Source organism: Diplodia seriata, assembly GCF_021436955.1.
Source record: "Diplodia seriata strain FDS-637 chromosome Unknown scaffold_7, whole genome shotgun sequence".
Lineage (NCBI taxonomy): Eukaryota > Fungi > Ascomycota > Dothideomycetes > Botryosphaeriales > Botryosphaeriaceae > Diplodia > Diplodia seriata.
This window is the reverse complement of record NW_027117314.1, coordinates 735,788-1,811,113: the sequence shown is the minus strand read 5'-3', so window position 1 is coordinate 1,811,113 and position 1,075,326 is coordinate 735,788. Positions and strand designations below refer to the sequence as shown.

Genomic DNA, 1,075,326 nt, shown 5'->3' with positions numbered 1-1,075,326 from the left:
CGGGTTGGTCGGAAGCTGTTGCGAGCGGGGGGAGGGCTTTCGGTGGATGTTTGGAGCAGTGATGGGTTCGTGTGATGGTGTTGGCGTTTCCCGCTGCTATGCGTGTATATTCGTAGTGATGGCGATGGCGGGCAGCAGTTCGTAAATAATGACCGTGATGAAGCCTGGTAACGAAGATGTTCTGCGATGGGAATATGCCGGAGAGGAGAGGAGAGTCGGAGCGGACGGAAATGAGCAAGGGTCGCCGGTCGTTCACCGTTTGGGAAGCCACGGCATCGCTGCTGCTGTTTCCTTTGCCGTCGTCGTCGTCGTCGTTCGTGGTAATGAGGTCGGGCTCTCCGTTGCCATCGAAGTCCAAAGTCGGAAGGTGCGGACGGTTGGGGTTGTGTGCTCGCCGGGTACGCGGTGTGTTTGGTTAGGTGTTGATGAGCAGCTGAACCCACGACCAAGCCCCTCACACTCAAACTTCCTTCTTATACGGCCAGCCAAGCTCGCCATGACGGCATGCAACGGGCTGGCTGAGCTGGGCGGCAGTGGGCCGGCAGCCGTGCCGCGATGTGCGCGCAAAGTGTCGACAGAGTTTCCAGAAAAAGCCTCCCTCCCTTCCCTCACCCACTCCCGCCTCCCCCGCCAATGGGATCAAGCGTTGCGCGCATCGAAGGCCGCTCCACATGCGAGATCCACTTGCCGGCGACCGGTCAGTTCGAGAACAACAATCGTGGCTTGATTTTGTTGAATCCTGGCTGACGCGTGCATATCGCGCAACGCGCCAGCCGCCGCCTGCGCCGCAGCAGCCTGTGCCGCCGACTGGTCGTTCATGCAGGGCCCTCCATCCCCCCCACTTCCATGTCTCCAGCCACCAGCGAAGAAAACTGTCCGTCATGAGGGGTATGTAAAGCGAAGAAAACAAAAAGAAAAAAAAGGCGCGTCGTGAGAACAATTCCCCCAGCACCACGCCGTCGATCCGTTCAACAAGGATTGGTATGATTCTGCTCATGCCTTGCACTTCTTCCGCTCACCCAGGCACCAAACCATCTCTCCCGTTTCCCCTGCGGCGGCAGCGCGGCGGGGAAATGCGAGAAATCCAAAGGGGACAAAAAAAAGAGGCGCGCGTGTGTGTGTGACCTGCATGAGACAGCGGGGCAGTCGGACTACTCAGGAACGGTCTCGAACACTAGAGATTTCGAAGATCGCAATCGCTCGCATCGGCCGGCAATCCCCCTTCCCCGCTCCGCGCGCGCATGCTCAGCATGTCCCTGTACGTCGTGAAAGTGGGAACCACCGCCGCCGCCCAAAAAAAAAAAGGAATAATCGTTTCATCACGTTACATGCACACACATGGCGGGTGACATCGGCAAAGATTAAGCTGACAACAACCCCACCACCACCACCGAAACCACCAAAACCACCACTAAAAGCCCAGCAGCCCTAGCCCATGTCTGTTCTCCTCCCCAAAATGACAAATTGTCATCCGGGACTTCACGGGAAGGGCGATAGCTCCAGAAAGATCCCCCCCGGTCAGACCCTACTACATACAGACAACCGACGAACGAAACAGGAAAGAGGGGCAGCCAGCCCGTCCGTCCGTCCGTCGTCACGGCCGAGCCGGGCGAGTGAGTGAGTGAGTGGTGGGTCCGTCAGACATGAAGAAAGAAGAAAGATCCCCGCATATATCATCACCACATCACGCTATTCCCTGCTACCTATGGTCGAGACCCTTTCCCCACTACTTCCACATCGCCGTCGCACCTCCTGAGATTTGGGGGTGGGAAGAAAGTTGTCTCTCTGACCGGTCGTCGTGAATTGATGAAACTAGCTAAAGTATGGACGGGAGCTCCGAATGCATGTTCGAAGCCGCGGAAAGAGAGAGATACGTGATGAGGAATTTGCATGACTAAAAGTCGCGCCGGTGCAGAAAGGAACACATCTGGAATTATACCCCCCATCTTTCTCACCACTGAACGATACTGGAAGAAGGTTCGAACGATAATCACACGACAAAGTCGACAAACATTTCTCGTTCTTGTTGTTCAGAGACGTAATATCATATTTGCCCATCATTAGTTACATCTATGTGTACGCGCGTTTTGTTTTTGTGTTGCAATCCCATAGTCGAGAAGAAGAAAAAATCTCGGAATAATCTCTCTCAATAAGAGATCACCAAACCGTAAAATGTGTGTGAACATGGGAAAAGGGAAAAGCAAACCAGCAGCGAAACATAACCCAGAAAAAAACCGTGTACCCATCATGAACACATGAAAGAAACAAAAAAAGGGCTGAACCAGCAATTGCCACCGCCAGCGCCAAACGAAAACACCTGATGAGACCAATATAGTAGGTATACAGCACACTCTTTTACGCAGCCGCCAACCTCTTCAACAACTCTTCCTTCTCGCCCGTCGGCAGCGTCTCCAACGCCGCCAAGACGCCCTTCAAGCCCGCCTCGCGGTCCTTCCTGACCAGCTCGGCGACCTGGTACGCCGTGGTCTCGCGCGTGAGGGCCTCGACCTTCGCCGCGACTTCCTTGCGGTTGCCCTCGATCCACTCGGCGACGGCCTGGTCGGCATTGTCGAAGTCGTCGACGGCCGACCACGCGGCGAGCTGCGCCAGGGCCTCGCGGCGGCTGATGGCGCCCGAGTCCGACACCGCCAGGCGTTTGAGGATGTACTCCTCGTTGATGCGGCGGCGCAGGCGCCAGTAGAAGAAGCGGCGCGCGTTCTGCCAGCGCAGCGGCATGCGGATCGCGCCCTTGGCTGCCATGCGGCCCGCGCGGTCGTGCAGGTCGGCGAACTGCAGCGAGATCTGGCCGTACACGGGCAGCAGCAGCTGCTCGCGCTCCGTCATCTCCGCCTTGACCTTCTGCTGCTCCTCCTTGGACAGGCTGCTGTCGGCGAACTTGCGCTTGAGCTCGCCGTACGTCGGGTCCAGGCGCGCCATCGTCTCGAGCTGGCGGTCCCGGCGGAACTTGATGCCGACGATTCCCTCGGGCTCGAGGACACCGCCGCGCGAGTCCTCGTCGGCGTACATTTCCATGAACTTGGGGTTGATGGTCGGGTCCACGACGACCCACGAACCACCGCGGAGCTCGCCGAACGGAGGGATGTAGACGAAGACAGGCTGCTCGTACTTGACGAGAGCGTCGACGATGTAGGAGCCGTACTTGAGCACCTCGTTGAACATGTCGCGCTGACCACCCGAGAAACCACGCCAGTTGGCAAGGATGAACAGCGGAAGTTGCTCGCCGTTGTTGAAGTCCTTGATTGCCTGGGCCGTCTTGAAAGCCGAGTTGGGGTACCAGACACCACCAGCCTCCGACGTGACCTGCTCGATGGAGTCGGGGTTGGCGGGATCGGCAGGAATGACGTTCTCAACAGCACGCGTCTCGACACCGATGACACCGACAGGGAGACCGCCCAGGCGAGCACGACCGACGACAACGGTCTTAGCCCAGCCGCTGAGAGACTCCTCGAAGGAGCCACGGTCAAAGAGACCCGAGAGGTAGCCCTCCTCGTCCTCCTTACCAGCGATGAGCCACCTGACGTCGTAAGGCTGCTTCTGCGGCGGGTAGTAGGTAATGTCGCGGTCCCAGTGCTCGGCAGTGGGGGACAGCGGGATGGGCTGACCCTTGCTGGACGGGATGTAAGACAGCCAGCGGACGATCTTGGACACACCCTCGAAGTCGTCCGAGGCAGTCATGTGCGAGACACCGTTCTTGTACATGATCTGAGTGCCACCGAGCTGCAGGTTAGAGGTGTAGACCTCACGGCCGAGCAGCTTGTTGATGGCGGGAGCACCAGTAAGGATGATGGGCTGGCCCTCGATCTGAATGGCACGCTGGCCAAGACGGACAAGGTAGGCACCAATACCAACGGAACGGCAAGTGACCAGGGTGATGGTGAAGATATCCTCGTAGGCCCTGGAAGTCTCACCAGCGATGAGACCGGAGCCACGCAGACACTCAACACCAAGGCCATCCTCAGCACCAATGATGGTCGTGATCTTGTGCCTGGTCTCACCCTCGTCTTGGATCTCCTCGGTGATGACCTCGCGCCTGTCGCCCTCATCGAAGGCCTTCTTCTTCTCCTCGGTGATGTAGAGATACTTGAAGCCCTTCTCAGGGTTGGAAGCGTCATTCCAGGCGACGGAAAAGTGCGGGATCAGCTCCTCAGCCATACCGATGCGGGCACCGGAGTTGGCAGACAGGTAGATGCGAGGAATCCCAAGCTTGCGGGCAAGTTCAGAGCACTTGTGGAAGAACTTGTCTTCGGCCGGACCGAATGAACCGATCTTGAAGGTGATGTCGTTGGAGATGATGATGAACTTGCGGCCCTTGGGGTACTCGGGGGTCTTGGCCGTGACGATCCAACCCACCATGCCGATGGTGTTGGCACCCGGCTCGCGGTTGACCTCGGCCAGGTTGTCGTTGTCGTCGAGAACAAGCTCGTTGTACTCGATGCACTCTCCCTTGACGGGCTGCTTCTCCTTGAGCGCCTGGACCTTGGCGGTGGAGTGATGCCAGCAGTTCTCAATAGCCTGCCTGAACAGCTCAGGGAAATCGTAGACGTATTGAGTGCCCATGATGTGGGCCTTGTAGCGCTTGGGCTGGAGAGCACCCTTGGTGGGGTAGGGCGTGGAGACGGGACGCAGGTGCATCGCGCCGATCTTGGTAGTGCCGCCAATGCTGTGGAAGAGCCACTGGCCACCCTTCTCAGACTTCTTCTCGGCGTACAGCTCAACGTCGACAACGTAGCCAGCAGTGTTGGTGATGACCACGCGCAGAGGATAGGGCTCGCCATGCTCGTCGGTGCAGATGATGCGGATCTCAGCACCGGTGACACGGAGCCTCCAAGCACGGCGACCGAACCTGTCGAGGAAGTTGCCAAGAGCTTCCTGAACATCCTGAGGCTGCAAGGGGAAGACAGTGGAGAAGTTGATGAAGATATGGTTCATGTCAGAACCGTTGTTGCCAATGATCTCAAGAGCGTCCAGGATGTCGTTCATGAGCCTATCAGCCTCGGAGATCATGAACTCGGCGGTGGGGATACCCTCCCGGAGACGGCCCGGACGAACGACAGCACGCGTGAAGTACCTCTTGTCGTTCTCCGCGCCCTTGCCAACAGCCTCGTAAATGTGGATGTTGCGGTTCTCAGTGAAGACGGGCTTGATGTTGAACTTGTTCAGGCGTCCAAGCTCCAGCTGGAAAGCAAGAGCAGGCTCGATGTGACGGATGCTGGCGTCCTCATCGTAGAGGGGACCTCTGAAGGTGTAGTAGCCGGGGTAAGTGCCATCCTTGTGACCGCAGATGAACGTGACACGACGCACACGCCTGGCCAGAAGCTCCTCCTTGTAGTCGTTGACGATAGGAGTAATACGGCTCAGAATCTCGTTGTCATCAAAGCTCTCAGCGTCCCTGACGGCAACGTTGCAGACGGCAGTAAGCTCGTCCTCGCTCTCAAGCCTGGGAGCCGGCTTGCGCTTGCCAGCAAGATCGGCAATCAGGCCGTTGTTGCCGCTGGAAGCCCGCTTCTTGGTCGAACCAACCGTGGGGAAGGCCTCAAGAGCACGCATCAGGTACTCCTCAGCGTCCTCAAGGAAGGGAATGGGTACAACCGCGCCCTTGCGGGTGGGTTCACCCTCCGTGCCACGGCGCAAGTAGCTCATGTCGCTGATCGAGTGAATACGCTTGCCGAAGAAAGAGCTCTGCTCACCGCTGGGAGTCGAAGGCGTAGACGGGTGAGAAGACTCGACCGGGAGGCCAAACTCGGATTCGCCAACCTTGCGGAGGGCAAAGTCCCAAGAGAGGACGTAGGGAGCCTCGGTCTCGATGTGGTAGTCGATCTGCTTGAGCTGGTACGCACGGTAGGCGCGGCGCGTGTAAACCTCAAGAGCAGCCAGAGCGACATAAGGGTCAGAGTGAGCAAAGAAAGTGGGAAGGACATCGAAGACAGTGTACTTCGAGTCAACAACTTCCTTGATGATATCGAAATCAGGCTCCCTGTGGTCCCAGCCACTCTCGCCGTACTTGGACTCGACAACGGACGTGCGGAGGATGTGTTCCATCTGAGAGGTACGCTCCTCAAGGGAAGGCATAGCGCACTGGATCAAGACCTCACGAGCTTTGATGGCCACCTTCGCGGTGGCCCTGGACTCGAGCTCGGTCAGCTTGCGGAGAGGGTCCTTCAGGTACTTGGCAACGTTTCCGACACCAGGCTTGTTGGGCTTGTAGGAATCCAGAATAGCGAGGAGAAGGTTGTTCTTGGACTGAACCCTGGTATGGGAGAGAACGGTGTAGACAATAGGAATCAGATCATCCTTCTGCGAATCCCTAAGCTTGAGGACAACCTCTTCGTCCCTGTTCTGACGGAAAGAGAACTGGTACTCGACGGCGGAGTACTCCTCAATGAGAGTGGACATAACAGCAAACTCGTGTGCCTTCAGACCCTCAATGTACTGGTTGGCAATCTCGAGGAGAGGGGCCAGCGTAGTGCGAAGAAGAGAAGCATCAGCAGGGTCAACACTCTCCTCAAGGAAGCGGTTGAAGTTCTTGATGAGCTGCTTGGCAGGGAACTCGACATTACGGCTGTGGGCGCGATCCACGATTTGCTCCAGAGCAGCGTCGAGCTTCTGAGGCATGCGTGCGTGCAGGGCAGAAGCCTGAGCATTCCACTGACCGTAAGGGAGTTCAGGGTCACGAAGGACAGCGATGAGCTCGTTCAAAGTGTCGCCCATGATGACCTGGTTGTCGAAACCCTTGAGAATGTCCAGGAGAATGTTGTACAGGTAGGTAAAGCGCTGCGGAGGCTTGGAACCCATGATTTGAGGCGGGCCAAATTCGGGCAGCTGGCCAAGGAAGAGCTGGGCGGTCTTGACCTTCGAGGGGTCATCGAGAGCCAGGATACCGAGGATGTCACCAGCTTCGAGGGTCGCGCCGGGCTGCTTGATGAGGTTGACGACACCGTCCTCTTGAGCGATCAGGGGCATGTACATCTTCATGACCTCAACTTCGGCGAAGGCCTGGCCCTTGCTGATGTGCTCGCCGTTGGCGACGCTGAACTTCACGAGCTTACCAGGACTGGGGGTACGGAGCTGGGTGGGATCGTTCTCCTGCTCAAGCAAGCATGTCTTGCTGTCGACGGAAAGACGAGTCGCGCCGACTTCCTCCTTCCAGTAGACATTGTGAGACTTGCCGCCGAGCAAAACAAGGAGACCGCCGTCCGCCAGAGCGCGGACACCGACCTGGCACCTCGAGCCGTTGATGAACAAAGTGTAAGCATCAGTGCTGGACCTGGTGGCAGTGAACTTGTAGCGGAAGCCCTCGTAGATGAAGTCGATGGGGAAGACGGTCTTCAGGACATCCTTGGACGGAACCTGACCCTTCTCCAAACCCCTCTTGTACTCCGTGATGCAAGTTTCGCTAGCCACGTGGGCTTTCTGGACAGCACCACAGATGACGGCGATCATCGGGTCAGGTCTCTCGGCGGTAAGCTTCTTCGAGATCAGCTCATCGAGCCAGCCGGTGGTGATGGTGTTGTCCTCGAAAGCCGGGGTCTCCAAAAGCTTGATCAGGTACTCAACAGTCGTCCTGAAGTCACCACGAATGCTCAGTTCCTTCAGCGCAACGACCATGTGCTTCCGAGACGCCGTGCGGTTCTCGCCGTAGGCGAAAATGTGACCGAACTGGCTGTCGGAGAAGCTGTGAATACCACCGGCAGTACCGACGGAGAAGTAACCCCAAACGTTGGAGGAACTCCTGAAGTTCAGCTCGTGCATGGTACCGCTGGAAGGCTTGAAACCCTCGCCGGGATCCTCGGAGGTGATACGGCAAGCAGTCGTGTGACCCTTGGGCTTGGGCTTACGCTGGTTGACGAGAGACTCCTCGGTGGAGAAATCGAAGTCGATCTCGGTGGCGGAGTGGGGGTCAACACCGTACAGAAGACGGATGTCGCGGATCTGGTGCAGAGGGATACCCATAGCAATCTGGAGTTGAGCTGCGGGCAGGTTGACACCAGAGACCATCTCGGTGGTAGGGTGCTCGACTTGCAGACGGGGGTTCAGTTCCAGGAAGTAGAAGGCATCGTCCTCGTGCGAGTACAGGTATTCCACCGTACCCGCCGACACGTAGCCGACCAATCTACCCAGCGCCACTGCTGATTTCTCCATCCGTTGGAACGATTCCGCGTTTGCGACCGTCACCGGCGCCTCCTCAATGATCTTCTGATGTCTCCGCTGGACGGAGCAGTCACGGCCGAACAGCGAGATGTTGTTTCCGTACTGGTCAGCAAGAAGCTGAACCTCCAGATGCCGGGCGTTGCCGGCCAGCTTCATGATGAAGATGGGCGAGCCGGGAATCTCGCTCGCGGCAGCACGGTACATCTGAATGAAGTTCTCCTCCGACTCGACCTTGCGGATACCCTTGCCGCCACCACCCTCCGAGGCCTTGACCATGACAGGGAAGCCAATCGACCTGGCCTTCTCCAGGCCTTCCTCGGGCGAGTGTGTGCAGCCCTGGTCGTAGATGTCTTCGGGCACCGTGACGATTCCGACGTCGTCGACGATGACCTGGTCCACGCCGGTACCCGACCACGGGATACAGGGGACCTTTGCGTGCTGGGCAACGATTGTAGACGAGATCTTGTCTCCGAGCGAGCGCATGGCCGAACCGGGAGGGCCAATGAAGACGATCTTGTTCGGCGACGCGGCGAGCGACTCGGGGAGCTTGGGGTTCTCGGAGGCGTGGCCCCAGCCGGCCCAGACGGCGTGGACGCCCATGCGTTCTGCGACGTCGACGATGAGCTCGACGTTGGCGTAGTTGTTGTTGTTGGTGCCTCCGGGGACCTGTTGGACGGCTGTCAGCTCTGCGCCAGCCTCACGCGACACTCGGGCTGGCTACGCACCTCAACGTATTGGTCGGCCATGCGGATGTAATCTGCGTTCGCCTGCAGATCTTCCGGCGTGGCCATGACCGTGAATTGGATTGCCCTCTCGTCGCCGAATGTCTCGTACGCCCATTTCCGCACCGATCTGATCTCCTTGACCGCCGCGATACCGTTGTTGGCAATGAGGACCTGCAAAGAGCTGCGTTAGACTACCGCGCGCGACCGCTGCTCGCACGGCGATGCTTACATTCGTGATGACGGTGTGGCCTGTCGCGCGGATTAGCTGGGTTGTAAATCACCGCTGAGAGGAAGATTCTTACCGTCATGGCTGGCCACGAAGTCCTTCACCTTCGAAGGTGGTGCGTTTCCGAGGTGGTTAAGCCCAATGAAGTGCTCACCTGCGGGCGGTTAGCAATCTGCGCCGCTGGACAGACACTGGAAGCTCGCCGATGCGCGGGTCGCCTCCAGCGCGCCCCGCGCGGTGTCGTGGAGCTTACCAATGTTCTTCTTGGCTGCCCAGCTCGACGGTGTCCCGTTCGGCTGGGCGCTTGAGTCTGCCGATATTCCCATGATGGATTCGTTTCGTATGTGCGCGAGGTTGGGATGTATGTAGTGCGTGGGTTTGGGAGGGGCGGCGACGGCGAATTCGGCGTCTATCTAGTCTTGGGGAAGGCGCGATCCGGGGTATCGAATGAGAATGAAATAGAAACCAACGACCACCAATGCCAGTCTATCGGAGCTCGCGCGCAGGTCGAGAGGGTGAGAGGAGAAACAGAGTACAGGTGGAGGAAAGGCGTTCAGCTCGGGGCCAGAAGAGCGGCGGCCATTGGGAATTATAAGTCAGCCGAAGCGGCTACGATGTGCCCGAAGCACTCAACGCAACACGGACCAAAGCTCCCTCCGGCGCGCAGGGTTCCGCCAGCCGCATTTCGCACGCCGCGAAAACGTCAGACTGCTCTGCTTACGCCCCATCCTCTGCGCCGCGGTCCCATCGCCCCAAGCCATTGCCCCAGCGCATCTCCCACCGCGGAGCTTATCGGGCTATGATTTGTGGCTGCGTGATGGTGCTCTGGATGCGCTGTGGGGGCGGGCGGACGGAAGTCTGCTTGCTGCCCTGTCGGTCGTTCCCCAACCAGTAGTCTGGTTGAATATTCAACAAGGCGTCGCCCGCCAAAATAATCGATCGTCGCCTCCAAGCTAAAACCCGACTCACCGACCCTTCATGCCTCTCTCTCTCTCATCGCTCTTGACACGCTCGCGCGCACACCTCCGTCCCGCTGCGAGCCGGGCGCCTCTGCTCCAGATGCACTAATCTGCGCTGGCAGCTGTCGCTTCCCCATTCAGAAGCCGACCTAAAAATACCCCGGCCCTCCAACTGCTGTCCGTCCCTGTGTCGATGGGTGTGCTCGTCAGGACCCTTCGGCCCCGGCAGCGGGCTGAGTCCGCCGCTCAAGGCGCCGACTCGATTTGCGACACCACCGACGCCGACTCGGACCCCCACCTTTCTCCGGTGCAGCCTCCGCCCCCAGTCATCCGTATTTACGACTGCACATCGCAGCCGCAGTGTGCTCTCTAGTATTGTTGATCTGACCCTACGCGATCTTGAATCGCCTCTTTTTTTTTTCGCGTCGATCACGGGTGCACTGGGCTCTCCAGCGTCCAGCCGCCCCAAATGTCGGGGTAGAGCTGCGTTCGGGCCGTAGCGTATCCAATGTTACCCTTCTTCTTCTCCGTCCGTAGCATAACTTCCTGGCTGGTACTCAGCTATTGATCCTTGTCAGCCACCCGATGCACCTGCGCCCTCCCGGCTCCGCCCTTACGGGAAGCCCCTACAGCTCCTGCGCCCGCCTTATCGCTCAAGCCGCCCAGATCGGGCAGAGCTGAAGCCCAGTATGATGACGCTATTCCCTTTTCAACAAAGGCTCTTTCCGTCAGCTTAGTCATTTTTGTCAGCGCATGTGCTCGCTATACGCAGGATAGGATAAGATCTTCTGACTCTCCCCTTCTCGCGAAGACAGAAAGAGTTGACAGATATCCAACGTATGGCTTCTCGACAAGCTTCGCTTGGTTGACGACTTTGGCTCCATATACATCCACCGCAACGCCATGTCGTTGTCGGACTTGGCATCGAACTCCGTGTTTTGAAGGTTTCCGTTCCTCTCCTGAAGCGCGAGCTCTCAGGTTGATGGTATGTGGTCGGCGCGTGGGAGGGTGCAAACGGAGAAGAGAAGCTCACCACAGCAAGTGAACGTGGAATTAGGTGGAAGACGAAGAGAAGTGTGTTCGCAGACGAAGAGCGGAAAGGAAGTATTTTGGTGGTGGGCAGGCGCGCCTTTGCGACGCTAATCCGATTGGGAGCGCAACTTCCCTTTGGGCCAACTCAGCAAGCAGCCGGACATTAAGTTTCCTTCAACCACTGACGTATATGTTCTCTCATTTGTGGAACACCCGACAGAGCTATCAAATTTCTATCAACGTGCTGTGATGGCCCACATATCCCACCCTTGACTGCGAAGTGTCTGCGCAACTCAGAACTGAAGGAGTGATCCAGCTGCTTACTGATTACACTGAGTCCAATGACAGGCAGAATGAAGGTTTGTGTCCAAACCAATTGCTCCCAAATAATGTATTACGCTGTCAAATATAAAATCTTTCACCTCCACGCTTATCCTCAACTTCACTCTGGTTTTTGACCGTACGCAACGTGGCTGTATTCCAATCAGTACCTCCACCTAAAAGAACGGAAAGGCTCACTTACAACGTGTAGTACGGATGAATCGACTTGCTCTTCAACTCCTCCCTCACCTTCGCATTGATGACCTTCACCTCTTCCAGCTTCCAACCTAGGACGTTGGTGAACATGCGGAAAGAGAATGCCTCCAACCCATCAAGGTACTGCATCAGGTTCACCAGGCCAACTTCTTTCTACTCTTGCAGTCAGCGATCCGTCCCAAAACCCACACTTCCGATACGTACCATCTTCGGATCCTTGGGCCATGGGCCGAGAGGAATCTTGTACATTCGTGTTTGCACGTTGACAAAACCCGCATCTTTCAGCCAACCCTCCGCCAGCGGGCCCGGATACAGTTCCTTCCCGAGCTTCTTGCAGCCCTCTTCCAGCGTGGCGAGGAACCGGTTGATGTGCGCGTCGGGCTTCAGCGAACCGTCATCAGATCTGTAATGCGTGTCGAAGAGATGAAGCCTGGGCAAAAGAAAAAAAAAAGTCAGTGGGGGACGACAGGTTTGAATACATCGCGCCCCTCGAGACGCAGCAGCCCCACTCACTCGGTCCAACCGCCGGGCCTGGTGCACTTGAACATGTTTGCGATCAGCGCCGGCCAGTCGGAAATGGAGCCGTCCAGCTGCCGAGCGTAGATGAGATCGAAAGGCGTAGCGTGGGTCCACGGCGCCTCGACGTCGTCGACTTCAAACTTGACATTCGGCGGCTAGTTTTTGCGATTCCCTCTCGCGCATCAGCCACAAAAACGATTGCTCCAGTACCACCTTTCCCTCGAGCACACGGGAATACAACAACATACCACCCAAGTCGGCTGCACGGGCGAGAGGTCGTTGCCGAGCACCTCGGCATCCGGATGGTCGTCGGCGACCTCGATGGCCCAGATGCCCGTCCCCGTGCCGACGTCCAAAATGCGCTTCAGCTTGTCCTTGTTGAGTGGCGCGAAGAAGTGCCGCTTGCCGGTGACCAGCATCACCATGTGGTGGAGAAGGTCGAGCCGGTCCTGCTCGTTCTCGTCGTTGGGCATGAAGTAGGCGCCATCCTTGTAGGCGTGGTACCGGCGCCCGTTCTCGACCGGGTAATTGACGACGCTGGACGAGAGCGATTGCGAGTAGGCCGAGAGCTGGTCCTCGATGCTGCCCACGGCCGAGTCGGTTTCGAACTGTGTGGGGTCAGGTCTAGCTGCAATTAGGCGCCAATGGCTGGGTATGTGGCGTGGAAGAAATGGCAAAGTGGGATAAGCAAGAAAAAAAACAATGTCGTGTAACAACGGGCGAATGCATCATGTTACGCAAGCCACAAAGGGTCCACTCAATGAGGACAACCACTCACCCCGGTATCGACCTCGATGTGCTGCTCGGGAGCGGTGGACATTGTGATCTTCGAAGGATTGGAGCAGCAGGGGTTCGTGTGATGCCGTGTCACAAAAAGCCGCAGGATGGAGGATCAGAGGAAGTAGTATGTAGTCGGGATCCGGCGGCCACATGGCCGCGTGCGCGGGGCGGGCCGCATGGTTAAGAGAGGGAGTGAAAGCACCGTGGTCGTGCGGCGCAGCAAGAGAAAATGCAGCAATGATTGACAGAACAGCCGACGAGCCCCCACAGGGGCCCCGCTTCTCAGGAGACATGGGACCGCCATTGGCATATGCATGTGTGTCTGCGGATATGGGCAAGGATAAGTAATCATGCCGGGTACCTGAAAGGTCTGATGAAGATGGGTGCCCAGCCGCTCGATTTTGATTGGCTAGCACGCTTCGCCTTGCCCTTCTTGGATACCACTGGGATCTTGCCGATGCTGGGGACGTCGATGCCGTTCTCCTTCGGGAGGCGCCTTCCACTGATCGAAGGCGAACCTGTCCGGCTTCTTTCCTGCCAGCGCCTTCAGGTCCAGGGTCTTCCTGTCGATTCTTTTGCTCAGCCGGAAGTTGACAGCAGTCTCGGCCGCGTTCATCCAGCAGTGAAAGAGATAGAGCTGCCAGCGCTCCATCAGCGCCTCCAACTCAGCGGTCGCCTTATCCGGCGGGAAGAAGATGCTGTCGGAGTCGATCGGGTGTGTGAACGGGTGCCATATGAGCCAGGCCAGAACCATGGGGTCCTCATTCCGGAGGTCTTCGAAAACGACAAACCTCTCGTTCACTGACCACTCCAGAATGTCGTCCGGAAGAGTGTCGTCCAGGTTCTTCTCCCGGATGCGCTTGGCCTTTTCGTAGACGAAAACATTCAGGACGTGGCGCTGGTAAGTGGACACGGCCGACATCTCCGTCCTCGTGGCGACGAGGGCGTCGGCAGTAAGCCCCCAGACGTCGCTGAAGATCCCTGCTTGCTATGACGTGCGAAACAAAGTAACATAGCATCCTGATGGTCACACGGGTCTTTCTGCGGGATGCTGCGACTCGAAATTAGTTGAAGTGTACACTTTTAGTGAAGCCGCCCCTTGGAAGGCCTGAGTTGATATCTCATCATCAGATGCCCCGTCGTTCTCCTTCCTGAAGGCATGGCGATGCCAGCGCTGTATTCTTTATCCTCCACGAAGACAATCTTGCGGCCTGTATCTTCGATCAGCTCGATGCTCTCCTTCTCTTGCTAAAGTTCACCATCATCGACGGCATCCCACTATTTCTTGGTGGCGATGTTGGGGGTCAATAGCTCGAGGATTTCCGCACTTGTATCGGATGACGATGGAGCCGGAGGTGGCATGGTCAGCTATCACAATGTTAACGGGGACTCTTTCGAAGCATGGTGAGGATGGATGACAAGTGGGGCATGAGGACCGCCTCAGATTGTAGGGGTGAGATGAGAGATTGGAAGTCGTTATACCTTGAGATGATGCTCACGGAGGTGAGACAACAGTGCCGAATGTGTACCAGCAATGCAAACTTTCAGTAGGGAAAGCTTGTAACGGCTGCAGGTGGTGTTGAGTGGAAGAATTGTAGCCAGCGAAGATATATCTTATCCTTCACACCAAGGACCCCCACGTGCTACTCTACTGTTTCAGCATTTGGGCAGCTTAGTTGTGCACGAGGTCGGGGTACTGGACACAAGGACAAGAGGGGTACAGCAAGGGACAAAAGATATGAGCCCACGTACACCTGCCTGGAGAACTGGAAAAAACAAACATGCGCAATTGAAACTTGCATCTACGTCCGGACATTGGATTCAACTGCCCATGCAGGTAGGAAGAGCGGATCCAACAAGCAAAAAAGACACCCTCGAAACTTCTCTGGACAAGCCTCGAACTTGGTGCAGGAACCGTAGTATGACACCAAGCCCGGATCGAACCCAGACCCTTGTTAGGGCGTTCAGCTCGAATGGGTAATCCATCAGATCACAAACCCCCGGATTTTGCTGCTTTAGGGTTCTGGTGGCGATGTATAGAGCCGGAGCCTGCCCATCGCACTAACCATCTGTAATTGAAAGGGGGGTTCGCTGTCGCGGTTTGTATGCGGCAGGGTCGGGTATTGCTTTGGGTCAGATCTTCTGTCACCTGTCGTGGCAGGTGCGGATGACAGTAGCGCAGAGCGGCGATGGTCGCGGTCGCCCGTTCGGGAGTCATCAGGGCCAGTGTCGACCACCCTTCGGATCCACTCCTGACCACTCCCAAGCACCACCGCGCGCTTTGCTTCGCTTCAACTCGCCAATGTGGCGCGCCCTGCTTCCAAACATGTCGGGCCCCGATCCCGAGCTCCAGAGCACCGAGGAAGACGAGGAAGAAGACATCACGTCACTGCCTACGCGCGAGGAGGCAGGCCGTGAGTGAGTGGAAACCAACCTCACCCTACATGATCCCGAGACGTTTCAAGCTCACCCTGCCACAGCGGGTGGCAAAGAATTCCGTCACCTGCAATATGCGCAGACACACTCTGCACCGACAGAATTGCACACGCGTCCACTTCGCCCATGTTTTAACCGTCTCTTAGGATGCTCGAGAGCGGATATCTAGCCGACACCACGGTTGTCTGTGCCGACGGCCAAGAAATCATGGCACACTCCCACCTCTTGGTTTGCTACAGTGTCTACTTCAGAAACGCCTTCAAGTCTGGAATGCAGGTAAGCAAGATGCCGTGCAACAGACTCGGGCACCCCCGCCACTGCGGTGCTGACGACTTGAAACGGCAGGAATCGAAGCACAAGAAGTTCAAGCTCGAGAACAGCTCTTCCGACCCGCATCTCAACCTCGGCCGCGACGTCGTCTATCGCGCGCTGGAATACCTGTACAGCGGCTCGTGCACCGAACACCAAGACGCTGACGCTTTCTCGAAGAACATCCACCTCTACATCGATCTTCATGTGCTGGGAGACTATCTCCACATCGGAGGACTTCGGCAATACGCCGCCAGCAGATTCGGCGAGCTCGCCGAGGACTGGGTGCAGTTGAGGCCGGTTCTGCCCGAAGCCATCACGGCAATCTACAGCAAGCCCGGCTCCGTTGTCTCCGGCATCTGGCCGAAGCTCGTCGTCGTCCTCGCGCGGCAAGGACGTCGGCTGTCACACCCGGACATGGCCGACTGCATCCACACGTTGAGGGACTATGGCGACTGTGCTGCGGATGTGATGCTGGGCATCGTCCAGAGAGAGGTGGAGAAACATTGCGACCGTTGTGGGAACTCGTTCACCGTGGTCGAGGGCGAGCGCAAGAAGTCATACTTTTATTGCTTCCACTGCGGTCGTAAGCTCTCTTTTGACTAAGTTTATATGACCGAGTAGGTGGTAGTTTTTCTTGTGTATTAACGAAGTCATGTACTACACTTTCTTCTGCAAAGGGACCATTTATCCAGCTATGAGTGAACTCGGAAGTATCATCACCCTACGAGATCTTACGGCGGACTCTCGGTCATGTACAAGCAATTAGCAATGCTAAACTGTCCACATCAATGCTTGAGATACGGCTTACAATGTTGAGGAAAGTCGCAAAGTGAGATGGCCCGTCGGCCACGATTACACTAACCACTGCTGTCTTCCCGAACGGGTAGCTCTCAGCTTGCAGATTTACTCCGCTACGTGACTGACTTCCAGTCCCCTCCATCAGACCTTATGTCACGCATATCTTGTCAACTTAAATGCCCACTAAGGGACAACCAAGGCTTGTTTGTTTGTCAAGTTTCTCTATAAGCTGCCACAGCGCCAGTAGGACGTGTCCACCAATGGATCGCGGCGAGCAACGAGACAATCGTATGTGGAGGATAGGACCCCCCCAAACGACGACGGCCTTGTCCCATCATACATCAAAACCAGCCGTCACACACACAGTCCCAGAAAAACGAGGAGACCGCCCAATGTAGATTTTCCAAATCGTTCCATTTTTTTTGGTGGTTAACTATCTGTTCATATCATTCTAATCGCCACCCACACCCACCCACCACCACCACATACCCTCCCCTTTTTTCCCTTCGGGTAAAAAACAGCAGCAGCAGTAGCATCTGCGTGTTCGCCAAAGCGAAAAGAAAGAAAGAGAAAAACTCAAAGCGCAATTTCCCCTGACGATGGCGGTGGCTGTGGTGTCCCAAAAATAAAAAATAAAAAACCTATGATGATTCCCCACGCCAACGGCCTTTATCATGTTCCTTCATCTCGCTATTTCCGTCCGTCTCCCTTTCCCTGGCTCTCTCCCCCCCTTTCCAGCCCAGCCAAAAATAGAGGAGGTTTTTGCCATCGGATCGTTCCCTTTCGCTGCCCTCCCCTCCCCTCCCTTCTCTCTTTCCCTTTCCTCATTCTCGGGGAGAAAAAAAAACATAACGTCAAACACCCCCCTCAGAAAAACAAGGCCGAAGAAGCAGGCGAAAATGAGAAGCAGAGCGAGAAAAAAAAATCTGTGTACAACCGAAACGAATCTCAAATTGAACAGAAGAAGGTAAGAAGAAGAAGAAAAGAGAGAAAGTTGGTGATAGGAAAATAGTGTCTCAGGCAATTTGTCTTGTAGTCGGTCGGTCGGTCGGTCGGTTGATAGGTAGGAAGGAGCGAGGAAGAGAGAGCAAGGAAGGAAACTCGGAAGGACGGTGTTTCTTTTGGTTTTGTTTACAAGGAAATTTTTTTTTCAAAGGATTGAACGTTCTTTTCTCCTGGCTATCGGTCGTGAAAAACAACAAAATGGAAAGCCAGTTGGTCGGTTTGGATGCAGATGTTTGGATATGCGTGTAGCAGCAGTCTTTTGAAAAGAGCAGCAAAAAAAAGGAAGAGGGGGTATCATGCGGTGAACTGATGATCTTATGTACCCGAAAAAGGGAGGAAAACAACAACGGTAGTCGTCGGCGAGAAAGCCTCGACTGAGAGTAGCAGGTGGTGCTAGGGTCAAAAGGTCGGCCTAATAGTTGTGGAGGTTTTGAGATGTAAGGAAAGAAAAAGAAAAAGGCAGTTGCGACTCGTGTTTCTTCAATGTGCGAGTCTGTGAAGGTTCTGTGCAAGAACGAAAATGGAAGGATGACGAGAAAAAAGCAGCAGTGAATGGCAACAGCAGATAGAAAGCGCCAGCCCAAGGTTCCGAGATAAACCCCAACCAGAAACGAAAAAAAATATGCTCTGCAACGCCAGCACGCCAAAGACGCCTTGAAATCCCGCTCCATGTCCTCACCGACAAAACAAACCCAGAGGACAATCTGTGAATTTCAAGCCCGTCTTCTCTTCCCTTCCTGGCTGAAAAGGCTGAACTCTGCTGTGATGGATCGGATCGAAAAAAAAAAGTCTTGATGATAGGAAAAGCATGAAAGCTTTTTAAGGTCATGTTGTCGTTGTCCGCACGCAAGCGGTGTCCGGTCTGGGGGCAGGGACAGCGCCTCGTAGCCCCACGCCTCGTGGCACTCTATGCTCCACAATCCCCCTGGAATCTCCATCTCCGATCTGGCCGAGCACTTCGATTTCCCAGATTGACCGGATCGCTGCGTCTTCATCTTTCGGCCATTCTCTACCACGTCTCTCCGACCTCGCTCAATTGCCTGGTGTGGCCGGGCCTTTGCAGAATCGGGGGGACCGGCGGAATGCCTCCTGCACCGTGATCCATGCTTGGCCTACGGCTCTTGGGGGCCGAGACACTCTTTCTCCTGGGAAGACCAGAGGGCGTGGGAATGCCGGTGCCGGGCGTCGGGATGCCGGAGCCGTTGGAGCCAGTACTACGACTGAAGTCGTTGGTCTTGCTCCGAGTGATGGGCGTGGAGATGGAACCAATCCTGTCGCGGGCCGAGTCGCGGCCTGATCCGGGCTCGTCGAGATCGTCGAACTGGGAGCGGGTGTTGGCCCTGTTGCGTGTCCTTGTGCGCGTGGGAGCGCCGTATCTGTCGTTGTTCCAGAAACTCGAGCTGGCGGCGCTGGTGCGAGGGCGGCGGGCTTCGGTCGTGTTGTTCGTGGAGAAGTGGCCTAGTGGGGTGCCGCGGCCTGGGTTGCTGCCGCGCGACGGAGGCCGGCCGCTGCCGCGAGAGACGGGGCGACCGTAGCCGTTGCCGTTGCTGACGCCACTGAGCTCACTGGCGCGACTAGTGGGCCGACTACTGGCACTCAGCGTATCGCTGGGAGCACTCATGAAACCTGAAATGCTGCCAGTAGTCTTGGTCGTGGACGCCCCAAAGTTCAGTCTCGAGATGCCCGTGGTGTTGTTGTCCTCGCCATCCTTGACAGAGCTGTTAGTGCTTCCGCTAGTCCGTTGCCGGCCGGCTGAGCGGACCGTCGTGTTCGATGGCTGGTGTGAGTGGTTGCTTTGGGCGCTGCCACCGCGAGGGCTGGCGCGCGGAGGCGTGTTGGTGGGTGCAGGTAGCTTGCTGCGCACGTTGTGGACGCGGGCCTCGAGCTTCTGCATCTTACCAATCAGCCCACGAATCTGATACAGCGAGCCCGAGCGAGGGAGTGCTCCATCACGGCTGGGCTTGTACGAATGGCCTTGAGTAGGTCTGCGTGCCCTTGTAGGTGACGAGCGTCCACTCGCTGAACTCCACGGCATCGACGGGGCCCGATTGTGCCGCGTGCGCTGTGGGCCACCATAGTCTCTGGGACGTGGCGTGTTATCGTGGAAGGCGATGGAGCCTTTACGCTGGATCCCAACGCCACGCATATCCTTGGAGCGATCCATGAACTCCGCAAAGTTGGGGGATGGTGGAGTTGTGGCGCTGGTGCGGTTGGACTTGGTCGGTGGCGGTGTGGACGTGGTCGGCGACGACACCGTCGTAGCCGACGTCGACGTCTCGGACACGGGCGACCGTGACCTGCCGTGGTCGGCGGTAACGATGGCATGAGTCTTCTCCGTCCGGTGACGGGCGATGGTGTCTTCGGCGATGCGAAGCTTCTCCTTCACGATGTCGGCTTCGATGGAGATGTCGGCGAGCTCGTCACGTAACCGCTGGTTCTCTATCCGCAGCTGCTCACGCTCCTGTTCCCCTGCCTTGATCTCCTCCTCGAACATGACTCCGCGCTCGATGGAGATGTTGTACTTCTGCTCGAGGTCCTCCAGTGACGAGTTCTGGTTCCGTGCCTGGCGCTCGAAGTCGTCGTTGGCGACCTCGATGTCGCGGAGACGCAGTTGCATCGACCGGTTGGTCTCGCGGAGGGTGGTGATCTCCTTCTGGAGAGCATTCTGCGCTCCATTGGCCTCGGTCTTGGACTGCTTGTATTTTGCCTGCCACGCGAGGTGATGCGCGTTAGCTGCCGCTCATTGTCGTCGACGACGGGCCCCCCCTGGAACGGGTCCGCCACGGGCCCCACAACCGAGTCACCGCGACGACCATCAACTTGGAATGCGCGGGGGCGCGACATTGGAGGTGAACTTACCTTCCACTCCTCGACCTCGAAGCCCATGCCCTCCAGCTTCTCCTTCAGTTGACGCTCGCGCTTCTCCGACGCCTCGATGTCCTTCTCCAACTCCGACTCCAGCTCGCGGCTGGAAGCCTGGAACTCCTGCAGCTCGCCTTCGAGCTGTTCATACTGCGTCTTGTAATAAGCGAGGTCGGCTTCGAGCGAGCCGCCGGGCGCGGGGCTCGACGGGGGTCGGTCCTGTGTCGACATTGGGGTGGTGTGCGTCTGCTCGCGCTACGCTTGCGCGAGAGGTCCGCCGGTGATGTAGGAGGGTGATCGTTACGGGGCGGCGTTATGGAGTCGTCACGTGAGGTCGTTGTGGCGGGGAAGAGGGTGTGTCGTGAGTGTCGTCGTCCGGCGCGATGCGGTGGAGGCGCGTTAGGCGTGTGTCCCTGCCGCAGGCTGTGCCGAGCGGTGTGTGAAGGCCTGGGCGGTTTCACGGGTGGGTAGGGGCGCGATGTCGTCGGGGGGCGCGCGAGGTCGGTCGTCAAGTCTTCTATTGCCGCGGGTTCGCATTCGCGCCCATGTCCTGGTGTGCGGCGGCGCGTCCGTGGGGTTGCGGTCGGAGGAGGGAGTAGGTGTGGAAGGTGTTTGGCTCGCCAGCAGCAGGCGGGCGCTCGCACGGTCGCGCAAGCAACAGCCCAGCCGCAGGGATCTTCTCCGGAAATCCTTGCACTTGCATGAGCGCCCGCGACTGCAGTCCTTAGGCCGATCTCGTTGAGCACGCCCAAGACCACGTCACGGCCGTTTCGGTGCACAGCGTAGCGGAACTGGTCGCCGGCCATTGGGCGGGCAGGGAACGGCAGGCACGCTCTGCTCTCTTGGGCTCGCATCGCAGCAAGCGCGAGGCGCCCGAAACTCCACCCACAACGACGCACATGACAGCTACAGACGAGAAAAATTCGCCGACGGACCCTCCCCGTTCACTACGGTTAGATTAATTTTCCTGCTTACCGCCGTCCCGCTTGACCATCTCCGCCGCCCGCTCAACGCTTTTGCCGTACACATCGCCCACCTGCGTCGACGTCTTCTCCATGGCGTCTGCCAGCTTCTCCGACGCCGAGCCCACCAGTTCTCGGCCCGCCTCCACCGCCTCCCGCATCTCCTCCTGCGCCTGCGCCGCCAGCTCCTGCGGGCTGGGATACCGCCGCAACGCCTTGAGGATGAGGTAATACAGCTGGATCACGACCACGTGTATGCGCTCCTTCATCAGCATCGTGAGGCCGTGACTGAAGAAGCCCTTCAACACCTCCCCACCCAGTCCTTGATACAGCCCCGCCGCACCCTCCTTTCGTGCGATGGCCAGAATCGAGCCAAAGACAGTCGCGCGGCCCGCCTTCTTCGTCTGCTCCGCGGCCGCCGTGCTCGAGCTCTTCTCCCGCAGCAGCGGCTCCTCGTCCACCGCCGCCGTCTCCGTCGGCGCCTGCGACGACGCCTGCGCGCGCGTCTTCGCCATCGCAACCGGGTACGTAATGGTCGACGCGACCACCTTGCTGAGCGCGGCGAGCAAAAAGGTGAGCTTGGACCCGGGCTTCGCGCGGCCCGCGCGCGGCAGCAGCAGCCTCAGCATCGACTCGTGCAGCAGAAACGTCAGCGCCGGGTTGAGCGTCAGGATCAGGGCGGCCGAGTAGCCGGACCAGAAGCCCTGCACACCCTTCTCGTGGCGAATCTGCAACGCAATGTCGCGGGCGCTGAGCTCCGGGCTGACGCTGCTCGTCCTGTCGCGCGCCGCCGCCATGCTGGCCGTCTGCTTGCGCGTGACGATGTTCTGCACCGGCGTCGTCCAGAACTTGGAAAAGGCCCCGGCCACCATGCCCACGGCGATCTCCTCGAACGCGGGCAGCGCCCTCTTCGGGTCCGCCTTGCGCGCCTGCCGGCTGCTCTTGACGAAGTTGTACGCCAGGAAGAAGAGGAACGAGTCCGCAACGCTCTTGGCCAAGTCCTGCGCGACGCCGCTGTAGAACGCCGGCAGCCCGCCTTCTCTGGCATAGATCTTCTTGATCGCGTCGATGATGTCCTTGTAGTCTGCATCGTCGTCGCCGTCGCCACCGTCGCCGTCTTTGAACTGCGCTTGCACCTGCAGCCGCGTGATTACGAGGTCGAGCGGGTACATGACCAGCTTCGATATCGCGGAACCCAGCGCGCCGGACGTGGCATGGCCGAGCGCGGGCACGGCGGGGCCGAGCGGCGCTCGCCGCGGCCTGGTTTCTTCTTGAACGATGTGATATAGATCGAAAGCATCCTGAGGAAAGCGCAGCGTCAGCACGAGTGGGGTTCGCTTTGTGTGGGAAATTGTTCGCTGTGGACGACGCGAAGCTTCTCGAGACACGCACCAGCTGGCTGTTGTAGAGGAAACCAGACTCGTCGTTATTGTCGGCCATGGTTGCGGGCAGTGACACACTGTCAAGTCGTCGGCAATTGCTCCGGTGGATTACGGATTCAGGCAGGTATGTAGCAGTCGCGAAGTATGCATTCGCGAGCCAAAAAGAAAAACTGGGGTTGGAGCGTTGATTAATCTCTGCCGTTCCCAAGTGTTCGATGGACGTTTGCGTTCACATGCTGGGTGTGGCTGATATGATGATGTCGGGGCGCGGCGGTCTGGGGCTGCGCTTGATCCCTCGGCCCAGTCGAAACACACGTCATCCGCGACGCTCAAAAGAGCTTGGCATGCACCCCAGTCTTATCCGGCTCAGCGGCTGCACGCGGTTAATCACCCGGTAAGGCGATACGAGTCATCCCGCAAAAAAAAGGACACCGTGATGGTCCGACGCTGTCGTTGTGGCAGGCACAAGGCACAAACAAGTCGCCAAAACCTTGGGGGCTGGCAGTGCAGTAGTGGAGCACGGGATATGGCCTGGACCACGACCTCACGATTGGTGGAGATATTGCAAGGGTCGCTGCATGGAGGGGTAGTCCAGCCAACCGTGAGCGTGACTCCAATTTTCTGTGTATCAGAGGCCTGTCGACCACCCAAAAGCATCGGATCCGACGTATCACATCATTCGCACGGGCAGCGCTCCCCTGTTCCGCATTCCTGCTGTTCTTCGCGCTAGCCTTCGGCCACAACACCCCTGGACGTGATCGCAACATGTTTGTAAACAAAGTCGGATTTACTACCTGGAAAGAATCAAAGAATGGGTATCATGTATGCGCCTCTTTTCCTCAAGCCATCTGTCCAGCTCTTCCTCGCACAACCTCGATCTTGCTGGGGTTCTGCATGAAACGACTCCTGATCCCTCCATCCACATCACCAATGCTGAGTTGTTTGATATCGGGAAGGTCGAACCCTCCTTTGACTGGAGACCTGATTGATTCCGCGTCTTCTTCCTGTTGACCAGGCAGGAGAACCCTTTCCGCTCCTAGCGTGCGTTTGATGTCCTCCAAGAGCACTTGCATGGGGCAGATGTATGCGACATGGTTTCTGTCGCACCAGGCAAGGACATGACCACAGATGCGGCCATGCTCGTTGTCAATGACCCAAGCGCCTGAGTCACCGCCGACTGTGACGAAAATGTTAGCTATTGGACCAGGTGGAAATCGACGGGCTCACTCACCACCCAGCCCTCCTGTTACATGCCAGCTTCGGGCATAAGACCTGCGGCCATGGATCTTGACTGCCGTCATTGTATGGCTAATAATGCCACCCTTAAGGCCGCTTGTCCGCCCGAGACTGTGCACTTGAAGGCTACCCAGGTCTTCTGCCTTAGCAACCTTGATTGGAAAATTAGACTACGACCCCTCACACTCCCACTAACGAAAAGACTTACTTGGCTTGGATATTCGTCTTCCTCTGGCTTGGAATGCCTCCTATCCACTGGATCCACCAGCTTTGGGCACAGCTTTGCCGGCTGCGCGCAGTACTTCTTTCCCCCTTGTACAAGGTTGTAAGGCTGCAATCGCTCATCCTTCAGCTTGAGTAGAGACCAATCGATCTCGTGAACCACACCGTCTCGATTCCAGCGCCGAATCCCAGAAGAGGCATGGACGTGTCCCAACTCGTGTGAATCGAGGTGGTCTTCGTCGCGGTCTTCTTCACAAGGAAAGAAATCGTCCTCGACGTCGTCGATGGCGGGCTGGGTGATGAGAATCTCCTCGCCGTCCCCCGCCTCGATGCCTGGGATGTCGCCGGGTTCGGACGATGTGGCTTCACTCTCGGAGTCGGAAAAGTCCTCATCAGCGGAGTCGTAGGCGTAACTGCTGGTGCTGTCATCGAAATCTTCGTCATCTGAGATTTCGAAGGCTTGTGGAATATCTGGCAAATCTTGCAACAGAGGCTGCGAGCCTATCTGCGAGGTCCAATTGTAATTCGGAGCTCTCGCACTGGACCGCAAAATATCTTCACTTCTGCACATTTATGTTAGCTGAAGCTTCGGACTGCATATGGGTGGCCTTCGAGAGAGCATGGTAGTTACCGAGGGAGATTGATCCACCTTTATCGGCGCAGATGGAGAAATTCAAGGGAGATTCGAGAATGCTGGGCGCGCAAAGCCTCAAGGGAAATACTTACTCCACATCTGAGTTTTCGTCGCCGTACTCACTCTCGTCTTCGCTTGGAGTGTCCAACATGTGATGAACACTCATTCCAAATGGCTCTCCATCGATTAACACAACTCCTCCGTAAGACACCGGTGGCAAGTGTTCGCCATTATACGCCCCAATTGATGCACCGCAGACCGGGCGTTGCTGAAAACATCCGTTCAGTGCCGGTATCTCGTCCTCGTCCTCGTCCATCATAGATCGATATGGCGCTCTTCGTCTTCGTGTGGACCTCGTCAACTTTGAGCGCTTGATCTTTCCTTTGTGGACTTTGAGGTCGAAGACAGCACGGTCATAACTGAACTTCTTCGCCAATGCGGCCTTCACCTTTGCCGTGCTGGCACAGGTGACGACGATGGTAGCTTTGGCGTCCAAAGGAGACGGACCGATCCCGAAGAGATCAATACTGGAGCTCTCGGGAGAGTCGCGGAGTACCCTCTCGCATATGCGCATCAGTCTTGGAAGGATTGTCTGATCCCATTCAGCTGCGATGCTTGGTGTGGGCCTCCAAAGTGGCTGTACGACTAGCTTTCGTTTGGCCGCGGACTTTTGCTGCTTCAACTTGATGGATGTTTGCACGTTCATATCATCGATGGTAATGTTCACATCAGGCGCGGGATAGTTGTCCGTCACGGCTCGATGCAGCATTTGCGGTTGTTCCTCGTGAGATGCAGATGTCAAACGGGCTTTCCTTTCCCGCCACTGGGTCTGGATAATGACCACTTTCTTCTTGTACTCTCTGAAAGTCATTTTACCACGAGATCTTCGCCAAGCCCGTTGGATGGTCTTCGCGGCGTCCGCCACGTTGTCCGCTGGCGCCAAAGTTCCTCTCGAGCGGGCATGGATGCCATGGCCATAGTCGTGATTCTTTGGAGCAAGACTATCCCCGCCACCCCTTATGCCTGACTCGTGAGAACGAGACAGAGCCAAGAAGGCAGTAAGTTCAGGATTTCCCTCAATGATCGTGCCGTGGGAGAGTACTGGTTTGCTGTGCTCATGAGAGAAACGCTCGGTGAACTCTGCAGCGTTCCGTTTTTGGAGCTTCGCTCGCTTCATGCCCAGGCCTTGGTCGTGCACGCGCTTCAGGAGGCTGGGGCTAGGAGAAGGGCTAGTTGTCAAGTGATGCCCCAAATCGTATGGATAGGGGTCTGCATCGTCCAGGAGAGTGCATCTGTGGAGTCGTCCTAATACGCGGTCATAGACCACGGTGGTGTCCGTGCTCGAAAGTTGTCGGTCTGCAGCCGAGAAGCATTCTCGCACCGCCTGCATGTAGGCTGTACCGCATTTGCCAGCCAATCTCCTGATCCAAATGTCTTCGAGGCGAAGCTTGAAATCCGCAAGGGTGTATTTGGCTTTAAAGATGTCGCAAAGTGGGATCCACAGGCCAATTTCAAGCAGAATAAGTGCAAGACCGTACATGTCAAAGTGTGGAGCGTAGTTGGACTGTGCTGGAGTCTGTGCTCGGGGATCGTGGGGATGGCGGTAAATATTGGAACCAGTCGACTGTACTTCCACGTTGAACTCGGAAAAGATGTCGAAGGAGCAAACATAAGGTGACTGCAGCTCGTACTGTGGATGCTTGGAACTGCCTGTGTTACCCGGTTCCTTCGGCTTACGGAAGAGGAGGATGTTGCTGCTGTTGACATCTTTGTGGACGAAGCCGCTGGCGTGTAGCTTGCTGAAGGACAGCACCAGGTTTAGAGCTATGCGGAATCGTTTCTCCAAAGCAGGAATGTTTGGTACGGCAACGTTGTTCTTTGCGCTGGACTGCAACACACTCAACAAAGTGACCGGGCGCATCGCTTGGAATTCCGAGGGTCGCAACGACCGAGTCAACCCGCTGTACACAAAGCTTGGCAGTTCGAAGACGAACCCAAATCGAGGCTGACTAAGATCCTCGAAATAGCCAACGCATTTGAGAGTCCCAAAGGCAGGGGCATCGGAACCCTCGCCAAAGCGGCCAACTCCTCGGGCAAGGACATCAAGAAGGTTTTCCACACGATCCAAAGGCGGCGAAAGCTCGTTCATTCGGTAGACAGGGTCAAAGCCTGCATACTCAATGAGGACGGGTATTGTCACGACATCGCCAGACTCAAACCGCCAGGGATTGGTTGAGGACTGGCTCCGACGGAAATGGCCAATCAGACGCGTGCAAGAAGGGACTCCTATGCTTTCGTATGGCGGCGGTTCTTCCTCAGGGAGAATGAGACAAGAGGGATCTATCTTGGGTATAGACTCGGTCTCGACGGCTGAAGAAGAAACTGTTGGTGGGCTCACGAGGGTAAGGGAGGATTCGGTGTAGTCATCGTCCAAGAAAGGCGTTTTGAATGGGGTGGACGGGAGAGACTCGGACTTGGCCAGATGTGGTTTGGGGTCCTGGGAAGGGGTTCCAACGGCCGAGATTCTCCGTGCTCTGGAAAGGTCATAAAGGGTATCGATGGAAGTAGTGAGGTCCCGAGCTAGGTCTTCATAGCGGGTCTTGTCTGCAGGTGTCCAGCTGTTCGGACTAGACGGCTTGGACTTGGTGCCGGAAGGACTTTGGCCGCCTGCATCCCTGATGCGGTCGGCTTCATCAAGGATATCCTGGATGGTGCCAAGAACGCTCGTGACAGTCTCGGTCAGCCCGGCTTGGGCAACGGACTCGTCGATGCTGCCTTGAGATGCAGCCGAGCTGTTGTCGCTCCATTCAAGGCCCCATGCGATGAGGCGATCTCTCTGGATGCGAAAGCGGCGGTGGAGGGCGTTCAGCTCAGGGACATTTTCCAGCTTGGCCTGCTCGTCGTTGATGTCCTGCTTCGTGTCTGCGTACAGCTTGGTAAGGCGCCGGGGGAGGTGGGCGAAAGCGGACATGTTCGCTTGAGGTGGGGTTGAAGCGAGCTTGAGGTGGGGTTGTCGCAAGCACGCTCTCACGCTGCTGCGCAGGATGATAACAACATGGAGGCTAGCAGTCGGCAGAGGCGCAAGGGTATCGATTCTTTAGAAGAAGTGCCGATTAGGCCGCAGAGAAAAGCTCGCGCGGGCCTGCGACGGCAGCCGCGGTGGTGCATGATCCTGCTGCCTAAACCTTCGGCGCCGCTCATTGGTCCATCCTGTCTTTCGCCGCGCTCAGCCCTGTCCGATCCAGGCGCCACGACTAGGCGTACGCGTCCCGCATTTACTGTGGCTCAACACATACATTAATTCGTTGTTGATTACTACTATGCACGTCCAAGTCTCGAGTGTCTGCCCGTCGCATTCTTTGAGCCTGAAGAGATGCGCTGCAGACCGGACAGCCGGAGCAGCTCTGATGCCTGCCGTTCTTTGTAGCCGAGCTCCCGTCGTATCTCCGACCATTGTCCAGGCATTGAAGCGCCGCTCCATTTTCGGTCAAGACAACCAAGAGCACGCACCCGCAGAACTGTCAAGTGAACGGGATGATCCTGAACCGACGCGTGATGCCCGCGAGTTATGGCAGGTAAGCAGTGCAAAGTCTTGCTTCACCTCCACTACAGCCGAATAGAGCCGTTCCCAAGCCGCGGCACGTTGCTGAAAGGCCCAGATATCTCCAAGATAGGCACCCCAACCGCTGCCGCCTGTGATCTGGCCCGACCCCTGCCGACGTTGTGTAGGGCGTGGAATTCCACGTCAAGGGTGTTCTTTTCCTTCTCTCAGAGATACTTCTTTGCGGCGGCAGCGACCCGCGCTCTGAACACCGGGCTCTTCACTGGCTGGTTGAGCGAGTAGAAGGGATTCATGATGGTCTTGACCCAGCTGTCGTATACCTCCATGAAGAAGTTCTTGATGGCTTCCTCGGCGGCGGGCGCAGTGGGATTGTATGCGCTCGACGAAGGGTAAGCGGAGCTGCGCACCGAGGACATGGAGGCGGCAGACGAGCGGGGGTTGTCCGGGTTAGGAGAGGTCAGAAGGAGGAATTTGATGTTTCCCGCGGTCAGGAAGCACGAGATGTAGTTGTTGTGGAAGCGGTCAATGTGCTTGAGATACCTGCGACGAGGCGCGTTAGCTTGCGGACATATCCACGCTCATGGCAGCTTTACATTTGCCCAGTGCCCCACTGCACCTCCTCGACAATATCCAGGCTGCTGTGCACTATGAACTGGTTCATGTGTCGCGCGTCGTCTCTGAAGCGCGCGATCCCGTCGCCGCCACCTCTCGAAGTGCCGAATTCATGCTCAAAGAGCGGGTTGTCCCTCGTACCGACAATGGCGAAGTAGTACGACATGACGAGAAGCCGGCGCCGGAGTGGAAGCTGCGAGGAGTGGTGGGGAAGCGTGGTACCTTGAGCTCCGGGGTGACGCCCCCAGCCCGCATTCTGCCCGGGCGGTGAGCAACCCAACGCCCGAGCGGCTGCGACCGCCTTCACCTCGAGCGCGCCAACGCCAACGCCGCCGACTGCGACCACATTATTGCCAGCCCACCATGTTCGGAGCGTTTAGACCGTCGCAGCCCCTCTCCGGAGGCCTTCTCTGGTTCGCAATGCCGCCTCTCTGGCCACCGATGCCATTGCTCCTCAAAGCTGATACACTACCGTAGGAAAATTCCGTGGCGGATGTCCGCGCCTCAGAAGCAACGGCAGCGCGACCGCCTGCGCTCGGTTGACAGAATCATTGCCACCGTCGACAAGGCGCTCGCGAAGCAGGGCACTTCGACCAAGAAGTTGGACCGCTGGAAGGACGAAATGCCCACCGAGGCGGAGATGCTGGCCAAGGACAAATACACCATCTTCGCCCGCTATGAGAAGAAGTACAGGAAGGGACTGCACAGTATGTGGATGCGTCTTGGAGGCGCCGCCATCCGTGACGCAGTAGTGGCTAATAAGCAACGCAGAGCTTCCGAAGTGGACCAGAGTATCGCAGCGTCTCAACCCGCCTGGTTTCTAAGCCTCCCCGAACACGAAATGAGCCTATCCTCTGTATCATATATATGGTTCACTTCTGGAGTTATGGGAGCATTTCTCGGCGTTATCAAAGATGCCATGTGGTGTGTGTTGGTGAACTCCGCCTTGAGCGCCTTCGCACCTCCCGGCCAAAAGACGCACGAAATTGTCTGGATCGCAGACGGACCAACATGTTTCGTTCCCGCTGCTAGGTAAAAGTTAATGATACCATTTATGTTCTACAACCCGACTGTGGTCAACACCAACAATTCTGCTAATAGATCAAACTCATGAAACTGCTTTGCCTTGTTGTCATGACCATTTCGACATAACTTGCCACGTATCTCACCTCGTCATTTCTAGTTGCCCCGAGTACTGTCTCAAAGGGACCTACGGAGGCTTAATTCCTCAAGAGAGCTTCATACTATCCGTTGTTCCAAGTCCCTCGACACGTCCTATCTTTGTTCCACAGTTTCTGTTCTTAGATCTTTCTATTCTCTTGTAACGAACAAACAATTACGCGTATTCAATTCTAACTCTCAATAGCACTCCATTTCAACCGTTTTCTTGTTTCTGAACTTCGCGATACTGTTCGTCTCAGTCCGATCTTTGTAAGATTGGTTAAAACGGACTTCATCCTTACACACACTTCAGTCAACAATTTTGCTCATCAGCATCATCATCATGAAGCGACGATACTATCACCGTCTTCTCCACTGATTCTGTATAGTAATCGATTTATCAAATGAATCTAGTTGATTTTTTTGTCTCCTGCTAGAGACTTCCTCTCGAATTGGCCATATTTGATTGGTGTATGCCAGGCTTCGTTGGGGACACTCCGGTTCGCAGCTTAGACTTTCCATTACATGCCGCTGATGTTGCTATTTTGGAAGCTTGGGCCGCTCCTTTACGTCAGTCAAGCGTTTCCCATACTGGCATACTCCTACCCACGATTTTCGGTCAATATCAAGAGCATCGTTGACTTTTAGTCGCTATAGGTTGGTTCCAACCTCGAAGGGTAAGCACTAATCCTAGAACAAGGCAAACATGTGCCAATCTCTGCTACAAATACCAAAATGGGAAACACTGAACGGTAAGTAGGTTGAGGGACGTGCTTATTCCACAGACAAGACCACAGACATCGTCCCGATTAGCACCCGACACAGTCCGCTGATGGCTACAGTGAGAGACGGCCGGCCAATCGTGGCCCCGCCGCTAGAGAATTCCCTTCTGACGAAGACGTAACACCAGAAACCCCTCAAATCAAGGGCAACACCCCATCCCCTCCAGCCTGCCACCTTCCCCCATCTCCTCCAATCCCGTCACGCCTTTCCCTACATTTACACAAAAAAAACCAAAAAAGCAATCCGCCACCACTGGCCCCGAGAACGTCGTCGTCATCACCAACCAATCACCGCGACCCGACCACATGGCGTCCGCAAACACGCCCCGCTTACCCTTCCTTCAGTCGCAGATCCGCGCTCCGTACGCCTACCAAACGTCATCCACGCACACCTTTTGCGACGTGAAAAAAAAAAAGATATGAAAAAGAAGGCGCAACACCTCTCTCGACACCGCTCCTCCAACGACGGGGACGGGGGGAGGGGGGAGGGGAAAGTCCAACATCCCCCATCGAATCGGCTCGCACCGCGCTGCTTTGCTGCCTGCCCTGCCCTGCGTCGTCACTACACAGATGGGGGCAACGCCGCCAATGACGAGTAGTAGCGTTTTTTCCCGTGACTCGATGGCGGCTTCCGGACCTATCACTTCGGCGCTATGCGCAAGCAGATAGCGAACACACGACACACGCGCGCGCGCACAACACGCACATCACCTGCTGCTGCTGCTGCATCGTGACGCAACGCCGCCGCCGCCTCCGCCGCCTCTCACATCACGAGAAACACAGAACGCGCAGGAAAGGAAAAGGCATTATTACGCAGCAATTCGGGAGAGGGAGAGTAGGGAGGGCCGGGGCGGGCGGAAAAGAACTCTCCACGTGTTCTCCCCTCTCTGCACAATAGTGAGGATACGGAGGGAGGGAGGGGACCAATCCCGGTCCTTCCAAGAGAAAATGCGTACAGCGCTAGGCTAGCTGCATGCCAATTTGCATAGCCCCTCCCCCCGAAAGCTCCGTACGTAGCGTTTGTGTTACCTTATACGATCTGTGATGTCACGCGGGAGTAGGGTGGCACAGGTGGGAAAAGGTAACACGTGCAGCGCAGTGCTTATTGTCATCGTAATCATCGTCATCATCACTCGCCGAAGGTACGAGAAAAGCTCGCTTGCTTACTTGATGTGGCAATAGAGAGAGGATGGCCGGTTGAAGCGTCCAACTGGTCTAGAGTTTCAATCTACCTCGACAGTGTTGCGATACTAAAGCGAACCGACCGATGTCGTAGTGACACCTCCCGAATTCAAAAGGGTTTGGAGGGAGAGGGAGAGGGGGAGGTACAGCTACAGCGTGCGTGCGTCATGCTGGTGGCCGTATGTACTGTGCATGTTGCCCCCCGGTTTTTAACTTTTCTGACGCTGTGCGAACGGCTTGCTCGTGCATGCATGTTTCGATCTCCGATCATCTCGTACCACGCTGAATTCCTTTTTGCTTGCATGGTAGTAAGAGAGGCGCGATGTGGGAACCTTGCGAGCATGGGATAGGATCGGTCGAGAGAGGACGAAGGGAAAATCTCATCGCGATGCTTTCGTTTCTCCCGTCGAGTAAAGCAGATATAGGTATACATAGAGAAAAGAAGAAGAGGAAGAAAAAGGTATAATCGTCGTGGCCCAGTTGTACTCCCACATGTCCTTCCCATAATCCTTCCCGACTCCTCTGAGCCGTCCAAACAACAAAGGGGAGGCGAACGTACAGCAGCAGCAGCGCCGGCCAGCCAGCCAGCTCACCATTGAGCGACCCCAAACACAAGGAGATGATATCAGAGGTTCTCGCGGACTCGCGAGTATGAGAGAGAAAAGACAAGAAAGGTAGAAAGGAATATCCTTCTCTTCTAATGCAAGCAATATATGCATCCATCATAAGCTTCTTCTCCCCGGTCTCCAATGCCACGCTGTCGTCAGAAGAAAAAAAACACAAGAGATCCAGTAACGCTCTCCCACACCCCACCCAAACACACATCCAAATATACCAGTAAAAGTCCCTCATGCCCCTTCCCGTCCTGCCTACGACATGAACTCCGGCTCCGACGGTAACATGCGTGCTCCCGAAGCCAGCAGGAGAGATGCGATCCAATCCCACACCCATATCCGCACACGCAGGCATCCGGCTCTAGGCACTCGCAATAACGCGTGACGGATGTATTCCCACTGCGCCTTCCCACCGCCGCCAACTCACGCAATCACTGCCTGGACGGATCGACCCAAAACTCTCTTTCTCTTTCCTTCTCGCGCTGGCGCTCGCGATCCCTCTCGCGGAAATCCTCAGGCGGCTCCCTGGCCGGTTCGATCATGCGAGGAGCCCGGCGTCTCTCCTTGTCGTCCTCCTCTTCCTCGTTGCTCTCGAGCGAGTCGTCGTCCTCCCTGTCCCTGTGCTTGCGGCGGGAGGAGCGGTGGCTGCTGCGGTGCTCGCCACGCTCGCGTTCACGTTCACGATCGCGGTCGCGGTCCCGGTCTTCACCGCTGCCGCGTTGGTATTCTTCTTCTTTGGGGCGCGTTAGCACATTGACAACAGTGTCAAGAATTCCAGTCAAAGCCTTCGACTTTGACAACTTCTCTGAGCCCTCGAACAAAGCAGAAGAAATGGGGTCCACATCTTGATGGTGGTGGTGATGATGGTGATGAGAGTGGTGCCTGTCTTCTTCCTCATCCTCATACCGACGATGACTGCGAGATCGATGTTTGCGGTGGTGCTTGTGCTCAGAGGAAGAGTGTGTGTCGTCTCGGTCCCGGCCTCGGGCATTGCTGCCCGAGGATGACCCTGACGAGGAGTGTGCGAGAGATCGATTCGAGTCCGCGAAAAATGACGAATAAAGCGCAGCAGAATCAGGTGGGTAGTTACCTCTGGCTTCACGAATCTCCCTTGTGCGATCCGCAAGCTTCTGGATATCCTCGCGCGTGAGGACGCGGAGCACAATAACGCAATCTTTTCTCTCCTCAAACCTTTCCTTGGCATCCTCCAGTGCTTCGGGATTGACGAGCCGGCGATCGATCTTGGTCCAACGAGCATCGACGGGGATGTCTTTGCCTTTCTTCGCATCTTTCATGGGCGCAACTCCCTCACGGATGGGATTCGGGTCCTCGGGGAACTTTGCGGTTGGTTTGCGCAGGATGCCCCTTGGAGGTGGTGGAGAGTCTCTATCAGACTTTGGAGGTGACACAATTCGGACACGACCGTCTCGCTCTTTCTCCTCCGATGTGGCCAGTGAGGCTGGCTCATCCACTATGGATTCACCAAAGATGCTGTTGCTCCGTTCGCTATTCCGATCTGGCTTCTGGTCCGGTATGAGCTCTCCATTACGATCCGGTCGAGGGACATCACGAGCGGTAGCCTCGGATGCGCGGTCTCTAGGAGGGGCATCCTCTCGGTCTCTGTCGCGTCTACGTCGCTCTTTCTCTCGATCAGACTCACTATCCCTATCGCGGACTGAGCCAGCTGAGCGTTCCATCTCCTGTTGGAGGCGGCGTCGGTACTCCTCATCCGGATCAATGCTCGGGGGAGCCTGCCGACGGTCCTCTCGGTCCTTCACATCATCCTTGTCGACATAGTGTCGTTCGCGAGGGACCTCGCCATCATCAGATGAAGGCTTCCGAGCGCGCCGCTTCTTTTCCTCGTCAGAATCGCTCCTGTGTTCTCGCCGCCGCTTCTTTTCTTCGTCGGAATCGCTTCTGTGTTCACGTTCACGTTCCCGCTGGTGGCGTGCCGCAGCACCTTCTGCTATATGCTGAGCTCCATAGGCGGCTCCGACGGCGGCGGCGGCAACTGGGACAACGCTTGGGATATGGCTATCCCTATCGCGGCGGTCCTCGCGACGGTCGTCACGACGGTCATCACGTCGATCATCACGGCGGTCCTCACGATCCCTTTCGCGGTCGCGCTCCCGGTCGTAGCCTTTTGGTCGATCCCAATCGCTGGCGCGATCCCGCTCATAGTCCCTGTAGTCCCTGGCGTGGCGCTCAGGCTCTATCCGCGCTGAGCGTGGGGGATCCGGGATATAATCACGGGCGCTCGGCACAGAAATCCCAGCATCTAGAGGATAGACCGGAACAGATGGGGGAGGTGGCGGTGGGGCGTATCGCCGGTCGAGAATCTCATCGCGAGTTGAGTGGTAAGGATCGTTTCCAGGACCGACACTGCTTGGTCGACCAACACTAGGCGCTTTGATGCCGAACCCCCTCGCTTCAACGTCGGGATCCTCGTAGCGCCTGGACGTCCGAAGGCGGTCTCGGTCCTCGTGCTCATCACGGTAGCCATAGCGGTCATCTCGGCGATCATCGCGACGATCATCTCGCCTATCGTTGAAGTCTTGATGAAGGGCCGGCGCTGCCCGTACAGACGACGAGCGTGCAGGTGGCGGCGCGTACAAACTTTCATCGCGATAGTAGGGATCAGCGGTGCCTGTTCTCTCGTGTGATCGATCGCGTGACGAGGCTCGCGCATGGCCGTAATCTCTGACACTTCCACTCCGGCTAATAGCAGTTGCAGCTGCAACGCCGCCGTTGATCTTGTCGAAGCCTCGAGTGGTAACAGGTGGTCCAGTAAGATCGCGGGCGGAGGAGCGCGGGCCATAGGGCTCAATCATGCTCGTCGGCCGCCTGGTGCGGCTTTCAACACTCCCTGAGCGAGGGCGCCAACTAGGCTCCGTGTCTCGGTACATCCCGGCAGCATCCGTGTACGAATAGCTTTCGTCAACCGTGTCCTGCACAGGATAACGCTGGGTGGTCGTGTGGTAAGCCTTCGAGGTCGGCCGGCTGTGGCCGTTGTTGCCGTTGTGGCGACGAAGGTCTGCCTCGCGCGGATCGACTCTCACGGCCTTGCCATCGTCGATGCTGTAGAACTTCTTGTGTCCATGGCTGTGGCCTTGTCGGGATGTCGGTCTGGGGACCGCGGCGGCGGCGGTCGAAACGGTATACGAGCTGCCGCGGGGATCGTGGCCGCGAGCCAGCGGACTCGAGGGCCGGTCATGAGCGTGCACCACGGTGCTGTGGGTAGTGGTGCGGATTGGCACGCCAGCACTCAGGGTGCTTGCTGGCCGCCGTGAGCCTTCGAGGGTGGAGCTACGCGGCCTGCCACTGTACGCATCATAGCCCGCACTGGCTCGAGTGGCTGCGCTCGGCGCGGTCGAGTAGTTGGACGTGTTGGACGAAGGCACGATGCGATCGCCGCTCGACCGTGGCGACCTACTGTAGGGGTCGTGGTAGGTGTCATAAGAGCTGAACGAGCCTGTTGTTGCGCGGCCAGGATTGTGTATACGACGGCTCCCCGGCGAAGAGGACCTGTAATAGCGCGGCTCCATGGTTTCGCGGCGTGGAGAGGCGGGGTTGAGGTTGGAGGAATGCGGCGGGGTATACTGGAGCGTAGTGCAGCGAGGCAGCGACGGCGGTTTCCCGTGGCCGGGGGCAAACGGAAAGGGCTGGTTGATGGGGAGAGAGAGGCGCCTGTTGAAGGGGGACTTGTCGGGCGCCGCTGGGCGGCAGTTGCTTGGGCTGCGAACCGCCATGTTGTCAGCTCCAGAGCCGCAAGAAGGACTCGAAAACACTCGGGCGCCCGGCGCTGTGGGAGGGTGGGAGGGATCTCACTTTTTTTATTCAGCGCGCTATGTCGCAGGTTCTAGAGTGGAGCAGGCCGGCTGGCCGCAGCTCAGGGTTCGGACTTGGGTGCGGGCCTTACGATGAAGCCAGCGATGGCCCCTCTCGACCGTGATCGCAACCCGATGGCCGTGCAGTGTAGCTAATGCGCCAGGTGGGCAAGGATGAGGCACGGGCGCGGGCCAACGAGTCGTAGCGGAGGTCGCATGTGCGGTGGAGCGCGCAGGGCAGGCCGAAGATCGCTGAGGTCTGCAGGCGCGGTGCGAGCGGGCTGCGGCAGTGCACTGGGACGGCGACGCGGGGAGATCTGAAGAGAGGGTATGCTGATGCCAGCTTGTGTGGGCTTCCTGCGAGAAGGCTGCCTCGGCCAATGACCTCACAGCTCGCGCTTGTGTTCTGCCATGACGTACAACACAGTGCGAGCCCTAACTTCACGTCTACACAGAGACTCCGGTCTCCAGCCAGCCCACCACGCCCTATTTGCGCGCTCGTCTCGGCGCAATCGCCCACCCGCCGACGCTCCCGCCGCGCCGGCGCCAGCGACTGCGTCCTTGCACCCGCCAGATGCCACCCGCCTGCGAGCTCGGCTAAAAGCGCTGCCTGCCCGGTCTAGGGAAGACCCTTGCTGCGCATGTACCGCGAGTGAGGCTTACACCTCGCCTGCCACACGCTCAGCCAAGCTGGCGATCGACGGACAGATTGTAGCTATTCGTCGCAGCCACCGCACCGCCAACTGCCGTTTCAAATTACTTAGTGACGATCCTCCACGTGTTTTGCTTCCTGGCGCTGGGCCGGATCAGCGCGTGCGTCTGGCACGGCGTTTCTGTTCTCCCGCGGCTTCGAGGGCCTTCTGGTCAGCCTTACCGTGGGTTCCGGCCTGATGAATAATACCTCACCACACCCGACGAATGGAAGTTGCCATGACTTCAGCAGAACTCCACACTGTTTCGACTCTTGGTTTCAACTGACCCTGCACGATCCTCCTCGCCGCCGTGGGGTGCATGCAATTTCCACCTCAAGCCTGGCCTCTCCGCCGGTCAGCGTCCGCGTTCAGACGAGGCGAGAGCCCGGCCCGTATCGCGGTGGCCAAGGCATCCTCCGCAGAGACCGATCAGACGCTAGCTGAAAACGGTATTCCCATCTCCCCATTCTCCAGTTTCTCCATGTGGCCATTGGCTGTTTTCCCACACTTGCCATTGCTCGGCACGACGGCGTTTCTGATCTTCAGGCCATATGTGGGGTTGGCAGCAGTTACAGACGCGGCGACGGCGGCGAAGAGAAAAACTTCCTGCGAGGACACGCATCAGAATACCCCCTACCAATCGGATAGCCTTTGCAGCTTCAACTACTGCGGGACCTGGCATTCCGACCACGTCGCCACGACCCACGAGGAGAAACTGCAGAGCACCTGATCCCTTGACCCGCTTCCTCTCACCGCAGCATCGCCAGGGCCCTCTCTGCTGCATACTCGAGGCTCGTTGGCATGCACTGGACCCTTGCTGCGGGCCGTTGGATTTGGCTTCCAATGCTCGAAGTGGTCTCGACCATCCGCGTTGCGCAATCTCATGAGCAGGGGTTTGGGATCTACAATTATCAGCGCATCTTCGAGCTGTTGACGTCAAGCTATCAGGCGGGCTTTGCTGGTCCTGCACGCCATGACTCGCGCTCCGACGGCGAACCAGAATCCTCCACCGAAATGGGGCGCCCGTCGGCACACTGCGACGTGAAGGAATGCAGCAGGCCATGCATCCGGATAGATCACCTGGGGACAATCATATCGCCTTCTGGTTGAGATTGTCGTCGTGCCACCGCTAGCTGCAGAATCACCGCGATGCTGCACATTATTGCTGCCCGAACCGCTGGCAGCCTCGTGCTCGAAGCTTACTTTGCGACACGGCTTAAACATCTTCTTTCGTTCCTCCATGCGTTTATGCTGTGTAACCTCCCCTTCGGTCCTTGTCTTCGTGTGCGCTGCTCCCAGCCGCAATTGGTCGCACAACAATGAGATTCGAGTCTAAGGGCCATTGCCACGCGAGGAAGGATCTTTTCTTCACGGAAACTCGAGTGTTGACCAATCATTACTGCAGGCGCTCATCCTCCTTCGTGGTTAACACGATTGTCCGATGCACTTTGACCGCCCCGTCGCCCCGTCGCCTCGTAAGCCTACGCCCAGTGGAGAGGATACCAGAGACAGGAAGACTTGCAGTTCCTACGTTGACCGGCCTGCTGCGTGCCTTGACCTTCGGCATTCGGAATGGCCTCTCCGCTCATCTCTTGCCAAACTCGCTGGCCAGGCTATTCACACCGGACTTGGTGGTGCCAGGAGGTCGCTAAACCCCACATGTGTCAACGGTATCTGTGGGTCTGTGGCGTGGCTCGGATCACCCACCATGGATGATATGCGGACGCTCACCACAGCAGTTGATCAGCAGCCTCCCAGCGCTTCGGTTGCGAGATATCCTGTTGTTTCTACCGCCTCGATCTACAGGCTCCACGCCGGATTTGATCTCCAGATCAGAGGATGACGCCTACATCGCCGCAAAAGTCGCTGCAATCCTTCACCACGTCAACGCTGAGCTGGAGACTTCTCACCGACTAAATGAAGCCGCGTTACGGGACCCCCCTCGACCTTCACTCGGCTCCATTTGCCTCTTGGCTTGCACTGGCGCATTTTCGCCGCCCATGGGGCAAACCATGCCAGTTTTGGTCGTGCTGACGGCCAATTCGTGACGGGCCGATTTTTCTGCTCGTCGCTGGAAAGACTAGGCTGGAGACGTCAGGTACAGGGTGGCGTATATAATTCATTCCCGCCACTCCCTTTGCTATCATCCAGCTAATAACAGTTACGTGGCTCCCTAGTTTTGGCCACGACTCCTACGCGACGCTTGCGGGTTTAAAGCGTACGGATAACCCTCAAAAAGCCGATGGTCCCTCGTGTCGCCTTTCTGTAGCGGTCCCGGCATTCCGCTTGGTTGTGAGCTTGGTGGCGCTGAACGGTCAAGTGAGGGAATCTTGCGTGGTCTTGCCCATGTAGCCCGGCCGTGTGGTGCTGGCACTTCGGGAGTTCGGCTTCTGGCTGGAGCAGCTTCAGGTTTTTTTTTTTTTCTTCTATTTCCTTCTCTTCGGAATAGCCATGGACCCGCGTCCCTCACTGTGATCTCTTGCCAAGATCTCAGAAAGCCAACGCACTGAGACTTGGCTCTCTTAACAATATGTGGCGAGCTCGGTTGAGCGTATGTCCTTCACAACTGCGACGGCCAGGCTAGGCTCACATTGCGTACTTGATGAAGGGTAGGTAAGTTCACCTAGCATTGCAACTGTGAGCATGACGTTTAGACGGTAGCGGGAGATGGAGAAGATTTTGGTAAGATCTCCTATGGATCGGAGAAAATGCTAAGACTAATTAATATTCCCACATCAACGTGGAATTGTGATAATTCCAAACAGCTTGGACGTTGTCTGGTCTGTATGTGGATCTTTACGCCAGAGCTGATGGCAAATGAACATCATTTGATAAACGGAGGGGATGTTGTATGCAGACCGCTCCTTTGCACCTGGTCCATTCTTCACCTCCCCGCTCCCATCCAGACCAAGGCGACAGTGGGACATCAGCATCTCAAGCTACAATGCCATCTGGTCTTGAGAAAAGTCAAATGGATGGCCGGGACTTTCTTGGCGCCCGAGGCTACACTAGCGCTTGCTATATCCGACTACATTGCATCCAATTCCAACTACGAGAGATGGCTAAGATATACATGAGCTATGGCCGTTAAGGATGGACACTGCCGCGCTTGTTTACCGCGAACATGGGCGATTTCGCTGTTTACTTCCCACTTGATGGTGCAGACGAGCCTCTGTACGAATTGACTAAGGGAAAATCTGGCCGTAGAGAATATTGAACGCCTTTCTTACCGTGATGTAGTGCTTTATATCCACAATCCACTTTAAGACCCAATCTTGGCCTCTGTATCAGTAGCAGAGCCCCAATTCAAATACATCTCCCTGGCAAACTGGCTGCGCTTCCGCTCGAGATACACAAAGCACGGCCTGGACGCATATGTGAGCATAGAGGAAGCCGATTTAGAGCGATTCGGAGAAACAGGGTGATTGTGTCCACGCGAGAAACAAGAGCCTCGTCAAACGAGCCATCGAAACAGCGCGCCCCGGTTGCCACATTGGTGACGGTCCAGCCACGCAACTGCACGAGGCGGCGGTCGGGTTCCCTTTTAGTGGTCTGCTCGTGTACGTGCTGGTGGCGGTGCTATGTGTCGCCGCGAGGGCCTTCGTTGCGATCGAGGTCTTTCGCACGCTGGCTTTCCTACCGTCGGGGGCGTTCGTGGCGATGTGGGCGGCGGATGTCCCGTGTGTTGGTTGAATGGTCTTGTCGATGGTTTGGGTTGCGGCTGTGGAGAATTCTTCTGTGACTGGGGTGGGTTTTTGATTCGACGGTGGGAATTGCGCGGGTCGCTGATGACGGCTTTCGGGACGGGTGACCATCAACTTGGGATCTTGCTGGTTTACTTGCCTGACTTTCGGATTCATCTCGCTCGAGCTCTCTGAAATGTGTGCTACACGCTTTCTATGTTCTTTTCTAAGCGTATCTGTCGGACAGCGGGGTCCAATCACTGTCCAACAGTGTGTATCGTGCCGAATCCGCGCAGAAATTCAGGTAAAAGTGAGCCACGAGTAGTTCCCAATACAACTCCTCCAAGCGCTTATGTCTCGTGTTTAAAGATGCAACTCTTGCGAGTCACATTCTCCGCGCTAAAGTGAACGACCAAAACGGAAGTGACACCTTCAATAAAAACCACAACCACTTCACCGGCGCTTTGGCTCACCACCACAAACCATCCGCAGCGTCCGAAACGCAACCACCTCACAGCTCGAAACCTTCACCGTCGCCTCGCCGCAATCTCACTTCTAATCCACCTCCCTCTTCCTCACCCTCACCCCCAAACCCGCACAGCGTGCCGCAGCGGAAAACTTCACCCCATCGTCGTGCACGTCAAGGCGTCCTCACACGCACAAGCCGCTCGCGCCGTAAACGCCGCTCGCCCGCCAAGGCCCATCTACAACCACAACACCCAACCTCCGCAACTTCACCGTCCTCTACCCCGCTGGCGGCCACTGACCAGCGCGACGCCGTTACTCGCGCTGCCGACCATGTCGAACCCCGAATTCGATGAGCTCGACTTCACCATCCCGCCGCAGCCGCCCCAGCACAGCTCCAGTCAAGAGGACACCACCATGCCCTGGTCCAGTAACGGCGGGAGCGTAGGCCTTCGGTAAGTGGCAACCCTTTCAGACCTATCCAACCCCAACTGTTCGCGCCTTGGGCGCGCGCGCGCGCGACATTGCCTGTCAAACCCCATCTTTCACCAACCGAATTGCGGATATTGTTGTTGTCGTTGTTGTTTAAGGTCCCAACCCTCACATCATCGCCACCTGGATTCCGCGACTACTAGCGAGGCGCGGCCTGGAGATCTGGCTTTTGCTGAGAACGAAACGTTTGTGGAGATGTAATGAGCGGTTATTTTCTCTCCTTCATTTCTTACACATGCCAATGTTGTCCAGGCACGTTCTAACGCGTTTTTTTTTTTTTTTTTTTCAGGATGTTCCAGAGCAAGTTTATGGCAGACTACACCATCGTTTGTGCAGATGGCAAGGAGATCCCAGCCCACAGCTTCATACTTTGTGGCGGCGACTTCTTCGTGAAGGCATTCAAGTCGAACATGAAGGTAAGCATGATCTTGCAAATGAGGGTCAAGCAGTTCCGTAGTGCTGATGATTCCAACTGCAGGAAGTCAAGGACAAGCGCTTCGTGTTCGAAGACAGCACCGATCTTCCGCATCTCAACTTCAACCACGGTGTGATTAACTGCATGTTGGAGTTCATGTATTGCGGTTCCTACACCGAGGACGATGCGGAGGAAGCCATAGAGAAGAGGATGTGCCGTCACATCGACATCTGTGTCTTGGCGGACTTCCTCATGGTCCGAGGTCTTAAGGATTACGTCGTCAAGCGAGTCAACATGGCTCTGGATGATTGGGACAGTGTGAGGCCAGCTCTACCCGAGATCATCACGGCTTTGTACACCGCACCCAAGCCTGTCGTTTCCAGCATGCGGACCAAGCTTACCAACATTCTTGCCAAGGAGATGCACGAACTAGAGAACGACAAGGCCTTCTGTGACTTCCTTGAAGACTTTGGAGAATGTTGCGTGGATCTCATCCGGGAAATGAACAAGCAAAAGCCGAAGGTTACCGGGGGCATCAGGACTGTCTGCCATCACTGCAAGCAACAGTTTCTGGTGGAGCTCAATGCTGATGGCCACACGCCTGCTTACTGCAGCCTCTGTGGTGAGATGAACTACAACAGCGGTCTGAGACGTCGCGCTGTGTGATCTGAACCACGTTAGCAAGGGGAGTGCAGGGCTGGAGCGATGTCAAGAAAGGATTTCTAGAAAGAGTAAATGACGTGACTTCCGTCCAAGCTTAGTAGTGTCTCCCACAATGGCTTCAATGCGCTATATTCTTGCAAGACCCTCATCCATTCTCCCCACCCCGATCCCCAACACCAACCCCTCACGCCTCCCTCTCACGCCTCCCCCTTCCCCATCCCCCCCTCAGCAAACGCCCCAAACCTCCCCAACACCCCCATCGCCTCCCCCTCCGCCTCCCCCCTCACCACCTCCTCATGCCTCCCACTCCTCGCCCTAATCACACACTCAAACCTCTTCGGCCTGATATTAAACCCGTCCGTATACGCCAACGTATCGTACGCCACGCCCTCTTTGGGCGCGACCTCGCATGCCCACAGCACGCGCGCCAGCGCCACGAACACGCCGTTCTCGGCCAGCCCGGCGCCGGGACACACGCGCCTGCCCCAGCCGAAGCTCGAGTGGCCCATCTTATTCGGATGCGTCTTGGCGCCGACCAGCTCGGGCGGACGCAACGCTACGTCGTCGTGGAAGCGCAAAGGCTCGAAGCGGTGTGGGTCCGGGTAGTACGCCGGGTGCAGGTTGATCGCCCACGAGTTGCCCAGCACCGTCGTGCCGGCGGGGATGTGGTAGCGGTGCGTCCGCCGCGTCTGCCTCTTCTCACTCCCACCACCACCGTCGTCGTCGTCGTCGCCGATGATGACGACCTCGTCGTCCGCCGTGCTCGCGTGCGGCGTCCCCCCCAGCACGGCGACGGGCCGCCACCGCAGGACTTCGGCGACGAGCGCGCGCACGTACGGCAGCCGCGGGGCGTCGGCGAAGCGCGGCAGGCGGGCGGGCCCGACGACGGCGTCGAGCTCGGCGTGGGCGGCGCGCAGGGCGTGCGGGTGCGTGACGAGGGCGAGCAGGGCGGTGCAGAGGGTCGAGGCGGTGGTGTCGGCGCCGGCGCCGAAGAGGGAGGCGGGGAGGAAGGAGAAGTCGCGGTCGGTGAGGGTGGAGGCGGTGGTGGTGTCGTTTTCGCGCGCCTCGAGCAGGGTTTTGCAGAGGGACGGGGGGCAGGGGGAGGACGGGTTGGCGGCCATCATGTCCTGTCGGACGACGTCGACGAGGGCCATGTTGGCGGCGGCCTCGCGCGCGCCGTGCGCCTTGATGTCGGCCTTCCACGGCGCGAGGAGGTCGGGCAGGTACTTGAGGAGGGGAATGGTCTCGACGAGGTAGGCGCCGGGCACGTTGAGCGAGGCGCTGTACCGCATGAACTCGAAGCGGGCGCGGAGCACGTCGGCGCGCAGGCTGTCGATGCGGTGGCCGTACGCGACGCAGAAGACGACGGACGCGGTGAAGCGCTCGATCGGCTTCTCGAAGTCAATATCGTCGGGCGCGGCGTCGAGCAGCTGCGCGCACAGGCGCGCCGCCTCGGCTTCTTGGACGGGCTGGTAGAGCTGCAGCGCCTTGGGCGTGAGGGCTTGGTGGAGGAGCTTGCGCCGCGTCGACCACGCCTTGCCGTAGGGCTGCACCAGGATGCTGGCGTTGTCCCAGAGGAGCTCGCCCATGGCGACCATGCGCGGCCGCGACGAGTACTTGTTGCTGCGCTTCTCCAGCAGCTCGGCGGCCATCTGTGGGTCGGAGATGACGACCGTGGGCCGGCGTCCGATCCAGAGGGTGAAGATGGGGCCGTAGGTCTCGGCCCAGGCGGCGAATTGGTGCCATGGCTGCGATGCGGGGAGCTGGTGTTTGTTGCCGATGAAGGGCAGAGGCGGTGGGCCGGGGGGCATGCGTCGCCATAGCCTGATGTCATGCAGCAGAGTGAGGATGGGCGGCAGTATGATTAGGAGAACGAGAGAGGGCCAGAAGTAGGACGAGCTGAAGCTCGCGGGGACGAGGGGACCGAGCGCCATGTTGACGACGATGGAGAAGCCGTCTCAGATGGACTGGTGTTGAGGGCACTCACTTGGCCTGTGAGAGGTAGCTTCGATGGTCGGCAATTACAGATAGGCTGCCCCACCATGCGCATACCTCGTGGTGCATATCCGACGTGCAATTCAGCCGACGAGGCAGCGTTTACCCAATCAGGGAAAGCGCCAGATGCGGCTGCAGGGCTTGACAAGCCATGATTCAGTTGCACTCGGAGGCTGAATTGGCCAAAGACGCTGCAGGGGGCACGAAGTGTTGTTCGGATAAGAAGCGGTTGGCGGGGCGTGCAGGGATGTGGGGTCGTTGGCTGGCTGTGGGGAAGCGTCCAAGCTTTCCATCACTTACCATTCCGGAACCATTCATCCGACCCCCAGCCATCAAGCCCTGCTAGGTAGTGACGTCTCTGAGCCGCCCCCGGTCCAGCCCAAATAGACATCAAGGCCAGCCACCATATCGTCGGCATTTCCGCGTCGGCACCGGAGCAAAGCCCCTCCCCCACGTTCAACACCCGCGCAGTTGATATGCGGGGCCCCGCATTTTGCTTCGACGCAAGCCGCGGCTTCCTTTATGACCAGACAATGGTCTGTTTTTTTTTTCCCCTCAAGTCTACTGACTCGCCAATATTCTTGACCGCAGTATCTCCCCTCAAACAGCTCTCACTATCACCGTACTACCCTTCGAACCCTTCCAAAGCCCCCTGAATCCGGGTAACCACAGGAGGAAGAAAAAAGAAAGAAAGAGAGGGAAAGAAAAAAAAGAAGACAGAGAGAGAGAGACCAAGAGATTCCCACATACACACAAGGAAAAAAAATGGCCCCCCAATCCCGCCCAGACGACCCCGTCCAACCGCCACCACCCAACGCCCAGAAGTCGACGAAGACCACCACCACCCGCGTCCTCATCATCGGCGCCGGCTTCGCCGGCCTCACCGCAGCCATCGAATGCGTCCGCCACGGGCACGCCCCCGTCACGCTGCTCGAAGCGTTCCCCCGCCCCACCACCAACCTCGTCGGCGACATCATCTCCTTCGGGCACAACGCGGGGCGCGTCTTCCGGCGGTGGCCGGGCGTCGAAGCTAAACTGGATCCCATCTGCCACCGGTCGAAGGAACTCGTGTTTAATCGGTATGACGGCGAGCACCTGATGACGCAGACGTGGGAGGAGGGCGCGCTGGAGGAAAAGGGCGGGAAGAAGTTTAATGGGCATCGCGGCGAGATTCATGCGGTGGTGTGGGAGGAGGCGGTGCGGGTGGGCGTGGATGTGAGGTGTGGGGAGAGGGTGGTGGAGTATTTCGAGGGGGAGGGGGAGGCGGGTGTGGTGGTGGAGGTCGAGGTCGAGGCCGAGGCGGGTGTGGAGGGAGGAGGGGGGAAGGAGAAGAAGGAGAAAAGGAAGGAGAGGAAGAGGTACGCGGCGGACGTGGTGCTGGCGGCCGACGGCGTGCGGTCGACGGCGCGGACGATCGTGCTGGGGCAGGAGGACAAGCCGAAGAGCTCCGGGTACGCCATCTGGCGCGCGTGGTTCCCGTCGGACGAGCTGGCAAAGGACCCGCTGACGAGACATCTCGTCGTCAACGGCGATACGCATACGGGGTGGCTTGGTGAGTTGGTTTGCTCCGCATGCTCTCTCTCTCTCCCCCACAGCATATCCCTCTAACACACCACCCCTCCCACAGGCCCCGACATCCACTTCCTCGCCGCCTCGATCAAGAACGGCACCTCCTTCAGCTGGGTCTGCACGCACAAAGACACCGCCGACGTCGCCGAGTCGTGGTCCGCGCCGGGCTCCGTCGACGACGCCCTCGCCCTGCTCTCAGACTGGAGCCCGACCGTGCGCGCCATCGTGCGCCACACGCCTTCCGACCGCCTCGTCGACTGGAAGCTGGTCTACCGCGACCCTTTGCCGACGTGGGTGTCGCCGGGCCGCCGCATCGCGCTGATCGGCGACGCCGCGCACCCGTTCCTGCCCACGAGCATCCAGGGCGCGAGCCAGGCGGTCGAGGACGGCGTGACGGTCGCCGTGTGCTTGGAGCTGGCGACGAGTGGAAGTGGTGAGGGTAAGAAGGGGGATGTGAGGGAGGCGTTGCTGGCGTACGAGCGGATGAGGTACGAGCGCGTGCGGAAGGCGCAGAAGACGGGCGAGACGACTAGGGATCGCTGGCACAAGGCGGATTTCGACAAGGTGAAGGAGCAGCCCGAGGCGGTCAAGTTGCCGAGGGAGGAGTGGTTGTTGGGGCATGATGCTGAGGCGCATGCGTATGCGGTGTATGCGGAGACGGTGGAGCGGATTCGGAAGGAGGAGGCGAAGGGGGTTCCGGATGTGACGTCTTTGTTGTAGATGCTTCTCGTGGCGGTGATGGTGTAGGAAGGGGAGGTAGTATTGCTGTTCACGCTTTAGTCGTTGAATGAAAGCGAGGATAGACAAGCCACTGTAGTGGCAGATGAGATACAGCGCGAAGTGGCACCAAAAAAAGGTATGAAGCAAGCCTTTTCCCTGTCTTCCGCATTCCAACGGTCTCCGTTGTGTGAGTGCCAGACAGCTATACTGTCCACGTCCTTTTTACGCATACCTGGCAGAGCAAACGGCCTTCGTATTGGGGGTACCCGGGTGAACAATCTCAATGGAGCGTATCACCGTCCATCATACCCGCACCCGCGCACCCCTGCATCCCCACCCGCACGGTTCCCACTTTCCTACCCCACGCCGGCGGCCCGACAAATAGCTTGTCCTCCCCCGCACGACACTAACCAAGCACACCCGTGTCCCGTGGGCTTGGCGTATATGTTGCTTAACGTCACACGGAGGGGGCCTTGCCTGGCTGGCCTCGCGGGACGGGAAAGTGATGTGCCGCACACGCACACAGCCCGGCACTTGCTGGCTTTGTGTAACTGCCGTTTCGTGCTGTTATACTTCGCGGCTAACGCAAAGAGGGAAAGGGAACGCCGTGTGTGCTTTTTATATTCCGTTCGGATGTCCTGCCGTCGTCCTCACAGGCGGGTTTGTTTTTGGTTTCTCCTTCTTCCTCCACCACCACCGCACCTTTGAAGGATATTTTTTTCGACACTTCCTCCGGATACGGCGGCAGCTTGACGCCTCACCTCGTCCACCATGCCTTTTGGAATTTTGGAGGATCATAATATGGAGGTGGTGCCTGGAACGGGTTCGTCCTTTGTCATTCGCCAAAAAAGTGTTGTAGCGAATTGAGTGTGCTGACGAAAATACACGCACAGCGTTGATGAACGACCAATCCGACCTGCCTCCCGAGCTCCAAGACATACCAGCAGACCACCTGAAGCACGGAACCGGCAAGTTCTCGCACATACTGCTTGTACCGCAGCCATCAGACTCGCCAAACGACCCATTGAACTGGCCGCTCTGGAAGAAAGACAGTCAGTGTTCCTTCCCCCGTCGTCCCTAAGAAAGAAAATTCTGTGGCCAGTACTAACATTTTTCGTGTCGTACCCAGTGATACTTCTCATCGTCGGCTTCGCAGCAGGCGTCGTCGGCGCATACGGTCCGATGCTCGGGCCCGGTTTCGTCCCCATCTCGCAGCAGCTGGGCATATCCGTCAACACGCTCTCGCAATCGACGGCCTGGCTCATCCTGACTCTCGGGCTGTGTGTGTTCCTCATCAATCCGGTGGCGAAGATGTACGGGAAGCGCCCGGTCTACATCGGCGCCATCATCATTCTCTTCGTCGTCAGCATCTGGGGCGCGGTCGCGGACAATTACAGTTCTTTCCTCGGGAGCCGTATAATCGGCGGAATTGGTAAGTAACGGATTGTGACGGCATTTGATATTCTGCTGATTAGATGAAGGAATGGCACCCTACGAGGTTTTGGTCCAAGCCACCATCTCCGACATCTACTTCGTCCATGAGCGCGCCACGCGGCTCGCGGTGTGGAACCTGTTCCTCCTCTGCGGCATCGCCGGCGCCTCGTTCATCTCGGGCTACATCATCGAAGACCTGGGTTACAAGTGGACCTTTGGCGTCTGCGCCATCCTCTTCGGCCTCAGCATGTTCGCCATCATCTTCTTCGTGCCGGAGACGGCATACATCCGCGAAGGCACCGCGCCCACCAGGAACTTTGCAAACGAGAAAGGAGGCGGGAGCGACGAAGAATCAAGCGGCCCACGCAAGGAAGGACGCGCGGTGCACATCGAACACGTGATCCACGCGGGCGCGGACGAGGCGAAGCTGTCGTACTGGCAGACGATGCGGCCGTGGACGGGGCACAAGTACTCCAAAGCGCCCATGTGGAAGATTATGGCGCGGCCGTTTGTCATGTTCTTCTACCCGGCGGTGCTATGGGGCTTCCTCATCTACGGAACCACCCTCACGTAAGTTGGCTCCAACTCACAGCTCCGCTAGACTGACGGTCGCTAGCTGGATCGTCGTCTTCTCCGTCGTCAACGGCGTCATCTTCGTCGAGCCGCCGTACAACTTCACCGTCGCGCAGACGGGCCTCACCGGGCTCTCGCCCTTCATCCTCACCATCATCGCCGAGGTCATCTCCGGCCCGCTCAACGACTGGGTGTGCATCAAGCTGACGAAGCGCAACCACGGCGTGTACGAGCCCGAATTCCGGCTCGTGCTGATGATCGTGACGGTGATTCTGGGGACGGTCGGCTTCTTCGGCTTCGGGTTGACGGTGCACAACGTGACGCACTGGATGGGGCCGGTCGTGACCTACGGGCTGGCGAACGCGGCGCTGGCGTTCGCGGCCGTGTCGGTGTTTGGATACGTCATCGGTGCGTGAAGCTGCGGCGACCTTCCTATTGTGGTAACTTGCTTGGTGCTGACTTGGGTCGCAGATTCGTACCCCAACCTCGCCGAAGAGGCCTTCGTGGCCATCAACGCTCGCAATCTCTTGACGTTCGGGCTGACGTACTTTGTCAACGACTGGCTGGCGAAGGATGGGCCGCTGGCCGTGTTCAACACGCTGGGGGCGGCCTTCTTGGGCGTGTGCGGGCTGACGATGCCGCTGTGGGTCTTTGGGAAGAAGATCAGGAGTTTCATTGCGCGGCGGGACTGGTTGGCGAGGTTTATGTCGGACCTGGAGTGAGCGGGGGAGCTGCAGATAGCAACAGAGAGGTGAGGCAACTGAGGCGATGGCGAGTTAATGCGTGCACGCGTATTGGTCGATGTGGAGGAAGTGGGGGTGCCGCTCCGCCGGGCCCGCCGATGGTCTGAGAAAGGAGCCTCCCACGGCCTCGACGACCCAACACCGATGCAAAATCTCGACGAGCTCTGCTGCCTGGGACTGTGAGTCGAAAGTGGTGCCATGGTGTTTAGAGATTGGCGGAGCTCGGCGTCATCTTGTGGCCGGGTTTCGACCGCCGCCCGACAAGTCCCGCCCCTCACTCGACTCTGCCTCCTCTCCTGGACGAGTGCCGATCCTGCCTGCGCCGCACTCCGCCCAGCGCCATTGCGACATGTAAGCGTGTCGAACGTGTTGCGACGATCATACCGTGACGGAAGCCGCCGGCAGCAGCCCTGCAGGCGCAACGCAGCAGTGGCCTGATTGACCACTCTTCAACCCCGGATTCTCCACGAACAGCGCCCGCCAAGGTGCAGGAGAAAGGCAGGGCGCTAGGCCGAAGCAGGCAATCTGGAGTCGGGCGGCCAGTCGGGGCGCGCCGAGAGGAGCTGACGGGTCGGACGACGCAGCTCGATACGGGCGACGTGTGGTGTGAGCATCACCAGCCTGCATCAAACCACCGCCAATCCTCCCCATTCCCCCTCCCCGCGCCCAATAACCGCCCCCGACTCTCTCAGCTGACATCAGGTACACCCTCCATCACAACTCCGTCTTTAAATATGCCGCCCGGGCTTGCAACCTCCCCTGTCGCCATCACAAGGATTTGAGCCTCTTTACCTCATACCTACCCCGCCCTGTACATAACCCCTCCTCTCCTCTCCTCTCTACTGTTTATAATCCAAGGCCTCGCCTTATTGAAATCTCCCCTCTCCCGCTCTCCGCGAAATCTACTCTCCACTCCACGGACCTCCATCTCCGCTCTCACACTACCATAATGTTTGCCGCCACCCGCGCACCATCCACCATGCTCCGCGCACGGCCCGCCGTCGACCTGCTGGTCAAGGCCCGGCCCGCCGCCCGCATGTTCCACCAGTCGCCCAAGATGGGCTCCATGCCCAAAGACCCTCATTCCGGTACGCCCTCGATCCTCTCCACCACCATCACACATCGAAAGAGAAAAAACTCACAGAAACCCTCCACAGCCCACACCGTCTCCCAACGCATCCGCCAAGGCGTCAAAGCCATCCCCGTCGAAATCTATCCGCTGGGTAAGCGTGCCCACAAACACTTCCACACCTCGCCCTCCTTCGCCCCGCACAGCCGACAACTCTCCATGACGACGACGAGTCGGTCGGGGTCGTGCGTCGAAGCGGTCTCGAGAGAACAGGCGTTGGCTGAGTATGTCGAATGTGCTACAGTCGCCGTCATCACCCTCGGCCTCTCGTTCGGCGTCTACTCGTTTATCCGGCCCGGCCTGGAGGACCCGACCCTGCGGCTGCATCGGAGTAGGCCGGACGATCGGCATTGATTTCGGTTTGGTTGGATATGCGGGTTGGGGAGCGAGGGAAGGAGGGATTGTTTTAGCGGATTGGTTGGTTGTTGTTGTGATACCATTGGTGTGTACTACTAAGCACTTTTTGTCAAAGTGCTGAAATGACAATTTTTTGTTTATTGGAGATGCGGTTGGATCTTTTGCCGTTCTTTGTGTTTTGCGCTGGAAGGTACATACGTATATACCTCTGGCTCTTTCTCACTGCTTACTCACTGGGGGGAACGCGCCGCCGGCCCTGTCTGGTGAGGTATGTATGGCTGATGTTGTGGGTGATTCCGAGCATGGATGCTGGCTGGCTGGCTGTCTGGAGAGAGTTCATCGCAGCTTACCCCGACTATATTGGTCTTAAGCATGTTTGCTAGTCGGAAAAGCCTCGTTGCAGACACAATGATGGCGGGGGACATTGCGTTCATACCTTTGTAGGCAGCTGGAGAAGAGATCTAGACGTACATACAGGCTCAAGCATCAGCGTGCATGGGGCTCTGGAGTAGGAGTAGACCGGATGCAGATCTGAGGGTTACCACTCTTCATTCGTGGGCGGACGAAGGAAACCCCCAAGCATAGATGTCGGCTTAAAGACTGTACAAACAGAACAATCCGTATGCCTGGCGCAATAATTCTGGGAAAGCAAAGTCGGAGGCACTCAACTCACTCACAGAACACTGAGACCAACACTCCCTTGTGTGCAATATTATCGATTGCGTTGGCTACCTAGTAGCCAACAGACGGTGCTTTCCGACCATAGAACTTTCCGTCATAGAACCCAGAGATTAAGAAGAAAGAAGAACCGCCGTCCAGGAACAGCAGCTTCAAGCAAGTGTGTGTGTGTGTCCACTTGGAGCACACACGTTGACGACCATAACCCCCGAGCCTAGTCGCTCTCACCACCATCCTCGCTACCGCCGGCACCGACGGCGGCGGCGGCAAAAGCAGCGCCCGCGTAACGCGAACACTTCGCCTTCAGCTCATCGCGCTCCCTAGCCAAGATCCTGATCAGGTCGCGAGCGAACGCGGTCAGCACATCCTGCTCACCCTCGCCCTCACCTTCACCCTCACCCTGCTCACCATCCTCCTCCTCCACACCACCACCAACGAAGCCAGCACGCAGAGCCGCCTCGATACCACCCTCGCTCTTGCCCTCACCCTCATCCTCGTCGTCGCCAACGAAAACGCCGACGTGCTTCGCCGCCACCATAGCAATATCACCACGGATCATGTCGTGCGAGCCGCCGCCGCCAGCAGCCGCGGTGGCGTCGTAGACGGCCTTGACGAGGCGCGGGAAGACGGGCTGGACGAGGGGCCACAGGGCGAGCAGGTCGTCGCGCAGGCGGGTGGCGGCCATGCCGGCGAGGGTGTTCTTGCGGGCGACGTCGGCGTAGACGGCGTGGACGGCGTTGTTGGGGTTGTTGTGGGCCGCCGGGACCAAGGCGCTGCCGACGGCGTACTTGTCGGCGAGCAGGTAGACGTGCAGGTGCAGCAGCAGCATGGCGTCGACGCTGCCGAAGAAGACGGGGTTGTCGTACGTGCCCGTGTACATGAATTGCAGCATGGCGCGCACCGCGGCCGGGTCGTCGTCCGGCAGGTGGATTAGGTTGTCCTTGCTCTCCTGGGTCAGAGCGTGTTAGATCTTTTTCTGTTTTTTTTTTTGCGTTGGAGGGGCGGGGCGGGGGTGTCACGTACCTTGAAGATGTTTTCCTTGAAGGCGTTGGCGAAGAAGTCGCTCTGCGAGCAGACGACGATCTTGTGGACGTTGTAGACGTGGCCGTCGCGGTCCTTGATCTGCATGTCGCTGTAGCGGCCCGTGGCGAAGAAGCTGGTATCACTGGTTCAGTTTTAGCTCCTTCTTAAGTTAGATCTTTTGGGTGGGTGGGCAACTTGCCGCCGGAGGGTGACGAGGAAGCCCAGAGGAGCCGTCTCGCCGTCGGGAATGTCCTTGAGCATGGCCGACATGGTGGAAAGAACACTCGGTGGGTTTTGCTTGCTGTGCGGAGCGGTGAAGTGGGATGTGTGTCTCGGTGAAGAGGGGAGTGGAAACGGTGAGGAGGAAGAGTGCGGGTGGGCTGTGAGGAGTCGTCCTTATATACGTGGGCTTCGCGGTGTTTCCGCATGTGCGCCCCTCCACACGTGATAGGAAGGCTCTGGCGCACTTTCGCAAGGTGTTATTGACAGATGTAGTCCAAGTTGTTGGCAATTGGTGACTAGTCTGCGGCTTGTCAGTCCTACTCCGCCTCATTTCTTAATATGTATGTTTAGCTGTTCAACCACAACATCCAACACTGTCGGAGAAACCAACCTTGAGGAATTGTAGTGCGGTCGGTTGGGGCAGCATAGATTACACACTGGGGAAGGAGAGAACAGTTTCTCTTCCGGGGATATGTTGCTAAGTCCCGTGTATAGGTACTCCAGCATGGCCAAGCCGTACCGTGTCCTTCTCGCTCTTCTGTGAAGATTCTCTCTATTGAGAACAGGGTGGCCAGCTGCGTGGGACTAGAGACGTACCTTGAATTCGCGCTCATCCATGGCGTCCTCGAAGAATGAGCTTTGGTAATATAGTACAATCTTATGCATGTGGTAGACCTCCTCATCACGATCAATGATGCGCATTTCGCAGCATCATCCGGTAGTAATCACATATATCGCATCCGTGTTGGCATCTTCTTGGAGTCTCCTCACGCAGTTTGCGCATTTCCTCGCTATGCATTTCAAGCATTTGCTCCGCCAGACTTAAGCCAAAGCCTAGCCACTCATTTACAGCCGCAGAAAAGTCCGACCGGTCTTTGAGGTCGGCGTAATGTCTCGCTGCAATGTTGACTACAAGGGGCCTCAGGAGATGGTCCTTGTCGCGTGTCCTGGTGTATATTTCGTCCATTAGTGCGGGGAAGTCCTCCATCATCACCATCCAGTGAGCTGAGAAGAGATCATCGATGCGCTTGCAAGCCAGTGCCGCCAGGCCGCTCTGGTTAACTTGGTACTTGTCGGCAATGACGTAGACGTCTACGTGAAGTTGGAGCCATTGGGGAATCTCCACTACACTGTTGCGGGCGCCCTCATCGTAGTCGCCGCCATACATGTACTCCAGCATGGCCCTGATAGCCGCAGGTTTGTCTTCGAAGAGGTCGATGCGTTTCTCGAAGCTTTCCTGGTGGGCGGTCAGCATCTGCTGTCGACGGGTGCATGAACCGCATTACCTTGAAGCGACCGTCCTTCATCGCATTGGCGAAGAAAGGACTCTGCCAGCACACAACGTTCTTGTGAACTTGGTAAGAACTGCCGTCGCTGTCTCTGATTGTCATGTCGCTGTACTCCCCGTTGCCCGAGTGGAAGGCTCTGCGCGTGGGTTCGTCAGCGGATTATATCCATGGCACGTCTGTCGGGCGATTCTTACTCCTTCAGGATCTGATTAAACGTCGGCGCAGCCATCATCCTATGTTGCGTGTCTTTCGAGGGTGTGAATATCAGGTCAGGGCAGTGGAGTGTAGGTCGGGTTGCAGAGAAAGGTTTTATAGTGTAGCGAAAGCAAGACCCTAAGACCCTTTCTACTCAACCGATTTCCTCACGCCACGTAGTCCAAGAATTTGCACCTTCGAGAATAGAACCAGCCCATCTACCGTTCCTCATGCCACTACTCCAACAGGAGTATCGATTATCAATCTTCATCACCACATCTATATACTACACCCTCAAGCGTATTATAGACGCAGAGGCCGAGTAAAAGGTCCGTTCCCAATGCACCGATGTCCCTCAAGCCCCAATAATCCTCTGGCGTGGACTCGTAGTGGCTTGGATGGCTGGTGCGATGACGTGGCCGTCCAGCGGCTGTTTAGTGCCCTGGCCGCTTGGAAGCGCCGCTTGGCAAGTTGTTTGAGGCCACTGATGGCGTATATCTCGCCAACAGAGTACATGGTAGCGTGGAATACGAGAGTGTCTGAGTTGACAGGGATGGAATGCCGTACCTTGAAGGTCAGCTGTGAATCGAAGAGCTTGGCCAAGACGTCGCTTTGGCTAAGCAGCAGCTTGTGACATTTGTACCTGTCGTCATTGTTGGCGCAGACGATGTCTATGTCTGAATACAGCTCAGAGTTGAAGAGGCTGCACTGACTCAGTTGAAGCCACCGAAGAGGGGTAGTTGGCGCATTCATACCCGTGCATTTTGATCACGAGAACTGCAGACACGTTATCCTCCTCCGAATCCGTCGAGATCTTGGCATGTGGATGATAGACATGGCAAAAGGGCTGTGCGGAGGAAAGGGTAAGAGAGAGTGTGCGAATGAGAAGGTTTGATGTTTCAGTCGGTTAAGCCTAATCGGGCGGCAGCGACACAGATGGAAGGAAGCCGGTGAGTCGCTGACGCGATTCAGGGTCCATGATTTTTTCTTTGGACCCTTATGAACCGTCGCCCACTCTTCCCATCCTTCCAGCTCACCAATAACCTCCCACGGAACGCCTAGCTTTCGCCGCCATGGCGCTTCACGGCGCATCCGAAGATGAGAACTTCCCCACGCTCAACATGGGCTTGGCAGGGTGATTTATTCCGCAATGCGCATTAATACATCAGCTTACTTATGAGTCTCACCCAGGTACTTGGCTAGTGGCGAAGGCAGCGACATGAAGATCAAGTGTGGCGACCACGTCCACCACGTCCACCGTATGATTGTCTGCGCACAGAGCCCCTTCTTCGCCAACGCTCTGAAGGAAGAGCATAACTTCAAGGTAATCCAGATCGAGCCCATTTAGCTACCAAATTCTGACACCTGTCACTTTGGTAGGAAGCCGAGACCCGTACCGTCGAGCTGAATGACGACGACCCGGCCATCGTTACAGCCGCGATCCAATTCATGTACATGGGGTACTACCCTACCACTCAACCCGGCGGCAGCAGGACTCAGCGTGTCGACTTACACCTGTCTGTCTACTTTTTCGCGGACAGGTGCGGAATCGGTGGCCTCCGGGAGTATTGTGCAAAGAGAATCAAGCAAGAATTGGAGGACACTGTGGAGTTTTCGCCCGACTTATTCTTTCATATCCTCCAGTCCGCTTCTGCCAACACGCCGGAGAACGACAACGTCATTGGCGGTACCTTGATCGAGATCGGTTTCAAGAACTTCCTAAAGCTTTCCCTGGACGACAAATTCTTGGATATTGCCGGCAAGGCTGGGGTGTTTGGTGCGGCAGTTCTCAAGAGGGTCATTCAGTCCGGACGTATTTCTGGTCCATGCAAAGGGGTTCCGCATTTCATCTGCCCGGCTTGCGATCGAGAAGTGACCATGGTTCTGAGTCTGGATACCGACATCTCCTACAACGATCAGTACTTCGAGAGTGGCGAGTGCACTTACTGCCCAGGCTGCGGTGAGCCCGAAAGGAACAACGTCTGGGAGGCCAACCGCAAGCATCCCGAACTGAGAGTTCCAGGAGTCACCTTTGAGGAGCGAGTTTGAAAGTTGTGGCGACTGCCACGTCGCTACTGAATAGTCTGGACAGGCGCTGATCACCAAACTCGGACGTCACGGGAAGGGTATCTCCATAGATGCAAGAATCCAGTTAGTCCAGACACAACCAAAGCTATCGGACTTTCACAGTGGATGCAGTCCGTAGCAACCACTAATTCATTTCTAATGTGCCTCCGCTGCTGCAATTTCCTTGACTGCTTACACAGGTACCTGAAGTCCATCAAATAGATCCCAATATTGACTTCAGCGGCCTCGTGAAAAGTGTTAAAGGGCTGGTCAATTTACACAGAGCGAAGAAGCAAGGAGACAACAACCATCCCATCCCCCAACATTATCTCCATTACCATCGCCAACACTGACAGAGGTTAGAAAAAAAAAAAGAGTAATAATTCTATAACCCATAACTACCATCATCCTCTGCAATCTGTGTACGGTGACAATGTCGTCCTATACGCGGGAGGGGGTGGGTGCAGAGCAAGAAACGCCAATACGGAAGCGTAACGGAAAACCGTCGAAAAAGAAACAGCTACTCCGATTCACGAAAAGGCCCCTCAAGGCGCTCACCAAACCCCCCACCCACTCATCCCTCATCCATGCCCTACCTACAAACCTCCAATCTACTCTCTCTCTCTCTTCCCCTCATGCCTCAACACCAACATCCTCCGCGGCCGCCGGCGCAGGAGCTTGCGCGGGCGCAGTCACGATTCCAGACCCAGCGCGCCTCTCACCCAGATTATGCAAGCGCTCGCCAATCAGATATACCTCATCTTTAATCCTTTGCCTCCACCTCTCCGTCGCGCGGACGGTGCCCCAGGCGACCCAAGCGCTGAGGGCGAGCGACAGGGCGAGGGGGTAGACGAGGGTATAAACCAGCGCCTTGGCGTCGTCGGTCACGTTCGCAAAGTACGTGGCTGTGGCCACGCGGGCGGCGAGTAGCGGGAGGGCGAGGGTGGCGGCGAAGAAGGCGGCGACGGGGACGACGAAGGCGCGCGTGGCCAGGCGGGCGTTGGGGCGGAGGTAGCCGTCGCGGACGACGGCGTGCAGCGCGCGCGACATGAGCGAGCGCGGGTTCCACAGCAGCACGCGCGCCGCAATGCGCGCGTACAGGAACCCGAGCGTCCAGTCCTGGATGACGTGGATGACATGCGTCTCGCCCGGCCCGAGGTACGCGTGCAGCGGGATGAGGATGTAGAACTCGAGGAAGACGGCGAAGAGCACGGGCAGCAGCAGGATGAGCGCGCTGTACACGTACACAACCGACGCCGCCTGCGCCGCGTACCGCCCCAGTGTCGACGCCGTCGAGTACGTCGTGCTGAACGGGTGCCGCACCGAGTCGGCCGCGACGCTGAAGATGTTGTGCAGGTGGAACACGCCGTACGCGGCCGCGCCGAGCACGTAGACGCCGACCGAGAAGGCGTAGATGTCGTTGATGTGCGAGCCCTCGGGCATGAAGCTAGAAAAGAGACTACGGCCGAAGAGCAGGGGTATCACGGTAACGCCGACGCCCGTGGCTGCGGCGAAGAGCCAGATGGCCACAACGAAGAGGCAAATGCGGAAGCGGAATAGTGGTGGGATGTACACGGTCTGGGTCAAGCCCGCGTCTTTTCCGTGGAAGTCATCTTCAGGCCTTTCGTCCTCACGGTTGTCCAAGACATCGACGTCAACGAACACAGACTGGCCTCTGCGGATGCGGACCTGGTCTGACGCCGGTGCACGAACATACTTGCCGTCGAAAAGAAAGTACACCTCGGTATTCCGGTCCTCTGCGAGAGTTTGACGATCGCGGCCGATGACAGGCTTATCAACATTGCCCCTCTTCCGCTGAAGCCAAGCTGACCAAGTACGTCTTACATGTCGGCCACGTTCATCTAGGTTCTTCTCGCCAAAGAGGAAGTCGGAAAGCCTAAGGGCACGTGCGCACTTGCGGAACCACCACCGATACATCTCGTGGAGGCCATCGCTGGGCCTGAAAAGCTTGATGACCAGAGGCGTAAGGAAATTGAAGAAGAGCAGGTCCAGCGGGAATTCCATTGACGGATCATTCGTCGCCCAGTGGATCGGAAGTACGCCGTCGAATCCGTAGTACAGGCTCCAGACCACACCGCCCAGGCAGCAGATGACCAGCGCGCCATACACGAATGCACTAAAGGCAATCTTGCGTAGTTGGCCGGTGACGCTCCGCTCGAGCACGTCACGGACGGGGTGGAAAGTCGGATCATCTGGGTCTCGGATGAAGTAAAGAACACCGGTTCGCATGATCTTCCTGCACATGGAGACGAACAGGGCAAAGTGGAACATGTAGCAGGTGCCAACGAACCAATGGACGAATCCCGCGGTCCAAGGAGATGTCCGAGCAAACTCGATCCGGGAGAAGACGGTTGCTTGTTCGAACAGGGGAAGTAAGGCGCCGTCAAGGAGAATGCCACAGTAAAGAGGGAAAGCGATCATCTCGATGCTGATTATCAGAATCACCTTGAGGACACCACCAGCTTGCTGCAGGACCTCTGAGATGATACCCTCCACTCTCCGCCCATTTTGGGATGTGGTGAATGGGGTGCCCCTCTTCAGATATAGCGCACCGGCTATCGCGAAGAAAATGTAACCTGCCAGGATCGCGATAATACGATCACTAGGCGTCCAGTACTCGAAATTTGGATCCATATGCGAGACGGTGCTGTTGCCGGTGTCAAGTCTCAGTGAAAGGCCATTAGTCAATGAGATTGCGGGTAAGGATGCGCGGACACTGTTGACCACGGCAGCACCTAGTGATATACTTGACTCGATGAAACGACCAAGTGCAGAAAAAACAGAGAAAGATTCCATGGTAGTAATCTTGCTGTGGACTTCAGCGAATCCGGTCCAGAGAGCGTATGACCATTCGCTCAAGCTCCGTTGCAGTGATCGAAGGGCAGCATGCGAGCTAATGGATAGGTGGAGGTAGTCCGAGTTCATGCTCGTGCCAGCAATCGTGAACACTTTCGATACGCGCTCAATAGCGGACTCGGCCATTGTACGCGTAGACGAAGCTGCTGAGTCGAAAGACTTGTGGGAACCAATGAAGGGCACCAGCAGCCGGAGGACGAAAATTGACCAGTACACAGCCGCCGCGCCAGCAAAGAGCACCGAGTCCACGATGAGGTCCGCTGTTGCCGATAGTACGCGAAGAGGTAGCTTCAGGAACAACCAGACTGGCCTGCCGAGCGAAAGAAGAACGACCTTCCCCCAGAGATAAGGAATCCAAACGGCGACGGCAACGGTTGCGGAAATAAGAACTGCACTGAAGAGCGCGTTCTGGAACAGTCCGACCAGGGGTCCCTGCATGCCGATGAGTTCCATGATACCCTCAAGGTCTTCAGCATCCTCCACTGCGTCTTGATCCATAACGTCGATACCTGCTTGAGCAGCAGCTGCAGCAACTTCAGGGTCACGAGCCGCATCGTCGTCATCGAAAGCGTCGCCCAGAATTGCATCACGTTGGACAAAGGGAGCCTCATCCGCCAAGTTCTGGACCACGTGTTCCTCATTTGCGCCGGGTGCTCCTTCTTCGTCGGTAAGAGCAATGTCGCCCCACAACCAATGATATACATGTTCCCAGAGACTTGCATCTGCGGTTGGTTGGTTGGGACGAGGCTGTGTCTCCGCAGAGGTGGTATTGTCTGGACTAGGGGTACGATCAGGTACGATTGTTTGCTCGGTCGGTGCTGGAGCCAGGGATGCGAACGACTCTGTCGAATGATCCGATGCTCGAGCTCCTGCCGAGCTGGAACCTTCGCCATTGTCTGTTTGAGACTCGGGTTGGCTGGCTGCCTCTGCCTCCGTATTTTCCGGGGTAATGTGATCTTTGCCTTCAACGTCTGACTCGTTGATTTGCTGCCAACTTCCCTCGCTCCTGTTGCTCTGGCGTTCTCCTTCCACATCTGCTGCCTGCTCTTCAGGTGCTTCTGGTAGCGAAGCGAAACTCCGTGTCGCTTCTTCCAGATCACGTTGTATCTCCGCGGCCAGAAACGACTGCCCTCGTTCAGGCATTGTTGGTCTCTGCTGACTTGAGCCCTCCATGGGATCCTCCTCTTCACTCTCAGTCGTGTTTAGGACGACGTCGGGGTTTCCAGCGCGCTTCCTTGCGCCGATGGCTAGGTCGAACCCGTCCGGCTCGAAGAGTGTTGGTCTGCTAGCACCATTTTGGGCTGCCGGGACAATAACGCCTTCGAACTCCGTTGCCCAGTCGCGCAACTCAACCCAGTTCTCAAACGCCGTTTCCCGTGGGCCTTCTTTAACCCTGTCGCTGACCGCCTCAAGCCATTCGAATAAATCTTTTCTGAGTACCCTCCTTCCCAGTGGCTCATGCTGGGCAATCAGTGCCGCAACTTTGTCGAATTGCTGCCGTCTAACTGCCTCACGAATGTCTGCATCGGGGATGCGACCGAGGTTCTTTCGTACGATTTCTGGTGGTTGAGTGCCGCGTTCGGCCAGGGCGGCGGCTTCAAGTTCGGCAAATCGCTCCAGTGATTCATCTGAGACGTCGCTAAACCGATCGTCTTCCCCAGTGCTATCATCTGCGTCCTGCTCGATTTGCACTTCGGGTTCTTCCTCAAGATCTTCTCCAGCATTTTGGTGTGGTTGCTGAGGGTGAGGGGCGGGATTGTTGAGTGCCTGCATAGCTGCCACGTTGATGACGGGCTGCTGCTGTACCACCCACTCACGGATGAGGAAGATCAGAATGAAAGCGATGACAACGAGGACGGTAATTATCTGACCCTCGATGATGTCGAGAATCAGCCGATTGACTGACGGGTGGGACGTCATGGACCTGAGGAAGGAGACGTCTGACAGGAGCGTAGCCTGCCTGATCGAGATGGTATGGGAAATGGTGGCATTATCAGTCGAGTTCGTAAAGGATGCATTGAAGAAATCAGGGAACGGGCCGAGGCCTAGGAGAAACTTTTTGATTAGGACGTAAGCAGTCGGCTCGCCGGCGCTCATGTTCAGCGTCTGGGAGAAAGGTGCCAGCGCGACCGAGAGTGCGGTGAGATTCGCAGAAGTTGCGTTTGCGCCAGCGGCACTCGTGGAGGTGGATGCAGCGAAGCGACGGTGATAATTGGATACACGGTGCAAGTCGCCAGCAAAGCCTCCGTCACCGCACCAGAACAGCGCGCGCCATATCACCCGCATGCACCACGGCAGCCACAGCAGCCACACCGAGCCAACGAGTAGGCCGCGACACCACGTCATCAGATGTTTTAGCACGTGGACGACGGCCCTGCGGACAAAGACGGTGGTCGGCAGGCTGCTGGGCATTTGCGGGTGGTAGAGCTTGGTGAAGCGGAAGGGCGTCTTGCACAGCTCGCAGTGTTTCTTCTGCGAGTGCGACAGCCATTCCATCAAACAGTCCTGATGGACGAATTTGATGCTTCCGCTGCACTTGCACGGGTAGAACAGTGGCTCCTCCTTGGTTCCTTCGCCGCGGCATATCCTGCAAGTATCCGGGTCGTCTGCCGTCTTTTCGGAGGCAGCGGAATCGGGGTCGAACTGAGGATCGTTCATGACATCGGGAGTGGTGGACGGTGGTGGGGGCGGGGCCGCTGCGGGCGCGCCTTCTTCGGAGGCCATGATGCGGGACGCGGTCGACAGCGAAGCCAAAGGGTCGCAGTCAATGTGCGGAGGTCAGGCGGCGGTTGAGCGGGGCAAGGCGAAGTCGAAGGAAATCGTTGGGCGTGGCGCCGCAGGAAGACGATGCTTCTACGGAATCATCTCAGTGTCGCTAGAGGATGCGGGCGAACCGGAGGAAATGAGCGAGTTCTTCTGGAGGTGTCGTGGGCGAGGGTGCGGAAGAGGAAGTTGCGACAGGTGGCCAGGTGTGCGGCAGAGGTGGCAGATGTGCGTTGGAGCTTGGGTGGACAAGGAACAACCGGAGGGACGACCAGAGGGACCAACGAAGTGGCTCCTGCGCCACCCCGGGTTATCTCACGCAGAGGCTTACCTAAGCTCGGTAAGCCCCCTGGCTTGGACTATCCGACCGTGCCAACATCTCACGCAGTGCAGACGGACAAAGAGCAGTTTCGGGGGACATCGTCAGCAAGCGACCTCGAGGCTGGTCTGCGATATTAATACGCAACTTCCGTGTTCTGCAGGGACTGGACTGCGCTGGACTGGACCCCGCATCCGAAGCGGCGCCGGTGCTTCTTTCTAGGTCGTCGCAGTTCGCGTTTGGGCGCCGAGGCAGGAGCCCGCGCACATGGCTGCATGGCTGCGGACGGGGATGGCAGGCTGCGATAAGACGCCTCTTGCCGTGCAGTGCACCCTGCAGGCCGCGATCTGGCTTGATCGTGAGCGGATCTGCGAGCTGCTCGTTGCAAGCCTATGACGTTGGCGGTCGTCGCCGTTCTTGGCCAACAATCGCAATCGCACATAGCTTGATTCCCTGCCAAAGCTGCGCGCCAGTGCCGGCCTGCGTCAAGCAGCCACACTCTGAGACACCACTCCCTCAACACTACACCTCCTCTCCAGCTCCATCTCCACCGCCGCATTGAGTGTTTTTCTCAGCGGCATTGCGTGTCCTGTCCAAAGCCATCTCGTCCCCGGCACGACCAGCAAGCAACCCGCAAGCAAGCACGGACTCCAGCGGCGTCGATCGGCACGCCTCCACCCGCGTCGATGGCCGCCTCCACCAACGGCCACGTCAAAAGGCCGGCAAAGAGCGCCAGCGACCTGACCGACCCAAAGGACATGAACGGATCTGTCGCTCGTCAGTCGAAGCCCAAGCAGCAGCCGGCCACGCGCCGCGGCTTCGCGCCATGGCTCTTCAGCAACGCCGTCCGGTGAGTAGCCACCGCCCGTCGCGAGATTTTTGTGCTGACCCCGCCGTGTAGCGTGTCGGTGTGGTATGTTATTGTCACCATGCTGTTCCGCTGTCCCAAGTCTCTCGACGACCTCTCCGACGACTCTCCTAGGCTGTGCAAGCCCTACCTGACCGTGCAATCACATGCCGCCCCATACGTCGAGCCATACTACAACACCTACCTTGCTCCCCACGTCGAGAAGGCCCAGCCGTACGTCGACCGCTTCAACCATCAGATTTACACGCCCTCGGCCGAGTTTGCCAAGCACACCTACCAGGTCTATGGCGCTCCTCGCGTCGCACAGGTCCAAGAATTCGCTTCGGCAGAGTGGGAAAAAACGCTGAGGCCGCGGCTCCAGCTGGCCCAGGGCCAAGCAAAGGCGCAGTACGATGCCGCTCTGGCTCCGCATGTTGACAAGCTCTCTGCCGCCGCCTCCCCTTACTACGACCAAGCGTCCTCCGTCGTTGGTGATACGTATAACAGCAAGGTCCTACCAGCGTACGAAGTTGTGCTCCCCCACGCCCAGAACGCGTACGAACAGGGACGCCACTATGCCGTTGACGTCGGCTACCCGTACGCTCGCTGGGGCGCTTCTTCGCTTGGAAACTTTGTGTTCCGTCAGGTCTGGCCGCAGCTCCGAATTCTTTACGGCGACAATGTCGAGCCGCAGCTCATGCGGATCAAGGAGAGGCTGGGCCGCTACAAGGACGGCAAGAAGCTGGAGGCTGCGATCGAATCAGTGGATAGCTCTGCTTCATCATCTTCGACGGCATCTAGCTTCTCATCCGTATCTTCCTCGGTTGCGGCTTCCGCTGCTGCTCACATGTCTTCCAGTACCACTGCGAGCAGCTCCGTCGGATCTGATTCTAAGAAAGAGGATGTGCAAGAAAAGGTTACCAAGGACCTCAGGATGTGGCAAGAGAAGTTCGCCAAAGCCGCGGATAAGGGCGCTGAGGACCTGGAGGAGCGTGTCAAGGAAATCACCGCTCACCAGATTGACAGCCAAGCTCACGGCGTTGGCCAGGCTTTCCTGATCCAGCTCGAGGAGACTGCCGAATCCAAGCTCAAGGATCTCAAGTCGCAAATCAAGAGTGCCGTTGAAGGACTTCCTGAGGACGCAAACGAGGATGACATTGAAGCTGCTTACGGTGGCCTCATGGGTGCAGTACGCGCCGCTGGTCAGGCCATCAAGGAGAAGGCCCAGGCCATTCGCTCGTGGAAGCAGAGTTATGACCAGGAAACTGTGCACCTCATTCGCTCAGCCACCGAGTCCACGCTTGAAGTCATCGACCACATCAGAGACCTCGGCCTCCAGGAGATTGGCATGCGCTGGGCATGGATGGAAGGTGTCACCTACAAAGACTGGTCAAAGTACCATTCGTTGAAGAAGACGTTCGACGAGTGGCGCAGGGAGGTCCAAGCTGTTGCTTTCGAACACGCTGATCTCAAGGCTGCAAAGGGAGAAGGCGTCAAGATTGAGGAAACAGGCATGGCTGTTGCTGAGGAAGCCGCAAAGGAATTGGTCCGCTTGAAGGATGTCGCCCGGTTCAAACTCTACACCCATGACACCTCTGACGACTTTGAGTCGACTGTCATTCCCCCCTCAGCCATCAACGCAGCTCGCAAGGTCAAGGAGGCAGTCCAAAATGCCGCCAGTGATGCTAGCGAAGCTGTTGCGGGCACTTCCCAAGGCACGGTCGAGTCGCTGGTTTCTGAGGCATCAAGCAGCGTGGAAAGCGCTGCATCTGCTGCCAGTGAAACCGTGATCGGCACCGAGCCTGGTGTCGCGGAACAGGCGGCTACCAAGGCCTCTGAGGCAGTCCTTGGAACCCAAGATGCCACGGACAGTATTTCCTCCGTTGCCAGCTCGAAGGCCTCCCAGGCTAGCTCAAACGCCGGAGAAGCAGCGCAGAGCGTTGTCTCGGCCGCCAAATTCAAGAAGGACCAGGCCAGCCAGGCTGTTCTTGGGTCCCCGGCCCCTCCGCATGAGTCTATCGCGTCTAAAGCCAGTGAGGCCGTCATTGGATCCGAGACGCCTGTGTACGAATCGCTTGCCTCCCAGGCAAGTGAAGCGGTCGTCGGCTCTGAGACCCCAGCTTACCAGTCTATCGCCTCCCAGGCCAGTGAGGCAGTAGTTGGATCCGAAACTCCTGCCTACGAGTCCATCGCTTCCCAGGCTAGCGAAGCTGTCATCGGGAGCTCCACTCCCATTGCTGAGTCTGTGGCCTCCGAAGCGTCATCAAGCACCGAGTCTCTGGCCTCTGAGGCATCTGCGAGTATTGAGTCTGCTTCTTCCGTCATGTCTGAGGCTGGCGCTGATGCCACCGAGTCCGTCAAGAAGGTGTGGGGTGGCGCTATGGCCCAGGCGATTGTTGAAGCAAGGGAACCTGTTTTCGAGGATGAGATTGACGACTCTGATGATGATACCTACTCGGAGAAGGTTCAGAGCATGGTCAGTGAGGCCGGTGACCGCGCTGCTGAGCTCACTCGGGCGATCAGCGAGGCCATTTTGAAGCCCACGTCGACGCAGGGCTCAGTTGAGTCTGCTACTTCCCTGGCCAGCGAACAGTACGCCAAGGCCCTGGCGGCTGCTTCCAGCGCACTCTACGGTCCTGAGCAAGGTTCTGCGGAAAGTTTTGCCAGCGTTGCTTCCGACAAGTACGCTCAGGCAGTGACTGCGGCATCATACGCCATCTATGGCACTCCTACCCCAGTCGTCGAGTCGCTTCGCGCTCAAGCCAGCGCTCAGTACGATTCTGCGCTTTTGCTTGCCAAGGAACAGTACGAAGAAGCCAAGTCTGCCATTTCGGCGAAGATCTCTGGGACTCCGAAGCCCGCTCATGAAGAGGCTCTCTCTTCGATCAATGATGTTTACTCTTCTTCGGCTGCAGCTGCTAGTGCCAAACTGCAGAACGCTCTCAAGTACACCGATTCGGTTAAGAGTTACGCCGCAGGTCCGACACAGGGTGCATGGGAGTCTGTCTCTTCCATTGCCTCTTCTAGACTTAACGAGGGCCTGAGCGCCGCATCTGCACAGTAAGTTCTTACGCTCCAGTTCAAGTCTGGGACATTTCTGATCATGATATAGGCTCTCGAGTGCAAAGATTGCCGTTGGAGCTCAGCCAACCCCGGTTCACCAGCAATACGCTGCCGAGGCTCAAAGGCGCTACTACGAAGGCATTGGTCTTGCCCATGCCCGCTACTCTGAATTCCTCAATGCCGCATCCACGGCAGTGTACGGAACTCCCACGCCTGCATACCAGAGCTACCTGAACGCCGCTCAGAGCCAGTACACGGCAGCTGTTGGCGCCGCTTCGAGCAACCTCCAAGATTTGCTCGCTTCTGCCAGCTCTGTAGCCGGCCAGACGAGCAAGCCGCCAGCGCAGAGTGTTTTGGATTCGGCGTCTTCCCAGTACGATGCCGCTGTGTCTGCTGCTGCTGCTTCTTTCTCTGCTGCTTCGGCGCAGGCGAGCAGTGCCATTTACGGAACTTCAACGGGTGCTTTTGAATCTGCCGCTTCGGCGCTTTCAGAAAAGGCCGACTCCGTGGCCTCTGCAGCGAGTTCAGGCGTCGTGGGATCGGAGACTCCTTGGACCGAGTCCGTTGCCTCGCAAGCCGCTGATAATTGGGAATCGTTGGTGGCTAGAGCCAGCGAACAGATCTACGGCGCTCCGACCCCTTGGGCCGAGTCTGTCTACTCACAGGCCGGTGATTATGGCGCACAGGCCACTGAGGCAGCAGCAGCTCAGTATGCGGCTGTTCAATCTCTTGTGTCCGAGCTCGTCTCTGGCAAGGAACCCGACTTCACTGAAAGCGTGATGAGCCGCTTCCAATCTGCGTATTACACTGGCTACCCTGCAGTAGCGTCGTCGGCCTCATCCTACGCAAGCGAGGCGTACGAGTCTGCTTCCTCGGTGGTATCATCCGTCTTCACTCCTCCCGCCGCCCTCGAAGACATCATCGGATCCGCGAACGACCAGATCAACGCAGCCGTCGATGCCGTCAGCGTCCAGATCTACGGCACCGAGAAGAACGCGTACGAAAAGGCCACCGAGGCCGCCGGCAGCGCGTACAGCTCCGCTTCGGCCCAGGCCAGCGAAGCCGTCTACGGCACCCAGCCCGGCTACGCCGAGGCCGCGCAGAGCTCCCTGGCCGATGTCGCGTCCTCCGCACAGGACGCCATTTCCATCGCCATCTACGGCACGCCCACGGGCACTGTGGAAGCCGCTTCGGCCACCGCCGCGAACGTCTATTCTTCGGTCTCGGCCGCCGTGTCCAGCGCCGCGCAAGAGAACCTCGCCGCCGCCGGTGGCCGCGCCGCGGCCGTCAGCGAGGCGGTCGGCGACGGCTACGCGGCCGCCGCGAGCAGAGTCAGCGAGGCGGTTTACGGCCCTCAGCAGGGCGCGATGGAAAGCGCCACCAGCCGGCTGCAGGAGGTGGTGGAGAGCGCGAGGGCGCGGTTGAGGGAGTACGCGGTGGTTGCGGGTGATGGCGCCAGCGAGAAGTACGAGGAGGCCAAGAGCGTCGTCGACGAGATGGCGAGCAGCCTCTCGAAGAAGGAGGCGCAGGCTACGTCGAAGGGGAGGGATGAGTTGTAAGCGGCGGGTGCGGCTTCGTGCTGCGTGCTGCGTGCTGCACCGCATATCTCTCTCTCCTCTTGAGACACTCACCGTCTTTTTGCGACGGAAACATGATCTCACGCTTCCCACGATACGGGCATGGTCTCGGCCAGAGGTCAGCGCTTCCAGGATATCGGGAGTATGGGTGGTCCAGGTGAAGCTGGTGGATGATGAACAACAAAAAAAATTGGGACGGAGGTCGACGGGTTGATATGTTGTGACGAAGACATTGATTCGGGCTGGATGGGGCGGAGCGGGCGGGAGTTCTTTCTTTTTCTTTTCTCTTTCATACCGTTTTTCTACGCTTTGTGGTTCAATTGGGATGGGGGGAGATGAAGTCATGATGAACGCGAAATTCATTTTCTTCACCTAACTCTTTTTTGCGCTTATACACTACACAGGCAAGACACACACACGCACACACAAACACATACCAGCAACTTACGCAGCTAGCTTACTACACAACAATTCCTTTTTATTGAGTTCTTTTCTTCTCCTTTCGAGTACCAACCGATCCTTGTTTGCTTGTTGACACTCCCACACCCTCTCCTCCTCTGTTTGGTGTTTCTGTTTCTTCATTATTCATTCTTTGCTCGATCGTTTGGTTGTCCCTCGCAGTCAGAAAAGGCGTCTTTGCTGTCATTGCTACTGCTGCTGCTTTCAGCTGCAAGAGGAGATGATTATCTTTTTCAACGACGATGCGGGAGCTGTCATGGTGCCATCAGCAAGTTCTGCTTTGCGGGGAAAGGGAGTCAGTCAGTCTTCCTCGGCATAATGGAGGAAATTAAACGTGGAGAGAAGCTGTAATGGTTGACGGGATTGGTGGGTCTTAGGCAGGTAGTTCACGACGGAATTTAATGTTGCTTTCTTTTCCTTTTAGAAGGTGTGTTTTGTTGTTGCCTCTCTGTGTGTGTGTGCGTGTGTGCTGTGAGCACCAAGGAAGTGTCACGATATTGGTTTCGCTTGGTGTTGCAAGGCGGTCGAGGGTAGCATTCGTGTTGCGATGGACCATTTCCCAGTGTTGCAACGAGGAGCGACACCGACGTGGTACCCGTTGGGATCGAAGTTGATGAGACAAGGCATTGTTGGATGAATAGGCTGTATGCTTCCGATGGTCTGTCTTTTTTGACTGGGCCTCCACGTGAGCCGTGCGTAAGTTACGGCGGAATGCAAGACCTCGTCACTAACGGGCGGCTAAAATTAACAAAGACCCTTTTTCGCTCATCAACTCCGCTGCCCTCTCGTGTTCCGGAGAGCAGCTCATTTGTCCAGTGGCGCCCCGGATCGTTACTTGTTGCCGAGTGGGAGGGGGACGTTCTTTACTCCAAACAAACTCTATAGGCTATAGCACGCAGATACGATACGAAACCGGGCCGGAGGGGGTGGACGAAATAGAGTAATAGTCTACGGCGGCTATTGACTCGGCCATCGGTTAGCGTTGATCCCGTTGCAAGGAACAAGTGGGACGACTTGCAGAATGCACTTGCGAAAAAACGTGAAACGCGCGCGCCTGGGGCCTGGGCCCTGGGTTCGTTTGGTAGTTAGTAGTTGCGGAACCGACGAACCCATTACTAGCGGAGACGACCATCGCCTCACGATTTGTATTGTTCGAATGGCGCTGCAGGCCTCCTTCGGCCACCCCTCCTCCTCCTCCCCTACCGAAAGATGTTGGTGGCCTTTTGAGCACCCCAATCTCCGAACGAGAAGAAGAAGAAGGCTACGGGAAGAACAAGCAAGGAAATATCATCCATCAGTCGGCTTGCTTCCTTCCAGACTACATACGTTAGGCCGGCGGGGCGCTTCGTTTGCTTTTTTCGGAATGGTCCACTTCGGCAGTGCGGTTCCGAACATTCTCCTCCCTCTCTCCGTCCTCCCCGTTTGCCCTTCCGCCGGCTGCCGCGGCGCCAGCGGCTAAGAACGAGAAATCGGCGGAGGAGGAGGAGGGTTGGGCAACGCACCGAACGAGGTGGCTAGGTAGTCCAGCCGGGCGGGAGAAGAAGACGGGGGACAAAAAAAAGCAATTCCTCTTTTCGCTATAGCAAGTTCCTAAAAGCCTTGCCATGGGTTTTCACATGGCATACATATCGCGCGCGTGACTGCAGGGGCCTTATTTCACTGGCGTCTGCTTCGTGCCTCCCCCCCACCAGCTAGCTAGCTGCTGCTGCTGCTGCTGCTGCTGCTGCTGCTCTGATCGCCGACCTTTTTGTGTCGAACGAAATACGGCGATACGGCGGGAAGGCGAATAAGAACTTTTGCTGGACAAGCTTCATTGCTGTATGCCGCCCACCACCACCACCACCACCACCACGGCTCGTTTTCCATTTGCTGCGAGAGGAAGGGCTTGCAAACAAAACAAGCGGGCAAAAAAACTCCCGTTCGTTCTCGATGCCGTGCAGAGAATCAGACCCTCTTCTTCCGCCTTCCATGCAGGGGAATCGGAGCTCGAGGGCCAGACGCCCCCGTCGTCGTCCATAGGGTATTGTATGTACGTATGTAGGACCAGCAGCATCTAGACCGGCCAGGGGGGGAGAGCGAGTCGAGAGAGAGAGAAAGACCCTTCCTTCCATTATTCGTTCCATCCATTCATCCGGCGGCGCCGCCGCTGCCCCCATCCGTCCATCCGCGCGCGCGGCGGCGGCTCGCGCCTTTCTTTGCCACAATGATCCTAGGTACCATCAGGCAGGGCCGCATCAAAACGCTACTGCAGCAACGATTGAGATCCTGCAGCTTAGGCAAGCTGTTCTTCTGTTGGCTTGCTTGCTTGCTCGCGCCTCCTCGTCAAAGTGGGGGGGATGGTGGGCATCGGTCGCCGGCCGGCCTGAAAAAGCGGGAATGCGCGGGAATGCGCGGATGTAAAGTGATCCTCCTATCTATTTTGTGTGGCAGATTAGGTAGAAGGGCATCTTGGAGAGCCCCCAGATGGTGACATGCAGGGAAGGGCAATTGGTAAACAATGATAGCACGTGCAGGGTTTCGCTGTTTTTGTTTACTATTTACTTGCGATGAAGGAAGAATTAACTTTTTATTTATTTTCGTACGGGATTTGGTGGTGGAATGAATTGTGGGTGTCTGTACGGAGCGATTGGGTTACGGGTGTTTCTCCGAACCCTGCCATTGTTCGCGTGTTGTGGGGTGTGTGTGGTCTGGGTTGGGCTGGGCTGGGCTGGGTTGGGCTGGGCTGGGAATAAGGTATGTATGTGGTGATGGGCTGGCTGGGGAAACGGTCGGTCGCGGGCCGCGGCCCTATGTTCGGTAGGTGGCCGTAGTTTACTTCGGGGAGAGGTTGTCGTTGATTCGAAATGCCGCGTGGTTGGTCCAAGGGAACAGTGAGTGAGACAGCCGCAGGAGGGAACAACGGTACGGACGGCCGGCCCGCCGTCAAACCAGGGGAGGAAGGGAGATAGGCCGATGGTTCAGATGCTACGGTCCAGGCATGGGGCAGCGGGGAGACTGCAGGCCATCGTGCAAAGTAAGTACGGCCTGATTAACCCTCTACTTTGTTTTGTCTTACTATCATGAACATCCTTTCCAACCTGATCAAAAGACGGTAGTTTGGCGCGGCTTTCTCGTTGGGCTGGAACGGACGTTAGTCAGTCGTCGTCCAGGCGCACGCATAGCGCACGGAATCCGATGGTCAAAACGGTGCGGACCATCAGCCCGTTCCAAAGCTTCGCACTTCCCCGGGGGGCCGGAGCGTGCTGCTAGAGCGTTGGATCATGCAGGAGAGTACGGGGGCAGGGCATCATCTCGGATCTCGATAATGACTTACAGTTCTCGCAACGGTTGCCGCCGCCGCCGCCGCCACCTCCTATCCATAAGAGGCCTCGGTCGAATGACGTGATTAGGCACGAACCCATGGTCTGATCCTGCCCGTTCTTCTCTTTCGGGAGATGCAAGCGCTTTCCAATGCCCTCCCCCCTCCTCCGTCTGTCGCATGGTGACGGGGCAGCACGACAGAGCGCGTGGGGGAAGATCGTCTCACAAAAAGGCCCTTGCCGTCCCGGCTCTAGCCAAGGCAGCTGATGGCTATGACGATTGCGGCGGCGATGTATGACGGCACGGTACAGCAAAGTGTCACACTTTAGTCTTGCCCCTTGATTGCCTGTTTACCACCTGCAGCGCGCCGGTGCCGTGGCCGGCATCATCCCAGTCGCAGCCCGCATTTCGAGGCGGACCGCAAGTCGGTTTCTGAGCCGTGAGTGAGGAAGCTGCGCGAGAAAGGAGGTGGTGAGGGAGGAAAAGTAGTCACGCTTCAACAGTAGCGACCACAGATAGGCTAAAGTCAACCCCGAGCCATTTTCGCGAAAACGTACCTTCTTTCCTCCCGTTGTTCTCGGTTGACGAGTCCTATCAGTTGTTCCCCATTGTATGCATACTTTGCTGGATGGCCTCTATGTAGCTCAATGCATGGTTCTCTATGGCGATCAGTGACAGCACTCTCATCCATCAACAACGGCATTCGAAAGGAGCTCGCCGCATACGCAAACGTGCTTGGCCTCATCCTCTGCCCTTTCGCCTGCTCAATGCCGGCTGCAGAATGTGCAGCTGTCCGCGACCGTTGGCGCGCCCTGTTACCAGCCAAGAGCTCGGTTTTGAGTATTGTCGGACATGGACGCCCTCGATCCTTCATGCAACCGTGGTTTTGACGCCCCCTCCTGCGGCCTTTCCCTAAAGGCGAGGAACAGATCAATGGAGAGGGGTGGAAGAGCCTTACTGTCTCTCATGCGGGCTGCAACTTGTGGCACCTGCATGGAAGTATTGCTGACCGGACGGGCACGTACAGTGGCAACGCCTATGTGCATGGTCGAAGCGGCTGGCTGCGGGAAAGAGAACGGCCACTTCGGCTTATTCTCAACAAAGTGCTGATTCTGGTAATGCTGAAGAGGAAAGTGAGATTGAAGGGGGGTAGGCCCGCCCCGGCCCGCTACTGACCGTTCCCTAGCACACCCCTCTCTTTATGTCAATGCGGTACAAGCATCTAGGCCGATGTGTTTATCGGATTTTGCTACACCATGCCCTTTCACACGTTACCTTCCTTGGGTTTGGCGCAGATTGAAAACGCTTAGTGAAGCTATTCTGTTTGCTGCATTTCTTTTTTTTTTCTCTGTAAAGCCACAACGATGTGCTAGGCACATTTTATGCACCTAGCTCGTGGACGGGAGATAAGAGGCGTGACAGTCACAAGGAGAGCACACGTACGGTTTGCATGCACATGTGTACTTACTGGTATCATGTACGAGGTCAACGGCTGGCGGTCGGCTGAAGGTCTTGGCCGGACATTCTTTTGTTGACATCTATCGTACGGCTTTTTCGGGGCTTAGCGCTTCAGCTTTCCCGTCCGTGACCCCGCCCTACTGTCGCAACATGAGACGAAACCTTCCTAAGACATTGGAACGAAGATGGGCGCGGCGGACGAACTCATCATCCCCCACCCGTGCCTTTCCGCATCCGTGCCGTTACTCTCTCCTATAGTCTGCGTATGCGCTCCATGTACGATACTAGTAGGTGGCGGCTGGGTGTACGGTGCGTGCGTGTTGGACGTGTGTGCCGCGCATGCGTGTGTGCGTGTGTGCGTGCGTACATGCGTGTGTGTATGTGTGCAGTGCAGCCGCACAGAAAAGAGAGAACGAAAGTGACTGTGCCGGTGTGCGGACGGGGCCCCCGCGCAAGCAGGGTGGTGGGCTTGCATGAAATAGGCTGCAGTGTAGCTGTTACACAACGAACTAGATGTACGAGGGCTGGTCGCATTCAGGTCGCCGCGGAGGACGCCGTCGACGCCCGCGCGCGAATATCGAAAAACAGTCGCGGGAGGCTGAGCTGTTTGGGGTAGGGGCGGGAGAGGAGGAAAACCAGGGGTTACTGGGTGGCGACTTGCGATAGAGTGAACAGGCGGGCTGTGAGGGCGCCATCTCAAGATCACTAACTCATGTCTCAGCTCACGGTGCCTCATAGAACAATTCTACACGGGATGGGTAGTTGCGTACAAGATCTAGACTGAATGCGCGAATTAAAAACTTACATTTACATCCGGATCTTGTATTCAGCTACCTACCTAGATATTTAAATGTGGCATCTGAGTAAGGCAGACGCGGGTGGGCGATTTCTTTTGCCACCCGCCGTGGGCTGAGGTTAGCAAGGCAGATTGGGGGCCATTGACGATTAGTATGTGAGAACTAGAAGAATAGATGAACTTTGGGGTTGGGGGCGAAGTGTCCGTCGGTGCCCCTTACCGTGAGATCGGTCGTTGATGGTAGGTACTGCCGTCAACACATGTTCGCCAATCCTTGGGAGAAAAGAAAAAAATAAACAGACCAGCATACCATGGAACAATGCCAGTCAGACTCTGGGTCCCTGGCCCCCACGTTCGCGGGTCGCTTCGCTGCATGAGAGGTGATAAGGGAGGGGTATGTGGAGCCAACTGGCGAGAGAGTAAGAGAACAGCTACGGCATTGGTGGTCGGTAGGCTGTGCGTAAGCGCACGCGGATATGTAAGGCCCAGAGACTCGGTTCGGCCGCGTTGGCAAGGAGTTGGGCGGCGAAAGTAGCTAGGCTAGCTGGTGAAGCATGTTGATACCTAGCAGATCTTGCGGTTAACTGCTGATCTGAAGAAGGAAGGCCCAGCCACCGGCCTACATTCAATTAGCAATCCAGAGGGCCGCTGCTATCCGTACGGGCTCCGGAGCGGCAGTTCAACTTTCAGCGTCAACCTCGGCTTGGCCGTACTTATGCCGCCTGGCAGGCTAAGATGTGCTGCTTGTGATGATGACGGCCAAATTATTGTCTCTGATGACTGACTCTTTTCGATTTGCGATGCTTCCACTTGGGCCTGCACGCATCCCTTCTCACATCAGACCAGTCCGGTTCGGTCCAGATCCAGATCAGATGAGCCCCAGGGCCGAGTAAGGGAGGCAGCCCGCAGAGTAGGGAGGCAAGACAGAGGGTGGTGTATCGGGGAGCGCAATAGTCACAAGGCCACAGCGGCCGGATCTTCGGCCAGATGCGCCATTGCAACGTTAACGTCCGCCAAGTGAATGACCAAGCTCGTCTTCCCCCACACGGCGAGATACAACACTCGTTTCCTTGTGACATACGCGTCCATGGCTGCGAGCAGCCGCTTCGGTCTGCCTCAGGTCGGAGGCTGTACCACGGCACGAAGCGGCTCCTGGCACCCAGGGCAGGCACGCATGATTCTAGAAGACGGATCGAAGAGCTGCGGCGGGCTGGGAGGTGCAAAATGACGCTAGAATCGGGCAGTTTTCGTGCGACCGGATTCCAGGCAGGCGTACAATTGGGCAGGCTGGCAGCAGCTGGAGGCCGCGGGCTCAGGGTACAGGCGTGAATGCACAGCTGTCTTAGCGAGCTGCACAAGGCTGGGAGGGGATGTAGCGGACAGCGGCGGACGGGAGGAACACGGTAAGGATGCAGGGCAAGAGGAGGCCTGGCTGCTGGCGGTCGCTTTCGGACAGCAGCCGCTGCAGCAGTTGCCTGATGACTCGACGAAGGATTGGCCGTGGAGGCAGCGTACAAGCGCGGCAGCGGGAAGTGGGTATCTGGAGGGTGCTGCCGTGCTACGTGAACAAGCAACTGCGGACCGGTTCGCGAGGGCCAGCCGCCGCATCCTGACGAGTGAGATGGTGGGGGCACGGGATGCGGCGTCGCGGAGGTGCGCTGTGGTGTTGTGCAACGTCAACAGCCCAAGATCCGCGCTGCCCCATGCGGAGAAAAGCGTGTGGGCGAATGGGCTGGGGCGCGCGGCTGCAGACGCCCTTCTCGCGGCTGGTGCCAAAACCCGGATGCAGCGCGAGGGCGATGCCGATGTGACGCTGGTTTTCTTCAATAATCCGGACGAGATGCAGCCCGCCTGAGACACGCGCATGAGGGCTCCTGGACGGTCAGCAGCCCGGGCGGAACGGGGCGGCCAAGGCGCGGAGCGCATCAGGGACGGCGGCAGTCGCGTGGGCGGGTTGAGACGCGCGGGCAGGCGTTTGGAGCATGCAGCAGCAGCAGCGGTCAGGGCCATCGGGCGATGCTCGTGGCATTATTGCGATGTCCTCGAGCGGCCAGATGAGGCAGCAAGGCCGGCAGCCAGCGCGCCGGACAGAGCGCTCCCGAGGGCAGTGCGGTCGGGGAGAAGTGGATAAGCTCGTCGAGAGCTTCGCACACAGTGTTCAGCAGGCCATGTATAGCGCTGGCGACGCGCTGTGAGTGGTGGAGGCGGGGCGCAGCGGCCACAGCGAGAAACGGCATGGCGCGCCGATCAGGCCCCCCGCGTTTTGCTGGGATGCAGTCGGAAATGCGAGCCACGTCAGCTTGCGCGTTTGAAGGGGCGGCGCAAGAAGCACGCTGCCACAGCCGACTGAGCAGACGGCGCCGCTCGCCCTGCCCGCCGCCGATGAGATGAAGATGTGCTCCGGCGCAGAGCGTTGCCTGGCCGCGCTGGTCGCCTGCCGCGGTCGCTAGCGCGCTGGGGATCGGAAGCTTGCTTGTTCTTGGTTTCCCGGCCAGGCTGGTGACGATCGTGGTGGTGAGTGCGGAGCCAGGTCTGGCCCGGCCACACCGCGGCTCTCGAACGAACGCACTTCTCGCTGCGCTCGCTGCGCTCTCCAGCCCGCTGCTGCGCCATGTTTCACGGCCGTGTCGCATAAGGCAGAAACGCCCCGCCGCCTGTCAATCTGCGTCACAATGCCACGGCGACGCTGGCTTTGCATTGACGGCTCCGCGAGAGCCGCCTGCGAGCTCGAGTCCGCCGCCGCGAGCAGCACGGCTCAGAGCCCAGCAGCTCGGGCGCGCTGCCCTGTGCTTTCCCCGCCAAGCTCCAGCGCGTAATCAACCGTCCAGAGCGCGACCTCCTCTCCACTTGCTCCTTCATCAACTCTCGCCTGACATCGATGACGGAATAACGATCCCACATGCACGCATCAGCCCATGCGCGCGACCAGGCCAGAGCCAAGCCCCGCCATCGACCTGTCAGAAACGGTCCTTCGAGGCATCATCCCGGCCGCGCCCGGGAATGAGCGGCACGGCCTGGGGGGCCCTGCCCAGCGCCCGCGCCCCATGCACACGAGCAGGGGGCGCTCCCTCCGACCCGGTCGAGATTGGAGGCAGCGTCGCCGCGCAGCCCGGCAAATCAGCGCGCGCGGACGGGCAGCTGGCGCTTATGCACGAACGTTGGCAGCGCAAGACAGAGCTCGCGACCTCGGCTGCAAAGGGCGAGTCGGACGGCGCGCGGCGTTGGGCGAGATGCGAGAGGGAGCTGGAGCAGGCGCGTCGGATCGGCGGCACAATCTTCACCGGCACGCGCTCGCGGGCGTGGGGACCGGGAGCGCAGGCATCAGCGGCGCCGCCCACGCTGCGAGCGGCCGATGCAGGTGCGGCTGTGGGAAGCGCACCCTCAAGGAATCTCGGGAAGCATGGTGAAGGCCTGAGAAAATCACGGGCTGGGGGCCCTGAGGCCTGGCCACTGCCCGTGGTTCGTGACACGCGTTGACAGCAACCTTAATTTTGGCTCTGGCCCAGCGCGCTGCTGCTAGCAGGCCTGCCTGGTCCATCTGCCCGCGCCAGCGACAATGGCTGCTCTCCGCGCCCTGGACACGCGCGCCGAAACAGCATAACTGGGCATAACTTGGCCGCCGACGATCGCAGCGCAGCCGACCGGAGAAAACCGCCATGACGTCCAAACAAGAAATGTGCGGGTGCATGACAGCATGAATGCCTGCGGCAACCACGGTTGCAGCTCCAGAGGCATGGCCTATCGTTATCGCTGCCGGCCCATGCAAAATACGCGAGCGGCGCCGGCATGGTTCAGCCCACCATCACACGGCTAGCCCGGCCGTTGGACGAGGGTGTCGCGCGGGAGGCATGGGTGTCGCCGGAGCGCATCCCAAGCTCCAATCTGCACAGCGGCCCTCGTGGCTGCTGCCCGGGGTAGCTCACACAGCTCTACGCAGCTCTCAACCTCACCCCAACCACCACCACCACCTGCCCGCACTCGCACCCGCCGCAACAGCAGCGGACGCGGTGAGCTGCGGCCCCGAATGCGGACCCGGCGCTGCTCTAGCAGCCCACGCGTGATGCTGAAGAAAAAGAGCACGACGGATCCACCGCGCCCGCTCTAGTGCGCGCGTCACGGGGCCGAGCTTCGTACTTCGTAGCCCGAGTGCAGCCCTCCCTCGCTGCAGCTCGCCGCCCGCGAAAATCTTGGAGGTACGCGGCGATGCAGAGGCCCGCAGATCGCCTCCGCGCGCTGCCGGGCGCCTGCCTGCAAATGCGACTGCCTGTGTCGCAGGTCTGGCAATGCAGCGGGCGCCTCCAGAACACGCGACGTCTCTGGCTGCCCACCGCCAAATAGGCTCGTCGCGTCCGTGCCAGAGACACGCAGGCCGGATGAAGATTGGAGCGCGCGCCCGAACGCCGATCCGCCGTGTGCGCGCGAGGTACGGGTGGCAGTGACCGCTTGTGCGTGCCTGGTGATGCATCCTGACGTCTTGCCGCTTCCCACGACATAGGTAGCCGAATCCAACATCCGGACGAAGATGCTACTGTGAAAAACGCTGCAACCACGCCCAGATCCTGGATTCAGCTGCCCATGAATATGATGTAGTATCTGTGGGAGAGCAATTCCGTCGCCCGCTGTGTTGCGGCGCGCGAGGCTCGAGGCTCGAAGGAAGAGGGTCCAGTCCAGACGAGCCGGACTTCTGGCCGAAGCAAGAAGAATTGACCCGGTCGGCACCGGCCCTAATTTTTTTGTGGAATTAGGAAAAAAAGCATCTGGACAGCATTGGCTCAAAGCAGCAGGCGGCCGTGTCTATCATGGCCTGATCCAACACCAAGCCCGGGCGTACCACCCGCAACGGTCGAGTACGCAACGCCGGCCCCGCGTGCGAGGCAGGAGATCTGATTGCCGTCTGGCGAGTGCCGAGAAGCGTGAATTGTCTCGGACGGCTGTGTATAGGAAAGCGTGTTAATCGGGTGGATAGCGGAGGTAGCGCCAACTTAGCAATGTTTATGCCTCGTAAATGGTGAGACCAGGACCTCGCGCCGGGCTGCGCGAAGTATATCGCCAGTTTACCTTCGCGTGCCTGTATATCCAATTTCCCCCCGGCCGCGCGCGCGGCAGCAACTGGCTGGCCCTCTCTCTAACTCAACTCGGGATTTGCACGTCTGCCGGCGCATCCGCTTGGCGGCTTTGGGATTCCAGCCCAAGGCACCAGCGCGAGCTTGACGCATGAATTGCGCGCAGGCCTCACCCTTGGGCGCGCCCGTTCTTTTGGGCGTCGAGTCGGCAGCGCAGTGCGCGCTTGACGAACCTGAATCAGCGCCCGGCACCGGCTCTTGATGCGCTGTCGTAAGGCGCAAAAGCAAGCGCGAGTGAGCTGTCAAGAGACGGCGGCGGCAGGCCCTATGTCCTCGATCGGCGGCGCGGGCAGCGAGACGCGACCTCTCCTCGCGAGAAACAGGGCGACCGGGGGCGCGCCGTAGATCGCGCCCTCACTGGCAGGGTCTTGGACTCGACGCGGTGCGGAAAAACGGCGAGCGTCGTCGTCGGCCTCAACGGCGGGCCCTGGAGCCCTGGAGCCCTGCTGCCAGCCAGGCGGCGGTCCTGCCCCGCTCGTGGCAGCGGCGCCGTCGATGTTTCCTGGTGCCGGTGCCAGTGCCAGTGCAGCGCAGGTGTGGCTGGGCAACCCCCCACAGCGCGCAGCGGCGGTGGCGGCGGCGGCGGGATGATGATGATGCTGGCGATCGCCCGCCTCCCATGTCGCTGCTCGCTCGCCTGCGTGCCTGCCGTGCTCTGTGCGCGTCGATGGCCGGGCGGATCTGGCGAGGGATCTCATCTCAAGCGCTGGGCGGCAGGGCCTGGCAGGCACGGGGCGGGCGCGCAGGCCGGCAGCGGCGACCGACGAGGCCGGGAGAGGGTGGAGACCAGCAGCAGCAGGGCAGCGGCCGCTGTGGAGAGGCAGCTCCCTCCAGCGCCTCCGCTGCGGCTGTCGAGTCGCGCTCTCGGTTTCATGCGCCGGGCTAGCGGGCAGCGCTAGGGTGGCGCTGGTTCGGCATTAGTAAGGCGGGTCCGCTCACGCTGCCCGCGCGATCCTCTCGCGCCGCTGCAGGCATCGGACCAGGAGCAGCCCTCACCCACACACCAGTCCGGCAAGTGACCCGGCGCACGCGACGCCCACGCTCTGCGGCCGTTGCACACAGCCGCGGCGACGGGCAGCCCGATCGGGCAGGCCCTCCGCGGACGCAGGGCTGCGGCCAGTGAGGACACGCGTGGCGTGCGGCGGCGGCCTTAGGGCGTTTTGAGTTTATTTCAGTGCTGGCTCCACCGCGCGGCCAGCCAGTCGCGGCGCGCTGAAATTACGCAGCTGGCCCGGGCCCGGTCGCTGCTGCACGGACGGCCGTTGCTAGCCCGCACCCGTCGCCCAACGCAGTCACCACTGACTCCAGCGGCCGAGCAGCGCTGGTAATAATAACAATGTCGCATGCGCTGCAGCGAGATACGGCGCCGTGTGCTCCGGGGTATAAGGAAGAGCCGGCGCCTGTGGCGGACGATCTGGTGAGTGCCTCCCTGCCCGCCGCCCGTCACCGTCCCCAGCCCGCCCAGCTGTCCCTCGCTCGCGCCCGTTTGGCTTCGGCGTCTCTGCTCTGCGCTCTTGCTTGCATGCATCCGCCCTCTCCTGCGCCTGCGCTGCACACCTAGCGGGCGAGTCATCTCCTGCCCTTACCCCAGCTCCCGCGTGTCCTAGGCTACATGGTACGCCCCTTCTCGCCAAGCTCCCCCCATAGCTCCCCTCCCATGCGTCTTTTCGCGCAGCCTCATCCATGCTTGCTGCCGCCGGCGTCTCGTCTGCGCCCGGTCCACAAGCGTTTCATCCTATCTGATCCTCGTCCTCCACCGCGCCTCTCTTAAGCTGCCCTGCCTGTCGCCGTGATCCGCGGACCCTGTCCTCGCAGCAGAGCAGATCACCACCACACTGCCGTCGGCTCGCTCATAATCCTCGTCGAGCCCCGGCACCGTCTGCCCGCGATCGCCTTGCGCCGCGGTCCACGACAGAGCAGCAGCAGCTATTCCTTTGCCTTTACCCTCCGGGGCTGCCTTGTTCTACACCACACAAACGAGTCCGCCTCCGGTACTGCCCATCTCCCGTTCGCGCCTGTATTATTGTTTTTTCCGTCGCCGCCGGCAGCAGCCACACCCCCAATTCGCGTCGTGCACACCCGTTGCGCCGATGCACCACCAGCGCTAACCACCGTCCGCGCCTTCCAGCATCATCCCCACCCCGCTACGCAGGGCCTTCCACCGCCGCAACCTCACCTCCAACATCCACGCCCCGGCGTGCTCCACCAGCAACAGCAACACCACCCCAATTCGCCTCAGCAACCGCAGCACCCGCCGCAACAGCCCACCACCCAGGGACCCTACGCCTCGCCGCACCCGCCACCGCCGCAGCACCAGTCGCCGTACGTGAGCAACGTACAGATCCCTCCCGGCCAGAACCCGCAGGAGGTCCCCTACTACGCGACTCACCCGAGTCCGTACAGCACGAACAGTACGTCCGGCAGCTACACGTCTTCAGGTAAGCAGCAGCCCGCGCGCGACTCGCCACAGCACCCCCGCTTTCGGGATCGTGATTGCCCCGAGTCTTGCCGAACGACGCGTCGGGGCGCGCGCAACCACAAGTCAACAGCAGACGCAAGCACCGCGTCTGGCAGATGTGACGGCTACTGACGCGATCCAGAAAATTCAGAACTCTCAATGGCCACCGCAACCATGAATAGGCAGTTTCCGCCAATGTACCACGGGCCGCAGTCCAATTCCCCGGCATCGATCCAATCCCCGCAGCATGATCAGCATGGACGGCCGCTGTACGGCCAGTCCGCGCCGCAGGTGCCGCAGAACATGTACTATCCGCCCTACCAGATGCCGCAGCAGTCGCCATACGCGCCGCAACAGCACCAGGCCCCTCTCCAGACCAGCATGCCCCTGATGTCCCACCAACAGCCGCAGCCAATGCAGCACCCTCCGGCGCACCCGCACACTCCCGGACTGCCGGGCAGCCCGAGAACGAAGCTCACGCAGACTCCGCTGCAAAGACCACCCTCGAATTTGGGTGCTCCGCAATCGACCCCCACTGGACCTCCCGGCAGCGCCGGCAGCATTCACTCCACCCCGGGCGGCAGCGCGAGCGTGAACCCGAACGCGGCACCTGGTCCGATCCCCGCCACGACTCCCCTGGTCGTCAGGCAAGATCAAAACGGCGTGCAGTGGATCGCGTTCGAGTACTCGAGAGATCGCGTGAAGATGGAGTACACGATCCGCTGCGACGTCGAGTCGGTCAATGTCGACGAACTCCCGCAAGAATTCAAGACGGAGAACTGCGTTTACCCGCGTGCGTGCTGCCACAAGGATCAGTACAAGGGAAACCGCCTACACTACGAGACGGAGTGCAACACAGTTGGTTGGGCGCTCGCCCAGCTTAACCCGTGCTTGCGCGGCAAGCGCGGGCTGATCCAGCGCGCGGTCGACAGCTGGAGGAACAGCAATCAAGACCCGCGTCTGCGGAGTAGGAGAGTGAGGCGGATGGCCAAGATCAACAACAGGAAATCTGTACAGGCGCAGCATGGAGGCCACATGGCAGGGCCCGGCGCCCCGGCCCCTGGGGTCCCTAACACTGCAGGCATTGCTGGGGCTCCAGGTGCCAGGCCGCCGAATATGGGAATGGGCGGTCCGCAGTTGCACCACCACCATGAACACCCGGCAGGTGGTGCTCAGGGCGGACCTGATGACGTTAGCGGTATGTTTCCACAGATGTGACGAGCGCGATTTGAGATTGCGCCTTTTTGAAACGGACTTTGCAATGATAATCATATCCTGTCGTTTTGTATTGCATTTGTATCGCATGTACATTACTCTTTGATGTAACTTTCCCCCGCATTTGCACCGTCGTTTGTACTCGTTTGTACCCATTGTCATGCACAACACCCATACCCTGGCGCAGATCATCCACCATGGAGCAAGGTTACGGCAGCTAATCTCTTATCGCGGTGTAGCCGGAAATGAGTACAATGAGACCACCCACACGCACCACCACCAGGCTCCCACCGGTCAGGCAGGTGCGGCGAATGGCGACGTCAGGCCCGCCAATAGTTTCTACCCTAACTACCCTACGAACCAACCTCCCAACGCCTCCGCTGTACCACCCCTCGAGCACCACATGGATCACGTTTCATCCCGCCCTCCGCCGCCGCATGCAGCAGCCGCTGCGACCAAGCAGCAGGAAGACGAAGAGCGCAACCTCGAGCTGTTCGGCGACCTCCCCGAGGCCAAGCGACGCAAGTTCATTCTCGTCGATGACGCCCAGAGAGGCACCCGCGTGCGCGTCCGCGTCATGCTCGACCAGGTCAACATGGAGGAAATGCCCGATTCTTACCGCAAGAACAACTCGGTTTATCCCCGCTCGTATTTCCCCACCCAGATGCAGTCTCCCCCGGCGTCTCCTCGCGGAACTCGGTTTTTCGACGACCCGGACGAGAAGGAGGAGGGCAGCAGCGGTGCTATGCCTGTGACCGGCAGGACTCTGGTCCCCGTGCCGATGATGGACGGTTCGGAAGCCAAGGTCCCACGCCCGCGGATGACCAGATCGAAGAGGAACAAGGAAATCACCCTCAACGATCTTGGCTACCGCATGACGTGGAGCCAGAGCAGAGTTTTCGCGGGAAGGACGCTTTTCCTGCAAAGATCTCGTAAGTTTGCGCTCAACGACAGAAGAACGACCGGTTACTTACAAGTATCACAGTGGACGCCTACCGCAACAAGATGCGGAGCACCATGGTTGCGGCAGGGCAGGAAGTTGCGCCACATTTCGAGACACGCGTGGGCAAGAGGCGGTGGTTGGAGCGCAGCAAGCGTGCGAAGCGCGAGGCGTCGCCTTAAGTACCTGGTCGCCCCGGTCCAATTTCACGATGATCCGCGCAACCTCGAACAGCAGCGGTATCTGCACGACTCGATAAACCCGGCGTCGGGCGGACGACCTTCCAAATGCGGCCCACACCCTCCGCTGTCAAAGATTAAGCGAACGGGCCGGGAAAATTGGGATCCCCTTCCCTACGGCTAATCCACTCCCACGCGCCAGGGACAGGGGGCGTCGTCCACCTGCATGGCCTGACCGCTGCAGCCTTTGAAGCATCGGGTGTGATCCGATTTGTGCGACTTTCCGTTTCCTTCCTTCTCAATACTGTGTCTCCCTATCCAAAAGCTCTTGGTATCCTACCCTTGCCGGCTTATCCTGGTCATCGATGCGGCCCGGTATGCATGGTCGGCAAACATGCTGCTGCTGTCACGGGTCTTTCCTATTTCGAGGCAGCCGCCGTAACTTTTCAAACACACCTTGCCGGACCAGGCTTGTCTCGCCTGCCGTCTGTAAATCTATCTGCTTATTGTTTGTTACCTCTCCGTCACAGTCGGCGTAAAAGTGGTGGCTGTGCGACAGAGGTTCACCGTTTCTCATATCTCTCTGTTGATGTCTCCTTCCTACATGATCGATCAAAGACTTCCTGCAATGCCTAATGTGGATGAGTAAAGCCTGGGATATGGGTGGTTTGCGATTGTTTTTTGTCCTTTTCTGTTTTCCTGTTTTCTTGGAGCGTTTGGGGAGGGATGGTGTACAGGGTTGCTTCGCAAAGTATTGCAACGGAGGGCGGGCAGTTGGAGCACCCTTCTGGACATGAATGCACAACCTCTGGAACAAGAGCGTCCGGATAAAAGGTGCGACTACTTTTCCTTGTTACAATACCAAAAGCGAACCGACCTCATATACTTTACGATACGACCGAAGGGTCTACCCAAGACCCCACGCGAGGCTTTTCCCAGTTTCTCGACAGAAGGCACTACGGACCTCGTCTTGTGCGTGCAGCACACACGGGAAGAAGGGCCGAAGAGGATTCCAGGCGTTTGCTTGCATTAGCGTTAGCTGCATGCATCCGAACCGATAGTCTTCATCTCGCCGCCCCATTGCTTCCTTGGTTTTCTTTTTTCTTCCTGGAGCGTTTCCTCTGGCTTTATCTAGGCGCCACGGGACGGGACGGCAAAAGAAACGATACAAAAATAACCAGCAGCGATTGAAAATTTCCATTTGAATTACCATCGCTTCCTCGCAATGTCTATTCTCTCTTCCCATTTCCATGGCGCCGAATTGGGCACCTTGCTGTGTGTGTTTTTTCCTTGACTTTGTATGATGGAGATCATGGAGAGGGGCAGGAACCCTTTTCGTTTCTCACCATCATATGCCAGCGGCGAGCATGCAGCCAAGTAGCTAGTGTTTTTTCTTCGTTCTAGAACAAGCGGCATCTTTTTCCTGTATGGTAGATCATTCAACCGCATAAACTTATTAACTCCTCCTATTCTCGTGCGCGCGCGCGATGCATCTTGGCTCGCGGAGTGAAAATCGAGGCGAGTGGGCGGGAAGACGGGGGTGATGAGCGTGCCGGCTTTGATGGTTTTCCCATCTCTCTCTCTCTCTTTCTGCCTTACGCTTCTGCCTACCCTTTGTTACGCTTTTTGCCTTCAAACCGCGAAGGAAGTGAGAAAGAAAGAAAGCTAACATCCTTTACGGCGCGGCGGTGGCCGCGGCGTGTTGTCATGAACGGGATGATTATAAATACAACTGCAAAAGGTCCGTCCGTCTCTCGGGGCGGCGCGGAACGGCGGCGATCGTGGGGAAGAACCTCGTTGCTGTTTACCCAATTGGGTAAACGGTCGACGTAGGGCTTTCTCTTCCTCTCCCTTCCTCTCTCTCTAGCTTGCGCAAAAGCAAGCCAAATTGTAAAGATTCGGGCCATCATCCCCATCGTGCATCATCCTCCTCATCTCTCGATTGCTCGATTGCTCGATTGGCCCCCTCCCCCCGCCATGATCGTCATCGAATTAGACTGTAGGACTAGACTAGACTAGACCTTTTTTTTCCTTTTTTTCCTTGGTCACGTAGACTAGGCATCCTGGGCTTCTTTTCTGCTCCTTCGCGGTCTTTTCTTTCTCTCTCCCGCATGAGATCAGCGTTTTGTTTTTAGAAAGACTGATGTCCGACCCTTGTTCTTCTTTAGCTGACGTATGAGGAAGTCGCTTGAATGGGCGAGGGAGGGTCCATTGGTGATGGGGCCGTGGCCTTTTTGCGTTGTTGGATCGGTCCTGCTGGACTACTGGACGTGTTTGCCTTTCTTTCTGGGTGGTGGCACGGTGGTGGCGGACGGAACGGCGGCGGGGTGGGTGGTGGGTGGCGGCACGGGGGAAGGAGGCGGCGGAAAGGGCCGAGCCCCCATACGCCGCCGCCAGCCCACAGCCTTTTGGGATCTAGATGACGGGATCATCCCCGATGATTGCTGTGACGTCGAAGGGTGGTTTTTGGACAGTATGGTTCTTCACACGCTGTGGTATGTGGAGGGAGGTATGTGATGACGGTGTTGGAATGGGACGAACTCTTTTCTGATGGGAGGTTTTTTCTCGCGCCTTGTGTTGGTGGTTTACCTTACTGCTTTCTCTCGTGCCTGCTCTTGCTTAGGCCCTGCTGGACACATGCGGTGTTGTAAGTGGGTTCGGCAAACGGCCTGGCTCTCGTTTGCCATGGATAAGACCAGTGAAACCGTGCACCTAAAAGGGCGGACGTCCGGTATCTAAAAGCTCTCTCCACACGTTGGAGGTCTCTACTCCATCTTTTGAAATTCTACGTGTTGGACACCGTCAAGGCCAATTGTGTTCCGTAGATGGCCCATGACTTGTGATAATTTGCGCCAGTCACTTGGACTAGGAGAAAGAAATTGCATGCTAAGCACCGCCGGTTCAATTCGGCATTCAATAAGAGGATTAAATCGTGTGAAGATAAATTATGTAACGCTCCCGACTGACTTGTGTTGGCCGAGCAGGAGGAAGAATAGGTGGAAGACGATGTCTTAACTGTGTATCTATATGTATATAACTAATACGTGGGCTGTAGCTATACCTACGTCTTATGAAAAAGGATACTATACATCCTCGATACTTATGTTATAGCATAACGGTTCTAAGTACTCTAAGTGTCTACTACGTGCTCTTAGTAGCTTGCACCATATTTTCGACCAGAGGTAGCCTCACGTCATCTAAACTCAGCACCATTAGAGAGATGCCTGTACTCAATCTTTTGAAGCAAGAACGCCAACTTTTCCTTAATCGACAGTACAAACAGTGACTAAGAATACAGTGACCCCAAACATTACCTACGAACACTTCGACAGCCATCGTTCCGTAACACATCAGTCACCGTCTTTTCTATTCATCCGAGATGAACCGAAGCGAGGCGGTCGGTTAAACAGTGCTTTTTCTTACTCTTAGACCATCTGTCTTTCTATGGCGTCAACTGCGGGATCGAGATTTTAATCTCTCGTTCGCATTGGAGCCATACCAACGCACGGATTCAACGGTGGCCGTAAGTCCGATGGGCATGTACGTAAAACGGGCTTCGAAGGACTGACAGGAGACGTGCATAAGGGAGGGCATCAGAAGAGCCGTTGACGTTGTGCTGACGAAGGCAACACAGTATCAGGCAGCGTTTCGATTATCTCCAACACCGCATATCCCGTCAGTCAGGGTCTCCGATTTTTTCCCCCCCTCTCCATCTTTGCCAAGGCTGGATAAGCGTACATCATTTGCTTGTCGTTTTCGCTCCGTTCCCAACACATGTCCAGCCAGGATCCACCCGTACCCTTTTCCCTCTCATTGTCTTTCCTATCCGGTGCGTCCCACATTTCCCGCGCGAGGGCACGATCCATGACTGGCTGGAGCCCGAGGGTCCAGACAGGAGGCTGTGGGGAACTACCGGGGGCAGCCCGCGCGATGAATCGTGACGGGGGCAGGGAGGAGTCGTCGTCCGCTGCCGGGAAGCTGGGAGACCACCGGGACGAGCAAGTTTGCGGGAAAGTCAGGGCCAAAAAAAACAAGTCACGCGTTGGTTGCCTTCCGGCCGATGATGAGCGAAAAGGAGGGGACCGGGCCCCGAGCAGTGCGTCGACTCGGTTTTTTTTTGTTGGCTGCCCCTGATGGGGTGTGCTTTGCTGTGCTGATGGGAAGGAACAGAAACCCCATCCTAGCTCAACGCGGTGCCTTTGCCGATTGCGAACCCGCATATCATGCAGCCAGAGACATGCAGCGCCAAAAAAGCACGACGGATCCTTTGCCCGTTTGTTCCCAAGAGGCAGGTTCGCGTGCTGATTATTGTTTTCTTTTTCTTTTCTTTTCGGCCGGACCTCTCCGTGCGTGGATGTGCGATTGTGTCTGAGATCTGCCTGGGCTGTGCGGTCTCCATTACGCAATGCACGCTGGGCGCAGGTGCCAATGGCGAGAGTGCTTGGGGTAACGACATAAGCAGGGACGGGAAAGGGTCCAGCCAGATAGGCGGCCGGCCAACCGGGGGGCTCTGTTGCCGTGGTGCAGCAGCTGATGCATGGCGCGTTCTCGCGTCTCGCGTCGCGCAGCGCAAGCGGGCGTGGCTGATCAAGTGTGCTTTGGTGGACGATGCTATGCACTCGCTGCGCGGCACAACAGCGGCTGAACCGCGTGCATCCAGCGTGCAGCGCTCGTCGCCGTCGTTCCCTCTCTTGTAAACAGCGGGCCTCATCGGTGGCAGATGACAGCGCTGGATGGGAACGTCTGGCCGTCATCATCGCAGCGAGTTCCTGGATTCAGGCTCACCGGTCAGTGTGGAGAGGCTGCAGTGGAAAGAGCCGTAGCTTGGCGGGTTGAGCTGCGCAGGTGAGCGACGCGAGCGAGCGGTCCGAGACGCAACCGGCCGAGTCGCGCCGGGGATGACGAGTCGCTTGCTGTGGAGATGGCGAGCCCACAGCCCGTGGGCAGCGAAACATGGAGATGGAGCGAGGCAGCCCCGAGCTGCTGCTGCCCGTTGTGTGCCTCAGGCTCGCTTCAGACTTCGGGCTTCCGGCTTCAGGCGCGTATCGCTGCGTCGCTCAGGACAACGCAAGACGACGACTCGACATAGTGCCGCCTCCGTGGCCTCTCAGCGCGCCTGACACATACCGTAGCGGGTAACGGAAGAATTGAGCCCACCCGCATCTACCTCATCGAAATACTCACACGGGCAGAGTACCAGACCCGGACGTAAATGTTCCAAATCCATCTGAGTCTTGTATTCAATTCCCACGTAGAAAGATCGGTGAGCTGGACGGCTCGATTTTTCTGACCGTGGTTGCGTCGTGCCGAAAGCGGCGGGGAGAATGCGTTGAGCTTTACCTTCACCACCAGCGCTGAAGTTTGAGATGTGCGATTGGCACGCCCGCTTGACGAGACGCACCCCGCGCTTCGCGATGAGGCTGGTCTGGGCGCGCACGGCCATCGTGAAGGCTCATTCTTGGGCGTGTTGGCCAGCCAGCTTACGTACCTTGGGTGGAACTGAATGCGTAGGTAACGCGTAGCTCAGAGCGCGGCAGCACATAAGTATATTGCCGGGCGCCCGCCTCGCTCCTCACTTCACCTGCTTCTTTCTCGACACGCCTCCAAACCTGCTTGCTGCCGCCATGACGAGCGTGACTCCACCTGCGCGCACGGTCGCGGGCCTTGACGATTTCCTGGCCCCAAACGGACCGCTGCTTTCAGATGGCTGACGTCGTGACAGTTCGGACTCCGAGCCAAAGCACGACGGCGTCGCTAAGAGCACCAGTAACAGCAGCTGTCATTTCGTTTTCTTCGTATTATTGCCGGTCTGGCGGTGGCGGTGCCGTGACCTTGGGTCATGCGTGCTGTGGCTTGAAGGAGGGGCGGCGGCAGGGCAGGCAGGCCCTCGCAGGCCACACAGGCGGCGCAATCCTGTGCGACCGCCCGTTCCTGTCGCTCTCTGCTGCGGCTGCGCCAACACCGCCAACAGCCTCTTCGCGAGCTTGTCGAGGACTTGGGTGGGCGCGTCCGGGGCGCTCAGACTGGCGGGATCTGCGCAATCGATAAGCCTGGTGACGGTGATTTGCGGGGGCTTTTCTATTCTTGCACCCGCCGACGTTGCTAGGCCAGGCGGCGCAAACAGAACCTTGTTTCACCCAGCCAGCAGCCAGCCTCCTCGCGACCATCAACAGTTTTCTCTCTCAGCCTGCACCTAGTTCTGCGCGTTGAGAGCGCGTCCGCCTGCTGTCGCCTCTGCGCCGTTTACGCCCGGCTCCGCTGACACGAGTTGCATCCCGCCATCAGCCCTGCCGCTGCGGCTGTGTCGATTACCCACCAAGCTTTGGAACCCGGCTGCCAGCCAAGGCATCCCGCAGCCGCGTGAAACGCGAGAATGTCCTCCCAACCTCCTTTCCGCAGAGGCTTCTCCTTCGACAACGACGACTTTGACAGCCCTCCATCCTACGCGACCTACGCTTCGCCGCCCGCCGGCCAAGCTCAGCCAAGTCCCGACCCGTCCCCTCCGCTGCCGCCCCAGCACCGCAATTTCGACAACTTCGCCCCGGCCCCGACCGGCGCCTCCGCCTACTCGCCCGATCCCGCTCGGCAGTCGATCTCGACCTTGGGCATGGACAATTCAGGTGAGTCGGTCGCACGCGACGGCGCCGTCCTGCACGTCGCTTTCAACCACGACCGCCCATGCGGCTCGCGCATGCCGAATGGGACCGTTCGGGAGCTGGTGGTAACCGTCTTCCAGGAAACCAGCATCAGCCGTACTCCCCTTATTCGCCCTTCGCCAACACCAGCCCGTCGCAAAGCCACGCCATGAATCCCGCCGCCTACACCTCCCAGGAGCCGCTGACCCATCCCGGTGCCAACGAGTCGCGCCCGTCGCTCAACAGCCATTCCAACCACTCGGCCAACGACGGCTACTCGTCCTTCTCGGACGACCCGTTCAATTATCACTCCAGATCCGCTCCCTTCGCTACTATTGATCCCAATGAGATTGAAGATGACGGTGACGACGGAATCCCGCAACCGGCGCCCTCAAAACGCAACACCATCTTCGGCAAGAAGGCTGCCGTTGCTGGCGCTGGCGCTGCCGGCGTCGGCGGAGCTGCAGCCTTGACCAGTCTTAACCATGACGGAAACGGAAATTATGGGCCGGTGCCTGGCGGAAGCACCGAGTACACGCATGACAACCGCGGCCTGGAGAAGGGCGCCGGTGCGGCGGCTGCCAACAAAAACGGCAAGAAACGTCTGTGGACAATCGTTTTGGTTGCCATCGTCGTGGTCGCAGTGATTGTCGGCGTCGTCATTGGCGGCGTCCTCGGCAGCAGAGCCGGATCGCCCGACGACAGCAAAAGCGCCGGAGCATCCGCCTCGGACGACCAGGCAAAGAACGGCGATCTCGACAAGAACTCGGACGAGATCAAGAAGCTTTTGAATAACCCCGACCTGCACCGCGTCTTCCCCGGAATGGACTACACTCCGCTGAACGCTCAGTATCCCGACTGTCTGTCCAATCCGCTGAGCCAAAACAACGTGACGCGTGACGTAGCGGTTCTCAGCCAGCTTACTCCTGCGATTCGTCTTTACGGAACCGATTGCAACCAGGTAAGCCGTGTCTGATAGTCAAGCAAGGGAGCTTTTAGCTGACGCAGGTGGCTGTTTCAGACCGAGATGGTCCTAACTGCCATTGACCGCCTCGGTCTCACCGACGTCAAAGTGTGGATGGGTGTCTGGCTAGGCAACAATGACACGACCAACGACAGGCAACTCTCGCAGTTTTGGGAAATCCTCGACAAGCACAAGGCCGACCCCTTCGCCGGCGTCATCGTCGGCAACGAGGTGCTGTACCGCAAGGACCTGACCTCGGACGAACTCGGCAAGATCCTCGGGGACGTCAAGCAGAACCTCACCGACCACTCCTGGGACCTCCCGCTCGCGACGTCGGACCTGGGCGACAACTGGACGTCGGACCTGGCGGAGGAGGTCGACGTCGTCATGGCCAACATCCACCCGTTCTTCGCCGGCGTCGAGGCCGCGCAGGCGGCGAGCTGGACCTGGACGTTCTGGCAGGGTCACGACGTGGCCGTCACCAAGAACCTGAAGGGCAAGACGCACGTCATCAGCGAGACGGGCTGGCCGTCGGGCGGCGGCAACGACTGCGGCGAGTCGACGTGCTCGAGCGACTCGCAGGGCAGCGTCGCCGGCGTCGAAGAGATGAACACGTTTTTGGACGACTGGGTCTGCTCGGCGTTGAAGAACGGCACCGAATACTTCTGGTAAGTCGAAGTAGCCGAGCCTTTTTTTTTTTTGGTTATTGTGCTAACCTTATTACCCGCTGCGCGCAGGTTCGAGCTCTTCGACGAGCCGTGGAAAATCATGTACAACACCAAGAACGAGAACTGGGAGGACAAGTGGGGCCTCATGACGGTTGACCGCGAGCTCAAAAAGGGCGTCAAGATCCCCGACTGCGGCGGCCAGCAGGCATCGCTGTCGTCGAAGAGGTAGCGCGCGCCCTTTTGCTACTAAGGAGAGGTATGAGTAAGAGTACTCTTATTCGTTGCCTTTTTTTTTCTTTTTTCCCTTTCTCTTGTAATTCTTGTTCTTCTTCCCCTCTTCTTCCACGGAGCATTGGCGTTTTTTCTTTTTCTTTTTTCTCTTGTGGGCAGGCACGGTAAACGTTGCTGGACAAGGGTTTACGCACGCGAATGGAACGGGACGGAACTGGATGGGCACGGTACAGGAATACTATTATATACATTCCTTGATGAACGGGGGGGAGGGATAGGGCAGATGAAGGGGCAGCCGACGGTGGAGGAGAAAGAAGAAGCATTTAGAGCCCTTGTTGTAGGGAATTGGATTCGGACAAAGCGGAAGAAGGAGGATTCTTCTTGTTCTGTCGTCTCCTGTTTCTATCGTACTGCATGATACTGGCGGACGCGCTGCGTTGATGAGCATTATCGCGCGGTTGGTTGGTTGGCTGGTTGGAGGAAAGAGAGAGAGAGAGAGGGAGAGACTTGGATTATCAATGTTGTTGTTGATTTTGTTCCTCCTCCCTCCCTCCCTCCCTCCCTCCCTCCCTCCCCCACGTTAAACCGACGGCATCGAAGCTATGCGTTGTTTCTACTTTTTTGCGCGAAGAATGGAGGAAGGAAGGAAGAAGACATGGTGGGTGTCATGTTTATACCGAACGGACGTAATGAGCTCGTAGATTTTTTTTTTCGCGCATGATTGGTTTACGATAGTGGTGGAGAGAGGGAGGGAGGGGGTATGCGTGGGGAGGTTTCTGTAGATAGGTGTCATGTGCCCGTGTTTGTGGCTGGGTGAATGAATGGACGTACGTGTAGATTTATTCTTGCTCTCCTCTGGCTGGGTTGATCTGTGCACTGTGGTGATTGTGTGAACAAATGTATATATGCGAAGATGTATGTAAGTGGTTGTGATGAAGAGTAGTAGTTGTCACTCTTTGAGGCTCTTTGAAAGGCGCGCGCGATTGGGCGCTGTATGTAATCGGAGAAGGAGTGTGGCTGGACTACGTGCTGCATTGGCTTTTGGTGTCTGGGGCTTCCAATCCGCCATGCCTTCTGCCTGCCAAGTAGCCGCCACGGGGGTTCGCTCGAAAGTGTGGCTGGAGGGGCAAGTGTGGGTCTCGCTCTATCATACTTGTTCTTTTTGCTTCGCTTCCGTCACTTGAGAGAGCTTCTTGCGGCACACTTCAGGGGCACAATGCGGCCAACGAATGACCGAAGACAAACACTTGGTCCGATCTTTGTTTAGTTGGTTCAATGGCGACCACAAACTTTGTTTGATTGTTTGGTTATGACAAACAAAGGTTTTGCAAGCACGGTTACTTGTTGGGCATCATTCAGGGTCCATAGTCGAGCGGCAGAGCTCAGAGGCTACGGTGGCCCAATCACTCGGTAGACGGACTCATTTGGCCGTAGGTATCATCTCATGTTGCCTGCTCGAGGATTGGTCACGGGGTAGTTTGAGTCCCGTCCTTTGGCACTACAGATAGATCGTTAGAAGTCACCAAAATATCTCTCACGTATCTTCTCCATGGCCAGCTCCGCCGGCATGGGATCCAAGAACTTGTCAATCTCGTCCCGCCAAAACTCGTTTCGTGGGTTCACTTGGCAGGCCGTTGTATACTCCCAGTAAGACGGAAGCCACCCGGCAGTCTCCCAGTCAACAATGCCAACGATCTCATCCCCGCGGGCGAGGATGTTCAGACTGCTCAGGTCGCCGTGGGTGAAAACAGGTGGCGGCCAAGGCTGATCGTGCAGCCTGATGAGTTCGTTGACCTCCGGATCAAAGCTGGCATCAGGACGGAAGCCTCCATGCAGATGCGTGTGGAAGTCGTGCACGCTGTCAAACGGCCCGAACCGCAGAGGTCCGGGCAGGCGCGGGTCGTACAGGGATCCGCCGTCGACATTGCTCACTCGCGGCCCGGGTGCAGGTATGTCTCGCAATTGCCGTACCAACGGCTTCAGCTTGGAAAAGATCTTGGCTTTTGACTCCTCGCTTCGCTTCACCCAGCCTTGCCCGACCTTGTCGCCGTCGATTCTTTCCATGACGATGTACGTCCAGCCGCGCCGTTCAAAGGCGCAGTAGACCTTTGGCACGGGAATGGACGTGTTTTGGGCAATGAAGCGCAGTGTGGAGGCTTCGGAGAGATGGACGAGCGGGCCGTGTTTGACGCAGACTTTGTCGGAGAGCATGAGGACGACGCCCTGGCGGGGGCGGAACCGCTCGAGCAGCCCGATTAGAACGAGAACGGTGCATCGACGTAGCCAAGAGTCATTGATCGGTGCCGATTCCATGCTATGGTTCCTGCGGAGGCTGGCCTCTCGCGTTGGCTGTGTAGAGAGAGTGTGGTTGAAACGAGAAAGCACGTCGGTGGGTTTCAAGGGTTCGCTTACGCAGTGGCGCGGCTGTAGATACTGAGGCGCGTTGCGGACGCGTTGGATCGCGTCACACTCTACTAAAGCAAACCCACTGACGAGCGGAAAGGGGCTTTCAAGTACGGTCCGGAGAGCAATATGGGACGTGAAATCTGGGATCAGCTTGGAACGGTCCAGTTCCAGAAAGAAAGACAGGCTGAGGACGTTCACCTTTCAGCATTGCGAACAGTTGACAAATGAGAATTGCCATACCCAGACTGAGCAGGAACGAAGAGTTTAACCTTTTGCGCACTTGCCTGGTGCGGCTCGAGCGGCGCACGTGATTGTGACAGACGGGTTCACAGCCTTTTTGCATGCGCATATAAAACTTCTTCGCTCGAGCCTCACCCACTTCAGCCCTGTCCGCTTCAAAGCCTCCGGCGTCTTCCGCCAACTTCGTCACCTGGGCTTGGTCCGTTACCTAGCCAGCGCTCACTGTCGCAACATCAGCCAAGCATTTGTCACCGGCGCCTACGCAAGATCACTCAAGTTATGGATTACGGAGAAGGAGATGAAGAGCCTCCTTGGCTCGTCCGGGCCAGAGAAGTCACTGAAGAAAGGCGCATCGGTCCCGTCCGAGCAGGCTCCTTGCAGCGTATGGCAGGGTATGTTGGCCACAGCGTAGACAGTCGAGGCGAGGGCATTCGCGCTGACGTTGTACTACTCATACAGCTCTTCCACTTCACTCAAAAACAGCGACGTGACGATCAAGCTTAGTGATGGCACGGAGCTCCAATGCCATCGCAACATTGTGTGCAGCCAGTGCAGCTTCTTCGCAAAGGCGCTCGAGCCCGGGAGGTTCAAGGTGAGGCACAGCTTTTGGATCGCAACTCCAGCCGCGAGCCGATATGCTGACGAATGGACGACATTGCAGGAAAGCTACACCGGAGTCGTCAAGCTGCCAAACGACCCTCCGGAGGCGGTCACGGCCTTGATCGAGTTTTTGTACACGTCCACGTACACCATCAGCAAGAACCTTGATCGTGCTGACCAAGTTCTTTTCCATGCCGAAGTCTACGAAGTTGCCAAGATATACGGCCTTGACGACCTCTGGGAATACGCCGAATCCGCATTGTTCGTTGCTCTGACCTGGAAACGTCCAGACCACTTCGTCGAGTGCATTCCGGTCCTGCCGGACTTGGCCAGGATCCTATCTGAGCACGATCCGGACAAGAAAACCCTTGTGCACAAGGAACTTGTGACGCTCACCATCGAACAAACGGAGGCGCACCTCCGTTGGAACCACCAAGCGTGGGATGCATTGAACGACGTACCGGAGTTTATGGAAAGGATCGCGGGCGGTTGCAAAGACAAATGGGAATATCGCGGCTGCAGTAGCGCCGGAATATGGCTCGATAGATGGGGCGGTGAGAATACCGTCGGCGTGGCCATCCGCGCCCTAAGGTGCCCAAGATGTGGCACTGTCCGGGAACAGGTAGTCGGGACACTGATACCGGGAATCAGCGAATGCAAGACTAAACACTGCCACTTCAAGGCGTCAAGCAACTTATGGGAGGCATAGACGGAAGTGGAGGGGGGACAGTCCACGCGTTGGGGTTGATGTGCGGAGTAAGAGGTACTGCATTGTTCATTGCCTGCATTCAGTGAACAACGGACGCACCACGTAGCTAATTGATGGGGAGAAATAGTCACTGAGCAGGTAAATACTGTCAATACTCATGAACTTTCAACTTAGCAATTCGATAAGTAAGCAGAATGCCGTATATGCATGCTGTGCGCGTTGAGCCTCAGTAACGTGGCTTCCAGATTGGCTCTGGGTGGCACCTCCCCTTCTCCTCGTAAGCTTAAGATGCGCTACCATTGGCTTCTATGACGTCCCGCTTTCTTCCAACGTCGTCCCGTTTTCTTCCAGCGTCCCACCAAGCTATTGCGCTCCACGCCCGCGCGCATATCCTCGACCTTGCACACCCACCCAGCTTCTGTCGCAGCAGGCACAGGCTCAATCTTACCGATTCTCCTGAGTCAAAACACCTAGATCACGGGCGTGTTCCGAAGATACTTCATTATGCCCAAACCGGAGGCCTATCAAGAGACGTTGGAGTTGTTGCAGGTGGATTTGCGGGCGTAGGTGCCACAGGCTTATCACGCGACTGAGTCTTCCATTGATCATTTGCTGACGTGAGTGATAGTATTAATGGCAACCGGAACCGCTTCAGCGACATGGAGGTCCATCTCAGAGACGGATCCATAGTTAAATGTCACCGCGTCATCATGTGTGGACGATGCGGATTCTTTGAGAACACCATGCAAGGTAGCTGGAAGGTATGTATCGCCGAACGAAAGCAGCTGCGATCCAGCGCGTGTCGCGAGGGTGAACAGTATAACTGCTAACCTTCTCTCCCACCATCCAGGAAAACTCCACGAGAGTTGTGGAGATGTTTAACGAATCTCCGGACGCTGTTAATGCGCTCATCGACTTCTTGTACACCGCGGGATACGAATTTGACAAGGAAAAAGACGTTCCAGACTTGATCCTGTTTCATCTGGATGTGCTGGTTGTCGCTGCCACCTACCTGGTCAATGACCTTGTGGAGCTTGCCGGACATCACATAGTCGAGCTCTTCCGAAGCAAACCCGAGCTGGCCTTCAAAGTCCTCCCAGAAGTCGGAAAAGTTTTCACGGAACACCCGTTCGACTACAACCTTGGCTGGTCTGGAGTTGACAATACGATTCTCTACTTGGTTATTGATCAACGTCACTTACTCATAGAGCAAGAGACGTGGGATGCCATGATGAAGGAGAGCCTGGAGTTCATGCAGAGGCTGAAAGGCGTGTTTAGCGAGGAGTGGGTGCGTTGGTTCGACTTTCCTGACGAGGCCGCAGAATTCCTGGCGCGCTTTCAAGATCTTGAACCCATTCGGTTGGAGTTGGGAGCCGGTCCACTAACTAGGCGTAAACTGCGCCCCTTGGGAGTGTTGGATATGCTGGAATCTTCTTAATATGGACTTCGTAGAGTTGGATTCTACTCTTCAGCGCCCCTCATAGTATTATAAAGCCCGTTATCGCCTACTTGGCATATGATTGACCTGCGAGAAACGTGTTGCTTTACGGGGCCAAAAGATTGCCGGAAATGTGCATAGAACTGGACGGGAGCCCATCCTGGCCAGCAAGACCTCGGGCATGTATCACATATCCGCTCAAGTCAGTCTAAATAATCCCTTCCCCAGCTTCAAATCCATAGCCATTCCCCCGAGATCTGACGCCAAAATCCATCATCTTCACTTCCACCACCATACCTCACGCCGCCACCTTGCTCTCCTCCCCCCATAAGACCATCGCCACCCTCGAGTACCCTCGCCTCTCCGTCGGCAATGACCTTCTTTACCTACTGTGCTGCCCTTTGTATCCAGATCCCGCTCGTCTACGCCACCGCGGCCTAGTGAACCGGTTATGCTCACCGCGTCGCCGTGACCCGAGTGAGGACGGCAGGATGAAAAACCTCCCGCTAAAGTGTATGCGCGATATGGATGTTCTTGTGGCGAGGTGGTCGAGCGGATCGTGGTGGGAGGGGCAATATCGAGCTGTGGGTGATCGGGTGTCGTTGGGCAAGGCGGCAGCGGAGCCAGCGGAGGCAATTTGGGGCGGAGTTTGAGGTGCAGTTTGATGCTACGGAGGAAGTAGTAGCGCCGTGGGTGAGAACGAGGTGGAGGCACAGATAGGTGTGAATAATTTGGCAGTAAGAGACGTTGCGCAAAGCTTGAGGGTGTGGCTTGGACGAGGCGGTGGACGGACCTGCCTGAACGGACGGCAAACGAAACTGCAGAAGGTTCCTTCCGTTTCTTGTGAGACCCGCCGATTGCCAGCATGACAGGCAGCAGAAGCTGTGAGCCTACGGTTTTCCTACGTGGGTCGGTGTTTACGAAATTGTTCGCGGACAAAACTCACATCTACATCCGGACATTGGATTCAGCTCCCTACATCACCGCACCCATGAACCAGAAAATTCGAGAACCCGCTGCGCCAAGAGAAATTACATTCACCGCCGACCCGGCAAGCGATGAACCTCCCCAGCACGTCTTCGAAGCGCCTCGTCCTCCTCCTCCTCAACCTCAACCAAGGTCCACCCACCTCCGCCCGCAACCTTTTGCCAGAAGCGAGGCTCCTCACCAGTCATGCCTCCAATCGAAAGAGGAAAATCGGCTGAGGCCGAAGAGGACAAAGAGAACCTCATATCGCTGAGACGCGACCTGGAAAAGTGCGCCCATTCACCGCGCGCAGATGCTTCACTCGTTGCTGACACTCCTCAAAGGGCGTTTAAATCAGGCGAGAACTGTGACATGGCAATCGCCTTGAGCAACGGCGAGACCATCAAGTGTCACCGCGCCATACTGTGCAACCGCTCGACCTTCTTCGCCAACGCCCTCAAGCCGGGAAGGTTCAAGGTAAGGCCATATCTCCGCCTGCTTCAAACAACCTATTCGTTTCCTGCAGGCGCATCTCAGCTGACGATGAACCACGCGCACAGGAAGGTACCACCGGCACCATCAAGTTCCTCGACGACCCGCCTACCGCGATCAAAGCACTGGTCGAATTCCTCTACACGGCCGACTACAAGTTGACCACGGTCAAACGCAAGCAGCGGTACACCAAGAAAGAGAAGCAGGAGGCTTCCAAGACGCTCCTGCACATTGCAGAGGTTTACGCCGTTGCAGCCGTCTACGACGTCCCTCAGCTCATGCGCCGTATGCACGGCTACTTCCACGCCTTCTACGCCTTGGTCCCGCACCTGTCGAGTTTCCCACGTGCACTCAGCCACATCTACAACTGGGTTGCGGAGAGTATGTGTCTGATCCGCCGCGACGAGAACTTCCTAAAGGCGTGCATGAGGCATTTCTACAAGAGTGAAAAGACGAGGAACGAAGTGGACCAGCTTGTCCCGGATTTCCTCCCGCACCTTGATAAGTATGCTTGGAAGTTCATGGAAGACAACTGCAACAGCTGGGCCCATGTATGGCTTTGCGGTGTTCGACATGTAATCGGCTCGACCGTCGAGAACTGCCATTGCATTTGTCCTCGTTGCTCGAGGGAGGTGTACGTGGAATTCCCGCTGGATCTCCACGGTTGCCTCCCATGTCCACTATGCGGCGATCGGGTCCGAAGCAGTGAGTGGAATGACTGTATGTGCGAGTCTGATGATGAGTACGAGCAGATGTGGGACACAATGTCGGAAGAGTGGCAGCACGCGGAGAGGAAGAGATTGGGCGTCAAGTTCATCCCCTCCGGCACGAAATGGCCAACCTATGAGTGGGACTGACCGATTCCGATATCTGGACAGACCTGTGTGCGTTAAAGGCTCGCTCGTACGTCCAGGTGTCGATTTGAGCGTGTAGCGTGCTCGTTGGATCTCGAAGGGCCCTGATCTTCCGTCTCCTGTGGTGTCATTCCAACTTTCAAGTTCTACGAACGGTGATGCGGATCGCGTCCATGATCTTGCGGAGTCTCTCCGGAAAACATATGGGGCTTCATCCAGCGTTTACCTTCTTTTCCTCTACGATACAGAAGTAGACCAGAAATGGCTTAATTGATAGATTGCTAATTCGAAATTGTGCAGATGGTGCCGGACAAAGCGGTGCCCTCCAGATATTTTTTACGACGAGGCTCGACGAAATGAATGATATGCAAGTGTCAGGATGGTACAACGCTACTGCGGGGCTGATGCCAGCCCCTGGCTCTGCCGTGCATATATAGCCGAGCGCAAGGCAGACAGTTGTACTCAGCCTCGCGACCTACAAAACAATAAGGTCGCGGTCGTTTCGCAGACCCTTCGCACGTGTTCTGGCACCACTCATCAGCCTTCCTTACTGCAACCAGTGGATGTTTCGGCCTGAAAGGAGAAGTTAGCCATGTCGTCGTTTTCCTCAGTGCCAGAGCGCATTCGCAATGGGCCCCAATCGACTACCGCTCACGATGTTGATACCAAACACAGAGAGATAGTGCAGGGTGCACGGTGCTTGGAGCTGGAGGGAGACGAAGAGCTGGTACAATCAAATGACAGCATGGCGCCCGTGTACGATTGCGCTTTCAACTTCCTTGCTTGCCGTTTCCAAACGACGGACGAGAGAGAATGGCGACTGCACAGCCTTAGTCATTTCAACGTCAACAAGCCGCCGCGGTCGGGAAGGTGTCCGGTCTGCAACTGGAAACTCTCTGGAGAAGACGGCTGCGTGGCGTGGGAGATGAGGATGAGCCATCTAGCGGCCCACATCCGCAAGGGCCAGACGATGGCTAGGTGGCGACCGGATTTCACGCTTTCTCTCTACCTCTGGCAGAGACAAATCATCGACGACGCTGAGTACCAAGAGCTCTACGAGAGAGGATCACTTCCGAGGTCGAGACCAGACACATCTGGTGGTCCAAATTACATTGCCGAGAGATCGGAGTACGTGGTTACTGTGGTCCCGGGCAAAGAATTCTTTGAGTTCTTGGAGAATGAGCTACAGGAAGTAAACGAGCTTCTGGAGCTGATAGTTGCCACTGGTACAGAAGACCGAGCGTTTGTGGCTCCCTGCGTAACCTACGTAGAAAAGATCTGGCCCGAGCGGGGAAGGCGCCTTCTTCTTTCCCTCATCCCAATCCTGGATTTGGCGGTTACAAGATTCAAGCACGACAAGACCCGGGGACTCAGGACGGGATTCGCAGTCCGCGGGGACGACAAAGAAATTTCGGAATGTCTCGAGATCCTCAGATGGCTCGGCGCGGTGTGTAGAATACCAGCGCCCGACAAGCTGCTCTGTTCGCAGGTTGATCAACTGGATCCGTCACACTACATGATGGGAATCCGCCAAAGTTTATTGACTACTCCGTCAAGCACAGGAAGGAGCGGTTGCTGTTGGCACGGCATGTTCAAAGGTTATGTGCTTGTCAAAGGATTTCCAATTCCAGAACGCGGTGCGCAACGTGGAGTTGAGCTCCCCTTTGACGTCATGACCCTTCTTGGACTTGCCCTGTATCCGGTCAATTTCGGCAACGGAATCGTCCTGAAGGAAGAAAACACCGCACTGATACCTTCAATCTACGAGGGCGATGATGATTGCGTACAGTGGCATTACCTGGAAGGCAATGGCGCCAATGGTCATCTATCGTGGAACCGGATCAAGAATCATTGCGGAAACATATATCCCACCAAAGACTTCAAAGTGCTACGAAGCAAAAGAGCATTTGTTGGGTACTTTCCCTCGGCTAGGATACATCTTGGAACGAGGGACTCGGATTTCGACAAGGTGGACTTCTCTGGCGCGGAATTCGATGACGAGACAGCATTTGTTCTGGGAAACGAGTTGGTTGGGCAAGTGGGAACCTCAGTGATGAACTTCTTTACAGCTCAAGTTTCCGGAAAGCTGATGGTGCATCGCACTGCCACCCAGCGACTACGTGGGGTTCACGACAGTATGCTTGATAAAGTCAGGAACTCAAAGATTCTCCCCATCCTGCTTTTCGACGTCACAGCGAAGCAAGGCTGGCTTGTCCCAGAGTTGAGCGCGGTCCTCCACATGGCTTTGGCCTGGGCTTCTTACCAACATGAGCCAGACCAAGTCTTAAGCAACATGCCATTCGCCGATGCCCGATCCGATGGAGGAGAGGCGGTCTACGACGCTATTCTCAGGTCCGCCAGCGCACTTTTACCAGGGTACATCCAAGTGGGAGACGCGGATGGCAGGCGGGTCTCTGTACTTCAGGCACTGGCACCATTTTTTGCGCGAATCGGCCAGATCAAGGACCAACAACTTCAAAGACACGCGTGTGGCCTGAAGGAAACCAAAGACTTGGTCGGATACGAGTTCAAGGAGATAGCGAGTTTCGAAGAGCATCTACAACTTCGACGCTCTAAGATTGACGTCGACAGAAGCGGAGGATGGCTGCGCCTGGTTTCCTGCAGGCCGGAAATGGCAGTTATCCTCTGCAGCCATCTAAAAGCACCAATACAGCCGGAATCCACTCAGCATACCTGTCCCCTGTGGAAGACGGTACCAACTGATCAGTACTACCTTACAGCATCGATATCATCCTTGAGGCAATTGGCCAAGAGATGCGGAGGAGAGCAGAACCTCCGATTATATAACGGCATCTACTGCATCCCCTCCAAGAAAGATCCGAATCCGGAACCATGCGGCACAAGAAAATGGCCATGCTGCAACCCATTGCTCGAGCTATCCAAACATCCTTCCAAGAAGGCCCTCCACTTCGATGACGAAGGAGCCTTGCTTATCGGCAGAGCCCTACCTCGGACGGAAGACCACAGCAGTCTGCGCGTCTTCTTGAGGTCTTTGTCTCCTGGAAACGACGAGAAATCCCAAAATGGAAATACCCCTGTCCTTAAGCCGAACCGTCAATCTCTTAACGGCGTGTTCAATATTCCCCCTCCTCCTCCGTCGGTCTCTTCTGGAATGCCTTGATCACAACTCTCCTTCATTTCCACCGCAAACGTTCCACAACATTTATCACCAGAGAAAATCGGAGTTCGTGTCCAATCGATCACCTTGCTTTCTTTGTTTGCATTCTGTTTCGTTTCAAAACTTCCCCATATCGAATATGAGTTTTTTTTAGTTTTTTTTTTTGGACACCTTTTGATGAGATTTCCTCGCCTGTGGTTGGTAGATGAATGGTGAACGACCGGCTAAGACAACGCCGGACGGGCGACGCACCCCACCCTTACCGTCACGGCAGCGATCGCCGGGCGTTGATAGGACAAGATAAGCACTTTGCAACCTAACCAACCACTTAGTTCCTGCGGACAACCTCGGGGAATCCCCAAGCAAGGCATGGTGCAAGCAAATAGTCTCGGCCCGGCCGCCAGTACGACCCTATCTACACTGAGCCGTCCCGTCGGGTTCGCCGCCTCTGTTTCAAAAATGCCTCTGCGTAACAGCCAGGGTTGCTGCGCTATATGACGCACTCCTCCCCCAAAACAATCCGACATCCTGCACAATCACCTGCTGATTCGTGACACTACTCGCACTGCACCATGGCTGCATCCACCGACGACAGCAATGGCGCTGAAGTCAAGGTCTTCAGTGAAGGAATCGGAGACGATGCCGTGCTCGAGACGTTTGGATATGAGCAGGGTTCGTATGCGCTGAGCTTGAGAGGACGGTAACTAACAATTGACAGAGCTGAAGAGGACTTTCAACGTCGTCGGCATGCTCGGGTTCAGCTTCAGCATTGTGACATGCTGGACCGCCCTCTCCGGAGTCCTCATCGTCGGCGTGGAGTCAGGCGGCCCCCCGGTCATGATCTGGTCGTGGGTGGGGGTCTGCGCCGTGTCTCTTGCTGTCGCCTACTCCATGGCCGAGATGTGTTCGGCGTACCCAGTCGCCGGAGGCCAGTATTCATGGGTTTTCATCCTCGCTCCGAAGAGATGGGCGCGCGGTCTATCGTACGTCTGCGGATGGTTCATGTTGATTGTAAGTCCCTCATCCGTCAAGTCAACCGAACACAACTCACTCAACCTCCAGGGCATTCTGGCAATGGGCGCCGTAAACAATTTCATCTGTAAGCACCCCCAGCTCACCAACAACGAAGTCCCCAACTAACCTCACTCCCAACCCCCCAGGCGCCAACTTCATCCTCGGCATGGCCAACCTCACGCACCCCACCTACATCATCCAGCGGTGGCACACCGTCCTCCTCACCTACCTCATCTGCGCCCTCGCCACCCTCTCCAACATCCACCTCCCACACCTACTCAACCGCATCTCCACCCTCATCCTCGCATGGAACGTGTTGTCCTTCCTCACCTGCACCGCCACCATCCTCGCCAGCACCGCCTCCCCAAAACAACCCGCCGCCTTCGTCTTCTCCACCTTCCAAAACGCCACCGGCTTCCCCCGCCCCTACGCCGCCATCCTCGGCATCCTGCAGAGCGCCTTCGGCATGTGCTGCTACGACGCGCCGGCCCACATGACGGAGGAGATCCACGACGCGCGCCGCCAGGCCCCCCGCGCCATCGTGCTGTCCGTGTGGCTCGGCGGCGTGACCGGGTTCGTGTTCCTCGTCGCGCTGTGCTTCAGCATGGGGGACGTCGCCGCGACGGCCTCGAGCCCCACCGGCGTCCCCGTCATCGCGATTTTCCGGCACGCGACGGGAAGCGTCGCCGGTGCGTGCGCGTTGACGAGCCTGATTACGGTGATAGGTCTTGTGTGCGCGAACTCGCTGGTGGCGGAGGGCGGCCGCGCCGTCTACGCGTTCGCGCGCGACGGGGGGCTGCCGTGCGCCGGCGCGCTGGGGCGGGTGCACCCGCGGCTGCGCGTGCCGGTGGCGGCGATCGTGCTGACGGGCGTGACGCAGGCCGCGTTCGACTCGATCTATTTCGGGACCGTGACGGGGTTCAATACCGTCGTGTCGATCGCGACGGAGGGTTTCTACGTGAGTTACGCGATCCCGCTGGGCGTGCGGATCTGGATGCGGTTATTCGGTGGGGAGAGGGAGGTGCCCCCGGCGCCGTGTTACGATCTCGGACGCTGGGGCGGGCTGGCGGCGAATGTGGTGGGGTTCGTGTATTTGGCGTTTGCGGTCGTGACGTTTAACTTCCCGACGGTGGAGCCGGTCGGGAGGGAGAATATGAATTATACGTCTGCGGCGGTGGGCGTGGTTATGGTCATTGCGGCGGCCACGTGGGTGACGACGGGGAGGAAGTCGTATTCCGGGCCGCTGACGGAGGCGAAGGCGGTGGTGGTGGAGGGCGTGGAGAGGGAGGCGGAGGGGGATGGGAGGGCGGACGACCGGGTGGATGTGGTGCCGGAGGGGGCGAAGGTGGGGTGATTGTGCTGGATGGATGGAGGTTCAACTGTTGCCCGTGTGAGGAAGATGGTAGGTTTGACGGGATATGGAAGGGCTTGGGTGTCCTGCAGTGAGTGTCTTGCTGGCTCATTCTTTCGAGGAGTTCGTGGCCGCAATCTACCGAGTAAGCTCATCCGATAGCGGCGGAGCCCATCACTTCAGACTGCGCGGTCCGACGATGATGGCTGCCCCGTCTACTTCACAGCCATGCCACTTCCGCTCACCTGTTCCAGAAGCTATATAGACAGACGAACAGTATCATATGTCGAATGACTAACTTTGAAATCGCATCCAATATGTCGTGATAGCGGCCGTGGTGTTGAGAATGACGGGAGCGTTTTTGTGCATGGGCCATGTCAGCGCTAACCAGGATTGGGAGGTAACAGTACTACACCACGCCAAGCATCGTGGCCAAGTCTACCAGCTAAACAGTGCTTACCATTTCGAGATGCCAAGTCGGCTGAGAAAGCTGCTCATCCACCGATGCGCAGGTGATACAACATCTTGATGTGCTTGAAGTGTTCAAATTGACCGCTGGAAGCCTCGGTCGGGGGTTTATACTCGATTTGGCGGCACAACAGGTCAAAACCGCGGCTTGCCTTGGAGAACCAGCTTCTCTCTAGCCGTCTGCTGCAAGTATCTCCGCTTGTTTCCGACGCTCCCCAGACCCTGCGCTGTACGTGGCCGTGCTTCACTGCAGCGTCGCAGACAGGTTTCGTGCGAGCACAGGTGACGAATCCGGCACTTGTCGACGGAAACAAATTAACAGCTCTTAACCACTTACTTCCGACGAACATGTGTCTCATCCTTAAAGCTCGGGGGCTGTGCATGGCGCAACTTTCCGACCATGGCCAGAAATAGTAGAGCTGGTGGGTGCATTCGAGCCAACATGCTTAGGCTGTGAAGCCCCTTCGCGGGTCGATCCATCAAGGTTTCAACACAGTGAATAGTTGGTTCGGACTGAGAGGGGCAGATGCTTCGACGTTGTTTGTGACGGAGAGTCTCGCTGACATCAGAGCGGTCGTGGAATCCGGAGTACTGGAAGGCTCCTGGCGGAGACCCTTGTCGACAGGATAAATCTGATGGATCTGCGGTAAGGCGCTGGAAATCAGTTGGCACGGGAAGACAACTGCTGCCCTTACTTGATCGGGCATTCTCACCTCGGTTCCGTGGAAACGATCTTCTTCAGCTGCTGCGAAAAGGGGCTGGATTGCATGGTAGTGGTGTGAAGAATAACAAGGTGCACTGGGGTGGATGCATGGTGTTGAAAAAGGAAGAAGGCGCGGCAACGAATGCCGGCATTGCCGCTAAAAGTCGACGGGTAGCTTAATTTCTTGCCGTTTCAAAGGCAGCGCGCTAGCAACGCCCATAGGAAGGTTGCGGGTGAGCCGTGCCGTCCGCTGGAACCAACACCAGAGCTATCCTCTTATCCGCTTAGCGGCCGTGTTCTGGTCCTCCGGTTCGCCCTCGTACCCGCAACAAGCGCCGTTTTTGCAGAGACTACAGTGCAGTACACGCGGCTTGGGATGGCCAATGGGCCCCCGCGGAGGATAAGGAAACCCAGGCGGTGTTATCTAGATGATTTTATAGGCCCATGCCGGCCGATAAACTCCTGCGCACTAAACAAAAAAAGGAACAAATTTCACGCTAGGACCTTTAGCTCGGAATCCTGCTGAATAGACTTTGGGTATTGCCATCCCGCTTTGGGCCAAAATGGTGAGAGCAGCGACGCGGCGCACGCCGTTCACACTTCAGCACCTCCCAGCCCACCGGAAATCAATACTGAGCGGCGGTCCTGAAAAATGGTTATAGTAAGGGGACCTCCCCAGCTGATGGTGGGCGGCGTCGACGCTGGGGCAGCGCCTCGGATCCCTTTTCCTTTCAAATGTAGACTCCTCGTCTCGTTTGACCTCGAACCGAGAACAGGTTTCTTCCTCGCGAAAGCACCATGCCGGGCGGCGTAGTCGCTCCACCGGAGCTGATCGCGGCTTGGCAGACGGACGCATTCCCTCACGGCATCCGCGCCGACCACTCTCTCACCATCGTTAGTCTCGTTCTGACGCCCATCGCCTTCGTCATTGTTTTCTTTAGAATATACGACCGCGCGTGCGTTAGGCATAACGCTGGTCTTGACGATGTCCTGATTGTGGCTTCCCTTGTATGTTCCGTCATCCTGCATACACCGTCGACGGGCACTAATCCAAGAAGTTTCCGTTGGCTGGACTCGGCATATGCACGATCCTCGGTAAGGAACCGCATTCTCGGCGAAAACGGCAAGTAGATCTGAGCAGACGTGCAGCAGAACAACTGTACGGCTTCGACCGCCACACGTGGGACCTGACCCTGGATATGATCGTGCCAAGCAGAAAGGTGAGCCAGCACACCTGCCCCCCGTATGGCCACAGAGATGTTGCGCGTCGCCTTCCTTCCACTAACCAAACAAGCTCGTCCTCTCCATATCCATCCTCTCCCTCTCCTCCTGCGGCCTGATCAAGATCTCGATCCTGCTCTTCTACCGGCGCCTCGGCGACGTCAAGCCGTGGTTCCGCGCCATCATCAACGTCAACATCGCCTTCATCGCCTTGTACACACTTTCCTTCAGCCTCGCTATCCCCTTCGAGTGCACCCCGGCCAGCGCCTACTGGAACAAGGCCAACCCGCTGTGGACTGCGACGCATCAATGGCACTGCATCAACGAGGGCGCCAAGCAAGTCACCGCCGGCGCGCTGAGCGCCCTGCAGGACTTCATCGCGTGCACGCTGCCCATGGCGCTGTTCTGGGACCTGCGGATCTCGAAGCGGTCGAAGTTCGCGCTGTGTTTCGTCTTCGGGCTGGGCATCTTGTGAGTCTTTTTCTTCTTGTTTTCAGCCGAAACCCCCCTCCCCCCTCTTCGCTGATGGAGCAAATTCCTTCTGACCGCGACGAACTTCGAAAAAGCACTTGCGCGGGCGGCATCATGCGCACGGTGCAGCTGCACCACGTCTTCTACGAGACGTACGACGTCACTTGGGGCGCGCGCTGGGCCTTCGCCCTCACCCACGTCGAGGCGTGTCTGGGCGCCATCTGCGCGTCCGTTCCCGCGCTGAAGAACAGCCTGCAGCGCCTGCTCCGCGCCGTCGTCGACCTGTGCTCGCTCGGCAGCGCCAACCGTGGCGGGAGCGGCGGCAGCGGCCCCGGCAGCACCCAGAGTCTGCAGATCTGGCACCGGTCGGCGGGGGGAATTAGGCGAGACGACGGAGAGGGTGGCGGCGGCGGTGGTAGCAAGGCTGTGCGCAGGTTGAGCAAGAGCCCGTTCGTCGACGTCTTTGGGGCGTCGGAACAGGAGTTGGTGGTTTCGCCGGATGCTGACGTGCTCCGTGAGTGTGCTGCTGCTGCTGCTGCTCCCCGGTGTGGAAATCGTGCGCTGATATGGTTCTTCTTGCAGGCTCGGGACGGTCGCGGGGAACGGCGAGGAAGGACTCGGCGTCGAGCTCGACGGATATTGAAATGGGCTTGCGGCCGCATACGGCGAAGGATGCGTCGAGGAGTAATGATCAAGATGGGAAGGACGTCATTGAAGAAGCGCAATAGAGCGACGGGTGGGAGAATTTTGTGTATTATTATGTCCTGTTGATGAATTGTAACGGTCGGGTCTGTCAGGATCTTTTGCTAGCAAAGCGAGCGGCGTTAGTTGGGGTCTTTCCAGAGGAGCGGTCGAGGGGCGCCGGCGATCGTCGGGTCGCGCACGTGTCGGAATCGACGACAGCTCCTCACTTTCAACCTGCACGACATTCCCTCCAGAATAGTGCGCCCCCTACAAAGAGTTTCAGTGACATACAGAGCCAATTACAATGTCGTGAAACAAAGACGCTGATTTCACTGGACATGTGCATTGTTCCAAGGCTGAAAGAGCACCCCAGCGGGTGACGAATGAAGTTGGCCCTTGGAGTTCCGTATCAAAGCATTGTCAGACTCCCGTCAATCTGACGGCGGATCGTCGAGTCACAAGGTTCGTCAGGTGTTTTGGGCTCGCGCGATTTCTGGTGCTGTGATCTGGATATGGCCGTCAAGAGAGCGCCTTCCGTCTTGCTCACGCTAGCGCCGTTCAGGGTCCGGCGGCTCCACCTGACCTCCGGACGCCTCGAAAAAACATCTACCGGCCGGATCATTACCTCTTCATCCTCTTCGTCGCATGGCCTTCGAACACTACATCTCTGGCGTCTTGCCGTAGCTACGGGCCGACGCTCTATGGGTACGTGTCGGAACTCCCGCGCAGATTCTCCCACTAGGGTACCAAAGTGGGGTTGGATTCGTCGCATTTTATGCTGTTTAATCCAGTCTCCGTTTACCACTTTAAATACGGCTAATCCAGTTATTAATGCGGTAATTACTACGTAATTTAAGGCGTTCTCACAATTTTATACGGTAAATACACGAGATCTTATGGCAATAACATCTATATTATTAGTAAAACTAATACTTATATACGTTATAATATACGCAGCTATGCGGGTAGCGATCCGCGTAGTAGCCCTTCCGATCGATTACTACTACTAGATCGAGCGACTCTTCCCCTTCTTTCTTCTTCCTCCCCCCCTCCTAAACACTACCCTAACGACTACCTACTATAATAAGCGTATAATAGAACCGACTACTATATTTATCTTATCTTCTATACTATTCGTATGCGTTATAATACTAATAGGGCACACGATATCGCTTACTAAGTAAAAACCCTTACGCCCGCCGCTATTCGCATTCGCTGCTATTAGTAGACCGGTTATATTTATACTCGTTTGTATATCTTCGAGGTTTTCTATAGCAGCGTAGTGGCTACAGCCGGGAATAACTAAATAGTACTAAACTTAGGCGTACTAAATAGCACTAGATAAGCTATTATAGCAGATTCTACTATTATCGCGGTTATTTAAGTAGTTACGTTACGATCGCTTACTTCTAAATAGTAGAATATCTTTAGAGACCTAGTAGGTCTTAAATCTAGTAACGCTCTTAGCGAATCTACGTACCTATATATCTTTATCTATACTAGCGATTATATAGTATTAAAGTGCCTAGGCTAATCGCCGAAGATCGCGAGGGATTATCGATCGGAAGGGTATTCGACCCGTTATCTTAGGCTAGATAGTTAATATATACTATTATTTCTTCTCTTTAGAGTTAAAGAGGTCTAAAAGGCCTTTATACTTCTTTCTAAATATCTTATTTACTATATTAACATCTAGTATTACTTTATTACGGGCGAGTCGCTTCGTTTTACTATAGAGGCGTTTAAACGGGTATTACTACTAGTAACGAGTAGAACTATAGTTCTATATAGCATTTGCGAGGTATAAGAGGCTATAAACCTATAAGATATAAGAGAAAAGACGCTTATTATCGTTATTATAGTAGATTTACTAGTATTTCTATACGAACTCTTCGTAGTAAGTTCTAATATCGCTAATCTAGTATTAAGATATATCTCTCTACGAGCATAGAGAGAAGATCTTACTTAATAGTAATAGATAGTTATAGGGTCGTTCTTTAAGAAGTCTAGTAAGGCACGAAGGGCCCTATAAGATTAACTAGGCCTACTATTTAGCTACTTTAAAGCTCTTCTAGTGTTTAATAACGTCTCGTGGTAGGGCATCTACTAGTAAGCGTAGAAAGGTCGATCTTAGAGTTTTATAGATAGCTAATATCGCCGATAGTTATTTAGGCCTTAGAAGGTAGTTATTAACGGCCTAAGAGTTATATCTAGCACTCTCTTAGTTCTTCGGAGTGTTCTTAGAGTTACTCTAGAGGCCCTAGAGCAATTTAGATAGGTTTAGAAGTATATTATATATAGTATTAATCGGAAAGCTCCGCGGGAAGTATAAGAATCGGAGCCTAAGAAGGTACGATCTTCGCTTAATATCTACTAGTAATTATTAACTAATATATCTACGAGGAAATAACGCGCGTACACGGGCTTTTTTACTAGTAAAAACACGAGAATAATATAAAACTAATACGCCCTTTCTTATAATATCTTCTTACCTAGTAATCTTATAAGGGCCGGCCCGGTAATCGTTAAATCTTTAATATTAGCCCTTAGATGCTTTCTCTAGGCAGGCCTAAGATTCGTGCTAAGAGAGTAATAGTAGTTATTATTAATATACCGTTCTAACCTTACTCTATAGTATCTACATGGTATAATAACATTACCCGAGGTCTTTATACTTATAATATTCGTAATAGTAGGCCCGTTATCTATTATAAGCGATAGAATAGCTCGTAAGCGGAAAAAGGTCTTAGTAGAGGCGTTCTAGGCCTTAACACCTAAGAAGAACTTTAACACTCGTAGCTTTTCGATTAGTAGCTATAGATAGCTATTTAGGTTCTTATACTTTCTTAGGCCGGGTATAACACACACTATAAGAGTGTTATTACGCTTAAAACGAAGCTTCGAAGAAAGATTAAGTATAGTAAGTACGACTAGGGTGCTACTATAGGTATATCTATCGATGGTAAGAGCTATGCCGTCGAGAAATAGCTATAAAGCGATATCTAAGACCTGCTAAAGTAAACCCTACTATTATAGTTTATATAATATTATACTACTCTAGACGCCTTATTTAAGCTTCGAATAGTTCTTTAATATATCTACTTACTCTACGGAGCGGTAGTATCCCTTTAATCGTAGTATAATAGATATATACTTATAGATACGGCGAGGCTATCGGGTTTCTAGATAATATCGTTTCTTATAGCAGTGCCTACAGCGCTTATCGTCAGTAAATAAACTAATATATACTATATAGCTATTCTTATAGCAGTCGATAAGGGTTAGATAAATGTCTATAACCTTTTAAAGCCTCTCTATATCTTTTCTTTGCGATAATAGCTTTACTTCTAGCAAGAGGCGGCGAAGTTCTATCTATCTAGCACGAGAGTTCTTTTATAAATAGTATAGAAGACCGTAGTTTCTTCGTTATATAGTATCTATTCTAATTTTATTAGTAAATTATATAAGAATTGCGAACTCGTAGCACGCTAAGCTTTACCGTCGAATAGCTTCTCTAGCCGTTTACTACTCTAACGATTAATACTTACTCTAGAATCGTTATCTAAGCTATTCTCTTTCTCGTAAATACATTTAGACCCGCTTAGTAAGTTAAGATTATTAAGCGACGGGTGTTCGTAGTTCTAGATAGTATTATTATAGTCGTCGTTTTAGGCTATGCGAAGGCGTATATATTAGAATAGTAGCGAAGGACCTAGTACTAAATCTATCTACGCCTTCTTACGCGCACGTATTATACGCTCGTAGGGCATCTTTAGAAGAGTGCGATAAACGGTTTAAAGTAGTAAGAGGTTATTCTAAATACGTATAACACTCTAATAATAATATATTAAGATTTTATCTTAATAGGGTCTCTTATAGGGTCTCGTGTACCACCTAATCGATGTTAAGAGATATAAAAGAACGCTAGTTCTTCTACATTTACTATAAAAATATACGAATATTTAGAAAGGCCGCGGTATATCGTTATTACCCATCTATCTTTATAGAGAAATTCGATTCTAACGGCCTTATCGTTAGGCCTTATAAGGGTAAGCTACTCTAGAAGAACGTTCTTATCTAGATAGATAAGGCCACCTATCTCGCCCTTACTCGTAATATAAGGGCCCTTAGGCGCTTCGCGCGTCGTACTATCGATAAGGGTTCTTAAAAGATAGCTAAGAAGACGAATACTATTTGCTCTACCCTCTAAAAGAATATACCCCCTAAGAAATAGAGTAAAATAATTAAGCAATTTACGAATTAGCCTTAATTTAACTTTCTATAGATGTTTAAAGATAACTAGGTAATTATTGCTATGCTAGAGAACGCTATTAGATTATCTCGTAGCGAGGCGAATCGCGTTCGCCTCTCGATGCCTATTACGAAACTAAAGAAGGCTAGAATCGCGGGGAAACCCTACTAAAAACAGTCTATTTTAGTAGAGTATTCTTCGAATAACGGCGCCGATACGTTTAACGAGAAGAGTAAGACATCTAAGAGCAATAACGGGTTTATAAGTATTACCGCTAAGGCCTACGAGGCACTTCTAAATATACTAATACCTTTACTACTACTCTTTAAGAATAGTAGTAGGGCTCGTAGGCCTACCGATAAGCTAAAAGACTCTTAGTAGTAGTCGTAGAAGTCGTAGGCTAGTAAGGCGAAGAAGTAGTAGGCTGCTATTAAGAGGGCTTACGATAAATAGCTTAAGCGCGATGCCGCTATACGTATCGCTACTCGCGAGGAGTAGAAGTAGCAGTAGTAGTAGTAGTAGTAGCAGGTATAAAGAAAGCGCAAGAACGTTGTTAAAGAGTAAGATAAATAGAATAAGAGCGAATAGAAGCCGCCTATAAAGAAGAAGGCGGCGAAGAAGACGAAGAAACAGTCTATTTATAAAGAATAGACTAGTAAGAGCGAATAGAAACCGCCTATAAAGAAGAAGACGGCGAAGAGGGCTACGCGCAAGAGTAGTAGGGCGAAGAGGGCGTAAGAAAATACTTCTTTATGCTCTACCATTCGTTATACTAAATTAGAACCGATCTCGTTGCTTTAGAATGCTAGGTTTTCTTATTAGGAGAACCTTTCGTATATTAGTAGTAATTGCCTATAAAAAATGGAACTATTCTCTATCGCCCACCTATATATTTAATTAATACCATGCGTCTTAAACGACTCTTATGCCTAAATCTACGGATTTATTATATGTAAAGATTAATCTGCCGGGTAAATTAGCGTTTCTCCTTCGGTGCCATTGTCCTTTAGTACCTGGCCGAGCTTTCTATAACCTTAGAATATAGATTTTACTATGTTATTAAGTCGCAATTCTGCTTTTTGTGGTAAACCCATATGATTTGGTGGTATATTAATGGTTTCGCTGTAAAAAGAGCACAAGCGCTGGAAACGCATACGAGAATTACGGTTCTAAAAACGGCTGATGCAATATACCATCATCCTTGTAGGTAAAACCGTATAATTTGTATTATCTACCAACATTACTGGCAGATACAAAATTATTTATGGGTCCTTGGTACCCTAGTGTCCTTCACTAACACCTTCATGTCGCAGAAAATTGACAATGCTTCCGCTGAAAATGGCGGTGTCACCCGCGCAGACAATCGCTAATATGGGGTGTGGCCCCGCGGCTCAATTGCAGCCGTGTGAGGCAGCCGATACACCGCAGGCACCGCAACTTTCCGCTCAGCATGTGCAGCACAATCACTGTCAAGGTTCGAGCTTCGCCGAGGCTGTGGAAGAATACCATAAGCTTGTAGCTCAGAACCGGATAGAGGAGCATGAGCTGGTCCTCCGGCATCGTGAGCAGGAGGCTCAGTTCTTTCGCCCGTCCGCTTGTTTTCCCCCGGAGCCTCATCGTGGGAGCGCAGCTCACCCTCAGCCCGAGCCTGAAGTACTTTCTACGGACACTATCGAGAAGGAAGACCACTCTGACAAGCCAATGTTCAAGAACTCAGCGCAAAAGACGATCATCATAGACCTCGGTTCGGAAAGTGAAGACGAGGTGGACGAACCTACCGGGGGAGTCAGCAATAAGACCAACAACACGCCACAGCACGTACAACCTATTGAGAGCGTCAGCAAGAGTACACCAGCCGCCAAAACCAAAAATAGTCCTGACGACGCGACCAACCCCACGAAGCGCTACGTTCGCCGTCCACGGCGCCTGGGGCAATGGTGGTCGGTCCCGCTGGAAGAATGGGAAAGATTGTCAGAACGAGAGAAGCAGAAACGGTCAGAGGTAGGATGGGCTATGGAGACGCATGCGGGCATGACGGCAATTCTAGCCTGTAGCCACTGCAAAAAGCTGGGTCACGAATGCCGCGTATCAGCTCGGCCAGTTGTTGGAAAAGACGGCGTGATCCGTCCGCGGCCCTGTGCGTACTGCTTTTTCCACCCTGCGAGGTGCTCTTTTCTGGTAAGTCTCCTCATGGTCGTACCTGCGGGCGCTTGTTTGTCTGACCTCGACCGAAGGACCTTCCCCATCTGCAAGACACTACGGGTGTTTTGCCCGCTCTACAGATCCCAGCCGCGCGCCCCAGTCTGAAGCGCGCCAGACCCTCTAGCCCGGCGCTGCAAGCGACGGACATGAAGAAAGAGCCGGACGGACCACAGCGGGAGGATTACAAGGACAACATGACCGTCCCTACGCGGAGCTCGACGGCAATCACACACTCCCGCTCCTCCAACGACAAGAAACTTCGCAGAATCAGCATTGATTTGACGGGGGACTAGGGAGCTGCGGGCTCGGGGTAGAGCATATGTGGAACCTGGGGGCTTACTTTGCTGAGGTAGCTATATGTGCAGCGGGTGACAGCAGAAATTGGCCCTCCCATGGATAGGGCGGTAAATCATGAGTAGTTGAATTCAAGATCTGAACGTGTTTTTACGTTTCAGAGGTCGTATCTGAGTCCGGATATTGGATTCGACTGAAGATGGTCCAGGATAATAAGCATTGGGCGGAGGGCACCGGAGGCGGAAGCCAAATCTTGTCTCCAGCTGAGTTTCTCTAGTAATAGATGCAAATAATACCATGATTCTCAGATTGCGCAAGCGGACGCGGGGTGAGGGTGAGGCGCTCCTTCCCCGGTGGTCAGTTGTGACGCACAGCGCTCCTGCCGCGGCCGCGAGCCCACAAGGAAAACACAACACTGCGCATTTTCTGCGCAACCCGTCCGACTCTTCATCCAACTCTTCGCTGGTGCCAACCTTCGATCAGACTTTCTGAAGCTCCGCACGTTCAATCCCGAACAGCTCTACGAGACAGCCTCGAGTAGTCGCTCATCGCGCGCGCTTCAGCGGATCATCCACCACGTCGAACGGTTTGTCTTCACCCTGCCTCTGTTCTTGCTGCCGCTTCTGACAATAGCAAGCAGGCAGCACATCTGGCGGCAGAGTTTTCCTATTCACGGAGCTTTACATTCACAACCCGCCCCGAAGCCTTCACCAGCTCCTCAGCTTCCAACCTCCATCCCTCTACCACCACTTCCGACGCGAGCTTCACGTTTCCCGTCGCCTACATTCACCGCAGCTCGCATAGCCTTTTGGAGAAGCGCGCTTCACGATACCCACGCACAGCATCCAGCTTCGCGTCACGCTCGTCTTCCCGTGTCCGATCGTCTGCTTTTGTCGCAGCTCAAGCCCGACGTCCTGACAACACGCGCTCTCTCCAACAGCAACAGCGAAACACGTCCGACGACGCGCTCCAGACTGCTCCATCCCGAGTCACTCATCCTCGAAGATCTAACACAAGCTTCCGTCGAAGCATTCACACACTCACGGACGCGCGACAGCTTTTCGCTGCTTTGAAGTCACCGACCTTGTTCACCTCACTCCAGCTTCCGCCGAAGCATCCATCCATAACACCAGGTACCGACACCAGTCGACCTTCTTCGAACCCGCGTCACCAGTTTTCTCCAGCTCGCCAGCTTCCGAAGCATCCATCCATAACACCAGGTACCGACACCAGTCGACCGTCTTTGCACCCGAGTCACCCATTTTCTCCAGCTCACCAGCTTCACCGAAGCATTTCACCGGTACCGACACGAGTCGACCACATCCATCCAGCCACCGAGCTTTTCCATCCTTGAGGCGTCAACACATCCACACCGACACACGGTAGTCGAACCGAGTCACCCATTTCCTCTAACCACCGGCTTCCACCGAAGCATTCATTACACCGGTACCGATACGAGTCGACCACATCCATCCAGCCACCGAGCTTTTCCATCCTTGAGGCGTCAACACATCCACACCGACACACGATAGTCGAACCGAGTCACCCATTTCCTCTAACCACCGGCTTCCGCTGAAGCATTCATCACACCGGTACCGACAACAGTCGACCAATCCACCGAGCTATTCTCTTGAGGCGCCAACACATCCATACCGACACGCCATAGTCGATTCGAGTCACCACCATTCTTCAGCTCACTCACAACCATGCCGAAAGGAGCCCCCGCCCTCGGTCACCGCTCGGGCAAGATGACGGAGTGTCCTCACTGTGACACCACTTGCCCATCAGAAGTCATGTTGTTCAAGCACGTCAAGGACAATCACCCCGGCCTGAAGCCCTACGCTTGCCCGCATGGCTGCGGCGCGACCTTCACAGGCAAGCAGGCCATGAACAAGCACACAGACAAGAACGTGTGCACCGGGACTGGCTCCAAGTTCCAGCCAGTCCAAGCCCCAAGGGCCTCCTCCTCCCAGCCTGTGGCTGTGGCCCCGTCCCAGGCCCAGTACCCCACCCTTCCCCCTCAGCCCCAGACACGATCACGGTCACGGTCACAGTCACAGGCCTCCTCCCTTCCTCTTCAGACCCAGTCCGAATCCCTGTCACAGACTCGGATTGAACAACTGCGTCAGCAGTTCATCCGCCGCGCCGCCCCGGGCATCCTCGGCAAGCCGTCGTTCTGCGCACACTGCGACCCGGCCGGCGACAAGCCGGAGTCGCAGTTTCTCTCTGAACTGGCGATGATGAACCACGTCAGAGAGGCGCACGGCGGGGATGCCCGTCCCTTCCCTTGCATGGGTGGCTGCGGCCAATGGTTCAAACAAAAACGTTCCATGACCCTGCATTGGGAGAGCAAGTGCAAGCAGGGCCCAAAGGGCAAGACCGGGGCTGCTGCTCCCCAGCGGCAGGGGTTGCAGCAGGCACCCCCGGTGGTCCCGGCGGTCCCGGCTGCACTTGTGGGCGGCGCGGCCCAGAAGAAGAGGAAGAGGGAGGAGGCCGAGGAGGAGGCCCAGGAGGCTCCGGCCCCGCCGCCGAAGAAGAAGAAGAAGCAGCAGCAGCAGCAGCAACAGCAACAGCAACAGCAACAGAAGCAGCAGCAGCAGCAGCAGAAGCCGGTCGGCCCTTCGGTCGGCCCTTCGGGGCAGAAGAAGAGGAAGGCGGCGGCGGGGCCGGAGGAGGACGCGCCCGAGGCGGCACCCCCCAAGAAGAAGCAGCAACAGGCTGCTCCCAGCCAGTCGCGTGCTTCGTCGGTGGTGGCGGGGGGTGTCGCCTCCGGACAGTCGGAGGCGGTGGTGTTCGGGTGCCCGAACTGCAACCAGCAGTTCACCAAGAAGGCCAACTTGGCCAGGCACCAGAAGAACACGTGCAAGGGCAGGGTGCCCGTCACTGCCGCCCCGGCTGTCCAGGGCGTCGTCAACGAGGAGGACTGGGAGAGGGCGAGGATGCTGCTGGCGGAGTGTGGTGTGGAGGAGGGAGAGGGAGACCAGGGCGAAGGAGGCAGGCGCCAGCAGCTGCCTCCTCTGGTCTCCCCTCTCGGGTCGGAGGTGGAGGGGCTGCTGGAGGCAGCGGGGGAGGGGGAGAAGGAGGGGGAGAAGAAGGAGAAGAAGGAGAAGAAGAAGAAGAAGGAGAAGAAGGAGAAGGAGAAGGAGGATCCTTCTCCTCCTTCTCAACAGCAGCTGCTGGCGCAGCAGCCGGCGGAAGACCTGCTCGCGCGGGTTGGCCGGTTGGAGGCCGAGAACGCGGTGCTGCGCCAGCAGGTGCTGGCTGAGAAGGAGGAGAAGGATGCCCGGGTGGGGTCGCTGGAGGAGAGGCTTCTCCAGCTGGAGAAGGTGGTTCTCCAGCTGGAGAAGCAGGAGAGGGCGAGGGAGTTTGTGGGGGGGCTGGAGGGCGGTGTTGCTCCTCCCTCGGAAGAGGAGGGAGAGAGCGGGGAGGAAGAGGAGGGAACGGTGGTGGTGGAGGTGGAGGTGGAGGGGAGCCCCTCCCCGGTGGACCAGGAGGAGTGGGACAGGGAGTGGGAGAGGAGGAACCGGGAGGTGAGGCCCGAGGAGTACGAGGAGTTTGTCGACGACTCCGACTCCTCGGAGTGGTCCGAGGAGGAGTAGGGAGTTGTTGACAGACTTCTTGTGCTCCTCTGGGCCTCACCCCCAACATAAACACTACAAAAAAAAAAAAAAACCCCCCCGGAACGAGTGTTGCCCGGTTTATGTAGAGAAATCCAATCCAGCGAACGATACCCTGTCTAGAAATCTTCTTGTCATGCGTGAAACTGAATGAAAGATGCGAAGGTAGATGTATGGTTATCCGCCCTTTATGCGTGGGTGGTTAAAGCAAGTAGCTGGACATGGCCCACGGGCGTGGACTTGAACAGGCTTTCTTTGTGGATGGGCGAAGAAGTGATCAGGAAGTAGATGTGTAGATTCGTCACAAGACTCTCGGCAAACTACACTTCGGAGACAGAGACCGCTACCGGTTGTACATGAGGTTGTCAAAACGAAGATGGCCGTGAAACGACTCGTTGATACCACCCGCCCCCGAGGGCGTTGAAAATGACGGCGGAAACATGGTGTTGATGTGGTGTTATAGAGCTTGTTGCAGAGTGTGTGTGATATAAGCGAACGCCGTTGAGGATAACTACTACTGCCTACGGCACGGTGTTATATACACATCGCCAGTGCTTTGCCGTCCGGGTTCGCACAGGACCACCTGTCTGTTTGTTTGTTCTTCGACCGATGGCGAAGTCAGCCGAATCCTCCCCCACAGTGTAGGTAGGTACGTTTAAGCGATGCCCGGCCAGCCGATGGCACTCCTGACTCCTCAACGCGGTTCTTCTTCAGGGCCAAACCACGGGCGCTGGGCACGGCAGCTTGGAGGAGGAGGAGGTGGTGGTAGTGAAGGACTGGCGGCTGGTAGGGGTGTGTCGATTGTCGTTTCCTTTCAGCTAACAGATTGAAACGGTACCGGAGGAGGCAATTGGTATGAAACTCAAGCTGTTGGTCTAACGAGTTGAGTGCTGGTGTGTGTGTTTGCGCGTGCGTCGGTCAGCGGCATATAAGTTTCGCTTGATCGGTGAGTGGAAAGGCTCCTCCTTTTTCGTTCTTGACTGCCGAAAGCAACTGGCAATCACCTGCTATACGGCGGCCGCGCGAACCGGGACAATGATCGTTTCAGCCGGTTTACCAGGGACCGCAGGACAGCGAAGTTGGCGGCGCAGGCGTTTTCCGAAATCGACGCTACCTTGGAACGGCAAGGAACGCGTATGGACAAAGCACTGAGCAGGCTCGAGGACACCAAAGACGAGGGGACCGGAACCGAGGTGCGTAAGCTACTCGAGAAGCTGTCGCAGGCGGGCATCAGCCGGAGCAGAGAATCGCTGCAAGAGGCGTACGATGCCCAAAAGAACAACATGGAACGAGTGAATAGATAAGTTAATGCTATGAACCCTTTCTTTTATCGTGGCGTCAAGTGGGGATGATAAAGATCGGGCCGGGCTATAAGAACTTAACGTTCAAGTTTTCATCATCTATACATCTCCGGGTTTTCTATCTCGTTGACGGTCCTCTGCCCGCCATGCCACCGAAGCCATCGGCTTTCCGGTGGTGCCCGGGGCCAATTTCTCCGGCGGACCTTGGAACCCCTCTCGTCCACGCATTTCAGAGAGGGGAAGCTGGAGATTCACAACTCCAGATCAGGATCAGGCTGAGGCATTAGCAGCAGAGTTGCTGAACAACGCTGATGTGACCCTGCATCCCATTCGTTCTGCCGCGGACACGGATTATATATATGGCATGGCTGTTCAGAGCGAAAGCTCTGCATCGTCCGTGGATAGCTTTCCCGTGACGCTCTGGACGCCCGGCTGTCCTGGCCCAAACCGTGCGTAGGTACGCAAGCTTAAATGGGCCGTCTGCCTTTCCTCGCACTGCTCCTTGCAATGATCAAGCGTCACCCACCGCACCACGCCATCATGCTGGGATGAATACAAGGTCCGCTGGCGTGTACGACATATATCCGGCGACACTCCTCGATGCTGATCTGCATCTTCCGTCAACCACACGATGCTCAAAGACGCCGTAGAGATCGTCCATTGTGGGAGGAGGGTTCCCGAAGCCCCGCTGACTGGCGTACAAGTACTGCTGGCCGGTCTACCGCGAAGGCGGCAGCGGGGGCCGAGCATGAGCGCCAGCGCGCAGACGGGGACGGGACGGACTCGGGCGCCGCTGGCGTCGTGATCAAATCGGCACTAGGGCGCGCGTCACAGTAAAAAAAAATATATACCGTCGTTTTGTCTCTTACCACTTGTTCAGCCCGCCGACGCGTGGCTGCTCTCGCCTCATGTATGACGGTGGGTGGCGGCACGTTCAACTCTCCCCGCTAGACGACGTACGTGTGCGCGCCGAACGCTTTGCCGCGCAGGCGGTGGTCGACACCGAACCACGGATTTTGGCCTGGGGCACCGCACCCCCGCGTTAACGACGGCGTTTGTGTGTGGGTGAATGGCCTCGATCATCACGAACACGGGTGGCAGGATGGCTGATGCCTTGCTGAGCGAGCGCTACGACGAATGGGAATTTACACAGCAGACAGACACCACAAAGCCTCTCGCCTGCGATGCCGCCGTGGCGATGAGGGTGGTTGGCCATAATCGACAACAAAGTCTTGTGCGGCCGGCTTCCAGCGGTACGTAGCTCGGGGTGCACATGGCTGGCCGCGCAAGGGGAGGGGGGGCTCGAGGACTATGGTGGTGACCGGCTGGCGATGACGCGCGGATGCGAGGGAGCTGGCGGTAGGACAGAGACACGGATTCCGTTGCGTTTTGCATGGTGTGGTTTTGGTGTTCGACACGGTCGGTTGGCGCGCGCCCAAGTGGCTGCGCTCATGGCTGTGGGTGCGCATGCTGTTCGACCTGGCCGTCGTCGGCGCGCGTTCATCGCCGTGGCGGTCCTCGCGCGGCCGGAAGCCGGGGGAACGAGGGACTGGCAGCATGGTTAAGGTGGCTGTGTGGCACGGGAGGATGGCGGGAGGGAGGGCGGACCTTGAAGACAAGCATTTTGGCTGATTTGGCAGGCGACTGGTTGGCTACGAGTGAAGGTGCATTGGTGCGTCGGGAGATCTCGTTGACATGGCTGTGGGTATATAAGTCGCCAAAACCTCGTCCCCTTTCATCATCGCTAGCTCAGTGGTAGAGCGGCTCCTGACGTATCAAGTAAGGCCTGGGCATAGCCTGTATCGGGTTGGTAGCGGTTGGGTGAGGACCTTGAGTTCGATTCTCGGGCGGTGACATATCATCTTTTTTGCCTTTTTACTCCTTTTTTGCACCGCACGAAACCTCTGAATCGCTCATGCGGGAATTCGTTCTCGACCTTGATCGTCGGCGACCTAGACAGACAGTCCCCCGGCCTCCTTGACCTCTTCGATTTCCTCGTCAACTGCTGCTGCGGCAGCAATACCGTGAGCCAAATGGTCGAGGTATCCGTGACGGGCCTCGCCCGGGACGTTGACTTGCTTTCTTCCGAAAAGCTCGGCGTAGTTGTATCTACGCCTTCCACAGTCCCTCCTCACTGGTGGCAACCGTAAGTCATCTCGAGGACTTCTTTCCGTCGCGGCTTCCGACATGCAAAGCAATCTGCCTTGGCGAACGAAGTACACCGACGATGGCCTGATACTGGGGGGCATTCTTCGTGCCTCTTCCCCTCCACTTCTGCCACCCATTTCCTCCCATCAGCCTCAAAAAGTCTCGAGACATTCCGAAAGCGTTCCCAAAACGGCTTTGCGGTTTACATCGCGCGTTCGCTCACGTCTACCGGCTGACTTCTACAACCAAGTCAGTTCGCTCTCCTCCCCGTGCTATCAGGTCTGGCGTTTCCGCAATTGTCGAAAAAGCGAAGTGACCTTATACCCCCTCGGTGCCAAACATCAGAACGTCCGACAGCGGGCGACGAAAGGAGATTGGTCCACCCGCATCTGAAACTTTACATAGGTGCGGTAGGTAGGCAAATACAAGATCTAAACGTAAATACGAATTCAAAACTTACAGTCATGTCTAGATCTTGAATCCAACTACTAATGTAGGAAGAGTGGTGGCGTCGTCGATGGAGTTCAGAGGACTGGGCTCGATTCTTCCGTCGCCTGCTGTGGCCCCAGTTATCACGTCGGAAACAGACGATGAGGCGGGGCGAATCCATCCTCGCCACGCCATACGAGTAAGAATGCTCTCAGTACGAAGACTTCTTTCCCCCTCCCAAATTTCCGAACTACATGCAATATGTTACATTCAAGAAACAAAGCCAAACAATCCGAAAAACAAAAAGTCTTTTTTTAGTAGTACACAGACCTCCCAAAAAAATTTCTATATCAACAAGGAACGTAATCATCAGAACGCCGGCGGCCAACCGCGGCAGCAGCGCAAAAAAAGCCCCAAAAACCACGGCGGCCCAACCGACTCCCAAGAATTCCTCACCGTCACATCCCTCATCAATTGAAAGACCCAAAGCGGGATCTTTCTTCTTTCACCAAAGTTCCCAGATCTTATCCGGCAGCACGGTGCGCATGATGCGCCAATGGCTAACGGCGCTCTCGCGATGGCCCTTCTCCAGGACCGGAATGGTCTCGGGCGTGAGCAGCTGCGCGTCGGCGTCGGGCGTGAACTTGACCTCGAGCTCCTTGGCGGGGTACAGGGTGCGGCGGCGGACGACGGAGCCGAGGAAGTCTGCGTCGGCGGGCTGGCGGAACGTGATGGGTGTGGCGACGGGGCGGCAGAAGACGATCATGTTGATGAAGTCCATGGCGTCGGGGTCTTCGGTCTCGTCAGCGGCCTGGTCGCGGAAGATGCGGCACGAGGGGAAGACGGCGTGGATGGTGTTGAGGACGAGGCGGGTCGAGGCGAGGCGCAGGTCGCCGGCGTAGTTGACGGCGACGACGCCGTCGGGGCGTAGCAGTGTCTTTAGGCCGGCGAGGAAGTCGAGGGTGAAGAGGGCGGCGGGCTCGGCGCCGCCGGTGAAGACGTCGTGGATGATGTAGTCGAAGCTGGCGGGCGCGCGCGCCGCCGTCTCGGCCACGTAGCCGACGGCGTCGCGCAGCACGGCCGTGTGCCGGGGCGGCAGCGCGAAGTGCTTGGTCGCCATGGCGTGCACGGCCGGGTCGAGCTCGACGATGGTGGTGTTGATGCCGTGCTTGATCAGCGCCGCCGGCGCGGTGCCGATGCCCAGCCCGATGTTGAGCGCGCTCTTGGCCGAGTCGCGGCGCTGCTCGTTGACGGCGCCCGTGACGACGAGGCGCACCGCCTCCAGCATGGTGAAGACGGTGTAGATGGTCTCCGGTTGCGTCTGTCCGGCGCGCTGCGGGCTCACGAGCCACTCGCCGCCCAGCAGGCTGTGGTCGCAGCGCAGGAGGCGGAACTGGTTCTCGTGGCTCTCGATGACGGAGACGTAGCCGGTCAGGGACTCCACGCGGTCCAGGAGCGTGTACTGGTTTGCGTGGAGCGTCTCGTTCAAGACGGCGGTGGTGGCCGCGCCGGGGAAGTGGGGGTTGAAGCGAACGGTATGGAGCACAGCCGGCAGGGCGAGCACCAGGAACTTGGAGGGAGCCACGGCGGCAGAGACGGCGGCCACGAAGAGCTGCAGACCAGATCTGGTAAAGAATTCATTGGAGCCCATGTAAGCAGGCAGGGCGCCGGCGACAAACTTCTCGACGGTGGAGAAAGTAGTATAACACGCCAGCGGCGGAATGCCCTCGGCGAAGCCGCGGCTGAACAAGCTGAGGTCCAGCGCCTCGTCCAATGCGGAAACAGCAGCGTACAGGGACAACAGAAGGAAGGGGAAGAAGGTGACGACCTCGGTGACTACGGGCCCGTAGACGGGGCCAAGGACAGAACTGTACTGGAAAAGAAGGCTCTGGAGCGGGAGGGCCCAGAATGCCACAACGGGAAGCCACACATGGACATTGGCCGGGAAGACGCGCTTGAAGACGTTCTTGTTGATGAGGACAACCAGAGCGGTGAACATCAAGCTCTTCTGGTGCCAGATGGCGGCCGGGATGCTTCCGTAGACGGGCGACAGGCTGAGCTGCGAGGCGGTCGAGGCGAGCCCGGCCGCGGCCATGAGCGCCGTGGCCTTGAGGATGGCGGCGACGGGCGAGCGCGCGGCATCACGGCTTCCGGATTGGGCAGGCGACGAGGGCTGCTTCGGCTGCGAAGGGGGCGCGCGGGCCGAGGACTTGTCGGACATGGCGTGCGTGGGATTGGCTCAGGGGTTGCGGCAGTCGAAGTGCAGGGGCGAACCAGCGCCGGCAGTGGGTGGTGAGTGGGTTGACGTTGCGAAGGGTGGGTGGTGATTGGCGACGGCGGGAACGACAAAATGAGAGACGCGAACGGGACAGCTGGCGCTCTGCAGCGGGTGTGGCAATGCGATGCGAGGGCGCTCACGGGCGCGTGGTGGGCATGGACGTCGCAGGGGGCCGGAGGCTGCTAGAGACGGCAGCAGAGGATGCGGTAGAAGTAGACGAAGAAGGTGCCGACGGACTTCAGCGCGGCGGCGAGGCGCTGGGTTGCGGCGGGCATGGCTGTCGTCGTGCTGCGCCGTGCAGCGCGTGGTTGCAGGGCTGCGATGGGTGAAACGCTGCCTTCGCCCCACCAGCCAGGGCTGCCGCAGGGTCTGCCGCACGCGAGCAGCGGATGGGCGTCATTTGCCCGTTTCGGTCGCCAGAGCTGCTCCACGCGCCACTTCACTTCGACACGCTTCTGCTCCTCACCGGTCCGCCGTCTCTCGTTTTTCTTGCAAAAGCCCGCCGCTCTCCCGCCGCACCCCGAATCATCCCACCCACCGCCCCGTCGCTCGTTCGCCCATTTCCTTTCCTCCCCCCCAATGCCTTTCCTCGGCCCCGCCGGCCAATCCAGCATGCACGTCGAGGAGCCCACCGCACCGCAGATCGATGCCGCAAGCGAGCCTCCGTCGTCGCGCAATTTCGCCGCGCCCGCCAGCGCCCCTACGGACCACAAGCACCAGGACGACGACGCCGCCGCCCGCGCCCACCGCATCCGCGTCAAGAACCGCCGCAAGCGCTATCTCGACACCCATCCGGAGTACTTTTCGTCGGGGCTCGAGCTTGCCGACCCCCTGCTGTACGACCGCCTGGTGCGCCGCTTCCAGACGCCGGCCGAGCGAGAGGCCGAGGGCCGCGCGAAGGGCTACTCGGGCGTGCTCGAGGCCGATCTGCTGCGCTCCGAGGCCAAGCTGCAGGCCCTGCACAACCCCGACGCCTCGTCCATTGCCGTCCGCCGCGGGCCCAACGGCGAGATCCTGGCCATCGACGACGACAGCGACGACGAGATCAAGACCAAGGAGGAGGGCCTCGCGCGGTGGCGCGACGACATGGGCCAGCGCTTCCTGCGCGGCGACGACCCGGACTTCTGCTACGAGGAGGTCGACGAGAGCGAGGAGTGGGACGACGTCCAGGAGGAGGAGCGCGACACCCAGGAGCAGTACTTCGACGAGGAGGAGCCCAGCTGGATCCACTCGGGCCCCGCCACCCCCCGCATCACCGGCGAGACGGGCGTGCAGGACTTCTGACAATTAAAGGAAGCCAGCGCTTCGTCCGTTGCCGTCGAAGAAACCTCGTCTCCTCTTACGTCATCAAGACCGCGCCGGCCGACGCTGGGCTGCCCCAACCGCCATGCCCACACCCAGACCACCGAAACCGCCAACGGCACGACCACCGTCACCGTGGCCACCCACGTCGGTTGCGAGAGGTGCCGCCGCCCGTCCTTCTTGAAGGTCAAGCTGTTCAGCTGAGCGCCATCCCGACGGCCAGTGACACGACCTGTAAGCATGCTGTGAAAGCACTTGGAAAAGGCAGAAATGAAAAACGAAGCAAGTGCTTTCACGAGTGCGAAAGCGGCATGGGAAACCATCGCACACCCAGACGCAGGACGTCATTACCCAGATTCAGCAATCCAAGCCTCCCATCCGGGCCCCGTGAAACTCGCAATGATTCCGGGTGGGAGACTTGGATTGGTCGTGTGCCTTTAGGGTGAAAAGCTGCCTTTTTGCAAGGGAAAAGAGAACCAAAACCACAGTCGCCAAACCTCCCGGTGGACTACCCCCAAATCACGCTCCGAGGAAAAAAGGCAATGTCTCCTTCAACTTCTAACCAATTCTTTTTTTCACTTCCATGACCAAACTCCCCCTTTACTTCTCCAAATACTGCCCTTCCCGAGGCGATCCGATGCCTACATTCGTCTCGAGAAGCAGCAGCCCTCTTTACCATTCCACCAAAGGATATTTTGTCCATGAGCGCAAGCAGAGAAGATTTTTCAGCAATGAGAACGACACGCACGGAATTTTATTCGAAAGGACTGAAGATGACGACGAGTATATCAAACGAGGAGAAAAGGAAGAGAGAATATGAGAGTAGAGAAAGGGAAGCGAAGAAAAAAAAAAGAGCTGCAATCGATTGGGAACGAGAGACGACCACCCAAACATACGCAAATGACATCGCGAAGAAAAGCGTCCCCGAAAGAAGAAGACCTGCGGTAATACTGCAAAAATCGACACCCCCGAGTTATTTTCCAAGCCACACCACCACCACTACCACCACACCACCACCCACCGCGCTCCCCTCTCTTCTTCTTCTTCTTCCCTCCTCCCTCCCCTCAGAAATGCTTGACACCAACCGCCGATTTCCAGCTGCTTCCCTTTCACGGACGTTGTTCTCCCTTTCGATGGCTTTTCGTCTACTCTCTCTCTCCCTCCCTCAAAATCGAAGAAGGCCTCTTTTTTAAATTTCTTTCTCCTTTTTCCTATTTCCTCCTCTCTCCTTCCTTGCCCCCCGCGTTTATTTTTCTTTGTACGCATTTTAGCCAGCGAAGATATTCACATCATATACCATACCAGTCTTTGTTTTAATACGAGTTATGACTTCTCACGACTTCTCCGACCGAGGGCAAGAAGCGAAGCGAAAAGGGGCAATCAATCATCGATTCCTCCAACTCGAAATGACGAGCTCGAAACTCGACACCTTTTTATCTTGTTGTTGTTGTTGTTGTTGTTATCATTACACTTACTTCATCACCATCAACCAACCACCATGGGACGCTTTCGCGGGCGTCGCCAGTTTATATTTTTATTTTTATTTTAAAGAAAACCTCGCATGCAAGAAATGCAAAGAAACAAAAAAGATTTGGATATCTGCTTCTCCTCACTCCTGCTGCTGCTGTCTTAATTTCGTCATGTTTTGACCCCTCAGGCTGCTCACTTTACGTCTATGTGTGATGATATATATGCCCTCTGATGCGCCGGAACCGCCAACGACACATGCATGCCCAGGGCGCGCGTCTCTTCTGCGGGAGCTCATCGAAACTACCGTCCAATTGGTAACGAGTTTGCCCTCGTTCTCTCGAATTTGAGGGTAGGGAAAAAAAGGTTTCTTGACGCTTCTTCGCAACGGCGCGGCCCATGGCATTCCTGACGACCGGATCGCTCCTAGTTTGCGTTTTCCCCCAACAACACAAACAAAAACCAGTGGCGGCACTGAGCTAGCTTAGAAGCAGAAGACCTGGTCCTCGAGCTTGCTGACGGGCCTGGCCTTGTCGTAGCCCAGGGACTCGGCGGCCTTCTTCATGGCGCTGACCATGGGAGGGGGGCCGCAGATGAGGATCTTGACGTCCTTTGCAGGGGCGGGAAGCTTGGCCTTTGGTGGTGGTGGTAGAGCGCGTTAGCGACACATTGCACGCCTTCAACAATTCCGCAAAACAAGCCAAGAAAAAAAAAATCACACGGCTTTTCAATCGGAAAGCAGCAAACGAGAAGGGGGAAAAGGGGAAAAAAAAATAAGAAAACGCACCTTGATCATATCGGCAGTCACGAAGCCGACGCCGCCGGTCCAGCCCTCGGGCGGGTTGTTCAGGACGTAGTGGACGCGGATGCCGTCGTCCTTGGCAACAAGCGCATCCAGATCCTCCCTCAGCAAGATATCATCAGGATTGACATTCGCAAAAATAAGATCCACTTCCGTCCGGTCGCCTGCGGCGCGGCCGCGGTGGATGGCCTTGACGATCTGCAGCATGGGCGTGATGCCGGTGCCGCCCGCGATCATGCCGAAATGGCGCACCATGTTGGGCGAGTAGACCATGGCGCCCTTGGGTCCCCGCACCTTGATGCTGTCGCCGATGGCGAGCCCCGCCACGTGCTTGGAGATGTTGCCCGTCGGGTACGACTTGATCAGCAGGTCGACCCGCCCCAAGTCCAGGTCGGATGAGATGGGCGTGTAGGACCGCACGACTTCTTTGGGCTGCCCTGGCAAAGTCGCTGCGATGCTGATGTGTTGGCCGATGGGCAACCCGAGGATATCGGTCGGGCGCGGGAGGGCGAAGCGGTAGCTGTGGGTTTGGCGCGCGGGTTAGTTTGGCTGGTTTGGCGGGGGAGGGCCGGGAGGGTGGTTGGTGGGAAAGTGGTTCGATTTGGTGGAGGGGCGCGGCTAGGCGCGGGGCGTTGGGGTAAGAAGAGCTTACATGGCGGTGTTGTGCGAGAGGATGGTCTTCTCCTTGAGCTCAAAGTCCTGGAAGACATCGGGCTTGAGCACCTTGCGGGATTCTGTACAGTAGCAATTGATCGTCAGCTTTGTGGTGGTTGTTTTTTTGGGACCGATTTCGGAGCGCGAGCTTGTGCGCGCGCGTGGACGATTGAGGTTTTCATGGAGAGGGAGGTTAGGAGGCGTACGGTTACTGTAGACCTTCCAGCCGCCGAGCAGAGCGGCAATGACGACGGCGAAGGGAACCCATTGCTTGTTGATAATGGCGGTGCCGACGATCAAGAGGGCGGAGGGAATGTACACGCCGTGCACGAACTGCGGCGCGAGAGCTCCCGACATGGCTGGCGGGCGATTGAGTGGTGTCGGAGGGGTCGGGGCTGGAGAGAGGGGAGAAACAGAGGGGAGGTGTGGGCTGGAGGAGGCGCGCGAGAGGTGTTGGGTCTTAAGTCTGGCTTGGGGCGTGGGCGGCGACGCAAGTTGCCGACGTTGAGCAGCTCGCTCGCGCCAAACGAAAAGCTGGTGTGGGGAAAATCCGCCCGAGGACCCCTTCGACGCTTTGGGCAAGGGAATCCGCGGGGCCTTTCCGCAGCAATCACGGCAACCGACCCGGCTGTCTTTGGTCCTTCGCACTTGTCACCGCCGGCCGGCTCACGATGTAGACACAGTACCTAGCAGTGCTCGCGTTCTCATTGCCCCAAACTCCACCGCCTCCCCAACCTTCTCTCTTCTCCTCCGTCCGCAATCATGCCGCCCGGCGACTTCTTCAACGACAGCACGCCCGCCGCAGCTCTGGTCACGCCACCACCCCGCCAACACCACCAGCACCAGCACACGGCGAAACAACCACCGGCGGCACCACCGGCCCCGACCGCCCCGGCTACTACTACAACAGCTACCTCGGGCCCGGCATCCGACGGCACCAGCACCGGCATCGGCGACGCCAACGTCAACAACAACAACGAAACCACCAGCAGCAGCAACCACAAAACCGCCGCCGACTACATATCCGCATTCCCTCACCTAACCGACCTCGACAAGCGCATCCTCGCGCTACCATCCGACACCGCCTTCACGCCGCACACCTGGACGGACCTGCAACGGCTCCTCGCCGCCAACGCCCTGGACCAACTGACCCGTACCCCGTCGCAGACGCGCGCCTACCTCGACTGGAGCGCCGCCATACGCCGGCAGCACGGCTCCATCCTAACCTACCTGCTGCGCGAGCGGCTGCGCTGGACGCCGACCCGCCTCGATCCCGACATCGCGTTCGTCTGCGCGGATCCGAACGGGATACCATTCGCGCATCCGGACGACGTGAAGGTGCTGAGGAACGACTGGCCGTACGGCGTGGAAGAGGGGATTGTGCACTTATGCGTGTGGCTGAAGACGAGGCTGCAGTTGCGGGATGATGGGCAGGGCGATCTGACGGAGGAGGCGCGCGGGATGGTTGAGGAGTTTGTGGAGAAGACGTTTCGAGGGCCGGTGGGAGAGGGGGTGAAGGGCGAGAGGGTGCTGTGGTTTAAGAATTGGGGGGCGCTGCAGAGTGTGAGGGGCGTCGATCATGTTCATGTGCTGGTGAGGGACGCGCCGCCTGAGTTGCTGGAGGGCTGGATGAATTGAAGAGGGGTGGGGTGGGGGACGGGTTCGAGAGACCTGGTGTGGTGGGTAGGTAGGTAGGTAGGTAGGTATCCTTGGAGGCGCAGGTGTTGGACGCACGGGCGAGGTAGGAGATGGAACGGCAGAGCTAGAGTGAGTGAGTATAGACTTGAACTTCTCTTTGCGCTTCCCGTTCACTGGGCTCTTCTGGGGAGTAAGCAAGCAGCAGGGGGAGTGTCGCACTGGAGATGCCGTAAGCGTGGCTGGCGACGGCATGGTATGCTCAGAGGTTGTCCCCGTTCTTGGGCGTTTCATTCGAAGTTTCACGACTGTTGGAAGACTACGTCGACCTCCCGACCAATGGCGGTTGTGGCCTCATTCTGCCTGGATTTCTCCGGGTGACAGGCGGAAGAAGCACCTCCCCCTCTCCTGCATGACGGGAATGCTCACCTTGTTGACTGCCAGCTGTAGTAGGCCGGGAAACTGAAACATCAAGCCAGCCTCGGTTTGCTCTCGGCAGAGTGGTGGTGGTTGGGGACGACGAGCAACCCGAGGAGCCGGCTCTTATCGCCGACGTGATATTAAGCATGGTCAGGACTTATTATTATTCCCGACTCCACGTACCGTCAGGCGGTGGCACCAAGCCGGCGGGTAAAGCATGAGCCGAGCCACGCGTCGAAGGGGCCCGATGTACCGCCCGGATGGATTTGGTCGACCATTCGGGAAATGCGCGATAGCCCAAAGCCGGTTTGTCAGGCGGAGAGGGGCAGGGCGTTGGATGATCAAACACGTCTCGCCTGTCCTTTTTTGTTCAATCCCGGGCGGTTAACGCAAGGCTCAATAAGATCTCCCACTCCCCCCCGTATGCATGTAAGACCGCAACGACCGCAAAGCATTGGCCCGCACCATGTGATATCTCGAGTTTTCCATGCTTGATCACGGCAGGCAGGGGGCTTGTCGGGCGGTCCCAAATCACCGGTTGCTTGCTCCGCTGGCCACTCTATTCATCCTTTACGCCCCGCCATTGGCCCGCCGCGTTGGTCAGCGACAGTGTCAGCCCGCCCTCCGTCCGTCGGGGATAAGATGCGGATGGCACGATTGCAGTCGCCCGACAGTTCCAACGGTCAGGGATGGTTTCTCATTGGGCGGCGGGTAGGGGATCACATCGAAAGAAAACTCTATGCGCGGCCATCTTCTTCACGAAGGGCGCTTACCGGAAACTATACAATAGATCAATATCAGACGTTCCCATATATCCGCGCTCGCTCAATAGCCGCCCGCGTGAACAGAGACATCTGTTGGGCGTCGCCCGGCTTCAAAATTGCAGGGAAAGTGCCCGGCCCCGCTCTCAGTTGCCGACTCGCGTCTTGATTCAAGGCGAACAAGAGTGACGAGGAGAGGGGGAGGTGGGGGGAGGGACAGCAGACAAAGAGACCCAGTGGTCTCATGCCTGTATGATCTGCGCCCAGGACCGCGGTTTGGGGAGAAGAAGGGGGGAGGGGAGGAAGATGGGAAGAGGCCGTCGCGTGAGTTGGCGTACGTGCCTCCATGTGGTTTACGCTTTTCACACTTTCCAAAACAACAACGACTGTGACAACAAAAAGAACAACGTCCCCTCCCCCCACCTTCGGGTTGCGACGGGGAGGGGGGGCAGCTGGTGGGCGTTTTTCAATGAGGGGGGGCGAATATCACAACCGCCCGAGACAGACCAATCAAGCTTCTCCCCACCTCCCCTTTCCCACCGCAAGCTTCCCATTGGGCCGCCCTGGAGGGGGGGAGTAAGCTTTTTTCTCGCCCGCCCGCCTGCACACACATGCATGCACACATACCGGTGAACGTGCAGTCATCTTCCCTCCCCGTATGCGCGCGCGCGCGCGAGAAGACCTGCTTGTGACGTGACGGCCCCCATCCGGTCTCTGTGGTCGTTGATCCCTGCTGCAGCCACCCTTCCCTCGCTGCTCTTGTCGTCGAGGCAATAATGACTTTTTTTTTTCGGATGCGCAGAAGTAAGGCAACCGGACCCCACGGCGCTTTTCCCCAAAACACTCGGCCAACGACTACTTCCAGTACTTCGTATCTTCCCCGGGGGAGGGGACAACGAACACGAAGACCGCCCCCGCCCCGCCTCGCCTCCCCCTCCCCCCCGAGCTAGGTAGCCGACGCCGCCGCTTAGTTCGAATGCGCGGCCCGCAGCCCGCGCAGCCGGCCGATGCGTGCGTGATGCGTGATGCACGAGGTGACGAGTGACATGGGAAGTTCCTGACGATCTCCCTTTTTCTCGGGTGTGTGTTTGCTAGGTATTTACGTAGCCGTCCGTAGGGTACGTACGGGGTGTGCTGAGAGGTCTTTTTCGTTCCCTTGATTTTTATTTTTATTTTTTATCTTTTTCTTACTTGCTGCTGCTGTACGTATCTACCTTTCCTCCATCTCGATCGTCCCATCTGGATTCACACCGGGCCCCCCGGTCTCAACGAAACAAGCATCTTCTTCGCACAAAAAACCCGCTGTAGACGAAAGATCCGTTCTGTTGATAATCACATGCAGCTAACACCACTGCACCTACATACTCTTGACACGCCGTCTCACATGCAAGACCTTTCCTCTCGGCGGCATGTGAAAAAAGTACGTAGAGACACAGTTGAGCTTCGCTTCGTCTCTCTCATGCAGGGGGTTCTGCGATTATCCGGATCATCATTGGCCTGGCTTGGGGGTCAATATCAGCCACGCGAACAGGCGGGAGAAACCGGAGGGCGGTCCATCGAATGAAACGGTCGGTGGCTTCGCCGCAACTGCAGGGGTGTGCCACACGCTGCCTTGTTTTATTTTTTTTCTCCCCCGCGAATGCATGGTTGAGCTGCGCAAGGAAAGGGTTGGGGAGGGGAGGAAGAGGGAGAAGGACAAATGCGGTCGTGCGTGGTGAGATCGGGGAAGAGTGATAAATATATGGACTGCTGGGATTTATTGTAAAGTGAGCATCGCAGTATCTTGTATCGTGTTCTTGCCTGCGCAGCTTACCGTGGAGTGGTAGTGCGCATGGAGATGTCGATGTAATTCCCGTTATCTTCTGTGGCCTAATGGTTTTCGGTTGGCTCTGCTGGTTGTTGGCAGGAGTGAGATGCTGCCCGGTGCTGTGCGGAATTTTTTATTAATGTTTTTCTCTATAGTACCTCTCACGGACGGCAGTGTAGTGAAAAAGTGCGAGGCCGATTGTCCTGCGTGCCAAACCGGAACGAACACCTCTGGCAGTGTGCGGAGGAGAAACACTTACCGCGGAACAGGCTTCTCCTTCTCAAAGGTCGGAGGAGAGAAGCTGGCACTACACCGTTGGACGCAGCTCGGCCGTCACTTACTTGCTGTTCAGCGTCCATCATCCATTGATGGCACCCACTCGCTATCCATTGAGCAAGAGCAGGAAGCTCTCGGCCGGGAACGACTCGCTTTTGATTTGTTGCCATCTTGGCCCGTTTCCTGATGTGTTGACGCAGTATTTCATTTCCACATAGAGCATACTCAAAAGCCGCTCCCTCATCTCCCGCCCAGCTACGATGCCCTGTTAATGTTCCCATGCGTCTCACACCAGAAGTTCTGTTTGACGTTGCCGATCAAATCACTACAAAATCAAATGTTTCTCTCATTCTTTGTTGTCAGGATCTTCACAGCCAGCACATTAGAGAGAATCCTCCCTTCCGCCCAATTTCTTGGTGGAATACTGCAACCCGGTCTGCTGAAGTAGCTAGGCAGCCAAAAAGATCGTTTGGGGAAAGTGACGAGGCACTGAACTGGCCATTCGCCGGTGGTTCAGTCAAAGAGACAGCGGAAAATCCGGACGTGCGACATACCCCCTCAAGCCCATCCATCAAAGCACGAAGCAAACACACATCTCGTCACGGCTGGGAGAGCAAGAGGAAAGGACCTCGCCCTCCGTAAAGGCGTAGCGTGTTGTCAACGTCGCGTACGAGCCTCTGCGAAGTTTCCGTCGTTCAACACGGCAGCAAGCAGGCCGTTCGCAGCGTTTTGGGGGGGGGGGGGGGGGGGGGGGGGGGGGGGGGGGGGGGGGGGGGGGAATTGCAACCCAAAAAAAAATCAGCAGGATTCGGTTGCGTGGTGGCCGATACCTAAACCATGCACGAAACGGCATCCAGCAACACACACCCCCCGAGTGCTTACTACGTGTAGTCGACAAGAGACCACAATCGACAGCACCGTGAACCGACGAGTGTCGTCAAATCCCGGAAGCCGCGCAGCTCAGCCCAGCCCAGCCCAGCCGTGGTCCCCAGCCCCAGCCCAGCCACAGCGCAGCCCCTCCCGAGCGTTCCCGGCCAAGGTAGCCTAGACCGTTCGTTACGCGCGGGGCGGGACGGAGGAAGCAATAACGACAGAAGGGGGAGAGAGAAGAGAAAGGCAAAAGAAGGTTCTCGGATGATTTTTTTTTTCCCTTCCCCTTGTCTAAGACAAAGTCTCGCGTCATGTCTCAGATTCGAAAAATATGTATGGGAGGAGGGAGCGAGCGAGGGAGAAGGGAAACGGCTTGGCATGGTGGGTGTGTGTGAGCAAGTGCCGGCTGGGCTGGTCATGACCGACAGATAGAGCCCACGTTGATGATCCTGACCATCGGGCAAGCAGGTGCGCGCTTGTAGTAGTAGTAAGTTGAGTGGGTCACCGACCGCCGCTCTCGTCCCATGAGCTTTCATTCGTGCTCGGAAGGAGGGGATTGCGCGATGGGCGAATGGGCAGTACATATTATGTTTCGAGACGGTTCAGGTTACATCCCAAATTGGGCTGGAAGAGCTGAGAAGAAGAGTTCCCGGAAGAAAGGGCGGCCGTAGCTGGCGACGCGGCCATGTCTTGAGAGGCCCAAGGGCTGTGGACGACGCAGTCCGGTCATCGAAAGGGCCCGGCGGTGGTGAAATGGAATGTACAGGAGCAGCAGCATGGACGAGGACAAGCCCCCGCGAATCGAAAGCGTGAGTGTCATGTACAGATGCACCTAAGTATGTACAGGCATTGTGCCTGTGCCACGCTTCCGTGCCTGATTTAGGGTCCCGGCAAACACACGTCAAGTGCGGGAACCGGTTGGGCCTACGTCCAGTGGCACAATCTTGTCATTATTGCTGGAACCCGCCTGCGTTGCCCAAAGCAATAAAGGAAAAGTAACTGGCCCATGACTCGGCAGGCACACGCCTCGGCCCGCCGCTAAAGGGATGGACATGCTGGTGCGGATGGCTGACCCAAAAAGCCCATTGGTCCGTGTCACGAGTCCCCGGAGCCGTTTCCAGAGGGCTGACATTCCCTGCAACAAGGCTTGTGGGGCGCCCGATGCTAAGGTGAAAGGAGGTGTGGGTGACGGCTGGACGGGTTCGAATGGCGGACGGTTGTAAGGCTTGCCGGCTGCTTGCGGCACCTACCATTGGCTTTGCTCACATGCCTACTCGCTCTGGAATCCATTTCAGGCACATCGCTGCCTGCACCCTGTGTGAATGGTGGGCGTGACCTGTATCGCTTGCTGAGCGCAAGGCTTGCCGGTGGTTCCCGAGATGCAGCAGGGCGGGCGGAAATCTTGCTTTGCCGTTAGTATGTATACAAGCCTGCCCTGCCGGCAGTCTACCCGCCGCGCTTCACGAACGTTGCCCCGGATTCAAGGGCATAGAGTTCAGCCGAGTAGGCCTAAATTAGTAAGGACAGTTTCAGGGAAGAGTATCCTTGAAGTGTAGGATATGGCATAGAGATGTGCTGCCTCATGTCGTGCCGGTACTCGGTCAGGCAGTGGTGCGGTTGCAGTTGCGGTTGCGGTTGCGGCAGCGGCAGCGGCGCCAGTTTCTGTCCGATCAGAAGTATTCCATTTTCACGCGCGCATTATGAGACACCCCTTTCGGAGGCTTGTCGAGCTTGGCTCGATGTGCAGCCAAGCGCGGCTAGACTAGTTGATGGAGCGACCGCAGAATCAAGGCCAGGCTTAACGCAGGCAGGGCCGCGAGTGCTGCAGCGTCATAAGCGCTGGCCGATAAAGTGGAGCAAGCCATAATTATCTGGACTCGGTGTTGCCATGACTGGTGACAAGAATACGGAAGCTTTGCTGAGGAATCGCTGCAGAGTCGCGGTCCCGAACTACGACCGTTCCAGCCAGTCGTCCGCCTGCGCGGATACGACGAGGATGGCCCGACCCCGCAATAATGGCCGCCGATCCGTCGAGTGAGGTCTGATTCAGGACCGTAAGCCCTTGCGCACGCGGAGGTTGGATCCCAGCAGGGGCGAACCTGGGAGCACCGAAATCTAGTTGCTGCGAAGAGGATACTTTGCTGGCGAGGCCGTTTCCGGATCACTTGTCAACTGCTGTAGGCATCCCTGTTGTGCCAAGAAGCCCATGGAATCCTTAACAGTTCAGGTAAGCCGTTGCCATGTGAGAGCTCTCGAAGCCTTCCATTCTCCACGGTTTGACAAGGCCTCAGCGTGGCTGACATATGGCGTATTGAAACAGAATCAGCTGACCGCGACCAGCTGATTCTGTCGATGTGAGGTTGGGCATTGCCAAAACGAACCTAGGTATCTTCCCTCGATCTAGACGAGGAACGGGACGCGCAAGATCGCAGAGCTTCCTTGCAGCAAGCATAGGGGATTTTGAACGATCCGCCAGGCCGGGCTGGGCGTCGGTGGGGTGGCTCGTAGGGTGTCAGCCTTCTCAAACAGCAGGAAAAGGAAAGGAATATCGGAGCACAGAGATAGCGCAGCCCGATCTCATTTGGTCCCGCCGACGCGGGCAGCGTGCTCTTATCGAAACAAACACGGCCGCATTCCACATGTACTTGCCAGACGAGGCTGAGCATCGTGGCCGAGCACAAGCAACAGAACGGCATGCAGTGCAAGGACTCCCAGACGAGGTACTCGAGTGAACGGGCGGCGGGCGTCAGCTTGTGGCACTGGAGGTGCTACGGCGCGTCGAGGGGATGAAACGTAAGCCCACGGGCCGCGGGTTGGAGTGACACAGGCGAGACTGACTGCCGGCTTCAAGGCATGGGTGTGCGGGCTGCGTCGGCTCGACTCGCTGCGGGAGCGGATGGCGGGTCGGCGCTGGGTGTGGTTGCACAGGCGCCCTCGGCCTGGGTGGCTCCACGTTGCAGGGCGATACTGCGCGACGCTCGCTGCGGAGCAGTTCGTTCTTCCTGTGATCTCCGATCAAAAGCAAAGTGGTGACGGCAGCGCCAGGGCCAGGGCCAGTGGTTCAGAGCCGGCCGGCTGGCGGACTGTGCGCAGTGCCGTGCGGCAGCGGAGCAGCTGGCGTGTGTGCGCGACGCGGCACGGCAGGTGACAAAGATTGAGCCCTCGCCCTCTCGATATTTACATCTATCTTGTTTTCTGTGAGCAGGTGGGATATCTGGATGAGGCAGGTACTCGAATTGTCTGTCGCCTGCTGTGTAAGCCACCAAAGTTGTATTCAAGATGCGGACGTATAACTGTATCATGGCGGAGCAGTTCGTTCGTCTCCCGCGGTGGCGGGCGGTGGGCAGCGCCATTGGCGAAACGTCAGCTGGCGGGCGGGCGGGACGCAGTTTGAGGATTCTCTAGGAGACGGCTGGTCAGCGCGGCGCGGCGGGCTGCAGTGCTGGCGCTTTCACGTGCGCCGGGATGCGGCTCTTGGTGGCCATGAGGCCGGAGCAGCCGTTTGGGAATCTTAAAACGTGTGTCGCCGTGTCTCAGCGGAGGCGGCGGAGCTCTTGGGCTGGGGCGCGCTCCACGCGGGCAGCTAGCTGCTTTGCGCCGCGATCACCGCTCGGGAGCGAGTCGCGAGAGTTTGCCAGAGGGCTGGATGAGTCAAGCCGTGGCGGCTGGGCTGCCGACGGGCCTGGCGCGGTGATTCGCGTGTGCAGTTCCTGGGATGGCCCAGGAAGATGCCGCCTAAGCAAGGATGGCGATGCCCACACGCCCAAGTGCGACTTCTGGAGCGACTCTCGCCCGGAGCACAGCGCGCCCCGCCGCGCCCGTGGATCCGCGGCCGCGACGTCGAGTCTGCGTGCTATCAGGCCAATCGATCGCCGCGCGCGCTGCCCAATCCAGCCCGCTGTGGCTTTGCTGCCCACCCCGGCGCGCGGCGAGTCACGCCTCTTGTGTCAGCTATCTCAAGCAGCGCTGCTCTCAGCCTCCGCCGCGCTGGCGTGCTAAGCCGCGCCTCTGCACTCGCCCGCGTGCTGCTGCCTTTCGCTGCCCGCTGCCCCTTCGCTCCCCCCACACGCTCCCGCCCTTCGTCCTTCCGGATCCAACGCTGCGCGCGCGCCCGCTCCCATTGGCCCGTTGCACGCGTCCCGCTATCGCTGAAGCTTTGGCTGGCCCCCCAAAAGCGCCCCAACGTCCAAGCTGCGCTCGACCCTCGCTCGACCACGCCCATCATCACTCTCCACACCTCCGTCCACCACACCCGTCGTCCCGACCAGCCCGCCACTCAGCTGCTGCATGCGCATCTCCCTGACGACCAAGGGCTTCTGCTAGCGCCCGACTTGCCTTCCGCTGACCGATTACCCGGCCCACACGCCCTGCCGGGCCTGCGAACTGTCCGTGTCTCGGTCGGGTCGCATCGCATCGCGAACCTCACCTCTCAAGACGCCGCCCTCGCCCTCGCCCTCGCCGCGACCGCGCCAGAGCCGGCTGCCGCGCCGACGACGCAGCCCGCGCGCCCGCACCCTGAGCCCGTCCACGCCGATCGCCATCAGCCGTTGCATTCTCCCTCGCCCAGATCGCCCGCCAGCCTTGCCTCGCCGGAATCGATTCAGCGATCGCTCGCTCCCTTCTTTGTCCCACAGCCTCAATTACGCGCGATTTACGTCTTTGTCACGCGCCCGCCCGCCGCCCGCTGCTAACGACGCACAAAGAACGACATGGCCGCGGGGCCAAGTTCAAGCAGCACGAGTCCATCCAATCTCTCGTCCAACAGCCCATTCCTGCACGGCTCCTTCAGCTCTACCTCGTCATCCCCGCCAAAACTGCCCTTCTCCGCGGGAGCAATGACGGCAGACGTTTTTTCGACCACCGGCGCCCCCTTGTCCCACAGCTACACCCTGTCGCCCATCGGTGAGAGGAAGGCGTTGGAGAGCGGGCCGTCCTCGCTGCTCTCGCTCAGCGAGCTGGAGCCGACCCTCAGCGGCTCGGACATGAAGTATGCCACCACCGTCCTGGTGCGCAAGCTGCCGCGGAACACCAGCGACGAAGCCGTCCGCAGCATGCTCCTGTTCGCAAAGGACCTGATCAACACGGAGATCATCAAGGCGGATTTTGCTGAAGACAAAGGATTCGTCTCTGCAGTTGCGCGGTTCAGGACCCTCGCCGGCGCTCAAGAGGCTAGAGATAGGCTCAACGGAAAGGCCAATGCCGCAAATGATGCGAAGATGGTCGTCGAACTGCTTCCCAGCAACACCGTTCCCGGCGCCATCGGGGCCAGGCGCAACACCGTCGATGGCACTGCAAGCCGCCAGACTTCGGGCTCAACTTCTTCAGCAGGCTCCTCGCTTGGACGCCAGTCATCCCGCTTCAACGGCACTTTCCAGTCCATGGAGAAAATGTCTCCGCCAAACGGTTCCTCAAGCCTGGGAGGAGCCGAGTTCTCGATCCCGGAAGGTGGCCTTTTTGGACCCAAATCTCCCACCGGGACCAAAACATTCGGAGAAGCCACGCAGAATCTCAGCAAGCAGCTGATCAACGACGATGCAGGTGATGATGAGACGAGCGAACTGATCAAAGACCCTGTGGCATACGCAAGAAGCGGTCAGAATGGACCAAACATGGCCCGTCGTACCACTCAACCATCGCTACCTGTGTCTCGCTTTGCCAGTCTGTCTTTGAACACGACGAGCGGATCCACCGGCCTCACTTCCCCTCCTTTGTCGACTTTCGCCTCACCGCGTTCTGTCGGGCCCGTGCAGTCTCCTGGACCGCCAATCACGACCATGTCTCCACAGAACATGTCATCAACCATGGGGCCGATGGGACCAAACTCCAACTATCAGCTGACTCCACACCATTATCAGAGGCACAACTATCCCCCGGTCAATCCGGCAGATCAGAACCCGCCCTGCAACACGCTCTACGTTGGCAATCTCCCAATCGACACGTCGGAAGATGAGCTGAAGGCCATGTTTTCCAAGCAACGCGGTTACAAGAGACTGTGCTTTCGGACCAAGGCGAACGGTCCGATGTGTTTTGTTGAATTCGAAGACGTGTCGTTCGCCACCAAGGCTTTGAACGAACTTTACGGGCATCCGCTCCACAACAGTGTCAAGGGCGGTATTAGATTGAGTTTCTCAAAGAATCCCCTGGGCGTGCGGAACGGACAAACCAACACCAATAATATTCCACCGACACCAATGACGCCTCACAACGCCATGCCGGGCGTTGGCAGTGGGTTTGGCATGAACCAGAGCTTTACCACGGCAACCGGGCCCCCGCCCGGCCTCACCCCTCCCGGCATGAGCTCGCCAGTGGGTGTGGGTTCGCCAGTGGGCATGAATGCATCTTCCAACTTCGGGGTCTTCTCCAATGGCGGCTTCGGGGTGCCGCCCAACGCCATGAGGACTCAACCTCTCACGGGCGGCATGGCTTCGGCCGCGGCCAACAGCGGGTTCAGCAGCATGGCGGGCGGCTATTCAGATTACATGATGGGCCGTTAATTGCATAGATGGATTGGGAATCTTTTTCTTCATGCTGTTATGCATGATACTGGAGGAGTTTTAGCGAACGGATGGGTCGGAGTATGGGCGCGCTGTTTTCTTTATCGTCGTTTCTTTTTCCTTTTCCCCTGTCCCAAGATCCCAACGTCTTCTGTCATTCCCGAGACATTTGCATGGTGTTCGATCATCTGTATTCATTTCTGGTTCTGTTCCCGTACGGGAAATGGGTTTCACGGTCATGGCGCGACGTCCCTCCACAAAGGCCGCCGAGGCCTGCAGGTCACTTTGGAGGTGGTTTCATTTACAGCATACAGCAATGATTCCCCCTCATGCGTTTTTCTGCATTTTTGTCCTGGCCTGCTGTCGGTAGCGTTGTTGCATTATCACGGGTGTTCTGTTCCTTGGGACCCCCTCTTTTTCTTTTTCCTTTTTCCTGCGTGCTTAGATCTCGACGGATCGAGTAGGACGTTCGTGATCGGCCTGGTCTGCTGGGCAGGAAAAGCACGGTCGCTGGAGTCGGGGCATATCTGGGAGGGTGTTATTGGGATTCGTCATCATCGCGTTTCGATTCCTTGGATGCTGGTTTCTCATGCATATCGTCTGTGTGCGGACTGGGCGCTGCTGATTCCGGCGCTGGATCGCACATTAGTAGGGCGCTCGTGCGGAAGTGCATGCTTGGTTGGTGTTTGTTCACGGCTGGCAGGACGATTTCCCTCGTATCATTGCATCATGGTCGTTCGCTCGCTTGTGTTTCCCCAGCTTAGTCGTCACTCTAGCTAGATTCCATCAGAAGGGCTGTTTCATTTGAATTAAGATCTGTCTTTACCCCCGCATGCTGAATGGAGTATCGTGCAGGATCGCCAGGCTGACCTGCATAGTGCCGGAAGTTAATGTGCCATTGGTAGTAGGGCCCTGACGATCTATGTGCGGCCTGGCTCTCGGCACGATGATCGTCAGCCCCGGCCTGAGGTGCCGTCAGGGTGGAGTCATTACAGGCAGATGGGTGATGGTGGTCACGTGACGGCGGCCTCCCTCGCTTGTCGGCAGCTTGCGCCCAAGAAAACTTCGCCGCCCGCCGGACCACCACACCTTCCTCATCAACCTGTCCACTCGCGCAACGCCCACCCTCCCCACTTTCGCCGCCCAATTCTTTTCCGTTGTAGTTAATAGTTCCATTTCTTTCCTCTGCTGAGCCACGCTCCAACCTCGCGCCACAATGCCCTCGCGGCTTCCCTCCAGCTTCACATCCTCAGTCTCGCAATGCCTTCCGGCCGCACGGTTACAGTGCACATCACACGCATCACACCAATGGCACGCCCGCAGCTTCTCTCGGTCATGTCGCAATGAGCAGACGCAGCTGCGGCGGCAGATGTACGACTGGCTGAACGGACCGGGCGCGAAGCTCAGACATCCGCTGCCGGGGTCGACCAACTACCTCGGTGCATACGACAAGTTTGGCAACCTGCTGCGGGACCCCGGCGACGAACCGCCGAAGCCGAGGGAAAGGAGTGAGGAGGAGCCGAGCGATGGAGGGCTGGAGGAACGCATCGAGGGTCTGAAGGCCAAGGAGGACGAGGAGGCCCGCGGTGACCGCACGTTGCCGCCGGAGAGCACGCGAGACTTGTCCCCGTTCCCGCTGAACAAGCATTTCCACAGCCAGCCGGTGCTGAGCGAGGAGCTGCGCGAAAAGATCTACGAGGATGTGGCACATACCACCCTGCCCAAGTCGGCGGCGCTGTCGGTGGCCAGCACAAACTACAAGGTCACCATGGAGAGGGTGGCGGCGGTCGTGCGGTTAAAGACGATGGAGAAGCAGTGGGAGGCAGAGGTAAGCAACGAACTCTTTCCAGCTTCCGTTCACGCATCAACACCCCCTCGTTTTTCGAAAGATGAGTACAAAAAAAATTCGATTAGTCTTGAAGACACCTACATGGTTAAAAACTATTTATCTCTGACCCGCCACAAAAACACCCCGAAACTCTCCAACCCCGCACAACGAACAGGGAGCAAAAAAACGCTGACAGCCACACCCCCACACCACCAGGGCAAACCAATGGCAAAACCCTACGCCAAAGCCGTCCTCCAGATGCTGCCCACGACCCGGCTCGCGCCGCAGATCACGCGGCAACCCGACCACGAGCCCATCGCCGACATCCGCGTGCACCCGGCCACGCGCCAGCAGCTCTTCGTCCCCGTGTCGGAATCGCGCCGCTTCACGCGCACCGACGCGGCGCGCGCCTTCGCGCCCGACTTGCTCCCCGCCGAGAAGCGCATCCCCCACCCCGACCTCGTCGAGGTCGAGCGCGACGGCCTCGACGGTTTGGGGTACGAGGAGCGCATCGACCGCCAGAAGGCCCGCAACGAGCGCCACGCCCTGGACAAGACCCGCGCGGAGCGCAAGGCCCTTGAGAGGGCCTCCCGCACTTCGCGGATTCAGGGTAGGCGCTGGGATTTTAGGTTCCATGACTTTAGTGTTGAGCAGGTTGGTCGTGATGGTAGGCATCCTGCTGGTGTGGGTTGGAGGTACGGTGCCCCACATGAGGATAGGAAGAGGGGACAGGTTAAGATACCCAAGAAGGTGGATGCGTGAGGTGGTGGGGAGCTTCTTGTGAGATGGCGGGCGCGGGCGCGGGCGTGCTCTGCTGCTGTATATCATCATCATATCCTCCTGTACGATTCGACGATTCGATCTGTGGAGAGTGGTGGATGGATGGATGGGGATGGATCATGCGCTGCTTGCTCCCTCCCTCCCTCCTTCCTTCCCTCACTCACACATACACACACATCTCGTTGACACACGTCGTCGACGAGGGCCGTCCGTCTGTCTGTCTATATCTGTCACAATGGCATGATGGCATGATGATGGCAGGCCAAGGCCATGACATGGATGAATATTATAACATCTCCTGACGCAACCAACTTTTGAATGAGGCCCTTGTTTTGACGCTTTGACGCTTTGCTGACTTTGACGCTTTGCCGACTGCTATGTATTATTGTTGTGTGGAAGAGGTCGAAAACAAAAGCTAATATGCATCCGTCGACCGTCAAAGTTGGTGTCTCTCATCTTAGAGAAGTGAGACAGTAAGTAGTAGCAGCACAGGGGAGGAGAAAAAGGTTGGGGCAGCAATAAGAAAAGAAGTATGTGGACGTGGACGGGGCAACTGGTGGGGTCAGTTGGAGACTGGAGAGGTCTGCGTAGCATGGAAAAGACGAAGAAGCCGAAATGGTGGGTTTGCTGATGGATTTTTTCTTTTTACGGTAATGGGATGGTGGCATGAATCTTACTTTTTCTTTCCTGGTCGAAAATTTCTGGATATGAAGCAAGAGGAGGGTTGGTGCATTTTCTTTTCGTTCCGCATATTCGTGATTGATGGGTGGAGGAACTACCATACCTATATACGAAGCGTAATTTTGTGGACGATGAATGAATGAATGATTGAACCATCGCCCCCTCCTCAGTCTGGCGCGATCATACGCGCCCGACAACGCCTAATCGGTACTACAGCCCATGTCTTCTTTCCTACGCGATGGCGGATGGGTGAAGCAAATATTCGGACATGGATGCGAGGGTTTAAACCTATGCAAACGCTGTCCGGACATGACCTACACGGTTTTTGCGAAACCCGCCATGGATGCCATGGTACTACCAACATGTCTTTTTCTTTAGTTGTCCGTCTCTGGGCTGGCTTGGAGCGTGCCGGTGGCAGCTACTGCCGGTGTGGATCGCACCGATTGAGGGAGAGCGAGAGATATGGAGGCGAGGTGTCCGTAACGGCGACGGACCGGGAGAGTAGTGGTGCTGCAGCGCACTGGGAAACTCTGTGTGATGGATGGTGGTGAACGGCTCGTACGTTACGCAGTGCAGCAACGTTTGCGGCCCGTTCCATTTCTTGTATCACTGGCAAAACGCTTCGAATGGCGGACGGCCGATTTTTTCGTTGGATGATGGCAATTGTATCATGACTGGGTGTTAGGTCGGCAGCAGTGCGACGCAAAAGGGCAGCGTAACTTCCACCTCGAAGTCAGAAAGAGGGAGGGGGTTTACCGCAGTGGACAACAAGCAATATCCCCGGAGCGAAAGATGACGACGACGGGCTTGAAGGGCAGCTGAAGAGACAATGGCAAAGGTCGAAGGGGTTATTGCCCGTCGCCACGCGCTGAAAGAGAGACAATGAAACAGAAAAGTAAGTGGCTAGCACCGACGTAACTCACCAAAGGGGGAGGGAGGGAGAGGGCCAAATGGACTCTCCCCGCGTGATCACCCCGTTGAGAGACATCACACACCTGACTGGTGAGAGTGAGACGATGAAAACAAAAAGAGGGTCCTGGCATTGACCATTAATGGCGCGAGTGGACCTGAGTACGCCGCTAAAGAGGCTTGGCAGGTCCGAATGCGGAGGCGGAAGCGGAGACGAAGTGTGTGTGGGAGGCGGAGAACCCCGAGGGGTGAAGGGAAAAAAATAAAATAAAAAACTGGTGGTCTGTCGTTCGGCCACGCGCGTTCTCAGCACGGGTGATCGAAGGTAAGTCCCGGAGGGACGGCCGGTCGTCTTGACTCGGGACAAGAAGTCCCTGCGCGTCATGCGGCTCTTTAGTTCCTGGATCCAGCAGCCAGGAAACGTGGCGTCGGGTGTGGCTCTGTGTTGTTTTTGCGGCTGAGAGCTTGGCTACGTACTGGTTGTCCCTTGGCGCGGTGAAGGCGAGAACAGGTTCGTCGGGAGCCGCATCCGCTGCTTAGTGATTGTTGGGTGATCAGCTCCCCAGAACGAGGGCCTAGACGCAAGCGGCCGAGGCTGGGTGCGAACGAACATGCTGCGCACGTCTCCTCTCGTTAGCAGGAATGCTAATTAGGTAAACTGTTACTATTATGGACGGTCGATGCTACAAGTGATGTTCTTTGCAGTCACGATTTGAAATCCGAGGTTGGAAAGCACAGCGGAGATGGGAGCCGATACGGTGTGGTGTTTGCGGCGGTAAGCGGTGGGTTGCAGCTCTGGCTCTAAATCTAGTGCCGATGAAATATCGAGCTGAGCGGATGAGGCCGCGGCATGGAGAGTGCCGTGTCAACCGCACATTTGCCGATGTTGGCGAGAAAAAAAGCTGGAGGGGTGGAGACTGGGGAGACACATCGGGCATCTAGACTCTTTACGGTGGGGTCTGGAGAAAATGGGGAGAGAGGGCGGGAGGTGGAGGGGTGGGTCGGTCTGGAGATTCGGCACTTGCAATCTGTCCGAGAACCGGGGAATGAACGGCGGCTAGTGAGAAAGTTGGGGGCCGGAGATGAGGGAGATTCCGGGGCAGTTGTGGAGACATGGGAGCAGATGCGAATACACAAACCGTATTCCATGAGCATGCTGACTGTTTCCAGAGCGGGTCAGCTGCGGCTGGCGTTACGTGTGGTCGCGTGCCGTTTCTCTGGTCCTTTGGCGTAGGGTTCGCCACGAGCTGGGCACAAAGAAGGGTCTCATACGAGCGTAAGCCGGCTCCGACACAGCGAGTCGATAAATCCGCAGGTCGGCAGGGCCCGAGCAGCGAGGTCCGAAGGAACCGACTTCAGGCGAATCGAAGAGAGGCATCCCGGCGCGCATCAGTCGGGATGCCAAGCGGCGACACGAATGCCGGTCGGTGTGGCGCTTGAAAACACCAAGAATGGGCATCGTGACCAGGCTGTGGCGCGCGGTGAATGGCCAGAGGGGCGGTATGACCTCGGCATGGCGCCAGAGACGAGGGGCTTGCGGCGGCAGAGAGCTTGAGCGGCTTGGCGCAGTCGCGGGCTTTGGCGTGGCGTTGGAGATGGTTGGAATGCTGGGCGAGGCTGTTTTCGTGCAGCGGTCGACGTTGAGTTTGCGTGCGGTCGAACCCCACTGTCAGGCGACAGGATCTCGGTGCTGGCCAGATGGATCTCGCTTTGTGGCCGTGCTCGCTTGCGCCTCGGCTGGACTGCGGGGAGAGAATTCGTTCCCCGTGGAGAGGGTCGCAACTGCCGAACCATGCCGCACCCGCCTCTGCCTGGCGAAGGAAGAAGCCGCGAATTACTACACACCCAACTATGGATGGCACCGTTGCTCCTGTGTAAGCTCTGCGTTGCTGCACGCGATCGGCGCAGGGGCTGCCAACGCCCTGGGCCCGGGCAGCCATTGGACACGCCCGGGTCTGAGGATTCCCAGCGCCGCACAGCTGGCGTGCTTCTTCATCAGATGCGCATGGCCTGACGCGGAAGGTCGCACGGCTCCTGCGCCGCCTGCGCTCGGCTTGTCCGGCCTTGGGCTGGAGTTGTGGCGGCGAGCGGCGGGGGGTGAAAGAGGCAGTCAGCACCGCAGCTTTCCCAATCCAGCTCCTGGACCGGCCCGCTGCAGTGCTGATTGCCGCCCTCATTGGCTGTCTCCGCGTTCTAGATGATGCGCAACAACGCCCCCCGAAGCCCCAGCTTCTCCATGGGGCCCCGAGGACGTGATGGAGAAGCATTCTGGTGCTGGCCGCCGCAAAACGCCGCGCGTGTAGGCGGCTTACCACGCGTTTGTTGATCAAAGAAGCACCACCGCCGCGCACTGGCCTCTCTCAGCCGTATATGAACTGCTCAAGCTGCCTCTTCTTTTTCCTTCGTCCGACACCAGCTCTCACAAACAATACTTCTGCCCACCATGAGCCGCACCCAAGGCGACATCTCCGCACGTGTGGAGGCTCCCGTCACTGTCAAGGCCTACCTGCTTTGCGCCTTTGCTGCCTTTGGAGGTGCGCTCACAGAACCAACCCGGCGCAATCCCAAACACTAACCACTGAATATAGGTATCCTCTTCGGATATGACTCCGGATACATTAGCGGTGTTCTTGGGATGAACTAGTACGTGCTTCCGCCCCATACTACGTGTCGAGCACTTCCCAACTCCAAGTAGCTTCAAGAAAGAGTTCGGCCACCCCAACTCCACCGACGAAAGTGCCTTCGATGGCTACATGTACGACACCTGGGAGAAGTCTCTCATCACCTCCATCCTGTCCTGCGGTACCTTCTTCGGTGCTCTCTTCGCTGGTTCTCTTGCCGACTGGATTGGTCGCCGCAACACTGTCGTCGCTGGCTGCGGAGTCTTCATGCTCGGTGTCATCCTCCAGGTTGCCTCGTCTGCTGTCGGTCTTCTCGTCGGTGGCCGTCTGATTGCTGGTATCGGTGTCGGTTTCGTCTCCGCCGTCATTATTTTGTACATGTCCGAGATCGCCCCCAAGTCCGTCCGCGGTGCCATCGTCTCCGGCTACCAGTTCGCCATCACCATTGGTCTTTTGCTCGCTTCTTGCGTCGACCAGGCCACCAAGAACCGCATGGACTCGGGCTCCTACCGCATCCCCATCTCCATCCAGTTCGCCTGGGCCCTCATCCTTGGTGGTGGTCTCCTGATGCTTCCCGAGTCTCCCCGTTACTACGTCAAGGACGACAAGCTCGAGGATGCCGCCAAAGCCCTTGCCAGGATCCGTGGCCAGCCCGTCGACTCCGAGTACATCCAGTCCGAGCTTGCCGAGCTTGTTGCCAACTTCCGCCACGAGCGTGAGCACATGCAGTCCGGTTGGTTGGACTGCTTCAAGGGCGGCTGGTCTCCTTCGGGGAACCTCCGCCGCGTCATGCTCGGCATCTTCCTGCAAATGTTCCAGCAGCTCACCGGCGTGAACTTCATCTTCTACTACGGCACCACCTTCTTCCAGCAGGTCGGCCTCAAGAACTCGTTCCTCATCTCCGTCATCACCAACGTCGTCAACGTGTGCTCGACGCCCATCTCCTTCTGGGCCATCGAGCGGCTCGGCCGCCGGCCGCTGCTGCTCGGCGGTGCCGTCGGCATGCTCGTGTGCCAGTTCATCGTCGCCATCGTCGGCGTCGCCGCGCCCAACAGCGACGCCCAGGGCATCTGCCTCATCGTCTTCGTCTGCATCTACATCTTCTTCTTCGCCACCACCTGGGGCCCCGCCGCCTGGGTCGTCATCGGCGAGGTCTACCCGCTGCCCATCCGCGCCAAGGGCGTCGCCCTCGCCACCGCCTCCAACTGGTAAGCCCAGCACCCGTCCTACAACCCCCCCTCCCACCCACTAACAACCCCATAGGCTTTGGAACTTCGTCCTCGGCTACGTAACCCCCTACATGGTCGACGCCAACGAGGGCAACCTCGGCGTCAAGGTCTTTTTCGTCTGGGGCAGCACGTGCACGCTCTGCGGCATCTTCGCCTACTTCATGATCCCCGAGACCAAGGGGCTGTCGCTCGAGCAGGTCGACCGCATGCTCGAGGAGACGACGCCCCACACCTCCGCCAAGTGGGTCCCTCACGACACCTTCGCCGACGACGCCGCGCGCAAGGATATCGCGAAGGCGACGGGCGCGGTGAATATGACGTATGAGAGTGTTGAGGTTAAGTCTGCTTAGGGGGTTGGGGTTTTGCTTCTTTTGTTTTGTTGGGGGAGGGGAGGGGGGAATGATGTGATGATATCCAAGGTCCGCGCGTAAGGAGGGATGTGACTGAAATGGTATGTGTGTGGGGGAATAGTGTGTAGAAAGGTTTTTGTCCGTTTAATGGTCGATGATGAGATATGTTTTTCCTTGGCTTAGCTTTTGTTTTGGGGGTTTCCTGCAGAACGAATGCGTCTACAGATATATAGACAGATCGGCAGCGGAAACCGATAACGATTCGGAAATGAACTTGGCTACGTACGTTCGATTTGTTGCTCGGGCTGGCTTGCAACCTCGGCGGCTTTTCCCCCCTATCTTCACCGGGTCTTGCTTGCAACGTGTAGACCGCGAAATCCCCCGAATCCGGATGAGGCTTAAGAAGCCTTGAAACAGATATCTGAGCATCAACGTGAAATCCATACTGTGCACATATATCCAGACCTGGGATCCGACAGTCCACGTAATTTTTCCGTGAGACAGAGGTCGATCCAGGCACATTTTGAGGTCAAACATTTACGCGTGTAGTAGATCGTGTGGCTAAACATATATGGTTACGATTATTTGATTGCTCCACTGATATTAGAGTAAGCTGCACTACTTGTGCACACCCACACTCTCGTCGCCTTTCCTCTTCTTCCACGAGTAGCTAGCAATCAACCCGAGCACAAACAGGCAAATCCCCAACAAGCATCAAGCAAACAACAGCCAGCGTCTATAAAAGAGCGCTTGGTAGCCGAACCCTACCGGCTTTTCGATCAGTCAAAAAAACACCTCTTTTCCCGCAACTGGTCCGATCCGATCAGTGCCATCCAAGACCAAAACAACCAGACACCAACACCCTCCCATCTACCACTACCGACCCATCCCCCTCCTCGGTCCCCGCCCCGTCTTCCGCTTTCTTCCCAACCCCCCTACTCGCTCTGCGGAACCCCTCCAGTCCCTTCCCCCCTCTCCATACGACATCCGACCAACCACCGCTCTATCTCTCCCCCACGCTTCCATACCCCGGTCAGAACCTCGCCGCTTCGACGCTATCGTCTCCGCCGCCTCCGCCGCATCGCTTCCGTTTGTCCAACCAACACTTACCATCTCATGATTCGTTGTTTCCGCTCTCCAATGGGATGGGTGGATGGATGGATGGATGAATGACGGCCCTGTACTCGATGACGTGATCCAGAATTTCCAGTTTCTGCTTGTCGGTGTACCGGAAATGGGGGCGAGGCCGGGGAAAAAAAAAGATCGAGGGGATTTTGAAGGAGAAGGAGAATGTCAGGAAAAAGCAGGATTACGGAAAGCGATGTATACGTGATGGTTCCGCAGGTCCATGCCGGGCGGTCTTCTTCGGCTCGAGGGTGTTGCGCGCGTCGGAGGACCTCCTTTTGAACGGAGGACGGTTGGAGATTATATATACCGTGCAGCAGGTAGCGGGTCATGCTGCCTGGACGTCTCTCGACCGGGAGCGAGAAAGAGCGTGCTCAGCTCGTCAAGCTTGTTCGCCACGTTAACGCCGACGAGTGGCGCAACCACCTGAGCGTTTCTCCGAGACGTGCTCTGTACCATACGTCGGAAAGACGTCCCGGACCGCGTACGTTTTCTTCCCCTTCCGCCCCCTGTGCCGCGGAGACCTTTTCACGCAGCCAGTCTTTGTCCGGAGGGCAGTCTAATCAGCCGACATCACAACTACGTCCATGGACGGCAACCTCAACCCCGCGAGGGCACTCCGGCTGGAACAACCGTCCGAAGGCTACTACCTGGAGGGCATAGCTACGGCGATAAACATGATATTCGGGACAGGCAACGAGCGGCACATTCGATCCCGCACGACGAACCAATGACCGCATCCGACATGATTCCACTAGCAGGTAAATTTCCTGTCTGTCTTGCCTTTTTTTCGTCACCTGCCATCCATCCTCGACACGCGGAGTCTCAAACCGGAAGCCCGCCCGGCATCTGCGGCACTATCACGTACATATCGCCTCCGTCGAGACCGAAGTCACGAACTACAGCTGGCCCGTCGACATCTAGGCAATCGGCTGGCCTTGTTGGCCAGCCCTTTTTTTTCGGGCTGTGTACGTAAAAGAAACACTGGCCTTTTGAGCTCCACCGAGACGATACACACACATACACACACTGCCTGTGTGGATGGGAAGTTGAAGGCAATGCGGACGTACAAAAAGTAAGTTCTAAACGTGCACATTCACGTCCGGATCTCGTGTTCACCTTCCTCTAGAAACATGATGACGCGGGGTTTGTCTAAGACAGATGCAAGCGGGCAACGTCTTACGCATATGCGCGTGAATGGTTGCCATACGGTTATCATCTTCGTTTTCATCGAGCATGTACGTACCGTCTCAGCGGGTTCGGCAACGAGACGAGAAGAACGGGACGCAAGTTCATATGACTGATCATTACTACGCACTAAGCGTCTAATACCCGCAGTTCTATACTCTCGCTCTCTCGCTGTTTCATGTAACGTCGTTTCATCACCGCTGCTGTCGTCGTCCGTCATAGCAAGAAAAAAAGCCCAGAAGAACCCGCAGATATGCTACTTCTACAAATCGTCAAGTCATGAGTCGACACACGCCCCCCACCACCACCACCACCACCATGCTGCCGGTACACCCCAGCAAGAAAAACACGCTCACAGCCATGCCCACGAAATGCTCGCACACCACTCACTCACTCCCTCAACCAAAGCTCCTCGCCACGGCGCCCACGCCCAACGCCCCCACCACCAGCGCCACCAGCACGACGTTGCCCTCGTACGTCCACGTCAAGTACGCCAGCACGCCGAACGCGATCTCGCGCCTGCGCGCGGCGTCGCGGCGGGCCCTCCAGTCTGGATTGAGCGGGAAAGGCGGGCGCGTGCGCACATCATCAACGTCCTTTGCCGGAGGGGCGAGGGGCGCGTCGGCGGCGAGGTCGAGGGCGAGGGCGACGGGCTGGTGGTCGGACGAGGGGAGGAGGGGGAGGGAGGTGTACTTGAGCGGGGAGAAGGAGGACGAGGACGAGGTTTGGGGAGGAGGCAGGAAGAGGATGCGGTCGCACCAGCTGGGCCAGCGGTGCTTGGCCCAGGCCCACGACTGCTCGGGAGAGGGGGTGGGGTTGGTCGTGGGGTCCGGGCGGAGGTGCGTCGAGTACTTGTACGTGGGCGGGAAGGCGATGGCGAGCTCGTCGAAGCCTTGGAGGATGCGGCCGGCGGCGCGCTCGCGGTTGAGCTGGTCTGTGGCCAGCAGCTTGGAGTAGTGCTGGGGCGAGTCGTGCGGGTGGGCGGGCTGCGGGAAGCGGGTGCGGTGGTCGTCGGCGGCCGGGCACGTGTCGTGGGTGCGGAAGTTGAGGTCGCCGGCGAAGAAGACGTGCGAGGTCGGCGTGTACAGGCCGCGCAGGGCGGAGGCCGGCCCGGAGGCGTACGAAGGGGATATCAGCGGCTCCTGCTCGCCTGCTTGGGCATCGTCGCTTTCCGATGCTGCTGTCGCCCTTGCTCCTGCTGCGACCTGGGACGCGGCGTGGTCGGCGGCGGGCTCGAAGACGAGGTTGCGGACAATGTGCTCCCAGTCTTGGAGGCGCCGCTGCACGCTGTCTTCCATCGGGGCGAGGTGGGCGGCGACGAAGGTCATTTCCACCTCGTCATCGCTGTCGGCATGCGTCGCCAGGCCCAGGCGCACGCCGACGGCGCCCTTGTGGCCCGTCTCCATGAAGCCGACGCCGACGGCTGCGGTTTGGATCCATCTGATGCGGTCGGCGACTTGGGGCTTGGCAAACACCACAATGGCAGTCATGCCCACATGGCGCAGGATGACGGTGCGGTAGGCATGCTCGTCGTCGGCATGCTTCCTGGCGGCGATGGCGACGCTCTTCGCGATGCGATCAAAGTAGGGCGTCAGATACGAGCCGCCCAGGAATGCGTAGGCGACGGGCGACACCTCCTGCAAGCTGCATACGATGACGTCGGGCAACGGCGCGCGGTTCGGGAGGCCGTCCAGCAGCGTCTGGCCCAGCAGCTGTGGATCGACGAGGGCCCGCGCGAGGTTGAAGGTGACGAGGTAGAGCAGCATTTTTTGCAGTGCTTTCCGCCACCAGGGTCGCGGCAGCGTCAGGGTGGATCGTGGGAACAGGGCAGGCCCAGGGCTTTGGTGGAGCTCGAAGTCAGGATCTGCTGAAGGGGCGGCGCTAGGCGGGCGGCAGCAAAGACGTGGCCAGCAGGAGGCGGACGGAGCGCGCAGCTCGGCGCAAAATCCGGGGCTGGGCGGGGCGCGATTTTCGGAGCCCCTGGAGGCCCAAGCTCTTTTTCTACCCCAGCATTAACGTCACCGCCCTAAGCACATGTGCCAGCTCAAAAACCTCCTTCGTCTCGACCTCCCGCCGGTCTCGGTGACACACCCGCACTCTTCACCGCTGCTAGCTTACAAAACTCGTGTTCCTGCGCGAGTCCCGCTCCCTGCCCCTTCTTTGCTCCTACACATCCTTCACCCAAGCTCTGCGTAGCCGCTCCACTCCAGCTACCAAGCTCCCTCTTCACAATGTTTCGCCCTCAGCTGCTGTCTCGCGCTGCCCGCCAGGCGTCGCCCCTCTTCACCCAGCATGCCGCTCGCCAGTCCATTCGCCCGCTGTCGCTGACGGCGCAGCGCCTCGACAAGGCGAAGAAGGACGACGTCGAGGCTGCCACGACTGCCGGTGCTCCCGGTGAGTCCGGCGAGCACGAGGGCCAGTTCGCCCGTACCGACGAGAGCGTGCAGTGGGCATACCCTGGTGAGGAGAACCTGCCGTCCTCGCGTCCCACCCAGGGCCGCGCTGGCTGGCATTTCAAGCGTACGCTTGCCAGCTTCTCGATGGAGGGCCGCACCGCCATTGTGACGGGCGGCGCTCGCGGCTTGGGCCTCGTCATGGCCCAGGCTCTTGTCAACAGCGGTGCCAACGTCGCCATCGTCGATATGCACAGTAAGTCGCACCAATGGCCCCGAATGCACCTTTTGGCGATGCTGACAGCCGCGCAGAGGAGGAGGCCGAAAAGTCCGCCAAGAGCCTCATGGACACTTTCCGCAAGGAAAACCACCAGACCGACGTGTAAGTTCTTCGCCCCAATTCTTTTCCCTTCTGCGACTACCCCATTGCGGCATTGTCGCGATGCGCAGCTTTCACATTTCCGGCCGGGTCCTTGGGGCGGCTACGCGTCGCCTAAGGTCCTCACCCGTGTCACCTCCGAGTTCGAGCCTTTCCCCCGTCTCGTGCATTTCACAAGCACGCGCAATTGCTGACGACCCCTGTCATGTAGTGTTCCCACGGTCACGGCACACTACGCCGATGTTTCCAACCCCACGTCTGTCAACGAGTCGATCGCAGAGATCCTGGTACGCATCCTTCCCGACAAGCCGTCACCCTCGCCCCACAATCGTATGTTTGCAGCTTCCCCAGAATGCGAGTGTTGCATGCAGAGTGCCGGCAATGGTTTGCATGTCGAGTGTCACCAGATCTCATTCCATGCAAATCATTGCTTTGCAATCTCTCCATGACGTAACACTACATTCTGGCCGAGCCTCCGATCGTCTCTGCGAGCTTGGCTATAGCAATGGCAATTGCAAGCTGCTCGCAAGTTTTCGGATGGCCACGGACAAGCTGCTACACCACTCTTCATTCGATCCCGCTCTTTCTCGTACAATAATAGTGACTATGGTATAGGCTGAACACGGCAAGATTGACAACCTGGTCACCAGCGCCGGCTTCACGGAGAACTTCGATGCGATCCACTACCCGCACGACCGCATGCAGAAGCTGTGGGGTGTGAACGTTGACGGCACCTATCTCTTCGCAGTCGGTGTTGCCAAGCACTTGATGGAGAGGAAGGCCCCTGGCAGCATTGTCATGATTGGCTCCATGTCTGGCGCCATCGTCAATGTCCCCCAGCCGCAGGCTCCGTACAACGCTGCCAAGGCTGCTGTCCGTCACTTGGCCGCCAGTTTGGCAGTCGAGTGGGCTCACGCCAACATTCGCGTGAACTCCATCAGCCCCGGCTACATGCTGACTGCTCTGTAAGTCTGCCCGCATCCACGGAAGTCGGAACATCAGTGATTTCTAACAGTGACGATAGCACCAAGAAGATTCTCGACGAGAACCCGGACCTGAAGAACAAGTGGACGTCGCTTATTCCGCAGGGCAAGATGGGCCAGCCCGAAGATCTCATGGGCGCCGTCACTTTCCTGTCCTCGGATGCCTCGAACTACGTCACCGGTGCCGAGCTCCGCGTCGACGGCGGTTACACCGTCACATAAATCATCGAGACGAAAACAAAAGGACTATACTAGAGGCTGCGATGGACATGGGGATTACACTTTGCTGAGAATGCAGGCTTAGATCAAGTTCCAGTAGGAATTACTGGGACTGTTACAGTCGCGTCGGGCCCCCTACACTTGTAACTATATTGCCATCACGGGTACGTGATAGATTGGCAGTAGCGGGATTTTTTATTATGGCGATACGATGGGTAGTCAATATTCCGGGAATGATCATGACTAGGGGTTTTCTATACTGAATCAAGAATTCGGAGTTGATGGTTTGAATGACTATGATTCCCCTGACACTTTGATTCACGGACAAGTTCCCGTGAAGTATTGGGTTTACATTCGCTTGTTTAACGCAAGATCCACGATGTAGGATTGATGCAGTTGCGTATGTGATCCGCAAAAGAAAGTTGACGTACAGTCACGCAGTAGTATGTAGGTAGCAAACCGCCAATGACGCCCGGCGGGGAAGCACGTCAAATCAAAAGTTTAGCCGAACACCTAAGTAACGTATTTCACTGGGTTATGCGACGCCCCGGGTTATGAGATGGCCAACCACATTCTGCGTCTGAATCGTGGATTTTCTTCGGTCTTCAATCAACTCTGCTCTCTCATTGGTGTGTCTCATAACCCAGGGCGTCGCATAACCCAGTGAACCACGTTACCTAGCGTGGCCGCGATTCTAGCGTCAAGAAATCTCTGCTACGTAAACCGAAAAAAAAAAAAAAAGAAAGCAGGGACCCAATTTTTTCTTCATCCCGTCTTTCTTGTAGGATGATGAGGTCATCCGATCAAGCGTCCCTTCTCGGTTCTTACCGACCATCGTGTGTGAAGTCATGGCTGAGCTTCCCCTACCCCGGGACGATCGGGCAGGGACCGTGCACAGATAGCTAGCATACCAGCGGTAGCTGGCAGGCTAGACAAGTGACTTACGAACCTCCTTTCCCTCTTAACTATTATAATCATTTAGACGGAGGTCAGTCGTGATCCAGATTAAAGTGCTTAATAAACTACTACGGCTAGTAAGAAAAGATTTAACGATCTACTCATCTTACATGGGTAGTTGAATCCAAGATTCGAACGTAAATGTGAGTTTTAAATTCGTACATTTACGTTCGAATCTTGGATTCAACTACGACCTGGGGGGATTTTTTTTTCCTTCTTCCGGCATCGACACCGTCGATGAGGAGGTAGGTGTGCGGGTAAGGCTTGGTTAGATGCGCATATCTTGTGCTGTGATTGTTTCGATTGGTTTGCAGCGTGGTCGATGTTTGACGGTTCGGTTCGGTCCGGCAATACACGCTGGATGGGTTGTATGTATAGGAGATGACGGGCGGCGCTGGGGTTAGTCCTTTCGTTTGTGTGTAGCGTGTGTAAGTGAGTGGTGTTTGGAGTAAATAATGTATTACCCCGGAAATGATTGATTGCACAAGGTTCTTTTCGTCGCCATGATGGATTTTTTTTTCTCTCCCCCGTTTACTGCCAAGGCTCTGAGCGTTGACATCGGAGAGCACTCCTTCCTCCCCTACCTTTCGTCATCGTCATCGTTGAATGATTCGAGATTTTTTTTTTTTTTTTTCAATTGAGCGTGGCGTGGCGTGCCATATTCGTACAGTGTGGATAACCAACCCCCCGAACCCCAACCCCCAGACAGACCCTGCCTGCAACGCCTCAAATGCAACAAAAAACAACTTCCCTTCCTCCCCTCCCTACTCACCCTCCACCCCGACCCCCTCTCCCTCCCCCACCATGCCCCCCATCCCCCTCACCGGCGACCTCGCCCTCGGGGTACCGACCGGCGTCCCCACCGGACTCACCGCCGCCGAAGCCGAGCGCGACGACGGCCGCGAAGACGGCAGCGAGACGCTGCGGCTGGTGTCGACCCACGACGGCCGCTTGGACAGGATGGAGGCGGGCGGGCGGGCGGCACCGCGGTAGGCCGTGTGCGAGGCGACGATCTTGAACTTGTTGTTGTTGTTGTTGTCGTTGTCGTCGGCTTGGGTGTGGTGGTTGTGGTTGTTGTTGTGGGCGGTGGGGTGTTGGTTTGTTGCGGGTGGGGTTTTTTTTGTGTGGGGGGAGGAGGAGGAGTAGGATGTGGTGGCGGCGGTGGCGGCGGTTGGTTGCTCGGTGTTTGGGGAGGACATGGTGGCTGGGGTTGGTTTTGGGCCTGGGCCTGGTTCTGGTTCTGGACGACGGGATGGAAAGTGTAATGGTAAATTGGTGATATGGGTGTCTCGATGTATGACGTCAACGTCAGGGCGGTCTAGGGTGACAAGGTTGACTCGTGTGTGGGGTAGAAAAGAAAGAAAGATTCTGGAAGGGCAGACGATATCTGGCAGGGATGATGTGGCGGTGGACCTGCTTTGGTGAGATGCTTGGGAATGATGCAGGGACACAAGACGAGGTACAGACGGCAAGTTTGAAGAGAGGAATGGCGCAGGGTAATATACATCTAGTCTCTTCAAAGTCTCGGCCAAACATCCCGGCACTTCTTCGCACGGCCAAGCGCTAAAAGGTCAAGGTACAAGGTAAGAGTAGAGCTTGGTGATGCGCAGCCAAGAGCGTTGTTCCCGGTCGGCGTCATCAGCCGCAGGCAAGGCGGACATCACCTCATGCACAGCTTGTGCTCTCCTGATGCGAAGAGGGGAGCTTTCTTCCCACCCATTTGTCCGTAGTTAGCCACAAAACCAAAACCAAACTTCGCCCAATGCACCTCTAAAGCAAACTCTTCTGCCGCGGGTAACCTTCCACAATCATCGGGCGCGCGATGAAAATTTGTTGGCGCCGGGCTGGTTTGCGGCTGTCGCTGTCCCGGCTCGGCCCGTATGCAGGCAGTTTCAGTCCTGCCCCATTAGGCAACTTCCCTTTCACCGATCATGCGTCTTGGTCCGCTCCAGCACCACCTCGCCTGACGTGACTTTTTCCTTTCTGGTCTTGGCAACCTCGTCATCCAACAACTCTTCGCCTTCGCTCTCTTCCTCGAGGTCTACCTCGATTTCCTCCGTCTCGGTGACGTGGTTGTCGCGCCTTTGAGCTGACATTGATTCACCGCCACTCATTTGCCACTCCATAAGCTTGGCAAAAGCTCCGTCTGGATGCGACGAAAGCTGCGCGTACGTGCCCTCTTCCGCAACACGGCCATCCGAGCTAAGGCAGATGATGCGGTCGGATCGCTTGATGGTAGACAGACGATGCGCGATGCTGATGGTGGTGTTGTTACCTCTGAGCAGAGCGCCAAGAGCTTGGTTGACGAGAGTTTCAGACTCGGCATCCAGCGCGCTGGTGGCTTCATCCAATATCAGAATGTCAGGCTGCTTGAGAAGGGCCCGTGCGATGGCGATGCGCTGCTTTTGACCTCCCGAGAGCTGCGTGCCCCGTGCGCCAACGTGCGTCTCAAGGCCGTCGGGCTGTCCAAAAGTTAGTCATCCGACCCAAAATCGGGCAATACTGTTCACTTACGAAATCGCTGATGAATTGACAGTTGGCCTTTCTAGCAGCCGCAACGATCTCCGAGCGCGTCGCGTGAGGCTGGCCATACGAAATGTTCTCCGCAATGGTTCCAGAGAAGAGCACAGGTTCTTGTCCAACGTAGCCGATCTTACGGCGAAGCTGCTTGGCATTCATGTCGACGATATCGCTGCCATGAATTGTGATCCTGCCATTGGTGGGCGTGTAGAATCGAAGCAGAAGACTGGCGACAGTAGACTTGCCGGCACCGCTTGGAGCGACGATAGCGACGTTGGTGCCCTCGGGAATCTCGAAGTTGAGGTCCTTGAATATGGTAACAGCAGGCCTCGTAGGATAACTGAAAGAGACGTTCTCAAACCTGATCGGCCCACGTGCCGACTTGACCGGCTGGCCAACAGTTGGGGGGATCGTGGGATCGCGGTCCTGCAGTTCGAAAAGTCGACTGGCAGCACCGACACCCTTCATCAGCTCCGAGTAGAAGCCAGACAGACCAAACATGCTAGACCCAGCGTATGCCGTGTACATCAGGAAAGAGGAAAGCTCTCCAATGCTGATGCCGCCCGACTTGACCATACCGCCACCAACATAAAGCACTGCCAGGATCGTGATGTTTCCCATCAACCCGGTGCTTCCAAAGAATGTGGCTGCGACCAATGCTTCTCTCTTGCCGAGTTCGAATATCCTCTTGACCTGACGGTTGTAGCGTCCCACTTCCTGGATCTCACCAGCAAACGCTTGGGAAGTACGGACGTTGCCAAGCCTTTCCTCGGCGATCTTGGTGAGGGTTCCGAGGTTCCTCTGAATCTTTCTGCTGATGTTGCGCATGTACCTCCCGAAGAGGAATGCAGCAACAGCGACAGGTGGGAACATGACACCGAGGACAGCGGTAAGCTTCAACGAAACCCATCCCATCATGCCAAGGCCGGCAGCTCCGCTTACAAGGGACCTAAGACCATCCGAGAGGTTCTGAGTGATGCTCTTGCCGACGATGATGCTGTCAGAGCCCAGCCGAGAAATAAGATCTCCCACACGGTTCGCGTCGAAGAATTCAGCGTTTTGGATGAAGATCTTGCGATAGAGTTGAGATCTCAATCGCGCGACAATTCTCTCACCAACAATACGGAGGATTATGATACGTCCGTAGTTGGCGCCGGCTCCAAGCACAAGGACACCGGCAAGAGCCGTGTAGAAGGTCGTGATATCGAGGTCGAAAGGCAGAGCTTTGCTCTTCTCATTGGTAGCGATGTCGATAATCTTGCCGATGGAGAATGGAATGGACATGGAAACCGTGGATGAGACTAAGAGGAACACGAAGGCAATGCCCAGCGACTTTGCTTCCGGCCTGGCGATTTTGACAAGCCTGACGACTTCTTTCCAGCCACCGGTCCTGCCCTTGCCGGAACCTTCTCTGCTCAACTTTGCGCTGAGATTGACCTGAGCCGCTTGCGAAGCCTTCTCGGACTTGGTGAAGTCTCCATCTTCCTCGTCCGCGTCTTCCTTGTCCACGACGCCCTTGCTCTTCATCTCATTCTGGTATGACTGGCGAGGCTCGGCGAGGACTCTGGAGGTAGCGAAGACTCGAACAGGCGTGGGAAAGCCATTTGCGGGGTTGTAGACCGGCTTGACTAGGACGGCAGCTCGTTGACAGGCCGGTGACGTCGTCGGAACGACGGATGAGTGGCGGATGAAGGGAGAGGGCGTGGTCGAGAGAGTGCGGTGGACGGCAAACCGCGGGGCGGTCCATTGTGCAATTGGCAGGTCGACGAAGGGCCTGAAGGGCCTCACGGGAGCAGCTGAAGCGCCAAAGGCTCCACAGACGGCGAGGCGCGATGCGCGCATTGTGCGGCGCATTTCGCGGCGGAGATGGGATTTGGGAGACAGCTTACCAGCGGCAAGGACGGATGGTGTGGAAATCGGAAACGGAGCCAGAGGTAGCGACGCGCGTGAACATGATGGTACGCGTACAAGAGATGGGAGAGAGCGCGTCGCAGGCCGAGAATTGCGGCAGCCGCAATGTTGGATGGGGTGCGAAGTGATGACAGCACCAGCCGCGCGAAGATGTCTGGCCGGCGTCGGGTCCGCGACAAGGCCCCTGCCCGCTGCCGACGCGCAGCAAGCGTCGTGGGGTCTACAGAATCGCGCAGAAGCTCAGAGCCGCCCCGCGCCTGCTGCACTGCACCTTCTGTCTCTCGAGTACTTCCTCTGGCCGCTTTCGCCCAGTGCACATCCGCCGATACACACGCCTTGGTCCTGCGCCAGCGCCAGACAGCACCGACCGAGACTTCTTTTTTGCCGGTATTTCGTCATACTTAGCCAAGCACCCCGCCATCAACCTTCTCTACCACGGCCCAACATGCCTATTGACTACAGCAAATGGGTAAGTGCAGCATCGCCCGGGAAGCTGCAGCCTCGCTGTATGCGACCGCACACGTGGAGTTCCCAAATGGATGCTTTCACTGTGCATGTGAAAGTGGTCTCAAAAGTACGACCATGTCTAACAAAACGCTCTAGGACGCGCTGGAACTCAGCGACGACTCGGATGTCGAAGTCCACCCCAATGTCGATAAGCGCTCCTTCATCCGCGCAAAGCAGGAGCAGATCCACATGGAGCGCGCCCAGCGCCGCCACCAGATCACCACCTTGAAGTACGAGCGCATCATCAACGATGGGCTGATGGAGCGTATCGACACCCTCCTCACTGCCCTGAAGTCCCACAGAGACACGGCGTCTCCCGAGAATGCCGACCAGCTTGTCTTCCAGTCCTTGATGGAGTCTGCCGTCGATCCGTCGCAAGATCAGCCCCCTCCCCCTCCCGAGGGTGTGCACACACAGATCCAACACAAGCCGACATGGTCACAAATGCTGGCCGCCCTGATTGATGAGGTCAAGAAGGAGGTTGATGAGAAGAAGCCCGAGAGCCGCTTCGAGGGCTTCATCACTCAAGTGCAGTCACACAGGGACAGGGTAGCTGGCCTGCAGCAGCAGCTCCTGGCCAAGCTCGCCGAGCTGGAGAAGGCGGAGAAGAAACACATCACCAGTGACGACCTCCACACGGGCTTCGACTACTCGAACGTAAAGAAGAGCGAAGACGCGCCATCCTCGTCAAAGCCTGCGCAACAGGGCGAATCGGTTGAGCTCCTCAACCCCGGCCGGCCCGACGTTTCTCGCGCCGACACTGGTCAATCCTCCGGTGCTGACGGGGATGTGGAGGACGACGACCCCGATAATGTTCAGGCCAGCCCTGATGCGAAGGCGTTCGCCAAGATCAAGATGGACGATTACCGGGCTCTCCTGCAATTCATTTCGGCGCACCCCAACATCCTTAGAGAAAGGGACACGGATGGCCTGCTGGTTGAGGCCTTTGATTCGGAGATGGCGGGCAAGCATGCGTATGCGCACCAGTGCGTACATGCAGCTCTGCTTATCCAGTACTGCCGCCAACTTGGAAAGGATGGCGTGCAGCTCTTCTTCAAGCGGTAAGTTTCGTGGATTGCTTCCACCACGCAACATGTGCTAACAAGATTGCAGCATCACCACCAAAGACCACCAAGCACGGAAGCTCTTCAGGGATGACGTCGACAACACTTACCGGCGTATCCACACGCGCGCGGCGGAGATTGTCGAGGAGCGCAAAAACAACCCCGAACCCGAAGGTGTCGAGCAGATCCAGTTGCACGCGGTTGATCCCAACACGACGATCAACATCCGCACCCCTCTGCCCTTGGATGAATCGAATCCGGAGTCGATGAGCGACGACAACAAGATAGCACGAACAATCTTTGAGACTTTCCCGCCGGGTCTGCAGAGGGCTCTCGAGAGCGGCAAGCTCGACGAGGTGAACAAGGTCTTGGCGAAGATGAGCGTGGACGAGGCGGAGCAGGTGGTGGAGCAGCTGGGCAACGGTGGCATGCTCAGCTTGGAAGAGGGTGTGATTGATGCGACGACGGAGGAGGGCCAGGCCAAGGTCAAGGAGATTGAGAAGACTGGGCGCATGCCGGGCGAGGAGGTCGACGAGTCGCAGCTGGCGGCGGACCCGGAGTAAGCGGCACGTCGGCATGCAAAGGGCGTTGGTGGTGTGCGGGTGTCGGGGTGGGATTGTTTCTGCATGGGACAGGCAGGATACGGTAGGCTTTGTATCAACAACTGGTAGGATGATAAAATGCATGTGGTATCCATGGTCACGTTTCCTCTGCACGCCTCTTGGCAGCCATGGGAGGCGCTGCAGGGCCGCGGCGGGTGACAAGCATCGAGCCCACCCACACGCGTCTGTCCCACAGGAATCCTGGATGTTACTGGTCTGTAATTGAACCAATATCCGAACGTAGGTGTGGGCCTTGACAGTGAGCAAATCCACCCGAATAGTGGATTTGACCACCCATATGCAGTGGTGGAGAGCAGCGCTGCAGGAGCGGCCGCGATAAGGGCCGGCGACGAGTGGTTTGGCAGGAGCGAGACGTGACGCAGATGGGCTCACATTTGCACGGCGGGTGGCAGGAGAAGTACGGGAATACTACACTGCTATGTTTCTGCAGGGAGTGGTTCAGATAGCTGGACTGGATGCGCAGTAAAAAAGATTCAATCCGGTACGAGGAGGTACCTAGCGTCATCCTTCCTGCTGGCTGGCGACGCCTCCGCGGTTTCGCCGATCGCAGCCCCAGTGCACGGGAATGCTCCGCAAGGTCCACGGCGACCTTCTCGGTGTCACAACCGCCTCTCAGCCCTACATACCAAGCTCGCTCCCAGTGCTCGCCGAGCATTCCGTCCTGCCTGCCACGTAGTATGAAGCGTCAGTCTGCGCGCCCTCCCTCCGCCCTGACCTCTCCGCGCGCGCTGACCCCCGGCCCAGCTAAATGAGCCCCTCCATCCACGACCATGTTCAACCTCTCGAACTTGGTGCAGAAAGCCCAGTCGTTCATTGAGCCGTCGCTCGCCCTCGCCAGCCCGGGCTCCGACCGCCGCCCCTCCAAGGCCGTCCTCTTCCGCCTCCAATTCCGCCTGCCCGAGTCGCAGAACCCCCTCCAGGAGATCGCCGCCGAGCTGACGCTGCCCGGCCACCACACCACCCGCACCAGCACCGACAGCCAGCACGCCGACCGCCACCAGGGCAACCACTATGTCGGCAAGCTCCACCTCAGCGAGCAGTTCCTCTGCTTCTCCACCCAGGGTTCCAGCTTCCTGTCAACCGCCAGCCTGAGCGCTAGCTCCGTCTTCACCGGCCAGACCCACGGCGCCGGGCCTGCGGGCAATGGCTTCACAATCCCCCTTTGCGCCGTCCGCCGCGTCGAGCGCCTCCACAGCCAGAGTTACATGTTTGCGCTCGCCATCACAACCATAAATGGCATGGTCGACGCCAACCGCGCGAAGAAGGAGGGGGCGGTGCCGCAGAAGCTCACCATACAACTGGCCGGGAGCAGACAGCAGTGCGAGCGCTTCTGCGACGCTCTCAAGCGCGGTCTGCGCGAAGGCGTGAAGGACGTTGAGAACCTGAAGACCGTGGTGCAGACCTGCTACTCCGAGTACCTGCTCTCCGACGACGCCGGCGCAAAGGATGGCGATACCCCTAAACGGCAGCCGCCCGATACCGGCTTGGGCATGCAGTTCAAATATCCCGGCAATCCGCGGAAGCTGCGCGAGCCTACTAAGATAAGACTATGGCGGGAATATCTGCGAGGTAGGCCGGTCTCGAGGTTCTAGATCGACGTTGGGCTAACTCGTACCAGAGAACGGCCGGAACGCAACTCTCATTCGCCAACCAACCTTCCACAAGCTCATTCGTGTTGGCCTACCAAACCGCCTGCGAGGCGAAATATGGGAACTCACCTCCGGCTCCTTCGTTCTCCGCCTTCAGAACCCGAAACTCTACGAAGAGACGCTCGCCAAGAACACCGGGCGGGAATCGCTTGCTATAGATGAGATTGAAAAGGACCTTAACAGGAGTTTGCCGGAATATCCCGGATTCCAAAGTGATGAGGGTATCGATCGCCTGAGGCGCGTCTTGACTGCGTACAGCTGGACCAACCTCGAGGTCGGATATTGTCAAGCTATGAACATTGTCGTGGCTGCGCTTCTGATGTACGTGGCTCGCTTGGTGCTGATTCTGTCGACGGGACTGATTTTTGCAGCTACATGTCGGAACCCCAAGCCTTCTTCCTCCTTTCCATACTGTGCGATCGCCTGCTGCCAGGATACTATTCTACCACCATGTACGGAACCCTACTCGACCAGCGGGTCTTCGAGTCCCTTGTCGAAAAGACCATGCCTATTCTCTGGGAGCACCTTCAGAAATACGATATCCAGCTATCAGTCGTATCTCTCCCTTGGTTCCTTTCGCTTTACATCAACTCGATGCCTTTGATTTTCGCCTTCCGCGTTTTGGATGTCTTCTTCTTAGAGGGCCCTAAGGTTCTGTTCCAGATCGGACTTGCAATTTTGCGCATCAACGGAGAAGAGCTACTGGATGCTACTGATGATGGGACTTTCATTTCCGTGCTGAAGACTTACTTTGCTCGCCTGGACGAGTCGGCTCATCCCAAGTCGGACAACGCCAAGCTGAGAGCAGTCACGAGGTTCCAGGAGCTCATGGTGATTGCATTCAAGGAGTTTGCTGGAATAACGCAGAACACCATTTCTGAGCAGCGAGCCAAGCACAAGGATGCCGTCTTGGACAACATTGAGAATTTTGCAAAGCGTACCTCGTTACGGAATCTTGGGTCGGAAAGCAAGAAATTGAGCATGAACGACCTCGGCTTCTTGTATGACCGCTTTTATGGTGTCTTGTATGAACGCCAGCAGAGGGCCCAGCAAGCGAAGCAGGAAGAGGAACGAAAAGAAAGAGCGAGTAAAATGAGAGCCTCCCAACTCATCACCGGCTTCTCGTTCGGAGGTGACGTCGAGAAAGGTAGAGTTGCTCTCGGTCCGAGCCCTACGCAGATGGATTATGATGCGTTTAGAGAGTTCCTTGCAGGTATGTTGAGCACCGTCTCACCGATCCCTTCCAACGCATGCTGACATAGAAAGGCATTGCCAAATGGGCTGTTACGGATTCTCCAACGCCACCAGGCGAACAGGAGAAGCAGATACACTCATATTTTGGAGGCAACCGAGCCAAATCGAATTCCCCATGGGGATCTGGTCCCGAGCCTGCGGACCATGAATTCATGCAACGGATCTTCCGGAAATGGAATACAGGGGATGAAGACACACTCAACCTGCAGGATGTCGTTTCCGGATTGGCCGCAGTAAAAGGCAACAAGGACATCATGGCGAATATCCAGTATTTCTTCGAGCTTTACGACGACGACAATGATGGTAGAGTAGATCGCGAGGGTATCTTGAGGATCTCAGAGGCTTTACTGTTCCTAACGAGGCGAGGACTGGATGGCAGTTCCCCGAAAGCGTCCTTAACCGAGCTGGCGCTGGCAGATGATGCTGAAGGAAGGACCGACGAGTCGATTCTCAACAGTATCTCGGCTTTCATCCGACGCTGTTTTGAATACGCCGATCCCGATCACGAAGTCAACAAGAATCAGGGCGTATCAGACGCCGTCAACGACTTCAGCATCGGCGACGAAGACGACGAAGAGAACCTGCTCGACGTCGACGACGACGACAACAAGCCCAAGGCCGAGCCCGCCGCATCCAAGTCGGAGGAAGAGAAGCTCCCAGCAGTAGCTGCGGACGAGCCTCCCCTCCAATCACCCAAGCCCGACGCCGCCACTAAAGCCAACCTGGCGCTGGACCCGGCGCACCCGCTGCACATCACGCTGCCGACGTTCCGCATGGTCATCCTGGCCGACGAGAACCTCGAGCACTTCTTCGACCGCGCGCTGGCCAACTCGTTCCGCCTCTCGGACGTGCCGTCGTCGGCGGGCGCCAACCACCTCACCACCTTCGCCAACGCCGGCCGCGGTACCTCGTCAGCATCCGGCCATCCGGCCTCGCCTTCCCTCCCCTCCGTCCCCAGCACCGGCGGCGTCGTGCCCCCCGGCAAAGGGCTGCGCGGCATGCTCGATAATATTGTTTCTGACGGCATGCGCGTCGCCGCGGAGGTCAAGCGCCGCATGGACGAGGCACAGCGCGAGATGGAACGCGCTAACGCTGCTGCTGCTGCTGCTAATGGCGGTGCTGGTGGAGTTGGTGGTAGCGGCGCCGGTGCCGGTGGTGTTGGTGGGGCCGACGACGACGATGACGAGTACGACCCGGGCAAGCACGGCTTCGCCGCCGAGACGCGCAGCTTGCACGAGAGGGATCGCGACCTCCTCGAGGGCGCCGAGACGGAGGATGTGGATGAGGCGACTAGGGCGAGGCACAATCATGACGAGATGATGGGATTGGGAGTGGGAGGAGTGGGAGGAGTGCCGAATTTGATGGATGCGGAGCCGTCGTCGGAGGCGGGGGAGGGGAAGAGTGGTGCGGCGGGAGGGAATAAGTTTGATGATGACGGAGGCGCGTTGACGCCGACGTCGTTGTCTAGGGAAAGGGCGGAGAGCGGGGCTAGTGGTCGGAGTCGGAATGTCATCGAGTTCGATAGGGGGTCGACGCTGTGAGGTGGTGGTGGTGGTGGGGTGAAGGGAGGGTTTTCTGTCTCTTTGTTTCATTATCCGTTTTGGAGATTATTGTTGGTGGTGGGCCAGAGGAGAGGGAATGAATGCATTGTGGCATGTCGTCGATGGTCGTCGGTCGGTGGATTGATGGATAATGGCGTTCTGAATTTTTTTCTCTCTCTTTTCTTTTTCTTTATACATTTCCTTGGTATGCCCATCCCATCACTTGGGAAGAAGAGAACAAGAGATGGTGTGGGTGGTGGGGTGGTGGGGTGGTTGGTTGGTTTTGCGAGACGAGAAGGTCTCCTCCTTCGTGCAAAGAAGTAGTAGACTCAATTCGTTTGCATTTTCTTTTTTTCTTTTTGCTTGGCATGTTTTCCCTATTTGGTTTGCTGTCGTCGTCGTTGTTACTGTAGTTTTAAATGAAAGACCAAACTTTTTTTTTCTCTTTTTCTTTCGAATCGTTGTTGAGAAGACGGTTCGTTCGTTTTTTCTTCTTTTCTGTTCTGTACGTGTTTGGTTTCGCGTTTGTGTGTGTGGGTTCGCGTTTGGTTTGGTTTGGTTTGGTTTGATTTGGGTTTCTCTTGTCTTTGGATGCGTGCGTGCTTGCTTGCTTGCTTGCAATATGTGGTTTGAGACTATGGATGAGGGAACGCGGGAACGGGACAGTCAGTAGGTGGGGTGATGTTAATGAAAGACTGGAGGGGGCTTCTTTGGGTTTGAGTGAAGGAGACGATCGGGAGTGTTGCGGTACGTTGGAAGGATCTGTAAGGGTCTGGCTCGCAGCCGGTGGGTGACAGAAGAGGCTGTCCTGCCCGCATCTATCTCACACAGATATTCATGTCGGTAGTTGGAGCCGGTGTCCGGACGTAAATGCAAGTCTTGGATGCGTGCACGTTTATCTAGATAGTGGATTCAATTACCTAAATAAGAAGGTTGGAGTCTTCTTTCACTGGCTGCGAGCATGTCACGATGATTCCGTAGATGCACTCGGTTATGGCATGTTATTTTCTACCTGAAAAGACCGCTTGGGCGAGCTTTGGAGAGAGTCGGGATGGGGTAACTTTAGAGTGCTTCTACTGCTCCCTCTTCTGCTCAAACGTAGCTCTTCTTCCGGCCTCATCACTCTCCTATCCAAGGTAGCTTGTTCGTGAAGGCGGACCAATTTCCACTGCTCAGAGCAAGGCCATTTGCCATTCCTTGAGCGTGCGTGGAACCTGGCATTGGGGACACACAAGGACTGTGCCCAAGCTAGCGCCAAGGTCGACATCCAGCTGAACGAAGTGGTTGCCGAGTTTCTTGCTCCAGCACTGGTAATTCTTGCGGATCAAGCCACCCGGGTTCAGGCGGGCGAGGTGGTAGAGGACGTCCTTGGCCAGGTCGGCGTGGGTCTCCAGCACGTCGCGGAAGTCGGGCATGTCGGCGAGGGCGTGGAAGTGCTCGCAGACGACGTGGACGGCGGCGCGGCGCATGCCGTCCTGGTCGCCGCCGGGCGGCGTGCAGCCGTAGACGACGTCCACCGCGTCGGCGAAGTCGGGGCTCTGCCAGCCCGTGGCCGCGAGCGCCGAGAACGCGTGGCAAGAGAATGCCTTCAGCTTGGGGATCTGGTAGACTTCGCCCATGGCGTAGGCCTGGGCGCTGAGCAGCAACGGGTGCGCGTGGCCCTTGGTCGTGTACGAGCCGGTGTACAGGAACACGAGCATGGCTTTGACCGCCTCGGGCTCGTCGTTCGGCAGGTCGACGGTACCGGTGGTGGCTTCCTAGAGGTTAGCATGAAGTGCGCCGCTAGAGGAAGGTGAGGTTGGCGGAGTCGGCGCGTACCTTGAAGCCGTGCTCAGGCTTGCAGGCATTGGCGAGGACTGGGCTCTGCCCGCAGACGATGGCGCGGTGGACGTTGTAGCTGAGGCCGTTGCTGTCGTTGATGCGGAGGTCGCTGTAGCGCTCGCTGTTGAAGAGGCTGCGAGTGTTTCTGTCAGCTCGCGCGATACTACTACAGAGCATTGCGCAGGAAGAAGGCTTGCGTACCCTCCCAGGTCAGGCGCCAGCGCGTATTTGTCTTCCGAGGCCATTTTGGTGGCCTGTCTGGGTTGGTCGTGCTGAGGGTTGTCGCGGCAAGTGGAGGTGAGAGTGTCGGGATCCCAAGTGCTTGGGAGAGTTTATGAAGTGTAGCATAACACGCTAAACCTATTTGGGGTGGCTGCGCGGCGGGTGACAAACGAGATTGGCCCGCCCGCATCTGCCTAATATAAATAGTCGAATACAAGAATCGGACGTACATCTGTGCATTTAAAGCTTACATTTACGTTCGGATCTTGTATTGCACTGCCCGTGTAGGAATTGTGTATCATCCTCAGTAAGCTCAATGGACCAATTTGTACTGTCACTCGCCGCGGATGCGTGGGTGAGTACGTGGGTGAAAGAAGATGGCATTTCCTACGCTCTGGCTTGTCCTGGAGCCTTCCGGAAAACGAAATGTGCGGAACACAGTTGGCATGACGACAGTGAGGACAGATCTGAGATTTGAATAGTCACAATTGCAGGTAAATGGGATAAGTAGTACCGATTCCATTGTGCCATACTGGCTGGTCTACCTTGGACGACTGTCTTGTAAGACTATCATACTAAAGTAGGAATTGCTTTGAAGGTTGGCTTTAATGTACAGCGAACGTGCTTGCCGTATACTTGACGAGATGGACCACCAAAGCTTACTTGATCTGCCAATATGCCCACACGGGGTGATCAAGGAACGTACCGCAATCTGGGCAGGCAGTTTGAGTATTAACCTGGTAGTGGTCGATGGTCAAACGGACAGTGTGAGGTGGGTTGTTGCGACCAGAGCAATAGCATTTGTACTCCCGCTCCTTGGGGGCATTGGCAATGTTGCGAGACAGTGCGCGTAGGCCATCTTTTCCCAGTGCGCTAAAGTCATCCAGGACAGCTTCAAACTCAGGTTTGGCGAGCAGAGCGCTGTAATTCTTGGCGACAACTTCAACAACGATCTCTCGGATAGAGCCTTTATCAGTGTCCGGAACCGAATCGTAGATGACTCGGACGGCATTGACGAAGTCGGCCCTCTCCCAATGGGCAGAAGAAAGCTCCTTGAACTTGGCGGCAGCAGCCTCCTTAAGTTCCGGAACGCAGTACATCTCGCCGAGCGCATAGGCACGTGCAACCTGCGTCATGGCGTTGTCGTCCTCGGTAATGGTGTAAGAGCCGCGATACATAAACTGCAGCATGGCCTTCACGGCATCGGGGTCGTCATCCTCGAGGTTGATGATGCCGGTCTGGGATTCCTACGTGGGAAGGCGAGGTGAGTGGCATCATCGTTTCCAAGTTACAAGCCGCGGGGTTTCATCGCTTACCTTGAAGCCGTGCTCTGGCTTGACTGCATTGGCAAGGACGGGACTTTGTCCGCAGACGACGACGCGGTGCACGGCGTACTCATGGCCGTTGCTGTCCTTAATACGTAGGTCGCTGTAGAGTCCATTGTCGAAGTACTCGCTCATGCTGTGCCTCAGCGCCGAGCCAGGGTCGATGGAAGGCATGGTTGATGTTTCCGTGGGTGGGCCCAGATGATAGTTGCAGAGTTTTTGGGAGACAAGGTTTGAGTTGGAGGGAAGATGCAGAAGAAGGCCCTGGGGGATGGTGACTGGCTTAGGTAAGCAGGTGCGGTCGGGTCGGGCAACCGGCGAAAGAAGTGCGGTTACGTCACTGGGTTGCAAAAGATTTCTTATGAGGTTGTAAGCCCCTCAACGTGGGCAGTTGAGGACAGGGGTCGCAAGTCGCAATAAGCGGCAAGCGCTTGATAAGCGGAAGTAATAGATATCGAATAGGCATAGATACGCCTTATCTTTAGGATTTCTATAGTATAAGCATTGTAAATAGCGCAGGAGGGAGGCCCCGAAGGAGGACGAGGAAGGGGTTTTAGAAGAGGGGAGAGAGAGGGGGGGGGGGAGGGTGCCTCAACACCACGCCAAGCATCGTAGCGTATGAACGGGGGGAGGACCGAACACGGGCCTCTTGCTACTAATTATAGTATATATACGCGCTTGCAAGCGCTTGTCAAGCGATCAATCAAGCTCAAGCGCAAGCATAGGCGCTTGTTTGATCGATTCGCGGACCCCCCTCTGCTTGCAAGCGGTTCAAGCTGCGATCCCTGGTTGAGGAAGATGTCCGAACGAAGATATGTACCAATCATTTTCCATTCTGGTATGCCTTCAAGCTCTCACTCACCCGAACAACTCAAAAAAAGCTTTAGATAATTCCAGCAACCCTAAGCTCCCCACATCTTCAGCATTTGCCGACATCGATTCCCTTCTTCCAAACTCCAACACCAACCCTCTTCCATCGCTTCAACACCCTTCCATAACGCCTTGATACATCAACACACCAAACAGCACAAACAGATCTCGAAAACCCCGCAAACAACCCGCACACATTTCCCATCTTCCCCATTCACAACCCCGCCACCTACCGCCCCGAACCCCCCCACCTCCCCCGCCCGGACCCCCCCGCCGCCGCCGCCGCCAACAACCCAGCAACCTCACACCTACACCGCACCCTCCCACCATCAGCCTCGTACCCCCCACAAACATCCAGACTTCACTCACGCTCTATCCTCCCTGACCCTCCTTCCCTCCTCCAAAGCCCCCGCCCCTCCCTCCTGCCGCCCCCGCCGCCGCCGCGCCTCGCCCCTTCCCATCCACCACGCGCGGAAGCGGGGCAGCACGCGTTTGTGCCGCAGCGCGATGATGAGTAGGATGACGGCGAGGACGAGGACGACGCCGCCGATGATGCAGCCGGCGAGGATGGCGGAGGGGGTTTCGCTGGGGCGCCACCGCCAGAATGGGTTGTTGCTTGTGGGTGTGGTGGTGATTGTGGGGGTGATGGTAGCGGTAGCGGTGGCGGTGGCGGTAGCGGTGATGGTTGTGGTGGACATGTTGGTTGTGGACATGTTGGTTGTGGACATGTTGGTTGTGGACATGTTGGTTGGTGTGGTTCGTTCTTCAGGCGGTTTGGATGTTGGATGGGGGCGTTCGTGCGTGAACTTTGCTGGTGGAAATTGAGGATATCATGGGGATATGGGCGGTTTGAAATAGGATTTGTTCTTTTGACTGGATGGCGTGTGAACCACGGATGGATGCTTGGGGGGGGGGAGGACCCTGGGCTATCCGGTAGACTGCCCCGGCCCCCCCGACTGAGAAGATGACGTGATGGTTTGTAGGTAGTGCCACGGTAATGCGTATAGGCAGGATTAGTGAGGGGAAAAAAAAAAAAAAAGAGGATACGTGGCTTTCGTAAAGGTTTTCTAAAGTCGGGCTACTAACTACGAATACAGGTATGACTTGATATAAAAAACATGCTGGAGCTTCCATTCGAAGTTTTTTCTTTTCTTTTTTTTTTTACACTTCTTTCCTTCCTTTAGCTGTAGCACCCTCTCTCTATAATTCGCCTTTTGTCGCAATAAACGCCACCAGCGGCCCTCTCAGAACTTTCTTGGGGAGTTGGTAGCGGATCCCATCTGTTGCTGGGTTTCCAGCCTCGAGGCGGCTTGGGTCTCTTGGGCTTCCTCTTATTTTCGGAGACCAAACGAAAGAAAGGACAAGAAAGAGTAGAAAAACGCCCAAGATCCAGCTTAGGAAAGTCCAGTCGCTATCGTCCATGACGATGTTTGCGGTAGAGGTGGGACGCTGCTGCTTTGTTGCTGGAAAGTTTGAGAGAGATGGGCGAGAAAACGAGAGGAAGAGGTCTTGAATAAATAGCTGTCTGTGTCTCAGAGGTTGCGCATGGTAAGGATCACGTATGAATCACGGCCCGTTGACGAGACGAGCCACGGGCCGCGAGATATTTGGAGTAGACAGAAGTGGTATGTGAAGCATTTGCCGCAGTAGTTCCTGTTTTCTTCCGAGCCTTCCGTCCCGAGCTTTAGTTTGGAAGCCTTTCATTCCTTGGCTGTAGCCTCCCATTTCTCAATTCGCGCCCCGCTTTACGGAGGAGGTGGAAGGATAGGCCGGAGGCAGGGAAGAGGGTGGAGGCGAAGTACCATGGGCGTCGAGCGCGGGGTTGCTTGGGTTGCTTCGCGTCAGTCGTGTCGGGCTCCAATTCCCTATGCGGGCACTTACCCCGTATCCCTCTGGCTGGTCGTACCCGTCCTCTTTATAGTCATCCGAATTACTTGTTGCCCTGAGTTGGCCGTGACGGTGTGTATTCGATCTTCGATGGTCGCGCGTCTTTTGTAGAGGTACACAAGGCCCCCCGTTACCAACACACCTACAAGCATACAGCATATGACGACGGCGACGTAATGTAGGACCGGGGGCTCGGTGGACGCGGTGCTCATGGTTGCGGTAGATTGAGTGGCGCAGCTTTGTTGCCACGGTCGGAGGAGAAATGAGTGCTGCCAAAAAATAGAAGAAAAGGGTTGGGGGGGCTTGGATTAAGAGGCTGTGTATGAAAGTGCGTACGCTAAAATGTTGAACACAGGGTCACCTCACCCAGGAGCTATGGCCGTTAAAGAGGCGAGTCATGGGAGGCGAGCCGCTTAGGTCAACCAGATGTGGCATTTGAACTAAGCCCTCGTGGCCTAAAGCGAAGTTCAGGAAATTTGGAAGTATCATCGACAGCGCTTTGGACTTCGCTCGGGACGGAAGCTGTGAGGATGTATATCCCAAGTTGGATCTCTTCGTCACGCATGATCCCGCCAATACGTCGACGGGCACCAGCTTGTACTATCACATAGCCTTGTCATTGGATGGACATCCAGTTGCTAAGCGTTAGAAACTGCTTGGGAAGACACTAAGCCTGATAAGGATTGAATGGACGTATTCGTGGATGTGCCAGTAGATAATGGCGGGCACCGAGTTGAGGACTGAGAGTATTCGAAATTAAAATTCCCCAGCAACTTCCAGAACCTCAGTGTACAAGGGTTAGGATTTCAGAAACAGTCCCTGGAAAGTTTTGATAGTACAACTCCACAATTGAAGGTCCACCACCCCTCTCGCGACGACTGATGCGGTTGTAACCAGAAGCCTATGTCCATTTTCCGAGTTAAAGGAGTCAATCACCGCCTGTCCCTCTGCCAAAAAAAAAAAAAAATCCCCCTGTGAGAGTCATAAGCCTCGTGTGGAGATACACGAGGTACGAGGAGAGCGGATCAAAGAGCACCACCAGTCCACCACAAACTTTTCCGGGACCTGAGAGTCAGGATACAAGCCGAGACCATTACGAACTTGGGAAGCTCTTCTGTCTTGACGCCGTGCTCGATAATGCGGCGAGTATGGGTGTTGTACAGCGAGTCGTTGATGTTGCTATTCATCGGGGTTGATATCGTTTTGGTAGGGGATAACACCATCGCTCTGCAAGCGGTTCGGAGCGGAAAAAGACCGTCTTGGATCATGCGGCGCGTGGAGGCGCCGATGGCGGATCTATCGACGTCACCCGGCCATTTGTGTGCCTTCTGTTGCTGGGCACTGAGGCTGTTCCAGTGGTTCTTCTTCTCTTGCCGTTTGCGCTGCAGCCGTGCAAATAGAGGTCAACGTCGTGAGCCAATTTGGAAACATCTGGAGCTCTTACTCTCTCTTTAACATGCTCGCCGCGCTATGTAAAGGAGTGAACTTGGACGTCTCTTTCTGTCTTTAGTAGCGTCGTTCGCCTCGTTGGGAGGATATCTTGATAAGGAACAATGGGAAGTTGCTTGACCCATCAACGTAGACTGACCTGAAGCCTCAGCTCTACACTGTATAGTTATGTCGGGCCATGATGTTGCACCGCTGCATGTTGTAAACACTTCACTAGTCCTCGGTGGAGGTTTAATGATCCTGCAAGCTGAAGCCCGATTATTATATTATCTTGACTGGTGATTGATTACTGTTAATGAGGAGACGCGGATGTCGAGAGTATCCGTTGATGACCGAGCATCGAACGATGAATAACGTGGGGGCACCATCAGTACACGCGGCTTCCACCTTTCCAAAGTAATGAGCAGAGCGCAGAGAAAGGTGCGGCATAAGATAGCCAGCGAATTATCGACAAGGAGACTCCTTCATTTCAACCAGCATGTCCACTCGCTCCACATCAACCTCGCCAAAGTAAAACAAACGACCAGCCAATCACCCTTCTCCCAATTCAACATCGTCACCATCCACCTCCGCCATCGGCGTCTCTCGCCTCCCCAAAGCCGCCGCCGAAGCCGCCAAAAAATGAAAATAACCCTGCAAACGCGATCTCGCTCACCGGAAATTGCCTTTGGAACCACATATGCCTCATCACACGACCATATCGTCCCTGTCCATCAGCCACGGATCGAAAGATCGCATGTCGGGTTGATTGAGGCCTGACCTAACCCGACCCATTTGTGTTACCCAAACGAGGGGAGGGGGGACCCGCATGGCAACGCCGGTCGACCAACCAAACGCATCCCAAAATAATCATCCCGCGCAACAACGAACGCGGCCCTGCGGCCCGCAGAGGAGGATGTGGTCATAGCGGGCCCAAGCAGCGGGTAGCCGCATAAGATCTTTCTCTCTCTCTCTCTTTCTCCCTCGTAAAATGTGACCGCACGTACGTATCGGCAAGGAGGTCGAGTGGGAGAGAGAGAGAAAAAAATCCCCGCTCTTCGTCTCTCTATGCTCTTTCCAGCTTCTTCGCCGAATGCACACTTCATAGCTCAGCCTCGGCCGGGCGTCCGTGTTGACCCAGACAGAGGCAGGACGAGTAGCTTCTGGCCTAGCTTCCCGTCCACCACCGCCACCGAGGCCATCCATCCATCCATCCATCCATCCATCCATATCTCCCCGGCCCCCAAAGAAAAACAAGCCACACACCACCTCGCAAAGCCGCCAGAAAGCAAAGAAAATGCTCCTGACTGGTCCGTCGCCAACGGATTGAATCCTTCCAGACCCTGACGATCCGGCATCATGCTCCTTCGCCTCGACAAATAGACGCTACACGCGGCTGGACCCGTTCGTTCGGGCTCGGACATAAGCCCAACAACAACCTTCGGCCTCGGTCCCTCTTTCATCTCCATCTATCAAAACTACCCCAAAACCGCGATCGGCAACCAACGCTTACAATCCTGACGGATGTGATTCGTCGACGCATGGCTCTTCTTCCATTCCCCTCATGCAACGCCACGCCACGCGTTCGGTCGGGCTCGGGGATCATACCCTTCCCTCCGGTCCGGCCGTGTCGTCGTCGTCGTCGTATCTCGGGTCGGTTTCGTAGTATGTATCTTATTATTTGTACGGCGGGGACAAGCGCGGGATGCGCGACAAAAAAAGCAAAAAAAGATATGCCTGGCAAGGTCCGGCCCGTTTCTTTCGTCTCGCCTTTTAGGTCGCCTCGCCCAGCGGCGTCTCCGTCCGTTCCCCCTCCCCCTCCCGCCTGCCTCCCCCGAGTAAGATTGTATTAAATCCTGCTGCCTGCCCGACCTACCTACTTACTTACTCTCCCTCTCTCCCTCCCCTTCACCACCACCACCTCCACTACCACTCCCCAACTCTCTCCCATACCCTCACAACCTCATCACATCATAAACAACACGGTTCCAGGGTCTATTTTTTGTTTGATCATTTGTTATACCATTCCTTTCTACAACTCAATCATCTATCATGATCCCCATCTGCAGCATACCAACGGCTCGACTACCCACGTCGAGCCTGCCTGCCGCCGCCGCGGGAACGTCATTATCAAACCACCATCACCACCACCACGCAGCGAGCGAGGTCTCCGAACCATCATCATCATCGTCATCATCATCGCCGCCGCAACAACCCTCGTACCACAACGACGACAACAAAACCCATGCGTCGGGAGACCATTTTTTCTCTTCCCTTCTCCGCCCCATCCGGATCAAACGCCATGCTAAGGAGCCCCGCCAATGATGAAAAGAAAAAAATATAACATATGCCAAGAAGAAGAAAAGTCAAAAGGAGAATGACTCGCCTGTCGGAGAGAAGCGACCATGGACAACAGCAACAACAGCAGCGCAGACGATGCGATACGAATCATGGTCATACCATCCCCACCCAAACGCCGAAAAACATCACATGTGTGTGCGGGAAGCGTGTTTGTACAATATGCACGGCGGTGCATCGAGGCACGCGTGCATAACGGAGCTAGGGAGATCACCAGGTTTCCTGGGTTCAAAAGTCAGCGTCTTGCAGTCGGCGGTTGCGGACACGGCGAGCACTTACAGCAATGTACTGGCCACCCTCCTTCTTCTTCTCCCAGAACTCCTCGGCCTCGTCGCGGTTGAGGTTGCCCTTCTCCATGGTCACGTCGATGAGGGCTTGGTGGACACCCTCGCCCATGCCCTTGCTGCTTCCACAGACAAAGATACGTCCGTCAAGCGCATTGATCACGAACCAGACAACGTCGGCTTGCGCCCGAACCTCGTCCTGGACGTACCGATTCGAACCGGCCCGACGGCTCTGCACAACCTTCTTGATCTCCCTCTCGTGGGCACCGAGCTCTCCCGAGTAGATCTCGTCGAGCATGCTGTCGCGAACACCCTGGACAAGCCAGATCTTGTTGGCGCAGTTTGCGTTCTTGAGTCGGTTGAGGATAAAGCCACGGAAGGGGGCCATGCCCACACCGGCTCCGACAAGCATCATCGGTCCGTCACCACCGAACTGGCGGGAGAGAGGGTTGGCCATGAGGCCACGGAACATGGGAACAGTGAGGTCAAGGACATGTGCAGGATCACGAATGCCTGACTGCTCGGCTTCGATGTACTGCTGGGCGAGACGCTCCAGGAATCCAGAGCCGACACCGGTACGTGTCTTGCCCTCTCGCCAGTCAGGGTCCTCGTGGATAGTGACGGCCATTTCAATGAGACGGCGACCTCCAGGAATACCAGGACGGGTAGAAGAGATATGAGGGTCGTTGGAAAGAGAATAGAACCGTGGCATGAGCTGAGGAAGAACGGACAGCAGGGCATTGAACGGCGGCCGGGACGACGGGAAGGCATGAAGGAGCTGCGGGACGGTGACGTGGGAGCCAGTGCGGAGGCTATTCAATTCATGTCAATACTCGAACCATCAGGACAATACACGGTGTTACTTACTCGCAGAACGCGGCTTGGCCCTGTGCCGACGTGAGGTAAAGAAGAATCTGTCGTTCGTTGAGGGCATCCGCATGCTCGGCCATGAGGCGCAGCAGTTGCTTGGTGGGAGGGGTGCTTTGCAGGTCTGCACACCAGGTGAGGAGCTCACGACGCGTGGTGACAAGCTCTCTCTCCTCCTCATCTCCCCAAATGGTGGGCCATCTCATCCGCTGAGTCTTAAGTGTGACAGGCTTGTCCCGCACGAACTTGGGCACGCCCAATTGGTCGAAGACGTCATCGACCATGTCCGGAGGGTTGGGAGGGCAGATGCCGATAGCGCCTCCGACCTTGAAGTCAACACCTCCCTCATCGGGATAGTCAGTGACATCAATGTCGAAGTGGAAGGTGCGCTTCTGGGCTCCAGGCTTGGTGAGCTCGCGTGCATGGTGGACGGGTGCGGAGAAGACATTGTACGGCGGGTGGGGCTGCATGAAATGAGGCGGCTTCTTGAGGACCTCGGCGGTATGCTTGTGCTCGGTCCGGGGGGCTGCGTCGAAGGCCACAGTCTCCTTGGGCAATTCGAACGTCTGCTCGAGCTTGGTGTCGAGGCTGAGCGGTCCCAGCTTGAGTTCGAGACTGCGGAAGGCCTCGTTGTCGGGAAGGACGACAGGGGTGAAGTCGGGCGCGGTGGTGTCTGGTGGCAGCGTCTTCACAAAGCAGCAGCCTCCACCACAGCAGTATTTCTCAATGAGCTTGGTGCCGGTCTCGCCTTCGCCGAGGAGCTTGCGCATGCCTTCGGCGTCTTCTGAGATAAGGGTGGTCGAGGCTCGGCGCGCTTTGTCCTGCTTGGGGGTGATCTCGACGGAGGGTGTGGGTAGGTTCTCCAGCTTGTCCACAAGCTCATCGGCCTGCTGGTCGTTCATGGGCTCGGTGTTGGGCGTCGAGGGCGCCTCTGAGTCACTCGAGTCGGACCAGGAGAGGCTCTCGTGGGAGGAGCGGAAGGAGCCGTTCGAGGGAACAGTCCGTGGCGCATTGAACTTGGTGGTCGACGCAGGCTCATGGGGTATGGGGTCGTTGGGGTGGGAGGTCTCGGTGGTGGGCACGGCGTGCTGCCGTGGTCTCGAGGTAACGTCCATGGCGACGGTGGGAGTGGCGAGCAGGAAGCGACGCTGAGAGATGGAGGGCTCAGCTAGGTGGGCATGCAATGGTCAGCGTGGACACGGGAGGCGGCGAATATATGGGAGGTGCGGGCGGGCACGGGCTCGCATGGCGACAGAGCGGGATGGCGGCATGGACGGGATGGTGGGCTTGTGGAGGGGCATGGAGGCTCACCAGCTGTTATCTGATCGAAATTCGCAGACGGAAGGCGCGCTCGGCGGGCTCTGCAGGCGCGACTGCCAAATAATAAGCGCCGCGCCGTGAGACGCGGGACGAGTGACGACACGGTGGAGAGTGGAAGCTGCTACGAGGAAGGGATAAAGAGAATTCGTCGGGGGCATCTAGCGCATTTGAGTCGACGTGGGCGTGTTGAGGACACGGCTCGTGGCTCTGGAGCAGAACACAAGCGATCTTCTTTTGCTTTGCCGGACCGAAGTCCTCGAAACAGAAGGATCTGCGGCTGGACCAGCGCTGCTTTTGCCCCCAGCCCAGGAGACTTTTGCCTCGGGCTGGACTTGCCCGCGAACACCCGCTAATAGACTGCCCTCCCGACTCCCATTCCTCCCGCGATCCACCGCCCTCGCGTTACGTCTTCCGCCAGCGGAGTGTGCCCCCGGCACTTGTTGCTCCAAGAAGCACGCCATCTTGCAGCCATCGGCGCCCGCAATTCCGTCGCCTCGCAACGCCCACACTCACTGCACTCGCTACGCTGTCGCATATCTGCCGAGCCCGTCCGCGTACTCTCCATGGCTGCGCCGCGCTGGAATGACGCAGGTACGGGTTGGCACGGCCTTTAGGCCCAAGGCGCGACGACGCGTTGCGATGTTTCGCGATGCGGCCGGGGTTGATTGCGCCGCGCGCCAGATGCTTGCAGCGCTTACGCAGGCCATACCACACTCTTCGCATTGGCCTGCCTAAACACCCCGCGCTCTGCCCTGCAGCAGTGGGCCACGCGTTCGGCGTGCGTCTCCTTATTGTAGCGCTCTGCTATAGCCGCTGCTGAGGGTTTTGCGACGGCTCAGTGCGAGGGCGATGATGCTCATGACTCTGGAACAGGGCGGCGGGGGGCCAGATCGGGCTCCCTGACGTGATCGGCTTTCCGGCATGGTCATCGAAACCGTCAGCCCTACCGCCGTTCGAGTCCTTCTGGAAAAGCCAATCTCTCCCCCTGCTGCTTTCCGTTTCCGGCCATTCATCTGATAACAATTTCCGGTCTTCGGACTCCACCACGACTCGCCCTCTCAACCATTGAGCTCGGGATGGTGGCCCGCCGAGCCTATGGCTGATGCTCCGCCACGTTGGTGGAATGCTGGCTGGCCGCACCGTTGGCACGGGCTGGTCCAGAAAATTCCTTGCTGCTCGCCTCCTGACAATCCCAACGCACAGGTTCTGGGTAAGGATGTGAGCTGTACCGGCCCTCCGACGCGGCTAGATCCTTCGATAACAGGTTGGTGAGTGCACCGGTGGCATAGTGGCATCTGATAATTCATCAAACCGTCACCGCCTTGGACTTCGTGTCCCATAATCTCCTTGTACCCCGGACGAGCGGGCTACGTGCAGCCTCTCCGGAACTCCAGCCGCCTCAGTTCGCGCTCCATTCCTCCCTGTCCAATTCCCTAGCTCAATCTGTGCCGCCCAGACTCGTGTGGTGCCGATATTTCCCATAGCGTCGTGGATCACGCAACAACTCAGTCCACACGATGCCGCTGCTGTCAGAAGCTGAGCCCACCGCCGGGCACATGAAGAAGCGGTGGGCGTCCCAACAGCAGGCCCCGAGCTTGTGAACGCTGACATGGGGCCTCCAGCTTACCCAATAAATTGATGCGTTGCACGACGTCGCCAGAAGCATGCTTGCCAGCACAGGGGTGGAGTTCGCAGCAGTCGGGCGTCCGCGTCGGGATGCCGGTTCGGGGCAGCGCTCAGCACACGAGGCCCCGATGTCGCGCTCCGCTTCCGTTTCGGGCAACGGGGTCCGCCGGTGTCGGTGGCGCCCAGCACTCTGCAACACCCTGTCATCACGACGTCGGCCAGCGTCAGGAGAGTCTGGGGTGGTCGGCAGGATCTACCGACCTTGCTGCCTCTCGCAACCGCTCTGGGGGTGATCGCAGCAGCGGATCCTCGCCGCTTTTACCACGGTCATATGTCAGCATACGTCAGACATCACCAACCGCTTCCTCGTCGACAAGCGTGCGTCACGGCGCGGCAGGCTCTCTCTCGCGACATTAGTGATCGCACCGCGAAGCCCGAGATCTCTACTCAGCATGGGTCAGCAAATGGGCTGCTTCGGAATTGTCTCGCGAGCCCGACGCTTCGCCGGCACCCAATTCCGCGTCACGGCGTGTTGCTTACCCCATACTCTGCAATGCGGGGGATGTGCCCCATCGTGAGACACTTGGTAGCGACGCTTGATCCCTTCCCGCCCGCCTCAGCCGGTCGCTCGAGCCGCGCGATAGAAGGTTGGGCGGGCATGTGCCGTTTGCCAGAGCCGCCACTCTTCCGTGGAGAAGAGTCGGAAGAACACTTACGCTGCACTGCCATGCCACTTTCCGAAGGCGCCGCCCACCTTTCCGCCGCCGCTGGACACGTGCGCCCACACCAACTAGAGCCCGCGCGTGGCCGAGACGAGACCTCAGACCTCAACTACTCTCCCCCCGCTGGAGACGATGTTAATATCTCTGACCTGACGCCAAACGCGCAGCCTTTGTGCTCCCAGGTCTCGCTTAACGTGATTAGATAGTGACATGACGCTTTTCCTGGAGTGGGAAAGCGGGGGCTCAACTGTTCCAGGTCGCGGCGCCAGCCTCGCCCCGCCGCCAGCCAACGCTTTCGCAACGTCGTCGACCCCACAGCAGCCATCTGTCTGTATTCTGTATTTCCTGCATCGCACGCTTCCGTCCCCGCTCGCCGTGTTGCCATAGTCGAACGTATCAAGAATAATCAGCTGCAGCCGGCTGTCCGCCCTCGGGTGATGGCCTCCGCCAACAAGGACGACCCCATATTGCGTCTCAAGAACAATCTCGTCAAGTGCGATAGATGAATCACCAACTCCCAATTGCCCGACGTTGCTGATGCAAGCAAAAGCTTCTGGAAAAACAGCGAGTTCTCCGACTTGCTGATTCGCTGCAACAATGGCGACGAGCACCGCGCCCACCGTGTGATCCTATGCAGCCAATCCGAGTTCTTTCGGCGCGCTTGCAACCCCAAAACCGGCTTCAAGGTACATCCTACCACCACCACCACCACCACCACCAAGCACGAGAGGGGACGGCGGCGGCGGGGGCGGCGGCCGGGCAGCAGGGGCGCCAGCAGCACCAGCACCAGCACCAGCCACCATCACCATGACCATGATCAGAACAGCTCACCAACCCATCTCCCGTCCCCGCAGGAAGCCCTCTCCGGCGTCATCGAGCTGCACCACGACGATCCGGCCACGGTGCGCGCCATGCTCGAATTCTGCTACACCTTCACGTACACGTGCCCATCGCCGCCGCCGCCGTCGCCATCCCCCGCCGCCCCGCACTCGCCCGTCGAGGAGCGCATGATCTTCCACGTCCACATGTACGCCGTCGGCGAGATCTACGACATCCCCGCGCTCAAGCGGCTCGCGACAGCCAACTTCGAGCGCGACGTCGACCACCGCTTCCCGCGCTTCCCCGCCGCCGTCCGCGCCGTCTACGAGACGACGCCCGCCTCGGACCGCGGCCTGCGCGACGTCGCCCTGCGCGTCTGCGCCATCCACGCCCGCGACCTCCTCGGCACCCCCGCCTTCGACGACATGATGGACGAGCTCGGCGTCTTCGGCCGCGAGCTCGCGCGCCAGCTCGCCGTGCGTACCACTAACAGCTCCGCCGCCGCTGCTGCCAACGGCGTCGGGAATGGGCATGGTCCGACTGCGATTAAGCCTGTTGTTGTTGATTGCCGCCGCTACCGCTGCACCGTCTGCCGCCGCGCCGTCGCGTGGAACATCCCTAAACCTTGCCCGACGGAGCTGCTGCAGTGCATGTATTGCGGCGCTGGCTTCGCGCCCGCCACGTGGAAGAAGCGCATCATCAAGCCCGACGACCCGCCCGAGCCTGAGGATCTGGCTGAGAGGCCGTCGAGTGTGGCGTTGGAGGACGGGGCCGGGTGGTGATTGGTTGGGGGGGTTCAAAGGGTTGGACGTCGGTGTTTGATGATTGGTAAATGCGGTGTTGATCGTTTCCGTTTCTTGTGTTGGTTTTCTAAGTGCGTTTGATTGGGATGACGGCAGCGCCGCTTGAATAGTGAGTGGTTCACGGCACGGTTATACGCCTCTTCTGTTTCTTCTTCTGCCTTTGGCCGTTTAAATTGTTGCAATCAAGCAGATTTTTTTTTTTTTTTTTTTTTTAAATTTCGAGCATCTACCAGATCAACGTACTGTGAGGACAAGCATCCAGTCTCTTAGATATGTCCAGACCTCATTTGACCATGAATTTTTGGTCTTTTGTGCTGTTCACGTTGCCAACTATCAATACTGCTGGCCAACCCACGCATCGCGCTCAGTCCCGCCAGCACTGCTTCCAAGTAGTTGCCAACTTAAGCTGTTGGAATATCAACCGGAAATTCTCCGAATTCGAGCTCTTTTCACGCGCTTCTCCAACCGCTTCACCTTCAACTCCGTCGGTTTCATCGCCGTGGCCAACTCGTGCATAATATTCTGCGTGAACTCGGTTGAGTTGTCCACCATCTTCTGGAACGTCGGTCCGGACGTAAGCGCCGACACATTGTCCCTCGCGAACCCGACGAGATCCTTGTGCAGAGCGCAGTTCTCGGTCGGAACGCCCGAGTGGACGATGCCAACAAGCTGCGGGAATACGTCCAGCACGCTGTCGGTGTCGGCGAGGCTCAGCGCGGCTTTGATGCAGCTCGCTGCTTTCTCCTTCAGCTCTGGGAGCAGGTAGTATTCCGACATGACGTAGACTTCGGCGTGGGCGACGACTGCGTCGGCGATCTCTTTCGGCATCATGCTGGCCATGCGTCGACGGTACTGCTTGAACTCGGGCTCCCCAAGCTCGGGTTCCTCGTCGTCGTCGTCAGGTTCCTCGTCGTTCGCCGCATGGGGCTCGTCGGTCTGTCCCGACAGTGAGTAGTCTCCGGTGTAGAGGTACTCGACCACTTTTCTCACGGCTTGCGGAGGATCGTTCTTCATGTCGATGATCCGGGTCAGGCTCTCCTATAAGTGGTTGTAAGTGAGAAAAGAGTCTCTTTCGCGCTGGAGAGAGCAGCTACTATACCTGAAAGCCACCCGGCTCAAGGGCGTTCTTGAAGAAATCGCAGCTGCGCAGCAGGATGCGGTGACATGTGAGCTCGCTTCCATCACGAAGGATGAGCGTAACATCGCTGAAGACTCCACTCTCCATGGCCCTGTGAGGGTCAAAGTCAGCTGGGCTCACTTGTCGTAGGTGTGAGGTGGAGGTGTGGGGAAGCCTTACTCAAGAGCGCTCCTTTTCCTTTTCAACGACATGGTGCCGACGTTGTTTTTCGCCTCGGTGTGCGTCACGCGAAGGTGTGGGTGGTTCTGTGTCTGTGTGGTACGACGATGAAGAGTTGAGGAAGCTGGGAGGAGAGTCGGGTCTGCCGGTGGGTTTTTATAGCGGTGCACGTGTGCCATGTGAATGGAAGCGAAGAGGCGAAGTGAGGTCAACCTTCATGTCTCACCCAAAAAAATTCGATCTGCTATGACCAACACTCTCCGCTAATGTTCAACTACGCATCTCTAGGAATGACAGTAAACTTATCGGGAAAGGATTTTGACTGGGTTTGACAATGGTACAACGATCCCCTCAATTATCAACAAAGGACCCGTCTTCCCTCAAAGGACCCACCCATGGACTCTGTCATAAGCGAGAATTCTGACGGAGCTTTATGAGCGGCGAGGGCTCCGACTACGCGAGCGGGAATGGTGGCGGCGACGCTCCGGGCCACGAGGGCTGCAACTTCTTGAACGGGGCAGATGACGGCGATGCTGCCCTGAGCGGCGAGGGCTCCGGCTACGGCTACGGGAGCGGGAATAATAACGGCGACGCTCTGAGCGACGCGGGCTCCGACTGCGTGAGCGGGAACTCCGAGGACTGTACTGCTCCCCGCGGCGAGGGCGCTCCTCGCGAAGAGGGCTCCGACTTCTTGAACGTGAACCCCGACGGCGGTACTCCGAGCGACGAGGGTCTTGTGGACGGCGAGGACTCCGACTGCGTGAGCGGGAACGCTGGGGACTGTGCTGCTCTGAGCGACGAGGGCTCCGACTTCTTGAGCATGAATGCTGACGGCGCCGGTGTTCTCGAGGAGGAGGGCTCCGACTTCTTGAGTGTGAATGCCGACGGCGGTGCTCTGAGTGACGAGCGGCTTCTCCACGGCGAGGGCTTCGACTGCGTGGCCGGGAAGGAACTTCGTATTGCTCCATGTGAAGGGGACTCCTATTTCCGGGTCTGTAGGTGTCTACGCAACCAGCATTCAGCGCTATACCTCAAGAGAAGTCAGATGCATCAGCCTTACCAAAAGTTCTGGGCTTTGTTTTGCGCGCGTTTGAACGCCTTTCGCGCCTCATTTTGCGTGTTTCTGGTACAGCGTCAGTACGTGAAGCCATACCTCGCTCGCGGTGCTTAGCGCTCACCCTGGCTCCTGTCGTCGGTCCATCCGGGAGGACGCGGGTTGTTGGGTGGCGGCGGCCCTCCCAAGAAGTCTTGGTCACCTTTGGGCGGCATAGCGTATCTGTATATGTTGTTGAGTGTTGGTGGCCAAGTTCAATGCTGGAAATATGCGGCTGGGGAAAGACGGCTGCAATGCGAGAGGGCAGCCGCGCTTTAAGGCAAGCGCACCTGGCCTATAGGTACGCCAGCTTCAGACATGAAAGGAACACCTCCACGTACAGAACCAACCACCAGTGTCTCGCAGATTCCTGACTGCGGGTAGCCGAGTCCAATATCCGGAATGAGATGCGGTCTTTGAAATACGCAAACACGTTTGGATCTTGAATTCAACTACCAGTGGATATAGTACACTATCTGTAACAGAATAAATTTCCTTTTTCACCCGCTGTGGCACTTCAAGCAGAAACATCCAGTCTGTTCTGAACATTGTACCATGTTGCGCTCTCACGCATCAAGCCGATACGTCTTCCGGTCCCAAGTGGTGGCCAGCCTTGTCCGCTTGCACCGGGGGCAGCCCACGGTGACGCCCGCGGTCGTCGGCATGGCCATCTTGAACCTCTCGCCGCACGGGCACTTGTACGCCTGGTACCGGCCCAGCGTGATATGGAGCGCCGCCACCCGGTCCTCCAGCCCGCTGATGCGGTTCGCCGCCACCGTCAACTTCAAGCGCATCCCCTCGATCGCCTCCTCCATGAAGTCCGGCGCCTCGTCGAGCACGTCCCACAGCCGGTCGGCGGTGGTGAAGGCGTGCATGTGCTGGTGGCCGAATTTCATGACGCGGCCGCGGAGCGTCTTCGGCGTCGAGAAGTAGGAGAAGCAGGAGGAGGGATCGTCATCGGCGGACGCCGGGATGCCGGCGCAGATGGTTTGGGCGAGCTTGGGGAAGACGCCGAGCATGTCGGCGAAGCGGGCCTTGAGTTCGTCATCGATGACTGAGGCGGCCATTTTAGCCAGCGCGGGCACCTGGAAGAACTCCGCGACAACGTAGACGTCGGCATGGGCAAGCATTTGACGGGCGTATTCTGAGGTGGATGCCGCCGGAGGGGTGGTGTTGTGACTGGGATAGGACGACGATGACGAGGACTTGGTGGGACAAGATTGCTTAGGCTTGTGGTGGCCGGGTTCTTCAGGGCGGCAAATCTTGTCGTCGGGCTGATCGAAAACGGAATATTTCCCAGTGTAGATGAAGTCGATCATGCACCTGATGGCTTGAGGCGGATAGTGTTTGAGTTCTATCGTTTGAGTACGGCTCTCCTATAGGTAGGGCAGGTGTGGTGAGCGATGAATCATCTTCATAGTGGGTTAAGATTTACCGTACCTTGAAGGTGCCTGGCCTGAGGGCGTTCCTGAAGTAGTCGCATTGGGAGCAGACGATGACGCGATGGCAGAAGAGTCTGCTTTCGTCGCGAAAGATGAGCGCAAGATCGCAAAAGTCGCCCCTGTTAACAGAACTGTCGCGAGCTCTTAGTTAGCTTTGAAGTCGTCTTGCCATTGGTGGTTGGGGAGGATATCAGTGAATCTTACTCGTAAAATTCTCGTTTCCTTTTCAGCGACATGGTGATTGTCTTGTGTACACACGGCGGTGACTGTACTGCCGACAATTGTGTTTTTCTTGGACAGGGTGGGCGATGGACCGGTGGTGTTAAGCTAATGAAGGTGGAGGGAGCGAAATCTAGAGCGGCGTCATTTTATGGTGACACCTGGCATGTGATTGGACCACGGTGCCAAGAACCAAGGGAGTTGTAGTGAATGTAGGGTGAAGCCCACTGCGGCAAAGCGAAGTGATTTCATGGTCACTGCAGGTTACGGCAGATTTGAGCTCTCTGGGCTCCGTAGAAGGGCCTTGCGTCCGATCTAGAGGCCAGCTGGCGCACGTGTTCACTGAAACGGAGTGTGAGTCGCTATCAATATTCCGGAAGTCCCGTTGTGAACCGTGACGGCGCGGCTGCCATTTGAGCGTAGGCATCACCGAGCTGGGTCTGATGCGGCATGCGCGCGGCGAGTGGAAAAGAAAAGACAGGGTTAATCATCGTTATGGTATGACTTTCCTCACAACTTTTACAGCGACAGGAGGGCAGAGCATTGAGGAACATGAGGCCCATGTTGGATGGAAGCGTGACGGACATGAGCGGGATGCAGCGTCTACAGTGCAGGCACAATGGAGGACGTTAGTGGGATGATGTCATCCTTATCGATACATGCTAAGCATTGCTAGTCTGTGCACAGCATGCCACGTGCCCAGGCGTTTTGGAATCGGGCGCGCCATGGTTTCAGGCTCGCGCGGCCCAAGACTCCTTATCCGCACGTCTTTCTTTTCTGCCTCTTCCGGAAGCTTCCCTGCCTGCATCCGACCATGCCGGGCCCCCTAGGCTACGACCTCAAGCCGCGAACCGGCAGCTACACGCTTGGGCTGCCCCGGGCTGACCAGGGCCTGTCTGATGCGCTGAAAGGGTGAGCCGAGTTTGCCAACACCGTGCACGCGTCCGTCATTGATCGTCCCCGACAGCCACTGGGACAACCGATTTTCCGGCACCAAGTACACCGATCTCGTCGTCAAATGCAGAGGCCGCGAGTACAATGTCCACCGCATCGTCGTGTGCTCGCAATGCGACTTCTTCGACAACGCTTGCAAGCCCGACTCTCCGTTTGTGGTGCGACTACACCTGCTTTTTGCCGCCCATGGTCGAGCTGAACACGCACACAGGAAGCACGCACCGGAGTCATCGACCTCAGTGAGGATCCCCCTGAGCTGGTAGAGGTGTTACTTGCCTACTTCTACATCCAGGACATCCCGCTGCACGAGAACGTGCGGCTGAAGGACGGCCGCAAGACGCGCTTCTTCGCCTCCGTCTACGCCATCGCCGAGAAGTACCGCGTCTCGGGGCTCAAGCTGCGCGCCTGGGCCGCTTTCAACGACTACCTGAACGCGGGCGAGTGGCAGTCGCCGCACTTCATCAAGACCATCGCGTACGTGTGGGAGTCGACGCCCGAGAAGGACATGGGGCTGCGCCACGCCGTGCTGAGCGCCGTGGTGCCGCAGCTGCACTGGTTTAACCAGAAGTATGCGCCGCATTTTGTGCCCGACATGGAGGCGCTCGAGACCTTCTGGGACGACTTGGTCGCGTACCAGAAGGCCTTCCCCGACATCGACCGCCTGTTCTGCCCGTCATGCCTCTCGCAGGTCGCGCTGGAGGTGCGCGAGGAGGGCATGAACAAGTGCCCCGCCTGCGGTCTGGAAGACTCGGCGGTGCAGTGGAGGGGAGTGTCGATTTGGGACATTCCCGGAGAGATTGGGACCATCTGGCGGAAGAGGGTGCAGGCGCAAGAGGCGGCAGCGGCGTTGTCGTCAGCAGAGGGCGCGAAGGGAGGACAGGGCGAGCAGGGCACGCAGGCCGATGGCTTCGAGGGGAGCGGATAATGGCCATGTCGCCAAGCCAGAGCCAGCAGCCCGCTCGCTCCTGGCGTGAGGTTCTCTCGGCAACGACTTCGCTCACCGGTGAAGAAGCGCTCGTGCGGCCTGTGCACACTGTCCACGTCCATGGCGCCATGCCGCATCGGGGAATTTGTGGGATGAGCTCACCGCGAGGACTACATAAGACCAGGCACGGCTGCAAACCTTTGTGCCGCTCGCTGTCATATTCCCTCCTCTCCGCACCCGTGCCACCCGCAGCAACATGGACGCCTCGTTCGCGCGCTTCAAGGCCTTTGCGTCGCAGCAGTCGTCGCGGCCGCCGTCGCCGCCCATGACGGCCCGCAGCTCAGGGGAATTCAGCATCCCCACCCGGCCCAGCAGCACCAAGATCTCGACGCCCGGCTTCTACCGCTTCCCGCCGCTCGGCTACAACGTCAAACCGCAACCCGACGGGGCCTACACCGAGCCCGAGTCGGACAGAATCAACAGCGACTTCAAACGCGGCTTGGAGAAGTGGGGCTCCTCTCTTCCCTTTACTAGCGCCGGCCCATGAGTCGCGCACCAACCTACAGTCGAAAAGTGATTGCCGTTAAAGGAATTCGTGGCTGACGGAGCGTGCCATTCTTTTCCGCCACAGGCTCTACGACGGCCGGTTCGAGAACCACAACTGGAGCGACCTGATCATCCGCTGCCGCGAATACACCTTTTACGCCCACCGCGTCGTCATTGGCCCGCAATCCGACTTCTTCGCAAACCAGCTGCATCCGGACTCGCCGATTGGGGTATGCTTGCTCCCTCCCTTTGCCATCATTCCGCTTTCCGTTGTCAAGAGAAGGGAAGAAAAATAAAAGTTGCGGATGGTTAACGACCTGCCAGGGCACCGGCGTCATCGAGCTCGACGACGACGAGCCGAGCCTCGTCGACGGGCTGCTCGGCTACTTTTACACGTCGCGGGTGCAGACGGAGCGCGTGCTGGACGGGGCCGAGATCTGCGCCGACGCGGGCCTGTCGATGGCGTACGCGGTCGGGCTGTACAGCATCGCGGAGAAGTACCAGGTGTCGGAGCTGAAGGAGCAGGCGTGGCGGGCGTTCATGGACGACGCGGTGCGCGGGCAGGGGTGGCGGCACCCGGACTTCCCGTCCGTCGTCGCCCGCGTCTTCGAGACGACGCCCGAGAGCGACAAGCGGCTGCGGTGCGTGGCGCTCGCCATCGTCAAGACGCGGCTCAAGTACTTCACCCGCAACCCGGCCTTCGTCGAGGAAATGGACGCCATCGACGGCTTCTGGGCCGCCTTCGCCCAGTACTCGGCTACGTGGCCGTGGATGGAGCTGTACCGCTGCCGCACGTGCGGCGAGGTCATGATGAACCTGCCGTGGGAGGAGGACACGAGCGCCCCCGCGTGCTGGGGCTGCCACGCCGTCGACGACCACCGCGCCTGGCGCGCCAACATGGTCAAGTACGATCCGAACGAGGAAGAAGAGAAGGAGGAGGCGGAGCGCGCGGCGAAGAGGCAGAGGATGGGTTGATGATGATGGCTCTTTTTTTCCTTTTACTCGGTTTTCCTTTGGGGTCTCGTGCGTGCTATATCATGGAAATTGAGTTATGATATCTTTTTCTTTTGTCACGTCGTCTATGGAACGGGGCTGGGAATTAATGGTTTCGGTTACTACTGCTTGACGGCTACGGAGCGTGAACCTGCTTTTCTTCTGTGTACCGGATACTTTGTCGATTGCCTGAAGTGTCAGTTTATGATGGGTTCGTCGTCGTGAGATCTATCACATCGTCCGTACCCCCACGATATAACGGACGGTCCTGCCTTGGATGGCACTGTCAAACATCAAGCGGTGAGGTACATGCGGCCAATCAGAGACCTTGCGAGCGGTCGATAAAGGCGTGTCACAGCTTGAAACTGCGCTAGGCAGGGGTAGGTACCTGGTTGCATCCGCAACAACATTTGCGATTGCTCGCCCGCAGTCCGCTCTTCTTGCGGCGCGGCGGCACGACGCTCCCTGGCCCAAAAATTGCTTTCCTCATCTTGCATCGGAGCGGATATCGTTACGAGGGAGTCGTAGTGAATCGTTCCGGGGATATAATAGGACAAATTCGGCGGCTTATGCGGATACTGGTGGTGTAAGAAAAAGCAACTTCGTGGTCCGACCTGTCATGTTACCAGAAGAAGCTCAAGGATCCTGGTGTTTACCAGGGTCCGCAATCTCTGCGCGCCGGCCGGCTGCAAGGACGGAAGGGACCGTACCACCCACCACCCATATATTTTCGGTTTGCCGGCGGGGACGCGTTCGTTCCTCAACGTCGACAACAAACGTGCGCCATGGGGGACACCGGCTCCAGCCTGGAAGCAAAGCTCTCCAAAGGGCTCACACTCCCCATGAGCGTGCAGCAGTCAGTCCTACTCGCCCCTTTTCACGTTCAAAACATCGACAGGCTGATCGTCGCAACCACAGGTTGAGAGAAGGAGGCCTTTACACCGATCTGACGCTCCGGTGCAACAATGGAGAGGAGCTGAAGGTGCACAAGGCCGTCGTGTGCGCGCAGTCGAGGTTTTTCCATACTGCGTGCAAGCCGGATTCGCCGTTCAAGGTAAACAAGAAAAAATCGATATGGTGCGAATTGGACGCTCGGCTAACTAGTTGCTCCGCTTGAAGGAGGCGCGGACGGGCCTGATTGAACTCGTTGAGGATGATCCGGCGGCCGTCAAGGGCATGGTCGATTACCTCTACACGCGCCAATACGATTGCGAACAGGCAATGGAAGACCATTTTTTCCCTAAAATCACCAACGACAGCAAGAGCGACGGCGATGGCGGCAATGCTGAAGGCGACGGAAATGCTGAAGACAATGGAAATGATGAAGATATGGGCGGTAACGGCGGTGAAGAGGAGGAGGAAGAAGAAGGGGGAGAAATCGATCGGACAAAAAACAGTCTCAGGCGGATGGGGGTTTGTTTTACCCAAGACGAAGGAGAACAAGAGGGGGAAGAAATCGACGCCGACTCCGACGCCGACTCCGACGCCGACTCCGACGACGACTCCGACGACGACTCCGCCTACGGATTGTATCAGACCGACTGGTATGAGCAAGAGCACTGGCTGATGATGTTCCAGCTCAAGTGCTTCCTGTTGGCCGACAAATACGAGATCCCCCATATGGCGCAATATGCAGTCAAGCGCATCCGCAATGCCATGATGAACAAAGAGCCAGGAAATGACCCGTATTATTTCCGTGAGGACTTCCCAGATGCCATCAAGTTCATCTACGACAACACGCTCCCAGCATCCTACTCCGCCCGGGAGCTCCGAGACTACTTGCTGAACATCTGTCGCGATCACCTCGCCGCCTTGTTGATGAACCCACGGTTCCAGACCGTCCTGGACCCCGTCGACGACTTTTGGAAGGAATTGGCTCGTGCACAGGCATCCATACCCCAGACAGCCCCTCACGGCCCGACGTGGGTAGAGTGCCCCAACTGCTTTAATTGTGCCCCGGTACTGCTTTGGCCGGCCGGCCACTACAAGGAAGATAAGGAAAATTGGGAGTGTCTCTATTGCGACACGCCCAAAACCGTCTTCACGCACCTTGTCTGGAAAGAACACGTCATCTCGCCGGGGTGTTTCCGAGAGGGCACGGATAGGGCCCGGACGTGGTTTGTTGAGAATGCGATAGAAACTCGCGTTGAGGTTCTCCGTGAAGAGGCCGCGGAAAAAGAAAAGGAGAAGGAAAAGGAAAAAGAGAAGAACGTGAAGAGAAAACGGACCGCGTGAGCTTATCGCTTCACTGCTGTACGGTGCGGCGACGGGGAGTGGTTCACCTCCGGTGTTTGGGAGACGGAGCGGGGATCGGGGGACTGTCGACACGTTGGGACTGGCTTTTGGGCATGTCATTTGAGCGGATTCGGCTGAAAGACGGAACTGATGACTCCGCGGCTTCGGAACGCAGCTGAACCGAGGGGAGCCTTTGTCGTGTAGTTGTGATGTTGAGGTACGGGATCACCGCCGCTCGAGCGCGGTCCGTACTTCTTTGGAATCGCTCTAGTATGGCAAGTACGCAGAAGGGAATTTCGGCGCTGTGGAATTACGTGCTCATAGAGGTGTGAGGCTTTCAGCATTGCCAATTGAAAAGATACAGATAGCTGATATTGTCGAAAGAGTGGCTTCCACCTTTACCATATCGAAGCATATAAGCTTCTTCCGAGACAGCCAGATGCAGAGCACTCCCGAAAGACCCTTGCGCTTGATGATGAGGAGATGCAATACTCTTCGATCATTTGCTCATCAAGGTCGGAGGCAGCCCCGGCCGGCGGGACAGAAGATAATGAACTACAGGCTTTGTCTTTCTCGTCCCTTGATCTATGGATTAAATGCTTATGATGGCAGTTTGAAGTTTGTGTACGCTGGAAGAATGACGTGACTCATGGAAACCAGGTCCGGCTGAAAGACTGGATGGTAGTTAAAAATGCAACTCCGGGTATGAATCTCCCTTCACTTAACAGAAGACACCCATCTCTAGTAAGGCTGCAAGTAATCTCAGATACATCCCATCATGGAAAACCAACCATCTTCTTACACATCCGCTATCGACCAGCACGACCAGATACTGTCCCATGCAGCTGCGGTCCTCAGAGCAGAGCAAGGCTCAACAGTACTCGGCCATGAGTCCAGATCTTCAATCGAGCGTCTCCGCAACTTCCTCCGTTACGTCCTCTATGTCGACTATGAGACCGGCACCGCGGACGCTGCCGTCTTACTCCCCGCCGCCGACGCAACCCATTTCCGCTCCGTCAACTCCACCTACTGGCGCTACATCAACACCTTGGACGCCACTACCGTGGAAGAAGGCGAGAGGATATACCTTGGTGCGTACTTTTGGGAGAATGTGTACGCGCCAGCCCAAGCGCTTTGCTTGCCGGCCGAGGTAGTGCTGTGCTGCATGACCCGCTTCAACACGTATCAAACCTGCCAAGGAACGTACAAGAGCTGCATTCCGGGCCAAATGCAAATGTACGGCTTCGAAAGGATCGCCGGGAAGCTCGTGCTCGATCGGCACACGGTGATACCAAGAGTCGCGCCGAATCCTGCCGTCGAGCAGGCCCTGATCTCGGGCCTCGAAAAGACACTGCGCAGGTGGTTCGACAGCCTGGATGGCTTTGGATACGAGGCTGGCAGGAGACTGGAAGTGGAAGGCGGGAGCTGGTACCATTCTGACTTCAACGAATTCGAGTTGACCACGGAGGCTACGCGTGTCTGGGCGCGTCTGGGAGAGGCCCGGAGGCTGAAAGAGCGAGAAGAAGAGCAAGCTCGGGTGCACCTGGAAGAGGTGACCCAGAGATTTGGAAAGCTAGAGCAAGAGCAACCCAGCTACCTGCAAGGTTGGGATCCCAAGGAAGTTTCAACAGTAGGACGACAAACACTGGCGCGCAACAGGGAGAAAGATCGGGCTTCCGTTCGTCTATCCTGAGCGGAACCAAAAAGTGTCTGGCACGGCTCGAACAAAAGGCTTACTTGAACCGCGTGTACACGTGGTGGAAGGGGCCACTTCCTTACCCTCGTCCGCAGGGAGAAGTTGAACAGGGGTTCGCAGCCATGGGCAGGCCGAATTCCTATACAACACCCGAACCTCTTCACGGATGCTGGCCCAGCGGGGATAGACCTTTGATTGCGAATGCGCATTTCTGCATACCGAAATTAGCCATGCTATTTGTTTTTATCTCCATTGGTGCAACTGAGAGTCTGATGGAACTTCGCCGTACCTGCCGCCGCAACACCCGAGCGCCATGACGTGCGATGTAGCGAGAAGAGAAGGAGCACTCGCTACGAGCCGCGAGAGTTCGAGACTCCTTAGACCCTCCGCCATCCTTCTTCTCTTTCTCTCTTCAACAAACTTTTATCCGATATAGAGGTCGGTAATTTCCCATTCCCCGACGCACACACTTGACACCTCGCCACGAACGAACAACCGACGACGTCGACGGCGACGACGATCAACACCACCACCACTATAGCTGCCACCGTGGCCCCAGCCTGCAGCCCACAGACCAACATGTCTCCCTCTTCATGGTGATGGACCCTTTGGTCCTTGTTCAAATGCTGGCCATGCTGGTCGTCATCATCGTCTTTGCCTATATGTTAGTGACGACCCTCATATCATTTTACCATAGACATATATCTATCTATCGATCAGGACTAGCGGATTTTGCTACCAGGTGGTGGTACAAAGCACCACCAGCAGCCTTCACTAATCGATCATCCTGCTTCACCATCAATACGATTCCCGATTGTTGCCTCCCGGCGCTGTCGACCCACGCTCCCGCTCCCGCGGCCTCCTCTTCCGCCCCCTTTCCGCCCGTCTTCCTCTTCTCCTCCCTTCTCCTCCCTCCCCTTCCCGAATTCCCTGAGAATCCATCTCCGTCGTTGCCACTCTCCTTTCGGGGGAAGCGGTGAACCTATTCAAGAAGTGGCTCCAACGCAGCCGACACCCTTTCAGCTACCCCCTCCACCTGCAAGCTTAGCAGACCACACTAAGCTCACCTCTTTGGATCAGGTTCGGCGGGGTTTGGGGGTTGCGTATCCTTTTTGGGCGGCTGGTCGTCGATGTTCCACGCCCTTCCCTGCCAATACTCTTCCTTGTGCATCATGCGGCGGTCAAACTCATCGGCCAACTTCTTGAGCCACTGGTGGTATCCGGCCAACGGTCCTTGACGATGGTGTTGTTGATTGTCCGCTTGACCGTCGGGTGGTTCAACGTAGTTTTCAATCTTGTCCTCTCTCATCTGCGCCCATTCTTCTTCCTTCTTGGCTGACTGGTCGACCAACTTCTCCCATGATCCATCGGCACTTTGCTCGGTACGGGCCACGTAAAGCTTCAAGTTGTTCAAGTGGTGGCGGCCAATTGCAAGTCCGGTAACGCAGTCTCTTGAACCGTCTTCCTCTTTATACCGCGTGGGTGGGTCAAAGCTCCTTGTGAGCTTGTGAGCTGGCAACTCGCTCCCAAAGGCCAGCTGTGGCCTGGCAACTTCTGGCAGACAGACCTGGTGAGTGGACATCAACTCTGATAGCCTAGCTGACCACGACACCAGAGCAAGAAGGCAACTGTTTCACTCGTCTCTCGGGGACTGGCGGAGGACGGGGGGGATGGCGGAAGCAGTGGCTCGGCCTGCTCTTGCTGGATGGTGATGAGATTCAGAATATCTATTATCTCAAGTTCCACCCTTCGGAAAGCAGCGGTGTCAGGGGAGTCATCCGCGGCATCCCTTCCGAACGATTATCGCATTCTACCACAGCTCCGGCGAACAGTTCCAGCGAATAACCTCATCCAGGGGGGAAGAACACGGGTTCATTCGGATGATCCAGGGTTCGCGATTGATCTGATTGGCAAGCGCAAGCGGGGTCTGAGGGTCCGCTTGCAATCCGATTGATTGGTCGCTTGCTGCGAACTCTGGATGCATCTGTATCAACCTTCCAGAAAACCCGAATCACTGTCATGGCTCCATGTTGACATCCCCAACGCCTACATTGAGCCCGATTACGAAGCAATGCCGCTGAAAAAATGCGGCTACAACACGGCAGCGTTACGAACTTTAAAGCCCACGCGAAGAGCGTTCGCAACACCACAAGCAGGTTGCCTTATTGCAAGCATCAGCGGAGACAACATGATAAAGTTCCACCCTACCACCGTCTTGCAAGCTTCACTCATCTCCGACTACAATCATGAACCTCTTTAGTCTCGAGGCTTGTCTTGACTTTCCCCTTCGCAACTAGTTCGGCATTGGCAGCCATTGTTGCCAAAGCAGACAAGTGGTATTTCCAGCCAGTCGTCTTTGCAAGGCACAAAACATGCACAAAATGCCCATCCCCTTCCCATCAGCTTACCGCACCCATCCATCAAGCACAACTGGCCTGTAATTCAAATCAGCCTCTTATTTGTCGCCAGTCAGCCTCGTCCTCATGACCTCATGAGCTGCGTACAATCAAGTTCACCTACCACGTGCTGCTCAGCATTAACTGCACATTATCGAAGCCATCCGCGCTTCGATCTGGTCATATTGACTCTTCTCTAGTTCCGCTTAACTAGCTTGGTCTCACATGCATTCGGTTGCATCCTATCGCCGTCTGCAACATGCTCCAACATCACTCCCAACTCTCCACACGATCGAGCCCCGTTACCTAACATCCTCTGCGGTCTGCAAATGCACCAGCACACGGTCTCCTAGAGTTGACATCTGGTCTTGCTCTCGAGCCTCAAGGGACGGCTTCAACACAGTGTGCACCCTTATTTTCCGCGGGCCGTCAAGCTCGATTGCCGCTCCGTCACGGATAGCACTTCACGCCTGTATTCTCGCCATGGTCCCGGCTACTATCGCTTCATCAACAGGTCACATTCGGAACGGCAGGTTTACGATATCATCTTGCAGTTCGATCACACACACTGGTCTCCAGGCCCACCGATGCTCTCTATTCTGCCCCGGATCACTTCGCATGCAACACCTCTACCATAGATCAGGATTATAGCCTTGGGAATTGATTTGTTTCGAACAGACGTCGGATTGTTTCGACTGGGTCTCGTATGTACCTTTCGAGTTTGTGTGATTTGTTGCGCCCCGCATGTAAGAGTTGTGCTGTATCGGCGTCGTCTTGTAACGATGAAGTCTTGTACATACCTTTCCCTTTTCAAGTCTGTATGATACGAAGTAGCTGCATCCACATGATGTGTGTACGAGTAGGTGCCCGCCGCCTGCCGCATCGCCACCCACCTCTCCAAAAAAAAAAAAAAAAAGCTATATCCGAGAGCGAGCAAGCGAGCGTACCACCACAAATACAAGTAAGTCTGCCCTGGCAATAGTTGCAACACATGACCGCACCGCCTCTGGTCGTGCTTCCACGTAATTGCTGCTACATCCGTCTGTCCGTGACCAATTCCCTCCCTCCATCCCTTCCCTCCCTGTACGACGTCTTGGCGCAGGGTCTACAAGAACAATGCCAAGAGCGGGGACGTTGCAAGGCAAGGTCTTTTTTTTTTCTTTTCTCTTGGTATGTACCTAGTACTAGCAATACGACTCCGCTACCACCACTGACCACCGCCAAGACAATGCGCTGCTGCTGCTGCTGCCGTGGCATCCCGCACGCGCATGCATCCCTTGGTAAGGGAGAGGGAGGGAAAAAGGAGAGGAATCTTGTCCCGCCTACGTACCTACCTGCTCACGCACATACCTCCGCTACGTCGGTGCTGTCCCACCCCCTTTCCCCAGTGCCAAGACGATTGCGCTGGCGGGGGTTGCAATCATCCCTTGGTAATGCAGGAATCTTGTCCCGCCGAGCCAAGACATTCCCGGTGAGCGGAGGTAGCCTGCGTAGCGTAGTAGTGCAGTGTCTATATGTATGTTTTGTAGCGTCGTTTGTGAGCATGGTTATTGGAGGGAGAGCGGGGAAAATGGGGGGTTTTTCTTTCCCTTCCGAGAGGGGAGACACCTCAAGCAGTAGAAGAGGAGCACAAGTGGCTATTATGACGGTTTAATCTCGTCGTCTTCAGTCTGGGTAATCATCGTTTGTGAGATGATCGGAGGGAACGGGTGGGGAAGGGATTTTCCTTTTTCTTCATACTCTCAGTTGCGTGACAGGAAAGTAGCTTGGGCACTGTGGAGAAGCAAATGCGAGCGTCATTTCAGTACGTATCATCTCTTCATCTATGAGAGTATTGGAACGAACGGTAGGGAATGTATTTCGTTCTTTTCGGACGGGCGAGGTTAGGTAAGGAGTACGAGTAAAAAGAGACAGGGGGTTCGTCCTGGGGGGTAGTTACAAGCATGTGAAATGGAGGCAATGGCTGGCCGAATTTTCACGATGGGCTCGTCACACGACGATGGGTGGAGGGAAAGAACAGGGATGGCGTGTCCGGGATGCCTGTTCCGGCTTTGCCTTCTGCGATAAGATATGGTCGGACGGGAGGAAAACGGTTGACGAGCAAGGTCCAGGAACAGGTGCCCAGTTCGCGTTAGATGGATGGGGTCTAGGAGAGAGCATGTACATGTCGTGTATGTGTGCTGTGGTGCGTAGATTTATTACGACGCAGTGGTGACAGTAGTGCCTTGGGTGCACGTTCCGGACACCGGGATCGGGGGAATAGAAAACACCAATTCTCGGCTTACCTGCCTTGTACCGCTGTTGGATCTGGTTCGCTGACTATGGTCGAACCCGATAACAGCCGACGTGAGAAGCAGCGGCGGGAGATATCGTACGAGCGGCACGGCGGCAGTCGAAAGGATCATTCGTCGCTCATTGTTCAGCCGCAAGCCTCTTCCACTTTCCTCCCGTCCGTCGGAAAAAGGAACGAGGGCGGGCGCGGGGAAGGTTGTGTGGGGGGTAGCGCATGCAGTCGGTTTTCTGTCATGGCTGGCTGCGCAGCTGTCGTGTGAGCCTTGGCCCCGCTCGGGAGATGCGAGTTGTCGTGCAAATCAGCGTAGGTTGTGCCAGGGTTTCAACAGGGTGAGGCGGCATGTTTGATCGAACAAAGGCGCGCGTGTCCGGGTGACCGTCATCAATGCAGCGCCTCGAGCAAGCAGCACAGGGACCGGGCGATCGCCTGTGTGTTGATATCGGATGTGCAATTACCAGCCGTCAGGCAGCGGCTTGCGCAGGCCTCGCTGCTAGCCAAGCATTCCATGCATACACCGGCTGTGGGGTAAATGCAGAAGGGTCGCGCGCAGGGTTCAGCGGGCCAGACCCGCCAGTGGGCGTCGCAACGGTGCCGTCCGAGGGTTGCGCTGATCTGCGCGTTTGAGTTTGCTTGCGCGCTGTGCGTCTCGGCGGAGGCGACGGCCGGGCTTCCAGAAGGACAGGGCTGTGGAACCGTCTCCTCTCTTGCACCCCCACGGCCTCGCGCCAAGCACGGCTTGCGGACAAGCCTTTCCGTTGGCAGCCACACGCTGTCCTGCCCGCCGGCGGTCGTGGTGCGGCAGCGGACTGGCTGCGCGAGGTCACACGGAGGCAGAGGGTGGGCCTGAGGCAGTCGGTGAGAGTTGCCAGGGCGAGGTGACGAATTCTGGGGGAGCCGGGGCTGCGGCGGACTGGCGTCATCGCGCGCCTGTCCTATTTGCAGCTCCAGCGATTACGGCGACACAATGACAGGGCTGACTCTGCTGCACCGGGCGATTGGCACCGCCCCCATGTGCGGTATTATTGCTCCCACAGGCTCGGCAGGGCAGGGTGCGTTCACGATCCGGGGCGCGTGGAACAGGAAATTCATGCGCGGGACGGGCTGCGGTTGACAGAAGGTTGCGCGCAGTGCAGCAGCCGACCCCGGCGTCGACCGACTCGAGTGGCGATCGTGGGGAAGCCAAAGCCCCAAGCCTCGAATGCGGCCAGCCCAGCATCCCGCGCCCGCTTCTGCCGCCGCAACCTGCCCTGCCTGGTCCTCGCCCGAGCCAAACCCCCGAGACAAAAGCCTGCCCGAGCCCCGTCAGAAGTCCAACAACGGCTCGCCCAGTCCCAGTGCACTTTCGACCACGACCTGTCCTGTCGCATGGCGCATATTTCACTGCCACTCCCCACTGCCTCACTCTGCTGCACAACGCGTGGCACCTTGCCGAGAGCCTCGATATAGATCTGTACGACCGCCTACTTCGCCATCCGCAACCGTCCTGAACCGCCAAGCACCCAAGACCGACCATGGCTTCAGCGCTACTCAACCCGCCGCCCACCACGGCACTGCCGCCCGCTTCACCCCCCGACTATAACACCGATGGCAGCAACACCGAGAGCGCCAGCGACCCCCAAGAACCCATCACCCCCACCAGCGACACCTCCACCACCCTCGGCCTCGCCGCCACTCGCAGCAAACCCGACGACATGGCCGTTGCAACAATGGCGGCAACGCACCCGCAAATCGCCCGCGAAAACCACGCCCAGCGCGGCGGCCTCAAAAAAATCGGCACCTTCGTGAGGAAAACCATCAAGCGCGCCGACTCGAAGCGCGAGGATGACGACGTTAGTCCGGACAAGGCTACCTTCCCCGACGTGCCACAGCCGCTTCGAGAGAAGCAACCTCCTCGCCAGCCCCTCGCCGTCCGCACCAGGCGCATCAGCTCCTGGTCCCTTTCATCAAAACGCAACTCTCCCAAGTCCTCGCAGTCCAACAGCCCGCCCTCTCCGCGCTCTCCTACCGTCACCTTCCAGGAACAAAACAAAGACGCCCCCGGCTTTGCTCGCCCGAGCCAAGGGTCCTCCTTCGACACCTTCATGTCGAAGCCCGACAAGTTCGGCCCGTCCTCCCTAGCCTACAGGCACAGGTCCGCTAGCCTCGAGTCCGTTCCCAAGTCCGCCTCCCGCCATGCCCAAGACACCACCCTCCCCGTGTCGCAGCCCGCCGGCCGAGCCGCCGAGGGCGTCGGCCTCAAGGCCCGCCGCCTGAGCACCTGCCTGCCCGACGAGTTCTTCGTCGACCACTGCGAGCTGGACAAGGAGTTCAAGAGCACTAGCGCCATCCCCTTCCGCCGCGGCAAGAAGCTCGGCGACGGCGCCACGGCCGAGGTGCGCATCATGTCGCGGCGCGGCGGCGGCGCCGACGAGCTGTACGCGGTCAAGGAGTTCCGCGGCCGCGACAAGGACGAGTCCGAGGACGACTACGTCAAGAAGATCAAGTCCGAGTACAGCATCGCCAAGAGCCTGCACCACCCCAACATCGTCGAGACGGTGCGGCTGTGCACCCACAACGGCCGCTGGAACCACATCATGGAGTTCTGCGCCCACGGCGAGCTGTACGACCTCGCCAAGAAGGGGCTCTTCGTGCCCGCCGCGGCCGGCGGCCACTACAAGGCGGCCGACCGGCTGTGCCTGTTCAAGCAGCTGTGCCGCGGCGTGTGCTACCTGCACGACCACGGCATCGCCCACCGCGACATCAAGCTGGAGAACCTGCTGCTCGACCGCGCCGGCCACCTCAAGATCACCGACTTCGGCGTCTCCGAGGTCTTCGCCGGCGAGCACCCGGGCATGCGCGCCGCCGCGGGCGAGTGCGGCGTCGGCATGGCCGCCGACACGCCCCCGCGCCTCTGCAAGCCCGGCATCTGCGGCAGCCGCCCCTACATCGCGCCCGAGGTCCTCGCAAAGTCCGGGCCCTACGACCCGCGCCCCGTCGACGTCTGGTCGTGCGCCATCGCCCTCTTCTACCTCTCCAGCCAGGCGCCGTGGGCCGCCGCCGACGCCCAAGCCGACGTCAAGTACGCCGCGTACCTGCGCAACTGGGACGACTGGCTGGCGCGGCACCCGGACGGCGAGCTGCGCGACGACGTCGGCGCCGGTAGCGACGCAGCCCCCAAGACATCGCCGGCCTTCCAGGGCCTCGACAACCCGGGCGTCAAGCGCCTGATGATCCGCATGCTGTGCCCGTACCCCGCCCGCCGCGCCACCATGCGCGAGGTGCTCGACTCGCCCACGATGCGCGCCGTCGAGTGCTGCACGCCCGAGAACTACGCCGACGAGGAGGCGCCGTGCTCCTCGTCGACGGCGGCGGTCGTGGATGCCGCCAGCAAGAAGGGGTGCAGGGCCGCGCGCCAGGCGACGGTGCTGAAGAAGCATAACCATTGCCCGCCAAAGGGGAGCCGCATCCCCAAGGCGTTGCAGCATCGGTTCGATATGGGGCATGGGTGGTATTGATCTTCTTTTTGTTCCTTCTCCTCTTTTTATGTGGATGGGGGGAAGTCGGACCTACTACCACTTGTTTTGATTCGAAGATTTCCGCTGTGCGGTTTGGCTGGTTCCTGTTCCCCATTCCTCCTCATCTTTTTGTTGCATCACATATCTTTATTATTGGGATGTGGGGAGGTAATAGAGAGTGGGATTCTTTTTTCTCCTATTCATGAGGGACGCACAACACGTACATAGGTGGTAGGAAGAGGGAAAATATTCTCTTTTCTTTTTTTCCTTCTTCTTTTTTCTCACCTGTCGTTCTCACGATCACGATTGCATTGGGTGGTGGGCTCGGACCGGGTTCTGGGGGGCTGGGCTCTTTCTTTGGGGGTCATGGGTCATTGTGTCTGGGTCTTTTTGTTTGTCGTTCCCTTTGGTTCGCGGTATGGATTGTACAGAAACAGCGGCTGGGTGAGGGGGAGGGTGTACAAAAAAGGCAGTCGATGACGATGGCATGTCGAACATGATGACGGTGGTGGTGGTGGTTGTTGTTACACGTCCACGCATATACACGGAGAGTGGCGGCGCAATGGAGAGGGAGGGAGGTACACTTAGAGAGGGGGGAGGGATGTTTGGGCTGTTACTCCTCGCCAATGTTTGGTGGGGTTGGTCCGTTGTCGATGAGCTGGAGAAATACAACGATGTCGAATGTCTGCGTGTGTGTGTTTGCCCTGCACTACTACGCAGTAATGATTGAATGGTTCTTTTCTGCTGGCCGTATTCGTTGCTTCGTCTTTGTCTGTCTTGTCTTTCTTGCTCAGTGCGGTCGACCGCATTTGTACTGTTTCTTTGTTCCCTTGCTTTCCACCACCGGGCTTGTACTGTACCGTATGTATCATCGACGTATTCAGACGTTCGTACGAATAGGGGGGGAAAGTGCGTCTCACCCTCCCCCTGACGAATAAAAGAAGCAATAACCAAGACTTTTCCTCCCGCCACTTGGCGCGGCATGGCATGCATCTACGCATGCTTGCTTGCTTGCTCACTCACTGCAGCCATCGTCCCACCCACCCACCCCTCACTACTTTCTCCCCCGCATATCCGCCCCAACCCAAACCGCACACACACACACCAGAAGATGCGACTCCTCGTTCCCCAACCCCCTCCTCGCTCGTTCGCTCGTTCTTTCGTCCACCATCCGTCGTCGGTTACGATGACAACCGCTTTCCCTTGACAAAGCGTAAGCCCTCGGGTCCGGTGTTCGGTGTTCGGTGTCGGTGTCGGGGGGGAGGTCCGCGCGTCGGCCGTCGATGCTTTGCTGCGGGAACTCCGGAGCGAACGTCTAGCTGCAGCTGAGCTGAGAGCTAGGTATGGAGGTAGGTAGGTGGGGTGGAGTTTTTTGTGTGATGGGGATGGGGTGGGGTATGACATAAGCGGATCGGATCGGATCTGCGGGGAAAGCGGGCGGGGAGGTGAGATGGGGTTTGGGTTTGTTTGGTTGGTTGTTTGGTCGTGGCGGCGGGGTTGGGATGGGATGGGATGGCTTGATTGGTTTGGGCGCGGGTCGTACGAGGTGTGATAAGGTGGGCTTTTGTTGTTGGGAGGAAGGAAGTCCGAGGAAGAGCGGAGGAGAATAAGTGGTCGTCGGAGGTCGGGAGCCGGGCCGGGGGCAGATGGGATGGGGATAAGAAGTAGGGTGGAGGATGATGGCTGGATAATGTGTGGTCGCCGGAGGGAGTGGGGGATGCAGTATAGGGAGTCAAGCTTAGAATCTGATAAAAGGTAGTTTTAATTCTATTTTGTGGTTATTAAACTTGCACCATCCGAAACGAAAATGTGGACCGATCGTCATTGAGAGTCATTCCATTAAATAGCTAGTGTATCTTACATTGTGTAGCTTAAATGAGATAAAATTCAGATCTCGTCGCATCGTCAAAGACCCCTTCGCAAACGAAAAAGTCGAACCAGCCAACGCATTTTTGACTGCCATGTCTTTCAGCCGGACCCTGGTTTCCGTGAGTCAACGTCATTCTTCCCGCGAACACAAACTTTGGATGAAATGGTTGTGATGACAATTCAAAGGTTAAGGGACGAGAAAGAAAGCCTGTGGTTCATTATCTCCTGTCCCCAGGCATCATTTTCAATGATATTCAAGCTGACTTCAGTGTTTTAGCATGACCATGTATGCGGGAGATCAGGGGCGAGAGAGTGCTGAAGTCAATGAGAGCGAGGGTCAAAGGCGTCGGACTGAGGATTGATGCGGTGCGAGTAGACGGTTTCGCGGTGGTGAAGTGGCGACGCGCCGATGACGTGGGATCAGGCAGCTCTGTATGGTTGCCGGCGACAAACGCTGTCTCAGCGGGCCACGCCGGCCACGTAATCTCTGCCCCACCTTGACCGCGCACCCCGCGCTTGCCCCAGCTGCCCCGGCCGTCACCACGACCTATTTGCAACGCCGACGAGATGGATGCATGCCCAACTGAACCCGCCAAACCGTTCCGCCTACTCGACCTCCCCGCCGAACTCCGGCTCCGCATCTACGAGCACGCGCTGACGGCCCCCGACAAAACCATCCGGATATACTACTCCTACCAGGAGCACCGCACCAACCCAACCCTCTCCCTGCCCCTGCTGCGCACCTGCCGCCAGATCCACGCCGAAGCCCGCGACATCCTGTGCCAAGAGAACGCCGTCTTCGTTCACGCAGACGTAAGTCCATCTCCTCGCAGCTCCACGTCAAAAGCCCAGCCAGACAAACAACCTCCCCTCCCCACCACAGGTCCACCGTCTCGGCCACCCCGTCATCGGCGCCAGCCAGCTGCCCCCCGCCGCCCTCGCCCGCCTCCGCCGGCTCTTCGTCGTGCTGGACATCCTCAACTCATCACAACTAACCTACGACGACACCGACTTCCGCCCCTTCCAGGCCATGGTGCGCCTGCGCCAGCTGCGCATCGCCGCCGTGGACGAGGCAGGACTTCAGCAGCACCGTGACCTTGCCGGTGTCACGCGCCTGCTGTCGCGCCTCATCGAGCGCGTCCCCGCGAATTGCGCGCTCGACTACGCCGCCAGCACTGACGCGGAGAGGGCGTTTGTTGCTCCGTGGACCAACGCCAAGCCCTTCCGCGGCTTGCCGGCTACTGCTGAGGTGCCGCGCGATGTGCTGATGCGCGCGGCGGCGTATTCGCAGGCTGTGCAGGGATGCAAGAGTGGCGACGAGGGCGACTGGCGTCTGGACCCCGCTGCGGATCCCTTGGATGAGGTGAGGACGTGGTGAGAGCAGACGGAAAGGCGGGGGTGGTCTGGAGGTGTTTCTGGGGTGTTTGTGTGGGTGTGGTGGTTGGCGTCGTGGCTCTGTCTGCTCTTTCCGTCGTCTAAAGATTGAGTGAGTGTGTTGCAGTCCCGTGATGTTTGAATGTGAGGCGCTCTGCTCGCTTCCATGCAAGAGTTTGCTGGTTTGGGACCTTCCATATAAAGGTAGGTAGGTAGTGCCCTTGCCCCCCGTCCATCTGGGAACGGCTGGGGTCCTGCCGAGAACCGTGAGAGAAATGTCCGGAATGCCGCTCTCCCTCTTCGCACTTCCCTTGGACCGTCGCCTCCCAGCGAAACTATTTCCAGTCGCCGGCAGACCCGATTGTTCATCGCGAGCAACCAGCATTCCATCGTCCACCACAGCCTCTTCGTTGGATCCGAAGACCCTGTTCCTTTCCATTTCAACCATCCCTCCTCCCGGCCACGCCCCACTGCGCCATCAACCAACCAACCAATCCGCGGTTTATTCCCTCGGTGGTGACTGACCTTTTGTGGCGGGAGGGGGGGAGTTGCGAACGGACGGCGTCAGCATACATAGATGACCCTCCGGAGGCACACGCGGGCCTCTCGCAAACTCCACTGGCGAACGAACGAACCTCCATCGACGCCCGGCCATCTGCTCTGATCGGATGCGCGCTTCCCCGCCCGCCGTACCTACCGAGCTCATTATACTCCCTTCTTCTTCGATTGAATCACCAGTATAAGGCTTGATAGTGCAGGGTCATGACAGTTGGGTGTATTACTTGACACGGTGCTTCTCTCGCAGGGGAAAGCATGAGAAATGTGTTACTACGCTCTATGAATGATACTAGCGCTGAGACGATGCAACTGAGTAGCACTGAACAATGCCATTGTTTACAGAAGTAGAATGACGTCATGTTCATTGCTTGACCATTCCCAAGCAAGCTGTCTTTAATTCTCCGCAGCCTTGGCTTGCAATCTCCAATAGTCCAGAATGCGGAACAGAGAAGAGTCTTCAACGACGTCCGCACTTTCCTAAACGAGCATGTCGTGCCGGCTACCCTCGGCTCAAGGACCCCCCGGAACCCTTGCGGGGGATCGGCCGGGGTAAGGTTGCGGCACAACGGCAGCTCCCATCTCTCCTCCGCAACACCACACACTCTCTTCTTCTCGCCTCCCCTGTCTTGCTGCGATATACAGAAACAATGGCCGCCTCCATCCTCACCCCTCGAGCCCTCCTCGCCCACAGCGCCCGCCGCGTCACCCGCCCGCGGATACCCACGCGCGTCACCCCGCCGGCGCGGCAGCTACTGCAGCAGCAGCGCGCCAGCCTGTCCACGGCCAAGCACCCGTCCGGCTTCGCTCCGCCGACCGAAGAAGACCTGGAGGAGCTGCGGGAGCGGGTGCAGGAGTTTACGCGTAAGGGGCTTCCCCTCTCCCTTCCTCTCTTCCTTCCTCCCCTTCTACCTCCTTCCCACCTCCGGTCTGTATCGGGAATAGAAGCTGATCTTGGCTGGGGAAAACTACAGGGCGAGAGATTCCCGAGGAAGTGGCGCAACGGACGGACCACGAGAATGCCTTCCCCAACGACATGTGGCAGAAGCTGGGCGAGGCCGGCTTCCTGGGCATAACAGCGGACGAGGCGTACGGCGGGCTGGCCATGGGCTACCAGGCACATTGCGTGGTCATGGAGGAGATCAGCAGGGCATCTGGTGAGCGGGGAATTCAGTCCAGGGTTGGGGGATCTTAGCTGACGGGCTACGTGCATGGCAGGCAGCATCGGGCTCTCGTACGCGGCGCACTCGCAGCTATGCGTCAACCAACTGATGCTCAACGGCTCCGAGGTGCAGAAGCAGAAATACTTGCCAGGCCTTATCTCGGGCGAGAAGATTGGCGGTCTGGCCATGAGCGAGCACTCGGCAGGCAGCGACGTCGTTAGTATGAAGAGCACGGCCAAGCGCGTCGACGGCGGCTACCTGCTCAATGGCACCAAGATGTGGATCACCAACGGGCCCGATGCCGATTATATAGTCGTCTACGCCAAGACCTCGCCCGACCTTGCCTCCAAGGGTATCACCGCCTTCATCGTCGAGACGACCGCGAAGGGCTTCTCGTGCGCCCGCAAGCTGGACAAGCTAGGCATGCGCGGCTCTAACACGGGCGAACTGGCCTTCGAAGACGTCTTCGTGCCGGACGAGAACGTGCTGGGCCAGATCGACCGCGGCGTGCGTGTGCTGATGGAGGGCCTCGACCTGGAGCGCCTGGTCCTCAGCGCGGGTCCTCTCGGGTACTATTCCCCCCTCCCTTCCTCCCCCTCTCCCTCCCCCTCCCCGAGCTAACCACGGGCATCCCAGCATAATGCAATCCGTCCTCGACCTCGTCCTCCCCTACACGCACACGCGCACCCAGTTCGGCGCACCCCTCGCCCACAACCAGCTCGTCCAGGGCAAGCTCGCCGACATGCACACGCGGCTGCAGGCCTCGCGCGCCTACACCATGTCCGTCGCCCGCGCCGTCGACGCCCGCCACGCGCAGATCGCGGCCGGCGAGTGGACGATCCCCACCCAGGACTGCGCCGGCGCTATCTTGTACGCTGCCGAGCGCGCGACTGAGACGGCCCTGGACGGCATCCAGCTCATGGGCGGCATGGGCTACGTGAACGAGGTGCCCGCCGGCAGGTATCTGAGGGATGCGAAGCTGTATGAGATCGGGGCCGGGACGAGCGAGGTGAGAAGGTGGTTGATTGGGAGGGTGTTTAATCGGTTGTATAAGCAGTGAGGCGGTGGTGGCGTGTAGATATATTGAGAGGTTACGCTTTAGAGCCATTGATGAATTTCATACGGATGGGGCTTGTTGTGGGTGAAGGGTGTATGCTTTGGTTGCCTGCATAGACATGGAAACGATTGCATGGAGCATTGCCCGTTAAACGATAAAATTCGTAAATCCTGATTCCACTCCCCTCCAGAAAAAAACGATTGACTTGGTGGGTAGGTAAACCTCCACCACCCCCATCCCCTCCATCCACGCGCTCAGAGCACACACACCCCTCCCCACCACCTCCCTCCCTCCTCTCCAATTCCAATCCTCTAGCCTAATTCTTAGACTTCCCCAACTCCTCCTCAACAACATCCCGCCCCACCATCCCCTCAAACGCCCGCGCACCCTCGACCCCGAATCCCCTCGCCCACGCGGCCTTGCTGCGGCAAAACAGCTCCGTCCGCGGCCTCCACGCATCGTTCAGCGCCAAATCGTCCAGCGTGCCCGCGCGGATCGCCATCATCCCGGCGTCGTCGCCCGTCGCGCTGTGCGCCCAGCACGTCGTGCCGCATTCGGGGCAGAAGTAATTCTTCACACTGTTGGTGGTGGTGGTGTTCGCACCGCCACCACCTGCGGCGTGATCGGCGTCGGTGACGGTGCGCACGTAGACCTTTGGCGGCGTGGACGACGGGGGAGACGTGTTGGTGAAGGAGGCTTTGGGGATCATGTGCGAGTAGGTGTGCGGGCAGCCGCTGCTGCGCTGGCACGCGGTGCAGTGGCAGAGCGAGCTGTGGACGGGGCCGCCGCCGGTGGGGGTCGTGATGGCGTAGGTCATGTTGCCGCAGGCGCAGCCGCCGGTGTGGGTGGTGGTGGGGGAGGAAGACATGGTGATGGTTTGAGGGGAAGAAGTGGTGGTGGTTCGTTTGAGGAGAGGTGGTGGATGTTTGTGTGAGAAATAGGGGATGATGGTGATTGATCGAATTGAATTGAATTGAATTGGGTCTGAGGGGACTTTCCTCGGATTGTTGTGGCTATCGGTTTAGCTGTGGTTGTGGTGGTGTGCCTTATATAGTTAGCGGCAACGAGAGCTGTGACACGCTAATAGGCAGCAGCTCCGAGTCAGCTTACAATCCTTCCGAGACCAACGAATGAGTGGGTCTTATTTTCTACCTTTCTCGTGGCTTCTAGAAGCAAGGCGAATTGGACGGAGGTGGAAGCATCGAGAATCTCCTTTCGTAGTTAATGGTGCCAATATGGGATGCGCATATGTCCTTTGAGGTATACAACAATCCCCCCCCCCCCCCCTTTTTTTTTTTTTTTTTCGTACAGAGGGTTGTTTCAGGCCGGTGCGAAGAATCACAGCGTTCCCGAACAGCATTTGCTGTTTGTAGCAGTCGACCGGCCTCTATCACACAGAATGACATTTTCCTTCGGCCGAGCACCCCTCTGTACGCGTTCCTTACGATTGATCCGAGCATGATAGTGATTACTTGCCTTCGCATTACCGCAATGGGCTGACAGTATATCCCATGCCGTGGCGATCTTTATAGCTCGTTACATCGACTTTTCATGTCCGGTGATAAATCCCCGTCAATGGCTTCACGTTCACTGCAAAGGCCTAAGCGCAAAATAATTTTCAGACTCACGATGAATAACGCTTTGCCAAACATTGGAGTATACCTCGGTATCTTGACGAATTGGTCATACGGATCCATCCGCCGAAACGCCTTGACCTTGACACGCACCAATGGCAATCTTTTGAGCACTTCCCTCACCCTTTTCATCACCTTAACCAGAACCCGTGCGTACAGGCTGCTGTGCTTTATACTTCATCGTTAGCTCTCTTCAGAGAGCTCCACAGGATGATTTGTACTATTAACGACAGGCAATCTTGCGCACGTCCGGTACGGGTATCGCTGGCTTCTGGTTTTATCCAAATCACGTTGGCATGGCGAAAAACGATCAACGAACCTCTCTGGCCGTAGAGGGCCCAATCGTCAATCGCTCTTATTAGTCTTTTTGAAGTTGGTGGCGGATGTCTTCTCATCAAAGCTATCACGCCTCAGTGCTTACGTCCGGAGAGAACTTGGCGCGGCTTTATCAAACCAGTCAGTCCATCATGCATGCATGGATGACGGGACGGCCTGGTACACACACACACACACACTACACCCTGGGAGCCACAGACAGTTCAGCCATCCCCATACGATGCACGAAGGCACTACGAGCAAAATCCAACCGGGCAGGACTGTTCGGTATGCATGCAAGTCAAGCTTCCGATGAAGGTCGATAGCTTTGGCTTCGGCAGACGCTGAGAACATGTCCGGTCCGCCGGCAGCGTCGGCCGCCCCATTTCCAGATGCCTCGTCTAGAACCAGACCGACCGAAGGCTCTTTCCTCTTCGACACCATCTGGGCAAGGCCGTGCGTGTCCCGTTGGCATTCTTGCCGGCCACGGGTGTTTGTTTTCCGAAAGGCTGTGAAACGTGTGTGTGTGTGTGTGTGTGTGTGTGTGTGTGTGTGTGGGGGGGGGGGGGGGGGGGGGGGGGGGGGGGGTGTAGTACGGACAGCATCTCCAATGCAAGACATCGATCCACATACGAGGCTCGGTGTATCGGGAGAGGGGGAAAGGACAGGTGTGGTGTGGTGTCCCAAGTGAATGACCGGGAAGGCAAGGCTAATAAGCTGTTCGGACAGCTCTTGCTCGTCAATATCTCGCATTACCTTACCTACCCGAGGCCTTGGTGGCGTATAGGTGGCGCCAGAAAACTGCCTCTTCGGGAGCGGCTGTGTGTTGATATGGATTAGCGGTCTCGTAATGCATACAATATGCATGCGCCCACAATACCATCTCCAACAACACAACGCAATCTTTCACGTTGCAAGCCGTAGTGCAGAAAAACATAGCACAGCATCCCACTAACTCGAGGCACCAACTCGTCTTTAGAATGCGCTAATAACCTCTCAGGCTTTAAACGACAAGATCAATTAGTGAGCTCCAACCCCCTTTCACTCACTCACTCACTCCAACCCCTTCCCCTCCGCCACCGCCGCGATCCCCTCCTCCCTCAACCTATACTTCATAATCTTGCCACTCGGCGTCTTCGGCAGGGGCTCTGTCCGAAGAAACACGTACTTCGGGACGAGGTGGTGGCTCAGCTTCTCCCTGACCCAGTCTCTGACATATTTCGACGACACGTCGGCCGCCCGCATGTTCCCCTCGTGCGGGGTGATGACGATGAAGGCGGCGACGGCCTCGCCGTAGCGCTCATCGGGCAGGCCGACGACCGAGACCTCGTTGAAGGCGGCCGGGTGGGCGAGCAGGCAATTTTCGACCTCGAGCGGGTGGATGTTCTCGCCGCCCTTGATGATGAGGTCCTTGATGCGGCCTGTGATGGAGACGTAGCCGTCGGCGTCGATGCTGGCTTCGTCGCCCGTCTGGCGATGCGATGAGAAAACGGTCAGCGAGAGGGAAAAAAAAATTCTCGCGGGGCAATCAGTACGCTCGGAAGCGGAAAGGGGAAAGGAAACCAAAGAAATGGGAGCGAGACAATGTGAAGCAAAAAGGCAGACCGCGGGAAAAAACGACAGGGGAGAGAGAAAACGAAACTACTCACATGCATCCACAACCTCCCCCCATCCTCGGCATCCGGCACCAGCACCTCGGCCGTCTTCTCCTCGTCCCCCCAATACCCCTTCATCGTCAGATACCCGCTGACGACCAGCTCGCCCCTCTCGCCCACGCCCAGCACCTTAGTGCGGTCCGCCGCGGCCACCACCTTGGCCGTCACGTGCGGCAGCGGCCGGCCCACCGTCTCGATGCGCTTCGCCAGCGGGTCGTCCGTCGTCGTCATGGCGCTGACCGGGCTCGTCTCCGTCATGCCGTAGCATATCGTCAGCTCGGTGAGGTTGAGCACGCGGTGCAGCTTGCGCATCAGCTCCGCCGGGATCGAGCTGCCGGCCGCGATGCCCGTGCGGAGCTGCGACAGCCCGGTGGAAGGGACGGCGCCCGACGCGAGCAGCTCAAGCTCCTGCAGGAACATGGTGGGCACGCCGTAGAGGGCGGTGGCGCGGTACTCTTGCACCGCGCGCAGGGCGGCTTCGGCGTTGAAGCATTCGCTGGGGAAGACGATGGTCGAGCCGTGGGTGGCGGTGGCCATGTAGCCGAGGACGCAGCCGAAGCAGCTGGAGCAGGCGTGTTAGATGAGGGTGGTGTTTGGGGTGGTGGCGGCGACTTACTGGAAGAGAGGTGGTGGGCAGCACACAATGTCTTCTGGAGTCAAGAGCATCCTATCTCCTATGCTTTTGCCGTTGTTCAGGATGGACCTGTGGGTCAAACACGCTGCTTTTGGCATGGACGTTGTGCCAGAGGTGAATTGGATGTTGATGATATCATTGGGATGGAGCGCCTGGTCAGGCAAAGGCCGCTCAGCATCGGTGCCTTGTGCGGCAACATCTTGATACCTTGTCAAAGAGGTGAATTCATCGGTATCGATTCGGCCGTCAGAGTTGTTCACAGTGACAACTGCTTTCAAAGAAGGGACCAGTTCTGACTCTATGCGTGAGCCTCGGAGGTTTGGCAGCAGGTGAGTTAGAAGCGGAACATTCGATCGTGGGTCCTTGCGGGGAAGGTTCGTCTCAGTGCTGATGATCAAGTGAGAGGCCTCGAGATGGGCGAGGGCGGAGACGACCTGGGCAGCGTTGAAGCCGGGATTCAGGGGGACGAGGATGCCACCGAGCTTGAAGAGTGCATATGTCAACTGGACTTCGCGTCAGTCGATAGCGGCACACTGGTGCACGGATCAAATTACGGTTGCATGTTCGATGTTGTTGCCCAGAAACACTGCAACTCGATCGCCCTTCTCCACCCCGAGGCGTTGCAATCCTCTGGCAAGGGCGTTGCTTGCCCGGTCCAATTCATCATACGTGAGCTGGGTTTGTTGGTGTCGCGAGATGACACTGGAGGGACGACGTCAGCAACGGCACTATGGATGCGAATTGGACAAAGCTCACGCTTTCCGATCACCATGCTTAGCCACGATCGAAGAGAAATAGTCGCCCACCGTCTGTTCCAGCAGTGGCGGCTACGTGGATTAGCACAGTCGAGGGAAATTATAGATCACGGCACAGTACCTCAGTAGGGCCCCTCGCAAAAGCCCGGGTCAACAGACCACGGTAACCGATGGGGAGCGGCAGCGATGACGTCGGGGGGTCCCGTCGGCGATGAGGGCGGGTACGGGCCGTGGCAAGGGGTAGTGGGAGAGAGGTTTTGGCAAAGGCAGTGCCAGAGGAGCCGCGGTGCACCAATGCGGACCGGCGCAGCATGGTGGCGGGAGAGGAACTCGAACGGGCGGCGGCATGGATGGTCGACGACGGGCACAGCTGCTGGGCCTTGAGCGGCAGCCAGCGGCGCGGGAGGGGGCGAGCTGCGGCCTCGGGTAATGCGAGCAAGAGGCATGGTGCGGATATCAGCGGAGTGGAGCGAGTGGGCAGCGTGGCAGGGCAGGGCACAAAACAGGGCGTGGTCAAGGATGCGGGGTTCCGGCAACGGGCGAGCGAAAGCGCGGGGTTGGCTCGCTTCCCACCGAACTGCCCGATCAGGCAAGTGGTGGCCGGCTTATACACCCACCCATAAGCTTGCTGACAAGACACCTCCAGTAGTTGTTGGGATCGATCTTGCATGGCAGATCCCTACACTAACTGGTGTTGCACTGCCGCCATACCGACCCGGCTTTCCGACCCTGCTACCCAGAATATCCACGTGTTCTGCGACGTCGTCGGTCTCGGCCTGAAAACCGGCAAAGACGCCTCGCCCTCGGCCTCGTAATCTTAGTATCGTAATGGTGAGAATGGATGGTAGTAGCGTCCATCAGGACAGACCTTCAACTACGTCAGCCCAAGCTAACCGACTCGTAACCATCAGATGACCACCTGACTCTGTAGCTCGTCAAGCCATGGGCAATCCAAAGTCAACCAGAACTCCACGCATTCATTCGTCGTATCTGATGCTCGTCCTTGCTCTCACATCTACTACCACTAACTTGCAATACCGCGGACCCGAGCAAAGGAGAGTACTACGGCAACTAAGACTAGTTAGGTACACTGTACAGCGTCTGCCGTGACAATAAGATAAAAAGGAAACAATAACGAAAAAACAAAGTATTTAATGCTGTACCCAATGTACGTGATGATTCCAAAAGGTATCAAGCCGCCCAAGCCCACCCGTAAAACACCGTTGAGTACAGAGATCGATCGCTCGTGGTCGTCGTAGGCATTGCGATGCTGCCTCTGCTCTTAGCGCACTCCTCAACACCGCACCGTGGAACCGGCGTCGTTTCTTTTTTTGCTTTCTTTTTGATTCATGCGTCATCGACCCCGTCCTAGAAGTCCTTGAACATCTCGTCATACTTCTTGGCCATGTCATCCGTGTACGGCGCACGGCCCTCGGGCTCCGGGTCATACTCGTCAAAATTCCGCGTATCGGCAGGCCCGCGCAGATGTGGTACAATCGGTCCCTGCACCTTGCGGTGGTACAGCGCATCCCAGTCGATATGCCGGAACCAGGGGTGCGATTTCACTGCTGCAGCACCGCCCTTGAGGTTGCCGAGCCGTTTGGACGTGTCGACGGTGCACAGCTTGCTGATTAGGTCTCGTGCGTCCGGAGACATGGCGGAGGGGAAGCGCACTCTGCCCTCGACAATCCTGCAACACGCAAAGTCAGCGGCAACATCATGCAGGGTGACGCAGCCTTCGGATCATCATACTGCTCATAAATCTTCATGGGGTTTTGGTCCCAGAAAGGTGGTTGGCCCACGAGAAATTCGTAGACCAAAATGCCAAAAGCCCACCAGTCAACGGCGCAGCCGTGGCCTGTTTTCCCGTCAGTCGGGCGTCAAGGCCGCACTAGGCTAGTGGAGAAAACGTTACCCGTATTCCTAATTACTTCCGGTGCCAGGTATTCGGGAGTGCCACATAATGTGTACGTTTCCCCTGGACCCCAGTTAGCAGGCTTCACGGAGGGCATGGCGATGGCGACTGACTGTTTTCGACTTTCTTTGCGAAACCAAAGTCCACCAGCTTGAGGTGGCCCTCGGCGTCTATGAGGATGTTTTCGGGCTTCAGGTCTCGGTAAGCAACTCCTTCCTTTTCGTGGAGGAACTCCAAAATCAGCACAATCTCGGCGGCGTAGAACTGCGAGGTCGGCTCGTTGAAGCGACGTGCGCGGCGCAGGTAGCTGAAAACCTCGCCGCCGGGGCAGTAGTCGAGCTGCGGGGCACGGTCAGCAGGAGCGGGCTGGGGGCGTAGGGTGCGCACGACTGACGAGCATGTAGAGGGAGTCGTGGTCCTGGAAACTGGCGACCATGGTGGTGATGAAGGGGTGGCCGGCAACGGCGGCCAGGACGTTGCGCTCGTTGCGCACATGCTCGACTTGCTTGAGGCGGATTACTGGCGCATGGTCAGGCGCGGTGGCTTGGGGTTGCGGGGCGTGCTGGATGGCATACCGTCGACCTTGCGGAGGATCTTCAGCGCAAAGACCTTGTCCGCGTCGCCTTGCCGAGAGCTGGACAGGCGCGCAAGCCAGACTCTCGCAAACGTCCCTAACAAGGCACAGGCTTAGCAGGCGTGTCGCCGCGCGGAGAGCAGGCATTGCGCATACCGGTGCCCAGAGTCTTTATGAGCTCAAAGTCCTCGCAGCGCAGGTGGCGCGACGAGTGGCCGACGCGCTTCTTGGCCGGGTCCTGGGCGACGACGTCGGGCTCGAGCGTCTGCCGGTCGGCCTCCCAGGCGGCCAGGTGGTGCTTCTCCTGCTCGCGCTGCGCCATCTGTTGCGAGTAGTGGTGGTGTGGGTCGTCGTTGTGCGAGCTGCGCATGCTGTGCGGGACGAGGTGGTGCATCGCGGCTGCGGCCATGGCCGATGCGCTTGGGAAGGCTCTGCGGGCGGAAGTGGGCGCTGCTGGATCTCGTGGTGCGTGGGAGGCTCAGCACATCGCGCGTGCGAGGCCGGGGGGAGCGGCGGGCGGTGGTTCGGGGCCTGGGGCTGCTGGATAGGCGATGCAAACCGGCGGTCGCGCTTTGGGTTGTGTTTTGATAGAGGGGCCTGAGCCGGCGCGAATCTCAGCAATGACGCTTCACGCTTCATCTGACAGCCGCTGACAAGGCCCCGGTCCCGCCCACCGCCCCATCCGCCGTGAACGCCGCCCTCCAGCGCCCCAATGCCCCAATGCCCCCTACGCCGTGCAGCGGCACTTCAGCGCCGCCGCGGCCTCTGGGACCGCAGACATGCACGCCCAAGCCGTCTGGTCCAGCCCAGCCGTTCGACCCTGCGGCGCCTGCAGCGTGGGGGCCCAGCGGAAGCGCCGTGCAGGAATGACGTGCGGGAACACGCCGGCCGGCGGCCGTGCTCAGGGCCATGGACGAGCACGGCAGGTGACAGAAGGTCGCTAGGTACACTCTCCCAGCCAGCGATAAGATCTGGCGTGTTCAGAGCACACGCATTTGCGTCCGGATCCTGTCTTCACCTGCCCATATACACACTGATGAGACAGATGCGGTAGGCCCAATCCTTTTGTCACCCGCCGGGAGGCCAGGGCGGCTGCAGACTGCACGTCGCCTTGGGGTGCACGAGGTCGACGTGCTGGGCAACGAGATCCACCGGCCCCTCGACATAATAGAGTTCGCCGCGCTGTCGGCTTGTTCCAGAGCTTATTCTGCCCGTCCAGGTCCCGACGTCACCTGCTGCCGAGCCGCCGAGCCAAGCCATGCGCCGCCCGGCACAACAGCTGACAGATAAGCTCCACCAAGGACGCGACACTCTTTGAATTTAATCTTGACGCGTCCGTTAGATTCAACCCCCGCGTCAATACGGTGCAATATCTGGGCTCAATTCTTGTCACACGCAGCGCCAGTGCTGTCCCGAATTTCCATCTCAAACGCGATCTCAATCTCTCTATTTGCATGATAACTTCGGCACGGGCACTGACCGCATGACGAATCTCGGTTTGCTGTGCCGTCGCATCGCTGTTTTATTTGCCATGTAAACCGTAAACTCCCTTTATTTCCCTTCGTACAATACATTCGCGTACATATACCGCCTTCTGGCTCGCGTTAGGGCGGTCACAGCAGGTGGCAGAATATCTACTGAGCTCACCGAAGACGGTACACTCTTCCTACATGGGTAATTGGATCTCACATCTGGACGGATCTGCGCGCATTCAAGACTCACGTCGACGTCCAGACATTTGATACAATTACCTACATGATGATGGTGCAGTCCCGCGTAGCACAGCTGTCGGGTGCACTGGCAGGGGTCTGCTCGACGCCTGGGGAACCCACGCATGCTTCATCAGAATAGCTGCTTAACCCCTGCTGTGAGTGTTGAGGATCAGACCGACGATAAGCCTGCCAAGACGTCAGTTGTCGCCCTTGCGGTTTCGCAAAGCTGCGTGTGTGCATACCCGTAGAGGCCCAAGACTTCGCCGAAAATGAGAATCAGAACCATGCCAACGAAGATCCTTGACTGTTGCATGTACGAGCGCACACCCTGATCAAGTCAGCACAGAGCGCCCCCCAGTGTTCCGTGACTCCAAACGCACCATGTCTCCCACTTTGCCAATCGCGTATCCGGCGGCGGTGCCCGTCAGGCCCACAGACAGGCCGCACGCAAGATGCATGAAGCCGCTGAACAAGCTGTAGTTCTGCCCCGGAGGCGGGCCCATGTCGCCGGCGATGAGGACGGCAATGACCAGTGCGTAGACGGCGATGATACCCGACATGACGACTGGGATGAGCGACTGCCCGACGTTAGCTCGCCTGCACCACTGGCGGCTCTGGCGCGGTGCTTGCCTTCATGATCAGGTCGGGCCTGAAGGTTCCCACACCGGAGATGCCGATGCCAGACTTGGCCGTGCCGTACGCAGCTCCGGCGCCTGCGCGGTTGTTAGTGGGTGCTGCTTTGCGGGATCGAGTCTGCGGGCGACGTACATCCGAAGATCATCTTGACGGCGGGTCAGCGAGAGATCAGCAGGCCGGTGCGCGATGGGAGCAAGCTTACCGCGAAGGCAATCCCGCCCTGGAGAGTGTTAGCTGGGACGGTGTGCTGCTGCTAGACGGGCGACGTACCATGCCGAAGAAGGGCGCGAACTTGGGGGTCAGGTCGGACTCCATGGCGGTGCAAGCGGCGGTGCAGTGCAGCTTAGGCTGGGCGATGGAGAGGCGCGGCGTGGATGCGGTGGTGGTGTTGACGGGGTGGGTGCGTGGGTGCGTGGGTGCAAGCTGAGACGCTGCGCTCGTCGGCGGCGGAACCTAAGGTTGGACGCTTTGGCGGCACTCACGCGGCCTTAGCCCTGGAGCGTTCTTCGCGCGAGACAACCCCAGGCCCTCGACCTCTAGTCCCTCAACCCAGCCCAAGGCCGACGGATCTAGCGACCTCCCCTCTGCCTCTCTCTCCCCGCTCATTGCTATCCGCCGCGCCCGCCTGCTCCGCGGCCCGCCCCTGCGCACCTCGAGCCCCTCGGCCGCTAGACGACAGATATCGTGCCCCAGCCGCGACCACGCCCGCTCTCCCGGCCGCCTCCCAGGAGCACCCGCACCGTCCCAGCAGACAAGTCTGAACCCTCCCACCTCACCCCGAGTGCTGCCGCCGCCCGCTCGCTGAACGCCAGCCCCCGTCACCAGAGCCCCGAGCGCGTCCTGCCGATCGCTGCAGGGTCATCCAAGCCAACGCCGCCCCGTCCACTCCTGCCTCTCGCATCCCTCACTCCCGCCCAGGGCCACGCAACCACACCCACAGCTGAGGAGCGGGCTGCCGCGCTGCTCCTCGCACATCGCCGTGCTGGCTAGCTCCACATGGCCGACTATAGCGCTCAGCAGGGCAGGGACTACGGCCGTCCTGCCGGTTACGGCCATGGGGGTCGCGATGCCGCCTTCAACGACATCTTCGGCGCCCGCCCGCAGGACGGTCGCTCGCAGACAATGACATCGCAGTCCTTCCAGCGCCCGCCCGACCGCGCCGCCACCATGTCGGGCCAGGTCTCGGACATGATGCAGCGCATGCCGCCCATGCGGCCCGGCGCCAACGGCTACGGCCCACCCCAGCCCAACGGCTACATGCCGCCGCCAAGAGGGCCTCCGAACGGCCCAGCTCCTCCCCGCGGCCAGCCTCAAGGCCACTACCTGCCGCAGCCCATCCGCCCCGACCGCCGTCCGTACGACATGCCCCAGCGCATGGGCGGCATGCCGCCCCCCCAAGGCTACGCCAACAAGCCCCTCCCCCAGAGGTTTCCTCCCGGCGCTCCCGGTCCGGCCCTGAATTCCGATGCGTATCGCTCGCAATCGCTCGCCTCCGCCCCGCGCCCGCAAATCTACCCCCCTGGCTACAACGTGAACCCCGCCCACACTTTCCGCCAGGCTCCCTACATGAACAACCAGGCCAGGATGACCGCTTCCGGACGCGTGGTCCCCGAGCGCTCCGACGAGAGAACCATGTCTTTGTCGTCCTTCAACCGTGACCACGAGTACGCCCAGACCATGAGTGGGCGCGTCATACCGAACCGTCCGAAGCAGGAGCCCAATGGTGTGCCCATGGAGCGTCCCGCGACCGGCCCCGTGCAGCCTTTCGTTCCCCAGCCGGGCACGAAGACGAGAAGTCCGAGCCAAGGAAGTTTCAGCACGCAGAGGACCATGTCCATGGCCTCGACCATCTGCCCACCATCTGAAGCTGGCGAGAATGCGCTGAAGCCGACCAAGTCTGGCTCCGGCCGCCAGGGGGCCGCCGGGGCTCCGCGAGAGCGGCCATTGGTGTATCCAGCGCTTTTGTCCAGGGTTGCCGAGGTGTTCCGGGAGAGGATCGTGTTGGGCGAGAAGGATAAGGACGGTCTGGTGTACCAAAGCGCTTTCACCGGCGCCGAAGCGGTGGAGCTCATAGGATACATCATCAGAACATCGGACAGAAATCTTGCGCTTCTTTTGGGCCGGTCTCTGGATGCGCAAAAGTTCTTCCACGAAGTCACGTATGCGCACAGGTTACGCGATTCGCAGGCCGAGGTCTACCAGTTCCGCGAGACCCTCATGGAGGACTCGACCGAGGTCAACGGCGTCTTTACCCTCCTCACCGAATGTTACTCGCCGACTTGCACGCGTGATAAGCTGTGCTACTCGATTGCTTGCCCCCGGAGGCTGGAACAGCAGGCACGGTTGAACCTGAAGCCCCAGCCAGGTCTCAAGAAGCAGGAATCGAAGACCAGTCTCCACGAAGAGGACGACGGCGAGGAGAAGAAGCTCTGGATCATGACGGTGTCCAAGGAAATCGCCGACAGCATCACCGACAAGGAGAAGAAGCGCCAGGAAGTTATTTCGGAACTGATGTACACGGAGCGAGACTTCGTGAAGGATCTGGAGTATCTTCGCGACTTCTGGATGAAGCCCCTTCGGAACCCCCAAACGTCGCCGATCCCAGAGCATCGCCGCGAAAAGTTCATCCGCACCGTCTTCTCCAACTGCCAGGAGGTGTACAAAGTCAACGCCCGTCTTGCGGAATCCCTGACGCGCAGACAACAACAAGCGCCCGTCGTGCACAACGTCGGAGATATCTTCGGGGAGTACGTGCCGCATTTCGGGCCTTTTATCAAGTACGGTGCAAACCAGCTCTTCGGCAAGTATGAATTCGAACACGAGAAGAAGACGAATCCAGCATTCGCAAAGTTCGTGGAAGAGGTCGAGAGGATGAAGGAGTCAAGAAAGCTGGAGTTGAACGGTTACCTCACCAAGCCGACAACCAGATTGGCCCGTTATCCGCTTCTGCTCGAGAACGTGCTGAAGTACACGGCAGACGACAACCCGGACAAGGAGGACATCCCCAAGGCCATTGTGATTATCAAGGACACGCTTTCAAAGGTCAACGTCGAATCAGGAAGGGCGGAGAACCATTTCAACTTGGTGCAGCTGAACAGGGATCTGAAATTCCGCCCGGGTGAATATGTGGATTTGAAGCTGACAGAGGAGAACCGCCAACTCATCTTCAAGGGCTCGTTGAAGAAGACACCCACGGATAACACCAGTGACATCCAGGCCTACCTATTCGACCACGCGGTTCTACTTGTCAGGATAAAGACGGTCAACAAGAAGGAGGAGATGAAGGTGTACAAGAAACCAATTCCACTGGAGCTTCTGGTGATTACGCAAATGGAGGAGGTTTTGCCCAAGCAAGGTATGGCAAGACGGTCCTCATCCAGCTTAAGCCTCGGCGCCAACAAAACAAATTTGAATGCAGGTGCGAAAGCGGACAATAAACAACAGGGCTACCCGATCACCTTCAAACACCTGGGCAAGGGCGGTTACGAGCAGACGCTGTACGCATCGACGCAGATTTCGCAGGAGAAGTGGATGAAGCACATCCAGACGCAGCAGAAGAACCTCAGGGACCGCAGTAATATTTTCACCAAGGAGATTGTGTGCGAAGGCTTCTTCAACCAGGCCATCAAGGTCAATTGCTGCGTGCCTCTCGGTCAGTATTTTCGTTTTCGTCTGCGAGGTTGGTTGCTGACGCCGAAGCAGATGGTGGCCGGAAGCTGGCCTATGGCACTGACTTTGGCGTGTACGTTGCTGACCGCAGGCCGAGAGACGCTTCTATCAAGCCCAGGCGGGTATTGGAATGCAAGACGGTCACTCAAATCGACGTCCTGGAGCAGCACCAGATTCTGCTGGTTCTCTCCGACAAGACCATGTACTCGTATCCCATGGAGGCGCTAGACCCCGACGACAACCAAGGCTCCATGACCAAGAGGGGTCGCAAGATCTGCCATGCCAACTTCTTCAAGGCCGGTGTGTGTGTTGGCCAGCACCTCGTGTGCTGTGTCAAGACGTCAGCCCTCTCGACGACGATCAAGGTGTACGAGCCCATGGAAGGCATCAGCAAGAAGTCGAAGAAGACGGGTTTCTCCAGGATGCTGGCCGGTGGCCAGGATGTGCTCAAGCCTTACAAGGTAGGATTGCACCGGGCCGCGCTCGATGCTGCAACTAACGCGAGCATAGGAATTCTACATTCCCACCGAATCGACGTCGATCCATTTCCTGCGCTCCAAGCTTTGCGTTGGCTGTGCCAAGGGCTTCGAAGTCGTGTCCCTCGAGACGCTCGAGACGCAGTCGCTGTTGGATCAAGCCGACACGTCGCTGGACTTTGTCGCAAGGCGCGAGAACATCAAGCCGATCCACATCGAGCGGCTCTCGTCCGAGTTCCTGCTCTGCTACACGGACTTCTCGTTCTTCGTCAACCGCAACGGTTGGCGGGCGCGTCCGGACTGGAAGATCACGTGGGAGGGCACGCCGCAGGCATTTGCGATATTCAACCCGTACATCCTTGCCTTCGAGCCCAGCTTCATCGAAATCAGGCACATGGAGACGGGTATGCTGGTCCATATCCTGACGGCGAAGAACATCAGGATGCTGCACTCGTCCACGAGAGAGGTAAGGGCCCGGCATCGATTGGCGGTAAGTGGCTGCATGCTGACTCTGAGCCTCACAAGATCCTGTATGCGTACGAAGACGAGATGGGCGAGGATACGATCGCATCGCTGGATTTCTGGTCGCGCCCGCAGAGCCCGCCGCAGCCGACGAAGCCGCCGCAGATCCCGGCGCAGAGCTTCTCGCCGTAGAATTGTACGCCTACCGTGTTCTCGTTTGGTTCCGTCGGGCTCGTGGCGCTGTTGTGCTCCCGGCGTTTTGTCGTTGGTTCCCTTTTATCTCCGGCGCTCCCGATACCACCTCTGCAGCAGCGGCATCATGCATCGTGTTGAACAGATCGTTTTGACGCTTCATCCTCATCAAAGAAGTCTGGCCTATTGTTTCATCTCCTTTTCCTTTCACTGCCTGTTGATGCAGGCGTTAATTCATCAAATACATGGGTCTCTACCTTTTTTCCGACTCTTTTGCGTCCTATTCTTTGCGTGCTTGATCCGCCTTGGGCACGAATGGTTCGTTGTGTGGCGGGGGAGCGTGGTCCTTGCACGGGAATCTCCACACCCATTTCCCCCCCTTCTCTTTCCTCTCCACGACGCGCATGCTTGTTTATCTCTCCCCGTCTGGTGCTGACTGACCCCTACGTAAATCTCTTGTTTCCTCGAGCGAGTTAACCTCCATCCCCTCCCCCCCTTTTTTTTCCCCACCCCATCTCCCTCATATCTCTCTCCACAGACCAACGCAGCATGTCGACAATCTTAAAAAAAGCGCGTAATGCGATTTGTACAAAGAATTGAACTCTGGTTGTTTGTGTTACTTAGCCCTGGATCTCTCCGATTTTGGTTGTCCCTGTTGCCCAGACAGATCTTCTCTTTTTTTTTCTCCCCCCCTCTCTCTCCTGAAAGTCGTACTCGGAGCGTTTCTCCCTTCCTCGCTCCCTCCTTCCCTCCTCCCTCCCTCCCTCCCCGTCCATTCCCCTGACCCTGAATCCTTATCCTTTTCTCTCTTTTTTTTTTTTTTTTTTTTTTTTAGGTCTTTACTTTGAGACTCTTCTTTATGATGTGTTGCCGCCTTGTTCAGCCTTGGTTACGTCTTTTTTTGTTTAATCCTTGTTTGCGTACCTCACATAGCAGTTGGCGGAAGCTCCTCTTTATCATGCTGAGTGAGTGAGTGATTGATTGATTGATTGATTGATTGAATGATGGCGCTGGTTGAAAGCTTCTTCTCTCTTGCCGCCCCTACCAACCACCTTTGGTTTGAGGGGCCGTCTCCCGTGCTGCCCGCCCGGCTCCCGTGGACTGACTCTTCCCTTAACTGACATGTGTTCCGCTGATCGTTGTGACTCGTATTTTGCTTTCTCGGAGGGCGCTGTGGAGTGAGTGAATGGTTTCATTCATGGAGCGTAGTAACACATTTCTCACGGTTTCCCCCGCGAGAGAAGCACCGTGTCAAATAATACACTCGATTGTCATGACCCTGCTATCAAGCCTCATACTAGTGATTCAATCGAAGAAGTAGGGGAGTATAATGAGCTCACTCTCCCCAAATCCATGCATCCAGGTAAGTATTAATGACCAGCACCGATGAGGAAACCATCTGCCCCGCCCCCCAACGTCGAAATTCAAGCAGACACAGCGGGAAGCCTCGAACCGTCGTAATCTCCAGCATCCGCCTCAACCTCATAGTCGGGGCAGTCCTCAGGCTTAAGTGAGTCCGGGTCGATGTACCGGCAGGTCAAGGCGAAGCGGAGCTTGCCGATAGGCTCGACCGCATGCTACAAACAAATCATCCGAATCAGCTGCCACTCCCCGTCACACAAAAAAAAAAAAAAAAAACAAGACTCACCTCGTAGTACTCCTGGATCTTCCGCCCGTGCATAACCACGATATCCCCATGCCGCAAGTGCATCGTCACCGCGTCCTTGGCGTTCTTCGCCGTGTTCAGCCCCAACTGCCGCGGCAGCGCCTTCAGCATCTTGTCATACGCATCTACCTCGCCGATGCTCTTCCGCTGCTTTGGCTTCTCCCCCTTCGGCTTCTTCTCCTTCAGCTTCTCCTGCTTCAGCTTCTTCAACCGGTCCAGCTCCGCGTGCGCAACGCGGCGCTCCTCGTACTTCTCGCAGCCCGGCATGGGCGCGGCGTTGACGTACGCGCCCCCCTTCGACATGCCGTGGTAGTGCTTGGCCTTCATGCGGATGCTCATCGCGGCGGGCGCGCCGACGGACAGGGTGGCGATGGTGGGGCCGAGGCCGCGCTCGCCGTCGTCGTGGTAGTCGATCTTCTGCCTCTCGAAGTAGCCCAGCGCGAGAAGCTCGTTGAACTCCTTGGCATGTGCGTCGTGGCCGACGCAGTGGCGGGCCGCCCAGTTGAGCCGAGAGCGGGTCGCGGTGATGGGCCGAGCGGCGCTGCTGAATGGGCGGCTGGCGGTCGAGGCGATGAATTTGTAGGGCATGCCGTAGTTGACGGCGAAGTGCTGGGTCAGCGTGGGGCCTCTGAGCGTGGAGGAGCCGAGCGGGCGCCGGCGAAGGCCTAGGTCTTCAGCCTGAAGTTCCGTCCACATGTCGTCGGGCCCGCCGGCTTCCTCGTTAATGGTTTTGTTGGCGATGAAGTGTGCGATGAAGCCGTCCACGCCCGGAATTGTGAAATAGTTGATTCGGTAGTTGTGTGCGAACTCCACGCGCAAGGGAATGTGTGGCAAGCACAAATCCTTAGAAAACGTGTAACAGGATGATAGAGGGTCGTAGGCATGGTGCAGAGCATTGGCCGGGATGTTTACGTGTGGCAGACTGTAGACGAAATCACAGGCTGGATTTTCGCAGTACCAGCCTTCCCAAGCTTCTCTTGAATTGCAGCGCCCACATTGAGGACATACCAAGCCTTTAGCTGCAGCCCACGCCACATCGTCTCCCAATATCGGCGCTGGGCCTAGTGTGAGATGGTTTGGCCGTAGAGGTTGCGGGGCATTGGCGTGAGGCCAGGGAGTATGTTGCTTTAGAAACCGAGGATCGTATAGCAGGCCGGCTTCTTGCGGTTCATTTCCCGACTCAAGAGTCCAGAACAGAGGGCAATCTGACTGTAGACACATCCAACCCTGTAGGTAGACCTGCTGGCTCATTCGCTTACAATGTGAGCAAACGTGAACATGTGGGGGTGCCTGTGGGGGTGCCTGTGCGTCAACAGTCATCAGGTCTGAGACGTCCGAAGGAGCCCACCAGCTTTGCTTGTCTAAGCACAGCTTCTCAAACCGGTAGCGGATGTTGACTTTGCCGTTGAATTTCTCGGCCCAGACGTGCGTTGGCTTGAACCAGTCCAAAACGTTGTAGACATGGGGTAATTTAGAGGGACATTGTCGGTTTTGATCGCCGCTGAGGATAACCAATGGGTTGTACTGGTCGATGTTGTTCTTCACACTCCTCACCTGCGAGGTTTCCGACTGGTCGTTTTGGCGTATCATCTCTCCTGTGCTTTTTTCTCTGGACAGGCCTCCACCAGAGCGTGCGATTACCACATCTGAGTCCATGTAATCACGGGAACATCCTTGCTTGTCGAACATGAACGAGAATGCAAAGCCGCCCGTACAGTAGCCGGCGCCTTGGTACGCTCGGAAGTAGGGCAAAGACTCGCAGAGCGCCTGACGGCCATCAGCCCAGACTTCTGGCTGACCAACGGGAGGCGGCTTCTCGTCTATTGGACATCCGCTAATTTCCATCAGCTGCCTTGAGACTTCGACGAGATGCCTCAGATGCTCGGGAATCGGATCAGGAACCACATCTGCGCTACCACTCCTTTCGCTGAGGACTGCTGTAATTGATGCGGGAGAGCTGTCTGCGTTCTTGGGCCGGGGGCGTTTTCGACTCGATCTGGGAGGGGTGACCTGGAACGTAGGGTCGGCCTCCAAGTCGCGATCTTCAGGTGCTGCGGCGACGACGACAGAGCTGGGGACCTCCTGAAGCTGCTGTTCCTCGGGCTTTGGACTCAAAGAGGATGAGAAGTTCGAAGGATCCTGCTCTTCTCGTGCCTGAGCTGGTTCCGGAACGGGGGCGATTGACGGCAGTGGGGATGCAGGCTTTCCCTGTGCTTGAACCGATTCGGGAGCAGGAGTAGTCGGCGGCAAGGAGGATGCGGGCTCACCAGAGCCGGCGCTTGAGTCAAATTGCCAACCATCAAGCTTCAGAACTGTTGCAGTGGCTGACCTCTTCCTTGGCTTTTTGTTAGCCTCAGCGACGCGGTTTGCCAAGACCTTCTGCGTAGGCTTGCGGGCCCTTTTTGGCCGAGCATCTGGTACATCGAGCTTCCTTTTCTTGGGGGATCTTTTCTCGTCGTCGCTCCAGTCACTGACATCCTGGACTGAAGACAACTCACTCTCACTCTCGCTTGGATCATGGTTGGCAGAAACGCTTGTCCGCGACGAAGGTGCGGACTGGGGCGGCGTAGGTACTGTTGGGCTTTGGGGCGGTGCTGAAGACTGCGGGGATGAGGGCGGAACATCATCATCATGCTGATGGATTGGGGCATTTCGCTTCTGGGATGAGCGGCGCCTCGGCGGACGTGACGAATAGTGCAGGGGATTGTTATCCTGGTCGAGTCCGGCGTAATTCCACTCACCAGCACCTAAGCTCATGAGCTCTCTGAGGGACGCCATGGTCAGGGTGGATGGAACTGTATTGGTGTCAGGGTTGTGAGCGGCGGCAGCGCCGGAGCGCAGTCAAAAGGTTGCTGGAGTGAGGCAACCAGCGTTCGTGGACGATGAAGCAGGGTCAAGAAAAGAGTTGCAGCTGGTCGGCTGCCGAAGTGGAGGTTGCAGTCAGAAGAGAGTGGGATTGCATGAAGAGTCAATTTTGGTGAACGGGAACAATGGCTATTGTGTGTCATTGTACCGTGGACGGCGAAACAGCGGAACATGGTCAATTGGTACGGCTATCGAGTGAAGCGAAGTGAATGCAGCATACCGGGCTATGATTGGCCTGAGCAGCAACGGCCCTTCGTCTGACACCACCAGGTGAAAGGAAGCAATGAATGTGAAGGGAAGCAACGAAGGTGGAGCAGCAGTTCGCAGCGGACAGGTGGCTTGGGGCCGCTTTCCTCGATGGGGCCACTGCGGAGGGCAGCGAGATTCGGGCCAGTCAATGATGGCCCAGCGACGGACAGTGCAGGGCTCTGGCGTCGGCGGCACGGCGGAGGGTCGCGGTGATGATGCACCTAGGTAGGTGAGGGTTGTGCGCAATGGATGTTTCCATGTGTGGAGGGATGACGTCGGGACGGGATGAAGGTCGGCGTATCGATAATCGCCGGGCCAACGCGGGAAAGCTGTGCGCAAGCTCTCGCCCTCACTACTAACCTCCAACACTCGACTCACACAGCCCACGCTCGCTCCACACCCACAATGCCTCGCGTGAAGACGACATACGGCAAGCACCCAAAGGCGAACTCCGCCTTCGCCGATTTCTGGTCAAGCCCGGAGAGAGCCGCCCCCAATCCCAAGCCCGCCTCCACAGACGCCGTCGACGATATCACAACCACCCTTGGCAGCCTGGACATAGGAGAGAAGGAAAAGCGGGACAAGAAGGAGAGAGCAAAGCGGGAGAAGCGCGACAGGGCAGCATTGCAGGCCATCGACGGCAATGCCGTCTCACCCACTGCCAGGTCCGAGAACCTGAGCAAGCTAAAGTCCGACCATGGCGCAATCAAGGAGCCCGCCGCAACAGTCGTCCCAAAGACACCGCAGAGGATGAAGAAGCTGCTACCAAAGAAGAAGGCCGCACCCATCGAGCAAACGCCCGTCGAGCAAACTCCCCAAAGCGAGCGCAAACGTCGGCGAGGAAAACGCGCCATTCCCTCCATCCGTCTGGACGACGACGCCGCCACCGCCGCCAACGGCAACAACACCGCCATAGACGAGCCCGCCAACTCTAAAGCCCTCCTCTCGTCACCTCAATCGCACAACTACCACCAAAAACCACGATCCTGCGCCCTCTCCAGCCCTTCGCCCACCCGCTCCGCCGACCTCCTCCCTGCCGGCTCCACCACCACCACCACAACCCAGCGTCGCAGCCGATCCCCTTCCATCCTCGTCACACCCCGCAACAGCAGCAAACCCTCGGCGCCTTCAGATCCGCTCGTCGGACACGCCAAACCCCTCCTCCGCCTCTGCGCCGACCGCCACGGCCGCAAGGCCCCCACGCCCTTTTCCCAATGGGCCGCGGCGCTGTCGCCGTACTTCTCCGTCGCCAAGATCGCCGAGGCATCGTACGGTGAGGTGTACCGGCTGTCGCTGCGGGACCGCGAGCAAGCGGGGCTGAGCGCATCGGACGAGTCGGTATTAAAGGTGATTGCGTTGAAGCCACCGATGAAGAAGAGCAAGACGAAGAAGCGGAAAACAAAAGCAGAGCGGTTGGCGGAGGAGAAGATCGAGGGGATGAGCAGTGTGGAGAGCGTCGCGGGCGAGATCCGGCTGCTGCGGCGCATGGCGCACGTGCCCGGCTTCACCAACTTCCGCGACGTGCGCGTGCTGAAGGGGTGCCCGGCCGAGTCGTTTGCGCGGGCGTGGCGGGAGTGGAACGACGGCCGCGAGGAGGAGAGGCGGAGTATATTTCCCGATCCCGCGGCGCAAGGCAGCTACGACGACGACCAGCTGTGGGCTGTCATCGAGATGCAGGATGCCGGGACCGATTTGGAGAACGTGAGGATGGAGGATGTCGGCGGCGTGTTTGGCGTCTGGGACATCTTTTGGAGCGTGGCGCTGGCGCTGGGCAAGGGCGAGGAGGAGGCCAGGTTCGAGGTGAGTTATCGTCGTCCGTCCGATCCTCCCTCGCATCAACAGTACCCGTTTTCTAACAACAGCGTCCGTCGACAAAAACCAGCACCGCGACCTCCACATGGGCAACATCTGCATCCGCCCCGCCAACGCCAACCGCCCCATCGCCGCCCCCTCCCCCACCACCACCACCACCGACATCACCCCCCGCAAGCTGCACTTCACCGGCCTCGAGAGCACCATCATCGACTACACGCTCTCGCGCGCGCAGCTGACGCACCCGGCCGCATCGCCGGACCCGGACGCGTCGGAAATCGCCTTCCTCGACCTGGAGACGGACCCCACCCTGTTCGACGGCGACGCCGAGGTCGAGTACCAGTACGAAATGTACCGCTGCATGCGCGCCGCCATGTTCCTGGACGACCCGCGCGCCGACGTCGAGGGCCGGTGGGACGAGGCGCTGCAGTCGGGCAGGACGTGGGTGGGCTTTCACCCGCAGACGAATCTGGTGTGGTTGCACTTCATCTTGCATGAGATGATGAAGCAGGTGGTGGAGGGGGATGATGGGAAGGCGAGGGGGGAGACGAAGAAGATGACGAAGAAGAAGACCAAGACGAGGACGACGACGATGAAGATGGAGAAGGGGAAGAAGAAGAAGAAGGCCAGCGGCGGGGATGGCAGCAAGACTAGCAGCAGGAAGAGGACGACGACCGTCATTCCAAACTCCGACGACGACGACGACGACGACGAAAACGACGTCGAAGCCTCACCGTCTTCCTCCTCCGCTATCAAAGAAGAAGACGAAGACGAAGAAGCATCCACCGAATGCGCCGCCGCCTTCACCCAACAACTCATCGCCGCCAGGCGCCGCAAGCTGGAAAAGATCTTGCGCAGGGTCCAGAAGCTGCTCGATCCGGACCGTTGGGCCAAGAGCGGTTTGTTTTCCGTCAAAGATCTGGTCGCGCTGGCGCTCGAGCAGGAGTGGTTGGATGAGGAAGACGTCATTGCTGTTGCTGGGGGTGGTGGTAGTGGTGATGAGGGAGAAGGGGCGAGTTTGCTGGAGATGGTGAGGGGCATGGGGGTTTGAGCGATATTTTTTTTCTGTTTTCTTTTCCCTTCAGCCCGTAGATATCCTTTGGCGAAAAAGCCTCTCCGCCGTACAGGAGGAACTTGGTAGTGGCACTTCACCGAGTCGCTGTGGCGTGTATTATATGGAGAACATTATTTGACATGATACGCGGCCCCCGCTTGGGCAATTAGGAGTATATCCTTCTATCTATCTATCCTCCAACCAGAAAAGGACGCTTTTGTTTCCTCTTTCAAACACTTGGGGCAATAATTGAAAGCAGAACGTTTTTCAAAAGTTAGACGTCGTCGGGTTTTTGCGAACCGTAATAGACACACATCCGGACGATGGGGTGGGGGCCTGGTACCTAGACTCGAGTTTTCGAGTGTAATTACACTCCGTCGCATCGATCTTCTACGGACGGCGGTGGGTTGTATTCGTAGCCATGGCGTTGTTGGAACTGAGATGTCGTTTGCTGTTGCTGCGGCGGCGTTGCGCAGGTGAGGGCGAATGTGTGTGTGGCATCGTCGGGTAGGTAGTGTGGAGCATCGCAGTGCAGATACTATTTACAAGCTCGGCATGGGTAGAAGGCCTTTTTCTTCGTGAGATAGGTAAGTACCTGAAAAGGTCATACTTCACTAGTACGTATGTGAGAGACATTGTAACGGACTAGTAGTAAGTGTGTCTGTCGTATACGCTTTGTCACGGACTTAAACGTAAAGAGTTGAATTGCTAACAAGAGGTTGTACGGGTTGCGGAGGATAGGCCGTATGGGAGGACTATCTACGCAACGGACGAGTCATGTTCTGCACGTGAGGCTATCCGCATGACTCAGGGGCAGATCGTGACAGCTTATTCATCAAGGGCTTTAAGAGTAGTCAAACGCTATATTTAAGGCAGCAACTGCACACGGCGCCCGAAACCAACCAGCGGCAGTATGAACTTAGAAAGCACTTTTTATTCGCCCTGGTTTAATAGGTAGCGGTCTTATAAAATGCGGTTTCTCTGAATACCCCCGTCCTCCCTTCCCATCATGGTGATAATACATACATTCCTTCCTTTCCCAAGCAAGAAGAAAACGCCGAACCCAGGTACTTGGTGGTACTAGCCTACCAAGCGAAAAGAAAGGAACCCCCGCCATAGTAATACCCTCAAAACCCAACAACGTTCAACCATCATAACCGGCGTCTTAAAGGTATAAACAAACCCCACACATGCTTCTCTTTTTCCCCCCTTCATCACACGCCAGCCTCAATCCTGCCTCCATGACTTATTTCTTCTTCTTCCCTACATCCAGATCCCCGCTCGCGATCAACTCCCTCCTCCTCGCCTCGACCTTCTCCTTGCGCTTCGTCAGCTCGTCGAGCTGCTTGTCGACGTCGACCTCTGCCTGCTTGAACAGGCGGATGAACGACTCCTCCATCTGCTTGCTGTAGGGGTTGCGCTCGGTGCCGCGGTCGGGCAGCTCGACGCTACGGTCCTCCTGGCCGGCGGCCTTGCGCTGGGCCGCGGCCTGCGCGGCGGCGGCCGCCGCGCCCTTGCCCTTCCCCCTGCCGGTTCCCTCCGGCGGCCATTGGCGCTCCTCGTCCGTCAGCGCGGCGTAGAGCACCTCGGTGGGCTCGTTGAACTCGATGAAATCCAGAATCTCGGCCTTGACGAGGTTGGCGGCGCGCTGGCGCTCGGCGATCTCGGGCGGGCCGTACGGCTCGAGGTAGAGGTAGTGCGAGCGCACCGCGTGCTTCTCGCCGACGAAGGGCTGGAAGTAGAGGCGGATCTCGACGGTGAAGCCGCCCCAGCCCGTCTCGCGGACCTCGAAGGGCGGGTTGGCGATCACTAGTCAGCCAGCGTCAGTCCAGCTTTTTCTCTCAAAAGTTTTTATATATCGTGCGGCGCATACTCCTCTTGTTGTTCGGATACGTCTCGTGCAGGCTGAATTGCACTTTGTTCAGCCAGGTGCTCATGTCCGGGCCGCCGTCCACGTTCTCGACGTACACGCGCCATCCGGTCGTGTGGTCTTCCGGGATCCCCGGCGGCCTGTTCTTCTCGTCCAGCTTCCACGCCTCGGAGCCGATGCGGAAGGCGCGCGTGATCTTCACGCCCTTGACGCGCTTCTTGTCCGACAGGCCGACCATGGCTGTGTAGGGCGTGGTAGGGGTCGAATTGAGCGTGGCGGTGCGCCGGTGGCGGGCACTCGAGGGAGCCGAGGTGTCGATGTGCGGGAGCGACTGGGCGTGCTGGTGGCGCGCGGCGGGCGGATGGTGGTGGTGGTGCGGGGCGGCGCTGGTGCTGTGGCTGTGGTGGTGCTGCTGCTGCTGGGCGGTCGTCTTCTTGCGCGCAGAGGCGGTGCTGCTGTCGTCGCCAACGCCACCGCTGCTGGCGCGGTGCGGGAGGGTGGTGGTTTCCGGGGCGCTGCGCTTGCGGCCGGCGGTGCCGCTGGTCTGGGAGAGCGGGTGCGAGCTCTTGCGGCGGTTGCGCGCCGTGTCCTCCTCGTCGGACGACTTGGGCTCGGCGAGCGAGACGTTGCGACTGTGGGTGCGGCGCTTCTGGTTGGCAGGCTCCCACACGCCGGGGGCAAAGTCGCCGCGCAGCTCGGCGGGGATGAGCTCGATGGGGATGCTGCTTTGGCCGGTCGGGGTGCGCGACGGGGTCGGGCGGGCGGAGGAGCTGCTGCGCTTGTGCCTGTGGGCGGAGGAGTCTAATTTTTCAGCGTGTTGGGCGGCGAGGGACGAGGGCGTGTGGGCGCGGGGCGCGGGCGAGGCGGCCTGCGGCGTACCGTGGGTGTCGGCGCGTCTCGCAGGGTCCTGGGCGGCCGGTGTATTGCTGGACGGGTTAAGGTTACTGCTCGAGGTTGCGATCGAAGAGTCGTGCGGCGGGCGCGGGCTGTCGGTTACGCCATTGCCTGCACTAGAGCGCGGATGCGCAGGCTCGGCGGAGGAGGCCTGCGACGCGAGGGCGGGCTTGCTCGACGCGTCGGACGCGTGCTGCTGGGCGGGCAGCGCGGGCTGGGAGGCTTGGTGGTGGTGCAACGAGGGCTGTGGTGTTTCCGACGGCATGCTTGGCGCTCCAATGAGGTCAGGATGCGGCGCTGCGATCTGGGAGCTGTCTAGAAAAGACGCGGAGCTCTCAGGCCACCGCGGACACACAACAACACAATGGCGTCGTCGACTGCGAGGAAGATAGTGGTGTGCGGAGGCAATGGCTTCCTTGGTACGTGCTTGCTTTAAACCACGCGCAGCCATGAGCTGCTCCACCGCCGAGACTCAGAGCCACGACTGACGGCCCGCTCCCACAGGTTCACGCATCTGCAAGGCCGCCGTCCACCGCGGCTGGGCCGTGACCTCCATCAGGCACGTCCAACTCCCCAGCAACCCTCCTCCCGCACCCCTCCCGCCCCTCCTCGCTCCTCCACTCCGTCTCTCCTCGCTCTCCAATGCCCCCATCGACGCGTCGCCGGCCCCGCGACTCCCTGACCCCTCGACTCCCTGCCGCCCCTCCCCCCGCTTAGGCATGACGTGCCGCCGCCGTCAAGCGCCGCCGCCCGCCTCCTGACCGCCTCAGCCCGCATCGAGCTCCCGACCGCAAACCACAAAAACTGACACGTATACCTTCTGAACAGCCGCTCCGGCGAGCCCACATGGTCGAGCGTCAGCGCCTCGGCTGAGCGCCCCTCGTGGGCCGCGAACGTCCAATGGCGTCGAGCCAACGTGCTCAATCCGGACGAGTACGCCGCCGAGCTGGACGGCGCCGACGCCGTCGTGCACAGCATGGGCATCCTGCTCGAGGCCGACTACAAGGGCGTGCTGCAGGGCAAGGAGTCGCCGTTCAGCGGCCTGTCGCGCGCCTTCTCGGCCACCAAGCAGGGCAGCCAGAACCCGCTCGACCGCAAGCCCGGCGAGGAGCTGCGCCCGCAGGAGAAGGACGGCCAGCTCACGTACGAGCTGATGAATCGCGATTCCGGTAATGCCCTCACCTTTCGCACCGTCATCGACCGGTCACGTTGTGTGGGCCATTGACTGACTCGCCCCCGCATCACAGCCATCCTCCTCGCCAAAGAGTCCTCCGCCCACAAGGTGCCCGCCTTCATCTACATCTCGGCCGCTGCGGGCGCCCCCGTGCTGCCCAAGCGCTACATCACCACCAAGCGCGAGGCCGAGTCGACCATCGCCTCGGCGTTCCCGCTCATGCGCAGCGTCTTCGTCCGCGCGCCCTTCATGTGGGACTCGTCGCGCGGCTTCACCGTCCCGCTGGCCGCGGCCACGGGCGCCGCCGCCCTGGTCAACGGCGCCGTCGGCGGCCGCCTGACCTGGCTGATGGGCGCGGGCGGCACGAAGCCGCTCAAGGCGGACCTGGTCGGCGAGGCCGTCGTCGAGGCGGCCGAGGGCGGCGAGGCGCGCGGTCCGGTCGAAGTGCCCGAGATCGAGACGCTGGCTACGAAGCATTGGCGCAGGAACATGTTGTAAAAAAACCAACCGACCGCGACCACGTGTATCATGTTGTATGACCAGTACAGCTATTTGTAGACTAGGATTGCGGGATGTGGAGGGAGTTTGGTGGGAATCTCCTCTCAGTTCTTGGTACGGCTGTGCCCGCAATCGGCGCAGCTGTTATCAGACCGCTCAATGCTTATCGGCATGCGGGCGTAGGTAGCCTCTGAACAGAAAGAATCAAATGATTTTATGGATCAGAAAAGAATCGTGCGTCCGACCCAGCCTTTCCCCATGTCAGAGGTTCCACAGGAGACGCAGCGTATATTCCACACCACGCCTGGAAAGCACCATCACTACAGCAAGGCGAGAGGCATCAATCAGGCGAGCAGGCAAGAAAAAGATGAGGAGTGAAAGATGCTCAATTGTTTGATTGTCCAAGAAAAAACTACGTAAAAGCTCGATCCGCCCTCAGATGTCTCATTTGTGTTCTCATTGGCAACACGCCCATCGGTGTTCTAATCCGGGGTTGTTGTCGGCTGCCATGTGTGGTCGAATTTAATCTCTGTCAATCATCACCGGGCGTCACCTCGAGCTGAGGCAAGAAAGTAAGATCGGTAAAAGTGAAAACGACGGAAGAGCAGACAAGGTGAAGTGAAGTGGAGCGTAAGGGTGGAGGTCAGGTGCTGAAAGTGCTTGAGGGGAGGAGACGACAAAAGCAAATGCTGGGGAAGCTGGCACTTGATCCAAGCCCGTAGGTCAAAGATTCGAGTGTTGCTTAAGAGAAGAAAAGAGGTCTTGGTGGCGAGGCGAATAAGGGTTTATATAGGCGTCGAAGCGGCGGGAGTGACTGCGGTCACTTGCGCGCCCGTTGCCATGAGGAACGGGCAAGAGAGGAAGGAGCACGGTGAGCAGGTGCGGCAAGAGGGAAGGAGCGCAGGACCATTCACTTTCGGGGCAGGAGCCTCCCGTCACATTCAAATTCACAGTCGCGGACTGGCACCAACTGGCCAGACACCAACTGGCCCACTCACTCACTCCAACTAACCGGAGACAGGAACTCTTCACTCAAACCCATTGAAAAAGCCAAGGTACCCAGACTATCTACTCCGTCACCTGGCCCGATGCCATGCCACGCCATCACAACCCAACATCCCCCACCAAGCTCTTTCCCTCCGTCGGCAGCATGCCCTTCCCCCTCGGGTTCATCGAATCGTCTTTACACGCCTTAAACACATACCCGTCTTGATCCCGATCCTCCCCGCTCCGCGTGACGCACGCGCAGTACACGGCGGACCCGAAGTCGGCCGCGACGCTGCCGATGACAACCCGTTCGGCGCCCGGCGAGCGCCCGTCGTACGTCTTGCCCTTTTGCAGGATGGGGAACTCGAGGTACGGCGGCTGGGCGTGGGGGAAGTCGAAGCGGTCGCCTGTTTTGTGGGTATTGGCGGGGTGGTACGTGGTTAGTCGGTGGTCGGTGGTCGGTGGTGGTGATTTGGGGGGGAAGGGGGATTGGGGGATTGGATGATGTTACGCACGGTTGTTGTGGACGTGGGGGTATTTGTCGTTGCCTGCAGGAGGGCGGGGGGATTGAGGCGTTAGCGTTGGGGGATTGCTAATGGTGGTTGTTGCGGTTGCCGTTGGATGTTTGTGTGTGTGGGCGGGGGCGCGGCGGTTGGCGATGTAGGTGGAAAGTTTTCGAGACCCGCCGCTGGTGTTCGACTAGGTATATTTCTGGATGTATGTAGAATCGGCTTCGCGGATAATGTGTACACAAAGGAGGCCATATGTAGACTTGGGCGAGACGCCCACCCAGGTGCCGTCCAGAATCTCTTTGTGGAAGGAGAAGATAGAGATTCGTGAAAGTGTCGACACATACCTATCGTCCTGCCCTTCTTTGCGAGCTCGAGCGCCAGCGAGGCGGCATTCTCGATGTCGGCCTTCGAGTAATCAACGCCGTCGCAGTTGCAAAGAGAGGGCTCGTAGTAGATGGTCGGCATATTCGCGTCGCTCGATTTTCACGACGAGAGAGGGGGCAAAAAAAAAAAAGCAGCGTAGGGAGAGGAAAATCACAGCAGTAGCAGGGGATGAGTGCGAGTATGGATGAAGTGATATATATGATATGTATATAAGCTCACCGAACGTCGCCCCACCGAACGGGGCGACGATCCGTGAGCGGCAGGAAGCGTCAAGCGAAAAGCGTTCCCCCCTGTGGTGAAGTGGTCGCAATCTTTCGCTCTGGTTGGCTCACGTCTTGTCGAGCGCTGACGTATGCGCCCATCGCGGTGCCTGCCAAGAGCGCGGGGACTGATTGGCGCGGAACTGAGCACCCCGCGCCGCCCGCTGCCGGTGAACTGACGTCGGCACAGCGTGGCGAGCGGTGGTGTGGAGAACTTGTAGCGGTGGTGCGTATATCATCGTGAGCGAAGTTTGAGGTCGATTCACTGGGAACAATTGCAAAAGCGATCGAGGTGTTTGTTGATCTCTCGCAGCTTTTTTTTTTTTTTTTTTTTTTTTGATAGATTATTCCCCCCCAGTTATTCATGCCTGGACGTCAAACTACCCATCCTCCACTGCTGTTGCAATACTAAGCGAACCGTCCCTCGTCTAATCTTGAAGAACCCATCAAACGCCCCTCCAGCAGAAAAAAAACACACGTCATAGAAAACCCTCAAGCAATCGGCGTGTTGAACACCAGCGACACACCGTCATCACCAGCAGTGACGACCCTGTCCCCGGCGCCCTGCACGAAACCCATGACACCGCCTCCCTCGCCGCCGCCCCTGTGACCCCTCCACTCGCCGACCAGCCCGCGGTTCGCCGCCGCGGTGCCGCCACGAGCGTCCCACCGCCTGACGACGCCGTCGTTGCCGCAACTCGTCAGCAACCACGTACCCGGCGCCGCCTGCGCCGCCGCCGCGGGGGCGCCGGGAGCCTGCTGCGCCGACGGCTTGACGAACTCGACCTTGATGACGGCCTGCTCCGTCTCCGTCTCCTCGTCAAAGTGCGCCTGCTGGATGTGACGGCGGACGGCGAAGCGATGCGCCGTGTCGATGAGGGCGATGGAGCCGTCGACGCTGCCGGCCGCCATCAGCGTGAGCGGCGGCGCCGAGAAGGAAATCGTCTCGACGCTGTCCTGCTGCGTCTGCAGGCTGGCCAGGATGGCGCCCGCCTGCCCCGTCGCCGCGCCCGCTCCGCCCTTGGGCCCGCCCGCCTGCTTGCCTCCGGCCGCCTTGCCGCGCGCGCCCGCGCCGCGGGCTCCGCTCGTCACCGATGGGTCCGAGCCGATGCGCGGGAGGCCGACGATGCGGATGTGGCCCTCGGCGCCGCCGACGGCGGCGAATGCTCCGTTGGGCGCGATGGCGACGCTGTAGAGGCCGCCCTCGACCCGGAAGCGCTCGTCCTCGCCGGTGAGGCCGACGACGGCCTGGCCTGCCGAGGGGTTGGTGATTCCCGCGCCCGCCGCCTCGCCGAAGACGTCCCAAACGTAGAACGACTCGTCCTCGGATACGGTAGCTAGGAGCTTGCCGTCCGGCGTCCACGCGCCGGCCGTGCTGGGGCCGGTGTGGAGGTAGAAGGCCTGGACGATGGTGAGCGGAGACTCCTTGTCCGCGGCGTTGATCGAGTAGACCCAGACGGAGCCGTCCGAGGCGCCGAGGGCGATGGTGTTGGGGTAGTCCGGGTGCGGGCATGGCGCTATCCACGCAATCTCCTCGACCTCCTGCGCCTCGCCCGCAAACTTCCACGCCATGCACGCGCCGCTCGACGTGTCGCGCCACGCGCGCAGCTTGCCGTCCATGCCGCCCGACACAATGTACTCGCCCGCGGGCTGGGTGAAGGCGATGGCGGCGACCGAGTCCGTGTGGCCGTCTAGCTTGAACAGCTGCTTCAGCCCGTTCCGCTCCTGCGGCATGCCGCCGTCCTGCGAGCCCGACCAGCTGGCGGGCAGCGGCGGCCGCGGCTGCTCCTTGACCGCCACCTCGAATATGTATCCCACGTCGTCGCCGGCGCCGGTTGCCACGATATACGAGTGCTTGGGGTGCTGGGCGATGGTGAATATGCTGTCCTTGTGCAGGTCGAAGTGCGCGACGCTGTCGTTCTCCATCTGGATCTCCTGCAGAGGCGCACCGCCGTCGGCTTCGTCGTCCGACTCCATGAGGGCGTCAGGGTCGTCCGCGACGATTTCCTCGGCATCTTCGGGGTCCAGCATGTCGACGCCCTCCTCCTCGGGCTGCTGCGGCGGTTGATCGTGGTGCGAAGCCATTGTTGTGAAAAGGGAATATACAGTGCACTCGGGCAACGGGGGTATCGTGAGGACGAAGAGAAAGGTTTTGTAGGGTGGTGTTGGTGCTTAGAAATTGGCGGCGGGGATTATTTTTCGTTTCCGCCGCGCGCAAAAACCCAAGCCGCGGGGGCGGGGCAATGCGAGCTTACGTCACGCATCATCATTCTGTAGCCTTCGAGAACGCTTAAGACGCACCTACGTAGGTGTGGAGGGGTGGAAGCAGGCCACCATCTCATGACCTCGGCTGCGAGTGCGGTCCTAAGCCGGGTGCAGACATGTTTTCCATACCTTGCCGGCCAAGGACGAAAGGTTGATGGTTCCTGAAGAATGATTGGTTTCGTCTCGTAATAAACAAAGAGCCAAGCGCTACTCTAATTCAACTGCGCCGGGAACAGCGAGCATCTGGAACGGCCACGCTGAGACAAATGTTTGTAGTATTAAAAGGAGATGGCCCGCTCTAGATTTGCGCCCTCTCCAGAACCCATCCATCTACAGTGGTGCGCCTCTACAACTTGGCACCCGCAGCCCTCCTCTTCTCCTTTTCCTTGTCCCGCAGCAATCTCCTCAGAATCTTCCCGCTGGGGCTCTTGGGGATAACGTCGATAAATTCGACCCCGCCCTTCAACCACTTGTGGCGGGACTTGTGCTCCTCGACGTGCTTCTCGATTGTCCTGGCCACCATGCGGTCGCTCTCTTCCAACCCGACCTTGGGCGACTTGACAATGAAGGCCTTGGGGACCTCGCCAGCCCTGTCGTCCGGAACGGGGATGACGGCGCAGTCGTTGACGTACGGATGGCTGAGCAGGTGAGCCTCCAGCTCCGCGGGCGCAACCTGGAGACCCTTGACCTTGATGAGCTCCTTGATGCGGTCGACGATGAAGATGTGCTCGAAGCCCAGCGGCGACTTTCTAACGACGGCCTCGTCGCCGGTGCGCATCCAGCCGTCGTGGAACGTCTCCTTGGTGGCGTCGGGCTTGTTGTGGTAGCCGAGCGTGACGGCGGGCGACTTGACGAGCAGCTCGCCCGGCTGGTCGTAGCCGGTGATCTCGTTGCCCTCGAGCGTGACCAGCTTGCACTCGATGCCGGGCAGGATGGAGCCCGAAGAGCCGAACCACACGTCATGGTCGATGGTGGAGCACACGACGGTGCTGGTCTCGGTGAGGCCGTAGCCTTGCCGGATAACCCACTTCGGATACGCCTGGCTGAGCTCCACAGCCGTCTCCTCGCCGAGCGGCGCTGCGCCCGTGAAGACGGCATCGATGCTGCTGAGATCGTACTGGTCGCAGATCTGCTTCTGCTTGGTCATCATGATGATGATGGGCGGGACCAGGTAGAGGCAGTTAATCTTGAAGCGCTGGATGGCCTTCAGGTACGGCTTGAACTCGAACTTGGGGAGAACGACAACACGGTCGCCGCGGTACACGCTGGCGTGGCAGATAACGACCAGGCAGTAGATGTGGCTCATAGGAAGCAGGCCGAGAGCAGTCTCGGTGTAGTCGCTCTGTGTTCCAGGCGGGATCTTCTTGTCTCGGCAGCTCTTGTCGAAGGTCTTGATCTGGAGAGTGTTGGCAATGACGTTTCTGTGCGAGATCATGACACCCTTGGGAAGACCCGAGGTCCCGCTGGAATAACACAGGAATGCGGTGCGGCGGGCACCCTCGCCCTCAGCCCAATGCAGCTTCTCCAATGCTGGTGCGTCAAGGCCGTCCTGGATTAACTGGTCGACCGTCTTGTACTCGCTGGGAGCGGACTTTCCACCGGTGAGCTCCTTGGGCACGTCCAGGATATAAATGCGGTTCTTGGGGATGCCGGCTTTGGAGCAAGCCTCGAGGGCGGTAGGGAGCAGGGGAAGGCAGGTGAAGAGACATTTTGCGCCCGAGTCCTTGAGCTGGTACTCGATCTCAGGCGCCGAGTAAGCGGCGTTTGCGGGCGTCTGGACTCCGCCAAGACGGTGCGTCGCCCATGCGAGGGTGAGGGTGTCAATCTGCAATGATTAGCCCACCTGCAGTGCTTGCTCGGGTTTTCGGCCGCGCATACCGTGTTGACGCTGAACACGCCAATGACCTTGTCCCACTCGGTGCCGTGGTTTGGCTTCCAGCCGAGTTCTTTGGAGAGGCCGCGGGCAAGAGCTTCCACGCGGTCTTTGACGTCCAATGCCGAATACTCCTTTCCGGTCATACCGCACGTGAATGGGGCATGAGAGTAGCCCAGAGGATGGCGACCGAAGTTCTCGTCAAACAGGAAATCATAGATGGAGACCGAGTCCGGCGGGTCGAAGGGGAGCTGCGGAACCCATGGCGGAGGGTGGAAGACCATTGCGCAAATAATCTAGAAGCCAGGCGCAACAAACGAGACGAAATGAACCAAGGGTATATGGCGCGTGGGGAGGGGATATGAATTAAAGCAGGCGGCGGAGCAGGCTGAAGAGGGGAGGAGAGAGAGATTGTAAGACTGTAATAAGCAGCCGGGGACTTCGTTGGTGACGGGCGCCGAGAGTGTGGGGAAGGCGCAGTGGGACCAGCCGCTAAGCTCATTAGGGTCAGACCGAGGCTCGAGGACCTCGGTTAAGGCTGGCTCCTAAACGTCGTCGGCAGGGGTGTCGCCATCCATTCCGCACAAACCTCACCTGCATCATCACCGCAACCTCCGCCGTGCCGCCGACGCCAGAGCCCTGCACTGTCCGCCGCTGGGGCCCTGTTTTGTGCTACTTTGGGCCATCGACTGGCCTGAAATTCGCTGCCCTCCGCAGTGGCCCACCCCAAAACTTCATCGACGGGACACCCGCAATGTGCACATAAGAAAGCTGTTTGTCTCGCATTCATTGAAAACCACTTTTGTGTCTGACTGCTAAATGATGTAGATGTGCATATATCATGGGCCTCAATAACCGCGGACTCCACCCATGACGAGCAGACTGTTCACTGTTTCCTGACTCGCATCGAAGAGTCGTTCCTCCATAGCCTGGGTCCCATCACGATCGCAATCGATATCCTTCACGTCGTCGGTCAGCTCGCGTCTCTCCCGGGCAGGCGGTGGGCTGCTTACTTCCTCCATCTCCATTGAAGAGCTTCCAAGAGATCCCTCCCGCACTGCCTCTCCGCCACCTTCTTCGACTATGTCGTCAAGCTTAACACCTGTGCTGACCTGCCCCGTCTTGCCATGTGAGTCTGGTTGCATATCCGTTGGCGGAAGTATCCAATCCGGACGCTTGACTGGAATACCAGGCAGCATCTCCGGAGCTCCGTACCGCTCTCGCAACGGGTCTGCGAATGTCTCCATCTCGCTCTTGAATTGAGCATAAGGGATGCCTTCTTTGGCATCGGCTTGAGCATCCGAGGCCCGCGCCAGAATACCCGAAACCTCCCTGTTCTTCTCCTCCAACTCTTCTCGCAGCGCCTGGAGCTTTTCGGGAAGTCCCACAGCCAACGGCGTGTAATCGATTGTATCCCCGCTCACCACAGATCGATCTTTCGCCCAATATGCCACCTGCTCTTCAAGGTATGCCTGGCCCAGGTCCAGCCGGTCTTGCATGGCGGATAGGCTAGTGCCATTCTCCTTACGCCTGTCCAGCTCTGCTTTCAGGTTCTTGTATGCCCCTCCGAGTTCGGCGAGCGGCATTCCTGCATCTTCGAAGACCTGCACCGTCTGCTGTACTCTGACGAGGAGAACGTAGTAGTGGTAGTATTTCTCCCGAATCTTCTCCTCCATAGTCTTTTCTGGAGGGGGATGGGGCTCTTCATCTCCATCGTTTTGTTGCTCATTTTCGTCCTCGTCATCGGACATGTCAATGGGACGCACGGCATTGCAGCCAGCCAGGCACCTTTCTATGAGCCCCGAATATGCAGAATGCCAGGCGTACATGTGCTTCGTGAGCTCGGGGTGCCACCAGCTGGATTGCTCTGGGTACTGACAGGCTTCAATGACCCAATAGAGCGCCTGTATAACCTCTTCGTTGCTGCACATTGCGCAGAGTCCGCCTGACAGAGCTGCCTCGCCCGAAGCGGGAGCGTGGTTGCCCGAGGATTCATCCGGAGCGGGTTCCTGTTCAAAGTAATGTGGTACCTTGGTGATGAAAGCGCGGCCCACTTCTCGGTTCCTTTCGATCTCGGGAAACTTCTTGGCCAGGTCTTTGATGGTACGGTGAAGGACACTCAACGAGACGTCCCGGTCATCATCTTCCCGGTCCTCGCAGGCCTGTAGGGTGAGATGCAGCGCTGCAGCCCACATCTGGTTGGTGCATAGCTCGCAGGGAGTCCTCTTGTCTTTCGCCTTCTGAAGCCTCTTATTCATAAATTCCAGATTGTTTTCGAGTTTCTCGATGGTTTTACCCTCAGCTGCAACTTCCTTCTCCCGTTGCTGAACCTTCTTCGTCAATTCGGCAATCATTTTCTTGTTAGCCGTCACTTCAGTCTTGCCTGCCTTGAAGGCTTTGTGAAATTTTTCCTTCCACTCATCCGACTCCACCTGAGTGGCGGCCAGGTTCTCCTCAATCTTCTTGACCTTCTTCTCCGACGTCTGGAGCTTCTTCTTCAGGGACTCCACCTCCCTCTTCCTCGCCGTAAGCTCCTTGCTCACGTCCTTCTTCTCCGCCGAAATGTCCCTCCCCTCCTTCTTCATCCCCTCAATCTTCACCTCCAACGCGTCCTCGCGCTCACCCCCCTGCTCCACCTTCTTACTCAGCTTCGCTACATCGCTCTTCAACTCAGTAACAACCTTCTTCAGCGCGGCCTTGTCCCCGGACAACCGACTAACCAGCTCTCCCTGCCTTTCCAGCTTCGCGTTCTTCCGCTCCAGCTGCCCCGCCACCCTCCCGTAGTTCTCGTCCGACGCCCCACCTCCTCCTTCGTCGTCGTCGTCGCGGTACGTGTCCAGGATCGTCCGCTGGTCCCGCACCGTCTTCTCCAGCTCCCGGCACCGCGCCTTCCAGCCCTGGAGCTCCGTGTCCTGCGTCGTGGCCTCCACGAGCAGCTTCTGGATGCGTGGGATGAGGCCTCGACCGGCAATGGTTTGGGCTGGCGGCGCCGGAGGTGGCTGGGCGATGGCGGTTTGACCCCGATCCCGATCCACTTTCTGCCTTTTCTCGACCGGTCGTCGTGCCCCGCCGGGCGGCCCAGGAGACGCCGACGGCGAACAAGACGCGGAAGGCGAAGCGGAAGAAGAGGCGGAGGCGGAGGCGGAGGCGGAGACGACAGCCCAATCCCTCTTCTTCCCAGTGATGCCGCCGCCACCGCCGACGCCACCTCGATGAATTGTTCCGGGATGGTTGAACGCACCACTCGTCGACGTCGCCGTCGCCGTCAACGAATCGGCAGGACCGGGACGTCTCGTATGGTAGATGGTCGTCCCCGAGACGACGCCCGCCGCCCCCGCCGCCGCCGACCCCGATCCGGATTGTTGCTGTTGTTGCTGCTGCTGCTCCCGCCTCCAACCGACGCCGCTCCTGGACTCTGTGTACCCGTTTCTCCGCCTCATCTGCACGCGCTCGGTCGCCCCCGCCGCCGGCTGCGGTGGTGGTGGTGGTGGTGGTGGTGGTGGTGGTATGCGCACCTCGACCGCCCTCGACGAGCTCGGGTTCCCGACCGCCGGGTCGTCTGCCGGGACCGGTGGTGGTGGCGCTACTACTGGGGCGGCGGCAGTAGCAGCAGCAGCAGTACCACGACTCGTCATTCTCCTCCCCATGACCATCATCGTTGGCGACGACGACGACGACGATGGCGGCGGCGGCGGAGGCATCGCCCCAACAACCCTCGCCCTCATCTCCTCCTCAACCGTTGGCGTCGAGCTTCTGCTCTCGATCCCTTGCTGCAGCTGCCGCTGCGCCGCCTCGTCCTCCTCGTCCTCTTCCTCTTCCTGCTTGGCTCGCCACGCGTTTGTCGAGGACGACGACGTCGACGATATCAAAGAGGAAGGAGGAGGAAGTGGCGGAGGGGCGGACGTGGACGGAGGCTTTGGTTTTGAGACCTGCTGTGCGGGCTGGTGTTGCTCTGGCGCTTCTTCTTGTTTTTCCTCTTCTTGCTCTTGCGTTTGGTCTTGGTCTTGATCTTGGTCTTGGTCTCGCTGTTTTGTTGCTGCTGTTGCTGCTGCTCCGCCGGTGGTGTCGGGCGTTGGTGCGGGCGCTGCCGTTGGGGTGTTTTTGGTGGTGGTGGGTGAGTGGGGCGCGCTTTGTGCGGAGCCCATGGTGGTGATTGTCGGCGGAGGTGGTGAGGTCGTGGTGGGCAGAGGTGGTGGTAATGGTGAGGTGGTGTCGTCGTGGGTAGACATTTGAGAGAGGGAGCTGCGTGTGTGAGAGAGAGAGGAAAAGAGAGGAGAGGAGGGAAGGACGGATGGAGGATGGATGTTTGTGAAGTCGTCGAGGATTTGTGGTGAAGAGAAGGGTTTGGGAAGAGAGTGAGGATGGATGGGGCTGTGAAGTGAGTGAGAGGTGCTGTGCTGGCGTGAGTCTTATGACGGCGGTGATGACCTTGGTTGGTGTTTGGAAAACACCCGTTGCGTGGTTGTGCGAGTCGGGTTGGTGGTGCTTGGGGGAGAGAGCCGGAAAGGTTCAGATCTTTACGTCTTGAATATCACGGGTACAAGTGCGCACGAGCTGCTTCCTTTTCCGTAAGTTGCTGCTCTTCCTTACGACGTGGACCGCCAAGACATCAAGATTCAAGTACGCAGCATGATAACCTCGTTCCCCGGTCAATACCGAGCTGGTCACCGACTTGTAACAGACCTTCGTACTCTTCCTCGACGGTTCGTCAGACTTTGGTAGATATTGAGGCCAAGAGAAATTGCAACGTCTCGCCTTGAAAGTGAAACGCTTCGGCTCGTTCTTTATCTATACAAACGTGTTGCAGAGGGTGACGTTCTCGAGTGTTAAATTGGCATCATAGTGAGCGAAGGATGGCAGGCGACCCTGGGGTCCCTTTATACCCAGCTTATATGACTAAAGTACCTACTGCTGTTGACCAACTGAAACGACATTTGGCTCTTCCTCCGAATGACAAACGGTACATGGCTTCCAAAAAGAATGCAAACAAGATCTCCAACCTGAGAGCGTCTCGAAAATAGTCGACTGTACTCGACGCCGTACATGGTGTAGTTCGCCGCCGCCAGCCGAGACTCAGAAGCTATCGTCTTGGGCGTCACTGATCCGGGACGCTTCCTCTTGGTTTACATTGGGGCGAGGTCGAGCGAACGTCTGACGAGCAACAAACACTGGACGAGAAAAGAGAGGCAGACGAAGGGAGTCAGGTAACTCAAGTGCTTCGTGAGATGGCGCCGACCATAGCACGAGAAGATGGTCATTGACTACAGCTGTGACACCGACTTTATACAGCGAGATTGGTCAAGCTGTCACAGCATGATCCTATTTGGGTGTACATAAAGTCTTACACCATTCCAGACCAGCGGGAAACAAATCGGGACGACCCTCGGTACGGCTTTCAACGTAGCTCAAGGGCCGGCGAGCCGGACACGACTTGCAATACACCTCATATATCACCAAGAAATAGCGTCCGATAGCCTCGACACGAAGCCACACACCATACGCAAATCATGATGGACCTTCCTCTTCAGAGGCGAGAAGACCGTCAGCAAGCTGAGCTTCCTGCAAGAGCGCGGGCAAGAGGTCCTCCCTGAACTCCTCGAGCTCAGCAAGCCAAGAGCCGGGGGCAAGGCAGTGGTAGCCCATGCCGGCGCTCTCGTCCCAGACCCACTCGACCTGGAACGCAGCCTCAATCTCAGCCAGGTCAGCAGCGAATTTCTGGAGGAGTTCGGCGCGCATGTCGTCGGTCCAGAGCGCGGGCGGGATGAACTCGGGACGGGCCAGCAGGGCGCGGCGCGTGTCCCACTTGAGCAGGTCGAAGGGGACGTCGGAGACGGCGAGGACGGACCAGGCCTCTTCGATGCAGCCGCTGGCGCTGAAGGCTTCGATGAAGTCCGTGTCGCCGCGCACGGCCGTGTTCCACTTGTCGGCCGCCATCAGGCGCCTCGCGACTTCGATATTGCGGTTGAGTGCGGTGATGGATGCGTGCTTGATGTTCATCGGAGGGTTGATCCCCTTGGGTTTCTGGCGCCGCTCGGCTTGGAGCCACCATGCCCATTCGGCGCGCAGCTGGTGGTGGGCATTGAGGTCGGCGAGGGCGCGCAGCCAGCATCTCATGCAGTACCAGTCGCGCTCCCGGGGGACGAAGACGCTGAGGTCGTAGGCCGCGTGCGGCTGGGTGTCGGTGAAGCCTAGCATGACGGCCAAAGCATGCTCGCTGGACCACGGTTTGAGCCAGGAAGACCTGGTTTTGCGGGCCATCAGCTCGACAACAGTGTTGAATAGCTCCGGCGGAATGGCGTAGTTTCGAGCCCGGTACTCGCGCAAGAAGAGCTTCAGGGAGGCGAAGCTGTAGCAATGGGCAGCGCAGAGCAAGCCCATGTCGAGAAGGCCTGCGGGGAGTGGTATGTTGGCATCTTCCAGCTTGAATCGGATCTCGTGAGCCAGGAAGAGCATCTTCATGTCGGGCGCGGTGTCCGGGTCATCGAGCAGCTGGCGGTAGAGAGCGGCGCATATCCGTTCGACGGCGTCCCGTTTCTTGAGTGAATCGAGCGTGGGCTGGGCGAGGATGGCGGAAACGAGGAGCACGCAGTCGTTGCGGCGGCCACACTGCCTGAGCTGGGCCGTGAGCGCATTGCGCTCGTCGAGCGAGAGTTTGGACCCTCGAAATTGGGGGACGGGCTTCAAGTGCCTGCGGCCCAGGGGGAGGAAGACATCGCGAAGATGGTCGAGCTTTGACTCGCGGCGAATGTGGTCCTTGAGGCCGGGCAGAGGGTCGGCCCAGGCGGGAGCGGCGGGGGCGGCGAAGACGGTCGACGGGCGGCGCTGAACGGACAATGGCCTCGGGCAGGCACGACGCGGGCGGAGCGACGAACGCAGCGGGTGCGAGCAGGCGGTGGATGAGATCATGGCGTTGGCGGCATCGGGCCTTCTCTGGTGTTGTGGAGCGGATCGGTGGCTTCCCGCGACACGGCGCTTGCCGCCAGCGTGCGGCTCTTTTCGCTCCCGCCCGCGAACGTCACCGCCCAGCACCATCACCACCAACCCGACGCACACAGCCATCGCCCATCGCGCCGCGCCCGACCCCCGCCATGCCCGCCGAGAAGCGCAAAGCCTCCCCCACCGCCGCCGCCGGCGACGACGAGCCCTCCAAGCGCCGCTTCGTCGAGAACGGCACCGAGGCCCCCGACGACCAGCCCGACCAGCCCGCCGACACCGATGCCCGCGACTCCGAGTCCGCCGCGGCCGGGGGCGACCGCATGTCGCGCTTCAAGGCCCTGCAGGCACGTCAGGCGGCGGCGCGCAAGTCGAACCTGAAGGAGTCGACGGCCGAGGCGCAGCGCGCCCAGATCGACCCCAACGCCCTCACCGCGCTGCACCGCAAGCACGCCATCGCCTCGCACAAGCTGCTCAAGGCTGAGACTCAGGAGCAGGGCGATGACTTCGAGCGCAAGCGCGCCTGGGACTGGACCGTCGAGGAGAGCGAGCGGTGGGACCGGCGCATGGAGAAGAAGGGCAAGCACCGCAAGGACGTGGCCTTCCAGGACTACCGCCAGGACGCCACCAAGTCGTACAAGCGCCAGCTGCGCGACCTCAAGCCCGATCTGGACGGCTACGAGCGCCAGAAGATGGAGGCGGTCAAGCGCGCGGCCCAGAACGGCGGGCTGGAGATCGTCGAGATGGACGACGGCGAGCTGATCGCCGTCGACCGCGACGGCTCCTTCTACACGACGGCCGACAGCACCGACTTCGTCAACCACCGCCCCGAGAAGGAGGCCGTCGACAAGCTGGTCGCCGACATCCGCAAGGCCGAGGACGCCCGCCTCAAGGCCCGCCGCGCCCGCGGCATCGACGACGACAGCGGCGACGTCACCTACATCAACCAGAAGAACAAGCAGTTCAACGAGAAGCTGGCCCGCTTCTACAACAAGTACACGGCCGACATCCGCGAGAGCTTCGAGCGTGGCACCGCCATCTGAGTCGCTGGGGAGAAAGAAAAAAGTTTTGGACATGGCACTGGAGTTTGGGGCATGCTACTGCGGGAGTCTTGGTTTGGCCTCGGCGTTTTACTTTATGTTGTTGTTCGGGCACAACGGACGCTTGTATGAATGTATACTGATTCAATCTGCCCTTCAATGCAGATCCAACTGCCCCACTTCGCCTCTTGTTGTACGATGCTCACAGGGAGACCCCATTCTTGTACCCGGCACCTGCGCAAAGGGACGCGCCGTCTTTGCCAGCCGCGTGTAACGCTGATCTGGCGAGTCGTGGCGTATCTCCTGTGATGTGGCGGCGCTTTGGCCTCTACCCTTTCTCCACAGCGGGTATCCAAACAACTAACGAGCCTCTACACATCCATCTGCCTCACCGAGACATGTTACATCATGGCCGTGTCGGCAGGCACATCCAAATCGCTGGACGGAGTCGCGCGCGTCGAAGACATGCTGCATCCACGTCCAGGTGTTGGAACCAACCACGAGTGTACTGTGTAGCGTCCTCGGAGCTCAAAGGGTTCGAACATTCCGTGACCACTGCCGATCCAGCCGTCCTCGAGTCGTGGCGCATCGTCCCAAGTGGCGTGTGGCGGGCGCTTTGATCTCCCTCAGCGGCGACCGTTTTCCACGTTCGTCCGAAAGAGAATCCGAAAGAGAATAGGAGGGCGGGAAAGCTATTGATGATGGGGCTAGCTCGTATCCCACTTTTCGGAGAACGTTGTGAGAAAGCCGCAAGACTACTCGGACGATGAGGAGGACGCGCACATCCCTTACGGTCTACCACCCTGCCTGGGCCGCCAAATCCCGAAGGAGTCGTCCCGTCCACTCTGGATTGATGATTCTCAGCTGAGATTATCATTGTTCGCCCATCTCCTATCACCCGCCCAACCGCCTTGTCAAGATCGGGAGTCACGTGAAGCGCGAAACGGTCCCTGGCTGGCAGTCCCTGTTCCTGTCCCAGGCTCCCAGCACGCACGACTCAGATCCCATGCTGAGGCTGTTCCAGCAACCGTTAGCCTAACGGGCGTGTGGGCCGCGCAATGATTCCGCCCTCCTCGCTTCTTTTCCTCAAATATCCATGCACACCCATGTCTCTTTCTTCTAAGTACCGGCACTCCCCCCTTCCGGGAGCCGCAATGCAGCAGTGCGTGTGCGCCCGGCCCGACTGGTCTCCAGTTCGCCATCGGCATTGAAAATCGGCCCAAGCTCTTTTTCTCTCTAGGTGGTCTCGTCTCTCGGGCAATTACCTGTTCCCTGACTCGTTCGCTAAACGAAAAAAAATCGAGGCCTCCAACCACGTTACGCATCGGTCGAGCTAAAACACGGACGCGGACAAGTAGTGTACCTAGCCGGACAGAAGGACTTTCAATCGTCCGGATGCGAGAAGAGGGAGGGATCAATGCGGCCTAGATTTTCGTCGTCTTCGTCGTGGTGGCCGCCACCGCCACCGCCGCCGCCCGCCGCTGCCGGCAACGGTTTCTTGCCATGCTTCTTAACTCGAAATGATAGGAGGAAGAGGTGGTGCTTGCTTGCTTGCTTTGCTTCTTCTTTCTCTTTCTCGTTCGTTCTTCACTGTTGTCTCAAACGCCGCCGCTGCTGCCGCCACCGACGACAACGCTCGTCTTCTCTCTCCCCTACACCGTGGCAGGGCAAAATCAAACAGTCTTCCTTTCTTTCCTTTCTCCACTCCCTCCTCGCCTCGCCTCTTCTCGCGGTCATGTCATGTCATTCCCGCCGGCAATAATAAGCTCGGACTCACGCGAACGCCACCAGAAAACGGCCGCCGCGGTCGCTCACCGGCCGGCCGGACGGCGGAGGAGGCCCGTGGTTCGCAGATTAGTAGTTAGCTTCTGTATTTTTTTTTTTGTGTGAGGAAGGATAAGATATCAACGGCATTTTTGATTTGTCTGGCTGGTGAACTATTGGTCAAGGTGAGGTGAGATCGTCGCGGGACGGAACCCGCGGGCAAAAAAAGGGGGGGCCAGAATTTGGATGAGTGATCGACTTCATGTCGAAGGTAGGAAAGATCCTGGCGGCTGATGCTATGCTGCTGTGGTTGTGGTGTGAGATGATGCCACCCACCTACCACTGCCGGTGGATGAGTAAAGATTTCAGGCTACTGTTGATGGGTTGGAATGAGAAAGCACTCTGTCTGTTCTTTCGACCTTTTCAATCAGTTTGCTTGAAACCTACTCACCAGGCATAATTCAAGTCAAACCGGTCGGACGCAGCGGTAGTAGTAGTAGTAATAGTAGTAGAAATAAAGATCTTTCTCTCTCTTCTTCCGCATCTCCCATCCGGATTACATTACCTGTCCTCGCCAAAAGTCGAGACGCGAAACTGAAGGGTATATCTCTGAAATACATGGTTCTCTAAACAAGATCAAAAGCGCTTTTCCCTCTCTCCCCGTTTGCTTTGTTTCCCTTTTTGCTGCGCCATTCACCACCGACCGCGAAACGCCATACATACACAACCCCGCCCGATTGTTTTTTTTTCCTTGCTGCCTTTTGCTCGTCATTATCAATGTTGGCCGGGATAATGGCCATGGTTGTAATGCCTGCTGGCGCTGCCCTCGCTGCCGGGACCCGGCCACTCGGAGGCGACCGAGTTGTTGCGCTCCGACCACATGACGTCCTTGGTCACGACGATGCTCGTCAATGGCAGTTGATCGCTCGAGCCGTCGCCGCGGAGGTGGCCGCTGCCGCCGTGGACTTCTTCGTCGCTGTACCGGTTGTGGTGATCCGAGTGCGAGCTGCGGCTGACCGTCGTGTTGTTGCCATAGCGGTGCGGGTTGTTGCCGTTGTTATACGCCCCCGCGCCGGCCTTGTCGCTGCCGCTGTCGTCGCTGCCCGGCCCGGCCACGGCCGTCACCGACGCGTCCTCCAGCCGCTTGAAGTGGCGCTCGCCCGTCTGGCTGCGCTTGGCGCCGGTGCCGCCGATGGTGATGAGTTCGGTATTGCGGGATGGGTTGTTGCCCGACGTCGTGTTGCCCTTGCCCGAGCGGCCGCGGCTGCTGCCGCCGAACTGCGACGACACCATGCGCATCAGCGGCCGCAGCGTCGGCAGGCACGCGCTGATGATGCCAGACGCGACTTCGACGACGCACCAGGTGCACGCGGTGGCGAGGGTCCCTTTGCTGCGTTAATCTCACTGCCTTTGTTTTTTCTTTCTTTCTTCAATTGGAGACAGTCTTACAGGTCGTGTCGCTCGTTTGGAACTGCATGATGGTCGTGAAGCGGTAGATGCTGGCGAAGAGCACGCTGGAGGCATGTTAGGGCGGAGGAGGAGGACACGGAGACAACGGGTGGGGTGACTGACAATCCACCAAGCAAGAACATGAAGACGAGCGAGGCGCGCTGGGCGCTGGTGACCTGCAGCTTCCAGACCTGGGCGACGGGCATGATGAGGATGGCGACGTCGGTGAGGATGTTGGGCACGGCGTTGCCGATGAAGGAGGCCTTGATGTCGATGCACGAGCCGTCCATCAGCGGGTACCAGGCCTTCTTGATCGGATGGCACTGGAAGATGCTGACGCAGTTGATGGCGATGACCCAGCCGGCCGTCATGAAGCCCAGAATGTAGGCGCCTATGCGGAAGCCCTTGAGCGGGAAGATGCGCGCGTACATGAACAGCAGCGAGAACTTGACCAGCCCGACGCCGGTGCAGTACACGCACTCGAAGGCCACGAGGAGCTGCAGAGGTCAGCTTAGGACAGGGGAGGGCGGCGGTCGAGCGGCGGCTCACCTTCAGGACCATGACGACGTTGTTCGGGTCCAGGTCGGAGGCGTGTTTACCAAGACCCCAGGAGATCATGGCATAGTTGATGCCGCCGGCGCCGAAGCAGAAGAGCAGGGCGACGACCATGAGCCAGTCATCGGGGCCGTAGGTGAGGCCGCGCTTGAAGCGGGCGGCGAAGCGCAGGAAGACGAAGAAGGTGGCCAGCACGAGCAGGGCGGTGGTGGTGGCCTCGAGCCGTGGGCCCTTGTCGGGGACCGGGTGGTCGATCCGGGGAAGGAGTATCACGACCGGCATGACAGCATGTTGGGACTTGGATGAGGCGCGGCTGGACGATGGGGGGGCAGCGCGCAATCAAGTAGTGCAGCGGCGCCGCACGGAAGGGCCGGGGAAGCATGGCGAGGCAAAATTGGAGCGGAAGGAGTGGGGTCGTCGACACAGCTAGCCTTCTCGACCTGGTTGTCGTCAGGCACCGCCGTCGATCCGCGGCAGGGGTGGCATGGGTGCGCTGTTTGGGCGGCACCTGAATCGCCGGAACAACGTCCGTGGCGCAGAGGCGCGCAGGCCTGGCGCAAGAGGTGCCGGTCCCGGGTCCCGCCCCGTCCGCGCGCTGGAGCTCGGCTCGTCGCCGCGACCGGCGCTACCGCCCGGAAGTAGCAAGGAGCGGCGCATGGCGGGCTGTCAGGGCACTGGCGCCCGTTGGCTGTCGCGCGCGGTGTTGCAACGGCCGACAGATGGCGATGGACGACGGGTGCAGGTGGCGTAGCTGCAGCAGAATAAGCGTGCGCCCGCGGTCCCTGCCCGCGGCGTCGGTATGCGCCTAGGTGCCCGCGCGGCGGTACGGTAATATGTGGCCACGTGGGAGGCGGCCCCCAAATTGCTTCGCCCTAGTCCGCGTGCCCTCCGCCAAGCTCCTCACCTCCCCAGCACCAGGAGCCGCAGGGGAAACGACGGTGCCGCCGCCCATGACTCGCCGCAGACCGGCCAAACGTGACGGCGTCGACCGACCTCACCCCCGCGTCGGATGAGGGGCAGCAGGCGTGCGGATAGCGTCCTCAAGCCGACGAGCCCTCCACCATGGACCCCATATAATAGATGGCGGCGCCCGCCCTGGCCCGGCTGCCTCAGTCACCACTTCCTCCCCTCAGCAGCCGTCGAATCGATTCACCATGTCCACCAAGCCGACCCTCGTCTTCGCCCCCGGCGCCTGGCACACGCCCGACTGCTACGACATCGTCCGCGAGCAGCTTCACCAGCGCGGCTGGGCCACCGAGGCCGTGGCCTACCCGTCGGTGGGCGCCGAGCCTCCCACCAAGGGCCTGGCTGACGACGCCGCCGCCGTGCGCGCCACGCTCGAGCGCCTGGCCGACGAGGCCAAGGAGATTGTCCTGGTCGTCCACTCGTACGGCGGGCTCGTGGGCCAGAACTCGGTCGAGGGTCTCGGCTTCCAGCAGCGCCAGAAGGCGGGCAAGAAGGGCGGCGTCATCATGTTCGTCTACCTGACCGCCTTCGTCGCGCCCAAGGGCGCCACCATCAAGGCCATGCTCGGCGGCCAGTTCCTGCCGTGGATGAAGATGGACGTGAGTTTTTACCGAGAGAAGAGGGACAGGTCGGATGCTGACAGGACCCCAGGGCGACTACTGCCGCGCCGACACGCCCGAGCAGATCTTCTACCACGACGTCGAGGCCGAGGGCCAGAAGAAGGCCGTCAGCAAGCTTCAGCACCAGTCGGCGCGCATCTTCACCGACGAGGTCACGTACGAGCCGTGGCACGAGATCCCGTGCATGTTCTTCTACTGCGAGGCCGACCAGGCGCTGCCGCTGCCCATCCAGCAGGCCATGGCCAAGGCGCTGGGCGACAAGGCCGTCTCGTACACCTCGGTCGGCTCGCACTCGCCCTTCCTCAGCCAGCCCAAGGAGGTCGTCGACGGCATCGAGTTCGCCGCCAAGGCCGGCCAGGAAAGGCGGTGAAGGAGGGAAGAGGAGGAGGAGGAGGAGGAAAAGGATCTCGTGCTTTCTCACACTACTGCCAGCCAGCGCTTGATGATACCACCAATTACCAGATAGCGGCCTTCGTCCACGAATGAATGCGGAAATGATGACCAGCTCTCCAAAACGCCGTGCAGGCCAATCGCAACACGGCTGCGCCCCTAAGTGCTGTATACGGTGTGGAATAGTGAAGTTGCTTGCGTACTAGGCATGGCAGAGCCAAGCGCACCGGCCCGTCCTTCGCGCGACCACCACGGGATGCCCCGCGCGTTCGGTTGAAACACCGCAATTCTCCGCAACCCCCTTCCCTGACGTCTTGGCCAATGCTTGCCTTCGTTCTCATCCGTCGCGAACGCCGACGGGGCCGCCGCCGCCGCTCCTGGACCCTGTCATCATTATTAGCGTTGATTACTAGTGAGCCTCGCCCGCCCATTCAAAAGCCGAGGCCGTTTAAACCTCATCGGCGCTGTTCACCGGCAACCTGCAACAACAGATCTTCGGCGGCGACGACGACGACGACGTGGGGGGGTTTCGATGGGACGGGGATCCACAGGGTCAATCTGCGGCTGCGGGCAACCTGCTGCAGGTAAAAGACCTGCCCCAATGCCATTACTTCATCCGCGACGGACACGGCCAAACCCGCAACCCCCATCGTCGATGGAGCACTTTCGGCGTTGATTCGCTGCGCTCGGCCTCAAACACGGGGGGGTGAAGCAGTTCATTTTCCGTGACTGATGGTTTGTTGGGGCACAAGGGGAACATCGGACATCGGCCGTGATCGTCTCTTGTGGTGTGATCTGCAGTTGATCCGGTCTAGAAGATGGGAGTGGCGGAACCGCAATTGCTTTTTCCAATTGGCCACAACAACGAAGGCGGGACGGGTCCCTATAGGACGGGTTGACATCTCACGATACACGATATACTCCACACCCCCCTCGCGTAGGTGACCACTACCCGCATCCCCGGGAGCGAGCGCAAGCTGTCAACTGCGGCCCGCCCACCTCGCCTCCTCTGTCGCGGTCCGATGAGTGAGACAGACCATCTGGTGGGGCGACTTGTTGCTGTCAAAAACGTCGTGGCGGCGGCGGATGCGCCACGGGCTCGTCGTCGTCATGATGGCAGGGCGGCGCTACATACCTACGAAAGTCTTTTCCCGATTTGAGGGTTGCCGTGTTTCTCTTCCGTCGTTGGTCAAACGCGTGTGTTTTATGTCGTGCCAGGTGTGTGGAGGGTGGCTTCTGCACGGAACAATCCATGCATTCTCCAGCTCCCCGACCTTGGGGCTCGGAAAGTAGCATCCTGCCGTAGTGCCGGTGTTTGACATTTTACGTATCCGTTCAACCGCCTCATGGAGCGGGTGTGGGCGAGGGCCAACACGCCGATGCCTCATAGAGTCTTCCTCGTGCAACCGAGGCATCATTTCATCAGACTCCCTGAAGATCAATTACCGTTCGCAAAGGCAGCCTCGAAATCCTTCGTAGTAGGATCCGGAGAGTGGGTCAAGCCATGGTGGTGGTAGGTAGTGCAGAGTGGGCCGTGCGCCAAGCCCTTCGTGCCTTCCTTCCTGCAAGCCACAAACGACCAGTACTCCTTCGCCGCCGCCGACGACGACGCTGGTGTTGGTGGAGCGAGCGAGCATCGTAGCCTCGGGTCAGAGCTCCCTTCAATTCGTTTTCCAGAACAAACGTGCCGCCAAACCGCAACAGTGGCGCCGCCGCCACCACCATCACCACAGCCACTACTGCTATTGCTATTTCTGCAAATACCGGCCGCTCCGAAAAACAATGTCGCGGCTTCCACGTCACCTCTCGAAGAGCCTGCCTGCCAACCGAGCTGATCGACCGCATTGCCGACAATCTGTGCATTGAGCATCTCATGGATCTGAGGTTGAGTTCCAGAAGGCCTGACGAGGTGCCACAGCTTCGGCACCCGCGCCCCTCGCACCCATTGAACACTTTTTCATGCCGGCGAGCATTCGAGAACTCGCGCTTCTGTCCAAGATCCGAAAAAAAGAAAAGGCGTCGCTGGTGGTGAGTATTGAGTCTCAATCCTCCACTTCGGGACCATGCTCAACGTGTACTCTTGGAGTTGAGCATAGAAAGATATAAAAAAGGGTTTTCTTTTAAAAAAAAATTAATAGAGCGTAGTATTGAGATGGACACGCCATGAGCAGGGTTAGGAGAAGTTTGGTGGGGGAAGGGGGTGGCCGCGTGGGCTTGCCTGCCTCCTCACCCCCGACTTCCTCTATTCCTCTGGTAGTAGTAGCAGCGGTAGTGAACACGTCTCTCTCTCTTTCCCCCCGTGTTTTTCTTCTTCTTCTCCGTATTAATCTCGGAACACTCTCTCTTATTCTATTCTCTCTTGCGATCATCGCCAAAAACTCTACTCTACTCTACTCTACCCCACCCCACCCCACACCCACCGTCTAGTAGACTCGGCTCGGCTCGGCCAACCCCCCCACCCCCTTTCTCAATCCCACAGTATATTCAACGCCCTGCTCCACCCCTTGCGTTCCGGCTCGGGCATCTCCGGGAAACGGTCCACGTCGGCCAGCGCCTCGCGCAGCGGGATCTCGGACAGCGGGACGATCTTTGTTTTCTTGATGAACTTCCAGAGTAGGTACGCGGTGAGGACCAGCGGGATGTCGCTGTTGTTTGCAGAGCGGGTAGGTCACGAGTCAACTTTTCTGATCGACAAAAGAAGGGGGGGGGATGGTGTTGTCAATGGCGGTGGGGAGAGGAAGGAAAAAAAAAAAAAAAACTTACAGGTAAGAAGACACAAAGGAGCTGGGCGACCAGTTGCCGCGGGTGAAGACGGCGAAGCCGGCGGTGAAGAGGATGACGACGCAGAAGACGAGGGCGACGGGGGTCGACAAGGCTGTGTGTGTGTGGCAAAGTAGTCAGCGGCCAGCAACTTCTCGTTTTTCCCTTTCGTTTTCTTCACTTACTCGTCCAGCTGTTGTGCCAGGGAAGCGAGGCCAAGGGCAGACCCTGCTTCCTCATGGCCAGGATCAAGCGCTGGTGGTTGACGAGGATGGTGATCCAGCTGATCAACACGCCGCACGCGGTGAGGTCGAGGAACCAATAAAACACGGTCAGCGCGCCGTTGGACAGGCTCATGAAGGCCAAAAACATAAAGGCCGTCTGCAGCAGCACGCACACGTACGGCACGCCCCAGCTGGTCGTGCGTAGGAAGACGGCGGGCGCCTGCCGCTTGAGCGCCAGCCCGTACAGCACGCGCGTGCCCGCCAGCAGCGCCTGGTTGGACGACGACCAGGCCGAGGTGATGACGACGGCGTTGACGACGGACGGGATGGCCCGGATGCCGGCGCCGCTGGCCGCGATGACGAACGGGCTCTGCGCCGCCGTGCCCGACGAGTCCGACAGCCGCCCGTCGTCGCTGGCGACCAGCATGCCGACGATGAGCACGGCGAGGATGTAGAAGAGCGAGACGCGGGCGAAGACGCGCTTGCAGGCGTTGGGGATGGCGCGGCGCGGGTTGCGCGTCTCGGCCGCGGCCATGGCCACGCTCTCGACGCCGGCGAAGGAGAAGACGGCGTTGCTCATGACGGCCCAGTAGCCCAGGAACTTGCCCCAGCTGCCGGTCCCGATGTACTCGACGAAGGGGCCGGGCGTCTTCCAGTAGTGGAAGCCCAGACGCGGCACGCCGGGCACGCCGCCGAGGTTGATGACCAGGCCGAGGATGATGAGGAAGATGATGAGCAGGATCTTGAGCACGGCGAAGAAGAACTCGACCTCGCCGTAGACGCGGATCAGCGACATGCCGACGGCGAAGGTCAGCACGATGATCGTGACGATCCACACGGCGCTGTTGAGGTCGGTCCAGAACTGGAAGAGCACGCAGATGGCCGAGATCTCGGCGGGGATGGACAGCCAGTTGCCATAGACGATGTTGTATCCAATGGCGAAGCCCAGGGCGGGATCGACGAGGAACTCGGCGTGGCGCACGAACGAGCCGGTGACGGGCAGCAGGGCGGTGACCTCGCCCAGGGCGAACTGCACGGCGCAGACGATCAGGCCGACGGTGGCATAGCCAAGCAGGGCGCCGAGGGGGCCGCCGGTCTGGATGGAGCCGCCCAGGCCGAGGAACAGGCCCGTCCCGATGGCCCCGGCCAGGGCGATAAGGCTGACGTGCCGCTGGTGCAGCCCGCGCTGCAGGTGCTGCTGCTCGTCGGAGGTGAGGAAGTCGCCGTGGTGGTCGTCCCGTGCCGGCGAGTGGCTGTTGTTGTCGGCGTGATCATGCGAGACGTCCACGGCGCCGTACGCCTTGGTGCTCGCGTCGGCGGCCTCCATGGTTGACGATGCTGCTGCTGCTGCGGAGCCCTGAGCCAGGAGGGGCGATCGGGCGTCGTCGTCGTCGTCGTCGTCGTACTCCCGGCTCATGGCTGCGACTGCGGCTCAGGCAGATTAAGAGAACGAGGAAAGCGGCGTGGTGACTGACTCTGTACAACAGCCGGCGCCAATGGCGTGCTACTGGGCGTAGATTGCCGAGTTATCGTGCGGCTGCTGCAACACCACGCGGCACAGTGCGTGCGTATTCGAGGCGAGTCAGAAATGTTGACGGAAGCGGTGTCGTGCGCCGGCGTGTAGCTCGTCATCGCGTCGAGTTTCCGCTTTGCGTCTAATCTGCGCCGCCCTGTCCGAGGCTAGTCGTGGCCGCGCCATTTCGAGAGGCAGAATGCCGAGGATGCTGCTTCTTCTCTTATCGCGTCGTGGCCACTTGTGCTTTCGTTTGGCGTAAGAAGAGGCGGGTATATTCATTCTTCAGGCTGACGTGCTGCGGCCACTGCCGTCCTCCGGGCATCTTTACGGCGGGGGGGCCCACAGGGTCACCATGCACTAGCCCGACGATCTTGTCTTAATTGCGGGGGAAGCTCTACGCCAACACTGCAACTAGCTATTCGAGAAACGTCTGAAACATGCATACATTTAAAAAGTGACGCTTGATTAGAAAGCCGCATCCCTCCCCACATCAGTCCGTCCCACCGCAAACTTCTCTCGATCCTCGGGTTGAAGGGTCCCTGCTGCGACAACGGCCTCCCCATCAACAGGCGCGAAGTACATACAACTTACCCAGCAGAATCGCGTTCGCCGCCAACGGGACCCTCCCTCCCTTCCACTCCCTCGTGTTCAGCCCGAAACTGATGGCCTGGGCGAAGCCCTCGTGGCCGCGCGCGTAGCACACCCGACAGCCGGCTGAGCTCGGAGATGTTGTCCGTCATGGTGGCCAGCAGATAGTAGAGCCAGTCCTGCAGCGCCTGGCGGGCGAAATCCCACAGCAGTAGGACGAAGAAGTCTTCCACGAACCCCCTTTTCGGTCCAGTCGAAAGACGGCGGTATGATGATTCAAAGGAGCCCGGCATGGAAGTCACTGATGTAGAGCCACGGCCGCACCCCATTCATTCCCTCAAGGCGGGACTTATGCGCAGATCGTCCTACCAACACTGCCTTCTCTTCCCAAACCCGACTCGCCTCCCGCCCACGCCCGGCACCTTCCCCTCCTCGGCCGTTCCACAAGGCGAGGGGTACGCGATGGTAGCGCCGACGACGGTCTTATGCTTGTTTGCTATTCCCCGGAGCTGTGAGAACATATGGGACCCGGTTCGGTGAGGAGGTTAGCATTAACCGCCCGCGTACGTCGTACACACATACATGGCGGTTGTCGTCATTGTCGTCGTGGTCGTCATCAGCCCAGTCACCCAGTCAACCAATCAAACAGACAGTCAGGGTCATCGTCGTCGACAGCGCCACGCGCGAAACCTCTCGCGCAGCAACAAACAGTGCCAGCCCCTCCTGAACGCGTCGGTGCCGGGGAAATCCGCCACCAGCCTCGCCGCGCGCTCCACATCGCCGTCGCCGCCGCGGAGCAGCAACTCCTCGATGCCGTCTTCGAACCAGGCCGCCAGCTCCTTCGCCATCGCCCCCGACCTCTCCGCCGCGAACCAGCCGACGACCAACGCCCACAGCAGGCCGCCGCCTTCACCTTCGTACGACAACAACGACCCCCGCTGCCGCTGCCGGCGCCGGCGCTGCTGCATCCCTCTCGACCCCACGGTCTCGCTCGTCCCCTGCCTCCACCGCGCTTCTTCTGCTTCGTCCTCCTCCTCCTCCTCCTCCTCGTCGTCGTCCGCCAGCACCACCGCCCCCGCGCGGAACCGCAGCACAGCGCCCCTTAGCCTTTCGAGGAAAACGCCGTGCATCCACGCGGCGGCGGGGAGGTCGCTCAGGGCGGCCCAGAGGTAGACGTGCGCGGCGTGCAGGAGGACGGCGGTGTAGAGCAGCCGATGCCCGTTGCTTCTCCCGCTGCCGTCGTCGTCATCGCCGCCACCGTCGTCGTCGTCGTCCTCGATTTCGTCAACGCGGTTACCTTCATTGTCATCGCCAAGCGCCGCCAGTTGGACCAGCAGGGCGTGCGCGGCGTGGTCGAGGACGGCGGCGGCGGCGTCGCGGGCCGCGGGCGAGGGGTGGAAGTGGGGTTGCCAGACGGCGGTGGTGGAGATGCTGACGAGGGTGAGGGCGTGGAGGATGGGGGCGAGGGGGGAAGATGAAGGAGGAGAGCCGCCATGGACGTTGGAGAAGAAGTCGGAAGAGTCGGAGGAGTCGTCGAGGTGGGCGAGGGTGCGGGCGTGGGCGGCGGCGACGGTGGGGAGGAAGGCGGGCGGGAATGACGACGATGATGGCCAGGTGGTCGTGTTTGCGTGAGGGGGAGGTGGGGGAGCGGAACGGGGGGCGATGGTGGGCGAGAGCTGGTACGCGGCGCAGACGTGCAGTTCGCACCACACCACGGCGCGGCGGGCGAAGCGGTCGAAGGTGGCGATGCCGCCCTTGAGCCGCACGAGCTCGCGCACGGCGGCGAGGTGGTGGAGGGCGGCGGGCTTGTCGGTGAACATGGTCTGAAAAAGCGGGATCAGCTGGTGGTTCGAGGCTCGGGAGGGATGGATGCTGCTGCGCACCGCCGAGGAGCCCAAGGCTCCGATTGCGTAGACGAAGGCGTCCGACACTTGGTGCCATTGCTTCCCCGACGAGCCGCGGGACGGCAGGTTCTCTCTGATGGACTGGAGGGCTTTTTGGCGGATCGCCCAGTGGCTTATCCGCCATCGCGGACACGGGCTGATGACCTCGCGCAGACGGGCCACTTCGGCGAGGAAGACTAGGAGGCAGGTTTCGTCCGAGGCCATGACGTTCCAGAGCGTGTTGCTGCGTCTCGTGACGATGGTCTGGTCTTTGTTCCGACTCCGGATGAATTTGTCTTTTTGCTTTGGATCAGCTTGATGTCGATTCCTTGGTGAAGCCGGCATATACGTACCATCGGTGAGTGGAGGGGCGCCAGGATAGTTGTCGAAATCTGACGGTGCGTCAGCTATCCAGGAAGCTAAGACATGTATGATGTGGCCTTACAGTACGTAAAGATGTCGTGCATGCCCGCGAAGGTCTCAACGGGGAGGGAGTTGAATGGATCTGCAGTCATCACACTCGCGCCCTGCAGCGGGCTTTGGGCATTGTGGATCCGAGCAAGCGCAGACGATTCGGCTGGATTGTCTGCGTCCTTTTTGCCTTTCCTCTTCTCGGTCTTGCGGCCTTGCAGTGTGCGGCGCCGCCTGGCTTCGTGGGTGGCGAACGAGACCTGGGCGCGCATCTCGCGTCTCTCCTGACGGCTTTTGGGGGCTGTGACATCGACGAATAGTAGCGTCGACGGCGGCGGCGCCGCACCGCTCGAACTGAAGGCTGGTCGCGCGCCTCGCGAGAACGGGGCGCCGTCGTCTGGTGCCATCGTTTCTTCGTCGGTGTGGGGCGGGGTCGCCTCTGGAGTTGTATGCTCCAAGTCACGTTCATCGTTGGGGGTGGGGGCCGAAACGGGCCTGAAGCGAACGAAGGATGATCACTAAGCTGCTTAAATCCCGGAATATACCCATCGAGTGGAGTAAATTGGCTGAATCTGGAAGGTGACTACGACGGGTCAACTTCGCAGAATCAGTCATCATCGCCGCGTTGCTGTCCATTTTTACCTTTCTGTGGTCAGCCTTTACTCGGGTCTCCCCATTCAAGAAAAATTTGTGATGTCATCCGGCCGTAGGAGCTGTTTCCGGAGGCCAGCTACATGCCATTCATAAAACACGGTGAGAATCCTCGGTACTTGAAATAGATGTTAAGTTCCGGCTCTTCGCATGTAAGACCTCAAATCCATAGTCTAGTTGAAATGAAATTTATACCCTATCTCACGCAAAGCCTATGGGCAAGCGTAAAAAGATCACTTCATCATCAAATTTCACACACATACCCACAATAAACAGTTTATCAAAGCTCACCATCGCTTCTTGCGTCTCCACCATCTCTCGCTGTCCGTCTGTTTTTTCCCGTCCACTGACTCTTTCCTATTCTCGCCCGTATCGCCGCTAACGACATTTCAAGATGATAATGGCTATTCAGATAACCGGTGTCTAGTCGTAGGTTCCTACTTTGTGATCTGCAGATACTTTCGTCATACGAGCACGTCACGTTCGGCAGAGGCAGATTGGAGTTGGCGAATCTCCACGTCATAAGGGCCAGCTAAGACGTTTGGAGAGCTTCGTACGTCAGTGAGCGCAGCGGTGCGGAACCGCCGTTTCGAGAGGTCTGGGAAGGGGTATATCGAAGTGTACTGGCAGGACATCTCAGGCGGGCTTTGGCAGTCGAGCTGGAACAAGAGAAGCCAGGAATGGAGCGCGATCTCCGGAATGACGCCGATGCCAAGTCGGGCACTCCGCTGGCGGTTGCGAATGCGGTAGGGGGAGGGGACTCGAGCTTTCCGTCGGGCTTAACGTTCTCGGTGAGTCGCCAACTTCAACAAGGTCGGTCCGTCGGACGCTAACGTGGATGATGATCTTGCTTCTGCCTTCAGAACTTCATCCCGGCGCTGAATGATCAAGGATCCATCCTCGAGAAAACACTGTTCGCCGCAACCGCAATTTTACGCCTCTTCGATGAGATGAGCGGCATGTAGGCGCTCGCACGTCAAACCCCAAGCTCCTCTTACGATTGAACAGATACAGACGATCAGCGCCAGACACGTGGCCACATATTGGGCACACACATACTGCTCCGCGCCAGAGAAGAGATCACCAACGACTCGGTCTTGCGCATCGCGTCACTGCTAGTCACACTGCGGCAAAGAGATCTTTTATCTCTTTTCTAACATACACGCCGACCCAGCCGTTTGGCGAACTACCTCAACGTCGACCGCACGACGTGCCATGCTGACGACGACGACGACGCCGCCGCTGCCGCCCGTGGGGGCGGGGGGGGGGGGGGGGGGGGGGGGGGGGGGTGCGTGTCATTGCGATCCAGGCCCAGAACGGAGAACCACGATGGTTGAATCATGGCATGGCACATATTCGGAGCACGGCTCTACCCGGACGTCTGCTGTATCCCGCTTCTGGCGTGTGATCCTCACTTGCCTGCGCTGGGCCTGGATCGCGGAGTTGCAGTGCGGCGGATCGATGAGCGGATTCGGGGCTTATGTCAAGAGGATGTGCGAGGTCGCCGGTTCTCATCCCCTGAACCAGCCGGCGACTTCGATCACGGACGGGAATGGTGATGCCGATGTGTACGCCAATCATACGCCGGGACGCCTTGCGGGATTTGCTGACACACTGTTTGCCAAGGCGGTGAAAAGCTCACAGACCGGGACGAGCAAGAGGCGCCGTTGCTTCAGATACTGGAGAGATCCGAAGCCCATCTGACGTGGCTTGTCTGAATGTTCACGAGTGGCTATACAAGCACTGGATCTCGTGAAGATCGACGCTCAGTAAATGCCGAGTATGATTACTCGCGCAGCACCAGTGTCCATTTGGCAGGCACTCTGTGGACTTCCCCGCCAGCCATTTATATATCGGGTCCAGATTAAACGAGTAGACCGCGATAATGTACACTAGGATTCTTGGCATTGTTTGTTTGATTGCTTGTGCGTAAAGAGAGGGTACCACATGCATACTCCGATAGAGTGGGACATCTTACTCTTCCCGACCTTTGTATCCCACAGATGGAGGTTGGAATAGAGTGCCTGAGATGTAATAGCTTAAGGTGTCGGTTGTATTATTAGTGTCACGCCTCGGAAAAGCCTAGTGATACGTTTGCTCTCCTTACGGAATTTGCGTCACTCACAAACAGTTACCCTGAACTGGCCAAGGCGGCGGCGTAGGACGTAACCTTACATCAATGCAAGGTGGGAAAGAATGGCCGAGAAGAGCCAAGCTTCTCCGCCTGGACGCTGATTCCGACCACCCATCGCAACTCCAAGCAGAACCTCGGAAGGTGAACAGGCCAAGTGGTCGGTACTTGAACGGGATAACATTAAACAAAGCCTTAAGCTTCCGGTTGTAATCAAAGTCAGCTGCGAGCCTTTGCGCAGGAGCAGTCATTGGGTTTTGTTGCCATGCATTCTTCAAACACGGTTCTGCGGACCTTGCATGCCCAATCAAACTTAAAACACGGCCACCGCCCCTCGGGATTCATGAGCGCTCAGCAGATTGCAACAATGGCGGCACCTCCGGAGAAAACAATCGGCGACATGTCGGGGAAGTGGGTGCTTGAGCGCAAGCTTTCGACCAACATGGACAAAGTCATGTCCTTGCAAGGGCTGAGCTGGGTGACGATCAAAGTGAGTCTTTCGTCACAAAGGAGAAGGACAACGGATACTCATGCAGACTTTGAAAACATCAGGCTCTGTCCATCATCTCCGTCACGGAAGCGTACGAGCAGCACGTCGACGAAAAGGGCGTCACGCACATCGACGTGCACCCCACGGTGACGGGCGGTTTCAAAGGGCAGGACACCAAGTGGATCGTCGACGGCGTCCAGCGCGCGGTGCAACACCCGGAATTCGGGGAGATGACGCAGTCCAGCTGGTGGAGTGACTTGACCGATGTCGACGACGGGTACCTGCGCGAAGGGTGGGTGTATGGCGAAGGCGAAAGGGCGGGGCCGAAGAACCTGGCGCTGAAGTGCTCGTCGGAGAAGGCGGGGTTTGTCCTCGATGGCGTGTGGGGCTTCGTCGACGTCGACGGGAAGCGCTACCATGCGCGGAAGACGGCGTGCAAGAAGGACGGCAAGGTTGAGAATTGCACTGCTGTTTATTCGTGGAAGGAGTGACGTGGAGGCTCGTCGGTGTTTTGTTTAACTCCACTCCTGTTCGAAAGAGAAATTGAACAATGATGCTACGGAATTTGTTAGTTCGATTGGCCAGGAATCTCAAATTGGCAGCAATTGTTGGTGGGGAAGCTACGCTGCTTAGCGCAAACCGCCAATGACGACCGTCGCCGCGTCGAACCCGCGTCCGACAAACAATTTCTCGTGCAATAATATTTGCCTTCCAAAGCGGGGCGGACTTTGAGCTCATCGCAATTCAAAAGTTGCATCACCATTACCGCGGAAACCAAGCACGGCGAGGAGTGAGGAACTTCAGCCGTGCGACCTTTGACGTCATTCCTGCCGTTTCAGGGCGGCCCAGGCCTGGCGGGCAGCCACTGCCATTGCCGTGCCACACGTAATGATGATGCTGGCCCAGACAAACCTGCGCCTCAACCCCAGCTAAAGCCACTGCCCTCCGCTGTTCCGTCCACGACCTCAACATCCTCATCTACATCCACAACCTCAATCACTTCATCACTCACCAACCATGCGCTCCTTCCAAGTTGCAAGCCGCTCCGGCCAGGTCGCGCGCCGCCAGGCCCTCGCCCGCGCTCCTCGCCACGCTCGCTACCAATCGACGTCGTCACCCACCGGCCCTAACAGCACCGGCGGCAGTAGCGGCGGCAGCAGCAGCGGCACCGGCGGTGGCTCCGGGGCCCTCACTGGCGCGGCCGCCGGCGCCGCCTCAGCGCTCGTGGTCGGCTACACCTGGTACCACTTCTCGGGCGCGAAGTCGGCGGTGCAGTCGGTGAAAAAGGCCCAAGGCTACGTGCAGTCGGGCGTCGAAAAGGTGAAGTCGAACACGCCGGAGCCGAACGAGGCCATCAAGTACCTGCGCGACGCGGCGTCGTCGTACGCCGCCTTCGTGCCGGGCGCCAAGGGCTACGTGGACGGCGCCTTCGACCAGCTGGACACGATCCGCGAGAAGCACGGCGACGAGGTGGACAAGATCGTGCGCGAGGCGTGGGGCGAGCTGCAGGGCGTCGCCCAGGCCGGCATCAGCGTCGAGGCGGCGAGCAAGGCGTGGAACGTGCTGCAGAAGTACCTGACGCGCATCGGCAAGCTGGCGGGCGAGGCGGCGTCGGACGTGATCGAGCAGAACCCGGCGCTGAAGGAGAAGCTGGGCGGCAGCGTCGACCAGCTCAACCAGCTGAGCGACAAGTACGGCCCCGCGGCTAAGAAGCAGGTCGACGAGACGTGGGACCAGATCCGCGATCTCGTCAAGGGCGGCGTCACGGGCGACACCCCGGAAAAGATCAAGAAGCTCGTGCAGGACACCAAGGCGCGGTTGAGCAAGGCCGGCGACGAGGCCTGGTCCAAGGGCCTGGAGGAGGCAAAGCCCTACCTCGACAAGAACCCCAAGGTGAAGGAGCTGCTGGAAAACAACGCCGAGGCATTGAAGCAGGGCGACCTGGGCGCGCTGTGGGAGACGGTCAAGAACAACGGCGATCTCGAAAAGGTGCAGGAGCAAGTTCAGCGCCAGGTGGACAAGGTGAAGTCCAAGGGCATGGGGGGCTTGGAGCAGTACGTCAACATGGTGCCGGGCGGCAGTCAGATCATTCCCAAGCTGCAGCTGCTGCAGGACGTCGGCCAGAAGCGCGGGAAGGAGGCCGAGCAGCTGCTGAAGGAGACGGGCGAGGAGATCATGCAGGTGCTGAACAAGAAGTCGGAGAAGGCGAAGCAGCTGCTCGACGAGGCAAAGTCGCGGTAAAGAGAGGAAGTAGATACTAGCTGGGGAAGGTGGGCCCGGCTGCTCTGTACCACATTACATGCCATTAGCGCCGTCGTGCGGCATCTGCAACTGTCTCCGAGAGCATTTTTATTTGCGGCCTTCCCGCCCGACATGCAGCCAAAAGCCGCCGAGCGCATCCTTTCAGTCCCAACGTGCCGCCGTTCCCGCGCGACATGTAGCCCAGACGTCACCTGTACATTGAGATAAGCATCCACGCTGCCCGCAGAGCATGCAGCCCGTCGGCGCGTGCGCGTACAGAGGATTGCTCGACGAGTCCGGAAGCGAGCACTCGGGCGCAAATTTCTCGTTGCACCACCATGTTAGCGAGCTATATCTCTAGGGGCCCCAAGCTGCACCAGTGCGTAGGTAGTACACGTCGGGGCGGAGGTTGCAGGAAAAAGCAGGGTTCGAGTGGCGCAGTGGCGCAGTGGCGTCCGCGTGGGTCGGCCTGTGCTGCTCCCCAGACTGCCGCCACAGGTCCACCGAAGGATGTAACTGCCCGAGATATGCTCCGAGCGATTGTGCTGACAATCCTTCTGGCGAGGAACCGGGCGGATGTGGGTCCGTTGAGATTGAGACCCTAATGCAGCATGGAGAAGAATTATTCTGGGCCTCCGCGTAGCCATGCATGCAGCGTCGGCGTCGGCGCGGGCTCCGCTGCTGCGCGACTAAGTACTGACTCCAGCGGTGTAGCTTGCGTGGAACTGCCGAGCATTTTTCAATCAACATGTAGCCGACGAGTGGAGCTGACGGGGACAGGACAATATACCGCGACACATGTGGGCGTGGAGAAGCTATACGAAGGCCGGCCAATGGGAAGCGGTGCCTGCCGCCAAGAGGCCGACTCGACGACGACGTCGCTCGTCCCGATGCCGAGTCCTGTGTGATTCACTTTAGTGCCGTCATGCAGCGAACCGTCCGCTGGCCGCCCCGACCATTCGCCGCCGTTGCTGGGATGTGGGATCCGGGCTCAGCGGAAGGCGTGCTACGTCGAAGCAAGCAAATGCAACACCACGGCAGGCGCTAGAGAATGGGGTGCGGAGATTATGCATGAATCAGAGGCAGGTCGAGAAGGAAATATCCTCTTCCAGCCTGCCTGGTGTGCTACGGTTTAGCCCGCGCCCTAGTCGGGACGGTTGGTACCAGATCCGCGGCCGGTCAGCGCCAAGGCACGCCCGCAGCAGATCCCCAGCAGATCCCTTCATCGTGGGGAGAGGCACGACATGCTCAGACAAAATGCTTATCGTCGCCGGTCGAACGGGGCGGAGCCGCTCGCTGGTGGCGGCGGCGGCAGCGTGTCCTCTGTCCTGCCATCTGTCCAGCAGCTACCGCCAGCGAGATTTGCCGACGTGCATGCAAAAGGGGGGCAGCTCCCGCAATCCTTTGGTGGCAGCGGTGCTCTAGATGCTAGCGCGGCGGTGCTACTTGCACCCACTGACATCGACGGCTTGCTTCAGGCCTCCGGCGCTTGCACGGGTCTGGCCCTTGCCGTGCCTTGCCGTCGGAAGCCCGCTGACGGCTTCCGCGCCCTAAACACCAACGACGGCGGCCACGCGCTCGCCGGTGTTTCATGCGAGGTCCTCCCTACGGGTCAACCCGTGCCCACTCGCCGACTGCCGCATGGACCGGCAACTGGTCCGCCGCACAAGTCCGATCAGGGTCCAACCTCTACGACGCTCCCGTCCCACTGGTAGATCGAGGATCCCTGATCAGTGCGTCCGCGCCGGCATGCAGCGGCTACATAAAGGAGCCCCGGCGGAGGCGCGGAGCAAGAGTTGGTACTTCCTCCCATCCACCCAGCTTATTGATACCCCTCGCTCTCCCTCTCCTTCTCCCTCTCCCTCTCCCTCTTCCTCACTTCCACATCCAACATGTCCGAAACCATTACAGAAAGCATAAACCGCATCTCCCTCGCCGGCCGGCAGCAGGTGTACTGCCTGGTCAAGCATGAGGATCCGCAGCTGCAGCCGCTGGTGGTGGCGGCCTTCCAGTCGCGGCTGCCGCAGGACACGTACAAGATCATCGGGTCCATGGACGAGTACCCGGGCGGGCCGCTGCTCCAGCTCGCGGGCAAGGACTCGCTAGACTTCGACCGGGCGTTCCACCAGCCGCGCATGCTGATCAGCACGTACGTGACGCGCGACGCCCTCACGCGGAAGCACCTGCTGGGGCAGACGTACGCGGCGTGGACGGCCAAGCACCCGGGCTGCCTGCTGCAGACCAACGTCAAGACCATCGCCAACCTGGAGATCAACCCGGCCGAATCCATCTACGACGTGCTGGACGACACGCCGCTGGGCCGCATCCTCGAGGCCAACGAGGACAAGGGCGCCGCCGAGCGCGTGTGGTGGATGCTGCGGCCCGACCTGAGCGACGGCTCGCAGGACCTGCGCCTGTTCAGCACCATCGACGAGCTGCAGGCCGCCTTTGACGACTTCGACGCCGAGTACGAGCAGGAGCAGCACGAGCAGGAGCGCAAGGCGGCGGAAGAGGCCGCCGCCCAGAACGCACTGCAGAAGCAACAACAACCAACGTCCGCCGAGGACGGCGACGACAAGGACGACGGCGACGCGGGCGCGCGGCAGTCGGGCGGCTGGAGCTCGTGGTTCCAGATCACTGTCACCACCGAGGAGCACACGGACGTGGTCGCGCCCAAGCGGCACGTCGTGGCCCAGCGCTACGTGTCGCGGCCGCTGACGTTCGACGGCTGCAAGTTCCAGGTGTCGGCGTACGTGCTGGCGGTCGGCGCGCTGCGCGTCTTCGTGTACCGGCCGATGCTGGCGCTGTTCGCCGCGAAGCCCTTTTCCGCGCCGTGGAACACATCATCCTCCTCCAACGACCTCTCGGCGCACTCGACGTACGACGGCAACGTGCGGCTGTTCTGGGACCTGCCGGACCGGCCCGCGGGCTGGAAGCAGTCGGTCTTCGCCCAGATCTGCGCCATCACCGGCGAGGTGTTTTCCGCCGCGAGCACGAAGGAGATGGGCGCGCACTTCCAGCCGCTGCCCCAGTCGTTCGAGCTGTTCGCCGTCAACTTCGCCGTCGACGCCCAAGGCAAGGCCATGCTGGCCGACGTCCGCGCCTCCCCCGACATGCTGCACCAGACCGAGTGCGGCACCAAGCTGTCCGGCCTCGTCCAGGGTCTGTTCGAGGAGGTCGCCGACGTCGCCGTCAAGCCCTTCTTCGACGGTGATGACGCGGCGTCGCCGTCGGGGAGCAGCGACAGGTTGGTCAAGGTTGTGGATTTGGATGCTAAGAAGACATGAACGCTGTGTATGCGGGATGCTGCCCCCAGGGGAAAAGGGCTAGTTGGTTGGTCGGTCGGTCGGTCGGAGTTTTTTTGGGCTTGGGGTTCTGGGAAGGGGTTCTGGGAAGGGGCATGTCGTATAGGCAATGTCCCCTTTTTTTTGGTTCATGTTTTTTTTTTCTCTATCAACTTGTACAGGTACTTAATGAAAAGGCAGGGGCCCCGAAGCTGGCCTCTTTTTCGAGACTTACACCGGTTGTGCGGAATCGTTTTCTCTCGATGTTCTCTCCGTAAGTGTGGCTTCCTTCCTCACTGACACACACACACTTCAAGGAAACCCCAGCCGCATTTGCCGCGCGACGCATGAGTACGTGTTTTCTTTTTCGCGGCAAAACTGCAAGCAGTCTGCGGTGGTCGGTAGGTCGAGTCAGGATTGGCCAGAGCGTCGGCGCCCAGCCTTGCAGGGTCAACCCCGCGTTTGATGCATGCAAATACGACGCCGGACGCGGCACGGCGTTTTCGCAATCAATGCCCGCGCTTACTCCCGCTTCTGCAGGAGTCGTCAGGCAGGTCAGATCTGTCACGCAATACCGAAGTCTTGCTTCTTGGGTCATGGATTTCGTGTCTCCTCGGCTCAACTGCACTTTTTGTCAGAATTGTCTGATTCGTGCGGTGGAAATGGTACAGCGGTAGTACTCTGAGCTTGTGAACCACACTACTGCCGTTCTAGAAAAGGCTTGGTTTGCGCGGCTTCTTCTTCTTCTTCTGGACCGCGGGTAGCCCTTGCGGTCGGCGCCGCCGCCGCCGGCTACCCTTCTGCTACTTCTGGCGGCAGCCCCCCCGCCACAATGACCGCCGGCGTGCTTGGCTGGGGCGTGGTCCGTGACAAACAGGCTAGCCGCGACTGCTTGACGTTTTGACACATGTCCAGTTGCGATGGTATTAGTTGCCTCGGCCCTGGTCTGGTCTGCTGAATCGTGCTTCGGGTTGACCTTCCGCTTACGTTGTGGTGTTATCTGAGGCACACGTGCTGCCACGGGGCTTTTCCGTGCAGCTTAATCTCTCGGAGCATAGGTTGTTTGCTTGGCAGTACGAGGAAGCATTGCGGGAGACCTGACTTGCGGACATCGGCTGCCGGGAGGTGCGAATGGAGATGTAAGCATCGCCGCCGTATCATTGGATGAACAACTGTACGAAACCGTAGTGATGCACCGATACCCGTTTGACGAAAGGAATTGTGCGCAGCAGTACATCGTAGACGGATGTCCCCCGGTGTGGGCAATAGACATCGTTTGGATCCGCCCCATGGGAAACAAAGGTCTCGATACGCCCGAGAATCTCGGAGGCGTGTTTCTCGTGGGAGAGATTATCATTGATTCCTTGGATCCATAGCGGGCGGCCAGACTCGTCTCGACGGTGGATATTTCCTCTCAAAGGGAGGAAGAGACGAATGAGCGAGATTCGACTCTTTCCAACCTCGATCGAGGCGGAGAGTATCTCGGACCATGGAGACTCGGATTCGGGATGGCTGTTGGGGCTCACGCCGTTCTTAGATATCAGACGAACTATCTCCAGGCCCTTTCACTCACAGCTAGCTAACCGTATCTCGAGACTCTGGTGGCATTTCCCAGTAACCAATCCCCTTCAAATTGGCGAACATTGATTGCATCTACAGCAGCCTTGTGATCCATATTTTAATAACTCTTTAAATCCGGTTTATTATGGAAGAAGGGGGTGCAACCTGTTCCGAAGAACAATGGCGGTATCTCTATCTGCAAACCTTTGTCGTAATAATATATAGGTCCGTGAGAAAGTTTGAAAAGGTATGTGTAGTGTTAGGCCCCTCGAGATCACTTAGCTACTTATATATGGAATAAAGCTACACGGTGCTTCGGAGGTAAAGTAACAAATAGCGATATATCCGGGAAAACTCCTAGTATGTTTTTTTGGCAAGTAGGAAGGTGCTAAGTCGTAGAACATAAATAGAATTTCTGTGGAAGCTGCCTTTCGCCACATGCTTTTAGGTTACCGTTAAAGGAATGTCCAATGCTTTTCCGAACGGAAAAGCAAAGTTTCCCCTTCTTCCCCTTCCCAATAAAGGAAAACGCCGGATTTTCATACGCTAGCGCCAGCACCATGATTAGTTTCCGATAGTAGGGTCAGTGGCGTTGACCGTCTTAGGTAGTTTCGGCCGGGTTGTCGCGCTCCACCATGGCGTAGAAGCGGCGATCCTGGTTCGTGGCGATGGCTAAGTGCCGGGCAACGCTTGTCATGGACTTGAGTTGGCGGCTCGTCCTCCACCGGCCCTCCCGCTTTTGCAACGTCCACACCCCCGCTGGCAGCCGGCTACGTAATGAACATCTAGGTATACTAGGTGGAGTTGACGTTCGTGTAGCCGTAGGTGATGGCAGCAACGTCAGTACCTCTGACCAAGTTTCCCGTGTCTGGCCACAGTCAGTACGGAGATCCCATCGCCAATGAGGTCAATTCTGCACTCACGAAAGCTGTCCTGGACCTTAAACATATAGCCGTTCGTGGTGCTCGACGGCGAGCCGTAAGATAGCTCTTAGATCGAGCCGTGGTACCAGAAGAGATAGAGATACGGCGTCGGCTTTCCGCGAACCGTGAGAGGCACCAAGGTCATGGGCTATCCCCGTGGCCCACAGCAGCCAGTTGGGGCTGATATGTGTGTTCGGGGCCACAGGGTATTGGCTACTCCAATCTCGGCTGAGGATCTAGTGGCCATCGTCTCTTGTGTAAACCATATGGAGGAGATTAGCGCGATTGATGAAGAAGAGGTCGATCTGCTAAGGCACTTCCGCAGGTACTGGTCCAAAGCATGTCTGTCGAAGTTTCCGGAGAGGTTGAGGTGTTTGGCGGACATGGGGAAGATGACGTGGAACAGGGCTTCGCACGTCGATGAGGCTCGCACGAAGGGGGTTGCGAAATGGCGGTCGCTGCTGAACTGTTGCTCTGCGTCCGAAAGTGCTCCACGTGCGGAAGGGAGTGGTACCAAAGCACCCAGTGTGAAAGATCGGTGACAAAGTAGCGTAGTAGCCTGGCTTCGTCGGTGTTCCTCAAAGGCCATAGGCCCGGCGAATCAGAATCTGGAGTCGGATTGAATGTCACTGTGCAGGACCCTCTGCTCCCGTCCATGTGGATCTAGGTCATGATCGTCCGGCGGAGTTCCCAGCCACCAAGGAATCCCGGCGAAAGACTCTGGCGAAAGACTGACAGCCTGAAGCTGGGGAGTTCGTCCAAGACGTCACACTCTAACGGGAGGAAAGAAGTATTCGCTTCATTGTACGGAATTCAGGATGGATCGGATATTGGAGTGCCGTTGAAATCGTCGGGTGGAAATTTCAGTGGCTCTGAAAGATCATCTCTCTGTAGTCGTCAGTGATTAAAGGCTTTGGAACGCTCTTGTTCTAGCACTTGCGGCCTGGAGAACTCGTTTCCGCATTTTGAGTAGCGTGATAAGGACTTTCTACATCGTCCTCGGATGTCGCAGGAGATCCATCTTCGACAAACGTCACTGTCAAGATAATCTGATACTACTCCCTCGAGCCCGGAAAGCGAGACAAAATATCGAAAGCCAACTACATACAAAGGAATTATGGGGTACGTGTATTGAGACCCATGACTGATCACTGTATCTTAACGTCTTGCGCCAAATCTCGGCGTCTGACGCATCGACGGTACTGGGGTTGTTTTCGTGACGAAATTGGTCGCCAATGATCGTCGAGGCGCATTGGCATCCACTTTCAATGCCCGAGCTGTATTCGGGCTAGTTTCCGTCATCTACAGCATTGTCCACCGCAGGAATCCGACTATGAAGGTCCAGTTGTACTCACATTCGATGTGGCAACGATTGTATTCGCCGCGTTAATCGTTAGTGCATAACCGGGTCTGTCCGTATGACGAGGCTCACCAGGCTTGTCGATGGGGCAGCCGTTTCTTCACTTGCCGCTTAGAGAAAACCAAACATGGAGATGGTACTGGGACGCAACATGCTGAAATGAATCACGAGAAATTAAGGCAAATATCCCGGTCCTCAGCCCACAAATGATGTCAAAGACCCGGACGACCAATCACACTTCCACTGCTGGCTGGACTGGCGTCGAGCGTAATGTCAACGATGGCACCCTCCAACTCCTCCGATGCCGCGAAGAGTAATTCCAGTCCCTATCACCGACCGGCGTGCTCAAGCCCGGAAGTTCTCCGGTAGATGGCATCTTCGACCAGTCCAAGGACAAGAGCATGTACCCAGGCGTCGGTGCAGCCACCAACCCTGGCAAAAAGACGGGCGATACCGCCGCAACGTCCGTCGACCTCGCTATCAAGACGTTCAGCACGGGCGGTGACGATACCATGGCGCTGCGTACGTTCTTGAGGAACAGCACTCCCGGAAATAAGGAGATTAAAGTATACTACGACCAGATCTTCTTGCGCTACGGGAGATTGACCGTTATTACTGCTTGTGTGCCCATTGACGATGTCAGCCTCGAAGGCGGAGGTCTGATATACTTGGAGGGCGGCATGTTCCCAGGCGAAAACTATGCAGAAGTGCAGCAGGGAAGACTGACTGCAGGCAGGAGATACCGTAGGTGAGGCGCTTAAGAACAGATTCGCAGCGAAGGCAAAAACAGACCGAGCTACCCGAAGAAGAGGCTAAAAATGGTTTCAACCGCAACATGATGAACGACCACGGGTTGGCTCGCGGACGGCGGCCCGCTCGCGTTCGGCCGCGATCACAGAAAATGGTGGTCCGTCTCGGCGTTCGAGGCTGGAGACGTCACAATGCACAAACCCCTATATGGTTCGTGTGAGTCTAAGTCTTGGGGTCGCCTTAGCTAATGCGCTGGCAGATCCATGCTTTGACTATCAATGAGGATCCGATGAATCGCATCCGAATTGCCACAGACCTTCGTTTCGTAAATGCTTCCCGGCCGCGATAAGGGGAGCACCTGCCTCAGTTGCTTGCTAATACAGACAACAGAGGTGGATGGATCATTACAGCCATGGAGATTGGACTGTGAGCGTCTTATACCACGCGACAAGGCAAAGCAGGATGTGATGCGGGAAGCTTGTAGCTTTCCGTGAAACATAACTTTACTCGTCATAATAATAATACGAGCATTCTATGTGAAGGATGCCTCTTCTTGATATCACAATTGGATTCATCGGCTAGGGAGTAGTCTACCCGTTGGGCATCTAAGGGTCGATGGATCGTGACATCAGCACCGACACGTTAATGTTGGCCGAGACGCCGTTGAGGAGTTTAGGTCGAGGCGGAGAAATTGACTTCATTGGTAGCACTACTGGCACCTTCAACGTGTTGGGTCAATCGGCAGCGCGCGGGGGTAAAGGGGGGTAAAAGGGTGGGCTGCGGCGGTTTCGCTTCGCGGAGCGTTTGGGCAGGCCTTACTAAAGTCGAAAGAGTACTTGAATCAACCCAACCACAAAACAAATTGGGATGTATAGCATATACATGTTAAGTAGAGACTGCGAGATAAGATGAAAGCGTAGAGTAAAAAATAAAAATTGGATATCGCAGTGAGAATTCTAAAGTGACCTGCAAGCTATCAAGCCACATCCAGATCCTCTGTCCGACCTGGTGGCGGTCTAGGCTCGTAAGGGTCCTGATAGCGCCGGAGTCAATGACAGTGCCAGGCGGAGCAAATACAATGCGTTGCCACTTACATTTTATAGGGTCTTGCTAAAGTCCGGCTCGAATATGTAGAGATTGAAAGACGGGTTGCTAAGCGAATTCTTCTTTTAAGCAACAGGCCGAGCGAGGATCACCGGAGGGACGACCGACAGAATGGCGAATATAACGGAGAGCTTAATGTTAATTATTGTGGATCGTCGGGTTGGATTGATGTATGTAGTCAGCTGAAGATCGAGAGACGATATCTGCTGTGTGCGGGCTTGCATATCACTTATATCCAGGGACGTCAGAATCTCTTAAGACGGAGGCTCACGTGGATACATCGAACGGTCGATAGGTCTAGAGCTAAAAGTTCGACGGTTATGTTTATAGCGAGCTTCGTAGCCTCATTCTATGCAAGTGTCATTTTCAAGGACCGTACTACCTCGGACCAGGTAAGCGGAGCTCGTTTTATTTTTGCGGGCATAATTGCACACAGCGGACTCAGTCGTCTCGAACCACAGGAACAGAACGATGAGAAGTGGAAGCCGCACTACTTGATCACGGTGTGCTCCAGAGGGTACGAGGAAGTGGTTAAGAACAGGGTCGGGTTTGACACTAGCCCTTTCCTGGATCTGATCCGTGTCTCGGTCCAGGACCGCGCCGTGCCTGACGATCCTCACGGATTCCTGGGTTTGCCCCACTTGCAGCGATCTTCAACTCAGTTTCGCGTCATTCCTCCCGCACCTTGGCACGCACGGAGTCGAGGAAGCACAAAGTATCAGAGGCTGAGCTGGCTCTTTTAGAGACCCAGATGCTTTTCAGCTTTGCGCTGTGACCCTGCCAACATGGAAGTTGTTGCCTCAGCCACATCTCCTGGTGACCGGCTGTTGTTGATTTTTTCCATTGAAGCTAATAAGGAAGACTGCGGTAGTGCTAGACGCAAGGAAATATAGACAGGAAGGGTATAAAGTATCGTCATTTTTTTTGTTTTTCATTACTTGCCCCGCGCATGTTGCTCCTCTTCGCTCACGGTGTAATCCACCGTTTTCGTTATGAAATGGCCGTGGCCGCCCTGGCCGGGTTCGCCGCCGTTCTTCAAAATCTGTCGTTGATCCGACTCGATGCTGATGCCATCCTCGCTGCCGGCCTTCTTCCGGATCGTCTCAAGCACAAACGTCGAGTTGCCCATGGCCTTGGAATCCTGGCTGCCGTCGAACACGTCGGGCTCGGGGATGCGCGAGGCGCGCGACCGCCGCGATCCGTAGCCGGCGCCGTACTTGGGATTCGTGCCGTAGCGCGACGAGCTGGTGCCGATTGTCACGTCGAACCAGCGGCTGAGCACGCCCTCGAAGGTCGCCTTGAGCGGGGGCAGACTGGCGGCCCAGAGCCCGCAGTTCATCTCGACACTGCGACCGGGGGTCAGTAACTGTCTGGCTTAGGCGTGCTTTCCTCCACTCACCTGACCCAAATGCTCAGCTCGACGCCGTCCAAGGTGGGGTCTTGTGTTTTCATCAAGGCCGGAAGGTTGGTGACTTTTACGATGCCGCTGATGGTGGCCCTGCTAGGTGTGAGCAAATGGAAGTGGGAGAGGAGGTTGCGGCTGGGCGTACACTAAACCGATCAGGAAGACGCCTCTGAGAGCCCATTTGTTGTACAGTGACAGCTTCAGCTTCGTGAGGCACACCAACAGCCCGCCAGTGAGGAGGATGTCGGTGAGGATATTGCCGCCTGGGGCGCGGTCAGCTTTGAATGCTCGACGGAAAGAAACCAGCGCTTACAAGACTGCAGGTATGCTAGCCCTACATTGACCTGGGGCGGCCAGCAAGTTCCAGGTATGGTCGGGTTCCAGATCTTCTCCATGGGCGTGCAGCTCTTGAAGCAGCCGACGAGCGGGTTCAGGTTGACCAGGACGGACAGGGCCATGGTGAACCAGATGACGATGGTGAAGGAGCGGGCCAGCTGGATGCGGAGCATGGAGAAGCCGATGCTCATCTTCATGGTGCCCATGGCCACGCCGTTGGTGAGGATGCCGAAGTTGGAGTATTTCATCGCTTCCGAGATGTCCGCCGGAGGGATCAGTAGGATGGACTTTCCGTATCCGTGTTTCGCGCTGACGACGCCCAAGGCGGTGGTCGATATGGTTGCAGCCTGGGAGACGCGTGAGCATACAGTCGGCGGGACGGGAGGAGTTCCAACTCACCCACGCTACGATGATGAAGCCATCGTCCCAGCCGAACGCCTGGGTCCGGAAGATGCGAGTCCACAGCCGGGCAGCGACGAAGATGGAGGCGAAAACGGTAAGGCTGATGGCGATTGCGATGTACTCGCCCGACCGGTCGCGCGTGTCGATGGCGGCGGCGGAGGAAGCGCTCATGGCTCACGGATCGCTGATCATCAAGCAATTCGGGGAAGATCCAGAGTCAAGGAGAGGCGGCATCTGCTGGAGACGGGGGGCGCATAAGTAAAGCGGGCTCCAAGCCCACCTTCCGGCGGGAGGCGCTACCCGACATAAGGGCAGCTGCACTCTGGCCCTGAGAGTTTTCAGACGAAATGGCCATGTTTGAGACTAAGGTGGAGCGTCTTCCGTCCACCGGGGGCCCGACGACTACGCGACTCAGCCCACGGGCCCCAACGGTCATAGCACGCCACGCCGCGGTACAAAGCCATTGTAATACGAACCGCGGCACCCAGGCTCATTTCTGCGCACTCAGCTCGGGGCGTCGCCGCGGCGCCTGCCGCTCGCGCCGCAGCTGCACGGCACTGCGGAGAATTTCGAGCGCGTGGCCTTGGGACGAACAACGTGGGACGCAGGCACCTGCGGTAGGTAAGCTGCGGGGGAGCAAGAGTAACGGCCGTTGTCTGGGGTCGGCAAATGGGGCGCTAAAAGGCAGCTAGGCAGTTCAGTGGAAAACGCCATGGCGGCCTGTCATGTCGGGCATATATTGGCTTCAATGTCTTTTGCGGTGCCTCTCCTCTTTTCGCGGGCCTCGCCGCCGCCACCATGGCGAGATATGGCCACACGCGATGCGAGCAGCCTGTCCGGGCTAGAAGCTGCCTTCTGGAAGCCGGGCTGCATGCCCCTCGCGTGGTCCCGCCGAATCTTAATCTGCGTAGCGAGCGGCCCCGGCGTCAGGCGCCCGCTCGCGTATCGTCACGACTGCAGACTCCAGATATCTATAGCACCGCTGCTCCCGTCGAGGATGCGATCGGCACTGCGCGGCCATCGCCGTCGCTCCCGTCGTCACGTCTGCCTATCGCCCCCGCGGGCTCGACTCTTGCCTCGGTGTTCGTATCAGACGTTGGCCTGGCCGTCTCCAGCTGCGCCCGCGCTCGGCGCTTTTGCCGGAAAGGAGCAGCCGTTGACTCGCTGCGCCGCCTAAACAACAACAAGCGAAGAGGCCAGTCCCTCTACCGCCGAGTAGCCTGCCCCTCCGTTATTTCGACCGCTCGCATGGCTCCTACCGGCCGTTGTTCTGCGAGTCGATAACGATGTGGCATTGGCTGGACCCTGCCCGCCGTATATATCTTGCAGCCCTGGCGCCGCCATCCCGTTATTCCCTGTCTCTGTCTCGCAGCTCTGTCACTCGTTTGAAACCCCGACTTGGTATTCACCATGGTTCGCTCTTTTTCGCTCCCCGCCCGCTCCTTCTGGGCCAAGATCGTCACTGTCGCTAGCATCACTTCCATTGCTGCTGCTGCTCCCGCCACCGGCTCCGTGGATGGCAAGTCCTATGACTACATTATCGTCGGCGGCGGCCTCAGTGGCCTGGTTGCTGCCAACCGCCTGAGCGAGAACTCTGATGGTACGGCTCCGCAATGCTTGCATCCCAGACACCACGCTAACCTGGCTATCCAGTCTCCGTCCTCGTCATCGAGTATGGCCCGGTCGACAGGAGCAACAAGACGCTGGTGCCCTTCTACGCCACGTCGACCAACACGGCCGGCATGTTCAACATCACCTCTGCGCCCGAGCCGTTCATGGGCAACTCGACCTTTGCCATCATGGCCGGCTCCATCGCCGGCGGAGGCTCGTCGGTCAACGGCATGATTTGCGGAAGAGCTTCTGCCGCCGACTACGACTCCTGGGAGCAGCTCGGCAACAAGGGCTGGGGTTGGGAAGGCCTCCTGCCCTACTTCAAGAAGGTATGCATTGCGCCACCTGCACGCACGGATGAACCCACGTACTAAGCCTTTTCAGGGAACAACCTTGGACGCCCCGTCTGCAGAGGAGGCCGCGAAGCTTGGCTACACGTGGGACCCGTCGTACTACGGCAAGGGTCCTCTGCAGCTGGGCTACCCGGACTTCCAGTATCCCGACATGTACACCTTCTTCAACGGCTTCGAGGAGCTGGGTGTCACGTTCCAGAAGGACCAGGGCGCGGGCAACAACACCGGCCTCGTGTGGTCGCCGTCGGCGCTGGACACCAAGACCATGACTCGGTCGTCGTCGCTGACGGCCTACTACGACACGGCGTCCAGCCGCAAGAACCTCAACCTGCTGGCGGAGCACCAGGTGACGCAGATCATCCTGTCCTCGGACCTGACCGCCCAGGGCGTCAAGGTCACCAACCGCGCCGACGGCTCCACCTTGTCCATCTACGCCAAGAAGGAAGTGATCCTCGCGGCCGGCGCCGTGCACACGCCGCAGCTGCTCCAGCTGAGCGGCATCGGCCCCAAGGCGGTCCTCAAGGCGGCCGGCGTCAAGGTCAAGCTGGACCTCGCGGCCGTCGGCAGCAACTTCCAGGACCACCCGGTGGCGTACTCGATGTGGGCGCTCAACCAGACCTTCCCCAACGCCAACTCGCTGGGCAGCAACGCAACCTACAACGCCGAGGCGCTGGCCGAGTACCAGGCTAACAAGTCCGGCCCGTACACGCGCTCGCAGGGCAACAGCGTCGCCTTCCTGCCGCTGCAGACCGTCGCCGACGACGCCGCCGCCCTCGTCGCTGACCTCAAGGCGCAGGCCCCGGCCGAGCACCTGCCCGCCATCTACTCGGACGGCTCGCTGATGAAGGGCTTCAAGGCCCAGCGCGACATCGTGGCGCAGCAGCTCGCCGACGGCAGTGTCGCCGCCATCGAGTTCCCCTTCTCGGGCGCCGGCTTCGTGCCCAACGCGGTGCAGAAGCCGCTCAGCCGCGGCACCGTCTACCTCAACGCCTCGGACCCGACCGGCGCCCCCGTCGTCTCGCACCAGGCCCTCGCCAACCCCTTCGACCGCAAGCAGATGTTCGCCGCCATGCAGTTCACCCGCCGCTTCTTCGCCAGCGACGCCGTCGCCTCCATGACGCCTGCCGAGACGGCTCCCGGCGCCGCCGCCGATACTGAAGATGCTTTCTTTGCCACCATGAACGCCGCCGGCCTCCTCAGCCCCACCTTTGCCCACGCCAGCGGTTCGTGCCCCATGATGCCGCGCAAGGCCGGCGGCTGCGTCGGCGCCGATCTGCTCGTGTATGGCGCCAAGAAGCTGAGCGTCATCGACGCCTCCATCATGCCCATCATCCCGTCCAACCATCTGCAGGCCTCCATGTATGCCGTGGCCGAGAAGGCGGCCGATCTGATCAAGGCGAGGGCGTAAGATGCGAGTAAGATTCTCGCTCTAAAGGAACCCTGGATTCCCGCTTGTCTTCACTATGTATATAAACTTGACAAAATTACTTCTTTTTAACGTCTATGTATGATTACAATTCGAGGCTTTGTATGCAAGTGTTGGTGCTCGAGACGTACTCTGCTGGAATGAAATTCTTTGTTAGTTCTGAGTATCTGCCAACGCAGCGGTCAGTCTCTCACTCTTGAAAACAGCCCGTTTGCCAAAGAAGAGAATAGTGATGCTGCTTACTTAGAAAGCTAGGTCTTCGTAGAATCTATTTCTGTCTTCCATTGCCGTTGTCCGCGCGCTGTGCTAAAGTAAGTAACCGGAGACCCATGGTCTCCTTTGGTCCACTACCGGTAGCATCTGGCTTACGAAGAGGTTTTTAAGTTGTATGCAACGTTGCTACTGTGTAGAGTGCAGCTCTGGTTTCCAACCGTAAATAGACATCCTCCAAGCTTCGCGCCCACGTTCTCAGTGTCTTCCTAGCCGCTACCGTATGCGGGGTAGCGCCTAGCTGAGGTTTATTTTCATCTTCCGTCCATGGTAATCTCCGGGACCGTTGTAAGCGTAGAATGTTAGTGCGTTCGAGAACATCAGGGCGACACAACGTAACGAACACTACAGCAACAAATAATAATATTCAAAGCAACGGAACCCGGGGGTTTTGCTCAGTATAGCAGTGCTTGCTTTCCTTGCCTCTACTACATGTCTTTTTCTAAAGTGTGCGATGGCGCATAGGTTCATGGAAGTCTTATGACATAAGTGTTAGGTTTCAGCTCCAGGTTCCGCCGGAACGACCACGGCTTGTTCCGCCCAATGCCATGGCCTGAGGATTCGGGCCTAGAAGTCTCTTACCATAATTTGGCGAAGTAACGCTGGTCTGATGGTTACAGCACTCACGACCACAAAAGAAAGCATACGAGCGATTGCAGGGTAGCCTGCATGGAGCAGTCTGCGGATGTAACACCTGGATCCGTGCTCTGGATCACAGTCAGAATCCAGAGCAGATGAAAGGCTCCGAGGGACGCTCATTGCAGCCTTCACTCCAGCACCAGCCTCCAACAGCATCGAAACATTCAAAGAATCACCAACATCATCGACACTTCTATCAACCAATCGCACAATCCATCACTGCCAACATGAAGTTCATCCTCTCCGCCGCCACTGCTCTCCTCAGCGCCACCACCCTGGCTGCTCCTACTCCCAACGACAACTCCAATTCCTTCCAGATCCACCACCTCACTCTGCACAAGTCTGCCGACCAAACCACGACCAGCGTGTCTTTCAACATCTTGCCCAGCGACTACGGCAGTGGCGACCCGCTCGACATCCCATGCGTCCCTTACGAGCCCATCACCAGGGAGCCCACCAACTCGTTCATGTCCGGCCAGACATACCTCTGCGACACGGCCTCGGGCTTCGCCTTCTACTACACCAAGGGCCAGCTCTGGCTTTGGCGCCACCTTATCAACGCGTAAGCTTCCAGGTGTTCGAAGTGTTTCCCGCCGTCCTTACTGATTGCGCCCGTTATACAGCTCTGCCGTTAGTGGCACCGCCTTCTTTGTTGAGCCTCCGTGCAGCACCCAATTCAACAGCAATGACCTGATCTGCGAGGATCCCTGGGACTCGTACATTCCCATCACCCTTGCGTAGGGTGGTGCCTGAATCGCTGCACGTCGACCTTTTCCATCTCGGTTTTGGTTTTCGTACTTTGTCACTTTGCATTGTCGCTTCAGCGCCTGGTTTCTACTTGGCGTAAAGCCGAACGCTTCTCTTTTTCCTCCATGAATTTTGTACGTAGAACGTAGTTGAATGTTAATCTGCCACGCTTTCGAACGAACGTTCTAAGAACTGCGTTTCAGATACCAATCGATGGAGCGGAACTCTTAACACCATTCGTAATGCATATAGCTATGACCCACGCTCGTCTACTGGTACTGCCTCTCTTACGACCTTGTCAAACCTCTCATTGTCCCAGAATCACGCAGTGAATCGAGCCTTCACCGTAGGCCTTGCCACCTGACCAGCCGGCGTGGTGGAGGCAAGCGTCGTCAGCGCCGCCGGGCAGTCGGTTTCGGTCGCCGTCTGCATCGTCGTGTACGTCCAAGTCGAGTAGATGGAGGTCGTGTGATCCGGAACGGCGCCCCAGCTGACCTCGAAAGTGTCTTCCTCGTTGGCGCAGCACGCATTGGAAGCTTTACCGAATGAACAGCAGTACTTGTTGGACGGGCAGGGCATGACGTTCCAGCTGCCGCGCTGGTACGGCTCGTCCGGCACACCTGTGGAGAATGTCAGCACCAGACAGATGGGGACGTTGACGGGCTACATACTCCGGTCTGTGCAGTATTACGCACCGGGACATGCCTCCCCCCTTCCTGAAAGATACATGCATCCGGCATACTACAGGATCTCCGGTGAGCTGTTGGAGGGCGTAAAGCAGAGGCCGTTGTCCAAGCAGGTGGAATCCAACGGGCAACATGAGAGGTATGGGCTGTGGTAGGAGAGGACGCGGCACTCTTTCAAGTTGTCGTCCGGCTGAGGAATGTAACCCGCCTCGTAGTTGTATAGGGGTAAGTAACAATTTGATGCTCTCACAAGAGCGGAAAAACCTAGGAGGGCTACTACCTTAAAGCTGAAGCCGAACATAATGTTCAGAGAATCTAAGGCTTAGTGCGTGGTAAGATGCGGCGTATGGTGTTTTCCGTGAAGCAGCCAGGTATTGAGGAGTGCCTGTTGATGGTTCGCGTTCTTATATAGCTGAACTGCGTCCATCCGGCCACGCCTAGACCGCATACTAATGGTACGACGTACCCGCCAGCACTACAATCTGCTGCACGATGATCATGGTACCGCCGGAAAACGCAATGAACACCTGGCACATAATTTTGTAGCCCACGGACCAGTGCAAGTGCCGGAAGTAGATCATCAAGCTCTCGCCCAGAATGTAGAGCGGCATATACCAGAGAAGCAACCTTCGATATCGACCCGTCTTCTTGGTACGGACCACGTCAAAGACGCTGCTAATGTACCCGGCGGTTTCGATGCTTACTCCGTACACCACCTGGAGATAGGAAATCCAGTAGTCATTCCAGCAGTACCACGAGACACGCGCTGAGGATCGTCTTGGTTGCTAAAATCTCCCAGGCCAGGAATCGAACCGGGGCGACCCAGTGTTCGACGGTGGCGAACGTAAGAAGGCAGACGATGCCGAACACGAGCATCACGATCATGGACGCAGTTCCCCAGTCACTCTCCCGTTGAGCCGGCGATGGTGAAGGGGAGCAGGAAAAGAACCAGGCCAGCCGTCAGAAGCACAACGCCCAACACTACAGCCACCGTAGGCGAGGACTTCTCTACGTTGTGAGGAGTATCATTAAAAGGGTTAGTGGCGCTTGGCTGTACCGCGCCAACCAGCTTAGAATAAACTTAGCTTTTACCATGTGCTTGGCGATTTCCTTTCCATACCAAGCGCAAGCGGCTGAATAAAACCTTAAAAATGACGATCGACCCGGGAACGAAGGGACTGTCAGCCGCAGCGCGCTAGGTAAGCGTGAGGACCATCAACAACAACAGCGACTGCGGACCTACGAGCCCCGCCTCCGCACACCACCACCACTCCGCCTCCACAAACCAGAATTCTGTCTCCCCCTTGCTACCCACCCCGCCATACGCGCGATATAAATCCATGCGAACGTCAAGGGCTAAGGGATGGATCCCTTGGCATGTCAAGGGGTTATGAAGGATGGCAGCTGCTGACGACGAATAATGTGGAACATGACAGGATGAAACGCTGTCTTCGGCACATTCTCCTTGGACACGGGCGTATATATAACTCATGTCCTGCCGCACTGGGTAGCACCATCAACCTCGTCTCTTTATTGCTTTCTGTGGATTCCGCAGTGTCAATCTTTCGCGGACATGCATCGTCCACTCCTCATCGCCTCTCTTGCAGGGTCCGCTCTGGGCGGCACTCTGCCATTTAATGTCCCTCCCAATAGCCCCACTGGAACCATTACCACGACTGTCGCGTGCGATGACGAGTGTGACACTATCGCCATTGCCACCACTACATACACTGCCGATACCACCGCCGCCGTCCAGACTTCCTATGTGACAACAACCCGCTCCCTTGCCGACGAGAACAGCGATGACTCTTCGGCAAGCCTTGTGACATCGCAAGATACAGAACTTTCTGGCACTTTCTCAGCCTCAGCTAGCAGTGCGCAAGTTACCATCAGCCAGGGCTCGACTTCTGTCCCAGACACGTCTTCTTGGCCGACAATGCAGCCTGCAGTGCCCGGGAACCAGCCTCTGAACGGCCTCGACAGCCTGGCTCCGTCGAACAGCTCCAAGTTGACCTTTACCTTGGACGGCAACTCAGATCCCTCGACCGAGCACCGTTTTGCTGAAATGACGGCAAACCATACAACACCCGCCGTTGTCTTGGAGCACTCTCAGCTTGTCACGGACATCAGCTGCACCGCCCAAGGTCTGCAGGTTGATCTTTCGACGGCGGCAGCTTTGGAGTACGTCCGATCTGCGTGGGACACGAACTTCATCGCCATCACCTCCAGCGTCGACTGCGGCTCTGCGCCCAGCGGCCACCATAGCTACTGGAACGTGACCGCAGCGACGTATCCGGGCGCCATGCTCACAATGCGTCTCGATGCCGTAGAGATTGCCATCGAAGATGCCCTGGACGAGGTCCATTTGATCTGGGGTACCCACGTCCCCACGAACAACACTGGCGCTCCCCCTCCCCCTTCATCGACAGATGACGACACGGGGGGCTACTTGGACTTCAACGAAGACTTCGCCAGCGCGCTTCAACATTTCGCTCCGGGGCTGTCTACTTACCAAGAGGAGGACTACGAAGGAGACGACAGCCCGGCCAATGCGACCGTTGGCGACCCGGATTTCGAAATCGAGGACAGCGGAATCTTGCCCCGCCAACAGCCACAACCAGCGCGGAAGGGCTACGCGCAACCCGAACCAGCTCGCAAAAGCTATCCTCAACCCGAACCAGCTCGGAAAAGCCAGGACAGGCCACCAGCTCCAGCTCGGAAAGGTGACGACCCGGCATACACAGAACAGAGGGTTCAGTCAACCAAGAAGCAAGCTCAGGTGCAGGAAAAGGCATATCAAGACACCGAGGTTGTTCTAGAGAAGGCTAGGAAAAGCGCGGCAGCCGCGCGGGGTGACTACTTCATTGCCCGACAGGAAGCCAAGGCCAGTCCAGGGAACAAGGTCCTGGCTCAGAAAGCAACCACAGCCAAGGCCAAGCTTGCAACGGAGAACAAGAAAGTCGTACAGGCTCGAAGCATTGCGCAGGCTCAGTCAAAAGCGGCAAAAGCAGCCAAGAATAAGGCGGCAGCGGCCCAATCTGTCAAGGATGCTGCCGGCACGAAGGGACTCCCGACTGACAAGGGCGCCAAAGCCGACCCGTTGGCCGTCGCAAAGAGGGTGGCCAAGGACACCAAAGCTAGACTCGAGGCGGACCCGAAGCTCCGTGCAGACTTCCAATCAAGGGCAGCAGGCTTCGTCAGCTTCCTTGGGGAAACCTACAGTCAGCTCACCAAGGTGGTTCAGGAGACCGTGTCCAAGTTGTCTTCTAATGTTGGGTTGGATCTTCCGTTGCCGATCCACGTTTCGCTCGCCAGCTGGCGGAAGAACAAGGTCGTCGACGACACTCCATGGGGTCCGCAGTACCACATCAGTGACGGCGAAGCGCAGAACGAAGCAGAAAGCGCTGGTGGATCCTTTAGTTTGTACTGCGTCGACTGCGCCTTCACAGCAGACATCCACATCTCGGGCGAAGTCAGCTTCAGTGTGCTCGAGCGCAAGCTTAAGAAAGGTAGCATCACCGTCGAGGGTAGCGACATCGCGGCGTCGCTCTTCCTCGGGCTGGAGGCCTATGCCTGGGCACAGTGGGAGGACCGTGAACCCGTACTAGACGCCGCGATCCCTCCAGGCTTCACCATCCCTAGAATCATCACGCTCGGGCCGGCCGTGCGCTACGAGACCCGCGTGGCCATGTTACTCGAGGCCGAGGGATTCCTAATGGCCGGCGCCGACGTCAACTTCTCCGACTTCACGGCTAGCTTTGACCTGCTCGACAGTTCAAAGGCCGACTTTAGCGGCTTCAAGCCCACCTTTACGCCCCAATTCGAAGCCTATGGTTCCATCAGGGCGGGAGTGCAAATAGGCTACCCGCTCAGTATCGCCATCACCATGCACATCCCGCTGGCCAAGTACGACACCGGCATTGCCATCACGAGCGAGCCGTATGTCAAGGGTGTGGCGAGTTACGGCGAGGTTAAGAACTGCACCAAGGGCATTGATTACAGGATCCGCGGTGGCTTGGACGTCTACGCCAACATCTTCAAGATCGTCAAAACCACTCTACGCCAGTACATTGCGGATCCGCCGATAGCTACAGGCTGTAAACCAATTCCATCCGCCATCGCCAAATACCTCCCCGCGGGCACCGTCGAAAAATTTGACGAGGACGACGAGGACGACGGAGACGACGAAGTCGACGACACGGACAGCGTAATTGACGAGGCCGAGAACGCCCTCGACGGCACCGGCGACGATGATCTTAGCTACCAGCCCGTGACGGCCGGCGGCGGTGAGTGGTTGCTCACCGCCGACGACGACGGGACGCTGTCTCTCATCCCCGCCGAATCGGCCGCCGACGCGAACCTTGCCCAGCGTCTGTTCGCCTACATTGACGGCGCCGTCACGGCCGACTCCAACCAGCGCCTGCTGGTCTTCTTTATCGACCCGAGCATGCCGCAGCTGTCGCGGCTCGAGGTCGTCGACGAGGATTACATCGTCGCGGATCACGAGGCCGCCACTCTGATCGCCGTCGAGGCCGACCAAGAGACCGACACTGCGGTGCTCGTGCCAGCAGATACCCAGGGCGACAGTTACATCCCCGTCGCGTGCGTTATTGTTGACGGTGAATACGAGTCAAACAACTTGTTCGTTGTCACGGATGCTGATGAAGGAATTGAGATGCTTAAGAGCGGGAAGTCTGCCGTTACGAAACTTGCCGGAGGCACTGTCCAGGATTGCATTCAGATTGCGTTTGATGCGCCGATGGGAGGTATATAGGGTGGTCATGATCGAGGCAGAGAAGTAGAAGCTCCGACTTATATATAGTTCGTGTTGCAATATAAGAAGTTGTAGCAGTAGATAGGAGTCAATCAGTGCCACACCGAATAGGTTATATTATAAGACTTTACAAAGACAACGCGTGTAGTTGGCCCCATTACAGCGTCACTTCCGGCACCCTTTTTCTACACGCCAGCCTGATGCTGCCATCCGGCAACATCTGATCCGCCCTCATCCTCGTCTTCGGCCGCTCCGTGCGTCCCTCGTCAAACTTCCAATCCCATCCCATCAAGCAGTGGACAAGCGCAATCTTGATCTCATTGCTCGCGAAGAAACGGCCCGGACACGCATGGGCGCCGTGGCCGAACGCAAACATGTCCCGGCTGGTTGTAACGTACTGCCACCCGTTCTCCTGGCCGGGCTGCTCCCTCAGCTTGACAAAGCGGTACGGATCGAACGACTCGGGGTCGTGGTAGCGATCGGGGTCCATCATGCCCAGGACGGGCACGGCGATGGTTGCGCCGCGCGGTACGTGCGTGCCATCGGACAGAGTGTGCGGGGCCATGGCGACGCGCTTCATGGACGTGATGCTCGGGGGGTTGAAGCGTTGGCTCTCCTTCATTACCGAGTCGAGCAGGCGGAGCTTGTACAGCGTCGTCTTCTGCCACGGCGTGCCGGCGTCTGCGCCGGCGTCGCCCATGACGCTGACAATCTCGCGGCGCAGCTCGTCCGCGAGGCCGGGCACGGCGACGATGTCGAAGATGACGTTCGTCAGGGCCGCGCTCGTCGTGTGGATGGCGGCCATGGTGAGGCCCAGCTGCCCCATGACGGCGTCCACGCTTGTTCCCTTCGCGGCCGCCGTCTCCTCGAGCCACTGCAGAGAGTCCAGTGGCTTCTCGATCTTTTTCTCGCCCCGCTCCTCCGCTGCCTTCCTCTCTTGACGCCTCCTCTTCAGCTCTGGCTCGATGATGTCGTACGCTTCCTTCTGACACTTCTTCAGTTGCACGATTTCTGGTACCAAGACGGGGTGGAGGAGGTAGACCAAGGGCCGAACGACGCGCGGCCAGCGGCGGAATGCGACGGCCGCATTCATGAAGTCGACGGTGTATTGGGCCGAGATGCGCTGCCAGGCTTCGTTACGGCAGAGGGGCGCGCCGAGGAAGGCGAAGGCGGAGAGGCGGGAGACGAGCCGGACGACGATGGCGTAGAGAGGGTCTTTCATGGTGACCCATTCTGTGGTGGACGTGTTGCGTTAGTTCTTTTTCTTCCTTCTGAGAAGAGAGATGCCTCACCATCAGTGGCTGGAAACAGCTCGTCCATGGACAACTTTGCCTCGTTGGAAAGGCCGACGGTCAGTCTCGCTGCACGAATTTGTCAGAGGCTTGCGGAGAAAAACACATGCTCGTTGAGACAACTCACGAAGCGCCTGCGTCAACTTGATCCGGACCGTCTCCTGGAAAACGCTGGTGCTGAAAAGGCCATGCAAGTTCCCGAACGCTTGGTAGTCGCTCACAAAATCCTGGGTCCATGTCAGCCAACCTCGTTCCCCTTGGCACGAAACATCGACACCTACCCGGCGTACAAACTCGGTAAAGCTCAAGTTGGACTCATTCCTGATCTCGTCCACGAACCTTGGCGGGAGTAATATCCTCGGTCCCGAATCGGAAAAGATCTGGCAGACGGCGTCCTTGCTCTACATCCTTCGTCAGCTTACCCCACCTCTCCCCCGAACCCGGCGGTTTCGCATACCTGCTCCCAAGCGGACTGCAGCACGCCCATGGCATCGCGCGCAAATCGCGTCTTGCTCGCCTCCGCGCCACCCTCGCCGCCGACGAGCGGGATGTTCGGGTAGGGACGCTGCGAGGTAAGGACGACATAGCAGGTGTATGTGGCAGATAAGAGAAGCGCCGCCGAGATGAACTCCCAAACGTTGATGTTTGGGAGGTTCAGGGACGACATCATGTCCTGGGAACCCATTGCGACTGAGGTTGGGGGTTGGGTGTGGGCGAAGTGAAATCTGACTGCAACCCCGCAGGTTAATATACCCACGGCGGGAGTCGCGCCAGGGTCTCCTATCGGGGATGGCGCCGGCCGAGGCCCAGATGCTTGCGAAAGCTTGGTGGATGCATAAGTTGGAGGATGATTCTGCCTGTCGTCCGCACGAATCATACTCCTTTGCTTGTCGATCAAAGCTTACAACCAACATTTCCCCACAGATTTTGATTCGATAAGGCAGCTTACGCGCCCATATCACGCCGTTTCGTTTGCAACCGATTGGTGGACGAGCAGACACGGCGCAACGCCATTGTCGGGGCGACTGGCCGTAGGTACAGATAAACCCCGCGCATCACTTCCATGCTCTCGCAACCCGACAAGCACAAGACGTGGCTTCCGGTGAGCGCAGAGAACGGTCTCGGTGAGGCGATCGGCCGGGACGGAAGCAAAAGGCTTGCCCGGTTGGACCGTATGTCGATCGCTTATGCCTTGTCTCCGGAACTATTCAACTCTGATTGGCCGCGGCGAATGCACAACTCTCGGCTTCGGCAGACAAGAACCCGGAAGTCAAAGACATCCATCTTCTCATCTCGGTCCGTCAGCCGAAAGCCGCGTCACTGCTGCGCAATTGTCACGCCTGACGCCATGTCCTCGCCGATCCTCCGTACATTGACATATGCAGTCGGCTTCGGCATACCAGCACGGTGGAAGAGCAAAATGTTGGATATACCCACAGTCACGTTACAGAAATACTACGCTATGCTGACGTGGACAGTTTGATCTAATATTTGGACACGATTGCCTGCATTTGAAACCGACATCTACGTCCGCATGACAGACTCAACTACCTACAGATCAAGAGTGTCTCATTTCGACAGAACCCAGAGGATTTGAACCGCCAGTGGTGTTGTGCACAGAATTTGCGGCAGCTGGCGCAGAATAAATTGGTAGTTTAAGTGACCTGCACGCTGGTCATGCCACAGACTGCAGTTGGACTCAATGGTCGTAACGCCGCCAACCAAAGAGTATGATCACGCGGAACAGATCTGCAATATCTTGTAGGGCCATGCATGATGAGGGTGGCGTACGTTCTATTCGCGGAGAGATCGACCTCCACAGGGAGGCTACTGCTTTGCTCGAGCCGCCATCGAAGGGATTGTAGCTTAGAAAGTATTTCCAAAACATAATTCGAGAGAAGACATGGGGAGCTGCTGGAAAGATGATATATTCCTTGCGTATTAGAAATGTGACAATTTCCGATGACAGATCGACTCGGCCTGCCGGAAATCCAGGACCTCTAGCGAAACCGTTGAGGATGTGGTCGGTAGGTATTGCTACTCTTTTCCTGCTAAGAAACGTCATTTGCTCTCCGCCAGCGATTTGGTAAAGGCTCGTTGGAAAAAGTATCTGTTTCTTTAGAGCAAAACCTGGGATGGAGTGGCAATGTCCAATTTCGGGCATACTTTTAATCGTCTGGAACATGGAGGTTGCGACAGAATAGGCAGTCCGGCCATCATCGAGAAAAGTCGTCCACAGTTGATGTCCAAAGAAGGCTGCCAGGTGGGGATATGGCGGAATTGCAGGTGGTGGCACCTCTATTAGCTATGACATCGAGTGGGGCTTTACTGGCCAGAATTCGCACTCTCTTCATTCACACAGTCCTTGATGTTGAGGTGACTCAACATCTATCGTGTTTCTCGGCTAGTGGCAATGTTTTGGGTAAAGAGCCTGGTGTAACGAGCCGCACTTCCAGGCAGCAATGAGGACGATGACATCCATGGCGCCACCGGTGCGCCGACGCTACAAGCTTCTCCAGAGACATGCATGTCAGCACTATGCCCTTACAGGTGACCCAGTCTAAGGTCTGTACAACTTGCTGTTAGAAACCGCGGCCGCATTGCTCATTAGTGCTTATTTATTTACGGGTAACGTATGACCATATGTACGCTCGTAGTCTCAGCTTCCATTTATTACTAGCCTCAGCGTTGAGCTTCTGTCATTCGCTTCCTATGTTGTACATATGACGCCTTCGATAGTCGTACAATAGAGCAAGGGCCGTCCAACGCTTGCGTCATCACGGCCCCGGCGCCCCGCCCTTCTCCTGCAACGCCCACCATAGCCATCATCCATCCCCAAACTTACTTGCACCCCAGGAGCACGATCGCCGGGCCGGCACTCCTGAAGACAGCATGGGCTCACTCTGGGATCAAGAAGCTGCGAAGCTAAGCGATGCCGACCAGAGAATGTTCCTATGCAACAGTACCGACCGGCCGAAAATACTGCGCGACATTCTGGCCAAAGTCGACCAGAAAATTGACGAGTGCCAGCGCGGCCGTTGGAAGTTCCAAGGCGCACACGGCAAAGAGATAATTATCCGTGATGTCTGCGAGAGGATCGCCGCATACATCAGGCGCTTTTGCGCAATCATGGACACTGCTGTCCAAGCTGACCCCATCCATGCTGGGCTTCCGTGGGCCGGTGTTCGTCTTGTCCTTGAGGTGAGTATCTCACGTCTAATATGGAAAAATACTGTATGGCTCATGCAAGCTGGCAGCTGTCCATGTCGAGTTTTACAGCCTTCAGTGCTGTGGTTGAGGGGTTGGAGAAAGCGACAACTGTCATCACGCGCTGTACCATCTTGGAAATGCATTACTTCCCGGCGCAATCCGACGCGCAGATTGAACTGAAGAAAAGCCTACAGCAGCTCTACGCAGCGGTTTTGGGCTTCTTATGCGAGGCGAGGAAGTACTCCAAGTGGAATCGCGTTGGTGCGTCCTTCTCGTCCGCTTCTGCAGCGACGTACACAGCTAATGGAATATAGAGCGAGTGCTTGGCAATCCACTACAAGCAAAGGCTCTCCAAGAGAGAATGCAGACAATGGAAGAGAGAAACCTGGTCGTGCAGATGCAAAAAGGACTTGTAGACGGCGAGAGTCAGTACTGAGCCATCGCCAGCCTTTTCGCCGGTGCTAATTTTCTTATCCTAAAGGAATCTCGACTACCACCGTCGGGATCGCTGGCATCCAGAGTAAGTGTTGTGCGGCCATGTACGATTTTGATTCTAAAATAAAGTGCAGCTTCACACTCGACTCTACAAGCTCAGTTGAACCAGTTGGAGCAGCCCATCGTCAGGGGAATGGACCAGGTCTCCCATCTCTACAAGTGGATGCAAGGTAGAACTTTCGATCCGATACAGTAGTGTTACAGCTGACCAATGTTAGACACTGAACGACATGCGCTGTTACAGTGGTTATCTAATGTTGAGACCGAAAAGCATCACCGGACAGCTCTCTCCTCCCTGCTCCCGCAGTCAGGTCAATGGTTGCTGAACGATCCGAGATACATGGCCTGGAGGGATTCGAGTAGCTCAGAGGATCTGTGGTTACACGGTATACGTAAGTGTTCTGCCATGGTGATTTCTTGTGCTGCTGTTAGCTCACCATCAGAACAGCTGGATGTGGCAAAACAAAGTTGACGTAAGTTAAGATGTGAGGTAGTCCTTTTTAAATGTTAATAACGAACGGTTAATAGGGCGGTGGTGATCGAACACCTACGACATCGAGCGAGTTCGCTGTCCCACCCAGCTCCGATTGCCCATTTCTATTGCTCTAGGAATGAAGAGCCTGAACGCAGTGATGTTTCCCAGATTCTGCGGTCTCTAGTGCGACAGCTTTCCCTCACGGCGGATGGCCACGTTCGGTCTGCGACTGCGGATGAGTACGAGAAAAGACGACGCGAGGCGAAGCTGCGTGGTGAGTCGGCGGCAGAGCTGACGGTGGAAGAAAGTATCGAGCTCATCTGCGAGCTGGGTTCCACGTCTCCGACCACAATTGTAATCGATGCCCTGGACGAGTGCATCCCAAACAAGTGTCATATCCTTTTGTCCGCTCTGGCGAACATATCTGCTAAATCCAGAGATGTTGTCAAAGTGTGGGTCTCCAGTCGAGACTTTGAGGAGATCCGCGCTCATTTCCGGACTGCAACAGACGTGCTTGTCACGTCTAATGCCACAAGTGAAGACCTTGAGAAATTCGTCCGAACCCGTGCTGCGGATTTGAAAGAAAGATGGATGCGGGTTCCACAAGGCTCTGGAGATTTAGACAAGCTGGAGATGGACCTTGTGGAGACTTTGACTGGTCGAGCACACGGAATGTGAGTACCAAGTTTCTAATAAATGTCGTAGACTAACGTTTGTAGGTTCCTTTGGGTCCGGTTGCAGCTAGAGCGGCTTAGCGACACGCATCTTTTCAAGGGAAACGACATCACAGATGCACTGTGCAAGCTGCCATCGACCTTGGCGGACACTTATGCGGATATCCTAAGCAACCACGAAAAGATGGGTGAAAGAGCTAGAGCCGTCGCTAAAGGATCTTTCCAGTGGCTGCTATGCAGCCAGCGAATGCTTTCCGTTGCAGAGCTACTTGTAGCGTTAGGAAGAAGTGTGTCTGGGCTTTCGAAAGTTTCCGCGCAAGAAGTCCTTCAGTTCTGCGGCGGGCTGGTGGTTTTGGATGTGCAGTCAGATATGTTCCGTCTGGCGCACCTGACTGTCCGAGAGTGAGTGGTCCCACCATGTAATGCTGCATGTGCTGATTATGCTTGAAGATACCTCGAATCGCTCACCGATTATTCCATGGATGAATCTCACGCAGTGCTCGCCAAACGATGCCTTGGAGCATACACGTGGGGAGAGTCGGCCCAGGACAGCTTGCTCCCCTATGCAACTCAGTATTGGCCAGCCCATTGCGAGTACCTGGACCAGCCTGATTCAAGAGCAGCGGTGCTATCTTCGGTGATCCAGCTTTTCACTGCCGAAGAACATTTCGAAGATTGGCTAGACAACCTAAAGGGCAGTCAGGCCCAGGAAAAGCCCGAGTGGGGGAGCGATCTGGCGAGGAAACTCAGTGCAGTTAATTCACTTCCTCCTTCGCCACTCTTCGCAGCATGCTGCTTTGGTCTTGCAGAGGTGTTTGAGCAGCCTGAAAAAATTCCTGATTTTGACTTGAAGCAGAAGAACACCAGCGGCGCATCAGGGATCTATCTTGCCTCTCGATGGGGCCATGTGGCGGTGGTAGAGCAGCTTCTCCGCCATGGGGCGGATGTCAATGCTCCAGGAAAACAGTTCGGCACTGCTCTTCAGGCCGCTGCTTTCGCCGGTCATCGAACCATCGTGGAACTGCTGCTTTCAAGAGGCGCTTCCATTTGTGGATCGGGAGATTTCTCCACGCCTCTCCAGGCCGCTTTGGCGGGCGGACATCAGTCAATTGTGAACCTACTACTTGCCGGCGGCTTTCAATTCGCAACCCAACAGCAATTCGACGACGCTCTCGAGACTGCGAGTTTCAACGGGCAGGCAGCTGTGGTGGAAGCGCTTCTAGACGGCAAGATGGGCCCGTATATCGCCAAGGTAGACCACGACCCGCTCCAAGTTGCATTGCATGGTAGGAAAGAGCGAGAATCCTCTCGACTAATACAAGCTTGCTCCGACATCAATACCCAGAAAGGCTACTTTGGAAATGCACTACAAGCTGCCATCTCTGGAGGAAAGCTGAGCTTGGTAAAGAGAGTTATTGATGCTGGGGCGAAGCTCGACCAACGTGGCCGTTTCGGCTACCCACTTCGGGCAGCTTCTGTTTTCGGAGACACCGGCATCGCACAGTATCTTCTTGATCAAGGTGCAGATCCAAACGCAACAGATGATGAGCTTGGCGATCCGCTACAGGCAGCCGCGTCCAAAAATTGCCTCGACATCATGGTACTACTGATGGCCTACAAAGCCGACGTCGATGGACATGGTGGCTTCTATGGAAACACACTCCAAGCAGCCTCTTTCGCGGGTCATGAGCAGGCTGCTCGTCTTCTCATTGAGAGCGGCGCTAGGATCAACAAAGATCCTCTTTTCCCAACAGGAAGGACCAGGTTCCGCGATGCACTCCAGGCGGCGATTCATGCAGGGCACGAACGGATAGTACGCCTGCTTCTGGAAAAAGGTGCACAAGTAAATTCTGGCCGACGGGCTATGAACTATCCGGCCAGTACCAGTTTTCCCAGGGGCACAACCCGACGACCGCTACCTGGAACCACCCGACGGCCGCTACCCCGAGTCCACGATGGGTCTGGAAATATCGATATCGCAAACGAACTCGGTCCGCTAGAAGCGGCCGCCCGACGCGGCAACAAGCATCTGATCCAGCTGCTGCTCGAGCAAGGAGCCCCTGTCGATGCCTCCGACGCAGATCCTCGAAATGACAAATATGACGACAAATGTGCCTACACTGCTTTGCAGATAGCGGCATTCTGGGGACATCTCTCAGCAGTTAGCTGTTTGGTCGATAATGGGGCTAACGTGAATGCCGTTCGCCAAACCTTCGGCACTCCCTTACAGGCAGCTATCGAAGCTTCACAGTTCGACATCGCTGTCCTACTGTTAGCTCGTGGTGCTAGGATTAACAAGCACTGGGGCGAATTTGGATCTTGTCTGCAAATTTGCTGCGAAAGAGGCAATCTGAAAGCTGTGCGGTTTCTCTGCAAGCAAGGAGCCAACATCGAAGACAAAGGCGGGCAAAACGGAAATGCTCTTCAAGTTGCCTCGTCTGCCGGTAACCTCACTGTTGTCCGTTTCTTGATTAAAAAGGGGGCGAATGTCAATGCGCCAGGAAAAGGCAATGGCAATGCTCTTTGGGCTGCTTTAGCAAATGGCCATGTCGATGTTGTTCGTTTCTTGATTGAGAAGGGGGCAGATGTCAACAAGCCAAGAAAAGGCAGTGGCAGTGTTCTCTGCGCTGCTTCAGCAAATTTCCATGTCGATGTCGTCCGTTTATTGATGGAAAAGGGGGCAGATGCTGATGCCACCCACGCCGAGAGGGAAAGTGCTATCCAAGCTGCTTCGGCAAACGGCCATGTCGAAACGGTACGTGTTTTGACCGCGATGGGGGCACTCGTTGACACTATGGAAGGCCGACTTGGCAGCTCTTTGCAATTGGCGGCATATTTTGGCCATGAGAGTGTGGTTCAATTTCTCATTACAAATGGCGCCGATATCCATCTGGAAGAGCGACTACCCCGCCTGGAAAGCTTCGGAATGAGGCAAAATCAAAACTACCCAGGAAAGCCTGCTGACGCTCTCTGGGCAGCATGTATGCGAGGCCACACCGAGATTGCACGGCTCATATTTAGGCATGATGCAAGGAGCTTCGTCACACGAGGCTCTTTCAGTCGTGCACTTGAAGCGAGCCTCGAGTGCGATTGGCCTGTCGTGACGCAGATGCTTCTCCGCGAAAGTATCCAGGCAGGTTTCCGACGAGAAGACTATGATCATGTGCTTCACTTTGCGTGCCGGAAGGGTCACGCAACCTTCTTCAAGCAGCTCCTGGAACCATTTCCACTACGTCTCTGGTCTACCGATCAAGTGACCAGCGCTTTGCACGCCGCTGCACTCAATGGACATCGTGTGTTGGTTACACTCCTTTTGGCTAACGGGGCAGAGGTTGATTCGCTCAATGATGAGGGTTTATCTGCTCTCACATCAATCGTCAACAAATTCAACAGATTCAAGATATTCAGCAGTCGAGCCCTACCCATGGATCTTCAGAAATCGGACGTTACCGGTGTTGTACGGGCCCTTGTTGCCGCTGGTGCGGATGCGTCCCTTTTAAGGGAGCAAGAGAACCATCAAACCCTGATGAACTTTGTTTTCGAGAGGGGGGATGTCGAGACCCTGACAACTTTCCGAGCTTACGGACTTCCCGCTTTCCCCGAGGCCGACCAGTATGCACAAACTTTAACACTGGCAGCCCAAAAAGGGCATGAGCACATGGTCCGTTACCTGACTCAGACCGTGCAGCCAGATATGCAGGATGCTATCGGGCAAGCGGCACTATCTGCTGCGCGCAATGGGCGGAAACAAGTTTTTGAAATCTTGTTGGGCCTCGGCGCGGACATGACCATCCTCGAAGAAAGTCCACTTATTGCCGCATCCGCACGTGGATACGTCGAGGCTGTTGAGTTGCTACTTGAACTTGTCAAGCCAAACATCAATACTTTACAAAAGGCTCTGTGCGCCGTCGCCTCCGCTCCGGATTCCCGGTCTATGGACCACCGGGACTGTACCTTGCCTTCAGCCAGCCCAGTCAGCACCATCAAAACTTTACTCAATTACGGGAATAACCTTTTGGACCGACGAGAAACATGCTCCAATCTACTCCTGGAAAACGTGAGCCGCATCGACACCGAGATGCTAGAGGTACTCTTGAACGAAGGCGCTGATCCAAATGCTCGGACCGCAGCCGGTGAGACAGTCCTTTACCTCATCTGCAGGAATGCATATGGCTGGCCCGAAAACAAGGTGGAGGCGCTCATACGTCGAGGTGCAAATGTCAACTTGACGGGAGGAGAGTATGGGGCTCCCCTTCGCGTCGCCGCGGAGACAGGAAACGAAAAGGTCGCAACCTTGTTGCTTGATGCAGGCGCTGATCCCAACTTTTGCAGTGCGCAGCACGCAACGCCATTGACTGCGCTGATGCTCCAAAGATGGGATCCCATGTGCAACCACAAGCGGGGTCCAGGCAAGGTGACTTTTGGAAAGTGCCATGAGTGCTTTGCGTGGAGTTTGCTGGAACATGGCGCAGATGTTGATGCACAGCATAGTCCATCTGGGACTGCACTGCAAGAAGCTGCAACAGCAGGGAACGAGAAAGCCGTCAAATTTCTCTTGCGATGGGGCGCAGATGTCAATGTGAAAAGCAGCTACCACATTGGCGCACTACAGGCTGCCCGAATATCCCTAAACAACCTCAATGCGGGAAGCGGGTAGCATAATAGTGATCTACTCAAGTACAAAATCAGAAAGATGGAGATGGAGTACGAAAGAAAGACAAAAGGGACGCGAAGTGTTCTAGAGACAATCATTAAACTGCTGCTTGATGCGGGTGCTTTGGAGGACTAGTTAGGGTTATAGATGTTCACTCGTTGAGCGGCAAACTGAGAATGAGCAGAATTTCTCTGTATTTTATTTATGTGAAAGAGCCACGGTACATCTTCCATACGATTGTTGGCGGATTGCACACCTCTTGTCCTGATATCACAAGTGCAAGGAAGGAATCTATATGAAATTAAGAAAGTGAGAGTTAATTCCCAGACTATCTACCTTACACCTGTTCCGATGCATACAGGTAGCCCAGCACCCTCTCACAAAGATCCTTCCGACACTCGGCCTGATCATCGTTACTCAGCGCGTGCGAGGCATTCGGTATGATGCCACTGAAGTCCCGATCCCAAATCTGCGCCTCACCATTGTGATCGGCAGCATTCCTCCACCTCGCCATCAACTTCTCCGTATCGACCCAGTCCGGCGTCGACTGATCCGCGCCGGAAATCATGACCATCAGCTTGTACCTCAACAGCCGCCGCTCCCTGACCATGCCAAACGTCGTCTTCAGGTGGTCGTCGCTCAGATCGGAGCTGAACATGTCGTCCTCGCGCGGCGCCGCCGGGCTCTCCGGACTGACGAGGCTCAAGAATCTCCGCGCGCTGAGCGGCGTGTTCCGGTAGCCGATCGACGACGTCATGGCCAGCGGCAGCAGGAAATCGCACGTCTGGCTGCCCTGCGTCGTGGCGTCCTTGGCCATGGCGACGAGCTCGTCGAAGACTTCCTTGGTCTGGCTCGGCGTCTTGCCCAGCCAGCCGTGGTGCAGCACCCACTGCATGGCCTCGCGGTCCGACACGGGCGCCTGCATGATGGCGCCGTCGAGAGCCGGCCGTCGGACGTGGCGCAGGTCGGCGTCGAAGGCGGGGGCGCTGGTGTGCGGGTTCGGGCTCGAGAGGTAGTGCAGCACGTGCTGGCTGCCGGTCGAGTGGCCCATCAGTGCCAGCTTGCCCGGCGCCCCGTACTTGTCCGTCTTGTAGTCCTGGACGTAGCTCAGGCACTGCGCGATCTCGTCCGTGTCCCGGTCCAGGTGGCCCAGCCCCCACGACTGGTGCGACGACGAGATGTTCAGCGAGAAGATGGACCATTCCGTCGGCTGCAGCGCCCGCACCAGGTCCGCCATGTACGACGTCGACCCCAGCCCCTCTCCCAGACCGCCGATGAAGACCAGGCTGTGGGGTTTGCGGGCGGTGTTGGTGGTGAACTCGAAGGTCACGAGACTCTCGGTCTGGACGCCACGGGAGTCAGTTCAGGCCACGGCTGGTGGATGGGGTGCATATTGCGTGCGTACGTAATGGTGGAGGATGCCGGGCAGACCGCCCTTGGGCCAGAACTTGGAATACATGTTTGGCGGAGTGCAGTTGGCGGAGGAAGGCGAGAACAAATGTTCCTGCGACGGCGGAAAGGGAGAGTTTTAATATCAAGCCAAACACGTCATCATGCACGAGCATCGCCCGCCCACATGCCGCGTGCGCGTTGATTTTCCGCAGATCCATGAACCCTCCTCCGACATCGTCTCAACACCGAAGGCTAAAACCGGCAACAGAGGGAAAAAGCCGACAGGCCTGAGTTGAGATTATGGTTTCATGATGCCGAGCCGTGGCCCGCTCCACTCACTTGTTTCGCTGAGCTTGTTCTGAAGGCTTGGGGGGCACTCAGAGTTTTCGGGTAGCCGGGCTCGGAGATGATCTGGAAGCCGGTAGCTGCCGCTATCAGATCCGCTTTTAGCCTCGTATCCCGGACATTGCCGATATCTGATCCGCTAGCCGGGGTCCCATCGATGCGACGCTGCAGCACTTCGATGCCCCCGGGGTAAAAAAAAAAAAAAAACTTGCACGCCAAGGAAGACACGGGAGAGAGACGGTGTGCCCGCCCTTTTTGCTGGTAGACGTGACAACCTTCTCCAAAGGAGTGGAACCGCGGATCGGACGAGTCAAGACGGTGGAATCTGATAAGATTTCGAGAACGTAACGCCGAGCTCGCTTAGATATCACCCTGCTGTTCTACTCTACTGCTCTCTACACTCTCATTCTCCACTCTCCAACTTCTACAACCCCCGGTCCATGCATACTTTGCAGTCATATTCGGCAAGCACAACCCACCGCCTAGAACAGGACACCCTTGGTCTCCTGTCATGACGGCGGTGCCGGCGATTAGCATCTTGCTGTGGACCTCGGTATAGGCAAGGTCGATGGCGAGGCGGACCGGCGTGCCCATCTCGTAGCTCAACTGGACATCGAGCGAGTTGTAAAATTCCTGCCAGTCCGCCTTGGCTGACTTGGGCAGCAGACGCTTCAACGCCGCCGGCAACGTGTGCGTCCACATGACCCCGGAAATGCTGCTTCCGACCGCTCCTCCCATGTTGCCGAACACGTTCAGGAACGCGAAGGTCGACGCCGCATTGTTGTCATCGGACACGGCCAGTACTGCACCCTGCTGCACGATGATCATGGTACCGCCGGCAAACGCAATGAACACCTGGCACATAATTTTGTAGCCCACGGACCAGTGCGGTTGCCGGAAGTAGGTCATCAGGCCCTCGCCCAGAGAAGCCACCATCGATAACGACCCGTGTTCTTGATACATCCAAGATTCAGACTCCGAACCACGTCCGAGTTGCTGCCAACATACCCGGCGATTTTGATGCCTAATCCGTACGCCATCTGAAGATTAGGAGGTCCAGTAATTGTTCCAGCAGTACCACGAGACAGGTGCTGAGAACCGTCCAGGTGACTGACATCTCCCAGGGCAGGAATCAAACACACAAGGCGAGATGGTAACGGAGAGTAAAATAGATATTGTCGCTCTACTGGGTATCAATAACAGCTAGACCGCTGCGGTTTCATAGCACCTCCCGGCTCCCTACACCAGTCGCGGTAACGTTGGACCCATCTGGAGCTTATGAGCATCAACGAAAACAAACCAGTTCGGTGGGAGTGACTAACCTTTCATGAGCACCTCTCCATTCTTCCCAAACAACACGACCTTCTCCCCCTTCGCGAACTTCTCCATCTCGCCCAAGCTGGTCGCGCGCTCCAGAAGATGCTTAACATGGCCACCCCGACTCATGGCGGCCAGCGTGCTAGACTTCCACACGGGCGCAGACTCGCCACACCTGCGCACCGTCAGAACCAGGAACACGGCGCCCATGACGACGACGACGCAATTCAGGGCGATCCACGGCCACTGCACGCTGTAGTACGTCACCAGCCGCCCCGACTCGCCCAACACCCGCGCGGCCTCTCCCACATCCGCGTCCGCCCGCAGCGCATTCGTCATGCTCGTCGCCAACGTCTCGAACGTCTCGTCCAGATCTTCGCTCTTCCAAAACGGCTGGATGGCGCTGGGCTGGTACTGGATCGTCGTGCTGTTCATGTACCAGCCGTTGATCTGGCCGGCGACGGTGCCGTTCGTCTCGTTGTACGTCTGCAGCGGGGCCTGGAACGCCGTCTTGAAGTACGCGCTGATGCCCGCGACGGCGTTCTGCGAGACGTTGAAGCGTTCGCCGTCGGGCGCCTGCAGCACGAGGTCGCTGCGGCGCGCGCCCGAGAAGTACGGGTCGAAGTCGATGCTCGCCTCCATTGTCTCGTTGTACGGGTCCCACGACTCCGGGAAGTCGACCGTCTGCCACGAGTCCGGCGCGCGCGTCGCACCCTCCACGACGGATGCGCGCTCGGCCAGCGACCCGTTGCGCACGCGAGTCTCGTACGCGTTGACGCAGTAGTACAGGGCGCACTCGGTCGCGGTGACGGGCATGTGCGGCCAGGCGGCGCTCGCGTTGGCGGCGTCGGGGCCGGTCTTGATGACGGCGGCGGCCCAGATGAGGGTGTCGAGGTCGGCCATGGCGTTCGTCGCGCTCTCGTTGCCGGTGCCGTACGTCGTCATGAACATGGCGCCGTAGTGGGGGCGCGCGCCCCACTGCCAGCCGTCCAGGTTGTCGAGGAAGAGCCCGTTGGGCAGCCGGTACGACGTCCCGTTGCCGGCGGCCGCCGCGTTGTTGTCTTCCATGAGCGGCCAGTACTGGCCGCCGCGGTCGGCGTGCTGCGTCAGCGACGACGTGAGGTCGGTGCATTTGCTGCACACGGAGAGAGATTGGTAGGACGGCCAGGTGCAGTTGCCCGATGGGCAGTTGTACTTGAGCTGCTGGACGGTGCTGTTGAGCGGTTGGCTCAGCCCGTAGAGGACGGCGGACTGCATCGAGAAGTCGGCGTCGGCTTTGGTGTTGGCGGTTGGGGGGTGCATGGCTGGTGGTGGTTGTTAGCGCGGCGCTGGGGACGAGGGATGGAAGGCGTGGGTGTCTGCTAGCTTGCTTACAGGGATCCAACATGATGGCCATCATGATCTGGTTTCCTTGCGAATACCGCTGCGCGCGGGCGACGGTCGTGTCGGTGTTGTTGGAGAAGACAAGCTCCTGCCGGTAGTGCACGAGCTGCTGGGCGAAGGGGTCGACGGCGAGAGCGATGATGGTGGTGATGGCCCCGATCCTCAAGACTCCGCTGCGAGGGTCAGCGATGGTTGATACGGCGGGAGTGAGTAGTACTCACGCGCCCTTGCAGTGCCACAGCACCTTCAGGCTACCCAGCGGCCCGCGACTCGCCCAGTCGATGCGCTCAAAGTCCATCAGTGGCCGCATCTTGTCGCCGAAGAGAATCCATTTCCACTGGCTGATGGACTCGCTCAGCGCGAGCAGCACCGATGCCTTGCTGGCCGTGGACAGGATGGAGACGATTGTGTTTAGCGTGACGTTGTGCCAGTTGAAGATTGCCTTGCCGTCGGTGACGGCCAGCAGGACGGCCAACGCTGCCAGAGAGGTGGCAGAAAATATTATCGCCAGCGTCTCAGGCAGCCATAGGCTTAGTGAGCGCATGACTCTTTCGGACCTTTTATGTTGGTGCCAGGAAGTCCTCAAGCCGCGCTGATGATTATAGCGACGGCAGACGCAGACTTGAGCTGGGTATGAAGGTGTTCGGTCCGGGGAATTGTTGAAGCAGTAAGACTCTCTCGACAGGGGAGTGGTACATTTTAAGGGCCATGGTGGATTGAGGCTGGGTTGGGGCTAAAATCGTGGGGGCCAAACCCAATCGATTTAGTTGGTGCAGCTGCGCCCATAGGCTGCCAGGCGGTGAAGGTTCCTGCGCCGGGTGATCAAAGCCTGCATGTTGGGCCGCCCTTTGATTGGTCAGCCCCGGCCTTGGTTACAGTTTAGACAGCTTGAGCATCAAGTCTATTTTTGTAGCCGTTGACGGAGCATCGCACGGGCCATCGTCTACTAGTTTTTCCAGCCCAAAAGCCTTAAAAACTACCCGCCTCAGCTTCAGAGCCACGTTGCACCACATTCATGAAGGTAGTTGGGTGCAGTTCCCGGCGTCAGTAGCAATCTTGACTACAGACACCGCTTCCGGAGCTTGGATTCAACTACCTGTGTAGCAATAGTGCTAGCATCGTCGGGGAAGAGCTTCGAGAGCTTAAATTTCTGCCCTCTACTGCGAATGTTAGCAATCGCTTATATCGTGCTCTCTATGTTCCTCGACTCAAACTTCCACCTTCCATACGTATCGTGCCGGAGTGATTGACGCCTTTGCCAGAATCAAGGCCAGTCTTGGCACTACGACAATGCTTCAAGATCTTAACGACGGGGAACAACCCACTTAGTGGCCGTTCGCAGGTGAGATTAAGTCCAAGCATGGCTACGACCAAGTGCATTCTAGAGATGCAGCTCTATAATATCTACAGTATCCTTCCTAACGGAATCGTGCAGCATTACACCACCATATTCTGTTATTTGGTCTATACCTGCCAAGGATATGGTCAAGGGTAGGCGAATGATCTCCACGTCAGTGACAGGGATCCCACCAAAGCGTGAAGCTCCACTAACAAAGTGAACCCGGTGCCCTGGTTGTACCCCACAACGATGGCGTCGGCCTGATTCTTAAGAAGTGGGCCTACTATGTTGTCTACAGTGCTGTTTACCGCTTACCTGTTACGTCGCTAAGGGGTGTTCCTTTCTTCCAAGCAGCAATTCAAGCCAAGCTGCGCCCCATGGTACGGTACCGTAGTCATCCCTTGCACAATATCAACATTAGTCCTACCTTGTAGAGCATTCCGACACCGCTTTTGGCCGACCGACGGCATTCAACCAAATGGCTGGTTTCAAAGCTATATCAAAGGGCAGCTACTTGTACAGCGCTTCCAGGATGCTCCGATACTGGCTTTTACAACGCCTGCAAAGCAGTAACACTACGTTTCAAGCTCGAAGGGTTGTCGTGCAGGGCATTCCGAGTACCACAGCCTACAGTTGCCGATTCTTCAGCCGATTTTTAAGCATACTGTAACATGCAGACGGTGTTCGTTGGGTATTCATTCATTTATTTGACAATAGTAGCCATATCATGTGAACGTGAATAGTGCAGCATAAGTTACGACACGATGGAAGATTTTCGCCCGCCTCTTACACCTTATCTTGGTACGAGCCCGCCATCTTCTCCAGCAGCAGCTTGAAAACGGTGTCCTCGTCCAACCTGTCGGAGCCGACGATTTCCCTGGCGGCGGGCTGCAGGACGGCGTCCTCAATCTCATACAGCTTGCTCTCGGCCGAGTAGATGGCCTGGCCGTTCCTCGACTTGTCCGACATCAGCATCGCCACCGACCGCGCAACCACTTCCGGCGGCTGCGTCTTGGCTCCCACCGACTCGACGACCGACGCCGGCACCATTCCGGTGTCGGTCCAGGCGGGGTTGATGATGTTGAGCCGGACGGGGAGGCCCGCGGATTGGATGTTGGGAAGCATGCCGCGCAGCGTTCCGAGGACGGCGTGTTTCGAGATAGCTACACAAGTCAGCTCTACTCAGGGGATGAAGGCATGTAGAAAACATGTGGGTTTTCCAACGCGGGAAACTTACCGTAGTCAGCAGCACGCATCCTTTGGAAGGCTACAATATCGTCGGGTATCAGCAAAGTTATACATTTTCAAGCCTCTCGTTGCCGAAGAAACTCACCAGTGGAAGATGAAGTCAGCACAATACTGCCACCACCCTGCTGCCTCTCGGGCTTCATGTAGTGCAGGGCCAGGGTTGCCGTGTTGATGGTGCCGCGCAGGTTGATGTCGATGACCTCGTGCGTGGGCTCCAGCAGGTCGCCGTTCGCGTCGAGGTTTTCCTCCAGGTAGTTTGTGCGCGTGGAGATGCCGGCGTTGGCGAAGACGTGGTCAATGCGACCGTGCTGCTGCTTGGCCTTCTTGAACAGCGCCAACAGGTCCGCCCAGCTGGTCGTGTCCGTCTTCTGGAACGACAGCTGCTCCGTCGCCGGTAGCGGCATCTCGTTGAGGTCGCCCGCGACGACAATGGCGCCCAGCGACAGCAGCAGCTTGACCGTCGCGAGGCCAATGCCAGACGAGCTGCCTGTGGGTTGGTTAGCGGGGACAATCCAACGCAGAGATTTCGAGTGCTCGTACCTGTGACCAACACGACCTGGCCCTTGAGGGCGGCGAAGCTCGCCTCGTCGACAGTGATTTCCGGCAGCATGTTGGGGGCAGAGGTTGAACAATTGGATCCTGGAAAAAGTCAGGATGCGCAGAGAAGGAGGACGGCAACGGAGTAAATGAACGCGCTCGCGGTGCGTCGCAGCACCCCACTTTCCCCTTGGGATTGTAGGGTTAATTGGACGCGCCATGCAGCATCCTCTTGCGGAATAGGTTGACAGGTGCCACAGCTGCCGCGGGCCCGCTGCCGACGCCGACGCCGCAAAGGAACGGGCCGACTAGGTTCGCGTGGCACCCCACATCAAAGATTCTGATGGGATCCAGCCCAAGCCACCTTTTAGTCAAGCGCTCCTGATCATATTCCAACCACTTCTCCGCGGAACCGCCCGCTCTCACTCTAACTGCTTCTTCAAGACGGGATGTTGCCACTAGCCGCTTCTCGAGCATCCAAGACAGCTGGTTGGACACTCATCCTTCCCTCTTACTGTGCTATTAGCCGTTGGAGCGCCGGATCTATTGCATGGCGCTCCCGCCACAGATCCGTCAACATCCGCGCCACACAATCCGTACTCTTTCCATCACTGCTCCTCTAATTGTGCCTCTATATCAGTGCACGCTGAACGCCGTCTAACGTCTGGAGGAGCAGTACTCTTGATCCAGCCAGCTCCCCGAGAGCTTGGTCGAATTTAATCCGAGTCCCTGCGACCACCCTCACTTCAACAACCTCCAAGTCCGCAAATCATACGTGTTTTACTAATTTTCCGATCCTTCTCCCCTGATCACCACCGCCCCATTCCTTCATATGCAAGCCCTGATTACCCTGTCCCGTCGAACGATTACAAAACCTGACCATTGGCACTATGGTGCATGTGAAACCAGAGAAAAAGAACTAAATGATCGTCAAGGCCACTTCAGCCGCATTGCCGCTCAGCCGCATTGCCGCATGAAGACCCGACTACTAGCCCAGAATCGTCTCATTTCCTGTTTGACCTTGGGCAGGCCCATCTCGACAGCCAATTTAGTTCTCCCTCAGCCTCTCATGCTCGCGCTGTAGCTCTCTTTCAAACAGACGCCCATCATGGCATTGAGTACCACGTCGCTGGCCTCCATCCCAACTGTCCCCGGCCAAGCGCTGTTGGACTTAATTATCATTCTGCTTGTTCTTACCTGGGTCACTGTCTTCGCCCGTACCCTTACTCGGTACAAGATCAACGCGTTAGGCCTCGACGACTGGCTCATGCTTGTCGGCCTTGTAAGTGGACCTACTCGCACCACAAGGTCCGCAAAAGCTGACGAGATGTCCACCGTCAGGTCTTCTTCACCATCACTTGCTCATTGGTCATCCTATCCGTATACCATGGCGCTGGCGCTCATGCCGCCCAGCTTAGTGCGTACGACAACATGACCGGCAGCATGGTAAGCGCCCCTCACAAGAAGACCGCCAACAGTAGCTTACGGACGCCGCAGTGGTTCGTCCACGCGCAGCTCATCTACTGCGTGACCACCATCCCCATCAAATGCAGCATCTGCGTCTCCCTGCTGCGCATCGCGACGAAGCCGGGCTACAAGTACGCGCTGTACGCCATCATGGGCCTCACCATCGCCTCCTGCATCATCTTCGAGACGGTCATCCTGACCTACTGCCGGCCGTTCGCGGCCAGCTGGGGCGGCGCCGAGGGCACCTGCGGCGCGCCCACGACCAACGCCAACGTCGCCTACTTCTACTCGGCCGAGTGCATCCTGACCGACTGGGCATTGGCCGTGCTGCCCGCCTTCATGCTGCACGACGTCCAGCTGAAGCGCCGCGTCAAGGTCTCGGTCTGCGTCATCTTGGCCATGGGCGCATTGTAAGTCCACGAACCCCCCGTCCCCTCGAAGTGACTTCGGCCTGCTGACCTCGGGAATAGTGCCAGCACCGCCACCATCGTGCGCCTCCGCTACCTCGTCCTCTACAACGACCCCACCGAGTTCCTTTTCGGCGTCGCCCCCATCGCCGTCTGGTCGCTCGTCGAGGAGGGCGTCGGCATCGTCGCCGGCTCGCTCGCCGCACTGCGCCCGCTGTTCAAGTACATCCCGTTCCTGCGCAGCTCGACGGGCGGCGGCAGCACGACGGGCGGTGTCGGTGCTACTACTGGAGGTGGCTTCAGGTCTCGCTTCTCCAGCCGCAGCCGCGGGGAGCACCGCAAGGGGTCGGTGAAGATGCAGACCATGACGGGGTCGTCGACGGCAGCGTACGATCCAGAGCACTCGGTCGGCAGGGACGCGTATGGGGATGGCGATAGCCAGAAGAATATTCTGAGGGAGACGGATGTGGTGGTGGTTGTGACGAGCGATCTCGAGGCCGGTCAGCAGGGGAAGGGTGCTGGGTTTGGCGGCGGCAGAGAGTTCTATTGATGGACCGAAGATGTATACCCACGGGGCTGCTCTTTATACCAGCGGAAGTGGCGTCTTTCAAATGCCGTTTCGCATCGTTTTGACCTTTTCCGAGCACGTTGTTCCCATCCACCCGGTTCTTACCCAGCGGGACCTGATAATGTATGTAATAGTAACTTGATTCAACAAGTCGAATTAGGGTTTTCGTGGAATCAAGTGTTGCGCATCGTGCAAGAAGAAGTACCCGCAGAGGGAGTTTGAGGCCGAGAATGAGGCTGAGGGGAAGTGCTTGGTCGAGGTGCCGAATGAGCACGGGGCGGGGCTCTCGCGGGATGGGTGGACGAGCCTGGAGGACAGTGTTATCAAGACAATGGAGACGGCGGAGCTTCTTCCGAAAATGAGTGCAACTTGGTGCGCCCTGCAGGCCCTTGCCAGACGTTTTGTCCGGCTCGGTGTCAAGGCAAGGCTGAAGTCTCGGCGCATTACCGAAGCTTACTTTGCCACTCTACTATGCTGTCATTCTCAGATGTTTGCGAAGTGTTTCTTACCTTATGGCCATCCGCAAGCGCCCCACCCGCTGATCGACAGTAACCGCCAAGCGTTCAGTGTCAGCGCAACACAAGTGGAGATTGTTTCACCATCATCCATCAATTGAGTATCCAGACATGTAAGCGTTGCATGGAATGTGTGTGTGACAAGCGTAGAATTCCCATGGTAGGTGGGTACTCCGAACAGTCCTGCATCTAATGCTGCACTACGTATTAGAAAGCACTGCGCATAAATTGCTTGCCCACCACATGCGTCGACTGATCGGCGGTGTTGGTCGCAAAGTTGCCTGATCGGGTTAAGTGTCCGAGGGTGCGTGACGAGCCGACGCCTTCTCCTCACGCCAAGTCGTCTAGGGCAAAAGATGCACGTCGTATGCTGAGTGATGTTCATATTGACTGATCTATTGCTGCATCCACCTCCCAGTCATCATGACAGGCGCTGGGATGCCGGGACACTGCATCCAACTACTGCCTGCCATGGTCCACCACTACCGGGTATGCAATCATTCCCTCTTGATTGGCTCTCCATCGTGTCGGGTACACAACAGGGTCTATATAGCACGAATCACTCCCAAGCTGGAGATTGCCCCCATACCCACATCATCACTCTTCGCTACGTTCAGAATGACTTCAGTCGTGCTCGAATACATTTCGTCGGCACCACGGGGCCTACTTGGCGCCGCCGTGTTCGCCATCATCGCCTTGCTCCTACGGAAGGTGCTGAAGATCGGATCTCGCCCCGCAAACATGCCCCCCGGTCCGCCGACCGTGCCCATCTTCGGGAACCAGAGGCAGGTAAGAGCCACACATGCCACCATCACCACACTCACCCCATTAACTCAGTCTCCCCCTCGTGTCCACAGGTCGCCGGCGTCCTCCACCCGGAGCACGTCTACACCGAATGGTCCAAGCAATACGGCCCCGTCTACACCTTCATGAACGGTACGCAGCCGTGGATCATCGTCACGGGCGCGGCCGAAGCCAACGAGATCTTCCACAAGCGCGGCGGGCAGACGGCGGGGCGGCCGGTCAGCCGGATGGAGCTGACGATGCGGTCGGGCTTCTTTCCCAGCTTCATGTCGGGGCCCAAGTGGCGGGTGACGCGCAAGCTGTGGCACGCGGTGCTCAACGTGGGCGCGTCGCGGCAGTACCTGCCGCTGCAGGAGCTCGAGACGAAGCAGCTTCTGGCCGACGTCGCCTCGGACGCGGGGGCGTGGCGCAAGCACATCGACCGCTACGCCGGCTCCGTCGCGACGACCATGATGAACGGCCACCGCGTCACGACCAACGCGGACAACACGACGAGGGAGTTTGTCGACGACCTGACCGAGTTCTCCGTGCACTCGATCCGCACCAAGTGGATCGAGAACTTGCCGTTCGTGTGGAGCTTGCCCGAGTGGACGGTGCCGGCGCGGAGGGAGGCGAAGAGGATCGCCGAGAGGCACATGGAGCTGATCATGCGCCACTGGAACGTGACGAAGGAGCGTGTCGCCGGCGGCCTATCGCTGCCCTGCTTCAACAAAGCCATGATGGATCTGCTAGAGGAGGGCGACCTGAAGAACCGTCTCACCGAGCCCGAGGCGGCCGAGGCTGGAGAGATATTGGTCACCGCTGCCGTCGACACCACTTCGAGCAGCCTATTGAATTGGGTGGCGGCGATGGCGTTGTTTCCGGAAGTGCAGAAGAAGGCACAGGAAGGTAGGTCGTCCACTCGCATGTTCCCTCCCCGTATTCCCACATTGACTCCCTTCCTTTCCATCTCCAGAAATTGACCGCGTCGTCGGGCCCAGCCGCCTCCCCGACGAAAACGACATCTCCGATCTCCCATACATCCGCCAAGTTCTCCAAGAGTGAGTCGAACTCCCCCCCTCCCCCCCTCACCCCCTCAGCCGCAACTAAACCATGCCTGCCCGGCCGCAGACTCCAACGCTGGCTCACCAGCGTCCCGCTCGCCCTCTTCCACGCCACCACCGAGCCCTTCCGCTGGGGGCCCTACCTGATTCCTTCCGGCACGCCGCTCGTCATCAACTCGTACGGCATCCACCGCGACCCGAGCGTGTACCCGGACCCCAAGGCGTTCGTGCCGGAGCGGTGGGAGGGCAAGCTCGAGGCGACGGCGAACCTGACCGACGACCGCATCGGGGCGCGCTCCGAGCTCTTCGCCTTCGGCGCCGGCCGCCGCATCTGCCCGGGCCAGCATCTCGCCGAGCGCGGGCTGATGCTGGCGATTTCACGCTGGCTGTGGGCATTTGAGATTGGGAAGCAGAGGGATGAGAAGACGGGCGAGGAGGTTGAGATTGATATGGATGATGTGAGGCCCGGCATTGTGGTGAGTTTGAAGGAGGTTAGGGTGGATGTGAAGCCCAGGAGTGCGGAGAAGGCGACGTTGGTCAAAGAGCTGTGGAGGAGGGATTGCGACGAGTTTTTGGATGAGCGGTTGCAGTGGAAGAAGAGCCCGCCTGGCGTCGAGGATGTGATGAAGAAGGCTGTCGGCTCGAGAGGGTAGGGTTGGGCGCGGTCTGAGCTTGGGCCTTTATCTGTTGAATGGGTTTCCTAAGTCTTGTCAGTCGGAAGTTGGTTTCTCTGCTCTAGCTGCATGTGCAGGGTGATTAGTCAAGAATAGTTCTCGGCGAATGTGTACACAGCGGGCGGGTCTGTTTCGGGATTCTTGTTAGAGATGGGCCAGAGATGGTTCCGTCTCTTGGTGGAACACGCTGAGGCCCCAACCGAACTTCCTCACATGTTGTCCTCTTTCTCAGGACTTGCGAAGAATCGTGAACCATGATAGAATCCGCACTGCGCCCCTACTACGAGTGACCTTAATACATGTGACTTCCCACTTGTAGACGAAAGCGGATGACCCACCCATCACGGACTCCTTTTTAGAGACGAGCCATCATCTGGAGCGGTCTATATCGATGGAAACGCTCAGCTTGACATGCCCATGATTGTTATTTTTGGATGTATGGGGAAAGAGATGCTGTTGATGACGCGTAATGATATCGAGCCTAGGTCCATCCCTTGCCTAACAAGAACGGTGAAACCAGCATAAGAGCCAGAAGGTCCTTTTCACTGCAGCTCTACTTAATACTATTTGAAGAGGCCAATCAAGCTCTATACAGCTTCTGTTTGCCCTTAGTGCTTTTCTTAATTTACTTTAAAGTTATGTGATGAATGGCTTTATCGACAAGGGGCGGTTGTTTGCGCAATTTTCGGAAAGCTGAAAATCAAGCATTGTCATCCACGTACGCGAACGGTATGCAAAATACTGGGATCTAGGGCTTTAGTCGATCTAACTTTCCGTCGGATCTGCTTGCGGTATATGCTATGTGTGAATTGGTGATGTCCATCCCTTCGTCAGTCACATGTAAGTGTAAGAAGCATATAAACCAACTACAAGCCAACGGAGTCTGGTGCATCGCTTCACTCAACAATTCATCACAGACATGGACAATCTCATTCACCTGAGCGAAGACGGGGTCAAAGACCTTCCGTCTCTGCCTTCTCAGACATCTTTCATCTCACCCACACAGTATGTGATCAAACATACGAGTGAAGATTACGTGGCAGCATCCGGTCCTCAGATCCAAGCCAAGATATGGTTCAAATCACCGGTACGCTCTGACTCTGCCCTTTGGAAACTTCCATATTTAACCTCCACAGGCTCTTCAAGCCAAAACAATCCGCATGATCCGCGGACTTAGGCTCTTCGCCGATTCCCACGATCAAGGCTGGTGCTCAGACAGGAAAGCAGGTAATTGGACCTGGCTCGAGCTTGCCATTCTCCCGGACGAATCAGCCACATCTCCCAAGACAGCTGCAAGCGGTCTTGAGCTCGTTTGGACTAGTCACGTGAATTCCCTGGCGACCAAAGACTACACTTGGTTGTCAGGCGAGGTTTTCGACGAGAGGCGCGACTTCTTCAGTTTGCTCGAGGTAAATTCATTCCGAGTGGCGGAACCTTCCAGCATTAACTTAAGCTTTCTTCTAGCCAGGCAATGTGATCGCCGTGCGCTTGTGTGCTCGTTTCGCGGGATGGGAAATTTATGCGAAAAACGGATACCTCGCTGTTGATATTGGTGATGAGAGCTGTATGCACAGGGAAAGTCTGCCTAGGTACGATCAGTTTCTAACTTGATCCAGTCGAGCGCAAATCAGTCCACTACGGCCCGATAGTCTCCAAACTCAACAAGATTGACGAAACTCTTCGAGAAGTCAACCAAGTCACAAACTCGGCTTTCCTGCCTTCACTACCCAATGGCATTGACACTGCCCAACTGATCGAGAAAGGCGCCAACGAGCGTTCTCTCCGGGTTCTTTCTCTCGGTATGCTGTTTTCCCGTCGAGATTGTGGTTATGCTAAGCGTATTACAGATGGTGGAGGAGTCCGCGGGCTTTCGTCTCTACTGCAACTGAAGGCGGTGATGGACAAAATTTCCCCCAACAAGAAACCATGCGAACTGTTTGACATGATTGGCGGCACAAGCACAGGCGGGTATGCTATCCTTGTCTCATATTACACATTTACTAAGCCGAGTAGATTGATTGCTATCATGTTGGGTCGGCTCCGAATGAGCGTTGACGAGTGCCTTGACGCCTACCGGAAGTTCATGTCAGACGTGTTCGATCATGGCTTGCTTGTAAAAGCGAAGAACTATACGGTTGAGAAAGGGCTTTACAGCGCCAAAACATTGGAGAAGATCATCAGGGATCTGATCCGAGAACGCCTAGGGACGGACGATGCCATCCTCAATGACGAGAACGATAGCGTACTTGGAGAGGTCCATTTCCACCGCTGCAGAGTGTACCACTTCCGTTCTACATTAGATGTCGAGACCTGACGAGTTCCAGGTTTGTCATGGCTGTTCGAAAAGACGCAGCCAATAACCGTAAGCCGGTGTTCCTTCGCTCATACAACAATCCGAACGATGTCCCACTTCTACCGAGTATCAAGATCTGGGAAGCGGCGCGCGCAACTTCAGCCGCGCCTTACTACTTTGCGCCCCTTGACATGGGAAATGTCAAGCTAGTCGATGGTGGACTTGGTGCCAATAACCCATTGGGATGGTAAGTCACCGTTTTTTCATCGCTTTGTGCTACCATTGAATATCTCTTACAAGACGCAGGCTCTGGACCGAAATCCTCGGTGTCTTTGGGGCATCTAGGAAAACCGCTTGCTTCCTCAGCATCGGCACAGGCATTGCCTCCAATACGCCCGTTCCAGATCCCGGAGTGGTCCCTACGTTTAAAAGCATCGAAGACTTCGCCAGCATCGCGACCAACTCTGAAATCACGCACAATCTATTTAGCGGACTTATTGACGCATTTGCGCCGAAGCCACTCGCAAGAAAATACTGGCGACTGAACATTGGCGTGCAAATCCCCGAGTGGGAGGAAGAGAAGGGAATGCTGTGGTGGAAGCACAAGGAGCTGCACCCGGACAACTTCCAGGATGTTGGAAATTTGGATGATCTCAGCAAGCAAAAGATGCTGGAGGAGTTGACCAAAGAGTACGTAAAGTCGAACGACACACCAATCGGCGAGTGCGCCAAGGCTTTGGTAGATGCTACCTAGCTTTCAGTACTTATGTCGTCAAGGCTCATTGCCTCAAACTTGTTGCCTTCTTTTCACATGGAACAAATGGTGTAGGCCTTCACTGAAGGAGTGATTGATTTCGCTGTCATCGAAAGATCGTAATTTACCAGAATTCAGACACCAGCTGGTAAGCTCATTCGAAGCTATCCACCTCGAAATGCTTGCCATGAAAATCCTTAAAATCGACATCCCGCGCGGGGAAATGCGCGGCATCAAGCATGGCCTCGACGGCGCCGTTCTTGCCGCCCCACGTCTCCTCGGCGAAGCCCCTCATCAGATCCATGCCGTTCAGCAGCGTGCTCGAGCTCCACACCTTGCCGTCGCGCACCCAGCGCTTGTCGACCCAGGTGACGTGCGGCGCCTGCTTCCGCATCATGCCCAGCATCATGCGCGGGGCGCAGACGGACATTCCCTCCAGCAGGCCCGCCTCCAGCATGGGCAGGATGCCGCCGCACACGGTCAGGAAGGCGGAGCAGCGCTCGAAGGACTGGCGGATGAAGGCCTTCTCGGCGTCGGTGGTTTGGTACTTGACGTCGTGCGCGCCCATCAGGACGATGTCGAGCGGCGGGCAGGTGGCAAAGGAGTGCTGAGAGGGGAGTCAGATAAAAACGAATGGGGGAGGGGAGCAGAAAGGATTACTGACGGTGGGCTGGATGCTGGCGCCGCTCTTCAGCGCGGCCGGGTTGCCGTCCGCCGTGACCCAGTGGAGGTCGAAGTCGATGGCGTCGTCGAGCATGGCCGCGGGCAGGCTCAGCATCTGCAGCGACGGCCGCGTCATCCAGGCGAAGAACTCGAAGGGTGCGATGTCCAGCATTTCGGTGACGCTGCGGTCGTTGGTCAGATTGCGGAACTGCAGGGTGGTTGGATGGATGCTACCCTTTGGTGAGGATGACGCCGGCATGGACCTTGCGGTCGGGATTCCTGAGGTCGAAAGTCATGTTGCCGGTTTCGAAGCTTTCGTAGTGAATGCAGAGGAGATTGTTGTGATGGAAAATGTCGGGCTGGCTGATGGCGCCTTAAATATGAGCGTCGTCGGGATGACAAATGCGGCGTGCAACTTCCATTTCAGGCAACCATATAGTGAGAAAAGCTACCAGCGTTCGATTCTCAGCCATCAACCATCAATCTGCTCAGGCCAGCTCCGGAACGACGTCTTGTGCCCGTTGCCCAATCGAACGTCAGCAGTAGATTCTGACGGGATTTGGAATAATGTAAGGGTCCATTCACCTGCGCAGGAATTGTGCTGCCTGGCGCCTCGAGCCGTTGCAGCTCGCACGCCAAGTCGGCCGAGACGTAAGCTCCGCCGGACGTACTCGACCCCGACATCGATGATGCCTACCCGCGTGCATCCCTTGTTTGAGCACCTGCTCTTTGCGGTATCTACGCTCTGGGTGTAGTCTGAATGCGGCCCTGTTCGAACTTGTGATAGATTCGATGAACTTTTACATGCGCCGCTCACAAGCGAAAATCCAACAGAAAAACCTAGCCGAGGGAGAGTCAGAGCAGGATGATTGAAGTCGAGCAGAATGTTTATGTCGATGCCCCGCTTGCCTGGCCCCCAGTACACCCTACCCCGCATCCCCACTATTGGCCTCCAGCTCTAAGCTTAAGTTATGCCTTCGCCTCAAGATCTTATTTCCATCTATTATTTTAAACTCATCTTATTATATTACTATGAGCAAATATATCGATGACTTCCGCATCATCAATGTTTTAAGCAATACACCCCTAGAGATCCAGAAGACTTGGCTAGCTTACTTGACTTGCAGCCGAGTCGGCATGAATAGAAGGCGAGGTGACATATTTTTTTAGTTTGCGCAGAGGTTGTTCGCTCCGTCGGGCTTGGACTTTTTACGTGCATTGACACGAAAAAGACGAGAGCCGGATATTTGATCAAAGTTTCTGTGGCAAATAAAGCAAGAGTAAGGCGAAATGGCGGGCCTGGGTCACGAGGCAGGAAGAAAACGCTCTCAATTTGAAGCAGGTCCACCCCTTCGCCTCATTAGATAGGCGCTGCCGTAGTTCAACACAGGCACGAAGGCCAGCGAGTTCGATTCATCAAATCCATTCCATATGGAAAACACGGCTACAAAATATCTTCACTGGTGCGATTATGGTACACTGTTGTGGCGTTTTAATAAGCATATATTGCTAATGATACTGACTGGTAGTGATGATTGCTCATACGCGATGATGGAGGACAAAGTGTACTTACCGGCAAATGACAACAGAGGGGTCAAAAGGCAATCCGAGCTGGCGGCTTATTCCCCGCAGCCCAGCTACACGCCTTCCATGCATGCATATTCGAATCAAAGAAAAGGGTCAAAAGGCAATCCTCGCAGCCCGCCTATCCCCGCAGCCCGGCCCAGCTCCACGCCTTCCATCCCCGCACGCAAGAAAACCGGTTCAGAGCCCTCAAACCCCCCACCCCCCCTCCGGCACGCGTCCCCCATTCTTCTCATACCTCTCCCTCCTCACCCCACTCCCCAAACACTCGTTCGCCTCGCTCACCGCCTGGAAGCGGCGCCTAGCCTCGGCCCTGTCCGCTTCGGGGTGGCGGTCGGGGTGGTGCGCGACGGCGAGCCGGCGGTACTCGCGCCTGATGTCGGCGTCGGTCGCGTCCCGCGGCACGCCCATGACATGGTAGTAGCCGTACGGCGTCTTGAGCTGGTGTTCCATGATTTCGGTTTCGGTGGCGTTGGCGGGGGGGTGGGGAGGTTGAGAGGGGGAGCGGGAACCGTAGCCGGAGTCGTGGCCGGGCGAGGAGGCGGTGCGGGGGGCGCGCGTGCACGTGTTGTATGTGGTGTACTCGGTGTAGCTGGGATCGCCGCCGCTGGAAGATCCACCCGGAGCCCTGGTGTCCGTGTAGTAGCCGGAAGATGACGGGGCCGGACGGCGCGGGTCGGTGGGGTGGTCGTGGTGGTGGAACGAGTCTGGATGGCAGCTGTGGTCCGAGGGGTAGCCGCAGGATGGACCACCGGGCATCCTATACTCCGCGTGGAAGTGGGATGGATTGGGGTGGCCGTGAATGTGGCTGTCGGTGTAGGCTCTGGAGGGACCGTGGCTGTGGGGGTAGTGACTGGAAGAACCAGAGTAGTCGTGGCCGCTCGGGTAGTAGCCAGAAGAGCTTTCAGGGCCACCGTTGGTGGTGTAGAAGGTAGAGCGACTGGAGGAAGTACCCGCAGGGCCACGAGTCTCGCTGTAGTAGTAGCTACTGCTGTTAGGGTTGCTATCGCGGCGAGAAACGGAAGGTCTGTCGGACTCGTACCTTGAATACGCAGTCGGAGGAGGTCCCCGGCCGCCGTGCTGCGGCGGAGCCTCTCCACGGGCTTCCAGTTTGCGGTCTAGGGTGCAGACGCGCGGCATCGGGACCAGTCGGCACGCCTGGAGCTCCACTCGCACGCCGGTGAGAGTGAAGGCGCGCCCGGAGCTTTCGTGGAAGAAGGCGACGGGCTGACCATGCAGTAGGGCCAGGACGCTACTGGTCCGTGAGTACACGTCCAGAGCGGCCTCGACCATGCGGCAACGGGTAGGGACATCCTCGCGCAGGAGCCTTTGGATAATGAGATGCTCGATCTCTTCGGAAAGAGGGGAGTAGGCCATGCTGCTTACCTGCTTGCTTTGAGAGGAAGGACTTGATGTGGTTCAGTTTCGAAGTCGTTTGACTTGAAGTTGGAAGCTTCGAGTTGTCGGGACTTCGAGTTGTCGGGAGGAACTACGGTGAGGAACATGCCAGAAGAGTTTCGGCCGCTCTATAACAGGTCGTGGCTTGCTTGCAATAGGACTATGCATTGTGCAGAAATCCATGGAGCTTGAAAATGCCGCATTGTTCAGCCGCTGCCAGGCTTCCACAAAGAAACTTCTAGCCGGTCTGCACCAAGGATGGTTGTATACTTCAGTACCATGCGGTGAACGGCAGAGTCGTTTACCAATCTGAGGATCGCTACTTCTGCTCATAATCTGTAAGCAGTGTTTGGTTCAGATAGCGTAATTTGCTGAATTTCAGAAAGATTATGGAAGCGACAAATTGAACAAAGAAAAGCCGTGTGATTAGTTTGTAGTCCGAATCGAATGGGCGACGGGCTGAAGTGTTTGGAGTATCACGTGAACGTACTAAACAGATGATCTTAAAAGCACGTAGCAAACTTGCAGAGCTAATGAGCTGTTCAAAAGACGTATGCCAAAACTGTAAATGTAGGCCGATGGTGAGTTTTGCATACAGAGGCCGGAAGCAGCCTTTGCAGCTGGGGAGACAGACAGAAGATAGCACTTATCGGGTCTACTCCGAATGAAGTAAGGTGCAAAGTAAGGTAGTTTTGATGACCAGGAGCGAGGTGTAGAGGCTCTGCGGGTTGCAATGCATGTGGGTCCTAGAAGGCGAGAACGTGGCCATGGTCGGCGACAGCTGCACAATCGGAGCTGAAAAGCACATTCGGGTTGACAGAGTCATTGAGCTGCATCCGGAACCGGAAAGTGGGTACGATTTGCGCGGAGCCCATCTAACAAGGGGGTTGAAGACCGAGGCCAGATCGTAGGGCAAATCGCCAGCGGGCCGAACGAGAGCCGATCATAAGATAACCGCTGGGTCGGATCGTCACTGCAAAAAAGCGGCTTGACAGGAGTGGCACCGGCTCAGACGCGTTAAATGGCTGGGAAAGAGTTATCCGACTGTTTTCGGGTAAGGCGTGGAAACGGTTCGAGTTGGAAAGGTACAGCTGATGGGATTGCAGCAGCCACTGTTGCGTGAGGTAGTATGTGTGGTAGGATTTCACCACTGCGCGGGCGGGAGAAGCTTTGTCGAGGGAGCCAATGGCGGGCGGCGGATGGCAGCTTGGAGTAGAGCTTGTGCAACTATCGAAAGGAAGCGAGTCGTTCGCGTGGTGCAGATCAAGTGGACGAGTCTATTGATAGCCACGAGAGCCGTTATCTGCAGGGTCGGAGGTGGCACGGTGGATGACGGTTGGTTGGGCGGGTCGGCAGAGCGGCAGGAACGCGGCAGAAGGCCATGGCCGGGGGGCACCGAGACGGACGGGCGGGCAGTTCAACGGCTGCCGTCGCTTGAGGATTGGCTGGTTAGGGCGGTGGTGGAGCCCTGTCCTGCTTGGCTTCCCCGGCGCCTGCCTGTTCCGGCCACGCGAGCGGCGCTAGCCCTGCCGTGTCCTGCCCGAGAGCTCTGCCTGTGCAACTCACCACCTCTTCACTTCGGCCCCCAGCGTCACTGCGCTGCTCGATCCGCCTCACGTCTCCGCCGCCGCTCTCTCGCGTCTGTCTGTTTCGCGCAGGCTGCAGCATCTCCGAAACCGTGCCCCGGCCGGAGAAGCCTCCGCCTACGATTAAGCGCGGTTGTGCGCTGTCGACGACTGCCAACCCACAGCTCGTGCCGCATGGGACGGTGCCATCAATAGTTCTGTGCTCCCGCTCCGCGGCAGGGGTCCGATACCCGTAGGGCCAAGTCCAGCCAGTGGCCTTTCCGCATCTGGCCGTGTCGCCCTTCATATCGCCCGCTCCCTTGTGCGCATCCTCGCCTTGGCTGCCCGTCGCCGCCTGGACTTCGCCTCTGACCATCTCGGCTGCAGAACCGGGCGTGATGGATCAGTCCAGCTGGTCCTCCGCGCCGCTCTGGGCCTTGGGCCATCGGACCACCCCTCCCAATCTGTGTGCTGAGAGGGAAGCTTATCTTGAACCATTCCCGCCGCCGTGGCTTTGCCTTTCCTTTAAAGCCTTCCTCTCGTTTCCCTGGGACAAGCCGTAACCGACCATCGCTTTTTTTCTTGTACGGGCACTCGAGTGCTCCCACTCTCGCTACCATGTCCGGGACTGCCACAACAACGACGACTACCACGCCCCGCCCCAGCACGCCTGACAGTGACCGCATTGCCCCGGCCGCCTCGACCCCCCGCAATGGCCCTCCCTCCAACCCGTTCGCTACCCCCTACGGATCGATGCCCGCCTCGACGACCGGCTCCTTCTACGACTTCGGCGGCCCCGGCGTCACCACCCAGAGATTCTTCCGGTCCAGACGCATCAAAAAGGGCAGCGTCGAGCAGCCGTGGAAAGAGAAGAAGGATCCCAAGGCCAAGTGGGCCACCATCATCCCGCTCATCGGCATCCTGATCGGCCTGGGCGTCACCGGCGTGCTCATCTGGGACGGCCTGCGCAACGTCATCAACCACGAGTACTGTCCCGTGCTCGACGACGACTTCGCCAACGGCTGGAACAGCAAGGTCTGGACCAAGGAGGTCGAGGTGGGCGGATTCGGGTAAGTTCCTCGGCGGCTGTCATCGTCTCTACAGTTGTGCTGACGTGCCCACCCACCACAGCAACGGTCAGTTCGAGATGACGACGGACACGGACGAGAACGCGTTCGTGCAGGACGGCGTCCTCCACCTCAAGCCGACGCTGCAGGACCAGAAGCTCGTCGACACCAACAACGTCATCAACCTGCTGGACGCGGGCACGTGCACGGGGACGGGCTGGTCCAGCTGCGTGACGGCGACCAACACGACCAACGGCACCATCGTCAACCCGGTCAAGTCGGCGCGCATCAACACCAAGGTAGGGGCCAACATCAAGTTCGGGCGGGTCGAGGTGACGGCGCAGCTGCCGGCGGGCGACTGGCTGTGGCCGGCCATCTGGATGCTGCCAACGGACGCCAAGTACGGGTCGTGGCCGCGGTCGGGCGAGATCGACATCATGGAGGGGCGGGGCAACAACCTCTCGTACCCGACGGGCGGCAACAACATCATCAGCAGCGCGCTGCACTTCGGGCCCGACGTCGAGAACGACGCGTGGTGGACGGCCAACGTCAAGCGCAAGGCGAAGCTCACAACGTACGCGGCCGGCTTCCACACGTTCGGCATGGAGTGGAGCGAGCGCTACGTCTTCACCTACGTCGACACGCGCATCATCCAGGTCATGTACAACAACTTCGACGTGCCCTTCTGGGACAAGGGCCGCTTCCCGCTGTCCGACACCAACGGCACGAGGCTCGTCAACCCGTGGGGCGGCGCCGATTCCTCCAAGGCGACTCCCTTCGATCAGGACTTCTACCTCATCATCAACGTCGCCGTCGGCGGCACCAACGGCTGGTTCAAGGACGGCAAGGCCGGCAAGCCGTGGGTCGACCAGAGCGCGACGGCCAAGCGCGACTTCTGGAACGCCCGCGACCAGTGGTATCCCACCTGGGCCGACAAGGGCGAGATGCTGGTCAAGAGCGTGAAGATGTGGCAGCAGAAGGGGTATAACGGCTGCTGATCTGATCTCTCTTCCCTTTTCGCATTCCTCTTCTCTTTGATTGATGACTAAGGGCGCTGGGAAACCGTACACACGTTAGAAGGCACGGCGCGACGGGATGGCGGGGATCTCGGAGGATCAGGAGTCTGGCCGGACTGGGGACAACGAGCGGGCCTCACTAATTCTTTTTTTTTTCCTCCTGTTTGCCGCGCTTCCGATATATCACGAAATCACGAGAACAATAGACTGTATCAACTTCGACTCGAAAAAAAAGGTGTGCGATTAAGCACTGCAGACTCAGCCAGCCATCGCGCACGCGTGGCTTCAGGTACACCCGCGAGATACTTCAGTCCGGCAACAATCGGCGGTCGGTGGCGGGGCTGGTTGGCTGGCTGGCTAAATAAAGGTGATGAGAAAGCCGCCGGGTAAGTAACGTTGCTGGCTAGCGGCCAGCCACGTTTTTCTGCCTTCGCGCGGGTAATGATGAAACGGTTGCGATGGAGAGAAAGTGGCGCTACGGTGCGCTCCCTTCGTTCTCTCTTTTCCCGTTCGTTTTGCGTCGTGGCCGTGGCAGTTGTGTCGACGATGGATGGACGTTGGCCCTACACATATTGCTGTGGGTATCTCCATCGTGCGACGGCGAGACATTTTTTTTCTCCGCGTCTCCGCAAGCGCTGGCAATGTGTGATTTTCTCCGGTCGGCGGGATTTTGGGGTGGAGGCTGGGGGAGTGCGAACACGACCAGCCAGCCAGCCAGCCAACCCTGTTGGGCATGGCGTGGCGTGGCGTGCAGCGTCAGGCGTGGGGAGAAAGGAAAGTGGGGGGGAACTGACAGCGCTCGTTCTTCTTCCTCGTCTCCTCACCCTCCTCGGTCGAAAGCAAGCAGGATTCTTCGCTGCAATTTCGCAATCGCTTGTTTATCTGCTGCGACCGATTGATTCCTCGCTCGCTCGCTCCCTGCTCTGCAGAGTCGCAATCGATCCTGCCTGCTGCAACTCTCGTATACGAGCGACCAGGGAGGGGAATCGATCCTGCTGGCTGGCGCCCCCTGCTATCTTTGTCCCACACCCTGGGCGCTCGTGTCCGCCATGCATGCAATGCGCCAATAGTAATGCTGTTGTTGCCGCATCGCGTCGCATCGCATCGCATCCTGCAGCGATAGAAAATGGACGAGGGGGATAGGGTGCGGGGAGCAAGGAGGGTATGGAGTGGGAAGCTTGGAAAAATGGAAAAAAGAAGCGCTGTGGTGAAGATCGATCTCGCGAGACAAACTGCCGATCTGCCGACGGGATGGGGGCGAGGCGAGCCGAGGAAGAAGGGGGAGGGAGTGGAACGTGCCACTTGTGTCAATGCGATTTGGCAACTGTTGATGCCATGATAGGGAAATTCGCTATCACGTATATGCCTCGAATGAATATACATGTTTATTATGCCAACACCCCCCAGAAGAAGAAAAAACATTACCTCCCTCGCATGGGCCATTCCCATCTATGATCCAACACTACGTCTCCCAGCGCCGCATTCCTTCTCCTTTTTCCTCGTCGGGCTGTGCGGAGAAATTGAGAGACAGTTTCCAACCTAGCACGCTCCACGCTTTTTGCACCTCCCTCCGTTTTCTTTGCGGCTTCTCCTTCCCTCGTGTCTTCCACCACACCATAATCGTGTTTCCGTGAATCACCCAGAGAAGCAACACGAAGGTAACCGGCAGCGTGATAGCCCAGAATACAGGAAACAGAGGCTGGCCAGCGGCAAATTTGCCACCCATGGAAAACACGGCCGCGACGATACTAAACGGGACGGCAACTGTCGCAAGTTTTGTCAGTTGGCCAGCACTGCGTGCCTGCCTGTTGGCTTCGAGGGCTTCCGCCATGGATGCACGCTGAGCAAACATGCCCATCCATTCACCGAGCTGTGCTTCGAGGAGGCTTAGTTTCTCCTCAAGAATGCTCCAAGCCCTCCTCTCTTCCTCCCTGTCCGATTGTTTGTTCCTCTCTTCCTCCCTGTCCGATTGTTTGTTCCTCTCTTCCTCCCTCTCCGATTGTTTGTTGTCCTTGGCGTCGTTGCGGAAGGCCCAGCTGATTGCCTTCACTGCTCTCTTGTGGACCCTGATTCTGTGGGATGTGTCTGCCATCCGTTGGTAATCCATGAGAATTTTACTGTCCTCTCCTGCGTGGTGCTCAAACGCTTTTGATCCACTGTGTTTGAGGAGGTCAGCAAGCTCACCGTCGTGAATATCGGCAAGCTCATGGCCCATCCATTCTTCCCATACGGAGAGTATGAAGCGACGAACGTAGATTGTTGCAGAGAACGGGTCGTCGAAGAATATTTGTGGGTCATACATTTTCCGTATGAGATCCGCGCATGACTGGGTATGCGCTGGCTCTGATATTTGCCAGCTTGGATACCTCTCACAAGGCGAGTTGACCGAGAACTCTGACAGAAGTTGGCGGTTGTATCCACGATTTTCAAGTTCATAAACCTTGCCACTTTTTTGGTGCCGTATCTGCGCTTTCCGGGAGTCGGTGACTATGACGGCTAAAAGGATATCAGTGAAAGTTTGGCCTGGTAAACGGTTGATGGGAACCTACCTGTCCAAGAGTTACCCTCATGCCGCTGGCCCCAGAAAGAGATGAAGATTATAAAATGGACGGAACGACTCTCCTTGCTCAGTTGTAGTGTTGAACGGTTGAAGTTGCCGCTGTCGCCAATCTCAAGGGTGTAATTGCCATAGGCCTTATCAGCAAAGAACTCCGGAGGCAAAAGTCGGACTTGCGGTATCGGCACTTTCCAGGATCTCGAGGTGCGCTGTTCTGGATGCGCGTGATCCATGACGCTCAGATCCGTCCATTCGTCGCAGTGTGCCAGAAAGAATGCTGGAGGTATGTGAAGGTCCGCTCCTATCACATTCACAAGGTTCGCCTCCATTCCTTCAAGCATGATCAATCGCTTGTGCGGGTGCTCAGCCTCCGTAATCGAAGAGCCTCGGGATTTCATGAATAGGTCGATGGCATTTTCGGAATTGCGGATTCGGTCCTCAGCTTCTGGAGAAGACCATACGCGAACCCACATTTGGTAACTGTGTGCATTTCCGTCCCAAGGATGTTTCCTTTCCGGCGGTAACAAGCGATTTCTGCTCTCGACAGCATCCTGACGATATTGCTCGATTGCTTCTTGAAGTCCAGAATCTACATTAATGTTCAGTCATTATACGCATATGTATGGTATGGACGTTGTCCAACGTACCCTGTGTGTGATGTGGCTCCGCCATTTGATCGCAAAACGTAGCTTTGGTGCGGAGTGCCGAGCGGTTGACAAATGGCACCGGCAGTTCGAATTAAATACGACATACGCAACGCATCAGGATACTAAGATGCTATTTTTACCAAACGAGCAGTTTTCTTCCATTAAAAGCAAATAATACAGCGCATGAATTCATACATTGCGAGGCTTGATAAATCTACAATGGCTCATATGCCTCTTTGCCTCTTTCTTGGCCAAAAAAAGAAAAAATTACGAATTCATCGAAGCCTTCTATGCTAGCTAGAACTGATGGGGTTGATGCATTGGTCGAAACGGTCCCCGGAGCCGAACTTTATGGAGTCTTCTCTTGTATTCAAGACCAGACTTAACATACACGACTACTGGAGCAAGCTAAAGGGCACCATGGAAGTGACTGTGCTCGCGTGGCCACCTTTCTTTTTTCGGTTCTGGTCAGCTCGCCAAGATACAGCATTTGGAATTCATCCTCTTCGAGTATCACGGGTAAGCCACCCATTATCTCGCACATCAGCTCTGGTTTCACTATCTAATGGCGAGTTTACATTTGTTCTTTTCGCATAGTTAATTACGACGTCTGTAGAAGACGAAAGAGAAAAAATGCAGCATGGCATCATACTTTTGAACTAGCGTCCCTCATTTGGGTGCTCTCAGCTTGGTGCATCGTAATCACGCCTTCAGCGCTGTGACTCACCGCCGTAACTACCACTGACTTGTCTGAGCGGTCATCAGCTACCATGACGCCCTAGTAAGTCGGAGCTAAGGATGCTGCGAGTGCTTTTCCCGCCGCAATTCAGATTGTTCAATACAGGTGGCTGGGATTGTCAATGAAGATTTTCTTGCCAAGTTCCGAGACCAGAACCAAGGTATCACAACAGTACCCGCTCACTGCATGATTTGCGGCGCCACAAGCCCTCGTATCTTCATGCTCGGCTCGTCGCACATCAATTTTCTGGTTTCTTTTTTGTGGCGTTTATTTCTCCACCTTTCGACCGCCTGGGTACGCCGAGCGTTCGGATTTGGCTTATTCGTGATTTATTTTTCTGCGGCTGATGACTCTCTTGTAGGCCGACCTGCATTTCGTTGACTTAGCGTTTGTGTTGATTTTACCATTTCATCGTCGGCTCTGCAATTTGGCTTCATCATTACCGTTCATGAGTTTCTTGCGGAGTCGATACTCGCGGGGATTGCGGGCGCAGAAGAGCAGTTTGTGTGGTGCATGTTTCTCCTGACGACAGTCGTTTCCAGTCTTTCCCATGCTTGTCTCTTCATGTTGGACTCTTGCGGTTTCTTATCTCTGTGATCAACAACCCATTGCGTTCCAAGAAAGCGTCTGCCGTCCTGTGCGTCAACATCAGTGTATATGTGGTGAGCATTGGTGCATCTTCGATGCGAATCTGCAGGCCCAGAACTCGACCCTTATCTTTGGAGTCCCTTCTCATGGTTACTGATGCATGTCTCTCTCTTATCTGCATCCGCGAAACTGTATGCAGCGCACGACGAACAAGGAAGCCTGCAGACGATGGGCTCAATGGCTGCGGAGCAATGGAAGACTGCAGAGTCGACCATGGTCGACTGAACGGGATCCTCGGCATATGCTCCAAAGCTTGTCGTGTCGCTTGAGTAGCAAGATTATCGAGGACGATGCGGAGCAAGCGAGCGCACGACACCGGTGCTGGCCTCACTGGGTGAGTTGCCGAGCGCTTGGACCAGTGTGGGCTGTCATGGAATGGCGATGGGCGTTCATCAATTACCGCTGTTGCCCCGCCTCGGCCTCTCCTGCAAGTATTTCCGTCGAGCCCCTTGTTCGTAAATACCTGATTGGCTCGGTCTTCGAGGCCTATCCAGCACAAGCCTCTGTTTCACCTCGTTTGATCGTTTGTTTCGTCCTCTCACCTCCGTTTCTTGCACTCTTCGGCGTCTATTCAGTGAAGTCACAAAAAGAAAAAAACACACCAATGCCGGAGCTCTCGTCAGGCGGTCCGGCCACCCGTAACTAATACTGCTCAGCGATCAGGCACCCTGCTTCGCCGTTGCAACAACATGTAATTACGCGGGAACTTCCAGCGTCGGTGCGCGCCGGCAGCATGGCGAACCCCCATTGGTCCATGCACCTCCATGTTTTACATGATTCTCACGAATTGGACGCTCTTGTTGACTAATGGCAAACAACTGACCTTGTGCACATCTCGCTCCACGGCCCGGGTGGGGACCAGACTCCCGCTTCGGGAACCCACCCTTAATCAATCTGTAACTTGAAACAGCTGAGCCCGTATCCTATTCTTCTATAACAGCCTTTAGCTCCCGCGCCCAGCGAGACACCACCACCATCTCACTCACCACCGCAGCAGTCATTCATTCCCAGGCCGGCACCTGCCCAACCAACATTCATTTTTAAACAAACAACATCGAGACAGGCTTCTCACCACCAAACCACACATCAACACCATGCGTTCCACCACCGTCTCGGCCGCCGCCGCCCTCTCCCTCGCGCTGAGGGCGTCGGCCCAGTCCTCGGACGAGTCCTGGATCGACAACTACAAGTTCGGCAACATGTTCTACACGGGGCCGACCAGCGGCGGCGCCGTCATCACCAAGGCGACGTACACCATGGCGCCGCCCGAGATCCCGTGCGGCTACGCCACCGGCGGCTCCGTCAACGAGGAGCTGGCGCTGTGGATCGGCGCCCAGCCCAACCCCACCGGCAAGGACGTCCTGCAGCTGTCCTTCGTGCAGCCGCTCATCAACTGGGCGCCGGACCAGCAAGCTACGTGAGTGACCATGTGCGAATGGGAGAGGGAGGGGGCGTGTGTGCTGATGATGGTGAATGGCAGTGGCTGCGACTCGACCAACGAGAACTGGTGCATCGCCGCCAGCGCGTACCATCCCTGTAAGTTTTTTCCCGTCTTTTTGTCGTCGTCTTTCCGTTTTTGATCAAGGAACTGACCAAGAAAACAGCCGGCCAGGTCAGCCAGACCTACCAGCCCGTCGCCCCCGGCACGTCGCTGGACTTTGAAATCGCCGTCGACGAGGCCAGCACCAACATCACCCAGAAGGTGTGGAACGGCGGCAAGCTCATCTCCGAGCAGTCGGATAGTACGTGGCCCACCCACTCCCACCCCCTCCCCCACCATCGATTCTCGTTTGCTGACAACTTCCATTGCACAGACCCCGGCATGAAGCTCGAGGTCTTCTACTCCGGAAACGAGTGCTACGGCGCCGACTGCGGCACTCTCCAGGGCTACAGTAAGTTTTGCTTATCCTTTCGTTGGAGGGGAAGTTCAGTGAGACTGATTGTATTTCCCAGGCTGGAAGAACGTCACCGTCCACCTCGACCAGGCGGACGAGGCCTTCGGCAACACCCTCAGCCTGACCGGCGCCTCTTCCGACGGCTTCTCCACCTCCGACGGCGGCAAGACCTGGCACGCCGACGAGATCAAGATCAACGAGGACTACTTCTATCAGGATGGCTCCAAGACCGAGTGCTCTTCTTCGTAAATATTGACGTCCCGTGAGGTGATGTCTTTTTCGGACTTCTTTGTATATAGCTTAATGAAGAGCTCGATGGTGATGGTGGAAATCTTGTGTATTGTTTCGTGCTGATGGTGTGATTGATGCGTTTTCCCCGTGCCCCTCCTTCGAAAATCAAACACCGTCGAAAGCCATCACCAAACCTACAAGGAGACAGAAAACATCCTGGGTGCAATGCTCTCCCTCTCCTTATCTTTCATATTCTAAGAGGGAGGCTGTTTAGTACCATCACATTCCCGCCATGGCATCGGATGCGAGGGCTGATGACGTATCGTGTGCGTCGCCTTTCGCTCAACATCGATATCCCGGGACTCCAAAGGAGCATACGGAACATTCTAAGTTCTGAGAGCGAAGACCCAAAGGTCGAGGTTTTCTCTCACGCGCGGAGTCTTGGTACCCCGAAGACGGACGGTTCAAAGGTCGCAACCGTAACCATCGACCTTCTCCAACAACGCTTCCAGGGCGTGTCATCGTGGACTTGGAGTCTTAAGTACGAGGAGTGCTCACATTACTTCTTGGATTCCATGGTCATGAATGAGGTCGAGGACAACGAGCTCGTCGTAAAGTATGTATAATTTTACACGTCTTATAAACCAATCGCAGTCTCGCAAACGGCGGCTGAGCAGTTACTCGCTATGGTCGGCAAGAGGTACTTGACAGGAAAGCTCGTTGAGAACCTTTCTTACGGCCCTCGCCATGTTCAGAGATGCAAAGCTGGAAAAGGTTCTAGGTCATCTCTCTATCTCTTTTTCCGAGATGAATACCACACGTACTGCGCAACCAAGTATCCTCAGTTAGTTATCAACGGACTTTTGTCGACCTGCTATAGGAACCAAGCCCAGGCAAGCGGACCAGAACCGGGCCCCGAAGTGATGATGGTAGGAAAGCTGTCTGCCATTCACGAATGCTCTCGATTGCACGAAGGTGTACATCACATCGACAAGAACCATTCAGAGATGGTTGATTCTCCACGGATGACACTGACTGAATTGTCATCCGACGGCTTCTGAGTGGCGTGACTGAGACCATCGGTTGTGGTGTTGAACTAGACGGAGTTCCAGACATCTCTGATGGAGACACTAAACCCCCAGCCCCTGGTGGACGAACAAGATTCATCACTCATCTAAAAGTTTTAGACGTGGAACATGGTGTCAAGAGACGGACTGCTAGCCTCACTGACAGACATTGGGACCCATTGAAGCTCAATGCCAAGCATAGGAAGGCAAGGCTAGTCAATCACGCACATGACATAGAACTAGCTAGCTATAAGAATGCCAGAGGAACGTAAGAATGAATCGATAACGATTCGGCTCTGTTCTGACTCTGATACAATTCATATTGTCTATCTTGATCCAATAACCTCACACATGGAGCGGCCCCAAAAGTTTCAACAAAGACCGACCAAAGCATTCATCCACATATTCAAGTTCGCTCCGGCTGCACATAGTTGACAACGGATTCACTACGAAGTCTTCCCAATACCACTCTAGATTCCGTTGCGCCCTCAGTGATCCTGGCTTAAAACCTTGGTTCCGATCGAAATCGGGCGTCAACGGAAGGAACTTGGTGTAGGAAAATCGACCCTCGTGAGATACATCTTGCAGCACCCAAGAACAGATGGCCTTTTAGACAGACCACGGTGCAACCCGGGCATCGCTATATTTTCTTTGCGCCATCAAGGAGCAGCAATTTAGAAGCCATCCCGCAACTATGTAATGACATTTCGACTAAACGTCTGTCTTCTAGACGAGGAGATAGTATTCGAAGGGACCTGACAACTTGATAACAAGCATTTGAGGGCATGTTGAAACTGAAACACCCAACGGTTAAAACATGTTTATTCATCGATAGATGGGACGAATATGGTAGCAATCTGCCGACCTAGACCATGGCCAAACCCATATCTCGCAAATGAAACAAAGCACCCGGGGATTAAACGCAAAATCTGCTTTTCAAGTAGACTGCAGAGTGTTCTTATTGAATAAACCTTTAGAGACAGACTGTCAAAGTCGAACGCCTCACAGGCATACGGGACAGAAGAAGATTCGGACAGCCGTCGTAAGGAGGAGATTGGCTGGCACTATCAAGCTTTCAGATATCATCGCGAGGCGTCAATCGACACAAGGCCCGGTAACTTTCGTCTATTTGCAGAGACCGTCATCCGTGGTGTCTTTCTGCGCGCTAAGCTGGTATGTCCGGACTCTGGAAATCGGCAGGAACCCACCATCCAGGACTTCGGCGAACAACCTCCTGTAGCAACAACACCATGAGTTATTTCAGCGACTTCCACATAGCCGGGCTTGGGAAGGTACCCTCAGATATTCGATTGGGAGCATGCATACATAGCGCTGGAACATTTTCTGCCCGCGGAGGAGCAAAAGGCACGCAAGGGCGACGGGGGGCGCGTGTTAAGCCTACTACGACACACAGACACACAGACACACACCCACACACCCACACACACACACACACACCCACCCCGATATCACGACAGAAAACAGGATCATCACCTCGCAAGCAAGCAAGCAAGCATCTCTCCCATTGTGAAGTTTGTTTGTTTCGACCAGCCAGCACGCTATGCATAACCAAAATTGAAACGTAGGGTAGTAGCGGGGGAGGGGGTATATTCCAGTCTTTGCGTGTGTTTGCAGCGACAAACCGCGACACATTGCAGATCTAAATCTTGTTCATGCTTTCAACGGGGCAAAAAAGCTCCTACGATGGTGTAAAAGACAGGGGAGAAGAAGCAGATAATAAAAAAAACCCAACGAAAACCAGTCTTGTGTTGTTCAACAGGAAGAGGGGTAAAAAGCTTCAATCATCGCCATCTCCATCTCGCCTCTCCGGTTCCGACGGGGTATCGTCTTTCTGCGGATTCCTGCTCCACCAGCTCAACCTGAACGGCCCCCTGTTGCCCCGCCTGTCCGGGTAGCTTCTTGTCCGGGGAAGACGTATGGTCCGGAACCATCCGGGATTCCGGTCTGGGCTGGGGCTCAGAAGCGTTGCTGCAGGATCCTCGTCTTCATAGTCACTTGCGCCTGCTCCCGATCTTGGTCTCGGGCTAGGTGCCGCCTCGGGTTTCTTGGCGCCTCCAGAGGTGAGACTGTCCCACCACGAGTTCTTTCGGCTTTCGCGAAGAATCGGCAATGTCCCCGACCTTGCCCTTGCGTGCGCTCTAGCTTTTCCACGCCCTCTGCTCTCAAGCGGAGAGTTCAGACCACCAGGGCTGGTGCGGTCATTCAACTCGTCCCAAATCTCCCCTGCCTCCTCCGAGATGGTCATGCGACGGATCTTGCCTAGACTTGCCGGCCGGGGTCTCCCTGCTCTTCCCTGACTAAAAGTGCCAGCATTCGCCGTGTTGGTGCGGGCCAACAACGGACTCTGCTCGTCGGATCCAACACCAGCCGCATGACTGCTCTTGCGTTTTCTGTTTGCGCTTGAAATGCCTAGCGGTGCTTCTTCGTCAAAGCGGGTGGGGCCAGAATAGGGGGATTGCTCATCATCAGAGTCGGAGCCTCCTGCGTCGATAAAGCCCAGACCAGGCGTGAGAGCAGTGCGAGGAGGTGGCACACCGGTGAAAGAATTCCGGGAAGCTTTCCTTTGGTGACTGGCGGCCACTGGGTCCTTGTCCTCGAGGCGCCAGCTGAGCGCAGCCACACCTCCCAGCAAGATGACAACGCCAACGGCGATCAGAATGGCGGCGCGCACGGGCAAGCGCGAGGCCTGGCGGAAGTAGATGAGGCCGTCCAGAATGGCAATGATGTTGTAGATGCAGAAAACGAAAGGGTAAAGAACGCTGGTGGAAGTAAGCTTGAGGCCGCGGTGCAGAAAGTACAGCTGCGAAAGCGCCAAGGCCACGAGTCCGAGGAGGATGACCCAGGACTGCCAGCGGTTAAACTGGTTGTGCCTGTCGACGATAGTCCGGACCAGCAATTCGACGGCAGACTTGGCAACCAGGAGGGAGTGGGCGGACAGAATGCCGCTCATAGCGCCAAAGGACATGCCCCGTAGGAGGCGCACTAGGGGCGAAGGGCGGTGAAACAGCCGCTTCAAGAACCATTGTGCAATGAAAAGGAGTATGGTAATGAAAAAGGTGGCGAAGAGCCAGACGAGGAACTCGGCACGGGCGAGGAGGGCGAGGAGTTGGTCGAGAGTATGGGAAGGTTCCGTCAGGGCGCCAAAGATGCCGATCAGGACAGCGCCAGCTGCGACAAGGATTGTGCCGAACAGGGAGAATCTGGTGAAGGGCTCACTCAGGATGAGGCTTGCGCATATCGAGTTGAAGACCAGGCCGGACTGTTGCTGTCAGCGGGGCGTGTTTGGTGTTGCTTATGCGGGGGGAGGGCGTACCGCTTGCAACGTCGACAGCACGGGCAGCGGGAGCGTGGTGATCTGAATGGTGCTGCCAACCAGGTTCGCAATAATGAACATGAGCATGCCCAGCTGGGGCGCGCGGGATCAGCGAGTGGCGGCGGTCTATCGTGAGATGTGTATCATACCTGCCACCGGCGGCGTCTGTAGGGCGGGCGGCGGACATGGTGCTCTTCCTTCTCTTCTTCGAGCAGGTGGGATTTGCGCTGCAGGGTCAGGCCGACGCTCTGGATGCTGGTCGAGAGCAGTCCGACGAATACACCTAGCTGGAGCGCGTGTCAGCGCGCTTCTCGTGGCTGGTCCTGGAGGCTGGGGCTCACAGCAACGCTCCCGCCGGCGGAAAGCTCGACCATGGCGGCGCGGAGTGCGGACTTTGGATTGGGCTACCGGATGGGCACAGGCATGCTGTATTGTATGCGATCGGTCGAGGTGCTGCGCCGGGCGGAGGCGCATGCAGTGGAGGTAGCTGGCGGGCGGCGCGAGAGAGACGAGGGCTGCGATCGGTCGACGTCAAGCGATCGGCTGGGCTGGGCGCGAGCTGGCTGCGCGGCGCGGGTGGAGAGAGCGGGCGGGCGGCGTGGGCGCCGTGGCAGCGAGACACAATAAACAGCAGTAGGTAACGAGCGAAGGCGAAGGAGAGGCTGCGACGTGCGCGGGCTTTTGGGCTAACGCCGGCGTATGAGACGTTGCAGGGGTGCAGCCGCATGCGTGGGCGAATCTGAGGACGGAGGCCAAGGCAGGTGCCAGTGCCAGAGCCCAAGCTCGGGCGCCGGCTGCATCACCGCCCGCAGCTCCAGCAACCAGCACCGGCATCAACACCACCGCACGCCCGCCATCCCACCGTCCCCGTCCCCATCCCGCCCCATCTCTGCCCGCCAGCACTACTCCGCTCCCACCGCCGCCATGTCGCAGATCCACGCCATGTCCGACGACCAGGTACGTCGCTGCCCAGAAGCACGCCCGCCCGCCGCTGGCCGCTGACCGCCCCGCGCTGCAGGTCGCCGGCGAGCTCAAGAAGATGACGGCCTTCATCCGCCAGGAGGCGTTGGAGAAGGCCAAGGAGATCCAAATCAAGGCCGACGAGGAGTTTGCCATTGAGAAGAGCAAGCTGGTGCGCGAGGAGACGCAGTCCATCGACCAGAGCTACGAGAAGAAGTTCAAGCAGGCGTCCATGTCGCAGCAGATCACCCGCTCCACCGTCTCCAACAAGTCGCGTCTGCGTGTGCTCGGCGCCCGCCAGGAGCTGCTCAACGACCTGTTCGAGCAGGCCCGCCAGCGCCTCACCGACGCCGCCAGCGACTCGTCCAAATACCAGACCACGCTCAAGGGCCTCATCCTCGAGGGCCTGTACGATCTGAACGAGCCCAAGGTCCAGGTCCGCGCCCGCCAGGCCGACTACGACGCGGTGCGTAGCGCCATCGGCGAGGCCGAGAAGGAATACAAGGAGAAGACGGGCAAGGAGACCAAGGCCGAGATTGACGAGAGCAACCCGCAGCCCGAGGATTCGTGAGTAGCGCAGCTCGAGTGTTCAGAGGCCATGGACTAACACGGATACAGCACCGGCGGCGTGGCCATCGTGGGCGGCAACGGCAAGATCGAGGTCAACAACACGTTCGAGGAGCGGTTACGGTTGCTGGAGGAGGATGCTCTGCCGGTGATCAGGTCGACGCTGTTCGGCGAGAACAAGAACCGCAAGTTCAAGGACTGAGCGGGTGCTGCCGTTGTTTTGCTAGATTTCGCGGGTGGGAGGCTATACCGTCGACAATGCACGCTGTCGGGCGGGCGTCACCGGACTGCTGTTCCCATGACATCAGGCGGGCTGGTCTCAGGTGTACCATATTGTGCAACGTCCCCGTATACTCAATGACAGGCCCCGGCCGACGTGTTTTGTTTCTTTTGCGACGTCAAGATTAGCATAGCGCATGCACATAAGACGGTGCGGGGATGCAGGGCCGGCGACTGGGCGTGGGCTGGGCTGCTATTTTTGCCAGGCCTGGCCGGAGCGCGGGCCATGGCTGGTGCTCGCGGCTCGTCACTCCCAGCGCGCCGGTGCCATCTCCAGGTATCCGCGAGTCCATCCTCCGCACACCACCACCCCATCCCGACCCGCCCACTCGCCATGCTGGTCTCATTGACCGTCGGCAAAGTCGATGCCGGCGTCGCCGTGCTGCTGACCGAGGACAAGCGCCTGGTAAGCCCCGCGTCCGCCGCAATGCGCCGCAATGCCCTTCTCCTGCAACGTTGCCGTCCGGCTGACGCGTGCTCCAGATTGAATTCCCCTCGATCCTGCTGCCGCCCGACATCTCGTCGGGCAGCATCGTCGACATCACCGTCGCCCGCAACCACCAGTCCGAGCAGGCGGCGCAGCAGGCCTTTCAGCAGCTGCAGGCCAAGATCTACCAGACGTTCGGCACCCGCACCCCCGAGCCGCCCATCCTCCGCTGCCGCAATGCCACGCAGACGTCGGTGGTGCTCGAGTGGGACCCGGTGCAGCTGGCCACGGCCGAGCTGCGCAGCCTGAGCCTGTACCGCAACGGCAGCAAGGCCGGCAGCATCCCGCGGCCCAAGGACATGCAGAGCACCAAGATCTCGGGGCTGGCCGTCGACACCGAGTACGTGTTCCACCTGGTGCTGCGCACCTCGGCCGGCACCTTCAGCAGCGAGCGCCTGGCCGTGCGCACCCACAAGATGACGGACCTGTCGGGCATCACCATCACGCCCGGCATCATGCCCGCCCAGCTGCGCGAGAGCCTGGCCGAGACGGCTGAGCGCGTCGGCGCGAAGATGATCGACCAGGTGCGCATCGACACCACCCACTTCGTGTGCACCGAGGGCCGCGGCCCGCTGTGGGAGAAGGCGGTGGAGATGAACATCCCGGTCGTGGTGCCGGACTGGGTCAAAGGCTGCGAGCGCGAGGGCCGCATCGTCGGCGTGCGCCAGTACTACATCAACGCGGACCCGCGTCTGCGGCAGATGGGCCCGGCATCGGGCGGCAGCCAGCACCACAACGTGCCCAGTCATGGACGCAGCCAGAGCATGGCCGCGCAGCAGGCCAGCGCGAAGCCGTCGCCGATGCCCAGCCCGCGCACCGAGATCACGCCTCCAACGCCCGAGCAAGTCCGCAAAGAACCCCCGAATGGCGCACACGCTCACGCTGCAGCTCCTCCTCCTCCGTCTTCGTCGTCTCCGCTGCACCAGCAGCAGCAACAAACCGAGGATCAACCCGCGGCGGCCGCCGACGACGACCAACCCCCACCCCCGCCGCCAAAGGAAGACGGCAAGAGCCCGTCACCAGAACCCGGCAACAGCGGCAACGGCAGCTCCAATGGCAACGGCAACGGCGCCCTGGAAGAGCCGACGGACCGCGAAGGAGAGCTCACGCCCCAGGCGGCGGCGGCGGACGCGAGCGGAGACGAGTCGGACGGTGGCACGGAGACGCCCGACGGCGTCGGCGACGACGAGAAACGGCTGGAGGCCGGGGCTCCCCCAAGCGAGGCTGGTGCGAGCCCGAGTGTAGCCAGTTTTCAGGATGTCGCGTTGTGAAAAGCTGACCGAAGAGCGAGACGACAACAACAACATCACCATCATACCCAACATTGACGCGGTGACCCGGAGGACAAGTTTTTCACGGCTGTGCGATAGTGTGATTGAACGGCGGGAGCAGGCGGACCGGGGTTTGTGGAACGAAAGGGGCATCATGATATCAGTTCTTATGGCGGCGGCGGCGGCGGGGTTGCGGGGGGATAGCAGTGAGGGGGAAGCTTCTTCCTCTTCTTCTTCTTCGTCTTCTTCTCGTTTGTCAAACGGAATCGTGTATCCTGGAGGCAGCGGCGGCACCTTGGTCATTTTTTCGCAGCGCCGGAGCAGGGGTTGGTGGCCTTGGACGAAGTTTACGCTATACCACATCTCACGCCTGTAGTTTCTTCCTTCTTCTTCTACTTCTTCCTCTTCTTCTTCGCCTCCTTCCTCCCCTCCTTCCGCCTCACTCCTATTCGCCTTGTTGTTGAGATAGACGCTCTTTGTGGGACTGATTAGGAAAATGATTATAATGACCACCGCCGCCACGACGTTGCTTTTTATGCTTCTGCTGTACCGTATAGAATGTGTGCAGTTGGCTTCATGCTGACTTCCGGCCGATTGTTTTTTTTTTTTTTTTTTTTGGTGCTTGCGAAGTTCGGTGCGTTGCTCACGGCACGAGCGGCGGTTCAGATAGACTTTTGACAATCGTGGACTAGCTGGAGGGGGGCAGTAGTCAAGTGAGGGTTGAAAAAAAAAAAAAAAAAACAAGACGTTCAGAAATTCATTTTGTCATCCAAAGTTGATATCTCTCTACTAAACCGCAAGATAAAAAGAAAAGAAAAGAAAACAAACAGACATCCAATCATAGCCATATCATCCCCTACGCACCCCCCTCCTTCCTCTGCCCAACAAAGAACCCCAACCCAAAGTCCTCCGTCGTAAACGTAATCTTCGATCCCTTGGGGAAGTAAAAGACGTCGCCCTTGACGGCGTGCACCTTGTTGCCCGCCTCGTCGGCGATGTCGAACGAGCCGTCGACGATGATCTTCATCTCGTGGTACGTGTACTCGTACACCAGCGGCGTGCCCTTTTCCAGGCGGTAGAAGCCTGCGGAGATGGGGGCCGTGGGGTCGTTTTTCTCGCTGCGGAAAAAAAAGGGCGTTAGATGGGCGAGGCGGGAAGGGGGGGATCAAGGGGGGATGAAGGATGGGGGGGTGGAGCGTACGAGGTTGCGATGTCGCCGAGGAAGGCGTTTTCGTTGGCGATGAGCGGCGGCTTGAAGGTGGATTGCGCGGCGGCGAAGTGGGTCATGGGGACGGCCGACATGGTTGCTGTGGTTGCGGTGGTGGTGGGATGTGGCTCTGCTATGGCGGTTCGTGTTAGATTGGATGTCTCGTGTCGTTTTCTTCGAACGCGTGTGACGACGAGGGGATGTTGGTGGGATGAGGTGTCGTCGGCGGAGGAGCACGGCGGCGGCCACGACTTACTTTTGTAGAGATGTTCGGACAGCAAGATCAACTTCAAGGCACGCGAAGATGAAACAACGGATGGGAGATGATGATGATGGTGGTGGTGTGAGGGGAAGGAAAGCGATGGTTCTTATATCACGACCAAACCAGTCCGCCGCCCACCGCAAGCTGCGTACTATATCCGCAAACCGCTAAGAAACACAGCGCAGTTTGGTAACGGCCCAGCCAGTAGATCGATAGCCCCGCCGTCGTGCTGGGTGCCCGGGACACGAAGGTGCAACAGCAAGCGCATGCCCCGCATTCGTCATCATCTAGCTGCCCAGTAAAGCGTCAAGCGCACGCCCCGTTGGCCAGAAACGTAAGCATCTCGGTAGCTTATCGAGAGCAGTGAGGCACGCGGGTTCGCTCGACCGTTGAGCCGGGAAGCCCGAGTTTGCGCGGAGGAAGCAAGACCAAGGAATATTTTTCTGAATGCAGCAAATTAAGCAGGGGAGGAGGGCGGGGGGTGGAGCTAAAAACCGCCGGGCAGATAAGGTGGGGTCTTCTGCGCCTCCGTCCAGGTACGGCAGGGGAGATCGATAAAAGCACTGATAAGCCTGCCTTTCGGTATTTTCAGGGTCCTCGGGCACGCGAGAGGGAAGATCGCGGAGCGTTGATCAACAGTGATTGTGATAGAGAGCGGATAACAGCGGCTTTGTTGCCCAAGCAAAAGGCGGTCTTGCTTCAAGCGAGACCAACGCATGCATACTCCTGCAGCATGGCATACGCAGCCTGCATCGCCCTACAGCGTGGATAGTGCTCACAAGCATCATCGCGATACGGCCGACCGCTCTCCATGATGATTCTTCGCAATGGTCGAGTTCACGCCGCAATCTCCAGCAGACTGCAAGTGAGGGGCAACACGGACATGGATTCGCAGACGAACCGAACCCAAGACGCCGGGGTGGAGTAGTCATCCCGAATAGGCAATTTGATCCCTTCCGACAAGTTCTGCCGATGCCGACCGCCCGCCATCTACCCTACGTCTGCCCTGCACCACAACCTTCACGTGCCGTATCAACCGTCGCTTTCGGCTGGCTGCGCCGTGGCAAATAGATATGCCAAGAGGGTTTGGGAGCTTTTATCTGTGGATTGGCGAATCAGAGGGCTCCAGTTAGGAAGCAGAGCAGACACAACGACGACACCGCAGCAGACGGTCCAGAGAGATGGCGCCATCCTCTCCGACCAGAACGCCGAGTGGTCTCTTGATGACAGCGTCGTGCTTTCGAGCCCATCGGTCCAGTCAATAAGATCAATCAGTTAGCGTAAAACATTCACGGACGAGTCAAACCTACCGTCCCGATTCCTTTCTAGCTTCAAACCACAAACAACCACGACTCGTTTCTCCCCGCAAAACGACGACAAAGCGCTGGGTTTTGTGTCTGGATCCGCGCTTTTAAGCCCGCCCGAACCATAATCAGCCCCCCAATCCAGCAGCCCCGTCTGTCTGTCTTATCCCTCCTTCCTCTCGTTTCCCCCGTCTTCTCCTTCCAGCTTGATTCACGTCAGGGCTTCCCCCTCAATCGAGTTAATTGCTTCTTCCCGTTCAAGCAACATTCTCGACAACGCCTGACGCCTGCCGCGCGCTTCCAGTACCTTTCCCGCATCCAAAAACGGTTGAATGATACGGAGGATGTGAGTCTTGGCTGGATGGATAGCGGGGGGAGGTGCCCATTTGGCGGTGGCGTTCTGGCAAACTACTACAAAGGCAGAAAAGACACGGATCGAGATACGGAACGCGGGGGCGGGCGTGCATTGCGCATCCGGTGGCCAGTCGGGCGGGCGGGGGAGGGAGGGAAAGAGCGTCCGCGAGAAGAAGAAGCGAGCGGGCAGACAGAGAGAATGGGGAAGTTACGCGCGGGCGCGGTCCGCAGCGCGGTTCGTGGTGTGACATATCTGTCTCCTCCTCGTTTTCTTGGCTGGGCTGGGTGGGTGGTGCGGGATAAGGTGATGATCGGGCTCGCTCTCGGGAGGGGTTGGTTCGCTATCGGGGGATGCGAGCGGAGAAGAACAAAAAGGGATCGAGTCCCTCCTCTTTCTTTTTCTCTCTCTCGCTCTCTCCCTCTTCCAGTGGAATTCATACACATACGCATACACACATACACACACCCGCATGCTTCCCAATGAGCTAGCTAGCTAGCTAGCTCCAGAATCCCCGCGACTGTTACCACTACCACCATCAAAGGCATATCGACTGCTGAAGAAGAATATGAGAAGTAAGATACCCGGAAAAGCCATATCCCAATGTTTTCGCGCTCATGTCTTCCCTCTCTCCCCTCGTATCATTCATTGTCGTTGAACCGTATCCCGAAAGGAAAAAAAAAAATAGCCAAGTTTTCCGACACGTACACTCCAATTGCCCCGTCCCGATACCGAACCCAATGACAATATGCTGAGCCTAATTACCAGATGGCCTGTTGGCCAGACATGGCAGCAAGAGCGAGCTTGCAAGCGAAATTCCGTTCAAACACCACAAAGTCCCAAGATGACGCCGTATACGATGATGCCCGTCTCTCCAAAAAAGCATGTCTCTTTCAAAGTCGAGTCCGTCAGGTCACTCGGGAGAGAAAGCGCAAAATCAAGCCTATCAAGACAAAGTCGGAAGAATGCAACAAATCATGCACGCCAATGCTGTGCTTCCAGAACGATGGTGACCCGGTGAACTATCCACGAAAAATGTTCCAAAGGAAAATCCCAAAGCGCGCCACAAGGCAGACGCCGTCTGCAATTTTTTCGACATTGCCCAGAGGCGACCATCAACAAAAGCCACGCTGTGGCCCGCTGTGAAATATTATACTGTGTAAGGAGATCAAAGGCGGCGTTGAACCGCCATCGTGGCATGAGAAATGACTGCTTCACCTCCTCAACGAGCGCCGGCTTTAGCCAAGAAGAACTGCAACACCGTTAGCCACTGTCCCAGGATGCATGTTTGATCGAGCATAGCTAACCTTCCCATCCCCAGTCCTTCATCACGCTCAGCCAATGGAGCCGTCCCCGTACTGTGAATTCGCGGTCGACGACGCCAGTACCGAAGTCAGTGGAGCCCCGTCGCTGCTCGAGAACACTGGCAGGATTTGGCATGTCGAATGGGCCGATGGTCGCGCGTCTTTTATTTGCGCCGACAAAGTTCTCGTTCCATCGCACCGGCTCGTCAGACATCTCATCGTTCGGGCTCGCCCCACGCTTGTGAGGGTTGCTGCTCTTGGTTGACACCTTGGCCTTCGGTCGGATTCTTGCAGCGTACACGTCACGCCGTACCCACACCTCTTTCGTGATGTCAAGGCAACGATCGATGATGCCGATGACCATGCGACTACTCATTGCCTCCCAGCGCTGACGTACCCATTCGCGGTCTTCACCCGTAGCAGCTTCGCAGCCAGCAGCCATCAGTGGGTAGATATGGACGATGACGGCTCGAGAGGTCAGGGGAACCGTCGCGAGATAGATGAGAACCTTCTTCGAGAGCTCGGCCGAGGAAAGAGATGGAATCTCCGGGACTGCCTGATGAAGGTAAAGCAGCGTTGCCCACCGGTAGGCCTCTGCCGTCTGCAGGCTGTGCTGGATGTGAGAGGTAGGGTCCTCGGGCACCTCGAAGAAAGCTTGAGGGACCCAATCCTCGAGTTGCGTCTTCAGTTCCATCGCCTGCGAGATGACGGCTGGTGAGTTGCTCTCACTTCGGCGAACGCGCCGAACGAGATTTGCAACGTGGCCGACTATTGGGAAAAGCGTGCCTGCGCATCCCATCAATGGATCTAGCTGAGCCTCGTATTCGAAGGGCCCTGCAAACATGGACGCAACAGCGTCGAAATCATTCGACTCATCATCGTCCACGGACGTCAATCGAGCTATGACATCCATGTACACCCAGGTGTTGCAGAGAAACTTTAGCCTGGCAAGCTCGTCTCCTTGCACAGGTGAGCGCTGATGCCTGATCAGAGCCTGATGAACAAGGATCTTGGCACCCTTGATGTGGTCTATGCCCGTCGACGTGTGCTGGTCCCACGACTCGGAAAAGGCAAGAGCAAGGGTGGTGGCAATCGCGGTGTCGACACGCATATTCTGGATGCCGGTTGCCAGCGACTCAATGCTCGTGCGCATGTGCTCGATGCCCTGGACCCTGAGCTGCGGCTCATGCTTGGACGTGTGGAAATTGGTCATGGCCGCGATGGCGTGATACAGGGCTGGCGAGTCTTTGGTAAGAGGCCATATCAGAGTCCGCCAGGGGTTCTCGGTCGGGCCGTCCTTTACCGAGAGGATACCGCAGGTTTGCTGATCGAAGCGCCACGTCATAAGCTCTGGGCTGTCCATGGCCAAGCTTGGCTCACGGAGCAGCATGCTGAACGGGTCCGACCGCGGCGTCGCGCCTCCCGACGAGCTGGAAGAGTCGGAGGGCACTGGCGACGGCAATCGCATGACCCAGGCCTCATGGTCCGGGTTGACCACGGGCTGGCGCACAATCTCCTCAATGTCGTCCTCGTCCATGGGGTCGTTGGGCGGCGGGTCGAAGCTGGCGGGCTGGTAGAGCGAGTCAGGGTACTGGGCGCGCCAGCTGAGGTACTCGGGCGAGGGCGCGGTCATATCTGTCCCTGGTAAGAGCAGGTCCACAAGGCGTGGAGACCGTCCTGATGACAGACTGGATGGTGCCGTAGTCGCCGACTGCATCGTGTCTACGGTCTCTGCATCGTTGAACATACTCGCTGTGCTTGCGGTCGACCCACTTGGCTCAAATGGGTCAGGCATGGGCATGCCGTCCGGGGGAAGCAGGAAAGGCGAGGGCGGCGGGGCGGGGAAGAAGGGGTGCCCGGCGGCCAGCTGCGCGTCCATGAACGAGGGCGGCATCGACGCCGGCGGGAATGGGGGGAAGTGAGCATCGGGGGTGCTGGTGTTGATTGCGGGCGCCGGCGGCGGGCGTTCCTGGGTTGGCGGGGTGCGGTTCGCGGGCGCTGGGCGCGCCTGGTCAGCGGGCGGGGTTGTCCCTGAGCCGGTCAGCAGCACGCTCCTCGTCGTCGCAACAGAAAGCACGACGGCACCTTTGCGTTGTTTTGCAGGCGCCGGCTTGGGGCCGGTGAAGTTGGCTTCCTCGAAGGGGCGCCATTTGAAGTCTTTCTTGTAGCCGCCGCACGTCACGCTGCGGCGGGCGCACTGCTGGCAGGTGGGTTTCGTCTCGTCGCACTTCAGGCGCTTCGCCTTGCAGGTGATGCAGCCTGGCCGTCGTTAGCTGGTGGTGTCTGAGGCGGACAATTGCTCGGCTGCATGGGCCGAGGCTTATCGGGCGGAGATAAGCGTCGCATACCATTCCTGCTCTTTGACTGCTTGCGCTTGGTGACGCCGCCGGCGGGATTCGACGACGTCTGCGCAGCGTCGCCGTCTGCGGCCTTCGCCTTGGGTGTTTTGGACGGGCGACGCTGCTTGGGCGGGCTGGCGGGGGCGGGGGTGTCGTCGCGGCGGTGGTGGTGCTGTTGCTGAGGCGCGGCCTCGACGGGCGAGCTGAGGAACACGGACGGCGAGGGGATGGTGATCGCTTCTGCCATATAGCTTGCGGCTCCGCCGACGAGGGCTGTTATCTGAAGATGGATCGGGGATGCAGCAGGAGGCTCTCGGCGTGCCTGGAAACTGCAGTCGAGGGCGGAGTCGCGCAAGGCATGGGCGATGGAGTGGTGGTGTCGCTGTTGCATAAACCGCCAGCTCGAAGTCCAGCGCGGAGCTCGCCCGCTAGGCCCGCCCGGGGGCTAGCCGCGGATCTGCCCTTTCTTATCTGGGCCCAGACTGCAGCACAGCTGATTGGTGGCCGCCCACCAAGGCGCCTGCTCCACCATGATATCAGTGCCGACTAACAAGCCTCGCGCATCCGCTGTCTGCCAGGTGCAGCTCCCGAAACGCGCCGCTATCTACCTGTTGCTACGCCTGCGCCGGTGCTTACCTGTTCCTGCTCCAATCGTCCAACCACCGCCGCTTCCGCCCTGCTCCACCCGCCCTGCTCGCCAATCGAGCTTCTGTGCCAGAGGACCGGTTCGCGGCGTGGTGTGCAGCCGCTCGCTTCAGAAAAAAAAATTGCGCCGCGTGCCCTATCAGGGACCGAGCCCAGTGGGGATGCCGGCGGACAGAGCATCGCTGCTGACTTGGAGATGCCTGGCTCGGCCAGTCGAGAACGGGCCGGGTTCCAGTCACACGCGCGGCGACCAAGGTGGTGGGATGCCATGGCGGTGAACAGAGCTTCTGGAGATATCGAGCGACTCATGGCCTTCCGTTTGCCTGGCACGCGCCCGGCTCTAGAGCGGCGCGATGCCGTGGTCGAGCGGGGGAGGATGCCGCCCACGCCTCGCAGTAGCCGTCAATCGCCTCGAGCAGCGCTGCCAATCATCTCGGGACTCTCGTGCTGCCCGATTCCGGCCGTTGCAGGTGCAACGTAAGACTGTGTGCAACCGACGTGCAGGCACAGCCTCACTTGTTGTCGCATTTCGTCAGGGAAGTCGAGCAGCCGGGCGGGACCATTGCGAGGTGCGTGGGCGAGAATGGCCGACCAATGCCCGCTGGAAGGCTCCAGGCGGGGGTGGAAGCCGTCCGTAAGCGGCACGGTCAAGGAGCGCCTCCGTATTCTGCAGCTGGTATATATCCGTGGGCCATCCCATGACCGGCAGAGGGCCCGCGACACGCTGCGGTGAGGGGCGGCGGGCGCGTGGACGCGGCACGGGTCGGTGCAGGGGAGACAATGCGGCTCTGGGGCGTCGGCGAAGGCTGCGGCTGGCCCCTGAGGCGGTTTGGGCAACGCTGGGCTGGGGAAGAGGGCGACGGCAGGTGAGGCCAGACGTGGTGACAAGCAAATCTAATCTCGGCCGAGCTATCTCCTGCCGCTTCCCCAGACTTTGGGGCCGCCAAAGTCATTGCCGGCCCGCCCTCTCACTTGTGTGCCCCGCCAACCGCGAGCTGCCGAGGCAGACGGAGCAGCGCTCTCGGGAAACCGCTCTCGGAGCTGCGGCAGACGAATCTGACATCTCTCTGACATTTGTGCAGCTGCTCGACTGCTCCTGTCCCGCGCGAGCTCGGGCCAGTCGTCTGGAGTAGCTGAGCCGAGGAAGTGACCCCGCCATTGCGGGCCCAGCGACGCCGACGCTGGCCGCCAGCTGGTTTGCAAGTCTGACTTCATTCTTGCCCCCGACGACCCTTTTGAGCCGCTGCCCTTCCTGTTCGTCGCGCTCTCCAATTGCTCTGCAGGTCAATTGGAAGCCGTGCTAATCCATCATGTCCGCCCTCACCAGCAGCTTCTGTCGCCAAGCAGCTCGCTCGCTCCGCCCCAGCCCAGCTCTCGCAAGCTCTGTCAGAGCTCTCCGTCCCGTCGCGCTCCAAGCCGCTCGCCCGCCCGTCGTCTCGCGCGTCGCGAGAGCCTCGTTCGCCACCACAATGCCCACCAAGAGCGACAATGCCACCGCCGTGCCCGCTGGCAAGAACGAGTTTGACCCCGAGGTCGTCGACATTGCGAACTACGTCCACAATGCCAAAATCGACTCGCCCCTGGCCGTAAGCAAATCCTGTCCGCCGCCCATCTCACCTCTCTAACCTCGGCTGTCCGTAGTTCGACACCGCCCGCTGGGTCTTCCTCGACACCCTGGGCTGCGGCCTGAAGGCCCTCGAGTTCCCTCAGTGCACCAAGCTGCTCGGCCCCGTCGTCGAGGGCACCTCGGTCCCCAATGGCACCCGCGTGCCCGGTACCCCCTACCAGCTCGATCCTGTGCGCGGTGCCTTCAACATCGGCGCCATGATCCGCTGGCTCGACTTCAACGATTGCTGGCTCGCCGCCGAATGGGGGCATCCCTCCGACAACCTAGGCGCCATCCTCGCCGTTGCCGATTGGATCTCGCGCACGAACCGCGCCGGTGGTAAACTGGGCAACGGCAAGGTCTTGCAGGTCAGGGACGTGCTGGAGGCCATGATCAAGGCCCACGAGATCCAGGGCGTCATGGCCCTGGAGAACTCGTTCAACAAGGTCGGCCTGGACCACGTTGTCCTGGTCAAGCTGGCCTCGGCTGCCGTTGTGTCCAAGATGCTCGGCCTTAGCGAGGCCCAAACCCGCGACGCCATCACCCAGGCTTGGGTCGACGGCCAGTCCATGCGGACCTACCGCCACTCTCCCAACACCATGTCCCGCAAGTCGTGGGCTGCCGGTGATGCCTGTGAGAGGGCTGTGAACCTTGTCCTGAAGGTTCTCAAGGGCGAGGGCGGCATGCCTACTGTGCTTTCCGCTCCGACCTGGGGTTTCTACGATGTCAACTTCAAGGGCGGCAAGTTCCAGTTCCAGAGGCCCTACGGCAGCTACATCATGGAGAACGTCCTTTTCAAGGTCTCCTACCCTGGTAAGTCGCTCACACCGAAGTGTCGCGGCCAATCCGCTAACCCAGCCAGCCGAATTCCACTCGCAGACTGCCATCGAGGCCGCTCAGCGCTTGAACAAGAAGCTGGCTGCCATGGGCAAGACCGCCGAAGATATCGAGTCCGTGACCAACCGCACCCACGAGGCTTGCATTCGCATCATCGACAAGCAGCTGAAGCCCATGGACAACTTTGCCGATCGCGACCACTGCGTGCAGGTAAGTTGCTACCCACAAATTTATTGGAGACATCGCTCACATAATCTTTAGTACATGGTTGCAACCATGTTCGTCTTCAACCGTCTCGAGGCGAGCGATTACACCGATGGCAGCGAGGCCGCTACTTCGCAGCTCGTCGAGTCTCTCCGCAAGCGCATCTCTTGCGTCGAGGACCCGCAGTTCACCAAGGATTACCATGACCCCGAGAAGCGCACCATCTCCAACGCCCTGACCGTCACCCTCAAGGACGGCACCACCCTCGATGAGGAGCGGGTCGAGGCCCCGCTGGGCCACAAGCTGAGGAGAGAGGAGGCCAAGCCCCACATCCTGAACAAGTACAGGACTCACCTCGCACCGCACTACTCGGAGCAGAAGGTCAACGAGCTGGTTGAGCTTGGCCAGAACCAGAGCAAGCTGGAGCAGATGGACGTTGACAAGTATGTCGACCTCTATGTAAAGAACTAATTTTGAAACCGAATGCCTCCCGGCGCGTATTGGAATGGCCGTATTTTAGAGTGGTCAAAAGAGCCACGAATGAAGAAATCTATTGGGCAGAATGCTTGAAATCCATGTACCGCATCACTTCCGAGTGTGCGTTGGGCTGTGCCGACCGTACAGTGACAACTTGCAGCAAGATCCGACATCTTTCCTATCGCGGCTCTTGAGGAACTCAAACTGACCATTGGTTGATTCCACTGAATTTCTCGAGAAGATGATCTATGCGAAACTCTACTGTAGAGCTTTGGTGATGCTAATAAGATGCAGGTAGCTAGTCGTAGACCCTCCCGTCGGTCGAATCTACATTTGTGTCCTCTTCAGGCTCATTCTCTATTCACCGGTGGCGATGAAAGGGGCGCCAAGATATCTCCGTTGCCTACAGCTCCAAGAGCTGTCGTGTGATGTACACTAGTTGATCAAGTAATCACATTCCGTTGCACAATGGGCAGTTGCATGGATAGCATATATGCACCATGCCATATTCTTCACAACATATACTGGACAACAAGCTGCCGCGTTCAGCCTTTCGGAAGCTTCATCATACAGCAAGCAGCTGTTACCAGCTCGGCCTGTTCTCTGAGCCAAATCGCGCTCCGCACATGGCCAAAGGGTTGCGTGTGGTTGGATAGCGCGGTGGTGCACTGGCGAGCACTGTCGGATAGCTAATCGCCGCGGCAGGTGTGCCTACGTGGGTGGCAAAAGGCTCGTACGCAGCATCTCCAATGCCCACGAAAATATACAACGCTCCGCATACTTCAACAATGGTGCTGTGCGTTCAGAAAGAGAAACCCCCCCAGCATTTCCCGCCACGGCCTCGGACCTGCATCTCCAACTCAACGACCAGGAGCAATGTCGCCAAACAGGCAAAGCGAACATCTGGGATCCATTGAGATTGCACCAGGAACAAAACCGTGGTTCGCGAGGGCGATATTCGTGGTAAAACCTCGTAGAATATCCCGTTCCCCCCCACCACCAATCCGTCCAAAGCGCTATAGCCTCCTCTCATCCAAAGTGGCCTTCGAACTTGACCATGTGGCTGTCCATCATTTGCTTTTCAGGCAGTGCGTTTCCATATACGGTCCTCACTGCACCAACTTCGTAACCAACTTCCCCCTATTCCCGCCCTCAAACAGCCTCATCCACGTCTCGGGCACGCCCTCAATCCCCGTCTCAACCACCGTCTCCATCTCCTCCCCCAACACGATCTTCCCCTCCCTCACAGCCTCAACCAGCTTCCCGATCGCCTCCGGAATCTTTTCCGCATAATCCAACAAAATAAACCCCTTCAGCTGCAACCGCATGCTAACAACCTCCATCCAATTCCGCAACGCCATAGGTTCGACATCATTATACGTCGCCACAGCCCCACACACCGCCACGGTCCCGCCGCGCGCCATGCGCGGCAGCACCGCGTCCAGCACGGCACCACCGACATTATCAAAAAACAGCTCGACGTACCCCTCCGTGGCCCGCGCCAGCTGAGCGTGGAAATCCGCGCTCTTGTAGTCGACGCACGCGTCCGCCCCGAGCGCCGACACGACCCACGCGCACTTCGCCGCGCCGCCCGCGATGCCCACGACGCGGGCGCAGCCGACGAGCTTCTTCGCGATCTGGACGGCGGCGGCGCCCGTCGCGCCAGCCGCGCCGCTGACGACGAGGGTGTGCGCGGGGGCGGCGCGGAGCACCTCGACGACGCCGTAGTAGGCGGCGAGGCCGGGGGCGCCGAGGGCGCCGAGGAAGTGGGTGGGCGCGATGCCGGATGCCGGGTCCAGCAGCTGGCAGTCTGCGGCATCGAGGACGACGGTGTCCGCCCAGCGGCCCATGTGCAGGGTCATGACGGTGCTGCCGACGGGGAGGGATGCGGCGCGCGAGGCGACGACGCGCGCGATGATGCCGGCGCGCATGGCGGCGCCGACGGCGACGGGCGGCACGTACATGCGGTCGTCGGCGACGCCGATGCCGATGAAGCCGCGCTGGCCCGCGTCGTTGGAGATGTATTGGACGCGGCAGAGGACCTGGTCGGCGGCGAGCGGGGGGAGTTCGGATGTCACGAGGCTGAAGGTGGCGGAGGGCCCGGTGAGGATGGGGGCGCCCGTCGGTTGGCGGGTGAGGATCCATTGCCGGGTTGATGTGGGTGTGGACGACATGTTTTTCTTCTTCTTTTTTTTTTTTTTTCCCCTTTGGTGGTGGTGGTGGTGGTGGAGGTGGAGGTTCAGGTGGTTTGGTGGGTGTTGGAAGGGGTTAGCAATGCGCAAGACGGGAGCATGAGACGGCCGTGTCTTTACATATATAACGGCTGGAGAAAAAACACGGCACATCTGACAGGAAGACACGGCATAGTTTTGGCCCCCATGGGATGATAGGACTGAAGGGGAAGTTGAGGCCGGACAAGGCGTTGCTTCAGGCGATTCGGCCCTTTTCCCGGGCCTTACGATAGGGCGAACGTGGTTGTCTGGACCGCGAGCTTGGGCTTGAAAGGGTCCATGTCCGAATCCTGGCATAACGAAGCGGAGAAGAAGTCTTGGAAGCTTCGGTGGTTTATGCCTCATAACAAAATCGATCCGCAGGAGATGGGAGGATACGTCGCCGAATGGGAGGTTACAAGCTCTTCCAGAAGAAGTCTTCCAGCTTCTTTTCTCCCCAAACATGGTTGATGGCATCTTGCACCAGGCGCAGCCCAGAATGCTTGGACAGGTCCGCTTTAGTTTTGGTGGCGCGAGTATCAACGTCCTGGAGAAGGAAGCCTATGAAAGCGAAACCGGCGGCGGCGTCAGCGTGCGAGTCCATAACGCCCAGATCCCAAGCCCAACGGAGCTCCTCCGGCCGCTCTTCCACTGCTCTCCGGGATATTTCCGTAAGCATGTCGACACAGGTCATGTAGACGGCGAAGAAATTGACTTTGGCGATGGGAAATTCCGAGTTGAATTCCTCCGACACCACGTCGCTCATCATGTAGAGGGCATCGCCAAACGGTCTTCGGTGGAGCTTCGTCTCGTATTGCATCGCCTCTTGCTTCGACGCAGTCTTCTTCGTTCTGCTGGTGAAGACTTGGGCCCAGAACTCCGGACGTCCCATCCAGTCAGTTCCGTAGAGGTTGTGGAACAAGGAAAGGCTAAAGGCATCAATGCGCTTCTGGAAATCCGTCGAGTTGTTGGGGTTCGTTGGGCGCTTGGGGAACGTGATGGCGAATTTCTTCCCATCCTTGCCGCGGACATTCTTCTTGTCAATCCCTCCACCCAGGAAGCGCATCCACACACTTTGGAAGTTCGATGACGGGGCACGTCCAAGGAACACAGCTTCCACCAGGAAATTCGACAGCGCATCCAGAAGCGGGTTCTTGATCGGTGCTTCGGCAAGCTGCTGCACAGCATTGTAGCCATGCAAAACGGTACCGACGATTCCACGCTGGTTGCAGAGCAAGAGACCAGCTTCAAGTGCGTATGCAATGATCTGCACCATCTGCTGTCCTCCCGCCCATGGAGATTGTGAGTAGAGATCGAGCCTCTTCTCACGCATAAAAGCCTTCAGCCTATCAGACACGCCAACAAGGCCCGACGCCACCGGCACTGTGTGGTTCTTCGCAACAGAGTCGTGGTCGTTGACAAGTTGGATGTTTTGCGTCACCTCTTGCGCAAACCTGAGAGCCATCATGCGGCAGTTCATAGGATTCGGTACACTGTCTCGGTAGACGAAACTCTTGCACGTTTCCAGCATCATCTGGAGGCCGACTACCAAGCCCGTTCCTGGAAAGACGTCTTTGGACTCCAGGAACTCCCTTGTCTCGGGGAGCAGCGGGTTAAAGTCGTCTTTCACAGAAGTGCCCTTGGTCTTTTCGTCTCTGATGAGCTGCGTGATGCTCCTCAGAACCGATTGCATGGCGTTTGAGTCTATAGCCTGCCGTTCAGCCAGAAGTTGCATGACGGCGACAGCTTCGTGCTGCGGGAGCTCCTTTTCGGAAGGATCCGAGATGGTCTTCATGACGTTCTGCATGAATGCCTCCTTGTCTTGCTTTTCTTTCTCTTCGGGAATGAAAGATTTTGCAATAGGCTGGCGCTCGACTACAGCCATGAAGTCGGAGTCGTGTTGCTTGTCTCTCTTGAAATTGATCAGAGCGGAACATGGGAAAGCAAGGGCCAGGCCGTCGGAGAAGTCCTTGTAAACGGGAGTTTCACCCGTCTTTTCGGCCATCTCCTTGGACACGTCAATCCCGCTGATTCCAAGGTCGGCTCTCTTGCTCGTATAATGGTGGATAAGCGCTTGGTGGCCACCAATGGCGGGGGTGACGATGTCGCAGAGGTGCTTCGTGGCAGCAAAACCAGCCGTGGTCAACCAAGCTGCAAGCGGCACGGGCATGTCACCGTTGGCGGCAAGCTTCCAGAAGTGCTTGGTGGCAGAAACAAGGGCGTCCATTTCCAAGACGTAGAGATGGAGGTCCAAGATCTCGGCGAGGGGGTCGTCGACGAAGACGTACTCGGGCGGCTCTGGCACGTCTTGCGGAACATCCCTCTCGGCAAGCTCGAGCACCGGGGAGCCGGGCTCCTCTTCGGGGATGTTGGCGAGCACATCGAAGAAGTTCTTGGAAGGCTGCGGTGCCAGCTCTCGGGTGGGCTTGGATGCAGCCTTCTCGGACACAGGTTGAGCAGCCGGCTCGTCTTGGTCAGGGCACATCAGCGCATAGGCTGTGGCGAGTGCATCGTTGAAAAAGGCGTGTTTCTCATTGGCAGGCTGGACGGTCGGATCGATGGCTTCCCGCTGACGGTACCACTCGGTGATCTGTCTGCGCTTGACGAGGGTGCGCTTGAAGGCACCCCGAACGTACAGCGGAGCGGTGATCTGACGCTTCGAAACGAGCTCACTGGCCTGCAGGAGGTTTTGAACAGTCAGGCGCTCTCCAATGGGAGCAATGGCAGTCTTGGACTTTTTTGTGCGGGCGGCATTGTCGACGGTGCGGCGCAACCAGTCCAGCACGTAGCCCGTGTCTCGCTTGGACGACTTGTAGAGATCCCAGAACTCGGAAGAAAAGGCAGTGTTGGTGGCGCTGCTGGACGCAGGCAATGAGGAAGTAGTAGCCATGATGGTGGGTGGAGTTGCCTTACTGTGTCCTGTCTGTTTTATGTCATGCCAGTGCGCGGACCCCCGCCCCACTCCGGCCACGACTTCCTTCCGCCCTCTGGACCACGTCCCGAATCCATTTTCTGGACACATTTGCGCGTGTTTCAAGGCTTGCGTCTACAGGGGGGTTCTGCGTCGGGCCGCTAGAGCAAAGTTGCTTTTTCACAAAAAGACATGATTCTGACCTATCATCCCATCACAACCCTCCGATTTTTGATCTATCATATCCCCAGAGCAATCTCCGACTCCCCATGTTAGGGGCTGTACGCCGGGACATTGAATTCCACCTCTCTACGATAATCGGTTCAACACCTTTGTCTCCCGCCGTGCCGCTGCTTCCAAGGCCTCGACGCCCCGAGCTCCCCACTACAACATGGTTCATACGGCATCCGACCCAATGCATAAGATCGGCCACCACTAAGAAGGCATGCCTCGCTTCCGCATTACTGCTTCGACAGGGATCTCGAGTATTCAAATATCGCGTCAAAAAGCCTACTTATGAATCAATCTTGTAGGGCTGTGGGTTGGGCTTGTTTTCTTGGCATGTGTTTTCCAATCCGGTTGAACTGCTGGATCGGATTGTAGAAGACAGACTGCTTCTGTATTGCCTCTCGATGGTTGGTCGCAAAGAAGATGCACCAGATTCACGAGTAAATCTGCACCTTTCATCTCCAACAGTAGACTTGATCAATCCATTCTCAGTGCTCAACACGATGTTACCGAATAAACAGCATTCACCAGCCTCAACATCACGGCCTCTTCCCCTCCACAACCTCCCTCACCGTGCGATCCAAATCCCCCTCCGGCAAGCCCAACACATCATTCCACAGCTCCGGAAACTTGCCCAACTCCTTCTCCCTCCCATACGTCGCCGCCAGAATCAGATCCGTCGCGGTCCCAAAATCGCCCCGCGCCAGCTTCTCATTCGTCGCCTGCACGCGCTCCCCCACATCCACCTCCTCCACAACCTCCCACTTCTCCCCGCCCGTGGCGCGCTCCAGCGCCTTCAGCACCTCCCGCTGCGTCACCACATGCCCCGCAACATACACATACCGATTCCGCGCCTTCTCATACGCCCCCGCATCCCCCACCAGCCCCACCAACGCCCTCCCCACCGTCGCCAAATCCGTCGCCGCGAACGCGGCCTCCCCGCCATCCCACACCCGCGCCTTCCGGCCCTGGACGTCGAACCCGAGGAACCCGACCTTCAGGCCCCAGTCGAAAAACGGGCCCGTGATGAGGGCGCTCCAGGAGAACGTGGCGGACTCCTTCGATACCAGGTACTCGACGACCTGGCGCTTGGCGGCGAGGAAGGGCACGAGCGAGACGACGGCGGCGTTGGAGGTGTCGCTGCCGTACTCGGACGGGATGAAGCGCTGGACGCCCGCGGCGATGGCGGCGTCGATGAGGGTTTTTTGGGCGGCGAAGCCGGGGGTGCCGACGAGGGAGATGAGGGCGTCGGCGTTGGCGTTGGTGAGGGCGGTGGTGAGGGAGGGGGCGGTGTAGTCGGTTTGGATGACTTTGACGGTGGGGCTGGGAGGGCGGGGCGTTAGTGTTTGTGGGATGGTTTGGAGGGGGTAGGGGAGGGGGAGGATGGGATGTTGGAAAGGGAGGGTGGGGAAGAGGAGGGGGAGGAGGAGGGGATGGTGATGCTTACGGGAATGTCGACTTCGACTCCGGACGGGTGAGTACGGTGATGTTGAGAGGGGGGGAGGCGGCGAGGAATTCCTTCAGGACGGAGGGGCCGAGGTTGCCACCGGCCTAGAGAGGGAGGAGAGAAAGTGTCAGTCCGAGGTCTGGTCTTTCGGGCATCTCAGTGGTTGGGTTGGCCGCTACTTACTCCGACGAGGACGACGTTCTTGATCGGGGAGGCCATTTTTGCACGAAGGGGCATGCAGTTGGTTTCTGTGTTGTGAATCGATGAAGTGATGGTTGGAGACTGGATGCAGAGGAAGAAAAGAAAGCATCCCCACGGCTGCCTATATACCCTTCCTTTCTCCCCTACTGCGAATCAACTCACCCCCGCCTTGACGCGCGCAATCCTAGCCAGACGCGGCATTGCGTGCGTGCGCTTCTGCCTACCCCTCCCATCCAGACAGCGATCGCATCACCACATGGCATCCCATCGGAGCGTACGCACGGGCACGCCATGTTCCGCACATCTTACGCTACCTATTGCGAAAAGTCCGCTACGCAACAACGCCAATCATCGCCCACTAGTCATCGGGACGCGTCAAATGCCGAAGCCGGGCGGTTTCAAAGTGGTGGTTTATTGGGGAGGTGGAAGTGGGATGTGGGTTTTCTAAGCACGCGCGGAACGGAAGCGCGGAAGAGTAGTCAGCCACCGTCGCTTACCTTACTCGGTCTCCGCCCTTGGCGTTGGCGTCCGCCAAACCCTTGGCCGTCTACTCTCACGAATCCAACCTCGTCATCAAATGCAACGCGATGCGGTGGGATTTTTCTTTGTCATATACGCGGAATATCATATCGGTCACCCAACGCCTCCGCCCTTGGCGTCGTCGCAAACCCAAGCCTGACTAACCACTCCGCATCATCAAACGCGACCCGACGCGATGGGATGGGATGGGATGGGACGAGGGGTTTGTTTTGTCATATGCGCGGAATATGGCAGCAGTGGCGGGATGTGGTCCACTCACTACACACCACCACCACTGACTCCGACGAATCGAGTAATCGCGGACGGGATTGCACCATAACCTTCTAACCACATTTAACAAAAACTTAAAGCGGGTACATACGTGCTATATATCGGCGCTCTACCGCGCTGCTCCAACCAGGGGGGCCGGACGAAGACCAATAACACACACCCACACACACAGCTTCATCAGCAAAGGCAGCGAAAAAACGCAAACACTACCGTGCAAATCACAGGTTTTGACGACGGATGATGGCATGCATATGTGATGGATGATCGGAAATGGTTCTTCATTAAGCGCTCGTTATAGAAAAAAAGATGCTTTCGTGGAATACACATCAATCACCCGGTAAATAAAAAGCCGTTACAATTCCAAGAATCCCTTACCCATCGCTATTTGCTCCCGTTCGAAAACAAGGGTTCTGTTCTTTTTTCAACTCATTCACAACTTCGAAGCCGGCGTCGCCGCGCCCGCAGACGTGATCTCGTTATACAGCAAACTGTTCGAGCACCGTTAGCGACTCATCACCCAAACAGGAATAGAATAGGGGGGAAATGAACATACCTAGTCAAAAACTCGGCGTAATCCTCGCCGGTGACCTGGCTGGCAAAATACTTCGCGGCGAGCTGGTACTTGTTGCCCTTTGGCGCGGCGGCCTCGAGCTCCTTTGCCTGCTCGTGCAGCAGGCGCAGCGAGTAGTCCTTGTCGACCTTCTTGCCCTCGGCCGTGGCCACGCCGTGGCGGACCCACTGCCACAGTTGGCTGCGCGACACCTCGGCCGTCGCCGCGTCCTCCATCAGGTAGTTGATGGGCACGCAGCCCACGCCGCGCAGCCACCCTTCCATGTAGCCGAGGCCGATGTTCAGGTTCTTGCGGATGCCCGCCTCGGTGATGGAGCCGGGCACGTTCATGTTGAGCAGGTCGTTGGGCCCGATGTTGACGTCCTCGCGCCGCACGTGCAGCTGGTTGGGCGTCGGCATGTGCTCGTTGAAGACGTCCGTCGCGATCGACGCCAGCGCCGGGTGCGCCACCCACGTGCCGTCGTGCCCCGCCCGCGCCTCGCGCAGCTTGTCCGCCCGGACGGACGCCATGGCCGCCTCGTTGGCCTTGGGGTCGTTCTTGATCGGGATCTGCGCAGCCATGCCGCCCTACATCTTGTTAGCGAGATGGCAGCAGCACGGGGAGCACGTCGGCTTACCATAGCGTGGACGCCTCTCCTGTGGCAGGTCTTGATGAGGAGCTTGACGTATGCGTCCATGAAGGGCACCGTCATCGTCACTGCGGACCGGTCTGGCAGCACGAAGTTGGAGTTCTGGCGGAAGCGCTTGATGACGCTGAAGATGTAGTCCCAGCGGCCGCAGTTGAGGCCTGAGCTGTGGTCGCGGAGTTCGTAGATGATCTGTACCCCGGGTCAGTGTTGCCGGTTCGCTGTCACATGTCAAGAGTTGCTGCACTCACCTCGTCCATCTCAAAGGCGGCCATGATGGTCTCGATTAGGACGGTGCCTCGGATGGTCCCCCTCGGCATGCCAATGTAGTCCTGGGCGAGGTTGAAGACGTCGTTCCAGAGACGGGCCTCGAGGTGGCTCTCCATCTTGGGCAGGTAGAAGTACGGGCCGTTGCCACGCTTGACAAGCTCCCAGGCATTGTTGAAGAAGTAGAGACCGAAGTCGAACAGGCCACCGGAGATGGGCTCGCCGTCGACGGTGAAGTGCTTCTCCTCCAGGTGCCAGCCACGGGCACGGGCAATCAACGTGGGAAGTGTCCGGTCGGTGCGCAGCTTGTACTCCTTCTCGCCCTGCTTGAAGTCGACTTGGCGGCGGATGGCGTCGTAAAGGTTGACTTGGCCGTTGACCATGTTGTCCCACGTGGGGGCACTCGAGTCTGCTGCCGTCAGCTGTGTCCTGAATCACCCGCTTAGGGAGGACGTACCCTCGAAGTCGGCCATGTACGTCCACACATCAGAGTTCAATGCATTCACCACCATCTTGCGGTCGGTGGGTCCGGTGATCTCGACACGCCTGTCGACCAGGCCGGGAGCGGGCGGTGCACCCTTCCACGCATCGTTCTCGCGGATGTGCCTGGTCTCGGGGAGGAAGTCGGGGAGGTTGCCCTTGTCGAGCTCGGCCTGACGGATCTGGCGGCGCTCGAGCAGCTGCTTGCGGCGGGCATTGAAGGCGCGGTGCAGGACGGCGAGGAAGACGATGGCATCCTTGTTCAGGATCTTGCGGGTCTGGTCGTTGAGCGGGCCCGAGATGTTGACGTCCTTGAGGACGGCCGCCGGGTTGGGTGCCGGGTTGGTCTTGGCCTGGGTGCCGAATTGGACTTGGGCTGCCATGATGGGTGGTGTGTCTGACTTCCGGAAAGCGCTCTAAGTGGTGGGCAAGGAGGGGCTGAGGCCTGGGGAAGGGTGACGGGAAAAGTCGCGATGGAGGCGCTGGGGGAGAGAGGAGTAATAAAGCTCCAGGTGGCGGCGCGACGTCACAGTTGACCTCGGGTGAGCAGCGGAGGCCATGACTGGTCGCGGCGACGCCCCGCGACGATGGTGTGGTTGCCCGGGACAGGCAAGCTTCCCTCGGGCGGAGGGGTGTCGAGATCGGCTTGTGATTGTGCTGCGCGGCGATTGTGGGGAAAGCGGACTGGCTGACTCAGCCCGGTTAGTCCTGGCCCGCCCCCAGCCTTCCCCAGGCCCGTCCAGCGCCCATTTACCGGCTGCTGCGCGCCGACTTGCTTGTCCTGGCTACATCTCCACCCAATAGACCCAGTAAAGCATGCCGCGCCGGGCTCGCAGCCGTCGCTCGGGCACGCAGCCGTCGCAGCATGTGGCATGGCTCGGATGCGCAGCCGTTGCTGTGGTTGCTGGGTGAGTGGACAGCGCCGGTGCGCGCCGAGCAGATTGCCTCGGACGGCCAGGTCCGACAATACCCGGTGCCCCTCGGCCGCCCATCCGTCCAGGCGATAGAGGAGCCTCTGGGCCGGGTACGTCACTGGATTATCCGCCCGAATGCAGTATCGCAAACCCCAATGGCACCAACTCCCGCTTTGAGCTTCGTTTTCCCTCCAGTCTCCACCGCGCACATCCCTATAAGTCTCTCTCCGCCGTCGCGCGCCGCCGCCCGAGCCTCGTTACTCGATGCGAAACGCACACCGTCCGCCGTATCTTCGTCCAGCGCCCTTCTTTACTCGATACCATCGAGTCACCCTCGACCTTCCTCGTCAAGTCTCGTCCTGCGCCGATATGCGCCAATATCCGTGGAGAATCCTATCTACAATGTTATCTCTGCCGCATGGTTCGAACGGCTCGTGGGTTATTCTTCTTCTGTGTTGTCGCGGTTTCATTCGTGCAATGCGGTGAGATGATGGGATCATGATACCAGTCGAGCTCCGCCTCCTCATCCAGGTTGCGCGAGCGTGTGAGCCGTGCCCAACAGTCGTGTTTTTTTCTTTCCCTCCGATTATCGGGCTTGTTGTGTGAGCTTATCTCTCCAGCATCATGCTCGACTGTTTTGGACCTGGCGAGCAAATCGTGGCCGGCCTTCAGAAGTGGCTGCCGCCCTTCTAAAGCCGCCTATATCCGGCACACTATGATGTCTTGCTAACGACAGCTACAACGCCCAGACTCGCAGCTCATGTCCTCATCAGCAAACCAGAGCGCAGATCTCTCACCCCACATTCTAGTTGTTCCCCGGCCGACTGCCGGTGCACCTTCCGTCCGAGCCGCACGGCTTTGGCAAACGTCACAATGAGCTTCGTACGAATTAAACTCGGGCACGGCGAATGGAACCCTCTCTTCCCAGGACCGAGAGCGCACTGTGGAAAGTATTGTCGTGGATTAATATTGCCACTCCCGCCCCGTTGGGTATATACAGATTACACAGAATCCAACGCCGCCCAAGCAATAGTGCTTTTGACTGTACCAAATCGAAAGAGCCGTTCCAGACCGTTGCTCCACCTCTCGCTGCCATGCCTTGCGCCTATGTTCTCGTTGCATACAATGCGACATGTCTGATCGCTCCATTAATCTTGCCATGAGAACCGCTGATCTTTCGGATCGTTGCGACCCCGCCTCGGGCCGTTGGCCTCCATCTCGTACACCATCGGCACATGCGCGGCCGCCAGCTCATACGCATTGTCCCTGCCGGGGTCCAGCTCGCTCCTGTCCTTGTGCTGGTCGTATTTCGACCCCTGCATCTCCACAATCTCGCCGTTGTCGACCTCGGCGGGGAAGAAGCCGTGCCACTTGGCCTCTTCCTGCTGCTGCTGCTGTTGCAATTGCTGTTGCTGTTGTTGTTGCAGCTGCAGCGCCTCCGTAGCCTTCTGCTCCGCCCCCTTCCGCTTGCTCCGCCGCCGCCAGCAGAAGATGACGGCGACGATCAGGAAGACGCCGACGACGGAAGCGGCGACGGCGATGCCGGCGGTCGCGCCCGTGCTGAGCCCGGTCGAGCTGCCGAAGGTGTCGTCGTCTTCCTGACCGTCGCCGGGGGAGCGGATGGCGACGGCGTCGGCGGCGGGCAGCGGGTCGGCGAAGCTGGCCTGGGCGATGGTGAAGTTGCGGCGCTCGTGGTCGACGACGAGGTAGGCCTCCTGCAGCAGGGTGCGGCCGAGGCGGTACTGCGAGTCGTTGGCGGCGCGGCGGATGGGGAAGTAGCGCGTCGCGTTGGGGTAGGACGACGTCGTCTCGAGGTCGAAGGCGGCGTACGGCAGCACGATGTTGGTGCTGTTGGTCTCGCTCGTGTAGATCTCGTTGCCCAGCTTGATGGTGAACTCGGGGTTGAGGCTGGTCAGCCGCGCGTGCATCGTGTCGTTGACCAGGTACAGCTCCGTCGCGTTGTCGTACGTCAGCCCGAAGTTGGCGGCGAAGGTGTCGCACACGTCCTGCGGCAGCCACAGCTCCGGCACCGTCGAGTCGATCAGCGAGAGGTGGCCGGTGTGCGTCATGGCGACGACGCCGACGAGGCTGTTGGACGCCGTGATGGACTGCACGCCGACTACCAGGTTGCTCGTGTCGCCGTCGGCGAAGGTGAAGTTGAACTTGGGGGGCGAGTTGAACCGGGTCTGGTCATAGCCACCCAGGATCAGACTTCCAGGGACTTTTTTGTTCCCTGGATCCAATTGTCAGCGCAGACTCGATGCTTCGCGAAGAACGGGAGCGTACGGTAACGAGCACCAGCCGTGTAGGCGTATGATCGACTGGGGATGGAATTGTTTGTCTTGAGATTGTTAAGGAGGCTCGTGACGGGCTCGCTCGTGCTATCAAAGCTGGACGAGATGGGACTCAGGCCGAGGACTCCCATGTAGAAGTCCTTGTCGGCCACGCCAGCAACGACCTGGTGATCCATCCGCAGGGCATCATCGTCTTGGCTGCCGCCCAGGCGGACGGTGTCGTAGCCATACAAACCACCGCCACTTAAGCCGAGATCGTCTTCGAGGCCCAGGTTGTAGATGCCAACCGAGTCCCAGGTTTGTGACTTGTTGCTCTGGAAGCCCGGGCTTTTGGAGCCTTGAAAGGGCTCGGCACCGCGGGCGGTGGCGCAGTTGTCAGGGTCGTCGGCGGTGCAGCCCTCAGGAACAGGCACCCAGGTCTCGTGACCGCGCGTCGATACGAGGACGCGGAACTCCTGGGGCGGCGTGCCGACGCTCAGGCGAAAAGTGGACCAGGAGCCGTCGTTGCCGTCCCACTGGCCCGTATTTGGGACCGTGTATGGTGTAGGCACTGCGTCGTCCCGACGGCGGAGAGAGGGCATGGCGATGCGCCGGGTGTGAGCGGGGCGCGAGTCAGAAGGAGTCAGGCGCATGCATGTCGCGGCGGCAAGAGCTGCGGAGAGCGTGTGGCCGGAGAGAACAGGCAGGAGGCAAGTCAAACAGTCGAGGAAACAGCCATGGGCGGAGCAGCAGATGTTTAATGAGAGGTGGTGCGGCGAGGCGCGTGGCGGGAGGGACGGCGGCTAGGAGCGAGCGCTGGCTGGGCGGAGCTGAGCCGAGAAACGTATTTATTCGCAGGCGCTTGGCCTCCACCGACTCCGACTCCCTCTTGTGCCAGAGCCACGCGCTCCGCCCCTCAACGTGCTGGCCCGATTCCTGGCCCCCATCCGCCCGTTTCATGATTGGCATGCTTTCCACCAGACCTGCGCTGGTGCGACCGCCTGCTCCACCCCTTCCTCTGCTAACGTCTGACGGGCGCTCAGCCTCGCGCGCCGCCGTAATACATGCCCAGCCGTCCATTGTCCAATTACGGCGCAACGCATGCTTGGCCCCTTAGCCTACTGTTCGCCGCGCCTGTTCGCTCAACTCTATTTCAAGCTAGATCGAGTCTCGTACCTTGTGCCGCACTGCCGTTTCTGTGGGAAAGACGTTGAGAACAAGCTGAAAAGTGGCTATCGAAATGGGCAGGGTTGAGTTTTTTTTTTTTTTTTCTTCCGGCCCCGGTTCTCCACAGGACCCTGTAAAGCCGCTGGATGCATACCCTGGAATTGCTTGCGGCGATCAGTCACAGCTTCCCCGCGCGGAGTAGTTTCCTGCCGGACATGGCTTGGGATTCTGATTAAGGCGTCAGGCAACAGGTTGGTACGACATGCGTTTGCTCAAGCAGTCTCTACTGCACTCGACTCGCATGTCTGCTTTCGCTTCCAAGCATGCATTTCTTGCCCTACCGTCCCTTTCCTGGCCTACCTGCCTTTTCCCATAGACACAGCATCGCCGATCGCGCTCTCGATCTCAACTCCAGAGCGGACTTCGATGCAGCGGCTACATGCTGCTCCCAACATCTACAATCGTACGAACCAGACATGCTCGGACTGCAGCGTCGAAGACTTGAAGCCATGGAGATGGCCAAATGTTTCTTGTAGGTGCCACCACTGCGCATCGCCTGAGGTTTCCTGGGATCTGTGAGACACAACATCTTACGCGCCACATTCGAGATTCGAAATCTCAAGATGCACCGTCAACCATGATTGCAGTGGTGCTACCCCAGCGCATACCCGCAGCTATCACCACCGCTGCCTTCAATCCGACGCTGCCAAGTACTACTCGTCCCAGACCGTCAGGGATGACCTTCAAACTGAATGTGACGGTATGTATCTTTGCTCGTTACCAGCCCGCACTATACTAGCGCATTGACCGTAGACTTCTCCAATTGGCATTGAATCGGTAGTATGCAGTACATTTTCAGTCCTGGTATAGCATTGAAACGACCAAGTACCTTCATCTATTCCGAAACAACATGCAGCGTCCCAGCATCCGACACTGTCTCCGTAGCAAACAACATCACATCGTCCATCGGATTTTCCGCCACTGCCAGTATCGTGCTTATAGATTGAGTAACATACAAGCATCTAGCCCCCACATCCCCAACGCACTGCACCGCCGGGCTAGCAGGCTCTATTCCCGGTCAATAGCTCTACTGAAATCTCCCATGGAGATATCGGCCATCGCAGAACTCCATCAGCCGCAGTCACCACCACTTGCACCGGCGACTTCATAGCTATTAGCACCTATCTCTCCTCAGACAGCAGCTTCGAGAGTAGGCGTTCGCTTCCGTGGAGGATTATGGGTAGTCACTGCCCTTTTCGAGTGCAAGGCCGTTGATGAGTTGCGGCAGATCTCCTGATCCATACAGCGAAGCACTCCGTGTAAGACACGGGCCATTTTTCATCCCATGGACGTCCATCACCCCGTCCAACCAACCATTGAAGCAATTGGCTTTCTGGTCTGATGTATCGTTCGGTCGGCAGCCGCAGTGGAGGTCTCACGCGCCACTCCACGGCTCGCGGCCACCGCCCTCATACCGTTCTGGCCAAGATGTACTCGCAAAGACAGCAAGGGAAGGCTGCAGCTTCGAAACCTCGCCCATTCCAATCTTACTCGACTTCTCTTTTCGACTCTCCGCTTTCTTTTTCCAATGTCACCCGAGCAGTCACATTTCTGGAGTAACGGACGCGCTCACACAGACATGTATCACTTGAAATATCATGTTGACAGAAGCGGTAGATGGCGGCTTTGTTTACGCCCAGGAGGCTACTGCTCAAGCAGCTAACCTCTCAGAGCTGCTGGCTCGCCACAAGTGAGTGTGATTGAGATTCTTGGATGTCTTTGTAGCATTTAAACGTAACCCCCTTCCAGTCCGAAGCTGACGTACGCCCTCCGACTATCGATCTCCAAAAGCTTTATTTTCCAGACCTGAGGATAGGCTTTAGATCACTCTTGCATTCTCCCACTCTTTTACAGATATCAATCCAGCAGTATGTGGGCACACAAAGTCTCTTTTTTGCTTCTTTGCATTCTATACGGCGTTTTTGCAATGCCGCAAGACTTCTCAAGTCTCCGAATGAACGTTGCCAAAACGACATACTCTTCTCTGCCGTCTTCTTCGTCCTGCTCCAGCTATGCCACAATCACGGACGGTCCCGCATGCACCGGGTGTGTGCTCGAGGCAATACAGCCAGAGCAACTCACTTTCCCCGGCGAGATTGTCCATCTCACACAGACAATTATCCATTACGCGACGGTCTATCTGGAAAACTGTACGAGCTACAACGGCTGTACGAGCTACAGCGTTTCGACCGTCCCCGTCAGCTGCGCTTGGTGCGATGGCGGCATCGCGACGAAGGAATCCGATATCACCTGGACGTGGAACCAAGCGACCTTGTGAGCGGCCCAGATCCCGTCGCTCCACACACCCTCTAACCTCACACATCAACAGGACATACCCGACAACCTATCTCGGCTACGACTGTCTCCAGCTCGCCACATGGAGCCAAAACCCAGCCGCCGCCGACGACACCACCTGCACCCTCGGCCCGACCCCCATCGCAGAGTACCAAGTCCCCTTCGCGTACCCAGCGACCGCGCCGTCGGAACCGTACATGCCCGTCCCGGCCCCCATCATCAACGTCCTCCGGCACGACCCGAAAGTCGCCCTCCCCTTCGACATCGCCACCTGCACCGCCAGACCCCCGCTCCCGGCCACCTGCCCCCCGGCCTATCCCCCCGCCGCCGGCGCCGCCGACGCAACCACCACACAGTTCCGTTTCCTCCCCCTCGGCGACCAAGCAGCGGCAGACTCCCGCGCCACGTCGACGTCGCCGTGGTCGGCCGGGGGCTCCCCGCACCATAAGGTAGTCGGGTTAATAGACAACAGCGAGCACGTCTCGCACACGAAGACGGTTTCGCGCGAGGAGAGCGGCGGCTCGGCTTCGACGACGACGCAGACGACGACGTCGGAAAGCCGGTCTGACGGTTCCGTCTGGTCGACGACGATGACGATGACCCGCGAAGTCACCGTCACTCGCACCGAGACTGAATCGTCGTCATCGTCGTCGTCGTCGGGGACTGGTTCTGGATCGGGGTCTGGCTCCCGAGCTTCTGCGGAGTCTTTGCTGACGGATTCTGTTTAACATTGCCTTTTTGAGTTTCCGTGGGAGTCGAGTCTTGCTGGTTCCAGCGTGGGCTTTTCTATTTGGTTGCGCGGTTGCCGCACGCTAGCACAATATTTCCGTCACGATGCGGGAAGAAAAAGAAGGAAATATCCGAGCACGGTATTTTATTCGAGCCGGCATGAAAAAATTTCTATACTCAATATGGCAACCATGACCGTTTCAGTTGATTAGTGCCAAGCTGTCATGCCCATCGTTATGAGCGTGAAAGCTGACTTCCATGAACGCTCGACGCATGGATCTGTCGAGCAATTTGCTCAAGTCGTCTCTACAATCCGTTCGTGCGCATTTGTTACGATAAACCAGAAGTTTCCTTAGGCACCATAGGCACCGAAGACAGTGTGCGAGCAAGTAGTACGCGGGCTTCACCCGCCCATTCTTTCTTTCCGATTTCCTTATTTGGAGTATGCTGCTGCATTCTGCCTTAAGAAGAAGCGGAAGCGCTACCGAGACATCTCGCACCAGCCTTGAATTTCTGTGACGGGGGGTCAATGAATGGAACCCCGTTGATCCGTGCAGCACATGCGACACAAACGACGGGACGCCGCAGCTGCGGCTGACTTGCATATGTACACCGACTATAAGTCTCCAGTGCTTCCTGCGCGAAGTGCAACAGTGGTACGGTGTAGTGCATGTAATGTCTCAGGCAACAATGAAGAGAGGCTGGTCATGGTATTTTTAGGGGTACTTGACACTAATATGGCTCTGGAGTGCGTTCGCCTGTTTCCCTATACGGCTTCTGGTGTATGCAAGACATGGCAAAACCGTGCAAGTTCTTTCATGTAGTATTATAGAGGCGTAGACCAGGCGTGCCATTGCGACCAGTCCGGTAGCATCCGCAATGATGTTCTCTGAAAGCTGAAGTTCCGCGGCTGAAATGCGCAGCTCCACGAGGCAACTTATATGGTTTTTCGCTTTACTTGAAATTTGTCAAATACCCATGGAAGAACTCGAAGTTATGAGAGAGCGCAGACTTGTTGACCTGTTGTTCACCATTCAGCCTCCCTCGTTCTAGTCGAGTCACTCGCTAACTCCTCTCATATTGAAACCATCGTCACACTGCTACAATGCAGTTTGTGGCTCTAGTTCTCATTGTGTTTATCTGCTTCTCGCCTCTTGGCCACGCTCAGTTCGCGGCATCAACCATCTCTCAACGACCCATCAGCATTCCCACTGGACTGTCACTTTCCGAACCATCCAACACTGGTTGTGTATTGGAGGCTGTTGACCCCTCGCTACTCACTTTTCCTACGGAGTCAATAATACGTACCACAATCACGAATGAGATTCTCATCATTACTTACATCGACGTTGATGGGCATCAGTCGTACTTGACCAAAGAGATATCGACCACTATCTCGACTACAGAAGCTCTTAGCGCTATTTCCGCAAAAGACTTACCGACAGTATGGCTTACCAATGGCTTGACACTGTAAGTGTTGGACGGTCTGCTTGTGGTTTCCCACCATCCGCTAACAATGACAGAACTTACGGCACAAATTACTCCTCTTTTGATCGGATACGATTCGCAACGCTCCAAAACGGGAACTACGCTTCTCAGTGCAACTTGCCATACAAAACGATTTCACTCCAAGCTTCCATCGTCTACCAAGCGACAACCACAGCGGATCGGGAGGCAGTCTCGGCCTTACCGTACGCAGTCTTGCAATCTCTCATACCGCCAATCACCTCTGCATATCCTGACGCTGATCCTGGAAAATGTACCTTCCGTAATGCTTCATCGTGTAATACTTTTGGGGCTCGCGGCTTTGTACACCCTTCACGATTGAAATCAGGCACCCCACCGTGTACAAAGCATGCCATCGATCCACACTCAACATCAGTTTCCGTCTCGTACTTCACCACGTCATTGACAAGGCCACGAACGAAGAACTGTACGACCACTACCTCAAAGCTTACCGAAAGTGCTTCGCGAAGCACAAGTGTTAGCATCGGGATATCATGGCAAGCCTCAGGGCCCTTCAGCTCACCCTGCACCTTCACACCGCCTACAACTCATCCTCATTCGAGCTGCAAGCAAAAAGGACATTGTACAACTTCAACAGCAACCACTACCACCACGACCACCACCAAAGTCATCAGCACACCGAGTTCTTTTCCAAATACCACTCCTTGCCTTTCGTCAAGCTTTCAAACGCCCCCACCATCCGGGAGCATGACGAGCAGTTCGTGGAACCCGCCAAGTTGCTATTTCTGCAATGGGACAACGCCCCTTCCACCCAACTCGAGTTACACTGCGACAACATCGTCGGCTTCGGAGGCTTCGACATTCACATTTGTGTCTCAACATGTCACACAGGCATACCTTACAGAGGCTGAAAAGAAGACGAGGCATATCACTAGTACTGTATCAAGATTGATGCCCAGTACATCCTCAAACTCGGGAGTAGCTGTCCCTTCAAGAAGCACCTCGCCACCAAATCCTTCCTCTTCGTCAGTAAGCCACCCATTGCCATCAGTAGTACCTTCTTTGCCTCCTTCCCCATCCGTGGCGTCGACGGACTCTACGTCGCCGACGAAGGGCGTGACTGGCAGCACATCTACACCGGAAGGCTCTGATTCTACAACGCAGAGTAGTGGAGATCCGAGCCCCGCGACCTTCGCACCGTCAGGATGGCCCGGACTACCTTCAACGTCCTCTCCGATGAATGGTAAACCACCACAGTCTACATCTACATTGGATAACACACAGCCTCCGACTATCACGACAGATCCCAACCAAGTATCATCCACACAGCCACCCCCAAACTCCCACAGTACCATTGTCGACACTGCAGGACCAGCAATGCCATTGCCGTCTATGACCGGACCTCTAGTCCCCAGCGACAGTTCCATTGATCAGGTCACTGCCCTCCCAGGAACGTCATCCAACAGTGTACAAATTCAGGACAGTACTACACTACCTGTGTCCACATCAAGCGATTCACCCGGTACACAAGGATCAGTCACACAATCAACCACAAACTCCGACAATACTCATACCCCTGCTTTCCCGCCAATTTCGTCGCATTCATCCACATCCATGCTTGTGGTCATTGGTAGCAGTCCGCCCGGGTCTTTCCAGAAGACCACGCACGACGGGACCTCTCCAAGCAGCGCAAGCACTCAAGAAACTACACCGCCTGCACCGACTTCCGGCGACCCATCCGGCATGCAAAGCTCAGCCACACGCTCAACCACAGGCTACGACGACACCCACAGCCATACCTTTCAAGCATCACCATCACCTTCATCCGCTCCAATACCCGCGGCCATTGGCAGCAGCTCGCCCGCATCTCCCCCACAGCCCACATCCTCCAGCAGCGCACGCACCCAAGAAACCACGCCGCCCACAACCTCCCACGGACCGCCATCCGCCACTTCACGAGCGACACCGGGCTCGTCAGCTTCTTCCGCTTCTTTTTCTTCTTCTTCTTCGCGGCACACAACCGGTGACACCCAATCACGACCAAGCGTCCAGTCCGTGCGCCGCTCGTCCGAATCCTCCCCGGCATCAGCATCAGCCTCATCGGACCCCGGCCAATCCACTACGTCCACGGCGACTAGCACTATTCCAGGGTCCGCTGCAAGCACTACTACTACTACTACTCCAGGGTCCACCACCACCACCACCAAAGCCGCCAGTCTCGCTCCCTCTGACCGGACCATCAGCAGTGGTGGTGGTGGTGGTGGCTCTGCAACGCATAGCATCAGTACCGGTAGCGCCGGGTCCGCAGGTCATACGACCGTCACCTCCTCCTCATCCTCCTCTCATCATCAACCCGTCTCGCCCTCTTCTCCTTCGGGCGCGGCAGGTGCGTCTAGCGGAGGACGGCGGATGATCGTGACTGATGAGATGCAGATGTGGGTGGCGGCGCTGGGTGGACTGGGCTTGTTCGTCGTGGGCGTGGCTTGATGGTGGAGAGATATATCCCTGCTAGTGCGGGCCGGATTGGGGTTGCTGTGCCTATCTACCTGCAGTGACGGGAGCGGTCAACGACGCGACGACGATGTCGTTTCTACCGTGTCGCCTGTGTGCGTGAGGTCTTGTGGGCGATGGTGATGGCCGTATGATGTGGGCCTGAGACATTGAATTCTTATCGCTGTTGCTACTGGGGTTCATCAGAAGGGGGGGCCAGCTGAGAGGCGTAGGTACCTAGCCGACAAAGTCAAACAGCAGTGTGAAATCGAGGGCGATCACAAGCCCACCCGCCGTTTTTTTGCGTTGCTGATCCCGCAAGGCTTGACTGATAACGTTATCATCCTCGCGACTTCGGGGATGATTATTCTGAGGAATTTGCGATGCAGATAGCGCCATGGCTCACGCACAAGGTGGCGCGTGACCGCCAACAAAGCCGAGTATTATCATGCAGTTAGCGTATTTTTTCGCAGATCAGCGGTGACTGACCGGGACTACTCTTGAGTGGTGGCTTAGGGAAAGAAGTGGTGGTGGTACATGATAATGAGGAATGTTAAAATCTCCACTTCGACAAGAAGAAGGATGCGCAGCACGAAATATTCGGCCAATCGGGGGACGGCGCGCCCCCGTCGATCGACAGCCTTAACTCCCTTTTTTCCCTGCAGCCAAAAAAACAACCAGCCAACCCGCCTCTATCTCCGCGGCCAGCGCAGCGCAGCGCCAAGCTAGCTTCGCCTCATCGCACCCAGAGACGAACGAGCGAGCGAGCACGCTTGATAAGCAACAGCACAGCAGTAGGTGGTGGCGGTTTCGTGAGTCAGTAAATGAGGAAGGCAGCTGTTGTCGAAGAAGACGGACGGCCTCTCAGCTCCCTCCCCGCTTTCCCCGCCCATCCATCCATCCATTCATTCATTCCTTCCTCCTCCCCGTGCGAGTGGTGGTTCGCCAAATCTACCCTACCCATCCCACCTATCCGCACAACCGCGGCGGGCGGGCGGGGGCCTCTTTCCCATTCTCCCCCTCCCCCTCCTCCGACACCGGAGGGGGAGGGGGGGAGAGTGTGCCACTCCACCCCATCCATCCATGCATCCATCCATCATCCCAGAACGAAAAAGCCCGCTCTCTCGCACACCGCACCGCACCGGGCCGTGTGCACATCGTTAGGGGATCGGCGGTGGCTCACAGGCGTGCAGGCGTTGCCTAGCGCGGCCGCCGATCAGACAACGATAAATAATCATCGCCCAGCGAGCCAGCCAGCCAGCCAGCCAGCCAGCGAGCGAGCAACGAAGCTGGGAAGGAGCGACGGAGGAGAAAAAGAGTCAACGAAAACGTGATGATGATGACGATTGACGCATGCCGCTGCGAACGATGATGCGACAAAGCATTCGCATCTTTTTTCCCCGCCCCCCAACAACGCGGGTCTGTAGGATTCTTTTTACATGGGGTCTCTTTTTGTCAGCACCCCGGCGGCGATTGCGACGGAGTGGGTAAGCCAAGCAGCCGCTTCTGGCGAGAAAACGCTGTGCATGTGCTATTGCAGCGTTTTGCTTTCCCCCCGTGGTTGGGTGCATATGATGGCTGGCTGCAGTTGCCCCGCGCTAAGGCGTGGCGTGGCGTGGCGTGGCATGGCATGGCGGGATGTCGGTGCTGGATGGTCGTTTTTTGCTTTTCTTCATCATGATGATGCGCGTGTTGAACCGGCGATGGAAGGCAAGAGAGAGAGAGGGAGGGGGAGAGAGGTGAGTTACGAAGCTGGAAACATGAACAGGCAGCGGAGGGGGTGGGAGTAATCGGCTGGTCTAGACGGAAAGCTTGGGGTGGTCATGCAAGGGGACGGACGGTGGTGGTGGTGGTCGCTCGCTACCTACCCCGCGTGCAACGTCATGCGAAGGACCATCAAGCTTCTCCATAAAAGTGCGGAGTTGACGTGATCAGGCCATGGGTAATGGTGGTCCGGCGATGTTGGCTGCTACTGCTAGAGACCTGGATGTGTCCTGATGGATCACAAAACAAGTTGAATTGAACTTTGGGCGTTGGATATCAAACCTTGGTTGTTATTAACCCAACGAGCGAGCAATCCACGCCCAACCACGTACGTAGCTCGCTTCCCAATATGCACATTACTCGCCGAACCACGCTTTCATTTCCCCATACCTTCCTCATTGTTTGACCATGCGCCACGTTTCCCCCCTCACCTCACCGGTCCACCAGTCCTCAAGAATTGCTAAGGACTGGGCCATTGCTCGGTATTCGGGCAGTGCAAAGCATCAGGAACATGTTGTATTGGATCTCAACCCGCCAACAGCCAGCCAGCGCACAGCCACGCTTGGTTTATTCCCCGCCCCATCATCCGTGACATTCCCCACACAAACGCACCAACGCACGTACCCAGGTACCCACGCCTCCTCCTCTTTCCCCTCTCTTCCCATGCAGCGAACATGCGATGCTATCGTGAGACTTTTTGCAGGGCACGTGGGCAGGGCTGGTCCCGCTCCACACCTACCGCAGCGCCAACCGGAACAGAAGGGAACGGGTACCATAGTCCAGACCACAAACCGCACCGCTGCAGCACTCTTCTTTCTTTTTCTTCGGCTGTCGGCCGAGAGATCTTGGCAGAAAACCGTCGTCGCTGTTGTCGGGTTGTTGTTGCTTCTTCCCGTCGTCATCACGTCAACATCACCTTATTAGCACTTCTGCCGCGGCTTGGGTCTCGCGCGCGCTGCTCACAAAGCCCCAATCAACCCCCCCAGCCGCCAATCCCGGGCGGCAGCCACCGGCAAGCGAGCGGGACACCCGGCAGCAAAGCATGGAACGGCTGGCTGGCTGCTTGCTTGCATGCTTGCATCGACGCGCATCATTCCGACTGGTTTGCCTGTTTTTTATTTCTTCCTTTCCCGCTGCTGCGACTTTCGTCGTCACCGATTGCGGCTGTAGATAAAGTCGCGGCGGAAGAAGATGGAAAAAAGTATATCAAGTAATTTCGTGCACCACCTGACGTAGTCATGAGCCGTGCATGCACCTATGCACGTCTGTTGTTGGTAGTTGGTAGTTGGCAGTGGATTTTTAGTTGGCAGGGAAGGAAGAGCGCGGCTGTGCAGTTTCGCGTGTGTGTCGCGGAGAACAGGCGGGCGGGAAAAAAACAAACCCAGCGGTGATGATCGTCAGGGCTGGTTACTCCCTTCCCTGCTCCTGCTCGCAGGATTTATTTGTATTATTGGCCGCCGGGGTCGTCGATTGTATATATGTATGCGGCTGATGATTGCCCTGCGCCTGGCAGCCTGGCAGGTGGCTGCCGCTGCTCTCATCATCATCATCAGCAATGCATCAAAGGACGCACGATCCACCCCCCACCCCGATTTAAAATCGGGTTGCGTTCTAGATCCCGTCGTCTGACAACAAACGGCTGCAGGGCTGCGAAAGTAGTGTGCCGCAGGGCTGAGTCACGGAGCGAGATGACGATGATTCGTGAGTGCTCTTTCGTCGTTGTTTTGCTGTTGGCGAATGCGAAGGGGGGAGGTGGATACGAGATTGTTGCGTTGTGCGTTGTTTGTGCCGGACGCGAGAGGACGCGAGAGGACGCGACGGACAGGCGTAATGAGAGGATGGAGGGAGGCTGAGGCCATGATAGTCATGGACAAGCCGACGTGTACGTATGCCGCTACCTTCCCTTTCGAGCAAGTGCCGGCGGGGCGTCGGTTTGTAAGCGAAGCGTGCAGCGCAGCGCAGACGACATGAAGATGCACGTTTCGGGTGCGTTGGAGTGTTTTTCACATCGTCGTCGGGTCGAGTGGTGGTAAAAAATCAACGTTGCTTTCAGGGTATCTAAAATGTGTGACAATCCTCCTCCCCCATCTTCCTCCATCCCCATGCGTGCTTGCGCATCATGTTTGTCTAGTTTAAAATCAACAAAAGAACTCCGTATCCGAATCCCGGTGCCCAGAAAAACAGCGCCAGCCCGATGCAAATCCCCACCCCGGCCGCGGCATCATGCATGACAACCATGTAATATTTACACAAAGGAAACGTTTCAGTTCGTTGGACGGGCGAGAGTTGCATGTACGCAAGTCCCCAGTCTCAGGATTGATCCGATCCCCAAATCTACCCCTCTCTTTCTGTTGCGACGTTGCGCAAAGCTCCCCTCGCGGTCCATGCTTGTTCGCTCTCTCTCTGTCGCTCACCCGTCCGTTGTCTGCCTCGTGCCAAGGGGAAAGTCGAGGACGTGGGTGGCGCAGGCAAGCGGTAAGCCTCAGCCCCCTTCGACCAAGCGGAAAGGGGCAAAAAACCGTGGCGGCATCCTTTCCGCCGTAACCCAAGGGAGAAGAGCCGGAGAGCCGGAGCCGGAGCCGGGTCCGGGAGACCGTTCTTGTGTTGCTGCAAACCCGCCCAGTCCGACGCGAAACGGCCCTAAAAATAGGGTCGTCCGCTGACGAAGGCCGGCCACTGGCGGTTGCAACACCCGTGGTTGGATGTGGAAAAAATAAAGAACTTTTCTTCTTTGGTCAACCACTTCAACCGCTTTTGGCGGGAGTGATCGTAGTGGTGGCAGTGGCGGCGGGCGCGTCCACTGTGAGGCGCACGCAAAAAACTTTGCTCAGGCCGGTGGTGATGAGGTCGCAGACAAAGCTCCCGCAACCGAGTCATAGGACGGCGCCGGAGCGGACGAGGGGCGCCGGCTTTGCGGCCTGGTGGTGGTCGTGGGCCTTGGAGCCGAAGAGGGAAGCCAGCTGCTTGCGCACCTTGGAGTTGCGCGAGCTGATCTTGGGCCTTTGCGAGTCGTCCTTGGCGCCGCCGCTGTTGCTGCGGCTGCGCGGGCGCAGAAAGTGGTGCTCGCGCGGCTTCTCGACGACGCTGACGGCGCCCTTCTTGGTCAGCGTCAGGGCGCGGGCGCGGCCCAGCTGCTGCTTCGGCGGCGCGTCGAAGTTGACCTGCACGATGGCCGTGGGCTCCGACGAGGCGCTGTTGGGGCGGTCGCCGTCGACGGCGGCCGCGTAGTCGGCGAAGAAGGCGTTGGGACCGAGCGTGTTGTTGTCGGACGGCGTGTCGGGCGAGTCGATCTCCTGGACGGTGATGGTGCAGTCCGAGGCGTTGTCCTCCTCCTCGTACGGCGGCAGCAGCTCGTCGTCGTCCTCCTCTTCGACCTCGGGCTCGTCAAAGTCGGCGGTGAGGATGGCGTTGGTCATCTGGCTGGTGGTGGTGATGGGCGCCGGGGTGATGGCATCCGGGTCTTGGGCCAGCAGGTCGGCTTCCATGATGTGCTGGATCTGTTGGCGGTAGCGCTGGGCCATGGTGAGGCGGTACGCGTCCATGGGCGAGGCGTCGTCGGCGAGCTTGGGGGCGGGCGAGGCGGCCATGTTGGCCAGCTGCTTCTGGGTGTGGGCGGGCAGGTTGAGGACCATGCCGGGCGGGGAAGACCTCATTGTGGTGGTGGTGGTGGAATGCGGCGGGCGTGGAATGCTCGACCAAGGCGGCTGCCTTATATGGAGATTGTTGTGTGGAGAAAGTGCCGGAACCAGCAGGCTTGTTGCAAACGGAATGGGCAGTGTTTGGGGGACAGGCAATTCTTAAGTGTTTATGATGCAGTTCCCTTAGGGCCTAGCACGGAAGCCGGGAGTGGCTTGTGATTGCTCGTACGGAGCCGGGGCGGCAGCGGTCAGCAGCTGACTCGGCCTCGCACAGTCATGCTGCTAGCCCGACCCACGTCATCTGCCGGCAGCCCAGCAGCCTGTTTCGCGCGAGCTTTGGGCTAGCAGGATTGTTCGAACTTGGCCGGGGCGCGGTGCCGATCCGTGCGATTCGTCGTTGGGCCCAGCGTCACCAAGGTACTTCGGTGCTCGCGGCCTCGGGCTGCCAAACGCTCCAAAGCGCGGCGCTAGCGGACCCTGGCGCCAGAGTTGAGCAAACCCACTCTCACCGCGCAGCCATGGTTGCTTAGTCTTTTTTTGGCGTCCTCGGTGAAGCTCACCTCAGGCGCGCGCGGAAGATGACAGCTGCAACGGATGCGCGCGGCACCTCAATCGCACTCGAGTTGCGCGTTCGGGGCCGGCTCAGCCAAAATGCCGCGCACCTGCCACGCTCTGCCGCGCTCGTCTGCTCCCGCCCCCGCATCAACAGCCAGCGACGCTCGCCCTGCTGCGCCTCCCAACGCCGACACCGACTCCGCCCGTTCACAGGCGCTGAAGGATCGCCCGCGAACCATGCCGGCCCACCGCCTGCGGGGCAGCTGGGCAGAACGACGACTTCTCCGCCCGAAGCAGCAGCCTCGTCAGGCGCGGACGGGCTGCCTCAGGCGCAGATGAGCCCGCCGCCACCGTGACCGGTGCTGCGGGCGGCCTGAGAGCCGCCTTTGACGTGGCTAGTGAGCGCTTCTCGCGCAACCAACTGCGCCCTGGACGCCCGCCGGTCGTGGCGGCGCTAACTCGGACCTGCGCCGCTCAATCTCCAGGGCGACTACAGCCCTGCGACCGCCCTGAAATTACCCAATCCCAGCGCCCGCTGCCGTTCGCGCTGCCTCGACGCAAAACCGTTTCTCAGGCGCTCGTACTATCATGGGCCGTTGAGATTTTGGCTTTTGGCCTTGATTGGCCGCCGTGCCGGGGCGCCTTTTGCGCCGTCCGCGGCTGCTCGAAACGTCAACACCGAGCCGCTCCCATCGTGAGTCTGCCGATACCGCGCGCGAATTCCAACGCGCGACTCCCGCGGTCCGAGTTTTCCCCTCGACCTGCTGTTCCTCATTCGCCCTGTCTTTGCACACCTCAGCTTGTCCCGTGTTCTCTCCCCGTTCCTCTCGCTGTTTCCATCCCTCTTCCTCGGCCCCTTTCATCAAACCCTTTGATTCTTCCCAAACACCCCTTTTCGGCAGCACCTCGCACCTGAACCGACATATACGCAACCATCCTCACTTCCCCCTTAGGGACTGCCGATGCCGTGCGTCGGTCCGTAGCCATATGCTGCTCCTGAGACCGGACGTTGTCTCAAGATGCCGTGAGCGGAATCTAGAACACTGTGTTACTATCTTTATCCCGCATGCCGACGCACTCTCCGACGACCTGCTGCCGCACGGCCTTAACAGGTGGCCAACGTGACGATTGAGGGGTGTTTTGTTTTGCCCGCCAGTCGGAGTTCGTGCAATGCCTCGACAAACACTGAAGAAACGCCGTCGTCGTCGAAATGAGCTCGGCGCGAAGTTTTTGCTAGTCAGCCCTACAGCCTCATTTGAATCGGCCAGACTGCAGTGAAGGGTATGACCTCCGCGGTTGCATCACAGGGACGCGGGAGATCACCACTCGGTCCGTTTCTCGGCCGGTCATCGCTGCTGTCCTACCACCACCACTACCTAAGCTCACCACCTTGTCCTACCGGCTTGGCCAAAATGATTGGCTCGCTTCCTATAAGCCACCGGCTTACACGACGTGGCTGAACGGCGCCTAGGGCAGCCCCCACACGTTTCAGCTGCCTTGGGGAACGCTGCTGAACCCTCTCAGCCTCACCCTCTGCCGCCTCGTCAACTACCAAATCGCCCGCTCCTGTCCAGTCATCGCAACCGCCATGCGTCTGTTGGACACGTCTACTCTCGCCTTGCACTACTTCGCGGCCGACCCACCGCCGTACGCTATCCTCTCCCATACCTGGGGCGACGAGGAAGTCGGCTTCCAAGAATGGCAGGCAAGAGAGGGAGACCCGTCAATCAAAGCAAAAGAAGGGTTTCAAAAGGTTAGAAGCTTCTGTCGAAAGGCCTGCATGGTAGGATACAAGTGGGGCTGGGCCGATACCTGCTGCATCGACAAGTCCAGCAGCGCCGAGCTGTCCGAGTCCATCAACTCTATGTTCCGCTGGTACAGGGCGTCATCCGTATGCTTCGTCCACCTCAGCGACGTCTCTGAGAAGAGAATCGCCTTGGGCAGCGAGTTTGCCAACACCCGATGGTTCACAAGGGGCTGGACTCTGCAGGAGCTCATTGCTCCGGAGGACGTCGTCTTCTACAACAGGGACTGGATTCACATGGGCACCAAGAGAGATCACTGCGAGATTATATCTCAGCTTACTGGCATCGATCATGAGAACCTTCATGATTTTGAACCAGACAATTCTGTCAGCATGGCCTGCAGGATATCCTGGGCTTCCAAGAGGCAAACAACGCGACCGGAAGACACTGCCTATTGCCTTATGGGGATTGTTGGCGTCAACATGCCTTTGCTCTACGGAGAAGGACACAATGCGTTCCAGAGATTGCAAGAGGAGATCATCAAAGTTTCTGACGACCACTCTCTCTTTGCTTGGTCTCCGGTACAACCACATGCACGTTTTCTTCCCGGTATTTACCGTGGTGTACTTGCCGGATATCCCTGGCAGTTCTCTTCCGACGTCATACACGAGCGACCAACTGGTGGTTTCCATTACTGGAGAACATCTTACATGATGACAAACAAAGGACTTCAGATAAAGCTTCCTCTGGTTCCAAGCGAGACGTCCAGCACCATATATTATGGGATTCTGGACTGCATAGTGCAAAAACGCTCGATCGATCACACATCTTATGGCATTGGTGTCCCACTTGTCTGTGTTTCGGATGATGGCACGCAGTTTGCCAGAGTGGAGAATAGGTCTCTAAAGACCTTCGACTTCTCACGCCGTCAAACCGAAGGTCTGATTCGACAAATTTACATTCGTCGGCGCGGCAGACCCATGATTGGAATGCCCGCGCAGGATGACGAACTCGCCAGCTCCAGCAGAACCGTTTCGGGCCAGTCTATTGGCGAGGTGGACGATCCTCACTGCGAGACTGTCCGCACCATCACCGTTGAGATCATCGTCCTCTACTGCCTTTACACTTTCCACAACGCCATCTCAAAGCTCATAAACCGCTTCGCACACAGTGAAGTTGCGCCAACGCAGCAATGCATGCCGACAACAACCATTCTCGTATCCGTGTTAATGTACGTGTACCTCAGACCTCATTTCCGAAGACTTCCGAGAGCATTCGGTGAAGGAAGAGGTTCCATTGGTCCAATACGGCGATTCGTGGACCGTCGCTGGCTCCGATCCAGTCCCTTTTCCTTCGCGGCCCCCGTTGAAAACGTGATTGTCCGCGCCCGGGCTCGGTGGCATCGTATTTTCGTCCAGTTGAACGCACAAATGTTCCCATTATACTGCACAGCCGTTCAGTCCAGTTGGCCGGCCCTTGTTCTGCTCCTCATCGATGCATCGTCGGCCCTTGTTGCCCGCTACCTCCGACTACGTCATGAAGATCGTTTTAACGCTGTTGTCATCGTTGCGCTGCCGATATTGGCGCTGGAAGACATTGGTAAAAGGGGCGTTGGATTAACAATGGCTCTTTGGAGGTTTCTATCTACTTCCACGTAGAGCAGGAACTGAAAAGCCTCAACGAGAAATTTCGTAGAATATGTTCCAGCGAGATGATTATTGCCAGATCCACCAAAGATTCGGGTAAGAAAACCCAAAGTGCCATATTCCCCAATTCTTTGACACCGTAAATCTCTATTTTTGTTGCCACACCCCCTCAATCACCGCCAGACACGGAAAAAAAAAAAAAAAAAAACCACCCAACACCAACACAACCCCAAAACGAAAGAAGAGAAACAAGAGCGAAGGCCTTTTTCGGCCGTCGGGACGAACAGTGCCATCATCGTTGTCCGGACGATGAGGCCCAGACAACTGAAGCCGGTCACTGAGAAAACCCATGGCAACGGACGTCGTACTCACCCAAAGCTTTCCTCCAGCTCCGAGCAGCCGAGTGCCAAAAAAAAAAAAAAGGTACTCGTATCCATCACCAGTTTTGGGCGGGGGGCCGGCCGACTACTCCACTTGTAGTGTGCAATACCTGCTGCTGCCCCTGGGGCAATAGCAATATTTGTCCTATCGAGACCACGTTACTCGCCAGCAGTAGACTACCCGTCCCGCCTACATGCTCTTCGGGCCTCGTGATAAATATAGGACGATAGTCGAGGCGGGTACCAAGGGATTTGAGGACGTAGACGGAGACATTCGAAAGTGCCAATTACGACGCACATACAAAACGACGGAGTCACAGAAGACGGAGAGAAGTAATAACCAAAAGCCTCCACCTCCCTTCCACCTCTGCGCAAGCAACCTCTCCCATCACAACTTCGCCTTCGTCTCCTCCACCCCCCTTTTCCGGCGGGTCAACGCCTTCCTCCTCATCTCCCTACTCGCCCACCCGCCCTCATCCACCTCGCGCACATAATAGCTCAGATCGGCCTCGTGATCCACCTCCGTCCGACTAAACCCATTCCCCAGCCACGCAAAGCGATTGCCGCGATACTCGACCTCCCAATCATCCCACCTCACCTCCCTCAGCGCCTCGACGAAATGCAGCATGCTCCCCGGCCACAACCCCGTCACGCGGCCGGACGCGGAATGCTTCTTGTACCAGCTGCGACAATCATCGCTCCACACCATGCGCCCCATGAAGGCGTCGAGCCAGTCGTTGAACTCATCAACGGCGGCCGCCTTCGGCGCGAACGATGCCACGGGCTCCGTCTGGAAGCGGTCCAGCAGCGCGCAGACGTAGTCGGCCTGCGCCTCGAGCGCGCCCAGCACGGGGCCGTTGCCCGTCGGGCTCGCGGGGCCGAAGATGGTCACGTAGTTCGGGAACCCGGCGGCGGCCGTCGCCAGGTAGCCGCGGGCGTCGTTTGGCGGCGCCCACTCGCTGCGCAGGTCGCGGCCTGTCGCGCCGTTGACGAGGGGGAAGCGCGGCCGGAAGGACGTGTTGAAGCCGGTGGCGCAGATGAGGGCGTCGAAGGGCCCGGGGTGTGTGGTGCCGGCGGCGGTGATGACGCCCGTGCCGGAGGGGGTGATGGCGGTGACGTCGCCCGTGTTGGGGGGAGGGGAAGGAAGGACGGCGGTGACGTTGGGGGCGCAGAGGGATTCGAGGTACCCGGGGCCGGGCGTGAAGCGGCGGCAGCCCACGCTCCAGTCTGGGATGAGGGCGACGGCGAGGTCGGGGCGGGTGGAGAGGGCGGTGCGCATTGAGGTGGTGAGGGCGGCGCGGGAGGCGGTTTGTTCGGCGGAGTTCTTTTGGAAGACGGCTGGTGGGGAGGGGGAATGTCAGGAGGGGGTTGTGACTCTTTCCGTGTTGATATTGAAGAGGGGAGGGGAAAAGCGTTCGGATGGCTTGGGGCTGGGGAAGAAGGGGCAAAAGAGCGCACCAAAGTATTTGTTCATGCCGTCTTCTATCTCTTTCCGGTGCCTCAGGAGGGCGCCTGGCTGCGTCTTGAAGACGTGCTTCTCTTCTTCAGTGTACTCCCGCTGCCCGGACGAGCCAATCGGCGGCGCGATCCAGGTGGGAGACCGGATGAACGTCGTCAAGCTCTTGACGTGCGGTTGGATAGCCGGCAGCACCTGAATGGCCGAGGACCTGCAAACCATCAGCCGCAATCCCACTTCCCCCCTCAACCCTTTGCTCGCTCGCTCGCAGCTCCCCCGGCCCCTCACTCACCCATTCCCAATCAATGCCACATCCTTCCCGCGATAATCCCAATTCTCGGGCCAATCCGCCGTATGTATCAGTTTGCCCCGAAACCTCTCCAACCCCTCGATCCTCGGCCACTCCCACTCATTCAAAAACCCCGTCGCATCCACCAAAACCTCGCACTCATCCTCCTCCACCTTTCCCCTCTCCAAATCCCTCACTTGGACCACCCACACGCTCCTCTCCCCATCCCACCTCGCCCCCTCCACCCTTCTCCTCAGCCTCACATACTTGCCCAACCCCCACGCCTCCGCAAACCCTTTGAAATAACCCTTGATCTCGTCGCTGCCCGCGTACACGCGCGACGGGCCGCTCCCCGTGGCGTCGTCGTAGCGGTGCGGCCAGAACGAATACGTGTACGAGTGCGAGGGCACGTCGCACGCGCACCCTGGGTACCGGTTCTCGACCCAGGTCCCCGCGACGTCGCTGTTCTTGTCGTAGATGGTGAGCGTGTAGTTGCGGAACGAGCGTTGGATCTTGTATGCGAGTAGTAGACCCGAGGCCCCGGCGCCGGTGCAGATGATGCGCATGTGGCGCGCGTGGTGGATGGGTTTGTTGGCGCGGTCGTCGGGGTCGTGGGGGGCGGGTGGGGCCATGGTGGGGGAGGGAGGGGTGGACGGGCCGGTCGAGATTGAGGGCGGGGATGTGGGGGAGGTGATTTTTTTTTGGGGGGAAATGGCACAGTTTGAGAAGCGAGGCAGAGAAAGGGTGGTAGGAAGGGTTAGTGTTCAGGAAGTCGACGTCTTTTGGCCCGGGGGTGAGGGATTTGGGGTTGGAAAGTCCAAGGAATTTGCAGAGTTTCAGGCGAGAGCGAGGGCTCTGGATATATAGACGCATTGCATGATCACTTCTGTATCGTTGTGGATGTGAGTGGGTCAACAAGGACACAACGAGCTTGATTCTGTGGCTAACTGACGACCCGATGGTGTGTATCTTCCTATTTCGACTCATGTTGCAGGAAATACAGACATGGTTGAAACTTAGTCCCCACCATCAGAGCAGTCAATGCAGCGATCATGACTTCACTTTGCGCTTGTCGGGTCTATCCGTCCTACATCCCCGTCAGAATCTATGTATCTGCGGTTCGGAAACGTTCCTCGTTTTGTGCTGTCCGGAGCAGAAGCTTCAGTCCGATTGGCCCCAAGACTCAAGGTGGCTAACAAGTAACCAAAGACAAAGATGACGTCCGATCTTTGGTTGATTGCTGAATCTTTGCAAATAGGCAAAGATCTTTGCCTGTTTGCTTGGCATATGTACAGTGTACACGGACCAATGTGAGTGTTGCCCCGATTCGGTACCCCACCCAAATTTACCTCTAACCTAACCGGATCGGAGCAAAGCACAAATATAACGACTACTTCTGACCAATTATATACTGGCATGGACTCTTCACAACTGTTGATACTTGGTTCCTTATTGGGTAGAGCAACCGCACTTAGTTGACACACGACGGACTTCGATAAATATGTGCTCCAGTACGGTGAAAGGAAAACTCCACCATGTTACCTTGAGGAGAAGGCGGGCAGAGCTCGAACAACAATGGCGTGACAATGTGGATATCCCAAGACATGTACCCGCAGACCCGGCGGGGAGGTGGTACATCCGATTCCGATCCCTGTCGTTTGCGCCTCGCTTTCGAGTAAAACCCTCCGCCGATCGCAGGTTGACGAGTGGAAACAATCAACCTGCATTGGCCATCCGCGCCGCATGCAGCCGGTGCTGTTCTCAAAGCTCTTTATTGGATGTTGTAAATTGCAACCGAGGCCCAACTGCACAGCAGGGGTCAAGACATTGGGTCTATCCATAAGGATATTGCACCATACTTGCAGGTAGTTGAATCCAAGATCCGGACGTTAATGCGAGTCTTAAATACGCGCGAGTGAGTCCGTGTCTTGGATTTGACTAACAATGCAGGAAGCTTGAAAGGCCCAATTCTTTTGTCACCTGTTGTGGCTGCGTCTCGAAAATAAGCTTCTTGTGTAGGCTGTAAATCCTGACGCCACCAAGCCACCGATCAGATCCGATCCTATGAACGGCGTCCCCGCCGTCGAAGGATCATTGGTAAAGCTGCTAAACGCATGTGCATCCTAAATTGCAGACATTCGCATTCGACGAACAATTGCAAGACCCGCAGCATACGAGTGTCCTTTGCTTTTCCGACCTGACGTCATTCGTAGCCAAGACGTCTCCGCTTTCCTTCCCCGCATGCACAGCTCGGAACGGTCGCCGATCAGTCACCTTTCGGGGAATACAAGGCCGATAGTGTGCGGAGCACCAAATTCCAGGTACCCCGCATTCCAATTGACGAAGAAAAAGATGGCGGAGCTGCTTTACAGCCGGCTGGGAGTATTAGCTCTTCTGTCATTGCTGAAGTCTTACTCTTAATTATCCGGGCACCCCGCCTCAATCTCAGCATCTACGAGGTGTTTAGCCATACGATTAGAATGCAGGGGATATATAATCAGCCTCATGGCTTCCGTGTGAGGTTCGTTGCTCAGTTGCCGAGAATTGCCTTTGCGACTGCGGTTTGTGTTTGAAATGAGGGTGCTTCTTGCAATTCCATGGCTCACTTGCTTGGGCGCATACGCCCAGACCCCAGTATGGCCGAGCAGCAGCTCGACAAGTTCCAATCCTGCCATGGTCACTTCGATGGACCTGACAATTGATGGTAAGCCATTGAGATATCCCTTTTCCACACTGTATCAATTGACTCACTCTGCAGATATGTGGGACATCTGGATTGGCTCTGTGGCCGTAGCATCTGTCAACACGACTGTCTCCCCCACTCCCGTGCCCAGCTCCGAGCTGATCCCTCCTCCACCGCTACACTATCCTTCATGGATGTCCGGCCCGCAGACACCATTGCAGTCGAAGAACGAATCTTGGAGTTTTCCAAAAGATTTTTGGTGGGGCGTCGCAAGCGCCTCTTACCAGGTTGAAGGCGCGGTTAAGGATGAGGGCCGCTCGCCCTCCGTCTGGGACGCTCTTCTTCACAATGTTGTGGGGAACAGCTTATACAACGAAACGGGTGATGTTGCCATCAACCATTATTACCTTTACAAGCAGGGTTTGTTGGCACAAAATACCGCCTCTCATCAATTCCGCTAATCAAGAGTGCCTCAGATATTGCCAGACTTGCGGCTATGGGTGTGCCTTACTACAGCTTTTCCCTTTCGTGGTCGCGTATTCTTCCTTTCGGGCGTGGACCGATTAACGAAGCCGGTTTGGCCCACTATGAGGACGTGATCAACACATGCCTGGAGTATGGTGTAAAGCCTGCGGTAACACTGTACGTATCGTTCGATGCAAACATAACGGCAACGCTGATGCCTCCAAGTTTCCATTGGGATCTGCCGCTGTACTTGTATAACCTGTATGGTACGTGTCAACCTCCCGAATTTCAGAATGGATAGTGACTTACTCTATTCAGGCGGATGGACCAACGAGCAAATCGTGGACGACTTCGTCAACTACGCCAGGATCGTCTTCGAGAGATTCGGAAACAAAGTCCCCATGTGGTTCACCGTCAACGAGCCCATCAGCTTCTGGTAAAAAAGCAACCCCCACTTCCCTTTTCCAAACTCCCAAAGTCTAACCCAACCCCCCTCCTCCAGCACTCTCCAAATGCCCGACAACTACTTCCACCGGGTCCCCATCCCGCAAAAACAACAGCCCTACTACTGCGGCCAGCACGTGCTCCTCGCGCACAGCAAAGTCTACCACCTGGCCAAGTCGATGAACATCACGGGCCCGATCACGTTCAAGAACAACGGCTACTACAAGACGCCGCGGAGCAACTCGACCGAGGACGCCGAGGCGACGCAGCGCGCGTGGGACTTCAACGAGGGCTGGTTCGCCAACCCGGTCTTCGTCGACGGCGAGTACCCGCGCTACCTGAAGGAATACGTGTCGACCTTCCTGCGCGACCTGACCGAGGACGAGAAGGCGGCGATCCGTGGCTCGGCGGATTATTTTGCGCATGATGCGTATGCTGCGAAGTGAGTTTTGTGCTTTCGCTCTCGGTGGGATTTACTAGACTTTCCCTTTCTTTTCGTCAGTAGCCACCTTCCATCGGTTGCGCAACCTTCTCCGGAATATGTGTGAGAGAGAGGGAGGGAGGGAGGAAGAGAGAGACAGAGCAGCCATCTAACCAACCCCCCTCGCAGATACTACATGGCGCCCGACACGGGCACCGCCGCCTGCGTGGCCAACTACTCGCACCCGCTCTTCCCCACCTGCGCCAACTCGACCTTCACCCTGCGCGACGTCGACGGCGGCTGGCTGATCGGCCCCGCCGCCGACCCCTACACGTCCTGGCTGCACAAGGCGACGGATTGGATCCCGCAGTAAGCAAACCAGCACTCCCCCTCGACACCAACACCCACCACACCCACATCCCAACACCCCGCCCCGCCCAAGCCAAAGCCGCTCGCACCACCACCACCACCACCACCACCACCACCAACCACCCCACTAACCCGTCCCCACCCCCTCCCCCACAGATTCCTCCACCACATCGCGCACACCTGGCCTCACCCCGGGGGGATCGCAATCTCCGAATTCGGCTTCACCGAGCCCTTCGAGCACGACAAGAAGCTCCTCGGGGACATCCGGACCGACCTGGCGCGGACGCGGTACTACCGGGAGTACGTAGAAGCCGTGTTACTCGCGATGAGCCAAGGGGTCAAGGTCGTCGGGCTGCTGGCGTGGACGGTGGCGGACAACCTGGAGTGGACGGCCGGGTTCGGGGTCAAGTTCGGGCTGCAGTACGTCAACCTGACGACGCAGGAGCGTGCGTTCAAGGCGAGTTTTTTTGAGTTGAGGGATGTAATCGAGGGGTATATGGAGGAGTAGGTGGGGGGTGGGGAGAAGCTACACCTCGTGCTGGGCTGTTGAGGGCGGATGCGGGTATGGTGTTGAGAGGTCGGTGGTGTGGGGAGCTGGATGTGCGGGACTGAGCGGGGACAAGACGGAATATACTACACGCCGGACAATGTCGCCGTTCTGTGCGCGCAACGACATGGCAGCCACGTGGAGAAGGTCCAGCTGATGGGCGTGTTGAGCCATCATCTCGATTGTGTGGTATCTCTCTGCTCTGAAAATACGATATCTAAAGCGTCTAGATCTAATTCGTCTGTTCTCCAACGGGAGGAAAACTCACCGCTAAACATGACAGCATCTGCTCCCCATACTGAGAGCCAGTGACGTCGTTTCCGAACGCCCACTGGTGCCATCCGCTACAAGCGAAACAGAGGGCTCCGCGCGCTCTTCGTGGTGGCGTTGAAAACCTCACGAACGCACAACAGCTCAATGCTGTCTACGGCCCGACTGGTCGGCGTTGCGACGCGGGCCTTTTCCAAGGACATTCCGGCCAAGACGGCCGTGATACCCGAACCCTGGCGGCGTTTCGAGATCCCTACTCTTTACTCCACGTCTCCCAACCCGCTCTCTCACGTCCTCGTCACCCACTCCGGCACGACCCTCCGGGCGAACTTCATGAACTTGAAGAAACCAACGGCGTACTCGACATTCCCATACGGATCCGTGACGCGTTCGGGGAAAGCGATGCCAGCGCCAAACAGGCCCGGCACGAACTCCTTCTCATCCCCTTCCGCACGCTGCTCCCCGGACGCCGTCGACGACATGCTCGTGGCCGCGCTCCCAGCAGGGACGCTCCGGACAAAGCGGCCGGACAGGTTGTCGTAGATGACATCCAACGGCTCGGCGGGGGCGCCGGCGCCGTCGGTGACGGCGAGCTGGGGGAGGGGGTCGCGCTTGTAGCCGACGGCCTGGACGACGTGCGAGCAGCCGGGCAGCTCGCGCCTGTACGCAGCGTCCTCGTCGCCGGATGCGGTCCACACCTGCTTGATGTATCGGCTGACGGGGGATTGCGCGAACGTGGCGTCCTCCAGGTTTTGGCGGGCCCACTGCGCGGCCTCGCCCTTCAGCCCCGTGTTGTCGCGCAGAATCCAGCCGTCCATGTACTCGGCGTAGCGCAGCTTGTTGCGCGTGAACCACTTGACGCGCAGGTGCGGGTGCGAGCTGCTGGCGAGGTTGTACAGGTTGCGCAGCACCAGGATGGCCGAGTGCGAGGCGCCGACGACGGCCACGGTCGCGGGCGACTCCGGGTCGAAGGTTTTGGCGAGGATGGACGGCGTCAGGGCCGTGTCGAGGTGCAGCGAGCGCAGGCGCAGGTCCTGGAGCTGGTCGAAGATGGGCAGCGGCTGGGTGACGGGGCTGCTGCCGGTGCAGAGCACGACGTTGGGGGTGACGACGGGGGCGCCGTCGTCGAGCGAGACGGTCCAGTGCTTGGTTTGCTGTCGTGTGTTAGCTACCTATGCGTGGCGCGGCGGGCGTGGGCGCGCACCTTGTCGAAGACGGCTTGGGTGACCTTGCCCATCTGCGGCTGCACATGGTCGTGGCGCGTCAGGCCGTCGGTGAGCATCAGGCACAGGTCGGCGGCCTTGCTGAGCTCGCAGCCCGTGTCCTGGGGCAGCTCGCGGAGGGCGGTGGCGGCATTGGGCTGGGGCGTCTTCTCGACAATCTGGCGCAGCGGAGTGGTGGCTTCGGCCCACGCGAGGAACAGCTTGACGGCGGTGTTGCTGGAGAGTGTCAGCGGGAGGGACAGGATTGGGACGGGACGGGGACTGACCTGGGGACCTCTCTGTAGCGGGCGTTGACGCGGCCGGCGCGGAAGTGCGGGTCGACCCAGAGCAGGCGCTGGGCAGGCAGTTTGTCCTGCTGCTCGAGCAGATTGCCGAGCACGGTAATGCCGGCAGGTCCTCCGCCAACCACAACGGCGGCGCAATTTCTCTGGCTGGATGAGGATGAGTAGTACATGGTGTTATATCGGCAGGCAATGGCGAAATAGGCTCTGCCGGGCGCGCGCCTCGGCGCCTTATGAAGGAGCAGGTCGGCGACGGCCATGGCTGCAGCTTCGGTGCCAGGGGGCGTTATCTTGGACGTGAGACAGTGCAGAAGAAGCGCGCGCAGGAGCTGCAGCAGAGACGCGCGTGAGGAGAAAGTTGTGATTTCCCCGAGCTGTTGCGTGCTACCTCAGAGCTAGCCCTGCCCGCGCCGCCCGCTGGCCCCTGCGCGCCCATTCGCTCTGTTCCCCGTCGCCGACATGCCCGATAAGAGCACCAGCTGCACCTCAGTGCTCAGTCTGCCGACCTGCGGGACGCCCTGTTTCCCCATGCGACCATGCTCAGAGCCATTCGAAACACCCTGCCTACGTACGCCTGCCCGACCGGTCAATCCACAGCCCATGAATCCACAGTCCAGCCACCCAGCACCGGCACCTCTCTCCACGAACGCCTCATCCTGATGTCCAATGCTCCAATTGCAATAATCCGAGGCGTCATGTCCACGCGTTGGTCTACATGTGGTGGCTTCGACTATCTCCCAACTTGTCTCAACCCTGCCGCACGCTACCTTCCTTGCGTCACCTCTCGTGAAGCTTCCTGCAGCGTACATATCACCTGCTCTGATACGGGCCCGTGTCTCCTTGGATGCTCGTCCGGATTGCCTATCCCTGCATGAGTCGTCCATTCCTCGAGGGCCGGATCGCCGACCAGCCGGGGACCAGCCCTCGTCGGCGACCACATGGCCAACCACCACCATTTCATTACGATAGTCGTCCCCGCCTCCCGCGTCCCCGCTGCCGTCCATGCGTCTCAGGTACCTGTGCATCCAACGTCTCAGCTGACGTTGACCATCAGAGCTTCACCTGCGTTAGGCCGCCGATACCCGTCCCGTCCCGTCCCCCTTCTCATGTGCCCGACAAGTCAGGGGAACAACATCAGGATCTCCTTCCAAAGCCCGTGCCTGATTGAGGCGCCCCGGACCACACGTGCGCTTTCTTTGGCTGCGATCCGTCTCGACTTTGCGGGGTTTCTGATGTAAGTGTACCTTAGTGTCTGGGGGGTCGACGCCTTTCACCGCCAGGATCCCACTCCTCGGGGATCGCTGCCACGCAACCATGAGGGGGCGCCAATTTATCTCGCTAGTCTCCGCTGAATCTCAACGTCGTCGGGCCTCTCCGACGGCTGCACTCGCTTTAATCGACATGCCACTGCACGTCCACTTTTCCCTACTACTCGATTGACCATTTTCACTCCACTCTTCCATTGAGCTCATTCCCTCTCTGTTCCTGTCTCCTTGGCCATCGTCGATATGGATTCTCTTCTCCACATTCTTACCTGATCTCCCCTCCAGAACCCGGACGTAATGCCAGCCGACTGAACTCGCTTTTCGACACCTTCCTCATGCTCAAATCAGTCCACAATCTGCGGACAAAATTTAGCAGCTTCGAGTCTCAAGCAACCCCTCAGGCATCATGCCATTGAACGGGTTTCACGGCAAAGCTTCAGCATCTGTTGTTGAAAAGCAACATTTACCTTCTCAACTCTACTTCAAAAGCATACGAGCCCTTCAGCTCCTACTTGAAGCACATGTCCAGACGTAGGTGTGGATTCAAGTCCTACACAAGAGCACGCAGACGCCGGCTTCAACCACCCACGTAAAGTTGGGCCCAAGACTTGTTCCTTTGACGCGAAGGCGCCGATTGTGCCACCGAAATGGCTTCGGACCCTTGAACTAGACCGCAAAGTAGTAGTTGTGGGAATGATCGCCCTTTCCGTGTCCCGCGGAAGACATCATGTGTCCTTACATAAAAAGTTGAAGCAAATATCTGAAGATGTAAATCTTTCAAGAGGTTACATTTTGGCACCTAGGCCTAGACTTCAACTGCCAACGTAAGTAAGGTGCAGGCGGCCTAGCTGTTGAGCGGACCAATCCAGGTTCTTAGATGTTTTCAGCTTTTGGTCGTGGGATGTTCCGTTCGAACATTATCCGGAAGCAATTTGACAGTGTTTCAAAAGCAGCATCAAGGAACTCCCGATCTCAACACGGATGATACCCTGGCTCCCATTTTACACACGATACGTGTCTTGGAAATGATTAATCTGGCCGGGGACCTCTTCACTTGGAGCCTGGAATGCAAGAACACGTCTTGGCTTCAAGTCAATGGAGTGGATGGATGAGTCCAACTTCATGGCAAAACAAAGTCTCTTGGCCCTCACTTGACCGGCGAATATAGACCCATACCATTGCGGTTGACCCTGGATCCCAGAACGGCTGTAACTTCTTACGAACGTGAGGACGACTCGTCTTAGCCGGGTCATTGGTAGCCTCAACGTTTGGCCGCTGTCTGTGTCCTTTGGAAGCTTGGTGGCATCGGCCATGCATGCTGGAGTAAGCAGAGCGCAGAACTGAGAAGAGTGGGAATTGCGCTGTTAGATATGGTTTTCGGGAAGGTATTTCCATTAACGCCGACGCCAAAAGTAAACGATTCCCATGATCCCGGTGACGCCTCGAGCTATACTTTGCCATTTCTGGATAGCTCGAGAAGTTGTAGATCAAGACGGATTTTCCGCCAACAGCGCCGCACAAGATACTATCCCTACCCCCGAACACTTGTTCGCCAGCCTCGACATCGCTGGAACCCTCTTGCCACCATTCGCACGCCCGCGCCTGAAATGCCCAACGAACTCTAATGCAGCCTCTCGTCCGCCATCCTTCTCTTCGTCTCCCACACTCCCCATGCCGCATCCCGCAACGCCAACCCCCTCTTCTACCCCTGCTTGAAGACCAACAGCCTCGGGAAGGAGTTTGAGGCTGGCTTTAAGAGGACGAACGACAGCTTCACGAAACTTGAAAAACGCCTCGACGGTATCGAGCGACGCTTCAACATACGACTCTCTGATTCATAAGATTACAATATTTTGAAAGTGTCCAATGCCGTGGGCTGTACTAATGGCCTCCCACTTTCCCGCCACAAGGCCCCGAAAACGCCAACCAGCCATGCCACTCAACCCCTACAAAAACCCATTCCATCCATCGATCCGCCATACAAACCCTCTTCCACACACACACACACACACACACACACACACACACACAAAAAAAAAAAAAAAAGAAAAAAGCCAAAAGCGGCAGGGGTACCAATAGAATCGCAAAAGAGCCAAAAAAAAAAAAAAAAGACCAAGCCCACCCCACCTCACCTTCTCCCCCCATACGCCATCGCCCCCTGGCCGCCCTCCTCCCCCGCGCCCATCGGCGCCGGATACCCATGCCCATACCCGTTGAGCCCCAGCCCCTCCAAATCCCGCTCATCATCGCGAATATCGCGATCGGGATGCCTCCGCAGATGCTCGCGATCGAACTCGTCCAGCTCCACCTGCTCCACACCCACCGCCTCGTTCGTAACCGTGACGTGGCTCTCTTTCAGAATGTACTTCTGGCTCTCGCCGTCATCCGACAATTCCTCCCAATTGCGCTTGCCGGCCTCGCACTGCGTCTGGAACCTCTCCCCATTCCCGCCGCCGTGCCCCCCGCCGCCGCCGCCGCCGTGCGCGCCGTATCCGCCGCTCCCCTCGCCGTTGACGCTCCCCACGGACATGCGGAAGGTGTCGAGCTTGCGGTGGGTGCGGGTGCGGTGGGTGCCGGCGGTCTTCGTGGCGCCATCCTTGCTGGGGCCGCTGTTGGAGAGGGATGACGCGAAGAAGGGGACGTAGCGGAGGAGGGGGCGGAGCGCGGGGAGCGAGCCGGCGATCAGGCCGATGCCGGATTCGATGATGGACCAGACGGCGATGTTGGCGAGGCCGTAGAGGTAGTCGTCCGGGCTGTTGTAGTTGAGGAGGTAGCGGAGGCGGACGAGGGTGGCGGTGGAGGCGCTGGTGGCCGGGGAGGGCGGTTGGTTAGCCTGGGTCGATGGGGGGGAAGGCGTTGTTGGTTGGAGAGAATGGTGGGGGGAAAGGACGTTGGCTGACAGGGAGCTTGGTGGAGAGAACTTACACGACACCCAAGGCTAGGATGACGACGACGGACGCCTTGATGCGGAAGCGCAGCTGGATGTTCCACAGGATGAAGGCGGGAAGGATGGCGCACGACCAGTCGGTGACGATGGAGCAGGCGGAGAGGAAGTAGGACGAGTTGGTGATGACCTTGGTGTCGATGCACGAGCCGAGGCTCTTGTCCCACGTCGCGGCGATGGGCTGGCATTGGGCCAGCACGGTGACGATGGTGACGATGGCGCCGATGGAGCTCAGGAACATGATGCCCCAGAGCGAGTAGCGGTATTTGCGCTGCTGGGTGATGCGCAGGAGGGCGATGCAGATGGCGCACTTGATGGGCACCGTCGACGCTATGTACCAGATCTGGAAGAACATGAACCACTGCGAGGTGTTGGGGTCAGCATGCGCCTCTCGTGCAGAAAGATGGGGTCAACCATACCTTGCGGCCCTCCCTGTCGTGGTAACTGTTGATGCGATGCTTGTGCGAGCCAATGCCGTTGTAGGCTGCTGTGATGGTGGCCTGGCAAGCCAGTGTGTATAGGATCTGTCACCGGTCAGCGAGAGCAACGACGCGTTTGCGGGCTCCGGGAAACACTGACAAGCCCCGACACCATCATCCAGTCATCCAGACCAAACGCTTTCATGCCCTTCCGCACAATCACTCGAGCAACGACGACGATCCATGACAGGGTAAGCAGGACAATGGACACAAACTCGAGCACAACCCCCGGACCCGTAGGAGTGAGAACCATTGCTGAGACGCAAAGAAAGAATGGAAAAAGTTCAACAAGGTCCGGGGCAACAGCAGCAGATCAGGCGGGCCGGGGTCGCGGGATATGTACCTGCAGCGAGAGCAGACAGCAAAAGAGGGGCCAAGCATGGTGAGCCGCGGCCAGAGTCTCACGCAACTTCGGCCACGCCAGGCCGGTCCAGCGGATACGGGTTCTACTTACTAGCAAGCCATGTTTTCGCACCTTGTCCCAGTCAGCCAAGCCACAATCCCCATCAGGCCCTATCAGGGTCAGCCTACTGATGCAGGACCATGTTGAAGCCCGGGCCAAACAGCTGGGATCAGCTGCGGATACCGAGGGTCACTCATTTGGTTCATCACGACTCATCCACGTGGCGTGGCTGCGGCAGCGGCAGTTGCTTGCGTTCCTGCTTTAGAACGGGCGCTAGGTTTTAGTCGAAAGCATGCGCAACGGTCATAGCATGTCCTCACGAATCAGGAAATAGAAGACGGGCCGCATTCAGCAGTGCCTGGATGGCAACACATCGTCGACACAGGACCTTTCTGGACCATAAATCTGCACGCGGGAAGAATTAAACAGTAGAGGCGGCGGGGAGCCACGCAGGTGGCGCGTGTAGAAAACGTGTCTGGGCTCACAAAGCCAGCCAGCAAGCCACAAGCGGAGACGCACTACTACGCACGCAGGCTGATACGCCGGACGCCACTCCGGTAGGGCGCGCATCACCACGGTCCCCGGTGACGATCTTTCAGAGCGGCTGATCCTGCAGCGGAGCCGCATCTTGCTTTTGCCGGGATGACCCGACGCAAACGATAACAGCACGGCTGCAAGATTGGCTTCAGGCAGATCGGATTTCCGACTTGAAGATATCGAGGAATAGGAGTCGAAAAGGAGCGATGCGGGAATGCGCGAGTAAGCCAATGGCAAATGCGATGCTGTTGTATGTTTGCCTCACTCCTTCCAACACGAGATGCTGTCCCTTGGCCGCCTTATTAACCACGCTCTGCCTGACAGCCACATCGTACGACCTGGAGTGTTTCAATCTAGAAGGCTTGCAGACTTCTCAGTCGGAGGCAATCCAGCCAATCCGCAGGCATCGACGTATCCAACGTGGGGCCTGAACAGGGCGGCCGAGCCAGGTCCTAGGAGCGGTATGCTCGTTGGTCGGGATTGATGTGCGACAGGGCCGAGCTGATCAATGATCTGGATCTGAATGCGGATGCGGATGCGGGAGAGATTGGGTAGGCTCCACTCCTCGCCACGTTCACCACCAGCTCGCATATCTTTACCAGCATCTGTACATCCTGGTCTTCGACCCTGAAAATCTGTGCCTCGGCAGAAGCGTAGCAGGGTGCTTGTGGTAGAGGTAGGCTGCCGAGTCAAACCTTGCAGTTGGTAGTGCGAGTTCCATGTGCAGGCTCTTAAGATTTGCGGAATCGCGCTGACTCGCACTAGTGTCGCCCAGTCGGCCTGAAAAGACGGGATTCCAGAGATCTCAGCAATCCGTGTCCATCATCTGTGCCAGTGCCGGTCTCACAACCCCGATCTGCCCTCCACGACACTTCCCCAGAGCGCCATCAAAAAGCATCGCTCTCGCTTAACATCCTGTTTCCTTGGGCTCCCTCCCATTTGCGGATCCGTCTCTGCCCTCTCACACCCGCGATTTCTCCGACATGCGCCGACCCACATCCCTGAAAACTCTTCCCTCACGAAGCCCACAGCGTCTCAGCGCAAAACAAAACCATGCAAATGGCAAAAAGCCTGCCCAATTGGCAAAAGGAAAGCTCCCCCGGACAGGCTTGAACTGTCAACCTCCTGATTGCAACGATTTCGAGTACCTGGACGGCTTCGAGACCATGTAACAGTCAGACGCGCTAGCCAATTGCGCCACGGAGGAGTTATGTTAACCCCTTGAATCCAACTGATCGGTCGGAGTGGCTGTTGGTGGAACTTGGAAATGTTCAATATCAATATAAAGTATAACATCCGTCTCGTTCCCCGCATGCGGCGATGGTACGAGGCGTGGTGTTGAAACACCCAGGGCGAAATTGAAGTGCTGCACCTCGGCTTTGATTCTCGTCTTCTGCTGGTGGGTTCGACGACGTTACAGGGCTGTTCTGCATGGATCGTTGATCGAGTGTAGGACGGCGAGCCCTGAGTTGTTGCCTCACCGGCGCTTCTCATTTCGGTGGACCCCGTTAGCTAAAGTTAATCTGACATTACACGGTCGCTGTTGTTTCAAGGTCCTGTCTGCGAAACCAGCATGGATGGAGCGCTTCGTCAGGCTTTCACCTTGTGACTTGGCTGTATTCAGTAGCTCACAGAACATCGATCGCAGCTAATCGGCAAGATGGGGAGTGGGACATTGTCGTCCGATATGTGATAGAGCGGACGCCCAGCTGAATAGTACCGAGGACTCAAGGATTAATGTTTTGGTATTCGTGGCCTTTACACGAATTAGCAAAGCGAGGGATGTTTCGTGCCGCCACGCTCTTGGCTCTTCTCTTTTCCTGTCGCACTATTTGCGTCGGATTCAGTCCTCGCTGCTAGCCTAACGCATGTTGAAACAACAAACCAGAGGCTCTCCTTCAATCTTCCTGAAATTGTAGGGCACAGTTGGGTGGCCGGAAGAGAAACTAGGTAGGGTATCACATTTTGCGAAACATTCGCATTCAGAGCTCCAGCAGTCGGATTCTCAGGTAGCCCAGGATCCAAAAATGCCTATCCACCAGACCTTGCTACTCTTGTAATAGCTGCTAAAGTAGCCGGCAGTTCCTCTGTCTGCATGTTAGCGAAAAGCACGACCAAACGATGCGTGGAGGCGGATGCATACCCTCTACCGTAGAACTGTTGATCACGCTCTTTCTCCCACTTCTTCCATCTTTCCTTGTCGGGGAGGGATGCATCCATCCACTCAGGTTTCGGGGCCGATTTCGATTTATCTTCCGCCTTTGTTTCCGACTGGCTTGAAGAGAAGATGGATCTCATTCTGGAATTTGACGAGGATTCGGGGGTTGAAGTAGATCCGTTGCCAGAGTCGGACATATTTCTGAGCTGTGAGGGCTGTAAACAACACTCGCGAATAATTCGTGTGGACTATATAATCGAGCAGGATCCGAAAGGATGTGGCTGATATGCTGCGCCTTGTACGCTAAACGAAGCAGCGGAGGCGGTGCTTGCTATGGATCGCCGGCCAAGACGCGGGGACGAGGCCCAATCCACGCGAGGCCGTTGGTCAGTCGGGCAAGGGTCCAAGCTTTCCCGCAACAATTAACGCTGCATGGCCTCTTCCACCACCTCCCCTTTCCCAACCTCGCCCACCGCCCAGGCTCACCGGAAACCTACCACGACCTCGCCACAATGGCAGAGGTACGCCAACGCAAGGCCAATGCCTCTTCCGACCCCGCCGACGCGCCGCCCGCCGCTCCCGCCGCCTCCGACGACCCCTCCAAGAAGCAGAAAAGCGACGACGGCAGCAGCAGCAAGCCCGGCTACGACGTCGGCATCGTCAGCGTCGCGCTCGCCGTGGGCTCGATCCTGCTGCTCACCGCCGTCGCCATTGGGCTAGCGATCCACTTCCTCGACCCGCTACAATACCTCGACCTCGACGACACCCCGAACAACAACAACCCCTCCTCCTCCCCCTCCCCCTCCACGGCCAAAAGCGACGCCTCCTCCTCAAACAACAACCCCCCCAACAACAACCTCCGCACCTTCACCCCCGCCACCCTCCGCCCCTACACCGGGCTTGACCCCACCCTCCCCATCTACCTCTCCATCAACGCCACCGTCTACGACGTCTCCGCCTCGCCCTCCTTCTACGGCCCGGGCGGCCCCTACGCGCACTTCGCCGGGCGCGACGCGACCCGCGCCTGGATAACCGAATGCTTCGGCGCCACCCTCACCGCCGCCGACCTCGCCTCGTCCCCGTCCTTCGCGGAATCCCAACTCACCCACGACACGCGCGGCGTCGAGTCCATCTTCCTCCCCCTCTGGCTCGACGAAGCCCTCGGCGACGCCGCGGCCGGCGCGCCCGTCGACGGCGACGCCGCGGCGCTGTTCCCCATGGCCAGCGTGCCGGCGGGGACGGTGTTGCCGGAAAAACTGCGCGCACAAGCCGCGGCGCTGCTGGCCCGGATGCCGGATGGCGGGGTCGTCGGACCCGAGGAAAGGGCGGAGAGGAGGGAGGCGGATGCGCGGGAGGCGAGGGAGGCGGTGGAGAAGGCGTTGGGGAAGTGGGTGGCGTTTTTTGCGGGGAGTGGGAAGTATCGGGTAGTGGGGCGGATGGTGTTTGATGGGGGGGATGAGGAGGGGTTGGAGGAGGAGGGGGTGAGGGGGGATCCGCCGGCGTTGTGTGAGAAGGCGAAGAGGAAGAGGCCGGTTAAGGGGGGCAGGTTGGAGGGCGTTATGGGGATGATGCAGAAGATGATGGAGGGGGGTGGGGCTGGTGCTGGTGCTGGGGCGAATGCTGCGGGCGCGGGCGCGGGCGCGGCCGCCCAGGCGAAGGCGCAGATGCCCGAGTTTGTCAGGCAGATGCTGGAGAAGAGGGAGAGGGAAAAGAAGGAAAAGAACTAGAACGATTTTTACCCTTATGTAGTAATTCTCACAGCACATTTTGACGGTGTGTTGGGTTTTGATTCGTACATCCAAGAATCCTGCGTTTGTTCGTACATCAAGACCACTCGCACCCAGACCCAGCATGACTGCGCGAATCCCAGCTCTACACTTCTCATGTAATTTGCCAATCCGATAAACTCCCCATCCGACGCCATTAACCGGACAAGTCATCAACAGAGGAATCTCCCCACATCTACACCGCGCTCTCCGGCCGCAAAGAACATCTACAACCGCGCCGTCTCCTGGCCGCCCTCCGAGGCAGCCGCCGCCCTGAGCCCCTCCAGATCCGCCTCCGTGAACTCGACGTAGCCCTTGCCCCTACCCTTGATATTCAACGCCTCTGGCAGCCAAAGGATCTTGTCTCCGCTCATCTCGCCCGCGGCGATCTTCTTGACGTCGATGCCCTCGTTCTTGAGCGGCGTCTTGTTCTGCTTGTTGTTGTGCATGGGCTGCATGTTTGCCGTGATGCGCAGGAAGACGGGGACCGCGTACTTGGGCAGGCTCTTGCGCGCGGACGCCAGGAGGGCCGCGTAGAACGGGGGCGAGGCGCGGGAGTCGGGCGGGAGGTGGAGGGCGGCGCAGCCGGCGCGGCCGTCGTGGCCGGGCACCTCGACGCCGTAGACGATGGCTTCCAGGACGCCTGGGTAGCGGCCGAGCGCCTCGGCGACCTCGGCCGTCGACACGTTCTCCGACTTCCACCGGAACGTGTCGCCCAGCCTGTCCATGAAGTACCAGCGGCCGTCCGAGGTGCGGCGGAGCGCGTCGCCCGTGCGGTAGAAGAGGTCGCCTTTCCGGAAGACGTCGCGCGCAAACTTCTTGCTCGTTGCCTCGGGGTTTTTCCAGTATCTGCGACCAAGTTAGCTTTGTGTCGTATAGAGTATGCCGTGAGATATCAGAGGACCAAGCACTCACCCAACAAATGCGTCTTCTGATGCAACCTGGACAAGAATTTCACCCCCTTCTTCGAGAGTTTTCCGTTTCGCGAAACCCGTCTTGGGATCTCTGTACATCTCTCCAGTCTCGTGATCTATCTCGACAGGAATGTAAACATTGCGTGTCTGCCACCGGGTGATGGCACCGTGGTGTCCAACAGCGCCTTGTGTATACTCTCCTACTCGACAGTCAGCTCCCGATATCGGACACTCCCAATAGCAGAGAAGCCTGCCAACACGGGTTCTAAAACTGCAGTCGACGTACCTCTTGAAATGTTCATCAGACCAAAGGTTCCTTCCGTGCTGTTGAAGAACTCGGCGACAGTCTCAATGCCGAAGCGCTCGCCAAACTTCTTCCACACATCGGGGCGCAGGCCGTTGCCGAACATAAGCTTAACGCGGTGCTGTTTGTCGAGCGGGGAGAGAGGGGCGGCGAGGAGGTATCTCGCCGTCTCACCAACGTAGACAAAAGCAGTGGCGTCGCTATCTCTCACATCCTTCCAGAAGTTCGAGGTGGAGAACTTCTTGCCGATGCAAAGGGTGACGCCGGTGGTGAGGCAGGACACGGCAACCGTGTAGCCCGTGCCGTGGTACAGCGGCATGCAGTTGTACCATCTATCGCCGCCGGGACCGGTCTTGAGGCCGCAAGCTGCAATGCGAGTGTTCGTAATGGCCCACGCGCGGCCGACATGGAACGGACATGCTTTGGGCAGGCCAGTCGATCCACTAAAGGGGAGGCCAGAAGAGTTAGCCCAGCCCAGCCCTGCCCCATATATTTTCCCCAGAGTATCGGCCGAACATCACGAGATGGGGAAAAGACGTCAAAGGACGAAAGGGCGGGGCCCCGGTCTTTTCCCAATCGGGCGCCAGCTCCGGACCAAGAAAAGCCACCGCATATAAGAAGCTACGCACCTCGTGTACATCAAGCACATGGGATCCGTCGGCTTAACGCCCTCCCTCAGCCCATCCTCAGGCCTCTTTGGCTCCCTCGCCGCGATGCTCGCCTTCGTCTCCTCGTCCACGGGCACGATGGTCATGCCCAGCTCGCCCTCGATCTCGGCGCGCACCTCCTCGATGCGCTGGCGGCAGCCCGCGTCGGCGTCGACGAGGATGACGTTGGCGCCGCTGACGCGCAGGCAGTGCAGCAGGCCCTGGCCGCCGAGGTTGTAGTTGATGAGGGCGGGGGCGGAGCCGGCGGCCCAGGAGCCCAGCACGGCGAAGACGAAGTCGGCGCTGTTCTGCAGGTAGAAGGCGACGAGGGTGCCGGGGCGCACGCCGTGGTCGAGCAGGAAGGCGGCGTAGCGGCAGGCGTGTTGGTGGGCGTCGCGCCAGGTGTGGGTTCCGGCGTCGCGCGACCACAGGCACGGCTGCGTCGCCGGCAGCCGCTCCACCTGCGCCTCAAAGTTGTACCAGAGCGAGTTGCGCTTCGTCTGGGCTGCGGCGCGCTGGCGTTAGCCGGGGTCCTGTTCCCGCCGCGCTCGGCTCGTGGAGGATGCGGTGAGGACGGGTGGGTGTCGACTGGGCGGGGTTTCGGCGGGGATTGGGCGCGTCAAGGGTCGGTGAGGTTGGTTCTTCTGGCTCACCTTTCCGCTGAAACTCGCCGATTTCGCGACTGACGGCTCGATTGTTGCGGATGTCCTTGGACAGGTGCAACTTGGCGTCAAGATACAGGGCGGCAGCCGAGGTGCCGACCACGGCAGCGGCAGCGACGGGAGCTGTACATGGCGGGCGCAGTCGGTCAGCGTCGGGGCGATTGGGGGTGCGTGGCAGGATTGGGAGGTTTTAAGCTCAAGCTCAGCTTTCACGTACCTAGGGCGGCGGCGGCCATCCTTGTGTAACGCGGTTGCGAATTGACACTCGCTCTGGAGCTCTTGGGAGGCGAGGAATGGTGGAGGAGCCGGCAGCGCGTACTTATTCGATCGGCAGTTTGCAGCTAGTCGAGGGTCCAGCACGGCAGTCGAGCTCAATAGCCGTGGTGGCCGAGGTCATTGCCAGGCCCAATTTCCCCAGACGCTGCGCCAAACCTTCCCCACATTATCTGCCGGCTCAGCCCCAACAAGTGCCGGCCGCGAGCCACCGCGCAGCTTGAAATACCCAGAGCACTGCAACTCTCCCGCGCCGTCTTGCACTCGACGAGCACTACCCAGCAGCTGCAGCGATGCCGTGCCCGCACACCCGCACGCACGCCGCACGACAGCGACGAGCCCCTCATCTATCCACGGCAGATCTACACACTGAGACTCGGTGCGACGCTTCCTGCGACGCCTCATTGGCTTCCATCGACCCGTTACAATGCGCAACATCTCCTGGCCACGGCACCCGCATCTACTGCCGGAGTGCAACCACTGCCAGCCACCTGCGAGTCCCGCCACCTATACGTAGGAGCACAGCAGCGACTCTTCCCAGTGCAATACACACTTTGTGCGCGGGTCGGCATGCGTCTTGTCTGCAGCGAGGGGCGGTAGAGGAGCTGTGCTGACAGCGCTGTCACCTCAAATGCCAACTGGCGGTAGACACCGCTATTTTCCAACGCAGCCCAGGCGAAAGGTAAAAGAAGGAGCAAAAGAGAGATCGAGAGAGGAGAGATGGGCTTTTCGCCTCTCGCACTATCAGCTTTTCAGAAGGGCGGGAGTACCAACGACCCAAAGACGATCGTTGACGAGCAATGACGGACACACACATATGTACGCACGCACATACCCGCTAGCTTATCTTCCGGCGCGCGCGCGCGCGCATCCCCCGCACGGCCGGCAACCGTAGTGTTTGGCACAAACCAACGGTCGAGCTTCGCTTCCGCCAAGGGTGGAGGGGGTGGTGGTGGTGGTGGTGGTCTCGACCGGAGGCTGCGCGAAATAAACGGCTGGTAGTCGTTCCCAAACGCGGCTCTCCGCTCCTTCTCCACCACCACCACCACCACCACCACTTCCGCCGTCTCCCCCTCCCCCTCCTCTTCTTCCTCTGTTAGGATCTGCTGTGGGTCTTGCCGCGTCCAAAAACCCCTCCTTCCCTCCCTCCCGACGCAGCGCCGTCCCGTCCATGCATCGGCCGATCCGGGCCTTCCAGTCTAGAATCCGCCCGCCCCACCCCCCCGGTCACATCCGGTCGGGCCGTTCGGTTAGTAGCGGAGCGAGCGAGGCGAGCGGGGCGGGCTGCGGCCAGAACGCAGGAAATTACGGTTCGACGAAGAGTGGATTGTGGAAATGCCATGTAGTGATAGGGCAGAGAAGACGGCAGAGGAGACCAGCCAGTCACGAGAGTACGGATCCCTCCGTATCTAAGTGTGACAAAGCATTATTGATGATGAGGGGAGAGGGTGAGATTAGTGGTTGTTGCTTGCTGCTGTGAGGCTAGACCGTTGTGGAGCTTTTTTGGTACCGCGCCGGTGGGGCCACGATGGAGTCCTTGTCTGCGCTTAGTTGGACGCCTTGCGTGCGATGGTGAAGAGTAGGAGGAGGATTCTGGCTTCTTCGACGTATGATGGTACGAGGCTGATTTCGCCCTCACCATGTTTCAACGCCTTTTTTGCAGGGCATGGATGCCATTTCACTAGTGTTGTTGCTGCTGCCGCTGGAAACGTCCGCCGCTACAGCTACACGGGAGATGGTCTCGTTCGGGTAAGCGTCTTGGTTGTAGTTGTGCTTCAGGGAAATGTGCATAATTCTAGAAGTAGCCAATGCTAGATTTATTATATGGCCGTGCTTGCAAGGAAGAGGGCGACAGGTAGATAGTGTATGGAGATCACAACCTTGACCTCGCTTCCTATGTGCACTATTCTTTACTGTTTGCACGAGCTACGAGGCTAACTACATTAGTGTTGCAAACATTACTACTACAAGGCATATGAAGTTGAAGCAAACATTCGGGCGCAAATGTCGGCGGACGCGACGATAGTAGTATTTCAACGGCTTCGTCAACGCCCATGACTGCTGAGAACCCGTGGCAACGTAGAGAAGGGAAAGCCAAAAAGGAAATCCTACCAAAATAGCTCGTTTCGTCCATTCACAATGATGCTTTTTCCTAAACATTGGTATGTGGCGCTGATGGTATCTATCAGGCTGACGCGACAGTCGTTTTGAGTGTAGAGATGAATGCTGAATGCCCCACCACCAAAAGCGTATACAGCGAAAGTTCTGCACGTGCAAAATAAGTATTAGCAGTTGGCATCAAATGTATTACCTTGATAACTTGGTCGCCGCAACCCGAGTACCGCACAATGATGCGCAATATTGCCTGTGCTGCCAGAACATGTTGGTTGTAACGTCGTGATGCCAAACCATGTGCACCGTCGTTGCCTATCATCATCTTCATGCCAGTGGAATTTTCTTGTGACCTCTTGCGCGTTGCTTTCGTTCGCTTGGTAGAAGCATCAGCATGCTGCTCTCTTCGCACGGCGGGCGAAAACCCCCAAATCTTCCACCGTGGACGTCCAACACCATCGCATTGGCCACCTACATCATCTCAGGTAATGAAACCTACAGCAAACATATCGAAAGTATGGCACACGAGATTGTGACGTTTGCCTCAGCTCACTTCTGAGTCGCGTTGGTGATGCGGTTCGGCGCCTCATTGCCCAGCCGTCGCCTTCAGATGAGAGGACAGACGATCTTCACTGACAAGTCGCGCTGTCGACTCGAGAGGGAGGCATTTTCGCCCTTTATCAAGTCGAATCGAGACAACGAGACGATCGTCATCTTCTCGGAAGTCCTCGAATCGAGACCGGGCCCCGCTACGGTGTGGCTGGTGAAGAGAGTTGAGGGTCGGGATGACGTAGCAGCATCACGACTCAGAAGGTGGGGGTGCGGCATGTCCTGACTCTCTTCCGTGGTGCGCGCAATGAGGGACTCCGGTTCGCTCCGTTAGCGGCCGCTGCCAACGCTGAGCGCTGCAGTCAGGAGATTCCTGTCGATTATGATGCAAGCATGGACGGCCTGATGGCCATGCTCACCGGCTATTTTCAGGGTCTGCTTCTCCGCACATGTCCGTTTGCATGTGAGGATCTGCAGTGTATACGCAGCGGGATACGCTGCCGAGCTCCACACGTTCTGGGCTAACAGGCCCGTCTGTCGTAATCCAGGTGGCTGGTCCTAGGCGATCGCGATGCCAGAACTCTCTCGCGCGGCATATCAAGCCGATTGGAAGCACGCGTCACGGTTTGCTCACTTCTTCCGGGTGTCAGGGCCGTCCTTAAATCTTTAGGTTGATAAGTAATCGTGGAAGCTGGGATGATTGGAAACTGTGCCGAAATATCGTGAGGCGAATATCACAAGGCTAACTTGTAACGCAGGTCCAAGCGCGGGAAAACGAGGTTCGGGGTCCCCAGACAGAAGGTGCATTTCGCAGAGTCGCATAGCATCCCACATCCGGATAATAGGTTATCCTCGTTGTCAAGCGAAAACAACCCCAACCTTGGCAGACGTCCGGATACGACTCGCTACGCCGCAAGCAGCTGCGCAACAGAGCAGCAGCGTACAATTCGACAAGCCGGTCCGTGACGCAGTTACATCGCTTCTCGGGAACTGGGACCGAGGCGACAGGGAACCATCGTCTTTGAAACTTGGTCGAGAGTGTGCCGAATGGGTAAATGTGTAGCGACGGCTTGGTGTTGCGACTCATGAAGTTCGCCGCCGGGGTCCATGATGTAGCGAAAAGTCCTTTAATTCGATCGGGTCTGGGCTGCCGTGGAGGCTGGAACGAGTTAACATGGAGACCATTGCGTTGGTCGAGACAGAAGTGCGACGGCATCACAACGTCGTGATTGGTGCCGCCAAGTCAGACTACCCTTCCGCACCGGGCAATTCGAAACTGCATCCATAGTCGAGGTAAGCCGGCTCGCCAAATCGAGACCCATGCGGCAAGCCGGGAAATCGGAAATCAGTGACCGGTCTGGTGCTATGACCCTGCCCAAACAGTATATCCCGGACGAGGGATGAACGCGCCGTGACGCAATGAGATCGTGAATCGCAACGACAGCGAATCGCTTCGCGGTTAACAGGGCATTTCCGGAGTTAAACCCTATTCCCACCTCAGGGAACTTTGACACATCGGTGTCGGATGCTGCACGCACTCGAGTCAACGAACTGCATTTCCGCTCCGGAAACTTAGCAAGCGGAACTCAACCGTCGGATAACGTCCCTGACCGATTCAGGCGTCGTGATCCGGTCGGTGGGAGGGCAGTGGTGCCTATCAGAAGATGTAGTGAGATCGCAAAAATTTGAAATTTCACCCACGACTCGCGGACGGGTGCCTGGGGGGTTCTAATACTCGTCCGACCAAGGAACAATCCACTGTAAACCGATGGGGCCGCCGGTGACGTCTTGATGGACATGCGTATGGCTGGCTGCAACGCCCGATGGGCCACAGATGTCATCCCGTCTCTGAATCAATGGAAGGCGCGCCGATCATCTGATCTTGTCCAGCCCGCCCCCCGCTGCGAGCAATCCGTGTGCCTACAACAGCGAGTCAGCCTGCCAGCCAACCACGGCCCGCGCCGAGAGGTACAAAGGTACAAGGAACAGTCGGTACGTAACGGTTTACGGAAGAAGAGATCCTGCGCGCTTTGCCCATTCCAGCCGGCCATGAGTCGTCCATCGGAAAGTGGTCAGGACGCGCGAAGAGCCTTCTTTCGGGCGAAGGGCAGGGCGGCGGGAGAGGCGCCTGTAGAGGAACGCACAGAGCAAGCACTGACGACCGTGCTGCGCTCCGGAGTGGAGTCTTCCAACGGCCGCTTAATGGGGCTGCGGGAATAGAGGGCCAGCAGCTTGTTCACTACGGCGGAAGTGTTCCAGCAGGGCCCGTCATTGCGCACAGCAGCGGGTCCGCGCGAGTCACGCCCGTTTTACGCAGCGACTCAAGATGATCGATGGGGTCGATGGGGGCCACAGAGGCCGATTCGTCCGGCAGCGGTCCAACGTCATCGGCCACGAGAAGTTTTCCACGAGAAGGCAAAGGCGCAAAATGCGGTTTCCCCCTTTCCTAGTCTCGTCTCGCGTGCTGAGTGCCACCTCGTATGGCTCGTCGGCAGCTGGAGGTGCGGGATATCAGAGCCTTCACGCTGATTCAGCCCGAGACAGTCCCATAAAGTGTCCGAGCCAGGTGGGTGGAGGTGGCCAGGAGGCCCGGCGGCGCCCAAGGGCTGCGGACGTACCTCCGGCGACGACATCATGATGAGTGGCAGATCGACTGCAGGGGCATCGGTTCAAACCGAGTATCGGCGGGGATCATTGTCTGCGCTTCCCGCGCAGGCTCGCTTCTCGTCGACGTCGCCAGCCCTACCGCTTGTCTTTCCCATGGCGGCAAAGGCTTCCAGAAGAAAGTTCGGTGTCGTCGCCACGCCCATGCACAACTAGGGAGAATTAAAGTTCGCGTCTGAGGAGCCACGCGCCCACGGACGGGGTCGCCGTTGCTCGGTCCCTGGAGTTGGCGTCAGGCTGCGGCTCGTATGCAGGCCACGAGGAGGCGAATTGTGAAAATTGTGCAGCTGGCGCGGGTTCCCCTGGTCGGACGCACACGCGGCAGATGGCCAGCCCGCGGTGGTGCAGTAGTGATGCGGATGGAGGGGGCTTCAACACCACAGATTGGCGGGTCTACGTCGGCGAGATCTCGCGCTTCCTCCACGTGTGCCGTGCGCCACGGCATGCATGCGTGAAGACAGCTCTTGCGTCCGGGCGCCGTTGCCACCACGTGCGGCAGTGCAGCCAAGGGGCGCTTCACATGCTTCTGGAAAGCCAAATCGGCAAGGAAAACGTTTGCCCCGGAACCGTGGTTGCAGGTGCAGAGATCGTCTCCAGCGCGCGCGCGTGGGCTCCCTGTCCGGCAAGGTTCCGGAGATCAGTGCCGGCCGGCGGGCTTCTGGGGCAGCTCGTTTCAGGGTTCTCGCGCGGCGGGCGCTTGGCGCTAGTGTGGGCGGCGGCGGAAATGGGTTGACGGAGATGGCGCACGGCGGCGAGGGCGCGGGCTGGCAGGATTGCGAGCGCGAGCTGGCGGGGCACGTGGGGTTGGCGCGACAGCCAGACACGCACACGCAATTGGAGACCTGCAATATACAGAGCTTCGCGGTGGTGCAGAGACGGACCGACTTGCGCAGAGCCTCGACGCGAGGCGTGGGCGAGGATGCGGGCGTGGCGGCTCCTTCGCCTGCAGCGGCATCAGCTCGCGCAGCACCGAGCTGAGGGCGGCTGCGGCAGGGCAGGGCATGGATCGGGGCTGGGGGAGTCTGGGTCGAGATGTGCGGCTGCGTGAACCTGGCGCGGGTGGTGTCGCCGTCGCGTGCGGTCCCTGTCGCTGGCTGGCAGGCGGTGTGGCGCGCTCGGCGTCCCTTTCGGCCGCGTGCTGGGAAGACGCAAGCGCAGGGAGTCCTCCAAACTAACGACGACCACCGCGAAGGCATCTCGCGCCTCTGACCTTGATATTAAAGAAGCGCCGAACGCTCGCCTCCCTCCCTCTGCTACTTCTCCACCATCCCCACATGTTTGCACGCTGAACGCAACCTGCGCCCAACGCTCAGCGACCTCTCTCGCCCTCCTCCGACGCAAACCACCGCGCCAACGTGACTCGTCCCGACGCGCCTGTGGGGCAAAGCCCGTAGCACCACCGCGCGGAGCCTTCCCCGTCACGCACGACTTCGCCCTCCATCGTGGGCCGTGCCTCATCATGAAGCGCAGCTTCACCCAAATGACCGACCTGCCCGCGGGCTCGTCGCCGCTCCCCAGCGAGCGCCCAACCGCGCCGCACCCGCCGCAGTCGCAGCCCCTCTCCGCCTCGACGCCCGACCACACGCCCAAGATCTCGCGCAAGATCCGAGCCTGTGAGTGTGCTCCCCGCTGGTGTTGCGTCCTCTGACCTCAGCCTACCCCACCCCCACCGGCGCTCTACTGACACCCCGCAGGCAAGGAGTGCCAGAGCCGCAAGGTCAAGTGCGACATCGCCGAGGGCAGCAATGGCGGCAGCAACCCGTGTGCGCGCTGCCGCCGCCTCGGCCTCAAGTGCGTCATCAACAAGAGCTTGCAGACGCTGCTCGACGACGAGAACGAGTACGCCCAGTGCCCCCGCCCCCCGCACCCATGCGCTAACCGGCTTGCTCCAGGTGGAAGAGGTCCATGGAGATCAAGTACGAGCAGCTTCACCACGCTGTCTCGGACCTGCTCCACCGCAACAACCTGCCCAGCCTCGAGTCCATTTCCAGCTCCCAATCGAGGAACGACTCCGCCTCTCCCGCCATGGCCAAGGTGACTCCCCACACCAACGGCGCCAACAGCCAGCCCTCGTCTGGCCCTACCCCTCCCCACTCAGAGTACCAATCGCCCCGGACCCGCAGCGTCCCCGGCATGGCCATGACCAGAGACAACTCACCCGAACCCCCAAGCAAAGAGGAGCCCGACGAGGGCGCCATGACGTCCGGCCCCATGGCCTCGCTTTTCGAGGTCACCAAGCTCAAGAACCTCCGCAGCAGCAATTCCGAGCGCCTCGACGGCTCAAGACGCAACCCCATGGCCACCGACATCATCGCCCAAGGCAAGATCTCGGAAGCCCAGGCCGAGGAGTTCTTCGCCCGCTTCAATGCCTCGCTGAACCAGTACATCTGGGGCGGCGTTGCCATGGTCCACGACAACCTGCAGTCCGTCCGGGAGTCTTCTCCGCTCCTCCTTACCGCCATCCTCTCCGTCACTGCTCTGCATGTCCCCGACGCAGAGCAGATCCTCGACGTCTGCTACAACGAGTTCCTCGCCCTCGTCTCCGAGTCCATGTTCGAGAGGCATCACTCCCTGGATGATGTCCGCGCCCTCTGCATTGGAGCCTTCTATCTCTCCGAGGTTAGCTGGAAGCTCTCTGGCCACGCCGTGCGCATGGCCACCGAAATGCACCTGCACACTGCCTACTCCAAGGCCATCATGGGCTCGATGGATGCCATTGAGCGTGCCAGGCTCTGGTACCTGCTCTACGTGTGTGATCACCATTTCTCCCTGGCCTACAACAGGCCGCCGGTCATCCACGAAGACGAAGCGATCTCCGACCACGAGAGGTTCCTTTCCCTCCCGACCGTCACCAACGCCGACCTCCGCCTCCAGTCTCAGGTGGGCGTCTTCAAGGTCCTCAGCAGGGTCTTCAACAAGTTCGGTCACGACAGCGACAGGCCCATCACTACTGATGACCTGCCAGCTATTAGGTCGTTCAACGCCAACCTCGACGAGTGGAAGAACACGTGGGAATCGCGTCTGGGTAAGTCCGGGTTGGTCCCGCGTCTCGCTAAATCCAAGCTAACAGCATTGGCAGCCCCCAACCCGTACATTGATACGTACCCCGCCAAAGGCTGCACGCTCCACTTGAGCTTCGCCAAGCTGCAGCTCAATGCCATCTGCCTCCGCGGCATCTCTACCCTCAGCCTCCAGGATCCTCGTCGCGAGTTCATCAACATGGCCATTGAGAATGCCACGACCTGCCTCAGCTTCGTGCTGGACGAGCCTGACATCCGCAAGTCCATTGTCGGTGTTCCGCTGTATCTCTCGACCACCATCACCTTCTCCACCGTGTTTCTCATGAAGGTGCACAGCAATTGGCGGTCAGCACAGCTCAATACCAACTTCGGGTTGATTGTCGACCTCGTGCAGCGCGTCATCCGGCTACTCAGCGACGCTAAGGCGGGCGATCGCCACGTCTCTACGCACACAGCCCGCGGGCTTGCTCACATGCTCAAGAAGTTCAAGGATCGCGAGGCGCGCGTCATGCACGCGCACGCCAAGCGCAACCCCTCGATCAACACTACCATCAGCAACGGCAGCATCAACACTCCGCAGGCAATGTCGCCGGTCGACGCAACCATGGTCTGGCCGCCGCCGTCGTCTCATCCGTCGGAGATCCCAATGTCGTGGGCGGGCAGCAGCCTCGACTGGTTCGGGCCTGACGAGCAGTATCTCCCGGCAGGCGTGTTTGACGCCGTTGCTTCTTCTCTCCCCGTGGTCGGCTGGCCCTTGAACAGCCCGCCATCGAGCGAGAGCTTCAATTCGACGCCGCGCATGCCGCCGGTCAGCAACCCAGCAACCAGCTGGCCGATGAGCAGCTCGAATGCCACGTATCTGGCCGGCATCCCCAGCTGGACGACGGACGACGGCAGCGTGCGCAGCGCAGTCGCGACGCCAGTGCAGCAAGCAAGGTGCGCAGCAAGCGTGACCTCGGCGGTGAGCGCAACGGGCACACCGGTCAGCAGCTGGCTTGCCGACAACCCGAACCAGCCGGCGTGGGTGGAGGACTAGGGTCCCGTTTAGTTGAAGGCATTTTGGGCGGCGTTGTTTGGTGCATTGCTTTGCTGGCGTTGTTCGGAGGGGCCACGAGGATCACGACGGCTATCACGATTGAAAAGTTGCATGTGCATGGGCCCGGGGGCGACCGGGCGGGGTGTTCTTCCTTCGGCGTTGCTACGATGTTTCTTCGATGTTTCTTTTTCCACTTAGGCTGGGAATCACGACTCATGTACAGCTTTAGAGATGACGTATCGGCTCGGTAAGCAATGGGATTGGAGAGCAACATGGGATCTGCATATAGAGAGCGGGAACGGTATTTCGCATTAGCAAATTAGCGGTTTTCCTGATGATCGACGCGCGTGTGCCGCAGTGGTGTGGTTGGCTAAGAGCGAACGCTGCTTCCTGAATTAAACAGCTGCCAGGCGCCCCGGACCGGGGTTGATTGCCACAACCATGGGCTCCTCTTCACAGTCAAAAGAAGATGAGTGCAGCCTGCAGCGTCGCACACCGCAACTTTGGGTCTCGAGTCGAAGCTTCGTGGCTCGCGTCTGCACGGCGATGATGCAGCTGGCGTCCAGGTTCGCGGGCTCCTCTTCGTCGCGTGGTGGTTAGCCCCTGCACCTTGCCGCCGTCAAACCTTCTTTTTTTTCCCTTAGGGTCCGTTTCGCTACACTAGCTGGTAGCCTACTACCTACCCCTCTCTTCTCTCTCCCTTCCTTCGATTCTTCTCCCTTCCCTTCCTTCCTTCCCGCCCCCATCCAAGAAATCCCCGCTCTGTCCCCTCCTGCCTTTCTGCAACCCCCTTCGCCCGCCGCAACCCGCCCGCGTCGCTCCGACGTCGCAGCTTCTAGCTCCAACCACCCCACCCCCCAAACAATGCCACTCCCCCACCCCCAAACAGGCGAAGATAAGCGTGACAAGGGCGATACATACGAACATCAATAATGCCTGTCTCTGCCATGTGCCAGAGGCTAAATCTCCTTTGTCGCTTCTGCGCGTCAACAAGCACGTTTCCCGCGCGTGGCTTCTGTCCGGGGAGGAGGGGGAGAGGGGGGTGTCGCTGTATCCCCCATGCAATTTCATCCACCACAATAATCACCATCAATCGCTTTTTTGCTTGCTCACACCCTCATGCACGTGCAATCTATCCTGACAACCCCCGGCCGCTGCCCAGCGCACCACCGACCCCCTGGCAGCGTTGCTATCGCGAGGCGCTATCCACGTGCACACACACACACCACACCTTCCGTGGGTGGGTGCATGTCCCGCGTCCGCCCCGCCACGACGCTGCGCCGCGCGCCACGTCTGCTCTCTGCCGCCCGCCCGCCGGTGAAGACGCGCCTGCCCCCCCCCCATGCCCCATGCAAGTGCGGTCGCGAAGGGGAAAGAAGGGCGATGCATTGTTGCCCAACGTACGTGAAGAAGACACAGGAGCAAATGAAAGGCGAGAGGAGGGGGGAAAAAAGGAAAGAAAGAAAAAAATTCGGGATACCGTTGTAGGTGGGCCGGAAGAGCGTCCCGCTCACCGATTGAGCATTTTCCCTTTCTGCACCCATCCGTAGGTATGTATGTAGATACATGCGGATTATTGTCTGCAATAACGCCAAACCCCCCTCCGCATAATCTATCAACCTGCGCGCGCAACGCCCTCCCCGCGCTAGAAAACGCACGGAATGCGAACGCGCTCCCGTGTGTCGTTCTATCGTCTGGTCTGGTCTGGTCTCGTCTCCTCAGCCCGTCCGCCGTCCGCCTTGCGCCGCCGTCCCCTCGACTATTGTTCGCCAAGGTACAGTACCAGCAGTAGCTTAATGCGCAATGAACACATACGGGGTGGGCCAGCCGGTGGGGCCTCCCGTCATCATCATCATCGTCGTCAGCCACGTCGATGGCTATTATCACGGGCGGTTGGGCCGGTGTGCGTTCGCGCGTGCGTGCGTGCGTGCGTGCATACGTGCCATCGGACCCTGCCTTGCCTTTGCTGCAAACCAAAAATCCTACGGACGATAGTGGAGACGCATAGCCCAGAACAGAAACCGGTTTGTTTTTTGACGTTTCTCAAAATCTTCGATCAATTCCCTTCGCTATCTCGATCGGACTACATACATACCGCCTAAACGTACATAATTAGAAAAGCCCCCGGTTTAAACCTTGCAGTAGGCCAAGCAAGCTTTCAGGCAGGGCTTACACAGCGTAGTAGAGAAACTAACCCGTGGCTTGAACGAACGACAGCGAACGACGACGCGCGCGCGCGCGCGCCTTACTGAATGTTCTTATCCCAGACAATAGCGGCAACGTCGGTAGCGCATGCTAATTGCCTATCACTGCGGCGGGAGGGGGAGGGGTGGGGCGGCAGGAGGAATGGATGGTAGCCGTTTGTTCCATCCTCTATCGTTTCTAGTCGACTTCTAGTCTCCCCTCCCTAATAGCCCATAGCCCCTCCCCTTCCCCACTTCGTTACCGGGCCCAAACGATCCTCCATATCATTCGTCCCCGCTTCGCGTGATGGAACGAGCCGCCGTTCTGTTGGAAGGCAGATCATCGTGCCTTTTGGCGCACGTTTCCCGTCCCGCCCCTTCTTTCGCCTCGTGACGAATATAGCAAAAGCATAGTCGAACAGGGAACTGTAGTCGAGGCGCCAACGCTAGAAGGGGGGCAGATCAAGAGATGGAATCTGACGGATGTGAGATTTGCGGAGCTTAACCGCTACGCAACGGAGATTGGGCAAGGTGGAAGCTAAAGAAATCGATGACAACGCCCTCCGTGAGATGGAGGTAAGACATCGACTACGTAGCTTAGCTTCGGGGCCCAAGCTCCAGCTCCCCCAAGCCAACAGTCTTAGCTTGGGAAGAGGATGAGGGAGGTGGAGGAGGAGAGGGGCCGGCGGCCCCCGTTGTCGATAATGTCGCGAGAGAGAGGGAAATGAACGCCATGGCGCCAGAGGTATTAACCGCAGCGATACGTCACGGAATCTGACGAGGGTGGTTCGTTCCTGCGCCAGCGCGCGGCGTATCTAACGTCGGCGAGAAGGGGAAACGGGGAAATCAGTAGAAGGCACGAAGAAGGGCGGTTGCGGCGATACTGCTGCAGCCATCTTCTGCCACAGCTGGCCAGCTGCAGCGGGGGCGCCCAGCCTCGTTCCCTCTTCCCGCATTGTCTGCTTGCTTTTTCTCTGTTCTTGGGCGCTAGAAGCTTCGGTGCGGCACCGTTGTCGTGTTCCCCCCCTGGCTTGATCTTCGTCGCCGTCGTATGTGTCACGAGGGCGGACGGGATGCAGAGGGGGGCAGGTCTGGCATGAATGTGTCACATCATGACAGCACGTAGGGCTGACGAAGACCGGCTGACAGTGGGGACGGCCGAGGGCACGCTCGGATGCGGGTGGCATCAGTGCGGCAGTATTGTGGCACTCACTAAGAGTTGGCGCTGGCGCACTACTATCTGTCATCAGCGGGACTTCGATCTCAGCGTCGATTTGTCGGTTCTGGAAAGATGGTCTTGAGGGTCGCGGGGGTTAACGACGGCATGGCATGCAGAGCTAAGGCAAGCAATCGGCGGTCTAGGTAAGGGGAAGCCACGCAGCTCGTGGCAGAGGTTAATTTGCGGGTTGTGGGCGACGGAAAGTCAAAAAAGCAAAGTAGCTGCAAGCTTTGGTGGGTGTGGTTCGGGAATGGGCCGCGCGGTACTTGTTCTAGAAAAGCGGGAGAATTCCACGCAGGGGCCGCGATTGGCTGGATCATCAATGAGCCCTCCGAGTCTGCGCCGTGCCGTGTCTTTCGCCTGCCTGGCGATAGCTAATGCAACGGCATTGCGCCTGCTGCATGCTGCCCTGGGCGTTCCGTGCCGTGCCTGGCCTGCTGATGATGCTTGACCCTGGCTTGTGCAGTGGTGGGCGTGGCTGTTTCACGCTGTCATAGTGCGCCGCGAGAGGTGTCCAAGGTGCAAAGCGGCCGTGGTTCAGCCGAAAGGATTGTGATTTGTAGCGAGCTGTCACCCTCGGCATGTGCTCGGCCGCTCTCTCGCGGAGCAGGTCAGACGAGCCATGGCCCTCGTACGACGGGAAGATGCGGGACGAGAGACCCTGGGCTCGGACCGGCGTGGTGGTGGCAGCGAGCACGGTGGGCAGAGCGGTGATGCGCCGGGTGCGGGGTGGTTAGTGCGTGATCTGTCTGCCGGCGGCCGGCCGGCGAAGCTGCCCGCCCGGCGCGGCGTGGCAAACGATTCCCGCGCAGCTTCTGGTTCTGGGGCCGGCGTATGCACGGGATCGACGCCAGAATCTCGACCAGGACAGAGATGCAGCTGCGGAAATCGCGGGCGAGAAGCGCATGCAGAGAAGGGCGGGAGAAGAGGCGAAGAAGAAATCCGATCTGGCAGGTGGCAGGCGGCGGTTGTGGCAGTCGCGGCGCCACAGCGTCGACAAGCTTCCACTAAGCGTCGCTCAGGCACAACACCACACACCCGACCACCACTGCCCGCTGTCCACGCTCCGCCGTCGCGATGGGCGGGCGCGCGCTCTTTTGAATGCAGCGGCCCTCGCGGTCGTCGTCATCGCGGTCACGTTCGTCGCAGAAACTTGCCAATTCCCCACAACGGCTGGCCTTGTTTGTGGAATCCGACAGACCCACCGCTATCTCCGGCCTGCCCACGGGGAAATCACGGGGAAGACTGGAGAGCGGGGATGCCGACACTCGCCGCACTACTCGTGCTCTTCACCCACACCTCGCTTCTCCGCAAGCGAGCTGCTGTCAGCGAGCTGCGGCGCTGCTGCAGCCGGCAAATGGCTCGAGAATGTTGTTGAGCAGCCTTGCATCCGGCGGCCGCCCTTCAGTGAGCAGGCCAGGACAGGCCGGCTCAACCCACCGCCCGCCCGTCGGCAAAAAGCGCGTCGTCGTCGCTCTGTCATTGGTCGGCTGGTCCGCCAGACGCCGACCGGTCGAGAAGCACTGGCTGGCCGTTTGCCGCAATCGGCATCCCAGTGCCCGGCTTTTGGCCTCATCGGCGCCGCCCATCCCAACCCTAGGCCCAGAGCCGCACTCAAGGCTCCACCGTGACCGCATACACGGACGAAACACCCACATTTCGGATCCGTGGGGTGACCGCTCCCGCCCTGAACACCTCGGATGCGCCCCGGCTCCCACGCGCGGTACTCACTGTCTCCAATCACCGTCCTCCGCTCCCCGTGGGGCTCTCGGAGGCTTCGCTTAACCCAGCTAAGCTCAATGTCGGTGCGGGAGCGGCGTGGTAGTGTTGAGGTTACTTCTGCGTCTTGGAGGTGGAGACGTGATTTGTATTGCTGCCAGCTGGTCTGTATATAGAACTGCTTGCCCGCGTCCCGTGTCTCTTCACTTTCGTCCCCTTCGCCTCCCGCCGTCTCTGCCCCTTATCTTTGCTGCCCCAGTCCCTCTATCCTGCAGTCTTCAACATGGGCCAATCCGAGACGGCGTCGGTCCGTGCGAGCATGGACAAAGCCGAGGACCTGCGCGCCGAACAGCTCGAGATGCCTGATGCCGTGAAGCCGGGCGATGTCGACGAGGAGCTCGAGGAGGCTCTGCGCAACTACGTGCCCGGCTCGCCCGAGGAGAAGAAGCTCTTGCGCAAGATTGACCTGCGTCTGATGCCTATTCTTTGGATCATGTACATTCTCAACTACGTCGATCGCACAAACATCGTGAGTTCGCTCCCAGCCCATCAGCTCCCACGCCCTCAAGGCTAACAACCCATCAGGGCAATGCCAAGATCGCCGGCATGGAAGACGACCTCAACCTCGACGACCAAAAGTACGCTTGGGTCTTGTCCATCTTCTTCTTCGGCTACCTCCTCTGCGAGGTTCCCTCCAACATGATCCTCAGTCGGTCGCGCCCGTCGCTGTTCCTGCCCGGCATCATGATCGTCTGGGGTGCCTTGAGCGCCGCCATGTCTGCCTCCCAGACCTACGGGGCCATGCTTGCCTTCCGCTTCGTTGTCGGATGCATCGAGTCGGGCTTCTTCCCGGGCGTGCTCTACCTGCTGAGCTGCTGGTACACCAGCGGCGAACTCGGTAAGAAGGACCACTCCACCATCCCATCAAGCCTCCTCCTCTAACCCATCTCCCCAGGCAAGCGCTTCACCATCTTCTACACGGCCGCCACCCTCTCGGGCGCCGTCGGCGGCCTCATCTCCGGCGGCATCACCGACGGCCTCCACAACGCCCACGGCATCAGCGGCTGGCGCTGGCTCTTCATCGTCGAAGGCGTATGCACCTGCGGCGTCGCCTTCTGCGCCATCTTCATCCTGCTCGACTACCCCGCGACGTCGCCCGCCCTCAACCTCGAAGAAAAGCAGCTCGCCACCATCCGCCTCATCGCCGACACGCGCTCACGCGAAGGCGAAGCCAGCAACGCCGGCCGCCTCACCCACATGCAGGCCTTCACCGCCGCCGTCGTCGACTACCGCACGTGGTTCTTCCTCGTGCTGCTGATGCTCAACGTCGGCTCCGGCACGATATCCTACTTCATCCCGACGCTCACCAAGACCCTCGGCTACGACGGCGTCACCGCCCAGTACATGACGGTCCCCATCTACGTCGTCGCGGCGCTCGTCGCCAACTGCGCCGCCATCGCGGCGGACCGCGTGCAGCGCCGCGTCGGCGGCAACGGCGCCCGCGCCCCCTTCGTCGCCGCCTTCCTCGCGCTGGGCTGCGTCTGCGCCGTCGTTTGTGCTGCCGTCACGCACCACGTCGTGCGCTACGTCATGACGTGCTTCGTCGCCGCGGGCATCTGGACCGCGTTGCCGCTCGCGCTCGCGTGGATCTCGAACACGATTAACACCCCGCCTGAGAAGCGCGCCATTGTGCTCGCGCTGGTTAATGCGTGCGGGAATCTGTCGAGCGTGTATGGCAGCCGTATCTGGCCTGATCGGGATGAGCCGGATTATCGTATGGGCTGGGGCGTGACAGCGGGGTTTCTGGGCGCCGCGACGGTCATGGTGCTGGTTAGTCCGCTGGTGTTTAGGATTCCGTGGAAGGAGTTGGATGTGCTGAAGGCGCAGGGGGATGTGGAGAGGAGTGGCGAGACGAGGGTGGAGGAGGGGGAGAGGGAGGCGAGGTAGATGTCCGGCTTGGATGAGCGTGCTGTTGATGTTTGGATGTGGGGGCTTTGGTTGTTGACGTATGATATGATGATTCATGATTGGATTTGTTGTGCGTTATTACTCTTCATTCAATGTGCAATGGTTCATGAACAGCAAAAGCACTTTTGGAATTGCGAAGTCTCCTGACTAGCGGTTTGGGGCTATAGAAGCGTGAATTGACTTGAATGTTGCGAATAGGATAATGAGTAAGATACTGCTAAGGCATAGCCAATGCAAATCTACCTGAGTAGGAAAGTACCGAACTGAGGATCACACTCGACCCATCGTTTGAGGAAAATCTGACCAAGACCAATCCGACGTGAGATTCCATCCTTCGTCTCGATGGCCATGACGTGTAAGACAACTATCGTGTGATTGTATTCACCCGCTGGAGTCTTTGGGCTGCCCCGGTATCTAGTTTCTGGATAAAACAGCGCTTCTCCTGCATCGTGGCCTGGGTCCATGATACCGAAAATCTTACAGCGTGCCGCTCTATTATAGTTCAGGTTACTAACAGTATCTTTCAGTTCGTCAAAGCCGGGTTTCTTCTTGAAATCCTCAGTGCTCCTTAAAAATGGGATCTCTAGATATTTGCCGATGTTGAGTGCAAGAAACTCAACGCAAACTTCCTCGCCGCTCTGAACTTCGGAAGAGATCCGAGTCTCGTCTTCTGTGTAGTCGAGGAATAAGAATCCAACCGGATGGTGGCGTGTGCGGATGTTGAACATGTTCCGTACGGTATTACATGTATGAGCCCTGGGCCCAAGCAAAAGCACAGTGCTTTGTGTGCTTATGAGAAGGCTGCCAGGCGTCGCCAGAGCCATGCGAGTTTGGTCAGGTGGGAATTGTTCCAAAACCATCTTGTTGTTGAAACCTGTATGATCAGCTTTGAGTGTTTCAAGGAGATAAGAATCCAGTTCCTCCACCGTGTTTGGGGAACCGAATGGTGCGGGAGAGCTCGTGCGAACCAGATTTTCTTTGCGGGCAATTTTTGCAAAGAAAATATAAGATTGGGCTGACGGTGATGTGATGGAACCCAATGTCCCAGCTACAGAGACGGTCGAAAGCTGCTTTTCACCATCTGAGTTGTTCATTGCAGATGCGCATGAAGCCACTGGCATCGGAAAACCACCCCATTGGTCATCAATATTGTCAATAGGAGCCATGCTTGAGGCCCACGACCAGCTTGGAAATATAAACCCGTTCTCGGTCTGCCGTGGATGCCTACAGTGTGTGGGTAGCCAAAGCAGTGCTTGTGAAAAACATTCGATGGGTAGTCCGTAGATGTGGTTTGTGCCGAAGTCATTTTGCAAGATGCCTGTAAAGGCTCTTAGAATATCCATCGGGTTACTCAGATTTCGGCGCGAGTAGTCATTTAACTTCCCAAGGTAACTGGAACTTGAGGAATTTTTGTGGAGGAATTTGTCTGTGGACCAGAACCGTGATGAGACGATGGTATCGTAGTACATCCGCGAAGCAACTGAACACTCAAGAAGAATCGATTTCTCCGTGAATATCAAGAGGCGGCGAGAAAGTAGAGACTCTTGCAAGGTCCAGGCCCTGCTGCTCCAGGTGGACTTCGGCAGTGCTTCTGGGGCAGGACAATATTCCTGTATTCCATGTTTTGAAAGCCAAAGCTGGTATGCTCGACTCCTTGATACACCTCGGAGTCCAAAGTGTGCTCCATCCCCGTCCCAAGCTACCAGAGTGACGTAGCTTTTCTTATAGATATCGCCCATCGCGTCAATCTGCTCTTGGCAAGATTTCGGATCGTCCTGGATTATACAGAATCTATCCACCCAGAGATACCTTTTGCCTAGCCGGGAACAGACTGTCATGGCATCCTTGATTGTAGGAGGGATGTTCTGCGCTGACAAGCCTCCGGGAGATTTGAGGCCGGCAATATTCGCCTTCGTTGTCTGGAACAACTTGCTCGAGGGTTGTGCTTTCCCCCAAACATAGCTCAGGGTGATGTATTCGCATCCAGAGGGTGCTTCAACAATGCAGGAATGTTCAACATCAATTACTCTGAAGTCGGCCGGGAGATCTTTGCAGGATGCCCACATTTGGTCCTTGGAAAACCCGGTTGGGGTTTTCGTGAACCAATTGTTCACTTTTTTCCAGTCAATTTCCATCTCTTGTAATACGGGCTTTTTAGGACGAGCAAGCTGATAGTTGAAGTGAAGCGCCGAGATGACTTCTTCCTCCTCGTCGATAATCTTTATCGGATGCCGAAGGAAACCGTCGTCATTAATGCGCAGCTTAACTCGAGAGAGAGCTCCAGTCTCTGCACGACACTCTAAGCATCTCTCGATGATTTTGACGATCATTTGGCAGAAGACACAGTCAGAGCGGCTGCGCATTATCCCGGTATTGTCTAGGTAGATCCAGAAGCTCTGTTTCAGCCTGTGAGACACAATGCAGCGGCTCAAGACCACGAGGCGCAGGTGGGAGCAAAACGCACAAAGGTGCCAATTCATCCAGATCCAGTCCCATTTAAAGCTGTCTTTGATTGTGTAACATCCAAAGGCATCTCCATGAAACAGCCGCTTGCAGAAGCTTTCAGGATCTGGGACCTGTATTCCGCCATCCTGTAGAAAAGATTTGCAGAACTTGCAGTCCGTATGCTCTTGCAATGTGTGTTTCGAGACCGGCTCATTTGATCGTGAGGTTTCTTGGAGTTGCTGATCTGGTGTGGTGGGACTTGCGTCTGGAATCGGGTGTTTCCGTCCAGTCGAAAACTGCTGAAGAAGGCGCGAGAATTCATGTGATGCCATGGGCGCTCTCAGTCTCCTGGAACTAAGATTTAGCATCAAATCTATCGCCAGGTAGCGGTGATTAAGGAGAGAACTCACATGTATCCGGAGGAGTAGTCTGTTCAAGATGTGGAGGAAGGTTCAAGGCTTTCGGTTCTCTCAGCCGCGGGCGAACTCTTGCAACAGTAGCCTGATCGACCGTGCAACTGATGTGAAAGGGTTTCATCCCACCCTCAGGCTTCCATAGAGAGATGTGTACGACTGTACCGACTGGGTTGATTATCTGGCTGGCGTGCGTGGTTATAGGTGACGAGCAGTGGATCAGGCAGGGTGGCCATGTAGGATGGCGAAGTCAGGGGTGTGTGTAGAGTAAGGAGGACTGCCGGTATGACAGCTCACCTCGAGATGGCAGCCTTGCACAGCCACAGATAAACCGGGGTCCGCCATGAGTCGGCAGCTAGTTGGCCCATGCATTGGGGATTCCCAAAGGATAACTCGCGGCATGCAGTGCAACTTTTCACAACGTGCCCAAAGACAGTGGCGTATAAATTTACGGCTGAGACAACAGTTAACAGCTAATAACCTCTATAAAAGACAATTTCTAAGAGGACTAAGTGTTAGTCGATGTCAAAATAACCTTGATTCGCGTAAACGGCCGCTCCCGCAAACCGTTTACACGCATATGCAGGGCAAACGGCATCATTTCCCTTCGGGATCCTCCCGTACCCCGCCAATATTCACTCCAAGGCACCGCATAGCCGGAGCAGAGCATCGGGATAGGAATTTAGCCCCTCTCGCCTTCCATTACCCGTGCGGATAAATATCCGAGGAGGTCGTCGGGGACAAGATCCCGCCATTCCCATATATCTCACTCCGTCCCTCTTCGGTCAACAGGCATATCATCCGGTAAAGTTGATTTGGACCGAGAACAATTTCCTTCCTCTCCGGCTTCTCCGGCAGACGGGTGCTTTGCTTGGGTCGCGTGGAAGCCGGGATGTCCGAGGCTCGGAGCTGACTGGAGCCAACCGGGTATGGACCGGATGCACTTTGTGGCAATTTTCGGTGATTGAGATGCGTCTGGGGTCCTCTTCAATGATACGCACAATTGTCAACAGAAAGGTGCTGTTGCTCGTGGCGTGGAGGAGCAGTGTGTCGGTAGGGAATTGAGCGACAGTTGGCCTGAACACCACACCACGTCATATCGTGCCAGAGCAGCAACAGCAGAGGCGTCCAACACCGCCACAGCAGCAGCCCCGCCAATGCCATCAACACGGCACGTCGGAAGCAGCAAGATTCTGGAACCCCTCCAAAGCTCCAAATAAAGGCCACCATGGGCGTATTCGGTCGGGCCGAGCGGGATGCTAGGGCTCGGGTGGGTCCCGCACACACAGACACTGACCGCTCTTGCGCAGCCCCTCAGCCCCCCATTGGCCCAGAACGCTGCGCCGACAGACCGCCCTCGAGTTCCCCGCAGAGACCCGCATGAGCTCCAGCTGGCAAGACGTCAATCCGCTCACTGCCACGCCGGCGACCCTGACCCGGCCGCGAAGTGGGCTCAGGAGCTCGAGCTCAAGCTTCAGCGCCCTTCTCTCATAAAGCCCGGACAACTCGGTGCCTTTTTCTTCCTTTCTCTCGCACTCACCTTTACACTTTCCTCCTACCGTACCCACTTCCATCCATTACCTCCCCCTCAACACCACCCACCATGCCGACCCTCCTCCAAGACAAAGTCGTCCTCGTCACCGGCGGCGCCGGCGGCCTCGGCCGCGCCATCGTCAAAGCCTGCAGCGACAACAAAGCCAAAGTCGTCATCTGCGACGTCAACGAGGAGCGCGTAAAAGAAACCGAGAACGACTTCGAGAAACTCTGGCACGTCGGACCCTTGGACAAGCTGTCCACCGCGGTGACCGACGTGTCCAACGAGACGGGCGCCGCCGCCGCCGTCGAGCACTGCATCCGGCGCTTCGGCCGGCTCGACGTGCTCATCAACTGCGCCGGCATCATGGACGGCTACGACCCGGTCGACAGCGTCGACGCCGACCTGTGGGCGCGCGTGCTCGCCGTCAACCTGACGGGCCCCGCGCTCATGTCCAAGCACGCGGTGCGGCACTTCCTGTCGCGCGACGCGAAAGCGCAGCGCGGGTGCGCCATCGTCAACGTCGCCGCCGCCGCCGCCGCGCGCGGCGCCGCAGCAGGTATGTCGTCCATCGCCCCGGTGCTGGGGGCCGCCGTGGGGGCCATCGGGCCGGGCGGCAGCCGGCACCTGTACGAGAATCTCGACCCCGAGACTTACGCTCACATGCTCTTCACCAAAGGCGCGGCGTACACGGCGGCCAAGCACGGGCTGGTCGGGCTGACGAAGAACACGGCGGCCGCGTATGCGAAGCGCGGCATCAGGTGCAATGCTGTCCTGCCCGGCGCCATGGAGACGAATCTGTTGAGCAGCGTGCCCGCCGACTTCAACGAAGAGGGCCAGCAGACGGCGGCGAGCCTGGCCAACATCCTGCCCGGCAGCGTCGATGTCGAGAAGCTGGCCAAGACGATTGTGCATCTGGTGAGCGATCATGCCGAGGGGATTAACGGCGCGATTATTGCGGCGGATAATGGGTGGACTGCGTTCTAGATGACCGAGGGAGGGAGAAAAACAACATGTACAAAAGGGATTGGGATGGATAAATGGGAAGGCGTACGAATGAACTGTTTTCATAGAAGTCAATGGACTGTATGATTCACGAGGGAGATTTGGCTTGGTGATGTTGGACTACTCCTTTGATGGTTTAGTCGCGCACCAATGGCTGCGGAAGTCCTGTGATCGCAATGGTATAGCCCCGTGCATACGTAAATCTGGTATCGGAACGCTGCTTGCATGGGTAATCGAATCCCATACCCGGACATAGATGTGAGTACAGGAGGAACTTTCAAGTCGCTGGCGGAGAAAGACAGGGATGCCAAAATGAAAGCAATTCAGAAAGAGACGTAAGCTTCTTCAGGCGTGTTTATGAGCGAATTCATCAAGGCGATATCAATGCAATCGTAGATGTGGCCGGAGGAAAGCAGGCAGCAGACAGCTACAGGAAACAGGACCAGAATCCGAACCGACCCTCGCCCCGCTCGGAACGCACAAGAGGGGCCAGACGAAGGATGCCCAGCCAGTCAGAGGAAACCAAGGCGGATCAGTCAATAAGGCCAGCCAGGATGGCGTGTATTTTAGCTGCTTTGAACCGGGCCATTGCTCCCCTGCCTTTACCGGCCCGGAATTGTCGCCGGGTAAGAGGCGCGTAGGGGAAGAGGGCGTCCTCGACGGGCTGTGGAGAGCTGTCAGATTAAGTAGCAGTCAGCCTACAAGGTGCAAGGCTGTCCCCAGCACCAGAGCCTCGGCTGCTTAGCCTATTTTAGGACACTTCTGCACAGCCTCGTCATCAACGCCTCGATACAAAGGAGGCTGAGTCCGTCAGTCCTGGATTATATCAACTGCCGTAGCAGGCCGTGGTCATTCCCAGAGCGCTTACTGCAAACGACGCAACGCTCGGCAACAAGCTCCAAAAAGACGACATCCTCAATATACCTGGCAGCGATTACCGGGCAAATGTCGAGACCGATTCCCTGGACTTCGGTCCATGTGCTTTGCGTGCTAAGCCACCTCGGCATGATGATCGCCAACATGGTTGCCTTCGTCGCAACAGATGTCAACATGAAAGAGGACTTCGACATATCCACGCAAATCCACGTGACACCGTGGGGTGCTGGAGCCGTGGTAAGCTGCCGATTTACAACGCCGATCCAGTCCGCAGAACTCATCTGCTGACGGTGATTCCCCTCCAGGCAACCTTTGCACTGTTTTGCAACCTCGTCCTACTCGGCGCCGTCCACACGTTGGAGAACCCGAAAGAACACAAGAAGGTTGAGAACCGCGATTCGAAGCGGCAGATGGCAGTTGTGATTGGAGTCTGCTTCAACGCATGCTTCATGGCCGCGGAAAGTGCCATGGCATACTACCTGGCCAGCGCGAGCGGGATGCTCGAGCACAGCTCGACCGGGCCGCTGAACTTCGCCTGTTTCATGGCGGCCGTGAGCGCGTGCGTTCCCTTTTTCAGCCAAACACCGAATCGCTGCGGCTAATGCAATGCTAGAATCACGACGGGTGCCACGGTTGGCGTCGACGCTCTCAAGCTCCGAGAATGGCGGAACGAGACGCACGGAGACGGCCTGCTCGTGGAGGAGACAGACCTGCTTGTCATGAATAGCGAAGTGGACGACGAGGGGGGCTACAAAGGCTAGATGGCGAAAGTTGGGTGATGTTGGTCGATAGAACGCGAAGGCACGCACGCACGCGCCTCGGGTGCGCCGAGAAAGGCAATGCGGAGGCGGTTGTTGCCTCGTTCCGTCCCGCTGCGACAGGACCCACCCTCTGACGTCGGCCTTTTGAGGCGCTATAAAAAAAAATGCAGCTTCGGTCGTCTATCCTTAGGAATTCGGATGGTGCACAGCCTCTCTCTCGTTCTTGTTTTTCTCGTATTTCCAACGGCGCAGCGACGGCAGAATGCGGGAATTTGCGGGATTGGCGGGGAGGCGCGGGTTGTCTAGAAGACGTTTTTCCACTGGCGGGCTTCGGGTAAAAGGTTGCGGGTGGGCAGCGTTATATAGGGAGAGCAAGTGGTTACGGGTTGCCGTTGTTGCGGCTGAGACCGTCGTAAGTAGCGGCTGCGTCCGGCCGGTGACTCCCTTCCTTGCGCGCTGAAACCGAGGTCATTTCCTCCCTTCTCTTCTCACCAACGCCTCCCCCGGCTTTTGCACTCCGTCCGCATGGCCGTGATCCGTCATCCGCAGGGCTGTGATTTGCGGAGAGTGCTGGTCAGAAGCCGTATCCGGCACGGCCAGCTGATCCCCCATCGGCGGGTGTTCGCGGGCGTGGATTCCGAGCTGAGCAGGCAACCCCGGGCCAAGGCTGGCTGGCGGCGAGAGCTGGGCGCGAAGTCGGAGGGGGCGGGTGGCGATGTGAGTCGATGAGCCGGAGGCCCGTTTTAACAGAGCTTTCTGCGGCGCAGGCAGGGCTCGAAGGCGCGCACAGCCGACGCCCGAGTAAGAAGGCGCGGTCTGGCCGTTGGCACTCGACGCCTGCCACGTACCCGACGCGGCCGGGCACGTCCAGCGCGCGCGCACAGCGTCTATTTCGCGCGGCACCACGTGGCTGGTACCAAATATACGGCGGCGGCGGCCTATCAGGTGCGGCGCTGACGGCAATTCCTCATTTTGGGCTGGCCGTTGCAAGATAAAAGGCCTCTGGAATCAGACCACAAAGTGGGCCCGAGTTACGCTATTCGGAAAGCTTCGGTCAGCAGAGGCCAGCAACCATCACAAGGCGACTCTCCCCACTTCCCCTGCCCGCGCCTCGGAGATATTTATACCGCCCGCTGCCCCGGCCCCTCTTGCGCAGTTTTGTTTTGCTAGTCACTCCTTTTTCGCGCTCGCCGCAGTCTCTCGGTTTCCTTCGTCACCATGGTTCTCGGTCCGACCGCCCGCCGCTGGCTGCCCTACATGAACTTCACCGTCGCCGTGTCGGCCCTCGGCTTCCAGACGGGCGTGCTGTACCCGTGGCACGAGGAGCTGGACCGCGAGTTCAAGAAGCTGAAGGAGGAGCACAAGGAGCAGCTGCACATCTACCACGAACTGAAGCTCAAGCGCCTGGAGGATCTGGAGCGGAAGGTGGCCGCCGAGCGCGCAGCCCACAAGGTACGCGGCAACCGTGGCCGACGCTCGCGGACGTGGCTCACAGAGAAGTGACTGCAGGTCTCCCCTTGGCTGCCGTGGCAGCGCGAAGCCTCGCCCAACTAAGCCGCCCACCGACCGACCGATCGGGCAACCGCTCACACGACACCGGCCGACATGGCGTTACCCGGGGCGCAGTCGCAGTGGAAGTCCAGACGCCGCCCACGCCCTACAAACGACCGCATACCCTCTGGAACAATCTCTTTCGGCTTCTCGTCTCCTCATCTCCTAGACGCATAGACGCGCGGGCATTGCGCATGGTCACCAGGCGTTGGACGTGTTTTCTGCACAAGGGTTCTTCAGTAATTTTTCCTCGATACCCCTTTACACAACTTTGCGCGCTTCTTCGTCGCCTGCACGGCAAAACAAAACACATAAAACCAGCAAACAAATGTCAAAACCACCTCAAGGCCATCAAGACCTTCGTCAATGACCGGTGCCATGTGAGTCGCCTTGTGCCGCGCCTATGCTCGGCGGCCAGAAAGACTTGGGCCGATATCGGCGCGCGGACAGCACACTGCGAGAAAGCTTATGAGAGCTCGTTCTAGGATCGGCTGACAGCACGCGACCGCCTGCGATGATTCATTTAGTAGTAGTATCTCAAGTGAGCAGGATTGTGCCACAGCCGCACGCTGTCACGTGCTCGGTAGCCTCGGCTGGCATCATGGCTCCAGCTGCCTGATTAGGCAAGCGTGCTCGTCTCCCCGCCGTGTGGCGGTGGAACCGATAGCTGCTTCGCGGGACACTACATGGCCGACGTGCAGTGATAGCAGTAGTGATAGGAGCTCGTATCCACTGGTAGAGCCCAACTTAGTCGGTCGTCTTCGGTACTACCGGTCAGTGTCAGACTGGGAGTGCTGGGATCTGCTTTGAAGAGCGCCAGCAGAGGCAGTGCAATAATAACAACATGCAAGAATCCCCAGAATACGGGCGTGAGGCTCTTGCTTTGCGAACTACCTATCACGGATGGCTCCGGACTGACCCAGCCCCGCACATTGTTGCGGCCACCCACGCACCTGCCACGCTGCCCCACGACGTCACGAAGAGGCAACCACACATCCACCCGCACACCGTTTCGAATCCTTCCGGAGCTGGGTCGAGCCGACGGCTGCTCCTGAAAACCCGCAGCATAACAGCGTGCATATGCTGTTTCTTTCCTGACTGGGCCGATCAGCGAATGGGCGCGACGGAACGACGCAGATCAGTCGCATCACTTCCTGCCTTGCTGTAGCCCCGTTTCGACTCCAGAGCCAAACCGGCTGACTCAGGCGGCGGCGTTCATGCGCGGGCAAACAATGACGACTTCGATTCATCTAAGCCGGCTGATCCGCCCATGTCGACCGCTCCAGATGAAGTCCGCCACGACAGCAGCTCCTGCCCGATTCCGCTAGCCCCAGAGCCGCTGTCGTGCTTGTTATCTCCGCCTTGCAAATAATGGCGCGACCTGCAAGGTACCGTCCCGCAAAGAGCGGAGCCCGCCCAGCTTAAAAGCCGCCTCTGCGCGCCTCGAGGGCTTGGGTTCCCACACTCGGCAGTCTTGGTGTTGCTTGTCAAGATGAAGCCTTCGTTCGCTTTGCTTAGCGCCGCCCTGCTCCCCTTCGCTGCCGCCAAGCAGGGCCGCAGCCCCCTGCACGCCTTCCAGCGCGCCGACGAAGTCAAGAAGGCCTTCTTCGAGAAGCGCGATGCCGCCGCTCTCGACGCCCAAGCCGTCGCCGCCGAGCTGCCGAAGCTGCAGAAGCGTGCTTCGCCCTTCGCCACGAACAAGACGGAGCGTATGCAGCCCTTCTGTCCCCTGTCTGTTGGCTGAGACACTGATCACCGCTGCTGCAGCCTTCGCCGTGGACGGCACCAACATCCCCGACGTCGACTTCGACATTGGCGAATCCTACGCCGGTCTGTTGCCTATCTCGGACAAGGCCAACGAGACGCGGAAGCTGTACTTCTGGTACGTGCGCTTGCTTGCCCTTACACCGCTTTAATGCTGATCAGATTCACCTAGGTTCTTCCCATCCACGAACCCTAACGCCACCGACGAGATTACCATCTGGTAAGCACTAACTCCTACGTTGCCTTTCGATTGCATTTGTTGATTTTGTTTCAAGGTTCAACGGCGGCCCGGGTTGCAGTTCGCTCAGCGGCCTGCTGACGGAGAATGGTCCGTTCACGTGGGAGTCGGGCACCTACGCCCCGGTGCAGAACCCCTACACCTGGGTCAACCTGACCAACATGCTCTGGGTCGAGTAAGCTAAACCCCAACCCCACAAAGCCATTCGTCTAACATGTTGCCCCCCATAGACAACCCGTCGGCGTTGGTTTCTCTCAGGGCGAGCCGGACATCACCAACGAGCTCGAGCTGGCCAAGGAATTCGCGGGCTTCTACAAGTCCTTTGTCGACACCTTCGACGCCCACGGCAGCGAGGTGTACATCACCGGCGAGAGCTACGCCGGCTTCTACGTGCCGTACGTCGCCAACGAGTTCTTGAACCGCAACGACACCGACTACTACAACCTGGCCGGCATCGCCATCAACGACCCCATCATCGGTGACGAAGTCCTGCAGCAAGAAGGTAAGAATTCCAAAAAAGAAAAAAAAAATTCAAGAACGCACATGCTCACACACGCCCCCCAGTCATCGTCCCCCAATACGTCGACTTCTGGTCCAACGTCTTCTACCTCAACGACAGCTTCACCAAGGACCTGCAGGCCCGCGCCGACGCCTGCAACTACACGTCCTACCTGGACACGTACCTCACCTTCCCGCCGCCGCAGGAATCCTTCCCGCTGCTGCCGGACCCCTACTCGGACGAGGCGGCGGCGTCGTGCGACCTCTGGGACGACGTGTACGCGGCCGCGCTCGAGGTGAACCCGTGCTTCAACATCTACCACATCACGGAGACGTGCCCGCACCCATACAGCGTGCTCGGCATCGTCAACAGCGGCGACTACTCGCCGCCCGGCGTCGAGGTCTACTTCAACCGCTCCGACGTCAAGGCCGCCATCAACGCGCCCGCCGACGCCAACTGGGCGCAATGCACCGACAAAAACGTCTTCGTCGGCAACGGCGACCAGTCCCCGGGCCCGGCGCTGGACGGAACATTGCAGAACGTCGTCGAGCGCACCAACAACGTCATCGTCGGCTCCGGCAACCTCGACTTCATCCTGTCGACCAACGGCACCCTGCTCGCCCTCCAGAACACGACGTGGAACGGGAAACAAGGTTTCCAAGAGTACCCCGGGAAGCCGTTCTACACCCCGTATCATGCAGAATACAACGGAGGCGCGCTCGCCGGCGCGGGCCTGCTCGGGTCGTGGGGAAGCGAGCGTGGGCTGACGTTCTACCAGACGCAGCTCGCGGGCCACGAGTTGCCCGGGTATACGCCCGGCGCGGCGTATCGCGCGCTCGAGGTGCTGCTTGGACGCGTTGAGGATTTGAGCGTCGTGGGAGACTTTACGACGCAGCCTGGCGGCGGGTTTAATGACGGGGGCAACGCGTCGGCGGCGGTGCAGTTGAGGAGGAGTGGGGGGTTGGGCTTGGAGTGGCAGGGTTGATGGGGAAACGATGGGCCCCGTTTGCTGGGGATTGGGCCTGAGGGGCAAGGGGTGGGGGGGTTAAGTAATATATAGTCGTCTTCTCTGTAAAGGGAATGGGTGGTGGTGGTGGTGGTGACGTACCTATATACGTAAAAGCTAATGTATTGCTATGAACTGGATGAACAACGTGTTTGCCTTGGTGGGTCCTGTGGGAAGCGGGGGTTTTTGGCGGTGTCTGTCGTACTCTGGCTGGGTTGGTCGAGGGATGTCGTGACACCGCAGTGATGATGATGATGATGATGCTGGCGATGGCGCACCGGGCCAGCGCTTTTACGTTCCTTGATGACATTCGCTACGTCCCTTTATCCCTCTATGGGGCAGTTTCTATCCCTTAGCTTCTCGACGATGCCTGCTGAGTGCTTTGGTACGCAGAGGATGGGTAGTATAATTAAGAAGTAAAGAAATGGTGCGGCCGTCGTTGATTCATACTTCTCCTGCCCGTACAACAGCCCCGGTTTCCTTAATAATAATGCACAAGAGGAAGATCCCGAAGCCCTTCAAGCCGCAAAGTCAATCCACCAGAGAGAGAGCAGTCAAGGCCTCGACCGACGCCGCCAATCTATGCTCAAAGAGTCATCGCCGATGACTTGTTCCGGGATGCCAGAAACGTCGCCGACGTCGCCGCTCAGCTTCACGGTGATCGCTTTATCCGACTATCGAAATCCGAAGGATACTGGATACAGGTGTCAACATGGCGCGGAAGACGACCGTTTCCCGGCCCCTGGCCAAACCCAGGGCATTGCTTGGCCTGATTCCGAGGAACCACGAGGCGCTGGAGCGAGATGGCGTACTGCACTAGGTTAAGCATATGGTGGAAATTTGAGCTAGCGCGAAAAATGTCGAAGCTACCGAAGAGTATAGGTATTTATTTGCACCGCAAACGCCTGCAGGAGGGAGTGAGGTTATCAAACGAAAGCTCAAAGTTTTTACAAGCGTACTTTGCTTGATGCGTTATGTCGTTCCTAGCCCACTCCCAACGCTGGCCGTAGATAGAAATATTGAGCACTATGCCACAGCACTCAAACTGCTAGGAACCGTCATTCTGCTTGATAACCTCCTTAGAGGGTGAGGCTAGCTCATAGGTATAAAACGAATCAAAGGGCAATACCTCTCTCAACCCGTCCAGAATACCATAATAATGAGGCATGGCCTGCATGGACCAGCCAGAGCAGCCTCTTTTCTCCGTACGCCAAAAGAGAGTATTCCGTAACCCAACAATACCTTTTCAGACGAAGCAGCAATGCGCGGGCCTCGCACCGGAACGACGAGCCCTTTGCATCTCGAAACAGCTTACTGCGCAGCCATCAAGCTCAGGTACACGCCCCAAGCCACGCCAATGACGCTGCCGAAGACCACCCTCTTCTCGACGGGGATCATGGTGAAACTGATGATGGACACCAGCGGCCACAGCTTGGTGCCGGCAACGAAGATGGGCCAGAGTCCCTGCAGCCACGACGAAAGAAGTCAGCCACATCTCTACCCACATCCCCCGGACGTTTCCCCGCCGACGAGACCGCCGCAACTCATGGACTCACCTCCTTGACAGCCACCTTGACTCCCTGCGCGTCGCCGCCGTTCAGCGCCTTCATGCCGGCAATGAACAGCACCGTGTTCACCACGCCGCCCACCGTCTGGTCCAGCAGGAACTTCCAAAAGACATTCGTCCAATCCATCCCCGCGCCTTTCCTGACCACGACGTCCGGCGCCGGTTTCTCATCATCCTGCCTCTTCTCCTTCCCGCCATCCGCTGACGGCGGCCGTTGCTGCTGCTTCTTCTCGCCGGGAAACACGTCTTCGAGGAACTCCTGCCACAGGACGTTCGGCGGCGTGCTGAGGACGGTGAAGAGGACGAACTTTGCGACGGGCGCGGCGTCGATGGTGAAGGATTGCTAGGGAAGGAGGGAAGGATGTCCGTCAGCGTTTTCTTTTCTCTCTCTCCTCTCTCTCTATTTTGATATGTTTTTGTAGCCAATGCGCGCGGGTTGTGGGAGTGGATGTGTGGTTGTCGTGGTGGAGGTGCTGGGGGGCTTAGCTCACGCCCGTCTTTTGCGCCGTGATGAGCTGCGCGAGTATGTTGCTGGCGGCGGACAGCGCGGCGGCTGTGGCGGTTTGCTGGACCATTGGGCTCGGCATGGCGACGGAGCTTTGGTGTGACCGGGAGTAGAGGGATGGTGTTGAGCGGCGGCGGCGGCGGCGGCGGATGGTGGTGGTGATGGTCGCTGCTGGTTGCGTTGGGGCGGGGTTTCGAGTCTGGGCTTGGTCTGTGCCGGCAGCAGGGACGCGCGTGGGTTTTTGGGGACTTGTGGAGCTCTGGCGGGACGAGGGAGGAGGGTTCAGGCGGTTGTTCGTGCTGAGGATGGGCTCGAGGTTGACGCGTGGAGAGGTTGGCAAGTTGCGCGGTCGTTGGGGGTGGATGCAGGTGAGACGGAGCGACGTACACGGGTTCGCGTGGGCGGGCTGTCACAGCATGGGAGGAGGGCGGTGGTGAGAAGATGGAATTGCGACATCTATCTAGTCGAAGATAGCTGATGATGTATGGGCAGGAGCGACGACTGATGGCTGTCCCGCCCGCTGATCGGCGGCCCGACATCAAGCCGCTTACTTACCTAAGCACCTCGCTATCCGAGCAACACCAACCTCAAACCCAGCCCGCTATCCTGCGCTCCCCTCACATCACTCCCAAGCCGCCATGTTGAGGAAGCTGTCGCCACCCTATGCGCGTGCGAAATGGAAGCCTCCGGCCCCGCCGCGCCGCTCAGCATCCTCCAACCCCTTCGAGGCTCTCGGCCCCCTCGAAAAATCCAATGTCCCCCGAGGACAGAGGACTGACCGCCCATCACCGCGTCGCGATCGTTTGCCGAATACAGGCAATGGAGAAACTTCACCGTCAACGCCTAGACCGAAGTTTAGCAATATGTGGAGCTTCACTTCGCACCGATTCCTGTATGTTTGGCCTTGTCCATGGCAGAACAGCAATCCTGACCTGTCCAGCTTCAACGAATCGGCCAGATATGACAGTAACTACCTCGAATTTAGAGTTGGTGGACTCTTGAAAGTTGCGCGTTCTATCGTAGGGGAATCTGAAATGGAAACCTTTCCTCTCACAAAACTTGGGGAGGGCGATAACTATCGCGACATTCGCGTTGGTACGAGCCCGCCCATCCATTTCCGCCTTTACTTCTTTCCGGCGGCTGTGCGGGACGGTTTGCGTTTGCAGGCGTTGAGAACGGCGAGTCAAGTTGCAACTATGGATCTTGCGAGATCTCTCGGTGCTCCCGTTCCCAAGGTCCTGCGTTACCATTGCACCCATGACAATGCTGTCGGCCAGCCCTTCATCGCCTTCAGTGATCCCGGCGGCTCTGCCATCAGCAACCTCTGGATGGACATTGACGACCGGGAAAGACTCAAACTGGGGGATGTGGCTGCCGATTTGCTGGCTAAATTGTCAGCTGTCGAATTCCCTGCCTATGGCAACATCTATTACACCCGCGACCTGCCTGAAAACTGCAAATTCTATCCCATCCTCGACCGTGGTGAGTTGACGGGCCTCTGTGTTGGTCCCTTCTGCGCCCCTCAATATGAGCCCGCCTATTTCGAACGATCGCGTAGACCTCGTAATTCACCCTACCCACCTTCTACCCGCCACTCAGCTGACCAGTCCAGAAAAGAATTCGCGCATCTTCACTTTGAATACGGCAGCGGAACTTGCACGGAAGAAGAACGAAGGCTCGTATGTTTCACCTCTTACGCATCCTGATGAGGTCGAACGCTTCAAGTACATCAAGCTCTATGAGGATTATTTGAAAATTTTGCCTCATCTTTTACCACTCATTGATGCAGCAATGGACGCCCCGAGGCTGGTGGTTGACAGCTCCCTCCCGGTCTTCTACTTTGAGAAGCCCCTTTTAACCGCGTCTCGAGACATGGCAATTGCCGCTATACTTGATTTCAGCAAGATTTTCATTCGACCTTCTTTTCATCAGCCTCGAACTTCCACGACGTCAATGGTACCAAACATACCCCAGATGCCACGAGAGCCTAAGAACATCTCCAACAAGCACCAGGAGCTCATTGCGAAGCAACTGATGAGCTGGCGCGTGTGGATGTTGAAGAAGGCAAGCCTCGATAAAACAAAACACGTCGACGGAGCCGATGATGCAAAGTGGGGTTTGCTACAAGAGCTTTTCGCTGCCATCAAGCTCCGCCCTCAGAAACACAACCGCCTCCACTGCGCCCTGATCAGAGTTACAGAGCAATGGGATGACCTCACAAGAACGAAGGATGGGCATGTCCCTCCGTGCCCGATTACGTATTCTGTAGAGGAGAAGGAAGAGACGCTTCGCGAAAACGAACACCTTCGTACTGTGCAAGCCGAGTGGCGTTTCTTTTGCGCGGTCACTGGGACTAAGATCAACGGAGCCGTTTCTGTCCATGATTACGAGCGCGCGTTCAGATACTACGGCAGTCTTCGGGACAGAGTCCATGCCAACGGCGGCAAGCATTTCCCGGATGTGGATGTGAGCGACAGCACCGGAGAGACTTTCGAGACACCGGATGACTTCGAGACGGCCCTTTGCAAGCGGATGGGCATTTCGCGGCAGACTTTCTGGCGGACCGTGGTGGATGCACAACCGGAACCGACTCCTCCCAGCGAAGGAGCATCTCGTGACCAGCCAGTGCTGTCCGCGTTGGACGACCTCGGCTTTTTCACCCAAGACAAGGGAGAGCAATAGATCACACCCAAAGACACGTCGATACAATTCAACCTGCAGTCTTAGCACAACAACAAGGGAGAACGCAAATTACTTACCAGAACAAACGCCTTACATGTTCGAGCAACTGCCGTGCCAGCACAACGCCGCGCCGTCATCGTCCCCTTCGCCCTCTCCCAAATCCCTCGTAAACGCCCTCTCTGCACCCGACGAAGACACCCCGTCACCCTGGCGCCCCTTCGACCCATACGTCGCGATAGCCGGGAGGCCCATTCGCCGCCTTAGGTTTCTTTTCTTTCCCTTTCACCACAAACGTCGCTAGTACTACACAAAAAAAGCCAAAAAAAAAAAAAAAAAACCTCCAGCCCCTCACCCACACCACCACCCGCAGCGGCCCAACCACAACGACGACAACCACCGCCCTCGCATCCATCCTCCGCGCAGCCGATCGCTGGCAGCAGCTCTGGCAAGCTTCTTCTTCGTCGCTGTCATCAGTATCGGCGGCGGTGAGAAACACATTACTGCGGCACGCGGATGAGCTGTGTTGGTTGGTGAGGACGGTGGTGGAGGTGGCGCAGAAGGGCGGCGACGGATCGGACGACGAATATATGCGAAGGGTGTCGGTGGATTCGTTTGAGGAGTTGCTTGGGTTTATTGGGAGGTATGCGTGGGTGTGATGGTGGATGGGATGGGGAGGGAATAATTCGGACTTGAGTTCTGTGGCAGCTGGAAAGCTTCGACCTCTTTGACTGGGGAATATCCGGCGTATGTGCTGCTGAGTTTGTTATCGATAGCATGTGGGAATAACCAATTGCTGAACGTAGGATTCTGGTGAGCCATCAAGGTGTTCGGGTCAAGCGGAGAGGGGAAAGTGGGGAGGCGAAGCTTACCGAAGCTTGATGTTTCGTACTTCCCCACTCCTGCTTCCCCGCAACATCTTGCAACTTTCCGCCCTTCCGATTGATGAATGTCACTATGTCGAGTCTGGTTGAAGCCTCCGTCACCCTAGCGATGTGGCACCTGCCAATTGCAACGGCCTTGGCCAGCACGAGGCCTGAGACATGTGGAAGCGTGTATGGTTCATGTTGTACCCAGCGCACCTGCCAAGCCACGCTCATCCAGACCCCTGCGAGTGCATGCGCCAATGACGTTACCCCTGCAATCGCGACTGTCAAGAGTGCGCGGGGCAGGAGCTACAAAAGCTGCGGCTCTGCTCCCGGAGCCGTTGAGCACCCTAACATCCGTCTCACTCGCTGGACCAACCATGATTGGCAAGTCCTTTGCCCTCGCTCTCTCAGCAGCCGGCCTCTGCGCCGAAGCTGCCGTCATCGAGCTTCGTCAGCCTGCTGCCGCACCCTCGTCGACCACCAGCGTCCCCGACTACTTCCAAACAACTCTCCACCAATATGAAGGTAATGCCATGCGCGAAACCAGAGAAGAAAGCCAATTGACTCAATCTTCAAGGCCCTACTGCTACCGGCGACGCTCCCTTCCTTGGCGCGACCAACGCCGCTCCCTTCTCCGGTGTCTCGTACATCGCACCTCAGCCTCTTGAGACCCAGCAGCCCATCGTTGGAAACGCGGCGAAGAAGAACATCTTTCAGCTGATGGGACATTTGACCCCTTACACTCCCAATCCGGATGGCTTCGGCGTCGACGAATATCCTCTCCCGCCCGGCACAAACATTACCCAGCTTCACATGCTGCACAGGCATGGGGAGAGGTATCCCACTTCGACCGACGGTTCGATTACTCTGGCTGAAAAGATTGTCAATGCAACGGGCACCTTCAATGCGACGGGGGACCTGGCCTTCCTGAACAGTTGGACAAACAAGCTGGGTGCCGAGATCTTGGTACCTGTGGGCAAGCAACAGTAAATCCAGCATCCCTTGTCTTCGTGAGGATTGAGCTGATCTTCCAAAGCCTATTCGACTCTGGTACTACCCACTACTACAACTACGGCCACCTGTACCCCAACAACGGTAGCAAGATCATTGCCCGTTCAACGACCCAGAACCGGATGATCGAGTCTGCCGAGTACTTTTTGGCTGGGTTCTTTGGCCTGGGATGGACGCAGAACGCCACGCTAGAGTTGATTATCGAAGAGCAAAACTTCAACAACACTCTTGCTGGCTACTACCAATGCAACAACTCCAATGCTGCTGTCAACGAAGGTGGTCGCAACGGTACGGCACATGCTTTGCGTGCTATCGATGTCTCTTGCTGACCGCCTGTAGCATCAGCCGAATGGGCGAGCATCTACCTCGCCAACGCCACCGAGAGAATCCAAGAACAAGTCCAAGGTCTCAACTGGACCATAACAGATTCCTGTAAGCCCTCCCATCCACCCAAAAACCCACAACACCAACCACCACCCCTCCACTAGACTACGCGCAATCGCTCTGCTCCTACGAAACCGTCGCCCTCGGCTTCTCGCACTTTTGCAGCCTCTTCACCTACGACGAATGGCTCGGATACGAATACAGCATCGACCTGCAGTTCGCCGGCGGCTACGGCTACCAATCACCAACCGGGCGCGCCGTCGGCATCGGCTACGTCGCCGAAGTCCTCGCGCGCCTGCAGCACCACCGCATCACCACGCCAACCGCCCAGGTCAACGTCTCGCTCGCCAACAGCTCCGCAACGTTCCCGCTCGACCAGCAGCTCAATCTCGACTTCAGCCACGACACCAACATCATGTCCATCCTGACGGCCTTCGGCTTGCGCCAGTTCGCTCCCTTCATGCCGGCGGATAAGTACACGCTGCGCCGCCCGCTTGTCGTGTCGCATATGGAGCCGTTCGCCGCGAGGCTGGATATCGAGGTCGTGCGGGCGCCGTGGCCGGTGTCGCCGGATCGTCGGTCGTCGGACGGCAGCAGCGTGTATAACGAAACTGCGGGCAACGGCCCGACGCAGTACGTGCATTTCGTCCTCAACCAGCGCACCGTGCCGCTGCATGCGAGCTTCCCTGAGTGCGAGCGAAGGGACGATGGATGGTGCGAGCTGGAAACTTTTTTGGAGGTGCAGCAGACGAAGCTGGATGAGGCGATGTATGATTGGAGTTGTTGGGGAGACTATCCGGCTGTTCCGTATGGGGTGGTTACGGATGGCGTGCCGGTTGCTAAGCCGCCGCTCAGTGGGGAGGGGGAGGGTGGGGAGCTTTGAGGTGGGGGTGAGGCGTGCTGGGTGTGTCCACGCAGGTGGGGATGAAGGCGTCACGGGTGTGACGGCCATGCTGCCCGGGCGGAGACTAGGTGGATGTGTGGGTATTTAATGACGGTGTGCAAATGCTATCTTTGCTGCTTTCTTTCAACATCAACAACGTGGGTGCGGTTTCCAGTGCTTCCCGCTCCCGACAGAAAGTTCGAACTGGCTTTGGCGTGCTGCCACGGCCTCTCAACAGTGGCCACTCAAATTCGTCACGCGAGACGATGAACGTCCCCGGTTCAGAGCAACGATGAGTACCTGCATTATTGTTCGATGCTGAGCATCATGTTCACGCAAACACGCTGACATCTCGAGGGCTTCACACTAGTTATAATTCGGCGTCACAGGCGCAAAAAAAAAGAAAAAAAGTGAGCTTTAGTCCCCCAGCTCCCTTTCGACACAAAGAGTAAATTCTTTGCGGTGTCGAATGGTTTCTACTGCTCTGGCAATGAGACGGCACTAGCAGCAGTGTCGAGAGCTTCTTATATCACCTCCATTGCACCGAACGAGCCCGGTCAGGCGGCACGTGGCACGCGGTGTGCAGAAGCGGCGTGTGACAGATGACCGCGCGCGCCGAGAGATGCACGAGTGACGTATGCCAGTGCTAGTGGCGGATGTGGTGGTTAAAAAGCGGCGCTGCCTGGCTCGATGGGGCTGACATCTTTGCCTTACTGTCTTGCACGAAATGCAAGGCCTGGATTTGGACCTGGTGCCACATGTGTTACCATTGTACTGGCGTCCTCGCGGGTTTGCACGCCCATCATCTACTGGTGCGTCCTCGCGTGTCTGCTCTCCCCGTGTCCCATACCGATTTTTTGCGGTAAGCAACAGCTGTTCGCCGTTTGTATTGATGGCGAACGTCTGCGGCCAAGGTAAGTGACGGAAATCAGCATTGAGCGAGTATGCTGAGGCAGGCGCGAGCGGTTCATGCTGTTCACGGATTGGGCATCCGGAAGCAGAACGACAAAGTGTAACGGCATCTAGCGCAAAAAGCCAACACCAGACCGAGTGATAAATGGTTCATTGGTACGTAAGATCCGCCGCTCCTCTCTGGCGATGGACTAACAGCATCAGAAAGCCGCTTCAAGGGCCTTTATATCACCACTATGGAATCAAGCGAGTCGGCCAGGCGGCGCATGGGACGCGCTGAGCACAAGCGCCGTGACGTGGTGATTTGTCACTGAGAGCTGCACGTGCCGCCGACGAAATTCTCACTCTGCCGTATGGTTTAAAAGGAGACTCAGCCAGCTTCTACGCTCTCGGAGCTAGGAGTCCCCTCACTTCGGCGAGCTCTTGCCAGACGGACAGCAGTAAGACGGACGTCGTACTCTGGTGGGAATCTTTGCTTTGGACGTCATCCGATCACTTTGCCTTGCGGTGAGACAAAATAGCCAAGAACGAGACTCGCCGTCCAAACTGTCTTACGGAGTGTTGGTGATGATGCTGCGGGTCAGTAAGAAAGCCAATTGCTGGATGTATGCATGGATGAGTATTGCTGTGTCAGCATTGTGACGAGGGATACGGGGACGGCCTTCTGCAGGCAGTTATGTGATTGCATAAGAAGAACAAACGCAGAAGTAGAATTCGTTTGTAGGTCATGTTTCTAAAAGCTTTTCTGCCTGCTTCACCTTGGAGGGGATACTACCTGCTGGCTACGATTTGGTTATTATAAAGTGGTGCTGGTAGCTCCGTATGGCACGGAAGCCTGAGTCAGTTACCATGGTCAGCAGAAGCACGTGCGGAATACAGAGAGAGCTGGTACCTGCTATTTTGCGCATTAGAGCGCGTGATAAGCATGACAGATTGGCCCCTCTCGAATGGGTTGGTTGTAAGTCTGGGTATATCTTAGGGGTTTATCCCGACGGTTAGGAGTGGGGTTCTCTCAAGGCGCAGCCGGTGCAAGTTTATGGCTTGCTGTAGAGAAGTTCATGATTTACGAATTGGCTTATGGTTTTTGTTTTTCATGGACATTGGGGAAGAATACCTTATTCGTCAATAAGGTCACATTTACCCCATGTCATCTTCTTTTCTAAATAAAAAATCTTTTGTAAGTCAATCGAACATGTACGGTCATTTCAGTCAATACCGTAAGCCATGGTACACAGAAAAAGATTGAGACAAATGCGGGTGCCACGGTTGTTGCGGGAAAACCGCCGGGCAACTGCGGCGTGCGGAGGTTCTGATTGGCCCCACCAAGCCCCATCCCAATCAGACGTCGTCCTCCAGAACAAACGTCGTAAACCACATCATCAATGACACCGTCTCCCTTCATCCCTTCTCCCACCAAAAACCCAGCAAGACCCAAGCTCGGGCGAAAAGCAGTCGAAAGACCGCAACGCCAACTCGAAGGGAAACCGCGTGAAGGATTCCCAAGCAGACAAGCGTGAAATTTCTTAAGCTCTCCTTCTCTAGCAAGAAGCCCAGCCCACCAGATGCATCTGCGCGATAATCTTCGTTCGGTTTATACTTCCATTCTCAACTTACATCAAACAATCTGTCCGAAAGAAGGAAAAGAGATGGTCATCCTGGGTGCCTCCGACTCCCTCGGCCACACCGGACGCAACGAGGGCGAGGGCGCGGACGAGGGTGGTGGCGAGGGCGAGGGCGGTGGGGCGTCGGTGGGTGTCAGCTGAGGAGCAGTCGAAAAAGGAGCAGTCGAAGCAGGAAGAGGGGTTCGACGCTCGACGCTGCTGCTGTTGTGCGGACGACGAATCCCGCATGGCGGGACGGGGCGGGGCGGGACGGGACGGGGCGGCGTGTATGGGTGTGTTTTCTTTCCCGCAGGCGGATCAGCGGTGCTGCAGGGTAAGAGGTGCTGTGCTGTACTGTGCTGTGCGTGCGGAAGGGAGTTTCATCGTTTGCCGGGGGAGGGGGGAGCCGGTGGGAGATTTTGGGGGGAGGTGTTGGTAGGGGGAGTATGGGGTCGAGGTGAGGTATGACGCGGAGAGGTTGGATCAGTTTCTTATGGCGTGGTCCGAGGGGGTGGCATCAGTCGGTGACGGGGTGGAGGGATCGGAGGAGACTGTTTTGGAGGCGCTGGGCGTGTACAGGAAGGAGGGAGTGGGAGATTTGTGGGGGAGGGGCATCCGGATGCGCCGAGCTAGGAGGGGAGAATGTGAAAGGGCGATGTTGCATGAGCGATCTCAATACGTAGCAAAATTCTTTGTTGTTGCAACGTTGCTGGATGGCAGTCTCCGGGAAGTGATGACGATCCCAAAGCTGCGAGACGGAGAGATCAAAGAGTGCTCGATTGATGAACAAACAAACAACAGAAAGCAAAAACCAAATCTTGCCGATCACGACTGACCGAGCGGGTATGAAGCTTCAAAACGCAAGACCGCAAGAACCGCCCCACTGCACTGCTCAACCGCACCAAGCCCCCACTACAGCCCGCTACTCATCGGCCCTCGGCTTGCGGCCAGTGACGACGCGCAGCGTGTTGTAGCCATGGAACCTCGTATTCTTCAAATCCTTGCGCGCCTCGGCCACCGCAACCTCCATCTCCTCGCGCGTCCAACCCAGCACATCGACCAGAGTACCCAGGGCATACGGGGCCAGCGCGTCCAGGTACTGGGCCAGCTGATACCTGCCGATCTGCTTGATCTCGGGGTCCTTGGGCCAATGGTTGAACGGCAGCTTGAAAATCTGCTCCTGCACGTCGACGAAACCGGCGTCCTGCATCCAGCCCTTCAACAGCGCGGGGGCGTGCATGGTCATGCCGAGGCCGTCCATGGCGTTGCGGATCGTCTCCTGCAGCTTGTACAGGGCGCACGTGTCGGGATAGGTACCGTCGTCGCTGGTGCTCGTCGTGTCCGTCTCCTTAGCCTCGAGGAAGCCGCCGGGGTTTAGGTTGGCGAAGCACTGGCGCAGCAGGCGCGGCCAGTCGGCGATGCAAGCGTTCATGTTCATCAGGTGCACGACGTCGAACTTGTTGTCGTACGCCCACTCCTCCTCGGCGTTGTCGATGACGAACTTGAGGTTCGGCGGCACCCACGACGGCTGGATCGGGCTGATGTCCACGCCGACGACTTCGGCCGATGGGTACGCGTCCGCCACGTCAATGGCCCAGATGCCCGTGCCGCAGCCGACGTCCATGATGCGCTGCGGGTTGTCGACGGGCGCCAGGATTAGGCGGCCGCCCAGGAGCATGCCGTAGATGTGGTGGATGAGGTCGCTGCGGTCGCATTCGGCCTGGCGGTGGGTTAGGGTGCGGGTTGCGTGGTGGTGGAGTGCTGGGGGCAGACCTCATCGTTGGGTAGGAAGTACTTGGAGCCCTTGTAGGCGGTGTAGCGGCGGCCATTTTTGTACTCGTAGTTGAGGATGGACGAGGTCAGCGAAGTGAGGTCGCTGCGGCTGCGAGGCGGTTAGATGCAGGGCGCGCAGGGATGTGTGGAGGGTCGCGCACCCGTCGTCGCTGCCGAAAGCCGAGTCGGTCTCGTCGGTCTGTGCAGAGTCAGCCGGGGCGGTCAGGGGCGGTGGGGTGGCGATGGGCGCAGGGGAGGCCACGCACGTCGGGTTCGATGATGGCGCCGGCGGCGTGGGCTGCAGGGGCGGTGGGATCCGGACACATGGTGAAGGGCGGTGTTGGTGTGAAGAAATTTGGGGACGTGAGATGCAGTGCGGGGGATCGAGCGAGGAAATGCGCTGAAGGATCCGGGGACCCGGGAGGCGCAGGCGGAGCGAGGCGCTGTGTTGGTGAGTTGCCCCGACGCTCAGCATGCATTTGGCATGACAATCGGCTGATCTGGGATCGTCGCCCCTGCTTCTCGCTGACTAAGCTATCTACTGCTACCAACGCTCATACATATTCCAATGGCTAGCTGGTACCCTATAGTTCAGAGCCTTTGCCAGACCTGGACGAACCCTCTTCCGACACTTGCGCATCCCACTTCCATTCCAAGGACACGGCGTTGGACTTTGGATTTTTTCCTCAGAACTCTCGTACTGACTGTCCGCATCCGGCTCAGCACCCGCTTCAAGTAGCACTGCGACCACCTCCTGATTCCCACATCTTCGGGCTACATTAAGTGCCCTTTTGCCAAAGTAATAACTCTGTGTGGATCGGCGATTGGGATCTGCCCCAAGCCCAAGTAGTAGGAGTGTGATGGCCTCTCTTCGCCCGTCTGCTGCTGAAATCAAAGCTTCGTCCAGGTCATCTTGGCTGAGACACTCGCTGTCCCATAGTATCTGGATAATGCCCTCATGACCACGCTCAACAGCCTTTTCCAGATCTTCCCACGATGGATTTTTAGAATGATTGTTTATCAATGCTGTAACCACTCTCCCCTGGCCTAATGAAATGGCTGTGTTCATTAGATAATGCTTTTGGGGCACATTCGAATTCACACAATTCTTGAGGAGCAACAACGCAGCCTCTTCTTGTTTAGCCCAGCAGGCAGACCGCAAAGCGTCCCCGGTGACTCGCGCTCCATGCTCCAATAGAATCCGCATATTCTCCAGATCTCCGTTCATGGTTGCAATTTGAAGTGGCGTGATTGTCGTGTCGTCTGAGCCGATTGATATTATTCTTTCAACATTAATGTTGAACCCTTTGTCCTGGCCGTATTCGAGCAGACGTTCGAGGCAGCGCCTGCTAAGTCCAGCACGGCACGCATACCACATTGGAGAAGATTTCCAATCGCTGAACCGAGAATCCTCGAGAATCACCCAGTTGTGGTAGTACTGTTCGTCAACATGTGTGAAGAAATCAATCATCATGTCAAAAACAGTCCCGTTCTGTTCTTCTGTGGCAGCAGCATGCCCCAGAAAGCTCATCGCACTGTATTCAGCAAATGGAAACATGGTCTTAAGTAAGATCCTATGGTCCCATTCGTTTTTTTCCTCCTCGATAGCACTGTGGCGTTTGTCTATCTCGTGGTTCACATGCCGAAGGTAAGACATGCACACCATTGCAATTGAAGCCCGTGCCACCATTTCATTGAAGTCCTGGGAATATTCAGAACTTAAGACGAAATATTCTTTGACGGAGAAGTGCGCCAAATGGAGCTCCATGATAGGTTCGTCTTTCACCCGGCGCCTGGTGACAAATTTTGTCAGGCTGGAACAATATCGCGCGACTTCTGAGGGTTCTGGTATTCGGTCATCTGGATCAAAAGCCATTGCTTCGTCCAGGTTTACTGCAACTGCATCGACAAGTTCTTCGACTCGGAACGGTCTTCCACCAAAAACCAGAAGCTGGAGAACTCTGATAGTCTTGGATTTATATCCGATGGGAATCCGAGCCATTATTCTGGAGTAAGTCTCGTTCAAGTCTTTCGGTAAGTTTTCCAGTGCATTGTACAGAGAACCGCGGTCAATGCATTCGCCCAGGTCTCTGATCTGGCAGGCAACGTATCGGAACCTGATTTTATCAGCATTGGTGTGGAATATAGCAAGAGGTCACTCACATGCCACCAGCCTTCTCCAGTAACGTTGCGTGAATTTGTTCCTGAATCTCGGGTTTCTTTCGCCACCTCTTCAATTCATTGCTCTGTGTAATCTTGGCCCGAATGTACGTTTTGATGTCTCCATCCAGTCCTTCACCTTCGATTGGGATAAATTTCCCAACACCACGCAGTTCGGTAAATCCGGACCGTATATCTTCTTCCTCTCGACTTGTGACCAGGAGATGAACATTGCCAAGATCTGAAAGTGCGATCTCTTCGATCCAGGATATGAGTCCTTTAGTATTTCCCGAATCTTTCCTTGTCGTGCATTCATCCAGAGCGTCGATTACGATCCAAAGCTCTTGACCCAGCTTCAGCATGTCTGAAAATGCCATCGAAAGCTCTCCCGTGCTCGGTTGCCGAGCATGACTCTTGTGGTCTTCCTTGCACTTTGCATGAAGTTGGCTCAATACTTGTCGCGATGCCTCATGCTTCGAACCAAGCTGCCATAACAGGACACGCAGCATGCTGTCAAGTGAAAGCTTCTCCGGCTCTTGAAAGTTGAAGTAAAAGTAGAGACATAGACGTGACTCCTTGAGGCACTCAATGATGGTGGAGCTGAGGACAGTCTTGCCACATCCAGGAAGACCGTATAGCCATAAAAACGAGTGAGGATGCGCGAGCCACTCATGGAACCGCGGATCTTCTTGCACAAACCAGTTTCCCGAACCAGGATATCGCTGATCTTTTGCGCTGATGTAGTTGGTGGAAGGGTCGCATGGTCTGAGCCAGCCCCTCAGATGAGACCACTTCTGGTCTGCGTCGATGTCTCTTACTGTCGATTCAATTGCGGAAGTGGTATGCTCGACCGTAGCAAGGCTGTTTTCAACTACAAAAGAGAATCAGCTACATGATTTGCCGCATCTACAGGATTTACAATCAGACTAACTGCTCTTTATGCTTTCAGCAAGCTTCTGCTGGGCTTCAAGCCTGTCTGGAGGAATATTCAAAAGAAGCGCTTTGGTGTACGCAGCCGCTGACATGGCAGCATATCCATGCCATGCATCATTTTTGTGTGTATCGGAATAGTCGCAGATGCCACGTACGACTAAACAGGGAAAGTTGTTCATCAAGCCTGCCGCTTCCATCTCGAAGCACAGTACGCCGTTCTCTCGTGACAAAGTATCCCTAATCGATGCATCCTTCATCAACGAGTTGCCCGAAGCAATGATTCCGTGGAATACCATGGGATTGTCGTCCTCTTCCGTCCGTTCTTGACGTTGAACAAGGCTCCGAGGATCGTCACCGCACACGGACATGCAGGTCTCAGACGGTTGTCCTGGCGCATCAGGATGGACGACATCGGGCTTGTAAAGCCGGTCGCTTGCTGGATCTGGTTGCCCGTATCTCTTGCGCAACCGCTTGTTTTTCTCAAGAGCCTTGCCAATGGCTTCGGAAATCCCGTTCCCCTCGCTCTCGAACTGTACACCCAAGCCATGAACAGCTGTGAGAAGGATTTTCGGTGTTTGGTTGAGATGGCCGGAGTGCTGGAACCTCTTCTCCTGGATGGTTTTTCCATAGTCGTATTGGAAGACTCCGCCCGAGGTTCCTTTCGGGGTGCTGACAACAACGTCGCCGAGACGTATGTCGTTTTGTGTGCTCGGTGCTCCGCCGCCGATTCCCACCATCAGCCCAATGCGAATGTTTGGAAACGAGTGGAGCATATCTCGCGCCACGCTTGTTGCAGAGCTCGTGCCGTACTCTCCACGAGGTAGGATTGCGATAACAACGTTGTGTTTTCCCATTCGTCCAAGAGTGTAGTTGTTGTCGTCATTCTTGTCAACCTTGTTCGGGACTCCATGCTTGTCGTCCAGAAATTGGAGTGCGGCTACCCCCTCGGTTTGGAGGGCACAGATCCATCCAACCGTGTACTGGCCATTCGGAAGTGCCATGGCCACTTGAATCTTGAGGGGTAAGATTTGAAAAACAAATGACCTCCCATGAAAAGCTTGAGGTTTGAGAAGGGGCGGTGATGCACATATCCATGTGCGGCACTTTCGATTTTCTACCGAAGTGGACATCCGAAGAGAATGGGGCTATGTAAGCGCTCAGCTCCACAGCGGACTGCATCCGCACAGCTAGCTGTCCCCGCAGGACTGGGATCCTGACCTATCATATCACTGGAGCAAGCGTAAACCCCCAGGCGAGCATGATTCGTGCAACTCGCGCTGACTAGCATTCCACTGTCAGAGGAGGCTCAGGGGGATACTGCATCTATCGTAGACTGTTGAAGTAACCATCAGGATTTCGGCGCGGGTATACAAATCGTTGATACATCCAAATTTAGTCTCCCGCTGTCCGACTACGATGCCTTACAATACTATGCATGGCATGCTGGGAATGATCAATTCTTTCATGACCCACCTTCAGTTGTACGAATGTCGGTAGTTAGCTCGACAAGATCAGTTATCCGAATGCTGATCCGTGGAATTTGATAGGCTTTCGCTTGCAACTGCTTTTGGGGGCCATATCTGCTTTGCCACGTCGGTGTGACAAGCTTCGCTACGTAGCCCTTCAGTTTATTGTGTGGAGCTCCCCCGGATACGCTAACCGCGGTTGTGGCGCTCGGTCGCTCAAAACATTGGTCCCTACGTACTTCAACACCTCCATGCAACTCCGTCAACATTTTTCTTCATCGCTACAAGGTTTACTCTCGCGTCTAAAAAATCAATTTATCATCGACCTGGTTCAACTGACTGTAATCCTTGGCCGCCTGCTACCTAGGCCATGTGCATTGGACCGAGGCGGTGCAAAGGGGAAGAAATTTTTTTGATGCAATCGGAACATCGATGCAAGTGCAGTACTTCTTCGGTTCGTGCGTGTGCGACCGGAAGTAGATGTGCTGTTGCGGAAAAAAAAAAAAAGCCTGCATAGTCTGAGACTTCTACTAGGTGATACATACTAAGACAGTCAACAGCTGACGCATTATGTGACTTAAGCAGGTGCGTTCCTCGGCGAAGCTGGTACCATATTTCTTTCACTTCGATATCGGAGGTCGGGTCTCAAGCTACCAACATATTGGGCCAGACAGACATGGAAGCACAATGCAAGAGGCTGCAGAAAAGCAAAGTAACGTTGTCATCCCACTCCCGACAAATCAAGTGTGATGGTAAGGGGATTTTCGAGGCCGCGGGGCTGCAGAGAAATAGCCGTTTTCCGTTAGAGCCGCGTTGCTGCACAACCCTGTCAATTTACTACATCCCCTGACAGAGGTAGATCCCCGCGCAGTGCCTTTCGACTCACACCTCATGCTGTGCACTTGGCGAACGGCTTCAGCACGAAGACATTTGGTTCTTTAGGCAAATTTGTATACAGCCAAGGAGTATATGCCAGGCTATACCACGGATAAACGCCGATCGGTTTTTCGCAGCCGTGGCATTTACCCGGCTACTCTGCTTTTTATCCATTAATCAAACACGGGAGTACGTTCCGGAAAGTAGTAGAGGGGGCCCTGGAACTCTTTTCGGTTGCTGGCCGCCCAACGACGGGGCCAATCAGCGAGAGTCGTATGGCGTATATCCCCGTTGCTGAAACGCGTTTCCCACCGCCGCCGGGCCTTCGCTTCGTACGATGATGTTTTCTGAGATGTTTCGCGCCGGCATGTTTGCTCCATCACGCGCTCCATATACTTTTCCCCTTCTTGGCAAGAAACGGTATATAAATCCCAGAGACGTCCCTCAGTGTTCACTGTCCACAGCATACCTCGACCCACTCCACTCTTTCACCCAGCAAACCCCAAGCCACCCACCATGCACGGATCCACCGCCCTCGCTCTCTTGACCGCCTTCCCGGCCACCTTCGCCATCGTGCTCCCCCGCCAGGCCGCTTCCAGCATCAACGACGCCTTCGTGGCAGCGGGCAAAAAGTACTTCGGGACCTGCACGGACCAAGGACTCCTCACGAGCGGACAATCCGCGGCCATCATCCAGGCCGACTTCGGGCAGGTGACGCCGGAGAACAGCATGAAGTGGGACACGATCGAGGCGTCGCAAAACAACTTTAACTTTGCCGGGGCCGACTACCTGGTCGACTGGGCCACCACCAACGGCAAGCTCGTCCGCGGCCACACCACCGTCTGGCACTCGCAGCTGCCGACGTGGGTCAGCAGCATCACCGACAAAGCCACCTTGACCGAGGTGATCCAGAACCACGTGACGACCGAGATCGGCCGGTACGCCGGCAAGATCTATGCGTGGGTACGTTGCATACATACATATATACCAGACATTCCCTCTTCAACATTGTACGCCTGAGCGGGACACGACGTTAACACGCACGCAACACCAACACAGGACGTCGTCAACGAAATCTTCAACGAAGACGGTACGCTCCGCTCGTCCGTCTTTTACAACGTGCTCGGCGAGGACTTCGTGCGCATCGCCTTCGAAGCCGCGCGCGCCGCCGACCCCGCCGCCAAGCTCTACATCAACGACTACAAGTGCGTCGCCGCATCGTCCCCTCCTTCCTTCCTCCCCCACCATTCTAACCCCCACCAGCCTCGACTCCGCCACCTACGCCAAAACCACCGGGCTCATCTCCAAAGTCACCGGCTGGATCGCCGCGGGCGTGCCCATCGACGGCATCGGCTCGCAGTCGCACCTGTCGGCGGGCGGGGCGACGGGGAGCGCGGGCGCCATGCAGGCGCTGTGCGCGGCCGCGTCCGAGTGCGCCATCACCGAGCTGGACATCGCGGGGGCCGCGGCGGCCGACTACGTGGCGGCGACGAAAGCGTGCGTGGACGTCGACAACTGCGTCGGCGTCACCGTGTGGGGGGTGAGCGACGCCAACAGCTGGCGGGCGAGCAGCACGCCGTTGCTGTTTGACGCTTCGTTCGCGGCGAAGGCGGCGTATGACGCGATCGTGGAGTCGTTGGCTTAGGGGGATTGAGGTCTCTTCTTCCCCCTTTGCACTGCCGAGGTCCGATGCACACGGCCTGTTGATCGAGTGACGCTGCTTGTCGTCGGATTGAATTGATGGTGTAGTCCAACTTTCCAACAAGCTGAAGATCGCCTTGAAAAGGCTGTTGCTCAACATTTTCCTCCGCTGGTGAAGATGAAACTTCGACAAAGAGAAATTCCGACTTACGGATAAGGTCAAACTCTGGAATCCTCTCTGAAAGTAGCCCGTGAACACCGCGTTTGGAAGTGTACAAGATCTCTCAGGTGGTACGCTGAATCCATAGCTACTGCCAATGCCAGTTAGTGGATGTGTACAGTGCTGACCATCTCCCTCGAGATATAGCAATGAAAAAAGAGCGTCCCGAGCGCGACACGTGATTGCATCGCTTCAAAAGGTCACCGGGTACTGTGACCTCCAGGGTCTTCCTTGGTGCACACCTCTTAGCGGCCGCGGCTGGGGCACATTGACGACACGCTGCATCATTAGTGGAGTGGGTAAAAGATGAAGCGTGCTTATGAGGCGGCGCCCATGTCGCGGATACTTTTAGATGCCGAGATGTGGTGAGAAAAAGCAAAGCACGATCGTCGCTTTGTCGCAGCGAAGATTCTCGACGATCGTAAGCAGTTGCGCGTCCCATCGTGGCTTCGAGGACGCCATGCGGCGAGGTCGTGTGGGTGTAGCTGGCCAATGGTATTGTCAACACTGGCTGCAGGTACGACCATCGTATTCGGTGGGCTGTGGGATCGTGTGGTTGGAAGCAGGGGTATGAGCGTGGGCTTTTGTTGGTGGGAGGATTGGAGCTTCTTGGACAGCTCGGGGGAAAGCGAAGGAAGAAGAGGATTTTGGAGGTCGATGGCGATGTTTAGAGGTCGTGTTGGCAGAAGTGGTAAATGGTGGAGGATTTCACGAAAGGACGTCGGCGAGAGCCGAACGATGAAGACGGAGGCTCAGCCAATCGCCTCTCTTCGGCAACGAGAGTACCCTGGCATCGATTGCTGGTGGCGTGCTGCAAGCAGGCGGATCCACAGGGCGGAGCTCGTAGCCAAGGCAGCATCGACATGCTCGCGTGACAGGTACTGATGGGGATTGCATAGCGAAAGCCGGCCAGACCGAGATCTGAAGCAGAAAGCAGGGCGAAGGTGGGAAATGCATGCAAGATGTGATAAGCAGAGCGGGATGCCGGAGCTCCCGCAGATGGCGGGCGGTTAAGGCTGATGGCTTGGGGAGGCTCAGCGGCGTTGCGTTGCAATGTGCCACGAGGGAGTGGCAGTGGTCAATCGAGGCGCGGAAATAGGCTGAGAAGCTTAAATATTAGCATTGCGTCGCGAACACAGATTGGCGGGTTTAAGTGGAGCGATGGGGAATCAACCACGGCGGTTGGTGGCTGCGGGAAGCGCGACGGTCGGAGCTGAGGGGAGTAAGCCGGGTGGTGTGGCTAGTATAGTGGCTGCTGACAACTCTGAGGTGAGGCGGCCGTGTGGACCACAGCCGCGTGCCTGGGAAGCGACTCAATGACGCTGCGGCGGCTCGGGAGGCATGGATGGATGCCGATGCTCTGTCTGGTGTTGGTCGTCCGTCAGCACTGGCACTGGCGAGGCAACGCGCCGAATGCGGGCCGACTGTTGGGCTCGCAAGCGGGAGAGCAGAGCTTCGCGCGACAGTGTAGGCCGTTCGGAAGCAGCATGGTGGTGGGAGGGCGGCAGATCTGTGCGCGTCAGGTTGAGCACGGAGGGTGGTGAAGAATGAGGTGGGGGCGGGAAACACGATCGACGCCACGGTGTGGGATCGCCGGGCAAGATGTGCGTGGCCCGTGCTGCCGCCTAAAACGCTTTAGTCAGCGCTTGCTCTCCCGTCTCGTTGCCGCGTGTGCGCTCAGCCCCGGTCATCTTCGCGACGACAACTGCCTGCTCCACGCCCGGCCGCCTACATGCGTTTTCTGGAATCTATCCGCCTGCTTTTGGCGTTTCGCCCCATGCCGACCGGCTGCCGGCGCCATGAATCCTCCCGGCTCTTTCATCTGAGCCTCAACGTCCACCGCTCCTGTCCGGGTCCGTGTGTGGCCCGCCATTTTCTTAATATAGCATTGCTGACGGCTGTGGGGCCTCCCATTGGCCCATCCATTTCGCATCTTGGGCCAATGACTCGTCAATTCCTGGACCATGGCTCTGGACCCTCCCAACCTCCAAACACCCATGCTGCTCGGGATAGGCGGTGACGCCATGGAACCTTGCTTCTCTCCCGTCGAGCTTTGTTCCCGTCTCTTGTGACCGCGCTCACATGGAATCTACATTTGTCACCGTGAATGCTGACCGCGTCCATCTCGGCCGTAGTTTCTTTCCCCAGGCCATCGAAGCTGTCTGCTCTGAGCCACTCTGCTCACGTTTCAAAAGCATTCTAATCTCTGACCACATCATGTTTCTCCACACACGTCTTTTCCCTAAGAGCCCGTCAGCCCCTTCCTGCCGCTTCTCGCGAGCGCCGGGGCCACTCACACTTGATCCGGCCTCATAATGGGTCGCATCGGCATCACGAAAGGAATAAGTGATCCGTGCTCGACAAGCAACACGATCCATTACTGCACATTCCAAGAAAAAAGGCTGTGGATAGACGTCCAACGTTCGTATACATCTTCTCCGCCACATGTATCCAAGTCACCGCGCCGCAAATATAACGCTTCCCCTTCCAGTCCTCGAGCTTGGATGCCCATATCACCGGTCCCTACTGAATTCGAGAGACCTCCGCCCCGTGTATATTTGATCCCGGCTTTCCACACCATGTCCCAGGCTTCCATCACCGAGGTAACCAGTGTGGGCTCAGAGATGCCGACAAGGCTGACCAGATCGGCAGAATGAGAAGAGGCAGCTCGTCAATGCCCTCCAGACCCATCGTCTGAACACCATAGCCGAGCTTCGCCGTGCTGAGAAGTCTCTGGCTACCATTGACTCCGCCGACGTCTCAGAGCCTATGACCTCTGCATGTGCGTCATCCTCGTGGATCCTTGATGGTGTGAAGAAACTGACTTGGCTAGGGACTTACTACGTCAACTACCACGGTCTGCTCACAGAACTTCGGAGCTTAACTCGAAACTATCCTTTTAGGTACTTCTCTACACCTTTAAAGCAGGCAGTGACATCAACTGATACTTCGACAGTTCTGATTGTGTCGAAGAGGCCAAGCGTCGAGTTTACTCGGACCCCAACAGCAATCGGAGTTGGAATCTAGCATGGCTCGTGTTGACCAAGATCCAGTCCGAGTAGGGCCTCCCGTTCCAACTCGACAGTGCGTCTTCTGACATTCTCATAGCCAGTTGATTTCTTACTACGCCCGTTACCAAGCCTCCCAACCGGCCATGTGGGGCAACCATGCTCCTACTGCGGATGGAGTGGCGAAGCTCGCTAGCGCCTTCGTTAGCGAGTGGAACCACGCCGTCTCACAGATGCTCCGGTACTGGGACCGTCCACCTGTCTCGCATTGAGACGTCGCAGGTTTCCGAAGAGACCAGTTCAAGATAAGTGTGGCCTTGGGCTGATCTCGTTAATATTTCCGGTATTCCGTCATTTGTAAAGCATACCTACACGTCGTTTTCATCACTTCTCAAGTCTCCCTTTCACACTCGGCCATGGAAGCATCTCAATCGTTCAAGCTCTATACCTCTTCAGCCGGTCCTCTCGTTGGTACTTTCATAGATATTCCAAGCCTCGATTTGACATCGAGCCTGTCCTTTTTACTCAGTCTGAACTCTTCCGTCTCTTCTCTCACTTGCTTGTGTGTGTGCCATTCGCTCAGTTTCCTTTCCGAGACCTTTCATTGCTTGCTCTATGACTGTGCAACCTACTGCATCAGTCGCTCGAAGGGCACGAGACCGATTCTCGAGCGTAAAACGGAACGATGAGACCAACAATCAACGCGACTGGACGGGACTTTGTCAGGAGCATCGACAAAGCATGCAAAAGTCCATCTACGGGATGCCATGAATGAACAGTCACAGACGAAAGCATGCTGCATGCAGGGTAGAGTATCGACTTGTCGTATTTGGGCATTACTGGCGGCGCACCTACAAAGCAGGCAAGTGGTGATTGCACATCGCGCGCTTCTCAACCCGTGCTTTGGGACCATGACGGTAGCTCAAGCAGATGTCGGTACTAAACCGGCAGGGCAGAATTAGACGCTGCGGTGGCTCCCAATCTCCCGGTCAAGGCCGATAACCAACAAGACGCGTGTGCCTGAGGCAGGGCGGCAGCACCCGAGGGCGAGCTTGGACGAAAGGTCTAGACACTTCAACGCGCTTGTCTAAGGCTGAGACAATCCCGGAAGCCTCGGGTCGGAATAGCTTAAGCCACGAGGATGCTTCGTCAGGGTCTGCAGGGTGCGGAGGGGGGGTGAACCCTGTTTTGAGGGGCAAAATGATGCATGGGATGCCTCGGGGATGACGAAGCCCTGCGCGCAGAACACCGGGGTTTTTAATCTGATCGAAGAAACGGATCTGGCCGAGCGAACGGAAGGAACAAGAAGGTGCGCGCAGACGGTAGGTCCTCGTCTCAGTGGTTGTGCCTGCTCACGGCTGAGATGAGGCGATGACGAAGCATGTTGCTAAGCCCTGGGTGATGAAGCCTGGGGAAGCTGGATTCGCCAACCACATCATGAGCTGGCAATGGCAACGGCCGTACGGTTCAGAGTGTGCCTGATGCGGAGGAGCTTGCAGCAACAACGACCAACGTCACGGAGCTCGGCCTCAGCCCTGCATTGACGAGTGGTCGGTGCGGATGAAGATTGACGGCGAAATCGGCAGCGCCGGGGCCGTCAGGCTGAAATTTCTTCCCTTAAGCTTCTGCGAAGGGGATTGTGCCTTAAGAGCGCTCAGCTAACGGCGTTCACGTCAGGCATCCGGACGCGTGGCCTGGGGTTGTTTGGAGCAGCGGCTGCCTCTGATTGGCCTCGTGTTTCATTGATCTCCGCCTCCGGGACCAACTGCCTCCCTTCGTGCTGGCCACCTGCCGCGCACAGTTTCCGCCCTCGCTATTCCGCGGTCGCGCGAGGTGGGATGCTGCTTTGTCAATACTTGCCACCAGGTGGTACATGTCACCTTCCCGGCCCGTCTTCCCAGCAACGATCTGGCGCAGCTGTCCTCTGGCCCGCTTCATTGGCTCTTCGGCATGCAAGTGGGCCACTGCCGGCATGTATGCGTATGCGCGCAACGTACCTGCAGCCTCCTTCATTTGGGCCGTCACCCTACCACCGTCGGAGCGGTGCGCCACAGTGGCAGCCATGAACAGATTGCGCCTGTGTTCCGTTGCTGGCCTTCTCAGCACCTGCTTTAGCAGGTAGCCTGAAGAAGACGTCGCCGGCGCGTGCGCGGCCCAGAGCGACGCTCGGATGAGAGCCGGCCAACGACACCAGCCGGAAAGCAGGCGGTAATACACATGCTCTCTATACCTTGCCGAGTGCGGCAGGTCGAGTGCCCAATCACGACGCAGCCCCGCACCTGCCGCTACCGTACACCGTACAGCTGCTGCGCGTGATATAGAGAAACACAGGTCGGAGCGTTCCGTCGCCTTGACTCGCCGCCACTTAATATGGTTGCCCACTCGGCGATCGATGCCAAGGCCATTCGGCATCAAGACTTTCAAGCTCCGAGACAGTGGTTCTTATGGGCAGCTGCGAGCCTTGATTGTATAAGAGGCTGCTCGGCGCTGCTTCTTGTTCTTGATTTGCACCAGCTAGCACCTACTACAACCACCAACCGCAACATTTATTCCGCCTTGCCTTTTCTCCACAAAGATACCCAACCGCTTCTCTTCTTCATCCCTCAACATGCGTTTGACGTTGCCCTTCGCCGCCGCCGTCTTGGCTCTTTCCTCGCCCGCTGCCACGGCGCACCCGGCGATTGCTTCCAGGGCCAGCACCAGCGGCTGCACCGTTTCCCTGAACAGCACCCGCACGACCCCAGCGAACCCGGCCGAAAACATCCTCATGAGTAAGCTTTTCACATACTCCCCTCACTGCGCCGCAACGTACTGACACACCACGCCAGAGACCATGGTCAAGTGGAACAACTCAACCAACACCTCGGGCTTCTCCTCGGTAAGTCATCAGGAACCTTGCATCAACCCCCATCTTTTCCTTCCCTTTCCCCTCTCTTCCATCCCCCACCCAATCATCACGACACCATCGTGTGACAACAACGACATGACCCCCACCACCACACCCCGCACACAAACACACTCACACACACACACACCGCTAACCGACACGGTCGTTGCAGAGCTACTGCGACTGGTCCAACACGATCCAAGACCCCTTTTCCGTCTTCTTCTACGCCGACACCATCCCCAACTACAGGACGACGGCGAAGCTGGCGGGCGTGCTGGACGCGTGGGTCGGCACGTGGCTGGTGTCGTCGACGGCCGAGCCGGCGTCGGGCAATGCGGGGGATTACAACATCACTGCTGTCGAGTGCGTTTGAGTGCGGGTCACGCTTTTTCGTTTCCGGTGTGTGGGAGGGGGCTTTGTTTGTTCTTCTTCCCCTCCTTTTGGGGCCTCTGTTCTCTGCTGTTGCGAGGGATTTTACGACGGATTCTTTTGGGTCGGTGGGTGGGTGTTTGTTTTTTTCGTGCCGAGCTCGCTATCTATGTAAAAAGTCAGTGGGATTTGAATGTGACGATTTCAAATGCGCAACAGACCTTGGTGCGACACGACGATATGTCGTGACGTCTACACCACGTGCCCTCCGGACTGCCCGGGCCGTTTGCCATCGGGACGCGAGGTATGACGGGATCCTGAAGGCGGCAAGGGACGGAGGAGACGCGGACCGGCGGCTCTTTCGAACCGAAACACGAAGTGCAGCAACACTTCCACAACGCTCTTTCTCTTCCGTTCCTTTCCGCAGGGACATCATCCCATCATCAAGACCCAGCCCCAGCAGCCGTCGGCGGCGTCAACGCGGGCGGCTGCTCCTCCTCGGACGACCCGCCCCGCAACGCCGCCATCTGCAACGAATCCTCCCTCCCCAGCACGACGTGGTCGAGCTGCGGCCTCCTCGCCGACGCCCGCCTCTCGACCGGCGCCGCCACGCCGCCGCCGCAACGGCCCGCCTCAACCGCCTTGTCGCCAGCCCTCATCGCCGCCGGCTCCTCTTCATCCCTCCCCGCCGCCACCACAAGTGTCGCATCCGTCTCCCTCCTCGCCATCTCGCCCATCCGCACACCCCCCTCCTCCCCCTCCTCCCCCCACTCCCCCTGGTCCCCACCGCCATACGGCCACCGAAACTCCCCGCCCCCATCCACCGTCCCGCCGCGCTCCCGACTCCCGCCACTACCAGGGAGGCTGAACTTATTCCCGCCCCTCACGGCCGCGATGAGGCGGTTGAGGATGGCGAACTCCAGCTTCAGCTTGACGCTGTAGACGAAGGGCTTGAACGTCGTCTGCACGCGGTAAAAGTTGGCGAACTGCGTGCCCAGCAGGACTACGTCGAGGATCACGACGACGACGTTGACGTAGATGAGATGCCGCCGGATGCTGCGGAGGGTGTTGCGGTCGGCGAGGTTGGTGGTGTAGGTGTCGAGGCCGAGGGTGGAGGATGTGTTTGTGGTGGTGGTTGCGGTGGTGGTCGTGGTGCGGGCGGCGGCGGTGGCGGTGGTCGTGGGGATGGGCTCGGGGAGGGGCTTGAGGACCTTGGTGCAGGCCTCGTAGATGTACAAGCCGGAGATGATGCACTCCTGCAGCGTGAAGAAGGTGACCTGGACCTTCTCGTACGCCATGTACGCGTTCGCGCGGGCCGGCGTCGTCTCGGCCATGAAGACGAGGACGCACGTGGGGACGTGGAAGAGGACGGCGTTCGTGACGATCATGGCGAGCACGGCGCGCAGCTTGAGGTGGCGCGAGTCGCGGATGACGAGGTGCAGCCGCGAGTACAGCGCCAGCGCCTGGCACGACACCATGGGCACCCACCCGACGATGATGAAGGCCAGCCCGATCCACCGCGTCACGTCGACCGTGATGAAGTACTTGATGATGAAGCCGAGCACGTAGAAGAAGATGCCGAGTGTTGCGAGTGTGATGGACCAGAAGTACAGCCCAGACCTGCGCCGGAAGGTGAAGTAGACTTTGATCAGGATGTCGATGCCGTTGAAGGTGGCGATGGACAGGAACGCCACCATGACGCACGCGAAGCCGTACGGCGGCAGCTCCCGGCTCATCTCGTAGAAGATGCTGTTGTCGTTCGCCATTGCGAGTGAGGGGGGGCCCGCGGGATCGCGGCGGTTGCGGGTTGCGGGACAGCAGTGCGTGTTGGAGGTTGGGATATTTGTTCTAGTGGTGAGCGTGCGGCTGCCGGCTTAGTCTTTAGAGCATTGTGTCGGTTGGCTGGCCCGTCAGGGGGGCGTTGCGCTAGGCGTGGGTCTCGATCGGGTAGTCGAGCTTTTCGGGGTCTGATTCGGGAATCCTGACGATGGCGCCAATGGGCTGGCGGATGGATGCGGGCGTCGAGGGTGCGGCGGAGCCGGATTGACCTCCGGGTTAGTGCTGGAGGCTGCGCGTCGATCATGATGTACGTCCTCCAAGATACGTATCGCCAGCGCGGTCGTGAATCAGGACGTATATGTATCTGCGATCGCCTCGCCACGCACACGGCGAGCGGCGGTGAGGCGATGACGCGCGCGCTGATTCAGGCCGTGGGGGAGCAGGTCGCAGGGCCTCCAGGACGCAGCTCCGGCGGCAGGCAGAGGCTGAGGGCGACGGCGCTTGGCGAGCCCCGCACTGTTGATGCTATCTCGCGGACGGGACGGGACAGCGCGGGCGACAAGGCCAGACCCTGCAAAAGCTTGCGAATGGCTTTAGTTCCCGCTGTTCGCGCCAGTCAGCCGCGTCGAAGCCAGTCATAGCTCTCCCGTTTGCCTGTTGGCGCCTAGTGTCGGCCTGCATGCCGGAGAATTCGACGTCGGCGTGGCCGTGATGGTTGACCTGGTATACCAAAGCCACGCGACGTGGTGGTGATGATCTGCTGTCGTCGTCACCGCCGCCCCAGATGCGTGGCAAACACAAGGGAAGCGAGCCCGCGCCACCGCGTTTGCGTGCTAGTGCCGAAAAGCAATCTCGAGCTATTGATCCTGCCTTTCTTTCCACTGACGCCATCGACCTCGCTCGCACTGGACGTACCGCCAGGTACCAACGGTTGATTGATGCCGCTAGACGCGCCCCAACACGGCGGGGCGGAGACAATCGCCCCTGGGGCACCACATTTGAGGGCTAAGCAGCCGCGCGGTACGCTGGCGTGGAAGCCAGATGTTCTCGAATCCCGCATCTGCTTCCCGTGGGCCGAGGGACGCGTCGACGTCGACGGCCCGATAGCTGGCCTGCGTGCCGTCCCTTGGGTCCTAAGCAATAACGCTGCATCGCGGCTGAAGGAAATAACTCAGCGGATGTGTGGTTGCCCGGGCACGGCCCAATGGTGCGACACCCCTGCACGTTAAGCTTCACATCCCCCGCCAAGCTATTGTCATCTGTACCTCTGACCGCCATGTGGCTGGGCCCTACTAGCCTGACGAATTTGACCCTGCACGGCTGGAAAATCACTTCCCGCCTTCTAGACTAGCACCAGCGACATTCCGGTGAGCTGAACCTTGGCGCTGGGGAAGGAATGCGGAGAGATTATGACTGGAAGACGCGACCCGTTCCTGCATCCCGTTCAGCAAAAGCCGCACTGCGCCCAATCCAGTAACTATCATGGGCAAAGGGTCAGCTGCAGCAATCCTTGGCCCGAGGGGAACCTCAGATCAGTGGCTTTGAGTACGGCCAGACTCTCTGCACGAGACAAAGCAAAAAGAGAGACAAAAGAAGTCCAGGGCTACTGGAGCTCGCAGACACTTCGATATAAGAAAAATATTCGGTCCCGCTTTTCACATGCGGCTTGTGAAACTCAGAGGTTGATTGGTTCTACGCACCTCTCTATAGCAAGCCGGCATTTGCCTTGTTTATTTCCACTTTATTGCCGTAGAACTTGGTCGGCGAAGATGCCCGGTTCCGGCGCCAACCTGTCTTCCTCAGTAAGCCCCAGTGAAGGTCCAACCCTCTGACGTGCCCCAACAGGGCAATTGGGACCTCAACCGATATACTGAGCCGTGGTCTCAACTTGAGCTCGGGATTTAACTTCCGTTCCGTTTCTTTGATGACGAAAAATGAGTCCGATTCAGGGCCACACGCATTTACATGCACAGGGAAAATAAACGACACGAAGATAAGTCGCCTTTCCATTTTCTGCGATCACGAATCCGAACAAAGGCCTCCTGAGTATCGGCTAAGCACGGCGTCAGCCATCGATAAACATGCTAAAGCACTCCTCGGGTTCTGGTCGACGCAGGTGGCAGCTGCGATCACCGAAAGGGGTATTTAGTGCTTCTTTTCAGGGTAGTTCAATACAACACCCGTTCACTTCACACTCGTGCATCAGCCTCTCTCAATGCAGATGCAACATACCCCGTCCATTAAGTACTTACTTCGTGGCCGGCGAAAAATTGTGACGATCTTGGTCTTGCCCACGAATCCAAACCCTCTCTTATCAAGTTCCGCCTCCACCATTCAAGGAAGGCTGAGCACCATCATCAATATTCGCACGGTGATCTCCAGCATGATAGAAAGTTGAAGTGCACCATCAGTTCTTTCCAATGGTACGTCGTCACTTGACCCGTAGCCCGTACGAAGTAGTTCAAGACTGTAGGGGCAGTAAAAGACCATCCGCACCGAGAGTGCTCGTGTGGATTCATTGAGTTACTGCCCAAGAGTAATGTTGGCACTACAAATGAGAGAGTCCACGCAGTCCATGGCTCCAGCACGCCGATCCTCACTTAAATAGCCCCGAAAGCTGACACATCGAGTGACCCACCAATTCAAGCAGGTGCCTTTGCCCGACGAAGCTGTCACTGAGCGTATTTAAACGTACACACCATCCACACATCACTCTTCAATGGCAACCTTTTCGAAATCCAACAACAAACAGATGTTGGGTTATGACTGGGCCTATCCAGCACAATCACGATATGTACTTCCTTTCGTGCCCGCGCCTCGCTCATTTCACCGTTCTTCGCGGTCCTAGCAGGCAACTCCCCGGAGCAATACCATGCTCGGATAAAGCTGCGCTACAGGCTAAGCGGACAATGCTGATGTCCTTCACGTCCCAGAAATGATGCTCATCAGCGCCGGTGACCATTCAGCAGAGGCTGCCGGTGTACGCGGATTGGGCGGGGCGGGCGGAGCACAGTGAAAAGTAACTCCAAACTCTGAACACAGAGAACGCCAGTTCATTTCTGGGAATTTGCACATAAATCCTCGGACATGCCGAGAATCATGCTGTAGCGAGATTTGTAAGTTTTTGCGGTTGATACGTGCCTTTTAAAGCAGTAGGGAAATGTGTCTACAGGCGCATCGACGCTCAGCTGCTGGGTTGGCGACGCGCACGAGCGGTGGAAGCCCAATCACGCGCCATGGTGCACTGGCCTTTGAGGCAATGGGCGGTGGTGTCACCCGTGCGTGTGGTTTCGTGAAGTGTCATGGCCCGGGCAGCGTTTCGGGTGGACGTGATCACAGCGGACATGCGCGAGCTAACCACTGTTTACGTATTTAAACCAACGCCGACAGTTTTCAGGAGTTCAATTTGCAAAATTTCTACCGGAGCACTGATTGAGAGTCATCAATCTTGATCACATACTTTGCGCGTCAACCCTCCCCCTCCCTCCACTTCGTCGGTTGTTTCTGAAGAACGTTATCACTCCGCTCTCACCAGCTCTGCCCCGGGAAATGCACACAAGTCTCACCAAGAACAGCCCACAACGCACCGCAGCACCAACGGCTGACGCAGATAGCCGTCATTGAACCAAGATGATGCGCTCTACGCTTGTCCGCGGTAAAGAGACGGGTACATTCCGCGTCGGCGCACGCCCAAGTGCGGTGACTGTCAGGACTGCTTGCTCCCCCAAAGCCAGTGTGCATGTTCCAGCTTTCCTCGTGCAGCCTGAAACGGACTCGAACATCCTGCGGAGCAAACCAGAGGCGGACCAAGCCCCGCTTTTTAAATGTTGTTGAGGAAGCGACTCAGACACCTTCCTCCCTCGCCCAGCAGCAGCCGAATCAAGTGACACCACCGTCTACGATTCCCTTGTCCCATCACGCGCGGTTTCGCCGGAAGCCGGGGGCGCGCGCATGTGTTGAGAGCCACACCAGCATTTACACACGTGCTACATACAGTGGCGAAACCGAGAGTCTGGTGGTATAAAAGCAGCGAGGGATCTGGCTCGTTGAGTCCAGTTCGACGCATCATCCACTTGGGACCATGGCTCGGATCAGATCCAAGAAGTGAACGGATGGGTTCACTCTGGAACTGCAATAATGCCCGACTTGCGACTGTCGTGTTTCGCTTCCTCGCGCGCGACTTCCTCGTTGGAACGTGGTCCCGCGCAAGTGCGCCGCCTCCCTCACATGAGTAGGTACGGACTGGATCTACTGTTGCGCTTCACCAACACGTCATGATGCTGCGGCGACTCATCAAGCCGCGAGCTAGCTCTTTTCCAATGGAACTTGATGATGATCGGAGCGGGTGAGCGGGTGAGAAAGGAAGAAGCGACGAAGTCGTTGCGACATGCGGTTTGGGAACCGGTAGAGTCTACCAGCGGCCGCATCCACAAAAAAAGTGATACTCGTCAGAAAACGTGTCTACATGTTGCAATGCAGAGTGGTGGTGGTCAAGTAATCCCGCCCATCTGTCGCATCTCGACCTGCTTTTAAACCTACCGAATTTCCCGAGCAGTAAGTACGTCACGCGGCCGAAACATGGGCAGCAGGTCCGATCACCGGAGCGACACGCATCAGTTTCCCCAACGCCAAAAGCCATTCATTAATCGTCAAGAATACCTACTTACCTACCTGTACCCAATCAAAACCAATGGTGGTTCAATCAAACCCAACGGTTCAATCAAGCCCAATGAATGGTTCAATCAAGCCCAATGGTTTAATCCAAACCCAACCAAAGGAAAAAAATCCCCCCTCGCCCTTCTTCAAATCCCAACCCCCCTCCCCCAACAACCGAAAACCCCGCCCGTCCCCTCTACATATAGAACATCGAATCCCTCAACCTCTCATGAATCCTAACATCCTCCTCCCTCACCCCACCACCACCTTGCCCACCAGCCCCGTCTCCACTCGACGATCCCGCCGTGCTCGCATCGAAGACCTCGCTCAAGTACGCGCGCGCCCTCTCACACGCGATATCCGCATAATACGCAGGCGGGCAATAACTCACCGCCTTCGTCGCCCTGCCAAAGAGATAACAAAGCGCGAGCGTAAACTCCTCCAGGACGTCGCTCACATTTTTACAGCCGGGCGGGAAGGGCTTCTTGCCGGGCCCCTCGAAGCGCGTCCTGAAAACCTCGTCCAGGACGACGAAGTAGTGGGCGGGGCGGGCGGTGCCCTGGAGGGCGGTGTGGGGCTGGAGGAAGAAGTCCCACTGACGGGCGGCCTGGGTGACGCCGCGGTCGACGACGGTTCCCGGTTTGGTGTTGGAGTTCTTGTCCGCGTGCTGGTCGGCCGTGGGGAAGAAGCGCGTGTGGTGGCGCTTGCCGACGACGACGACGGCGAGGCGCGGGAACCCCTTGGCCGTCTGCGCCGGCGGGTAGAGCTGCCGGCACGCCTCGCGGAGCTGCGGCACCTCTTCGCGCAGGACGAGGTTGTACTGCCCCTCGGAGACGCCGTCGCGGTAGAGCAGGATGTTTTCGGGCAGCGCGGCGTTTTTGCCCTTGGTTTGCCATAGGCGCAGGCGCGAGATGAGCATGGGCGTGAGCGACGACACCATTTCTTGGCGCGCGGCCGGCTGGACGGACAGCGTCGCGGGCCATTGGCCGAGGTGGGCGTTGACGCTGGCGACCATGGCGGCGATGCTGGGCGCCGTGCTGCTGGAGTCGGGCGAGGGGTGCGTGACGTCGACGCCGACGACCATGGTCTTGGCCATGTCGAGCAGCGGCGCGATGTTTTGGACGGTGTGGTTGATGCCGCCGAGCTTGAGGTTGAACTTGAGCGCGACGTTGCGGAAGTATTGGTCCTGGCCGCGCTCCTTGGTGATCTTGGAGCCGTCGGCGCAGATGGTGTGGATGCCGTACTTGCAGTCGCCGAGGCGCTTGATGCGGTTGTAGACGGGCAGCTTCTTGTTGAAGCCGGGGAAGATGACGAAGAGCAGGTCGAGCCCGGCCTTCGACGCACCCGAAAACGTGTTATCCAGCGCCGGGTCATCTTCGTGCTTGATAGTGAGCACCTTGCCTTGCATTGGAGCCTCGACTGGGATCCCAGTCTGTTTGAGGACATTGTGAAAGCTGGTCATGAGGGGCTTCAGGTCTCCTTCACGCATGTTGTCCGGGTACTGGCCCGGCATGGAGATGAGCACGTAGGACCACTTCTTCAACGCCGAGCCCGGCGTGTGGAACTTGTGCTCGACCATGTTCCATTGGCCGCCTCGCATTGACGCGGCTTTGTTCTTGTAGAAAACCTTGGGCTCATTGAGAATGCGTCCTTGGACGGTGATTAGGGACTTTGGAACCGTGATTCCGAATTGCGCCTGGTCGAACGTTATTAATGTAGACGACAATCTGTGTGAGAGCATTTACCAGCTGCAGGTTTCCTTCCTTGTTGAGACCAACGGTCTGGTACCCCTCGTTAACGATGGATGTGGCGTTTTCCCATGGCCGGCGCACGGCAAACTTGATCATCTGTGCAGTTTGGTCGCCGTCCAGCTTGGACTTGGACGGCTGAGCGGGCATCACAACACCGACTTCAGCAGGAAGGTAGGATGGGTGATCCCTTGTACCGCAGTTGACGACTGGGAGCGAGGGGTCGGCGATTCTCCTTCCGTATGCTGCCTGCGCTTAGCGTGGTAATGATTCAACAGTGGGAATCACTTACCTTGGACAAAGAAATCAAAGACACTGATGTAACGACCGCCAGAGGAGCCTTCGGGCTGCGGCTTCGCCGGACCGGCGGGCTTCCCTTTGCCTTTTCCCTTGCCACTAGACGTCTGCTGGGGCGCACTGTCCATCCAGAACAGAACGTCCTTCGGGCCGGCGGCATAAGCCTTGACCTGGGGTGGATGCTCCAAGTTGCGTCCGTCATACTTGTTGGCAAAAGCGGCAATTGTTTTGACTCTGGGAAGGACTTTGCCCGACTTGTTCTTCTTCTCGGGAAGGTGCGTCGTCCTGATCTTGAGTTTCTTCAGGAATTTCTCCAGACGGAGCTTGTTGCCGGTGCCGTACTTGCGCATGAGATGCTCCAGCGGAATGTCTTGATAGAAAGCACCGTGGCTGACGTTGACGTTGACGAGCACGCGGCAGGTGGCCATGCGCACGCTAGAGAAGAAGCCTCTGATAGCATCCAAACCTACTCCGAGGTCAAACTTGTCGCCACCAATGGCGAAGGTCTTGCTCTTGCCAATGGCAGCCAGGCTACTGGAAGCCTTGGAGTGGTGATTCATGAAGATGTTGAAAGCTTGCGTGATGGGCTGCTCGTCGGGGTAACGGGTGCCCATGTTGGATGAAGTCAAGTAATCAATGAGCTCCGACACGCTCAGCGAGTTGGTGAATTTGACCCGGATGCGGTGCATCTGAGCATTGGGAAGAGGGTCATCCTCGTCCTCGGCACGGTACTGGAAACCGACGACGATTTCATCTCTGTCCAGCTTCTTGCGCGAAATGAGGGTGGACTTGAAGTCCGAGACGATGTCGGGCTTGAAGGCGCTAAGCTCGGGCGTGTCGAGCAGCAGCCTCACGAGCTGGTTCTGCTTCTTTCCCTTGGCCTCCGGGGACACATTGATGTCGTACCGATGAAGCACAAGGTCCTTGGGCGGGGTCATTTCAAAGTAGTTGGCCCAGAGGGTGACGGGCGTGCCTCGGGTGCCAAAGCCCGGGCGGCCGGGGAACTGGTCGTCCAGCGACAGGCCAGCGAGACCCTGTGTGCCCGTGGCGGCAGCCTTCTGGATCGCATCTTCGGCCGCGGTGACTTGGGCGTTGGGGGCCGGGACGGCGTTGGCGCTATAGAAACGCGTGTCTCGGTCAGCGCGTGATCACGCGTCACGTCACGACACGACACTTAGGGACACTTACGAGTAGACCTGCGGACCCTGTTGGAATCCGCCCCTCCCTCCGCCTCCTCCGCCTCCTCCACGCCCGCCGCGGAAGCCGCCTCGATCGCCGCCGCCGCCGCGGAAGGGCGGGCCTCCGTAGCCTCCACGCGGCGCGCCTCCGCCACGGTCGAATCCGCCCCGACCGCGGCCACCACGCGGAGCTCCGCCGCGATCGCCGCCTCTGCCGCCTCTGGCCGACATGGTGTGCGAAGTTGATAGGTGAGAGATGGAAACAATGGGTGGGTGAAGTTGAGGATAGAAACGGACGGGCTTGCTTCGTCTTGGGGGTGAGCGGGGTAGAAGTAGGATGAAAAGCTGGCCAGCGTTTGTGCAACTGACAAGCCGCGTGAGTCAGTCGGAGCCTGAGGCGCAAACTTCCTGAACACGGCTGCCCGGCGAACGGGCCACTCGCAGCCTTGTCTACCGCTTGATGCTTGCTTGATGCAGCCCGCTTTGTGATTGCTCACCTCTGCCATGCCATGACGTGTCTCACCACATACCATTCACCTGGATCCGTTCAGTGCTTGATGATGAGGGGGTGTGGATAGGCCCCATCTCACTGCGCACGTCACCGCCAGAGAAACACCCGGAGACCCTCGCCCTCTCCAAGCCCTTTACAAGATCGTGGACAATTCCCAATTCCACCGCACCGTTCATTCAACTGCTTGTATCCGATATTTGCGACAGCTCAACAGGGCTGAATTTGCTTGGTGTTGTTGTATCGTGTTTTTTTCTCAGACTCTACCAATCACACGTGCAGCATGCAGCAAGGATTCAGATTAGCAGGCAGCAGCCCGTCAACCAATCCCTTGTCTTGCATGTTTCAGCTCATGCAAGGACGTTGATCGCTTAGCACATGTCCCTTGTACAGTGTGTGACAAAACCGTCGAGGCAACTTACGTCTGCCTTACACAACATCAGAAAAGTAGCATCAATTTGAGCAAGAGGATCAATCGTTACCTAAAGTAGCGGCCGTGACAGCAAAGACAAGGAAGAAATGCAAGGAGACGAGACCAAACGCGTCGGATCTCAAAGAATGTCATGAACAAAAGAATCGGCATCCAAGTACCTCGCACAAGCCTCTGCCCATTCGGTCTTCACCTGCTCCAACCAATCTTTGAACGCAACCGATTTGTCACCGAAACGAATGATGCCGTCCTTCACGCCTTTCCAGCCTTTGACAGGTCCTCGGATGTACTTGTGGTCCTTACCACAATAGTAGTAGTAGGACCCCTCTGGTCGACCATCGCCTGCTGCTTTCAGCCGTCTGAGGCATTGGGAGCATAAGTCGCTGTTCGTGCAGATTAAACACAGATACATTGGCCTTTCCCACCCGTTCACGTTGATGTTTTCGGAGCAGCCGTTGCATATGAGCCAAAACTTTCCCAGGTCTTGCTCGCTTGGATCTTCAACGAAATTCTGATCCGCTTCGGAGAAACAAGGTTCGCTCTTCTTGGAAAGGTCATCCCGCAGACCTACGTTCTCTTTAGCACAGGTGGATTCTTCCGTTGTCACTTGAACTGACTCGTCCGTGTGATTCTTTGTCGTTGTGGGCTTTGAAGTATCGTTGTCGGCTTCGACCAGGTTCTCGGTGTTCTTCAGAGCGTGGACAGTCTCTTCCTCGATTGGAGCGCCAAGATTGTCATCTTGAGGTTCGCCCTACACCTCTCTGCTGACTTCCTGGCTCACTTCAGACTCGGCGGAGGCGTTTGTATCCGGGTCAGGAGTTTCCTCCATTGACATCTCCACAAGGCTGGTATCGACTTTCGAGAACTGCAGGGACACCGCGATTCTAGCTTGATCATCCATACCAGGAAGACAAGTCAGAATCTTTGCCAAGAGACGGAAGCTTGCTTGATCGTTCTCCACGATTTTGTCTTCCAACGAGTCTACGCAAGTCTTGAACATGCGATTCAGTATGTCAAGGTACTCTGCTGGCTTTCCAACCACTCGCACCATCCTGGCAAGCTGAACAGAGGCGAGTGAATCATCAAGACTGTCGGTTTTGTCGCTGTCGTCGTATCTCGGGAGCTTTTTCATCTCCTCCAGATGCCCTTCCTTCTCTTTCACGGTGTTGCTGTGCCGGAACTTATCATAGAGTATATATGCCTTGTCCAGTCGGGCCGCGTGAAACAACTCTTCGATGGACGGTATATTGGCGACTCGCAAGAAACGATCCAGTTCGTGCTCGGCGTCGTCCAGCTGATTCAAGGAGATATAGGTGAAGATCATCTCGTAAACTGCCCAAGCCTTGGTTCGTGGGTCGGTGCGGCGGGCTTTGCAGAGTTTCTTGTACCAATGATTGATCAGATCCGTCCTTCCCGAGAGTATAGCACCCTTTTTGAACAGCTCCAATGTGCCCTGCTGTTGGCTCTCAAAAGCACCATCCAGCCATGCTTTCTGGTTCTTTTCTGACCACTTCTCGAGTTCCTCTGGCAATTTTTTAATCCCATCGAGCTCCGTGACACTAAACATCAACAGAAACAAAGTTTCTGTGTACAGTTCTTCGTCGGCCACATACATGGCCTCATGTAGACGATCAATCACTGCTGTGAGCAGTTCTTTGTCTCCGTCGCCGTCGAGTAGCTGGAACTTCGTTACTGCGATTGCAATGAGAGCACTCCTTTTTTGAGCCTTCAGAGTACTTTCTGAAACATCCTCTTGTTCGGCTTGTTGAACGAATTCCAGTGCTTGCTCAGCGTGATGGATTCCCTCTGCGTAGCTTTTCTCGGCAATGCAAACGTATGCCAGAACAAGGGAGCAAGAAGACTTGTCAATGCTCTTACTGCAAGTCGCCAAGGCTTTTAGTAACACATCCACATCAGCTTGATGTAGAAGGTAATGAACAAAGCCGATAGCACGATTCATCAACCCTTCATCTTCCACGGTTATGGTTTGAAGAGTCCCTTGAGGATGGAATCAACGGATTCCTTGGATTTGCTGTCGTACGGTCTATCCTTCGTCGCTTCCGTGCCCATGTTGGTCTGTTAAACGACTTAGCGATGAGTTCTTTATCCGCGCTAATTTGGCGTACATACCAACAGAAAGGCGTCGCTGGCGAATCTGTAGATTTCCTGGGCGCTCCAAGGATCTGATTCTCTCATAAGGTTCTCTGTGTGTCCCTTGACCAGCGGAATCATCATTGTTCCAAGACCTTGCTCCCCTTTAATAGCTGAGACCCACTCAGCTGCTTCCTCAGACAAGCCGTATTCCCAATAGCTTTCCGACGGTATGTCGGCCCATTCACGCACAGTGGAGCGCCAGTCACCTCCGTCCAGGATTTCCGAGAACACTTTTTGAGCATGTTGCTCAAGCCGAGCGCAGACGTTGTTCTTGTTGGTCATTATGTCTGCAAGAGCTTCGATCACCTCTCTTCTGTCTTCTACTGGGATATTGGGCATACCCTCACGTCTTCCCGAGCTGATCTCGAGCAGGTGTTCTGCGAAGAAGTTGGATGCGTAAGCTTCCAGCTGTGCACCAGCAGACAATACATCTTCCTCCTCGACGCAATGAGGCCTGGTGATGATTCGCGCGCACATCAGAAAGATTGTGAGGTGCGCAGAATAGGGCGTTCTTCGAAGGCCCTCCTCTTCCGCTGGCACATTCTTGAAGAATTCCCGCAAGCACCTCTCTTGGAATTGGATCGGTTGCTTAAGATCATCGGCTAGATTGAGAAGGTCTTCTGAGTCATCCGACTCATGGCCATCTTCTTCGACGTCAGCTGTTGCGTTGTCATCAAAGCTCTTCCGGATGGCGTCGTGAGACCGAACGATTTCAAGGATGCTTCAATTTCTATCAGTTTGCTTCGAAGAGGGGACTCCACTACGAGGACGTACTCTGACAGCTTCCCTACTATCTCATGCTCAATGACGAGATGGACGTTCTTGTCCTGTAGTGAGACTTTGGCAATTGCTGCTGCTTGTTGCAATGTCATTCTCTGTCTAGCAAAAGCAAGCCAAGCAAAAAGGTCTTGCAGTGCTTTGGACTGATCATTGTTTCGTCCCTTGTGGCAATCGTGAAGCATCAGCTCGTAGACCTGGTGTATGTTCTTAGGAACCTGGGTGCTGATCTCTTCGAGGACTGGCTTCTCAAGCCCGATAGCCTCCAGTCTGCAGAGCATGTTTTCGATGTAAAGCATTCCTACATCAAGTTAATCTTTGCACTTTGGATAATTCCTTGAGACGTACCATCTGCGTTCTCGGATAAAACTGTGGCGATCTTCTTCTTCGTGGGTTTGCTGAACTTCTTCAGTCGTCGCAGACTTTTGCCGATGCGCTCTGAGCACAGCAAACGGTAAGCCTTCCTGAGATCGGAGTCGGACATGTTGACAACCTTCGTTCTGGAGTCCGCCTGATTGGGTATCAAAGGATCTTCCGCAGTAACCAGGACGTAAATTTGAGTAGTTTCCCCGGTTAACTGTGATAGGATCTTGCGCAGCTCTTCTTGCGACTCTTCGCTTGCTTCGTCAATGCCGTCGAAGATCAGGAATACCGGATCCATCATCATGTCGTTGAATTGGCTGTTGAAAAATCGATTCCACATGTCGACGCTGCCTTGATGGTTGGTCAATGGATTTCCTCCTTTCTTGAGATCCTCTCGTATCTTTCGCCGGTAATCAGCACCTTGTGCCAGCTGGACTACCATTGTGGAGAGGGCAGCAACGAGGTCTCGATAGCTTCCTTTATCCTCTCGGAAGAAGAAGTATCCAACCTTCGCACTTTCCGCTTCGAGCCTCTTGAGGGTTGACAGAGCCAAGAACGTCTTGCCACAGCCATGCTTGCCCGTGACCCATAGAATCTGAGCTTGACCTTCGCGCCATTGCTTGTACTCAACGCATTCGTGAAACCAGTCGCAAGATTTGGCGAAAAGCCATTCCTCTTGATCTCGGCGGAATTCCGTCAAATCGCGCGGCGCTAGCTCATCTTCAAGGGCTGCGATCGCTTGGTTTCTTCGGGCGGCAGGATCGTTCTTGGATTTCTTGACGCTCGCTTGACCACCTGTGGCTAGATCTCCAGGCGATGGTCCAAATTTTGTGTTGAACATGTATTGTATGTCTTGCCTGATGTCTTGCCTCATCTCCAACAGCTGCTTCACAATGCCATGGTCGATCTTCAAGTATTGCGTGATTTCTGCAAGCTGCTTCTGACTGAACTTGCCATCTTCATCGAGGCGTAGCTGTAGTGCTTGAAAATTCTTCTTCATCTCGACCGTGCCGCTTGCTTGCATCTTCAGGAGGTCGTGGATATTGGCGTATGTTCCAATACGCAATCCGAGTTTTAGATGTTTGATAGAAGTTTCGATTCCTTCGAAGGCAGTTTCAAGCTCCTTGTCGCCGCCTCTGAAAGTGCTTTTGTACCACATCTCTGCGCGAACGAGGTCAGCATTGCTGTCAGCTGTGCGTATGTAGCAGAATTGCTTACTGATTCTTTTGTTTGGCCTCTGAATGGCCACGGTACAGAGCCGGAGTGTAGCTTGGAAAACTTCTGCAATGTCCTTTGGAAGCACCGATTTCAGGTCGATCTTGCCTTCGAGTTCTCCAAGGTGAGAAAAGAGGTTGCTCATGTTGTCACAAAATGACATGAAGTGGTCGAAGGAACCGCTGACCCGGCTGAATGACTCCATAGTCGCTGAAAAGGCTTGTATGACAAGGGACGCCGGTGCAGCATGTGGGACAGCCTGATTTTCATCATCAGCCAAAGACGAGTTGCGCGTTCGGTTGTCATTTACTCACCGCGGCTACAATTTTCACAGTGAATTGAGCGAGACTGGTGAATCCTTCAAGGCTTGAAAAGATCTTGTTGGTCGCTGTTCGAAATCGGTCGGTATGGTCCTGCGGATGTCGTTCGTGCTCGAACCGATTCTTCCAGCTCGTCGGATCATCTTGAATGGCTTTCCAGCTACTGTGCTTCTGTGTATCGATGATCGCCTCTATAGCATCCCAGTCCTTGGATGCCCGGGCCTTCTCTTTGAAGTCGTCGACTGCATCTTGCCAAAGCCGGACCAAGCCCGTATCTAACGCTTGGCCTTTCTCATCGGCCATGTTTGACACGGTCGATGGACCCCGAGCACTCCAGGAAAGGCATAAGACAGGCGCGCTACATATAGGTAGCTGAGGGGAAGCAGAACGCAGCAAGGCTGAAGAGTTCAGCTCATCACGACTGCTTCAGCTCCACATCGGCAAAAGTGGCGCTGGAGAGAAGGTGAGATGGAGCGACAAGCTGCGAATCGGAGATCGCAGCGATGGACAATCATGGCAGAACAGGAAAAATCCATCTCTCAAAAAGCCAAGAGTTGAGCAAAAATCAAGCATGGAGTGTCAGATTTGCTTGTGAGAATTCTCTGATTCGTCTCGTGGCGCTGCAAAACCAGCCATTGGGCAATCCGTTGTAAGGGCTGAACTGAGGCGAAAGGCGGGGTCGGCCAGGCAACTGCATCATAGCGAATAATTTCGAACATCTCTTACGCCGCTTGCGAGATTTATGGTCCAATATGGGCGCATCAATGAAGTGTGGCTGCTGCATAATCAGCTGAAGCCTGGCTGATGTCTTGATTCGGCTCGAGCTTTACTTCAGCCTTGTCGTGATCCAGGATACCCAGCCACCAACTGCATGAAATCGTCGGCTGCAATTGTCTTCTCTCGTCAAAAATATTTTCTTTTACAAGTAGATCCGGTGTATGATGAAAGCGGCGCTCTTCTGCGCGGCTCCAATGGTAATCAGCACACGGGACAATCATCCTGAGACTGTCTACATCACCGTCAGTGATACTTGTTCTGCTGAACCAAGCATAGCCTGGACCCAAGATAAAGCCGCGCGGGTCACATCGCGGAAGGGCAAAGAAAAAATGATTCGTGAATCGCGACTCACTACGTTACCATTTCCCTCTCATTCTCATTCCCCGCCCAAAGCCACCCTACCACCACCTTTCCCACCCGACTCAATGCCCCCCAGCCTGCCCCTTCACCAACTTCCCCGCCCTCTCCACCCACTCCCTCCCCACAGCCTCCAACCCGCCCACCCCATCCACATTCCCACCCATCTCCCTCACCAGCAACTTCCTTACAACCTCCAGCCTCTCATCCAGGCCCAGCCCCTCTCCCCCTTCTTCCCCTTGCCTCTTCCTCCCAATAATCCCCGCATTCCGCGTCGACGGAATCCTCAACATCTCCTTCTCCGGGACAAACCCCACGTCCGCCGCCAACCGCGCGACCCAATCGCACAGCGTCGCGTACGCCGAAGGCTGCTGGTTCTTGCCGTTCGATTTCTGTTTCAGCGAGCCCGTGTTTTCGCCTTTGCCGACTTCTTTCTCTCTCCCCTCTTTCTCTTTTGCCTTCTCCTTCTCCCCATTCTCCTTTTTCTCCAAAGCGGCAGGTTTCTGCACCGGCGCGCGAAACTTGGCGCCGGCGAAATTGTGGCTGCAGCAGGGAATGGCGATGAAGGGCGACGCGGAAAGGAACGCGAGGAGCGGGGTCCAGGGGGTGAGTTCGTCGGCGTGGTTGGAGATGATGAAGGTGCCGGGGGGGAAGATGCCGTTGTGGAAGGAGGAGGTGTTGGCGGTGGCGTCGTCTGGCAGCTCGAGGTGGGCCGTGAGGAGGCCGTCAGCGGTGGTGGTGGTGGTGGTGGTGGTGGTGGACGTTGCGGCAGCAGCACGCGTGAAGGGCTCGGGCACGAGGACCGCTTCTTTCAGGTGCGCGCGGACGGCTGGCGCGAACGTATCCCACGTCTTGCGGCGGCGCGCGTCGAAGCCCCAGCCGGGGTAGCCCTCGGCGCGGAGGACGTGCACGAGCACGCCGTTGCCGCAGCCGATGTCGACGAAGCCCGGGAAGGGCGGCTTGTTGCTTTCCTTCGCGTGAGGTCTCGCTTCTTCTTCGTTCTTCGAACGCGTGTCGCCGGTGTCGTCGACGGTGGGAGCGGCGTACATGTCGCGCCACAGCTCGAGCAGGAAGGCGGCGATGCCCAGGTCCTCGAAGACGTGCTTGCCTGGCGGCGTCTGCTCGACCCAGCCGGCGATCAGGTCCTTGGCGTATGCTGTCTTTAGCCGGGTGTATGTGTCTTGGAAGCGGGCTTGCGGGATGACCTGGTCGTGGTGGACGCGCTTGGTGTAGCCGGCCTTCTGGCCGAGGCTGTGCTTGTTGATGAGGGTGAGGAGGCTGAGAGCGGTGCGCGTGAGGCGGTTGTCCAGGGGGTGCGTGGGGAAGAGGCGGTAGTGGATGGAGAATTGGCCGAGGGTGGTTGAGGAGGCGTTGGGGGAGGCGGACGACGGCCAGGTGTGGAGGAAGGCGAGAGCGGCGACGGTGGGGTGGTAGAAGGGCACTTCTGATGCGGACTGTGCGTGAGGGATGTAGAGCACAAGGTTTCTTAAAGACCCGTCGTCCTCTTTCTTTTGGAAGATGTGGCAGGTTTGGACCAGAGGGTCGTCACGCTGTGGATTACGCGGGATCATCCGCCGCACGATTGTCTGTTCCAGCGCATAACCTGGCACCTGGCATGGAAGGGGTTGATACTCGGCCTTGATGTGCTCTATGAACTTCCCTTCAGGATCGTTGAAGCTGTCATAGAAGATTTCGGCGCGAAAAAGGTAGGTCGAAGCAATCTCCGGATGACGAATGAGGTTCAGCATGACGCGCTGATAGTACTCCGGCTCAAAAGCACACGGTGTTTCGAACATAGAGGTCCATGGCTCGTCTGGAAGGGAGAAAGTGGAGGGCTCCTGTGTAATTTCGCGGGGTTGGAAAGCCTTCTTCCAGTTTTCAACAGTGGTGGCGTCGACCTGTGTTTCCGTCGTGTTCCCCATGCTCTTTCAGGGCCTATTGGCCGTTATTCTCTTCCAAAATGATGATAGTAGGGCTGAGGCAGAGGTTAATGAACTGTTCAAGCTTCTAGCTAGCGCGGAAGATGTGATGGCAAAGAAGCCGGAGTGCGAACAGGCAGCGGACGGCGCCATCTTCAGATGGAACCCGCTAAAGTCGTGGCCGACGAAAACGATACGCCCAGCAAAGGGTGATCCGTGGGAACGAACATGACCCGGATGTACCTTAGCCTTTTGCACACGATTATTTTTGAGTCTTATTGCACTAGCACGCCTTTTGTATTCATTGACTTGTAAGCTTGGTAGAGCAGTCAATGAATGGGAATCGGTAAACCTTCCGGCGCGGACCTGGGGCCAAAAATTTCCTCAAAACTCCGCGCTTAACCCCGGCCGTCTCATCTCCACAACGTCACTGTCGCCAACAACGCGACAGTCTCCGTCCGCTCCCGCCATGGAGCTCACCCCCGTGCGCATTCGTGGCAAACGAAAACGAAAGGCACCGGCCGATCCGCCGCCAGACTCACACCCAGCCAAGAAGCGCCGCCCAGGCCGACCACGCACCCGACCGTTGTCGCCAGTCCGCGCATGGAAGCCGAAATATCTTGAGCTGCAGCAGCAATGGCACCCGGACAGAAAAGTACTGCCCCCAGGCAGAGACATGCCCACCAGGCCGACCACCAAGTGGGACCTACCACTTCCCTGGCCTGAGGAGTTCCAAGGTCCGCCCACGCTATCGCAGACGCAGACACAGACCCAGACCCAGACCGAGACCCAGCTGTCAACACTACCTGACGGCACCCAAACGCCCTTGATAAAGAAGAAGAAGCGGAGGTCATCATACTGGAGGAAGCTGTCACCCTTGGAGCGCTTGCCGGCTGAGGTGCTGCAGCAGATTTTCCTCGACAGCATGAACATGAGCCTTCCCAACGCGAGTATGGAGCTGCTTCACAAGCTCAACAGCGACCACATCAAGCTCGAATTTTCGTTGCGCGCTCTTTACTGGCCAGATGAGGAGGAGCGGACGGAAAATGCGGACCTTCCGGAAATGCAGAGCAAGCTGCTCTCGCTGCGCTTTTTCGATTGGGACTTCTACAAGCAGTACGCCGCGAGGGCATGTGAGAAGTTCGGCGCGTGGCCGTGGTTGCAAGACCAGGATCCCGACGCTCCTTTCGAAGAGCTGGTGCGGCGCGACCCCGACTTTGACTTGTTGGATCGCTTCAACCTGGGATGTGAGCTTGCCGAGGAGATTCCTCCCTTCCTGCGGTTGCACGAGAAAACGCCGCTGCCGCCGAAGCTTCTCAAGGGCCCGTGGGGCTATGATAAGCATCTGATGCTCCGATTCCTCTTCATCCAGAATCTTGGCATCGACCACGACAGCTCGACTTCGTCCGAAACGCTTATTGAAGGCCTCATGGGCGTCGCCAAGGAGAAAGATTCGGACGACATCGAGATCGCAAAATGGCTTATCTGCATTGCCATTGCCTCGGATACTCAGATGCCTCAGAAACTGCTCCGGCGCGCTGTCGTTGATGGTGGCTGCAATGAGGACCTGGTGGAGAGCCTGCTCACCTGGAGTTTGCACAGCGAGATTCAGTATTTCGATCCGATGCTGTGGAATTGGGCTGAGCGGGTGCCTGATAAACAGAAAGGCCGCTGGCTTATGGATCAATTGAGGGCGGCCGCGAGTAACAAGGAGGAGTTGGTGGCTGAAGCTCAAGCCGCCGCGGAGGCGGAGGCATAGTCGGCTGGCTAAGACCACGGAAAATAGACTGTGCAGGACGGTCTATCGATGACTTTTTAAGCATACTTAGATACCCATTCTTCCAGGATTCGTTCTTGGAAATCAGCAATATATTGTTTACACCTCGCTCAGCCCGTTCTCCGTCTTGTGTACGTGTGAGGAAATATCACATTCAGGAACGCGTCGCACGTGACTTTGTGCACGGACCAGTGGAAAAGCGTCATTCTGCTTCTGAGCTTCCGGCGACGCGATTTTCTTTTGAGATCATCCTTGCGCCCCCATCTCGCAGCGCGCCCGTCCAACCTCGACACGAATGGCCGCTGGGTGAAGCCGCACAATTCACAGAGATGCCTCCAGCCTCTCTTCGCCATGCGGCTGTTCCTTCGCCAGCTCTTTTGCGCTTCCTGAGGGCGCAATCCATCCTGTCGAGAACCACGCCCGCCACCACTTTTCCGCCGCCGCGCTGCGCCTACCTTTCTCACCCGCGTCACGATTCTTCGCTCGCGACGACAAACATCCGCCTGCCTCCAGCGCGCCCGTTGCAGACTTCCTCTGCCTGTCAATCAACCTCTACCCGCGGCTTCCACACTTCGCTTTCACGTCCGTCGGCTGCGTCATGCCCGATTATCCTTTCCTCGGCGGAGCCGCTAGCCCTCTTGCCAAAGCAGGCTGAATACTTGGTTCCGCGTCGCGCGTTTTCGAACACACCGCCCGCCGATTTCTTTTGGAAGAAGCAAAAGCGCAAGTCCGGCGCAGGCCCTCTTCAGCCAAACGACCTGCCACCCCGCCATCCCGAAGGCTATGCTCCGGACGATCATGGCAACTTGGGCCGGGTTCTACGACCCATCAACGAGCCGCGCATCAGATGCACCGAGTTCGACGACAGTGGAAAGATTACACTTGTGAACAGCGAATTTAGGAAGAGCGAATTGATTGCCAAGGTACGCTCGGGAAATGCAACGGTAGGGAATGGCAGTTCTGACAGCTCCCAGTATGGACTTCTCCCGCGAGACCTGCGCAAGATTGATTCCTCCACGCTTCCGCACATTCTCGTCCGTCCAACCGCAATCCTGCTGAACCTGCTCCATTTACGCGTGCTCATCAAGCACAACCGCGTCCTCGTGTTCGACGCGTACGGAACCACCAATTCATACGCTCAATCGCTGTTCATGTACGATTTGGAGGGACGCTTGAGGCAGAAAGACTTGCGTCAAAACGGCTCTCTGCCCTATGAGTTCCGCGCCTTGGAAGCCGTTCTCCTCAGCGTGACAACTGGTCTGGAGAGCGAGTTCGAGGGTGTGCGCGAGCCCGTAGTCCGTGTCCTGCGGGAGCTGGAGGAGGATATCGACCGCGACAAGCTGCGATACCTGCTCGTCTACTCCAAGAAGCTCGGTTCGTTTGAGCAGCAGGCCCGTCTTGTGAGAGACGCTTTGGAGGAGCTGCTCGAGGCCGACGACGACCTCGCGTCCATGTATCTCACAGAGAAGATCACCGGCCAGGAGCGCGGCGAACACGACCACGCCGAGGTAGAGCTGCTGCTGGAATCGTACCACAAGATCGCCGACGAAATCGTGCAAGCGGCCGAGAACCTGGTGTCCAACATCCGCAACACGGAAGAAATGTAAGGAACCCCCCCCCCCCTTCCCAAACCCACCCTCCTCCCAGCAACTCCCACCAAACTAACCTCTCGTCCCTCCCCACAGCGTCAAAGCCATCCTCGACGCCAACCGCAACTCGCTCATGCTCCTCGACCTCAAATTCTCCGTCTGGACCGTCGGCCTCGCCGCCGGCACCTTCGTCGCCGCCCTCTACGGCATGAACCTGAAGAACTTCATCGAGGAATCCGACCTCGGCTTCTGGGGCGTCAGCGCGTGGTGCGCCATCGCCACGCTGCTCACCAGCTACCTCGGCCTCGGCCGGCTGCGCCGCGTGCAGCGCGTCTCCATGTGGGGCGAGCACGGCGCGCGCCGCTCGTCGTGGCGCGAACTCGGGCCGCAGGCACTGCTTTCGTCTGGGTCGTCGTCGCCCAAAACGCCCTCCCCGCCAAGGGTACCGCCTGTAGGCGCGGCGGCGGCGGGAGTGGCCCCCAGCTCGACAGCGTCGACGACGTCGACGGCGTTTGTTAGTGCTGGGAGGGCCGAGAAGCTGAAGCAGTTAAAGGAGATGCATGCACAGCAGGCGCTTGGCGTTAATGTTGAGATTCAGGCGGCGAGGCGCTCGGCGCTGCATGGTAGGCATGGGCTTGCTGGCCAGCATGGGAATGACAACGGTCATGGTCAGCCTGGCGGCAACGGCGAGCAGCAGCCGCCGCCTTCTTCGACTTGAGTATCGTTCCATCCTTGGGTCGTAAGTACTTCTCGTCAAATGAGGTGAATCATACCGCTAGCTGCTCGTTGAGCTGTACAAGCTTGACGGTGGTCGGTCCTCCTCCCCTCTCAATCCATCCCACCCCAATCTCTTCTCATCTCGTCTCGTCTCATCCCATCTCATCTCATTCAAACGTCGCATACATATACGTTTTTCTCGCCGCCATTGGCGGAGAGGGCGGTTTGCTCGCTACTCTCGGAAAAGCAAAGTTTACGTTTCTGTCTGGTCTACCGGGTACTGTTCTTCCTTCACGGCAGCATGCATATAGAGAGAGAGGGTTTCGTGTCCTATTTTCCTTTTTTTCCCCTCAAAGATTGGTCGGTGGTTTGCACGGTGGCTGGCTGGTTTGGGTCTGTCTGTCTGTCTGTCCGGGTTCCGCATAGCGTTGGCGTTGTTTTTATCTCTGGCTCTGGCTTTGGCTCTGGCTCTGGCTTTTTGGGGAGGGAGAGGGAGGGGTTCTGTAAGCTTTGTGGTTGTGGTTGCTAGAGTTGATGCCGTGCCTCTTCTTCTTCTTCTCTCTTGCTTTGTATTTGTTATGTGTATGTGTATGCGTATGTGTATGTGTATGTTATGGGTGTTGTTGTTGTTGTTGTGTGCGTGTTGTTGGTCGTTGCGGAGCAGGGCAGCGCAGGGCGGTAAGAAGCTGGCCGATATGCAGTGGCATGGCAGGTGAGGTTGCAGAAGAAGCGCGCTTGTCGGTATGCACTTAGGCTGAGGTGCGCTGTTGTACCTAACGCCGCAGGCCCTGCAGATACAGACAGGCCGCTGAGACATGTGGCGCATGCGGCCCGTCACAGCCCCGCACCGTGCATGTTTGTACGTACACATATCCGGGCGACCCTGCCTGCTTGCAAACGACCCGTCTCCATCTTTCCTCCAATCGCATTGTCGCGCTCGTTTTCATGAACTCTCGTTTTGGCCATATGCCGTCACGCCTGCAACTTTCTTTCCCCGCGCGGGATATGGCAGACCGGCTCGTTCTGCGTCACCCGGCAGCGCCGTTGGGGCTGTTGCTCTCCCTCGGTCTAACGGCATGCCAGGGCGTCGTCGTTGGCTGGATACTACACCGCATACAAGGCCGAAACGGAGAGCTGGACCATGCGCTCGAGAAGACGACGCGGGGCTGTCAGACCTCTTCCAAGCTCTCTCTCTCTCTGTCTCTGCGGAGAGATTGGGGTGGTCATTAGGGAGGATTCAGACGCGCTGACTTCCGTAGTCGTTCCTTTTTGTTGATGAAGAGGTAGTTAAAAGGAAGTTCGCCGGGTACAAATCAGATCAAGTTACTATTCAACAAGCCGATATGAAGCCACACTTCCTCTTAAGCACGCAGCCTAATGCCCTCCTATCGCGTACTCCCTATCAATTTTAAAATACCACACTATGAACTCTCATCCCCACTCTCCCTCTCAGTCCCATCGTTTTCAAACACCTCCACACCCCATCTCGCCTCCCCATCACTCCCTTCAAACCACCCCAGCCTCGCGACAAACCTACCATTATCCCCCTCAAATGCCTCAATCCCCTGCTCCCGCACCAGTCGCAATAAATTTCCGCTTCCCGCAACCAACACCAATACATCAGCCACGCACTCGACGTTCCGGAGCAGCCGTCTCGAGCGGCTCTTCTGCACGATTGCGACGAGTACCGTAGTGCCGACGAGCCAGATCAGGATGGCCACACTGAGCCAAACAGCGACAGCGTTCGTGCGCAGCATCTCCACCGGGGTGGAGACCTCGACAACGGCGGTGCGATTGGTGGGTGGTATGGGATGGGGATCGGGGCGGTCGACGGCGAGGTTGCCGTTCCACTGCAGTGGGCCGGTGCCTGGTGGCAGCTGTGCGCCGATGGGCTGATACACCCAGCTGCCCGCGTCCATGGACAGGTTGCTGCTGACGAAGTGCTGGAAGAAGGTCGAGAAGGTCTTGTTGGCGAGGGCTTCCATTGCGGATGCGTTGAGTAGGGCTTTTGGGTCTTGGTTGGCGAGGCTGAACATGGCGTAGCTCGTGAAGTCGAGGTTGAGGCCTTGCTTCGGGTCGCGGAAGTTGAAGGTCAGGTCGTTCAAGTCCTCGTAGCCGTACAGGCCGTCTTCGATGCCGCCGAGTTTTTGAATCGATGACGCTCGCGATAGAGCGTCCATGAAAGGGACACCGTAGCTTCGTTGGTGTTGTGTTAGCATTTAATACGGTCATTGGTGGTGCTCAGCAGCTTACCTGGTCGTGATATTGAACACACGATCGTAGAGACCAGGATTCGGGGCTTCCGAGACATTTCCTTCGTAGTGCTCGAGATAGGCATCACTCCAAGCTTCGAGAGCTGGTGTTGGATCTCCTAGAACTGTGTAGTCCTGTACTTGGCCGCTGAGCTTGTTGGCCGTGACTCTCGCTGTTGTCCTTTCGACAAATGGGGCGCAGCGAAGCGCCTGGACCGAGGGGACTTCTTATGCTCGAAGAGTAATATCATTATGATAGCTTCTACGGGACCTAGTATCTGTGTGCTGTCGCTGCCATCCAACGATCTTGACAGGGAAACTGCTGGCAATTGCTTTGGCAAGGCGGCGAAAACAAAATGAGGCTTCTATGGTGATACCAGGGCCTCGCCAGGCCACAATGTAGCATATTCAGCTTGCTTTGCTGTCGGGGGCTCTGCCCAAACTGAATGCGACCGCTAGCGCTGAAGCGGCCAAAAAGAAAGAAGCGCCGAAGCAAAAATTACAAAACGTACAACAGCCGGGATTCCCCAATGGTCACCCACTTGAGTACTAATCGGCCGGTTCGCAGCTTAAGTACGGCTGAGCGGACGGGAAGCCCTGTATTCTGCGACCTATGGTCGTACGTGGAAGGAGAAATGACATTTTGTGTCCATAACTAGTAGTTGGCAGACTGCTGACTGCATGTCGACTCGACTGCAAACACATGCATGCTTTATCTGCGATCATTTATCATCTCGCCGGAAAGCAGTGACGGCCTCCGTTCTTATCTAAAGAACATACTAACCATCCACGATAAATATACACGACAGCTTCGCGAACACGTGGGCGCTATTATTAACACAGTATGGAGAAAGTGTTCGACAGAGAATGCTTAGAATTTGTCTTAAGCACCTACACTTACGATGTCGATACCATAAGGTAGCGGTTTGGCTGAAAGGGAAACGTGCTAACATTACCAAGAGAGCCTAAGATTAGCGATCGGCGCGGATTATAGTCTTCGTGATGCATTCCGAGGGCTATAATTTACGTGTGTTAGGCCTAAGCAGAATCTTATCGTCGCGGCGCGACTTGAAAACATGCCCGTCGACACACACTTTTAGAAGGAGTCACATAAGCCTAGAGCTTATGGTAAGCTGCTGAGAGTCGACTGGGCCCGGTAAAGCATGTTGGACTTTGTGTCTATTGCTCATCTTAAGAGCTCAACCTCTGCCCTAACGGAGGGCGCCTTAGACTAATCCTTCATACTGGACATATGTTACACGAATAACCTAACAGCTCTACTGCTATGTGACATTGTGACATAATGACCGTCTGAAATAATTCTTCAGGTTTGAATGCTGGTGTTACCGACGGGGTTTTTGATGCGGAGGTAAAACTACCATTAGCATCTCAGGTAAGCTGGACAACAACGTTGACGACACAAAATGACCGGATGGCCTATCGATGGCCACGTAAGTTCCTCTATCAGATATCTGCACTACGTCTACCAGCTCATGTGCGGGACACCCCAAAATTTGAAGTGCGACAGCACTGTTGGGGTCACGGCAACCATCCTTAAAGTTGCAACGCGGTACTGTAATAAAATTCAGGGAACTGGATGCGGGAAGAGTATGGAAAATCGATGCTAAAAACAAAAAAAAGACATGTGAGGATGATGCGATTCGAACGCATAACCTTCAGGAGTTTCCAATGTAAACTGGAATCTGACGCGCTACCGTTGCGCCACACCCCCAATGTTATGAAAACGAATTCGCTTGCAGTGTTTATGACCAAAAATTCTTCTCGTTGATGAGGTACGTTGGTAGAGGTCCGTGCTCTGTTATCCCTCAGCCACTGCTGCCGCTACTGTTACTATCACCTACCTCAAGTTCCCCACTTTTGCAACTTATGCATCGTCCCTTGCTGCCATCGTACCACTCATGATGCTGGATTTTTCGACTCACTGCTCCCCCACACTGTTCTGAGGCGGTTTTGAGAACAGCTTGCGGGTCGTACCAACAGCAGGGCGGGAGGACGCCGGGTGGGAGGTTCGTGGGAAAGTGGCGACTACGAAGAGGTGCTACGGATGCGGGCGATAAGCTATCAAAAGGGGTATCAGATGCAGAGGGATTGAGGGAAGTTGTACAGTAGGAACACTTCCCATTATTCTTCGTTCCATTTGCTTTTCCGACGCCAAATTTTCCAAATCTGTCCCTTGACGCCACCACTGCGTAATTGTCTCGCTTCTTTCACCACCTCCTCTTCCACTATCTTACACATCACTAAGTAAAGGAGGAAGGTTAGGTACGGAGGGAGTTCCGAAGGCCTGGGTGTGGGGGTTTTTGTGGGTTTTGACAGAGCATCTTGCTTTTTGGGTGGGGGCCGAGATCCTCTTGGTGAGGGGATGAGCGCTGGGTTGTTAAGATCTGGACGCTTTGAGATCTCGCAAATGTCGCCACGGTGATGCTGATCCTGTGAGCCGAGCTTCCTGAAAGTGACATATTGCTTATGAGGCTTGCCCCGTATCGGTGCTCGAAGGCGCGATGGCAATGATTTGTGACGTAGCGCCTCGCCATTCAGTGCCGAGATCCGACTGTATTGGGACACGCGATTTCTCCCCGTGCTCACAGTTCATCTAAGAGTTTCTGAAGGGTGGTACTGCGTCCAAGACTCGCAAAAGTAAAGGGGAATTGGTCAATCAAATTTGATTGCAAAATGCTCCCAAAGACTGACAATACTTTTGCTGGACGTCTGATGAGGAAGCCAGCCAATCAAGAAAACAGAATGGTTGGTTTCCTCCACTTCTATCCCTTGCTACAAGAGCTCTATGGATGGAAAAGGTAGGAGGTACACAGGATGTGCGGGAGTCTGAATTGGTGGCGTATTGTGGAAACCCGGGCTTTTGTATGACTTGCAGCCGTATAAGAAGCGTCGGCGTGTACCAACCCGATATCAAAAATCCGTTTTATACCAGCGAGTACGTGCTTCATCAGAAGTTTCAAACAGTTCCTTCACATTCCCCCATCGTCAATCCAAAATGAGCTCCATGGGAAACAAAATCCTTTTTACGGGAGCTACCGGATACGTTGGCGGCACTGTGCTCGACCAGCTCATTAATAGCACAGCGCCATCCCTCAGAAACCTGACCTTCGACGTACTCGTACGCGGACATGAACCAGCCCAGAAGCTCAAAGAGGCCTACGGAGCCCGCGTCCACCCTTTTTTTTTTTTTTTTTTTTACCGTTGAAAAGCGAGTGCTGTGCTTGGGAATACAACTTGCCCAATAGAGAAACTGATATAATGGCGAAGCGAAGCGGTCCGGTCTGAGATTGCGTCAACTTGCGATGCAGCGCGAGGAAGAGCGGAAGTCGGAGGGAGAAATATGGAGGTTGAAGGGCAACAACGATAAGGCAAAGGGTCGGTTGAGGCAATCGCAAAGGGCAGGGATCGGCGCCGGGCCCAAGGTTGTGGCTGCATGGCTTCCGCGGCCCTAGCTTCCTTTCAATCACATCATCGCACCCCCGGATGCTGCAATCATCACCCTCGCGCTGCCCATTTCCAAATGCCGACGCGCCAGACGCGTAAGGCATCTTCCTCTCGGCAAACAGTGGCCTTCGCAACCTGTGCCAACGCCTGTACCAGCCACGCGTTACTTCGGGTCTGGACTTGGCTGCAACCTCTGGCTGTGATACCTGGGGTTTCCGTCCATCTGACTCGCAAATCCCGCCGGTACTCGCCATGGCGCACCCATCGAGCCAAGGAAGAGGGTTCGGTACAATTCTACCATGCCGAGCTGTGAACTCATTCAAGCATGCTTGTAATGAATGCATTTCCTTTCTTCTGCCACGCTCATTGAAGCTCCCAGGCTCTTATGTGGATGGATAGCCCCAGCAGCTGATCATCGGCGGCGGGTGCTGTACCCACGCGGCTCCAGACCGGAGCTTGCCTTCTCGCGGACACCAGTCCTGAGGAACTTGCCCCGTGTTTGCCTCTTTACGGAGCACGTCATCGGAGAGGCCCACATTTGCCGGTCCTTCCCTTGGGAAGACCACGCGGTGAAGCCAAAATCCCACCTTGGCATAACAGACTGCCGACGGATCATACGTGCGCACCCTTTAGCTGCAAAAAAATGGCTGCGAGGTACCCACAGCTGCCTGGCTTTGCGTCGTCCCCGATTTTGTATTTGAACCAGAACTTCACTCCATAGTAGAGACAGCGAGTCTCAGGCACTCAACTCTCTTTCAGAGGAGGATTCGCCAACCCGGCTCTCCATTCTCACCAAGTGATCACTGCTTTCGCTTGTTATCTCCTGGTTCCTGCACTGTCGGCCTTGACTACCCGTCCGTCACGTTTTCGCAATTTTGGCTTCCGATTTGCAATACCATCATGGAGTCGAAAATCCCGGATATCGAGGAGAACCCCTCGCCTGTCTACAACAGTGAGAAGCCTACTGGCAGTGACAGCTATGCTTCCTCCGACTGCCAACCCGACTGGACGGATGAGGAGGAGAAGAAGTTGGTCCGCAAGATTGATCTGATCTTGATGCCCCTTCTGATTCTTCCATTCATTGCTCTTCAGCTCGACAGGGGCAACATGTTAGTCATTCCAAGCCGGTCTCCAGACCAATCATTGTGCTGACGAGCTTGCAGGGGCAACGCAGTAACCGACGGTTTCTTGGTAAGCATCGTGCAACGACCTCGCCGAGTTGCGATACTGACAAGCTACCAGGAAGATGTGGGAATCAACCAGGCCCAGTACAATGTTGGCCAGCAGCTGCTTTCCGCAGGCATTGTCGTTTTGGAGGTCAGATTATCCCCGCAATCACCAAGCACGCCATCGCCTTCCCGGAAGCTAATGCAGGTTGTAGATCCCGTCCAACCTTGTCTTGTATCGCCTCGGCCCACAGGTCTGGATTAGCTTTCAGATCTTCGCCTGGGGCCTCGTGGCTCTGTTTCAGGCATTCCAAAAAGGCCTTGGAGCTTATTTGGCCACCAGGCTCCTGCTTGGGTGAGTAAGCCGTACCCCGGCGTGTAGATGACGTGCTGACCTGAGACAGCTTGATGGAGGCTGGCTTCATCCCTGCGTCCCTCTACGCCATCACAACTTGGTACAAGACGAAGGAAATGAGCGTACGTTTCGCCATCTTCTTCTTCGGCAACTACGTTGCCCAAGCGGCTTCGGGATTGATTGCCTTTGGCGTCCTTCACATGCGCGGAGTAGCTGGCCTGGCCGGATGGCAATGGCTGTTCATCGTAAGTCACCCCGTCGCAGAGTTAACTTCGGTGGTGGCGAACTGACCTTGTTTTAGATCGAGGGCCTGTACACCGTCGTAGCCGGCGCGATTTACATGGCATTTTACCCCAAGAGCCGAGACGATCCGGTTCCTTTTACCCGCATAACGTACTTCAACGACAGAGAAAGGCACATCATTGCGCAGCGTGTCATCCTGGACGATCCGAGCAAAGTCACTGGAGCCCGGAAGACAATTTCAATGGAGGAGTTGAGATGGGCCGTGAGTCTCTTGTGCAATGTTCAAAGGACAGCAACTGACGTGTGGATTAGCTGTCGGACTGGACCATCTACCCCCACTGCCTCCTCACAATTGCCGCGCTCGCTCCATCATCCACGTACAGTAGCTACGGACCTAAGCAGATCATCTCTTTCGGCTACGAGAAGCTCCAGAGCAACGCACTATACTCGATTGGGCTTTGGATCCAACTCTTTACTTCTCTGGGGTTCAGCTTCTGGGCGTAAGTGGAACACGGGACACGGAAAGTGGCGGCTGGCTAACAATGAGCAGTGACAAGCTCAAGAAGAGAGGCATCCCCGTCGGCACGGCCTTGGCACTGTGGTGGGGCTTCAACCTCGGTGCATTGGTTGTGCGCCACTCGGACAATCACGGCAAGAGGCTTGCGATGATGGTCATGGCTCTGGCCTTCTCCAATATTTGGCGTAAGTGACTTCGGGATCGACTTGACCTCAAATCCTGACAAAGCATCTCGCAGACCCTCTAAACAGTTCGTGGCTTGCCATCAATGCGCGATCCCCGGCGGATCGAAGCATCAAAATGGCATGCATCGTCATGTCTGCCAACTTGGCTGGCATTGTCGGCAGCCAGATCTTCCAGCCTTCCGACTCGCCCGCATACACGGTCGGCCGCACCGTCAACGTGATACTGATTTCTGTGGCGCTGTTCTTCTGCTTGCTGCAGAACGGCTTGTACCGCGTGCTGAACATTCTCAACAAGAAGAAGATTAAGGCGGGCAAAGCCGAGGAGAATGAAGTCCGGAAGTACATGTTGTGAGTGCTTAGAGCAATGGATCTATTTCGGGAGAGAGACATGACTACTTGATATTTTCGTAATGCAGCAATGCCACGCCTTTTCCATTTCAGCCACATGCAAAACATGCATACCCGTCTTCTCTTTCTTGCTTTCGCAACATACATGCAGAGCGGTACTTATACAACCGGGATTTCCAATACAGGTCAAGCCCGGCGGGCGGCGGCACACGGTTCACTACCGAGAGTCGAGCTAACAGGCAGCTGTACATACGAGTGGTGCCAAGACTACCTAATCTCACAGCGCAGACGCCACCATCACTACGACCGATCCATCAGCTTCTGGACCCTTCCCGCCTGCGTTAAATCGCAGCCCGACCCAACCACTTCAGCCCCCCAACACCACGCCAACGGACTGGTGAACGAATCCGACGAGAGGGCGGTTCGCTCGACGGCTCGTGGAGCAGCACTGCTGGCACCCACAGCCCCCGCCAAAAATAACCCCCATGGGCACGCGCTACGTTGCACGGGTCAAGTCTTGACGAACGAATGCGCCCGCAAACCTTATCTTCCTCCCACGGCTTCTTGCCAAGACGTGCTTGTTCCTACCCACAAGTCATGCATCCTCATAGGGCTACCTGATAATGGCCACCTTTCTACTTGGCGCGGTATCAAGGTGCACTGACACCACCTCAGCCCCTGCCGCGTACTTGCTGGTGTTGTATCGAGACTCGGTGTCAGCCAGGATACCAAGCAAATAAGCAGGAGGTGACACTCGATTTGCTTATACGTGTCCTATAAGGCCAAGGTACTCCGAGCGCTTATTTCCGACCTTTCGGCTCTGCTTGTATCTATACTTACTAAGCCGAGGAACTCTTACCAAGCACGCTAATGAGCACTCCTCCAGCGCTTGACCACGCCCAAACCGCTTGCCGCTTTTCGGGAGAGCCCTGGTTACGAAGAAAGGTGTCTTACCTCTTTAGGCAACAAGTCGAGCCAGCCGTAAGGAGGTCCTCCCCCAGACGGGAAAGGTGGCCGACATGTGACTTCGGGCCTTCACGATCAAGCTTTGGGCTTGAGGCTTGGGAGAGGCGTTTTCTCTCTCCCTCACCGTTTTCTCAGGCAGCCTTCGGGAGATGGACGGCGCCAGCCAACTGAAGGCCCAGGCGCCCCGTGGCAACAAGAGTCGTGAGTAAAGGCGGCGGCCGGGGCCCCCGTGTCCGGCGCGGTGGTGGTGGTTTATTATCGTGAAGACACCCCGCTTGCAGCCCGCTCGCTCGTTCGAAAGTTGGGCTTTTTCGTTGGATGCGCGCTTTCGCGACTGATCAGTCCTGCCCTTTCCAGTAGGAGTGACCTCACTTCTTCTCAGTACGACCACCACCGCGCGTGCGTGTCTCGCCAGCACACCACACCACCCCTCCACCCACCACCATGGTCAACATCCCCTGGAAGCGCCGCAGCAAAAGCGGCCACCACCACCACACGTGCGTCCGCCCCTCCCCTCCCTCCCCACCATCCACCCCCACTAACCACCCGCAGCTCCCCCTCCCGCTCGCACCACTTCCACCCCCTCATCCCCCTCGCCTCCAACCCCTGCGACGGCGCCGACTACGCCTCGGCCGTCTTCTCGCAACGCCACGAAGCGGCCCCGGACGAGCTCTGCTTCGACCTCTTCTTCGTCGCCAACCTCGCGACCTTCACGGCGTACCACACGGTCGACGACGGCGCCTCGCTCGCCGCGTACGTCGGCTTCTTCGCCATCCTGTGGGCGACGTGGTTCCAGGTCACGCTGCACGACGTGCGCTTCGCGCGCGACAGCGTGTACGAGCGCGCGTGCAAGGTCGCGCAGTTCGCCGCGTTCGTGGGCTTGGCGCTCGCGGGGAGCAAGTTCGAGCCGGTGGAGAATGCGGCCAAGGGGACGGGGAATGCGAATTTGAGGCTGCTGTGCTGGGTGCTGGTGGCGAGCAGGGTGCAGTTGGCGCTGCAGTATTGCTTCGTGGGCGTGGCGGTCGCGCGGAAGAGGTTCTCGAAGCTGTATCTGCCGCTTGGGTTGAATGTCGCGGTGTATGCGGGCGCCGCGGCGGCGTTTGGTGTCCTGGCGCTGGCGTTTCGCGAGGGCGCGGGCAAGGCGCGGCCGGGCGTGTATTGGGTGTGGTGGGTCGTGCTGTTCGTCGAGGGCGTGGGCACGATCGCCATCTCGTGCTGGTGGCGGATGCTGAGCTTCAAGAAGACGCATCTGGTGGAGCGCATGGGGCTGTTGACGTTGATCGTGATCGGGGAGGGCGCCATCGGGGTGACCAAGACGGTGAGCAAGATGATGGGCAAGACGGGCGTGGATTGGCAGGGCACGCTGCTGGTGGGGTGTATCGTTCTGACGCTGGTATGTAGGGGAGGGACTGATTATTCCTTTGCGGGGAGAATACTGACGGGCGCTGCAGGTCTTCCTCTTCCTGACGTACTTCGACAACCAGCCCCACGGCCACTACGGCACCATCCGCCAGCAGATCTGGGCGCTGCTGCACTTCCCCTTCCAGCTCGCCGTCGTCGGCGTCGGCGAGGGCAGCCAGCAGCTCGCGCTGGCGCGGTACATCATCAACAGCATCGCCAAGTTCAGGCACAAGATCGTGCAGTACTGCGTCGACGACGGGCTGGAGGGCGACGCGTTGGTCGACAAGCTGAGCGCGACCGTCAAGTACTACCAGCTGGACAAGAAGCCCGAGTGCTACCGGCAAGTGCTGGAGATCAAGACGGCGCTGGCCGGGCTGCGCAACGCGACGGGCATCTGCACCACGCACACCACCCCGTCGCCCGACTGGCCGCACGCCTACCCGCGCGACTTCGAGACGCTCGTGACCAAGGTCGGCAGCGGCATCACCATGTCGACCGGCATGAAGATGCCCGCAGACGCAGAACCATGGGCGGTCCTTCAGCACTCCTGGCGCGTCGTCTACGTCTACTACTGGTCGGCACTCTTCGTCGTCTTCGCGTGCCTGATCGCCTTCCTCGCGCTCATCCGCGCGCGCCGCCAACGCTTCGACCTCTTCGACGCCACCAGCATCGGCGGCCGCGTCGGCATGCTCGCCCTCTGCCTCTTCTTCGGTGCCGTGGGCATCGCCGCCCGCCAGTCCGCCTCCGCCAGCGATGATGATTACGACGACGACCCCACCCACCACCACGAGATCTACCGCCGCTTCCTGGCCAGCGGCCTCGTGCTGCCGACCGGCACGTTCATGCTCGGCGTCGCCCTCGCCGTCGACCACGTCGCGCGCGCGCTGTGCAACTGGCGGCTGCGGAGGCAAGGCTACGAGCAGCCGCCCCTACTGGCCGAGTCGCCGGGAGAGCACCACGACGTCGTCGATATCGGCGGCGGCCACGGGCGGCCCACGCATAACCGCAACACCAGCAGCGTGAGCAGCAGCGGGGGGAAGATGATCCTGGCGGGCGAGGTCGACGACATCGACGAGGTGCTGGCGAAGCGCCGCGCCGTGGTGCGCGAGAGCAGGGCCGTCGGCTTCAGGAGGCAGGAGGCGCCGCGGCCGGCGAGCGCGATTTACCTGCTGGGCAATTTTGCGGCCGGGTTGTCGAGCGTGGGCGATGTTGATGTCGAGGAGCAGCAGCGAGGGGATGGTGGTGGGCATGCGCGGACGAGCAGTGGCGTGACGTTGACGAATAGTCCGCCGGACGGGGGCAGTGATGGGGGGGAGACGGGGTATTTTGGTCCGAGGTTTCATGGCCACCACCGCGAGGATGAGGATGAAGGTGGGCGTTAGTTTAAGTGGGTTGGGTTGGCGTGGCGTTTGCTGGATGCTTTTTCTACAAAAGCAGGCGAGTATGTCGGCTTCTTGCCTTTTCGAATCGGATGTCTACTATGCTGCCATGGCCAGCGCTCGGCTGCGAACCCGAGCTGGTTAGTGACTTCGTTGCGGGACCTAAACGAACCTACTCGTACGTCCTTTCACCCCCCCTCAATCAGTAACACTGCTGCAGGACATGAAGCAGCGTTGTTTTACGGACGCAAAGGACTGCGGTGCGCGATTGGACCTAAAAAGGCGTCAGCACTGGGGTCCATCCCGGCAAGGCGGGGAAGTTCGCCTACCACGCCTATTGCAGCAACCCTCCCGCCATCACTCATCGCCATGCCAATCCACGCAATAATCCGGGTCCGGTGCGGCTCTCTCAACACCGCAAACACCGACGGGGCCAAGGAATCTCGGCTCGGCAGAGCACCTTGATTTGATCGCATCGTCCGATCAAGAATGGGAGGGCGAAGCTTGATATCTGCAGCATGCCCACCAATGCTTATCAACGACCAATGGCCGATCGCCTGCCGCGTTGTGACTCGCTGTCCGCCGTCGAATGCTCACGACCAAAGACGGTATCTGCTGCGGCGAACATGCACTTCTCGGCTAGACCCTTGCCAGTGAAGATGACCACCCCTACAAAAGCGCCCTCTCGTCCCCTGCCCGAGACCGCCCGCGTCCCGTTGCGACGACACAGCAGACACCCCAGTGTCACAAACCGCCCGCCATGCCCACCACACCGCAGGAAAGCAGCAGCAGCAGCAGCAGCAGCGCCAGCGCCGCGCAAGAGCCCAAACCCTCCCTCAACACCAACACCAACACCATAACCCCCTCGTCCTCCCCCACCACCCCATCCCTCCCACAACCCCCAACGACACCCACAGCCCCGCCGCCCAAAAAGACCTTCCGCTCCTTCATCTGGGACACCGACACCCACCTCAAGCCCCCGGCCGAGCGCGTCCTCCTGCGCAAGCTGGACTGGTCCATCCTCACCATCGGCTGTCTCGGCTTCTTCCTCAAATACCTCGACCAAGGCAACCTCGCCAACGCGTACGTATCCGGGATGCAAGAAGCACTTTCCATGCGCGGCAACGAGTACACGTACGCCGGGACGGCTTACACCGTCGCCTACGCCTTCATGCAGATCCCGTCGACACTCATCGTGCAGCGCGTGCGGCCGAGCGCGTGGCTCGCCGCCATGGAGGTCGGCTGGGGCGTGTTTACGTTCGCGCAGGCGGGGGTGCGGAACGTGGAGGCGCTGTATGCGTTTCGTTTCTTGGTGGGGCTGTTTGAGAGCTCGTTTTTTCCGTGCTTGCTGTATGTGCTGGGGAGTTGGTATACGAAGACGGAGTTGGCAAAGAGGGTTGCGTTGTTCCATATGACGGCGCCGCTGGGGAGCGCGTTTGGCGGGTATTTGCAGGCTGCGGTTTATGAGAATCTGGATGGCGCGAGGGGGCTGGCTGGGTGGCGGTGGTTGTATGTTGTTTGTGGGGTGAGTTTTTCTTGGTTTCTGAGGGTTGCTGGGGCGCTGTTGGCTCGTTGTGCTGACGAAAGGTCGATTTGGGCAGTGCATGACGGTTCCGGTTGGCTTGGCTACATTCTTGCTCCTCCCCGACACGCCGTATACCACTCGCGCCTGGTTTTTGACCGAGGCCGAATGCGAGTTGGCGGTTGAGAGGGTCCGGAAGGCGGGCAAGGCGGCGCCGGTCAAGGTTACGTGGAAGACGTTTGCCCGGATTCTGTCGCGGTGGAGGTGGTACGCGTTCGTGCTCGGATACGTGGTATGCTCCCTCGGAACCCAGGCTTCTCACCGGCTCTGATACTTACGCATCTCCACGTGCACAGCTGTACGGCTCGGCTTGCCAGGCAAGTAATTACTTTGGCATCTGGCTGAAGTCGGAACATTACTCGGTCGTCGACAGGAACATTATTCCAACCGGCACGAACCTCATCTCGGCCGCGTGTGTGGTTCTCTGGGGCTTTTTGTCCGACTACACCGGTAGCCGTTTCGCATTCATCGTGGGTCCTTTGGTACGTCTTTTCATCACTGACTGGAAATTGTGAGTTGCTACAGCATACTTACATCCACAGACATACGGCCTCATTCCCAATGGCATCTTGGCGGCTTGGCCTGCGAGCATACAGCTCAAGGAGTTCGCCTTCCTGACCTGTGGAGTGCAGTTGATGACGGCAGTATTGTAAGCCATTCAGGATTGGGACTCGACTATGCAAAGGTCAGTACTAACGCAGATGCCGCTGAAGCTACACTTGGGCGAATGAAATCTGCGCCGGCGACAATGAAGAGCGAGCGCTGGTCATCAGCAGCATGAACGGCATGCAGTACGCCGTCGCCGCATGGCTGCCGATTGTTATTTTCCCGCAGACCATGGCTCCAGATTTCCGTCAGTCCATAACCCCATCGATGAGTAGGCCCGCTTTACTGATCAAAATGCCTTGCAGGATACGGTTTCCCGGCGACTTTTGGATTTGTCATCGCCGGCATTGTTGTTATCATTGGGATCCAGCTGCTGGCATTGCGGGAGCAGCGTAAGGCGACAGGACCATCGAGCTTAGAGAATGGGTCGGCGATTGGGGAAGAGTTGGAAGAGAATGAAAGTGGTGTGAAGGGGGTTGTAGAGGTGCCGAAGCAATGATGTCAAGGTACATATGATCAGTGACCCGGCCTTTTGTACGACGAAGATCGGGAGTTTGATGCGAGTGTTTGGCTGGTGCTTACAAATCATGCATGCCCGACTATATGAGGCTGGCTGCAAGGTTAGGTAGGTCAGGGGTGTGGAATGCGGGGAAGCCTCGCTTGTAGACATACCAGTTGTTCCGTCACTCTACATTTCTCCACTATGATCTACAGAGAATTGGTTCCCGCTCGAACAGCCTGATTGTTAGATAGGTATCGTCATCTCATTTTGTTCCAGGAGCGACGTTTCGATCCTCAAGTTCGACACCGTCTTGGCGTCTCCGGAGTCCCATATCTCAACGCCCCACCAAACAGGTTCTCACTCGCCAGAATTTCCGGCCCTTGATTTGTATCCGAGAAGAACAATTAGGTGTTTCTCGAAAGATGCGGTTCATACAAGCGCTCAGAGGCTTCTGGCTGATGTTCTTCATTACGTTGGGTAACGCCGGTGTGTCTCATATCAAAGTCCGAAACGGAAGTACCTGACATTCTCTGAAGCAGCAATGTGTTGGTTCGGGTACGACCAAGGCGTCTTCTCTGGTGTCCTCATCTCGAAAGACTTCATCAAGCAATTCCCCGAGACAAGGAATGCCAATGTCAATGGCATCACATCCAGCTGCTTCTCAGTAAGTCCCCGACACGTAGAATACGTAGTGCATGAGGATGCATGCTGACCAAGAAAGCACAGCTTAGCGCATTTATAGGATGTCTTTTTGCTTTCACAGCTGGTGATTATCTGGGACGGAGGCGTTCCAATCTGATCGGATTGGCGGCCAACGTGGTTGGCGCAATCTTGCAAATATTCGCCTTTCATCTTCCACAGATGATCATCGGTCGTCTGGTAAATGGCTTCGGCATGGGTAACAAATTCCACTCTACACAGTGCCAAAGGAAGTTGAAGGTCCCAGCTGACACTCTTCCGCAGGCATCATCACCTCCATCGTCCCAGTATATCAATCAGAGTGCGCAAAGGCCCACGTCCGAGGCCGTTTGGTGATTCTCGCAAACATCAGCAACACACTAGCATTCTGTCTGGCGAATTGGATCAACTACACTCTCTACTTCCACAGTGGAGCGTTCCAATGGCGGTTCCCGCTCGCTTTCCAGCTGGTTTTCGCATTCGTGTCCGTACCGATCGTTACCTGTCTTCCGGAAAGTCCGAGATGGCTGATGTTGCAAGACCGAACGGAGGAGGCTATCCAGGTGATTGCCAGACTGGAGGGCGGGGAAGTGTCTGAGACCGACCCCGCCGTCATCGCCACTTACAGATCGATCACGGCAGCGATCGGAGAAGAGAGACGAGCTCGCATGCCGGCGAGAGATGTCTTGCTTTTCAGGGATGAGACACAAAACTTCCGTCGGGTGCTACTGTCGTGTGGAACGCAGCTGATGCAGCAACTGAGTGGGGTGAACGCTTACACTGCTCCAGGAAAGCGTCGGACTTGACGAGCAGAAAAGCAGGCTTCTCACCGCTTGCAATTCTACGTCTTATCTCGGTTCTGCGTTGGTGTGCTTGTATGTTATCGACATGGCTGGTCGCCGGAAGTAAGTCTTAGTGTCGTGATTGCTGAGTTTCGTTCTGACATTTAGGCAGGTTGATGCTTTACGGTGCCCTGACTGCTGGATCTTGTTATCTTGTTGCGGCAATTTGTTTGAAGATGGCAGGTTTGCATCCTGAATCCAAGTATGAGGTAAAAAGAATACGTCTCCACCAGGTATTGAAGCGGAATTTGACAAAGGCACCCAGCTCGGATCCGCCACAACGGCGATGTTCTTCTTGTACTATGCCTTCTACGGCACGAGTTTTGCAAAGGTGAATTAGCATGGCCCCTGATAGCTCCTGTCGAGGCTCAAGGGTATCATAGGTTCCTTGGGTATACAACTCGGAGATCAATTCCCTGGGCTGGCGGACTCGCGGCGCTGCTGCAGCCACAGCCACCAATTGGATGGGATCCTTCATCGTCACGCAGTTCACCAAAGTCGGTGTGCAAAACCTCGGATGGGGATTCTACCTCCGTGAGCTACAGCATATACCGCATGCTCTTCACTGGAATGTTGACTGACGATGTCGCAGTGTTTGCGTGCTTTCTCTACTCGTACTTCCCCATCGTATGGGCGCTTTATCCTGAAACCACCCAACGGACACTTGAGGATATGGACGAGATGTTCAGGAGAAACCCTGGTATCGTTGTGTTTGGGAACAAAGACCTCACGCAACGTGCTAGACCATGGTCGTTTGCTGAAGCAGAAAAATCGCGAGTTCGGCGAGCTGCTGAGGAGCATGACGAGCATCTCGGGGAAGATCACACACAAATATCCACATCTGCAGTGGCCAAGAGGGTATGAGAGGAATTCAATCTATACCAACGCATAGTCCATACGCGACAGTGCCCTGCACTGAGCTTGAAAAGAGCAAGTTCATGAAATTGCCTGATGGGGGCTGCTCCAACTATCTCTCGCCGCTCGGCTTATTTTTGGTTGATACCTATGCAGTAGGTTGAAATACAATCGCGGTGCATATGCGCAAGCTCAGCTTATGACGAGGTGAAATACTCATTACTAGTGCTTGTGTTCGGCTCATTAGATGCTTTGTGACAGACAGGAAATTGTACGGTCAGTAGTAAAATAAGAAAATCATTCAAGCTGGCTTGGAAACCCGCATTTCAGCCTGAGTTGAGAAACCGACGCAGTTTTCAACATGCCGTAGCAGAAATGGAAAATTCCAAATCATCATTTGATAGCCCATTGAACGGTGTCTCAGCCGACCGTCTCCATTCTATGTATATCCTCTCCTCACCTTTCTATATCCCTCGTATCATAGTCATACAGATCCAAAAGAGATCTCCAACATATCGCCTTGTCCCAAGTTCATAAAACTCCAACCCAAGCCTCGAGCGGCTAGTAGTAATGGGCCATTTCCAGGCCGGCGCGCTTGAAGCCGCACTTGACGTAGAAACCCTCGTTCGCTTCGGAGCAGTCGAGGATGGTCTAGTGCAAAAAAAAAAAAAAAAAGACACAGCGTCAGCCAATTGTCCCCAGATCCACACCAACCCACGGAGCGAAAAGACTCACCTTGTAGCAGCCCACCTTCTCCGCAACAAAGTCCAACGCCTGAATGATGCGCAGCCCCAGCTTCTTACCCTGCTGATCCTTCGCAACCGCGATATCCTCAATATGCCCAACAAGGCCCAAGTTATGAATACTGTCGCGCGCACATTCAACCGTCAGCAAAAAAACCGCCTTTTCCCCCGCCCCGCCCACTCTCTCCGAAAAGGGCAGGGCAGGGCAGCAAGCAAGCAGAAGGACTCACAACTTCCTCTCCACAATCAACGCGCCCGTCCCGACGATCTTGCCCGCATCGTCAAGAACACAAATGAGGAAGTACTCGTCGTTGCGGCGGCTCATCCAGTCGTAGCGCGCGTCCCACGCGGCCTGGTCGACGTCGCCGACGGTGGTGAGCACGCGCAGCACGTCGAGGAAGCCGCGCCCGTAGTCGCCCCGCCGGATCGGCCGCACGCTGTAGCCCGCCGGCAGCGCCGCGAGGACCGAGGGCGAGATCAGCTCCGTGCTGAAGAGCGGCGCTTCGGGGTCGGAGAGGACGGCGGAGGCGGTGGTGGACATGGTTGTGGGGGAATGCGATTGGAGAGACGGAGAGGAGGGAGGGCGCAAAGAGCGATGAGAGCGAGAGACGCGTGCGAATGAGGGTGGGTTGGCGGGTGGTGAGCTCTCTGGTTTCGCGCCGGCGGTAGGGAGGGCGGGGTCCGGGGGGAGAGAAGCGAGCGAGCAAGCGAACGGGTGGACGGGCGAGTCAGGCGGTGGGATTCGGAGGCGAGAGAGAGAGCGAGGCGGATTGGAGCAATGGAGCGAGTGATGGGAAAGAGACTGATGAGGAGGAAGTGTGAGGGCGAAGCTGGAGTGGTAGACGGCGACGGAAAAAGGAGAAGAGCTGGGTGTTTACGTCGGTTGGCCGCAGGCTGGCAGCATTTCGGGCGACCCTGGTCGCTCTGATCGGCGGCGCCACTGCTGCGGTCGCCTTCAAACGCCCCAAAAATAGCGACCGAGGCAGCCTAAGAGATCTCGCCAAGCCCGCAGCCACACCCCCACCACTTCACCATCCCGGAGCTGACAAGCTGAACCCCGTCATCGTCGGGAAAGAGCCATGTCGCTGCACGACCGTCTTTTCTCGCGCTTGGCTCGGACCTTGCTCCGACCGCTGCTGAGTTTCACAGCGACATCCCGACTGAGAAGTAGGTATCATTGAGATGAGTTTAGGAAGGCTCAGTCCTCTCACAACCCACTGTGTGAAGGCCGAGTGAAGCGAAGCAGGGAAGCACTCACCTTACTGTCAATTGCAGGCGTCAGATCAAATCCTTGCATACTACCTTACTCCCCAGAGCGCAATTGCTTCGTATAAATCTGTAGTCCCATTTTCACCCACCCTCATATGTCCTCCCAGCTCCAAGTCCCTAGATGTGATATCCCAAGCTAAGCTTACACAAGAAAAAAAAAGAGATGGAATATCGAAAGCGAACGAACGTCATCACATCAAAAACGAGAGAAGATTCATCGCTCCAGACCACCCACCCACCGCCCACCCATTACACAAAAAGCCCCTCCAACTCAAAGAAAAAAAAAATTGAGACGGAACCACCCTACTACTCCCTCCGCTCCTCTCCACCACCAACCTCCACCGTCGTCCCCAGGTACACCTCCAACGGACCACCGTCATCCGTACTCCCCGCCCCGTGCAGCTCCTCCGACAACAGCGACGAACCCCCCTCCTCGCAGCACGACGGGCACCGGTTCAGCATCCCGCCCGTCTTCAGCACCGCCTGCAGCGCCGCCTCGAGCAGTCTGTTCTGGCGCTCCAGCGCCTCGCACCGCGCCTCGAGCCGCGCGGAGTAGGACGAGGCGCCGTCATTGTTGCTACTCCCCACGCTCGCTCTCGTGCCGGCAGCGTCGCCGGCAGGGCCGCCGCCCTTACCAGCAGCGTCATCATGCTTGTGGTGATGATGATGATGGTGATGATGCGGCGGCGGCTGCAGCACCAAGCTCGAAACGACCGACATGGCGCTCGGCGTCTGATAGCTGAACCCGGACGCCGCCGACGACGACGAGACGCGCTGGTGGTGTCCCACAGCAGCAGCAGCAGCGTTGTTGCCGCCGCCGCCGCTGTTCTGGAAGTAGTAACCAAACGGGCCGTTGCTCTCCGTCGTCTCGCCGCTGTCTCGCCACTGCTGCTGTTGCTGTTGCTCATCATCGCGGCGTTGCTTCTGCGCCTGAGAGCTACTGCTACCATCATCCTTGTTCACATGGCTCCCGTTCTGGTGCGACTGCAGCCCGTACGCCCCCGAGTGCGCGTGCAGATGGGCCCGCAGCTCGCGCAGCTGCTCTTCGCGGCCGCCGACGCCGACCTGGGCCGCGAACTTGAGCGACGAGGCGCGGCGCAGCATCGACGACGACGACGCCCTGTCGCCGCCACCGCCATCGGCGGCAGTCGTCGAGGCGGAGCGGCCGATGCCGGAGGAAGAAGCCGAGGAGAGGCGCTGTTGGATGTGGTGGTCGAGGTCGTCTTTGCTGCTGGCGCCGACGACCGTCACCGTAGCGACACCAGCCGGCGGAGGCGGAGGCGCGCTCAGGCTCGTCCGCGCGGCGATCAAGCTCGCCGAGCTGCGGCGGTGATGGTGCGAAAGCGGGCGGCGGGGATGTGGGAGGCTGCGACGCTCCCCGTCCTCACCCTCTCCCTCCTCCTCCTCCCTGAGCACCTCCTCCGCCGCCGGCTTCTTGGCCTGCTGCTGCCTACCCCTCGCCATCGGCGGCAACGGCGGCGGCGGCGGCAGGGACGAAACCCCCGCAGGCATCTGCTCCGCAACCGTAACGATCGGACTCAGCGACATCACCGCGCCGCCACCAGCACCACCGCAACTACCACCACTGCCGCCGCCGCCACCCCCATCCTCCTCCAGCTCGCCGGGGACGACAAACAGCGACTGCAGCCGGTGCCGCTGGTGCTGCTCGTCCCTCGTCCCTCCTCGGCGCTGCTGCAGGACGGGTCTGTGGACGCGGTCGGCGTGGTCTCTTTGTAGTTGCTGTTGTTGTTGTTGTTGTACACCCTCTCCACCCGCGGCGGCGACGGCTGGAGGAGGAGAGGCAGCGGCAGCGGCAGGTGTCGCCGCGCACACGATCGCGTCGATGTTGCCTTGGTGCGCGATGCCGCCGATGCCGCCGCCGCCCCCGACGCGCAGGTCGCTGCTGGCGCGCTTGCGCTGCTGCAGGTCGCGCAGCTTGCGGGCGCGGATCTTGTCGTCGCGGCTGCGGCTGTGGCGGGGTGAGTGGGTGGTGGTGCCGGATCGGGGGTCTGTCGTCGAAGAGGAGGAGTGGTGGGCGGAGGAGGAGGACGAGGAAGACGAGGACGAGGACGAGGATGCAGAGGACGTGTCGGGGATGACGGAGTCGACTCTGATGTGTTGCTGTTGCTGCTGCTGTTCGCCAGCGGTAGCAGCAGTGGCGGGACGGCCGTGATGGGGATGGGCATGGTGGTGGTGGTGATGGTGATGCTGCCCACCGCCCTCCTGCTCCCCACGCTTGTTCCCCTGCCCCGCCAACGCCAACCGCTCCGAGCTCGTCTTCTCCGGCAACGTCTGCCTGCCGCCTTGTTGCTGTTGTTGTTGCAACTGCTGCAACTGCTGCTGCTGCTGCGCCCTCGCAAACAGCGCCATCTGCGACGGCAGGCTCTTGCGCGCATCCTCCTTCCGCGCCGCATCCTCCCTGTCTTCCCTGCTGCTCCTCTTCTCCTGCGTCTGCGTCTTCCTCTCCCGCCTCGTCGTCGTCGTCGGCGCCGTCGGCAACGGGCGCCGCTGCTCTCCCCGGGCGTCCGCATCCGTCGTCGTCAGTATCGACGTCGTCGTCGCGCGCCGCAGGAGATGAGGGGGCGAGGAGGGGGAGTGGGAGGGGAGGAGCCTCTTCGTCATCTCCTCCATCGGCGTGACGAAGGGCGTCGTGCTGGTGCTTGTGCTTGTCGCGGCGCCGCCGTCGCCGTCAGATCCGCCGGGCGTGATGGTGGCGGTGTCGGCCGAGGAAGAAGGGGAGACGCCGTCGTCGTTGGCGTTGGCGTTGCTGGTGCCGCCGGTCAGGCGCGTGGGCGACGGCAGGCATGACGGCGGGTTGCTGAAGAGCGCGGCTTTGGCGTCCATGACGGCGTAGCTGGTCTTGATGTTGTTGTCGTCCCCGGAAGGTTTCTTCCTCTGCTGTTGGTGTGGTGGTTGTTGTTGGTGTTGTTGTTGCGGCTCCGGTTGCGGCTGCGGCTCTGGACTCATGCTGCGGCTGACCAGCCGGATGCTGCTGCTGGCGTGACGGATGCTGCTGCCGGCGTCGGTGACGGCCGTGACGGTGGGGGACGACGGCGTGGGGGGGCGGCGCTGCTGCTGCTGCTGCTGCTGCTGCTGCTGCTGCTGCTGCTGCTGTTGTGAGGCGTGATCCGGTGGTTTGGTCGAGTCGACGACAGTACCGCCGACGGTCTCGGACGGGTCGGGTGTTTGGGCCTGCTGCTGCATGCCGAGGGTGGAGAGCCAGGTGTCGAACTGCTCGGTGCCGAGGCAGGAGTTGAGCTTGTCTGGGAGGGAGGCGGAGCGGCGTTTGAGGGACAGCATTTCGTTGCTGGGGGGGAGTATGGTCGTGTCAGTTTCCGGGCGCTTGATGAGGTTGTGATGGTGCCGACTTACCTCTTCGAAGTGGTCAGGGACGGGTCGCTCAGCAACGACTGGCCGGCGAGGGATTGGCTGTCCGCCGGGCTCTGGTCCGTCACAATCTGGAGATACTTGGTCGGCTTGCCTTCTTTCCGCACTACCTTGTCAGTTCTTCATCCCCAAAGTTCACATACCTCGCAGCAATGATAAAGAGGAGGGGGGGGGGGGGGGGGGGGGGACAAAAGAACTCACTTCCTTTCGTCTCCATCTGCACGACTCCCCTAGCAGGCACGAACGGCTCCGGCGGAGGCTGCGACACGCCAGGCCCGCTGCATGTCCCCACGGCAGTCAGCAAAGGCACAACACACACAAAACACACAAGAGGAGCGCCCGTCCCCCGCAAAAAAAAAAAAAAAAAGACAAGAAGAAAAAAACGCATCACACAATTCACTCACCCCTCAACCGACCCCACCCTCTCCGCCAAGCCCAAGCTCTTCGTGTTCCTACGCTTATACCCCAAAAACCTCAACGCACTCTTCCCCTTCCCCTTCTTCCTCCCCGCCCCTCCTCCCCCCACCGCACTCCCCCCACCACTCGCCCCCCTTGATCTCCCGCCGACCCCAGCCCCCACAATCCCCATACTCACCAACCCCGCGCTCTCGGGCCCCGTGTTCCGCAAGAAATCCTGAATGTCAAACCTTTGGAACCTTGCGTCGTCGGCCGCACCGGACGCCGCCAAGGCCATGCCGCCCGATGCGCGCGGCACGGGGGTCGGCGTTGTCGTCATCCGGCCTTTGGGCGGCGCTTGTTGCAGAAGCGATGCGGGGACGGGCGGGAAGACGGAGGATGTTTGGACGAGGGGTTCGGGTTCGTCGGACCAGGAGAAGCGGCGGCCGCGGGTTGGGGGGCGGATGGTGGTGGTGTTGGTGGTGTTGGCGGCGGTGGCGGTGGGAGTGCTGGTGCCGGTGAGGGTGGCGGCGGCGGCGGTGAAGGTGTTGGAGAGGGTTTGGATGGGGAGGGAGGGGCGGCGGTGTTGGTGGTGGTGGTGGGGGTTCGTGTTGACGTTGTTGTTGTTGTTGTTGAAGGACGTGTCGACGCGGAGGGGTTTGCGGAGGACGGCGCGCTCGGCGGTCTTGCGGGTGGGTTTGTTCTTGTTCTTGTTGCTGTTGTTGCCGTTCGACGGCAGTGCTGAAGCGGAAGAGTGGGCGTCGGTGGTGGTGGTGGAGGGCGCCGTGGCTGTTGTCAATAGATCCAGCACCGCGCTGGGGGTGGTGGAAGCAACGGGATCGCTGGCGTCGTCGACGTCGGCGCGATTGGCAGCGGCGGCGGCGGCGGTGCTGCCGCTGAACTCGGGCCAAAAGGGCTGGTCGGGCAGGTTCCACCAGCACGGCGAGCCGGAACGGGAGCGGTCGCGGGAGCTGCTGTGGTTGCGGCCCTTGCGGATGACCGACTCGCTGTCACCGTCGTCGTTGTTGGACTTGATCGTAGCCGTGGCGGCGGCGGTACTGGGCAGCCGTAGACGGTCCTTGCTGGCCTGCTTTCTGTTGTTGTTGTTGCTGCTGCTCTTCTTGTCGTCGTCTCTGGTCTTGTTCTTGTTCCTCCGGCCGCCGCTTCTTCCCTTCGTCGATTTCTTCACGTCGACGAGACTGTACTCGTCCTTCTCTTCGTCCTCGAAGTCGGACGAGGACGGCCAGGTGTCGTCGGCGTTGGTCGGGAACGGCGCGTTGTTGCGTCGACGCAGCGGCTGCTGCTGATCAGCGTCGTCCGCGATGCTTCGTCCCTCCAGCAGGTGTACGTGTTCCAGCTGGTCTTCGGCCGGGCAAGGGGCGCCGTCTTCGAAGAAGAGCTCGGCGTGCGTGCTGCGGGTGGTGGCGGTGCGGTCGACGATGGTGGTGGTGTTGGCGCGCGTGCGGGGGGTGTGGTTCATGAAGAGGAGTGGGGTTGGGTTGCGGTTGTAGGGAGACGAGCGGGTGGAGATTGGGGGTTGGGAGTGAAACGATGAAGAAGAAGAGGGAGGCCTAGCGCCGGTAGTAGTGCTGTGGTGGTCGGCGCCAGGTGAGTGGGCAATGGTATCATGAGGAGCAGCAGCACCGTGGCCGAGGGGGGCGGCGGTGGCACCGATGCCAACGGCTGCCTGCATTTGTTTGCGTCTCGAGGCTAGCTACGGTGGCGAACGAGAGCCCGGGAAAGCAAAGCGCGAAACGCCGTGGGTCGGGAGGAGACGAAACGGCGGGACGGGGGGGTGCTGTGCTCGACGGAGGTGTTGGTTTTGATGCTCTACCCGGTACGTCTTTCGGCGTGGCCCCCGTCACACCCCGTCGAAGCAAGATGCAAGACCGAGTCCCGGCCGGCCAGAATCGGCGCGTGGGCGAGTGGTTCTGGACTGTCGGGATCCCCTGAGCCGTGGTATTCGCTTTTCGTCCGCGGTCTGCGTGGGCCCGTTACCTCTCGTGCGAGTGCAGTGCTGCGAAGGTCGTGTAGTCTGTACAAGGCGCGTGCGCTGCGTGCGTGCATGCACTTTCTCGTGCTTGATACCAGGCGTCGTGTACGCAGCAGCTGCGCGGCTATGTGGGTCGGGAAGTCTGAAGCAATTGAAGACGACAAAGGCGGGTCAGGGGAGAGGATGGCGGAGAAGGCGGGAAATGCGGGCAGCGCGTAGAGGCAATTGGCACCAGTGCGTGGTCGAGTGTTGTGTGGGTTACTCGGCCTGCTCATCTGATGGCCTGGCTCTGCAGCCGCAGGTGAGCAAAAGCAGGACGCTGAAGGACCAAGCTCATTAAATTTTTGTTAGCCACACCCGGGAGGGGGTGGAGCTGCAAGAAGAGAAACCGGCGCCGCGGCAATATAAGCAACGTGCTTTCTGTGCCATGTTCCGCCCGCACAGTGGCTCTCTTCGGCATTGCCAGACACTGCTTCCATAACACCCTCATAAACCCTCGGTGCGACCGTCAGCATGCGTGCGTACACGTTCCCGGAACAAGCCTCTCGAGTTGGGGAGGGCATGCAGTGAGAGTTAAGGCCGAGTGTTGGGCCAACGGCCATGGCTCCGTCCGTCGCACAACAGCAGAGCAGCAGCTCCAGCGGTGGTCGTTAAGCGCGTCCCCCCAGCTCCATCTCACCTCATCCATCCCGAAGCACTCCGTCCGCCCTCTGGCAGTCCTGCTCATGGACGGCCAGTCCCTCGGCTTTCCCTAGCGTGGCCGCCCTCCTCCCAAAGGCGGCCGCGGCGCGGCCGTAGAGGGCAAAGGCCGGTAGAGCACACAACGCCAGCATTCTGCGGTGCGACATCGCCACCATCCGGAACGGGGTGACGGACGGTGGGACGACACGCACGGAACTCACGCTCACATGAATCCGGAGGCGGCGGGTGCGAGTGGGGGAGAAGAGAGCGACGCCGGCTGTGAAGCATGAGCAATGAGCGGTGGGCAGTCCAGTGACCGGGTGGGAAGTGTATGGACATGCGGGGAAGATACAAACTGCAGCAGTAGTCATCAGTACGCGACAGGGTCAGCATGCCACGGCGGCGAATCACCGATGCTTATGCTCACCTCCCGCTCCCCTTGCGTCGGCGTAGAACCCCCAGCGTCCCCGGTGTCGGCATCCTCTCTCTCGCTGCAACCAGCCGCCGGGACACGGCAGCTATTGCTGTCAGTGCGCAGGAAAAAGAAAGGGAAGCGTGGGCGACAGGGAACAGGGCGAGCTCCAAACACGGGCGGGAGAGAGAGAAACATCAGGCCGTGGTTGCGGGCGTTGCTTTCTGAAACAAGACACTGGCCAATTGTGCAACCTTCAGTGGGAAAAGGCGTCAAGCGGAGATTAAAGAAGGCGTTGGACGCCCACGAGAATATTGTCCGCCCAGCGTCCGTCCCAGGCCTGCGGTTCGTCCACATCATCATCCTCATCTGTTGATCCACCATCTATCGATTTGCGGCGCGTGCTGATTGATCTGCGCATGAGGCGTCGCCGGGCCGCGTCAACGTCAGTCGATCGACCGGGGGCTGGGCACCGAAGAAAAAGAAGCAGAAGAAGCGTCCGACTAGGTCCTGACGGGCGCAGATGGATCGACGGCGCGGGCAGAGATGGAGGGGTGAAGCCGTGCAGCAGACGGCGTTGATGGGCCGACGGCGGCCGGACGTCACGCCTCATCAGGCAGGCTGACATGCGTGCATGCATGCGTGCGTGCGTCCATGCATGGCCCCCCAAAACCCGCAGCTTCGCCATCGGGATTTCCATCTCGCTCGCCCAGAGCGCGGGCGCACAAGGTCGACGCCTTCCGGCCCCATTTGCATGGAAGCGTCCCGAATGGCCGGCTCCCCTGAGCCGTGCAACCCCAAAAGCCCACTCACTCACTCACTCCATCCGACCGACCGACCAGCCAGCCGAACTCACGAGCTTTCCCCAGGACCCCCCGTCTTGCCGTCAGTCGGTCGGCCCTCGTCCTGTCTGCCTCCCCCATCTCCTCGTGGCCAGCGCGGCAAAAGGAAGGGGAAGCGTCCTGGCACTCACTGCAGCGGCCTCCTTCACTCACGGCACCAGCAATCATCGTGCACTCGCCCGCTCATCCGCTCGCTCTCTATCTAGATAGCATGGCCCGGGGAAGAGACGTTCCATCTCCATCCCATTTGATCAAGGCATGGGACGACAGTTCAAGCCAGCCCCCTCCCCAGATTCCGAAGTGTATACTCTATCCGCAAATACCATTCCCCAACACCCATCGAATTCAAGACTTTTTTGCTTTTGCCGAAGGAGGAAAAGAAACGCTTCCGGCATGAAACGATTGAAGATCCCCCAGAACCCAGGAAATGCATGTCTTGCCTGCTGTGAGAAAGGAAGAAAAAAAGAAAACTGTTCTGGATGGAAATTTCAATGAGCAACGCCTTACAATGCTCCTTTAAGTTGCCCTCTTCCCTCCCCCTCCCAATATCCAATTCTCATCTAACTCAAGGCCTCGGCTTCTTCGGCGGCTGTCTCGGCATGAACGGATCCGCCTTCCTCTTGGCCATCTTCGACGGCATCATCTTCGGCCTTCCACTACTGCTTCCCTTTGCCGAGTTCGGTCTTGACGGCGGGCGGTCTGTGCCCGTGGCCGCCGACGCCTCGGAGCCCTGCCTGGAAGAGTCAACGACGTCCGGCATCGGTTCGTCCTTCATGACCACGTCCTCATCGCCGTCGTTTTCGGCCTTGACGCCATCGCCAAAGAACTCGCCCCAATCCTCGTCCGCGACGCTATTCCTCTTCTCCTTCTTGATCTTGACGTCGCTTCCCCTGCTGCCCTCCGAGCTCGCGCTCGCGCTGCTGTTCTTCCGTCCGTCGGGCTCCTTCTTGATCTGCGGCGCCGGCAGCTCCTCGCGCTTGATCGGCTGGATGCCGTTCGTGACCGGTCCGTCGTACGCGCCCCTCGGCGCGGGGAATTCTTTGCTGTGCTTCCTCAGCATCCCCATGACGTTGCCCTGCGTGTAGCGGCCGCGCTTCTGCGCGTCCTCGACCAGCCACTTCCAGAACTGCCCGCGCACGAGCGACTGCGAGTTGCCCAACACCCAGAGCGAGCTCTTGGCGCGCGTGAGACCGACGTTCATGCGCCTGATGTCCTGCAAGAAACCGATGCCGCCCGCCGGGCTGGCACGCACGCACGAGAAGATGATGATCTCGCTCTCGCGGCCCTGGTACGCGTCCGTCGTGTTGAATTCAACGTATTCGAACACGCTCTCGCCGTACTGACGTGAGAAACGATCCTTGAGCTCGCGCAGTTGCGACTTGTACGGAGTGATGATGCCAATCTTGCCGCGAAGGTCTGCGGCGTCTCTGAAATCAGTCGTCAGACGGTTGTACAGCGCCATCGCGACATCGATTTCCGCAATGTTGATGAGCGAATGGCCCTTCGGTGCTGCCTGGTGTTGGCCCTGAACATCGAAGAAGCGGTAGGGTGCCAAAAGCGTGCTGCTGTGCCAGGGCTGCACACGCAACTTCGCCATGTCGTCGCCATCGAGGAGACGGCCGTCGTAGAACGTCTGAGACGGGAAGTAGCTGATTTCCGGGTGCATACGATATTGCGTGTCGAGCAGGTGCACGTCGTTGGGGTGGTTTGTCTGCATGCGAACGAACAAACTCTGCTCGTACTGGAAGCGCGCGGCCTCTTTGGAGAAGACGGTGGGAGGCAATTGCTTGGGATCACCGACCAAAATAGCCTTCGCACAGCCGTACTTGAGAGGAATCAGTGCACTCATCTCCACGCACTGGGCGGCTTCGTCGACGACGACTGTCTCAAACTCGATATTCAGGTTCTGAAACATTTCATGGCCCGATCCGCTGAGCGTCGCGCAGATGACGTGGGCCTCATCCAGAATGGTCTGCTGGGCCCGTTTCCTGTTCAGGTCAGCCGTACGGCTCGACGCAACCTCGGCATCCTTCAACTTGTCGATCTGGTTGCCCAGGTTGAACTTGTGACGACGGAGGGCATCGAATTCGTCTTTGAGGGCAGACAGAGCCTCGCCCTTGAGTTCCCCCGAGTCTAGCTTCTCGCGCGTCTCGTTGAGCTTCTCGGAGATCGACTTGTGCTCCTTCATGATCTTTCCCGTTTGCTCGTACGCGTTGTTGCCGTCCTTCTCGGGATTGATGTTGAGCCTTGCATTGACAAGCACGTCCAGGGTCACGTCCTTGACGTTCACGTTCATGGCATCGCTGCGTCCCAATCTGACCACTGAGATCTTGCGATGCTGGCCATTTGTTGTCTTAACGCCATCTTTGAAACGCATGACAAGCTCGTCCACAGCAGCGTTACTCGGCGCACAAACTAGTAGTTTCTTCGGAGCTGGCTGGTTGATGCGAGCTGCTGCGGGGTTCATGCCTGTGGGTTGAGGTTTGTTGATGACTGTGCCCACGCCATTCCGGAGGCTGTCCGTCAAGAGGGCACCGACGATTGCGACAATCGTCTTCGTCTTACCCGAACCCGGAGGACTGCACGCTCGTCAGAATCGCATGTTTCGAAGGAGTCACCCTACTTACCCTTGAATGAGCGTGAAAGCGTCGTTGTCAATTGCTGATCTGACTGCCTTTGCCTGTGCCCTGTTCAGGCTATACGTCTCCTTGTATTGCTCCAGCTGCTTGTCCGTGTAGTTCAATAGCGGCGATGGTTTGGCTTTGCAGATTTCATCGCAAAGGTCGTAGTACTGCAGACCCGCCAGGGCGCCATATTCACGCTCAAGTGGCGTTATGGACTGGATCTTGGCTCCGTACACCACACTTTGCGGAGCGAGGGATCCACCCAAACGCGAGTCGTTTGAAAGACGGTAGAGGATTTCGAGCTGCGCTTTCTTACGGGTGATGCGATAAACTCTAGCCAAGCAATTCGGCGCATCGGGTGTAGTAGCCGGCCGTGGAGCTTTGGATAGGAGGCAAATGTCTCCTTCGGAGATCATGATCTCCTTGTTGTCTGCATGAGACATGTTCGTGGAGAGCTCAATGAATTGGTCGACGGTAGAACGAGTGACGACCTTAACCTCGAACGGCCTAAAGCTTCCCTCTTCGCGAGCTTTGACGAAACCTTGCCACGCTTCCAGCGTAAGGAGCGGCTGGAACGTATTTTTGTAGTCGAACGGAGAATTGAATCTGTTAGGCACCTTGGTGTAAATGTCGGTCCGAGAGTTTGGTGGGAAATCGCCCTCATGGAAGTAGTCCCAGCTGAGAATGCTCTTATGCAAGTTTGACAAATCTGGCGCCAATCGTGCACGCATATCCTTGAAAGACCGCTGGACCCTCTTCTTCTTGACCGGACCCTGCGGTATAAGAGGCAGCTTCGCCTTCGGGACCTTCTTTTCCTTCGCTGAAGGACCGAAAAGCTCCTCGTCAATCTCGTCATCATCGTCATCCGAACTCTCGTCGGACGAGACCATTACGCTCTCACCCTTTGCGCTGTGGTCCTTGCCAGCAACACCAATGCCGCGAGTGCCTGATCCAGCCTCTGCCGTTTGATTGAAGAAGGGCATGGGCTTCTTGGCCTTCTGGAGTTCAAGCTGTCTCTTCCTCTTCATCTCCTCCTTCTCGCGCTCGCGATTCTTCAGGTAATCACTCCGATCCGGCATGACAGCCGCCTTCTTCATCTGAACCGCGTGTTGCTGAACGGCCCTTTGCCGCTCCCGCCATGCTGCGGCGCCGGGCGTGATATCGGTAATGACCTTTTTGATGCTATCGGATTCTTCAGTGCCAGAGCTGGCTGGAGAAGACTTCCCGGTGCCACTCGTTGCCCATGCACTGATCGACCCTTGCTTGGCCTTCGTCGGAACCTTCTCCACCTTCCTGACGGAGTAACCGAGATGCTTTTCGAGAGCTCTCTCGAGCTCAGCCTGCTGATTGGGCGTCGTTTTAGTCCTGATTTTCCCCTCCAAGACCTCTTCAATGAACAAGCGAGTATCCTCAGCAATATCGATGTCTGCATCCCTCAATCGAACAAGAAGCTTGCTAGTGAGGGCGACCGATTTGTTGATGAGGTACTCATCGCGCAGGCGCAGCCATCCAGTAATGCCACCCATAGTAGTCTTGGGCCAATTGAGAAGCTTCTTGGCGATATCCGACTTGGAAAGTCCGCCGTCCTGCGCATCCTGCCCTTCTGTTTGACTCAGCGCATTGGCAAAATGGCTGTACTCGTCATACAACGCGTCTGCGAACTGCATGGTGTCACGGCAAAACTTGATCATGGCTTGTTTGTCGTGGCCAACGTTGCTCCAGTCTTCTGTTTTCGAGAAAATGGTGAAAAGCTCGTGCCACAGTGCCGCCCAGACCTGCTCCGTGACGTCCGCTTCTGCCGCGGTCAAGGTGCGTGATCTCAGGATACCGTCCTGAGGGTTACAAAGGACGTCCACAATGTCGGTGCATATCTTCAGCATATTCTCCGTTGGTACAAACACCTCCTTCTTGGACACGCGTCGTAAAGTCTGTTCGATGGGCTTGAGGGTGTTGAAGTAGAAAGCTTTAGTGATGTGGGCAAGAGCGTCCCGACGGCTGGTTTCGGCGCTGACCGTTTTGACAACGTTCAGAGCAGCCTGACGCGGCGTCTCGTCGGAAGAGAATAGGTGAATTATGACTGCGTGCGCAGAGTCTCTTGCGTCGAACAGCTTGTCCAAATCACCGGGGGCAAAATCGGCGAGTTTCCCGAGGACATCGGTCACAGCCTCCGATAGCCTGGAAAAGGTGTCGTTCCACCAGACCATGTTTCTGGACATCTGCACGTTCGACTTGACAACAAACATCTCCATACCGACAAGAAGACCTCCGCCCATCAGCACCTTGGTAGCAAGATCGACATCACCCGGATGGATGGACTTGATGATGGTGTCCCATACAGGTGCTATTCCGGTTTTCATGTCGTGGTGCAGATGGTCTCCCCGCCGGAGAGTCTCCCTGTCCACTTCCAAGGAAAGACAGTCGAGCTGGAGAGTGTACTGAACCACCTGTAGACCGAGATCAACAATGTGCATATCTTGGTTGAGACTCCTGTTGACCCTAATGGTGGCCAGGATATCCTCAATATGCACATTGACAAAATCGAGCATGTCCGAAACGGTCGCGTATCCAACAAAGTTCGAGCGGGCGCCACTTCCATTCATCTTTTGCAAAGACTGCAGAAGCGTGCGTAGACCGAGCTCATAAGAGTACGCTCGCGAGGGGCGTGAGTACTTGTCGTCCTGGAAGCGATCCAGGAGCTGATGGACGAGTGCGCGGCAGGCCGGCGTCTGGTTTGAGGGTTTGATAGAAGCGAAGAATGGCTCGACCCAGCCGAATACCTCGTCCAGTGTCCCGTCCCCCCTTTCCACCTTGAGCAGGAGAGAATCCAACATTTGGTTGCCCAAGATCTGCTCGATGACCGTAACCGGTGAGATGGGGCCCATGGCATCCCAGAAATCAACGGCCGACTTTTCGAGAAGCTGTTGAACGGTCCCCATGAGGTCATTGAACCCCGCGAATTTGAACTGCAGGTGCTCGAGCGCGAGCTTGCATACGTCGATCTCGATGGCGCGAAGAGAGTGGGTGATGAGATCTTTGTCAAGTTTCTCCATGATCTGCCGAACACCCATCCAGAATGTCGGCAGAAATTCAAGATCCATGCACACAATCTGCACCCTTTTCATTGCGTCAAAGAGCGGGTCACGAACTGCTGCAGCAAACTCGGGCTTGGTGATGCCGCGTTTGAACTTCGACCACGAGCCCATGGCCCAGACAAAGCGGTCCCTGTTGTAGCTGAAAAGGAACCTCGTCATGGCCGCCGTGTACTGCCCGAGCCGCAACCTCTTCTTGGTCTGTACGAGGTTGAAGGGCTCGTCAAAGTGCTTGGCCAGCAGCGCCTCGTTCTTGAGGAGCGCCTCGCAGCTGAGAGATTCAAAGAGAGCATACATGCCCTGTTCGTCCAGGGCTTTGATGCCGCGCGACTCCTCCGGCGTACTCCGAAGGAGCTCAGTCGCGTGGTCAAGACCGGCAGTTATCCGTTCCAGGTTCATGCCGTCAAAGACACCCATGAACGCCGCGACTTCATCCGAGTCGTAGTCCTCCTCGAGCTTGTGCCTCAGCTCGTTCCGTGCCCTGTGATATATCCTGATGCACACGTCACATGAAGTCATGGCGTGGCTCAGCTTCTCCTTGAGCCATTCCTGATACCCTGCCGCGTCGGTTCCATCAAAGGCAAAGATGGGAAGACAGTCCAAGACGAGGTTTTTTCTAAACTCTGCCTCTTCCAACTTCTTGTGCCGCTGGCGCCTCTCCGCCTCATCCTCGTCATCCAGCTGGCCGACAAGATCTTCGTCAAGGTAAACGCCGAGGGGGTCGGAAGTAGTCCGGGGGCAGAAAAGGTGGCTCTCTTCAGGTAGAGCCTTGAGCTCGCTGTGAAAAGGACGCCAAGTCAGCCATGTTCGATTAGGAATGCGGCCAAAGGGCAAACACCTACTTGAGCTTGTTGACCAGCACCTCACCCATGGCGTCGGGGAACCTCGCTCTCGAGCGGAGCGAGATGCCAGATCTTTAGATACGCACAAGTGTTGGACCAGCGACGGGTCACGATCTGGGCATTTCCAGCGGCAATGTGCGCTCGTGAGTGTCGGCTGTCCGGGGTGCGAATCTGCCAATCGCGCGGCAGTGGAGGGCTGTCACGATTACGCCCGAGCTTGGGTGAGGCTGCGTGATGTGTCCGATGGTTGTGCAGTGCAGCTGCGGGCGAGGGCGGCGACGGGGGTTGGTGGAGGTCCAGTTCGTGGTGCTTACGGGGGGATGGGCAGCGAAAGGAATGGAACGGTATTTGGCTTTGACGAGAGCCGGATGGCGCGCGGACCCGTGCACAAGGCCTGGCGACACCTTTGTTGGTGAATGAGCGTGGGCAACTAAGGAAGGCGGAAGTTTTGAGGTGCAGGGTCCGATTTCGACATGCGCATCATCGCGCCCGCGTCCAGGGCGCGACTCCCGTCCCACGCTGCGCGAAGGACCGAGCGCCACCCGCGTCAACACCACAACCTGCAGCCACAACTTCCTGCATTTATCGATATTTCTACTCGCCCCGGCTCTATTTCTTCACTTAGGCTCTATTTTGAGAGAGATATGCCAGAAGAGCCATCTCTATAACCCAACTAGCCACTCTTCACCCACACGCACTCCCACAATTCACTCACACACATGCGTCCCGATATACTCTCTCCTCTTGGGAAGCAATTCCTATCAGAAAATCAAAACAACTCACACTGTCAGAGTAGCCGACGATAGAGCATCCCATATTCAGACAACGCAAACAGCTCAAAGTGTCGAGACCAGTCTAACAGCGCGCTACCCATTAAAGAATGGAAAGCGCCCAAAGTGTCCCTCTAGACAGCATATCTCATTGCCGGATGCGAACGGTTAGCAGTGTCAAGTGACCCAGGCACGTCAAAGCGGTAGGTGTCGCCTCGGCCATCATATGCCCGCACACACTTACGCTTACGCATACGAGTCGGCGGACCAACCCTCCTCTCATGATGCATCCCTTTTAGGAAGCATGTCCCACCAACGAATGGCACAGTAGTGACCCAAGCACGTTGACGCGGCATCACATGACCCAAGGCGGATTGCGCAGTTTCCCCAATCAAGCACTGTCTGTGGCACTTCCATTTTGAGTCGGACGGCCAACGTCCGTCAACAACAAAATCCCCAGCAAATCCGGGCTCATCATTCTTATGTTGTATTGTTACGTAAAGCGCGGGCCAAGGTTGGTTTGGCATGCTGGGCGCTTGCCGCCGATCGCATCAAGCGAACTCATCTTCCAGCACTGCGGCACTGCGAGGGGGAAAAGCACAAAAGCGGGAGGGGAAGATGACGCTCGTCATCTGAACGGACCATCACACGCATACTAGCGGCTGAGTATGTACTCCGCAGTCTTGGTCACAATCACGGGCGAAGCGGGAACTTTCGGTGTGCAATCATGTACATCAGCTTGGCACTGCGGCTGTATCAAGGCAGCCAGCGCTGCCTTCGCGTACATTGCGGCGGGATCACCTTCATGCATTGTCACGGCATCCGAGAACTCCGAATCGCATCGGGGAATCTTTTTGCTGCGCATTCCTATCTACAGGAAACCGACCGCCGCGACAGCTGACAGGCTGCTTCCACGGGGATCGCCAGGGGACAATCAAAGACTTGGTCAGAAGCCGTAAAAAAAGTGTATGCCGTCTATGCAATCGCGTGTGAAAAGCGAAACTAAATCCGTACTATAGGTAGTACGGCCGTGCTGATGCAGAAAGGGGAGAATGAAAGCCAGAAAAAAAAGACTACTCAGCGAAAGAATTGAAGCTGCCAAGGAAGTGGACGAACCAAACCAACCTCGCGACTTTTTGAGCGAGTGCCAAAGCGTGTTGATGCAAAAAGAGGAAGTAGATGAAAAGGACCCCTGGTATCCGCCATGCGCCTCGCTCTGCTTGGTATTCTTTCTTTGAGAGCAATAATCCCCACAAAAGCCGTTGACGTCGAGAGAAAACAAAAACATTACCGCCGCTCAAACGCCCCCAAGATGACTGTGACAAATCTCTTTCGCGTTCAAAACATATACAGATGCTCGTGCTGGCATTACCTACAGCTATCACCGGGCCATTCCTATCGATGCATCTGGATCGAGATTGTATGGTCCCGAGTGGCTGCTTTCTAACCTGCTGAGCCGTGCTGCAGAGGTGAAGTCGTTGCTCGCCTCGAAACTCTGCCGTATCCTGTCCATCGACATTCTTGCTCTGTCGTACGATGGCCTGGTACGGTCCATTGATGCTCGTGGGCGGTCCATTGATGCTCGTGAGCGGTCCATTGGCTCCCGTGGTGGATCCACTGACACGCGTGGTGGGTCCATTGACGCTCTTGGTCGATCCATAGACGGGCGCATTTCACCTAGCCGGTCTTCTGTGACGTCCTGCGGTGACAGGCCGCCTTGTTGATCCGGCCAAGAAGACCGCGGGCCGGTGAAGTTGGTGCTGTCACTACCGTTCTGACTCCTTGGGTTGTGCGTCGTTGCGGTCGGTGCAACCGAGGGTGGATATATAGGCCGTTCATCGTCCGGAATCGATGACATGGTGTTGCGCTCCGGCTTGTTGACCGGCTTGGAGAGGTCCGACGAAGACATTGAGTTGACTTTCTCTCCAGACACAGGCGGCGGCGGGGGAATGAGCGAGTCATTCTCCTTCAGATAATCGAATTTACCTTGGACAACTTGCTCCCGGATGATGTCAACATCCAGAGGATAGTAAATCTTCTGGATCGACTTCACCGTGAACCTGGGTAAAAGACAAACAATCACTCCGAGTAGCGTCAAGGCCCAAAAACTTAGCTGCCCGTAAACTTGCGGTGCCGCCTTGTAGAAGGTGAAGCCGGCATCAAAAGCTGTGTAGATACCGGTCCAGGCCCAGATCAGCAGAATACTGATTGCCACGATGAGCAGCGTCAACCAGTCCCAACGGTACGTGTTCATGAGCATGTAGATGTTGGCGATGATGACGGCCGCGCTCGCAATGTAGATACCCATGCGCTTGTTGTCGGCAACATCGAGACCGTTCGAACTCTGGAAGTTGGCCGGGATGAAGAGGAGATAGGCCATGTAGAAGACAATAACTGATTGGTACAAACCATCGACCATGTATCCCCTGCGAGACATTAATAAAGCGCGGGTCAATTGCTCGGTTGGTACTCACCAGAACTTTGTCTGTGTCCACTCCTTGCGCTCAATGCCGCGGCGGTAGAGCTGGGGAACAGCAAGGGAAACCTTGTCGTCTACGTCCTGATCGAGAATGCCCATCAGGATGACGGGCAGAGACGTGAACGCCAAATTGTACATGATGATGTATGTGTAATCGAAGATGTAAGCACAATCGAAGTTGTCGTAAATCTGGTACCAGAAGAGAGCGAAAGTCCAGACCAAGTTCTACATGTCGTTAGCACAGGCAATCGCTCGTTAGTGTCATATATCCCTACCTTGTAGAAGAAGTTGGCGATGGTCTCAGCCAATCTGCGGTAAGACCAGCGTCCATGGACCAAGATCAACCGAGTCAAGAAGCGGAATTGACCAATGGCGTAATCGGAAGACATGACGGCCGCTCGGCCCTCTTCACCAGCAATACCAACACCAACGTGGGCTTCCTGAATCATAGCCACGTCGTTGGCGCCATCACCGATGGAGAGGGTGAGGCAATCCAACCCGTTCTTAACCATTTCGACGACCGAAGCTTTCTGGGCAGGGCTGACACGACAGCAGAGAACAGATCTGCACTGCTTGCAAAGAAGCAGGAACTTTTGCTTCAGCCTCTCATCCAGCACCAGCTTCAACGAGTCACCGTCGATGATAATTGCGTGAGTCGGGTCCGGAGGCTCATGGTTGGTCTGGGCGGCTTTGAGTTCCTCGTCCGAGCCAGTCATGCCGAATGTCGCCAGATGCTTGTCGAGCTCCTTCTCTGCCACTTCTATGCTCTCATCCACCTTGAGCACGATAAGGTCCATGTCGTTGTCCAAGAGGTTGCAGGAAAAGCCGATATTGATGGCCGTCTCAACTTTGTCGCCAGTAAGAACCCATAGCTTAATGCCGGCTCTGCCAAGCAGAGCAATAGCATCCGGTACACCGTCCTGGAGTCTGTCCTCGATGGCTGTGCCTCCCAAAAGCATGAGATCACGCTCGATGGAGTCGGAAACTTCTTCGAGCTTCTGTTCACGATCAGTGACAGATGATGCTGCCACTTCGTGACGCACGTTCCATTCCCGGTATTCCTCTTCAGTAAGCTCCTTTTCAGCAATGCAAAGGGTGCGCAGACCCTCGCGAGCGAACATCTCAAGATGCTCTGCGGTGCTGCGGCGCAGCTCGGCCTGTTCACCTTTCTTCAACCGCGAGTAAATGATGCTGTCCGCACCCTTGCAGTAGAGCATGATCCTGCCATCAGGCAGGCGCATGATTGCACTCATTCTCTTACGCGAGGAGTTGAACTCGAGGGTGTTGAGGATCTGGAACTTCCGATCTTCACCCATGACGTTGACAATCAAACCATCGTCCACTCTGCCCAAAACCGTGAAGCCAACGTCACGGGCAGTCGAGACAAGTGCAGCCTCATCGGGCGACTGAGCCTTGAACTCGATTTTCGGTGGGTCGCCGGGCGTCCTTTCGGTAATGACGGTGTGGCACAGAGCGAGAACCAACATGAATTGCTCATTCGCGCGGCGCTGCTCTTCTCCAGCCTCACCGCCCAGATCGGCGACGTAATCCGGAGCAATAAAGGTGATGTCTTCGTCTCGGAGATACGGGTTGTCATGCTGTTTCCGCAGCATCTCGATCATCCTCACCTTGTCCTGGGCGATCTGCGCGCGAGCCCGGGCGCCTTCTTCTTCGACATCGATGCCTTGACGTCTCTGCAATCCAGCCTGTGCTTCCGTATAAGCCTCGCCATAGGGTACGCCGTTGATGGTGCACTTCTTGAACTCCATGACGTTTTGCGTCAGCGTTCCGGTCTTGTCGGAGAAGATGTATTCAATTTGGCCGACATCGTCCGAAATGTTCCAAGACCTCGGCGTGCACGGGTAGTCGAGTCTTTCGTAGTACATGTTGACATCGAGGTAGATGTAAAAGGCCTGGATCGTCCTGATAATCTCAAGGGTGATGTAGAGCGAAATGGGCACCAAGTTCTGGAAGAGGATGACGGCTGCCCAAAAGGTGATGAATCCATCGACCGAAGGTTTGCCGCCGTACGAGCCAAACTCGAAGTAATCCAGCGAATTTCCGCCTTGAGACCAAGTCACACCCTGAACAATGCCGGCGATCAAACACATGACGAAAAGAATGATAAAGTTGTAGATGACGTTCCAGTTCAGGTCTTTGGAGATCTTGGCACGCTTGCTGGGAGTGATTCCGGAATTGAGCATAATCTTGGTGTCTTCACCAGTGAACATGACGACACCGAGAACCCAGTCCGTGTTTCGAATGCTGCATCCACGAAGCAGAAGGTTGTTGACGCTGATGGGTTCGGCCATTTGCGACGCGGGCGCTTGCGGATCCCTGGGATCGTGTTCGTTCCAATGGAGGACACCGGAGTAAGAGTACAAGTTCGCGTGTGGGGGTTCGCTCTGGATGGAGAACTCGGCCTTTTCGCATTGGCGGGCGTGAACAACTTTCCGACCAGCATGGAGCGCATGACGGACTTTGAGGTTAGTCTCGCCATCCAAATTCTTGGTCTCAACGTAACATGCGCCGTCCGGATCCGAGGTGGCAAGAACAACGATATCAGCTGGTACTTCCTCTTCATTGTACAAACGCACGAAATCGCCGACCTGGACGTTTTTCCAGTAATCCTTCTTGAACCGAGCCTTGCCGGGCGCGTCGCGGAACGGGTTCATGACGCTTCCATAGAACTTCGATGTCGGCTCAGGCTTGGGTTTCTCCGATTTCGGTCCGGCGTGGATACCCTCAAAAGTAGGTTGTCCGTTTTCGCCATTTCCTTGGCCTGGAAGGGGAGATGGGACAGGGGTCATTTGGATGGCATTTGGCTCGCCAAGCACTGTTCCATCATCGCTCTTCCTGAAAACGTGCGAATCGCGATGGGAAGCAAACGATCGCCGGGTTTCGATGGATGGCCGCGATTCATCCTGCGCCCGTTCCGAATACGTCTTGCCTTTGCCACTGCTACCTTTGTTTTTTCTCTGTTTCCACAAGCTCCAAATCATCAGCAGCAGCCTTGTGTTCGCCTTCTTGAACTGTCGCCAAAGTCCGACACGGTCTTCCGCAGTGTTGACATTTTCGTAGTCGACGAGCCTATGCACCGGAGCGTTGTTGAGCACGTTGTCAAGCACGGTTCTTCTCCAGTCTTCAATAGCATCTTTCACCGCCGTAACGGCAAGAATGACGATCAGAGGAGCGGCATTGAGAGCCGGGTTCGAGGCTCCGAAAACGGAAAAGGCCTAAGGCTGCGTAAGCGTCCGCAGCTGGGGCCAAATTGTTCCAAAAATATACTTACACCGAGGATGATGATGAAGGCGAAATAAATGTTGGCAATGTTGTGGAATTGCAGCCACAGGTTCTTCGGAATGAAGGAGAGGGGCGTGTATTTGGCAGTTCGGATCTTGTTCCTCACGTAGGAGACGCGCGGGTGGCCTTCTTCGTCCCTGGCTTCGGGCGGCAGCGGGATGTTGAAGTAGACGGTGCGGCCACCTTCGCCGTCATCGCTGGCGTCGGACACTGTCGCATTCTCGTCGCTCGGCGCGCCTGGGGTTTCTTTGCTTTCCGGGTGACCTTCCGCCTCATCCCGCTTCTCATTTCCTCCCGAACCAATGCGCTTGTGCAGTCGCCCCAGCACCGATTCGCGTTTCTTGTTGCCCTGTTCTCCCTGCACGCGATGGGTGGCCCAGCGGATTCGTTTGACGGGATTCGACACCTCGCTGTCCTCTGGGGGGTTCTGGGAGGCCATTGTGGTGGTGGTGGTGGCGGCCTGACAACAGAGGCCCGGGGGCCGAGAGGAACGCAGCGGCGATCAGCCGGCCTGAGCCGGAGTTGGTCAGGAGCGTCGCAGGGCGGCGGGCGGCAGCGTGGACGGGATGTCGAGGGTCCGTTGTGCGGTGATGGCGCGATCCGAACGGTCGCAGAGCAGCGAGCGGTGGAGAGCGAGTGTGGAAGAGAGCGGAGAGCTGGGGCGGTGATTGTCGGTTAGGCCGGAATTAAGGCCAGACGGATGCTGTAAGCAGTCGCGAAAATCTGCGCCCAAGGAATGTCAAAAGCGCGCGGAGAGTCGGCCAGTCATGCGGGTCACTCGGGGTCGGAACGCGTTTAGAGATAAGGGTAGGGCTGGGCCGGGGCGCTCGTGGTGCTGTGAGCGGGAGGGAGGCGGGCCTGGTGCGTTTCTATGATGCTGGTGTCGAAGCTCTGCACGCCTCACGCCTCGCCCGGGAAAGGTGGCCGGCCGAGAATCAGATTTGGCGCCTCGCCGCAGCCCGCCCGCAACGTCTTGAAGCCGAAGGTCCGGGAGCGCGCGCTGTGCAGGTGCAGCAGTGTGATGCATAGCGTCCTCCCAGGAGGCGCGCCCGCGTTATTATTTGCCGTGCCTGATTCCTGACACGCCCGCGCCCCGGTTGCCAAGGGCGCCCGCAATGCCTGGAGGCAGGCGCAGGTGCTAACCGCAGCCTGCCAGCTGCCAAACAACGCTCAGGGATGGGCGAGGCTCAGCGCGAACCCTTGAAGATTAGATGACGATCTGAGCGGCGTGGGTCACGGCCGCTGTGTCATGTAACGAGCGCGGCGAGCCTCACCAGCGATCTGGTGGATGCGCGCGCCGCTGCTGCTGCCCTTCAGGCCCAACTCCCAAATCCGAGAAATTGCAGCGGCGACGACGCGGCCCCGAGTCGCCAACAGCCCGCCGGTCGTTGCTCGGGTTGCCCAAGTTCCTGCAGTTGCGATCGTGCCGCCGCCTTGGCTGCTGCTAGGGGGCCACAGGCTCCGCCGGCTTCGTCATCCCTCGCAGCCGCGCCTATTTCGAGCTCGCGCACCGTAGCAAAACCATCGTGGAGGCTAGCGCCGCGGTGACAGCCCCGGCTCGGAAGCCCCGTGCATCCGCCGCCCTCGTCCAGCGCGGCGGAAACAGGAGGGCGATCAGCTCCAGGCGGCAGCTGCATTATTTCGCAAATGACTCGGCCGGGCTGCCGAGCTGCTGCTTTCGTCGCACAGCACCGTGTCGGCGGCGTAGGGAGACGGCCGGGTTAGATCAGCAGGATTGCAAGCGCGGGCAGGATCACGTCAGCGTGTTGCAGCTACGTGGAGCCGGCGTCGTCAAGTAGCACGCAAAAAGCAACGGCCAGTGCTGCGCGGTCTGCTCTGAGCGCTGCCCGCCTGTTGGTGCGCCGGCTCGTCGGTCCTTTCTGGCGAGCGTCTCTGGTACATAACCATCGAGTGCCGGCTCCCGCTGCCCGGGATGCCCTGCGTCGGTGTTTCAACGCCGTCGGCACCAACGCTGCGCGAGCCGTGGCGGGACGAGCAGCCCCGGTGCGCCATCACAGCCCTGTGGCTGCCCAGCCGTAGCCGGCCTATCCGCCTGTTGTGCGAGTGCGAGTTGGGGGCGCTGTTATGTACTCCGTACGGCCCAGCTCAGCGGCTGCGCAGCCACAGCGTTATACAATGACTCTCGGTGATCGCCTGGAATAGGAGCCCGGGCGGGGCGCTTGAGCGTGCGTTGCATGGCTCGCGCGCGTCGATGCTGGGGCTTCGCGGGCCAAGGCGTTGCTCTCACGTGCCACCGCGATCGCGCCGGCGCGCCGCGTCAATCGAAGCGATAGCCCACGCCGGTGCGCGAAAGCCCGACGGATTGCGACTTCGAACGGCTACCAGCCTGCCAGTCGACCTTGCCAGCATGAAGCGCAATGGAAACATCACCAGTTTCTTCAGGCCCTTCACCGAGCCCAGCAATAACCGCGCGCTATCAGAAGAGCGTCGCGACCGCGGCTCGTCGTTTCCGTCACTCAGCGTGCTAGGTCTGAGCAACTACACCACGTCTCGGCCCGCCTTTCCGCTGATTCAGGCCCTCAGATTCCAGCAAACGATCGCGGTTGCCATCTAGTGACTATGTAAAAGAGCGTCCTGCGCCGCCACCTGCACCGGCCCGAGACATTCCGTCGCCAACGCCGCTACCCGACAACAAGCCCACACACGTAACGCCTTCGCCTCACATTCGGTCCAATGGTTCACCGTCGCCAGTTGAGGATGAGATATCAAGCCGGAGGGCTGGCGGAGCAGGGCCCAGCTCATCTTTCATCTCATCCACATCGTCGCTCCCGGGCACCCAACGATCGCAATCTTCAACCACGAGCAAGCGCATATTGAAAGACGGCTTGGCTATTGTGCGGACATCGGACAGTGAGGAGGACGAAGACTCTGAATCGGAACTGGAGGACTTGAGCACAATACTCAGGAAGAAGCAGCGCGTGCAAGGTCCGTCGGGAGAATCAAAACCTGCAATGAAGGCAAAGGAGGGCAAGGCTAGGCCCACGCACGGCTTGCGCTCTTACCTCAAACGTGTACCGCCCAAAAGAGAATTCGAGTCTATAGTGGCGCCACGCAAGGAATACAAAATTAAGCTTGCCGATCTGGTGGCAGCGAAGCAGAGAGGTCTAGATGCCAAGGCAAGGGTCCTCGAGGCCGAGAGGAGGGCTGAGGCTGCCCAGAAAGCGGAGGAGGAGAGCAGGGAGAGCAACAGACTTACGAAAGAACAACTTAGCACAACTTTAGGAGATGACGAGGATGCGCAAAGGACCTTGGATGCGCTACAACGGACCGAGGGGCTCGACACCAGTGAAGTCTGGCAATTCTTTGGTCCCCGGAAAGCAGTCCGCTCCACATCGGAGTTTCCGACACGAGCTTTGTCAGGTGCAGGCTGGCATAAAAGACTGATTGGTGAGTTTCCCTGTAGTCCATTCTAGTGCCTAAGTGCACAAGTTCACGCGTACCCAGATCCTTGCACCCGCGATACAATGTTTCTTTCGGGAATCATAAAGAGCCGGATCTACGAAGAAGCTCTGCCAGACGAGATTGTACTGTGGATGATTGACGAGCTCTGCCAAAATCGGAAGGAAGAGTTCACGGCCGCATATCTTGATGTGTTAGATGTAAGTTCCTTTCATTGGTTGGTTAGCAGTATTGCAGCAGGCGTTTGGTGGCTCGAAGCGTGCATCCGAACGATATTTCTCCGCGTTGGGCAGCCGCAATCGTCTGTCAGGCGTTGCGAATCTCCTGTGATACTTCTTGGAGGTCTATACTAATTCGAACAGTGTTCCGCACCCCAATTACGAAAGCTTCTTGATAAACAAACTTTATCCGGCCTATTCGAGATACTTGGTGCAAAAAAAGAAGCGATAACGATCGATAACGAACCACCAGCGATATTACCTGTTGAAGTGTCCCCGCACCGTTAGTCACAACCCGTTGGCGCGGAACAGTATCATTACTGACTGCCACAGACCCGAAGACATCCGTGCCCAGTGGCACCCGCCCGCTGCTTGAATTCCTGAGGAGAGCAGGACCCAACATTCAAAGTGGGGCGGTTGAATATGTACTGGAAGTCCTAATCCGGCTTAGCTTTGATGACAGCGTACGCCAGGATGGATACACTCAAACCCTATGCCAGGAGGCCATCGCAGCAATGTTGCGCACGCCCTCAGCTCAAGACGAGTGCGGAGCCTTACAGCGCGTTTCGCAAACCTTGTTCAAGAATTTCAAAAATCATGGGTCCAAAGATGACAGATTTATCAACCACAGCCTACAAGCTCAACTGGTCCAGTCCCTCCCTTTCGGGACACACCGCGAGGCTACATTCCAACGCAGGCTCGCCCTCGCTTTCTTTCTCGACAGCCCCAAGCCCCTGACGCTCTCCCTCACCGCTCCCGGCATCCTCCCCGCTGTCCTCCAATCTCTCGCCCTCAACCCGCTTTACCGTTTCGGTCAAAGCACTGACTACGCCGACGTCACCGCCGCTTTCACTCTCCTCGACACCGCCATCGACAATGGATTCTCGAACCGGGCTTTCGCGCAGACGCTCTGCAGCATCGACCGCCGTGCCCGTGACGCTGCTTCGCGGCAGCTGCGCGATGCGGCCCGAGCCGCCGAGGACGAGTTCAACATGGGCATCGACAACCTCACCGCCACGATCCGTCACATCATGGGGCAGATCCGCGGATCGGGGACGGGCAGCGTTCGCATGACCGAAGCCAAGGGGGCCATGGAGAGGCTCGTCTACCGGCTCGAATCCAGCGTACGCACCCGGGAGAAGAGCAGTAAGGACATCTTCGCCCACGGCGTCGGACGCAGCGCAGGCCTCCTTGAATCGTGGGTGGAAGCGGGCGGCGGCGGCAGCAACGGCGGTGGTGGCATCGAGGAAGTCAACGGCAATGCGCCCCAGAAGGAAGAGCACGGCGGCGTCGAGGGCGAGCCAGACGACGAGCGTGCAGACCAGGTCGCGGCCGAAGTGGACCAGGATGTTGAAGTCGTCGACGGCGACGTCGGCCACGACGTCGAGCAGGAAGCCGACGGGGCTTAGCAGCCGCGGCCACGCCTGCCGCGTCCGCGGGGACACGTACGTCGAACGCAGACGCGCCCCTGCCGTTGCGACGGCCTCCCTCGATTGCATGAAGAACGGCGTTAACGTCTGGACCGTGACGATGGACCGGGTTCTGGAACGGTGTGGCTATTTCTGGATAGGCCTGTCTCCGGTGATATGGGGGTATTATTCCTTTGGTGGCGTTTTCGGCAACGGTCGCGGGGGGCGTTGGGGAGCAATGAAAAGAACAATTTTTTTCCCGCTCAGTCTCTCTTCATTACCGAAGACCTCGTTTGGCGTTCGGTGCTCCCTTCGTTTTTTTCCCGTGCGCGCTCTCTCTCTCTCTCTCTGCGCGAATTTTGGTTCTCTGTTGTGCGTTGCTCGACGGGAAATGATGGATGATTTCTATGGACTTGCAATATCGAAAAAAGAAAAAGAGCGGTATTTTGCGCCAGAGGTCTATCACCCTCGAGTCCTTTTTCTCTCTTGCTCTATCCTTTTCGGCGATCCTTCGGAAAGGCCGGCCACACGAACTTCCGGCGGGTATGTACGTATGTACCCCTGAAGTTGCGGTGGGCTTGGTGGAGTCCCTTTTTCCCTTTCTCGTCGCTCGCTTGCTCGGCTCGGTAGATCTCAGGGGGAGGTCCGGGGAGGCCGGAGAGGCGCCGCCGTGCACTCCTCTTCCAGCGAGCGGAGGAAAAGGCGGTGGGTGTGGGTTGATGGGAGGGTCGCCGTTGCTGCTTGCTGCGAAGGCGGTAAGGCGCGCGGGCGAGCTAGGAACCAAAGAGCACCCTGCGGTCTCTTATGTTGGTGTTGAGGTCGGTGGTGTCGGGCGGTCTTGCATACGCGCCTTTTCGCCTGGTCTCGGATAGATGGAGGTCATTTAAATTTGGTGTTCGCCTTGCTGCCGGGCGTCTAAGCGACATCGGTCCAAGTATGAGGCGCACAGAGGACGGTCCCCAGCGATTGTTGCGGAGTGGCGGCGAGAGATGGAGCTCTTACCTGTCCAACTTTCTGACCGTGCTTTCGCCTTCCTGTCACCGCTTCTTCAATGACCCCTATATGACTGCACCTACTGCTGCGATCCTAGCAACACCGCCCAATGCGAACTAGGAAACTGGATTGTAATTTCTATGAGAGCAACGAGGTCCAATGGTTTTGTGGCTGGTAACCGTGCATGCATACGCGCCTAGTGACACCGTGCGGAAGGCAGACTTGCTAACACGCTTGTCTTGTGATGTTCCTCTGCTCGATAGCCCAAAAAGGAAATGAGACCTCAAGAAGGAATCAGGTTTCTTTTGAGAGCCGACTGTTGAGGGTATCAATTTTAGACCTAGCAACGACTTGATGAACGGTCTACTAATATTCAACTTCAATTAATGTATAGACGCCTCCGTATCTTTACACTCGTGGCATCTCTACGTTTTACGTCATTCTAACGGCTAGCATATCCACCTGGGGGTGCAGGGCCATGATCCGTGCCCCCGAATCTCCACCTACACACGGCCAAGCCCAAAAGTTGCTAGGCCATATCGGTGACCAAAACGGAAATCTTACCTCCTCGATTCGAGAGGCAAAAGAAAGTCGACGTTGACAAGATTCGAACTTGTGCTCCCGAAGGAAACAGATTTCTAGTCTGTCGCGATAACCACTCCGCCACAACGCCGTCGTTGTAATGCAACATCAATGCTGTATTACTAATTCATGAAGAATGGAAGTCGGATTTACAAAATATATACTCATTAAAAAAATCCCAGTTCACGACCTTATGCCACCGACATAAGCATCACCCCGCCACTGGCGATTCGATGCACCGAACAATGACGATTTTCCAAACAAAAATGGCGTGAGAAAGCGTGCAGGAATGGCTCCTAAGACAACGGTGGGACGCAGGGCGGCGGAGCTTGAAAACGATTGGAAGCTGAAGTGACCCAAGACAACTGCAGCATGAAAACGGCAGCTGCAAGATGCCAACAATCACCGGTCCCAAAATGAACGCATGATGTCATTTTCTGACATGCTTCGAGCCTGACAATAAATTGGCCGACTTCTGAATTCCGCACCTAGCTCCTACTACTTCGTTAGACAGCGCATTTTCGGCAATTGCAGGCGCCTGTGTTGCTTGACGTACTCTCGACATGGGGAAAACGTATGTCTGCATCTGGAAACTCAAGCATCCTTCCCGTTGATAACCTCAAGTGTGCCGGAATGCGTGCTTTGGCCCGAAACCGACCTTATTGCACCTCTCGTCCGCGAAAGGGCAATTGATGTAAGTGAGCCCGATGTGCATCAGTGGCGCGACGCTCACCTCTGGGTAGGAAGCTCTCGATGCATGGGACGAATGGCAGGACTCCAAGGAATGCCAGCCTCTCTGGGGCGATGAGGTATCGCAACTTCCAAAAAGCACATGAGCCGGAGCTCGAAACCTAACCTTCTGCAGATCGAATACGCACTGTTGGCTTTGGACGAAGATGCTAAAACAGCCAATCACTGCCTTCGGGCACCAGAGCTTTTGAACAAACTCCAAAAAATCACAGCAGCAGGAACCTATTCGCCCGAGATCGCTCGGTTTCAGATCGAATCACAGCCGCCGGTGCCGTACACGGACAGTGTCGAATCACTGCTCTCGGTCGAGAAAAACATGGCTGACCGGTACGACACGCGAAAAATAAACCCCCTCTCCCTCCATCCACAACTCAAACTGAAACCCTTCCCCCGCTCAGCCGCGCGACCATCAAGAAACACCTCGCCCCCAACGAGTTCCCCCTAACCATCTCCATCCACCCCCGCTTCGGCTGCGCCGCCGACACCCGCGCCGGCCTCACCACCAGCACCGCCCTCACCTACCCCGGCCAACGCTACCTCACCGCCCAACACAACATCGCCGCGCGCCGCCTCCACCGCGCCGACAACTCCAGCCCCAACCCATCCCCCCTCCTCCTCGTCCTCCACCACCACGTCCCGCTTTCCCCCGACACCTCCACCTCCGCCGCCCCAGCCCCGCCGCCCTCCTTCATCACCACCAACGCCGCCAACGGGACCCCATCCATAACCTTCGCCCCCACCGAACCCCTCCTCGGCCTCTCCCACAGCTGCCTCCAAACCACCTTCGCCGCCCCCACCCTCCCCGCCGCCCGCGCCCTCCACGACGCATTCGTCCCCCTCGCCCCCATCCTCCTCGCGCTGACCGCCGCGACGCCCGCGCACCGCGGCTACCTGGCCGACACGGACGCGCGGTGGAACGTCGTCGCGGCGATGAGCGACGACCGGGACGAGCGCGAGAGGGGGGCAGGGGTGGTGCGGGCGAGGTATGGGGCCGCGGAGAGGTGGGTTGCGTGGGGGGCGCCGGGGGGGTGTCAGCCCAAGGCCAAGGCGGACGGGGGGGATGGGGGGGAGGAAGGGGGGGATGGGACGTTGCAGAGGTTGGTGGGAGGCGGGATGGATGCGGTGCTGGCGAGGCATTATAAGGGGGTGTTGGAGAGGCCGTTGCTTATTTACCCTGTGGGGTGTGCGAGGAAGCTGGGAGCGGCGGCGGCGCTGCGGAGGGATAGCGGGGCGGATGTCGCGGGGGGTGGTTGTGGCGGGGGCGGTGGCGATGGGGAGGGAGGTATGGGCTCTCCCTCTCCTCCCCCGCTCGCGGTGCGTGGCGATGGTGGTGGTGGTGGTGGTGGTGGTGGTGGTGGTGCGGGAACCGACAACAACGGCCACCACCACGCTCGCCGCCGCAGCCGCACTACGGGCAAGGACAGACACGAGAACTTTGAGTGCCTGACCGGCGCCGCCTACCCGTCCGTCAAGCTGAAGCACCCGTCGCCCGACGACGACGCGCTCGGCTGGCGCGTCGAGCTGCGCAGCATGGAGAACTCGCTCACCGACTTCGAGAACGCGGCCTTTGTCGTCTTCGTCGCGTTGGTGCGGCGGGCGGTCGACCGGAGCGGCTCGGGCGGCGGAGGCGTCAACTGGTACGTCCCCATGGAGCAGGTCTGGGAGAACATGGAGAGGGCGCACGCGAGGGATGCGGTGAGGTGGCAGCGGTTTTGGTGGAAGCGGGAGGGCGGCGAAGGCGGCGAGTCGGCGCTGTTGACGGTCGATGAGATTGTTAATGGCTGTGCCGCTTTTGATGGGGGGCTGGTGGGGCTTGTCGAGCGGTATATGGCGGATGAAGGGTTCGGTGTTGCCGAGAGGGAGAAGCTGCAACCGTACTTGGACCTCGTGAGAGGAAGAGCAAGCGGGAGGCTCTGTACCACGGCGTGGTTCATGCGGGACTTTGTGACGCGGCATCCTGAGTATGCTAGGGATAGTCAGGTGTCGGAGAAGATTTGCTTTGATTTGATGCAAGAGGTGGTTCAGATCACGAACGGGAAGAGGGACTGCGGTTTGTTTCAATCGTTGTAGACAGAGGCTCCCAGTTCCAGGGGAGATAGACAGAAGGATGTCGAGTTGGCTTAGTGTTGCATACATCGTGGAACAAGTGAACTATGGAGAAACCAGACTAATAAATATTCTCGAACACAAGCCCGAAGACAAAAAGGGTCATATACAGGTGTTGACATACAAAAATATAGCATGCATTACTTTGTGCCATCTTGAGTCAATACATTCTATCTTCTCAGTGAATACGGCCCACCGGCACTTTACTGGCGCCGAATCAGCTTAAAGAAATTTAACACTGAAGTCTTGTTATCTCTTGATAGGCAGCTGAAGCAAATATCCTAGCGTAGATGCGAGTTTGAGACCTACATAGATACGTCCAGACGTAGGAGCCTAATATTACGTAGTTTGACAATTTAGATTGTGATAGTGAAAGTGTCAGTGAAAGTGTCAGTGGAAGTGTTGGTGGACGTGTTCGTGGATCGCGACGACTGAGACAGTTGCCGTAATATGAAGTATGCCAGCACAACTACAGCGTAGATTAATAATAGAACACTTTCACCTGCCTTTTCTCGTGTTTATATGGCCGATGATCAAAGAACTGTAGCAAAGTCAAGGTTATTAATTGTAGCTGACAGCGTCCTGGACTTGCTAATAAGTCGTAACTCCTTCATATGCAGCCGGTGAGAAAGTCATCGTGTCTCACTTAAACATGTATGTCGCCCTGAGGAGCTATGATCGCACATATGAAGAGGTTCAAGATTGTCTCCATCCAACAAAGGTTGCTTATTTTTTCTTTCTTTGAGATATAGTGATGACGCCAATCCGTCGAGAAACCAATGCAAATTATCCATCCGTTCAATCACACGGGCCAAATGCCCGTTTTCCAAAGCAGACGAAAACGCAGAACAGCTCCATAACGACGTGATTCCAACTGATCAGTCTCAACACCTAACGTCTTTAACCAACGACCATCCTCCGTCATGAAACCCGGGGAATCTTGATATCAAACGATCACCGACACGATCTCGTGTCTGCTTAATAAAATTCTGCCCGATGTTAGGGCGAGAGTTTGGAATGGAGCCGGATTTACATACGGTTGCCATTCTTCTCATCGATGTGCCTGTAGCGGGCTTGTTCGGCGCGCTCCTTGAGGACCATGGCAATGTGGAGAAGCAAGACGGTGTCGAGGCCTATTGAGACGTAACAGGTTAGTATCGGTAGTATTGGCTGACGCGGCCGAAAGACAAAGAAGTGCCGAAGGAGATCCTTCCGGACTGCAGCGGGATCGACCGTTGCAACCGCCGATCCGTAGGGCTCGTCCACATCTCTTATCACGCTCCCGCCTTCCAGCTGCCTTCTCTTGCACACGTCGGTCCAATTTGCCCTCCTCTTGCATAACCCTCAGCGCTAGAGATAGCCGTCCTGATGAAAAGGCTTGGCGGCCCACTTCAAATATCCCCAACCACGACCAGCTTTTCGTCCAATCCTAACCGATCGGCGAGCCCAGAACGTCCGGCCACAATCAAAAGGAAATGTCGAAACAGGGGGTTTGAGAAAAATGGCGCAACTTACCAACGAGACCAAAGGCGGCCGTGAAGATGATGTCGAGATACTGATTGGCGAAGCTGCTGAACGGACCGATGCAGCCGCCCAGGTTGGCCGCCGTGACCGCATCCGTGCATGTACCGTCGGTGACGAAAGGCGGTGAGGTCGGGCTGTTGTAGCCACAGCACTTGAACTAGAAAACGGCCAACGTTAGCTTCCCATCTATCCACGCCCTGTGCATTCTTTTTTTTGGGGCCCATCGGGGCCTAGAAAGACGGATAGGCGGGTCGGGATGGCGGCGCGTGTGGGGAACATTGCATAGCCAGGCCGATTTACGGAACAGTAAAGGTTGGGGGGTGCGGCTGTGTAACGGCGGAAGAAAAAGGATGAGTAAGACGCATTGAGAAACGAAGATAGGGCCGTCCGGCGGTGAGATTATTGGGCCCTTTGGCATCAGGTGGCATCAGATGGCGAGTCATCTGTCCAATCGACAGAGTGCCATGTCCCTCTGGATCCCACCGAGGCCGGGATAATCTTCGTTTCCCAATCCGCCCTATTTCGGACAGGTGTGATGGTGCATGTTCCCAGGTATTTCGGGAAGTCAGCCGCTTACCTTTTGCTGCAGCAGGCTCTGCGTCTCGGGAGCCTCGCCGGCCCAGATTGACCCCAGCATGCGGCGCGTCTGCAGAGTTTCGATCCAGAGAATGAGGCCAATGACTAGCGTGAAGGTTCCGCAAAAGGTCACCATGTAGCCATGGAAGCGCAGCCAGCCGCGGTTAGTAGGCAAGAATACGGCAGGCAGGACCATAAGGAAGGTGGCGAAAACGAAGATGGCGTTGACGATGGTAGCGGTCAAGGGTGTGCGCTTGAGCAAGAGGTGCGGTGCGACGGTGTCGGCCGTTGGCTTCGAGCGCATGCTGTTCTCGCTGAACAGGGCGAAGCCCATGAGCAGGCCGCCGCTCAGCAGAAACAGCACCTCGAAGCCGAGGAAGGTGAGCATCAGTTTGTTCGCCATGGTGCCTGGAAAGACTCGAAAACGACTTGGATTCGATTAAACGCTTGCTTGCAGAGATGGTTCAACGACCTTCACGACCAGCGCGAGAGGCTACGGCGGCCGAAAGGAGCGAGGGTAGAAGGGAAGTGAATGAATGAATGTATAACAACGGCAGAGCGCCTGCGACCCGGCCGAATGAAGGAATTACAAGGTTGTAGAATAGAGAGATACAGCCACCAAAAGAAACAGAGTCGAGGGAGAGACGACCGCAGCAGCAAGAAAAGGGAATCGTCGACGCATGGCAAGCGCCCGCCGCAGGCTTGAGGCTCAGCGACGTGTCAGTGGAGGAGATCGAACGCGGGACGTCTCAGGCGCGCGACAAGCAGCAGCGCTCCATTGGCTGAGATTGCAGGTCGCGCCATTGCCGAGACGGCGAGCGACGGGAGCCGCAGGCGGTGGGCGTCTGGGCGGCCGCACCACGCCGAGCTGCAGCAGCACGCCGGCGGATCTCTCTTGTGCGACTGAGGGGCGTGATCGAACTGCCTGTTCCGGAGCTGCGCAGGGCGGCCGGCGGTGTCGCGGGCTGGAGCGCAGGCAGCGGGCAGCGGGCAGCGGGCAGCGGGCACGCGGGCGGCGTCGGCGACTCGGCGCGGGCCAGGGCACCCGCAGGCAGGCTCGGAGCGGTGGTGTGCTCTGCTCGCTGAGTCGCAACACGAACAAGGGCATGCAAGCGAGACGGGTGTCGGATGCGGAAGGTGCCCGCCCTGGCGCAGCGTTGCGTTTCAGCGCCTGCCCAGCGTTGCAGGCGCAGGCTCCGCGCCGTCGCAGACCGGTCAGCGGCCTCAGCGCGCGGGAGCAGGCGACAGACAGCCTCTGGCTGCTCCCCGGTCGCTGTGCTCGCAACGGCTGCGCGCGTTTCACAGGCAGTGAGCGGCTCCACCTCGGCCCCGGAGGATGCCGGTCCGCGGGTCATGTGAGGGGAGCGGCATGGCTAGCCCATTTCAAGCAGCTGGCGCCTTCCTGTCTCCGGCACGCCCTAGCCCGCTTCCCTCGACCCTAATCCCCCTTCGGCGACCGCCCGTGAGCGATTCTCTCGCAGCGACACGACGCCCGCTAGGCACCGCAACAGCAAGGTAAGCGAGCCCTCGCAGCGCCCTCACCCCGCCGGCCCAGCAGAGCACGTCGCGCAGCGCGCGCCCCGAGCCTGCCCGCGCGCAGCGCTGCCCGCGCCGCACCGCCAGCTGAAGACGGCGCCCCCAGCCAGGCACCCAGGATCGTCGGCGGCCGGGCACAGGCTCGGGCGTGCTGGGTTGCGCGTCGCTCGATTCGCGCAGCCGTGCCAGAGCAGGGCCGTAGGCTGACCGTGGCTCGCGCGCCCAGGATCGCTTTCTGCGCCGCCGGTTGGCTCGCCCGGCGCGTTCTCCACTCCGCCCACAAGAAACGAATACCTACTGCCCACCGTCCGGCTTTTCCCAATCTCTCACCCAACCTTTACCTCTCTGAGACACCTCTGCAAAATAAGTTCATCCCCGGTCGGTACAAGTCCAAGGCAGAAGCCAAGTCGCCCAGCAGAACTCGGTATGGCTGTTTCCCTTCTGTGCAACCCGCACGCCCCGAATCCAGCTCGGTCCTGCATTCCCTTGCTTGCCTCACCCGCCACCGCACCGCAGCCCGCCCCGACCCGTCTGCCTTTACCTGAGCAGCCTTGCCTGTTCCATCCGTAACTGAACGTTGCTTTAGGCTTGGTCGCAGCGACGCGCATTCGCTGCTCTTTCGGTCCGCTCACCAAACCGCTTTCCCTCGGTCGGCCTCGCTCTCCACTGCGACGCCCGCCTCCGTCCAAACGGGAAATCGCAATACAGTATTCCCAAATCGTCCCCGCTAGCACCAACCACCACCACCGCAATGACCAGCGAAATCACCGACCACGAGCAGCAGCAGTCGCCCACGGCCACTGACGACGTTGCCAACAACGGCAACGGCGCTCTTGCCCAGGCCGACCCCAATCGCGGCACCAAGCGCTCGCGTCCTGCTGCCGACGACGATGACGATGACGACGACAAGCCCGGTCGCGAGCGAAGGAAGATTGAGATCAAGTTCATCCAGGACAAGTCGCGCCGCCACATCACCTTCTCCAAGCGCAAGGCTGGCATCATGAAGAAGGTGAGCACCGCCCTCCAGGAGCTTTGACCGGCGCCCATGCGCGACGCGACGCGCTCGCGTCGCATCCGCCAATTGGCACCATTGACCGCCGACCTCGCATGTTAACAACCCCTCGCCCGCAGGCCTACGAGCTTTCCGTCCTCACCGGCACCCAGGTGTTGCTGCTCGTCGTCTCCGAGACCGGCCTCGTCTACACCTTCACCACCCCGAAGCTGCAGCCGCTCGTCACCAAGCCCGAGGGCAAGAACCTCATCCAGGTAAGCACCGCACCGCGCACATTGCGCCGCCCCCGATGCGCGCGGCCCCGATGCTGACGCGTTTCACCAGGCCTGCCTCAATGCGCCAGAGCCCGCAACCAACGAGAACGGCGTCGACGGCGACAACGTCGGCGACTCGCCCGAGGACCAGCACAACCAGGTGCCCCGCGGTGCTCCCGGCATGCCTCCCCAGCCCGGCATGCCCGGCGGCTACATGACGCCCGAGCAGGCTCAGGCCATGCAGTACCAAAACTACCTGCAGCAGCAGTCGCACGCGAACGCACAGTACCCCGGCATGCCGCCGCAGGCGGGGATGGGCAGGCACCCGCAATCCTATCCGCCGGACCAGAAGCTGGCGTAAGACGACTGCTCACGGGACACGTGCCTACGATGTCAACGGGGAGAAACTCCGACATTAAGGAATTTGCTGGTTTACAAAGGAAAATCGATACCCCAATCCCAATACGAAAGGTAATCGGGCAACGGCACGCTGCTCACTCGTATATACCGGGAAATGTATCTGCTCAACGGGATGGGTGGGAGGCTTGCTTGGTGTCCGAAGGAGTCCATTTTCCGGTGCGGGGGTTGCTCTTGGTTTTCTTCTGCGTTGCTTTCGCCGTCTCCCCTCTCCACTTCGACGTCTTTCGTTGCGCACCCGGTGCGAACTCAATTCAGCGTCATACCGTTTCTGTCTCCGTCGGCTGACGGGGTCTTGCGTCTAATTATGCGAGACACGATCGGCAGAGGAGACGGATGGGAGGAAGGGAGGGTTTGGTTTTTTGATACACCCCATCATCATCATGGAACTTTTAGCACCCCTACATCTTTACTTTCTGCACTGCCCTTTCCTTTTGCGCTTTTAAACATACGAATAATACCCGGAATGGTCTCATGCCGAAACCTGTGGGAACGAGTGTAAGAACGTAGCGTGGGATCTCTGCTTTTACTTTTATTTCAATTCGCCGAGAGAGGTTCGAAGCAATTCATCAAACGTTGAAGTGCCTTGTACGTCGAACCATTCCCACCAATGTTGCATAACGATTCAAGTTTTTTTTCACATGCGTGCGTGTCATATGTGTGGTAAGGGTGATGGAAGCTTGACATCAGAGCCAGATTCCACAGGAACCGCACAGGTTCCGTCAACGTCATGTCACGGGTCACTTTCAGGGTTATTACGGAGACGACGAGCTTTAACGATAGACAACTTAAATTTTTTTTTGGCCTTTTGTCCCTTTTCGGAGAAGGAAGCATTCTTGGTCTCTCGTTCGTTGCATTCGTAACTTGCATGCCGTTGGCAAGGTTTCTTTCTAGCGGGGACCGTTTTTTTGTTTGGGGGTGGGTTAAGCTTTGCTCGTACCTGACCATCACACATCATCGCAAACCCGAAATGTTGGGGAGGGGGAGGGGGAGGGGAAGAGGGAGAGGGAGGGATAGCTACGAGCTTATTACATACAGAACGCTACCGAATGCAAAATAGCCGACCTATTTTTTTTTCTCTTCCCCTAAAACTTCGTAGATGAATGATGCGTTCGTACAGTGAGAGGAGAAGAGGTAGCGGTCGGGTCGCTTTCACGTTTCTTCCCTTTGGGTTTTGGTTTTCGTTACAGGGGGCAGGCACCTTGCTAAATTTTTTTTCCCCTTGCCCTTCTTTATTGCCCAACTGGCACGCTTTGCTGACGCGGTTCAGGCCAGGGTCAATGTGATTGGAGCGTTACGTTTTTCTTTTCTTGCTCTTTTGGGACGGAGGATGTCGTGGTCGGAGATCGTTCGGGTTGTTGTGGTGGGTTGTTTTTGATGTATGTCATCGAACCTTGACTGCGCCACCGAGTACGCGAATGGGACCCTTTTTATTTTTCTTTCTTCTTGCTCCTACGTTGCTTGAGGCTGGGACGCGTATGGGAAGTGGTCGCTAAGGTGAAGCGTACGATGCGGGATGTTCTCGGGAAAGAGGGGGGAGATGCATGGCAATAGTATCGGAGGATTCGCCTCGAGCAAGCCAGGATGCAAACCGACTGTCGGCGTTTGATGCCAAACGGCAGGCAGACCGGATTGTTGCGAGGTTCCGATACGGCATTCGGGTATAGATTTATACACAACGAGCACTAGACATCGTGCGCGGCTCTCCTGCGAAGTGCCTTGGAAGCAAGTATCCTCCGTTCATCACCGAGAATCAAGGGCATTTGTAACCATCCTCTCACAGTAAGTTGAGCGACGACAGCATTGGCGGTACGAAGGAAGCAAAGATCCCACGAAGCAAACCAAAGCTTTCCTACGCTCCACGACTCCAACCCTTCAACCCCCCTCCCTCCCTCAAGACGAAAGCACAGCAGACCAAGCGTGATAGTGTGGCTGGCCTTTCCCACGATTCACGCACGCCATCGACATCGGCAAGTCCTGCATTTTTTTTCCCGCGCGTGACGGACGGAGAGGGCAAGGGCTAGACCCGGCATGGGGAACCCACTCTGTGCGTCTTCATCCTTGCCAGCCACAGCCCTTTCGCTTGTGCTCCACCGACCGTTTGGCCGTGCTGCTTGGGGGGGAGGGAGCGGCCCTCGCCTGGCTCGAGCTCTTCCCCGTGCGTCCTCATTCCGGCCTGAGCTGAAACAACAATCAAAAGAGGGCTCGAGCGGAGCGGGGGGCGTTAAGCGGGAAGGCGGCGGCGGTGCAAGGGTGTCGCATCGTGGAAGAGGTACCACGAGACGGGACGGGAGGAGTGGAGTGCAGATGGTGGTGGTGATGGCGATAGATAGGTACTCTTGATTGGACGGTTCTCCTTGCCCGAAATGGCCGGACGAGAGGGGCGTAGGTCGTCCCAACTCCGCTGATGATGAGAGGGAACTGATGTGCCCTGAAGTGATCACCCCCGCGTAAGAAAGCAGGTTGATGCAGGAACCAGCACGTGGCTTTCTTGCGAAGCCGGGCCGTGTCCCGATGGGAATCACCCTTCGGTAGGATCGAATGGTTGTGTCGTCGTCAATCGTCCGTATGACGCCCGCACCTGGACCGCGATGCTTTTGCTACATCATCGAATCTGGCCACGGTTGTGGCTTTGCTTCTTCTCCGCTGCAACGCTGTTCTTGCTGCCAGACGGATGGAGTACCCACTTCTGCCGTCCGCTCTCCCTCTCTTCCCTTATTCATGCGGCAGAGATAAGAAAGGAAAAACAGCAGCCGGAGACGGGTGCCGGAACGCGCGTGCATCAGCGGTAGTTCGCAGAAGCCTGCATGTTCGCTATCTCACAGATATGCACTGGTGTCTTGCCTGGGGCGGGCCTTCGCTAACGACCGTACGTAGCAACGGGGCTGATATGGGAGGGAGGGAGAGAGAAAGCTTAAGCGCACGACCAGGAGCCGCGTCAGCGCCCCAGGAGGGCAGACACTGTGGCGGGAGGTAGGGCTGTTCTCCTGCTCCCCAGGCCGGAGGCTTGCACCGAAGGGTACAGGGTGGCAGATGGCGGCATCAGGCAATGCATCTTTTAGCGAAGACTGGGGTTTGGGGTGAATGCTTCAAGATGGAAAGGGAAATTGTGATCTATCGGCTGCTGCTGCCGCCCCCCGCAAATCTTCACTTGGGGTTTTGCCTGTCCGCATTGCTTTTGTTTTGGCAAAGAAGCAATAACGACGCTGCAGCACGTGGGGTCTCGACGGCGCCAGACGAATCGACGGCTGCATGCCCTTTCAGCGGCGTTGGCCGTCTGTCGCGCGGTCGCTCTGCTGAACTGCAGGTGAGCGTGCCACTAGTGCAGATGGTGCCAATAGTCGACCTTCCGCCGGGGACTCCGGGGTGATGAAAAGCGGGAAGTAAGGATCGGCATTGCGAGCGGCGGGGGCGCGCATGCGTGTGACGACCGCGGCCTTGTCGACGAGGGGCAGCGGTGGCGTCAGGAACGGGGGGAAAACAGGGCCGCCCACCTTACCCCATCGTTCATCGGCGGCGGACACAGGCGTGGGTGGGCTGGTGGTGTGGTTTCTGTCGGGCGGGGGAACAGGGGGGCGGGTTGGCGGCGGGCGGGGGCAGGGTGGTGGGCTTGGCCTTTCGCGGGGAACGCGAGCTCGCTTCTCGCCTGCGCTGCCCTGCCCTCCGTTGGCTGTGGCACAGGGCCGCGTCGGCTTAGGCTCGCTAACATGCGGTGTATTGGGATTCGCGGCTCGTGGCGTTTCTCCTCTACGGGCAGGACGAGCAGCGGTGGCCGCTTTCCTTGTCGGTCGCGGGTGGCCCTGGCGCCTGCTGCTGCTGCTCGGGGCTCGGGGCTTGCCTGCTACATCGGGCGTGGGCCGGGGGCGGGGCGGCTGCTCCTGCTTACCGTATCATCAGCGCCCGCCAACGCTGCGCGTCAGGCCTCTCTGTCGCTCGTCTTCCCAAACGTATGATTTATTGCGGATTTACGAAAGGGGCGGGTCGTCGGATGTGGAGTCGAGTGCGCCAGCCGACTCGGTGAGGTCAGGTTTTGCCGACCGCGTGCGCGTGCGCGTGCCTGCCCTGGTGGTGCCACAGGGCCATGCCCAGGCGCCTGGCAGATTGGGCAATAAGCTCTGACTCGCTGTAGCTGCATCTAGACGCCGCCGTTGCTTCTGCTGCTGCAGCCTCTGCTCAACCAATTTCTTCACCCAGCCAGCCTTGTGACTTTCGTACCTCCCTGCCCGCCTGCCTGCGCGTCTGTCTTGGAGCCCGTGCCTCCGCCATGCACGTGTAAGCGATGCACTGCATGCCCCCGGCGTGGCCGCGAGCGCGGAGGACGCGGACGCGGACGCGGACGCAGACGGAGCAGTAAGAGACCAGGCTGGCTCTGTTCTTGCACCGAATCCATCGCCTTCTCCGCCATCCCTAACGAGCCCGGCCGCTCCGCGTCGCGTCTCGGCGAATCAGCGAATCAGCAAAAAGCGTGGCTGCGACGCGCCGCAACGTGGGCGCAGGCTGGTTCATGAGCCGGGCAGCTGGATGTTGGGGTTCCCGTGTCTCTGCTTGCGGCTGCGATGACAGCCTCGTGGCGGGAGCAGCGTCTTCTTCACTGTTTGCCTGTTTGCGGGAAGGCGACAAAGAGGGGGAAATTTTACTGCAACGGGCATGATCGCCTATCAGCGGACGGCGGGCGGGAAGCCTGCAGGACAGCGCCCTTGGAGCTTAGCTCTCCCTTAGCAACGCGGGGATTTCTGGCTATCGCTTGATAAGGTTTGGTTGGCTGTGTTCCAGATGGCTTCGAGCTGGGGAAGAGACAGTGTCTTTACTGCTGTCTCTCGGGACCAACGCGCGCTCTGAGACGTGTGAGGACTGCTGACGGAAATACGGCAGTGCCACGGACCGTCGAGCAGCGGCGTTGGTGCAGTGCAGAGGTGGTTGTTCAGTGGGCGGGATGCAATGATGTTATCAGCTCGTTGCGCAACCTCGACAGTCAGGCCAAACGCCAATCTGTCAATCGCCCCCCGTTCTTGATAGGCGCCTGTCTGGACCGTCCGCCCAGGTCACTGCCAGCAGCAATGCCGACAAGCTTTCTGCCCTGCGTGGCCCTGGACCGCAATGGAGGTGCAGCCGTGGCCGTTGTTTGGCGGCAGTCCTCGGACATCCCAGCTGCCAAGCGCAGCGGAAACCGAGGAGCACGCGACAGAGAAGCATGGCGGAGGAGCACAGCGTAGCGTAGCGTTGCAGCCGGCGTTGGTGGCAGAGTCATGCGTCCTATCAAAAGCGCCCTCCGCACCTTGTCCCACTGGACCGCCTTTCCAGCTGGAGACCCCGACGGCCTCTGTGCTTGCCGTACCCCACCATCCGTCATAGCTACTCTACCTGCAAGGCAATTGGATCCCGTCGTAGGGCTACATGGAAGGTGGTCGCACCGCCGCCCTGCACCCACGCGTAACGAGCCCGAAAACCTGCCAGGACCGACGATTCTTGCTGCAACTCGTACACTCGAGTATATAGTTGCTACTCCCACAATCAAATCACATGCCCAAGGCGCTCTTCCCTCGCCCCCGATAGTCTTTCTTCACGCACTGGCTTGTGTGGAACAATCAGCCTCCCCTGTCTATCTTGCTTGCTCCCTTATCAGTTTGTGCTTACTCGTTCAACCCACGTCTCTCCTGTGCTTAATTTATTATCTGTTCCCGCCCTCGCCGCCTAGATTCGACCATCGCTGCGTCTTGTTGTACGTCACGGCCAGTCTCCACGCCATATTACACCCGACTGGCCAGGTAATTGCACGCGCTTGTTTGGGGAGAACATCCACGCAGCGTGTCTGAGAGGAGCACCAAACCTCGACCGCATCCATACAGTCCAGGAGCTCCAAACAGTTAGCTCGGAATACGTTTCAGAACCTGCGACACAACTATCCAGGAGCCGGCGCGTCGCCATATATTCTTCAGTAAAACAGCAAACATGGGTGGAACATCAAAAGAAATCGCCGAGTCGGACAGGAGGCCATCCTTCATGGCGGGAGAGGTGAAGGCGATCGACGCGGATGCGGCCAAGTTGGCAGAGATGGGTTATACGCAGGACATGCAGCGCAACTTCAGCGTCTGGTCTGTCTTGGGAGTGGGCTTCTCGCTGACCAACTCCTGGTTTGGCATCTCGGCGGCACTGGTTACTGGCATCAACTCGGGCGGCCCGCTGCTCATCGTTTACGGCATCATGATCATTGCCTGCATCTCGGTCTGCGTCGGTATCTCCCTGTCAGAACTGGCCAGCGCGCTGCCAAACGCCGGCGGCCAGTACTTCTGGGCCAACGAATTGGCCCCGAAGCGGTACGCCAATTTTGCTTCGTACCTGACCGGCTGGTTCGCGTGGGCCGGCTCCATCTTCACGTCCGCCAGCGTCGCGCTGGCCATGGGCAGCGCGTTGTGTGGCTGTTGGCAACTGTCACATCCCGACTTGTAAGCTCCATCCGCATCAAATCACTTCACGTATATCCCCCCTCCACCGAAGCTAACGCCTGCTCCGTCCAGCGTAATCGAGAGCTGGCACGTCTTCGTCGCCTACCAAGTCGTCAACATCTTCTGCTTCGTCTTCAACTGCTACGGCAAAGTCCTCCCGGCCATCTCGTCCACGACCCTCTACATCTCGCTCATCTCCTTCGCCGTCATCCTCATCACCATCCCCGCCAAGGCGCCGACCCACCAGCACGCCTCCTTCGTCTTCGCCACCTTCATCAACAACACGGGCTGGACGTCCAACGGCATCGCCTTCATCGTCGGCCTCGTCAACACCAACTGGGCCTTCGCCTGCCTCGACTGCGCCACGCACCTCGCCGAGGAGGTCCACCAGCCCGAGCGCATGATCCCCATCGCCATCATGGGCACCGTCGGCATCGGCTTCGTGACGTCGTGGACGTACTCAGTCGCCATGTTCTTCAGCATCGTCGGCGACTTCCAAGAGCTGGTCGCGACGCCCACCCTCGTCCCCATCCTCGAGCTCTTCTCGCGCGCACTCTCAACCTCCTCGCCCGCGCCCGCCATCGTCCTCGAGGCCCTCATCATCGCCACCGGCCTCGGTTGCCTCGTCGCCTCGCACACGTGGCAGTCGCGCCTCTGCTGGAGCTTCGCGCGCGACCGCGGCCTCCCCTTCCACACCGCCCTCGGGCTGGCGCGCGTCCACCCGCGGCTGGACGTGCCGTTGGCCGCGCACGCCGTCAGCTGCGCCCTCGTCGCCGCCGTCGGCTGCCTGTATCTCGGCTCCTACACCGCCTTCAACAGCATGGTCACCGCCTGCATCGTCCTGCTGTACGTGTCCTACAGCATCCCCGTCGCCTGCCTGCTGCTGCGCGGCCGCAACTCCATCGCCCACGGCCCCTTCTGGCTCGGCCCCGTCGGCGCCGTCGCGAACTGCGTTTTGCTGGCTTGGACCGCTTTTACCGTCGTCATGTACAGCTTCCCCTACTCGAAACCCGTCTTGGCCAGCAATATGAATTACGTGAGCGCCGTGTATGGCGTCGTGTGCGCGATCATGGGCGTCGATTGGGTGTGTAGGGGCAGGAGGGAGTATCGCGGGCAGAGCACGAGGCATGAGCAGGTGGAGGAGGTGGTGAGGAGGGCGGAGAGCGTGGGGGAGCAGGGGACGGCGTGAGGGAGGGGGCGGGGTTGGATGGCGTTGCTTGTTTTGGGGGGAGGCTGTGGCGGATGGATGGAGGTTGGGGAAGGTGGGATGCCGAGGGAGCCCCCACTGTTCTTTGCGCGTATCTCTTGTGTATATTGTCCTAATTAGTGTAGAGGAAGTAGGGGCTAACTTTGTATTGAGTCAAGCTGGATACCGAGGTGAATGAGCAGATCTGCAAGGCAGGACGGTGACGGGTATTCCCGGGACACGTATGAACTTGAAAGCTCGACGGTTGAAGTGAACTATACGCGATAGACTCAAAGGGTAATCAGAGCCTGGTATATATGTCTACGTGCAAGCAAGAGTTGGCCCCAAAACTAACGAAAAACCAGAAGAAGACTTTTAAAGAGGGATATGGCTTTTATAAGCGGGAACCTATGTCGACAGGCTTTCCAGGAGCTCTGTAAACTGTCAGTCAGTGGTTGATGGAGAATTTGTATCTAGTTTTGCTTCGTTGTTACGTGCCTTCACGCGAATTGGTACACTTCGTCGACGGAAATGTCATGCTGTTCACTGACGCATGAGTAAAGTTTTCTCATGGAGTGGATAGGCAAGGCTTTGTCGTCGGCTTTATCTGCTTTGACTTAGTCGTGTATGAGCTCGCTCACCTTCGAACGTTTGGAGTTTGGAGATAATTTTCATGCGAAAATGCGTGGAACATCGTCGAATACAGCACAAAGCAATATAATAAACCTCGGCGAGTCCTGCGGTGTTCGAGATCATTCCAGGGAGGGACTATTACTAGGGTTCTCGGAATATCGTAAATTCAGCTGTCTGTCCCGACATCCTGCTACCTTGATCTTTCACGGTAGTTTGCAGAACACCCTTGTAAAGATGAAGAAACCGCTGCAGACCATCTCGATTCCATCCTTTCTCACAGAATCACTCTGTTGTTTTTTGTCGATGATAAAACGGCTGTGATCACACCCCCCTCGCAACATGCTGTAGGAAACTCTATTCGCAGCTCAAAGCGCTTAACCACGCTCAAGATATGGATACACTTCCGCCGCTCTCCCTCAAATAGGCGAGCCTATAGATGCAGCGGTCTCGGGTCCCTCCGGCAATACACAAGTTTTCCCTCTCTCTCATCTCCTAAACTTCCAGTCCAGAGCCACGTCTCTCTTGCGGCGAGTCAAGCAACACCTCCATTCCATTACCGCACAGTCCTCTCGACAAACTCCTTCTCCAACCTCCCAACCTCCTTCTTGAACGCCTCGACCTCCCTCCAGCAATCCAGCGGCCTCCTGTCGTTGACGCGCAAGCACTCGACGATCTTGACCTTGGCCTCCTCGACGCGCTTGTCGGGCAGCTCGAGGCGCTTGCGCTCGTCGAGCTTCTTGCGGAGGCCGTCGATCTCGCGCTGGACGGCGCCGTGGCTGATTTCGCGGCGGCGCTGGCGCTCGGCCACGGCGTCGGCCGAGCTGAGGCTGTCGGCCAGCTTCTCGGCGAGCGACGGCTCCGCCCCGGACGGGGCGGCGTCCGGGTTTGCGTCGGCCGCAGAGGCGATGGCGTCTTGCAGCTCGCGCAGGCGCTGCTCCTCCTTGGCCCGCAGCTGCGACAGCTCGCGCTCGACGCGCGTCTGCACCTGCAGCTCCAGCGCCTTGGAGCGGGTCGTGTCGGACTGCGATGGTTTGTTCTCAGCTTTACGTCCCGGATTATGCGCGGAGGGGAATGTTCAATGGATGGGTGGGTGTTGGGCGGGAGGTCGGGTCGGATGGGCGGAGGAAGCGGTCGCGGAGGAGCTCTGTGCGGGCGGGAGGGGCACCAATTGATGGCGCGGAGACGGGGAGACGACGAACCTGAGGACTGTTCTGGAGCGAGTCGATCAATTCGGACGAGAAGCGAACGGGGGCGTCACTGTGGTGGTTGAGGCACAGCTCCGGTCAGCTCTCAATCTTTTCTCTCAATTCGCCGCCGGGCCGGGGATTCCACCTACGGGTTGAAGACATGCTGGGCCGTGCCGTCGGGTTTGGAGTTGCCCGCGCCCATGGTGAAGGTGGGTGGTGGGAGGAATTGGGCGGCTGTGGAGGGATCGGGGGGCGTGGGAGGACGGAATTTGCGGGCTTGGGGAGATGGAGGTTGACGTCGGTCGTGACCGCACAAGCCTCCGAGTCGCTGCCCACCAGCCAAACCGCCGTCACGTGCGGCGCGCCGACCTACTTTCTACAGACGCGTCTCCCGCCGTCAACTTTCTTCACTCCGTTGCAAATTCGCACTTCAGCGCGTGCGCCGGCCCGCACAGCGCAGCGCGATGCTGCAAACATCCATCACGAAATGGCTCAGCAAGCCCAAAACCGTCACCCAACCCGACCCCGTCCCGCTGGAGCCCCAGCACCCAAAGAAGCCCAATCGCAGCGCCGCCGCCGCTGAGCAGCCCGCAAAGCCCATCTCGAACCCTGCAGCCGACGACGGCGACAACGTCACGCCCACCGCTCCGACCCCATCCCCGGCTCCGACCGCACCTCCCACACACGGCGGCAGCACTACTGCATCGGGCAGCGCACCCGCAACCCGCTCACCACCAAGAACTATAACGACAACGACCCTCCCGCCCCTCGCCCCCAACATCGTCCTCGCGCCCCTCACCAGCGCCACCCTCCCCTCCTTCCGCCGCCTCAACACCCTCCTCCTCGAGATCCCCTACCCGACCAAATTCTACGACGAGATCCTCACCGACCCCACCACCGCCTCCATCACCCTCGCCGCCTTCTGGCGCAACACCACCACCACCACCAAAAACCCCACCAGTCACTCCCCGGGCATCCTCGTCGCCGGCATCCGCTGCCGCCTCCTCTCGCCCACCACCTTGTCCCTCCCAACCACCGCAACCAGTCCAAGTCCCCCGCAACCGGCCCTCTACATCGCCACCCTCTCCACCCTATCCCCCTACCGCGCCCACGGCCTGGCCTCGCACCTGCTCGCATCCGTCACGACATCCGCCGCGCGCCGCCACGGTGTTGTTGCTGTCTGCGCGCACGTCTGGGTCGCGAATGGCGACGGCTTGCGCTGGTACCAGCGCCGCGGGTTCGAGGTGCTGCGCAAAGAGGAGGGGTATTATCGGAGGCTGAGGCCGAGTGCGGCGTGGGTGGTGTGGAGGAGGGTGGGGGTGGGGGATTTGTTGGCGGGTGTGGTGGGGGAGGAGGGGGAGGGGGGGAAGGAGGAGGGGGAAGGGGAAGGGGTGGATGGTGCGGGAGATGGGCTGGAGGAGGGTGGGAAAGAGGCGGAGTAGAGGAGGAGGGTTGGGTTGCTCCGGGACTTTCGAACGCCCGTCTAGGCCGCCGACTGCTTGCTCGAGTTAGGCTCGTCAAAGAAACACGTACACCTCCGCCGCGGCTTCACCTCTTCTCGCCGGATGGATGTTCTTCCCCTCCCAAGGTACGGAACAAACCCACAGCAGCAGCAAGACACCGGAAGAGGAAAGAAGACAAAAGCAGCAGGAGACATATACACCAACCGCCTCACCTCCCCCTAGCCCTAACCAACGAACGATACATTGACGGGCAAATACGACCCGTCCCATACCGCAACAGCATAGCCGGCCGGCCAGCCACCGCCGTGCACCCGTCCGTGAAGAAGTGACGGCATGGCATGGAAGAATGGAAAACAGCCTCGAGCCTTGCATGCATGAAGCGGCAAAAAACGGGAAAAAGACCACGATTGGTCGAAAGTCGGGTCGTCCCGGCCTGCTGTCATTGGCCCAAGGATCGTCAGCATGAACAGGGCGCAGCTCTAGCCTCTCGAAACGATAAATGCCGCGAGCCGGTCGAAAGGTCTCGATACGTCGCACGCGGCGTAGTTCTCGTGGGGAACTGGGCGCTGTATGCAGGCAGCGAAAGTGGTGCGAGGAAAAAAAAAAAAAAAGGAATGAAGGGAAATGAGACCGCGAATCCCCGGCCCCATCATGCGGCAAGTGTTCTGCTCGAGGTGGCGCGGGCGTGGCGGTTGGAACGCGGATTTGCAGAGAGGCTCACGTTGCGAGACACGAGGTCGGTTTGCTGCAGTATCACGGGAAAGGATGGGTAGGTGGATAGTTGAAGCGTACATCTGGACATGGATGCACAGCATGTTAGTGAAACGAAAATATCCAGACGAGAGCGTCGACTTCGTACGATCAATAGGTCGTCACACGTGAAGAATATCCTTGCCGCAACGCAGTGAAGCGAAGATATCACTGGCAATCATTACTCACAAGATGCTGTTCGTTTGGATTTGTCTTCAGTCTCGTTCTGGTCATGATGCTGCCTACTTGTATATATCTGCGCAAGATACTACAAAGCACATAGATGCTTAAGAGCAAGAAACAAGAAAACGCGATGAATGTGGGAATAAGGAAAACGAAGAAAAGGAAAAGGTGGTGTCGTAAGCGGTGCCGCAACCTCTCTGGCGACAGAGAAAGAGAGAGAGCAAAGTTGATAAGTTGTAAAAATTGCTTTCGGTTCAGATATCCCCTCTCATACGAGACCACACGCATGCAGTATCCCATCCCACACAGCCAACAAAACCTGTTTGTTCTACTCGCATCCAAAGAAAATTCATGACCCTAATATACACATCAGTTCAAATAAGAATCCGTAACGGCCGTATTTTGGTCCCCTCCTTCCTCTCCGTCTATCAACCCTTGTACAGAAGACCTCTAGTCCGACTCCTCCTCGATGGTCTCGGGCTTGTCCACCTTACCGGCCACCAACGCGATCAGCGCGGCGCCGACGCCACTGCCGTCCTTGGCGATGCCGATGCGGATCCTCTTCTCGTTCTTCTCGCCGATCTCGGGCACCTCGCGCAGGGCCTGACGGACGTAGTCCTCGAAGCCGGGGTAGAACTCGACGAGCGAGCCGTCGACGCCGATGTCGATGACGTCGTCGCTGAGGCGGCCGGTGTTGATGATGATGGCGGCGATGGCCACGGCCGACAGGCGCGCGGCGCGCTTGCCGACGGCGTTGGCGATGACCTTGACGGCCTCGGCGTCCTCGGCCGACGCCGCGCTGATGCCGTAGTCCTTGTCGAGCGTCTGGCGCGTGATGCGCAGGCCGGGCGACGTGTCGGCCTCGGCGATGCTGAGGAACGACGTGTCGATGCCCCACTGCTGGAAGACGCTCGACGACGCCGCGATGCTGGTCGTGCTGTGCATGTCGTTGCTCGACGAGTTCTCGTCCTTGAACAGCGGCACGTTCTTGTTCTTGATCAGGTCGACGAGCGCCAGCCGCAGGATCTCGCCCAGGAACATGCCCGACACGCGCTTCTCGAACATCTGGATGCCCGGGTTGTTGCTCTCCCTGTCCAGCTGGTCGTCGTACGGCGTCTTGGGCAGCACCGTCATGCTGTTGTCGAACGAACCCCACTCGGTGTTCACAATCATGTCGCCCGTGGACTTGTCGTACACGGCCTCCGAGTCCGCCTTCAGCTTCGTCACCTTGTCCAGCTTCTCGACGTACGCGCCGTTGGTGCCGGTGCCGAAGATGGCGCCCAGAAGGGTGCCGGTCTTGCCGGGAGACGTGTACGAGCGGGCCATGAGAGTGCCTACAGTGTCGTTGACCAGCGCCGCGACGCGAACGGGCAGGTGAAGCTCGTCGATCTCGGCCTGCAGCAACGCGCACACGTCCTTGCCCACCGCATCGGGGATGTCGAATCCCTTCGTCCAGCGCATGAGAACGCCTCTGTTGATGCCGATCTGGTGCACGGGGAACGAGAAGGTGAAGCCCAGGTTGAAAATCTCCTCCTCGCGGTATCCCTCTTCCAGCGAGGTGGTCTTGCGCCTGCGGATGTGGCCCTGGTAGTGCTCGTTGTGGTGAGCCTTCAAGAAAAGCTCAATCTGCTTGGCGAGGAAGGAAAAGAGCTCCTTGGACGTCTTGGCGACCATCAGCTCGCGCGGGATGGCGACTTTGGACTGGGTGAGGGTGAAGGTGCTGTTGCCGTGCAGCATGATGGAGCAGACGCGGAAATTGGTGCCGCCGAGGTCGACGGCCATGTACAGGCCCTGCGCTTCTGTCAGTCCACGCGCAATTGACAGCGACTCCGCTGCTTCTCACCTTCTCGGTGCCATTGGGCACTGAGGTGACGTAGGTAGGGATCTGGCTCAGGTCGGTATGGTCCTTCTGGAGACCCTCGTCTGCAGGCGGCGGTTAGCAAAGCGCATTGCACGCGAGGGCGGCGGGGAATGAAGGGAGGGCTGCGGCTTACCCATCTGCCTGATGAACTCTTTGGTGGCGCGGCGCACATCGTCGGGGGAGAAGGCGAACTGCGCGGCCACGCGCTTTGCTTCGTCTGCCAATGCCATGCTGGGTTCAACGGGGGTGTAGAAGGTGTGCTTGTGAGAGACAGGAGGGGGAGACGCGGAGCAGGTTCGCGGGGTTTTATGGAGCAGGCCGTCGGGGAAATGCGAGACTGGAGCAAAGCCAGGCAGCGGGGGGTCACGAGGGTGGGCTGGTGGGGAGACGGTCGCGAGAAAGAGGCGCGGTATCACGAACTGGGCGAGCAGAACGAGAGCGAGGAATGCTACGGGCAGCAGTCGGCTCCGGAGCTGGGGCTGGATGAGGAACTGCGAGGCGTGAGAGGGCGATGACGACGGCGAATCCGGATCGGAGCGCCGCTGCGGTGATTTGGCAGACCGCAGTCTGCCTGGGGCGTGGGACGTCAGGGCGGATGAAATTGTTGGACGCGGGCCTACTTCGCAGTGAGCGGGGCACCGTGGCCTTGGGCGGCGGGGCACTACGTAAGAGGGCAGCCCGCGCGGGCGCTGGCGCTGGCTGCGAGGCGGAGGGCGCGGAGGATGCGCGATTTGCTCCCACGGGGCGGCGAAGGGCTGCGATAGGCTGCAGAGACTGCGTGGTGGTGAGCCGAACGCCCGTCCCACGGCGCAGGAACAATGACTGCTGGGGGCGCTCCCACCGCCCGGCCTGCCGCTGCAGAAATCATCGTCAGCGAGACCCGGCCAGAGCCTCATCAGCGCGTCTGGACGCGGCGCCCGCCGCCGCAGCCGCGGTTCCTCGTCTCGGCCAGAGCCGTCCGTGCTTGACTCGCGCCCGCACCATTCGCCGCGGGGCCCAGCGCAGCACGCCCCATCGCACGATATCGTCACAGCCCGCTGCACCCCTCGGCCGCCGCCTCGGAGCAATCACGGCACCCGCTGTCCTCTTGCCCAAAAGCTGTTTCTTCGCCGTCGTATGTATGCTTTGCTACGGTCCAATGCCCCACCCCGTCTCACTCCACCCTTTTGTGCCCAACCCCACCCTCTCCGCCGAACGCTCCCCAGCCCTCGTCCGCCCGGCACGGAATGTAGTAGTACAATACTCCCGCCTCATGCGACGGGACAAATGCTGGTGCATAAACGCAGAAACCGCTGCCAACCCGCTTCCCGCAGCGGCCCTAACATATCACTTGTATAGGAAGCAGAACAGAACGCAATCGAACCGCAGATAAAACCCAAGCCCGCAACCCTCGCGCCCCATGCAAACAAACAACAAGGAAAGGACAATTAGAGGCGTCTTCCGTTTTCCACAGTCGGCGGCACCGACGCCGATGTATGTACGCGCAGTAGAAAGGGGAATTGGAGAAGAGAACAGCAAGGAAAACGAGATGTTCGTGGTGTGAATGTCAGTTGGTGTGCGTCTGCAAAAATCTGTTGCCCTGATCCAGCCCCGCCCTTCTATCCAGGTCATTAGAGAGAGAAGGAAAAAGCCACAAAGAAAAGGAAAACCGCCAACGGGCAGCGCATCCAAGTATGGACAAAAGAACGATGGTTGCACTAAGGAGATTTGAGACTTTTCGATCGTGTGCCGAGCGTGTGATGCGTGCGCGAGCAGATCGCCCTCGGCCTTGCTGCCAATTAAAGTCATATTGTTGTTTGTTTCTTGTGTTGTTGCGTCGTCGGGGGCAGATAAACCGGACGTCCCTCAAGCAGAATTGCGCCAACATACTCCAAGTCGAATGCCGCAAATCGTACGTTTTAATCGAAGCGAAGCAGAACCCCCAGCCGCTCAGCGCACGCCAATCTGGGGCCGCGGGCCCAGGCTGCTCTGGCTGCTGGCCGCCGAGGGTTCGGAATCTACAAGAGCGCTGGCGCCGCTATCACCACTCTCCGCGCTAGCGCTCGCACTTCCAGTCAGACTGCGAACTTGAGGGCCTCTCTTGGACTGAGGGTTGCTCACCCCTACGTGTTGCTCAACCTGTTGCGGTGCCACTGCGTTGCCGTGGCCTGGCGGGTGCCGCGGGACGGGTTGTCTCATGCCTGGCGGGGATGGCCTGCCGTTGGGTTGACCGTTAGCGTAGGGCGGATAACCACCGGGAGGCGACGGCCGTCCACGGCCAGGGCTCAAGGGATTACCAGGTGACTGGCTCGCCCTGCGGGCCTGAGGGTAAGCTCCATATCCAGGTCCAGCCATCTCATCCAAGCGAGCAGCCGTGAGAGAATTTGTGCGGGATTGCTGTCCCATGTTTACGCGGTCGACGTTTCCGTAGCGGTCTGATGAGTATCCGATCAGAGCGTTGTTCATGATCGAATCGTGGAGGCCGGGAACGTCCGACATGAGTCTCGCGCTTGTCCTCTTGTTCATACCTGGGCCGGGACGCTGACCAAACCGGGAGGGACCGCGGCCGTTGGAAGGCGGCGGACCCGGCGGGCCACCCATCTCCGGGTTCTTGCGCAGCTGCTGCGCGCTAGGGGCCTTTCGTGTACGGCGGGACGTGACGCTCAACATGTCAAAGTTGTCGGGGTCGATCATAGGGGGAGCGCGGGCCGCCATCGGATCGAAGAAATCGCCGTCGTCTTCCTCATCAAAGTCTCCGGCATGCGAAGCCGGAGGCATCGGCCGCCTCGGTCCCGGGCCAGGTCCCGGAGGACCTGCGCGCATGTGGTACTCTCTTTCCCTCAAAGCAAGCTCCTTCTGACGCAGAGCGAGTTCTCTTTCTCTCAAAGCAAGGTCGCCGTTGGACATGTCGGCTCCAGGGTAAGGGCCACCGTTGGCCATGCCATTGATGGGCATGTCGCCGTCTTCGGGGACGGTGTCATACAGCATCAAGTGGCTGAACTCCTCCAGGTCGTTGCCCTCCAAAGACGGACGTCGCTGCATCGGGGGACCCTGGGGTCCGTAGCCGTTGCCCATGGGGGGAGGGCCCCGCGGCGGGAAGCCATTCGGAGGCGGCGGGCCCCTCCGCATTCCTGGCTGAGGAATGCCACCCGTCATGGAAGGCGCCCTGCTGCCGGGACGGCTGCCCTTCATGGGATGACCATGACCATTCATGCCGTTCATGCCATTAGGAGGGGGGCCCCTGGGCATTGGGGCAGATGACATTCTCGGTGGGTGACCACCGGTTTGTTGCGGAGAGACGGGAGCTGCAGGCTTCTGCTGGTTGATGATGTTGGTGTGGTGGAGCATGGCGTACAGTGTCTCGATCCGAGGGACGGGGACGTTGACCTCCTGGGCAAGCTTCATCGGGGATCCTAAATACGTTTCCACCTCCATCGGCCGCTTTGCGGCAAAGTCCTGGTACATCGTACTGTTCGCCTCCTGAGGACGGGTCATCGCTTCGATAGTCTTGTCCTTAAAGTCGGAGCCGAATTGACAACCCTGCGCGGTCGCGATTTGTAGGAGCTCGTCAATGACCCCTGAGATGACCGAGCGGACGCCAACTTTCTCAATCAGCTCCCCGTGGTTGGCCGTCTCAAAAAGCACGCTTGGCGGGTGGAACGCAATGTTTCTGCGCGCGGAATTAGCAATGACAACTTCACAGATCAACGCGTCGTCCTCACCCGATCATCCGCTCGTACTGCTGTTGCCGGATGTTCGGCGAAACCCTGCAATCCACCTGGCCGGAGCCCAGAGTCATAGCCAACGCATCCGCCATGTCGGATTGGATCGTAGATGGTATCGACGGATTTTCGCTCGCCGGGCCGACCCAGATTTCTGTGGATCCCGTGTGCTCAAACTCGCTCGCACCCAGCTGCTGCAGCTCCGCGCCCGAAACAAGCGAAAGCACGACATTCGTAGGGAAACGCTGCTCGAGGTACGACTCGACACCCAGCGAGTGTGTTGTGTTGATCAGAATGCACGTGTGCTGGGGCGAAACGACAGACTCAATGACCGAGGCGATGTCGTAGACGTCGGGGAGGGCCTTGACGCAGAGGAAGACGTAGTCGAAGGGTGCTTTCGAGTGGCTTGCTGCCTCTTCGGGCGAGCGTACGACTGTTTTCGCGTCAGCTACAGGGATCCTCGCGCAGGCGGTGACTGAAACATGTTTGGTCGAGACGTACCTGCACGCGGCTTGAAACGCTCATTGCCGTACAATTTTGACCTGCAAAATAACGCTGTGAGCTCGCCGAACGGCCTCGCGCTGTGGTGGAGGAGCTGCCACGTACTTCATCGAAATGCCATACTGTGCCACATGCTCGAAACCTGATTTCCATACCAATGTGACATCGCAGGTGTTTGTGGCCTGAAGCCGCCAGGAGAGGAAGGCCGACACGGCATTGCCGCCGACTGCAAAGGCACAACGTTAGCGTGACATTGTCGCTGGGGAGAAGGGTCCGCGGCGGAGCGAAAGGGAGCCCGCGGATGCGGCGGGCAAGAGCGAAAAAAATCGGGAGCTGGGGCGGAGCTCGCATCGTCGGACGTACCGGACAAGATCCTCAGGCGAGGTGTTGCGGGAGCCATGGTGCGAGTGTGCTGGCCGAAGGGTGGCGGCCTGGGATGACAGGCAGGTTAGGGGACGGGTGCCAGCGGGTTGGCAGGCGTGTCGACGGCCGCGTATCCAGGTCGGGCGCTCGCAGTTTCGCTTCGAGTAATTAAGGAATTAACGGCTTTAGGCGGGATCAGAACGAGCGGAAGCCTAGGCAGGCGTGCGGACGGCGGTCATGTACTGGGAGAGGGGAGGGAGGGGAAGAGAGCGTGCTGGGCTGCAGTCGGGTGTTGTGTGTGGTGGTCGAGGTGGAGGTGCGCAGCAGCGGCAGGGTGATTAGACTATCGGGCGCCGGGCGAGGAAAGATCTCTCAACGGTCGCGAGCGGGCGACGCCAGCGCAGCGGATGCTGATGCGGAAGCTCCCACCAGCCAGGCCACGCAGGACGGGCAGCCACAGTCAAAAGAGTCTAGGCGGCGTGCAGTGCTGTGCCGTGCGGGAGCCGGTGCCACAGAAGCTGCGACGGACGATGGAGCGAGCGCGCGGTGATCGTGAGCAGCAGCGCGAGTGATGTGCAGGCGCAGGAGTCGGGGAGGCTCGCGGCGGAAGTCAGCGGGCAGGGGCGCGCTTCTGCCGCCGAGCACCCGCTGGACAGTCGTGCTGCGGCCTTGCTGCACCTGCCCCCAAGCGAAATAATTGCCTTGCCCGCGCCCGCTCCTGGCGCCGTTATAAAACGCACGATCTGCCCGACGTGCCACGGCCGCGAAGCGTTTTCGCCGCACGCCGTTGCTGCTTCCCTGCCCCAGGCGCTGCACCACCCGGCGCCCGTCGAGGGAGGTCGTCGCCGCTGCGCGCGCGTCCGGCGCCCTGCCAGCCGCGCTGCGTCGCCCGGCGGGCATTAGTCGCGTCCATGTGCGCGCGCGCGACGGCCTCCACTTCTCGCCGGGCTTCCGGACGCGGCCTGCGCGTGGCCCGGGCCCAAGTCGTGAGCGACCGCAGTTCAGCACGCGCGACGCGCATCAGCCATCGCTCTGCATGCCTTTCCCGTCGCACCGCTGGTATCGGCCGGGCGCACAGCTATCGCGGAGAGCACGCATGGTTGCGCAGTCCGCATGCGCCAAGGCCGACGACGCCAGCTGCATCATTGCTGGAGCGTGCGCCGCCAATCCGGGCTTGCGCAGCACTGCAGGTGCCGGTTGCGGTAAGGCGGCTCATCACCAGGACGGCGGTTGATTAACGAGATTAGACGCTGACACCAGCGACGGCCTCTCGAGCTGTGCCGGCGGTCTGACAGGCAGGCCACGGCACTTGGGGAGCTGCCGCCCGCCCCCTTTCGCTGATGAGATCGAGATCTGGCAGCGTTTCGAAATTTCCCAGCTTCGCAGCTAAGCCCGCCACCTGCGACGGGGCACTGCGCCTGCTGCTTGCCCATTGCCAGGCACCAACCTCCACGGCGGCGCGGGCGCCTCCCTAGCCTGCCACGCCCTGCCTCTCCCGCTCCAACGTCGGACGTTGGCGGGCTAGTCCTCCTGTTTCAGCCTGAGCGTTGCGCAAGCCGGCGCAGCAGCAGGCGCCGGCGGGGGGCGCGGGCAGGTCAAGCTCTCGCCTGATGTTGATGCCCCAGCAGCAGCAGGAGCATGCTTAGCGGCAGGGGGCCGCAAGAATAGAACAGCAACGCACATCGCCATGCGCCACATCGCTGCTTCGAGGAGGCCGTCAATTCGTTTCAAGATCGGCGCAACGGGGGCCTGACTCGCCCGTGCTGTTCGGCCGCGATCTGCTCCGAGGCGGCGAGGGCCTGCCGCTGGCTGCCTCAGCTGCGCAGGGTGCCGCGGTGACTTCAATTGGCGCGGCCCTGGGCTGATCGGCCTCGGGGGTGGCTTGGTGCTTCCCAGAGCTTAGCAGCCTGCCTGCCCGGAGCCGGCGAGGGCGGCTCAAGCGATAGCGCGCCGCTGTCGACATTATCATTTCGGCCTTTGGCCTGCGCCAGCGCAGGATCATCGAATGCAGCGGCAGTTCCCATCCCATGGATATTGGCGCGCAATGCGCATCCCAAGATACTGCGCGCACGGCCGCAGCTCAGGACACCGACACCGCCCTACGGAGATGCGTGTGTGCGAACTTAGCGGAGGGCTGTCGTCAATCCAATCGTCACGCCGTCGTCATGGCCGTCAGTTCTGGCAGCGACGCGCAGCTCAAGCCAGCGCCGCTGCGCCCAGGGACGGAGGCCAATTTTGCAGGCCCCCAGTTCTTTTTATTGCCGGGCATCTGCGTCCGAGACAACGATGCGAGTGCGAGAGGGGCACCGCTGTGCCTGCCATGCCCCAAGCAGGACAAGCCCTAGCCGATGGGTGGGATGGGGAGCATGCGCTCGGCGTTCCCCTCAGTCGTGCGAAGCGTCGTCGCAATTGACAGCAGCAGCAGCACTTTCCGCCCGTTGCCGCGGCCAGCGACCGGCCGGCCTTTCGACGACTCGTGGTCTGGAACACTGGCAGTATGAAGGGTCTCCGTCCGGACGCGTTTTTGTCAGGCGTATTCTGCACGTTTGCACCCGGCGCTCCGCCTCGGATGCCGCCCGTCCGTATCTTGCGAACGTCTTTCGCGGTGCGCTTGTGCCTATCCGGCGGTTTCCATCGCCCGGGATGATGCTCCCGCTGTGCGCTTTTGCTCGGCGATCGCTCAATCACGGGAAAACGAATACGGGCCCCTCAATAACAACCTTGCCCAACCTTCGAATCCCAAGGCCCCCACGACCGTACCTGACTGCACACACCGCATCAGAACCCTAAACCACGGCCGCCAAGCAGCCGAGTCAGAAGGTTAAAAACAAAAAAATTACTTTGCGGCAATCGGCCCCAACTACTGCTGGGGGGAGTGTGCGTTGAGACAACACGAGCCCTATCCGCCGCCCTGGGAAAAGAAATAGAAGGGAAGCAAGCCGGTCTCACCTACAGCGACCCGCACGAGTGTTTCCATCCCTCTAGTCTGCAGAGCGGCCCGCCCAGCTGTGTGATCGACGGAGACAGCGGAAATTCCTCCTTTGTGTTGCCTCCCAACTCATTGTTCTTCGAGATACTGCATGTCTTGCACATGATGCCCGCCAAGCCTGCAAACCTCACCACCAACCATATCCCGCTCTCGCCACGCGGATATCATGGTTTCCGTGCTGCGAGCATATGCAAGGGAGGGAATGGAAATAAAGTACGAAGGAGCGGAGCCACCGTTGACGTCCGCTCGCGTGCTGCTCTCCGCCGCCACCGCCGCCGCATCCTGCGCATGATGACAGCAGCCCACACGACTAGGATGCCCTCCCGGGGCGCGCGCCCGTCTCGCCCGACCCGGCGCGGGCGACGGGCAGAGAAAAAACAAAATGAAAAGCCCTAGCTAGCTGTCTAGCTAGCCTATGCTTTCGCAGACGGTTTATCTTTCTGCTTTCCAATCCAAATTTCTTTTCAGCCACTCAGCTGCCGCGCTGCTCCTCCTATGTACATGGCTCGGCGAACGCGTCTCCCGCTCATCCGTCCCGGAGCAACGCGATCCCGCGCGGCGCGCAACGCAGTACCTGTGGTGGTATACCTAACTAGTGGGGTGAGGCTGGCAAGCTTTGCGTGCAGCGCAGCAGCCTCCTGCTTTCGCCTCCCTCCGCCATCCGTCCACCACCCCTCTCCATTTCCGGAAAAGACCCCAAGGGAGCCCCGAAAGGTCCTTTGGCTGGGTGGGCGGGCAGTCGGGAGGAGCGAATGAACGAGGAAACAAAAAACAAGTGGCTTACCGCAAACCGCCCAATCACATGTTGCTCGTGAAAATGCAAAATTCACACATCCCACCTGTGCCACCCCCCCATTTCCCGGGCTCTAAGATCCAACACTGGCCATGGTTGTCGTGAAGTATCTGTGCGGAAAGAACAAGCACCACAGGCGAATATTAACTACCCACCCCGCTCACATCCCTTCATCAGATCGTTTACATCATCGTTTCGGATTGGAGGGGTAGTAAGCCTTGGCGGGGTGTTTCCGACCGGACGCTCGAGCACAACGCAAAACTGCGAAATAACGGCGAAGAAGAGCGAGGCGAGGGGGGGAAAAATGGGAGGAACAGAAAAAAAAATTGCATCTTTCCCGCGAGCGAGCTAGTCAAGCGCGATCCTTGGGGTTTGCTTATGAACTTGGACCCACACCCATGGAAGGATCCTGACGAAGGGCTGAAAGGCCTGCAATCTCCCCCAATCATCGGCTTGCGAGTAGATCTTCTTTTCCATCGGAATTTCAATAACGAAAGATAAGTTAGGGTGGGGGGAATCCAAGCCACCGGCGGACGACATGGGACTCCAGGTCCCAATTTTTCGTGCATCGGATAGACGACCCAAGTCAGAAAGAGATGCAGAAGACAGCTTTCCGATAAATTAATAGAAAGGCTGATATATCGACCAATGTCCGTACCATGAGTCTTGCATTTCATCGGCGAAGTAGAGTACAGCAGCAACGGAGCATCAGCTCACCCGAATCCCTGACGCCGAAAGCTTTTCTTAGGCAGCATCTGCCTCCATAATCATGCGCAGCAACATCAAAAGGCGCTCAAGGATTCTTCCGCGAGCACTCGCATTCTTGACCAATTTGGTAATCCTATCTCAAGCAAGCCCACAAGTCTTCCTTAGTTGGCCATGTAGGTGCTAGCGTCAATGCCGCCCTCGGGGAACTCCCTGCACACGAGGTTAGTACATCTTACGTGGGCCGACAAAAGGCGGCAACTTACGGAAGAGGAACTTCGAATCTCTTCTCAACCTCCTTGAGGACCTGCTCATCCTGCTCGCTGCTGACGAACGAGATACTGAGACCCTTGGTACCGAAACGACCGGCACGACCGACACGGTGGAGGTAGGAGTCGGCATCGCCGGGAAGATCGTAGTTGATGGCCAGGTTGATACGCTCGATATCGATACCACGGCCGAAAACATCAGTGGCGACACAGATGCGCTTGTTGAACTCCTTGAACTCCTTGTAGCGCTTGATACTGTACGGAGGTCAGTAGCCAATCGTCTAACGGGTGTTGCAGTTCACGTACCGCTCCTCCTGGGAAACACCGGAATGAACCGCGATGGAGGGGAAGTTGCACTCGCGTAGAAGTCTGTCCAGCTCGGTCGCGCGGAGAGTGCTCTTCACGAAGATGATGACCTGGTTGAACTCAAGATTGTCGAGCAAGTCGTTCAACTTGCGGTTCTTCTCGGCCTCGCTCAGCTTGATGTAGTACTGCTGCAGACCGTGCAGGGTGAGCTTCGACTCGTCGTCGACGTAGATCTCGAGCGGGTTGCGCATGAACTTCTTGCAGATCGGGCGGGTCTCCTTGGCAAGAGTAGCGCTGAACATCATGACCTGCTTCGTGGTAGGGGTAGCACGGAAGATCTCCTGGACGTCACGGCGCATGTCTAGGGAACCCCCTGTTAGCACGTTGCCCCTACTAATGAACGGCAGAAATGGATGTGCATACCAATCTGGTCAAGCATCTTGTCGCACTCATCGAGAACGAACATCTTGATACCGCCGAGACGAAGCTTCTTCTCACGCACAAGAGCGTTCAATCTGCCGGGAGTACCGACAATGATGTGCGGGTGGGTGTCCTTGTTCGAAAGAATCTCGATATCCTTCTGCATGGGAGTACCACCGTAGAAGACGGAGGTCTTCACGTCCGGAAGGTACTTGCTGAAGCGAGCATACTCGTTCTTGATCTGGTAGGCCAACTCGCGAGTGTGGCAGAGGACCAGGACAGCAGTCTCACCAGCAATGGGCTCGAGCTGCTGAAGAGTGGCAAGGACGAACACGGCCGTCTTACCAAGACCAGACTTTGCCTGGCAGAGGATGTCGGAACCGATGATGGCTTGGGGAATGCAAATTTGCTGGACTGTTGCGGAGAACCGACGATGTTAGAGACTTCGTCCAAAGAGTTGGTAACGATAAGAAGCAATCGAGCGTCGCGTCCGTCCATCTCGCAAAGTTGACCGTGCGAAGATCCGGCAAGATCAACCACATCGAGAACGCCGTCTTCACCCGCGCGTCGGCACGGAGAATAGGATCTCGGGGATCCCGAGACTGGAAAGGCAGATTCTGCGAATCCGACACTCTATTTCAGGTGGCCAATCCAGTCATAGCGCAAAGCCTTCGCGTACAGGTCTTGTGTTTATAGGCAGCCGCCGGCCTGTGCGATCCATCCAGAGACGTTTTGACTTTTTGCGCGCGCTTCCATCGATTGAGCCCGTCACTTGGGGTGGCTGGTTTCGCGGGCGCTTGGTTTGCGGAGATGGACGGACGCTTCTTGAAGGACGGAGGAGCTTGAGGGGAAAGGTTAAAACTGACCCTCCGAAGGATGTTCGAAACCGCAGTCGGTGATGGCACGCAGAAGCTCCTGCTTGAGGAGGAAGTCCCGGAAGCCGGTGGAGTGGATGCCGACGTAGCTGCCCTTCTTGTCGCCGGTCACGGTCAGATCGCCCTTCTTCTGTTCACCGTTGGCGGCAGCGCCGGTCGCGCCCGTGGCGACGGCATCGGCCTGGTTGAGCTCCTCGTCGGAGTAGTCGATGAGGTCCTCCTCGTGCGACATTGTGAAGGTGGCTGCTGGCGGATATTCGCGTGTAGAGGCGCGTTGAGGTGGTGGAGGACGCGAATTTGGACGTGTCCGGTGATGTCAGTGGTGCGGAGCCTTGGTGCGCAAACGCGTCGTCAAAGAGGCCGTGCGGTCGGGGCTGCGGGAGCGCGAGGTGCGGCAACTGAGGATTTCTCTTGCGCGACCGCCTCGAGTTGATGAGGGAAGGTGGTGGAGAAGGTGGTTTGGATGATGGAGATGGGCGGGCGGGCGAGGCTGCTTTGTCGAACGCCGGAAGCTGAAAACGTAGGGCGATCCTAGCTTCCACGTGATCGCGTCTCCAACAAATAACGGCGCCGCCCGCCTCGCTTCCCACCGCGCCTTTGTGACGCCAGCTGTTGCTCTTTGTCCCTCGCAACAAACCGACCTTGCATATCCGCGCCCGGCACGATGGCCAAGGGCGACGCCTCGAAGCCGAAGTCGGTGCCCAACAAACACCTGCATGCGCGCATCTCCTACCTCTACCAAGCCGCCACCTATCTCGCCAACCAAAGCTGCCAGCCCGCCGAGCAGAAGAACGGCAAGAAAATAGACGTGGACGCCACAGCGGAGGGCGATCCCGTGATGCAGCCGGTGTTACCCGGCCAGAATGCTTTCCCTCCGGGTCTGCCCTTCTACTATGCGTCTCACCTACAATCGGTCTCTATGAAGTCGCAGATCCGGCTGTCACAGGACGTCAAGCATTCCATTTGCAAGCGCTGCAGTGCTATTCTGGTCCCTGGGAGCACTTCTTCAAACAAGATCGAGAACCTGAGTCGCGGAGGTAAAAAGCCCTGGGCTGATGTACTCGTTATCGAGTGCAACGTTTGCAACGCACAGAAGCGCTTCCCTGTTGGAGCTAAGCGACAGCCCAGGAAGAGCGAGCGCGCGAAGGTCGAGAAAGCAAGACCAGCAAGCATGGGTACGGGCAGAAACGTGACCAAGACGCTGGAAATGGAGAACAGGACATCAATTACGCCACTCGTGGAAGAGATTGAGCTAGGAACGCCAAAGTGAAGTACAACAAAGTCCTCTGTCCACCTTAGGACTGCCATTTCCGTTCATAGACGCCGACCCAGGAGCCCCAGCCGACGACCTTGCCCTTGATGGCCTCCGCGATTTTCTTTTGGCCAACCTTCGGTCCCAGAGCCTGGATGTCGAGAGGCTCGCTCAACGCAACCAACTGGTAGAAGTACCGATGCGGACCATGGCCAACAAGCGGCCTTGGGCCTATGTAGTGCTTCCCCCTGATATTCGGTACCCAACGAAATCCGCCTTTCAAAGCAGTTGCATCAACGAGCTGGATGTCTCCATTCGTGACCTGGCTAGTCTCTGCCGGGATGGCGTAGAAGAGACTATGGGCAATAGGGAAGGGGAGGGGCGCGTCGACGTCTTCACAAATGAGGACATATTCTTTGACGTCCAACTGAGCCGGCTTTGTCCAGGTCAAGAGTGGGAATTCGCCCTTGCCGTCTTGGGTAAGGTCAACAGGCATCTGCGAACCCGAAGGGCCGCTCTGCGGGCATTCAAGCGTGATGTTTGGCTCGGGATGACTGGCGAATGCAGGCGCCTTGGTGAAGAGTTTCGCATCGTGAGCTCGGAAGCTGTAGAACAGCTTGGAGAGGTAGTATTCAATGTATTGCAAGATGCCCATGGCCGGCGCGGAGACAGTTTCGTGGTAGCCGTTGTCTTGTCGCAGAATGCCGGATCAAGATCGCGCTTGGTCGTCCGAAGTTCGGAAGGATCTGTTGTGGACTGAAGTCTGGCCAGTAATGTTACGAGGAGGCAATGAGCTGTAGCCGTACCGTGATTCAGGCTGCGCGTAGAGTCTGGTCGCAAAGCGTCGCAGCCGACTTGGACGCGGGGAAGTCTTATTTAATGGTTCGTACGTTTTCACTTGGGTTAATCAGCACTAAGGGTTGGAGTATGGCGAATGAGGCAACAACGAGCCCTCGCTCAGCGTTATGTCCGGGCCGTCCGGGGTGGCAGGTGCTGTGACTCGGACGGGGCAGGAGCGGCTCGGGGGCTCCGTTCCCCCGCTCGACCTCGAATCTCCAAACTCCGACTATGAGTCGACAATGACCAAAGAGCATCCCCCTTTAAAAGATTTCCGGTCGCCACTTTGCCAAGATGACAAGCTTCAGCCGCACCCGCACCCCGGAGAGCTTGTGCAAAAATCATGGCGACCACTGACATCTCGGGCTCAGTTCCTACACACAGCCACACCGAACCTCGAGACCACAACGGAGATACCATCCAAGCCACCGACGGAATTGTAGCAGCAGAACCACCCACACCCGTCGGACTCCATGAAGCAGGCAATACCAGGGAAGCAGTTACAACAGACGTGGAGGCGGCAGCAGGGGAACCACCCAAACCACCAATCCACTCGGTGTTTTCCAAGAAAACCAAGGTTCTCATCATCACCATGACTACCATGGCCAGCTTCTTCTCTCCGGTCTCGGGTCAGATCTACCTGCCTGCCTTGAATACTCTGGCCAAAGAATTCCACGTCTCGCTAGCCGACATCAACTTCACCGTCACAAGCTACATGATCATGCAAGGCATAGCACCCATGTTCTTTGGCGACCTGGCAGACCAAGTCGGCAGACGACCAACCTATATCTGCTGCTTCACCATCTTCTTCTTCGCCAACCTGGGTCTGGCGCTGCAGCGTGACTACGCGGCGCTGCTGGTGCTCCGGGCCATGCAGAGTAGCGGCAGCAGCGGCGTCATCGCCTTGGGCAACGGCGTCATATCCGACGTAACCACTAGCGCAGAGCGTGGCTCCTACGTTGCCTGGGTTCAGATGGGAACCCAGCTTGGCCCCGCCCTTGGGCCTATCCTCGGCGGTGTCCTTGCGCAGTTTCTCGGATGGCCGTCCATCTTTTGGTTCTTGCTCATCAGTGGCGGCGTCTACCTCGTCCTCTATATCATCCTCATCCCGGAAACGGGCAGGAATGTTGTCGGCGACGGCTCGCTTCCGCCGCAGGGCTGGAACAAGTCCCTGCTAAACATCATTGCGGAGCGCAGGCGTCAGAAGAACGGGCTCCAACGCACCGTTTCGCGGCAGGCCAAGCACGAGGAGAGCAAGCGACTGGCAGCGGGCCGGCACCTTCGCTTTCCAAACCCGTTCATGGCGCTGCGCATCGTCGTTGAGAAGGACGTCTCACTGATACTACTAGCGCTCTCCATCCTCATGACGGGCTTCTTCTGCATGATCGTTCCCATGCCTAGTATCTTTGCCAGCACCTACGGTTTTAACGACCTTCAGATCGGTCTCTGCTACATGTGAGTACTGGGAACCTGTCTTGACATGTATATCTCTTCCTCTGACTTGGATAGACCTTTCTCAGCAGGCGCCATGACAGGCAGTCTCGCCTGCGGTCGCTTCCTCGACCGCAACTTTCGCCGCGTCGCCGCAAAGCACGGCATCACCGTCGACCGCAAGCGCGCCAGCAGCATGCGCAATTTCCCCATCGAGCGCGCCCGGCTCGAAATCATCTGGGCCCCGCTGATCATCGGCAGCATATCGACGCTCGTATGGGGCTGGGTACGTCCTTCCTCCTCATCCCCCTTTTCTTTTCCGTATTCCCTCCCACCACCCACACACCCTTACTAACCCCGTCCTCCATCCCTCCAGATCCTCCGCGCCCAAACCTCCCTCGCCGCCCCCCTCGTCATCCTCTTCATCGGCGGCGCCATGCTCTCGGGCACCATGTCGATGCTGATGACGCTGCTCGTCGACCTGTACCCGCAGCGCGCCAGCACGGCCATGGCCGGCCTCAACCTCTGCCGCTGCCTCATGAGCGCCGCCGGCACCGCGTCCGTCGAATACATCATCCGCGCCTGGGGCCTCGGCTGGACGTACACGTTCCTCGGCTTGCTGATGCTGGTGTTCAGCGTGCCGCCGTTGGCGGTGGTGGTGTGGAGGGGGCCGGCGTGGCGGGAGGAAAGGTTTCTGAGGGTGGAGAGGAAGGAGCGGGAGAAGGAGGCGAAGGGAGAGCGGGAGAGCGCAGGTGGAGAGCGGCATGTGAAGCCGGATGGGGAAGAGAGGGGTGGTGGAGAGGGGGAGGAGGAAGAGGAGAGGGTGAAGGGTGGTAGCAAGGCCGCGTCGACGGCTGAGGAGGAGGAAGTCGGACCGCAGCAGAACGGCGGCGGTCCCATGCCTGATAAATGAGAGTGAGATACGATGTGCGCAGCGATACGGCTCTTTATCTTGTTTTATACGAGGTCCGTTCGCTTAGTACTGCGGTAAGGGAAAAAGCATCAAAGGGATAGTTGAAGCATTTATGGACGTACGGTAGTGTTGAGAAAAAATGAAAAATTTTTGGATCTTACTTCGAGCGCTTTACACTGGACTGGGCGCTTTACAACCCAATTGCTTGGCGGTGATGATGATGGCCTTCCTGACTTGCAAGTGGAGCAGGCATCCATGGCCTGCACGCCATCCATTGCGGGGCCCTGCACATCATCGCCCGCTCTCATCAACCCACAAAAGCCAATCTTTTCCCAGTCAAGCCAGCCGGGGCGCCCTACATAGCCGTCGATCCCAACGCATCATCATCAGGCGCGCAGGAAGCGGGCAAGGCGATGGGGTGGGCAACGAAAAGTCAATTGGTGAATACGAACGGGGACACGGACAAGGTTCATCCGGAATCGGCAACGATGCTCCTCTCTCGCTGCAGGGAGCGAGTTGGTGTGGAGATGGGATGGGAGGGCGATCATATAGGTATGTGTGTAGTTCGTCATCTTGTCGACTGCGGGAGATCGGCGGGCTGTGAGTGAGTGACATACATGCCCGGCGGGAGGGATGGGTGTTGCGGGTGGGTCCTGGCGCTGCGGAATACGATGATTCCGACCTGGCACTTATGCTTTTCCCGCTAACTTCTATCCGTGTCCAAGCCTCTGCGCCTTTTCAAGTCTCCTATGAGAAACGTGGCATTGATCGGCTGACTCGTATGATAGGGTTGCTGTATTGTCGCCTAAGGCTGACATGCATGACTAGTGGCTCAAGCAACAGAACAGTATCTTTCACAGCCTCGTGGAATATTTGCTGGCTTGCAGGTATGTATCAATTGTGTTGCGTAAACTCTCCCGCGGCAAGACACAGATGTCCCAGAGCCGGAGTGTGCGACCTTGGTGGACGGTTAGCACCCACATCTAAGAGCTGCCGCATCTACGCCCCGCTCAGCCACATGTCTTTCCCATCTTGATCGATTGTCTTGAATTTTCCTTGACTTCGCCCTCTACTAAACCTTTCCCAGAACTTTTCGTACCACTGCCATGGATTATAAGGGTCCCTAAAACAGGGATGGGGAAAGAAAACCACAACATCCGAACCTATTACAGTCACTGACCAGGCTTATCTCACATAAGAGCAACGTTTTGTGAAACCAGATACATGAGTCATGACAGTACTTGGGGATATATGCACTTACGGGCAAACAAGTAGGGAATTTTCCCCAACAGCGCATGCGTATTAAACATCGACAGAAGACTAAAGGTGAGATTTTCGACGTTTACTGACCGAAAAGAGACAAGGAAGTGGATGTTCAAGCCTTTTCAATTCTTACGTCTTGACTAGTGCTGACCAAGTGTACTACTTTAGCCGGCATCGTCAGATGGCAAGGCAGATTCGGTGGCTGCAGGTGAGATTCTGCATTCGGTTTCGCTGCCTTCTTACTAGACCTCAACTTTCAGCTGTCTGCCTCATGCTACAACGAGGGTCTCGGCTCCTCAATGTTCATCTCAGCCCTTGTCTTATTGCCTCGATCACTAGCATTCCTTATAACATCGACTTCTCTCCATATTTCGAATGTAGTCTGTAAAACCAATCATGTCCATGACTAGGGCCCTGCGCATTACGGCCTTTGCCGTGGCACCTATCGTTTCGGCAGCAATCACCATGCCTGGTTATACCCCTTCAATCCATCAGCGCGAGGCTATTGAGAAATGCCCCGGATTCATCGGAAACTCTGATCTCTATGGCTCTGGCATCCGATTCGGTCTGTATTTCCAGTTGTTCTCCTCATGGCTCACAAACACCTTCAATTCTTCCGCAGCAGCAGCGAACCATGACTACAATTCTATATTTCTGCTGGCGTTGCTCATAGCCATATCAGTGGCGGCAGCTGACGGCACGATTCAACCCGTCGAGGCATACGTGATGTTGCACATCTGTTTCGGCTTCATCTTTACGGTATTGTCTCTCCTGGGCGTCCGGGTGTATTTCTACACGCCATCCACGCTATCAGAGTTTCTCTGCGAGGTCCGACGCCAGCGTGAGATACTCAGGGGCTCAATTCGTGAGCGCATACAAACCGTGCAAACCGCTTTCCGACATTTTCGGGAGTGGCTACGGTCTCGTAGCGCAAATGAAGGAGAAAAAGAGCAACGACAGCAAAAGGAACAACAAAACGGAAGACGCGCATCCATTGAATCAATGGCCGCCATAGGCAAAAATACCATCTGCAGCAAACTGGTCCGCAACCTCCGCAAGATGCACGAGGCATCGCTGCCATCAAGCACTCTGGGTTTGGTCCGCGCGTCCACGTTCGAGTTCACATCGGACGCGGTGTCATTCCTCAAACACCCCTCGCTTTCCTGGTCCGGCGTAGCATGGCGCAGCGTCATCCTATCCTACCTGATGGGGCTCAACCTGTGGTTCTGGTGGTCGCCGTGGCTCGCGGCCACGGCCACCGAGTCCGGCGGCGGCAAGGTTTGCGCGCCCTCCATCTACTTTTTCGGGCACCAGCACATGGCCGGCGCTCTCCTGATCTTCTTCCGCAGCGCCTCCATTGTCCTCGCGATCCCGGCGCTCTGGCTCTGCTGGATCATCCTCAGCGCCTCCTTCGCGGTGTGGAAGTTCGTGCTCGGCTTCCTCGCGCGCCGGTTCGTCGTCACATCGCTCGGGCCCGACGTGTGGGACAAGCTGGACCCGGGGGTCAAGCTCGCCATCGGCCTGTGCCTGACGCCGTTCATGCTGTGGGACAACGTGTGGCTGTACGTCGTCGTCGACGGGTTCCTGGGGTCGCCGGTGCTGCTGCAGGGCACGTACACGTTCTGGAACATCGAGTCGAGCGCGTTGCCCGGGTGGAGCGAGCTGTGGATGCCCTTCATCTCGTTCATGAGCCGCGGCGTCGACTTGATGGGCGGTCCGGCGGAATGGAAGCGGCGGGTGCAGGAGAGCGAGTCCGATTCGCAGGTTTCGATTCCGTAAGTAAGCGAGACATTTGCGTGGGCCTGGGGACCGGGGCGGAGGCTGATTTGTGCAACAGGCGCAGCGTAACCGTCCTTTGCATAAGCTTCCAAGCGGCCACTCTGGCAACTATGATTTGCTTCATAGTGTTCATTGAGCGGACCATTATCGTTGCGGAGATAACGGGTGTGTACAGCTTGAGATCGACTGGGCAGCTGATCCCTTTCATTATCGGCCTGGCGTCCTTTGCCGCGTCATTGAGAGAGATTGCGTTGTTGCACCTGAGGAAGGTATGTCATGATGCAATACAGCATGTGATCATGACGAGTAAAGCCAGCTAACATGTCACTTTCAGGAATCTCCCAAGTGGCATGAACATAGCTTGGTGATCAAATTTGGACCAGGGCCCTCCCATTGTGACCATTCGCCAAGAGTCGAGAAGGATGATCCGACAGTGGAAGTGGACTCCGATGTTTGCACGCCGCAGTCAATGCTCAAAGATCCCTTAGCTGACAGTGTGAGCCCCCGGCTGTAAATGTCAAAGCATAAAAGACATTGCACAGAAGAAGGTTATGATTTGAGTAACCGTTAAAGGTGTGTGCGAGCCGAACGTGTATATATCCCCCAAAAAGAAAGAATAAGACTAGACGCGAGGGATACTGTTGTGATTTGCCATCACCGCCTGGAGAGTTCAAGAGTACACTGTAAGGATATGCTTCTTGAACGCATACTGTACCACAACCATCCGTTTTAACCAATAGAAGTTCTGAGTAGACATGTAAGCGGTCTCAAGGGTGGGGTGCTGTCTTACCCCACTTATTTGTTATGCCGACAGTAAGAGCCGTTGCATGGCTTGGTATGTCGTGCAACACGATCATGACGCGGCAATGGATGTGGCTGCCTATCTCAAATTTTTGGTATACAACGTGAGAATTCATTATGTTATGCTATGATATCAGCTATATGCTTCCGACTCTGGAAAACTCCGCGCGCTGTCTGTTTGACAAAGCTGCATCGGCATGCTCTCTGTTACAGGAAAACCGACTAATCCTCGAGGCGGCAGTCAGATTCGATAGGGGCAACACCTCTTTTGACGATCCGCGCGTCGAGCCTTTCGACGAGAAAAAGCCATGGACACGACTGATGGCAGCGCCGAATGCGGTTGGCTTAATGAGCGAGTGCAGAGTAGGAAGACAGCATGCGATCAGGGCAACATTGGTTTCGATGACGGTCCAGAAGATGCCGGCACTGGTGATTCCCTGCAAATCCCATCAGCAACACCCGTGGAAAGTATCTACTGTGGATACATACTAATATATCGTACGGCGGCATTCCCATGATAGTCGTCTTGTCAAGCGCACCTTTGGCTGTTAGCAAAACAGACCTCTGTTGCGGATTTGGAAGTGGCTACTGACTCGAAGGTGTGCTTTGCTGGATGCAGATGACCATCCGGACAATTGCTGAAGCAACGGCACTTAAACAAACCAAGAGGGTCAGCTCGACCAATAGAGCCTCATGGGAGTCGTGAAGCTTACACACTACCAAGCATAAACACACCACAGACTTGAAACTTGCGGGCCGTAGGCATCTGAAGTTGCCATATCTTCTCGTTGTCAGCCGCCGGCCGCAACAAGAAGGGAAGAGAAGAAGCTCACCCAAGGAAAAGGCAGGATCAGAATGATGAAATCCAAGGCCGCATCGAGGATAGAATAAACAACGGTGGCCATGAAGCCGAACCCGCATTTCTCCCCAATCTCGGAAAGTGAGGCCCAGTTTGTGGCGAAGTTGATGCCGCATGCAAAGGTAAAGCCGAAGAAAAAGGCGATGATCCACGCAACAGTGATTGCGACGAGGATTAGCGAGATGACCTGGAATGACTTGTACACAAAGAAGATCCGGCGGTAGAAGAAGAGGAACGAAAGCTTGATGAAGCCGATAGCAAGAGGCTGCATTACGAAGACCATGTAGACAAACTGGCGATGATGTCAGAATCCTTATACAGGGGATTAGGGATGCGGGTATTGATACCTTCTCCAATAATACCAGATCAGGAGTTGTAGTGGCGATCCAGTCCTGGGCGTTGGAAGCGTCATTGTGCTGGCCAAGTACATTGACTTGGGCGCCTGAATACCGTAAGCGGATTCGAAGTTATGCCTTGGGGGGTTGTTGAATCCTCACCGTAAACCAAAACTACAGCGGTTCCGATAGTGGGCAATACGGCCAGTAAACAGAAGAGGTCGTCTAAGTAATTCAGAAAGCGATTGTGGCTAAGCTTATGGTTTGCTTTGAGCCGGTAAGCAATTCTCACCGAAACAGCCAACAAAGCAAGCACTGCCAGAGCGATACCAGCCGCCGAGCAAGACTCCTTATTCACGTAGCTCATTAATCCGGTAAATGCTCGTGCGAGAGTGAATGACGGGAGGCTGGAGACAGCGGCCAGCCGCGTGTGCTTGGAACAGCGAGAACGAGGGACGTGTACCGGTAAAGCTGGCAACGGAAGAGCACCGATGCATACTTATTTCCACCTGCCGAGCAGAGCGCGGCTCCAAAGGCAAAGCGACCCGGCGTCGCCAAGTAGTCGGGCTAATCGGTAGCGTGGCATTTGGCGATTACGCCACGATGCGGCGGCAGAACCCGGCCCACGCGGACAAGCCATAGCGGAGGACCTGACCGTTTCAGTTGGGTGTGCGACCCCTGTTCATATACTAGTCATTTCTGCGTCCGAGCGGTGCCTGAGCTCTCATGCGATGGATGACCCTTATCGTCGCCACTCTATAACTGAAGCATCACCACTTGCTGTGAACACTTCGCATCCCACGGGTATGCAACATGGCTATCGCATACCAGCCTTTACCAAACCATGTCGAGAGGCAAGATGGAGACGAGGCCCGAAATAGGCAGCTCTGGAAGATGCGCCAGCCGACTATTTTTCTTGCTGTTCTTACCCTGTTCAACGTGGCTCTTTTTGCGGCGTCGCTATATGTCTTTCAAGCCAGCTCGGCAGTAGCACCTTTACCGAACTCGGTTGCCAAAGCGGAAGAGCTTCCCATGGATTTCGTCGAATTTAGCTGGCACACGCCTTGGAGTTCCAACAACGACAGCGAGGCCGACCAGCTCTGGGACAACATCAACACTGCTCATGGCCACATTGCAGTAGACCGCGACTGGGCCACGGCGCATAACGTTTGGACGCCTACCCACCGCCTCTCAACCTGCGCTGACTCGTTACAGTGGGCACCGTCTATGGAAATCCCTGGTCGGCCTGACAAGGCCATGTACCTCCTCGAGGCGTACCATCAGCTCCACTGCCTCGTAAGTCTTCCCGCCGTCATACTACAAGTCAAGCCCGCCTGACGAGACACAGCGCCTCATACGACGAACGCTACTTGACCTGTACCACGGAACTCCTCCCCAATGGCCCATCGCTCACAACCGGCACTGCTTTGATGCACTACGCCAGCATATCATGTGCAATGCTGACAGCACTCCCCTGCATGGTGCCGGCGACCACATGGCAGGTGATGGGCAGGTGCACCGTTGCAAGAGCTGGGCAGCACTGCGGGACTACGCGACGGCGAACACGGCTTGCTTCCACGATGGACAGCCGGGCTGGACGCTGGAAGACCACTTTTCCAAGTGCGATGACGGAACAGACGGACTTTAGTAACGCTTCTCTTTCTCTTGTGGCCCGACAACTGAACAATGCTCAAGTAACGACTTTAGTGCATCATTCAAGCTGCTTGATGATACGCTAATCTCCTGTAGCCGTGCTGGCGATCAAGAGCACTACGGACTTTCCTGTATGGGCTAATCCGCTCACCTTCAACCGCCACACAGCCGCCAAGAACATACGATCACGGCACGCTCAAGAACCGAGAGATGGGATAGTAGCCCCGGGCATGAGCGAGCCGTTATTGGCAGTCGTATTCAGGCTAACGGCCAAATTACCGACAATGTGGCGGGCGCCAAGCGAACCCTAATCGAGCACGAGGCTGAGTCTAGATACAGTTCTGGAAGCTGCCCCCCTAAGCCGTCCGCGCTTTAGTGCCGCGCGTTTCAGGTACAGCCAGTCGGTTGGCCATAGCTCCCCGTAACGCAATACCGCTTACTGCCGCTGGGGGACGCACGCCAACGACGGCCGGCTACCATGCGTCAAACGCTCGTTCGGATGTCTCCGCCCGCCCTCTGTGTTGTCCATGTGCTCCATGCACGCACTATACAATACAAGTGATCGGCCGTCCGCGCGGGATGGATGGGACCCTCGTTTGCGTCAAGTCCTCTCGTTAGTCTCTGCTCAACAGCAGCAGCAGCCAGCCAACCAGCATCTCACTGTTTTCGTTCTTTCGCAATACCACGTCTCCTTCCCTCTTTCGTTCCAGGATGAAGTTCATTGCTCGATTCCTCGCCATTTCCGGCTCCGCTCTTCTCGGCTCCGCCGCCCCGCTGAACGGTGTTGCCGGTGTGTCTGGTACCGTCGGCAATGTAGCCGACGCCGTCTCCACTCCCATAAGCCTTCCGTCCGATATAAACACCGCCCCGGACGCGGTGGTAAACGCCGCCCAAGGCATCCGTAAGCCAATCGCCCGCCCCAAAACCCACATTCCCGTCTGACTCCTCACCGCAGTATCCGGCACCTGCGGCCTCGATTGGAAGTGCAACGTCACTCTCTCTGGCACCATCGAGGACCTCCTCGTCGACGGCGACAAATACAGTAAGCAAAAAAAGACCGAGCCTACATGCCCGGTGCACGACGTCTCCCAGCTAACGAAGCTCCATCGCCAACAGCCGGCCAAGCCTCCGTCGCCGGCTGGTGCCACGAAGGGCGCTGCTACGGAGCCGCGAACGTCGACACGGCGGGCACCGCGCCCTTGGTCGTCACCTGCGACCAAGTGTCGGGCGGCGCCTCCAAAGCCTGCACCGGGACGATCGGCGCCGCCGCCAATGTCATCTTCTCCAACGGAAAGCAGCTGGGTGTGTAGCGTTTCTCCCTCCCCTCGTCCTTACTCGAAAAACTGTGCAGCAGTGACTGATTCCCGGTTGCGGCGGCTGTGAACAGAACTCTGGGGCTGGATGACGCCGTCGGGATACTGCAGCGATGGAACCTGCTACGCGTCACTTAATGCGCTCGGAGACCCCATGTACTAACTAATCCCGTTTGGCTACGAAAACTCCTGCGCTTACATTTCCCCTGGACCGCGGTTCGCGGGGCAGTTGTTGTTGGCGTTGGGAGAAGACGGGGCCGGCGGGGGTGCGGCGGGACGGACGGACGGTCAGAAGCTGGAAGGGGCGCAGGTGGGGCGAGGCACACGTTGGACGGGAGCTGTGCATCAGGAACATATCCGATGGCAAGGATGGCCAGCGCCGGTGTTCATGTGCATTGAATGTCTTCTCGATGCCCGGAATCTTGGCAGCGGCGATGTTGTTCGGTTGCCAAAGAGTCGGTCGGCACTTTTCTGCCTGCAATGGCGAAGGTGGTGTGGTGGACATACTCTAACCAGGTAGTTCGTGGCAAAAGATGAACCAGACGCGACCGAGGAGGCGAAAACTCCGGCTTCCGTGGGAGCTTCTTCTCCGCTTCGTGGAAGGCTTTCTCCGACGTCGCTCGAGCAGGACTGAAGTCGGTTCTCTCTCAAGTGAATCAGTCAAGATATGTGCAAGCCCCCTCTTGCCTATACCGCGGCATCAGACAGCTGCCGGACACGGGAGGGGTATCTTGTATCAATTGAGCAAAAAAAAAAAAACACCTACAATTTACGTTTCAGTCAAACGTCTTAAGGAGGTGGATGATGGGGTGCTGGTGGAGTTGTTTGTGAGGTGGGCGAGGAACGAGCAGCAGTGGATGCAGAGGTTGTTGTTTGTGGATAATCCGCGGAGGCTGTGGTAGTGGTGTGGGGATGATCGAAGAGGGAGGGAGGTCGACTGCCCCCAGGGCCCAATCGGGGTGTGGGCATGTGTTTGCGTTTAGGTTGGCTGCACATATGCTGGGGCTATGGCACATGGGTGCTTGGCCAGGGCTGCTCCTTTAATCTGTTTTTTTTTTTTTTTTGTATACTCAATTCGGCCTGAAATACACACGCCGTTCTCCCCACTTTCATTTCGTCTTTCCTTCCCTTGGACGCATCCAACGACGCTGTACACTCAAGCATCACTTCACGCTATTGGTCCGTTGCGTGCATCTTTTTGCAGGTGCTCGTGGCTCCAAAAGAAAATGAGATCGTGGTGCCCGACTACTACTCTTGTGAAGCCCAACTTCCGCACTACACGCCACAACTCATGCCATGCGGTCGACGACGTCACGGACGCCACCGCGCCATTCAGCCTCCCAGTTGCACCAGTAACCTCCCATAGACCACTCAAAAAAAAAAAAAAAACGTAATCTCGAAACATGAATTCATCTAAGAAATTTGTCTACTGTCATAGACTTCGTTAAGGGGTCGTAATCATAATCTCATGCCATCGCTTACGCAGACCAAGCACCAAACCACGATCAAACATACACAACACCCATCACGCTCCACCTTGGGTCCATGCTTTGTGTTGGATAGACCTGTATGTCTCTTTCCCTGCATCCGCATGGAAAGTAAAGGAAAGGAAGTTTCACCTTCCAAGATATTGAAGCCCGAAAATGTCGCCAAAGAGTCATGTCCAGGTGCTGCCCCAAGAAAGAAGCAGAGCACGAAGGATTCGCTAGTCGTACAAAAAATGGAGAAAGAGCATTGACCTTGTGAAAGGGGAAAGAGGCAGCTGTGGAGCTTCGTAATGCCTGTCTTGAGAAAGTGCTCACCGCGCATCGCTATGCATGAGGTGTTGAAAGAAGAAGGCCCGACCAATTTTATAGGAAGTGAGAATATAGGAGAAGAGCCGATCAAGAAGGAGAATCGTGGTCCGCTCAAGTTTTGTGCAGGGTAGGAGAGGAAATGGAAATGAAGATGAGATCAGGCGCTGCCATAGCCATCCATGGGAGCACTCCTCACAGCCCGACGGCGACCGTGAGATCTGCGGCCTGACCTCGCCTGGTGGCGCTGCTTCAACGCTTCGGCTGTGTTGACGCCCTCTGAAGCAGCCTCAACGATAACACCGGCGTCTTCCTCTGGGACACCATAGGGGAAAGCTCGCCAATGGTCGTCAATGCCATCGTTCTGATTCGACAGCTCTTGGACGGGCTCGTGGACGGGCTCGTGTAAAGACTCGACCACGCTGCCCCGAAGGCTGTTGGTCATGCTGGTTGTAGAAGATCCAGCCCCGCTACGATAGGGAGTGCGATACGGCATGCGAGAATCTGGGTTCGTGGCAATACTATGACGGCGGTGACGGTCATGATGGCGATGGCCATCTCCGACCTGACCACCGTATGCATTTGCGCTGTGGATGCTTCCTTGGCGCGAAATTGGCTGTGAGCCATATCCATGAGGCGGTTGTACCGGGTAGTTCGGGCTGTAGTTGGGCTGGTAGGGAGAGCTGTTCTGCGGCCGATACTGAGGCGGGGTGTGGCCAAACGGAGGAGTGTTTGTCGCCGATGGGAATCTGGCTCCGTAGGGCGAGTGACCGTGAGATCCAGCAGTAGCATTCGGAATTGGAACGGCCTGGATGTTGCTGTGAGGGATGTATGGTCCAGACTGGAGGCCACGCGAGTCGACTGATGAAGCACGCGAAGAGCGAGATCCGTGTGGAGGCGGCGGGAACTGGGTGCCGTAGTAACCAGCAGCCTGCGAATGTTAGTGAAGCGTCCTTCAGATACCCTAGGGTTGAGTTACCGGTGGTTGGTTCGCAGCCGGAACCTGCGCGAGGGCCTGGGGATTTATCTGTGCAGCCTGTCCGTTGGTGTATTCGGGAGTGTGCATCGCACCTGGAACATAGTCGGCCGGGTTGTAAGGCTTCGCGGCGTAGTGATTGTGAGCAGCGTTGTAGGGCTGCGGGTGAGCGTAGTTCTCGCCAGCTAGGTGAGCAGGCGGGAAGGTAGCAGAAACGTTTGGTTGGATCGGTGGAGGAGGTATGTGCAAGCCCTGCGTATGGCCTTGTGACATGGACCTGTCTGCATGTGGCGGCGAGTCATGGTCTCCAGACCAGGAGCGATCTTTGTGGTGACGGTGGCGATGCTTGCGATCCCGATCACTGTCGCGGCCGCGGTCACGACCCCGACCAGTGTCACTGCTGCGGCGGTTTCGGCGACGGCGGTCGTAGTCGGAGTCCTCTGTGTAGGAGTCCGAGGAGTAGTAGTCCGACTCGGTCAGCGAAGGCGAGCGCTGCCTGCGGCCGCGACCCTCGCTCTGGGCGCGGCGCTTTCCCCGCTTCTTGTCTTCCTTGCGGCGCCTCTTGGCCTCTTTTTCCTGTTGTGACCTGAAGTAGCCGCCGGGGATGGCGTCGAAAAGCTTATCCGGAATGCGCTCCGCGCCGTATGATATCGCCTTCAGTGCCAGACCTGCCATTTTGGGATTGAAGTATGCCAATGTGAAAGGTGGCGATGAAGACGGGCGGAGTGGTTTATATGATGATGCAAAGCCGCAGGTACGTCAGAGTGGTTGGTGATAGGCGCAAGGGATCTGGAGCTAAGCGGCTGGCGCGAGCGAGGGCGGAGGACAGCCCCTGCAACTAGTACAGGGACCCTGCAGAGTTTGTCGGCAGAGCTGTCAGTCATGCGCTGCATACACGTAGATAGGTGGAAGAGTGAGGGGTGCAGAGGAATCCAACGAGTGGCAACGTGCGGCAGGCGAGGAAGATGAGGGGAATGGACGTAGTCGGTGAAGGGATGTTGTGAGCAGGGCGCTCGGTGGAAGACCAGAGAAGCGGAAGCGGCGTTCGGGGCGTACGGGAACGCGCGGTCAGCAGGTGCTCACGATGGCCGTCGCGATGGGCTGGTGGTGGCATGGATCCGCAGACCGCGACCTATGACGTAGCGCGTGCCCGGGCTCTTCACCCAACCCACTGCCCGCCCTGCCCGCTGCGCCGCCCCGCCACCCATCGGCGAGTCAGTAATGCCCGATGCACGCCCGCGAGACGATGGCGACGCTGGCGATTCTCTGGGAATGAGGCGCTGCGCATGCGCGCGGCCGACAATCATCCCAGCGCTGCGTCAGGCACCTCTCCGCAAATCCTGGGATGCTCTCTGGGAAGGCGCGCATCAGCGATTGCTTTCCCCGCCGCTCGGACCCAGCGTCGCACCATGCACGCGCCGGAGACTTAACAGGTCGGTCCGTAATCATCCAGAACACGCCCGGATGCTCTCACCCGGCTTCCCTGGCCCTCCGCCAGCCCTGACTTCCTGCCAATCCCGAGCGGCCGCGTATCTGAAGCACACACTAACGCATCACCACATTGCCTGCTTGACTCTTGTCCGCGGGCGCTATTATAGCTCTCCTACGATAGCACGCGGGGCTGGCACGCTACGTAGTAACAGACCACCTCGCACGAAGTCATTGACAGAAGGCCCGGTGCAGCCGCTGTTGTGCATCTAAGGCGCAATTCCCAAATGACGACAGCGAGCGTGAGATAGCGGCGCATGCACCACGACTGGCACCCCCTACCCGGATCGCATGAGTAAGTAGCCGCAGCCCACAACTGTCATTCTGATTCTCGTGATACCCCGTTTGCAGGGATATTACTTTTGTGTCTACGTGAGTCGTCAGATCCGACCTTCGCACTCGTCGTCGGCGGAAGCTCAACCCTGGCGCAACCTCTGTGACCACATGGAATGTGCTCGTCGCAGTCATGACCGCATCGCACAATCTTCCCAGAAATCTTTCCAAATCTACCCGCTTTTTTTTTGTCCTCCTGGAAATCTTCCCAGCATTCACTCTCTGAAATCAAATAACCACCTTCCTTCTTGAGTCTCTCTTGTCCCAACTTCGCCGTCAGCTATCGCTCGGGATTTTGATACTATCCACTGAAAGGATTTCTGGTTCAGTCCACAAGTATGACTTCATCGTCATCAATGACAATTGCGTCCTCGGCCGAGGATCCCTTTGATACTTGAGAAAGGTTTCGGGGAGCAGGTGACATTGTCTGCGATGGAATTCCGAACAAGCCGGTCTCCTCACGCCCATTCTCATTGTCGCCGTGTGCGCTTCTTGCACTGCGGCCTTGCGCACGATCCATCCTCCGGAGTACCTTGACGCACTCGTCGAACACAAGCTTGAACCAGGTGGAGGGGACCGCGTTTCCGATCTGTTTCTCGATGCTGGAGCCGTGGAAGGTGTGGGTATGTGGGAAGCCCTGTAGTCCTGCGAGCTCTCTGTTGGTGAACTTGCGGCGGCCGCTCCAGTGATACACCTCCGAGTTTGACGTCTTGATAGTCTTGTTATACGGATGATCCGGATCCCATGGAATTTTGTCAACGCGTCTTGCTGACATTGGGTTGTGGTTAGTCGTTCCTCGCGGAATTGTGCCAATGGCTTCTCGAACAGTGACAAAACTGGGCAGGCCAGAACCAGGTTTGCCATGAGTCGGCTTCGGCATTTTCGGTAGTGGGAATCCCGGCCTGCAGTATCGTTAGTCTTCGACATAAAGATGTTAGTGAGACTTACGCTGCCGCAATCAAGGCCAGCCGCCTTCGCGGCTGCGAAATTCCATACTCCAGCGTGTTTTGTATTGCCCACCGAATACTGTACCCTTCTTCATAGATCACGGAAAGCAAGATGCCGAACCATTGCGTATGCTTTTCATGCGTCAGGAGACCAAAGGTCTCCTCCAGAGTCACGAGCCGTGGCTCGGCGGCTCTGATGATTGGGCCAATTGCAAACAAAGCGTCCGTATTGATCTCATTCATTAGAGCGTTGGGAGTGGTGCATGCCGGGCTGAAAGGCTGGCACGGTGGGGAGAGATGTAGGATATCGCACTTTGCGTTGAATCCGGGAGGTGGGAAGTCTGCTGCTTCGCACCGAAAGATCCGAGCTCGACGGAAGTTCGCTGAGGCTGTCGTCACAGCAGAAGCATCGTGGTCAAAGCCCCATACAACCTTCAAGCCGGCTAGCTTAGCAGCACAGCTTGCACCTCCGCCGCCCTGGAACCCATCTCCGAATGTGTATCGACGGAGACGGTTTGGGCCATGAGGCATGTTGTGCTCGACAAGAATAGTGTCTTCATCCTCGGAGTCGTCGGGAATGGCGACGCGTTCGGCGTGCTTTCCAGTGAAAATGCCATCGCTCTCGTCCGCTTCTTCGCGTGTGACGTACCGGAGAAGGCCTTGATAAGGTCTTCGGCGAGTTCGCTCCCTTTCTCCTTTGCCGTATATGTGCGCGAAGATGTTGCGGCAGACGAGGACCTCATGGTCCGCAATATTTTGCTCGAATTCTTTCGCATTCGCAATGCCGGAGTGGAAGAAGGTCGTGTCTCGAAACGAGAGTTCGGGGTACGGCAGATCAGTGACCTTGAGCTTACGTTTCCGGTACGCCTTCTCCAGAGCCACCTCTTCCAGGCCCTGAACATGATCGGGACGGGGATCCTCGGTGTCGATTGTGAGGATCATGTAGAGTTCGTTGAGTTTGCGGGGAAGCATCGGTTGTAGGTATTTATTGCGTCTGAAGAGAAGACCCCGCAAACTAACGTTGCCGTGGAAGGTATTCTCCAGAATCTTGAAGACTCTCAAGAAGTCCCCATTCTTCACGGCGCCGCTGGGTTGAGATGTACGGATCTCAACCGTATCTCCGATCTTGACGGTGTATGCTCTGGGTCCCATTGATTTGGCACCCTCACTGAGCAACTCACACGAATCGAGAAATCTTTCGTGACGTTGAGGCTCGGCATTACGCCTTGATGCTGGCTGTGTTGGGCGTACTCCCAGCCGAGAGTGCGGCTGTGGTGAGCGATTATATTCATCCTCATCGTCTTCGATAACGACGAAGTCGTCAAGAGCTGCGTTCGCAGCGAAACGGTCTGCGAGAGCGTCAGCGATTCATTCAAAGAGCGAAGGTGCGAAGGTGTTCATAACGTACCGAATGCTAGCTCGCCGTCTTCATCGTCAGATATGGCGATGGTCTCATGCTCAGCTCCAAGAGCACTCCTCGCGGTGAAATTCATGTCGGCGGTGAAGGCGCGAGGCTCAGGTAGCAGATGCGCAGGCGTGGTTGAGGGTGTCGCTTGGTCGAAGTTGAGGTTGTTGAAGAAGCTGGGTCGGAGCTCGGGCGGTGACTGTTGTATTTACGCAAGGAAGGACCCAGGTGGTCAATGTTGCTGGGTGAGGTGAAGAAGAAAGATGTGGAAGTGAAGTGATGCAGGCAAATATAGTCTCAAGCCTGCATAACAAGTTTCCTGGCGCTTCAGTGAACACCAAACTGCCATTGCATGATCTGTGCTGTCACTTCTTCAATGATCAACATTCCTTTTCAACGGTTCTTTAATGCAGAGACCCGGAGGATTCAAGTGTTTCGAATAGGCGCGGTGTTGAAGGGCAAACTTCCAGGCATCGCCCTAAAGATAGCGCTGGTGCTCAAAGGCGGACGCGCACTTGGCTTCTAGACCCTATACTGCGTGCAGCTAGAAAGAGACATGAGCCCGCACGGCAAGAGCGACCCGACTTCACTTTGCTATGCATGCCGTTTTTTGGTGCTGGATATTTTCATTGTTCTGTGAAGAAGCGTCGAGACACCACCCGAAACATCCAAGGCTCAGGATACAAACGCTACTACATAATAAGTATCATAATCGGGCTCTTAGATGGCCCACGGAGGATGCATCAGGCGTGCGGGTGCATTCATGGGAGTAAAAGTTGGTACCGGAGCCTGAGGCATCCCCGAATATGATATGTCATTGCCGTGGGGCCTCTTCATCATTGGCAAATTCCAAAGGATCGGCCCACAGTCGCTTCACCGGATTGCTGCACACGCGGACAGCGCTTGGCTGAAGTCGGATGCTGTTGTTGAGAGTTGGTGGAGCATCATGTGCGGCGTGGTCAAGATCGGCGCTCGCACGTGGGGCGGTGAAGCGCGCCATGGTTGAGGGACGCGTCGCGTTGGCGGACCACAGGGGCGAGCGGGCGTCTTCGGCGGTTATTCTGGAGGCGTTGCGATAATCGGAGGGGGGCCAATGGCAGGCGGGCTTATTCACGGTCAGGCATCCTGCGCATTCTGTGCGCAGATTGGTCGGCGGCCGGCGGGGGAAGTGATCAGACCTCATTTGTGCTGGGGAGTCGCGTTGGCGGCGTGTGGAGGCTGCGTCGGTCCGGCTGTAGCGAGCCGAGAAGTTCCGCCAGCGCTGGTAGTTCATAAAGTTTTGCGCCTCTCTGCGCCCTCAGAACCTAACCTTTCAAAATGGCATCCACCAACCCAATTGCCTCTCGGCCCTCGTCGCCTCCCGCAACGTCTCAGTTGTTGCCGTTGCGGCCGCCTGCTCTGTCCGGCCTCCCTCTGCCTCGCGCTCTCCGGTACCGCTGAGAAAACTTTCTCCGCCACCCTCAACAGCCCCTCCAGCGCGAGCCCCGCCTTTGAGGTCAGTAGACAGCAGGCGCCAGCGCCGTCCTTTTCTTCCTGCCCTACCGTGATGATCTAGTGTTATTTTTATAGATGTTAGACTTCCGAGCTCAAAGTTGCGGAAACAGCACATTCTGATCCAAGCTCATACACTGCCCTGTACGATGACCAGCTGCCGGCGCACTGCTAACATGGCGCGCAAACAGTCTATCGGACCCGCAAGATGTGTGGTATCATCGCCGTTATCCACGCCGACCCCGCGTCCACCTCGGCCGCCGTCGAGATCCACGATGCCCTATACCTGCTCCAGCACCGAGGCCAGGATGCCTGCGGTATAGCTACCTGCGCAGCTGGTGGTCGCTTCTACCAGTGCAAGGGCAACGGTATGGCCTCCAAGGTCTTCCACGACGGCTCCAGGGTTGCGGACCTGCCCGGCTTCATGGGCCTGGGTCACCTCCGCTACCCCACCGCTGGCAGCAGCGCCAACTCCGAGGCCCAGCCCTTCTACGTCAACAGCCCGTACGGTATCTGCATGACCCACAATGGCAACCTCATCAATGCTCCTGAGCTCAAGCAATTCCTTGACCAGGAGGCGCACCGCCACATCAACACCGAGAGCGACAGTGAGCTTATGCTCAACTGCTTTGCCAACGAGCTCAACGAGACGGGCAAGGCTCGTGTCAACGCTGAAGACTGCTTCAGCGCTCTCATGAGGATGTACAAGCGCTGCGTCGGCGGCTGGGCCTGCACTGCCATGCTTGCTGGTTTCGGTCTCATCGGCTTCCGTGACCCCTACGGTATCCGCCCCATGGTTTTGGGTTCTAAGCCTTCGGACAGCGGCCATGGTACCGACTACATGATGGCCTCTGAGTCTGTTGCTCTCACTCAGTGCGGTTACACCACCTTCCAAGATATCCTCCCTGGTCAAGCCGTCATCATCGAGAAGGGCAAGGAGCCCATCTTCCGTCAAGTCCACCCTCAGCTTGGCTACACTCCCGACATCTTCGAGTACGTCTATTTTGCTCGTCCTGACTCGGTCATGGATGGCATCGATGTCGATGAGAGCCGTCGTAGGATGGGCTACAAGCTTGCCGAGACTATCAAGAACGAGCTTGGTCCCGAGGGTCTCGCAGAGGTTGACTGCATTATGCCGATTCCTGAAACAGCCATCACGTCTGCTCTGTGTGTCTCTGCTGGTCTGAAGAAGCGCTATGTTCAAGGTTTCGTGAAGAACAGGTATATCTTCCGTACCTTCATCATGCCTACTCAGAAGCTGCGCCAAAAGGGTGTCCGCGCGAAGCTCAATGCCAAGCCGTCTGATTTCAAGGACAAGGTGGTTGTTCTCGTGGACGACAGTATCGTCAGAGGTACTACCAGTCGTGAGATCGTCCAGATGGCTAGGGAAGCTGGCGCCAAGAAGGTCATCTTCACCAGCTGCGCTCCGCCGATCACGTAAGTCTACGCCAGCTTTCATCTTCCGGATAGGTACTGACTTTTATGACCAGCAACGCACACATCTACGGTATTGACCTTGCTTCGACATCCGAGCTGATCGCCTACAACCGTTCTTCGCCCGAAATTGCTGAGAAGATTGGGGCGGATGCAGTCATCTATCAGACCCTGGATGACCTTGAGGCTGCTTGCGCTTCGCTCTCGCCTCGCGACCCGGCAACCCAGAAGTTCGAGGTCGGTGTCTTCTGTGGCAAGTACGTTACTCCTGTGGATGACGACTACTTCCACAGGCTCGAGCGCATCCGTGGCGAGAGCAGAAAACTGAAGGTCATGGAGAGCGCCAGACAAGCTGTCATGCATGGTGCGGCGACTGAAAGCCAAGTCCGCATGGCGGCCAAGGGAGTCGAAGTTGACAGGCACGGCAACGTCATCCCCGCGGAAGAAGACACCCCGATCAACGGCCATTTCGCGATCGGTAGTGGTGGCACTGGCCGCCCAGGCGACTTCGAAAGGAGAGCCACGGACGAGTCGCAATCGCGTGTCATGGCGACGCAAGACATGAGTTTGCACAACATCAACGACCACCAATAGTTCATGACGCAAACGAATGATGGAAAAGCATGTCTTCTGGCTGGCACGGGTTAGACTTGGAGGGCAAGAATATGGCGTTTGGGAACAGAATTGCATTTGCATGACCATGTCTGGCCTTAGACTTCGGCATATACTCTCGCTTGAGTGGCCTTTGTTTTTTATTTTGGTAGAGTAGAATTTCAAATGGGTCAGACCCACCAAAAATATCTTCTCAACAAATGTGAAAAGCTCGAGAGTATCGAATGTGGTAGTTGAGCATGGTGATCTCAGTCCTGCACAGCGCGTAAAATCCCTGTCGCGCTCCAAGGCCGCAACTACATAAAGACCACAACCGCAAAGTCGCGCGGAGAGTGGTGCTGAATAACAGCTTCTGTGTAATGACAGTCGTAAAATTTTGAATTAGAGGAAGTAAAAGGATACGGAGTTATTGAAAAGGAAACATGACCAGAAGCTTCCGCTCGCGAGCGGCTGCCTCAGATGAACGTGCGTCACCTTCAACCCGCGTAGCTCAAGCACCCAACTTTCACATCCACACGCAACCCAATAACCCAAGCGCGACGCACTCACACTTGGTGCTCCGCTCAGCATATCCAACTTTCAAATCTTAGGCCAAAGCGACCTACCTCGAACCAAGCAATATGCCCTCGACAACGACAGCAGAGGGGGCCGCGCCCAACCCCACCACCGCAACCAACAACAACCCCGCGCCCACGTCCAAACCCACCACCGACGCGCCCGCCTACACCTCCGACGTCTCCCCTCCCGCCTACAGCGACGCAGCGCCGACCTACGACCTCGCCGCGCCCCCTTCCGCCCCCGACTCCTCCTCAACCACCAACACCGCCGCCGATGTCGCAAACCCACCCACAACCACGTCGCCCCCCTCCGCCAGCACTCCCCTAAACCTCGAAGAGGGCACCGAGCTCGACGCCACACCCATCCCCTTCCACTTCCTCATCCAAAGCAGCAGCACCTCCGCGCCCTCCGCCGACGACCCCTCATCTTCATCCTCACCCCAAGCGTCAACAACAACCACAACGAAAAAAATCACCCACATCCACCCCATCCCCGACATCCTCCTCGGCACCGCCGCGCCGCCCGCCTCCGCCCAAGACCTCTTCGTCGACGTCCTCAGCGACGCGCTCGGCGCGCACCAAGACGAGTGCCGCGCCGCGGCGCCGCGGGAGTGCGACATCTGCGGCGAGGAGGCGGCGACGGTGCTGCTGACGCCCGTCAGCTTCCTGCACGTCGACGAGGACGCGCCGCCGGCGTACGACAGCAACAGCAACAGCTCAGATGGCGACGACGGCGGTGACCGGGTCCCCGCGCCCCGCCTTGGCAAGCGCGTCGAGGTCCTCGTCACGCCCGTGTGCGCGCGCGATAATTGTGGTGTGCTCGCGCGCAAGCGGCTACGCTGCGCGATGGAGGATACGCATAATGATCATGAGCATGGGGAGCGGGTGACGGTGCGCCCGCCGCAGGGGCTGGGTGATGTGGGGTGTAAGGTGTGTGGGAGCGAGCCCGAGGGCGGGGCGAAGAGGTGTGCGGGGTGTGGGGTGGTGAGGTATTGTGGGAGGGAGTGCCAGAGGGGGGATTGGAGGGCGGGACATAAGAGGGTGTGCGCGACGTATGCGGAGTTGGTGGAGGATGGGCGGATGGAGGAGGTGGTGGGGATGGAGGAGGTGGTGCGCAGGGCGGTTGGGGGTGGTGGTGGGTATGCGGCGTGAATGGGCGATTGCGGTCGTGATGTGAAAAAGAAGGTTTGGTGTTGTGGGGTCGAGTGGGTGTTGACGGTCGTCAGCTTAGCCGCTGATGAGGCCAGCAAGGTGTCAGCATCCCTAAGCACGAGATTGCACGCATTGACGGGCGGGAGACGGGCGGATCGCGTCTGTGCAATTGCTTGTTTCCTACATACGGGGCAGGCAAGGAGGCAGGTCCGCGGCGCGGCGCGGCGCTGCGCTGCGCCTCACCCGTTGGTGCCTGGAAGACTGGTTTGCGGCTCTGCGCTTGGCCAAACCGCTTGACGACGGATCGGGAGGGCAAACAGTAAATCCTTAGGTGACTACAGCACCGATTTACGTCGAGGTCCGATATCGTCTTTAGCCGTTTCTACATCCACAGCTGTTGGTCAGGACCCAGATCATTTCCTTGTCAGGCACATCACCCAATCAGTTGGCTGTTGGTGTTCATCTCGGTTAGTGCTAGAAGTTGGTCTGCCGATTGCAACCCCCCACCATCCGACGTTCGCCTGCTGCCTACGAACATCCTCAAGTCTCAGACTATCCTCGTTTGCCTACTTGCCTCCACACACTTCTGCTTCCTCTCTCGTCGGGTTCGGTGTTCCAGTTCGACTCGCTCCGAATCTGTGCCCATCGCGTGACGTCACAGCCAACATGATCGTCCCTAAGCGCTGGCCAACGTCGGCGGAGGCCTGGCATCCGGAGGACATGCATCCGAAGGCCGAGCACTTCATGCTTCGTCGCTTGCTCACTCGAGATGGAGTGGTCGCAAGCTACGTCAGCCGTAGCCTGCGAACCTAGTCACGTAGTAAACACCCGGAGAGCGCGATCGGTGTTGCCTTGAAGCTCTCGGGATATGCGGCTTGCTCCACCCGCCTTCATCGAGTATCATAACCAACATCCTGTGATTCGAAAGTGGATCAGTCCCGGCCGATCCAGCTATTTCAAAGGTCGGGACGAATTGTGGATTCAACAAACCCAAATCCCTCGCTCTCGCTCGCACGAGGGCCAAGCGGTCGGAAAAGGCAGACAACAGGCAGGAGAGCTGATCGTGGGGGCTAGTGAAGGCGCACGTACATGACGAGTACGAGAAAAGGCGGACCGAGGAAGCCGCCAAGGGTCCTTCCCGCGTACCCGCCTACGAGCATGATGCTTGTTCTGATGGCCTTGCCGGCCCCAGGCCTTCGCTGTAGCGTACGCCGGTGAACGCCTATTTCTCATGACTTGAGCACTACCCGTCCGGCCTTGGAGGGGCCGAAGGCTTTTTGATACTCTAGAGGCGGCTTCATGGCTCGCTGATCACAGCCCGTGTCTGTTTCGTGCATATTGCTTTCGCTAACTGCCGGCATCAGCGGAACTTTCCTCATTATCGCTTTGCCGTCTGTTGTGCGACGTCAAGTATACGCATAAGAACGGCCGGCCGAGCGCCATGATGCAGCGGCTTTCTTGCGTGACGTCGCGTTCTCGGACTTCCATTATGGCTGACGCCGCGGTCGAACTCGGATGGACAGGCAATCGCTGTTAGGAGTGCGTGTGCAAGCGGCCGCTCTCCATCGCACGAAGCTGGTGTTTTTCGCAGCATTCCGAGTCGGGTGCGCACAGGAGCGGGGCAAAGAAGTGGCTTGTTACCTGGAGAGATCTGGATGTTGAAGGGTATTTGACTTTGCTGGATGCAGATAACGATGCAAGGAACTGCGGTACAAGACCGGGTGCCACACCTTGTTGCAACCACCACACCCAATCACGGCAGGCTTGGAGCAAAACTGGCCTTGCTTTGAAGAAAGCATCATGGGGATTGTTTGAAGGAGTGGCACGACTGGAGCACAGGCAGCAAGGAAAGGTGGGGGAAGCCCCCAACACTCATGTGGCGCTGCCACCGCTGACGACTTGCATGGAGCGAATGCAACTTCGGAGGGTTTGGCAGGGCCTTTGCGGGTCGGGCGAACAGCTGAGAGCTCGACGGCCGCCACACCTAGCCCGTCGCCCGCCCGCAACCTCTGCCGAATCGGAGTAGCCAACAAAACCAGCCTGTTCACGATAGCGCCACCGGCCATGCGCGCCGTTGTCGAGCAACTTGCAGCATTTGAGTTATGCGGACGTCGCTCGCGATGCGCTCGTGTCGGGCAAGGTTGTGTGCTATGCGCGCAACGCAGAGTGGCAGTCACCGGGTGGCAGACGGTTACTTGGCGATGGACGTTGCTCGCCCTGCATCCCTGCGTGTCGTCGATCGGCCGGGATGGGCATGGCTGCGCACGCCTCGGCCTGCACATGGCGGATCCAGACGGGGCGAGAAACGGCAGCAATCATCAGTGCGGCGATCGCTGCTGCTCGGCCGGCCTTCAGCTGATTCAGCTGAGGGCCAGCATGCGCACTCAATCAGGCCAGGGCGGAGGCGGCGGTCTCAGTCGCAGCGCGGTGGGACCCACAGCCTTTATGTCGCCCGGCCGGCTGCGTGCCTGGGGACCGGCTCGCAGAGAATTTGTGATAGCTGGATGCATGGTGGGCGGGCGGCGTACAAGAATAGACGGGAGCGTGGATGGCTGTGCGCAGCGGGGGTGGGGCACACGGGCCGCAGTGGGCAGCTATTTTTACGGACTCACCAGCCTTGGCCTCTGCACCTCCAACGCCATTGGCCCCAACGCCCCGGCAGATCGATGCCGTGCGTCTGGTCGTCTCCGCCCGGTCGGCCGCTACGCTGGACCCCAAGCCCAAAAGTCAGCCCCACGTCGGCGAAGCAACATATGGCCAACTGCGCGGCCCCGGGCGGCCGTCAGCACCGGTGCCCCAAGCATGGAGCACGCAGCCGGGTAGCTCGAGTCGTTTATTTCGGTCATACCATGCCCGCCCGTGCCTGTCTTATACGTCCCTCAAGCCGGTCCACTAAGCCACGCGTAATCTGCCCTCAGCCTGCAGCGCTCGACGCCCGTCTGATATACGCGGCTCTTCCTCCCAATCACCACTAATACTGTCTCCTCTCACGTACGCTCCGTCTGGAGCTGTCGACCGCTGGTAGCTTTACGCCAACCGCCATAATGAGCTCCACACCCATGTCCGTCTCAGACGCCTCGCTGGCGTCTGGGACCCCACAGCCACTCTCATCTCATTCTTCTAAGAGATTTCGCGTTCGTCGCTCCGGCTCGAAAAAACGCGTCACCGCTCGGGTGCCCTCTGGCATCCGGAGACGACCCGACTCTGTCTTCAGCCGGCGTGGAACAGACACCCCGGTGCAGATTGTTGCGCCCTTCTCCGACTCTCTGCCCCAGACTCCGTTCGAGATCCCCACCGCCAGGACTTCGTCAAAGAGGTGGATGATGATGATGGGCCGGTCAAAGCAACCAGAGCTCAGAGGCTGCGTGCTCCGGGCAGTCCCCAAGGCAGCACAGGCTCCCACTCTCCCATCACCAATTGCGGCTGCCCCAGGTTCTCCACTCAACCACCGCTCTCTATCGGACCCTCTCAGCCATGCACAAGTCGACGCAACCATGGCCATGTCACCAAACGACGAGATTCTGAGCAACATTGGGCAATCGCCCGCATCGACCTCTACGCCGTCGCTCTTCCCGACTGTCTCAAACGTGTCGCCGGTCTCGCCACCGAAGAAGAGCAAGAAGGACCGAAAGAGCGAGGGAGACGCAGGGCGCATTGGGCTCTGGAAAGATGGCAGAGCCCATTGGGAGGCGCAGGTGGCATCGATGCCTGCCGTGCCACGACCGCCGAACCCCGCCGTGGTCGAGCTGGACTCGAGACCCATGAGACTTGAGACCCCGGTGCGTGAGCTGCCACAGGTGCAGAAGGACAAGAGGCCCCGGATCCAGGTCATTATTCCCAACGATCTCCGCAACCGCGCTCCGCATGCGCGCCCTCCTTTCGTGTCACAGGCAGTGCAACACTCCAGCGCAGGTGAAATCATATCGTCGCGCGATGTCTCGCCGCCTTTGGCGAACGACATGATTCAAGTACGTGATTCGGCGGTGTCGCCGCTGGCACACCAGATCTTGACGCAGCGGCAACAGACGGTGCCGGTTTATCTGGAGCAGGTCGCCGAAGTGCCCGCCTCGGCCGTCATGGCAAAACACCCGTCCATCTCGAGCTCTTCGGGAGCATCCAACTCGGAAAACGACGATTCGAAATCCTCAGTCTACACCAAGAGCAACAGGACGTCGTGGACCAGCATCGACGACAACCTGGAGCCTGGTCTGCGGCAGAACTCGAACTTGACCAGATCAGCAAGCAAGGCCTACTCCATCATCTCGCCTGCTGCAGCAGGTATCTTTGACGACGCATCGCCCGTTGACACTGCCGCCAGCCAACGAGGTAGTCCGGTTTCAGAGATCAGCTTACACCAGTTGGGCAAGGACAAGCCCCTCCCCCCAGAGCCGCAAGCCCCAGCCATCAACCAGACGGTCGCCAAACTACGGAGCACGCTCAGTAGCCCGACGCTAAGCGCGAATAACTCGATTGCGAGCAGGAGAAGCTCCCGTCGTGGCCAACGCGTTGCGTCCCTTCCGGCACGTGGCTTGGCAACGGACAACGGCTCGGTTCCCCACAGCGATCCTCCAAGCCCAACCCTCAGCGAGGCTGAGACGGCGTTGGAAGAGCACCTATCATGCATCGCCGAGTGGGATGACGTTCCTGGCACCAACGGGCTTGGATCCTCGCGCATGCCATCCTTCGCCTCCACCCGCCCGCCCACTCCCCCACGCAAATCGTCGCGGCGCAAGACCCGAGTCGCGTCGCTGCCTGTTGGAAGCTCGGCGAATCACATCGCCGCTCAACAAGTAAGGCCTCTGTCTCTTAAGACGTCTTCTGCTTCTGCTCGATCTCATTACACGCACGTGCGAGGGCCGCGTCAGCCCTGGAACTTGACCATCCAGATCCCCAGTGCTGACCTTGATAAGCATAACCAGAAGAACAGCAGCAACGCGAGCAAAGCGCGCCATGGCCATAAGAGGGCCCACTCGCGCCGCGTGCCAAGCTCGAGAGTCATCGCGCCCGACGCGGCCGAGGTTGTCATCCTCAGCATCTACGAGAGAGTGCACTGTCTCGATGACCTCTTCTCCTTGGCCCGCGTAAACCGCGGCTTCTACCGCGTCTTCAAGCGCCATGAGCTGCGCCTTATGCGCTCCGCCTTGCAGAACGAGTGCGCGCCGGCATGGGAGCACCGCGAGTCGTCGCCGCCGTACCCCTACGAGGGCGCCGAGCAGCAGTACCTCCAGGTTCCGAATCTGGACAGCGCCCTGCCGGAGCCCGAGCACACAGCCACCACCTACTTCCGCCACCACATGCGCGACACGCACATCATCACCGCGCTCAAGTCGCTGGTACTGACGAGATGCCAGTCGTTCCTGCGCCCGGAAACGGTCATGGCGCTGGCTAGCCGCGACGCCGCCCGCGCCGCCCGCATCGACCGGGCTTTCTGGCGCATTTGGACCTTCTGCACCATCTTTGGTTACGGTAAGGGTCGTGAGGATGATATCGTGGGTCAGATGGATTGGCTCCGTGGCGGCCCGCTGGTGCACCAGACGAGCATCCGGGCCACCATCATGACCAGTGACTCGTTTGACGCGAGTGGCGCGCTCCTCAACGCTCCCGAGCACTTTGCAAAGGGCAATGGGCCGAAGGGCCTCTCGGCCGAGGAGCTGTACGACATGACGGAGATCTGGACGTGCATGGGCGTCCTGGTCTCGGCTTTGGAGGGCCGCACCGAGCAGGCCAGGGAGTTTGGCGTGTATGAAGTGACGGATGTCCGTGGTGGTGATATCGACGGGGAGGAGAAGATGCTTCGTAAGTGCTTTCCATCCCTGCTTCTCTCCTGCAGGCGCTGACATTCTACCAGAGGAATGGCTCTACTATCTCTCCACGCTTGGGCTCTCCGTTGTCCTCGAGGTCGCCGCTGTCTCCACCAAGACGGATTCGTCCGCCTTCATGCTCGCTCTCGAGAATGGCTGGATGAACTGGGTCCCACCTCAGCACGACGGCTCCCGCCGGGCGTTCCTGAAGGAAGCCGTTGCACGCGTGTACGAGGAGAAGATCGCCGCCATGGCCGTGACGAGCCCGCAGGACGAGGTGGCCGAGATGCGCCAGGTCCAGCGCCAGCGCATGGCCGCGCACAAGGCCGAGATCCGCACCCGCCGCCGCACCGGCGACTACGCCCTCGTGCGCATGAGCATGGAGCGGCCGATGAGCGAGTGGGAAGGCGTCTTCAACCACCTGGACCGGTCGGCGGCCGACCAGGGCAACAGTGGCATCGCCTCGCCCCAGCCGCGCCGCCACGTCTCCACCTCGTCGAGCGTCATGGCCGGCGCCCCCACGCCCTGCCCTCCCGGCCCCGCCAACGTCGCCCGCTCCCACAGCGAACTCATCGCCTTGCCCCCCATGCCCGAGCTCCCGGGCGCTTCTTCTTCTTCGTCCGCCAGCCACGCCGCCGCCGCCCGACCGGACTACTTCCAGTTTCCCGCGGGACAGCAGCCACCACCACCACCGCAAAACCAGCTCCAGCAGCAGATGCAAGAGCGCAGGGGCGGCGCCGGCGCCGGCGGCCGCGGCGGCCACGGCGGCCACCAGAACTCGCTGCTGCAGACGCTCGCGCAGGCGAAGCAGTTCGACTACGGCTCGCCGTCGCCGACGGAGCAGCATCCGGCCCTGCGCTCCACCCCTTCGTCGTCCTCGTTCGGCTCATCGGACAACAGCAGGCGGGGCAGCGCCGATGGCGGTGCCGTCAGCCCGGCGGCCCCCGGAAGCAGCAATGGCAGGCTGTTCTCCGAGGAGGCGGTGCACCCGGCGTTCCGTAACATCGCGAGGCCGCAGCCGCAGCAGCCGCAGCAGCCGCAGCCGCAGCAGCAGCAGCAACGGCGTGGCTCGCGGCAGCAACAGCAACAGCACTCGTCGAACTCGAGCATCAGCTCGATGAATGCGTCCGCCACCGCCTCGCCGCACATGAGCTCCCACGCCCTGCCGCCCAGTTACGCCCAACAGCAGCAGCAGCAGTCGACGGCCGTGAAGCACAGCCAAAACACCACCACCACGACACGCTACTACTCCCAACCCGCGCACCAGCACCAACACAATCACCCGCCCGCGCACCCCGCCTACCCCTACTCCCCGCACCACCGCCACACCTCCCAGCCCCTCCCCCCCTCCTCCTTCCAACACCAACTATACCAACAACACCAACAACAGCACAACCGCCACCACTCCCTGCCTGCCACCACGGAGAACAACCCACCCCTCCCCGCCCACCGCGCCCGCGTCTCCACCCAACACCCCTTCCAGCAACAGATCCTGTCGTCGTCGCTGCTGTCTGGCGGCAATGCTGATGCTGGCGCCAACTCGGCGGAGAGGGCCATCTTCCGCATCGTCGAGATGGGCTTCACGGCGGACGAGGCCAAGTTCGCCCTCATGAAGACGGATGCTGGGGATGGGTTGAGGGTAGATCGGGCGGTGGAGTTGTTGTTGAGTCGGTAGTTTTGTTTTGCTCCCTTTTTTCTTTTTTTTTTCTCCGAAGGGATCGAAGCTCGAGGCTCGAAGGCGGTGTTAACTGGTTTTTTTTTTTTTTTTTTTTTTGTTTTGTGTTGCGGAATATTGATACCCTCATTCTGGTAGCTTTTTTTGTTGTTCGTCTTTTTCTGGTTCAGGCGGGGGTGGATGGATGGATTGGTTGGGGAGGTGAGATACGATACCCTGAGGTTCTCTTTTGTTTTGTATTGGTTAGGGAGAGAAATATGGCTAGTCTGAGAGTGCGAGGTGGGAATGACAGAGATTGACGAAAGAGCCTTGAAGTTGGATCTATCACACCTTGCTGTATGCTGATCTTGCTCATTCGATGGTCATCAACCCGTAAGCCGGCCAAAGAAGCGAGTCGGAGCCACTCCCGATGCCTCATGGACATGGCTTTGATTGTGTCGAGACAGTGTCCACCTATCCACCTGCTTGGCTGGCGTATAGGAAAGCCGACGATGATCCCATTGGACATCACACAATGCCCGTCATTGCGCAGCGCATGAAGCATGCATACATAACGCCTAACCCCGTTTTCCTTTGACTGAATTCCCAGCTCGCATTCTTGAGAAACGTATCGGAGTGCATAGACGGGTACGAAAGCTTTACAACGGCTCAGTCCATCGGGAATGACGACGGGGCGTGTGAGCGTGTCACGCCTACGTCATTTCCCAACATCCCCGCGCTCAGGGTTTGGAAACGTCAAAGGCCATATAGCGGGGGCAACAGCCGTCGAAGAAGAAGAAGAAGAAGAAGCTTGTCATACCAAAGCCGACCAACCAACCCTCCGAAATCCCCGCCGCCGTCGCGCGTTCGCCCTCAAAGCAACGACATTCTCAGAAAACGTAGCTGGTTTCCCCACATCCCTTTCCTACCCTCGAAAGACACCGGGGGAAAAAAAAAGAGCCAGGAAACCCCGGCCGGCCCGCCAAAATGCACACCACCCTCCTGCAACGTCGTCTCCACCACTTCCTCCTCCTCCACCGGCCGCCCATCATGACCCCCCGCCCCACCGTCCTCCCCACCGCCGCACGCCTCCTACCCACCACCACCACCAACAGACCCTTCACCACCACACCCCCAGCCACCGACAAGCAGGGCGACAAACCCATGAACGCCGGGCCCCTCTACTCCCCCAGCAACAGCAATCCCAGCGACAACGCCAACCCCAGCGAAACCCAAAAAGCCAACCAGACGAACGAAACGAGCACGAGCAACGCCTCGCAAGAAGAACACAAAACCGGCGACGACCACCCCGCCAAGCAGCCGGATCCGCAGGCGGCACCGACGAGGAGTACGGGGTTCGGGGGGCAGGGGGAGGTGGCGGGGGGGAATGCGAAGGTTTGAGGGGTTGGTTGGTTGGTTGGTTGATGTTTGGCGGGGATGTGGGCGGGGGGAACTGTCGGGGCGGGCTTCTGATGGTGCGCGCGGTGGACGGGTGGTGTGTGTGTGTGTGTGTGTGTGTGTGTGTGTGCGTGTGCGTCACTGCTTGAGTCTGTTCTTCGCTGGGGTGGTGGCAGGTCAAAGGTGTGTATATACGGCTGGATGTCTATGGTCGGTGCTTTACGTGCAAGAGACGCCGCGCGCGGTCATGGACGATGTGTTATGATTCGGTACGGCTTTGCAATAACCCGTCGTTTCACGCCATCGCCAACACGGGCGCGGCGCGAGATATGTACTTTGCCATGACACTGATGGTTGGAGGCGGCCATCGGTCGCGCCTGGTGTGAGCGCAGAAGACGATGATCGAACCCCGTGAGCAACGGATGAGCTAGACTTGAGCGCGACCCGCGTTGGCACTGTTGTTGACCTTCGCGCCTGTCTTGTGGCGCGCATGTACCGTGCCATTCTTCCTGCTGAAGGAGTTGGACAGCTGTCGGCTTGACGCCGGTCGTCGGGTTGTGGGAGGGTGCACAGATCCGCGGAGCAGGCGGCTTATAGGTACGACTTTTCCACCAATCACAACACCGAGACCCACTTAGAGCTGAGATCACATAACTACAGATAACTATTAGGCCAGAGGCCTTTTCTCCTTGGCAAAGCTAAGCATTCGCATGGACAAAAAGAAAAACGTACAACAGCCAGGATTCCCCAATCGCAAGGGCTTCTGGCGTGGAAAAGGACGAGACATGCATTTGTGGCTCATCTGCCCCGTCGTACAGTGAAGCGTAAGCTGATTGGTCCCCCCACACAGCCTCGCTGCTGCCTGGAGCCCGAGGACGGAAAAGACGCGCCGTGCGCGCACCGCTACCTACGTCCGTAGACAACTTCATTCGAGCCTTTCCATCTACCATGGCCGACCCAATCGGCATTGCTTCTGGCATAGCCGGTCTCGTCACGATAGCCTGGCAGATTGTCAACCTGAGCCACAGCTACATTTCCGACGTCAGGTCCGCCGACCGCTCACGCGCGCGCTTTGAGCAGGAGCTGCTGGCCTTGACGAGCGTTCTCTTGCAGGCCGAGGACGCGTGCCAGGAAGCTGAGTCGCTTGGTTTGGTGGCCCCGCGCCCGGCCGCGCTTTCTGCGAATATCGTGTCCGAGTCGCACGTGCAGCTGCTCGACCTCCGCTCCGAGCTGCAGAAACACTCGTCCAGGCTCATCTGGCCGTTCAGAGAAAAGGAGCTGCGGAAGCATGTCGATGCTTTGCAGAGACTCAATGCCATCTTTTCGGCGTTTGTGACGTCGAATGTGCTGTATGTGGGCACCTCTTCTTCAACGCTCTGTGGCTGACAAAGCCAGGACGACGACCACGGCTACACACCGCAAAGTTGAGAATCTAAGCCAAGGTAACTTTTACCTTCAGCGTGTTGTCGACCGACCCCATAGCTGACATTGGTGTAGAGAAAGAGCGGGAAACGCTAGTAGCATGGCTGCAAAGCCAGACGACCGCTTCTCAGTCTGTCCCATTCCCACACCCTGGGACCGGTCAATGGCTCCTGGATTGTGATGAGTATCGAGATTGGCGCGATGGCAAACCTTCGCTCTTGTGGTGCTTCGGACCTCGTAAGTGAGAGGGCGGATTTGCCGAAAAAGGCTCCGACTGACAGGTATCAGCGGGTGTTGGAAAATCACTGTTGGCGTACGATCATCCACCTCCGCATGCCGAGCTATTGTTGACACTCAAACGTATAGGTCACGGGTCATTCGAGACCTTTCCGAGGATACCTCTGCTTGCATCCTCTACTTCTTCTGCGATTTCTCCTCTCGGACACAGCAAAGCACTGCCGTCATTCTGCGAAGTATTCTGCTGCAGCTAGCAGAACAGGGAGACCCTGCTGTGCTTTCTGAGTTGAACAAGCAGCGCCAGAGCATAGGACGGAACTTCAGCACCGAAAACCTGGCTCAGGCCCTCCACACGACCTTCTTGGACCATAAAAACATCTTCCTGGTTCTGGACGCCCCGGATGAATTGGAAACCCCCAAGGAAATTGTTTCCCTTCTGCAGGCGTTCGCCGAAGCTGGCTGCAAAGTCTGTGTTACCAGCAGAGATATTCCCGAAGTTCGTGGACCTCTTTCGGCTGCCAAGCACATCCACATCAGAAACGCAAGCCCGGAAGATCTGGCGACGTACATCCGATCACGGTTCGCAGAGAGTGATTTCTGCGACGCTTTGACTGCCATCAATGATATCGTTGATGCCGTTGTCCAAAGGGCTGATGGCATCTTCCTCCTCGCAAAATTGTTCCTGGACCAGTTGCTCGAACTGAGTACCTTGAAAAAGATCCGGAAGACGGTGAAGTCGCTGCCTGTAACGGTCAGTGAGGCATTCAAGACCAGTCTTGAAAGAATTGAAGCACAGCCAAAGGACAAAAGGGAATTGGCGCATCGACTCATTCGATGGATCACACACTCTCACCGACGGCTCAAAGCCATTGAAGTCATGCACGCATTCGCCGTTGACGAGGACGAGGACGAGGATGAGATTGATTCGGAAAACTGTCCACCTTTAACGATGCTCTTGAAGGTGTGTGCCGGCCTGGTCACCGAAAATCCGAAAGACGGCACCATTGGAATGGTTCATACCTCCGCCTACGAGTTCTTCCGCAGCCACTACAGCAACCAATACGCATCCATCCAGGTAGATATTGCAAAGACGTCTTTGCTCTATCTCAGCAGCCAAGAGATGCGAGCCGGGGCGTGCGAGAATCTGGAAAGCCTTGACAAACGGCTGGAAAAACTACCTTTCCTCCCATACGCCGCCCGATACTGGGGCAAGCATATCGAGATTCCAGACCTTGAAGAGCAGTTGACCAGCTTCATCATGACTCTCATAGACGACGAGGCCCTGCGCAGTAGCTCTTTCCAGGTCCTACAGAACCGTCACGGGCTGAAAAGCCCGGGTGTTGCCGAAGCTTCGTTCGAAATGACGCCCAGAGACCAGCAGCCTTTGCATATCGCAGCCTACTGGGGTCTGGAGAAAACAGCAGCCGCCTTGCTTGCCCGCGGTGACGATCCGTCCGTTCCCGACTCCCAGGGCTGGACCCCTCTCCACTGGGCTGTGTCGAACAGCAACTCGGCCATCGTCAAAGTCCTGATCGACGGTGGAGCACGCCTCGATGCGACGGATTCTCAAGGGTGGACTCCGCTCTTCTGGACGGCATTCAACGATGACATCGCCATCCTGCAACAGTTGCTGGAAAGCGGAGCGCAGCATCTTGTGCGTGACATCAGCGGATGGACGGCACTGAAGTACGCCATTTCGAGGCGGCACTTCGGCGTGGTGCAGGTCCTCGTCGAGCACTACAAGCGCTATTTGGCGCGGATGAGGCAGGACGAGAACAACCAGGCCAGGGGGCTGAGCTTTGAACAAGAGCGCGATTACGTCGAAGCCTCGATCGAAATGGTTGCCGACATGAAGAACGACGAAGTTCCGAGCCTCCTTGAAAAACCCGATATGGCCGTTGAGGATTACGAAAAGCTCTGGTCCCTTGGGCATTTCGACCGGACGCTGCACAATATCTGGAGGCTGAGGGAGAAGGCGGAAATGGTCAATGGTCCGGACTATTATATCGACTGTTACTCGGGGAATCGACCACCGCCTGCAGACGACTGGAAGTCTCGACTCCTGCACGTTGCCATCAAGGCAGCGCAGCCGCTTGTCTTGCAGCTCCTGATAGAGCTCGGGGCGGACGTCAACTTTAACGCTAGTGGTCGGAACGTTGGTGGTCGGACCCCGTTGCATACCGCATCGTTCAGGAAAGACCCTCAATTCGTGGAGATTCTTCTGCAGCACGGAGCCGACGCATCGACGAGGGACCATAGTGGCTTAACCGCACTCCATATGGCTGTAATGCATGGCTTCGATGACACGGTAGCCATGTTGCTGAAGTGGAATTCAGATCCGAATGCAAGGTCAACATCGAAAAAGAATTCGCGGGGCGCGCGTGACTGGTCCGATGAGGGGAGACCATCGAAAGAGGATGGTGTCCAAATGACCCCCTTGATGCTGGCATGTGGCCTGGTATCCTTGGACGATGAAAGTGCATTTGCATCGTCCAGGATAATCGAGCTACTGATAGCGAGCCATGCTGACGCCAATCTGAAGGATTACGACGAGAAGTCATGCTTGCTTTACGCCATCAAGAGCGGTCATCCAAAAATCGTCAGGCAGTTGCTTGATGCCGGTGCGGATGTGCACTCGAAAGACAGAAGCGGGAGAAATGCTTTGCACTACGCTGCAAGATATGGAAACCTCGAAGTGGTCAAGATGGTGATCGACGCCGGCGCGGAAGCTACAATCGACAAGTCTGGAAGAAACGCCTTCCATCACTTGACCAACAGGAACGACAACAGTCTCAAGGCGGAAGAAATCGAGGGAATCATTGACTTGTTGGCAGAGAAGTGTGGTCCGGGTGCCATGAGCGCAGACTGGGATGCGCCCCCAGTTCAGCCAATGATGACTAGGCCGAGCTCCCACACCTACACAAGATGCAATTACACCTTCACGCCGCTCTCGCTAGCACTGAAAGCCACAAGCTGGAAACTCTTCGAAGCACTTGAGGAAAGAGGTGCCGCATTCAACACCACTTTCCCGCTTGATCATCTGCTCTTCATGCCAGTTCATCAACTGCAACCAAGGGCGACACGCTTTCTTCTCGATCGCGGTGCCTGGCTCTCCCCAGAGATGTACTCCGTCGCCCACATGTTCAACCTGATAGAGCTGAAAAAATCCCCAGAAAATCTTGCGCCCATCCTGGAAGACTTGCCAAGGCTCAAGGTCGACATCAACGCCGAGGACAAATACGAAAAAAGAACCATGCTTCTCGCGACAGTGCAACATATCAACTCCGAGGTCGCCACGCAATCTTTCCTCGACGCGGGCGCCGACCCCTTCAAGACGGACAACAAGGGCCTCGACGCATTCCTCCAGGCCCTTCTCAGCAGATGCGACAAGGCTCTGCGATGCCTCATCCGCCACGCCCACTCCCACCCCCGCGCAGGCCACTGGACAACCCACCTCCTTCCACCTCCCGCCGCCGCCGCCGCCGACCCGGCCCCTTCCGCCGACTTCTTCGCCAGCATCTGCACCGCCCTATCCCTCCACGGCAGCCTAGACGCCCTGCACGGCGCCCCGCTCGGCGCCCCGCACGGCCTCGACCGCCAAACCCTCCTCCAACACTTCGCCGCCCTCAACGACCTGCCCCGCGTGCAGACGCTTCTCGCGCACGGCGCCTCCCCCGAGATCCCCGACCAGCTCGGCTGGCGCGCGCTGCACACGGCGCTCCACCACAACGCCCCCGCCGTCGCCGCCGCGCTGCTCGCCGCCGGCGCCGACCCGCACGCGGCGACGACGCGCTGGCGCGACGCCTCCACCAAGCCGTCCGGCTTGTACGCGGGCAACGTGTGGAAGGGCACCCCATTGCACCTCGCGGCCATGTGCGGCAACGTCGAAGCGGTGGCGCTGCTGCTCGCGCGGGGGGTGGATGTCGACGCCAGTACGGGGGTGGAGTGGCGCAGTTACAATGCTGGACACGGCCCGTCGGCGTTGCGGATCGCGCTGGATACGGGGACGTTTTATGGGAGGGTGGGGAGCGCGTTGGATGGGAGGAGGCTGAGGGTCGCGGAGATGCTGGTTGAGGCTGGTGCGGCGACGGTGGGCGTCGCGGAGCATCTGGTTGATGGGGATATTTTAGCGTTTGGAGACTTTCCGGCGTTGTGGAAGAGGTTGAGGGGGTAGGGCTGTAGGGCGCGTTGGGGGGTTGGGGCGTGGGTGCATGGATGGGGTGCGATGGATTAGTAAGGATGGAAGACAGGACGCACGTGTGTGCTACGTACGTGTCTGCCTTCTCGTGACTACACTGAGTGGCATGGAAGTTGGCTTTACTAAATCTGGTTTTTTATTCTTGGTCCCTCCCTTGTACCCTCCGTATTCGTCCTCATCCGACGAAGTCGATTCCTACGTCTTGACATGGACTGTATAAACCAATCTTCATCCCGATAGTATCCGTCACCATTTTCGTCATTGGCATCGACACCACGTGATCGGTTGCCACAGAGCGATCTACCCTTATCAAAAGAACCGACGTCGTCCAGCTCGTTCTCGGCGAACACGGGACCACGAACCGGCCGCCTCCATCCATCAGTATCGTGGCAAAGTACATATCTCGCGCCGCGCCCGTATTGACGCTGGCCGCCGCCGCGGCCGCCGCGCAGCCGATGATCGGAGAATGGGTTACGCGACCAACCTTGCCGATCCGTACTCAAGTGGGTGACCATTGGGGAATCCCGGCTGTTGTACGTTTTTTTTTTTTTTTTGTGCGGATGCGATGCTTGGCTTATCCCGTTGGCCTTTTACTTAGCATGGGGGGCAACTTGCCCGGCATTTGAGCTGCTTCATAGCGATGTGGCCTTAGCTCCAATCGGGTCTCAATGTTATGGTTGGCGGAGAGAAGGAGCAAAATAAGCACTTGCTTCAGGTAAGTAGCTCCCGTCGGGCCGATCCGACTACAACACATGCGCAACATCAGCAATACTTAGCTTGCCGAAAGAATCATCACAGCTGTCGACATGCTCTCCAGCAGAAATTGGTGCAACAGCCCAGGAGCTACGTAAGTGGCGTGTGCCGCGTATGCGAAAGCGTCGTACCAAATGGACCCCGGCAAAAAGGATTCTGCGTAGTGGGAGATCAACTGCAGAGCGGGATCGAAACCGAGGCTCCCCAGGCCTGGATGCGGGCACAGTCGCACGAGGTGGGAGCAACGAAACAAATAGAAGAGACTCATTTGTGGCGGGCTCTGATTGCTGGCCTCTCGCGTGGCGTCAAGCCCGCAAGGCGTGGCAGGCCAGAAGAAGCGAACCAGCTGCGCCCGAGCCGTACAGCCGACCGAGTGTGGTACTGCTGCGGAAATGTTGCTCTTGAGTTTGCACATGCTTGTCCGGAGATGAGCTTGCTTAAGCAGAGCAAAAACAGTGTTTGATTGGATGGCGTAGCGTCACTGTAGGGGGAGCGTCACAACGCGTGGTTGCACTTGGATCGGTCGTCCTAGACGTAGGCGCGCATTTGCGACGCATGACGCAGCAGGCAGAGCCGCAACGGCCTTGTGTATCGCACACTGAAACCGAGCGCCTTTTGCTGATATGGAGCTCCTCTCCTCTGAGGCTACGATCACTTACTCAACTCCCAGTCAATATTAGCTTTTGAACTCAATCAGTGGGATGCTGCTTACTTTTGAGTGGATAGAATAATAGCAGGAAGGCTGAGAGCTCGTCTTATTTAGCCTATAATCGGTTAGAAAATGCCCCTCGCCATAGTCTAAGCTGGTCTCCAAACAGACGCCATGGCAACAAAGTCCGGTGAGCCGTGGCTCAGCCTCCCTGCTAAGCCTCCATTGAAAGGCCTGTGAGTGCCTTACCCCACCCGGTCGCTGGCATCTATGGAGGCTGTGCATAATGAATATATAGGGAAGGCAAGTAACGAGGCACTGCGGCCGAGCCTCGCAAGCATTAAACTCGAATCTGTACCGCTCATTTCGCGACGACCATCTTCCGAAACTCAGCACGCCCGATAACAGCTCTCAAAGTGCGCGGCTGCGAGCTCCCGGGTTACATCTGGCACGCGCCAATCAGAATAGCTATTAGCTCGGTTCGTCTGACTTCTTCATTATTTCACTGCGGTGTGTCACCGCCGCATTAGAGTTGGACCACTGACGCGTTCATAGCTCGCCGACTCCTCTTTGATGCCGCCAATGGCTCTCTGCCAGCTCTTACCCTGAGGTAGCCACCATGCGGGAGCCATTACACGGTCCGCGCGCGCCTGTCGTCGCTGCCGTCGATCACTCGCCTCCCCAACACGCCTGGGGCCAGCGCCTCCCGAGACATCTGATCCAGGTGCCACAATAGTGCTGTAGGTGCTCAGCTGACATTTGGGAGGGTAATCAATGGGAGCTATGCAGGATCTCTGCGGGAGCGCGGTGTTGTCCCGAGGCAACTACTGGCTGATGCGTGTAGTGCCGGAAGCTGATTTGACCAGCTAGAAGACATTGCAGGCTTGGATCATGCGTTACTCATGCATCGTTGTAGCGACGGCGACGTCAAGTGCTCTTGGTCATTTCGTCGGTCTGGGTGGGACAGCTCCCATGCCGCTGTATATGAGAGCGACCGAAGGCGACCATCAGACTTCCTTTCTTCACCACACTCTACCGTTCCACAGCTCAACACACTTTTGGCTCTCGCCTCTGCACCGGTTGCACTTTTGGCTGGTCCAGCTTCTCGTTTCCACACCTCAGCGAGGTATATTCCGACAGCAGCCTCCTTTGGCTCGGGTCCTTTGGAGATCCCTCCGTAGGTTCATTCCGGAAAACCCCCTAATGCTTTTGCTAATGACAACACCTGAGAAGAAAGAGTGTTAGCAAAACACCAGAAAGTCTGTGACTATTCAAGAGTCGTACTTCAAGCGAAGCCCCAGTTATAATCAGAGCCACGGTATGTGCCAAGTGCCGCGACTCGCCCATGGGCGCAACAGCTTTTTTTTGACAGTGCAGCAGGATAACCCCTTTCTAACGTTCTTCTGGTTTCGCAAATGGATCCTCAAGCTCAACCTTCGACCATCAAGCCGCTTGCTAGGTCCGACACCTTGGCTAGCATTTCCACGCAGGGCTCCGCATCCTCCACTTCCTCCACTTCCTCCAATGGTCTCGTGTGCGGAACGTGTGGTGCGAAGTTCACCAGGAAGAACAACAAGCTGCGCCATGAGAAGGACAGCTGTGGTCCAAGGAATCGCTATGACTGCATCGATTTCGAGGGCTGTCAAAAATCTTACAGCCGTTTGGATGGGTTGATGGCTCACATCAAGGAAAAGCATGGCAACGACGAAGGCTTGAGGACCTTCAACGCTAAATGGAACAGTAATCAGCCGGTTCATCAAAGGGATTGAGTGGACCCATACGTTCCTGGGACAAATGCATTCTTTTAGACGAGATGTGCATCTCGGGTCCCGTGGCTGCGCATGGCTGATGTGGAACAAACCCTTCGATAGGACTGGGACTACTCGGGAAGGCCTTTGAGACTGAATTAACTCTTCATCATTTCTTAAGCGCTCGATGCCTCATCAAGAGAATAGTGATACTTAAATGTGGGGGCTTCAAGTGTAGGCGCTGCAATCAGATTTCTAAGGTATCAAAATCATCAGGACAGTGGTGACCTTGCAATATAAGGGATGTCTACCGTGCACTGCATTATGTGCAGCGGCTGTGCTTTTTACTTTTCAATATGTGACTACAATCCTCCGCACAGTGTTGACCGAAGGCCCTCCGCACAGTAATCCAGCGATTTTCCAGAGCTTTGACATGCTCGCTCAGTGTTGTGGTCCGTACGTACCACTAGCTTACTCATTTCGGTGAAACTCGTTTTCTTCGCCGCCTGCTCTCTATAAGAGCAGGCCTCTTCCTTAACCTTCTTTTCTTCCTTATCAAAGACTTCTTGTATATAGAACGTAGCTGAATGTCAATTCACTACCATTTCGTAACACTCAGTTCCGTGACGATGACAGCGGCTACATCCGGACTTGTGACGATGAACGTACAGAAGTTTGCGAACAGGTAGCACTCGCTTGCGTTCGAGCTGCGGATGCCGGCCGTGTCACGCATGTACGATTGTGTTCTGGTGTCGGTGCATGGCAAGGCGACTCGGGCGCTGGGTGGGGAGTGGGGGCTGCCACACGTTGGCCGTCCGCGGCAGCCCAATATGCCGCCACTTCAAGAATAGAAGTCCAGGCTCTTGTTTTTTTGTTTCACAGCTTAAGCCACCATGCACGAAATGCAACGAAAACCTGATCAACCAGCGGATGATACCGAACGGCTTCGAATGAGGTCGAGGGAGCGCAGTTGCTCCATATTACCCGGCCGAGCGAGTCCAAAACAGAGGCGTTGCTGCTATGTTGTCGCTAATAACCCGTCTCCACTTGACGTGTGCAAGACGAGAGGGTTTCTCGCGATGGGCCCTGAGGCGATGAGTTGGCGATTGGGCTTCTTCGACTTCAAACCCCTGGTACGCCTCATCCCAACCCAACGGTTCTGCAGCCTCAGGATGAGCAGGCAATGAGGCGCGCTGCTTGGCACGACATGCACACGTCGACACGTCGCGCGGGCAATGCAGCAAGAGCTCGGATTCGTCACCCGAAACTTGCGCGCGGCCAAATGACCCTTTTGCGTGCAGGGCTCCCGCATGGAGAATTTTTCTTCGGATCGCAGTGTGATTCCTCAGGTTCCGAAGCGGCCAAGCCAACCAGTCGGAGTTGTGTTTGGGCAACTACCCCGCTTGGAAAAGCCGTAGCCTCGCTGTCCGTTTCCTTTGCGTTCCATCTCTTTCTTCCTCGTTTGGGTGCCGGACTTAAGTCGCAAATCGATAAGTTCCTTTTTTGCCTGCAGCTGTGGCGCTCAGCCCCGACTTGTGCTGTAGCTGAATGTACCGTCCGTCTTGCCTAGTGCCTAGGCCCAGGCCCTCGATGTTGCAATACTTGCATAGTGCAATCGCGGAATGTAGTAGGCAGCGGGATCTGTGCTATTGGAACGGGGGAGATAGCGTTTGGCGGTGGTAAACAGTGCCTGAGGCTGGCAGGTCTTTGACTTTATCTTCCATATCCACTATGTGGAGTGAACTCGATCGTGGGGATCTCCCGGAAAGGTACAGACGACTAACGTTTCTTCGCTGGCCAGGGGAGCCGAAGGTCAACTGGTAGAAAAAGGAGAAGCTTTCAGTATCATGCATCGGCAGTGCCAGGTTGTTCCCGATTACGAGCCGTCAGTAGCGAATAGTAAGAATCACACTATCGTGCTCTTGGAATGTCGGAATTGAATGCGTGCATCGGGATGCTGCTATCGATGCAGCAAGACGACACCGCGCATACGTGGGTCTGCTGTAAGGACACATGGCGTTGACTGGACATGAACGTGCCTGGCCGAGGAGCTTTTCGTTCATCTGAGAAGATTGCGGTATGCTGATTTTTCAAATAGCCCTGTTTTGACGTGCAGTCATTGACACACGCCGAGAAAAAACTCCATCCGGAATACCTACGCATCCTTGAAGAACCAGCCTGATCTGGGTTTCGAGAGGGTTCTGCCAATGGACCACCCTTTAAGAAGGGCTAATGGTCCTTTATCCATATGCTCAACGGCCAAACAGCACAACCATACACGAGCACCATCTGGCAAGCGTGTGAGCAAAGCCCGTCTGGCATGTATTGTAGAGCGTCACGGTGATGATGGGACGAGGGGAAGGACCTGGTTGATCGAGCCGAGAAGGTAGGCGTGCGTTGCGATATGTATGAGTAAGTGCCTGAGGTTGATACCAGACCGATTAGCGGAGACTTTTTCAGAGATTTTTGATGGGTGTGTTGAAGTGGACGAACACAGAACCGATGATGTGTGAAGGAGTCAGGAAGCTCAGGCCACGTCCGTGCTGTTGTCTGGACAACTAATGATCGGCAACATGAAAAGGAAACAAGCTTCCTTACAAGCTCGAGAGCGAAACGGTTGGAAACAATGCACCTGCGTGCTGAAGGTTAGAGCTGATGAAGTAGACGGAGATGGAAGAGCAAAGTCAGAAGGAAGCAAAGCTTGCCCTTAAATCTGTTTAGATCAGCCGGCACCGTTGCTCCAACTGGCCCGCATCCTTGATTGGAACGAGGCGATATGACTGGCTTCAACGCACTTAGCAGTTGCATCTGGCTTCGGCCTCTGCGGGGTACGTCTTGTCCACTCATTCGACAGATCATTCCCGTCCTGCGCCTGATATGTGCCCAATGTCTCCATGGCCTGACTTTCGGGCTCCAATGCATGCGCACAGCCAATCCCCTCCTGCGGTCGGATTTTACCGCCGATTTACTCACCTATAGCGGTACGGAACAGTCATGACTCCCTCCGAACTAGTGCGCGAACGAAGTGAGACCCTGTTGTGCCAAATCTGAAGCTGGATTATTGGATAAGGGGAAAGAGATTGCATACTGCAATGCACCATTCAGAAGATTCCACGTCTTCGTGTTGGATCAGCTTGCGGCAGTGCAACCGCAGCCACCCGGTATGGAGCGTTGGAGAGTCCATTATGCGGTCACGATATCGCGCTAATGTAATGAACCATCGTTGTAACCGTCCCCAAGAATGTAAAAATTTCCCAATACCAAGGAGACGACTTACAAAAACCTTAACTTAATTGCTACAGCTAATGAATAACGTGGAGTAGGCCTCCGGATCGCGTTGTAGATGATTCTACTCTAAACACGACTTAAGAATAGCTGCTACTTACTTAGTCCGCCTCTATTGCGGGTTATTAGTTCGGGCCCTTTAACTCCGAGTGAGATTACTTACGCGGTTCACTTAAGTAGTAATATAAGCTCTATGCTATAAGAGCTATGGTGCGGAAAATAGTAACGACGACAAAGCTTTTTACTGCTAATTAATAGAATATAGACGTTTGAGAGACCTTACCGACCTTTAATTAAGGCAATTTAAAGATTAGTAAGTAATAAGAAGGCCTACTCTATAGGTATAGCCGTGTTAAGACTTAATCTTTAGGGTTGTAGGCCATCCCACACATGTAACTCTAATCGTAAAAGTAAGAGTTATAGAATAAATCTTTGGCTACTTTTTAACTATAATTTTATAACATGTTTTTCTAATATGCTGTGTGAAACGAGAATCTTATAAGAACTTTGATGTTCCCTTAAGTTTAGGCAGACTTTCCGGAGCTGTCGGTTGCCGTCACGTGTCTGTCTCACCAAGGCTGACTTGTCGCTTAAGTATGATATGTAATGTTCCGATGTCCGTCCAGCACATCCGCTGTCAGCCGTGCCAACACACTTCTCCCCTCAATCATCAACAACAACAGATGCGCATCTACACAACCCATCTAAGCAGAAGACAAGCCATATCATGAAGGTGTCGGTCGACGGCCATCGTCCGGGTGATGGCCTCGGCTCGCCACCTCATCCTCGCCTCGGCGGGACATCAGGCAGCGTCGCTACCTCGTCCGAGACAGGCTCCAAATTCCCTCTTCCAACCCTTTCATCGTTAATCCATTTCATCTTTCGAAAATCGAGAAATCCGAGTGGATCCATCAACACGGCTTTGTGCACAGCGTGTAAAGTTCTAGAGCTCGACGATTCACGTCCCAAGTGGCTACTACATGAATCCAAAAATCATGTTGAGCTATCTGGCCCAGCATTACCCCTCATTTACGAGAGAAATGATACATTCCCGGCTTTGGCCTCGATCACGAAAACGGCGAATAGAGGCTGTCCCTTCTGCAAGCACTTGAAAACCTCTCTTCAAGATTTTTTCACCTGCCCGTCGGCCGGACCGGATGATCAGATGGAGATAAAAATCGTGGGCCTACAGTATCAATGGGAAGGAGGCTTGCAAAGACTTGTGGTAGACTTTCGCGCTTGGGACTTGCAGCGGGTTTCTCTATCAAGTGATGGGACATCTCGACCCCTGCGTACGCACAGTAGCTACCTACTGAAGTTGCGATTGTCGGGTCAAAAAGGCACGGGTTCCAATTATCAGTTGGTATTCCCGATCAGAGCATATACGGGTAAGTTGGCAGTATTCATAATTACACGGCTTGACTAAGCTAACTTGTCAGGTGCACTCGCCGATTGGTTGAGGATCCCAAAGAGTCCACCCTTCAGTTGCCTTCTCTCGCACGACACTAGAATGCTTGCGCCAAAGGTGTCTAGCAAGTTGCAGTTCTGGCTCAAAACTTGCTTGGCAGAGTGCGACAAAACAATCGGACATGCGGTGCCACCGACGAGACTTCTGGACGTGGGTTGCGGCAATGAGGAAAAGATCCGGTTACTGGACATGACTGAATGGACTCCTGGAACATCTGGGGATTTTCTATGGCAATACGCAGCTCTAAGCCATTGCTGGGGGGATCCTACCGCTGTCAAGCCTCCGATAACCACCAAGGAGAACCTCGTAGAGCGATCTGAGGGCATCTATTTCCGAGACTTGCCCGTCAACTACCAAGACGCCGTAACCGTTTGCCGCAGCCTGTCCGTACAATACCTTTGGATTGACTCGCTGTGCATCGTTCAGAGCGACACCTCCGAGTGGGAGCAAGAATCATTGAGAATGGCGGAATACTACGAAAATGCGTATATCACCTTGATACCGACTATTGCCAATTCATGTGACGAGGGATTTCTTCAACGCGAAGACTGCCACGTGGCACCTGATACGAAGGTGGAATTGGAATTCAATTCTTTGCGAAACTCCAAGATTAAGGGCTCGTATTTCATTGGTAGCCACGACATTGGCGAGGAAACGGAATCTTCCCTTTTCTACCATGACACGGCTGAGAGCAGGTGGGGGACGCGTGGCTGGACATTCTGCGAATCGCTTTTTTCCAAAAGACGAATCTATTTCGGTCAAAAGGCCATCCATTGGAGCTGCAGGAAGTTCTATGCTTCTGAGCTTAGCAATGTTATGGAGGACGCCGAGGAACACAACCTGCAATCTTTGATTGAGGAAGAAATTCAAAACGTCAGCCCGGGGATCGACGCATGGCCATTATGGTACAGCCAAATGCTGGAATATTCGTGCCGCAAATTCAGCAACCCACAAGACAGACTACCTGCCATATCACCACTTGCGAAAGTGGTAGCCGATAGGACCGAGAACAAATATCTGGCTGGTCTATGGATGAACGACCTGCATGTTGGGCTGCTCTGGTACGCAAGCGACTTCGAGACGTCTCCTTATTTTCCAGGACAGGAGGGGTACATTGCTCCCTCGTGGAGTTGGCTCGCTCGAGCAAGGAATGCAGAGATCAGTCAATACGCTGAAACACACACAACTACTCCTCTGCTCAAAGTCATTGAGGCTCATACGACACAAGATGGCCTCAACCCTTTCGGAAGGGTCCGAGATGGTTACATCATGATTGAGGGACGCGTTTGTACTTTCGAGCGCAAGAGATTCCCTGAAGCAAAAAGGGACACTATCTACAAAGAGATCTTATGGGAAGACAAATACTTCGCAGAGTGTTCATTGGATCAGGACGAATCTGTTTATGACGATCATGGCAGCAATCACGACCCAATGCCAGAGCGTATTTCGGAAATGACTGAAAAATTATTGCTGCTAGTGGTCAGAGACGGTTTGTGTCTGAAGGGAGCAATGTCGAGAGCTGGCAAAAATATCGATGAACAGGCAGCCCGCTCTGCAGTGTCAGGGCTTGTTCTAATCCAAAGCTCTCAAGGTGATGACAACTATCTACGTGCAGGCATTTTCGAATCATTGCCAATCGAGCGCGGGGATAGGGCATGCGTAGAGCATTGGGAAACACGCACCATCACCATCATCTAAACAGCTCCACTGAACAGGTCGTTGGGCTTTTTTTCGTTCCGGATATTCAACATTTTTATCGACCGAGTGGCTAACTTGCAGACCAAGGGACTCCCCATCCGGCTTGACACCGTGTAAGCATGCGGACCTGAGCTTCCACAAGAATGGATCTCGATTCCCGGTGCACACTGGAGTCTTTACAAGTTCGACAAATGCACCACTTTGGCGTCCTAAAGGATGTAGGCGCCTCGACCTGGACCTCAACACAAAGATCCGGACCACTATTTCTTCGGCTATCATGACTATCACTAAATAGTCTCATCCGCGGCACTGCAGACCGCTGTCTATCGGCGACTCCCCTTGTCTACTATTCCACCCAATATTCTGGCTTATTGCTCTCAAGCACTGCTAAGGCACTGCTTCATCGGGCGGATGAGCTTGCTGCAGCTTTACCATCATAGTGTGTATTTACTGGATCAAGGGAGGCCATGCGCAGTCTGTTAGTCGTTATGTAACGTTTCGGAAGCAATCAACTCAAGGCGTTGTTTTATGAATTCAAGAAATGCTCATGATTGTCACAAAAACATCTACATCGTATGACGTAAATACAGGCATGGAATGAGCGCCACCCACAATTGCTGAGGACCCAATACGACCCTACCCCTCCGTTCACTAAAAGGGTTCTGCTCACTCCAGTACAAACACGTTCTTTCGTGGTATCTGCTCCACTTTTTCTATATAACAGTGCCCAGTCTTATATGCGAAAGATACTCATCATGAGACAATCCACTTGATCTGGCCATCCCTTCGCCAGTCATACCCCTCTGTGCCCTCAACGTCGTAAACTTCGACTGAGCCTAGAGTGCACTGATCATTGCGGAAGTATCTCTTGTAATCTTCTTCCAACGAGGCATTCATCTCTTCACTGTATGCCTCCCACGTATCATTCATGCTTGCCTTGAGAAGTCTTTCTCCATGTTCGATCGCATAACAATAAACGTGGACCTCCAGGTCCACCTCATACGGATGTGCTTGTGGCAGTGACAACGTTTTCGTATGTTTCGTACCTTTGCATGAACTCGCCAGGATCGCAGGGCCGCTTGTCGTAAAAGCATCTCTTTGGATGAGGTAGAGCATCCCGTCCCCGTTGGCCTTGTCCGCGAGCTTTGCCCATGGACCGTCGCTGCGAAACACAGGGTCATGAGAACCAAAGATCCTCGCCGCGACTGTATCGCTCCAATAACCCCGGCTCCCATCGACTTTAGGGACAGGTCCAGTTCGAGGAACGATGATGCGCCACGTCAATCTCTCTTTGAAGAAGATGGCACGCTTGACGGGCTCCCCAGGCGGAAGAGACAAGATCCGTCGCAAGCGATTAGTTGAGATCTCGAAGCCTCCAGTGGGTGACCAGGTACAGCCGCCTGCCCCACCGTGAGATATCATACTCCCGATATCAGAACCCATGCCGTCTTCCTCTTCACCGCTGACATTGTCAATGTCGATGAACGATGTCGGTGCCCAACGGAAACCGGGGTAAGGGAGCTTTGGGCCGGAAAAGAAAAGGAGGTTCTGCGGAAGCCTGATGTTCAGATTCCCGAGCAAGATAAAGAAGTGCCACATGCGTTCCCGCTCATCCGTGATGTGCACGAGATCAGAAACGTCGAGGCCCAGGATGTGCGAGAGGCAGATGGTCTCGTCAATGTTGCGGGATGTGGATCGATACGATGCGGCACCGAGGAGAGTATGCCAGGGTCGGTTATCAGCAGTGTCCGTCTCGGTGTTCACCACGGCTGAGTGTATCACCCTCCTCCGTGGGAGAACTTGATCCAGGACCAATTGAGTGTCCCATGCAACCTTCTCTTCTCCCGGGTCGGAAGCCTCGGGTATTCCTTCAATGCCATCCCGGAACGCGAAGAGGAGTTTCTTGCGTGCCAGCATCCCTTCTTCGAGAGTCCAAAGCCTGCGAGTCCATCCTGATAGCAGAATTCGTAACAGCTTCTCCTCCTTACTGCAGTGCATGGTGGTAAGCAGCAAATCTTCGTCCAGGACAAGCACGGCATCTGCGCGCTCATACACTTCGTTCATACGGCTCAGCACGACCCTTTTGCCCGGGCCGTTCCTGAACGGGACGCACAGTGTGTCGATCCAGATGTTGTCGATACCAAGCTGGCCAGCCAACCGCTTCAGCCTTTTCAGCTGGCACAGCGGTAAGGAGTTCCCATTCTGGTTGCCCAAGCCGTCGGACCACACATGCGAAATGGCGAGGTACTTCTCCGCAGGCACCAATGGCAGCGTGGTCTCTTCCACACCCATCCCACCCAACGAAGCCACGCTGACACACGGAAGCGGACAGTTCACAGTCTGCAGCATCCTCTCCAAAGCCGTCTCATCAACGCCCACAAATCCCGACTCCTCCTCCGCACAGTCCCCCGCATGTCTCGTCACATACCCGCCCTCCCCCACATCCCTCGCCCTACACTTCGTCCGCCCACACCTCCCATGATCCAACCCCAACCCTTGCCTCTCCAACGTCATCGCGAAATACACGCCCAAAGTGTCCAACCCCCTCAACACCAACGGCACCTCACTCGGACACCACCCCAACCCGCCTACCCTCTCCTCCAGTCCCACCGCCAACGACGGCCCGCCCATCCGCGACTCCGTCCCCGGCCCATCCAAATCAGCCACCAAATTGATCTCGATGACCTCCAGCAGCGCCAACACGGACACCTCGATGCCCGCATCCACCCTTCGCGGCACCCACGGCGTACCCGTCTCGGGCGCCGGCCACTTGTCGAAAGACGCGAAGTTGCGCACCGCGAAGGCCAGCGCGCCCTCGACGATGCGCGAGACGCGGCGGTAGTGCGTCTTGCGCTTCTGCTCGCGCGGCACGTGCGCGCCGCGGGCTTTCCATGCGCGGAGGAGGGCGGGGAGGGGCGCGAAGGTGATGAGATTACGTCCCCCTTCTCCTCCCACCACCATGCAGGCGGGATCGAACGGCACGTCGCGCAACGCCATCATTTCGACCAGCGGCCCGAAGAAGAGCCATGCTTGCAGGAAGGCGGCGACGTGCGGGGGGGTGTCGAGGACGGGGGCGGCGGAGGCGGAGGCGGAGGCGGAGGCGGAGGCGGAGGGGAGGCGCCCGCGCAGGCAGTGGCCGACGGATGCGGCGCCGTTCGCGGCGTCGGAGGCGGTGCGGGTCGGCTCGAGATGCCAGCCGGCGCGCGTCGGGTAGTCTTCGAAGCCAAGGCCGTCGTAGGCGTGTGGGTCGCAGGCGCAGGGCACGGGGAGGGCGAAGGTGCGGCGGGAGGGGTGGGGGAGGATGGCGTCCATGGCGGGTGATGGTTGTGGGGCTTGCAGGGCCGTCTGGGGTCAGGTCAGCGTGTGTAGGACTAGGGCTGGTCAGGGTGGATGGGGCGTAAGTAGTGGGTTTTGGTGTTTATCTTTTTCTCGTGGGAAGTGCGTCAGACTCGGACCCCGCCCCCACGCCAATATTTGCTATTTAGGCAGCAACGCTCACTCGCGCTGAGAGGGTGGCCCTTGTCGTGCGGGGCTGAAGTTGAGAGGTAGCAGAAACGAGCTAGAATTCACCTAAGTATTGGTGCACAGCGCAATGCATAGACCATTGCTTTCTTTGCGCTCCCTCACTCACAGATTGCGCACTGCCAGTTGTCAATCATCGTAAAGGCCGAAAATCAATTTTCGGTGGACTCGACCTCCAGCAACGAATGTCCATACTGACGCTTGGTCTGAATTTCCGAGTGGGCTTAGCTCAGTGCTGCGTTGAGATTTACGATGGCTGATAAAATGGTCAGATGCTGCACGGAGCCGACTGCCTTTGAAAGTGCAGTAAACTGAATATGTTCGCTACTGAGTTCGGGCTAGGACTTCTGCTCCAGAGGTTGTCAATGAAAGTAATCGATCCAAAAAAAACACGGCTCCAAGCTTACTCCCCCACTTAAAGTAGGGTTGTAAACATCCCATAACTCCTTCCGTACAGTAGAAAACAAATATAAGAACGGGTTTGGACATACGGTCCCCCATTTCTTATGGCCCTGAGTAACGAGCAAAAGAAGTGCCCATGCTTCGTAGTCCCAATCGATTGCACGAAACATTGCAATGAATTTCTGAACCGCTTCAATTGCATGATTCTTCGACTGCATGTCCACCCCCTCCCCGATCGCAATTTGGCACCACTCAAAACTACTCCAGTAGTCTTTCAATTTCCAATAGACCAGGGCCATGTTGATACAATCCAAGACGACACCTATCTTCAACGTGGAGTCATCGTTCAGTTCCACTATGCGCTTGAAGTTCTCGAGGACTTCTTCGTAGCGCTCTTGCTGCCATAGTACCGAGGATATTCGTCCAAGACCCACTTGCTCGTAGTGCTCGAGTTTTTTGGGACCTGCCATGATACCGCGGTGTAGAAGTTCATACTGATCTAGAGCTTCCTCGAAACGTGCATTCTTCCTAAGCCAGCGGGCTTTCAGATTGATGATACCGCTATCGAACCAGTTGACCTGATTAGGAAACGTGCTTTCTTCCAAAAGTGTGTCCAGTTCTTGTAGGATCCTAGAAGAAGTATGATCGATATCAATAGCTCTATTCAAAAGCCACAGAACGTTGTCGTCTCGATCGTACAGGTTGTAAGAGAATCTTGCAATCGTCGTGGCAAGTTCCACAGCCAAATCTACTTTGCCGTCGTCGAGGTAAAGTTTGCCAAGTTTAAGTGCGGCGGAGGCGTGTCCACTCGTTTTCTGGCATTCTGGGTGCTGATCCAAATATTCTTCTATCACTGTCATGATGTTCTGGACAGATTGCGCCTGGTCGAGTTTCGATATACGATGCTGTGCCATCCGGCAATTCCATTCTGTCGATCGTCCGTTGAGTTTCTTGTCCAGCTTCATCGCATGTTCAGTGCGGTTTCGATCCAGCTCAAGCTCAGCAAGTCGTGCCATGAACTCGACAGACATAGAAAACTCTTCGGAAGCGTATAACTGTGAATACCAATCACCAGAGCTAGCATTGTCGGGGGCGTACATCAAAGCTCTCCGTATTCGGCTCTCGACGTTGAGTGTCAGGATGTCGTCTTCGCCCAAGGCTCTTTTCCGTTGCTTATAGGCATACAGCCATGATCTCATGGCTTCTTCGCGTTGTTCTTGATCCCACATTATGTCACCGAGGCTGACTAATGCTCCCATTGTGGCAGGATGGTGTTTTCCCAAAACACACTTGCGTGCCTCAAGTGTCCTTTCGAACCAGAGTCTCGCAAGCTCGTGCTTTTGCTGCCGGAGCAAGACTATACCAAGGTCTCCAGCGACCGATAGAGCACGCGGGTGGTAACGTGGGAATCCGTGCCATGTCTCACTCAGAATCCAGCGATAAAGCCGCTCTGCTCTGTCGTAGTCCCAGGTGTCCCTGTAAATGAATCCCAACTGGTACAGTAGTTGTGGTGGCGTTTGAGCCCACTCAGGGTCTCCCATCCATTTTTTCCTCAAGAAAACAAAGAGAGTATCGACATGGCCGTAAACCCACAAAAAGTGACGCATTGGCCAATTTATCGAGAGTGGACATGGTGTTTCTTCTGGGCCCGGCGGTACCGCAGAACCATTGACCCAGTACACCCCACTAGAGAACAGAGATAGGTACGCTTCGGCATTTGGGTACGTCGCTTTGGAAAGCTGAGTGTCGGAGGACAATGATAGATATGCCTCGGCGCTTTCTTGGACAGAAAGGAGATGGCGCGACAAGCCGAGTTCGTCGTTCCCATCCGTTGAAGCGTAGTACGTCCGATAAATTAGTACAATTGCTTGTTTGGACAATTCTTGTCTATCCTTGAGCTCTAGCCTTTCACGCGCCCAGCGGTGGACGAGCGGATGCATCGAGAACTGCTCGGCGTATCCGTCGCTGCGGATCAACGAGTACGTGACTAATTTTTGGAATGCATCGGCCACCTCAGTTTCTAGCAAAGTGTTAAAGTTTGTTTCCTGGTGCTGGGCTGAGAGGAAAACATACCATCGTCAATCTTTAGCCCATGAGCAAATAGCTTGCTGTAAATCTCTGTTCTGTCCAAAAACCCACACAACAACAGAATTTGAGAGGCGAGAGGCATTTCGTCTTGTATGGCCAAGAAGGAGATCTCCCAGGTAGTGAAGACAGTGTCATTTCGGTAGTCCCAAATTGCCGTGGGTGGTTTGTGGGCTAGTACTTTACGTGCGTCTCTTTGGTACATGAAGAGATAACTTTGGATGGGGTTCTCCTCTCTGCGGGTGCTGATAAACCCACCAGCCTGCGATATGGCCAGGGGCAGATAGCCCAAGTTGATGACTATTCCTTCTGCGAATTCTTGCTCTAGAGAATCTTGAATAAGATCTTTCCAAGTTTTGATTTGGTCCACAAAATACCTTTCTTAAAATCCTCAACATTCAGCTGAGACGAACGTTGCAAAAGCTCCAGTGCATCTTCCATGGCCATGTCGTTGATGTGAAGGTCTCTTCCCAACGCAGTCGAATCTGAACGTCGGCTTGTAATGATAACTCTACCCCCCTCGGCCTGTGGAATGAATTTTCTAATGTCGAACGATTCCAGATCATCAACATTGTCGACTATGAGGAGCCAATCTTTGTTCTGGCTATCAGAAAGCCACTTGTGAAATGCCTGGCGCTCATCGTCGGGCTTCGTGGTACTGTTTAGCGCACGGTAGTAATAGCTCTCTTGGAGAGACATTGCTGTGTAGTGTTGTTTGATCAAGTGCACAGCTTCCGTAATACTCCGTTCAGTAGTTTTGAGGTTCGACCCATCTATCCAGAACACTGAACTGTAGCGTGCGGATTGCGAATGGGCGAACTCAATCGCAAGCTGGGTTTTACCAATACCTCCAGTTCCATGAAGGACCACAGTCTTTGTTCCGGGTTGATCCAAGTCAGGGTGCAAAACTGAGTTGAGATATGAAAGCTGAAGTTTTCGCCCGACAAATTTTTCGTTGCGCCTGTGAGGAATATTGTGTTGGATCACAAACTCAGACGGATGTTTGTGGGATGATGCTGGGGTATTAGATGAAAATCCACTTGACGTTGCTAATTTGCCAAAAGTTAGAGCCAACAGATTCTGCAGTAATTTCTTCGGAGAAGAACAAACCTTTCATCTGTTCCCAGTTATGCCAATTCTCGGCAATCTTATTTTTCGCCTTTGCAATCTTTTCAATCTTTGAAACTACTTTTTCAAAATTGTCATCCCGTAAAGACGTGTATTTGACCATGCTTCGATGGTCGGCTGCCATCGAAACTTCTTCGATATTGACTAGATTTGGCATGACTGCTGAGCTTTTTGGAACCACCTATCCGGGATGTAAGCTCATGCTCCAGCTTAAAATGACGTTTATATACTTACCAAAATTGAGCCAAGCGAAAGAATGGTCATTGGCATCGTTTCATAGAAGCAGACTGTTTGGAAATCCTGGGCGATCATTGCGTATTGACTCTGTTGCTGTTGCAGCCATTCCGAATTCTCTCGCAGGTGCTTGATCACATTGGGAGATGTATAGGTGAACAAAGAGCCTATACGCGCCACGATCGTTCCAATGCTCGCACCTTGCCCTCCTTGGTGTGGTGTTCCGAGGAAAAGGAGCCCGAGAGTGGACAATTGTATGGATTTGTGGTCCTCCAAGCGGCCAACTCGAGCAGAGTCGGAATGAATCAGGGCCTTCTCAACTACCATCAGCCAGAGCATGCCTGATAGCCAAGTCAAGACTTACACTTTTCACAATCAACCCTCCGAGGCTATGTGTGATAAAGATGATTGGCCGATCGCTGGTCTTCATTTTCCATTAGCAGCACTCAAGATTTGATTCTGGGTGACTTACATTGAGCCTCGCACGCATAGACACCAGATCAGTAACAAGTGATTTTGCATGATCATAGATGAACTTCTGAGCTAGCGGTGACGTGGCATGGGTCCTTGAATCATATCCGTAAGAGAACACTCGCGCGTCTGGGAATACGAGAGGGAGAAGATCCTGCGGCCAGAACACGCCGTTCGCTGCGGTCCATGTGTCCTTCCAATGACCGTCCAGCCCATGGACCATGACGACACTGAAGTGTTTATTAGAATCAGGCTGTCACAGGGCAGTGCAGATTTTGTTACTCAATGGAAGGCTCGCTTCCGGATGCGACAAGCTTGAGCCCATAGTCTGATGTCGATACTGATAGGCCTGTTGAGGGTGGCTCAGCCTTTCGCAAATTCTTTACCCATTAGCTGGACGTTCTGTGGAGTAATTGGCCTTGTGTGACTTACGAGAAAGGCAAGAGGGTACGTGATAATGTTTGCCAAACGCATGGCGAGATTTTGGAGTCAATTGTGTCTGGAAGCAATCGGTGCTACCTGAGATTGAGCTCTGTGAGAAGATGCAGCTTGAGTCGTGATATTGAGGAAGATGCTCCTTTATGTGCGGGGTCGAATTCGAGCCTTGCTTTTCTACCCGAAGTGGCGCAAATGCTGCATGTAAGCACGCGAAGCTCAGTTGTTGTGGGCGTGTTCTTACCTTGGTAGCTGCAGCATACCCAGTGGGCTAAATTCTCAAGTCCGGAGCTTTACGAGAGTATATATCGCGTTCTATACAGTGAATAATATGGTCAAAGTCCGTGCGGGGCGCCGAATGATGGTCTCAAGCACCCACTGTCCAATTAAAGCTATTGGGAAGGCTACCCGCGTTTTGTGCGACTTTAGAAAGAATCGAGGTTCTCATAATGACTGGTTACAAAAAAATTGGTAAAGGTCTCGGGTCAAACACAAGAGACAGCCGCCCAGCTCGTACCCAGGCCCCCTAGGCAACAATGCACACTCGCCCCCAAGAAGGGGGCTATCATAGTCGTACAAGGCTGAGTGATGGAACGGATCTCTTTGTGCTGCCATGCGATGTAACAGTGTTTCCCGACGAACAGATGCTAAATGTCCATTTCTTAGCCTTGTACTCAAGTTTCTCGCACGTGCGATAGAAGTTTGGGCAACAATAGTCGACGGCGCGTAGACGGTGCCAGGGTTCAGCCAGCCACAGGCTTTAATGTATGCGCATATAGCCCATTCTAGAATGTTGCATATATTAAAGCCTAGCCAAAGCCGAGTCAGCAGTATCGATGACTTTAGATCGATTGCGAACCGTCAGAGGCATGTCTGTTTCTTGGTTTCCAGTTGAAGCAAGCCGAATAAAAGAGCTAACGAAAGTGAAAATATATTGTTGGCTATCTGCCGTCAGAGCCCCGTTTCTTTGTTTTTTTCTGTGTGCTTGAAAGTGGGGTGATGGTGTTTGCTTATGAAGCAATTGGTTGGTGGATAAGCCGCATGCATTTGTTGCGCCCGATGGGAATCAGTCATCATGATTTGATAGGCATGCCTTTTGTGGCTGTCCACGCATATGGGCGCCTTATCCAGAGTGTAGCACGTGCTGTCATGAGATCGCGGATCGCTTTCATATGTAATTATCTTTTAGTAATTTTAGCTAAAGGTGCAAGACTTGAAGCATTACGCTGTGTCCTTCATTCCACATGCAAGCCAGCCCACACATAACTCCCGTTTCAACCGAAACATCGTAGCTAAACATAAAGACCGAACACACTTAAAACCGCGTAACGATTTTAGTGCCTGTGAGATGATATCAGGTGCTGTCAGCGAGTGACGCCTGATGTCAGCCTCGGTTTCGCAGCTTCTGCAGCCAAACATGTGCCTTTTTCTTTGTTTTTCCGAACCACTCCTCCTATTTATAGCTGTCTTACCTCTGTACGACAACAAGAATTAGCTTTTTCATGAAGAACATCTTCATGCAAGTCCCGTTCAAAGCCTGACCAATCCTTCTATCGCCATCCTTCCTCGCTATGAATTCGGCTGACCACACGTACAGCAATCTGGATGTCAGGGTACAAAGATATATTAGCCTGCCATGCCTGAATAAACTCTAATTGGGTTTATTCCAGTACCTCTTTTAGCCCCCGGAGGGCCTGCATACGCATGGTGCAGTGGGTAAGGGTATACTCCTTACACTGGAAGTGGATATAGCCGTTCAGGGCGGGACACTCCCAGAGCCGCTTCCGTCAAGGGAGAAAGAACAGAAAGTTCCAAGGAACTCAACGTCGATGATTATTCCAGAACATCCCCCACTGCCGGCATAACCGCGTTTACGTACGGGTGGGACAGCGAGAAACGAGCAAAACGACCGGAGGGGATTCATGTGCTCTTCACTAGACCAGGCAGCCAGGGCGTTTCCCTCAAAGCGTATAGTGAGAGCCATTGGGCAGACTTGGAACTCAATTATGAACCATTCAGGGATGTTGCAGGCTTTTCGAACATTGCAGCCAATCAAGCCGGCAAGGTCTATGGAGTTGAAGACAACAAAGGAGATCCGCAGCTTGTTGAGTGGGAGTTTGACGTTGGAAGCAAGACTTACACGCGAAAAGGCACATTGAACATAGAATCGTAGTCTTAAACAGTCCTGTTCCACCTGTATGCGTGGAAAACGGCTGTCGAGAAAGGCAAACAACCGCAGCGGCGCCGTCCGTCGCAGAACTCGAAGCCAAACGAGGAAAAACACTCGATTCAAACACACACCAGCCAAGCTGTTAACACGGTTCAATGCGCGAAACAACCACAAACCGTGCCACCACCATCCCACCAACTCAATCAATCACTCCCACGCCGCCCTCCCGCGATCGACCCCAAACCACCTCCTCCGTCCCGATCCGCCAGCGCCTGCACCGCCCCGCTCCCCCCAAAACCCCATACTAAACCCCTCCTCCTCACCTTCCCCATCTTCCTTCCTCCTCCCACCACCACCACCAACACCACCGTCCCGCCTCACCATCCCCGCATCCGCAACCAAACTCGCCCCCGCCGCCACACTGCACGGACACTTCGGCAGCACCTCACGACCCCCCCTCCCCGCCGCGAACGACGCAACCAGACACGCCGCGACCGCCCCCAGCAACCCCTCCAATATGCGCGTCGACAGCGCGCTCTGCTTCAGACGCAAGCGGTGCGGGTCCGTCAGTGTGGCGTTGACGAGCTGCTGTTGCTGCTGCTGTTGGGCGTCGGTAGACGTATCATCGTCCACCGGGACGCGGAACTCGAGGTTCACGACCTGCGCGAAGGCGAGGCGGAAGATGTGCTCGAGGGACTGTGTGAGGAGGGGGAAGGCGGATGGGCCGAAGAGGGCGGTGGGGGGGAGGGTGGTGGAGGAAAAGGAAGAGGCGGTGGCGAGGATGGCTTGGAAGACGGGGTCGAAGTCGGCGAGGGGGGCGGTGGTGTCGTCATCGTTGGAGGAGGAGGAGGAGGAGGAGGAGGAGGAGGGGGAGGAGGAGGAAGAGGCATCGCTGCTGCTGCCCGTGTACCCCGCGCCGGGCAGGATGGCTGCGAGGTCGAAGTTGTTCCAGTCCCAGCCGTGCGTCTGATACGGGGTCGCCGTGTCCTCCAGCGCGACGGCAGCCTCGATGGTGTATGAAGGTAGGCGGAGAGTGAGGTTTACATGGACTTGTTCGATCGACGGCGCGCACGCGAAGCCCTGCGCGCTGCTGTTGCTGGTCGTGGACGGCCCGTAGACGCCGCGGATGACGCCGCACGAGCCGAGCACCGACTGCGTCCAGCCGAAGGCGCGTGAGTAGTTGCCTGACACCTTGGAATACAGGTCGAGGCAGTCGCTGTTGGCGGCCGAGAGCAACGGCGTCGCGGCTTGCGTGTAGTCGAAGTCGTCGGCGTTGTACACGGAGACTTGGCCCGGCGGGAGGTAGGTGCAGTTGAGGGAGGCGCGGGGTACCGCGGGGACGGTGAGCGAGACGGTGGAGCCGTTGAAGGAGGGGTACTGGGACGCGTTGATGGGCGACCCGGTGTTTTGGTCGGTGGATAGGTGCAGCTGGGGGACGGCTAGCTCGCCGTGGGTCCAGGCGGGGTAGGAGAGGTTGCTTTGCAGGAGGAGGCCGATGATGAAGGAGCTTTGCATGGTGGTTGTGGCGTAGGTGAGGTTGAACGCGTCGTCGAACTTCGCCGTGACGGCTTGCGAGTACGCCGACGTCTCGGGCGAGAAGAGGCCAGATGCTACGATGGTCAGAAGGGGGGTGAGAAGCATGGCGAGACTTGCTGCCAACAGCGCGTACTGCTTGGAGGGGATGGCCTTGACAACGGTCTGGACGGTGAGTTGAGACAGAGGGTCACTGAAGAGTGCCTTGATCGGAACAGGGTCTTTGCGGCGAAGCTCCTGGAATGGGGCGAGGATCTTGGACACATCTCCAATCATGCCGACAAGAAGCTGGGCGATGAACATGGTCAAGGCTGGTACGTACACCCATGTGTAGCGGACGTAGCTCTCCGTCTCCACGTTTGCGAGGCCATCGTGCTTGACCGAGGCCTGGTAGGTAGACTCCAACGCCGCCACCAGCAGAAGCAGGTACAATGTAACTCCGGTTTTGGTGATTCGTGACATGGCCAACGGTTTCCACCAGCGGATCTTGTCTTCCGCCGACTCCTCGTCACACACTCGGCCAGGTGATATCGAGTCTTCAGGAACCATGACAACTCGGAACTCATACTTGCCGTCGGACTCTTGCAAGGAGCTTAAAGCACGATAATTGGAGAGACGTTCGCGCAGGGTGGATAGCCCAGCGCTTCCGCATCGGGATAGAGACTCGCGTAAAGACGGGCTTCCGGTCATTATTGCGGCCAATCCGCCAATTGATCCAGGGTCGCGGTTGGTGTTGTTGCGCGGTGCTATAAAGTAGAGCGCGGCAGCGACGACAATCAGCAAGGCAAGAATGGCCTCCATCATGTAAAAGGACAAGCCTCGGATCCGCAGCCGCTGCTGATCTGCCGCCACCTCGCCAGATACTTCCTTGTCCGAGGATACCATCAGATAGTCCTTCGCCATCTGTGCAGAAACTGTGCTGTAGAATCTTTCGGTCTCTTTCTGTAGTAGTCCAATGTCCAGCAGGTCTGTGATGTTGTTCGGGTTCAGGAAGGCCGTGACGCAATACATGAAGTCGTCCAGCATTGAGCGAGTAGAGCCGTCGGAGCCGATATCCTGAATCTCGTTCGCAGGCCCGCTTGCCGCGTTGCTTGCATTGCTGACGGATTGCAGGATGTTTTCCACGAGATCCCATTGCGATATGGGAAGTTGACCCGCTTCTCTGGCAGTCGATGCGTTCTGAGGTCCAGCGGAAACCAGCGATCCCGAATCATCCATGACAATGCTTTGAGCGTCGATAGCGTAGCTCGGCTGACACACGAGAATCGGGGCGGGCTCCATGGAGAGCTGCGGGCTTGACGTTTCTGGAAGCTCACCGGTGTAATTCCTCCCAATGCCGTATCGTATCATGGCCATCACAAGGCGGTGGTCCGAAGGGGAGTCGGTACAGTTGGCCGCAACGGCAGCTCCATACACGCCTGCCTGCGATGCACCGGAGATTATTCCCATCTCCAGATTTTCGATCCGGCACGACGAAGTGGTGAAGTTGACCTTGGGCATGGCGCTTTTGCAGTCTCCGTAGAAACTCGAACCAGCGAAGCAGTCGTCATTCCATTTGGGGTTGTCGACTACCTCGCAGTTTAGTCCAGCGTGGAAGACGTCAACCGTGGAGGCGATGCTGAGATTTTGGCCGCCTGGAATCCCATGCTTGAGGCTCAACTCCGGAAAGGCGAGCTTCTCGGAAGTGCCTGATGGGTATGAGAGGTTGCCTGAAACCAAGCATCTGTCAGTTGAAGATATCCACGTCCAGCAGAGGAGGAACTACCGTTGTTCAATGCTATTGCCGATAACACAGGCGCCGCACCGACGGCAAAGTTGTTTGATGGCTCGGAAGAAAAATCACGCCCATACAGCAGGGCGACACCGGTGTGGTTCAGTGTCTCGCTCTGCAGCTGGAACAGGCCAGTAGAAGTGACCGTCAACAGCTGAAGAAGCAAGGTTCCGACGATGGCAATCGAGACGGGCCAGTGCGCGTTCTTGAGAGATTTATACAGGGACACAGGCCGTGCCGGCTCAATGTAGTCAATCAGCAAGGTGTCGGCTGCAGGCGACGGGCCTTTTCTGAGAATCGCCCACGGCATCATTTGCTTGGTGCGATGCTCGACCTGGCCCCAGAAGGCAGCCACAATCGTAAGCACTGTTCAATTAGCAAAGCATACACGATTCAACAACAATGGTGGACATACCGGCGGTAGGACCGTACGTCCAGAGATAATGCCTGCTTGTTGTCGAGTTCGCCAAACCCTGATGCTTCTGATCAACAACACCGAGAACAACAAGCGCCACCAACAGCGCGACGTAGATAAGCAAGAAGCCGACAACTGTCACCTTCCGCAAGTAGAGCGGTGTCCAAGGCCCTGGTGGTATGTCTGGCTTTCCCACAATCTCATCATCGTCGACCTGCGGCTCCTTCCCCGCGCCCGCATTCTCGACCAAAGTCTCCGCAGACTGCTGTCCTCCAGCCTCCTCCAGCGATCTTCGGCCATCCCAAAACCCCTCCGCAGGGGCCGTATGGTCGCTCGAGGATCTCGAAACGGGGAGGTAGTCATCCTGTCCTGGCTGACCGATCTCCTGCTCGCGACTCCCTCGACTGGAGGCGGGGCTGACTCCAAAGTTCCCGAAGTAGCCGTCAGGAAGCAAGCCGATTTCAGGCAGATAATCGGAGTCGCCGCTCGATGCTGACAACGACGACCTTCGTGAGGATGCGTCGTGGGCGCTGTTGCCTGCAGCGACGGGGGCGGCGGCGGGGGCGGGGCGCACTTGGCCTCCCTGGGCGGGAAGAGCCTCATACGCCGTTCCGGGTCGATCGTCCATCGCAGCCATGGAATGATGGTGCGGGCTGGCTAAGGGATGAATCGCGGGCGCCAGGGAGGGAGAGGTGGGGGATTATTTCACCTCGGTGTTCGTCCAGCCCCCACGACGATCGCCGCACAGCCCGTTTCTAAAATTTGGCTTTGCTGCCTTGACGATGCTGTGCAATGTACGTCTTAATCGTCATTGGGGCGATAGGCAATATTGCCGACAAGGCTGAAACACAACGGTTCATCGCTCCGGGTGTGGTCGTTCGGGCTGGAGGCACGGCAGAATTGCGTCCATGTCATATGGTGTTTGTATAGGCATTTAAACTCGATATCCGGATACAAAATCGACTTCTGGATGCGTGCAAATGCGTCTGGATCGTGAATTCAACTGCCCATGTAGGAAGGGGATACGTGGGGGCGGAATCTGAGCAGCAGCCAATCGGTACGTTAGAGGTCACGACATATGCACGAGACCGCACTTATCCGAGCGTCGCAGCAGGGATCATGATGGGTGCAGATGCCTTCTCGATTTGTGGGGTTGGACGACCGTACTTCCGAGTAGGTGAAGCGGAGGAGAAGCCATGATGATATATAACTGCAATATCTACGTACAAAAGGATGAGGAGGGCCAAGTAGCACTTGTTTTTGGGCCCTCGTACTTGGAATGTGTCCTTCTTGAACCGTTCGGCCCTCTCGCGCTGGGCTTGGCGGATGCTGGTCAGTCCATGGTAGTCGGGTAGGTCTTCAGTGCCTGGGTCAGCGTTTGGCAAAGACATGGTGAAAACCAACGACACTGCCTACAGTACCTGCAGCGGGACTTCGGGCACTTTCAAACACACAAAACAATATTACAAGCGAGTCACGTGTGGATAGTGGTTCGACGAACTGTTATGGTCTTTTTGGGGTACGACGGCTCCAGGGTTGGACGAGTCAAAGCAATGCATTGTCTTTACACCATATCTTATCACAATTCTGTCGGATATCGCCTCTCAAGTTTGCTCAGCCACGCTTTGTGTACACACCGACAAATCATGTGCCAGAGGTCAACATCGTTTTAACAATGCCTTGCATTCGCAAAACTAATTAAGTGAAAGCTAAGCTACTTTTTGCCGCATCAGCGATGAGGTCCATAATCACAGTTGGTGCAGTCTGACCACGGCATGTTGCATTTATCGTACAGTCCATACAGATGTTTTGCTAAGGAGATATTCATTGTCTCTCAGAACCTGACTAGAGTCTTGACAGCGCCAAGGACACTGTCACACTACGGCAGTTTCAACCCTCAATTCTCTTCAACTGCGCACGCGCCTTCAGTAGTTCCGTACGCGCCTTCAGTAGTTCCACACGAAGAGTATCAACGTCCATCTTGAGGATCTCCTCGTGCTCATCTGAAGCCTTCAAGGGGACATACTCGTCACCGCCTTCATCTCTCTTGTTCTTGCCAGTGAGAATTTTGAAGGATCTGAGAGCAGTCATGATATCAGGCTCGTAAAGTTCGACCTTGTACCGCATAACGTCCACCAAGCAGCTCATTGCCAGCTTCCTCTCGTCCGCATTCGAGGTGAGCTTGGCCATGTTCGCCAATTGCTCGACAACCCCATTGGGCCACAGAACCAGGGCTCGCTTCTTGGTACCCGGATACTGCGCTTGGACTGGAAGGTACTGAGTAGGATCAGGACCCCAACGCTTGGCCAGATACGCGGCTGCCTCCTGCATCTTCTCAAGCTTCACTATTCTCTTGGATTTAGCCTTCTCCGCTTCCAGCTGGTGCTTCTCGCGCCGCGCCTTCTTACTCAGTCTCAGTGCACGCGGTGAGGCAGGCGGCAACGCGCTGTGAATGGGAAGGGCCGCATTGACCGGAAATCCGGGGGACCCGTTGTCGTGAGAGCTCTGCAGGTGAGCCGCGTCAGTGTCGACCACTGTACATGTGAGACAGCGAACACGGGGAAAAACGGACCAGCTCACTCTCGCTCTCCTCATCATCTACCTCACTTGAAGCCGCGTCGCCGGTAGCATGGCCGACAGCAGGAGTGATCGAGGCCTTGATTTGGCTCGTGTCGAGACTCTCGCTCATGATCGCGTCCTCGGACTCGTCGCGGGCGTTGTCGGTCTTGGTGACGATCGAGGCCAAGTACTTGATGTGGCGGCTGGGGCCCTCCTCCGAAGGGCGCATGCGGGTCGTGTATGGCTCGTAAGGCGTGAAGCGCTTCGGCGGCGGCGGATCCATGATGGGTCGCGGTTACGCCAGCCGGCGCGGGTTGAGGGACGGTGACGCGGTTGAGGATGGAGGGTGGAGAGAGGGGAGGAAGGCGAGGTTGGAGGTAGAATGGCAAGGTCTAAATACCCCAGCGCAGGTAGGGTCCGCGTGCGCGACTTGAACACGTGACCGGCGCGTGCAGCGGTTTTCTCCATGGGAGAGTGGCCAGCCCGCGCAGTAGGAAGGCACATACTGGCCGGTGATGTCATAACATCGGTCACAGCGAGTGGAGGGAAAAGAATCTGAGCCCACCCGCCGCTACGTTTAACCCAGAGACACTTCCATGGGTAGTTGAATCCATCATCTGGATGGATTTGTACATTTAGGACTTACATATACGTCCGGAAATCGAACTCAACTAGCTATGTATGAGTTAAGAGGGCTGAGGTTTCTATCACCTGATGGGAAATAGAGGTAATGATAAAGAATGATATTACATCTTATTTCTTTAAGTCCGGACGCATTTTCGGGAATTCAAGGCTCGCATTTACATCCAGACATCGGATTCGACTACATGCATAGTGGCTTAAAGCGGTCAAGTCCTCGAACGTCTGCTATGAGTCCAGTGTTTTGCCCACTCACGGGGGGAACTCCACAACCACACAAAGATCTTGAACTTCGTCCCCGAACATTCATGGACGCAGGCTGAGCATAAACACTTCACTATGGCACGCATTCTTAAGTTTGTCGGACATACGTAAAGCCACATGGACATATGTGAAGAGCTTCGCACTGCTCTCTACAAGCAGTTACCATTTAAACTTGCCCACACCCTCTAACCCAGCACCCCCATGCCCTCCCTCCGCCACCTTTCCCCCCACCAAGCCTCCAGCAATTACCTATCCTATCCTACGTCTTCTTACCCAACAGCCACCCGAAACCCTCCACGACCTCTCCAACCGCCTTCCGCGAGACGTCCAGATGCGGGAAGAAGCTCCAAAACGAGTGAGGCAGGCCAGGATACACGACGAGTTTCGTCTCCACACCGCACTCCGTCCGCAGCAGTCTCTCGTACAGCAGCGCTTCATCGCGGAGCGTGTCCAGCCCTGCAAAAAGAGAACAACAACATCAGCCACCCATCGGAGAGACAGCCAGACATTTTCCCCTCGGCCCGGTAGAAAAAAGGGCTCTAACTTACCGCAGACCTGGATGAAGAACGGCGGAAGCCCCTTATGGCCGGTCGGCCAGTTAAACGGGGCGAAAAGCGGCGACGACATATCGGGATTGTAGTTCCCTGCACGGGCAAAGAACGCCCCAAGCAATTAGCCCACCAAAACCCTTCATCTCCAACCCCAGTCCCCCGAACCGCACACAGCCAACCAACTCACCGATCAAGAACCCCACCGCCTCCCGGTTCAGCCCGGGCTCGTCCTTGTTCTGCTCGTAGCTGCGATACTCGGCCCTGAACCTTTCCGGCAGTTGGTCTCCCCCACCGGGCGGCAGCACGGACGGGATGCTGGCCGAGACGCCCGTCAGCGGCGGCTGCAGCCTCTCGTCGCGCGCCAGCAGCGCGAGCACGACGGCCATGTTGCCGCCGGCGGACTCGCCGTGGAGGATGAAGCCGCCCTTGGCGGGGTCGGCGGCGATGGTGGATGAAGAGGCGTTGGCGGCAATCTAGATGGTTGGTTGGCGGGGCGTTTAGTTCTTTCTATTTTTGTTTGTTTGTTCGGGGGGGATACGGAAAAGCGGGAGTTTGGTGCGAGAGGTTGGATTTGTACATACCCATTTGAGAGCGTCCCAACAGTCGTTGACGGGCGTCGGGAAGGGGTGCTCGGGCGCGAGGCGGTAGTCGAGGCTGATGGCGACGGCGCCGTGTTTCTGCACGGCGTTGACGCTTTGGACGTTCCCGATGCGTGTCAGTCCGATTGGCCTCAGGCCGAGCCATGCCGGCGTTCGACCAGCGGGACAAAAAACGAGAATCAGAGAAGAATTCAACGCACCAGTTAACCTCCTCGAACTCCGGCGCCCCAATACACCACCCACCCCCATGCAACGCCACAACGAGCGGTCTACCGCCACCACCTTGCGCCGTTGGCCGGTACAGCACAGCTGCAATGCTCGCGCCGTCGCGCACAGGAATCGTGATGCGGCTCTTCTCGACGCCATCCATGCTAGCCGGCACACTGACGCCCGGGATGACGGGCTTGGGGGCGGCGGCGAGGTTGGCGCGGAGCGTGGGCATGTCGGGACCGAGGTCAGCAAGGCTAGGGAGCTTGCCGGCCGTGTCTATGAACTGGTTTTTGTCAATTTGTGGAAAAGGGAAGGTTGGAAGTACGAGTGGTCAGATGCGGGGATGCGCTGATAAGCCTGGGTCGAATTGGATGCGTGCCTGGTAGGGAATAGCACGAGGTTGAGCACGTACGGCTTTGAACTCGGGATCCATTATGGAGAGATCTGTCCACTTGGTGTCGGTCATGATGGCGTGTGGTGGATGCTGGTTCGTTCTGTATGTGATTCTGTCTTCGATTCTGTCTATTTGGTGGGATGGGGTGAAGTTGGGTTGGCGTTTTCTTAGATGGCGGGGTAAATGCCGCGGCAACTAAATACTTATGGCAGTCGGCAAATGAGGTACAGATATCGATGATGACAGTCAGACAAGCGAGGATCTTCCGGGAACAATTCTGAACAAAGCAATCATTACTGTCGGTCAGTGTCAGTCGCGATCAAGTGGAGCAGCGTCCGCAGTAAAGGCGCGGATGCAGGAATACCCGACCCGGCCGAGAGAGTTTTGTGGTCCGATTGGCTGTCGCTAGTCCATTTAGTTGCCATTTCGGATCGGCTAAGGGAAGTTTACGAGCTGCCCATGCATTCATCTCGTTGAAGCGTACAAGGGGCAAGTTTGGAGGATGGAACGTATGTTAGTGATATCACACAGAGCAGTGGTGTGGCTTGTGTACGAATGCAGCAATTCTTTGATTAACTGTTACCCTGCTCCTTAGTAGTGGAGAATATCCGAGGCTCGTCGTATCCGCGCCGTACTTCAGCCTTTCATCTCCACATCCTCGAGCACCTCAAGATCTGACATGTCATCATCCGACTCCGATGGAACCGACGAGAGATCAGACGTAGAATCTCGTGTTCTTGCTGGCTCAACTTCAGTAACCAGGTCGGCTCTCTGCGGTCGCTCGTCCGGTGGTACGTTTGCATCTGCAGACGTCAGAATTCGAACTTAATAACGAACGACCTTTACTTACCATCTTCAACCATTTGTACGAGCAGCAGCATTAGTTGCTCGCTCTCTCGGAAGATCTTCTCCGCTACTATCTCAGCAGACCGGAGCCCGCCACCACTAGTCTTGTGTAGACCGCGAGCTTTCTTCTGCCTGGCGCGAACACCCTTGAGCACTTGCTTAACCCAGTATTTGCTCCATTTCAGCTCTGGCAAGGTTATGCGTAGTACTTGTTGGAGAAGCATGCTGAGTTTCGCGTTGTCTGCAAAACTATGCGCGTTGGCGGCGTAAGGTAGGAAATGCTCGGCCCACTCAGCTTGGGACGGTGGCACGAGATCAAAGTGAGGAGGTGAGTGAGGGAGCAGCGGAAGGAGTGTGTTGGCGGCCAGGACACACTGCGCAGGTACGGGAAGCATTGGGGTGCGGATCAAGACGGCGAACATCGAGCTCGGCAAGGGACGTAAATGTTCCGTGTACGAATCAAAAAGCTGACTACGCCGAGTGAAATATTCTGGAAGCCTCTCTGCAACAACTGGGAGCTGGTGGGAGCTGATGGTTAGCGACTAAAATCAATGCGGTAAAGAAAGGTTTCGTCGTGACTTACGAAAGCTAGTATGCGTTGGCGCAGTCGCAAAGCATCCATTCCTCCAAGGCGTTCAACTGGTGACAATCCGTCGTCTTCACTACCACTAGAAGAATCCGAACTGAGTGAAATGATGGAAGCTCGCCTGGTGTTGGTGTTCCTGCCAGGCTTCCGGAATGGCAATCCTGAGCTTTTCCCTGTGTCGGTATCGTCCATATCATCTTCATCGGGCTCTTCAAGGTCACCAAAATCTCCTTCTTCGAGCTTCACCTCCTTGATTGGCTTGGTGTCTTCCTCTTTTTTCCCCCTGAGCTCATCCTTAAAAACCTCTTTGAACTCACTGGTAGCTTTGGGTCCGCCGTCCGCAAGTATAGCACGAAGCATCATCCTCCGAGCAGACAGCGAGCCCGCATTAGCATTGACCAGGTACTGCACGATGATACTTTGTTGGAGCAGCTCCTCATTTGTCGCACCGTCCCGCCCAAGCTGCTCCTCACACAACCTGTTACGTTCGGCCCAATCGGCCTCCATGATCTCGAGCATGAGCTCCAGCCAGATCTTCCATCGTTCCCACCTTTCTTTGTGATTTACAGAGCAGTTGAAGGCCCAACCCAAGACGCGCCAGAAGTTGTCAGCCTTGGCCCATAGACTATTCTTGTTCGCCACCGCAGATTTGATCGGCCTCTCACCCTCTACTCTGTTGCTATCACCACCCGTTGGCGAGTCAAAGGCCCCTCGCTTTCTCCAAGCGCGGCTTCTGGACGAACCGGATCCGATGAAGACGAACGCGTTTGCAAACCCGGCGTTCACCGGCCCTATGACGCGATTAACGTCGCGAAGGTATCTAACAGCAGCATTGGAAGCGTGTAATAGGTCGGCGGATGATGCCCTTGTTGTGACGGCGGGGTAGACGGCCAGGGTCGCGGAAAGCTCGAATAGCTGGACGGGTGGAATTTGTGCAGGTGGGTAAACGGAGGAGCTGGACGATGAGCCAGATCTCAGGAGGCTGGTAAGCAGGCTATAGCCCTGGAGGTCTGCGAATTGTTAGATGGACGTGGGGATATGAGGCCAGGTAGCTGTACATTGTCCTGACTCCAGATACACACTGCAGTGATGGGCGAGCTCGAAGGGCAGCCGGGTCGCTTGCCTGTAGCGAGCGGCAGGAGCATTGTTTGCGGGCGCTGGCGAGTTACGAGAGGTCTGGGTGGTTGACGGAGGAGTGAGGAAAGCTCTCTCGCTCTCGCGAGCAGTAGCCATCGAGGCTGGCGATTCAGCAGCCATGATGTGGGGTGTGGGGATGAGGATGGAAGACGCGTCGACGCCGAGCAGCGAAAACGCGCGGACACGTGGCACGCTTGGACCACGGGCAGTACCTGGCAGCGGCCGATGCCGGGGCGGCAGGCGCGTCATCGCACTTGCCCGGCTGACCGCCCACTTCTGGCGCCTCCGAACACCACCTGACGCGAGAGACAACCAATCCCGCGGAGACTTCCTCCAGCATACACCAATGACATGCTACTCCCGTTGACGCGTGCTGTCGCACAACCTCCGCCTCCCTAGCCTTTCTCCCTCATCCCTCTCTCACACCTCATTTCAACACTCACGCACCCTACGTATCTGCCTACCCACGGGTCAACGCTCGCCATGCCGTCGACTGTAGACCTTCGCCGCATCACGCAGCACAACCTGCAGACTTTCCGCGATGCCCCGCTGAGCGAGCTTTCCGGGTCGCTTGGTGACCTCGGAACTCTGCTTCCTCTACTCGTGGCTCTGACTCTCACCCGCTCCATTTCTCTTCCGGCGACTTTGCTGTTCACTGGCGCTTCGAATATTCTAACCGGGGCGCTGTTCGGCATCCCACTTCCGGTACAGCCCATGAAGGCTATCGCCTCCATCGCCATCGCTCGCAGCTACAGCCTACAAGAAACTGCAGCTGCAGGCATCGGTGTCGCCGTCGTTGTCGGCATCATGAGCGTGACAGGCCTGCTGAGCTGGGTCACACGGGTGGTTCCTATTCCGGTTGTGAAGGGGATCCAGGTCGGCGCTGGCCTCAGCCTCGTCCTCTCGGCCGGAGAGAAAATGCTCAAGCCCCTTGGCTGGACTGGTCCTGCCCCGGTCGACAACCTGCTATGGGCCCTTGGTGCCGCACTGGCGCTGCTTGCTTGCACACGCGCCCCGAGGGTGCCCTACGCCCTTCTCATTTTTATCCTGGGCCTTATCCTGGCGGGCGTGAAAGCCCACGCGAGTGACATGGACAGCTCCAGCATTGTTCCCAGTATCCCCATCGTGGTGCCTTCCTGGGCTACTTTCGGCCGCACTTTCGTGACCGCTTCCCTCGGCCAGCTTCCTCTTACTACGCTCAACTCGATTATCGCTGTGACCCATCTCTCCGCTGACCTTCTCCCGAATGTGCCCACTCCTACCGTCACCGCCATCGGATCCTCGGTTGCGGCCATGAATCTTATTGGATGCTGGTTCGGGGCCATGCCCGCCTGTCACGGCTCCGGTGGCCTGGCTGCGCAACATCGATTCGGTGCACGCAGCGGCTCTTCTGTCATCCTCCTCGGTATCGTTAAGATGATTCTTGGCCTGTTCGGAGGCGAGAGCCTTGTTCGTCTCCTCGCAAGTTTCCCGAAGGCACTTCTCGGCGTCATGGTCCTCGCCGCAGGCGTTGAGTTGGCCAAGGTTGGCGAGTCTCTGAACGCTGGTGCCAGGGATTTGTGGGAAGAGGCCGAGATGGAAGCTTCAGGTACCGTCATATTGGGGAAGAGGCTGCGCGAGCCGAACGAAACGGAGCGCAAGGAGCGCTGGGCGGTCATGATGGTCACTGTCGCAGGACTGCTGGCGTTCAGGAATGATGCTGTTGGTTTTGTCGCGGGTCTCCTTTGGCATTGGGGTCAGAGAGCGCAGCTACCGAGGCTGCAGAGACCGGCCTGGTGGCAACGATGGAGAACGAGCAGCGAGAGGAGTGCGGCCGGTGAAGAGGGAGAAAGCTTGTTGTAACAAGATTCTTCCATGGTGCGAGTCTGCCAAACGAGTGGGTGTACGGACAGCCAATCACGTGCCACGTCGCCCGGTCACCCGGGCAGCCTGTCGCTGCGCCCGCTCCTTCTCAAACTGGAGAGCGTCTCGGTAGTATATATAGACGCGCACTGTTGACAATTTTCTTCCGCTACGCCAACACCCCAACAGTCTTTACCGATGGCGAGCAACAACAACGGCGACCGCGCTCCTCTGCGCAATCCCGCCACCACGCCGGTGTGGTCCTCCCGCAACGGACCCTCCCTCACACCTAGCAACCGCATCCCGTCGGCCTACTCCGCAGACCACGCTGTTCCCGCCTCTTCGTCCACCATGGCCGACACCGCGACCCCCACGAGGGCCCTCGTCACCACGGGCTCTGCTGCCGCTGCTGCGCCCTCTGACAACAATGCGACTGACCAAACCGTCGCGCTCCGCTCCCGGACGTTCGACACGCCTGCTGGTCACAACTCTCCGTTCTATCTGACGCCGACCCCGCAGCACCGTCTCGCCACCCCCACAAGCGCTCGCTTGCCGCAGTTCTACGAATCCTTGACTATTGGCAGGAACGCTGCCTTGGATGAAGCCGTTACGAACGCTGTCGACAGCGCCGTTGAGGAGGCTAAGGAGAAGTGCGAGAAGCAGCACCAAGAGGAGCTGGAGAAGCAGCGTCAAGATCTCACCAAGTCTGCGAGCGATGACATGTGCAAGGTTACGCAGCAATGCGAAAGCTTGAAAGAGGAGAACAATAGGCTGTTGGAGAGCAACAAGGCTCTAAAGAAGGACAACCAGGACCTGACGGAGGAGAACGAGGCTCTAAAGAAGAAGAACCAGAACCTGGTGGAGCGCAAGAATGCTCTAAAGAGGGACAACCAGAAGCTCAAGAGCGAGTCTGCGACGAACGAAAAGAACAACCAGGACCTAACGAAGGACAACCAGAAGAAGGCGGAGAAGCTTATGGAGTATGAGAGTCAGAAGACTACGAACGAAAGGCAAAACCAGTGTCTCCAACATGCTAATCAGGGTCTCCGACATGCTAACCAGGGTCTCCAACATGCTAACCAGAAGTTGCATGAAGACAAGAATCATCTCCAACATGCAAACCAGAAGTTGCAGGGAGACAAGAAGCATTTGAAGGAAAACAAAGAGAAGCTGAAGGAAGAGAACATAAAGCTGCAGAAGGATCTCGACGTGTCTAAGAAGAGGCTTGGCAGATACGACGCCTTGCACAAGTCTGTGGTTACTTTTCTTGACGATATGGAGAAGCCAAGATAGTGCGCTGTTCCTGGCAGCTAAATCCGAGATCCGGACTTGACTGTGCGTTTTTCAATATCGCATCTGCGTTCGGATCTTGGATTCGACTGCCTAATCAGGTACGGAGGAAGAACGGTAACTGTCAATGGGGCCACTGTGCTGCTTTCTCACGTGTCACACGTATTGGATAGCCACATAGTTTCGGCTGAACAATGTAAAAACATGGCTTGACTTCCAAGATGGCTAGCTGAACAATAATACGATTATGTCTACAGAAGCACACTCCCTCTACTCCCCATTAATGATGTCGGCAGCGATCTTCTCAGCAACCATATCTGCAAAACGCTCGTCAGCAAGCCACCCACACCTCATCAGCACAAAGCAGGGGGGGAGGGAAAACACATACAAACCGTACTCTGCGGATGCCCCGGCGGCAGCGTCGGGAAGTTACTCGCATCCACCACCCTCAACCCCTTCACGCCATACACCCTCACCCTCGCATCCAACACGGCGCCCTCATCGTCCTCCCTGCCCACCTTGCACGTACAGGCTGCATGCCACACGGTCTTCAAGCTCTTCTTGATGTGCGCATGGATCTCCTCATCGGTAGCGACGGCATCAGTACCCGGATAGCACTCGTCGCCGACGACGACGGTCTGCATGGCCGACGTCGCCCACATCTCGCGCATGCGCCGGTACATGGCGACGGCGAGCTCGACGTCGGAGGCCGTGGTCAGCCAGTTCGGGTTGATGAAAGGCGCGTCGCCGGCCGAGGCGGACGCGAGGGTGACGTTGCCGCGCGAGGTGGGCGCGACCAGGGCGCCGAGGATGGTGGCGTGCTGGCGCGTCTGCGCGGCGACGTCGGCGACGGGGTGGAGGAAGTTTTCGATGTAGGCGTTGACGGTGAGCCACTGCGGTGATTGGCGTGTTAGTTCTTAGGGCCGTTCTGCTTTGGTGTTCACGCGGATGCGGTGGGGAAGTGTTGTTGTTGGGTCCGTCCGCTCTTTTCTCTCTGCTTGGTTGACAACAACAACAACACATACATACCTCCGCCTCGGGCCAGTCCTCCGGGAACCGCGCCAGCGCGCTCTTCGTCCCTTCCGAGAAGCGGTCCACGTACCCGGGCACCGCCCGCGACAGCTTCTCCCAGCCGAGGAACTCGACGGCGTTGGACGCCAGCTCGCCGGTCCGGGCGGCGACGTAGTCGGCCAGGCGGCGGGCGGCGTACGGCGGGTCGCGCAGGACGCCGTGACGTTGGCGCCGCGCTTGGCGCCGTCGGGCGCGTGGAAGGTGACGCTCTTCTTGAAGTGCTGCTGCGTGTTCGCCCACGACCAGCTGTCGTCGCCGAGCAGCTCGGCCCACTGGTCGTAGCACTACTGCATTCCCCTGCCCCGCGCCGCTTTAGCATGTATGTATGTACATCGCCCTCTCCCCCAGACAACATGCCAGCCATGCGGCGCCGCGACCTTACCTCTGGTAAATCACAAGGTTCAGCGCCGAGCTGCGTATGCACGTCAGCACACCAACCAACCATACGGTCCGCAAATCACTTCACCACAACACGGCCGCCCGATCCACTCAATCACCTCCCACCCAACCCCTTCCCACGCGCATGCCTCAACGTCCTCCCATCCGTGCCCACCTGCGGCACGGTCCGGAACCCCCAATCCACCGATTCATCCACACCAATACCAAACACGTCGCCCGCCGGCGCCGTCGTCAGCCCTGGTAGTACCCGCCCGCCTCGATGATGGCCACCGCGTGCCCCGCCTCGGCCAACCGCACGCCCACCGTGTTCCCCGCCGTCCCCCCCGCCGACGACGACGTATCGAACGTTTGCGTGACGGCCCCGGCCGCGGCGCCCGCGAGCGCGCGGCCGGGCAGCGGTGTGGAGGCGAGGCCGGAGCCAGATCCGATGATGAGGAGGTTGCTGAGGAGGTCGGTTAGTGGGTTGAGGATTTGGGGTAAGGCGAGCGCGAGGGGGAGGGGGAAGAGGGTCCGCATGGTGAGCAGAGAGGCAAGAGGGAGGGACTGGACGGATGATGGTATGAGGATGCGAGGGGAGAAGGGGGGTTGTATGCTCAGAGCGAGTGTGGACGAATGAAAGCAGACGCTGCGTGAGCAAAGCATGTTGCGGATGCAGGCGGGTTGTTATAGCTTTCTTGAGATCAACGCCACGGTGGCGGAGAGAGCTGAGATAGTTCCGTAGTCGTTTCGGCAAAGGCAGCCTCAGTGAGGTCATGACTGCAGGCGATTGGCTGCTTCGCTCATAGTGGGGTCTAGCTCTCCGCAATCCTGATTATGGAGGCTGCTTTGGTGGAGAAGACGCTTGAGGATTATTGTTTTGCGAGGAGCCCGGGGCAGAGGTGGTCTAACCGGATGTGCAGCGATGTTTGTCGAGTGTTGCCCGCTTCGGTTTAGGTCCCGCTGATGAGCAACACTACTTAGCGGAGAATGGGACGACTTCCGTTGGTCGAGATGAAGCTTAGCGCGAGCCAAAGTTGGTTTCAGGACACGAAATGGTGCAGTCTGAAAAGCAACGAGAATACTCCATTCAGTCTTTGCCCGCCGAGGAGACTTGCGCGTGGCGTACGGAGTGTTGCGGCCGAACGCATTTCAAACTTTCACGCACCGTATAGTCGCCTTTTCAAGGCATCTATACCTCTAGCAGGAATTCTAGGGGGTTTCATCGGCGACTTTATGTTGGTTCAATTTGCCGTGAAGCGCTACACGACTATCCTCACCGCGTGATCCTCGTGCCGCCTGGCCCGTTCGAGCACTCGCCCGGTCCGGTGTTTCCTTGATGCTCTCTGCTCATGCTTCTCCAATAATACGCCGCCTTCGCATCAGCGTGGCGAAGACGTCTTTGTGTTAAGGGGAGACCGGAGAGCGTCAGTGAAGGCGGGAGTGGTGAGATTTCTCAAGTTTTGGAGGTCTTTGGAAAGGTATTCAACTGATTCTACCGCCTTGCCCGTTCTCTTTCGGTTTCAGACACGGCAGTGATGTACATAGACGGATGTATTTCTCGGAGGGTTTTCATGTATCAAACTCGACAGAGAGTAAAACCAAAAGTGCGCAAAAACAATACACCCCAGAAAAAATGAATGCAGTCTCAAGTTTGACAAAGACGGCGACGGAAAGAATGAAACTGTCCCAATGACCAAACATTATCTCAACAAGCGCCACGGACCAAGAACCGAACGAGCATCTTGTCTCCTTGCAAACTGAATCGAACTCGGGTCGAAGCTCAAAATTTGCTCTATGTCCGCTACGCGTCTTGCTTTTCGTGCGGCTTTCGATTCGAGGTAGACTTCGGCGCAGACGGCAGCCAGCGGAAGCAGTCTCCCAGCCCTCTCGGCTTCCTGGTGCGAAGATTCGATCAGCCGGGCCAACTGCCAATGGCCGTCGTCGAGCTCGAGTTTCTGCTGCATGAGTGTAGTGTACTCGGCCCTGAAGAACGCCATTTCATCCTGATAGACAGTGTTTGGCGGGTGATGGAGCTCACGCTGCAGGCGGTCAAGTCTTTCTACGGCCTCGTCCGTCCAGTTTCGTATCGCGGCATGACCCTTGAGCTTCCCCAATTCTGCCCGCAGCGCCTCGTTCTGGTCTTCCAGCAGCTCCAACTGTGCGATCAGCAGTACGGATTCCTGCTTGTCCGGTCGCGCGCGCCGTAGTTCTTCGTATTTCTTCTTGATGTCGGCGTGGTCGCATCCTTCCTGCGCGAGCTGCTCTCGCAAAGCCTCAATCTGCCGAGAGGCTTCGTCGAGATCCGCTTGCTGCTGGCTGATCCGGATGCTGAGGATGCTGTCTCGACTTTGAACTCGGTGGGAGAGCTCTTCGGCGTACGTGATGTTCCTCTGGCTTCGGAGGTCGGCGTGCTGTTGCTCGAGAGCGGTGATCCTATGCAGCAGCGGCTGCACTTGTGCTTCGGCGTCCTGGCGCGCCAGCTCCAGCTCGAGTGGCGCTTGGCTCCGAAACAAGAACTCGAGGTCGGCGTCGCAAGAAGCTCGATCGGTCTTCGGTGGCGTGCTCATTGATGTTGTTATCCTGCCCCGAACTGTATTAGACATGAAGACATATCTGCGGGGCCCCGAAGAAACGCACAATACTGCTCGGTATCCCAGTTGTGTGCGGGGTGACAGAAGCGATGAGGGCGATATGTGCCCGTTGAATGGAAGCGAGCGAGTAGTTGATGATGCGGTGCACAGCTGAGACGTATGGCCCAGGCTAATAGATGAGTGTGGCGGAGATGGACTTGGGGGCGTAGTCGAGCTTGAAGAAGATGGCGAGCGGCAGACTGGAGGAAGGTGCGAACAACTGCGCCTGCCGCTCTGGAGCGTGCGGCGGACCTTCCAGCCGGTTGTCGCCCAACATCTACCTTTGACATTAGTTGTTCCATGGCCTCGACCCTGGGATGCTTCAAATGGACCGTAGACGCGAGCACCGGTTGAGGAAGCGGGAGTCGTTGGGAGCGTTGATCAGGTCAGCCTTCTGAGCCCCGAAATTTCCGACACGTGCCTGTCGAGCCATGTATATCAGGCAGCTTCCAGGGTCAGGCAGGTGTTTGCCCGCCGGGCCGCCATGCAGGAGAGGTCCGTGCGTCGACCCTCCTCCATATCTTAAACGAACAGTTAAGCGTCAGAGGAGATGATCTTAAACTTAACCAACTGTTAGTAAATTTGTCTTAATTTGCAAAACTTATTGACACATAGTAAGGGAGGCGACGTGGGATTTTCTCAGTAGAAAGTATATGCATACTTTTGTTATAAAATCAGGAAAAACCATCATCCAATTCTAATCAAACCTTCTCAATTCATTGCAACATTAAGGCATGAAATACAAGTTAAAGTTTTTCATTAAATGAACCCATGCTGACACGATATGAGCACTACCCAATGGCAACCTACAGCACTTTGATCCACATAACCCACAACATCACGGCTATTGAAACTCTACTGGTGACTATCCCTTATGCCAAGAAGCTCTGCCTGATTATCGGCATACCTCTTCTAGAGTCTCTTAATCTTCTGCGCTACCTCTCTCTTCTTATCAAGTAGCTCTTCCTTCTCGTTGTCTTTGTCACGAACAGCGGAACACTGAAGGGCAGGGCTGGCGTGGATGTCCGGTTCCGCGATCGTGAAGCTCGTGCCCCAGGGGTCGGACTTGGGGAATTTCTTCGGAGGGTCGCCTGCGGATGAACTGCGAACGCGTTTGTGCGAAGCGGAATCGAAGACGATGTCAGCTGGACTGACCAAACATGTCCGCCATTGCTACCTTTGCGCGCGTAGCCAGATATTCCACGGGTCAGCGTTCCATGGCAATTACCGTCGTTGTCCGAGGGGCTCCCAGTGTTGACGGAGGGCGTAGAGATGTTCTGTATAGCCTACGGCGCCTCCTTTCGGGGCATCTTGCGGAGGTCTTGGCGTATGTTGATGGCTTCCCCGTGCTTAAAAGGTGATGCCTCGAAAGTGATTGTACGCGCTAGTCCATGCTAAGCGAGCGAAGAAGTTGGTGTTGACGCGGAAATGAGGCAGGGAGAGCAATCTGGATGTGGCTGTCACAGTCGTTCCTACTTCTCAACTCTACACAGGTATTTTCATTCGACAATCCCAACATTGAATTCAGGATGAAGCTTGATAAGACCTGTCTCCAAGCATCCCCAAGCCGTCATTTGACCATGAGCCCGTCTCAGTCTTTGATATGGATGAAATTTCAATATACCTTGACCAGTCTAAGAAGCAAAATACACCAGAACGATTGCTTTCTCAGTCCCGACAATCCCCACAGGAAAGAGCGAGCCATCATTACCCCTTCCCCATCCCCCTTCTTATTCACTCTCCCAACACCTTCCTGAGCTTAGCAATCTCCCGATCCGCCTCCCTCAGCTTGGCAAGAAGCAGCAGCTTCTCAGGGCTCATCTTGCGTGGAGGAGGGGCGGGCGGCTCGCCGTTGCGACGGCGGCGGTCGGCTTTGCGGGTAGCAGGCGTCTGTTCTCCGCGAACCAACTGTTAGCAACGAAAAGAAAACAATCAACATTGAAGTGGTGGTTGTGGTGGTGGTTGGGGATGTTGCGTTATAATACCTCCTCGACGTCGGCGTCGTAGCCGTGATCGACGGTTGAAGACATTTCTTTTTTCATAATGGGAGGTTGATTTTTGGCTGGTTGAGCTAAAGTTGCGGTTCGGGCTGTACTAATCTGCCGTGTGCAAGGTTGGGTTGCAGATTTGCGTTTTGCACGAAGAAGTTGAAGAAGAATGGAGCCATCTGCTCCCACGAGCGCTCTTAAATGTTAAAGACCGCCAAGTGATGGAAGAAGTTGATGGTCAGCGGCGTGGTTGAGGAAGAGCCAGCCCATCAAAGGATCGTGGAGCCAACACTCACGCCCGACGCAGCTGGCCAGCATAATACATAAACAACCACACTTCGCTCCAACACATATTCCAAACAGAAACTCAGACAATGCAATAACGCGCGCTACAGGTAATTCTATGGTATCTAAACCCTGCAGGCAGCCCATCTCCAGGCCCCAAAACAAAAAACGAGAAAACAACAAGTGAAAGTGCGCACCGCACACCATCCGCATGCTTTTTCACCCTCCTACGGTACCCATATGCACACACAACCTCTCTACACAGCAAACACCTCGGTAACACCCGTCCACTTGCCCGCCGCCCGCTCCTCCCAGTACCCATCCTTGCCGGCCTTCAGCCTCCACTCCTCCTCGCCGCCCGCCGCACCATCGCCCTCCCCACCGGCGGCACCGGCGTCGGCAGCATCGCCACCAGCGACCTTGACGAACCACCTCGGGGTCCACTGCAGGCCCTTCTCCTCCATCTCCCTGCGGCGCTGCCTCTGGCCCTCCTCGAGCTTGGCCTTCAAGTCCTCTGCCTTGTCCAGATCGCCGTCCTCGACCGCGCGCTGGTCGCTGCGCAGCCGGCTGTCCGTCGGCGCCACCTTGCCGGCCTCGACGGCCGTGACCTCGTTGAGGCCGGCCGCGAACGACGTGAAGCCGTAGCGCTTCTCCGCCTGCTCGACGAGCCCGCCCACCTTCCACGCCGTCTGCTTCGTGTCGGCGCCGTCGCGCGTGAAGTGCAGCTCCGCCGTCCACTTGCCCGCGAGCCCGAGCGAGAGCTGCGCGCCGCCCTGGTCCGGCGGCGCGAACGCCTGCACCGACACCTCCTCGCTGCGGCCCGCGAACATGCCGCCCGCCTTGAACGTCGCGATGGCCTTGGCGCCCGTCGTCTCGTTGATCACCGTCATGGTGCCCACCGGCTCGACGTACTTCTCGCCCGCGATGATGTTGCGCAGAAACGACGTGGCCACCGTCCAGCTGTAGTGCTCGCCCTGGTTGTTCGGGTTGGGGTTGTGCAGGAAGACGCGCGCGCGCCCGTCCGTGTTGAGCTCCGCCGACTTGCCCCAGAACTTCTGCACCGGCCCCGGCGACTGCAGGAATGTCCACTCCTTGGCCTCGGCCTGGCATGCCATGCGCACCGGCCGGTGCGACACCTTCTCGGCGAGGAAGCGGAAGCCCTTGTCTTCGCGCACGAGCTCGAAAGTTTCGCCCAGCATGGGGTTGAAGGGCTTGCGGATGGCGCGCTCCTTGACGCGCGCGTTGGAGAAGGAGGAAATGGCAAATGCCATGATGTAGAGAATACGCGAGCCATCTTCGGCAGGGGCGTTGACAGCAGCATCGATGAGCTCCGAGTATTCCATCTGCTCGGCCACACGTTGCAACAAACTGGTAGGCTCGTTTGCAGAGACCGGCATCGCGATGGTGGAGAGATCCTTGCCGACGTTCTTGCGGAGGAAGGCGATCAGACTTGGCGGAGCAACCTTTGGCGGAGCAACCGTCGTGCGGCGTTGCACTTTGTCCATGGGCAGTGGGGTGAGAGATTTGGGCTTCGCTGGGAATAGGCCCGGCAGCCCCTCACGGTTCGCGCGGTCAAACGCCCCGATGCCCTCCCCTTCGCTGCTGGCCTCCGACTCGCCGTCTGAGACCTCTTCGTTCTTGTCCCCGGTATCATCGTTGCTGTCCCGACGGATGGTGAGTAGTTTGGACTGCCCTTGGTCTTCCTCATCTCCGCCAGTAGCATCGAAGAATTCATCTTCGGACATGGAATCAATACTCTTCCTAGATTCGACGTGCGAACCGGTAGGTGCGCGCCTGAGACGGTTTTGAGCGAGCAGAGTGGCTGATTCTGATACAACAAAATCCAGGTCACGAAGGATGGCCAGGACATTGTCATGGATGCTCTCATCGGTTGCCCCAGTCGCCGTCGTGCGGACCTTGGGCACAGTCAAGGTCGACCCAGGCGTAGTGGGAAGCGGAGGCACAGGAGGCACCGATGGCGGAGAAGCAGGGCCAATCTGAGAGGTGATACTCTTTCTGTGGACACTTCCTGCTGAGGCGCTAGGCTTCCTCTTCCAGAATGCCGTAGACTTCTTCTCAGAGCGGGCGTCATCGTCAACGTTGGCATTGTTGAAGTAATCCCCGGAGGCTGTTGAATCGGCTGGGCTCGTCACGCCGCTAATTCCGCCCTTGATGCTGCTCGCACCTGATGGCGCGGCCGAGGCATTTTTCGTGTTCGTGTCCGTATCCTTGGCTAATCTCCTCACAGCATCCCGGATGCCGGAAACGCGTCCAACCAAAGCCTCGATCCGTCCCCAGTCGCGGTCGATCTGCTCGGAACCAGGCTGTCCGGGCGTCGGCCACTTGAAGTCCTTTTCTTTTGTGTCTTCTGGGGACTCCTCCGTGCCCCGTGCTTCGCTCGATGCGCGCTCTAGCGCATCCTTCCAAGCGTCGAAATCATTCTTGTTGTTGGCCCTCAGATGCCACACTTCCGCTCCCGAGTCAACAGAGATTTCCCTCGTCTTCTCGTCCGCGGCAATGGCAGCCAGAGAGAGCGGGATGGCGCCTCTCAATGCTGAGGAGTTGCGGCTCTGGTAGTACGACAGCGTCGACGAGGTGAAGTCCAGCGAAAAGAAACGGCGTGCAAATCCCTGGTTCCTCTTTCTCCTCTTCTTCAGTAGCACGCCGGTATAAAAAAGCGAGCCACCGGGCGTAGTGGCCTCTGCAACATGGCGAGAGCGCGGTCTCGGGTCGGCCGCGACCATGGGTTCTTGTGCCAGAGACTCGTTCGATTCGCCGAAGTCACCTGGAGGCAGGTTGGGACTGGATCCGCCGACTGCCTGCGAGAAGTGCAGGTGGTGGCCCGATTTCGGCGCGGCGTGAGTGGGGTGTGTCATGAGCACAAAGGTTGCCGTCTTCGAGACCTGCTTGGAGAAGGTGTTGTCAAACACCAGCCCGTACATGCCGCCTTCGCCCTCGGGCACGTCAAATCGGCCCATTGACACTTTGTCCGCCTCACACTTGCCCGTCCAGGACACCGGTTTCAATCCTATACTTTGTAATTTTTCCACCACGAGTGTTCTGTCGTTCCGCGATGCGTTTGCGCCGATGCCATTGCCGCCTATAGAGGAGCCGCGGGGTCGGCCTGCTGCAGTCTCGCCGCCGGCTGCAGTCGTCGGGGCGTCGTTGATGCCAGCGGCGACGGTGGAAGGGAGATTGGGGGCCTCGCCGTTCTTCGTGCCCGGATGCTTGAAGATACCGAAATTCACAGACTTTTTGTGCGGCTGGATGCTCCAGGAGATGGTGTGCCCGGCGGGGACGTTGATCCAGCGCACAAGGTACGACTGTCATGCTGTTAGAAACCTCAGAGAACCGACCCGAGCGCGCTTCAGACGCGTACCTTGCTGTGGATCTGCAGTTGCTCCATGCCCGCCATGTTGTCTGGTTCTCCGGCTGGCGGATGCTCGAATCTGGGGTAAGGGGCGGGGGGAGTTCTCGAGTTGAGATGATGGTAGGGGACAGAGCCAGAGGAAGCTCAGCGGAGGGAGTCGGAGCCGGAGGGTTGGTGATGGCACGCGGGTGATAGTTGGTGCACTCAATGGGCGAGGAGCATTCTTAAGCTTAATTGCTGCGAGGAAGGACAGCGACGCGTCGCAGGACTGCCGGGGGGAGTAGGGGTGCGGGGCTTTAGCTCTGAAAGACAGGTCGCAGGCAGCAATCAGGGCAGGGAGCAGGGAGAGCGGGAGGGACGCTGGTCGACGGAGGGCGTGCGCCGGGAGGGTGGTCGTGCAGTCGGCCGGGGGGTAGGGATGCGCGCTCGGTCGGTGGTCGGAGCGGAAAGGGAGCGAGGATGACGAGAAAGCAAGACGGCGCGAGCTCGAGCTTCGGGCATGGAGCTTGGACTCGGGGCCAGGGGACGCGCGACTCTTGCCTTTTTGTTTCTTTGAGCCTCCGCACGCGAACTCCGGCGACGAAATAATATAATATAGCTTGGCTCGGATCCGGCGGGATTGGGCGCGGCTGAGGCTACCTGTTGTTTTCAGCCCCAGCCTCATCCTTCTCCCTCCACCGCTGGCGCTGGCCGTGTTCGTGTCACCAGCCACGCGCCGCGCCCGGGGAAGCTGTCAGCAGCATGCCGCCCGGCCTGCAGCAGCGCCTGACACCCCATCAGCCTTACCGCGGGGCGCAGCCAAGAGAACGCCTCGCCTGCTCGCTCGTCAGCAGCCGCGACGCAAGATCCCGTAAACAGGCAAAATCCCGCGGCCGACGCGCCTCACCACATGCTTCCCCGCGGCCTTTTGCGGCACGGAAACTCCCCGGCATCGGTTGCCGCTTGCCGGGTGGGACTTCCATGGAGCCTCGCAAATCCTGCTTCTATGGGCAACGTCATCGCGAAACCTGTTCTTCACCGCCCCGGCCGACTGCAACTGGACCCCCGTCTCTGCCAGCCCGCCAAGCGCCGGCCGCTAGCCAGCATCCCGCCAGCCAGCACGTTGCGCCGTTGTCTGCGGCGCAGTGGCTGAGGCAACTGGTGGCGCCCAAGATCGTCGTGATCGGCCGTCTTAATAATAGAACCCCCCAACCACGGGATACACGTCATGTAGGGCCAGCGTTCAGCACGAATGCTTGGGTCTCTCAATTGTCCATAGAAAGCCACCGTTCCGCCCCCCAGTCTGTCGTATAAGACTGCAGCTGACTATGGCTGATCACGCGTGAAATGCTGGGCTGCCAACCGAATGAAAAGCAAAAAAGCACGAGAGACGCGAGTGCATCAATCAACTAGCACCTGCCTGAAACCCAATCGCCGTTGCTCCGTCGCTCACTGCTCCAAGAAAACGAGAACCCCGCAACAAATGAACCATTTTTCGCAATAGTACAACGCAATGAAAGGGAGTGAGTGTGAGATGTTTGATCCTACGCCGAGAGGCGCAGTGAATCGAGTAAAACAGACCATGGTGCTGCCGAAACCCGCAAAGGAGACCCCAGTGAAGAACGCGAGGGAAAAGTAAAAGTAAGGGGCATCTTCGGCTAAGGCAGGTGAAAAATCGAGGCCGGGACCGTGCGAGTATATGATAAACGTAAAAGTTTCCAGAGTATTAAGAGCTAAGACATCCTGCCAGCGCAAGGAAGGTGTAGTCGAGAAGGGGTGAATGTTTCTGAATATCGGGCTGAGAGAATTCGAAGGCGAGCTAAAAAGAAAAAATAAAATAAGGAAGGTACCATTGCTACAGCTCTGATACCCCAGGGTGAAGCCAAGAAGTCGACGAGCTGTTGAGAGACCCAAGCCCCGGCCGGCCCCCAGCAACCTTATTGAGTGGGATAGTAGACCATCCCGCCCTGAGGCATTTGCGGGTAGTAATAGCCATCCGGGCTGGGCGTCATCATACCGCCCATTCCAGGCACAGTGTAGCTTGCTGGTGGATATCCCTCGACAGGCGCGTATATTTGGGACGGGTCGAAGTAGTACACCATGCCATTCTGTTCGTGCGCCACCATCTGCCCCTGACCAGTCGTTACCGGCGCACTGGGAGCAGGCATTGAGCCAGGGGGCGCTGCGTAAGCACCCGGCTGAGGGTTGGGCATGTACATCGGGACTACTGCGCCTGTGGGGTATTGCGGCGCTCCTGCTGGCGGGGGATAGTAGTAAGCCGGCGGTGCGAATCCTTGAGGCACGTAGCCGGGTTGGAAGGTCTGATACGCCTGTGCCTGAACGCCGCGCTCCGGGATGTTCGATAAGGGCGTCCCCGTGGAGACGTTGGAGGGATACATCGGCGGCGGCGCTCCGTTAACGTGATGCGGCACTTGCTGGTGAAACGGTTGCTGTTCCTGCTGTTGCGGGGCATGTACAGCCAGATTTGCTGGTGATTCGATGCCCGCGACAGACACCGTCTTCTGGGGCTTTGGCTGATGCATGGGCAGAGGTCCGCCCCAGCTCTCCCTGAACGGCGGTCTTTGCTGCATATGAGCTCCCGGTGGGGGTGGGGGCGGCATGTTAACAACGGGCGTTGCTCCTCCTTGAACAGACGCGGGATGGCTGGGCGGTCCAGAACCGGGGTATGGTTGGCTTCCGGGAGGAAGACGAACGACCGGCCGGTTGTCCACGGGTCCTCCCGGCGGCCTCGACATAATGGAGCCAGCGGGAGAGACAATACCATCCGCGCGATAGTCCCGTGCTAGCGACGACCTCCGGCTCATGACGCTTGGTGTGTACACACTGCCGCCATACGCACTTGTTCTTCTGCTCGAGAATCCCCCGTACGAGCCAAAACGCCCTCTGCCTCTGCCAAAGCCCTGCTGGTTTGGACGTAATGCGCGGGGAATGAAAATGAAGGAACGTTCTGTGGCGGGGAAAATGTAGCGGGGCGGTTGGTCGGGGAGAGAGATGCGGACCGGTTTGTCTCGACGAAGCGGCGGACGGTGGTTTGGGAGTTTGGTGTATTCCTTGATTGGCACGCCGGCAAAGTGTATAGGAGCCTGCATGCCGGGAATGAACAGCCGTACGCGAGCATTTCCCACCAGTTTTGTCGAGGAAAACGACTTGACCGGGGGCGTCTTGGCGTTGGGAGCGGGCGGCTTCGACAATTGTGAGTCATTGGAAAACTGGTTTGACGAAGAATCGACCGTCGGATTTGATGAACGATGAGGGGCAGGCTCCTCGAGGGTCTCGTGCAGGTCGTGTGTCCAAGGAGCGCTGGTCGCGGCCTCTTCGCGGGCCATGATTCTGGGCGCAAGTTAATAAAGTGGCTCTTCACGTTGCAAACGGGTGGGAGTAAGATGACGTACCCTGCAGGCGAGTACGGGCCGCCGACGACACCACGTCCGCGGCCTCGTCCTCTGCCGTACGGCTTGAAACCGTTGGAGCCGGCGCCTTGCGAACGGTGATCGTGCATGAAGAAGGCGCCGCGGTTTGGAATGAAGGCCGGGTCCTCGTCTCGCTTCTTCTTGTACTCCTCATGCTCTCGCCGGCGGCGTTCCGCCAATGTCTCCTGCTTCGCGGGTGCAGGCTGTGTGCCGTCGGTGGTGTCTTGGGCAGGCGCGTCCGGTGCCTGGGGCTCGGCGGGCAGCGACTCGAAATCCACGGCGTGGGCGTCGTGCGATATCTTGAGCCCGTTCATCATGGCCTCGGTGTCGGTCATTGGACCCGCGCTCGCTGGAGCAGGCGGCGCTGCGGGCTGGCCATTAGGCGGCCGCGCGGTCCCGTTCCTCGTGGCGACAGACTCGCTCTCGCTGAGATCGCTGGCGTCGGCGTCGGCGTCCTCGTCGCTCAAGAACGAGGCCTCGCTCTGCGAGTCTCCGCGCTCATCTTCGGTAGCCTCCTCAGCATCGCGCCTGCGCCGTCTGACAATGGCCCGACGAGGAGGGGCCATGGTGGGTGGAGGGGGAGTTGCGGGGTGGTTGGGCGAGGTGGGTGTTCTGCCTGCGCGTTGGTCGAGAAATCACCGTCGACGTTTCGGAGCAGAGGCTTGGCAAATCATGTCATGGCGGGAGCGCAGCGAGCTCTGACGACGGGGAATGTCATTTCATCAGCGCCCATCACGAGACTGCACGGCCAGGCTGCTCCCCGCAGTGCTGCGCTTTGCTAGCTGCCGTTGCAGGCAGGAAGCCCAGACGCCCGAGCGCGACCGGTCAACGCGAATCTTCGAGAAGTCTAGGCGCGCTGCGGCCGTGTGAGCTGGCAGCGACGTAAGAGAGCTGCACCCCAGCTCGCGCGTCCTCAACATCCGAGTCGCGCCGTCCGCCGCGTTACACGCGCACCCGCCATGTGCACGCAAAATGGATCCCGCGTCCTCGCGCCCGCCCGTTTCGGCCGGGCGTTGCTTGCATTATATGCTGCTAACATCATACACGAACTCTTGTCTACGTGCTTTCTCTGCCCAGCTTCGCCAGCTCGCTGTTGATAAAGTCCTCCGAGTTCACGAGCTCCGTGCTGCCGTACACCACCCGCCGTCTGGGGCCGGTGCCTGGCGCGCCAGTCCCACTGGTTCTCTGCGTCCATTCTTGCAAGTTCCCATACTCCTCCATGCTGCCGCCGCCCACAGTGAACACAATTGCCTCGCTGAAACCCTGCCTCCGCTGTCCGAAACTGGCTTCAATGCCACGGCCAACGCCGCTCAGCCCACCCTGCTGGTTCCGTGCTTGGCTTGCAGGGGGCATCGTTCCACGCGCGTTTGCGCTGCGAGGATCGAAATAGAGGTAGTTCTCCGTCTTCGCGATCGCCGACGAAGACGCGTTCTGCGGATCCATCAACGACTCCGTGATCTTGGTGAGGGTGAGGTCCTTGTTTGCAGGGAGGAAGTTCTTCACGCCAGAAATGAGGTTTTCGAAGTTCCCGCCCAATCCTGCGTCTTTGAAGCGATCTGTGAGTCTGTTGGAAATGGAGCTAAATCCGCGGAACAGATCGCTGGACGCCGACTGCGCCGGCTGCGCGGGAGCAGACGACATCATCGTCATTCGCGTAATCTCTCTGACGCTATTCGATCTGTCAGCTACTTGCCCGTGACACAGTCTTGAGGGTACTTACGTCTTAACGTAGGCGAGAGACGTCGTATCGGCGCCTGCAGTCCGTAATGCCTCATCAAAACGATCCAGGTCGCTGCGAGATACTTCCTGCTCTGTACTCAGGAACCAAATGATGAAGAGACGCAGCTTGTCCAATGGCTCATTGCCCTTATCCGCATCTTTGATGAGGTCTAGAATTTGTTGCTTCGTCTGTTTCGTTATGCCTTCCTCAAGCTGGAAGTAGTTGTCGAGCTGTCGATCCTTAATTGCTTTGAGTAATGCGGTCAAGATAGTCATGTGCATATCCAGCAAGGACTTCCTCTCCCTCAGTTCCGGCAAAAGCGTGATGGCAGCACCGAGTTGCTTCACAGAGGCGCTTGCATCATTCTGGAGATCATCTAGAGAGGCAGCGCCGGTCTTCTTTGTGATCTCGTCCGAGTCTTGCTTGTACTTTTGCAGCTCCGTGTCAATGGCCTCGGCGACGTTGGGGAACGGTGCGCCGGCATTCTTGGACCAGAAAAAGTCCGACGCGTTCAAGTCGTAGGATTTCTTTGTCACGCCCCTGGCAGGGTTTGTCTCATCGACCGGCAACTCCACGGTGATACGGTTCAGGTGCATCTTAAGAACGTCATTAACCAGGGATTGATACGTCCAGGAATGCGAAAGCATGGGAATTAGATCGACATTGCGGTCCACAATGATTAGAACGGGCCTCGAGGAAGGAGCAGTGCCGGTCGCGGACATCTTTTGGTTTGCGCCGGAGAACAAGTTGTCCTTGGAATTTAGAATGTGGTCCCGAAGCTTGCGATCAAGTTTGGCGGATATCATCTCCGCAGCGCCGCCCTTCGGACAGCGGATGATGGGAATTGTGCCTGCCGTGGTCAGCCTTGTAGCACGAACGCGCGAAAGATCGGAACGTACCCGTGGTGACCACCACGCTGAAAAGACCGCTTACAATGCGATCAACAGCGGCATCCAGAACGTCATCCGCCACTTGCGCACTGTTTAGTGTCCAGTATGTCTCCTTGCCCATGCCCAAGCTGAAAAGGTCGGGCTCGCTGACGATAAAGTTGAGGTACTGGTCGAAGATTTGCGCAAGGTGATCTGAGGTCCCATGTTCGGCCGTCTTTGCCGCAAAGTCTTCCAGTAAGGGCCGGGGTATCGAGGACAGGAAGTTGACGTGTGCTGGGGAATACAGGCCGCGCGCAAGGTCGGAGGTGATGAGCTCGAGGTTGTGGGCAGTCGGCTCCACGAGATAGATGACAGGAACATCTGGAATCGAATGGCGGGTCGTGTTGATGTTGCTGCGCGCGGGCATCAGTTTGGAGCTCCCGTCACCACCTTTGAAGCCTGCCGCAGCGGGAGCTCGGCTACCTACAGGTGTATCGTAACCCCCCAGCCCCGCAGGTCGTTCACGCGAAGGACGCTGCTGATGACGTCCCTGCCCAGGTTGTCGAACACGAGTACCTTCCATATCGGTTGCCCGTTGGCGTCCAGAATGGGGGTCGACTTTGGCAATAGGCCGTTGGCATTGGGGTCGTGGTGCTCGTCGGTGTTCTGCTCGGAGGTCTGGTTCAAATTGAGGATTTTCTCGATTGAGGCTGGCACCCGGTATCAGCGCGCGACGAACCTCGGCGCATGCGGAGTCTCTCAGAGCTTACCGACTTGCCTGTCCCTCAAGCTGTGGTGGGCGGACGAGGTCGCCATCTTGGTGATTGTGTAGTCGGTGCGCGGCGCGCTCGCGGGGAAACAGAGCTACCTCATGCGCAGACGACGGCGGCAGGGAAAAGAGCAGCAGGCAGCACGTTAGACCGTCGCGACGCGCGTGTGGCAGCCTGCCGACTGGTAACGTAGCAGCTGGAGAGGCCACGGCGCAGCTCCGGGCTGCGACCCAGGCGGGCAACCGCGGCCCGAAACGGGCTAGCGCGGGCAGCACGTGCGGGCAGCTATTTCGCCTTCGCCGGTCGCTCGCCGCTCTCCTTCCTTCATCACACAACAACCTCCCCGTCTCGCCCAAGGCCATGCGCCCACTTTCCATCCGCTCCCTTCAAAGCACCCCTTCATAGTGAACTTTCCGACTGCTGGCGTAATTGCTGCATGCGCCGCCAGATAACTGGCTCTGGAGGAGGATTGAGCAGGCTTTTCGCGCGGTCGGGGGTGACAGCTGGCTGGAAGTGACGCCCGCTCCTCAGGCAAAGCATCTCGCAACGCCGTGACGCCAATCTCATCAGGTATCTTCATACTGCGCAGATTGTCGGCGGCTCGTAGAGGCGCGGCCTGCAAGCTTTTTTCCTGTGCCACTTCCTTTCACGCGTCCACACGACCGGTGGAAACAGGCGCAGCGTCGCTGTCAGGCAGGCAGCTGCGAGCGACGGTGCTGGGGCTGGGGCCGGGATTTTGTCGCCGGCCACGCGTTTTCTCTGATCACCACTCCACGCAAGGCAAACGCGCGCTGCAGGCCGTCCAGCAGCGCGCCTTCTACCAGGGGGACACCCTTCGCACATACGCGCAGCAAGCACCTACGGGGCCTGGGCCTCTCCGCCGCCGGTTCAGCTCGCACAAAAGGCCCAGAAGAGACAGCAAATTCGCCGCGTCGCGCCTAGTGTCTGTGGCGCCCCTGCTGCTGCAGCCAATCAGCGCCTGCCGTTGATCGCCGCCCTAGCTGCAAGCGGGTAATTTAGCGGGCTTTGCGCCAGCGCCTCTGACTCTGCGCCGCCCGCCTGCGAAGAGCCCAGCCACAGCCCTTCACTCGCCATCATGGCCTCCAATCACGTGCATCTCGATGATCACCACGCCGGCCAGCAGAGCAACATGTTCGCCCGGCCCGAGCTGGGCGCGTATGATAACATGTTCAATGCCCACGCCGACCAGCCCTTTGACGCCGGCGCCTGGAACTACGAGCAGCAGGGTGCCGCGCCGCCTCAGTGGCAACAGCAGCCTCACCAGCAGTCCCTGCCTGCCACCTTCGACTCCAGTGGTGCCTTCTACGGCGGCCGCGACTTCTCCAACAGTCCCGCGCCGTACGGCAACCAGACTTTTGCCGATCACGGCGCCGTGCCACCGCAGTTCCAGCAGAATAACCTGGATCCTGCCTTGATGTCGACCGCCGCCGCCGCCGAGCATCCCAACTTCAATAGCTCCAACATGCGCATGTACGCAGCCTCGGCCGCCCAGGCCAGTACTATCGCCCCGCAGGCTTTGCAGTCGGCGCGTCAGGCCTCCTATGGCCCTGGCACGCCCCCCGTGGCCGACTTCCAGGTACCATCGCCTTCGTGCCCAGATCGTAAGCCCGTTCTAATCCACTCGCAGCAGACCCAGCAGCGGCAGAGCAGTGCAGCCCAACAACCAACCCTGGCCAGCACCCCGCCCGCTTCCGCTTCCGCGCCGGTCTACATCCCCGCGCCCCCTGCAAAGTATCCCGATGCTCCTGCTGGCAAGCCCTCGGGCAAGTTCTATATCATCGATGCCAATGAGCTCGCCACAAGTACCAACTCGATGCTCCTGCACGAGTTTCTTTACATCGGCAACGACCCCATTGAAATGCCGATCATGAAGTGTAAGATGCAATGCGCAACTGTGGTCTGTTCTCGGCTGACTTGTGTCTAGCATCACTCCCGCAGTACCAGGCGCGCAAATCTCGCAATGAATTGAGGAAGCTGGCGGCGAACGACGAGAGATTGCGAGGTATTTGGACTGAAAGTGGCCACGCACGAGCTATAGCTAACTCCGTCACAGCCAAGATTGCGAAAGCCTCAAAGAAGGCCAAGACGCCCGCCGCCAAGATTGCGCGCAGCAGACCAGTTTCTTTTGGATCCCCTTCAAGTCTTAGGGATGAAGTGTCCGACTCCTCGAGTGAGACGGAGACTTCGGAGGATGATTCTGATTACGAGTCTTCTGATGATGAGACGCCTGAGCCCTCACCCTTGCCTGCCACTCGCCCCAACGAAGCCCTTCCTGCAATGAGATACGATACTATCAAGGCCACCTGGAGGCCGCGAAACCTGCCTGTTACAGCTGATGAGATTAGAACAGCAATGAAGGATTACTGGGATATCCTCCAGGCTGTCCGGAACAGGTGGAAGGAGGATCAGTCAGCGTTGAAGCAGGCGCAGGAGAAGAACTCGAGAGACATAGAGTTGCTCAAGGGCAGGGTCAAGGACCAGCGTTCCTTGATGGAGATGGCCATGAAGTGCGCGCTTGAGCATGGACACCCGGACGTGATCAGAGTGTAAGTTTTCCCCGTTGAACACCCCATACCCAGCGAACCCGTTCCTACCAAAGTTACCTAGACTGGTCGTTCGGGCTAGTTTTTGGCTGCAAACAAGTTGCCGTGCCGCATCTGCCTCAGCGCGGGACGCGGCTGGAGCTTCATTCTTTGAGGTGCCATGTCCTGCGGTGCGGACGATGGGCAACGGTCAAAGGGCTGCATATGCACCCCAGCATAGCTGTGATTGACATCCTTGTCTGTGATCGGCCGATCCCTGGCCAGATCACGTGCCTTGTGCGTGCTGTGATCAATGCACAATCCACCCCAGGCGGGGGTTTGGAGCACTTCACTCCTGCGGCCACTTGGCGCTTTAATGCTATTCACTATCACCGCAACTTGCGGTTCCTTGCTTGCGGAGAGCGCAACTGACCCTTCCGTTACAGACTCGGAGGCAACGCTCCCCTCTTGTTCCTCGCATACCAGTTCTTGGCAGACCGTATTAGAGAGAATGAATACAACGACCCTTTCTCTAAAACAATAATCGAGGTAATAAATCTCGACCTTGGTGTAATAGAACAAATGATTGACTGGACCCATAGTTGCTCGCTCGGAGCGAGAACATCACCATGGAGAACATTGAGCGTACCAAACTCAACACTGCCTTGAAGCGGTATCTCAACAGGGGAGATGAGCGCACAAAACCGCGTGCCGAGAGGATACTCGAGCGTGCGCAAGCGAACTCGAAGAAGTCCGGCCCCGCTACCACTAACGGCGCATCGGAAAAGAAGCCGGAGATCAAAAAGGAAGCAGATCCCTCTAAAGAGATCAAGGCCGAGGTGGCCACGCGGCCGTTGCCCCTGGCTGTGGCTGGTGTCAAAAGGCCCCGTCCTAGTGACAACTCGGCTCAGCAGCCAGCGAAGAAATTGACGTCGGCAGTGGGTGCTTCGACTGTCACTGTCGGCTCCAAGACGGCCGCCTCTGGCCTGAAGAAGCCTGGCGCTACAACAACAACTAGCTCAGCTAACGGCGCAGCATCGGCGGCCGCCAAACCCAAGATGATGGCAAAGCCCAACATGTTCGCTGGGCTGCAGTCTGCGTCGAAGCGATCAAGTGTCACTGCCCAGAAGCCAGCCACAGTCGCTGCGCCTAAGAAGCTCGCAGCCCCCGCTTCCTCTGCGCCAAGATTTTCGTTTGCTGAGACCATGGCCAACCTGACTAAGCCAAAGGAGCAGCAGCCTGCATCGAAGCCCGAGGAGAGCCGCCCGCCTGAGACTGAAGAGGAAAGGGCTAAGCGCCTTAGGAAGGAGGAGCGCCGCAAGCTGCGTGTTAAGTGGGCCGACAATGGCATTGGGAACAAGGACCAGCTCGAGTCTGTGCGCCTGTTCACCCACGATCCCGACGAAGAGCTTGGCCACGATGCAGCCATGGTTCGCGACGTAGCCGATGTCGGTGGCGAGGGACGCATGTTCAAGCAGCACAAGGACATGATGGACTTGGACGACGACGACGATCGCCCGAGCGAAGAAGACTTCCGCGCATGGCGCACACCCTCGCTTGTCGACTTCAGCGCTGTCCCGGAATCCGAACGAGAGCGCAACTACGAGCCGTACGGTGGAGGAGTCCTCTCGGTCGACTCACCTGAAAAGGCAGTTCAAGAGCAACACGAGGCCAACACCCTGCTCGTCTTCTACACCTCACCTGGCGATATCCCACCTTGCCCCCGTGAGCCTCCGGAGGACGAACAGCAGCCTCACCCGGACGCAAAGGAGCCTTGGGTCGGCATGACTCCGGGTGAATCGGCGTACACCGAACGCGCCGCGCGCCACGCTCCTCCCCAGCCCCCCGCCCCCCCGGCAGACATACCAATGCCCGACCTCAGCAGCATCATGTCGATTCTCAGTCGAACTCAACAGCAGCAGGCACCGACTCCACCGCAGCCAGTCCACCCACCCCAGCTACCCCAATCTGCGCCCCCGGCGAGCGATCTCGAAAAGACCTTCTCAATGTTCATACCCCCGCCGCAGGCACCACAAGTCTCGCAGCCTCCGCCCCAGGCGCCCGCTTCCGCTGCGCCCTCAGCTGACATCCAAGCCATTTTGGCCAGCCTTGGCAATCTGACCGGGCAAGCTCAGCAAGCTCAGCCCCCGCAGCCCCCGCAGCCTCCGCAGCAACCTCCGCCCGCTCAATTCCCAAACATGGCCATGAACGCTGGCGGTGCCCCCGGATTCGACCTTGCGGCGATTCTGCAGAGCGTTGGCAACGGCGGCGCCCCCCCTGCTGTCCCAGCCTTTGGGATGCCTTTGCCAAACCAGCAGGGCCAGCCGCAAAACCCCCACCAGCCATTGCCATCACAGTCGGAGTTGTTCCAACAGGAGGAACGTACCAAGCGTCAGCGCGGCCCCGAAGACCACGGAGCCGACCGCGGCTGGGGCGCCAACCGCCGCAACAAGAAGTGGAAGAACAAGAACAATCCGGACTACCAGCCACCACAGTTTGTGGTGCCATGCAAGTTCTGGAAGGAGGGAAAGTGCATGAAGGGAGACAAGTGTACGTTTTTGCATGAATGATGTCCCAACCCCCATTTTCCTGCGAGGAGTAAGCTTTTTCTTCCCTTTGTCCTCCTCCGTTTCTTCTTCCATCAAAAGGCGGCCACTTTGACACGGGATTTCTTACAGGTCCTGTACACTCTTCCTCTCATGCATCTACCAAACCTCCCACTGCCTCACCACCTCCTACTGCTCCTACTGCCCCGAAGAGCATGACGTCGGTGCCTCAGCCTCAGGGTGGTGGCGGATCGAAGAAGAAGAAGAAAAGGAAGGGCAAGAGGTACATGGACAGAGATGCCAACGGTGGCGATCTCGGTGCCGGCATCATGGATGACTGAGCAGCCGTGTCCATTCGTCGCCCTTGCTCCTTCCTTTCCATCCGCCTCTCCGATGCACGAGCAGTATCCGGTATCCGTCTCGATCACGAAACCTTCCGCCGATTCGAAATCAGCCATGGGCTAGTGATTGATCGCACCGCCCTTTGCTACGGCTCCGTCCTCCCCTCCAAACATTTCGGCAATGGAGGACAAACGAAAACCCTTTACTTGCTTTTTTTCTTCCTCATTATGTACAACAGCATTTTCCCATCTTCTTGCTTTTGCTGGCGGCGGCCTGGGAAGACCTTCTTTGCTTTGGAGTGCCTACGGATCACTCCTCAACAGCATTGCTTTCATAAATCCTGCACGGTTTATCTCGACAGAGCATTCGAAAGCGGAGGAAACCCTTTTCATACAAAAAGCATGAGAAGTCGGATTACGAAACATTGGGAGGCGGAAAACTTCTACTACCACTACTATTAGATCGGCACGGGGTTATAACTGGGTGTGAAAAGGGTGCGGCGGATTCAAGTACTACTTTTTTAACGGATGATATCCAGCGGGTTTCTCTTCTTCTTTTGCTTCTCCGATTCACCGCTACTAATCGATGGCATGTTCTTTTCTGCTCCCATCTTTTTTTTTTTTTTTTGGTTTGTTCTTCTACTTGTTGCCGTTGCACGTTGCCAGTGTTTCCCTGCATGGCTCATGTTCCTGTCACTTGTTTTCTGCAGTGCTGGTCTCGTTCGAACGGTTATGTGTGTGAGTGTGTGATGAGCATTTCGTCGTTTCTGCAATGCGTGCGTATGTGCATCGATTGCGTTGATTGAATCTGAGGGTTCTCGTTTCTTTGTCCCGCCCTGTCCTTTTTGCCTTCTATACTCTGCTTCTGTTCGCTCAACCAACCCCCTTCGTCTTCCATCTACGTATTGTGGTCTGGCCGGGCTTGTATGAGGTGAAGTAGGCCTTCGCGAGCACAGCTGCGCTCAGAAGGACACGGGAGAACGGCGAAAGAGGAAGGAGCAGAAGAGAAGGGCGCGCGCGCGTTTTGTGAAGTAATTGTACTATTACCATCAACCACCTGCATTGGGGCGGACTGGTGTTGGTGACGACGGGTGGCGTTTGTGTTTTTTTTTTTTTCTCCACGGCGGAAAATACGATGTTTTTCTCAAGCGGCGGCGTTCACCAAATAAATCAAATAAAGCGTATCGTCGAAACTACTGTCTGATTTGGTGGTTCGTGAACTACTGGTTACTGTCTAGAACTATGATGGTTTGGTTGCAAAAGAACCGATCTCAAATACTTCTTCTATCTTGACGCGATTTTGCGGGGTAAGGGAAGCCCATTTAAAGTGCAATTTGTGAAACTTTCAAATGTGTATCTGCCTACACCGGGATGTTTTGCTTCAACTGATTTGTGTGGGGAAAAAGTGACGCGCTTGATGCGCCGCAAAGGGCCCAAGTGTTTGAAACCTGGTGAGAGAGCATACGTGAAATTGAATATGAAAGTCCAATCGAACTACCTCGTCTCTGGAAGGTTTAGAGCTAGCCGACATTAATAGCACCAAAACTGTATACACGTGAAAAGGGTCGACCGCTAACCGAAGGGACAGAACGGATGGGTTTGATATCTTCATTTTTCGTCTGTTCGGCTCACGTCTTCTATTTTGCTTCCTTTGCCGGAGAGCAAGAGCGTGACAAAGCCATTGGAATGCTATCAAAACCCTCCCTCCCACTCTACTTTCACAAAGAGAAGACCCTAGAAGAGCTAGTATACCTTTTCAGACTCTTTGTGCCAACCTTTGTCTTGCCGGATAGCCACGCAAGCAATTGATAGATTCGTTGGGAATCATTCCAACGAGCCAGATTGGGTGAAAACCTCAACTCCATCGTCTTCCTTTGGGAACTTCCCTCGCGTCCTCCGACCAGATGCCAATATGGCAAAGGTCAACACCAAACAACAGCAACCACACCGATCAAAATCATCCCTCGTCCTCGCTTGTGCGGGGTCAAAACTCCAGCTTTTCCCCGTTCAGTTCCCACGCCAATAACGCCAAGTACTCCCGTCGGTCCGATCGCTTATCCATGCCAGGTCCCAAACAAAAAAGAAAGAAAAAAAAGGATGACGTCCAGATCGCGCAAACAAGCCGTCAATAGCTGTCTCAGATTTCGACATCAATGCCAAGGTCCATGGATCCAATGAGCTCGTCATCCATGGCCTTCTTGGTGAAGGTAGGAATACCCTTGCGCTCAAGCTTCGGCTTCTTCGGCGTCTCCGAAGGCGTTCCAGTGCGACTGATGTCGCTAGGGTTGCCGAACAGTGCGTCCTCTTCGGCAGCCCTCCTCTTCGCCTCCTCCTCGGCGCGGCGCAAACGAGCCTTTTCCTTGGCGGCGGCCTTTGCCGTACGTTCGGCGATGAGAGCCTGACGGACTTGATTGGCGTTGTTGACGCGGATGCTCTTGTTAAGCGTCTGGAGCTTCTGGTGGCGATCGGACTGGGTGCTGAACGTGCTCTTGGCCTTCTCGGGAGCGTATTTGTTCTGGCGTTTGAGCTTCTCGGCAATTTCTTCCTCGCTCCAACGCTTTTCCAGCAGCTCGTGAATTCTCTGGAGGTTCCGGTTGAGCTTGCTTTGGGTTGGAATCTTAACTCCTTCGCTTTCACAGACGCTCTTCCATCTCGTGAACTCGGACTAAAGTAACGTCAGCAATCTGATATCAATGAGGCCATGAATCGTCTTACCTCGCTGAACTTGGAGTCAGAGCACATGACAAAAGGCCATTCCTTTTCAGCCTTGCCATGTGCCACAAGCACATACAAGTCAGTCTTCACGGGCTTGTTGTTAGAACCTTGCATCGCATACGGCGAACCCTCTGTGAAGCCCTTGATTTGGCACATCCGGTAAACGCCCTGACCGGTGTTCTTGTCGACACCAATGCTGACACGAGCGAAACAGCCGATGAGATGATCCTCAAAGCCTGGATAGAAGCAGACCTTGGCAAAGTTGCTCCGTCCGACTCTCACACGTTCAAAGTCCTTGAGCTCAGCAGGCGGCTCCTCCTTAGCCGGCGACTTCCTGCGCGCATCCCACTCGACATCGCTCTCCCCCTCAGCATCGGCGTCGGACTGTATCCTGTCGCTTTCGGCAGATGGAGAGCGGCGGCCGTGGTTCCGACGGTTGCGCTGATCGTTCCTCCGCGCCCTCTCAGCCTTGTAGTTCTCCAATGACTCGTTCACGGCCTTCGTCTTCGGCCTGCTATTCTTCCGCTCGTCGTCATCCAGGTCAGCTGCCCCTGCTTTGCGCTTCTTCTCTTCCTTGGCCTGGCGGTTTTGCAACAAGCGCTTGAGGTTGAGATCCTGGCTCCGGCGTTCAATTTCCTGGGCACGCTCGGCCAGAATGGACTCGCGCTCGACTTCCGACAAGCCCATGATGCGACTCCTGTCCTCCCACGAAGTGAACTTGCCCTCGATGGGGTATGGGTTGCTGTCATCGTTCAAATCGCGAACGGCGGCGTCAGAGTCAGACTCTTCCATGGCGCCAGAGCCCAGGGAGTCGGGGGAACCGTGAGCAGAGGAACTGTGGCGAGTCAGCACAAAGTCGCAGTGGCGCATGAGGGCCGCAAAGGCAAACAGGCAGACACAACGTACGCTTCGCCTTCTTCCTCAGAGTCATCCTTCCTACGGCGACCGCCAGCCTTGCGCGACTTCACCTTGCGACGCGGAGGCGACGCTTCGGGCGAGCTTTGACGGTCGGAGGGTTGAGGTGAGGACCGTGGAGTCGGCGAGCGGCTGGTACGCGGACTCTGCCTTGCGTCATCCATCTCCTGATCGCTGCCCACCTCATCGCCAGCGAGGGCGAGCAGCTCAGCATCGAGATCGAGGCCGTCGTCAGACATGGTGGTGGTGAGTGGGCTCGAGGGGGAATTTCGGCGATGAAAACGATGGTTCAGGCGCAATTCAGCGATGAAAGGCACCTCAGAGGATGGTGAGTGAGGTGAGCTTCTTTGGCGGCTCAGGAGTCACTGGGACGGGCGGCGTGGAGCTGGCGCGGGCGCGTCGACGGGGGATAGATTCGCAGAGCGGGGGAAAAAGACGAGGGCGAATGCGAGATGGATGCGGCGATGGAGGATGAGGTCGCCACGGATGACGTGCTGTGAGAGGGAGGGTCAGGTCGGTCGAGGGAGGGCGAGGTAGGAGAGTCGTGGTCGCAGTGCACCGCCAGACTTGGGCCTTCCACTTCAACCGCACCGGTTGATTCTCGGCCCAGCCACGCGCGCTTGCAGCCGGCATCCCTGCAGGCAGCACTGGCAGCCACTTGCGCCAGCGCGGCGATCGGCGGCGCGATGTCGGCTGCGCCCAGAGCATTTCGCTCTCGATGTCATCAACGATGCGCCTCACGCCTCCGCGCCGCCGCATTCACGTTCTTTCCTTCCCCGTCTCGCTCCTTTCCCATCTCAGTGTACCATAGATCCGTAATGCCGGTTTCATTGTCTCCCCGCGTTGCCGTGGCCGCCCGCGCGCTGCGCCCACAATTTTTTGCCGCCTCTAGATGCGTCGCGCCGGGTGTCGTACGATTCAGAAGATGCGCTTCTTCCGCTGCCGCTGCTCAGACGCCTGCTGATAATGAGGCTCTCCTGTCGACATCGCGCAGCACTGGCGAACCGCGCACTCCATTGAGCCAGGAGCAGAAAGCGTACCTGGACAGTGCTGTTCGTCATTCCGCCATGTTGTTTCGACACACCCCGGCTTAGCTGACTGCTGCTGTAGCTGCGCGTCAACCAGGCAGGCGAGCTCGCTGCCGTTCTCATATACCTCTCGCAAACTCCACCCATTACCAAGGCCCACCCCAAGCTCCGCCCGCTCATGAAGCACATGCTCGAGCAAGAAGAGGGCCACTTCCACAAGTTCAACCACCTCATTGCCAAGCACCGCATAAGGCCAACCGCCATGTATCCAGTGTGGAAGGCTGCAGCAACAATGTTGGGATGGGGAACCGGCGTCATGGGCCGTGAGGCTGCGATGGCTTGTACCGAGGCCGTGGAAACCGAGATTGGCTCCCATTACAACGAGCAAGTCGCCAAGCTGCTCGAATGGGAGAAGCAGTTGACTGCGAAGGGAGAGCAGCTGAGTCCAGATTTACAGGTGCTTCTGCAGGATCTGCGCCGCATTCGTGACGAGGAGTTGGAGCATCTGGACCACGCCGTTGAAAATGATGCAAAGGAAGCCCGCCCGTACGAGGTTCTTACCAACGTCATCCGCGGAGGATGCAGGGCTGCTATCTGGGTTTCGGAGCGCGTCTAAGGCCTTGGAAGTGGGCGTGAAAAGAGATTCTTGCCAACGTGTACATGACTTGTATAATAGAAAGTAGGATTAAGCATACCGGGGACATGCTACGCAGAAAGTCTAGCTGAATCCCTCCTCTCCACCAGTACTATTGAGAGTAAACAATTCGGAGAAATTACCACTCATCATATTGTTCACCTGTCCAAGGCGTGAAAGTCCCTTCCGTAGTCTTGGCGTCCCCGAGCGGACGGTGCTCTCACTGCTGCGGCCTCACTTCACCTCAGTTCACTCCAGCCCTCCTATTGTCGTGTTTCAGATCTGTGAACGCGAACAATGGAAACAATAGAACAATAGCAATTGAGCTACTTGCTGCTCCCATAAAGTCTTCTGCTCCCTCCCGTCTCCTCTCTTTCCTTCAGACTCCAGACCATTCATCTTGACACATCCAGCGATCACCACGCTCCCTCCAAGCCACCAAAAACCACAACACCACCAACAATCAATCATCACCATGTCCTCCTCCAACAACAACCAGTCCGTCCTTGAGGACGCCCGCATCATTGCCCTGAAGGAGGGCACGACCCTGAAGTGGGCGGAAATCGCCAACCACTTCCCGAACAGGACGAAGGGCAGCATCCAAGTCAGGTACTGCAGGTACCTTAAGCCTGGTAAGTTATCTTGTGTATACCCTCTACCTGCCTACCTTTTGACCCACCTTCACCCAATCTCTCCTCACTGCCTTGGTGTAAGGTAGAACTCATACTAATACGTATATACAGCCACTGCTGCCCGCCGTGCCGCCCTCGCCGCCAATGCCGCCGCACCTCCTCCGGCCAGCGCTGGCGCTGGCCACGCCAATCCCGCTCCCGCTCCCGCTGCTGCTGCTGCTGCCACCACCACCGCTCCGCCGCCCGCAGCCCGCGCCTCGTCCTCCCCGGCGCCCGTGTCTGCTTCGGCTGCTGGCAGCCGCAAGCGGACGCGGGCCGCCACCCACGCCGCCGAGCTCGTCGCCGCCGCCGACAGCCTCGCTGCCGCTGCCGCCGGCCTGTCCGCCGCCGCTGCCGCCATGGCCAGCAGCAGCACCACCACCCCCACCGACGCGGCCGTTCCTGGTCGCGCAGCCAAGCGGGCCAGGACGGCCCGCAGCAACACCGCGGCGCCGCCCGCCACCAGCACCGCCGCCGCAGCCGCAGCCGCCGCCAGCCCGCGCTCGCGCCCCTCCGCCCTCCCCGCACTCGCCCAGCCCGCCCGTCGTCCGCCGCAGCCGTCGCGTGCTGGTCGCGCCACGGCTGCGCCCTCCTCCTCCGCCCGGAGGACCGTCCCCACTCGCCCCACGGCGACTGGCGCCCCTTCCGCAGCCGCCGCCGTCCCCGTCGCTGCCGTCTCCTCGCGCGCCCGCACGCTGCGCAGTGCGGGCCGCGTCGAGCTGCAGCCGGGGATGGTGGTGCGGGAGGGCGGTGGGATCACGGTCCCCGAGGGAGGCAGGTTGCAGTCGACGAGGTGGCTGACCGAGGCGCACTTCCGTGCGCGTCCGCAGGGTGAGGAGTGGGGGGCTGCGAGGTGGGAGGGCTTCACGGGTTACTACTTGTAGTAGGAGGGGGAAGGGGAAGGGGATGGGGATGGGGATGGGGATGGGATGAGTGCTTTCTGGGATTGGGGGGAGGGTTTTCTGGGCTTGGAGAGTTCTGGGGGAGGTGACAGGGGAGGGTGACGAAAAGTTTTGCTGTTTTTTTCTGGGATGCCTGTTCGGGCAATTGACGATGGTCGTTCTGGTGTTTTGGTCTTGGGAGCTGGATGGCTTGTTCGGCTATCTTGCATCAGCGGTGGTTGGAATTGCGGGTTGGGTTTTTGTAGGCTTCGCGACGATGACGACGTCGTTGACGACAACGACAACGAATACATGACGAGAAGATGCTGGAAATCTTCGCGCTTTGTGCGCAACCAGAGTGCTTCTCAAAGTTCGCGATGGAGAGTGATGATGGTGTTTCTGGCTTCGGGTGATGTTGTTTCTTGCCGCTTGGGTAAATGTCGGCGACGAGGTGGACGCTCGGTCTTAAGCGGGGATTGACGCGACGCGACGCGGTCTCTGGCGCGTCGCGCGTCCGTTAATCTTCACATCCCAACATCACCGCCTCAGCAGTCACGCTATACCCTAATGACAGCCTATTCATGATACCCCGACTTTCGCATCCAGATTAACGGCGAAGCGTACACCTAATCTACAAAATCCGTCGAAATGGCTTCTACGCCATCCACCCCTGCGCGATCCGCTCGCGGGTCCTCCACAGCATCCACGCCCGCAATGCAAACCTCCAGACCTCCAATCGAGCTTACTCCGCGTAGTAGAGTCAAAGCTATGCTTGCCGAGGCCGGCATGAGCGACGATTCTGAAGACGAACTCTCCACGAAGCCCTCCAACGCACCTTTAAAGCCCTCCGAACCTGCGGCAAACCCCGCGCCAGCCGCCTCGAAACCTGCTCAAGGTAACGCGTCTTCGGATTCTGAAGAAGATGATATTATACCAGCTAGGAGGCCAATTGGAAGGATGGCAGCACGCATGCTTGCAGAAGATCAGAATGCTCCGAGTGGGCACGGCGATAAGGAAGACGGCAACGCCTACCAGCGGGTCAGGAAGATGCTAATGTCTGCTAAGGACAAGCAGAAGGAATCTTCAGGCAGGTCGATCCCTGCAGCAGATGCGGAGTCCAGTTCAGGCGAGGATATGCCATTTAGCAGACCCACGCCCGCCAGGAGACTCGCGCGAAAGGCTAGCAAGTCACCGAGGCCCGCAGCATCCGCATCCAGGGCGTCTTCGCCAGGGCTTTTCGTGTCACAATCCAAGGCTTCCCCGGCCAAGTCTACCGGTTCCTTTGAAAACGGCTCAAATTCGGACTCGGGCATGTCTGACTTCAAGCCAAAATCCCGCCTGGAGGAACTGGTCGCGCAAAAGAAGGCCGAACGGAAGGCTAAGGAAGCTGCGGAGAAAAAGACCCGGGAGGAGAACCGCCGTAAAGCCAAGGCAGCCGAAAAGAAATCAAACGAAATTGATCGTGAGCTAAATGGCTCCGAAACCGATAGCAATGACGAGGAGGGCGTGGCTGAGAAGTTGACGCAACAAGCTCGGCCGACCCGCAGGGCAGGGAAGAAGGCCAAGGAAGAGATGAATCGTGAAACGCAAAGGATTGCCAGGAATATGCAGCTGGCGCATCAGGCGAAGACCAAAAAGAGGTACACCACTCAGGACCTGTTTAAAAGATTCAATTTTGGCCAGCCCCAGGAGTCCGCAGAGAATACTCCTGAGCTTGCATCTTCTGATGTCGATCAGGCTGAGAAGGAGACGCCACCCACAAGCCAGCCCAGCGTGGACGAAGTTGAGAAGTCAACTACCCACGAGCAAGGCATAGATTCGAACGGATTGCCCGATGACACGGTTGTTGATATCGGCAAGCCAACCAAGACCGATATTGGGCTTCCAGTTTTGCACAAAGCGCATCCGCAACCAAAGATTGACAAGGGCAAAGGCCGTGCCATTTCGCCCTCTCGTGAGAATCCCGCCCAGATTGCACCCGAGCCGATCGCGAAACCGACCGCGCCTGCGCCAGTACCGGAGAAGAAGACACGCACGTTCCGCGTTGTCCTTCCGGAAAGGCCAGTCGCCAACGCCTCCGACTCGGACGATGACCTCGAGATTGTCCGCGACAAACGATTCGATGTTTTCGATAGTCTTCCTGCCCGTCAGGCCAAGGAGCCCAAGCACCTCCTCACACTCCGCCACCTCGCACATCTGACATCGCCGTCCAAGAGCCGGCAAACGGATAGGAGTTCCATGGGCCCTGATCAACTGCAGGCTCTGCTTCAACGTAGAGCCCGTGAACAAGCGAAGGCGGAAAAGGACGAAAGGATCGCCGAGCTTCGTGCAAAGGGAATCATGGTTCAAACGGAAGAAGAGCGCGAGAGAGACCAGCTGGAGCTCGAGAACCTTCTGGAGAAGGCCAGGAAGGAAGCTGATGAACTGGCGAAGAAGGAGAAGGATGAAGCGAAGAAGAACGGCGATGACGATGGCGATGGCTTGCTTGACAGTGAGGATGATGAGAGCTACGTCGAGGACGGATCGGATGCTGAGGGAGCGGAAGACGAGGAGCTTGAGCTTTCGGGTAGTGAGGATGAGGAAGAAGACCGTGCCGATGGTGAAGGCCTTCTCGACGACGAAGCCGGCGAGGATGAAGACGAGATGGCGGATGAAGAGGATGTTTCAGCACAGCCTGATGTGGAAGCGCCCGAAGATGATGATGGGGAATCTGAGGAGGACACGGCACCTGCGCAGCGGCGTACTGTTGTGGCTAGGAACCGTAAACGTGTCTTTGATGACGAGGATGAAGAATCCGAGGCCAAGCCAACAGAGCAACAGGCTCAACATGAGCCGAGCCAGGACGAGACCATGGCTGCATTTGGCTTCGCGAACAATGCTGCTCCCATTGGCCTTACTCAGATGTTTACTAGCACAGCGGCCGACACGACCTCGCAGCCAACTAAGCAAAAATCTCAGCCCAACCCGAGCCAGGATGAGACTATGGCTGCCTTTGGATTTGCTGACAATGACGCTCCCGTCGACCTTGGCGAGATGTTCGTTGGCACAATGGTCAACATGGATTCCAAATCAACCGAACACCAACCCCAATCTGAGGCGACCCAGGATGAGACTATGGCTGCATTTGGTTTCGCTAACAATGCCGCTCCCGCGGGTCTTAGCCAGATGTTCAACGGTACAATGGCCAACACGGGCTCTCAGTCTGAAATTGCGGAGGGTGCCAACACCCAGCAAGATTCTCTCGACTTCCTCCGCAACATCCCGATTTCCACAATTCCTGAATTTGCAGCGGACTTCTCAGGCCCTAGCCAGGACTCTTTTATCCGCGACAGTCAAGTTGGAGAATCTCAAGCGGAAAGTGGAAACAACGACATCAACATCGGCATTTCTCAGTTTCCTTCGCAACCCCAAGAATATCCTGATACCCAGATGTCCGACGTCCCCGAACCTACACAGGATGGTGGCTTTGCTGTTTCCCGGACGCCAGGCCGATTCAACAGGACTCCTCAGGCCTCGTCAACCCAGAAAACAGTGGACACTGTTATCTTCGAGGGTGCCACACCCGAGTCTCCCATTGTTCAACGCAAGAAGGGTCGTCTCCAGCGCCGTCGCGAAATCGTCGCTACGGCAGTGTCAGATGTCGAGGAGGACGCTCAGCCCGAGCCGAATGACGCAATCTCGGATGCAGCGGCATCAGATGAGGAGTTCGCCATCTCGGCAGACGCTTTCAATGTCATGCGCAAGGGCGCAAAGAAAGCCAAGAAGGTCGAGGCATTCAACAAGAAGAAGAGCGCAGCCAAGGAAATGGTCTACGAGCAGGCCGAGGAATCTGAGGACGAATATGCAGGTCTGGGCGGTGCCAGCGATGACGAAAGCGGAGGCGAAATGGACGAGGAGCTAAAAGACATGATCGACGAGGCAAAGGTCAAGGTCAATGAGAGGGAAATTGCGGCGTTCCATGCGTAAGTTCCCCTTCTCTTGTGAGGTGGACTCAGGGTTCTGACTACAAAATAGGAACAAGGAGCGTGTCGAAGACGAGAAGCGCATCGACAAGCTGTACAAAGATATCACGAACGGCAATCTGCGACGCAAGCGCGGTGGTGACTTTGGTTCGCTGGACGATTCGGACGATGAGGCTGCGGAGAGAAGGGCGAAGAAGCAGCGTGAGTTTGCACGCATGCGCAAGGCGCTTCTCGCGGATGAGAACATCGGCAAGATTGGTAGGTCATCTCTCTTCTCCGCGATGAAGTGTGTAATTAACATCAAGGTCCACAGCCGATAACCCGAAGAGGCTTGCTTTCCTCCGCGCCATCGAAGATCATGACGAGGACGAGGATGAGGACTTCTTCGACTATAAGGACTCCACTGCCCCCGAAGAGTCCCAGTCCCAGTCCATCCCCGACTCGCAGGAGACGGCGCAAGAAACCTCGACGACCACAGCTGCCCAAGCAAACCCGCTCAAGCGCAAAGCGCCTCCCACGATCGAATCCAACGACGAGAACCGGCCCCCGGCGCGCCAGCGCCGCACCGCCGCCGTACCCGACCGCAAGCCCACCACCCGAGCCGAGATCCGCGAATCCCTCTCCTCCCTCATTGACGAGCCGCTCGTCCGTGAAACACAGTTCTCCGCATCGGAAGACGAGGACGAGGACGCGGACGGCGACGAGCAGCAGCAGCAGCAACAGGTCCAAGTTTCGACCACGACCCGCGCCTCCTTCACCGCGCGCCGCACCGCCGCGCCCATCGTCGATCGCCTCACGCTATCGCGTTCCGCCAGCGCGGCCTCGTCGACAACGACGACGTCGACCACGACAGAACAACAACAAACATCCGCCAAGCCCCTGGCTTTCGCTGCCCCTGCTACTACTGGCGCCCTGCACGGCTTCAAGGTGCCCAGCCTTCTGCGGCGCGCGACGACGAACCTGAGCACGACGAGCACGACGAGCAACAACTCGTCGTCGTCGACCACCACCACCAGCAGCAACAACAACAACAGCAATGCCGCGGCGGCCAGTGCGGCGGACCAGGCCGGTCTGAGGAGGGGCGGCAGCAAGAAGAGCAACATCCATTACCAGGCGAGGGAGGCGGAACGGAAGAAGGCGGTGGTGGCGGTGGAGGCGAGGAGGGAGGAGGGGTTGCGGAAGAAGGTGGTGAAGGGGAGGGGGAGGAGCGTCTTGGGCGCTTTGGGCGGTGGGGGGTTCGAGTAGGGCGGTGGTTGTATGGGTGTGTGCGCGTGTGCGGGCTTCGGGTTTCTGGTTCCTGGTTTTGTTGTGGCGTATGGGGTAGGTTTGGGTGGGATTGGTTGGTGTTCGTGGGCTCGTAGGGGCTTGTCGCGTTAGGAATGTTATGGTTCGGAGTGTGTTTGGTTTGTGGCTTTCGGTTTGGTGCGCTTTGTGTGTGTGCGTGCACAATGGTGTTTGGTTCGTTTGTCTGCGATGGGTTTCATGAGGTCAACATTGCGGTGGGGTTGGTGCTAAGGCTGAGCATGGTGAGTAGGCAATGCTGCAAACTTACAAACACTTTCTTTGACCTGCTTCGAACGAGCTAATCAGCTGCAGAAAAGAATATTACTGGATTTCGAAGGCCGAGGCACCTCAGATCTTTACAAAGGTCTACGTATCTCCAAGCGTGGGAGAGTTGCTGCTATGATCTGCCTCTTGGTCAGATCCTGTACATCATATGAAAGAGCGAGCATTCAATTGTCCCATAGGGCCTTTTTGAATCCCGGACGCCATGGCGCATGAAAACGATGTCTGTAGGCATGGGACTTACCACAATTTTCTGTCCCATTCAGACTTGGGTGGATCGTCATCTGGTTCTTCTCAAGGTTGTTTTGCCCCGAGTGTAACGGTGAGGCATCGAGGAACGGTTGCATGAGGAGGTGTACGGGTGGTGTGTTGAGGGAGCTGAGAGAAAGCGCTAGATCCCCCCGGACGATCGCACCTGCCACAACGGTTTCATTGGCTGCTTCTCAAGACCGGTGGCTGATGAAGTGACAGACTAACACTCCGTCATGCGGACACTATCACGGCGACGGGGCGGCCCGCCAGCGCTGTCACTCACAGCGCGGGGGTTCTTAAGAGGCCCTCTTCTGCGACGACCCAACTTTTTGAAACAACCTCCACTCTCCCACTTTCCAGTCCGACCGCCGTTCCGTCACCGTCCACCAAGGAACAGGGCCAAATCGGACACCAAAATGTCGCATAACACTTCGGCTCGAAACGTCGACCGCGCGATCAGCAGCGCTTCACAACAGGTAAGACACTCTCGTCCGTGGAGCTCTCCAACCTAATCGATGGAGTGCGCTGACCGTCACCTCAAATCGAAGGTTTCATGGTTGCTACTAACCGGTCGGTGTCGCTCCAGGAACACTCAGCGAAGCGTACTGCGATACAATCTCTCTGCACTTACTGGAATCATGACCCAAAAGGCTGGCTCCCTCCAGGCCATCAACCCCATTCCGTGCAACCTCATAAATGGCCGCTAGACTTTCTGGGCAAGATTGTTGAATTGGCCCGGGTGTCTGGTGCTGGGGGCCGCGAGCTTGCTCTTCGCCTCGTAGGAGACAGTGTCGACGTTCGCGGCAGCAACCAAAGGTTCAGAAGCCGATTTCCGATTACCGACGACGTTCAGACTGCGCTTGACGAGTACAATCGCATTCTCGCTCGTGGCCTGGACGAACCTGGTCGAACCATCCAGCGGGAACAGAGCACCGGCAACGCGGTCGCCAACGCCCACCAACCGCCCGCAGCAGGAAATCCCGATCAGATTTACTACGATTTCGCCGTCAAGCGAGCCTACGCCAACGGCGGGATCCGCGGTTCCGCCTTCGGTCGCCCGGAAGACGGGCCAACCATCATGACGCCGGAGACGGCTCGAGGCGGCATCCCGGCCAACGGAAACAGCGTCGGCCCGTTCCTCACAACCACCCGGCTGGCATCCAAGAAGATCATCTACGCGAAGCAGAACGAGGATGCGATGTTGCTTCTGGAAGAGCACTTCGGCGCCAGCATGGCCACCATCCTGCAAGACCCGCAGCTCCAAGCCTCCGAGGCCCTGAAGTTCCCCGTCGACGTCACCACCAAGCTGTGGGAGATCGTCAACGGCTGCGGCATCACCTCGCTGCCCGCGTTCCACAGCATGCTCCACCGTGCCATCAAGCGCAGCGGGAAATCCTCCTGGCTGGGTGTTGCCGTGGTCAGGCAGCTCCAGGTCGACGCCATGAGGGAGATGAGCGACATCAAGGAGCAGCGGGAAGAGGCGCGCCTCGAAGACAGGACTTTGGTCGTCACGCTTAAGGCTTCGCCCACCCGGTTGCGACAGCTGGGCGGCGCGTCGACTCCGCCGGACATGAGTGCTCGGAGCAGCGGTGACGCGGACCCGAAAGACGTCGACGGCCCTTTGCCTTCATCGCGTGCTAACACTCGGCTTGGACGGGCCCCCAAACATGTTACCGCTATAGCAAGGGAAAGCATGGCAAGGGAAAGCATGGAGAAGGACGCAGGCGCTGGCATGGGCGCGGGAGGAGCCAGCGGAATCATAATCATCCCGGACGACGACGGCGCTCGCACTCCCGAAGGTTCGCCAACCGGCGTCATCGATCTTACTATCTCGCCGCCCGCCGGCGGTGTTCCAGCTGTACGGGACGAAAAAGAGGTTGCTGAGCAGGACGCAGCCGCAGCCGCCGACACGGACGATGGCGACGTTGCCATGACAGACAGCGCGAACGACAAGGACGACGGCGACGTGGCCATGACAGACGACGCGAACGACGGGGACGTTGCCATGACAGACGACAACGCGAACTCCACGGACCCTGCAGGCAATGACGGCGCTCACACCGCTACCACCCACGGCACCCATCGTCGCCAGAGCCATTCCCCGCCTTCCTCGCCCTCGCCCAGCTCGTCACGCCCCTCCCGCCGCCGCCGCCTCAATCCCCCCGTCACCGAAGAGCAGCATGAGGGCGGCGGCGGCGGCACACGCTGGCTGGAGCTCACCCCGGCCGCCGCCCAGCAGCCAGACCGGCTGAGCGCCGAACACCTCCGCCGGGAGAAGGTCATCAAGCGCGTCGCGGTCCGCATGCTCGCCAACACCGAGAGCGAGAAGGAGCGGACGCGCCAGCGGCTGGCCGCCGCCCACGCCAGGCTGGCCGCCGCGAAGAAGGACCAGGCGGATGCGCAGCAGGAAGTCGCCGCGCTGCGGACCGCGAACGCGGAGCTCGAGGAACGGCTCGAGGCCGCTGCCGACGACGCGGCCGACGCGGCTGCAAAGGCCCAGGCTGACGCGCAGCAAGAAGCCGCCGCGCTGAAGGCCGCGAAAGACGTGCTCGAGCGAGACAGCGGCGCCGCCAGCCACGACACTGCCGCGCTGGAAGCCCGCGTCGCGGAGCTCGAAGAACGCCTCGACACCGCCGCCGACGAGGCGGCCGATGCCGCCGAAAGGCACCAGGACGCCGTGCGCGCGCTGCACCGCCGCATCCGCGCCGCCGAGGACGCGACGGCGGGCGCGGTCGCCGACGCCGCCGAGGAGCTGGACGCGGAGTGGGAGAAGACGCTGAACATGTGGACGGCGTCGGACAGGAAGCAGATCGCGGAACAGAAGAAGCAGATTGCGGAACAGAAGGCCAACATCGCGGAACTGAAGAACGACATCGCGTCGGACAGGGAGCAGATGGCGGAACAGAAGAACGTCATCGCGTCGGACAGGGAGGAGATCGCGGAACAGAAGAAGAAAATCGCGGGACATCAGGACACCATCGAGGCGCTGACGGCGGCTAATGTCGAGCTGCGGCAGACTGTCGCGGACCTCCGGCTCCGGAACCAGCAGCTGCTGGATGAGGCTGCTGCGCTTAAGGCTGGGGACGACGATGCTTAGGGAAGTAGATTGCGGATGATGGGGGAGACGGGCTCGTTGAGGGGGTTGGGTAGGTAGGAGAGGCTTTTACATACGGCTTCACTACTGGCTCATGATGCGGGGTCTGATCGGCGCTGAGGGTCTCCTAAGTAGCGGGAAGGTGATTGGCATTGCGATGGAAGGCGTACTGGGTCTGGGACGTGGGACGCCTATTCTTATTTTTGGGAGAGTCAGGAACCCTTATTGCTTGATGATGCGATCATTAGTTGGTACTACACAAAAGTCATAGGAAAACGAGTTACATAGACCAATCGAAATATATGTTGTAGTAAGCTGAAACATCTTTGATGTAGAACATTTCATCGTCTTCCATTCCGTTATTCTCGATTTGGAAGGCACCCCCAGCAGCAGCAAATACCGCGGGCGGGAGTGGTCGCTGTCTGGCGGCCTGGCAGCAACCCCAGCTGCGTTTGCAAGAGGGGAAGAAAAGAGAGCGGTGCGTGCGCAAACCAAGATTCGCCGTTGCAGCCTCGGGCGGCCGTACTGGCAGGCGCATTTCCGCTGCCTGGAGGTGAGGCATAGGCACAGGACCGGCCGTCGACGCTCGCAATCAAATCGATCAGCTGTCCGGCAAGAGGCAGCGGATCAACAATGCCGCTCTTAAAGCTCGGTTAGACTAAGTTTAATCTCCTACATAAAAAGTGAGACACCCAGAAAAATCTATGCGGGGAGTCTGAATGGTTTTACTTCAACAAAGAAAAGCTACTGCAAGTATGCATGAGGGTGTTTTGTCGCATGCACCGGCTGCTTAGCGGCGGGTACCGGCATCCCCGCTTCGTTGATACCCAAAACATCCTTTCCAATAATTGGAAGCAACATTTCAAGTTCCTCTGTGCTTAGCAGGTTGTTTGCAAAAGTCATGTAAAGTGGAAGCCTTAAATTGCTACAAACGCCGTTACGATCCCGCATTCAGCATGCGGATTCGGTGCACGGATACGCCTCTCCTAACCAAACAAGAAGACAAAAGGCGAATATGAAAGTATGTCAATGCTCTCTCTGCTCTAGGAGCCCGGTAGATGTATTTTTGAGTATGACAATAGATTCTTCGCCGAATCCCTGTCGTACCATTGTGTGTTTGAATCAAGCCCTGCAGAGCTTGCCCATTTGACCAAAAGTTTCCCACGCAGATCAAACTACACTTAAGATGACCAAACTAGAGATCTGGTACTGGATTCTCCCGGGCTCCTATACGGAAATCTGCAGAGCCGCCCCGCCCTACACAGCCGCACACCCGCCCCTTCGTTTGCACGTCAGTGGCTCACCTACCCCAGTTGCGACCGTGCGTTTCCCCAGAGCTTCGTACAGCCCCCAAACCCATCTTCCTATTCCTCGGCGGCCCGAACATCAACTCTCCCCCAGGATCCCATGGAATCAGACGCGCGAACGAAGATGGGCGACACGCCGTACCGAGACAAGGATCGCTTCTGGGTACGCAACGCCGATACACCCTTCGTCCAACCCGTACGTACACTGACAGAACTGTAGTTCTGGACGCCGCCGTTACAGAGCCGCCTTGGACCGAAGGACTTCGACTACGAGCAGGAGGAGACGAGGCTGGAGATCAAGAGGCAGCTTCAGGAGGATGGCATGCACTGGACGACGATGGTCAAGCTGATGGGAGGCTCAGTCGAGGCGCATAAGCGGTACCTCGATATTGTGAGGAATAGACGTTGATACTGTGCTGGGCTGACGTCGGGGTTGGAGGGCGAAGCTACCATGGCATAAGATCCCTGACAGTGTCAGGGTCCACGGGTATATTAGCCAGACATGCCAGAACAACTCCAATTGGGTTGGTTCTAGTACCTCTTTGCCTGCATTGATGGCGTGGTGCAGTAGGGAAGGGCAAGCCCTTACACAGTACATCTGGAACGACCTCTTAAAGCACAAACCTCACACCTTACCCAACCAGATCCTCACACCACAGCTTGATCGAAGCGCCGCACGCTTGATGAAAGTACTTCGACAAAGCGCTCATGTCAGACCATCGTGACAACTAGCTCCATTGCCACACCCTCCCCGCCGCCCCTCATGACCGACCTCCCCCTCCCTCACGCATCCCTCCCCGACTCCTCCGCCCTCCCCCTCCCCCGTCCCTCCCCCTCCCGCACGGCCTCATCCCCCCTCAACACCCCATCCGGCACCCACACACACCCCGCCACACACCCCGCCATCATCGGCACCAACATCGCAAACACGGCGCGCACCCCCTTCATCTTCGCGTTCAGCACCGCATCGACGACCCAGCCAGCATCACCACCACCACCGTCCGACGGCGCCGGCGCCTGCCAACTCCCATCCAACACTTGCGCCCTCGCCATTCGCGGGAGGGCGTCGGGCAAGGCGCCGCGCATGACGGCGAACTGGACGGCAGTCGCCAGGGCGACGCCGACGACGGAGCCGAGGGCGCGCAGGAGGTTGCGGGTTGAGGTCGCGACGGCGCGGTCGGTGGGGGGCGTGGTGAGGGATTGGAGGGCGACGAGGGCTGGTGTTGTCGCTTGGTCAGCTGTGGAGGAGGAAGAGTTCGTTGACCGGGGAGGAGGGAAAGAGAGAGAGGGGGGAGGAAATGCGAACCTGGTTGCAGGACGAAGCCGATGCCGGTGCCTTCGATGATGAGGGTGGTGATGACGACGCCGGTGCGCGTCGTGCGGGTGAAGAGGATGAGCTTCAGGCTGGCGCCGAGGAGCCAGAGCGCCATGCCGGTGTGGAGGACGGGGGCGTATCTGTGCGGATGGGGTCGGGTGTGTCAGCGTGTGCGGGGGGTTTTCCGGCCACTGGCTCGGTGTTCGTCGCAGACCTGGGTTTACCACGCTGTTTCTACTCTTACCTGGCAAGCTTGGTCATCAGCGGTCCAGAGAGGACGCCAGCGACGCTCTGGAGCAGCAGCAAAGGCAAGATGAGCGTCGCACTCTTCAACGGCGCGAAGCCGCGCACGTCCTGGAAGTACACGGGAAGGAAGTACATGTCGACCTGCCAGACGCAGTTGTACAGGGCGCTCTGGAGGTAGATGACGGTGGTGGCGCGGCGGGCGAAGAGGCGCGGCGGGATCATGGGCAGCGCCGCGAACCGCTTCTCCACCACGACGAAGACGGCGAGCGAGGCGGCGCCGACGACCAGCATGGAGACGACCAGCGCGCTGTTCCACGGCCACGTGCTGCCGCCGGAGTTGATGGGGATCTGCGGGTGGGTACATGTTACTTATCGCAGGCCGCGCTGGATGAACGCTCTGCACTTCCCACCTACTCACCAGCACGAACAACACTCCCACCACGGCCGCCCCCAGCCCCGCCCAATCCACCATCCCGACCTTCTCCCTCCACCCGCCTTGAACCCTCCTCAACGGCAACGCCACCACCATCGCCGCCGCACACGCCGCCGCCAGCATCGGCGGGACGCGAAAAATCCACCGCCACCCCTCGTCGCCTTTCGCCACCAGGCCGGCCGCGAGGAAGGGCCCGGCGCTCGAGCCCAGCCCGATGGCGCCGCTCAGCAGGCCCTGGTACTTGCCGCGGTCGCGCAGGCTGACCAGGTCGCTGACGGTGATCTGGACCAGCGAGCTGATGCCGCCGCCGCCGACGCCCGCGAGCGCCCGGCACGCGTACAGCCACGGCGCGCTGCGCGCCGACCCGCACAGGACGTCGCCGACGACGAGACACGCGATGCAGGCGAGGAGGACGGGCTTGCGGCCCAGGATGTCGGAGATGCGGCCGTAGAGGGGTTGGAAGCTGGGGTTGGTGTGAGCGTGGGGGCGGCCGTTGAGTTGGAGGAAATAAAGGAGGAAGAGGGGTTGGGGCGGAGGCGTACGCGGTTTGGCCCATCAGGTAGGAGGCGCCGGCCCAGGTGATGCTGGTGCCGGCGTTGAGCGAGCGCGATATGGCTGGCAGGGCGTTGGCGGCGGCATTGATGTCGAGGGATGATATGAAGTAGATGGCGGCCAGGCAGGAGTACGCGGTCAGCAATTTTGGGAGAGGGAGGCGCGAGGTCTGGTCGTGTATTTCCTCCGGGTTTCTATGTGATGGTGTTTCTGTCTCTGCAGTAGTTGCCCGGTGGCTGATCTCGGAAGATGCAGACGCATTGTGGGGGGCTGTTGCGGTGGATTGGAGTTCGAGTACAGCTGGCTCTGAGCGGACTTCCGTAAGAGAGCTGCTACGGGCTAAGGCGAGCGTTGTTGTGGCCATTCTGTTGATTTCCTGGTCAGTGAGTCATCAGAACGTTTCATCGAGCACAAAGTCGTCGCGAGTGGTGGGTCGTATGGCAATGAGGGGTAGAGTGCGTGACTCAACATCCTATTCGCTGAGCATGGCGTCATTGCGGACAAACCAAATGAGACATTGTTTTGATCGTGAAGAGGGGCAACAAGGTCCATTTCATGCCTAACAGACTAGTAGGTAGTGTTGAGTCATTGCTCGTCGAAAGCTCCTTGTCATTGCCGAAGTTGGACGTCTGCCCGATCATACAGCTTGTAAATGACAGGGAAGGCGGTTTGGTTACATCCAAACTTAAGAGGCCAAAAGGGCATTCAGGTTAGATAGAACAAGTGGACAGCTGCTACATCACGATTAGTAACGGGACATTATCTCTTCCCTTCTTAGCAACGGTATATTCTTCTGTGGTGCTGAATCGTAACACCGATCGCCCGGTGATAAGACGCAAGTGAGGAAAGCGGGAACATTTGAGGAGGATCGTCAGAACAAGCGGGTGATCGACGTTGATGTCGACGGCCGTGTGGTGGGCGGTTCTCGGAACCGAATAGTTGGAAAGCTGGCGGGACTCTCATTGAGACCATGAGATGGCGATGGAGCGCGCAACAAGGAACACGGTAGAAGCAAAATTTGTAGAAGTCCAGACTGTCAGTACGGCCGCCAGTATTGCCGCCAGCAACATGATATCCGGTAATACTACGTTCCCGACAACAGCGAGACACATCACACGGGAAGCAGCAGAAGCTGTCTTCAACGTCGGCGGTGTGGCTTCTTCCCGAACGCCTGGCGCGGGTATGGCGCGACCGTGGAATCCATGATTGGAGCTCGGTACTGGATGCGATCTCGGTAGTTGGCTGCGAGGCGTCGTGGCGTCTCGCATGCGGTGCAGTACGTAAACTCGCATGGGATGAATGAAAGGCGGATCCACAAATGAGGGGCTGAGGCCCGGAGATGGTGACTGGTATCTGGCGGAGAAAGCAGTCGTCGCTGTCGGAGTCATAGTTTTTCGGAGATGCCATGTCTGAGAAATGGAACGCCGCTTACTGGCTACCGGGGCCGAGCGCTGCATGCGGCGGGCATCCCGGAAACCGGGGCAGCTCAATGCGCGTTCCATTCGCATGCGTGTCGCAGCGTCGCACGAAGTGGGCAACGGCGTTGGACAGCGGGCGAGTGAGGGGCATGGCGGGGGGCGTACAGACCGCCTCTCCCAGGCAGTGACGTCGCTAAGGCAGGGGCAGCGGGTGACGCGAGCCAGTTTTTGACGCGCGCTGTTTGGGCAGCGCCGTCGAAGCCGAACTCGGCGAGGGCTAGCGTCGATCCCCCACCGGCTCGTCCCTCAAAATCTCAGCGTGCCCGCCTGCTCCGTTTGACTCCTACGCTGCTTTTTGGCACGCGTCGCCAATACCCCCCTCCCCACGCATTGACACGCGCGAGCGTCGTCGCTCTCTTCCGTTCTCCTCCACCCGTCATGTCGACTACCGTCGTCTGCGGTGCGCAATGGGGTGACGAAGGCAAGGGCAAGCTGGTCGACATCCTTTGCTCCGAGGCCTCGCTCTGCTGCCGCGCCCAGGGCGGCAACAATGCCGGCCACACCATCGTCGCCAACGGCATCACCTACGACTTCCACATCCTGCCCTCCGGCCTGGTCAACCCCAAGTGTGTGAACCTCGTCGGCGCCGGCTGCGTGGTCCACGTTCCCTCCTTCTTCAAGGAGCTCGAGGCCCTCAACGTGCACGGCCTCGACACCAGCGACCGCATCTTCATCAGCGACCGCGCCCACGTGGTCTTCGACCTGCACCAGCTGGTTGACGGGCTCGAGGAGGTCGAGCTGGGCTCGGGCTTCATCGGCACCACCAGGAAGGGCATCGGCCCAACCTACAGCACCAAGATGACCCGCAGCGGCATCCGCATCTGCGACATCTTCGACCACGAGCAGCTCGCTACCGGTCTGCGTCGCATCGCCGAGGGCTACAAGAAGAGGTTCGGAGACCTGCTCAAGTACGACGTCGAGGATGAGATTGCGCGCTACAAGGTCAGAATAGACGTCGGCCGTGACACAGCATGTTTTTGACTCTTCGCAGGACTATGCCGAGAAGCTCAGGCCCTTCGTCATTGACCAGGTGCCGCTGCTCAAGTCGGCCAAGGCCCAGAATGCCAACATTCTCGTCGAGGGTGCCAACGCCCTCATGCTCGACATTGACGCCGGCAGCTACCCCTTCGTCACCTCGTCCAACACGGGTCTCGGTAAGCGGTCTAACATGGAATGAGTTTTGGAATACGGGGCAGCAAGCGGAAACGCGAGGGCCCATGGTCACTAATCATAGTCTCAGGCGGTGTTCTCACCGGTCTTCCCCTGGGTTGGCGCGCGATCAAGGAGGTGATTGGTGTGGTCAAGGCCTACACCACGCGTGTCGGCAGTGGGCCCTTCCCCACGGAGCAGCTGAACGAGATCGGCGAGAAGCTGCAGGTCGTCGGGCGCGAGTTTGGCGTCACGACGGGGCGCAAGCGGCGCTGCGGCTGGCTCGACCTGGTCGTGGTCCGCTACTCGCACGACGTCAACGACTACACGGCCATGAACCTGACCAAGCTCGACATCCTCGACGACTTCGACACGATCAAGGTGGCGACGGCGTACCGCTACAAGGGCGAGGAGCTGCAGAGCTTCCCGGCCAACCTCGACATCCTCGGGAAGGTGGACGTGACGTACAAGGAGCTGCCCGGGTGGAAGACTAGCACCACTGGCGCCAAGACGTTCGACCAGCTGCCTGAGAACGCGCGCAAGTACATCCTCTTCATCGAGGAGTTCACCGGGCTCAAGGTCAAGTACATCGGCACCGGCCCCGGCCGCGAGAGCATGATCATCAGGTAAGGATCAGGTAAGGTCCGGCTGTGTGTAGATGAAATGCAGGCGAAATCCTGTACTTTTGTTTCTATGTACATTTCTGGGCGGCTCTTTTTTTGACCGCCGGGCCTCTTGCGTCGACTTTTGCTTGCCGTGACAGAGGCTTTGCGAAAAACAAAAAAGAAACGGGCTAGAATAGAAATTAGAAGCTTGACCCTGAAAATTTCCCTGATAGTCTTGTGTGAAGGATTGTCTTCTTTTGTCCCAGTCAGCCAATGGTGGAGTGGGAAGGAACAATATCAGTGGCGAGGAACAATACTAAGGTGGAGAACACAATACTATCGCTGCAACTTCGTATTGTGCGCCTGAAGAAAGGACTTTTTCCTTCAAGCGCACAGTACGTAAGTAGATTTAGCAGATGGCGAGTAGTGTATAAAAGATGTCTATATCCCGTGAAGAGAGGAAGCACCAACTACTACACTCACTACACCCACCAAAACCACGAACACCCGTTCTTCAGTAAGTCGACTCTATATACCATAAGCACGACTCCTTACTAACTTAAACACGTTAGACAACTCACTCAACAAATCAAAATGGGCGGCAAAGGTAGAATTCCTGGTTTCGGCGGCGATTCCATTGCCAAGCCTGGCTTCGGCTGCACTGTCATGTAAAGGCAGCATCCCGCTAGGTATCGTCTCCTACAAGCCCGCGCGTCGACGATGAAGATGAAGATGAACTCGCTCTTCATCTCCATCTCTTCAACTTCAGCCTCTCCTCGACGGCGTGGCACGGGAGGAAAACCCGACGGCAAAAACAAAAACAAAAAAAAAGGAGTGGGATGGGGAGTTTCGTTTCTTTATCATCCATGTGGAACAAACAGTCAAAGTTCCCATTTTTTTCACACCCCCCATCATCTTCACGTGCGGCGAAATTTTCTCGCTGAGCGCGTCGTTGGCCCGTGTGCTTCCATCTGTACCGTAGGCAATCATTATAGAGAATATACACCTCTCTTCTTCCCCGATCTGTCCATTAGGTAGCTGCAGCTTTTCAGCGCCCATTGCCCAGGCCAGGTTAGCTTTCGGCGAAACTTCGGGCTTTTCGATGATCCCATTCCGCTTTACTAACCTTAGCTGGACCTCATGCTTTCTCTTTCCCACGACAACGAATGTTGGAGGTGTTGAAGGCCGGAGAAAATGCGCTAGCAGCGCCTCTCGTGTCGGTCTGGGACCTTGTGAATGGCGATTAGGGAGGAGAAAGAACCCGATGGTCTCGACGGGTGGTTTCCTTTCTGGGCCAAAACAACAAACATGTGACAGCAGTTGGTGTTGGAATTTTACCCCCAGCAGGCCTGTCCGTAGCAGGGGTCGCAACAAGCGGGCTTGTACGCAGGTAATCTTACCCAGCTTGATTGCAAGCGCTTAATAAGCAAGAGTAAGTAATCTTTCTACGTATATTAGATAGACAACAGGCGCGAATACGCCTTATCTTTCAAGTTATGCTAAATATCGTAAATAGCGCTGGAGAGGGCGGGGGGCTTAACACCATGCCAAGCATCGTGGCGTATGAACACCCGATCGGAAAAGAGGAGGATCGAATCGCGCTCGCAAGCGATTCAAGCTGCGAACCCCCGGTTCGTAGGCAAACTACGCAACAACGAGTCTAGGCCCCAATCCCTCCCTCCCGCCGCATCGTCACCGCCATCCTAACGGCGACCCACGACGAGAATCCCAGCAGCCCGCCAACCTGCGCCACCATCACAGCAGCCCGCCACACGTCGTTCTTCTCCACGTACCACAGCGTGACGCCGACGAGCAGCGCCACGATCGACCAGTCCAGCAGGACCAGCGGCGTCCACAGCAGCATGTATTCCCGCTTCAGGATCGACTCGTGCGCTTCGAACCGGAACATGAGCATGGTGGACAGCATGATGGAGGTGGTTGCGGCGACGGCGCAGCTCGTGAGGAGGCCCTCGGCCGCGTGGTTCATGGAAGAGCTGGAGGTCTGGTGGAACTCGTCGAAGGTGAGGGCGCCGATCGAGGCAGTGGCTGTCAGGGCGGAGAGGACGTTTAGTTGTGGGAGGAGGCTGAAGAGGCGTTTGAATAGGATGGCGCGTCTGTCGCTGGGATGCGTGCCGGTGGTGCCTTGGTCATTTGGTTGAGATGAAGTGTCGTGCGACATCGCCGGTGAGGATGAGGTACGTTGGGCCATTGCGATGGGCTTTTTTTATTATTTTTGGTTTTGTGCAACGACGAACTGATTGTTGCGTGGGTCACGGGCTCGTGGATGGGATGTTTAAGTCTTGTTTCTGTTGATATTGCCGCGAGGATATGATGGAATTCGGCTATGCAGGCCGTGGCATCTTCAATGTTATACAACATCATCAGCTGGGCCCCACTTGCGACAAGGTGCTTGTAGCCGATACGGGCGATCAAAATTTCTTCTTGGAATCGAAATCTCCATCGGTATTATCCCAGCGTTGGGGTTCCACAATGATCCTGGTATCGCTCAGCTTCGTCAGCACCCTGAACCTTTCCATTGGGTCACCTTCCTGATTGGTCACATGCGGCGGCCTGACCAAAATGTGCGGGGCTCACTTCAGCCTTGCGATCTTATATTCTCCTCATCCTCTACATGATTGTCGCCTTCAAGCATGCTGCCATAATATTGATCGTTCAATACGCCCACCTCTGCGCAAACACCCCACCATGGATTTGATCACAACGAGCTCGCACGGCATTTCGACGGACACTGTTGGTTACACGTACTCCGAGTTCGAGAGTAAGCAGAGCTTCAGGATCCTTTCTCTCCACCCCGGTGCGGCGAAAGACCCGACATCATTTGACTTGACCATTTACGAACTGGATACTTTCCCCCACCCGGGAGTACGAGGCTGTATCTTACACCTGGGCCGATGAGAACATGCACAGTTTATTGAGCGAGCAGGCACTAACCTCGACTATGTGTATCAGTAAGCAGTGCTTACGTTCGGGTAAAGCTCTTTCGGATCCGGAATGAAAGGGATTTAAAGAAGAATCCATGTATTTTGGAGAAATTTACAGATGAATGACAACTATCAGCGAGATCATGCTCAAGACTTGTATGTGACTTGATTCTGAATGCCTGACTTAAGAATTCAGTTGACATTTCTACGAGAATTGTGGCATGCGGTTATCCTTGCAAGTCAGCGCATCTCAAGCCAGTCAAAAAAAAAAAAAGAAATTCAAGCCACGAACAAGCATGTAGCTTAAGCAATGACGTTCCATTTTACCACAGTTTGTCAAAAGCACCAATCTAAACATCGAAAGTGAAGCCTGCAAGCGAAATATATCTGTATGTACATGAAGACAACCCTCAAAAGCACAGCTTTCTATCTACAAGAACCGCACATATCGCTTGCCCATTTCGGATCAGGATGATCAAGCCCTCCGCGAATCCAGGCAGCCACGTAGGCGCCGCGCGCTTAGCAAGCGGGCAGCTTATCCAAAGCGCCCTGAGGGCCCTTGCAAGCGCCGGTCGGGGGCTCGACCTTGGTGCTCTCGCCCTGGCCCTTGTTGACGCCCTTGAACTCCTGGCAGACCTTCTTGGTGGAGCCGCACGAGTTGCTCACCGTCGCGGTGTCGCCGAAGTTGCTGTTGATGCCGATCAAGTCCGACCTGAGGCCGAACGCCCTGATGCCAGTAGCGACAACAGTGCGCTTCTTGCCAGCATTGTTCGTGCAGTCGCCGCAGGCGCGGTACAGCTTGCCGACGTTGTTCACCGTGAAATCCTTGATCTCGACGTTGCCGACGCCGTTGTGCTGGATGACCTTGTCGACGGCGTTCTGGGCGCCGCCGCCGGCGATGCGGTAGCTGCCCTGGCCAAGCAACGTGATGGCGTCCTCGCACACGTCGCGGAACCACACGTTCTGCAGCGTGCACGAACCCTGGCAGTGCACGCCCTCGAAGGCGTCGGCGCCGATGATGACGTTTGCGAGTGTCGCGCCCGCCGCCAGCACGAAGACGGCTTCCGCGCTGCCTTGGTCCTTATCCGACGTGCACGGCTTGCCCCGGTCGAACTCGGCCATCTTGTAGTCGACGAAGCCGGAGATGGGGCGCGGCGCCGAGAGAACTTGCTTCTTGCCGTTGGCGGCGGGGATGTTGAATTGGGCGGAGGTGACGGCGGCCAGGATGGCGGCGACGGTGAGGTGCTTGAGTTGCATGGTGGCGGTGGTGGGGGACTGGTCCTTTCTGGGAGAACGAAAGTAGTGGATGTTTAAGTGAGGGTGGTGGATGGATGGAAGAGGCTGTGTTGCTGATGATTCTTTCTTCTGCTCCCGCTCGTCGAGCCTTTTGTACTCTTCGCCAAGATGTGCCAACACTCCTGGAGTATTTGGCTAAGTCCTCCTCACGCATCTAGAACAGGTGGTTCAAACGACGAACTGACAAGCTTGCCTCTTGGCTCGAGGTAGCACTGGCTTTGCAACTTCAGAGCTCGTGTTGTCTAAATCGCCAAGTCGTCCGACCATGACTGCCAAGCTGGCTCATGCGATGGCTCAGAAGGCTTGCGACGGGCTTGAGAAGCGTGGTGGCGAGATCGAGACTGCTTAGTCTTCTCTGGCTTGTTGTCTAGCCTACCACACTTCGCCATGGCCGTGTTATAATATCATATCTATCTCTGAACACAGCCAACTGTTGTCGAATAGACTATGCGTGAGCGTTTTTGGAAGACTTCTGGCCACCCAACGTGTGGGGATGCGGCAACAACAGTGGACACAGCTGGTGAAGCGTAGTCACAGGGGCTACCAGTCTAACCCGAAAAGGAAAAAATGAGGAGACTTGGCGTATCGGAAACCGCCAACTCCCCGCCTCGCGTTGATGCAGTTCTCGGACGCACCGTTTGTCTGCACTGCCCGAGTTGTTGCCAATGCTCGCTTTGGTCGTCGTCCCACAAAAATGGATAGTCACCTCATCGCATTGTGAGATGGGCCAGCAATTAACTTCACTGAGCTGATGCTGCATTACGGTTCAGTTGCAGTGACTTTCTGCAGAGTGAATAACGGAGTTGCAAAATGCACCAATGAGTTCTTCCGCACGTTTTGGTGATGGGGTCGTCCATGCGTCTTTCTCGAAACCCGAACCAGGGCTTGTGGCTGCAGTAGAGTGGCCGTTTTTGGACCAACGATTTGACGACTCTGTATGCCTAGTACGCTAAGGCCTTGCTCTCGTGCTGGATATACTTTACAGAGGAGGTCAGGTGCCAAACAGTGGACTTGTTCGCCGAGCTGTGGATAGAGTCCTGGACTCTGGTGGCAGCTTCTCTGGATTCCTGCAGGCAGAACACCTGCTTGATGAGAAGACAGTTTCCCAAGCATAACCGCGTCCATCACACTTATGACCAAGCCAACTGCCATAGATACGTCCATTTACGTACTCAGTACAGCATGAGGCTGAGTTCCGGGTGCGCTAACCGAGGACCATGACTCGGTTCGGAACCAATGGCGCGCGCTATCGATGACGTCAACTGCTTCTGTCGTAGCTCATACAGTAGCCGAGGCATTATTCGTCGTGGTGTGAAGTCTCCTGAACTTGTCGACCTCCTCGTTACTACGCCTTGCATCACCATTCAGTTCATGAAACTGTAGTACTTACTAGTGAAAGGGGAGAAGGTTTCGATAGCGCATCTCCGAAAGTGGACGGGCAGCAGGAGGGTGAGAATTGACAATGTTCAACGGAACGAGAACAGTCCTTCAGCTCAAATGGACATCGTGCGGCTCATCGCAAGGGTAAGGATGCCTTGCTTGAGTATTCCAAGTCGCAAAACAAGCTGCCGGGCCAAGAGTAGTTGCGGACGGGGTCCAGCTGGCTAGAACATCCGCCATGGGTAATGCGCTAAACACTCTAAACTCAAAATCCCGTCTTGACTCGCTCACAAACCTTCTTTTCACCGGACCCCTCGCCGTCTTGTCCGCCCAGTGTGTCCATTGTTCTTCGGTTTGTTTTTCTGTTGTTCTTCTGGTACCTGTCGGTCTATGCCAGAAGTCCCGCTGCGGCGTATTCGATCCGGCTGCTGTGTTTTCGGACCTTTGACTACACTTCTGCACCACATGCTCACCTGCACCTCCAATTTCTGATAAAGTAAAGCATTGGATACACTATACAGTACGTGTACGTCGCCACATTTTGAACTTGGTGACTTTGGTTAGAGGGGAATTCCTGCATCAACCTCCACACTCACCGCTAATAAGCATTCCGCGCGAGTCCCGCACCCGCGCTGCAAGTGCTAGTATTTCTTAGTTGTCCAATCTGGCTAATACTTATGTTTGGCGTTGTGTGGTTCTCATGCCACCTTTGAGCTTCCTGAAACAAACCGAGAGGGAGTTCGAAAGTCTTTGATGCTTCTGCCACGCTAAGTCGAAGCCACCTAGCTTCATGAAATAGCTATTTCAGCTTGACTGCCAGGAATCGGAAAAGTGAATTGCGACATGAAGTTCTATTAGGCTGCCGCCGATTTACATTAGGCATCAGCTTTGCGCACGCTGATTGGCCCTGGTCTGCGGAAGGATTCGCACGCGCGTTCTAATGCGGCACAGTGCTTGCTGCCTACAGCAAACTTAAACATCAGCCGGGCGTCTCGCAAGAATATCCTCTGGCTCCTCGCGTCCTCCATCGTCAGCCATGTTGCAGCAAACTGAAGCTCAACCCGAAACCGCGAGCGGCCTCGCCCGGCCAGCTGATCATCGGCCGCTGGAGAGCGGCAACACCATCAAGCTCGCCGTCCTGCATCCAGGCACTTCCTCTGACACTCTCTCGTGCGATCTGATCACCTGCGCGCTGGACCAGCCGCCCGACTACGAAGCCCTCTCCTACACATGGGCCGACGGTCACGGCGACAGCGCGCTAACACAGTCAATCCGGTGCTCACACGGAAAAATCCCCATCACCAAGAACCTTGAAGCCGCACTGCTCCGGCTGCGGCTCGCAGACGCCCCGCGCTTCCTGTGGGTCGACGCCCTCTGCGTCGACCGCTCGCGCGTCCGCGAGCGCAGCCACCAGGTGCGCCTGATGCCCCGCATATACCGCGCGGCGTCGAGAGTGGTCGTGTGGCTCGGCGAGCGCTCGTTCGCGAGCGACAGGCTCTTCGACTACCTGAACGGCCCCGGAACGGACGGGGCGACGACGACGACGGAAGGAGAGGCGGTCGAGCTGCTGACGAGGGATTTGCTGAAAAGGCGCGGCTGGTTCAGGCGGTTGTGGGCGCTGCAGGAGATCGTGGTCGCTCGCGCCGCCGTCGTCGTCTGCGGCGACAGGACGACGCGGTGGCAGACGCTGTCCAAGTTCTTCTTCTCCGAATCGGTTGCGGCCGGCGTCGACGAGCCGCCGCCGCCGCCGCCGCTGATCGGCCAGGCTGGCGCCGCTCAGTTCTGGGATACGCGGCACCCGGCGGCGATGATGCTGTGCGGCGGCCTGCAGGGGCCGCAGCCCGTCGACGTCCTGCCGACGCTGCTCCGCGCGTGCTGGGCGCTTCGGACATCGGAACCTCTCGACCGCATCTTCGCCGTCGTCGGCCTCGTCGACGTCGACGTCGAAAACGCTGCCGATGGGTTTGTGCCCGATTACGGCAAAACCGTCTTTGAGAACTTGTACGGGCTCGCGGTCTACCTCTTGAGAAACTTCCACATCGTCTTTCCCCCGGGTCCGTGGGTGCTGAACGACATCGTCAAGTGCGCGGCCGGCTCTTCCGCATCTCCGCCGCACACGTGGATCTACAGGTGGAACGAAAGCCGGGACCCTGGAACCCCCGTATACTTGGCGAACGATGCCGTGGTCGACGGCCACTTCCTCACGATCAGGGGCCAGAAGATGCTCAAGGGATTCTTCGAGCTGGCCGAGGAGCCCTTGCCGCTCATGAGGTTCAGGCTGGATGGCGACAGGATCTACGAAGTCTCTCGGGGCACTGTGATGGTTTTGGACGAAGCGCCTAAGCCGTCAAATGAATATGTAGGCTTCATCGCGGTGAAGGTGTCGGAAATCTCGGGCGTGATATTGCGAGGTTCGGCCGCATCGGATACCTTTTCGTTGATTGCGGGCTTCACAAACCCACGCAAATCACGTACCACTGCTTCCGACGAGAGCAGTGCTTCAACTCCTCAAGCTGATTGGCTGGAAGACATGCGGTCCTTTACCATTTCTTGAAGTATTTGGCACTGACGTCCACGAATGATTCGTGCAGCGAGGGTTTCGAATAAGTGTGCATAGTCAGAGTCCCGTTTCCGGAAGAGCCGTACTGTAGGCTTCGATTTGTATCATCCGCGGGGGCACACCCTCCAAGCCCGCCACTCGATGTCGAGTGACAAATCATGACCATTTTACGTATTCCTCATGTCTCGTAATGGAGTTGATCAGCAGTTGGGGCCGATACGCTGAGCTATATTCAGTATTCTCATATTGCTAATCCGCTGAAGGACGTGTGCTTCTACCCTGATGTCCCACTTTCTGAGTCTTCCTGCTGCAATATTCGTGTATTTAATCGCGCGGACTGGTCCAATCGCGCGCGCTGAGAACTGGACGAACGATTGGTCAAACTGTCCTTCACAGCTTGGACATACTCATCCTACGGGATTCTTCAGCATTATAATCTTATCGTCAATTGTATTTGGACTAGCTTACCCTGCTTTGAGCCTCAATAAAACACTCGTTCTCATCTCTGATAGCCATTTCTGCAAGTACGAGCGGGTCTGGCGTATGGAAGCTTAAAAACCGTGTCGTCGTGTAACTGTGAAAGTTAGATTTGACGTTTAAGGCGATGAGAGGGTAAATCTTTACATCTTCCAGGCCATACCCGCTCGCTGCTCCGCTTTGAGTTGGGATTGCCATTGTCCATGGGTAGGACGATGGGAGCTCCGTAGCTGAGCCAAGATTACTTGCTGTACCCTCTGTTGTTGTGGAGTCCAGCCATGCATCGGTGGTACTTCGGCTCCTGCCGGCCATGCTTGGACGCCATCTGCTATAGCGCCATGTGTAACCTTGTGTTGATCTGAGGTTTGTTCGTTATCATCTGGTTGGCTTCCTCGCCACATTCGGGGTAGCGTTGGTTGAAGATGCAGATTTGTGCGACGGACACTTGGGGGAACGACAGAGGGCATTGGCCCTGAGTGATATGTTTGCATATGGCACTTCAGGTCCTTTGGAGTCTTGAACCCAAGGCTGGCATATGGACATGAGACAACTTGACAGGGAAGTCGTCTCATGTGCACCAACCTCTCGTGTGCGTCCCTGGCCGACTCCGATTGAAAAGTATTCGAGGCATCGACACAAGTGGAGAATCTGCAGAAGAAAGCTGCCGTTCCATTGGAACGTTTGAAGGCCTCCAGAAAGTCTTGAGGAACACCCGGAATTGCATCAGCGGAAAGTAAAGCTTGTACGACGGATTCGTATTCCCTCATCAGGCGGCTCATTGCTGTGGGATCGTTTTGGGTGCCAGTGTCTGTTGAGTCTATATCTTCGTTAGCCATACTTTGTTAGATGGGGTGATTAGGGTGTCTACCTGTGGCAGAATCACAAGGTGAATCCTTCGAAGACTCTCGAAGAGCAATCGTTTTGGCGACAAGTGGATAAAATCCGAGAACAGCGTCCACATGCTGCACGCGGCTGTCCAGAAGAATGTTGGTCTCGGGATACTCCACAGATGAAGAACCCGCTGTAACCTGTAACACACCCCATGATAGTTGATCATGTCTGAAGCTGAGTCCCAAGAGATGCTGAGCGAGTTGCCATGTCGGTTCGTCGGTGAGACATCCGTGAAGTGTAGCAAAGTCCAACAGATGCTCCAACCAAAAAGTGTGGGCATATGGAAAGAAAGTCAGGAAACCTTTGCCGGTGTTAATGAGCTTCTTCTGTTCTGGTTCACTTGGATCTATCAAGTCGAGGCTGGATGTCAGAATTTTACTGCATGCCAATGCCATGTCGTGATGGGCATCATGAGCAGACAGTTCGGACCGACTCAGAAGGTACCTGCATCGAGTGTCAGAATTGAACAGTGGATAGCACTCTCTCCATCTTACTTTTGCAGTGAAAAGTGGACCAATACCACCGTGTCGCCGGGTCCCAATTCAATGAGCGGCTTGCATACGTTCAATGCTTCAGCGGGTAGCTTCGTTGAGTCATCGATAAGATTTCTCGTGAGCACCGTAGCGTCCAAGAGTTCTGCCACCTTTAAAGGTCGATATGAGTGCGTTATCATCCGTAGCATGGAGACGACCCCCTCAAACATATGGCTGCTGAGGCGCTTTTGAACACCATTCAACAAGCGATTGTATCTGGCGGAAAGTGAGGTTGTGTTCTGTGATATAATGTCTATGCAGGGACATACGTACAGTTGAGTCAGGTCGGATGGAAGTAGGTCAATCGCTTCTTCCAACTCCTTCAAGCTATAAGTCTCTTCCAGGCTCTCCAGCACGAGATGGACCCAGAGAAACATCCCTGAAATATAGGTTAGCACACGCCAGCTTCTGCAGGGTTTAGCGATGCAAACCGTTTGACTTCCTGTTCAGTTTCTCTTTCAACGACGATGCGGTGAGCCCATCCCCGCGCCACAGATACGGAGCATCTGTCTGCAACATTGCAATCCTCCGGTCGATGAACGTCCCGATCGCGGAGCTGATTGACTGATTCTCCTCTGACAGAGACAATTTGCTCTTCTGAGAGAGATTCGAAAGGCCTCGTGTGATGGTGGGGATTTCCTGACTGGAGATAAGCATTTTCCAGCCAGAACCAGTACTGTGCATGACGTCCAGAGTAATCTTGAGGATCAGCTTCTGCTCTTCGGTATCACATTCATCCAGACCATCCAATATGATTCTTCCGGATGGCGTATTCGAGAGAATATGAGGCAGCAGTGTCCGGAGGTCTTTGGTGGTAGAAGTCATGGACTTGCTTGCATAGTTGTCAATGATATACGGGACGACTTCTGCATTCAGCTGAATTGCTTGGGCGGTGAGAGACTTCAAGACATTGATGGTTGGGCTGGAATGGCTTGAGCGGTACGTGCAGAAGAAGTACAGCACGGGGACTTTTTGCTCTTGCAAATGATGAATCAGGCTTGAGCAGAGTATGCTTTTTCCTAGAAGTTTTTTAGTCTTCGCGGGTGACAGTAGTGGACGGATGAATGTTACCAGCACCGGGTTTCCCGTAGATCCATGTGAATCGTTGGGACTGACCATCGCTCATCCATTGTTCAATTTTTGCGTTCTTGAGGAGCCAATCGCACGATCCAGAGTGACAGTGTGCGAGTAGCCTGTCGAGCTCGTCTTCTTGCGATGGGATGCTGTTGTCGAGGTTCAGCCAGGAAATGGCGGCGGAGCGCTGGATCAGGGCATTTTCTTTTTCGCGCCGAGAAAGGTCGTCGTTCAATTTCTGGCGCATAGTTTCAGCGGCAGCTATATCGATTGCGTTTGCTTCTCGGTCGATCAAATCGGCATGTTGGGCTAGACTGAAAAGTATTCTCTTGAATCGAGCGTCGAACCGACCCCAGGAGGAGTCAAAGAAGCGCTGCCAAGCTGTGGATTGTCGTCAGTATAGTGGAGTAATTGGTAGATGAAAGAGTATTGGGACATGCCTCGGGCACGGAAAAACTTGTAGGCCCTGCGATGGAAGTCCAGTATATCGGCATAAAACATGGCAAGAAGCTCCTGAAATGCGGCCTCATTTTGGAAAGCTACACTCAACCGATCAAAACGCGGGATCGTCTCGGCAATTTGCGCATATGCGTCGATCAGCTTCTCAAAGGACGAAAGATACTCGGAAGACAACTGTGTTTGTTTTCTGTGAGCGATCGGGGCGGAAAAAACACTGGTGGAGGACTACCTGAAGCATGAGCTTGATCGGAGCCTACCGCACGATCAGTATGACAGACACGACGATTGACTATGCGAAGCACGCACCCATATCCACGGAAGGTATGGGGTTCCATTGCACAGGACCTCCAGGACCTTGGAGTAGTGCTCGATGCCGTTCAACAAAGACTCGACGCGACGCATGTTGCGCAGGCTTTGGGAGGTTGCCAGCTTGTCCTCGACTTCGACTGCCGCTTGCCGGACATCTTTGAGTGTGGTTGACTGGAATCTGCGAGCATCATCCGGAGTGATGCTCTGGCTCAAACGCGTGAAGGCCTCCTTGATGGTCAAGCGTGCCTGTCGAGATGGAGCGGGGGATGGTGGGGCAGGAGCGGAAGAAGTCGTGGCCATGGCGGCTGCCTACTTGAGCTCACGCCGACGCGTCTGCTCCACACGCGCGCATCAAGAAAGCAGGCGCAGCGGGCATTTTCAACTTCCCAGCTGTGAGCCTTGGTCCACCTAGGGCCCCAACTCAGCCTTCAAGGCACACCCAGCTACCCCACTTTATGCAAGATTACCCAGCCTTGGCCTGCATTCACACCCTACCACATCCTCCGCGGGCTTATCGCAGAAGCCGTGCGATCCATACTTAACACGTCATGTAGCTCCAGACGCTGGACGTTGCGCCTTCCCGACGCCGTCTGTCGGCTTGGTAGACTTGTCCCTGTTGAGCCGTGCGAAGCTGCCCTACTCCCGGCGCCCGATGAGGTGTCACAAGGTTGAGATCAGCTCACGACATGCATGCAACGGTGCACAATAGCACTGCCTCCGCAGTCGAGGGGCTGTGCCCAGCAGCTACCCTGTCGCAATGACGCGCAGAACTTTTCCGTCTGACATCCTCCAGAAAATTCACCACCGCCCCGTCACCTCTGGCCCATTCTCCGATCCTTGGACCCTTTTAAGATCCGACATGGCAGCTCATATATACAACCACCCTCTTTCTGCGTCCCAATATCCGCCCACAAAACGGCGCCGGCTCGATCCGCCGCCCGACCCGACACCACAGCCTTACTGCCACGCCGGACCAAGCTATAGCCGCAGAGTCGCCGCGTGCAGCCAGGTCGACGTCGCAGTTGGCTTCGACCAGGATTATATTGCTCATGAGAGCAAGAGTCTCCAGGGAAATTCACAATCACCACAGCACGAATCGACATGTGCGGATGCAGAGAGCACCTCGCACCTCGGAGAGCTGGTGTGCTTCGGCATGGTTAGTACAATACAAAATTGTCAGAGAGGATGACTCCCTTTGAGGGACCTACTAGGGTGCGGCCTCGACGGAACTGTTATTTCTTTACTCATACCAACTTTGGCCTCGCCTCTCTATTACTCCCACGGAATCTTCCATTCTTGTGGTTTTAAGTTCCCTTGTTCCTATGATGTACCTGCTAACATATGTAATCAAAGATTGCAAACGTACCTGTTCGCCTGCACCGAGACAATGACTACACTTCATCTCAACCTCCGACCTTCTGTTGCGTCGATAGGTGTGGGAGCATTTTGGGCGGCGATGGGCAGATTCAGTTGGGAACAACAGACAAACACACAGCGGAAGCCATCAATGTCCTCTCTTCTGAGCCGGGGCTGTGGATACAGATCGCACTCACATCTGGTGATGCAACTTCGAAGCAAAAGAATGGAGCCAAACCTGCCTTGAACGCCATTATTTACTGGCCATACAGTCTTTTCGAAGACGTAGGCAAGTTCACTCAGGACTGCGACATCTACCTTCAGGATCCCATGGAGTGCGTCTACAACGTACCGTACGTGAATCCTCATCGCTTATCCAGAGCCGAACGCCCCCTTATGACCTTTGAGCTGTCTCGACCCCACCAAAATGACGTAGCCGTGCCGAAGGACGTATCGGATTTCTTCGCAAACTTCGAGTCAGGCGAGATTCTGGATACAGCCGATACTCCCGCTGCATTACGCGCACAGTTACATCCGTAGGTCTCCCTGTATAGTTGCCAGATTGACATTCTACTGACGTGATACTATCGGTAAGGCATCAGCAGCAAGCTCTCGGATTCATGAAGAGGCGCGAGCGTGGTTGGTCGTTGTTCGGTCCCCATCAAGACATATGGCTCGCGAAGAAAAGCGGGCCAAATCAGAGGTAGATCTCTTGCTCTACCCTATCCATGACATAAGACTGACTTTGCAGTTTTCTCAACCGTGTCACAGGTGATGTGCAGTTCGCTGCGCCTCCTGAATTTAGAGGCGGCTTGCTTGCGGATGAGATGGGTCTCGGGAAAACGTTGAGCATGATAGCGCTCGTAGCCTCAGACAAAGACTCAGAGGTGCAGGAAATCCATGACCCTAAGAAAGTCCCAGAGAACTTCACGAACTGCACACTAATTGTTGTGCCGTCCCCACGTACGTACTTAAACTTCAGACAGAAACCTACGTTTTCTGACTTGGACAGTGCTTCAAGTGTGGGAAGGTCAACTCGAGCAGTAGGTATTGCATCGGCCTTCAAAGGATTCACTTGCTGATTCATCTAGACACCTTCGCCCTCGAAGTATCGTTTGGATCAAGCACCACGATAATTGCCGTATCACCGATTTGCTTAAGCTGCGGCAGTATGATATTGTCCTCACAACGTACCAGACCATCGCTGCCGAACGCAGCTCGGCGAAGCACCTCACTTCGCCGATATCAACGGCCCACTGGAAACGAATCATTTTGGATGAAGGTAACTTAAGTCACCTGCCCCGGGGAGCAACGCTGATTTGATGTAGCCCATTATGTTCGGAATCGGAGGACTACCACAGCGAAGGCAATACGCTCTCTGAAATCCGACTGCAGATGGGCAATGACTGGCACTCCCGTACAGAACTCACTGAATGACTTCGCCAGCCTCCTCGAGTTCCTTCGCATCCATCCGTTTGAAGAACCGAGCGCCTTCGATGAAATGATTCAGAAGCCTTGGAAAGAAGGTAACGTAGAAGAAGCCACCGAGAGAATAAAACGACTCGTTCAATGTATTGTCCTACGACGTCTGAAGACGACCATTCAGCTTCCAGATCGCTACGACATCTTCCAATATGTCGACTTCACCGCCGAAGAGCACGCCTTTTACAGGCAAGTCTCATGCCCGGTTGAGGAGATGCTAGATCATCTCGCGCACCAGCAGGTCACGGAACGCGGCCAATTCTTGAGCGTCATACAACGCATCAATATCCTGCGCATGATCTGTAATCTAGGAGATACAGACATATCACCATCCTTCCAATTGACGGAACCGGCAGGCCCCTCGGTGGAACCTTCGTTGAGAAAAACGACGGCGCAAAGTATCTTTGAGTCATTGGTCAGCTTAGGACAAGCGGTTTGCGTCAGGTGCTGCGCTGAGCTGCACTGCATGGATGCAGTAGAAACCTCCGGCAACTTTTTGAGACCATATCAGAGCCCACAGCTACCCAGATTATACAGGTGCTTGAAGGTCGTCTGTGCGTTTTGTTTCCAGCAGTGCAACACCCCCAGAAGCCCAGGATCTGAGAAGTCAGATTGCGGATGCTCTTCAACATGCTCTTCCGAGCCAGTTCGGTTAGTGGCGGCCCCACTGCTTCTTGCTTCACCAGAACCCCCCACGAAGATATCAAGCAAGGTTCAAGCGTTGGTCAACGACATTCAGACGCATCTGAACGAGAAAAGGTAGCATTCTTGGCCCTGATTACGTTAAATCCTCCAGATACTGATATTTTTCTCAGCGTGGTCTTCTCCTTTTGGACGAGGAGTCTCGACATGGTGCAGCGTGCCCTCCAAATCTCCGGCATCGACACCGTCCGTTTTGACGGTCGCGTATCCGCGCGAGACCGCAAAAAGGCGCTCGAACGCTTCCGTAATGACCCACAGGTCAGAGTCATGCTGATCACGACATCCTGTGGTGCTGTCGGGTATGATCTCATTGCGCCTTTCCCCGCCGCGTCCACCACTCACAGCTGACCGGAAATTCCAGCTTGGACCTCACTGCGGCATCGCGCGCCTATCTCCTCGAACCCCAATGGAATCCTACTACAGAGGAGCAGGCCTTAGCGCGCATCCATCGCATGGGGCAGCAGCGGCCAGTAACTACTATCCGCTTGATCGTCAGGAATTCTTTCGAAGAGGTGAGGTTCTTCCCAAGATAGAGAATTGAACCTACCATTCTGATCTGTCTCAGCACATCATGAACGTCCAAGACCGGAAACGTCAGCTGGCGGACCTGCTTTTCTCAAAAGCTCAATCGGATGAGCCGAGTACGTCGCAAGCGAAATACAAGGTGGGTGCTCCTCAATACCGACGTTAGTTTGGTGACTAATGCAATTGAAGCAACTACGTTCTCTTGTTTCCGGGAACGAGGAGAGCGTTAGATCTTGATTGTAGTCCAAATGTGGAATCGCATGGTGGAGTGTATGGTTGCTGCACACTACTACTACCCCGTCGTGAATACTTCGCAGAAGTTAGTAATCAAGCCGATCGCCGTGTGAATCTAGCATCTTCCTTTAGTCTTGAGGTCATAGTGACTGTGAGAAAGAAGTACATTCTCCGCGCTTGCTAGTAGGGTTTGTGGTCCGTGGCGTTGAAAAATACTATATCTGGCTAACGTTCCCGCTCAACTTGCCTGCGCTAATTTAGTGTAGCCCCTGAATCAAAGCCATGGCATGAGATGTTGGCTTTATCTTTCCACGAACTTCAATTTATCGGAATCTGCAAGGCTTGAGAAATGCAACGCAGGGTCTCGGGATATACTGTGCACCCACTTCATGACGTAGTATCCAGAGCTTCGGCTTTGGTAGTACCTATGACAGACCGGGAACTCATGCTAATGCTTTCTTTCTTGTGAGCTCGCTCCGCCCTTGTACGCCCACAGATTCGGTTTAGCGTTGGCTGCAGTGCAATGCCGTCATCATTTCCCCAAGGGATCGCTGCAACGTTTCACTGTTGCAAAACTTTCAATCCCGCACAAAGCCCCAGACTTCAAAATTGCCCCAGGCTGGCTCAAACCACGTCCTCGAATTCTTTCCGCCCAGAGCATGGACGATATCATGCACGCGGACCCTACCAGAACCTATTTTGACCCAGACGGGGACCTTCGCATTCTTGTCTATCAATATTGCCCTACCAAGGAAGCAGAATTCATCGTATCCTCCAAGGCACTGACTCTTGCCTGTGGTGGGTGGAGCTGGGCGTCCCGCTCACCTCGAAAGTCTGATGGCCTGATGCAGTCCGATCAGGAGGTCAACCCTGATGCTTTCGCTATCCTCATGGCCATTGCCCACTTTCGGTTCGACATGGTCCCTCACCGCCCTTCGTTGGATGAGCTTTACGAGCTTGCGGTCGCAACGGAAAAGTACGGTGCTACGAGCCTTGTACGGCCATGGATCAACCAGTGGCTGGGACCCTTAAGGGAAACGGCGAAAGAGTCGACGGACATGAAGTGGGTCCGGGTGGCCTGGGCGTTTGGAGAAAAGGATCTGTTCAACAGCCTAGCCCTTCGAATTGTCCAAGAAACCGAAGGAGAAGAAGAATGGAGCGATGTTCTTTGGCTCAACGGCGATCCTCTGGATAGACATTCGCAAGCCCCTGGTTATTTCTACGGTAAGCTGTCTCTTAATCACAATGTACATACATCACGTGGCCTAATCTCCCCTTTGTAGAATGTGTTCAGAGCATCCGAAAGACAGTGCTCACCGATATACTCGATGCGGTATACGGAAAACTCAACAAGTATTGCCTACCGCACGGTTCCAAGCATCCTAGGAGCATTTGTTGCTCCCAATGCGATGCAATGGTTCTTGGGTCGCTCGCCATAGGCCTGAAAGAGCTCGGGCTTCCCATAGAGCAGGAGGATTCACCGTCCCTTCCATGGAGCATCAACACTCTGGCCGAGAAGGTGCAATCCATGCAAATATTCAGTCTCAGAGAAATCTTGGACACCTACAAATCTCCTATGGAACCAGGCTGCGTGAGCCATGAAAATTGCAATCCCTCAAACTCGGTGAGGGAGAGGGTCGCTGAAATACTCAAGGAAATCCATGAGCCCGGTTTTGTATCAGAGGAGATGTATATGGAGTATGGGAGAAAAATTCCTGGCTGAGCGTCCGTAACTTACAAATCATCCTTACGTCGGAGTATCTCTACGAAGTACTAGTGTAAGACGGTAGCGAAATGCTTTCTGAATCCCTTTGATACACATTTCTTCCCAAATGAAGCATTCTGGATTATAACGGTATCTAGCCCGTAACTCATAACATCCGATCTCACCTCCCGGCTCCTTAACTTACATACCACCTCCGCCGCCGGTCATAGCAGCCGCCACCTTTCTCACCGTATCCTCCGTATGCGTGCCGCCCGCAAACTGCCCCATTATCCTCGCCGTAATCTCCGCATTCGAAACGATGCCGTAACGGACGGCGTCGTGAACGAGTTCCGCGACGGAATGCTGCGTGATCCCGCGATAAATCGGGCCTGCGCCAGTACAAATCCCCAATCAGCCAATCAAACTTGCCTTCCCCCCCTCCTTTCTCTCTGCAGAAGGACGTAGCGGCCGGGGAACTCACCTTTCAGATGCGGGTTGGTAGGGCGGCGGATCCTGATCTCGTACTTCTTCAGCTCCGACGGCGAGTAGTCCGTCCGCAGGTCGACGACGTGACCGAGGCTGGTGATGACGTAGTCGAGGTCGCCTTGTTTGTCGACGAAGCTGAAATACTTCTTGGGCACTGGGGGAGGGGACGTACACGTCAATCCAAGCTGCCGAAATGCGTGAGGGAGGGGCGTACGTGGATATATACCTTTGTCGTTTACCTCTGCCTCCTTGTTGACGATTTCGAGATCCAGATCGGGGTCGTTCGCGTATCGCCGGGCGGCGATCAGCGTTTGGCGGATGACATCGTCCTCCTCTGTGCGGGATCAGTTTGCGTTGTTTTCGGGATGCATGCGACCGGCGGTGGTTGGACGTACTGTATATGATGATGCCGTGCTCGAAACGATCGTGGGTCGAGTAGCAGATGAGGAAGAAGACGTCGACGAAGCCGATCAGGCGGATCTTGCCGAACCAGCGCTGGCCGTTTATACGGATCTCCCAGGAGTGGATGTCGCTTTTCATGGGGGTTTCAGCCGGGCTTGAAGGAAGCGTGCGGGGCTGCTACGTACCAGTCGCATTCCACGTTCTTGTCCTTGACAGATCTGTCGAAGACGTTGAGAACTCTGTGATAAGATGCCATTCTGTGCTAGCTAAAGAACAAAACGGCAGTTGGAAAGACGAAGGTGTGTTGCGCTTGAGGATTGAGGAGAGCAACGTTGCGTTCTCTTGGGTCCGAGAACGGGACCACTTTGCTGGAGCTGCTCTCAATTAAGCAACGAAAAAGCGGTGATGAGCTTGCTAAAACATGGCTTAAATCGAGGTGGAGACAGTGGATGTCGAAAAAGAACTGCCTCAGCAAATTGGAATCAGCCCCCAACAGCACCGACTCCTGCATGTGCTAGAGCTGCATGTTACCCAGCTACAACGCGTTATGGAAGGTTGTCGGGGCCCACGACTCGAGGAAGTTCAGCTCGGTGCGCCGATCAGAGCGAGAACGGCAATTTTTGCAGCGCGCAGGGATAGGCGAATGCCAATCAACGGAAAACCCTGCATATCAGGCAGCGAGCTGAGCCACGCGGCAAAGCATCAAGATAAGCGATTGGGTGACGGGTGTGGACTCAATGGCGTTGCAGACAACGCATCCATCTCGGAGCTCCGCACACGAGATGCGTATGCGGCTCTAAAGCAAAGGAATCGTCTCGAGGCTGTGCCGAAGAATGGAGCGGGTGGGGCTTCTTCGGTCACACCGGCATTCAGCTCTCGTCTACAGGCAAAAGGAAAAGCAACGCTACAACGGACAGGGTAAAGGTGATGGCTGGCTGTCTCGCTTCGGCCGACGTTCCGGCGCTCCCGACTAGTCGCGACTTTTTGTCTTGTGTTGTGGATTACAACGACTGGACATCCTCATCCAGCGGTCAAAAAGGCGCAAGACCCTTCCAATACCCTCGGTTTGTTGCAGCCATCCCCACAGTGGCGGTTTGTTAAGTGAGCGTCCCTTTGCTTCACTGCATCCCCAATACTTGTATGCGCCTTGCCTTCTCTTCTCCTGTTGGCCGCCATTAACACATCCACAGGACATAGCCCTGCTCTGGTCACGATGCATTTAGTTGACGACCTCGTGGACAACATCAAAAATGGCGCCAAGAACGGGGCGGACGAGGTCAAGGCCGCGTGGGGCGTCGTCAACAAGAACCCGGAGAAGATGCGGGCGCTGTTGAACCACATGCTCACGCCGCGGTTCAAGCCCACCTTCGTCGACAGGAAGCCGTCGGACGACGTCGGTTTCCAGCTGCTGGGACCCGCCTCCGAGGAGACACCCTCGATTCCCCTGCGCATGTTCAACATCGACACCGGCAACATGATGGATGGGCTCGACAACGACGACGTCAACCAGTACTGCATCCTGTCGCACAGCTGGAAAGGCGCCGAAGTCGACCTGCCTTATGTCAACGAGGCGAGGGAGCACAACCGCAGAAAGGTCGTCGAGTCCAAGGAGCCAGGGGCGAAGAGCGACATCGAGATGATCATGAACCTCAGCAGAGAAAAGATCGAAGAGAAGAAGAAAACGATCGAGGAGATGCTGAAGGACAAACGACCCGATGCCGACGTCGGCAAGATACTCGGAGAACACATCGAGGTGAAACTGGCCAAGAGAAACCTCAAGTCGGCCACCAGAGACTTCGCCGACGCGAAGGCGAAGCTGGCCTTTGCTGAGCTGGAGGCGGACGCTTTCCGGAACCTTGCCAAGGAAATGGAGAAGACCATCTCCATCGACCCATGCCACAGCCGACCTGGCCGGCCCGAGCAGCTTCCCCAAGCAGACGAGAAGGATCCGGGGGCCGAAGGGCTGGAGAAGGCCAAGGACGCTCTCGCCAAATCGCAGGCTGAACTCGACCAGAAGACCAAGCAAAGCGAGGACGTCAAGCCCAAAGCCGACTTTCTGGAGCACGATGACCAAAGACTGCTTCGCGAGGCTGTCGAGGGGTTGTACGAAGCTCTGCAAAAGTGGAAGTCATCCATTAAGATTGATCAGTCGGTCAAGCGGGCACAAGAAATCTTCGACGAGGGCGTGTTTCCTGCACAGGAGAAAGGGAAACGATACCTCTGGAACGACACGTGCTGCATCGATAAGAAGAATCAAGGCGAGCTCGTCGACTCACTCTCGCTGATGGGCGATTGGTATGCCAATGCCGACTTTTGCCTGGTGCATCTCGACACGCCCCCGTCCGACGATGAGTGGAACGATGAGTGGACGCGATTTTCGCAACTATCAGGGACCGAAGCTGTTCTGCCGGACCCCCCTAACATCGACAGTTACGATGACATACTCGACAAGGAGCCGAAGTGGTCCACCCGTGGCTGGACTCTTCAGGAGCTTGTCTTGAGCAAGACGACGTTTTACGTCAACTCGGCATGGAAACGACTACAGCGACCACAGGAGAATCTCGGGCCCTACTACTTCTTGTGCCCCTTTATCGAGCTGTACACGCGCGGGAAGCTCGGTGAAGATGACCGGAAAAGGCTGGAGGCGGACCGGGAGAAGCTGCGAAAGGTGTGGAAGGAAGCGGTACAAGAACATCACCTCAAAGTAGGACATCTTTCCCGGTCCCTGATACTGTTTTCAGATGCTGATTGCCGCCGTAGCTCCCTAAAGCTGTTGTCGAGAGTGACGAGAACGACAATGCCACGAGGACCAATGCTGGGCAACACTTGATCGCCATCCTCGAGGCGCTCGAAGTGCACATCCCGAGCGGCATCGACAAGGAGACAGCCATCCCATTTATCGACCAGGTCGTGTACCTCGCAGCGGTAGGAATGAGGAAGAAGGTCAAGGAGGAAGACAGCCAAAAGTTCCGGCTGCAAAACAACCTCACGTACGACAGTCTGAAAGGCTACCTCTTCCCCAACGAGGAGAGAGTCACCAACCCCGAGGACGATCCGCGACGCATGGTCACGATCCTGCTCCACTGCCTCGTTGCGGAGACGAAAGACGCGATTGTGAGGGACAGGCGGTACATTGCCAAGTTCGGCAAGGTGGAGCCGCTGGAGAGCTGGCAGGGCGGGACCGCGCGCACCAGCTTCTCCACGCACAGGGTCATGTCGCTCGCCTGCAACCGGACCACCACCGTGGAGACGGACAGGGCGTATTCGCTGATGGGCTTGCTCGGGGTCCGCTTCCCTACGTTCAAAGCCGAGGGCCTGCCCAAAGCCCTGACACGCCTCTTCGACGAGGCGTTGATCTCATCCAACGACGTCTCCGTGTTCAACTGGACGGGCAGGGAGATGGGCAGCCACATCCGCGGGCGATCGCTGTATCCGTCGCGGCTGGAGGCCTTCGACACCAGCCGCGTCGAGGGACAGTCGACGGCCAACAAGCGGCTGGCGGGCCTCCTGCAGACACGGCGAAAGGAGGTGATGCAGACGTTCCACATAATATGCGAGATGCTGCAGAACACGATCAGGTTCATCAAGCGGTACGACCACCACAGGCACCTCCCCATGCCTTGGATCGTCGGCATCGTCAACCTGATCCACCAGGCCGACTTCGACGACCTGGACGGCCAAGTCCGCGACCTCGAGAAGATCCTCAAGTGGGTCGAGAACAAGTGCAGCCGCGCGTGGGACAGCAAGGGAGGCAGCAAGAAGGCGCCGCACCTCATCGGCGACGGGCTGCTGGGCCTCGGCGACTCCGCGGCAGAGCTGGCGAAGAAGCCGATGAAGGGGCTCCTCGGCGGCCTGCACAAGAAGCGATCCATCTCCGGGCTGTTCGACCCGAGCCGCTCCTCCAAGCGGGTCAAAACCGAAGACGGAAGGCCAGCGTCCCCGACGCCCAGCACCGCCGACACCCTCGTCGACGAGCCCTACGACGAACAGACACTGAAGGGAGCCGTGGAACGGTTGAGCAAAGACGTCCACCCCTATCTGGAGCGCAGCCTGACGTCGCTGGGCGAAAAAAACGACGGTGTCCCGCGACGCGACAAGATCCCGCCGCTGCCGGCAGCCGTCTTGGACGAGCTCACGCGCGACGTCCGGCCGGCACCGGCGATGTCGATGAAGGACAGCCGGATCAACCACGTCGACGTCGAGCAGGAGGCGCCGGACAGCATGGTCTCGCCCAACCCGATCGTCGTCAACAGCTCGGGCATCGAGGGCGTCTTCGACATCCAACGCGTCGTCGTCACCTTCCACGAGGAGAACAGGCTGTGGGACCAGGTGGCCAAGGCCGTCAGCCCCCGCCAGCGCATCACGGGCTGGTGCAGCATCAGCACCGGCTTCGCCCGCGTCATGGTGAGCTTCTCGTGCGCGAGGCACGTGCTGGCGAGGCAGCTCAAGATCGCCCAAGTCGTGCAGAAGAAAGTCGTCGGCAAGAGGTCCAAGGAAGGCGTCGTCGGGACGGACAGCGTCGAGGAAGTACAGCGGTCCGAGTACAGGGAAGCCGCGCCGTCCCAGCCCGACGAGAGGCACAAGGCGCAGCACACCGAGGATGAGAAGAGGGTCAGCGACATGATCGCTTTCGTGCAGGAGGAGTCGCTGGAGGCGATCGCGGGCGAGTGGGTGCTCGCGCGCTTCTCCGACGTCGCGGGCGCGGCGTGGTTCCTCTGCGCGCTCGAGCTGGGCTCGACGGGCAGCCTGTACTGCGGCCACCGCGTCGCCACGGACAAGATCGACTTCGCCGACGCCATCCCCGAGCCCGGCCTCATCAACGTCTGGCAGGCCTACATGAACCGCAAGAAGCGCAAGCTGTGCTACATCCTCGCCGACTATCTCCGCAGCAGGGACATGTGCGCCGCCAAGGACATCATCTTCAACCACAGCGAATTAGACGCGCCGGGAGAGGACGACAACGGCGACGACGATAAGTCGGGCAATCCGCTGCGGGATATCCTCGATGCCGGCGTCACGGCCGTGCGCAACGCGGGCCAGTTGAGCGTGCTGAGCTTGCGCGAGGTGTGGCATGATGTGAAGGCGGACGTCCTGAACGGCTACCTGACTGCGGCTGTTTTGAAGTATACCCCGAAGGAGCTTCGGTCAGCGGTGGAGAACTTGAATGCAGACCAGGACTTCCTTCCCGCGGCATTCAGGTCGGGTACAAGGGTCCACATGTTCTAGTGTTTAGAGCGCTGGGATAAATCAGATAGGTGACGTCTGATAGTACGAACGAACACTTCGCGAGGACCCCAAAGCCTTTTGGAAATCGTCGGAGGGGACCAGTCAGTCCGAAGCTCTACTTGGGCGAACTTCTTACCAGAAAACACTGCAATGTCATCGACGTGACCCAAGGTACAAGTCGTTTCATCCTTCATTCAGATCATGTCTCTCAACTCGCAGCAAATCCAGCAGTCATCCGAAAACATCTTCGGGACAGCTGCCATCCGTATATCTGGTGATTCTCAGGCAGCGATGCACACGGAGTTTTCCAGTGCATTGTGATACCCAAAATCAGTGTCATTCTTACGCAGCAGTCATGCTCCCTCCGTTGTTCCTCGGGCAAAGCCACAGAGTCGGGAGGCGTTTGTGTAGCAGGAAAGTCTGAGACCAGCGGAATTTCTTTACTCGTGACCCGATGGAGGAGTCTCGTCGGACGCAGATCGTATATGGTGTTTTCTTTTGGGATGTCAATGCGAAGGTTCGTACTCACGATAATATAGAGACTAAATTCAGAAGATTCAAAGCACGCTGACATGGCTAGCTGCGTGCCGAGCCTTGACTTCTTGTAGGCCGAGCCCGAGCATCGGCTGTCAGACAACGAAGCTGGGTGCCACGTTGCAGACGTACGCAGTTGTCTTGGGCGGAAACGTGCAGGACGGAGGCGTCCCCATACGTCACACGTGCATATATGCCTCTTCGCGTGCTCCGATCGTCTGAAAACGCCACCATCTCGCAGCGCGGTGATACGGAATTGATTACTCCCGACCTCCTCCAGGGCTGTTCCCAGCATGCACTTTCCCGCCCGCCGTGCATGCATGCATATGTGCAACCCCGCTCCCCCGGCTTCGCGAGCCAATTGCCAGACGGGCGTGGCTACTGCGGGCCAAGCAGCTTAATACGAATACATGCTCGTAACCCACTCGCACGCGTCCGAAACCTGCATCCGTTTTCTCTACCGTCCCAACTTGCAAACACCACGACGCCCTCACACAACCGCGCACGTCCCTCCTGCCCGACGATCAACACGACGACCATGACGCCCGCGTGCGCGCCCTCGGACCACTCCGTCCCAGCACCGACACCGTTCGTGCCGGCGGAGCAGCTGCCGTTCGTCCACGGCGCATACTATCCTAGCTGGAAGATCTACCGCAACCAGCCGCCCTCGAGCATGGACCTCGACATCATCTCGCACGTGTTCTACGCATTCATACGGTAAGAGCCACCACCACCACCAAGACCACCAAGACCACGCATCACCAACCTCCCCACCCACAGAGTTCGAGAAGACGGGACAATCTACCACCTCGACGAAAAAGCCGACCTGCACTACCCCATCCCCTCCACCACCACCACCACCGGCTGCCTCGCATCCCTCACCCACCTCCGCGCCACCACGCACCCGCACCTCAAACTCCTCCTCTCCCTCGGCGGCGCATCCGGCAGCTCCCCCTTCCCCGCCCTCGCCGCGTCCCCCCTCGCCCGGTCCACCCTCGCCACCTCCCTCTCCACCTTCCTCCACACCCACGCCCCCGGCTTCGACGGCATCGACCTCGACTGGGAGCACCCCTCGACCCCCGCCGACGGCCGCCACTACCTCCTGCTGCTCCGCGCCCTGCGCGCCGCGCTCCCCGCGCCACGCTACCTCCTCACGGCCGCGCTGCCGGCGGGGGAGTGGTGCCTGCGCCACATCCCGCTGGCGGAGGTGGCGGAGGAGTTGGATTGGGTGGGTCTCATGTGTTACGATTTCGCGGGCGGGTGGACGCCGAGGAGTGGGCATCATGCGCAGTTGCGTGCGGCGGCGCGGCCGCACGATGCGTACGGCGCGCGGTCGGTGGCGGGGGCGGTGGAGTACGTCGTCGGGACAAGGGGCGTGCCGGCGGGGAAGGTGGTGGTGGGGGTGCCGGTGTATGGGAGGGCGTTTGTGGGGGTGGATGGGCCCGGGGAGAGGTTTGAGGGAGTTGGTGGGGCGGATGGGTGTGTGGATTATAGGGAGTTGCCGGGGGAGGGGGCGGAGGAGGGGGTGGTGGTTGACGAGGGGGTTTGGGGGGCGGCGTGTTTGAGGACGGGCGAGGGGGGGAGGAGGGAGTGGGTGAGTTTTGATTGTCCGAGGACGGTGGGGGGGAAGGCGAGGTTTGTGCGGGAGAGGGGGTTGGGGGGCTTGTTTTACTGGACCGGGGTTGCGGATAAGGAGGGGGAGGGGAGCTTGCTGCGGGCTGGATATGAGGGGCTGTACGGGGGAGCTAAGTGATTGGGACGTAGCTAGATTGGTTCTTCTGAAACAGCAGCCCTTTGAGGATTTCGAATCGGGCCAGTCGAACAACTCAGATCTATAAGAGACCCACTAGATGGCTTAGTAGAACCACTATGCGACCAGTTCAACATTGCTGCGCCTTGTCTTGTTGCAAGCCATCAATGAATTTTACTCTTTCCACCTGAACATGCTTGGCCAATGCAAGAGTGTTTGTTCGTACCTCGAAGCCAACAAGAAAAATGTTCCAAAAGAAAAGCAGCTCTAGAACGCAACACAAAATCACGCACAACACCACTTCACAACCACGCCCTCGCCCAGCTCCTCCAACACCCGAAAGTCCAACCCATGCTGCCTGATGGCCACCACGACGAGATCGAACCCGCTCAACCCCTCCGCGTTCCACTCGCTCTCGACATCCAACCGCGGCGCGAACGGCACCTGCTCCGCTTCCACCAACGGATCCGCAAACACGACCTCGACATCCCACTCCTGCAACAGATGCTTCATCAACGCGATGCCAGGACTGCAACTCAACACGGCCTGGCCGGGCTTAAACCCGACGCCGACGACCAACACCCTCTTCAGATCTCCCCTCCCCCTCCTCGCGCAAACCTCCCTCATCGCCCTCTCCCCCACCTCCGCCGGCCTCCTCCACATCGTCTCCGCCGCCTGCCTCAGCAGGGGCATCTCGCAGCTCTGCAGCAAATAGTACGGATTCACAGGAATGCAATGGCCGCCGACGCCGAGGCCGGGGGCGAAGGGGGCGAAGCCGAAGGGCTTGGTGGCGGCGGCGGCGGCGACCTCGAAGGCGTCGATGCCGAGCGCGGCGCACGCGTCGGCCATCTCGTTGGCGTACGCGATGCCGACCATGCGCTGGCAGTTCTCGTACAGCTTCGTCATCTCGGCCGCCTCGGGCGAGGAGACGGGGACGACGCGGGTGAAGACGCGGGAGTAGAGGGAGGTGATGGCGGCGAGCGAGCCCGGCGTGATGTCGTCGAGCCCGGAGATGAGCTTGGGGATAGTGGAGACGGGTGGGTCTGTGCGGCCGGGGTCGACGCGCTGGTACGGGTTAGTTTTGGGTGGTGGGGGGACGTGTTGGGGATGCGTGGGTATGTGGGGAAGGGGGTGCGGGGCGTTGGGTAGGGGGGTGGTGGGTGGTGATCGGACGACAGAAACATACCTCCGGACTCATCCCAGCTTTGAGATTACGCGACCTCATCAAGTTCCCCAGCAGCTTCCTTGTCATGCCCACGCCCACCGAGCTCTCCACCACAACCGTCGCTCCGGGCCTCGCGTACGTCCCGACCGTCGTCAACGCCGCCCTCACGAACGACGTATCGACCTGCTTATCTGGCAACAGTGTCGTCGGCACTGCCACGAGGAAGTGCGTAGCATGTGACAGGTCGGCCGGGTTGGATGTCAGCGTGACGGACGGGTAGTTTGCTGTCAAGCCGTCCGCGGCCAGGCCGGCCAGCCGCTTCTCGCTAACGTCGTAGGCCAACACGGCGAACTTGGCCGCGAAGGTGGTGACAAGGTGTAAACCGACGTAGCCAACACCGATGACGGCGACGAGGGGTGTCTCTGTGGACGAGACGGGCGAAAGCGGCTCGAGGCAGGAAGCGTGGAAGAACTCCTCGTTCACTGACTCGGGAGGCGGGGTGTCGGCATTGGAGGGCCCCAGCGAGCTCCACACCGTGACCGAGTCTTGCATGCGGTCACATGAAGGCGGAATGGGCGGGGAGGAGAGTGAAGAAAGCATATTTACAGGGGGACGACTGAAGAGAAACGATCGTGTGTGCAGGTAGGAACGAAGGTATGGCGAGGACACGCAGGACACGGAAATCTGCAGCGAGAGACGCAGTCGAACACACTTCCTCGTTGCTTCACGGCGCCGGGCTCACACCTTTTAAAGCATGTCTGAGCACGTCTCCGGCGGGAGGGCGAGCGTAGTAGCTGGAGCCGATTCTGGTCTTCTGCTGCTGCGCCGAGAAGTGCGTGCGTGCGTGCCCTCTCCAATACGTGATCCCACATCAGCTTCCCTCTCCCATGCCCGATCCCGTGCTGCCGCCTCGGACGGGGGCGAAGGCGGGCAAGTGAGTGGGAGGAGACAAGCAGCAGCATCTAGAAGCACTCTCGGGATCCGGTCTGGAGAGCTGAGCCTGTCTGTCTGCGCTGGCAGGCCGCACCCGGCCGCTGGCGGTGCTGGACGATGGATGTGATGAGGAGCAGTCTAGGCGCAATGATGCAAAGCTCGGGCGCGGGCCAACCGATGATCGCGTCAGGCACGGCTGGGCGGAAGCCGTCACCGTTTGGTGGATAGCGCGCTTCGAAACGCAGCCAGTGGTCTGCGAATAGCAGCAGCACGCGGCCTGGGAAAGGGCTCGACGGGCACCATGTGCGCCAAGAGCAGACGCCCCACCGCGGGTGGGAAAGAGGTCAGAAGAGAAATAATTAGTAAAGGGCTGGAGGCTGCAGCTAGGTAGCAAAGCGGAGGGAGTGGTCCAGGGGCGGGCGGGGGGTGGTTGGATGGAGGCAGCCTTGGCGTGAGATGCTTGTGTCTCGCTTCGCTCCTTCCCTGGATGCTGCCTACCCGCCGCGGGGTGCGTCGGACACGAAAACACGGCGCCCGTCCTGCAGCCAAGCCGTCGCCAAGTCGCCTGAAACCTGCTGCCTCTCCCGCCTCCCGACCTAGCCACGAGCCCGGAAAAGGCGCAGCTGTCGACATGGAAGCAGACACTTGACCCTTCCCCGTCGACGCCGCCGCCGCCCAAGGGGCCCTCGCAGCACGAGCTGCGCGAGAACGAGCACGGCAGCTGCGTCCGCGGCCGTACGTCCGTCCCGCCGGGATTTTCTGCACCGGATCTGGCGCGCGCGCATCCGGTGTCGGCGGCGAGGTTCACGCGCCATCGACAAGGCTGATACATACATAATCCCCGGGGCTTGCCCGCGCGAGCCTCAGCAGATCCGGCATATTGCGCCACTGCCATGTACTTAAGAGACATTACCCTAGCGCCCGGGCGCCGCCCCGAAGACGATCTCCGCACACGCGGATAAAACTGGGTGTGCACGCGCTTCCCGGCTGGCGGAGAAAAAAAAACATTTCGTGAGGTAGTATACAGAGATCATCCCGAAAAAATCTATATTGGAACAAATTCCGCCTAAGTCAGCTGGGCCCAGTCAGAGTTGCGTCCGTCTACGGAGTATTCAGCCCTCCCCCCTGGCCCTGGCATGGGATCGGCGGACCGAAGGATGGCTGCCGTGCGCCATTGAGGCACCCCCTTCTTCCCGCCGCCAATGCCAGCAGAGAGCCCGCGCGAAGCTTGCGGGCGGGAGACCGACCGGACTTAAACGTTGCCGGCGGGGTGGACGGCACCTCGTATTGTGGCACGTATGGGACGCGGGGTGGGGCACCAACCAGCCACCAGCGATCGATACGTCAGGAAACGCCCTCGCAGACGCGACGAGAATGTAGGCGAATATGTGTGTGCGATGCAAGAAGACGTGCTTTGTCTGGCCGGCTCCCGACGATGCACGAGAATACGGGGACTGACTTTGCGTGCCCTCGCGAGGTCATTGGGTCGAAAGAAAAGCAGTTTTCACAAGCCACAGCTTTCGCTCGGGGAGGCGGTTTGGGCTGCTCCTCCCCGTTGAGGTCGGCGTCAAGAGCCGCCCGAGTACGTGGCCCATCATTGCCCCAGACACTTCTCCGCAGATTACTCTTTACGGACGCCTGCAGCACGGGCCCCCGGCCAACCCCTCCCCCCCACCAATCTGCTCGTCTACCGCACTTTAATATCCCCGGCAAAAGTCAAAGTAGTAGCCTTCCGTCCGTGGAAAACGCACTGGCCCTTGGCTTTAGAGCTGACGCCAACACTTCCACGAGGCGGTGAATCGAAAAATCACCTCATCCATATTGTATTCAATAGTGCGGACTTGGAGACTCACTGGCCTGATCATGGGTGGGGGAGCGGGAAGTGATGAAGGCTGAGGAGGCCGCAGCCTTTGCCAGGACAAGGTTTCTTTCTCTCCAACGCTACTACGGATTAAAACATTACCCCAAATCGACCACGCCCGTGCCTCCCTTTCGCCACCCAATTCTTTAGCCTTCAGCGTGCAACACGTGGGACCGAACTAGCAGAAAAAGACGTGATCACTGCAGCCCCAAACGTGCCGCCCGTTTCGCCCAACTCGGCCTAAAAGAGCACAAGGGCGAAAGCGACGTTGACCACCAGGCTGACGGCGGCAAGCCCGAGCCTCTTCCCGACGCTAGCAATAAGGCCAGAACTTCCGCTTTCGGCAGTAGCGGACGCAGACGCGGACGCAGCTGCTGCAGAAGCGCCTTCAGCTCTGGCAACGAAGACGACGGAATTCTCGGACGACGCCACTGCCGAGTCTCCATCCTCTCTCTTGGCGGCGGAGGTCGAGGAGGTGCCACTGATGGCATTGCCCGTGGCAGGATCACGGTACCAGTTGCCCTTGGGGTCGCCGAGACAGTCGCCGACCGTCTTGAAGGTATATCCCTGCGCCTTGCCCTCGTCGATGATGAACTGGGTCAGATTCGTCACCGTCTGCGGGTGGATGTCGTGGTTGCCGATGATGAAGCTGGACGAGGCCGCGTCGCCCCCTGCCAGGGCGTTGGAGAAGATGTCCTTGGAGTTCTGGATCGTGTCCGGGGTCAGGTTGACGTAGTCCAGGGTGTCGACGTTGTACTTGATCTGGGAGGCGGTCCCTGCTGATCAGAAATATCGCCACAATATGGGAACCGGGGGGATGGTGATCATTGGCGGCAACTTACAATGTGGTAGCCTAGCGTCTCGAGGTCATCAACACAGCCGGCGGTCCGGAGGCAGGTGTTGTAGGGCGGGCGCATGTAGGTGGGAAAGTAGCCGAGCACGTTCCTGAAGGCCATCTCGTTCTTGACCATCTGATCGAAGCGCTGCTGACTGGTGATGTCGTTCAGGTTCTGGTGACTCCAGGTGTGACTGGCGATCTGGTGGCCCTCGTCGCGCATGCGCAGCAAGATGGCGGGCCACTCGGTGCTCTCGTTGTCGATCCCTCCCTTGTCGAGGTTGACGGAGGTGATGAAGAAGGTTGCGGGCACGCCATTGGCGTTCAGGATGTCCAACAGCTCGGACGTGTAGATGTAGGGCCCGTCGTCGTACGTGATGGCGATGGTACCTGGCTGGCTGCACTGGGTGACACCGCCGCCGCCGTACAGCACGCTGCCAAAACGGGGCCTCGGGACCGACGTCGTGTTCGCCCCGGACGGCACCGCATTGGCATCGCACGCCGGCCCATATTCAAACTGGCAGTCCGGAGCGTCGCAGAAATCGCGGCCGGTGCCGCAGAGGCCCTGCACGCGCTGATTAGCCGGCGGCCTCATTTGTTCAGACTATTTAGACGGACAGCAGCAGAACAGCAGAGACCGGCGCCACAGGAGGCATTTCCGGCATTCGGGCCGCAGCTGTCGCCCGCCGCCTGGCGACGATCGAGGGCGAGGTCGATTGGTGGAGAGCGAGCGGCAAGGTCTTTCGAAACCCTGGAACCCGGCAGAAGGCCACCTGCATCGCCAAGCTGCGCGGCATTTGAGCCAGCCTCAGCCAGCAGCGCCAGCTGGAGAAGGATTGACGAGACGAGGCCGGTGGACAGCATGGTGGACGGAGTGCAGAAGAAGAAAGCGAAGTGAAGGCGATGTAGCAGTTTGGATACGGCGGCCGTGGTGAACAATGTATACTCCTCCTGTGTACGCGTATTCGATCCTATCCGAACGCCTGATGTCTGCTTGACCGCCCGGCGTTGCTGAGTCTTCCTTCGGCGGCGGAGGCGCAGATGCAATATGCAGATGTCAATAGTGCGCACCACCCCTGTCGGGCCCTCTCGAGCCCTCTCGAGCCCGTGCTGCACGTCATATGAGGAGATCGCCGGGGGGCCAGCACGTATAATGCGGGCGGGGCCAGGGACGGGAAATTCAGCAGAGGCGGGGTCAGCTGCGGGCGGGCATCCGACAAGAATAGCAGCGCGTGCGCTGCAGTTTCTCCGGGATCGTTGCGGAGGCGAAGAGAAGCTCGCCAAGGCGGACGGCTGCACGGCTGCCACCAACGTGGTGCAATCCCGACGCGTTCCAACGGCGAGCATGGAAGCCGTGCCCTGGGCCTGCAGCTGCAGCTACCCCTGCAACTCGCCCGCTCCAGCGCACTACGACCACTCTGCCCGCCCAGCAATCGTGCAGTATTGTCTCGGCGCATGGTCGTGACCCGCCAGCTCAGCTCCGAGCGATGCGTCGTTGCTCTGTCAGAAGGCACCACTGCGGAAGTGGCTGGATCCGGTCTGAGTCCTGCCCATGAGAGTCCTCCGCCCGTCCACCCTCGCCCGGAGCAGAGCGCACCGGATCGCCTTGGCCCAGGAAATGTAGACGCTATAAAATTCTGGCGGCGGCAGACCGCATTCGTGCTGCTCCTCTCGGGACACTGCATCTTCATCTTTTCGACCAAGCTCTTGCTGGTCAGTCAGTCGTTGACAATGCCTTCCGCTCGCTCTCCCGACGGCGCCTTGACATGGCGGCCTCCCGTTCTTGAAACCGATCCCAAGTTGTCTTACCCCTTCCCTGTATACAATACAAGAGGTTCTTCGGCTGCGTCCTCTACATCTCTCTCGGCCCACGACGATTCGGTCTCTTCCCCGGATGAGTATCTTTCTTCAGGATGGCAGACCACCCGCACTTCAACGCGCCCATCGTCCGTCACAGACTCGGAGCCCGAGCCTGAAGTGGATTCGCGCAAGCGCCATCTATCTCCTGTCAGAGCTCCGAATCCTCGAAGTCAGCTGCACCAGGAGATCCAGAGAGATGAGATCCAGAGAGTCGAAGAGTCCGCTCCGCAGATTCCCCCTCTTCCCATCGTCGGGCAAGAAAAGATCATCCCAATCCCGCTGCGGCACCCGAGCCATCAATTGCGGAATCCGCTGGCATCTCACCCGCGCACGCCCTCGGCAAAGTCTGCAGCTTCGTCGCGGCAAGACGTGGCCACCATCACCGGGGTGGCTCCGGCGAAAGAGGAACGCTTCCAAGCCTACGCGGGTTGTTGCAACCAGATGGTGCCGAAGACGCGGCCTGCAACGTCTCCGGAATTCAGCAAACTGGGCCGGCGCATGATCACACAGCAGAAGCTGCTGATGACTGCCGGGATGGTAGCGGCAAAGTGAGTTTCCCTCTCTTTCAACCCCGAGCCGGGACGGTCTAACAACTGTTAGCTTCATGCTCATCTTCGCCTCCTGGTGGTGGCCGGCCTACTACTACATTTACCTTCCTTTCATCACGCTCACTGTTGCTCTCAACTGCATAATGGTCGTCTCCGTCATCTTCTTCAGCATCAAGCACCGCATCTTCCCCGAGAAAGTCATCATGCCCACCTCACCCGAGTCCCTCGTTCTCCTTCTGCCCTGCTACAACGAAAACTTCGAGGAGTGCACCAAGTCGCTCGACTCGCTCGTGGCGCAGAAGCACCTCGAGAGCAACAAAAAGGCCATCATGATCATCTGCGACGGCCGCGTCCGCGGGGCGGGCATGGAGAAGACGACGGCGCAGTACCTGCTCGACGACATCCTGGCGGACAAGACGGAGCGCAAGGTGATCAAGCAGGCGTACACGGCGTGGGACCAGCAGCCGATGGACGTGACGGTGCAGAAGGGCGACTACAAGGGCACGCCGTACTTCTGCATCATCAAGCACCAGAACCAGGGCAAGCGCGACGGGCTGATCGCCCTGCGCTCGTTTCTGCACAAGTTCAACACACGGGCGGACAAGCCGCAGATGCTGTTTCGGCCCGAGTTCTTTGGCGAGATGGCCATGTGGTTGGACGAGGATGCGGGTATCGACCACGTCTCGCACCTTGTCGGCATGGATGCGGATACCGTCTTCGCTGACGACTGCATTTCGGAGTTGCTAAAGCAGAGCCGTTATCCCGACACGGTGGGTGTGTGCGGCTACGTGGCGGTCGACTTCAAGAAGCACAACTGGAACCCGTGGAGCTTGTATCAGTCGTCCGAGTACACCATCTCGCAGGGCCTGCGGCGGCTGCACCAGTCGATCGTGACCAACAAGGTATCCTGTCTGCCGGGATGCTGTCAGCTGCTGAAGATTTGCGAGGAGACGTGCGGAGACCGAGTGCTGGTCGAACTTTTCGGATACTGCCCAACGCCGGCAGACAACATCATCAAGCAGATCCGCGCCACCGCATCCGAGGACCGCAACCACGTCTGCCTGATGCTTTCCGCCATGCCGCACAGCAGGACTCGTCAGGCACTGCGCGCCCGCGCCATGACGGACGTACCGCAGTCGTGGTCTGTCTTCCTCTCGCAGCGCCGCCGCTGGACGCTGGGGGCGACCGGCAACGACCTGATGCTCTTCAAGGCGCCCGGCGTGCACTGGTGGGAGCGCATACTCGCCTTCGCCAACTGCATGACCTGGGCGCTCAACGTCTTCATCTTCGCCAGTCTGGCCAGCCTGGTCCACGCCATCCTGTGTAAGCCCACTCTCCCCCACCTGCTCGCCTGCTCGCCGCTAAACCTTCCTTCTCAGTCGTCCCCTGGTTCATCATTCTTGCCTTCGCCGCCGTGATGCTCACGCCCCTGACCTACTACCTCTGCATCGCCATCTGGCTGCCGCGCACCGCGCTCGAACGCGCCCAATACCTCGCGGGCTGCGCCCTCTACACCTTCTGCGGGCCCTTCATCAACATCTCCGTTCTCTTCTACGCCGTGTGGAACATGGACTCCTTCGGCTGGGGCAAGACGCGCAAGGTCATCTCCACCGACGACTCTTCCGACGAGCCTGTTGTCGTGCCCATCCCCACCACCGTCCCCATCGACATCGAAGCGCCCGCCGCCACGACCCGCCGCGACCCCCGCCCCGCCTCCTCGCTGCACCCCGAGATCGTCGCCGTCGTCGGCGACCCGGACGACGACGCGGACCTAGCGGCGTCGTTCGGCACCGCCCACCGCACCCTCGTCTTCTCGCCCGGCGAGTCCCTCGCCCGCGCCCGCGCCCTGCACGCCTCCCCGCACCACCCCACCCGCACCGTCGAAGTCACCTCCGACCCCACACGCCTGCGCATCGCGCACATCCACATCATCACGGCCAGCACCAGCACCAACAGCGACGCTCTCAACGCCGTCCTCGCGCACGCCGCGGCGGGCAGCGTCGTCGTGGTGCTAGAGAGCGAGAGCGCGAGCGACGACTATGACGGCGCGAAGCAGCAGTCGATCGACGCGCTGCTGGCGCGGTGCGACGATGCGGGCGTGGTGCTCGGGCTGGCGGCGCGCGAGAGGCCGTGGGAGGTTGTCGTTGCGGGGAGCGAGGCGGGCGCGGCGCGCGTGCGGGAGGTGTGGGGGAGGGTTGCGTGGTCGTCGTCGTTGTCGTCCGCGGGAGGGCAGGCGAGGGTTGTTGTTGCGGGGGTTGCGGAGACGGAGGAGATCACGGCGGTGGCGCAGAAGGGGATGGAGAAGGGGAAGGGGAGGAGGGGTGGTGTTGGGGCCGGGGAGGTGAAGGGGCCGGTTAAGACGAGGGTGGAGGAGGTGAGGACGGTTGGGGCGGTGTAGAGCGCGACGTAGATATGATTGGCTATGAGTGATGATGATGAAGTTGATGAAGACGATGGGACGTAAATAGAATGGGTATTAATATTTTCGCTCGAGGAAGGTGCGCTGATGGTGCGACTGGCGAGTTGCCCGACGATTGCTTACCCGGCGATTATCATCACGGCATGACAGACATGGTTGCGTTCCTCTCGCTGTATCTTTTCGACTTGCATTGGATACCATCAGGTGGAGGCCCTTGCGACCAGGTGTTAGCATTGTCGACATTCATGGTTGGCCTGTGTTGGTGTTCTGCGTCGGTGCGGTTGAGGGACGCCTTTTTTCTTCGTGTCGACGCATCGTGGGAAAAGGCCGGGGCATTTTCCGCGACAGAGAACCTCTCCTGCTTTTCCGTCACATCCCTCATGTATCTCTCGAGTCAACTACCTCCTCGCGTTCCCACCCTGGGATACTACCTCCCTTACTCATGACGCGATTCTTTTCCCTGCTCGGTCTTTCCTCTTCGGCCGAATTTGCTGCGCCCCTTCCGACTCGAAAAACAGCGCATCGTCTTATCAACGCGACTTTCCCCGTGGAGTGACAATAGAGTTCGGCTCCAGCTTTCGGCACTTTTAAGAGCGGGTCTTTGCAACCCGGGCGGTCGGACCGTCGCGCGGGTGTGGCGCCAGATGGAAGAGATGGAGAGCCAGGCCCTTTCGGCGCTGCGCCGGCGCAAAATGGTGTGACGTCAGGAGACTGTTCTGGCTGTGCCATCCGATCGCTGCCGCCGTGCAGGCGTCATCGCCGTTCGCGATCCCGGTGCTCGGGAAGCCAGGGCCCAGGGCCCCCCATGGCGTCAGTCAGGGGCAAGTGCGTTGTGTATATATATCTGCGTGTGGGCGGCAGCGGCAGGGCGGCCTGGTACTCCGTTGATCTGCATACATACATATCCGTCCATCTTGCATTCACATCCTTGACGCCTGCCCGTTGGGACCGGATCGGAAGGTATTACCGTTGTGCGATAGATAAGAAACTCGACGACGCTTGTTGCGTATCGCGCAAAGAAAAGCAAAGAAACTCGAAACCATGGACCCCCAGACGAGAGCGCACTGGGAGAAAGACCTCAAGGACCTACACATGGTCTACGACTACAACGCAAAGGACAAGCAGGGCAACCCCGAGAAATGGAGATATGAGATCTGGTTCCAGATGGAGGTCAGTCCTTGCAGCTGATAAGGAGCTGATTGGTGCGGCAGATTGGTGTTTGACATGCGCTGATAAGGATGTGATAGGACCGCGTGGTGTACGAGATCCATGGCGGGCCAATGGCCGGGCGCATCAATTACCAGACTTGCAGCTTCCAGTGCATTCGCCCTGGCGAGCTGTGGCAGTGCAATTGGCTGGAAGGTAGGCTCGCACTTTCCATGCAGGGGTTCGGGGCGCTGATGACGCAGAAACCGGGACGATTGTGTCCCTAGTCTATGACATCCCGAACAAGAAGATCACGACCTTGATTGCGTTCTCGAAAGGTGAGTTTACTCCAAAGCCCTGACAAGAATTTCGAACCAATTGTACATTCAGGTCACTGGGAGCATGCGGAAGAGGCGCATGGCGACAAGCGTAACCCGGAGGATTTTGAGAGATGGAGGGGTCTCGCACGCATAGGATGCCACATCGACCGCCACATGCTACCCGAGCAAGCAGACATTCTGGACGTGTACCGGGGGAAGGGTGACTTGCAGCCAATCGAGCACGACTGGCCCACCGTGTAAGAAACATGATTATCTATGGACCAAGTCTTCTTCTTTTCTGCTGTGGTTGGCCGGAAGGCCTTCCATTGCCTGACTGAGCATTGGGGCTCACTCCATGCAGCTCGTTCCGCTTTTGCTCCATGTGTCTATAGTGAGAAGGCAGACCGGGTAATGGAGCACTGGCCAGCAATCTTGCTGCCTCTTGCAGGTAAGGCGCAACTGTACAACTTTCATGATCGAAGGCTCTACCCCGACTTTCATCATTGAAGACACCATCCCATTGATTGGTAGGGCCGAGGGTTGGAAGGCGGACTGAACGAAGTTTTGTTTCAACAGTTTCGATACTATCGCTGATATCCGTGCCTTCTTTCTGCTGGGGGCCAAAACCGAGTTTGGATAGCGCGAGTACAAGAGCTCCGAAGTTGAGCGTATCACATTCTTCGGCGATCCTATCTCCAGCGTACCTGGAGTGACGGCAGCGAAACGGAAAGAACCGTCGGCTTGTACTGGCTCTGAGGTATTCATCCACAGGTTCGTAACACCGCTTGAGCATGCCGTCGAGCTGGTTGAGCCTGGTTTGGAGGATGCTCTCTACTCTCAGTTAGAAACTTTCGCATTGAGTTGATTAGTATTGTATCATCCAGACATACCGATGATCCCCGGAGGAAAAAGTGCACTATCACTCGAAGGATCCAAGACGTTTCCCTCGGGTGTCATACAACAACCGTTCCCGCTGATGTGGATTTGCTGCACCAAACGAGACGATATTGCGTTGAATATGTCTTCCTCCCCAAAAGCATACGCGAGGAAGAGCCATTCCTCAAACCCCGGCATGTGCTTCAGGTGGTCGACGGCTTGAAGCCATTCCTTGATCCACGGCCGGACAATTTTGGTCGCCCCATACTTTTCCGTTAATTTTGCGACACGGAGAAGGACTCTGAATTGCAAAGCCTTAGGCACTCGGTCGAAGTGCATGTGCGCGATGTTGAGCAGGATTTCGAGAGCGTCTGGATCGTCGTCCGGAAGCGGGATGCCGCGGTGGCTTCCTACCAAAGCTGCTTCTCTGAACCCGCTCTCCGGTGAAAGCATGCTCTTCCACGCACGACATACCATCGACATCGCCTTCGATGAGACAACGTACGTGTATTCATGGTGTCTCCAGGACAGCAGCAGCCGCGTGTCTCCATCTTCGTCGAAGTAGACCACCGATGGCTCTTTTCCTGAGCGCGCGTCATCTCTTTCCATGATGAACTGATGATTAGCTGGCCGAGGCTATGGATGGTGAAAGGCTGGCGTGAGGAGAATGATGAGTGTGTCGGTGAAGACGCGCTTTGGCTTGGGAAAAACGGGCCTGTGTGTGACTCCTGACCGCGTCGCGCGCGTTGGCCTGCAGGGATTCTCTGTGACTCTTGATTGGTCGCAGCAAGACTACAGCATCCGTGATTGACTATCCTGCAAATAATAGTGATCGTTTTCATGCTCACTCTATGTCAAGTCAGTAAAATGAACCAATCACCATCGATGGCCACTAGCTCCCAGCAGATTTTGGCACAGAAAAAGAAAGAAATGTTATAACATTGTCGAGCGGTTGTGCTGTTCAGCAGAGCCTCACCTTGCAGACCTTGTTGTGCCAGAAAACGAAACGCCAGCTTGGGCCAATAAGCCCGCTTTTGAAGAAATAAGATAGTGACTCCACAATCAGACGTTATTCATGCTGCCCCAGTCCAATGAATGTACCAAAACACCAGCTTCAGAGTCTTGGCAACCGCCACGCTCGCCAGCCTCATCGGTGCTGCTTCATCATGCATCCCCCTCATGCGCCTCATTCTCTCCGTTTTCTCCAGACCGACTCTCGCTAGTCCCGTCTTCGTCTCCAGATTGACTATGCCCGTCTTCTACTTCGTCATCCTCATTCCCTTCTGTGGAGCCGTCATCTGCATCCTCGTCGTCATCTCCACCTTCCTGGTTTGCCTCCTCCGATTCCGAATCCACTCCTTGGCCCTGCTGGGCTACAGTTCCTTGGCCGGTTGGCCCGGCATCCTCGTCGGCCGGCTCGTCAAGTGTCTCATCCCACTTCCTCTTTCGGCCATGGCTCATCTTGATTCCGAGTAGCTCCTCTCTCATGCGCTGCATGTGCCGCGTGTGATGACCCAACACGGGAGTTGGAATATTAGATAGCTCGAATTCGACCAACGCTTCAATGCCTTTTTCCGCAAGATCACTACAAGATGCATGCTGGGAGTCGTCGCCTGCAATAGCGTAGTGGCCGTATGGCGTCATCACATTGATAGATTTGAGCCTTTCAGCAACCTGCGCTACGCTCCATGGAATGTCTTGCCCGGTTTTGCCCGGCCCGAGCCCGATCTTTTGTAGCTCAAAAAGCAGCGACCCATACACCATGACGTCGCAGGCGTAGTTGGTAAAAGTGCTCGCCGTGCAAACTGTTCGGCCTGTTATTTTCGATCTTTCGTACCAATTCAATATGAGGGGTGCAACTCCTAGGAGCTCGTTGATGGTTTTCTCTCGAACTTCAAGTATGCTCTCTGCAAATTACGCAGTCAGTTAGGATAAGACCATGAGAGGTGACCATTAAATACCGAAGATGCCCGGTGGAAAGTGCGGTCCCGTGTCATTCGCATCCAGCACTACCCCGGCCGAATTGGTAATCCGTCCAACAGGTACAGCTCCCACCTCGAGCACGAGTTTCTTCGCCAATCTCTCGAATATTTGATCTTGTCCGAAGGCCCAGGCTATCCAGAGCCACTCCTCATGGCCGGGCTTGTCCACAAGCTTTTTGTTATACTTGAGCCACTCTCTCGACCATGGCCGTACAATCTTGGTGGCGCCATACTTCTCGGTCAGGACGGCGATGGAAAGCAAGAGCTGGAAGTTGATTCTGCGGGGAACGCGCTTGAAGTGCAGATGAGCAATGTTCATGAGGATCTCGAACCCTTTCCAGTCGTCGTCGGGGAGTGATATCGGACCGTCTTGTGTTGCTTCTCTGAAGGGGCCGTTGGGATTGAGCATGCGGTCCCATGAGTCGCAGACAAGACTCATGGTCTTGTAGGAGACGACAAAGATCTTTTCATCGGGCTTGCCTTCGTTGAACAGCAGCCGCGTGTCGCCATTTGGATCGAAGTATTTGACGGATGGCTGTGATGTTCCGTTCATGCTTGGCGGGTTCCCAAATGCTGTGGGTCTCGCCACGGCGAACTGGACTGATCGGGGAAGGACGGAAGGGTTTAAGGATCCACCGCTAAAGCCGTACGGGCTTGCGGCTTGTCATCCGCCCGTAGAACAAATCGTAGCTGGAAAGCTCAAAACTTCACACAATGTTCGGATGGCAACGAGAAACTAGAGCGTCCGCACGCAGGAGTCGATGACGGACGAAGGTGGACGTGCCTGAATACTGAGACGCGTTGAAAAAAAATCAGCTTGCCATTGTGCGACAAAGGCCTGTCCCCGCCAGGGTTCACACGCCCAATACGGCATAGCCGCTCTTCCCGAACGACAGGGGTGAAGATACAAGAACAAGGCCAGCCCCCCTCCCAGCAATTTCGCTGCCTCTTTCCTTCGTAGATCTCCATGCTCCGCTCCGCCTCGCCCCGCCGCCCCGTCGGGCTTCCCACGATCCACCCTCCCGGCCATCTCCACCACCCAAAAAACCCCCCCAATCTTCCACGCCAACAAGCAAGACCAAAAAGATTGACAGCGCTCGCCTAAGAGTAGCAGAAAAGATGATTTTGTCGCCGGGAGTTGAACAGTTGAACCCGGGTCTTGCCGGAATTTGAACTGAGAGCGGCAAATCCTACACAACGGAGGCGGTAATTGATGAGAAGGGCGTTTGCTTGTACTGTTTAAGATATCCTGATCCACGTTTGTAACAAGAGGAAAAGTAGGCCAGCATCACACTGGAAAGAATATATTGCCTGATTGAGAATGCTGATGAGCGAGTCTGATTTCGCTAAGTGTACCTCAACTCTCCAGACTATCAGCCCCCCTGCCTTTATTACCTGGTGGTGATGTTCCATCAGAAGACAATAAGAAACAAGGGTTTGTATATCTCACACAGGACAAACTCAAAGTTCACAAACTTGGTTGTGACGAACAGACTCGTTTCCAGACTCATCCCATGGGAAAGAAAGGATGGGCCAATAGCCACCATTTTCCTGAATCTCTTCCTCCAGCTCTTCAGACTGGACGGATGTGAGCTTAGCCGGGAGTTTTAGCAAAGTTCTCGGCGACCATGGGACGAGAACAGGATCCGGCGACGAGGAAGTAGAAGAAGTCGGGGGCCCGGGCGGGCGTTCTTCTGCAACGGGAAATACATCCTCTTCTTTCTCGCCAGCACCGCCAATACCAACTTCGCCTTCGGCCCCAGCAGCCTCCTTTGCCCGCTTGGCAGCTTGTTGGACTTCTCGCTCCGCTTGGTTGGGATTGTCGCTCTTCGCTTACGCTTCGGTGTGCTACGCGTGTTTTCTTCGATCTCGAGAAAGAGTCGTTCAATCCCTGCATTGCGACGGCGCTGGTGTAGTAGGAAACGCATGCGCTTCTTTTTCGATCCAAGCCATGGTTAGCGGGTTTTCCGACGGATCCGACTCGTCGGGGAGCTCTTTGGTCTGGAATACTGTGGTTCCCTTCTGGCCCTGGTGCAGGAATTGGGGTTCGCGCAGTATGCAAACTTACCAAGTTGCACTGCTTAATAGCAACGAGGAGCTCCCGCACCCATGACTCTGCCATGTCTTTCCATGGCATCGACGATGGACTCGCCCGTGCGCCGTCACCCTGCTCTGCCATCGCCGACTGCTTCCCAGGATCCATCACTCAAAGACGAAGATTGCGCACCGGAGAGAAAAAGGATCGGCTGTTTGGGTGAAAGACGTCGAGTGTTTCGTACGTAGGAGGCAAGGGCCGAAGTTGTCGTTTCACGCGGTGCTGAAGGCAGAAAAGGCCCGGGCACTGAGGTCTCTGAAGGCAAGCACGATGGGTGACGGCTGCGCCTTCCGGTCAGTCACGGGCCCACACACAAGGCCCTCCGATCTTCGCAACATTCTCGCTGTAACAAGGGAGGAAACATTCGGCGATGAGGCAGTCTTTCTATTTTCTTCCCTTCCGTGCTCCTCTTCCGGATTTTCGCATCGCTTCAAGTCCTCATTTCCAGTCTGAACGAAAAGAAGAACAGAAGGACTCCACGGGAGTTATCGTGGATAATTCTCACTATTCTTGATTCTGTAGTCCTTTACTGCACCTGAATGCCTTTGTGCAATTCTAAACCCTATGTTCATACCCGGATTCATGCTTCCAACACAGGAATCGCTACATCTTCCACACGGCGTGGAAAGCGCAACGCCACCTATAGCCTATCCCGCGGGCAGATTCTACTTCTTCTTCTTCACCTTTGCCTCGGCCAGGAACAAAGTCATGGAGTTCCTCGTATCCGAAATGAACCGCTCGGGCTCCACGCGCTTCGGCGCTCCAAGGTACTCGGACATCAAAGTCCTGGTCGCGCCGACGAAGCGCTCCGCGTCCTCCCTCCTCATGCGCTCGGCATCCGCCCTGCCGCAAGCCTCTCCGACGTCCCGCTTGAGCTGCGCGACCCTGGCCTTGAGCGCGGCGTTCCTCTTCCGCAGGCGGAACGAATCGAACTCGACGCCGGCGGGGACCTCGCTGTCCGAGCAGACGCTGCCCTCGTCGGACTCCAGCTCGCGATCGAACCTCCGCTTCTTCGCCGCCGGCCGGGGCGGGTCGAGGTTGCCCTCCCAGTTGTTGTTCACCCACTTGAGCTCCTGGGTAGGCTCGGACAACAACGACGACGACGACGACAACCCACCGCCGCGATACTGCGGCGGCGGCGTGGCATGGAGGTGGATGCGCGTCTGCGGGAAGCTGGCGGCGACGTTGCGGTTCCAGCTCTTGGCTGAGTAGGGCAGGCTGTTGTTGACGCCGGGCTGGGGTGCGTTTGTGAGCGGTGTCGTTGGCGGGTCGCGGCTGGGGTACTGCGGGGTGCGGGAGCGCGACGATGCGGTGTCCGTCGGATGGCGCGGTGGTGATGCGCTGCGGTGGTCGGGCTCTTCCTCGTCGTCTAGCGTGGTCATGGTGGGCGGCGGTCCTGTTTCTGGCGCGGTGCGGAAGGGTTTGTGCAGTTGGTCGCTGTGGGTGGCAGTGTTGCGCTGCGATGGTGTGCTCGGCGGAGGACGAGGAGGAAGCAGATTCGCGCAGTGACGAGCACCATGGAGGCTTTTAAGCAACAGTTTTATATGGGCAGTCACAGGCACGTGGTCTCCGAAGATACACTGACCTGTTGGCGTGTTGACTGACAGCTTTCCAGCGATACGGTCCAAGACCAGGAAGTGTGCAGGGTGGAGTTCAGCATATAATTTGCAATCCACTAAATTCAATTCTCGACGGCACTTCGACGTCCTTCCAGTTGCTCCTACCTTCCATACTGCGGGGTGTTCTGGATGCAGCTTCTCACTCTCCATCTGAATGTTGCGTGTGTTCCAATCCAAGGCTGACTGGATATAGACAAAGGGAGGAATAGAATTTCGGGCACGAATTGTGTCAAGTCATTGGAAGTCCGCGCCCACAAGGGTGTTCTCGCATTGATGCAAAGCCGATCTGGTTCTCTCGCCCGCATCGCTTGCCCAAAGCTGATTACTTAGTAAATGGAACAGTCGCGGTCATGTCAGTTTCAACATACATTAGCAATTGGGCTGCGAGCGCAGCGAATACACGTCCACATCATCCCGGGACTCCACTGACGCCATCAGCAGAACAAAAAATCATTGAAAGAGGTTCGGGACATGACAATGGGAGAAGTTGGGATTGTTGGTTGGAGTCGGCGGATCGGCGGATGACGGAGCGGCGGGATCGGCGCGGGGCTGTTCGCGGGCCCCGACCCGACCCCAGCACAAAGAACTCCCCGAATAAGACCACCCCGTCGCCCTCGAGCTTCTGCCGCACCTGCATCTGCCAACATGCCCTTCTACGCCGAGTCCGACGAGTGGGCCGACGTCGAGCCCATCCCGCTGGACGATGGTGGCCCCAACGCCCTCGCCGCCATCACGTACACCGAGGACTATGACGAAGCCATGGGCTACCTGCGCGCCATCATGGCCAAGAATGAGATGAGCGACCGCGCTATTGCCCTGACCGAGGACATCATCCAGTCCAACCCGGCCCACTACACCGTCTGGTGCGCTCCTCGCTCCTTTCCCGCCGCCCCGAAAGCTGACATCTCTCCCCACCACCCCAGGCTCTACCGCGCAAGAAACGTCCTCAGCCTCGGCAAAGACCTCCGCGAAGAGCTCGCGTGGCTCAACGCCGCCGCGCTGCGCAACCTCAAGAACTACCAGATCTGGCACCACCGGCAGACCATCGTCGACGCCCTGGGCGACGCCGCCGGCGAGCAGGACTTCATCGCCCGCATGCTGGCCAAGGACGCCAAGAACTACCACGTCTGGAGCTACCGCCAGTGGTTGGTGCGCCGCTTCGGCCTGTGGGCCGACGGCGAGCTGGAGGCCGTCGAGGCCCTGCTGCGCGAGGACGTGCGCAACAACTCGGCCTGGAACCACCGCTGGTTCCTTGTCTTCGGCGGGAACCCGGATAACTTCTCGCAGAAGAAGGTGCTGGACAGGGAGATGGAGTGAGTTTCGTGGACTTTGCGACAGCAGTGAAAGATGCAACAAGTGTTAACCTGTCTTTACAGTTACGCCAAAGCGGCCGTGAAGCTTGCGCCGCAGAACCAGAGCCCGTGGAACTACCTCCGCGGCATTGTCCGTCACGCGAAACTGCCGCTATCGACGCTCAAGGAATTCGCGCAGCAGTACGCGTCGGTTGAAAAGCCTGATGAGGTGAGCTCCAGCCACGCTCTCGATCTGCTCGCCGACATCTACTCGGAGGAGAGCAGCAAGGAGAACGCGGCGAAGGCGTACGATCTGCTGGCTGAGCGCTTCGACCCCATCCGCGAGAACTACTGGAACTACAGGAAATCGCTCTTGGAGCAGCCCAAGGTTGTTGCGTGAGTGAGGTGGTTACTGCTGATTAGTTCCTTGTATGATACCCCTCCTGAACAAAACAGGAGATTGCAATCCAATTCGAATGCACAGTTCTAATGATTCCCGAGACTTGTCGCTCCGCAAAGGCTGTATTTGTAACTTTAAACCCTGTTCTTCGCAAAAGAAATCAAACCCAACGCCTGTTTACCCAAGAACCCGCGTCGAGCCGTCGTACATCTATCCCGTCGGCCTCCTCCCCTACGTATGCCCCGGCGCAGTCGACTCGCTTGGCACATCCGCATTGTGCGGGATCTCCTTCTCCACATCCCCAAACTCCTTGCGCCACTGATGCAGCTTCTCGACCGTGACATCGTTGCCGCCGCACAGCACAATCACCACCTTGCTCTCCCTCGTCAACTTCTTCCCCACCGCCCTCTCCAGCCTGGCCTGATCATAGCACAGCGCCACGTTGACCCCGCACGCCAGCTCCACCATCAACCTCTCATCATCAGCCAACCGCCAACACCCCATAGCCGCCTCGCGATCCTCCAACACCACACTCCGCACATCGCGCCTTGGGTCCCTCGCCAGCCGAAACGTCTCCTCGCTGACCTGCCGCGCACCCAAGCTGCGCGCCTCACTCCCAATCTCCCTCAACGCCACCAACTCCCCCGCCTCCAGCGCCCGCGCCAAGCTATCCGTCCCCCGCGTCTCCATCGCCAACACCGCGCACTCCCTTCCCCACCCCACGGCGTCCATGGCGCCGCACACGCCGTTCAGCAAGCCCCCGCCACCAACACTGCACACGACGGCATCGGGGGCTTTGCGGCCTTCCCCGCGCTCCGCCAGCTGCGCCGCGACTTCGTGCACGACGGACCCGTTGCCCGCCCAGATGTCCGGGTGGTCGAACGGCGGGACGTAGACGCCGTTGGGATCGCGCGGCAGGATGTGGCGCTGCAGGTACTCGCCGGCCGACGCGAGGTCGGCGCCGTGGACGATGACGTCGGAGGCGCCCGCGGCGCGGAGTTTGGCGAGCATGTGGGGGGATGTGGTCGTTGGGCAGACGACGGTGGCGGGGCGGTCGAGGGTTACGGCGGCGGTGACGCAGCTGTGTTGTGGACGACCTTGTTAGTTTGTTGTTTGTGGGGGGAGAGAGAAGGGGGAGGAAGGGGGAGGACTTACGCTAATCCTGCGTTGCCGCCGGATGAGGCGTAGAAGTGCACCTTGTTGGGCGAGGGGTGCTCGGACAGCCGGCAGAGCAGGTAGTGCCCGATGCCGCGCGACTTGAAGGATCCGCTGGGCTGGAGGAGCTCCAGCTTGAGGAATACTCTGCTTCTGCGATTTAGTACCCGTATCTGGAAGACTGTTTATCGGGAGGGGTTGCTCTTGGCTCTCGTCTTGGGTTGGGGATGGGGATATGGTCCATGGATGTGAGGGGGAATAAGGAGGGGGAGGTCGGGTTTATGGAAGTGATGTAGTGTTTGAGGGTCGATGAACTTTTCGAGGTGCTTGAGGTGGATGTGGGATGATGGTCTGTGGAAAGACAGAATGTTTTATGGGATAATGTGAATGAGGCGGCGATTTTGTATAAAAAGCCAAGAGAGAAGAGAGCTCTTCGATCGTACCAGCCCGCTGCGCGCGAAAGCGCGGTTGACTCCATGAGTGGAGTGAGGTTCCAAGGTTTGGCAGAAGGTGTGAGGCACACGGTAGGGGGAGAGGCGGAGGAGTGCGCCGTGGCACACTCGGTGAGGGCGATGGACCCCATCTTGTTGAGCTGCTGGTGATGGATACGGTCTTGGTGTTGGTCGAAGAGTCGGAGATTGGACTGGTCACAACAGACGTGGTCGATGAGGCCTTTGTTGTTGATACCTTGATGGTAGAGGAAGCTGAGGTTTGTCGAATGGTGAGCGCGAGGACAACGGGCAGACACAGCGGCATGCAAGGAAACTGACAGTGTTTGCTTCCGGGGGCAAAGGTTGCTATGATTTGATAGAGAATCTGAAGTCCCTGAACAGAGAAGTGAGGATGGGATGAGCGATAGATAAGGGAAAAAGAGGGAAAAGTGCTCAATATATATCCCACGCCCTGCTGACACGGCCTCCTCGCACCTCGTCCATCACGCTCGTTGACAAACAAGCCACCCATGAAACTATGTCTAAGAGCTAAACACCAACTGCTTAGTCTCGAGAAGCTCGATCCTCGTTGTGCCGCTCACTCCTGTCCCATGTCGTCGGAACTCGGGAAAGGCCTTCTTGGACCACATCCTGACTCGACCGAGCCAATGCCGGGTGTAACCGCTTATCTGCAGCCTGCCTCCTTCCCTCGCCCGCAGCCAACCAGCATGTCGAATGACATAACGCAAACTCCCGACTCTCCCACATGGTACACTGCTCGCCCAAATGGAGCAATGAAATCCACCCCAAAGGTCATCATCCCGGCCGCGTCCAGACCGGACGTCCAGATTGCGGGGTAGATCGCGAATACCAGACGGAACTTGGGGATCCAGGCAACCGGAATGCGGCAATAAGACGCGCCTTCCAGAGGGGTACTTGTCGTCACATCGCGTCAGTACGGGTTGACGGGATCCCGTCTCCAACCCCTTCGCCGCAGGGACATTTCATCCTAGCAGAGGAACGAATCCCCCGCAGACCCATAGTTCCCTATCGCTGCCCAGTCAAGCCATCTCTTCGCATCTCCCTCTTCCTGCTTGTTTTCGTGAGACATCTCACCCGGCATCTTCTGGGCGCATGTGAAGAGCATCATTCGCATCGGGATGCCTGCCGAATGACAGCTACCATCAACATCCGTTCCCCCACCGCCAAGCTCCCGCTTCGCGCGACACCAGGCGATAAGGTTCCCAACAAGATGCGGGGCATGACGATATCTGGACGGAAGACCCTGGTGTTTCGATGATGAAACCGGGAGGAAACGCGACCGTGTTGCTGTCATTCCGAAAAGATATCGGGTAGCATCCCGACGACCAGCGATGTGGGAAGAATGAAATCATTCCGAGGATGGCCTGATCGGCGTGTGAGGAAGCCCAAGATAAGAGAGCGATACGCAGTACGTTTATCGTGAAAAAAATGCTGGCTCGTTCGTGCGCTCGTTCGCCCTTACGTCGGCCAGATTCGCATCGCTTCGTCCGTGTGGTGGCCTTAGGAGAGCCTCAGAGGTGGATCGGGCTGACGCAGCGCGACGATTTTTGTTATCGTCCATGTGTGCACAAATCAGCAGGGTACATGGCGAGCCTGCGAAGCATTTGAGGTCTGGATTAGCTCCAATCGTTCCCACGTGGAGGTAGCTGTTACTGGTGAGGGGATCGACGTTTCGGGTGGCTTCGACCGCATGCAAGGATTGCACACCCAAGCAGGCGAGACTGCGGGGTGCCCCTCTTGCCGGTGGGATGTTGCGGAAGTTGAAAAGAAGCGGGAGTGTCCACTGCTCATATTGTGCATTGCAGAAAAGGCGATGACGATGTGCGCAGCCCCGTCTTGGGTTTATGAAACGTATCCACACAAGCCCAATCAGGCGGCCGCATCTCTCCAGTTTTCTCTGTTACAGATCGGCCGGTGTGCAGTTGCACGCGCACTCCTCAGATGCCAAAATTGGAAAATGAAATTAGCTGTATATTCGTTTTGATCACCACGTGTCTGCTTCGGAATGCGGATTGCGTAACGGCGAAAACCGGGCTCCTCAACTTCCCCGCAATGTCTGCTATCCAATCAATGGTAGAAACTCCAAAACGCCTGGCAGCCCGCCTGGGAATCAGCTGTTCTTCAGCTTAAGGTTTTCCGATCATGCGCCAACCAAACACCAAGTCGTGTTGCAACAGAGAGAATCATCTACGGCAAAGGGAAACGATGGAACCGAGCGAGCCCGGGCAGGGGAGAGGGAGGCCGACTGTTCGTGGACGTCGCGTGTTCTGAGCGTCGACTGGGTGGCTTGCCGTCGGCTGGCCGATGCGTGTGTGACGCAGGTGTTTCGACCCCCCCCTTTAGTCGGCCGCGTCATCCGGGCGCTACTGAAATTGCTCGACACAGGTGCTGGTTGAGGCCTTTGGGCTCCCAAAATAGCCCGCTGGTGTCGCCCGTGCTAGGCCAGATCGAGGTGCCCATCGTTGAAAACATCGCCGAGGGGAATGTGCGAAAGTGGAAAAGAATAAATATCGTCCGGTCCGGATCCGTTTAGCTGTTGTACCACGGGCTGTCTTCATACGACTCGAGAAGGAGATATGTCTCGTAGGGCATTCCGCGCGGGACCAGCTTCTTTTCCGTCTTTTCCGATGTCGACCTCTTGTCGTCGTCGGACCTCTTGTCATCGTCGGACCTCTTGTCATCGTCGGACCTCTTGTCGTCATCGGGGTTCTTGGTTGGCTTCTTGCCCTTCGCCTTGTCCTTCGTCGATTTGTCCTCGTCGATCTTGACGTCGACCTTCTCCTTTTCCTTCTGTTTCTTCTTCTCGGCTTCGGTCTGTAGCTTCAGCTCCTCTTCGGACATGTAATAATCGGGCTCGAAGGACACCTCCCTCCATGCCCAGAAGAGCTTACGCCAGTAGCAAGCCTGGGCAGCCGGAGTCAGATAACGGTCACGGAAGTCCTTGACGTTGTTGTCGGCAATACGCTTGGCCTCGTCCTGGTGCTGCAGATAGTATTCCATCTTCCAGTGCATATCAGAGAAATCGCGTTCGACTTGGATGAAGTTCTGGTCCGGACCGGACGGAACCAGAGCACCGTGGAAGTTCTCAGCCCAGTGGAGTTTGTGGATCACGGTGAGCGAGTGGCAGTTGAGCAGGTACTTCAGGCGGCCGGAATACGTGTGGCCCTCGGTATGAACAGGGAACATGTACTTGCAGTGCTTTGACATGGGGATGAGGTTCTTGGGCTCGCCCTGGCCGCCCCAGACGATCTCCTCGATGTCGGCCCATTCCTTACCCTTGGAGACCTTGAGCAGATCGGAGCGGACCTGGACGTGGCCGGCAGGGGCCTTGGCACCTCTCCAGATGGCACGGGGGTCCTTCTGCTCGAAAGGCATCTCGTCCCGCGCAATGGACCTCAGCAGAGCGCTGTATTCGCCAGCCGGGCCTTCCCAGCTGTAGAAACCGAAATCGGGCATCAGCCACAGGTTGTTGTCCTGCGGCTCGCGGGTCAGGGCCCACGTGGTTGCAGACGTTTCATTGTTGTAGACGGCGAAATAGGCACCGTCATCGACGACGAAGGAGAATTCAATGTTGGGAATGTCGCCGGGGTAGGCAGTGATGGCGCGCTGGATGGACTGGAGAACGGCCAGGGTCCGCTGGCGATAGTCGCGGCGACGGGCGCCACGAGCGTTCAGAATGAAGAGCTGCAAGGGAAGGGTTAGCCACGCGTCTCGCTGCAAGCGGAACCGGGGGCCATTGGCAGCATACCTGGCGGTCATAGATCATGGCACGGACGATGCCATCGATCTTCCAGCCGATCTTAACCTCGTCGGGGGTGATGTTGCCGATTTTCTTGCGGTGGGCGACAGCGCGGTCGATTTCAGCCCACAGCTTGGGGAAGGCGGCATCGCATTGCTCGGGCGAGAGGCCAAAGTTCTTCGCATCGCGCTTCGCCTCGAATGCCCAGCCGTCGGCGGGGCCGGGCTGCGAGAGGGTGGGAGCGCCGGATCCGGTGCTCTGCTTGCCGGGCTGGTAGTTGAAGGGCACGGTGCTGGCGGAGCCCGAGTTGTAGGTGGTGTAACCAAGCAGCAGAAAGATGAAAAGAGTGAGGCCAACGAGGCCGGCGGCCCGCTGGTTAGAGAGAAGGGCCATCATGCGGTGGTGTGGACGGGGGAGAGAGACGCAGTGGTCGGAAGCGCGGCGGGCTTGGGGCGGGAGTGGGCATGTATAAGTGATCTTGTGTCGCGGCCAGGCAGGGGAAGCCTCACATCAGCACTGGCGCGCCGCACACGAGCGCCCGGGCGCTGGAAATTGGCCCTGGGGCGCGGCCCTACCCAATGTCGCGGCGCGCACATTTTACACGCTTGGCCGCGAACAGCTGCGTGAGCCGCGTCAACGGGCGCAACCGCTTGCGACGCTGCGGCACGCTCTGCCTGCCCGCGCTCCTAGCACCCACCCCGCCCCAAGACACGCGCGGAGAGCTGCTCTCGCCGTCAGCGGACCTCAGGGGGGTGCCGGCCAGGTGTTGGGCGGCTGACAGGGCCGTATCTAGGGCGGTGGCTGCAGCGGCTGACGCTCGCTCACTGGCTGGGCCAACGGCGTCGCATGTCAGCCTGTTGCGCGCGCCTTGGCGTCGCTGGCTCCGTGGGCTCCGCGAAAAGGGGGCCGTCGCCACTGCCTCAGCCCGCGGCCAGCGCCTCTCTGGCCTCCGGCGGCACTCGACGAGTGCTCTGCTTCAGCAGCGGCCGAGTTCCGACTCGGCAGCCAGCGCGCGGTGGAGCATGGGGCGTGCTCCAGCTGTCGGTGCAGATCTGGCTCGCCTGAACCGCCGGCGATGGCTTGAGAGTTGCTTGGCCTCAACTGTAAAGTTGCATGCGAGATAATACCACGGTAATACGAGCTCAGCGCTCTCGCCTGCGCCTCCTGTTGGCCCACAGCCCCGGCATCCTTCGTGCCTTCGCAGCCCCCCGAGCCGCGGGCCTGCGCCCACGGCGCCGTAGGATGGATGTGCAGCTCGAGACAGCCGGGGTCTTATCGCGGCTTGCCAGCGAGCCCCTTCCCCACGTTTGCCGCGTCGCCAGTGCGAGTCGCGAGCCGGGCGTGGGTGGCCAGCGGAGCGTCCCTGCAGATCTGCCTCGCGATCCCTGCCGTCTGGTCCAAGAGCTCGTCAAGACTTTGCGCTGAAACTCTCCGCTCTTGGCGTTCTCCGGAATTCTGCGTCTGTTGCGCGGTGCTACGCGTCGTCTGCTCCAAGCTGAGCACCCGCCAGCTACGATCCAGCCGGACGCCCCGGGCTGTGGCCTGATTTCGGGCGTGGGCCGGGGCTTATCGCCTGAAGATCCGCGCCGCCCCAGGACGTCCATGTCTGCTCGAGCGGATGCATGCGGACGGAGTGAGACCAGAATGGAAGGCGCCCAGGCCCGAAGTATGATGTGCATTCTCGACGCCATTGGCTCGCCCAGCCTCCTTCATTGCTTCCCAGCAAACCTTAAAAGCTCTACCTACCATGCTGGCAAGAAACGCACTGCCGGCTGGCGATTGGAAGGTTGACGACGTTTCCTCTGTCGCATCGCAGGCCATCCGAACAGAGTCGGGTCCAACTAGACGGTGGCCCTGACAGGCTGATGGCAGCAGATCTGAGACACGCGTCTGAGAAGATTGTATCGAGGCTAAAGGCTACGTGCGGGCCAGGGCAGCCGTCCGTGTGGTTGGTAGCGAGCCCGAGTCAGGCCGGCGGCTTGATAGGCGCTCCACTGACACATTCGCTCTTGCTCTTCACCAATGCCAACACCCAACGTGGAAACAGAGAAACCAAACGATCACTCGATGCGCCTGTATATGAGCCTGGTCTGCATGCTATATAGACAACGGATCGGGCGACGCGCATATGAATAAGCACGCCGGCGGGCGTCAGCAAGGACGTCATGCGGGGATTTGTGTCGCGCTGTGGCCCCACCTTCTCCATCACGCCCTGTGGATGACCTGGATGACCAATCACCAGCGCCTATAAAGGGCAATCAATACTTCTCGTTGTGGCCTCGGATCCACGTCTTCCACCTGACTTATTCCCGTGAGCAGATCTGCACCATGGCTCCCCTAGTCCTCTACGACCTGCCCAGCAAGGGCCGCCGCTCCTGCTGGTCGCTCAACCCATGGAAGAGTAAGTCAAACCCCGCCGCCAAGCATCCCGGTCCGTGCCTAACACGTGCTCCTCTGCTCAGCTCGCATGGCCCTCAACTACAAGAACATCGAGTACGAGACGCAATGGCTCGAATACCCAGACGTTGCGCCGTCTCTCAAGGCGACGGGCCTGCCGCCGAACGAGAATGATCCCAACAACATTCCCTACACCATCCCGGCCGTCAAGTTCCCGGACGGCACCCACGTCATGGACAGCATCAAGATAGCGCCCGAGCTGGAGAAGCGCTACGCCGACTCTCCCTCGCTGCGCCTGGACGACCCCATCGTCGCCCAGGTCATCGACTCCGTCCCTCCCGTTATGAAGCCGTTGGCCGGCGTGCTGCTGCCGCGCGTCCCGCGTGTTCTGCTGACCGAGAAGAGCGCGCCCTACTTCTACGAGACGCGCAAGGAGCGCTTCGGCATGACGCTCGAGCAGTTCGAGGCGGAGAAGGGCGGCGATCCGGCGTGGGCACAGGCAAAACAGCCGATTGAGAACCTCGCAGCTCTCTTGAAGAAGACGGACGGCCCCTACTTCTTGGGCACTACAGGTGAGCGGCCCTGGCAGTGAGACTCCGGCTTCCTATGGCTGACAAGAGCAGTGTCGTACGCCGACTTCGTCGTAGCTTCGTTGCTGCATTTTGTGAAGTTGCTTGGCCCGGAGCTGTACGACCGTTTCGTCGCTCATGACAAGGCGTTGGACGATCTCTACAAGGCCTGTGCCAAGTGGCTTGAGCGGGATGATCACTGAAAAAAAAGCTAACATTGGCGGTTACAAGCACGGTTGTCGTCTGTTTAGGCCTTTAATCAGGCCACCCGTATTGCGTCCGTATTCCGTAGGGCTGATCGCTCACATGCAGCCGACAACGTGTCAATGAATATCAAAAAGAGAATGCAACACCCGATGTCGGCAATTTCTGGCGAAACTCTCCATCGTACACTGCCGAGTGGAAACACTGAAACACTACAATCCAACATCGCATATCCACTAAACCCACAACTTACAGCTTACTCAACCTCACCGGGAACCCGTCTCTGTCCATCCTGACGAGATACTCGCTCGTGATGTCCTTCACGCTCACCGTCCCCGCCAATCCCATACACAGCGTCACCTCGTCCCGCAACAGCCTCAAACACAACTCCACCCCCTCCTGCCCTTTGTACGCCAGTCCCCACAGCACCGGCCTGCCGATCCAGCAGAAATCCGCGCCCAACGCCAACGCCTTGAACACATCGGTGCCGTGCCTGATGCCGCCATCTACATGGACCGGAATCCTGCCGTCCACCGCCCTCACCACCTCGGGCAGGGCGTCCAGCGTCGCCAGCGCGCCGTCGAGCTGCCTGCCGCCGTGATTGCTGACCACGATGCCGTCGACGCCGTGCCGCACCGCCAGCAGCGCGTCCTCGCCCGTCGCGACGCCCTTGACCCACACCTGCATCCGCGGCCCGCACCGCTCCTTCAGCCACGCGATGTCGCGCTCCCACCGCAGCGTCGGGTTCGCCGCGTGCGTGTGGAACCGCACCGGGCCCGCCGGCTTGACCCTCTCGCCCGTCTCGTCGTCCCAATACCCCGCCGCGCTCTCCACCACCGCCTCCCCATCACCGCCGCCGCCGCCGCCGCCCTCGAAATTCGCGATCCCCAGATGCGCCGGCAGCCTGAACCCGTTGCGCAAATCGCCCACGCGGCGCCCCAGCACGGGCGTGTCGACGGTCAGAAACACGGCGGCGAAGCCCGCGCGCTTCGCGCGCTCGATCAGCGCCGCGCTCTCCTCGCGCCTTTCGAACAGGTACAGCTGCAGCACGAGCGGGATGCATTGCCTCCTCCCGAGCTTGCCGCACTCGTCGCGCGCCGCCGCGGCGACGTCCTCCAGCGACGTCGTGGCGAACGACGACAGGCCCATGGCGACGCCCGCGCGGGCGCACGCGCGCGCCGTCGCGATCTCGCCGGATGGGTGCGCGAGGCGCTGCATGGCTGTCGGCGCGACGCCGAGGGGGATGGCGTTGCGGAAGGTGGTGGTGGTGGTGGACGTGGTGGGTGTGGATGTGGATGTGGTCGACGGCGCGAGGACGGGGCAGGACGTGTCGATGCGGGAGATGTCGCGCAGGACGCGCGGGCGGATGCGGTATTTGGCGTAGGCGGACACGTTCTCGCGGAGGGTGGTGTTGGAGTCGGCGCCCTGTTGTTTTGTGGTTGTCCCCCGTGTGAGTGGTATGTCTACTTTTTCTTCTCCCTCCCGTTTCCAAGAGGGGCGAAGCGTGCGAGGGTGTGGGGAGATGACGAGGGGTTGGGTAAGTGCACGAGGGTTTGGGTGGGACGTCGAGTTCTCACCTCGTTGTAGTAGTCCCTCGTTTGCTTATCCATCTTGTCCCTCGCGATGGCCTCGAGCTCACTGATGGTGAGGCAGTTGGGGTCGTGCTCGGTCGGTTTTTTGGGCGCCATGATGATGGACTGCTTCGCTATGTGGCTAGGCCCACGTGTTCCTCAAGTCTGCCAAAGTCTGTCCGAAAGTTAGGGAATTATGATGAAAGACGCAGCAGAGAAGAGGTAGGCAACGGTGATGAAGCGCTTCAAAAGAGAAGAGAAGGACAACCCTACCCTTTGAACCGACACTCCAGCCAGGAGAACAACAAGCAGCAATACGGATATACCCCGAATTCAAATTACCGAGCAGGGTGGACGCCTTTTCTCAGGGAGGAAGAGAGCGTCTTCCAGTTTTTAGCTTCACCGACGACTCCCTAGATCCGGGGATGGAGACCGACTTCGGTGACAAATGATGCGGAGTTAGGAACGGTAATCAGGGATCCGGATTGATGCAATTGCCAGAGACCCACTCGAGCCGGGGAGAGGAAAGAAGACAGCCAGCCCCTCGGCCCATATTTGATAGCAACGAGCCATCCCAGGCATGATGGCTGAGCACAAGTGATGACGCATCGGTAGCCCCGGACTGATGGAAGAAGCTTTGGTCTCCAGTAGTCGGGGCGTCTCGGTCGATCAAGGCCGCCCCCGATTTGCGGAGGACTGGGGGCCCCAATCTTCGCTGTTCAATATCCCGAACCATCGCCGATATCGTCGCCTCCGCCGTCAAAGTACACACCGAGACCACTGGACTTGCGGGAAAGAGACGAAAGACAAGGGAATATCAAAGACCGAGAGAAGGCTAAATAATGTGGCAGAACGTACGTTGAAGAAATGATATCTCTATGCTAATTACCCCGCTCGTAGGACCTTATAAACGCCGGTGGAAGATGCTGTCCCACTGTGGACCAAACTCAACTGTGCCCATCCTCCCTCAACTACGAGCTCTCCTTTGTCCTCGGTTTCCGCTCCCATCCTGTCTTGAACAGCCTGCCCGGTTCGAATCGGGGCAGCGGGTGGGCCTCGGTGTTGAGCACCATGTCGGTGAGTGGCAGGACGTCGTCCGGGCCGAAGAGCAGGTAGAGGTACTTGAGCGTCTCAGCCAGCCAGAAGCTCTCCATGTTGTCGCGCGCCGGCGGCGAAGGGTTGGTCACGTCGTTGATTGAGGTGAAGCCGGAGCCGTCCTCGACCAGCGTGTACTTGACAAAGGACTGGAACATTTCCCAGCCCCACTCCCGGTACTTGACTTCGCCCGTGATGCGCCACATGTAGAACAGCGACTCGACCGTCTCCGGCCGCTGCAGGTTGTGCGTGTCCGCCGGCTTGATGTCGTAGTCCGACTTCCAGTCGCCCTCGTTGGTCTCGTCCAGCTCCGCCGGGCTCATCACCTTGTCGGCGTAGCTTTCCCACATGCGCGGCGGGTCGTCCACCTTGAAGTAGGTAATCTCGGGGGCCAGGCCGGTGGCGGTGACTTTGTACATGCCCCAGCACGTCTTCATCAACTCTCTTGCCAGCTCCATGTCGCTCTCCTGCTTCTCTCCCCACGACGGGCTCTTGCGAGCCTCCTCCAGCGTCTTGCCCTCGGTTGCACCCAGCGCAATAGTACCGGGCAAGAAGCACACCAAGTGGTCAATCTTGGGCGAGAGGTTGCCATCCAGACCGCTCGGCCGCTCGCCGAGGACCGTCAGATTCGCCGAAGACGAGTACGTAATAAGGTGCTTCCGCATGCCGTACACCGTCTCATCCCACATCTCCTTGTAAACGGGCTCCTGCTTAGACGTCTGCAGATACTGCTTGATGAGATATTCGTAGTAGGAGTCGCCGCGGCTGCCAAGGCGAATGTTGGAGCCTTGGAAGGTGCCGCGGTCGGGGTGGATGAAGATCGGGACAAGGCCGTCCTGGGCTTCCAGGTCATCCACAACCTTCATGATATTTTCCGCCTTTTCCCAGTAGTGCGCCTCGCCCGTCAGCTTCGCGACGTACTTCATCTCAAGCTGGAGACTCGTCGCTTCGGCGGTTGACGAAGCGCCGCCGTCAGCGTGCGAGCGAATGCCCTGGCCAGTCTTGAGGTTAATGCTGGCGAACGGGATGCCGGAGTGAGACTCGTATGCGCCCAGAAGACGATCGGCAAGGTCTGCGGCCTTCTCCTGGAAAAGATCCTCCTCGCCCTCCTTCATAGGAATCGGCGCATAGTGTGGGAACTCGGTGCTCAGGTAGTGAGCGGAAAGCAGGCCGCCCAGCATGCGGATGGTCGTCTCGAAAGTGTTGACATCATGGTCCTTTTCATAGTCCAAAGAAGTCGACACCCACTCACGAGCGTGAGTCAACTGGGTCGTCAGGTTCATGAGAATGAGCGTGTCAAGCGCGTCCACGATGATCCAGCCCATCCCCCCCGGCACCATCTGTCGGCCCTTCTTCGAGACGGGATGAAACTCGTCATAACCTAGCGAGCGGTTCAAAAGTCAGCTCCACCTAAATTGCAGCGGAAAAATTGCAAGTGCGGCTCTCTCAAGCAAGAGACCCCCCGCGATCACGACGTACCCCAGGCGTACTTCTCGTACGCATCCCAGCTCAGCTTGAACGCGTCCCGCACCCGATCGCGCCGGTCATCCCAGTCGACGACGGCGGCCGACGGCTTTCCCGACATCATGCCGCTCAAGAAGCCGGTGCTGCCGGCTCCCTTGTTCTCCTCCGAGCCCGAAAACAGCCCAAACCAGTATAGGAAGACGAAGAAGGCGAAAACGCCAAAGACGAGCGAGCGCCGGCGGCGGAACCAGCCTCGACGGGCGGAGCCGCCATAGTTGTAGGGCTTGTCCTTGTACATGGGGAGCTCCTTGCCGTCGCCGAACATGCCGCCCAGCCGGTCGGTCATGGTCTGGGGCACGGCGGCGGCGGCAGCGCTGGCGGCGGCGGCGGTGCTGCTGCTGCTGCTGCTGCTCGCGAGGCCGCCACCATTGTTGTCGGCGGCGGCGGGCGAGGGCGGGAAGCGCGAGCGGCCGGAGCTGGCCCAGGCGGCGTCTTCGATGCGGCGCTGGGGGCCGTCGAAGGCGGGGACGTTGCGCGGGACGGCGAAGGCCATGGCGTCGGTCGCGGTCTGCTGGACCGAGTGCCACTGGTCGCTGGTGGCTACGTCCTCGAGGGCCTGGCGGCCGGATTCCAGGGCCTGCTGCCCGCTCTCGACGATCTTCTGCGAATAGCGGGCGGCGTTGCGGGCGGCCGACTGCTGCAGCACGGCGAAGGCGTTGTTCGGAGCGATCGAGGGGCGCAGGCCGAACGGGTCGCGGTTGATGTTCATGGACAACCGTGTTCCCACGAGAACCGCGGAAAAAGGAGCGACTGGCGGGGCGGGGCCCGGGGCTTTATTCTGCCAACCGGAATGCGTGCGACGCGTTCTTACGCGGTGGAGAAGGGTCGTATATTTCGGAGTTCCTCGCCGCGGTGATTGGTGATTGGCCTGGGGTGTTGACAGCTGTCTTTAGCTCTCGCCCGGCGGTGATCTCCTTCCTCTTTCTCTCGCCCTCTCCCACTCGCGGATACGACTGGATTTAATACGAAGCGAGGTGTGGTGAGTGGGCTATTCAGGGGCAGCCCGCTCTCAAGCGCTACACACACGGCGGGCGAGGCGCCGCTGCGGGAAGCAATCCAAGACAGCTGCTCGAGCTTGGTCCACGCGTGCACGCGTCCCCATTGCTGATCAGACAGCCTGCGTGGAGCCGTTGCGGATATGCGCGCCCGATGCCCGCCTCTGTGACGCCATCCGGTGCAACGCCGTGTGCTTCACCTCGCCTCTGTCCGCTACGGGGGCACGTCAATTGGAATGGAGTATTGTTTGGCTTCCTTTGGGCTGGCAATTGGGCTCGCCTTGCATGTACCGCGGCTAATTTCCTAGCTTCACGACATGACGCGCCAGGTAAGATCTGCTTCCGGCTCAACGTCGGACGCGAGATTGCCCTCGTGGCATCAGCCCTTTCCCTCGGGCTCCCCGGCAAGCGAGAGGACGGTGCGGGACGGTGCCCGTGTTGCCGAGTACATACTCAGAGTGCACGCCGGCAATTCAGGCATCCTTCTACTTCACAACTGCAGCATTCATATGTTGGTGCCTTTGTTCCAATGAGGAAGTTTTATTATATTGATGTGTTGTCGTGTGATTCATTCGGGCCTGTCTAAGTCCGTAGTTTGCTCTTCTAGGTGCAGTAAACGCACCTGGCATGCCCACAGCTCTTACAGCCGCTAGAAGCTTGCTTCTTGAAGCACCAGCAGCAAGTCCAGCTAGACATAATGAGGGTTGTTATGGGATAGTAATCTTACGGTGTAAAGTCTTCAACGTGGTGGTGTAAACGTGAAATGCGTGGAATAGCTGTTTGTAGGCTTTGATTTGAACCCGCCATTTCGTAAGACACATAACATTTTATATCTGTAATGCTTAAAGACGGTGACACTGTATTCTGTCTAGATTTTCCGAATTGTCAACATACATTGAAAAGGTGAAGAGACGACTACTTTGGTCTCTTTGTTCGCACTCCCAAAGATAGAATTTGGCTGAAGCACGAACGCCATGTTCAGAGCACTGTCCTTTGTGTTCATTCAACTTGCCACTGTGGCTGAAGAATAGCTTTTAATGCACGTGGGTGATGATGGCGTCCGGGGTCTTCTTCCCGTGGATCGAGAAAGGTGGAGGTTATTGTGATAGGACAAAGACCTGTTGTGTTGCAGGAGGTGGGTTGACTTTCCAATAGACTGATTCGGATAGAGCGTCTACGATGCACGTGGGAGTCTTCATCCAGTACCTATTGATTTCACATTATGCCCCCCCTCCCTCCTCTTGACCACTATCACTTAGACACTTTCATACTCATCACGGCCAAGCGAGAGTAGTGAGGATAGCATGCCTCAAATCCACGGAGATTTAGAAGGCGGACTATGAGTAGATCCTGGGTAGCAATTTGAGGCCCGTATAAGAATCATGGTAAGATAAATTGAACGTAGGGAAGGAATTGATATGCGCCCTAACCTGTCACAGACGGCTTGTCATTTGCGGCCGCCAGACTCGTGTTCGTGCTTTCCACCAGACCAACGGATGAAAAACCGCAGTCTGCTCTATTCCACGTTGGTTCCAGTTGTTGATGCGAAAGTTGACGATCAATTAGTGACCCCAAATTTCCTGAAAGGCGCCTTGAAGCTCCTCGGACGAGACAAACCGATCCAGGTCACAATGCGCAGCACTAGCCAAAAGAAACATAAGAGCATTTGAACCGTGACACAGTTTATCCCATTGATGAACGCCGGGTGTCGAAGCTATTCCTTTCCAGCTTCTATGATTTTACGAAGAAACCGCGAGAAACCCTCCCGGTTCAACGAAGGGATTTCTGCAGCCAAACTCCCAAGGATATTCTCCCGGTGATGGAACTTCTTTCCTTTTCTCGAAACCCCCGCCGTCGTCATCAACATCGTCACTCTACCACGACGCCCTCATTTCCCGTTTTAACACATCTATGCGGTGTGCTTGCCCTTGGCGTTCTTCTTGGGAACGTCGGTAATGGTAAGACCTGCATCATATCACGTTAGCCCGAGTTCTCGTCCCTTGTGTGCTTTCCATCCGAAATTTCCAGTCCGGTTGCTGTTGTATACGGGAGGGGGTTGACATACCCGGGGGCAGGGACTGCTTGAGCTTCTCGGCCTTGTCGGAGTCCTTGAGGACGAGGGTGTACAGGTAGCGGTGGCAGCGGACCTTGAACTTGGTCTGGGTGTGGGTGCCCTTCTTGCTCTTCTTGATGCGCGCAGCTGTATTGGGCGTTAGTCACTCTTGTACCATTGGCAACTTTTTGTATCTTGTCATGTAGACGGTGCTCTTTTGGTCGGATCCAACGGTTTCAGGGCGGACGGTGACGCAGCGATCCTGTCTTTCTAGACCTCCTCAAAACCCGGCCAGTGACGAAATCGCTTGAGATGTTGTGTTTTCCCTGAAAACCACAACACGCCCATGCGTTCCTCTTCACTTGGAATTGCCCCGCGGCACGACCATTCGGACATATCCGTGCTGTTTCATGTTCGCCCGATCGCTGCGCCTTCGCCAAACCCGTCGCCATTGGACCGCCCCGTTGCAACCAGGCGTGCATTATGAGTTGGAGCGGAAAGGAGCAAACGCACAGGAAGCGTCCTTGCGGCGGCAGATCTCGATGAACTGCTTGATGTCGGAGACTTCGGAAGGCATGGTGACGGCGAGAAAAGCTGGTTCTTTTCGGGAGGGATGGGGACTGTGTCGGAAGCGTTGTCGTCCTTGAGAGGGTGAGAAACCAGAAAGAACGGCCCGGCCAATTTGCTGGCTTGGCGGTGTGCCGGTGGGGTTCGCTAAGCGCGAAGGCGGTGATTGGCGGCAAAATGTTCATCGTTAAGACCGACCGCCCGGATCTCTCATCTCATCTCATCATCAGGCACAACCGCGCTCTGCCAACGGAACAATGCATTTGCCATGCATGATTGTGATGGCCTGATTTATCAACTGACGGTTGCAGATTCCTTACGAGTGAAAATATCGTCTCATTGTATTACGATTAAATCAAAATCGCGAACGATAGTATGCGGGCGACCCTCATGGCTTCTCCATCCTGGTCGATTATTGCATGCGCATGACATGTCCCATCAAGCGTACACGATTTCTTTCATCTTCAAGTCAATTACACCCCCTCTAACACGCTATTCTCTCTCTCCACATCCTCTTACAAAGCACCCATCAAACCAGCCAGCACCAGACCGAAGCCCATGCCCGCAGCGCTGCCCTGGCATACGGCGGCGCCACCGGTAGCCGCAGCCGAAGCCGCGCTGCTCGCCGCTGACGATGCGCTGGACGCAACTGACGAAGCAGAGCTGGCAGCCGAACCGGTAGCGCTCGCAGCCGACGACGCGGCGGAGCTGGTGCCAGTCGACGAAGCGGAACCAGTGGCCGATGAGGCGCCCGAGGCGCAGGTGGCACTGGTAGGGAGATCGGTCACGCCTTGCGGCTTGCAAAGGTTCTGCGCGAAGTCGATCACGGCTAGAGAACGTGGGTTTTGTTAGTTGCGAAGCGTTCTTTCGGCAAGGGTGTGAGGTTTGAGATATACTTTTCTGGTCCGCGGCATCGCAGCTGGTGGACACGCAGCAGGCCAGGTCCGAGATCAGGGTCTTGTTGTTGCAGATGCACTGGACGTCAAGGGTACCGCAGCCGCCGAAGTCGGTACCAACGCAGGATTGCTGGGTTAATCGGACGAAGGTTAGCTTTTGGTCATAGTGGCGTGCTGGGCATCGCGCTGGACTAATGCGGCGAGCGGTTGTAGCTTTGGGCACGCCTATTGGTGGGCTGCAGCTGGACAGGCAAAAGTTACTTACAGCGCACTGAGGGAGCAGCTGAGTCTGGGCAAGAGCAAGACTGCTGTAGCCGATGACGGCAGCGACAGTGGAGAAGCGCATGATGAGAGGTGGTGAGAGGCGTGGAGAGGACTGAAGACGTGAAGGCAACCGGGCTTTGAAGCAGCTGGGGCAAGAAGCGCCCAGGTCATTAAATAGGAAACGGCGGCCGTGAAGGAGACGCCGACGTAATGGAGCCTAGCTGCCACGGCCGGCAAAATACACGCATGGCTTGCTCCCAAAGGCCAAGGTTTAACCCGAATGAGCTCGCCCAGGGGAGCGGTCGGGGCAGCTCTCCCGCGCGTAGTCGTGCCACCATTGAGCAGCGTCCCCGCTTTCAGCTTGCTGCAAGAGCGTCGGCTAGAGCTTTCCAGCTGCAGGTCCAGAGAACGCCTCCTTGGTCTGCCGTACACTCAGTCACTCACAAACAGACCAAGGTGCTAGAAGCCCAGCGCCCTGCCGCTAGCAGCTCGAGCTTGGCCTGAGTTGCTCTAGGCGGCGCTGAGAGTCAGAAGCTCTATGTTTAGGCTCGCGCCGGATCACGCCCAGGTATGCTTAAAACAGTGGGTCCTCGAGAACCACATGCCAGCCCCCGAATCCCACGATGCAGCTTTGCTGCAGGCAACCCTGGTCTGCTCAACGCAGGATTCGTCGAGTGCATTTGTGCAGCTTCAGGTATCAAGTCGCTCATGAGCACAGTGGTAAGAATACCTTTCAAGGGAGTTCTTGCTCAATGTCCATGCGGGGAATAGAGACGCCATGAAATTGGGTCTCGTAAATCCCGAGTCAAGGTATCAGCCCGCATATCAAGACTGTAGCCCTGCGATAACGCTTGCTGGCTTGCATCCTATCGAATCCTATCGCCCCGAGCCGCCTCCCGCTGACATCCACTGAACGAGCTCGGCTGCAGCCCGTAATTGCGACTCTGATGCTTTGCTAGCCTTCACAGCATGGCCATTTCCTACATCGTGCTACAAAGCGGAGACACCTGACACGTGTGCGGCTGTTGGGAGACGGCATCAATAGATTTCAAATCATGTCGCTCTAACCCCGACGCCCACGCTGTGTGTCTGAAACAGCTCAACCAGTCCGCTGCCAACACATTCTTCAAGGACCCATTCGAAGCTCAAGCCATAGAATGTCTTCCACTTCTTCGTCCGCCCGGGCAACACGCCGGTAAAATCACCTCTTGCCTTGCGCGCTTTACTTGCGAGGTCCTCGCCCGCGATACCGCCCTCCCAGCGCTCCTTGAGTATGCTCATGGGCGCCTCCTTATATCGGGACGTCTTGCTTAGCAGGCTCAGCAGATGCGCACGTGCAGTGGTCAACAGTCGAAGATATGGGCCCATGTTAGGTAGCGCAAAGCTGTAGACACCGCCCGGGGCTTTCCTTTGTCTGTCGGTTGACACTACGCCACCTCCACTTGCACCGCTGGATGTAAAGGCATTGGCACCTCCAACAGCGTCCAGCGAGCCAGACGCAGCTCTGGCGCTGGAGCCGGCGAGCGAGCCCAAAGACGCGGCGCCGGGCCGAGAGAAGAGCTCGGCGTTCCCAGCAGGAAGGTTCGCTGAAGTCAGGAACCCGGTGCCACAGAATGCTGCTATCTCATCTTTACCGAGCTGCACAGCCGATACTGTGGCCGAGGTAGGCTGTGAGCGCAGCAGTGAAATATACTTTTCTGCATGCGCCGTGAGCTGCCGAAGTCTGAGCGACGAGGAAAGCTGTAGCGGAGTTACCTTTCATCTCATTCCCCAGACCCGGATGGGATCGGACCAGCTTCTCCCACTCCGAGACGAGCACTAACCCTTCTCCTACAGCAGCACCGCCGAGACCTCGTCCCGGTATCACAACCTTCCGTACGATCCCAGCACGTACCAACTCCGCAACCTCTCTTTCTGTGACAGTTGGCGACGTGCTAAGAGCGTGTACATGGGCGACAGATACGACGGGGGGTAGATTAATGCGAAAGTTTAGCACTTCTGCAGTCCTCTGACCATTCATGCCGGATGCGCGTTCAGGGACAGGCGTGAACATCCTATTCCGGATGTTCTGGATGAACTGAGGTACATCGCGCAGCTCAAGATCGGCCGCTAGTGAAGCGACAACACCCGTATCATCAAGCGGCTCATCGAATATACTCTCATCGCTGCCGGCGCCGACTTGTGTAGCAGACTCGGGCGCCGGCTTGCGGCGTGGGCTCGCGGCGAAGGGCGACGAGGACGAGCGGCGTAGCAACGGGTTGTTACTCTTGCGACGAGCGGGTTTGGTAACGCGAGATGACTTGGCGGCTGTCGTTTGCAAGCTGGAAGACATGGGCGGAGAAACGGTGCGGGTGTTTAGGCAGGTGCTGTGGGAGGCCTGAAGACATGAGCGGGTGAGCGGCAACCAACTTGATCCCAGGCACCGACGGGCTGGCTCGGCACTTGCCAGGCATGCGCCTGGCAGTTGCCACCGCAGGGACAGGCACCAGGTTGGTCACCACGGGCTTCTCTGATGCTCCCTGGTGGAGCGGTGGCTGAGATGCGGCATGCAGGGACTGTGTGATGTGCCGTCCCGGACCGCGCGTGCGTGGAGAGATGGAGCGGAGCGCACGAGTCGCGGCGCAATCACAAGCTTTTCGTACGCACGCCAGGACCCCCGACGTCATCGCACTTGTTACAGGCCCGGCAAGCGACACCCGTCCTGAGCCCCCATGCCGCGCATCCCAACACTCCTCAACCCTCCGCGAGCTGCTGCTGCCAGCCCCATCGTCACCATGTCGCAAACCGCCTCACCTTCGCAGCCGCAGGATCGCCTGCAGGCCGACCTCGAGCCCATGTCGTATGCCGCGGCTGCCGAAAAACCAGCAGACGCCGGTCAGAAGAAGTCGAAGAGCAGCAAGAAGAAGAAGCAGGTCAATGGCGCCGAGAAAGACGCCTCCGTGCCTCAGCCGCAGGACGACTTGCCCATTCCACAGCCTCCGGTCAGCGAAAAGTCTTTTGCAGATGTAGCCGTCGCGCCGCCGGTGCAATCACAAGTCGATGGCGTGAGCAACGCCGTAAACGGACACAGATCATCGGAAACGCCGGATGGGCCAGAGGACGCAAGCAAGACGGAAGATGAGAAGAAAGTGATATACGAGAAACTGGAGGGCCCGCACGGCGTGCGTCTCACCAGCGTGAGGCCTGACGACGAGTTCGAAAAGGAACGGCGCCATGATGAGACCAAGGAAGAAAAGCCTGAGCTCACAAGCGGTAGAGAGGCTGGCAAGGGGTGGGAGCGGAGCAGGTATACACCGATTCACGCACTCACAATTGCACGTTGCAAAGCTGACCAGTGATCAATAGCATACGATGGGCGCCTCTCAACGTGCCGCTGCAACGCCGCCTCCAAACTCTCATGGTTCTCCTGCACTCTCTCTCCATCGTCGGCATGTTGACCATCTTCTTCTTCCTCTGTTCCATTCCCTTCTTGTGGCCTGTGCTCTTCCCATACACCATCTTTGTCCTGCTTTCCAATGCCGGTCAAGATGGCACACTTGCCTACCGCAAGGAATGGATTCGGCGCCTGCCCATCTGGTCGCTCTACGCATCCTACTTCCCGGCGCGCCTGCACCGCACGCAAGAGCTGCCAGCCACGCGTAAGTACATCTTCGGCTACCACCCCCACGGCATCATCTCGCACGGCGCCTTCGCCGCCTTCGCCACCGAAGCCCTCGGCTTCTCGCAGCTCTTCCCCGGAATCGTCAACACGGTCCTCACACTCGACTCTAACTTCCGCATCCCTCTCTACCGCGACTACGCCATCCGCCTCGGCATTGGCAGCGTGTCGCGCGAGTCGTGCGAGAACCTGCTCAGCAAAGGCGGTCCCAACGGCGAGGGCATGGGGCGCGCCATCACCATCGTCATCGGCGGCGCGCGCGAATCGCTCGACGCGGAGCCGGGCCGGCTGCGCCTGGTGCTCGCGCGCCGCAAGGGGTTCGTCAAGATGGCCATCCGCACGGGCGCCGACCTCGTGCCCGTGCTGTGCTTCGGCGAGAACGAGCTGTACGAGCAGCTCAACCCGCAGGAGCACCCGCGCGTCCACCGCTTCCAGCTGCTCGTCAAGAAGCTCATGGGCTTCACCATCCCCATCTTCCACGCCCGCGGCGTCTTCAACTACGACGTCGGCATGATGCCCTACCGCCGCCCCCTCAACGTCGTCGTCGGCCGCCCCGTCCAGATCGTCCAGAGCCAGAAGCCCGACCAGGCCTACGTCGACGAGGTGCACTCCCGCTACGTCGAGGAGCTGCAGCGCATCTGGGACGAGTGGAAGGACACGTTCGCCAAGGATCGCACGGGCGAGTTGGAGATTGTTGAGTAGAAAGGCGACTGGATTACGGAGATGTCTTGATCGAGAGGGGGCTCTTTCTTTTCCTTTGACCAATTCATTTCTTGTCGAGTAGTGAAAAGAATTGCGGAATACATCAGTAACGAACGGCTGTTTGCGTGTTCTGTACTACATACATAGATTGGGGGTGGGTACGTGTTTGCGGTCAGTTACATTTGCGGTGGGTGGAAACAATTGTGTGTGTTCAGGGACCGTTTGCATGTGAAATCCCTGGTTTGCATGTGATTGAAATCTCGAGCGAAAAAGAAAGTAAAGAAAACCGAACCAAAAAAAAGCAAAAGACCTTTCTCACACAACAGCACGGATTTAGCTCGTCAGAACAGACATCCTCGTAACGCCTGATACATTCCCCCAATCCGTGATGGATTTCCCTTCCGCGAAGGCTGCTTCTGAGGAAGCCATGGCCGTTGCTGCTGTCCCTCCCCACCGTGCGTATACCGTGCCCAAGCACCAGGAAGCTAGCTGTACGGTAAGCGATTCAGACCAACAGAAATGAGACGTTTTTCAAGGGAGAGAGGAGGCATACAGAAGCAACACAAGCAATCGGACGTATATGAGCTTTGGCAAGCAGATGAACCACACCAACTAGGAAGAGCAGAACACGCGCGCCGATCTAAACAACAACACACGCGCATCGCGTTTTCTTTTTTTGTTTCTTTCGTTATGGAAGTCCCCTTCCGCCTCCATCGAGAAGCGGAGGAAAGAATTGGCGGGCGATTTGAGTTCTGAACGCAAGAAAAAAGACAAAGAAGAAAAAAAAGTAGTATGAGAGAAATACAGGCATCCATCAGCCGGGGGTTTTGCGCACACTCCTCCAAACGGCAAACAAAAAGTTTTTGTGTTTCTCACGAAGAAGAAGCAACGCCTGTAAACTGCTGTCTGATTTTCTTGACTCACTGACCAATGACCCAGAGTCATGGGAGTCCTTGTAATCCCCGACGAATCTTATCCCGACAATCTTCCCCGCGAACACACATTCTTCCTCTCGACACATGAATATGCTCCTCCTTTTCCCGGTCTTCTTCCGTTACATGCCTTCTTCCCAAACATCTTCATCACATCGTCAACATCCGTTTTCGTGCCGCTCCTCGTTTAGGTACATCGTCGTTCGTGCAGGACATTGTGGTGGGAGAAGGCGGAGGGGGGACAGGATGGGAGGAAGGGGGAGGGTTGTACACGACGACCTCTACTGCGCATTCTGGCGATCCGACCCTTTTGTGGAAAAGAAAAACACATTAGTCGTCGCCGTCGAAATTTTTCTACATGCAAACAATAATGGGAGAATGAAGAGATGATGGAAGAGTCGGCGAAACGAAGCTGCTGGCAAGATTTGTTTCTCGGTTCGTAATTTTTCTTCTTTTTTTTCCACATCGAAAAGAGACAGGAAGGAAGGGAGAGACGCCAATCATTGATCGTCGTTTTCATATTCTGCAGCATTAGCAGGCTTGGGGCCGTCCTTACGAATGGGGATTTTGATGCCTTGCGCGGCAAAGCATTTGCTGAGCGGGGTGCTCTCGATGACTCCGGGGAATTTCTTTGCGCTGTACACCTGGAAAGCGTCGCTGAAACACGAGGCGAGGACTGGCGCTTTACCAGTGTTGAGGTTGTTGCCGCCGCCCATGTTCTTGCCGACATCGACAAAGTTCATTTTCAAGCTGTGACAAGCGAATTAGCCACACAAAACAGACGTCTCCCGCAACCCGAACCTACCGGAAAACTCCCTCTGTACGGACGGACAAGTCCTGAAGGACAAACCAGAAGCCCGTCTTGCCGTGGGTATCGTTCAAGCGGAAAGCGTTCACGCTTAAGCTGCCAATGAGGTTGCGTGTGAACATTCCGGTCGCAGAGGACGTCGCCGGCGCAGCAGGCGGCATGACAGGCATTGGCTGGGGCGTCACAGCGTAGCCGTGGTGCTGAGGAGGACCGCCATACTGGGGGTACTGGGGCATATGAGGAGTGATAGGAGAGGCGCCGGGGTAGCCCTGCTGGTAGCCCTGCTGCATCTGGGGAGGCATGTGTGGCGCAGCGCTCATGGGATATCCGGGAGGTGCCGCCGAGTAGGCGCCACCTCTCGGGCCCATGGCCATGGCGTAGGGGCCGGGATCCTGCCAGCCGCGCTCGATGTGGGGAGGGTAGGAAGTAAGCGTGCTTGTGGAAATAGAGACAGTAGGCGCTCCGGAGGACGCGCGGACGAGATTCACCTCCTGGCGGGCATCAGCTGACCACAGGTCTACCGTCAGGACGAAGAAGGTGGAGTCGACCTCCCTGCAACTAGAGTCAGCAAAGCGCTCGAGGCGCGTATGGCTAGAGACAAAGCAACGCACTCGAAGGGGATCTCTTTGCGGGTGGCCGCGTCCCTCACGATCAGGCGGATGCACGGCGGCGGCGTGATGGGGCGACGGTCCTGGCGCGCGAGTCAGCAAAGGCGTGTTGGGGTTGTGTTCTCGTAATGGGCGTACCTTGTCACCGAAGCCGCACATGCGAGCTCGGACAGGCTGCTGCTCGACGACCAGCTCGAAGGTCTTGCCATCGCGGTTGCCGATCATGGGCTGGAGGGCGGTGGGGTCTGCGTGGGCATACTGGCCGGTGTGCGACTGGGCGGGCGGCATGCCGCCGTAAATGGGCTGGCTGTTCATGGTGGACGACGAGGGCTGGCTGACGGGGCTCTGGTGGTCGTTCAGAGAGTTGATTTGAGGCGGAGGATAAGCTGGAGCTCCCGGACCGGGACCGATAGGATAAGGGTGCTCCCGGCGCGGCTGCATGGTCCTACGTGGCCGGATTGCGCGTGGTGGGCGAGGCGGCAGAGGCTTCTCTCGCTACCGCGGCGCGAGGGCAGAGAGAAGGCGCGATGTTTGGTTCAGTGTCGTCGGCGGCCACGGGGTCCTGGGGTCTTGGGGTCCTGGGCGGCGCACTCGCGCTGCAGGGGCGACTGCGCGAGCAAAAACGAGCAGCAGAGGGCAATTGCTCAGGCGAGGAGGCGGAGGAGGGGCGCAGAAGGCTACAAGTGCGTGCGGGCGGCGGAGGCACCGTCTTTCATGATCCCTCCCTAGACGCGCTCTGGCATTTGCAGGCGACTCTACACGCTGGGCCCGCGGGGCGCGGCGGCAAGTGGCTCTCTTCGCAGCGGGCGATCACACAGGCGTCTGGCGGCGTGGGCTGCAGGTTGCACGACGCAGCTTGGCCAACGGTCTGAGTCCTGCTTCGGTCGCAACGGCGCGCACCGGTCGGTCGCGCGGGAGCTCTGGCGACGCGGGGTGCTGCGATGCAGGTGGGCGAGGTGAATCCGCGTCGCTGGAGAGCGAGTCAAGTGGGAGGCAGGCAAGGCGGGGAAGGGGTGCCGGGCTCTGGCGGGCTTGGGGCGCGAGAGGGGGGCGCGCGCAGAAGATTGGCTCGCGACGCTGAAGACGCGCTGATCGAGGCGGGTGTGGGCCCAGGGCGGCGGATGCTACAGGGCGCGTTCTGGTGGTGGCGCAAGCTGGGCGCGGAGAGTAGAGCTTCAGCTGTTCCCGTGCAAGCGCGCGATGCCCAGCTGCTGCTTTATGCTTCGCGCCCGGGGCACTCACCATCTCCCGCCCGCCGCTTGCAGAGCCAGCCAGGCAGGAGCGGCCCGAAGTGGAGCGCGCCCCTCTGGCCAGCAGCACGCCTGTGCGTCGGCTGCCCGAGTCAACACCACCGTGGGCACTCCCGCCGTCCTTCGCGAGCCCGCCAGCCGCCCGCGCAGGGCCAAGCCACACCTTCCACACGCCCGACAAGCGAAGTTCCAGATCCACGTCAGCGTGCTCCAGCGCTCCATGGCCCCGGCGCCGCGCAGCTCCGTGAGTGTGGGTATGGCTTGCAGTTGGTGGACGAGCTAGCCTGCCCGCGGCTCTGCGGCTGCCGGCTCGACACGCCTGCGCTCGCTCCCACAACGCCTTGGCGCCATTGGCCAACATTCTTTTGCTGGGCTGCCGCAGCTCTGCGCGCCTGTCACTCTCCACTAAAACTCCGCCTGCATGCAGCACTGCTGGCCGCCCGCCCGCACCCCTCCCGCATAATCATGCACACGTGTTTTGCTCATCTCCGTCCGCACTCGTGACGTCGTCGTCGCCGCCGCGGGAGGCTTATGTAGCTATGTTCTGTACTGCAATAGTATACTCGAAACCCACTTTTCCCCTCGCCGCCAGCCCTCCAACGCCACGCTTATGTGCACGCACTAACTCTACATGCTGCGCCGTGCAGCTCGTTAACCAAAGTGAAACAGAGTCTGCTTCTTGTTCTTGTTTCCCTTTTTCTTGCCTCCGACCACGCCTGCCTCTTCGGCCATGGCTTCCGCAGCTGTTGATGATCCGCTGCCGGCTCCACTCGCACCCCACGCGTTGACTGCAGGGCCGTTGCCCTTGACATTGCGCACTGCACGTCCGTTGTAGCCGGGCGTGAAGACCGTCGACGTCGGCTTCTTGGCTGCCGGCAATGCGGGGAACGCGTCACCGCTGGGGGGCGCCTTTTTGCTGGCCAGGTTGGTCTGCGAAGCCGTGCGGGATGGCACTGGCGACGGCCGACTGGACGATGCGGCGGATGAAGACGCCCAATTGGCACTCCCTGTTCCTGTCGCAGCCCGGCTCGACGATGCAGACGAGGGCAGGGGAGGGAACAGGCTGGTGGAAGTTGAGTTCCAGCCGCCCTTCTGGCCCACCGCCGAGCGCGACGACTGGGTTGTTGAGCTCTTGAGTTTGAGAACCCTAGAGCTACCAGCTCCGAGGGCGGCCGCTGCGCTGCTTGCCGGCACACCGCTGGGTCCGGGAAGAGAGGGGTAATCCTCGTTGATCGCCTTCCAGTCATTCCAAGCCTTGAGCAAGGCGTCCTTTTTGGAACCGATCTCGAAGATCTCGGCAAGCTCCTTGATCAACTTGCCTAGTTCAGCCGACGACGTATCAAACAGAGAGAAGAACGCCTCGACCAACTGTGGGGCCGTCATGGAGCCGTTCTTGTAGAATGAGACCTTCTGGCGGAAGTTTGCAACCTTGGTCTGATCATTGCGGAGCATGTTGGACGCCCGCTCGGTAACGGCATTGTGCCGCAACCTGCGCGCTTGCTCCTGCGGTGTGAGTGTTGCGTCCCTTGCTGGCGATGCGGCCCGTGCTTGATTGGCGGTGTCACTGACACTCAGCGAAGACAGGGACGGGTAGTCATCTGCGGGTCTGGCAGCCGTAACGGTGCGAGGTTCCTGGGCGGCGGGCGGGGGCCGTGCCGCATATGCCTCAGTCGGGTTAGAGGTCAACTGGCCTCCGAACGTCCTCGATGTTACGGATTGAGCGCTCTGGATAGCGAGCTGCCTTTGGTAAGCAATTTCATCTCTGCGCAGCGGCTGGGCAGACGAGGCAGGGAGGGGCTCGGAATTGGGATCTCTTCCGCGACCACGGCCGCGGCCTTGTCTGCGCTCACGCTCCGGTTCCTGGGAGCCACGCAAGTTGAACCCGGCCATGTCCACCCTCCGAGCGTCGCGACGTGCATCCTTCGAGAGGCCATTGGGGTGAGCCTCTAGCTGGTGCGCCTTTAGATCCATCTCAGACTCGAAGACAACGAATTTCTTTTCCAAGCACTCCTGATCCGGACACGTGAAGTGATCCTTCTTGAAATGAACCTCGAGCGCCTCGTAGTTGACGTAGTACTGTGGCTGGCGCCCACCATTGCGGCGGTCACAGATGTGACACCTTTCATGCTTTTCTCTGCAGTGGACATATAGCTCGTCATCTCCGTAGAAGCGCCTCATACAGAACCCGCATTCGGGGTGTCCCTTGAAGCCGCTCTGATCCTCGGCGCCAGGGTTGTCGTCGCCGAACCTCTCGTGTTTGCGCAGCTCTTGATTGGTGAACAATTGATGCTCATGAGTGAAAACCTTCTTGTTTCGCGTACAGAGGTCGCTGCCAAATATTAGCATAGCTAGGATGCTGATAGGAGTCGTGTACTTACCACATGACCTGGTGGTGGACGCTCTTGACGTGCCTATGCAAATCAGGCCACCCGAGGCAGGCAGCGTCACACGAGCCATCGGGGCAGTTGTAGCGAAGCAAAAGAATGGTGTCGTCGCAGATTTCCGCCTTCTCGTATTTGATACCTAGATTGCTGTCGGTGCTTGCGATTTCCGAACTGGAAAACTCCTCGTATCTCTTTTCAGGATCGTCGGTGAAAATGACAAAGTCTGACTGTGTCTGGGGGACAGTTAGCAAAAAGAGGGTGCTCAATGCACGCTGGAGAAACTTACTCTACAGTGCGCGCAAGCCTTGGTCTTGTACAGCGCCCTCAGCCTGAGAGAGCAAATGTGGCAAGTACGGTGGTTACAAGGCGATACAGCGTGGTGTAGGATGGGAGATGCGCAAATAAAGCAAACTTCTCCCTCGTCTTCGTCGTCTGCCGCGGCAACGCGTTCTTTTCCCTTGGATTCCGTATCGTCCGTGGTGGGATTGGCGTCCGTGGTCAAACGAGCGCCAAAGTTGCCCTTAGTGGTCGGGGCACGAGCATTGTCTCCAGCTCCATCTCCTTCTGTGTCTGCATTGCGTCCTCCACGATTGCCACGGCCTCGCCCTCCGCGACGTCCCCCTTTGCCCCTGCCTCTTTCGCCCGCAGAGGCGGAGTTGTCGTTGTTCTGCCTGTTGCCGCCTTGCGAGCCTCCACGGCCGCGACCTCTGCGCGCGCCGTTTGCGGGGGCGGGGGCGCCTCCTGCCGGGGTCTCAGTCGCATCCGCCATTGTGGTTTTTGTCGCAGTTTTGGGGTTCGTAGTGTACGGATGGTGGGGGTTGCGGGCAATCGCTGAGTATTTACGGTTGTGGCAGGTGCCGAATGCAGCGACCGCGGGTAAGGCGCAGCCGGTGGCCTGGCGTGGCTAGGCAGGTTTATGGGTTGCGGGCGTCGGTGAGGGTGCAGAGCGAGAAGAGTGCGGGCAGCGCGGACAAAAGATGCGAAGATGATGACGCGGGGCGCCCCCGGCGCAGATGAAGCGCCCGCCGATCGACCAGCTTGCTGGCCAGCTGCCGCCTCCAACTGAGCAAACACCACGCTCACTCACCCTGTGTTCTCCCTGCGACTGTGTGCTGCCAGTCATTCTGATTCATTCCTAAGCACTGTCGCTGCGGGCGCTTGGTCATCATGCGAAAGTGAGTCACCGTCCACTGCGCCCCGTTTCCCTGGTCCTGACTGTGTGGCCGCATCTAGCATCCGCCGCAGCGCGCTGGAGAAGCTTGCTACGCTTTCTGCCGCCTCGCCAGCCCCCGACTCTAGCAGTACAGACTTCAAGCGCCTGTATCGACTATGTCCGCCTCACGCGCAGGCCAATGGTGGCCATGACGAGCTCGACGGTGCCCGCGGAGGTGCCGCGAGGGTGCCTATGGTAGGCCTCCTATTCAGCGTCTTCCAGCTGGTCTGACAGGTCGCAGAGCTTGCCCGAACTCGAAACCCTCCTCGCGCTCTGCAAAGCTGCACCCCAGGTCGTCGATGTTGCAACCGCCGAGCAGCTTCTGAACCAGCTCACCCCCTATCTCCCCGAGTCGTTTGCCCAGGCCATTGCGCCCTCGCCCTTTCTCCGCGACCTTGACCCCTCGCCCTGGGAGATCTTGACTCACAACCTAGCCTTCGCCATCTTGTCTCTGGGAAATAACCATGAGGGGCTCAAAGAGGTTGCCGCTGCAGCCGTGAAGAAGTACGTGGCGGAATGGTCGGCCTCGGCAAGATCCCTGACGGGCGAGCATATGAGCCGGGAGGACGCGGTGGACAATACGGCCGATGGAGACGTTGGCCGTGTTCTTTGCTTGGCCATGTCCATGCTCGGTTTCCTGAGTGCCGCTTCAGCGTGTGCCTCCATCTGGAACCCCACCGAAATGCTCGACCTGATCGAAAATCTGCGTACCGCCCTGTCCGAGAAACTGATGATTTCGGTTGAAGCTTCCGTCTCGAACGTCTTATATGGCAGCAACTCGAAGCGGACACTCCGGGAATGGCGCCGTCATGCCAAGCACTATGCTGCCATGGGCCGTCCTCTAGGTGCTCTCCTCCTTCATCACGGACTCATGCAAGTCGTTGTCGCATGCACGGCGACTGTTGCTAGCCCCTCTGAACGCGAGTCCGGCAAGCCTGTTCTGGACAGGCTTCAAAGCGCCCACGCACTGCAACAGCCTCTGGATGCGGGGGCCGAAACTTTGCTCGCAAGTGTCGCTGGGATTGCCGAGGAAGAGCTTGAACGAATCAATGCCGACTCGGAGTATGTGAAGCGCGTAGGCACCGTTTGGCAGCAACACATTGCCCATGCTGTTCTGGCGGATGCACTTGTCACGTACTTGTGTTGCGCTGTGCTAAACGAAGAAATTGCCGATTCCGATAAGCTCATGGATTTGCTCGAGTCCACCCTCTCAGACGACATTCTCGCAGCCGATGAAATTTTGGCTTGTGTTGTGCTGAAGAGCATGTCGATCTTGGGCAAATCCTCGCCTGATCACGCATCTCATCTGAGCAAGTCTTTGCCACGCATAATCGTGCAGGGTGGGCTGAAGGAGGGCACTTCAGCCGTTGCTGCCGATTGCTTGGCTAGCGTTCTGATGCATCTTCCACAAGACGCTGTCATTACGACGTTGTACAGCCTCGGTAACGTCCTCAGTGGAAAGCAAGCGCCGGAGCGCGCCAATACTGGCCTGTCTCAGCTCAATGGGGGTGCGAAAGCCAACGGCACTTTGCACACACAGCATCAGACGGGCAGTACCATCTCACTGGCTCCTGCCGATGTTGACGAGCCTTCGCACGTCTATGGTACTGTCATTCAAACTATCGTTGGTGTGGCTTGCCGGTGCAAGGATCAGAAGATCTCTGAGCTTGCACTTTCGATGCTGGTCCAGAAGATTGGCAGAGTGAGCATTTCTGTCGATGCGAAGATCATCATCGAAAGCTCCTTACTTGGCGCTCACTCCGGTCCAGGAGAGCTTAGGGCTCTGCTAAAGCTATACTCTAAGCTCGCTCGCGATGCCATTGTCCAGGACAACTCCGTGCTCCTGGATGCGGTCATGAGAGGAAGGTGCCACCTCTCCAGGGAGTTCAAGGTCGGGCAGCCGCTGTTCGAGGTCTACTTACAGTACGTGCTTGACGACATTGTCAGCAAAGGTGATGCACATGGCCCAGAGGCTACGCCCATGGCGGATACGGAAGTGGCTGCCCAGGAAATCGCGCAGCTTCTGGGTCCGCTTGCGATCTTGATTTCATCCAACGCCGAAGGCCCAGAGGAGTATATCGAAGACGAAGCTATTGTCAGCCTGCAACGCGATGCCTGGTTTAACGTTGCTGTCCACGGCTTCAGTTTGACCTCCCCCTTGGGCAAGAGATATCTTAACGAACTCCGGATACTTGCCCAACATAGCAAGCCTTTGGTTTCCGAATCCCGGGCCGATCAGCTTGAGAGTGATGTTGAGCTCAACACTGTCCTCAGACGTGGCAAGAGCGCGGAACACATCGTCGAACAGAAACGCCGTCTTCAAGAACTTCTCCCTGCATGCGAAGTAGACATCAAATCACTAGGCTACCCTGAGGTCGTCTTCCTTAACACGGTGCATCTCGTCGAGGGTCTTCGTGCTAGCACTGGAGACTGCACAAAGACGCTGACATACTTCCTGGATCCGCGACTTCGCAACAAGGAGATGGGTAACTGTATGGTCGCTATTGCCGAGGCAGGTGTTCGCTCATACTTGAAGAAAACTGTCTCAGGCGGGTTTCAGTCCTTTTCCGCTCCCTACGTAGCCCAGCAGCTTGCTATCTTCTTCACCGGCTGCTGTCACAGGGTTTTGCAGGCACAAAAGGTTGCTATCCACTGCGCCGACATCATCATCCAGCAGGTACCATCTGCTCTCTGTCAGCGCGCTTCGCTGTTTGCCCTTCTCGAGCTTCTCAGCATGATGTGGAACAGCTGTCTTGAGAAGGAGATAGATGAGTACGGATGGTCCTCAACCTTCACATCAACCCGGGAAAACATCTCCATCGAGCTTTCGGACAACTACAGTTTCCGCAGGAACACCCTCATCCAGCTCCAGAATCGCGCCAGGGTCTGGGTCTTGAGCGCGATGGACATTGCTCCTCTCGATATCAAGGGACTTTTGCAGACCTACCTATCGGAGTACGATGATGACGGAGCCTACGGCCATGTCTCCCTTGGGAGGTCGTTCGCATTGGAGATGGGTTCCGTCATTCCATCAACAGACCAGCGCCTTGGCGCCATTGACCGAGAAAGAGAGCTGAATATCAACACAGCATCCGACTTCGTTGCTCAGTACACTAATCGCCAGGAGTACCGCTACGTGGAGCCAATGACGGATTTCAATGATGACTGGATCCGCTTCGGTAATGATTCCGACCCTTTGATGCGCCGTAGCAAGCACTACGATCGCAGCGTAGAGGATGCGCGGAGGGTGCTTCTCGATTTGGAGCAACGCACCTTGAGCCGCAAGCACGTTTCGATCGCGGAGCTCCGTGATGCTCTTAGACGAGCGGCTGCTCTTCTTTGCAGGAGTCCAAAGGACGAATGTGCGATTGCCCACCACGTTGTTGGCATCCCTTTCGCCGCCTTCAACAAGCAGTCCATCAAACTTGGTATTTCCTTGTGGCTTAGCATCATCAAAGAAAACCCGCGCATGGAGTCCAGGATTCTTGTCGAGATTGCCGAGAACTTCGAGAAGACTGTCCGACGAAGACTTGGCCTCTTTGATGAGCACTTCCACCACCCCGACCCCTTCTTCGTTAAGCAGGAGTTCGCTCAGTCGGACCGGACCGCCATCATGAAGCGCCAGCAGCACGCTTACAACCTAATTGCCCCCCATTTCCGGCTGCTGCAATTCCTTGAAAGTCACTTCAGCGCAACCCGTCTTGGTAGCCCCCATGTCGAACGCGTCTACCACCGTCTCATGCACATTACTTTGTCGGCAATGAGTCACACTACCAATCATCCTTTGACGCGTGAGGCCCACTTCCACGTGGTTCTCCTCGGCCTACGGATTCTTCAATACAGTACCGGTTCCAATACATCTGGCCAGTGGAGGCTGAAGGACCGCATTCTCTCAGCCGCCTTGGCGTGGTTCAAGGAGAGACCGCGATGGTCTTTTGGCGGGAATCGTTTGCAAATCAAGGCGGAAGCTCAGGTCCTGGTCGACATCCACAATGCGCTCCAGAACGTCACCGGCATCGGCCTGAACACGAATGGGCCCAGGAAGAGTCTGCACGCCAAGCAGGAGTTGCTGTTGCTCCTGCTTGCGAGCGAGCATCAGCGGCTGATGGTCTGGCTATTCCCTCTGGAACAGGACAGGCGCCTCCACCTGATGCCTGGCCATTCCGGCAAGGCCCCTACGGATGCAGTTTTGTCTGGCCTCCTGAAGACAGCTTGGACTGAGGACCCCGCCATTGCGGTGCAATTGGTTTTTCGGTTTAACTCGCTGAGGCTTGCCACCGAGGTCCGTTTCCTGGTACTTAACTTCCCTGAGAAGGTGTTGGACCAGCCGGATGCTCTAGAGGTGCTCCTTGGCAAGTCATTGCCCGATGATGTCTCGTTCCAGCTCAAGTACTTGATGTACTGGGCTCCGGTCAACCCAATGACGGCCATCACGTATTTCCTTCCCGCATATGGTAACCACCCATTCATCATCCAGTACGCTATGAGGGCACTGGAAAGCCACTCTGTCGACATCACTTTCTTCTACGTCCCGCAGGTTGTGCAGACGCTTCGTTACGATGTTCTTGGCTACGTTGAGCGCTACATCATCGAGACGGCCAAGTTCTCTCAACTGTTCGCCCACCAGATCATCTGGAACATGAAGGCAAATGCGTTCAAGGACGAGGACTCACTGATTCCCGATCCTGTCAAGCCGACTCTTGATGTTGTCATGGCAAGCCTTGAGAACAGTTTCAGCCCCGAGGACCGTGAGTTCTACGAGCGCGAATTCACTTTCTTCAACGAGGTCACCGGGATTTCTGGCAAACTCAAGCCGTTCATCAAGAAGAGCAAGCCGGAGAAGAAGCAAAAGATTGAGGAGGAGCTCCGCTCGATCAAGGTCGAGGTTGGCGTGTACCTGCCAAGTAACCCAGACGGTGTAGTCGTGGGTATCGATCGGAAGTCTGGCAAACCCCTGCAGAGTCACGCAAAAGCTCCGTACATGGCGACTTTCCGCATCCGCAAGGAGAAGACTGAGATCATTCCGGTGGTGGAAGATGGCAACGACGAAGAGAAGAAGGAGGAGAATTACTACGAGGTATGGCAGTCGGCTATCTTCAAGGTCGGAGACGACTGTCGTCAGGACGTGTTGGCGCTGCAGATGATTTCTGCCTTCCGCGGCATTTTCAACGATGTCGGGCTGGACGTGTACGTCTTCCCGTACCGCGTCACGGCCACGGCGCCCGGCTGTGGTGTCATCGACGTGTTGCCCAACTCCATCTCTCGTGATATGCTCGGCCGTGAAGCAGTCAACGGGCTCTACGACTATTTCGTGTCGAAGTACGGTGGCGAGGACTCGATCCGGTTCCAAGAAGCGCGCAACAACTTCGTCAAGTCGATGGCGGCGTACAGCATCATTTCGTATCTGCTGCAGTTCAAGGATCGGCACAACGGCAACATCATGATCGACGACGCGGGCCACATCCTGCACATCGATTTCGGCTTCTGCTTCGACATCGCGCCCGGCGGCATCAAGTTCGAACGCGCGCCGTTCAAGCTCACGCAGGAAATGGTGGCCGTCATGGGCGGCTCGACCGACTCGCAGCCGTACCGGTGGTTCGAGGAGCTGTGCATCAAGGCGTTCCTGGCGGCACGGCAGCACTGCGAGCATCTCGCGCACATTGTCATCGTCATGCTGGACAGCGGGCTGCCGTGTTTCAAGCCCGAGACGGTGCAGCACTTCCGCGAGAGATTCGTGCTGGACAAGACGGAGAGGGAGGCGGCGGAGTTTATGCGGTTCCTGATCAAGAAGAGTTACAACAGCTTGTCGACGGGCCAGTACGATCGGTTCCAGCTGCTGACCAACGGCATTCCGTACTAGTGAAGAGGCGGTGAGGGGCTGGCAGGAGCCGCGTGAGATGGGATCATGCGCCGGGGGGAGCCTTCGTTGCTGCGAGCATTTCAGGCCTTGCACATTGCAGTAGGTACTATCTTTAATCGAGAATTGTTCCCACGGCCCAACGTCCGCGCCTTTTTCGAATCCAGCATAGAACATGGGAGCGGGGCAGTCATGCGAAACACCAACCTGCAGCTATCGTGACTCGCTTGCCCGCTTTTTCGGTTTTTCTCGCCTGCCGCATGGGATTAGTGCGGATCGGCCGATGATGCGTTGTCGCGTGCCACTGGCGGCTCCACTTGGTCTTTCACCGCGTCTGCCCGCAGGATCAACTCCTTCATCGAGCACTTCCTACTCCTTTTCTTCCGTCTGCCGTCGCGCGCGGTGATTCTCAACGCCAGACCCGTTTTCCTTTTGTCCAAGCTTCGACACCCCCACTCGGAAAGGGAGAGAAAAAAAAGAAGCCAGATCGACCTTCCCGGAGACGCTCGGAGCACATCATGGCGGCAGCAACAGCAACAGCAACGGCAGAGACGCCAGCAACCACGCCAATTCTGCAGGACTCGACGTCGCGCTTCTCGACCATGACCGAGAGCTCCGACGACGCGGCCATCGCGCTGGCCGTCCGCCCGCTCCAGCGGCCGCGCAGCGGCACCGGCGGCGGGCTCGGCACGACCGGACGGCAGGCGGACGGCGTCAGCCGGCACCACCACAGCGCGGGCAGCGTCAACGGCAGCGTCAACGGCAGCGTCAACGACGGCGACGACGACACGCCGGGCGAGAAGAGCGCGGTGGGCAAGACGTACTACTTCGACCTCAAGGGCGACACGCGGCTGCTGGTGCGCAACGACGCGGGCGTCGAGAACGTGTTCGTGTGCTCGGCCAAGGCCATGACGCTGGTGTGCGACGCGTGGGACCGCATGCTGTCGCCCGACGGCCACTTCAAGGAGGCCCGCGAGCCCATCGCCGAGGGCGAGCCGCGCGAGGTCGCCCTGCCCGACGACGACGCCACCGCCCTGTCCATCCTGCTGGACATCGCCCACCTGCGCTTCAGCCTGATCCCCGCGAAGCTGAGCTTTCGCCATCTGCTGGGCGTCGCCGTGTTGGCGGAGAAGTACGGCGCCGCGAGGGCGTTCCAGCCGTGGCTGTCCATGTGGGTGGGGGCGCAGAGGAAGAAGGTGGGCGTGCCCGGGTACGAGGAGTGGTTGTGGATCGCGTGGGCGTTTGGGGAGCAGGAGATTTTTGCGGACCTGGCGACCAAGTTGGTGAGGGAGGTGAGGGTGGATGAGAAGGGGAGGCTGGTGAATGCGGTAGGGAAGGTGCTGGATGGCGAGGGCGGGTTGTCGTGGTTTCCGCCGGACATCTTGGGTGCGTTTTCTGGCTGGCTTGTGACATGGGACTAAGTTGCTGACTGTGGAGGTGTAGAGAGCATCATGAGCGTGCGGACGGCCACGATTGCGCTGCTGCAGGACGCGTGCTACGGCTACCAGGACAAGTACCTGGCCTCGTACACGGTGCCGGACACGGAGAGCGTCTGCTGCCATTGCGGCGTTGACGCCGACCGCGAGTGCGACGCTACCGTCCTCGGGTCGTTCATCATCTCACTCCATGAGAACGGTCTCAGCCCTTCCCGCGAGGACCCGACCAGGGTGAAGATGAGCATCGAGGAGTTCGCCGAGAGGCTCAAGCGGGTCGAGCTGATCGACTGCCGCCACAGCCACTTTGGAAGCTGCAACTTCGCGCCGGAGCTGTGGGGGAAGATCGAGAAGGTTCTGACGTGCATCCCTTCGCCGGTTCTGGACTCGCACGTGCGGCACATGGAGAGGCAGAAGAGGCATTTCTGAGTTGTATTTACGAACCAGGCAGAGTGAGGACACATTGAAGGGAGGGTTCTGGAGCTCCCCATCCAGTCTAGCGCGGATCGCAGGGCTGCTTCCCTTGCTCCTTCCCCAAAAGCAACGCCCAAGTTTCTTTTCAAGCCGCCCATCCAGGCGCACACGGAACCGCACCCGTCTGCTTTGCGCTGGTCCTCCAACCCGTCTACGATTTGTCCGCGGATCGACGAGAGATGAAAATGCCCGACTCCAACGAAAGCGACGCCATCTCTGCGTCTTCGCACCCACAAACTCTTCCGGACACCTCATACTTTGATGATGACGGAGACCTTCGTATCTTGGTCTATGACGAGGACGTACAGAAGGTCTTCGTTGCTTCGTCCAAGGCTATGAGTTTCCTCTGCAGCCCCTGGAAGCGCATGCTAGCTGGCGACTTCAAGGAGGCTCAAGCTGATCTATCTGGAATGAAAGAGATATCACTACCTGAGGACGATCCGAGGGCGCTCTCTATCCTACTCAACATTGCACACCTCCGCTTCGACAATCTCCCAAAGGGAATAATGTCGTTCGAAGCTTTCAGAGACTTGATCGTGCTTTCAAATAAGTACTGCGCTACTGTTATCCTCAAGCCCTGGCTTTCCACGTGGGGGCAAGTGATCCCTGGATCCTATTACTTCGACTACACATGTGGCCGAGAGGAGCTGCTGTTCATCTACTGGGAACTTGGAGAAGAGGAAGAAATGGAGAAGTTGGCTCGGGAGCTGACATGGGACATTGGAATCAATAAAGACGGCCAATTCGTGAACAAGAAAGGCAAAGTCCTGATCCCGGAAGACAGCTACTGCTATTACCCACCCGGATTCCTTGGTAAGGAGTTTCTTTCTTCACTTGAGAGCCTTTTAACTAATATCCATCCAGATTCGATGCTCTGCCTTCGCGCACAGAGTATCAGCTGTATGCTGGATGAGCTTTACGGCTACGTAAGTAGATACCGAACGGCATACGACCAGGAAAACCCAAGAGCACTCTGCAAATTCGGAAGAAGAGAATGCGATTCTCTCGTGTTCGGCTCTCTTATGCTATCCCTCCAGCGTGCCGGGCTGGATTTCGAACAACCTAGCACTGAGATCATACCATGGAGTGTGCACACTCTATTCGATAAGATCATGGATGTCGAGATCTCCCAGTTCCCCCGCGAAAGTGACGACGATGACCACAGTTACTGCAACTTCTACAAGGGTTTCCGCAAGTCAATCAGGGACATCAGGGGATATTTGGCTTCTCCAGTGCTAGAGTCGCACCGCGTGCACATGGAACGGCAGAAGGAGCTTCTGAGGTAACTGCATTGGGCTACCTTGACAATGATGTAACGGGTTCTGGGAGGGGGGATGGATAAACAGAGTCGAATGTACGGAAAAAAAAAAACAGAACCCTAGCCATCTAAACTCTGGCCGATTGAAGCCAAATGTGCGGACGTAGATGCGAGTGTAAAATGCGGACAAGCACATCCGGACATGGGATTCCACGACCCACGTAAATTGTACATGACCGAATCCACCATTTCCTTCCACATGATTCCCGATCACCCGGTTGGGTTTGGCGCAGATCTGAGGGCCGCGTTCTTCTCAATGCCCCGTCACTGAAACAACTCCTTCCGGACGAAAGACTGACCTCTCCACCATTGTCCGACCCGCTGCGCTTGCGGCTGCGCTGGACCTCACACCTTGTCGGCATATCCGCCTGCTCCGACATACACTCTCCAGCTGTTTCAGCCCGCCCGCGTCCCAGTGCCAGCCAGCACAACATCACGGCCGCAACCTCACCGGCCCACGCAACCACAACAAATGTCGCGTGCATGCGGGAATTCCCTGAGATGAAGGTATTGCCTGAAGCTGTCTACTTCGATGAACAGGGCGACACTCGTATTCTTGTCCGGGATGGCTGCGATACATACAACAAGGCCTTCATCGTTTCTTCCAAGGCACTGGGCTTCGCGTCAAATGTTTGGAAAAAGATGCAGAGCGGCCACTTCAAGGAGGGCCAGCCCGGCACGGACGGCATCATGACGATTTTCCTTCCTCACGACGAAGCGGATGCTCTCACCATCTTGCTCAACATTGCTCACCTTCGATTCGATCGCCTGTCGCGCAATCCTCTTCCGTTCGACCAGCTCCGAGCTCTGGCAACTCTAACGGACAAGTACGGCGCTACCATTATGCTGAGGCCTTGGATCAAGGATTGGGTTGGTTCACTCTGGGGCTTCGGTGACTGGGACGCTGGTCAAGAGGAATGGCTGATGATTGCATGGGAGTATGGGTACGAGGACAAGTTCGAGACGCTGGCTAGAGACCTGACCAGGTATTCGGGAGCGAATGAAGATGGCAAACTTGTCACGCATGCAGGCCGCGTTCTGGACCCTGACAACGAAGACTGTCGCTTTCCGCCCGGTATCATCGGTAAGTCTTCACCTTTTCCATTGCATTTAACCCGTCGTCCGCAGTACGGGTGATTACTTGCGATATACTGCTAACGTTTGAGTATAGAGCATAATGTCTGCGCGCAAGCATGTTATGGACAAGATGCTAGATGCGCTTTACGATTACGTGGAGCAGTATCTACACGAGAAGCACGTGTGCGTTCGCGAAAATCGTACGTGCGACTACATATTCCTCGGATACATGATCCGGCTCCTCAGCAGTGTTGGCCTCAAACTTGAACGGCAGCTCCAGAGCTCCGACACCGTCTCTCTGAGTATCGACGGACTCTCTTCGAAGATACATGAGACCAAGGACCAGCTGTGTCAAGCATCGGATGGCCACGTCTGCAAGAATATTGCCAGTATCCTGGAACTGCAACTATCCCTTCGCAGCATCCAGGAATATCAACAGTCCGCAGTGCTCGAATCGCACCGTGTCCACATGCAGCGACAGAAAGCACTTCTTGACTAGCTTTCGGCTCAATACTAGCATTTGCTACGATTGTAAATCAGAATGCCCGCTTACAAAGTCGCCAAAAAATCGCGCGGTGGTGGTATGAAAGGAAACAAGATACAAGGTTTGTAACGATTTAATTTTAGAAAAGAAACATGCGGGCAATCAATAAAAACATATTGATCCTGTAATTTGACAAACCCGTAACCACAGATGACTGTCTTAAATATCGCGTGATGGGCACAAGCTTTTCAACGCCTGACCCATTGCTGCCTGCTACTTTCATTCCCTCATTCCAACCAATCTGCCGGCGTGTTGTGAAACGATAGTGAACTGGCATTCAGCTACGTTCTATTTACAAGAAGTCTTTGATAAAGAAGAAAAGAAAGTGAAGGAGAAGGCCTGCTTTTATAAGAAAGTAGGTGGCGGGGAAAACGAGTTTCGCCGAAATGAGTGAGCTAAGTAATGATCTGGACGAATCAAAACACGGCGAATCTGCCAGGGCACAGCGGCGTCATCTTCAAAACTCACTACCGTCACATATCCAGCCCGAACACTCAGCGTTAGACGTGGACGCCATGTCGACAAGTCCGGAACCGAAAGACGAGCGAGGGTCTCCGGGGGCCGGCTCGTCTCCAAGCACCATCTTCTTCGACCCTCAAGGCGACACACGCCTCCTTGTCAAAGTCGACGAAGTCGACAAGGTCCTCGTGGTCTGCGCTAGAGTCATGTGCCTGGTTTGCGATGCTTGGAAATGCCTGCTGTCTCCCGATGGATCCTTCAAGGAGGCGCAGCCCACCGCGGACGGGATGAGAGAAGTCGATCTGCCGGAGGACGATGGAAACGCGCTGGCCATCTTGCTAAACATCACCCACCTACGCTTCGATGAGAGACAATTACCTTTTCTGAATTGCTGGCTGGCTCTTTCGGTGTTGACTGACAAGTATGGAGCAACGAAGCTCGTGACAGCCCTGGGTCAAGAAGTGGATTGAAATCCACGACGACAAAAACAACAAAAAAAAAACAACTCCCAAGTTCGAACCACGCCGCAAGCACACTCACCACGAGCACGCTCACCACCACCAATACCAGAGGCAAAAAAGGCAAAAACTATATGAACTTGCTCAACCCGTGAGGGGAGCGTGCTATATAGGAACAGGCTCTTTGAGAACCGCCTGTTTTTTCCGGTTATACCGTTCGACCGTACCCCAGTCTCACCTGGCGCCCACGCTCCTAGCTGTCGTCGGAAGAAGAATCCGAAACCCAGTTATGGGAACGGTTCCGCTGCCATTCAGCCAGTTCATCGCGGGACGGGTCATTACTGGGGATTTTGACTTTGTTAATTATATGGCCAACCAAGCCCTGGGGCATACCGTCAACAAGGACGGCTACGAGGAGTGGGCTCTGGATCTCCTGGGAATTTGGAGAGCCGAATGTCTTCGAAAAGGTCTGCGCACACTTGGTCAAATCGGCCACAAAGGTAGAATGCCGCGAGTCGAGAACAGGAAACAATCCGCATCGCAGTATCTTCACCTCGCACAATCCCCACACCAAAACCCGTCCTCGAGACACTCACCTCGCACACGCCGGTAAAGAAACCCGCCTCATCCGCAACCCGCAATCCATCCACCAACGCAAACGGCGGCGGCGCACCGTCCCCCTCCCGCCCACCGCGCCTTCCAACCCTGACCATGATCCGCAACCACCACTACCTCCTCCTGCAGCGCGACTACGGAAGGCCTTCCTTCCACCGCTGCTCGTCTCACCGGCTTCGGTGAGGAGCTCGCTCGATCCGCACTAGCCGGCGCAGGGCAGGGGCGGGCATGGGCATAGGGCGAGGAGGACGGCGGGCGGCGTGGCGTGTCAGAGGTCGCCGTATCAACACCTCGCAGTACAACTTTCCACCTGAAAGCATTGGTAGGTGGTTTTCCCACACCGTCGAAACCACTCCGGGTTAACAAGCGACTGATGAAATCGTGCGTTAGAGAGCATCATGGCTGTACGAGCGAAGGCAATAGATGACCTGCTGCAGGTTTACTTCAGCTACCTGGACAAGTACCGCATCGCGTGCACGCAACAGCCCCCAACTACCGTTTTCACTACTTTTAATTACAGAACGGAATGCGATTCTCTCATGTACGGGGCCATCTCGCTGCATTTAGACAAGATCCCCTCTGCCGTCCTCGAGCATCATCGAGTACACATGGAACGGCAACGCGCGACCCTGCGCTACAATACCGACTCGAAACGCTAGTCGGGTACCAACTGGATATGATGCGGAAACCCGCCCGCCAGGCCTTGATCGTTCGGATACAGTTCCAAACATAAAACTCCGGAGAAAGCATCGAGTAGAATTTTGCCACGCCAGACCTTCAGAAGTGTGCACTCAAAAGCAGATGCAAGGCTTCAGATTCATAAAGAGCAGATCAACTCACTGAGAACATTATGAGTCTTCTGAAAGGCGGCCAACTTGAGACATTGTTGCAAGATGACCGTGTGATGTATGTATGTCGGGTCAGTCGCTGGCGGATGCTGACAGCGTCAGCTGGCTGGACGCCACGTCCGAACCTTATGCTTACCTCCATCACTGGCAAGCTATCTGAATGAAGAAGGCTTTGTAGAGCCACTTGGAAGCTGTTCATCCCAGAATGGAGGTGTGAGCTGAAGCTATGGATCAGTGCTGTCGTATCGTCTCTGCATGAAGAAAACGAAGAGGGAAACCGTTGCGACGCTCAATACGAGTCGCCGCCGAGCCGCAGGTCGTAGCCGGGTGAGAAGTGGCAGCCGATTCGTGTGAGACCCATGTCATCAGCCGCACAATAACGGACGCTACTTATGCGCGTGCTAAGCAAGGCTAACGCGCGAGCAAAACACGTTGCGTGGAACGTCGGCAGTAACAGTTGCAATGCCGCCATCCTTTCCAGGCACGTTCCACGCCTCGAGGTAGGAAGCAAGGCAGCAGTGCAATAGTATGATCAAGCCGCAAGGGCCGCGCTCTGCTCCACATTTGCTTATTTCGTCGATCCCCTTTCTTCGGCTCGGCCCGATGCACATGCCTCAACCGGCCCGATGTTCGGCAGATAGATGAAGCATAGCAACACGCCGGGCTGCACCAATTGTATGGTCGCGGTTGAGGCACTGCTTTGAACAGGAACCCGAAAACGAACACGTCGCTGCAGGTCCTCAGCTGCGTATTCATGTAACAGGACTGAAAGAGTCTTCCCCGTACATTTCAGACTGTGTAGCTTCGCATTAGACGGGCGCTGTTGGGTTAGTTGTGAGGCGCGGGGCAAACGAGGTGTGACGACGCTGGTGCTGCTCACTATCGAGTCTGGCTTGGAAAATGGTTAGACTTGAATCTTGGAGACTGGTTGGCTTCGCTGAATTGCCTAAATGTAGGCTTTGTGTTGGGAGCAGCGGTGGCCTGAGCATGGAAATGACTGTCTCCGTGGATTTCAAAGCTCAATGATAGTGGTGCTAATAACCTTAAGTCCGTCGGCTCGGAAACATGGCGCTCCGCTATCATGTGTCGCCTCAGCTTGGAGGCCACCCCTGGTCGCATTGGGTATCTACCCCAAGGACTGACGGTACAAGGCCAGGATTATCTTCCTGCAGCCGCGGTGTGCTCGCGTAGAGAAGGAAAGTTAAACCCGACACAAAGGAGATAGTGCGGGGATAAGTGATTCTACCTTTGTGCAGTCAAACGTCCGAGCGTTGAAACGAAGGATCAAATCCCGTGGGCAAGTCTTTGGGGTCCAGCGTTTGCGCAGAATCGCCGCGGAGGCGGATCGGCCAAAGTGGTTATACCTACCTACTTGCTTTGCTAGTGGTAGGCGCGATACGAAGAGGAACAAACGCAGATAAACAAGGGTCGTCGGAAGCCGGTTGCGGAAAAAGAAAATTGGCGAGCCAGCGCTAACACGAGGAGCGGAGGGCCTGGCCACAGTTAAAGGATCCGGGAAAGACAAGCATGGTTCGGCCTTTCGGGAAGGCCGATCCCCCAGCCCGGGTGCGCTGCGGGGCCCGTGGTTGGAGTGGTCGACGGTCGCGAGGTCGAGCCAGATGTGACAGCCCTTGCGGGAAGGCTTGCGAGCTGTCGACCCGGAGCGGAAAGGCTTGCGAGGCTGAGGGCGTTGGAGCATTCTGCAGCTGCGGTGAGCGATTGCGGTGCCAGTCCCGAGGAATTTTCGCGAAGGAGCAGCCAGTGGGCCACAAGGCTGAGCGTGGGCGCCACAGGAGGTGAGTCACGGCGACATGGACATTCGGCGGCGAGCAACTCGGCGGCGAGCGACGCTGGGCGGCCGAAAGCGATCGCGAGGCAGAATGGGTGATGCAAGGCAGCCGCAGTGCGCGTGGCCCTGGCCCGTGGCCCCTTCCATTCCCGCCGTCTTGGCTGCCTGGCGGGACGACTGTTGCCCCGGCGGCGTCTGGGCTGCACGCTGTTCGCGCCGCTGTCGTTCTGGCCCGCCGGTGATTGGCGCGTCTTGCTGTGGCACGCCCAAGCCGCATGGCGCCAGCAGCTACGCGTGCTTGACAGCATCGTCCCACGCCGGTGCTCTCGCATCCGCTCCGCCAGCTCGGCAGCAGCCTGTCCAGTGCCGGTCCGGACCAGATGACGCCCGTGCCCACCATGGCCTCTATATCATCGCCGCCTTGCGCCCGTCTCCCTCACCTCAGGCACCCGCCCTTCAAGCCCCGCGCCCGTTGTCCCGCTTTAACAAAGACGCCCCTGCTTCGGCCCTTTGATCATGGACGGCTCCCACTCTGAACGCGCGACAATGGACGCCGCGTCGTCTCTTAAGTCCAGCCCCTCGCCGTCCGTCAGCGAGAAGAAGGACCCCGTGGACAGCAATACCATGCCCGTCGAGGAGAGCCAGGAGCCGAAAGAAAAGTCGCCCACCGCCGGCGGCCCCGTCGAACTCGCCCCTCTCGAGAAAGCGGCCGACGAGGCGACGCCCCAGCAAGAGAATGAAGACGAGTACCCAAAATCGTGGAAACTGGCCTTTATCACAATCGCCCTCTGCCTTTCCGTGCTTTGCATGGCCCTGGTGCGCCTGGCCCTCTCCGCCAGCCCCCACGCGTTCCGTCGCTAATCTGCCCAATCGCAGGACAACACCATCATCTCCACCGCCATCCCGCGCATCACTGACCACTTCAAGGCACTGGACGATGTGGGCTGGTACGCCTCAAGCTACCTGCTCACCACTTGCGCCTTCCAGCTCATCTTCGGCAAGCTGTACACCTTCTTCTCCATCAAATGGACATATCTGGTTGCCCTGTTCATCTTCGAGCTCGGCTCTTTCGTCTGCGGCATTGCCCCCACCTCCGAGGCCTTGATTGTCGGCAGAGCTATTGCAGGCGTGGGTTCCGCTGGCATTTTCTCGGGCGCCATCCTCATTGTCAGCAAGACTGTCCCTCTGCGCCAGCGCCCCACATACACCGGTCTCATTGGTGCTATGTATGGAATCTCTAGCATTGCCGGCCCACTGTTGGGAGGTGTCTTTACCGACAAGGCCACTTGGCGTTGGTGGTAAGTCTAAACCAAAGCTCGACTATGAATTGGCTCTAACAGGACCCAAGCTTCTACATCAACCTTCCCTTCGGTCTCATCACCGGAATCTTCATCTTCTTTTTCTTCAAGTCGCCCAAGATTGTCAAGAACACCGCGTCTGGTTGGAAGGCCAAGCTCAACGAGTTCGACATCTACGGAACCCTCGTTTTCATCCCCGCCATCGTGTCCTTGCTCCTCGCTCTCCAATGGGGTGGCTCCAAGTACGAGTGGGGCAATGCCCGAATCATTGCCCTTTTCGTGGTTTTCGGTATTCTCATCCTCATCTTTATCGGAATCCAGTTCTGGAAGCAAGAGAGTGCCACGGTGCCGCCTCGCGTCTTCAGCGACCGCACCGTCTGGTCTTGCGCCGTTTTCAGTGCCTTCCTTGGCGCCGCCTTCTTCATCATGATCTACTACATTCCCATCTGGTTCCAGGTCATCAAGGGCGCCTCGGCCGTCAAGTCGGGCATCATGAACCTCCCCATGGTTCTCGGTCTTGTTTTCGTCAGCTTGATTGCCGGCGTCCTCGTCTCGGTGCTCGGCCACTATGTCCCCTTCATGATCCTCTCCTCCATCTTCATGTCCATCGGCGCCGGCCTCCTGACCACCTTCGAGGTCGACACGGGCCACCCCAAGTGGATCGGCTATCAGTTCATCTTCGGCGCCGGTGTTGGCTTCGGCATGCAGCAGACGCTCATTGCCGTGCAAGCCGCCCTCCCTACCACCGACATCCCCATCGGCACCGCTATCATCATGTTCTCGCAGACGCTGGGCGGTGCCCTGTTCGTCTCGGTTGGCCAGAACATTTTCACGAACCAGCTGATCAAGAACATCTCGGCCGCCATTCCCGAGGGTGGCGCTCAGCTGCAAGGCTTTGTCCTCTCCACCGGCGCCACGGAGCTACGCACAGCCATCGCGCGCGTCTTTCCGGAGTACCTGGGTGGCTTGCTCAGTGCGTACAACGACGCGCTAACCGAGACCTTCTACGTTAGTGTCGCCATGTCTGCGCTCAGCTTCGCATTCGCCTTGTGCGTGAAGTGGGTCAGTGTGAAGGGAAAGAAGATCGAGATGGGCGCCGCTTGACCGTGCTCGTTCGGTCTTCGACCAGTCCGCCTTCACCAACTTTTTCGTTCTGTTCATACTTCGATTTTCACAAGTTATACCCCAGGAGCCTCTTCACTACTTCACAGAATTTTTTAATGCAACCCCGCCAGCAACGGTGGGTCCAAAAACAGATATCAATGTATGTATGATATGACAGCGGAGTCACGGCTGCGCATAGCACCGGCGCTTAGGATTTTCTTCTTCTTTTTTTTGGCGGGGGTTAGGATCCCATGTTTTAGGGGACCAATGTTCCTCTTATTGAAATCTCGACTCTGGTTAGACTTAAGGTTCAGCCGCTGCTGCTCTGTCCATGGATCATGGGCGAGCCAGGCCGTGCACCAAAAGAAGCTTGTTAGACGCTAAACGCTCGTAATGGATATGATTCGAACTCGACGCAGAAAAGTGTCCGTAACGCGAGGTACTCTGTGGCCAGGTACACTAATTAAGATGGATAACGTGGGGTACACTAAGGCGGCGAGGTACACTACACATCGCCGCCTAACCCTATTCCCACAGTCATCGCTCCGAACAGCACGTTCCTTCAACGACGAGTACGCCTCCGGGTCGCTTGGCAACGTAAAAGCTGACGACCGGGAAAGCCAAGCTCGCTGTGTGCGGAGCCGATGGTTCGTTCTCTGTTGACATGGCAATATACCATCCCGGCCAACCGACGCTTCGCCTCCGCACCACGTACCAACACCATCGCAAAAAACTCCAACAAACAACAGACCGCCATATTGGCAGCAGCAGCCAGCACATGTCATGTCATGTGTCGTCCCGTTAACCTTAATCGTCGCTTCCCCATAGCCCCACATTTCGCCCACCCACACCCGCCCGCCCACTCCGCCGCTTTCCGCCGCTTCCGACGAGTCGTGTGTCTCCACCGGGGGAGGGGGAGGGGTGGTGGCACCACGCGCGCGGCGGCGGGCCCATGCGTGCGTACCGGTATCGTATGTATGTACGTACAGGCATCAATCTCGATCTACATACCCGCCTACGCAAACCGCCCCCCACCTGTCACCCTCGTCTTCTTCCCTCCATCTCTTTGCCGTCGTGTCGTCCTCGCTTCGTATGTACACGCCTCATCAACCATCTCCGACCCAACCATCGGATCTGCTCGGGAGAACGCCCGCATGCAGATGTCGGGGACCCCGGAATAGACAAGACAGCTCTTCGCCGGCGGTTCCGAACGGCCATCATGTGTTTTTTCTTCAGGCTTTTCCGGGGCTGGTGTTGTGGTTGTGGTGTGGTGGGCCAATGACGTCCGGGAAGACGCGTAGCTACCCACCCAACGACCCCGGGAACGGGACCCAAATGGCGTCATCGTTATCAGTCGGGTTTCCATTTTTATCCGGCCGGCCAATGACTGCTTGGCTCGTTTGGGCTCGTCGTTTGATGAGCCACAGCTCGCTGGTTATCGATGATGCTGTTTGCGGTGGCGATAACCCAAGGTGGGGTGATCAGGGAAAACGATAGCTGTGACAATTTTGTAGGTATTCGTAGAGCGTGCTAGTACCTATGTCTGGTAGAGAAAGAAAGCATACATAAGAGAATAATACAGTTCTCGGGAAACGGCCACCTAAGCTAAAAGAGAATGCGGAGGTCTACTCGCTGCTCTCCCGAACGGGAAAAGAAATGAAAAAGAATGCCTATTTGTACAGTGTGAGACTTGTTGCTCTAGACTATTCATCAATCCCATCCGATTTCCCAGTTCTTTTTCGTTCCTTTCAATAACGCGCACATGTCGTGAAAACATCAGGATATCAAACGGCAAAATTTTGTAACATAGAAAGAATCGTGCGGATCAGGCCTTCCACTTGACTTCGTCCCACGTCTCATACTCATACTTCAGGCTCTTCTGGACCCAGACCAGCGTGATGCCGGCCCAAATACCAGCCCACAGGAAGGGAACCACCCAGCCGATCTGGAAAGCGGGGGATCAGTATCAGAACCACGAGTGGGGAAGAGAAGAGAACTTACCACGTAGGCTGCATCCCTCTGCATGGTGAAAATGAGAGCAGTGGTAAGGGCAGCAACCGCGCAAGCGCCAAAGGCCCAGAAAAGAGTGAGTCTGTGTAGCATGAGGCGGAACTGATGGCTGGCCATATAGCGCAGGTTCAGGCGCTGCCTGAACTCAGTCCCACCGCTGCCGTCAACAGCGCAAATGTCCTCAATGATGGAGTAGATTCCAGGGCGCAGGGGCGAGCCTTTCGGTAGCGAAGAGATACGCATCGGGGCTCTGTAGCCGGCGATACGGGCGATGTCCATGACAAGCATCTCGACACCAAAGGCGAACACCATGCTAGGCACGGGCATGGCAAGCAGGCGGATCGGTGGTTCTTCCGGGACGGTACCGACGATCAGCTCGATCATCACAGCAATCCAGGCGGTAGAGAGATTCCAGTGGAACCAGTCAAGCTGTCACAGGTTAGCCATCGTTGCTAGGCATAAGCGACAAGGTAACGTACATAGAAGCGCTTGGCGCCAATGACTCGGCAAGTCGAGCCCTTCTTCCACAGCCTGTGGAAGCGGATGAAGTATTCCACGATTGAGACAGTTCCAAGGAGACCGGTACTGATACTGAACACGGCATTGTGTGACAAGCTGGTGCCGTACCAGAGGCCGAAGTAAAGAGCGATTGGCATGCACACGCAGTCCAGGATGATCAACGACCAGAACCAGAAGATGCTCTTCTTCCGTGTGCGCAGCGTGTAGTTCAGCGGGGGAGGATGGGTGAAGTCGGGATCATCGTAGCGGATTTGCGTGGCAGCATTTGCGGCGTTGATGGACGAGGCGCGGGTGGATCCGGGCCTGCTTGGCGACGGCGTGCCGGACGAGCCTGGCGTGAGGTCCTTGTTGTTGTTGGCAGGATTGGCGTTGTTGGGGCCTGGGACCTGCAGCAAGCCTGCTATGCTGCCAGTAGGGTCGTATGGCGGCTGGCTTGGTCTCCGGGCTTCTTGGGGTGGTGCGAAGTCGACCTGCGTAACAGGCAACTCGCTACCGTTGCTCATGATGTCAGGGAACTCTTCAGCCTTGCAATTCGATGCAGCAGGAGGAAACAATTCGCTTGGGAGTCCGGAAGGCGAGGGGATTACGACGGCATAAGAAGGGCGGCGTCAGGACACGGCGGGGTTTGCGGAGGTGAGTGCAGGTGAAGGTGGGTGGGATTTGAGGAGAAGAAAGGGTCGATGGTCTCGCCGCGTCCGGCCGGCTCGCTCCTACCCGGTGATGTTATTGCGACACACAGGGAACCGGTGCATGACGTCGACGCCAAGCCTCCGCCTGCCCCGACCCAATCACGCGCGCGGCCAAGCTTGAGTCCTCTTATTCTCCCCGACCCCAACATTACGTGTGCTGACCTTCGCATTCGTACGAGAGCCTGGCGAGCATGCCTTGATGCTCCGCCCCCGATCATCGCGATGCGCTTCGCTCAGCTACTCCTGACCCTGCCGTGTCTCGCGACTGCTGCCGCCGTCTTAACCCATCAAGCGCCCCTGCCGGTGCCAGCACATGCACGCAACATATCCCCAACCCTGTTCGCCGAACTCGAGGAGCTTGCGCGCATCGTCGATATTTCCTATTGCGTCGGCCTCACCGGCTTGGGCATCGCGAAGCCCTTCACCTGCGCCAGCCGCTGCAACGAGTTTCCCAGCTTCGAGCTGGTGAAAGTACGGCTCTTGCGAGCTACTAGAACCTGCACTCATGACTGACAGGCATAGGCTTGGAACACTGGCCCTCTCCTGTCCGACTCCTGCGGCTACGTCGCCTTGTCTCATCCGCCCTCTGTACCGCGCATCATCCTAGCGTTCCGCGGAACATATTCTCTCACCAACACCATTGTGGACTTGTCGACCGTTCCCCAGGAGTACATACCGTATCCTGGAAGCGATGATGGAGACGATGATGACGACGCGCCGGACGCGAAGCCTATCAAGTGCACGAACTGTACAGTTCACAGTGGATTTTACCAGTCCTGGATCAACACGCGAGAAGTGATCCTTGAACACGTCGCCGAAGCGATCGATAAGCACCCAGACTACAAGCTGACCTTGGTCGGACACTCGCTGGGTGGTGCGGTGGCAGCGTTGGCAGCGCTGGATTTCAAGGCCCGCGGCTGGGACCCCCATGTGACCACCTTTGGCGAACCACGGCTTGGCAACGAAGGCCTGGTTCAGTACATCGACAGACGGTTCAATGTGGGAGAGAACACAACCGTTGAAAAAGAGACGGGCATCAGATTCAAGCGAATCACACACCTGGCAGATCCCGTCCCGCTGCTGCCCCTGGAAGAATGGGGTTACCATATGCACGGTGGGGAGATCTACATCGACAAGGCTGACCTACCGCCGAGCGTTGCCGATATCCGCATCTGCTCAGCTGACGAAGACCCAGATTGCATTGCTGGCGGCGATCCTGCGGGGTGGATCCCTGCGCGATTCAAGCTCTGGCAACTCTTCTGGGCTCATCGTGACTACTTTTGGAGGCTCGGGCTTTGCGTCCCTGGTGGCGATCCCTGGGATTGGAAGGGCAGGTACCCACCCGCTGGAGATGCAGACGAGGACGAGCTGTAACCTACGAGGCGACTCTTCAGAAGGCTACTGCACGGCCACTGGAGTCCGTTTTCGCTCAGTTTGGATAAAACCTTACTGGGCGAGTGAACCTAATATTTGCATGCGCACGAAATTGATATCATCGAGCGAGTCGGGATGGCGTTGTATCATTTCAGCGTACCTTTTTTCAGCGTTGTCTGATGTGGCCAGCAACCATACCTTTCGCCTCCTGGCACATGTTTCTCCCTGTCTAGCGGACCTGACACTCCGACTCTCCATTGCCAGCAGTTGCCCAACGACTCCCACCGAGCCTGTGGTCGCTTGCATGCCTTGATACATCAGAGGGTAGTTATAAAGAGCAAATTGCTATGCAAACTACGAAGGAGGAAATCATGGCTTCCGTCTTTCATTCGTTGGTAATAGGAAAAGTCAAGCGGTAACTACTGCATTTCCGGGAGAGCTTACTGTCTGGAAGTACAAAGGAGAGAATTAGTCTTTCATGGATTCCATCAGTTTACTGAAATTATTTCAAAATTTTCCTTCTGCGTGACGCCCTTCGCGATGGGAGAGGCATGCTTGTGCTTCCGTTTTTGGACGCTTGCGTTTGTCTGCTTGAAAACACATACCTCTTCACCTCCACCCAACCGAGCAAACTGTACTCCTCGTGTACAAGTGCACGCACTATTCCATGTACTACGCGAGGCCTCAGGCGCTTGCTGCATGGTCACCCAGCCAACGTATGCCGAAGAGCGGTCTGGTCGCGTAGTCTGTCATCACCAGAGCACAGGTGATAGTACTTCCAAGTCTTTTACACCGCTATGCAGCTTCACTTTCGCTGTTAGCCCATGGGGGTCGCCTGCATTCGATAGTACCTCACCCATTGCCTCCCACCTGACCTACTGACCCACCAAAGCTCGCCAACACACCCTCATCTTCCCATCTGGGGCTGCTGTATTTCTTTTGAGACAACTTGGAATAGCCAAACGCTTTGCGACACGACGTGCTGCGCTGTGAGCTAGCAGCAGGACAGCCCAGCCATCTCGGAAGCTCATGATCATCATCAATCGTCCTGCCGTCGAGATTTTTTTCACACGAGCAAACAAAGTTTTCCATGAGTATCATACTCGCGCCTTGCTTGGAGAGACCGGAGTCTGCATGCGTTTAGTTGAGGCTATGCCACTACGCATTTGACCGTGCTGCTGAGTGTTGTTGTGTTGTAAGGTAGCGGGTTTGGGCGATTTGAAATTGGTCATTTAGCATCGCCGGTTCTAGCACGACGCTACAGACCGTTGAGGCGGACATCAGCTCGTAGATGTAGGTTGGAGTGATGTCCACATGTCAACTCCACTCACGCCTCGGGCGCAAAATGACTTATGGAACATGCTTGCCAAGGAGGAAATTGGCTGTAGCCTAAAGTCCATAGTCTCCCACCAACCCACGCGGCTGTCCACGTCATGCGCAGGAACGACTCGTGTTCGTGGTGAGCGAGCAGGCATCCGATCCGCGAATTTTTCTTTCCCAGCTGCGGCAGTGGCTCGTACCCGTGGGCCAGGGGTGGGGTGTTCCTGAAAGGCAGGCGGCTGGCGCGATGGCTGCAGCCGGCAGTGTGATGCAACCGCGGCTGCTCAGACCTCTGTGCGGTGCGTCGCGATGGGGTGGCGGGAGATGTTTGCTGGCGGTTCCTTGCCAACAGCGGATCTCAAACATTTTCGCCGCGACCCCCGCTGCATGACTCGGCTTGTGCCGTTCCTGGACACAGCACCGGGCGCGAGCCGTCGCCCTCGCGTTGGGCGGGAAGCGTGATGTATGCCAAGGCCGGGGAGATTAGCCACGGCGTGGCTTCGCAAGGCCATTAAGGTGAGACGGCGAGCAGCCGGCGGCGTTGGGCGACAACGCCGTGCCTGTGGTTCACGTGTGCGTGGAGCCAGTCATGCCGTCAACGCACGGGATGCCAGGGCCCTGCGGCGTCATTGCGCGATTTGAAGCGGAGCAAGCGCAGCTGCAGCTCTATTTCCGTTGGTCAAGCTTCTCGCGCCGCCCAAAGCGTGCCCTGGAGCCATTTGGTCGTATCGCGCCGGCCACCACCTGCAACTCTCCGCTCGCGCGCCCGCCGTCACCCCTACCACCCATCCAGGCCCCAGCACCACCGCTGCGAAGCCCAAGCCTGCCAGCCCATTCCACAGCACAGCCTAACCCAGCATCCGCTACCACGCCGCGCGCGCGCCCTGAGCCCGTCCTGCGCCGCCTCAATTCGCCCGCCGCAAGCGACCCGCCCGCCCGCAGACCGCCCGCCGCCTGGACGTATATTCAGGGTCCACCAAGCTGTCCGCCCAGCTTGCCCTCCTGCTCAGGAGCCCGCGAGCCGCCAGCCCGCGCGTCCTCAGGAGCGCAGGTCGAGCCGACGAGCGGCGTAGCCTGACCGACCCCGAGCTGCTTCTCCGCCGCTGGCGCCCCGCCAGCAGCAGCCTCGCCGCAAATGGGCAACGTCAGCAGTCGCCAGGGCGAGGGCGACCCTATGTTCCTGCGCGACCAGAATCGCTGTGCGTCGAGCCTCGCGCGACCCTCTCCTGAAGCCGCTCTGACTTCTTTGTGCAGTCTCCATCGCCGCGCTCAACGTCACCAACTCGCGCAACCGCGTCCTCTTGAACGTCACCCCCAACGCCTTCCCCGCCTCCAGATACAACGCGAAGAGGGAATTCGGAGACGACAGCGTCGTCGAATACGTGCAGGTGCGGCGCCTCACCTGGGTGCGGAAAAGCGGGGTTCTCACTGACATCCGGCTGATAGGATCCCGAGACGTCTCCCACTGCGCCTCCCAGCTTCCTGATCCGCCTATCAAACGATGATGAGCTCACCTTCAACTTCACCTTTGTCGTCAGGCAATCCCAGGCTTTCCAGGCAGCCAACAACCCCGCCATCCCTGTCAGCACGCTTGCGCCAGTAGACACCGTCATCAATGGCCTCACCTTCCTCTTCGCGGGCAGCAGCAGGGAGTTGGAAAACTTGGTGACGCGTGAATTCCACGCAGATCCGAATCTGCATAAGAACCCAAATGTTGAATTGGTGGGCGACTATTCGACAATGGGCAACCAGTCCGTTCAATTTCAATGGTCGTGGAAGTGGAGGCCCCCGCGCATGCTGGAAGACAGAGGGGGCGGCTGGAGGAACAGCTGCAGTGTAGGTTTGCGCTTTTTGTCCCCGTGGAAAATCGCTGACGATCTGCTAGTTTGTGGAGTATGATTCGCGCGCACATCGCTTGGATACACTGGCAACATTTGCCTTCTGGGTCCAAAGTAAGAAATGATTATGTAAAGTCTGAGACACATGCTAACTGATCCAAGACACGCAGAAACCCGCTCCTCTCAGTCCCAAAACACCGTCCCCGCTTCTTGAATTGAGCGTACCACCCAGGCTCCGCGTTCCTTCGTCGCAGTCAATTGAATCTCGTGTCAGCGACTCGGATGGCGCCGACTTCAAGGACTTCCGCGAACCCGTGTCGCCGGCAATCGAGGCGATTGCAGAACACACGCTTGGCTTGGTTCCGACGCACAATACCTTTTCAAGCATGTTGCTCACTCAGACCAACACTAATAACACCAGCCCCGTCAGAGTCGACCTGTCCTGCCAAAGACCGGCCGAGGACATCAGTGCTTTGGACGATGGCCCCGTTTTCCGCGCGAATCTCAAGAACTTCGAGAAGAACACATCAGACATGCGCTCAAAATGGAAGCGGGTGTTGAAGAGGGCGGAAGCTACGATGGATGCCCAAGTCATCAGTAACAATGCGGTTGCGGAACTTATCGAAGCCCTGAAGGACACGGCAACCCCAAACTCCAACTCGGTGCAACCGGCAATCGACCATTATTTTGACAGAATCGCGCGCGAGATCCTGGCCTACGAAAAGCTCAACACGGTCAACGTTCAAAAACTCATCATCGAACCCATTTCTAAGCTTTACAACGTCGATATCAAGCAGGCAGAGTCAAAGAAGAAGGACTTCGAGGAAGAGAGCAAAGAATACTATTCATACGTCAGCCGGTATCTCGGACAGAGGCAGGACTCAATGAAGGAGAAGAGGCGGACGGAGACGGATACGAAGTACCAGACGAAGCGCCGAAATTTCGAGTTGAAGCGCTTTGATTATTCTTCCTACATCCAGGACCTGAACGGCGGAAGAAAAAACCAGGAAGTGCTCTCGTATCTCACGAAGTACGCGGATGCACAGGCCAAGGGATTCATGGCAGCAGCCGAGAAGGTCAAGACGATGCTCCCGCAGCTCGAGGCGCTCAGTCAGGAAGTCAAAGAAGCCGACAAGGAGTTTCAACTGCAGCGCGCCGAGCGCGAGGAGAAGCGCAGGGCTCTCGAGAAGAGCGGTGCTGCCTACAAAGAACCAGAGCCTTCTGCCATGTCAACTATTGCGCAAACGAATGGGAGGCCCCCTCCCCTGGAGGAAGCACGCTCTGACAGTATTGCACCCATGTTCAAGAGCACCGTGTCCCCCCCTCCGCCTTTAGGATCTCCACCCTCGACTGCAGCTATGCCGGTCACCCCAGGATTAACTGGCGGACCGTCCCTTGCATCGCTTCCCGCAACTAGCCCAGGTCAGAACAGCAAATTCAAAGGCATCCGTGACTTGGAGGATAAAGCGGGTGGAGACGGCCAGGACTCCCATCCTCCTCACAAGGAAGGCTTGCTTTGGGCTCTCAGCAGACCCGGAAGCCACATCGATCCCAAGGGCTTGAACAAGCAAGCTTGGCACAAGTAAGTAGATCCGTTGCTTTCATTTCCTCGTTTGCTAAACTGCGTACAGATTCTGGATCACGGTTGGCGAGGGCAAACTCTCCGAGTACTCCGACTGGAAGAACAAGATGAACTTACACATGACCCCGATCGATCTTCGCGTCGCCTCGGTTCGAGAAGCTCGTAACTCGGAGAGACGGTTCTGCTTCGAGGTCATCACGCCCCAGTTCACGCGCGTCTACCAGACGACGGGCGAAGACGAACTCAGGACCTGGATCCACGCAATTAACAACGCGCTGCAGACCGCTGTCGAGAACAAAGGCATTTCCGACCCGGTACCCACGGAATCTTTGGACAAATCCACGCGCAGGGATATCGCGTCGGTGCTCACTGGGAAGAGCACGTCACTCTCCGGGCGCAACAACTCTGGAAACACGAGCAAGGACAAGCCTGTCTCACGCCATGCGACGGTCGGCGATAGGCCTTCATATCGCAGCCCTGAAGCCGCTGGGGAAGCTAACAAACTTCTCGAGCAGATCCGCGAAGCTGACGCCGGGAACAAGTATTGCGCAGACTGCGGATCGGAAAGCAAGGTCGACTGGGTGTCCATCAATCTCGGGATTGTGGTTTGCATTGAGTGTAGCGGCATCCACCGTTCTCTGGGAACACATATCTCCAAGGTTCGCTCGCTCACACTGGACGTGCATTCGTTTACGACAGATATCATCGAATTGCTCTTTAAAATTGGCAACCGCGTCAGCAATATGATCTGGGAGGCTAGGCTTGACCGAGCCATGAAGCCTGGCCCTATGTCCACTCGGGAACAGCGCCTGAAGTTCATCAACCAGAAATACGCGGAGCGCGCGTTTGTTCAGGAGATCTCTGCTACACTGTCGCATTATGCGACACCGGAAGAAACGCTCCTTGCGTCGGTCAAGAAGAACGACATCCAGAACGTGCTCTATGCCCTTGCGCTGAAGGCGACGCCCAACGCGACAGACAAGTCCCGCAACACACCGGCTGTTTACCTTGCCCTTTCGGCCGCGGATCCTGCATCTCCTGCAGACACGGCGTCTCCCGCTGGCTCACCCGGCCATCCCCCTCAAGGTGCGCCTGCCGGAGGTCGGAAGTCTTTCCCGGTTGCCGAGCTGTTGATCCAAAACGGAGCTGACCTACCCAACACGCCGTCGCCCTTCCCGCTGAGCATATCGGCACGACTGTACCTGGAGCAGAAGCTAGAACAGCGAGACGGAAGACGGCCTGGAGTTAGCAGCACTCAAAATGGTAATAACCCTTCCAACAGCAGCGGCGGCGACGTTATAACCGCCCTGCCAACCATTCTGGCAGGAAATGGTGGCTCGCCAGGTGAGCGTACCAAAGAAAGAGATGCCAAGTTGCAAAAGCGTGTGTCAGCAGGCGGAAGGCTGATGAAGTCCGATGAATCGTATAGTTCGCGGCGGATGTTCTGAAGTTTAAGAGAGGCGTCGGGCGTTACGAGAAGGTCGGCCAGAGTGAGGAGGATTCCCATGTGGTCACGGTTTGCAGCGAGAGTCATGTCTCTGGAGCGAAAACGGCTGGTGGATTCTTAAAGGTATCATGTTCATGTGTGGTGTGGCGGCGGCTTGTCTGTCTGGTCTTTACATTTCTTTTTCCCTGAGCTTCGCGGAATTCCCCCCACTTTTCCCTCGGTGAGCGAAGCAATATCTTTTTTCCTATGCAAACGGCGTTTTTTTCCCGGTATTATGGGTCAAGGTGTGGCAAATATTGCAAGAAAAGGCAGGCCGGCAAAGCAAGGGACACGGACACGGACACACATCCCATTCGGTTTCCTGCTACGGATTTTCCACCCATCCTCCGTGGGCCAGAGGCGTTCAGGTGATCATCGGGACCAGTCGAGGCGGCGGCAGCAGCGCTTTTACTACGGGTCTGTCCATTGGATAAAGGATCACTCCCAGGGACGGTTTCTTCTCGTACCCGGGCGAGCATTCCTTTGGATTCCACGGGACAGGTGATGAGAAGCATGACTGATTGGGGGGGCTTTTTATTTTCTTTCTTTCTAATTCTTCATTTGTCTTTCTTGCCCCTTTGACTACCCTTCGCGCTCTCGTCGGGGATTTCCCAGCAACGAGGTGACTGTGCTAGTAGCTGCGTTTGTTTTTCTCTTTTCTTTTCTCTAATTCCCTAACCGTATTTGTTTGGGCGGCTACTCTGATGTTGTTATTCTTTGGTTGGTCGGCTCCCTTTTTCTTTTCCTTTTCTTGCGAAAGCTCTTGCAAGCATCATCTCCGTCTCACTTTGGTTGGTTGGCTCGTCCTCGAACGATTGTTGTCGGTGGGCTCCTCTGCGTTGTGATTATGAATTGGGAGAAGAAGAGGGTTGAATGGGAGGCAGGGAAGTGGCGAGAGAGGACGGATCAGGTGGAGGAAATGATAATCTATAATGAGCATTAGGGACGCGGTGTCGTCATTTTTGGTCCTCATCCTTTGGGTGGTATGGTGTGGCTTGAGCAGAGAGAGAGAGAGCCGGGCTACGGTAACAGAGCAAAGACGTAGACGAACAAAACAAGTCTTTTATTTTCTTAATTCAAAGTTGTTGTTTGCGCTCCATCATCTGCAGGGAATCATGGCGTATCGGATCAGTGCGACCGAGTTGGCTGCTTACTACATACAGGCACCGGACCGGGGAGGGTGGTTCGGCAGTTGGACCCAATTGCCGAAGCCGCGGCGGCCGGGCCGAATGGAATCCTTCGTCTGTGTTCTGTCTTTCGGATCATCCGTCAAAAGTAACCAACCGAAAATAAGCATCGACAAACGTCGCGGCGTCCAGAGGTTTTAGGGCCTATCTGCGCGGTGTTCGAAGTCGCGGTATCGAGAGACTTGTTCGATAATCACCTCTCCCTCTATCTTGCTTGTTTTCTTTCTTTGTATATCGATCCATCTGCTAAATACCTTCGGAATTCCCGGTTGCTCTGCCTCAGGCGCGCACGTCTGTGGTAGTCGTCGGCCTCCCATATCACTACCACCACCACCACCACCACCACCACCACCAACCGGAGCACAAAAACCAAAAAAAAAAGGAAATCCCGAAAAGAAAGAGAGCGAAAAAGAAAGAAAGAAGCAGCCAAACCCACCATGCCGTCAACAACCCCCGCCGCCGACCTCGACCTCGACGCGCACAAAGCCGCAATCCGCGCGCGCATCTGGGCCAAGCTCTCGGCCGTCGCCCTGCCCGACTCGCGCTTCGACCGGGACTTCTCGTCCTTCATCGCGGACTTCCGCGGCTCCTCGTCCGCGACGCGCCGGCTGGTCTCCCTGCCCGAGTGGCGCGCGGCGGCGCTCGTCTTCGTCGCGCCGGACAACTGCCTCGAGGAGCTGCGGGCGCGCGCGCTGCAGGACGGCAAGACGCTGCTGGTGACGGCGTACGGCATCCGCCGCGGCTTCTGGGTCGTGCGGCCGGAGGACGTGGGCGAGCGCGGCGCGTGGTACGCGGCGACGCTGGATGGCGTGGAGAAGGTGGGGAGGGCGGTGGGGTTGGGGGAGGTGAGGGGGTGGGCAAGCGGGGGGCGGGGCGTCGATGTCGCGGTGACGGGGACGGGGGCGGTTATGGGGGAGACGGGGGTTAGGTTCGGGAAGGGCCATGGCTTTTTCGATTTGGAATGGGCGATGCTGTATTCGGTGGGGGCGGTGAAGGAGCGCACGCTGGCGGTCGCTGTGGTGCATGATTGTCAGGTTGTGGGTAGGGAGGATGGGCTGGGGGAGTTGAGGCCGGATGTTTTTGATACGGTTTGCGATGTGGTCGTTACGCCGACGAGGGTGTTGAGGGTCGAGGGGGCGGTGAAGCCCAAGGTGGGCATTCTGTGGGAGAGGTTGGCGGCGGGCATGGAGGAGAGTATCCCGCCGTTGAGGGAGTTGAGGGAGATGCAGAGGAGTGAGGGGTTGGAAAGCACGGTGGGACTGCGAGGGGGTTAGAGCGAGAAGGATATAGACAGTCATGGCAGTAAGCTTGTAAGATATGCAGTGGTTCAATTGTGTAGTGGATGCTGCGAAGGCAGTGCTATCAGCCTTGACTATTCATTTTGAGCTCCCCAGTGTGCCAATCAGCTAGCTCTGCGTTGACATCCTCCAGCGACCAGGCATTGAACTCTTTCGGATCGAACGAATCAAGGTTGATCCCGTTGTTCAGCATGTCGAACTTCTGGTCCTCACTGCAAGTTCCAGCACGGATCCCCTGCTTCAACTCCTTCCAGCCTTGCGGGCCGCCGGCGTCCTCGAAAGGACGCGCACCCTCGCCGCCGGTGCAAGTGAAGGTCGAAGTAGCTGCTTCTCTCCCCTTCATCTTGATATGATGATCCCAGTTGTCGCCAAAGTCGTAGGTATAGATACACTGCTGTCCCTTGTATGGCTCCGTTTCGAGAACCTGCCACAGCTTGAGCTTGTTCGCAGGCTTCTCCGGCGTCCCCGGGTGACCGTGTGCTTCGTCGCCGAAAAAGGCCTCGGTGCGCCGATATCCCATCCCCGGCAGCGACTTGAGGCGAAGCAGGAATTGCCTGGGTTCTGCGGCCATCTGTGCATCGTAGGCGCTGGTGTCTTCGCCTTTCAACTCAGCCAGCCCGCGCGCGTCCCTGATGCCACTAACCCTGATATGATCCAGCAGGTTGAACTCCCGCGGCTTGTAGGTACGATCTTTGACACAGAAGTCCCAATCGTGGGTGTCGGTCCAACCAAAAGCGAGCTGCAGCGCGTAATGCAGCTCAAGGAAGGTTGCGGTGGAAGGGCACGATAGGGTGCGCTTGACGGCGGGATTGGTGATCTCGCCGGGGCACATCCAGGCTTCGAGGATGTAGTTGGGTCGCTTGCACGAAGGCTGGTGGGCGGGCCAGTGTGCGGTCTGGCAAGCACTGGAACAGTACGCGACGGTGCGGCAGCGCGAGCAGCGCCTGAGGGCTGTGGTGGCATCGGGCAACTGTTCGCAGCTGGAACATGTGCCGGGAACGTTGTCGTGGATGGAAGACATGGTAACGGGCAGGAGGTTGTTGATGAGTGATGGTTTGGATGGCTTGCAGGCTGGCCCAAGTTGCAGACTTTTCAGCAGATGGGAGGCTTGGCAATAGTAGTCCCTGATCCTGTATTGATAAGAAACCGGTTCTAAACCGGTTGTAAACCGGTTGTAAACCGGTTCTGAACTGATTCCCAATCGATTCTGAACTGATTCTGAATGAATTCGAGCCATCTCCTGCCTAACTCCTACATGAGATGCTGAAGGGGTATACTGATAGTATACGTAGCGATAGTAGATGGCTCTCTAAGTAGGGATGTTTCTTGTAAGGTGTTTGGAAAATGTTTGGAAATTTTTTGGAAAGTGTTTGGAGAATTCTTGTAGAATGTCTAATCGTGGTAAGAAAACTCAAAGTAGATTAGAACAGTTCGACAATAAGAAGTAGAGAGACTGGTAAGATAGAAAGTATATGGGACCTAAGGACAGAAATGTTAAGTTAAAGTAGATGCATTAACTTATAGATGGGTATACATCGACGAGGTGTTGTAGTGTAGTCGGGCGAGACTGCCAAGAGCGGCGCGCGCGTTGGGATGCGCCTTCCGCCCAACGCCATTGCAGCTGACATGACCCGGACTTTCCGCGCTATTTCTGTCATCTTCTCTTTCTCCACTTCATTCAACTCCCTCTTATGCCGGGTCCGCAATCCTCAGGTTTTTCACATGAACACGCAGATGTGAGCCTTCATCACCAAGAGCCCGCAACCCAGCACTGTCCTCAACATGAGCAGGCAAGGGTTGCCTCGACATTTCGAAGTGCGCGCAGCCAGAGCTGCGGACGAGAAAACCGTGACACAGCAGACAACATGAGGGCACTTCGCACGAGGTGATGAGACGGCGTGAGACGCGCAGCGATGACGTAACGGGCTGAAAATCCACTCGAGGAACGGAAGACGCGGCGCGCCATGGACGACGTTTCGCCATGCTACGCTCACGGCCCGAAGCAGGCTCGCCCTGGGACCGACGGCGCAGAACGGGAAACAGAGACAAGGACGAGGTCAGCACAAAGAACGCAGGATGTCGCCGGGTACGACGCCAGCGACGGTCGAGTGCGCCGGGCGGGAGAGGCGCAGCTGCCGAGACGCACAAGCATCGTCGCCAGCCCTGCGAAAAGCTTGAATCGGGCCTTTCGCATTCCAATCCACATCAGCTCACGAATGGTCCATCTGCGTGAAACGGCGGATCGCAAGCGTGGGCAAGCCTGCCTGCGCTTGTGCCTCTCCCGCCCTGCCCTCTGTCGCCAGCACGTCGCGCCCCTTCACTGGCTGCAGAAGGGTGGCAACGAACGAGCACGGCATGGGGTGAGGGCTGCAGACCCTGCCTGAACGAGCCACATCCGGACAGTGACGGAAAGGGCAAGAGATGAGAGCGGCTTATCTTCACCTTCTGCTGCTCGCTCGCCTATCTCCACTATTTATCTCGGGCCAGCTCGGCCGCGGTGGCGCGCAACGGCACGAAGCCCCGGTTTCTTTTCATCCGTCCTCTGCTGAAATCCGCGTCGCGCCCTTCTCTCAATTCCCTACTGCCTCGTTCCCCAGTCCCTCCCGTCGGCCAGCTCCGATCTCCGCCTCTGCCCCGTCCCTGACGCGCGACCATGGCCACGACGCCTCCCAAAACTGCCGAAGAGAAGGACGTTAGCGCAGGGGACATGGAGGGCCACGCGCGGCAAGCCTCCGCTGCTCTCCAAGCCCTCGACCTCGTCAAGCAGCACGACCAACACCACCCCGTGCACTGGCCGGCCTCGAAGAAGTGGGCCATTACCGTCGTCTACTGCCTGCTCCAGATCTTTGTCACCCTCACCTCGACCAGCTATGTCAGCGCCGAAACCGCAATCCAAGAGAAGTTCGGGGGCAGCACGCAGGTCGTCACTCTTGGCCAGTCCATGTTCATTGTCGGCAATGCGGTTGGCCCCGCCTTCCTGGGGCCTCTGTCGTAAGCAGCGAGCATTCCGCGCGCACAGCATGGTAGAGCTTGCGTGTGCTGAGCTTATGTAGTGACATCGGCGGCCGTAAATGGGTCTACGTCATCTCCATCCTGGTCTACGCCATCCTGAACATTGTAAGTTGTCGGACTTCGCCTGAAGGCGTAATTCGTTGCTAATGCAAACTGTTTACCCGCCCAGGGCACCGCTTTAGCGAGGAATCTGCCCATGCTCATCATCTTCCAATTCCTGTGCGGTGCCGCAGGGAGCACTGCGCTCTCCAACGTCGCCGGGACCATTGCGGATCTGTTCGCCGACGCGGACAATGCCGCACAGCCGATGGGCCTCTTTGTGGCTTCAGCCAACATTGGCCCCAGTCTGGGTTCCCCCGTGGGCGAGTGGATCGCCTTCTTGAACCCCAACATGGGGTGGAGGTGGATCTTCTGGATCAAGTGAGTAGCGCTCGGACGGGTCCCGCCTCCAAGAGGCACTGTCTGCAGTCGGAACCCGGGGTCTTCGAATGCTGACATAATGCAGCGTTATCATTGGAGGAGCCTTTTCCGCCGTTATGTGCTTCGTTCCGGAGACGCTCCCCCGCGTGGTGATTGCGAAGGCTGTGAAAGAGGCAGAAAGCGCCGACCCAGATGAAATCGCTGTTGCTCAGACGAAGGTCAACGTCCTCCAGGAGATTCGCTTCGTCTTTACCATGGCAATCAGGATCATGGTTTTGGAGCCTATCGTCACCTTTCTGGCCATCTACAACGGTTTCGCCTATGGTCTCCTTTTCCTCTACCTGGATGGTGTCTTCGACGTTTTCGTTGTCAACAACAACCTTAGCTACATCGGCGCGGACTTGACGTACCTCAACTTCGTCGTTGGTGTTACGCTCATGTTCATGTTCCTGCCAGTCCAAACTTGGCTTTACAGGCGCGACAGGGAAAAGCGTGGTGGAGGCCGTCCGGAGGCTCGCTTTTTGGTTTCTCTGGTCACGGTCTGGGGTTTCCCCATCTCTCTTTTCTGGTTCGCTTTCACCAGCGATGGAAACACCAGCTACTGGTCCCCCGTCATTGCTGGTGCAGTCTTGGGTTTCGCTGATCCCCTTCTTTATCTGGGCATGTTGAACTACATCACTGGTAAGATTGAGAGTTCGCAGAATTCAACTGAAGAAGATATGCTTACAAAAGTGCAGACTCGTATCCGAACGTGGCCGCATCGGCTATTGCCGCGTTTTTGATTCCTTCCTTCACCCTTGCCGCCGCGTTTGCTCATATCGGACTTATCATGTTCGAGAACCTTGGCACCACTTGGGCTATGGCCTGCCTGGCTTTCATTAGCTTAGGCATCGTGGCTCTCGTCTATCTTTTGTACTTCTTTGGTCCCTGGTTGAGACGGAGATCGAAGTTGGCAAAGTCGTTCTAATGGCTTGCTTCTGTTTTCCTTTGGTTCGGCTCTGTTTTCATATGAAGGGAGGGGATTTACAGTGTGGTCAGGATTTCATTTGGTCTAGAAAAGGGGGGATATCCCGGATGTGCTTTAGCGAAAATAATTTGGAGAAAACAACCAGTCCCGAGGATCCTTCGAGGTACCTCCACGATGGTATCGATTCAAGCAATTGGGCGACCTATCTTTCAACATCGCTGGTTCCTCTGTATCGCACGGCCCGACGTGCACCCATATGCTCCTGATCGCATGTCCTTCCAACCAATTGTGTCCACCCGTCATCGCCCTTGGGATATGTCCTTCATACGGCCAAGATAGGACGGCGACCAACTCAAGGATGGTACTGGGCACATTCAGGCCAGAAGAGCTATCACTCATATGGTTGAGTCGACCCGGGGAGAGGGGGGCAGCGGCGTGTGTATGTGTGTGTGGGTGTAGGCGAAGATGGCAGACTCTCGGATGCTCCTGTGGGGAGTGAGGAAGAGTTGGGGCCGATTGGAGCTGGAGATGGGACGGGCCGGCTCACTCGGGTGCGTTTCGCATGCCGTACAAGCTTTTGGCGTGCAGCGCACCATACCTAAAGCCTCGAACGAAATGTCCTCGTCTCAACGACCCTCTCCAAAAGCACAGCGTGCACCCACTCGCCCTGGTGGCCGCCTCGGATGTTCGTGTGCCACGGCGTGACTGTTTCCGCCCTGTAATCTGACAGGAAGCTGTCAGAACGTATGCTCTGTTCCTTGGAACTGGAGTCTTACGTACTAGAGGAATGAGCGCCAAGTAAGTGTGGAGCTGGATTTTGGAAACGTCTGAATAGACACTTGAAGAGCAAAACAGAAGGCGGAAAGCAAACGACCAAAGTGATGATGGCGACGATAGCTTCGATGGAAAGAGCCATTTGAGGGAACTGACAATATAACGAGTAAAGTAATGGCGGTGTTTGTGCACGAGAGAGGGTATGGAGGTGCAAGATCAACGACTACTGCGGCGATATATAGCACTAAGGCCCGCAGCTACGTGCCCCATGGCTAGCGCTGATGCCAAGTTCATGGGGTCTCCGGCATGAGCCAGTATGCTGTTCGTTCGAAACACGGCCACTTACTTTTTCCTTACGGGACCCACACTGGGATCGGTTCACACGGGCACCACGAGTGGAAGATAAACAGCATATTCCATCCGACGACGCTCCGCTGCCGTCCAACATCCTGTCATTCCAATTGGATAGAATTGGATCTGACCTTGGGTCCACTGTCGTCTTCGACATCCATGATGCCCACCTCTACTCCGTGTCCGACCGGGCACCCTTCGTCGCGAGGGAAGTGGATTGGACACCGTTCTACCACTGCATTAGGTTTCCCTTGCATCAACCGGTGAAGGAAGAGATATTAGTGCTGACGTGTCGATTTTGCTATGAGAGGGGGTCTACCCGTAATGGCTACTTCTACGCGGTGTCTAAAGTGGATTGGACATCCTTCTACCACTGCATTAGATTCTTGCATCGGTCAGCAAAGAGATACCAGTATTGACATTTCGATTTTGTCGTAAGAGAGGAAACCTACAACCACTACTCTCTTCTTCGACTGATATTCGGGCCCGCACCGACCATGACTTCACATATTCTGGCAACACAGACACCCTCTCAACTTTAGCAATGCTATTCGCTCCCTCAGTCTATACAGGTTACCTCTTCAACCCAGTCTCGGCATACGCTCCTCTTTCCTACCACACACCTCTCTCATCTCAACCCACCACCTTTACCCTCATCCAACGCCTTGCCGCCGCCACCCCTCTGCCTCTTCTGCTGCGCGGCCTCGTGCTTCCTGAGCTCCTCCGGCACGCGCGAGATGCTCGACTTGCTGAGCATTTGCTTGAGGTCGTACCTGCAAAAGGGGCAAAACGTTAGCAACCCGCCCAACCAAGACGATAGAGACGAGGGGGGAAGGGAAAACATACATGACGTCCGTATCCTCGTTTCCAAGGAACGTGATGGAGACACCGCTCTTGCCCGCACGACCGGTACGACCGATTCTGTGCGTGTAGCTCTCGATGTTCGTCGCCATGTTGAAGTTGACGACGAGCGAGACGTCGGGCACGTCGATGCCGCGACCCGCCAGGTCCGTCGCGACCAGCACGTCGACCTGGCCGTTGCGCAGCGAGGCCAGCGCCGCCTCGCGCTGGTCCTGCGTCTTGGAGCCGTGCAGGGTGACGCTGCTGAAGCCCATGTGCTTGATGTCGCGCGCGACGGCGTCGCAGTTGCGCTTGATGTTGACGAAGACGATGATGGGCGGCGTGAACTCGCCCGAGTTGAGGATCTCCTGCAACCGCTTCTTGCGCTTGTCCTCGCCCGACACGAACTCGACGCGCTGCTCGACCGTCTCGACCGCCTCGCCGACGTTGCCGATGGTGACAATGGCCGGACGCCGCAGGTACTTGCGCGCGATGCGCTCCACGGCTGACGGCATCGTGGCCGTGTACATCATCGTCTGTCTGTACCTGTCTTTGCCGCCGAGGTGCTGGCTCATCGCCACCGCATTCTCGGCCGTCTCGTCGTCGGGCTTCTCATTGTTGACGGGGAGAGCGTCGAGGATCTTGTTGACTGGCTCTTCGAAACCGAGATCGATCATGCGGTCGGCTTCATCCATGATGATGTAGCAGCACTGACCAAGCACCAACACACGGCGCTCAATACAGTCGACCAAACGACCGGGAGTAGCGATGATAATTTCGGCGCCGTCGCGCATGTTGTAGGCTTGCTCCTCGATCGAGTGACCACCAACGATACTAACGCAAGTAAATCCAAGCGGAGTAGCAAACTTCTTCGCCTCGATCTCAATCTGCTGCGCCAATTCACGGGTTGGCGCAAGAATGATGGCGTAAGGACCATCGTTCTTCGTGAACTCGTTGAGAGGAGGCAGCTCAGAGATGTAGACAAGCAGAGGAAGAAGGAAAGCAGCTGTTTTACCGGAACCGGTGACGGCGACACCGATGAGGTCGCGAGAGCCGAGGGCGATGGGAATGGCGGCGCGCTGAATGGGCGAAGGTTCGAGGTAGCCGACGCTGTGGATGACATCCATTAAGCGCTTGGGCAACCCAGACTCGTCCCATGACCGCATGGGGTTCGGGATAGAGCCGCCCTTCGTGCTGATGTTGAAGTCCTCCTTGAAGATACGCCAGTCCCTTTCCCGCATCTGATCCAGCCTCTTCTCGCTCCAGTGCTTTTCCAACGCCGCCCGGCCTCCCTCTTCCCTCCTTCTCCTCTCCATTTCGGCAATTTGGGCTGCGCGCACGGCACCCGCCTCCTTGTCGCGTTCGATGAGAGCCTGCGCATATTTCTTGGTGGCGCTGTCGACCACATCGTCGGAGAAGCCCCCCAGGCGGCCTCTGCCAAAGAATCCAGCCTCCGCGCGAGTCTGATAGAGAGGGTTGTAGTCGGTGCTCGTATCCTCCTCGGCATTCCATTCGAAGTTGAACTTCTTTTCCGTCGTCCGCTTGCGTTTCTTCTTGGCCGAAAAGGTCGACATGTTTTGCTCCGCGCCCATGTACCGCTGGCGAATCAGGTCCTTCTCCGTCTCCTCCGGATTCTGCCTCTTTTCCCCTCCCTTTTCACCGGCAGACTTGCCTCCATGGGTTATGGCGATGTTCTTCGGCGCGGGTGGAGGAGCCATGTCGTAACCCTTATTCGGCTGGGAGTTGCGCATCGCACGAGGGCCAGTAGGAATAGCAGCGGCGGAGCCGTTGCCGCCATACGTCGCGCTGCCATTCTCTCGCACTCCGTTGCTGCCCCTCCTCTCAGCTTCTGTCCGGCGCTTTTGCTCCTCCACTTCCTTCTGGCGCTTCTCAAGTGCGAGCTTCTCGCGCTGGGCCTTTGACAGGAACTTTGGCTGGTAGAGTGATTATGAGTCAGCTACGTGAAAACAGGGAAGCGTATGCACTAAAGAGACGCTTTGTAAACAAGAAAGCTCGTTGGGCGTGGTACAAGCGGGATGGGGGCATGGCAGGGCTCGACTTACTTTCGCGGCAGCCGCGTCGGCCTCCTTCTTCTTCTTGAGGATCTCCTCAATACTCAGAGGGTCCTTTTTAGGCTTTGGGGCCTTCTTCTTTGCGAGCGTAGGCCCAAGCTCTGGTTCGAGAGGTTCCGAGGGTGGCGGAGGTGGAGGAGCATCGTACGGCGGAGGTGGTGCGGGAAGATCACTCGGAGGCGGCGGCGGGACAGGGTCGGATGGGGGAGGCGGTGGGATACCGTCGTCCGGAGGAGGAGGCGGCGGCGGGGCTGCACCGTTAGAATCGAACGCCATGGTGGAGGATCTGGCGCAACTTCGTGAAGTTGCGGTATTGCGGAGGTTTGGCGGAGGTCAAGGCGACGATGGAGCTTGGGTCGTCGGTCTTGGCGTCCACATGCGCCGATATTTATCTCTTGATCCGCCGCCACCGCCCTCGATCTCAATCCACGCGAACTAGGCCAAAACCAATAACGGAAGGTTTCACTTGACTTACTACACGGAACTCTCATGCAGAACTGTTGCTTAGCAATAATAAATTTGTATATGGCTCTCCGGAGAAATCCTCGATTCATTCGTGAACGAGGGCAAAAGATGACTCTTCTGCGTGATATCTTACAATTGGTACGGCCTTTCGAGAACTGCAGCTGTCCATGCTGTCCGTACGAGGACTTGGCCAAACGCCATATCTGTACACCCATTTTTCCCTTGCTGCTCTTGCATGTTCCACCAACACATTGACCATTCTATCAATTCACTCAACCACCTAGGTACAGAGAAAGTGGTCCCCGGAAAAGGCACCGCCCCACCAAGGAACCCCGTATCAAAGAAGCCCAATCCTTTATTTCGGCCACTTCTTCCAGCCACGACCATGACCGCGCTGCAAGACCAACAGTTAGCCCCAGTCTCCCAGAAACAACGCCCGCTTCCAAGCTGCGTATATGCTTTCACGTACCTGCTTCCACGTCTGGATCATCTCGGGCATCTGGAGCATGGCCTGCCTCCTCTCCTCCAGCTTGCTCTTGAGCCCACGCTCCCACGCCTTACCCTTGACCTTCTGGCCAACACCCGTGCCCTTGACGCGCAGGCCCTGCTCCTCGCGCCGGCGCGCGCGCTCGCCGCTCTTCTTGATCGAGTGCGGCAGCAGCTCCTCGACGCCGTACTTGGCCGCAATTTTGCACAGATCGGCCTGGCGCCGCAGCGAGAAGGTGGGGCCCTGCCACCGCCCGGTGATGGTGTTGAAGCGCGGCTTGAACGGGTTGTGGTATGCGGGTTGCTGTTGCTCGGCCGCGGTGGTGGATTCCGTCGGGGTCGCGGCGGTTGGGCTTGTTGTTGATGCGGCGGCGGTGCCTTGGAGGAGCGTCGGCGGCGGGAATTTTTGGAAGAAGCGCATGAGCCGCGGGGGCAGGCTCTTGGCGAGCTGGATGTGCTGTTTCGTGGAAGCCATGGTGGGCTCAATTGGTCGGCGGCGACGACGGGAGGTGGGTTGTCACGGACGGCGGCGCGAAATGGTGGACGATTCTCGTGCGGGTGAAGACGCGCTGTTCGCCGGAGAATCTCCGGGTAGGAATCGCTCTATCGACGAGCAACAGTCTGGCTGTGCTCGCATCTTTTGCGGCCAGATAGGTTTATCTGAGATTAGTACAGGACGCTCGCGAGTTCAGGCTCTTCAAATAAAGACGTTTCATTTCAAAAGTATCTAGTGCGGGCTCTGAAGCGTCGCCCATGGATGTTGGTTCACGTGGCGGGCAGGTGGTCCGAGAGCGGTGGCTGCTGGGGCCGGGCGAGCTCACCTCCATCGGCGGCGAGCCGCGTTACCTGCGAGCTGCCTAGCAACACTACCCACCATCACCATCCGACACCACCGCCGCATCCCCCTCTGCCACCCCCAACGCTGCTCAGCCGCCATCTCTCCAGCTCGCCCGCGCCGTCCACAGTTCAATATCCGCAAATCCCCGGCGGCAGATAGCACGTAGAGCTAGCTAGCCATGGTGAGCTTCCCCGTCGTCACAGCAGTCGAGCTATCCAGCTAACCTCAGCCCGCCAGTCGTCTCCCTTCAGCATAAGTACAATCCCCCCGTTATAACACCCTACCCACCGCCTATCCAATCTAACCACCCCCCAGACGGCGGCGCCTGCGTCGCCATGGTCGGCAAGGACTGCGTGGCCATCGCGTGCGACCTGCGACTGGGCATGCAAGCCCTGACCGTGTCCAACAACTTCCCCAAGATCTTCTCGTACGGCGACGTGCACCTCGGCCTGACGGGGCTGGCCACGGACGTGTCGACGGTGGCCGACCTGTTCCGCTACAAGGTCAACATGTACCGCCTGCGCGAGGAGCGCAACATCAGCCCGCAGACCATGGCCAACCTCGTCTCGTCGTCGCTGTACGAGCGCCGCTTCGGCCCCTACTTCGTCAGCCCCGTCATCGCCGGCATCAACCAGACCACCGGCAAGCCCTTCATCTGCGGCTTCGACAGCATCGGCTGCATCGACTTCGCCAAGGACTTCATCGTCGCCGGCACCGCCAGCGACCAGCTCTTCGGCACTTGCGAGGGCCTGTGGGAGCCCGATCTGGTGCGTTTTTCTTTCCTTTTTCCCCCCAATGCTTGTTGAGCTGTTCCCGCTGACCCGTCGATGGTTTCGCAATCAGGGCCCCGAGGACCTCTTCGAGACCATCTCGCAAGCGCTGCTCAACGCCGTCGACAGAGACGCGTTATCCGGCTGGGGTGCCCACGTTTACATCATCGAGAAGGACAAGGTGACCAAGAGGCTGCTGAAGGGCAGGCAAGACTGAGCGGTGGGCGTGTGGCTGCTGCTATCGTTCATCCTGCGTGACTGGAGAGGAGAACAGAGAGGTGGAGTACGTGTGGAAAGGGCGCATCACCGTCGTATAACCCAGGCTTTAATGAGAAAACACCCTGGGGGAAATCTTTTAAAGCGCGAGGCGCCCATGTGAGAAAACACTTAAAACGAAAGCGAGATGATGATGATGATCATGCTTTTATTTTTGAAGTAGACTTCGCTACCGGCATGGGTGGGAGAAGTGGAGGGGTTAGACGACAAGGCCTGGTGCATGGTTGTAGAAAAGCATGCCACACAAGTCAAGAAATTTCACGATATCAAAGATCCCTTTGACGAAAATACCGAGCCGACCTGCGCTCCGCCCATTGGAATGCTCGCCTCCCACCAATCCCGTACGAGTTGAGAGGAAAGTCGATAAATACAAAGTCAGCGTGCGTTCTCCCGGCAAACCCAAAACTCCAGCCATGAATTATGCCCCCCTTCCAATCATACCGAGAGCCCGAAAAATCCCCTTCCCACTCGATCAAGAAATGCAGACATGCAACAGAGCTATCTATGTACCAGCGAACGTGGGGTATAACCACTCAAAGCCCGCCAACAAAACAACCAAAAAATACCTCAACCCCCTCAAACCGGGGAGGGAGGTGAACAAAACCACAAACACTGTACTTCTCCTCCTCCGCCTTACATGACCATCTCATCGTCGCCATACCAACCCCCTGCGCCCTCTCCACCACCATACTCCCTCATGGCCTGAAACGCGCCGTACTGGTTCTCCACCGCAGCCTTGTACACGGGATCCGTCGCGCCGCTGTACCCATGCACCATGCCCTGCCTGCGCGGCGTCTGCTGCTGCTGCGGCTGGGCGGCCTCATAGTCGCGCTTGGCCAGCTGCTCGTAGCCCGACAGCATGTACGGCTCGGCGCCGGCCAGCTGGCCGATGCCCATCATGCGCGGGCTGGCCAGGGTGCTCGTCGGGCTGGCGGTGCTGCCTTCGTCGTCCGTCATCATCTCCATCTCCATGGCGCCGCCCGTGTCGAGCCTGATGGGCCGCTGCTGGGCGGCGGCTTGGGAGGACGACGACGGTTGGTGCTGCAACCTCTCCCACCGCTCCCGCGCCAGCCGCTCCTCCATCTCCAGGCTCGTCGCCGACGTCCACACGCCGTCCTCGACGGCGCCGCGCAGCGTGATGCGCCAGAGCTCGAGCAGGCGCAGTTGCTGGTCGGCGTCGGCGCCGGTGAAGAGCTCGAGTTGGCCGGGGGAGAGGTCGGCGATGTCGATGTCGTTGCGGGCGAGGACGGCGACGAGGTGGGGGTTTGTGCGGGAGGAGGGGTTGAGGGGGATGAGGACGGAGGGGGAGGTAGGTTCAGTGGTGGAGTTGAGGTTTGGTGCCGAGGCAGGGCGCGAGATCAGGTTGTTGGGCGTATAGTGCGTGCTGGCGTAGATGATTGGGGCGGGGCGGTGTTCCTGCTGCTGCTGCTGCTGGGGGGTTTCTATTTCTATGTTCTGGCTCTGCTCTTGCTCTGGTTCATGCTCGACGGCAGGCGTCGTCTGGAAGTTGAGGCTCTGCTGGAAGAGCGCGGCGAGCTCGTCTTGCTGCATTTCGGCGTCTCTGGCTGACGGGCTTCCGGGTTGGGCACCGAGACCAGTGGACACTATTCCGCACTGTTTTTGGTGGCGGGGCACAGTCAGTAAAGGTAGTCTGGCCAGCTACATCAGGCTTACGTGGTTGCAGGTGTGGTTCTGAGAGAAGACGGAGGCGGAGTAGAGAACGGGGGTGTTGTAGCAACAAGCACGGCAGTAGTGGGTGATGACGGCGGCCATAGAGAAAGGTGGCCGCTGGTGGAGAGAAGTTGCTGCGGGGGCGAAACACACGTAATGCTGTTTTTTCGTAGTTGGGTTGGAGATATCTCTACACAAGGGCGGTGGCCTTTTCGGGCAGGAACAGAGTTAGTCGGGAAAGCAAGAAAGCGAAGAAGCGGGAAAGAAAGGCCAAGTGCTGAGGAAGCCTCGGACCGGGTCTTTGTCTGCGATTGTTCGTCTTTGCTCAGAATCAACCAACGCGCTGTGAATGGTTCGTCCGCACGTGTCCTGCTCTTGCGGCCTCGAACGTCCTTGATTCTCGGCGGGGAGCAGCGGCGCGGCGGGGGCGGAGTCGCGAGCGAGACTGAGACTGAGCCTGAGACTGAGACTGAGAGGTGTGGTTCAGGAGAGCGGACGAGGCGCTGGGGAAATTGGGCGCTTATAACAGCAGCGTGGGCATCAAGCGTGATGGTATGCGTCATGCGCCGGCCAGGAATGGGCGGCGGAGCGGGATGGAGGGGCGGCGCGCCATGTATCAGGCCGGGCGCCCTCGGCCAATAGTTGGGCGCTCAAACACGTGTGCTGCTGCCGTTGCTTCCTCTGTGCCGCAGCCGTCGCCTAGCCCCGCGCCTGCCAGCTGCCTGGCCCAGCGCGGCAGCACTCGGCCAGAGACGACTGCGCGCCGTGGCGGGGAGCCATGTTGGGCGCGAAGGCGGCCATGTGCGTGACCCAAAAGGTCGCCCGGCAGCGCCACGTTGGCGGCGCGTCACCCGGATCCCTGCGGCCCCCCTTGACCGGCACTCCACACCCCAAAAACTGCCCCATTTTGCAGTCTATCGAAAACATCTCCAACCCGCATCCAATCGCTGGCCTCGCTGCTCCCCAAATCGCCTTCGATGGCGCCGCCGCAGTGGGCCACGCCCGACACCGCCATTCACAATTTACACTGCCAAAGCCCGCTACGGTCCCAATTCGGAAGCATTCAGATGAGCACAAAATCAACCTCATCCCCGAACACGGCCTCCCCTATTTGGTGGGTGAAGCTGCCTATCCCCAGCCGACGGTATTCCCCGCGTTTACCCTACACAAATACTGCATTATCAAGTTGGTATAGGCAGTTGAATACAAGATCCGAACGTAAATGTACATTTAACTGTATATACTCACCCACTCGGTGAGAGAAATTTTTTTATGAGGCAGATGCGGGGAGGCAATTTCTTTTGTCACCGACGTGGACCTCCCAAATCAGCTAGTAGGTGGTGATAGTAATACGAGAAGCTGTGCTAGTTAGTAGACACAGTCTTCATGATCAACTTCCTGTCTGCACCTGGACATTTTCCATCAAGCATGCACTCAAACACTCATCCTTCCCATGCGTTCCCTCGCGCGATTGCCGCAAAAGAACAACATCATCTCCGCATCTCCCAAAGACTTGCTCCATCATTTCCCGACTATTCACCTGCAGCCACTCCCGCAGACATCTCAAATCGCCCAACCTCAAACCCGTAAACATACATCAAGAAGCAAGAAAAAGTATCAGAAGGTCCAAACGTCATAGCAATTCATTTCACTACTACTACCGAGCATCAACCACGTCAAAGAGAGGCAAAGTCGAGACAAAAAAGCAGCGGCCGCCGTAGCAGCCCAGCTCAGCCCATCTTTCCTTCCCCCCCGATCGTCATCTCTCTCTATATTTCGAGCCAGCCAGCCGCCACCGGAAAGAAGAACTTTTTGTGTAGCATTTTCCCAAAGAAAATTGCTCACTAGACCGTCCATCCATCTCCCCTTCTTTTTTTTTTTTACCCCCCAATCATTGCCCGCACGCAAATACGCTTTGTTCCGAATAAATCACCCTTGCCGGCAAACAAAAAAAGAACAAAATCAAGAAAAGTCAAGAGGAGGGGGACTCAGGTGGCAATGAATCACGTATCCTCTTGTTTCTTTTTCTTTTTACCATGAAGGGGGCAGGTAGTGGGGGGAATCTCCCAAACGACGAAAACATAAAACACAAAAGCTAGCCACCTTCGTGCCATTATTACCCGCCCCCTTCATGCACACTCCTCCCGTCTCGGTCTACTCCTCAGGTTCAGCCGCAGCGGGAGTGGCCTCGATCTTCCTGCCACCGCCTCCTCTCCTGCCACCCTGCTGACCGCCCTGCGCGCCGCCCTGGTTCGCCTTGTTCTCCGCGTCCCGCATCTCCTGCTCCTTCTGCACGATGAAGTTCTCCTTCTCCTGGCGGATGACGCCCAGCACGCCCGTCAGGCTGTTGCGCCACATGTCCAGGCGCGACGCCACCTCGCGCCACTGGTTGTCGCCGAAGACGCGGTACGTGGCCCGGTGGATGAGGAACGTCTGGTTGAGCTGCGACAGCTTGCCCTCGACGAGCCCCGCGCGGATCACGTCAATGACCCACAGCTCGACCTCCTCCGACGGGATCTGCAGCGCCTTGGTGATCTGGGCGTATGGCAGAGAGCGTGTCTGGCCCGTGGCCTGCGCGGCCAGCGACGCCAGCGTGAGCAGGCGCATCTTGCGCGTCAGCTGCGCGCCTTCCAGGCCCTCCTCCTTCTCGATGAACTCGTCGTGCTCCTCCTGGAAGTCGTTGAACTCCTCGAGAAGCTCCGAGGTGAAGATCTCCAGCAGCTCGAAGTGGACGGGATCCGACTTGCGCAGGGCCTGGATGCTGTCGAGCGCGGTGAGGTCCTGGAAGTCGAAGTGGGCGGGGTGCATCAGAGCCGTCTTGAGGGCGCGCACGCTCAGGTCGCGTGCCTCTTGGTTGGCGGCCTCTTCGGCGGGGATGGTGCGGAGAGCTTTGATGAGGTACTGGTAGGCAGTCTCGTCCTCGCCGCCTTCTTGCGCGGCCTCGGCGATGGCCAGGTACAGCTTGCGCTGCTCCTCCTCGTCAGACTCCCACTGCGCCAACCACGAGTCGATGTTCTTGAGCTGCGACTTCAGGTTCTCGAAGGTAGAGGAAGACTTCACGACGCGCAGAATGGCCAGGAATACATGGTAGCGGCTGTCGTTGTCCGGCTGCAGGACGTTGAAAATAGTCGTGAGAACCGACAAGGACAGGCCAGCGCTGTTGGCGGGCGAGGAGGTGATGGGGTTCGACACGTTCTTGCACAAGGGCGGCAGGTAATTGTTGACGCTGGGCGATTGCCGCACGAGGTGGATCAGCAGGTTGTATGCCGCAAGGAACTCTGCCAAACCGAGCCAATGCTGTCAGCTCTCATATTCCTTTGGAAAAAAGGGTCTGTAGCCGGTGCTTACCCTTCTCTGGCGCCGAGTTCAAAACAGCGCTCGCGGTAACGAGCTTCTTGAGCACATCGTCCTTCTTGTTCTCCTCCAGCAGCGATCCGACCTCGGCCTGCAGATCCGAAGACTCTTCGCCCTGGTTTTTCTTCAAGGCATTCTATAGAAACGCAAATCCAGTGTCAGGAACGACCGTCTTCGCCGCGGAGGCGCGCGACTCGATTTCGAAGGCTTACAAGGTACTGTGCGAGCTCGTCAGCGAGCTCCTCGAAGGAACCCTCGATGAGCAGAGTGTTGGTCGGCGCCGGCATGGTGGTGATGATTTGGGCGACGGTGTCCGGCGTCGAGGAAGTCGGGTCTTGTCGGGGCGCGGGTGGGTGGTGTGCGATGGGGCAGTGGGCGGCGCGTCTGAGGGTCGTTAGGCACGGTGGGCTTTTCGGAAAATCGCTTATCGATAGCGCTCTGGCCTGAGGCATCCACGGCCGGCTGCCTCAGGTACACGGGCAGTTGAGCACAAAGAAATGAATGCTTCCCGCCAGCTTGTCTGGCTCGTATTCCTTCGCCCCTCAAATAAGGTGTCTTCTTTTGTACAGATCGGCAACTTCAGAATCAAAACACGTGCACGCAACTGCTGCTGCTGCTGCCGCTGCCCGCGTGCATCTCTCGCAACACGCGTACGCCACTGGAGGATTACTTGATCCCTCGCGTTCTCACCGGCATCCCTTCCACAACTTGGCCATGCTGGAGAAAGAAAGAGAAGAAGAAGAAGAGAACAAGAGGGTTCTCGTCGGGGTGAATAGCCGCTACAAGCCAAGTCTCCGCATTGTCCATGACCAGATCTTCCCTCGGTCCAATTATGCGCCCACCCAATGCAATGTCCACCCAATTTTCGGAATTTTGACGAACACAAAAAACTATAGACTACGCCAGAATGCGACTAGAAAGAAAGCAGAGTGCAAGCCGGTTGAGCAGGCCCAAACGCCCATGGTCCAGGTCACCACGTGGCCAACCCCAGGGTCGTTGAGATGTCCCTGAGCCGGCCAAGATAGCCAACCGAGTCACGACGAAGCCATAGAGGACGGAATTACGCAGTGGGTATTGTGCTAGGAACATTGATCTTATGCACAACTAGTTGAGGAAGCCCTTGCAGTTCACCGACCCGCAGAGACACGGGATGCGGTCATCGCTGCCGAGCTCGCGCTCGAACTTGTAGTCGTACGTAAGCTCCTCGTCTGCCATGCTTGGTTAGTCAATCACGTCTTCAACCATGCCCGAGGCGCTACTCACTTGTCTTGATGTCCCTGAGCGCGTAGATGACAATGCGCTTCGTGCCGTCGACTCTGATGATCTTCGCTGTGCAGTTTGGCGTGCAGCTGTGGTTGATGAAACGTGCGATGCCTCCCTTCTTCGTGGCATCTACAACGCTGTCTTCGTCGATACGGAAAAGGTAACTGCTTCCTACGCCCTGTTTGTCGTACTTTATTTCACGGATGTCCGCCACCTTCTGGCGCACCTTCTCGCCGACGTATTCGATAATCATGTCGTTGGCGGATATGTCCTCTTGAGCATAGAGTCCCCAGTTGTGGATGGCTGAGCGGTCGAACTTGACGAGCTTCTTGCGCTTCTTCAGCTGGTTGAAGCGGATTGCGATATTGTCGCTACCATCTGCAGCAAGAGCCTGCTTCTGGGTACTTATCTCGTTGACAAGACGGCGGTTGTTGGCACGGTTTGAGCGAGATGTCGTTGTGGAAGTCTTCGGCGCCGTGACAGCCGGCTTGGCCGCCTGCGCCGCCAGTGCGTTCGGATTGAGCTTTGCCAAAGCCTCACGTTCCTCACGAGCCTTCTGGACTCTGATACGGTGTGGCAAGTACTTGGACTTCTCCTTCTCCAGGATCTTCTTGACGCCTTCCGTTCTGGCACAGCCTGTCGGGTTGGGCTTGTAGTAGTCCTCGATTTTGACTTCTTTGTATGCAACGCCCTCGAGACCGGTGTTGAGCTTCTTGACGTGCTTCTCTTTGTACGCGAAGAGGTTGGGGTCACCCAGGTTCGTTGGCCGCACATTCTCAAGGGCTGCACAAAGATAGCGAAGGTCTTCGGCATCCTTAACAGTGAACTGCCAGCCATCGATGTCCATGACATAATCCAGCTTCTCCTCTATCGTTGAACGGGGTTCGTCGATGGAGAATCCCCAAATGGGGTCTTCAGTGATGAGGTTCTCTGGGAGAATATCCGCGACCTTCGGAACGACTTCCTCTATTGGCACAGGTTCGATAGGCGGAGTCTCCTCAACCTCAGACTTGAGAGGCGATGGTTCCAGCTTTTCGTCCAGGAGAGCCTGCTTCTTAGACTTCTTCTTAGGTTTGGTCGGCTTCTTCTTTTCTGCCTTGATCGGGACTTCCGGTTCAGGTGTCTCAACTTGCATCTCTTCCACGGTCTCGATGGGTGTAGCTGCCTCCGTGGGTGGTTGGACGCTACCAGCTCTCGAGTCTTCATCTTCTTCCTCCCCACCGAAAACTAGTGCTGCATCCCGCTGGATCTTGCGGAACTTCAACTCGCTCTTGGCCCTCTTGTAAAGGTCTGAATTATGCGGGAAAGCGTGGACCACTTGATCGAGCTCACCGTCTGCCATGTCGGTGGGGTCCTTGTTGATAAGATGAGGGAAGAGACGGCGCGCCTGGGCATCCTGAGTATCGGCATCGCCCCATAACGGATCGAGCTTCCTGCGTTTGGAAGGCCGGATCTGTATGACCTCGTCCTCTTCCTCTGGTGCGGCCGAAGACATGCGACTGATGGACCTGCTCTCCTGCTCCTCAGTATCCCTTGTCAGAGTGCTCTGTTCATCATCCGAATCCTCATCATCGAAGCTCTGCATCTGCCGATGAAGATTCCTGAATGCATTGAGCTTCTTCGGCGGCGGTTTCCTGCGTCTCTCGTCCGCGAATGCATTGACTTCGTGGTGATGACCGCCCTTACCTCTCCTCTGGTTATGGGAGAGGCTCGCAGCCAGAGATTTCCTGAGATTCTTATTTCCCTTGCCAAACTTGGACTTGTATGGGAGCACAGGTTCCGCTGCACTGAAGAGAACGGTTGGGGTCTTCGCTTCCACGACAGTCGGATCCCGTACGCCCAACTCTTTTCTCCTTGCCACATGCCTGGCTGGGTCCAAGTAATCGTAGATTGCTGGGGCCGCAACTCGGGTTTTGATATCGCTCATGATCTGCTCCAACAGCTCCGTGTATAACCTTTCCTTAGCAGCTGTGACCGGATCCAGGTTCTCTGCTCGTTCCTTCTTCTCTTCCTCGAGATCCTGCTCCTCCTCTCTCTGAACCTCTTCTTCGATTTCTTTCTTCTTCTTTTCCGCAAGGACCCGTTCCGGACTTGGGCTCCTGACATAATTGGGGTTTCCATACTTTTCGCATTCCATGTTCATGACGTAGGTGAAAAGCGCCTGCATGTTGCACTCCTGGAAGCAGCGCTCACACTCATCCTCGCCACGCTTTGAATCCTCGAATATGATGTAATAACCCGTGCGGTCCAACCGCACTTCTTGCCATTGGTATAGTTTCAGGCGCTTTTTCAAATGCGGAATCGTTGTGCCGAGTACGGGAACGTAGCAATGTGCGATGAAAATATAAGGCTTGCGCTTGATCTTCTCGATGATAGGTTCGTTTTCGACGAGCGCGTGTTCGGGGCGAATCGGTCGAGCTGCGACGTGCGGTCTGAGACCCGGTGCACCTTTGCCCGAGGGCCCTTTTGGCGCGTCGGGTGGCGGTTCTGAGAGAGGTATCACAGGCGTGGAATCCGCAGTTTTTCTGGTTGACGCAGCTTCCTCTTTCTGCTGCCGCACTCTGTTCTTCTTCACAGCCTCATCAACGCAGCGCGCTGCTCTACGACCCTCCCGATCAAGCTCCACTTTAACCTGGCGGAGCTGGATTCGGTTTCCGTTGCCCTCTTTCTCCGCCAACTTAGCAGATGCGGCGGCTGTCATTGGGTACTTATCCTGCCGCGTAGGTTTGCTATCACCATATCGGATGGAGCAAATTCCAAGAAAACTCCCTGTAGCCGGGTCGATTTTGTTGTCGAACTCCGCAATGCTTCCGAAGCTGGAGAAGAAAGTTTTGATCTGCATTTCCGGGGTGAAGGGATCCAATCCGGTCACGAGAATTCTCGTTGCTGGCTGTGGGCCAATGGTGTTCTTGTCGGGAGAATACGGCTTGACGGTGTACGGCGCAGGCCGTAGCCTGGCTTTGTTCACCCCTCTTGCCGCATTGTGGGCTCCGGTCGTGTACCCGGCTATTGCCAGACGAGGATCTGGTGGCGCCGCGATATCCTACTCAACTGCATTAGCCAGGTACACGACCAGAGAACACTCCAACATTATGGTATAATAGTATGCGGGAAAGAGGCACCAAACGTACGTCACGGGGTATGTTTCTGTATGTCGCCTTGCGCTTGTGTCTCTCGTTGGACGGGACCTTGGGGTCTAGCGCGGGGTCGTAGACAACGGTGAAGCCTTTTTCTTCGCCGGTGCCTGGACGGGCTTGTCTGCGAGTCTGGGGCGGCGTCGTAGCAGGTGTGATCGCTTCGGCGGGCGCAACATTTTGCGAGGCACCAGGCGGCGGCACGATGTAAGTGGCGGTGTTTGTCAGAGACATGTGGTCGCTCTTCGACGGTCTGGGACTGGTCGCCTTGTCTGGTGGCGACGATTCGGTGTTTGTGAGAGGGGTAAGGGCGTGGATGGAGGTATTGGGTCCAGGATAGGACATGGTTTGGCGGCTGCTGTGGGAGCTGCTGAAGACTGAGGAAGCTGTGCTGGAAAGTGAACTCGCCGAGCCGACGCCAGTCAAAAGGTCGCCAGAGTCAGCTCGGTGCGCACCGTCATCCTCTTCTGGCTGGTGTTGCTGCTCGAGCGCTTCGGCACTCGCGTCGTTGTTTCTGCGCGGCCCGGCAGTTGCGGCGTTTTCAGCGCCTTTGCCCGAGCGCGAAGGCGACTCCGTGCGCAACGGCGCACGCGTGAGGTGGTGGTCGGAGGAGGGTTCCTTTCGTTTTGACTTCAGGACCGAAGGCGCATTGGGGAAGAAGTCGGCAAAGCCCGCTGACGCGCGCGACATTCTATCTCTGACCCGCCCGCTGTGCGATCATCGCGGAGCTTGTCAGGCGGGAGTTAGTGCGTGCGCGGGTGGAAGGAGACGGCTGCCCTCGTGCAGCTTGGTACGGGCCGGGCGCGAAGTCTTTGAGACGCGGCAGGTGCGCGTGAAATGTACACGAGCGGCCGACCGAGACCTGCAGGCGCAGCGGGCACAAACGAGGGGACGGGAGGTGAAGGAGGAGGATCGCGCGTCGCCAGACTTCGGGCGAATGCAGCGGCGGGAGGTGGCAGTGGAGGAGAGAGGTCGAGGTGGCAGGTCGTCCAAGTCGGTTGGCATTCCAAGGGTGATGAGGTTCTGCCCCAGGCCGCTAAAACTAGAACCAGCGCTCCATCTACCGATCGCTGAGAGCCACAAGCACCTCGCCCAAAGCACTCCCGCAGCCTCGACCACGCCTCGCCCTGCTCCGGAAATGCCTGCGGGCTCCTGCGGGCCCGCTGCGCTCACGCCGGTCTCCTCGCCGCAAGCTCTTCCTCGCCCGCGGCGCCTTCGCGCGCCCCTGCCCGCTCTATGGCATCATAGCGCCGATGCCAGCGCTTTTTGCCCGCGCGCCTACCACGACCGCATAATTCCGCACAACGCGCGTGTCGCGATGCCAACTCTCGTGCTGCTGCTCGGCTAGACGCTCCGAGACGCCTGGGGATATCTGAGAGCAAAAGACGCGTCCTCGGGGCGTCGCTGCTCACGTGAGCCGACCCTCAGCCAGCCGATACTAGCTACAAGCCTTCCGTCAAGGGCAAGCAAGACCGCTGACGCCAGGCCAACGCCCATCGACCGAGCAACCGTTACAATGCCGGCATAACATCTCCATTGTCAATTTAAGCAAGCACGCTGCCGACGGGTCACAAGAAGCTTGGAAACAATAGTCTGGCTCGGCAGGGAGGACAAGAACCCCGAGCACAATGCAGAGCAAGACACCGTGGCCCAGTCATGCTGGCAGAATGCATTGTAGGAAGGCGCTATAACCGCCTATATTCGCTTGAGGGGGCATTGATACCGTGACGGCGTACACACTGCAGATCAACAGGGCAGGACGAGACTTCAAGTCCGTTGATGGCTGTACAAACTTCATTCATGCGTTTGCATCCGCGCTGTTGCTCCAGCCGCCCAAACGTGTGCTTGCTCGTGGTATGGACTACCGTCTGCCGGTCGCTCGTCGTCAATGCCGTTCCATGCCGTAATCTAATCATCAAACTTTCCCTCGGCCCATCCTCTCCTCTTGACACCCAGCTCTACGGCCGCACTGCCCCAGTCCAAGCCGTGGTTGTGTCCCTGATCGCCCTTCTCACCCGCGATGCCCGCGCGGTGCAGGCCCTGCTCCTCGGTCAGGACGGTCAGCAGGCCGAACACGACCGGCACATTGGCGTCCAGCTGCGTGCGCATCAAGCCATGGCTGACGGCGTCCGCGATGTACTCAAAGTGCATCGTCTCGCCCTTGATGAGCACGCCGATGGCGATTATCGCGTCAAACGGCGCTGTGGACGCACCCTTGTTCGCCGACGACACAGCCGTGCCCAGGTTCGTCAGGTCGGTCGCCGACGACGATGAGAGCAGGTCCGTGGCGGACTGGACGAGGCCGCCGGCGCCACCGGAGGAGGAAGACTGGATCTGCGAGGAAGCGTACATCCTGTGTGATCACCATTCATCGTCAGCCCTCATCCCCACCACGAAGGCATGGCGCACGCCACGGCGAGACTTGTATGTAGATAGGGTGAGAGGTAGGCGGGGTCGGGACTTTACCGCTGCACGGCGAAAGGCAGTTCATAGCTGCCTGGCACGGTCTGAATGACGATGTTCTCATCCTTGACGCCGCCAGCGGCGAGCGACTTCTTGACGCCGTCCAGCAGCGAGTCGATGATCTTGCTGTTCCAGCGAGCGTGGACGATTCCGACACGGAGGCCCGAGCCTGACAATTGAACCGCCCGTCAGTACGCCTGCGGTGCGTGGTACACACCACCCCTTGATGATATCGCTGGTGCCTTACCGTCGTACTTGCGGGCCTCACCCGGTCCCTTGAGCGGTGCCATGATGACGATGATTAAAGTGTGGAGATGGTGCTTAGGGTGTCGATTCGGATGAAGTCGTCGCGAAGGGAGATAGTGTCGTTGCGTGCTTGTTGGAGCTTGTTGCGATGTCAATGAGGGGAAAGGGTCCGCGGCCGCCCACGGTGCCTTGCAGCTTGAGTCTCGCTGCCCCACCAATTCGAAGCTCCGCTGAGGGCAGATCGTCACACCCAGCTCCGCACGAGCCACCAAAAATGACGCGGATTCGTATCTGATCAGAAACGACAGCTGGTACTACGTGGGCTTGCTGGAGTCCCAGCCGACCGTTTAATAAAACTTGAAACTCAAAGTGACGTTTGCGGAGCAAGCGGCTCCATTATCGCGTTGTTTATGCGGCATACCATCAGGGGTCCATCGAGTCAGGGGCGGTTTCATTCTCACGCGTCTTCGCAAACGCGTCGCACATGATACGACAACTTAAAGCAGCAGGTAGTCGCGAACAAAATCGTTGATCATAGTACTACAGCAACCTGCTTTCTCAAAAGGAAACTACCGAACGGGCATTTGATATTCTTTTTTATTTTATTTTCTTCGCCCCGTCTGGCATGCCTCGCAGAGAAAATCGCGTAAATCAGGCCGTTCAATCAGCATCCAGCGTTCCATGATATCCATCCGCCCATATCCAGCTGAGCATTCCTTACACTACAATCCTTTCTACCGTACGCCTTTGCCCTCTAGCGGGCTTTTACATGACCACCACTTTACTCGACAGTAACCGACTTCGCCAGGTTCCTGGGGAAGTCAACGTTGAGACCCTCGCCGACGGCCAGCCAGTAGGCCATCAGCTGCAGAGGGATGACGTTCAGCAGACCCTGGAGGACGTCAACGGTCCGGGGAACCTCGATCTTCTCGGTCTTGTCCGCGGGGAACTCCTCGTCATCCTGGTTGCAGATGATGATGGGGCGACCGCTACGGGCGATAACCTGCTGGTAGGCATTGAGCGACTTGGGGAAGATGTCGTCACGGGTAAGGATCATGACAATCGGGAGGTTCTCGTCGACAAGAGCAAGCACACCGTGCTTCAGCTCACCGGACATGACAGCCTCGCAGTGAAGGTAAGAAATCTCCTTGATCTTGAGGGCACCCTCCAGAGCAGTGGCGTGCTGGGCGCCACGACCAAGGAGAAGCAGACTCTTCTGGTTCTTGAACTTCTGGCAAAGCTCCTTGATGTTCTGGTCGAGCTTGAGGATCTCCTTGAACTGCTCGGAGACCTTGCCCAGAGCCTCCATGATCTCGTGCCTCCTCTGCTGCTTAGAGTAACGGTCCTCGCTGAGAGAAAGGGCAAACATGACCATGCAGACGAACTGGGAAGTGTAGGCCTTGGTGGACGCAACACCGATTTCGGGGCCGGCGTTGATGTGGACACCGCAGTGGGTGAGCAGAGAGATGGACGAACCGACAACGTTGACGATACCAACGGTCAGGGCACCGCGCTCCAGGCAGTAGCGGAGAGCCATGAGAGAGTCGGCAGTCTCACCGGACTGCGAAACGAAGATGCAAGTGTCGTCGCGGAAGACGGGGGCCTGACGGTCAAGGAAGTCGGACGCCAGCTCGACCGAGATAGGGATCTCGGTCAGCTCCTCGAAAATACCACGGACAGCCATGCAAGAGTGATACGAAGTACCGCAAGCAATGAAGATGATTCTCCTGCAGCGCCTGATGGTGGTGATGTACTGGCGCAGACCACCAAGAGTAACCTTCTTGTTGTCGATGTCGAGACGACCACGCATGGCGTTGACGACCGACTCGGGCTGCTCGAAGATCTCCTTCTGCATGAAGTGGTCGAACTGACCCTTCATGATCTCCTGGAGCTCAATCTCCAGAGTCTGAATGGCACGGACGTTGGAGGCGCCATCCTCCTTGTTGACACGGTGAATGTTGAGCGAGCCCTCGTGAATGTGGGCAATGTCGTCATCCTCCAGGTACAGGACCTTCTTGGTGTGCTCGACGATAGCGGAGGGATCGGAGGACAGGAAGAACTCGGTGGGGATCGGGACGCCGTCGTCCGAGAGGAAGGCGCGCGACTGGGAGCGGTGGAGGAGAGACTTGTCGGGAGGAGCGAGAAGGCCGCCGGTGTTGGCCTTCTTGAGCGCAACGTTCTGCGAAGCCAGCTCGGCGGGCAGAGCATCGGCGTCAGAGAACTCGACGTCGACGAAGTCGACCTTCATCTTCTTCTGCGTCTTCACACCGATGACAAGGGGCGAACCCTTGCGGGCAGCGATGACCTCATGGGGGTAGTGGACCGACTTCAGGAGCAGACCGAAGGCGCCCTGCAGCTCCTTGATGATGGCCTTGGCCAGGACGGGGAAGTCAATGTCCGGGTGGCTGTCGTAGATGTACTTGGCCAGCTTGGCGATGGCCTCGGTGTCGGTCTCCGTCTCGAACTTGAAGCCCTTGGTCTCCAGCAACGCCTTCAGCTCCTTGTAGTTGGTGATTATACCATTGTGGACAACGGAGAACTCCCAGGTGGGGTCAGACCTGGCGGGCGGCGTACTAGTCATTATCTAACCTTCTTTGACAACGGCCGTTCTGCGGAGCTACTTACCTGTGCGGGTGGCAGTTGACGCGCGAGGGGATACCGTGGGTAGCCCATCTGGTGTGTGCAATGCCGGCGTGCGAGTCGAAGACCTTGGTGAGGTCGGGCTTCTGCTCCTCGATGAGCTCCTTCAGCTTGGCGACCTTGCCGACCTCCTTGAAGGCGAAGACCTCGTCCCTCTTGTCGCCGTCGACGGCGAGACCTGCCGAGTCGTAGCCGCGGTACTCAAGACGCGAAAGGCCTGCAGGGCGGTTAGAAGCGGGGGCAGGCCGGCGGCGAATGGCGGGGAAACTTGCCATTGACGAGAGTGTTGAGGATGAACTTGCGGTCCTTCTCGACCAGGTAGTTCACGTAGCCGAAGATGCCACTGTAGTTGCGTGTCAGCGGATGCCAGGTGCGGGCGGGCGGGCGGGCGGGGCTGGGCGTACCACATGGTGCCGAGTAGAACGGAAGAAAGCTAGAAACGAGGGCGGAGGCAGTCAATGGCGGGTAATGATCGTGAGGCCGGAGTGCAGTCGTGGCGAGGAGCTGCGGGTATGGAGGAGGGAGACGGAGAATGTGGGCGGAGAGGGAGGGGTCGATATGGCGGGTGGATGCGGTGAGCTGTGGGTTAAGTACAGCTCGGGACGCCAAGCTGACGCAGCAACAAACCAGCGCCCGCCCCCTAACGCCAGGCGGGCTGTTTCAGGGATTGCTCAAAAGCTGGCAAGCTGGCGACAGCGGGCGCGCCCGTCTGTGCATCTTCTGGGCGCGCCAGTCGCGCTCCTTTTCCCCTCCCATTTCGTCACCCGTCACCACCTGTCCAGCGACCGCCCCTGGCGAGCGCGCACACGCCGCCGAGCGCGCGATCTTTGCAGGGATCGTGTGGAGCGCCGCTGAGCTGCGCCTCCAAGCCCGCCTACAAAAATAGAGCATCGCGCCTAGTCGCCATTGCAGCCTCATCGCTGCATCCTGCAGGGTCGCCAGCGCTCGTATCCGCGCCGTTGCCGTCGTGACAAGCGCGCCCGCCGACTATGCGTCCCGCTGCAGCGCCGTGATAGCACGGATCTCCCGAGAGGCCGGAGCAAGCAGCGCACACGCCGACGGCGATCATCTCAACGGGACTTTTTCAATAGCTTCCCAATATAGCAGCCTCTCTGCCCGCGCCAGTGCGCTGCTCCAGTGCGCAACGGCCTGCTACGCGATGCCGCATCCGGCCCGCCGCCGCCGCAGCTTCGCAGAAGAGCGTGGAAAGCTTGGAGGGGCGCCACAGCAACCACGCAGCCTCGACGCCGCGCGAACCGCACAAACTGCGTGTGATGGTGTCGCTAAGCCCTATCGCTGAGCCGCCGTGGGTGGACCTGCTCTCCGCTGCTGGAGCCCCAATCAGCTTCCCTGTCGGCAGTCTTCCGAGATCTGTGGGCTGCCCATCCCAGCGCCAGCCCAACGGTGAGCACCCAGGGCTCAGTCTTGTTTCGCTCCCTGGCCGCGCCTGTTTCCTGCGCGTGTCTCATCGCCGGAATGGTGTTCCAGCTCCCGTCACACCGCCCTGTCAAGGTCTGTTCCGATAAGCTGATGCTCTTCGCCTGCAGCACTGGTAAGCACTTCATGACAAGCAAACGTCACTGACGCCAATCCATGCCAAGTCCTGCCCGACTGTTTTACAGGGCCGCAAACAACAAGTGGGGTTTGCTCGACAAGCCAACTCTTGAGCCACAGCAATCCTTTGTGCTTACTTGTCCCTGCCCAAGACCATTGTCCGCCCGTGGTCACCTCCGCCAGCCACCCAGCCCCCGCCGGATGGCAAACAAGCATTCTGCTTATGCCAGCAACAGCACTCGGCCATGTCCGAGCATCCTCAGCCACAAAGGCCCCACCATTCAGTCCCACGCCCTATTCGCTTGGCAATGGAGTGACATTTGTGCTTGTCTTTTGCCATTTCTATGTTTCTTTGAGCTTAGATCTATACGCACAGTCCCGGATACGAGACCAGCAGACAACCGAGAAAGCACGGGTGACGCGCAAGCAATCAACCCCTCCCCTCCTCGCGGGGATTTCCCTAAGCGAATCGCCTCCTCAAGTGGGCACCTCGACGGTGGCCTCCCCTTCCGCTTTGGGGAAGTCCCGCTCCGCGATCTCCGCAATGCCCCTCTCGCTCTTGCCCATCCCCCCGCCTGCACTCTCCGTACTCTCCCACTCCTTCAACCTATACTCCCCGTTCCCTGGCCCCTCCTCGAAGTCGAACACCCTGTAGTCGGCGTTGGCGTACCGCCGCTGGCTGATGGCGCAGCGCAGGAAGCCGGAATGCGTGACGACGATGATGACCTTCTCAGGGCGACCGTAAAGCCACGCGAGACAGCTCTGCCCGCGCGCCACGACGGCGCGGCGGCTGAAGGCGTAAGGGTTGGTGCCGACAGGCTCGACCTTCTCCGGGTAGGTGGGATCGACGCCGTTGAAATCGACCGAGGGGAATTCTTTCTCAAGAACGGAGACGGGGCTGCCCGTGTCACAGGGCTTGTCCGAGTTCTCTATATGGGGGGCGTGAGTACATAACAGCTTTGATCAGGTTTGGTCACGTAGGCGGAAGCAAGCAATAGCGGGGAAAGGCAGGTAAGGGGAAAACAACAAGCGGACAAGGACGGTAATGGGGTATTTCCAAACGCGCGAAAGTACCGCGCTGTTGGGAGGCCCCTTTCAAAATACAAAATAGACATTGAAAAAATTAAGACAGAAAGAAATTCCCACCACGTAGGCTATCTTAAAAAGTGCCGAGACCTGGAACTGCCGGATCCCAAGCCCAAGCACAGGTCTCCAGCAGGAACCAGCAGCAGGACATAGCACAAGGTCCGCCGGTCCGATGGCCGCGCAGCAACCAGGCCGGCCTCCTGCGCCACATGGAGGATCAAACAATTGAGAGAGGGTCCACACGGCCCGAAGAGCGAGCAAAGGGACGGCGAAAGGAAAAGAGGCCGGCCGCAGGCTACACGGATGGAAGCCTCTCAACTTGTTGTGTCCAGCACTCATACCTAGCCAACAACCTTGGATGATTTCCCTCGCTCGAAAACAGAAGCTGGGGTCACGGCACCTGCCCGAGCAAGCAGGAGGGAAAGCTGACGTGCATGATGTCGACTCCCGTGACACAACATCGCACGAAACTCAAAATGCAGAAACCGAGAAAAAGAAAGGAGACAGAGCGGTAGAAAAGCACGCGAGATAGATGAGAGAGAAAGAGAGAGCGTATGCAACGTACCTTGCCACCCCGCGTCCGGCCTCAGCGGCACGCCCTTCTCGTTGACCAACCAGTCCAGCCCCAGCAGCGCCGTCTGCAGCGTCCGGCGCATCGGGCTGACGACGATCAGCTCCGCGCGCTCAGCCAGCTCCGACACCTGCGGGCGTTGTTTGCCTTGTCGCAGGTGGTCGCGCAGCTCCGTGCATTGCTGCAAGCCCAGCTGCGAGAGGACGGGATCGGGGATCGAGTAGTCTGGTTCGGTCAGCACGAGGGCAACGTTTGCTTTTTTGACTTTCTTTCCCCCCATCTACCTCGTTTCCTCATTCTCGGGTTGATTGCAATCGATGCGCGTGGAAGGGGCCAACATTACTGCTTATGGACGGGCTTGTTGAGGCGGCATAAGATGGCGATGGGGGCCGGGTTGATGGGAAGAGGGGCACGTACGTACCTTTGTCGACGTTGTGAAGTGCCTCGGCGTGGCGGATGAGTATTAAAGTCGGAGGCATGACGGTTCAATGACAGCGTAGGTACGGGGGAAGGTGTTCTCACGAAGACGTAGGAAGAGGAATCTGGCAGGCTGGGGTGTCGCCGTTCTTTCTTCAGACATGGCCTGAAGTTCGCTAACGCCAGCCTCACCGGTCATTGACAACGCCTTTACTCAGCCAAGGGACCGCATTTTTGAGGCTTGTTCACAACGTGGATGATAAGATGGACTCCGAGGAACCGGGAAGAACCCGAAAGTCTATGCATGCCATTTCATAATTCAAGCTCGCTAGCCCCTCATGATCCGCATTTCACGTCTCCCATGTGATGTTGTACACAAATTACTCCTCCATCCTCTCGCCCTCGGGCCTGGCCTCCTCCTCATCATCGTCGTCGCCCTCCAGCGCCTTCTTAGCCAGCCTCTCGGCCTCTTCCCGCAGCGCCTTGGGGACCTCCTCGTGCCTGCCCTTGGTGGGGCCGTTGACGGAGCTGATCCAAGTCATCTCCAGCTCGAATTCCTTGTCCTTGCTGTCCTCGTGCGCAAAGTAGATGATACGCGCAGCCTCCTTGACACCCTGCTCCAGGGTGATGGTGCCGTCCTGGAGGTTAAGCTTCTCGAGCTCTGCCTTGGCGGATTGCCTGCCCTTGCCAGTCGCGGCACCGTAGTAGCCCTGTTTCTGTTAGCCTTGCAGCATTCGACGGCTTCCCGCCTCGAGTGTAGCACATACCCAGAACAGGCCACTGGGCTCGACCATGTAGAGGAACGGGCCACCGTGAGTGACGCCCTCCTTCTTGCCTCCAGGTCCGACCGAAGGACCGCTACCAACCTGGCCATCAACCTCCGCGGGCTCCTCGCTATCCCAACCGGCAATGATGGACGTCACGCCGAACGGGCGAACGCTAGAGTAGAGGGTGTATGCCTGAACGTAGCTGCCCATGCGGCTGGCAAGCGCGGCAGTCTTGATGGGGCCCTTGTAGAACTTCCTCCACTGGGAAGCCTCATCGCGAGCTCGGGAAACGAAGTGGCGGCCGTCAGGAACGAGGCCAGAGGAGACCTGTGAGCGTAGTGTCAGCTTGCGCGCCGTGTACGGTAGCCGGAGTGAGGTGACGCACGATGCCCACGTTGCGGTCGACGGATGCTATCCGCTTGTTGGCACCCTTCTTAAGAAGCTTGCTGCTGACGATCTTCTCGAGGGCAAGGATGACGCCGTCCTTGCAGCGAATGCCGATTGCCGTGCCGCCATTCTCTACCGCCTTCTGGGCATATTCGACCTTTGGAATTGTGAGCTAGCCGTCGCAGGTGGAGAGAGCTGTGAGGTCGATGGTACCTGGAAATTGCGACCGTCGGGCGAGAAGACGGAGTTGGAGAGATCGTAGCCGGTACCTATTGACGTCTGTTGCCGCGTTGCGGATTAGCGCTGGCGGCGGAAGGCAGGACTGCGGGAGGCGTACCATGGTGAAGCTGCAGAAAGGCGCGGGGTTGCGGGTATTGGAGCTGGGCTACAGGAGAAATGGGAGGGGGAGGATGGAGCGGGTGAGGAGGTGGGCGTGATGTTGATGTAGTTGCCAAACGAAGCTCCAAGCCAGGCTTCCTCCGAGCTGCGCGTAGCTCACCTTCCGGAGATTACCCGGCAATCTTATCACCCGCTCCCGACCATGTTGAGGCCAGCAAAGCAACAGTTCAATCAGCCCTGGGCGCTTTCTTCTGTTGCAAGGCTGGTGATGCACGCAATTATACGGTCTGCACTGCACGGCGTCGGCGAGTCACGGGCATCAGCAGCCGACGTCCAAGTTTCCGCTGAATCATCGTATCTTCATCTAGTGTGCTCTAGTAACTAAAGTAAATATATTCTGAAATGCTGACCCCTGTGCTCTAGCAAGCGAGCAGAGCCATTCTCCACGCCGGCTTGCCTGTGGTTTACGAACCAAGAGCAATGCCCCTAGCGGTGAGGCTCTCCTTCACAACCTCGTAAACCTCCTCGGGAGTCTGGGTGGCATCGACCTTGACAACGCGGCCCTGGCTCGCAAACTCGTCCACGACAGGCATGGAAGTCTCGACGAAGGTCTTGAAGCGCTTGCGAATGCTCTCGATGTTGTCATCCGAGCGACCAGACGTCTTGCCGCGGTTGATCAGGCGCGCCTCCATGGTGCTCTCGGGGCAGTCGAAGAAAAGAGTGAACTTCGCAGGGCACACGCTCTTCTCAAAGGCATGGGCCTGGTCGAGCTTGCGGGGGAAGCCTTGGGGGAGCTGTTAGCCATTGTCTACTGTCAAGGCGACGACGAAGAGCCTACCATCGATCAGGAACTTCTTCTTGTTCTCCTCCTTCATAGCGGCCTTCATGCCGTTCTCGAGGAGCTGGATGGTGACCTCCATGGGCACGATCTTGCCCTCGCGAATGTACTCCTTGATCATCTCGCCGAACTCGCTGCCAGGCCTCTCCTGCTCCTCGCGAAGCAGGTCGCCGGCCGACAGATGCTTGAAGGTGTAGTCGCGCACCAGGTTGGAGCACTGGGTGCCCTTGCCCGCGCCGGGGCCGCCGAGGACGAAGAGAACGGTGACCTCGGCAGGGTCGAACTCGGACTTCTCGCGCTGAAGGAGCGTGGGGACGGCAGGCATTTTGGCGGCGAGGATGGGTTACTGGAGCGGGCGGCTGGAGGTGTTGGTGGGCGGGGCCGTGCCTTGACGTTGCTTGACGATCTGGACAAACAGGAAGGTGCCGCCGGCAAAGATCAGGGCGAGGGGCCAGATGCGGATCGGAGCGTACTGCGGGTTGCGCGGGCGGGGAGTCTGCTTGTCGGAAAGGACGCGAGAAACAGAGGAGAACTGGCGGGAGCGGGAGCGCGAGAAGGGGGTGGAGGAACTAGGCGCAAGGAGGTGGGAGAAGCCGGAGGAGATCATCGTGGGAGCGGATTGGGGGGTGTCAATGGCGGGGAGCGAGATTGTCCCGCCATGAAACGTTTGGGCTCGATCTGTCCTAGTGCTCGGCGCCGAAAAGGACCGCCCTCGACCTCACTGCATCTCCATCTCACCACTCGCAGCAATCCCCATCGCATGCCCGTTCGATTCCTCGGTCGGTCGTGGCTGGAAAGCAGCACAAACGAGCGGAGCCCTCGGACGCATTGGTCGGCGAGGCTGCCCAAAGAAAGCACCGTCGAAGCCAATCATCCATTGCTCCAAGAGGGCAGAAAAGCGTGGCAACAGATGAATATCCGGGCTACCGGTCGAGCTGTTTGGCTCACTCTGGTTTCCGATACCAGCACGGCATTTCTGGCACGTTTGGATTAATTTCAAGGCCTGTGAGATGAACAACAATGCTCTACATTGTCCCTACCTTGTTCGAGTCCTGTCAGTTTCAGCTATATGCTTGTAGGATGGTGGCGCAAGAAGACGTGAGCCCGATGCGCACCGGGCCTCTTCTCACTTGGCAGTGTCTCAGATCGTTCTTCAAAGTCTCACACTTGCATTCCTCGGTTCACTTTTGGTTTCCCATTGTGCAGTTTGCAAGTGATCTTGATCACACGGCGCGAGTCGGCTTCGTTGTTTCTGGAACGTCTTTCTGTGAACGTCTCTGGTTCTTCGCTCCTGCCGTTAGATGTCTTGAAGTGGCTGCCTAGATCTTCCTGTTCCTGCGCATAAAGCCTCGCTCTCCGCAGCCAACCCTTCCTCCCTGCACCCCAACCCACCGCACCGCGAAGATCTCGTTCGCATTACCGCGCAACGACGCTCAACCTTTTCGCTGTACTTGCTACCCTTCCGTCGCCACACCAAGAACAACACCGCCATCATGGCCCCGAACTACGACGCATCGAAGGTCGGGAACCTTACCGACGCCGACAAGCTGCGCCTCATTACCGCGTACCTCAATCACAACGACCCCAACAACGTGAGATAACCATCCAAGTCCCTTCGAACACCCTAACTTCTCTAGGTCAATTGGGACGTTGCTGCTACCGACGGCGGCTCCAAGTCCAAGGATTCGTACAAGAAGATGTTGGCGAACGCTCTCAAGAAGCTGGCCCCCGACACTACTGCTGAGGGTGATGATGCCCTCCCTGCTCCCGAGCCTGCCCCGGCTCCTGCTACGAAGCGTGGCCGCAAGCGCACCACTCCCGCGAACGAGGTCGAGGATGACGATGGTAACGCCGCCGAGAAGGCGAAGAAGCCTCGCAAGCCCCGTGCCAAGAGTGAGTGGCTCTATGGCTGTCACAGAAGCCCACTTTGAGATTGCTAATGTGACTTTAGAAGCAATGAAGGTGGAGGATGGCGAGGCCGAGTAGGCAGCCACAGCTATCACGTTGCCAAGATCGATGACCAAGGATCTCCGGCAATCAAGAAGCATGGAGTGGATAGTGTTGGTATATCCCTACACTGGCGGTTGCACCCATCAGGATACCTGGATGCAGGTGTAGATACTATGACAGAATCTGAATGATGTTCTGAATATCTTGACCGTGATGCCTTCTGACGTGACAGTGGCCGCGATGGCATTTGTGTACCTACCTAAAGCGTGCCCGCGCGTCCGCGCCACTCCGTGGTTCCGCACGTGCAAGGGTTGCGAGGGCGACGCGCATCGGGCGTACTTAAAGCTGCTCTTCCAGCTCGAACCTTCCACTCTTCCTCCAACTTTTCAATCTCCACACACACGCACTTTCCACTCAGAACCGCTTTTCTAACCTCTCATCGCCTCATCCTCACGTTTGAGCATGGCTTCGAAGTACACGGCCGAGGCCATTAATGGCCTCTCCGATGCCGAGAAGCTCCGCTTTGCGTTGGCTTATCTGCACCACAACGAGCCCAAGAATGTAAGATCTTGAGCGACAGTCCTAGCTGCATCGAAGCCATCTTCTTGCTAATAGACCTAGGTTGACTGGGCCGCGGCCGCAGCTCACTCGGGCTCTAAGTCCAAGGAAAGCTTCAAGGTCATGTTCAACTTGACTCTCAGGAAGCTCGAAAAGGCTTCCAACACTACTTCTGCTGATTCCGACGTCGCCTCTCCTGCTGCGAAGTCCAACAAGCGCAAGAAGGTTGATGCCGAGGCCGAAGATGACGAGATGCCTACCCCGAAGAAGCGTGGCCGCAAGAAGGCTGCTCCAAGTAAGTTACCATCACGTTTCTACAAACTATATTGATTTCTAAAGTAGCGCGCAGAGGATCTGACTCCCAAGGAGGAGGCCGCCATCGACTTTGCCGTCAAGGATGCCATCAAGTCCGAGCCCGAAGAGAGTTTCTTCGGCTCTCTTGCCACCGACTACTAGAGTCTAGAGACCATGAGACTTGGCGAGACACCACCATCAAGTGCTATTATCTCAGTTATGGGCGGAGACGGATATTACTTTCTATTCTAGTGGATGGGACAGTAATGGCTGGGTGAGACGGGACAGGAAAAGACCATAAAAATGGAGACATGAGACCTTGGTGTCCCACAGACCTTGTTGATTCCCCGTTGCTCCCTTTCGTGTGAACGGTGAACACGGCGTCAACTAATTCGCGCCCACAATACCATATTGTGTAAGAAGCTGTAGCTCTGGGCTTTGAATTTGAACTACCCGTTCGGATCCATTACTTCTTTATGAGCATGACTGGACGTACTGCGCTGGCCAGGTTTTCGAGCTCTGGCCATCTGCTGTTCACCTTGGGGCTACGGACAACGGCTGTAGCTGAGAATCTGATTCCGCATTAAGGTGGCCTCTCAGAGCAAGGACGCAATTATTTCTTTACACCCACACTTCTCAAACTACTCATCCTCCATCCAATCCTTTCAACCCCTCACCCCAACGTTATCGCCACAACAAAGCTTGACCACTATGGCGACGAACACCAAATTCAGTCTCGACGCCATCACTTCGCTCACCGAAGCCGAAAAGACGCGTCTCATCGCTGTGTTTCTCTGCCACAACGATCGCAACAACGTGAGCAGCAGACAGCCGTCAGCACGATGTACACCACTGACATGGACGGACACAGGTTGACTGGGATGCTGCGACCGCTCTTATGGGCGCAAAGACCAAACACTCGTTCAAAGTCACCTATTACAACACGATGAAGAAGGTGGGCAGCGGCGGCGATGGCAGCGGCGGTGGCAGCAAGGCCGCCACGCCGAAGCGCAAGCGTGCGGCTGGCGGTGAGGACACGCCTACACCCACTTCGAAGAAGCGTGGACGGGGTAAGAAGGCGATCAAGAGTAAGTGAAGTTTGGGTCTCTTAGTCGCGTCGATATATAGCTAATGGCTCTTTAGCGGAGGAAGAGGAAATCGAGCTTCAGCCTGACTCCGACCAGGTAGCCGACGACACTGCTTCTGGAGAGGAAGCAGAGCTTGATCTCAGGTCCTTCTTCGACACAGAGGAGATTTAGAGACGGAAGGACGAGAGGCATGGACGGTCCTCCTGGGCTTGGTCATATCAACCTTCTGATAGTTACTTTGCTCCTCTGAACAAACGATTCCATAGGAAAAGAGACCAATTGAGTATTCTGCAAGGTTCTCGGACACGGTGAGGATCGGGCTGGGCTATGTGATGCGAGATTCTCCGCAAGCGCTTCGAATGCAAAGACAAGCTCTTCCCGCCAGTGAGATTTCCGATGAAGTGAGCTTGAGCACAGACCCCCGAAGCCTTGCTGTCCCGCTCTACGTACAATCTGCTCTTGCTTCCGCACGTCAACACAATCAACAACCCCCAGGATCCCCCGCTCACGCTCGACCACACCATCCTTTGAAAGCCCTACGAAGCACCGCCAAACCCAATCGCAAAAAGCCTCCTTGCAAGCTTGTCACCGCTATGGCCTCCCCCGATGTGACCATGTCCGCGCTTGGAAGTCTTTCGGACGCCGAAAAGCACCGCCTCATCGTCGCGTTCCTCCACCACAAAGATCGCGCTAACGTGAGCCACCGTTTCCCCTCTGCGAATGTCTTCTCCATTCTAACAAAACCATGACTAGGTGGACTGGGATGCGGCCGCGACGTTCACGGGCTCCAAGAGCGCCAACTCGTTCCGCACCAATGTCGGCAAGGTTATCAAGAAGTTGACCGACGCCTCCGAGGACGGCACCAGCGAGAAGCGCAAGAGGGACGCTGGCGATGGTGACGCTGACGAAGCTGGCGGCAAGAGCACCAACACCGGTCGCCCTCCGAAGCGTGTCACGAAGAAGGCTCGCGGCAAGAAGCAGGCTGCCAGCGGTGAGAAGCTACCTCGCCTATGGGCTTGGACAATCTAACGTGCCACGCAGAGGAGGAACATGAGCCGGAAGAAGTCTAGGTCCTTGACAGCAGGGACGAGCGCTGCGTAGCATTGGCTCGTTGTCAAGGGTCTCCCTTTCCCATCCTCTTCATCGGCGGCGGCATGACCGAAATGGTATTCGATGTGTCCATAGATTTTAGCTGCACAATTCCTTAGGCAGTGGAACCCCCAATCGATAAGCCCGCAAAAGCGGCAATTGCCTATTCAAACAAATTCTGGTGACCTGGTCGAGCAGTCAAAGTGAGGCAGGCGCTCTTCCCGTCACGGGATGGACCCTGCCGAGCACTTCATCTTTGGCCACCTAGTACTTCGTCCACACTTCTACACCACACTCACCTCGTCAACCAACTGCTCCGCTCTCAACAGCGTTTCCGACTCCACCAAACCAGCCGCCCGCCTACCGGCCATGGCGAACCGCAATCGCAACCGCATCCGCACCCGCCCCAAGCCGGCCCCAAGCCAGCCTAATCTGACGAAAAGCATTGTTAGCCACATGAGCAAGCAACTTGCCGTCACCGACGAGAACAAGAAGCCCGCGATCGGAAAGGAGAAGAAGACGTCCGCCGTCAGCAGGACGAAGAAGAAGCGGTTCGGCTTCCTCGACCTGCCTGGCGAGATCCGCAACATGATCTACGCCTACTGCTTCGAAGACGAAGTCTGGGTCGATCTCACTCCGCATGCAGCGCATATCCTCAAGCAAAACAAGGTCCAGCCCGGCACCTGGGCGTCCGCCGCGCTGTACGCTGCCCCCAAGCCTACTGCCGACGAGAACAACGAAGACACCAGCAACGCCGCCGTCACCGCGCCTGCCACGGAAATCGCCAACGCCAACGCCCTCCCACACCTCACCATCACCGGCCGCCGAACCGCCCGCTTCTCCGCCGGCGACACCACCACCATTCCGGTACGTCACAAGCCCCAGAAGATCGCCTACAAGCCACACGCCCGCGGCCAGCACACCACCGCCGACACCCGACCCGAAACCAAATGGGCCACCTCCCCCGGCGCCCTCGTCCTCACCTGCCGCAAGATCCACACCGAGGCGCTTCCCTTCTTCTACGCGCTCCCCTTCTTCATCTTCAGCGCGCCGCGCGCCCTGCTGCGCTTCCTGGCGCTCCTGCCGCCCGCCAAGCTGGCCCTCGTGCGCAAGCTGCACGTCGCGCACGCCACGTACGGCGACCCGATGGACCCGGACGACGAGCGGTGGCGGGCGCGGCACGCGCGCGCCTGGAAGCGCGCCATGGACGAGGCCGCCCGCCTGCTCACCGGCCTGCGCGTCCTCCGCTGCCGCGTCGTGGCCAACGAGCGCCCGCTGGTCTTCGCGCTCGGCGGGTCGGCGGCGCCGTGGGCCGAGGTGCTGGTCGACGCGTGGGGTGCCGCGTGCCGGCGGGAGGCGCCCGACGAGAGGCAGATGCGAGCAGGGGCGCTGGGCCCGCTGCGGGTGGAGATCGCGGTGCAGAGCGCCTGGGTGGTCAAGGGCGCGTACATGCCGAACGAGACGCTGAGGGGCGCGCTGGTCGAGCTGCACCGGCTGTTCGCTGAGGCGGTGAGGAGGAGGATGTGTGGGTGGAGCGAGGAGGATGCCATGGTGGAGTACAACTTGGTCAAGTTTGACAAGTACAAATGGCTGACTGTATTGTTTCCCATGCCGTGAAGAGCGGCTTGGGGGGTACTTGGTCGTCTTTGGGTGGTCTGATATGACGCTTGGAACTCGGAGTATCTAGGATGGAGAGGAAACGATAGGCGGTGCTTGAGAAAATGGGTTGCAATTGGTATCAGGATTTAGCTGGCTACGAGCAAGATTCTGGCGTTCATGGTCAGAGGAACTCAGCGGCGTGGTCTGCGGAACGGGGGGTTTTCTTTTTCCTTTCTCTCTACGCCGGAAGCAAAGCAGAGCAATATCTCGTAAACGAACTGTGGGCAGCGAACGAGTGCGTAGACTCACTTGTGCACCTCCCTACGCTGGTAGCAATATTCAGCAGCAACAATAGACTATCTAGGTAAGAACCTAGACAGGCAATAGCGCATGCTCCCATACGGTGCTAACAAATGCCGTGGGCCCTTCGACCGGCAAGCCCGCGTCGTCCAGACCGCCCGCTCAAGATGGCGGCAAGCCTCATCACACGGGGCCCCAGCAATCGAGCATAACTAGCGCAGCGAAGTCGCGCGCAGGATCAGGCAGCAGCGAAAGCCTGGGCGAGAGAAGAGGGGGCCGACCGTCGTCTGAGCCACACCACCACGACGGAAAGCGTGACGTCAATCTCGTATCTGCCGTTGCGATTGGCGTACGGGTCAGGGATAATAAGAGAGGGCGACAAAGCGCGGGTACCTGGGGGCCACACACAGAGAGAGAGAGGCTGATGACTGATGAAGAGACGATGATGGGGCAACAGCATCCCGTCGTTCGGATATACGGCGATAACGGGATTGGTTCGAATAACACATGGTGATAATAATGCCGCGTCGCAACGTAATGAGCTGCCCAGGGCGGAGTTTGCGCTCGGAGAAGGCGGCCGCAGACTTGTTGCTGCGGTTGGGAAGTGGAGCCGGGGAGGGGGAGGGGGGAGGGCCAGGCCCACGGAGCCGCGGCGGGTGACAAAAGAAATCGCCCACCCGCATCTTGCCTCATACGAGAAGTCTACGTGGGATGGGTGATTGAATATAAGATCCGGACGTAAAGATACGCATGTTTGCGTCCGGATCCTGCTTTCAACTGCCTATCTTATTCTGATGACGCCGGATCAATGCAAGGCAGACGCGGGTGGGCAATTTCTTTTGTCACTTGGTGTGGAGCGAGATACGAGAGAGCATACGAGGCTGGGCTGTGTCAGGGTCGATCGGTCGTGACGGGTGGGGGGGAGGGAAAGAAAATAAGAACAACTGCAATTGGGCTGAAAGGAGATTGGGGGCTTGTCTTGTGTCTCTTGCGCGTGTTTGCTCGTTGCGGGAAATGTCGCCCACTCGAATGTTTGCTGCTACCCGTCGCGAGGCAGTCTGTCAGCCGCCCCGCAACAATCCTCGTTCTTTGTGCTCCGTCAAAGCAGGTTGCTTTTGCGTTCTTTACATGCAGTCGATCGCCTGCGGCCTTTTATTGTGGTCTGGGGGTGGTCGGCAGCTCTGCGCGCCGGGGTTTGTTCAGCCGCGCCAGGGGGCCGTGGGCAGGGTCCGTGGGAATGGGGAGTGCCTCGAGGCTTGTCGGCCCGTAACGCCTCGCTCCTTGGGGTCCTGCTGAGGTTTCGGCGGCGGGCGTCAATATGGAAATGATCGGCTTTTGCGATGACTCGAGCTGAGCAGGTGGTGAGCTGAGCTGGTGAGAACGACGGCTTATATGCGATGGACGGTGCAGGCCACCAAACGGGCTAGTGAGCGAAAGAGAGGGCTGGTATTCCTCGTCTTGCTATTGTACGCCGCAAGGGTTGATACCTCGTGCCGTTGACGGCTGTGCCGCCCCGTTAGCTGCACGGCGACGTAGCTGTCCCACTTGCAGACCCCATGGGCAGAGGCGCGAATGATACTAGCATACGTCCTCAGAGCGGACTAGCCCGGCTGTGCCTCAGTCCGGGGTCCGCCTACGCCCGTGTTTGCTGCTCTCTCGGTCCAGCCGGCGGAGCGATTGGCAGCGAGAAATCCGAAGGTCGATCGGAGACTGGCGAGTGTCGAAAATGGAACTTGCATATGCAGGGGATTTCGAAACGGGAAAAGAGGCAGCCAGGCGGCCGCATCATCGCGATCTCGCTCTGCTGCGGCCTGTGCGTTGCAACCCTCCCAAAAGCCTGCTGGAGCTGTGGCCGTGATCATACATACTTCCGCTTGCAATGGCCGACGTGGGGATGGCATGTGGTACGGGCACCGAGCAGGAACGAGACCCCGGAAACAGCGATGCGGCCCTGCTAAAAATGGCGCAAGAGCGATCAGTCGGTTTAGACTTCTTTCGACCTCTTCTGGCAAGGCCGCCGTGCAACCCGTGGGCTCGCTGGGCTGGATCTTGGGCGAACAGAGGGGAAGCTTTGTTTAAAGGAACACCGGGACGGCAGAGAAGCGAATGCACGCAGGCGGCAATAATGTGGCCTGTCTTGCATGTCCAAGCCAATGGTCTCGTCCGTGACTTATCGCGACGCGCGGATGATAGGCCATGCTGCAGGGCCTGGATAGAGCCTGGGTCGGTCAGATCTCGCCGGCGATCTTGTCTGACGCGAACACGGTGGACATGGGCTCGGCGCCAATCGGGGCAGACGCTTGTGAGGACGACGATAGCAGTGGGGAATGGCCGGAATGCACCAGGGCGCCTGATGCGGCGAGAGGACGTTCTGGACGCAGGTGGTTAGCGGACTGCAATGGAGGTGAAGACAATTGATTGGTGGCTGCAGAAACGTGGCGCCGTCTGCGCACGCACACGCGCGGAAGAGGCTGCCCTGGTCGCGGAAAGGCAGAGGCGCAGGCCGAGACATCGATAAATAGAGTGAACAGCGGTTTGCGTGCGATGAGATCATGGGCTTCTGAGATGCATCCCAACGGCCTGGGAGCGGGACGCGCATCCGGGGCGGCGGATCGCAGCTGTGCGAGGGTGAGCGAGTCGCCTGATGCGCGAGGAAGACTCCTTTTTGCCGTGGGCTTTCTGACGGCCTACATGACATCAGGTTTCAGCGCACCACCCACTCGATGCTCCTGCGAGCATCGCGCCGTGCGACCGGGTGGAGCAGGCCCGCCGCGCCCTGGGCCCTGGGCCCTCAGCTGCGCGCCCCGCCCGGCGCTGCGCTCGCGGCGACGCGTCGAAGATAAAGTTGCGAGCTTGTGGGCGGCCGGCGACGCATCATGGCACACTTGTCGATCTGGGGGCGCGCCACGGGAGCGCTGCCGGTCTTAGTGGATCGAACGCCCCCGCGATCTTACCGGAGCAAGCGAGCGATACGGACCCTGCTCCAGGTTGCATGGCGCAGAGACACTCGCTCGCGGGCACGGGAATAATAAGCTGAGGCTAGCGGCAGCAGCGCGGTGCGGAAGCCCCTGCTGCGCTGGCGATCGTTACCAGGGCCGCCAGCCATCGTGCGCCGAAACTCCCGCCCACGCAACGGGCTCTGAGCTCTGAGCGCCGCTCCCCCTTGCAGCGCCCGAGTGCCTAGATGCGCCGCGGCCGGGCGCGTGGCGGCGACGCGCTTTGTCGGCCACAGCCGCTGGGCGGGCGGCCGACGATGCAGCCCCTCGCCAGCAACGGCGGTTGCCCTCTGCCCTCGCGCACGGCGATCCTCAGGCGAGAGCCCGCGTGCTGGGCCGCCGGCCTCGTCGCCTGCTGCCCGCGCTCGCACCTGACGTCGCCTCTTGGAGGAGCAGCAGCCTTGACGTCTCCACAAATGCGCGAGTCCTCCGTAGATCCGCGTGGTCCAGAACCCGGCAGGCCAAGCCAAGCCCGCTGCTACATCTCTCCTCGTCCGTTTGCTCACCATCCCGCCCGCTGCTGCAACCCCCGACTCCTCTCTCTTCGCTCCCCGCGACCCTTGCCACCGCGCAATCCCTTCCCCCCGGCCCCGATCCGCCGTAGTCAGCGCCCATCTCCCGCTGCGCGCCGCGTCCGCACCCTCATTCCTGCGAGCGAGCCCAGGGCCCCGCCAGTCTCCACTCGCTCGACATTCCTCTCGCCGGGCCGCATGCCCTCCTCTCTCGTCTCTGCCCAGCACCCGTTGCGCCCCTTCCACTTGGCCTTTTCCACGCACGACTGCCACCTGCCGGACTGCCACCTGCCACCTGAACTCCTGGTCTAGTTCCACTGCTGCCATTCTGGAGGTGTCCGAGGATGAGGAATGGTGTCCCGGCGACGCCTGAGGAGCCGCAGAACACCACCGACCGGGACTCGCTATGCTTTGCGTGCCCCGAGCCCGATGTAGTTCTCCACGCCGGCCAGCCCGGCTTCCACGACGGCCTGCTGCACCTCTACGAGCCCGCGGAGAGCAAGGCCGCGGAGCAGCTCGTGAAGCTGAAGGACCGTCTCCGCCGCACCAAGACGGAGCATTTCTTCGAGGCCGTCACCGAGGGCTTGGCTCAGATCTTCGGCGCCCAGTATGCCTTCGTTTCCAAACGCATCGTTGTCGATGACGAAAACGTCGCCGTGGAGATGCCGCCCATCGGCGAGCCCGGGGCATGTTTGATGGGAGCAGCTTTTTACGTGAGCGACGGGCACGACATCCAGCGCAAAATCAAGAACTTCAAATACCACGCCTACTCATGTCCATGCGCTTACATGAAGCACGACAAGATTTTCATTATCCCGGAAAGATTGAACGAGTTTATTCCCGAAAACCCTAATGTCCTTGCAATCCCGGGAGAAGCCTACCTGGGCGTTCCTCTTTGCGCTGAGGGGAAGTGCTTCGCTCATTTCGGCGTGATGTGGTCGCCGGAAGGCGCCGCCAACAGGCGACTACGTTGGTCTTACATGGAGATGATCTGCCATGCCCTGGAAGACATGATCCTAGACAGATTACTAGAAGGGAAAAGGTTCGCTACAGTGCCGGTAGCAGACCTGAGGCCCTCGAAGGTCGTCCCTCACGAGGCAGTCACCGTTGCCCAGTCACTAAAGCCATACGCACGGAGCCTTTCCCACGAGCTAAGGACACCAATGCAAGGAGTGGTTGGCATGCTAGATGTCATGTATGCCACAGTCCAGGAAGCGGTTGAGGGTCATGGAGACAGTGCTCTTAGGAAGGTTTTCGAAAGTTTGAAGGGAAACATAGAAGTGGTGCAAGGTAAGCTCAAAACATCTCCCTTCCCGTTGTCCGAGTACCAACAGGCCACAGATAGCTCTAGACGAGCGGTAGAAGCAGCAGATAATGTCGTTCACGCCTACGACATGAACATGGGCGTCCCCGAATCACCAGAATCCGCCATGGATGAAGAGAAATTGGGCATGTGTCCGGAAACTCAGCCGGACATTGTGGTATCAGGGAACCACATGACACTCGGACTTCACGGGCATGGAAGCAAGAGAAGGAGAGATAGTAATCCTTGGGACTCCGGGAGAAATTCGAAAATCCATGCAACAGAGACACATTGGGCGGCCCGACCGAAGGTCGATCTTCCTCCAACACACCCAAGCAGACGCCATTCGCAGAATAGCGACCAAGCGTCTACTGCCAGTTCAGACAGCTTCTCATCGATAGCGGTGGGGAATGTGGCCCGGAGAACTCCGCCAGCAACTCCAAACTATGCTTCGGAAAGTACTGTCGTGCCGGGTCTTCGACATGCCAGTATACGAGACGTGATCCAGTATGTGATCAATGACTCGCTCAAGCTGGGCGGAAGACCTGAATCAGCCATTGCGCATGAGACGGACGGCGGGGAGACGATTGAAGTGTCGATAAAGGATTTCAGTGGCGCCCAGAGAGTTAAGATGATTGAGTGGTCCGTGGATAGTGCCATCCCGGACACAATACTCAGTAAGTTTCCTTTCCTCGCGTGCAAGTAAATATTCTGACAGGAAGCAGTCGACGAGAGAGACCTTGCCAAGATGATCTCATGCGTCTTCCTAAATGCAGTTAAATTCACTGAAGAGGGTAGGATAAGCCTGACGGCTCGACTGAACACGACGCCTAAACATCGATACATTGTCATCAAAATCGAAGACTCTGGCACCGGGATTCCCGAGGCCTTCATTCCCAGTTTGTTCAAGGCATTCTCGCGAGAAGACGACTCCATGACTCGACAAAGCGAAGGTCTCGGCTTAGGTCTCCTTGTGGCCAAAGGCCTGGCACGAAAGCTGGGAGGCGACCTCTTTTGCACTCGCTCAGAGACGTCAGGGCCCAACCGAGGGTCGGAGTTTGAGATCAGAGTGCCTCTTCACCCAGGCGAAGTTGTCAGCCGTCCAAATACTCCTATGGGATCAAGATCCCCCTCTGCCAAACCAAGGACGCGGTTGCAGAGCCCGCACACGTTGAGTGATGTGCTAGGCACACCAAGCACCGAGACCCCTTCTCTTGGCTCTCATTCGCCAATGCCGCGAAACCCATCAGCGCGGCCGTCTGAAGGCTCACCAGTGGAGCCTCGGGCACGGCCCGGCATCCACAGGAGGCGCACGTCAACAATCAAGAAGAACAGCACATTCGATCGCGGCCTTGCGCAGCGGCATCCGCTCAACTTCTTGGTTGTCGAGGATAATAAGATTAATCGAAAGCTGCTCGTCAGCATGTTGGGGAAGCTTGGGTACAAGACGATCCACGAGGCGTACGACGGGACGGACGCAGTACGGGAAATGCGCGCGCTTCGCGACAGGGGCCAGCGAGTCGACGTGGTGCTAATGGATCTTTGGATGCCGCTGATGGACGGGTATGAATCAGCAAAGCGCATTCTCGAGATGCCGCTGGGAGAGGCGCAGCCGACGCAGCCCAAGATCCTAGCGGTGTCTGCAGACGTCACAGACGGCGCGCTGGAACGCGCAGCCAAGGCGGGCATGACGGGGTTCATGACGAAGCCGTACAAGCTCATGGATTTGGAGAAGCTCATCGTGCAGTACTGCGACAAGGAGGAAGCAGACGAGTCCAACACCAGCAACGACCATTCATGACGATGACGGACGAAAGGGGTGGGCTGGTGCGGCACGGCAGGCACGAGATTTTCTTTCTTCGCTTCTTGTTTATATGAATACCTCGCGGACGGCATCGCGGCTGGCGCGGCACTCGGCACGGAAAAGGCAGGCGTTGGGTGGGTGCTTTGGCAGGATTATGACGCGCAAGGCCGAGTCGCACGGATGGCCGGCCTGAGGCTCGGAAGCCGGGCGGGAATGGCTGCAGGATCCGGGGAAACAAGCGCTGCGGCTCAAGCGATGGGCCAGCGCCGCGTGCAATGGTGTGCTCGCTGCAGACCGTCGCTCCAACAGACTAGTAATAAAACCAGCGCTGCAGGCGCCGCTTCACCTTTGCACCTCGTTCCTCGCCCGTGCAGCGGCAGTCGGCGTGCGGGCTGGCTGCCGCAGCCGGGGCGCGACCAGCACGGTGCCAAGGCGCCGATTGCCATTCGCGGACCAGCCGCTTTCGAATCTTCTATGCCGAAGAACCGTAGGGCTAGCAAAGTTGAGGACACCTTTGACCAAGCGTGGGGCAAATCCACCCGTCTCTTCCTCCCACAACCCCCAGGCCGAGCGCAGTCGTTCTTTGTCTCCCGCATTCCTCGCTGTCCGATCTGGCCGTTGCAGCCGCGCTTCACTCCTCCCTCGCGCGCCCGGGCTCGTTCGGCGCATACATCATCGTCCCCAGAAGCTTGGTCCATACATAGCGAGCACGTCCACCACCTCTCGACCGCGCTTCTTGCACAACATCACACCCGCCCTTCCGCCCAGCGCCGCACTCCCGACACCATGGAGAGCGCATACGTGCGCACCACCCAGGACGTCCTCGGCCACTTCCAGGTCACCGAGGCCCACGGCTTCACCGACGACCGCGCGCAGCAGCAGCAGCAGAAGTTCGGAAAGAACGGTACGCGCCTTGCACCGCTCCCGCGCCCACGCTCCGAGCTGACAGCCTGCAACAGCTCTCCCTGAAGACCCCCCGACACCGCTATGGGAGCTGGTGCTCGAGCAGTTCAAGGACCAGCTGGTCCTCATCCTGCTCGGTTCCGCTGCCGTCTCCTTCGTCCTAGCTTTGTTCGAGGAGAGCGATGATTGGACTGCCTTCGTAGACCCCGTCGTTGTACGTCGACCTTGTGACCCCCAGGCACCGGCGCCCGCATACTGACCTCCGGTGCACAGATCCTGACCATCCTCATCCTCAATGCCGTCGTCGGCGTGTCTCAAGAAAGCAGCGCCGAGAAGGCCATCGCCGCCCTCCAGGAATACTCTGCAAACGAAGCTAAGGTTATTCGCAACGGCGCCGTCAAGCGCATCAAGGCCGAAGATCTCGTCCCGGGCGACATTGTCGCCGTCTCCGTTGGCGACCGCATCCCGGCCGACTGCCGCCTGCTCTCTATCCAGAGCAACAGCTTCAGCGTCGACCAGTCGATCCTCACCGGAGAGAGCGAGAGCGTGGGCAAGCGCGCGGATGCTGTCAAGGACAAGGATGCCGTCAAGCAGGACCAGGTCAACATGCTGTTCTCCGGCACAACGGTCGTCACCGGCCACGCCACGGCCATTGTCGTCCTTACCGGCGGCAGCACGGCTATTGGTGATATCCACGAGAGCATCACGGCGCAGATCTCTGCGCCCACGCCGCTCAAGGAGAAGCTGAACGATTTTGGCGACATGCTTGCCAAGGTCATCACGGGCATTTGCGTGTTGGTCTGGGTCATCAACATCCGGAACTTCAATGAACCAGCTCATGGAAGCTGGGCCAAGGGCGCTATTTACTACCTCAAGGTGAGTTCTTTGCTTGGTGACTTCGATGGATCTGTGCTAATCTTCATCAGATCGCGGTTTCCCTTGGTGTTGCCGCCATTCCCGAGGGTCTTGCGGTGGTCATCACCACATGCTTGGCGCTGGGAACTCGCAAGATGGCGGCCAAGAATGCCGTGGTCCGTAGCTTGCCTTCTGTCGAAACTCTTGGCAGCTGCAGCGTGATTTGCTCGGACAAGACTGGCACTCTTACCACCAACCAGATGAGCGTCAACAAGATTGTCTTTGTTAACGAAGATGGCTCTGGCCTGGAGGAGGTCGACGTCGAGGGAACAAATTTTGCTCCGGAAGGTGCTCTGACCTTTAGGGGCAAGCCTTTTGAGAACCCCGCCGGTGCTTCTGCTACCGTCGCTCAACTGACCGAGGTCGCTGCTCTTTGCAACGAGGCCAAGCTTGCTTACGATCCCAAGAATGGCACCTACAATCTGGTCGGAGAACCCACTGAGGGCGCTCTCCGCGTTCTGGTCGAGAAAATCGGAACCCCCCAAGGCAGCATCAACGCAAGGAGAAGCAGCATTTCCCTTGCTGACCGTATCCACTGGGCTAGCAAGCACTACGAGCAGAAGAGCCAAGTTCTTGCCACCTACGAGTTCTCGCGCGACAGGAAGAGTATGTCGGTCTTGACCCAAAGCGGAAGCAACCAGAAGCTCCTGGTCAAGGGTGCTCCTGAATCAATCCTGGACCGCTGCACCCACGTGCTGGTTGGCCAGCAGGGACAAAAGGTTCCTCTGAACGGCAAGCTCTCTAGCATGATCTCCAGCGAGGTCGTCGACTACGGCAACCGTGGTCTGCGTGTCATCGCTCTTGCTTCTGTCGACAATGTTGGTGCGAATCCGCTCCTGAAGACGGCTACGACCACCAAGGAATACACCCAGCTCGAGCAGAACATGACTCTGATCGGTCTGGTTGGCATGCTTGACCCTCCCCGTCCGGAAGTGGCTCAGTCCATCGTCAAGTGCCGCCAGGCTGGTATCCGGGTCATTGTCATCACTGGCGACAACCAAAACACGGCTGAGTCTATTTGCCGCCAAATTGGCGTCTTCGGTTTCGATGAAGATCTCACCGGCAAGAGCTACACCGGAAGGCAATTCGACGATCTGAGTGACGCTGAGAAGCTCCAGGCTGCCAAGCACGCTTCTCTGTTCTCTCGCACCGAACCTTCTCACAAGTCTAAGCTTGTCGACCTCCTGCAATCTACTGGCGAAGTCGTGGCGATGACGGGTGACGGTGTCAACGACGCCCCTGCGTTGAAGAAGGCAGACATTGGCGTTGCCATGGGCTCTGGTACTGACGTCGCCAAGCTGGCTGCCGACATGGTTCTAGCTGACGATGACTTCGCAACTATCGAGAGCGCCGTCGAAGAGGGTCGTTCTATTTACAACAACACTCAACAGTTCATTCGTTACCTGATCTCGTCGAACATCGGAGAAGTCGTTTCCATCTTCCTCACTGCCGCCGCAGGTATGCCCGAGGCGCTTATTCCGGTTCAGCTGCTCTGGGTCAACCTCGTCACCGACGGTCTTCCCGCTACGGCCCTCTCCTTCAACCCCCCTGATCACGATGTCATGAGGCGCCGGCCGCGCAAGCGGGACGAGGCGCTCGTCAGCGGTTGGCTGTTCTTCCGTTACATGGTCATCGGCACCTACGTTGGTATCGCAACCGTCTTCGGTTACGCCTGGTGGTTCATGTACAACCCTGCCGGCCCGCAGATCAGCTTCTACGAACTGTCGCACTTCCACCGCTGCTCGACGCACTTCCCCGAGATTGGCTGCGAGATGTTTTCCAACGACATGAGCAAGGCGGCGTCGACGGTGTCGCTTAGCATCCTTGTCGTCATCGAGATGTTCAACGCCATGAACGCGCTGAGCAGCAGCGAGTCGCTGCTCACGCTGCCGCTGTGGGAGAACATGGTGCTCGTATATGCCATCACGCTCAGTATGATCCTGCACTTCGCGCTGCTGTACATCCCCTTCCTGCAGGGCTTGTTCTCCATCGTGCCGCTAAACTGGGGCGAGTGGAAGGCAGTGCTAGCAATTAGTGCGCCGATCATGTAAGTCTTTAAGATATCCCCTTTTTTCCCTTGGTCTTTGCGTTTGTGAGTATAGGTTTGCTGACATTAATCCGTTGTAGTGGCATCGACGAGATTCTCAAGTTTTTCGAACGTCAGTTCTTCATGACCAAGCTCCCAACGAGCAAGTCTGCGAAGCCGAAGAAGGAGTAATTGGCGATAGTTGTTGTTGTGGTGCTGGTGCTGGTGGCGGCCAGGGAAGAACTTTTTTGGACTAGGGGATTCGATTTGCTGTTGCTGTTGTGTGGATAAGAAAGCAAGAACCGAGAGATACTAAAGACTAAAGAACGGAGTTTCTGCGATTTAGAGGAGGGAGGGAAAAGAGCGCACACCTACCTGCTTGTATATCCTCTTATACCTGTAACCGGTGAGGGACTGCCCCTTTTTCTTTGGTCTTCCCTAGTCATCATCATCTAAATCTCCATCTTCCACTCCCTTTCCCTTTTGGTATTGTAGAGAAAAGAATAAAAGAGAAGACGGGCGGCTCACGCGCGCGATATTGATAAGGGTTTGCTTCTTTCTTTTTAACTTCCTTCTTTCTGGTGTTTCTAGATGCTAAAGTGTCTTCTCATCTCGGACGTTGATGGAAGAGACGAGACGGTGGATCGCACAACAGGGACTAAAGTCAGATTTCTACCCGAGTGAACTATAGAGTGATTTACATACATGGATTAGATTCTACATTTACACGGCGGGCTTTTCTTCACGGACTGGTGTTGGGGAATCGTCTAGGGCAGTTTCTTTTTTATTGTAGCTTTTACTCTGTCCTGGCTAGCGAGCTAACATGGGTTAGTGTAAGTTGAAGCAGAAGCAGGAATTTAAATGTGTATTTTAGAAGATAATACCTAGCTCTGCTGTCAATTTGATATTACAACGCTTTTACGCAATTTAAGATCTAGCATCAAGTGTGCAAAGGAAGACCAATATTAAAGCAAAGAACATCCATCTATAACGCAACGGCTCAGGTGACGGGAAGGAGAGACTCAAGTATGTTATGCTATCTCAACTGAGATCGGCAAGTGCAAGGGAGAATGATCGGTGCTCTAATCGGGCGGGGGTGTTGAAAGGAGAAAAGGAAGACATAGGAGCAAGAAAGTATAGGATTGCGAAGCAGGAAAGAACAAAATCAAATGTCACGGCTTTGTGCAATGGAAACTGGGGTTGGAAGATCGCAAGCTGGGAGGAGATAAGCAGATAGATACCTGGATATCTACCCACCGCTCTTATCTATCACCCGCCCTCCACGCCACACACGGAGTGGCGCGTTCGCCCAGCAATGTCAACGATTCGTATCCCTGCTCCAGCCAGACACAGCCTCGATGCCAAGAAGAAGACGTGATACGGAGAAGATGCTGAGCAAAAAGGCTGTGCGCAACGATAGTTCCCGGCGGACACGCTTCTTCATGCATTTGCTCCATTTCTCTTGCATGGCGGCTCCGCTCCAACTTCCCCCTGTATATCCCTCACACCCACCCACCCAATCTTATCCGTTACATACCGCTGCCGCCGCGGCTTCCTCCACCCCCAAAACATGCCGTCCGCCCCGCCCCAACGACGTTGCGCCTCACGGCCCGGCAGGGAGGCAGATCGACGGTAGGGAACACCGCACTACAAGAGGCAAAACTCCCGAGAACCAATGCGCCCCCAACACAGCTCACGGAGGAGCTACCTACCCGCAAACAGCAAACGACGCAAGGTACAGAAACATACATAAAAAGCAGCTGCAGGCTACTTGCAGTAAGTAGCGTGGAGAGAGAAGAGGGAAGGGGGAAAACAAAAAGCGTACGGGCATAACGTCCCCCCCTCCCCCATCCCCGCGACACTTCCCGCTTATCCCTCCCGCCAAAAAGTCGCATATGGGGCGGTGGGGACCATGCTTACGATTAAGATTGCCGCTTTCTTCCGTCTGCTGCGGGCTGGCGCCTGATCTGGTCGGTGATGATGATGAGTCGTTTGAAACTTGGATGGAGCCGTCCGTCCGCGTAAGGTCCTGCGCTTGCTGGGCTCTAACTCGAGCCCCCATGTGCCTGTCCACCGCTGGCGTCCCTCAAACCTATCCCATGCTCGACGGCGAGGCAAAAAACAACATCAGTATCGGGCGCGCTCAAGTTGGTGTTGATGTTGGTGGTTGGCAGGGGGCGGCGCGCGCTTGACTGCCGCTTCTTTTGCCGCTTGGGGTAAAAATGTACGGGAGCAGGGTGAAAGACGATCAGGGTACCGAAAGGGTAAACGTGCAGCAGAACACCCGTTCGTGTTTTTTTTTTTTTTTCGGAAAGTGGATGACGAGAGAGTGTGTGGGGAAACTTGGGGGTGGGTGGTGACGCCCGTTCGCCGGTCTGCGTACATACATCCCATCCGAAGAATAGACACGGCACCGCCATTTGTAGTCGAAGGCTATGTGGCTCGTCATGCTAAACTGAAAGCCGTCATGGCATAGATTTCTGTTGTTTGCTCTATGAATCACACATTATGCGCTGCAAGTCTCTTTTCTGGATGCGGAGCGGGGTCTATTATGCGCGTTCCGGAAACAGCGCCCCGTCATTTTCTGTTCTTCTCCCCTATTCCCACAACATCGTCAACGGCTTCATCCACTTATGCTTCTGCACCTTCGGCGGCGTCTCCTCAGCGAGGACATGATCCAGGCCAGTATGCAAATCCACATTCTCGGGGGCGTATGCCCATGGCTCCTTCATGTGGCAGAACTTGTGGCCAAAGTAGATGCACAGGAAGATGGGGAGACCGATGTAGGCGGTCAGGAAGGACGAGGCGCTCCAGTTCTCCGGCCAGAAGACGTCAAAGCCGTTGACCAAGCAGAGGAAGGTAAAAGCCGTCATCGAAATGTAAGTGCCGTAGGGCTGGACCCACGAGCGGTAGGTGAGCTGAGACTCGATACCCTGCACCTGGCAAGCCTTGCGGAAGCGGAGGTAGACGATGCCGCAGCAAACCCAGGAAATGAAGCCCGAGGTGTTGGTGAGGTTGACCTGTAGTGATGCTGTTAGTCACATGGCTGCGGAACGAGGGGGCCCTGCCACTTTGCGGGTGTACGTACAAACCAATTGAACACGACGGATGCCGAACTGCCAACGTTAAGATAGGCGAGGGCGCAGAACAGACTGCTTGCCCCAACGGCGCGGTAGGGCACGCCGGACTTGGTGCAAGCACCGAACCAACGGGGGGCGGAGCCCTGAAGCGCCATGGCGTACAGCGAGCGCGAGGAGAGGTATAAGAACGAATTTCCAGACGACCATGCCGAGATTAGGATACCGGCGTTAACGACAGAATCGAGGCCCTTAATACCGTTCCGCTTCATGCCAATGACGAAGGGGGACGAGCCAGCACCAGATCCGCCATCGGTCAACGTCTCGTCGTTGCTCGGGACGATGACGCCAATGCACAACACGCAGCCGATATAGAAGAAAATCAGCCGGTAAATGTAGCGGCGCCCGGCAGTTGGCAGATTGCGACGCGGGTTCTGCATTTCGCCGCCCGTCACCACGAGGAGCTCGGGGGCGAAGACGAAGGGAAAGGCGGACAGGACCATGGTCGAAATCAAGGCAACGAAGCGGCCTGTATCGCCTGATGCCAAGTACGTGTTGGCCGCACCTGGATCTCTCCAATAGCGGAATCCGAGGCGGTCGTGCGAAGGGCCGCCGCCGAAGAACAAGACGACGGAGACGAAGAGCAGGCCCAGCATCATAATGACCTTGGTGCTGGCGAACCAGAACTCGGTCTCGCCGTAGAAGCGGACGGGCAGAGCGTTCAGAGCGACGATGATGACAAGCATGACGGTAATCCACACACCGATGTTGACGGGGGTGTTCCAGTACTCGATGACGATGGAAGCGGCAGTGATCTCGTAAGGCACCAGGATGCCGAGGGAATAGAAGTAGAGCCAGCCAAGAGCGAAGCCCATGGAGCGCGAGACATAGCGGTAGCCGAACAGGTTCATGGAACTGCCGGGCGTGGGCAGCCATGTCGCGATTTCGACAATGGCGGTGACGACGCAGAAGACGAGGAACGACATGAGGCAGAAGCAGCCCAGGATGAAGGCGGGCCCGCCCCTCGCAAGCGTCTGGCCCGAGCCAACGAAGAGGCCGGTGCCAATGGTGCCGCCCAGCGCGATCATCTGCGCATGGCGCGACTTCAGGCCCTGCGTCGCCAGTCAGTACGGGTCCGGCAGCTCGAGGCGGGCACTTACTCTCTGGGTCGACGGCGCGTGGCCCTCGAAGACCTCGCCGGCGAGGACCTCGGTCGCGAGACCGGAGCCCCTGCGGTGGGAACTGGTCTCGTAGACGGGCAGGTCATTGCCCGACGCCTTTTCGTCGACGGCCTCGACGTCTTTCCCCATGGCGACGGAGTTCTCGGTGTCAGGGAAATGTCGGAGAGATCAGACGGAAGCGCGGTCCATAGGCGTGTCGGCAGGGGCTCAATGGCGAGGAAGAGGAAGGCTTCGGCAGGGCGAGGGCGGCGGGAGCTTATGTACTACGTCGAGACAAGGGCTTGACATAGCGACCCGGTTTGCCTGATGTCTTGGCCGCCGAGGGACATGTTAGGCAGAGGGCGCTGCGGCGTTCGGGGCACGCGTGCTGAGAGGCGGGAGATAGCAGCTGGCTGATAAGGAAATGGGAAGAGACGTAAGGTCGGGGGAGATAAGCGCAGGAACGGCTAGCCCGCCCGCTCCCCACGCCGCCCACCTCACCTCGCCGTTGCCGCCCAGGCACCCGGCTCTGCTCTGCGTCCCATCTGCCCGTCGCACAGCACGTATGCCCAGCCGCGCCCAGCCCCGCTAGTGCAGCCCGGCTGGATTCTGGAAGCATGCCATTCTTGTTCTGGCCGGTGAAACCTTGCCGACTCGTGAGCACATGCCATACTGGGCCCAGCGCCGTGCCTGATTCATGAGGCAAGCATTCTAGCTAGATGCGTTTTGATCCTCGTGTCCGCCTCTTCACTTCTTCCCGTCCTCCTTGTTCTCTTGCCCACTAGCAAGTGCCATCCTCATCACTGTTGACACGTCCACCGTGCTCTCTGTACTCTTCTCTTTCCACGTGCGACCTGGATGCGGTCTCGCCTCCCTCCACACCTTTGGCATTCGCACCTGTCCACCACCATGCACCCTGAACTCCGTCCTCGTGTTCGCCTTCAACCCCCTCCTGAGCTGTCGACCATCACTGAATTCGGTGTTTGACCTTTTAGTGCTCTGCCCTCCCGCCCGTCCACCAGTGACTTCGGTGTTTGACCTTCTGCTGCTCTGCCCTTCCGCCCGTTCACCAGTAACTTTGGTGTTTGACCTTCTGCTGCTCTGCCCTCCCGCCGGTCCACCATCAGTGACTTCGGTGCTTGATCTTATGATCCTCCGCCTTCCCGCCCGTCCATCATTGGCATCGGAATCCGCCCTCGTGTTCGCCTTTAACCCCCTCCTGAGCTGTCGACCATCACTGAATTCGGTGTTTGACCTTTTAGTGCTTTGCCCTCCCGCCGGTCCACCATCGGTGACTTCGGTGCTTGATCTTATGATTCTCCGTATTCCCGCCTGTCCGGCCTTGATAATATCCCCTATTGTGATGGATCCAACCTTCCTAATTTTCAGCCTTCCAAGCTTCATAACCGTCAGCCTTCCCACCTGTCCACCGTCATCGTTGACTCTCGACTCCGCTTTCCTGGCAATTTCGCCGGCCAATTTCCAGTAGCGCTGCTGCGCCTCTTCCGGCAGCGCCCCCAGCAGATCCTGGCGTCTCCGGTCGTTCGAAGGCGCCCGCATTTGATCCAGAACCGCCAGTATATCTTCCGTGATGGTGGCGAACCGCTTCCTCCGCATCATCGGGAACGGGCCGGGAAAGAACTCGTCCCGGATCGCGGCGACCGAGTGTCCGTAAGCGTCCCACAGCCGGTAGTGTGTGAGCATGCCGTGCCGCCGCCCGTCTTCTCCGCCGAACGCCTCGAGCAGCGGTTCGCCTGTCGCCTCCGCGCGGCCCAGCTGCGCCGCCGCCCACCCCTCTGCCGCCGCCCGGTGCTTTCGGATGTCGCCATCCACGACCTCGGGCGACTCGGGCCCGGTGGTGCTGGCCGAGGAGGAGGGCAAGAGATCGGCCGTGTCCGGCAGATAGTCGTCGTTGGCTAGCATCACCCGCAGCTCTGCCATGCTCTCCTCGTCTCTAGGCGGCATGTCGAAGAGCTTGATTGCATCGGCGATGCAAAGTGCGACGGCTTCCGGCGGATCTGAGGGCTGATGCTCAGCGTGAATCTCACTCACGGACTTGCCGAGGTGATGCCACAGGCGGTGGTAGAAATAAATGCGCACAAGTTTCTCATTCCATGGCGTGCGCTCCGCGTTGGGGCTTAGTCGAGAATTGGCCCACTCCCGTGCCGCTAGGATCTGTCTTCTTACGGCACTCCTTTGTGCCTCCATCACAGCATCGCTCTCTTTCTCGAGAGCCGACGTCCTACTCCCACCGGCTCTGGCCGCGCTGGCTATTCCTGGGTACTGGGCCGACACGAATTCGTCGGGCAGCATTTGCAGCAGTTTTGCTGCTCGTGCTCCGTCATACGGCACTTTTTCCTCATGGACCACTTTCAGAATATCTGCCGGGAGCATGTTGGCCCGCGTTGGGGAAACGTCTGGAGCTATGGATGCTATGTGGAAACCGCCGTAATGCCACAAGCAATAAGAGAGTAGTCGGCGGCGACGTGAGCTCCCATCCGAGTTGACGTCGTCTCCTCCAGAGTTGGCCAGGAAGCTATCAACCCATCGTTCGGCCGCGTGCAGGACGGCCGGCTCAGGCCTCTCCGATTCTGTTGCGTTTGCTCCCAGCCGTGGGTAGGGCAAATCCGTATTTGTATCCGAGGGCCCAAGGGCTCTTGAACAGAGTTGTTGCCTCTCCCTGTCAATAGCATGCTGCAGCGCCAAGTAAGCATACACACTTGAGCCCATGGCTTCTTTTTCGGCTTGCCGAAGTCGTTGCGTTGGATCGACCGTTCCATCGATTGCCTTTGGGTGCAATCCATGGCCCAGATATTTACGGGTTAGCTTTGGAAGAGCCAGCGGCAAGCGGCATACGTCTTTTCCAGCCTTGATCTCCCGGACACGGTGGTGCAAGTCCTCCAAGTCGACAAAGCCTCGGGGGTTGACGCCCAGGAACTCCTGCAAACGAGAGCATTTTTCCTCGGCGCCGACAGTCACCTTGACCACGTCCTCAGATTCGAGCAGCATCCTCACGTCTTGCAAGATCAGCGGCTGCAGATCCGATTGCAGTGCGAGATGGAGGAGATGAATGGTCGAGTCCGTGGCGATCATCAAGAGTGGAGTATTGGCTTTGGGTCCGTCCTCAGGCTGGGCTTCTGACTTCCACCTTACATCGAACCCAACAAACTTTCCTCTGAGTCCTTTGAGCACTTCATGATGGGTCACATGGCTTGTGTGATAGAGCAGCTTTGGATGCACTTGCTCTGTCTGGTCCTTTTCCAGATGTGCGCGATAGAGCTCGTACGAAAAATACGCGCGCTCGCTTCTCTCCTCCGTGGCCTTCTGCGCAGCCACATTCTTGTCCAGGTAGTAGCGCGGTTCATGGTAGACACTCGCTTGCTCTAACAAGCTGCGTTGCTCTCGCGTTCTGGCGTCCTTGAGTGTCTCTGCCTCTTCCAAAACTTGTCTGCAATCCCACAGATACGCCGCAAACGACTCGCGACTGTCGTTGTCGATGGCTGCTGCGAACTGTGCCGTAAGGATCTTAATTTGGTGCTGGATGAGAGCCACGCCAGCTTCCAAGTGTTCTTCAGGCCACGTGCGCATCACGTCCCATATGACGGAAAGGCTGAAGAATGTTAGTAGATCACTTTCTTCGAAAATCGATGTCTCCTCGAGATGCTCGAATAACCGTTCCTTGGCGTAATCCACGAGACATTCGCGCGCGTTTTCGAGCTTGAGATGACCATCGGGCTCTTCCCAGTAGCGCTCTACCTCTTCGTGAAGTTCTTTCAATTCTTTATCTCGGACTTTGCTCCAGTGTCGGCCGTATTCATACAGTGCGTCGACCAAGTCACTCCGGGAGCCCCGCATGTCGATTTCATTGCGGTATTTGTCGTACCATTCCAGCACGTCGAAGCGGGTGGTGCTGAACACAGTCACCCTTTTGCTTGTACGGTGGATAGAGCTCATGATGCGGAAATCCCGTAGGGCGCCGAGATCATTCTTCTTGAGATGGTCCATTATCTCATGTCTCGTGCGAAGGTTGTACGATTGCTGCTGGATCCATTTGTTGATAAGTACCATTCTTGCGCTAATCTGCCGAAGACGCCGGTCGTGCTGAGCGGAACAGGCCCGATGCAATTCGCGAGTCATCGTGTCAAATTCGAACAATCCATCGACGAGATACTGCGTCTCTTCGTCGATCTGCTCATATACGTGTCTAGCGCGGTGAGCCTCCCATATGTGTATCGCAACAGAGATTTCCTCTGTCGTGTCAGAGATGTTACCCGCTATTGTATTCCAACGCGGCATGATGGATTGCCTCGGCCTACAGAGGAGGTTGTCAACATCTAGAATCAATACGCCGTACATGTCCTCGAGGGAGACAAGGCGCTGGCGGATGGTTGGAGGAAACGTCATGTCTTGTTGGCTTTGGACGATGTCAGAGCAGTGTTTTTCCAACGTCCGCAGGAACCGTGTTGAGCGCTTAAGGCCCTTCTCGAGGACATTCGCTATTGTCCAGCGCAACGAGCTCATGGTGCTAACCATTTCCGACTTGACGCTTCTCGTGTGTACTTTCAAAGCAAAGGCTGTCCTCCGTTGCTCCGCACGTGCACGGGCGGCAGCTTGCGCTGCACGTGCGGCAGCTTGCGCGGCCTTGATGTGCTGCAAATCGTGGTGACAATCCCACACCAGCCTCTTCAGTCGGTCAAGTTGTTGGTCGATGGCGTGGCAGAGGTCGACAAATGCCTGCCACGTTTCACTTCGCAGCGAATCTCTTTTCCTGAGCAGGGCTTGGTGTCTAGCGGCACGGTCTGCTGCGATTGCGTCAAGCTCACTTTGCAGACGCCGCAGCTCGAATCCGGCGAGCTGCACAGGTTCTTCCAGAGCCTGCCATGGCCGCATCCGTACCCGGAGCCTCGCCTCGATCCTCTCCTTCTCTCGCGCAGCCTTCACCTTGGCTTCCCGCTTGAGCTTCGCCTCGGCTTCCGCAGCCTTCGCCTTGGCTTGCGCAGCCCTCGCCTCGGCTTCCCGCTTGTTTTTCTCTTGGGTTTGCACAATTTTCTTATGGCTGACGGCGCGCATGAGGCGCTCGGCCTCGTGGAAATCGTCGAAGAGCGAAGGCGAGGTGGATCGAAAGTGGCGCGTGTGTGAGAGCCTGGCGGCGGACTGTCAGCGCGGGCGACTCAGGCGTCGGAGAAGACACACGAGAGGCGGAGCGAGCTTGCGCAGGCAGCGCGGAGCGGCGGCGAAGTAGCCGCCAAAGTGCGGGCGGCGGCAGGGCGCGGTGCCCGGCCAATTGCGCGCGCGAGAGTCATTGTGCCATGGGCGCAGCGACGCGAGGAGGGGACGATGTTGGTGTGTTGTTGGTGTGTGGGTAGTGCGGCGCGGCGGGTGAGCAGTCCGCGCGTGCCGGGCCGCAGTGGACGCCAATCTTCCTCCATCAACCTCGACCCGCGCCGCGCCAGCACCCTGTCCACCCCAACAGCCTCCTTCTCCACAGCGATGGCCTCGCAACTGCTCCCTCTGGGTGCGTCGCCCGCCCGCCCCCGCCGCCTCCGCTGACCGTCTGCGCCAGAGTTGATCGACAAGTGCGTCGGCTCCAAGATCTGGGTCGTCATGAAGGGCGACAAGGGTTCGATTCTCCTCCGCCTCGTGCTCCTGCCCGCCTGACTAAGCCTTCCCCAGAGTTCAGCGGGACCCTCCTCGGCTTCGACGACTACGTCAGTACGTGTCCCGCCCAGCCGTGCCCGCCGCCCATGCCGTAGCTGACGTCCTGCCCAGACATGGTCCTCGAGGACGTCACCGAGTTGTAGGCTCCGCTCCCCGTGCCGCCCGGCGCTGCCGCTCACGTGCTGACGCCATAGCAGCGACTACCAGGGCAACCAGGCCAAACTCTCCAAGATCCTGCTCAACGGCAACAACATCTGCATGGTGACATGCCCGCCCCGCCTGAGCCGTGGCCCCGCGTTGCTGACCTTGCACAGCTGATTCCCGGAGGCGAAGGCCCCACTGCCGCCGCATGAGCCGTCTGACCCTTGCGTTGTGCTGTCGGCGAACTATGCTGCGTCGTACGCGCCCTTGAAGTCGCCAAGAAGGCCGAATGCAATGAGAATTCACAGCCGTATCAGTAACCTGACGTGATGTCTATCGAACCTGTACTTGGCAGTAAACACACACCATCTCGTACGTGACGATTCCATGCGCCGGCTCGCATGTGTCCGCAACATGCTATCTTTGCCATCCCGTGTGCTCTCCGCTTGTTCATTTTGGATACTTCACATAAGTGAGCCTCGAGGTACAAAGTCGTTGATTCGTCAGCCCGGGTGGATACCGCCTCTTCTCCTACTTCATTCAAACAGCGCCTCGGACTGAAGGAAGGCTGCTCAACTTTCCGCTAACATGGACAGGGAGCGATTGGAAAAACCGATGTACATCACGACACCCACCCCACAAGCCGATCCTCATCCCCAAACTCCTCTCTCCCAACCACCCTCGTCCTGACCCTCCTTACCACCTCCATTGCCTTCGCCTTCTGCTCCGTGTCAACTACCCGCAGCCTCGACTCCAACTCCTCCTTCAAGACCCCATCTTCCTTCCTCCGCTCCTCCTCCAACTTCCCGACCACCGACTCCGCCTCCCTCTCCCATTCGCCCCACCGCCCGGCGGGTCCGCCGTCATCCCCCCTCGCGACCGCCTTCTCAAACACCGCCATCCTCGCTTCCTCGACGCTGACCGCAAACTCGGCCTCGTTGAGCACCACCTCGGCCTCGTAAAAGCACCGGACCAACGCCTCGGCGCGCCCCGCCAACTCCCCCACAACGGCCTCCGCGCGGTCCAACAACTCGCCGACGCCTTGCCCACCTTGCCCGCCGCCGTCGCCATCATCGACCCGCTTCACCGCCGCGCCCAGGCTCTCCATCGCCTTGCCCGCCGCCGCCGATCCCGCCGCCATCCACCCCTCGATGCGCTGCCACGTCTGCCGCGCCCGCACCTCCTCGTCCGCGGCCGCCCGCGCCGCCGCGCCGAGGCGCGCGGCGGTGAAGTGTTTGCGTAGGTGGAGTAGCTTCTTGCGGGCGTCGTCGTCGTCGTCGTCGTCGTCGTCGTTGTTGCCTCGTGCACCACCATCCTTCTCTTTATTCCCGGACGAGGCCTTGTTCTTGTTGTTGTTCGGATGCGGGTTCTCGCACTCGTCAAAGGCAACGATGAATTCGAGCGGCGCCGTCTCGGCGGCTGCGTAGCGTGCGTCGCGGTCGGCGACGGTGGCGGCGAGGAGGGCGTGGCGCGCGGAGATGTGGGCGTGGAGGGTGAGGAGGGCGCGGGTGGAGGTTGCGAGCACTGTTAGGGCCGAGAGTGTCTGGGAAACGGAGGCTGGCGCGTGAGTCCCGGTAGCAGCAGTAGCAGTAGCAGAAGCAGAAGCGGGCGGTTGCGCTGGCGCCTTTAGCCCTTGGATCTCGCCCGTCCGGGCATTGATCTTGACAAGCCCCGCCGCCGCACCATCATCACCACCGCCGCCCTCCAACGCCCCCACCGCCCCTGCCCCGACATCTTCCACGACCGCCAACCCCTCCACCCCTCTCTCCACCTCCTCCCTCACCCGCCCGTATACGCCCGCAAACACCGCCTCCTCCCACTCTCTATACTGCTTCCCTACCCTATCGATCAACTCCCCCGCCGCCGCCGCCACCCTCTCCGCATCCTCGCGCTTGAGCGCCTCGTCGCGGCCCATCAGCTGCGGGTACGTGAGCTCGTTGGCCTCGAAGGCCATGTCGTTGAGGACCTGTTGTTCGCCGCGCTCGGTGGAGAGGGAGGCGTGGAGGGTTTTGGCTTGTTGTGTGGGCGAGACTTGTGAGGAGGAGGAGAAGGAGGAATTGAGGGTTGCGATGTGTGCTTTGGTGGCGGGGAGGGAGGGGAGGGTGGAGAGGGTGGTTTCGATTCGGGTGGCTGGGTTCGAAGAAGGGGAGGATGAGGATGTTGGTGGCTTGGCGGACGGTGCGAGCAGCGCTCGGAGATGCGCGGCGCCCGTCGTTGGTGCGGTTCTCGCGGACGATAGTGAGGACAGGGCGAGCGGTGCGGGTGCGAGCTTTGAAGGGGGTGGTTTTGTCGGCAGCTCCGGCGGCGGCGGGGTGTGGGAGGGTGTCGTAGGGTAGGGGAGCGAAGATTCCGGCATCAATGTCTCCTCGACAGGCGGTACTGTGGATGCCGCGGCTTGCGGCGCAGAACTCGAAGCGGCTCTGTCCCGCTTCCCGTGCGGCGCGAGAGGCGCTGGGAAGAACGTCTCAGAGTGCTCCTGTCTGATCGGTGAAGACATCGACGCGCGGTGTGGAAAGCTGTCTCTGCGGGGAAAGCTTTCCCTTCGCGGCAAGCTGTCCCTGCGGATTGCCTCGACGGTGGGAGTTCCGGGGGTGTAGGGCTTGTACTGACGTTGTTGGTTTGCGGTGACAGAGCTGGTGGTGGGGGTTGATGACCCGCTGTCGGCAGTGGACTGACCTTGTCGGAAGGGCTTGTAGGCCTGTTGTTGGCTTTTTCCAGGCACTGGTGTCGTCCCTTCGTCTGCTGTGTTCTGGCTATCCTTTTGTTTGGCCCGCAACATTGGTCGGCCGCCAGGGCTGTATTGGACCTCTACTTCAGTCGCCGTACCCGACGGTGGGATTTCCAAAGGCAACTTGGGCCTACGTTCTCCATTCTTCCCTGACTCCTGCTGTGCGCCATCGCCTGGCGGCTGAGCGTAGTACGGAATGCCTCTCGCCTTGGACTCCGTAGCCACAAATTCCATAAACGCAGCTGCCCTCTGCTCGTCCGAAGAAGCATACGCTTCGGTCTTCAGCATTGATATGTAGCGCTCAAGAGAGCTGGCGTACCACGGCCCAAGATCCGGGATGAGGTCCTGAGGTCGTGGGATTCTGTTGTACCGGGTGCTAGGTTTTGGCAGAATAACGGTTGCGTCCTGGTCTGCAAAACCGTCCGGCTTGCCGTTCGGTTCCATGACGAAATCCGCAGGCAACTCAAAGATATTATCCTCCTCGCCACGACCACTATTCGGTTCCTCTGTGGCTGTTGGCTTCATCGCAAAGGGCGGCGGATCACTTGGTAGCTCCACGGGCGACACAGGCGCGTGGTCCTCCATTCTGGTTTGCGCTTCCGCCTTACTCTCACCTGTGATTTCTTCTTCCTCGTCATCTTCCTCCCCAGGGGCAGCATAGTACTCCCAGCCCCCCGGTCCTCCAAACCCAAGTGCTGAGGCCGAAGACCCGGCCGCTGTGTTCGCACCAGATTGGGTCCATTGACTACCAACATCACCAACGGCTTGAGCTTTGGGCTCAGCTTTCGGCGTCAGCGGTCTTTCCTCACATGCCGAAACGGTAGAAAAGGTATCCTGCCGTTCATGCGCAGGTGCAGTCGAGATACTCGAGACGGTATCGTGGCGGTCACGCATCCCAGGATGCGAAGCGGCAACCGAACCCTGGCGGCTGTCCAGTGGCGAAACAGTAGGCACTGGCGGCGACACTGGCGGATTGTAAGTGTTATTGTTGTTCTGCGAAGGCGGTCTTGGGTAATACGGCTGAGGCGTTGTTGAACCTTCGTTGCGTTGGAAGTAATCCGAGGGCGCAGGTCCAGCTTGGGCGGACGGTGGCTGAGCCCAGTTGTACGGGGGAGGACTGACAGATGGTACGTTTAGAGGGGCTGGGGACTGGAATACATGGGGCGGTTGGGAGTAAAGCTGGTTGACGGGAGTGTGTGGGGTAGCATATGGTTGTTGACTATGCTGCATAGGAGAGACTGGGGCTGGCTGTTGCGCAGCTGGCGCTTGCCATATCTGCTGCTGAGGGGTTGTGGTGTACATGTCCTGGTAGCCACCTTGTCCAGGCTGCGGCCACGCCTGTTGGTGTTGCGGGGCGCCGGGTGTTGCTGCAGCATCCTGCAGGACATGGCCGTATTTCTGGTAGATAGGGTGGGCAGTTGGTGGGGCGGTCTGGAACGCGGGCGTGCTGTGGAAGGGTTGCGCGGGGGGCTGCGACCATGCGGAGGCCTGGTCTGGTGGAGGAGGGCCTTGGGTTCCAGGACGAGGCGGAAGAGGCGGTGGATGGGCACTGTAGTCTTGGGGTTTGGGAGGAAGTGGAGGCGGGGGCGGGAAGTAGCCCTGCGTGGGGGCATATGCGGACGGGTGGGAAGAAGGGCTGGACGTCCACGACTGTTGATGATGAGGATTTAGGCCGTATGGTGGCGGAATGGGCGGGCTGTGGTACGTGGCTGGCGGCTACCACGACCGTCTCGTTAGTAGAGAGCGACTATAGCCAACGGTAGAAAGGTAGCAATACCGGGGCAGGCGAAGCTCCATATGCGTTGTGGCCATAGCCTGACGCGGGCGGGGGCGGGGGCGGCCCGGCCTGCTGCCATGAAGTCTGCTGAGAGACATTGGAGTATCCGTATGGATTAGGAGCTGGACGCGTGCTGTTAGCTATATAAGATGCGCGCGCGAGGGAGCCCATCCGTGCTTACCGCTTTCCTGGTGCTGTTTGGAGGCGCTGTGTACGATTCCGGATTGCTGCAGCGTCTTCTGGATCAGCCCGTAGGCGTGTTGGACCCGTTCGCTTGGCATTTCTTGCTGGCAGTGTCCCAGGCAGCCGTCATGTGCGGGGCATCGATGAGTCGCGAGCGGCTGCGCACCTGGAGGCGCGATGGAGCCGGGGCAGCGAGCGCGACGAACAGACAACGGCTTGCACAAAAGACACGCGGCGACCGGCAAACAGAGAGAAGTGGGCGGGTTGCTCAGGTGGACGGAGCATGTGAGGCTGAACTGCAGCCAAGAAGCAGAAGCCGGCTAGCTCCGCGCCCGCGCTACCGGATCGACACGCGGGGCGCAGCCAGCAGTCCTGCGATACTAGTATCTTGTTCCGCCTTGGGGCACGAGTCAAGCGGCGCAAGCCATGGCCCAACCCGCATCCACTTCTCCTTCGAGACAAGACGTCGATCAGGGCCCACCGTGCCGTGAGCTCAACTGCCATCCTAGTTGCACATCAGTCAAACTGCGAGTGATTGCATTACTGCTCTATCCTCCTCATCAGCCTCGACACAAACGACTAGTGGTATCTCTAAAGCGAAGAATGCAACGAATTCACCTGTCTCATCCCATGGCTGCTAAAGAGCGCATCACCCTTCCAGATGTGCAGCCTCTGCCCAATTCCTGTTCTTCACCTCAGCCATGCAAAGAACGATCCCACATCCTTCACCACAGCCCTAGGCACAGCTGTCTTCTGCAGACACTTCGGCACATGGCCCTTCGCATCGCTCGCCGTCGCCATTACCCACTGGACCTCCCCGCCCCTCACTGTGACCCGCTCAACGGATACATACATGCCTTGAATAGTTTCCCTCCTCTTCAGATCCGTGTCTTTCTCGTCCTGGTTCCGATCATTGGTGTACATTACATCGCCACGCGGAAATATCGACAAATCGACCGGAATCTGGATCACGACGAACCCCTCTGAACCGGTCTTTGCAGTGATGACGACAACGGGGAAGACGCGGTTCTTGGCCAGCGACGACGGGTTGTGGCACATCTCGTAGACTGCGGGAATCGCGCCTGTTAGCCAACACCAAGCCTCAGTCGTCCAATCTGGAAACTCACCATGCATTGTGACGTCCGTGTACGTGCCCCCCAAATCCCCACCTTGCTCCACAGTCCCATTTATAGTTGCAATCTCTTGATCCCAACTCGCCACCATGTGTGCGTCGTAAACCGTAGGCGCCCATTCCACCTCATTGACCGAATGCCCCGCCCTCAGGTTAGCATCGAACTCATCGAAAGTCGCCGTTCCGAAATGTTGTTTATTCTGATGCGAACTCCTGCGCCAAACCCACTGCTCCGTTGTCGTCCCGTTCCTGACTTCGCTCTTCAGCACCTCGACCGAGGCCTTGGAGGGCTTCGAGGCCATGACAGTGCTCGTTTTCCCCGGGATTTGTTTGTCGGCGAAATCGACACCGTCGTTCAGCACCCTCTGCAGGAAGTCGTGAAGCTGGACGTTGTGGTTCTCCGGGGCCCTGATCTTCGGGTGCGGTGGCAGGTCCGCCGCCTCGAGGTTGCGCAGGTGCACCAGCTGGCGTGGTTCTTGTGGCTGCGCCATTTGGTTGTTATGTGTGTATCTCGCGTGTAAATATTGCAAACTTCAATAATTGGAAGATTGCGAGTACGGGGTCTGTTGTTGCTGCTGCTGCTGATGATGACGATGATGATGACGATGACGATGTTGATGTTAATGTTGTTGTTGAGGCTGGGGAGCGACAATTTATGATGCAGCCCAGCTGGAGGACGGCTCGTTGGCGGGAGAAGGGGCGAGGCTGGTGTTCGCGATGGAGAAGGAGGCTCGCGGGTGCGGTTGCTCGGTCTGTTCCCTACGCCTATAGCAGGGTATGCATGATGGACGCAGCGCGCCTACTCAATCTGCCGGCGCTGATGTCATCGAGCGCAGCGGGCAGAGCTCGCCGAGAGGAAAACACGGGCGGGTGGCATTCTGCGGAGGGAATTGCCGTCATTGCGGGAGCTAGGGCAGCGGCAGCAGCGAGAGGCTCTGGAAAGACAAGAGGGAGTTGAGGGGTAGCAGGAGCAAGTCGGCGGCCAGGCATCCAGGCATCCAGGCATCCAGGCATCCAGGCATTCAGGCGTGCCTTCCCTCGGCATCCGTGGAGGCGGGCAAAACCGCCTGCCATCCGAACCTAGGCAGGCAGCGTGGCACCGGCGCCGTGCACCTGCATTGCCCACGCAGCCATGCCCGCCGCGCATCGCCCAAGGTGCCCAGGGCTAAAAGCTTCTCTGCCCACCGCCGATAACAATCGTACGAGTGCTATGCGAATTTGCGGGTCGCCTGGTCCGTCGACGAGCAGCCGACAGGGAGCGCGACACACGGACACAGGCAGCAAGGAAAATTGCACCCATTCACCCATTGCTTTGTGCGGGCGTGGCAGGAATAGGCAACTGGCTCGCCACCAACGCGACGAGAGAAGCCAGCAAATCCCAGCTGGTCCCGACGCCGCAGCCACCGGGCGGCCACGGCCGGTTCCTTAAGCCCGCGACGAAGGGCACCAAAGCCCGGGGGTGTTTACAGCCAGCCGTCGCACGACAGCAGTTGCAGGTGGCAAGCGAGCATCAGCAACACCGCGCTGGGTTTCCGATCGGCGGCCAACACCTTCCCAAAGACGAGCCGCCTCGATTGGGAAGCCCGGGCCCCGATCCGGGACGCTCCAGCCGGCCTGGCACATGGCGGCAGCCACCAGGGTTCTCCAGCCGCGCTGCCGTTCTGGACACTGTCCAGGAGGCCCTCGCCCGATCAGGATCGTGGACCGCAGACCGTTGTGCTATCGAGATGTCGAGGCGGAAAGCTAATTTGCCGCCTGACAATCCGATGTCTAACCACACAATCCCAGAAAGAATGGGCTGATGTGCGATCGGCTAATTTCTGTCTCCCCAAGGCAACACAGAAACACGGTGCTACATGGCAGTCAATGCGCTCAGTCCGTCGTCCCGTCTTATTTCCCACCACGACGTCTTCCCTGCCTCCGTGCTGCACAGCAATCGCCGATGATGTCTACTTGTTTGCGCACTCGTTCGCTTTCTCATTGTCATGTTGGGAGCAGGACAACAAGAACATCGCACCACCGCCTCATTGACCGTGCGGACATATCGCGTCCGACAAACCCGCAACTGCATTCCCGTCCCGTGTTCCCCGTGAATCGAAGATGCAGCCGCAACATGTTTGATCTAGGCCCGCACTTCGCCCAGCCCAAACGCGGAGAAGGAGCCCTAGCTCCACGGCCCCATCGCCAATGGGGAAAGACAGATAGGACGCGTGTGCGTGCACGGCATGCCGAGGTCGGAAGAAGCGCAACGACAGGAGAGCAAAAAGTCCAGACCGGCGAGCCGAAGCGGGGGAATGGGGTGACGAAAGCCGCGGGCTCGCGTTGGCCATTGGCGCTACTGCAATGCAATGCATGCGTGCTCATCCGCCCGCGCTTTCTTTTTAGTCCTTTCGATTTGGCTTTGCTAATCCACGGCTGAACTCTCTCCCTGCATGACCATGCAGCGTGCCGGCCCCGTCTTCCTGGCCAATGCCCGGGGGCGGGCGCGAGAGTAAAAGGCAATGCGCCCTGCCTATCGTTTTTCTGCTTCGGGCATGTTGTACTACGCCGTATTACCGAATCTCGAGCCTTTGTGATGTGATCGAACCATGGTGCAAGAAGGAATCGTTGGAGGAGGAGACAAGGCCGTCAGCCACGCTGACACGGCTGCAATGCTTGACGGATGGAGAGCCGTGCATGTAGGAATCTAGACAATGATATATCGTTCTACGTACTAGACTAAACTTGGCTGCTCTACATTACTTGCTCCCGCTTACTCGATTAGCCCGCCCCCTAGCTGTGTATAATCATATCAACATCTACATACAACGCTCAATTGCCGCAACAACCACCAACAAAAGCAGCCGAGGCGAGAGAAAAGCCCCAAAGGCTTGGAGAAGAAGGGAACGACATGCTACACAGCCTCCCAGTGAATCTACGATACCTGGAGGACAGCACTGGAATGCAATGCACGAGCCAAAGGGGGTGTGAAAGCTGTCCGGTGTCCCCTTCTCTTAGAGATTTAGCTTTTGCGTCTTTTGCTGCCAGCCACAACCACCAACAAATGGCAGATGAGCGGTCACCAAATAAGGCAAAGCAGTACCTGGTTTCCCTGCCAAAAATAAAAAATAAAAAAGGAGAGACAGAGAGAGAAAGAAACCTCCCCGATTGTAGTGGAAGAACTGTGCGACAAAATAAACACGGACACGGTGAGATTAACCGTAGGAAGTCGAGTATATAAGAGGGGGAGAAGGGATGAGATTTGACCGCAATGCCAAAGGCACCACATCATGCCCACCCACCACTCCCAAATTGTTGCTTTTCTGGCTTTTCATGAAGGAAATATGAAGAATAGACAAGGAATGGAAAAGAAGAGAAAAGAAAAGAAAAAAAAAACCAAAGAAAAAAAAGACGGTTCCGCGGCGCCATCCCCTCAGACGGACTGGCGTGAACTCTGCTTGCTCTCTCCCACAAGCCACTGGCTCACGCGCTCCCTCCTCCTCCTCCTTTTCCGCCCTCTATGTCCCTCGCCGAATGCTCCCAGACGGGGAGGAGAGCATCAACGCCATCAAAACTCCACCAGCACCAGCCCACAATCCCGATCATTCCCGTCTCCTGTCTCCTGGCCGAAGCCAAGTCCCTTCCCCTCCTCCCTCTCCACCACGGCGAAATCTCCGTCCATCAAACGGCGCCACCCAAACTTGAACCGACTCTCAAGTTCTTGGCCCTCGCTAATTGACACCCTAGCGTACCAGAGACGGGGGAAGGTTTCCACGCGGCGGAGAGAGAGTGAAGAGAGGCGAAGCTGAAACAAGCGCGGGGGTGAGAAGCACCATCGTCATGGCAAGAATTGGGGAAAAGATGGTGGTGAGTGAAATGAGAAATGGCCGAAAGGCGGACGTTTCCCAAGTACTGACCGCCACCGTCGAGGAAGTGGGGGGTCCGGAACACGCAAGCAGGGGGATGGAGGCGTTGGCGCCGCCGCGTCGGCGGCGGCGGCGGCGGCGGCGGCGGCGATGCGGAGGCGATGGCGCGGCGTGGCGTAGAATAGCGGGTTTTAGTGCTAACGGTCTGGTTGTGGCGGCTTTGCGGCTATAGCGCGAGCAGGCCCCTTCCGCACCCCTTCCGCACCCGCCGGCAGATGGCGTGTTGATCGGAAAATTGCCGAGAACAACAACAAGGAAAAAAAAAAAAAAGGAAAAGAAGAATGGCGACGCTGTGGCAATCCGGGAAGGTTTGCGTCATGATGGTGGAGTGCCCGATTGTTGAACGCGGTCCAACTACCACCACCTCTGATCCGTTTGTTAGCCCGCCATCGCCACCATCTCCTCTCACCACAGACAGAGCCTTCGTGGCCAGTCCAGGCCCTTGCACCACCCTGGTTGCATCATGATTCATCACCCCACAATCGGAAATCGTTCCGACACCATCTGGTTACTGCGAGCGGTCGATGAGCGGTGAATCGTCCAGGCGGGAGGCTAGGACATGTTGTCATCAGACGGCCAGAATAATGACATGTCAGGGCAAATCGGCCGGTAGTCAGCCGGATCGGCATTGCCCAGACGAAAGGAAAAGAAAAAATAAACATTGATGAAAAAGGAAAGAGTATGGAGGCCGGAGGGTGAGCCATGCTCTGCAGTGTCACAGGCTTCCAAAGCAAGGGCGGGCCTTGCAAGAAACCGTGAAAGCTGCAGACAAAGACTCCAAAATAGGCCAAGAGGTGAAAGCTAAATCACCGCTTGCACACTGTAGCGGGCAAGGGGAGGCTGTCTCTCGGATAACACCGTCTTGCACCACGGTGCTCCCCAAGCTTTTCCAACCGTTCGTCACCTCCCCCTTGCCACAGCTTACGGCAGCTCATCGGCTTATCGTCTCGAGCCCGCGTTTGGAGCCTGCACAGAGCACCCCTCGTCACACTCAAGCTTGGCTTTGCGGCCCGACGCCGCCGGCACTGGTGTTATCTGGTCTTGACTTTGGGCCAGCCCCAGCGTGCGTCAGGCCTGTTGAAGCCCCCATTGCGCGGGGCTTCGTCGTGATTACTCTGTTCGTGGAATAGATGACTCCCATTCTTTTGCCTTATCGATTCGCGAGGAAGCGAGAAGGGACCGGAAAGAGAAAAACCTAAGCCATTTCAAAAGAACCACAAAGTACCTGGTTGATTCTGCAATTCGGAAGAAACCAAAACAAACGATTGGCCCCTTCAAGTAACTAAAATAACGTGTCCTCCGCGGGATGGCCTTCCCGCAAGATGCTGTTTTAAACGCTCGGGGACAGAGGCCATCCCAGTAATGTGCCGAACGATAAATGATTCTCCTGAAATTAAAACCGGCGTGGCCCCGCTGCTGGGGAACCTTCCGTAACATGCTGATGAGACGAGGAGTGTCGTGGTAGCGGTGGGTTTCATTAGGGTAGCCGATGCCCGAATATAATTTGGTCCCTGCTTCGGCAGCGGCGCTTGGGTGCTTCACTATGGCAACAAACAAAGGGCCCAGCGCCACAAAGCCGAAAGGGAGAGCATCGGCCATGTCGTAATCCAAAGATCATGAAACGCGAAGCAAACTGTGATCCCGACTACGGTGGATTCTCTCTTCCTGCGAAAGGGTCGGTGTCGCGTTCCCGCGCCATTTCTCCGGCCCGCAGTAGTACGGCCAAAGACGAAGACTGGCGCAGGTCAGGCTGTGGAGCCTGTGTCGGAAATTTTGTTGGTGGTTGTGGTGGTAAGCCCGGCCGCTGATCAAAAGGTGATGGTTGGATTGATAGCGACGACGGTACAGGTTGCGGCAATAGTCGGTGAGCCTTCTGTGCGTCCGCGAGGGGAAGCAGCGACCCTGTGTAGGGCGTAATGGGTGGACCGTTGCTGCCGTGACTGGGGGCGTAGCCGCCGCTCTCGGAAGACTGGTTAGTAGTGTTCGTGTCCTCATGGACCAGAGATGGTATAGAAGATGGCTCGCGCTGGAGCCGCCGAGACGGGAGGTCGCGATCACTGGGAGCATGGGTCGAATAGAGCGAGGTAGTAGAGGGCGCCGTCAACGGGGTGGTGCCGGCGTTGGAGACGCCGAATCCAGCATGCGTCGCATAAGGGGATTCCTGAAGGCGTTCTCGTGACTCTATCGGCTGGGCCGATTGACGAGAATAGTCAGGCTCTCGGAACGCAGTGGCCGAAGTTGGTGACGCAGATGGGGGAGAATACTGTCCTGCAATCCTTGGCGAGTTCACGCCGGAAAAGGAGTAGGCGGCAGGGGACGTCGATTCAGAACCTAGCATGCGTCCGCCAGCGCGATAGGGGCCTGCGGGCGGGCTGGAGCCAGACCGGTGGTGGACAAGGGATTGGCCGAAGTGGGCGTCGGAGACTCTTCGACGGGAGGATTGGTCAAGATTGTCATGACTACCGCTTCGAGTGGCACTGTTTTCTGGCTCAACTTTGGCTCGCTTGCCTTCTCGCGGAGCGGTTAGTGGAAGAGCCATGGATGATTTACGGGGCGGCGAGTGCTGACCAGATTGCTGCTGGTTGTGTTTGGCTCTGAATTCAACTAGATATTCTTGGTACTGAGCATACTCCGGGGTCTTCTTGTACTCGGCAAGCTCGGCGTAGTATTTTTCCTTGGCAGCGGCGGCTTGGCGTTCGCAGGCCTCTCGTGCTCCGGGAGAGAGAGTCTGCCATCGTTCACCCACAAGCTTGGCGATCTCCGTAAAGCTCAAGTCCTGCCCTTTCAGTGATTCTCTTGTCTCTGCGTCCAAGTCAGCGAAATCGGTACAAGGAGTCGCCTCAAGCCCAAAGCGTACGATTTGAAAAGATCACGTAGGCTGATGCTGGCCGTTCTGGCGCATTCTCGTCCGGCTACAGTAGCGGTTAGCCGAAGGTTGCGGGAGATGGCGAGAATGATCACCTTGGGATGCCGACGATATTTGCGCTTGGTGGTGCCGCCCGTGTTGCCCGAGGGAGGCTCGGCCCTCTTGTGGTGGTTGAGCGACCTGGTCTCGGAGGCCGAGTCGTCGCTGCGGTAGGAGCCATCGACACTGGGGGCGCCGGGCAAACTGGGCACTGCGCGCTCGAGGCGTTCGAGAGGGATTCCTCTGGTCTCGGCAATTGCACGTTGTAGTTTCTATGCTGGGTTAGCCGCGGGCGGGACAGGCGGGCGACGGGGCAAGCATACCCTCCGATGGCCGAGCTTGACATTGAGAGAATCGCTGTGGGCACAAACGTGAGCATTTGTCGCTAATTTCTCAATCGGGAAATTCGGGCTTACAGGTCGGATTCTCTTATGTCCAGGACGGTCTCCCATGTGTCGAAGCCTTCGGTGACAAAGACCTCGAGGTACTGCGACAGGCCCAATTGCTCCAGCTTCTGGCGCAAGTCGGTCATGAAGAACCTCGAGTGTTGGGGTGGCCCGGCAGCGCGATGCGAGGGATTATGCGGAGCTCGAGGCCTTGCTCGAGCGGAATTCGCCGAACGGCGAGGACAGAGAGTCGACGGCCAGGGCTCGCGGCGGCGCTGGCGGCTGGAGGGCGGTGCAGCAGCACGACAGCGCGTAGTAGCCAGGACGGCGCGGTCTCGACTCTAGGTCGGGGTGGGAGGTCGTGGTACAGATGGAAATGGATACAAAAGCAGTAAGGATGGGTCGGCAAAAGTGTGGCTTGGTCCAGACCAGACCGGGACACTAAAAGTTTAAAAAAGAGCAATTGTTGCAGAGCGCGGAGCGCAAGAAGCGAAGTAGGCGGCCCGATCTCTCAGTCAGCAGGAGACACGGGCCATAGACAGTCGGGCGGCGCGTGGCAGGAGGCGGAGAGGCGTCGGCTGGCGCGGTGGTGTGCGGTGCGGTGCGGTGTGCTGGGCTGCTTGTTCGTTTGCCGATGTCAGGTAACGGGCGGCCGGGGCGACAACATGCGGAAGTGGCCTGGGAGCGGAGAGGAGCTGGAGCGGCGGAGCATTGATGGGCGCGAGACGGAGGTGTTGAGGGCGCGGACGAAGGCTTTGGCTTGCAACCGCGGGCTCGGGCGCGTGGCGGGCAGGCAGAAGCAGGCGCACGTCTGGCTGGTGTGCAGGGCTTGGTCTTCAGGTCGTGTCGCGCGTGCTCGCGGCTGGGTTGACGAGCACAGAGCAGAGTGGAAGCTGGTGGCCGCGGCGGCGGGGCTGCGAGCCGCCGTGGGCAGCGAGCGCGCGGCCAGGCACCGGGGCTCGCTGCCCGTCAGAGGCCGGGCGGCGGCCTTTCGTCAATGGGCAGCGAGTTGATCAATTACTCGGGCGCAGCGTCGCCATCGAGGCGTGGGCGGCGGATCGTGGACGGCAGCCGCAGAGGCCCGCACTAGCGCGGCGGCCGCCAAGCCAGCCCTGCCACCGCGCCAGACGGCCGCCGCCTCTCCTGGCTGCTCCCCGGATCTGGCCTCACGGCGGCGAGGTGGCGAGATCAGCCAGATCTGCTGCGAGAGCGAGAGAGGCCGATCGCCGTTGCAGCGCTCCTGGCCGCCTGCACACTGCGCCGCCCAAGCAGCATCGAAGATCGATGCTGGCTGCGCCGCGGCGGTAACGCGCCATCCATGTTTCGCCCCGGCCTAATCGCAATCTTCGATTCCCTTCACTGCCTGCCCTCCACGTTCCAGCCCTTCCCTAACCCCAAGCCCACAATACACTACTTAACTGCCAGCCTGCCGGAGCCCGCGACATCTGCGCGCCCGCCCGCGATCGCGATTTGCGCCTCAGCCGGAGACACTCCCTACGCCCTCCATCGCCGATGACCCTCTGGCAGCAATCTCCTCCCAGATCTGCGCTCCCACTCGCAGTCCGCAGCCCTCATGCAAATTCGGCGGAATCGCATCCGACTGCCGCTGCCAGCACGCGCTGCCACGGCGTCTCACCACCACCGCCCATGCCGTGCGCCTGGGGCGGCTGCCCGGGCCCTTGGGTCGCTGACTCCTGGGCTTCTCCATGAACGATGGCCTTCGGCAAATCCCCTATGCAAGCGGCGTGCTGCCGAACCACGAGTCCACTTTCCGACATGCGGACGACGGGCACCGAACTCTCGGCGGCGAGTGCGACCATTGGTTAGCACCAGCCTGGCGTGATGTCATACCAATATCTCGTTCAGTCTTCTGCTCCTCTATACAGGTCACCAGCCGACGAGCTTGCCCGTAGCCGGCGCCGCCAGCCGCAGCACTTCGCCGCTACAAAGCGTGTGCTCGGCTGGGGCTTCACCCTAATACACCATCCGGACCTCTGATGAGGATGGCGAAGTGCCCGCGGACTGCGCAAAGCGCCCGTGGACACCCGCTGTCCACCCTGGGCGTCTTTGCCCAGCGCTGCCAGTTGCTATCCTATTCAGCCATGCGGGAGCACAAAGCGGCGCTGAGCAATGACCGCGGGGTGCAGGTCACCTCGGAACGTGATCGTCGAGCCTACGGAGTATACACCGTGAACACCCTTCGGTTGCTACCCCATGACATACGGGGCCAGCTGTCTAGGCCCTCGCCATGACGACAGCTGGGTGCCAGCGGCAGATGGTGGCTCCCCCTGACGCATATGCATGGAAGTCAAGGCGAGCCATACTCGCGGTTCGCAGTAGCCGCATCGGTGCATCGAGGAGCTCGAAATCTCGATGTTCTTCCGTGTACTTGTTGATCGCTGCGAGTTTCAGCGAGATTGGTCCAGCGGCCCTCTCCGCTCATTGCATCACCGCCCCCATTCAGGAGCTCTTGGGCACGGCGCAGAGCGCTGAGGGGCTATTGGTGAGGTGTTGGCGGTCGATTGCGGAGGCATCGCCGGTCCCACCAGTGATGTCATGCGGCTTGCTTCCCTGCTTGCGGCCCGGTCCTGAGCAGCTCCTGTCCATTTCTGACATCGACCGTAGTTCTCGTGATATCAACGTAGGCAATACGCAATTCGCCCTGGTAGCAGATCCATACGGGGTCCCCACAAGACCACGGCCAGGCCCTCGGAAGGCTGCGTGTAATGCTGGGGTATGGGTTTATGACTTGAGTCTTGCTTCATCTTCCTGACGCGATGGTTGGCAAGCTTCTCCACACCCGCCAGCAACTGCGATGTCTGGCTTCCTCCGTCGCCATCCTTTGAAAAGATCTCAATGACGCTCAGACCTCACCAAAGCTGCAGAACGTAGTCCACAGAAGAGAGCCAAGCGTCGCGGAGACTCGAAGAATCGAGCTCAGCGCAACGGCGCGATTCAACGGCTACAGATGAGAGATCACTAATCGTAGGATATCACAACCATAGCAAAGGGATCGATCATCGGATTTTCACCTGTCAACCATCTCGACAAGCTTTCGCACGTGGTCTATCCCTCTACAGCTAACTGCCGGGAATAACTTTTCACCCGCACGCCACCGTAGTAATCCCTTCAACGTACGTCATGCTGCAAAGTCCGAGAATACCATCACTAATAATATCCAACATTGTGTCGAACATCAATCTGAACCATTTCCGCCAACTATGGCGATGCTGCACCCACCAGGCCTGCCTCTCCTCATTCCAACCAACCGCGACCTTCTCGGGTTTCGCAAAGAAGAGAGTGCGCCACAGTGCAGGAGTTCAAGCTTACGATGACACCGGGATACCGTATTAGGCAACTCGTTCAAACAACACGGACCATGACGAAGCTGGTTGACGCCATTCATCCGCCGATAGGTAAAAGTGACCCAAATGGCATTTGGTGCCCGCAACAGAGCGGCTTCCCAGACTTTTAACCCGGGTGCCGTCTTCCCTTCGTTATTAGCCTTCCCACACCGCAGCTGCAGGCCAAATCTTGCTCTTGCCAGAACGCCGTAGCAGGCCGGGCGGGTGCCGCAAGTTACGGGACGGGAAGGCTGTGAGGATGTGTGCTGGTAATAGCACGAAAGACAAAGACCCAACACACATCTCACCACCACTATTCCCTGTGATCTCTTCCCGGTTATTACACCGCTTGAAACCATAAGGCGAAACATCTACGCCAAAAAGAGAGCCGCCGGAAGGCGGTGAGGGAGCTGGGCGATAAGCTACGAGCCCAGAGTATATCTGTGCCTGACGGGGTTTTGCATCAACAGCTGGTCCCGCGTCTCCCGTGTGCCGGGGGACTTTGTGTGAGCGCCAGCCATTCAATAGCGCCATTGGACGAGCGGCAAGAATTGACTAACACGCCGCCGGATGACGTACAACCAAGTGTTGACGCAAACCCGTGTCTGTTGTGTATTTGGCGGGATACACGTGCGGGTATGTGGGTGCGTTTGTGGAGACCAGGGCGGAGGGGCGGCCGAGAGCGTGTGGGGTGGGATGGGCTTGACTTTTGGCGCATGATGGGTGGTGTGCCGAGTGTGGCAACGTCGTGATGAGTGCGCGAGTGTGTTGAGTAGTTGCTGGAAGCTGGACGGCTGGTCGGCTGGAAGGCCCAGGGGCTTGTGGAAGGTAATACGTTGAGCTTTGCATGGTGTTGTTAAATGTCAACGTGGACTGACATGTAGCATTCAGGGCTCGGATAGCAGGAAGTGGATTCCATGCTGTATCACTACAGACAGCGGGAAAAATTCGGATATATCGCACTCTTGACAGGTCACCACCAGCAGACGCTGCAAAGAGGGCTGTACTCGCCTGCAGTGGATAGCTCTGCTGCGGCCGGAGGCTCCTTTTTTTTGGGGTGGGGGGGATTTGGCTTTTCCGATCCTACAGACACGGATGCTGCGGCGTGATGGCCATGCTGTTGTTTACCGGGAAAACACTGTAGCTGCGGGGTATGCCTGGACGCTCCTTTTGCAGGCCATCATAATGCACGTGGTCAACAGACAGCTGGCTCGGCTCTGAAGGCGCATTAGCCAAGGGCACCCAAATGCGAAACAAGCAGTAGCTTCGTTCCACATTTCGCTTCGTTGTTTGTTGACCGCGCAAGGCGGGACGATTTCGGACTCCAGCCCCTCCTCGGCTGAGGGCCCACAAGTTTGGCATCTGCTGTTGTACTAGGCAGGATCAGCGATGGCTAGATTGTGTCTCCTCAACATGTTCGCTTCGACATGACAAATATCGGTACGCCAAAGTGTCACCATCATGGAGCCCTCTAGCGCTACCTTTTTCGGCATATTATTTTCAGGGGCATAATCAGCCTCGAGATCGGCCTCCGCAGAGGGCATCGTACGCTTACTACAAGGCATGTCGTGTCAATGGCGGAACGCCTCCACTTAATCACTCCGTTCTCGCTCTGGTGCTGAGCTCTGCCCAGAGACTGTCATTTACCTGTATATCCATAATTAACCCCCACGATCGGATCGTGGCCAATCGCTCCACGAAATCGAGAGGATTCCACGGCATCCAAGCGAGGCTGTTGGCGCAGCAACGCGGGGTATTTACGCTTAGTGATGAAAGATTTCGTTCCACTCTTTCCTCGCAGAAGCATCATCCTTCTCAGGGGTCCCGCTGGAAGAAAAAAATCACCCCCCTCTACCACACGACCAGCTGAAGCATGGATTTCAAATCTTACAGTACGATCGACATGCTGGAACAAGTCATTTGCTCGAACGGAATGGGTTGCTCCTTCAAAGTGGTTTTAGGAAGTGCTAGATACTATTATGATACATGCTAGATTATCTCGGGCCCTTTGATCAATTTATTTGCGTGGTGGTCCTGCCAATTTTGCAATATGCCGCGCGAGTAGGCTTTGTTTTGAATAAAATTTCGGGGAAGTGATTAGGCCTTGGTGGAGAGAAGGATGAGAACTATCTCTTGCATGAAAACGACGCCAACATACCGTTGAGAACGAACCCTCACATGCATGAGGATATCGTAATAGTAGTAAAGCGGACAAGCTCATGATGAAGTTCATAGCCGCGTTGCTGACCACATGGGTGGCTGCTTTGCTCGTGCCTGTTGATCAAGTGCTGTTCATTGCAAGTTCCCCGTGCACGTTGGACCATAACAATAGTCTCGGAATCAGGAATCATATTTGATTTGGTATCAAAAGAATGGTAGCGTGAGATTGGAGCACCGTCTCGACTTCACGTCGTGGAATACGTGTCGAGGAAGTGATTCAGACAAACTCAATGCCTGGGCCGAAAATTGATGAACCAGGACACAGAGGCATAACCCACCCCATTGGCCCGAGAACTGCTTACTTGCGCACAAAAGTACCACACTTCCCAGCTAAGGATCGAGATAAAGGTAGCATTCCAGTTGGTGATGAAATATTATATGTGTCGGTCGAAGCCACATTGGCTCGTGATACGGGCAAGTGCAGAGTAGATATTCTCTGGAAGGCGCCATCATTAGTAGTCGCAGCCACCAACCATCAATTAAGTACAGCCAAAGGTACACGGAATGGAGTTAAAGACCGTCAAGTCTCCTTCAACCCATCGCTCAATACCATTACGCACTTTCCATGCTCACAACCATATCCTTCAACGCTAAACGAAAAACCGAGACCCGTGCTCCCTTCCTGCCAAGCCCACACGACACCTCCTTACTGCCCTGCCCTCTGTCTGGCATTTTCTTCCCACAGTTCCGAAAGTTTCCTCTTGGACCATGCGCATCCTTCTGGTACAGCGGCCTCCTTATCGTCGCGCCCGAAAACCAGCTTGCCCGGACACTCCATGGAGCCATTGGGAGAGTGCAGTGCAGTCCAGAGTGTTTGGCTTTCCGGTGAGCTCACGGCGTCTTGAGTGCCGCTCGAAGAGTTGGGTTGAGTGCGGTCGAGCGCATGCATGCTCGGCCTGCGATGACGAAGCGCGCGGGGCATGATTCAATGCATGGCTTGGGAGAGTTTAGCGGGAGCTTGTTCCAACGTGAACGGCTCGGTCGCGGGGTCCCAGCAGAAAAAAGATTCGTAGGCGGCGTTTCCGGAGACAGTGAAGGACGGGAGCGCCAGGTGGAGTCGGGCCTAGTGCGCATGTGCGGGGAAACGAAAAGGGAATGGCGCGTGGGCCGACCTCGACGACATCATTTCACCACGACGTCTTTTCCACTGCTGCTTCTCCCATCAGCGCTCGTCAATTGCAGCGGACGCGACGGGGCCCACCTGTCCACTCCAACAGTCTCAACCCTCCGGCTCCTCGTCGGCTTCCAGTATGCACTCGACCATGGCGTCCAGGCCCTGCTCGAACTCGTGCTCGCTCACCCACTCCTGGCGGCGCAGCAGACGCAGCCCCTTCTCGACCCACGACTGGCAGTTGAACTCGCGGTCGGCGTTGTCGATGGGCACCTGCGCCAGCAGCTGCACGAGTTCCGTCTTGGTGATCTCCTTGCGCAGCGTTCCGACCAGCACGGCGCGGACGAGGGTGCGGCCTGGGTCGCGGCTGGCGTCGTAGCCGTCGTAGACCTGCAGCCCGAGCTCGCCCGGCGGGCCCACGACGTGGACGACGAGGGCGGACGAGCCGGAGCTGCTCGCGGACGGCGGCAGCTGCTGGCCGCCGGCCTGGAAAAGCGGGCGGAAGGCGAGTGCGGTGTGGCGGTTGCGCTGGTAGTCGAGAGGGTCGCCTTTGAAGACCAGGATGCTGACGCTCAGGCTCGCGGCTCCGTCCATGTCCATTGCGCGGTCTCGTCTGGGAATGGGATTCAGTCTGGTTGCCCTCGAGAGAGAAACGCGTCGGCCGGCCTGTGGCAGCTTTATGCCATGGGTTCAAGTTCACGCCCAACCCTTCTGCCGCGCCCGACGGCCAGCGAGTCAGTGCCCCCGGCCCGCGGCTGTTCCCGCCATCACCAACGCTTCCCGTTGCGGCCGTTTATTTCCCGGCGGCCGCACGCATTGCGCGCTGCTCATACCACGCCTGAGATGATCCGCCTGCCGATCTCCCGGCCTCCCTGAGAAGCCGACCCGACCCACGCCCTGCGGCGCGCGCCCATTGTTTGGCCAGCGTCGCCCGACCCCCTCCCCACCCGTGACGGCTCGCCGGGCTCGTCAAGCCGACGCCGCGGCGGCGGAAACACGACCCAGCCCAGCACGGACGGCGCTGCAGGGAAGCGGCACGTGGCCCTATGGAGAGAAATTGCGACAGCCCTCTCATCTCTATGCTCGGCGGAGACTGACCCAACGTCGTTGAAAATCCTTTGCGTCTTCGCGTCCCGCCCATTTATTGCCTTTATTTCCCCGGGTCAGCTGGCGGCGGCGTCGTTGCATCATAGCTCTCCCGTCGCTCGTCTCTCCCCTCCCTCCCCTCCCCTCCTGCCCCTCCATCGCTTGTCCGAAAATAGCTTTAGCATCTACTCCGCGAGCACACGTACGCATGTGCACAGAAATGGCAACTACCGCCCGGGCGTATTGGGAGCCCCCCAGAAAGCCATCCGTGCCGCAGCCCCGTAACCGCCACGTCGGTACAAGGGTCTTTTCTGTCAGCCGCCTGATGCCGTCTCGCTTCGGCAGAACTGCCGTCTTGGTTGGCGGTTTCTTTTTTTAACCCCCATATTTTAGGTCACCATCCCGTCACTGTTCGGCAGGTGGCCGATTTTATTGTCCCCAACACAGCCGCACTCTGAACAGTTGGGCACCGCACTCTGGTCACACAGAAAATGCCATCACAATCATTTTGATTTTTTTGCGCCGGACGCGTCACGTCCTATTAGCCGTGTACGATCAGTGGGCAAAAAATAGCAATGGTCCCTCCGCCCTTTGCGGAACCCGTTCGGATTCGCCGAGCGCGGTTCATCCAATCGTGCCAAGTTCCCGACAGCCAGGTTGACGTGGGCCCCTTCCCGACAACGGGGATTCGCCAATTAGTCTCCGTCTATTCGATATATTCCTTCATGCGGCAAGATGCGCGATTAGTGATTGTTGCCGTGGGCTCACTTTACTTCGCGCACCGCTGCCTAAGCCGCCGCCGATCAGCGATAAACAATCAACCGCGTGGAGAAACACGAACCCGGAATCATGCGGCAAATGAAAGCTTGTACGAAGCTGACGACTCGCCAAGTGAAAAAAAAAAAAAAGTACCTGCACGTCTCATATAACGACGCAATCAATGACCTCAGATCAGCATTGAGAATAAACGCCTCCCCCAGTGATTAGTAGCACAGACCAGCAAAGCGCAGACCTACGTCGTCGGCCGAGATGCGCATCTCAACAATGCAACAATTGCAACGACCTTCTCCCATGTGCACATAGCGCCATACCCCGATAACCGATAACCGATAACCCTTTTTTTTCTCTCTCCCACCACAGCCCCCAAAATGGTTACAAATGACGTTGTCCCTTTTCGACGCTATTTTTGGCCTCTTGATGGACGTCAGTGAACACACATCAGTGACATCACAATATCGAGGATGAGCATGTCCGCACATCTTCCAATAGTCAGTACGCGTCTCCCGGAAAGCCTAACAGCACGCCAGGCGAGCTTCCGTCATCAATCATCCTTTTTTTCTCTTTGGAGTACAATAGCTCCGATACAACGAACGCATCATCACTTTCGTTGCTGCAGCGAAAATGACGACATTGGGATAATTTCCAAGAACCACACACACCCCTCATTCCTCAGCCCACCAACCATCACCCGATGAAAAAAAAAAAAAAAACCAGAAAGCAACGCCTTCGTGAAACGCCTACCACCCACATCTTCCATTTGGTATCGATGCCACCTGTCGTCCATCTACCTTTTTTTTTTCTTTCCCCCCTCGCTCTCCAAACACACTTCTCAGAACTCCGCAACCCCCGTCATCCTCGTCGTCCATTTACTACAGATCCTCGTCCATGTCCTCCCCCGCCTCGATGAAGACCAACCTCGTACCCTCGCCCGCCGTTTGCCAGACCTGCGCACAATGTTAGCAAAACCCCAGTCCGGCACCCTTCGGATGTGGCGGCAACTTACATCGAGCATGGCATACTCGTCGATCGCCTCCTCGAACTGATCCGCCGTGAAGCCCTTCGCCAGCACCCTCTCCCGCACCCTCCTCAAGTCCAACTCGCCCGTCGACCCGTCATCCGTGCCCACCGCGGCGGCGCCGCTCTCCTTCATCGCGCGGATGAGGTGGTAGATGCGCGACTGCGGCGTCTGGTCGGCGCCGCGCCCGCGCTCGTCCTGGTACAGCGACGCCTTGCTGACCTCGACCAGGCGCAGCGCCTCGTCGACGTCCTCGCTGATGACCGTCTCGGCGAAGCGGAGGCGGGCCAGCGCCTGCGCGAGACGCAGGACGCCGAGGAGGGTGCGCGCCGACGTGTGCGTGAAGGCGCGGCGCTGGGACTCGTCGCGCGCCTGCTGCTGGCGCATGCGGACGTAGGCGCCGACCATGTAGTCGGCCACTTCCTGCGGGACCGTCGGGCGGTAGCCGCGCGCACGCGCGACCCATTGGCGGACTTCGTGCGGCGTGAAGACGGGGCCTTTGTTGCCGGTGCCCGAGGCCTCGGGGTGCTTGTTGTGGATGTGGACGTGGGTGACGTGGCGGGCGAGCTCTTCGTCGGCGTCGCGGGATGGGGTATCAAGAATAAGGAAGAGAACGTCAAAACGAGAAAGCAACGCCGCGGGAAGGTTGATGTTCTCAACCGGAGAGATGCGAGGGTTGTAGCGGCCGTAGAGAGGGTTAGCAGCGGCAAGGATGGAAGTGCGGGCGTTGAGAGTGGTTGTGATGCCAGCCTTGCTGATGGAGATGGTCTGTTGCTCCATAACTTCGTGAATCGCGGTCCGGTCCGAGTCGTCCATCTTGTCAAACTCATCGATACAGCACATGCCGTTATCCGCAAGCACGAGAGCACCTCCTTCCAGGACCATCTCATCCGTGACCGGATCTCTCATGACTGCCGCAGTAAGACCGACACCACTGCTACCACGGCCGGTAGTGTAGACACCACGGGGCGCAACCTTCGTGATGTATTTGAGAAGCTGAGATTTGGCAACACCAGGATCACCCATCAAACAAATGTTGATATCGCCACGAATGCGCATACCATCGCCCATCTCCTTAGTCACGCCACCGATCAGCTGCAGCAAGAGCGCCTTCTTCACATCCAGATGTCCGTAGATTTCGGGGGCAATGGAGCGGGAAAGGTACTCGTAGAGCTGGCCAGACCTCTCCAGCTCATTCATACGGCGGATGGTGGGCTGAGCCAGGACAATGTCATCATACGCCTTCTTGTGCTGGTTCACGTGCTGAGCCTCGAGGTAGGTGTCGGTCAGGAGACCCGCCCGGATGGCCTTGAAGCCAGTGTAGGGGGTGGGGAGGAAAATGCCAGCAACATCAATAACATCACCAGGGTTGATCTGGCGGACAATTGCGCCGTGCACGTGGACCGTAAGTTGCCTAGGAATGTGGCCGACAGGAACCTGGTCCGCCATTTCTTGAATCTTGATTTCCTGGAAAGGAAGGAACTTGGACGCGCGGGTGGAGAGGAACAGTTGGCCCCTGGCGTTGTTGTCCTTGCATTCTTTCGAAGGACACTCCACGAGAGGCGTAAATTGTTTGGCGGTGACGGGCTGGAAGATCTCACAACCGCAGCGGTCGCAAGAGTAGGCATTGACCTGGACAGACGGCTTGACATCCGAGACCCTGGTTGATATGCCGCGCACAGTGATGAGGTGTCCGATGTGCTCGCCGCGCACTTGCCTCACTGCCAATGCCTTGGAGCCGCGCTCGCTGCTCGATCCGGAGGGAGTGAGGGGCTTAAAGTTCAGGGTGTATCTCCTGGTCAGCTCCGGCGGGAAGACAGAGTCGGCGGCAGCGCCTTCGCCTTCTGCATCGGCAGATTCTTGTATTCTCTCGTTACGCTTCACGCGCTGGGTCATGATAATGTCGAGAACGTCGTCCTTGAAGCTATGCCACAGGTCAGCAGAGCGCCACCAGCGTTTCGAAGCCAGCATACTTCGGTTCAGAGGTCGGCTCGGGCATGACTTTGTCGACTGCGCGCGAAAAGAGCTCGATGTAGTGATGGGCGTTCGTCTCCACGGATTCGACCAGGCGCAGGCTGGGGCTGTCCTCGCCGAGGCTCTTCTCGTACTGCACCACCAATGTCAGCAGCGAGGGCGTGCAGGCGGCAGGAGGGTCGCACCTGATCCAGATCATCCAGCTCTACCAGGACATGATTCGTCTTGCGGTCGGCAACGTGCTGCAGGAGCTGCATGTACTTGTGCTTGGGATCGCGGGCACGGCGGTTTCTCTGGGGCCCATTGTCGTCGGATTCGTCCATGAAATCGTACTCGTCGTCATCGCCATCGAGCTGCAGACCTTCCAGGGCATCGGTTGCCTCGGCGGACGACGACTTGTAGTTGCGCAGAAAGTCCTCGATGGCGGCTGCAGCTCAAGTCAGCGATTGTTTGTTTGGGAATTGCAACGGAGGCGCACTCTGCTGCTCGCCATAATGGACGGGGGACCGGTGGGTAAGAAGCGCCATTGCCTGCAAGAGAGGAGGATACGGGGCGAGGCAATGCGACGGCGGAATGGGTGTGGAGGGTGGGCGGCGGGCGGGTGCTGGCGATTGACGGGCTTTGCGCACAAGAACGAGAAGACCCACGCCAGCCGCCGCGTCCGGACGCGCTGGTCGATGCTCGCATACGCGTTCTGCGCGGGTGACGCGTGCAGGCTGCCGCAGTGGGTGGCTACGGCGGGCGGTGGGGACAAAGAGCGCGGTGGCCTCCACGAGTCACCGCGGAGCGGGCCGAGGTTCGTGGATGCAGCTGGACGGACGCCGCTTCAAGCTTCACGCGCAGCCATGCGACTCTCCACGCCCACCCTGCCTCCCGTCTCCTCCCGCAACCATGGCTCCGGCGCCGAAGAAGCCAGCCGCCGTGCAGGCTGAGGCCGCCCTCCTGCACTCGCTGAAGAACTGCCTCGTCAACCTGCCCGCGTCGCTGGTCTCGGTGCTGGTGAACGCGAACACCGTGAGCTGGCCGCCGCCGCACCCACCACCACTCCCGAGCTGACGCGCCACCACAGGTCGCGCAAAACGTCGTCGTCGAACTGAGCTACCGCCAGGCGAGCCCCGAGAGCACCGCGACTTCCAATGGCGCCAAATCCGTCCAGCGCTCCGTCTTCCTCGGATGGACGGGAATGCCGGCCCAGAGCAAGCCCACCCCGGTTGTCGGCAGAGATGGACTTGCGGGGAGCAGAGGGACGTCTGTCGGCAGAGAGCAGGATGTTGCTGTTGTTGAACTGGATGCCACCTTCGGCCGTCTGCTAGGACTTACAAATGGCCAGAAGGTACGTTTATACATATATATCGAGGCGCACACTGACCGGCGACAGTAGGTCGGCATCCTGTTACATCTGGATCCTCCGCAAGCCCATACCATCAACATCGAGCCCTTGACGCCCGCCGACTGGGAGAGTACGTAGACAGAGTCTCCGCCGAATTGCCCTGCTGACTCCACGTCCTACGCAGTGATTGAACTCCACGCCCAATTCCTGGAACTTAATTTCCTGTCGCAGGTCCGCGCTTTGCCCAATCCCGCGTTCGCGCCGTCCTCCGAAGCCGACAGGCAGCCTGCGCATCCCCTTACTCTCCATCTGTCCCCGACGTCTACCGCCAATATAATTGTGACCTCGCTGAACCCCGCTCCTCCACCTGCTTCCCCGTTCGTGAAAATATCACCCGACGCCGAAGTTATTGTTGCACCCAAGACCCGCCAAAAGCCCGGCCGTGGAGACAGTAGGAGCGTGGCTAGTACCAGTCGTAAGAGCCAGGGCGGGCGGAGCTCGGCGAGTACCGTCAGGCGGAGAAGCAAAAAAGACGATGCTAGCAGCCGTGGTGCTGTCTTCCTGCGCGGCGTTGACCGTGCCTTGGGCGGTGACTGGTTCGGCGACTTGGAGGAGGGTATGCAAAATGCTGGGCTGAGGGTATGGGTTGACCGAGACATTCTTCTCCTTAAGGCTCTGCGCGGTGTGACTTGGGTCTATGTCTCCATTGTCAAGCCGACAGGCATCCAGGAGCCTGTCGACCCCCAGAAAGAGGCCGAGACCGAAAAGCCTGGGACTAGAATCGTGGCGCGCCTGGATGCTTGGGACGATGCTCCCGATAGCCAGCATGCGGCCATGTCCACGGCGTTGTGCAAGGCGCTGGGCGCGGATGGGCTACTCGGTGGTCTGGTCCGGATAGAGGCCGCGCCTCCGCAGGCACACAAGTCTTCTCTCATGAAGAGTACTCCGGTCAAGGCTTTGAAGATCTTCCCTTTTGCATCGACTGCGATTCAACAAAGTACAGGGCTGAAGTTTGGCGGTGAATCAAAGCAGGAGAAAGAGGAGGCTGCGCGTAACATCAGAGAGCTTTACGGCCAAGACCGCGCCAATGCTATCCTCGACGGCCCGTTGACATGTGGCATGGTGTTACCTCCTGTTGAAGGAAAGGAAAGCCAGTGGGCGGGCGCAATTCTTCGGTTCGACCCGCCATCTAGCACTGTGCCCGAGTCCTCCAAGTCCCCGGCCTGGTTTCTGGGAGCGGAGAAGAAAAGCATTCCGCTTGAGGTTGAGACAGATATCAGCAAGCCACCAAACGCACTGCAGAGCTGGTCTCCGGGTGAAGCTCTTCCTTCGACGTCGCCAAGTCTTGTCGGTATCGATCAGCTCATTGATCAGCTCATGTCTCATCTCACCCATTCATCATCAGTTCTCCTGACTGGCGGACTTGGCGCTGGCAAAACTGGTCTTGCACACCTCTTGGCGCATCGTCTGCGAAACGAACACCTTTTCCACGCCGCTTACTTCCCTTGTCGTTCACTTGTCACAGATGAGACGCGCGTGTCAACCATCAAAGAGACACTAGGAAGGCTGTTTGCTGCAGCTGCTTGGGGCGCTAGACTAGGCGGACAGTCTGTCGTCATTCTTGATGATCTAGACAAGCTCTGCCCCGTTGAGACAGAACTCCAAGTAGGAGGCGAGAATGGCAGGAGCAGGCACATCAGTGAGAGCATATGCTCCATCGTCAAACAGTATTGTTCAATGGACTCGAGGGTCGTCCTTCTCGCCACGGGCCAGAGTAAGGAAGCAGTTCATAATGTGATTATCGGCGGTCACGTTGTCCGAGAGATCGTTTCTCTCAAAGCACCGAACAAAGACGGCAGAAGGAAAGTGCTGGAGAAGTTGGTCCTTCCGGACGGCGAAGCGAAAGCTTCTTCATCCAAGCCGAACGGGACAATCGACCATCAGCCAGCAGCTTCGAATGGAAATGTCTGGATGGATGGCTCTGCATCTGGAGGTAGCCGGCCGAGTACCTCCCACAAAGAGGCTGAAGACAGGTTTCTTGTCGACCCGAACATTGATTTCCTGGACCTCGCTGGTCAAACTGATGGCTACATGCCGGGCGATCTTGTCTTGCTCGTATCACGAGCACGGAGCGAAGCGCTAATCCGCTCTGTCAGTGACACTTCTCCTTCATCATCCGATGCTGTCACTCTCACCCAGGACGATTTCTCCCACGCCCTCGATGGTTTCACGCCAGCATCGCTCCGCAACGTGACCCTCCAATCCAGCACCACACGCTGGGACTCAATCGGCGGTCTACACGCAACCCGACAAACTCTCCTCGAAACCCTACAATACCCCACTACTTATGCCCCCATCTTCGCACAGTGCCCCCTACGTCTACGATCCGGCCTCCTCCTATACGGCTACCCGGGCTGCGGCAAGACCCTCCTCGCCTCCGCCGTCGCCGGTGAGTGCGGGCTCAACTTCATCAGCGTCAAGGGGCCCGAAATCCTCAACAAGTACATCGGCGCGTCCGAGAAGAGCGTGCGCGACCTATTCGAGCGCGCCGAAGCCGCTAAGCCCTGCGTCCTCTTCTTCGACGAGTTCGACTCCATCGCGCCCAAGCGCGGCCACGACAGCACGGGCGTGACGGACCGCGTCGTCAATCAGCTGCTCACGCAGATGGACGGCGCCGAGGGCCTGTCGGGCGTGTACATCCTGGCCGCCACGTCGCGCCCCGACCTGATCGACCCGGCGCTGCTGCGGCCCGGTCGTCTGGACAAGAGTTTGATCTGCGACATGCCGAGCCTCGAGGAGCGCGTCGACGTCCTGAAAGCCGTGACCCGCCAACTGCGCGTCTCCCCCGCCGTGCTCGACGAGAACGGGGACGCGCAGACCATCCGCGAGATCGCCCGCCGCACCGAGGGCTACTCCGGCGCCGACCTGCAGGCCGTCGCGTACAACGCGCAGCTCGAGGCCATCCACGACGTCCTCGACGACGACGACCTGCTCGTCGAAGACGACGAAAGCGGTGCTGCGGGCAAGCAGGCGAACGGCGTCAGGAAGGACAAGAAAAACCGCGCCGACAGGCTGGACTTCATACACTTCCGGTTCGGCGACCAAGAAGGAGCAGACGGGGCAGCCGCCGAGGGGGCAGAAGGAGAAGAGGGGGGCGCGAGCGAGCGACAGAAGGCAGCGGCGCTCGGCGAACGCGCCCGCCTCGCCGCGCGCATCCAGGAGATGCAGGCGCTGAGGCGGAAGCAGAAGGAGCTCCAGCAGGCCGCCGCCGCCAACGCCGCCACGCCGTCTCACGAGCCGAACAGCAGCGGCAAGAGCAGGAACGACGGCGAGGGCGGCGGTGAGGACGAGAAGGAGAGCAAGGAGCCCGTCATCGAGTGGCGCCACTTTGAGGCCAGCCTCGCGACGACGCGCAGCTCCATCTCCGCTCAGGAGCGGCGCCGGCTCGCCGGCATCTATCGCGAGTTCGTCGTCGGCAGGAACGGGGAGATGCCGTCGGGGCAGGGCGGCACGGAGATCGGGGGAAGGACGAGTCTGATGTAGGGGTAGGGGGCCTGGATTTGCCGTGTTCCTTTCTGTTTTCCACATTTATTCGTCATGTTGTTTCTCTTTCATCTGGTGGATTGATCGGAAATTGTGGGGAGGGTGACGATGTACGAGGCGAGGAAGCTTGGCGCAGGTTCTCAGAAAGTGTATGATTCGGTGCTGCTGCTGGGCGAGCGAGTGTAAAAGGGGAAAATCAACCTACATTCCACGGTAGACGAGTTTTGCAACCCCTGACTGATAACCTGAGAAGATTGGTCGGTATTGCTTGCTTTACTGTGTAGCGTATGCTACGATTGCTATCATTCGACACGCTATCGAGAAGAAGTTGACAGAGCTCTACGCACAAGATCATGAGGACGAAAGCAGTGAGAATAACTCGGTAGAGGAAAGAACCGCGAAACGGAAAACAACACGAAATCTCTTTACTTTTGAGAACACGCTCGGTACGGAGAACTTGACGAGATTAGAGGAGATAAGAAAGTTTCCAACACGAAAGTATCATAGAAGACTGGGATATCGAGCCGAGCTTTTTCCCCTCCCTCTCGCGCCTCTTTCCGCCCGAAAACGAGGAGACTTGCCCTTCGCTAGTCAAATCACATATCACCACATGTGCGCCTGGGCAACCCTCACGCTCTCAAACCCCCCTGCCACGGCTCCCGCTGCATTTTTCATTCCTTTATTTGCCGGTAACCTTGGCCTTTGCGGCCTCGAGGCCATCCTTGGCCTGGGCCTTCGCAGCGTCGAGCCCGCTCTTAGCCTGAGCCTCGAGAGACTTTTCCCTGCCGCCCATGCTGTTGGAGCACAATTGTTAGAGAAGTGCTGTTGGGGCCGCAGAGGATTTTGAGCCATTTGCACGGTTGGTAACCTACTGCCAGAAGTTGAGGTAGCGGTATCCCTGGAAGGTCTGCGCCGAAAAGTTGACGGCGTGGCAGCCGAAGAGGAGCCAGTTCCTGGGCTGGACGGCAAGGGCGTAGCGCATGAAGGTGGCCGAGTAGCAGACAAGAGCACCGGTCATGCCACCGGAGATACTATTCGAAGGCAGATATATGTTAGCCCTACTACCCCTCGGCGATCTCGGACTGACCCTGGTGCTTTTGGTTCGCAGTCAAGCACTCGGCATCTCGTGCTGCGGTGGATATCCCGCGGCGGCACGGACGGCCAAGGGCCATGTTCCGTCTCTCCTGCACTTCCGCCCCAGGTACCCGATTGCGCTCGGCAGAGACGTGCTCGTCAGCGACGACGACTTGTCACCACGGTATTTCTCTCGAGGCGCGGCAGCCAATACGGCGAGCCGCAATGACGGTGACACGCCCCGGACGTCTCGTGGGGAAACGGCGAACCGTGCGCAGCGTAGATCGGATGATTCCGCAATGTGGAGCGCAAACAGGTTGTTACGTCGGAAGCTGCGGTTTGGGAGGGAGCGAGGTCGGAACAGAAGCATTCTCACATTTCAGGGTCCTTCTGCGTGTCCATGACGGCGGCGAGCGGGATACCGAAGTTGGAGGCCGGGCCCCAGAAATCTGCGGAACGGAGCTGGTGCGTCAGCGCGATGAATCATTGCTTGAAGTCATAATCTGGGGAAGCTGAGCGAAGAAGAGCCCTCTTTGGGTGCGAGGGTGGAATTGAGCGATTGAGGGCTGCGCGGGGTGGTGCGGCGGTGCGGCGTGTGTGCGGGCGAGGCCGGAAGCGCAGCGCGATAGGTGGAGTAACAAGACGTACGGGTCGAGCAGAAATAATCCAGCGCCTTGTTGGAGCGGATTTTGGCGTTGATGGCCTTGATTGCGGCAGCCATGGCGGGCAGAGTAGAAGCTTGAGGAGCGGGAGGGCGGGGTGCGGGAACAAGCGCAGCGAAGAGGAGGTGGTGAGGGTAGGAAAGTGGTGTTGGGGAGCTTCAGCGGAATGACTTTACTCGGCGGCGGAGTTCCGAAGGGCGGCGGGTGTTGAGCGCCGCCGCGCGGGAAGTGGGAACCCGCTCACGTGCCCCGCTCTTTGCGGCTTTAACTCCGCCATCATTGGCCCAGCGCACCCGTCGCCAGCTGGATATCGGGCTATTGCTGAGCCCATTCGCGTGATCCTCGCGCTGGTGGTGAGGTGGGACGTTGTCCGAGCGCGCTGACGTACGCTTAATTGTGGAAAATACAGCCTGCCATAGCCAAAACGACTGTTCCGTACCGGATACTGCAAAGCGCCCGGCCAAATTACCGCCAAGGTCATACCACTGGGTCCATTTGCTGCTTATGCTACATCATTTTGCTTTTTCGCGAGCTCAAAGACTCCCCTATAACGCCCTTGAGAATTGACCTCAATCCCATTTGCCCTGTATGGCGTCACACGCACCAAGGTGGTATTAGGCTTCTGAAAGTGCAGTCGCTGCCGTATGACCGATTTCCCGGGGTCTCCAGGGCGTGCAGCCGGCTGTTGTTTGGGCTCCGTAACGGGCAATCCCAGCCCACTTCTTCAGTTCCTTCCGAGACCAGCAATCCACTTATCTGCCTCCATATCCGGGAGGGAAACCACGGCCTTGTCCAGGGTTGAAGCCAGGCGGCGGCTGGAAGCCCGCTGTAACTTTGTCAGTAAACACGTCGTAACGCAACCGGCCAGGCGAGACTTACGAGGAGCGCCACCAGGAGGAAAGCCGGCAGGAGGGAAGCCAGGAGCTCCAGGACCAGGAGGACCACCGCGACCGGGGAAACCAGGGGGGGCGCCTGTTGGGGGGAAGCCGCCCTGCGGGGGGAAGCCCCCGAAACCACCGGGACCAGGACCGCCGACACCGGCAGCAGGACCAGTAAGACCAACGGGAAGACCTCTGCCAGCAGGCCTGCTGATACCCGGACCGGCGGGCAGTGCGGGAGCACCCGCACCACCTGGAGCGCTTGTTCCTAACCTGGCCGAGGGATCTGCGGGCGGCGGGCCCTCAACCGACAGCGAGATGATGTGGCAGCCGCGGACGATGGTGAGGCCAAGGGTGCGTTTTTCTTCGGCCTCGACGAGGGGAGCAGAAGCGGCGCCGGGGGCCTGGCTCTTGGTGCTTTTGCGCTTGACGCGGCGGAATTCTTCGGTGTCGGCGAGAACTAGGTTCATGTGCTATCTTGAGGGTCAACGTCGTTCGCATGTAGAAGTGTGCCACGAACCTTGTCGAAGGCAAGCATCTGGCCAGCCATTTGGCGCCCGTCATTGAGAGTAGCGCGCATGCGGTAGTTGATCTACACGGGTCAGAGCTAATCGTACAGCGTGAGTGCGGAGCCGGGCTCACCAGGTTGACCTGGATGCGCAAACAGTCAGCTGGCGTCGTTAACGAACATCTCTGCAAGTTCTTGCGGACGTGGAAATGGACTCACCATCTTTCCTTGCTTGTTAGCCTGCGCCATGGTGAGTATGGCGCGTGCGAACACGACTTTTTCGGCGATAGAGCGGGTGCGCGGGTGGTTGTGCGAAGTGGAGAGGCCGACGGGCGTTGCTGTCGCGGGCAAGCTGTAGAAGTTCGCGAGGTTGCAGCGACGGGGCTTGGCGCTATGAGCTCACGCGCGCGTGCCTGAGGCAGCAGTTCGGGACGGCACCGCTCGATTTGATCGAAGATGCGCAAGCAGCAACTGCGCCGGACACTGTGTCGGGATAAAGCAGACAATTGCTCGTGGCAAGTCGGTACTGGCACTGGCTTCACTTGCTGCAGCGGGTGCGGGCAGCCTGGTCGAATGCTTGGCGGCGAGAAACCGAACGGGCCAAAGCTCGGCTAAGCGAGCGCTAGCGGCTGCTTCCCACTCTCCACCAAAATTGTCTTCGTCTGATTCCTCGACGTTGACGACTCCCGCGACACCACCCACCAAACTAACAACCGCAGTCACAATGGTATGCCCGCTGCCGTTCTGGTAACCCGTCTGCCGTCGCGCTGACGATGCTTCCACGCAGGCCGAGAAGTCCGACAAGTCCGCCAACCCCATGAGGGAGTTGCGCGTCCAGAAGCTGGTCCTCAACATCTCCGTCGGCGAGTCTGGTGACAGGCTCACTCGTGCCGCCAAGGTGCTTGAGCAGCTGTCCGGTCAAACCCCCGTCTACAGTATGCATCGCCCGGGATCTAGTCGCCACTGCCACACACGCCCTGACTGATTTTGCGTCCGACAGGCAAGGCCCGCTACACCGTCCGTACCTTCGGTATCCGTCGTAACGAAAAGATTGCTGTCCACGTGACCGTCCGCGGCCCCAAGGCCGAGGAGATCCTCGAGCGTGGTCTCAAGGTCAAGGAGTACGAGCTGAGGAAGCGCAACTTCTCCGAGACTGGCAACTTCGGCTTCGGTATCAGCGAGCACATCGATCTTGGTATCAAGTACGACCCTGCCATCGGTATCTACGGCATGGACTTCTACTGCTGCATGTGCGTACACCCTGGTTGAGGACCGGCGGCTGGTTGGCAACAGAACGGCAGAGCTGATGGATTTAACAGGACCCGCCCCGGTGAGCGTGTTGCCAAGCGCAGGCGCGCCAAGAACACCATTGGCACCTCCCACAAGATCAACCAGAACGAGACCATCAAGTGGTACAAGAACAGGTTCGAGGGTATTGTCAGGTAAATGGGTTGAGCGGCGCGGAAGCATTTGGGGGTTTCTCGACAAAATCCCGAGGCCTACGGAGACAAAAGGAGTCTGGGGCCTGGGGTTTGAGCGTTGGTCGGCGCACCAAAAACGATTCACCATGGTGTAATTACCAGCAAAAATTACGACTGCGGCCTATCAATGGAGCTTTTCAGCAACATCACAGTGTCAATGGAGGCTTCACTAGGGTGTCGTCCGTATAACCATTGGTGATTTGCTTGGACTTCCAATCTGGCTTTGTCAGAACGCATGCGTGACTTTTGCGAGTACTTGCGTTGCCCCAATCCGGCCGGCTAGGTAAGTGGCATTGTAAACATGTTTCCAGCGCCATCATGATCAATGCTAAAGCAAACATGATATCTGTCAATGTGAAAACCCGAAATAAATGAACCAAATAATGCTTCGAGAATGAGTTCACAAAGCTAAGCTTCCGGGAGTACGAGCTGATCCGGTGTTCGGAAGAGGCAACACATTGAGGCGGCCACGGGCCCCTCTTCGGGTGTACTTGCCCACCTCATACATCCCACAGATCACCTCGATCGATTTTCTTTAGGCCTCGTGGTTCGAAAACCATGTTGTTCAGCTTTCTGGGCGACGGGCGCCTTCCACTTCGAGAAGGAATTGTACAATGCAAAGCTTCTCGTTGGGGCAATTCCACAGACTGATCTGCCCAAGGCGCGACGTGACTTCCTTCTATCAAACGGCAGTTCCAACCCAAACAGATGGTCTTGAAAGGACAACAACCCAGAGCAGAAGCTAGACTTCCTACTATGTTGCCTCCCAGAATCGGCTCCTCGAGATTCTTTTCTACCTCTGCAAGGAGCTTGTCATGATAAGAGACGTTCAGAACTGCCCGATTTCACGAGTGTACTCACGGCCTCACAATCCCAGCGACTGATTTCGATGGTGTTCGATCATGTACCTCCGGTCCGAGAGTAGTAAGTCCTGAAAGCGACCTCTCCACCCCCATGCCCACTGCCAATCGTATAAAAAAACCCCTGCCTTCACAATATGTTCGATGCCGATTTTCGTGGGATGTAGATAATAGTTCAGTTTATCAAAATCTAATTAAACCTTAATCTTTCTTTCGCTTGACGTGTTGTTCGGCCGGGCAAATGAGCGGCGAAAAAAAAAAAATTTCCCACAAGACCACCACAGCCAAATACGGCTACCACAACCACACAAAAGGAAGGGATCAAGACGATAGGTCCTACCCGGGATCGAACCGGGGTTGCAGGAATGGTCTGTTAAATCAGAATCCTGAGTGCTAGCCACTACACTATAGAACCAACAGCCGCTTCGTTTTAGAAGGGTCATTTTCCGGTGTCTTGATGAAAATCTGGCTTGCAACGTACTTGTTGATTAAACCATGCCCCTGATACTAGTACGAATCACCGGCTTTAGTCTATTACAACTTCCCTTAACGATCTTCGCGCGACCTTTCTATTATAATAGCAAGCAGACAGCTTAGTCCTTACCAAACACCACCAAATCGCATCACTTTCCGATTTAAGAGGGGCTATACAGTATTTCCAAATTTCCTGGAAGGACCAAGCGTAGGGCACTTATAGCACTAAGAAAGTCATAAGCCCGTAGGCTTGAATACTATTAACTATACGCGTAGAAGTAATAAGTCGTACACTTTCTGTTGAAACCTTAATGGATTGACCCGCGAAGGGGCTTCACAGCTAGCAGAGACTATCATACAACAGAGTGGGACTAAGCCCAATTGAATCAACTATTCTGGGTGTATTACTATGTGCGGCTCTCGATCTTCAACACTTTCCAAGTACGCAAGTGTGAAAGACTTAAGCGCAGCCAAAATAGTACCGAAAATGGAGGCACGACCTAATCTCAAAAGATTGAGTGAGAGGCCATCGTTGAATGGCTTATCAAATAGGGCGAGTCCCCGTACGAGATGAAACCCCGGAGCGGACTCATGTGTGACGTCCTGCGAACCGAGACACAGCTCGCGCGGGCTGTGTCGCGTCGTTGCAGCAATGACTGCCTGAAACCCCTTCCGTACGCCAATTCCCCACTAATTTTGACCGCTGAAGTCAACAAAACGTACCACGTAGGAGGCAAAATCAAATCCAATTCGTTAATCGTCTAGTGTGTGGGAAGGTGACTGAGATCCAGACCTTATGCAGGAGCAATTTGTCTTAACTTTCTTCGAAGTTGCAAAGAGAACCATTCGCTGGTCTATTTTGATAGAACCGACCATGACTGTGGAAAAGATGGCCCGGTGGTCTATTCTCCGCCGGAAAGCGGACAAAGCAGAAGGAAATGAAGGACCGAAGAGGAAATCCCCCGACGACTTTCTGTCGTGGGTCCGTAACGCCCCAGTAAACGCCGTCGGTGGACCAATTTGTGACGGAAGAAAAAAACAAGGGAAAAAACTCCAGAAATTCACCAGATGCGAGTGCTCAAACTCCTGCCTCTAAATATGGGCTATCAGGAACGCAAACCCTGCGAGCACTAGAGCGCCAAGTCTCGCTCGCTCGTCGAGCCTTGAGCGTGCACCAAGAGAAAAAAAACTAGATCAAAAACATTACGAACTAGAAAACAACTACACTCCATACGCGCGCATTTTGCAGGGTATCGGGTATCTCAATGGCTAGCGGGCTTGAACAGCCGCTTGCGTAGTAAAATCCTAAAAGATTCCGAGCTGGTTCACCAGAGCTTGTAGTCAACGTTGTGACTACATTGGCAATTTCATTCAGGTCGTGCTGCAAAACTCGGAAGTTTCGCCGGAACAAAGCCTCCGTCGTCTTCCTTGGTCGGCTTGATAGGTGTCGAGCCCCCGAAAGCATGGGGGTGTGATGTGGGCGATGTTGCGAGAGAAGTCGGGTGGCTATCAAAGCTTGGGAACGGAATAGTGCCTCCAGGACGTGGACTTCTGGGTGGTGAACCGGGAGCACTTCTAATCTCCGACATGGCTGCTTTTCGCTTTGGCGAGCCGATTGGAGACTTGGTCTCGGAAGGCATAGTCTGCGCCTATACTTTAGTAAAGTATCCAGTAACTGCACGGGGCTTAAACAAACCATGTCCTCTTCGATTTTAAGACCACGCCTGACGGCAAGCGCCCGAGCAGCATCTCGTCTCCTCTCAATGTTTTCCTCCTCCTCTTTCTGTATCCTCACTTCCTCGAACTTGAGTTCGGACAGAGTTGGAACCTCCTGAATGCCGGCTTCGGAGCGTTTATCAACGGAAGGAGAGGTCGCCGTCGAGCGCCTTCTTGAGTCCCGGGTGCCCTTCGATGACACAGTCCTCGTGGATGTTCGAGACGCGCGAGGGCGTCTTGAATTGGGTGTCTTGCCACTGCTTGTATCATCCAAAAACGTAGCAGTGTTCCGGCGCTCGAGCGCCATGGCGAATTCATCATCTAACGGCACGGCGTCGTCCAGCTCATCCTCGCTAGGCAAGATATCTCCTCTGGAGCTCAACGAGTCGGTCGTCACACCTGACTCGTTCGTTCCACTTCTTTGTCTTCGGTGGGCCAGATATGCAGGGAATTCCTCAGGTTCTTCAATCAATGGGTCATGCTCCTCCAGCGATCGCCGGGACGCGCCCGGGTGGTCCTGGAGATCTGCAGCAGAAGGTTTATAGCGCAGACCCTTACCGCCAAGTCTGAATGGAAGCCTTCCCAGGAAGCCAAAATACGAACTGGTGGGTATTATGGTGGGATCCGGGCTACCATCGTGCGGCGGGGCAACACTCTTTCGGCGGCCGGCAGGATGCCGCGCGTCGCCACGGCGTGCGCCATAGCTCATCGCACGTTGCCGACCCGGCTGCGACGAGGAGCCCTGGCCAGCCAAGAGGCGGTCGAATTCGCTGTTGCCCCAGGCAAACGGGTCATCGTTCTCCTCCTCTTCCCAGTCATCGTAGAAGTCAAAGTAGTGTTCTGCGCGGGCGCGGCCACGCCCCCTTCTTCTGCGGAGCAGGCGATCCTCGCGAGAGCCAAGGCAGGGAGCAGCGCATGCCTCGAAGCACCGGCTCACCGACGCGACGCAAGGGTTGATGTAGTTGTGCGAGAAGGCGTAGATGCCTTCCTGGGCAGCCTCATTTGCGGACTCGATGTTGTGAGAGAGCTCGTCCAGCGTGCGCCGGAGGCGCGGGTCGTTGCGATTGCGATACATGGCGAGGAGCTGGTGAGGAGAGGCCGGCGGTTGGACGAGGGTGTTGGGCCGAGACAAGTGGGTCAGCAAGGCCACATGGGCGAGGCAGCAACGGCGGCCTCAGAGCCTGTGCGGCGGGGGCAGCAGGCGGCAATGAACAGGCGCAGAGCAGCACCGCGTCAAAAGGCGGTCGACATGTGCACGGCTGCGCAGCAGCAGGAACGCGAGGCGGGCGGTCGAGCGGTTGGGCGCGACGTCAACGTCAGAGACAAGGCAGGCACAAGCTTGGGCCGGGGCGGAGACGGGAGGACGGAGGCAGCGGGGTGGAACAAAATTCAGCCAGCACCGGCGCCGGCGTACCTAGGGTAGGCTCCTCCATTCGTAGGGCGGCTCGTGGGCTGCAGCCAGCCTGACCGCATTCTCCAGCGCTGCGTGCGGCTACACCGCAGCCGCCGACACGGGGTCAGGCCCAAGTGCGCCGCTAAGCAGACCAGACACACCATTGACAGTAGGCCGCCTTCGGGTTTTCCGTGCAGCCACGATTCGCTGCCATTTTGGGATCGAGTGCCGCCCGCGCCCCGGCTGCGACTGCTGTGGATCGAGATAGCGAAAGGCCTGGACCGCTCGGCACCACCCGCTGTCTGGTGTCCCCCATCACCACCTGCTGCAGCACTGGTATTTTCGGCGCCACCAGCGAGGCCAGCTGCCGCGCTGCTCGGTAGGCTGTTTCGGCCAGCCTTTCATAAACCTCAGCGCTCCCCGCCTGCTCCCGCGGCGCAGCGCCCGCCCGCCCGCCGCCGCCATGAGGTACATTCGTTTTTTGAAGGTTCCCAAGACCGACGGCAACACCATCAGCGCGCTGGTCACCGTCACTTCGGACCTGGGCGAAGACTTCCTGGCCGCTGACATTGCGCTCGCCGCCACCATTCGCTCGCCCGAGTACAATGGCGACATCTTCCTGCGCAAGAGCCTCAAGTGGACGGCCGGCATGCGCGCCCTCGCCGTGAGCTTCGACGTCCGCTGCTGCGATCTGGACTGGCCTGTTGTCATGCACATTGGCCCCAAGAGCAACCAGGTCTCCGACCGCTTCGAGAGACAGGACAACCACCCCGAGCTCCCCTCTCTGATCTCCGCCTGGAGCTCCATCCTCGACGCCCCAGCAGGCATCAGGGAAGCCGAGAAGAAGGTGGAGCGCCGCTTCACGCCGCTGAGCAACCGCACGCTGAGCATTTGGGAAGAGACTGGCGACAGCATTGCGCGTCATATCTGGTTCGTTTCCCTGCACCGGGCCCGTCTTAGTCTCTTTGTTGACGTGTGCAAGGGATGCCGGCGTGGGCATGGCGGCTTTCTTCGACAAAACCATCGCCATGCAGTACGACAGCCTGCCGCTCCTGGACTCAACCCTTAGCTCCGCCACCTACAAGAAGCTCCATGTGCTCGAACTAGGCACTGGTTGCGGCATTGTTGGCATCAGTTTAGCGCAGATTGTCCCTGACTGTGAGGTCACCCTCACCGACCTGCCCGAAGCACGGGAGATTGCCGAGAAGAACATCGGCGGGATGAATCCGGCCATGTCATCCAACGCCACCTTCGTACCACTGGACTGGGACGAAGCCCTGCCGCAAGTTGTGCGCGAGCGCCAGTACGACATGATCATCATTTCCGATTGCACGTACAATCCCGACAGCAGCCCAGCTCTGGTAAATACCCTAAAGGCTCTCGCCGCAAGGTCCCCCAAGGCCATCGTAGTACTGGCAATGAAGGTTCGGCATGAGAGCGAAGCCGTCTTCTTTGAACTGATGAAGAAGGGCGGCTTTATCCAGGCCGTCAAAACCCGTCAGCCTCTGCCCCAGGATGATGCGGATTACGGCTTCTCTGGCCACATTGACATCTACATCTTCCACCCTGCGTCTCGGCCTCGCTCTCCTAGGGATTCGCCTAGGGAACCGCACGCTGTCGCCCACCGTCTTTCGGTTTCTCCGTAGCAAGCTGCAAGCACCCACGCCGGGACCACGGAGAAGATGCCTTGGCACCGAGGACGGCATCGGCCGCACAGCACCAAGGCACCCATCTGGATATTTCAAGTTCACCAACCGGTGGGCTCTTGCCTGCGCACGAAACCTTTTGACTCTCAACGGAGCATCCGGCTTCGCTTTTAGGCCAAGATCCAGGATGCTACAGCATCAAGTTGGCGAGCTGGGGGGGGCATAGTCCTCACCCGCCGCCTTTGACAGGGCCACGCCCGAGACGGCGGTCCGGGGGTGGCGCCCGACCAATGTGTCTGACTCGAGACACAGCCTCGTGTGAGGCAGTGGAAGGAAGCGTGTCTGTAATTGCAGGGTGTACGTGCACACAGGGATCTGATCTGACCACGCAGAGGCGGAGGGCGAACACGGGGACATTCTTTCTCAATGGCACCTATGTGGCTTTGCATCGTGGGCGTGAACGAAGACTTGTGTTCGTTGTGAACTTGAGTGCAAGAGAGGCCAGTTGCACTTGCTCCAGGGGTGGCGAATGTACAGATGCGGTGGATGCGTTGGGCGATGGCAGCCCTACGGCTGATCGATGGCCGTGCCATGACGGCAGTGCCGGGCGGCGCTCCGGGGCGTCGTCATTGGCGGGCGGCGGGCGTGTGCTTAGTGATGCGGCACGCAAAGCTGGGAACTGGGATGCGGTATTTTCGTTAGCGCGGCAGGTTCTGGGCTGGGGAAGCGCTCGCCTGTCGTCACAAGCCGGCTCAGGCACGCGGGCGCAAGCTCCAGGCGCACCCGACTCAAAATTCACCACGCCCCTCGATCGCGACCCTCTTCCTCCCACCACTCCCCCCAACGCCCTCATTCACGCGTCCATCCCCCCGGCATTCGCGTCGCTGCCCTCGCCAGCTTCAATTGCATCCGCGATTCGCCTGCCTTCCAGCCTCGTCGGAGTGACTCACTGCGGTACGTAACCACAACTCCCGCCTGCGCCCGGTGTCCTCTTCCGCAGGCCCTGACCCCCGCCACCGTCGACCGCTCACCGCGATGCCGCGCTGTGCTGACGCTGACTTTCCATCCACAGGCGTCCTGGAATCCCACCACCGACTGCCTTTGGTCGCATCAAAGGCACCGCCACCAAGACGGCCCCAACGGCCTCTGCAGCAGTAGCTCTTCAAGTTGCCGTTCGCCCCAAAAACATCGACACCCTCAACAACCTGCCTCCACCTTCTGCTGAAGTTGCCTTTTGAGCTTGAGAGTTTGATTTTCTCGTCAAATCAAACCTCTCCCCCGGACTTCCCGCACACCCAGCTGCCGCATAGGACGCTCTCTGTGGTTCTTCCTCTCCACGAGGAAGAGTCGAGGAGGCCTCGCCTGTCAACACTCAGCCTCGGATTCGAGCCGTTCCGACCCCCTTAACAGGACTTTCCGCGCATTCGCACAATCAAACAAACCCGCCAGGAACGAACAGCCCTGGTTATGGCACCTTCTGCTATCACCACTACCGAGCAGTACGCACCGTTGTCGATCAAGACATTTACACCGGTGCAACACAGCCCCGTAGCTGCCGAAAACAACCATGGCGCCAGCTATGCCAAGCACCTAATTGGTGAAGCGTTCAAGAAACGTGTCGACACTATCGATCATGATTCCTGTGAGGCGGGCGAAGAAGATGCTTTCTTCGTGGCTGATATGGGCGAGGTCTACCGCCAGCACCTCCGTTGGAAGATGAACCTCAAGCGGGTCAAGCCGCACTATGGTAAGATGTTCCCGGAAGTCGCGCTGGTGCCGACTTTGCTGACTTCTTGAAGCTGTCAAGTGCAACCCTGATCCTCAAGTCATCCGCCTGCTGGCGGAGCTAGGCACCGGTTTTGACTGTGCCTCCAAGTCTGAGATTGAGCAGGTCCTGAAGATGGGCATCGATCCGTCGCGTATTATTTACGCCCAGCCCTGCAAGACCAACTCGTACGTTCGGTATGCTGCCCAGCAGAACGTCAAGCAGATGACATTCGACAACGCCGACGAGCTGTACAAGACGAAGAAACTCTTCCCGGATGCTGAGTTGTACCTGCGCATCCTCACCGATGATTCGGCCAGTCTGTGCCGCCTCAGTCTTAAGTTCGGCGCACCCATGGACACTACCAAGGACCTGCTTGAGCTTGCCAAGCAACTGGATCTCAACGTGGTTGGCGTTGCCTTCCACGTAGGCTCCGGTGCGTCCGACCCTCAAGCCTTCATCAAAGCTGTTGAGGACGCTCGCACCGTCTTCGATCAAGCCGAGGAGCTTGGCTTCAATATGCACACCCTGGATGTTGGCGGCGGTTTCTCCGGCGAGACCTTCGAGGAGATGGCTGCAGTCCTGTCCGACTCGCTAGACACGCACTTTCCACCGCACATCCGTGTCATTGGAGAACCCGGCCGCTACTACGTCTCCTCGGCTTTCAACATTGCGTGCAACGTCATTGCGCGTCGCACCGTGCGTGATGAGCAGCTGGACACTACGTCGTACATGCTGTATCTGAACGACGGAGTCTACGGCAACTTCTCTAGCATCATGTTTGACCACCAGCACCCGGTGCCTCGTATCCTCCGACTGGGCGACCGCTTCTTGCACGACCAGGAGGCGTGCGAATTCGACGTAGACGGCCGCCGTCCGACTGACTACTCCATCTGGGGCCCGACTTGTGATGGCATCGACTGCATTTCGGAAAAGGCGTCGTTCGCCGAGGAGATCGACGTTGGCGACTGGCTCTACTTTGAGGAGATGGGTGCCTACACGAAGTGTTCCGCCACTCGTTTCAACGGCTTCAGCGACAAGCACGAGACGGTCTACGTCTCCAGCGAGCCTGGTGCCAGTGCCCTTCTGGGCATGTAATCCCCAACTTTCACTTTTGGAAAAGGTGTTGGGACCTTTGAAAGGGCGGAATTCTTATAGACGGAGGAATGCCTGCATCGTTTCGGTTTTTTGTTCTTTTCTATTTTTATGTTTATTCAAAACCTTCCTGACACTGTAGCCTTATCACCTGTCCCTACAAGCAGTACATAATCCTTGGGCTTGTTTTTTGTTGGCTTTGAAAAAAAAAAATAAGATCCGATAGAGTTGGATGCATTCTTTGCAACTCAAACTGAGATCTTGGAATTTGGGCGACATGCATTGTTCTTTTTGACCTTCGACCTTTGAATCTCGGGCAGTGAAGACCATTGCCTTGCCCAACTCCCTGTGTGGTTTACTCAATGCCAGGGTGCTACTGCACAACACAATGAACCAACTTCAGAGTCGTTCCCTTCACTCAATCGCCGCCTCCATGCAAGTGCAATGCTGTGCTAGAAAGTTCACGCTCCTGTGTATTTCGATTAATCATGCCTTCCATTTCAGGCTCACTATCCTGACCACAATCGCTCGCGCCACCCCCATCTATCCTAACTCCAAAGTTTTCAAGGCGCAATCATCCACTTGCATCCATGTGCCCTCTTTCCTTCCGATACCAGCGCGGGCATCTCCCCTCCCCACACTTGACTCCTACCAGGCCCAGGGAGCTATTCCCTTCATTTCCTGTTTCTTTCTCAACTCATCATGACAACAGCAACGTGTAAGAACCCATCCGGATACGCCGCCGCCTTCAGCAACTCCTCGACCGGAGCGCTCAGCGGCACCACGGCCCCGTGCAACACCGGCTGCGCGAGCAGCGGACTGCGCCGGCTAGGGAAAAGGGTGGGGATGATGGAGTTCAGCGCAGTGCCCATCGTCTGCGGTTGCCCTCGAGACGATGCGGCGCCGCCTCCACCGCCGCCGCCGCCGCCGCTGTTCAGCGTGGGCGGGACGAGGGCTTGCACGACGCGCAGAGAGGCTACCGGGGAGGGCGAGCCCGAGGGGGCGGGGGTTGTCGCCGCCGCCGCCGCTGCATCGTCCGCGGCGCCTGGCGCCGTCGCTACTACTACGTCTTCGGTCCCCCCACCGCCACCGGCGGCGGCCGGTGCGCCAGGCAGGTACAGCTTCATCGGCACGTTCCGCAGCGGGCCCGCGCCGGGTGGGCTCACCAGCATCTTGCTGTGCACGGCGTCCCACGCGGCGAGGTCGTTGCGGCCGACGGCGTCCCACAGGCGGTCCGACGCTTCCTTGGAGAGCGACATGGCGGCTTTGGCGGAGCCGTTGCGCAGGAAGTCGGCCTCCTTGACGGCGTTGACGAAGGCGTCGTGGTGGGCCTTGTAGGCCGGGTCGAGGGGCACGAGGGTGGGCGGTGCGGGCGTGGTGAAGTGGAGGGTGAGGCGCCAGGGAAGAGGGGAACTCTCGGCAGGCTGGTGGGTTGTTGCCGTGGGGGAGGTTGGGGAAGATGGTGGCGGGGAGGGGTGGTGTATGGAGTCAGGGGTGTAGGGCTCGAGGCCGGAGTAGAGGTCGTAGAGGAGGCCGAGTGGGTGATGCCATTTCAGCGGTACGTCCGAGTAGGAGAGCCAGCCCTTGGTGGGATGCACGTCCGGGTTGATGAGGGACGGCGCGAAGAAGGCGTGGAGGCGGGGGAGGAGGAAAGGGATGTACGAGAGTCGCGGAGCTTGGATCTGGCGGGGACCAGTCAGGTTGAGCGTTGTGGCCAAGCGTTGGGGACGTGAAGGCGTCATACCAAATACGGGTCTGAGTCGTCGTAGGTGCGGCACTCGGTGCTGGCAAGCCGGATTTCCAGCGGGATTGAGCCGCTCCAGAGTTGCTTCTGCAGAGCGCTGAGGTGGCGCTGACTGGCCATCGCGGCGGCTGGCGCCGGAGGCTGAAGGGTGGGCAGAGCGTTGAGGAGCTTGGTTGTGAACCGCGGTGGTGGGGTGGTGATGCGGCGGAATGCGGGCAGCGGCCGGCGGTCGTCGATCACTATGCAGGCCGGGGCGGCGTCATCGGCACCATGGCTGTTTGGGAGACGGAAATACTGCTGCACGTTCAGAGAGCAAACAAACATGCAACCTCAAGCCGGCAAATGCAGCGAAGCCTGGCGACGACCGGATATTATTTCGGTTGCGCGAGATGTATGTACAGTACCTGCAGGGAAGCGCGTCCAGGCATAGTCTGGCCCTCGCCCGGCCCGTTCGCCTCATTGCCCGCGCGACCACTCGCGGCGCCCCGATTTGTCGCTTTTTCTCGCTCGCCGCCGCTACGTGCTCCTCCCGGCTGACCTCCCACCACGCTTCCCCGCGGGGAAACTCAAAGCCCCCCTGTCCTTTCCTAGAGCGGCAAGGTCCAATCACAGAAAGTTCCGTCTGAGCAGAAGGGACTCTGAGATCAGATCATGATTGCGCCAACTGCTCCGGCATTCCCGTAAAATCACGCCTCGCCTGTGACTCCCTACTTCGTCCCTTCTTCTCACCTTTGCAGCCGCCTGTTACTCTCGCATCCTCTGACGCCGCCCCCGCCGCCGCGAAAGTCGATATCGCGATGACAGCCATCAGCCCCTCCGTCCGCCCCAGCCCAGCAACAGCCTTCAGCATGGCCGTGTCTGACCCACGGCCCACCCCGACGACCCGCAAGCGCTCGCGTAGCATGATTTTCGAGGAAGAGAGGGGGTACGAAGAGCATTGGGGCAGCAGAACGGACGGCGAGGGCAGCAGCACACAGGGTAGTCCTGGCACCGAAGGCCTGAAGCGCACACGAACGACAAGTGAACTGGACGCGTTGAGCGTGATACCGCCCGACGAAGCATGGCAGCTGCAGAGCGTAGCAGCCGACCTGCTCACCTCTGCCGACGCCGCGGCACCCAATTCCCTGAGGCACTATGTGGCTGGCCGCTCGCTGACCGTGCTCTGCGTGCTCGAGCACGTAGACATCCACTACCAACTACTCTGGTACGGCTGAGCCAATCTCGTAAACCAACGAGTCCCAGTAGCATCCCTCCCTCGTCAGCACTTCGTCCTCTTCACCGCACGCCTTTGCCATTCGCTCACACACCAGACGCAGCGCCGCTCTCCCCGCCCTCCACTCCCGCTTCTCAACCGTCCAGCCCCTCCTGCTGACCCGCCACTCTCCCTCCTACGTCCTCCCGCGCCTCTCCCCATCTCCGCCGCCTTTCCCCATCGTCCCAGTCCAGGGCCCGCCCCACAACCACTACCTCAAACTCGGCCTACTGCACCCGCTCGGCGGTGGGCAGGCCGCCATGGATGCGCTGGTCGTGCTGGACGCGCGCGGCCGCCGCAGGCTGGTCCTGCCGTTCGGATGGGGCGCGGGGCGACACGTGGGCGAGGCGGTGGGTGGCTGTGAGGTGCAGGAGAGGCTGATGGCGGTGTTGAGTGAAGCTTTGCGGCTGTTGGAATGCGAGCCTTCAGGCTGATTGGGGGCGGGTGAGACCGGAGACGACGACATGGCTTGGGGGAGAAGATTGTCGTCTTGAACTGTAGCAACCGCGAGCGCGCTGTATAATAGAGAGCTCGTGTTCCCTTACATAGCCCTCGTCGGACTGGACGGCTCGCATTTTTCGACCGAGGACGGATATATCATGACATATTGGACTGGGGGGTTTCGGGCTTCTTTTTATACAGCGCAAGGATTACGCAAGTTCCATATACTCAATGAAGAATAGTCATAAGAGAACACGACCTATGGCGGGTCCCATTGAGTTACATTCGGACAAATTACTACGTAATCATCAGCCAAGGACCATATCTCGATGGGTTACATTCTTAATTAAAGGTCATCTGCTTCTTCGTAAAATCTCTATAGATCTCCTCTAGCGCCTCTCTCTTCCGTTTCCTCGTCTGCTCCTCGTGCTCCGCCTCTTCCATCTCTTCCTCATCCGCCATCACATCCTCCTCAGTCCGCGGTGCCCAGGTCCGGATCGTCCCGTCGGCATGCGCAGAATAGAGCTCGACGTCATGCGCGCGCCATGCCAGTGCCGTCGTCCGGTTCTTCAGCTGCCTCTGGTTCCCCGCCGCGCCCACCGTGCCCGTCGAACAATGCGGCGTCTTCAACCGCTTCAGGAGGCGGCCGTCGAATAGCTCATATACTAGGATCTCGCGCTCGCTCGGGTAGAACAGCAACTCCCTCCCCGGCGCCGTTAGAGCGGGCGGCGACAGCAGCGGCAGCAGCGCGGACAAGTGCGCGTTCTTGAGCGTCGGGCCAAAGCTGGCCAGCGTGTTGGCGCCCGTCGCCGTGTTCCACACGCGCACGCGCTCGTCGTGGCCCGTCGTGATGACGTGCCGGCCATCATCGGTCCAAACCACGCCATTGACGGCACCGTTGTGCGCCCGCCCTTGCTGGCGGTTGCGCGCGCCGCTGCCGCCCAGCCCGTCGAGTCCGCCCACGCCGATCGAGTCTTCTTTGTCGAGCAGGCCGAGACAGCCGGCGCTGCGCCGGATGTCCCAGAAGCGGACCGTGCCGTCGGCGCCACCGCTGGCGACGACGTGCTCCGTCGTGGGGCTCCAAGCGGTGGACAGGACGGCGCCGCCGTGGCCGGCGAGAGAGTGCGTTGCGGCTCCGGAGCGAAGATCGACGAGGCGGACGGTAGGTTGCTGGGTGGCACAGGCGACGAGGAGGTGGGAGGCTATGGGGGACATAGAGTGCGAGTAGACGACATGGTTGAGATCAAAGGACGCGGAGACTTGGAGGGTCTCGGAGGAGTAGATTTTGAGCGTGTGGTCGTAGGAAGAGGAGAGGAAGGCGAGCGAGTCAAAAGGGTAGAATGAGACGTGCGTTACGCCAAAGTTATGCGCTTTGGATGTTCTAGGTTCAGAGTCAGCGCAAGACCGCTCTGGAGACCAGTGGACGCACTTTCGCAACGTTCCGAGCGGACAAAAGGTATCGGATTCGCGCGATTCGAGATCCCACATGCAGATGGATGAGTCGACGCCGCCAGAAAGAAGATAGCGCCCCTCGAACTTGTCTATGGACATGGCACTTACGCCAGCGCCATGTGCCTTGACGTCTTCCGGAAGCGCATCGGCGGCAGGCTGAGCTGAACCGTCAAAGCGGACTGGAGAGGACTGCAAAGCACGCAACAGGCGCGTAGTCTCATGGCGCTGGAAGGCCGGGGGCGATAGGACGCCTAGCGCGCGGTTCAGCAGGAGAGCATTCATGCATTGGTTGTGGATGCGGTGATGGGTGGTAGCGGGAGGCAGCAGCATCCGCGACGGCGCGAATGACGCAAGTGCGGAGGCAACGACTTCCTGACTCGCGCGCCATAAAATGTCACCAACTCTCGATCACTCTATCCATCTAAACCCAGCGAAAGGTCTTTTCGCCAGAACCTTGTCCACCCGCTCTCGGGCCCACCATGTTCAGAGGAAGGGTCAAGTCCCAGACGCGTGAACTAAGCCCGCCGCCCGATGAGCGGCGAAGGAAGCCCGTTTCTGTCTACGACTGTGTTGCTGGTGAGCAGCGCCTCCTGCTACAAAGCTACCGTGGCTCGACTCATGCTTTGTAGGACGCGCCGACGCCAATGGTTTCATCGTCGAGCAAGCAGTTGTCTCTGACGGACGGATAACCCCATCCAACTCACGCGTCCCCATAACCCCGGATGACTATCTCTTCAAGCAACAGGGCGCGCCCCCTCGCTACGAGGAAGACGACGTCTACTTTGCTGACAGGTATCTGGCACCTCATCAACGGCTGCCGGATTCTGATCTGCTGAAAGCACTTCATGCCCATTCCTCGGAGGTCTACGCCCAAGCCTACGGCAGACATGCCAGGAGACTCTACAGGTCATTGGATGAGACGGCGCTTCTGGCATTGGGAATCCTCGTGGAAGAGGCAGCCGCTGGGTTCTTCGATGAGACCGGTGCCTTGAAGCTCGAGAAAACCGAAGAAGATGTTGGCGCAAAGGTGGAAGACGAAGGCTCTAGTCCAGGCTACAGAGGCAAGCGCAAAAGGGATCCAAGCCCCGGCAATGAAGCTGAAGACTCAGACAATGGAGCATATCACGACATCCGGAGGCACTGGATGCAGGATGACGAGCACACTGAAAAGGCTTATCACAAGCTTGTTAAAACCGAGTCTGCCTGATCGAGCAAGAGGATCGTTCATGTGGGTCTCGAAGCACTACGCTATTAAAAGCTCGAGGTCTGGTCACGCCTGCCCCGCTCCGCATCCAAGCCTGTCCAACAAAACAACAGCCACACCACGGCACAAGCACAAGACACCGGCGCCACTGGAATAGTTTGGTTAGGAATCCTCACCCGCTTTCCCGAATCCCGAGTCCCGGGAAACGAACGAACCCCCAGGATCAGCTGCGGACTTGGTGAGAGCATCTGGCTGTGTCCCGGTCCGTCCGTACCCAGAATAGGGACTACCGCAGCGATGCCTGAGCAGACGTGAGGTACCTGCATTTCCAGGCGATCACTGGGGGGAAGACTTTTCTGGAATGCGGACAAGGCAAGGTAACCTGATCTATGTGACCGCGGTCTGGAACTGATAGCCGGGTACGAGGGATCTGGAAGACCCTTCCAGCCGGGCCGTAAGAAGAGCGAGACCAATCGACAAAGACAAAGGGTGGTGTTGTTGCAGATCCTCAAGCGACTTTTGGTGCGGATGCGGCGAGAGCGCAGAGCCAAAGCAGCGACGCTTCCATGTGGCAGATCAGGCTATTTGCATGGCATTTAGCCGTACACCCACAATCCTTCCCCGGATGCATCCCGGTACCCCAGCTTTTACCCCACCATTCAGCTACCCACACTCTAGTCGCGCCACCCTCTTTCGACTCCTCACTGCGCATCCCTCACTTCCTAGCCAATGCCTACTTCCGGGCTGTTCGTAGCTTCCAATTCATTTCTCCGTTCCATGTCCAGAACATGACAGACACGTGGAGCAGTCTCTCGGGGCCAAGGAAGGCTGCCGCAAATGACAAGAGACGCTCAGCAGGGGCACGCAAGCCAGCTTGTTGTGCACGAGGCAGTACTGCGTGCCACCAACACGGTTCGGATCTTGCCCCTTGGATTTAGGCAACTTTGCACCGGCCATAGGCAGTGTCGAAGGCCACAGTGCGACCGTTCGCATGCACGCGCGCACGCGCCCGACAGCCGCCCCCAGCTCGGCATCCAGTGCCGCCCCCTGGTGGCCTATGATGTCGGTTCGCCGAGTACTGTAACAAAGAGGACGGGCAGTTGAGAGGTCCGTCTGGACATAGATGCATACCACATTCACAAGCTTCAGCTACCTTCAACTTGTTGCAATGCTCAGCAAACCACGGCTTGTTCGGCCGGGCCTAGGGCCACAGCCGGAGCCCCGGTCCGGGAGGCGCTCTGGGCGTTTCTTACCACTCCGTCCACCTTGGCCTCTTGTGAGAGATGGCTTGCCGCGCCGGCTAAATGCAATAAACACCCATGCTCCTTCTTCGCTGTGGGAAAGTCGCCCGCTGCTATGGGTTTGTATATAGAGTCACGGACATTCTTCCATGGGTGTAGTTTTGAGAACAGGCCCGTCCCTCCCTCCTCCGCCCCTCCCCCTCACGAGCGACACGCTTTACGGAGGCCTTCGTCTTTCTGGGCACCGCAGCAAGAACAGTCCCGCTGCTCAGTTTCCAACAAACGCCTGCCTCGCAGTTTCACGGACATACAGACATGGAGGCGGCGACGAAGGGACACTTCCGCCTTGCGGGCAGGGAATTCCCCGCAGTTACGTGGTGGAAAGAGCCCAACATGCGCAAGACTTACGTCTGCCTCATGTTCGTCATCCTCACCAGCGTGAGTACTGTCGATGGGTGGGAGCGCAAGCCGTAGCCGGAGGTGGGCTAAAACTGTCCCAGGCAACAAACGGGTTTGACGGCAGCATGGTTAACGGGCTGCTTGCTTTGGACCAATTCAAAGAATGTAGGTTCTTGAGTCCAGTTTTTCCTCGGGGATGGAATTTTGTCTTGAGAGGCCGGCGTAGTCGTCAGCACTGAGAGAGAAGCTGCGGCTAATATTCTCCATCTAGATTTCAACGACCCCAAAGGATCCATCGTTGGCCTTTTCAGTTCCATAATGTTCCTGGGTGGCTTGATCGCACTGCCTGTTGTCCCTTATGCGGCCGACATGCTTGGACGTCGGATGGCCGTTTTCATTGGTTGCGTTATCATGATCTTCGGGGTTGCTCTTCAATCCGCGAGTGTCAACTTTCGCATGTTTGTCGCCGCCCGCTTCTTCATCGGGTTCGGTGTTGCCATTGCTCATGGCGCCTCGCCGCTGCTAATCACTGAGCTGGTCCACCCGCAACACCGTGCTGCGTACACGACCATCTACAACACTACCTGGTATCTTGGGAGTATCGTAGCTGCATGGCTTACGTTCGGGACTAACCACATCCCCAATCACTGGTCGTGGCGCATCCCTTCCATGGTGCAGGCTGCGCCATCTATCCTCCAGCTCATTTTTGTCTGGATAGTTCCTGAGTCTCCGAGGTGGCATATCAACAAGGGCCATGACGACAGGGCTCTGGCTACGCTTGCGAAGGTCCATGCTGAGGGCAACAGTACGTTTCTCTCATATGCAGCTGATGTATACGCTAACCTTTTCTTCACCACACAGTCCACGACGAGGTTGTTCAGCTCGAATTTGAGGAAATCAAGCACACTCTATCAATTGAAAAGGAGTTTGAAGGCAACGGCTGGCTTGAACTCATCAGGACCAAGGGCAACCGCCGCCGTGTGCTCATTCTCGCCACGCTTGGTCTGTTTTCGCAATGGTCTGGCAACGGCCTGGTCTCATACTACATGACCGAGGTGCTCGCCGGCATCGGCATCGAGGACAGCAACATGCAGCTGGTCATCAACGGCATTCTGCAAATCATCAACGCCATCGTCGCCATCTCCTTCTGCTTCTTCGTCGACAAGATCGGCCGCCGCAAGCTCTTCCTCGGCTCCACCTTTGGCATGATGATCTGCTTCATCATCTGGTGCATCTGCTCCGCCCGGTTCGACATCGAAGGCCGCACGAACCACATGATGGGCAACGCCGTCGTCGCCATGATCTTCCTGTACTATGTCTGCTACAACATGGCCTGGTCCGGCCTGCTGGTCGGCTACGCCGTCGAGATCCTGCCGTACAACATCCGCGCCAAGGGCATGTGCATCGTCTGGTTCACCGTCGACGCGGCCCTCTTCATCAACACCTACGTCAACCCCGTCGCCCTCGACGCCATCGGTTGGAAGTACTACATCGTCTACGTAAGTTGTTAAACCCCTTCTGAAGCCCGAATCGCCCAGTCAAGCGTGAAATCGATGCTGACTGTCATCGTCCATAGTGCATCTGGCTCGGCATCGAGTGTGCCGTCGTCTACTTCTTCTACATCGAGACTCGCAACACACCTCTCGAGGAAATCGCCAAGCACTTCGACGGCGACGCCGCCATGGTCGGCGGTGCCGCGGCTACGGAGAAGGGCAAGGTGCTGGCAAACGAGATGGCACTGGGTACCGAGGAGAAGGCGCCGGTCGTGGAGCATAAGGAAGTCTAGACAGTTGGATTTTACGTCTAAATATATTTGGAGATCTCGGAAACTTCACGACGACGTCCGGATGTTTGCTTTAGATATCCATGTCGGAAGACAGTGGTACCCTGAAATACGCCTCTGCGTTCTATTGGGCCCGTTGGTATTTCATCGAGGGTGATACCGGGGCCGTCTCCGGGCGGAGACGGTCAAAGTAAATGAGAAGCAAAAAGGGATCACGCGCGACACGTGTGAACAAACCTTTGCACCGCACCGTCCGGACCCGTTACCGCTTGTGAAAATGCTCATCGCATGACAAGGACATAAAACGCGACTTGCTTCCGCGTCTGCCGCGCAGTCGATCCTTCGCATCCCTTGGTTCCGGTGTATGTAGTGGACCTTTTTTTGGCGGTGAGTATCAAACACGGCTGCTAAGGCAGACTTCGGGGCGGGGAAGAGAGGGCTCGAACACTTCTCTTATCTGTCTTGTTCTGCTTTCTTTCCTGTTTGGTGGGTTTTGGGTTTGTGTGGAGACGTTGGGGGGTTTCATATCTGAAGCATCCCGCACCGCAACTTTCGGCCAGCTCGGGCCAAGGCTGATTTCGCACACCAGCCACACCGGTCGAGAAGGCGCTGAGGGAGCGAATAGCATCTTCAGCTCCAGGGTTTGATCGGGGAGGGCAATGTGTACCGATTGTTAAAGCGGCATGGGAAAAGGCGTATCTAGCTAGGAACTTGGCGCTGCGAGTCATTGTATTAGCATCGATTGGGAAGGTGGTTGGTGGGGTTGCGACTTGTGCTGGCTGCGGCACGGGGGTCAAGCTTGGCCGTGCTGGGTTTCTGGACGTTCAACATGGAAACGCTGGCTAGTCTGGCGTTGTCGGTGCTGGGCATGTCGAAGTTGAAGAGATGGAGATCAACCAATTTTGACGGGTGCCAGGACCAGGACCATTTCCTTCTCATGGGGGTGCCAGGGCAGTGGTGACTTTGGCTAATTGTGTCGCTCCTCACAGATGGCTAGGCAAAGCTTGTTTGGACTGTGCTCTTGACTGCAGTGCCAGCAAGGTAGACTGAACTTTGCATAAAGCTGCCTACGGGGCTTGCCCGACCGCGTCCAGCTCTGATTAAATAGCAGAAGTACGCAGACATAACCTCCCCATCCGTATCCGGTCCAATAACGCCAGGCAGTAGCCATCCATGCAAGTATGCTGGCCCTTGATCGCTACACAGCAGGAGCCTACAAGGTCACTACGAAACATCCTTCGTCACTTATTCCATGCCTTCAGGGATTGCTCGTGGGTCCTTTCGAATGGTGAGGTCGGTGAAGTTCTCCTCGTTCTCGATTACCAGGCCCTTCTCGTTAGCCAGATGTAACAAGCAGATAAAGCAATAGCTCGTAGAAATATCCGCCAACTGCTTCTTGGGGTAGACCGTCTGCAAGTTGTTGACCACGTCGGTAAACTTGAGCGACCCGTCCTCGGCCATTTGCGCAGGCGGGGCCGGGGTTCGATGTTGCAGAATGGACTGTAAACACATGTTAACTACACAGAGCTTCCTTTCTGGGTGTGATCCATCGACAGGACTTACGTCTTCTACGTTCTCCTCGGGATCCCCCATGCCGATGCCGCGCCACAATTCCTCCTTCAGCCGCCGTACGTCCACCTTCTTCGCCACACGCGCGTATTGAACATACTCGGGTCGTAATCTTCGGCTTTGGGTAACGAGCTGTGTACCAAACGCGCCCTCCTGGTTGCCAGTGAGCACGCTAGCGTCGCCCGTTTGCGAGACTTGTTTGAACTCGGGGGGTGGTGAGAACATCTCGCGTGCATCGGCAAATATATCGCTATCGTCCACTTCACCTATGGCTCCGAGTCCGTCATCCTGGAAGAAATCGGCATCATAAGTGCCCTGTGCAGGCACGTCCTCGTTCTCCGGGTTCTGCATGTTGGGATCCTCGTTGCGTGCCCAGAAAACTTCGTCCATTTCACCCTCAGGCTCCTGCCTTTGGTTCTCACTCCGACCATTGCCTGGGCCAGACCTGCTGCGCATCCCCGCGCCCATGCGAGCCTTGGGCTTCAAGAAAAGGCGAAGCAGTTGGCGGGAGTTGAAATGCTTATCGTCAGGGAGCAAATTCCGGCTCTTGGATTTCCATTGGGCCTTGGGTAGCAGAATGGCGGATGATGTGGTTGCCGGCGTGTACAGCGCATCGGCGGTCGGCTGCGTCATAGGGGCGGAGAAATCAATTTGGAACGGTTCTTTTTCTTTTCTCTTGGTCGGTCCGGGTTCATTCGCCTTGTTGATGTCCTTTATCCTTCTAATGCGCCAGTGCTCCGGGCCGGCCCAATTCTTCGACAGTGCCTTGTCGAAGTAATTCAGGATGTTCTCCTGGTCTTGCTCGCGGCCCGCCGTCAATGTGACTCCGTAGTCGGCGTCAAAGCCCCCGACTCCATCCATTCCCTCTTCGCCATCACCGTCTCCGCCATCCGCCCCCATGGTGTGCACGCGCATTTGCGTTTCCAAAGCTGCTTCCCTTGCCCAGACCTCGCCGCCCTCGCCGAACCCGGTTTCGGCGGGCAGATCGAATGCAGCCAGATCATCGTCATCGTCAAATCCACCGGCAAGGAAACCACCGGCACCGTCGTCTTTCTCATCCTCATCTTGATTTTCATTCCTCCAGTCATCGGGCGCCTTCAGGAATGGCAAGTTCGTGGCATTTGGATCGCTTAGATCGAAGTCTTTCAGTGAGGGGCAGATGTCCTGGCCGTCGAGGATCGACAGATCCGGGAAGAACTTGGCCGCCAGCCCCGCGATGTCGATATCCGCATGGGTTGTCTCCGGCTCCGGCTGCGCCTCTTCACCATCGACGTCCATCGCATCTCCGTCGTGCTCCTGTTCTTGTGCTTGCTCCTCCTCGTCGGCTTCTGGTTTGCCAGGCTCGATGTCGTCGCTGCTGTCAAAGACAATTCGACCGGTAGCATCAATGGCCAAGTGGTTTAGCAGCAGGCCCTTTGCTCCACCCTCGTCGAAGTCGGCGGAGGCCTTTTTGAAGAGCGGGTCCACCGACAGCTCCATGTCCATCTTTTTCAGCTGCAATTGCGCGAACGAGGATGCCAAGGTAGATTCAGCCGAGCGCTGGGCGCGCTTGCGCGCCTTCTTCCTCTGCCCGTCCTCGCCCTCTTCCTCATCGTCGTCCTCGGCATCTCCATCCGCGTCGTCCCCCTTGCGCCTCTTGTTGTCGTTGCTGGTGGCCAGTCCGCTGAGCAGCTTGCCGGTCTCGGTGGCAACGCTGTCGATTCTGCTCGTGTAAATCTTGACGCAGCCGTCCAGAGTGCAGCTGGCACGTTGGAAATTGACGCTGTCGCCCTCCTTCAACAGCGACATGTCGTGGAAGTAGTCGATCAGGGCAAAGTTCCAAGAGTTGTTTGCATTGATTTTCTGCCACTACGGTTAGATGATCGTAGCCTCTGCGCCAAGGGCAGGCGGGGGCGGGGAGCACGCACGTTGTCGGTGGCCATCTTCATCCACTCCTCGAAATTGGCCAGGATGGGCACGCGCTTCATGGGGGTGACGGCGTCACCGCCCACGTGGAAGGTGTTGTCGTCATTGTCGGCGGGGGTGTACTGGCTCTGGCCGGTGAGGGTCTGGCGGCGGCGCACGGGGGTTGCGGCGGCGCGGATCTGGTTCATCTGGGTCTCATGAAGGGCCTGGCGCGACTGAAGGCGCTTGGCCTTCTCCTGCTTGTCGTCATTGAGAGGGACCCTGCAAGGCAGATTAGCACATGGCGGTGCGGAGGAGCAGCGCAGCCGGACTTGATGGGCGTATGCTTATGGGGCGTCGCGGCGGACGAGTAGCGGTCGCGGGCGCGCGGCATGGCGGGCAGCGGGGATCAGACGGTCAGGAGCTGGGGGGCGGCGGCCATGCGCGACGGGCGACGGGCGGTGCTGGCGGCGGCGTCGCGTGGTGGTTTGTTTATCGACAACGAAAGTCGGAGCGGAGGCCCGAGCGGTGCCGCCGCCCTAAGTGACGGCCAGCACTGAGCACGGCCAGCACCGCCGCAGCTGCCCTGTGCGTGCGCGGCCCAAGCTGTGGCGGGGCGCGTCATTGGTGGCACCCGCAACGCCGTTCCAGCTTCCATGGCACCCGGCTCTGCGCCTTAAGACCAACTCACTGTCGCGTCCCTGCTGGTGTCCAGATGTCCCTACCTCTCCCCCCCGCTCCCTCCCACGAGCACTCCTGTCGCCATGGCAGATCCCCGCTCCTCAGCGTTGCGCCGGCCCGCGCTGTCGCAGTCCGCCTCCGCTAAGAAGCGGCCCGCCTTCTCTGCCCGTCCATTCTTTATCACTGTTGTGCTGCTGTGCGCCATCGCTGCCGCCAGCCTGTTCCTGCATGCGCCCGAACCCGCGGCCCTGCATGATGCCCCAGGCCTTCTGCCGCGCGGCCTCTCCGCCGACGACCTGGAGGTGAGTAGACGCCTGCTCCTCACGCGACACCAGCGCTGACGGCCGCCCAAGTGCCGCCTGGTCCACCATGCCCCCGACAAATGCGCCTTCGTGCGCGCCAATTGCCCGGACGAAGAAGCCGGCGTCTTCTCCTACCTGCAGCTGTACTACTGCCGCCTGCCCCACGCAAAGCCCGTCGGCTTCGCCATCCTCGTCGCCTGGCTCGCCCTGCTCTTCTCCACCATCGGCATTGCCGCCAGTGACTTCTTCTGCGTCAACCTCAGCACCATATCGAGCCTCCTGGGCATGAGCGAGAGCATGGCAGGCGTCACCTTCCTGGCCTTCGGCAATGGTAGCCCCGATGTCTTCTCCACATTTGCTGCCATGAAGACCAACAGTGGAAGCCTGGCGGTTGGCGAGCTCATGGGTGCCGCCGGATTCATCACGGCCGTCGTCGCTGGCTCAATGGCAATTGTCCGCCCCTTCAAGGTCGACCGCCGGAGCTTTGTGCGCGACGTCTTCTTCTTCATCGTGGCTGCTGCCTTCAGCATGGTCTTTCTCATCGACGGGAAGCTCTCGCTGTGGGAATGCGCCACCATGGTAGGCTTCTACATCGCCTATGTCGTCTTCGTAATATGGTGGCATTGGTGGCATGGCCGACGGCAACGGAGAAGGTTCGTCGAGGCCACGGCGAGAGGCCAATATGTCACCCCCGGTGGGGAGGAGGCCGAGGTTTTCGAGCCGTATCGCGACGACGACGACGCCAGTCTGGACGACAGGCACCAGCGTCACTCCCGCAACACCTCTTTTGACGACTTGCGCATGCTGGAGCAAAACAACGAACACGACGAGGAGCCAGGCTTCGAGAACGCCGACGAAGAAGTGCGTGAGAGGTGGCTCGGAGAGCTCAATCGCAACATGCGCTTGAGTCGCCCACGCCTCGGCGAGCGTCGCCTCACCCGACCGCCGCCTATCCGCCCTAGCTTGGTGGGTGCGCTGGAGTTTCGTGCCGTGCTTACCTCCCTGAAGCGGTCCCGGAACATCCAGTCTATGCCCATCAACTTGCGACGCTATTCAGACGACCCGACATTCACCACCGCCCAACAACAGGATTACCTGTCTTCTGTATCCGACCCTGCTGCGAGACCGCCTTACGAAGTGGAGAGTGCAGGACAGGAGGGGGCCACCCCAGTACTCGTCCGTCCGAACCAGGACGTGCGCGCTGCTGCCGGTCCTCGCATTCGAGCCGTATCAGTCAACGATGCAGATGCACTGAAGCTGGATCAAGGCGCTTGGAAGCGACACCTCCAGCAGCAGCAAGACCTCCTGGGTCCGTTGGAAGAGGATAACAATAGCCTCAAGGTCCCGCCTAACAATTCTAGGAGGACGTCTGACGCTTCGAGTCGAGCCGCCCGCTCCCCTATGATCGCAGTCTCTCCTTCGTCGTTCCAGGACACGGGCAGAGGCCCACATCTCGCAGTCCACCATCATCGCAGATCACTCTCACCAGACCACCTCGCTCCTCCAGACCAGATTTTGGCGCCTATTACGCAACCGGCCCCCCATGTATCAGCTACATCGTCGACGGCTGTGAGCCCCAAACAGCTGCCAAAGTTGGCTATCCCGAAGACCGGTCCAGCAAACTCGGATGTGTCACCATTCCCTGCATATCGAGACTATTCCTGGTCAATCCAGAGTGGCTCCCGGCCCGGCAGTCTACGCCTGGTATCCCCAAGTGCTTCGCCAGTGTCATTGTTCCCCAACGAGCATTTTCCTGAGATTGAGGAGGAAGAGGAGAAGCCTCCAGCATGGTGGCCAAGCAAATTCCTGCCTACTCCACAGAGGATCACATCAAAGCTATTCCCAACTCTTTGCAAGTTCAGCGAGAAAAGCATCTTTGGGAAACTACTTGGAATCGTCGCGGCACCGAGCGTTTTCCTGCTCACCATCACTCTTCCAGTGGTGGAAGCTGACCAGGAGAAAGAGGAAGAGACTATGCCCGAGCTGAATCTCCCAAGCCCGATGGTCAGGACGCCTCACAGTAACCATCCCTCGGCACCGAGCACGATTACGGTTATTGCTCCTGACGATGACCCTCCTGTACAAGACGGCCATACCCGTACAGACTCGTCGGACACACAGGGGCTCGCTGGCCACGGCAACACGGCCGCCGTTGCTGCCGCCCACGAAACTCATCATAGAGCTGCCTACCATGACCGGTCCCCGGTGGTGATCATATCGCCCTCTATGGGTCCCATGCATCAGTCTCCAGAAGAGCTTCCGCATCGCCCGCAGACAGCCAGTTCTTCTCATGAACCGAAGCAATGGGATCGCTGGCTCACCATCCTCCAGGCATTCACCGCTCCATTATTTGTTGTTGTCGTCATGTGGGCCAATTTTGAACTAGGCAACCCCCGAGCCCTCATCCGGCCCGTCCTTATCAGCCTTGCATGCAGTCTTGCCGTCCTCCTTCTAATTCTCTCCATCACCACCCCCGATCGGGCCCCGAAATGGCGTGTCTTCCTCTCTTTCGCCGGCTTTGTCGTCGCCATTGCTTGGATCAGCACCATCGCCAACGAGGTCGTTGGCGTCCTCAAAGCCCTCGGTGCCATTCTCAACATCAGCGATGCCATCCTCGGCCTCACCATCTTCGCCGTCGGAAACTCGCTTGGTGACCTCGTCGCCGACATAACGGTCGCCCGTCTGGGCTTCCCTGTCATGGCCCTCTCCGCGTGCTTCGGCGGGCCCATGCTGAACATCCTGCTCGGCATCGGCTTGGGCGGCTGCTACATGACAATCCAGCACGCCGAAACCAAGCACGACAAGCACCCGGACCGCCCCATCCATTTCAAACCATACCACTTGGACATCAGCAGCTCCCTCATCGTGAGTGGTGCAACACTACTGGTTACGCTCCTCGGGCTCTTGGTCATGGTGCCGTTGAGGAAGTGGCGCATGGACCGTGTCGTCGGGTGTAGCTTGGTGACTGTCTGGGTGGTGAGTACCATTGGGAACGTGGTGGGGGAGATTTTGGGTTGGGGGGACGACAACATCAACTAAAGTTGGACGGTCCCTGGTTCGACGACGGAAGTCGCGGCTGTTGGATATTTTTTTTGTTCGATAGTTGGTGCTCATCGAGTCAAGCCCGGAGCTAGACGGCAGAGATGAGTGATACGGAGAGGAGGGTGCTTCATTGTTTTTATCATTTTTACATGTACCAATTGGCGCTCATGGTTGGCCTGTTGCCTGCGTTTACTCCTTGGCGGTCTTTCGTTGTTCATTGCCAAGAACGACGTTTCTACCATCCTGTCCTGATTTCAAAGTCTGATATCCCATTTTCTATCTTTCTTCCTTCCCCTCTTGTCCGCTTCGCCAGAGGCAAAGCAGCGACAGTTGGATTTTTTTTTCCTTTCTAGCATCACCCTGTTCCCACCATCTTCAACGGCCAGATACCCAGAAGTTACATGTCACGTACTGAAATATGGAACGCTTTGAAGGACGAAAGTATGTACCTCTCACTGCTCTGATCGTCTCAACTCTTTCACGGCCTGTAGCTTGAGGTAATTTGGATTTTTCCTTTCTTCCCTCGGCTATTTTGATACCGTCGTTGAATGCGTGGTCAAAGGTACAATTGTAGGAGTTGGTAGATACTTTGTATGCTAGGAACAAATACCTTTCTTTCTAATTCAAAGACGTTGTGCAGGTGTGAGCAAAGTGTGAACAATAGACCTGAAGCAAACAATAACTCTATCCGATTCCCATCCTAACCAAAGTTAAAGGCGCTTGTCCCCAAGACTATACTTAATACTCAGCGCGTGGGTGAGCTACGGATCACAGCAGTCTCGCATACTGCTAGTCTCACCAAAGTAGGCAAGCACTTTTTCTGAAATACGACTTAGGCTTCACTGCGCATAGATCCACTTCGGGCGCCACAGCAAAACCAATAGTCTGCATATGTTGTATTCCCAAGACCCTCATAATGCCATTTTCAGAATTCCAACCGCCCAGTTTAAATGGCATGTTGCCTGACATCATCTGCATTGCATCTTCAAACCCGTTACAGCCCGCCTTTTTGTCTATCCTCTGCCGACTGAAAAGTTTCCTGCATCAAATCTACGAAACCACCTCCTCGTTCTCCTCAATGATCTCCTCGACAACCTCCTCGATGACCTCACCACCCTCGGCCTCGGCGGCGTCGTCGCCATCCGCGATGCTGGGGATCTCGATGCCCTCTTCCGCGAGCTGCTCCTCGACGCGCTCGCGCCACGCCGTCCACTCCTCGAGCTGGCGGCGGCGCTTCTCGACCACGGCGCGGTTGGCCGTGTTCTTCTTCTCGAAATCCTGCTCTTCGAAGATCTTGCTGTACTCGCGCAGGTTCTTTCGAATCTTCTTCTGCTCGTCCTTGCCGAGAAGGGTAGCCGGCCGCGGCCTCCACACAAACTGCTTGAACCGCTCCACCTGGTCCTCACGCAGCAGTTGGCCCTTGAAATCCCAGATCTTGTAACCGTTTTCCATCTGGTCACGAGACTGTTAGAATAATCATTGCGGTTCTCGCTTTCATGTCGGAGTTGCGGGTCACTTACAGGATGCATGAACGCGGACGAAACCGTTGCGACGAAGCGGCCAGACGGGTCCCACTCGACGCTAGTGATACCATAGTGCTCGCCGGAAGCCATGAGCTGGAGGTTGGCGTTGAGGTCCTTGGTGGCCTCATCCGTAGTGATGCCTTCGTAGTCCAGGTCCCAGAAGTCAAGGTCGAAGGTGGCCTGGGATCCAAGAGTGGCAACGAGGCAGAAGCGGCCCTTTGGCGACCAGTAAATGCCGTTGCTGGATTTCTTATCGAGAGTGCGGACGTGCTTGAAGTTACCGACGGTGTTACCCTTTGTCTTCTCGGGAGCGAAGAAAGCAACTGCGGTCTTCGGTGCGGAAGGGCCAGTGGGGAGCTCTCCAGTGGTGATAAGACAGAAGCGGTTGCCCTTGGGTTCCCAGGCGAAGTTGATGACAGTCTCCTTTACGGAGTCAATGACTTCGACCGGGACGCCCTTCTCCTTGATGCGGAAAATCTCAAGATTCGTGGTCATGGACTTTCTTGACTTGGTCTTCTGGATATCAACCTTGACGCAAACGTAGGCAGCATCCGACTGCCAGTGGAGCTTTGCGTCCGAGACGTTGAACAGGTTCCGCGTCCGCACAATTTCCTTGGAAGGAATGCTCATAAGACCAACCTTGGCAGGAGCACTGCCGAGCTCGGGCGTCCAGTAGCAGAGAAGTTGCTCGTAACCCCTAACGCCTTCACGCTGAGGAGTGGCCGGGGCCCATTCGAAATCCATAACACCATCAATCTTAATCGAGGTCTTGTCCAGCATGTTCATCCTGGGGAGTTCGTAGATGGCAATGGCCTGGCCTTGAGTCATACGCGCAACGTACTTGTCATCGGCAGACCATTTGAAAGTAGGCCATTGGAGCTTCTTCTTGACAGGCTGGCCGTCCTCGTCGGTCGAGGGAGGAAGGTCGATGGTGACGAAGGAGCGGATCGGCTTGCCAGTGGCGATGTCCCAGATGATGTAGTTCTTGCCGTCCTCATCGGCGGACAGATTAGGGATGGGACGGGTCTCGTCAACCTGCAGCGGCTGAGGCGACCAGGTGACGAGGTACCTCTCACCGGGCGAGAAGTTCACCAGCTTTACTCCCGGGTGGGCGAAGCGCTTCTGTCTGCTCCACGACTTGCCACCCCACAGCTGGACACCCTGGTCGTGGACGGACATGAGGAAGGTGCCGAGCGGCGACCACTCGACGAAGAGCTCGGTCCAGTGCTCGCGGTCGACGACGGGATCCGGAGCGTCCTCCTTCTCGTGCCAGAAAACGCCAACCTTCTTGTCGCGGTACATGGCAATCTGGTCGCGCGGGTCTGACAGCCATGAGCGCAGGTGCTCCTTCTCTTGGAAAGGCTCGATGTGCGGCTCTTTGTACTCCTCCTCGATGCGGCCCTCGCGACCGAAGCGCTCAATGTCGGTCAGTTTGTTGACCTGCAGGGTGTGCTTCTTGTCGAGCGGAGTGCCGTTCAAGGCCTTGACGGCGGCGATGGCCTCGCTAGGGGCGCCAAACTCGACGAAGGCGTATCTGGGCATCACGGTCAGTATGCGGGCGGGGTGGCGGGGCGCGCGGCAGGGAAGCGAACCCCTCGGACATGCCCTCATCGTTCGTGGGCATGAAGACGCTCTCCTGCGAAGCGCGGCCGACGGTGTTGAGCTTGCGCAGCAGGAACTTGATGAGCTTTTCGCGGCTGGCCTCGGGCACGACGGGCAGGCCGTCGATGACGACGAACGCGTCCAGACCCTCCTCCAGGCGCACCTCATACTGGGTCGTCAGGTCGGAGAAGTCGATCTCATTCTCGTCGAAGTCGTCGTCGACGGGCAGGTTGTCGTAGCTGGGCGCCATGGCTGAAGATGCGGTTGTGGGGTCGCGATTCTGAAGCTCGCGTCGCTAGATTTCACCAAAGTGTGTCGTTGCGGTCCCGGCGTTCTGCCGAGCGCGCTTGCCCGATTGGGCAGGCACCTAGGATGGAGCCACGGCTTCGGCACCTCTGCACAGTTCTGAAAGACCTCACAGGATCCCACCGGCGACCTGGCGTCGCTGAGCCTGCAGTAAGCCGATGAGAACTGTAGGGGGCGACGCTGCTACATTAGACGAGTCTAGCTATCCCGAATCATGCTTCCGTCCACAAGCAGGCCGCGGCAACTCATGCGCGGGCATAACGTGAGTGGAAGGCGCTTCTGCGGCGATAATGTGACACGCCTAGCCTCTCAAAAAAATATGGAGAAATCTCATATCTGCCACGTGAGAGAAATGAACGGCCTCCGAGGTTGTTGAAACCAGCATGCACAGTATCTGACACTAGCTATGCGGCAGCCTGCGAGACTCCGTGCGTCTTCATGCTCTCTCCCTCCACGTCTATAAGCCCTCAGTATAGGTACCCTGTGGCGCTTCAGAAGCGCTAAACGCTGCACAGGGGAGGCTCCAGAACGATCTCCTCGGCTTCAACTGTTCTCTCCAGCGGGTGAAGGTGAACAGCAACGCCGTCCGCGAAGGATCTGCTGGTACTTACATGCCATAGTCCACCACAGATGTACCGAAATGGGGCTGCGAGCCGTTACCGGATCGGTTGACCGCGGCGCTGGACCATCCCTTGCCTTCCGGATTAGGCAGGAAAGAGTGGAGCCGACGAGGCTACCTGTTTGGAAAATCCCCCACCCAACCTTAATTACACTACCTCCTCACGCCTTTCCTTGCTGCTCGATATCACTCCTGCGCGGACCAAGGACATTCAGCCCCTATAACTGTGTCTTCTCGACTATGCTCTGCTGCCCCGCCGGCGGGGTGCGTACGCTGGGACAGATCAGAGCCGCCGCTGACGATCGGCACGCCCGCCCACATGTCATACGAGCGCGCGTGCATGCAATTGGTTTGAATGTGCTCCTTGGGACTCTTATGTTCGTTGCTGGCTGAGTAGTCGGAACATCGCACGTTGACGTGCTTGCGCCAACGTCATGGTGCGCAGCAACGTTACGACGCAGCCCGAAGTCCGTTGGCTCCGCGGCGTGAGACAATCAATCCCCATTCGCTTTGCCCCGGATGCTAATATTAGAAAAGATGTATCCTTTTTTTTTTTTCGGTAGCAAAGGCGGGTACGCGGGCTAGGGCCTCGTCAGCGTCTCCAACTATAACGTCATCTATGTCGCGTCGAACCGCTGCGCGAGAGCGTACGGGCGCCGGGCCGGCATGGCCGTTGAGGAGATGGTCTGGGTGATGCAGGTCTACGCGGAAGCGGCGACTGTGAACTAGACAAGCCAGTACGTTCGTACGCGGGCGGTGGTTGTCCACATGTGGTGGCGTGGGCGTCTGGTGAAACAAGCTGCTTTTTCCACCTCCCGACGGCGCGTGGCGAACATGTTGACTATCCGATTCTCGGTGCTCGTATGGCAGTCTAGAACTGCTTCTCATGGTACGATCGTCGAACGCTTGGAAGCCGGCGCAGAAGGATTCATCTGCTGCCGGCTAAGCCCGTCTCGAGGAATACCGCGCATCATACAATCCTCGGCGGTTACTCACGAGGCTTTTTCCGATGCGAGGACCACCCGCCAATACAGCTGCCGCAATGCCAATTGGTGTACATGAAGCACCGTTCGTGTGCGACAAAGGGTGGTGCAAGAGCTGTCCTGAGAGAACTCTCTCGGGGCCCCGGGAGGCGTGATCCTTCCATATTGCAGGATGAGTTTCCTTCACTGACACGACTGCTACCACCACTCCCGGGCGATTGCGCTCGAGCCTCAGCATTTGCTTCCGAGTTGCGGCATTTGCTCCCGACTTCCGGCGTGTCCGGCGTGTCCGACGCCTTTGAGCTCGGGCTACATGCTGCGGACGGCGCGCTCACACGACGTGGTATATTCTGCAGTTGCCTGTCAGTAACGTGCTTCTCGTGGGCGTGACTCTCTCCGTGCGCCTCAAGATGAAGAAAGGGAATTTGCAGTAATTTGTGCCACCGGCTGGGTATCCACCGTGCCGACATGCTTCCGACCTTTTTCCCGCCTGACGAAATGGCCCTCTGATTACTCTGACAGCACGGCCGCTTGGAATGAGGGTTGCCGCGATGATTACTTTTGTGTCGCTATAACGGGTGGCAACTAAGCCAGGCACCAAGCTGGCCTTGCCCATGACTATGGATTAATATTGGGAATGGCCGCAAGCCCTTCAGGGACATGGTCCTTGTCGATGAGGGAGAGTCCCAGTGTTGTGACGTCGCGCAGAACTCAAAGCTTGTCTTCAGCCTTTAGCAGGAGACAGGGGCAACCGTGGCCAGTCTAGAGGCAGCGCGCCGCCCGGAGCGCCAGCAGAGCAGAGCTTGGTGGCTCGAAAAGGGAGCTGCGAGCGCCAAGCGCTTCAGCACCAGCACCAGTCTCGACAAATATGAAAAGCCGGTTAATATGTGTTTCCGTTCTCATAATCATTGAGATTGAGAAATTTCGATCGCCTACCACGGTCACGATGGCATGCTTGGTTGATCCCTTTCTATTTTTGGGCGGGCCGACCGACAAAGGAGCATCGTATCGGATCCGCCGCCTTGCAGATGGTTCTCTCAGATCTCGCGAGACTCTGGGGTTACTCGTAACCGATGGTGGCACCCACGGCATCGGTGCACATCGATGGATATGCGCGACTATCCCCTGGAGGCGGCCGCTAAGAATAAGCCACGGCAAGCCACGGCTGGATAAGGTTCCCCAGGGGTGATCGAAAAAGCAACGGAAAAGGAGGCCCATCGTCCAGATGGCGGAGAGCCGGAAGCCGCTAACGTCACCTCGTCGAGAACGAGACGGCGTGCAGGGAAAGGCCTGCGGCCTAAGCAATCCAGTACCCTGATTCTGGGCCGGACCCTTGCGGCTGGCTGAACTGTGGCAGCGACGCAGACGCGATCCCTTTCTTTTGGCCGTGCGGTGGTGTCGCACTGCACCGATATTGTTCGGCGTCTTTTCTTGGAGCAGCTGATGGTAGCGAGCACGCGCGCCTTTCCGCCTGCGCGATCAAGAGAGCCGTCAGGAATTCTCTGCACCGCCGGGCGTGCAGCGCGTTGCGGGAGAGACCTTATTTTAGCGCGGGCGGGCTGCCTGACGCGGACGAGCTGTGGCAGGTCTGACGCGACACCTGCTTCTGTGGGGGACGATTGCATCATGCTCCTATTCCTAGAAACACGGCGGCATCATGCTCACCCTCCAATTCGGGCGCCGTGGAAGCATTGAGCAGGCAGGCTGGACGCGTAAGACGGTACGGTTCGAGCGCTGAGTCTTTTTGCACAACTCGAGGTCGGAAGGTGCTGATGGCTGCCCTTCCGCCCGCGCTCGAGGGAGCATCCCAGCCGCCCCTGCTCGTGTAAGAGCGGCTCGATAGGAGACTTCCTTCTGGCGCTAGCACGCCCGAATCGGGGCGCCAGGCCCTGCCGCGCGTGGTCGCTTTTGGCCGCCGGCACTCTATAATTGGTGAGCGTGTGGTTCAACAGTGGTTCTGGGGCGCCGCCCTGCTGCACACTACAGCGCGCGGCTGATCGAACACGATCGTCAGGGGAGGAGGCGGCGGATCTTGTTCCGATTCATTGCCCGACGATCACGGCGTGCGGGATGAGTCAAGAGAGCGTACGCGTACCCCTGGAGGCCCGGGCACAGGGCTGGCGGCCGGGCAGCGGCGGCGGGAGCTGTCGATACGCCACGTGTGTAAAGTTGGCTGTTTTGCCCGGACGGCGGCTCATAACGCGGGAAATGCGGTTTCATGACGATCCCCAGCGCCCGCGACTCGGGTTTCAGGGGCTCGTCCGCCGCGGCGCGAGTCACCTGATGGCGCGGCGTGGGCAGACGTGGGATCATGACGGCGCGCAGCGTCTCGGGCTCGCGGCGGCGGGCGTGGTCGCTCGGGGGTCGATTGGGTCGATTGGCTGCTCATCCGCGCGCCGGAAGCGCTTGGCCGCATTGCCGCAGGCGGGCGGTCCGGCTGCCGCGACACGTCGGAAGTGTGTCGTGTGTCGTGGTGACAGCGCAGCGCAGGGCCGCTGCGCGTTGCACGCGCGCGCGCAGTGCCGGCAGCGGCAATCGCAGGCGCGCATCGCTGGGCCTAGACCGATGTGCTGCAGCCGCCGGATCGGCATCGAAGCAGCTTCTCGAACATTGCCAGCAACCGCAGGTGGTGACTGCGACAGGGCCCCCTATAGCGCAGGCGTGCCGACGGTTGGCCTCTGGCGGGTTAGGCGCCCGCCTCAACTGGCCGCGCTGGGGCTCGGCTGCGCAGGGCGCTGCGTTTCACAGCGAAAGGGGAGCTCGTTTTGTAATGGAGGCGCCGTGCATCGCGCGGGAAATTCGCCCGCAATATCGACCAGGGCGGGTTATTACCTCGCGCCGCCAACGCTACCTCTCCCCGCGCGCGCCGTCGCAGCTCGCCGCTCAATGCCCCAGGCACGCCGGCGCGGGCTGGCCGGGAGGGCGCAGCAGGGCCAGCAAGCAGCAGCCTAGGCAGCGGGAGCGCGGCCGCCGTCGCCCAAGGCCGCAGCACGGGCGGCGGGTTCCTTGGCCTGGTCGTGCTCTGCGACAGCTGTACGGCCATGAGATGAGGAGAGAGCAGGCGGCGGCGCGGGCGGTCAAGGGCGCGCAGCCGGGCGAGTGCGAGTCAGTGCTGGGCCATTCCTGTTCCTGTTCTCGACGCGCGCACGGTGGCTTGCCATCCCGCGCTGATTGGCATGCGAGCGGGCCCCTGACGAGAAGCCACTGTGGCCCACGCACTCAGCCACGTGAGGACGGCGGGCGAGGGTGCGGGCGAGGCGCAGCACGCCAGCTGGCTCTTGCGGATGTGCACACCGGCCACCCTGCGCCCGGCTGCTGGCCGCGCTCCAGAGGACTGGCTGGCGGCGCACGTCACGGGCGCCACGCTCCGGCAGTCGAGGGATCCCCGGGGTGCCAGATGGCTCGAGGATGCGCCTCGCAAAGGTGACGGGGAGCTGACATGGATCATGGAAGCGGATGGCCTTCCACGAAGCACAGAGATGGCGCCCGCGGCCAATCAGCCCTGCCCTGCACGAAATGCTGCCCTGCGCACAGCCGCTGCTGAGGTCGACGAGATGGCTGGCAGGCAGCTGATGATGATGATAACTCCTGCGCCAGAGCCCCGTATCCCGCGAACAGTCCAGAATTCGGTTTCAGACCGCGCTGAAGCGTCACCCTTTCCCAGAGGCTGCCCTGCACACCCGCACACATACATATAGACCGGCCGCCTGCTACCTTCCAGCCTCCATCATCCAGCCAACCGAAGTAATCTTAAACACACACCCACGCTCCAGTACACCTTAATATAAACCCTCCGCATTTCCTCTGGACCGCCGCAATCCAATTCGACCTCGACTTTAATATCACCAACAAACACCACCACCACCACCACCACCACAATGGCCGCCTTCACCATCTCGACCTCGACTGCCTCGGCCTCCAACGACTTCGCCATGAAGCACCAGAGCGGCGCCCTTCCCATCTGCCGCAAGGGCGGCGACGACAAGGAGTGGCCCCGCGATGCCGGTGGCAGCTAAATGGTACGTCGACACGCACACACTGCCAAAGGGACCAGCGCTGACTCGAGAATCAGGCCTTCGCGACCACACGCCCGAGCTGCGGCCGGGGTGCCCCGACACCCTTTACGTTTTACCTCTCATTAATTCCACCTTGACGAGCATTTTCGTAATTCGACGATCGCCGGCTTGTCCTCAGCAAGAAACTCCTAATCAGCACTCTGGGCGCCGCAATCGGACCGGTATCCTCTTTACGGCTGCCCACGGAGCACGACTTTCTTCTTTCGCGCCATGTTTAGCGCGACTGTACGACCATCGAACCATTGCATTGAGCCGGCGCTTTCGGGGGACTCCTTTTCTGCTTTCCTTCACTTCAGCAGCGAACTGTACCATTGCATCAGAGCGGAGTTTTTGCTTTTCTTCATCATAGACTGGGCCGGGACGGATACACTAGACGGAACACGGATCAGACCTCGCGGTCGGCACTTCGAATGTGCTTTGGGCAGGGATTAGAGGCGTTCTTGAAGCGCGGTGCTTCTGTCTACCATGTATCATTGCAGTCCCGCGGGACTCGACACAATTTGGATTATTTTCATTCTCAGCGCTCGGTCCCTGAATCATGCGGTCATCGTGCAGCGTGACGCCGTGACACCACCCCCAGTTCTTCTCCACCTGTTCCCGCTGCCGCCCGTCGCCCGTGGCCCGGCGCTCGTGCAGACTGGCAGCCCTCCGACTCCCCTCGTCGCGTTCCCACCGTCGTACGAGACAGCGAGCCCTGCCGCAATGCCGTCTGATCGCCCGTCCCCGCTCCCTCACGACCCTCTTCCCGTTTCCGCTGTCGCGCCATCGTCGGCGGAACCTCGACGCGCCATGCCGCCAGCGTCGACACGCACATCCGTCGCGACAGGAGTGCTCTCGCCATGAAACGCCCAGCCCATGGGTTGCGCGGTCGACGCCTGCCCCTTGTCGAGCCGCAAACTTTTACGTCACGGATTCCCGAATGCAGGCGGCTGCTCTGCATCCTCCACCCGCGTGGCCGTACAAACCGCCTGCTTGGCACCCCGGAGCAGGCGCGCAGCCCCGTTCGTGCGTCGGCGACGATGCTGCGGAGTCGAGATTTTCTCTCCGCATGATGTGCGCCAGCCCAGCGCTCGGGCGCTGCCGCTGAGTATAATCGCACTCTCTTCCATTCGCCATAAAGCCGTCGTTTCTGCCGCGGCGCTGTTGCTGGGCCTTTCTCTCCGTTGTTTCCTGCGACAGCGCGTGGGTCGTCGCATCGCCGCTACTGACTCACCCACGCACACGCGAGTTTCGAGCACGAGCTGCTTCGCGATTTCCGCATTCGTCGTCGCTGCCCACAAAGGCTGCTCTCCTCCGCCCGCAACCCCCAAGCCCAAGCTCAACAACTCTAGCGCGGGCGACAGACCCTTCGGACAGGCTGCGCAAATCGCCTACGGCCAGAATACCTGCCTCGCCGTCTGGACTCGCAACGCACTCCACCACCATGGCTCTGGACCCGCGCACCGCCTCTGACGGCACAGGCTCCGATGTACGCAACACGTCGCACGGCCGTGGTGGCGCAGGTACTACACTTTCAATATTCTCCCTTTTCCTCCGCCAGCCTTTGCCCTCCTTCCCCTTTGTCCCCTCTGCCTCGGCTGCCGCGGGGACTATATTGCGCAATCGCACGTACATGTGTGCGCAAGGCTGCAGACGCATACGAGCTCGGCATTGATGCACTGCGCACGGTGCCCGCTGCTCAGCCACTGTGGACAGAATCAATGACCTGCAGCTATACTGCATGCTATTACCACCCACTAGCAATGAACCGCACGAGCGGGACAGAACACAGCCACTCCTGGCCATTGCTTTCCCTCGCGCAGCCCAGATGCCATGCATGTCCTCTTTCCACAAAAAACCCTCTTCACCCCCTCAATGTAAGCAAAGCGCACGGCGACTAACGCAGATATCTTCCTTTGTGCTCTTGCGTCCACAGGCAACATGGCTAAGACTACGCGCCGCGAGTCGTCGTCCAACCCGCGCGACCTCGTTACGCCGACGATCAAGTCGGCCCTGTACACGACGGGCCGCGGCGGCACCGGCAACATGGCCCGCAACGACCCCCAGCACCCGGAGATCGCGCGTGCCGCTCAGGACGTCGAGGCCCCGCCTAGCGCCGTCCGGGACCACGAGGGGCCCAAGCACTTCGGCCGTGGTGGCGCCGCCAACGTGACGACGGAGAAGAGCGCGAGCCCCGAGGGGGAGAGGGAGAGGTTGGTCGAGGGGAAGGGGGTCGCGGTTGGCAGGGAGGGAGCGAGTCCTGGACATGGCCAGGAGGACGTGAGGGGCTTAGGGGAGAAGGCTAAAGACCTGCTGGGGAAGATCAAGAAGTGAGAGAAGCAGCGGAGTGGCGTGACAGCCTGTATCGAAAGCCTTTGTGCCTGTGGGCGGTTGGTATTGCGGTCGTAATTCTGGTATGGGCGGGACATTTGCTTTATCTTTTCCTTGCTTCTGAGTTGACACCTGCTACCCTCTATGTACTGTGCTGATTCCGCTTTTGAAGGGAAAGTGGAAGGAACAATGAAGTCTCATGCTTAAATAGTCCGATCTGCGTCGAGTCACTAAACAGACAGATCCAAGTCCTTGCTGTCTCCACTAGTTCGCAGGATGGAAAATCACTTCCATGTAGAGCCTCTATATTCTTCGTACTATCACCTGCGCACCTCGGCCGCAGCAAACACGTCGTCCAAATAAGCTCCACACCAAGCCGTATCGACCTGCATCTCGTCTCCAAAACAAGTAACATAGATCAACACGAAACATCCGGACCGAAACACGGGCGGGTGGCAAAACCGAATTAAGCCTACCTACACGTCTCACAGATATTATACCTTCATCACGTGGGTAGTGGAATCCTCCGTCTGGGTTAATCTATACATGTCATAAAATACACATCCATGCACGGTGGTGATTCGCTTCAACCGCAGCGTCCTACGCAGGGCATGATAGAAGGATCGAATCGTTAGCAGCCAACCCAGCATGGGGACAAGGGCCCCTCACCATACGTACGCCGGCAGCGATATTCAACCAAGATTGGTATGCGCTGTAGGTAGGAGCCGGACAAAGGAGACGCGCGACGTAACGGCGGTTGAGCATGATAACAGCGACGGAAAAAAAAAAAAAGGCTTCTTGCTCACCGCTGGAAGCAACTAAAACAATATTCAACACACGAAAACAGGCTGAGCAACGAAGGAAAGGCCAAAAAAAAAAATTAAGGATTGGGGATGAAAAGCCAAGTCCCCGATAGAACGGGTTTGTCCCACCAACCCGGGCTTCGCGACTTTTGTCGTCCCTAACTCATCCATCGGTACACGCCACCACCACCACCACCTAGTAAAGAGCATTACTGCCGAAGTTCCTGTACTTAGGCCGTCCACTGCGGCTTTTACCCCGACTTTCTCACGCGACGCGCGAAAAAAAAGCCGGTCCACCAAGGGATAGTAAGCCGGGGACCAAGCTGGCAGAAATCTGGGGAGGAGGCGCTGGTGGATACTAGCGGTACCCGTGGTCGGGAATGACGATGGAAGGGCGATGGAAAGAGGATGGAGGCGATGGAAGAACGGGTCCAGGAGGGTGGAGGGACTGGCGTGGCTGGTCGCGCGTCTGATTTGTGCGTTTACCGCCTGCCTTGTTGGCAGAGATTCGCATAAGAGACAAGGGTAGGCTGCTGGGGTCGTTCAGCCGGAGCAGAAAAAGGTGTAGCAAGAACCTCGAGACCAGCTGCATCCGGACGCGGTCACGGCGCGGAAGGGAGGAGGAGCTTGATTGTGCATGCATATCGATTGACCCGCGCGTGAAAGTTGCGTGCGTCGGGTGTCCGATGTCTTATTGTTGCCACTCGACGATGACTCTTCCCGGACCGGCTATCAAACTTCGATGTTTTCATGCCGCGCGTTTATAGGCACCCAAATTCGATTCGGTCGTTGGTCGGCATGTCGAACAAATGTTTGGTCTGGGACGTAGTGCATGGATGTTTCATGTGAGATACTGGGGATAATGAGGAATTCAAAATTTGGCTGGCTCCTTTGTAAGATCATCTTTCTCACCATTAGCCGCGGCATAGGTGCCTTGATGGTTCGATACATCGTAGCTAAATGAAATAATATTCCTTGGTCTCAAAACAAAGACGACTTGTCAGTCAGGCGGTCAGGCCTAAACACCGGCAAATATTCAGAACTCCCTTTGTCTCCAAATGCCCTATAATCACAGTCGAATGCCCAGCTGCTGCATCTACACAAATGATATTTTCCTCCATGCCCCATCGACCAGAATTAACGAGTGGCCGCTTAAGTGAAAGCCATGCTCTTCTTGATTTCGGCAATCGCCAGAGCCGGGTTCAGTCCCTTGGGGCAGGTCCTCGAGCAGTTGAGAATGGTGTGGCAACGGTAGAGGGACATGCTGTTGTTCAGCTGGTCCTGACGCTCCGCCTTCTTCTGGTCACGCGAGTCGGCGATCCAGCGGTAGCTCTGCATGAGAATGGCGGGGCCGAGGTACTCTTCCGAGTTCCACCAGTACGAGGGGCAGGAGGTGCTGCAGCAGGCGCACAGGATGCACTCGTACAGACCGTCAAGCTTCTTGCGCTCCTCCTTGGACTGCCTGTTCTCGCGTCCGTCGGGCGGGGGAGTGTCGCGCTGGAGGTAGGGCTTGATCGAGCGGTATTGCTTGTAGAACTGGGTGAGATCGGGGACGAGATCCTTGACGACGTAGGTGTGCGGCAGCGGGTAGATGCGAGATTCCTTCTCGGTCTCGGTGGGGATGCGGCCTGGGTGGCGAAGCAGGTTAGCGGTGCATCAGAAGACGGCGGCCAATGGCCACAGGACACTGCGCACGCGCAATGCGGGAGACGTACAGAGACACGCCAGGGTGTTGACACCGTCGATGTTCATGGCACAGCTACCGCAGATACCCTCGCGACAACTGCGCCTGAAGGTCAGGGTAGGGTCGACTTCGTTCTTGATGCGGATGAGGGCGTCGAGCATCATGGGGCCGGTCTTGTTGAGGTCGAGGGAGTAGGTCTGCATGCGCGGCTTCGCCGTGGGCTCATCGGGGTTCCAGCGGTAGATGTGGAACTTCTTGATCTTCGCATCCTTGTCCAGCTTGGGCTCGGCGACGTTCGCCGTCTGCGACTCGGGCACTACCGAGGCCATACCGCGCTTGAAGACATTCGAGGTGACGGGGGCCCTCGAGGCGGCGGCTGATGCACGGTCAGCAAAGGTGCGCGCGGTGGTGGGCAGTGGCGTGGGGGAAGGGCGGGCGAGAGGATGCGGGAGCGGGTGCGGGTGTGGCAGGGCGTGGACGACTCACTTGCGCTCCTGGAGAGCCTTGCCAATGCTCGTGTGGTCGACATGGTGAGTTGCGAGATGCTCGCTCGGACCGGAGACGAGGGGTGATACAAGCAGCGGAGGTGTCGAGGTCGTGCTCGAAGTTGGCCGTGACGGATGAAGCACGTCGTTGTGACAGCCGAGGGAAGCGGGATCCGGGCTTATTAAACGCGGCCGCTGATTGGCCGCGCCGCTACCGGTGATGTATTCGATTCCGAAGCCAGCGGTATCATGTGCCGCGGGTGAGCGGTGGGAGCCGGCCCGGCAGGCCATTGGCTGCGGGCTGCACGTATCGGGTCTAGCGGCATACCAAGCCTAAGCTTGCCCCGAACGGCCGTTTGTTACAGTTCCACCCCCGTCGGCTTCTTCGGGCGGGCACGAGTACTTTTCGGAAGCGAGACACGGCCGACGCTCCAGCAATGCTGCTGCGTCGAACCCTCTGGGCCCTCACCCCGGCTTTGTGCAATTGCTCCATCGCCACTCGCTCACTCCTCGCCCGGCCCTTCTCGCCGCTCCGCCCGCAGCTCGCCCACACAATGGCATCCGTGCCCCCCATCCACCTGGTCCTTGATTGGGACGGCACCACAACCCACAAGGACACTCTGCACTTTCTGGGCAGGATCTGCGCTCGCAGCAGCGCCACCACCTGGGAAGACATCGTAAAAGCTTACCTTGACGACTTTTCCTCGCACGAGTCGTCGTACACGCCCAGCAAGAGCCAGCGCACCACCATCGCCGACGAGAAGGCATGGCTCGCGAGTTTGGCTACCGTCGACTCTCTCAGCGTCCAGCGCGTCGAGGATGCCGGCCTGTTCAAGGGCGTGACCGCTGCCGCCATCAAAGACGGTGCCGTCCAGGCAATCCAGAGCGGCGAGCTCACCCTTCGGGACGGATGGTCGTCCTTGCTCGCCCAAGGCCAGAAGACCTCGATCCTGAGCGTCAACTGGAGTGCCGCCTTCATCCGCGAGTGCCTGCGCGCTGCTGCTGCAAACGACTCTGATTTGCAGGCCGCGGTTGAGCGCGTATCCATTGCAGCAAACGAGATCGCCGGCCTCCAGCACTCAGCCGGTTCTTCTGGCCTGCTCAACGGACGGGACGAGGCCACGGGCGGCGAGACAGGTGCCATCCGGACAAGCGCGGACAAATCCGCCAACATGCCTACTCCCATCAAGTATGGCGGAGAAGAGCTCGTTGTGTATGTTGGTGATAGCGCCACCGACCTCGAGGCTTTGTTGGTTGCCGATGTAGGAATCTGTGTTCGTGATGAGGATCCTAGCAGTGGGCAGAAAGAATTGGCCGAGGCATTGGAGAGGATAGGCGTGGAGCAGCACAGGATCAAGTTATTGGCCGAGATGCCACCTGCGGATGACAGTGCCGTCCGTGTGTACTGGGCCAAGAACCTTCAAGAGGTTGCACTTTCTTTGAGCTCGTACTTCTGATCTTCCCACTTGGAGGTAAGTCCTCGTACTATGTCGACGGAACCTACCTCCACTGATTGCATAAGTTTGTCTCATCTCTCAATCAAGCTGTCTCCTGCCTGAATGCTTTCCCGTGTTTTACCCCGTCACAATCGAGCATGTAGGATTGGAGCGGCCAAAAGTGCATGTCTCCTGCTCAATCCAGCTATACACAGCGGGTCACGAAAGAGTTGAGCCCACCCACCTCCTTCTCACAGATACTTATGTCTGTACAGTATTGACAACCCCCGAGCCGACAAGCATATGCCCACATCGCCCTAAAAGGCTGACGCATTTCAGTCGAAACCGGTCGGCGCTTATGCGTGCCACGATCATCCAATAGGAATGAATCTGTCAAGTCATGAAGCAGATAAACTAACGCAAAGCCTGACTCGGATGGTGTGACGCGACACGACAGTGCAATGTCGCCAGACCGGCAGCTCATGTTCCGACCTCGCCGCCACTTTTACATCCCCGCTTTCTCCCCGCCGCTAGACCATGGGCTCGACTGGGGACACCAACTACTACGACCTCGGGTCCTTCCACAGGGAGGTCACTACCCGGAGTGGCGCTGCCCAGAAATGGTTTGATCGCGGATTGGTATGGTGCTATGGCTTCAATCACGAAGAGGCGGCACGCTGCTTCGAGAATGTCATCGAGAATGATCCGGATTGCACCATGGGATACTGGGGGCTGGCATACGCGCTGGGGCCCAACTACAACAAACCCTGGGAACTGTTCGACGAGAAGGACCTGGAAACAAGCCTGAGGCGAGTCCACGATGCGGTGCAGAAGGCACAAGAGTACGCCTCGAAAGCGACACCCTTCGAACAGGCCCTCGCCCATGCGATCCAGTTCCGAAACCCAAAGGACGTCGCGGACAAGGACTACGCGAGATACAACAGGGCCTACGCCGACGCCATGGAAGCCATGTATCGCCAGTTTCCAGATGACCTGGACGCCGTGACGCTGTACGCCGATGCGCTGATGAACATCACGCCGTGGGAGCTCTGGGACCTGCGCACCGGCGAGCCGATGCCGGGTTCGCGTGCGGTGGAGGCGAAGAGGGTGCTGGACTGCGCGCTGGCGGAGCACGAGCAGCAGGCCCACGAGCACCCAGGCCTGCTGCACATGTACATCCACATGATTGAGATGTCGCGCACGCCGGAGCTGGGCGTCGCCGTGGCGGACCGGCTGCGCGACCTCATCCCGGATGCTGGCCACCTCCGCCACATGCCCTCCCATCTCGACATCCTTATTGGAGACTACCGGCGCGCCATTGCCAGCAACGCCGCCGCCGCCGTCGCCGATGAGAAGTACCACGCGCGCGAGGGCGGCATGAACTTCTACACACTGTACCGGCTGCACGACTACCACTCGCTCGTCTACGCCGCCATGTTCAACGGCCAGTCGCGTATCGCCCTCGAGACCGTCGCCAAGATGGAAGATCACCTGCCCACCGGCCTGCTCAGCGTTGACTCGCCGCCCATGGCCGACTGGCTCGAGGCCTTCCTATCCACGCGGCTGCACGTGCTCGTCCGCTTCGGCCGCTGGGAAGACATACTCGCCCTGCCGCTGCCCGACGACCCGCAGCTCTACTGCGTCACGACCGCCATGACCCACTATGCCAAGGGCATTGCATGGGCCGTCACCGGCGACGTCGCCCGCGCGGACGAGGAACGAACGCGCCTACACGCCGCAGTGGAGCGCGTGCCCGACACGCGCATGGAGTACCCCAATCGCTGCAGCGACATCCTAGCCATCGCCAAGGCCATGCTCGACGGCGAGCTAGAGTACCGCAAGGGCAACTACGACGAGGCGTTCGCGCACCTGCGGAGGTCGGTCGACCTCGACGACGCCCTCAACTACGCCGAGCCGTGGGCCTGGATGCAGCCCACCCGCCACGCCCTCGCCGCGCTCCTCCTCGAGCAAGGCCGCGTCGAAGAAGCCGCCCAGGCCTACGCCGCCGACCTCGGCTTCGACGACACCCTCCCGCGCGCCCGCCAGCACCCGAACAACGTCTGGGCCCTGCACGGCTACCACGAGTGCCTCTCCCGGCTGGGTGGCAGCGATCGGACCACGCGCAAGATCGTCGAGCAGCAGCTGCGGCTGGCTCTCGCGGTCGCTGATGTGCCCGTCACAGCTTCCTGCTATTGCCGGAAAAGTGGCGGTGGCGGTGGAGATGGTGACGGTACGACGCCGTCGGGGGCGGCCTTGGGGAGTATCAAGTCGAGCTGTGGCGGTTGCTGAGACCCAGACGGGGGAGCGGGACGACGTCGGCATCGGACGCCGAATCCCTTGGATTCGTTTACTGGAACTCGGCATGGAATGGACATGCGAAAAATAAATTATGCGAACGAGAGGATAGATGGACGAGGCACACGGGCGCCGCCCCATGAAGGGGTTTCAAAAGGACATGTGATTGACCATTCTATAAGAACGCTACCGTTCTTCTATGTGTTCAGTTGAAGCGGATATGCAAATGCAGGTGCGGGATTTGAAACATACAAGCATGGGAGTTTCACTACCCATGTAAGTAGGGCGTAACGTGACAGATGCGGGGAGGCTCAATCAACCTGCAACCCGCTGTGATCTACTTTAACCTTAACTTCTTCTTTGTCTTGGCTCGGCGCTCGGCCCGTGGCCCGGTCCCTTTGAAACTTGCTTTTCGCCACCCTCAGTTCCGTAGGAAGCCCATGCTAAACCTACTTCTTACTACTCCTAGAGGAAACCTTAGCGGAAAGACGCTAACCGAAACGGGGAAACCTTTAAAATAGCATACCGCTCTTCATAGAGTGCCAAAACCGTAGCTGTAACGTCTTTGTAAGAGACAAATGCTGGCACTAGCGTTACACTCACTATTCACCGTAGAGACACAACTGTAGCCATCTCCTGACTAGCTGAAGAAACTCTTTTGAAACTTTTCCCTGAATCGAAGACTACCTAGTACTATAAAAACCCTGAATATCATTGGAGTATCACAAGCCATCATCGCCTTCGTAGACATCATAAATCCGTTCCAATCGTTCCCAAGCCAAAGTCTCTCGCTTTGCTCCAAAAGAATAGAAACCCGAAAAAGAAAAACCGGCGCGTGCGGTGCGGTCAACTCCGAGACTGCCGCTCCAGAGAAGAGCTTTTTAAAACAACACACAAGCCCCCGAGGACATGCAAAAACTCCCGTACAGGAGAAGTAAAACTCATGCCTCCAGAAAGCCACCCACTGTCATGCGAAGGGTGAAGAATCCGGCTTCCGTTGGAACAGAAGAAATCGGCTTTACATCACCACGCACCCGGCATCCGCGTTGTTGCCATGCTGCGGATGCCCATTGTGCGCCGATGCTGCCGTGGAAGCCGAGCCACCGCCGCCAGTAGGGCTCTCAGGTTTTTTTGCCCCTTTTCCCGCCGGCCGGACCGCGCCACCCGCAGTCCAACGGAGGAATCCAACGTTTGGCTGAGCCTTCGGCTTTGCAGCCTTCGGCGGCTTTGGTCCTGGCCCCGGCCCAGGCGCAGAGATGATTTCAACCATAGGTGTGGGTGGCCCACGGCCCATCACATCGATCGGGGGCGGTGGCGGTGGTGGTGGCGGTGGGGGCATCATGTCTGCAGGTCCTCCAGGTCCTCCGGGCTCAAATCTGAATGCGCCGGGTGGGGGACCAGGTCGATGCTTCTTGCCCATTGGAACCTCTCCTATCTTGCCGGCTCGCGACTTCCCCCTTGACGGCTGGCGATGGGGCATATTGAGACCTGTCCAAGGCATATCCATAGGAGGCATCATTGGTGGTGGCGGTGGCATAGGTGGAGGGGACTTCGGTGCGGGAGGCTCTTCCATAGGCCACATGTGCATCGTGATCGTCCAGTCAGGCTGGACCATAGTCTCCCAGACCTGAGGCAGGATAATCTCTCCGTCGGGCCCCACGAGGTCGTAGTGCCCGTCGTGTACGTGCTGGCCAATGACATCTACGTGGAGGAAGGCCTGCTTAATGAGCTCTTCCATGCCCTACGACAACGTCAGCATACGAGGCTAAGCCAGTCAGTAACGTCGAACAGTGATGCACGTACCTTCCACGTGCAACATATATGCCATGGGAAGCTGAACTTCCGGCCAACGGCATCTTTGAATTTGATAGGCGCCTGTTTCTCCACCGGTGGAGGAGCGGCAGCTGCTGCTGCCTTCTTCTCAGCTTCTTCTTTGGCCTTGGCCTCCTCTTCAGCCTTCTTTTCCGCCTCTTCCTTAGCCTTCTTCAACTCCTCTGCAGCCGCGGCAGCCTCGGCCAGCGCCTTTTCGTGTGCTTCCTTTGCTGCCTTCGCCTCTTCTGCAGCCTTTGTTTCAGCCTCCTCTCTCGCCTTTTTCGCTGCAGCCAGCAGCTTAGCTGCGTCTTCAGCTGCCTTCTGCTTCTCTGCTGCATCTTTGGCAGCCTTTGCATCAGCTTCGGCCTTTTCTGAGGCGCGGGCTGCGGCTATGGCCTCATCGCGAGCCTTCTGCTCATCGCGCTGAGCAACCAAAAGATCATGCAGCTTCGCTAACTTGTCTTCCTCAGCTGCCTTCTTGGCCTCGGCAGCAGCGGCGGCAGCGTCCTCGACTGCCTTCTTCTTGGCGGCTTCCTTATCCGCCCGCGCTTGGGCCTGCTGCATAAGGAGTTCTTCTAGTTTCTTGAGACGATCCGCTTGCTCAGCGGCACGAGCCATGGCCTCGATCTCCGCAGGCGTGGGCTCCGGGGGAGGCAATGGAGCAGGCGGTGGTGCCGGTGGCGGCGGCGGACCAGCAACAACGGGAGGCGGTGGTGGCACCGGAGCTGGAGCTGGTGGTGAGGGTGCTTTGGACGGCGCATGCTTGTGTGGTCGGCTCATTGGATCAGGCGACTGGTCTGGCGAGCGGCGGTACTGTGCCGGAGGGTAGCCATAAGGCGGCATCGGTGGTGGCATGCCATAATGGTGATCGTATCCAGTGTAGTAAGGCGTCATGCTGCCAGTAGGATGAACAGGAGGCTGGCCTGGCATGCCTCCAACGGAGTACCGTTGACGCCCCATCCCAGGACGTGGTCCCTGTGGATGGTCATAGAAGCCAGCACCGACCATGCTTTGGTTCTGGGAATATGGATGGTGGTTGGGTGCGAAAGGGTTCGCCTGAAAGCCATACGGATCAGGCGCCACGGGCGCCATGGGGACCAGCGCCCTGTCCATGCCAGCGCCATAAGGGTTCTGAAAGCCGGACATCATGCTCGGAGCATAGCCCGAAGTCACGCTGGGTGGAATGTGTGACCATTGGTTGTGATGTCCGGGATGCGGGTTGCGGGGGTAACCCGGATAATCGTCCGGTGGGTACTCCAGCTCGTCTATGTCGCCGGGCGGTGGCCGACGACGATGTGCACTGTGCTCGCTCCGCTCTCTTGAGTAGTCTTCCCTTGGAAATGCTCTGGCGCGGTGACGCCGGGGCGGCTCCTGCACGGGGGCGGCGTGAGAGCGGGAACGGCGATGGCTGGTCGGGCGCGGCTCTGGGTGGATGCGGTGCCTGCTGCTGCTGTGTCTGGTCGGGCGCGGGCGGGAGGCCGAGTCGGAAGGGTCAAGCTCGTCCTCGTCGACTTCAACCCAGTCTTCTCCAGAGTTGCCCAAGGATTCGTCGGTGTCGTCGTGGCTGCCGGCGTTCGAGTCGCTTAGAGGGACGCCAGCGCCGACGAATTCTTCGTCGGACGAGGGGTGGTGCTCGGAACCCGAGGAGTGGATGATGTGGATGTTTGATACCCTTTGGCCCGGACGCGACGTTAGCATGGTGTTGCTAGCGCAACGCGAGGCGTAGCGTGTGATGCGCTGAGATTGCGACGTGCGGGTGCGCGCGAGCGGGGAGAGAGGACTTACGGCATGGAGACGGTTGTAGTCAGGGATCACCTCACTCGGAGCCTTTCTACCAGAGAAAGTCGAGAGGGGCCCACGAGTGGAGAGGTGGGTGCAGCGAGGTTGGGGCGGGGTGGGCGGCTTTCTTAGCTCCCGGCGGCCGGCGTGTTGGTAAACAGCAGCAAACGCCGGCGACGGTGCTCAGCGGCGAGGAGGCGCGGGCTGCAAAGGAAGCAAAGGGATGAGGGGCGCGAGGGGTTGGCGTGTCGCAGGCGTCGGTAAGGCTGAAGGTGATTCGATGAGGGCGCTGGGGCAGCCGGGATTCTGAGGCAGCAGCGCGCGCTCGTTGGTGCTGCTGGCGCTGCGGCCGTCGCAATCTCTTCTGGCGCGCTCGTCGCCTAGGAATGGCGACTGGGCGTAGGCGGCGATAAGTAAGGAATGCGGATCCTTGCGTGCCTCTGGGCGCTGTGAGCCTGACGTCCGCGAGCGCAGGATCAGGCTTCCGTAGCCGCACTACTGCAGTCTGCTAGTCAGCACGGCGTACGTGACCGGTCAAAAAACGATGATGCGCATTGGGCTGCAGCCCCTCGGGCACGAACGTGACCCGCGCTTGGCCCGGCGGGGGCCAGCCGGCGTGCGCTCTCCGTCCAGCCTCGGCGACAACACGTACCTGCGATGCGCTGCGATGCGATGCCACGCGGTGGTGGTGAGGCTGCCCTGTGCTCGCCGTCGGGGCAGGGAGAAGAACGTGCTCGGGTTGCTCAAGCAACTCCCGCAGCGCGGAGATCTGGAGAATGGGCGGGCGATCAACGGTCGCTAGGTCGGCGGAGGTGCTCAGGGCGCTCGGACGGGCCTTCGGGGTCTGCGTAGGAAGATGTAGTTGCGGTCGTTGGTGTAGCAGAACATTGAGAGGCGGACGGGGCGAGGCGGCGCAGAGGTCGGTGCAGAGCGTCGACGAGGGCGGTGCCGTCCTTTTGTTTTGGCTCTGGCCGGCTGTGCGTGCGCCGTACAACAGCGGGTTGCGTTTCAGAACCCTGCGCGGCACGACCGAGTAAGGCTGGAGCAGAATGGACAAGGTTGCCGGTTGCTGCGCGCGCCCCTGGCCTGGCCCGGCGCGGCTTTTATGTCGAACCTTGCGTCCGTCACCCGGGCCCAACACGTCCAGCCGGTGTTGCTGTCCCTCTCATGCGCCGCTACGTGGCCGTCAACAATGACGCTGCCCAGGGCCCCCCGCCAACCAGCGCCGCCAGGCTGATCTTTTTCTGGCAACCGGCCAGCCGGTCAGCTGCTGTAGGCACGGCTCGACCCTTTTGCGGCTCACGAACGCCAATGGCCTCGCACGCGGCGCCCATGCGGGAGCGGCACGCCGCCGCTGATGCTTGACGCAGCCCAACATGTCTCGCCCGACTTGGACGCCTCTGCTAAGCGCCTCCTGCCCAATCCTCCCCGCGGCTTGCCACCACGTCCAGATCCCCGGGTCCAGCAGCACCTATCCGCGGTTGGCTGTTGCAAGATTAATGGCGTTCTCTTTCTGCTGTAAGCTTCGTGCGGTTCGTCGAGATTCAGACACGTGAGCTGAGTGATGCATGCTGCATCCATGGGGGCTGGGCCTTCTTTTTTTAATACAGCATGCTAACCCTTGTGCAACGTCAAAACAAGACTTTGCCCTCTCAGCTATGACTCTTCGCTTCAGCAATGCAATGCCTGCTACCCATCCTCCATCCTTTTGCACAATTGAATCCCTTGTAGCCATTGCCCGATCACTTCTCTTCGTCAAGTGCGAGGTGGAGGGCGCCCAACACTTCGCTCACAGGGGGACGTTCGGAGTATGTGTAGAGGCCGAGAGCTTTCATGGGGAGACGGCGTAGACATCTCCCAGACATCCCAGCACACTTCTTCGAGAAATGCCATAGCTCGAACGCTAGGCTATCCTCTGCAGCCATCAATGTTAGACATCCGAGGGGAGGGAACAGATGTGGATCCTCCATCATCGTGCTAGCGGCGTCGGCCATTCGCCAACATCCATCCTCGTCTGAGTTAGCTGCTTCGTCGATTGCAGGAGATGTCGTTTGGGATTTGCAAATCATGGTAGACGCTAAAACGTCTTCTTTGATGAGCTCATTCAGTGATGATCGAAGTATGCTGTAGACTGCATCTGATCCAGGATTGGGCACGGCTTGTGACATGTCGACGCGATCCAGGAATGCGGAGTCCTGATTCTTATTAGCCAGGCCAGAATGTCCTGACACTTCTCGGGGAGGTGGCGTACGATTGCATCAGGGAGATTACTAGTACACAGCACCATGACGTTAGGCCGACGCCGAAGACGGTCAAGTGCGGTCAGTATCCCGTTTGTAACCTTGCAAGGTAAGCTAGTAACCATTGAGGCGAGTGGCCAGCCTTACCCGTATAGCATCCGCGACTTCGCCGAACATGGACTGTTCACGCGGAGAAACCAAGCTCTCGACTTCATCGATCATAACGCAAATGAGGGTCTCTGTTTCCGAATCCGCAGTGCTCTGGATCTGATCAAAGATCTGGGCGATGATCTTTCCACTCTCTCCGAAATATTTGCTGAAAAGTGATTCTGGCTGGATCTCGATCATCTTGCCGTGCGTGTACACCTTTCCCAAACGTATCTTCAGCTTCTGGGCTAGGCCTCGACTACTCAAGCCATATGGTCAGTGAATTCAAACATAGAGGCCCACGCAATAAGAGTGGGAGACTTGCCATAGAGTCGTTTTCCCACTTCCCGGTGGACCATGCAGCAGGAAGAGTCCGTTCCAGCTGATGTAATGGCTACCTTTCGAGCCCAGGGCACCTCTGCACAGCATAGTCACTGTATACGTGAGTATACTTCCTGAAAGTCGCCCCTCGAACTCACCCACACATGCGCGTCGCAAGTCGCAGCAGTTTGACATGGATATTGCCGGGATAAGCAAGACTGGAATGAAACTGGTAAGTAGTTGTCGCTGAACGTCGGAAGAGGCTAGCATACGACTCCCACAGCCCATCCAGATCGGTGTTCGGCAATGACACCATACGAATCTGATGTGACGTCGAGTCGTCCATAGTCCGATCACCGTCTGTCAGAGTCAACAACGTAGCTGATTCTTCGTCATCTTGCAGGCGATAGACCTGAACGTCGAGCATAACATCATGGACAGAGAAACAGGTGGTATCCTCATCATGGCCGGTATAGCCGTCGACTTTGATGTGTTCGATGCTTCGGGCACTCTCGAGGCTCTCTGCGTCGAAGATAAGCGGGAACGTTCCGGTGTTGCAGATCTCATTGAACGCCCACCGTCACAGGGCACCGTCTCCCCCACCTTCAGGTAGCTGAAGCTTTGCAGTATCCACTGCGAGACCTCCTCTCTGACCTGAGCGGGTTGCTGTCAGCAACGGCTAGGGGGCTGGACGGGGCTGGCACGCGACTCACTTCGTCCGCTCGCCAGAACGGGCAGGGCGTGTGGCGAAGCCGCACTTCAACGTGCAGGATACCGGTTGGCGTCATCGTCGTCGGGCTTGCAAGTGGTGTAACATGCTGGTCATGTTCGCGATTGAGTGGTTGGGGCGAGATCAGCAGCCGGCCAGAGAGGTAGGTGCCCCCGTGGCAGGTGCAACCAACTAACCAGGGCAAGCGGCTGCCCACAACGACGACAACGACGACATAGCAGAGCCGTTGTCTCACACCGCCGCATGCCGTCTAGAACAAGCTACCGGCAAAGATCTTGACCGGCCTGGCGACTGCACGCCAAGTGATATGCAGATGTACGTACAATACACAGTGAGAGATACAACCCATATTATATCTCAGCCCAAGCCCCAAGGCGGTAGGAGAGCCGATTAGTTTTTGTTCTCAGCTGCTCGTCTCTTCGCTCTAACCTCAGCCTTCCTCCTCTCGCCGCCATCAACCTTGTGTCCTCTCCTCTCCTCCCACAGACCCTCTCGCACGGCAATCCTCGCAACGTTGTCTGAAACCGCCTCGACGTAGGGTCCAACGATAGTGCGTGCACCCTTGACCTTCAGGCCTTGCAGTGGCTTCCCGGATCTCAGCACCTGCTCCGAGACCTCGACGTCCTGCGGCACGTTGACGACAACCTTTCTCATTCCCGGCGATGAAGTAGCAGTGGCAAGCTGCGCAACACCGGCAGTTTTTTTAGATGGCACCTCGGCAATGCGGACCTCAGCGACGCCGTCCTTGACGTGCTTGGCGTCGCCGGCCACGCCGTACTCGCCATTGCGGAACTTCTCGCGCCAGTGCAACAGGTAGCGGCGCGACCGCGCCGGCTCAACGCCCAGCTCGCGCAGCTGCTCCGAGCTCAGGCTGAAGAGCGCCTCCCACGTGGGTATCTTTGCGGCGTGTTGGGAGAGTTTGCGGCCGATGACGGTGAGGAAGGTGTTGACGTCCGGAACGAAGGGCGTGGGCTGGGGGACAGGCCGCTGAGGGATGCGGTTATGCAGCTGACGCACGCATTGGTAGGATACCGATGATGCCGGGACGCTGGGCCGGAGGAGCTGCAATAACTGGGGATTTGGCCGGATAATCATGGTGACGATGCGCGACTTCTTCGAGCCTGGAGCAGCTGTCAGGACGGTCGCTCTGGCAATTGAGGTCGACAATGGCTTGCCTGGAGCACGACTGCAGCGAGAGGGCTGTCGAGCGTATGGGTTCAAGTGGTCGGGCGGAGGTGGAGCTGTAGGTCAGACGTTGCTCGCCGCGGGAACTTTTCGTCGGCGCAGCGCCGCGACGCTGGCGCCAAATCCCTGCACCTGGCGCTGGCGTCAACTCCCCCCATCATCTACTATCGAGTCTTCCCAAACACCCAACTTTCGTGCATCCGACACTCGCTCACATGCTGCATACAACAAGATAGCAGTCTTCGAGCTGTCGTCATCGTACCAGCAACCGACCGCACCGGCCTCGAGAGGCCGCGCACCTAAGCTCCACCGCGGGGAGCCCGCCTTCCTTTCAACGCGTCTACCTACTCCGCTCGCTCCTCCACCACCCTGCCACTCCGCCCCGACCTTCGGAGTCCCTACCCGCTCCTTCGCATTCGCCATAGCTGTCCACTATGGCGGTCTCTCCAGCGGAGCCCTACGCGGCATCTGCCAACGCCAACATCACCGTCGCCAAAGCCAAAGCGCTTACCGTCCTGCAACACAATGCCGGCAAAGCCATGTCTCCTCGCACTGCTGCCGCATCGGCAGACTCCACCTCGGGCGATGCGCCGCGCGACTTGTCCGAGGCCATGAACGAGGAAATCAAAAACAAATATAAGAAAAGTATGCGCTCGGCGCGCCACTCCACTACATAGTCTCGGACACTAACGCACTTGGTTCGGGACAGCAACGAAGCTCGGCGAGGGTACGTACGCCATCGTATACAAGGGCGAAGTCGTGGCCAAGCCCGGCCAGTTTGTTGCCATTAAGAAGATCAAGGTCAACGCAGAGTTCAAGGACGGCATCGCGATGGACGCCATCCGAGAAATAAAGCACCTGCAGGAACTCGACCACCCGAATGTCATCAAGCTGCACGCCGTGTACAGCTCGAAAGCACAGAACCTGAACCTCGTCCTCGAGTTCCTGCCCCTGGGGGACCTGGAGCAGATGATGAAGGCGCGTGACACCATCTCCTACGCGGCGGCCGACGTCAAGTCGTGGATGGGCATGGCGAGCCGCGGCCTGTGGTGGTGCCACGCCAACTTCGTGCTGCACCGCGACATCAAGCTGAACAACTTGCTCATCGGCGCCGACGGCGAGGTCAAACTGGCAGATTTCGGTCTTGCCCGCTCCTTCGCGGAGCTCTACGCGCCCATGACCTACAACGTCATCACGCGCTGGTACCGCCCGCCCGAGCTGCTTTACCAGGCCCGCTTCTACTCGGGCGCCGTTGATGTGTGGAGCATGGGCGTCGTCTTCGCCGAGCTCGTCCGCCGCGACTTCTTCATGCCCGGCGACACCGACCTCGCCCAGATCGACCAGATCGCCAACGTCTTCGGCACCCCGACCGAGGACAACTGGCCCGGCGTCTCCAAGCTCCCCGGCTACATCAAGCCCGCCGCCGACAACTCCGAGGTCAAACGCGGGTGGCCCCAAGGCTTCTGGGACTCCGAGTTCGGCCTCATCGGCCCGCAGGGCATCCAGCTGCTGCGCTTCATGCTGACCCTCGACCCCCGCCGCCGCGCCACCGCCAAGCAGGTCCTCGAGCACCCCTGGTGGACGGCTGACCCGAAGCCGACCCCCAAGCAGGACCTGCCGAACCCGAACAAGACCAAGGCCAAGGCCGAGCTCGAGAAGCGCATGGGCGAGGACCTGAAGAGGCGCGGCGGCGAGATTCCCGGCAGCACCGAGGAAGGCCGCGGGGACAAGGTGGCTCGGAAATTGGACTTTGGGTCTTTCAGGTGAAAGAGAAACTCGACGGACGACCCACCACCCACGGAGGCGATGGGATTGACCGACTTCCCATCTCGCGTGAGCCTGGTCGTCGTTTATGTGCCAGCAGAGCTTCATTGCTATTGGAGCGCCGCTGTGTTCCCCCATCGGGTTTAGAATTTCCGGTGCTGCAGTGGATCGGATGTGGCATGCGAACCGGGGCTCCGATCTCAACTAGCGTCGCTCCGCTTTACTCTCATCTGGTCAGTCTCGACCTCGAGCCGAAGCATACAACGCGAAGGTTCCCATTTTCCCCATTTCTCGACACGAGAAGCTGGCAAAGCCGCACAGCAGGTGAGCGAGGGGAGCGATGACTGCATACTGCACGCGGAACTTTCACTTCGTAGCACTTTACAGCCACCGGGCACCGATCTCGACATGACCTATGCTCGGGCTGGTGAGACGACATTGTGGGCGTGCCGGGGTAGATCTTTCTAGAACGAGAACGAACGATAGCCGCCAGCGAGCCCAGCGGGTGGTGTGATGAAGAAAAGCCGTTGATTTGGATAATATCACTCGATGACCCCATGGCAAAGCAGGGTGTGACATTATAGAAGACTAGAGGACAAGAGCGGCAGTTTCCTGCCAAGTGATAGAAAGTTGCGAAAGACCTAGGAAGAAAAGGCAAAAGGGCGTTTTTGAATGCGCTCAACCGCTAAGATCGTATACCAAGGAAAATCGTTACTTTGTTCTGTCCATTCGCCGGCCGATGTGCCAAGTCAGTGATAAACCTTGTAGGAAGCTGCAGTCGGTCCTAACCCTACATGGTCGTCCTGCTGCCTCCAGTTCGAGACTAACTTGAGAGTAAACAAGGGAAAAAAAAAGACTGGGGTATGTGTGCAACCCCGTGAGGATATCAGCCAAACCAGGGATGTCAAAAAACAGAACAGAATAGGAAATGCAAAAAAGGGGGTGGCAGAGGTGTTTTGTTATCCAAACTGTTGTGCGCCTCGAAAGGAATCGATGGCCATTCGACCAAAGTAGAGTAACAGGTTACAGAGATAGAAGTAAAGATGAAATGGTAAGGCTGCAAAGGTCATGGGAAGCTCAAGTGTGTACTCGTTGCGTCAGAGCAATCATGGGAAGGGATCAAAACCTCTCCATGAACCGACTGTCCCTCTGAGGACTCTCTGTACTTCTCTTCGTCGTCAAGCGAGGAGGTGGCTCTAGGGCCTCACCCGCGTCGACGAACTGGTCTTCATCCTCGTCGTCACCGTTGGACACGCTGCTCACGCCAGTCGCCGCACTACGTTGACGACCCCGACTGCTCCAGCTGCCCGAAAAGCCGCCACCGCTGCTGGTGCGAGCAACTTCACCGCTCTCTAGGCTGCTGATGCTGGGTGAGGAACGGTGTGCCGGCGGAGTCGTGATGGTGGGTGTGACTGACGCCGAAACGCTACGCTGCTGCTGCGGCCTTGCGCGGGGGGCGGCAAGGGAGCTCTGCGAACGGAGTGCTGCACCACCGATGAAACTGCTGCGATTGGAGTGGGTTCCAGGCTCGTCCTTCTCAGGCTTTTCCTTGGAGCGACCGAGATGGGAGCGACGCTTTAGACGGTTGAACAAAGACTTGATGCCGCGACTACCACCTTCCTTTGAAGAAGCAGAATGGTCGACTGGGGAGGTGGGTGCAGAGAAAGAAGCATCTTTTGCTGACCGATCGTTTGCAGCGTCCGGATTAGGCGCGTCAAAGGTGGTTGCAGGTGCCGTAGCCACACGGCGTGTTTGATGTGATGCTTCTTCCGGGTCGAACGTGTGCCTATGTCCTGCATCTTCATCGTCAGAGGACGCGACATCGCCTATCGCCTCAACCTCCGCCTGGTAGCTTGGCGCTGCAGCCAAAGGTGCAGGGCGCTCGTCTCTATGTGTGCTTGCAGTTGCGGGTCGCGGCTCCAGAACGGTCATGGGCGCATCGGAGTGGTCCTCATGTTCTTTTTCTTCTGCCTTTGACTTGCGTTTCCCCTCCTGCTTGAGCCGCCTCTCCTCGTCACGTCGTGCCTTTTCGATTTCCTTCTCAGCTTTCGTAGCAGCTTTTTCATGGGCCTTGCGGTTCTTCTCTTCGGCTTTGAACTCATCTACGCAACGTTAATTATTCAATTTTCACGCCAATCATTGGACATACTCACCCTTGATCCTCTTCTCCTCAGCCTTTCGCTCGGCATCACGTTCCTTCTCGACGGCTGCCAGCCGTTTCCTCTCCTCTTCATCGAGCCGCCTTTCCTCATCCTGAGCTCTCTTGGCCTCGGCAGCCTCGGTTATCTCATTCAAAGTCGGGGCGACTTTGCTAGCGGCAACCGCATCGATCTCGGACTGATCTAGGAATTTGCCACCACCAACGTGCACTTTACCATGATTCTCCATGCGCTTCTCGCTCTGCTCAGTTGCTTTGGCGCGGGCTCTCGCCTCCCATTCCTCCATCATTGCCGGCGGCACTTTGCCAGTCTCCATGAAGACCTTCTCATCCATAGTGTGCATCTGAGCTTGTACTTTGCGTTCGGCGGCGGCGAGGAGATTCTCGCGGTCTTTCTGCCTCTTCGTCGCATCAACCTGGGCTAGCTTGGTGTTGAAGACAGACATCTGGTTTCTGATTCGCCGCGATTGCTCTTCGTCATCAGAATCAGCCAGACCTCCATCGCTCGAGGCGCGACGTCTCCCTCGACGTATTGAGAGCCGCGAGCGCTTGGGAGTGTTGTAACCGTAGTAACCACGGAAATCACCTGCGTTGTCCGCGTCGATTTTCGACAGTCGTTCAGCAGCTAGTTTCTGGGCCTGGTCTTGCACCTTCATATACTGTAGCGCCTGCGCTCTAAGGTCTGCGGGCGAATTGACGGTGCTTGCTGTTGACGCCGGCCGTGCGCTAGCCCCGCGAGCCGCCGTTTCACCCATGTTGGAGATGCCAGCTGCTTCGTTGATAGCGTGTTGCTGGGTATCGTACATTTTCTTGGCCATGGAGATGGCGGAGGCCCGAAGGGCGGCCTGCCGTCGCTGCTCGTCAACTTCGATCGAGACCGGCGGCGTCGAACCGAACATCTCCTTTGGGACATTGGCGCCGATGTGGGTAATCCGTGCGGATTGCATGGCTTCCGAATTAAGGCGGTTGGCGTCGGTAGGCTTCTTGACCGACGGTCTATGTGCGACAGTGGCGGCGCTGAGAGAATTGTGGGCAGAGTTGGCGGCGTCGGGATAGTTGGGAAGCGGCGCGGGTGACGACTCCGCCCTTTTCCTGTTCCTGGCGGCTACTGCCCCTGTTGCAGCTGTGAGCGCATTCCTCTTGCCAGTGTCGGAGTAGCCGTGGCCGGCCTGTGGGCTCAGCGTCTTGCTGCGCATGGCAATGCCAGCAGCCGAATTGCCGTCTGCACTTGCCTCGGGCATCCACAGGTTGAGTTTCGGGCCGCCCTTGTGGGCAAGTAGCGCGGCCTTGGAGCCCGCTGCGCTCAGTTCTGGCTGCCAGATAGGCGCCATCTTGTAGTCCTTGGCCAAGAGAGCAGCTTTTGCGGCGCTGTCAGACGTGCCATCGGGCTTCCACCACTCGATCTTGGCCGTGCTCCCTGCAGCCAGAAGCGCTGCTGATCCCGCAGAATTGGCCGTGTCAATGCCTACCACCGGGAAGCTGGGGAGGTCTTGTGCCCTGGCGTATTTGAGAGAGGTCGCAGCGCCTGTTGGTGCGCGGTTAGTGAATGCAGGTTCGCTGATCATGACGTGCTTGGGGCGCATACTCGCCGAGGAGAGCTTGCCGTCAGGACCAAGCGGGCCTTGGTGCTCAATGTTTGTTGGGCGCTCAGGCTGGGTGACGTAGAGCGCAGCGGTTGAAGCTTGTTCCTGGAGCCGTTTGTTCCGGGCGTGGACGGACGGATCCGGGCAGGCCATTTCGCCAGAAGCAACAGGCTGCGAGGAGTACGGCCGTGCTTCCGCATGCGCAGGCTGGAGGGCAGCGGTCGCAGCCATGGTGGGAACTACAGGCTGCCGGCTGTGGCGGTGGACTCGTATGCGAACGAACACGAGGCAGGCGACATGCAGCGCAAGAGCGGATTGGCGAGCTGTGAGATAATGTCTGCCTGAGGAAGATGTGCCGCAAGGATGCCAGCAGAGCGAGGCGCGGAGGCCGGGCGCGGATTGTATAGCACATGGACGCCATGACATCACAGGTGTGGCCAGACGCAAGACCCTTAGCGGCTAGGCCTCAAAGAGCTGGCTGCGCGACGGCGCGTGTGGCTTGCGAGCTGTCACGAGCGCCAAGCCAGTCCGTCTCCAGCCCGCGAGCTGTCGACCCAGTCGTGCGCTCGCTGCGGCCGCCGTCCCACCGATGACGATCTGCGGAAGTGGAGCGTCCCTGGACACTTTCTGCGCCTGAAGCTGCAAAGCGCCGTCCTACCGTGGGGCCGATCGGCACAGGGAACCCGCCTGGCAATCTCGACCGCCACGACTCGAGACCACCGTCGCAGAACCTGTCCGTAGCCCACTCCATCCACGCCAACCACTGAACTCCCGTCCTGTCAGTGCGCCCACGAACCTGACGCGACGCTGCCGGGCCCTGCGGTCAATCGAACCAGACCACGGCGCCGCCCAAGCACTTGGCGAACGCGAGCAAACGTCGGTTGCAATCTCTGTCAGGCGTAGGTACAGGCAAGATACCTGTCGCGCCTCGCACCAATTCCATTTCTGTGCGATCTACGTCCTAAAGATTGTCTGCGTGCCTGGATCTCGCTATTTTTGGCTTGTCACCGCTCCTCCGCCATGGCCTCAGAACAGCCTCGTTTTGAGAAGCTTCTCAATTTCCGCGATGTCTCCTCCCTCCTCTCTCAACCCCCCAAGCTGAAGTCGGGCAAGCTCTTCCGCAGCGCCAGGCCAGGTACGCCCCCACTGCGCCCCGGGCCCAACGACACCTGACGTTGTGCACAGACGAAGCCACCCCCGAAGACCAAGCTCTGCTAAGCAAATCGTACAACATCCACACCATCGTCGATCTGCGCAGCCCGACCGAGCACCTCGAGCAAGCTAAAAAGCTCGCCGCTCGGGCCCGGACCGACGAGCATGTCTCTACCGTCCCGACCCCGCAGAGCACTTCCGCGTCCGCCACAGCCGCCGACCTCCCCAAAATCGCGGGCATCACGTATCGCGATGTGAACTTCAACGGCGGTGCTTACATCCGCTCGATGCTATCCCAGCTCTCTTGGTCATCGTACCTTAGCGTCCTGGCCAACTACGTTACTGGCCACCGCGTCGAGGCCGTGCAGATCATTGGTCATGAGGTTATGAGCCCCCGTGGTGTCGTCGGCCTGATGCTGGACAGCCTGGCCGTTTGTACTAAGGAAATCGCGATCGTCTTTAATGAGGTTCTGGCACGAGAGGAGAGCTACCCAGTGCTATGGCACTGCACCCAGGGAAAGGACCGAACGGGGCTGGTGACCATGTTGACGCTATTTTTGTTGGGCGTGGACATGGACGATGTCCAGCGCGACTACATGGCAACTCAAGCCGAGTTGGAGCCAGAAAGGGAGGAGCGTGTAAAGGAGATCGCTAGGATTGGGCTAGGGTCGGAATGGGCCGACTGCGACCCTACCTTGGTGGTGGAAGTAAGGACGTTTTTGGATCAAAAGCACGGTGGTGTCGAGGGGTATTTGGAAAATGCCGGCGTGAGTCGGGAGACGCAAGAGAAGATCAAGAATATTCTGCGGCCGTAAAAGGGTAGTGGATGTATGCATGACGTTTTGTACGATAGTCGTCATGGTGCGTTAGCCTTTCTCGCGAGCACAAGAATTAGTCTGTGAGCTTAGTCAATCTTCGCCAAGCGCCGATACATGAATGGCACTGAACAGAGCTGGTAACTTGCCTTGGCTCATATGCACGCTCTGCCTTTCGACCCTGACAGTGCGACGGAATGGGAGGCCTTATTATCGTGCTCATATCCATGTAGACCATTCATTATCTCTCGTAACCCCCTGTGTTACTCATAACGCCGTGCTAGATGCAGAAGGTCCAAACAGGTGTGTTTGGTAATCCCAGACGCCATTTACCATGTTCAATACCCCGTACACAGCCGTCCGCTCTTCCAGGCTGACGATCCTAGTACTCCTTTTGAAAAGTTTGCTCGATGGGCTTGGCGGCCTGAGGGTATTTTGTTATCATTCGGCCTCTTCGAGATCAAAGGGATTGCGCTTACCTCGATGAACTTTTCCAAGCTTTCGTCCAATTTCGCCAGATCCTCCTTTCTTTTGTTGTTCTCCGCAATCAATCCCTGCTTCTTCTTCAGCAAGCCCTGCCTCTTCTCCTCCAACGCCAACCGCTCCTTGTGCTCGTGCTCGATTCTAGCCTTCATCAATGCATCCTCGAACATTTCCTCCTCATGCGCCGCATCCTCCTCTCCACCTTCCATTCCCACGTCCTCGCCTGCTAGCTCTCCGCTCTCTTTCTTCTCTCGCCTCTCGAAGACCGCCTTTTGCGCAGCTACCCGGCAGCTCTCGATGACTTCGGGAAAGGTGGCCGCAAACTCCTCCTCCGGCATCAGCGGCAGCTTCTGGTACGGATGGTCGTAGCCTTGGCAAGCCTTGATCTCGGACTCCAGGTGCCGCTGCTCGTAGTACAAGTTCTGCAGGGCCAGGTGGAGCGTGTCGACCTCGTGCCTCGCATCGGCCGTCGCGTGCTTGGTCGAGCGCACGCTCAGCAGCGCCTTGCGGTTCTGGTTGCGCACCGCGGCGAGGTGGGCGTGCAGGGCCTTTTGCGCCGTCGATATCTGCTCCGCGACCTCGGGCGGCATCTGCGCGCTTTCGGATGAGGGCCTGGACGGCGACGCGGGCGGCGGGAGCGGATGCTCGGCGAGCACGGCGAGCAGCGCGTCGCATTGCTGCTGGGCGAGTGAGGCGGCGTCGAGGACGGCGCGCAGGTCCGGGTCGGTTATGATGTCAGCGGCAGTCATGCCGGCGGTCGTAGGCGCGATCAATGGGGTGGATGGTGTTGCTGCTGCGGGTGCTGTGTGCGGAGGAGCGCCGGGCAGAAGACGCGTCGAAGTTGCGCGCGGTTGCACGGCCGGCATGATGGCGGGCGGCGATGCCCGTGCGTGCGGCCCGCAGGGAGCGTTTGATTGGTTGGCGTGGTCGATATGCAAGGTGCGGAGATTCAAGCTGGGTCTTCAGGAAGGGTCCTTGCTGGAGAAGTGAGGGCGAGGAAGGGCGCGAATAAAGGCCTCAGTGGTAGTCATCTACATTGCTGTTGCTGCGTCGTGATGTTCATGGCCGTTTGCCTTGCGTAGGCCTACGCCGTGGACACTCCATCACCAAGTAGGACAAGAGCGTGTCCGACCGCAGAGTCATCTATTTCTCTATTGCTTGCATGGTAGTCGAGTGCAAGCGGTGTTTGCCGCCACAGCTCGGAGATCAAACGCGCTGCGAAACGGACCAATTTCTGGGAAACATCTGAAGCTCGCGTATCAACGGGGTTATCTCTCGTCCGGGGAACAGCAGCGGGAGGCCCCTTGGATGCGCCCCTATAAGGACGAGAGATGGGGATATAGGGATTGTATTGGCAGAAACCTCCTGCAGGAGCAGCAGCACATGGCGACGACGATCGACGTCACAACGGGACAGATCTGCGGGCTCGCCAATAGCGCCGAAGTTCGGCAGGGAGCAGGGCTTGGCCGGGCAGCGCGAGCTCTGGGCAAATTTCAGTTGGGAACTTTTAGGCGCGAACGGACCCCAATATCCCTTCGGCCTTGGCCCGGATGCGCGCATAAAGAACGAAAAGCTTTGCGCGCAACCGGCCAACACCGGCCGAGCTCCGCGGGGCGTGGGCACGGCAACACCATCAGCTTACCGGCCGGCGCGATCAGCTTAACAGGCGGTGCACTCGCGCAACAACACCGGACGGACTAGGCGGGTTGTGCTGTGTACCGCAGTGCGGGCGCAGGGCGATAAGGAGCGCTCGGGCTCATGCTGGTGCATGCGGGCGCGGAGTCTTGGGGCATCCATGCACCCTGCGCGGCACCGTAGCCGACTGTAAGGCTGGATCGCGGTGGCGACCCGCACGCAATGCGCCGTCCAGGGCCGTGGGCCCAACGCACGCGCACGCCGCTGCAGGGGCGCTGTGCGAAGATGAGGTGCCGTGTAGGGCGCGCTGCCCGATGAAAGCGGGCTTTGTGCGCGCTCGTTGGTGGCTCTGCGGCGGCGGTTGGCTGGTTGAGCTGCTGCGGCCCGCGAGTCAGCTTCACATGCCCAAAGAGGCCCCAGGCCCGCCCCACCTACCCGTCTACCACATTAAGCCCGCCAGCCCACGCCGCTCCTTTCCCTCGCCCACGTGTAGATACTTGCCGTCTCTTCCAGCCAGACCCCTCTTTATCTGCAGCCACGCCCCAGGACGCGTCGGCTCCCAATCCACGTTCCCTTTCTCGTTTCGCCGCCGTCTCAGCTGCCGTCCCAGCCGCCGTCCAAGTCCACGTCCACGTCCGTCCCGCCTTCGATATTTGCACCTCCACCACCCAGCTCCACCACCAACGCCCGCACTCGCCATCCGTCTCCGCTGTCCACTCTGTCACCGCGCTCCCACCGTCCGCCCGCCATGGCGTGCACGGTCACCTCCATCATGACCGAGTCCCACGAGGCACCCGTTAGAGCCACCACATCCGGTCTCGCTGTCCGCCGAGAAGAGCTGCGCCGGCGCAGACACTCCTCCTACCACCGCCGGAACTGGTCCATGGAGGACAATGTACAAGTCTTGGTGCGTGCGCCGGCAACGTCGTGTGAGCGAAGTCCGAGCGGAGATTAATCTGACTAAATTGCAGGTCGACCGATTCCTGCTCGAGCTTGAGCGTCGCCTCGACTTTATAGAATCTTACGGCCAACTAAGGCTGGACGTCGGAATCGAGCGTGCCTACAACACCCTCCATGCTGTGCGCGACTCGTGCTCGAGCGTGAGGGATGACGTATTAGACGCCGGCAAACGCCGAGCAAGCGTCCTTGTCACCACCCTGGAGACGATACACCAGGATGCTTTGGCGCGGAAGGAAACGATGGAGCAGAAGGTGCACGAGGGTATCCGGTTACTGGAATTGACGCTGGCCGACTTCGAGGCCCGCGCCTACGCCATGAGGGACGCTGGTGTGAGAGCCGTAGCCCACGATATCTACGACGAGGGCCACCGACGGATGCACGACGCCAAGGTCAAAGCGAAGGAAGTCATGGGCGAAGGTCTGGAGAAGGCAAGGAGGGCCAAGGACAGCATGAAGGAGAGCGTGGAGCATGCGGTGGTCCACGCATTGGCAAGAGCAAAGGAGCACGGCCTGATCAAGTACGAGGACCTCCCGGAGCCCTGGCGCGTGAACCCCCACATCCTGAAGGGTTACCGCTTCCACGAGGACAAGCTGGACTGCATCCTGTCCGTTTTCAACATTTCCAACGAATCCTTCAACATCTGGTCTCACGCCATCGGCCTGGTTATCGTTCTGTCCATTGCCTTTTACTTCTATCCCACCAGCGTCAACTTTTCCATGTCGAGCAAGTCGGACATTTTCATTGCCGCCATGTTCTTTTTCGCTGCCTGCAAGTGCCTGGTCTGCAGCACCATGTGGCACACCATGAGCAGCATTTCCGAGCAGAAGTTGATGGAGCGCTTCGCCTGCGTCGACTACACCGGCATTTCGCTCCTCGTGGCCGCCTCCATCATGACGACCGAGTACACCGCCTTCTACTGCGAGCCTGTGTCCCGCTACATCTACATGGGCACCACTTTCCTGCTTGGCGCCGGCGGCGTCATCTTGCCCTGGCACCCGACCTTCAACCGCGCCGACATGGCCTGGGCCCGCGTCTGCTTTTACGTCTCGCTCTCCTGCACCGGCCTCATCCCTGTGTTCCAGCTCATCTATTCCCGCGGCCTTTTCTGGGCCATTTACTTTTACGCCCCCATCGTCAAGTCCCTTGCTGTTTACTTCACTGGAGCTGTTCTCTACGCCGCTAAGATCCCCGAGCGATGGTGCCCGGGCATGTTCGATTACGTTGGCGGCAGTCACAACATCTGGCATGTCGCGGTCCTCGGAGGCATTCTTTTCCACTACATGGCCATGCAGGAGTTTTTTGCGCAGGCCTTCCTGCGCGCACAAACACAACCGCAGTGCTCGGTGTATTGATCGTCGTGTTTTCCATCTTTTTTTTTTGTCTGGCTTTCGTTTGTCAAGTCTTGAAAAACTACACCTCCATCGTTTTTTCATTTAACAGTTCAGCATAGCAGCGCACATTGCATAATCACGGGGCGGCGAGATTTTGCGTAGAATAGAGGATGGTTGCATTGGCATTGGGAGTATGATAATCCCTGTCGTTCTGCAAAGATAGCATTCGCTCGGAAGCCGTTGAACAGCGCCGCGAACCTCTTACCAAAGAGAGAAAATTAGAGATTGTTCTCTGTTACACCAACTTTGATCGTATTTGATTGGCGTGAGAAGTATCCGTGATGATTTTGTCTGCGTTTGGCTTCCTTGTATGTACGTATGTACATTGCAAGCGTGAGCCTCCACATCTCCTTTTGAGGTCTCTCCGTGCCTCTTTCGATGGTACCTGTAGATGGCTTTTCTCCAGGAGTTTCCTGCCGCCGATCTGCAGCAGCATGTCTGTAAATGCCGCAAAACCGACTACTCCACTCCATGACCGTGCGTACGTAACGGGTGCAGCATTTGAGCCGGGATGCAAAGGGGCAAGGGTACGGAAGCTTGTGAGTGATCATTGCAGGGGCTATTAACAGTGAGATCGAGCACTAGTAGCAGATGTCCGCATCTTGGACACCGTGTTGTGGCTAACAGGGGCAGATCAGCGCTCCTGACATCTATGGTCACCCTCTGGTGCAAGAACTTTGTGTCTGCATGGAGAAAGACCTTTTATCCTTTGTGGTTTCACGGCGGGTGACAAAAGAAATTGCACACCCCTTATGTGTCTTCCACAGAGATTCCGAAACAAAATGTTCAGGTAGGTAGTTGAATACAAGATACTGATATGAATGTAAGTTTTGAATTCGTGCATTTACGTCTGGATATTGTACTCAACTCCTATCCCATGTAGAATTGTTCTAAAAGGCAGATCCGGGTGGGCAATTTTTTGACACCCGCCGTGGTTTCTGTCATATTTGGAGTTTCACTCAATTGCCGCAAAGGACATGATTTAGTGCGGTTGTCCCCCTACCAGATCTTTTCCCATCTCAAATGTTTCTGTAAAAGCCACCAGGAAATCTAATCTAGCACTCATCTCCCTAAGAGACTGGTTCAAAGAGTGTCGTGTCCCTGTTCGTCACGGACTACATACGATTCAAGGTAGCAGTCAATCGCATTTTCTCAAGTGCTTGGCATCTTAACTTGCACCAAGGTTATTTCCAGGGAACGTTTTATATCAAACTGAAAACACGAATGCTGTATTCGACTACTCTGGCCACTGCTGGAGTCAAAGGTTTTGTCCCAACCACCACCATGGGGAGCATCACCTTCCTTGTCTTGATCACCAGTCTCTTCGACAAGCATCTCATCGGGTAAGAGAAGATCCTGGGGGATAGGCTTAACCAATGTGGTCGAGTCAACAACCGTATCAAGGTCATTGTCCCGAAGGTTAACCACATAGTCCATAGCAGCGCAAAGCTTTGCCTTTGTAGACGGCTCAAAAGGATTTTCATCCTCTTTGATTTTGGACTTCAGCTCGGCCAAGCGGCCTGTGAAGGCGCCACCGATGACCCACAACATCTTCTTACCACGTGTGATGGCGACATTGATACGGCGATCATCCTTGAGAAAGCCGATGTCAGCGACTTTGTCAGCCTTGACGTTCACCAGGTCTAATAAGACGTAGTCGGCCTCATGACCCTGGAAAGAGTCTACGGTTGCCACCTGTGGGATGTTGGTGGCCGGGAGACCGCTCGACTTGCGGAACTTCAGAAGTCGGTCTTCGTACTCTTTCCTCTGCCTTTTATAAGGCGTAAGAATTGCGACCTTAGTGCGCATTTCGTCCTTGAGTACAGGCTGCATAACGCTGATGGCGTTCATAACCCACTCGAGATTTTCGAGGTTGGCGCGAGAGTGGGACCGATTAGAGCGTCGCAGCTTGCTGCCTTGGACTTGAATGTACTGAAGCATTATCTGTCTCTGATGGATGGCCTTCTTCATATCGAGACTGATAACCTGACCGAGGGTGCTGGCCAAGCTCTTGTCAATCGGATGGTCGACGGTTTTGGCGGTCTTGAGCTTGTTGTCGTAGAAGTACCGGTTCGGGAAGTGGAAGATGGAACTGTGCATGCGATACACTGCCTGTTTTCGGGTCCCAGACAGTGTGAATGGCGTCAATCCGACGCTTATAGCTGATGTTGAGACGCTTGACTCTGTTGGAAATGGGGGTCTTGACCGCGCTTGCGATTTCCGTAAGATCAACTGCAAGCTCTCTAAAGAATTTCGGCTTCTTGGACTTGGATATCAGAACGGCGTTTGCTGATAGTAGACTAAGGGGGTTCTGCGAGACAAAGAGGCTTGCTTGTTGCGGACTGGCCATGTCGCTTCGCACGAACTTGACATCGATCTCGCTGCCGGCCTCAAGAGAGTGCCTCTCGTCGTGGAAGTTCTCCAAGTTGGAGAAAGTGACAAGGTCTCCGATGCTGACGAACCGAGGCAGACGATTATCTTTCTCATACTGTGACAAGAGTTGCTCTTCCTCTGCAGGCTGTCGGAGGTGGGTAGAGATTTGCGTGAATCCTTCATCATGGGTGGTTGAATCCAAGATCTGGACGCATTTGTGGGTTTCCAGAAGTCGCATCTTCGTCCGGATCTTGTATTCAACTGCCCATGTAAATATGACAATGAAGTATCCGTGTCGGGCAGTTACGGGTGGGTCAGTTTCTTTTGTTGTTCGTCGTGGCCTAGGGTCCGGAAGTGGTGAGGTCTAGCTTGACCGGCTCGGCTTCAGCGCCTGATCTTCCTTGACGCTGTATCAATCCTCTTGCGGGTCAGGTCTGTGGATTTGAGACGAACGACACAGGCATCAACCTTGAGCTTTCCGAGAGAGGCAACGACCCTACGCGTAGCCTCGCTGGCGGGTTGGTTGGATGGCGGGCTGATTAGCGTCTTCTGGCCTGACTGGACAGCGGCGGCGGCGAGGTGCGCTATCGTGTGTCTCCTGTTGGTACGGATGTGGACATCTCTCGTTGGTCGTCGACAAGATCTTCTAAGAGTGAGCACCAAAGGGTCCGTGGGTGGCGACAAGAGGGTCGAGGTCACATTCGCTCAGCTTCTTGTCGATCACGGCGGAAGTCGTCGAGAGGCAGAATTAGCTATCGTCAAAGGAAGCATGAGGTTGCAGCTGCTCGTTCGTCCGAGTGAGTAAGGTGAGCAATGGAAAGCGCCGGTGTTGATGCCGGGATGAGGATTGTGTCGCATTGTTCTGGATGGAGTCGCATGGCGTTGATGTCCAGGTGAGGGAGCTGGTGCCTGGTGCCTGGTGCCTGGAGCTTGGAGCAATTCCTACGTCACTTTAGGCGAGGCGCTAGTGCGGGAGCTAGTCCCCAAGCAGAAAGGCGGGCCGCTGCGTCCCGCCCGAGACACGCCGTGACGCGCGCTGAAAGTCATGGCCGATCTCCCCATGCTTCACCGTCGTACATTCTTGAGTCTCTCGATAACATTCCATTACTTTTAGACAACTAGTCAGTCGAACGCATAGTGCCATGGTCTGCGTTTTCCTCCTGGAAGCACGGACGAGGGGGCAAGTGGACGACTGGCTGAATTCCGGAGATACTAAATTTTACATGTTGTACTTGATATATAGCACATTTTCTTCAACCCCATATCATAAATGCCCTGCTAGCTCAATCGGTTAGAGCGTCTGACTTTTACCTTTGAAGAGGTCAAGAGGTCATCAGAAGGCTGCGAGTTCGACTCTCGCGTGGGGCGTGATGTATCCAGTGCCGTAGGGTGCTTCTTTTTGTGGTTCATGGTCGACTTTTTGAGGGTTGGAGGACCCATACTGACTTACGTTATACGGAAGTTTTGCCGACCGCCCCATCTACACGGGCCTCCGTTTGCTGTGTTCTTTTTGCTCGGACTGCATGCTCCGAACGCTACTTCGTCTGGTGGCTGAGGACTGCCTTCCGGAGTGCCGCACATCCCTCTCTCCGCCCGCACCGCAAAGCAGAGACGGACAACAGCAAGCACAACAGCAGCCCCACCGTGCCGCCAACGTCCATGGCGTGCGAGCTGATGGCGGCGCCACACAATGCTCGTTGGAGAACCAACCCGACCGCAGCCGCTGCGGGCAGTAGCATCATCATACGTGATCGGCAGCAGAGGAAGCCCATTTCAATCGCGCAGTGAATCCTGCCGTGGTGTGCAGAGTAAGTACCACAGGTCAGTTGGTCCACCATTCGCAACCATACCACGAACGTTTTCACTTCGCAAGACTGGACAAGCCGCCTTGCATTATCGATAACAGTAGAGCAACACAAGAAAACACGCCTCGCAGTTCTCCGACGTCGCCGTTGCAGTCGCGCCGCTGATGTGGAATGAGCCACGTTCGATACCAAGTGTCGTGAGATTTGCAGGAAATGTTCACGGGCCCAGACGGCAGTGCTGAGTGCTGACGCGCGAGAAAATTTGCCGCCCGAAGATAACGCGCTCGCCATCACAAACACGTCTACGCACGGCGCGACCAGCGAGATCGCGACCCAACACGTTGTCGGGCCCTCAGGATCGACCCCGATAACATTGCAGCCGTGGCGGACGCGCTGGGGCCTTGACTTCTCATCCACGCAGGCTGGATTATCACCAAGGGGGCTGTGGCGCGCGTCCGGCCCCGAGGGAAGCTTACCTAAGCGACACACGCTTCTCCGAACCCTCATCCCATCATCACCCTCGTCCCGCTCAACGTTACCCAATCGGCGCGGCGCATCGCGAAAGACTTGGCAGGCGCGGTCACATCCCCGGTGCCGTCCCGCTGCTGCCGACGCGTGCGGCCTGTTACCTGCATGTCGGCCCGGCGCGAACAAGCAGCTATCTGGCTTTGATTCCGAGGCGCTCTCCACGGAAAGGTGGCCGGAGGCCCAAAAACAATCATCAACGACTTTGCTCGCTACACATGCCCATGGTCCCTTGTCAGGAGCCCAGCTTAGCTCTTCAGAAAACCTACTGCGTACAGGTGCAACTCGACATAACTGTCTTCTGACCGGAACAGCAATAGGCAATCCAACCATGGATCACATGTAGCTGCCGACTTCAAAGTATCATCCTGAAGCGCGAAACCACGAACAAGCAGAGAATAAAGCCCTATACCACCTTGGCAGGACGGCGAGTGAAAAGGTCATTCGGATTCTGTCGGGACACAAGTATCATTCCCACATGCCGATGTACTGGTGACGCTATGGGAGGGCACGATTCATGGCGAGGGCGTGACAGCAGACTTCGTCGCCGATGATGTGCAGGCATCCAAGTCACGGCGGGCGACAAAAGAGATCAGCCCTCCCGCAGATCGTGCATTGTATTGTTGAATACAAGGTCCGGACGTAAATGTAAGATTTCAATGCGCACATCCACGTCCAGATCTTAGATTCAGCTACCCATAGAAAGAGTAGTGGAACATCTCTGTTGGCCAGATGCGGCACGGCCAATTTCTTTTGTCACCGGCCATCAGCGTATCCAGTCAATCTGAAAATCGACCAATCTCAGCAAGCCTTGCAATGTGCCTTTGCAGCGGATACTTGACTATGTAATGTGGCAAAAGTACCGGATTTAGAAAGACAGCAGTGTTTAGTTCAGTATCTTGCATCTCAGCAATGATAATTGTCAATTCCCTTCGATTGGCAGCTAAAACTAGAGACTATCACTAGCTATTAGAAACGCTTCAGACTGGCCAGCCTCAAAGAGACCTTGGGAGGGAAATTCAGAGTTGAATGTGTAGTTGGCATGTCGGTGTGACGGAAGCTACAAGAACTGCTCACCCGAACCGTCTCCGTTGCCTGCCTTCCTTCAGACCAATGGTGCCATCCTCGTTGATCTCGGCGTGCTCGTAGGACTGATCCAAGTCCGGTGGGATGGGACGTGTCAGAGCCGGCTTCTGAATATTGAGGCTGCGAGACTCCCGGTTCAGGTCGCGCTTGAGCTCGAGAATGGCAAGGAGCTTCTTCTTCTGTAGAGGCATCAGGGGGTCCGCCTTTTCCTTTTCCTCCTCAGGGTCGAAGCGGACATCGGCCAAATCGCCACGGAAGGACCCGCCAACAATCCAGAGGACTTCCTTCGCACGAGTGAGAGCCACACAAGCGCGGTTCTCATCACTCATGTGACCAATGTCACTGGGCTTGTCGGCATTGATGTTCACCAGATCGAGGATGACGATATCAGCCTCTGAACCTTGCGCGCTGTCCACAGTCTTGACCACCGGCAACAGGTTCTGGTCAACGCCTTCACCGGCGCTGCGCTCCTTTCTGTAGGCATCAATGAGGTAGTCTCGGTAGACCGACGCCTGGCGACGGTATGGGGTCTGGATCATAACCCTCTCCTTGGTCGATTCGCCTAGCGTGTCTTGAAGCTTTCGGACGATCGTCATGACGAACTCGACGTGTTCCAGGTTCGCCCGCGAACTGGAATTCGATGACTTTCGCAAGGTGGAATCCTTGACGTCGAAGTAGAGTAAGCGCAAGACGTCTTGAGGCACCTCGCCTTCCAAACCAGAAATCTCCTGGAGGCAGTTCGCCAGCTGTGGGGGCAAAGGGATGTTGGCTTCACCGTCGGTGATCAGCTTGGAGTCGTAAAAACGCCGGTTTGGGAACGCCATGAGAATGCGGTGCATCCTGTACTGCCTCTTGAGGGCAATGAAAGGGTAACCCTGGGAGATCAGGCGGTTCATGAGCGGCAGCTTGCCGCGGTGGACGAACTCGTTGAAACCCTTGACGAGGGACGAGATATGCACAGGAAGTCCCTGCTTCATGTCACCGAAGATGTGGAGTGCGACCGGGTGGCTCGAAAGCTTCGTGAGCGGGATGTAGGTATCAGCTTCGCGGTCTCGGGATCCTTCATCGATGGTGACGGCGATTCCGTTGAAACCCACCCCAGCGTTCTGCCTGACGAGCTTCTGTCCACACGATGAAGTCGTGCACGCAACGATTGGAGACATGCGAACGATCTGCTCTTGAACATACTGCAACGCCTGACAGTAGTGGCGTTTCTCCTCGTCCTCCCACTCGCTGTGGGGAGGCTGGGTTGGATCCGTGGAGCGTAGGTAGAATCTCTTGAGCTCTTGGACCATGTCATGCGTACCGGGCTCGAAGATCGGCGCATTTGTGACAGGATCATTGCCTTCCGTATAGCTGCACATGAGCTCAAACTTGTCGCCGAGCGCGGCGTCTATCGACACCGTCAGGACGTCGTTGTCTGTGTAAGAACGTTGGTTCTTGTGCGAGGACTTGGCATGGGACAACAGTTCCATCAGGACAACGTCTTCTGAGGCCACGCGCTCCTCCTGATCGTCATCGAACGAGGAAACTCGACCCGGGGCATGATCCTCCAGGTCCCAGTTTGACGCTGGAATGCGCAGTGGCCTAGGATCATCGGGGTACGCCCTGGCGTACTCTTTGCAGATCACATCGACCGCTGCGTTTGTAGGTGCCGTGAGGAGAATGCAAGCTCCGATCGTGTAGTACACATGGCCGACATGGCACTCCACTGTGGTTTTACCCGTACCTCCTGGCGCTTGGACAATCTGGATGCCGCCCTTCATGGCACGCATCCCCTCCACGACCATCGTCTGTTCCTCGTTGAGAGGATTCAAGGAATAGTTGACCACTTCCTGGATTACGGCATCGGCGGTGTCCTTGCCAACCTTGAGGCTCTCGAACACGTTGACGTCCGGCAGACTCTCCGGGTCGTTGTTGAGGAGGAGGGGCCACAGGTCCTTGCGACCATCCTGCGTGTTCCAAATCAGGTCGGTTGCGTCGATGCGACGACGATAAGTAATGTCGACGACGTTGACCTTCACCGAAGTCTTGAAGAAGGATGCGTTGGCGACGCTGTGGGGTGTGCAAGCGTCCTTGCCGAAGTAGCCGAGGTTCTTGTTCTTCGCGACGAGAACAATGTCGGTGTTTGAGAAGGACAAGATATCGTCCATGACGAAGAACAAGGCGCTTTGTTCGTTCGGGCGCCTCGGAGATGACCACTTCAAGATGACTTCTGAGCCAGGTTTGAGAAGGCTCTTGGAGTCGAACACATTCTCGCGCTCTCGCAGTCGAAGCAACGCGATGACGTTCTTGCCGTAACTGACGAACCTGACCCAGTGCCAGGTATGGTCGAATTGAGTAAGCATCTCTACCTGCTCCTTCCATTCGGTGTCGGCATCAAACGCAATCTGCACTGCAGCCTCGACTGCATCCATGAATGCCGGATACGCTTTGATGGGCATGTGAGGGTCACCGGCCTTGAGCCTCTGGTATATTCCCTTCATGCTGTAGGCCTGGACACTGACAAGACCTTGGCGACCGAGGAAGGGCGCATACGGAGGCTGACTGACAGTCTTGAGGCTTTTGATTTTCGTAAGAAAATCTAGAAACTCGATCTGGCCACCTGCGATCTTTTGCTCGTTTTCATCCTTCTTCAGCAAGATGCGGAAGGTGATTGTCGACCTCTTTGAAGGTGAGGCGACTTGCTGTAGGTGGCGGAGAATGTCCAATTCCTTCTGGACCATCTTCTCCTCGGTGCTTGCATTGGGCTTTAGGTTGGAAGAGATGGCCTTGTCGTACTGAAAGGTTACGTACAAAGCATCATCGTACTGCTCGTTCCTCACCTCAAAGTCGGTGATGCCCTTGGTATATGAGGGAGCCTCGCTGTCCGCCTCAGCGTCGGCGCGGACGAGCTTGCCGAACGCGAAGCGCATGTATCCGGAGTGAAGGACGACGCTGGTCAACTTGTCGTGAGGCCGGAAAGTCGTGGCACGTAGCTCGATGTATGGAGCTATAGCCATGGAGCCGAATGAGATGGTGAGGTTGATCGATCTGTCATTCTTCATGGTGCCTTGCTCCAACGCAGGAAGCAGAACCTCTTGGCCGTCGCTGTGGAGGACAATCTGGCAATTGTGGTGCCAGAAGCTCCTCACGGCGGCCCACTCGGCACTCTTGGGCTTCGGACAGCTGACCCGTACGAGCTGGGTCTTGTCGGTGACGGGCTTGCCGGTGACCGCGTCTGTCCAACCCTGGTCAAACGACGTCGAAGAGAGAAGATCGGGTGAGTCGATAGTGAAGCGGGCTTACCTTCGGTTGTTTCACTCATCTTGCTTGAGTCGCGCCCAGGGAAAAGGCAGAGTGTTCTTGTCGTCAAACAATGTGTGGGGGTGGGTGAGCCAGTGCGCGGCTGGCGGGCGTGGAGCGGGTTGGCGAGAAGAAGACGAAGAAAAGAGGAAGAGGTTGTGGCGGAGAGGCAGTTGAAGTTTTGAGAGCGGACCGCCGGCGGCCGGCACGGGACCCACGGCTACGCGGAAAGTGCAGAAACTGCAGGTGGTGCAGGTGGGCTGGCGGCTTGGTGTCCAGTGACGCACGTATGCACGCTGGATTAAGAAGGCAAGAGCGGACGTCACCAACTTTTCTTGAACAACGCCTGCGGCGATGCTCGACAGCACGCAGTAGATATCGATCGACACCATGACCACTGTGTTTGTCCCGCTTAGAAGCGGCGTTGATGCATCAATCCCGTAGAAATTTGGAGTAAGCTCGTAAAGAGCCTGGCAGCAACGAAAACAGCCCACGACTGTGCCAACGCCCACAACAGAACACGAAAGAGACGCCCGTCTTCCGACTCTAGATTGGATGGTAGACCTATAGATCCCGAGAGTCGTTTGCGGCTTGGGAAGGCTAAGAATATCTGTTGCAATGCATGCTCTATCGCATGACGCATGGTTGGCCTCGCCTTCGACTCCTTCGACAGTGAGCCAGTGAGCCAGTTTCCAGCTTGAGCAGGCGCGTCCTGCAGCACGTGGCCATAGAAACCGATGGAAGCCGCCTCGCTTGCCCATAAAAGGCGCGCCGCCCTCCGGCTCCAGACCCTTTCCTCTTTTCTCCTCAACTCGGTACCGCCAGTTCAAGATTCTTCCTTTCCCTTGCCGCAAGCCAACCCCCTCGGCCCCGTCCATACGGACGAGACAAGACCGCGCCCACCACACGCCGGCTCAGCCCACAGACAATGCCTCGCCCTTCACCACGTTGGCTCACCTAACAGACAAGCTTAGCGCATGCCATCTATGCAGCCGACGCATTCTCCCGCGCCGCTCGCTGCAAGCTTGGCTCCACAGCGCGATGCACGCTTCTGACTCCTCCTCGGCTTGCAATGCCCACAACCTCACTCAGATCTTCTGGTCTGGCCCGGCTGTTGTCAAGCGCACAGGAACCAAGCCCGCCAATTGACGCGCAGCAGCATTCCAACTCACAGGCTTGCTCGGAGCTTGCACCAGCGCGTCTCAGAGCATCCTCCACGATGCTCGTTTCCCCCTACTAAGCATGCTTAGCGCAGCTTTCGGATCAAAACACCCCCCCATTCTCACCCCAACCCTACTAAGCATGCCTAGCGCGGCTTTCGGATCAAAAACCCCCCCATTCTCACCACGACCCTACTAAGTTTGCCTAGCGCGGCTTTCGGATCAAAAACCCCCCCATTCTCACCCCAACCCCACTGTGCATCACATCTAGCCTCCACTCTCATTCCCAGGACTCCTTCCGTACCCGACAACCAGCTCGCAACATCTCTCTTTCCAGCAGCTGCAAGTTACACCCTGTGACTTGACACGAATGGAGCTCATCCACCCCCCGGTTGGCCTCTTCACCTCACCTCCATATGGTGGGCTTCGCTTTCCAGCAGCTTGAAGAGTCCTCAACAAGACACCACTCTTCACTTCGCCAACAGATGCACGTCACTCAAGGCTGTCGCTTGCCACGTTCATTCGTTTGCTGGTTTTGGTTTCGCTCGCATCCGATGCCCATCAGCAGATTCCTTTTTTTTGCATCCAGTGAGGGTCAGAGCACTGTTACGCCACGGCAGAACAACACCTTCCTTGATCAGGTTCAGTACCTTCGAAGCTACCAGAAGGTTGCTGTCAGGCGTTGCCAATCCCACATCTCACCAGCAAAGCAGATGGTCTGGCTCCGACAATGAAAGAACTCTGAATCTCAACGGCAGCTGCCAGCCACAATCAGATGTCGCTTGAGCGGATGGGGCCCTTGCTCGTGCTGTGTTACTTTCCCAGGAGATCTGACTGGCAATGCTACCCTGCAGGGAGTCCCGTCGAAGCTCGGACGCCACCACCAAACTTCAACAAGTTTGTACTGACCGCACTGGCACTCCGGTTGTCACCCGGTTGGCCTTCCCGCTGACACTCCTATTGATACAATCAACTCCTCATGACCCTCAAGTCGTCCTGCTCTTCTCGATGGCGGCCACTTGACGAAGAATTGGAAGCCAACAGGGACCATATTGCGCAACTTCAACACCCCATGAGTGTTCTTGGTGAGCGCACGCTATCCTCTGTCAGAAAGATGACGTGGCCATCACCCTCCTAAGCCTGGCAAGATTGATGATACTGCTCCACATTGGATGCGCCAAACTCAGCCTGTTCGCATGGTCACAGAAAGACGCTTATCCTGAGTTCAATACCGACAGACTTTCGCATCTCATCACAAGCAAGCTATCGGGAGAGAGATGGCGTCTGCCAGCAAGCCGGCTTTTCCATGCGCGCAGGGACAAGCTTACCCTTTGAGACCATGGGTGGTCGATGTTCTCTTTCATCGGGCTGACTCGACATGCACTCAAGCGAATTGCGCTGCCGTCGCTATTGTTGGCAGCTCCACACCGCCCGACCTCGACCGCCCTGGACCCTTCTTGCTTCTCCGCATCCATGGTATGACCTCCAGGCCGACTCCACCCTCGCGCTCACCTCAGCCACTCCAACAACCCCGTCTCCCCTGAAGCAGCCGTCAAGCTGATGCTCGAAGCTGTCGCCCGTGTCTCGGAAGAGCAGCCCTTCTCCTCCTCCACTCGCCATGCACTGTTTCCCCGATACCTGGTCTGCAAATCGCGTGCCACCCCGAGCGCCAAGCAATCGCCGTCCCTGGCGCAACTGTTCCAAACATTTCTGAACAACGACACCTGGTCGAGATCGACAAGAAGCCACAGCTTCACGGCCCAAACCAAAGGAACATGGGCCCGCGTACTTCTCTGCGCAGACAAACCCTCGTTGATACCATCTACGATCAACTGCCACGGAGGTGTTTGCTCGGTGCACTCTAACACAGGTCCAACGATGATACCGCCGACCACCTATCCTCCATCACAGTAATCGAGGTCAAGCGAGACACGAACGGCAAGTTTTTTTGACCGGCGGTGGTTGCTGCACTGGAAGTACCACTTCATACATACTCGGCTTGGGATGCATGACGCAATGAGGACACGGCGAAGGAAATGAGAGAACGGAGGGACAACACAGTGAAGGCACCGGTTGGACCCAATGGTAGCTTTAGACAGTCAGAAATTGCATTTCCACAGGTACACCGGCTCTCAAAGAACGTCAAGTGATTCCTGCCATTGATCCGGTAGCTTCGCTGCCTAAAATGTATTCATGTAGTATGATCTTCGCGTTACTATGTCGCCATAACTAAAAATGGCAGTTGGCAAGACTTGGTCGTTGCTGAGGGCTCGAGGCGAAGAAAGACAGTGGCCTTCCGTTGGGGCAAAGAGGCTTCCAAATGGGCTCTGTAGATTGTAAGTGGCAGCGAGAACTTCGCTGCTCACTGTCTCATCACAGATGGGTATATCAGCCATCACGGCGGGTACACTACCCTGCAAATGATGGGAATGTGACCTATGTGGTATTATCAAAACCTTGACGGGAATGAAGTTGAATGCACTGGCACGCACCACACCATCAAATACCAAACAGCGACAACAGCGACATCACATCGAAGGAGGCTTCTCAAATTCCATCGTCTCTACGGTCATTGCGCCTATCTCCCGTTTCCGGAAGACTGCGTTCGTCCTTGTTGTGCCAAATCTCCATGGTTTTTGAGAGCCACGCAACTTGGACATTGTGGAAACATGGTGTGTGGACCTGTTGTTGTTCGTTGCAAGAGTCGTGGACTCCATAGCGTTGCGGTCGGAAGGAAACTCTATTCAAGTGATGAGATGCTTGATGATATACCAAGGGTGGAATATACTGAAACCTGGAGGCAAGATTGAATGAGGGAGGGAGGTCTTTATGTGCATCTCGGAGCATTTTGGACTCCCATCACCAGAGTAACGTGGGGCGAACGGGACTATGGGACCGAGCTGGTTGCCGGAGAATCCAAAAAGCTTGGGCGTGTTGGCGTACGGCTCGGCGCCACGAGTAAAGCCGGTTGTTGGGGGGAATGGTGTTTCTGCTGAACCATGGGCGAGCCCCAAGTAATGCCACGACAGGGCAGTCTCGGCGCTACGGCTTCAGAATGGCCGTGACGCCGTTGTTGCACCGCGGTCTCGTCATCACAACGGCGTGGTTCCGAGCCGACCCGATCACTCACTGCTGTTCTAGTAGCATCGGTTGCTGGGGAGCTTCATTCGTAGCCTACCAGCGGCTTCACCAGGCCCTTTTGCCCGAAAAAGGCTTAGTCGGGATTGCGTACAAGAGGCGCCATCCGTTGGACGGCCAGACCGGTCTGCGCTTCAGGCTTCGCTTTCTCTTCTTGTTTGGTGAATATATCCTACCAACCTGCGCGGGGTCAGCATTGGGGGCGTTTAGTTTTTCCCCCAGTTGTTTTTCAGCGCACAGCATGGCTTGCTGCCCATCTTACCGGCAGTTTCCGGGCTGAGAGAGGTGCTTGAGGAACTTGCAATTCGAGCATCCTGGCGGAATACGGGTGCCTGGTCGCGGAGGAGCTAAAAACGGTTTCTGGATTGCGATGATTCGAAGTCTTGGCCGGCGGGGGATTTGTTGGTGGTTCGGAAAGATGGAAGGGAAGGATTTGGAGGGATCCTGCGAGGAATACTCAATCAGTAGCGACACGTGGTGTAGTTCTCGGTGGCACAGCATTTGCCAGAACGGACTAGGACGAGACAGGCGTCAGCTGAAGTAAGGTTAAATATTAGCGGTCGCTTGACAAGGCTCGTGGAACCCGAGCAAGACATGGGCGTATCGGCGATGGCGAGGGTGAAGAAGGAAGTACACCGCATTATCGCGATTCTGCATGGCGGCCGGTCTCCTGATACGCCACGGCCGAAAGGCGCGTCTGCAGTGAGATGCCGTGTCGCTGTACAGCTGCTTGGTCTTGGCCGAGAGCAGGGGATTATCAAGAGCCAAGCAGCCAAGAGCGATGGTGGAGAGCGCGGAGCATGCGTGGCCCAAGCGCAGGGCTGAGGCGACGCCGCAAGCAAAGGCAAAGCCACAGGGCTGTGGGGCCTCCCCGCACCCCAGTGGTGGGTATTTTTGCGGCGTCAGCGCTACCCCGGCGGGGATTGAGTCAGCCCGGATCCAGTGCGCGCCCCTGGCTGGCTGCGTCTCGCGGCATGCGCCGAACAGCACGAGGGTGCGTGAGCGTGAGGCAGAGGGCGAGGGCGACTCGAGGGCAGGCTGGGCATGCGAGTCGGCGTGTTGGCGAGCTGGGCAAGAGCGAGCGGCGGCCACCTCTACCGACGCTCGCTTCGGCTCTCCAGCCGGCCCGCGGCTCGTCGCTTGACCACTGCACTGCACCTATCTCGCGCGCACCTCAAGCTCCACCCTGTTGCTCGCTCGACCGCTGCTGCACGGCGGCGGGACGACCCGACTTGTGACCATGCGTGCGACCGTCGACCCGGCTGCAGCCCGCGCTCCAGCTGGCGCGACCTGCACGTCCGATTGATCCGTCAGATCCTTAATCGCAACCCCATGGCAACCGCGACTCTATCTGACCCGCCCGAAATAGCGGCCCACGCGAAGTGGCGCCCGCCCATGCTTATCCTCCACGCCTGCTCTCACGTCAAAGTACCTCGCACGCTGGCCCTGACTGGCAGGCAGAGGCCTCGTTCTCTGTACGGGCCTGACGACGCCAATCGCCGCCTGCTTCGCCCCGGCTCTCCGCTGACGGCCCGCATATGCGAACACGCTGCCTCCCTGCACCGCGCCGCAGCCCTGCTGACTCGGGGCAAGAGGCGGCTCAACATCAGGTCACTTCCATGGTACTTTTGATTGGCCCAGTAACCAACCCTCGGCGCTGCGCCTGCAACGACGCCGACACGCTGCCTCCATCCCCCATGTGTCTTGCCTCTTTGGGAACAAGAGGTGGATGCAGACATCATGGCATCGCCCTGCTCACCAAAGCCCTGCTGGAGGCCCCCGCCGAGCGCCACCGAGGTTGCCCCCAGCTACCTGCTGCCACTGATACTTTATAACCCATCGTGGCCCCATCCCAATCATGTCTCTCTCCAGCTCACCATCTTTCCTCTCATCGACATACAAGGGCTTTGCTCAGCCCTCACATCATACACCCGGCCTTCTCCTGGCCCATATCTCTCTGTTTTTCCTTTGTCCGTTATCATTCTCTCGCTTCCACAATGTCTTTCGTTGCCAGGTCTGTAGTCAGGGGTCTCGCCAGTCGGTCCGCCTTCACGAATGGCTCGTGGACCGGTGCCTGGGAGGCCCAAGGCAACACCCAAGGCAGCATCTCTGCTCAGACCAGGAACGGTACGTGCTTCCTTCTCTCCCCGCCCCCCTACTGTCGGCTGACTTTTACCTGCAGGTGCCGGTCTTCTGGGCACTTTGGATGCCCCGCAACTGCCTGACTGCTTGGGCCAACCGCCTTGGAACGATCAGGACCTCAGCATACCCGATACTGGCGTGACGCGCGAGTACGATTTCACTGTCACCTACCAGGACATCGCTCCCGATGGCGTGACAAAGAGGGGTGTGCTCGTCAATGGCCAATTTCCCGGTCCTCTGATCGAGGCCAACTGGTATGTTACGTTATGGTCTCAGTCTTGTGGATAACGACTGACTTTCTCCTCAGGGGTGACTGGATTCAGGTCACAGTCCACAACGGTCTCGGTGTCGAGGAGGGTGAGGGTACTTCTATGCACTGGCACGGCTTCTTGCAGAAGGAGAGCCAGTGGATGGACGGTGTTCCCGGTGTGCAGCAGTGCCCCATCACCCCCAACGACAGCTTCACCTACCGTTTCCGCGCCGAGCAGTATGGCACCTCATGGTATCACAGCCATTATAGCGCGCAGTACGCCGGTGGAGCAGCGGGCCCTCTTGTCGTCTACGGTCCGGACAGTGGCGGCTACGATATCGACCTTGGTCCTGTAATGCTTTCCGACTGGTATCACGCTCAATACTACGACATCGTGAAGGAGACTATGCAGGCCGATCCGACCGGACAGAACCCCACGCCTCCGCCGGCATCTGACAACAACCTGATCAACGGCTACGGCGAGTTCGACTGCTCCACCACCGACCTGCCCTGCGTTCCCGACGCGGGCGTGGCCAAGTTCAAGTTCACCGCAGGAAAGAAGCACCGCCTTAGGTTGGTCAACACTGGAGCCGAGGCTATGCAAAGGTTCAGCATCGACGGCCACACAATGACTGTCATCGCACACGACTTTGTCCCCGTCCAGCCTTTCCAGGTGACGGCTTTGACGCTTGGAGTCGGACAGCGTGCCGATGTCATCGTCGAAGCCACCGGAAAGCCGTCCGAGTCCTACTGGATGCGATCAGACATTGGCCTCGATGGCTGCAATGCCTTCAACCCCGCGGCCTCTGAGGCGCTTGCAGTCGTCCTTTACGATGATGCTGATCCCAATGGTGTGCCCGCTTCGACCGCTCAGCCCGACTCGAAATTGGCCGTCTGCAAGAACGACGACATTTCGCTCGGTCTCCCGCTGCACCCCACGATGCCGGATCCCAGTCCGTCGGTGACTACGGAGCTCCACATCACCAACGAGTGGAACGGAACTCACTGGCTGTGGCACTTTGGCGGGCCATCCTACCGCGCCGACTTCAACGACGCCCTTCTCTACCAGATCCAGCAAGGCAACGCCGAGTTCGGTCCTCAGAGCAACGTCCACGACTTTGGTTCCAACAAGTCGGTCCGCTTCGTCATCTACAACGACACACCCGCTCCGCACCCCATGCACATGCACGGCCACAACTTCTGGGTTCTCGCCGACGGCGTGGGCAGGTGGGACGGCACGACAGCCAACCCGGGCAACCCTCAATTCCGCGACGTCCACATCCTGCAACCAGCGCCAACGGGCAGCTCATCCTACATGGTGATCCAGATCGAGCTCGACAACCCCGGGCTGTGGCCGTTCCACTGCCACATTGCGTGGCACGTCTCGGCCGGTCTCTATCTCAACATGCTCGAGCGTCCCGACGACATCAAGAAGCTCCCCATTCCGTCCTCGTTTGGCGACCAGTGCAAGGTCTGGGGAGACTACACTGCTACCAACCCGGTTGACCAGATCGATTCGGGCCTGAAGAGGAAGGACATGTCCCCGGGCTTGCGGAGGAAGTCCATGTATTTCTGAGCCGATTCACCTTTCAACCCTCCTTTTTTCCATCATTGGTGCGTTCATCAACAACAAGCGACTCTCACAGGCATTTATACGGCGCATCGTTTCCAGCCTGCTTCTATTTTTCTCATCTTTACCGGCAGATTTTCAGCCTGAGTTCTTAATCGTTAATCATGGCGACTTGTCTTTTATACATATATCCCCATATATCCCCCGACTGTAGATAGTAGTAGTAGCAGTAGTAGATAGCATAGTATTAGTAGTAGTAGTAGATAGCATAGTATCTAGGTCCCGCGAAAAGAAAGGATGAATACAAGATGTACATATATCATTACCCCTTTGTTCATGGTCTACATGTGATGCTGCTGGGGGTTCCCGTCCGTACGGATCATAGCGCACGCGCTCAGAACCAGCAGGGCGGGTAAGCGTCTTTGCTGCAACTTCGAACGTCGCAACCCGAAGGTGCGGTTTTAGCAACGAAGGGGAGTCGGGCCGTCGAGAGGCCCTTGTTTGCGGTCAAAGGCATGCTCGATCGGTTTCCCCAACTCACTCGCATGGACACAAAATCCCTCGACGAGCATCTTTCACAGCGTCTCCATCTCCTTGCTCGGTAGCGTTGTCCACCATTGCTGCTGCGCGTGTGCCTGTCGCCGTCATCCAGCCCAGACCACGCCGGCCAGCATCCCGAGTCGGTGAGGAATGCACTGACCGCTTTCCCGAGTCCACGGCTCTGGACTCATCGAGCCTGTGTCTGTTGTTGGCCGGTGTTTGTCCACGTTGACCGGTCGACCCCCGGAACCGAACCGATCAGCCAAGTGGGGAAAACGAACATGGCGCACCCGCCCGCTCGGGTCACTGTCTGGGTAACGTGGGGGGGTTGGACTTTTTGCGAACCACCTTATGATGCATTTTACTTGTTTTGCTGAACGTCGCCCTGAACGATTGGCATCGCCTGCCGCTGTTCCTGCAGCAGACGACTCTGAATCACCATTTGCTATAAACCCTTCCCTACGCACCGAGAACCTTGAACGACTTGACAGTGTCCACAACGCATTTCTCAAACGGCGTGAAGTCGGAACCGAGGAGCCGTCTGGCCTGCCTGTTGTCGACCTTGTACACGCCTTCGGGTGGGAAGCCGCCGCCCTCGGAATCTGGATCGGGAAGGTTGTCTCTGTACTCGGGGAACCTGTCCCAGATGATTTTGGCCACCTGCTTGTTGGTAAAGTAGCCGGCCGTGAAGAAGAATCTCTTGCCGCCCGCCTCTTCCTTCTCCACCGCAAGGACGTGGCCGAGCGCAAGGTCGCGCACGTCGGTCCAGATGAAGGCGACGGTGGGTGGGATGCCCTGCTTGCACTTGCCCTGCACGAAGGCGCTGATGACCTGGTTCGAAGTGTTGAGCGCGCTCAAGGACCCGAGATCCGGCTTGACGGGCCCGAAGACGAAGGGCGGGGCCAATGTTGCCAGCGTGAAGTTGGGCTTCTCGCTTTCGACGAACTTCCACGCCTCCTGCTCGGCGAAGAGCTTGCTGGCTGTGCATCTGACGGTCAGTCCCCCTTCTCGATGCCGACGGGGAGTCCAGCCGCGAACTCACCTGTGTACCCGGCACCGGGGTTTTCCAACGCCTGTTCCAGCGTCATGGGGTTCCAGTCGGCCTCCGAGTACGTGTGCTCTGGCCAATCGCCCTTGAACGGATGCCTGATGGCGGCGAATGACGAAGTGATGACCACTCTCTTCACCGTGGGCGCACTCTTCTGGATCGACTTGAGGATGCCGGTGGTGCCGATAATCGCAGGATCCAGCAACTCTTTCCGCACGTCCGTGACATTGAAATGAAAGGGGCTGGCGGTGTGGATGACGGCTTCAAACGGTGGGTCTGACTTGACGGCCTCGTCAAAGGCGCCCTCGACGGCGATATCTTTCACAATGGCGAAGTCTAGCCTGTCCTTGGAATATCCAGGGTTCGCCTTCCTGATCTGCCCCGCCTTCTCGCGACTGCGCACAGTGGTCACGACCGAGTGGCTGCGCAGCATCAGCATCTTGTTCTTTACTGCAGAAACCCGACTACTTACCCGCGACTCAAGAGGACAGCGAGAACATGGGTGGCGATGAAGCCGCTGCCACCAGTCAGTAAGACGCGGGTCATTGTGGAAGGTCGTTGGAAGAAGTGAGTCTCGGAGCAAGTCGTTGCTTTGTTAAATTACTGGTCGACGTGCTTATATACAACATTGCAGATCATCCGGCCGTGCTACAGAGAGCGGCTCAAGCGCTGAGGCTGAGCTATACACGTGCACTATCATGATACCATGGTGAGCAAGGAGCACCCGGAGATAGGGGTTTAGGAGGAATTTACGGATTTGATTGGAGGAAGGAGTCCAACGGGGCCGCCTTTGCTGCTTAGCCGAAGTAGCCCCTCGGCCGAAAGAAGACGCCAGTTGATCGGATAGTAGAGAGGTTCGGAACTTCTCTGCCTGTTAATCTCCGCTTTTCTATAGAGGCTGCTAAGATAAATCCCGAGGGCCGGTGCTCCTTCTGGTCCTGCCCCTTCTTGCGCCGAGGACGGCCAACCATCTGGTGATCGATTACGAGGACTGCTGTCTTGGCCTTGAACTCGCAACTGGCCTCTGGGCATAGCACTATTCCGTCTTCGTCTCGTATTATGTTAATCACTGTAGTATTGGAAGGACGATTTGCGGCCGCCTGTTTGAAACGTGCCACCTTGTCCTTCTTTCTCCATGCTAAAGGCTTAGATCCTGAAGGCGTAAAGGTAATTAGAACGAGACTTTCCGGACCCATGTTTGCCAGGCCGGTTTCAGAGGTTTTCTCTGTTATTGCGACCGTGGGGTTCACGGCGAGCGACAAAAGAAATTGCACCCACATCCCGAAGCAGAAGCTTGGCCGCCACATGCAGCTAAGCACTACCAAGTTTTTCGACACCCAGGATCAATTCAAAGCCTGGATCCGTGGCTTTGGAGGGGAAGTGCGGCACAACGTCACCTCCGAAATGACACATCTCATCGTCTCGGCAGGAAAGGGTGGCAATAAGAAGAAGCTGGCAGCAAAGTATCATATTCCGGTCGTCTCCTTCAACGCTTATATGGAGACCGTGCGTGCCTTGGGGCACCAACCCAGCCCAATCATGATACAATCGGGGAACTCGTCCTCCTCACAGACCGAGGACGAGGACGATACAGCCACACGCCTAGAGTCCCCCCGCACACGCCACGCAGGAGCAAGCGCCACTTCCTCTCAACACCTGGAGCGTAAATGTACGTTTTAAATGCATATATTTACGTCCGGATCTTGTATTCAACTACCCACCCGGTGAGAGAATTTTTTTTTTTTATGAAGCAGATGCGGGTAGGCAATTTCTTTTGTAACCGAGCTTTCCCTGCACCTATCCGAGGGTTTTCTCTCCGAGACCGCTCTTCCTAGCAACTGAGACTATCCGGAATACCGGGCAGTTGAGGGAAGTGGAAGACTCAGGTATCTTGACTTCAGGTATCGGGGTGAGCTGGAGAAGTCTTTCCGGGATGAGGACGGGAGGCGGGGAAGATGTGATTAAGACTGATGTCTGCTGCTTCTCTTCTTTAGGCTTTTTAGGAAAGAAGGCAGTCAAGAGGGTGTTGTTCGGAGGCGGGCTGTTCGTCCTCCGTTTCTTGGCCTGCAACAAGCGTATCAGCTGAGGAACGAGTCATCTTGAGTGAGGGCGACTTACCATGGTTGAAGCCTTGGGTCGGGCGGAAACCTGCTCGCGAGTGTACAGCCCCCTCTTGCAGCCGATGGCTAGCGCGAAGAATAGCAGAACATGGCGTAACTATGCCTTAGCTCGTTCTTAGAAAAAAAAATACGTAGGTAGTTGAAGCTATGATCCAGACGAGAATGTCGAATTAAAAATTCTACATACACGTCCGGACAATGGCTTCAACTACCCATGACATGAGCAAAAAAAAGATCCACGCTAGCCATCGGCTGCGCGAAGGAGCTGTACTGTGACAGAGTCAGCACCGATTCCGGCTGGGATCAACGAGGCGAGGCGGGGGGACGGATCCGACGACGCTTCGGACGGAGAGAGATGAGGCAATGAGCAGTGAGGGCAGGCGCCTCGAGAGCTGGAGGCGAACATACCAGGATCGACTGGGACCGGCTGCGGTCTGCACACAGGGACGCATCGTACGGGCAGCGGGAGAGCTTGCAGTTGCTGAGTCCAACGACCGACGGCTCGACGACTGAGGGAAGAGGTTTCAGTGAGCGGGCTGGCAGAGAGTCAAGAGCAAGTGAGGCGGACGCTGGGCAAGACACGCTAGACCGAACGGGAATCGACATCTAGGAAGGCAGGCGCGCTCGGATTGACAAGGACAGCTGGGATGACAGCACGAGAACACGAACCTGTGGATATTGCCCATAGCGCGCATGGGAGTGACGGTCGCGAGCGATTCTGCGAGTCCCGCTTATCGCGGCGCGCAGAGTTGGTGGGTTTCCATGCAGGAAGGCGACGAGAGAAAAGAGGAAGGATCCGGGCGTGGAGGGCGGATTTATCCAGGGTCTAGGGGCAAGCAAGTCACATGATGTACCGCGCAATGGGCAGGCACCTACAGCTCCTTCGCGCAGCCGATGGCTAGCGTGGATCTGTTTTTTGCTCATGTCATGGGCAGTTGAAGCTATCATCCGGACGAGGATGTCGAATTAAAAATTCTACATACACATCCGGACGATAGCTTTCACTACCTACGTATTGTTCTTTTTTTTCTCCCCCTCTAAGAACGAGCTAAGGCATAGTTACGCCATGTTCTGCTATTCTTCGCGCTAGCCATCGGCTGCGAGAGGGGGCTGTAACCACGGGAAGAAAGCAACCTGGAAGCTGTGTGACGAGTGATGGGCAGAGGGAGCTCTGACTAGTGACCGCCTACGCCCAAACTGGAAATTTATGCATGGCTCGCTCCAGTCAGGTAGCTGCAATCGGCATTTCTCCGCTCTGACGCCCAGCTGCGGAGACGAATCAGCAGTTTCCAACGTCACAGGCTTTCGCGGTAAACGCACCAGGCACGAGGTTTCTCTGCAGCGCGAGGATCATGCGACTTGTGTCAGAGGGAACAGGACAAGCTGACTACATCCGACCAATGCCCTTTTCTCGGAGTTGAAATACTCACGCCTTCCCTAAGCCATGCAAACACTTCCACAGCTCGAGAGCCGCAACACTATGAGGTGTGGCACGACAGCCACAGAGAATGGACCAGGATCCATAAATTACCTAGGGAGAAATAATCAAATAAAGCCAGCGGTCCTTGCCCTCAAGGGCTGCTTTGGGGTATCCGTTTCCATCACCGCTATGCCATGCTAAAGGAAACCAGTGAAATGGATCCGAAAAGAAAACGAGCCATGCCCCACCGCCTCAGATGCCGCGCAGGATGTCCGGCAATCCTTCGAGAAGAGCTGCAACGCCACCATATTTGGCCAAAGTACCGAATGCATGGCTACCGCTCCTTCTCTTGTCGCCTTCTTTCTTACGCCTGCTACTACTTCTGCGGTTATTGCCGTTCGATGAAGAAATCGTGCGCCGCGCACGAGGGCGAGCGTCCGAGTCAGAGTCGTTGGTCGATGAATCGAAATCACCCCGAGGCCGGTCGCTGTAACTCTTCCGGCTTCGCTCGCGTCGGGCAGACCCCGTACTGTTGATACTCCGGGCACTAGTCTTGGAGTCACTCAGCTCGGCACTGAGCCGTGGATCATATTGTGCTTGTCGGAAAAGCTCGATGGATCGATCGACAAGACCACGAATTTCCGCCTGCTCTTGTCAGTATCACAGACGGAACATGGGTCAAGGAAGACGTACGTATGTAAGAGGTTTCCCGATACAAAAGCAGGTCTCGAATCTTGTGCGGTTTCCATCCGGCATCTCTTTCTGCACCTGGTTGAAGCTAAACCGAGCTTCCTCAATCGCTTCTCTCCGTACCCAAGTTTGCATTATCTCGGTCCAGCTATTACGCTCGGTGTAGGCCTTCTCCACCGGCACCTGGGTATTACTGTTCATGACCTGGTCGTCGACAAAATCCCAGCGGTTGCTCCCTTGCCAGAGCCTCCATGGAATACCGAGTCCATTGCTGGTGGCCCTTTCTCGACCTTCAGGCACTGAGCCCTGACTTGAGCCCATGGCGTTAAGGCTGGCGCGCGGAAATGAAGGGAAGTATCCTGAATTCAATGATCGGCCTGGAGATGCTCCTGCTGGCACGTACGCAGTAGAAGGAGAGAGACAGGCATAAGAACCTCCAGGCGAGAAAGAGGCACTTGGTCGAAGGTTTTGGATGCCTGTGATCGGAATAGGTAGAGCGTTACGTTCCATGGCTCCAATCTGGTGAACGCTTGGTGGTCTCTGTGGTGGAGACGTCGCCTCGGAATCTCTCCGCGTCAGATGGGAACTCGACTCGTCCTCACTTTCCGACTCAACACGGGGCTGATAGCTGTCTCGCCGCTGAAGCACTTGTGGGAATTTTTGGAGAGTACCGGGATATTCGTCAGCTGTGGACAGCCGGCGCTCGATCTCACCCAGCCTTGTCCACCTGTGCAGGATATCGGCGCTGAATCCGGATGAGATGCGACGGACAAAGGCGGAGCTTTCAGTGAGGCTGGCTTGAAGAGTTGCGGCCTTGATCGATTGGTCCTTGTACTTTTCAAGAGTGCTCGGAGACGGGGTCCTGTCCTGGTCCGCGGTGGGATCTCTATGGTCAGAGTACACGGAGTTGCTTGGAGAGCCCGCGAAGTCACGGCTCCGGCGGTATTCGTCATGGGCTTCGGAGACATCCAGAAGGAGGAGCTGTTGGTCGATGACTAGGACCTCCAGTTGAGAGCGTTCATTGGCAACCGCATCAGCGGCGGAGGCTGGGGCTCGTTCTTGGCGAGACCTACAGTGCAGCAGGTCAGCTCAACATGCGATGGCGCGAAAGCAGCGGAGAGTCGGCTGACCTTGACCACGCAATGACGCGCACCGTGTAGAAAGCTTGGAGCATGACGGACAAGGTCGAGTTCAGAGCATCGACATAGGCCAGGAGGTAGTGGAGCTTGCTCTTGGAGACAAGGTCCAGTTTACGCGGCGGAGACGAGAGCGGGCTGTCGGAGTCACGGGATGCATCGGGTGGCGGCTTGGTCGAAACGACATGCTCGATGGCGGCAAAGGCATTTTGAGCGAGCAGGGTAACGTCCTGGACGGTCTCGTACGACTCGGGCGAGGGCGAGGTGACGTCTTCCCGGAGCAGAGTGCCGACTTGCTTCAGCATGAGAGAGAAGAGGCTGACGCTCTTTGCGATGCGGTTGGCGTCTCGGGTAGCCGAAGGATTGGAGATGCCGAACCCGTACAGGCGGAGCGACAGCCTGGTGCCCCAGGCAACGACCTGGATGATGGGGGCAAACTCGGCCATGGCGGAAGGCAGGGTTCTCGGTCGCGGGGGACAGGCTACATGGCCAGCCGGGGAGCAGGCGACGGTTAGTTGTAGGTGGAGGGGAGCCTCTGGCGGGCTGGAAGCGGCATTGCTCTGGAGAGGCTGCGGTCGAATCGGCTCACCGGCGTTGGCGCAGGTTAGGCAGCGGCGAGCACTTAGGTTCTAAGGCGGAGGCGACGACACAGGTTGGGGTCACGTGGGGGCGGCTTTGCTGGCAGGAGCATCTGTGACGTAGGCTTGCCTTCCCCAGCCAGGGCATCCTCGCCGATCCGGCCTTTGCCCTTCGCCCTGCGCACGCCCGTGACCGCTGCGCTGTGCTGCGCTGCAGCTCCGTTGCTATGCGCGCGCGGGTTGCCAGGCGTTCCCTGGGCGACGCGCCTTTCGGCCGATGCGCTCATCGTCGGGCAGCGTCGAGGCCGTGCAGGGTGCCACGGCAGGCCGCCTTCTCGAGCCACAGCCTGCCCAGCCTCGCCATCTCGCAGAGGCACGAGCGACGAGCGACGAGCGACGAGCTGGCAGGAATCCCCAGGACGGTCTAAAAACAGTTAGCGTGGCTTTCCAGAACCGGAAACCCGTGTGCGGAGGAGGAGACCGAGGACTGCGGGTGAAGAAGACTTTGCATGCTCTGCTTTGTCTGTACGACCAGCGGCGGACGTGATCGATGCCACTACGGTCCCTTTCCCCCTGGCTCGAACCGGCCTCGTCGAGGTGTGCGAACACAAGAAGAGAAGGACGAATATAAATAATACGAAGCAATGGCACGGGTATGCAGGGGAGGAAAACGTCTCACAATCCACGACCCGGGTCAATGCCTTACAGAAGCAGAACTGTGGAAAAGCATGGTAACGGAAACCGATGTCGCAATCGCTTGGCGTGGGAACGGTTCGACGAGTGTCTGGAGTCAATCTCGTTACCGTGTACCGGGCTCCCTATCTTGCGGCATGCGCCGCAGTGGCGAGCTGGCTCGATAAGCTAGTGATCCAGGGTGGAGGGGATTTTTTTTGGTCCGGTGTTCGCGACCAGTCTCGGGTGGCGCCGACAACGGCAGAGCACGCGTAAGAGACGCGTTGCACTCTTCTCCCCATCGTCCGCTGCATGCTTGTTGCGACAACACATTGGACAATGGTGGCAGAAGTGGTCTCCGCCAACGCCTGGCGCAAACCTCCCTACGTCTGCTTAGGGCATCGCGAGGGGTACGCTGCAGCTTGCGCAAGAGGCCAAGCTTCGGGTGGCTTTGGTTGGCGATGCTTGCCCCGGGCGTTGGCCCCAAACGGGCGCCCTCTCCGCCTCCACCGGCCTGCTACTCCGTACGACCTTCCCAATCGACGTTACACTGATAACGACGTCGCAATGTCCCAGCGCCTGCTCAGTTCCAGCTCTCGCCGACGCCGTTCCTCGGTGCGCAGCGCCATGTCCTATTTAACCCCAGCCCAGAGCCCGTCCCACTCCAACTCGACCCCCAGCGCCCTTCATCGTTCACCATGCCTGCCGATATCACTGGCCACTCCCCGGCCGACGGCAGTGGAGACCCCAAGCCGTCTCCCTCTGTCAACGTCGAGCCCGCCCAGCCCGTGCACCAGAGCGAGTACCTCGACCACGATCTTCCCATCCCCACCGACGAGGACCTCCGCACCCTCCACCGTGTGAGCGAGAAGATCCCTTTCAAGGCGTATACCATTGCCGTGGTCGAGTTGGTTGAGCGTCTTTCCTACTACGGCACTACCCAGGTACGCTCTGCTGCACCCCCACCCCCACCCCCTCCCCTTCCTAATGCCGCCAGGTTTTCGTCAACTTCATCCAACAAGACAACCCCGGCACGGCCACCGGAAAGGCCGTCGACCCCAGCGCCGACGATGCTCAGCCCGGTGCCCTCGGCATGGGCCAGCAGGCCTCCACCGGCCTGACCACCTTCAACCAGTTCTGGGTCTACCTCATCCCGCTGTTCGGCGCCTACGTTGCCGACAGTTATCTCGGCCGCTTCAAGACCATCTGGATCTCAGTCGTCATCGCCATTGTCGGCCATGTGATCCTGACTGCCTCGGCTGCTCCCTCCGTCATGGCTGTTCCCAGCCATTCTCTTGCAGCCTTCGTAATCGGCCTCATCATCATGGGCATTGGCACAGGCGGCTTCAAACCCAACATCTCTCCGCTCATTGCCGAGCAGATCCCTCGCAAGATGTATGTCCACACCACCAAGAAGGGTGAGCGTGTCATCGTCGACCCGGCCGTCACCACGGCGAGGATCTACAACTGGTTCTATCTGTTCATCAACATTGGTGCTCTTGTTGGCCAGCTGAGCATGGCCTACGCCGAGCGCTACGTCGGCTTCTACCTCTCCTTCATGCTGCCGACCCTGCTGTTCTGCGCTGCTCTGCCGCTTCTATACTTCTGCCGCAAGTGGTATACCCACACCAAGCCCGAGGGCAGCGTGCTGGGCCCTGCCGTCAAGCTCCTGTGGTTGGGGTCCAAGAAGCGATTCGCTCTCAACCCCGTCACCTTCTACAAGAACTGCCATGATGGCACATTCTGGGAGGACCTCAAGCCATCTAAGCTGGGCGCCGCCAAGCCGGCTTGGATGACATTCGACGACGCCTGGGTTGACGAAGTTGGCCGCGGCTGGAAGTCTTGCAGTGTTTTCCTGTGGTACCCGCTGTACTGGATCACTTACAACCAAATCAACAATAACCTGACGTCTCAAGCATCGACCATGGCGCTCCACGGCATCCCCAATGATGTGAGTGTTTTTTTCTTTTTTTTGTCTCATAACACTCTGCTAACGCAATATGCCAGGTGTTATCGAATTTGGATCCATTTGCGCTGATTATATTGATTCCCATCATCGATTTGTTCGTCTACCCGGCGTTGCGCAAGGCGGGCATCAATTTCACACCAATCAAGAAGATTGCGGCCGGCTTCTTCACCGGTAGCATGGCGATGGTCTGGGCTTGCGTCCTCCAGTACTATATCTACAAGGACAGCGAGTGCGGGGATTTCCCTTCGAATGACGGCTGTGCCAACGTCGGCATCAACGTGTGGGCGCAGACAGGCGCCTACGTGCTGATAGCACTGAGCGAGATATTTGCATCCATCACGTCGCTGGAATATGGCTTTTCCAAAGCGCCCAAGAACATGCGGTCGTTGGTGGCGGCGTTCGCGCTTTTCATGTCGGCCATCTCGGCCGCCATCGGCGAGGCCTTCAACCCCCTTTCGGCGGACCCGCTGTTGGTATGGAACTACGGCTCGATGGCCGTCATCTCCTTCGTCGGCGGCTCTCTCTTCTGGCTCTCCTACCGCGAGCTCGACGCCCAGGAGGATCAGCTCAACATGCTTCCCACCGGCCACATGGGCAGGAAGAGCGACACCGAGGATGTGGAGGGTAGCATCAGCGTGACCCACGAGCCGGTTCATGAGAAGATATAGATTTGGATGCTAGACAAAAGCAGTGTTTGTTGGGTTGATTGAACGACGGTAGTAAGGTATTCTTTGGATAATACCCCTGAATGTTTATCTTTTTCCCCAAAGCTTTAATGCGGTGCGAACTGCTCAGTGATACAACATGTTACGGAAATTTGAGCCTACCTTCTTCCTGTGTGGGCAGCTGGAGAAATATCCGGACACAAATGTATTTTTGAATCGACTTCCTCCGGGAGTAGATGGCCTCGGGAATACAAACTCCCAGGGGGAAGCTAGTGCGCGGGAACTAGGCGGTGGCGCGGGAACGGAGAAGGCTGAGGGCGTGTCGCCGTGCACAAAACGTGCATAACGTCGGCTTCGGCAACGCCTGGCTTCCACCCCTCTTCTTGAAGACAGTCAAAAGGGCCAGCCCATGGTAACAAATCCTGGTCGGATCCGCTCTCTCGCCTCAGTGGACCGGTCCGAAAACGTCCACCCTGGACCTTTGCCAGAACCTCTTGCGTTGTCGTTGGATTCGATCTGTAACCGAATACACTAGTACGAGGACTTGGGTTCAGAACCTACAGTACGTATGGTCTGTCTTCGGGAATCCACCCTTACCGATCCACTGACTCACCGTGCGGGCATCAGATCTGTAAGAACCGTCAACCACCGGCCAGCTCTTTCCACTCGTCATTCACTTCCAAGATAAGCATGGAGACCGAAAAGCAACCAGCCAAGCCAAGCCCCGTTGCCACGGTCGAGGATGAAGATCCAGACGTAGAGAAGGGCGCTGGCGGCGATGGCACCAGCAGACCGCCAAGCACATTCACCAGCGAAGCCGCCGAGGGTGGACAACAGCAACAGCAACAAGACAGGACACAAGATGACGACTCCAACCTGGTATGGTGGGACAGCGACACCGATGCTGAAAACCCCTTGAATTGGCCCGCCAAGAAGAAATGGGCCAACTTGGGCCTGGTGTCTTTTGTCACTTTCATCACGTAAGTTCGACATTGCCTCCGGATGCTACCGAATTACGGACTGACGTGTTCCGACTGCAGCCCTCTCGCCTCCTCAATGTTTGCTCCCGGTGTCCCCCAGGTCCTGAAGGCCTTTCACACGACAAACAACCTCGTGGCCACGTTTGTCGTCAGCGTCTATGTGCTTGGCTTCGCAATGGGCCCGCGTAAGCATTGGCCCCTTTCTCTCATCCCTCGGGCCACATCTCTTTTCTCGAGACTGACCAGCTCTCCCGCAGTCCTCATCGCCCCCCTGAGTGAGATGTACGGCCGAGTCCCCCTGTACCATGCTGGAAATTGTGGGTTTTTGATTTTCACCATCGCTTGCGCCGTCTCCAACAGCCTGGGTATGCTCCTCGGCTTCCGCTTCCTGGCCGGCTGCTTCGGTGCCGCTTGTTTGACGATTGGCGCTGGCACCATCGCCGATGTCATGCCGGTGGATAAGCGCGGAGGCGCCATGGCTATCTTCGCCATGGGTCCTTTGCTGGGTCCAGTGATCGGTCCGGTCTGTGGTGGGTTCCTGGTGGAGGCGAAGGGCTGGAGATGGTGAGTACTGTTCATCGTCCACTCGAATATGAACGAGGGAGAGAAGACTGACTCTCCTCCAAAAGGGTGTTTTGGCTGCTTTCAATTGTGGTGAGCGATTCCATCGTGCCTGATCGTGCACCTCTCCCTTAAACACCATATGCTGACCAGCACTTCCTCGAGGAAAGGCCGGCGCCCTCACCATTGCATGCTTCCTCTTCCTCCGCGAGACCTACGCGCCCACCCTGCTCAGGCATAAAGCAGCGCGCCTCCGCAAGACGACCGGCAACGCGGCACTCTGCAGCAAGCTGGACATGGGCGTCCCGCAACGACAGCTACTCCTCCGCGCGGTGCTGCGGCCGACCAAGATGCTCTTCCTCAGCCCCATTGTAGGGCTAATGTCGCTGTACGTAGCCGTCGTGTACGGCATCCTCTACCTGCTCTTCACAACCTTCACCTTTGTGTTTGAGGGGCGTTACGGCTTCAGCTCCGGCACCGTCGGCCTGACCTACATCGGCATCGGCGTCGGCATGATCCTGGGCCTTGCGCTCGTCGGCAAGCTGTCGGATGCGACGCTGCGCAAGGCAAAGGCATCGGGCGCCGCCGTGCGGCCGGAGCACCGGCTGCCCTTCATGCTGACCGGTCCGCCTGCCGCCTGCATCCCCGCCGGCCTGTTCATCTACGGCTGGACGACCGAGTACCGCGAGCATTGGGCCATCGCGCTGTTCGGTACCATGCTGATTGGTTTCGGGTTGCTGGCATGCATGGTAAGTGCACTCCCCGTTCCCTTGTCCTGATCTCTCCCGTCCAGAGAAGGTTCGGTGCTGACCGTGCAACCCCTCCAATTTCAGATGTGCGTGCAAACTTACCTCGTCGACGCCTACACGCAGTATGCTGCCTCCGCCATGGCCGCCAACGCCGTACTGCGCTCAATCTTCGGCGCCCTCCTGCCGTTGGCCGGGCTCGACATGTACGCCTCCTTGGGCCTTGGCTGGGGCAACACCCTGCTCGCTCTGCTCGCCCTAGCCCTGCTGCCCGTTCCCATGGTCTTCAAGCGGTACGGCGAACGCATTCGCAACAGCAGATATGGACAGGTGAGCTTTGGTTGAGTGGTGCGAAGTCTATGCGTAAGGATAATAGATATTCTTCTGTTATCCACGCCCTTTATTGTTATTTCCAGGTTCTTCAAATTGTTTTCCCCCTCCGTTGGTGCTCGTGTGTTTGGTAGACAGAGATGTGCAACTTCAACCTCGTCACAGCTGGTGGGAGCCCTGCCAGGCGGGAAATGTAAATTCCTCTCCTTTCAAAAGGAAACGCACTAATGCCTGTCTTCTGGATTCCCCTCTTCTTCTGCTCTTCGTTGGTATAGTGTTGACGTGTATATGGAAGACATACAATATGCATGGGGAGGAGCTGACTTTTTCGGACCTTTCCTTTTTGTTTACTTCTTTTCCTTTTTAGAAAAAAAAGAAAGTGACATTGTTCAGTACGCGCTTCTGCCAAGTGGAGATTTGTTACTGTTCTCCTTCTTCAGTTCATCGGTAGCGCGCGTTCGGCAGTTAAACAAAATTCGATATTGTTTTAATTCGTCCTTGCACCCATCAAGCCATTGAGGTTGCTCGCCACAGACTACACACACTACTAGATCATAAAAATTGAACATCAACTAATATTTACTGTTCAAAAGCTACCATGCATGCTATTTTATGAGTGCATCTGCAAAAGATCGACCCAACTTGTATCAAGGTTGGTGGGTACGAGGGTATCACTTGAAAGGAAAAGTCGTTTCGGGCGTGTAGCAAGGGAGGATGCGCTGATGGTCATCTTATTTGAACCCGCTGTTCCATCACTGTTTGTTAAGCCGGCTGTGACAATATAAGCATTACTGTTCTTCAATGGGTATTGAATTAAGCTTTTTTTTCCCCGGAAGAAAGAACTCGGCAATGAAGGAGGCATTGGTGGTTATTGCCGGAGACGACTAAGCCCCGGTGATTTCTTCAGATACCTACGGTAGTACACGCCCCATCAACCGACTCGTCTGCTAAACAGGCTGTACAAGCAAAGAGGCCATATAGCAGTCGAACAAGGGAGTGAGGAAGACGGTACTGGGGCTCCGACTGAGAGATGCGGCAGGACCCAGATGTCGTCGTTGTTGTGAGGTAAAGAGCGTATCTTGGATGCCAAAAGGAGCGCAAGAACTTAGCCAGTCATTAGTACCCAGGGTATGAGTGACAGAGAAGAATAGGAGTATCAAAGTCGACAGAACAAAAAAAGATCAGAGACAACGAGGACAATTAAGGAGCCGCACCCTCGCACATGCCACGCCCCGACCTGTACGTATACCCTCAGCATTATTCACATCCATCACAACCACTTGAGCAGCTACTGTCCCGACCATGACCCAACCGTCCTCGTCTATCCAGCCTTGGCCACCCTCCTCGCCTGAAGCTTTTTCCAGGTGAACAGAGAGAGCAGCAGGATGACAATGGCGCCGACAATGCAGAAGACGAGGATGACACCGGGCTCGCGCGCGGCCCAATTCTTGCGCTTGACCAGTCGGTGGAGCGCCGTCGCGCCCTGCTGTGCCGCCGTCGGGCTCAGGTTCGCGAAATCGAGGGCGGGCATGATTCCTTGACGCCGGAAGTTGCTGACTGGCTTGCCGGCTTGGTAACCAAAGGGAGAAGCGGAACAAAGGAGCGAGAAGGGAAGGAAGCTCTGGCTATCCACTGGGTTAAAGGAGGAACGGCAGCCAAAAGTGAGGAGATGTAATGAGCCCTTTCGAACATGGGCCGCATTAGCAAGAGCAGCGCGTAGCGCCAGGACCACGAGACGCGGCAGGCTGGAGCGGTGTTGGGGCATGGCGTACCTTTTGACGCAGCTGTTCGGCAAGTGCTGGGGGAGTAGAAGTGGCGAGTTTTGGTGCAGAGCTGGCGGAAAAGATCAGTCGACGACGGAAACGCAGGGCTCGCAAAAGCGGAGGCGCCAATTGCAAGGTGGAAGGCGCAAAGGAAAGAGAGCGCACCGTGGTGGGAGCTGGGGCCGGAGCAGCGACGGCGGACGCTGGGCAGACACGGCAGGTGAGAGGCAGCGGAGAGGAGAGGGAGGTGTTCTGGCGACAGTGACACGGGGTGCGGAGTAAGCAGTACCTTCGCGGGACCACGGCGGGGTTGACGGCTGGTGCTATCTCAAGCGACGTGACCCTGGCCCTTGCTAAGCAGACTAGCGCATCCGGGGGTGGAGACGCGGGCGGGAGTCCAAGCTTGTCGTGCTTGTGTCAGCGGCCTTGACGGCATTGCAAAGCTCGCCGCTAGCCCGCAGCCGCCGCGCCCGATGCATGCGGCACCCCCCGCCGCGCCCGCAATTGACCGCCCGCAACGCCCCGTCTCCTGTGCCGCCCGTGGCAGGCGTCAACGGCCGGGCAGCCCTGTCGCCTGTCCGGCGCAGCACGCTCGGGCCATCCGATGCGGATGCGGACAGGGATTGCGCGCATCAGCGGGCCCCGGCGCACGGGCCATGGGCCACGGGCCACGCACCCGGCGTGCCTTCCTCGACCCCCGACCCCCCGGCGAATGCACTGTGCTCGGCTCTGCCACTCAATGGGAATTACGCGTATATGCTGTGGTCGCAAACTAGAAGCAAAACACCGCTTGCTTGGAGAAGACGGAAGGGTATAAGTAGCAAGCCCAAGCAATCCCAGTCTGAAGAAAAGCAAAAACAATCGCCCGCCCTGGACGCGAACAAGAAAAGAGAAGAGCTATGTCCATGTTCTCGTAGATGCCTCCGGCGGAATATAGGGAAAATGGAGGAGACCCCCGGCCGTGCCAGCCCTCGGCTGCGCAACGCCGCGAAAGGAAACTAAGTGTCCGCCAACGAATCGTCATGTACATGGGCCCCGAAAATGCTCGGGCCCGAAGGGGGTGAAAAGTCGAAGTGGTGGTGCCTGGAAAACGCCGTCAATCATCGTCGCAGCGTTGCCGTCCTCATTCAAATGCGCTCTCTTCTTGCACCATGCCCGGCTCTTCTCGAAGCCGCTGCAGCGAGCTCTTCCGCTGCCCGCCAAGCCCCATGTTCATCAGGAGCATCCCGCTCTCCCTCTTCCGAGCCCTCGCCTCCCGCGACGTCGAAGGCGCAAGCGCTGCGCTGTTCAGGCTTCCGTACCCCTCTCCGTAGCCATACGCCGCACTGTCGTAACTGGGTTGCATGGGGATGAAGCCTGTGTCGTAAGGCGCCGCCGGCTCCCGCATCCCCGACGGGTTGGACGAGCCCGTGCTCTGCTGCTGCTTGTGTTGCTCTTGGAACGTTCCTTGGTACGCCGGCGTGGGGAGGTCCGAGAACATCTGGTGGCGCGGAGAGCGCACCGATTCGGGCGTGAGCGGCGCCGAAACCGTAACCTCGCGCATCGGAGACGTCGCTTCGTCCTTGGCGCTGCCGAAAATGTCGTGATAGTCGGTGATGAAGAACGAGATAAGCGGCCCCGGGATGTTGAGCGTGGGGGAGAAGACAATTCCGACTGCGCAAAGTCAGCAATGGCCAGCCAAGAGATCCACCTGTGCAGCTCACCGTTCCGAATAGTCATCTTGTTGATGTCGTAGTTGTTTGTGATGTCGATCAAGAAAGATGAAAGCGCGCGCAGCAAGTCCAGGTTCACAGGCGGCAGCTTGTGAACGAGCATGTTGAAGGTATCGATCTTCTCCGACCTTTGATCCATTTCTACGGCGGGGGTTAGCTGGGCAAACGCAGGGAAGAGATTGCCGGAACATACCAAGTACTTTGAGGAAGTCCAAGTGAAGCTCCCTCGTCAGTATTGAGACGGGCAGGTCACGCAGGTACGACTTCAGCAACGAGGCCACGGCGTGGACGTCGTAGTACTCGCCTTCCAAGAGCCTGATGTCACGCTCCGTGTTGAACCGTTCCCGGAGCGCCTTGATGACGATGTTCGAACCGCTCAACCTGAAAATACCCTCTTCACGATGAGCATTCTTCGCCTTCAAGTACTCAAGGCAACGGTAGACAACTGCGGGAAGAAGGACATCGGCTCCTTCTGGCTGAGTAGCCTCGACCGCCTCGGCGAGAGGAATGCCCCAAACTGGCCGGCCTTGCTGAGGAGTTGGTTGACGCGGGGGCATGCCTTGTCCGAAGTTGCCTTGGCCCTGTCCAGGTGCGAGGTCCGTGGACGATCGTCCCCGTCCACCGCCGAACCCGAAGATGCTTCGCTTCTTGTCTTTGAGAGGAGTTTGGGTGACTAAAGATCTGTTGCCCCAAAGCTCGGCATTCTGAATCACCGCACCGTTCGTGGGGCCCGAAATAATACGGTCTGCTGGAGGGAAAGACCCTCCCAAGGGAGGAGAAGGTACACCTTCCCTGCCAACCATAATTGGCGCATCAGCCGCTACAGTGCTCTCGTAGCTTGTTCCTTGGACTTCGAGACGTCTCATTGTCTCCGGGCTTCTTTCTTTCTTCTTCTCCCGCTGCGAGCCGCTGTGTTGAGATTCCTTGCCAGACTCATTGCTGCGGGCAGACCCAGGCTCATGCATGATTTCGCCCGAAACTTGTTGACCCTTGTCTTCAGTTGACTCCACATGCTGAAGGAGGGCATCGATCCAAGCGTCTCTCTCGTCATCGCTTTCGGCGCACAGGATGTGCGATACCTTGGTGGTTGGATCTTTGCGTTTGGGTTCAAGCACCAGGAAAGCATGCCTCATCTCATCGTCTTGCTGATTCGTCTTGTTCCTGGGGTTTTGTCGTCCGATCTGTGCATTCTGAAGTTTGATAGAACCAAGTAGAGGCCCTCCCGGCGATTCAAAATATCGGAACTCCGTTCCCTCAAGCACGAAGTATCTGGCCTTCCAGCCACCAAAATTTTTGCCACGCTTGGTCAAGTAGCCCTCCTTCGTATTCTTCGTTGGTGGCGCAGTAGGATTTTCGGGAACGGACAGATTGGAGGATCGTGGAGGCTCCAGTTCAGCACCAAAAGCGTCTGTAGAGAAGAACTCGCAGAGGATTAGAGCAGCCCTTTCGCCCATGGGGGTATCAAGTATCTTGTCGAAATAGGCATTGAGAGCCGCCCTCCGCGCGTCTATTTTTGACGGGGCGTGGCCAGTAAACAAGCTTCGGTCTGGAAGTTGGCCAGTAAACTCGCAAAGCTTCTTCAAATGTTGATCCAAAGCTGGTAGAGCGTTTATTGTCTTCTCGAGACGCCATAGCTGCTTCCCATCCGAGCGGGAATGAATGGCAAGGATGAAGACCGGGTCTTCCTCGGATGGACTGGGCGCCATGAAACTGTGGCGGGATGGACGCAGGCGAGAAGAGAAGACCTTGACCTGAATGCCGGGCAGAGCATTTGGTGGCAGAAGAAGATGTGGGTACTGCTCCGACACCAGCTCCCGACTGATGCCATCCGGGGACGTTGGTTCCGATCCATTGGAACTACCCTTGTTTGATTCAGAGCTCGAGTAACCCGTTGTGGGCACTGCAAGCTTCTCGGGTTCGCTCTGCGGCAGTGGTTGGTACTGCTCCGCACGTGCAAGGTGGGGCGAGGCAACAGCAAGCGGGGTTTGCGGTGGCAAGGGAATGGGGCCTCTTGGAGCGCGCGGAGAAAGTGGCAAGCCGTTGGCACCGCGAGGAGACATGGGAGGGGACACGATGTCCTGTTTAGGGAGACGAGGGGTTGGCGCACCAGGAGGTCGGTCGCCGGGACGCGGGCTTACAGGTAAACCTGGACTCATCAGAGGGGTGCTGATGCTACGCTGAGCAACCATAGAGCCGTCGGAGCTGACAGGGCTGAGCAGCGCATTGATAGAACCGGGAGCTTGAGCGAGTCGGGGAGAGCTTGGTAATCCAAGTCCGATTGGCGATCGAGATGTCGAAGCAGCAAGCTTGGCCGTGTCGTCCGATGGTGACTGTTCTTGGCCTGGCTTGCTTTTACTCTTGCTTTTACTCTTGCTCTTGCTCTTGCTCTTCTTCGAGCTACTTCGCTCCTCGAGCTCTTTCTGTACGAGTAATTCGCGTTGTTTGTCGTCCTCTTCCCGAGTCTTCTTTCGCCCACGCTGAAATACGGGCATCATTTCGTCTACCTCTGAGACCTCCGCATATTCAGAGTCAGAGTGAGGGTCCTCAGGAGGTGGCTGCTGCATATGTTCGCTTGGGCGCTGGGGCTGCGAGAGAATGAGAGGTGCAGGCGGGCCTTTTCGTTGAGGGCGTTCCTCAGGGCTAGGGAGGCCATTGGAACCTAGAACAGGAGTAGGGGCGGTCAGTGAAAGTGAAGGAGTCTTTGTATGAAACGAGGAGTGAGCGACGGTCGTCTTGGGTGATACAGCGTCGTCATAAGAAGCATGCGAACCACTACCGACGGCCTCCTCGCGCAGCGTTCTGAGACGAAGGTCGCTCGGCTTTGCTGAATCACTTGCAGGAGGCTCGGTTGCACCACCTTGCGACTCGCCCGTCGAGGCAGAGCCTTCAAGTGGCGAGGGCTCACTGCTGGCTGGATCCTTCATGGAGGCTTCAGCGGATGCGGAATCCGTAGACTGGACCGCAGGCGACTCTGCAGACAACGGTAGCGAACCACCGTCGGGAGAGAGTTGGCCAGCCGGCGTGTTCTGCTCGACTGAAACCTTGTGATTTAGGGCGCGCACGCCGTCGGAAATGACATCCGGCGTGCTGGTGTTCCTGCCATTCAAGACAGCTTCTTGCACTTCGCTCAGTGCCGGCGAAGAGCTGTGCTCCCGATCCGGAACCTCGATTCTTTGCGCCGCGTGTGGCAAAGGCGGCACTTGAGCAAGATGTTCCTTTAGCTTCTTGCGATAGCGCTCTCGATCCTTGAGAGCGCGCTCCAAGTCTTTGTTCAAGCCCACCACCATATCCTTTTGCTTGGTGACGATCCGCCATAGCTGCTGGTTGTGATTCTCCAGACTCTGCTTCTCGCGCCAGAGATTATATAACACCGCCTCCGGAGAGCCTGCAGCCTGTATCAGGGCGGCAAAATCGGGCGTTTGTGCATTTGCCATGAGCTGGGCCGACTTGAGATTGGCGGCAGAGGCATTGGAGGATATGGAGGAGACGGCAGAGTCTATGGAGGTGTTGCGCACAGCGTTGGGCCGGGAGTCGGCGATATTAACGGGCTTGGATGCGGGCATTATGGAGGTAGGGGGAAACGGAAGGGAGAGGCCGGCGGATGCGAGCAGCGTGACGGGAACGGATCGCGGCTGCGCATATGAAGACGGTTCCGGCGCGGTGCTGCTGACGGTGGTGCTGGCCGTCTCGCAGACGGGAGGTGGAGCGCAGCGGGCAGCGGCTCGTGGCTATCGCTCTTTGGCGCGGCAAGACACGCGGTGGCCAATAGGGCGTCCAGCACTTGGCAGCTCGGTGGTCGTGGAGGCGCAGGATTGGCGGGCAGAGCCTGGCGGGCAGCAGCGGCAGCAGCAGCGCGCGGCGAGCGCGGCGGGGAGGAGGCGTCGACGCAGGGCGGGTTGGGCACGCGGGGCGTCAGGCGGTGGTGTTGGCCGTGGGTTGGGAGAGAGTGCAGAATTGGGTGTAGTAGGTGCAGGCGGGCGCAGGCGTGCGCCGAGAGAGGCCGCGGGCGCTGGGGGCGTGGAGGCTCGGCGGCGGAGGGTTCGCTGGCGGCGGCTGCGACTGGCGCAGACAGCGGACGACGACGGCGTGTCGGGCGGGCTTGGCTGGAGGACGGGGGAGATGGTGAAGAGCATGGCAGCTCCATATCCAGAGGCATATGGGCCGGGATGGCGCCCAGGCCGAGCATGCACCGTCGCTGCGCGCGCGCGACTCCACCGTCGGCTCAAACCAGGCTAGGCGGGCACGGTGCAGGCCCGAAGCGGCATATCGTGCGGCGGCGGGCTTTGCGACAGCCAGCTGTCTCGCTGTGGGGTGCTGGGGCGCTGCAGATGGTCTCGAGTTAGGCGCTCGGCTGGCCTCAGATCAGCACAACCTCTGACGCGCCTGTGCGCTGGGACCACGGCGAATGGGCGCGCTGCAGGAACAGGTCAAGGCGACTTGGCCGCGCTCCACGGCGGGCGGTTCGTCAAGGGCGCATCACAGGCGATCCTGAAACACCACCGCCGCCCAGCTCATAATGCTGCCTCTTCAGGCCGCTCCCCTGCTCATCACACGAGCGCGCCGCCCGGCGCGCGCCTGATTGGCTGCGTGGCCCCCGGGGCGTCGCGTCGCAAGTCCAACCTTCAACCATCTGACCCTCCCGGCGCGGCTGTGATCTCCACGCCTGCCCGGCCATTGGCTGCCCGTCCCACCGCGAGTGTGACGGCCCTGTGCTGCCCGCGCCTGCAGCTCCGCGCCGCCCACCACACCACCATCGCCGCCGTCAAGGGGTGCAGCCTCTCATTGCGATCGCTCGCCGCCGCGCAGAATTCGAGCAGCCCGGAGGCACGGTCCAGAACGCGGCCGGCACAAGCCGGGCGGTGATGAGCGCCTGCACATGGACGAGAACGGCCAGGCTGGGGCAGACGCAGGGAGGAGCAGGCGGGCTGCCGCGCAAAATACCATCAAGACGCCATAAGCCGGCGCCTCCTCCCTCGGCGAGCTCGTGCGGGCCCTGGCCGGCCATATTTCGCAACGCCTGCTGGCCCGCGCCGCCCCGCCCACCTGCGCTGCTGCTTCCATTGACGGGGCGGAGCCGATGAGTGCCGCTGTGGCGCTGCCCAGGCAGCACGCAGTAGCGGCGGCCGTGCAGGCCGGCTCGTGGCTCATGTGCGCCGCTTCGGGCAACTCGTCCATCGTCTTGGAGAGCATGCCCTCTCTGCCCTTCCCGGCGCTGCTTGTCCTGCGGTCTGCGGTCCGCCGGCGCCCCGGGGCGGTTACCTACCTAGCGCCATGTTGGGTCGAGGCTGCAATTTCAATCGCACCTGGCAGTAACCGACGACCAATTTCCACCGCGTCCATCAGCAACAGCACCAGCACCACGAGGCCCCGGCGCCGGCCCCTCGCCCTCCCCGCGCGCCGTAGCGCCCGTCTCAGGGCGGGCTTCGACATCTCCCGTCAGACAACAATTATAGAACATGGATTTGACACGCAATTGCTGGCTCACACGATGCGTTATGGAGCCACTGCGTTGCGAGCGGCGCGGACGACCTGGACACAAGACATCCCTTGTGTTGACTCGGCCCTGGCTGCTCGCTGCCACTGTCGCAACGAGGCTGAAAAGTAGCCGTTGAGGCGGCTGACGCTATCGCCTACAGCCATGATGCCGGCGACCTCCCGGCGCAAGATTCGGAGCAAACAGCGACGATCGCCGTCTTTGCCACTGTCGCAGCCCTCGGATATCGCGCATCAATCTTCTGGTGACCGTCAATCGGTCCGCTTCTCAGAAGTGGCGTCGACAGCTTATCATGGGATACCTTCGCTTGAGGTATGACTGATGCGGGTCCTGCCTGCGCATGCCCCGGACCCCAAAGCTACAACAACGGCCCACGCGGTGCTCGCCATCTTAGACGAGCCGGCAGCCGGCTCGTATGTATATGCGTCCATTGATGCTTGAGCGCTCGGCCCGGCTCACATTGATTCATCGCTGAGATTGTGGCGCATCGGCTCGAGCAGCTGGTGGCGCAGCGATCTGGTGTTGGCTTGGACGCCGCGCCGACCAGAGATTTCCTGGCAGACTCTCGGGCGGATCTGGTGATCTTTCAGCTGGAACTTATCCTTATAACCCGAAGATTCACGATTTGCACCGCCACCCAAACCATCGAGATGCACTATCCGACAGTCGCGGCACCGCATCCGACACGCCGCCTCGCCCGCATCCGCTCTTGCCCACCCGCCCGGGGTACAACACCATGACGTCCCCTAGCCCTCAACCCTCCCACCACCCGCTCCATTCCATCTAGAGGCTGTCCACGGGGACCACCAGCAACCATGCCTTTCCTCAGCCTCGGCTACAAGCGCCTGCACTACACCGACTACCGCCCCGCCGCCCCCGAGCGCGAGACCATCGTGCTGCACCACGGCCTCGGCTCGTCGCAGAACTTCTACACGCCCATCGTGCCCGCCCTGACGGCCGCCGGCCTGCGCGTCGTGACCTTCGACGCCACGGGCGCCGGCCGCTCGCCCTACACCCAGGTCGAGCAGTCGGTCGCGACCCTGGCCGCCGACGTGCTGGCCGTGCTCGACGCCCTCGCCGTCCGCAAGGCCATCGTCGCCGGCCACTCCATGGGCGGAATGGTGGCCGCCCACCTGGCCGCCACGGCTGCCGACCGCGTCGTCGCCGCCGTGCTGATCGGGCCCGTCTACCCCTCGCCCGCCGTCGCCGCCGTCTTCGCCAAGCGCATCGAGACGGTCGAGCGCGACGGCATGGAGCCCATGGCCAACACCATCCCCGCCGCCGCCACCGCCCAGCACGCCTCGCCCGTCGCCCGCGCCTTTGTGCGCGAGCTGCTGCTCGCCCAGGACCGCTGGGGCTACGTCTCCAACTGCCGCGTCATCGCCAACGCCGTGCCGCCCGCCTACGCCGACGTCCGCGTGCCCGTGCTGCTGCTCGCCGGCGACGAGGACAAGTCGGCCCCGCTCGACATGTGCAAGAAGCAGTTCGACGAGCTCGCCACCGACGAGAAGCGCCTCGAGATCCTGCCCGGCGTCGGCCACTGGCACTGCATCGAGGCTCCCGACGCCGTGAGCGCCAAGATTGTCGACTTTTACCACCAGATCCAATGATGTGAGAAAAAGCACCTGTAGTCGAAACCACGAGAAAGACTCGCTGTATACCTTACTATTACAAGAGCGGTGGACCCGGTCCAGTGCTTTTCCCTGTACATGATACCAAGAGGGAAAAAAAAATTGTTCAAGGTTGAGAAGTGGTAGGCGAGCAGAAAAATAGAGAGCAGAAGAAAATGGAACACAAACCAACAGGAATGAACACGCCACTTTTTTTTATATATATAGAACGGGGAAGGTTAACAGAAAAAGGCACGCCTTCTTTACGCCCGCTTCCTTCTACATGATTTCCAATACCCCCGGCGTCTAAACATGTCTTTGTTCCTTCCAGCGCTTGAACGAGTTGCCTTGCCTTCATGATCATTTGCCCCCCCAACCCTTGCCACGCCGCCGAAATTCCCAAATACGCGCCGTACCGGTTTCCAAAATGCTACGAATCAACGATGCCACCCGTGCGCGCGTGCTTTTTAAAAAATCAAGAAACTTTGCCCTTCGCATTCCCAACCGCAAGAGAATCGCTCCCACCCCTCCCAGATGCGCCACGCTAGAAAGATGATTTGCAAGCTCTCTAATGCAGATGGAAACGCAAACGCGATGCCAAGAAACAGAAAAGGGAAATGAAAAGCAGCCGTTACATGAGGAGAAAAAGTGGGGGGGATCCAGGAAGAGGGTCACAAGGCGGCTCCCATCCTGGTCTTTCGCCTGTCAATCGTTGCTTCTTTCCGTTGGGGGGTATCTAGCTTTTTCCCGTTCATGACATCCACGACTCCGCGCAACCGATGACCGACCGACCGACCGACCATCGGAGAAGCTGAAATGAAAATGGAATACAACTTGTGCTGTTCGTCCAGAAAAGCTCTCTTATCCTAGGAGGGGCCTCTAGCGGGGAAGATATAGACAATAGCATTCCGTCGTCATTACATGCGGCATGCCCCCCAAAAAGGAAAAAGGAACCTCACAGACCCTCAGCTCTTATGGGCGTGGGGACGTCCAGACTATACAATCATCGTCCTCTTACTTCGTCGCTTCGCCGTCAGTGTGCTGACGATTGGCTTCGGACAGGCGGATCTCAGTCAACGATTCGCGAGATACACTAGGCCTGGTGGAAGACTGGCTGCTGGCAGGTCGCTTCACTATTGTAGCAACCGAGGATGCTGAAGACGACGATGAGGCTGTTTGCGCATTCTCGGCTTTTTGGACCTCCACCGAGTTGTTCTGCACCGCAGGTTGGCGCATGTCGCCGGTAAGGGCCGGGCTTGTGGTCTCCTCGCGTGGCGATTGGGATTGTGTGGCCTCTTGAAGCACGCTTTGGGCAAGCTCGGCGGCCTCTTGCTGGAGGTTGGGGATCTGCTTTGGCGACTGCGAAAGGTACGACTCGAGGAGAGTCTTGAGTGTCGCCGCGCGGACCGGCTTCGCAAGATAGTTGTTCATGCCAACCTCCAGGCACTTCTCCTTGTCTCCGCTGATTGCGCTGGCTGTCATGGCTATGATGAGGATCTCACGCACAACCGGGTCCTGATGCCGCCGGATCTCCTTGGTTGCATCATAGCCGTCCAGGACGGGCATCTGCACATCCATGAGCACGAGGTGATACGGATCGTTCTCCGCCACAGCCTTCTCCAGTGCCTCGATAGTCTTCTTGCCGTCGCCGAACGCCTCGCATCGGAAGCCGAGCTTCTTGACGAACGAGATGGCAATGCGTTGGTTGATGGCGTTATCTTCAGCAATGGCCACCCTGATTTGTTCTCGAGGGAGCTTGGGGAGACTCTTGTGCGATGATGGCATGCCCATCCGATCCGACGTCTGCTCTCCGCCCTCCTCCTGTGTCGGCGGGGGCGGTGAGGATGAATCAACCGCGTCCTTCTTGGACACCTTCTCGAACTTGAGCGAGAAGGAAACCGTTGTTCCGTTTCCAGGCGTGCTATTCAGCCAGATCTTGCCCCCCATGGTGGTCTCGATGATGGCCTTGACGATGCTGAGACCGAGGCCGGTGCCTTGGTAGCTTCTGTTGCTCGCGTCCTCGACTTGCGAGAAAGGCAAGAAGAGCTTCTTTTGCTGCTCCTCGGAGATTCCAATGCCCGTGTCGGAAACGCTGAAGTTGACGTTCAGGTACCGCTCATCCTCCGAGATTGTCCTGGCTTCCACTGTAACCGTGCCCTTGGAGGTGAACTTGTAACTGTTGGAAAGCAAGTTCATGAAGATCTGGTGGAGCCTGACCGGGTCTCCCAGCACAAAGAGCTCGGTGTTGATGTCAAGGCGGACAACCGTCTCAAGTCCGCGCTCCAAGTTGGTGAACGACAACGCTCGCACCACTTCGCTGATGGTTTCGGTGAGAGAGACGGGCACTGTGATTAGCTTCATCTTCCCGGCGTCGAGCTTGCTGAAGTCAAGCAGGTCGTTGATGACAGAGAGCAGCGTGTCAGCACAGACACGGATGCTGTTGGCATAGCCCTCCTGCTCCGAGTTCAGACTGCTGCCCTTCAGCAGCTCGCTCATGCCGATGACGCCGTTGAGGGGGGTGCGCAGTTCGTGCGAGACGTTTGCAAGGAACAGAGACTTGGCCTTGGCGGCTTCTTCCTTCATCTTCATGTTCTGGATCGCCACGGCTTCAGCCTCCTTCGCCTTGAGCTCCGCAGCCCGCGCTTGGGCAAGCGATTGCTTCTGCATCTCGAGCATCGCCACGTTGCTGGCGCTAACTTCGCGGACCTTCTTGAACAGCAGCGCGTTTGCGAGGGATACCGACACCGAATTGACCAGCAGACGCAGAACGGTCAAGTTGCGCTCCGAGAACTGGTTGGGGGCGCCTTCGCAATAGATGGATCCAAGCAGATGGTTGTCTCCGTGGAGAATGGGGATCGCGATGACTGCTCGCCCGTCCGGATTGCGTCGGCGGTAGGCATCCGTCACGTTCGAAAAGCGCTCGTCTTCAAGCAGGTTCTGCACAAAGACGGTTTCCCTGAAGCGGAGGACGTACAACGTCACCTGCCTGGCCACCTGGTCTTCGACCGACTCAAGAGTCTGGCCGCCAGGATACTTGGTCACGCCGTCGGGCCCGCCAGTGGCCGCAATGCTCCACCCAAGCTTGTCGTCTTCGGTGACGATGGCTGCGAGCTCGGCGCCGGTAGACTCGAGGATGATCTCGGTCATCTTCGCCAAGAGGTTGTCGACTTGCAGCTCGGATGCGAGCACTTGACTGGACTCGAGGATGCCTGTCAGGTCAATCACGTCCAAGCCAACGGCAGAGAAGCCTCCGGGCAGGTCGCCATGGGTGTCGGTCCTCCTGACCGCTGTCGGGTTGGGCGTCGGGGCAAGCCAGGCCTCAGTGCGGTCTGCCGAAGTTTCCGGCGCAATCTGGTTGGTGTGCTTCTCCAGCTTGTACGCCGTGTTGCCCGTGTCCACAATGTCTGTTTGGCAGGCAACGTCAACCGTCTCAATCCCGCCTTCGCTGTTCAGCAGCCATTCAAACTTCTGACCCACATGTTCGAGGACTCCGACAGCCCCGGTGTTGGAATAGCAGCGAAGACTGTCGGTGAGGAGGCGCCTCGCTGGTCTGCGAGCCCCGCGCCTCACCAGGAAGGCTGCGTAGAGCTCGTATGCGAGCCCCTGGTCGAGCATGTACCCATCCAGATCCGCGAAGTCCAGTGATTGTTCGTAGCATTTTGACGCAGGCGAGTAGTCGCAGATCAGGTCATAGTATTCGGCGTCGAGAATGGCAAGGTAGAGGCGGAAATTGACGTCGTTGTAGTTCGCCGCGACCCGGATCTTTTCGGTAAAGGATACGATGCGTTGCAGAAGCGCTTCTCGGCCTTCGCGGTCGGGGTTCTCGCGACACGCGGCAATGTAGGAGAGTGAGAGATGGAAGAGATTGGAGTAGTAGATGCGCATGCACCAGCAGCCTTCCATCATCGGCAGCAGCGTCTCGCCCAGGGCGATTGCCGCCTCGATATGGCCGAAGCGGAACAAGCTGTTCAGCATATAGCTGTAGTAGACGGTCTTAGGCCGCTTGGGATTCGACGCCCGCTTCTCCACGAAGGCAAGGTATTCGGACGTCTTGTGTTGGTCATCGCTGTGCACCAGCTCGGGATCCTTGGTCATTGTTTTGCCCTGGAGAGCGCGGGCGTACTGGCGCGCTGAAATGAGAAAAACGCCGCCGCGGAGATCCTCTTGCCAGTTCGCAAAGTCGCCGGGAGATTCGTTGATCCACGCCTCAACCTCTGAGATGGGATGGCCCGACCAGATCCTGAAGCAGGCGCTGATGCCCATGTTCAGAATAGAGAGAATGCGATCGGCCGAGATCATTGTCGCGTTTAGGGCGCGGTCGAGGATGGGAAGCTGATCCTTGACGTGCGTCTGCAGGTGGCCGATGAACAAGGCGTGTAACGTTTCACCGCGGCCGATCGTGTACATGTCCTCGTGGAAGATAGAGAAGAGCTTCTTGGCTATCTCGCCTATTTCGATGCCGAATTTGGTCATGCCGAAGCGGCCGGCTGCGATGCTGCCAAGGTGGACGTAGCCGAGCGCGGCCTGGGGGAAGTTGCCCCGTGTCTGGTGCAGATCTACCATGATCATGCTCATCTGGTAGAACAGTCTCGAATCAGTCCAGAACGCGGCACTCGCCATTTCCACGAGGACGGCCCCCATAGCAAGAAGCTTGGGGTCCGAGGTCAACGGTCTTGAGAGAAGCTGTATTCTGTCGCACTGCTGTAAGGCCGCGCACATGACTTGGAACTGCTTGTCGCACTCCTCCCACGACTTCTCCTCCACACGTAGACCCAGCTCTGTCAGGCATTGCCTGAGGGCCTCAAAGGCGGCAAACGAGTCGCCTCGCATGGCAAAGATGCGTGACTGCAGCACCCAGCTGGGCGCCTTGTCCACTGCTGACTTGGCATTGGCAAAAATGGTTTGACAGAGGCCGAGCGCAGGTTCGAAGAAGCCCTGGTACCAATAGCATTCAGCCGAACGAGTGTAGATGTTCAGCGTCTCCCGATAGTCGACATCTTCGGCCGACTCGTCCCACGGGCTGTCCTGGAGAAGGTTGAAACACCGCGTGTAGTAGAACAGCCCCGTGGAGCGTGCTCCAGCGTCGCAAGCGTTTTCCGCTGCTTGTTGCAGAGCGTTCCTATACAGCGCACGGATCTTGACGCGGCCTCTGATCAGCTCCGAGGCACACGCCACGTGCCGCGCTCTGGTGAACAGGGACTTGGAGCTTGTTGTTGTGTTATCTTGGTAGGCCTGCTCGATCATCGTCTTGGAAATTGCAAAGTGCATCTCGTTCTGATTGAAGTTTTCGCTTTCGATGAGCAACTGGGAAGCCTGCATGTACCTGTCATGCGCGAAGCGGAAGCGATCCTCGTCTTCTCCAGACATGACGAGATATGCAGCGATCGCTCCTTCGATGCCATCCACCGCGTCCTCGTCGGTAACGGGGAGGCCCTCGGCGTTGCCCGCGTGCTTGCCCTGCATGAGTTGTTTGACAATGTTGAACGAGAAGGTGCTCCCGATCAGCGAAGCCCAGGCGAGGAGGTAGCGGGTGACCTGGGGCAGCTCCTGCAGGCGCTTTACAATAAAGTCATTGTTCATGCGCGAGCCGTAGGCGGTCGACTTGAATTCGGCAAAGACCTTGTCGAGATCGAAATGCCAGGCAGAGTCCCGCCACGAGTAATACAGGCACTTCTTGCGATAGCACGTGTCCAGCATCTCACGCACGAAAAAGGGGCTTCCGCCCGTCTTCTCTTGGATGGTGGCGACCAGAGGCAGACAGTACTCGGGATCTCGGTGGAGCGTCTCGGCGACAAAGTTTGCCGTGTCTACCTCGGAGAAAGGCTGCAGTACAATCCTTTTGATGCTGATGAGGATTAGAGCTGCAGGCAGTGGGGGAAGACTGCGGACTTACTTGGTTGCGTTGTCGAGCAGCGCCTTGATGCCCGCCGTGAGCTTGTCCTCTTCGCGGTAGGTGAGGATCATGACCAGCGGCAGCCGGTTGTGGACGATGGCTTGGATCAGCTCCAGGCTCTCGTCGTCGGCAAACTGCAGGTCGTCGATGCAGAAGCAGATGGACTGCTGACGGGCCAGCATGCGCAGCACGTCGATGAAGGTGCTCACCACGCGCGAGGCGTTGCGGCCGGTGATGGTGCTCGAGAAGGAGGCATGCTGGTGGGCAATGTCGGGCACCGTGGCTTTGGCAATGTTGCCTAGCAGCCACTCGGGGAGATCGAGGTAGGAGTGCAGGATGGGCCACACGGGCTGGACGTGGGCGCGCACGTGGTTGTGGAAGTCGGTCGAGATGTTGGATTCGGAGAATATCTGGCGGAAGAGCGACGACATGAGCCTCAGCACGGGGTCGAAGGGCGCACGTTTTGCTTGGTCGAACTGCAGGCTGTCAGCATACCTTACCGGTCTTTCTTGGCCTGCCATAGCGGATGGATTAGGGGCATTGCGTACCTTTGTCGTGGCAAAGTAGAAGCCGCGGCCACGCACGACGGGCTGCACCGACTGGATCAGGCTCGACTTGCCGTAGCCGCCCAGGCCGGCGACGGCGATCAGCTCGCAGTGCGTCTTCTTGCGGAGGCGATGGTGGTGGCGCAGCTGGCCGGCGGGGTCGTCGCTCGACGAGGAGGCATTCTGGGCCGACGAGGCGCGGCGGTCGACGCTGCTCCAGTTGGACGACTGCCAGCTCTCGGTCGAGGGCCGGTGCTCGGACGGCTCGGCCAGGGACACGGAAGCCTCTGAGTTGTTGCGCGGGGTGCGGCCGTCGTTGCGATGCTCCGAGCCCCTAGAGCTGGTACTCTCGGAGCGCACGTCAGCAATGTCGTCGAGCACGGGATTGTCCAGCCGCGAGCTCAGCGACGACCCGGAGGTGGAACCAAAGCTATACAAACTCTTCTTGAGCGACGGATGCTGGCTCTTGGACACGCGGTCGACCACGTCCAGGATGATCTGCCGCTCGCGGTCGCGGCCAATCAGGCGCGCGGGCAGGCTGAAGAAGCTGGACACGTCCTTGGTCGCAACCTTGAACGTCTTCAGCAGCTCGACGTCACCGTCGCAGAGGATGCGATTCAGCTCGAACAGGTCGTACTTGAGCCCCGACACCGAGTTGTAGCGCTCCTCGATGTTCTTGGCCGTCATCTTGGCCACGACCTGCGACAGCGCCTCGGGGATGTCCATCCGCTTGGACGACACGGGCGGGATGCGGCGCGACAGCACGCTCTGCATGATCTCCAACGGCTTGTCGCCCTCGAAGGCCGGCTCGCCCGTCAACATCGTCTGCACAAAGTCAGCCCTACGCCACACATGCACGCGCGCCACTCGCCAGCCCACTTACCCAAAACAGAATGCCGAGGCTGTAGATGTCGGTGCGTGTGTCTGGCTCTGCAGGTAGCCGGCCCGTCTGCTCAGGGGCGATGAACTGCAGCTTGTGCTCGACGCCCAGCTCACGGCTGAGGGTGCTCCAGCCGGCAGACGTCAGCCCGTTCTCGAAGCTCCGCGACCCCGAGCCAAAGTTCAGCATGCGCACCTCGCCCGTCTCCTGGTTGAAGTGGAAGGCATCGCCGCGGATCTCGCCGTGCACCAGCTTCTTGGTGTTGTGGAGGATCTCCAGCGACTCGGAGGCGCCAGTGGCGAAGCGCATGAACAGCTGCAGCGGGATCTGCATGCTGGTCTTGGTGCCGGGCGGGGCCTGCCATTTTGCAATGCGGTAGAAGGCGGGGCCCAGGTCGACGATGTCGCGGATGTAGTTATCGCCGGGCGACTCGAAGATGGACACGATCAGCGTGTCGCTGCCGGGGCGGGCGGGCAGGCGCACCAGCTCGACGGGACGCACAAAGTGCTTGCAGTCGGTGTCGCAGTCGCTCACGATGGACTTGGCAAGGGCGAACTCGCGCTCCAGGCGCAGGATGTGGTTGGAGACGCGGGCAACGACGCGGCGGCGGCGCGGGGCGGCGCCATGGGGCTGCGCGGTCAAAGAGGCGGCGTTGGCCTCGCTGTTGGACGAGCGATGCGAGCGCAGCACAGGCTTGGGGTCGGAGCCGGTGGAGAAGCTATGCGAGGTGAGGGCGCGGTTGGGGAGCTGCGGCTGCGGCTTCACGGGGTGCTGGTAACCGAAGAAGTGCCAGTTGTCGTAGGACTGGGAGGGAGGCGTCAGTGGCGACGGCCAGGGCGGCTTAGGGGCGAGAGCGCAGACTCACGCTGTGGAAGGGCTCGGTGTCCGTGTCCCACACGTAGCCGGGCAGTTCGGCCAGGCGCAGCAGGGCCTGGCGGGCGACGCGGCTGGTTGGCGGAGCGTCGTCGTCCATGGTCGACGCGTGGCGATGGCAGGCTGCTCAATTCATGGCGGTGGCCCGGCGGGGGCGCGCGTGGCAGGCGGATTGATGGGCGCGGGGCGACGGGGACGGCGGCATGGGCCGGCGGCGAGAGGCTTGGTGCAGTGCTGGCCTGGTGTTGAGCCGGGTGGATGCAGCAGAACCATGGCAGTAGTGCCAATCGCACTTGGCGCGCCTCGCGGACGTCACCCGAGCCGCATTGTATCCTCCGTTCTGGCCGGAGATCCATTCCATCTCCACCAGCCTAAGCCGCATTACTCAGGCCCACGCGCATGCGCTGCGATCGCCCGGGGCCACACTGGCTTCCCTCGCCCATGCAACACCACCATGGCGTCGCCCGATGAGACCGGCGGCCACGATGCCCCCGCCCCCCGCCCGCTGCAGCTGCCCGCCGACCTGCCGCGCTCGCTCGACGACCGCCGTCCTGCCCCCCGCGCTGCCAGCGAGACGGAGATATACGACGCTTGGCAGGGTGCGTTGCGTTTCGCCCGCCGTGCCTGCCTGCTGCGTGCGTGCTCGTGCTGACCTGTGCAGGCCAGTCCCAATTCATATCGACACCGCTCCCTGCAAAGCCCCTCAACTTCGACCTGGCTCTCGACGGCCCGCCCCCGGCCCCCGACGACAGCGACTCCCGCCTCAACGAGATGCTCGAGCAACAATCCCGCCTCAAGCACGACAGCATGAACGAGGGCCAGGAGGATGCCATCGTGAAGGACGACAAGCTGTCCGATGCCGAGAAGCGGGAGCTGCTGCAGAACTCGCTCAACCTCGCTGCCTCCAACGGCGACACCCTCACCGTCGAACGCTTTGTCCACGGCAACGCCAAGCCCTTCGTCGACATCAACGCCCCCGACTCCGACGGCACCCCGCCGCTGATCTACGCCGCCTGCTTCGGCCACGATGAAGTCGTCGCCGCGCTGCTGGACGCTGGCGCCGATGTCGACCTGCAGGACCGCAACCGCTGGACCCCGCTGATGTGGGCCATCACCAACCGCCACAAGGCAATCGCGAAGCTGCTGCTCGACAAGGGCGCGAAGCCCGAGACCGCCTCGTCCTCGGGCCGCACCGCCTTCGACTTCGTGACCCCCGGCAGCGAGCTCCAGGACTACCTGCACGAGAGCGGCTACACCATCGGCAACATCGGCGTCGCCAGCGGCGGCGATGACTTCTACACGGCCGGCTTCGACCAGGACCGCTTCGAGGAGGAAATGGCCGAGAACGAATTGCGCCGGCGCATGATGATGGAGAGTGCTATCAATCTGGAGGTCGATCTGGGAAACCTGGGCATTGACGAGCAACCTGAGGTTTGTGCTCCTCGACGCCTGAGTGCGAGTGCTGACCCGGCTAGGAGCCCGACGAGTTCGACGAGGCCCAGGAGTTCGTGTGGGACCGGTGCCTGCACGACCAGATGTTCGTCTTCCAGGAGAACGAGCTGGACCGTATCCTGGACATTGTCATCACCAACATGACGCCCACCCGCTCGCCATCGCAGAAGCCCGTCCCCGCCAACATCATCTTCCTCGGCGCGCGCTACGCCCACTACCACTCCAGCGAGGACCTGCTGGAGAAGCTGCTGGTCACGTCCATGGACAAGATCAACGACGCCGTCGAGAAGCACCAATGGGACATGACCATGCTCGCCTTCTGGGTCTCCAACTTGAGTCTGCTGCTGTACTACCTGAAGAAGGATGCCGGCCTCGTCGAAGCCTCGGTCGAGTTCCAGTGTCAGATTTCCGAGCTCATCAACGAAATCTTTGTTTTGATTATTCGCGATGCAGAGCGCCGCATGGACAAGGTCCTCGACACCGCCATGCTGGACCACGAGACCATCCCCGGCTTTGAGGACGTCAGCTTCACCGGAGAGTGGAGGATCTTCAAGACTAAATCGAAGCCGAAACCGCCGGAGCCGTTCGAGAAGCGCTTCCGCCCGCCTTCGCCGAAGCGCAGGGCCCAGGTGTCCCCCCGCAACATCACCTCGCTGCTCTCCTCGACGCTGTTTGTGCTGGACCTCTACGACATCCACTCGGTCATCACCGCCCAGGTTCTGTCGCAGCTGCTTTACTGGCTCGGCGCCGAGCTCTTCAACCGCATCATGTCCAACCGGAAGTACCTCGCACGTACCAAGGCAATGCAGATTCGGATGAATGTCTCGACCATCGAGGACTGGGCCCGCCAGAACAACCGCCAGCCCGAGCACTATGAAAGCGGCGCTCTCACTGCCACTGGCGAGAACACGATGGATGCTGCCCGGAGGCATCTGGACCCAGTCATCCAGCTGCTACAGTGGCTGCAGTGCTTCTCGTCGCTGGGCGAGGATCTGGACTCGCTAAAGGCTACGCTCGAGCAGCTTCCGCGCCTCACCCCGCAGCAGATCAACCACTCGGTGAGGTACTACAGGACCGAGGTCGGCGAGAAGACGCTGCCGAAGCCCGCGCTCAAGTTTCTGTTCAACCTGCAGAAGGAGGTTGCCGAGCGACGCTTGTCAAAGCAGAGCCGGAAGTCCATGCCTGCGCAGATCCCGTCATCGGACGGCACCCCCACGTCGCCCACCATCGAGCGACCCACGTCGCCGTCGCCGTCGCTGGCGCCATCGCTGGCCACGGTTGCGTACATGGCACAAGACGAGGAGGAAGACGCGCCCGAGAACCTGCTGATGGACCCGGCTCTGATGCTGCCGTTCTCGCTGCCCACCTCGACCGACATGCTGGTGACGTACGGGGCTGGTTTCGGAGGCACCGACAAGGAGCGCGAGCGCAAGTACCTGCCCACGGTGCCGCCCGAGTTCCTGGAGAAGCTCGAGTTCAGCAGCAACAAGAAGGATCTCTATGCGGACGCCAGATGGAGCGACGACGGAGAAAGTGCCTGAAGGCGGTAGATGACGAAAGAAATGCCCTCCCCTGTCTAAGACTCAGTTTTCATTCCCGACACACCGAATTCCCTTTTCTTTCTCTCCAAGACGACTCATGGCTAGCGTGGATGTGTGCGAGTAGGATGCTGTACGAATGAACGGAAGGATCAATGTTAAAGGAAGGACTAGACGAATTAACTCATTCTACTGCTTGCATCGGGAAACGGAGTTCAGATGACTGTCACCATGGGATTTGCTTGCGTTGGTTTGCTCGCAGGAAGAGGAGACTTTGTTTCTTGCTGGGATTATTCCGTTTCACGAGTCTCAGGAAACCTCATTCTTCGGTTCCGAGCAACTGGTCTTCTGCATGCTATCTTTCCCGCGGTCGTTACTCCTCGAAATCCCCGTGTTCATTTTTGTTATCATTCTTTGCGTTGCAGAGACGAAAGGAGTAGCCTTTGCCTTAATCGAGAAGTAAGATGCGTGTCTTACATGTGAATTCCCATTCCCGCAATGTTCCGACCACTTTTGAGGAGCTCGTCCTGCCGCCACGCACCTGGCTCACCCGTTGCACTACCTCCGGCACTCTGCATCCGTGCTAACGTCCCTTTCAACGCCATCTCCGGAAGCGGTCCGTCGGCCACCTCCACCAATCAGCCTGCACACAAGCCTCCAAACGGCCTCCGGCACCAATGACGTCATAGGCGCAACGGTCAAGACTAGGGCCAAGAGGACAACGGCTGCTGCTGCGAGCAAGCGCGCAGATCCCAGGGGTCCAGCCCTTTCGCGAAGCAGGGATCCGGTGTTGAAACCGCGCGCCAATCACAGGCGTGCCCGGCGTCATTGGACGGACGACCGTTACAGCCGCTGGTGCGTACGTATTGTACTACGTGTGGTTGGTTGGTTGGTTGGTTTTGGTTGCGGCTGAGGGGGGGCGGGCGTACGTACGTCACCCACGTGCAGCGCCGAGGCGACACTACAGCCCCTCTAACGGTTCCGATAGCCGAAGTAGCGCGCGGGCGGTTGCATTTTGGCCTCGAGGCGGTACGGGGCCGATGGGCTGATGGAAGAGGCGGCGGCTTTTGGAAGTTTGGTTCGTGGGGGCTGGGCTGAGCGAGGCCAAGGCGCGAAGGGGACAGGAAAGAGTTGGCTGGTCGGATGGGAGCTGGCTGGCTGGCCTGCGTGATATGGGGTATATAAGACGGGGGGGCAGTAAGCTTATTTGGACATCCATCACTTCACTACAATCATCGCCACCGGCATCGCTCGCTCTGCCAGACGGAATACGCTGCGAAAGTGGAAGCCGTTCAGTCCGTGCCAGAAACCAATCACTCTACTCTCCGAACCGCAACCCTCAAGTCGGCACATCAGACCTCAACAGTGGAAGAATACCACACACATCAGTCAACCAACACCACAAGTCTCTTCAAACAAACACAACGCAACAATGGGCTGCGGACCGTCTCGCCATCGCAGGTACGGCCATCACCATCAACCAGTCCGTGTAGTCCATATGTCTAGGCCGTGCGGACCGCCGCCCATGTCTTACGGAGGGGGAGGGAGATGCGGGCCGCGGGGTGGTTTCAGCGGTGGTGGAGGGATGGGGTACGGGAGGGGAGGACCGCCGATGATGATGGGGGGAGGCAGGAGGATGGGGAGGCGGCGGTGCTAGGGCTGACGCTTAAACGATGTCACGAGTATAACTGGAGTGTTTATTTTATTGGTTGCATGTATGTATGCACGTATGTATGTATGTTAGTGAAAGACGTTTCTATTCATCGATTAACAATCCATCACCGAGGCACGCGAAAAACCATCATCGGCTTGTGATTGTTTAATGTAGTATTACAGTTCTGCTCACATCGCAGCTACGCCTTGGCGAAGTGCTACATGCTCTGGATATCGCTCTCCCATTTTCCCACGCCCCGAGATAGATGGACTCCCTGATGCAACAATTACCATTTGTGACCCACCATCGAAACGCCGATTCAACTCCATTGCTATGCCATGCCATGCCCAAGCAACATGCAAACCGTGTGCTCTCGCCTCTCAAGCACCACCGCCGCCCACAGCCCTCGTCGTGCTCTCCCAGAAATCCAGCGTCAGCTGCGCCAAGAAGCACGGAATCTCCTTGCGCTGCTCGACCCAGAACTCGATCTGGCCCTTGATCTCCGACGCGAACACGCTCTTCTCGCCGCCGCTGACCTTCATGGTGCCGCGCTCGCCGTCGAAGACGATGCTGTTCTCGCCGCCGTCGTCGTCGCTGCCGGGGTAGAACAGCGACGTCACCTTGACGCGGCCGTTGGGCATGATGTCCAGCTTCCAGCCCAGCAGGCTGGCCACGGCCTCGCGGAACTCGAGCGCCTTGGCCGACCACAGCTGCTTCAGCCGCATCGTCTTCTTGTCGCGGTCGGCGATGGCGCGGTTGAGCTCGCCGATCTCGGTGCGCGCCGCCTCGAGGCTGGCGTGCGGCACGACGGCGTGGTCGTGGCTGTCGGCGGAGGAGCCCTCGAGCTGTGCGAGCAGCGCCTTGTTCTCCTCGCGCAGCGTGCGCACGGTGCTGAGCTTCAGGGCCTCGGCGTCGGCCGTGGGGTTGGAGCGCAGCTCGAGGACGCGGGTGCGCGCGCTCTCCTTGAGCGCCTTGAGCTGCTTCTCCTGCGCGCGCCGCTCCGACTCCAGCATTTTCTTCTCCGTCTGCAGCTTGCCCATGTCGTCCTGCAGCTGGCGGTTTTTGCGGCGGAGCTCGCCCATGCGCTCGTCGTCGTCTTCGTCGCGCGGCCGCTTGCTGCCGACGATGGTGATCTGCTTGGTGTTGGCCTCCTCGAGCGCCGACATCTCGGTGTGGAGGGACTGCATCTCGTTGCGGTAGCTGTCGACCATTTCCTCCAGCTCCTGGATGCGTTGGGATTTCTGTGCGTCGAACGTCTCGGGTTGAAACTCGCTCTCCTCGGAGTCGAAGGCTTTGAGCTGTGCGCGAAGGTATTCCACCTCCTTCACCGCCAGCGTCCGTTGGCGTTCGAGCCTCATGCGCAACTTGCTGTCTGATGCGCCGCCCGCGTTCTTCAGCTTCTCCAGCTCCTCGCGAACCTTGGCTTTCTCATCCTCCAATGCCTTGATCGTCTCGTCTCTCGCCGTGAGTTCTGCCTGCACAGAGCCGAGGCGGTCGACCATGGTCGCGGTTTCCAGGCTCTCCCTGACGAATGCCTTGGCCAGGTCTTCGGGGGTTCCGAACTGCAGCTCGCCCTCGGCCTGTGCCTGGCCCTCGAGGTAGTTTGTCCATGCGCTCTTCTCGTCTTCCAGCAACTGTCTCTTGAGCTGCTCCTCGCTCAGCTCGCGACGGAGGTCTTCCATGATGCGGAGCTTGTTCTCGAGGGCGCGCTTCTCCTCGTCGACGACCTCGACGCTCTTCTGCACCTTGCGGAAGTGCTTCAGCTCGGCGGCCTGGTCTCTGTTGACGGCCTCGAGCTTCCGGATATGCGTGATCTGCTCGGAGAGTTCGCGCTTGATGATGGCCAGCGTGTCCTGGTCGCCCGACTGGGCCTTGAGGCGGATGATGTCGCTCTCCATCTCGCCGGCCTCGGCCTCGCGCCTGGCCAGCTTCTGCTGGGCGTGCGACAGAGCGGCGACCTGGGCGTCCAGCTCGACGCGCAGCTCGTCGAACGACTGCTGCAGGGCGCCGTAGCGCGTGTCCAGCTCGTTGTAGCGGTGCTGGCTCTGGCGCTCCAGCGACGCCAGCTCGTTCTGGGCCTCGTCGGCGTCCTCCTGCAGCGAGGCGCCCCGCTCCTGCAGCGTCCGCACCTTGCGTTCCAGCTCCAGCTTCTCGTTGGTGAGCCGCGACTGGGCCTCGGCCGTCTCGCGCTGCAGGGCGTCGTACTTCCTCGCGGCGGCCTTGCTCGCGGATTCGGCTGCCTGCAAGGTCCCGTCAGCGATTGGCGTCGCATTGCGTGGCGGAGCGTCGAACCTGTGCGCGCTGGTACTCGGCCTCTGCCTTGTTCTGTGCATCGCGCAGGTCTGCCTGGTGGCTGAGCGTGTTCATCTCCCGCTCCTGCTTGAGCGATTCCAGCTCATACTGTAAGGTGTTGATCTGGGCGCGCAGGTCTTCGTTGCCAATGTCTGCCACTAGCATCAGCTTCGGCGTCGGCGTTTGCGTCGCAAAGTGGCGCCTCACCTGGTTTGACGGCGGATTGGCGCAGCGTCTGGCGGAACGATTGTGTAGGCGCAGGCTCCGAATCGCCAGTCTCGCCGGTGAAGAAATTAAAGGTGGGTTGGTTGGTGTTGCGAGCCATGGCGACGGGTGTAAACAAGTCGTCGGGCGCGAAGCTCTCGTCGGGGCGGGTGTGGGGGCGGTTGGATTGCGCGAAGGTGACATGCAACGATGGCGGCGGAGGGTCGAGGGAGGTGCGAGGGTTTGCCCGCTGGTGCGGGTCGGTGTCGCAAACAATGCGACGGAATGGTCGGCGAGGCAGCGTGAAAGGTGAAGGACAATGCACGCCGGTCACTGCTCCACCCTGGCCCGAGCTTCACGCGCCTTCACGTGCCCGTCCACCTCCACTCCATTCCAGCCAACGAACAACGTCATTGTTTTTTCGTCCACAACCCTGGTCACATCACAAGAAACAAATGGAGCAACTGGTGTGAGCAATCTTCGCTTGTTCTGTTTGCAGCTATGTAAATGCCTGTAAAATCCACATGTCCTTTCGTATTAATCAGCAAGTATCAGCAAGTGTCGGCAACTCTGTCCATGTCGTCCTCAACATCATCCCAGTAATTGTCAACCCTCAAACAACACCACTCTCTGTAGCCTACTGGCCGTCTTCAACGTCCATCTCTGCCAGGACGCCTGCAACCATGTCAACCACCTCCTTCTTGTCCGCGATCACCTCGGTGATGATGGCTTCGAGCAATGACCGGAGCTTGGCCCGGTGCAGCAGGAGCGTGGTGACCGTCGATTTCGCCTCCTGGAGGTAAGTGTATCGCGTCCGTTGACGCTCGATGGCAGCGTCTAGGCGGTGCGTGTAGTGCTGCTCGGCGCTCATCGCTCGGTCTTGCTCATGATCGTCCTGGGCAAGATTCGACAGACGGGCCAGGGCCCGGTCCAGATCCGCCTCGACATCCTCTTGCCAGTCAGTATGTTCCCTCACGCCGTGCTGCGACAGCGGAGTCGACGATCTTCCGTTAAACGTTGGGCTGGATGGGGCAAGTGGGCTAGAATGCAACAGAACTTCTTCGTCGGCCATGCCGGGCTCAGCCAACGTAGTAGCAGCCGAACTCCTGCAATGCATCAGTGACTGAACAGACATAAAAGCTCCGAGTGAACATACACATCGTTCGACAGTTCTGGGAGGCGTTGCAGAACCTCTGCGATAGACGGCAGGCGTTGCTGGGATATGGCCCGGTCTGATGCCGTGGGGGTGTTTTCCGGCGCTGTTGTCGGTGAGTCCGTCAGGCGGACATTGACCGCCGGCAGGTCCAGCAGTGGCAGGAATCTCTGGTGTCCGTTCTGACTGGGTGGCGGCGGACGAAGGCCGAACCTATTGCTGCTGTGGGAACGGGCTGACATAGGCAGTCCACCATGAGCTAGAGCTGCTGATGGCATGGCCTGCACAGCACTCATTCGCTCGCTTTCTGCTTCGAGTGTCAGTCATCAGTACGGTTCAGCACTTGAAGCTTACATACCGGGCGTCGTGATGGTGTGGGGAGAGTCTCCAGGGCGACTCATGGCAGCCGAATCGGAAAACGAGACGGCGGAACGCGCCTGTGAGCCTGTAGACATGATGGTAGTTGTTGCAGCTGGTGTACAACAGGACCTGCGGAGTGAGGTCAGTAGACGATTACTTCGTGCGCAGACAGGGACCGAGGAGACCGGAAAGGCCATAGTAAGCGGGTTAGAGCAGACTCACCTTGGGCCTATGATGCTCAACGACGATACCGTGACTTGGACGAGTCAAGACACGCTTGTGAGTGAGCTGACGATGTAATCGATCCAGGAAGTGTGCCGATCGGTGAGCGGGTGTGAGGTGGTAAATGAGAAGATTACACCGGGCGTGAGCTGGACGTCATAAGACAGAAGCGGGATGAGGAAGAGAAGATGAGTGCTCAATGCAAGTGTGCCGAGGCACGCCTTGCTGAGACTGAGACTGAGAGGTTGGCGGTGGTGAAGAGGAAGAGAAGGAGTGGGCGAGGTGGACAAGGTTTTTAACAACCCCAGTGGGAAGTGCCCGTGGGGAAGGGACACTGGCAGCTGCTTCCTCCGCTGTCTGAGCTCGCGGTCAGAAGCCCACGCTGGCTTGAGCGGATGCTACAGGTTTGGCAGCTGCGCCCGCACACGCGGCGCCACTCCTGGCAGGAGCACCTACCTCACTGCGCTCCATTGGCAGGCGCTGGCGGCCATTGGACACATTGCCATGGTACACCGAGCCCTCTTCGGGTGGTCCTGGCGAGGTATGGCCGCTGCGGCTGCCTGGAAGCAGTAGTTACGGCTTTGGAAAGAGCTGGGTACATCCGTCTACTCAGTACTCCAGGCTGGGCTTAAGTTCCATTGTGCTCTCACAGCTGGCCGCAAAGATGAAGGGATAGCAACCCTCGCACTCCCTACGGCATGGCCTGGCTAGAGTAACTGAGGTGACGTTGTGGACGGGGCACTCTTTCCAAGAGTCACCAGCTCTACGATCGCACACATCAATGTGCCGCAAAGAGCCTCACTCAAGCTTCTTGGGGGACCGCTCCGAAGCTCACTTGGCTCAAGTCAGTGAAGATGGCATTTATGCACGCATGAATCATGTTTGAGCTGCTGCAGGCACAGACAGGCAATGGCTAGTTGCCAATGAGGTGCTTGCTCGCAAAGAGGCGCACGATGATCTCTTTGTACTCGCCTGGATGCTGGCATTCAATGGTAGCGACCAGGCAGTGTTGGCTTCCTGCCCGTTTCCAGGCTCACTTGGGACCATCTCTCCCGAGGGAGGACTCCATGGCCACTGTGGAGCGCCGGCGGCCATTGTCTTCGCAGCAAAGGTCCTCAGTGTAGAGCGAGGATGGCTTCGTTTCGAGCGGGCCGTTCCTTCGAATTGCGCTTCTCACTCCAGCGGACACATTGTCTTGTCCAACAGCGGCGGTGCGACCTGCTTGGGGGTCCTGATGAATGGTGGCTTCACGACTGCATTGGTACTGTGCGATGCTCAATGGGCGTCTGGAGCTATGAGAGATGAGTTGCGTGGCCATGGCGGGTACGTACTCGAGCGCCGCTGGCAGTGGGTGACGGCGGTTACCGGGGGGAATGGGGGCTGTGGGCTGTGGAGGGGCGCTCGGAGCAGACTGGCGTCATCTAGAACGAAGTCAGAAGCTCCTGAACGGACGGGACGAGGCGAGGGAGCCGCAGAAGGTGGCCATGGTGCCGGCGGGCGGGTTCTGTACTGGTGTTGGTGTCCCAAGCTGCCGAACGGTGACAGTGCCCGCCGGCCGCACATCACGAGGGGTCCATTGGCGCGGATACCGAGTCCAAGCCAGCATGTACTCTCGCGACATGATTTAGCACATGGAAACAGTGGTTCCGAGGCCCTGGGGGCGCGCTAACGTCCGACTCTGCTCGCCTTCTGTGGACTCCTAGGCGCGACTGCGCGACGCGTCCTACAGCGTTGACACCTGCGATGGGTTCTTGCTCACTAACACCGGGACACCGAGACGGGCGCAGCTCGAGAATGGCACGGTGAAAGTTAGGAGCGCGTGCACGCGAGCGCGTTCACGGTCAAGGCAGAGCGCCGGGATCAGCTGGTGCTCTGCGCCCCCCAAGCGGACCCTGGCGTGCCGGGGTTCGTTGAGCCACAGGCGAAAAGTTGCCGTGACTTGACTTCTGGCCAGACTGCGCTACTTCACTATCCCACTCCACCCTTTTCCTCGCTCCCCCAGACACCTCGCCGAGGACCCTCGACCCTCGTTCCCTCCACCCCCGGTCGCGCCCAGCTGCACCCACCCCATCGACTCACTCCCCGGCAACATCACCCAGTCGCAATGGCCGACACCGCTGCTCCCGCTGCTGCCAAGAAGCAGCAGTTCGTCAAGCCTGAAAAGCCCAGCGAGGATGCCTACAAGACGGGCCTGGCTGAGAAAGAGAAGCAACACGCCGCCGCCCAGGATAAGCTCGTATGTAACCGTGAATTGAACCCGGCACGCCGAGGCCGAGGCCGAGTCCGAGTCTTGAGCATTGCTGACCACGCCCGCGATCCAGAAAGCCCTGAACGCAAAGATTGATCTCGCCACGCCCAACAACAAGGACTCTCCCACCGCCAAGAAACAGCAGGAGCTCCGCGCCGAGCTAGCTGAGATCCGGAAGAAGCAGCAGGCCAACAAGGGCTCGCGCAATACTGTCTTTGAGCAGATTAGGAAGCTCGATGAGCAGCTGAAGTCCCGGATCCAGGAGAACAAGACGGCTCGCAGCCGCGTCAACTTCAAGAATGCCGACGAGGTCGACCGCGAGATCGCTCGCCTCCAGAGCCAGGTCGACTCGGGCTCGATGAAGATCGTGGAGGAGAAGAAGGCCCTTGCCGACATCTCCAGCCTTAATAAGCAGAAGAAGAACTTCGCCGGTTTTGATCAGGCCGAGAAGGGCATCGCCGACCTGAAGGCGAAGATCGCCGAGCTGCGCAAGTCCCTCGACGACCCCGAGGCCAAGGCCATGAGCGACCGTTACTCGACCATTCAATCCGAGCTCGACGCCATCAAAGGCGAGCAAGACGAGGCCTACAAGAGCCTCAACTCGCTCCGCGATGAGCGCACCAAGCTCCGGAACGAGCAGCAAGCAAAGTGGACTGAGCTGAAAGAGTTCAAGGACAAGTACTTCGAGCAGAAGCGTGCGTTCCGCAACTACGAGCAAGAGGCGTACAAGGTGAGACGGGAGAGGCAGGACGCCGAGCGCAAGGCCTACGAGGCCAAGAAGCGCCGCGAGATTGCCGATGCGAAGCTCGAGGAGGCCAGCGCTCCTGCGTACACCGAAGAGATCGTCACCGCCGAGGGTCTTATTCGTTACTTCGACCCTTCTGCCCTGCCCGCTAAGGAGACGAACGGGACGTCTAAGTTCGCTGCCCAGGCCGGCAGATCCACTGACGACTCGGCCTTCAAAGGAATGAAGGTGGTGAAGAAGGAGGAGGAGGATTACTTCGCTGGAAGCGGCAGCGGCAAGAAGGGCAAGAAGAACAAGAAGAATAAGGAGAGTGCTGCCGCTTCCTCGGGCTTCAACTTGTCGATTGGTGTCATCGAGCAACTTGCCCAGATCAACGTCGAGGCTCCCGCTAGCCAAGCCGACATCCCCGGCGTTGTCGAGAAGCTCAAGGAGAAGCTGGAGACGTGGAAGAAGGACCAGAGCCGCAAGACTCAGGAAGTAAGTTCCGCGACGCTAACGTCCTCTATGCTGCCCGCCTGCTAACCAAGCCGTGCAGAACATCGATAAGGCCAAGAAAGAGATTGAGAAGCTCGACGCTGCCGAGTCCGACGGTGCCGATGCCGGGGCCAAGGACACGGCTAAGAAGCCGGCGGCCAAGAACCAGCAGGTCAACGGCTCTGCCGATGCTGGCGCGGAACTCACGCAGGAGAAGGATGCCGTCACCGATGCCGCCAAGGACCTCGAGAAGGCCAGCATCGAGGACAAGGATCAGACTGCCACTGCGTAAACGACTTCGACAAGCATGCGCTCTGCTTGAGCAAGGGATGGGGGGCGGGCGATGGGTGAGATTACTTTGGTCTGCACCAGTTGTTCTCTGTAGATCACTGTTTCTCCTTGGGGCGTGTTGCTCTCGAAAAGGATTCTGGTGGGGTGTCTATTTTTCACTACAAAAAGCTCTTTTGAAGTTTCTAGCTCGGGGGTCGATGGAAGGTTCTTACTTGCATAAGCTCGAGTAGCGATGGCTTCCGGCCCACTCCTCGGCGAAGGGGGCTTAAACGGGAAACGGGGGACCTTCTTCAATACTTGTAACATTTTTTTCTCCTTGATGAACGAACGAACGAACGAAAGCGGCTCCGGCATTTCCATTTCACGTTGCAATTTCCTTCGGAAGTGCGTCACTAGGACTCCTGGCAGCGGTGGTTTTGCTTCCACTACCCGCTTTCACATTTGATTAGGTATTCCAGCCTCTATACTATTTCGTAATCAAGGCCTTATCCAACCGCTCTCCCACCTGTCCGGCTGACTGCCACTAGGGCGCCCGCAGAATCCTCTCCACGACCTCCAAATCCCTCAACAACTCCTCGTCCCTCAACGGCCTCCCTAGCACCTGGATCGCGCACGGGATGCCCTCGACCTCGTCGGGCGCGTAGTCCGGCACGTACTCGACGCCCTCCCTTACAAACTCGGCGTCCCTCGCCCTCTCGGCCACGCCAAACGGCACCACGGCGGCCGGCCAGTCGAGCAGGTTCGCCAGCACGGTGTGGGCGGGGATGCCGTACGTGTCGTGGGGCACGGCGGTGGCGCAGTGCGGCGCGGTGAGGACGCCGTCGAGGCGGTCGGCGACGGCGACGTCGTGGAAGGCCTTGGTCAGGCGCTTGCGCTCGAGCGTCAGCTCCCACAGCGCGTCCAGGCCGGGCGTCCAGCCGTCGTTCTGCGGCACGCGCACCGTCGAGAGGCTCCTGATGACGGGCTCGTCGCCGGCGCGCACGATCTGCAGCGCCGTCTTGGCCGGGTCGAGCGCGAAGAACTTCCACGCGAGCGCGGCCACGGCGACGAGCGGCGGCAGCGAGGGCGAGGTGTCGAGCGGCACGATGGTGTGGCCCGCGGCGGAGAGCTTGGCGGCAGCGGTGCGGAGGGCGCGTAGGACGGGCGGGTGTAGGGGACGGGTGGGGTCTTCGGTGATGAGGCCGAAGCGGAGGGGCCTTGAGGCGGTCGTATTGCCGTTGGTGGAGGAGGCGGACGATGGTTGTGTTTGCCGCCACGGCACATTCAACGCGCCATCGTCCACCAGCCACGGCTCCGCACCCACGACACTGCGCACCAACAGCTCGCAGTCGCGTAGCGAGGTCGCCAACGGCCCCGCCAGCGGTACGATGGGTGAGGGCGAGCCCAGGCGCCCCGGCGCGGCGTTGCCGCCAAATGGCAGCCTGTTGGCCGTCGGCTTGAAGCCGTACACGCCGTTGCACAGCGCCGGGATGCGGATGGAGCCGGCCACGTCTGTCGCCACGCCCAGCAGCGAGCCGCGCATGGCGATCAGCGCGCCCTCGCCGCCCGAGCTGCCGCCCGCCGTCAGCGTCAGCCGGCGCGGGTTGAGCGTGCGGCCGAAGACGTTGTTCTCCGAGTCGGCGGTCATGAAGCTGCGGAGCGGGTCGGTAAGCAACGCCGAAGAAAAGGGAGGTGAAGGGGCTCTCACGTCTGGGGGACGTTGGTCTTGACGTATAACACGGCGCCCAGGTCCAGGAGAATCTGTACGATTGGCGAGTTGTTCTCGGCTGGCGGCCTGTCCAAGAAGGAGATGTATCCCAGGGTGTGATGGACACCTTTTACCACATACGAGTCCTTGAGGCTGATGGGGATGCCGTGAAGAGGGCCCAGCGGCTTCTTCTCGCGAGCATAATACTCGTCGAGCTCCTTGGCTCGCTCCAAGGCCTGGTCGAAGAAGATCTCGGTCAGGCAGTTTGTCAGCTGGTGGGCAATGGCAGCGCGCTTGCAGAATGCTTTTGCTACGTCGCAGGCCTTCAGCGCGCCTGTTGATAGCTGCTCTGCGAGGCCAGTGGCGTCGAAATCCTCGGTGATGCTCAGCTCATCAGCGGTGAGCAGGCCGCAGGACCTAGGGACGTCGAGGACGCTGATTTTGGACTCGTCGTGAATGTCCTTCAGTAAGTCTCTCGGGAGATGCCATTCTTGCGGGATCTTGGCCAAGTTCGTGGCCCGCTTCTTTGCGGCAAGCCCGTGCCAGGCCGGAGCTTCGACTCCATGCTGGGGCTTGGTGCCATTGACATGTTCCCCAAAGATAGTGTTGAGAGCGGATGTCTTCAGCGCCGATGTCATGTTGCAGTTCTTCAAGGCTTCCTGAGACAAAGGCAAAACAATAGAACAAAGGCTCTGAACGCAACGAAAGCTACAATGAATTAACAGCGAGAAGGGAGGTGAAGAAAAGCGAGTGGCTGCCCCTCCTTTAGTATGAGGTCTAGTAAAGGCAGGGCGGAGAGCGGGTCAGCCTCAGCCGAAGGGGCAGCCGGGATGACGCTGCATTTCGGCCCCGCTTTGCGAGTGAAGGCAGACTACGTTCCATAGGAAACAGCCGAGTAGGAATGGGTTGCTGCATGGACAAGCGAGACGGTGATCCCTAGCAAAGTGCGTGGAGCGAGTGATGGACTCAGGCTTTACTAGGAAGATGGCAAGCATCAGAGTGCAGGCGGATGGCAGAGTGGTGAGGCGGCAACGACTTTGTGGATCGCCCGCCGTGACGAGTATTTTCTGGCCAGCCAGACGCTGCTCGCATTAGGAATCTCGAAGGATCATTCAATGAGCCAATTGCAGACACTGTGCACTGCAGCTAGTCCAGATGCGCAGCGGGAACGGTGATGCGGGTGTTAAGTCTGGATTGTGGCGTGGTCCTAGCGTCGCGGTTCCCGACGCGTCGTGTCGCGTCGCGTTTTCATGCACCAACACCCTGCACCTTGACCTCCACCTCGACCTCTCCCCTACCGCGTCCGCCATTCTCCCCCCACCCCATTATTACACCGACCATGTCGAATCCGGAATACGCCCAGCAGTGCACCGCCATCCGCGTCGAGCTCAAGGCTTGGGAGAAGTCGTTCCAGGCCGCCAATGCCGGCCGCAAAGCTGGACGCGCCGACATCAAGGCCACCCCCCATATCGGTGCGCCGACCCCTCTCCACCTACATCCGCCCGCGAGCTAACCTCCGTCTCTGCAGCTGCCAAGTACAAGGAATACCACAAATTGCGCGACATTCTCGATGGCAAGTCCAAGCCGCAACCCCCGCCGCCCGCTTCGCCCAAACGCAAGCCAGACCCTGCCGCTTTCGCCATCTACCAGACTCCCACCAAGAAAGTGAAGCACATGGCCGTCACCGACGACTCCGAACTCCGCCAGCCGCGCGACGACATGCTGCACCTCTCGCCTACCAAGCTCTTCAGCCCCGCCGCCCACGAGCTCGGCCCCACGCCGCAAAAGGACGGCATCGTCCTGGGCCTGTTCGACCTCCTGCCCACCGAATCGCCCGCCAAGCAGCAGCGCACCGTGCTCGGCGACATCACCACTGCCAATGCCCAGCTTCAGACCCCGCAGAAGAAGCGCAAGCACGACTTCGACGAGGACGAGGAGAACGACCTGGTGTGGAGCGGCAAGATGGCGCGCATGGGCCGCACCCCCGTGTCCGAGGGCAAACGCCATTTCTTGGACCAGTTCGCCACCCCCCAGAAACCCAAGCGCGAGCACGACGAGGGCACTCCGTCGTCGCGCGGCCAGGCCACCACTCCCGTCTTCCTTCGCCGCAACTTCCGCCCAATGCCTTGCCTGGCCGAGAACCCGACGAGCCCAAGGATGCTGAGGAAGCCTAGGTCGTTCACCCGGACCTTGAGCACCATTCTGCAGGAGCGTAGGAAGGAGAAGGAGGACGACGCGAGGCAAGAGGCCGAGGCCAAGAGGCGGGCCGAGCTGGAAGCCGAGGCCGAGCTGGCTGCGAACGATCCCGATGACGATGAGGAGGAGGCGATGCGTGAGATGGAGGGCGGTTATACGCGCGCACCCGTACCTCCGAAGGCGCCCTCAACCGTACTCGTCAAAGACAGCCAGTTCGACATGAAGCTCGGCGCAGACGGCGAAAACCCCTCGGACTCCGAGCCCAGCGAGGCCGAGACCGGCCCACCGCGCAAGGCGTGGAAGAAGAAGGGAGCGAAGAGGCAGACCCGCAGGGTCAACATGCGCCCTGTCAAGACCAGGCCTCAGCCTCAGCAGCCGCAACCCACCGCCGCCGACTCCGGAGACGAGAGCGATGCTACCGTTGCCGAGACCCAACCTGCCCAGCCTGCCAACGAGGACTTCAACGACAGCGACTCCACGGCCGTAGAGGATGACGCGTACGAGTCGGAGCACACGCCCAAGAAGCGCAAGGTTGGAAGCAGCAGCAGCAAGAAGCAGCCGACGAGGGCGGCAGCCGCAAAGCCGCCAGGCACGGACGAGAAGAAGGAGAACGTTGTGAAGAAGGCGACGCGCAAGATCAGCGCCCAGGCGCACGCAAACTTCAAGAAGCTGAAGATCAAGAACAAGAACTCAAAGGCGGGCGGGCGTGGCTGGGGTCGGAACAGGAGGTAAAGAACCCTTCGATGGTGAAGAGACGGGGATCCTCCTTGGACCTTCCAGGAGCGGAAGCGGATCGGTATGGCGCATGGTCGGTTTCGGGTATTGTTCTCACTCAGCCGTCCGCGACGGGTTAGATGTCCGCCTCGCGTCTCTTTGATCTCGCCCCACTCAGGGGGGTCGCGATTGGAGACGTGGGGCTTGAGCGTCACCCAAGGCGGGATGGTCTGATGATGAGTACAGTTTCTCCCACCTCGCACACTTCGTTCCGTCTCCTGCTCTGTCTTCACCCATCCCGATGTCTTTCGTCTCCACTTTTCAGCGCTTCAATGCACCACCACCACATCAGTCGTGGGGCTCACCGATTCCGTCGGAATTCTGTTATCAACACACCCAAGGGGGGTGGAACATGGCTTGGCGTTGGTCATTCGGTCACTGCTACTAATTCTCTTTTTTTTTTCCTGGGAGAAAAATGCATTCTCAGCGGGGGGCCAATTTTTTTCTTTGTTTCAGCGAGCATTGGGATAGCCGGCTGGGGCATTGATTGCAGGGCGTCATTTTAGGATATCACACACGGTTGTCGGTTTGGTCTTTCTTGCTAGCTTCATAGTCATTACGGTTACGAAACCTCCACATTTGTTAGGATGACATGAAAATGGAACTTTTATCATTCGAATCGCTGGTAATAACAGCTCTCGCTCTGTCGGTGATCGTTGCTGAGGAGAGGAGGAGTAGAGGCCAAGCAGCGGAGGGAGCCATGTGCTGATCTGAATGAACGGAATCTGATTTTGATCTACTAACACTTTTCTCTGCTTCCCATATCCACACGTTCCTTCTTCTTCTTCTCCATCTTCTTCCAAGCCTGTACAAAAACAACACAATGCGCTGTTCAAGAAAACGGAAATCTCGCACACTCCCTCCATGTCTATCTCGCCACGCTACAACTCGTCGTGCTTTTTCGCCTTCTCCTTCTCGACCTCCTCGGCCTGCTCCGCGACCTTCTCCAACAACCTCTCGTCCTGCTCGGCACCGTTGTTCTCCGCGACGATGCCCGCGGCGGCGTCGGCCTTGCGGGCCAGGGCCGCAATCTCCTCGTCGTACACGGTCCACTCGGGCACCTGCCTGCGCGCGCGATCCAGCTTGGGCTCCTTGGTCTGCGGGTTGTTGCAGAGGTCGATGGTCTTTGCGCTCCGCAGGGCGTCGTCGCTGCACCACGTCTCGCACCACAGCCAGTCCTGCGGCAGGCTGTGGATGGGCAGCCCGACCTGCATGTTGTTGGGCAGGTCCTGGTCGAGGTTGCTCAGCGAGTTGGGGTCGGCCGAGAGCTGCTGGTACTGCTGGCGCAGGCGGTCGCCCGCGGCCAGCCGGCGGAAGCGGTTGAGGTCGACGACGTAGAGGGCCGAGATGTGGTAGGGGCGGCCCTTGAGGAAGTTCTTCCAGTAGCCCTGCTTCCAGAACCGGAAGCCCTCCATCTCGGTGCGCGAGTCGCACATGGGCGTGAAGCCGTAGGGAGCGCCCTCGAGGTCGTGCGTGACGAGCTCGTGCATGTCGGCGCGCACGATCTGGTCGGCGTCGACGAAGATGACCTTGTCGAGGTCGAGCGGGAAGAGCACGTCGAGGAACAGGATCTTGTAGCCCCAGATCTCGCGCTGCTTTTCCTTCTGCCCGCGCAGCCAGTGCGGCCATTTGTAAGTCACCATCTCATACTCGAACCCGTACGCCGCGGCGAGCGTCGGCAGGAACGACTTGAACGATGGCGACAGGAACTGCTCGATGAACCAGAACTTGACCGTGTGCTTGGTGTGCTTCATCACCGACACCATCATGATGTTGAGCATGCGCTCGTACAGGTGCCCGCTGGCGACGGAGAAGATGTTGATGTCTGCGTGGCGCGAGGACCCGCCAGTCTTGACGTTGATGCCGACCTTGGAGAGGATGCCGTCGGCAAAGGCGGCTCCCTTGGCGGCTAGGTCCTCGACCATGGTCGTCGGCGCCTCGAGCACGTCCTCGTCTTCCTTGCCGGACCGACGCGACAGGCGCGGGTACAGCGTCACGCCCTTGAAGTCCATGAGGGCGATTTCCTTGGTGCGGTCGCCCGGCCGCGGCTCCCACCCGAGCGTGCCCGCGCTGTCGATGGTGAAGATCTCCTGGCTGCGGCCGGGCTGCAGCTCAATGTCGAAGAAACCCGGGTTGGCCTTGAACTGGAAGTAGCCGAGGTTGGCCATGATGATCGTGTCGGCATAGCGAGGGTTCGACGTCGTGCGCAGGTCGAGCTGGGCGCCGCGAGGGTACATGCCGTTGGTGAGGTCGCGGGAGTGGCCTTCGATCAGGATGTACTCGAGCTCGTAGACGGCGTCGATGGACGATTGTCCCTTGAGCTGACTCAACTTGATGTTATCCAGGTCGTGCACCGACTCCTTGGCCGCGACAACCCATTGAGGCGGCACGTCCAGTCCGAGGTTCAGGAGGGCTTCAGAGGGAATACCATCGAACCTGGCCTGCAGTGCCTCGGTGGAGCCATTCTCGTCGAAGGAGGGCTTGGAGGCCAGCACATAGCGGTAGAAGCGCTTCACTGGCAGCTCACTCAGCCTCTCCTTGGGGTTGAGGAACAGTCGCATGTGCACGCCGCTCAGCTCCGAGAGGACCTTGAGGATGGGAAGCCATCTCTGAGCAGTCTCCGAAGAGGGGTCAACAGAGGCGACAATCTGGATCGGAGACGTCTCCAGCTCGCCCGTCTTGATGCACGTGTGGGTTTCGTTCCAGAACTTGAACACGTCGCGACGTGTGGTAGGAGGAGTGTCAAAGATGCCCTCCGGGACGTTTGACACGGTCGAGAGTGCCACCAAGGATGTGAACTGGGCAGATGCACCGGGTGATTTGATCTTGTCCTCAAGGCCCAGGTCCATGATGGCCTTGTTCGCCGGCTCAATGCGCTTCTGTCTCTCGTAAGTCAGGAGGTTTTCCAGGTCGTCGACAGTAAAAGGCCTGCGCTTGCGGATGAGGCCGACAGTTCGGCCGTTAAGGACTAGCGATTCGCGTCCAGAATCGCCGTCGAAGATGCGCATGAGCGGCTTCATGGATTCCCAGTACTCTCCACACTCCTTGAGCTCCCGGGAGCTTGGCACGAAGTCTTCGGGGAGGTCATCCACAAAGCTCTGGCCTTTGTTCTTCCAAAGCAGATAGGACAGCCGTGAGTGCCGGTCCACATCGCCCGTGTGGACAAAAGCCGTCTCGAGATCGCCGTGCTCTGCAGCAAATTGGTAGGCGTCTGCGAGCAGATTCGCGCCCGCGTTGGAGTCGAAGTCGCCGAGAACGATGAGTTGCGCCCACTGGAACCACTCCGAGTCTTCGGCGGGCTTGAATGTCGGCAAGCGCTCGATGAGGTGGCCGTAGTCGGCATATGCCTGAGCCATGTCCACGTGCTTGACGTCCTTCTCATCTTCAGGAACAATCATGGGGTTGCGCCTCACAAGGGCGTTGGCCAGGAAGACGCCAGGAAGCCAGTCGTCGGCATCCTCGTCGAGCTCGTTCTCAAACACGGCCTTTTGTATGGTGTTGAGATCCCGAGAGACCCGCATGCTCATGCTCGAGAGCCACTCGTCGTTGCGACGGAGCGCAACGCCGTTCACAAAGAAAGGAGGAGAGTTGCCGTCGGCAGCCATTCTTGTCAGCCAAGTCGAAGCTGCTTCCACGCGCTGAACGACGCTCGGCTCCTCGAAAAGCTGGTCGAAGCTCTTGGCAACCCGATTGCCGCGGATCTTTGCGTCGGCAGTCACGGTCCCAAAGGCAGTTTTGGAAGGCTCGAAGATTTCCTTCAGCTTAAGCGACTGTTCAAGGTACTGCATGACCGCACTTAGACCATGGTACTCGAGAAGATAGTAGATGACGTGAGCCTGTCGCTCCGCCCTGACATTCTTCGTGGACGGAACAATGCCCCAGCGAACGGCCAGCTTGCGCTTGACCATGCTCTGCAGTGTTTCGACGAGCAGGGTAGCGTCAAGGGCGTTAGTGAGGTCGACCGGAATGACTACGTTCTGGATGTCTCTCTTGACGCTAGGCAGGGTGCCCGGGTAAGAGGGCTGGAGGAGCTAGGAAAAGGTCAGCGTGCTTACAGAGGGATTTGACAGTTGGTGACTTACCGCACGAAGGCTCTCGGGCCATTCCGCATAGCGCTTGTCCTTCTCAAGGTTGTTGAGGAACACAATGACGTTGCCACCCTCTGTCGAGTCCCTCCAGTCGTAGCGCTGCGGCTCATCGTTGTCCTTTGCCTTCGCAATGTTGTTGTTGGCAAGGACATTGATGGCCTCGGGCGGGGTAAAGCCAAGCTTGCGCACGCTGTTGACAATCTGCCTCTCGCGGCGCAAGTGCTCGAGCAGGGCGAAAGCATCCACGTCACGAGGCATGACCTGCACGCCGTTGATCCAAAGGATGTTGTAGCCCGGCGGCAGAACAGCCTCTCTGTTGGCCTTATGCTCCTTCAAGAAGTCCTTGGAAACGTCATGGGCGGCAATGGCAGAAGAGTGCTTGGGGAAGTCTTGCAAGAGCTTAAGCAGAGTATCCAGCGGGTCCTCGGAGCCCATGACGAAGCTTCCAGCCTTGAGGCCCAGGCCTTTGAGGTCCGACTCGGAGAGCGGCTTCAAGTCTGCGACCTCCTCGTCCTGCAAGACAGCCTGGGCGGCGTCTGCGGCGGGTGCCTTGGCATCATCCTCGGCCTGGCGGTCGTCAATGACGATGTAGTCGGTCCTCTTGAGGGCAAGCTCGACGCCGTAGCCATGGACGTCTTGCGGGTCGTGGCGGGTATTCTTGGGGGGCTTGTGGCGCAGAGTGTACGAGGTCTCGCCGGCGCGGGCCGTCTTGATGATGGTCTTGTGGAAGTTGCGGAAGCTGGGAGAGGTGATGTCGGCGTACAGGACCGAGGGGACAGAGCGGTACTCCTGGCGCATGGGGCGGTCGAAGGGCAGGTCCTTGACCCTAGGGTTCTTGACGTCGCCGTGCTCCTTGTCCATGTCGGGCGAGCAGTACTGCTTCCCATTGAGCAGGACCCATGATTCGCAGTCGTCGGGCTGGTCGGGGACCAGCGAGGGCTCGACCGAGGTGTTGTAGAACTGGTAGTGGGCCTCGATGCGCGGGGCGGCGGTGTGGATGGAGAGGGCGAACTGGAACGAGGAGAGGGCGTCGGGGTCGGTAATGTGGCCATCGTCCTGGAGCAGCTGCAGGAAGGCGTCGTACTGGGCCTGTTCCGAGGGCTTGGCGTCGAAGTAGCCGTCGGCGATGCGGTCGAGCAGCGGGAAGTAGGCCGTGGCGTTCTCGAAGGCGGCCGTCTCCCTAGCTCGGGTTAGCATGCGGGGCACGAGAGGCACCAATGGCAGGCGTACAGCAGCTCGACGAGGTACGGCGGAGAATTGAAGCGAGCCTTGAGAGCCACGTTGATGGGCGGGCTGTGGCTCTGGCTGGCGCTGGCACTCGGCGGGGCGAGGGCGGCGAAGAACAGGGCCGCCTGGCTGCGCGGCAGCCAATGACGAACCCTCATGGTGGCGTGGGAAGCGGCGGCGTCGTGGTGTGGAGGAGAGGACGTGGGGTGCAGAGGACAGCTTTCGGGGCGGCACTAGAGACTCGGGCTGGCTGCGGCGGGCGGTTGCATGTCGCGGCGAAGAGGCAATGGCTAGGTGTCGGGCGATCAGGAGGCACGGCGGGCCTGCGCACTCTGCGTCTTCCAGAAAAGAGTCGATTGCGCGCGGCTGAAACACCAGCGAGTGTTGATAGCTGTCATGATGAGCTGCCGCACGGCCCGCCAAGCAGCCTAAGTCCTAGCTATCTCCCCACAGCTGCCCGTCTCCATGACTTCCCATCCTAACCGCGAATGCACGGCGGGTGACAAGGAACTTGCACGCCCGCCTTTACCCTGCACAAACACTGCATTATCAAGTTGGTGTAGGCAGTTGAATCCAAGATCCCGACGTAAATATGTGCATTCAAACCGTATATTTACGTCCGGATTTTGTATTCAACTACCCACCCGGTGAGAGAATTTTTATTAGAAGGCAGATGCGGTTCTTCTATCATTACCGTGGATGTCGTGGTGCACCTTGAAGCAACCTAGCTATCTACATGACCGGGGCCAACATCGAGGAGAACCTTGAGAGCATACCTCCCGATGTCTTTGACGTACCCATTGTCGAGGAGGCTGTCCCAGACCTGCCAACGCAGTGGCGAATTTGGCATGGTCGTCGCGTTGACCAGGTCGACCATCTCGACAATGTCGTCCACTTGCTCCAGTAGGTAGTACCGCTGGTGGTGCAGGATGGCGCCCACGGCATAGGCCGCGCTCTCGGGCAGCCCCAGCACGCCGTATTGCTCGCCCATGGCGTACATGTATACGCATTCCAGCAGCAGCTCGCTATAGCCGCCCACGCCGCCGTACGCCGACACCTCGATCTTGCCGTAATACATCCAGTCCACCATGGCGAACACGAGCTCGGGGTCCGTCTCGGGGAACTCGATGCGCCCCAATATCGTCTCGCGCACGCCCTGCACCCGGAACAGGTACGCGAAGTAGGTCGATGCCGCGCTGAGGATAAGCCGGTGCACCTACCGCTGTGTCATTCGCCTCAGCTTTTATCTGCTACCCGTGCTTACCTTGCGCTCGTGCCCGCCGCACACGATGGTGAAGTCGGTGAGCTCGTCCGTCGACACGAGCCTGCTCGCGCTTAGCACCTGCCCCTAAAATGTTCATCATGCACTGGCGCTGCCTTACCTTGACAGGAAGGTCGCATTAAGGCACCACCGGCAGCGACACACCATGTCATGTATATGCTCGGTGTCGTCTTGCAGCACGATCTTGCTTCCAGTTCCCGACATGGTTGCGCTGATGGTAAGTCGGAGTGAGGGTGCGTGAAGTTGAGTTTCCGAAGATGCAGAAAACGCAGAAGATGAGCCGAAAGAGATCACCGCTGCAGGTTGGTGGCCGGGTGGATTCCATGGCCTTCTCCCGCGGCGCCCTCGAAGCGGGACCCCAAACGGCAACCACCACCCGCTGGCCCTTCCCCTTCCGGCGCAGCCCGTGCCCCCGCGCCCCACTGATCGCCCACCCGCATGCGTTGCCAGGCCAGCAAGCGAGCCGGGTCAACTGACGGACGCCCCGGGTCCCCAGAGGGTGCCCCATATAAACCCTCGCACTCCTCGACCCCCAACTCCTCTTTTCTTCTTCAGCTCTCTTTGCCTTTTGGCTCAGATCAAGTGAAGTAGCTGTTCTTTTTAGTTTAATCTCTAAAACGCCCCTACGGGGGCATTTTCTTGATTAAACTAGTTTTTGGAGACCGGCTGGTGGCCGCTGGGCTCCGCTCATGTCACCGGTCACGGTGTCGCCTCTATTGCACTGCCTGGGGCTGACGCGACCTTCTTCGCTCATTCTTTTCGTTGATCGCTTCAGCTTGACTGGGGCTTCGAGGAAGAGATCTCTGCCGCCTGCCTTGGGCTCTCGCTGCGCTGCGACGTTGAAGTGTTGTGACTTGCCGTGGTGTTTTCCGCCGCTCGCACTGCGCCTGAACCTCGCCCCGTCGCAAAGCGTGAAACGAAGCCGGCTGGCCCACCGCGCACTGAGTCGTCGGCAAGCCGAGTTGGCTCCTCTTTTCGCATCCTTGCGCGATGAGCGACGCCCGCAAGCCACGGTGAGCGACCACCTGAGCGCGCGTCCACTCCCGCCGTTCCCGCCGTCCTCATCCAGCCTGGCCGCGTGGCTCCACGCGGGCGGGATGAGACGAACGTCTCCTGGGCCCAGGATCGCCTCGTAAGGATGCGCGTGTGCCAAGTCTGCCGTTGTTGAGCGCCGCCCGACACCGGTGGGCAAGTGCCAGACCGTCTTTCACCGAAGCGATTCTGGACCACCGACGTCGTCGCGTTGAGAGGGCCAAAGGTTGCGACGCGCAGCTCTTGTGTTTAGACCGGATGCGCGTGCAACAGCTTCGGGCACAGAGAAAAGATCGCCACCAGGTATAAAGCGGCTCCGGGTGCACTGATGACGGCAAGGCAGCGCAAGGCAGCGCAAAGCCGCGCAACTGACCTCCACACCCAGCGTCCATGCAGGGCGACACCTCTCAGACTAAGTACCAGTTGACTGACCTGTCTTCGAGCCACATCCCATCGAGCGCGCGCAGTCAAGGCAGCGTCATTCCGCATGGTACACTCCATGGTTCACGGGAGGAGTGTCTAGGCAATCCGTTGCAAGTCCCCCTCTCGGCCGCACCTCTCGCTCCACCAGCCCTGAACGTCATCCGTGTCCTCCTAGACGCTTCAGTCTCCGATCCTTTACACTACGCCTCTGCCTTCAAGCCATCGAACCCGACTTCCCAGTCTCCGTTGGCAGCGCGAAATGCCACAAAGCACCGGGATACCGACTTGTTCGGTCACAATGGGGTCATGTTTAGCGGCGGGTAGTCGAAAAGACCTTGTGTCGAATCTAGATGGAGCACTCGGCGATTGCGCAGTCTCCGCTGATAGGAAGACAGGATGCTATAGTGGCACAAATCTACACATCGTGACTTAGCGGCTTGCGGTCGAAGTGTTACTGAGGATGAAAGTGATTCCACTCAATGCACCTGCTGCACGCCCGCAAATGCTCTTTGAATGCCCATCTGGGAGTACTAATGGCACCATCGCTATATCTACTGCTTCGACTCCGCCGTGAAGTCCTCCTCCACGTTTTCAGCGCAGGCAGTCTCTTTACTCCTCCGGGTACACCATCTTCTTCGTCACGCCTCCATCCACCACAATCTCCTCTCCCGTGACGAACCCGCTTTCGGCCAAAAACACCACCGCGCGCGCAATGTCGTCGACTCGTCCGACGCGGCCGGCGGGATGCCACGCATGGTCCGCCTCGCCCAGGGCCTCGCCCCACGCCGCGCCCTTCGCGTCCGCCGCCGCGTTCTCGTCATCGACATCGATCCAGCCGGGCGTGACGGCGTTGACGCGGATGCCGTGCGCCTCGCCCAGCGACACGGCCATGCTCCGCGTCAGGCCGAGCAGGCCCGCCTTCGCCGCGCTGTACGCCTCGTGGTTGGGCTCGGCCTGGTGCGCGCGCGTGGACGCGACGTTGACGATGGAGCCGCCGGCCGGCCGGCCTTGTCGTCCAGGTTCGCCCGTCTTCGCCGCCAGCATCGGCACGCACAGCCGGGCCAGCAGGAACGGCGCCGTCAGCCCCACGGCCAGCTTGACGTCCCACTCGCGCTCGACGGCGTCGTCCGCGTCGTCCATGCGCCGGCCCCCGCTCCACGTGTGCGGCGTCGCGAAGGCGTTGTTGACCAGCACGTCCAGCCGGTCGTCGAAGAAGGTCGAGGCTTCGGCGACGGCCGATTTGAGCTGCGCGCGGTCAGCTAGGTCGACGACTCGGCCCTTGAAGGCTGGAGAGGAAGAGGATGAGGAGGAGGAGGGCTTGGCCCAGGATGAGGCGAGGGACAATGTGTTTTCGAGCTCGGGCTTGTTGGAGTCGACGAGGAAGACGCGGTGCCCTTTCGAGAGGAGGCTGCGGGCCAGGCCGCGGCCGATGCCGCGTGCGGCGCCGGTGACGAGGTAGTGCATGGGGGCTTCGGATGAGTCGGATGCCATTGATGGTTGGCAATGGGCCGTTCAGATAGGGTGAAGCTTGAGAAGTGTTGCAAGGAGGGTAAGAAAAAGTGGAATGACGTCGAGGAGGCTAAAGTCCGTTAACGCCAGGAGAGCACAGGGCAGTCGCTGGTCTTATGGAACCGTTCCCTCGCTCACCTTAGCGTCGGATATTTCCCCGGGTTCGGGCGGCCTGACCTCCACACCACCAGTGCCTCGCCGCGCCCCATCTCACGACCTCATCAAGCTTCGTCTGTCTCATCTCCGCATACATGCCGTTTGCGGCCGTGAAGCGGGAGGTGGAAATAACAAGAGATATCGTTTCTCTTTTGCCTTGCGGCACTCAATTCTTGGAGTAACATATGAGCAGAAGTGAAGAACTAGCAACCCACAGCAATCCATCGCGACCACCTCACACCTTCTATGCATCGCCCCGTCCAATCAGACCTTATACCCCGCCTTCCGACACCTATCCAAGCACTCTTTTCTGCCGTAGATGCTGCCGAAGCCGACGGGCGGCACCGATCCTGCCGTGGCGTTAAGCTTGTCCGACCCGTCGTCGTTGTAGCCCATGGCCGCCATGGCAATCCAGGACGGCAAGCTCTGAAACAGCGCGTTGGCCAAATTATGCGTGCCCGAGTCCTCCGAGTTCAGCGCCGAGACGAGTTGGGTGTATTCGCAGCCTGGAGAGCATCGCCATCATCAGTATAGTCCTCTCTCCTCTTCAGATGGAGCGAGAAGTGAGTGCGACTGCTGCCATGGCAGTGCGTAAAGATGCAGATCAAGACAGGGCAAGCTAGAGCACAGTTGCTCTCATTTGGACAGGGATGACGGAACACCGCATGATCGACGTCCTTTCAGAAAACTTGACAGATGACAGCCCGTCGCAGCTGTTGTGCGACGACAGGCGACGGCGGTCCATGTCGCCCCTCCGTCTGCCCGTAACGGACGTCTCTTGACCCGATAGGGAGCGACACAGGGAGCGAAAAACGCAGAGCCAGCCAGATGCGGGAACGAGGGCAGACTGCGGTTTTGTGCGACACAACTGGCGGGGACTGCAGGATGCGCATGCAGGAGCGCGCCAGGAAAGAAAAAGGGAAGGGAAAAAAAAAAGGCCAAGCAGGGATGGGCAGGGAACAAAATGGTGCGAATGTAGGGAGAGATTTTCAGAAAGCGAGATCAGATGGAAAGGTGCTTCTTCTTTCTGCATTCACTTACCTGTGTTTTCCATCGTGTGGACGCTCGCGGCAGGGAAGATGGTGCACTTGCCGGAATCCAGCCTGGCCCTGACGGTGCGCGCGCCATTCTCCTCGATCATGTACGTGTGGGTGGTGCCGTTGATGGCCATGACAAAGTTCGTGGCGCGCGGGTGGAAGTGCGGCGGCAGCATGGAGCAGGGCCCCAGGCTCAGCAGCGCCATGGTCATGCCGTTGCCCGTCGCGTATGGAAACGTCGCCCGGTTGGCGTTGACGACGGAGCCCGGCTCCCAGCTGTAGTTGGGCTGCTCGTGGAAATCGAAGACGGTGGCGTTGTCGTCCGGGTACAGCTTGAGCCGCTCCAGCCGCGTCGGCGCGTTCATCGTGGCCTCGACCAGCTGCGCGTCGACGACTTGGTCGACCGCGGCGACGCGGTGCAGGCCGCTTGCCGCAAGGAGGCCGAGGCCGAGCCAGAAGCTTGTTTTGGACATCCTGCCGTTGCTGTGAAGTCGTGTTACAAACGTAGGTACCGCAGACCCAGGCGGTAGGGTGGAACGGAAGTGGCACACAGGAGGGCCAGAGCCTCACTTGCGCGGAGAATGGAAGGAAAATGTAATGTCGCTCTTTGAGGCAGTAAGAGGTAGAGGGCGCCGCTAGTTTTATACCCTCCCACGTACAACCCACGGGCTCGATCACGCACCTCCTCATGGGAAATTGGAGTGAGCAAAAGCATGCTCCGGGGAGGGATGTTGGTGGCCCTTGCCTGATACACTGTTTGTACTCCATCCTCGTCTAGATCGAGCATACCTGGCCACCGAGAAGAAGGAGCTGAATCAAAGATGGTAGTGGCTATTAGCTGATCCTTCCGGCTGCAGTTGTAGTTGGCGTAGCAGCCGAAATGGCTTCCCCTACATATCGGATGAAGAAGTCTGAAGTGATATAACGAGCCACAAAGTAGTCCACTGTGAAAGTCAAGCACTGCCTGCCATTAGCCATCTCAGTGCAGTTTCCAGAGTCCGCATAAATCTCAAAGCCTGCGACAGATGATGGCCTTTGGCCGCACACCATCCTAATCGCAAGCGGAGACAAATGTGTGGCGTGGCGCACATGACACTAGGCTAAGGATAGATGACACTGCCATAAGCTAAAGCTGGGTTCGGCTGGATCGTTGGCAGCTCTCGTCCATTCGGCCTACTGCTTACCTGTGCCGTGTCTCGCAAAGTTGGTGAGAGAGAGGGCTGCGCGAAAGCGGAATGCTGCCAATTTCAGGCTGACCTGCGTGGATACCCATCAAGGCAATGAGGAATGAAGGATCCTGCAAACCAGTGTTCCAGACTTAGAGTTTCAATGTGTAAGCAGACCAACATGGCGCGGCGTTTTGCTATAGTCTGCTGTCCAAGGCGGTGCTCCCCCTGCGAGTCGCTGATCCGGGGCTAGCCTCATGCACGCCTGCAAAATACGAAGTTCGTACAGCGGCCAGTTCAAGCAGGACGAGCGGCGTCTACTTGCTGCACTACCGAAGCGACGATCTCATCCAGTTGTCACGATGTGGCGTTGTCTCAAGCTTACTGCGGAAAAGCTTCTGCCATCGCAGACAAAGGGATCCAGAGACTGGTTGTTAGCAGCGGGGCTCTAGGGATCCTCTGTAGCTGTGAATCATCCAACGGGCCCATTCTCCTGCAGTCCATGGTGGCGACGTCCGACGCACGCCGCCGTTGAGAGTAGAGCAGCACCACATGAATCGGAGGATCCTGGGAGAACGGCATTCCAGGCTGTGGACGCTTGGGAATGAAACGGTCGCGCACCTGCAGGTACCAATCCCGGCCACCGGGAAACCCCCTCGTGGCACATGGGCTAGTGGACACGACTGAAACAGCTCCATCTGGCTGCATCTCTCCTCGACGTGGTACAGGAAAGTTTTTGCAAGTCCACCAACTTGTCTGATGATGGCCCGCGCTCTGATCCCTTTCTTCCGTCCCGCGGACCTCGGACGCATGAACGGGGCCCCCGGCTGTGCTACTGATTCTGCTGTGATGTAGATCTTGTGGAACCTAGTCGGCGGTCGAGCGTCCATGTGGGCCGCTGCGCTGTGACCTTTTCACTTACCCCGACCCGGCCCAACACGAGAGACGTGCATGAAGCCTTCTCGCTTCGCAATATGGATCATTATTGGCGGATTCGAGACTACCAAGCCATTGCTGACGCTGTATCGCTTGGCCACGAGCACACGGGAAAAACTTGACCAGATGAAGCGAACTGGACCGGAGGATCGTCAGTTGGGTGCCGCGACGGCTTGATCAAAGCAGGGGTCGAGACTGGGTGGATGTCGACAGGTAGTGGTGGCGAGTCTTGGATAATAAGGTTCGGCACTTGACAATCAGCCGCTCTCTTGGTCTTTGGAAGATCTGAAGTGATGAGAAAAAGCGATATCAGGACCAACACGATGACTTTTGTGATAGAGAATGTTGCCACTTTTCTCGCAAATCCATCTCCAGCGGACGGCCCTACCTACAACGCATCAAGGGGTATCGCAGTCATGCCAAAACACCTCCAGAATGACTTTGAAGCATTAACTCTATGGCGCAAGCGAGCACTCGCACAATCCACTTGACTCGCCAATCCAATCATTTGCACCAAACCTCCCGTCGCAGTCCGCTCCCTACATGTACAAAGCCCTTTACCTTCTCCTCGCTCAGACAGCCGCGCTATAAGTACCCATAAACCCTCTCCGACTCTTCATTTTTGTGTACAACTTTCTCCCTTCGTCCGCCCAGAACACCAGGCTAGCAAGGGCAAGCAGCCTGATCAAATCAGCGAGCGAGAGCGCCTCCGTCTGGAAGACGTTCTGCAAGCCGGGGAAGTAGATGACAAACATTTGACCAATCAGAGAACCCATGACAGCGAAATTGAACATGCGGTTCCCTGCCAGCTTCGTCTCTCCTTTCACCACACTCTTGGATTCGGACCGGCAAGTGAGGGCGTTGAACATGTCGAAGAAGACGAAAGCTGTGAAGGTCATGGTGGTGTCGCGAGCCGTGACAGCGCCATCCTGCATGCATTGGATATAGACAGCCAAGGTGCCGAGCATGATGATCGATGCTTGCGTGAGAACGCGCTGCAGAAGAGGCCGCGTTAGGACTCGAGCCGTCTTGCTCCGGGGAGGCCGAGACATGACAGCAGGGTCAACAGGTTCGACGCCGAGCGACTGGGCGGGTGGGCCATCCATGAGAATGTCTGTTCAACGAGAGTTAGGAACTGCGCCGTAACCATGAGAAAGGGGCTTCGTACTTATCCAAAGAATCTGCATGGCATTGAGTGGGTTCTTGAAGCCCATGAATGTGCTCACAAGCACCAGGCTCAATGCCGCAGCGCTCGTACTCAGCTGGAAGGTCAGGAAGTTCTGAATGTTGTAAAAGATCCCCTTGCCCTCTTCAATGGCGGCGAGGATGGTGGAGAAGTCGTCATCGGTCAAAATCATGTCTGCCGCCTCCTTGGCCACATCAGTGCCGAGCTGTCCCATGCTAATGCCGATATCAGCCTTCTTCAGGGCCGGCGCATCGTTTACGCCATCGCCGGTCATAGCAACCACGTCTCCGCGGGCTTGCAGCGCCTTGACAATCTTCAACTTGTGATCGGGGCTTGTCCGAGCGAAGATGGTCGTCGTAGCAATCGCACGGGACAGCTCTTCCTCGCTCATCTGGTCAAGCTCGTCGCCGCGCAGGACCGCCGGACCGATGGAAGAATTCTGGTTGATGGGCATGCCGAGTTTCTGGCCAATCGCGACGGCTGTGGTCTCGGCGTCACCAGTGATCATAATGACCTTGACGCCTCCAGCCATCAGACGACGGATCGAGCGGTCGACCCCTTTGCGCGGCGGATCGTTCATGCCCACGAGACCAGCGAAAGCGAGGCCGTGGTACGAATCTTCATCCTTCTCGGGGGAGAAGCCGAGCACGGGAGACGAGGCAGCACTGCGACTCCTGTGCGGCGGCTTCAAGCCACCCGACCCGCGGACTGATCCACTCGCAAAGCCAAGAACGCGCAGCCCATCCTGGGCCATGTGGTCCGCAGCGCTGACTGCCTCCCGTCTCTTGGCGTCATCAAGCGGCACTTCACGGCCTTGGGCGGTGATGTATGTGTCGCACCGATCCAGTACCTTTTCCAGCGCGCCCTTGATGTATGCCACATCAGGCGCGCGCGCACTCTCAGAGCCGGAATTTCCCTGTACCACACAACCCATCCATTTGCGCTCAGAGCTGAAGGGCGTCTCATTGAGCCGTGTTCCGATTCTCTCGCGGACATCGTCCTCGCCAAACTCGTCCAACAGATCAAGGAGCGCGACGTCTGTGGGCTGGCCAACCCAGCGGCTTTTGGCGCTGGATGGGTCATCGGCGCCACCAAGAGTTGATGACAGAACGGCGGCAGTTGCATTTGAGGCGGCGGAAGGGCTGATCAGGCGACCGTGGTTGACAATATTCCCAATGCGCAGAATGGTCCGGGTCGCTGGGTCGAGGGAAGCCGAGTCTCTCTTTCGCATGACGTCAACCGGCTCTTTGTCCTCAAAGTGCCAGAGTTTTGTGACGGTCATATGGTTCGTTGTCAAGGTTCCTGTAATGAGATCAGAATGTGAGCGTCGACACAGGTGCCATTCTGAGGCACTGCAGGTCTTACCTGTTTTGTCGGTGCAAACGACGTTGACCGAACCCAGAGTCTCGACGCTTGGGAGCCTCCTGACGATAGCGTTCTTCTTGGACATCCTCAACACCCCCAGCGCCAGCGTGACAGTGACGATGATCGGAAGCCCCTCGGGGATAGCAGCGACGGCCAGTGAAACACCAATGGTAAAGAGATCTAGGAAAGCCCATCCACGCCACAAGCCCACGAGCATGATGAATGCGATGACGCCGAAGGACATGTAGCTCAGGTCCTTTCCAAGGCGGTCCATGGACAACTGCAACGGGGTTCGGGGGCTCTCAATCTCCTGCAGCGAGGCGGAAATGGCACCAAATTCGGTGTTGCCGCCAGTCCCAATGACGATGCCTTGGCCATAGCCGGATCGCACAAGGGTGCCCATGAAGGCGATGTTAATCTGATCGTTCAAGCGGATATCCGCTCCGACGGTGCCGGTAGCCGGAGAAGCATAAAAAGGAGCCTGTGGCCCCGGCGATGCCCATCCATTGCCGCGCGACGCTTTGTCGAGAGTATCGGGCTTCTTTGAGACGGGCTCGTTCTCGCCAGTCAAGTTGGACTCGTCAATGGAGAGGTCGGCGGCGTGAGTGATGCGGATATCGGCAGGGACACGATCACCGGTATGGAAGAGCACCAGGTCGCCCGGCACGAGCTGGGTGGCAGAGATTGTCATGGACGCACCCTCGGCAGCCTCAAGCGCAGCGGTAGTGTCCTCCAAAGCACCCGTGGGGACGGTGGCCGAGCCATTTTCCTGCGGGAGCCTCGGCGACGAGCGAGGGCCATTAGGAAAGTTGCTCCGAATGACATGGGCCGAGTGCGGGACCAGCTGGTTCAGGGCTTCCAGAGACTTTTCGGAGCGATACTCCTGCACAAAGCCAACCGACACAACAATGGTCACAGCAGCGGCAATGCTTACGGCATCGTCATAGTTGCCCATGATCAGAGACACGCCGGCAGAGCCCAGCAACAGCAATATGAGAGTCTCCTGGAACTGCTTGAGGAAGCGCAGCCAGAGGGGCTCGGGCTCTTCGTGGGGCAGCTCGTTGAGGCCATGGTCGTGGATGCGCGCCGAGGCCTCGGACGGCGAAAGGCCAGATTTCAGAGAGGTCGCAAGTTGGAGGGCAGTGTCGTCGGCAGACAGGACCGAGTAGGACGAGGTGATGGACTGTTGGCAGTGGCAGGTCTATCAGCATCAAAGTTGGATGGAGGGAAGGGTGGTGGTGGTACCGGCTGGTCGGGGTTGCGGCCGCGGCGCGAGGCAGGGCGGGAGACAGGAGCGGAGCCTAGCTTGGGCGAGAGCGGTCGCAAGGAGAGGGAGTCGCTCGGAGCGTGGAGCGGAAGGGCTGGCGAATCTCCTCGTGGCATTGTTGCATGGCCGCCGCCAGCTGGCGACGGAGTACGAGGTGAGGGCTGGGGAATCGAGGCACGGGCGGGGACGGCGCGGGGCGACGGGGCGAATGGCAGTTTATATCGGCTGGGAGGTCATGGGCGGCAGGACGCGGGCGTGCGGAGGGCGGACTGGCGGTGTGGTGTTGTGAAAGAGAGCAGCTGGTGGAGGAGACCTTGGGAAATCGAGACAGATCCCCCCGACGGATGCAGGGCTAGCTCCATACGCCTGGCCCCGGCGCCGCGGTACGTACACAAGTACCTGCCGTACGAAGCCCGCCCGCAAGGTGCGGCGCCTCGCCGGGCGCGGGATTCTCTGCGATGCGCGCTGCAGCTTAGCCATGCCGCGGTACAGATGCAATTGCCAGGAGACGCTGCCTGAGTGCTGGACGATCCCGGGCCGGGCGTAGCTCTCCGCTAGAGCGCGGGCGGAGCGCAGCCTTGGCGCGAGGATCGCGGGATGACTCAGCCACCAGGCTCCCAGCCACGGCCTCTGCGCGCCTGATCCCAGCCTGCCCACGCTGCTCCCGCCGCGCGCGCACCACCACCACCACCACCACTCCCCGTCCCACCGCTCCATCACCACCCGCGCCCGCCCCACCCCGGCGCATTGCCCCCGAGCGCTGCCATTGCTTCTGCTGCCTACGCCCCCGCATTGCCCTGACCACTGCCTCTTTACGACACGCGTTGCCCCCCGAACGCGCCCGTCGCAGTGTTTGCCCGGCGCGTCGCCAGGAACCACAACACGCGGCGAGTACCTGCCCATCCGCCGGGGCCGTCTCCACCACCACCACCAACAACAACTACCTAGACCATGTTCTACTCCGAGACCCTCCTGTCCAAGACCGGGCCGCTGGCCCGTGTCTGGCTCGCCGCCAACCTCGAGCGCAAGCTTTCCAAGAGCAACATCCTACAGTCCAACATCGAGACCAGCGTTAGCGCCATCGTCGACCAAGGCCAGGCCCCAATGGCTCTCCGCCTCAGTGGCCAGCTTCTGCTCGGTGTCGTGCGCATCTACAGCAGGAAGGCCCGCTACCTCCTCGACGACTGCAACGAAGCCCTCATGAAGATTAAGCTGGTATGTAAATGCCCTCGTGCTTCTTCCGCAACCCCATTTCTGACTGCATTCTAGGCCTTCCGTCCGGGCAACGTCGATCTTCCCGTCAACCAGGCCCAGTCCGTGAACCCCGCCTCGTTGACCCTTCCGGATGTCCTGACCGAGCTCGACCTGCTTGCGCCTATGCCTGACCCCTCCCTGCTACTGTCGCAGGAGCCTGAGATCGAGACCGGCCGCCGCGACCCCACGCTTTTGGATCTTCCCAGCCAGTATCTTATGGACACCCAGGAGCGCCAGGCCCAGGAGACGTTGCAGCTTGGCGACGACGACCTTTACCTGGATATCAGCGAGGGTCCCGATCTTACCATGGACCGCAGCATTGAAGTCGGCCGTGATGCTCCGCTCCCCAGGCCCGCCTCCGAGGAGGTTGCTCCTAGCCCTAAGCCGCTTGAAGACGACGGACTTGTGCTCGATCTAGGCGACGATTCTGTTCTCCCCACCACCGACCTTGGTCGCAGGCCCTCCCTTGGAGACGACGATATTGCTATGGGCGGACTGGATGATGAGCCTGCTCCCGCTCCCGCCCCCGAGGAGGAGGAAGCCCGTGCGCCCACCCCTCTTGACGAAGACCAGCAGGAGGCGGACAATCGCCGCCGTGAGAGTGCCTCTCCTCTTTCCTCTGCCCGCTCTAGCGTTGCTCGCGAGCTTGAGGAAACCTTCCATTTTGATCAGGAGAACACCGTCATGGATTATGATGAGGAGCTTGCCACCGCTCCTCAGCGCGTCAAGAGGCGCAAGATTCTTCAGGCCGATGACGACACCGAATACTCGCAGTCCCAGTTCAAGGCTCAGATGAACGACCACACCAAGATCCTCAAACAGCCCGAGTTCCTCCCGCGCGATCCCATGTTGCTCGCTCTCATGAACATGCAGAAGAATGGCGGCTTCGTCTCCAGCATCCTTGGCGGTGGAATCAGCCAGGGCTGGGCTCCCGAGCTCCGGGGCATACTGTCGCTGGAGGTTGTTCGCCGCTCGGGAGAGCTGAAGCGCAAGCGCGGCGCCCCGGGTGCCATTGAGGGATTGGAGCAGGAGCAAGATGGACAGGCTCCGCAGCTCGAGATCCCCGACGAATCTGGTTTCGACCTCAGTGCGGGCGCCGGCCTTGATGCCGGCGGCGACACCACCCTGAACATTGGCCAGGAAGAGGAGCTCGGCAATGTTCCGGCTCGCGAGCGTACCGCCTCCATCGAGCCGGTTCCCGAAGACGACGAGCAGGCCATGTCTCCTCTGCCCGGCGATAACTTCGACGACACGACTGCGCCCTTGCTGCACCCCGAGGACGCTGGACCCATCTCTGTCGGTACCCGCCACGCCGTGCACATTCTCCGCGAGAAGTTCGGACCCGAGGCCGAGTCTTCGCCTAACGCGCGCCAGAAGAGCAGTGTGCTCTTCCAGGACATGCTTCCCGAGGCCACCACCACGAAGGCCGACGCGACCAAGATGTTCTTCGAGTGCCTCGTGCTGGCAACCAAGGATGCTGTCAAGGTTGAGCAGAAGGCGGACGACCTTGGCGCTCCGATTCGCCTGCGGGCGAAGCGTGCCTTGTGGGGCGACTGGGCTGAGATGAGCGCCGGCGGTGAGATTGCCAACCAGAGCCAGGCCCAGGAGGTCGCTGCTGCTGCCTGAACGCGTGCTTGCATTTTGGTTTAGGTCTCTTCTACTGCGCGGCGTCTGGAGCATTGGGGAGGTTTGGGACACTCCACCCGTCTTCTACTTTCTTGGATACGACTGCTTTTAGCTTTGACGGCGACTAACGGAAATCGGAAAACTTGGCGCATATGATCGAAAGGGATCTGCACATCTGGATTCTTTCTTATTTATTTTGGACACGGAAACCTTGGGGGCTATTGATTAGGCAGTCATGGGCTTTCTTTCTCTCTTCATACCCTCGTTTCCCTGTTCGAGTTGGCGGAGAAGGGGATCACTGTATGATTAGGACGCATGGGAAATGGTTGGGAATTGCCCAAGTGACGACCTTAGTAGCTAGGGTAGATAGCTCGCTCAATGCAAGGAAGGGACCCTGATGGAAACGTCCGCGCCCTACACTACGTGCATACTGAAGGGCCGCCTGCATGGCGTACTGGGCTGCAGGTCAAGCCTGCCACTAATGCCAGCGCACTGCGATTGGGTACATTTTAGGCTGCAGGGTTGCTTCGCAAAGCTATCTTTCGACCACATTCACATGCTTCTTACTAAGACGTTTTCTCACCAATCGCGCTCCCATTACACAACATATCGGCCCGCGCTTTTGCTTATAGTAACGAACCGGTCCAGAAATAGCCACGGTCACTTGCGGTTGCTTCCTTTGTCAGCCACTTACCAAGTTTGTAGTAACACACTTTTCTTTCCTCTGAGGCTTGCCCTTCTTTGTCCAATCGTCTCTATCTGTTTCTACCTGCAGTTCTTATCTGAGCCGGCACGCGGTTTTTCTTTCTCCACAGTCCCCACCCCCCCGGTTGTTTCTCATTACCTTGGGTATCACCCAGTGGTGCGGTGCGGGCCGGCTCGGACTTGCTTGCATGCAGCGGGACCCTGCCTGAGGCGGATCTGGGGATAGCGCTGTTTGACGTTCTCGACGGTTAGTGACTGCTGGCGGTGATGGTGGTGTGGAATGGGGTTGGGGTCATCCGGCCGGGAGGTTGGTTCGAACTGATCTAGGAAAGGAGTAGTCGGGAAGAATAGATATCTTTATAAAAAGGAAGTTATGGCCGGAGAGGTACGAAGCATGGTATGAAACTATGTTGGATTCAAACGAGTATGTCCTTGATTACATGCGGGGTAATGAAGTGAACTTTATGTCAATTTTATTTTCTCTCTACCGCTCATATATGCATTGTTTTAAGTCTTGGAAGATGACTGTTGTAGTGGCGCAAGGAAACTGGACCCCGGTGGTTGCCACGATAGCGACAGACAGCGGAGAATGATGCAAGCGGTGAGTGGGATCGGTTCATTCGGCTCCCATAGCCCTTGTCATTTCTCCAGGATGAATACGGCCCCGTTATCGGGGGAAGCGTCGTATGCTAGATGACATCTGTCGGCCGTGCCATAGTGGACAATTGTTGCTCGCCTTCTCAGATAGGAAGAGGGAGCTATCTATAAAGGCCGACTCTTATCTCTCTTCCTAGGCCGCAGGCAAGGGGAAAAGAGATAATTCTCCTATTCTCCTCGATCGCGCGGCAAAAAAGTCCAGGTTCGCCACCGTTTTTCCCCACTGCCAAGGTCTTGGAAGAGGTGGAGGGGGGTGACGTTGTAGTGGGATCCTGTCGGGTTCCCGGAATGTCGGTTGAGGTGGGAGAGTTTAGAATTGCTTGAGTCTTCCGGTGGGAGCCGTCACTCTACATGCAATTGCCGCGCCTTTCGGGCAGGATTGTCACTCATGCTCGCAGATCAGTTGGAATACGTCACTGGTACCGAATGGAAAAGAGGGAAGGGAACATGTGCAGAATATGATGGAAGATGTCGTGTTGAGATAAAGAACAGGGAAACGACGCGCGGCCGATCACATCTGCGGTAGAGCTGTCATAGATTCTGCGGTGCGACTTTGTGTTGTACAACTGTCCTATTGCTATTTGATGGTGATGACGGAGATGGGCGTAGTGTTGGGTGTTACGGGAGATGTCGTCGCAGATTACTGCTTGCAGGTCTGGCCCTTGGGCCGTTGGATATCAAAAGTTTAAATGGTATCACAGCATCCGCGCAGGATTCCAACGCCGGCGGGAAGCCAGGGGCCCGGGTGAGCAGGCAAAGGCGGGGCCAAATGTTTGGTTGGGTAAAAGGAAGAGTGGACAAGATCGACGATCCCGGAGGGGTTTTGGCTTATGGTCGATACCGAGGCGACGACGGAGGGAGCGTCAGAGCAAGAGGTTCTTCACCCCGGCCGCAGGCAATGGCGGGTAGGGGGAGGGTAGGCGGAGGGCAGGCGACAGGGCAAAAAGGGCAGTATCGCGAGCGCATGTATTCCCGATTCCGTTGGATCAGTCGCACGGAGAGACTTTTCTTCAGGGTCCAGAAATAAGCTCGCGAGCAGGCCGAGAGAACGTTGAAGTTGGCTGCCCATTCCTCGCGATGTTGAGGAGCGGCGGTACAAGGGTGCCCCAGTCCGTTGGCCATCCTCCCCTGCAAGCGACGCGAGCGGGATGGAACGGGATCAGCCCTCGTGGATCGCCGGCGAGCCGCTCACGTACTTGGACGATTGGGGGCGCGGCACGCATCACTTCTCCTTTTCTCAACCTTCGGAGCTGGGGCGCACGTGAAGAGCCGAGCGCAGGTCAAGGCAGCATGTGAGAATGCCTGGAGAATAAGATGAGGATTAAGTGGGGAGCTCGCCCAGCTGGCACGGCACACGGGACGGGTTGGCTGCGAGGCGACGGAGAGGGAGACTGCGCCATGCATTGCTTGCTTCGTCTGTCGGAGATGCTGCGGGCGTGATTGGGCCGGCGGGCGGAGATCCAGCGAGGTGCATTGCATCTGGAGCTGGTACATGACTGCATGCTGCTGTCGCGATGCATTGCGAGGGGCAGCGGCTGCGCCAACGGCGACGGCGCGACTGGCTCCAGGCCTGGCCCATCAGCACCAGCACCGGCCTCAGCAACTCTTCTCGGCCGCAGGGCCCGGGGCTCGTGGGAGAGTGGAGCAGTGCGCGCGACAGGGAAGTCCTTTCACATGCCAGCGCCCGCTCTCGCGTCGACCACCGGCCACCGGCCACAGCCCTCAGCCCTCAGCCCACGACAATCGACAGGCCACGACTTCTCAGTCGGCCTCCACCCTGCAGCTGCAGCCTGCAGCCGCCGCGCGCGTTATTGGAGCAGATGCTTGCCGGCCAGAACCCCATTGTCGGTAGCCGTCCCAGCCCGGTGAGCTGATGGGCGTTGGGAGACGTCCATGAGACCTTGCACCGTCCCGGGCCGCAAGGCGTACACGGCTCCCGGCTCGGGCGAGCGTCTGGCGGCGGCCGTTGGCGGCGCTGCCGCTTGACGAGCGGTGGTCTGGCCTGCGCCATTTGGCATCGCCCGGCGAGGGCGCAACGGCGAGCACTGTGACGGCGACTGCGCATGGCGGAGCAGCTGCCTCATGGCGACACTGCTGGCTGGCTCACGCCGGCATCACGCTCCGCCATGCGCTGGCCACGGATTGGCCCCGCCGCGCCGGGGCAGAGCAGCAGCAAAGGTCGAAGTCGGGGCAGATGCAGGCGTGAGGTAGGGATGGCGCGCCGGAAGCGTCGCCCTGGCCCGCCTTATCGCTGGTCGCTTGGGCGCGCCCTCATACGTAACCACGTCCGTGCGCCCTTCACATGCAAATCGAAGCGCGCCCGCCTGCGCCTTCAAGCCATCCCGTGCAAGCTTTCTACCAGTCCTCTGCTCTGTCCACCGTCACCCAACTCCGTCCTCGTCTTCGTCCTCATCCGCAGCATCCTCCCGCCGCCCCCTTCCTGTCCGTATCCTGACGCGCTCCTGCCGTGCCATCGCCATCAGGCTTTTGGTAAGTGCTCGATTGCGGAATGCTCTGGCCATTCCGACAACTGACCCTCTCCGCCGCTGCTAGATATCTCGAGAGCCAGCGCCGCCCCGACAGCACAGCCAGCTGCTCCCGTCGCTTCCATCCGCCTCTTGGTACGTGGCTGTTGCCAATGGCGTTGCCTACCCCTCATTGCCAGCTCATCTACTGACAGCACATTGCCGCCCCAGAAATTACACGCCCCACGCTGAAACCACTGCAAAAATGGGCGAACCTCTGACCAACGGCGAGAAGCCTTCCTCGCACTTCGTTTCTGTAAGCGCCCCTCGCGATTGCGCCGCGGCATCCGTCTAACTCGCCCAACCTAGCACCTGTCGTCGTACCCCGTCGTTTCGGATCTCATCAGCACCTACAAGTCCAACCCGTACGGCCAGAAGTCGCTGGATCTCAGCAACGCTGCCTACGATCGCTTCGGAAAGCCCATTGTGCCCTACCTGACCAAGCCCTACGGCTACGTCGCGCCCTACGTCCAGCGTGCCGACAGCATTGCCGACAACGGCCTGAGCGAGGTCGAGAAGCGCTTCCCCATCGTCAAGGAGAACACGTCCACCATCAAGGACAGGGTTGTCGACGTCGCCTTCTTCCCCCTGCGCGTCGCCGGTCACGGCAGGGACTACATCTTCAACACGTACAATGACGAGTACCAGAAGACGGGTGGCAACGGCCTCATCACCACCGCCAAGGCCGTCATCAGCACCGAGCTCAAGGTTACCGTCGACATGCTGCAGCTGATCGCCGACTACTTGGGCCCCAAGAAGGAGGAGGCGAAGAAGTACGCGCACGAGAAGGTGAACAACTAAAGGATCGCCGAGCCGCTTCCGAGGCCGCAGATGCATCGCCCAGATCGCGTCAAGGCTAAACTGCTTTAATGTGGTTGGGGGAAGAGTGGCGCTTCTGCCGGTTGATTTAGGTTGAGTCGCGGGGCTCGCCGCGCGATGGCGTCACTCTCCCTTCCCTCCAGTTCCGTCTACGCGCTTCTCCCTCCCCCACTGTTCGCAACTCACCCACGTACCGCACACGATAGCACTCTTGATTGCGTGCTTGATCGTTCCTCCCTTTTCCCCGCAGCCAATCCACTGGCTGCGATGTTGTCTGCTCAACAAAAAAGTTAAAAAAACGAAAAAACACAAACACACCGACACTGATCCATCCCCCTTATCTATCATCCTTGATTGTTTTCTGTGACGCGCGTATGGGGTTTTTCGATGTTACTTTTCTACGACTGTTGGGACTCGACACGTTTTATGGTTTGGGCCGGGATGCGGGGGATTCGGGGCATGTTGCATATCGGCTTGTGTTTGCATTATCTATATCTTTTGTTCTACCGCGACTCTGTTTGGACTGTACCGTATTCACGGCCGCGTGCGTGGACTAATAGACTTCTTCTTGGGCTGTTTTGTTCTGCTTCGGGCGAGACGTCCTTCTTTCCCACTCCCTTTGGTTCGCTGTCTCGTCGCGTTTCGGGATTGGAAATCGTTTTGTTGAGCTGCGACTTTCCACTTTCGTGCGTGTGAAATGCCGCGGCAGACGTCACCCCTAACGTTTTCATTCCGGTCGCATCAAGCCCGTCCTGGCATGAGAAGAGAACATTGACTCCTCCATCTTAATGGGATTGTCTTGCCCTACGAAAGAAATTGGTTCCAGACCCAAGAAAAAAAATAAAAAAGAACGAGATGTGAGGAGACCAGAAAAGAAGAGACCGTTGCGTCTCAAAAATCGACGGAAATGGTACAAGAGCGAAGAGTATTGAGTTCTATCGTCGGACACACTCCTCTGTTCCCCCAGGCGTCATGATTGATAAAGCTTTTTTGGTTTTCTTATGAGAGATATCATCGTTTCCATTAGTTCTGAAGTATCCTATCTCTACTCCTCATTTCATCGCAAACAAGGGTCTCGAAGATCTCATTGAATCTCAGTTTATCGGTATGAACTCTGCGCGGAGCACGTAGCCATTCCCAGGGACTTGCTTCTCATTCTGGCACAGATTGCGCATAGTCACAATAGCACGTGAGTGACGGGGGGAATCGGTTTGGGGAAGGAAAAACCACAGCTAGCAGACTACCTGAACAATGTGGCGTCGCTTTCGTTCCAAGACCAGAAACTCAGACGCCAGGGGACCCTCGACGACAGGAATGCCTCGGCCTGACGTAAGGCTGTCGTCGCTGATTTTGCCTTGTCTCGTTCGGTTCGGGCCGGTGGTTCTCGACGGCGTGATCGTGGTGTGAGACGATGCGAAATGACAAAAGACGCAAGTTGTCGACTGGGCGGTAGTGTGCAGAGAGTGACGGCAAACGGTACGTATGGGTGGGGGTGGGGGGTGGGGGTGGGTATGTGATTTCGCGATCGGCGACCAGCCTTGTGACCACGCTGAGGACGGGACTGTGGGATTTGCTTGATTCGTTCCCTGGACAAGCTTGCGCAGCTGCGCCACCTGTGGGATAAGCTTCTTTGCGAACTCGTGCAACGAATCTGGATCGTCAGCTCAGCTTTGATCGCAACCGAGGCATGCTGGCGATTGTCGCTCTCAGTGGGGCTGTGTGGGCACTGGGAAAACACAGTGCAGCTGCAAAGGCTCTTCCTTGAAACATTGACGGCAGCAAGCTTTTTTTCATTCCGATTAGACTGTCGTAGAGTCTATTAAAAGCTCAATGTGACTGTTGGCCGCGAAAGAAAACGCCCCATTTTGCTTCTTCCGTTGCCATCCTTTTCCCTTCCACCCCAGGTATTCATAGGTCCCGTAGAAATCCGACAATCACGGCTCAAGGTGTAGGATGTGCTGCGCGGGTTGATGGAGCCTATGCAGTGTGGGAATTTCGATTGTTTTTGGAGATCCAGCTACATCTTTTTGACGCCGGATCATTCAAGCAAGCCGCGCCCCACCGCAATGCCACATAGCCGAGAGAAACGAGACGCCTAGAAACCTGTTCGCCGGAAAGGAATGTCAGTCTTCACGCAACTTTTCCAGGCTGGGTCGACGGAACGCCGGTTTTTGGACGGAGTAGACGTACGGAGAGGAGTGAAGAACCACCTGTTCTTGCCGCTCTGGTACCGCTCCTCAAGAGCCTTCTTGACAGTCTTCTTGGCCTCCTCGCGCTGCGAAACCTCCTTGAAGGTGTCGTTGCTGACGACGCCCTTGAGGCCCTCGAGCTCAAGGGTGTAGCGGGTGGGCATGAGGTGGTTGTAGTTCACAGTCTTGATGAACGGCTTGACCTTGGACCTCTTGGACTGGCGGGTCTTCGACATGCGGCGGGTGACCTTGGAGGGGTAGCGCTCAATGCCGGCGACGAGAGCGTGGGGAAAGGGGTGCGACTTGGAGCCGTTGTCCTGGGGCTGGATGATCACGACCTGTTCCGCGAACGAGTCAACGTTCTGTTCTTCGCCATCTCCAATGGTTGCCGGTCTCCTCCATCATGCGATTCCGATCTCCCCTCCCGTGTGCCCGCCTGGTTCCCCCAAGATGCAGCGGTCGGCGGTGATCGGTCGCAGGGTGTGTGGATGGTGCTCGTCGTACCTTCTTGCCGGCATAGCGGCCCCGGGTGATGATGGCGACACGGCCGACCTTAAGGACTGTACGCAGGGCGGAGTGTCAGCGAGCCAGTTGGGCAGTACGGAGCGATAGCGGCGGGCGGCGACGTACACTTCATCTTGCCTGCTGTCGTCAGTTGAGCGATCGGTTATGGGCGTGATACGGTCGTCGTCGTCGTTGCGAGGTAAAAATCCGGCTCCGCTATCGTGCGGTGCCCGGAAGCGAGGACGCCCGGCGCTTAGGTTAATCCGCCCACCGGCGGGCCGAGATATGCTGACCCGTCGCTGTCCAATGAACGCGCGCGCTCGTGGGCCCTGCTCGCCTTGTGTCTGTTGACTCTTCTGCGGCGGCCTCTGCGCGGGATGCAGCAACGGCAGAAGACGGTCCTCAGCACAGCGAGGACTTCGATGCAGGACATGCCGGAATGCGAGCTGCGGCAGGCTTGTTTGCTCATTCACGCAGTCCGGATGGCGGGCCCGTCACTTTATCTCCCCTTAACAAAGGCACGCCGCGAGGTAATCTAGTGTCTTCGACGGTTCCGTCGTCTCCTGCGATTTTACCGCTATCTCGTGAAATCCATCTTCGCCCGCTTCATTGCTGCGCCTCCTTTCTGGGCAGCACTACCAATCGTCAGCGGCGCCGTCACAAGACGTGCTAGGCATTCAGAGATTGTGATGGCCACCGGCGGTGTGCGGATGGCAGAACAACGGCGAGGTATGTTAAGTAGCGGTCGACCACACAGCAGAGCATTGAGACAACAACGCGGGTGATCCAGGAAGGATCTGGAGAAAAGCACACCATGCGGCTCCGCTGGACCCAATGCCCGCGTGCCCGCATGTCCGCGTGCTGTCGGCAGCTTTGCAAGAACTGCTGTCGCCTGCGCTGCCCAACACGCGTCGGAGGTTCGCGGAAACGATTCAGCCTTATGCGTCGTCGCTATTTTCGTACTGTTTTCTGGGCGCTTCTGCGGAGGACTGCGCCGTGGAGAGGCATGGCGCAGGGGACATGGAAGCGCACGTCGTGTCTGCTCGGCGCTATGAGATTCAACGACTCCCGTAGGCAGCGGCATCATAGGCGTGCAACACGCGATGGATTGAATGGACTGGATGATGCGAGCTGCGCTGGCTCCGCTCGCGCGAATCCAACGCGTGCTTGGGTACGGGGCGCGCGCGCGATTTATTGCGCGCATCAGATGAGGCGCGTCAAGCAGAAAGTCCTGGCTGTCAGTGCAGAATGGAAGCGCGGCGGTTGCTGTGGTGCCCGAGCGCGGGCGCTGCGATTGGCTGGTGCCAAGGCAGCGGTGCCCAAACCAAGGCGCGCGGTCGCTTGTGCTGCCGGGCGGCGGCAGCCCCAGATCCCAGGCAGGCAGTGACGTGGAGGACTCGCGAGCGATGTGCGTCGCAGCCGCCTGATCTCCCGGTCAGTGCACTGTTTACCTGCTGTTTACGACCACGGCAACCACCCATGCACCGCATGCTCTTCCCTGCTTTCATAACCTACCTCCACCCTACCGCGAGCCCGACCTCGCTCTCCGCATTGCCAACGCCCTCCCGCTCCAATCCCCCACCCCGCTTGCGTTGGAGCGCTGAGCCGGCTCTCCAGAACGCGTCGTCGCTCACGCCCAGCGCCGCTGACCGCCTCCCCGCGTCGCGCTCTCTGTGATCCGCGCATTCCACCGAATTGTCGCCTTTAGCATTCCTCGATTTTCAGATACCCTTTTGCGTCCTTCTACCCGCACACGACAATGCCGTCCAGTCGCCGAGAGAGCTCGGTCGAGCCTGACGCTCTTGTCAGGCACCAGCATTCCTTCTCGTCCGACTCCAGCCGCATGTCCAACATCCCCATGTGAGCCTGCTCTCCACCCTTTCGTTTTGACCGTCCCCGGTCCCACGTTTCTGCCCGATCTACGCCACGCGATCCGCACATGCTCCAGTGCGCTACAATGCCTGGCGAAGGAACACAATGCCGCTGACATCTCGTTTCCGTTTCTCTAGGTGGGACAGCTCAGACCCGGAACGTGCGCCTCCTCCGCTGCCTCTGAACCCCGGGTCTCCCCTGCTCACTCGCCCAAACACCTCTGCTACCATTGCAAATGCTGCAAAGGCGCTTGAGGAGAAGGCCCGTGAAAATGCGCCCAACTACACCACGAACCCCATGCCGGAGAGGTCACTCATCAAGGGCGCTGCACATAAGCGGATACAGTCTTTCCAAGACGCAAATCTTCGCGACTTCAGAAGCATACTCAGTCCGAACCGCTCGCCGGAGAAGTCGCCGGAGAGGCCTGGAAGCAGGCACGGCGCTTCGTCTGCCGTCCCCGAGCCCTTGAGCTCTCCCCCTGCATCCCCGGAGAAGACTCCTTCCAGGACCCCTACGCCTGCCCAACGCGAGCTCATGCGAGACACCCCGCCTCTGCGAACGGGAAACAGGTCGTCGCATCACAAGGCCATCCTGGGTGAGAACACACCGCCCTCGGCTACCTACATGGCGCTCCAGTCAATGCCTCTCCGAGACTTCGAATCCCCTTTGCACGATGCTAGTAACGGTGCCACACCTCGCGCGAGGCCGCAAGATGCGGATGTTATCTCCTCCCAAATCAAGGAGATTGCCGTCATAGCCTCGGGCTTGCAGCGCGAGATGGCACAGTTGAGCCGGCGCAGCAAGGACAATGCCACGGATCTTATCAGCTTGAAGGAGGCAACAAATGCTCGTGACGAGGACATCAGAAAGAGCCTGAAGGAGCTTGTCGGCAACATAAACGGCTCTGCCATGTTCGCCCCCCCTCCGCCCATTCCCGGATTGCACACGAGGTCCAACAGCTTCGGTGGTATGAGTGGTGTGCCTGGTACCCCCGATACATCGGACAAACACGGATTCCGTCTTCCCCGCATGAACTCGTCTTTTCTAGATGAGAGGTTAGGAAGCCCCAATCCGTACTCCATCGAGGGAGCTGCAAGCGTTGCGATGCTCGAGAAGATCGTGCGGGAAATGGTTACCAAGGAGGGTCAGGAGCGCCTGGTCAACACGCTGAATAACCTTTTCGAAAAGTCGAATCAAGAATCCAACGAGACTTCCAAGAAGGTCGGCGAGTTGGTGGAATTTATCAAGCAGGGCTCGGAGAGCCGCGCGCTCGCTCTCATGGACGTGCCTTCCGAGAGGTACCGCGCATCCAGCCCTGAGAGCCAGGTGACTAGGGCGACTCGCGATATCAACGCGGCTCTTGGCCTCGCCAACGACGCGAACACATCGAAGCCTTACTCTAGTCCAAAGGCGGCCGACTTTGTCAGTGCCGACATGCTGAAGCTTTTGAAAAAGATCAAGGACAGCGTGCAGGAATCGGGCGGCATCACTTCGGAAACGAAAGCTTTGGTGAGAGATCTGAGGGGTGAGGTGCTTGGTATGGGCCGTGAGCTTGGCCGCAAGATTGATGAAATCACACCGAACAGCAGCGGTGCATTAGCCCTGGAGGACGGCACTGATAAGGAGGACATCTCACGTATAGTGCAGGAGGGTCTGGCCGAACTTAAGGAGCACATGGACTTTGTCATGAGATCAAGAAGGCGAGGTTCCGGCGCGTCCATGGACTCCTCAGTCGACAACCAAGAGGTGTATGCTGTCGTCAAGCACGCTCTCGCCGAGCAAGGTATCAACCAAGCTGCCCAGCCGCCCGGTCAACAACTCGACAAGGACGCTATACTCGAAGCCGTCAAGGAGGCTTACGAGGCCTACAAGCCTGAAATTGAACTCCAGCAATTCGGTCTTGAGCGCGACGAAATCCTCGAATGCCTGCGGGAAGGCCTCACTCAGTACCGCTCTTCCGCCCCTGCCCCGGAGTCGATCAGCCGTGACGACATGATGGACGCTGTCATGGAAGCTTTGACCCATGTTGAATTCCCCAATCCTCCTAGCAACACCCACGAGATCCGCGAGGAAGTCCTTTCAGCTGTGCGTGAGTGCCTCGATGAAATCAGGCCGTCGATGCAGGTCGCCGCACCTTCCAACCATCCGGATCCCGAACTCACACGCGGTATCATCCTGGAAGCCGTTCGGGATGGGTTTGAAACCCATGGAGGAGCTGCTGCGCGCGAGCTTGAAATCTCCCGAGATGACTTGTTTGATGCTGTCAAAGCAGGTCTCGACACTGCTCCTCGTGAGCTCGAAATCTCCCGCGAAGACCTGTTTGAGGCTATCAAGGCTGGCCTTCAGGACACTCAGACACCTCTCGGTGGCTATGGTGAGCAAGTCATGAACAGGCTACAGGGCTTGGTTGAGGACATGCGGACCGAGTTCAAGGCATACTCCTCTGCCAACGGACGCGACACTGAACAAGTCCTCGACGCCCTCAAGGATGGTTTGGAATCACTTCGTGCAGAGATTGAATCCTATGTGGATCGCGCTCAGGACGTCACCGGCAAAGACGAAATCATCGACTCCCTCCGTGGTGGATTGGATACTCTTCGCTCCGACGTACAGGGTTATGTGGCTGCTGGTCCCCAGGGAGATCAGGCCATCAACCGCTCTGAGATGTTGGACTACATCCGGTCCGAGTTTGAGCACCTTCATGAGACCTTAACGAGCCAGATCGTACCTACTGCAAGCGGAGACAAGACCGAGCTTTTGCACACCTTGAACGAGGGATTTGATGGCCTCAAGATGTACATGCAGAAGCGCGACGAGGAGGACACTATCAAGGAAGAGATGGAAGAGGCCATGAAGGTCGAGTTCGATCAGCTCCGCGAGGCCGTTATCCATGGAAGCGCCTCCCACCGCGACGAAGTCCTCGACACTATCCACGCCAGCCTTGAAAACCTCCACGTGAAGCTGGAATCTAGAGATGAGGCAGCTGGAGCCACTCATTCGAGCGAAGAGGTTGTCAAGACAATGAAAGAAGAGTTCGAGCACCTCCGTGAAATTCTGGCAACAACATTGGTCAAGTCTGGTGCATCGGACAGCAAAGACGACATTATCGATGCTGTCCGTGAGAACATGGATGCACTTAGGGACCAGTTGATGCTGGATCAAGGCGACTCGTCCAAGGAGACCCTCGGGGCCATCAAGGAAGAGCTTGATCGTCTTCAGGAGACCATCGGTGGCAGCCTGGTCAAGAGTGGCGGTGCCCCGGAGGATAAAGAGGAGATCCTCGAGGCTCTTCGTGTTGGCCTGGAAGGCGTCAAAGAGGTGCAATCACAGAACGCCGGCCACGGGCTTAGCGAAGAAGCTCTCCAAGCACTTTGTGAGCAGCTCGAGAATCTTCGCAAGAGCCTCCTTGGCAATGTCGCTTCTCGCGCCGATACGGAAGAGATCTTGGAGACGGTACGTCTGGGTTTGGACGACCTTTGCTCTGATCTTTCCAAGAAGATTGACAACCCGGAGCGCCAAATGGCCGCTACTGGAGAGATCCTAGACGCGATCAACGATGGCGTCGAAAGCCTGCGGACCGACATCAAGACTGCTACTGGCGCTGGTGCAGCTATTGACATGTCGGTCAATTACGAGATTCTTGAGACTCTCAAGGAGGGCATTCTGACCATCAGTACGGAGATCACCAGGCTTAAGGGCGATAAGCAAGCCACCGTCGAGGACGACATTTCGGCTGTCGGTAACGAGGTCGTGCTGGCTGAAGATCCTGACAATGCTCTCTCCCGTGACGCCCCTGCTGAGGCCGAGACAGAGATGGGCCTCAAGCGCGACGACTTGAAGGAGCTGGAGGTTCTGATGACTCAACTGCAAATGAAGGTTGAGGCAATGGACTCCAACATCCAGAACATTCCTGCCCCTGCCCCTCCTAATGAGGCCGCGCCGGGTGTCGCTATGAAGGAAGACTTGGACAGCGTCGCTCAGAAGGATGACCTTGCTGGTATTGCTCTCAAGGAGGACTTGGTCAACGTCGAGGAGCTCTTGAAGGACGTCCAGGCTGCAGTCACCGTCCTCTCCGAGGACAAGCGCAGGGACTCGGAAATTGTGGAAGGCTTGGCCAGGAAAGAGGATACCGACGCCATTGAAACCCTCCTGCAGAATGCCAAGGCTCAGCTGGACGAGATTGTCCTGCCGGACCCTGAGACTGCGGTTAAGAAGGAGCATTTGGATGTTGTTGAAGCTGCAGTTTTGGTCACCAATGAGGCCATTGACAAGCTGGCTGCGAAGATCGACGGCGAGGACGTTGCTTCGAAGGGTGATGTTGCCGTTGTCGAGGTGCTCGTTCAGGATCTGAAGACGGCACTAGATGAGCTCAAGAACGCCAAGCCTTCGGAGGAGGAAGAGGCCAAGAAGGTCACCAGGGAGGATACCGACGCCCTTGGGGTCCTGATTACCGAGATCAAAGAAAAGCTCGCGATACTGCCGGAGCCGGAGGCTGTTCCCTCGAAGGCCGACATCGAGCAAGTTGTTGGCTTGATCCACGACTTCCGCGACAGCCACGACAAGATGAAGGAAAGCTACGAAAGTGACATTGGCGTCACTGCCAAGGCCTTCGACGACCGTAAGAACGAGGCCGAAGCCATCATGACTAAAGTTGGCGAAGTCAAGGAGTTCCTCGATGCTGTCAAGGAAGAGATCAAGGCTAAGCTCCAGGAGGGCGGCGAAGGTGTCGACGGAGTCAAGGAGACCCTCAAGACCCTTGAAGAGACTATCAGCAACAATTTCAGCATCACCGCTGACGTCAAAGAGCTGATGGAGACGGTCAACCGCGAGTTCGAGCGCACGAACGGGTCCATTGAGGGGCTCAAGACTGATTCGGAAGAGAAGGCCACGGCTGCCCACGAGAAGCACGATGCTGTCAAGGATGCTGTCATCGCCGGCTTGGTCGAGAAGCTTGACGAAAAGTTTACCGAAATGACTTCCAAGTATGACGACCTGCTTTTGCTCGCTGAAGCGTCAGCTCAGAAAATGGACGACAAGACGACTGCTCAAGAGGAACTCATGACCAGCACCAAGACCATCTCGGAGGAGCTCAAGGTCACGATGGATACTCTCGGCACCACCATCACCGGCATGAACACCGCCTTCACTGAGACTACGGACAAATTGACTGGTGACTCGGCCACTGTCTTCACTAAGATCGACGATGCCACGGCTAAGCTGGACAAGATCGATGACGCCACAGCCAAGTTGGATGAGAAGCACGAGGACAACAAGGTCGAGCATCAAATGACCCGCGATGAGGTTGCAAAGGCCATCACCGCCCTCACCGTCATGCAGGACGATCTCACTGAGAACCATCCAAAGTTCATGATGAGCCTTCAGGAGGTGCTTGCTCTTGTCACCCAACACTATGAGCAATCCAAGGCCACGGAAGAGGCTGCAAAGGCCGCTCAAGAGGAGTCCAAGGCAGCTGTCGAAGCGGCGGCTGCAGAGGCAAGGAGCCGCGCTGAGGAGCTCAAGGAGAGCTTCTTTTCTGGTCTACCCGCCCTTCTTCCTCCCCCTCCGGAGCCGACGGAGAAGTACGACGACTCTCCGGTCAAGGAGAAGCTTGACCAACTGTTGGGCCATGCCGCCGATGCCGAGAAGTCTGCCGCTCAGCTCGAACGTCTTGATGAGATTCATCAGCAGGTCGTGGCCACCGCAGCAGAGGTCACGGAGTTTGTCCAGTTCCAGACCAAGCTCATCACCGAGGGTCATGAGAACAAGGAGAAGGAGGCGGAAGAGGCCGCTATCCTACTCGAGCGTCGCCTTGTCCAGAAAGAAAACATTGAGAACGACATCCTCAACCTCAATGACGAGAAAGACACGCTTCGCCAGCAGGTGGAGACGCTTCGCCACGAAAAGGAAATGCTCACGAACCAGAAGATGCGTCTGCATGCGGACGTGTCTGCGCTTGAAATGGCTCTGAACATCCGTCGCGAGGAGCTCCAGAATATGGAGCACAAGGCCGACTCCTTGGAGCGCCGTATCCTCAACGGAATCATGGACCACTCCCGTGCTCTGCTCCTGCAGAAGGGAGTCAAGGCGCCCAGGGTCTCCCGTGCTCCCAGCAACGCTTCTCCGGACGCCTCCTCCATGGCGACTCCCAGCGCTATGGCTAAGGGCGTCAATATGGCTCTGGGTGCTCGCGCGGCTGCCAAGCGCAACGCTGCTGCTCAGGCGAACCCGCAATCCCGCCGCATTCTCTCCCTCAGCCAGATCAGTGGCAACACGCCGACAGGCGCACAGAGTTTTGCCGGCGCCCCCAACACAGGTCTCAAGCGCAGCCACTCGGTCAAGACCAACTATGGCTACCAGAAGCCTTCCTGGGGTTCTAAGCGCACTGTTTCTGACGCCAACAAGGAGAACGACATCTTGGGCGAGGAGTCTGAGGAGGAAGAGCTTGACGACATGAGCGACGCTGGCACCGAGCGTCACCACAGCATTGTCAGCGGACACGGCAGCGACGCCGAGTTCGCCTCGACCTACGACGACAGGGGCTCGGAGGCTGGGTCAGAGTACACGTACGGTACTGGTTCCTATCTGACCGGCACGGCCAGCCAGGCCGGTCGCCGCACCAGCATCGGCACCATGGGTAACGGCACGGCTACTGTTCATGAGGGAGACATCTCGGATGAGGAGGATGGTGAGAGTCAGTACAGCGATGCCCCCGCCGCCGAGGAAGATGAGGGCGAGGCCACTGAGATTCCGCGCTACGCCGAGTCCGTTTCTGGCAGCTCGGTCGCCAGCGGCTCCGTCAGCGAGGCTCCCGCTGCTGGTGAGGGCCCGACAGCTAGCGAAGTTTCAGCTACAACCGAGGCTCCGACTGCTAGCGAGGTTTCGACTGTCACTGAAGCTCCTACCGAAAGCGAGGTTTCGACTGTCACTGAAGCTCCCACCGGCGCCACCGAGACTCCCACTGCCAGCGAAATCCCAACTGAGATCGACGAGCAGCCGCAGAGTGATGTCGTCTCCGACGCTGGTACCAAGGACGTGGAGCCCCCGACCACCGAGATCGACGCTGCGCCCCCGACACCTTCGGAGCTGAAGGAAGCAGAGATTGCTCTGCCGCCTTTGGAGCCTCCTGCTACGAAGGAGATCTTCGGCCCGGGCACGCCTAATGATAGTGCTCTGGGATCCGATATCCCGACTGCGCAGCTGGAGGCAATCGAGGGTGCGGACTACTTCAGGCGCGTGGCTGAGGAGGAAGCCAGCATGGTTAGCTCTGCCTTACAGTGAGGTAGGGGCTTGTGACCGGCGTTTTTATTTGCTGTTGAGGCTAGGCACTGGATGGAATTACGAATGATGGACGGGATGGGTTTGGATAGGAACTTGGGTGGAACATGGGGTTTTCTCTGGTTGTTTTGGGTGTTCTCACAGCGGCTGGACACTGGCTACGGCTATTCTTTGTAATGATGTTGATGCCTTTCCTTTGTTAAACTTTTCTTACTTGGTTTAATTACAAGATAGGACGAGATGACTTGAACGAAGTCACGGGTTCTGGGATTTGGGTTTCTTTTTTCTTTTTTTTTCTTCCATTCATCGGGCCCGGTAGCATTAGCATTCTAGCAGGCATGCGGAAACAAATGGATTAAGAGTTGTTGAATTAGGTATGCATTAAACACTTTGTGAGAAGTCGCAGCAGACTAGCAAAGAGTACATAGCAACGCTCTTCCGCAGATGTGAGGCCTTTGATTAGCTGTCCAAGTGCACATTAATGTGCGTCCTCGAGCAAGTGCGATGGACTCTTTCTCCATTCCCTGGGATGTACACCGTGGACGATGCATTCACACCCCCGTTCCCCCACCTTGCTTGTTATCGTCTGCTCCCAATCCACACAGAAGTATACATTCATTCGCTCTTGCAACGTTCGTACTTTTCCTCATCTTCGTCGAACCATAAAGACCGCTATGCATACGTCTACCGATACCAGCCACAACTACTACCCCTTTCGATTTGCAACAATATTCAAATGTCTCACGAAACTCTGTTAATACAGTATATAAACTCAAAAATTAACAAACCATCTCAACAGCGCAGGATACTTCCGGGTTTCATCTGCATTTCAGACCTCAAGGTCGCTTAGCTCAGTTGGTTAGAGCGTGGTGCTAATATTGGCAACCCTCCCAGGGGGTTAAAAGTTAACGCCAAGGTCGCGAGTTCGACCCTCGTAGTGACCAGATCTTCTTCTTTTGGCATTTCTTTTTGCTGGTATAGCCTTGGTTCGGTGGAGGAATGGTGTCGGGGGGCCTGAGAACGGGTTCGTAGAGAGGCGTCCGTATAGTGCAACACCAAGTCTATCTTGGTGATGCACTGATTGTTTTTAAGATTATGGTTAAGGTACTAAAAGTAGTGTAGACGAAGTGCTTATAATGGCTACCGACTATTATTACTTCGTCGCTGAGTCGTTCAAATTTTAGCTCCCATTTAACCGTAGTTTTTCCCTGGCCTGATCTGCGGCGTTGGGACTACAAGATCAAAATCCGAACTTCGTAGACCGCTATGTTCTATAAAGTACGTGAACCAGTGTAATAAATGTAGCTTAAAGTTTGTAAAAGGCCATGTCCCCGGCATCTTGACTAAAGAACCATGTGCCGCCTAAACATCCGCTCCTCATTCTTCGACCACTTAGCACTCCATCGCATACCTAGGAACTCCGAGTTCTCTTACAGTGGCCTTTGGCGAAAGCGGACAGTTCGCGGGTTTCGGCAGCCAAACAGCATCTTCAACATCGTTCCCGCCCTATATAGCAAGGGCGTGACATATTGGCTCCAACATCGAGCATGATCTCCAGTCCCTCTAGCCAAAAGACAGCACATTGGATCGTTGTCTCTTACGTATTTGCGACTTCCTATCATGAAAAGTCGTTGCAATTCATCGATGACGCATGGTATGCTACAAAACATTTGAGTCCACTATGTCCCGCGGCAGACGCTACTTTAGTAGTATTTGGATGGTTGAATTAAACATCCGGACGACGTAGATGCACCAAAGGAATTGCGCTGTCGGATAAAAATCGACGGAGTTCACAGTAATCATTGTCATTACGTATATGTTCCGTTCTCCTTGCTCGGATTCAGACCAAGGCGCAGCTGCGGTCCAGGGTCCACAAGGATTTCCGGGCCAAAGTGCGAGGTAGCCGTAAAATCTTAATAATGCCCATGATATCGAGAGAATCCCACAGACATGCTTCCATTTCTTACTTTGAAGTAATACACGGAAGACCAAAAAATGCCAGCCACCAAGACCTGGCCTATCCCAGAGATGGAGAACGAGTGGGCCGACGAACTGGCAGGACGCCATAAACGCACAATATCGAGCGCATACCCTATGCAACACGTGAGGGCTACCGCTATTTGTAACTCACCGGCGCTTATGGAGGCATCCGAGACAACGTCCATCTGGATGGAAGCATCTCCGTCCACGCTGCCAGCAAGAGAGCAAGAAGAGGACGTCTCAGCCCACACGCATACAGAAGTCGAAGAGCACAGCGAAGAAGAATACGACGCATGGGGTTTCGACGCGTTCGAAGTCGCGCTGGATACCACCGCCACAACCACCCCGACAGCCAGCCGCCGCAAAGCGCCAACACGGATCCCAACTGCCACGCCAAAGGACTACCACGCCGCCGCAACAACAACAACGACGACGACGACCAGCCAGCTCCAGTCCTCCCTCGCCGCCGACCTCTTCGCCCACCGCACCTCGGCCCTCCCCGCCGCCGACCCCGGCGAGGTCGCCCGCGTGCGCCGCTTCCTGCGCTGGATGATGGTGACGGACTACACGGTGATCCCGTCCAGCCCATCGCGGCCCAGCAGGCGGCCCATCGGCAGCGTCTCCCTGCCCGCCGCCGACCGCGCGCACTTCCTGCACCTGGCCTCGCTCGCCAGACGCCTGGAAGCGCTGCACGGGCACGGCGGGCACGGCGGCGGTGCTGCTACTACTACTACTACTGCCACTACCTGCGAGGACAACAAGGACGACGGCGACGACGAGCGCGAGGTCCTCGCCCACTACTTCTGGCAGTTCGTCCACGCGCCCTGCGCGGCGCTGGGCCTGCAGGCGAGCATCCTGCTGGCGCGCTGCCTGGACCTGGCGCAGTTCTCGGGCGTGTGGGGCCGGTACGAGGGCGCGGAGAGGGGCACCGTCGCCGCCTTCGGCGTGGGCGCGTGGGCGCGGCGCATCTTCGTCGACAGGGAGGTCGTGATGCCGGCCCTGTTCGCCGCCGGCGCCGGCGACGACGGCGACGCCGCGGCGAGGGCGTACCGCGCCACAGACGGCGGCGGCGACGCGGGGCTGATCGGTGTGGAGGCGGTGAGGGATGCGATCGCGGTGCGGGCGCGGAGGTATTTCGAGGTGCTGGACGGGCTGGAGGGGCTGGTGGTGGAGAACCAGGCCGAGGGGAGGTGGATGTTCTCCGATGTGTGCAAGTTCAGGTTGAATGCGAGGGGAATGCGGTTGGACGCATCGCGAAAGAAGGGCGCGAGCGGGTTTGGGTACTCGCACTTTGCGACTTTGAAGAGTCAAAGGAGGCTTGCCGACGATGCGGTAAAGTCATTGGAGCAAGCGTCGAACCAGACGACGGGAGATGTCCGCCTTGAGTCTGATGCGGTCTTCAGTTATATGCCATGGGTGCCTCTTTGATCAGTTCCCATGCAATGGAGCAAACATGTATGGCTCCAGCTAAAATGCCTTCACCTTCAGTCAGTCCCTCAAGTCTCACCATGCCTTCCCCAATGTATATTAGAAGTCCCGCCACTCGAGCTGGTGTTTTTGTTTTTGGATAGTGGTTCGAATGGTCATGTAGGTGGTGGCGGAATAATCAGAAGATGCCACCTATCAGAAACTGTGCAAAATCCACTTACACTTTCATGTTACCCTAGCGGCGATGAAGAGCCTTTCTTCCGAAAATATTCCATTTGGAGTAGCGAAAGTCAACAACTGCTGCGATAAAGTTAGGCCGTGGCAGCGATCAGGGACTCCAAAACTTCTTGCCTGCATCGCTATTGCTGGTGGGCCATCAGAACGCACAGGCGGTCATTTGCACCGGACCATGCCAGTATGGGATATCACACTGCTGCACGCTAGACGCAAATATCAGCAGCTGAGCTCTGGAAGCGGAGACCCCATCCCAACGGGCATGACACCACTTGCGGCACGGTTCCTACGCCGCCTGGTGCTCAAGGAAGCGGCACTACTGCCAAAGCCCACGCTAACTGACGGCTTTGGAAGTCTAGAGCAGCAGCATTGCGTCATGGCTATTATTGAGCCTCGAATCCTTTGGAGACGCGCGGTCCCCGAGGGGGACACAGACCTCAGAGATCGCCAAGTTCATTCAGCTGGAAAGCTTCGAGAAGTCCTCGACCGACACAGGGAGTAGAGACAAGTCTGATGGCGACCCACGTAGCTGAGGGGAGTCGAAGTCGGGGACTACGTGGGTTGACGTCGCGCTGACGCAGAAGGGACTTCCATCTCTCGATATGAGATCCCCAGCAAGTCGGCCATCTTCGATGTCCCCTTTTGCGGATCGACGGGACATTTGCCGACGGCAAGAAATGTCGTGCTCGTAATCGAGGATTCTTTGGTATGTCCCACGATTCTTGTCGGAAATGGCCCCGAAAGCCACGTTGCTAGACGGCACGGCGGCGATGATGTTGCGACAGTTCACCACGATCGGGCAGAAGCAAATGTAGGCGCCGTTGCGACATGATGCGCCAGCTCGAGGACCGGCGATGCTTGTGAAGGAGGTTGGAGGCTCAGATGCACAGCAGAAATCAGATCCGGGCTCCTGTTATTACTGCTCCTACCCCCTAAATCTCAAGTGGAAGTCGAGAAAATCCGAACGCGGAAGCGGATATGTCTTGGACCATTGTGGAGTGAAATGATTCAAGTAGTCTACAGCGAAGCAGAAAGCAGAAGCTGGTGCTTGACAACAACACCAGCATTATTTCTCAAGGTTCTAGGCACTCGTCTCTCACCGCCTCAGCACTCCAGGGCGAAGATCACACATCCAACGATCTGCCCTCCTACGTCATGGCAGACGCAGGGCAAGCGTTAGCGGCGGTCGGCAATGCGCCCGAGCAGCAGCCAGCACAGGGCCAAGCACGAAACAATCACGGCTGACACGGTGAGTGGGCAGACGCCGGACACGGGGCGGGTCAACAATGAAGCCCTGTGACGACAGGTGTTCGGATAACGTCACTGCTTCAGCGACGATCTCCGATCTCACCCCACAATCCCGGCCGGAACTGTACGACTGTGACGCCAACCGGGCACAGCAACAAGCACACACTGCACTTTGCATGCCCGAACAGGGCGCCTTCCCACCCCCGTTCCGGACCCCAAGCAGAAAAAAAATCAGCCAAGCAATCGCCATTTTGCTGCCCTGGTCCAATACCGCGACCGCCCCCCCCCCACCGGCCGTCGAGTCGTTTGTCTGCCGCGCGCAAAGGCCATGGTTTCACCCTTTTTGGATGCTTGCCTTTGCCGGGGCCAAGCATAACAAGCCGAAGTAAAAAGGTGTTGAGGCTGTAGTAATCCGTAAATGCTCTGGACCCTGATGATCTCTCACGCCAGCCCGCCACGCTGGTGTAACCACCAGCTGCGTGTGCTGTGCGTGCGGCTTGCGGCGAGAGAAAAAAACAACCCCGTGGTCTCGAGCGGTCTGCTACACAGGGATTGCGGGGCCTCATGACGCTCGGCTCACATGACCTTCCTTGTTGTCGCATTAGACGAATGCCGACGGTCAGAGTGGCATGAGCCAATACTTGGTGAGGAAAGAGTGGGTGGAGCCTAATGAGGAAGGGATGGACCAGCTGGAATCAGCTGCGGCGACACGGCGAGAAGAACCAACACACCTTCCGGGCCCCGTGCCTTCTACAATCCTGACGATAAGCCGAACACATCAGGACCCCATTACTCCCTAGTCGATGACTATACGCCATTGATGGCTGTCTGAAGTATTCCAGCAGTCCTGGGTCTGATGGTGGCTCTGTTCCTGGCAGCCCAAATAGGATATGGGTGATTCGCTTAGGGTGCGGAGCTAACTTTGTTCCTTGCTGAACGGCCTTGGCAAGCTGTCCTAGTCTGTTTGAGCCAAACGCTTATGCGTCTGGCCTTCTTTTCATACCAACGCGCGAAGCCGTTTTCTCGAGCTAATTGCAGCCGCAATCTTGCTTCTTTGAAACGGTTGCGTCCCTAAAAGTTCCCGGGATTTCACCAGTAGGTCCCGGACTTCGGTGTTCACAAGTGCTCGTGAGAGACCCCCTCATCCTCAAGACCCTCATCGGACATTCGCCTACCACACCGCGCCGGGATTCGGCAACCGTGTCTCGAGGATTCGGTCTGGGCCCCTTGGCCCCTCCGGTATCTTCAAGCGGAATTTGTCGCGGCCATGGACGCATGGACCTTTGCGTCCGACCCAGGACGCTGACGACTCCTTCAGGCCAATCCATCACCAACAGCGGGGGGCTTATTGCCCTCCTGACTCGGTGGCTTAGTCTCGGCTGCCATGATAGACACTGACTAGCCATGACCCATGGTGAAGCACCTCCACCGCCAGCTGAGCGTCCAACAATGAGAGGGTGCCACGTGAGCAACCTTCGGAAGTTTCATTTCACTATCCCACCTTCAAGTGATACGAAGGGTTCGCCGCAATGCCCACGCTCATACCCAGGCCCAAGGCCCGGGGCTCGGACTTCGCCGCACGCACTTTCACCAGCGGTCCAGAGCAGCATTTATCCAATCGATCAGCCTCGATCTGCCAAGGTCGGCTAGTCCAATGCAGGCAGTTCGCGACCAGCTGTGTGCAAAAACTTGGATGCATTCCGTAGACCCGAGGAAGATTCCAGTGGTGCCTGATGAGTGGGGCCAGCCATGAAGAACCTGTCACGCCTGTTTCTGCAGATCCAGCGGTTCCGGGTCGACAGGTTCCTGGGTACCAACGAATGTCCAGCAACCATCCAAGCATGTGCTCATGTCTAACACTCGGCCCAGATTTGTAGCAGAATAGAGACAGCGTGGCTGGCGGGCTATAGTGGTAGACAAGGGTTGGATATAGGGGCTTGGGCGGCAATGGTGGGAGACCCGGATGGACGGGTGGCATGGGGTCCTCCGGCTGTGCTCGCCGGCAGCGGAATAATACGAACTCTTCTGGTGCGCTGAGGAGCGGAGCTCCATGCTTGGTGACGTAGTTTTCGGCGCTTAGCGATGAATGGCCAGGAAAGTGGGTATACGGGCGCTGCGGTGTGAAGGCATGAGACCCTCAATCATTCGGATCTTCGCCACTCGCTGGTCGTGCATAGGCTCGGGTACCCTTTGGCTAGGGCCGAAAGCAGCAGCTCGCGACATCCCAAGGCTCGGGCCTGGCCGGTTTTCGGCGGCTCCAGACCCTGAGGTGGAATCTCCTCGATAACGAACGCGCTGCTGTCGTTCGCAGCGAGCTGCATAAAGGATGGTGCCTTGAGAGATGAGTGAGCGGCAGGGCGAGGGCCGGAACAAGGACGATTTTCGGTCCGCGCGGACAGGCAATCGGCGATGAGAGCAAACGGACCAATTGGCGGCGTCAGTGACTGGCTCGCGCGGAAATATACTTGCCAATAAACCAACACAAGCAAATGACTCCCGGGGCGCGAGTCGGCGGCGGGAATGTTGTGACGGAGGGACAGTCAGCGCTACCGTGTACGGATTTCGCGTGGCAGTGGGCTCATCGGGGCTCGCGGGCGTGCGGTGAGCGAGGGACTGCGTGCAGTCTCCCACGTGTGCCTGAAGGGGCAAGGCGTGATCGGGATCGGACAGTCCGGCATGCCTGAAGACTCAACGGCCGCACTGCGCGCGGGCAGCCCAAGGGATGTTACTGGCCGGCAGGGGGCTGTGTCGGGTCTAGCGTCGTCTGCGTCGGTCGAGGGTGGCGAATCTCACCAGGGGCGTGCGCGGTATCCGGGTCAGCGGGCGTGCGTTTCATCTCAGCAGACGTGAGACGGGCGGAGGGGCTCGAAGCGGGACGGGAGGTGCATGGCAGGGTCGCCAGGCGCGCTGGAGGCCGGCACACAAGCGCGATATGTACGGGCAGCGTGTGGGCGGCGTTGCGAGGTGACGACAGCGTCGCGGCGGGCTCGGGGGCTGGGCGGAGGGCGGCAGGGTCTCGCGGGCAGAGGCGTGAGGCAGCAGCGGAGGGCTCTGGCGGGCGCAATCTCGATTGCGGTGGTGGTGACGTGGTGGAGATGACTCCGGCGCAGGAGCAGGACAGGTTGAAGTGTTGCGGCTGCGCGGGTATGATGTCAACCGAGGTGAGCCCCCGCGCCAAGAAGGCCGATGCTGCTCACAGAAGGAGATCTCAGGGCTCGCGCTAGTTCGGCTCTACCCGGGCTGTTAAGCCGACAGGGATGGCGCGCAGGCCGCAGGGCTCACCAATCCAGAGCCAGGCACTGGGGAACCGCGGCGCCGTCAGGCCACTCCTGCGCCCTTCGCTGCCCATGCTGCGGGCGCCCGCCGACGCAAGCACGCGCCGCCGCCGCTGCCCGCGTGCCGCCCCGGCCGTGGCCTGCGCTGGACCGCTGGCCGCTGGCCGCCGCGAGGGTGCACGGCAGCTGGGCAGCAGCTCATCGGCGATGGTCGACTGCGCAAACGCGGCTCAGCCCGCTCCTGGTTGCAGCGGGAGGCGAATGCGCGAGGGTGCGGTCTAGAGCCGCCGGTGCTGCAGGCCGGGCGGGCACACGTGAGGGCACCGCAGCCTGCGATCGGCGCGCCGGCGGGCGGCGCAAGCGAGCTGCAAACCATACAGCGTTGCCCGATCTCCGCGACCCTGGCGAGGTGACCTCAGATCGAGAGGTTCAACCTGCCCATCGCCATCCACCCGCGCCTGCCATGTTGCTCGCCTCCTCCTTATACACGACCCTCGCGGCCCGGTCGCCGCCAGACCCATCGGCCCATCTGATTGCAACGCCACTCCTCGACCATCCCAATTGCACCCCACCCCGCCTCGAGCATCTAGACTCCATTGCGCCGCATCGCAACTCGCCCACCGCGCCGCCTCACCACCAACTCCTCTTTTTTTTTTTTGGCCGCCGTGTGCGAGCGCATCGAAAAGACCACAAGCCCACGCCAGCTTGCCGGCCGAACCCTGATCTCCACCCATGGCCGATCCGGGACTCAACTGAACACACCCCTCGACACCTGACGTCGTTCTATCACCCCCGCCTCGCCGGCGCCGAGAAGACATGCACGCCGCCATGTCGGACCCCATACAGCAGGGGGACCCGCAGAGCAACCACCCCCGCAGGCCGCCTGCCCACAAGTCCGTCTCTCTTCTTCACTCCCCCGGAAAACGCAAGCACGCCGACGACTCTGCCGACCCGCGTTTGTCTCGCACCTCATCCAATGTACCTTCAAGCGATCGCGCCAACCCGCCTTCGCCTGGCTCGTCCAGGCCGGGCACCAAGAAGGAAAGCTCGGGTGAGGTGAGCGATGCCGGCAAGTGGTTTGAGTCGTCCAACAACAACATTTCGCAGAACGATACTGGCTTCGTTGACAGTGAGTGTTCTGGTCAGCGGCTGTGAGCAACGCTGACCCTCGTAGATGATCCCCCTTTCTTCTTGCGCAACTCATCCTCCTCTACCTCTCCCGACATGACCAACCCCATGCAAATGCGCACACAGCGCCAGACCTCGATGCCCCATCGACCTGCGTTGATTAACATGCGTACCGATGGTAGTAGCACAGAAGAGTTCCGAAGTGTGATCGATGATCTTACCATTGAGAACAAGAAGCTGAAGAAGAAGCTGAGGAAATACGAAAAGATCCACGATGCTCACCTGCAGAATGAAAAGCTATTCGAGGTCCGCGTGCATGGACTGCCTCCAGACAAGAAGCGGGAACTTGAGGAGACACTGAGAAAATTTGCCATGGAACTGGAGGATTTTGCGAGCGAGCCGGTCAGGTCTCATGAACACCGGTCCACTGCCCTCCATCAACAACCAACCCTGTCGTCCTACACCTCCACCCAGTTTGGCGACTCGGCCTACATGTCAGCTTCCGGGCAGAACTCGAACACCGCTTCCGGTGGCAACGGGAGCGCCGTTGGCACCAGCCAAGCCGAAGCCAAACCCCCGCAGAAGGGCAACTCCCACTACCATCGCCAACACGACAGCATTCAATCTTACCTGCAAGACATTCCTGCTGGTCTGATGCCGAAGACGATTGCCATGACGGAGTCTGCCAAGAAGAAACTGGTGGTTCGACGGATGGAACAGATCTTCGCCGGCAAGGGCGCCGGTGTCGGTGGGCATCAGCAGCCAATCCAACAACAGGAAGTTGCACAATCTGCTGCCCAGGCCGACAGAGCAGCAATAGAAGAAGAAACCGGCCAGGAAGCCCGCAGGGAAGGTCATAGAGAGGCGCGGATCATGAACCACAAGGCTGAACAGCGTCGCGCCCCGGGACGAGAGCGTGCCGAAGGAGAATCTCTCAAGAAGGACGTGTCGAAACAGGACTTTGCCAAGTCTACCGGCAAACACTCACCTGAGCAGCGTCCAACGCGTCCCTTGGACCTTGATCCGCAAAGGGAGCAGGTTCCGACTGAGAACATCAACTACATTCGCCACCTCGGCTTTTCGCCACCGGACCCCGAAATACCACCCGTCGATGGCCACGGATGGATCTATCTCAACCTGCTTGTCAACATGGCTCAACTGCACACCATCAATGTTACGACTGACTTCGTCAAGAAAGCACTTCAAGATTATAGTTCCATGTTAGAACTATCCCCCGACGGACGCAAAATTCGATGGAAAGGTGGTCAGGACACCTCGCTCAACAGTACTGATAGCTCCCCCGAGCATCAGGTAGAATTGCTCAGGTCAAACGTCAAGAAGCTTGGTAAGAAGCGACAGAAGCTTGGTCCGACTAGCACCAACACTTCGAGCGAAACAACCGGCCAATCGTCAGAGCAACAGCGGAGCACGAACCCCTTGGCGTACACTCCCCTTTTCTACCACAAGGAATCCACAGAGGACTATGAGGGTTCCAACGTCGACCGTAACTCCGAAGAAGAAGCGTCTCCGCTTCCGGCCCAAGCCACTGGTAACACATCTTCGGGCTTTGCTAGCTCCGGCATGCGCACCTCCTCTTCGAAGCGGAAGCGAGACGACGGTCCCATAATCTTCTACAACAGGGCCAAGTTCTGCACAGACTTGAGTGGTGATCGCAGCACGCCCGATTCCCCCGGTTACACCAACTACAAGCACTACATCGACATGCCTTTGGGTGCTACACCAGAGAAGGAAAGGGAGCACACGCCCCCGGTAGATGATGAGCGTCGTGGTCCTCTAGCTCGCGCCGCCCTTCACGAAATGGATGTCGATATGGACCTGAGTCCGAGTGACGTTGACCTGGAGTTCTCCAAGTCAGCCTCAGCGAGCGGGAACGCTACTCCCAAGACTTATCTCGACTTCGAAGCGTCCGGCATTGGCGGTGTAGTACCAGAGGATAATTTTGCTATCGACGTGGAGTGTAGGCAAGTGCGGAGCGAGTCGGCCCCGGCCACTGGCTACGCGTCTCACACGCCTCGGTGTGTCAATTATCCTAGCAACATCATGCGCGCTCTGAAGGCAAAGGATGGCAAAGTCAAGGTGGATCGGTCGATGAGAACACCCATTGTTAACGGCGAGATCATCTCGGCCCAGCAAAGACGCCTTCCACCGTCAGCACTACCGCCCCCCTCTCTCCTCCCGTTCGAGTCATCATCTGGAGATGCAGACACCGACATGAGTGACATGTCGGAGATGGACGACGAGTTTGACGAGTCAGACGAGCCACCCACAGCCGCTCCTCGCCTGGTTGAGATGTCGACTCCCGAGGACGATGCTGAACGGAGTGGCGAAGAGGAGGAGGATGACGAGGATTACGTCGAAGAAGACGAGGGGTCGTTGGACTTTCTGGCGCAGGCAAGAGAGATTGACCCCGAGAGTATCCGGGTGCAGGAACGCGAGTACGATGCAAACGTGGCGGAAAGGCTAGCCGAGGAGATTCCAGCTGGATCCTCGGCGGCCACTGCCGGTGGTGGCAGTGGATTCAACAGCCCCGCTTCGCTTAAGGGAGACGGAGACGATGCGGGCACGGATCGAAGGCCCAGCAGCCGGGGCAGCCGCAGCATCCAGCGAGGAGGAAGTCTGAAGAGATCGAGAACGAGCGACAGCATGATTGTGCATGGGAAGGCGTCACAGACTGATTGATTTTATCGGTCATATTGGGAGCATTGGAACAGGCCAAAAAGGGAGTTTGGAGGGGATTTTTGGAACATTTGCTTGAGCGTTCTTGTTTTATACCATGTCTGCTGATAAGTCGCACTCAGGGATTTGGGGAGTTCAATTTGTCTTTGGAGATACCCAGTCGCTCTTCATTTCTCCATGGAATCAGATAGTTTGGCAAAGCTTAGGTTGGCGAAAACCACCGAAACAACCACTTATTCTCTCAAGTTTTCGTTTAGCGTGTGGCATAATGCACCCGTCGATGAGAAAGAAACCAATGGTCATGCGCGCCGGTTCCGATTGCCAGGCCCTCGTCGTGGTTTGCACATCGAGGCTAAATTTGCCACTGATCTGAAGCCACCGAGCGGATTTGAGTTGCTCCCCTGGACGTTGCGCACAGTCCCGCCCGTGCACTGAGGTTATATGTAATGCCGGGAGACCAGACACCGGCACACCGGATTTGTCACGAAGCTCATGCACCCCAGATGGCGAGGTTCCGAGGGAGCCGCGACCACGGAACAGGCAGGCGCGTGCACGTGATCCGAGCAAAAGCCACCGTCGCGGATCCTTGAAACGGCCGGGCCGCACTCGACCTGTCACGCCGACCGAGCTAAGAATCTCCTCATTTCCCTTCCCACATCCACCTCCTGTACCAACTCAGACTCGGCCACTCCATCACACCAACGCCAACACCCCTCCGCTCGTCACTGTCACCGCCGCGTGCCACCTGCATCTCGTCGCCCGAACAACTGCCGACCTGCAACCCTCCGCCTCCATCGCCACCCGACCCGGCTCACCTCGCCCACCCCTTGCAACCCAATCAAGTCAACAACCGTGGCCGACATCAACCATGGCGAAACGGACCAGTACATCATCTAGTAGTAGTAGTAATTGGACCGCCATGAAGGCCAGCTGCTACGCCGTGGATGCTGCCTCCATGCAGCTCCAGGGCTTCCACTACTCCACTACCGGGGCCGGCGGGGCCGAGTGGCGTTCCTGAGGTCAGCTCGGTATGTACAGGCGCGCAACGGTCGTGCAGACGGACGTTGGTACTAACGGTTGCTCTCCAGGGAATGCCATCGCCTCCACAAAGTCCCCCCCTCGCCGCCTATGCCGTCACCAGTGACGAGCTGAGCACGACGCAGAGCAAGCGTCGTGTGCGTCGAGGGGGGGCAGCATGCACCATTGCGGAAGAATGTGAGAGACTCTTCTGTGAGACGCTGCGGACTGTGTTCCTTGGTGAGGGGAACATGTCTCGTCAGGACTCGCTAGCAATGGGCATGTACAACACGAACAACGACGACTCCACTGCCATGGATGACGACGTGAAGAGATTCGACGGCGGCTCCTACGACAGCGGCATCGGCCTGCCGTCGCCGCCTCCCGGCGCCTTGGCTGTCGACTACGGCTTCCCGCAGCACCAGCAGCGCGGCCAGGTCGGCCAGTGGATCGAGGTGTGGGACTACGTCGGCGGCGCGCGCTTCCGCGGATTCGTGGCCGGCGACGGCGACGACAAGGCCATGTTCGTCTTCTTCGACGCCGAGGCTACGGTGCGCGACCTCAAGCCGGGCCTGATGGCGCTGATCGAGCTGTGCGGCCTCGACGACTTCGAGTGTGCACGCCTCAACGTGTGCCTGGACCGCAAGGCGCCGGCCGAGGACATGAGGGGCTTCATGAAGGACCTCGGCTGGATCGGCTTTGAGCCTATTACGCTTGCCGAGTGGGCTGAGAAGCCGCCGATTGTCAGCGATGCGTGGGTCTTCCTTGGCATGGAGGTCTGATTGAGCCAGCGGATCTACCTTCTCCTGCGTTGAAATTACCAGTTTAGGGTTTACATTGCTCCAGTCATTCTTTCCTGCTACTCTCTCGGGGACCACTGCATGGACGAAGTCTTTTCATCTTCGTATACCTCATTCCTTTCACTTGCATCCTGTACTTCTACCTCTGCGAGCATCTGCAAATTTCTTGGCATTCGTGCGTTCAGGGATGGTTGAATGGAAGTTCTTGGGAAGGGTAATCTGTAAAAGGTACAAAATACTCGTCTGCGTTCGTGTTCTTTGCTTTCTGTTTTTCGTCTTGCAGGTGTTGGCGCTGTTGGTGCAAGCTTTGGCGTTTTCTGGCGTGGCCGTTCTGTGATTCTGAAGGGAGGAAAGTAACTGCGCCCTTGTCCAGAGAGCTGAGAATGTCCGGTCAGTCAGAACACGCAGAGCTAACTCGACCCAAATCAATTTCGTCTATTTGCTGAGACAGTGTCTTCCGTGACCATGGCTGCCTAAGGATTGAGGAATCTGATACAGCGCTATATTACCTATGCGTAGTGGACGAAGACAAGCTTTTTTAAGTCACGATTCTAGTTTAGTGTCATACAGGCGCACAACGTCCTGCCGCCAAAGCTAGCTGTGGATCATTCCACAAAACAGGCAAGAGAGGCGTGGCAGAAAGAATGCCCGCTAGCTGTGAGAGGGAGCGTGGGGTGGAGCCGCATCGTGGATTAGCCAAAGTTTAGCCGCAGCGGGCTTTGGCTCCGGCGACGCAAAGTACCGCGGTAGCTTCACTTCACACCGAAACCCACAGCGTCGGCTTGGTTGCTTTCGACCTCTGTCCATCGCCTCCTTCGAGACGCGAACACGCGCGCGCGCGTGACAATCCGACCACGACCCTCTCGCTCGCCGGAAGACCGCGAGACGGGCACGCGCCGAACTCGATCACGAACGGTGCCATCAAGTTCAACCCCGACCAACCGACCAACCAAGCCACCCACACCGGCCGCCGTCATAACCGCCTCGATATATCCCCTTCGCAGGGTCACACACAATCGCTCCCCCTCCCATTCGACCGATAGCGACACACACACACCCCCCCCACAAACCGAAGGCCATGGCGGACCGCACCTGGATCTCCGACGGGCTGATCCGGCTGACGGGCGCGACGGACGCGACGCTGGTCGACTTCGTGGCAGCGACGTCGACGGCGGCGCGCGGGCCGGCGCAGCTGCGCGACAAGCTGGCCGACCTGCTCGAGGACGCGGCCGCCCCGGCGGAGCTGCAGCGCTTCGCCGACGAGCTGTACGCGCGGACGAAAAAGGGCGGCGGCGGCGGCGGCGCGAAGAAGAGGGATGATGCCGGCGGTGTCGCTGCTGGTGCGAAGCCGCCGGCGGGGAAGAAGAGGTATGCGTTGGTGGAGATGGAGGAGGATGGGGATGATGTGGGTGTTCCGGCTGCGCCTGCGCCTGTGAAGGCGGAGAAGAAGGACAGGTCGGAGCGGAGGAAGGAGAGGAGGAGAGATCGGAGTAGGGAACGGGGGGAGAAGAGGGAGAGGAGTCGCGAGCGGGGTGGTGGGGGAAGGGAGAAGAAGGTGCGGAGGAAGGGCGATGGGGAGTGGGAGGATAGGTGGGGCGATGAGGAGTATTTCGAAGAGGACGAGCCGCTTGAGGAGTCGAGTCCGAAACGCGCGAGGTTGGATGACGGGGGCGCGTCGCCTGAACCCGAGGCGGAGGAAGAGGAAGAGCTTGACGAGGCCGAGAGAGATAAGAGAGAAAGGGAGGAATTTGAGAAGCGGTTGAAGCAGAAGGACGACAAGGACACGAAGAAAGTCGTCGAGAATCGCACACAAGCCAAGGACGCGGCGCGAAGGAGAGCGCTGGCGGACGATGAACAGGCCAGAGAAGCCGCTCTAGGCGATCTGCGCTTGCGCTCGCGGCAGGAGTACCTCAAGAAGAGAGAAGCGGAGCAGCTTGCACTGCTCAGGAAGCAGGTTGCAGAGGAGGAGGAAGAACAGCGGAGGGCGGGCCCTGGCGAGTTGACCCAGACGGAACTCGACGAGTTCGCAAGGAACAGGGAAACCTTACGCTTGGCCGAAGAGCGTCTCCGCGTGGACGAGCATACCGACGGCTACGCGCTTCCCGAGGACTACATCACGGAAAAAGGCAAGATCGATCGGAAAAAGAAGGAAGAGGCCCTCTACAAACGCTACGTCGACCGTGATGAGTATGGACGAGAGAAATACGTCACGGAACAAGAAGAATGGGAGCGGGAACAGGCTTCAAAGGCCAAAGCCCAGATCCTGCGTCCAGAGCGTGTGAACGAAGGCGATTACGAATTCGTCTTCGACGACACGCAGAAAATCAACTTTGTTATGGACCAGGGTTTACCTGGAGAAAAGATGAGCAAGGAGCAGCAGCGGTTGGCGGCGCAGATCAGTGTTGCTGAGGCAAAGGCCAAGTCGATCGAAGAGACTAGGAAGAGTTTGCCCATCTACGCATGGAAAGAAGGATTGATGGAGGCAATTGCAAACTACCAATGCGTTGTGGTTGTTGCAGAAACTGGGTCTGGAAAGACGACACAGATTCCGCAGTTCCTGCACGAGGCCGGCTACACCTCGAAAGAGGAGAACGGGAAGTCCAAGAAGATGGTTGCATGCACGCAACCGCGAAGAGTTGCAGCCATGTCCGTGGCCGCGCGTGTGGCTGAAGAAGCTGGAGTGAAACTAGGCAAAGAGGTGGGGTACTCGATCCGATTCGAAGATAACACCGATCCGAAGAACACGATTATGAAGTTTATGACGGATGGTATGCTTTTGCGGGAGCTCTTGACAGACCCAACTCTCGAGAGCTACAGCGCCATCATCCTCGACGAGGCCCATGAGCGGACACTGGCCACCGATATTCTTTTTGGCTTGCTCAAGGATATTGCCAGGATAAGACCGGATCTGAAACTGATCATTTCTTCGGCTACGGTCGATGCTCAAAAGTTCAGCGAGTACTTTGACAATGCTCCCATCTTCAATGTGCCCGGTCGACGATTTCCCGTCAGCATCTACTACACTCCACAGCCCGAGGCGAACTACCTGGCCGCAGCCATCACCACCGTTTTCCAGATCCACCTGAGTCAACCCCGCGGTGATATTCTCGTCTTCTTGACCGGCCAGGACGAGATTGAGACCATGGCGGAGGATCTGGCAGAGACAAGTAGAAAACTAGGCTCGTCTGCCCCAGAGCTAATCATTTGCCCCATCTATGCCAACTTACCTCAGGAAGAACAGGCCAAAATCTTCGAACCCACCCCGCCGGGCAAGGCCAGGAAGGTGGTGCTCGCCACCAACATTGCCGAGACGTCTTTGACCATTGATGGCATTGTGTATGTTATCGATCCAGGATACGTCAAGGAGAATGTATACAATCCGCGGACTGGCGTGGAATCTCTTGTTGTTACGCCTTGCAGCAGAGCTTCAGCGAACCAGAGGGCTGGGCGTGCCGGCAGAGTCGGACCCGGATTTTGTTTCCGTCTATTTACTCGGTGGGGGTTTCGAAATGACATGGAAGCCAATACTACGCCTGAAATTCAGAGGACGAACCTCTCGAGCACGGTGTTGTTGTTGAAGAGTTTGGGCATCAACGATCTGGTGGGTTTCGACTTCATGGATGCACCCCCCGCCGACACTCTGATCCGGTCTCTGGAACTTCTCTACGCTTTGGGAGCTCTGAACGACAAGGGCGAGCTCACGAAGAGGGGCAGACAGATGGCCGAGTTCCCAACGGACCCGATGGTGTCAGCAGCGATCCTCAAGGCCGACCAGCTACAATGCGTCGAAGAGGTGTTGAGCATTGTGTCGATGCTCGGCGAATCTGCGGCGCTCTTTTTCCGGCCCAAGCAGCAGAAGATCCATGCGGATTCAGCGCGAGCCCGGTTCACGATCAAAGAAGGCGGCGACCATCTCACGCTGCTCAACATCTGGAACCAGTGGGTGGACTCGGACTTCAGCTACGTGTGGGCCAAGGAGAACTTCCTGCAGCAGAAGTCGCTGTCGCGAGCGCGCGACGTGCGGGACCAGCTGTCGCGTCTGTGCGACCGAGTCGAGGTTAACATCACGTCTTGCGGGGCCAACGACCTGCATCCGATCATGAAGTCGCTCGTGGCGGGCTTCTTCCCCAACGCGGCGCGGCTGCAGCGCGGTGGCGACAGCTACCGCACGGTCAAAAACGGCATGACGACGTACGTGCACCCGTCGTCGGTGCTGAACAAGACGGGCGACAGCCCGCACCGGTTCGTGATGTACTACGAGCTGGTGCTGACCAGCAAGGAGTACATGCGCAACGTCATGCCCATCCCGACGCCGGCGTGGCTCAACGAGGTGGCGCCGCACTACCACAAGATGAAGGATCTGGAGGGGCTGGGGGCGGAGAACAAGAAGTTGCCAAAGGGGCAGAAGCTGTAGTGTTGAGACTGTATATATATAGCGCGCTTGTACCGTTTGGCAGCGCGGACAGGGACGGAGCGGCGCCGAGCGATGGGAAAGACGCACTGGCATCGCGCCAGAATCAGATCAGAGGCAGCGGCGACCAGGCAGCGGGAGTAGCACCAAAACAATGGGATTATGCACTTCACACGTCCAGAAGCAGCGTGGCGTGGGCGGGAGTGGAGGGAGCTATGACGTCTGGGCGCTTGCAGGGAGAGCGACAAGGGTTTCCTGCCAATCGTGCCTGCCCAGCTCAAATAACTCAGACCTCACCTCCAGCGCCTACCGCTCGTCCAACTCCAACTCCAGCTTCGCCGCGTTTCCCCGTCCGTGCCATCGCCTTACGCCTCGCAATTTGCGCAGCCGCTCGCGCCCTCGAATGTCAGTTCTCGTTCTGCATGCTGCATGCACATCATCAGCGCTTGGCGCCTGCCGGGCCCCCCTGCTAATTCTAGCCGCCCGCAGCCCGCAGCGCAGGAGCATTCAAAAGCCCTCCACGTTCGGTCCTCCCATTTGCGAACATGTAAGCTGGTCTTCTCTTTCCTCTCTTGTCCCTCGTCCATACCCTTTCCTAGCCTGTCCGTACTTGCAGCTGCCGCCTTCCTGCGTTTGCTCTGTTCCTGCGTCTGCGTCTGCGTCTACGTCATATTCCGCCGCTCTTCTTCTTCCCTTTGAACCAACCAAGAGCCTTTCTCCACCACCACCATACGTCGTGTCTATTGTCATCCAATCCAAGAGCCTACCAGAATTCGTGTCTATTATCATCCAACCTTTCATAATGGCCATCTTTGCGTACCCGCCGCCCCCTCCCCCGCCCTACGCCAACGCTTCTCCCCGCCCCTCCATCATTCGCGCTCCTTCGCGATCCCGCTCGCTGAACCCGCCCCTGCTCGTCCACAGGAACCGCTCCCTCTCCATCCGCTCATCCAAGAACAAGGATGCCGGCGGTGACTCGTACGCCAACGGCGCCAAGGGGGCCCCAAAGCACCGCTTCACCATGGCCTCGCTGCGAGGAATGCAGCAGCCCGAGCTGTCGAAGCGGCTGTACAAGCTGATCAAGTCCGAGAACCACGCCATCAGCGCCCACGAGACAGCCGGCCGCGAGCGCTCGAGTGTCGCCAGCCAGCTGAGCGAATGGGGCGAGGCCACGGGCGACGACGCCGTGTCGGACGTCAGCGACAAGCTGGGCGTGCTGATGGCCGAGATGGCCGAGCAAGAGGACATGTTCGCCCAGAATCTGGAGGATTACAGGGGCGTCTTGAAGCAGATTCGGAACACAGAGAGCTCGGTGCAGCCTAGTCGCGATCACAAGGCGAAGGTGCGTTCCCTCTCTTCCCGCTGAAGAACTGCAAGCTGATCAATGATAGGTTGCGGATGAAATCGCGAAGCTCAAGTACAAGGAGCCGTCCAACACCAAGATCGTGCAGCTGGAGCAGGAGCTCGTCCGTGCCGAAGCTCAGTCCCTCGTCGCCGAGGCTCAGCTCACCAACATCGTATGTTTTGTCTGACCCGTTCTTTGCCTGCTTCATCCATTAATCCTTCTCTAGACTCGTCAAAAGTTCAAGGAAGCCTACGACCTCCACCTCGCCGCTGTCATCGAGCGCGCGGAGAAGCAAGCGATGCTGGCCAAGCACGCGCGCCGTGTGCTCAACTTGCTCGACGACAGCCCCATTGTGCCCGGCGAAGCGCACCCGACGTACGGCAGCGAGTCCACTGGTCGCGACATCTTAAACGATGCCGAAGACGAGCTGCGCGCGTGGCAGCCACGCTACGAGCCCATCACGACCAGTGCCGCCAGCCTGGGTTCCAACGCCATGCCCACCAGCAGCAGCGGCGCCGGCGGTATCGTCAACACCACTTCGGAATACGCTCACGGTGGCGAGGTCCAGCAGAGTCAAGTTGACAGCGATGTGCATCCGGCGTATAGGGAGCAGGTGCGTCGCGCGAGTGGTAGCTCGGCCGGTGGCGAGAGGAAGCAGCAGCAGAACCCGCCGTATCCTATCAGCGAGGCGGAATCAAGCGTCGTGGCGTAAACTCATGTTTTCATCCAGGCGAGGCGACACCAATAGGTGAAAAGGCTGTTTTGATGGCCTTGGAAACCGCGGTATACGGTTCGGCACTGGATTTGGGGGAACGACAAGCGCTGCCTATTCTTCTTCTTTTCCTCTTTCGCGTTTATTCGAAGGGTGCGCTGTTGCTCAGATGTCGTTCGAGCTGATGGGTGGGGGGTCTGACTCTCCTCTTTTGTTCAGGCTCGAGGCGGGCGCGTGGCATCATTGATGCCGTAATGATGCTTGATATGATACCTCTCTTCCTAGGTGGCTTATTAGTTAATGGAAAAGCCTGTTCTCTCTCTATCTCTCTCCCTGTTGCTGCTGTTTTGAGTATCGCGTGCTAACGAGAAAGGCCACAGCGGGTGACATAAGGAATTGGCCGCTTATGCCATGATCTGGATCACGAAGCACGGGATCTAGGACCGCTATGTAGGGTTCCGGAGCACGGCCCCTGGAACCTATGCTCATCGTGACAGCTTGCATCTATCCCAAATTCTTGTGTCATCTGCTGTGGGGGAGTAGACACAGTGGGTGGGGCATGCGCGGACACCTTCCTGATCATCTGAACTGGCATCATTCCGTTCTCTCTTCCCCGCAGTAGGATCCCCGTGCGGGCCCTGTTCACGCTTGCCGATATCGGGTGTTGCATTGAGGTTGCTTGGCCATTCAGAAACGAGATTAGTATCCAGCCTTGGCGACAAGGTCTCGCTGCTAGCCTGCTCCTCAGCGGGCATAGCCGCTTGCTAATACTGTAGGATTCCGAATGCAGCTTAGATCTTACGCTATATGTCTGTGTCACAGAAGCTTTCTGCGGTGGGATAACAGTGAGATCGCGGCTAATGTGCCGGCGTACGAAATGTATAACCGGGAATCGACAAGGAAGGCGTGGGCCTTCCTGACATTTACAGGCACAATACGTGTAGGCAAGAAAGGAAGGTTTCGCCGTCAGATCTCCAGATTATCTGATCCTGGCTAATCCGTTTGAATTTATCTGATGAAGCCAAGGACCATCTGCCAGAGCCATCTCGGCATGTCATCCGAGCCTGGTGGAAAGCAGGCCGGAATAGTATGTGATGTTCATGCTGTTAGACGTGCTTTCTCCATTTCCCACCGAGGTCGGCATGTTCTGATCATGCACGGCGCGGAATGATAACCCCAATCAAAGTGTATAAAAGAATACAGTTTGCTCCGTCTCAAATGTGTCTATCATCGCTACAATCATCACTGTCTGTTAAATCATTAAACATCACAAGTCAACCCTCACTCCCCGCCACCATGAAGCTCTTTGCTTTTGCCGCCCTCGCTTTTGGTGAGTTGTTTCCCGCTCCTTTGGTTGGAGGGAGCAGAAACTAACATGATTGATTTTTCTTCAGCGGCCATCACTTTCGCATCTCCGCTCGAGGCCGAGAAGCGTGAGCCGGAGCCCGAGGCTCAGCCATGCTGCGATGTTGTCACGGAGGATTGCAATATCATTTGTTGATTTGGCCATGCGGCGGAAACTTTACGGAGCTGGTGCGAAGGCGGTAATCCCCATTGGCTCATGTGTGTGCCAGTTCCTTTAGACAGCGTAGCTACTGAAGGAAAAAATATCACCGTGGTTCGCTCCTTACGTTTTTTCTGCGGTTGATAGCTGTACGTGCACTGAATAGCTTGTGCGTTGCAATATGTTCCGCTCTCCAACAGCGCGTGAAACGGGACACGCATTTGAGAGCCAATGGCCTCACTTTTGGTGTGGATGTCTTGCATACCGTTAACATGGAAGTGATAGTCCAGGCGAAGTTGACCATCCACGGGTATCCGCCTCTTCTCCGTTTATTTCCTCAGCTCCTCCGCCGTTGCCCGCTCGTCGAAGGACGGCCAGCCGTCGGTAGACCAAAGCCATGTTCGAAATTGAAGCTTACGTAAACAGTTACAAGGGCTTCGCCCGGAACTGAAGAGACGTAGTGGATACGTGTCTACCCGCGTATTGTGTCCGGATGTTGAGGATGAGGAGGGTGATGCATGCCGTGAACGGTATAAGATGCACCCAATCCGACAAGTGTATTCCTCACATGGATAGAACATGCTGTACTCATGGAATCGGGGGAAGGCTAGTACAGCTCCTTCGCGCAGCCGATGGCTAGCGTGGATCTGTTTTTTGGTCATGTCATGGGTAGTTAAAGCTATCATCCGGACGAGAACGTCGAATTAAAAATTCTGCATATAGATCCGGACGATAGCTTTAACTACCTACGTATTATTTTTTTTCCCTCTACGAACGAGCTAAGGCATAGTTACGCCATGTAGTTCTGCTATTCTTCGCGCTAGCCATCGGCTGCGAGAGGGGGCTGTATTAGGCCCGGCTCCTGGATGAAGTGGTGCAGGATCGCATATGCGCGCCGGTCGATCATGCGGTCGCTCACTACCGGGTCTGCACGTTTCCCGGAGAATAATCTAATAGCAGATGTAGGGGCCGTCGCCGTGTTCATTGGTGCATTTTCCGATTCCGATACTGCATGGGCCAGAAGAGGGGTCGCCACTGTTCAAGCTTGCGAAGGGAATGGTATGGAAGAAAGATGGAGACCCAGCGGAGGTTGGTCATCGACAATCAGGTCTCGTGGTACGGAAGATCTCCTTCGCACTAGGGATGGAGTAGGATTGCCGTGCATACACATTGGCGGAAAAGCTTTGCGGGGATGTCGGGTTCCCTCGGATTCATATTGCAACACCGCAACCACCACCACCACGTACGACCATAGGTCGCAGAATATAGGGCTTCCCGTCCGCTCAGCCGTACTCAAGCTGCGAACCGGCCGATTAGTACTCAAGTGGGTGACCATTGGGGAATCCCGGCTGTTGTACGTTTTGCATTTTTTTTCGTGTTTCGTTTCGTCGCATTCGCCTTTTTTTTTTCTCGTTTCTTTCCGGCCGTTAGGGTTTGCAGATCCGGCGGAAGCAACCGTTTTACCGACCGACGGTGCCAATCGGGCCGCCGCGTGTCGACCTGATCGCTGCCGATGGCCCGCAACGCCGGTGAGAGGAGGGGGAGGGCGATCATCTTTTGCCCGTTCGAGTAGCTGCCGGCCGATATGTACGTAGGGCCCATGATTCCTGCCAATTTCGACGACGAGTGGCTGCATGGATTCTGCATGTTGGTGCTATTCCCGGAGCAGGTTCGGACGTCCGCGAGCAGCAGGTGGGGAGCGGATCTGGAAGGGTGCTGCGTCAGAGGCGCTGCCCGCCTTGGCTGTAGGCAATTAGAAGCTCGCTGAAGGTGCGCGCCTACTTTTATCAGAGATAGATGAAGTTGAGTCAGTGAGACGTCAGGCCAGCTTCGCATGACGTTGGTTGGTGACGTGTTGAAGTCAATTGAGTTCGTGAATATTTACAATTAAACAAAACGCTGCATCTACTTTTTACTTGTTGTTTGCTCGTATCGCCATCCGGTGTAATGCCACCTCCTCGCTCGTCGACGTCAGCTTCTTCGACGTCAGTGTCGTGTGGATGTCGCGGAGCAGCGGCCGCATGATGGGGATGCACTGCACGATGATGGTGCCCACGACCTCCGACGAGTACCAGATGTTCGAGTGGGCGTTGCGCTCGAAATAGTACGCGTCCTTGTCGTTGCCTTCGTCCTTCCAGCCCGTCCGCACGGCTGATACAACGGCGACGATCATGCCCTGTGCGGCCCAGCGCCAAAATTAGCAACACGCTCGTCCGAGTCAGACGGTTTCAAGTCTTCGCTTACCAGACTCATTGTCAGGCACAGCCCGATCTTCTCTCCCTTGCGCATGTCCAGGTTCCACGTGATGAACCACGGGAACACTGCGAACACAAAATCCATAATGATGTTATACACTGGCCGCAGTCAGTGCCAAGGAACAGGCAATGCGCCAATGCAGCACTCACCGTTTCCGCCCTCTTTGAAGTTGTCGCGAAAGGTCCAGCCAATGCAGAAGTTGAGGCGGTACCACACATCGTAGCTCGGCTTGTTGCACACCTTGGCCCATTGGAAGATGCAGCGGAAGACCATCCAGAGATTCATGGTGCCCATGCAGAACCACAGCCCCCACTGCTGGTAGCCCTTGGTCAACTTCAGCAGAGTGACGGCAAAGGCGGTTTTGGTCAAGGCCTGGCCGATGACAGTGCCGCACGAGGTGATGTTGATGAGGATGTGCATGCGGTCGTCCCACGTGTCGGCCACGTAGCCGGTGGCGTATTCGACGGTGATGATGGCATTGTTGGCGGTAAGGACGACCTGTCGGGTGATGGTGAGCAAGTGCTCGACTTGGGTCCATTGGACTGGGCGGCGCTCACCCAGGAGATCAGAAGAATGTGATCATCCCACCATAGGCCGTGGCGACGGGTGATCTTGATCCAGATGCGGAGGGCGAGGAAGGCGGTTGCGCCGGCGTAGAGGGTCCACAGGCCAGCGTTGAGCTCCTTTTCGGGGTTGACGTAGGGGTGTTTAGGGTCTTCGTGGAGGCGCGGGAGGATCATCTTCACATTCTGGGCAAGGGCGAGAGACGGGGGAGAGAGTGTTTAAGATAAATGCAGCCAGCCGCGGGAATGGAAGAGGAGCGTGGACACGTCAAAGACGTGCATCCTTGCGGGGAAGCGAGGCGTTCAAAAGGCCGTTGAGACGAGGAAGAACATTGCCGCCAATCAGTCTGTGCCGGGAAATGACGCCTCCTGGAAACGAATCGGAGGGCAGGCCTTGTCGCACCAGGTCCAGGGTGCGGGAGTGCGTCTCGACTCTGGCGTGGAAAACGGGGAGCTGGGTTAGTCCTGGCCCTGTCTCAGTGCGTAACGGCCCTAGGCGGCGGCCACCTCAGCTGGCACGGCGCCGGCCGGCGTACCAGGATCGATAAGCGAGCCGGCGTGGCTGGGGTGGCCGAGGCGGAGCAGGCTGAGGACGCGGAAAGGCGGCCGAAAGGGGTAGGCCTGAAACATGGGGGAGGTCGCTTGGTATCCTAGCGGGAAACATCAGTGTTTGCGCAGCTGCAAGTGCCGGCGCACGGCTGACGCGCGTTGGGTGGCACCCTCATTACCGAAAGCGCAAATAGGCCCGAGCCGCCTTCTACTTCGCTCTGGTGGTCCGCTATAGGATGCAATATAGAGGGCAGGGCGCCGGCCTTGCAGCACAGCCTGCAGCCTGCAGCCAGGGCTGAGCCATCACGCGGCGGTGGGGCTCACGTGGCAGTCAATTCCCGGCGGACGGGTCGGCGGGTCGGTCAGTGGGCAGGCTGAGGGCGCGGCGAGGGTGGTGGTGTGGTGTGGTGTGTAGTTGTTGTTAGCACTAGCGCGGCCGGGTGACGTTCGCGTTTGCATTTGCATTTGCCGGCGCTACTGTGTGCCTGCCGGCCCGGGTGCCGATGCAATGCCGGCAGCCGCCGCAGCGTCCCGTCCAGTCTCTGCGTCGGCCCGCATTTCCTGCGACCTACTTCTGCTGCAAAAAGCAACAACCGGTGAAAGAAACAGCATTTTGTTTAGGCCTCAGCCCTATGATAGGCCGGCGCGGTGGACCCTTCGAGAAGCTGAGGTCGCGCGCGGCTACCGGCTCCGATCGACTTTCTGAGACGTGCATCTTCCGGTCTGTTTCATCGGCGGGGATAGTAATGACTTGTTGCTTTGTTTTGTCGGTGTTACGGCCGTTTTTGCTCGACGACATCCGATTCCCTTGAAACTCTGCCTTCTCTCCTGCGTTGTCCGTCAATTGGGATCTGCCCGTCCCCTCTTTAGCCGACGCCTCCAGTAAAACCACACGTGCCGAAACAAAACACGGTGAGCTGGTGCACGCGTGGTCTGCTGCAGCCGGCACACTCTACGTCGCGGCCGCCAAGTACGCGGTTTCGGCGAACCTCGACAAGCCTCGTTTGGCGCGGGGTAGTCAGACTCAGACACTTGTCAGTTTCCACGTGGGAGAGGGGTTGATGCAGCACGGGCGGGGCATCAGGTGGAGGGTGCGGCACCGTTCCTTGGCTGGCTGCGGGAGCGGCCGTAGATGATGAGCCGTGTGCCGCGCCGCGCCGCGTGGCTGATGAGATATTGAGTCGCAGCTCGTACTTCAGAGATTCATCGATGCTTCGTTGGTGCGCTGCTAACACACAGTTGAGGGCACGCAACATGCCTTCACTCGCCACCAACGCCTATTTGTCCATGCATCACCGGTACACCCTCCGCTACTCTACACCTCGTCACCCCCGGTAGCCACCATGAACTTCGACACGAGGAAGCACAAACTCGAGCGATGCCGTAGACTAGTTGTACACCCTGGTCGTGGCCCGTTGGCTGCCCATGTCAACAAAGATGCCGACATCACTGCGTAAGTACAGCTCTCCGAGGCCACTTGCCCCGCGCTGACCCGAACAGGATGCGCGAGAGCCCTTCGTCCAGCGACTTCACCATCCACTGCCGAGGACGTGAGTTCAAGGTGAGAGCCAAGAAAAGAAAAAAGGCAGACTTGACGGCGCGCTAACATCCCCCAAGGTCCACAAGGACGTACTCAGCCTCAGGTCGCGTTACTTCCTCCGCATGTTCCAGCAGCGCTACCTCGAGACCGTCACCGGCAAGATCGAGCTGCAGGACGAGGACCCGGACGCCGTCGCCGACATGATCGGCTACATGTACAGCACGCACTTCTACCGCGTCCAGATGCCGGACCCGACCTACATCGCCATGATCGACCGCCACGTGCAGCTCTGCATCGTCGCCGACAAGTACGAGGTCGACGGCCTGCTCCACGTCGCCCTGAACGGCGTGCGCCGCTCCTTCAGCTTCTGCCCCGCCGACGACTGGCCGTCCCCCGCCGCCCTGCTGCGCATCATCACCCACGTCTACGACTCCACCACCGAGCGCAGCACCCTCCGCCGCATCATGGTCGAGTCCCTCAGCCAACCGCGTTACAACAGCCTGATCGATAGCATGAGGGAACGTCTCTACGAGAGCCCCGACTTCCTCTATGATATGATGAAGCAGTTGCGCTGCTGATACGTTATGCCAGTGGAAAGTGACTGATCCTGAGGCGGACCGATGCGAAGACGACAAAGTGCACTGCATGCTTGCGTTGGAAGCTGTTCAGTAACAAAACTAGAAACGAAAGGGGGTTCGATCAGACTAGATCGTAGAAGACATTCAGCATGAACGGGCCTAGAGGGATCACGGGAAAATCCCCAAGGGCATTTTTGGTATGCTGTGCACTTCCTGGATGGTATCTGGAAAAAGTTGATATCGAAAGAATGCTAAACATCATTCTGGATGTACTCTCTTGTTGTGAAATGCATGTCTAAGGTATCTCATCAAATGAAGCATCGCAATGCTGTCGACAAAATTTCTAGCCAATCAAAAAACGCCAAATCCCGAAACCTGCGCCGGATTGAGCGGAGTAGTAATACATGTAAAAGTACAGTGCCGTGAGGCAGACAAAAGAAATGTTCTAGTGAATGCGATCAAACGATCTCGCTGCGCTCCCAGCCAGTAGGGCGCTGCCACTCAATGCCCTTGGTAGGGTGCGGCTTGGTCAAGTCCTTGTACTGGCTGACGTAGGGGTTCGGGTCTTGCTTCTGATCGAGGTTGCCCAACGTGTGGTTGACCTCGCGGTGCTTGGACTCGTCGGCGCGGATGTACAGCAGCAGGTCGCGCATCGACCGGTGGCCCTCGGGCATCTTCCAGTAATCGACGGCGATGTCGGGCGCCTGCATGTTCTCCCACGCGGGCAGCTTTCCGGCGTCGAGGTCTTCGATCTCGCGCGTGTACGTGATGACGGCCTCCTCCTCCAGGTAGCCGACGAAGCGGTGGCAGATGCGCGGCGAGACGAGGTAGGACAGGAACATGGCGTTGAAGAAGACGCCCTGGGCGCCGAGCACCATCAGCCGCATGAACCAGCCGGGCTCGGCCATCTTGAGGAAGGTGAGCAGGTGCATGCGCTCGTTGTACGACTCCTCGAGGAGCGTCTCGATCCAGCCGTTATCGCGCTTCATGCGCCGCATCGAGTGCAGATGGCGGATGACAGCGGCCACCATGCCGGGCACACCGGCCACGCTCTCGAGGAAGACATTCCTGATCATGTACTTGCGCTCCGTCATGGTCCGCTCGCCGGGCTTGGCGTGCTTGTAGCCGGAGGCCAGGTCCAGCCCCCAGCGAAGCACTCTTGTCATGGCCAGCGCCGTCCAGTCCGACCATGTCTTTGCCTCGCGATGGGCAATCGTGACTGCGTTCATTTGTTCATGGGTATAGCTGCTCATGGCGTCAGTGCCCGCTGTTCCTGTTCTCCAGGGTGCTGTGCTCACAAGGGATGTTCCCACGAAGCAGGGGTCTTGCGGATGCTCTCTGTTTCCTTCTCGGGGAAGAACTCCTTGATGCGGGTGGCGGGGGTCGACGAGAAGTTCCTCTTCGAGACGGACCATGGCTGCTGCTCGATGGAAATGAAGCCGGGCTTGAGGCTCACAATGATTGCCTGGCGTGGCAAGCCATTGAGAGCTTTGAGAGCCTGGGCGGCAGCGCGGCCGGTGGTTCTGGTGCAGGCAGTGGCGGTCCTGGTGGTGTACATGGGTAGGGATTGGAGGTAGAGCAGAGTGGAGTTGTTGTGTCTTGGGAGTTGTTGTGTCTGTCTTGTTGACGAATATGGCCAGGCACACTTGCTGGCAGCAAATCTTATATGAATGACTGCATGAAAGGGCAGAGGGCACGAATTCGAGCCGGAAGAGGGGCTAGCCTAAAACGGTAGCCAAAGGAACAGGTGCGCCCCGGCTGCCGCAGAGGGAGGCCGCGGCAGTCCAAGCACCGCCCCCGAGCAGTCATCCACGCATCCCAAAACGCCGCAAACTGGAAGACGGCAACGCTGCGGCGGAGCGCCAGGTCGTGCAGAGATCTGAGCCATAGGGCTGGCCCGGGGCTTGGCGCGCGGGATTGGTTGGGTGCGGTCGGGCTGGGCGCGCAAGAGAAAGAATCGGAACGGGGCGCGGTCGGCGACGAGAACAAGCCGGCGGCGCTGCCTCACGGCTGACCATAGCTGAATGAAAATTGCTCGGTGCCCCGTTTCTCCTGCGTCAGCTGCCACGCAAAAATTGCCTGCCGTTGCCTCGCGCCGCGTCTTTCTCGTCAGCGAAACAACCGCTTCCGACTATTTGTTGGTTCGTCGCATCCTCCACAATGATGAGCCATCGTGGCCCCTAATCGGGAATGGTTTACGAAGGATTTTCTTCATGACAACACTGCCACTGTCGTTCGTCAATGCCTCTCATCAGCTCTTTCTTCGACCAATTGAGGGATAGCTTGGTGAGCACTGAGCATGCAGTGTACATGGCCTTGGAGTTTTTGTTTTCCCTCTCTTTCCACTCCATCTAGATAATCTTGAGGAATGCTGGCTGCGTGAGCTTTGGACCAGGCCTTGGGTCACGGGAAACTCCTTCAAGATGGCCACGTCTTTAACTTGGCCGTTGTCCAGACGTGTGTAAGAGGATGCCGTTCTTTGCGCTAGCCTTGGCTTAACTTAGAATCTCGTATCCACGTCGTGCCCTGAATACAACGTCACCGCCAACGCGGGGTCGCTCTTGTACTCAGCCTGTTGGTCTTTTGTCGTTCCCCATTCCTGAGTGAGGTGGTATTCTCGCGTCCAGTAGTAGAATAGGTACTTGGCTGACGACCGACAGAATTAGAACCGACTGCCGTCCAGAGAATACCGCTTCGGGACATGGCAAAGCCAGGCACGACACTGACTGAACCCTAACCCAAGGGCGATGGACTTTCCGACTGGCGCTCCGCTGGTTGCGAAACAAAAGGAAGTGCAAAGGTCAGTTGAAGACTGTCATTTACGAGGGGGAGACGCACAGCACAACCGTGCGACGTAGAGACGTATGCCCCCACTCTCCAGCCAGGAACCACCTCGCTACGGGTGTGTCCTCGCATCGGCTTGGATCTCATCTCCACAAACTCTCTATACGAGCGATTGCATCGGTCGCCAGCCGCATCGCTCGGCGTGTCCTAGGCGGTGTCTAGCTGCCGTTTCCGTCGCCATGTCCGGGTGGGAAGGGAGCGAGTCATGCCGCGGTGATGTTTCTGGACCCTCGTACGTTTCAATCCTTGCCCACCTAACCCCCCAGATCTTGTCAGAAGCTCCATCGCCGCTTGCATTCAGCGGCTGGGCCGAGCTGCTGATAAGGAACTGACGCCGCGCCGGTGGCTTTGGCGGCGTGGCACTACATGCGGTTGGCTCAGCCCGAAGGAGAGCTGGAATCCGCTGGGGAAGCCGCTCATGAGTTGTCGTTGAAGGCGGGTCGCAGGCACACACGAGGCCCGCCCGGCGTGCAGGTGCGCGCTGGACGGGCGGATCCACTTCGCGCGTCGGACCGTTAGGTAGTCGGGGGGCCTGGTCTCTGGAGATGCTGTGCCTGCAGCGCAACCTCTGGTCGATGGAGCTCCCCCGCCA

The 1,075,326-nt window shown here is 57.7% G+C and overlaps 295 protein-coding genes and 7 non-coding genes across 302 annotated transcripts; 148 read left to right on the top strand and 154 right to left on the bottom strand.

Moving 5' to 3' along the window:
• Positions 1-2,355: 2,355 nt before the first annotated feature.
• On the bottom strand, positions 2,356-9,446 carry ACC1 (acetyl-coenzyme-A carboxylase; the record flags this gene model as incomplete). The annotated part of the gene is made up of 5 exons (XM_066778715.1): positions 2,356-8,835; positions 8,895-9,065; positions 9,124-9,143; positions 9,197-9,274; positions 9,374-9,446. The coding sequence occupies 5 exons, from the start codon at positions 9,444-9,446 to the stop codon at positions 2,356-2,358; spliced, it is 6,822 nt and encodes a 2,273-aa protein (XP_066631152.1).
• Positions 9,447-11,630: 2,184 nt separating this feature from the next.
• SLS55_007294 (uncharacterized protein) lies at positions 11,631-12,987 on the bottom strand (the record flags this gene model as incomplete). The annotated part of the gene is made up of 5 exons (XM_066778714.1): positions 11,631-11,801; positions 11,853-12,051; positions 12,162-12,322; positions 12,416-12,775; positions 12,946-12,987. 5 exons carry the CDS (start codon positions 12,985-12,987, stop codon positions 11,631-11,633), a joined length of 933 nt encoding a protein of 310 aa, XP_066631151.1.
• Positions 12,988-13,295: 308 nt separating this feature from the next.
• On the bottom strand, positions 13,296-13,869 carry SLS55_007293 (uncharacterized protein; the record flags this gene model as incomplete). Its single annotated transcript, XM_066778713.1, has 2 exons — positions 13,296-13,443; positions 13,466-13,869. 2 exons carry the CDS (start codon positions 13,867-13,869, stop codon positions 13,296-13,298), a joined length of 552 nt encoding a protein of 183 aa, XP_066631150.1.
• Positions 13,870-15,273: 1,404 nt separating this feature from the next.
• Positions 15,274-16,298, top strand: SLS55_007292 (uncharacterized protein; the record flags this gene model as incomplete). The annotated part of the gene is made up of 3 exons (XM_066778712.1): positions 15,274-15,365; positions 15,530-15,659; positions 15,729-16,298. 3 exons carry the CDS (start codon positions 15,274-15,276, stop codon positions 16,296-16,298), a joined length of 792 nt encoding a protein of 263 aa, XP_066631149.1.
• A 2,209-nt stretch (positions 16,299-18,507) lies between these two features.
• NDE1_1 (NADH:ubiquinone oxidoreductase) lies at positions 18,508-20,591 on the bottom strand (the record flags this gene model as incomplete). The annotated part of the gene is made up of 2 exons (XM_066778711.1): positions 18,508-20,205; positions 20,358-20,591. 2 exons carry the CDS (start codon positions 20,589-20,591, stop codon positions 18,508-18,510), a joined length of 1,932 nt encoding a protein of 643 aa, XP_066631148.1.
• Positions 20,592-21,318: 727 nt separating this feature from the next.
• Positions 21,319-22,762, bottom strand: SLS55_007290 (uncharacterized protein; the record flags this gene model as incomplete). The annotated part of the gene is made up of 2 exons (XM_066778710.1): positions 21,319-22,623; positions 22,715-22,762. 2 exons carry the CDS (start codon positions 22,760-22,762, stop codon positions 21,319-21,321), a joined length of 1,353 nt encoding a protein of 450 aa, XP_066631147.1.
• Positions 22,763-23,543: 781 nt separating this feature from the next.
• Positions 23,544-27,767, bottom strand: SLS55_007289 (uncharacterized protein; the record flags this gene model as incomplete). Its single annotated transcript, XM_066778709.1, has 4 exons — positions 23,544-23,881; positions 24,071-24,092; positions 24,149-24,663; positions 25,073-27,767. The coding sequence occupies 4 exons, from the start codon at positions 27,765-27,767 to the stop codon at positions 23,544-23,546; spliced, it is 3,570 nt and encodes a 1,189-aa protein (XP_066631146.1).
• A 797-nt stretch (positions 27,768-28,564) lies between these two features.
• Positions 28,565-29,019, bottom strand: TRS20 (TRAPP subunit; the record flags this gene model as incomplete). Its single annotated transcript, XM_066778708.1, has 2 exons — positions 28,565-28,898; positions 28,952-29,019. The coding sequence occupies 2 exons, from the start codon at positions 29,017-29,019 to the stop codon at positions 28,565-28,567; spliced, it is 402 nt and encodes a 133-aa protein (XP_066631145.1).
• Positions 29,020-29,463: 444 nt separating this feature from the next.
• On the top strand, positions 29,464-29,794 carry MRPL31 (mitochondrial 54S ribosomal protein mL60; the record flags this gene model as incomplete). Its single annotated transcript, XM_066778707.1, has 2 exons — positions 29,464-29,677; positions 29,742-29,794. 2 exons carry the CDS (start codon positions 29,464-29,466, stop codon positions 29,792-29,794), a joined length of 267 nt encoding a protein of 88 aa, XP_066631144.1.
• A 3,346-nt stretch (positions 29,795-33,140) lies between these two features.
• SLS55_007286 (uncharacterized protein) lies at positions 33,141-36,254 on the bottom strand (the record flags this gene model as incomplete). The annotated part of the gene is made up of 2 exons (XM_066778706.1): positions 33,141-33,553; positions 33,800-36,254. 2 exons carry the CDS (start codon positions 36,252-36,254, stop codon positions 33,141-33,143), a joined length of 2,868 nt encoding a protein of 955 aa, XP_066631143.1.
• A 5,455-nt stretch (positions 36,255-41,709) lies between these two features.
• On the top strand, positions 41,710-42,949 carry SLS55_007285 (uncharacterized protein; the record flags this gene model as incomplete). The annotated part of the gene is made up of 3 exons (XM_066778705.1): positions 41,710-41,831; positions 42,158-42,284; positions 42,347-42,949. 3 exons carry the CDS (start codon positions 41,710-41,712, stop codon positions 42,947-42,949), a joined length of 852 nt encoding a protein of 283 aa, XP_066631142.1.
• A 194-nt stretch (positions 42,950-43,143) lies between these two features.
• On the bottom strand, positions 43,144-44,880 carry SLS55_007284 (uncharacterized protein; the record flags this gene model as incomplete). Its single annotated transcript, XM_066778704.1, has 1 exon — positions 43,144-44,880. The coding sequence occupies one exon, from the start codon at positions 44,878-44,880 to the stop codon at positions 43,144-43,146; it is 1,737 nt and encodes a 578-aa protein (XP_066631141.1).
• Positions 44,881-45,706: 826 nt separating this feature from the next.
• SLS55_007283 (uncharacterized protein) lies at positions 45,707-47,230 on the top strand (the record flags this gene model as incomplete). The annotated part of the gene is made up of 2 exons (XM_066778703.1): positions 45,707-46,493; positions 46,569-47,230. The coding sequence occupies 2 exons, from the start codon at positions 45,707-45,709 to the stop codon at positions 47,228-47,230; spliced, it is 1,449 nt and encodes a 482-aa protein (XP_066631140.1).
• Positions 47,231-48,128: 898 nt separating this feature from the next.
• On the top strand, positions 48,129-49,959 carry SLS55_007282 (uncharacterized protein; the record flags this gene model as incomplete). The annotated part of the gene is made up of 5 exons (XM_066778702.1): positions 48,129-48,282; positions 48,360-48,662; positions 48,706-49,234; positions 49,281-49,645; positions 49,709-49,959. 5 exons carry the CDS (start codon positions 48,129-48,131, stop codon positions 49,957-49,959), a joined length of 1,602 nt encoding a protein of 533 aa, XP_066631139.1.
• A 2,399-nt stretch (positions 49,960-52,358) lies between these two features.
• SLS55_007281 (uncharacterized protein) lies at positions 52,359-53,437 on the bottom strand (the record flags this gene model as incomplete). Its single annotated transcript, XM_066778701.1, has 3 exons — positions 52,359-53,093; positions 53,168-53,266; positions 53,363-53,437. The coding sequence occupies 3 exons, from the start codon at positions 53,435-53,437 to the stop codon at positions 52,359-52,361; spliced, it is 909 nt and encodes a 302-aa protein (XP_066631138.1).
• A 537-nt stretch (positions 53,438-53,974) lies between these two features.
• On the bottom strand, positions 53,975-55,636 carry SLS55_007280 (uncharacterized protein; the record flags this gene model as incomplete). Its single annotated transcript, XM_066778700.1, has 5 exons — positions 53,975-54,026; positions 54,232-54,626; positions 54,676-54,814; positions 55,289-55,576; positions 55,629-55,636. The coding sequence occupies 5 exons, from the start codon at positions 55,634-55,636 to the stop codon at positions 53,975-53,977; spliced, it is 882 nt and encodes a 293-aa protein (XP_066631137.1).
• A 310-nt stretch (positions 55,637-55,946) lies between these two features.
• SLS55_007279 (uncharacterized protein) lies at positions 55,947-56,922 on the top strand (the record flags this gene model as incomplete). The annotated part of the gene is made up of 3 exons (XM_066778699.1): positions 55,947-56,008; positions 56,065-56,197; positions 56,254-56,922. 3 exons carry the CDS (start codon positions 55,947-55,949, stop codon positions 56,920-56,922), a joined length of 864 nt encoding a protein of 287 aa, XP_066631136.1.
• Positions 56,923-57,573: 651 nt separating this feature from the next.
• Positions 57,574-62,541, bottom strand: SLS55_007278 (uncharacterized protein; the record flags this gene model as incomplete). Its single annotated transcript, XM_066778698.1, has 1 exon — positions 57,574-62,541. One exon carries the CDS (start codon positions 62,539-62,541, stop codon positions 57,574-57,576), a length of 4,968 nt encoding a protein of 1,655 aa, XP_066631135.1.
• Positions 62,542-63,585: 1,044 nt separating this feature from the next.
• SLS55_007277 (uncharacterized protein) lies at positions 63,586-68,368 on the top strand (the record flags this gene model as incomplete). The annotated part of the gene is made up of 3 exons (XM_066778697.1): positions 63,586-63,749; positions 63,801-66,806; positions 66,859-68,368. 3 exons carry the CDS (start codon positions 63,586-63,588, stop codon positions 68,366-68,368), a joined length of 4,680 nt encoding a protein of 1,559 aa, XP_066631134.1.
• Positions 68,369-82,154: 13,786 nt separating this feature from the next.
• On the top strand, positions 82,155-84,317 carry SLS55_007276 (uncharacterized protein; the record flags this gene model as incomplete). Its single annotated transcript, XM_066778696.1, has 3 exons — positions 82,155-83,178; positions 83,435-84,127; positions 84,181-84,317. The coding sequence occupies 3 exons, from the start codon at positions 82,155-82,157 to the stop codon at positions 84,315-84,317; spliced, it is 1,854 nt and encodes a 617-aa protein (XP_066631133.1).
• Positions 84,318-90,992: 6,675 nt separating this feature from the next.
• SLS55_007275 (uncharacterized protein) lies at positions 90,993-92,810 on the top strand (the record flags this gene model as incomplete). The annotated part of the gene is made up of 3 exons (XM_066778695.1): positions 90,993-91,910; positions 91,971-92,581; positions 92,651-92,810. The coding sequence occupies 3 exons, from the start codon at positions 90,993-90,995 to the stop codon at positions 92,808-92,810; spliced, it is 1,689 nt and encodes a 562-aa protein (XP_066631132.1).
• Positions 92,811-94,324: 1,514 nt separating this feature from the next.
• SLS55_007274 (uncharacterized protein) lies at positions 94,325-95,023 on the bottom strand (the record flags this gene model as incomplete). Its single annotated transcript, XM_066778694.1, has 1 exon — positions 94,325-95,023. One exon carries the CDS (start codon positions 95,021-95,023, stop codon positions 94,325-94,327), a length of 699 nt encoding a protein of 232 aa, XP_066631131.1.
• Positions 95,024-95,842: 819 nt separating this feature from the next.
• Positions 95,843-98,646, top strand: SLS55_007273 (uncharacterized protein; the record flags this gene model as incomplete). Its single annotated transcript, XM_066778693.1, has 5 exons — positions 95,843-95,850; positions 95,918-96,649; positions 97,396-97,528; positions 97,618-98,055; positions 98,617-98,646. The coding sequence occupies 5 exons, from the start codon at positions 95,843-95,845 to the stop codon at positions 98,644-98,646; spliced, it is 1,341 nt and encodes a 446-aa protein (XP_066631130.1).
• A 732-nt stretch (positions 98,647-99,378) lies between these two features.
• Positions 99,379-100,520, top strand: SLS55_007272 (uncharacterized protein; the record flags this gene model as incomplete). The annotated part of the gene is made up of 3 exons (XM_066778692.1): positions 99,379-99,461; positions 99,516-99,648; positions 99,732-100,520. The coding sequence occupies 3 exons, from the start codon at positions 99,379-99,381 to the stop codon at positions 100,518-100,520; spliced, it is 1,005 nt and encodes a 334-aa protein (XP_066631129.1).
• Positions 100,521-104,228: 3,708 nt separating this feature from the next.
• On the top strand, positions 104,229-106,024 carry SLS55_007271 (uncharacterized protein; the record flags this gene model as incomplete). The annotated part of the gene is made up of 3 exons (XM_066778691.1): positions 104,229-104,328; positions 104,375-104,755; positions 104,817-106,024. 3 exons carry the CDS (start codon positions 104,229-104,231, stop codon positions 106,022-106,024), a joined length of 1,689 nt encoding a protein of 562 aa, XP_066631128.1.
• Positions 106,025-107,990: 1,966 nt separating this feature from the next.
• On the top strand, positions 107,991-108,888 carry SLS55_007270 (uncharacterized protein; the record flags this gene model as incomplete). Its single annotated transcript, XM_066778690.1, has 4 exons — positions 107,991-108,200; positions 108,251-108,287; positions 108,342-108,412; positions 108,487-108,888. The coding sequence occupies 4 exons, from the start codon at positions 107,991-107,993 to the stop codon at positions 108,886-108,888; spliced, it is 720 nt and encodes a 239-aa protein (XP_066631127.1).
• A 9,134-nt stretch (positions 108,889-118,022) lies between these two features.
• Positions 118,023-119,915, top strand: SLS55_007269 (uncharacterized protein; the record flags this gene model as incomplete). The annotated part of the gene is made up of 1 exon (XM_066778689.1): positions 118,023-119,915. One exon carries the CDS (start codon positions 118,023-118,025, stop codon positions 119,913-119,915), a length of 1,893 nt encoding a protein of 630 aa, XP_066631126.1.
• A 3,057-nt stretch (positions 119,916-122,972) lies between these two features.
• Positions 122,973-123,089, top strand: SLS55_007268. Its single transcript has one exon. It is a non-coding gene; the product is annotated as a tRNA-Val (tRNA).
• Positions 123,090-124,316: 1,227 nt separating this feature from the next.
• Positions 124,317-126,032, bottom strand: SLS55_007267 (uncharacterized protein; the record flags this gene model as incomplete). The annotated part of the gene is made up of 1 exon (XM_066778688.1): positions 124,317-126,032. One exon carries the CDS (start codon positions 126,030-126,032, stop codon positions 124,317-124,319), a length of 1,716 nt encoding a protein of 571 aa, XP_066631125.1.
• A 669-nt stretch (positions 126,033-126,701) lies between these two features.
• SLS55_007266 (uncharacterized protein) lies at positions 126,702-127,373 on the top strand (the record flags this gene model as incomplete). The annotated part of the gene is made up of 1 exon (XM_066778687.1): positions 126,702-127,373. The coding sequence occupies one exon, from the start codon at positions 126,702-126,704 to the stop codon at positions 127,371-127,373; it is 672 nt and encodes a 223-aa protein (XP_066631124.1).
• Positions 127,374-129,342: 1,969 nt separating this feature from the next.
• Positions 129,343-130,671, bottom strand: CBR1 (NADH-cytochrome b5 reductase; the record flags this gene model as incomplete). Its single annotated transcript, XM_066778686.1, has 4 exons — positions 129,343-129,492; positions 129,646-130,180; positions 130,313-130,394; positions 130,521-130,671. 4 exons carry the CDS (start codon positions 130,669-130,671, stop codon positions 129,343-129,345), a joined length of 918 nt encoding a protein of 305 aa, XP_066631123.1.
• A 10,247-nt stretch (positions 130,672-140,918) lies between these two features.
• On the top strand, positions 140,919-142,577 carry WHI3 (cell cycle RNA binding protein whi3; the record flags this gene model as incomplete). The annotated part of the gene is made up of 1 exon (XM_066778685.1): positions 140,919-142,577. The coding sequence occupies one exon, from the start codon at positions 140,919-140,921 to the stop codon at positions 142,575-142,577; it is 1,659 nt and encodes a 552-aa protein (XP_066631122.1).
• A 1,216-nt stretch (positions 142,578-143,793) lies between these two features.
• Positions 143,794-145,167, top strand: SLS55_007263 (mitochondrial 37S ribosomal protein mS45; the record flags this gene model as incomplete). The annotated part of the gene is made up of 2 exons (XM_066778684.1): positions 143,794-144,405; positions 144,622-145,167. The coding sequence occupies 2 exons, from the start codon at positions 143,794-143,796 to the stop codon at positions 145,165-145,167; spliced, it is 1,158 nt and encodes a 385-aa protein (XP_066631121.1).
• Positions 145,168-149,218: 4,051 nt separating this feature from the next.
• SLS55_007262 (uncharacterized protein) lies at positions 149,219-150,975 on the top strand (the record flags this gene model as incomplete). Its single annotated transcript, XM_066778683.1, has 4 exons — positions 149,219-149,309; positions 149,364-149,418; positions 149,471-150,604; positions 150,660-150,975. The coding sequence occupies 4 exons, from the start codon at positions 149,219-149,221 to the stop codon at positions 150,973-150,975; spliced, it is 1,596 nt and encodes a 531-aa protein (XP_066631120.1).
• A 2,711-nt stretch (positions 150,976-153,686) lies between these two features.
• Positions 153,687-155,054, bottom strand: SLS55_007261 (uncharacterized protein; the record flags this gene model as incomplete). Its single annotated transcript, XM_066778682.1, has 1 exon — positions 153,687-155,054. One exon carries the CDS (start codon positions 155,052-155,054, stop codon positions 153,687-153,689), a length of 1,368 nt encoding a protein of 455 aa, XP_066631119.1.
• A 465-nt stretch (positions 155,055-155,519) lies between these two features.
• On the top strand, positions 155,520-157,265 carry SLS55_007260 (uncharacterized protein; the record flags this gene model as incomplete). Its single annotated transcript, XM_066778681.1, has 5 exons — positions 155,520-155,937; positions 155,994-156,063; positions 156,272-156,347; positions 156,676-157,025; positions 157,076-157,265. 5 exons carry the CDS (start codon positions 155,520-155,522, stop codon positions 157,263-157,265), a joined length of 1,104 nt encoding a protein of 367 aa, XP_066631118.1.
• A 2,876-nt stretch (positions 157,266-160,141) lies between these two features.
• On the bottom strand, positions 160,142-162,693 carry MDL1 (ATP-binding cassette permease mdl1; the record flags this gene model as incomplete). Its single annotated transcript, XM_066778680.1, has 3 exons — positions 160,142-160,681; positions 160,734-162,513; positions 162,629-162,693. The coding sequence occupies 3 exons, from the start codon at positions 162,691-162,693 to the stop codon at positions 160,142-160,144; spliced, it is 2,385 nt and encodes a 794-aa protein (XP_066631117.1).
• Positions 162,694-163,095: 402 nt separating this feature from the next.
• CDC37 (hsp90 co-chaperone Cdc37) lies at positions 163,096-164,784 on the top strand (the record flags this gene model as incomplete). The annotated part of the gene is made up of 3 exons (XM_066778679.1): positions 163,096-163,119; positions 163,254-164,218; positions 164,271-164,784. 3 exons carry the CDS (start codon positions 163,096-163,098, stop codon positions 164,782-164,784), a joined length of 1,503 nt encoding a protein of 500 aa, XP_066631116.1.
• An 830-nt stretch (positions 164,785-165,614) lies between these two features.
• On the top strand, positions 165,615-169,288 carry GYP2 (GTPase activating protein (GAP); the record flags this gene model as incomplete). The annotated part of the gene is made up of 4 exons (XM_066778678.1): positions 165,615-166,413; positions 166,463-166,814; positions 166,865-167,706; positions 167,760-169,288. 4 exons carry the CDS (start codon positions 165,615-165,617, stop codon positions 169,286-169,288), a joined length of 3,522 nt encoding a protein of 1,173 aa, XP_066631115.1.
• Positions 169,289-170,460: 1,172 nt separating this feature from the next.
• Positions 170,461-171,354, bottom strand: SLS55_007256 (uncharacterized protein; the record flags this gene model as incomplete). Its single annotated transcript, XM_066778677.1, has 3 exons — positions 170,461-171,045; positions 171,107-171,242; positions 171,311-171,354. The coding sequence occupies 3 exons, from the start codon at positions 171,352-171,354 to the stop codon at positions 170,461-170,463; spliced, it is 765 nt and encodes a 254-aa protein (XP_066631114.1).
• Positions 171,355-171,990: 636 nt separating this feature from the next.
• On the bottom strand, positions 171,991-172,830 carry SLS55_007255 (uncharacterized protein; the record flags this gene model as incomplete). The annotated part of the gene is made up of 2 exons (XM_066778676.1): positions 171,991-172,578; positions 172,648-172,830. The coding sequence occupies 2 exons, from the start codon at positions 172,828-172,830 to the stop codon at positions 171,991-171,993; spliced, it is 771 nt and encodes a 256-aa protein (XP_066631113.1).
• A 6,597-nt stretch (positions 172,831-179,427) lies between these two features.
• Positions 179,428-181,465, bottom strand: SLS55_007254 (uncharacterized protein; the record flags this gene model as incomplete). Its single annotated transcript, XM_066778675.1, has 2 exons — positions 179,428-180,295; positions 180,351-181,465. The coding sequence occupies 2 exons, from the start codon at positions 181,463-181,465 to the stop codon at positions 179,428-179,430; spliced, it is 1,983 nt and encodes a 660-aa protein (XP_066631112.1).
• A 2,990-nt stretch (positions 181,466-184,455) lies between these two features.
• On the top strand, positions 184,456-185,619 carry SLS55_007253 (uncharacterized protein; the record flags this gene model as incomplete). The annotated part of the gene is made up of 3 exons (XM_066778674.1): positions 184,456-184,511; positions 184,569-184,704; positions 184,873-185,619. The coding sequence occupies 3 exons, from the start codon at positions 184,456-184,458 to the stop codon at positions 185,617-185,619; spliced, it is 939 nt and encodes a 312-aa protein (XP_066631111.1).
• A 438-nt stretch (positions 185,620-186,057) lies between these two features.
• SLS55_007252 (uncharacterized protein) lies at positions 186,058-186,865 on the bottom strand (the record flags this gene model as incomplete). The annotated part of the gene is made up of 2 exons (XM_066778673.1): positions 186,058-186,678; positions 186,740-186,865. The coding sequence occupies 2 exons, from the start codon at positions 186,863-186,865 to the stop codon at positions 186,058-186,060; spliced, it is 747 nt and encodes a 248-aa protein (XP_066631110.1).
• Positions 186,866-187,332: 467 nt separating this feature from the next.
• SLS55_007251 (uncharacterized protein) lies at positions 187,333-188,108 on the top strand (the record flags this gene model as incomplete). Its single annotated transcript, XM_066778672.1, has 2 exons — positions 187,333-187,341; positions 187,383-188,108. The coding sequence occupies 2 exons, from the start codon at positions 187,333-187,335 to the stop codon at positions 188,106-188,108; spliced, it is 735 nt and encodes a 244-aa protein (XP_066631109.1).
• Positions 188,109-188,596: 488 nt separating this feature from the next.
• On the bottom strand, positions 188,597-189,349 carry SLS55_007250 (uncharacterized protein; the record flags this gene model as incomplete). The annotated part of the gene is made up of 1 exon (XM_066778671.1): positions 188,597-189,349. One exon carries the CDS (start codon positions 189,347-189,349, stop codon positions 188,597-188,599), a length of 753 nt encoding a protein of 250 aa, XP_066631108.1.
• Positions 189,350-190,505: 1,156 nt separating this feature from the next.
• On the top strand, positions 190,506-191,570 carry SLS55_007249 (uncharacterized protein; the record flags this gene model as incomplete). The annotated part of the gene is made up of 3 exons (XM_066778670.1): positions 190,506-190,603; positions 190,659-190,803; positions 190,857-191,570. The coding sequence occupies 3 exons, from the start codon at positions 190,506-190,508 to the stop codon at positions 191,568-191,570; spliced, it is 957 nt and encodes a 318-aa protein (XP_066631107.1).
• A 256-nt stretch (positions 191,571-191,826) lies between these two features.
• Positions 191,827-193,091, top strand: SLS55_007248 (uncharacterized protein; the record flags this gene model as incomplete). Its single annotated transcript, XM_066778669.1, has 3 exons — positions 191,827-192,035; positions 192,202-192,346; positions 192,441-193,091. 3 exons carry the CDS (start codon positions 191,827-191,829, stop codon positions 193,089-193,091), a joined length of 1,005 nt encoding a protein of 334 aa, XP_066631106.1.
• An 860-nt stretch (positions 193,092-193,951) lies between these two features.
• Positions 193,952-195,344, top strand: SLS55_007247 (uncharacterized protein; the record flags this gene model as incomplete). The annotated part of the gene is made up of 3 exons (XM_066778668.1): positions 193,952-193,965; positions 194,028-194,163; positions 194,214-195,344. The coding sequence occupies 3 exons, from the start codon at positions 193,952-193,954 to the stop codon at positions 195,342-195,344; spliced, it is 1,281 nt and encodes a 426-aa protein (XP_066631105.1).
• Positions 195,345-196,122: 778 nt separating this feature from the next.
• SLS55_007246 (uncharacterized protein) lies at positions 196,123-197,037 on the top strand (the record flags this gene model as incomplete). Its single annotated transcript, XM_066778667.1, has 1 exon — positions 196,123-197,037. The coding sequence occupies one exon, from the start codon at positions 196,123-196,125 to the stop codon at positions 197,035-197,037; it is 915 nt and encodes a 304-aa protein (XP_066631104.1).
• A 1,066-nt stretch (positions 197,038-198,103) lies between these two features.
• SLS55_007245 (uncharacterized protein) lies at positions 198,104-198,622 on the bottom strand (the record flags this gene model as incomplete). Its single annotated transcript, XM_066778666.1, has 1 exon — positions 198,104-198,622. The coding sequence occupies one exon, from the start codon at positions 198,620-198,622 to the stop codon at positions 198,104-198,106; it is 519 nt and encodes a 172-aa protein (XP_066631103.1).
• Positions 198,623-203,240: 4,618 nt separating this feature from the next.
• Positions 203,241-205,223, top strand: SLS55_007244 (uncharacterized protein; the record flags this gene model as incomplete). Its single annotated transcript, XM_066778665.1, has 1 exon — positions 203,241-205,223. The coding sequence occupies one exon, from the start codon at positions 203,241-203,243 to the stop codon at positions 205,221-205,223; it is 1,983 nt and encodes a 660-aa protein (XP_066631102.1).
• A 2,436-nt stretch (positions 205,224-207,659) lies between these two features.
• Positions 207,660-208,470, top strand: SLS55_007243 (uncharacterized protein; the record flags this gene model as incomplete). The annotated part of the gene is made up of 2 exons (XM_066778664.1): positions 207,660-207,905; positions 207,976-208,470. The coding sequence occupies 2 exons, from the start codon at positions 207,660-207,662 to the stop codon at positions 208,468-208,470; spliced, it is 741 nt and encodes a 246-aa protein (XP_066631101.1).
• Positions 208,471-209,671: 1,201 nt separating this feature from the next.
• On the top strand, positions 209,672-211,244 carry SLS55_007242 (uncharacterized protein; the record flags this gene model as incomplete). Its single annotated transcript, XM_066778663.1, has 4 exons — positions 209,672-209,885; positions 209,996-210,178; positions 210,240-210,753; positions 210,821-211,244. 4 exons carry the CDS (start codon positions 209,672-209,674, stop codon positions 211,242-211,244), a joined length of 1,335 nt encoding a protein of 444 aa, XP_066631100.1.
• A 2,999-nt stretch (positions 211,245-214,243) lies between these two features.
• SLS55_007241 (uncharacterized protein) lies at positions 214,244-216,547 on the bottom strand (the record flags this gene model as incomplete). The annotated part of the gene is made up of 6 exons (XM_066778662.1): positions 214,244-214,660; positions 214,840-215,407; positions 215,462-215,982; positions 216,034-216,181; positions 216,236-216,306; positions 216,356-216,547. The coding sequence occupies 6 exons, from the start codon at positions 216,545-216,547 to the stop codon at positions 214,244-214,246; spliced, it is 1,917 nt and encodes a 638-aa protein (XP_066631099.1).
• A 1,055-nt stretch (positions 216,548-217,602) lies between these two features.
• PKA4 (cytochrome c oxidase subunit 1) lies at positions 217,603-219,132 on the bottom strand (the record flags this gene model as incomplete). Its single annotated transcript, XM_066778661.1, has 7 exons — positions 217,603-217,924; positions 217,987-218,092; positions 218,150-218,212; positions 218,263-218,488; positions 218,544-218,668; positions 218,725-218,772; positions 218,880-219,132. The coding sequence occupies 7 exons, from the start codon at positions 219,130-219,132 to the stop codon at positions 217,603-217,605; spliced, it is 1,143 nt and encodes a 380-aa protein (XP_066631098.1).
• A 1,446-nt stretch (positions 219,133-220,578) lies between these two features.
• On the bottom strand, positions 220,579-221,386 carry VMA11 (v-type proton ATPase 16 kDa proteolipid subunit 2; the record flags this gene model as incomplete). The annotated part of the gene is made up of 7 exons (XM_066778660.1): positions 220,579-220,621; positions 220,678-220,763; positions 220,816-221,013; positions 221,099-221,148; positions 221,204-221,216; positions 221,274-221,291; positions 221,342-221,386. The coding sequence occupies 7 exons, from the start codon at positions 221,384-221,386 to the stop codon at positions 220,579-220,581; spliced, it is 453 nt and encodes a 150-aa protein (XP_066631097.1).
• A 681-nt stretch (positions 221,387-222,067) lies between these two features.
• ROM2 (RHO1 GDP-GTP exchange protein 2) lies at positions 222,068-225,870 on the top strand (the record flags this gene model as incomplete). The annotated part of the gene is made up of 4 exons (XM_066778659.1): positions 222,068-224,723; positions 224,774-225,201; positions 225,251-225,682; positions 225,742-225,870. The coding sequence occupies 4 exons, from the start codon at positions 222,068-222,070 to the stop codon at positions 225,868-225,870; spliced, it is 3,645 nt and encodes a 1,214-aa protein (XP_066631096.1).
• A 1,424-nt stretch (positions 225,871-227,294) lies between these two features.
• Positions 227,295-230,314, bottom strand: SLS55_007237 (uncharacterized protein; the record flags this gene model as incomplete). Its single annotated transcript, XM_066778658.1, has 4 exons — positions 227,295-227,447; positions 227,519-228,343; positions 228,809-230,019; positions 230,278-230,314. The coding sequence occupies 4 exons, from the start codon at positions 230,312-230,314 to the stop codon at positions 227,295-227,297; spliced, it is 2,226 nt and encodes a 741-aa protein (XP_066631095.1).
• A 2,043-nt stretch (positions 230,315-232,357) lies between these two features.
• On the top strand, positions 232,358-233,513 carry SLS55_007236 (uncharacterized protein; the record flags this gene model as incomplete). Its single annotated transcript, XM_066778657.1, has 3 exons — positions 232,358-232,366; positions 232,444-232,450; positions 232,513-233,513. The coding sequence occupies 3 exons, from the start codon at positions 232,358-232,360 to the stop codon at positions 233,511-233,513; spliced, it is 1,017 nt and encodes a 338-aa protein (XP_066631094.1).
• Positions 233,514-234,762: 1,249 nt separating this feature from the next.
• YAF9 (NuA4 histone H4 acetyltransferase complex and the SWR1 complex subunit) lies at positions 234,763-235,624 on the bottom strand (the record flags this gene model as incomplete). Its single annotated transcript, XM_066778656.1, has 2 exons — positions 234,763-235,325; positions 235,390-235,624. 2 exons carry the CDS (start codon positions 235,622-235,624, stop codon positions 234,763-234,765), a joined length of 798 nt encoding a protein of 265 aa, XP_066631093.1.
• A 1,375-nt stretch (positions 235,625-236,999) lies between these two features.
• SLS55_007234 (uncharacterized protein) lies at positions 237,000-237,952 on the top strand (the record flags this gene model as incomplete). The annotated part of the gene is made up of 3 exons (XM_066778655.1): positions 237,000-237,004; positions 237,109-237,449; positions 237,528-237,952. The coding sequence occupies 3 exons, from the start codon at positions 237,000-237,002 to the stop codon at positions 237,950-237,952; spliced, it is 771 nt and encodes a 256-aa protein (XP_066631092.1).
• A 1,686-nt stretch (positions 237,953-239,638) lies between these two features.
• Positions 239,639-239,916, bottom strand: SLS55_007233 (uncharacterized protein; the record flags this gene model as incomplete). Its single annotated transcript, XM_066778654.1, has 2 exons — positions 239,639-239,748; positions 239,796-239,916. The coding sequence occupies 2 exons, from the start codon at positions 239,914-239,916 to the stop codon at positions 239,639-239,641; spliced, it is 231 nt and encodes a 76-aa protein (XP_066631091.1).
• A 671-nt stretch (positions 239,917-240,587) lies between these two features.
• SQT1 (60S ribosomal subunit assembly or modification protein) lies at positions 240,588-242,180 on the bottom strand (the record flags this gene model as incomplete). Its single annotated transcript, XM_066778653.1, has 1 exon — positions 240,588-242,180. The coding sequence occupies one exon, from the start codon at positions 242,178-242,180 to the stop codon at positions 240,588-240,590; it is 1,593 nt and encodes a 530-aa protein (XP_066631090.1).
• Positions 242,181-242,706: 526 nt separating this feature from the next.
• SLS55_007231 (uncharacterized protein) lies at positions 242,707-244,517 on the bottom strand (the record flags this gene model as incomplete). Its single annotated transcript, XM_066778652.1, has 2 exons — positions 242,707-244,185; positions 244,239-244,517. The coding sequence occupies 2 exons, from the start codon at positions 244,515-244,517 to the stop codon at positions 242,707-242,709; spliced, it is 1,758 nt and encodes a 585-aa protein (XP_066631089.1).
• Positions 244,518-245,081: 564 nt separating this feature from the next.
• SLS55_007230 (uncharacterized protein) lies at positions 245,082-247,673 on the bottom strand (the record flags this gene model as incomplete). Its single annotated transcript, XM_066778651.1, has 1 exon — positions 245,082-247,673. One exon carries the CDS (start codon positions 247,671-247,673, stop codon positions 245,082-245,084), a length of 2,592 nt encoding a protein of 863 aa, XP_066631088.1.
• A 2,065-nt stretch (positions 247,674-249,738) lies between these two features.
• SLS55_007229 (uncharacterized protein) lies at positions 249,739-251,139 on the bottom strand (the record flags this gene model as incomplete). Its single annotated transcript, XM_066778650.1, has 1 exon — positions 249,739-251,139. One exon carries the CDS (start codon positions 251,137-251,139, stop codon positions 249,739-249,741), a length of 1,401 nt encoding a protein of 466 aa, XP_066631087.1.
• A 182-nt stretch (positions 251,140-251,321) lies between these two features.
• Positions 251,322-252,209, top strand: syf2 (Pre-mRNA-splicing factor SYF2; the record flags this gene model as incomplete). The annotated part of the gene is made up of 1 exon (XM_066778649.1): positions 251,322-252,209. One exon carries the CDS (start codon positions 251,322-251,324, stop codon positions 252,207-252,209), a length of 888 nt encoding a protein of 295 aa, XP_066631086.1.
• Positions 252,210-254,744: 2,535 nt separating this feature from the next.
• SLS55_007227 (uncharacterized protein) lies at positions 254,745-256,256 on the bottom strand (the record flags this gene model as incomplete). Its single annotated transcript, XM_066778648.1, has 4 exons — positions 254,745-255,355; positions 255,420-255,484; positions 255,543-255,916; positions 255,969-256,256. 4 exons carry the CDS (start codon positions 256,254-256,256, stop codon positions 254,745-254,747), a joined length of 1,338 nt encoding a protein of 445 aa, XP_066631085.1.
• An 872-nt stretch (positions 256,257-257,128) lies between these two features.
• On the top strand, positions 257,129-257,930 carry SLS55_007226 (uncharacterized protein; the record flags this gene model as incomplete). Its single annotated transcript, XM_066778647.1, has 2 exons — positions 257,129-257,539; positions 257,592-257,930. The coding sequence occupies 2 exons, from the start codon at positions 257,129-257,131 to the stop codon at positions 257,928-257,930; spliced, it is 750 nt and encodes a 249-aa protein (XP_066631084.1).
• A 2,487-nt stretch (positions 257,931-260,417) lies between these two features.
• On the bottom strand, positions 260,418-262,351 carry SLS55_007225 (uncharacterized protein; the record flags this gene model as incomplete). Its single annotated transcript, XM_066778646.1, has 3 exons — positions 260,418-260,595; positions 260,714-260,825; positions 260,896-262,351. The coding sequence occupies 3 exons, from the start codon at positions 262,349-262,351 to the stop codon at positions 260,418-260,420; spliced, it is 1,746 nt and encodes a 581-aa protein (XP_066631083.1).
• Positions 262,352-263,697: 1,346 nt separating this feature from the next.
• SLS55_007224 (uncharacterized protein) lies at positions 263,698-265,277 on the bottom strand (the record flags this gene model as incomplete). The annotated part of the gene is made up of 2 exons (XM_066778645.1): positions 263,698-265,235; positions 265,271-265,277. 2 exons carry the CDS (start codon positions 265,275-265,277, stop codon positions 263,698-263,700), a joined length of 1,545 nt encoding a protein of 514 aa, XP_066631082.1.
• A 3,204-nt stretch (positions 265,278-268,481) lies between these two features.
• On the top strand, positions 268,482-269,095 carry SLS55_007223 (uncharacterized protein; the record flags this gene model as incomplete). The annotated part of the gene is made up of 2 exons (XM_066778644.1): positions 268,482-268,604; positions 268,667-269,095. 2 exons carry the CDS (start codon positions 268,482-268,484, stop codon positions 269,093-269,095), a joined length of 552 nt encoding a protein of 183 aa, XP_066631081.1.
• Positions 269,096-269,249: 154 nt separating this feature from the next.
• SLS55_007222 (uncharacterized protein) lies at positions 269,250-270,845 on the top strand (the record flags this gene model as incomplete). The annotated part of the gene is made up of 2 exons (XM_066778643.1): positions 269,250-269,258; positions 269,673-270,845. 2 exons carry the CDS (start codon positions 269,250-269,252, stop codon positions 270,843-270,845), a joined length of 1,182 nt encoding a protein of 393 aa, XP_066631080.1.
• Positions 270,846-272,737: 1,892 nt separating this feature from the next.
• On the top strand, positions 272,738-274,132 carry SLS55_007221 (uncharacterized protein; the record flags this gene model as incomplete). Its single annotated transcript, XM_066778642.1, has 1 exon — positions 272,738-274,132. One exon carries the CDS (start codon positions 272,738-272,740, stop codon positions 274,130-274,132), a length of 1,395 nt encoding a protein of 464 aa, XP_066631079.1.
• A 3,967-nt stretch (positions 274,133-278,099) lies between these two features.
• Positions 278,100-278,724, top strand: SLS55_007220 (uncharacterized protein; the record flags this gene model as incomplete). The annotated part of the gene is made up of 2 exons (XM_066778641.1): positions 278,100-278,108; positions 278,296-278,724. 2 exons carry the CDS (start codon positions 278,100-278,102, stop codon positions 278,722-278,724), a joined length of 438 nt encoding a protein of 145 aa, XP_066631078.1.
• Positions 278,725-280,760: 2,036 nt separating this feature from the next.
• Positions 280,761-282,140, bottom strand: SLS55_007219 (uncharacterized protein; the record flags this gene model as incomplete). Its single annotated transcript, XM_066778640.1, has 5 exons — positions 280,761-281,172; positions 281,226-281,324; positions 281,377-281,494; positions 281,545-281,914; positions 281,967-282,140. 5 exons carry the CDS (start codon positions 282,138-282,140, stop codon positions 280,761-280,763), a joined length of 1,173 nt encoding a protein of 390 aa, XP_066631077.1.
• A 1,239-nt stretch (positions 282,141-283,379) lies between these two features.
• Positions 283,380-285,341, top strand: SLS55_007218 (uncharacterized protein; the record flags this gene model as incomplete). The annotated part of the gene is made up of 3 exons (XM_066778639.1): positions 283,380-283,569; positions 283,623-283,909; positions 283,965-285,341. The coding sequence occupies 3 exons, from the start codon at positions 283,380-283,382 to the stop codon at positions 285,339-285,341; spliced, it is 1,854 nt and encodes a 617-aa protein (XP_066631076.1).
• A 1,154-nt stretch (positions 285,342-286,495) lies between these two features.
• On the top strand, positions 286,496-287,009 carry SLS55_007217 (uncharacterized protein; the record flags this gene model as incomplete). The annotated part of the gene is made up of 2 exons (XM_066778638.1): positions 286,496-286,830; positions 286,892-287,009. The coding sequence occupies 2 exons, from the start codon at positions 286,496-286,498 to the stop codon at positions 287,007-287,009; spliced, it is 453 nt and encodes a 150-aa protein (XP_066631075.1).
• A 327-nt stretch (positions 287,010-287,336) lies between these two features.
• On the bottom strand, positions 287,337-287,718 carry SLS55_007216 (uncharacterized protein; the record flags this gene model as incomplete). The annotated part of the gene is given in 3 exon segments (XM_066778637.1): positions 287,337-287,604; positions 287,687-287,692; positions 287,711-287,718. 3 exon segments carry the CDS (start codon positions 287,716-287,718, stop codon positions 287,337-287,339), a joined length of 282 nt encoding a protein of 93 aa, XP_066631074.1.
• Positions 287,719-289,274: 1,556 nt separating this feature from the next.
• Positions 289,275-292,475, top strand: SLS55_007215 (uncharacterized protein; the record flags this gene model as incomplete). The annotated part of the gene is made up of 2 exons (XM_066778636.1): positions 289,275-289,281; positions 289,309-292,475. 2 exons carry the CDS (start codon positions 289,275-289,277, stop codon positions 292,473-292,475), a joined length of 3,174 nt encoding a protein of 1,057 aa, XP_066631073.1.
• A 157-nt stretch (positions 292,476-292,632) lies between these two features.
• SLS55_007214 (uncharacterized protein) lies at positions 292,633-294,452 on the bottom strand (the record flags this gene model as incomplete). The annotated part of the gene is made up of 4 exons (XM_066778635.1): positions 292,633-293,708; positions 293,895-293,994; positions 294,049-294,168; positions 294,225-294,452. The coding sequence occupies 4 exons, from the start codon at positions 294,450-294,452 to the stop codon at positions 292,633-292,635; spliced, it is 1,524 nt and encodes a 507-aa protein (XP_066631072.1).
• A 2,207-nt stretch (positions 294,453-296,659) lies between these two features.
• SLS55_007213 (uncharacterized protein) lies at positions 296,660-298,625 on the top strand (the record flags this gene model as incomplete). The annotated part of the gene is made up of 8 exons (XM_066778634.1): positions 296,660-296,968; positions 297,025-297,238; positions 297,292-297,402; positions 297,459-297,497; positions 297,547-297,642; positions 297,757-297,864; positions 297,921-297,945; positions 298,082-298,625. 8 exons carry the CDS (start codon positions 296,660-296,662, stop codon positions 298,623-298,625), a joined length of 1,446 nt encoding a protein of 481 aa, XP_066631071.1.
• Positions 298,626-303,612: 4,987 nt separating this feature from the next.
• SLS55_007212 (uncharacterized protein) lies at positions 303,613-304,734 on the bottom strand (the record flags this gene model as incomplete). Its single annotated transcript, XM_066778633.1, has 2 exons — positions 303,613-304,617; positions 304,681-304,734. 2 exons carry the CDS (start codon positions 304,732-304,734, stop codon positions 303,613-303,615), a joined length of 1,059 nt encoding a protein of 352 aa, XP_066631070.1.
• Positions 304,735-305,372: 638 nt separating this feature from the next.
• On the bottom strand, positions 305,373-308,422 carry SLS55_007211 (uncharacterized protein; the record flags this gene model as incomplete). The annotated part of the gene is made up of 6 exons (XM_066778632.1): positions 305,373-305,867; positions 306,021-306,052; positions 306,335-307,633; positions 307,704-307,885; positions 307,934-308,189; positions 308,335-308,422. 6 exons carry the CDS (start codon positions 308,420-308,422, stop codon positions 305,373-305,375), a joined length of 2,352 nt encoding a protein of 783 aa, XP_066631069.1.
• Positions 308,423-309,837: 1,415 nt separating this feature from the next.
• SLS55_007210 (uncharacterized protein) lies at positions 309,838-310,909 on the bottom strand (the record flags this gene model as incomplete). Its single annotated transcript, XM_066778631.1, has 4 exons — positions 309,838-310,214; positions 310,289-310,318; positions 310,385-310,786; positions 310,840-310,909. The coding sequence occupies 4 exons, from the start codon at positions 310,907-310,909 to the stop codon at positions 309,838-309,840; spliced, it is 879 nt and encodes a 292-aa protein (XP_066631068.1).
• A 1,035-nt stretch (positions 310,910-311,944) lies between these two features.
• Positions 311,945-313,260, top strand: SLS55_007209 (uncharacterized protein; the record flags this gene model as incomplete). Its single annotated transcript, XM_066778630.1, has 3 exons — positions 311,945-312,118; positions 312,178-312,713; positions 312,774-313,260. The coding sequence occupies 3 exons, from the start codon at positions 311,945-311,947 to the stop codon at positions 313,258-313,260; spliced, it is 1,197 nt and encodes a 398-aa protein (XP_066631067.1).
• Positions 313,261-314,411: 1,151 nt separating this feature from the next.
• SLS55_007208 (uncharacterized protein) lies at positions 314,412-316,293 on the top strand (the record flags this gene model as incomplete). The annotated part of the gene is made up of 4 exons (XM_066778629.1): positions 314,412-314,582; positions 314,651-315,485; positions 315,553-315,637; positions 315,708-316,293. The coding sequence occupies 4 exons, from the start codon at positions 314,412-314,414 to the stop codon at positions 316,291-316,293; spliced, it is 1,677 nt and encodes a 558-aa protein (XP_066631066.1).
• Positions 316,294-317,233: 940 nt separating this feature from the next.
• SLS55_007207 (uncharacterized protein) lies at positions 317,234-319,361 on the top strand (the record flags this gene model as incomplete). The annotated part of the gene is made up of 8 exons (XM_066778628.1): positions 317,234-317,401; positions 317,451-317,723; positions 317,779-317,878; positions 317,931-318,113; positions 318,162-318,282; positions 318,328-318,591; positions 318,639-318,854; positions 318,914-319,361. 8 exons carry the CDS (start codon positions 317,234-317,236, stop codon positions 319,359-319,361), a joined length of 1,773 nt encoding a protein of 590 aa, XP_066631065.1.
• Positions 319,362-319,515: 154 nt separating this feature from the next.
• On the bottom strand, positions 319,516-320,320 carry SLS55_007206 (uncharacterized protein; the record flags this gene model as incomplete). The annotated part of the gene is made up of 3 exons (XM_066778627.1): positions 319,516-319,968; positions 320,026-320,206; positions 320,259-320,320. 3 exons carry the CDS (start codon positions 320,318-320,320, stop codon positions 319,516-319,518), a joined length of 696 nt encoding a protein of 231 aa, XP_066631064.1.
• Positions 320,321-321,797: 1,477 nt separating this feature from the next.
• SLS55_007205 (uncharacterized protein) lies at positions 321,798-322,985 on the bottom strand (the record flags this gene model as incomplete). Its single annotated transcript, XM_066778626.1, has 1 exon — positions 321,798-322,985. One exon carries the CDS (start codon positions 322,983-322,985, stop codon positions 321,798-321,800), a length of 1,188 nt encoding a protein of 395 aa, XP_066631063.1.
• Positions 322,986-325,189: 2,204 nt separating this feature from the next.
• SLS55_007204 (uncharacterized protein) lies at positions 325,190-326,636 on the top strand (the record flags this gene model as incomplete). Its single annotated transcript, XM_066778625.1, has 2 exons — positions 325,190-325,641; positions 325,703-326,636. 2 exons carry the CDS (start codon positions 325,190-325,192, stop codon positions 326,634-326,636), a joined length of 1,386 nt encoding a protein of 461 aa, XP_066631062.1.
• Positions 326,637-332,339: 5,703 nt separating this feature from the next.
• On the top strand, positions 332,340-333,997 carry SLS55_007203 (uncharacterized protein; the record flags this gene model as incomplete). Its single annotated transcript, XM_066778624.1, has 6 exons — positions 332,340-332,662; positions 332,726-332,781; positions 332,850-332,987; positions 333,060-333,137; positions 333,199-333,385; positions 333,742-333,997. The coding sequence occupies 6 exons, from the start codon at positions 332,340-332,342 to the stop codon at positions 333,995-333,997; spliced, it is 1,038 nt and encodes a 345-aa protein (XP_066631061.1).
• Positions 333,998-336,236: 2,239 nt separating this feature from the next.
• On the bottom strand, positions 336,237-337,859 carry SLS55_007202 (uncharacterized protein; the record flags this gene model as incomplete). The annotated part of the gene is made up of 2 exons (XM_066778623.1): positions 336,237-337,718; positions 337,773-337,859. The coding sequence occupies 2 exons, from the start codon at positions 337,857-337,859 to the stop codon at positions 336,237-336,239; spliced, it is 1,569 nt and encodes a 522-aa protein (XP_066631060.1).
• Positions 337,860-338,696: 837 nt separating this feature from the next.
• VMA4 (V-ATPase V1 sector subunit E) lies at positions 338,697-339,501 on the top strand (the record flags this gene model as incomplete). The annotated part of the gene is made up of 3 exons (XM_066778622.1): positions 338,697-338,729; positions 338,791-339,299; positions 339,351-339,501. 3 exons carry the CDS (start codon positions 338,697-338,699, stop codon positions 339,499-339,501), a joined length of 693 nt encoding a protein of 230 aa, XP_066631059.1.
• Positions 339,502-339,912: 411 nt separating this feature from the next.
• Positions 339,913-341,336, top strand: SLS55_007200 (uncharacterized protein; the record flags this gene model as incomplete). Its single annotated transcript, XM_066778621.1, has 2 exons — positions 339,913-339,984; positions 340,062-341,336. The coding sequence occupies 2 exons, from the start codon at positions 339,913-339,915 to the stop codon at positions 341,334-341,336; spliced, it is 1,347 nt and encodes a 448-aa protein (XP_066631058.1).
• Positions 341,337-342,192: 856 nt separating this feature from the next.
• On the bottom strand, positions 342,193-342,638 carry SLS55_007199 (uncharacterized protein; the record flags this gene model as incomplete). The annotated part of the gene is made up of 2 exons (XM_066778620.1): positions 342,193-342,454; positions 342,538-342,638. 2 exons carry the CDS (start codon positions 342,636-342,638, stop codon positions 342,193-342,195), a joined length of 363 nt encoding a protein of 120 aa, XP_066631057.1.
• Positions 342,639-345,763: 3,125 nt separating this feature from the next.
• Positions 345,764-347,482, bottom strand: SLS55_007198 (uncharacterized protein; the record flags this gene model as incomplete). Its single annotated transcript, XM_066778619.1, has 2 exons — positions 345,764-347,453; positions 347,478-347,482. 2 exons carry the CDS (start codon positions 347,480-347,482, stop codon positions 345,764-345,766), a joined length of 1,695 nt encoding a protein of 564 aa, XP_066631056.1.
• Positions 347,483-350,218: 2,736 nt separating this feature from the next.
• PDH1 (ATP-binding cassette transporter CGR1) lies at positions 350,219-351,867 on the top strand (the record flags this gene model as incomplete). Its single annotated transcript, XM_066778618.1, has 4 exons — positions 350,219-350,335; positions 350,391-351,168; positions 351,218-351,402; positions 351,454-351,867. The coding sequence occupies 4 exons, from the start codon at positions 350,219-350,221 to the stop codon at positions 351,865-351,867; spliced, it is 1,494 nt and encodes a 497-aa protein (XP_066631055.1).
• A 1,115-nt stretch (positions 351,868-352,982) lies between these two features.
• On the bottom strand, positions 352,983-354,047 carry QOR1_2 (quinone oxidoreductase; the record flags this gene model as incomplete). The annotated part of the gene is made up of 1 exon (XM_066778617.1): positions 352,983-354,047. The coding sequence occupies one exon, from the start codon at positions 354,045-354,047 to the stop codon at positions 352,983-352,985; it is 1,065 nt and encodes a 354-aa protein (XP_066631054.1).
• A 451-nt stretch (positions 354,048-354,498) lies between these two features.
• Positions 354,499-356,973, bottom strand: SLS55_007195 (uncharacterized protein; the record flags this gene model as incomplete). Its single annotated transcript, XM_066778616.1, has 1 exon — positions 354,499-356,973. One exon carries the CDS (start codon positions 356,971-356,973, stop codon positions 354,499-354,501), a length of 2,475 nt encoding a protein of 824 aa, XP_066631053.1.
• Positions 356,974-357,761: 788 nt separating this feature from the next.
• Positions 357,762-358,888, bottom strand: SLS55_007194 (uncharacterized protein; the record flags this gene model as incomplete). The annotated part of the gene is made up of 3 exons (XM_066778615.1): positions 357,762-358,545; positions 358,670-358,773; positions 358,853-358,888. The coding sequence occupies 3 exons, from the start codon at positions 358,886-358,888 to the stop codon at positions 357,762-357,764; spliced, it is 924 nt and encodes a 307-aa protein (XP_066631052.1).
• Positions 358,889-360,110: 1,222 nt separating this feature from the next.
• SLS55_007193 (uncharacterized protein) lies at positions 360,111-362,006 on the bottom strand (the record flags this gene model as incomplete). The annotated part of the gene is made up of 5 exons (XM_066778614.1): positions 360,111-360,168; positions 360,234-360,817; positions 360,868-361,068; positions 361,128-361,552; positions 361,601-362,006. 5 exons carry the CDS (start codon positions 362,004-362,006, stop codon positions 360,111-360,113), a joined length of 1,674 nt encoding a protein of 557 aa, XP_066631051.1.
• Positions 362,007-363,685: 1,679 nt separating this feature from the next.
• On the bottom strand, positions 363,686-365,412 carry SLS55_007192 (uncharacterized protein; the record flags this gene model as incomplete). The annotated part of the gene is made up of 2 exons (XM_066778613.1): positions 363,686-364,770; positions 364,824-365,412. 2 exons carry the CDS (start codon positions 365,410-365,412, stop codon positions 363,686-363,688), a joined length of 1,674 nt encoding a protein of 557 aa, XP_066631050.1.
• A 12,243-nt stretch (positions 365,413-377,655) lies between these two features.
• Positions 377,656-378,435, bottom strand: SLS55_007191 (uncharacterized protein; the record flags this gene model as incomplete). The annotated part of the gene is made up of 1 exon (XM_066778612.1): positions 377,656-378,435. The coding sequence occupies one exon, from the start codon at positions 378,433-378,435 to the stop codon at positions 377,656-377,658; it is 780 nt and encodes a 259-aa protein (XP_066631049.1).
• Positions 378,436-380,563: 2,128 nt separating this feature from the next.
• SLS55_007190 (uncharacterized protein) lies at positions 380,564-382,097 on the top strand (the record flags this gene model as incomplete). Its single annotated transcript, XM_066778611.1, has 2 exons — positions 380,564-381,890; positions 381,967-382,097. The coding sequence occupies 2 exons, from the start codon at positions 380,564-380,566 to the stop codon at positions 382,095-382,097; spliced, it is 1,458 nt and encodes a 485-aa protein (XP_066631048.1).
• A 1,037-nt stretch (positions 382,098-383,134) lies between these two features.
• Positions 383,135-385,057, bottom strand: SLS55_007189 (uncharacterized protein; the record flags this gene model as incomplete). The annotated part of the gene is made up of 3 exons (XM_066778610.1): positions 383,135-384,084; positions 384,205-384,413; positions 384,759-385,057. 3 exons carry the CDS (start codon positions 385,055-385,057, stop codon positions 383,135-383,137), a joined length of 1,458 nt encoding a protein of 485 aa, XP_066631047.1.
• Positions 385,058-387,853: 2,796 nt separating this feature from the next.
• SLS55_007188 (uncharacterized protein) lies at positions 387,854-388,529 on the top strand (the record flags this gene model as incomplete). Its single annotated transcript, XM_066778609.1, has 3 exons — positions 387,854-387,905; positions 387,958-388,075; positions 388,142-388,529. The coding sequence occupies 3 exons, from the start codon at positions 387,854-387,856 to the stop codon at positions 388,527-388,529; spliced, it is 558 nt and encodes a 185-aa protein (XP_066631046.1).
• A 171-nt stretch (positions 388,530-388,700) lies between these two features.
• SLS55_007187 (uncharacterized protein) lies at positions 388,701-389,381 on the top strand (the record flags this gene model as incomplete). Its single annotated transcript, XM_066778608.1, has 2 exons — positions 388,701-388,873; positions 389,030-389,381. 2 exons carry the CDS (start codon positions 388,701-388,703, stop codon positions 389,379-389,381), a joined length of 525 nt encoding a protein of 174 aa, XP_066631045.1.
• A 596-nt stretch (positions 389,382-389,977) lies between these two features.
• On the bottom strand, positions 389,978-391,454 carry SLS55_007186 (uncharacterized protein; the record flags this gene model as incomplete). The annotated part of the gene is made up of 3 exons (XM_066778607.1): positions 389,978-390,844; positions 390,895-391,129; positions 391,180-391,454. 3 exons carry the CDS (start codon positions 391,452-391,454, stop codon positions 389,978-389,980), a joined length of 1,377 nt encoding a protein of 458 aa, XP_066631044.1.
• A 3,133-nt stretch (positions 391,455-394,587) lies between these two features.
• SLS55_007185 (uncharacterized protein) lies at positions 394,588-396,135 on the bottom strand (the record flags this gene model as incomplete). Its single annotated transcript, XM_066778606.1, has 4 exons — positions 394,588-395,263; positions 395,385-395,764; positions 395,823-395,927; positions 395,983-396,135. The coding sequence occupies 4 exons, from the start codon at positions 396,133-396,135 to the stop codon at positions 394,588-394,590; spliced, it is 1,314 nt and encodes a 437-aa protein (XP_066631043.1).
• Positions 396,136-397,916: 1,781 nt separating this feature from the next.
• On the bottom strand, positions 397,917-398,029 carry SLS55_007184. Its single transcript has one exon. It is a non-coding gene; the product is annotated as a tRNA-Asn (tRNA).
• A 1,463-nt stretch (positions 398,030-399,492) lies between these two features.
• SLS55_007183 (uncharacterized protein) lies at positions 399,493-400,707 on the top strand (the record flags this gene model as incomplete). Its single annotated transcript, XM_066778605.1, has 1 exon — positions 399,493-400,707. The coding sequence occupies one exon, from the start codon at positions 399,493-399,495 to the stop codon at positions 400,705-400,707; it is 1,215 nt and encodes a 404-aa protein (XP_066631042.1).
• A 266-nt stretch (positions 400,708-400,973) lies between these two features.
• SLS55_007182 (uncharacterized protein) lies at positions 400,974-403,509 on the bottom strand (the record flags this gene model as incomplete). Its single annotated transcript, XM_066778604.1, has 6 exons — positions 400,974-401,595; positions 401,662-401,860; positions 401,947-402,407; positions 402,594-403,116; positions 403,265-403,396; positions 403,491-403,509. The coding sequence occupies 6 exons, from the start codon at positions 403,507-403,509 to the stop codon at positions 400,974-400,976; spliced, it is 1,956 nt and encodes a 651-aa protein (XP_066631041.1).
• A 6,821-nt stretch (positions 403,510-410,330) lies between these two features.
• On the top strand, positions 410,331-412,927 carry SLS55_007181 (uncharacterized protein; the record flags this gene model as incomplete). Its single annotated transcript, XM_066778603.1, has 3 exons — positions 410,331-410,484; positions 410,566-410,710; positions 410,764-412,927. The coding sequence occupies 3 exons, from the start codon at positions 410,331-410,333 to the stop codon at positions 412,925-412,927; spliced, it is 2,463 nt and encodes an 820-aa protein (XP_066631040.1).
• Positions 412,928-418,331: 5,404 nt separating this feature from the next.
• Positions 418,332-419,995, top strand: SLS55_007180 (uncharacterized protein; the record flags this gene model as incomplete). The annotated part of the gene is made up of 3 exons (XM_066778602.1): positions 418,332-418,577; positions 418,634-418,946; positions 419,004-419,995. 3 exons carry the CDS (start codon positions 418,332-418,334, stop codon positions 419,993-419,995), a joined length of 1,551 nt encoding a protein of 516 aa, XP_066631039.1.
• Positions 419,996-424,477: 4,482 nt separating this feature from the next.
• On the top strand, positions 424,478-425,395 carry SLS55_007179 (uncharacterized protein; the record flags this gene model as incomplete). The annotated part of the gene is made up of 1 exon (XM_066778601.1): positions 424,478-425,395. One exon carries the CDS (start codon positions 424,478-424,480, stop codon positions 425,393-425,395), a length of 918 nt encoding a protein of 305 aa, XP_066631038.1.
• Positions 425,396-426,421: 1,026 nt separating this feature from the next.
• On the top strand, positions 426,422-427,050 carry SLS55_007178 (uncharacterized protein; the record flags this gene model as incomplete). Its single annotated transcript, XM_066778600.1, has 3 exons — positions 426,422-426,526; positions 426,595-426,848; positions 426,903-427,050. 3 exons carry the CDS (start codon positions 426,422-426,424, stop codon positions 427,048-427,050), a joined length of 507 nt encoding a protein of 168 aa, XP_066631037.1.
• Positions 427,051-428,268: 1,218 nt separating this feature from the next.
• On the top strand, positions 428,269-428,553 carry SLS55_007177 (uncharacterized protein; the record flags this gene model as incomplete). Its single annotated transcript, XM_066778599.1, has 1 exon — positions 428,269-428,553. The coding sequence occupies one exon, from the start codon at positions 428,269-428,271 to the stop codon at positions 428,551-428,553; it is 285 nt and encodes a 94-aa protein (XP_066631036.1).
• Positions 428,554-430,093: 1,540 nt separating this feature from the next.
• Positions 430,094-432,087, top strand: SLS55_007176 (uncharacterized protein; the record flags this gene model as incomplete). The annotated part of the gene is made up of 6 exons (XM_066778598.1): positions 430,094-430,310; positions 430,369-430,483; positions 430,538-430,585; positions 430,641-430,778; positions 430,834-431,105; positions 431,168-432,087. The coding sequence occupies 6 exons, from the start codon at positions 430,094-430,096 to the stop codon at positions 432,085-432,087; spliced, it is 1,710 nt and encodes a 569-aa protein (XP_066631035.1).
• Positions 432,088-433,419: 1,332 nt separating this feature from the next.
• Positions 433,420-434,262, bottom strand: SLS55_007175 (uncharacterized protein; the record flags this gene model as incomplete). The annotated part of the gene is made up of 3 exons (XM_066778597.1): positions 433,420-433,572; positions 433,665-434,018; positions 434,248-434,262. 3 exons carry the CDS (start codon positions 434,260-434,262, stop codon positions 433,420-433,422), a joined length of 522 nt encoding a protein of 173 aa, XP_066631034.1.
• A 1,114-nt stretch (positions 434,263-435,376) lies between these two features.
• On the top strand, positions 435,377-436,862 carry SLS55_007174 (uncharacterized protein; the record flags this gene model as incomplete). Its single annotated transcript, XM_066778596.1, has 2 exons — positions 435,377-435,662; positions 435,739-436,862. 2 exons carry the CDS (start codon positions 435,377-435,379, stop codon positions 436,860-436,862), a joined length of 1,410 nt encoding a protein of 469 aa, XP_066631033.1.
• A 1,243-nt stretch (positions 436,863-438,105) lies between these two features.
• On the top strand, positions 438,106-440,006 carry SLS55_007173 (uncharacterized protein; the record flags this gene model as incomplete). The annotated part of the gene is made up of 5 exons (XM_066778595.1): positions 438,106-438,253; positions 438,306-438,714; positions 438,765-439,027; positions 439,079-439,171; positions 439,228-440,006. The coding sequence occupies 5 exons, from the start codon at positions 438,106-438,108 to the stop codon at positions 440,004-440,006; spliced, it is 1,692 nt and encodes a 563-aa protein (XP_066631032.1).
• Positions 440,007-443,441: 3,435 nt separating this feature from the next.
• SLS55_007172 (uncharacterized protein) lies at positions 443,442-444,618 on the bottom strand (the record flags this gene model as incomplete). The annotated part of the gene is made up of 4 exons (XM_066778594.1): positions 443,442-444,239; positions 444,293-444,401; positions 444,454-444,491; positions 444,559-444,618. The coding sequence occupies 4 exons, from the start codon at positions 444,616-444,618 to the stop codon at positions 443,442-443,444; spliced, it is 1,005 nt and encodes a 334-aa protein (XP_066631031.1).
• Positions 444,619-447,378: 2,760 nt separating this feature from the next.
• On the bottom strand, positions 447,379-448,373 carry SLS55_007171 (uncharacterized protein; the record flags this gene model as incomplete). Its single annotated transcript, XM_066778593.1, has 2 exons — positions 447,379-448,322; positions 448,367-448,373. 2 exons carry the CDS (start codon positions 448,371-448,373, stop codon positions 447,379-447,381), a joined length of 951 nt encoding a protein of 316 aa, XP_066631030.1.
• A 1,870-nt stretch (positions 448,374-450,243) lies between these two features.
• On the top strand, positions 450,244-451,372 carry XYNF3 (Endo-1,4-beta-xylanase F3; the record flags this gene model as incomplete). The annotated part of the gene is made up of 4 exons (XM_066778592.1): positions 450,244-450,690; positions 450,787-450,932; positions 450,991-451,267; positions 451,337-451,372. 4 exons carry the CDS (start codon positions 450,244-450,246, stop codon positions 451,370-451,372), a joined length of 906 nt encoding a protein of 301 aa, XP_066631029.1.
• Positions 451,373-454,167: 2,795 nt separating this feature from the next.
• On the top strand, positions 454,168-454,650 carry SLS55_007169 (uncharacterized protein; the record flags this gene model as incomplete). The annotated part of the gene is made up of 3 exons (XM_066778591.1): positions 454,168-454,191; positions 454,241-454,491; positions 454,545-454,650. 3 exons carry the CDS (start codon positions 454,168-454,170, stop codon positions 454,648-454,650), a joined length of 381 nt encoding a protein of 126 aa, XP_066631028.1.
• Positions 454,651-457,363: 2,713 nt separating this feature from the next.
• On the top strand, positions 457,364-457,856 carry SLS55_007168 (uncharacterized protein; the record flags this gene model as incomplete). Its single annotated transcript, XM_066778590.1, has 3 exons — positions 457,364-457,367; positions 457,425-457,474; positions 457,656-457,856. The coding sequence occupies 3 exons, from the start codon at positions 457,364-457,366 to the stop codon at positions 457,854-457,856; spliced, it is 255 nt and encodes an 84-aa protein (XP_066631027.1).
• Positions 457,857-458,295: 439 nt separating this feature from the next.
• Positions 458,296-459,618, bottom strand: SLS55_007167 (uncharacterized protein; the record flags this gene model as incomplete). Its single annotated transcript, XM_066778589.1, has 1 exon — positions 458,296-459,618. One exon carries the CDS (start codon positions 459,616-459,618, stop codon positions 458,296-458,298), a length of 1,323 nt encoding a protein of 440 aa, XP_066631026.1.
• Positions 459,619-464,483: 4,865 nt separating this feature from the next.
• SLS55_007166 (uncharacterized protein) lies at positions 464,484-473,580 on the bottom strand (the record flags this gene model as incomplete). Its single annotated transcript, XM_066778588.1, has 11 exons — positions 464,484-465,983; positions 466,033-466,280; positions 466,328-467,448; positions 468,610-468,807; positions 468,859-469,160; positions 469,230-470,325; positions 470,490-470,524; positions 470,579-471,056; positions 471,377-471,680; positions 471,728-473,216; positions 473,272-473,580. 11 exons carry the CDS (start codon positions 473,578-473,580, stop codon positions 464,484-464,486), a joined length of 7,080 nt encoding a protein of 2,359 aa, XP_066631025.1.
• Positions 473,581-474,476: 896 nt separating this feature from the next.
• TRM44 (tRNA(Ser) Um(44) 2'-O-methyltransferase) lies at positions 474,477-476,333 on the bottom strand (the record flags this gene model as incomplete). The annotated part of the gene is made up of 1 exon (XM_066778587.1): positions 474,477-476,333. The coding sequence occupies one exon, from the start codon at positions 476,331-476,333 to the stop codon at positions 474,477-474,479; it is 1,857 nt and encodes a 618-aa protein (XP_066631024.1).
• A 673-nt stretch (positions 476,334-477,006) lies between these two features.
• MRS2 (magnesium ion transporter) lies at positions 477,007-480,247 on the top strand (the record flags this gene model as incomplete). Its single annotated transcript, XM_066778586.1, has 5 exons — positions 477,007-477,922; positions 478,846-479,030; positions 479,082-479,710; positions 479,793-479,963; positions 480,244-480,247. The coding sequence occupies 5 exons, from the start codon at positions 477,007-477,009 to the stop codon at positions 480,245-480,247; spliced, it is 1,905 nt and encodes a 634-aa protein (XP_066631023.1).
• A 1,587-nt stretch (positions 480,248-481,834) lies between these two features.
• On the bottom strand, positions 481,835-483,348 carry SLS55_007163 (uncharacterized protein; the record flags this gene model as incomplete). The annotated part of the gene is made up of 2 exons (XM_066778585.1): positions 481,835-482,609; positions 483,344-483,348. 2 exons carry the CDS (start codon positions 483,346-483,348, stop codon positions 481,835-481,837), a joined length of 780 nt encoding a protein of 259 aa, XP_066631022.1.
• A 963-nt stretch (positions 483,349-484,311) lies between these two features.
• On the bottom strand, positions 484,312-484,397 carry SLS55_007162. Its single transcript has one exon. It is a non-coding gene; the product is annotated as a tRNA-Trp (tRNA).
• A 2,633-nt stretch (positions 484,398-487,030) lies between these two features.
• On the top strand, positions 487,031-488,398 carry SLS55_007161 (uncharacterized protein; the record flags this gene model as incomplete). Its single annotated transcript, XM_066778584.1, has 6 exons — positions 487,031-487,239; positions 487,294-487,447; positions 487,512-487,651; positions 487,701-487,896; positions 487,953-488,156; positions 488,207-488,398. 6 exons carry the CDS (start codon positions 487,031-487,033, stop codon positions 488,396-488,398), a joined length of 1,095 nt encoding a protein of 364 aa, XP_066631021.1.
• A 38-nt stretch (positions 488,399-488,436) lies between these two features.
• Positions 488,437-488,948, top strand: SLS55_007160 (uncharacterized protein; the record flags this gene model as incomplete). Its single annotated transcript, XM_066778583.1, has 2 exons — positions 488,437-488,596; positions 488,650-488,948. The coding sequence occupies 2 exons, from the start codon at positions 488,437-488,439 to the stop codon at positions 488,946-488,948; spliced, it is 459 nt and encodes a 152-aa protein (XP_066631020.1).
• Positions 488,949-491,171: 2,223 nt separating this feature from the next.
• SLS55_007159 (uncharacterized protein) lies at positions 491,172-492,693 on the top strand (the record flags this gene model as incomplete). The annotated part of the gene is made up of 2 exons (XM_066778582.1): positions 491,172-491,179; positions 491,487-492,693. 2 exons carry the CDS (start codon positions 491,172-491,174, stop codon positions 492,691-492,693), a joined length of 1,215 nt encoding a protein of 404 aa, XP_066631019.1.
• A 5,623-nt stretch (positions 492,694-498,316) lies between these two features.
• Positions 498,317-499,039, bottom strand: GNA1 (Glucosamine-phosphate N-acetyltransferase-like protein; the record flags this gene model as incomplete). Its single annotated transcript, XM_066778581.1, has 3 exons — positions 498,317-498,406; positions 498,491-498,620; positions 498,729-499,039. 3 exons carry the CDS (start codon positions 499,037-499,039, stop codon positions 498,317-498,319), a joined length of 531 nt encoding a protein of 176 aa, XP_066631018.1.
• Positions 499,040-500,073: 1,034 nt separating this feature from the next.
• SLS55_007157 (uncharacterized protein) lies at positions 500,074-505,030 on the bottom strand (the record flags this gene model as incomplete). The annotated part of the gene is made up of 4 exons (XM_066778580.1): positions 500,074-503,074; positions 503,140-503,260; positions 503,356-503,432; positions 504,192-505,030. The coding sequence occupies 4 exons, from the start codon at positions 505,028-505,030 to the stop codon at positions 500,074-500,076; spliced, it is 4,038 nt and encodes a 1,345-aa protein (XP_066631017.1).
• A 3,013-nt stretch (positions 505,031-508,043) lies between these two features.
• On the bottom strand, positions 508,044-514,062 carry SEN1 (DEAD-box type RNA helicase; the record flags this gene model as incomplete). The annotated part of the gene is made up of 3 exons (XM_066778579.1): positions 508,044-510,057; positions 510,106-513,969; positions 514,034-514,062. The coding sequence occupies 3 exons, from the start codon at positions 514,060-514,062 to the stop codon at positions 508,044-508,046; spliced, it is 5,907 nt and encodes a 1,968-aa protein (XP_066631016.1).
• A 2,122-nt stretch (positions 514,063-516,184) lies between these two features.
• DNF1 (phospholipid transporting ATPase) lies at positions 516,185-521,024 on the bottom strand (the record flags this gene model as incomplete). Its single annotated transcript, XM_066778578.1, has 4 exons — positions 516,185-517,229; positions 517,278-517,507; positions 517,558-520,518; positions 520,575-521,024. The coding sequence occupies 4 exons, from the start codon at positions 521,022-521,024 to the stop codon at positions 516,185-516,187; spliced, it is 4,686 nt and encodes a 1,561-aa protein (XP_066631015.1).
• Positions 521,025-523,557: 2,533 nt separating this feature from the next.
• Positions 523,558-525,632, top strand: SLS55_007154 (uncharacterized protein; the record flags this gene model as incomplete). The annotated part of the gene is made up of 2 exons (XM_066778577.1): positions 523,558-523,912; positions 524,557-525,632. 2 exons carry the CDS (start codon positions 523,558-523,560, stop codon positions 525,630-525,632), a joined length of 1,431 nt encoding a protein of 476 aa, XP_066631014.1.
• A 1,585-nt stretch (positions 525,633-527,217) lies between these two features.
• SLS55_007153 lies at positions 527,218-527,298 on the bottom strand. The gene has a single exon. It is a non-coding gene; the product is annotated as a tRNA-Ser (tRNA).
• A 741-nt stretch (positions 527,299-528,039) lies between these two features.
• GSH1_1 (glutamate--cysteine ligase) lies at positions 528,040-530,027 on the top strand (the record flags this gene model as incomplete). The annotated part of the gene is made up of 2 exons (XM_066778576.1): positions 528,040-528,284; positions 529,361-530,027. 2 exons carry the CDS (start codon positions 528,040-528,042, stop codon positions 530,025-530,027), a joined length of 912 nt encoding a protein of 303 aa, XP_066631013.1.
• Positions 530,028-531,092: 1,065 nt separating this feature from the next.
• Positions 531,093-532,566, bottom strand: SLS55_007151 (uncharacterized protein; the record flags this gene model as incomplete). Its single annotated transcript, XM_066778575.1, has 3 exons — positions 531,093-531,196; positions 531,579-531,744; positions 532,165-532,566. 3 exons carry the CDS (start codon positions 532,564-532,566, stop codon positions 531,093-531,095), a joined length of 672 nt encoding a protein of 223 aa, XP_066631012.1.
• A 1,884-nt stretch (positions 532,567-534,450) lies between these two features.
• On the top strand, positions 534,451-535,326 carry MCM1 (transcription factor of the MADS box; the record flags this gene model as incomplete). The annotated part of the gene is made up of 3 exons (XM_066778574.1): positions 534,451-534,708; positions 534,831-534,965; positions 535,036-535,326. The coding sequence occupies 3 exons, from the start codon at positions 534,451-534,453 to the stop codon at positions 535,324-535,326; spliced, it is 684 nt and encodes a 227-aa protein (XP_066631011.1).
• Positions 535,327-541,331: 6,005 nt separating this feature from the next.
• Positions 541,332-543,014, top strand: HNM1 (choline transporter; the record flags this gene model as incomplete). The annotated part of the gene is made up of 2 exons (XM_066778573.1): positions 541,332-541,729; positions 541,898-543,014. The coding sequence occupies 2 exons, from the start codon at positions 541,332-541,334 to the stop codon at positions 543,012-543,014; spliced, it is 1,515 nt and encodes a 504-aa protein (XP_066631010.1).
• A 1,183-nt stretch (positions 543,015-544,197) lies between these two features.
• Positions 544,198-545,033, bottom strand: SLS55_007148 (uncharacterized protein; the record flags this gene model as incomplete). Its single annotated transcript, XM_066778572.1, has 3 exons — positions 544,198-544,665; positions 544,844-544,901; positions 544,981-545,033. 3 exons carry the CDS (start codon positions 545,031-545,033, stop codon positions 544,198-544,200), a joined length of 579 nt encoding a protein of 192 aa, XP_066631009.1.
• A 2,644-nt stretch (positions 545,034-547,677) lies between these two features.
• On the bottom strand, positions 547,678-549,318 carry GLK1_2 (glucokinase; the record flags this gene model as incomplete). Its single annotated transcript, XM_066778571.1, has 3 exons — positions 547,678-549,018; positions 549,071-549,150; positions 549,222-549,318. 3 exons carry the CDS (start codon positions 549,316-549,318, stop codon positions 547,678-547,680), a joined length of 1,518 nt encoding a protein of 505 aa, XP_066631008.1.
• A 1,699-nt stretch (positions 549,319-551,017) lies between these two features.
• Positions 551,018-553,690, bottom strand: SLS55_007146 (uncharacterized protein; the record flags this gene model as incomplete). Its single annotated transcript, XM_066778570.1, has 5 exons — positions 551,018-552,737; positions 552,790-553,222; positions 553,291-553,331; positions 553,396-553,516; positions 553,654-553,690. The coding sequence occupies 5 exons, from the start codon at positions 553,688-553,690 to the stop codon at positions 551,018-551,020; spliced, it is 2,352 nt and encodes a 783-aa protein (XP_066631007.1).
• Positions 553,691-558,304: 4,614 nt separating this feature from the next.
• Positions 558,305-560,242, bottom strand: SUB2 (Suppressor of the cold-sensitive snRNP biogenesis mutant brr1-1; the record flags this gene model as incomplete). The annotated part of the gene is made up of 5 exons (XM_066778569.1): positions 558,305-558,353; positions 558,407-558,664; positions 558,716-559,076; positions 559,139-559,549; positions 560,002-560,242. The coding sequence occupies 5 exons, from the start codon at positions 560,240-560,242 to the stop codon at positions 558,305-558,307; spliced, it is 1,320 nt and encodes a 439-aa protein (XP_066631006.1).
• A 432-nt stretch (positions 560,243-560,674) lies between these two features.
• On the top strand, positions 560,675-561,280 carry SLS55_007144 (uncharacterized protein; the record flags this gene model as incomplete). Its single annotated transcript, XM_066778568.1, has 1 exon — positions 560,675-561,280. The coding sequence occupies one exon, from the start codon at positions 560,675-560,677 to the stop codon at positions 561,278-561,280; it is 606 nt and encodes a 201-aa protein (XP_066631005.1).
• A 25-nt stretch (positions 561,281-561,305) lies between these two features.
• On the bottom strand, positions 561,306-561,917 carry SLS55_007143 (uncharacterized protein; the record flags this gene model as incomplete). Its single annotated transcript, XM_066778567.1, has 1 exon — positions 561,306-561,917. One exon carries the CDS (start codon positions 561,915-561,917, stop codon positions 561,306-561,308), a length of 612 nt encoding a protein of 203 aa, XP_066631004.1.
• Positions 561,918-562,691: 774 nt separating this feature from the next.
• On the top strand, positions 562,692-564,443 carry SLS55_007142 (uncharacterized protein; the record flags this gene model as incomplete). Its single annotated transcript, XM_066778566.1, has 3 exons — positions 562,692-563,554; positions 563,609-563,816; positions 563,907-564,443. 3 exons carry the CDS (start codon positions 562,692-562,694, stop codon positions 564,441-564,443), a joined length of 1,608 nt encoding a protein of 535 aa, XP_066631003.1.
• Positions 564,444-566,102: 1,659 nt separating this feature from the next.
• Positions 566,103-567,485, top strand: SLS55_007141 (uncharacterized protein; the record flags this gene model as incomplete). The annotated part of the gene is made up of 1 exon (XM_066778565.1): positions 566,103-567,485. The coding sequence occupies one exon, from the start codon at positions 566,103-566,105 to the stop codon at positions 567,483-567,485; it is 1,383 nt and encodes a 460-aa protein (XP_066631002.1).
• Positions 567,486-570,293: 2,808 nt separating this feature from the next.
• SLS55_007140 (uncharacterized protein) lies at positions 570,294-570,818 on the top strand (the record flags this gene model as incomplete). The annotated part of the gene is made up of 2 exons (XM_066778564.1): positions 570,294-570,647; positions 570,696-570,818. 2 exons carry the CDS (start codon positions 570,294-570,296, stop codon positions 570,816-570,818), a joined length of 477 nt encoding a protein of 158 aa, XP_066631001.1.
• A 1,026-nt stretch (positions 570,819-571,844) lies between these two features.
• Positions 571,845-572,443, top strand: SLS55_007139 (uncharacterized protein; the record flags this gene model as incomplete). The annotated part of the gene is made up of 3 exons (XM_066778563.1): positions 571,845-572,034; positions 572,089-572,175; positions 572,250-572,443. The coding sequence occupies 3 exons, from the start codon at positions 571,845-571,847 to the stop codon at positions 572,441-572,443; spliced, it is 471 nt and encodes a 156-aa protein (XP_066631000.1).
• A 1,956-nt stretch (positions 572,444-574,399) lies between these two features.
• Positions 574,400-575,890, bottom strand: SLS55_007138 (uncharacterized protein; the record flags this gene model as incomplete). The annotated part of the gene is made up of 3 exons (XM_066778562.1): positions 574,400-574,603; positions 574,886-575,170; positions 575,219-575,890. The coding sequence occupies 3 exons, from the start codon at positions 575,888-575,890 to the stop codon at positions 574,400-574,402; spliced, it is 1,161 nt and encodes a 386-aa protein (XP_066630999.1).
• A 1,471-nt stretch (positions 575,891-577,361) lies between these two features.
• Positions 577,362-579,476, bottom strand: SLS55_007137 (uncharacterized protein; the record flags this gene model as incomplete). The annotated part of the gene is made up of 3 exons (XM_066778561.1): positions 577,362-577,938; positions 577,985-579,332; positions 579,392-579,476. 3 exons carry the CDS (start codon positions 579,474-579,476, stop codon positions 577,362-577,364), a joined length of 2,010 nt encoding a protein of 669 aa, XP_066630998.1.
• Positions 579,477-581,087: 1,611 nt separating this feature from the next.
• On the top strand, positions 581,088-582,907 carry ADE4 (amidophosphoribosyltransferase; the record flags this gene model as incomplete). Its single annotated transcript, XM_066778560.1, has 2 exons — positions 581,088-582,316; positions 582,370-582,907. 2 exons carry the CDS (start codon positions 581,088-581,090, stop codon positions 582,905-582,907), a joined length of 1,767 nt encoding a protein of 588 aa, XP_066630997.1.
• Positions 582,908-588,128: 5,221 nt separating this feature from the next.
• Positions 588,129-592,110, top strand: SLS55_007135 (uncharacterized protein; the record flags this gene model as incomplete). The annotated part of the gene is made up of 3 exons (XM_066778559.1): positions 588,129-590,430; positions 590,483-591,642; positions 591,925-592,110. The coding sequence occupies 3 exons, from the start codon at positions 588,129-588,131 to the stop codon at positions 592,108-592,110; spliced, it is 3,648 nt and encodes a 1,215-aa protein (XP_066630996.1).
• Positions 592,111-594,435: 2,325 nt separating this feature from the next.
• On the top strand, positions 594,436-599,320 carry SLS55_007134 (uncharacterized protein; the record flags this gene model as incomplete). Its single annotated transcript, XM_066778558.1, has 2 exons — positions 594,436-594,836; positions 595,276-599,320. The coding sequence occupies 2 exons, from the start codon at positions 594,436-594,438 to the stop codon at positions 599,318-599,320; spliced, it is 4,446 nt and encodes a 1,481-aa protein (XP_066630995.1).
• Positions 599,321-609,698: 10,378 nt separating this feature from the next.
• Positions 609,699-613,168, bottom strand: SLS55_007133 (uncharacterized protein; the record flags this gene model as incomplete). Its single annotated transcript, XM_066778557.1, has 2 exons — positions 609,699-612,290; positions 613,160-613,168. The coding sequence occupies 2 exons, from the start codon at positions 613,166-613,168 to the stop codon at positions 609,699-609,701; spliced, it is 2,601 nt and encodes an 866-aa protein (XP_066630994.1).
• A 6,431-nt stretch (positions 613,169-619,599) lies between these two features.
• On the bottom strand, positions 619,600-623,748 carry SLS55_007132 (uncharacterized protein; the record flags this gene model as incomplete). The annotated part of the gene is made up of 3 exons (XM_066778556.1): positions 619,600-622,634; positions 622,769-623,062; positions 623,112-623,748. 3 exons carry the CDS (start codon positions 623,746-623,748, stop codon positions 619,600-619,602), a joined length of 3,966 nt encoding a protein of 1,321 aa, XP_066630993.1.
• A 1,253-nt stretch (positions 623,749-625,001) lies between these two features.
• SLS55_007131 (uncharacterized protein) lies at positions 625,002-625,953 on the bottom strand (the record flags this gene model as incomplete). Its single annotated transcript, XM_066778555.1, has 2 exons — positions 625,002-625,645; positions 625,692-625,953. 2 exons carry the CDS (start codon positions 625,951-625,953, stop codon positions 625,002-625,004), a joined length of 906 nt encoding a protein of 301 aa, XP_066630992.1.
• Positions 625,954-626,832: 879 nt separating this feature from the next.
• On the bottom strand, positions 626,833-628,399 carry SLS55_007130 (uncharacterized protein; the record flags this gene model as incomplete). Its single annotated transcript, XM_066778554.1, has 5 exons — positions 626,833-627,029; positions 627,122-627,217; positions 627,312-627,439; positions 627,924-628,216; positions 628,346-628,399. The coding sequence occupies 5 exons, from the start codon at positions 628,397-628,399 to the stop codon at positions 626,833-626,835; spliced, it is 768 nt and encodes a 255-aa protein (XP_066630991.1).
• A 564-nt stretch (positions 628,400-628,963) lies between these two features.
• SLS55_007129 (uncharacterized protein) lies at positions 628,964-630,122 on the bottom strand (the record flags this gene model as incomplete). Its single annotated transcript, XM_066778553.1, has 3 exons — positions 628,964-629,130; positions 629,178-629,547; positions 629,757-630,122. The coding sequence occupies 3 exons, from the start codon at positions 630,120-630,122 to the stop codon at positions 628,964-628,966; spliced, it is 903 nt and encodes a 300-aa protein (XP_066630990.1).
• Positions 630,123-631,379: 1,257 nt separating this feature from the next.
• Positions 631,380-632,738, top strand: SLS55_007128 (uncharacterized protein; the record flags this gene model as incomplete). The annotated part of the gene is made up of 1 exon (XM_066778552.1): positions 631,380-632,738. One exon carries the CDS (start codon positions 631,380-631,382, stop codon positions 632,736-632,738), a length of 1,359 nt encoding a protein of 452 aa, XP_066630989.1.
• A 12-nt stretch (positions 632,739-632,750) lies between these two features.
• Positions 632,751-634,031, top strand: SLS55_007127 (uncharacterized protein; the record flags this gene model as incomplete). Its single annotated transcript, XM_066778551.1, has 2 exons — positions 632,751-632,759; positions 632,928-634,031. The coding sequence occupies 2 exons, from the start codon at positions 632,751-632,753 to the stop codon at positions 634,029-634,031; spliced, it is 1,113 nt and encodes a 370-aa protein (XP_066630988.1).
• Positions 634,032-634,298: 267 nt separating this feature from the next.
• On the bottom strand, positions 634,299-636,014 carry SLS55_007126 (uncharacterized protein; the record flags this gene model as incomplete). Its single annotated transcript, XM_066778550.1, has 4 exons — positions 634,299-634,345; positions 634,426-634,921; positions 635,058-635,409; positions 635,746-636,014. The coding sequence occupies 4 exons, from the start codon at positions 636,012-636,014 to the stop codon at positions 634,299-634,301; spliced, it is 1,164 nt and encodes a 387-aa protein (XP_066630987.1).
• Positions 636,015-637,177: 1,163 nt separating this feature from the next.
• On the bottom strand, positions 637,178-638,044 carry SLS55_007125 (uncharacterized protein; the record flags this gene model as incomplete). The annotated part of the gene is made up of 1 exon (XM_066778549.1): positions 637,178-638,044. The coding sequence occupies one exon, from the start codon at positions 638,042-638,044 to the stop codon at positions 637,178-637,180; it is 867 nt and encodes a 288-aa protein (XP_066630986.1).
• A 2,593-nt stretch (positions 638,045-640,637) lies between these two features.
• Positions 640,638-643,795, bottom strand: OSH3 (Oxysterol-binding protein 3; the record flags this gene model as incomplete). The annotated part of the gene is made up of 2 exons (XM_066778548.1): positions 640,638-643,703; positions 643,760-643,795. The coding sequence occupies 2 exons, from the start codon at positions 643,793-643,795 to the stop codon at positions 640,638-640,640; spliced, it is 3,102 nt and encodes a 1,033-aa protein (XP_066630985.1).
• Positions 643,796-648,216: 4,421 nt separating this feature from the next.
• On the bottom strand, positions 648,217-650,565 carry SLY1 (Vesicle trafficking between the ER and Golgi; the record flags this gene model as incomplete). Its single annotated transcript, XM_066778547.1, has 5 exons — positions 648,217-648,829; positions 648,881-649,730; positions 649,780-650,162; positions 650,237-650,459; positions 650,520-650,565. The coding sequence occupies 5 exons, from the start codon at positions 650,563-650,565 to the stop codon at positions 648,217-648,219; spliced, it is 2,115 nt and encodes a 704-aa protein (XP_066630984.1).
• A 1,050-nt stretch (positions 650,566-651,615) lies between these two features.
• SLS55_007122 (uncharacterized protein) lies at positions 651,616-655,949 on the top strand (the record flags this gene model as incomplete). The annotated part of the gene is made up of 6 exons (XM_066778546.1): positions 651,616-652,414; positions 652,465-652,542; positions 652,594-653,086; positions 653,509-653,611; positions 653,665-655,612; positions 655,741-655,949. The coding sequence occupies 6 exons, from the start codon at positions 651,616-651,618 to the stop codon at positions 655,947-655,949; spliced, it is 3,630 nt and encodes a 1,209-aa protein (XP_066630983.1).
• A 2,137-nt stretch (positions 655,950-658,086) lies between these two features.
• On the bottom strand, positions 658,087-659,818 carry RTF1 (RNA polymerase-associated protein rtf1; the record flags this gene model as incomplete). Its single annotated transcript, XM_066778545.1, has 3 exons — positions 658,087-658,614; positions 658,665-659,499; positions 659,571-659,818. 3 exons carry the CDS (start codon positions 659,816-659,818, stop codon positions 658,087-658,089), a joined length of 1,611 nt encoding a protein of 536 aa, XP_066630982.1.
• A 579-nt stretch (positions 659,819-660,397) lies between these two features.
• COQ7 (ubiquinone biosynthesis monooxygenase Coq7) lies at positions 660,398-661,223 on the top strand (the record flags this gene model as incomplete). The annotated part of the gene is made up of 2 exons (XM_066778544.1): positions 660,398-660,403; positions 660,690-661,223. 2 exons carry the CDS (start codon positions 660,398-660,400, stop codon positions 661,221-661,223), a joined length of 540 nt encoding a protein of 179 aa, XP_066630981.1.
• A 2,284-nt stretch (positions 661,224-663,507) lies between these two features.
• Positions 663,508-668,000, top strand: SLS55_007119 (uncharacterized protein; the record flags this gene model as incomplete). The annotated part of the gene is made up of 3 exons (XM_066778543.1): positions 663,508-666,755; positions 666,808-667,013; positions 667,069-668,000. The coding sequence occupies 3 exons, from the start codon at positions 663,508-663,510 to the stop codon at positions 667,998-668,000; spliced, it is 4,386 nt and encodes a 1,461-aa protein (XP_066630980.1).
• A 989-nt stretch (positions 668,001-668,989) lies between these two features.
• On the top strand, positions 668,990-671,670 carry SLS55_007118 (uncharacterized protein; the record flags this gene model as incomplete). The annotated part of the gene is made up of 2 exons (XM_066778542.1): positions 668,990-669,049; positions 669,295-671,670. The coding sequence occupies 2 exons, from the start codon at positions 668,990-668,992 to the stop codon at positions 671,668-671,670; spliced, it is 2,436 nt and encodes an 811-aa protein (XP_066630979.1).
• Positions 671,671-673,098: 1,428 nt separating this feature from the next.
• SLS55_007117 (uncharacterized protein) lies at positions 673,099-673,383 on the top strand (the record flags this gene model as incomplete). The annotated part of the gene is made up of 2 exons (XM_066778541.1): positions 673,099-673,137; positions 673,195-673,383. The coding sequence occupies 2 exons, from the start codon at positions 673,099-673,101 to the stop codon at positions 673,381-673,383; spliced, it is 228 nt and encodes a 75-aa protein (XP_066630978.1).
• A 1,146-nt stretch (positions 673,384-674,529) lies between these two features.
• On the bottom strand, positions 674,530-675,064 carry SLS55_007116 (uncharacterized protein; the record flags this gene model as incomplete). The annotated part of the gene is made up of 2 exons (XM_066778540.1): positions 674,530-674,883; positions 675,059-675,064. The coding sequence occupies 2 exons, from the start codon at positions 675,062-675,064 to the stop codon at positions 674,530-674,532; spliced, it is 360 nt and encodes a 119-aa protein (XP_066630977.1).
• Positions 675,065-677,376: 2,312 nt separating this feature from the next.
• ADE12 (Adenylosuccinate synthase) lies at positions 677,377-678,777 on the top strand (the record flags this gene model as incomplete). Its single annotated transcript, XM_066778539.1, has 3 exons — positions 677,377-677,940; positions 677,990-678,152; positions 678,239-678,777. The coding sequence occupies 3 exons, from the start codon at positions 677,377-677,379 to the stop codon at positions 678,775-678,777; spliced, it is 1,266 nt and encodes a 421-aa protein (XP_066630976.1).
• A 3,436-nt stretch (positions 678,778-682,213) lies between these two features.
• SLS55_007114 (uncharacterized protein) lies at positions 682,214-682,951 on the bottom strand (the record flags this gene model as incomplete). Its single annotated transcript, XM_066778538.1, has 1 exon — positions 682,214-682,951. The coding sequence occupies one exon, from the start codon at positions 682,949-682,951 to the stop codon at positions 682,214-682,216; it is 738 nt and encodes a 245-aa protein (XP_066630975.1).
• A 2,455-nt stretch (positions 682,952-685,406) lies between these two features.
• On the top strand, positions 685,407-686,924 carry SLS55_007113 (uncharacterized protein; the record flags this gene model as incomplete). The annotated part of the gene is made up of 1 exon (XM_066778537.1): positions 685,407-686,924. One exon carries the CDS (start codon positions 685,407-685,409, stop codon positions 686,922-686,924), a length of 1,518 nt encoding a protein of 505 aa, XP_066630974.1.
• Positions 686,925-688,788: 1,864 nt separating this feature from the next.
• SLS55_007112 (uncharacterized protein) lies at positions 688,789-690,766 on the bottom strand (the record flags this gene model as incomplete). The annotated part of the gene is made up of 6 exons (XM_066778536.1): positions 688,789-688,941; positions 689,101-689,210; positions 689,509-689,806; positions 690,257-690,538; positions 690,594-690,617; positions 690,671-690,766. 6 exons carry the CDS (start codon positions 690,764-690,766, stop codon positions 688,789-688,791), a joined length of 963 nt encoding a protein of 320 aa, XP_066630973.1.
• A 2,665-nt stretch (positions 690,767-693,431) lies between these two features.
• Positions 693,432-694,561, top strand: SLS55_007111 (uncharacterized protein; the record flags this gene model as incomplete). The annotated part of the gene is made up of 2 exons (XM_066778535.1): positions 693,432-693,955; positions 694,327-694,561. The coding sequence occupies 2 exons, from the start codon at positions 693,432-693,434 to the stop codon at positions 694,559-694,561; spliced, it is 759 nt and encodes a 252-aa protein (XP_066630972.1).
• A 2,317-nt stretch (positions 694,562-696,878) lies between these two features.
• On the bottom strand, positions 696,879-697,821 carry SLS55_007110 (uncharacterized protein; the record flags this gene model as incomplete). The annotated part of the gene is made up of 5 exons (XM_066778534.1): positions 696,879-697,066; positions 697,159-697,317; positions 697,390-697,497; positions 697,559-697,695; positions 697,751-697,821. The coding sequence occupies 5 exons, from the start codon at positions 697,819-697,821 to the stop codon at positions 696,879-696,881; spliced, it is 663 nt and encodes a 220-aa protein (XP_066630971.1).
• A 957-nt stretch (positions 697,822-698,778) lies between these two features.
• SLS55_007109 (uncharacterized protein) lies at positions 698,779-702,791 on the top strand (the record flags this gene model as incomplete). Its single annotated transcript, XM_066778533.1, has 2 exons — positions 698,779-700,269; positions 700,326-702,791. The coding sequence occupies 2 exons, from the start codon at positions 698,779-698,781 to the stop codon at positions 702,789-702,791; spliced, it is 3,957 nt and encodes a 1,318-aa protein (XP_066630970.1).
• Positions 702,792-705,360: 2,569 nt separating this feature from the next.
• Positions 705,361-706,792, bottom strand: SLS55_007108 (uncharacterized protein; the record flags this gene model as incomplete). The annotated part of the gene is made up of 2 exons (XM_066778532.1): positions 705,361-706,140; positions 706,262-706,792. 2 exons carry the CDS (start codon positions 706,790-706,792, stop codon positions 705,361-705,363), a joined length of 1,311 nt encoding a protein of 436 aa, XP_066630969.1.
• A 2,482-nt stretch (positions 706,793-709,274) lies between these two features.
• SLS55_007107 (uncharacterized protein) lies at positions 709,275-710,464 on the bottom strand (the record flags this gene model as incomplete). Its single annotated transcript, XM_066778531.1, has 2 exons — positions 709,275-709,796; positions 709,877-710,464. The coding sequence occupies 2 exons, from the start codon at positions 710,462-710,464 to the stop codon at positions 709,275-709,277; spliced, it is 1,110 nt and encodes a 369-aa protein (XP_066630968.1).
• A 1,706-nt stretch (positions 710,465-712,170) lies between these two features.
• On the top strand, positions 712,171-714,675 carry SLS55_007106 (uncharacterized protein; the record flags this gene model as incomplete). Its single annotated transcript, XM_066778530.1, has 3 exons — positions 712,171-712,277; positions 712,330-713,600; positions 713,657-714,675. The coding sequence occupies 3 exons, from the start codon at positions 712,171-712,173 to the stop codon at positions 714,673-714,675; spliced, it is 2,397 nt and encodes a 798-aa protein (XP_066630967.1).
• A 1,062-nt stretch (positions 714,676-715,737) lies between these two features.
• SLS55_007105 (uncharacterized protein) lies at positions 715,738-716,423 on the top strand (the record flags this gene model as incomplete). Its single annotated transcript, XM_066778529.1, has 4 exons — positions 715,738-715,866; positions 715,944-716,058; positions 716,106-716,180; positions 716,233-716,423. The coding sequence occupies 4 exons, from the start codon at positions 715,738-715,740 to the stop codon at positions 716,421-716,423; spliced, it is 510 nt and encodes a 169-aa protein (XP_066630966.1).
• A 2,568-nt stretch (positions 716,424-718,991) lies between these two features.
• SLS55_007104 (uncharacterized protein) lies at positions 718,992-719,573 on the bottom strand (the record flags this gene model as incomplete). Its single annotated transcript, XM_066778528.1, has 1 exon — positions 718,992-719,573. One exon carries the CDS (start codon positions 719,571-719,573, stop codon positions 718,992-718,994), a length of 582 nt encoding a protein of 193 aa, XP_066630965.1.
• Positions 719,574-721,780: 2,207 nt separating this feature from the next.
• Positions 721,781-722,497, bottom strand: SLS55_007103 (uncharacterized protein; the record flags this gene model as incomplete). The annotated part of the gene is made up of 1 exon (XM_066778527.1): positions 721,781-722,497. The coding sequence occupies one exon, from the start codon at positions 722,495-722,497 to the stop codon at positions 721,781-721,783; it is 717 nt and encodes a 238-aa protein (XP_066630964.1).
• An 882-nt stretch (positions 722,498-723,379) lies between these two features.
• On the top strand, positions 723,380-724,426 carry RAM2 (CAAX geranylgeranyltransferase alpha subunit; the record flags this gene model as incomplete). Its single annotated transcript, XM_066778526.1, has 3 exons — positions 723,380-723,597; positions 723,658-724,047; positions 724,111-724,426. The coding sequence occupies 3 exons, from the start codon at positions 723,380-723,382 to the stop codon at positions 724,424-724,426; spliced, it is 924 nt and encodes a 307-aa protein (XP_066630963.1).
• Positions 724,427-724,657: 231 nt separating this feature from the next.
• CHA1 (catabolic L-serine/threonine dehydratase) lies at positions 724,658-725,437 on the bottom strand (the record flags this gene model as incomplete). The annotated part of the gene is made up of 1 exon (XM_066778525.1): positions 724,658-725,437. One exon carries the CDS (start codon positions 725,435-725,437, stop codon positions 724,658-724,660), a length of 780 nt encoding a protein of 259 aa, XP_066630962.1.
• Positions 725,438-728,583: 3,146 nt separating this feature from the next.
• Positions 728,584-730,186, bottom strand: SLS55_007100 (uncharacterized protein; the record flags this gene model as incomplete). The annotated part of the gene is made up of 2 exons (XM_066778524.1): positions 728,584-729,738; positions 729,803-730,186. The coding sequence occupies 2 exons, from the start codon at positions 730,184-730,186 to the stop codon at positions 728,584-728,586; spliced, it is 1,539 nt and encodes a 512-aa protein (XP_066630961.1).
• Positions 730,187-732,121: 1,935 nt separating this feature from the next.
• SLS55_007099 (uncharacterized protein) lies at positions 732,122-732,962 on the top strand (the record flags this gene model as incomplete). The annotated part of the gene is made up of 3 exons (XM_066778523.1): positions 732,122-732,194; positions 732,256-732,762; positions 732,814-732,962. 3 exons carry the CDS (start codon positions 732,122-732,124, stop codon positions 732,960-732,962), a joined length of 729 nt encoding a protein of 242 aa, XP_066630960.1.
• A 250-nt stretch (positions 732,963-733,212) lies between these two features.
• SLS55_007098 (uncharacterized protein) lies at positions 733,213-734,112 on the bottom strand (the record flags this gene model as incomplete). Its single annotated transcript, XM_066778522.1, has 2 exons — positions 733,213-734,029; positions 734,105-734,112. The coding sequence occupies 2 exons, from the start codon at positions 734,110-734,112 to the stop codon at positions 733,213-733,215; spliced, it is 825 nt and encodes a 274-aa protein (XP_066630959.1).
• A 1,393-nt stretch (positions 734,113-735,505) lies between these two features.
• Positions 735,506-737,862, bottom strand: MNS1_2 (mannosyl-oligosaccharide alpha-1,2-mannosidase; the record flags this gene model as incomplete). The annotated part of the gene is made up of 2 exons (XM_066778521.1): positions 735,506-737,010; positions 737,109-737,862. 2 exons carry the CDS (start codon positions 737,860-737,862, stop codon positions 735,506-735,508), a joined length of 2,259 nt encoding a protein of 752 aa, XP_066630958.1.
• Positions 737,863-740,057: 2,195 nt separating this feature from the next.
• On the bottom strand, positions 740,058-740,778 carry RPL38 (60S ribosomal protein eL38; the record flags this gene model as incomplete). The annotated part of the gene is made up of 3 exons (XM_066778520.1): positions 740,058-740,113; positions 740,214-740,348; positions 740,715-740,778. 3 exons carry the CDS (start codon positions 740,776-740,778, stop codon positions 740,058-740,060), a joined length of 255 nt encoding a protein of 84 aa, XP_066630957.1.
• Positions 740,779-744,702: 3,924 nt separating this feature from the next.
• DGA1 (diacylglycerol O-acyltransferase 1) lies at positions 744,703-746,288 on the top strand (the record flags this gene model as incomplete). The annotated part of the gene is made up of 2 exons (XM_066778519.1): positions 744,703-745,214; positions 745,274-746,288. The coding sequence occupies 2 exons, from the start codon at positions 744,703-744,705 to the stop codon at positions 746,286-746,288; spliced, it is 1,527 nt and encodes a 508-aa protein (XP_066630956.1).
• Positions 746,289-747,720: 1,432 nt separating this feature from the next.
• Positions 747,721-749,077, bottom strand: SLS55_007094 (uncharacterized protein; the record flags this gene model as incomplete). Its single annotated transcript, XM_066778518.1, has 4 exons — positions 747,721-747,970; positions 748,026-748,580; positions 748,640-748,719; positions 748,775-749,077. 4 exons carry the CDS (start codon positions 749,075-749,077, stop codon positions 747,721-747,723), a joined length of 1,188 nt encoding a protein of 395 aa, XP_066630955.1.
• A 1,460-nt stretch (positions 749,078-750,537) lies between these two features.
• On the bottom strand, positions 750,538-753,039 carry SLS55_007093 (uncharacterized protein; the record flags this gene model as incomplete). Its single annotated transcript, XM_066778517.1, has 3 exons — positions 750,538-752,215; positions 752,265-752,503; positions 752,683-753,039. The coding sequence occupies 3 exons, from the start codon at positions 753,037-753,039 to the stop codon at positions 750,538-750,540; spliced, it is 2,274 nt and encodes a 757-aa protein (XP_066630954.1).
• A 583-nt stretch (positions 753,040-753,622) lies between these two features.
• On the top strand, positions 753,623-759,343 carry STT4 (Phosphatidylinositol 4-kinase stt4; the record flags this gene model as incomplete). The annotated part of the gene is made up of 2 exons (XM_066778516.1): positions 753,623-753,658; positions 753,725-759,343. 2 exons carry the CDS (start codon positions 753,623-753,625, stop codon positions 759,341-759,343), a joined length of 5,655 nt encoding a protein of 1,884 aa, XP_066630953.1.
• Positions 759,344-759,858: 515 nt separating this feature from the next.
• On the top strand, positions 759,859-761,202 carry SLS55_007091 (uncharacterized protein; the record flags this gene model as incomplete). The annotated part of the gene is made up of 2 exons (XM_066778515.1): positions 759,859-760,726; positions 760,784-761,202. 2 exons carry the CDS (start codon positions 759,859-759,861, stop codon positions 761,200-761,202), a joined length of 1,287 nt encoding a protein of 428 aa, XP_066630952.1.
• A 230-nt stretch (positions 761,203-761,432) lies between these two features.
• Positions 761,433-762,533, top strand: SLS55_007090 (uncharacterized protein; the record flags this gene model as incomplete). The annotated part of the gene is made up of 2 exons (XM_066778514.1): positions 761,433-762,060; positions 762,112-762,533. The coding sequence occupies 2 exons, from the start codon at positions 761,433-761,435 to the stop codon at positions 762,531-762,533; spliced, it is 1,050 nt and encodes a 349-aa protein (XP_066630951.1).
• A 515-nt stretch (positions 762,534-763,048) lies between these two features.
• On the top strand, positions 763,049-764,141 carry SLS55_007089 (uncharacterized protein; the record flags this gene model as incomplete). The annotated part of the gene is made up of 2 exons (XM_066778513.1): positions 763,049-763,649; positions 763,780-764,141. The coding sequence occupies 2 exons, from the start codon at positions 763,049-763,051 to the stop codon at positions 764,139-764,141; spliced, it is 963 nt and encodes a 320-aa protein (XP_066630950.1).
• A 560-nt stretch (positions 764,142-764,701) lies between these two features.
• SLS55_007088 (uncharacterized protein) lies at positions 764,702-765,115 on the top strand (the record flags this gene model as incomplete). Its single annotated transcript, XM_066778512.1, has 1 exon — positions 764,702-765,115. The coding sequence occupies one exon, from the start codon at positions 764,702-764,704 to the stop codon at positions 765,113-765,115; it is 414 nt and encodes a 137-aa protein (XP_066630949.1).
• Positions 765,116-768,901: 3,786 nt separating this feature from the next.
• On the top strand, positions 768,902-770,757 carry SLS55_007087 (uncharacterized protein; the record flags this gene model as incomplete). Its single annotated transcript, XM_066778511.1, has 3 exons — positions 768,902-769,171; positions 769,232-769,653; positions 769,704-770,757. The coding sequence occupies 3 exons, from the start codon at positions 768,902-768,904 to the stop codon at positions 770,755-770,757; spliced, it is 1,746 nt and encodes a 581-aa protein (XP_066630948.1).
• A 1,825-nt stretch (positions 770,758-772,582) lies between these two features.
• Positions 772,583-773,789, bottom strand: SLS55_007086 (uncharacterized protein; the record flags this gene model as incomplete). The annotated part of the gene is made up of 3 exons (XM_066778510.1): positions 772,583-772,702; positions 772,759-773,196; positions 773,247-773,789. 3 exons carry the CDS (start codon positions 773,787-773,789, stop codon positions 772,583-772,585), a joined length of 1,101 nt encoding a protein of 366 aa, XP_066630947.1.
• A 408-nt stretch (positions 773,790-774,197) lies between these two features.
• SLS55_007085 (uncharacterized protein) lies at positions 774,198-775,349 on the top strand (the record flags this gene model as incomplete). Its single annotated transcript, XM_066778509.1, has 2 exons — positions 774,198-774,446; positions 774,498-775,349. 2 exons carry the CDS (start codon positions 774,198-774,200, stop codon positions 775,347-775,349), a joined length of 1,101 nt encoding a protein of 366 aa, XP_066630946.1.
• A 2,455-nt stretch (positions 775,350-777,804) lies between these two features.
• SLS55_007084 (uncharacterized protein) lies at positions 777,805-781,537 on the top strand (the record flags this gene model as incomplete). The annotated part of the gene is made up of 6 exons (XM_066778508.1): positions 777,805-777,868; positions 777,924-778,057; positions 778,116-778,505; positions 778,555-778,621; positions 778,670-780,089; positions 780,139-781,537. The coding sequence occupies 6 exons, from the start codon at positions 777,805-777,807 to the stop codon at positions 781,535-781,537; spliced, it is 3,474 nt and encodes a 1,157-aa protein (XP_066630945.1).
• Positions 781,538-784,124: 2,587 nt separating this feature from the next.
• Positions 784,125-785,081, bottom strand: SLS55_007083 (uncharacterized protein; the record flags this gene model as incomplete). Its single annotated transcript, XM_066778507.1, has 1 exon — positions 784,125-785,081. One exon carries the CDS (start codon positions 785,079-785,081, stop codon positions 784,125-784,127), a length of 957 nt encoding a protein of 318 aa, XP_066630944.1.
• Positions 785,082-786,713: 1,632 nt separating this feature from the next.
• SLS55_007082 (uncharacterized protein) lies at positions 786,714-788,459 on the top strand (the record flags this gene model as incomplete). The annotated part of the gene is made up of 5 exons (XM_066778506.1): positions 786,714-787,051; positions 787,114-787,177; positions 787,242-787,492; positions 787,578-788,185; positions 788,230-788,459. 5 exons carry the CDS (start codon positions 786,714-786,716, stop codon positions 788,457-788,459), a joined length of 1,491 nt encoding a protein of 496 aa, XP_066630943.1.
• Positions 788,460-790,212: 1,753 nt separating this feature from the next.
• Positions 790,213-792,772, bottom strand: PRP28 (mRNA splicing protein prp28; the record flags this gene model as incomplete). Its single annotated transcript, XM_066778505.1, has 3 exons — positions 790,213-790,357; positions 790,431-792,358; positions 792,488-792,772. The coding sequence occupies 3 exons, from the start codon at positions 792,770-792,772 to the stop codon at positions 790,213-790,215; spliced, it is 2,358 nt and encodes a 785-aa protein (XP_066630942.1).
• Positions 792,773-793,370: 598 nt separating this feature from the next.
• Positions 793,371-793,922, bottom strand: SLS55_007080 (mitochondrial 54S ribosomal protein mL59; the record flags this gene model as incomplete). The annotated part of the gene is made up of 1 exon (XM_066778504.1): positions 793,371-793,922. One exon carries the CDS (start codon positions 793,920-793,922, stop codon positions 793,371-793,373), a length of 552 nt encoding a protein of 183 aa, XP_066630941.1.
• Positions 793,923-794,620: 698 nt separating this feature from the next.
• Positions 794,621-795,272, top strand: PUP3 (proteasome core particle subunit beta 3; the record flags this gene model as incomplete). The annotated part of the gene is made up of 2 exons (XM_066778503.1): positions 794,621-795,052; positions 795,129-795,272. The coding sequence occupies 2 exons, from the start codon at positions 794,621-794,623 to the stop codon at positions 795,270-795,272; spliced, it is 576 nt and encodes a 191-aa protein (XP_066630940.1).
• Positions 795,273-795,964: 692 nt separating this feature from the next.
• Positions 795,965-796,882, bottom strand: SLS55_007078 (uncharacterized protein; the record flags this gene model as incomplete). Its single annotated transcript, XM_066778502.1, has 1 exon — positions 795,965-796,882. One exon carries the CDS (start codon positions 796,880-796,882, stop codon positions 795,965-795,967), a length of 918 nt encoding a protein of 305 aa, XP_066630939.1.
• Positions 796,883-799,156: 2,274 nt separating this feature from the next.
• On the bottom strand, positions 799,157-800,643 carry SLS55_007077 (uncharacterized protein; the record flags this gene model as incomplete). Its single annotated transcript, XM_066778501.1, has 3 exons — positions 799,157-800,280; positions 800,351-800,492; positions 800,569-800,643. 3 exons carry the CDS (start codon positions 800,641-800,643, stop codon positions 799,157-799,159), a joined length of 1,341 nt encoding a protein of 446 aa, XP_066630938.1.
• Positions 800,644-801,460: 817 nt separating this feature from the next.
• Positions 801,461-805,098, bottom strand: SET1 (histone methyltransferase set1; the record flags this gene model as incomplete). Its single annotated transcript, XM_066778500.1, has 3 exons — positions 801,461-801,564; positions 801,620-804,662; positions 804,751-805,098. 3 exons carry the CDS (start codon positions 805,096-805,098, stop codon positions 801,461-801,463), a joined length of 3,495 nt encoding a protein of 1,164 aa, XP_066630937.1.
• Positions 805,099-806,661: 1,563 nt separating this feature from the next.
• Positions 806,662-807,506, bottom strand: RIB4 (lumazine synthase; the record flags this gene model as incomplete). Its single annotated transcript, XM_066778499.1, has 3 exons — positions 806,662-807,106; positions 807,220-807,385; positions 807,464-807,506. The coding sequence occupies 3 exons, from the start codon at positions 807,504-807,506 to the stop codon at positions 806,662-806,664; spliced, it is 654 nt and encodes a 217-aa protein (XP_066630936.1).
• Positions 807,507-808,243: 737 nt separating this feature from the next.
• Positions 808,244-810,511, bottom strand: GFA1 (glutamine--fructose-6-phosphate transaminase (isomerizing); the record flags this gene model as incomplete). Its single annotated transcript, XM_066778498.1, has 4 exons — positions 808,244-810,020; positions 810,088-810,302; positions 810,382-810,445; positions 810,507-810,511. 4 exons carry the CDS (start codon positions 810,509-810,511, stop codon positions 808,244-808,246), a joined length of 2,061 nt encoding a protein of 686 aa, XP_066630935.1.
• A 1,622-nt stretch (positions 810,512-812,133) lies between these two features.
• SLS55_007073 (uncharacterized protein) lies at positions 812,134-813,792 on the bottom strand (the record flags this gene model as incomplete). Its single annotated transcript, XM_066778497.1, has 3 exons — positions 812,134-812,585; positions 813,308-813,538; positions 813,735-813,792. The coding sequence occupies 3 exons, from the start codon at positions 813,790-813,792 to the stop codon at positions 812,134-812,136; spliced, it is 741 nt and encodes a 246-aa protein (XP_066630934.1).
• A 318-nt stretch (positions 813,793-814,110) lies between these two features.
• On the bottom strand, positions 814,111-815,224 carry PRE10 (putative proteasome subunit alpha type-7; the record flags this gene model as incomplete). Its single annotated transcript, XM_066778496.1, has 5 exons — positions 814,111-814,440; positions 814,498-814,824; positions 814,883-815,041; positions 815,098-815,163; positions 815,222-815,224. The coding sequence occupies 5 exons, from the start codon at positions 815,222-815,224 to the stop codon at positions 814,111-814,113; spliced, it is 885 nt and encodes a 294-aa protein (XP_066630933.1).
• A 463-nt stretch (positions 815,225-815,687) lies between these two features.
• Positions 815,688-816,386, bottom strand: URA6 (bifunctional uridylate/adenylate kinase; the record flags this gene model as incomplete). Its single annotated transcript, XM_066778495.1, has 2 exons — positions 815,688-816,007; positions 816,062-816,386. The coding sequence occupies 2 exons, from the start codon at positions 816,384-816,386 to the stop codon at positions 815,688-815,690; spliced, it is 645 nt and encodes a 214-aa protein (XP_066630932.1).
• Positions 816,387-817,554: 1,168 nt separating this feature from the next.
• SLS55_007070 (uncharacterized protein) lies at positions 817,555-818,047 on the top strand (the record flags this gene model as incomplete). Its single annotated transcript, XM_066778494.1, has 3 exons — positions 817,555-817,653; positions 817,699-817,954; positions 818,013-818,047. 3 exons carry the CDS (start codon positions 817,555-817,557, stop codon positions 818,045-818,047), a joined length of 390 nt encoding a protein of 129 aa, XP_066630931.1.
• A 426-nt stretch (positions 818,048-818,473) lies between these two features.
• On the top strand, positions 818,474-819,025 carry SLS55_007069 (uncharacterized protein; the record flags this gene model as incomplete). The annotated part of the gene is made up of 3 exons (XM_066778493.1): positions 818,474-818,572; positions 818,633-818,864; positions 818,919-819,025. 3 exons carry the CDS (start codon positions 818,474-818,476, stop codon positions 819,023-819,025), a joined length of 438 nt encoding a protein of 145 aa, XP_066630930.1.
• A 549-nt stretch (positions 819,026-819,574) lies between these two features.
• SLS55_007068 (uncharacterized protein) lies at positions 819,575-820,122 on the top strand (the record flags this gene model as incomplete). The annotated part of the gene is made up of 3 exons (XM_066778492.1): positions 819,575-819,679; positions 819,735-819,951; positions 820,007-820,122. 3 exons carry the CDS (start codon positions 819,575-819,577, stop codon positions 820,120-820,122), a joined length of 438 nt encoding a protein of 145 aa, XP_066630929.1.
• Positions 820,123-820,565: 443 nt separating this feature from the next.
• On the top strand, positions 820,566-820,980 carry SLS55_007067 (uncharacterized protein; the record flags this gene model as incomplete). Its single annotated transcript, XM_066778491.1, has 2 exons — positions 820,566-820,646; positions 820,705-820,980. The coding sequence occupies 2 exons, from the start codon at positions 820,566-820,568 to the stop codon at positions 820,978-820,980; spliced, it is 357 nt and encodes a 118-aa protein (XP_066630928.1).
• A 429-nt stretch (positions 820,981-821,409) lies between these two features.
• SLS55_007066 (uncharacterized protein) lies at positions 821,410-822,657 on the top strand (the record flags this gene model as incomplete). The annotated part of the gene is made up of 1 exon (XM_066778490.1): positions 821,410-822,657. The coding sequence occupies one exon, from the start codon at positions 821,410-821,412 to the stop codon at positions 822,655-822,657; it is 1,248 nt and encodes a 415-aa protein (XP_066630927.1).
• A 4,134-nt stretch (positions 822,658-826,791) lies between these two features.
• Positions 826,792-829,551, top strand: SLS55_007065 (uncharacterized protein; the record flags this gene model as incomplete). The annotated part of the gene is made up of 4 exons (XM_066778489.1): positions 826,792-827,928; positions 828,259-828,427; positions 828,473-828,819; positions 829,111-829,551. 4 exons carry the CDS (start codon positions 826,792-826,794, stop codon positions 829,549-829,551), a joined length of 2,094 nt encoding a protein of 697 aa, XP_066630926.1.
• A 789-nt stretch (positions 829,552-830,340) lies between these two features.
• Positions 830,341-833,590, top strand: SLS55_007064 (uncharacterized protein; the record flags this gene model as incomplete). Its single annotated transcript, XM_066778488.1, has 5 exons — positions 830,341-830,458; positions 830,514-830,671; positions 830,731-831,333; positions 831,384-833,419; positions 833,500-833,590. The coding sequence occupies 5 exons, from the start codon at positions 830,341-830,343 to the stop codon at positions 833,588-833,590; spliced, it is 3,006 nt and encodes a 1,001-aa protein (XP_066630925.1).
• Positions 833,591-835,995: 2,405 nt separating this feature from the next.
• Positions 835,996-837,785, bottom strand: SLS55_007063 (uncharacterized protein; the record flags this gene model as incomplete). Its single annotated transcript, XM_066778487.1, has 3 exons — positions 835,996-836,418; positions 836,487-837,587; positions 837,636-837,785. The coding sequence occupies 3 exons, from the start codon at positions 837,783-837,785 to the stop codon at positions 835,996-835,998; spliced, it is 1,674 nt and encodes a 557-aa protein (XP_066630924.1).
• A 597-nt stretch (positions 837,786-838,382) lies between these two features.
• Positions 838,383-842,705, bottom strand: SLS55_007062 (uncharacterized protein; the record flags this gene model as incomplete). The annotated part of the gene is given in 2 exon segments (XM_066778486.1): positions 838,383-842,684; positions 842,697-842,705. The coding sequence occupies 2 exon segments, from the start codon at positions 842,703-842,705 to the stop codon at positions 838,383-838,385; spliced, it is 4,311 nt and encodes a 1,436-aa protein (XP_066630923.1).
• Positions 842,706-843,125: 420 nt separating this feature from the next.
• Positions 843,126-843,646, top strand: LSM5 (RNA-binding protein lsm5; the record flags this gene model as incomplete). The annotated part of the gene is made up of 6 exons (XM_066778485.1): positions 843,126-843,150; positions 843,199-843,255; positions 843,309-843,347; positions 843,405-843,432; positions 843,488-843,554; positions 843,608-843,646. 6 exons carry the CDS (start codon positions 843,126-843,128, stop codon positions 843,644-843,646), a joined length of 255 nt encoding a protein of 84 aa, XP_066630922.1.
• Positions 843,647-844,056: 410 nt separating this feature from the next.
• On the bottom strand, positions 844,057-848,407 carry SLS55_007060 (uncharacterized protein; the record flags this gene model as incomplete). Its single annotated transcript, XM_066778484.1, has 3 exons — positions 844,057-847,609; positions 848,121-848,127; positions 848,401-848,407. 3 exons carry the CDS (start codon positions 848,405-848,407, stop codon positions 844,057-844,059), a joined length of 3,567 nt encoding a protein of 1,188 aa, XP_066630921.1.
• A 405-nt stretch (positions 848,408-848,812) lies between these two features.
• On the bottom strand, positions 848,813-849,745 carry SLS55_007059 (uncharacterized protein; the record flags this gene model as incomplete). Its single annotated transcript, XM_066778483.1, has 2 exons — positions 848,813-849,189; positions 849,250-849,745. 2 exons carry the CDS (start codon positions 849,743-849,745, stop codon positions 848,813-848,815), a joined length of 873 nt encoding a protein of 290 aa, XP_066630920.1.
• Positions 849,746-855,490: 5,745 nt separating this feature from the next.
• SLS55_007058 (uncharacterized protein) lies at positions 855,491-856,596 on the bottom strand (the record flags this gene model as incomplete). The annotated part of the gene is made up of 6 exons (XM_066778482.1): positions 855,491-855,618; positions 855,710-855,961; positions 856,017-856,071; positions 856,121-856,336; positions 856,388-856,421; positions 856,481-856,596. The coding sequence occupies 6 exons, from the start codon at positions 856,594-856,596 to the stop codon at positions 855,491-855,493; spliced, it is 801 nt and encodes a 266-aa protein (XP_066630919.1).
• Positions 856,597-863,233: 6,637 nt separating this feature from the next.
• Positions 863,234-863,725, bottom strand: SLS55_007057 (uncharacterized protein; the record flags this gene model as incomplete). The annotated part of the gene is made up of 1 exon (XM_066778481.1): positions 863,234-863,725. One exon carries the CDS (start codon positions 863,723-863,725, stop codon positions 863,234-863,236), a length of 492 nt encoding a protein of 163 aa, XP_066630918.1.
• A 2,135-nt stretch (positions 863,726-865,860) lies between these two features.
• On the bottom strand, positions 865,861-868,507 carry mcm7 (DNA replication licensing factor MCM7; the record flags this gene model as incomplete). Its single annotated transcript, XM_066778480.1, has 5 exons — positions 865,861-865,935; positions 865,995-867,930; positions 867,980-868,113; positions 868,166-868,407; positions 868,459-868,507. The coding sequence occupies 5 exons, from the start codon at positions 868,505-868,507 to the stop codon at positions 865,861-865,863; spliced, it is 2,436 nt and encodes an 811-aa protein (XP_066630917.1).
• Positions 868,508-868,871: 364 nt separating this feature from the next.
• PEX1 (Peroxisome biosynthesis protein pex1) lies at positions 868,872-872,853 on the top strand (the record flags this gene model as incomplete). Its single annotated transcript, XM_066778479.1, has 4 exons — positions 868,872-868,994; positions 869,050-869,313; positions 869,362-869,440; positions 869,495-872,853. 4 exons carry the CDS (start codon positions 868,872-868,874, stop codon positions 872,851-872,853), a joined length of 3,825 nt encoding a protein of 1,274 aa, XP_066630916.1.
• A 679-nt stretch (positions 872,854-873,532) lies between these two features.
• On the bottom strand, positions 873,533-874,648 carry SLS55_007054 (uncharacterized protein; the record flags this gene model as incomplete). Its single annotated transcript, XM_066778478.1, has 4 exons — positions 873,533-873,647; positions 873,726-873,884; positions 874,304-874,376; positions 874,576-874,648. The coding sequence occupies 4 exons, from the start codon at positions 874,646-874,648 to the stop codon at positions 873,533-873,535; spliced, it is 420 nt and encodes a 139-aa protein (XP_066630915.1).
• A 665-nt stretch (positions 874,649-875,313) lies between these two features.
• On the bottom strand, positions 875,314-876,224 carry smb1 (Small nuclear ribonucleoprotein-associated protein B; the record flags this gene model as incomplete). The annotated part of the gene is made up of 4 exons (XM_066778477.1): positions 875,314-875,940; positions 875,988-876,059; positions 876,110-876,118; positions 876,195-876,224. The coding sequence occupies 4 exons, from the start codon at positions 876,222-876,224 to the stop codon at positions 875,314-875,316; spliced, it is 738 nt and encodes a 245-aa protein (XP_066630914.1).
• A 475-nt stretch (positions 876,225-876,699) lies between these two features.
• On the top strand, positions 876,700-877,421 carry RPL11 (60S ribosomal protein uL5; the record flags this gene model as incomplete). The annotated part of the gene is made up of 4 exons (XM_066778476.1): positions 876,700-876,702; positions 876,763-876,910; positions 876,976-877,225; positions 877,295-877,421. 4 exons carry the CDS (start codon positions 876,700-876,702, stop codon positions 877,419-877,421), a joined length of 528 nt encoding a protein of 175 aa, XP_066630913.1.
• Positions 877,422-878,647: 1,226 nt separating this feature from the next.
• Positions 878,648-878,731, bottom strand: SLS55_007051. The gene has a single exon. It is a non-coding gene; the product is annotated as a tRNA-Gln (tRNA).
• A 3,631-nt stretch (positions 878,732-882,362) lies between these two features.
• Positions 882,363-883,545, top strand: SLS55_007050 (uncharacterized protein; the record flags this gene model as incomplete). The annotated part of the gene is made up of 2 exons (XM_066778475.1): positions 882,363-882,829; positions 882,882-883,545. 2 exons carry the CDS (start codon positions 882,363-882,365, stop codon positions 883,543-883,545), a joined length of 1,131 nt encoding a protein of 376 aa, XP_066630912.1.
• Positions 883,546-885,012: 1,467 nt separating this feature from the next.
• SPE1_2 (Ornithine decarboxylase) lies at positions 885,013-886,408 on the top strand (the record flags this gene model as incomplete). The annotated part of the gene is made up of 2 exons (XM_066778474.1): positions 885,013-885,292; positions 885,345-886,408. 2 exons carry the CDS (start codon positions 885,013-885,015, stop codon positions 886,406-886,408), a joined length of 1,344 nt encoding a protein of 447 aa, XP_066630911.1.
• A 689-nt stretch (positions 886,409-887,097) lies between these two features.
• atg5 (Autophagy protein 5) lies at positions 887,098-888,269 on the bottom strand (the record flags this gene model as incomplete). The annotated part of the gene is made up of 2 exons (XM_066778473.1): positions 887,098-888,087; positions 888,150-888,269. The coding sequence occupies 2 exons, from the start codon at positions 888,267-888,269 to the stop codon at positions 887,098-887,100; spliced, it is 1,110 nt and encodes a 369-aa protein (XP_066630910.1).
• Positions 888,270-888,997: 728 nt separating this feature from the next.
• SLS55_007047 (uncharacterized protein) lies at positions 888,998-889,363 on the top strand (the record flags this gene model as incomplete). Its single annotated transcript, XM_066778472.1, has 2 exons — positions 888,998-889,005; positions 889,051-889,363. The coding sequence occupies 2 exons, from the start codon at positions 888,998-889,000 to the stop codon at positions 889,361-889,363; spliced, it is 321 nt and encodes a 106-aa protein (XP_066630909.1).
• Positions 889,364-890,184: 821 nt separating this feature from the next.
• On the bottom strand, positions 890,185-891,576 carry SLS55_007046 (uncharacterized protein; the record flags this gene model as incomplete). Its single annotated transcript, XM_066778471.1, has 2 exons — positions 890,185-891,223; positions 891,272-891,576. The coding sequence occupies 2 exons, from the start codon at positions 891,574-891,576 to the stop codon at positions 890,185-890,187; spliced, it is 1,344 nt and encodes a 447-aa protein (XP_066630908.1).
• Positions 891,577-891,773: 197 nt separating this feature from the next.
• SLS55_007045 (uncharacterized protein) lies at positions 891,774-892,501 on the top strand (the record flags this gene model as incomplete). The annotated part of the gene is made up of 2 exons (XM_066778470.1): positions 891,774-891,870; positions 891,924-892,501. 2 exons carry the CDS (start codon positions 891,774-891,776, stop codon positions 892,499-892,501), a joined length of 675 nt encoding a protein of 224 aa, XP_066630907.1.
• Positions 892,502-894,456: 1,955 nt separating this feature from the next.
• SLS55_007044 (uncharacterized protein) lies at positions 894,457-895,924 on the top strand (the record flags this gene model as incomplete). The annotated part of the gene is made up of 3 exons (XM_066778469.1): positions 894,457-894,943; positions 895,000-895,637; positions 895,715-895,924. The coding sequence occupies 3 exons, from the start codon at positions 894,457-894,459 to the stop codon at positions 895,922-895,924; spliced, it is 1,335 nt and encodes a 444-aa protein (XP_066630906.1).
• A 1,242-nt stretch (positions 895,925-897,166) lies between these two features.
• Positions 897,167-899,768, bottom strand: SLS55_007043 (uncharacterized protein; the record flags this gene model as incomplete). Its single annotated transcript, XM_066778468.1, has 4 exons — positions 897,167-897,421; positions 897,485-899,338; positions 899,398-899,656; positions 899,707-899,768. The coding sequence occupies 4 exons, from the start codon at positions 899,766-899,768 to the stop codon at positions 897,167-897,169; spliced, it is 2,430 nt and encodes an 809-aa protein (XP_066630905.1).
• Positions 899,769-900,138: 370 nt separating this feature from the next.
• SLS55_007042 (uncharacterized protein) lies at positions 900,139-903,396 on the top strand (the record flags this gene model as incomplete). The annotated part of the gene is made up of 2 exons (XM_066778467.1): positions 900,139-900,357; positions 900,409-903,396. The coding sequence occupies 2 exons, from the start codon at positions 900,139-900,141 to the stop codon at positions 903,394-903,396; spliced, it is 3,207 nt and encodes a 1,068-aa protein (XP_066630904.1).
• Positions 903,397-904,449: 1,053 nt separating this feature from the next.
• Positions 904,450-906,774, bottom strand: PRT1 (Translation initiation factor 3 subunit b; the record flags this gene model as incomplete). The annotated part of the gene is made up of 3 exons (XM_066778466.1): positions 904,450-904,863; positions 904,920-906,456; positions 906,515-906,774. The coding sequence occupies 3 exons, from the start codon at positions 906,772-906,774 to the stop codon at positions 904,450-904,452; spliced, it is 2,211 nt and encodes a 736-aa protein (XP_066630903.1).
• Positions 906,775-914,428: 7,654 nt separating this feature from the next.
• Positions 914,429-914,821, top strand: SLS55_007040 (uncharacterized protein; the record flags this gene model as incomplete). The annotated part of the gene is made up of 1 exon (XM_066778465.1): positions 914,429-914,821. The coding sequence occupies one exon, from the start codon at positions 914,429-914,431 to the stop codon at positions 914,819-914,821; it is 393 nt and encodes a 130-aa protein (XP_066630902.1).
• A 1,952-nt stretch (positions 914,822-916,773) lies between these two features.
• SDH2 (succinate dehydrogenase complex, subunit B) lies at positions 916,774-917,834 on the bottom strand (the record flags this gene model as incomplete). The annotated part of the gene is made up of 3 exons (XM_066778464.1): positions 916,774-917,249; positions 917,337-917,681; positions 917,792-917,834. The coding sequence occupies 3 exons, from the start codon at positions 917,832-917,834 to the stop codon at positions 916,774-916,776; spliced, it is 864 nt and encodes a 287-aa protein (XP_066630901.1).
• A 510-nt stretch (positions 917,835-918,344) lies between these two features.
• Positions 918,345-919,247, top strand: SLS55_007038 (uncharacterized protein; the record flags this gene model as incomplete). The annotated part of the gene is made up of 1 exon (XM_066778463.1): positions 918,345-919,247. The coding sequence occupies one exon, from the start codon at positions 918,345-918,347 to the stop codon at positions 919,245-919,247; it is 903 nt and encodes a 300-aa protein (XP_066630900.1).
• Positions 919,248-919,763: 516 nt separating this feature from the next.
• Positions 919,764-921,515, top strand: SLS55_007037 (uncharacterized protein; the record flags this gene model as incomplete). The annotated part of the gene is made up of 1 exon (XM_066778462.1): positions 919,764-921,515. One exon carries the CDS (start codon positions 919,764-919,766, stop codon positions 921,513-921,515), a length of 1,752 nt encoding a protein of 583 aa, XP_066630899.1.
• A 1,344-nt stretch (positions 921,516-922,859) lies between these two features.
• Positions 922,860-924,227, bottom strand: SLS55_007036 (uncharacterized protein; the record flags this gene model as incomplete). Its single annotated transcript, XM_066778461.1, has 3 exons — positions 922,860-922,932; positions 923,102-923,262; positions 923,325-924,227. The coding sequence occupies 3 exons, from the start codon at positions 924,225-924,227 to the stop codon at positions 922,860-922,862; spliced, it is 1,137 nt and encodes a 378-aa protein (XP_066630898.1).
• Positions 924,228-927,466: 3,239 nt separating this feature from the next.
• FYV4 (telomere length regulation protein) lies at positions 927,467-929,645 on the bottom strand (the record flags this gene model as incomplete). The annotated part of the gene is made up of 5 exons (XM_066778460.1): positions 927,467-927,758; positions 927,979-928,038; positions 928,093-928,342; positions 928,399-928,474; positions 928,980-929,645. 5 exons carry the CDS (start codon positions 929,643-929,645, stop codon positions 927,467-927,469), a joined length of 1,344 nt encoding a protein of 447 aa, XP_066630897.1.
• Positions 929,646-930,169: 524 nt separating this feature from the next.
• On the top strand, positions 930,170-931,502 carry KIN28 (TFIIH complex serine/threonine-protein kinase subunit kin28; the record flags this gene model as incomplete). The annotated part of the gene is made up of 2 exons (XM_066778459.1): positions 930,170-930,380; positions 930,445-931,502. The coding sequence occupies 2 exons, from the start codon at positions 930,170-930,172 to the stop codon at positions 931,500-931,502; spliced, it is 1,269 nt and encodes a 422-aa protein (XP_066630896.1).
• A 1,116-nt stretch (positions 931,503-932,618) lies between these two features.
• EIS1 (Eisosome assembly protein) lies at positions 932,619-935,471 on the bottom strand (the record flags this gene model as incomplete). The annotated part of the gene is made up of 2 exons (XM_066778458.1): positions 932,619-933,601; positions 933,653-935,471. The coding sequence occupies 2 exons, from the start codon at positions 935,469-935,471 to the stop codon at positions 932,619-932,621; spliced, it is 2,802 nt and encodes a 933-aa protein (XP_066630895.1).
• Positions 935,472-936,260: 789 nt separating this feature from the next.
• Positions 936,261-937,207, top strand: SLS55_007032 (uncharacterized protein; the record flags this gene model as incomplete). Its single annotated transcript, XM_066778457.1, has 2 exons — positions 936,261-936,375; positions 936,426-937,207. 2 exons carry the CDS (start codon positions 936,261-936,263, stop codon positions 937,205-937,207), a joined length of 897 nt encoding a protein of 298 aa, XP_066630894.1.
• A 382-nt stretch (positions 937,208-937,589) lies between these two features.
• On the bottom strand, positions 937,590-938,556 carry SLS55_007031 (uncharacterized protein; the record flags this gene model as incomplete). Its single annotated transcript, XM_066778456.1, has 2 exons — positions 937,590-937,631; positions 937,687-938,556. 2 exons carry the CDS (start codon positions 938,554-938,556, stop codon positions 937,590-937,592), a joined length of 912 nt encoding a protein of 303 aa, XP_066630893.1.
• Positions 938,557-940,073: 1,517 nt separating this feature from the next.
• Positions 940,074-941,637, top strand: IZH3 (inc metabolism membrane protein; the record flags this gene model as incomplete). The annotated part of the gene is made up of 2 exons (XM_066778455.1): positions 940,074-940,232; positions 940,297-941,637. 2 exons carry the CDS (start codon positions 940,074-940,076, stop codon positions 941,635-941,637), a joined length of 1,500 nt encoding a protein of 499 aa, XP_066630892.1.
• Positions 941,638-942,520: 883 nt separating this feature from the next.
• SLS55_007029 (uncharacterized protein) lies at positions 942,521-944,026 on the bottom strand (the record flags this gene model as incomplete). The annotated part of the gene is made up of 3 exons (XM_066778454.1): positions 942,521-942,546; positions 942,918-943,784; positions 944,020-944,026. The coding sequence occupies 3 exons, from the start codon at positions 944,024-944,026 to the stop codon at positions 942,521-942,523; spliced, it is 900 nt and encodes a 299-aa protein (XP_066630891.1).
• Positions 944,027-945,321: 1,295 nt separating this feature from the next.
• On the top strand, positions 945,322-945,417 carry SLS55_007028. The gene has a single exon. It is a non-coding gene; the product is annotated as a tRNA-Lys (tRNA).
• A 2,035-nt stretch (positions 945,418-947,452) lies between these two features.
• On the bottom strand, positions 947,453-950,772 carry SLS55_007027 (uncharacterized protein; the record flags this gene model as incomplete). The annotated part of the gene is made up of 2 exons (XM_066778453.1): positions 947,453-950,685; positions 950,754-950,772. The coding sequence occupies 2 exons, from the start codon at positions 950,770-950,772 to the stop codon at positions 947,453-947,455; spliced, it is 3,252 nt and encodes a 1,083-aa protein (XP_066630890.1).
• Positions 950,773-957,045: 6,273 nt separating this feature from the next.
• On the top strand, positions 957,046-959,016 carry SLS55_007026 (uncharacterized protein; the record flags this gene model as incomplete). The annotated part of the gene is made up of 3 exons (XM_066778452.1): positions 957,046-957,175; positions 957,231-957,444; positions 957,498-959,016. 3 exons carry the CDS (start codon positions 957,046-957,048, stop codon positions 959,014-959,016), a joined length of 1,863 nt encoding a protein of 620 aa, XP_066630889.1.
• A 993-nt stretch (positions 959,017-960,009) lies between these two features.
• On the bottom strand, positions 960,010-961,144 carry GRP2_2 (Glycine-rich RNA-binding protein 2, mitochondrial; the record flags this gene model as incomplete). The annotated part of the gene is made up of 3 exons (XM_066778451.1): positions 960,010-960,530; positions 960,593-961,020; positions 961,071-961,144. The coding sequence occupies 3 exons, from the start codon at positions 961,142-961,144 to the stop codon at positions 960,010-960,012; spliced, it is 1,023 nt and encodes a 340-aa protein (XP_066630888.1).
• Positions 961,145-964,390: 3,246 nt separating this feature from the next.
• On the bottom strand, positions 964,391-966,410 carry SLS55_007024 (uncharacterized protein; the record flags this gene model as incomplete). The annotated part of the gene is made up of 5 exons (XM_066778450.1): positions 964,391-964,431; positions 964,669-964,783; positions 964,832-965,118; positions 965,431-965,897; positions 965,959-966,410. The coding sequence occupies 5 exons, from the start codon at positions 966,408-966,410 to the stop codon at positions 964,391-964,393; spliced, it is 1,362 nt and encodes a 453-aa protein (XP_066630887.1).
• A 1,502-nt stretch (positions 966,411-967,912) lies between these two features.
• Positions 967,913-969,851, top strand: SLS55_007023 (uncharacterized protein; the record flags this gene model as incomplete). Its single annotated transcript, XM_066778449.1, has 3 exons — positions 967,913-968,158; positions 968,212-969,165; positions 969,222-969,851. The coding sequence occupies 3 exons, from the start codon at positions 967,913-967,915 to the stop codon at positions 969,849-969,851; spliced, it is 1,830 nt and encodes a 609-aa protein (XP_066630886.1).
• A 687-nt stretch (positions 969,852-970,538) lies between these two features.
• Positions 970,539-972,480, top strand: SLS55_007022 (uncharacterized protein; the record flags this gene model as incomplete). Its single annotated transcript, XM_066778448.1, has 5 exons — positions 970,539-970,828; positions 970,889-971,013; positions 971,086-971,334; positions 971,555-972,138; positions 972,223-972,480. 5 exons carry the CDS (start codon positions 970,539-970,541, stop codon positions 972,478-972,480), a joined length of 1,506 nt encoding a protein of 501 aa, XP_066630885.1.
• Positions 972,481-973,786: 1,306 nt separating this feature from the next.
• SLS55_007021 (uncharacterized protein) lies at positions 973,787-974,230 on the bottom strand (the record flags this gene model as incomplete). The annotated part of the gene is made up of 1 exon (XM_066778447.1): positions 973,787-974,230. The coding sequence occupies one exon, from the start codon at positions 974,228-974,230 to the stop codon at positions 973,787-973,789; it is 444 nt and encodes a 147-aa protein (XP_066630884.1).
• Positions 974,231-975,351: 1,121 nt separating this feature from the next.
• On the bottom strand, positions 975,352-979,503 carry BEM3 (Rho GTPase activating protein; the record flags this gene model as incomplete). The annotated part of the gene is made up of 3 exons (XM_066778446.1): positions 975,352-975,881; positions 975,932-976,081; positions 976,134-979,503. The coding sequence occupies 3 exons, from the start codon at positions 979,501-979,503 to the stop codon at positions 975,352-975,354; spliced, it is 4,050 nt and encodes a 1,349-aa protein (XP_066630883.1).
• A 2,746-nt stretch (positions 979,504-982,249) lies between these two features.
• On the top strand, positions 982,250-983,044 carry SLS55_007019 (uncharacterized protein; the record flags this gene model as incomplete). Its single annotated transcript, XM_066778445.1, has 1 exon — positions 982,250-983,044. The coding sequence occupies one exon, from the start codon at positions 982,250-982,252 to the stop codon at positions 983,042-983,044; it is 795 nt and encodes a 264-aa protein (XP_066630882.1).
• A 1,014-nt stretch (positions 983,045-984,058) lies between these two features.
• CHK1 (Chk1 protein kinase) lies at positions 984,059-991,335 on the bottom strand (the record flags this gene model as incomplete). The annotated part of the gene is made up of 5 exons (XM_066778444.1): positions 984,059-988,889; positions 988,938-989,413; positions 989,486-990,307; positions 990,366-991,166; positions 991,228-991,335. The coding sequence occupies 5 exons, from the start codon at positions 991,333-991,335 to the stop codon at positions 984,059-984,061; spliced, it is 7,038 nt and encodes a 2,345-aa protein (XP_066630881.1).
• A 354-nt stretch (positions 991,336-991,689) lies between these two features.
• Positions 991,690-994,228, top strand: SLS55_007017 (uncharacterized protein; the record flags this gene model as incomplete). Its single annotated transcript, XM_066778443.1, has 3 exons — positions 991,690-991,834; positions 991,897-992,666; positions 992,711-994,228. The coding sequence occupies 3 exons, from the start codon at positions 991,690-991,692 to the stop codon at positions 994,226-994,228; spliced, it is 2,433 nt and encodes an 810-aa protein (XP_066630880.1).
• Positions 994,229-996,259: 2,031 nt separating this feature from the next.
• Positions 996,260-998,496, bottom strand: MAD1 (coiled-coil domain-containing protein mad1; the record flags this gene model as incomplete). Its single annotated transcript, XM_066778442.1, has 3 exons — positions 996,260-998,119; positions 998,172-998,323; positions 998,379-998,496. 3 exons carry the CDS (start codon positions 998,494-998,496, stop codon positions 996,260-996,262), a joined length of 2,130 nt encoding a protein of 709 aa, XP_066630879.1.
• A 516-nt stretch (positions 998,497-999,012) lies between these two features.
• SLS55_007015 (uncharacterized protein) lies at positions 999,013-999,806 on the bottom strand (the record flags this gene model as incomplete). The annotated part of the gene is made up of 2 exons (XM_066778441.1): positions 999,013-999,481; positions 999,532-999,806. 2 exons carry the CDS (start codon positions 999,804-999,806, stop codon positions 999,013-999,015), a joined length of 744 nt encoding a protein of 247 aa, XP_066630878.1.
• Positions 999,807-1,002,214: 2,408 nt separating this feature from the next.
• Positions 1,002,215-1,003,869, top strand: BFR1_2 (multicopy suppressor of BFA (Brefeldin A); the record flags this gene model as incomplete). The annotated part of the gene is made up of 3 exons (XM_066778440.1): positions 1,002,215-1,002,346; positions 1,002,432-1,003,580; positions 1,003,639-1,003,869. 3 exons carry the CDS (start codon positions 1,002,215-1,002,217, stop codon positions 1,003,867-1,003,869), a joined length of 1,512 nt encoding a protein of 503 aa, XP_066630877.1.
• A 522-nt stretch (positions 1,003,870-1,004,391) lies between these two features.
• On the bottom strand, positions 1,004,392-1,005,495 carry SLS55_007013 (uncharacterized protein; the record flags this gene model as incomplete). Its single annotated transcript, XM_066778439.1, has 1 exon — positions 1,004,392-1,005,495. One exon carries the CDS (start codon positions 1,005,493-1,005,495, stop codon positions 1,004,392-1,004,394), a length of 1,104 nt encoding a protein of 367 aa, XP_066630876.1.
• Positions 1,005,496-1,005,551: 56 nt separating this feature from the next.
• Positions 1,005,552-1,006,193, bottom strand: SLS55_007012 (uncharacterized protein; the record flags this gene model as incomplete). Its single annotated transcript, XM_066778438.1, has 1 exon — positions 1,005,552-1,006,193. One exon carries the CDS (start codon positions 1,006,191-1,006,193, stop codon positions 1,005,552-1,005,554), a length of 642 nt encoding a protein of 213 aa, XP_066630875.1.
• Positions 1,006,194-1,006,894: 701 nt separating this feature from the next.
• SLS55_007011 (uncharacterized protein) lies at positions 1,006,895-1,008,483 on the top strand (the record flags this gene model as incomplete). The annotated part of the gene is made up of 2 exons (XM_066778437.1): positions 1,006,895-1,007,027; positions 1,007,084-1,008,483. 2 exons carry the CDS (start codon positions 1,006,895-1,006,897, stop codon positions 1,008,481-1,008,483), a joined length of 1,533 nt encoding a protein of 510 aa, XP_066630874.1.
• A 923-nt stretch (positions 1,008,484-1,009,406) lies between these two features.
• Positions 1,009,407-1,013,998, bottom strand: KRE5 (killer toxin resistant protein; the record flags this gene model as incomplete). The annotated part of the gene is made up of 3 exons (XM_066778436.1): positions 1,009,407-1,012,556; positions 1,012,608-1,013,793; positions 1,013,844-1,013,998. The coding sequence occupies 3 exons, from the start codon at positions 1,013,996-1,013,998 to the stop codon at positions 1,009,407-1,009,409; spliced, it is 4,491 nt and encodes a 1,496-aa protein (XP_066630873.1).
• Positions 1,013,999-1,014,564: 566 nt separating this feature from the next.
• SLS55_007009 (uncharacterized protein) lies at positions 1,014,565-1,015,326 on the bottom strand (the record flags this gene model as incomplete). The annotated part of the gene is made up of 3 exons (XM_066778435.1): positions 1,014,565-1,015,056; positions 1,015,105-1,015,165; positions 1,015,223-1,015,326. The coding sequence occupies 3 exons, from the start codon at positions 1,015,324-1,015,326 to the stop codon at positions 1,014,565-1,014,567; spliced, it is 657 nt and encodes a 218-aa protein (XP_066630872.1).
• A 1,860-nt stretch (positions 1,015,327-1,017,186) lies between these two features.
• Positions 1,017,187-1,018,068, bottom strand: SLS55_007008 (uncharacterized protein; the record flags this gene model as incomplete). The annotated part of the gene is made up of 1 exon (XM_066778434.1): positions 1,017,187-1,018,068. The coding sequence occupies one exon, from the start codon at positions 1,018,066-1,018,068 to the stop codon at positions 1,017,187-1,017,189; it is 882 nt and encodes a 293-aa protein (XP_066630871.1).
• Positions 1,018,069-1,018,506: 438 nt separating this feature from the next.
• On the bottom strand, positions 1,018,507-1,019,752 carry SLS55_007007 (uncharacterized protein; the record flags this gene model as incomplete). Its single annotated transcript, XM_066778433.1, has 2 exons — positions 1,018,507-1,018,748; positions 1,019,284-1,019,752. 2 exons carry the CDS (start codon positions 1,019,750-1,019,752, stop codon positions 1,018,507-1,018,509), a joined length of 711 nt encoding a protein of 236 aa, XP_066630870.1.
• A 2,201-nt stretch (positions 1,019,753-1,021,953) lies between these two features.
• On the bottom strand, positions 1,021,954-1,025,679 carry PMR1 (High affinity Ca2+/Mn2+ P-type ATPase-like protein; the record flags this gene model as incomplete). Its single annotated transcript, XM_066778432.1, has 4 exons — positions 1,021,954-1,022,376; positions 1,022,437-1,022,495; positions 1,022,550-1,025,115; positions 1,025,599-1,025,679. The coding sequence occupies 4 exons, from the start codon at positions 1,025,677-1,025,679 to the stop codon at positions 1,021,954-1,021,956; spliced, it is 3,129 nt and encodes a 1,042-aa protein (XP_066630869.1).
• A 471-nt stretch (positions 1,025,680-1,026,150) lies between these two features.
• Positions 1,026,151-1,028,079, top strand: MCD1 (sister chromatid cohesion protein 1; the record flags this gene model as incomplete). The annotated part of the gene is made up of 2 exons (XM_066778431.1): positions 1,026,151-1,026,414; positions 1,026,469-1,028,079. The coding sequence occupies 2 exons, from the start codon at positions 1,026,151-1,026,153 to the stop codon at positions 1,028,077-1,028,079; spliced, it is 1,875 nt and encodes a 624-aa protein (XP_066630868.1).
• Positions 1,028,080-1,032,171: 4,092 nt separating this feature from the next.
• On the top strand, positions 1,032,172-1,032,767 carry SLS55_007004 (uncharacterized protein; the record flags this gene model as incomplete). Its single annotated transcript, XM_066778430.1, has 2 exons — positions 1,032,172-1,032,222; positions 1,032,276-1,032,767. The coding sequence occupies 2 exons, from the start codon at positions 1,032,172-1,032,174 to the stop codon at positions 1,032,765-1,032,767; spliced, it is 543 nt and encodes a 180-aa protein (XP_066630867.1).
• Positions 1,032,768-1,034,880: 2,113 nt separating this feature from the next.
• Positions 1,034,881-1,035,611, bottom strand: RPL27B (60S ribosomal eL27 domain-containing protein; the record flags this gene model as incomplete). The annotated part of the gene is made up of 3 exons (XM_066778429.1): positions 1,034,881-1,035,336; positions 1,035,479-1,035,534; positions 1,035,605-1,035,611. 3 exons carry the CDS (start codon positions 1,035,609-1,035,611, stop codon positions 1,034,881-1,034,883), a joined length of 519 nt encoding a protein of 172 aa, XP_066630866.1.
• Positions 1,035,612-1,037,237: 1,626 nt separating this feature from the next.
• On the top strand, positions 1,037,238-1,044,628 carry SLS55_007002 (uncharacterized protein; the record flags this gene model as incomplete). The annotated part of the gene is made up of 2 exons (XM_066778428.1): positions 1,037,238-1,037,338; positions 1,037,488-1,044,628. The coding sequence occupies 2 exons, from the start codon at positions 1,037,238-1,037,240 to the stop codon at positions 1,044,626-1,044,628; spliced, it is 7,242 nt and encodes a 2,413-aa protein (XP_066630865.1).
• Positions 1,044,629-1,045,465: 837 nt separating this feature from the next.
• SLS55_007001 lies at positions 1,045,466-1,045,569 on the top strand. The gene has a single exon. It is a non-coding gene; the product is annotated as a tRNA-Ile (tRNA).
• Positions 1,045,570-1,046,719: 1,150 nt separating this feature from the next.
• Positions 1,046,720-1,048,033, top strand: SLS55_007000 (uncharacterized protein; the record flags this gene model as incomplete). The annotated part of the gene is made up of 2 exons (XM_066778427.1): positions 1,046,720-1,046,728; positions 1,046,771-1,048,033. 2 exons carry the CDS (start codon positions 1,046,720-1,046,722, stop codon positions 1,048,031-1,048,033), a joined length of 1,272 nt encoding a protein of 423 aa, XP_066630864.1.
• A 5,585-nt stretch (positions 1,048,034-1,053,618) lies between these two features.
• On the top strand, positions 1,053,619-1,058,414 carry SLS55_006999 (uncharacterized protein; the record flags this gene model as incomplete). Its single annotated transcript, XM_066778426.1, has 3 exons — positions 1,053,619-1,053,919; positions 1,053,965-1,056,588; positions 1,057,704-1,058,414. 3 exons carry the CDS (start codon positions 1,053,619-1,053,621, stop codon positions 1,058,412-1,058,414), a joined length of 3,636 nt encoding a protein of 1,211 aa, XP_066630863.1.
• Positions 1,058,415-1,058,815: 401 nt separating this feature from the next.
• On the top strand, positions 1,058,816-1,062,846 carry SLS55_006998 (uncharacterized protein; the record flags this gene model as incomplete). Its single annotated transcript, XM_066778425.1, has 2 exons — positions 1,058,816-1,058,822; positions 1,059,437-1,062,846. 2 exons carry the CDS (start codon positions 1,058,816-1,058,818, stop codon positions 1,062,844-1,062,846), a joined length of 3,417 nt encoding a protein of 1,138 aa, XP_066630862.1.
• Positions 1,062,847-1,063,645: 799 nt separating this feature from the next.
• On the top strand, positions 1,063,646-1,064,900 carry SLS55_006997 (uncharacterized protein; the record flags this gene model as incomplete). Its single annotated transcript, XM_066778424.1, has 3 exons — positions 1,063,646-1,064,185; positions 1,064,235-1,064,360; positions 1,064,415-1,064,900. The coding sequence occupies 3 exons, from the start codon at positions 1,063,646-1,063,648 to the stop codon at positions 1,064,898-1,064,900; spliced, it is 1,152 nt and encodes a 383-aa protein (XP_066630861.1).
• A 3,416-nt stretch (positions 1,064,901-1,068,316) lies between these two features.
• Positions 1,068,317-1,069,400, bottom strand: SLS55_006996 (uncharacterized protein; the record flags this gene model as incomplete). Its single annotated transcript, XM_066778423.1, has 4 exons — positions 1,068,317-1,068,580; positions 1,068,649-1,068,725; positions 1,068,810-1,069,158; positions 1,069,218-1,069,400. The coding sequence occupies 4 exons, from the start codon at positions 1,069,398-1,069,400 to the stop codon at positions 1,068,317-1,068,319; spliced, it is 873 nt and encodes a 290-aa protein (XP_066630860.1).
• Positions 1,069,401-1,071,115: 1,715 nt separating this feature from the next.
• Positions 1,071,116-1,071,890, top strand: SLS55_006995 (uncharacterized protein; the record flags this gene model as incomplete). The annotated part of the gene is made up of 3 exons (XM_066778422.1): positions 1,071,116-1,071,225; positions 1,071,273-1,071,333; positions 1,071,390-1,071,890. 3 exons carry the CDS (start codon positions 1,071,116-1,071,118, stop codon positions 1,071,888-1,071,890), a joined length of 672 nt encoding a protein of 223 aa, XP_066630859.1.
• A 458-nt stretch (positions 1,071,891-1,072,348) lies between these two features.
• On the bottom strand, positions 1,072,349-1,073,448 carry AOX2 (inducible alternative oxidase 2; the record flags this gene model as incomplete). The annotated part of the gene is made up of 2 exons (XM_066778421.1): positions 1,072,349-1,073,135; positions 1,073,189-1,073,448. 2 exons carry the CDS (start codon positions 1,073,446-1,073,448, stop codon positions 1,072,349-1,072,351), a joined length of 1,047 nt encoding a protein of 348 aa, XP_066630858.1.
• Between the last annotated feature and the right edge of the window lie 1,878 nt (positions 1,073,449-1,075,326).